The sequence below is a fragment of the Carcharodon carcharias genome, chromosome 2 (assembly GCF_017639515.1).
Source record: "Carcharodon carcharias isolate sCarCar2 chromosome 2, sCarCar2.pri, whole genome shotgun sequence".
NCBI classification, from domain to species: Eukaryota; Metazoa; Chordata; class Chondrichthyes; order Lamniformes; family Lamnidae; genus Carcharodon; species Carcharodon carcharias.
The window spans coordinates 104,114,118-105,267,550 of record NC_054468.1 but is presented as its reverse complement, the minus strand read 5'-3'; the positions used below and the strand labels follow the sequence as shown (position 1 = coordinate 105,267,550).

Genomic DNA, 1,153,433 nt, shown 5'->3' with positions numbered 1-1,153,433 from the left:
GCTGAGGGGATGCTCCTGAGGGGATGATGCTGTTGAGGTAATGATCTTGCTGAGGTTATCATCCTGCTGATGTAATGATGCTGATCAGATGATGCTGCTGATGTGCTGATGCTGCTGAGGTGATGATGCTGCTGAGGTGATGCTGCTGAGGTAATGATGCTGCGGAGCTGGTGGTGCTGCTGAGGGGATGATGCTGCTGCTGAGGTGATGATGCTGCTGAGGGGATGATGCTGCTGAGGGGATGATACTGCTGCTGAGGTGATGATGCTGCTGAATGGATGATGATGCAGAAGGGATGATTCTGCTGAGGTAATGATGCTGCTGCTGAGGTGATGATGCTGCTGAGGCGTTAATGTTGCTGATGAGATGATGATGCTTTTGAGGTAAAGATTCTGCTGAGGGGATGTTGCTGCTGAGAGGATGAGCTACTGAGGGGATGCTGCTGCTGAGGTAATGATGCTGCTGATAAGATGATGCTGCTGTGTTGATGGTGCTGAGGATATGAGGCTGCTGATTTCATGATGCTGCTGAGGTGATGATGCTCCTCAGGTAATGATGCTGCTGAGGGGATGATGCTGCTGAGTTAATGATGCTGCTGAGGTTATGCTGCTGAGGGGAATGATGCTCCTGAAGTGATGATGCTGCTGCTGAGGTGATGCTGCTGAGGGGAAGATGCTGCTGAGGGTGACGATGCTGCTGAGGGCATGATGCTGCTGAGGGGATGATGCTCCTTAGGTTATGATGCTGAGGTGGTGATGCTGCTGAGCGGATGATGCTGCTGACAGGATGATGCTGCTGAGGGGATGATACTGCTGATGTAATGAGGCTGCTGAGGTGATGATGCTGCTGAGGGGATGATACTGCTGAGGTGAAGCTGCTACTGACGGGATGATGCTGCTCAGGGGATCATACTGCTGAGGTGATGATGCTGCTGAAGTGATGCTGCTGAGGTGATGATGCTGCAGAGGGGATGATGCAGCTGAGGGGATGATGCTGCTGAGGGGATGATGCTGCTGAGGGGATGATGCTGCTGAGGGGATGATGCTGCCGCTGAAGTGATGCTTCTGCTTAGGGGATGATGATGCTGAGGGGATGATGCTGCTGCGGGGATAATGCTGCTGCTGAGCTGATGATGCTGCTGAGTGCATGATGATGCTGAGGGGATGATGCTGCTGAGGTAATGATGCTGCTGAGCTGATGCTGCTGAGCGGATGATGCTGCTGAGGAGATGATGCTGCTGCTGAGGTGATGCAGCTGAGTGGATGGTGCTAATGAGTTAATGATGCTGCTCGGGGGATGACGCTGCTAGTGTGAAGATGCTGCTGAGGTAATGATGCTGCTGAGGTGATGCTGCTGAGGGGTTGATGCTGCTCAGGTAATGATGCCGCTGAGGGGATGATGCTGCTGAGAGGATGATGCTGCTGAGGGGTGATGATGCTGCTGAGGCGATGATACTGCTGAGGTGATGATGCTGCTGAGGTAATGATGCTGCTTTGAGGATGATGCTGCTGAGGTGATGATGCTGATGTGATGAAGCTGCTGAGGGGATGATGCTGCTGAGGGGATGATGTGGCTGAGGTAATGAAGCTGCTGATAGGATGATGCTGCTGAGGAGATGATGCTGAGGTGATGAAGCTGCTGAGAGGATGATGCTGCTGAGTTGATGCTGCTGTGGGGAAAAAGCTGCTGTGCTAATAATGCTGCTGAGGGGATGCTGCTGAGGTAATGTTGCTGCTGAGACGATGATGCTGCTGAGGTGTTGATGCTGAAGATATGATGCTGCTGAGCTGATGATGCTGCTGAGGTAATGATGCTGCTGAGGGAATGATGCTGCTGAGGAATGATGCTGCTGAGGTGATGATGCTGCTGAGGTAATGATGCAATGAGTTGATGCTGCTGAGGGAATGATGCTGCTTCGAGGATGATGCTGCTGAGGGATTGCTGCTGAGGGGATAATGCCGCTGAGGTGATGCTGCTGAGAGGATGGTGCTGCTGAGGGGCTGCTGCTGAGGGGATGATGCTGCTGAGGGTGATGATGCTGCTGAGGGCATGATGCTGCTGAGGGGATGATGCTCCTGAGGTGATGATGCTGAGATGGTGATGCTGCTGAGCGGATGATGCTGCTGACAGGATGATGCTGCTGAGGGGATGATACTGCTGATGTAATGAGGCTGCTGAGGTGATGATGCTGCTGAGGGGATGATACTGCTGACGTGAAGCTGAGCTGACGGGATGATGCTGCTCAGGGGATCATACTGATGAGGTGATGATGCTGCTGAAGTGATGCTGCTGAGGTGATGATGCTGCAGAGCGGATGATGCAGCTGCTGAGATGATAATGCTGCTGAGGGGATGATGCTGCTCAGGGGATCATACTGATGAGGTGATGATGCTGCTGAAGTGATGCTGCTGAGGGGATGATGCTGCTGAGGGGATGATGCTGCTGCTGAAGTGATGCTTCTGCTTAGGGGATGATGATGCTGAGGGGATGATGCTGCTGCGGGGATAATGCTGCTGCTGAGCTGATGATGATGCTGAGTGCATGAAGATGCTGAGGGGATGATGCTGCTGAGGTAATGATGCTGCTGAGGTGATGCTGCTGAGCGGATGATGCTGCTGAGGAGATGATGCTGCTGCTGAGGTGATGCTGCTGAGGGGATGGTGCTACTGAGTTAATGATGCAGCTCGGGGGATGATGCTGCTGGTGTGAAGATGCAGCTGAGGTAATGATGCTGCTGAGGTGATGCTGCTGAGGGGATGATGCTGCTCAGGTAATGATGCTGCTGAGGGGATGATGCTGCTGAGAGGATAATGCTGCTGAGGGGTGATGATGCTGCTGACGCGATGATACTGCTGAGGTGATGATGCTGCTGAGGTAATGATGCTGCTGTGGGGATGATGCTGCTGATGTGATGATGCTGAGGTGATGAAGCTGCTGAGGTGATGAAGCTGCTGAGGGGATGATGCTGCTGTGGGGATGATGCGGCTGAGGTAATGATGCTGCTGACGGTATGATGCTGCTGAGGTGATGATGCTGAGGATATGATGCCGCTGAGCTGATGATGCTGCTGAGGTTTTGAAGCTGCTGAGGTGGTGATGCTGCTGAGCGGATGATGCTGCTGAGGGGATTATGCTGCTGACTGGATGATGCTGCTGCTGAGGTGATGCTTCTGCTGAGGGGATGATGATGCAGAGGGGATGATGCTGCTGCAGGGATAATGCTGCTACTGAGCTGAAGATGCTGCTGAGGTAATGATGCTGCTGAAGTTATGCGGCTGAGCGGATGATGCTGCTGAGACGATGATGCTGAGGGGACCGTGCTGAGGGGATGTTGTTGCTGACGTGATGCTGCTGTGGGGATGATGCGGCTGAGGTAATGATGCTGCTGACGGTATGATGCTGCTGAGGTGATGATGCTGCTGAGGTAATGATGCAATGAGTTGATGCTGCTGAGGGAATGATGCTGCTTCGAGGATGATGCTGCTGAGGGATTGCTGCTGAGGGGATAATGCCGCTGAGGTGATGCTGCTGAGAGGATGGTGCTGCTGAGGGGCTGCTGCTGAGGGGATGATGCTGTAGAGGTAATGATGCTGCTGAGGGGATGATCCTGCTGACGTGATGATGCTGAGTAGATGATGCTGCTGATGTACTGATGCTGCTGACGTGATGCTGCTGCTGAGGTGATGAAGCTGCTGAGGGGATGATGCTGCTTTGGTAATGATGCTGCTGAGCTGATGCTGCTGCGGAGGTGATGATGCTGCGGAGGTGATGATGCTGCTGCTGAGTTGATGATGCTGCTGAGGTAATGATGCTGCTGAGGTGATGCTTCTGATGGGATGATGCTGCTGAGAGGATGATGCTGCAGATGTGATGCTGCTGCTGCTGAGCTGATGATGCTGCTGAGGTTAAGATGCTGCTGAGAGGATGATGCTGCTGAGGCAATGATGCTGAGGAGATGATGCTGCTGAGGTGATGATGCTGCTGAGGTGAGGAAGCTGCTGTGGGGATGATGCAGCTGCGGGGATGATGCTGCTGAAGTAATGATGCTGCTGACGGATGATGCTGCTGTGGGGATGATGCTGCTAAGGTGATGATGCTGCTGTGGGGACGATGCTGCTGAAGGGATGATGCTGCTGAGTTGATGATGGTGCTGTGGGGACGATGCTGCTGAAGGGATGATGCTGCTGAGGTGATGATGCTGCGGAGGGAATGATGTTGCTGAGGTGATGATGCTGCTGCTGAGGTGATGCTGCTGAGGGGATGATGTTGCGGAGATTGATGATGTTGCTGAGGGGATGATGCTGCTGACAGGATGATGCAGCTGTGGTAATAATGGTGTTGAGGACTTGATGCTGCGGAGGCGATGATGCTGCTGAGGAAATGATGCTGCTGTGGTGATGCTGCTGAGGGGATAATGCTGCTGAGAGGATGATGCTGCTGAGTTGATGCTTCTGAGGCGTGTTGCTGTTGAAGTAATGCTGCTGACGGGATGGTGCCGCTGAGGGAATGATGCTGCTGAGCTTATGCTGCTGAGCGGATGATGCTGCTGAGAGGATAAAGCTGCTGAGGGGATGCTGCTTCTGAGGGGTTGTTGCTGCTGAGGGGATGATGCTGCTGAGGCGATGATGCTGCTGAGGTTATGCTGCTGAGCAGATGATGCTGCTGAGGAGATGCTGCTGAGGGGACCGTGCTGAGGGGATGTTGTTGCTGATGTGATGCTGCTGAGGGGATGGTGCTGCTGAGGGGATAATGCTGCTGAGGGGATGATGCTGGTGACACGATGATGCTGCGGAGGGAATGATGCTGCTCAGGGATTGATGCTGCTGAGGTTATGCTGTTGAGCGGATGATGCTGCTGAGGAGATGATGCTGCTGCTGAGTTGATGCTGCTGAGGGGATGGTGCTGCTGGGGTGATGCAGCTGAGGGGATAATGCAGCTGAGAGGATGATGCTGCTGAGGTGATGCTGCTGGGGGGATGATGCTGCTGAGTTAATGATGCTGCTGAGGTTATGCTGCCAAGGAGAATGATGCTCCTGAAGTGATGATGCTGCTGCTGAGGTGATGCTGCTGAGGGGATGATGCTGCTGAGGGTGATGATGCTGCTGAGGGCATGATGCTGCTGAGGGGATGATACTGCTGATGTAATGAGGCTGCTGAGGTGATGATGCTGCTGAGGGGATGATACTGCTGACGTGAAGCTGAGCTGACGGGATGATGCTGCTCAGGGGATCATACTGATGAGGTGATGATGCTGCTGAAGTGATGCTGCTGAGGTGATGATGCTGCAGAGGGGATGATGCAGCTGCTGAGATGATAATGCTGCTGAGGGGATGATGCTGCTCAGGGGATCATACTGATGAGGTGATGATGCTGCTGAAGTGATGCTGCTGAGGGGATGATGCTGCTGAGGGGATGATGTTGCTGCTGAAGTGATGCTTCTGCTTAGGGGATGATGATGCTGAGGGGATGATGCTGCTGCGGGGATAATGCTGCTGCTGAGCTGATGATGATGCTGAGTGCATGAAGATGCTGAGGGGATGATGCTGCTGAGGTAATGATGCTGCTGAGGTGATGCTGCTGAGCGGATGATGCTGCTGAGGAGATGATGCTGCTGCTGAGGTGATGCTGCTGAGGGGATGGTGCTACTGAGTTAATGATGCAGCTCGGGGGATGATGCTGCTGGTGTGAAGATGCAGCTGAGGTAATGATGCTGCTGAGGTGATGCTGCTGAGCGGATGATGCTGCTGAGGGGATTATGCTGCTGACTGGATGATGCTGCTGCTGAGGTGATGCTTCTGCTGAGGGGATGATGATGCAGAGGGGATGATGCTGCTGCAGGGATAATGCTGCTGCTGAGCTGAAGATGCTGCTGAGGTAATGATGCTGCTGAGGTTATGCGGCTGAGCGGATGATGCTGCTGAGGAGATGCTGCTGAGGGGACCGTGCTGAGGGGATGTTGTTGCTGACGTGATGCTGCTGTGGGGATGATGCGGCTGAGGTAATGATGCTGCTGACGGTATGATGCTGCTGAGGTGATGATGCTGCTGAGGTAATGATGCAATGAGTTAATGCTGCTGAGGGAATGATGCTGCTTCGAGGATGATGCTGCTGAGGGATTGCTGCTGAGGGGATAATGCCGCTGAGGTGATGCTGCTGAGAGGATGGTGCTGCTGAGGGGCTGCTGCTGAGGGGATGATGCTGCTGAGGGTGATGATGCTGCTGAGGGCATGATGCTGCTGAGGGGATGATGCTCCTGAGGTGATGATGCTGAGATGGTGATGCTGCTGAGCGGATGATGCTGCTGACAGGATGATGCTGCTGAGGGGATGATACTGCTGATGTAATGAGGCTGCTGAGGTGATGATGCTGCTGAGGGGATGATACTGCTGACGTGAAGCTGAGCTGACGGGATGATGCTGCTCAGGGGATCATACTGATGAGGTGATGATGCTGCTGAAGTGATGCTGCTGAGGTGATGATGCTGCAGAGCGGATGATGCAGCTGCTGAGATGATAATGCTGCTGAGGGGATGATGCTGCTCAGGGGATCATACTGATGAGGTGATGATGCTGCTGAAGTGATGCTGCTGAGGGGATGATGCTGCTGAGGGGATGATGCTGCTGCTGAAGTGATGCTTCTGCTTAGGGGATGATGATGCTGAGGGGATGATGCTGCTGCGGGGATAATGCTGCTGCTGAGCTGATGATGATGCTGAGTGCATGAAGATGCTGAGGGGATGATGCTGCTGAGGTAATGATGCTGCTGAGGTGATGCTGCTGAGCGGATGATGCTGCTGAGGAGATGATGCTGCTGCTGAGGTGATGCTGCTGAGGGGATGGTGCTACTGAGTTAATGATGCAGCTCGGGGGATGATGCTGCTGGTGTGAAGATGCAGCTGAGGTAATGATGCTGCTGAGGTGATGCTGCTGAGGGGATGATGCTGCTCAGGTAATGATGCTGCTGAGGGGATGATGCTGCTGAGAGGATAATGCTGCTGAGGGGTGATGATGCTGCTGACGCGATGATACTGCTGAGGTGATGATGCTGCTGAGGTAATGATGCTGCTGTGGGGATGATGCTGCTGATGTGATGATGCTGAGGTGATGAAGCTGCTGAGGTGATGAAGCTGCTGAGGGGATGATGCTGCTGTGGGGATGATGCGGCTGAGGTAATGATGCTGCTGACGGTATGATGCTGCTGAGGTGATGATGCTGAGGATATGATGCCGCTGAGCTGATGATGCTGCTGAGGTTTTGAAGCTGCTGAGGTGGTGATGCTGCTGAGCGGATGATGCTGCTGAGGGGATTATGCTGCTGACTGGATGATGCTGCTGCTGAGGTGATGCTTCTGCTGAGGGGATGATGATGCAGAGGGGATGATGCTGCTGCAGGGATAATGCTGCTACTGAGCTGAAGATGCTGCTGAGGTAATGATGCTGCTGAAGTTATGCGGCTGAGCGGACGATGCTGCTGAGACGATGATGCTGAGGGGACCGTGCTGAGGGGATGTTGTTGCTGACGTGATGCTGCTGTGGGGATGATGCGGCTGAGGTAATGATGCTGCTGACGGTATGATGCTGCTGAGGTGATGATGCTGCTGAGGTAATGATGCAATGAGCTGATGCTGCTGAGGGAATGATGCTGCTTCGAGGATGATGCTGCTGAGGGATTGCTGCTGAGGGGATAATGCCGCTGAGGTGATGCTGCTGAGAGGATGGTGCTGCTGAGGGGCTGCTGCTGAGGGGATGATGCTGTAGAGGTAATGATGCTGCTGAGGGGATGATCCTGCTGACGTGATGATGCTGAGTAGATGATGCTGCTGATGTACTGATGCTGCTGACGTGATGCTGCTGCTGAGGTGATGAAGCTGCTGAGGGGATGATGCTGCTTTGGTAATGTTGCTGCTGAGCTGATGCTGCTGCGGAGGTGATGATGCTGCGGAGGTGATGATGCTGCTGCTGAGTTGATGATGCTGCTGAGGTAATGATGCTGCTGAGGTGATGCTTCTGATGGGATGATGCTGCTGAGAGCATGATGCTGCAGATGTGATGCTGCTGCTGCTGAGCTGATGATGCTGCTGAGGTTAAGATGCTGCTGAGAGGATGATGCTGCTGAGGCAATGATGCTGAGGAGATGATGCTGCTGAGGTGATGATGCTGCTGAGGTGAGGAAGCTGCTGTGGGGATGATGCAGCTGCGGGGATGATGCTGCTGAAGTAATGATGCTGCTGACGGATGATGCTGCTGTGGGGATGATGCTGCTAAGGTGATGATGCTGCTGTGGGGACGATGCTGCTGAAGGGATGATGCTGCTGAGTTGATGATGGTGCTGTGGGGACGATGCTGCTGAAGGGATGATGCTGCTGAGGTGATGATGCTGCGGAGGGAATGATGTTGCTGAGGTGATGATGCTGCTGCTGAGGTGATGCTGCTGAGGGGATGATGTTGCGGAGATTGATGATGTTGCTGAGGGGATGATGCTGCTGACAGGATGATGCAGCTGTGGTAATAATGGTGCTGAGGACTTGATGCTGCGGAGGCGATGATGCTGCTGAGGAAATGATGCTGCTGTGGTGATGCTGCTGAGGGGATAATGCTGCTGAGAGGATGATGCTGCTGAGTTGATGCTGCTGAGGCGTGTTGCTGCTGAAGTAATGCTGCTGACGGGATGGTGCCGCTGAGGGAATGATGCTGCTGAGCTTATGCTGCTGAGCGGATGATGCTGCTGAGAGGATAAAGCTGCTGAGGGGATGCTGCTGAGGGGATGCTGCTTCTGAGGGGTTGCTGCTGCTGAGGGGATGATGCTGCTGAGGCGATGATGCTGCTGAGGTTATGCTGCTGAGCAGATGATGCTGCTGAGGAGATGCTGCTGAGGGGACCGTGCTGAGGGGATGTTGTTGCTGATGTGATGCTGCTGAGGGGATGGTGCTGCTGAGGGGATAATGCTGCTGAGGGGATGATGCTGGTGACACGATGATGCTGCGGAGGGAATGATGCTGCTCAGGGATTGATGCTGCTGAGGTTATGCTGTTGAGCGGATGATGCTGCTGAGGAGATGATGCTGCTGCTGAGTTGATGCTGCTGAGGGGATGGTGCTGCTGGGGTGATGCAGCTGAGGGGATAATGCAGCTGAGAGGATGATGCTGCTGAGGTGATGCTGCTGGGGGGATGATGCTGCTGAGTTAATGATGCTGCTGAGGTTATGCTGCCAAGGAGAATGATGCTCCTGAAGTGATGATGCTGCTGCTGAGGTGATGCTGCTGAGGGGATGATGCTGCTGAGGGTGATGATGCTGCTGAGGGCATGATGCTGCTGAGGGGATGATACTGCTGATGTAATGAGGCTGCTGAGGGGATGATGCTGCTGACGCGATGATACTGCTGAGGTGATGATGCTGCTGAGGTAATGATGCTGCTGTGGGGATGATGCTGCTGAGGTGATGATGCTGAGGTGATGAAGCTGCTGAGGTGATGAAGCTGCTGAGGGGATGATGCTGCTGTGGGGATGATGCGGCTGAGGTAATGATGCTGCTGACGGTATGATGCTGCTGAGGTGATGATGCTGAGGATATGATGCCGCTGAGCTGATGATGCTGCTGAGGTTTTGAAGCTGCTGAGGTGGTGATGCTGCTGAGCGGATGATGCTGCTGAGGGGATTATGCTGCTGACTGGATGATGCTGCTGCTGAGGTGATGCTTCTGCTGAGGGGATGATGATGCAGAGGGGATGATGCTGCTGCAGGGATAATGCTGCTACTGAGCTGAAGATGCTGCTGAGGTAATGATGCTGCTGAAGTTATGCGGCTGAGCGGATGATGCTGCTTAGACGATGATGCTGAGGGGACCGTGCTGAGGGGATGTTGTTGCTGACGTGATGCTGCTGTGGGGATGATGCGGCTGAGGTAATGATGCTGCTGACGGTATGATGCTGCTGAGGTGATGATGCTGCTGAGGTAATGATGCAATGAGTTGATGCTGCTGAGGGAATGATGCTGCTTCGAGGATGATGCTGCTGAGGGATTGCTGCTGAGGGGATAATGCCGCTGAGGTGATGCTGCTGAGAGGATGGTGCTGCTGAGGGGCTGCTGCTGAGGGGATGATGCTGTAGAGGTAATGATGCTGCTGAGGGGATGATCCTGCTGACGTGATGATGCTGAGTAGATGATGCTGCTGATGTACTGATGCTGCTGACGTGATGCTGCTGCTGAGGTGATGAAGCTGCTGAGGGGATGATGCTGCTTTGGTAATGATGCTGCTGAGCTGATGCTGCTGCGGAGGTGATGATGCTGCGGAGGTGATGATGCTGCTGCTGAGTTGATGATGCTGCTGAGGTAATGATGCTGCTGAGGTGATGCTTCTGATGGGATGATGCTGCTGAGAGGATGATGCTGCAGATGTGATGCTGCTGCTGCTGAGCTGATGATGCTGCTGAGGTTATGATGCTGCTGAGAGGATGATGCTGCTGAGGCAATGATGCTGAGGAGATGATGCTGCTGAGGTGATGATGCTGCTGAGGTGAGGAAGCTGCTGTGGGGATGATGCAGCTGCGGGGATGATGCTGCTGAAGTAATGATGCTGCTGACGGATGATGCTGCTGTGGGGATGATGCTGCTAAGGTGATGATGCTGCTGTGGGGACGATGCTGCTGAAGGGATGATGCTGCTGAGTTGATGATGGTGCTGTGGGGACGATGCTGCTGAAGGGATGATGCTGCTGAGGTGATGATGCTGCGGAGGGAATGATGTTGCTGAGGTGATGATGCTGCTGCTGAGGTGATGCTGCTGAGGGGATGATGTTGCGGAGATTGATGATGTTGCTGAGGGGATGATGCTGCTGACAGGATGATGCAGCTGTGGTAATAATGGTGTTGAGGACTTGATGCTGCGGAGGCGATGATGCTGCTGAGGAAATGATGCTGCTGTGGTGATGCTGCTGAGGGGATAATGCTGCTGAGAGGATGATGCTGCTGAGTTGATGCTGCTGAGGCGTGTTGCTGTTGAAGTAATGCTGCTGACGGGATGGTGCCGCTGAGGGAATGATGCTGCTGAGCTTATGCTGCTGAGCGGATGATGCTGCTGAGAGGATAAAGCTGCTGAGGGGATGCTGCTGAGGGGATGCTGCTTCTGAGGGGTTGCTGCTGCTGAGGGGATGATGCTGCTGAGGCGATGATGCTGCTGAGGTTATGCTGCTGAGCAGATGATGCTGCTGAGGAGATGCTGCTGAGGGGACCGTGCTGAGGGGATGTTGTTGCTGATGTGATGCTGCTGAGGGGATGGTGCTGCTGAGGGGATAATGCTGCTGAGGGGATGATGCTGGTGACACGATGATGCTGCGGAGGGAATGATGCTGCTCAGGGATTGATGCTGCTGAGGTTATGCTGTTGAGCGGATGATGCTGCTGAGGAGATGATGCTGCTGCTGAGTTGATGCTGCTGAGGGGATGGTGCTGCTGGGGTGATGCAGCTGAGGGGATAATGCAGCTGAGAGGATGATGCTGCTGAGGTGATGCTGCTGGGGGGATGATGCTGCTGAGTTAATGATGCTGCTGAGGTTATGCTGCCAAGGAGAATGATGCTCCTGAAGTGATGATGCTGCTGCTGAGGTGATGCTGCTGAGGGGATGATGCTGCTGAGGGTGATGATGCTGCTGAGGGCATGATGCTGCTGAGGGGATGATACTGCTGATGTAATGAGGCTGCTGAGGTGATGATGCTGCTGAGGGGATGATACTGCTGACGTGAAGCTGAGCTGACGGGATGATGCTGCTCAGGGGATCATACTGATGAGGTGATGATGCTGCTGAAGTGATGCTGCTGAGGTGATGATGCTGCAGAGCGGATGATGCAGCTGCTGAGATGATAATGCTGCTGAGGGGATGATGCTGCTCAGGGGATCATACTGATGTGGTGATGATGCTGCTGAAGTGATGCTGCTGAGGGGATGATGCTGCTGAGGGGATGATGCTGCTGCTGAAGTGATGCTTCTGCTTAGGGGATGATGATGCTGAGGGGATGATGCTGCTGCGGGGATAATGCTGCTGCTGAGCTGATGATGATGCTGAGTGCATGAAGATGCTGAGGGGATGATGCTGCTGAGGTAATGATGCTGCTGAGGTGATGCTGCTGAGCGGATGATGCTGCTGAGGAGATGATGCTGCTGCTGAGGTGATGCTGCTGAGGGGATGGTGCTACTGAGTTAATGATGCAGCTCGGGGGATGATGCTGCTGGTGTGAAGATGCAGCTGAGGTAATGATGCTGCTGAGGTGATGCTGCTGAGGGGATGATGCTGCTCAGGTAATGATGCTGCTGAGGGGATGATGCTGCTGAGAGGATGATGCTGCTGAGGGGTGATGATGCTGCTGACGCGATGATACTGCTGAGGTGATGATGCTGCTGAGGTAATGATGCTGCTGTGGGGATGATGCTGCTGAGGTGATGATGCTGAGGTGATGAAGCTGCTGAGGTGATGAAGCTGCTGAGGGGATGATGCTGCTGTGGGGATGATGCGGCTGAGGTAATGATGCTGCTGACGGTATGATGCTGCTGAGGTGATGATGCTGAGGATATGATGCCGCTGAGCTGATGATGCTGCTGAGGTTTTGAAGCTGCTGAGGTGGTGATGCTGCTGAGCGGATGATGCTGCTGAGGGGATTATGCTGCTGACTGGATGATGCTGCTGCTGAGGTGATGCTTCTGCTGAGGGGATGATGATGCAGAGGGGATGATGCTGCTGCAGGGATAATGCTGCTGCTGAGCTGAAGATGCTGCTGAGGTAATGATGCTGCTGAGGTTATGCGGCTGAGCGGATGATGCTGCTGAGGAGATGCTGCTGAGGGGACCGTGCTGAGGGGATGTTGTTGCTGACGTGATGCTGCTGTGGGGATGATGCGGCTGAGGTAATGATGCTGCTGACGGTATGATGCTGCTGAGGTGATGATGCTGCTGAGGTAATGATGCAATGAGTTAATGCTGCTGAGGGAATGATGCTGCTTCGAGGATGATGCTGCTGAGGGATTGCTGCTGAGGGGATAATGCCGCTGAGGTGATGCTGCTGAGAGGATGGTGCTGCTGAGGGGCTGCTGCTGAGGGGATGATGCTGCTGAGGTTGATGATGCTGCTGAGGGCATGATGCTGCTGAGGGGATGATGCTCCTGAGGTGATGATGCTGAGATGGTGATGCTGCTGAGCGGATGATGCTGCTGACAGGATGATGCTGCTGAGGGGATGATACTGCTGATGTAATGAGGCTGCTGAGGTGATGATGCTGCTGAGGGGATGATACTGCTGACGTGAAGCTGAGCTGACGGGATGATGCTGCTCAGGGGATCATACTGATGAGGTGATGATGCTGCTGAAGTGATGCTGCTGAGGTGATGCTGCTGCAGAGGGGATGATGCAGCTGCTGAGATGATAATGCTGCTGAGGGGATGATGCTGCTCAGGGGATCATACTGATGAGGTGATGATGCTGCTGAAGTGATGCTGCTGAGGGGATGATGCTGCTGAGGGGATGATGCTGCTGCTGAAGTGATGCTTCTGCTTAGGGGATGATGATGCTGAGGGGATGATGCTGCTGCGGGGATAATGCTGCTGCTGAGCTGATGATGATGCTGAGTGCATGAAGATGCTGAGGGGATGATGCTGCTGAGGTAATGATGCTGCTGAGGTGATGCTGCTGAGCGGATGATGCTGCTGAGGAGATGATGCTGCTGCTGAGGTGATGCTGCTGAGGGGATGGTGCTACTGAGTTAATGATGCAGCTCGGGGGATGATGCTGCTGGTGTGAAGATGCAGCTGAGGTAATGATGCTGCTGAGGTGATGCTGCTGAGGGGATGATGCTGTTCAGGTAATGATGCTGCTGAGGGGATTTTGCTGCTGAGAGGATAATGCTGCTGAGGGGTGATGATGCTGCTGACGCGATGATACTGCTGAGGTGATGATGCTGCTGACGGTATGATGCTGCTGAGGTGATGATGCTGAGGATATGATGCCGCTGAGCTGATGATGCTGCTGAGGTTTTGAAGCTGCTGAGGTGGTGATGCTGCTGAGCGGATGATGCTGCTGAGGGGATTATGCTGCTGACTGGATGATGCTGCTGCTGAGGTGATGCTTCTGCTGAGGTGATGATGATGCAGAGGGGATGATGCTGCTGCAGGGATAATGCTGCTGCTGAGCTGAAGATGCTGCTGAGGTAATGATGCTGCTGAAGTTATGCGGCTGAGCGGATGATGCTGCTGAGGAGATGCTGCTGAGGGGACCGTGCTGAGGGGATGTTGTTGCTGACGTGATGCTGCTGAGGGGATGCTGCTGCTGAGGGGATAATGCTGCTGAGGGGATAATGCTGGTGACACGATGATACTGCGGAGGGAATGATGCTGCTCAGGGATTGATGCTGCTGAGGTTATGCTGCTTAGCGGATGATGCTGCTGAGGAGATGATGCTGCTGCTGAGTTGATACTGCTGAGGGGATGGTGCTGCTGGGATGATGTTGCTGAGGGGATAAGGCTGCTGAGAGGATGATGCTGCAGATGTGATGCTGCTGAGGGGATGTTGTTGCTGACATGATGCTGCTGAGAGGATGGTGTTGCTGATGGGATAATGCTGCTGAGGGGATGATGCTGGTGACGCGATGATGCTGCAGAGGGAATGATGCTGCTGAGGGAATGATGCTGCTGAGGTTATGCTGCTGAGCGGATGATGCTGCTGAGGAGATGATGCTGCTGCTGAGTTGATGCTGCTGAGGGGATGGTGCTGCTGAGGTAATGACACTGCTTGGGAATGATTCTGCTGGTGTGAAGATGCGACTAAGGTAATGATGCTGCTGAGGTGATGCTGCTGACTGGTTGATGCTGCTCAGGTAATGATGCTGCACAGGGGATGATGCTGCTGAGAGGTTGATGCTGCTGAGATGATGCTGCTTAGGGGATGCTGCTGCTGAGGGGATGATGCTGTTGAGGGGATGATGCTGCTGAGGCGATGATGCTGCTGAAGGCATGATGCTGCTGAGGGGATGATGCTGCTGAGGTGATAATTCTACTGAGGGGATGATGCTGCTGAGGGATGATGATGCTGCTGAGGCGATGATACTGCCGAGGTGATGATGGTGCTGCTGATGTGATGTTGCTGAGGGGATGATCATGCTTAGAGGACGATGCTGCTGAGGAGTTGCCGTTGAGGGGATGATGCTGCTGAGGTGATGCTGCTGAGGGCAAAGTTTTGCTCAGGGGCTGACGCTGCTGAGCTGATGATGCTGCTGAGGGGATGCTGCTGAGGTGATGATGCTGTTGAGGTAATAATGCTGCTGAGGGGATGATGCTGCTGCGGGGATAATGCTGCTGGTGAGGTGATGATGCTGCTGAGTGGATGATGATGCAGAGGGGATGATTATGCTCAGTAAATGATGCCGCTGCTGAGGTGATGATGCTACTGAGGGGCTGATGGTGCTGCTGAGGTGATGATGCTGTTGAGGTGATGATGCTGCTGAGGGAATAATGCTGCTGAGATGATGATGCTGCTGCTGAGGTGATGATGATGCTGAGGGAATAATGATGCTGAGGTAATGATGCTGCTGAGGTGATGCTGCTGAGGGGATGATGCTGCTTAGAGGATGATGCTGCTGAGGGGTTGCTGCTGAGGGGATGATGCCGCTGAGGTGACGCTGCTGAGGGGATGGTGCTTCTGAGGGGCTGATGCTGCTGATCTGATGATGCTGCTGAGAGGATGATGCTGCTTAGGTGATGATGCTGAGGTGATGATGCTGCTGAGGGAATAATGATGCTGAGGTAATGATGCTGCTAAGGTGATGCTGCTGAGGGGATGATGCTGCTTAGAGGATGATGCTGCTGAGGGGTTGCTGCTGAGGGGATGATGCCGCTGAGGTGACGCTGCTGAGGGGATGGTGCTTCTGAGGGGCTGATGCTGCTGATCTGATGATGCTGCTGAGCGGATGCAGCTGGTCAATGATGCTGTTGAGGCACTGCTGCTGCTGAGGGGATGATCCTGCTACTGAGGTGATGATGCTGCTGACGGGATGATGTTGCAGAGGGGATGATGCTGCTGCGGGGATAATGCTGCTGTTGAGGTGATGATGCTGCTGAGGGAATAATGCTGCTGAGATGATGATGCTGCTGCTGAGGTGATGATGCTGCTGAGGGAATAATGATGCTGAGGTAATGATGCTGCTGAGGTGATGTTGCTGAGGTGATGATGCTGCTTAGAGGATGATGCTGCTGAGGGGTTGCTGCTGAGGGGTTGATGTCGCTGAGGTGACGCTGCTGAGGGGATGGTGCTTCTGAGGGGCTGATGCTGCTGCTGAGGTGATGCTGCTGAGGGGGATGATGGTGCTGAGGGTGATGATGCTGGTGAGGGGATGATACTACTGAGGTAATGCTGCTGAGGGGATGATGCTGCTTAGAGGATGATGCTGCTGAGGTAATGATGCTGCTGAGGTAATGATGCTGCTGAGGGGATGATGCTGACGGGCTGATGCTGCTCAGGTAATGATGCTGCACAGGGGATGATGCTGCTGAGAGGATGGTGCTGCTGAGAAGATGATGCTGCTGAGGGGATGCTGCTGAGGGGATGCTGCTGCTGAGGGGATGCTGCTGAGGGCAAGGTTTTGCTGAGCGGCTGACGCTGCTGAGCTGATGATGCTGCTGAGGGGATGCTCCTGAGGGGATGATGCTGTTGAGGTAATGATGCTGCTGAGGGGATGTAGCTGCTGCTGAGGTGATGATGCTGCTGAGGGGCTGATGTTGCTGAGCGGATGATGCTGCTGCGGGGATAATGCTGCTGGTGAGGTGATGATGCTGCTGAGTGGATGATGATGCAGAGGGGATGATTCTGCTCATTAAATGATGCTGCTCATGAGGTGATGATGTTACTGCGGGATGATGGTGCTCCTGAGGTGATGATGCTGTTGAGGTGATGATGCTGCGGAGGGAATAATGCTGCTGAGATGATGATGCTGCTGCTGAGGTGATGATGCTGCTGAGGGAATAATGATGCTGAGGTAATGATGCTGCTAAGGTGATGCTGCTGAGGGGATGATGCTGCTTAGAGGATGATGCTGCTGAGGGGTTGCTGCTGAGGGGATGATGCCGCTGAGGTGACGCAGCTGAGGGGATGGTGCTTCTGAGTGGCTGATGCTGCTGATCTGATGATGTTACTGAGCAGATGCAGCTGGGGAATGATGCTGTTGAGGTACTGATGCAGCTGAGGGGATGATCCTGCTGAGTTGATGATGCTGAGGGGATGATGCTCCTGATGTGCTGCTGCTGCTGAGGTGATGCTGCTGCCGAGGTGATGAAGCTGCTGAGGGGATGATGCTGCTGTGGGGATGATGCTGCTGAGGTAATGATGCTGCTGTGATGATGCTGCTGCTGAGCTGATGATGCTGCTGCTGAGGTGATGATGCTGCTGAGGTAATGATGCTGCTGAGGTGATGTTTCTGAGGGGATGATGCTGCTGAGGGGATGATGCTGCAGCGGTGACGATGCTGCTGCTGATTTGATGATGATGCTGAGGTAATAATGCTGCTGAGAGGATGATTCTGCTGAGGTGATGTTGCTGAGGAGATGATGCTGCTGAGATGAGGAAGCTGCTGAGCAGATGATGCTGCTGTGGGGATGAGGCAGCTGTGGGGATGATGCTGCTGAGAGGATGATGCTGCAGATTGGATGATGCTGCTGCTGAGGTGATGATGCTGCTGAGAGGATGATGCTGCTTAGGTGATGATGCTGAGGTGATGATGCTGCTGAGGGAATAATGATGCTGAGGTAATGATGCTGCTAAGGTGATGCTGCTGAGGGGATGATGCTGCTTAGAGGATGATGCTGCTGAGGGGTTGCTGCTGAGGGGATGATGCCGCTGAGGTGACGCTGCTGAGGGGATGGTGCTTCTGAGGGGCTGATGCTGCTGATCTGATGATGCTGCTGAGCGGATGCAGCTGGTCAATGATGCTGTTGAGGCACTGCTGCTGCTGAGGGGATGATCCTGCTACTGAGGTGATGATGCTGCTGACGGGATGATGTTGCAGAGGGGATGATGCTGCTGCGGGGATAATGCTGCTGGTGAGGTGATGATGCTGCTGAGTCGATGATGATGCAGAGGGGATGATTCTGCTCAGTAAATGATGCTGCTGGTGAGGTGATGATGCTACTGAGGGGATGACGGTGCTGCTGAGGTGATGATGCTGCTGAGGGAATAATGATGCTGAGGTAATGATGCTGCTAAGGTGATGCTGCTGAGGGGATGATGCTGCTTAGAGGATGATGCTGCTGAGGGGTTGCTGCTGAGGGGATGATGCCGCTGAGGTGACGCAGCTGAGGGGATGGTGCTTCTGAGTGGCTGATGCTGCTGATCTGATGATGCTACTGAGCAGATGCAGCTGGTGAATGATGCTGTTGAGGTACTGATGCTGCTGAGGGGATGATCCTGCTGGATGATGATGCTGAGGGGATGATGCTCCTGATGTGCTGCTGCTGCTGAGGTGATGCTGCTGCCGAGGTGATGAAGCTGCTGAGGGGATGATGCTGCTGTGGGGATGATGCTGCTGAGGTAATGATGCTGCTGTGATGATGCTGCTGCTGAGCTGATGATGCTGCTGCTGAGGTGATGATGCTGCTGAGGTAATGATGCTGCTGAGGTGATGTTTCTGAGGGGATGATGCTGCTGAGGGGATGATGCTGCAGCGGTGACGATGCTGCTGCTGATTTGATGATGATGCTGAGGTAATAATGCTGCTGAGAGGATGATTCTGCTGAGGTGATGTTGCTGAGGAGATGATGCTGCTGAGATGAGGAAGCTGCTGAGCGGATGATGCTGCTGTGGGGATGAGGCAGCTGTGGGGATGATGCTGCTGAGAGGATGATGCTGCAGATTGGATGATGCTGCTGCTGAGGTGATGATGCTGCTGAGAGGATGATGCTGCTTAGGTGATGATGCTGAGGTGATGATGCTGCTGAGGGAATAATGATGCTGAGGTAATGATGCTGCTAAGGTGATGCTGCTGAGGGGATGATGCTGCTTAGAGGATGATGCTGCTGAGGGGTTGCTGCTGAGGGGATGATGCCGCTGAGGTGACGCTGCTGAGGGGATGGTGCTTCTGAGGGGCTGATGCTGCTGGTCTGATGATGCTGCTGAGCGGATGCAGCTGGTCAATGATGCTGTTGAGGCACTGCTGCTGCTGAGGGGATGATCCTGCTACTGAGGTGATGATGCTGCTGACGGGATGATGTTGCAGAGGGGATGATGCTGCTGCGGGGATAATGCTGCTGGTGAGGTGATGATGCTGCTGAGTCGATGATGATGCAGAGGGGATGATTCTGCTCGGTAAATGATGCTGCTGGTGAGGTGATGATGCTACTGAGGGGATGACGGTGCTGCTGAGGTGATGATGCTGTTGAGGTGATGATGCTGCTGAGGGAATAATGCTGCTGAGATGATGATGCTGCTGCTGAGGTGATGATGCTGCTGAGGGAATAATGATGCTGAGGTAATGATGCTGCTGAGGTGATGTTGCTGAGGTGATGATGCTGCTTAGAGGATGATGCTGCTGAGGGGTTGCTGCTGAGGGGTTGATGTCGCTGAGGTGACGCTGCTGAGGGGATGGTGCTTCTGAGGGGCTGATGCTGCTGCTGAGGTGATGCTGCTGAGGGGGATGATGGTGCTGAGGGTGATGATGCTGGTGAGGGGATGATACTACTGAGGTAATGCTGCTGAGGGGATGATGCTGCTTAGAGGATGATGCTGCTGAGGTAATGATGCTGCTGAGGTAATGATGCTGCTGAGGGGATGATGCTGACGGGCTGATGCTGCTCAGGTAATGATGCTGCACAGGGGATGATGCTGCTGAGAGGATGATGCTGCTGAGAAGATGATGCTGCTGAGGGGATGCTGCTGAGGGGATGCTGCTGCTGAGGGGATGCTGCTGAGGGCAAGGTTTTGCTGAGGGGCTGACGCTGCTGAGCTGATGATGCTGCTGAGGGGATGCTCCTGAGGGGATGATGCTGTTGAGGTAATGATGCAGCTGAGGGGATGATGCTGCTGAGGGGATGTAGCTGCTGCTGAGGTGATGATGCTGCTGAGGGGCTGATGTTGCTGAGCGGATGATGCTCCTGCGGGGATAATGCTGCTGGTGAGGTGATGATGCTGCTGAGTGGATGATGATGCAGAGGGGATGATTCTGCTCATTAAATGATGCTGCTGATGAGGTGATGATGTTACTGCGGGATGATGGTGCTCCTGAGGTGATGATGCTGTTGAGGTGATGATGCTGCGGAGGGAATAATGCTGCTGAGATGATGATGCTGCTGCTGAGGTGATGATGCTGCTGAGGGAATAATGAAGCTGAGGTAATGATGCTGCAGAGGTGATGCTGCTGAGGGGATGATGCCGCTGAGGTGACGCAGCTGAGGGGATGGTGCTTCTGAGTGGCTGATGCTGCTGATCTGATGATGCTACTGAGCAGATGCAGCTGGGGAATGATGCTGTTGAGGTACTGATGCTGCTGAGGGGATGATCCTGCTGAGTTGATGATGCTGAGGGGATGATGCTCCTGATGTGCTGCTGCTGCTGAGGTGATGCTGCTGCCGAGGTGATGAAGCTGCTGAGGGGATGATGCTGCTGTGGGGATGATGCTGCTGAGGTAATGATGCTGCTGTGATGATGCTGCTGCTGAGCTGATGATGCTGCTGCTGAGGTGATGATGCTGCTGAGGTAATGATGCTGCTGAGAGGATGATTCTGCTGAGGTGATGTTGCTGAGGAGATGATGCTGCTGAGGGGATGATGCTGCAGAGGTGACGATGCTGCTGCTGATTTGATGATGATGCTGAGGTAATAATGCTGCTGAGAGGATGATTCTGCTGAGGTGATGTTGCTGAGGAGATGATGCTGCTGAGGTGAGGAAGCTGCTGAGCGGATGATGCTGCTGTGGGGATGAGGCAGCTGTGGGGATGATGCTGCTGAGAGGATGATGCTGCAGATTGGATGATGCTGCTGCTGAGGTGATGATGCTGCTGAGAGGATGATGCTGCTTAGGTGATGATGCTGAGGAGATGGAGCTGCTAAGGGGATGATGCTGCTGAGAGGATGATGTTGCTGAGGTGATGATGCTGCTGAGACGTTGATGCTGCTCAGCTAATGATGCTGAGGTGATGAAGCTGCTGAGTGGATGATGCTGCTGTGGGGATGAGGCTGCTGAGGGAATGATGCTGCTGTGGGGATGATGGCGCTGAGGGGATGATGGTGCTGAGGCAATGATGCTGCTGAGGTGATGATGCTGCTGCTGAGGTGATGCTGCTGAGGGGGATGATGGTGCTGAGGGTGATGATGCTGCTGAGGGGATGATACTGCTGAGGTAATGCTGCTCAGGGGATGATGCTGCTCAGAGGATGATGCTGCTGAGGTAATGATGCTGCTGAGGTAATGATGCTGCTGAGGGGATGATGCTGACGGGCTGATGCTGCTCAGGTAATGATGCTGCACAGGGGATGATGCTGCTGAGAGGATGATGCTGCTGAGAAGATGATGCTGCTGAGGGGATGCTGCTGAGGGGATGATGCTGGTGAGGGGATGCTGCTGCTGAGGGGATGATGCTGTTGAGGCGATGATGCTGCTGAGGCGATGATGCTGCTGAAGGCATGATGCTGCTGAGGGGATGATGCTGCTGAGGTGATGATTCTACTGAGGGGATGATGCTGATGAGGGGAGATGATGCTGCTGAGGCAATGATACTGCTGAGCTGATGATGGTGCTGCTGAGGTGATGCTGCTGAGGGGATGATGCTGCTGAGGTGATGCCGCTGAGGGCAAGGTTTTGCTGAGGGGCTGACGCTGCTGAGCTGATGATGCTGCTGAGGGGATGCTTCTCAGGGGATGATGCTGTTGAGGTAATGATGCTGCTGAGGTGATGATGCTGCTGTAGGGATGATGTTGCTGAGGGGATGATGCTGCTGCGGGGTTAATGCTGTTGGTGAGGTGATGATGCTGCTGAGTGGATGATGATGCAGAGGGGATGATTCTGCTCAGTAAATGATGCTGCTGCTGAGGTGATGTTGCTACTGCGGGATGATGGTGCTGCTGAGGTGATGATGCTGTTGAGGTGATGATGCTGCTGAGGTAATGATGCTGCTGAGATGATTATGCTGCTGCTGTGGTGATGCTGCTGAGGGTGATGATGGTGCTGAGGGTGATGATGCTGCTGAGGGGATGATACTGCTGAGGTAATGCTGCTGAGGGGATGATGCTGCTTAGATGATGATGCTGCTGAGGTAATGATGCTGCTGAGGTAATGATTCTGCTGAGTGGATGATGCTGATGAGCAGATGTTGCTGCTGAGGGGATGCTCCTGAGGGGATGATGCTGTTGAGGTATTGATGCTGCTGAGGAGATGACCCTGCTGAGGTGATGTTGCAGAGGAGATGATGCTGCTGAGGTGAGGAATCTGCTGAGGTGATGATGCTGCTGTGGGGATGAGGCTGCTGTGGGGATGATGCTGCTGAGGTAATGATGCTGCTGAGGGGCTGATCCTGCTGAGGTGATGATGCTGCTGTGGGGATGATGCTGCTGAGGGTATGATGCTGCTGAGGTGATGATGCGCCTGATGTGCTGCTGCTGCTGAGGTGATGCTGCTGCCGAGGTGATGAAGCTGCTGACGGGCTGCTGCTGCTGTGGGGATGATGCTGCTGAGTTAATGATGCTGCTGAGATGATGCTGCTGCTGAGGTGATGATGCTGCTGCTGAGGTGATGATGCTGCAGAGGTAATGATGCTGCTGAGGTGATGCGTCTGAGGGGATGATGCTGCTGAGGTGATGATGCTGCTGCTGAGGGGATGATGCTGCTGCTGAGCGGATGAAACTGCTGAGGTGATGCTGCTGAGGGGATGATGCTGCTGAGGCGATGAAGCTGCTGAGGGGATGATGCTGCTGTGGGGATGAAGCTGCTGAGGTAATGATGCTGCTGAGGTAATGCTGCTGCTGAGGTGATGATGCTGCTGAGGTAATGATGCTGCTGAGGTGATGCCGCTGAGGGGATGGTGCTGCTGAGGGGCTGATGCTGCTGAGGTGATGATGCTGCTGAGGGGATTCTGCCGCGGGGATGGTGCTGCTGAGGGGCTAATGCTGCTGAGGGGATGATGCTGCTAATATAATGATGCTGCTGAGAGGATGATCCTGCTTGAGGTGATGATGCTGCTGAGATGATGCTGCTGAGGGGATGTTTTTGCTGACGTGATGCTGCTGAGGGGATGGTGCTGCTGAGGGGATAATGCTGCGGATGGGATGATGCTGGTGACGCAATGATGCTGCGGAGGGAATGATGCTGCTGAGGGAATGATGCTGCTGCTCAGTTGATGCTGCTGAGGTGATGATGCTGCTGAGGGGATGATGCTGCTAATGTAATGATGCTGCTGAGAGGATGATCCTGCTGAGGTGATGATGCTGCTGAGATGATGCTACTGAGGGGATATTTTTGCTGACGTTATGCAGCTGAGGGGATGGTGCTGCTGAGGGGATAATGCAGCGGAGGTGATGATACTGGTGACTCGATGATGCTGCGGAGGGAATGATGCTGCTGAGGGAATGATGCTGCTGCTGAGTTGTTGCTGCTGAGGGGATGGTGCTGCTGAGGTAATGATGCTGCTCTGGGAATGATGCTGCTGAGGTGATGCTGCTGAGATAATGATGCTGCTGAGGGGATGATGCTGCTGAGGTAATGTTGCTGCTGAGGTGATGCTGCTGAGGGGATGATCATGCTTAGAGAATGATGCTGCTGAGTGGTTGCTGCTGAGGGGATGCTCCTGAGGGGATGATGCAGTTGAGCTGATGATGCTGCTGAGGGGATGATCCTGCTGACGTGATGATGCTGAGGTGATGATGCTGCTGATGTGCTGATGCTGCTGAGATGATGCTGCTGCTTAGTTTATGATGCTGCTGAGGTGATGCTGCTGAGGGGATGATGCTGTTGAGGTAATGATGCTGCTGAGGTGGTGGTGCTGCTGAGAGGATGATGCTGCTCAGGGGTTGATGCTGCTGATGGGATGATGCTACTGAGTAGATGATGCTGCTGAGGTGATGATGCTGCTGAGGGGATGATACTGCTGAGGTGATGAAGCTGCTGAGGTGATGATGCTGCTGAAGTGATGCTGCTGATGTGCTGATGCTGCTGAGGTGATGCTGCTGCTGAGGTGATGATGCTGCTGAAGTGATGCTGCTGAGGGTATGATTGTGTTGAGAGGATGATGCTGCTGAGGTGATGCTGCTGATGTAATGATGCTGCTGAGGTGATGCTGCTGATGTAATGATGCTGCTGAGGTGATGCTGCTGAGGGGATGATGCTGCTGAGGTGATGCCGCTGAGGGTAAGGTTTTGCTGAGGGGCTGACGCTGCTGAGCTGATGATGCTGCTGAGGGGATGCTTCTCAGGGGATGATGCTGTTGAGGTAATGATGCTGCTGAGGTGATGATGCTGCTGTAGGGATGATGTTGCTGAGGGGATGATGCTGCTGCGGGGTTAATGCTGTTGGTGAGGTGATGATGCTGCTGAGTGGATGATGATGCAGAGGGGATGATTCTGCTCAGTAAATGATGCTGCTGCTGAGGTGATGTTGCTACTGCGGGATGATGGTGCTGCTGAGGTGATGATGCTGTTGAGGTGATGATGCTGCTGAGGTAATGATGCTGCTGAGATGATTATGCTGCTGCTGAGGTGATGCTGCTGAGGGTGATGATGGTGCTGAGGGTGATGATGCTGCTGAGGGGATGATACTGCTGAGGTAATGCTGCTGAGGGGATGATGCTGCTTAGATGATGATGCTGCTGAGGTAATGATGCTGCTGAGGTAATGATTCTGCTGAGTGGATGATGCTGATGAGCAGATGTTGCTGCTGAGGGGATGCTCCTGAGGGGATGATGCTGTTGAGGTAATGATGCTGCTGAGGAGATGACCCTGCTGAGGTGATGTTGCAGAGGAGATGATGCTGCTGAGGTGAGGAATCTGCTGAGGTGATGATGCTGCTGTGGGGATGAGGCTGCTGTGGGGATGATGCTGCTGAGGTAATGATGCTGCTGAGGGGCTGATCCTGCTGAGGTGATGATGCTGCTGTGGGGATGATGCTGCTGAGGGTATGATGCTGCTGAGGTGATGATGCGCCTGATGTGCTGCTGCTGCTGAGGTGATGCTGCTGCCGAGGTGATGAAGCTGCTGACGGGCTGATGCTGCTGTGGGGATGATGCTGCTGAGTTAATGATGCTGCTGAGATGATGCTGCTGCTGAGGTGATGATGCTGCTGCTGAGGTGATGATGCTGCAGAGGTAATGATGCTGCTGAGGTGATGTTTCTGAGGGGATGATGCTGCTGAGGTGATGATGCTGCTGCTGAGGGGATGATGCTGCTGCTGAGCGGATGAAACTGCTGAGGTGATGCTGCTGAGGGGATGATGCTGCTGAGGCGATGAAGCTGCTGAGGGGATGATGCTGCTGTGGGGATGAAGCTGCTGAGGTAATGATGCTGCTGAGGTAATGCTGCTGCTGAGGTGATGATGCTGCTGAGGTAATGATGCTGCTGAGGTGATGCCGCTGAGGGGATGGTGCTGCTGAGGGGCTGATGCTGCTGAGGTGATGATGCTGCTGAGGGGATTCTGCCGCGGGGATGGTGCTGCTGAGGGGATGATGCTGCTAATATAATGATGCTGCTGAGAGGATGATCCTGCTTGAGGTGATGATGCTGCTGAGATGATGCTGCTGAGGGGATGTTTTTGCTGACGTGATGCTGATGAGGGGATGCTGCTGCTGAGGGGATAATGCTGCGGATGGGATGATGCTGGTGACGCAATGATGCTGCGGAGGGAATGATGCTGCTCAGGGATTGATGCTGCTGAGGTTATGCTGCTGAGTGGAAGATGCTGCTGAGGAGATGATGCTGCTGCTGAGTTGATGCTGCTGAGGGGATGGTGCTGCTGGGGTGATGCTGCTGAGGGGATAATGCTGCTGAGAGGATGATGCTGCTGAGGTGATGCTGCTGAGGGGATGTTGTTGCTGACGTGATGCTGCTGAGGGGATGGTGCTGCTGAGGGGATAATGCTGCTGAGGGGATGATGCTGGTGACGCGATGATGCTGCGGAGGGAATGATGCTGCTGAGGGAATGATGCTGCTGAGCTTATGCTTCTGAGCAGATCATGCTGCTGAGGAGATGATGCTGCTGAGTTGATGCTGCTGAGGGGATGGTGCTGCTGAGGTAATCATACTGCTTGGGGAATGATTCTGCTGGTGTGAAGATGCTGCTAAGGTAATGATGCTGCTGAGGTGATGCTGCTGACGGCTTGATGATGCTCAGGTAATGATGCTGCTGAGGGGATGATGCTGCTGAGGTGATGATTCTACTGAGGGGATGATGCTGCTGAGGGGTGATGATGCTGCTGAGGTGATGATACTGCTGAGGTGATGATGGTGCTGCTGAGGTGAGGCTGCTGAGGGGATGATGCTGCTGAGGTGATGCTGCTGAGGGGATGATGCTGCTGAGGTGATGATGCTGCTGAGGGGATGCTCCTGAGGGGATGATGCTGTTGAGGTAATGCTGCTGCTGAGGGGATGATGCTGCTGAGGGGATGTAGCTGCTGCTGTGGTGATGATGCTGCTGAGGGGATGATGTTTCTGAGGGGATGATGCTGCTGCGGGGATAATGCTGCTGGTGAGGTGATGATGCTGTTGAGGAGATGATGCTGCTGAGGGAATAATGCTGCTGAGATGATGATGCTGCTGCTGAGGTGACGATGCTGCTGAGGGAATAATGATGCTGAGGTAATGATGCTGCTGAGTGGTTGCTGCTGAGGGGATGATGCCGCTGAGGTGACGCTGCTGAGGGGATGGTGCTTCTAAGGGGCTGATGCTGCTGATCTGATGATGCTCTTGAGCGGATGCAGCTGGGGAATAATGCTATTGAGGTACTGATGCTGCTGAGGGGATGATCCTGCTGAGGTGATGATGCTGAGGAGATGATGCTCCTGATGTGCTGCTGCTGCTGAGGTAATGCTGCTGCCGAGGTGATGAAGCTGCTGAGGGGATGATGCTGCTGTGGGGATGATGCTGCTGAGGTAAAGATGCTGCTGTGATGATGCTGCTGCTGAGCTGATGATGCTGCTGCTGAGGTGATGATGCTGCTGAGGTAATGATGCTGCTGAGGTGATGCTTCTGAGGGGATGATGCTGCCGAGGGGATGATGCTGCAGAGGTGACGATGCTGCTGATGAGGTGATGATGATGCTGCGGCAATGATTCTGCTGAGAGGATGATGCTGCTGAGGAGATGTTGCTGAGGAGATGATGCTGCTGAGGTGAGGAGGCTGCTGAGCGGATGATGCTGCTGTGGGGACGAGGCAGCTGTGGGGATGATGCTGCTGAGGGGATGATGTTGCTGAGGTTATGATGCTGCTGAGGTGATGATGCTGCTCAGCTGATGATGCTGAGGTGATGAAGCTGCTGAGGGGATGATGCTGCTGCTGAGGTGATGCTGCTGAGGGGGATGATGGTGTTGAGGGTGATGATGCTGCTGAGGGGACGATGCTGCTGAGGTAATAATGCTGCTGAGAGGATGATTCTGCTGAGGAGATGATGCTGCTGGGGTGATGCAGCTGAGGCGATAATGCTGCTGAGAGGATGATGCTGCTGAGGTGATGCTGCTGAGGGGATCTTGTTGCTGACGTGATTCTGCTGAGGTGGTGATGCTACTGCTGAGGTGATGCTGCTGAGGGGGATGATGGTGCTGAGGGTGATGATGCTGCTGAGGGGATGATACTGCTGAGGTAATGCTGCTGAGGGGATGATGCTGCTTAGAGGATGATGCTGCTGAGGTAATGATGCGGCTGAGGTAATGATGCTGCTGAGGGGATGATCCTGCTGAGGTGATGTTGCTGAGGAGATGATGCTGCTGAGGTGAGGAGGCTGCTGAGCGGATGATGCTGCAGTGGGGATGGGGCTGCTGTGGGGATGATGCTGCTGAGGTGATGATGCTGCTGCCGAGGTAATGATGCTGCTGAGGTAATGATGCTGCTGAGGTGAAGCTCCTGAGGGAATGATGCTGCAGAGGTGACGATGCTGCTGCTGAGGTGATGGTGATGCTGAGGTAATGATGCTGCTGAGAGGATGATGCTGCTGAGGTGATGTTGCTGAGGGGATGATGCTGCTGAGGCGATGAAGCTTCTGAGGGGATGATGCTGCTGTGGGGATAATGCTGCTGAGGAGATGATGCTGCTGAGATGATGAAGCTGCTGAGGGGTAGAGGCTGCTGTGGGGATGATGATCCTGAGGTAATGATGCTGCTGAGGTAAAGTTGCTGCTGAGGTGATGATGCTGCTGAGGTAATAATGCTGCTGAGGTGATGCTGCTGCTGAGGGGATGATGTTTCTGAGGGGATGATGCTGCTGCGGGGATAATGCTGCTGGTGAGGTGATGATGCTGTTGAGGAGATGATGCTGCTGAGGGAATAATGCTGCTGAGCTGATGATGCTGCTGCTGAGGTGATGATGCTGCTGAGGTAATGATGCTGCTGAGGTGATGTTTCTGAGGGGATGATGCTGCTGAGGGGATGATGCTGCAGAGGTGACGATGCTGCTGCTGATTTGATGATGATGCTGAGGTAATAATGCTGCTGAGAGGATGATTCTGCTGAGGTGATGTTGCTGAGGAGATGATGCTGCTGAGGTGAGGAAGCTGCTGAGCGGATGATGCTGCTGTGGGGATGAGACAGCTGTGGGGATGATGCTGCTGAGAGGATGATGCTGCAGATTGGATGATGCTGCTGCTGAGGTGATGATGCTGCTGAGAGGATGATGCTGCTTAGGTGATGATGCTGAGGAGATGGAGCTGCTAAGGGGATGATGCTGCTGAGAGGATGATGTTGCTGAGGTGATGATGCTGCTGAGACGTTGATGCTGCTCAGCTAATGATGCTGAGGTGATGAAGCTGCTGAGTGGATGATGCTGCTGTGGGGATGAGGCTGCTGAGGGAATGATGCTGCTGTGGGGATGATGGCGCTGAGGGGATGATGGTGCTGAGGCAATGATGCTGCTGAGGTGATGATGCTGCTGCTGAGGTGATGCTGCTGAGGGGGATGATGGTGCTGAGGGTGATGATGCTGCTGAGGGGATGATACTGCTGAGGTAATGCTGCTCAGGGGATGATGCTGCTTAGAGGATGATGCTGCTGAGGTAATGATGCTGCTGAGGTAATGATGCTGCTGAGGGGATGATGCTGACGGGCTGATGCTGCTCAGGTAATGATGCTGCACAGGGGATGATGCTGCTGAGAGGATGATGCTGCTGAGAAGATGATGCTGCTGAGGGGATGCTGCTGAGGGGATGATGCTGGTGAGGGGATGCTGCTGCTGAGGGGATGATGCTGTTGAGGCGATGATGCTGCTGAGGCGATGATGCTGCTGAAGGCATGATGCTGCTGAGGGGATGATGCTGCTGAGGTGATGATTCTACTGAGGGGATGATGCTGCTGAGGGGAGATGATGCTGCTGAGGCAATGATACTGCTGAGCTGATGATGGTGCTGCTGAGGTGATGCTGCTGAGGGGATGATGCTGCTGAGGTGATGCCGCTGAGGGTAAGGTTTTGCTGAGGGGCTGACGCTGCTGAGCTGATGATGCTGCTGAGGGGATGCTTCTCAGGGGATGATGCTGTTGAGGTAATGATGCTGCTGAGGTGATGATGCTGCTGTAGGGATGATGTTGCTGAGGGGATGATGCTGCTGCGGGGTTAATGCTGTTGGTGAGGTGATGATGCTGCTGAGTGGATGATGATGCAGAGGGGATGATTCTGCTCAGTAAATGATGCTGCTGCTGAGGTGATGTTGCTACTGCGGGATGATGGTGCTGCTGAGGTGATGATGCTGTTGAGGTGATGATGCTGCTGAGGTAATGATGCTGCTGAGATGATTATGCTGCTGCTGAGGTGATGCTGCTGAGGGTGATGATGGTGCTGAGGGTGATGATGCTGCTGAGGGGATGATACTGCTGAGGTAATGCTGCTGAGGGGATGATGCTGCTTAGATGATGATGCTGCTGAGGTAATGATGCTGCTGAGGTAATGATTCTGCTGAGTGGATGATGCTGATGAGCAGATGTTGCTGCTGAGGGGATGCTCCTGAGGGGATGATGCTGTTGAGGTAATGATGCTGCTGAGGAGATGACCCTGCTGAGGTGATGTTGCAAAGGAGATGATGCTGCTGAGGTGAGGAATCTGCTGAGGTGATGATGCTGCTGTGGGGATGAGGCTGCTGTGGGGATGATGCTGCTGAGGTAATGATGCTGCTGAGGGGCTGATCCTGCTGAGGTGATGATGCTGCTGTGGGGATGATGCTGCTGAGGGTATGATGCTGCTGAGGTGATGATGCGCCTGATGTGCTGCTGCTGCTGAGGTGATGCTGCTGCCGAGGTGATGAAGCTGCTGACGGGCTGATGCTGCTGTTGGGTTGATGCTGCTGAGTTAATGATGCTGCTGAGATGATGCTGCTGCTGAGGTGATGATGCTGCTGCTGAGGTGATGATGCTGCAGAGGTAATGATGCTGCTGAGGTGATGCGTCTGAGGGGATGATGCTGCTGAGGTGATGATGCTGCTGCTGAGGGGATGATGCTGCTGCTGAGCGGATGAAACTGCTGAGGTGATGCTGCTGAGGGGATGATGCTGCTGAGGCGATGAAGCTGCTGAGGGGATGATGCTGCTGTGGGGATGAAGCGGCTGAGGTAATGATGCTGCTGAGGTAATGCTGCTGCTGAGGTGATGATGCTGCTGAGGTAATGATGCTGCTGAGGTGATGCCGCTGAGGGGATGGTGCTGCTGAGGGGCTGATGCTGCTGAGGTGATGATGCTGCTGAGGGGATTCTGCCGCGGGGATGGTGCTGCTGAGGGGCTAATGCTGCTGAGGGGATGATGCTGCTAATATAATGATGCTGCTGAGAGGATGATCCTGCTTGAGGTGTTGATGCTGCTGAGATGATGTTGCTGAGGGGATGTTTTTGCTGACGTGATGCTGCTGAGGGGATGGTGCTGCTGAGGGGATAATGCTGCGGATGGGATGATGCTGGTGACGCAATGATGCTGCGGAGGGAATGATGCTGCTGAGGGAATGATGCTGCTGCTCAGTTGATGCTGCTGAGGTGATGATGCTGCTGAGGGGATGATGCTGCTAATGTAATGATGCTGCTGAGAGGATGATCCTGCTGAGGTGATGATGCTGCTGAGATGATGCTACTGAGGGGATATTTTTGCTGACGTTATGCAGCTGAGGGGATGGTGCTGCTGAGGGGATAATGCAGCGGAGGTGATGATACTGGTGACTCGATGATGCTGCGGAGGGAATGATGCTGCTGAGGGAATGATGCTGCTGCTGAGGGGATGGTGCTGCTGAGGTAATGATGCTGCTTTGGGAATGATGCTGCTGGTGTGAAGATGCTGCTAAGGTAATGATGCTGCTGAGGTGATGCGGCTGAGATAATGATGCTGCTGAGGGGATGATGCTGCTGAGGTAATGTTGCTGCTGAGGTGATGCTGCTGAGGGGATGATCATGCTTAGAGAATGATGCTGCTGAGTGGTTGCTGCTGAGGGGATGTTCCTGAGGGGATGATGCAGTTGAGCTGATGATGCTGCTGAGGGGATGATCCTGCTGACGTGATGATGCTGAGGTGATGATGCTGCTGATGTGCTGATGCTGCTGAGATGATGCTGCTGCTTAGTTTATGATGCTGCTGAGGTGATGCTGCTGAGGGGATGATGCTGTTGAGGTAATGATGCTGCTGAGGTGGTGGTGCTGCTGAGAGGATGATGCTGCTCAGGGGTTGATGCTGCTGATGGGATGATGCTACTGAGTAGATGATGCTGCTGAGGTGATGATGCTGCTGAGGGGATGATACTGCTGAGGTGATGCTGCTGAGGGGATGATGCTGTTGAGGTAATGATGCTGCTGAGGTGGTGGTGCTGCTGAGAGGATGATGCTGCTCAGGGGTTGATGCTGCTGATGGGATGATGCTACTGAGTAGATGATGCTGCTGAGGTGATGATGCTGCTGAGGGGATGATACTGCTGAGGTGATGAAGCTGCTGAGGTGATGATGCTGCTGAAGTGATGCTGCTGATGTGCTGATGCTGCTGAGGTGATGCTGCTGCTGAGGTGATGATGCTGCTGAAGTGATGCTGCTGAGGGGATGATTGTGTTGAGAGGATGATGCTGCTGAGGTGATGCTGCTGATGTAATGATGCTGCTGAGGTGATGCTGCTGATGTAATGATGCTGCTGAGGTGATGCTGCTGAGGAGATGATGCTGCTGAGGGTTGATGCTGCTGAGGTAATGATGCTGAGAGGATGATCCTGCAGAGTTGATGATGCTGCTGAGATGATGATGCTGCTGAGGTAATGATGCTGCTGAGGTGATGCTGCCGAAGGGATGGTGCTTCTGAGGGGCTGATGCTGCTGATCTGATGATGCTGCTGAGCAGATAAAGCTGGGGAATGATGCTGTTGAGGTACTGATGCTACTGAGGCGATGATCCTGCTGAGGTGATGATGCTGAGGAGATGATGCGCCTGATGTGCTGCTGCTGCTGAGGTAATGCTGCTGCCGAGCTGATGAAGCTGCTGAGGGGATGATGCTGCTGAGGGGATGATGCTGCTGAGGTAATGATGCTGCTGAGATGATGCTGCTGCTGAGGTGATGATGCTGCTGCTGAGGTGATGATGCTGCTTAGGTAATGATGCTGCTGAGGTGATGCTTCTGAGGGGATGATGCTGCCGAGGGGATGATGCTGCAGATGTGACGATGCTGCTGCTGAGGTGATGATGATGCTGAGGTAATGATGCTGCTGAGAGGATGATGCTGCTGAGGTGCTGTTCCTGCAGAGGGGATGATGCAGCTGAGGGGATGATGCTGCTGCTGAAGTGATGCTTCTGCTTAGGGGATGATGATGCTGAGGGGATGATGCTGCTGCGGGGATAATGCTGCTGCTGAGCTGATGATGCTGCTGAGTGCATGATGATGCTGAGGGGATGATGCTGCTGAGGTAATGATGCTGCTGAGCTGATGCTGCTGAGCGGATAATGCTGCTGAGCAGATGATGGTGCTACTGAGTTAATGATGCTGCTCGGAAAATGATGCTGCTGGTGTGAAGATGCTGCTGAGGTGATGCTGCTGAGGAGATGATGCTGCTGAGGGTTGATGCTGCTGAGGTAATGATGCTGAGTGGATGATCCTGCAGAGTTGATGATGCTGCTGAGATGATGATGCTGCTGAGGTAATGATGCTGCTGAGGTGATGCTGCCGAAGGGATGGTGCTTCTGAGGGGCTGATGCTGCTGATCTGATGATGCTGCTGAGCAGATAAAGCTGGGGAATGATGCTGTTGAGGTACTGATGCTACTGAGGCGATGATCCTGCTGAGGTGATGATGCTGAGGAGATGATGCGCCTGATGTGCTGCTGCTGCTGAGGTAATGCTGCTGCCGAGGTGATGAAGCTGCTGAGGGGATGATGCTGCTGAGGGGATGATGCTGCTGAGGTAATGATGCTGCTGAGGTGATGCTGCTGCTGAGGTGATGATGCTGCTGCTGAGGTGATGATGCTGCTTAGGTAATGATGCTGCTGAGGTGATGCTTCTGAGGGGATGGTGCTGCCGAGGGGATGATGCTGCAGATGTGACGATGCTGCTGCTGAGGTGATGATGATGCTGAGGTAATGATGCTGCTGAGAGGATGATGCTGCTGAGGTGCTGTTCCTGCAGAGGGGATGATGCAGCTGAGGGGATGATGCTGCTGCTGAAGTGATGCTTCTGCTTAGGGGATGATGATGCTGAGGGGATGATGCTGCTGCGGGGATAATGCTGCTGCTGAGCTGATGATGCTGCTGAGTGCATGATGATGCTGAGGGGATGATGCTGCTGAGGTAATGATGCTGCTGAGCTGATGCTGCTGAGCGGATAATGCTGCTGAGCAGATGATGGTGCTACTGAGTTAATGATGCTGCTCGGAGGATGATGCTGCTGGTGTGAAGATGCTGCTGAGGGAATGATGCTGCTGAGGTAATGATGCTGCTTTGAGGATGATGCTGCTGAGGTGATGATGCTGAGGTGATGAAGCTGCAGAGGGGATGATGCTGCTGTGGGGATGATGCAGCTGAGGTAATGATGCTGCTGAGGGTATGATGCTGCTGAGGTGATGATGCTGAGGATATGATGCCGCTGAGCTGATGATGCTGCTGAGGTGATGAAGCTGCTGCGGTGGTGATGCTGCTGAGCGGATGATGCTGCTGAGGGGATGATGCTGCTGAGGGGATGATGCTGCTGCTGAGGTGATGCTTCTGCTGAGGGGATGATGATGCAGAGGGGATGATTCTGTTGCCGGGATAATGCTGCTGCTCAGCTGATGATGCTGCTGAGGTAATGATGCTGTTGAGGTTATGCTGCTGAGCGGATGATGCTGCTGAGGAGATGCTGCTGAGGGGACCGTGCTGAGGGGATGTTGTTGCTGATGTGATGCTGCTGAGGGGATGCTGCTGCTGAGGGGATAATGCTGCTGAGGGGATGATGCTGGTGACGCAATGATGCTGCGGAGGGAATGATGCTGCTGAGGGAATGATGCTGCTGCTGAGTTGATGCTGCTGAGGTGATGATGCTGCTGAGGGGATGATGCTGCTAATGTAATGATGCTGCTGAGAGGATGATCCTGCTGAGGTGATGATGCTGCTGAGATGATGCTACTGAGGGGATATTTTTGCTGACGTTATGCAGCTGAGGGGATGGTGCTGCTGAGGGGATAATGCAGCGGAGGTGATGATACTGGTGACTCGATGATGCTGCGGAGGGAATGATGCTGCTGAGGGAATGATGCTGCTGCTGAGTTGTTGCTGCTGAGGGGATGGTGCTGCTGAGGTAATGATACTGCTTGGGGAATGATTCTGCTGGTGTGAAGATGCTGCTAAGGTAATGATGCTGCTGAGGTGATGCTGCTGAGGTGATGATGCTGCTGAGGTGATGCGGCTGAGATAATGATGCTGCTGAGGGGATGATGCTGCTGAGGTAATGTTGCTGCTGAGGTGATGCTGCTGAGGGGATGATCATGCTTAGAGAATGATGCTGCTGAGTGGTTGCTGCTGAGGGGATGCTCCTGAGGGGATGATGCAGTTGAGCTGATGATGCTGCTGAGGGGATGATCCTGCTGACGTGATGATGCTGAGGTGATGATGCTGCTGATGTGCTGATGCTGCTGAGATGATGCTGCTGCTTAGTTTATGATGCTGCTGAGGTGATGCTGCTGAGGGGATGATGCTGTTGAGGTAATGATGCTGCTGAGGTGGTGGTGCTGCTGAGAGGATGATGCTGCTCAGGGGTTGATGCTGCTGATGGGATGATGCTACTGAGTAGATGATGCTGCTGAGGTGATGATGCTGCTGAGGGGATGATACTGCTGAGGTGATGAAGCTGCTGAGGTGATGATGCTGCTGAAGTGATGCTGCTGATGTGCTGATGCTGCTGAGGTGATGCTGCTGCTGAGATGATGATGCTGCTGAAGTGATGCTGCTGAGGGGATGATTGTGTTGAGAGGATGATGCTGCTGAGGTGATGCTGCTGATGTAATGATGCTGCTGAGGTGATGCTGCTGATGTAATGATGCTGCTGAGGTGATGCTGCTGAGGAGATGATGCTGCTGAGGGTTGATGCTGCTGAGGTAATGATGCTGAGAGGATGATCCTGCAGAGTTGATGATGCTGCTGAGATGATGATGCTGCTGAGGTAATGATGCTGCTGAGGTGATGCTGCCGAAGGGATGGTGCTTCTGAGGGGCTGATGCTGCTGATCTGATGATGCTGCTGAGCAGATAAAGCTGGGGAATGATGCTGTTGAGGTACTGATGCTACTGAGGCGATGTTCCTGCTGAGGTGATGATGCTGAGGAGATGATGCGCCTGATGTGCTGCTGCTGCTGAGGTAATGCTGCTGCCGAGGTGATGAAGCTGCTGAGGGGATGATGCTGCTGAGGGGATGATGCTGCTGAGGTAATGATGCTGCTGAGATGATGCTGCTGCTGAGGTGATGATGCTGCTGCTGAGGTGATGATGCTGCGTAGGTAATGATGCTGCTGAGGTGATGCTTCTGAGGGGATGGTGCTGCCGAGGGGATGATGCTGCTGAGGGGATGATGCTGCAGAGGTGACGATGCTGCTGCTGATTTGATGATGATGCTGAGGTAATAATGCTGCTGAGAGGATGATTCTGCTGAGGTGATGTTGCTGAGGAGATGATGCTGCTGAGGTGAGGAAGCTGCTGAGCGGATGATGCTGCTGTGGGGATGAGACAGCTGTGGGGATGATGCTGCTGAGAGGATGATGCTGCAGATTGGATGATGCTGCTGCTGAGGTGATGATGCTGCTGAGAGGATGATGCTGCTTAGGTGATGATGCTGAGGAGATGGAGCTGCTTAGGGGATGATGCTGCTGAGAGGATGATGTTGCTGAGGTGATGATGCTGCTGAGACGTTGATGCTGCTCAGCTAATGATGCTGAGGTGATGAAGCTGCTGAGTGGATGATGCTGCTGTGGGGATGAGGCTGCTGAGGGAATGATGCTGCTGTGGGGATGATGGCGCTGAGGGGATGATGGTGCTGAGGCAATGATGCTGCTGAGGTGATGATGCTGCTGCTGAGGTGATGCTGCTGAGGGGGATGATGGTGCTGAGGGTGATGATGCTGCTGAGGGGATGATACTGCTGAGGTAATGCTGCTCAGGGGATGATGCTGCTTAGAGGATGATGCTGCTGAGGTAATGATGCTGCTGAGGTAATGATGCTGCTGAGGGGATGATGCTGACGGGCTGATGCTGCTCAGGTAATGATGCTGCACAGGGGATGATGCTGCTGAGAGGATGATGCTGCTGAGAAGATGATGCTGCTGAGGGGATGCTGCTGAGGGGATGATGCTGGTGAGGGGATGCTGCTGCTGAGGGGATGATGCTGTTGAGGCGATGATGCTGCTGAGGCGATGATGCTGCTGAAGGCATGATGCTGCTGAGGGGATGATGCTGCTGAGGTGATGATTCTACTGAGGGGATGATGCTGCTGAGGGGAGATGATGCTGCTGAGGCAATGATACTGCTGAGCTGATGATGGTGCTGCTGAGGTGATGCTGCTGAGGGGATGATGCTGCTGAGGTGATGCCGCTGAGGGTAAGGTTTTGCTGAGGGGCTGACGCTGCTGAGCTGATGATGCTGCTGAGGGGATGCTTCTCAGGGGATGATGCTGTTGAGGTAATGATGCTGCTGAGGTGATGATGCTGCTGTAGGGATGATGTTGCTGAGGGGATGATGCTGCTGCGGGGTTAATGCTGTTGGTGAGGTGATGATGCTGCTGAGTGGATGATGATGCAGAGGGGATGATTCTGCTCAGTAAATGATGCTGCTGCTGAGGTGATGTTGCTACTGCGGGATGATGGTGCTGCTGAGGTGATGATGCTGTTGAGGTGATGATGCTGCTGAGGTAATGATGCTGCTGAGATGATTATGCTGCTGCTGAGGTGATGCTGCTGAGGGTGATGATGGTGCTGAGGGTGATGATGCTGCTGAGGGGATGATACTGCTGAGGTAATGCTGCTGAGGGGATGATGCTGCTTAGATGATGATGCTGCTGAGGTAATGATGCTGCTGAGGTAATGATTCTGCTGAGTGGATGATGCTGATGAGCAGATGTTGCTGCTGAGGGGATGCTCCTGAGGGGATGATGCTGTTGAGGTAATGATGCTGCTGAGGAGATGACCCTGCTGAGGTGATGTTGCAAAGGAGATGATGCTGCTGAGGTGAGGAATCTGCTGAGGTGATGATGCTGCTGTGGGGATGAGGCTGCTGTGGGGATGATGCTGCTGAGGTAATGATGCTGCTGAGGGGCTGATCCTGCTGAGGTGATGATGCTGCTGTGGGGATGATGCTGCTGAGGGTATGATGCTGCTGAGGTGATGATGCGCCTGATGTGCTGCTGCTGCTGAGGTGATGCTGCTGCCGAGGTGATGAAGCTGCTGACGGGCTGATGCTGCTGTGGGGATGATGCTGCTGAGTTAATGATGCTGCTGAGATGATGCTGCTGCTGAGGTGATGATGCTGCTGCTGAGGTGATGATGCTGCAGAGGTAATGATGCTGCTGAGGTGATGCGTCTGAGGGGATGATGCTGCTGAGGTGATGATGCTGCTGCTGAGGGGATGATGCTGCTGCTGAGCGGATGAAACTGCTGAGGTGATGCTGCTGAGGGGATGATGCTGCTGAGGCGATGAAGCTGCTGAGGGGATGATGCTGCTGTGGGGATGAAGCTGCTGAGGTAATGATGCTGCTGAGGTAATGCTGCTGCTGAGGTGATGATGCTGCTGAGGTAATGATGCTGCTGAGGTGATGCCGCTGAGGGGATGGTGCTGCTGAGGGGCTGATGCTGCTGAGGTGATGATGCTGCTGAGGGGATTCTGCCGCGGGGATGGTGCTGCTGAGGGGCTAATGCTGCTGAGGGGATGATGCTGCTAATATAATGATGCTGCTGAGAGGATGATCCTGCTTGAGGTGTTGATGCTGCTGAGATGATGCTGCTGAGGGGATGTTTTTGCTGACGTGATGCTGCTGAGGGGATGGTGCTGCTGAGGGGATAATGCTGCGGATGGGATGATGCTGGTGACGCAATGATGCTGCGGAGGGAATGATGCTGCTGAGGGAATGATGCTGCTGCTCAGTTGATGCTGCTGAGGTGATGATGCTGCTGAGGGGATGATGCTGCTAATGTAATGATGCTGCTGAGAGGATGATCCTGCTGAGGTGATGATGCTGCTGAGATGATGCTACTGAGGGGATATTTTTGCTGACGTTATGCAGCTGAGGGGATGGTGCTGCTGAGGGGATAATGCAGCGGAGGTGATGATACTGGTGACTCGATGATGCTGCGGAGGGAATGATGCTGCTGAGGGAATGATGCTGCTGCTGAGTTGTTGCTGCTGAGGGGATGGTGCTGCTGAGGTAATGATGCTGCTTTGGGAATGATGCTGCTGGTGTGAAGATGCTGCTAAGGTAATGATGCTGCTGAGGTGATGCGGCTGAGATAATGATGCTGCTGAGGGGATGATGCTGCTGAGGTAATGTTGCTGCTGAGGTGATGCTGCTGAGGGGATGATCATGCTTAGAGAATGATGCTGCTGAGTGGTTGCTGCTGAGGGGATGTTCCTGAGGGGATGATGCAGTTGAGCTGATGATGCTGCTGAGGGGATGATCCTGCTGACGTGATGATGCTGAGGTGATGATGCTGCTGATGTGCTGATGCTGCTGAGATGATGCTGCTGCTGAGTTTATGATGCTGCTGAGGTGATGCTGCTGAGGGGATGATGCTGTTGAGGTAATGATGCTGCTGAGGTGGTGGTGCTGCTGAGAGGATGATGCTGCTCAGGGGTTGATGCTGCTGATGGGATGATGCTACTGAGTAGATGATGCTGCTGAGGTGATGATGCTGCTGAGGGGATGATACTGCTGAGGTGATGAAGCTGCTGAGGTGATGATGCTGCTGAAGTGATGCTGCTGATGTGCTGATGCTGCTGAGGTGATGCTGCTGCTGAGGTGATGATGCTGCTGAAGTGATGCTGCTGAGGGGATGATTGTGTTGAGAGGATGATGCTGCTGAGGTGATGCTGCTGATGTAATGATGCTGCTGAGGTGATGCTGCTGATGTAATGATGCTGCTGAGGTGATGCTGCTGAGGAGATGATGCTGCTGAGGGTTGATGCTGCTGAGGTAATGATGCTGAGAGGATGATCCTGCAGAGTTGATGATGCTGCTGAGATGATGATGCTGCTGAGGTAATGATGCTGCTGAGGTGATGCTGCCGAAGGGATGGTGCTTCTGAGGGGCTGATGCTGCTGATCTGATGATGCTGCTGAGCAGATAAAGCTGGGGAATGATGCTGTTGAGGTACTGATGCTACTGAGGCGATGATCCTGCTGAGGTGATGATGCTGAGGAGATGATGCGCTTGATGTGCTGCTGCTGCTGAGGTAATGCTGCTGCCGAGCTGATGAAGCTGCTGAGGGGATGATGCTGCTGAGGGGATGATGCTGCTGAGGTAATGATGCTGCTGAGATGATGCTGCTGCTGAGGTGATGATGCTGCTGCTGAGGTGATGATGCTGCTTAGGTAATGATGCTGCTGAGGTGATGCTTCTGAGGGGATGATGCTGCCGAGGGGATGATGCTGCAGATGTGACGATGCTGCTGCTGAGGTGATGATGATGCTGAGGTAATGATGCTGCTGAGAGGATGATGCTGCTGAGGTGCTGTTCCTGCAGAGGGGATGATGCAGCTGAGGGGATGATGCTGCTGCTGAAGTGATGCTTCTGCTTAGGGGATGATGATGCTGAGGGGATGATGCTGCTGCGGGGATAATGCTGCTGCTGAGCTGATGATGCTGCTGAGTGCATGATGATGCTGAGGGGATGATGCTGCTGAGGTAATGATGCTGCTGAGCTGATGCTGCTGAGCGGATAATGCTGCTGAGCAGATGATGGTGCTACTGAGTTAATGATGCTGCTCGGAAAATGATGCTGCTGGTGTGAAGATGCTGCTGAGGTGATGCTGCTGAGGAGATGATGCTGCTGAGGGTTGATGCTGCTGAGGTAATGATGCTGAGTGGATGATCCTGCAGAGTTGATGATGCTGCTGAGATGATGATGCTGCTGAGGTAATGATGCTGCTGAGGTGATGCTGCCGAAGGGATGGTGCTTCTGAGGGGCTGATGCTGCTGATCTGATGATGCTGCTGAGCAGATAAAGCTGGGGAATGATGCTGTTGAGGTACTGATGCTACTGAGGCGATGATCCTGCTGAGGTGATGATGCTGAGGAGATGATGCGCCTGATGTGCTGCTGCTGCTGAGGTAATGCTGCTGCCGAGGTGATGAAGCTGCTGAGGGGATGATGCTGCTGAGGGGATGATGCTGCTGAGGTAATGATGCTGCTGAGGTGATGCTGCTGCTGAGGTGATGATGCTGCTGCTGAGGTGATGATGCTGCTTAGGTAATGATGCTGCTGAGGTGATGCTTCTGAGGGGATGGTGCTGCCGAGGGGATGATGCTGCAGATGTGACGATGCTGCTGCTGAGGTGATGATGATGCTGAGGTAATGATGCTGCTGAGAGGATGATGCTGCTGAGGTGCTGTTCCTGCAGAGGGGATGATGCAGCTGAGGGGATGATGCTGCTGCTGAAGTGATGCTTCTGCTTAGGGGATGATGATGCTGAGGGGATGATGCTGCTGCGGGGATAATGCTGCTGCTGAGCTGATGATGCTGCTGAGTGCATGATGATGCTGAGGGGATGATGCTGCTGAGGTAATGATGCTGCTGAGCTGATGCTGCTGAGCGGATAATGCTGCTGAGCAGATGATGGTGCTACTGAGTTAATGATGCTGCTCGGAGGATGATGCTGCTGGTGTGAAGATGCTGCTGAGGGAATGATGCTGCTGAGGTAATGATGCTGCTTTGAGGATGATGCTGCTGAGGTGATGATGCTGAGGTGATGAAGCTGCAGAGGGGATGATGCTGCTGTGGGGATGATGCAGCTGAGGTAATGATGCTGCTGAGGGTATGATGCTGCTGAGGTGATGATGCTGAGGATATGATGCCGCTGAGCTGATGATGCTGCTGAGGTGATGAAGCTGCTGCGGTGGTGATGCTGCTGAGCGGATGATGCTGCTGAGGGGATGATGCTGCTGAGGGGATGATGCTGCTGCTGAGGTGATGCTTCTGCTGAGGGGATGATGATGCAGAGGGGATGATTCTGTTGCCGGGATAATGCTGCTGCTCAGCTGATGATGCTGCTGAGGTAATGATGCTGTTGAGGTTATGCTGCTGAGCGGATGATGCTGCTGAGGAGATGCTGCTGAGGGGACCGTGCTGAGGGGATGTTGTTGCTGATGTGATGCTGCTGAGGGGATGCTGCTGCTGAGGGGATAATGCTGCTGAGGGGATGATGCTGGTGACGCAATGATGCTGCGGAGGGAATGATGCTGCTGAGGGAATGATGCTGCTGCTGAGTTGATGCTGCTGAGGTGATGATGCTGCTGAGGGGATGATGCTGCTAATGAAATGATGCTGCTGAGAGGATGATCCTGCTGAGGTGATGATGCTGCTGAGATGATGCTACTGAGGGGATATTTTTGCTGACGTTATGCAGCTGAGGGGATGGTGCTGCTGAGGGGATAATGCAGCGGAGGTGATGATACTGGTGACTCGATGATGCTGCGGAGGGAATGATGCTGCTGAGGGAATGATGCTGCTGCTGAGTTGTTGCTGCTGAGGGGATGGTGCTGCTGAGGTAATGATACTGCTTGGGGAATGATTCTGCTGGTGTGAAGATGCTGCTAAGGTAATGATGCTGCTGAGGTGATGCTGCTGAGGTGATGATGCTGCTGAGGTGATGCGGCTGAGATAATGATGCTGCTGAGGGGATGATGCTGCTGAGGTAATGTTGCTGCTGAGGTGATGCTGCTGAGGGGATGATCATGCTTAGAGAATAATGCTGCTGAGTGGTTGCTGCTGAGGGGATGCTCCTGAGGGGATGATGCAGTTGAGCTGATGATGCTGCTGAGGGGATGATCCTGCTGACGTGATGATGCTGAGGTGATGATGCTGCTGATGTGCTGATGCTGCTGAGATGATGCTGCTGCTTAGTTTATGATGCTGCTGAGGTGATGCTGCTGAGGGGATGATGCTGTTGAGGTAATGATGCTGCTGAGGTGGTGATGCTGCTGAGAGGATGATGCTGCTCAGGGGTTGATGCTGCTGATGGGATGATGCTACTGAGTAGATGATGCTGCTGAGGTGATGATGCTGCTGAGGGGATGATACTGCTGAGGTGATGAAGCTGCTGAGGTGATGATGCTGCTGAAGTGATGCTGCTGATGTGCTGATGCTGCTGAGGTGATGCTGCTGCTGAGGTGATGATGCTGCTGAAGTGATGCTGCTGAGGGGATGATTGTGTTGAGAGGATGATGCTGCTGAGGTGATGCTGCTGATGTAATGATGCTGCTGAGGTGATGCTGCTGATGTAATGATGCTGCTGAGGTGATGCTGCTGAGGAGATGATGCTGCTGAGGGTTGATGCTGCTGAGGTAATGATGCTGAGAGGATGATCCTGCAGAGTTGATGATGCTGCTGAGATGATGATGCTGCTGAGGTAATGATGCTGCTGAGGTGATGCTGCCGAAGGGATGGTGCTTCTGAGGGGCTGATGCTGCTGATCTGATGATGCTGCTGAGCAGATAAAGCTGGGGAATGATGCTGTTGAGGTACTGATGCTACTGAGGCGATGTTCCTGCTGAGGTGATGATGCTGAGGAGATGATGCGCCTGATGTGCTGCTGCTGCTGAGGTAATGCTGCTGCCGAGGTGATGAAGCTGCTGAGGGGATGATGCTGCTGAGGGGATGATGCTGCTGAGGTAATGATGCTGCTGAGATGATGCTGCTGCTGAGGTGATGATGCTGCTGCTGAGGTGATGATGCTGCTTAGGTAATGATGCTGCTGAGGTGATGCTTCTGAGGGGATGGTGCTGCCGAGGGGATGATGCTGCAGATGTGACGATGCTGCTGCTGAGGTGATGATGATGCTGAGGTAATGATGCTGCTGAGAGGATGATGCTGCTGAGGTGCTGTTCCTGCAGAGGGGATGATGCAGCTGAGGGGATGATGCTGCTGCTGAAGTGATGCTTCTGCTTAGGGGATGATGATGCTGAGGGGATGATGCTGCTGCGGGGATAATGCTGCTGCTGAGCTGATGATGCTGCTGAGTGCATGATGATGCTGAGGGGATGATGCTGCTGAGGTAATGATGCTGCTGAGCTGATGCTGCTGAGCGGATAATGCTGCTGAGCAGATGATGGTGCTACTGAGTTAATGATGCTGCTCGGAGGATGATGCTGCTGGTGTGAAGATGCTGCTGAGGGAATGATGCTGCTGAGGTAATGATGCTGCTTTGAGGATGATGCTGCTGAGGTGATGATGCTGAGGTGATGAAGCTGCAGAGGGGATGATGCTGCTGTGGGGATGATGCGGCTGAGGTAATGATGCTGCTGAGGGTATGATGCTGCTGAGGTGATGATGCTGAGGATATGATGCCGCTGAGCTGATGATGCTGCTGAGCTGATGAAGCTGCTGCGGTGGTGATGCTGCTGAGCGGATGATGCTGCTGAGGGGATGATGCTGCTGAGGGGATGATGCTGCTGCTGAGGTGATGCTTCTGCTGAGGGGATGATGATGCAGAGGGGATGATTCTGTTGCCGGGATAATGCTGCTGCTCAGCTGATGATGCTGCTGAGGTAATGATGCTGTTGAGGTTATGCTGCTGAGCGGATGATGCTGCTGAGGAGATGCTGCTGAGGGGACCGTGCTGAGGGGATGTTGTTGCTGATGTGATGCTGCTGAGGGGATGCTGCTGCTGAGGGGATAATGCTGCTGAGGGGATGATGCTGGTGACGCAATGATGCTGCGGAGGGAATGATGCTGCTCAGGGATTGATGCTGCTGAGGTTATGCTGCTGAGTGGAAGATGCTGCTGAGGAGATGATGCTGCTGCTCAGTTGATGCTGCTGAGGGGATGGTGCTGCTGGGGTAATGCTGCTGAGGGGATAATGCTGCTGAGAGGATGATGCTGCTGAGGTGATGCTGCTGAGGGGATGTTGTTGCTGACGTGATGCTGCTGAGGGGATGGTGCTGCTGAGGGAATAATGCTGCTGAGGGGATGATGCTGGTGACGCGATGATGCTGCGGAGGGAATGATGCTGCTGAGGGAATGATGCTGCTGAGCTTATGCTTCTGAGCAGATCATGCTGCTGAGGAGATGATGCTGCTGAGTTGATGCTGCTGAGGGGATGGTGCTGCTGAGGTAATCATACTGCTTGGGGAATGATTCTGCTGGTGTGAAGATGCTGCTAAGGTAATGATGCTGCTGAGGTGATGCTGCTGACGGCTTGATGATGCTCAGGTAATGATGCTGCTGAGGGGATGATGCTGCTGAGGTGATGATTCTACTGAGGGGATGATGCTGCTGAGGGGTGATGATGCTGCTGAGGTGATGATACTGCTGAGGTGATGATGGTGCTGCTGAGGTGAGGCTGCTGAGGGGATGATGCTGCTGAGGTGATGCTGCTGAGGGGATGATGCTGCTGAGGTGATGATGCTGCTGAGGGGATGCTCCTGAGGGGATGATGCTGTTGAGGTAATGCTGCTGCTGAGGGGATGATGCTGCTGAGGGGATGTAGCTGCTGCTGTGGTGATGATGCTGCTGAGGGGATGATGTTTCTGAGGGGATGATGCTGCTGCGGGGATAATGCTGCTGGTGAGGTGATGATGCTGTTGAGGAGATGATGCTGCTGAGGGAATAATGCTGCTGAGATGATGATGCTGCTGCTGAGGTGACGATGCTGCTGAGGGAAAAATGATGCTGAGGTAATGATGCTGCTGAGTGGTTGCTGCTGAGGGGATGATGCCGCTGAGGTGACGCTGCTGAGGGGATGGTGCTTCTAAGGGGCTGATGCTGCTGATCTGATGATGCTCTTGAGCGGATGCAGCTGGGGAATAATGCTATTGAGGTACTGATGCTGCTGAGGGGATGATCCTGCTGAGGTGATGATGCTGAGGAGATGATGCTCCTGATGTGCTGCTGCTGCTGAGGTAATGCTGCTGCCGAGGTGATGAAGCTGCTGAGGGGATGATGCTGCTGTGGGGATGATGCTGCTGAGGTAAAGATGCTGCTGTGATGATGCTGCTGCTGAGCTGATGATGCTGCTGCTGAGGTGATGATGCTGCTGAGGTAATGATGCTGCTGAGGTGATGCTTCTGAGGGGATGATGCTGCCGAGGGAATGATGCTGCAGAGGTGACGATGCTGCTGCTGAGGTGATGGTGATGCTGAGGTAATGATGCTGCTGAGAGGATGATGCTGCTGAGGTGATGTTGCTGAGGAGATGATGCTGCTGAGGTGAGGAAGCTGCTGAGGGGAAGCTGCTGCTGTGGGGATGAGGCTGCTGTCGGGATGATGCTGCTGAGGTAATGATGCTGCTGAGGGGATGATGCTGCTGAGGAGATGATGCTTCTGTGGGGATGATGCTGCTGAGGGTATGATGCTGCTGCTGAGCGGATGAAACCGCTGAGGTGATGCTGCTGAGGGGATGAAGCTGCTGAGGGGATGATGCTGCTGTGGGGATGATGCTGCTGAGGTAATAATGCTGCTGCTGAGGTGATGATGATGCTGAGGTAATGATGCTGCTGAATGAATGATGCTGCTGAGGTGATGTTGCTGAGGAGATGCTGCTGCTGAGGTGAGGAAGCTGCTCAGCGGATGATGCTGCTGTGGGGATGAAGCTGCTGAGAGGATGATGCTGCTGAGGTGATGATCCTGCTGAGGTGATGATGCTGAGGAGATGATGCTCCTGATGTGCTGCTGCTGCTGAAGTGATGCTGCTGCCGAGGTGATGAAGCTGCTGAGGGGATGATGCTGCTGTGGGGATGATGCTGCTGAGGTAATAATGCTGCTGAGGTGATGCTTCTGAGGGGATGATGCTGCTGAGGGGATGATGCTGCAGAGGTGACGATGCTGCTGCTGAGGTGATGATGATGCTGAGGTAATGATGCTGCTGAGTGGATGATGCTGCTGTGGTGATGTTGCTGTGGAGATGCTGCTGCTGAGGTGAGGAAGCTGCTCAGCGGATGATGATGCTGTGGGGATGAGGCTGCTGATGGGATGATGCTGCTGACGGGATGATGCTGCAGATGGGATGATGCTGCTGCTGAGGTAAAGATGCTGCTGAGACGATGATGCTGCTGTGTTGATGATGCTGAGGCTATGAGGCTGCTGATTTGATGATGCTGCTCAGGTAATGATGCTGCTGAGAGGATGATGCTGCTGAGTTAATGATGCTGCTGAGGTTATGCTGCTGAGGGGCTGATGCACCTGAGGTGATGATGCTGCTGCTGAGGTGATGCTGCTGAGGGGATGATGCTGCTGAGTTAATGATGCTGGTGACGCGATGATGCTGCGGAGGGAATGATGCTGCTGAGGGAATGATGCTGCTTAGGATATGCTGCTGAGCGGATCTTGCTACTGAGGGGATGATGCTGCTGCTGAGTTGATGTTGCTGAGGGGATGGTGCTGCTGAGGTAATGATGCTGCTCGGGGAATGATGCTGCTGGTGTGAAGCTGCTGCTAAGTTAATGATGCTACTGAGGTGATGCTGCTGACGGGTTGATGCTGCTCAGGTAATCATGCTGCAGAGGGGATGATGCTGCTGAGAGGATGATGCTGCTGAGAAGATGATGCTGCTGAGGGGATGCTGCTGAGGGGATGCTGCTGCTGAGGGGATGATGCTGCTGAAGGCATGATGCTGCTGAGGGGATGATGCTGCTGAGGTGATGATTCTACAGAGGGGATGATGCTGCTGAGGGGTGATGATGCTGCTGAGGCGATGATACTGCTGAGGTGATGATGGTGCTGCTGAGGTGATGCTGCTGAGGTGATGATGCTGCTGAGGTGATGATGGTGCTGCTGAGGTGATGCTGCTGAGGTGATGATGCTGCTGAGGTGATGCTGCTGAGGGCAAGGTTTTGCTGAGGGGCAGACGCTGCTGAGCTGATGATCCTGCTGAGGGGATGCTCCTGAGGGGATGATGCTGTTGAGGTAATGATGCTGCTGAGGGGATGATGCTGCTGAGGGGAGGTAGCTGCTGGTGAGGTGATGATGCTGCTGATTCGATGATGATGCAGAGGGGATGATTCTGCTCAGTAAATGATGCTGCTGTTGAGGTGATGATGCTACTGAGGGGATGATGGTGCTGCTGACGTGATGATGCTGTTGAGGTGATGATGCTGCTGAGGGAATAATGCTGCTGAGATGATGATGCTGCTGCTGAGGTGATGATGCTGCTGAGGGAATAATGATGCTGAGGTAATGATGTTGCTGAGGTGATGCTGCTGAGGAGATGATGCTGCTTAGAGGATGATGCTGCTGAGGGGTTGCTGCTGAGGGGATGATGCCGCTGAGGTGACGCTGCTGAGGGGATGGTGCATCTGAGGGGCTAATGCTGCTGATCTGATTATGCTGCTGAGCGGATGCAGCTGGGGAATGATGCTGTTGAGGTACTGATGCTGCTGAGGGGATGATGCTGCTCAGGTGATGATGCTGAGGAGATGAAGCTGCTAAGGGGATGATGCTGCCGAGGTGAATATGTTGCTGAGGTGATGATGCTGCTGAGAGCATGATGCTGCTCAGCTGATGATGCTGAGGTGATGATGCTGCTGAGGGGATGATGCCGCTGTGGGGTTGGTGCTGCTGAGGGAACGATGCTGCTCAGGGGATGAGGCTGCTGAGGTAATGATGCTGCTGTGGTGATGATGGCGCTGAGGGGATGATGGTGCTAAGGGGATGATGCTGCTGAGGTGATGATGCTGCTGCTGAGGTGATGCTGCTGAGGGGGATGATGCTGCTGAGGGTGATGATGTTGCTGAGGGGATGATACTGCTTAGGTACTGCTGCTGCTGAGGTTATGTTGCTGAGGGGATGATGCTATTGAGGGGATGCTGCTGACGGGAAGATGCTGCTGAGGTGATAATGCTGCCGAGGTGATGATGCTGCTCAGGTAATTGAGCTGCTGAGGGGTTGAGACTTTTGAGTTAATGATGCTGCTGAGGTTATGCTGCTGAGGGGATGATGCTCCTGAGGTGATGATGCTGCTGCTGAGGTGATGCTGCTGAGGGTATGTTGATGCTGAGGGTGATGATGCTGCTGAGGGGATGATGCTGCATAGGCGATGATGCTGCTAAGGTGATGATGCTGCTGAGACGATGATGCTGCTGAGCTGATGATGCTGCTGAGGGGATGCTCCTGACGGGATGATGCTGTTGAGGTAAAGATGCTGCTGAGGGGATGATGCAGCTTAGGGGATGTAGCTGCTGCTGAGGTGATTATTCTGCTGAGGGGATGATGTTGCTGAGGGGATGATGCTGCTGCGGGGATAATGCTGCTGGTGAGGTGATGATGCTACTGAGGGGATGATGGTGCTGCTGAGGTGATGATGCTGTTGAGGTGATGATGCTGCTGAGGGAATAATGCTGCTGAGATGATGATGCTGCTGCTGAGATGATGATGCTGCTGAGGGAATAATGATGCTGAGGTAATAATGCTGCTGAGATGATGATGCTGCTGCTGAGGTGAAGATGCTGCTGAGGGAATAATGATGCTGAGGTAATGATGCTGCTGAGGTGATGCTTCTGAGGTGATGATGCTGCTTAGAGGATGATGCTGCTGATTGGTTGCTGCTGAGGGGATGATGCCGCTGAGGTGACGCTGCAGAGGGGATGGTGCTTCTGAGGGGCTGATGTTGCTGATCTGATGAAGCTGCTGAGCGGATGCAGCTGGGGAATGATGCTGTTGAGGTACTGATGCTGCTGAGGGGATGATCCTGCTGAGGTGATGATGCTGAGGAGATGATGCTCCTGATGTGCTGCTGCTGCTGAGGTGATGCTGCTGCCGAGGTGATGAAGCTGCTGAGGGAATGATGCTGCTGTGGGGATGATGCTGCTGAGGTAATAATGCTGCTGAGGTGATGCTTCTGAGGGGATGACGCTGCTGAGGGGATGATGCTGCAGAGGTGAAGATGCTGCTGCTGAGGTGATGATGATGCTGAGGTAATGATGCTGCTGAATGAATGATGCTGCTGAGGTGATGTTGCTGAGGAGATGCTGCTGCTGAGGTGAGGAAGCTGCTCAGCGGATGATGCTGCTGTGGGGATGAGGCTGCTGAGAGGATGATGCTGCTGAGGTGATGATCCTGCTGAGGTGATGATGCTGAGGAGATGATGCTCCTGATGTGCTGCTGCTGCTGAGGTGATGCTGCTGCCGAGGTGATGAAGCTGCTGAGGGGATGATGCTGCTGTGGGGATGATGCTGCTGAGGTAATAATGCTGCTGAGGTGATGCTTCTGAGGGGATGATGCTGCTGAGGGGATGATGCTGCAGAGGTGACGATGCTGCTGCTGAGGTGATGATGATGCTGAGGTAATGATGCTGCTGAGTGGATGATGCTGCTGTGGTGATGTTGCTGAGGAGATGCTGCTGCTGAGGTGAGGAAGCTGCTCAGCGGATGATGATGCTGTGGGGATGAGGCTGCTGATGGGATGATGCTGCTGACGGGATGATGCTGCAGATGGGATGATGCTGCTGCTGAGGTAAAGATGCTGCTGAGACGATGATGCTGCTGTGTTGATGATGCTGAGGCTATGAGGCTGCTGATTTGATGATGCTGCTCAGGTAATGATGCTGCTGAGAGGATGATGCTGCTGAGTTAATGATGCTGCTGAGGTTATGCTGCTGAGGGGCTGATGCTCCTGAGGTGATGATGCTGCTGCTGAGGTGATGCTGCTGAGGGGATGATGCTGCTGAGTTAATGATGCTGGTGACGCGATGATGCTGCGGAGGGAATGATGCTGCTGAGGGAATGATGCTGCTTAGGATATGCTGCTGAGCGGATCTTGCTACTGAGGGGATGATGCTGCTGCTGAGTTGATGTTGCTGAGGGGATGGTGCTGCTGAGGTAATGATGCTGCTCGGGGAATGATGCTGCTGGTGTGAAGCTGCTGCTAAGTTAATGATGCTACTGAGGTGATGCTGCTGACGGGTTGATGCTGCTCAGGTAATCATGCTGCAGAGGGGATGATGCTGCTGAGAGGATGATGCTGCTGAGAAGATGATGCTGCTGAGGGGATGCTGCTGAGGGGATGCTGCTGCTGAGGGGATGATGCTGCTGAAGGCATGATGCTGCTGAGGGGATGATGCTGCTGAGTGGATGATGCTGCTGTGGTGATGTTGCTGTGGAGATGCTGCTGCTGAGGTGAGGAAGCTGCTCAGCGGATGATGATGCTGTGGGGATGAGGCTGCTGATGGGATGATGCTGCTGACGGGATGATGCTGCAGATGGGATGATGCTGCTGCTGAGGTAAAGATGCTGCTGAGACGATGATGCTGCTGTGTTGATGATGCTGAGGCTATGAGGCTGCTGATTTGATGATGCTGCTCAGGTAATGATGCTGCTGAGAGGATGATGCTGCTGAGTTAATGATGCTGCTGAGGTTATGCTGCTGAGGGGCTGATGCACCTGAGGTGATGATGCTGCTGCTGAGGTGATGCTGCTGAGGGGATGATGCTGCTGAGTTAATGATGCTGGTGACGCGATGATGCTGCGGAGGGAATGATGCTGCTGAGGGAATGATGCTGCTTAGGATATGCTGCTGAGCGGATCTTGCTACTGAGGGGATGATGCTGCTGCTGAGTTGATGTTGCTGAGGGGATGGTGCTGCTGAGGTAATGATGCTGCTCGGGGAATGATGCTGCTGGTGTGAAGCTGCTGCTAAGTTAATGATGCTACTGAGGTGATGCTGCTGACGGGTTGATGCTGCTCAGGTAATCATGCTGCAGAGGGGATGATGCTGCTGAGAGGATGATGCTGCTGAGAAGATGATGCTGCTGAGGGGATGCTGCTGAGGGGATGCTGCTGCTGAGGGGATGATGCTGCTGAAGGCATGATGCTGCTGAGGGGATGATGCTGCTGAGGTGATGATTCTACAGAGGGGATGATGCTGCTGAGGGGTGATGATGCTGCTGAGGCGATGATACTGCTGAGGTGATGATGGTGCTGCTGAGGTGATGCTGCTGAGGTGATGATGCTGCTGAGGTGATGATGGTGCTGCTGAGGTGATGCTGCTGAGGTGATGATGCTGCTGAGGTGATGCTGCTGAGGGCAAGGTTTTGCTGAGGGGCAGACGCTGCTGAGCTGATGATCCTGCTGAGGGGATGCTCCTGAGGGGATGATGCTGTTGAGGTAATGATGCTGCTGAGGGGATGATGCTGCTGAGGGGAGGTAGCTGCTGGTGAGGTGATGATGCTGCTGATTCGATGATGATGCAGAGGGGATGATTCTGCTCAGTAAATGATGCTGCTGTTGAGGTGATGATGCTACTGAGGGGATGATGGTGCTGCTGACGTGATGATGCTGTTGAGGTGATGATGCTGCTGAGGGAATAATGCTGCTGAGATGATGATGCTGCTGCTGAGGTGATGATGCTGCTGAGGGAATAATGATGCTGAGGTAATGATGTTGCTGAGGTGATGCTGCTGAGGAGATGATGCTGCTTAGAGGATGATGCTGCTGAGGGGTTGCTGCTGAGGGGATGATGCCGCTGAGGTGACGCTGCTGAGGGGATGGTGCATCTGAGGGGCTAATGCTGCTGATCTGATTATGCTGCTGAGCGGATGCAGCTGGGGAATGATGCTGTTGAGGTACTGATGCTGCTGAGGGGATGATGCTGCTCAGGTGATGATGCTGAGGAGATGAAGCTGCTAAGGGGATGATGCTGCCGAGGTGAATATGTTGCTGAGGTGATGATGCTGCTGAGAGCATGATGCTGCTCAGCTGATGATGCTGAGGTGATGATGCTGCTGAGGGGATGATGCCGCTGTGGGGTTGGTGCTGCTGAGGGAACGATGCTGCTCAGGGGATGAGGCTGCTGAGGTAATGATGCTGCTGTGGTGATGATGGCGCTGAGGGGATGATGGTGCTAAGGGGATGATGCTGCTGAGGTGATGATGCTGCTGCTGAGGTGATGCTGCTGAGGGGGATGATGCTGCTGAGGGTGATGATGTTGCTGAGGGGATGATACTGCTTAGGTACTGCTGCTGCTGAGGTTATGTTGCTGAGGGGATGATGCTATTGAGGGGATGCTGCTGACGGGAAGATGCTGCTGAGGTGATAATGCTGCCGAGGTGATGATGCTGCTCAGGTAATTGAGCTGCTGAGGGGTTGAGACTTTTGAGTTAATGATGCTGCTGAGGTTATGCTGCTGAGGGGATGATGCTCCTGAGGTGATGATGCTGCTGCTGAGGTGATGCTGCTGAGGGTATGTTGATGCTGAGGGTGATGATGCTGCTGAGGGGATGATGCTGCATAGGCGATGATGCTGCTAAGGTGATGATGCTGCTGAGACGATGATGCTGCTGAGCTGATGATGCTGCTGAGGGGATGCTCCTGACGGGATGATGCTGTTGAGGTAAAGATGCTGCTGAGGGGATGATGCAGCTTAGGGGATGTAGCTGCTGCTGAGGTGATTATTCTGCTGAGGGGATGATGTTGCTGAGGGGATGATGCTGCTGCGGGGATAATGCTGCTGGTGAGGTGATGATGCTACTGAGGGGATGATGGTGCTGCTGAGGTGATGATGCTGTTGAGGTGATGATGCTGCTGAGGGAATAATGCTGCTGAGATGATGATGCTGCTGCTGAGATGATGATGCTGCTGAGGGAATAATGATGCTGAGGTAATAATGCTGCTGAGATGATGATGCTGCTGCTGAGGTGAAGATGCTGCTGAGGGAATAATGATGCTGAGGTAATGATGCTGCTGAGGTGATGCTTCTGAGGTGATGATGCTGCTTAGAGGATGATGCTGCTGATTGGTTGCTGCTGAGGGGATGATGCCGCTGAGGTGACGCTGCAGAGGGGATGGTGCTTCTGAGGGGCTGATGTTGCTGATCTGATGAAGCTGCTGAGCGGATGCAGCTGGGGAATGATGCTGTTGAGGTACTGATGCTGCTGAGGGGATGATCCTGCTGAGGTGATGATGCTGAGGAGATGATGCTCCTGATGTGCTGCTGCTGCTGAGGTGATGCTGCTGCCGAGGTGATGAAGCTGCTGAGGGAATGATGCTGCTGTGGGGATGATGCTGCTGAGGTAATAATGCTGCTGAGGTGATGCTTCTGAGGGGATGACGCTGCTGAGGGGATGATGCTGCAGAGGTGAAGATGCTGCTGCTGAGGTGATGATGATGCTGAGGTAATGATGCTGCTGAATGAATGATGCTGCTGAGGTGATGTTGCTGAGGAGATGCTGCTGCTGAGGTGAGGAAGCTGCTCAGCGGATGATGCTGCTGTGGGGATGAGGCTGCTGAGAGGATGATGCTGCTGAGGTGATGATCCTGCTGAGGTGATGATGCTGAGGAGATGATGCTCCTGATGTGCTGCTGCTGCTGAGGTGATGCTGCTGCCGAGGTGATGAAGCTGCTGAGGGGATGATGCTGCTGTGGGGATGATGCTGCTGAGGTAATAATGCTGCTGAGGTGATGCTTCTGAGGGGATGATGCTGCTGAGGGGATGATGCTGCAGAGGTGACGATGCTGCTGCTGAGGTGATGATGATGCTGAGGTAATGATGCTGCTGAGTGGATGATGCTGCTGTGGTGATGTTGCTGAGGAGATGCTGCTGCTGAGGTGAGGAAGCTGCTCAGCGGATGATGATGCTGTGGGGATGAGGCTGCTGATGGGATGATGCTGCTGACGGGATGATGCTGCAGATGGGATGATGCTGCTGCTGAGGTAAAGATGCTGCTGAGACGATGATGCTGCTGTGTTGATGATGCTGAGGCTATGAGGCTGCTGATTTGATGATGCTGCTCAGGTAATGATGCTGCTGAGAGGATGATGCTGCTGAGTTAATGATGCTGCTGAGGTTATGCTGCTGAGGGGCTGATGCTCCTGAGGTGATGATGCTGCTGCTGAGGTGATGCTGCTGAGGGGATGATGCTGCTGAGTTAATGATGCTGGTGACGCGATGATGCTGCGGAGGGAATGATGCTGCTGAGGGAATGATGCTGCTTAGGATATGCTGCTGAGCGGATCTTGCTACTGAGGGGATGATGCTGCTGCTGAGTTGATGTTGCTGAGGGGATGGTGCTGCTGAGGTAATGATGCTGCTCGGGGAATGATGCTGCTGGTGTGAAGCTGCTGCTAAGTTAATGATGCTACTGAGGTGATGCTGCTGACGGGTTGATGCTGCTCAGGTAATCATGCTGCAGAGGGGATGATGCTGCTGAGAGGATGATGCTGCTGAGAAGATGATGCTGCTGAGGGGATGCTGCTGAGGGGATGCTGCTGCTGAGGGGATGATGCTGCTGAAGGCATGATGCTGCTGAGGGGATGATGCTGCTGAGTGGATGATGCTGCTGTGGTGATGTTGCTGTGGAGATGCTGCTGCTGAGGTGAGGAAGCTGCTCAGCGGATGATGATGCTGTGGGGATGAGGCTGCTGATGGGATGATGCTGCTGACGGGATGATGCTGCAGATGGGATGATGCTGCTGCTGAGGTAAAGATGCTGCTGAGACGATGATGCTGCTGTGTTGATGATGCTGAGGCTATGAGGCTGCTGATTTGATGATGCTGCTCAGGTAATGATGCTGCTGAGAGGATGATGCTGCTGAGTTAATGATGCTGCTGAGGTTATGCTGCTGAGGGGCTGATGCACCTGAGGTGATGATGCTGCTGCTGAGGTGATGCTGCTGAGGGGATGATGCTGCTGAGTTAATGATGCTGGTGACGCGATGATGCTGCGGAGGGAATGATGCTGCTGAGGGAATGATGCTGCTTAGGATATGCTGCTGAGCGGATCTTGCTACTGAGGGGATGATGCTGCTGCTGAGTTGATGTTGCTGAGGGGATGGTGCTGCTGAGGTAATGATGCTGCTCGGGGAATGATGCTGCTGGTGTGAAGCTGCTGCTAAGTTAATGATGCTACTGAGGTGATGCTGCTGACGGGTTGATGCTGCTCAGGTAATCATGCTGCAGAGGGGATGATGCTGCTGAGGGGATGATGCTGCAGAGGTGAAGATGCTGCTGCTGAGGTGATGATGATGCTGAGGTAATGATGCTGCTGAATGAATGATGCTGCTGAGGTGATGTTGCTGAGGAGATGCTGCTGCTGAGGTGAGGAAGCTGCTCAGCGGATGATGCTGCTGTGGGGATGAGGCTGCTGAGAGGATGATGCTGCTGAGGCGATGATCCTGCTGAGGTGATGATGCTGAGGAGATGATGCTGCTGATGTGCTGCTGCTGCTGACGTGATGCTGCTGCCGAGGTGATGAAGCTGCTGAGGGGATGATGCTGCTGTGGGAATGATGCTGCTGAGGTAATAATGCTGCTGAGGTGATGCTTCTGAGGGGATGATGCTGCTGAGGGGATGATGCTGCAGAGGTGACGATGCTGCTGCTGAGGTGATGATAATGCTGAGGTAATGATGCTGCTGAGTGGATGATGCTGCTGTGGTGATGTTGCTGTGGAGATGCTGCTGCTGAGGTGAGGAAGCTGCTCAGCGGATGATGCTGCTGTGGGGATGAGGCTGCTGAGAGGATGATGCTGCTGACGGGATGATGCTGCAGATGGGATGATGCTGCTGCTGAGGTAATGCTGCAGAGGCGATGATGCTGCTGAGGAAATGAAGCTGCTGAGTGGATGATGCTGCTGTTGTGATGATGCTGCTGAGGTAGCGATGCTGCTGAGATGATGCTGCTGAGGGGATAATGCTGCTGAGGTAAAGGTTCTGCAGAGTGGATGAAGCTTCTGAGAGGATGAGCTGCTGACGGGATGCTGCTGAGGGGATGCTGCTGCTGAGGTAAAGATGCTGCTGAGACGATGATGCTGCTGTGTTGATGATGCTGAGGATATGAGGCTGCTGATTTGATGATGCTGCTGAGGTGATGATGCTGCTCAGGTAATAATGCTGCTGATGGGATGATGCTGCTGAGTTAATGATGCTGCTGAGGTTATGCTGCTGAGGGGCTGATGCTCCTGAGGTGATGATGCTGCTGCTGAGGTGATGCTGCTGAGGGGATGATGCTGCTGAGGGTGATGATGCTGCTGAGGGGATGATGCTGCTGGGGGGCTGATGCTCCTTAGGTGATGATGCTGCTAAGGTTATGATGCTGGGGGGATGATGCTGCTGTGGGGATACTGCTGAGGTAATGAGGCTCCTGAGGTAATGCTGCTGAAGTGATGATGATGCTGAGGTGTTGCTGCTGAGAGGATGATGCTGCTGACAGGATGATGCTACTGAGGGGATGATACTGCTGATGTGATGAGGCTGCTGAGGAAATGATGCTGCTGAGGGGATCATACTGCTGAGGTGAAGCTGCTGCTGATGGGATGATGCTGCTCAGGGGATCATACTGCTGTGGTGATGATGCTGCTGAAGTGATGCTGCTGAGGTGATGTTGCTGCTCCTGAGATGATAATGCTGCTGAGGGGATGATGTTGCTGAGGGGATGATGCTGCTGAGGTTATGATGCTGCTGAGGGGATGATGCTACTGAGGTAATGATGCCGCTGAGGTGATGCAGCAGAGGGGATGGTGCTTCTGAGGGGCTGATGCTGCTGATCTGATGATGCTGCTGAGCGGATGCAGCTGGGGAATGAAGCTGTTGAGGTACTGATGCTGCTGAGGGGATGATCCTGCTGAGGTGATGATGCTGAGGAGATGATGCTCCTGATGTGCTGCTGCTGCTGAGGTGATGCTGCTGCCGAGTTGATGAAGCTGCTGAGGGGATGATGCTGCTGTGGGGATGATGCTGCTGAGGTAATAATGCTGCTGAGTTGATGCTTCTGAGGGGATGATGCTGCTGAGGGGATGATGCTGCAGAAGTGACGATGCTGCTGCTGAGGTGAGGAAGCTGCTCAGCGGATGATGCTGCTGAGGTGATGATGCTGCAGATGAGATGATGCTGCTGCTGAGGTAATGCTGCAGAGGCGATGATGCTGCTGAGGTAATGAAGCTGCTGAGTGGATGATGCTGCTGTTGTGATGATGCTGCTGAGGTAGTGATGCTGCTGAAATGATGCTGCTGAGGGGATAATGCTGCTGAGGTAAAGATTCTGCTGAGGGGATGAAGCTTCTGAGAGGATGAGCTGCTGAGGGGATGCTGCTGAGGGGATGCTGCTGCTGAGGTAAAGATGCTGCTGAGACGATGATGCTGCTGTGTTGATGATGCTGAGGATATGAGGCTGCTGATTTGATGATGCTGCTCAGGTAATGATGCTGCTGAGAGGATGATGCTGCTCAGGTAATGATGCTGCTGATGGGATGATGCTGCTGAGTTAATGATGCTGCTGAGGTTATGCTGCTGAGGGGCTGATGCTCCTGAGGTGATGATGCTGCTGCTGAGGTGATGCTGCTGAGGGGATGATGCTGCTGAGGGTGATGATGCTGCTGAGGGGAAGATGCTGCTGAGGGGCTGATGCTCCTTAGGTGATGATGCTGCTAAGGTTATGATGCTGGGGGGATGATGCTGCTGTGGGGATACTGCTGAGGTAATGATGCTCCTGAGGTAATGCTGCTGAAGTGATGATGATGCTGAGGTGGTGCTGCTGAGAGGATGATGCTGCTGACAGGATGATGCTACTGAGGGGATGATACTGCTGATGTGATGAGGCTGCTGAGGTGATGATGCTGCTCACGGGATCATACTGCTGAGGTGAAGCTGCTGCTGACGGGATGATGCTGCTCAGGGGATCATACTGCTGTGGTGATGATGCTGCTGAAGTGATGCTGCTGAGGTGATGATGCTGCTCCTGAGATGATAATGCTGCTGAGGGGATGATGTTGCTGAGGGGATGATGCTGCTGAGGTTATGATGCTGCTGAGGGGATGATGCTACTGAGGTAATGATGCTGCTGAGGTGATGCTGCTGAGGGGATGATGCTGAGGAGATGAAGCTGCTAAGGGGATGATGCTGCTGAGGTGATTCTGTTGCTGAGGTGATGATGCTGCTGAGAGGATGAAGCTGCTCAGCTGATGATGCTGAGATGATGAAGCTGCTGAGGGGATGATGCTGCTGTGGGGATGATGGCGCTGAGGGGATGATGCTGCTGAGGTGATGATGCTGCTTCTGAGGTGATGCTGCTGAGGGGGATGATGCTGCTGAGGGTGATGATGCTGCTGAGGGGAAGATACTGCTGAGGTAATGCTGCTGCTGAGTTTATGTTGCTGAGGGGATGATGCTACTGAGGGGATGCTGCTGACGGGAAGATGCTGATGAGGTGATGATGCTGCTGAAGTAATGCTGCTGAGGCGATGATGCTGCTGAGGTAATGAAGCTGCTGAGTGGATGATGCTGCTGTTGTGATGATGCTGCTGAGTTAATGATGCTGCTGAGATGATGCTGCTGAGGGGATAATGCTGCTGAGGTAAAGATTCTGCTGAGGGGATGATGCTGCTGAGAGGATGAGCTGCTGAGGGGATGCTGCTGAGGGGATGATGCTGCAGAGGTGACGATGCTGCTGCTGAGGTGATGATAATGCTGAGGTAATGATGCTGCTGAGTGGATGATGCTGCTGTGGTGATGTTGCTGAGGAGATGCTGCTGCTGAGGTGAGGAAGCTGCTCAGCGGATGATGCTGCTGTGGGGATGAGGCTGCTGAGAGGATGATGCTGCTGACGGGATGATGCTGCAGATGGGATGATGCTGCTGCTGAGGTAATGCTGCATAGGCAATGATGCTGCTGAGGTAATGAAGCTGCTGAGTGGATGATGCTGCTGTTGTGATGATGCTGCTGAGGTAGCGATGCTGCTGAGATGATGCTGCTGAGGGGATAATGCTGCTGAGGTAAAGGTTCTGCAGAGTGGATGAAGCTTCTGAGAGGATGAGCTGCTGACGGGATGCTGCTGAGGGGATGCTGCTGCTGAGGTAAAGATGCTGCTGAGACGATGATGCTGCTGTGTTGATGATGCTGAGGATATGAGGCTGCTGATTTGATGATGCTGCTGAGGTGATGATGCTGCTCAGGTAATAATGCTGCTGATGGGATGATGCTGCTGAGTTAATGATGCTGCTGAGGTTATGCTGCTGAGGGGCTGATGCTCCTGAGGTGATGATGCTGCTGCTGAGGTGATGCTGCTGAGGGGATGATGCTGCTGAGGGTGATGATGCTGCTGAGGGGATGATGCTGCTGGGGGGCTGATGCTCCTTAGGTGATGATGCTGCTAAGGTTATGATGCTGGGGGGATGATGCTGCTGTGGGGATACTGCTGAGGTAATGAGGCTCCTGAGGTAATGCTGCTGAAGTGATGATGATGCTGAGGTGGTGCTGCTGAGAGGATGATGCTGCTGACAGGATGATGCTACTGAGGGGATGATACTGCTGATGTGATGAGGCTGCTGAGGAAATGATGCTGCTGAGGGGATCATACTGCTGTGGTGATGATGCTGCTGAAGTGATGCTGCTGAGGTGATGATGCTGCTCCTGAGATGATAATGCTGCTGAGGGGATGATGTTGCTGAGGGGATGATGCTGCTGAGGTAATGATGCTGCTGAGGGGATGATGCTACTGAGGTAATGATGCCGCTGAGGTGATGCAGCAGAGGGGATGGTGCTTCTGAGGGGCTGATGCTGCTGATCTGATGATGCTGCTGAGCGGATGCAGCTGGGAAATGAAGCTGTTGAGGTACTGATGCTGCTGAGGGGATGATCCTGCTGAGGTGATGATGCTGAGAGGATGATGCTGCTGACAGGATGATGCTACTGAGGGGATGATACTGCTGATGTGATGAGGCTGCTGAGGAAATGATGCTGCTGAGGGGATCATACTGCTGTGGTGATGATGCTGCTGAAGTGATGCTGCTGAGGTGATGATGCTGCTCCTGAGATGATAATGCTGCTGAGGGGATGATGTTGCTGAGGGGATGATGCTGCTGAGGTAATGATGCTGCTGAGGGGATGATGCTACTGAGGTAATGATGCCGCTGAGGTGATGCAGCAGAGGGGATGGTGCTTCTGAGGGGCTGATGCTGCTGATCTGATGATGCTGCTGAGCGGATGCAGCTGGGGAATGAAGCTGTTGAGGTACTGATGCTGCTGAGGGGATGATCCTGCTGAGGTGATGATGCTGGGGAGATGATGCTCCTGATGTGCTGCTGCTGCTGAGGTGATGCTGCTGCCGAGTTGATGAAGCTGCTGAGGGGATGATGCTGCTGTGGGGATGATGCTGCTGAGGTAATAATGCTGCTGAGTTGATGCTTCTAAGGGGATGATGCTGCTGAGGGGATGATGCTGCAGAAGTGACGATGCTGCTGCTGAGGTGATGATGATGCTGAGGTAATGATGCTGCTGAATGAATGATGCTGCTGAGGTGATGTTGCTGAGGAGATGCTGCTGCTGAGGTGAGGAAGCTGCTCAGCGGATGATGCTGCTGTGGGGATGAGGCTGCTGAGAGGATGATGCTCCTGAGGTGATGATCCTGCTGAGGTGATGATGCTGTGGAGATGATGCTCCTGATGTGCTGCTGCTGCTGAGGTGATGCTGCTGCCGAGGTGATGAAGCTGCTGAGGGGATGATGCTGCTGTGGGGATGATGCTGCTGAGGTAATAATGCTGCTGAGGTGCTGCTTCTGAGGGGATGATGCTGCTGAGGGGATGATGCTGCAGAGGTGACGATGCTGCTGCTGATGTGATGATGATGCTGAGGTAATGATGCTGCTGAGTGGATGATGCTGCTGTGGTGATGTTGCTGTGGAGATGCTGCTGCTGAGGTGAGGAAGCTGCTCAGCGGATGATGCTGCTGAGGTGATGATGCTGCAGATGGGATGATGCTGCTGCTGAGGTAATGCTGCAGAGGCGATGATGCTGCTGAGGTAATGAAGCTGCTGTTTGGATGATGCTGCTGTTGTGATGATGCTGCTGAGGTAGTGATGCTGCTGAAATGATGCTGCTGAGGGGATAATGCTGCTGAGGTAAAGGTTCTGCTGAGGGGATGAAGCTTCTGAGAGGATGAGCTGCTGAGGGGATGCTGCTGAGGGGATGCTGCTGCTGAGGTAAAGATGCTGCTGAGACGATGATGCTGCTGTGTTGATGATGCTGAGGATATGAGGCTGCTGATTTGATGATGCTGCTCAGGTAATGATGCTGCTGAGAGGATGATGCTGCTCAGGTAATGATGCTGCTGATGGGATGATGCTGCTGAGTTAATGATGCTGCTGAGGTTATGCTGCTGAGGGGCTGATGCTCCTGAGGTGATGATGCTGCTGCTGAGGTGATGCTGCTGAGGGGATGATGCTGCTGAGGGTGATGATGCTGCTGAGGGGAAGATGCTGCTGAGGGGCTGATGCTCCTTAGGTGATGATGCTGCTAAGGTTATGATGCTGGGGGGATGATGCTGCTGTGGGGATACTGCTGAGGTAATGATGCTCCTGAGGTAATGCTGCTGAAGTGATGATGATGCTGAGGTGGTGCTGCTGAGAGGATGATGCTGCTGACAGGATGATGCTACTGAGGGGATGATACTGCTGATGTGATGAGGCTGCTGAGGTGATGATGCTGCTCACGGGATCATACTGCTGAGGTGAAGCTGCTGCTGACGGGATGATGCTGCTCAGGGGATCATACTGCTGCGGTGATGATGCTGCTGAAGTGATGCTGCTGAGGTGATGATGCTGCTCCTGAGATGATAATGCTGCTGAGGGGATGATGTTGCTGAGGGGATGATGCTGCTGAGGTTATGATGCTGCTGAGGGGATGATGCTACTGAGGTAATGATGCTGCTGAGGTGATGCTGCTGAGGGGATGATGCTGAGGAGATGAAGCTGCTAAGGGGATGATGCTGCTGAGGTGATTCTGTTGCTGAGGTGATGATGCTGCTGAGAGGATGAAGCTGCTCAGCTGATGATGCTGAGGTGATGAAGCTGCTGAGGGGATGATGCTGCTGTGGGGATGATGGCGCTGAGGGGATGATGCTGCTGAGGTGATGATGCTGCTTCTGAGGTGATGCTGCTGAGGGGGATGATGCTGCTGAGGGTGATGATGCTGCTGAGGGGATGATACTGCTGAGGTAATGCTGCTGCTGAGGTTATGTTGCTGAGGGGATGATGCTACTGAGGGGATGCTGCTGACGGGAAGATGCTGATGAGGTGATGATGCTGCTGAAGTAATGCTGCTGAGGCGATGATGCTGCTGAGGTAATGAAGCTGCTGAGTGGATGATGCTGCTGTTGTGATGATGCTGCTGAGTTAATGATGCTGCTGAGATGATGCTGCTGAGGGGATAATGCTGCTGAGGTAAAGATTCTGCTGAGGGGATGATGCTGCTGAGAGGATGAGCTGCTGAGGGGATGCTGCTGAGGGGATGCTGCTGCTGAGGTAAAGATGCTGCTGAGACGATAATGCTGCTGTGTTGATGATGCTGAGGATATGAGGCTGCTGATTTGATGATGCTGCTCAGGTAATGATGCTGCTGAGAGGATGATGCTGCTGAGTTAATGATGCTGCTAAGGTTATGCTGCTGAGGGGCTGATGCTCCTGAGGTGATGATGCTGCTGCTGAGGTGATGCTGCTGAGGGGATGATGCTGCTGAGGGGATGATGCTGGTGACGCGATGATGCTGCGGAGGGAATGATGCTGCTGAGGGAATGATGCTGCTGAGGATATGCTGCTGAGCGGATCTTGCTGCTGAGGGGATGATGCTGCTGCTGAGTTGATGCTGCTGAGGGGATGGTGCTGCTGAGGTAATGATGCTGCTCGGGGAATGATGCTGCTGGTGTGAAGCTGCTGCTAAGTTAATGTTGCTACTGAGGTGATGCTGCTGACGGGTTGATGCTGCTCAGGTAATCATGCTGCAGAGGGGATGATGCTGCTGAGAGGATGATGCTGCTGAGAAGATGATGCTGCTGAGGGGATGCTGCTGAGGGGATGCTGCTGCTGAGGGGATGATGCTGCTGAAGGCATGATGCTGCTGAGGGGATGATGCTGCTGAGGTGATGATTCTACTGAGGGGATGATGCTGCTGAGGGGTGATGATGCTGCTGAGGTGATGATACTGCTGAGGTGATGATGGTGCTGCTGAGGTGATGCTGCTGAGGTGATGATGCTGCTGAGGTGATGCCTCTGAGGGCAAGGTTTTGCTGAGGGGCAGACGCTGCTGAGCTGATGATCCTGCTGAGGGGATGCTCCTGAGGGGATGATGCTGTTGAGGTAATGCTGCTGCAGAGGGGATGATGCTGCTGAGGGGAGGTAGCTGCTGGTGAGGTGATGATGCTGCTGATTCGATGATGATGCAGAGGGGATGATTCTGCTCAGTAAATGATGCTGCTGGTGAGGTGATGATGCTACTGAAGGGATGATGGTGCTGCTGACGTGATGATGCTGTTGAGGTGATGATGCTGCTGAGGGAATAATGCTGCTGAGATGATGATGCTGCTGCTGAGGTGATGATGCTGCTGAGGGAATAATGATGCTGAGGTAATGATGTTGCTGAGGTGATGCTGCTGAGGGGATGATGCTGCTTAGAGGATGATGCTGCTGAGGTGACGCTGCTGAGTGGGTGGTGCTTCTGAGGGGCTAATGCTGCTGATCTGATGATGCTGCTGAGCGGATGTAGCTGGGGAATGATGCTGTTGAGGTACTGATGCTGCTGAGGGGATGATGCTGCTCAGGTGATGATGCTGAGGAGATGAAGCTGCTAAGGGGATGATGCTGCTGAGGGGTTGGTGCTGCTGAGGGAACGATGCTGCTCAGGGGATGAGGCTGCTGAGGGACTGATGCTGCTGTGGTGATGATGGCGCTGAGGGGATGATGGTACTAAGGGGATGATGCTGCTGAGGTGTTGATGCTGCTGCTGAGGTGATGCTGCTGAGGGGGATGATGCTGCTGAGGGTGATGATGCTGCTGAGGGGATGATACTGCTTAGGTAATGCTGCTGCTGAGGTTATGTTGCTGAGGGGATGATGCTACTGAGGGGATGCTGCTGACGGGAAGATGCTGCTGAGGTGATAATGCTGCTGAGGTGATGATGCTGCTCAGGTAATGATGCTGCTGAGGGGATGAGACTGTTGAGTTAATGATGCTGCTGAGGTTATGCTGCTGAGCAGATGATGCTCCTGAGGCGATGATGCTGCTGCTGACTTGATGCTGCTGAGGGGATGATGCTGCTGAGGGGATGATGCTGCAGAGGTGACGATGCTGCTGCTGAGGTGATGATGATGCTGAGGTAATGATGCTGCTGAATGAATGATGCTGCTGAGGTGATGTTGCTGAGGAGATGCTGCTGCTGAGGTGAGGAAGCTGCTCAGTCGATGATGCTGCTGTGGAGATGAGGATGCTGAGAGGATGATGCTGCTGAGGGGATGATCCTGCTGAGGTGATGATGCTGAGGAGATGATGCTCCTGATGTGCTGCTGCTGCTGAGCTGATGCTGCTACCGAGGTGATGAAGCTGCTGAGGGGATGATGCTGCTGTGGGGATGATGCTGCTGAGGTAATAATGCTGCTGAGGTGATGCTTCTGAGGGGATGATGCTGCTGAGGGGATGATGCTGCAGAGGTGACGATGCTGCTGCTGAGGTGATGATGATGCTGAGGTAATGATGCTGCTGAGTGGATGATGCTGCTGTGGTGATGTTGCTGAGGAGATGCTGCTGCTGAGGTGAGGAAGCTGCTCAGCGGATGATGATGCTGTGGGGATGAGGCTGCTGATGGGATGATGCTGCTGACGGGATGATGCTGCAGATGGGATGATGCTGCTGCTGAGGTAAAGATGCTGCTGAGACGATGATGCTGCTGTGTTGATGATGCTGAGGCTATGAGGCTGCTGATTTGATGATGCTGCTCAGGTAATGATGCTGCTGAGAGGATGATGCTGCTGAGTTAATGATGCTGCTGAGGTTATGCTGCTGAGGGGCTGATGCTCCTGAGGTGATGATGCTGCTGAGGAGGTGATGCTGCTGAGGGGATGATGCTGCTGAGTTAATGATGCTGGTGACGCGATGATGCTGCGGAGGGAATGATGCTGCTGAGGGAATGATGCTGCTTAGGATATGCTGCTGAGCGGATCTTGCTACTGAGGGGATGATGCTGCTGCTGAGTTGATGTTGCTGAGGGGATGGTGCTGCTGAGGTAATGATGCTGCTCGGGGAATGATGCTGCTGGTGTGAAGCTGCTGCTAAGTTAATGATGCTACTGAGGTGATGCTGCTGACGGGTTGATGCTGCTCAGGTAATCATGCTGCAGAGGGGATGATGCTGCTGAGAGGATGATGCTGCTGAGAAGATGATGCTGCTGAGGGGATGCTGCTGAGGGGATGCTGCTGCTGAGGGGATGATGCTGCTGAAGGCATGATGCTGCTGAGGGGATGATGCTGCTGAGTGGATGATGCTGCTGTGGTGATGTTGCTGTGGAGATGCTGCTGCTGAGGTGAGGAAGCTGCTCAGCGGATGATGATGCTGTGGGGATGAGGCTGCTGATGGGATGATGCTGCTGACGGGATGATGCTGCAGATGGGATGATGCTGCTGCTGAGGTAAAGATGCTGCTGAGACGATGATGCTGCTGTGTTGATGATGCTGAGGCTATGAGGCTGCTGATTTGATGATGCTGCTCAGGTAATGATGCTGCTGAGAGGATGATGCTGCTGAGTTAATGATGCTGCTGAGGTTATGCTGCTGAGGGGCTGATGCACCTGAGGTGATGATGCTGCTGCTGAGGTGATGCTGCTGAGGGGATGATGCTGCTGAGTTAATGATGCTGGTGACGCGATGATGCTGCGGAGGGAATGATGCTGCTGAGGGAATGATGCTGCTTAGGATATGCTGCTGAGCGGATCTTGCTACTGAGGGGATGATGCTGCTGCTGAGTTGATGTTGCTGAGGGGATGGTGCTGCTGAGGTAATGATGCTGCTCGGGGAATGATGCTGCTGGTGTGAAGCTGCTGCTAAGTTAATGATGCTACTGAGGTGATGCTGCTGACGGGTTGATGCTGCTCAGGTAATCATGCTGCAGAGGGGATGATGCTGCTGAGGGGATGATGCTGCAGAGGTGAAGATGCTGCTGCTGAGGTGATGATGATGCTGAGGTAATGATGCTGCTGAATGAATGATGCTGCTGAGGTGATGTTGCTGAGGAGATGCTGCTGCTGAGGTGAGGAAGCTGCTCAGCGGATGATGCTGCTGTGGGGATGAGGCTGCTGAGAGGATGATGCTGCTGAGGCGATGATCCTGCTGAGGTGATGATGCTGAGGAGATGATGCTGCTGATGTGCTGCTGCTGCTGACGTGATGCTGCTGCCGAGGTGATGAAGCTGCTGAGGGGATGATGCTGCTGTGGGAATGATGCTGCTGAGGTAATAATGCTGCTGAGGTGATGCTTCTGAGGGGATGATGCTGCTGAGGGGATGATGCTGCAGAGGTGACGATGCTGCTGCTGAGGTGATGATAATGCTGAGGTAATGATGCTGCTGAGTGGATGATGCTGCTGTGGTGATGTTGCTGTGGAGATGCTGCTGCTGAGGTGAGGAAGCTGCTCAGCGGATGATGCTGCTGTGGGGATGAGGCTGCTGAGAGGATGATGCTGCTGACGGGATGATGCTGCAGATGGGATGATGCTGCTGCTGAGGTAATGCTGCAGAGGCGATGATGCTGCTGAGGAAATGAAGCTGCTGAGTGGATGATGCTGCTGTTGTGATGATGCTGCTGAGGTAGCGATGCTGCTGAGATGATGCTGCTGAGGGGATAATGCTGCTGAGGTAAAGGTTCTGCAGAGTGGATGAAGCTTCTGAGAGGATGAGCTGCTGACGGGATGCTGCTGAGGGGATGCTGCTGCTGAGGTAAAGATGCTGCTGAGACGATGATGCTGCTGTGTTGATGATGCTGAGGATATGAGGCTGCTGATTTGATGATGCTGCTGAGGTGATGATGCTGCTCAGGTAATAATGCTGCTGATGGGATGATGCTGCTGAGTTAATGATGCTGCTGAGGTTATGCTGCTGAGGGGCTGATGCTCCTGAGGTGATGATGCTGCTGCTGAGGTGATGCTGCTGAGGGGATGATGCTGCTGAGGGTGATGATGCTGCTGAGGGGATGATGCTGCTGGGGGGCTGATGCTCCTTAGGTGATGATGCTGCTAAGGTTATGATGCTGGGGGGATGATGCTGCTGTGGGGATACTGCTGAGGTAATGAGGCTCCTGAGGTAATGCTGCTGAAGTGATGATGATGCTGAGGTGTTGCTGCTGAGAGGATGATGCTGCTGACAGGATGATGCTACTGAGGGGATGATACTGCTGATGTGATGAGGCTGCTGAGGAAATGATGCTGCTGAGGGGATCATACTGCTGAGGTGAAGCTGCTGCTGATGGGATGATGCTGCTCAGGGGATCATACTGCTGTGGTGATGATGCTGCTGAAGTGATGCTGCTGAGGTGATGTTGCTGCTCCTGAGATGATAATGCTGCTGAGGGGATGATGTTGCTGAGGGGATGATGCTGCTGAGGTTATGATGCTGCTGAGGGGATGATGCTACTGAGGTAATGATGCCGCTGAGGTGATGCAGCAGAGGGGATGGTGCTTCTGAGGGGCTGATGCTGCTGATCTGATGATGCTGCTGAGCGGATGCAGCTGGGGAATGAAGCTGTTGAGGTACTGATGCTGCTGAGGGGATGATCCTGCTGAGGTGATGATGCTGAGGAGATGATGCTCCTGATGTGCTGCTGCTGCTGAGGTGATGCTGCTGCCGAGTTGATGAAGCTGCTGAGGGGATGATGCTGCTGTGGGGATGATGCTGCTGAGGTAATAATGCTGCTGAGTTGATGCTTCTGAGGGGATGATGCTGCTGAGGGGATGATGCTGCAGAAGTGACGATGCTGCTGCTGAGGTGAGGAAGCTGCTCAGCGGATGATGCTGCTGAGGTGATGATGCTGCAGATGAGATGATGCTGCTGCTGAGGTAATGCTGCAGAGGCGATGATGCTGCTGAGGTAATGAAGCTGCTGAGTGGATGATGCTGCTGTTGTGATGATGCTGCTGAGGTAGTGATGCTGCTGAAATGATGCTGCTGAGGGGATAATGCTGCTGAGGTAAAGATTCTGCTGAGGGGATGAAGCTTCTGAGAGGATGAGCTGCTGAGGGGATGCTGCTGAGGGGATGCTGCTGCTGAGGTAAAGATGCTGCTGAGACGATGATGCTGCTGTGTTGATGATGCTGAGGATATGAGGCTGCTGATTTGATGATGCTGCTCAGGTAATGATGCTGCTGAGAGGATGATGCTGCTCAGGTAATGATGCTGCTGATGGGATGATGCTGCTGAGTTAATGATGCTGCTGAGGTTATGCTGCTGAGGGGCTGATGCTCCTGAGGTGATGATGCTGCTGCTGAGGTGATGCTGCTGAGGGGATGATGCTGCTGAGGGTGATGATGCTGCTGAGGGGAAGATGCTGCTGAGGGGCTGATGCTCCTTAGGTGATGATGCTGCTAAGGTTATGATGCTGGGGGGATGATGCTGCTGTGGGGATACTGCTGAGGTAATGATGCTCCTGAGGTAATGCTGCTGAAGTGATGATGATGCTGAGGTGGTGCTGCTGAGAGGATGATGCTGCTGACAGGATGATGCTACTGAGGGGATGATACTGCTGATGTGATGAGGCTGCTGAGGTGATGATGCTGCTCACGGGATCATACTGCTGAGGTGAAGCTGCTGCTGACGGGATGATGCTGCTCAGGGGATCATACTGCTGTGGTGATGATGCTGCTGAAGTGATGCTGCTGAGGTGATGATGCTGCTCCTGAGATGATAATGCTGCTGAGGGGATGATGTTGCTGAGGGGATGATGCTGCTGAGGTTATGATGCTGCTGAGGGGATGATGCTACTGAGGTAATGATGCTGCTGAGGTGATGCTGCTGAGGGGATGATGCTGAGGAGATGAAGCTGCTAAGGGGATGATGCTGCTGAGGTGATTCTGTTGCTGAGGTGATGATGCTGCTGAGAGGATGAAGCTGCTCAGCTGATGATGCTGAGATGATGAAGCTGCTGAGGGGATGATGCTGCTGTGGGGATGATGGCGCTGAGGGGATGATGCTGCTGAGGTGATGATGCTGCTTCTGAGGTGATGCTGCTGAGGGGGATGATGCTGCTGAGGGTGATGATGCTGCTGAGGGGAAGATACTGCTGAGGTAATGCTGCTGCTGAGTTTATGTTGCTGAGGGGATGATGCTACTGAGGGGATGCTGCTGACGGGAAGATGCTGATGAGGTGATGATGCTGCTGAAGTAATGCTGCTGAGGCGATGATGCTGCTGAGGTAATGAAGCTGCTGAGTGGATGATGCTGCTGTTGTGATGATGCTGCTGAGTTAATGATGCTGCTGAGATGATGCTGCTGAGGGGATAATGCTGCTGAGGTAAAGATTCTGCTGAGGGGATGATGCTGCTGAGAGGATGAGCTGCTGAGGGGATGCTGCTGAGGGGATGATGCTGCAGAGGTGACGATGCTGCTGCTGAGGTGATGATAATGCTGAGGTAATGATGCTGCTGAGTGGATGATGCTGCTGTGGTGATGTTGCTGAGGAGATGCTGCTGCTGAGGTGAGGAAGCTGCTCAGCGGATGATGCTGCTGTGGGGATGAGGCTGCTGAGAGGATGATGCTGCTGACGGGATGATGCTGCAGATGGGATGATGCTGCTGCTGAGGTAATGCTGCATAGGCAATGATGCTGCTGAGGTAATGAAGCTGCTGAGTGGATGATGCTGCTGTTGTGATGATGCTGCTGAGGTAGCGATGCTGCTGAGATGATGCTGCTGAGGGGATAATGCTGCTGAGGTAAAGGTTCTGCAGAGTGGATGAAGCTTCTGAGAGGATGAGCTGCTGACGGGATGCTGCTGAGGGGATGCTGCTGCTGAGGTAAAGATGCTGCTGAGACGATGATGCTGCTGTGTTGATGATGCTGAGGATATGAGGCTGCTGATTTGATGATGCTGCTGAGGTGATGATGCTGCTCAGGTAATAATGCTGCTGATGGGATGATGCTGCTGAGTTAATGATGCTGCTGAGGTTATGCTGCTGAGGGGCTGATGCTCCTGAGGTGATGATGCTGCTGCTGAGGTGATGCTGCTGAGGGGATGATGCTGCTGAGGGTGATGATGCTGCTGAGGGGATGATGCTGCTGGGGGGCTGATGCTCCTTAGGTGATGATGCTGCTAAGGTTATGATGCTGGGGGGATGATGCTGCTGTGGGGATACTGCTGAGGTAATGAGGCTCCTGAGGTAATGCTGCTGAAGTGATGATGATGCTGAGGTGGTGCTGCTGAGAGGATGATGCTGCTGACAGGATGATGCTACTGAGGGGATGATACTGCTGATGTGATGAGGCTGCTGAGGAAATGATGCTGCTGAGGGGATCATACTGCTGTGGTGATGATGCTGCTGAAGTGATGCTGCTGAGGTGATGATGCTGCTCCTGAGATGATAATGCTGCTGAGGGGATGATGTTGCTGAGGGGATGATGCTGCTGAGGTAATGATGCTGCTGAGGGGATGATGCTACTGAGGTAATGATGCCGCTGAGGTGATGCAGCAGAGGGGATGGTGCTTCTGAGGGGCTGATGCTGCTGATCTGATGATGCTGCTGAGCGGATGCAGCTGGGAAATGAAGCTGTTGAGGTACTGATGCTGCTGAGGGGATGATCCTGCTGAGGTGATGATGCTGAGAGGATGATGCTGCTGACAGGATGATGCTACTGAGGGGATGATACTGCTGATGTGATGAGGCTGCTGAGGAAATGATGCTGCTGAGGGGATCATACTGCTGTGGTGATGATGCTGCTGAAGTGATGCTGCTGAGGTGATGATGCTGCTCCTGAGATGATAATGCTGCTGAGGGGATGATGTTGCTGAGGGGATGATGCTGCTGAGGTAATGATGCTGCTGAGGGGATGATGCTACTGAGGTAATGATGCCGCTGAGGTGATGCAGCAGAGGGGATGGTGCTTCTGAGGGGCTGATGCTGCTGATCTGATGATGCTGCTGAGCGGATGCAGCTGGGGAATGAAGCTGTTGAGGTACTGATGCTGCTGAGGGGATGATCCTGCTGAGGTGATGATGCTGGGGAGATGATGCTCCTGATGTGCTGCTGCTGCTGAGGTGATGCTGCTGCCGAGTTGATGAAGCTGCTGAGGGGATGATGCTGCTGTGGGGATGATGCTGCTGAGGTAATAATGCTGCTGAGTTGATGCTTCTAAGGGGATGATGCTGCTGAGGGGATGATGCTGCAGAAGTGACGATGCTGCTGCTGAGGTGATGATGATGCTGAGGTAATGATGCTGCTGAATGAATGATGCTGCTGAGGTGATGTTGCTGAGGAGATGCTGCTGCTGAGGTGAGGAAGCTGCTCAGCGGATGATGCTGCTGTGGGGATGAGGCTGCTGAGAGGATGATGCTCCTGAGGTGATGATCCTGCTGAGGTGATGATGCTGTGGAGATGATGCTCCTGATGTGCTGCTGCTGCTGAGGTGATGCTGCTGCCGAGGTGATGAAGCTGCTGAGGGGATGATGCTGCTGTGGGGATGATGCTGCTGAGGTAATAATGCTGCTGAGGTGCTGCTTCTGAGGGGATGATGCTGCTGAGGGGATGATGCTGCAGAGGTGACGATGCTGCTGCTGATGTGATGATGATGCTGAGGTAATGATGCTGCTGAGTGGATGATGCTGCTGTGGTGATGTTGCTGTGGAGATGCTGCTGCTGAGGTGAGGAAGCTGCTCAGCGGATGATGCTGCTGAGGTGATGATGCTGCAGATGGGATGATGCTGCTGCTGAGGTAATGCTGCAGAGGCGATGATGCTGCTGAGGTAATGAAGCTGCTGTTTGGATGATGCTGCTGTTGTGATGATGCTGCTGAGGTAGTGATGCTGCTGAAATGATGCTGCTGAGGGGATAATGCTGCTGAGGTAAAGGTTCTGCTGAGGGGATGAAGCTTCTGAGAGGATGAGCTGCTGAGGGGATGCTGCTGAGGGGATGCTGCTGCTGAGGTAAAGATGCTGCTGAGACGATGATGCTGCTGTGTTGATGATGCTGAGGATATGAGGCTGCTGATTTGATGATGCTGCTCAGGTAATGATGCTGCTGAGAGGATGATGCTGCTCAGGTAATGATGCTGCTGATGGGATGATGCTGCTGAGTTAATGATGCTGCTGAGGTTATGCTGCTGAGGGGCTGATGCTCCTGAGGTGATGATGCTGCTGCTGAGGTGATGCTGCTGAGGGGATGATGCTGCTGAGGGTGATGATGCTGCTGAGGGGAAGATGCTGCTGAGGGGCTGATGCTCCTTAGGTGATGATGCTGCTAAGGTTATGATGCTGGGGGGATGATGCTGCTGTGGGGATACTGCTGAGGTAATGATGCTCCTGAGGTAATGCTGCTGAAGTGATGATGATGCTGAGGTGGTGCTGCTGAGAGGATGATGCTGCTGACAGGATGATGCTACTGAGGGGATGATACTGCTGATGTGATGAGGCTGCTGAGGTGATGATGCTGCTCACGGGATCATACTGCTGAGGTGAAGCTGCTGCTGACGGGATGATGCTGCTCAGGGGATCATACTGCTGCGGTGATGATGCTGCTGAAGTGATGCTGCTGAGGTGATGATGCTGCTCCTGAGATGATAATGCTGCTGAGGGGATGATGTTGCTGAGGGGATGATGCTGCTGAGGTTATGATGCTGCTGAGGGGATGATGCTACTGAGGTAATGATGCTGCTGAGGTGATGCTGCTGAGGGGATGATGCTGAGGAGATGAAGCTGCTAAGGGGATGATGCTGCTGAGGTGATTCTGTTGCTGAGGTGATGATGCTGCTGAGAGGATGAAGCTGCTCAGCTGATGATGCTGAGGTGATGAAGCTGCTGAGGGGATGATGCTGCTGTGGGGATGATGGCGCTGAGGGGATGATGCTGCTGAGGTGATGATGCTGCTTCTGAGGTGATGCTGCTGAGGGGGATGATGCTGCTGAGGGTGATGATGCTGCTGAGGGGATGATACTGCTGAGGTAATGCTGCTGCTGAGGTTATGTTGCTGAGGGGATGATGCTACTGAGGGGATGCTGCTGACGGGAAGATGCTGATGAGGTGATGATGCTGCTGAAGTAATGCTGCTGAGGCGATGATGCTGCTGAGGTAATGAAGCTGCTGAGTGGATGATGCTGCTGTTGTGATGATGCTGCTGAGTTAATGATGCTGCTGAGATGATGCTGCTGAGGGGATAATGCTGCTGAGGTAAAGATTCTGCTGAGGGGATGATGCTGCTGAGAGGATGAGCTGCTGAGGGGATGCTGCTGAGGGGATGCTGCTGCTGAGGTAAAGATGCTGCTGAGACGATAATGCTGCTGTGTTGATGATGCTGAGGATATGAGGCTGCTGATTTGATGATGCTGCTCAGGTAATGATGCTGCTGAGAGGATGATGCTGCTGAGTTAATGATGCTGCTAAGGTTATGCTGCTGAGGGGCTGATGCTCCTGAGGTGATGATGCTGCTGCTGAGGTGATGCTGCTGAGGGGATGATGCTGCTGAGGGGATGATGCTGGTGACGCGATGATGCTGCGGAGGGAATGATGCTGCTGAGGGAATGATGCTGCTGAGGATATGCTGCTGAGCGGATCTTGCTGCTGAGGGGATGATGCTGCTGCTGAGTTGATGCTGCTGAGGGGATGGTGCTGCTGAGGTAATGATGCTGCTCGGGGAATGATGCTGCTGGTGTGAAGCTGCTGCTAAGTTAATGATGCTACTGAGGTGATGCTGCTGACGGGTTGATGCTGCTCAGGTAATCATGCTGCAGAGGGGATGATGCTGCTGAGAGGATGATGCTGCTGAGAAGATGATGCTGCTGAGGGGATGCTGCTGAGGGGATGCTGCTGCTGAGGGGATGATGCTGCTGAAGGCATGATGCTGCTGAGGGGATGATGCTGCTGAGGTGATGATTCTACTGAGGGGATGATGCTGCTGAGGGGTGATGATGCTGCTGAGGTGATGATACTGCTGAGGTGATGATGGTGCTGCTGAGGTGATGCTGCTGAGGTGATGATGCTGCTGAGGTGATGCCTCTGAGGGCAAGGTTTTGCTGAGGGGCAGACGCTGCTGAGCTGATGATCCTGCTGAGGGGATGCTCCTGAGGGGATGATGCTGTTGAGGTAATGCTGCTGCAGAGGGGATGATGCTGCTGAGGGGAGGTAGCTGCTGGTGAGGTGATGATGCTGCTGATTCGATGATGATGCAGAGGGGATGATTCTGCTCAGTAAATGATGCTGCTGGTGAGGTGATGATGCTACTGAAGGGATGATGGTGCTGCTGACGTGATGATGCTGTTGAGGTGATGATGCTGCTGAGGGAATAATGCTGCTGAGATGATGATGCTGCTGCTGAGGTGATGATGCTGCTGAGGGAATAATGATGCTGAGGTAATGATGTTGCTGAGGTGATGCTGCTGAGGGGATGATGCTGCTTAGAGGATGATGCTGCTGAGGTGACGCTGCTGAGTGGGTGGTGCTTCTGAGGGGCTAATGCTGCTGATCTGATGATGCTGCTGAGCGGATGTAGCTGGGGAATGATGCTGTTGAGGTACTGATGCTGCTGAGGGGATGATGCTGCTCAGGTGATGATGCTGAGGAGATGAAGCTGCTAAGGGGATGATGCTGCTGAGGGGTTGGTGCTGCTGAGGGAACGATGCTGCTCAGGGGATGAGGCTGCTGAGGGACTGATGCTGCTGTGGTGATGATGGCGCTGAGGGGATGATGGTACTAAGGGGATGATGCTGCTGAGGTGTTGATGCTGCTGCTGAGGTGATGCTGCTGAGGGGGATGATGCTGCTGAGGGTGATGATGCTGCTGAGGGGATGATACTGCTTAGGTAATGCTGCTGCTGAGGTTATGTTGCTGAGGGGATGATGCTACTGAGGGGATGCTGCTGACGGGAAGATGCTGCTGAGGTGATAATGCTGCTGAGGTGATGATGCTGCTCAGGTAATGATGCTGCTGAGGGGATGAGACTGTTGAGTTAATGATGCTGCTGAGGTTATGCTGCTGAGCAGATGATGCTCCTGAGGCGATGATGCTGCTGCTGACTTGATGCTGCTGAGGGGATGATGCTGCTGAGGGTGATGATGCTGCTGAGGGGATGATGCTGCTTAGGCGATGATGCTGCTAAGGTGATGATGATGCTGAGACGATGATGCTGCTGAGCTGATGATGCTGCTGAGGGGATGCTCCTGACGGGATGATGCTGTTGAGGTAAAGATGCTGCTGAGGGGATGATGCAGCTTAGGGGATGTAGCTGCTGCTGAGGTGATGATTCTGCTGAGGGGATGATGTTGCTGAGGGGATGATGCTGCTGCGGGGATAATGCTGCTGGTGAGGTGATGATGCTACTGAGGGGATGATGGTGCTGCTGAGGTGATGAGGCTGTTGAGGTGATGATGCTGCTGAGGGAATAATGCTGCTGAGATGATGATGCTGCTGCTGTGGTGATGATGCTGCTGAGGGAATAATGATGCTGAGGTAATGAAGCTGCTGAGGGGATGATGCTACTGTGGGGTTGGTGCTGCTGAGGGAACGATGCTGCTCAGGGGATGAGGATGCTGAGGGAATGATGCTGCTGTGGTGATGATGGCGCTGAGGGGATGATGGTGCTAAGGGGATTATGCTGCTGAGGTGATGATGCTGCTGCTGAGGTAATGCTGCTGAGGGGATGACACTGCTTAGGTAATGCTGTCTGCTGAGGTTATGTTGCTGAGGGGATGATGCTACTGAGGGGATGCTGCTGACGGGAAGATGCTGCTGAGGTGATAATGCTGCTGAGGTGATGATGCTGCTCAGGTAATAATGCTGCTGAGGGGATGAGACTGTTGAGTTAATGATGCTGCTGAGGTTATGCTGCTGATCAGATGATGCTCCTGAGGTGATGATGCTGCTGCTGAGGTGATGCTGCTGAGGGGATGATGCTGCTGAGGGTGATGATGCTGCTGAGCAGATGATGCTCCTGAGGTGATGATGCTGCTGCTGAGGTGATGCTGCTGAGGGGATGATGCTGCTGAGGGTGATGATGCTGCTAAGGTGATGATGCTGCTGAGACGATGATGCTGCTGAGCTGATGATACTGCTGAGGGGATGCTCCTGACGGGATGATGCTGTTGAGGTAAAGATGCTGCTGAGGGGATGATGCAGCTTAGGGGATGTAGCTGCTGCTGAGGTGATGATTCTGCTGAGGGGATGATGTTGCTGAGGGGATGATGCTGCTGCGGGGATAATGCTGCTGGTGAGGTGATGATGCTACTGAGGGGATGATGGTGCTGCTGAGGTGATGAGGCTGTTGAGGTGATGATGCTGCTGAGGGAATAATGCTGCTGAGATGATGATGCTGCTGCTGAGGTGATGATGCTGCTGAGGGAATAATGATGCTGAGGTAATGATGCTGCTGAGATGATGATGCTGCTGCTGAGGTGAAGATGCTGCTGAGGGAATAATGATGCTGAGGTAATGATGCTGCTGAGGTGATGCTTCTGAGGGGATGATGCTGCTTAGAGGATGATGCTGCTGATTGGTTGCTGCTGAGGGGATGATGCCGCTGAGGTGACGCTGCAGAGGGGATGGTGCTTCTGAGGTGCTGATGTTGCTGATCTGTTGATGCTGCTGAGCGGATGCAGCTGGGGAATGATGCTGTTGAGGTATTGATGCTGCTGAGGGGATGATCCTGCTGAGGTGATGATGATGAGGAGATGATGCTCCTGATGTGCTGCTGCTGCTGAGGTGATGCTGCTGCCGAGGTAATGAAGCTGCTGAGGGGATGATGCTGCTGTGGGGATGATGCTGCTGAGGTAATAATGCTGCTGCTGAGGTGATGATGATGCTGAGGTAATGATGCTGCTGAATGAATGATGCTGCTGAGGTGATGTTGCTGAGGAGATGCTGCTGCTGAGGTGAGGAAGCTGCTCAGCGGATGATGCTGCTGTGGGGATGAAGCTGCTGAGAGGATGATGCTGCTGAGGTGATGATCCTGCTGAGGTGATGATGCTGAGGAGATGATGCTCCTGATGTGCTGCTGCTGCTGAGGTGATGCTGCTGCCGAGGTGATGAAGCTGCTGAGGGGATGATGCTGCTGTGGGGATGATGCTGCTGAGGTAATAATGCTGCTGAGGTGATGCTTCTGAGGGGATGATGCTGCTGAGGGGATGATGCTGCAGAGGTGAAGATGCTGCTGCTGAGGTGATGATGATGCTGAGGTAATGATGCTGCTGAGTGGATGATGCTGCTGTGGTGATGTTGCTGAGGAGATGCTGCTGCTGAGGTGAGGAAGCTGCTCAGCGGATGATGATGCTGTGGGGATGAGGTTGCTGATGGGATGATGCTGCTGACGGGATGATGCTGCAGATGGGATGATGCTGCTGCTGAGGTAAAGATGCTGCTGAGACGATGATGCTGCTGTGTTGATGATGCTGAGGATATGAGGCTGCTGATTTGATGATGCTGCTCAGGTAATGATGCTGCTGAGGGGCTGATGCTCCTGAGGTGATGATGCTGCTGCTGAGGTGATGCTGCTGAGGGGATGATGCTGCTGAGTTAATGATGCTGGTGACGCGATGATGCTGCGGAGGGAATGATGCTGCTGAGGGAATGATGCTGCTTAGGATATGCTGCTGAGCGGATCTTGCTACTGAGGGGATGATGCTGCTGCTGAGTTGATGCTGCTGAGGGGATGGTGCTGCTGAGGTAATGATGCTGCTTGGGGAATGATGCTGCTGGTGTGAAGCTGCTGCTAAGTTAATGATGCTACTGAGGTGATGCTGCTGACGGGTTGATGCTGCTCAGGTAATCATGCTACAGAGGGGATGATGCTGCTGAGTGGATGATGCTGCTGAGAAGATGATGCTGCTGAGGGGATGCTGCTGAGGGGATGCTGCTGCTGAGGGGATGATGCTGCTGAAGGCATGATGCTGCTGAGGGGATGATGCTGCTGAGGTGATGATTCTACTGAGGGGATGATGCTGCTGAGGGGTGATGATGCTGCTGAGGCGATGATACTGCTGAGGTGATGATGGTGCTGCTGAGGTGATGCTGCTGAGGTGATGATGCTGCTGAGGTGATGATGGTGCTGCTGAGGTGATGATGCTGCTGAGGTGATGCTGCTGAGGGCAAGGTTTTGCTGAGGGGCAGACGCTGCTGAGCTGATGATCCTGCTGAGGGGATGCTCCTGAGGGGATGATGCTGTTGAGGTAATGATGCTGCTGAGGTGATGCTGCTGAGGGCAAGGTTTTGCTGAGGGGCAGACGCTGCTGAGCTGATGATCCTGCTGAGGGGATGCTCCTGAGGGGATGATGCTGTTGAGGTAATGATGCTGCTGAGGGGATGATGCTGCTGAGGGGAGGTAGCTGCTGGTGAGGTGATGATGCTGCTGATTCGATGATGATGCAGAAGGGATGATTCTGCTCAGTAAATGATGCTGCTGGTGAGGTGATGATGCTACTGACGGGATGATGGTGCTGCTGACGTGATGATGCTGTTGAGGTGATGATGCTGCTGAGGGAATAATGCTGCTGAGATGATGATGCTGCTGCTGAGGTGATGATGCTGCTGAGGGAATAATGATGCTGAGGTAATGATGTTGCTGAGGTGATGCTGCTGAGGGGATGATGCTGCTTAGAGGATGATGCTGCTGAGGGGTTGCTGCTGAGGGGATGATGCCGCTGAGGTGACGCTGCTGAGGGGATGGTGCATCTGAGGGGCTAATGCTGCTGATCTGATTATGCTGCTGAGCGGATGCAGCTGGGGAATGATGCTGTTGAGGTACTGATGCTGCTGAGGGGATGATGCTGCTCAGGTGATGATGCTGAGGAGATGAAGCTGCTAAGGGGATGATGCTGCTGAGCTGAATATGTTGCTGAGGTGATGATGCTGCTGAGAGCATGATGCTGCTCAGCTGATGATGCTGAGGTGATGATGCTGCTGAGGGGATGATGCCGCTGTGGGGTTGGTGCTGCTGAGGGAACGATGCTGCTCAGGGGATGAGGCTGCTGAGGTAATGATGCTGCTGTGGTGATGATGGCGCTGAGGGGATGATGGTGCTAAGGGGATGATGCTGCTGAGGTGATGATGCTGCTGCTGAGGTGATGCTGCTGAGGGGGATGATGCTGCTGAGGGTGATGATGTTGCTGAGGGGATGATACTGCTTAGGTACTGCTGCTGCTGAGGTTATGTTGCTGAGGGGATGATGCTATTGAGGGGATGCTGCTGACGGGAAGATGCTGCTGAGGTGATAATGCTGCCGAGGTGATGATGCTGCTCAGGTAATTGAGCTGCTGAGGGGTTGAGACTTTTGAGTTAATGATGCTGCTGAGGTTATGCTGCTGAGGGGATGATGCTCCTGAGGTGATGATGCTGCTGCTGAGGTGATGCTGCTGAGGGTATGTTGCGCTGAGGGTGATGATGCTGCTGAGGGGATGATGCTGCATAGGCGATGATGCTGCTAAGGTGATGATGCTGCTGAGACGATGATGCTGCTGAGCTGATGATGCTGCTGAGGGGATGCTCCTGACGGGATGATGCTGTTGAGGTAAAGATGCTGCTGAGGGGATGATGCAGCTTAGGGGATGTAGCTGCTGCTGAGGTGATTATTCTGCTGAGGGGATGATGTTGCTGAGGGGATGATGCTGCTGCGGGGATAATGCTGCTGGTGAGGTGATGATGCTACTGAGGGGATGATGGTGCTGCTGAGGTGATGATGCTGTTGAGGTGATGATGCTGCTGAGGGAATAATGCTGCTGAGATGATGATGCTGCTGCTGAGATGATGATGCTGCTGAGGGAATAATGATGCTGAGGTAATAATGCTGCTGAGATGATGATGCTGCTGCTGAGGTGAAGATGCTGCTGAGGGAATAATGATGCTGAGGTAATGATGCTGCTGAGGTGATGCTTCTGAGGGGATGATGCTGCTTAGAGGATGATGCTGCTGATTGGTTGCTGCTGAGGGGATGATGCCGCTGAGGTGACGCTGCAGAGGGGATGGTGCTTCTGAGGTGCTGATGTTGCTGATCTGTTGATGCTGCTGAGCGGATGCAGCTGGGGAATGATGCTGTTGAGATATTGATGCTGCTGAGGGGATGATCCTGCTGAGGTGATGATGCTGAGGAGATGATGCTCCTGATGTGCTGCTGCTGCTGAGGTGATGCTGCTGCCGAGGTGATGAAGCTGCTGAGGGGATGATGCTGCTGTGGGGATGATGCTGCTGAGGTAATAATGCTGCTGCTGAGGTGATTATGATGCTGAGGTAATGATGCTGCTGAATGAATGATGCTGCTGAGGTGATGTTGCTGAGGAGATGCTGCTGCTGAGGTGAGGAAGCTGCTCAGCGGATGATGCTGCTGTGGGGATGAGGCTGCTGAGAGGATGATGCTGCTGAGGTGATGATCCTGCTGAGGTGATGATGCTGAGGAGATGATGCTCCTGATGTGCTGCTGCTGCTGAGGTGATGCTGCTGCCGAGGTGATGAAGCTGCTGAGGGGATGATGCTGCTGTGGGGATGATGCTGCTGAGGTAATAATGCTGCTGAGGTGATGCTTCTGAGGGGATGATGCTGCTGAGGGGATGATGCTGCAGAGGTGACGATGCTGCTGCTGAGGTGATGATGATGCTGAGGTAATGATGCTGCTGAGTGGATGATGCTGCTGTGGTGATGTTGCTGAGGAGATGCTGCTGCTGAGGTGAGGAAGCTGCTCAGCGGATGATGATGCTGTGGGGATGAGGCTGCTGATGGGATGATGCTGCTGACGGGATGATGCTGCAGATGGGATGATGCTGCTGCTGAGGTAAAGATGCTGCTGAGACGATGATGCTGCTGTGTTGATGATGCTGAGGCTATGAGGCTGCTGATTTGATGATGCTGCTCAGGTAATGATGCTGCTGAGAGGATGATGCTGCTGAGTTAATGATGCTGCTGAGGTTATGCTGCTGAGGGGCTGATGCTCCTGAGGTGATGATGCTGCTGCTGAGGTGATGCTGCTGAGGGGATGATGCTGCTGAGTTAATGATGCTGGTGACGCGATGATGCTGCGGAGGGAATGATGCTGCTGAGGGAATGATGCTGCTTAGGATATGCTGCTGAGCGGATCTTGCTACTGAGGGGATGATGCTGCTGCTGAGTTGATGTTGCTGAGGGGATGGTGCTGCTGAGGTAATGATGCTGCTCGGGGAATGATGCTGCTGGTGTGAAGCTGCTGCTAAGTTAATGATGCTACTGAGGTGATGCTGCTGACGGGTTGATGCTGCTCAGGTAATCATGCTGCAGAGGGGATGATGCTGCTGAGAGGATGATGCTGCTGAGAAGATGATGCTGCTGAGGGGATGCTGCTGAGGGGATGCTGCTGCTGAGGGGATGATGCTGCTGAAGGCATGATGCTGCTGAGGGGATGATGCTGCTGAGGTGATGATTCTACAGAGGGGATGATGCTGCTGAGGGGTGATGATGCTGCTGAGGCGATGATACTGCTGAGGTGATGATGGTGCTGCTGAGGTGATGCTGCTGAGGTGATGATGCTGCTGAGGTGATGATGGTGCTGCTGAGGTGATGTTGCTGGGGTGATGATGCTGCTGAGGTGATGCTGCTGAGGGCAAGGTTTTGCTGAGGGGCAGACGCTGCTGAGCTGATGATCCTGCTGAGGGGATGCTCCTGAGGGGATGATGCTGTTGAGGTAATGATGCTGCTGAGGGGATGATGCTGCTGAGGGGAGGTAGCTGCTGGTGAGGTGATGATGCTGCTGATTCGATGATGATGCAGAGGGGATGATTCTGCTCAGTAAATGATGCTGCTGGTGAGGTGATGATGCTACTGAGGGGATGATGGTGCTGCTGACGTGATGATGCTGTTGAGGTGATGATGCTGCTGAGGGAATAATGCTGCTGAGATGATGATGCTGCTGCTGAGGTGATGATGCTGCTGAGGGAATAATGATGCTGAGGTAATGATGTTGCTGAGGTGATGCTGCTGAGGGGATGATGCTGCTTAGAGGATGATGCTGCTGAGGGGTTGCTGCTGAGGGGATGATGCCGCTGAGGTGACGCTGCTGAGGGGATGGTGCATCTGAGGGGCTAATGCTGCTGATCTGATTATGCTGCTGAGCGGCTGCAGCTGGGGAATGATGCTGTTGAGGTACTGATGCTGCTGAGGGGATGATGCTGCTCAGGTGATGATGCTGAGGAGATGAAGCTGCTAAGGGGATGATGCTGCTGAGGTGAATATGTTGCTGAGGTGATGATGCTGCTGAGAGCATGATGCTGCTCAGCTGATGATGCTGAGGTGATGATGCTGCTGAGGGGATGATGCCGCTGTGGGGTTGGTGCTGCTGAGGGAACGATGCTGCTCAGTGGATGAGGCTGCTGAGGTAATGATGCTGCTGTGGTGATGATGGCGCTGAGGGGATGATGGTGCTAAGGGGATGATGCTGCTGAGGTGATGATGCTGCTGCTGAGGTGATGCTGCTGAGGGGGATGATGCTGCTGAGGGTGATGATGCTGCTGAGGGGATGATACTGCTTAGGTACTGCTGCTGCTGAGGTTATGTTGCTGAGGGGATGATGCTATTGAGGGGATGCTGCTGACGGGAAGATGCTGCTGAGGTGATAATGCTGCCGAGGTGATGATGCTGCTCAGGTAATTGAGCTGCTGAGGGGTTGAGACTTTTGAGTTAATGATGCTGCTGAGGTTATGCTGCTCAGGAGATGATGCTCCTGAGGTGATGATGCTGCTGCTGAGGTGATGCTGCTGAGGGTATGTTGCTGCTGAGGGTGATGATGCTGCTGAGGGGATGATGCTGCATAGGCGATGATGCTGCTAAGGTGATGATGCTGCTGAGACGATGATGCTGCTGAGCTGATGATGCTGCTGAGGGGATGCTCCTGACGGGATGATGCTGTTGAGGTAAAGATGCTGCTGAGGGGATGATGCAGCTTAGGGGATGTAGCTGCTGCTGAGGTGATTATTCTGCTGAGGGGATGATGTTGCTGAGGGGATGATGCTGCTGCGGGGATAATGCTGCTGGTGAGGTGATGATGCTACTGAGGGGATGATGGTGCTGCTGAGGTGATGATGCTGTTGAGGTGATGATGCTGTTGAGGGAATAATGCTGCTGAGATGATGATGCTGCTGCTGAGGTGATGATGCTGCTGAGGGAATAATGATGCTGAGGTAATAATGCTGCTGAGTTGATGATGCTGCTGCTGAGGTGAAGATGCTGCTGAGGGAATAATGATGCTGAGGAAATGATGCTGCTGAGGTGATGCTTCTGAGGGGATGATGCTGCTTAGAGGATGATGCTGCTGATTGGTTGCTGCTGAGGGGATGATGCCGCTGAGGTGACGCTGCAGAGGGGATGGTGCTTCTGAGGGGCTGATGTTGCTGATCTGATGAAGCTGCTGAGCGGATGCAGCTGGGGAATGATGCTGTTGAGGTACTGATGCTGCTGAGGGGATGATCCTGCTGAGGTGATGATGCTGAGGAGATGATGCTCCTGATGTGCTGCTGCTGCTGAGGTGATGCTGCTGCCGAGGTGATGAAGCTGCTGAGGGAATGATGCTGCTGTGGGGATGATGCTGCTGAGGTAATAATGCTGCTGAGGTGATGCTTCTGAGGGGATGACGCTGCTGAGGGGATGATGCTGCAGAGGTGAAGATGCTGCTGCTGAGGTGATGATGATGCTGAGGTAATGATGCTGCTGAATGAATGATGCTGCTGAGGTGATGTTGCTGAGGAGATGCTGCTGCTGAGGTGAGGAAGCTGCTCAGCGGATGATGCTGCTGTGGGGATGAGGCTGCTGAGAGGATGATGCTGCTGAGGTGATGATCCTGCTGAGGTGATGATGCTGAGGAGATGATGCTGCTGATGTGCTGCTGCTGCTGACGTGATGCTGCTGCCGAGGTGATGAAGCTGCTGAGGGGATGATGCTGCTGTGGGGATGATGCTGCTGAGGTAATAATGCTGCTGAGGTGATGCTTCTGAGGGGATGATGCTGCTGAGGGGATGATGCTGCAGAGGTGACGAAGCTGCTGCTGAGGTGATGATGATGCTGAGGTAATGATGCTGCTGAGTGGATGATGCTGCTGTGGTGATGTTGCTGAGGACATGCTGCTGCTGAGGTGAGGAAGCTGCTCAGTGGATGATGCTGCTGTGGGGATGAGGCTGCTGAGAGGATGATGCTGCTGAGGTGATGATGCTGCAGATGGGATGATGCTGCTGCTGAGGTAATGCTGCAGAGGCAATGATGCTGCTGAGGTAATGAAGCTGCTGAGTGGATGATGCTGCTGTTGTGATGATGCTGCTGAGGTAGTGATGCTGCTGAAATGATGCTGCTGAGGGGATAATGCTGCTGAGGTAAAGATTCTGCTTTGGGGATGAAACTTCTGAGAGGATGATCTGCTGAGGGGATGCTGCTGAGGGGATGCTGCTGCTGAGGTAAAGATGCTGCTGAGACGATGATGCTGCTGTGTTGATGATGCTGAGGATATGAGGCTGCTGATTTGATGATGCTGCTCAGGTAATGATGCTGCTGAGAGGATGATGCTGCTCAGGTAATGATGCTGCTGATGGGATGATGCTGCTGAGTTAATGATGCTGCTGAGGTTATGCTGCTGAGGGGCTGATGCTCCTGAGATGATGATGCTGCTGCTGAGGTGATGCTGCTGAGGGGGTGGTGCTGCTGAGGGTGATGATGCTGCTGAGGGGATGATGCTGCTGAGGTAATGCTGCTGAGGCGATGATGCTGCTGAGGTAATGAAGCTGCTGAGTGGATGATGCTGCTGTTGTGATGATGCTGCTGAGTTAATGATGCTGCTGAGATGATGCTGCTGAGGGGATAATGCTGCTGAGGTAAAGATTCTGCTGAGGGGATGATGCTGCTGAGAGGATGAGCTGCTGAGGGGATGCTGTTGCTGAGGTAAAGATGCTGCTGAGACGATGATGCTGCTTTGTTGATGATGCTGAGGATATGAGACTGCTGATTTGATGATGCTGCTCAGGTAATGATGCTGCTGAGAGGATGATGCTGCTGAGTTAATGATGCTGCTGAGGTTATGCTGCTGAGTTGCTGATGTTCCTGAGGTGATGATGCTGCTGCGGAGGGAATGATGCTGCTGAGGGAATGATGCTGCTGAGGATATGCTGCTGAGCGGATCTTGCTGCTGAGGAGATGATGCTGCTGCTGAGTTGATGCTGCTGAGGGGATGGTGCTGCTGAGGTAATGATGCTGCTCGGGGAATGATGCTGCTGGTGTGAAGCTGCTGCTAAGTTAATGATGCTACTGAGGTGATGCTGCTGACGGGTTGATGCTGCTCAGGTAATCATGCTGCAGAGGGGATGATGCTGCTGAGAGGATGATGCTGCTGAGAAGATGATGCTGCTGAGGGGATGCTGCTGAGGGGATGCTGCTGCTGAGGGGATGATGCTGCTGAAGGCATGATGCTGCTGAGGGGATGATGCTGCTGAGGTGATGATTCTACTGAGGGGATGATGCTGCTGAGGGGTGATGATGCTGCTGAGGCGATGATACTGCTGTGGTGATGATGGTGCTGCTGAGGTGATGCTGCTGAGGTGATGATGCTGCTGAGGTGATGCTGCTGAGGGCAACGTTTTGCTGAGGGGCAGACGCTGCTGAGCTGATGATGCTGCTGAGGGGTTGCTCCTGAGGTGATGATGCTGTTGAGGTACTGATGCTGCTGAGGGGATGATGCTGCTGAGGGGATGATGCTGCTTAGAGGATGATGCTGCTGAGGGTTTGCTGCTGAGGGGATGATGCCGCTGAGGTGACGCTGCTGAGGGGATGGTGCTTCTGAGGGGCTAATGCTGCTGATCTGATGATGCTGCTGAGCGGATGCAGCTGGAGAATGATGCTGTTGAGGTACTGATGCTGCTGAGGGGATGATGCTGCTCAGGTGATGATGCTGAGGAGATGAAGCTGCTAAGGGGATGATGCTGCTGAGGTGAATATGTTGCTGAGGTGATGATGCTGCTGAGAGCATGATGCTGCTCAGCTGATGATGCTGAGGTAATGAAGCTGCTGAGGGGATGATGCTGCTGTGGGGTTGGTGCTGCTGAGGGAACGATGCTGCTCAGGGGATGAGGCTGCTGAGGGAATGATGCTGCTGTGGTGATGATGGCGCTGAGGGGATGATGGTGCTAAGGGGATGATGCTGCTGAGGTGATGATGCTGCTGCTGAGGTGATGCTGCTGAGGGGGATGATGCTGCTGAGGGTGATGATGCTGCTGAGGGGATGATACTGCTTAGGTAATGCTGCTGCTGAGGTTATGTTGCTGAGGGGATGATGCTACTGAGGGGATGCTGCTGACGGGAAGATGCTGCTGAGGTGATAATGCTGCCGAGGTGATGATGCTGCTCAGGTAATGATGCTGCTGAGGGGATGAGACTGTTGAGTTAATGATGCTGCTGAGGTTATGCTGCTGAGGGGATGATGCAACTGAGGTGATGACGCTGCTGCTGAGGTGATGCTGCTGAGGTGATGATGCTGCTGAGGGTGATGATGCTGCTGAGGGGATGATGCTGCTTTGGCGATGATGCTGCTAAGGTGATGATGCTGCTGAGACGATGATGCTGCTGAGGTGATGATGCTGAGGATATGATGCTGCTGAGCAGATGATGCTGCTGAGGTGATGATGCTGCTGTGGTTGTGATGCTGTTGAGGGGATGATGCTGCTTAGAGGATGATGCTGCTGAGGGGTTGCTGCTGATGGGATGATGCTGCTGAGGTGATGCTGATGAGGGGATGGTTTTGCTGAGGGGCTGATGCTGCTGAGCTGATGAGGCTGCTGAGGGGATGTTCCTGAGGGGATGATGCTGTTGAGGTAATGATGCTGCTGAGGGCATGTTCCTGCTGAGGTGATGATGCTGATCAGATGATGCTGCTGATGTGCTGATGCTGCTGAGGTGATGCTGCTGCTGAGCTGATGATGATGCTGCTGAGGTGATGCTTCTGAGGTAATGATGCTGCTGAGGTGGTGGTGCTGCTGAGGGGATGATGCTGCTGAATTGATGATGCTGCTGAGATGATGATGCTGCTCTGGTAATGATGCTGCTGAGGGGATGATGCTGCTGAGTTAATGATGCTGCTGAGGGGATGATCCTGCTGAGGTGATGATGCTGCTGAGGTGATGATGCTGCTGAGGTAATGATGCTGCTGAGGGTATGATGCTGCTTAGAGGATGATGCTGCTGAGGGGTTGCTGCTGATGGGATGATGCTGCTGAGGGGATGATGCTGCTTAGAGGATGATGCTGCTGAGGGGTTGCTGCTGATGGGATGATGCTGCTGAGGTGATGCTGATGAGGGGATGGTTTTGCTGAGGGGCTGATGCTGCTCAGCTGATGAGGCTGCTGAGGGGATGCTCCTGAGGGGATGATGCTGTTGAGGTAATGATGCTGCTGAGGGCATGATCCTGCTGAGGTGATGATGCTGATCAGATGATGCTGCTGATGTGCTGATGCTGCAGAGGTGATGCTGCTGCTGAGGTGATGATGCTGCTGAGGTGATGCTTCTGAGGTAATGATGCTGCTGAGGTGGTGGTGCTGCTGAGGGGATGATCCTGCTGAGGGGATGATGCTGCTGAGGTGATGATGCTGCTGCTGAGGTGATGATGCTGCTGAGTGGATGATGATTCAGAAGGGATGATTCTGCTGAGGTAATGATGCTGCTGCTGAGGTGATGATGCTGCTGAGGCGATGTTGGTGCTGCTGAGGTGATGAAGCTTTTGAGGTAAAGATTATGCTCAGGGGATGATGCTGCTGTGAGGATGAGCTGCTGCGGAGATGCTGCTGAGGGGATGCTGCTGCTGATGTAATGATGCTGTTGATACGATGATGCTGCTGTGTTGATGATGCTGAGGATAAGAGGCTGCTAAATGGATGATGCTGCTGAGGTGATGATGCTGCTCAGGTAATGGTGCTGCTGAGGGGATGGTACTGCTGAGTTAATGATGCTGCTGAGGTTATGCTGCTGAGGGGCTGATGCTCCTGAGGTGATGATGCTGCTGCTGAGGTGATGCTGCTGAGGGGATGTCGCTTCTGGCAGGATGATGCTGCTGAGGGGATGATACTGCTGAGGGGATGATGCTCCTTAGGTGATGATGCTGAAGTGGTGATGCTGCTGAGAGAATGATGCTGCTGACAGGATGATGCTGCTGAGGGGATGATACTTCTGATGTAATGAGGCTGCTGAGGTGATGATGCTGCTGAGGGGATGATACTGCTGAAGTGAAGCTGCTGCTGATGGGATGATTCTGTTCAGGGGATCATACTGCTGAGGTGATGATGCTGCTGAAGTGATGCTGCTGAGGGGATGCTGCTGCTGAGGTAATGATGCTGCTGATACGATGATGCGGCTGTGTTGATGATACTGAGGTTATGAGGCTGCTGATTTGTTGATGCTGCTGAGGTGATGATGCTGCTCAGTTAATGATGCTGCTGAGGGGATGATGCTGCTGAGTTAATGATGCGTCTGAGGTTATGCTGCTGAGGGGCTGACGCTCCTGAGGTGATGATGCTGCTGCTGAGGTGATGCTGCTGAGGGGATGATGCTTCCGGCAGGATGATGCTGCTGAGGGGATGATACTGCTGAGGGGATGATGCTCCTTAGGTGATGATGCTGAGGTGGTGTTGCTGCTGAGGTAATGATGCTGCTGAGAGGATGATCCTGCTGAGGTGATGATGCTGCTGAGGTAATGATGCTGTTGAGGGGATGATGCTGCTTAGAGGATGATGCTGCTGAGGGGTTGCAGCTGATGGGATGATGCTGCTGAGGTAATGATGCTGCTGAGAGGATGATCCTGCTGATGTGATGATGCTGCTGAGGTGATGATGCTGCTGAGGTAATGATGCTGTTGAGGGGATGATGCTGCTTAGAGGATGATGCTGCTGAGGGGTTGCTGCTGATGGGATGATGCTGCTGAGGTGATGCTGATGAGGGGATGGTTTTGCTGAGGGGCTGATGCTGCTCAGCTGATGAGGCTGCTGAGGGGATGATCCTGCTGAGGTGCTGATGCTGATCAGATGATGCTGCTGATGTGCTGATGCTGCTGAGGTGATGCTGCTGCTGAGGTGATGATGCTGCTGAGGTGATGCTGCTGAGGTAATGATGCTGCTGAGGTGGTGGTGCTGCTGAGGGGATGATGCTGCTGAATTGATGATGCTGCTGAGGTGATGATGCTGCTCAGGTAATGATGCTGCTGAGGGGATGATGCTGCTGAGTTAATGATGCTGCTGAGGTGATGATCCTGCTGAGGTGATGATGCTGCTGAGGTGATGATGCTGCTCAGGTGATGATGATGCTGAGGTAATGATGCTGCTGAGGGGATGATGCTGCTTAGAGGATGATGCTGCTGAGGGGTTGCTGCTGAGGGGATGATGCTGCCGAGGTAATGATGCTGCTGAGAGGATGATCCTGCTGATGTGATGATGCTGCTGAGGTGATGATGCTGCTGAGGTAATGATGCTGTTGAGGGGATGATGCTGCTTAGAGGATGATGCTGCTGAGGGGTTGCTGCTGATGGGATGATGCTGCTGAGGTGATGCTGATGAGGGGATGGTTTTGCTGAGGGGCTGATGCTGCTCAGCTGATGAGGCTGCTGAGGGGATGCTCCTGAGGGGATGATGCCTTTGAGGTAATGATGCTGCTGAGGGCATGATCCTGCTGAGGTGATGATGCTGATCAGATGATGCTGCTGATGTGCTGATGCTGCTGGGGTGATGCTGCTGCTGAGGTGATGATGCTGCTGAGGTGATGCTGCTGAGGTAATGATGCTGCTGAGGTGGTGGTGCTGCTGAGGGGATGATGCTGCTGAATTGATGATGCTGCTGAGGTGATGATGCTGCTCAGGTAATGATGCTGCTGAGGGGATGATGCTGCTGAGTTAATGATCCTGCTGAGGTGATGATCCTGCTGAGGTGATGATGCTGCTGAGGTGATGATGCTGCTGAGGTAATGATGCTGCTGATGGGATGATGCTGCTGAGTTAATGATGCTGCTGCTGTGCTGATGCTGCAGAGGTGATGCTGCTGCTGAGGTGATGATGCTGCTGAGGTGATGCTTCTGAGGTAATGATGCTGCTGAGGTGGTGGTGCTGCTGAGGGGATGATCCTGCTGAGGGGATGATGCTGCTGAGGTGATGATGCTGCTGCTGAGGTGATGATGCTGCTGAGTGGATGATGATTCAGAAGGGATGATTCTGCTGAGGTAATGATGCTGCTGCTGAGGTGATGATGCTGCTGAGGCGATGTTGGTGCTGCTGAGGTGATGAAGCTTTTGAGGTAAAGATTATGCTCAGGGGATGATGCTGCTGTGAGGATGAGCTGCTGCGGAGATGCTGCTGAGGGGATGCTGCTGCTGATGTAATGATGCTGTTGATACGATGATGCTGCTGTGTTGATGATGCTGAGGATATGAGGCTGCTAAATGGATGATGCTGCTGAGGTGATGATGCTGCTCAGGTAATGATGCTGCTGAGGGGATGATGCTGCTGAGTTAATGATGCTGCTGAGGTTATGCTGCTGAGGTGCTGATGCTCCTGAGGTGATGATGCTGCTGAGGTGATGATGCTGCTGAGGTAATGATGCTGCTGATGGGATGATGCTGCTGAGTTAATGATGCTGCTGCTGTGCTGATGCTGCAGAGGTGATGCTGCTGCTGAGGTGATGATGCTGCTGAGGTGATGCTTCTGAGGTAATGATGCTGCTGAGGTGGTGGTGCTGCTGAGGGGATGATGCTGCTTAGAGGATGATGCTGCTGAGGGGTTGATGCTGCTGCTGAGGTGATGATGCTGCTGAGTGGATGATGATGCAGAAGGGATGATTCTGCTGAGGTAATGATGCTGCTGCTGAGGTGCTGATGCTGCTGAGGCGATGATGGTGCTGCTGAGGTGATGATGCTTTTGAGGTAAAGATTATGCTCAGGGGATGATGCTGCTGTGAGGATGAGCTGCTGCTGGAGATGCTGCTGAGGGGATGCTGCTGCTGATGTAATGATGCTGTTGATACGATGATGCTGCTGTGTTGATGATGCTGAGGATATGAGGCTGCTGAATTGATGATGCTGCTGAGGTGATGATGCTGCTCAGGTAATGATGCTGCTGATGCTGCTGTTAATGATGCTGCTGAGGTTATGCTGCTGAGGGGCTGATGCTCCTGAGGTGATGATGCTGCTGCTGAGGTGATGCTGCTGAGGGGATGTCTGCTTCCGGCAGGATGATGCTGCTGAGGGATGATACTGCTGAGGGGATGATGCTCCTTAGGTGATGATGCTGAAGTGGTGATGCTGCTGAGAGAATGATGCTGCTGACAGGATGATGCTGCTGAGGGGATGATACTTCTGATGTAATGAGGCTGCTGAGGGTGATGATGCTGCTGAGGGGATGATACTGCTGAAGTGAAGCTGCTGCTGATGGGATGATTCTGTTCAGGGGATCATACTGCTGAGGTGATGATGCTGCTGAAGTGATGCTGCTGAGGGGATGCTGCTGCTGAGGTAATGATGCTGCTGATACGATGATGCGGCTGTGTTGATGATACTGAGGTTATGAGGCTGCTGATTTGTTGATGCTGCTGAGGTGATGATGCTGCTCAGTTAATGATGCTGCTGAGGGGATGATGCTGCTGAGTTAATGATGCCTCTGAGGTTATGCTGCTGAGGGGCTGACGCTCCTGAGGTGCTGATGCTGCTGCTGAGGTGATGCTGCTGAGGGGATGATGCTTCCGGCAGGATGATGCTGCTGAGGGGATGATACTGCTGAGGGGATGATGCTCCTTAGGTGATGATGCTGAGGTGGTGTTGCTGCTGAGGTAATGATGCTGCTGAGAGGATGATCCTGCTGAGGTGATGATGCTGCTGAGGTGATGATGCTGCTGAGGTAATGATGCTGTTGAGGGGATGATGCTGCTTAGAGGATGATGCTGCTGAGGGGTTGCTGCTGATGGGATGATGCTGCTGAGGTAATGATGCTGCTGAGAGGATGATCCTGCTGATGTGATGATGCTGCTGAGGTGATGATGCTGCTGAGGTAATGATGCTGTTGAGGGGGATGATGCTGCTTAGAGGATGATGCTGCTGAGGGGTTGCTGCTGATGGGATGATGCTGCTGAGGTGATGCTGATGAGGGGATGGTTTTGCTGAGGGGCTGATGCTGCTCAGCTGATGAGGCTGCTGAGGGGATGCTCCTGAGGGGATGATGCCTTTGAGGTAATGATGCTGCTGAGGGCATGATCCTGCTGAGGTGATGATGCTGATCAGATGATGCTGCCTGATTGTGCTGATGCTGCTGAGGTGATGCTGCTGCTGAGGTCGATGATGCTGCTGAGGTGATGCTCTGAGGTGAACGATGCTGCTGAGGTGGTGGTGCTGCTGAGGGGATGAAGCTGCTGAATTGATGATGCTGCTGAGGTGAATGATGCTGCTCAGGTAATGATGCTGCTGAGGGGAATGATGCTGCTGAGTTAATGATGCTGCTGAGGTGATGATCCCGTGCTGAGGTGATGATGCTGCTGAGGTGATGATGCTGCTGTGGTAATGATGCTGCTGAGGGGATGATGCTGCTTAGAGGCTTGATGCTGCTGAGGGTGCTGCTGAGGAGATGATGCTGCCTGAGGTGATGATGCTGCTGTGGTATGATGCTGTTGAGGGGATGATGCTGCTTAGAGGATGATGCTGCTGAGGGTTGCTGCTGTGGGGATGATGCTGCTGAGTAATGATGCTGCTGAGAGGATGATCCTGCTGATGTGATGATGCTGCTGAGGTGATGATGCTGCTGATTCGATGATGATGCAGAAGGGATGATTCTGCTCAGTAAATGATGCTGCTGGTGAGGTGATGATGCTACTGACGGGATGATGGTGCTGCTGACGTGATGATGCTGTTGAGGTGATGATGCTGCTGAGGGAATAATGCTGCTGAGATGATGATGCTGCTGCTGAGGTGATGATGCTGCTGAGGGAATAATGATGCTGAGGTAATGATGTTGCTGAGGTGATGCTGCTGAGGGGATGATGCTGCTTAGAGGATGATGCTGCTGAGGGGTTGCTGCTGAGGGGATGATGCCGCTGAGGTGACGCTGCTGAGGGGATGGTGCATCTGAGGGGCTAATGCTGCTGATCTGATTATGCTGCTGAGCGGATGCAGCTGGGGAATGATGCTGTTGAGGTACTGATGCTGCTGAGGGGATGATGCTGCTCAGGTGATGATGCTGAGGAGATGAAGCTGCTAAGGGGATGATGCTGCTGAGCTGAATATGTTGCTGAGGTGATGATGCTGCTGAGAGCATGATGCTGCTCAGCTGATGATGCTGAGGTGATGATGCTGCTGAGGGGATGATGCCGCTGTGGGGTTGGTGCTGCTGAGGGAACGATGCTGCTCAGGGGATGAGGCTGCTGAGGTAATGATGCTGCTGTGGTGATGATGGCGCTGAGGGGATGATGGTGCTAAGGGGATGATGCTGCTGAGGTGATGATGCTGCTGCTGAGGTGATGCTGCTGAGGGGGATGATGCTGCTGAGGGTGATGATGTTGCTGAGGGGATGATACTGCTTAGGTACTGCTGCTGCTGAGGTTATGTTGCTGAGGGGATGATGCTATTGAGGGGATGCTGCTGACGGGAAGATGCTGCTGAGGTGATAATGCTGCCGAGGTGATGATGCTGCTCAGGTAATTGAGCTGCTGAGGGGTTGAGACTTTTGAGTTAATGATGCTGCTGAGGTTATGCTGCTGAGGGGATGATGCTCCTGAGGTGATGATGCTGCTGCTGAGGTGATGCTGCTGAGGGTATGTTGCGCTGAGGGTGATGATGCTGCTGAGGGGATGATGCTGCATAGGCGATGATGCTGCTAAGGTGATGATGCTGCTGAGACGATGATGCTGCTGAGCTGATGATGCTGCTGAGGGGATGCTCCTGACGGGATGATGCTGTTGAGGTAAAGATGCTGCTGAGGGGATGATGCAGCTTAGGGGATGTAGCTGCTGCTGAGGTGATTATTCTGCTGAGGGGATGATGTTGCTGAGGGGATGATGCTGCTGCGGGGATAATGCTGCTGGTGAGGTGATGATGCTACTGAGGGGATGATGGTGCTGCTGAGGTGATGATGCTGTTGAGGTGATGATGCTGCTGAGGGAATAATGCTGCTGAGATGATGATGCTGCTGCTGAGATGATGATGCTGCTGAGGGAATAATGATGCTGAGGTAATAATGCTGCTGAGATGATGATGCTGCTGCTGAGGTGAAGATGCTGCTGAGGGAATAATGATGCTGAGGTAATGATGCTGCTGAGGTGATGCTTCTGAGGGGATGATGCTGCTTAGAGGATGATGCTGCTGATTGGTTGCTGCTGAGGGGATGATGCCGCTGAGGTGACGCTGCAGAGGGGATGGTGCTTCTGAGGTGCTGATGTTGCTGATCTGTTGATGCTGCTGAGCGGATGCAGCTGGGGAATGATGCTGTTGAGATATTGATGCTGCTGAGGGGATGATCCTGCTGAGGTGATGATGCTGAGGAGATGATGCTCCTGATGTGCTGCTGCTGCTGAGGTGATGCTGCTGCCGAGGTGATGAAGCTGCTGAGGGGATGATGCTGCTGTGGGGATGATGCTGCTGAGGTAATAATGCTGCTGCTGAGGTGATTATGATGCTGAGGTAATGATGCTGCTGAATGAATGATGCTGCTGAGGTGATGTTGCTGAGGAGATGCTGCTGCTGAGGTGAGGAAGCTGCTCAGCGGATGATGCTGCTGTGGGGATGAGGCTGCTGAGAGGATGATGCTGCTGAGGTGATGATCCTGCTGAGGTGATGATGCTGAGGAGATGATGCTCCTGATGTGCTGCTGCTGCTGAGGTGATGCTGCTGCCGAGGTGATGAAGCTGCTGAGGGGATGATGCTGCTGTGGGGATGATGCTGCTGAGGTAATAATGCTGCTGAGGTGATGCTTCTGAGGGGATGATGCTGCTGAGGGGATGATGCTGCAGAGGTGACGATGCTGCTGCTGAGGTGATGATGATGCTGAGGTAATGATGCTGCTGAGTGGATGATGCTGCTGTGGTGATGTTGCTGAGGAGATGCTGCTGCTGAGGTGAGGAAGCTGCTCAGCGGATGATGATGCTGTGGGGATGAGGCTGCTGATGGGATGATGCTGCTGACGGGATGATGCTGCAGATGGGATGATGCTGCTGCTGAGGTAAAGATGCTGCTGAGACGATGATGCTGCTGTGTTGATGATGCTGAGGCTATGAGGCTGCTGATTTGATGATGCTGCTCAGGTAATGATGCTGCTGAGAGGATGATGCTGCTGAGTTAATGATGCTGCTGAGGTTATGCTGCTGAGGGGCTGATGCTCCTGAGGTGATGATGCTGCTGCTGAGGTGATGCTGCTGAGGGGATGATGCTGCTGAGTTAATGATGCTGGTGACGCGATGATGCTGCGGTGGGAATGATGCTGCTGAGGGAATGATGCTGCTTAGGATATGCTGCTGAGCGGATCTTGCTACTGAGGGGATGATGCTGCTGCTGAGTTGATGTTGCTGAGGGGATGGTGCTGCTGAGGTAATGATGCTGCTCGGGGAATGATGCTGCTGGTGTGAAGCTGCTGCTAAGTTAATGATGCTACTGAGGTGATGCTGCTGACGGGTTGATGCTGCTCAGGTAATCATGCTGCAGAGGGGATGATGCTGCTGAGAGGATGATGCTGCTGAGAAGATGATGCTGCTGAGGGGATGCTGCTGAGGGGATGCTGCTGCTGAGGGGATGATGCTGCTGAAGGCATGATGCTGCTGAGGGGATGATGCTGCTGAGGTGATGATTCTACAGAGGGGATGATGCTGCTGAGGGGTGATGATGCTGCTGAGGCGATGATACTGCTGAGGTGATGATGGTGCTGCTGAGGTGATGCTGCTGAGGTGATGATGCTGCTGAGGTGATGATGGTGCTGCTGAGGTGATGTTGCTGGGGTGATGATGCTGCTGAGGTGATGCTGCTGAGGGCAAGGTTTTGCTGAGGGGCAGACGCTGCTGAGCTGATGATCCTGCTGAGGGGATGCTCCTGAGGGGATGATGCTGTTGAGGTAATGATGCTGCTGAGGGGATGATGCTGCTGAGGGGAGGTAGCTGCTGGTGAGGTGATGATGCTGCTGATTCGATGATGATGCAGAGGGGATGATTCTGCTCAGTAAATGATGCTGCTGGTGAGGTGATGATGCTACTGAGGGGATGATGGTGCTGCTGACGTGATGATGCTGTTGAGGTGATGATGCTGCTGAGGGAATAATGCTGCTGAGATGATGATGCTGCTGCTGAGGTGATGATGCTGCTGAGGGAATAATGATGCTGAGGTAATGATGTTGCTGAGGTGATGCTGCTGAGGGGATGATGCTGCTTAGAGGATGATGCTGCTGAGGGGTTGCTGCTGAGGGGATGATGCCGCTGAGGTGACGCTGCTGAGGGGATGGTGCATCTGAGGGGCTAATGCTGCTGATCTGATTATGCTGCTGAGCGGATGCAGCTGGGGAATGATGCTGTTGAGGTACTGATGCTGCTGAGGGGATGATGCTGCTCAGGTGATGATGCTGAGGAGATGAAGCTGCTAAGGGGATGATGCTGCTGAGGTGAATATGTTGCTGAGGTGATGATGCTGCTGAGAGCATGATGCTGCTCAGCTGATGATGCTGAGGTGATGATGCTGCTGAGGGGATGATGCCGCTGTGGGGTTGGTGCTGCTGAGGGAACGATGCTGCTCAGTGGATGAGGCTGCTGAGGTAATGATGCTGCTGTGGTGATGATGGCGCTGAGGGGATGATGGTGCTAAGGGGATGATGCTGCTGAGGTGATGATGCTGCTGCTGAGGTGATGCTGCTGAGGGGGATGATGCTGCTGAGGGTGATGATGCTGCTGAGGGGATGATCCTGCTTAGGTTCTGCTGCTGCTGAGGTTATGTTGCTGAGGGGATGATGCTATTGAGGGGATGCTGCTGACGGGAAGATGCTGCTGAGGTGATAATGCTGCCGAGGTGATGATGCTGCTCAGGTAATTGAGCTGCTGAGGGGTTGAGACTTTTGAGTTAATGATGCTGCTGAGGTTATGCTGCTCAGGAGATGATGCTCCTGAGGTGATGATGCTGCTGCTGAGGTGATGCTGCTGAGGGTATGTTGCTGCTGAGGGTGATGATGCTGCTGAGGGGATGATGCTGCATAGGCGATGATGCTGCTAAGGTGATGATGCTGCTGAGACGATGATGCTGCTGAGCTGATGATGCTGCTGAGGGGATGCTCCTGACGGGATGATGCTGTTGAGGTAAAGATGCTGCTGAGGGGATGATGCAGCTTAGGGGATGTAGCTGCTGCTGAGGTGATTATTCTGCTGAGGGGATGATGTTGCTGAGGGGATGATGCTGCTGCGGGGATAATGCTGCTGGTGAGGTGATGATGCTACTGAGGGGATGATGGTGCTGCTGAGGTGATGATGCTGTTGAGGTGATGATGCTGTTGAGGGAATAATGCTGCTGAGATGATGATGCTGCTGCTGAGGTGATGATGCTGCTGAGGGAATAATGATGCTGAGGTAATAATGCTGCTGAGTTGATGATGCTGCTGCTGAGGTGAAGATGCTGCTGAGGGAATAATGATGCTGAGGAAATGATGCTGCTGAGGTGATGCTTCTGAGGGGATGATGCTGCTTAGAGGATGATGCTGCTGATTGGTTGCTGCTGAGGGGATGATGCCGCTGAGGTGACGCTGCAGAGGGGATGGTGCTTCTGAGGGGCTGATGTTGCTGATCTGATGAAGCTGCTGAGCGGATGCAGCTGGGGAATGATGCTGTTGAGGTACTGATGCTGCTGAGGGGATGATCCTGCTGAGGTGATGATGCTGAGGAGATGATGCTCCTGATGTGCTGCTGCTGCTGAGGTGATGCTGCTGCCGAGGTGATGAAGCTGCTGAGGGAATGATGCTGCTGTGGGGATGATGCTGCTGAGGTAATAATGCTGCTGAGGTGATGCTTCTGAGGGGATGACGCTGCTGAGGGGATGATGCTGCAGAGGTGAAGATGCTGCTGCTGAGGTGATGATGATGCTGAGGTAATGATGCTGCTGAATGAATGATGCTGCTGAGGTGATGTTGCTGAGGAGATGCTGCTGCTGAGGTGAGGAAGCTGCTCAGCGGATGATGCTGCTGTGGGGATGAGGCTGCTGAGAGGATGATGCTGCTGAGGTGATGATCCTGCTGAGGTGATGATGCTGAGGAGATGATGCTGCTGATGTGCTGCTGCTGCTGACGTGATGCTGCTGCCGAGGTGATGAAGCTGCTGAGGGGATGATGCTGCTGTGGGGATGATGCTGCTGAGGTAATAATGCTGCTGAGGTGATGCTTCTGAGGGGATGATGCTGCTGAGGGGATGATGCTGCAGAGGTGACGAAGCTGCTGCTGAGGTGATGATGATGCTGAGGTAATGATGCTGCTGAGTGGATGATGCTGCTGTGGTGATGTTGCTGAGGACATGCTGCTGCTGAGGTGAGGAAGCTGCTCAGCGGATGATGCTGCTGTGGGGATGAGGCTGCTGAGAGGATGATGCTGCTGAGGTGATGATGCTGCAGATGGGATGATGCTGCTGCTGAGGTAATGCTGCAGAGGCAATGATGCTGCTGAGGTAATGAAGCTGCTGAGTGGATGATGCTGCTGTTGTGATGATGCTGCTGAGGTAGTGATGCTGCTGAAATGATGCTGCTGAGGGGATAATGCTGCTGAGGTAAAGATTCTGCTTTGGGGATGAAACTTCTGAGAGGATGATCTGCTGAGGGGATGCTGCTGAGGGGATGCTGCTGCTGAGGTAAAGATGCTGCTGAGACGATGCTGCTGCTGTGTTGATGATGCTGAGGATATGAGGCTGCTGATTTGATGATGCTGCTCAGGTAATGATGCTGCTGAGAGGATGATGCTGCTCAGGTAATGATGCTGCTGATGGGATGATGCTGCTGAGTTAATGATGCTGCTGAGGTTATGCTGCTGAGGGGCTGATGCTCCTGAGATGATGATGCTGCTGCTGAGGTGATGCTGCTGAGGGGGTGGTGCTGCTGAGGGTGATGATGCTGCTGAGGGGATGATGCTGCTGAGGTAATGCTGCTGAGGCGATGATGCTGCTGAGGTAATGAAGCTGCTGAGTGGATGATGCTGCTGTTGTGATGATGCTGCTGAGTTAATGATGCTGCTGAGATGATGCTGCTGAGGGGATAATGCTGCTGAGGTAAAGATTCTGCTGAGGGGATGATGCTGCTGAGAGGATGAGCTGCTGAGGGGATGCTGTTGCTGAGGTAAAGATGCTGCTGAGACGATGATGCTGCTTTGTTGATGATGCTGAGGATATGAGACTGCTGATTTGATGATGCTGCTCAGGTAATGATGCTGCTGAGAGGATGATGCTGCTGAGTTAATGATGCTGCTGAGGTTATGCTGCTGAGGGGCTGATGTTCCTGAGGTGATGATGCTGCTGCGGAGGGAATGATGCTGCTGAGGGAATGATGCTGCTGAGGATATGCTGCTGAGCGGATCTTGCTGCTGAGGAGATGATGCTGCTGCTGAGTTGATGCTGCTGAGGGGATGGTGCTGCTGAGGTAATGATGCTGCTCGGGGAATGATGCTGCTGGTGTGAAGCTGCTGCTAAGTTAATGATGCTACTGAGGTGATGCTGCTGACAGGTTGATGCTGCTCAGGTAATCATGCTGCAGAGGGGATGATGCTGCTGAGAGGATGATGCTGCTGAGAAGATGATGCTGCTGAGGGGATGCTGCTGAGGGGATGCTGCTGCTGAGGGGATGATGCTGCTGAAGGCATGATGCTGCTGAGGGGATGATGCTGCTGAGGTGATGATTCTACTGAGGGGATGATGCTGCTGAGGGGTGATGATGCTGCTGAGGCGATGATACTGCTGTGGTGATGATGGTGCTGCTGAGGTGATGCTGCTGAGGTGATGATGCTGCTGAGGTGATGCTGCTGAGGGCAACGTTTTGCTGAGGGGCAGACGCTGCTGAGCTGATGATGCTGCTGAGGGGTTGCTCCTGAGGTGATGATGCTGTTGAGGTAATGATGCTGCTGAGGGGATGATGCTGCTGAGGGGATGATGCTGCTTAGAGGATGATGCTGCTGAGGGTTTGCTGCTGAGGGGATGATGCCGCTGAGGTGACGCTGCTGAGGGGATGGTGCTTCTGAGGGGCTAATGCTGCTGATCTGATGATGCTGCTGAGCGGATGCAGCTGGAGAATGATGCTGTTGAGGTACTGATGCTGCTGAGGGGATGATGCTGCTCAGGTGATGATGCTGAGGAGATGAAGCTGCTAAGGGGATGATGCTGCTGAGGTGAATATGTTGCTGAGGTGATGATGCTGCTGAGAGCATGATGCTGCTCAGCTGATGATGCTGAGGTAATGAAGCTGCTGAGGGGATGATGCTGCTGTGGGGTTGGTGCTGCTGAGGGAACGATGCTGCTCAGGGGATGAGGCTGCTGAGGGAATGATGCTGCTGTGGTGATGATGGCGCTGAGGGGATGATGGTGCTAAGGGGATGATGCTGCTGAGGTGATGATGCTGCTGCTGAGGTGATGCTGCTGAGGGGGATGATGCTGCTGAGGGTGATGATGCTGCTGAGGGGATGATACTGCTTAGGTAATGCTGCTGCTGAGGTTATGTTGCTGAGGGGATGATGCTACTGAGGGGATGCTGCTGACGGGAAGATGCTGCTGAGGTGATAATGCTGCCGAGGTGATGATGCTGCTCAGGTAATGATGCTGCTGAGGGGATGAGACTGTTGAGTTAATGATGCTGCTGAGGTTATGCTGCTGAGGGGATGATGCAACTGAGGTGATGACGCTGCTGCTGAGGTGATGCTGCTGAGGTGATGATGCTGCTGAGGGTGATGATGCTGCTGAGGGGATGATGCTGCTTTGGCGATGATGCTGCTAAGGTGATGATGCTGCTGAGACGATGATGCTGCTGAGGTGATGATGCTGAGGATATGATGCTGCTGAGCAGATGATGCTGCTGAGGTGATGATGCTGCTGTGGTTGTGATGCTGTTGAGGGGATGATGCTGCTTAGAGGATGATGCTGCTGAGGGGTTGCTGCTGATGGGATGATGCTGCTGAGGTGATGCTGATGAGGGGATGGTTTTGCTGAGGGGCTGATGCTGCTGAGCTGATGAGGCTGCTGAGGGGATGTTCCTGAGGGGATGATGCTGTTGAGGTAATGATGCTGCTGAGGGCATGTTCCTGCTGAGGTGATGATGCTGATCAGATGATGCTGCTGATGTGCTGATGCTGCTGAGGTGATGCTGCTGCTGAGCTGATGATGATGCTGCTGAGGTGATGCTTCTGAGGTAATGATGCTGCTGAGGTGGTGGTGCTGCTGAGGGGATGATGCTGCTGAATTGATGATGCTGCTGAGATGATGATGCTGCTCTGGTAATGATGCTGCTGAGGGGATGATGCTGCTGAGTTAATGATGCTGCTGAGGGGATGATCCTGCTGAGGTGATGATGCTGCTGAGGTGATGATGCTGCTGAGGTAATGATGCTGCTGAGGGTATGATGCTGCTTAGAGGATGATGCTGCTGAGGGGTTGCTGCTGATGGGATGATGCTGCTGAGGGGATGATGCTGCTTAGAGGATGATGCTGCTGAGGGGTTGCTGCTGATGGGATGATGCTGCTGAGGTGATGCTGATGAGGGGATGGTTTTGCTGAGGGGCTGATGCTGCTCAGCTGATGAGGCTGCTGAGGGGATGCTCCTGAGGGGATGATGCTGTTGAGGTAATGATGCTGCTGAGGGCATGATCCTGCTGAGGTGATGATGCTGATCAGATGATGCTGCTGATGTGCTGATGCTGCAGAGGTGATGCTGCTGCTGAGGTGATGATGCTGCTGAGGTGATGCTTCTGAGGTAATGATGCTGCTGAGGTGGTGGTGCTGCTGAGGGGATGATCCTGCTGAGGGGATGATGCTGCTGAGGTGATGATGCTGCTGCTGAGGTGATGATGCTGCTGAGTGGATGATGATTCAGAAGGGATGATTCTGCTGAGGTAATGATGCTGCTGCTGAGGTGATGATGCTGCTGAGGCGATGTTGGTGCTGCTGAGGTGATGAAGCTTTTGAGGTAAAGATTATGCTCAGGGGATGATGCTGCTGTGAGGATGAGCTGCTGCGGAGATGCTGCTGAGGGGATGCTGCTGCTGATGTAATGATGCTGTTGATACGATGATGCTGCTGTGTTGATGATGCTGAGGATAAGAGGCTGCTAAATGGATGATGCTGCTGAGGTGATGATGCTGCTCAGGTAATGGTGCTGCTGAGGGGATGGTACTGCTGAGTTAATGATGCTGCTGAGGTTATGCTGCTGAGGGGCTGATGCTCCTGAGGTGATGATGCTGCTGCTGAGGTGATGCTGCTGAGGGGATGTCGCTTCTGGCAGGATGATGCTGCTGAGGGGATGATACTGCTGAGGGGATGATGCTCCTTAGGTGATGATGCTGAAGTGGTGATGCTGCTGAGAGAATGATGCTGCTGACAGGATGATGCTGCTGAGGGGATGATACTTCTGATGTAATGAGGCTGCTGAGGTGATGATGCTGCTGAGGGGATGATACTGCTGAAGTGAAGCTGCTGCTGATGGGATGATTCTGTTCAGGGGATCATACTGCTGAGGTGATGATGCTGCTGAAGTGATGCTGCTGAGGGGATGCTGCTGCTGAGGTAATGATGCTGCTGATACGATGATGCGGCTGTGTTGATGATACTGAGGTTATGAGGCTGCTGATTTGTTGATGCTGCTGAGGTGATGATGCTGCTCAGTTAATGATGCTGCTGAGGGGATGATGCTGCTGAGTTAATGATGCGTCTGAGGTTATGCTGCTGAGGGGCTGACGCTCCTGAGGTGATGATGCTGCTGCTGAGGTGATGCTGCTGAGGGGATGATGCTTCCGGCAGGATGATGCTGCTGAGGGGATGATACTGCTGAGGGGATGATGCTCCTTAGGTGATGATGCTGAGGTGGTGTTGCTGCTGAGGTAATGATGCTGCTGAGAGGATGATCCTGCTGAGGTGATGATGCTGCTGAGGTAATGATGCTGTTGAGGGGATGATGCTGCTTAGAGGATGATGCTGCTGAGGGGTTGCAGCTGATGGGATGATGCTGCTGAGGTAATGATGCTGCTGAGAGGATGATCCTGCTGATGTGATGATGCTGCTGAGGTGATGATGCTGCTGAGGTAATGATGCTGTTGAGGGGATGATGCTGCTTAGAGGATGATGCTGCTGAGGGGTTGCTGCTGATGGGATGATGCTGCTGAGGTGATGCTGATGAGGGGATGGTTTTGCTGAGGGGCTGATGCTGCTCAGCTGATGAGGCTGCTGAGGGGATGATCCTGCTGAGGTGCTGATGCTGATCAGATGATGCTGCTGATGTGCTGATGCTGCTGAGGTGATGCTGCTGCTGAGGTGATGATGCTGCTGAGGTGATGCTGCTGAGGTAATGATGCTGCTGAGGTGGTGGTGCTGCTGAGGGGATGATGCTGCTGAATTGATGATGCTGCTGAGGTGATGATGCTGCTCAGGTAATGATGCTGCTGAGGGGATGATGCTGCTGAGTTAATGATGCTGCTGAGGTGATGATCCTGCTGAGGTGATGATGCTGCTGAGGTGATGATGCTGCTCAGGTGATGATGATGCTGAGGTAATGATGCTGCTGAGGGGATGATGCTGCTTAGAGGATGATGCTGCTGAGGGGTTGCTGCTGAGGGGATGATGCTGCCGAGGTAATGATGCTGCTGAGAGGATGATCCTGCTGATGTGATGATGCTGCTGAGGTGATGATGCTGCTGAGGTAATGATGCTGTTGAGGGGATGATGCTGCTTAGAGGATGATGCTGCTGAGGGGTTGCTGCTGATGGGATGATGCTGCTGAGGTGATGCTGATGAGGGGATGGTTTTGCTGAGGGGCTGATGCTGCTCAGCTGATGAGGCTGCTGAGGGGATGCTCCTGAGGGGATGATGCCTTTGAGGTAATGATGCTGCTGAGGGCATGATCCTGCTGAGGTGATGATGCTGATCAGATGATGCTGCTGATGTGCTGATGCTGCTGGGGTGATGCTGCTGCTGAGGTGATGATGCTGCTGAGGTGATGCTGCTGAGGTAATGATGCTGCTGAGGTGGTGGTGCTGCTGAGGGGATGATGCTGCTGAATTGATGATGCTGCTGAGGTGATGATGCTGCTCAGGTAATGATGCTGCTGAGGGGATGATGCTGCTGAGTTAATGATCCTGCTGAGGTGATGATCCTTCTGAGGTGATGATGCTGCTGAGGTGATGATGCTGCTGAGGTAATGATGCTGCTGATGGGATGATGCTGCTGAGTTAATGATGCTGCTGCTGTGCTGATGCTGCAGAGGTGATGCTGCTGCTGAGGTGATGATGCTGCTGAGGTGATGCTTCTGAGGTAATGATGCTGCTGAGGTGGTGGTGCTGCTGAGGGGATGATCCTGCTGAGGGGATGATGCTGCTGAGGTGATGATGCTGCTGCTGAGGTGATGATGCTGCTGAGTGGATGATGATTCAGAAGGGATGATTCTGCTGAGGTAATGATGCTGCTGCTGAGGTGATGATGCTGCTGAGGCGATGTTGGTGCTGCTGAGGTGATGAAGCTTTTGAGGTAAAGATTATGCTCAGGGGATGATGCTGCTGTGAGGATGAGCTGCTGCGGAGATGCTGCTGAGGGGATGCTGCTGCTGATGTAATGATGCTGTTGATACGATGATGCTGCTGTGTTGATGATGCTGAGGATATGAGGCTGCTAAATGGATGATGCTGCTGAGGTGATGATGCTGCTCAGGTAATGATGCTGCTGAGGGGATGATGCTGCTGAGTTAATGATGCTGCTGAGGTTATGCTGCTGAGGTGCTGATGCTCCTGAGGTGATGATGCTGCTGAGGTGATGATGCTGCTGAGGTAATGATGCTGCTGATGGGATGATGCTGCTGAGTTAATGATGCTGCTGCTGTGCTGATGCTGCAGAGGTGATGCTGCTGCTGAGGTGATGATGCTGCTGAGGTGATGCTTCTGAGGTAATGATGCTGCTGAGGTGGTGGTGCTGCTGAGGGGATGATCCTGCTGAGGGGATGATGCTGCTGAGGTGATGATGCTGCTGCTGAGGTGATGATGCTGCTGAGTGGATGATGATTCAGAAGGGATGATTCTGCTGAGGTAATGATGCTGCTGCTGAGGTGATGATGCTGCTGAGGCGATGTTGGTGCTGCTGAGGTGATGAAGCTTTTGAGGTAAAGATTATGCTCAGGGGATGATGCTGCTGTGAGGATGAGCTGCTGCGGAGATGCTGCTGAGGGGATGCTGCTGCTGATGTAATGATGCTGTTGATACGATGATGCTGCTGTGTTGATGATGCTGAGGATATGAGGCTGCTAAATGGATGATGCTGCTGAGGTGATGATGCTGCTCAGGTAATGATGCTGCTGAGGGGATGATGCTGCTGAGTTAATGATGCTGCTGAGGTTATGCTGCTGAGGGGCTGATGCTCCTGAGGTGATGATGCTGCTGCTGAGGTGATGCTGCTGAGGGGATGTCGCTTCCGGCAGGATGATGCTGCTGAGGGGATGATACTGCTGAGGGGATGATGCTCCTTAGGTGATGATGCTGAAGTGGTGATGCTGCTGAGAGAATGATGCTGCTGACAGGATGATGCTGCTGAGGGGATGATACTTCTGATGTAATGAGGCTGCTGAGGTGATGATGCTGCTGAGGGGATGATACTGCTGAAGTGAAGCTGCTGCTGATGGGATGATTCTGTTCAGGGGATCATACTGCTGAGGTGATGATGCTGCTGAAGTGATGCTGCTGAGGGGATGCTGCTGCTGAGGTAATGATGCTGCTGATACGATGATGCGGCTGTGTTGATGATACTGAGGTTATGAGGCTGCTGATTTGTTGATGCTGCTGAGGTGATGATGCTGCTCAGTTAATGATGCTGCTGAGGGGATGATGCTGCTGAGTTAATGATGCCTCTGAGGTTATGCTGCTGAGGGGCTGACGCTCCTGAGGTGATGATGCTGCTGCTGAGGTGATGCTGCTGAGGGGATGATGCTTCCGGCAGGATGATGCTGCTGAGGGGATGATACTGCTGAGGGGATGATGCTCCTTAGGTGATGATGCTGAGGTGGTGTTGCTGCTGAGGTAATGATGCTGCTGAGAGGATGATCCCGCTGAGGTGATGATGCTGCTGAGGTGATGATGCTGCTGAGGTAATGATGCTGTTGAGGGGATGATGCTGCTTAGAGGATGATGCTGCTGAGGGGTTGCTGCTGATGGGATGATGCTGCTGAGGTAATGATGCTGCTGAGAGGATGATCCTGCTGATGTGATGATGCTGCTGAGGTGATGATGCTGCTGAGGTAATGATGCTGTTGAGGGGATGATGCTGCTTAGAGGATGATGCTGCTGAGGGGTTGCTGCTGATGGGATGATGCTGCTGAGGTGATGCTGATGAGGGGATGGTTTTGCTGAGGGGCTGATGCTGCTCAGCTGATGAGGCTGCTGAGGGGATGCTCCTGAGGGGATGATGCCTTTGAGGTAATGATGCTGCTGAGGGCATGATCCTGCTGAGGTGATGATGCTGATCAGATGATGCTGCTGTTGTGCTGATGCTGCTGAGGTGATGCTGCTGCTGAGGTGATGATGCTGCTGAGGTGATGCTTCTGAGGTAACGATGCTGCTGAGGTGGTGGTGCTGCTGAGGGGATGATGCTGCTGAATTGATGATGCTGCTGAGGTGATGATGCTGCTCAGGTAATGATGCTGCTGAGGGGATGATGCTGCTGAGTTAATGATGCTGCTGAGGTGATGATCCTGCTGAGGTGATGATGCTGCTGAGGTGATGATGCTGCTGAGGTAATGATGCTGCTGAGGGGATGATGCTGCTTAGAGGATGATGCTGCTGAGGGGTTGCTGCTGAGGGGATGATGCTGCTGAGGTAATGATGCTGCTGAGAGGATGATCCTGCTGATGTGATGATGCTGCTGAGGTGATGATGCTGCTGAGGTAATGATGCTGTTGAGGGGATGATGCTGCTGAGGTAATGATGCTGCTGAGAGGATGATCCTGCTGATGTGATGATGCTGCTGAGGTGATGATGCTGCTGAGGTAATGATGCTGTTGAGGGGATGATGCTGCTTAGAGGATGATGCTGCTGAGGGGTTGCTGCTGATGGGATGATGCTGCTGAGGTGATGCTGATGAGGGGATGGTTTTGCTGAGGGGCTGATGCTGCTCAGCTGATGAGGCTGCTGAGGGGATGCTCCTGAGGGGATGATGCCTTTGAGGTAATGATGCTGCTGAGGGCATGATCCTGCTGAGGTGATGATGCTGATCAGATGATGCTGCTGTTGTGCTGATGCTGCTGAGGTGATGCTGCTGCTGAGGTGATGATGCTGCTGAGGTGATGCTTCTGAGGTAACGATGCTGCTGAGGTGGTGGTGCTGCTGAGGGGATGATGCTGCTGAATTGATGATGCTGCTGAGGTGATGATGCTGCTCAGGTAATGATGCTGCTGAGGGGATGATGCTGCTGAGTTAATGATGCTGCTGAGGTGATGATCCTGCTGAGGTGATGATGCTGCTGAGGTGATGATGCTGCTGAGGTAATGATGCTGCTGAGGGGATGATGCTGCTTAGAGGATGATGCTGCTGAGGGGTTGCTGCTGAGGGGATGATGCTGCTGAGGTAATGATGCTGCTGAGAGGATGATCCTGCTGATGTGATGATGCTGCTGAGGTGATGATGCTGCTGAGGTAATGATGCTGTTGAGGGGATGATGCTGCTGAGTTAATGATGCTGCTGAGGTGATGATCCTGCCGAGGTGATGATGCTGCTGAGGTGATGATGCTGCTGAGGTAATGATGCTGCTGAGGGGATGATGCTGCTTAGAGGATGATGCTGCTGAGGGGTTGCTGCTGATGGGATGATGCTGCTGAGGTGATGCTGATGAGGGGATGGTTTTGCTGAGGGGCTGATGCTGCTCAGCTGATGAGGCTGCTGAGGGGATGCTCCTGAGGGGATGATGCTGTTGAGGTAATGATGCTGCTGAGGGCATAATCCTGCTGAGGTGATGATGCTGATCAGATGATGCTGCTGATGTGCTGATGCTGCAGAGGTGATGCTGCTGCTGAGGTGATGATGCTGCTGAGGTGATGCTTCTGAGGTAATGATGCTGCTGAGGTGGTGGTGCTGCTGTGGGGATGATGCTGCTGAGGGGATGATGCTGCGGAGGGGATGATGCTGCTGCTGAGGTGATGATGCTGCTGAGTGGATGATGATTCAGAAGGGATGATTCTGCTGAGGTAATGATGCTGCTGCTGAGGTGATGATGCTGCTGAGGCGATGATGGTGCTGCTGAGGTGATGAAGCTTTTGAGGTAAAGATTATGCTCAGGGGATGATGCTGCTGTGAGGATGAGCTGCTGCGGAGATGCTGCTGAGGGGATGCTGCTGCTGATGTAATGATGCTGTTGATACGATGATGCTGCTGTGTTGATGATGCTGAGGATATGAGGCTGCTGAATGGATGATGCTGCTGAGGTGATGATGCTGCTCAGGTAATGGTGCTGCTGAGGGGATGATGCTGCTGAGTTAATGATGCTGCTGAGGTTATGCTGCTGAGGGGCTGATGCTACTTAGGTGATGATGCTGCTGCTGAGGTGATGCTGCTGAGGGGATGTCGCTTCCGGCAGGATGATGCTGCTGAGGGGATGATACTGCTGAGGGGATGATGCTCCTTAGGTGATGATGCTGAAGTGGTGATGCTGCTGAGAGAATGATGCTGCTGACAGGATGATGCTGCTGAGGGGATGATACTTCTGATGTAAAGAGGCTGCTGAGGTGATGATGCTGCTGAGGGGATGATACTGCTGAAGTGAAGCTGCTGCTGATGGGATGATTCTGTTCAGGGGATCATACTGCTGAGGTGATGATGCTGCTGAAGTGATACTGCTGAGGGGATGCTGCTGCTGAGGTAATGATGCTGCTGATACGATGATGCGGCTGTGTTGATGATACTGAGGATATGAGGCTGCTGATCTGATGATGCTGCTGAGGTGATGATGCTGCTCAGTTAATGATGCTGCTGAGGGGATGATGCTGCTCAGTTAATGATGCTGCTGAGGGGATGATGCTCCTTAGGTGATGATGCTGAGGTGGTGATGCTGCTGAGATGATGATGCTGCTGACAGGATGATGCTGCTGAGGGGATGGTACTGCTGATGTAATGAGTCTGCTGAGGTGATGATGCTGCTGAGTGGATGATACTGCTGAGGTGAAGCTGCTGCTGATGGGATGATGCTGCTCAGGGGATCATACTTCTGAGGTGATGATGCTGCTGAAGTGATGCTGCTGAGGTGATAATGCTTCAGAGGGGATGATGCTGCTGAGTTAATGATGCCTCTGAGGTTATGCTGCTGATTGGCTGACGCTCCTGAGGTGATGATGCTGCTGCTGAGGTGATGCTGCTGAGGGGATGATGCTTCCGGCAGGATGATGCTGCTGAGGGGATGATGCTGCTGAGGGGATGATGCTGCTGAGGGGATGATGCAGCTGCTGAAGTGATGCTTCTGCTGAGGCGATGATGATGCTGCGGGGATGATGCTGCTGCGGGGATAATGCTGGTGCTGAGCTAATGATGCTGCTCGGGGGATGATGCTGCTGTTGTGAAGATGCTGCTGAGGTAATGATGCTGCTGAGGTGATGCTGCTGAGGGGATGATGCTGCTGAGGGGATGCTGCTGTGGGGATGCTGCTGCTAAGGGAATGCTGCTGCTGAGGGGATCATGCTGCTGAGGCGATGATTCTACTAAGAGGATGATGCTGCTGAGGGGTGATAATGCTGCTGAGGCGATGATACTGCTGAGGTGATGATGGTGCTGATGTAATGATGCTGCTGTGGGGATGATGCTGCTGAGGTGATGATGCTCAGGTGATGAAGCTGCTGAAGGGATGATGCTGCTGTGGGGATGATGCGGCTGAGGTAATGATGCTGCTGAGGGTATGATGATGCTGAGGTGATGATGCTGAGGATGTGATGCTGCTGACCTGATGATGCTGCTGAGGTGATGAAACTGCTGAGGTGCTGATGCTGCTGAGCGGATGATGCTGAGGTAATGAAGCTGCTGAGGGGATGATGCTGCTGTGGGGATGCTGCGGCTGAGGTAATGATGCTGCTGAGGGGATGATGCTGCTGAGGTAATGTTGCTGCTGAGACGATGATGCTGAGGTGATGATGCTGAGGATATGATGCTGCTGACCTAATGATGCTGCTGAGGTGAAGAAGCTGCTGAGGTGGTTTGCGGCTGAGCAGATGATGCTGCTGAGGGGATGATGCTGCTGAGGTGAAGAAGCTGCTGAGGTGGTTTGCGGCTGAGCAGATGATGCTGCTGAGGGGATGATGATGCTGAGGGGATGATGCTGCTGCGGGGATAATGCTGCTGTTGAGCTGATGATGATGCTGAGTGCATGATGATGCTGAGGGGATGATGCTGCTGAGGTAATGATGCAGCTGAGGTTATTTTTCTGAGCAGATGATGCTGCTGAGGAGATGATGCTGCTGCTGAGGTGATGCTGCTGAGGGGATGGTGCTGCTGATGTAATGATGCTGTTCGGGGAATGATGCTGCTGGTGTGAAGATGCTGCTGAGGTAATGATGCTGCTGAGGTGGTGCTGCTGAGGGGATGATGCTGCTCAGGTAATGATGCTGCTGAGGGGATGATGCTGCTGAGAGGATGATGCCACTGAGGGGATGCTGCTGTGGGGATGCTGCTGCTGAGGTGATGCTGCTGCTGAGGGGATGATGCTGCTGAGGTAATGATGCTGCGGAGGGCATGATGCTGCTTAGAGGATGATGCTGCTGAGGTGATGCTGTTGAGGGGATGGTTTTGCTGAGGTGCTGATGCTGCTGAGCTGATGAGGCTGCTGAGGGGATTCTCCTGAGGGGATGATGCTGTTGAGGTAATGATGCTGCTGACGGCATGATCCTGCTGAGTTGATGATGCTGATCAGATGATCCTGCTGATGTGCTGATGCTGCTGAGGTGATGATGCTGCTGAGATGATCATGCTACTGAGGGGATGATGCTGCTGAGGGGATAATGATGCTGCTGAGGCGATGATACTGCTGAGGTGATGATGCTGCTGAGGTAATGATGCTACTGAGAGGATGATGCTGCTGAGGTGATCATGCTGAGGTAATGATGCAGCTAAGGTGATGAAATTGCTGAGGGGATGATGCTGCTGAGGTAATGATGCTGCTGAGGGGATGATGCTGCTGTGGTAATGATGCTGAGGGTATGATGCTGCTGATGTGCTGATGCTGCTGAGCTGATGAGGCTGCTGAGGGGATTCTCCTGAGGGGATGATGCTGTTGAGGTAATGATGCTGCTGACGGCATGATCCTGCTGAGTTGATGATGCTGATCAGATGATCCTGCTGATGTGCTGATGCTGCTGAGGTGATGATGCTGCTGAGATGATCATGCTACTGAGGGGATGATGCTGCTGAGGGGATAATGATGCTGCTGAGGCGATGATACTGCTGAGGTGATGATGCTGCTGAGGTAATGATGCTACTGAGAGGATGATGCTGCTGAGGTGATCATGCTGAGGTAATGATGCAGCTAAGGTGATGAAATTGCTGAGGGGATGATGCTGCTGTGGGGATGATGCTGCTGAGGTAATGATGCTGCTGAGGGGATGATGCTGCTGTGGTAATGATGCTGAGGGTATGATGCTGCTGATGTGCTGATACTGCTGAGGTGATGATGCTGCTGAGGTGGTGATGCAGCTGAGGGTATGATGCTGCTGAGGGGATGATGATGCTGCTGAGGCGATGGTACTGCTCAGGTGATGATGCTGCTGAGGTAATGATGCTGCTGAGAGGATGATGCTGCTGACATGATGCTGGGGAGATGATGCTGCTGAGGGGATGATGCTGCTGAGGTAATGATCCTGCTGAGGTGATGCTGCTGAGGGGATGATGCTGCTGAGGTGATGATCCTGCTGCTGAGTGGATGATGATGCTGAGGGGATGATGCTGCTGACGTGATAATGCTGCTGAGATGATGATGCTGCTGCTGAGGTGATGATGCTGAAGAGTTAATGATGCTGCTGAGCTGATGCTGCTGAGGGGATGATGCTGAGGAGATGTTGCTGCTGAGGCGATGAAGCTGCTGAGGAGATGATGCTGCTTAGTTGATGATGCTGCTGAGGTCATGATGCTGAGGGGATGGTGCTGCTGAGTGGATGATGCTGCTGAGGGGATGATGATGCTGCTGAGGCGATGATACTGCTCAGCTGATGATGCTGCTGAGGTAATGATGCTGCTGAGAGGATGATGCTGCTGACATGATGCTGAGGTGGTGATGCTGCTGAGGTTATGATGCTACTGAGGAGATGATGAAGCTGCTGAGGAGATGATGCTGCTTTGGGGATGTTGCTACTGAGGTAATGATGATGCTGAGGTGATGAAGCTTCTGAGATAATGATGCTTCTGAGACGATGATGCTGCTGAGGTGATGATGCTCTGGATATGATGCTGCTGATGTGATGATGCTGCTGGAGTGATGATGCTGCTGAGGTGATAATTATGCTGAGGAGGTGATGCTGCTGAGTTGATGATGCTGCTGAGGTGGTGATGCTCCTGAGTAGATGATGCTGCTGAGGTGATGCTGCTGAGGGGATGATGCTGCTGAAGTATTGATGCTGCTGAGGTGATGCTGCTGAGGGGATGATGCTGTTGAGATAATGATGCTGCTGAGAGGATGATCCTGCTGAAGTGATGATGCTGCTGAGGTGATGATGCTGCTGAAGTGATGATGCTGCTGAGTGTATGATGCTGCTGGGGTGATGATGCTGCTGAGGGGATGATACTGCTGAGGGGATGATACTGTTAAGGTTATGATGCTGCTGAGGTGATGATGCTGCTGTGGAATTGGTGCTTCTGAGGGCATGATGCTGCTGAGGGGATAATGCTCCTGAGATGATCATGCTGCTGCTGAGATGATGATGCTGCTGAGGGGATGATGCTGCTGAGGTAATGATGCTGCTCAGGTGATGATGCTGCTGCTGAGTGGATGATGATGCTGAGGGGATAATGCTGCTGAGGGGATAATGTTGCTGAGATGATGATGCTGCTGCTGAGGTGATAATGCTGCTGAGGTAATGATGCAGCAGATGTGCTGCTGCTGAGGATACGATGCTGCTGCTGAGGTGAATATGCTGCTGAGGTGATGATCCTGCTGAGAGGATGATGCTGCTGAAGTGATGATGCTGAGGAGATGATGCTGCTGAGGGGATAATGCTCCTGAGATGATCATGCTGCTGCTGAGGTGATGATGCTGCTGAGGGGATGATGCTGCTGAGTTAATGATGCTGCTGAGGTGATGCTGCTGAGGTAATGATGCTGCTGAGGTGATGATGTTGCTGAGGGGACGATACTGCTGAGGGGTGATACTGCTGAGGTGATGATGCTGCTGATGTGATGATGATGCTGAGGTGATGATGCTGCTGAGGTGACGATGATGCTGAGTTGTTGATGCTGCTGTGGGGATAATGCTGCTGAGGAGGTGATGCTGCTGAGTTAATGATGCTGCTGAGGTGGTGATGCTGCTGAGTAGGTGATGCTGTTGAGGGCATGATGCTGCTGAGGTATTGATGCTGCTGAGGTGGTGATGCTGCTGCGTAGATGATGCTGCTGAGGTGATGCTGCTGAGGGGATTGATGCTGCTGAGGTATTGATGCTGCTGAGGTGATGCTGCTGAGGGGATGATGCTGTTGAGGTAATGATGCTGCTGAGAGGATGATCCTGCTGAAGTGATAATGCTGCTGAGGTGATGATGCTGCTGAAGTGATGATGCTGCTGAGGTGATGATGCTACTGAGAGGATGATGCTGCTGAGTGTATGATGCTGCTGAGGTGATGATGCTGCTGAGGGGATGATACTGCTGAGGGGATGATACTGTTAAGGTTATGATGCTGCTGGGGTGATGATGCTGCTGTGGAATTGGTGCTTCTGAGGGCATGATGCTGCTGAGGGGATAATGCTCCTGAGATGATCATGCTGCTGCTGAGGTGATGATGCTGCTGAGGGGATGATGCTGCTGAGATTATCATGCTGCTGCTGAGGTGAAGATGCTGCTGAGAGGATGATGCTGCTGAGGTAATGATGCTGCTGAGGTGATGCTGCTGAGGGGATGATGCTGCTGAGGTGATGATCCTGCTGCTGAGTGGATGATGATGCTGAGGGGATGATGCTGCAGAGGTGATAATGCTGCTGAGATGATGATGCTGCTGCTGAGGTGTTGATGCTGCTGAGGTAATGATGCTGCTGAGCTGATGTTGCTGAGGGGATGATGCTGAGGAGATGTTGCTGCTGAGGCGATGAAGCTGCTGAGGAGATGATGCTGCTTAGTTGATGATGCTGCTGAGGTCATATTGCTGAGGGGATGATGCTGCTGAGTGGATGATGCTGCTGAGGGGATGATGATGCTGCTGAGGCGATGATACTGCTCAGGTGATGATGCTGCTGAGGTAATGATGCTGCTGAGAGGATGATGCTGCTGACATGATGCTGAGGTGGTGATGCTGCTGAGATTATGATGCTGCTGAGGAGATGATGAAGCTGCTGAGGGGATGATGCTGCTTTGGGGATGTTGCTGCGGAGGTAATGATGCGGCTGAGGTGATGATGCTTCTGAGATAATGATGCTTCTGAGACAATGATGCTGCTGAGGTGATGATGCTCTGGATACGATGCTGCTGATGTGATGATGCTGCTGAAGTGATGATGCTGTTGAGGTGATAATGCTGCTGAGGAGGTGATGCTGCTGAGAAAATGATGCTGCTGGGGTGGTGATGCTGCTGAGTAGATGATGCTGCTGAGGTGATGCTGCTGAGGGCATGATGCTGTTGAGGTAATGATGCTGCTGAGAGGATGATCCTGCTGAAGTCATAATGCTGCTGAGGTGATGATGCCGCTGATGTGATGCTGCTGCCGAGGTGATGAAGCTGCTGAGGAGATGATGCTGCTGTGGGGATGATGCTGCTGAGGTAATAATGCTGCTGAGGTGATGCTTCTGAGGGGATGATGCTGCTGAGGGGATGATGCTGCAGAGGTGACGATGCTGCTGCTGAGGTGATGATGATGCTGAGGTAATGATGCTGCTGAATGAATGATGCTGCTGAGGTGATGTTGCTGAGGAGATGCTGCTGCTGAGGTGAGGAAGCTGCTCAGTCGATGATGCTGCTGTGGAGATGAGGATGCTGAGAGGATGATGCTGCTGAGGGGATGATCCTGCTGAGGTGATGATGCTGAGGAGATGATGCTCCTGATGTGCTGCTGCTGCTGAGGTGATGCTGCTACCGAGGTGATGAAGCTGCTGAGGGGATGATGCTGCTGTGGGGATGATGCTGCTGAGGTAATAATGCTGCTGAGGTGATGCTTCTGAGGGGATGATGCTGCTGAGGGGATGATGCTGCAGAGGTGACGATGCTGCTGCTGAGGTGATGATGATGCTGAGGTAATGATGCTGCTGAGTGGATGATGCTGCTGTGGTGATGTTGCTGAGGAGATGCTGCTGCTGAGGTGAGGAAGCTGCTCAGCGGATGATGCTGCTGTGGGGATGAGGCTGCTGAGAGGATGATGCTGCTGAGGGGATGATGCTGCAGATGGGATGATGCTGCTGCTGAGGTAATGCTGCAGAGGCGATGATGCTGCTGAGGTAATGAAGCTGCTGAGTGGATGATGCTGCTGTTGTGATGATGCTGCTGAGGCAGCGATGCTTATGAAATGATGCTGCTGAGGGGATAATGCTGCTGAGGTAAAGATTCTGCTGAGGGGATGCTGCTGCTGAGGTAAAGATGCTGCTGAGAAGATGATGCTGCTGTGTTGATGATGCTGAGGATATGAGGCTGCTGATTTGATGATGCTGCTCAGGTAATGATGCTGCTGATGGGATGATGCTGCTGAGTTAATGATGCTGCTGAGGTTATGCTGCTGAGGGGCTGATGCTCCTGAGGTGATGATGCTGCTGCTGAGGTGATGCTGCTGAGGGGATGATGCTGCTGAGGGGATGATGCTACTGAGGTAATGATGCTGCTGAGGTGATGCTGCTGAGGGGATGATGCTGCTGACAGGATGATGCTACTGAGGGGATGATACTGCTGATGTGATGAGGCTGCTGAGGTGATGATGCTGCTGGGGGGATGATACTGCTAAGGTGAAGCTGCTGCTGACGGGATGATGCTGCTCAGGGGATCATACCGCTGAGGTGAAGATGCTTCTGAAGTGATGCTGCTGAGGTGATGATGCTGCTCCTGAGATGATAATGCTGCTGAGGGGATGATGTTGCTGAGGGGATGATGCTGCTGAGGTTATGATGCTGCTGAGGGGAAGATGCTACTGAGGTAATGATGCTGCTGAGGTGATGCTGCTGAGGGGATGATGCTGCTGAGGGGATGATGCTGAGGAGATGAAGCTGCTAAGGGGATGATGCTGCTGAGGTGATTCTGTTGCTGAGGTGATGATGCTGCTGAGAGGATGAAGCTGCTCAGCTGATGATGCTGGGATGATGAAGCTGCTGAGGGGATGATGCTGCTGTGGGAATGGTGCTGCTGAGGGAATGATGCTGCTGAGGGGATGAGGCTGCTGAGGGGATGATGTTGCTGTGGGGATGATGGCGCTGAGGGGATGATGCTGCTGAGGTGATGATGCTGCTTCTGAGGTGATGCTGCTGAGGGGGATGATGCTGCTGAGGGTGATGATGCTGCTGAGGGGATGATGCTGCTGAGGTAATGCTGCTGAGGCGATGATGCTGCTGAGGTAATGAAGCTGCTGAGTGGATGATGCTGCTGTTGTGATGATGCTGCTGAGTTAATGATGCTGCTGAGATGATGTGGCTGAGGGGATAATGCTGCTGAGGTAAAGATGCTGCTGAGGGGATGATACTGATGAGAGGATGAGCTGCTGAGGGGATGCTGCTGAGGGGATGCTGCTGCTGAGGTAAAGATGCTGCTGAGACGATGATGCTGCTGTGTTGATGATGCTGAGGATATGAGGCTGCTGATTTGATGATGCTGCTCAGGTAATGATGCAGCTGAGAGGATGATGCTGCTGAGTTAATGATGCTGCTAAAGTTATGCTGCTGAGGGGATGATGCTCCTGAGGTGATGATGCTGCTGCTGAGGTGATGCTGCTGAGGGGATGGTGCTGCTGAGGGGATGATGCTGCTGAGGGAATGTTGCTGCTTAGGATATGCTGCTGAGTGGATCTTGCTGCTGAGGAGATGATGCTGCTGCTGAGTTGATGCTGCTGAGGGGATGGTGCTGCTGAGGTAATGATGCTGCTCGGGGAATGATGCTGCTGGTGTGAAGCTGCTGCTAAGTTAATGATGCTACTGAGGTGATGCTGCTGACGGGTTGATGCTGCTCAGGTAATCATGCTGCAGAGGGGATGATGCTGCTGAGAGGATGATGCTGCTGAGAAGATTATGCTGCTGAGGGGATGCTGCTGCTGAGGGGATGATGCTGCTGAAGGCATGATGCTGCTGAGGGGATGATGCTGCTGCGGTGATGATTCTACTGAGGGGATGATGCTGCTGAGGTGTGATGATGCAGCTGAGGCGATGATACTGCTGAGGTGATGATGGTGCTGCTGAGGGGATGCTGCTGAGGGGATGATGCCCCTGAGGTGACGCTGCTGAGGGGATGGTGCTTCTGAGGGGCTAATGCTGCTGATCTGATGATGCTGCTGAGCGGATGCAGCTGGGGAATGATGCTGTTGAGGTACTGATGCTGCTGAGGGGATGATGCTGCTCAGGTGATGATGCTGAGGAGATGAAGCTGCTAAGGTGATGATGCTGCTGAGGTGAATATGTTGCTGAGGTGATGATGCTGCTGAGAGCATGATGCTGCTCAGCTGATGATGCTGAGGTAATGAAGCTGCTGAGGGGATGATGCTGCTGTGGGGTTGGTGCTGCTGAGGGAACGATGCTGCTCAGGGGATGAGGCTGCTGAGGGAATGATGCTGCTGTGGTGATGATGGCGCTGAGGGGATGATGGTGCTAAGCGGATGATGCTGCTGAGGTGATGATGCTGCTTCTGAGGTGATGCTGCTGAGGGGGATGCTGCTGCTGAGGGTGATGATGCTGCTGAGGGGATGATACTGCTGAGGTAATGCTGCTGCTGAGGTTATGTTGCTGAGGGGATGATGCTACTGAGGGGATGCTGCTGATGGGAAGATGCTGCTGAGGTGATAATGCTGCTGAGGTGATGATGCTGCTCAGGTAATGATGCTGCTGAGGGGATGAGACTGTTGAGTTAATGATGCTTCTGAGGTTATGCTGCTGAGGGGATGATGCTCCTGAGGTGATGATGCTGCTGCTGAGGTGATGCTGCTGAGGGGATGATGCTGCTGAGGGTGATGATGCTGCTGAGGGGATGATGCTGCTTAGGCGATGATGCTGCTAAGGTGATGATGTTGCTGAGACGATGATGCTGCTGAGGTGATGATGCTGAGGATATGATGCTGCTGAGGAGATGATCCTGCTGTAATGATGCTGTTGAGGGGATGATGCTGCTTAGAGGATGATGCTGCTGAGGGGTTGCTGCTGATGGGATGATGCTGCTGAGGTGATGCTGATGAGGGGATGGTTTTGCTGAGGGGCTGATGCTGCTCAGCTGATGAGGCTGCTGAGGGGATGCTCCTGAGGGGATGATGCCTTTGAGGTAATGATGCTGCTGAGGGCATGATCCTGCTGAGGTGATGATGCTGATCAGATGATGCTGCTGATGTGCTGATGCTGCTGAGGTGATGCTGCTGCTGAGGTGATGATGCTGCTGAGGTGATGCTTCGTAGGGAATGATGCTGCTGAGGTGGTGGTGCTGCTGAGGGGATGATGCTGCTGAGTGGATGATGCTGCTGCTGAGGTGATGATGCTGCTGAGTGGATGATGATGCAGAAGGGATGATTCTGCTGAGGTAATGATGCTGCTGCTGAGGTGATGATGCTGCTGAGGCGATGATGGTGCTGCTGAGGTGATGATGCTTTTGAGGTAAAGATTATGCTCAGGGGATGATGCTGCTGTGAAGATGAGCTGCTGCGGAGATGCTGCTGAGGGGATGCTGCTGAGGGGATGCTGCGGCTGAGGTAAAGATGCTGCTGATACGATGATGCGGCTGTGTTGATGATGCTGATGATATGAGGCTGCTGAATTGATGATGCTGCTGAGGTGATGATGCTGCTCAGGTAATGATGCTGCTGAGGGGATGATGCTGCTGAGTTAATGATGCTGCTGAGAGGACGATCCTGCTGAGGTGATGATGCTGCTGAGGTGATGATGCTGCTGAGGTAATGATGCTGCTGAGGGGATGATGCTGCTTAGAGGATGATGCTGCTGAGGGGTTGCTGCTGATGGGATGATGCTGCTGAGGTGATGCTGATGAGGGGATGGTTTTGCTGAGGGGCAGATGCTGCTCAGCTGATGAGGCTGCTGAGGGGATGCTCCTGAGGGGATGATGCTGTTGAGGTAATGATGCTGCTGAGGGCATGATCCTGCTGAGGTGCTGATGCTGATCAGATGATGCTGCTGATGTGCTGATGCTGCTGAGGTGGTGGTGCTGCTGAGGGGATGATGCTGCTGAGGGGATGATGCTGCTGAGGGGATGATGCTGCTGCTGAGGTGATGATGCTGCTGAGTGGATGATGATGCAGAAGGGATGATTCTGCTGAGGTAATGATGCTGCTGCTGCGGTGCTGATGCTGCTGAGGCGATGATGGTGCTGCTGAGGTGATGATGCTTTTGAGGTAAAGATTATGCTCAGGGGATGATGCTGCTGTGAGGAGGAGCTGCTGTGGAGATGCTGCTGAGGGGATGCTGCTGCTGATGTAATGATGCTGTTGATACGATGATGCTGCTGTGTTGATGATGCTGAGGATATGAGGCTGCTGAATTGATGATGCTGCTGAGGTGATGATGCTGCTCAGTTAATGATGCTGCTGAGTTAATGATGCTGCTGAGGTTATGCTGCTGAGGGGCTGACGCTCCTGAGGTGATGATGCTGCTGCTGAGGTGATGCTGCTGAGGGGATGTTGCTTCCGGCAGGATGATGCTGCTGAGCGGATGATACTGCTGAGGGGATGATGCTCCTTAGGTGATGATGCTGAAGTGGTGATGCTGCTGAGAGGATGATGCTGCTGACAGGATGATGCTGCTGAGGGGATGATACTGCTGATGTAATGAGGCTGCTGAGGTGATGATGCTGCTGAGGGGATGCTGCTGAGGGGATGCTGCTGCTGATGTAATGATGCTGCTGATACGATGATGCGGCTGTGTTGATGATGCTGAGGATATGAGGCTGCTGATTTGATGATGCTGCTGATTTGATGATGCTGCTCAGGTAATGATGCTGCTCAGGTAATGATGCTGCTGAGTTAATGATGCCTCTGAGGTTATGCTGCTGAGGGGCTGACGCTCCTGAGGTGATGATGCTGCTGCTGAGGTGATGCTGCTGAGGGGATGATGCTTCCAGCAGGATGATGCTGCTGAGGGGATGATACTGCTGAGGGGATGATGCTCCTTAGGTGATGATGCTGAGGTGGTGACGCTGCTGAGAGGATGATGCTGCTGACAGGATGATGCTGCTGAGGGGATGATGCTCCTTAGGTGATGATGCTGAGGCGGTGACGCTGCTGAGAGGATGATGCTGCTGACAGGATGATGCTGCTGAGGGGATGATACTGCTGATGTAATGAGGCTGCTGAGGTGATGATGCTGCTGAGGGGATGATACAGCTGAGATGAAGCTGCTGCTGATGGGATGATGCTGCTCACGGGATCATACTGCTGAGGTGATGATGCTGCTGAGGTGATGCTGCTGAGGTGATGATGCTTCAGAGGGGATGATGCAGCTGAGAGGATGATGCTACTGCTGAGATGATAATTCTGCTGAGGGGATGATGCTGCTGAGGGGATGATGCAGCTGCTGAAGTGATGCTTCTGCTGAGGCGATGATGATGCTGCGGGGATGATGCTGCTGCGGGGATAATGCTGCTGCTGAGCTAATGATGCTGCTCGGGGGATGATGCTGCTGTTGTGAAGATGCTGCTGAGGTAATGATGCTGCTGAGGTGATGCTGCTGAGGGGATGATGCTGCTCAGGTAATGATGCTGCTGAGGGGATGATGCTACCGAGAGGATGATGCTGCTGAGGGGATCATGCTGCTCAGGCGATGATTCTACTGAGAGGATGATGCTGCTGAGGGGTGATGATGCTGCTGAGGTAATGATGCTGCTGTGGGGATGATGCTGCTGAGGGGTGATGATGCTGCTGAGGTGATGATGCTGAGGTGATGAAGCTGCTGAGGTGATGATGCTGCTGTGGGGATGATGCGGCTGAGGTATTGATGCTGCTGAGGGTATGATGATGCTGAGGTGATGATGCTGAGGATGTGATGCTGCTGACCTGATGATGCTGCTGAGGTGATGAAACTGCTGAGGTGGTGATGCTGCTGAGCGGATGATGCTGCTGAGGGGATAATACTGCTTAGGTAATGATGCTGCTTTGAGGATGACGCTGCTGAGGTGATGATGCTGAGGTGATGAAGCTGCTGAGGGGATGATGCTGCTGTGGGGATGCTGCGGCTGAGGTAATGATGCTGCTGAGGGGATGATGCTGCTGAGGTAATGTTGCTGCTGAGACGATGATGCTGAGGTAATGATGCTGAGGATATGATGCTGCTGACCCGATGATGCTGCTGAGGTGAAGAAGCTGCTGAGGTGGTTTGCGGCTGAGCAGATGATGCTGCTGAGGGGATTATGCTGCTGAGGGGATGATGCTGCTGCTGAAGTGATGCTTCTGCCGAGGGGATGATGATGCTGAGGGGATGATGCTGCTGCGGGGATAATGCTGCTGTTGAGCTGATGATGATGCTGAGTGCATGATGATGCTGAGGGGATGATGCTGCTGAGGTAATGATGCTGCTGAGGTTATTTTTCTGAGCGGATGATGCTGCTGAGGAGATGATGCTGCTGCTGAGGTGATGCTGCTGAGGGGATGGTGCTGCTGATGTAATGATGCTGTTCGGGGAATGATGCTGCTGGTGTGAAGATGCTGCTGAGGTAATGATGCTGCTGAGGTGGTGCTGCTGAGGGGATGATGCTGCTCAGGTAATGATGCTGCTGAGGGGATGATGCTGCTGAGAGGATGATGCTACTGAGGGGATGCTGCTGTGGGGATGCTGCTGCTGAGGGGATGCTGCTGCTGAGGGGATGATGCTGCTGAGGCGATGATTCTACAGAGGGGATGGTGCTGCTGCTGAGCGGATGATGCTGCTGATGTGATGCTGCTGCTGAGGTGATGATGCTGCTGAGGTAATGATGCTGCGGAGGGCATGATGCTGCTTAGAGGATGATGCTGCTGAGGTGATGCTGATGAGGGGATGGTTTTGCTGAGGGGCTGATGCTGCTGAGCTGATGAGGCTGCTGAGGGGATTCTCCTGAGGGGATGATGCTGTTGAGGTAATGATGCTGCTGAGGGGATGATCCTGCTGATGTGATGATGCTGATCAGATGATCCTGCTGATGTGCTGATGCTGCTGAGGTGATGATGCTGCTGAGATGATCATGCTACTGAGGGGATGATGCTGCTGAGGGGATAATGATGCTGCTGAGGCGATGATACTGCTGAGGTGATGATGCTGCTGAGGTAATGATGCTACTGAGAGGATGATGCTGCTGAGGTGATCATGCTGAGGTAATGATGCAGCTGAGGTGATGAAATTGCTGAGGGGATGATGCTGCTGTGGGGATGATGCTGCTGAGGTAATGATGCTGCTGAGGGGATGATGCTGCTGTGGTAATGATGCCGAGGGTATGATGCTGCTGATGCGCTGATACTGCTGAGATGATGATGCTGCTGAGGTGGTGATGCTGCTGAGGGTATGATGCTGCTGAGGGATGATGATGCTGCTGAGGCGATGGTACTGCTCAGGTGATGATGCTGCTGAGGTAATGATGCTGCTGAGAGGATGATGCTGCTGACATGATGCTGGGGAGATGATGCTGCAGAAGGGATGATGCTGCTGAGGTATTGATGCTGCTGAGGGAATGATGATGTTGGGGTAATGATGCTGCTGAGAGGATTAATGCTGCTGAGGTGATGATGCTGCTGAGGTGATGATGCTGCTGAGGTGGTGATGCTGCTGAGAGGATGATGCTGCTGCGGTGATGATGCTGCTGAGGTGGTGATGCTGCTGAGAGGATGATACTGCTGAGGTGATGATGCAGCTGAGGTGATGATGATGCTGAGGTGTTGATGCTGCTGGGGGAACGGTGCTGCTGAGGGGATGTTGCTGCTGAGGGGATAATGCTGCTGAGATGATCATGCTGCTGCTGAGGTGAAGATGCTGCTGAGGGGATGATGCTGCTGAGGTAATGATGCTGCTGAGGTGATGATCCTGCTGCTGAGTGGATGATGATGCTGAGGGGATGATGCTGCTGACGTGATAATGCTGCTGAGATGATGATGCTGCTGCTGAGGTGATGATGCTGCTTAGTTAATGATGCTGCTGAGCTGATGTTGCTGAGGGGATGATGCTGAGGAGATGTTGCTGCTGAGGCGATGAAGCTGCTGAGGAGATGATGCTGCTTAGTTGATGATGCTGCTGAGGTCCTGATGCTGAGGGGATGGTGCTGCTGAGTGGATGATGCTGCTGAGGGGATGATGATGCTGCTGAGGCGATGATACTGCTCAGCTGATGATGCTGCTGAGGTAATGATGCTGCTGAGAGGATGATGCTGCTGACATGATGCTGAGGTGGTGATGCTGCTGAGGTTATGATGCTACTGAGGAGATGATGAAGTTGCTGAGGGGATGATGCTGCTTTGGGGATGTTGCTGCTGAGGTAATGATGCTGCTGAGGTGATGATGCTTCTGAGATAATGATGCTTCTGAGACGATGATGCTGCTGAGGTGATGATGCTCTGGATATGATGCTGCTGATGTGATGATGCTGCTGGAGTGATGATGCTGCTGAGGTGATAATGCTGCTGAGTAGGTGATGCTGCTGAGCTGATGATGCTGCTGAGGTGGTGATGCTGCTGAGTAGATGATGCTGCTGAGGTGATGCTGCTGAGGGGATGACGCTGCTGAGGTATTGATGCTGCTGAGGTGATGCTGCTGAGGGGATGATGCTGTTGAGATAATGATGCTGCTGAGAGGATGATACTGCTGAAGTGATAATGCTGCTGAGGTGATGATGCTGCTGAAGTGATGATGCTGCTGAGGTGATGATGCTGCTGAGAGGATGATGCTGCTGAGTGTATGATGCTGCTGGGGTGATGATGCTGCTGAGGGGATGATACTGCTGAGGGGATGATACTGTTAAGTTTATGATGCTGCTGAGGTGATGATGCTGCTGTGGAATTGGTGCTTCTGAGGGCATGATGCTGCTGAGGGGATAATGCTCCTGAGATGATCGTGCTGCTGCTGAGGTGATGATGCTGCTGAGGGGATGATGCTGCTGATGTGATGATGCTGCTGAGGTGATGCTGCTGAGTTAATGATGCTGCTGAGGTGATGATCCTGCTGCTGAGTGGATGATGATGCTGAGGGGATAATGCTGCTGAGGGGATAATGTTGCTGAGATAATGATGCTGCTGCTGAGGTGATGATGCTGCTGAGGTAATGATGCTGCTGAGGTGATGATGCTGAGGATACGATGCTGCTGCTGAGGTGATGATGCTGCTGAGGTGATGTTCCTGCTGAGAGGAAGATGATGCTGAGGTGTTGATGCTGCTGGGGGAATGATGCTGCTGAGGGGATATTGCTGTTGAGGGGATGATGCTGCTGAGATTATCATGCTGCTGCTGAGGTGAAGATGCTGCTGAGAGGATGATGCTGCTGAGGTAATGATGCTGCTGAGGTGATGCTGCTGAGGGGATGATGCTGCTGAGGTGATGATCCTGCTGCTGAGTGGATGATGATGCTGAGGGGATGATGCTGCAGAGGTGATAATGCTGCTGAGATGATGATGCTGCTGCTGAGGTGTTGATGCTGCTGAGGTAATGATGCTGCTGAGCTGATGTTGCTGAGGGGATGATGCTGAGGAGATGTTGCTGCTGAGGCGATGAAGCTGCTGAGGAGATGATGCTGCTTAGTTGATGATGCTGCTGAGGTCATATTGCTGAGGGGATGATGCTGCTGAGTGGATGATGCTGCTGAGGGGATGATGATGCTGCTGAGGCGATGATACTGCTCAGGTGATGATGCTGCTGAGGTAATGATGCTGCTGAGAGGATGATGCTGCTGACATGATGCTAAGGTGGTGATGCTGCTGAGATTATGATGCTGCTGAGGAGATGATGAAGCTGCTGAGGGGATGATGCTGCTTTGGGGATGTTGCTGCGGAGGTAATGATGCGGCTGAGGTGATAATGCTTCTGAGATAATGATGCTTCTGAGACAATGATGCTGCTGAGGTGATGATGCTCTGGATATGATGCTGCTGATGTGATGATGCTGCTGAGGTGATGATGCTGCTGAGCTGATAATGCTGCTGAGGAGGTGATGATGCTGAGTTAATGATGCTGCTGAGGTGGTGATGCTGCTGAGTAGATGATGCTGCTGAGGTGATGCTGCTGAGGTAATGATGCTGTTGAGGTAATGATGCTGCTGAGAGGATGATCCTGCTGAAGTCATAATGCTGCTGAGGTGATGATGCCGCTGAAGTGATGATGCTGCTGAGGTGATGATGCTGCTAAGAGGATGATGCTGCTGAGAGTATGATGCTGCTGAGGTGATGATGCTGCTGTGGAGATGGTGCTTCTGAGGGCATGATGCTGCTGAGGGGATAATGCTCCTGAGATGATCATGCTGCTGCTGAGGTGATGATGCTGCTGAGGGGATGATGCTGCTGATGTGATGATGCTGCTGAGGTGATGCTGCTGAGGTAATGATGCTGCTGAGGTGATGATGCTGCTGCTGAAGGGATGATGATGCTGAGGGGATGCTGCTGCTGAGGGGATAACGTTGCTGAGATGATGATGCTGCTGCTGAGGTGATGATGCTGCTGAGGTAATGATGCTGCAGATGTGCTGCTGCTGAGGATACGATGCTGCTGCTGAGGTGATGATGCTGCTGAGGTGATGATGCTGCTGAGAGGATGATGCTGCTGAGGTGATGCTGCTGAGGAGATGATGCTGCTGAGGCGATGAAGCTGCTGAGGGGATGATGCTGCTGAGGTAATGATACTGCTGAGAGGATGATGTTGCTGAGATGATGCTACTGAGGGGATGATGCTGCTGAGGGGATGATGCTGCTGAGAGGATGATTCTGCTGAGGGGATGATGCGGCTGAGGGGATGATGCTGCTGAGAGGATGATTCTGCTGAGGGGATGCTGCTGAGTGGATGCTGCTGCTGAGCGTATGATGCTGCGGAGTTGATCATGCTACTGAGGGGATGATGCTGCTCAGGGGATAATGCTGAGTTAATGATGCTGCTGAGGTGATGAAGCTGCTGAGGGGATGATGCTGCTGTGGGTATGATGCTGCTGAGGTAATGATGCTGCTAAGGGGATGATGCTGCTGTGGTAATGATGCTGCTGAGACGATGATGCTGCTGAGGTGATGATGCTGAGCATATGATGCTGCTGATGTGATGATACTGCTGAGGTGGTGATGCTGCTGAGGGGATGATGCTGCTGAGGGGATGATGCTGCTGAGGGGATGATGCTGCTCAGGTAATGATGCTGCTGAGGTGATTATGTTGCTGTGGTGATGCTGCTGAGGGGATGATGCTGCTGAGGGGATGCTGCTGAGGAGATGATGCTGCTGAGGTGATGCTGCTGCTGCTGAGGTGATGACGCTGCTCAGGTGATGATGCTGCTGAGAGGATGATGCTGCTCAGGTGATGATGCTAAGGAGATGTTGCTGCTGAGGCGATGAAGCTGCTGAGGGGATGATGCTACTTAGTTGATGATGCTGCTGAGGTGATGAAGCTGCTGATGTGATGATGCTGCTGAGGTGATTTTGCTGCTGAGGTCATGTTGCTGAGGGGATGATGCTGCCGAGTGGATGATGCTGCTGAGGGGATCATGATGCTGCTCAGGTGATGATGCTGCTGAGCTAATGATGCTGCTGAGAGGATGATGCTGCTGACGTGATGCTGGGGAGATGATGCTGCTGAGGGGATGATGCTGCTGAGATGGTGATGCTGCTGAGGGTATGATGCTGCTGAGGAAATGATGAAGCTGCTGAGGGGATGATGCTGCTTTGGGGATGTTGCTGCTGAGGTGATGATGCTTCTGAGATAATGATGCTTCTGAGACGATGATGCTGCTGAGGTGATGGTGCTCTGGATATGATGCTGCTGACGTGATGATGCTGCTGAAGTGATGATTCTGCTGAGCTGGTGATGCCGCTGAGCTGATGCTGCTGAAGGGATGATGCTTTTGAGATAATGATGCTGCTGTGTGGATGATCCTGTTGAAGTGTTGATGCTGCTGAGGTGATGATGCTGCTGAAGTGATGATGCTGCTGAGGTGATGATGCTGCTGAGAGGATGATGCTGCTGAGGTGATGATGCTGCTGAGGGGACGATACTGCTGAGGGGTGATACTGCTGAAGTGATGATGCTGCTGAGGTGATGATGATGCTGAGGTGATGATGATGCTGAGTTGTTGATGCTGCTGTGGGGATAATGCTGCTGAGGAGGTGATGCTGCTGAGTTAATGATGCTGCTGAGGTGGTGATGCTGCTGAGTAGATGATGCTGCTGAGGTGATGCTGCTGAGGGCATGATGCTGCTGAGGTATTGATGCTGCTGAGGTGATGCTGCTGAGGGGATGATGCTGTTGAGGTAATGATGCTGCTAAGAGGATGATCCTGCTGAAGTGATAATGCTGCTGAGAGTATGATGCTGCTGAGGTGATGATGCTGCTGAGGGAATGATACTGCTGAGGGGATGATACTGCTGATGTGATGATGCTGCTGAGGTGATGATGCTGCTGTGGAGATGGTGCTTCTGAGGGGATGATGCTGCTGAGGGGATAATGCTCCTGAGATGACCATGCTGCTGCTGAGGTGATGATGCTGCTGAGGGGATGATGCTGCTGAGGTAATGATGCTGCTGAGGTGATGCTGCGGAGGTAATGATGCTGCTGAGGTGATGATGCTGCTGAGGGGACGATACTGCTGAGGGGTGATACTGCTGAGGTGATGATGCTGCTGAGGTGATGATGATGCTGAAGTGATGATGCTGCTGAGGTGATGATGATGCTGAGTTGTTGATGCTGCTGTGGGGATAATGCTGCTGAGGAGGTGATGCTGCTGAGTTAATGATGCTGCTGAGGTGGTGATGCTGCTGAGTAGGTGATGCTGCTGAGGGCATGATGCTGTTGAGGTAATGATGCTGCTGAGGGGATGGTCCTGCTGAAGTGATAATGCTGCTGAGGTGATGATGCTGATGAAGTGATGATGCTGCTGAGGTGATGATGCTGCTGAGAGGATGATGTTGCTGAGGGGATGGTGCTGCTGAGGTGCTAATTTTGCTGAGGTGATGATGCTGCTGAGGGATGATGCTGCTGAGACGATGATGCTGCTGAGTTGATGATGCTGCTGAGGGTATGATGCGGCTGAGGGGATGATGATGATGCTAGGGCGGTGATACTGCTCAGGTGATGCTGCTGCTGAGGGGATGATGCTGCTGGGGTTTTGATGCTGCTGAGGTGATACTGCTGAGGGGATGATACTGCTGAGGTGATGATGCTGCTGTGGAGATGGTGCTTCTGAGGGGATGATGCTGCTGAGGGGATAATGCTCCTGAGATGATCATGCTGCTGCTGAGGTGATGATGCTGCTGAGGGGATGATGCTGCTGAGGTAATGATGCTGATGAGGTGATGCTGCTGAGGTAATGATGCTGCTGAGGTGATGATGCTGCTGCTGAGTGGATGATGCTGCTGAGGTAATGATGCTGCGGATGTGCAGCTGCTGAGGAGACGATGCTGCTGCTGAGGTGATGATGCAGCTGAGGTGATGATGCTGCTGAGGGGATGATGCTGCTCAGGTAATGATGCTGCTGAGGTGATGATGTTGCTGTGGTGATGCTGCTGAGGGGATGAAGCTGCTGAGGAGATGCTGCTGAGGAGATGATGCTGCTGAGGTGATGATGCTGCTGCTGAGGTGATGACGCTGCTCAGGTGATGATGCTGCTGAGAGGATGATGCTGCTCAGGTGATGATGCTAAGGAGATGTTGCTGCTGAGGCGATGAAGCTGCTGAGGGGATGATGCTACTTAGTTGATGATGCTGCTGAGGTGATGAAGCTGCTGATGTGATGATGCTGCTGAGGTGATTTTGCTGCTGAGGTCATGTTGCTGAGGGGATGATGCTGCCGAGTGGATGATGCTGCTGAGGGGATCATGATGCTGCTCAGGTGATGATGCTGCTGAGCTAATGATGCTGCTGAGAGGATGATGCTGCTGACGTGATGCTGGGGAGATGATGCTGCTGAGGGGATGATGCTGCTGAGATGGTGATGCTGCTGAGGGTATGATGCTGCTGAGGAAATGATGAAGCTGCTGAGGGGATGATGCTGCTTTGGGGATGTTGCTGCTGAGGTGATGATGCTTCTGAGATAATGATGCTTCTGAGACGATGATGCTGCTGAGGTGATGATGCTCTGGATATGATGCTGCTGACGTGATGATGCTGCTGAAGTGATGATTCTGCTGAGCTGGTGATGCTGCTGAGCTGATGCTGCTGAAGGGATGATGCTTTTGAGATAATGATGCTGCTGTGTGGATGATCCTGTTGAAGTGTTGATGCTGCTGAGGTGATGATGCTGCTGAAGTGATGATGCTGCTGAGGTGATGATGCTGCTGAGAGGATGATGCTGCTGAGGTGATGATGCTGCTGAGGGGACGATACTGCTGAGGGGTGATACTGCTGAGGTGATGATGCTGCTGAGGTGATGATGATGCTGAGGTGATGATGCTGCTGAGGTGATGATGATGCTGAGTTGTTGATGCTGCTGTGGGGATAATGCTGCTGAGGAGGTGATGCTGCTGAGTTAATGATGCTGTTGAGGTGGTGATGCTGCTGAGTAGATGATGCTGCTGAGGTGATGCTGCTGAGGGCATGATGCTGCTGAGGTATTGATGCTGCTGAGGTGATGCTGCTGAGGGGATGATGCTGTTGAGGTAATGATGCTGCTGAGAGGATGATCCTGCTGAAGTGATAATGCTGCTGAGGTGATGATGCTGCTGAAGTGATGATGCTGCTGAGGTGATGATGCTGCTGAGAGGATGATGCTGCTGAGAGTATGATGCTGCTGAGGTGATGATGCTGCTGTGGAGATGGTGCTTCTGAGGGGATGATGCTGCTGAGGTGATGATGCTGCTGAGGTGATGATGCTGCTGTGGAGATGGTGCTTCTGAGGGGATGATGCTGCTGAGGGGATAATGTTCCTGAGATGATCATGCTGCTGCTGAGGTGATGCTGCTGCTGAGGGGATGATGCTGCTGAGGTAATGATGCTGCTGAGGTGATGCTGCTGAGGTAATGATGCTGCTGAGGTGATGATGCTGCTGAGGGGACAATACTGCTGAGGGGTGATACTGCTGAGGTGATGATGCTGCTGAGGTGATGATGATGCTGAGGTGATGATGCTGCTGAGGTGATGATGATGCTGAGTTGTTGATGCTGCTGTGGGGATAATGCTGCTGAGGAAGTGATGCTGCTGAGTTAATGATGTTGCTGAGGTGGTGATGCTGCTGAGTAGGTGATGCTGTTGAGGGCATGTTGCTGCTGAGGTATTGATGCTGCTGAGGTGGTGATGCTGCTGAGTAGATGATGCTGCTGAGGTGATGCTGCTGAGGGGATGATGCTGCTGAGGTATTGATGCTGCTGAGGTGATGCTGCTGAGGGGATGATGCTGTTGAGGTAATGATGCTGCTGAGAGGATGGTCCTGCTGAAGTGATAATGCTGCTGAGGTGATGATGCTGCTGAAGTGATGATGCTGCTGAGGTGATGATGCTGCTGAGAGGATGATGCTGCTGAGTGTATGATGCTGCTGGGGTGATGATGCTGCTGAGGGGATGATACTGCTGAGGGGATGATACTGTTAAGGTTATGATGCTGCTGAGGTGATGATGCTGCTGTGGAATTGGTGCTTCTGAGGGCATGATGCTGCTGAGGGGATAATGCTCCTGAGATGATCATGCTGCTGCTGAGGTGATGATGCTGCTGAGGTGATGCTGCTGAGTTAATGATGCTGCTGAGGTGATGATGCTGCTGCTGAGTGGATGATGATGCTGAGGGGATAATGCTGCTGAGGGGATAATGTTGCTGAGATGATGATGTTGCTGCTGAGGTGATGATGCTGCTGAGGTCATGATGCTGCAGATGTGCTGCTGCTGAGGATACGATGCTGCTGCTGAGGTGATGATGCTGCTGAGGTGATGATCCTGCTGAGAGGATGATGCTGCTCAGGTGATGCTGCTGAGGAGATGATGCTGCTGAGGTGGTGATGCTGCTGAGAGGATGATACTGCTGAGGTGATGATCCTGCTGCTGAGTGGATGATGATGCTGAGGGGATGATGCTGCAGAGGTGATAATGCTGCTGAGGTGATTATGCTGCTGCTGAGGTGTTGATGCTGCTGAGGTAATGATGCTGCTGAGCTGATGTTGCTGAGGGGATGATGCTGAGGAGATGTTGCTGCTGAGGCGATGAAGCTGCTGAGGAGATGATGCTGCTTAGTTGATGATGCTGCTGAGGTCATGTTGCTGAGGGGATGATGCTGCTGAGTGGATGATGCTGCTGAGGGGATGATGATGCTGCTGAGGCGATGATACTGCTCAGATGATGATGCTGCTGAGGTAATGATGCTGCTGAGAGGATGATGCTGCTGACATGATGCTGAGGTGGTGATGCTGCTGAGATTATGATGCTGCTGAGGAGATGATGAAGCTGCTGAGGGGATGATGCTGCTTTGGGGATGTTGCTGCGGAGGTAATGATGCGGCTGAGGTGATGGTGCTTCTGAGATAATAATGCTTCTGAGACGATGATGCTGCTGAGGTGATGATGCACTGGATATGATGCTGCTGATGTGATGATGCTGCTGAAGTAATGATGCTGCTGAGGTGATAATGCTGCTGAGGAGGTGATGCTGCTGAGTTAATGATGCTGCTGAGGTGGTGATGCTGCTGAGTAGATGATGCTGCTGAGGTGATGCTGCTGAGGGCATGATGCTGTTGAGGTAATGATGCTGCTGAGAGGATGATCCTGCTGAAGTCATAATGCTGCTGAGGTGATGATGCCGCTGAAGTGATGATGCTGCTGAGGTGATGATGCTGCTGAGAGGATGATGCTGCTGAGGTAATGATGGTGGTGAGGTGATGATGCTGCTGCTGAGTGGATGGTGATGCTGAGGGGATGCTGCTGCTGAGGGGATAATGTTGCTGAGATGATGATGCTGCTGCTGAGGTGATGATGCTGCTGAGGTAATGATGCTGCAGATGTGCTGCTGCTGAGGATACGATGCTGCTGCTGAGGTGATGATGCTGCTGAGGTGATGATGCTGCTGAGAGGATGATGCTGCTGAGGAGATGCTGCTGAGGAGATGATGCTGCTGAGGCGATGAAGCTGAGGAGATGATGCTGCTGAGGCGATGAAGCTGCTGAGGGGATGATGCTGCTGAGGTAATGATACTGCTGAGACGATGATGTTGCTGAGATGATGCTACTGAGGGGATGATGCTGCTGAGGGGATGATGCTGCTGAGAGGATGATTCTGCTGAGGGGATGCTGCTGAGTGGATGCTGCTGCTGAGCATATGATGCTGCGGAGTTGATCATGCTACTGAGGGGATGATGATGCTGAGGTAATGATGCTGCTGAGGTGATGAAGTTGCTGAGGGGATGATGCTGCTGTGGGGATGATGCTGCTGAGGTAATGATGCTGCTGATGTGATGATACTGCTGAGGTGGTGCTGCTGCTGAGGGGATGATGCTGCTGAGGGGATGATGCTGCTCAGGTAATGATGCTGCTGAGGTGATGATGTTGCTGTGGTGATGCTGCTGAGGGGATGATGCTGCTGAGAGGATTATGCTGCTGAGGGGATGATGCTGCTGAGGTGATGATGCTGCTGCTGAGGTGATGACGCTGCTCAGGTGATGATGCTAAGGAGATGTTGCTGCTGAGGCGATGAAGCTGCTGAGGGGATGATGCTGCTTAGTTGATGATGCTGCTGAGGTGATGAAGCTGCTGAGGGGATGATGCTGCTGAGGTAATGATGCTGCTGAGCGGATGATGTTGCTGAGGTGATGTTGAGGAGATGATGCTGCTGATGTGATGATGCTGCTGAGGTGATTTTGCTGCTGAGGTCATGTTGCTGAGGGGATGATGCTGCTGATTGGATGATGCTGCTGAGGGGATCATGATGCTGCTCAGGTGATGATGCTGCTGAGCTAATGATGCTGCTGAGAGGATGATGCTGCTGACGTGATGCTGGGGAGATGATGCTGCTGAGGGGATGATGCTGTTGAGATGGTGATGCTGCTGAGTGTATGATGCTGCTGAGGAAATGATGAAGCTGCTGAGGGGTTGATGCTGCTTTGGGGATGTTGCTGCTGAGGTGATGATGCTTCTGAGATAATGATGCTTCTGAGACGATGATGCTGCTGAGGTGATGATGCTCTGGATATGATGCTGCTGACGTGATGATGCTGCTGAAGTGATGATTCTGCTGAGCTGGTGATGCTGCTGAGCTGATGCTGCTGAAGGGATGATGCTTTTGAGATAATGATGCTGCTGTGTGGATGATCCTGTTGAAGTGTTGATGCTGCTGAGGTGATGATGCTGCTGAAGTGATGATGCTGCTGAGGTGATGATGCTGCTGAGAGGATGATGCTGCTGAGGTGATGATGCTGCTGAGGGGACGATACTGCTGAGGGGTGAAATTGCTGAAGTGATGATGCTGCTGAGGTGATGATGATGCTGAGGTGATGATGATGCTGAGTTGTTGATGCTGCTGTGGGGATAATGCTGCTGAGGAGGTGATGCTGCTGAGTTAATGATGCCGCTGAGGTGGTGATGCTGCAGAGTAGATGATGCTGCTGAGGTGATGCTGCTGAGGGCATGATGCTGCTGAGGTATTGATGCTGCTGAGGTGATGCTGCTGAGGGGATGATGCTGTTGAGGTAATGATGCTGCTGAGAGGATGATCCTGCTGAAGTGATAATGCTGCTGAGAGTATGATGCTGCTGAGGTGATGATGCTGCTGAGGGGATGATACTGCTGAGGGGATGATACTGCTGAGGTGATGATGCTGCTGAGGTGATGATGCTGCTGTGGAGATGGTGCTTCTGAGGGGATGATGCTGCTGAGGGGATAATGCTCCTGAGATAAGCATGCTGCTGCTGAGGTGATGATGCTGCTGAGGGGATGATGCTGCTGAGGTAATGATGCTGCTCAGGTAATGATGCTGCTGAGGTGATGCTGCTGAGGTAATGATGCTGCTGAGGTGATGATGCTGCTGAGGGGACGATACTGCTGAGGGGTGATACTGCTGAGGTGATGATGCTGCTGAGGTGATGATGATGCTGAAGTGATGATGCTGCTGAGGTGATGATGATGCTGAGGTGATGATGCTGCTGAGGTGATGATCTTGCTGACTTGTTGATGCTGCTGTGGGGATAATGCTGCTGAGGAGGTGATGCTGCTGAGTTAATGATGCTGCTGAGGTGGTGATGCTGCTGAGAGGATGATGCTGCTCAGGTGATGCTGCTGAGGAGATGATGCTGCTGAGGTGGTGATGCTGCTGAGAGGATGATACTGCTGAGGTGATGATCCTGCTGCTGAGTGGATGATGATGCTGAGGGGATGATGCTGCAGAGGTGATAATGCTGCTGAGGTGATTATGCTGCTGCTGAGGTGTTGATGCTGCTGAGGTAATGATGCTGCTGAGCTGATGTTGCTGAGGGGATGATGCTGAGGAGATGTTGCTGCTGAGGCGATGAAGCTGCTGAGGAGATGATGCTGCTTAGTTGATGATGCTGCTGAGGTCATGTTGCTGAGGGGATGATGCTGCTGAGTGGATGATGCTGCTGAGGGGATGATGATGCTGCTGAGGCGATGATACTGCTCAGATGATGATGCTGCTGAGGTAATGATGCTGCTGAGAGGATGATGCTGCTGACATGATGCTGAGGTGGTGATGCTGCTGAGATTATGATGCTGCTGAGGAGATGATGAAGCTGCTGAGGGGATGATGCTGCTTTGGGGATGTTGCTGCGGAGGTAATGATGCGGCTGAGGTGATGGTGCTTCTGAGATAATAATGCTTCTGAGACGATGATGCTGCTGAGGTGATGATGCACTGGATATGATGCTGCTGATGTGATGATGCTGCTGAAGTAATGATGCTGCTGAGGTGATAATGCTGCTGAGGAGGTGATGCTGCTGAGTTAATGATGCTGCTGAGGTGGTGATGCTGCTGAGTAGATGATGCTGCTGAGGTGATGCTGCTGAGGGCATGATGCTGTTGAGGTAATGATGCTGCTGAGAGGATGATCCTGCTGAAGTCATAATGCTGCTGAGGTGATGATGCCGCTGAAGTGATGATGCTGCTGAGGTGATGATGCTGCTGAGAGGATGATGCTGCTGAGGTAATGATGGTGGTGAGGTGATGATGCTGCTGCTGAGTGGATGGTGATGCTGAGGGGATGCTGCTGCTGAGGGGATAATGTTGCTGAGATGATGATGCTGCTGCTGAGGTGATGATGCTGCTGAGGTAATGATGCTGCAGATGTGCTGCTGCTGAGGATACGATGCTGCTGCTGAGGTGATGATGCTGCTGAGGTGATGATGCTGCTGAGAGGATGATGCTGCTGAGGTGATGCTGCTGAGGAGATGATGCTGCTGAGGCGATGAAGCTGAGGAGATGATGCTGCTGAGGCGATGAAGCTGCTGAGGGGATGATGCTGCTGAGGTAATGATACTGCTGAGACGATGATGTTGCTGAGATGATGCTACTGAGGGGATGATGCTGCTGAGGGGATGATGCTGCTGAGAGGATGATTCTGCTGAGGGGATGCTGCTGAGTGGATGCTGCTGCTGAGCATATGATGCTGCGGAGTTGATCATGCTACTGAGGGGATGATGATGCTGAGGTAATGATGCTGCTGAGGTGATGAAGTTGCTGAGGGGATGATGCTGCTGTGGGGATGATGCTGCTGAGGTAATGATGCTGCTGATGTGATGATACTGCTGAGGTGGTGCTGCTGCTGAGGGGATGATGCTGCTGAGGGGATGATGCTGCTCAGGTAATGATGCTGCTGAGGTGATGATGTTGCTGTGGTGATGCTGCTGAGGGGATGATGCTGCTGAGAGGATTATGCTGCTGAGGGGATGATGCTGCTGAGGTGATGATGCTGCTGCTGAGGTGATGACGCTGCTCAGGTGATGATGCTAAGGAGATGTTGCTGCTGAGGCGATGAAGCTGCTGAGGGGATGATGCTGCTTAGTTGATGATGCTGCTGAGGTGATGAAGCTGCTGAGGGGATGATGCTGCTGAGGTAATGATGCTGCTGAGCGGATGATGTTGCTGAGGTGATGTTGAGGAGATGATGCTGCTGATGTGATGATGCTGCTGAGGTGATTTTGCTGCTGAGGTCATGTTGCTGAGGGGATGATGCTGCTGATTGGATGATGCTGCTGAGGGGATCAGGATGCTGCTCAGGTGATGATGCTGCTGAGCTAATGATGCTGCTGAGAGGATGATGCTGCTGACGTGATGCTGGGGAGATGATGCTGCTGAGGGGATGATGCTGTTGAGATGGTGATGCTGCTGAGTGTATGATGCTGCTGAGGAAATGATGAAGCTGCTGAGGGGTTGATGCTGCTTTGGGGATGTTGCTGCTGAGGTGATGATGCTTCTGAGATAATGATGCTTCTGAGACGATGATGCTGCTGAGGTGATGATGCTCTGGATATGATGCTGCTGACGTGATGATGCTGCTGAAGTGATGATTCTGCTGAGCTGGTGATGCTGCTGAGCTGATGCTGCTGAAGGGATGATGCTTTTGAGATAATGATGCTGCTGTGTGGATGATCCTGTTGAAGTGTTGATGCTGCTGAGGTGATGATGCTGCTGAAGTGATGATGCTGCTGAGGTGATGATGCTGCTGAGAGGATGATGCTGCTGAGGTGATGATGCTGCTGAGGGGACGATACTGCTGAGGGGTGAAATTGCTGAAGTGATGATGCTGCTGAGGTGATGATGATGCTGAGGTGATGATGATGCTGAGTTGTTGATGCTGCTGTGGGGATAATGCTGCTGAGGAGGTGATGCTGCTGAGTTAATGATGCCGCTGAGGTGGTGATGCTGCAGAGTAGATGATGCTGCTGAGGTGATGCTGCTGAGGGCATGATGCTGCTGAGGTATTGATGCTGCTGAGGTGATGCTGCTGAGGGGATGATGCTGTTGAGGTAATGATGCTGCTGAGAGGATGATCCTGCTGAAGTGATAATGCTGCTGAGAGTATGATGCTGCTGAGGTGATGATGCTGCTGAGGGGATGATACTGCTGAGGGGATGATACTGCTGAGGTGATGATGCTGCTGAGGTGATGATGCTGCTGTGGAGATGGTGCTTCTGAGGGGATGATGCTGCTGAGGGGATAATGCTCCTGAGATAAGCATGCTGCTGCTGAGGTGATGATGCTGCTGAGGGGATGATGCTGCTGAGGTAATGATGCTGCTCAGGTAATGATGCTGCTGAGGTGATGCTGCTGAGGTAATGATGCTGCTGAGGTGATGATGCTGCTGAGGGGACGATACTGCTGAGGGGTGATACTGCTGAGGTGATGATGCTGCTGAGGTGATGATGATGCTGAAGTGATGATGCTGCTGAGGTGATGATGATGCTGAGGTGATGATGCTGCTGAGGTGATGATCTTGCTGACTTGTTGATGCTGCTGTGGGGATAATGCTGCTGAGGAGGTGATGCTGCTGAGTTAATGATGCTGCTGAGGTGGTGATGCTGCTGAGAGGATGATGCTGCTCAGGTGATGCTGCTGAGGAGATGATGCTGCTGAGGTGGTGATGCTGCTGAGAGGATGATACTGCTGAGGTGATGATCCTGCTGCTGAGTGGATGATGATGCTGAGGGGATGATGCTGCAGAGGTGATAATGCTGCTGAGGTGATTATGCTGCTGCTGAGGTGTTGATGCTGCTGAGGTAATGATGCTGCTGAGCTGATGTTGCTGAGGGGATGATGCTGAGGAGATGTTGCTGCTGAGGCGATGAAGCTGCTGAGGAGATGATGCTGCTTAGTTGATGATGCTGCTGAGGTCATGTTGCTGAGGGGATGATGCTGCTGAGTGGATGATGCTGCTGAGGGGATGATGATGCTGCTGAGGCGATGATACTGCTCAGATGATGATGCTGCTGAGGTAATGATGCTGCTGAGAGGATGATGCTGCTGACATGATGCTGAGGTGGTGATGCTGCTGAGATTATGATGCTGCTGAGGAGATGATGAAGCTGCTGAGGGGATGATGCTGCTTTGGGGATGTTGCTGCGGAGGTAATGATGCGGCTGAGGTGATGGTGCTTCTGAGATAATAATGCTTCTGAGACGATGATGCTGCTGAGGTGATGATGCACTGGATATGATGCTGCTGATGTGATGATGCTGCTGAAGTAATGATGCTGCTGAGGTGATAATGCTGCTGAGGAGGTGATGCTGCTGAGTTAATGATGCTGCTGAGGTGGTGATGCTGCTGAGTAGATGATGCTGCTGAGGTGATGCTGCTGAGGGCATGATGCTGTTGAGGTAATGATGCTGCTGAGAGGATGATCCTGCTGAAGTCATAATGCTGCTGAGGTGATGATGCCGCTGAAGTGATGATGCTGCTGAGGTGATGATGCTGCTGAGAGGATGATGCTGCTGAGATAATGATGGTGGTGAGGTGATGATGCTGCTGCTGAGTGGATGGTGATGCTGAGGGGATGCTGCTGCTGAGGGGATAATGTTGCTGAGATGATGATGCTGCTGCTGAGGTGATGATGCTGCTGAGGTAATGATGCTGCAGATGTGCTGCTGCTGAGGATACGATGCTGCTGCTGAGGTGATGATGCTGCTGAGGTGATGATGCTGCTGAGAGGATGATGCTGCTGAGGTGATGCTGCTGAGGAGATGATGCTGCTGAGGCGATGAAGCTGAGGAGATGATGCTGCTGAGGCGATGAAGCTGCTGAGGGGATGATGCTGCTGAGGTAATGATACTGCTGAGACGATGATGTTGCTGAGATGATGCTACTGAGGGGATGATGCTGCGGAGGGGATGATGCTGCTGAGAGGATGATTCTGCTGAGGGGATGCTGCTGAGTGGATGCTGCTGCTGAGCATATGATGCTGCGGAGTTGATCATGCTACTGAGGGGATGATGATGCTGAGGTAATGATGCTGCTGAGGTGATGAAGTTGCTGAGGGGATGATGCTGCTGTGGGGATGATGCTGCTGAGGTAATGATGCTGCTGATGTGATGATACTGCTGAGGTGGTGCTGCTGCTGAGGGGATGATGCTGCTGAGGGGATGATGCTGCTCAGGTAATGATGCTGCTGAGGTGATGATGTTGCTGTGGTGATGCTGCTGAGGGGATGATGCTGCTGAGAGGATTATGCTGCTGAGGGGATGATGCTGCTGAGGTGATGATGCTGCTGCTGAGGTGATGACGCTGCTCAGGTGATGATGCTAAGGAGATGTTGCTGCTGAGGCGATGAAGCTGCTGAGGGGATGATGCTGCTTAGTTGATGATGCTGCTGAGGTGATGAAGCTGCTGAGGGGATGATGCTGCTGAGGTAATGATGCTGCTGAGCGGATGATGTTGCTGAGGTGATGTTGAGGAGATGATGCTGCTGATGTGATGATGCTGCTGAGGTGATTTTGCTGCTGAGGTCATGTTGCTGAGGGGATGATGCTGCTGATTGGATGATGCTGCTGAGGGGATCATGATGCTGCTCAGGTGATGATGCTGCTGAGCTAATGATGCTGCTGAGAGGATGATGCTGCTGACGTGATGCTGGGGAGATGATGCTGCTGAGGGGATGATGCTGTTGAGATGGTGATGCTGCTGAGTGTATGATGCTGCTGAGGAAATGATGAAGCTGCTGAGGGGTTGATGCTGCTTTGGGGATGTTGCTGCTGAGGTGATGATGCTTCTGAGATAATGATGCTTCTGAGACGATGATGCTGCTGAGGTGATGATGCTCTGGATATGATGCTGCTGACGTGATGATGCTGCTGAAGTGATGATTCTGCTGAGCTGGTGATGCTGCTGAGCTGATGCTGCTGAAGGGATGATGCTTTTGAGATAATGATGCTGCTGTGTGGATGATCCTGTTGAAGTGTTGATGCTGCTGAGGTGATGATGCTGCTGAAGTGATGATGCTGCTGAGGTGATGATGCTGCTGAGAGGATGATGCTGCTGAGGTGATGATGCTGCTGAGGGGACGATACTGCTGAGGGGTGAAATTGCTGAAGTGATGATGCTGCTGAGGTGATGATGATGCTGAGGTGATGATGATGCTGAGTTGTTGATGCTGCTGTGGGGATAATGCTGCTGAGGAGGTGATGCTGCTGAGTTAATGATGCCGCTGAGGTGGTGATGCTGCAGAGTAGATGATGCTGCTGAGGTGATGCTGCTGAGGGCATGATGCTGCTGAGGTATTGATGCTGCTGAGGTGATGCTGCTGAGGGGATGATGCTGTTGAGGTAATGATGCTGCTGAGAGGATGATCCTGCTGAAGTGATAATGCTGCTGAGAGTATGATGCTGCTGAGGTGATGATGCTGCTGAGGGGATGATACTGCTGAGGGGATGATACTGCTGAGGTGATGATGCTGCTGAGGTGATGATGCTGCTGTGGAGATGGTGCTTCTGAGGGGATGATGCTGCTGAGGGGATAATGCTCCTGAGATAACCATGCTGCTGCTGAGGTGATGATGCTGCTGAGGGGATGATGCTGCTGAGGTAATGATGCTGCTGAGGTAATGATGCTGCTGAGGTGATGCTGCTGAGGTAATGATGCTGCTGAGGTGATGATGCTGCTGAGGGGACGATACTGCTGAGGGGTGATACTGCTGAGGTGATGATGCTGCTGAGGTGATGATGATGCTGAAGTGATGATGCTGCTGAGGTGATGATGATACTGAGGTGATGATGCTGCTGAGGTGATGATCTTGCTGACTTGTTGATGCTGCTGTGGGGATAATGCTGCTGAGGAGGTGATGCTGCTGAGTTAATGATGCTGCTGAGGTGGTGATGCTGCTGAGTAGATGATGCTGCTGAGGTGATGCTGCTGAGGTATTGATGCTGCTGAGGTGATGCTGCTGAGGGGATGATGCTGTTGAGGTAATGATGCTGCTGAGAGGATGATCCTGCTGAAGTGATAATGCTGCTGAGAGTATGATGCTGCTGAGGTGATGATGCTGCTGAGGGGACGATACTGCTGAAGGGTGATACTGCTGAGGTGATGATGCTGCTGAGGTGATGATGATGCTGAAGTGATGATGCTGCTGTGGGGATAATGCTGCTGAGGAGGTGATGCTGCTGAGTTAATGATGCTGCTGAGGTGGTGATGCTGCTGAGTAGGTGATGCTGCTGAGGGCATGATGCTGTTGAGGTAATGATGCTGCTGAGGGGATGATCCTGCTGAAGTGATAATGCTGCTGAGGTGATGATGCTGCTGAAGTGATGATGCTGCTGAGGTGATGATGCTGCTGAGAGGATGATGTTGCTGAGGGGATGGTGCTGCTGAGGTGCTAATTTTGCTGAGGTGATGATGCTGCTGAGGGATGATGCTGCTGAGATGATGATGCTGCTGAGTTGATGATGCTGCTGAGGGTATGATGCGGCTGAGGGGATGATGATGATGCTAGGGCGGTGATACTGCTCAGGTGATGCTGCTGCTGAGGGGATGATGCTGCTGGGGTTTTGATGCTGCTGAGGTGATACTGCTGAGGGGATGATACTGCTGAGGTGATGATGCTGCTGAGGTGATGATGCTGCTGTGGAGATGGTGCTTCTGAGGGGATGATGCTGCTGAGGGGATAATGCTCCTGAGATGATCATGCTGCTGCTGAGGTGATGATGCTGCTGAGGGGATGATGCTGCTGAGGTAATGATGCTGATGAGGTGATGCTGCTGAGGTAATGATGCTGCTGAGGTGATGATGCTGCTGCTGAGTGGATGATGCTGCTGAGGTAATGATGCTGCGGATGTGCAGCTGCTGAGGAGACGATGCTGCTGCTGAGGTGATGATGCTGCTGAGGTGATGATGCTGCTGAGGGGATGATGCTGCTCAGGTAATGATGCTGCTGAGGTGATGATGTTGCTGTGGTGATGCTGCTGAGGGGATGATGCTGCTGAGGGGATGCTGCTGAGGAGATGATGCTGCTGAGGTGATGATGCTGCTGCTGAGGTGATGACGCTGCTCAGGTGATGATGCTGCTGAGAGGATGATGCTGCTCAGGTGATGATGCTAAGGAGATGTTGCTGCTGAGGCGATGAAGCTGCTGAGGGGATGATGCTGCTTAGTTGATGATGCTGCTGAGGTGATGAAGCTGCTGATGTGATGATGCTGCTGAGGTGATTTTGCTGCTGAGGTCATGTTGCTGAGGGGATGATGCTGCCGAGTGGCTGATGCTGCTGAGGGGATCATGATGCTGCTCAGGTGATGATGCTGCTGAGCTAATGATGCTGCTGAGAGGATGATGCTGCTGACGTGATGCTGGGGAGATGATGCTGCTGAGGGGATGATGCTGCTGAGATTGTGATGCTGCTGAGGGTATGATGCTGCTGAGGAAATGATGAAGCTGCTGAGGGGATGATGCTGCTTTGGGGATGTTGCTGCTGAGGTGATGATGCTTCTGAGATAATGATGCTTCTGAGACGATGATGCTGCTGAGGTGATAATGCTCTGGATATGATGCTGCTGACGTGATGATGCTGCTGAAGTGATGATTCTGCTGAGCTGGTGATGCTGCTGAGCTGATGCTGCTGAAGGGATGATGCTTTTGAGATAATGATGCTGCTGTGTGGATGATCCTGTTGAAGTGTTGATGCTGCTGAGGTGATGATGCTGCTGAAGTGATGATGCTGCTGAGGTGATGATGCTGCTGAGAGGATGATGCTGCTGAGGTGATGATGCTGCTGAGGGGACGATACTGCTGAGGGGTGATACTGCTGAAGTGATGATGCTGCTGAGGTGATGATGCTGCTGAGGGGACGATACTGCTGAGGGGTGATACTGCTGAGGTGATGATGCTGCTGAGGTGATGATGATGCTGAGGTGATGATGCTGCTGAGGTGATGATGATGCTGAGTTGTTGATGCTGCTGTGGGGATAATGCTGCTGAGGAGGTGATGCTGCTGAGTTAATGATGCTGCTGTGGTGGTGATGCTGCTGAGTAGATGATGCTGCTGAGGTGATGCTGCTGAGGGCATGATGCTGCTGAGGTATTGATGCTGCTGAGGTGATGCTGCTGAGGGGATGATGCTGTTGAGGTAATGATGCTGCTGAGAGGATGATCCTGCTGAAGTGATAATGCTGCTGAGGTGATGATGCTGCTGAAGTGATGATGCTGATGAGGTGATGATGCTGCTGAGAGGATGATGCTGCTCAGAGTATGATGCTGCTGAGGTGATGATGCTGCTGTGGAGATGGTGCTTCTGAGGGGATGATGCTGCTGAGGTGATGATGCTGCTGAGGTGATGATGCTGCTGTGGAGATGGTGCTTCTGAGGGGATGATGCTGCTGAGGGGATAATGCTCCTGAGATGATCATGCTGCTGCTGAGGTGATGCTGCTGCTGAGGGGATGATGCTGCTGAGGTAATGATGCTGCTGAGGTGATGCTGCTGAGGTAATGATGCTGCTGAGAGGATGATGTTGCTGAGGGGATGGTGCTGCTGAGGTGCTAATTTTGCTGAGGTGATGATGCTGCTGAGGGATGATGCTGCTGAGACGATGATGCTGCTGAGTTGATGATGCTGCTGAGGGTATGATGTGGCTGAGGGGATGATGATGATGCTAGGGCGGTGATACTGCTCAGGTGATGCTGCTGCTGAGGGGATGATGCTGCTGGGGTTTTGATGCTGCTGAGGTGATACTGCTGAGGGGATGATACTGCTGAGGTGATGATGCTGCTGAGGTGATGATGCTGCTGTGGAGATGGTGCTTCTGAGGGGATGATGCTGCTGAGGGGATAATGCTCCTGAGATGATCATGCTGCTGCTGAGGTGATGATGCTGCTGAGGGGATGATGCTGCTGAGGTAATGATGCTGCTGAGGTGATGCTGCTGAGGTAATGATGCTGCTGAGGTGATGATGCTGCGGATGTGCAGCTGCTGAGGAGACGATGCTGCTGCTGAGGTGATGATGCTGCTGAGGTGATGATGCTGCTGAGAGGATGATGCTGCTGAGGTGATGATGCTGAGGAGATGATGCTGCTGAGGCGATGAAGTTGCTGGGAGGATGATGCTGCTTAGTTGATGATGCTGCTGAGGTAATGAAGCTGCTGAGGGGATGATGCTGCTGAGGTAATGATACTGCTGAGAGGATGATGTTGCTGAGGTGATGCTACTGAGGGGATGATGCTGCTGAGGGGATGATGCTGCTGAGAGGATGATGCTGCTGAGAGGATGATTCTGCTGAGGGGATGCTGCTGAGGGGCTGCTGCTGCTGAGCAGATGATGCTGCGGAGGTGATCAAGCTACTGAGGGGATGATGCTGCTGAGGGGATGATGCTGAGGTAATGATGCTGCTGAGGTGATGAGGTTGCTGAGGGGATAATGCTGCTGTGGGTATGATGCTGCTGAGGTAATGATGCTGCTGAGGGGATGATGCTGCTGTGGTAATGATACTGCTGAGACAAGGATGCTGCTGAGGTGATGATGATGAGGATATGATGCTGCTGATGTGATGATACTGCTGAGGGGATGATGCTGCTGAGTTGGTGATGCTGCTGAGTTGATGATGCTGCTGAGGTGATGCAGCTGAGGGGATGATGCTGCTGAGGGGATGTTGCTGAGGGGATGGTGCTGCTGAGGTGCTAATTTTGCTGAGGTGATGATGCTGCTGAGGGATGATGCTGCTGAGACGATGATGCTGCTGAGTTGATGATGCTGCTGAGGGTATGATGCGGCTGAGGGGATGATGATGATGCTAGGGCGGTGATACTGCTCAGGTGATGCTGCTGCTGAGGGGATGATGCTGCTGGGGTTTTGATGCTGCTGAGGTGATACTGCTGAGGGAATGATGCTGTTAAGGTAACGATGCTGCTGAGAGGATGAATGCTGCTGAGATGATAATGCTGCTGAGATGATGATGCTGCTGCTGAGGTGATGATGCTGCTGAGGTAATGATGCTGTTGAGCTGATGCTGCTGAGGAGATAATGCTGCTGAGGTGATGATGCTGCTGCTGAGGTGATGATGCTGCTCAGGTGATGATGCTGCTGAGAGGATGATGCTGCTGAGGTGATGATGCTAAGGAGATGTTGCTGCTGAGGCGATGAAGCTGCTGAGGGGATGATGCTGCTTAGTTGATGATGCTGCTGAGGTGATGAAGCTGCTGAGGGGATGATGCTGCTGAGGTGATGATGCTGCTGAGAGGATGATGTTGCTGAGGTGATGCTGAGGAGATGATGCTGCTAATGTGATGATGCTGCTGAGGTGATTATGCTGCTGAGGTCATGTTGCTGAAGGGATGATGCTGCTGAGTGGATGATGCTGCTGACATGATGCTGGGGAGATGATGCTGCTGAGGGGATGATGCTGCTGAGGTGGTGATGCTGCTGAGGTCATGTTGCTGAGGGGATGATGCTGCTGAGTGGATGATGCTGCTGAGGGGATGATGATGCTGCTGAGGCGATGATACTGCTCAGGCGATGATGCTGCTGAGGTAATGATGCTGCTGAGAGGATGATGCTGCTGACATGATGCTGAGGTGGTGATGCTGCTGAGATTATGATGCTGCTGAGGAGATGATGAAGCTGCTGAGGGGACGATGCTGCTTTTGGGATGTTGCTGCTGAGGTGATGATGCTTCTGAGATAATGATGCTTCTGAGACGATGATGCTGCTGAGGTGATGATGCTCTGGATATGATGCTGCTGACGTGATGATGCTGCTGAAGTGATGATGCTGCTGAGCTGGTGATGCTGCTGAGCTGATGCTGCTGAAGTGATGATGCTGTTGAGTTAATGATGCTGCTGAGTGGATGATCCTGCTGAGGTGTTGATGCTGCTGAGGTGATGATGCTGCTGAAGTGATGATGCTGCTGAGGTGATGATGCTGCTGAGAGGATGATGCTGCTGCGGTGATGATGCTGCTGAGGGGATGATACTGCTGAGGGGATGATACTGCTGAGGTGATGATGCTGCTGAGGTGATGATGATGCTGAGGTGTTGATGCTGCTGTGGGGATGATGCTGCTGAGGGGATGATGCTGCTGAAGGGATAATGCTGCTGAGATGATCATGCTGCTGCTGAGGTGATGATGCTGCTGAGGTGATGATGCTGCTGAGGGGATGATGCTGCTTAGGTAATGATGCTGCTGAGTTGATGCTGCTGAGGTGATGATGCTGCTGCTGAGTGGATGATGACGCTGCTGAGGGGATAATGCTGCTGAGATGATGCTGCTGCTGAGGTGATGATGCTGCTGAGGGCATGATACTGCTGAGGTGATGATGCTGCTGCGGTTATGATGCTGCTGCTGAGGTGATGATGCTGCTGAGGGGATGATGCTGCTGAGGTGATGATGCTGCTGAGAGGATGATGCTGCTTTGTTGATGATGCTGCTGAGGTGATGAAGCTGCTGAGGAGATGATGCTGCTGCTGAGGTGATGATGCTGCTGAGGGCATGATGCTGCTGAGGTGATGATTCTGCTGCGGTGATGATGCTGCTGCTGAGGTGATGATGCTGCTGAGGGGATGATGCTGCTGAGGTGATGATGCTGCTGAGAGGATGATGCTGCTTTGTTGATGATGCTGCTGAGGTGATGAAGCTGCTGAGAAGATGATGCTGCTGCTGAGTTGATGATGCTGCTGAGGGGACGATGCTGCTGAGGTGATGATGCTGCTGAGGTGATGATGCTGCTGAGAGGATGATGCTGCTTTTTTGATGATGCTGCTGTGGGGATGATGCTGCTGAGGTAATGATGCTGCTGAGAGGATGATGTTGCTGAGGTGATGCTAAGGAGATGATGCTGCTGAGGAGATGATGCTGCTGATGTGATGATGCTGCCGAGGTGATTATGCTGCTGAGGTCATATTGCTGAGGGGATGATGCTGCTGAGGCGATGATGCTGCTGAGGTAATGATGCTGCTGAGGTGATGCTGCTGAGGGGATGTTGCTGCTGAGGTGATGATGCTGCTGATGAGTGGATGATGATCCTGAGGGGATGATGCTGCTGAGGGGATAATGCTGCTGAGATGATGATGCTGCTGCTGAGGTGATGATGCTGCTGAGGTGATGCTGCTGATGTGATGATGCTGCTGAGGAGATGATGCTGCTGAGGTGATGATGCTGCTGCTGAGGTGATGATGCTGCTGAGAGGATGATGATGCTGCTGAGGTGATGAGGCTGCTGAGGTAATGATGCTGCTCAGGTGATGAAAGCCATGATGGGAATCTATAAATTTAAAAGCACCTACTTCACAAGTGTCAATGACATTTCATCAAAACGAGATTAACAATCCACACTCCTCCACGTCCTTTCGCATTTGTCTTGAAGTAACCATCCTTTTTCTTGGTTACATGCCATCCCCTGGGAATTTGCATGATTGTGTGTTGGATACACAGGTCACAGATGCCTTCAACGATTTTATTAAATGAAACTGTACAACAGTCAATCTTGCTGTTGTCATCTTTCTGCTCTCTCACTGCCCATTTGGACAATCTCTGCAATAATCTAGAAAGGCCCAGTTTGTTTTCACGTGGCGAGTGGCACTACACATTCCAGTAAAGGCACTAAGCATTTTGAAAATGGCAGCCTGCTAGGAGATTTTATTTGTATGGAATTAATTCTCAGTTCTTTTTTAAAAATTATTTAAAGTAATTCATTTTATGTAATAAATACGGTGTTCCTGGCACTGTATTGGTAAATCCATGAAGCCAGTGCAAAAAGAGCGAAACAGATCTGGAAGCTCTTGAGCAGTATTCAAATCTCCTGCCTATGGTGAGCTACCTGGCCCTAGCCTCAGCTGGGGCAGCCGTAGAGCTGATGCAATTGGCCTCACTCCATGCAGGAGATTGAAAAAACAGCCAAGGGATCCCAACTCAGAAGTCTTGTGGCGCAGGAGTAGCGTCCCTGCCTCTGAGCCAGAAGTTCCAGGTTTGAGTTTCATCCAGGGCTTGATGGTCAAGGAAGGTGCATTCATAATGCAGCCAAACAGGCTGATTATCATCTTTCCAACACACATAAATGGCAGGTGGTAAGAACAGGAGAGATTCCGAAGATCCATGTGATGGAAAGAAAGTTGGAGCTTCTACCATCAATATTCTTGGCTCCAGGCTACAACATGCATATAAAAGTGCATGTTGGCACAGCAACTCAGATTCCCCAAGGGAACTGTGACACACCACCACCACCCAGTAACTCCTGCTGGAAATTGCACGTGTGGATGTGAACATGACCAGGTTCAGTTGCAACATTCTTCAGGGTTGGACAGGACAATGGTCACTGTCAACAATTGGAGCTTGGGAAAAGCATAGAAAGTAAGCGGCCACAATGGAACTGTGCCCCAGCATTAACTGCCTTAAAAGAAAAGGGGAACCATTAGGGAGGGTGAATAAAGAAACACATCAGCTGGTGAGAAAAAGAAAAGATTCCAGGTCAAGGCCAATACATGGGCTCGAATGCTGGGAATGTGGGGTAGAATTTTTACACAGCTTCTATGAACTCTCACTGTATCTTCAGTGGCAGATCCACAGAGATGGCGGGGAACCCAACGTAAATGTGACTGGCATGTGATTCTTTTTCTGTAACACAGGAGTGATGATACTTCAAAAGTAATTAATTGGTCATAAAGTGTTTTGGGACATCCTGAGGGCACCTCAGGCATCACATAATCGCAAGTTCCTTCATCGTTCTAATTTAAGACTGACCAAACTTTTGAGATTTTAGAATTTTGGGAGATTGGTATTGATGAACAAGCTTAAATGCATTTAGCATTCAGTAACTACTTATGAAAAATGTCCTCAAGATTAAACAGATTGACTTTAAACTGTGATATGGTAAAATGTGGAAGGAGTGCACTTGTTGGGTCAAATGATTTCTTGTCATCCAATAATCAAGTTGATCTCAGTTGCTATGGGGTAATCAGAGGCCTGTGACATGGTTATGCTTTCTAGCAGCGTTCAGAGTAGCCTGTGCCTTTTAGGTTCTCCCTGTGAAGAAGCTGTTTAAATAACACATCTTGAGATCAAGTCAAACCTTGTTGCTGAAGGTACTTTCTGCAGATTGGAAGCAGCTTGTAAATCCTGGGCGATCACTACTGGGAAGAAGCTAAAGTCTCTGGGTTAGAAAAACCCAATATAAAAGGCTGTCTCTCTATTTATATTATTTATATATATATAAATATATATATATATATATATATATATATATTACATATCCATCTGACATTTTAGCATCAGACTTCAGCAATGTGATGGACTCACATTGAATGCAGGACTACATATATGTCAATAAAATTAAAGGATCATCACAGCCACCACTTTGTTGGAAAATGATGCTTTAATCTGATGGTCTATACCAGTTAATTCACATTTCTAGCTGTGCTAGTTTACACATGCTGGCAGCTAATCCAACAATCGTTCACTGATTTCACAATCTTTGCTGATCATCATGGTGATTTTTAGACTGCAGTTAAACTGATACTAATAGCGATTAAAGATCTTGTTAAATAAAGATAAAAACAAAAAAACTGCGGATGCTGGAAATCCAAAACAAAAAGAGAATTACCTGGAAAAACTCAGCAGGTCTGGCAGCAGTCTGATGCTGCCAGACCTGCTGAGTTTTTCCAGGTAATCTTGTTAAATAAAGTTTTGTATGCAGCACTTCCAAATAAACCCTTACAGTAAAGTCTTAAAAGACGTGATTTGAAACACTGTTTGGTGCCAAGTGTGTGTCCCACCTTTTCCGTCAGCTGTTGAACGTTGGTCATCCCAGCCCTGTTTCAGACAGCTGGAAGTTAGTTTGCAGGTTTCTCAGCTAATTTGCTTTGCTCCAACTTCCTAAGTTTGCCTGCTTGTTAATAGGTTTCCTTATCAAAGTGGCCAATTTGAGCAGGATGTGGGCTCGGCTTCCAGCCAGGGTGCAGCGGGAGAGGAGGGGCTGGGACAAGGCAGCACAGCCAGTTCCAACTGCTTCTTTAAACCCATGTCACGCTTGTGTGACAACTGCTCCTCTGTGCCTGTTTGAACTGTCCCTCCCAATTAGTGATAATAAGCAAGTCTGTAAGGATGAGCAAACACAGTGTATTCGTCCCTCCAACCCACTACATTCCCAAGAGCACAACCCTGCTAATAGATGGAGGAAGCCAACTGCATCTTGTGCTTTGCCAACAAGTGCAAGCAAAAAGGCAAATTAATGACAAGTCATTTGAAGAGTTTGGTGGGAATTATGTTACGCTGTCTATCCACTGTAGAATTGATTAGTTTGTGTGTGATCAAAGTGGCTGAATCAATAAGCTAAAGCAAAGAGCAGCCAAAGCATGCTCCAGACCAATTTATTTGCTGCAATGGTTTTGTCTCAAAAATGGCATATAAATTACAAAGTACAAATTGCTGCTCTAGGGCAAGGCCTGCTTAGTACGACTATTAATGACAAGCTGAAGGAAACCTGTACGCTCTTCCATCTCTGTGGTGAATTCCAACCCACCACATTCGCCAATGACTATTTCAGCTGTGGCAAAGACTTCTAGGTCGCCCATAACGTGCCCAACGATTGAATGAAGTAGTCCACTTGCACATAACCGTGGCTGACAAGGATGGCAGAACAGAGTTCCAACCAGTGACACAACTTAAAATCTTTTATTCAGGTGTATGAGCTGACAAAAAAATGTATCACAAACAAGTTAAGAGTGAATGGGCGATGAATCTGCTCATTCACACAGCATTACACATAATGTCACTGCATTACAACAGTGACCACACTTCAAAAGCATTTCATTCACTGTAAGGAACTTTGGGACATCAAAGTGATGACTAACAAAAAGGCGGATCAAAATGCAACTAACACCCCCGTCTAAAATTAGGGTTAATGTTCCTCTCTGTTCCAGGAGTTCCAATCTTTCCCAAGTCCAAAATGTAAGCAATGAGCAGAATAGGGGCATGGCAGCAACTGGATTAATAGCTTGAATGATGCTTTGCTGATGGTGAACATACATGAAAAAATCCTAGGCCCCAAATTCAGTCCCTGGGCAACTTGGAGTTCACTCATTTCAGCCAGGATGCCTATTCCTAATCTGATTGAGGGAAGTACTGTATTTATGCTGCTTCCCTATACTGGAATACCCTGTCAAGTTCAACTGTCAAAGTTAATGGCTGAGATCTTCCAGTTCCACCTATGGTGGGACCCGGAAAATTTGGCAACCCTGTAAAAAGTCCAATGACTTTAACATAGAATGAAATCTTCCAACATGGATATGTATTTTCTTCCTTTTATTGACAAAGATTTAATATCCCTAATATTGTTGGATTTAACAAATCCAAATAAAAGAAGAATATGCTCATCCAATCTGTATGAGCTAATGGGAAAGAGCAAAGCAGGTAATCACCCACTTGTAACAATGCTCTTTTCACAACCCTCAAACAAACAAATTGCCATTTTATGGGTCAAGTATTAGGCCCCACACTTAATTGTGGAACGTTCAAAACTTCTCAACGTGCACAATGAACATTTAGAAAAGTCTGCCGGGATAGGCCAGGATAGGGAGAAACCATTTCATACCATATGGGTGCTGGCAGGCCCACCAAGCATACTGAAACGAGGCCTTATTTTGGAAAAGCTGATCCTGGCCTGTGTGTTTAGGGCCCAGGAGACCGCGAGCGACATCCAATTGGCACCACTGCTAGAACAGGCTCGACCAACATCAGAAGTAGCGAATCAATCCATTGCTTGAGTGTTGATGCTGTTGTTTCTCTCCTCCTCTTTTATAAGCATGGACGCTCAAGTACAGGGGCAATCATCCACAGGTCCAATATGAGGTCAACCTGGGAACCCACTTAAAGCTGGTTTTTCTCTTAGCTCCCATAGCAAGGATTTCATGCAGTCAATGGCAACACAGATGTGTGGTACTGACAGAAACCAAGAACTATGGTAAATTTTAATTAAGGAATGGGCAAACAAAAGAGAATAAAACCTTTGGGTCCCTCTGCACAGACTTTGATAAATATCTTCATGTATTAAGCACACAATGTGTAAGCTATCACCAGTGAACATAACTGCAATAAACTGCAATGGCCATCCAAGGTTCAGGCAGTATTTTAATGCACAATGCCACAGAGCTTTCAATCTCAGCTGCATTGTTTAAACATTCTTATCCTCGTTTTCAACTCCCTCCAAAGTTTTACCTCTCCTTATCTTTAGTCTCCCCCAGCCTTACTACCCTCCAAGGAAAATAGGCTCCTCTCGAGGACCCCTGATTTTAAACGCTCCGCCATTAGTGGCTGTGCTCACAGCTGTCTGGGCCCAAAGATCTGGATTTACCCTCTCTAACCCTCTCTGCTCCTATATCTCACTTTTATCCTTTAAGAATATAAGAAATAGGAGCAGCAGAAGGCTGTTCGGCCCCGCAAGCCTGCTCCACCTTTCAATAAAATCATGGCTGATCTGATGATGGTCTTAACTCCACTTTTCTGCCTGTCCCCCTCAACCCTTGACTCCTTGTCAATCAAAAATGCTTGTTCAAACCTACCTCTCTGACCAAGCTTTTGGTCATCTGCCCTAATATCGCTTTACGTGGCTCAGTGTCAAATTTATTTTGTAATGCTCCCATGAAGCACCTTAGGATGTGTTGTTATATTGAAAGTGCTATATAAATACAAGTTGTTCTTGAGAGATGCCATGAAGAGGTCATTTGCTTTGCAATGAGTGGAAGGTGAGGGCAGAGTGAGAGAAAGCGTGAAACTGAGTTTGTTGTCTCTCTTGATCCCTTAACAGCTGCTTTAGGGTTGCATTGAAAAAGGCTTGATGGCAAAATGCACAGGCAAATGCACAGGAAAGTCACCAGCGACCAAATATACATTAAAAAATTTCCTCAGAAAAAAAGCAGGGCGCACAAATGGATCTAAAAAATCCAAAAGCAACTAGGATCATAAATATGTCTGATTTATTTATATACACAGGGGAAGCGGTGGTGTTGTGGTATTATTACTGGCCTGGTAATCCAGGGACCCAGGGTAATGCTCTGGGGACCCAGGTTCGAATCCTACCACAACAGATGGTGGAATTTGAAATCAATAAATATCTAAAATTAAACAATTGTCAACTGTTGTAAAAGCCCATCTGGTTCACTAATGCCCTTTAGGGAAGGAAATCTGCCATCCTTATCTGGTCTGGCCTACATGTGACTCCAGACCCACAGCAATGTGGTTGACCCTTAAAAGGGCAATTAGGGATAGGTAACATATGCTGGCCTGGCCAGTGATGCCCACATCCCACAAACAAATAAAAAAACAGTTCAAGACCAATCTCTAGTTTTACAAGGCTGTTTAAATCACTTAAGGCATCACTTCTGATATAATCTGAAACCCACAGTTAGAATGCAGGTGGATCATAGCTCACTGCCAGGTACCCAGTCATCTCTGTATGTGCTGCGGTGAATTCAGTCACAAGAAAGCTCACAATCTTGGAGCTCAGATAATTAAATAACTCACTTATGATTCCATGGTAGAATCTCATGTGATCCCCCCCCCTAATCATAGCTCAACTCTGTCTGACTGATTGGCTTCAATATAGATGTTATTGTATCAATTTTACATTGCCTTTGCCTTTTAGGGCAAGTTGCTTAATTTGGTGCCAAGTAGTCACTCAGGTGTATGACCAGACAGGTGAATGTTTGCAGGTGGTTTGCGCAAGGTGAACGATGCATTTGAAGCTGATCCAGTCCTGACCTCACTCTCCAGTAGAGGTCACTAGACAGCATTTGGGAGTGGGACCCTTAGCTGACTTTCCCATCCCTGGGGTGTTAATGTGAAAAGTAAAGCCCCAGTGCCACCCCAGACTTGGATCAGCAAATTCAGCATAGATTCTAGATTTGACCTGGATCCTGTTTTTGTTTCCAGAGCTCGGTAGAACATTCACCCAACTGAGCAACTTGTTTTTTTTTAAAAAAGGAGAAAATGGTCATTCTACAACTTCAACTAACAAGCAGCAGCTTTGTGCACAGGGAGGAAAAAAGCATATTTTGTTGAAATGGAATAACAGTGCTCTTTATTCACAGATATAAAATGCTTTAAAACTTAAAGCTGCAGACCCAAACAAACCCATGCCTTCCAAGGAAGTTCAGCCTTATATTAAACCCGGGTCAACCACTGTGGTAACAGGTCATTTATAAAGTCACATAAATGTGCTGGATATTCAGTTCATGGACTTTTCATCATGTAAGAGTGAATGCTGCTTTCTTTGTCAAAAGCTTTCCACGCTTACCTCTATCAACCTTTCTGTGTGCTTAAAAAGCCAAACAATCATAATGGGCTGTTATTATTTTTGTCTTTGCCTGGAAACTTTGTTCCACATTTTGTTTTAAAATTTCATATACCATTAGGACATTTAAGTTGAAAATTACATTTTACATCGCTCAGGCTTTTCGCAAAGCAAAGAGCACTTTGGACAGAAGATCTTTACAATGCTTATTAAAGGCCAGGCTTTCTATGATTGTACATTGTTGAATAGAAAAGTTGACGTATTGCGGGGGTCAAAATAAAGAGGAAAACACCCAATAGAATTTAATTAGATTTTCTCATCAAATTTACAGCTGTGAGAAGCTGCCTAAATTTGCATTTTGCTTTATTGCCATCATTCTGCTACTCTTACTGAACTTTTAGTCAATGTTTAACACAGTCGAACAGCATAAATTTGTTTACTAAATGATGTTGCTCTGTTGGAGATTACTGCGCCTGTACACTGCTGGAAGGATTAAAACGGGACATGTTTTGTTCTTTAAAGGTGTTGCTTTAAGATTAGACACACAGTAAAGAAAAAAAAACTATCTAAAACATTCAGTTTATCTCCAGCCAGTTTTTCACACCCCAAGCACAACAATCACTGCCAATACCACCAACAGTCTTGCCAGTACCTCATGAGTATTCGTAGCAATGGCATTTGCCAGTCTGAGCGTTGCCTTGGTAACGCTGCCCACACAAGTGATGATAAATGGAGCTTTCAGCTTCTTATCCTTCACAAATGTTATCAAAGAGGTTAAGATTTCTTCACCAGGCTCAAACGCAGTGCATAGACTGAAAGGGAGCTTGGTCCAGCCTACAAGAGTGAAACAATTGGCGCATGAGCTTGAAGGTTTTAATACAGTTGTCACATTTTACTTTCAACAAAATACTGTAGCAGCCCACTCATTCTAACACTCTGATATGTCATGCTATCTGATATAAACACATATTTTTAATAACGCTTTCACTAATTGAAAACATGTATAAAACACCCTTTTTTCACAAACTTGTTGCTTGAACACACTTTTCTATGGCCCCCACAAGGTTCCATAGAGAGGATTATTCTAATTCAAACAGATGAAGAAAGTAGTTGTACTGCAATTACCAGTCTCATGCTAGACGCTGTGGACTGTAAAATGCAGTCGGCCGGCCAAGGTTATACAGTTAGCTGAGCTGAGCACCCTTAGCGGTTGAAGTAAAGCCATCTGCGCTTGCAAGCGCATGCGGGACCTTACCTCAGTTGGCTACCTTTTATGTTAGGAAAACCATGGCCAGAGCATGAAGTTCTCAATATTAAAAGGTTTGCATACGAAGTTTTTTAAATTGCCAGCCTGCCTAATGTAATGGCAGAGCTTAAATGTGTGTCTCAAATTCCCCAGGAATTGAGGTCCTGATTCTAGTCATGATGCAAAGAGCGTGAGCAGGGTCCAGGGTCATTCTCTTGGCATGACCCTTTTTCTTATTCAGTCAGACTGTTCTTACACACCGTGGCTAGCAGACAAATGGCAGAACCAGGCTGTGAGCTCTGGTTTGATAGCTGCAAGTTCTTCACATCGGCACAGCACTAAGTTACATTTGCTCACCTTTTTACTGAAAGAGAATGCTCTGTACATGCTTCTAACTTCAGTTACCAATTTTGGAATTTTTAATGCTAGCAAAGAGTTAGTCCCATTAGTTCTTTACTGAGATATTTTTAAGAAGATTGCAGTGTTAATGAGTTTAAAAAGGTGATCACATACAGCTGTAGTGGCAAATTCCTGTATCGTCATTGCACTCTCGCCTATTTGATGTTTAAACTGTTGCTTCATTTTAGAACATTACTGAGACATATATTTGAATGAACCAACCTGTTCCAAAAGCTTTGTAATTTCTCATTAATCTGTTTGCCTATCGTTGCCTGAAGACGTTGAGTTCTTTGTGGTCCTACAGGTGCCAATTGCCCCCTAGTAACTCATCCAAAATGATCAGCTGTAAACCTAGACCGTCAGTGTTGGCTGGTGTGGGACTGTTGGGTATATATCAACATTGAATAGATTCTATCCTCACCCATTTTCCAGTCTGTGAATGCGCAAATGGTGGTAGCCGGTGGTAGGGGTGGGGGCCAGGGGATGTTGGGGGGGTGGGGGGGGTGGGGAGCGGGTGAGGTGGAATTGCGTGAATAGCAAACAATAGGACCCCAGCTTGATTTTAATCTGTATAGCCCAGAGGAAATGGCATTCTGATCACATTTTTGCCTTGCAAGCCAGGATCTCTCAATGCAACTGTCTCCCCTAGTGTACCAACTTTTGGCTTTTCTCCATCTTGTTTTTCTTCAGCTGAACAGAATGTGTCACTTGCTGTTGTTTGGCCTCTCACTGCCAAATGCTGATCTGATTGTACATCCTATACTAACACTATCCTGGCAGGAGTTGGGAACCAGCAGCCCTGTGTTTTTCTGATTACAATATCAGAAACATCGACTTTTTAATTAAGATCAACCTTCTGCGCAAATAAGAATATAAAGCAAAACGCAAATGCTGGTAACCTGAAATAAAAATAAGAATTACAGGAGAAACATGACAAGTCTGTCTACATCTGGAGAGAGGAAGGACAGGTTGATGATACAAGTAAAGACAGGTTTTAGTGAAGACGAATTCTATGTGTGAAATGTTGTGCATTTCCAGCTTTTTCTACCTTTGTTTCAAAATGTTATGTGCACCAGTTCAAATAATTAAGGAAACAGCCCATAAGCCAGGCTCTGTTGTAATGAGTTAACCTATTGTGGAAAGTATTCAGTAGCAATAAAATGCCACACAAAACGTAACCTTTGGATTTGTGCTTACTGGATCAGTAGAAGCATTTGTTTTTTCAAAAATTCCACTCAACTTAGGTGTATGCTCTTATTCCATATATTTTTCAAAAGCCAAAATGTCCCCCTTTTATGGGAAATTATGTGTAGTTATTAGGAAGGAAGTATATTATTTTACAGTCCATAGCCCCTGTCTCATAATTGCAATGCCTAATTTGTTAATTGTTGGCCTATGAGCTGGAGTCAATGGCTACCACCAATATCATAAATTCAGCTTTTTAAGGGCTCTAAATTGGCATATAAATTTAGCATTTTTTTCTCATACTTTATTTGTGCAGCACACCATCTGACAAATTTTGCTTTTAAACACATACTTTTGCTCTGTTATACAAGAGGCAGAAATCTATTTTGTTCTCAATTTTCTCACCTTCCCTGCTCCCCACCCCCTTCAAGAGCATTGACTCCTTCCTGTCCCACTCACACAAAGCACCGCTTCGACTAAGTGCTCATTATACATATATCTGGACCTTGATGTGAGTGTTAACAGGATATTCAAGTAAAAACCCTGCCCAATTTTCCTTTCCCTAACTCAGGCAGTATGAAGCCAATTATAGCGCCCCTACCACCATCACAGTTGGCATTAGCTAATTCAATATGGATCATGACTGAACTGAAGACCCTTCTGCTTTCCATTGTTCAGCAACTCACTGGTTAAAATAATTGAGGCAATAGGGCAGGAGAAAGCAAACTGAAACACTCAATAAAGATGAACTGCCCAATGCAGAACAATAACAAAATGTGAGCAATCAATGCAATCTGGTAATTGCAGATTTAATAAGGATTTTCATCTGAAATATTTCTTGCTGAACAAACAAAACTTACTCTGAGGGGCTTTTTATAAACAGGTAATTTACTTGCCAGTGAAGGCCTGCAAGCAGCTTTTCCACTTCTGATATTTAATAACGTAACGTAAAGGAGATGTACCAACTGATAATGGCCCAGTCATTGTATCAAACAAAGTGCAGGCATTCTTAGTCCAGCTCCCCTCCAACAACTGAGGACTCCTGTACCAGTTAGGAGAGCTGTCCCATAGACAGGTCAATAACAACTTTAATAGTTGACTCACAAAATCATATCTATCAGCCTATATCTCACAGCCCTCTGTCACCATTCCCGGGTAAGTCCTATCCCAATGGCAGGACAGACCCACTTCAGACAGGGAAATAATGGTACACAGTGAGGTGGGCGTATCCCTGAAAGAGCTCATCATTAATTCTGCACACCATTAAATCTCACTGCTTCACATAAAACAAAAACAAGGAAGTCAATTGCTAATCATCTACTGCATCCATGATCCCAACACACCTTCCCAACTGGTGATTCCATGCTCCTCCGTGTTGAACATAACTTGGATGAGGCAGAAAGGGAAGCAAGGATACAGAGCACACTCTGGGTGAGATCTTCCATGTCCATCACCAACAGTGATCAGCCCTGAAGGACACTGGTGCAAATGCAGACCAGTTTGGCACCTATGAAAGGGAATCAACACAAAGAAGTAACCTACTTGACCTGCTCCTTAGCAATCTAACTGGCACAGTTACAGCTAACCATAAAGGCATTGGTAGAGGTAACCAATGCACAGCGTTGTTAAAGACAGTCTAATTTACACAAAGGGGACATCCTCCACCTTGTCATTTGACACAACTGCTCTGTTTAAATAGGTCAGATTAAGAATAGATGTAGCAGTCCAAAACCAGGCTTCCATAAGATACTGTAGTGGCAACAAAACTCTATATTATAATTGTCTTAATATTGTGTGACTAATACAAAATATTTACTGAGCCTGCAGGGGTTTGTTGCACAAGAGCTTTATTGGGACACATCTTACACAAGAATGCATGAGCAGCAACAAACCATGTGATGTTGCATCACTTCTTGTGATGATGTCCACTGTATCTGATCAACATATTACTTGTGTAATATGTAGAATTAACCCCTTATACTACATCTCCAGCCCCCTCCCCACCCCTCTGACTTCCTTTTCTATATTGTGAAGATCAAACAAACCACAACTTTAACTCTGTTGTGTTGCAGTCCTTAATCTTGTTTTCTTCTCTTAGGCCCTCGTCTTTCCTCCATTCCCTTTATAGGGACAATCACTGTGATGTTTTCACAAGTCTAGCAGAACAGCTCCTCTTCACCTTTGGAGTGGTTTGGGCATTTGAGTCCTGCAGGTGATTTCTCAGAGTCTTCTGGGCAGGAGGGGAAATGGCAGATGACTCAGGTTCACCAGTCAGGTTATCACGTGGGTTGGTGGAAGAATGCAGCATTTCTGGCTGGTTAGATGGGGTAGATCACTGCTTCCATGGGGTAGGAGGTTGGTTCTGTGTGGCAACCAATGATGTCTGTTCCATTTCACTGTACCTTGCTCTGTTTGGCGCTGTGGATGAGGTGGGACTATGGATGTGGCTTCTGTTCAACCACTTGTCCATAATGAGCTGGGTCTCGGATCCAGACTGGCTGTCCTGGTTGGAGTTTTGGCAGGTTGCATGCTTTGTGAAGTTTGTCATTGTTTTACTGGAACGATGTTTGTCCTCTTTCTCTCACTTTGTCCAAGACATCAGCTTGTACTTGTGGCATGACTGTGTGTGGGAGAGTAGAGAATTAAGTTCTTAGTCTTTTTCACATGAGGAGTTCATATGGGGCGAAACCATTTTGCAGTTGAGTTGAATGATAGCTCAGAAGTGTAAATTGTATGTCATTGTTCTTCTTCAGCAATGCTTTCTCTGTACGCACTCCACTTTCAGCTTTACTGTTGGTTTAAGGGTATCTTGATTTAAGGGTATCTTGGTGAGCTGGTAGTATGGACAAATCCATACAATGCCACAAAATAATCATTGGCAAACTGCAGTCCATTGTCTAAGATTACAAGTTCTGGGATTCATGTGTTGAAAATATCTCCTTCAGCGATCTAATCGCTACTTCAGAAGTGTGTCTCTGTCATTGCTTGACTTCTGTCCATCTGGAGTAGTAGTCTACTGTGATCAAGAACATCTTACCTCTTTGTGTGAAGATGTCCATCCCAAGACATTCCCAGGGTTGTGAGGGAAGATGACATCAATGGTTCTCCTGTCTCCTGACAATGAATAGCACAAGTAATACAGTTTGGTGTCATCTCTTCCAGCGGCTTTGAGAGACCTGCCATCATACAGAATATCTTGCCCTGGCTCGATATTTTGCGATGTCCAAATGTCCTAGGAGCAATCGTAGCATGTCCAGTCTCAGAATTCTCAGATTAACCATTCCATCATCATAGATGTGTAAATCATCAACTACACTGTGGTGTCCTCTCTGTTCATAGAATGGGATTGTGTGGCATATATGTTGGCCTTTTATGCAGTACCCCCTGCACATTCTTCATCAGAATTCTATGCATCTCTCTTTTCATTTAGTTGTTGAGTTGTTGTTGGTAGAGCTGTGGTTGTTGTCAATGCAAAGGTTTCAACATCTTCAACAAATGGCTACATCACCTTGTTCAGGTCTTTCCACTGGGATAGGGGACAAAGATCTGCTGTTTTTTCGGAACATACTCTGTCTTTGCATCAAACTTCATCTGGTTCATTGTACTCATGGAAGGATTTTTGCTAATTACTTAGAATTTAAGAGTCTCACTCTTATGGTCTGTATCCATCTTGAAGTGCAGACCAAGAACATACTCTACGAACTTCTTGCAAGCCCATGCAGCAGCTAGCCCTTTTTCCTCTATCACTGCATATCTCTGTTCAGTGTGTGTCAGTGAACGGGATGCGTAGTAAACTGGTCTATACTTTCCATCCGTCTGTATCTGTTCGCAGTCCGGTAGAAGATGCACCTGCAGCAATAATAGTGGGTAGTTCTGGGTCAAAGTGAGCCGAAATATCAGGTGATATCAGCATCTCTTCGGTTACTCAAAAGACCTCTGTTTGCTTCCTCCCAGCACCATGTTTTATCCTATCACAACAGTTGATGTAGCAACTCATTGAAGACAGCTAGGTGGGGCAAGAACTTCCCGACTTGGTTTACCATACCCATGAATCTCTGGGGCTCAGTCACGTCCACGAAGCTGGAACCCCATTGACTACTCTTCTGTAAATCAACTGTGACACCAGATTCATCTGCAATTCGCCTTAGGAACTTGACAGTTTGCTGTGAGAGTAAGTCCTGCTCCCTGGAGATGTCACAACATATCTAGCACTCTAATATCATGTTCTGACTGAATGAATCCAAGGATCAGGGCATTATCCATGTGACATATGATGCCATCCAGTCCTTCTTAGATGCTTGACATTGTTCTTCAGAAGATTTCTGGTGCAGATGTGATGCCAAAGGGCTGTATGTTGAAGCAAAACTTTCCAAATGGAGTAATGATGTGTTTGAGCAACTTAGACTCTTCAATGAGGGGTAGTCACCAAAAATCACTATTTGCATCTAGCTTTGCGACGACTGACTCTTTCCCAATTTAGCTAAGCTCTCATCCACAGAGAACATAGGACAAACTTCACATTCAACTGCTTTGTTCAGCTGGTGTAAGATCTACACAAATTCTGACAGGTTGGTTGGGTTTTGGCACTGGGACCATCCCCGAGCACCAGCTTGTTGGTTCTGGCACAGAACCTCTTGCTTCAACATAGGGTCAATTTCCTTCTTTACTTTTGGCAAGAGTGGATGAGGAACTTTTCTGGGTGGAACCAGGCACACTGGCTTCATTTCAGGATGAAGGGTGATGTGGTATGCTGCCTTCAGCTTCCCTAGTCCTGTGAACAGCTGTATGTGTTCAGCTCTGAAGTTCTTGGGTTAATCATCTTGGCTTCACAGTTCCTCTACTTTGCAAATCAGATCAGTCCTTCCTACTCAAGAGTGAGCATCTCTGAATCACATTTCTGTGATGTCCTTCTCTCGATATTGGAGGGTTCTCTTCAGTTCGCCTATAAACTTTAGCTCTATCCCTCCTGGCTCTTATAGTGTTTTCTGCACAATGGCTAAAGAGAGCTTTTCTCTAACCGTGGCTCAGCATCAGAAAGAACTGAAACTGCTGCACCTGTGCCTAACTTAAATTGTGTCTTGTTTCTCTCTGCTAGGATATCAGAACACCAAGAGTTTCCACCTGGTTCCTGGATCTCTCCAAGGAAAGGCACCTCAATATCATGAATATCATCTACTTCATGGACGTTGCCACATTTTGAAGGCTTCCCTTTGTGTATATTCTGTACAAAGTGTCACATTCATGTAGGCCAAACCAGGTAAGGATGGCCAGATGTGACTACATGGTCATCATTAGATTTTTAATTCCAAATATTTTTATTAAATTCAAATTCCACCATTTACCTTGGGTTGCATTTGAACCAGCTCTCCAAAGCTCTGGATTACAAGTCTAGTGACAATACCACTATGCCACCACCTCCCCCATCAATTCCTGTGATGATACCCACAGTATCTGATTAGCATATTGCACAGTTGGGTCAAAATCCTGGAACTCCCTTCCTAATAGCATTGTGGGTGGAACATGATTCAAGAAGGCAACTCAGCACCACCTTCACAAGAGCAATTAGGGACGGGTAATAAATGCTGGTCTAGCCAGTAATGCTCACATCCCATGAAAGAATAAAAAACTGAAACTGCTGCACCTGTGCCTAAATTAAATTGTGTCTTGTTTCTCTCTGCTAGGATATCAGAACTCCAAGAGTTTCCACCTGGTTCCTGAATCTCTCCAAGGAAAGGCACCTCAATATCATGAATATCATCTACTTCATGGATGTTGCCACATTTTGAAGGATTCCCTTTGTGTATATTCTGTACAAAGTGTCACATTCATGTAGGCCAAACCAGGCAAGGATGGCCAGATGTGACTACATGGTCATCAATAGATTTTTAATTCCAAATATTTTTACAACATATGTCACCACAATCTGTAACCCTATTGTATTCCCCAATCACTAACAAGCTGGGAAAACAATGCTGTCTCAATGAGGAGTAGAGAAGGGCATTAGGGGCCAGCAGCAACCTACACTACACCGGGGCACCCAAATGTTGATCACCAAAAGCATCAGGCTTTAGACAGAACTAAATTGTCCCACAACCAAAGGATGAGCAAAGCTCTGTAACCCTAGTACATTCAGATGAAAGTGGTGATGGATAAGAGGTAATGAAACAAGAGTAGGCTCCATTAACATTCCCAACCTCAAACATGATGGAAGCCCAGTACATGACCAAAATATGATAGGATTCTTCATCAAGATGGAGAGTGATGTAGTTGATTCTGAGACTAGGGCCCTGAATCTTAATAAAGGAAACTACAATGGCGAGTTGGCTGTGATGGATTGGGAAATGTTACTTAAAGTGATGACGGTGGATAGGCAATGACAAATATTCAAAGAGAGTATGGGTGAACTGCAACTATTGTTTATTCCTATCTGGCGCAAAAGTAAAACAGGAAAGTTGGCCAAACCATGACTTAGAAGGGAAATTAGAGATAGTATTAGATGCAAGAAAGAGGCATACAAATTGGCCAGAAAAAACAACGGACCTGAGGACTGGGAGCAGTTTAGAATTCAGCAAAGGAGGACCAAGGGATTGATTAAGAAGGGGAAAATAGAGTATGAGAGTAAGCTTGCAAGGAACAAAAAAACTGGCTGTAAAAGTTTCTACAGGTATGTGAAAAGAAAAAGATTGGTGAAGACAAATGTAGGTCCCTTACAGTCAGAAACAAGGGAATTTATAATGGGGAACAAAGAAATAGCTGACTAAATACATATTTTGGTTCTGTCTTCAAAAAGGGGACACTAATAACATACCAGAAATGTTGGGGAACACAGGGTTTAGTGAGAGGGAGGAACTGAAAAAAATCAATATTAGTAGAGAAATGGTGTTGGGGAAATTGATGGGATTGAAGGCCGATAAATCCCCAGGACCTGATAAGCTACATCTCAGAGTACTTAAGGAAATGGCCCTAGAAATAGTGGATGCACTGATGGTCATCTTCTGAGATACTTTAGACTCTGGAACAGTTCCTACAGATTGGAGGGTAGCTAATGTAACCCCACTATTTAAAAAGGGATGCAGAAAGAAAACAGGGAATTATAGACCAGTCAGCCTGACGTCAGTAGTGGGGAAAATCCTAGAGTCCATTATAAAAGATTTAATAGTTGAGCATGTGGAAAACAGTGGCAGAATCAGACAGAGTCAGCATGGATTTATGAAAGGGAAATCATGCTTGACAAATGTACTGAACTTTTTGAGGATGTAACTAGTAGAGTTGATGAGGAGGAGCCAGTGGATGTGGTTTATTTGGACTTTCAGAAGGCTTTCGACAAAGCCCCACATAAGAGATTGGCATGTAAAGTTAAAGCGCATGGGATTGGGGGTAGTGTATTGAGATGAATAGAAAAATGGTTGGCAGACAGAAAACAAAGAGTAGGAATAAACGGATCTTTTTCCAAATAGCAGGCAGTAACTAGTGGGGTACCGTAGGGATCACTGCTGGGACCTCAGTTATTCACAATATATATTAATGATTTAGATGAGGGAAATAAATGTAATATCTCCAGATTTGCAGATGACACAAAGCTGGGTGGGAGGGTGAGCTGTGAGGAGGATGCAGAGATGTTTCAGTGTGATTTGGACAAGCTGAGTGAGTGGGCAAAAGCATGGCAGATGCAATATAATGTGGATTAATGTGAGGTTATCCACTTAGGTAGCAAAAACAGGAAGGTAGATTATTATCTGAATGGCTATAAATTGAGAGAGCGGAATGTGTAATGAGACCTGGGTGTCCTTGTACACCAGTCGCTGAAGGTAAGCATGCAGGTGCAGCAGGCGGTAAAGAAGGCAAATGGTATGTTGGCCTTCATAGCAAGAGGATTCGAGTACAGGAACAGGGATGTCTTGCTGCAATTGTACAGGGCCTTGGTGAGACCACACCTGGAATATTGTGTGCAGTTTTGGTCTCCTTATCTGAGGAAGGATGTACTTGCTATAGAGGGAGTGCAGCAAACGTTTACCCAACTGATTCCTGGGTTGGCGGGACTGACATATGAGGAGAGACTGAGTTGGTTAGGATTATATTCGTTGGAGTTCAGAAGAATGAGGGGGGATCTCATAGAAATCTATAAAATTCTAACAGGACTAGACAGGGTAGATTCAGGAAGGATGTTCCTGAAGGTGGGGGAGTCCAGAACCAGTGGTCACAGTCTGAGGATACGGGGTAGGACTGAGATGAGGAGAACTTTCTTCACCCAGGGAGTGGTGAGCCGGTGGAATTCACTACCAAAGAAAGCAGTTGAGGCCAAAACATTGAATGTTTTCAAGAAGGAGTTAGATATAGCTCTTGGGGCGAAAGGAATGAAAGGGTATGGGAAGAAAGCGGGAGCAGGCTATTGAGTTGGATGATCAGCAATGATCATAATGAATGGCAGAGCAGGCTCGAAGGGCCGAATGGCCTATTCCTGCTCCTAGTTTCTATGTTTCTATGACTGCAAGAGACAGGTTGAAATGTTTACAAGCATCTTCAATTGAAAGTGCCAAGTGAACATTTTTACTTGATCTCCTTCCAATATCCACATCACCATAAATTTTAACGTTCAGTCAATCCAATTCTTCATGCAGCAGTACGAAGTGGCTGACTGCAACAGACAAAGCAAAGACTATGATCACTGACAACATCCCAGTTGTAATACTAAAGAGCTATACAACAAGACTAACCCATCAGGACCAAATCAGCCTCTTCTCAAGTCAGTACACCTCGAGATTTGCCTCAACTATTTTGATTGTTTCATCAAGAAGATTTCCTCCATAATAACAATAACCTGCATTTCTATAGTGTCTTTAACTTAGTAAAATATCCCAAGCTATTTCAATCTGACATTGAGCTACATAAGGAGATATTAGTTACGTGTGACCAAAAGTTTGACCAGAAGGCATTGGCTTTAAGGAGCAACTTAAAGGAGAAAGGTGGAGAGGTTTAAAGAGGGAATCATAAAGTCAAGAGTTTACTTAAAACTCCATAAAATCAGGGAGGAGCCCTGTGAAACACTCACACTCATCAGAGAGTCATAAGACTCTGCGGAGACAACAATCAATTTGAAACAGGTGAGCATGGTACCCATATTCAAAAAGGGTGACTAAACAGATACAAGGAACTACAAGAGCCAGTAGTCTTGCTTCCATTCAATGTAAAATAATAGAATTGATCATCAAGAGTAAACCTGAGGATTATCTGCAGAACAATGAAGTAGTTATCAGCAGTCAACATGGATTCAAGGGGGAGATAATCCTGCCTGATCAGCCTCCTTGTTTGAAGAAGTAACAACCAAAGTTGATTTTAAGGAGCATATAACATGGTGTATCTCGATGCAGGACTACGTACTGAGGGGTGCACGACGCCACAGAGATACAATGGGGAAAGGTCGCTCTTGAAGCCCTTTCAGCCATAGTACACCAAGGGGCGGTAAATTGTTTAGAACCCCTTGGACTGTATCACTCACATTGAATGTATACAGCAAGTATTATGTGTATCACAACTGTATTGAAGCACCTCAGAGAGCAACATGATCTATGTAGAAAATTTGAATATCATTGTGCTTTCTGTAATGGCCATTGTGAAATGTTTTGTAATGTTCTTTTTGATATTTTAGGCATAAAGCATATTGTTGCTAAAAAAAAAAGGTATCTTGACTTACAAAAGGCTTTACTCAAAGTGTGGGGATTCAGGGTTAACATTGGGAATGAATTTATAAAAACTCACTGAAGACTAAGAAATGAGGTGCTCTTGTTAGAGATTTTAAATCAGACTGACAGACGTACTGAGTAGCAGGCACAGCTACTGTTTCCAATTTATATAAATTACCTAGTTGCAAAAACTCAATGCAATGTGGTCAAACTTACAAAATGATACAAAACTAAGAAGGGCAGTAAAAGAGGCTGTTAAGAAATGACGAAACAAGTTGGGCAAAACACGTTAAGTGCTCGGAGCACTGACAGATGGGGCAGGATTTTTCAGTCGGCCTGCAGAACGGACTCGTCAGGTTGACAAGTAAAATGACGCGTGTGTCCCGAGGTCATCGCACTGTCTCGCGATGTTTCATTCGGAGGGTGCATGCTGGAGTTGGCTGCACGCCCGCCAATATTTAAACGGCCTATTAAGGCCATTAGGGAAGCAATTAAAGTAATTGTTAACGCTGCCAATCCAGCCTTAAGGTTGGCAGGCAAGGAAAAAGACCAAGCAGCCTTCACGTTTTTTAGGAAACCTCATCCACGAGCGGAATCATTTTTCCTAAAGTTTTTATTAACTCAATTTAAAAATTTTCCAAAATATAACAACATGTCCCATCTCATGTAACACAGTCACATGAGAGGGGACATGTTCAATTAAATTTTAAATCCATTTATTGAATAATTTCTAAAGCCCTTCAGTCTCCCTGGGGCAGCTCCGTGCCTCAGGGAGATTGAAGTGCTCTTTCACGTGCATGTGTGCGAAAGAGCGCTGGCCCTGACTCTCCCACCTCCCCAGCCCATAGAGGTAGAGCACTACAGCTCACGCCTTACGCTGGGCGGGCCCACCTGATTAAAATAGTGGCGTGGAACCAATTGTGGGCAGGAATCAGCTCGACGACCACCCCCGCCCATTCCTGCCCAGCCTGCTCACCGCCTGAAAAATTCAGGCCATGAAATTTAATGCAGACAAGTGTAAAATACTGCATGAAGAAAGGAAAAATAAATGTCACACATATTCCATGAACATTTAAGGATTATGCTGAAAGAGATGTTGTTGTCTTTGTAAACATTCCACATGCTTAACCATTGCAGGGCAACTATTAGCCGAGCTAATCAGATGTTGAACTATGTAGTCAAACAGCGTATGTCAGAGGATGTAATGATCAAACTGAATAGTATTCTAGTTAAACCATACTTTAAAAACTGTGCCCAGTTTTAGTCTCCAAGTACTGAGAAGGGCCAAAAGGCTGATGTCCAGTTTCAGGGTTTCAGTTCTGAGCAAACGCCAGAGATACTTGGGGGTGATTTTCCCCCAGATGCTTTAGGTGTTAAACAGCCTTCAAGGTGACCAAGGTGGATCTTAAGATGCCTTTCACCCAAGACACCATCATATAAAGGAGTTGAAGCTAGCACTCAGGATGGCTGACCCAAGGATTATTCGGGCTCCAAATGACAATTGAATTGCCTGCTGGAGGTCGTTGAAGAGCACACCAGTTTGCCAGCTGGTGCTTCAATTAATAACCTAGCTAACATTGACCTGCTAAACAGGAGTAGCAAGTTAAAACAGAATTACCTGGAAAAACTCAGCAGGTCTGGCAGCATTGGCGGAGAAGAAAAGAGTTGACGTTTCGAGTCCTCATGACCCTTCAGCAGAACTGGGTGAATCCAAGCAGAGAGGTGAAATATAAGCTGGTTTAAGGTGGGGGGGGGGGTGGGCGGAGAGAAGTGGAGAGGGGTGGTGTGGTTGTAGGGACAAGCAAGCAGTGATAGGAGCAGATAATCAAAAGATGTCACAGACAAAAGAACAAAAGAACACAGAGGTGTTGAAGTTGGCGATATTATCTAAACGAATGTGCTAATTAAGAATGGATGGTAGGGCACTCAAGGTATAGCTCTAGTGGGGGTGGGGGGAGCATAAAAGATATAAAAATAATGGAAATAGGTGGGAAAAGAAAAATCTATATAAATTATTGGAAAAAACAAAAGGAAGGGGAAGAAACAGAAAGAGGGTGGGGATGGAGGAGGGAGTTCACAATCTAAAGTTATTGAATTCAATATTCAGTCCGGAAGGCTGTAAAGTGCCTAGTCGGAAGATGAAGTGCTGTTCCTCCAGTTTGCGTTGGGCTTCACTGGAACAATGCAGCAAGCCAAGGACAGACATGTGGGCAAGAGAGCAGGGTGGAGTGTTAAAATGGCAAGCGACAGGGAGGTTTGGGTCATTCTTGCAGACAGACCGCAGGTGTTCTGCAAAGTGGTCGCCCAGTTTACGTTTCGTCTCTCCAATGTAGAGGAGACCACATTGGGAGCAACGAATGCAGTAGACTAAGTTGGGGGAAATGCAAGTGAAATGCTGCTTCACTTGAAAGGAGTGTTTGGGCCCTTGGATGGTGAGGAGAGAGGAAGTGAAGGGGCAGGTGTTGCATCTTTTGCGTGGGCATGGGGAGATGCCATAGGTGGGGGTTGAGGAGTAGGGGATGATGGAGGAGCGGACCAGGGTGTCCCAGAGGGAACGATCCCTACGGAATGCCGCCGGGGGGGTGAAGGGAAGATGTGTTTGGTGGTGGCATCATGCTGGAGTTGGCGGAAATGGCGGAGGATGATCCTTTGAATGCGGAGGCTGGTGGGGTGATAAGTGAGGACAAGGGGGACCCTATCATGTTTCTGGGAGGGAGGAGAAGGCCTGAGGGCGGATGCGCGGGAGATGGGCTGGACACAGTTGAGGGCCCTGTCAACAACCGTGAGTGGAAAACCTCGGTTAAGGAAGAAGGAGGACATGTCAGAGGAACTGTTTTTGAAGGTAGCATCATCAGAACAGATGCGGTGGAGGCAAAGGAACTGAGAGAATGGGGTGGAGTCCTTAGAGGAAGCGGGGTGTGAGGAGCTGTAGTTGAGATAGCTGTGGGAGTCGGTAGGCTTGTAATGGATATTGGTGGACAGTCTATCACCAGAGATTGAGACAGAGAGGTCAAGGAAGGGAAGGGAAGTGTCAGAGATGGACCATGTGAAAATGATGGAGGGGTGGAGATTGGAAGCAAAATTAATAAATTTTTCCAAGTCCCAACGAGAGCATGAAGTAATCATCGATGTACCGGAGAAAGAATTGTGGAAGGGGGCCGGAGTAGGACTGGAACAAGGAATGTTCCACATACCCCTTAAAGAGACAGGCATAGCTGGGGCCCATACAGGTACCCATAGTCACACCTTTTATTTGGAGGAAGTGAGAGGAGTTGAAGGAGAAATTGTTCAGATGGAGGAGAGTAGTGATGGATGGGGATTGTTCGGGCCTCTGTTCGAGGAAGAAGCTAAGGGCCCTCAGACCATCCTGGTGGGGGATGGAGGTGTAGAGGGATTGGACGTCCATGGTGAAGAGGAAGCGGTTGGGGCCAGGGAACTGGAAATTGTTGATGTGACGTAAGGTGTCAGAGGAATCACGGATGTAGGTGGGAAGGGACTGGACAAGGGGAGGGAGAAGGGAGTCAAGATAACGAGAAATGAGTTCCATGGGGCAGGAGCAAGCTGACACGATCGGTCTACCGGGACGGTTCTGTTTGTGGATTTTGGGTCGGAGGTAGAAGCGGGCCGTCTTAGGTTGGGCAACTATCCGGTTGGAAGCTGTGGGAGGAAGATCCCCAGAGGAGATGAGGTCAGTGACAGTCCTGGAAACAATGGCTTGATGTTCAGTGGTAGGGTCATGGTCCAGGGAGAGGTAGGAGGAAGTGTCTGCGAGTTGACGCTTAGCCTCCGTGAGGTAGAGGTCAGTGCGCCAGACAACAACAGCACCACCCTTGTCAGCGGGTTTGATGACAACGTTGGGGTTGAACCTGAGAGAACGGAGTGCAGTAAGTTCAGAGAGAGACAGATTAGAATGGGTGAGAGGAGCAGAGAAATTGAAACGACTAATGTCGCGCCGACAGTTCTCAATGAAAGGATCAAGAGAAGGTAAGAAGCCAGAGGGAGGGGTCCAGGTGGAGGGAGAATATTGGAGGTGGGTAAAAGGATCAGTTGAACTGGGAGAGGACTCCTGCCCAAAGAAGTGAGCCTGGAGATGAAGACGGCGGAAGAAGAGTTCAGCATTGTGCCGAGCCCGAAATTCATTGAGATGAGGGCGTAAGGGTATGAAACTAAGTCCTTTGCTGAACACTGAACATTCAGCATCGGACTCCATCCCATTTTCTCAGTTCCTTCGCCTCCATCGCATCTGTTCTGATGATGCTACCTTCAAAAACAGTTCCTCTGACATGTCCTCCTTCTTCCTTAACCGAGGTTTTCCACCCACGGTCGTTGACAGGGCCCTCAACCGTGTCCGGCCCATCTCCCGCGCATCCGCCCTCACGCCTTCTCCTCCCTCCCAGAAACATGATAGGGTCCCCCTTGTCCTCACTTATCACCCCACCAGCCTCCGCATTCAAAGGATCATCCTCCGCCATTTCCGCCAACTCCAGCATGATGCCACCACCAGATACACCTTCCCTTCACACCCCCTGGCGGCATTCCGTAGGGATCGTTCCCTCCGGGACACCCTGGTCCATTCCTCCATCACCCCCTACTCCTCAACCCCCACCTATGGCACCTCCCAATGCTCACGCAAAAGATGCAACACCTGCCCCTTCACTTCCTCTCTCCTCACCATCCAAGGGCCCAAACAATCCTTTCAAGTGAAGCAGCATTTCACTTGCATTTCCCCCAACTTAGTCGACTGCATTCGTTGCTCCCAATGCGGTCTCCTCTACATTGGAGAGACCAAACGTAAACTGGGCGACCGCTTTACAGAACACCTGCGGTCTGTCCGCAAGAATGACCCAAACCTCCCTGTCACTCGCCATTTTAACACTCCACCCTGCTCTCTTGCCCACATGTCTGTCCTTGGCTTGCTGCTTTGTTCCAGTGAAGCCCAACGCAAACTGGAGGAACAGCACCTCATCTTCCAACTAGGCACTTTACAGCCTTCCGGACTGAATATTGAATTCAATAACTTTAGGTCTTGAACTCTCTCCTCCCTCCCCAGCCCCTTTCTGTTTCTTCCCCCTTCCTTTTGTTTTTTCCAATAATTTATATAGTTTTTCTTTTCCCACCTATTTCCATTATTTTTAAATCTTTTATGAACCCCCACCGCCACTAGAGCTATACCTTGAGTGCCCTACCATCCATTCTTAATTAGCACATTCGTTTAGATAATATCGCCAACTTCAACACCTCTGTGTTCTTTTGTTCTTTTGTCTGTGACATCTTTTGATTATCTGCTCCTATCACTGCTTGCTTGTCCCTACAACCACGCCACCCCTCTCCACTTCTCTCCCCCCACCCAACCACCGCACCCCCCCACACCCACCTTAAACCAGCTTATATTTCACCCCTCTGCTTGGATTCACCCAGTTCTGCTGAAGGGTCATGAGGACTCGAAACGTCAACTCTTTTCTTCTCCGCCGATGCTGTCAGACCTGCTGAGTTTTTCCAGGTAATTCTGTTTTTGTTTTGGATTTCCAGCATCCGCAGTTTTTTTGTTTTTATAGGAGTAGCAAGTTGTTGCTGTGGATCTCCAACCCTTATTTATAGCCGTGCTTGTCTTTTGCTGTTCACTTGCTGCTGCCGATTGAATGACTAGATTGCATTTGGAGAGGGCTTTGAGACTCACCAGCAGACTTTCTGGGAAACTTTGTCAAGATTTCACCAACATGTCATCAATATTTTTCCCAGAAATTCTCTGAGGACCTCATCTAAAGAGAGTGCTGTGCTATTCTACCTCACAAGAGTCACCAGGAGAAAGGGAGCGCTTGGTCGTGGGCATCTTGCTAGGGGTCCTCTTGGCCCGGAGGGGAAGATGAGGAAAGACAGAGCAGCAGCACTAGCAGTTGCGGGAGAGCAGAACAAGAGGGCTAGAGGGCTCTTTCCCTCCCTACCCCCCACCGCGGGTACAGGAAATCCCTTGTCCGCTTGTCCTCCTCCACTTGCTCCTCCAGTGCCATATCAGAGAGCCTGTGCACCCATTCCTTCGGTCCTGAGCCATCTGGAAATGTCCCGTTGTGTGTCAGCCAGCTCACACCATACCTTCAGTGGCAGTGGATGTGTGTAGATTATGTATACCACCGCACAAAAATTACTCCTGGTCAGCCTGAATGCGAAACCTGCTAACTCATTTTTAATTCACCAGTTAGCTTCAAAGTTCCTGGCCAAAGCTAGATTTTAAAACAGGCGTGTTTAATCAGCACAACACCCACTTCGCCCTGTTTTCAACTTTTCCCCAAAATAATCTCCTCCAGTTTTTCAGCCTGAAGAGAGATTGAGAAGTGACCTTATCAAAAAAGTTAAGATTATTAGTGGATAAAGAAGTTAACCTGGAATATTTCTAAAGGAGTATAACTAGAATACACAAATTCAAACCAGCAAAAGGCAACTTTAAGAATGCCCTGAGCTCAGTCGTAAGTGTGAAATAAGCTTCGAGGAGAATAATGGAGGCAAAAATCCTGGAATCATTAAATATATAAATGAATGTAACATGGGTCTTTCTAGAGGATCTGAATTGAGATGGACTGAACGACCATTCTCATCTTAAGATCTTGCTCAATTTCACTTACAATTCCGCTATTAAAGATGAAACATTTGCCACCCTGCAAGAAAATTGGAGAACATCCATACTTGGGCTGATAATTGGCAGGTAACAGTCTGACATACAAGAACCAGATAATAACCAGACCAACCATCTCTCCCTAACAGTGACACCACCATCACTGAGACTCTCATCATCAGCATCTTGGGGGTCAGCAATGACCATAAGCTTAATTGCACCAGTTATTTCAACATCACAACTTCCAAAGCAGCATGGTGATTGGCTTCACCTCCTGAACCCTCCTCACCATCGACAAAACACAAATCAGGGGTCTAACTGCCTGCATGGATGTGGCCACAACAGCTCATTGCCATCCACTTGATTGACACTCTTGCCATTGGACTCAGTATTAACTTCCTTCATCAGCCAGCGTACTGTGGCTGCAGTATGCACAATCCACAGGACATCACATCAGCTCACCAATAGCATCTCATCTCCCTACCTTTGGCTTTTACCACCAGTATATGAGTAACAGTTTCAATGGAACACAATCACCTCCAAGTTCCTCTCCAAGTCACACACCATCTTTTGCCTTGGGCCTTCACTGTCATTCATTGTTGAGTCAATACACAGGAATTTGCCACCTAACACCATTGCTACAGCATCTTCCCCACAAGGACAGCAGCAGTTTGAGGAAAAGGTCTATCGCCACCTTCTCAGGGGAATTAGATATGGCGATACGTGAGGATTGCTGATGTAGCCCACATCCCATGAACAGAAGCTGGGCTCAGGGAATGCAGAGATTGGGATTAGCAGCCAACAGTAGCCCTCATAAATTGAACGTGAAATCAGGAGGAGATCTCCTGCTCCTCCCAGCTCCCCACTTAGATAAGTGTATTTTAAACATTTTCTGTATTTCTGGGTGGCTGTGGCTCCTTTAAGGACCTGCCCATCAGGCCACATGTAGAAAGTGTTTTCTGAGTGCAACATTTGAGTCACCCAATGCTGCAGAGAGTGCTAAAAACAAGCATTAGGCCCTTTATTTGAACATGCAATATTTTATATATGGATAATCAATCCCTCTGCTGCCTCTTTGCTAAGAAACTATTTCTCAGGTACCCAGTGCTCAATCACCATGGTAAACTGTGGGAAGACTAAAGTCTTCAGCATTACCATCAAGGTGTTTACAAGATACCTGAATGTGAATCCAGGAGTCTTCTACTGACCCCACATTCAATCCACAAGGGCTACTGTTGGCTGCTGCTGTCCCATCCGACCATCCCTACTGCTACGTTCCCTGATCCCAGCCTCTGTTCCCAAGTGTGGGCCACATAGCAAATCCTCACCTGTCGCAATATCTAATTGAAGGTCAAACTCCATATCCACACTCAAAACCACCTCCTTTTCCAGTTACTGTCTCAGGCTGAACTAAAGAAGAAAAAATGTGTGTCTACATAGTACCTTACACAAGCTCAGGATGTCCCAAGCCATCTCACAGCCAGCAATGTACTTTTCTTCAAGTGTTATCATTGTTGTAACATAGGAAATGCAGCAACCAATTTGCACACAGCACGTTCCTGCAAACAACAATGTGATAATGACCAGATAGCCTGCTTCAGTGATATTGGTTGAGGCATAAATATTGGCCAGGACACAGGGGATAACTCTCCTGCTTTTCTTCAAATAAGGTCATGAGATCTTTTACATCCACCATAGGAAGTAGATGGGACCTTGGTTTAATATCTTATCTAAAAGATGGCACCTTTGATAGTGCAGCAGTCCCTCAGTACAGCACAGGAGAGTTAACCTAGATTTTTGTGCTCAAGTCCCTGAAGTTGGTCTTGAATCCACAACCTTCTGACTCAGAGGTGAGAGTGCTACCAACTGAGCCCCAGCTGACACTCACTGTTCACAAACTCCATATGAAAGGTATAAGGGCAGGAGTAGGCCATTCAATCCTTCAAATCTGTTCCACCTTTCAATCCTTTCACAGCTGATTTTCTAACTCAACTCCACCTTCCTATACTATCCCCATACCCCTTAGGGCAGGATTTTCTGCTCCATGTGCAGGCGCATGCCCAACATGCCCGAGCGTAAAATAGCATGCGATGATGTCAGGCAAGTGTCCCGATGTCATCGCGCACTCGTGCGATATTTCAGTCGGCAGGCACATACGAATGTTGGTAGCGCGCCTGCCAAACAATTAAGAGGCCGATTAAGGCCATTAACGTATTAATTAAGCTGGATTTTTTGCTGCCATTCCAACATTACGGTTGACAGGTGGGCGAATCGCCCAGGCTGCCTTTGGATTTTTGGGGAAACCTCATCCAAGGGCGGGACGAGGTTTCCAAAATTAATTAAAATAAATAAAAAGGTTTGGGCAGAATTTTTATAATCTATACATTGAGGTGAATGAGTCCGATGTGTGGACACTTTTTTCTGCATTTTAAAACCTTTATTTGATGGCTTTAAATTCTTCAGCTCCCTGGGGCAGCTCTCTGCTTTCAGCGAGCTTTCATTGCGCGCTCCCCCATGCCTGCACTCTCTTCAGCACTCGCCCTCCTCCCACCCTCACCCCCATAGCACTGAGCCTATAAGCATGCGTTTCACGCTGGCCAGCCTGAAATCACAGCTGGGGCCGATTGCGGGCAGCAGGCCGTTTCCTGGCTTCTCCCAGGTCTGCCCACTATGCCCACCTGACGACCTCAAAATTCTGCCCTTAATCTCCTTGGTATCCAAAATCGATTGATCTCTGCCTTGAATATAGTCAACACCGGAGCATCCACAGCTCTCTGGGGTAGAGAATTCCAAAGATCTACAACCCTTTGAATGAAGACATTTCTTCTCTTCTCAGTCCTAAATGACTGACCCCTTATCCTGAGACTGTGACCCCTAGTTCTAGATTCTCCAGCCAGGGCAAACTTCCTCCCAGCATCTCCTCTGTCAAACCACTTGAGAATTTTATGTTTCAAACAGACCACCTTTCATTCTTCTAAACATCGGAAAATATGGGCCAAGTCTACTCAATCTCTTCTCATCAGACAACCCACTCACCCCTGGAACCAATCTAAAGAACCTTTGCTGCACTCCCTCCAAGGTAAGTGTCTTCTCTTATGCAGTCTTCTGGGATTGAGGATGATTTGCTTCTACTCCAGTTTGAAGAGTTCTGAGATGGCTGGTCAGTCCATTGTGGGTTTGGGCTGGCGGTGCCTGAAGGGTTAGTTGGAGGCTTGTGCACGCCCTCTGATGCCTTGACTTCACCTCTGCATGTTCTGCCAAAGTCTCTTGATGTGCTCAATGCCTTCTTAGATAAATCTTCTCCATTTTGGTTGGTCACAAGCCAGGTACTCTCATGAATCTGTGGGGATGCTTGACCTCTTCAGGGATGCTTTGAGGACATACCTAAAGCATTTCCGCCGTTCTCCTGGGAGTCCACTGCCACGGCCGAGTTCCAATTGGATAGTTGCTTCAGGAGTCCGATGTCAGGCATATAATTGTATGTCCCACCCAGAGGAGCTGGTTTTGAATCATGAATGCCTCGATCCTGAGCAGGTTGGCTTGGGAGAGGACATTGATGTTGGACAAGCTTTCTTTCCACCAGGTTTGGAGGATCTTGCAAAGACACTACTGCTGGTACTTCTCCCATACTTTGAGGTGCCTGCTGTAGGTTGTGCAAGTCTACAAACTATATAGGACTGCGGGGATTAGTGCTGCCTGATAAACCATGTCCTTAGTCTTGGGTTTGATATAGTTCCTTAAGTAAGGAGACCAAAACTACACAGTACTCTAGATGTGGCCTCACAAAAGCCCTATACAATTGCCTTCTTTAGTCTTATACTCTAATCCCTCTGTAATAAAGAATGAGCTATCATTTGCTTTCCCAACTACTTACTCTACCTGCACATTAATTTTCTGTGATTTATATACAATGACATCCAGTTCCCTCTGAATACCAACATTTCCCAGTCTCTCACCATTTAAAAAAGTTTTGTTTGTCTATTTTCCTTCCAAAGCATATCGCTTCACATTTCCCCACATTATATGCCATCTGCCATGTCCTTGCCCACTCACTTGACCAGTCTATATCCCTTTGCAGTCTCTTTGCGCCTTCCTCACTGCCTACTTTCTCACCTAACTTTGTATCATCAGTAAGGTTGAATACATGGCACTCATTCCCCTCATCTAAGTCATTGATATCAATTGTAAATGGCTGATCCTTGCAGTACCCTATCAGTTACAGCCTGTCAATCAGAAACTGACCCATTTACTTGTATTCTCTGTTTTTGGTCCATTAACTAATTTTCAATCCAAGCTATTCTAATTCTCCTAATCCCGTGATGTTTAATTTTGTATAAAAATCTGCTGTGGGACATCCTATCAAATGCTTTCTGAAAATCCAAATACACCACATCCACTGGTTTCCCCTAATCCAAATACACTACATCCACTGGTTTCCCCTAATCCAAATACACTACATCCACTGGTTTCCCCTAATCCAAATACACTACATCCACTGCTTTCCCCTAATCTGTCCTGCTAGTTACAACCTCAAAAAACTCAAATAGATTTGTCAACCATAATTTCCCTTTTATAAGTCCACGTTGACTGCCTAATCATATTATGTTTCTCGAAGTGCTCTGTTATTATGTCCCTAATAATAGATCCTAACATTTTCCCTACTATTGATGTCAGACTGAATTATCTAGAGTTCCCTGTTTTCTCGCTCCTTTCTTTCCTGAATAGTACAATTACATTTGCAACCTTCCAATCCATCATATTTAACTCCAAGCTGAGCTTCCAATCCCATATCCTCCCCAATAAAAAGACAGGTCATTCCCCCATCTGGTTCACTAATGCCCTTTAAGGAAGGAAATCTGCTGTCCTTACCTGGTCTGGCCTACATGTGACTCCAGACCCACAGCAATGTGGTTGACTCTGAATAAGGGCAGTTAGCAATGCGCAATAACTGCTGGCCTAGCCAGTGATGCTCACAATTCTATGAACAAATAAAAAAAACCTCCCAACATTATTGTGTCTGCCCTGACCTCAGCACATCTGTTGCTAAAACCCTAATCTTTTCTTTCAGCCTCAGATTTAATTATTCCAATGCTCCTCTGGTCAACCTTCCATCCTCCACCGTCCATATAATTCACCCTATCCAAAACTCCATATCCCTATCCTGCACAGTCTTTCTTACCCGTTGTCCCTCCCCTCACTGATGTACATTAGCTCCCAGTGCGCAATGCCTCCAGTTTAAAATTCTCACCCGCGTGTTTCATCACTGCATGGTCTCAGCCTCCCAACTGTCATTACTTCCACCAGTCCCTACAAGGCTTCAGAACTCTCCATTCCTCTAATTCTGGTATCTTGTGTATCACCACAAGCTTGCAGCTGTCTGGAATACCTAAACGTCTCCACTTCTCCACCTCCTTCCCTTCCTCTGAGACCCTCCTTTAAACCCACCTCTTTGATCAAGCATTTGGCCAACCTTCCAAAGCCCACGTTATATGGCTTGGCTTGCATCACCCTTAGTCCTCTGTGAAGCCCTCCGCAGTGTTCCCCTGCATTAACGATGATGCTCAAATTCAAACTGTTCACTTAACACGGCATGAGGTACCTTCGGGAGATGAGTTGGAAAGAAAGATAAAATAAATTAAGATAATCCCCTGTTACAGGCCATGATTAATCATATTAATCATTTATTTGCTGCATAGGATTGTGTAGCACAATGGTTGCAGCATGTTTCACCAGTAAGCTTTATTTTTAATTCCTTTTAATCAGAACTAACAGTTCAGTGCTTTTTCAAAATGCTTGTAATGCAGGTAATACAAATTAATACTGTCATTAGTTTGATGTTCCTGGGTAATTCCATACTAAGTAAATTGGCTCCAATTCAGTACAATCTGGAGTAACTGTGATGTTCTGTCAGATGCTTTATAATTTCCAGATGCCAGCTCTAGTAATGGAATAACATTTAAATTATTTCAAAACTGGATCTTCTGTACAAAATAATTATAACAAAGATAGAAATAGGCTGAAATTGTAAATAGGAAGGTTGGTAGCCTCCTTCAAAACAATAAGTATGAACTTGGCTATTTTTTTTAAAGTTACCACCTACATCCTCTATTTTGCAGACAATGCCGCTGAAAAGGCAGACAGACCCTTTGATGAAACAGATCAGTTTTAACCTGTTATTAGCGCTGTCAGTCACGGAGCATACAATTTAGTCACAGTCCAGTTCTTCGCAAACAGTGTGAAGTGATTGTCAAATAACATCAGTTTTCAGCTGGGAATCTGAAATTCAACAACAGATAAAGCCTGGATCCTGTCTCATTATAATTCTCAGTGCCTTTATTATGTGCCAACTCAAATGGGACAGGTTGTCAAGTATTAAACACAAGCAATGTAAGCCATGTAAGCACGGTAATAAGCATTCAATTCAGCAGTCATCTGTAATGAGTAAATAAATTAGAGGGGGGTCTTTAAAGTGCTCTCATCAGCTGTCATCTTCCCCACCCCTGAGGAACATACAAAGTCTCCTTAAATCAGCCCTGCACACACATAACAATAATGGTCCTTAATCACAGTGTGGATATCTCTTCCTTTAGCTGTTAGTTAAACAGAGAGGAAACTCAAAACACTGTGTGTGTTAAAACAGTTAAAGGAGATTGAATTAAAAGGTAGCCAACCATTCTAACTCCGTAACAAGAGCTTGATAATGTGATTGTATTATCACTGTTCACTGTAGGGGAAAAGTGAGTCCACAGGTGCTCAGTTGCAATCTAACCTTTCCACCCTGCTCTTTGGCACAGGGTAAATTCTCTCTGCACCCACTGCATGTTACTGTTTTCCTCCCATATAATTTATCTTCATTTTCTGTTGACCTATTTGCTTTGCCTCTCAATTCTGTACAATTAAAGACAGGGGGAAATGGTAGGCACTTGTTACAAAAATAAAACATGGCTAAACAATGTGAAGATAATCTTGTATTACTTGAATGAAGAAACGTGGTTTACTCAATTTACACAATGACAACTTTTACTATCACAAGGGCAACTCAGGCCCATAAGTACTTTCATAATCATTAATTGATGAAAAACAATCTTTAAAAACATAAAAATTAAAACCACTTCAATGAACAAAAGGTAGCTGAAGCTTTAATAACTTAAATTATTTTGTGCAACTTATCCCAGCAAGTGCAGACGAACACTCATGTGACAAACATCAAAGACAAATTAAGTTTTTTTAAGCAGCCATTAGCTCCTATACATATGTAAATGAGGGGGCTAACACCTATATTAGGGGCCCTCTGGAAAATTGAATAACTGTGGGCTGATCTGTGGAGTCTAATCCCATCAAAATTCTTCAGCAACTGCACCTTCTTAAAACAAGAGCCAAGAAAAATACCCAGATAATATTAATGAGGTCCAATTTCAGGTCTGGCTGAGGCTTCTTGGCTTGGGGCAAACATTCCATGTGACCTGGAAATAGACATAAATCCATTTCCACCCTGACCTGGCACTCTATCTTGCAGCTGATTGTGGGACATCAGTGTGCGCAAAATGGTCACCATGTCTTCTTGCAAAAGCAACACTGGCGGCTCTTCAAAGGGGTCATTCATTGGCTGTGAAATACTTTGGAACATTCTGAACACTCGCACAGAGCCAAATAAAAGCAAAACTTGCTTATAGTGCCTATACTGCCAACACAGCTGAGGTTAGCCAACTCGATACAGAAGAAAAATCAAACATGGAGCATTTGTGGGCTATATAGTTGCCTTAGCCAACTCAACCACTGGGACAACCCCATTCTGTAATCCTAACGTGCATTCATGAGCTGCTGGGATCATATAACATCGCAAGTTATTAGAAAGTCTCATTTTATGCTCTATCATTCTCTACAACAGTGGGACAAAATTGGAAGTTGCCTCAGAACACAAGTGTATCCTGACCCAATGATGACATTTTGATGACATTTTCACTTTGAAAATACTTTAATTTCCACATGGAGGACAGGTTATATCCGATAGTGGTGTCTATGATTTATTAGCCTCCATGAATAAGACGGACCAGAGAAAACAATAAAAAACCATGAGTTAAGGTGTGGCCTGGTGCACAAGCAACTTCAGATACTTTTGCCATTTTGCTGTTGCCATGGTATTTTTAATTTACACAAGAGTTAAGAGATCATTTTTAGTAATAGGAGGACTACACTTGGCCTGAAGCACATATGGCTAGAAAAGGAAACAAAAATAATTTCCATGGTTGCCACCCTTGACTGCTCCCTTGCTGGAGTGCTTAGTGTTCGGACTAGGCTGCAATGTTCTTCACTGCAGAGAGGTCTGCTTTAAGACTTGGGTGGGGCCCACATGCATCATTTGACAGCATGGCATGCATAGGATTACATAGGATAGACTGCACACAAACAGGCCATTTGGATCAACCATTCCATGTCAGTGTTTATGTTCCACTCGAGACTCCTCGCATCTAAATCTACCAGCATAACCCTCTATCCTCTTCATTCTCATATGCTTCTCTAACTTCCCCTTAAATGCATCTATGCTATTGACTTCAGCCATTCCCTGGCATAGCAATTTCCACATTCTCAACGCTCTTTGGGTGAAGAAGTTTCTCCTGAATTCCCAATTGGATTTCTTGGTGACTATTTTATATTGATGGCCTCTAGTTCTGCTCTTCCCCACATTCTCTCTGTATCCACTCGACCAAAACCTTTCAGAATTTTAAAATCCTCTATTAGTTCATCCCTCAGCTTTGTCTTTTCAAGACAAAAGAGACCCAACCTATCAATCCTTTCCTGATATGTACACCCACACGTTGCTGGTATCATCCTTGTAAACCTTCTCCTCACCCTCTTCAGTTCCTCTATATCCTTTTTTATAATATGATGATCAGAACTGCACACAGTGCTCTAAATATGATCTAACAAAGGTTAAATACAGATTTAGCATAACTTCCCTACTTTTCGATTCTGGCCTCACCAGGCGTACTGCTGTCAACCCATAAACTGAAAGGGCAGGGCCACATGAACTCCTGGCAAAGGGAGATCCAACACCCATCCTTGTTCCCTCTTATACTGCTGGCCTTGTAAAGTACGGGCAAGGACTCCGCCACATACAGAACCCCACACAAAGTCTGCAGTAAAGCTGGGGAGCGGACCTGGATATATCGACATAAGGGGGCCCTGGCCTAATTAGGAGCCTTTCTGGTAGGCTCCTGCCAGAGGTACATAGAAGTGCCGAGAAGGGGCAGGTACCTGTGGTGCCCTTAATTTGACAAAGTTCTGTCCAAAACGTTAACCCCAATCCGCTTTTCAAAAGCTGACTGACCTGCTGTGTACTTCCAGTATCTTCTGTGTTCTAATATTTTTGTTTTAACAGTGATGTTAAAATATATTCCACAATAAACAGCTTAACTCTGTATCATTGAGGCATTAGAGAATTAGCGACTGCTGTGTGAACTCATTCATCAGAATGAACATGATTTTCCTTCCCACCCGCTTGATTAGCACAGTTATATTATTAATATATTATATATAGATATATTATTAGACTTCTGTTCTTATTGTGCCTCCTCTGTGTTTCATTAACTGCAACAATAAAAATGATTATTTCCCACAGATACATTTTTGCCACTAGATTTGGTTGGCAGGTAAAATTGGACATGGTTATAAGATTTTGTGCATTGCTCTTCTGATTATATTTCAGAGATACTTATATTTCAGAGATACCTGCAAAAGCTGGTTAATTTGCAGGCACATTATTCCAGGCGCTAATACTGGAAAACATCCAGATCATTATTAAGATGCAACGCTTAAAATTCTTGTGAATTCTGAGACGAAAGTATGGAAATTGGAGTTTGTATTTCAAGGGGTTACTTGTTCTTCCTAAATGATGTGTTTCACATTTGAAGCTTATCTCTTCACTCCCACTCCCTGCCTTTCCCAACACCACCGCCCCACACCTCCCCACCCCCCAACCCCCTCCCCCCACCCCACAAACCTCCTCATTTTTTCGGCCATTTAATCTCTTCTTTTCCTCTTCTCAATGGCTTCCTCTCAGTTGTTGTGGTTGTGTAAGCACAGCCCTTTCTCTCTTCTTTTAAAGCTACCACAACATTGAAAGGCCCAACTTGATCTCGGCCACCTGGAAGCAGCAATGCAGCTTTCTCCCAGGCCTGGCTCCCTGCCAGTTGCCAGCTGTGCCATTGTATGCAACCATCTTCCTTAATCTCATACACAGTGATTGTATTAGCACTGTTTACAACAATTTCCCGCCCCTCCTGTGTCTCACTCCCAATTGTCCTCACCTCCTCTTGTTTAATTCTGTTTTGCAAGTTATTAAGCCCTGGAAGTCTATTAATCACAGTTCATGTCTTGTGTAGGCCCACACAGGGAAGAGAGGGGGGGTTGCTGGGGAAGGGAAGGCACGCTCATTTTGTTGAATAAGCTTGGATGGTGGTCCATTCAGATCCCTAACGAGATCATTACTGCTAACTAAATACAAACCTGACCCCTTGACCCACTGGGAAATTATGTTGGCCCAGTGCAAGACATTAATATGCTTCCCCACCCCCATCTCTGATAAACAGAGAACTAAATGTGTGATCAAAAGAGGCTTAATCACTGCTGTGATTGTGGTAAACCAAGCCTGACAGGCATTTCTGCAAAGCTCTCAATAGCTGCATCATTGCCACCAACCCACTACCAACACCCCCCCCACACAACCCACCACCCACCCCGCCACCGCCCCCCCCGGCCCTGCCCCCTGCCACCCAACACATCTAAGTGCTTTCTGCCAGGTTTTACCACAACCAACAAGCAAGCCCCAGTCTTTCATTGTGCCTAGTGCTGAGACCACCTGGTAGGCTGATTTCAATACAACACTGTCCGACTATTCTTACTTTGTCCCTAATACCCATCCCTCCCTCTCAGCCTTCGCTGCTAATATGAATTCCACTTAATCCACTGAACCAGCTGAACATTCCAGTTTTACACTACTCTGAAGAGGCCAGTTTTAACAAGTGATCACACACTTCTGCTCCTGCCCAACCAGACATGAAAGGACCCACTGGTATCCTTGCTGCCACTGTCCCTGTACCTTTTACCGTCATTCGCCCCAATTTGCATTGATCGACTAAACCCACACCTGGGCACTGCCCGAAGGCTTTTTCCACTGTCGAGGAAGCTGGCATGACCAATAAGGTGGCTCTCACCCACTCAAGCTGGGTAACTGGTGTCACTGGCCGCTACAGAAAACTGGCTGACACATGCATTAAGGTGCTGCCACTTTCATTCCGTTGAAGTAATTCCCTCTGTCGTAGGCCAGATCATTCATACTAGTTTGAAAACAAAGGCCACAAAGATAAAAGCATCAGAACTAACTTAGCAATAGTCCATATTTGTTTATTAGTTTTCACCTCACCGTCACCTTTTCTCTTAGGTAGCAATCTGCTAAGTGATATGATAGGACTAAAGGTCAGACTGACAGTGATTAAAATTTACCACAGCCTGCCCCAACCTGTTTTCTCCACAGGTGAGTGTATTTCGCAGCTCTCCCCCCCATTCCCAGCCCCTCCCCCATTCAGTAATTAAATGAAACAGAAATGAGAGTATTTGTTTGCCTTGACTTTCCTCAACCGCCTGTGAATGTGAAGCTGTGAATATGAAGTGTTAATTTGATGTTCCCACTGAGGATGTCATTGTCAACAAAGGCTTCAAAACATAAGGGAGGAAGAAGTTAGCTCATGCAGAAAATGACCCTTATGTGTTTGATTGTCTCTGGGCATTGGCTGGCAGTGAGCAAAAGCCAATACTGCTTAATGCATCCTCTGGCAATTAATGAAGCCTGTGTACCTCAGTGCACAGAAAGAATCACCTGAAATACTCACTTATTTACCTTTACAGCACTGCACAAACCCAGCAGAAAAGCTGCTGCGCTTTTCCAATCCAATGATTAATTTGACAAGGGCAAGAAAGTTAAACCCTTTAGTCTCCGAAACTTAAACAAAAGCCTTTTTCCTCTCAAAAGGATTAAAACACGGCATTAACAAAGGAATGAGGTGTGAAATTGCTTTCCTCATCTGGGGCTTCCTAATTCTATCCCTGTTCATGGCACCAAAATAAAACCTTATTCATCATTCACATTGCACATAAAGACATCTACACTTTTATTACGTATACGTAGGTCAACAAGGGCTCTCAAGAAATCAACAAAAACAAATCTGGATACAGATCTTTCAAATTTATTACACACACCGATATAATACACAAACTTAATTAAAGCACATTAAATTCACTGTGGCAGGTCTCACATTATTAATCATCTATTGTGAAAATCTGTAATAAAAACTAAAGTACTAAGATAGTGGCTATGTTTTTCTTGCTCAAGCATAATTCAAAACTACCGATGATTGCTCCAGATTTTAGGATGAATAGAATTTTGTAAGGAGGATGGTAGCAAAGTGGTTATAATGCTGGCTGATTAATCCAGAGGCCTGGATTAATGATCAGGAGACATGAAGTCAAATCCCTCAACAGCAACTGAGGGATTTAAATTCACTTAATTGCATCAATCTAAAATAAATAATCAGTAACAATGAAATGTAACTGCCAGATTGTCATTTAACAAAATGTATCTGGTTCTCTAATGTCCTTCAAGGAAGGAAATCTGCCAACATTACCTGGTCTGGACTACATGTGACTCCAGACCCGCGGCAATGGGGTTGACTCTTATCTGTCCTCTGCATTGGCCTAGCAAACCACTCCGTGGATCAAAGCTGCTATGACCTTCACAACACATACTGCAGTGGTTCAAGCGAGGTAGCCCACCACCACCACCTCAAGAGCAGTTGGAATGGGCAATACATGCTGATCTTCCCAGCAGCAGCCACACCCAGTGAATGAATAAAAAAAAGTTCATCTTCATTTTTGCATTAATTCCACCAGCCAGTTTCACGATTTCTCCAGTACTTTAACCGAAGTTACGCAGAAAAACCCTGTGGAAAGTCAACTCCATCATTTTTTAAATTCTTTCATGGGATGTGGGCGTCGCTGGCTAGGCCAGCATTTATTGCCCTTCCCTAATTGCCTTTGTTCAGAGGGTATTTAAGAGTCAACCACATTGCCGTGGGCCTGGAGTCGCATGTAGCCCAGACCAGGTAAGGACAGCAGATTTCCTTCCCTAAAGGACATTAGATCATAATCGTATTTAAGTCTAAATTACTTCAAATTTATTTACTTTTAAAATCTTAGCCATTGAATAAAACAACAAAATTAAAAAAAACATTTTTGAAAAAAATCAAAGAGAACGCTTCTCCACTGCATATTTCAATATTTTACAGTATCACCAGGTTACTGCCACACTTCCAAATTGCCTGATATCAAGACATGTATGAGACAAAACTTTGTCCAACTGAATGTCCTAAACTTTGTCTCTCATGAATCCTGCCAGGTTTCTGGTCTCAAAGTCCATCACCTTCCATAGCTGTAATATCAGCTTGTCCAGGGTGTGAGGAATGTTCATTATACTTGATTATATTCAGAATATATTTCGCCACATCTCTACCTCCCTTTAGATCTGAAGAAGAGTCATATGGACTCAAAATGTTATCTCTGTCTCTCTCTCTCCACAGATGCTGTCAGGTCTGCTGAGTTTTTCCAGCATTTTTTGTTTTTGTTTCCGATTTCCAGGATCTGCAGTATTTTGCCTTTATTATTACATTGATTATACTGTCTGACTCAGCTAAACTTTCTCTCCCACACACACATATTACCAAAACTGCTTTCTCAACTTCTGAAATATTACCTTTCTTCGCCCCTATCTCTCCCCTTTTTGTTGCCAACGACCTGCTTCACTACAATGTTTGGCTTCTCTAATGCTCTTTGTACAGTCTTCCCTTCTTCATTTCCCTTGACGTTCAATGGCATCACCAATGCTGAATCCTCCACTATCAACATCCTGGGGGTTACCATTGACCAGAAACTGAGCTGGACGAGCCTCATAAATACTGTGGATACAAGGGCAGGTCAGAGGCTGGGAATTCTGCAGTGAGTAACTCACTTCCTGACTCCCCAAAGCCTGTCCAACATCTACAAGCACAAGTCAGGAGTGTGAAGGAATATGCCCCACTTGCCTGGATGAGTGCAGCTCCCACAACACTCAGGAAGCTTGAGACCATCCAGGACACCATTCACCCCATCCACCACCTTAAACATTCACCCCATCCACCACCTTAAACATTCACCCCATCCACCACCTTAAACATTCATTCCCTCCACCACCTTAAACATTTACCCCATCCTCCACCTTAAACATTCACCCCTTCCACCACCTTAAACATTCACCTCATCCACCTCCTTAAACATTCATTCCCTCCACCACCTTAAACATTTACCCCATCCTCCACCTTAAACATTCACCCCTTCCACCACCTTAAACATTCACCTCATCCACCTCCTTAAACATTCATTCCCTCCACCACCGATGCACAGCATCATCTACAAGATGCACAGCAGCAACTCACCAAGGCTCCTTCGATAGCACCTTCCAAAACTGCGACATCCACCACCTAGAAGGACAAGTGCAGCAGATGCATGTGAACACCACTACCTGCAAGTTCCCCTTCAAGCCACACAACATCCTGGTTTGGAACTATATAGCCATCTTACACTGTCACTGGGTCTAAATCCTGGAACTCCCTTCCTAACAGCACATGGACTGCAGCGGTTCAAGAAGGTGGCTTACCACTACTTTGTCAAGGGCATTAGGGATGACAATAAATGCTGGCCCAGCTAGTGACACCCACATCCCATGAGCGAATAAATAAAAAAACCCTCTGCCAGTTTCAACTCATTCAGAACACCACAGTTTACTGCTCAACCACACCAAATCCCACACTCCAGTCACCTATCTAAGAACCACTGGTTCCAAGCGCCCCAACAAGTTGATTTCAAAACTCTTGTCCTGCTTATCAAATCACTCTGACTTCCGTATAAGTGGAAATCAGGAGATAGGTAGAATTAGTGGTTAATACAACATAGTTATCTTATACTGTCACCCAAAGTCAAAACTACCACCACCTTGTTGATAAGGCCTGACAGGAATATCGTGAACTATTAACTGTGGGGGAGGGGGAGGGGGAGGAGCAACAAAGATGAGTCCAATTCTACCCTCATTTAATGTCCATACACGTGTGCTTTACAACACAGGTCACCGAAAGTGCTCTGGGATGAAAACATCGGTTGAATTTTCCACCGTCTCCAGTCCAGCCACTTGAGTCCAGGGAAAGGATTTTTAGCCCCCGGTGGGGGTGAGTGCAGTGATGAGCAGGTGGCCAGTTTGCCAGCTCCGTTCTGCCCACCACATACCCACCCTACCCAGCTCACCCACAAACCACCCTACCCAGCTGCCACCCTACCCACCTACCTCACCTACCAAACCACCTCACCCACCTACCTCACCCTACCCACCTCACCCACCTACCAACTTACCCACCTACCTCACCCACCCACCTCACCTACCTCCCTACCCAGCTGCCACCCTACCTCACCTACCACCCTACCCACCTACCTCACCCTACCCAGCTACCTCACCCTACCCACCTACCTCACCCACCCACCTCACCCACCTACCACCCTACCCACCTCACCCACCTACCACCCTATCCAGTTGCCACCCTACCCACCTACCTCATCTACCACCCTACCCATCTCACTCACCTACCTCACCCTACCCACCTCACCCACCTACCACCCTACCCACCTCACCCACCTACCACCCTACCCAGTTGCCACCCTACCCACCTACCTCATCTACCACCCTACCCACCTCACCCACCTACCACCCTACCCACCTACCTCACACACCCACCTCACCCACCCACCACCCTACCCAGCTGCCACCCTACCCACCTACTTCACCCACCCATCTCACCCACCTACCACCCTACCTAGCTGCCACCTAACCCACCCACCTCACCCACCTACCCACTTACACACCTGCACACTCACTCACTCGCCCACTCACTCATTCACTAACACACTGAGAAGCTTGGGAACCTTTAAACACTTACCAGAATACTGCAGCTAGTGCCATAAAAAGGGGGTGTGGCTTCTGCACAGATCCTCTTCACTGCTCTGTGAGGAATCCTGAGCTGAAGAGCTCCTGCTGGATCCTCCTTTAGAAGCTGGAGCCTTTTCAATGTATGCAGCTAAGTAGGTAGTTTTCTGTCTGATCAGAGTTGGACACAGGGGTTCCAACTCTGATCAGAAGCTTTGGGCCTTCCCCTTGGCCTTATGCCTTCCTCTCTTTAGATACCCAAGATGGGCAGACAGTGGAGGAATAGCAAGCAGACAGTGATGATGAAGGCACGGCATCTTCTGATTGGGCAGGCAGCATCAGGAGCCCAAACACCATCCTCAATGGGACAGTGAGCCCAGAGGCAGCCAATTGGGACAATGGCTGCAGGAAAATAGCTAAGCCTGGTCCTGCTGCCAGAAAATGTGCATTAAGGACCCCCACTTGGTGCAATGTCGGGGTCCCAAAGCCTATGGTAAAATCATGCCCATTGCTCCTTGCTGGGGTGCAGCTAGAAATATTGCTCTCTGAACACCTGAGGTGGCAGAGAACTCTGCTCGCCTCCTCCTCCTCCTTCCAGCAGCTCATCCTGCTCTGCATGTCCTCTGTTCATTCTCCAAGTCATGCTGTATTGCAAGGGGAATAACTGCTAGTGTACCCATGTCTGGCAGCAAACAGTTTATACAGAAGCCTTGAAGTGAGCAGGAAGTCCATCAGTACCTGCCACACCATGTCCTATAGACTTCTGCAACTATAGAAAGCACCAAACACTTGTAGAATCAAATTGACAGTTGGAAGAAATCGATCAGCAACCACTAACCTGTAAATAGTTCATGATCCCATCCTGCTGCCAAATGGGTGTTCAGCTGTGTGCAGTTAATAAAGGGTGTTAACTGCAGCGTTAAGCTCCAATTAGCATTAGCTGGCATGAAATCAGCATTCCATGCTGAAAGATGTCAAGATCTGGCTGCTCTGCATCCTTCCATTGGCAGCATGTGCACTGATGCTATCACCTATATGGTATCTAGCATCACTCACTCCAAAACAGTGCACCTGTCATTTTGGCAACCTCAGTAATGCAACACCCAAAGCATGGGTGCAAACAATCCCAATTTCTCAACCAGCTAGTCCACTATGAAAGGACATAACTTGTGGCAGGGGAGGAGCTTTTAGCAGGAGGCAGAAGTAGTGTGACTCCTGATCTAATCTATTCCTGCATGATTTATTAGCAGTGCTCCAATCTTCCACTTGTGGTATGCTTCCTAAGCATCACATTGTTCCTCCACTGCACTCCTGGATTGCTGTCCATTTATCCCTTGGCTTCCTGGACTAAGCTGCTCCTCAACAGTTGGTTTGGATCAAGCTACAGCTCTCCTGTAGCTTCCGGCTTCAATCCCTGCTGTCTCCTCATCAGTTATTTGCTCTTTTGATGCCTGATATTCTGGCAATTCCTGAATCTACTGCCTTTGCTCTGCTCTAGTTCATGAATATCTCTGCCTCTTGGAGGAGTGGTCACTGATGTTTCAAATTGCACCAGTCCTTGTCCTCAAATTGGACTGACTTTTGTCTGCTGCCTCCTGGTCAGAGATTCCAAGGTCTCTGTGGCTGTTCCATCAAAGTTACACCAACGAGGGGGGAGATCCAACAAAAATTCATCCCCTGGTGTCAGGGGGTAAGGAAAGAAGCACAGGATATACCAATTACTCAGAAAACTCACAACTGTTAACAGAACCTCTCGACATGCTTCCATTGTAGGAACTCTTATTGTCCAAAGCCCAGCATGGTGAAATAGCCAATATTTCACAGCCAGTTTCTATTGAACAATTGAAAATTACAATTAAATGAAATAAAAGTTCACAAGTCATTTAAAGTCAATAAATTGTACAATATGTGGGGAAGAGTTTTTTTGTCATAAGATAACCATTGTATATGTTTAGTAAACAGTATGCAGTACGGTATAGTACTTATAAAGTGCAGTAGAGACAGCTTGTGGCAGAGTATCAGCAATGCACTTTGACTCCTAAAACATAACAGTAGAATTTTTGGATTTCATAGTAGCTCGGTTTCATTGCAGTTGCAAATAATTAAATTACAATTAATTCCTTAATAGCATAAAGAATCAATGGCAGGAGCTAAGCAACACCATATGATGCAATCAAGATTTTAAACCATGTGTTAAGCAATACACATCAGTGCAAACACACTTGGACCTCAACCATGCAACAATTTAAAAATATTAAGTAACAATGGCTCCGGCTTGTTAAAAACAAGCAAATACCCACATCATTTTCAAATTGTCCTTTTTTGAGATCAAATCCATTTATCTAAAAAAATATTTATTTGCAGCTTGGAAACAGAACTCCGAAAGGCGAGGAAACACAGTGGTACGTCCAAACTGAGGTACATGCTCGCTTGGATAGATTTCATCAGGACTGTTTTGTGACTGCTACGTGGTTCATTAATCCTTTTAAAGTCAACTCCTCCCTTGATGGACTTCAAACAAACTTAGATTGTGGCAATCAATAGGCTCTGCTCAAAAGAAACAATCTGATTATGTCCACTGATACCTTATACAAAACAAAACAAGTGTAGAATGATGTTAATAAAGGTGGGATCAATATGGCCAAGGGTCGAAGTTGATGGGAACCCGACTGGCCCTACGCACTACAAGGCCCTGTTGATTTTAACTCCCTCACCACCTGCCCGAATGGTGTCAGTCTGAACTACATGGCCAGAGAATGAGTGTAGTATTTTAGGTGCCTGGGACCCAATCAAAAAGTCCTCCACAAAGTTTATGATAGCATTCAGCAATTCATTGTTGGGGAGGGTGGGGATGGGGTGAGTTGCTGAGAAAGAGAGGCCAGGGACAAGAGAGGCCTAAAGTTTCCTCGTGGGGGCCAGAGCAGCACTCCTGCACATCCTGGCCCTCAAGGAAACAGACAATAATTTAAAATAACATATCTTGTTGGGCCTCTTGAGTATTTCGTTCAACTTCCCAAGAGATTTGGCTCCATTGAGAAGACACTAGCTTTTCCCCCACACAGGCTTTGGGGTTAAGATTGCAGTCACGTCCTGATGATGCAGTTGAGGCCTCATCTGCATATTTAAACAAGGACTGTTGGTTGAGGGTAGTGTCCTTATCACCTGCAATTTTAAAAATGGCCATTTGTAGGGAGGTCAGATGAGGACAGTCTAATACTCAGCTGTGATGCCCTTCATTGGAATAGACTGGGTAATACACAATCGGCTGAATAATACAGAGGCGGGAGAGGGGCAGATGAAATGCCCTTCCAGAAACCAAGTTGGTGTAGAGTTAACACAATTCACACTGACCTGCCCTTAAGCGCTGCAGGCTGATTAGCGAGGGCCAAGTGGGACTTCTGCTCATCATTGCTCTCTGAACACTTGGGGGGTGGCAGAAAACTCTGCTCCCGCTCCTCCTCCTCCTTCCAGCAGCTCATCCTGCTCTGCATGTCCTCTGTTCATTCTCCAAGTCATGCTGTATTGCAAGGGGAATAGCTGCTAGTGTACCCATGTCTGGCAGCAAACAGTTTATACAGAAGCCTTGAAGTGAGCAGGAAGTCCATCAGTACCTGCCACATCATGTCCTATAGACTTCTGCAACTATAGAAAGCACCAAACACTTGTAGAATCAAAATGACAGTTGGAAGAAATCGATCAGCAACCACTAACCTGTAAATAGTTCATGATCCCATCCTGCTGCCAAATGGGTGTTCAGCTGTGTGCAGTTAATAAAGGGTGTTAACTGCAGCGTTAAGCTCCAATTAGCATTAGCTGGCATGAAATCAGCATTCCATGCTGAAAGATGTCAAGATCTGGCTGCTCTGCATCCTTCCATTGGCAGCATGTGCACTAATGCTATCACCTATAAGGCATCTAGCATCACTCACTCCAAAAGAGTGCACCTGTCATTTTGGCAACCTCAGTAATGCAACACCCAAAGCATGGGTGCAAACAATCCCAATTTCTCAACCAGCTAGTCCACTATGAAAGGACATAACTTGTGGTGGGGGAGGAGCTTTTAGCAGGAGGCCGAAGTAGTGTGACTCCTGATCTAATCTATTCCTGCATGATTTATTAGCTGTGCTCCAATCTTCCACTTGTGGTATGCTTCCTAAGCATCACATTGTTCCTTCACTGCATTCTTGGATCACTGTCCATTTATCCCTTGGCTTCCTGGACTAAGCTGACCTCTCCCCTTCCTTCCTGCTCTTTAACAACTTAACATGAAAAACCGAGCTTCCCTCTCCCACCCTGCTGCCCATGACAATCGTTTTATGGCATGTGCAGCCTACTATCAGGATCAATTGGCTTGATAACAAGCCTAATTGAGCCTTAATTGTTCATTTAGATATGGCGGGTGGACTGCCAATTTCAGTTCCTACCCACCCCCTCAGGGGTGGGATGGAAGGTAGTGGAATGGACGCCTAAGCCATTTTAGATACCCCCCACCCCCCATGGGAAACATGCCCACTGGGGGCACATGAAATTCAGCCCATGTTTTTGTGTAGATCTCCAGAATATATGAAGGCATATGGATTTTCTTAATATTTTGACACACAAGCGATCAAAGACTAGAGTAAGGATGAGAAACAAGAGGTCTACCAGCATTCACGGGCTTGCATCTCAATGAGCTATAACGTTCAGGCGAGGAAAGAAGAGAGACTTGATTGCATTGTAACTTCACAAAGCAAAATGATTTCTTAGTGATCAATGGCTGCTTTAGTTTCCCATCATTTATCCAATTTCACTGTCTGATGCAACGTACACATGGAAATTCTTCTTGTTAATTGCAAATTTAAAATGCAAACTTCTGAAGTTGAAAACCAGTGGTTATGTTGGCTGTAAACCAGCGACTAGAAAGAAAGCAACTGTGGTCAATAAATGCACAATAGAAAACAGCTCACCAGTTGATCTGTTTTAAAACCTACCTGTCTGCATTATAGGAAAGACATTCCAGATAAAGGGAAGGAAGAGAATAAACCCCATCATTTCCTTGCATTTTCTTTTCTTCAGCTGGGTGTGGTACAATACCACCAAAGAGCAGCACACAGGTAAGAAATAGAAGGGAGCCAAGGACTGTTTTGTGGAGATTCCCGATGGTAACTGTATGAGGGTAGGAAAATAAGCCTGTTCAGAGGAATCTGTAACTATGCATAGGTAGGCAAAAGTGGAACCAGGCAAGGGCAGTGCAGCTGGACAATGGAGGAGAGGCATTGGAAGAGGGTTGCATGTCCACTGTGTCCATGACTGCAGAGCAGGATGAGGCTAGATAGTATCCCATTGCTGACCTTGATTAAGATAGTTTCAGAGTTGTGACAAGAGCCTGATTAGAATGGTGCAAAGATGAACACAGGTTTCCGAGATGGCAGCATGTTTAAGAATTCGAGAGGAAAGGGAAGTTGGAGGTGGGGTGATAATTTGCAAGGACAGTGGAGTCAAGGGTATTTTTTTTGTGGGGCAGAGGAGGCTGACTGCTGATTCATAAGAGAGGGGAACAGTACCTGAGAAGGGGGAACCAATTAAAGTATCAACTAGCATGAGGGGCCAAAAAGACAAGTTGGTTGGTCAGTAGTTCAGGGACAAGGTGGCTCACATGAACAAGATGAAAAAGTTGAAGGAATGAACTTCTCATATATGGTATTTTCGCACGTTAATAATGTTTGAACCACTTTAAATTGGGGCCACAAAAAGCTCATTTTGCAATGCTCCAGTCCCAATGGTGCCTAGTTAATGGTGAGCACAATCAGAGAATCGGGACTCCTGGGAAGCTTTTCCCATTGCTAGCAGCAGAAGATTGAGCATCCAGGGGACAAGTGCATGAGATATGAGGTTGCACCATTTCTCAATGGTGCATGTGCAGTTTCCCCATTTTTTCTGATTTGTTTGTAACACACTCACGACTAGTGGAGCCTCACACAATTACCACCTATATCAATGGTGGAAGATTTAAAGCGAGAGGTTTGGGGAATTGGCAGGAATACCTCCTTGTAGAGGATGCATAAATGAATGCATGAAACTATACTGTTTGCAAGGAAATTCATTTATTATCAAGGATGGAAATGGCTTGTGAGTGAACTGCAAGTGTGAGAATGACTTAAGAATTAGTTTCATAAAAGAATTTCTCCTTGAGAACTCCAACAAAATTGTTCCCGAAATAGAAGTTGCAGAATTACGTCAGTAGTTCATATTCTAAATCGGAAATGGCACAGCTAACTTCTGAAGGTCTTTCTCATCAGTGAAGGAAATGCACCAACAAAGTGAATGTTGGGCAATTCCCTTGGGCAAAATTATATTAAATTCTTTGCTGACATGATGACACAACAACATGTCAAAGATCTCCAAAGATTGTTGGATATACAGACTTTGCTATGTACGTTCTGCATTGGGAACATTTCAGGTAGCCACTGCTTGGATTATTGCCACACACAAAGGGAAGGGCAAAAAATGTACCAGCCATATCACAGTGTGGTACAACCCCATCGAGCCACACGTCAGGTGTACTCAGCTTTTAGAACTCAACTGACCTTAAGGAATTGCTCTATTCCTAAATAGAGATATTAACATTTAAATGGATGGAAACAGCTGAAAAGTTGCACTTAAAAGTGCAACGACAGCATCAAAGTTGTTGATCAAAAGGCTTTATTGTACATCTGTGATTTTCTCCCATCTCTGCACAGCACTGTTAAAAAATAAGCGCTGACAGTTGGCCCCTTTCCCACTGACAATGGCTGTTACTCAGCAGGAATGACTTGATTCTGAAGTAATTTATCAATTTACAATTCAATTTTGCATTTCCACATGCAGATTTTATATATCAAACAGTGAGGATAAACAGTGTTGTTAGCTGATTACCTCTTAGCTATCACAGTTATTACTGAATGTTATACCATTTTCAATGCCTGTGGCATAATAATGAAATCAAATGGCTTACTTAATAAATATTCTACATAAATTCTCCACAAAATTTTCCAGCCATCAGTAATGGCTTCTCCAAATGTATTAACACACTTAGGTGATTAAATGTGGGTGACTTAAAATGTCAAACTATTACTAGCTTGATGTTTGCTACAAGCTTTTAAGGCAAGGTCATCTTCCTCATGGGGAATAATTTGCCTAATCAGGTGCTTTGTCTCTGTACAATGTTTGATGGGTCATCTAAGAGGTGAGAACACTCTTAATCTGCTGAAAGAAAATCGTTACCTCAAATAACAAACACTCATTCATACTGTTAGGTGTGACAAACATCTTCTACAATGGAGTTCTGTCATCATCATGCTCAGTGGGGTAGTTCCAAAAATATTGAAATGTCCAGTAAGTGGATTTATCTGCTAGTTTCTATAAATTAAGGCATTGATTTCATCCCACCACCGCTGTTCCCACCCCCGCTTTCAACCTCATTCTCTCCCCACATTTGTGCTGTGTTTGGTTTTACAGGTATGCGCTATTCTTCTTAGCCGTGCACAAGTGAAAGAAGCAGCTTCTGCATCTCTGAACATAAGCAGTGAGTACTAGAAGACTATTCAATTATCTGGACAGCCAAGTATAATCCCAGTTGACACCACATAGCCAAGTAACATGTCAATCCCAGTAGGAGCAACTGGATAGAGGCCAGGAGCAAGATGGCCTCTTCTGTGCTCGCCAAGCACACTTTAAAGGCTACCCAAGTCCCGGACTGATTCTGGGATCCACTGAGATTTTTATAGGTCACTTTTAATTTTGAAAAAGGACTTGCATTTATATAGCACCTTTCACGACTGCTGAATGTCTCAAAGCACTTTGCAGCCAATTAAATACTTTTTAAGTGTAATCACTGTTGTAATGTCAGAAACACAGCAGCCAACTAGCGCACAGCAAACTCCTACAAACAGCAATGTTAAAATGACCAGATAATCTGATTTTGTGATGTTGATTGAGGGATAAATATTGGCCAGGGTGCCACGACTAACTCCCTGCTTTTATTCAAAATAATGGCAGGGGATCTTATACATCCCCCTGAGCAGGTAGTTGGGGCCCCCGTTTAACATCTCATCCGAAAGATGGCATCTGCAACTGTGGGCACTCCCTCAGTATTGCACTGGCAGGTCAGCCTTGATTTTTGCATTCAAGCCCTAGACTGAGACTTGAACCTGGAACTTTGGTAGGATTGTGACCTCGTCGGGTGGTTGGGCCCGGGATTGGTGGTGTAACTGACCGCCACCCGCAATCAGGCCCAATTAACGGACATGAATGGCGTGCTGAAATGCTCAGCGCTGCCTGGAGGGGAGTGCAGGAGGGCGAGTGCAGAAGTCAGCGCGTGTGCACGGGAGTGCACTTAGTGAAAGTTCCCTGAAGGCACGGAGCTGCTTCAGGGAGCTGAAGATTTCTAACATTAAAAATAAAGAGTTTAAAATTAAAGTAAACGTACCCCCTCACGTGACTCTGTCACATGAGCAGGGACATGTTAAAAATCAGATTTTAAAATTTTTATTTTATGTTTAATTAAAGTCGGAAACCTCAGGTTGGAGTTTCAGCTCGGTGTGTAACACTTATCTCTGTGTAACAAGTGGCTGGAGTTTCAGCTCGGTGTGTAACACTTATCTGGTGTTACACACCGAGCTGAAACTCCAGCCCCTTGTTACACTGAGATAAGTATTACACACCGAGCTGAAACTCCAGCCCCTTGTTACACAGAGATAAGTGTTACACACCGAGCTGAAACTCCAGCCCCTTGTTACACAGAGATAAGTGTTACACACCGAGCTGAAACTCCAGCCCCTTGTTACACAGAGATAAGTGTTACACACCGAGCTGAAACTCCAGCCCCTTGTTACACAGAGATAAGTGTTACACACCGAGCTGAAACTCCAGCCCCTTGTTACACAGGGATAAGTGTTACACACCAAGCTGAAACTCCAGCCCCTTGTTACACAGAGATAAGTGTTACACACCAAGCTGAAACTCCAGCCCCTTGTTACACAGAGATAGGTGTGCTACCAGCTTCACCACTGGTACTTAATAACTGAGCTATCATTGAGGAGATTCCTTGTAGAAATTATTTTTCCCACTTCCCTCCTCCTGTCCCAAAGATATCTTCCTGGGGTACAATTCCTTGGTACTAATTGTCCGCCAATCTCTGGCCCAAGTTGGCTTGATTCATGTATGAATCTTGGATGGTGATTGTGAGTTGGCTGTTTGATCTTGGACATTGCTGCAATGCATGATCCTGGGCTCAATTTGATATCTCCCAACAGATGGTCACTGGGAAATGGCCAAGAGTGGGAACTTTAGCCAACATTCTTCTCCCTAACCCATGGGCATGATGATCAGTTTTAACACCCCACCTCTACTTGGCTGAGATGATCCAACACAGCATAGACTAGGGATCGAAGCTGCAAATTTCCTCAACTAGATAAACACAGATCTATCAGGAGAGCTGCCAACGTGAGTTGCTTATTTTGATTTGCTTGGTGCACCATAAGAAGCTTTGACTGCTTCCAGCAGGCTGAAGGTTTAAATGTTGAAGAGCTGAACACTTTTGAACTGTACAAAGGCACGGTAATACATGGCACAACCATGACAACCACATCAGCCAAACAGATTGCATGACACTCGCTGACACACTTCCCTCTCTCTCTTGCAGAAGAAGGTGGTGCACAACCCCAGGCAGCACGAATTAACCGGAGGGAGACAGGGACGCCTGTGTGTCCTAACCTCCATGGAGGTGATGGTGCTAGCCACTGTTGCAGTCGTCTTTGCCAAGACCTTGGCCAGCCACAGGGCAGAAAGTGTAGAAAATGATGGTGTCCTTTGACCTCATCATCCTTCTTACATCTCACTTTCCTTCATCCAAAAAGTCTATTGACTTATAAGCTGTAGATGGTGTATGCATGCAGGTCTCACTTTCACCTCCCCACCCACCCCCACCCCAATTCCCCTGACCACAACCTTACCTGTGTGCCATTCTCCTTCCTGGCCAGGCATTGGAAGAGCGAGAAGACAATGAAGAGGAAGTAACACCACCACTCCATTTCACAATAGCAGCCACCAGCTCAGAGAGTGGCACTGCACATAGTTTAAAGGGAAGCAAAAAGGCAGGATCTGCACACGGTGAGATACTGGGCACCAGCAGGCTGCAGCCAGGGCACTGGCCAAGGACAGTGTGAGGTCACATATGCTGCACAAGGTTGTTATGGTATAATCACCTCTTCCCTTTGGGAACAGGGTGAAATAGTGGCAGAATGTGGGAGGGTTCACCGTCTGATGTGAATGTTCCTTGCATGATTACAACCATCTCTTTCCCACACCCGTTGGACATGTACCCAAAAGTCAGAGGCTGGGGTTCCGACCTTCCTTCACTAGGACTGTCAGCAGAGTGAGATATGGAGCCTACAAAATCTGACTCAGGGCTGGGGATCCTGTCACTAAGCTACAGTCACATTCCAGCATCAAGGTGATGTTGGTGATAGGACCGTTTGCTCACTAGCACACAGATTGACAGGCAAGTAAGCTGGAGGACCATCAACTTGATGAAAGCTGCTCTTTAGTCAGCCCAAAACTTGCTGCTCTTGCAGTATGAAGGGCAGTCAACGACAGAGTGTTGCAGACAAGCACTTTCCAAGGTCCACTCCGTGCTGAGGGATGCACTAAAGCTTGGAGCAGCCTTCACAAATGCACAGTGGGGAAAGGCCACTGTCAAAGGCCCTCCTGCCATAGCACACTGAGGGGTTGGAAACCATGTAAAACCCCTCGGGCTAATGCACCAGAGAATGTTTGACATGAAATGTAAACGTATAGTATAAATATAACATGTAATGGCAAGTGTGGAGAGACTCCTCATGCACTGTATTGGAAGAAACAGATCTGGATTGCACTTTATGTAATGTCAAATTTGAACTGTTATGTTCCACAAATTTCATGATTGAAGTATATGTTTGCAAAAACAGGTTGCCAGGAAAGCAAGACAGCTGTAGATTTGTGCTTATTCCTGCAATACTTCTTAGTTTAAAAGTTAATTGTAATATTTAAATTTAATAAATCCTGCCATTCTTATTAGTATTGAACTAAATCCTTAAAGGTGCAATGTCAAACAAGAAAACTACATACAAATGTATGGACATACAAATTAGTAGCAACTGTAGGCCATTCGGCCAATCGAGCCTGCTCTACCATTTGATAAGATCATGGCTGACCTGCTTATAGCCTAAACTTTACTTTCCTGTCCACTTCCGGTAACCCTTGACTCCCTTGTCAATGAAGAATCTATCTAACTCAGCTTAAAAATATTCAATGATCCCGCCTCCACTGCTCTCTGGGGGAGAAAGTTCCACAGATTAATGACTTTTTGCGAGGAAAAATTTCTCCTCATCTTTGTCTTAGAAGAGATACACCCTACATACACTCTCTCGGCAGCCACCCTGTCAAATCCCCTCAGAATCTTATGCGTTTCAATAAGATCACCTCTCATTCTTCTAAACTCCAACAGATACAGGCTCAATCTGACCAACTTTTCCTTACAGGATAACGCCTTCAGCCCAGGAATCAGTTAAGTGAACCTTCTCTGAACTGCTTCTAATGCAATTATATCCTTTCTCAGGTAAAGAGACCAAAACTGTGCACATTACTTCAGATGTGGTCTCACTAACATTTTGTACAACAAAACTTCCCTACTTTTATATTCCAATCCCCTTGCAATAAATGCCAGAGTTCCATTTGCCTTCCTGATCACTTGCTGTACCTGCACACTAACTTTTGTGATTCAGGTAATGGGATACATGTAAAAACTGTAATGTGAAATTCAACAGGATCTACATCCCTCGTTCCTGGAAGGTATAAATTACTAAAAGAGGTAATTTGCGCATTATAGTTATAGAACACATCTTGTAAGTTTGAATTTTAAACCATAAGCTTTAAAATAGGCTTGTTCAGCTATGATAGATCTAAAGTTCATGTATAAGAAGCACTTTGGGTCCAAGGTGCACTATACACTAAGGGCAGGAGTCCCCCCCCGATCGGAGGCATGCCACCATTTTACCTGGGGGGGGCCAATTAAGACCCACCCAGCGTGACGTCTGCATGGAAGCACTGAGTACTCCCTGTGCGGGGGGGTGGGGGATCCCAAAATCGAGAGTGTGCTCTTTCATGCATGCGCACCGAAGAACGCATTCATCCCCCTGAGGTTAAGTGCAGCCTCAGGGAGGTCAGCTGTTCTGTGACAAATATTAAAAATAGAAAAAAAATTCCTGACATGTCCCCTCATGTGACACTGTCAGATGAGTTGGGACACGTCCATAACTTTTACAAATACTTTAATTACATCTTTTAAAAACCTACATGAAACTTTATCCCTCCCACAGATGAGGTTTGATGTTTTTTCTAATTCCCGCCGGGGCTCCTGGCCAACCCGCCAACCTTAAGCTCCATTAATTAGCTAAATGATTCTGTCAACAGCCTCAATTGGCCATTGACAGGTCGACAGGCCCAGAGCTGATTTTGCTGCGCCCCCCTCCTTCCTGAAAATTTAAGTGGGGCGGGATGACATCAGGAGTTCCCCCTGACATCACCGTGCGTCATTTTACGTGTTGGCGAGCAGGCCCCGCCCCCACTTGGTGATGGGAAAATCCTGCCCTAAGGTCACAATAAGGTGCTGCACATACGTTCAGAAATTAACCGTATATGTTGTTAATTCCTCACATTGATGCTCATTCTCAAAGCAATTACAGCACCACAGACATTGCAATTTTTAAGTGCTCATTTCCCATCATCACTTGAAAAACGTGTATTGAAAAGTAATATAAAGAACACAACCATGCAAGTCTAATAAGGAGCAAGGCCAAAGGAGAGGCAAGGCTAATGTCTGGCATTGTTTGTACATGGTTATCCACTGAGATACTAGCTATATAGGAGAATACAACTACAGCTACTGATCCATAACTGACCAAGAATTAGTCAATAAGTTAAGGGCACTATATGAAACACAGGACAGCATGCTTTGTGTCTACTCTTGCTGCTTAATGATGAATCAAATAATAATGTCATACATAACATTGGCAAACAACTTCAAAAAGTATTAATGCCTTTATATTTAGTAAAAAGGAATGAAAAAAAAGTGGTCACCAAGACCCACATTAACTTACCCTTACAATGACAGAAATTCACATAATTATCTCACAGGTACTTTTGGAGATTTCACTGCATCTTCTGTGACAGAGTACAAGACTTTCAGAGACATTGATAGCACAGGATAAAACAAGTGTACTGAAGATGCAGTATGTTGCTGACCTATGCTGACTCTCGATCCCCACAAGACAGGCAATTTAAATTCTCATCCATATGTTTAAAACCCTTCATAGCTTTGCCCCTCCCTATTTCAATAACCTCCTCCAGACTGACAAGCAATCCAGAAAATTCCTTTCTTCCAATGCTGGCCTCTTGTGCATCTCCCCCTCCCTTCATTCCACCATTGGCGGCCATGCCTTCTGCTGTCTCAGTCCTCCATTCATACTGTTCATACTCGATGTGCACACACCCACTTCTCTGGAGCAGGTGACAGTGGACAATGCTCAGGAGTGAGAGCCCAGGCCATTTTTGATATTCAATAGTGAATCACTGTTCTCATTAAGTAGGTTGCACACCAAGAATTCGGAGGAACATAATTCAGTCTTTATAAATATCTGGAAGAGGCGCAATTTAATGTGTACAGAATATTGAATGAATCATAAACAAGCAGGAATCTCAATCTGCATGTACTTCAAGCAGCACAAGCATGTTAGCACATGGTCCAGTGTGAAAGCCCCACGAATGTCTTAGCTTCACCCTGTGCATATCACCAGCAGATTTAATACTTTGGCTAAAAACCAAAAACGTTAGAAGTATCCAGCAGGTGAGCATACTTGTGTGGAGACAGAGAAAGAGTAACAGAGTTGTCGTTCCAGGTTGATGACCTTTTGCCGGAACTGGGGGATAGTTACAAGTTTTGATGAAAGGCTGTCAACCTGAAATGTTAAAGCTGTGGCTGGAACTTTACCAGCCCCTCAGCGATGGGTTGGTGCGGAGACATTGGGCCTCTCTGGGTGAAACCTGCCAGCCTTCCAGCAGCTCCAGGTGGGGGTGGGGGGGTGGGGGGTCCTCCTTTTGGGCACCAGAGGAGGCCCCCTAATGGCAATGGCCAGTCCCCTGAGAAAATGGTGCTGCTTGTGCAGCATGAATTCCCCAACCCCACCACAATTGCCAGGGACTGCCTGCCTGCCTGGCCCCAGTGACCCCAGCCCTATTTCACCTTCTTCGAGGTGCCTTGGCAATTGAGGTGCTCTATCCTTGCAATGGCAGCCTCAGCACTGGCCACTGCCAGCCCTCCAATTGGCCCTCAGCCCATGGAGGGAGAGCTGCTGCCCTTCATTGGGATGGGGCCCCAGCAGCAGCCCCTTAACTGGCCACCGCCTGGAATATGCCTCCCTGGGTCCCACCATCGGCTGAATAGGGGTCGCCTCCTGTCTTCTGGCTCCAGCAGCCACAATTCAGCCATCATTTTGGGGGTGGGGGGGGTGGTTGGGGGCGGGGTGGGGGGGGGTTGGTGGGTGGTTGGGGGCGGGGGGTGCGATGGTGGGAGATATTAAAAGGTGCCATGAAATGGCATGTTTCACACATCTAACAGGTTGATAGAGACCAACATTGACAAGGAGCTTGAAAACAATTGGAGCCTGTGTCTTTAAACAAAGTGTGGTCCAAGTTGTGTCAGGAAGAAAATAACTGAGAATCAGAAGCACCATGAGAACAATACATCTAAAAGAATTTAGCAACTGATGCTAAGAATAAGTTTTAAAAAAACATGAAGGGCAATAATAAATTGCAACTTCTATTTTCTCACAGTAGGGACTTATGTTTTTGGTAGTTTTTAAAAGAAAACATATCACGGTAACAAACATATCAAATTATACAATACATAACAACTTGTTTATAAATCTTGATCAGGCATATCCAGCTCTGCACTTGTTTTATCACTTTGTATTAAAAATTAGATCAACCCACTTCCAGTAATCTGTAAATCTAAAAGTTAGATGCAAGTGTCCATTATCTGGCAGGAGCAAGAGATGAAGCATTATCAACGTGTGATGCCCAAATGAAATACTAGAACAGTTAATACATTTTCTATTTGAAAGAAGAGCAATTTGTCTTTCTAACTGCTCACTTCTTAGCGATAGTGAGTTCTTGTTAACTATCAAGCAGTCCCTCGGTCTCCCCTCCCAAGTCTTGTCATCCATCAACAGAAAGACACTGAACAATGGAGTAGGTAGAAGATAAGAGATAAGTGAATGCAATCAGTAGCACGCACTAAATATTCATTCAGTCATTGTCAGAACCTCAACTGATTTGAGCTCCCAAAAAGAAAAGGAACTGCAGTTATTCCTGTATCTGAAAATATTGATCTGAGATTTCAAGAAAACAGTCCACAATGCCGACTCTATCACAATGAACTCATTGAGACCTGAGATTTAGGTGGCTGATGTCTCATGTATTACAGCCCGTAATGAATGCAGGAAATCAAAGAACAAGGAAGAATTTTCAGTCAATGAAGTCATCGCTTCTACACACTGAATGGTCTGCCCATTCATGAACCCTGAGTCAATCCCATATAGTAATGAGGAAAGAAAATTCCTTTTAAACTGGAATATTGCCTGAACCATGTTAACTATACATTCTTCTGCATTTTTAAATCTTTTTGATGACAGTGATATTATCTTTGAGAGTACAATATTTTTTTCCCTCCAATTTTCTCCCCTCACCCAGCCATTCCCATGTTAACTTCCTGTTGTGCTGAGAAATTTAAGGATATTCACCCTTTCCCAGAAAGCCCAAACCACATGGGTCTTGTTATTGTGAAGAGGCACTAAGGCCAAGATTTTGCCAACAGTGTACCATTCCCGAGCTCGTAACCAGAACTATGTACCACTTCCGCTTTCTCTCTTTTTATCTTTTCCCATGCGATTATAATTAGAATTCTAAGCACCAGTGGTGAGCATGCAAGACACATTCGATTGGTGTGCGAACATATTATAAGCAAAAACCCTGCACAGGCCAGCGTAATTTTCGATATGCCGCTGACTTTATCACTACGCTCAACCCACTTTTAGGAAATCAAAATTTTGCATCCCAGCAAATCAAGGCACCCGGCACACCACATTCCCTGCTCTTGTGTGCTCCATTTAATTTCCCCTTGAGAATCTGGTTCTAGTTCAGTTAGTAGACCTTAGGGTCAAAAGATCATGGGTCCAAGCCCCTGGGTACATAATCTAAGCTGGCACTCCAGTGTATGCAGAGGGAGTGCTGTACTGGCAGAGGTGCTTCCTTTCAGAAGAGATACTGAATCAAGATCCTGCCTGCGTTTTTGGGAGGATGTAAAAGATCCAATGGTAGTACTTGAATCGCAGGGGAGTTCTCTTAGTGTATTCCCAAACATTTTCAAAATTTACCACAATACAACAGAAATTGTACTTCAAAAATACTTCACTGGCTGTGAATTGCTATGGGATATATTGAGTAAGTGAAAGAATCTAGAAGGCTGCAATTTCTGTTGTTACATGCTGCACAATGGCAGATCCGTTTGGCTCAGTCCAAAATCCCAATCCCAAACTGCAAACCTTATCCCAAAGGATCCCAGGTGCCATGCCAACAACGTCACACCGTTGACATCTTGGCAACCACCTTGAGCCTTGAGGTTTGAGACTGATCCTCAAAGATTTTCCCAGGTGAACCTAATATGTAGCATCAAACTCTATCTGACAAATGGTGAGGGGATGGGTTGGGGGGTGGGGGGGGGTGGTGTGCGATGGTGCGGTGGTGGGTTGGTGGGTGGGGCTTGAAAAATAAAATGGAGAGGAGACTGATAAATACTGGGTTAAACATGAGAAAAAAATTGGAAGAAGTGAATAAATAGAACACCTGATGGGAACTGATCGTTGTATCTTCTCCTTTAGAAAGTCCAACTAGCTATTCTTTCAGGAATAAGTCTTTTAAAATAAATGATTTGCTGTTTTCTCCTGCATCCCTTGACCCCTCAGACCATTTCCCAGGCCTTGCCACATCTGAACTGACCATTGGAAAGTGTGTGATATTAGCATGAATTGGCAGTGTTTATGATTTTATCATCTATGCTTCTAGCGGTGCCAGGGGTCGGTGCGGGAGGTCGGGGGGTGTTGTGTGGTGGTGAGGGGGCGGGGAGGATCTCCTCTCCACAGCAACTGCCCTACATGACCCTGCAGAGGTCACACACTCCAAAGGGCAAAGAAATAATGAGGCAGAATGTACACCTGCCACAGTGATTGCACCACTAGCTGTTTGCTAACTAGAGAAAAAAGCCGTAAATTATGGTTTTAAGACCAATTGATTAAATGGATTGAATCCAGAAGACAAAAAAATGGAGTTGGATTACAAATGTACCAATTCAAGATTTTAGCATTTCCCCCAGCTTTGATTTTGTAAATGGCATCAGTGATTTCAATTTATTAAATCTGAACGATAGCTATTAATGTGAGGCACTTGAAATTTAAGCAATAATATTTACAAAGTTGAAGATCTATAATGAAACTGGAAGGTGACCTTAGGCATTCAAAACTATTCATCTCCAAGAGATGAGAAAGACTTAAGCACAGGCTTTCTATTCAAACAGTTTCCATATTCTTACCCTCAATAATACCGGCAGATTATTGATTTTTGTCACCTCATTCCAAGGCCAGGAGTGAATGGTGAATACTGCAGTTTTCAAATTGAAGTTCTCTAAAGCCAATGTGCAATAATGCTCAGAAATTCAAAAGTCATCAGGCATTATTCCTCAGGGTGAAATCACATTATAAACTCAAAGCTCTTTCCCTTAAAAACTTCCTTCTCAGACATACCAGTCGACAAGAGTTCTGCAAATTGTGTACATTTAATAATAGACGTCACTCAGAATAGATTTTACTTTAATGCTCATTACATTGCACATAATGTGTATCGTTACACGAAATCTTCTCACACAGGATTCCAATGTCAAGTTAGAAACAAACCTAATAAGTACTTTATATCACAATACATTTTGAACATACATGTGTTATTATGCAAAAGGAGGCAACATAAAATATATGTTTCTAAACAAAAAAAAATTAGCTTTCTGATCAAAAGCTTTCAGACATTAAAAGAGAAATCTCAAAGCTAACACATCTAAATAACATATACTTAATACAGACTGGATGCAGGGATGATGCTTCCTCTGGCTGGGGGGTCTAGAGCAAGGAGTCACAGTCTCAGGATACGGGTAGACCCTTTAGGACTGCGTTGAGGAGAAACTTCTTCACTCAGAGGTTGGTGAACCTATGGAATTCTCTACCACAGAGGCTGTGGAGACCAAGTCACTGAATATATTTAAGAAGGAAATAGATAGGTTACTGGACTGTAAAGGTGTCAAGGGGTATGGGGAGAGAGCAGAAGCACAGCATTGAGATTAAGGATCATCCATAATCATATTGAATGGAGGAGCAGGTTCGAAGGGCCAAGTGACCTATTTCCTGCTTCTATTTTCTAGGTTTTTATGCAAAAGCAAAGCAAATTGGTCCTCAGTACATGTATTTCACAAACAGGGGGTGCAAAAAGGACAAATTTTGGTTGCGATAGTCTACACTGATCTGTGGCTGCATTGGGGCACCATCGTTTTGGTAAGGAGTCCCTGACACCTGCCTGGAACAGGTATTAGATCCCTTGCCAGTGCCTGTTCCCAGGGGAATATGTGGCACCAACAGGACTGAACTCGATTATTGAAGTGTTTCACTGTTATAAAATGGGTACTCTTGCATGTAACATTTAAACAAGCCGCAAAAAGTAGCTAGTCTGGCAGTTCAATAGCATTAGGGGCACTGTTCTGAAATTAGTTTTGCTATTGAACTTACAGGACGTGTCTGGTCCTCAGAACAAACTCTTGTTGGAGCCTGTTCTGCACTATAGTCAACAGCATTTGTCTTCTCCTCTTCGAAACAAAAATCATGTAAAACATCCATTTAATTCTAACACTTGTTACAAAAAATACATAAAAATAATGTTTGATTCATATGAATTACACAAGGTTATTCTGGCTTTTAGCCAGTATGTGCATAAGTGTCATGAAAGGACCCACAGAGGATCCCTCTTATGTGTTATGTGTTTATCCTCTGATTTTTATGACCACCTGAAATACTTTCTCCCTGTTTTTTTCCAATCCACCCCCATGTAATGCTTAATAGAAAACAGGTGCACAGGGGCAGGGTGCAGACTGAAAATACTCAGTTCATGTGGGTGCAGGAACCACCTGAAATTCATGCTGTGGCCTGCACTGCTTGCTGGCTGCACGCCTGATAACAAAAGCATAAAATCAAGTATCTCCACTGCCAGTTAAACTCTTAAAAGGAGAGTTGCACTGTGGCTGCAGACAAAAGGGATGCTTGTGAACAGTGAAATTACAGCAGCAGCTGTAGATCCAGCCTCTAGGTTTTCTCCTGCCATTTTGGAGACCTTGAGCCAGACAGTAGAAAGGAGGAAGAAGATCATGTTCTCCCCAGTTTGGATGTTAGGCCGGAATACCTTTGAGGCAACACCTCCGCTGCCAGTGGGAAGAGATTTCAGAGGAGGTCAGTGCCAGGAGTTTAGCTCTTGGGAAATGGATGCAATGCAGAAAAAAGTTCAATGATCTCAACAGAGTTGCCAAGGTAAGAATCTTACCTCTCACCTTAATTACTCTGTTCGCATCTCTACTAACTGCAGTCACAATGCTATCCCCCTTTAAATCTCCTACTCTCCTATAATCATTGAATCACACCACACTCCAATTCCCCTTCTCCTCCTCACCCCACTATTGCATCCATGAATTGCCCATACCTTGCAACTTCTACACGACATATAAATGACTCTACTATGCCAGGCATATCCTCAAAACAGCTCACAAGGCTAACACACATCCTTCTTTCCTGCTGCAAGGAGTCACACACACCATATCGTTGGGGGGGGGGGGGGGGGGGGGGGGGGGGCGGTGTCTCAAAGAAAATAAAGCAGGAGCTTTTGCTCATCATGCATCAGGAAGTAGCAACCAGAGGAGGTGAGATGACCTGTGCACCAGTTCTCCACCAGGAAGACAGTGATAGCCTCTTTGTTTAAATGAGGAGGACTCACATATTGTTCCTCAGGTGAGGCTGAGCTATTAGAAGATCAATTGTGGGCATTGCCTCCCGCACAATGCCCGCATCCTCTGTCTTCTCCTGCCTTCTTCCCCCTCACCCTCCAGCCCCAAGGGCAGACATACCAGACCACCCATGACTGCAAAGCAAAGCTGTTTTGAATGCAGACAAAGCGGGTCCAGCACCAGCTCCAAGCTGTTAGCAGCAATCAGGATTCAGTTGTTGAATGCAGAAAATAGCCAAAAATAGGCCTGAAGGCAACCTGAGGCGACAATGCAGCCACTAACCTGCACGGAGAGGGTGAGCATTTTAAATAGCTCTCCTGGGGGTGGGGTGGGGGGTCCTTCTTTTAAATGCTGTAAGTTGCTGGGAGAGTTGATTATGTGGCAAGCCATTTGCTGGGGCAGCCCAATTTCACACAAGGGTCCTAACAACTAACTTAGGACCCTTATTTAAATATTTTATCATAAGCCTTTTATCTGCTTCCAACACGTGTCCTGGTCCCCTATGGAGCAGCCCGTCCCAATATGGTGGCCAGTGTACATCTGGCACCGGATGAGTCTGCCTGCTTTGCCAGACATTTTGACCCTTAGCTGTGTGTTTCACAGCTCAGGACAATTACCTTTCTAGGCACATTAATTCAACATATGTAAACATGTGGATAAAAAGCAGCAAATACTGAGATCACTTTCCACGTGCTATCACAAGAACAGTTTTACATTGTGTCACTTCCTGCAGGTCTGCTGCTAATTCCAGGGAGAGAGAGGGCTGGTGACTCTCACACAGAGCCAGTATGGAACTGAAGGCCCTCCGAGTGTCCTGTAACCATGATATGATTCTGTTCTTCTACAGATTCAATTTCTTCTATCTCCAAGATTTACAGAGCTACTCTCTTCCCTGTTTAAATGTCAACATGTTAAACAATCAATTCATTCTCAATGCCTCACTGCAGGCAACACGTTTCACTCTGTCAGATGTGTAGAAAACAGTAGGGTGACACCTGGTGGGCACCAATCAGATTTACTGGCACTTTTATTGAGAAATTAAATGATAAACAATCTATTTAATACTTTTGTAAACTATTTATTACCAAGTATACCAGAACTCAATTCTAAAATGGATTGTGACTTTACATTGTTCTTAAATTCAAACTTCATAATAAATTTAAAGCCATGTACAGAAAGTTAAACATTTAACAAACTGGCATTAACACAGATCATTTAAACAAGTATGGGCTAACACCTTACTCCCTGCTATATTATAGTTAAATTGAAAATCAACGGCAAAGCTCACTCCCACTGAGTACGAGTGGCAGTTTTTACATTTACTCTCACACATTGTAAAGGCCTAACCGTTAGCCTGTATTGTAACAATTGAGGGGCTGCACATGTAATTCAATAAAGCAATAATTCAGAATTTCATCCCCTCATCAGTCACCAATGATTGGGAGATTTTCAGGAGACCATTGTTCTGGCCTGAACAGGAGGTCTGGGCACTCACTCACCTCTCTTACTTCCTGAGGAATGGTGATCCGGAGAAAATTCACATCTTGCTTCCTCCAGAAGTACCTTCCGGAACGCTTCACCCATTGGGACTTGGCAACTCCAAAGGCACAAGGATTGCTTTGTTTATCTTATAGATATGCTGCCAGGATGTGGATAGAATTTGTTGCAAAGCGGCAACAGGCTGAAGGGTGCAGATGGGGTTCTCGTGAAGCACCTCATGATGTTTCACTATGTTATGCATGTGATATAAGTGAAAGTTCTCTCAATCACAACCATGAAGTTTGATCTGAACCCTCGGATTTGTTACGCCCTTGAAGCACCCTCCATCCTCTGCTGTTCTGTACAGAGTAGACATTAGGAGTATATTGCTGGCTGTCAGGGTGTAAATTCACAATCTTCCATTCACTCAGGGGTTCATTTCCCTTTGTTTTCTAGGGCTGAATTTTCTGGTTGATGGGGGAGTGGGAGTGGGCGTGGACCTAATCACCACCTGCCATCGGGTCCGTGCCGCCATTTTACGCGGCTGGGCCAATGAAGGCCCGTCCAGCATAATGCGTGACTCCCGAGGACAGCAGGAGTGGGCGGGCGGCGGCAGGAATGCACTGTCCACTGAGTCCAATGGCCACCCAGCCACCTGTTTATATGAAGCACTGGCAGCCTTTGCAAGGCTGCTCACACCGGCAACTGGAAGGGCACACCAGGGGCCTGCTGGAGTGCGGGCCAGGCAGGAGGGCGAGGCAGGGGGGCAGGCCAGGCAGCAGGGTAGGGCAGGGGGAAATGTGCCCCTTATTTTTCAGATGATTGCCTTGCTGCCCTCGAGGAGGTGGCAGCATGAGGAAGGTGTTAGTTCTCCAGGATGGGAGGAGGGGACCCCCCACATGACCAAACGTGCCTGGGAGGAGGTGGTGGAGGAGGTGAGCTCCCGCGATGTGGTGCGGTGCACCTGGATCCAGTGTCACAAGCTCTTCAATGACCTGTTGCACTCAGGAAGGGTGAGGACCATGTTGGCATTGGTCACTTAACCCAGCAGGTCAGCTTCGCCCCTGCCCCCACCCCAAGTCTGAGTGTAGTGACGGGAATCATTGACGGGATGTGTCCTTCGCTGGGTGGGCCAGCAGATACTGTCCATGCCAAGGTCACTCTGAGAGGGTGGTGAAGAGATGGGTTCTGCCCCCGCAGCATGTGGTACACTGAGACCCACATGACTGTTTTGGGGGCAACCTGGAGAAGCTGCCCCTTGGCGCAGAGCTGGAACTCCAGGACATGTCAAAGTCAGGGTGATGAGATGCTGGGAGGGGAGCTTCAAGGTGGCGTTGGCACCAATCAATCTGCTGCCCTCTGCAATCCACGTGCTTGTGGCTCCTTGCTATGGAAGGTTAGACCGTGTGGTGCCTAATGTGATGTAGGCAGCATTTGGCCAAGGGGGATGTGGGGTTCGATGGGGAGCAGGCCTAGCATCTTTGTGTGAGTGTTGGGCAGCAGCGGGGTGAGGAGGCTTTGGAGTCCTGATATGTCCCAGTCTGGGTGAGGTGGGCCATCAGTGAAGAGAGTCCAGGTACAAGTTGCACCAATCAATGCTCGTCTCTCATTTCCAGGATAAGAATGCACAGAACACGGCCGAGCGGGTGAGGACTGGAGGCCAGGTGCAGATCGCCATTCTCAGCCGCTTCGAGCAGGAGGCCCTGGATCTGGAGAGGCACCATGTGCCCAGGTCCACCGGTGTCGGTGAGGCTGGGGTGCCACAGGCAGGTATGTTTGCCCAGCAGTGAGGTCAGCATTGTTCTCCCAGCAGCCATGGCAGTGCTGAATGTTCAGTGATTGAAGTTTGTAACATGGCTTGACCATTGCTTATGGAAGGATGGTAATGATCTGGGGGACAGGGATGCACATTGACATTGGATCAGTTACCGTGGAGACAATGTCCTTGTTCTTCCTTTCAGCATCAGCGGAGAAGGGCTGGGAGGAGGAGCAGCAGAGGCCCCCTCTCACACCTGAGGGCCCTGAAGTCCCACCAGTGTCACATCATCTCTGCCAGGCAGGCACCAACGCAGATACTAGCAACTTGGTGGGAATTAAAACATCGGCTAGTGTCTCGGGGCACAGCGGTGAGGTCACTTCACAGTCGCTGGAGGAGTTGGCAGAGACATAGAGTGCCCATGGTGCCAGTAGTCAGAGGACTGCAGGGGACAGGCACATGCTCAGTCAGTGCCTGATGATGTGTCTCTGGAGTCATCCGCGATGCAGCTGCTGCAGGAAATGTGGCCGGGTGTGCAGGAGCATCTGGGGGAGATACATGAGGCTATGATTGGCTTGGTCTCCGTGGTGGAGGAGTCTACATGGATGATCAGCGAAGCAATGAGTCTCACGGCCGAGCGCCATGCTTCCTCCATGGAGAGAGTGGCGACTCTCGTGCAGAGGCTCCTCCAGCAGACCCATCAGGGTTTCCTGTGGATGTGCTTGAACCAGCAAGCCCTCACATCAGCATTGACGTCAGCTGGTCAGTGCCAGTGTGGGAGATGGTCTGGGCACCAAGTCTCCCAGCTCGGTGCCCATCCACCCATGGTGAGCAGGGAAGTCCGAAGCGACCTCACGCCAGTGCAGCAGCTGCCTGTTGTCTCTGCGGGCTCCTCTCAGGGCACTCCGGATGAGGGCACCAGCTGCTCCGCCCTCTCCCAGTGACCGTTGCATCCAATGAGGCTGCGACAACAGGGGAGATGCCAGCTGTGGAACTGGCAGCTCCCTCCCAGGTGGGGCCAGCACAGGTTGCACGGGCCAGAGGACGGCCGCCAAGGTCATCGAGGCCAACAGGACAGCAGAGTCAGCAGGCTGGCTCAGATGCCAGTCCCAGCAAGGGGGCAGCGCCAAGACGTAGCACCCGGAAACGTAAACATAAGGCACCTTAGGCACAGTACGGGTTTATCACTGGTGCTTTTGTGTTGGCCCGAGATGAGGTCCTTTATGAGTTGTTTTGATTTGTAACACTATTGTCATATTTTTGGAATAAGTTTCTTTGCCTGTGATATCAAATTGAGACATGTGACCATGGCTGAGGGTGTCTCTTTTCTTCTGCATGTGGATGGTTTCCAATAATGTATGAGTACTTTGTGGGACATTCAGCTTTATTAACAAGGCCCTTAGTTACTGTTCCTAACCTGGCAGATTTTGCACTCAGGTATCGAGTATGGAGCCTACAGCCCAGGCTTGTCCTGGTGATCCATATGTGTTGTACTAGCTGAAGGTTTGTTGGATTAAAGCCTCCCGGGTGCCCCTGCCTCCCTGGAGTATGCCTGGGTCAGTATCTACCCCCTCAGCATTTCCGTGTGCGTGCTCATCCTCAGACTCACTGCTGGACTCATCGTGTGCAGCCACAGCCACTGTGTCAACATCTTCATCGTCCACTGTGTCCCCCTTTCCAGCGCAAGATTGTGGAGAGTGCAGCATGCTACCACTATCACCGAGACATGATCTGGGGGGTACTGGAGTGCGCTCCCTGAGTGGTCCAGGCATCGGAAGTGCATCTTGAGAAGACCGATGTCTCTCTCCACCACAGCCCTTGTGGAGGTGTGGCTCCTATTGTACCGCTGCTCAGCTTCTGTTCTTGGATGGTGGAGCGGCGTCATGAGCCACCTTCTGAGGGGATAGCCTTTGTCACCCAGCAGCCATCCATCCAGTCGGGCTGGAGCACTGAAGAGCATCAGCACCTGGGAGTGTCTGAGGATGTAGGCGTCGTGGGAGCTGCCTGGGTACCTTGCACAAACTTGTAGAATCTGCATCCTGTGATCACACACTATCTGCACGTTCATGGAGTGGAAGCCCTTCCTGTTGACGAAGGCACTGGGCTCACCTGCTGGCGCCTTGTTGGCCACATGTGTACAGTCTATAGCACCCTGGACACGGGGGAAGCCAGCAATGGCCGCAAAGCCTCTGGCTTACTTTGTCTGGTTGGCCTGGTCACAGCGGAAGTGGATGAAGGTCAATGCCCATCTGAACAGAGCGTCTGTAACCTGCTTGACATAAGTGTGGACAGCTGATTGGAAGGCACCACAAAGATCACCCACAGAGCCCTCTGGAAGGAGCCAGAGGCATAGAAGTTGAAGGCAGCTGTGACCTTTAGAGCCACTGGCATGGGGTGTCCGCCCACACAGTTAGGGAGATCTCAGGCCCAATGATCTGACAGATATCGTTGACTGTCTCCCTTGAGAGATGGAGCCTCCTTCAGCACTGCGCCTCAGACATAGTGAGGCAGCTGCTTCGCCGCCTGTAAAACCTGGCAGCAGGATAGTGGCATCTTCTGCAGCTCCTTCCACCTTGGACTACCTCTTGGCCCTGCATCCCTTGAGTCTGTGCCTCTCCTCCCAAAGGTGGCTCCCCTGGAGGCTGAATATGCACTCCTGGCTTCCTCCCCCTTCTAGCCCTCCCTTCCTCCTCAGAGGAGCTGCATCCAGTGGAGAGTTCAGCTCCCATTCCCGGGCTAAGGGAAGGCTTCCTGAAACCTGCAGGCCCAGGAAAGATTCCTCACTGCAGAGTGCTGACCTGAAGGGTAAAAGTCCAGAAAAAGCAGCTGGGATGTGTTTTGAAGTATTGCAGATCACACAGGCAAGTTTCAAAAACTTTCAAAAATAAATACTTGACAGAGCAGATTCACGACCCCACTGAGCCCTCTTATCCCGCCCGTGGGTGAGGTTTATACAAATCTCTCCTACCTGCCTGCCCGTTGCATCCATGTGACGACCTGAAGGATGCACGGGCCCCAAAAAAATCAGCATCAATTGGCACCTCAGGGGCCTTAAGTGGCCCATTAATAATGGTGGGTGCGTGTCGGATTTCATTGCGCGCCCACCCAGTGAAATATCGCAATGGCGCGCGGTGACATCAGGACGCTCGCCCAACATCACCACCCAGCATTTTATGTGTGGCCATGTGGGGCCCACCCCCCTGCACACCAACAGGAATATTCTAGCCCTAAAGTTAGTGAACAAACCACCATGGCCATAAAGTGTGGATTCCCAACCTTAGCTCGCTTCTGTGTTGATGTTAATGATCAAAGGCAGGTAGGCTCCTCTGTTACAGGGTATTTGTTACAGGTATTCCTCTGTTACAGGTATTCCTCTGTTACACGGTATTCGTTACAGGTATTCCTCTGTTACAGGGTATTCGTTACAGGTATTCCTCTGTTACAGGGTATTGGTTACAGGTATTCCTCTGTTACAGGGTATTCATCACAGGTATTCGTTACAGGTATTCCTCTGTTACAGGGTATTCTTTACAGGTATTCCTGTTACAGGGTATTCATTACAGATATTCCACTGTTACAGGATATTCATCACAGGTATTCGTTACAGGTATTCATTACAGGTATTCCTCTATTACAGGTATTCCTCTGTTACAGGTATTTATTGGCTATGCCTGTGCTTCCCTAACTTTATCTGGTTCAAGGGCCCATTTTGAATGTTTAATAATCACAGACACCCCCAACTCGATCAAAAGTACAATATAACACTCATAGTCTGGAAGTGCTGCATTTACACGTGTTTCTAATAATGCCTTTCAGAAAACAGGTATTTTGCTTAAAAATATCAATGAGATGAGTGGGACAGCTTCTCCCTCTGGAGATTGTCTATTCTTGGGGTGATATTTGACAATTCTCATAGGTCATTCTATATGAGTCAACATTTTTTGTTTCTTAAGGAAAAGTGGATGGAATTACAGAATCTGGTTCAGAAAACACTGATTAAAAAGCCCATTAAATTAAAGAGGGAATTTGACTTTCTCAGCCAGTTAAAGGAGTCTATCAGAGCCCTGGCAACAGGTTGAAGGATGCTCTGAGACTAGCTAGATAGCTTTGTGTGTCTCCTTGAGTGACAGTTTGTCAATGTAAGAGGTTGCAGACTCAGTTGACATTTGCTATATCACTTCGTGCAGAGCTTTTAAAGAAAAAGCTCAGAGTTTTAAGCAAAGGCAGATGGCCCCAGTGGTGTAGAGCCCTGGAGAGGTGCTCAGGCATCTTCAACCTGGGCCCGGGGAGCAGAGTGTACAGGATCAGAGGCCCAGGGCCCCTGGGAGGAGAGGCTGGCTGAGAGGCCTGGGAGTGAGATGCTGTGGAGTGGAGCCCCTGTTGGAAAGGGTTGGGGTGGGAGGAAGAGGCTGACTGTGGTCTGCTTGAGGGGCTGAGGGTGTGTGAATGAAAGAGTAAGTGTGAGAATTAGAGTTTGAATTTGTGTGGGAGTGGGAGAGAGTGAGTGAGTGAGTGTGTGTGTGTGAGTGAGTGAGTGTGTCACGCATTTGTATCCAGAAACTGGGCCCGCTCTTTCAGGAGTGAGCCAATCCTGGCAGCGGCCTCCACCCGGGGAGGTGCCACCTGGCATTGCGATGCAGTCGGCTACTGGAAGTGTTCAAGGGGCAGCCACCATTGCAGTGGAACGTGACCTACGGGAGAGCATCACCAGCTCACCAGGAGAGAGCAGCACATTCTGCAGGTAAATCCCTCACCCTAGCACTGAGGCCAGGCACAGTCAGCTCACTTCAAGCCTGCATTCCCCCAGAAGGAGTGATGTGTTCTGTTTTTCCATTAATGTCCTTTCTTCCTTTGTGTTATCGCAAGCAGGAGTGAATCAGGCAATGGTCTCAATTCTAGAATCTCAGCACCAGGGCTGCGATCCCTTTAGGCTCCCCAACCTGATCAATACTTTATAAGGATCAAGACTTGGGTCATGTAAAGCCAAATTCTCCCGGAATTTAGAGGTTTCTTTGGACCCCAGAAGTTTTGTCAATCTCTTCATTTATCCTATCTGAAGCACAACCAGAATACCTAAAACACAAATGCTATGTCAATTACAAAACAAAGATAATTGGTCGGAGATGAGGGTCTGTGACCTTAATCAATATACATGATAGCAGGGGAAGGGTAGTTGTGGATGCCAGCAAGAATTTCTTCCTGAATCAACATGTTGGGAAGGAATGGATTTAATCAGTAGCAGTACTCCTGGGATGATATCCAATTTCCATCTGGGAACTGTAGAATTTCACAGCACAGAAGGAGGCCACTCGGCCCATCATTGTAATAGCGCATCTCTCAGAAAGAACTGTCCATGTCGTCCTATTCCCCATACTCCCCTATTTTTTTATCTCAGATATGAAACGTATGATGGATTCTATTCCTGCCACTATTTCTGGTGGGAATATTGTGTCCTAACAAGCTCTCAATTCGTATCGATGGTCATCGTATCATCAGCTTCCATTTGGTTGTGAAAATTACTGCTGTGGACAACTTGGTGCCTGTATTAAGGATGGGCTCAACTTTAGGGTATAAAGAAACGTTTCAGAAATGGAGATTTGGGATGTGTAGGTTGATGGAATTAAGCAATAGGGAAAAAAATAAAGTTATTTAAATATATAGTCAGGAAATCTTGTTATGTCCTTTTCATCAATAGGAGAGTATATGCTAAGCTGAAGTCTAAATGTCCTAATGAAGGTACATAGCCTCAAAAGTAAATATTTTGCAAGGTATAAAACAATGACACGATTGCATGTATAGGTATCAGATACAGCTGAATGTAACTAAAGCCACAACTGAATGGCATCCCATGGTAAAGCTTTATAAGTTATGTCAGAGGCCAGGAAAGCCACATAGGTCCTTTGGAAGATTTAGCACTGTGGTTAGGATTGGGGAGTAGGATATGGCTGAAATGTTAAATATATATTTTGTATTCATTTTCACGATTGAAGATGATACAGTGTTGGGTACAAATGCTTTAGATATTGACTCCTTAAATGTAAGTGCATAAATGGCCTTAGCTTGGTTTGAGGCACTGAAGATTGATCCGGTTGTTGGATCTGATGACATTTAACCTCGAATGCAGTAGAAATCGGAGAGATATTATGTGAGCCATTAATTTAACTGACTAATGTTTCTTTGAGATCTGGACTAGTTCGAATTGACTGGAGGAGGAACTTGTTGCAAGAATGCTAGCACACATGTGCCAAGCTCCATTCATTGACATCTTGATAGGATCATAAGAGCAAGAGTAGGCCATTCAGCCCCTTGAGCTTGCTCTACCATTCAGTTAAATTATGGCTGATCTGTATCTTAAATCTATTGACGCAGTTTTGTTCCATATCCTGTAAGTAAAGTTTTCTGTAATTCATGTTTCAATAGGCTTGAATTAAATAATTAAACTGTTGCATGATGGAATTCTAGCTATGCTAAAGATAATAATTCATAATGCCACATGGTTTGAAGTAAAATGTCAACCGGCACTAATATTTTTCATTTAAAAAACATAGTTTTACTGATGTTTATGGACTCAAATGATTAATAGAGAGGAAAACAACGTAATAGTAGATTTAGAAATGATACAGCCAACACATTTTCTTAGAGCTCCTGCACCTCAAAATTTCCCACAAATCACAGGATGCTCCTGAGCGGTCACATGGTGAATCCACAGTCTCTGAGTCACAAAGTTCTGGGTCTACATCCCCTCCAGGACCTGAGCACAAGACTTGAGGCAGACATTCCAGTGGAGTACTGAGAGAGTGCTACACAGTCGGAGCTGCCGTTTCTCGGGAAGAGACATTAAACTGAGGCCCCCTCTGCCCCCTCAGGTGGACATAAAGATTCCATGGCACAATTTCAGACAAGAGCATGGGAGTTATCCCTGGTGTCCTGGCCAATATTTATCCCTCAATCCACATTGCAGACACAGATTTTCTGGTCATTGTTATGTTGCTATTTGTGGGAGTTTGCTGTGTGCCAATTGGCTGCCACATTTCTTACATTACAACAATTACTGCACTTCAAAAAATGCTTCATTGGCCGTAAAGCGCTGTGAGATGATTGTGAAAGGCGCTATATAAACGCAAGTCTTTCTTTTCCAAGATGAGATCGAAGTCTGACCACAGCACCCTGGATGAATGCCCACCATAAGGCCAGCCCTGCTCAAGAATTGCTTTCTTATTTTGCGGGCCCCCTGCAAAGTCTCCACTGACCACCAGGGGCCTGTGAACCCCAGCTTGGGAATCATTGGGTTAGGCAATTCCCCACTGAGAAGCAGCAGAAGCTGGATGGAGAGTGACTGTGGGTCGTTTTCCCGATCCCCTAACACTAGGGGGTGAGAGAATTTGAACCCACCTTAAGGCAGTCTTAAGAAGACTTACGGGAAGGGCGATAGTTACCCTTGTATGTCTTGTAAGTAATCAGGAAGAGAGGCACCAGCAACTTACTATCAACAAACGTCAGCGGGAGCCACAGGAGAAAGGAGCACTGTCTGACACCGTGGCTTCTCACGGAGATGTGGTGCAATATTATACTCACATCACCAATAGATGTTAAACAAAATGGGGTTTCTATTATGCTCAAAAATTGTAGTTAGTCACGCCCAAATACTGCCTATTGCACATGCCAGCAACTAGCTTCAAGGCAATGAAAAGCTTTGGCCTACCATACTCTGCCATGGTCAGTGCAGGAACAGGGAGAGCCAGCACAGAAGGGAAACTGAACCTCACACCTAAATTTCTGCTGTCAGCAGTTGGAACCCCACATGGACAAATTAGCAAAAGGCAGTTCCTCAAGATATTAGCTTTCACATGTACGCTGACGATGACCAGCCCCACCTCAGCACCCCTCTCTCGGTTCCTGCACTGTTGGTAAATTGTCGAACTACTTATCTGACATCCAGTATTGGATGAGCAGAAATTTCCTCCAGTTAAATACTGGGAAGACTGAGGCTATTGTTTTCTGTCCTGCTCCAAGCTCAGTTTCCTAACTACAACACCATCCCTCACCTTGGCACCAGTCTGAGACTAAACCAGTCTTTTTACAACCCGGTGCTATATTAGGCCACAAGATGAGCAACCAACCACTTACTCGCATCATCTCTAAGACCGCCTGTTTCCACCTCAGTAACATCGCCAGGCTTTGTCCCTGCCTCAGCTCATCTGCTGCTAAAACCCTCATTCATGCCTTTGTTACCTCTAGACTGGACCATTCCAATATGCTCCTGGCTGGTCTCCTGCACCTACCCTCCAGAAACTTGAGATCATCCAAAGCTCTGCTGACATGTCCTAACTTGCACCAAGTCTATTCATCTATCAACCCTGTGCTTGTTGTCCTACATTGGCTCCCAGTCATCAACATCTCAATCTTAAAATTTTTATCCTTTTTTCAAATCCCTCCATGGCCTTGTCCCTCTCTATCTCTGTAATTTTCTCGAACCCCACAACCCTCCGAGATATCTGCACTCATCTAATTCTGGCCTCTTGACTACCAATGGTCACTTAACCATTGGTTGCAGTGCTTTCAGTTGCCTTTGCCCTCAGCACTGGAATTCTCTCCCTAACCTGCCCTTCTCTTTCCTCCTTGAAGACACTCTGACCTCCTCATCCAAGCTTTTGGTTATCTGACCCAACATCGCTTTCTGTGGATCAGTCTCGTATTTTGTTTCATAATGACCCGTGTAGAACCTTGGGACATTTTATTACGTTAAAAGCACTAGGTACAAGTTGCTGTTGACATATATTAATGCAATCAAGAGTTTATGTTGGCAAATTACAAGAATGTCACCAGGGAGGGCTCAGGCTGACCTAACTATGCTTCTTACAATTGCAGAACACATATTCAGAAAGTTTCTCAATCACGTAGAATCCGATGCTACATACAGGACATTGACTGGCTTTTGAAAATGGTCTCAATTTTTGCACTGCAAGATAGGAAGATGGACATTTTAAATAATTTAAGAGGAAAGCTTTCATCATAGATCTCCCCTGGTTAAGCTGGTAAATGCACCAGGTAGTACGAAACTATACCACACAGGACAGGAAGGTGTGATGTGCAATCATTTGTCTGTACTGAATTAGCTAATCTTAGGACACTTTTTGTTTTATTCATACATCTGGGAAAACAGTTCTAGTTTGATGTTGTGGTTAACAATCCATTCAATGGTTAAAGGCATCGCAGTATGAACGGCTGTGATGCTACCAGGAATGGATCTCTCGGGGCAGGAGTTCAGTTTGTGGGTAATGGTCTGACTTGGATGGCCACAATCATAATTCGAGCTGTTCCTCATGTTCCACTTGTGGAGCAAGTGGCCCCATCTCCCTGGGCCCGAACTCAAGTGGGATTTTGTGTGAAACCTGGGTCTTCCCTTGGGTCAGTTTCCAGATTGCAGTCGATGGTGTTTGCAGTCAATCAGAGAGCTGTGCCATCTCAAAGTGGGGCTGTCGCCTGTTTGTAAGTGTGGAGTCTGTTCAAGTAGGGACTATTGGATTTCAGACAAGTGTGTGGGGTTTATCCCAAGGTCCTGTGTCAATGGGAATTCTTCATTAAGCTGCTCATCTCGCCCCGCTCCCGATATTACCCAACTCTCGCTCGGATCAGTCTCGAACTACATTCCATAAACTCCATGTCAAAACCACTCTGGAATCTTCGGAAGGGCATCTGGGTAAGGACACTACAAGTGATCTTAATGCACCCTGGATCAAGAGTGAGGGATACAACAATAGCCAGGGTTGAAATCTCCACCATAGTATGCTGCAGGCTCTGGTTAATGTTAAGATCAAGGTCAGTTGTGGTCCTCATTGTACTCAAATAGCTGATGAGTTCTCACTAGAAGAATACAAGAATTTGGGTTTGTTGTAATGTAAAGAAACTGGGCTGAAAATTGCACAATAGCACTACATCTCAGCATGAATTAACACCTTCATAAGCGGAAGGAAGCAACTGGTGGGTGAGGGAGAATGCTAAAAAAGGCTTTTTCTCATTGTTGGACAGGAAGGGTCTGAAATACCAGCAATTATTTTATCATGTGATATGGAATAATTAAATATCCAGTAGACGAGAGGCCATAAAGGGCTTAATTGTACCGCACTTAGAAAAAGTGAAGTATTCAGTATTGCATTCATCTGAAATTGGTGATGAATATTTCTGCCACACAAAATCACTTCACAAATTAATTGAATATGTTGACAGAAAATAGAAGGTACCTGGAAATCATTACCAGACAATAATTTCATGAACTGCCTGAGCCCCGTCAGATCTACCATCTGACCCCAAGATATGAAACGATCTTGAAATTACTCTTATATAGGAATAATGATGCTATTTGCATTTATATAGTGCGCTGTCATATTTAAATACCTAAGACTGCAGTGCAATGGCTGGTGCCATGCGGGAGTTGGATAAGGCAGGAGAGTGGTGTAGATTGGACTGTCAGTCGTATCAGGACAGCAAGGAGGATAGATGGAATTCATTTAGTCCATTCAAGGACCAAAAGAAGAAATGGAGCTTAAGGATGTGCTGTAGTTGAAGATGAAGGGCAAAAAATATAAAGAATTAATAATATATAATAAGTAATATAACCGGAGATGACATAAGGAATTTTTTTTATGCAATGAGTGGTTAGGATCTGGAATACATTGCCTGAGGGTGAACGTAAGAAATAGGAGTAAATCATATGCCCTTTCGCGCCTGCTCCGCCAGTAATACAATCATGGCTGATCCTCTGCCTCAACTCCACTTTCATGCCCACTCCCCATATCCCTTGATTCCTTGAAAGACCGGGAAACGTATCTATCTCAACCTTAAATATACTCAGCAATGAAACACCCACAATGCTCTGCGGTAGAGTGTGGTGAAGGCAGATTTAACTGTGGCTTTCAAAAGGGAATTGGATAGCTTTCAGAAGGGAGAACATGTGCAGGGTTACAGGGAAAAGCCAGGGGAGTGGGACATGCTGAGACGTTCTCCTGTGCTGTGACTATTCAATGATTCTATTCAAAGGAAGAGCCTGCAATTAAAAAAACCCCTGCACAATATACCAAAGTTTCCTTTTATAACCAATGTTGTAATGTAAAGAAATGTGTCAGCCAATTTGAGCACTTCAGACTCCCAGAAATAGCAATGAGCTAAATGACCACGTAATCCGTTTCAGTGATGTTGGTTAAGGGATAAACATTAGCCAGCAGTACTCACTTCTTATTTGAGTAGTGCCAGGGGATCCACCCGCGATGTCAGGTGGAGAGTTAGTTCGACAGCTCATCTCTGACAGTGCAGCACTCTATCAGTTAAACTACATTATAAGCTCAAATCTCTGAAGTAGGGATTGAACCCATGGCCTTCTGAAGCAAGAATGATAATATTAAGACATGTCATACTCTCAACCTATACTCTGTGTGACCAATATAAGCACATATAACGGCATAAAAAGGGTCACAAGTTAATTATGTGAGGAAAACTAATTCAGTCTCTTTCTCCTCCATGAAGTTGCTCCCTAAAACCTACCTCTCCAATCAAGCCTTTCATCCGTTCTAATATCTCTTGATGCAGCTTTGTGTCAAGTTTTGTCTAATAGCGTTCCTGTGAAGCGACCTAACACAGCTTTATGACTGCAAGTTGTTTTAATAGTTTAACTAAGAAACTGATTAAACAATGGTGACATTGTAATTACTCCAGACTAAAGTCAACTGGTTTAATTATCCAAGGGAAAGTCATAATCTTTAAATATCTTTAATCCTTCATTCAGAAACCATGTAGAAGTAACTGATTTGTTATTTGTGTTTCAGCAAATTCCCTTTTGGCGATGGAACTTCGGTAATCTCAGTCCCTGTGGTATAGATTCTTGTCTCACATGATGCTGCAACAACTATCCCAGAAACCAGCCTTGTGAAAAACAGAGCCCTCTGACCCTGCCAGCAGGCAACGGAGCCCTCTGACCCTGCCAGCGGGAAAGCCAACAATCTGCAGCTCAGAAAAATCAGCTGAGCCAAATCCGATCCAAAAACATTCAATATTTTGCAACTACATAACCCTCTTCCCATCCCTCTTCCCGATTCCAGATGGGAGCTAGAACAATGTCACTTGCAGCTTCCTGTTGAATTAATCTATTTCCTCAACTCACTCCAGGTATATCCCTTCCATGCGAGACTCCAGGGTGGGTTGTTGTGATTTGTTTCCCGTTACCAGATTTACTAGAATGATGCCTGGACTCCACAGGCTAACTCACAAGGAAAGATTACAGAAGCTAAGGCTGTATTTAGGATTGCCAACCCTCCAGGGTTGGCCTGGCGTCTTCAAGAATTGAAGATCAATCTCCAGGACTCTGCTGTCTGGAGAAAAAGTATGGGAACATTAATTTTTTTAAAATTTTCTTTGAATTTTTCTCTTTACCAAACATAAAAATATTGAAAATGGGGTAAAAGGCTGTTGGGCTGACAGTCAAGCATCATCCAATTGGGTAATGAGTCTTTTTGCTTTCCAATTGGTGTAGGGTGGCAGTGTGTCATAAGGATGGATGTGTTGGCTGACTAATGGCTGGAGTGTGGGGGCGAGTCTTTCAAAGGAATATATGTAATCACAGTTTGCAACCCTAGCTGTATTCCCTGGAATTTAGAAGGTTAAACGCTGACTTGATTGAAGCTTTCCAGATACTAAGGGGAACAGAGAGGGTGGATACATAGAAACTATTTCCACTGGTTGAACTAAGGCGCATAGCCTAAAACTTAGAAGCAGGCCTTTAAGGGATAAAAACAGGAAACACTTCAGCACACAAACATTCAAACATATGACTTAGGAACAGGAGTAAGCCATTCAGCCCCTCCAGCCTCCGCCGCACACCAGACGTTTGGAATTCTCTTCTGCAATTAATGCTAGATGAATTGTTAATTTTAAATATGAGATTGATAGATCTTTGCTAGCCAAAGCTATTAATGAATAGGGGGAAAAGGCGGTTCTATGGAGTTAGTGCCTCAGTCATGATCTCATTCAATGGCACAACACACTCAAGGGGATAAATGGCCTCCTCTGTTCCAACTTCCATCCCCAGGAGCACAATTTCAGTAACTTTTTTTAAATAAAAAGAACAGCCATTTAAAATAAATCACACTAGTCCAATTTGGGGAGTTGCACAGTATTTCATATTGCCTTTTCTGAAATGATTTTTCTTTACAAAGAGACATGTTGAAGCTTTTTGTCTTGCACTCATCAGGACACTTTGCAAGGATACCAATATAAGGGGAAAACCACAATGTATACAGTATGAGAAGAGAGTGCTGATTGGTTGGCAAGAGTCCACTCTCTTCTTATACAGTATAAATTGTTGTTTTCCCCTTATATTGGTATTCTTGCAAAGTGTCCTGATGAGTGCAAGATGAAAAGCTTCAACATGTCTCCTTTGTTCAGCAACACTCAAGTTCTGTACTGCCAAACGACGATTTCCTTTAGTAATTGTTAAATGCCAGGGAGGCAACTTATTAAAAGGTCACCAACTTTGAGGAAAAAGTTTCTGCTGGATTCTAAACATACATTCGATGCAACACATTAAACCATCTGTGGCAGAGTTACCTGTCACTGCTGTGTAACATCACAGGAATAATGCTGGAGTTTTCCTTGCCTGTCTTGAAACAAATGATACATTCGGACTTTGCTCCAAAGAAGAGTAATCCCTGAGTGAAAGAATTTAGGGGAGGTGGCTGTACAAAATTAGTTTTAATGCTGCAATACTTTGCAAAAACAAAAAACATGCATTTTATTTGGAGATGAGCAGAACAAATCATAAGTTTGCTAAGTTACTCACCATTTCCTGACGAGGTTTTTTCCTCCGTGAGAGGTCAATCACCAATTCGGAATGAAGGTCACAGAAAATCAGACTTGGAGCTTTGCTGTTTATTACAGTGGAAATAACAAGAACTTTTGGTTAGACAGAGAGAGCAAATTACAGTAAATCAACACAAATAATTTACCGATCTGTTTTTCACCTAAACAAATTCCATGAATAAAACAATAAGATTTTCCGATTTTAATCCATATTGATCAACTCTCCCTATGTTCGATGTAGCTCTTTCCTGACCGCGTTTGCTGTTCTTTAACTGGTGGTTATTTCATCCCCTCCTATCACTTTAAGGTGGTTCAGGTGATTGCATTGGAAACATGTCAGCAGTTCAGATATATCAATTAACAGACCTGTTTCCTAATGTGTGCAGATTACACTGGCTGTAAGGACTTGCAGAATGTGACAAAGTATTCAAGTCCAGTTCCTGGTAATCTAAAGAGCCTAACCTCAACAAGAACGGGTCGATCACAACAGAAGATTTTATTTAACAAATTTAGAACAGTTGGGCTTGGAAGAAATCATGGAGCAGTAGAGCCGAGACTTACGTTGGGATCTCAAGGGTTCAAATGGATTCAGTGATCCCATTTTAGTGAATGGGAGGATAGAATATCCACAAGGCGGAGAGAAATTGCGTCAACCAATGGCATAGTGAGAGATTTTGAGGTGCATGTGCTCTAATAATTTTTGTGTTCAGGTCCTGGAGGGGATGTAGACCCAGAACTTTGTGACTCAGAGACTGTGGATTCACCATGTGACCGCTCAGGACCATCCTGTGATTTGTGGGAAATTTTGAGGTGCAAGAGCTCTAAGAAAATGTGTTGGCTGTATCATTCCTAAATCTACTATTGCATTGTTTCCTGTGTATTAATCAGTTGAATCGCTAAACGTCAGTAAAACTATGTTTTTTAAATGAAAAATATTCGTGCTGGCATCTTCAAACCATGTGGTTTTTTGAATTATTATCTTTAGCATAGCTAGAATTCCATCATGCAACAGTTTAATTATTTAATTCAAGCCTATTGAAACATGAATTACAGAAAACTTTACTTACAGGATATGGAACAAAACTGCGTCAATAGAGTTAAGATACAGATCAGCCATAATTTAACTGAATGGCAGAACAAGCTCAAGAGGCTGAATGGCCTACTCTTGCTCTTATGATCCTATCAAGATGTCAATGAATGGAGCTTGGCACATGTGTGCTAGCATTCTTGCAACAAGTTCCTCTTCCAGTCAATTCGAACTAGTCCAGATCTCAAAGAAACATTAGTCAGTTAAATTAATGGCTCACATAATATCTCTCCGATTTCTACTGCATTCGAGATTAAATGTCATCAGATCCAACAACCGGATCAATCTTCAGTGCCTCAAACCAAGCTAAGGCCATTTATGCACTTACATTTAAGGAGTCAATATCTAAAGCATTTGTACCTACCACTGTATCATCTTCAATCGTGAAAATGAATACAAAATATATATTTAACATTTCAGCCATATCCTACTCCCCAATCCTAACCACAGTGCTAAATCTTCCAAAGGACCTATGTGGCTTTCCTGGCCTCTGACATAACTTATAAAGCTTTACCATGGGATGCCATTCAGTTGTGGCTTTAGTTACATTCAGCTGTATCTGATACCTATACATGCAATCGTGTCATTGTTTTATACCTTGCAAAATATTTACTTTTGAGGCTATGTACCTTCATTAGGACATTTAGACTTCAGCTTAGCATATACTCTCCTATTGATGAAAAGGACATAACAAGATTTCCTGACTATATATTTAAATAACTTTATTTTTTTCCCTATTGCTTAATTCCATCAACCTACACATCCCAAATCTCCATTTCTGAAAAGTTTCTTTATACCCTAAAGTTGAGCCCATCCTTAATACAGGCACCAAGTTGTCCACAGCAGTAATTTTCACAACCAAATGGAAGCTGATGATACGATGACCATCGATACGAATTGAGAGCTTGTTAGGACACAGAATGTTCCCACCAGAAACAGTGGCAGGAATAGAATCCAACATACGTTTCATATCTGAGATAAAAAAATAGGGGAGTATGGGGAATAGGACGACATGGACAGTTCTTTCTGAGAGATGCGCTATTACAATGATGGGCAGAGTGGCCTCCTTCTGTGCTGTGAAATTCTACAGTTCCCAGATGGAAATTGGATATCATCCCAGGAGTACTGCTACTGATTAAATCCATTCCTTCCCAACATGTTGATTCAGGAAGAAATTCTTGCTAGCATCCACAACTACCCTTCCCCTGCTATCATGTATATTGATTAAGGTCACAGACCCTCATCTCCGACCAATTATCTTTGTTTTGTAATTGACGTAGCATTTGTGTTTTAGGTATTCTGGTTGTGCTTCAGATAGGATAAATGAAGAGATTGATAAAACTTCTGGGGTCCAAAGAAATCTCTAAATTCCGGGAGAATTTGGCTTTACATGACCCAAGTCTTGATCCTTATAAAGTATTGATCAGGTTGGGGAGCCTAAAGGGATCGCAGCCCTGGTGCTGAGATTCTAGAATTGAGACCATTGCCTGATTCACTCCTGCTTGCGATAACACAAAGGAAGAAAGGACATTAATGGAAAAACAGAACACATCACTCCTTCTGGGGGAATGCAGGCTTGAAGTGAGCTGACTGTGCCTGGCCTCAGTGCTAGGGTGAGGGATTTACCTGCAGAATGTGCTGCTCTCTCCTGGTGAGCTGGTGACGCTCTCCTGTAGGTCACGTTCCACTGCAATGGTGGCTGCCCCTTGAACACTTCCAATAGCCGACTGCATCGCAATGCCAGATGGCACCTCCCCGGATGGAGGCCGCTGCCAGGATTGGCTCACTCCTGAAAGAGCGGGCCCAGTTTCTGGATACAAATATCATTGGTGCCAACTCCAACATACAGGGGATGAATGGTGCTCATTCCTGTCGGAGTCCAATTGGATAGACTTTTACTTCTTTTCTTCATTTTTTTAATGGGATGTGGGCATCACAGACAGACCAACATTTATATCGCGTGTTGGGGCGGGGGACAGTTGATTCAGCCACATTGCTGCGGGTCTGGAGTCACATGTAGACCAGACTGGGTAAGGAGAGCAGATTTCCTTCCCTAAAGGGCATTAGTGAACCAGATGAGTTTGTACGACAATCGATGATAGTTTCATGGTCACCATTATCAAGACTAGCTTTCAATTCCAGATTTATTAATTGAATTTAAAATCCACCAGCTGCCGTGGTGGGATTTGAACCTGAGTCTCGAGAGCATTAGCCTGGACCTCTGGAATTACTAGTCCAGTGGCATTACCACTACGCCACCTTCTCCCACCATCCATTTCCTGCAACCCCGCCCCCCCCATCCCCCTTTCCAGGACTTGGGAATATTGGATGGGAAAGCTATGAGACATGGAAGCCCTGGAAAGGATTGGGTGGTGGGATGTGGCTCTAGAGTCTAGGAACGAGGTGGGGAAGGATGTTACAGCAGGGTCTGGGTCAAAGGATAGGAGGATGGGGTCTGGGATCAATCAGGAGAGGATAACCAAGCAATGTGATCAATTTGGGTGGTTTTGGTCAGATTGGAAAGGAGGTTTGAGGGTCTGGCAAGATTGAAGGGAAGAAAATTGGGATCTAGGGATATTGAGGGGGTATAAAACACGGAACTAATCTCCCCTCTCGTCCTTTCCTGATGCTCTAAAGTGCTCAACTCCGGGGCCCGTTTACCCTATTTGCCTTATCAAATCTTTCATAATTCGCAACACTTCTACAAAATCATTTCTTCACATACTCTGTCCAAATAAAAAGAGTCTATCACATCATAACTAAAGCTTCTAATCCCAGGCCTCATTGTAGTGGATCTCTTCTGTACCCTCTCCACAGTCAACATATTCTCCTTAAAGACAGGCACATGAACTGGAGATGATAAATGGGAATTTCCATGTTGGAGGGTTCTGCTCTCTCCTGTAACTTTAGCAGAAGGTCAGCAGAAATCTTGGAGAAATTATCAATGAAGAAAAGCCTCAGGGGCTGCACTGAAGTTACTCTAGGAGATCACAAGTTCCTGACATCTTTTGTTTTAGTCTGATTACGCTCCCATCAAGCACCTTGCGACATCTTCCTATGCTTAAAGTGCTATATAAATGCAAATGGTTGTTATTTAATTCTAAATAATGTCAAATAAATATATAAAGCAAGAACAGAATGTATGATATTCGAGTAAAGTGAGGGGTTGGATTATGCCTTTGTGTCCCGTTCTAATTGAGGCCAACCCCTTAACTCCACTTCGCCTGAAGATTACAATTAGTGTTTACTCAACAGGAGATTGACTGGTGTCATTATAATTTAATTGAGAAGTGTCTATTTTAATAAAAATGTTGTTCTTACAAATTTAGGGTAATGTTCTTTCAATTCAGTAAAGATATAGTCATCTGCAGCCTGTCATTTGCGCTCTGACACTACACTGCTATAGGTGCCAGCTACCATCACACTGCAGCATTATCCTGCTTTCAGATTATCCATATTTGTACAAAATTCCACAATATGTAGAAACTTCATTGAGTTCCCTTTTTTTGCAACTGCCTAATTCCTTTGGTTTTATTAGAGTTAATGGAATATTTAAAATGTGTTCCCAATATAATACTTGGGTTGTCCTCAGGAAGAAACTTGTAAAAAGGAAAATACTCCGTTGATTTCCACTTGAGGACATGATTCTCACACAACGATCACATTTTAAAACCATTCTCTCTTATTTCCAACAAAATAACTTTGCATATGTAGTTTTGACAAAGGGTCGAGATCCAAAATACGCTCTCCAAAGATGCTGCCTGATCTGCTGAGTGGTTCCACCATCTTCCATCTGTTTTAGATTTCCAGCATTGGCAGTTTGTTGTCTATTGTACTTACAACAACAACAACAGCTTCTATTTCTATAGCACCTTTAACATTGTGAAAGATCCCAAGGTGCTTTACGGGAGCATTATAAAACAAAGTATAACACTGAGACACATAAGGAGATATTAGGTCAGGTGACCAAAAGCTTGGTCAAAGAGGTAGGTTTCAAGGAGTGTCTTAAAGGAGGAAAGTGAGGTGGAGGCGCGGAAAGGTGTAGGGAAGGAATTCCAGAGCTTGGAGCCCAGGGAACTGAAGGCAAGACCACCAATGGTGGAGCAATTAAAATTAAAATTGCTTCTTTGTGTTTCAGTGATGTTAGAATAATGTATGCAATCTTTACCAAAATTATAGTGTAAGTTTTGAAGTTAAGAACAAATATGTCCAATGCAAATCTAGAATATTACTATCGTGATCCTGAAACGTTGTCCCTTAGCTCTTCAGGAAGCTGAAATGAGGCTAAGAAACTAGAATCAGGGCTGTCAAATGTTAAGCTTAACCCTCATTTGCTGGTAAACACTGCCATCTGCTGGCAAAAGGGTTCTTTTAAACATAGGGTAGTAATCTGTGTGTGCTGTATACATACATCTTATGTTGTTAAAGATAACAGCAGAAAATTTTATTTAGTGTCCAAAAGGAACGCTAAAAAAATCTGTTTTGATGAAGAATTCAACTCATACTTTTATCACAACCAACACATTCTGTATGACAACCTTTTTTTAAATTCATTCACTTATTGACCAACCCTAATTGCCCCCTTGTTCAGAAGGTATTTAAGAGTCAACCACATTGTGTCTGGAGTCACATAAGGACAGCAGATTTCCTTCCTTAAAAGACATTAGTGAACCAAATGGATTTTTACAACAATGGTTTCATGGTCATCATTAGACTTTTAATATTCCAGATTTTTATAGAACTCAAATTCTATCATCTGCTGTGACAGGATTTGAACCTGAGTTCCCAGAGTATTACTCTAGGTCAGTGTCAATACCACTGCACCATCACCTCCCCAATCTGCAGATGTTTCCACCAGTAACTTATCTCTGCCTGCTCCCGCTTCATGCTGAAAGCTAACCGTCTCTTTCATTTTTGGTGCTGAAAATGTGGAGATAGCTCTGCCTCTTCTAAAAGAGGAGGTCCCGTCTTCCAGAAGGTACAACTTCATTTGGTCTCACCCTTCCAAGCACCAGTTCAGGTACTCGGGTGTGGGAACCAGGAGAGAGTATTAGAGGGGAATACCAGAGTGCACAAAATACTGGGAAAGACAGATAGCACTAGAATAGAGGACAGTAAATTAATGGGTGGGGTCGGAGTAAGGGAGAACATCATGAAGTCTAATCAGGGTTACTATGCATGGATGTGAATGCACGAAGTATAGTAAATAAGATTGGGGAGTTACATGCACTGATTGCCATGTGGAAATATAATGTGGTGATAACAGAGACCAGGCTTAAGGAAGGGCAGGACAGGGTGTTAAATATTCCTGGGTACAAGGTGTTCAGAAAAGGATAGGAAAGGAAGAAAAGGTGGAGGGGTGGCGATATTGGTTAAGGAGAGCTTTGCTGTGCTGGAGAAAGAGGATGTCCCAGAGGGTTCAAGGACAGAAACAATTTGGCTAGAGCTAAGGAACAACATTGCTGGTGTAATCTATAAACTGCCAAATAGTGAGAAGGGTGTAGAGGAACAAATCTGCAGGGAAATTACAGAGAGATGCAACATTATAGAGTAGTTATAATGGGGGACTTTAATTAACCGATGTAGACTGGGACACTGGCAGTATAAAAGGCGGAGAGGGGCAAGAGTTCCTAGATTGTGTTCAGGAGAATTTTCTACAGCAGAATGTGTCCAGTCCAACAAGAAAGGATGCTCGTTCTTGGAAACGAGGTGGGCCCAGTAGATCAAGGGTCAACGGGGGAACATTTGAGAGACAGTGATCATTGTATCATAAGGTTTAGGATGTCAGTAGAAAAGGACAATGTGCAATCCAGAATAAGAATAATTAACTGGGGGAGAGCTGACTTCAATGCGGCAAGAACGGAGCTGGGCCGGATAGACTAGAATGAAAGGTTGGCGGAAAAATCTGTAGCTGAACAATGGGCTACCTTCAAAGAAGAAATGGTTCAGGCACAGTCAAGGTATATACCCTCAAAAGGGAAAAGAAGGGCAAACAAATTCAGAGCTTCCTGGGTAAAAAAGGAGATAGAAATTAAGATAAAGAAGAGTGCTTATGATAGGTTTCAGGTAGAAAATGCAACTGAGAACCAAGAAGAATACAGGAGGTTCAGGGGGGAGGTGAAAAAGCAAATAAAAACAGCAAAGAGGGATAATGAGAAAAGACTGGCAGCCAACATAAAGGGAAATCCCAAAGTCTGCTACAGGCATATAAATAGTAAGAGGGTGTTAAAAGGAGGAGTAGGGCAATTAGGGACCAAAAAGGGGATTTACACATAGAGGCGGGGCAATGGCTGAGGTATTAAATGAATTATTTGCACCTGTCTTTACCAAGGAGGCAGAAGCTTCCCAGGCCCTGGTGACAGGTGGAAACTCTGTCAGTAGAAGGATCCAAAATTGATAAGGAGGAAGCGTTGGATAAACTGTCGGTATTCAAGGTTGACATAATTAAGGCATGAGATGCATCCACAGATATTGGAGGAAGTGAGTGTGGAATTTGCAGGGGCACTGTCCATAATCTTTCAGTCTTCTCTAGGCTCAGGGGAGTTGCCAGAGAACTGGAGAATTGCAAACAATATGCCCTTGTTCAAAAAAGTGTTGTAAGAATAAGCCCAGTAATTACAGACCAGTCAGTTTAACTTCAGTGGTGGGGAAGCTTCTGGAGAAAATTATTCAGAATAGAATTAGTAATCACATGGCAAAATGTAGGTTTATTAGGAAGAGCTAGCATGGATTTCTAAAAAGGAAATCATGTTTAACTAACTTGTTGGAGTCTTTGGAGAGGTAACAGACAGGGTTGATGAGGGTAATGCTGTTGATGTGGTGTACATGGACTTTCAAAAGGCATTCAATACAATGGCACACAACAGACTTGTGAGAAAAGTTAAAGTTATAGCTCATGTGATAAAAGGGACAGGAGCAACATGGATTCAAAATTGGCTGAGTAATAGGAAACAGAGGGTAATGGTCAATGGATATGTTTCAATCTGGACAAGTGCTTGTACTGGAGTTTCCCAGGGGTCAGTATTGGGACCCTTTTCCTGATCACAGAATCACAGAATCTCACAGTGCAGAAGAGGCCCTTCGGCCCATCGAGTCTGCACCAACATGTGAGAAACACCTGACCTACCTACCTAATCCCATTTACCAGCACTTGGCCCATAGCCTTGAATGTTATGATGTATCAAGTGCTCATCTAGGTACTTTTTAAAGGATGTGAGGCAACCCGCCTCCACCACCCTCCCAGGCAGCGCATTCCAGACTGTCACCACCCTCTGGGTAAAAAAGTTTTTCCTCACATCCCCCCTAAAACTCCTGCCGCTCACCTTGAACTTATGTCCCCTTGTGACTGACCCTTCAACTAAGGGGAACAGCTGCTCCCTATCCGCCCTGTCCATGCCCCTCATAATCTTGTACACCTCAATCAGGCCGCCCCTCAGTCTTCTCTGCTCCAATGAAAACAACACAAGTCTATCCAACCTCTCTTCATAACTTAAAAGTTTCATCCCAGGCAACATCTTGGTGAATCTCCTCTGCACCCCCTCCAGTGCAATCACATCCTTGCTATAATGTGGCCTCACCAAAGTTCTATACAACTTCAACATGACCTCCCTACTTTTGTAATCTATGCCTCGACTGATAAAGGCAAGTGTCCCAAATGCTTTTCTCACCAGCCCACTAACATGCCCCTCCCCCTTCAGAGATCTATGGACACACACACCAAGGTCCCTTTGTTCCTTAGAACTTCCTAGTGTCATGCTGTTCATTGAATACTTCCTTGTCAAATTATTCCTTCCAAAGTGTATCACCTCACACTTTTCAGAGTTAAATTCAATTTTCCCCTTATCTGCCCATTTGACCATCCCATCTATATCTTCCTGTAGCCCAAGATACTCACCCTCACTGTTAACCACCCAGCCAATCTTTGTGTCATCTGCAAACTTACTAATCCTACCCCCCACATAGCCATCTGTGTCATTTATATTAATGACAAATAATAGGGGACTGAGCACAGATCCCTGTGGTACACCACTGGACACTGGCTTCCAGTCACTAAAGCATCCTTCTGTCGTCACCCTCTGTCTCCTACAACTAAGCCAATTTTGAATCCACCTCATCAAATTATCCCATGTGCATTTGCCTTCGTTATAAGTCTCCCATGTGGGACCTTGTCAAAGGCTTTGCTGAAATCCATATAAACTACATCAACTGCTGTACCCTCATCTACACACCTGATCACCTCCTCAAAAAATTAAATCAAATTTGTTAGGCATGACCTCCCTCTGACAAAGCCATGCCGACTATCTCTGATCAAACCTTGCCTCTCCAAGTGGAGATAGATTCTCTCCTTCAGAATTTGTTTCAATAGTTTCTTTACCACTGACGTGAGACTCACTGGCCTGAAGTTCTCTGGCTTATCTCTACAACCCTTCTTCAATAACGGAACAACATTAGCTGTTCTCCAGTCCTCTGGCACCTCCCCCGTGGCCAGAGAGGAATTAAAAATTTGGGTCAGAGCCCCTGCGATCTCCTCCCTCAGTAGTCTAGGACACAAAACATCCGGACCTGGAGATTTGTCTGCTTTTAAGTCTGCCAATTTCTTGTCACTCTCTATATCAATTTGCTTAAGAACCTCGCAGTGTCTCTCCCTGAGATCGATACCTTCATCCTCATTCTCTTGGGTGAAGACGGACGTGAAGTATTCATTCAACACTCTAACAATGTCCTCTGACTCCACCCATAGATTTCCCCCTTGGTCTCTTATGGGCCTTATTCTTTCCCTGGTTATCCTCTTCCCAATGGTATACTTATAGAATATCTTAGGATTTTCCCTACTTTTACCAGCCAGAGCTTTCTCATATCCCCTCTTTGCTCTCCTAATTGCTTTCTTAAGCTCCACCCTGCACTGACTGTACTCCACTAATGCCTCCACTGATTTGCTTTCCTTGTACCTGCTAAAAGCCGTTCTTTTCCTTCTCATTGTAACCTGAATATCTCTGGTCATCCATGGTTCTCTGGGCTTGTCACTCCTTCCTATCACCCTACAGGGAACATGTTGAGCCTGTACCCTCCCCATTTCCTTTTTGAACACCCCCCACTGCTCCTCTGTAGATTTCCCCATATGTAGCTGTTCCCTTGTTGGTTGATATATATTAATGTTGATTGATATATATTAATGATCTAGATCTTGGTGTGCAGGGGACAATTTCAAAGTTTGTGGATGTTACAAAACTTGGAAGCATTTTAAACTGTGAGGAAGACAGTATAGAACTTCAATAGGACAGAGACAAGCTGGTGGAATGGGTGAATAGGTGGCAGTTGAAGTTCAATGTGGAAAAGTGTGAGGTGATTCATTTTGGTGGGAAGAACATGGAGAGAGAATATAAAATAAGGGGTACAATGTTTAAGGAGCAGAAAGACCTAGGTATATATATGCATAGAACATTAAAGGTGGCAGGACAGGTGGAGAGAGCAGTTATTAATAGAGGCATAGAATAAAAACGCAAGGAGGTTATGCTGAGCTTATATAACACACTAATTAGACCTCTGCTGGTGTATTGTGTACAGTTCTGGGTGCCACACTATAGGAAGGATGTGAACGCATTGGAGAGAGTGCAGAAGAGGTTTACAAGAACAGTTCCGGGGATGAGACACTTCAGTTATGAAGATAGATTGGAGAGATTGGGAATGTTCTCTTGGAGAAGAGAAGGCTAAGAGGAGATTTGATAGAGGTGTTCCAAATCATGAGGGGGCTGGATAGAGTGGATAGGGAGAAACTGTTCCCGCTCGTCAAGGGATCAAGAACGAGAGGGCACAGGTTTAAATTGATTTGCAAAAGAAGCAAATATGATGTGAGAAAAAACTTTTTCACACAGTGAGCGGTTTAAGTCTGGAATGCACTGCCTGGAAGTGTGGTGGAGGCAGGTTCAATCGAGGCATTCAAGAAGGCAATAGATGATTATTTGAATAGAATCAATGTACAAGGGTATGGGGAAAAAGCAGGACATTGGCATTAAGTCATAATGTTCATTAGGAGAGCCAGTGCAGACATGATGGGCCGAATGGCCTCCTTCCGCACCATAACAATTTGGTAATTATGTCGAATTTAGAGAGTAAGTTGGAGGGGGAGTTGTTACATGGTCAACCATCAGACACAAGTGTCCAGGAGAGAGGACTGGTGAATAGGCCATGCACTATAGGTGGAAATCTCTGCTATTAGCTCTAATGTATCGGATTCAAATGCCGACAATGAGAGCCCATACTACCAAAGAAAACTGACGATCATACATAGAAAATGGTAGATTCTGTGGGCGGCTACCAGTGAACATCCCAGCCCTGGTACAATGAGTCGAGCAGCCTCCTTCTCTATGATATGTGCACTTGCTCAGAGCATGGAGGAGTTCAACTCCAACTCGTGTCAAGGCTTCGTACAGAACATGGAGACCATTCATGATCGAGGTATTGGGGAGGTGGTGTTGTCACAGTGGGGTAGGCCTCTGGATCTGCAACATGACCAGCAAATGGAGCAAAAACTGCAGAGAGAGACAAGCTCTGCAAAAGGGGTGGAAGAATAGGAGGGCTTTTTATGGAAGGCTCGATGCACCATGGGCTTCTCAAGAGTACTTCTCCTAGCCACACCTGACATAATGGCAATGCCTGAGGTGTCTCAGCTTCAGCATGGAGATGGTCACCGAACTATTCCGCCTCATTCAGCCTGACCTGCAGCTTTGTAAGGATGTCTCGTAAGAACATAAGGACATAAGAGTAGGCCTTTCAGCCTGTCGAGCCTACTCCACCATTCAATACAATTATGGCCGAACTTCTACCTCAGTTCCACTTTCTTGCCTGCTCCACATATCCCTTGATTCCTGGAGAGACCAAACTTCTGTCTATCTCAGTCTTGAATATGCACAACAATGAAACATCCAGAATCTTACGGAATAGACAATTACAAAATACACAATCCTCAGAAGAAATTTCTCCTCACCTCAGTCCTAAATGATTGACCCCTTATCCCAAGACTGTGCCCGTGTTCTAGATTCCCCAGCCACGGGAAATGGCCTCCCAGTGTTTACCTTGTAAAGCCCGTTTAGAATCGTGCATATTTCAATGAGATCATCGCTCATCCTTCTGAACTCCAGAGAGTAGAGGCCCAACTTACTCAGCCTCTCATCATTGGACAACCCTCTCATCCCAGGAGCCAAGCTAATGATCCTTCACTGTACTGCCTCCAGGTCAAGTGTATGCTTCCTTAGATATGGAAACCAAAATTGTGCACAGTATTCCAGGTGTGATCTCACTAAAGCCCCATGCAATTGTAACAAGACTTCCTTATTATTGTACTCCAACCCCCTTGCAATAATGGCCAACATGTCAGTTGTGTTTCTAATTGCCTGTTGTTCTGCATGCTAACTTTCTGTCTTCTTTGTACAAGTACACCAACGTCTCTCTGAAAGTCAACATTTACAAGTTTCAGACCTTTTTAAAAAACATTCTGCTTTTCTCTTATTACCAAAGTGAATAATCTCTCACTTCTCCTTGTTATACCCCATCTGCCACTTTGTTGCCCAATCATTTAACCTGTTTATATCCTTTTACACTCTCTTTGTGTCCTTCTCACAGCTTACATTCCCACCTAACCTTGTATCGCCACCAAACTTAGACACATTACACTCAGTCTCTTTGTCTAAGTCATTGATATAGATTGTAAATGATTGAGGCCCCAATACTGTTCCTTTCAGCTCTTCACTAGTTACAGTTACAGATTGAAAATGACCCTTCCATCGCTACTCTCTGCTGCTTGCAGCTCTCTATACATAGTAATATATTGCTCCCATCTCCATGAGCTCCTTGCTTGTTTATTAACCTGTTGTGTGGCACCTAATCGACTCCCTTTTGGAAATCCAAGTATACTGTAACAACTGGTTCCTTTTTTCCTACCTTATTAGTTACATACTCAAAAAACTAATATTGCTGAAAAGAATTACATTTTTCATCTTGCACTCATCAGGACAAATGCAAGAACACCAAATTTCAAACAACCACAACAATTTGTACTACAGGAGAAAAGGGGGCTGTTGGTAGTACTCCCGCTTCTGATTAACCAAGTTCAGGGTTCCAGTCACACTCTTGGACTTGAGCACAAAAATCAAGGCTGACACTGCAGAGCAGAACTGAGGGAGTGCTGCACTGTCAGGCATGTCAGATGAGACGTTAAACAGAGGCCTGTTCTGGTGGATGTAAAAGATCCCATGGCAGTCAACACCAGAAAAACAGATTATCTGGCCATTGTCACATGGTTGTTTGTGGGAGTTTGCTGTGTGCAGCTTGGTTGCTATATTATATCAACGATTACATTTCAACAGTACTTCATTGGCTTTACAGCACTTTGAGATGTCCAGTGATCATGAAATATGTTACATAAATTTCTTTATGTTAGTCTTTCAGAAACAGCCATTCCTGTTTCCTGGTGGCCCCTGGATGGTCAGCTCCCTCAGGAATTCTACAATCCTTGGCTATCTGCTGCCATCTCTCCCTTTAATCTCTTCTCTTCCATTATTTAAGTCCTCCTGGCTCTAGTATTGGACAGATTTTATCCTTAACAACAAGTTAACTACTAGTTTAAGGCACCACTGCCCATCTCCCCACCATGTCTGCTCTTCGCTTTCCTCAGTGAGCACTGGATCTTTTCTGAAGTTTAGCTTCCAGTTTCCTAGGCTTTTCTGGATATTAATACTAAGCCTCTGTATTTGACTATGCCATAAGGTTCAGCTGCTGTGTCTCTGACCTACTGCTCTGGTGTTTAATTTGAAGGTGGTTTTGGTCATCTTCTCACTGCTGCTGTTTTCTGCTGAGCCTGTGGAGATGAGTTTGACTGGATTTTTCACCTTCAGCTACACTCTGGTTCATCAATCGAGTTTCCATCTCTGGGCTGTAGTGCGTTTCCCTGCCACATCTGGATTTTATGGTGACCTCCAACTTCACCCCTGTTTGCTTCCTGCCCCTCAAAACAGATTCTACAAACCTCCTAGATCTGCATTTCCATGGAAATATCTCCATTATTTCACCCCTTCACCCCCAGTGCTTCCAAACGCCATACCTGACTCTAAACTTGGACAACATGTTCATCAACTCTCCACACATGCCTGCTCAACCCGAACTGCAACAACTTTATCCCACCACATAATCTCTGCCTTTAACTCTGGCCTCGCTCTTAATATTTCCTCTCTATTCCCTATTTACTACAAGAATATCTGTTTCCTAATAATCACAACGGCAACAAGACAATGTAATTTCAGGTTTCCATTCGCATGTGTTTCAGTTTTCACTCCAGACCCAAACCCAGTCACTTCTGTTTGCGCTTTCAGTTCTCTGCTCCAAGATCCCTTCCTCCTATTGTCATGTCTCCTTTCATTTCCCCCTTTTAGTTACCCCGTCTATGCAAATCCCAATTCGTCAGCACAGCTCTGCCTTCCTACACTTTCCTACTGCTGTCCCAGGCTTGATTCCCTGCTAGACAAGGCTACAGCTTCCTCCTGTGCCTCTCTGGGCATCCTCCGAAGGACCTATCGAAGCTCTCATCACTGCCTCCTCATGAGCAACAACCCCAACCTCCCCATCCTACTCCGCTACTGACCTTCCCACCCTGCAAGCCCAGTGGGGGTTAATCTTGCCAATCTCCTCCCCATCTAATTCGACCCTCCCAATGCTATTCCCTGGACTCTGCCAGCGGACCAGCTCTCACTGCCCCTCGACCCATCTCCCTCCAGAACGTCTGCCTACTTTGCCACCATGAGCTCATTGTGAATGATTGCAACATCACAGCCTTGACAGAAACCTGTCTGAGGGCTGATGTCACCTTCCCCTCTAAATGAAGCCCCCCTTTCTGGGTAACCCTTCCACCATTTGCCCCGCTAAGACCACCTCAGTTGTGCTGGGGTCTTATCACTCAATCACACCTTGGCCTGTTATTCTAATCCTTTGGTACCTTGTCCTTCCCCACACTTCCCAGCCTCTCATTGAAAATCCTCATTCTCTACCACCCACCTAAGTACCACAAAAATCTCCTCATCAAGATAACATCATTGCAGAAGCTGAGAGAGGAAAGCACCAGGCAACTTCTCAAGCTTGGAGATTTCAACCTCCACTCAACTCACGGTGCGCTCTCTCTCCTCTGAGCTCATGGCCCTCCTATCCTCCTTTAATCTCTCCCTCCACACAAACTCCCCAACATTCATGGTCATCCCCTTGACCTTTTCAGCTCAACTGCACGTGCTACTCCCTTTGTGTCAATCATGGGGAAGGTCATCTCTGATCACTTCCTTGTATCATTCTGCAGCCATATTCCCCTTTCCCATCCCAAACCTACTTCATTCATGTACGTACCTGGGAAAACTCTCCCAATTCACCGATGCACTGTCCTTTGAAAATCCTAATTGTTTAGCCTTTGGTGCTCCATTGTCCACTTCTCTGCAGCTCCCAACCTGCTCAGCCCTACTCTCATGTCCACCTTAGTCCCCAATAAAACCATTACTCTCTCTCATCTGGTCACTTTCTCTGGCACGGTCCTCATCACCACTCCCTGAAACCCAAAGGACCCAGAGGGAGATTGGTTTAGCCACCTACAGCCAGATCTGGCTGGATGTAAAGCACTATCAGGTCCTGCTATTGACTGCCAAGACTGCTCACTATTCCCAGATCATCCTGAAAATCAAAGATTTTTCTAACTGCAAACCATCTTTAAATCCTTCTCCACTGGCTCCTTCACCTCCAGCAATAAGTGCAAGGAGCTCATGGACTTCTTTGTCACTAAGGGCTGAATCTTGCTGAGGCATAAGGAGCCTTGCCTGCCGGCTGGAAAGTCAACGAGAGGCCTGCACTGCCTCTCTCTGGAAGCCCTGACATAAGCCAATCAGGCAATGGCGAGGCCACCAGCAGGCTTTCCCCTGGGATCAAAGGGCAGAAGTCTTACCTACCGAGAGCTGCCAGCCAATCAGAGGTCAGCAGCTCTTGTGCTCAGCAGCGCCACAGGGGAGGCAGTGGCTGCTGCTGGAAGAACAGGCTCCAGAGTCCCAGAGTCACACACACCTTAAACCAGCTTATATTTCACCCCTTTCCTATTTCTACTTAGTTCTGTTGAAGGGTCATGAGGACTCGAAATGTCAACTCTTTTCTTCTCCGCCGATGCTGCCAGACCTGCTGAGTTTTTCCAGGTAATTCTGTTTTTGTTCCAGAGTCCCAGGGTTGCAGAGCGACCTGGGCCACAGGTAAGTACTGTGGGGGGTGGGGTGGTGCTGTTGTTTTGCAGGGTACAGGTCACAGAGAGAGAGAGAGGTGAAGGGGGGTCAGCAGCAAGGGAAGAGAGATGGCTCTCAGTGAGCACCACCACCCCACCACCACTTTCCTGATGTCGAGTCCCTTGATCAGGCACTGAATGTCTTTGATTGAGTGACTACCCCCACCCCCCACCGCAGAGGTAACAAGCTGGCCACACAGCTTTACCTGTCTTGTGTGCCACATGGCAACAGGGCCACCCACAGCTGGGTTAATACCAGTGGCAGAGGGATGAGGCCCTTAAGTGGCCATTAGTTGGCCACTTAAGGGCCTTAATTGGCAGTGGGGCAGGAAGGGTGATCATGGGTCTTCCTGCCCAGATTTTAATTCTGGCAGAGGTGGGAGGGCAGGGGTTTCTGGTAAGCTACCATCCCAGTGAGTTATGTGTTCTTCCTGCCACCCCCAAGCTTGCCACTGAGAGCAGAGGATTCTACCCTAAGGCTGAGCCCATCTGATCAGCTGTCTCTACCACTTTCCTCCCTTCCCCTAGCCCATGTGAACATACAAATTAGGAGCAGGAGTAGGCCACTCAGCCCCTCGAGGTGCTCCACCATTCACTAAGATCAAGGCTGATCTGATTTTAGCTTCAGCTCCACATTCCCAGCTATCCCCAGTAACCTTTCACCCCCTTGCTTATCAAGAATCTAATCTAGCTCTGCCTTAAAATAATTCAAAGACTCTGCTTCCACTGCCCTTTGAGGAAGAGAGTTCTAAAGACTCACAACCCTCTGAAAGAAAAAAATCCTTCTCATCCCTGTCTTAAATGAGTGACCCCTTATTTTTAAACTGTGACTTCTAGTTCTAGATTCTCTCACAAAAAGAAACATCCTCTCCACATCCACCCTGTCAAGACCCCTCAGGATGTTCAATCAAGTCATCTCAGTCTTTTAAACTCCAGTGGATATAAGCATAGCCTGTCCAACCTTTGTCATAAGCCAACCCTCCCAGTCCAGGTATTAGTCTAGTAAAGTTTCTCTGAACTGCTTCCAATGCATTTACATCCTTTCTTCCATGAAGAGACCAGTACTGTACACAATACTCCAGATGTGGTCTTACCAATGCTCTGTACAACTAAAACATAACCTCCCCACTTTTGTATTCCATTCCCCTTGCAATAAGCAATAACATTCTATTAGCTTTCCTAATTACTTGGTGTACCTGCATACTAACCTTTTGCAATTCATGCACTAGGATACCCAGATCCCTCTGCTTCTCAGAGCTCTGGAATCTCCCACCATTTAGATAATATGCTTCCTTTTTATTCTTCCTCCCAAAATTCGCAATTTCACATTTTCCCACATTATACTCCATTTGCCAGATCTTTGTCCACGCACTTAACCCATCTACATCCCTTTGTAGTTTCATTATGTCCTCTTCACAACTTACTTTCCAACTTATGTTGGTATCATTCACAAATTTATCAGTCATATCTTTGGTCACTTCACTGAAGTCATTTATATAAATTGTAAAGAGTTGAGGCCCCAGCACTAATCCCTGTGGCACACCACTCGTTACATCCTGCTAAACAGAAAAAGACCGATTTGGCCTACTCTCTGTTTCTTGTTAGCCAGCCAATCTTCTATCCATGCCAATATGTAACCTCCTATACCATGAGCTTTTATTTTCCACAATAACCTTTGATGTAACGTTTTATTAAATGCCCCTTGGAAATCTAAGTACATCACATCCACCAGTTCCCCTTTAGCCACAGCTCATGTTACTTCTTAAAAGAACTCCAATAAATTGGTTAAACATGATTTCCCTCTCACAAAACCATGATGACTCTGCCTGATTACCCTGAATTTATCTAAGTGCCCTGCTATAATATCTTTGATAATAGCTGCTAACATTTTCCCTAGGACTGATGTTAAATTGTCTGGCCTGTAGTTTCCTGCTTTTTGTCTCCCTCCTTTTTGAATAAAGGAGTTACATTCACTATTTTCCAATCTAATGGAACCTTCCCCGAATATAGGGAATTTTGGAAAATTCACATCAACATATCAACTATCTCACTAACCACTTCTTTTAAGACTCTAGGGTGAAGTCCATCAGGACCCAGGGACTTGTCAGCCCGCAGATCCAACAATTTGCTCACTACCATTTCTCTGCTGATTGTCATTTTCTTGAGTTCCTCCCTTCTTTCCTATTCCTGATTTACAGCTATTTCTGGGATGTTACTTGTATCCTGTATAGTGAAGCTTACCCCTGCTACTGTAGCCCTGAATTTGCATCTTTCTTGAGTTTTTCTCCTATCTCCCCTCATTCCCCCTCTGAGCTCACCTTGGTCATAAACTCCCCCTCTTGCTTCCTCGACCTTATTGCCACTAAAGTGCTGACCAGCCAAATTCTTTTCCCTTCTCCCATCTTAGCTAAGATGTTAATAGTTTTCTCTCCAAAGTATCGTCTCCATCCCTTTCAAATCTGTCATCATCACCCTCTCCTCAAATGCCAATTCTTGGCCCCTCCATCCTTTTCAATTACCACCACATCTCCAACCTCCCTTTCCCCTCCAAAGTTCTTGAACATATTGTCACTGGGAAGTCTGTGCCCATCTTTCCCAGTCTCTGTGTGTGAAAGAGACCCTCCAATCCAATTTCTGCCTCTGCCACAGTATTGAAAGGGCCCTTATCAAAGTCACAAGTGATATCCTATGTGACTATGCCAAAGGTAGACTACCCCGCCATGCCCTTCTTGACCTGTTTGCAACCTTTGACATGGTTGACCACATCATTCTCCTCCATCATCATCCAACTGGGTAGGGCTGCATTCACCTGTCTCTGTTCTTATCTAAAACAAAAACAGAATTACCTGGAAAAACTCAGCAGGTCTGGCAGCATCGGCAGAGAAGAAAAGAGTTGACGTTTCGAGTCCTCATGACCCTTCGACAGAACTTGAGTTCGAGTCCAAGAAAGAGTTGAAATATAAGCTGGTTTAAGGTGTGTGGGGGGGGCAGAGAGAGAAAGAGAGAGAAGTGGAGAGGGGGGTGGTGTGGTTGTAGGGACAAACAAGCAGTGATAGAAGCAGATCATCAAAAGATGTCAACAACAATAGAACAAAAGAACACATAGGTGTTAAAGTTGGTGATATTATCTAAACGAATGTGCTAATTAAGAATGGATGTTAGGGCACTCAAGGTATAGCTCTAGTGGGGGTGGGGAGAGCATAAGAGATTTTAAGATATTTAAAAATAATGGAAATAGGTGGGAAAAGAAAAATCTATATAATTTATTGGAAAAAAAAGGGAAGGGGGAAACAGAAAGGGGGTGGGGATGGGGGAGGGAGCTCACGACCTAAAGTTGTTGAATTCAATATTCAGTCCGGAGGGCTGTAAAGTGCCTAGTCGGAAGATGAGGTGTTGTTCCTCCAGTTTGCGTTGGGCTTCACTGGAACAATGCAGCAAGCCAAGGACAGACATGTGGGCAAGAGAGCAGGGTGGAGTGTTAAAATGGCAAGCGACAGGGAGGTTTGGGTCATTCTTGCGGACAGACCGCAGGTGTTCTGCAAAGCGGTCGTCCAGTTTACGTTTGGTCTCTCCAATGTAGAGGAGACCACATTGGGAGCAACGAATGCAGTAGACTAAGTTGAGGGAAATGCAAGTGAAATGCTGCTTCACTTGAAAGGAGTGTTTGGGCCCTTGGACGGTGAGGAGAGAGGAAGTGAAGGGGCAGGTGTTGCATCTTTTGCGTGGGCATGGGGTGGTGCCATAGGAGGGGGTTGAGGAGTAGGGGGTGATGGAGGAGTGGACCAGGGTGTCCCGGAGGGAGCGATCCCTACGGAATGCCGATGGGGGGGTGAAGGGAAGATGTGTTTGGTGGTGGCATCATGCTGGAGTTGGCGGAAATGGCGGAGGATGATCCTTTGAATGCGGAGGCTGGTGGGGTGATAGGTGAGGACAAGGGGGACCCTAACATGTTTCTGGGAGGGAGGAGAAGGCATGAGGGCGGATGCGCGGGAGATGGGCCGCCACAGTTGAGGGCCCTGTCAACGACCGTGGGTGGAAAACCTCGGTTAAGGAAGAAGGAGGACATGTCAGAGGAACTGTTTTTGAAGGTAGCATCATCGGAACAGATGCGACGGAGGCGAAGGAACTGAGAGAATGGGATGGAGTCCTTACAGGAAGCGGGGTGTGAGGAGCTGTAGTCAAGGTAGCGGTGGGAGTCGGTGGGTTTGTAATGGATATTGGTGGACAGTCTATCACCAGAGATTGAGACAGAGAGGTCAAGGAAGGGAATGGAAGTGTCAGGGAAGTATCTCTGTTCTTATCTATCCATTTGTAACCAGAGAATCACTATCAATGGCTTCTCTTCCTACTCCCGCACCCCTGGAGTTTCCCAAGAACCTATCCTTGGTCCCCTCCTCTTTCTCACCGACATGTTTCCCTTGGTGACATCATCCAAAGATACAATGCCAGTTTCCATATGTATGCTGACAACACCCAGCTCTACTGCACCACCTCTCTCAGCCCCTCTACTGTAGCTAAATTATCAGACTGCTGACCGACATCCAGTACTGGATGTGCAGAAATTTCCTCCCTCTAAATATTGGGAAGACTGAAGACATTGTCTTTAGTCCCTGCCACAAATTCCACTCCTTAGCCACTGACTCCATCCCTCTCCCTGGCAACTGTCTGACACTAAACTACACTGCTTACAAACTTGGTGACATATTTGACCCTGAGATGGGCCTCCAACCACGTCTATTGCATTGTCATGATCGTCGCCTATTTCCACCTTCGTAACATCATCTAGTTCCTCCCTGTCTCAACTCATCTGTTGCTGAAGCCCTCATTTATGCCTTTGTTACTGCTAAACTTGACTGTTCTGATATACACCTGACTGACCTCCCATGTTCTACCCTCCATAAAGTTAAGGTCATCTAAAATTCTGCTGCCCATGTCCTAAGAGGCACCAAGTCTCATTCACCCCTCACCCTTTTGTTCAATGACCTATATTTGCTCCCTGTCAAGCAACCCCTCGATTTTAAAATACTCATCCTTGGTTTCAAATCCCAGCATGGCCTCACCCCTTCCCTATATCTATAATCTCCTCCACCCCTACAACCCTCTGAGATTTTAATCATTTCACCATTGGTGACCATGCTTTTAGCTGTCAAGGCCTGAAACTCCCTCCCTAAGCCACTCTCTTTCTCCACTGCCTTAAAACGTATCCTTATGTGACTCATTGTCAATTTTTGCTTGATGTGGTTGCTTTGAAGTGCCCTGGGAACTTAACTATGTTCAAGATGCTATATAAATGCAAGTTGTTGTTGTTCCTGCAATCCTCTTTCAACGAAAAATCCAAGCAAGGGAAGCAACTTGCCTTTAAGAGGTGCATCCTTGTTTTAAATAGACCCCGGACATGGTGCCGGAAATTGGGTAAGGCAGGTGACAGAATCCCAATGCAATCCGGAGTCAAATGGAAATGGAGCCGGGGAAATGAATTAACTTCATCCTCCTGCCAAAGATATCATTAGATTTCATGCCTGCCCTGCTGCAGTGTTTTATGTCTGGGGGGTATGCAGAGATGACACACAGCTTCTAAGTGTGCAAGAATTTTATTTTACTGCTTTAAAAAGTGTGCTCTCATGCTTACAGCTAATGGCCTCAGTTTCATTTCTTTCTCAATCACCACACCCAGGCTTAACTAATCACAAATATTGCAGAGAAAAGTCAACAGACAGACATAATCAAATATCAAACCATTGGACACGACACTGCCCACCTGATCTGAGTGAAAATCACAGTGCAACTAATATAATAATACTCTATTTAATGCAAAGGATATGGCCAGGAATTTCTTGGCCTGTATTATAACTAGTAGTGTCTCACTCTAGATTGACTGCCATGGCTATTATTTCATAACGCCGCTTTAAACAAACAAGACTACATAAATATAGCAGATACTGTAAAAAGAATAACATTACATCAAGCAACCCAACACCACTGGTCATTCAGCTCATTGCTGTTATATGATCGACTGGGTCAAGCCACTTTAAATGTGCTTGAACCAGGGAGGTATGATAAGGTATTGCTTAAATACATGTCTTTCTGAATGAAAGCAATAAAGCAAAAATATTGAAATTCCTGTTTACCAACCCTTCTCGCCTTAAATAGTTTATATACTAAGGCCAGGATTTTACAGCCCCGCTGCAGCATGTCTCCCCCCTGTGGATGCAGTGAGCCATATAAATCTCCATTCAGCTCAGTGGGACTGTAATATCCTGGCTGAAGATACTCTTCTCTCTTATCACTGTTTATTTTTATATAATTAGTCTGCTCCCTAAGCCCATAATTTATACTCCCCATGCGTGACTATCAGAACAATCCAACAGACTTTTGAAATAGGTCAGAGATATTTTAGACCTAAATTGTAGGTGTGTCTTGGGTGTTACAGTGATATTTACAGCATTACAATAGCAACATTTCTGTGGTCTCAGTGGGACAAAGTGTAACTACTCAGGCATGAAGCTAAGTGGAATTTTAACTGAAGCAATCCCATTTGAGCTCTGTGGCTATTGGGCTGAGCTCTCCCGACTAAACATAGCCAGACATAAATAAATTAACAGTGAGCTGAAGTTATCAATATTAAATTATACATGCAGTGCTATTTCCACCTCCAGAAGCAAACATGTTCCGGATTTCATTGTTGGGGCAGTGTATTCTATCAAGTATTACGTCCTCAAATCTATGAACACTTTTACATTAGGCAGTTGTCTCTTCAGATAGATACTTTTCTGAGTTTTTTGCTGTTAACCGTGTTAACACTCAACTTCACACGGCTAGGAATTTTTCATTTCTGTCCAGTGAATGAAAGAGAGTTGATACAGTCTGAGCAATAGAAGAAGAGAGAACTCAATAAGGGGAAAGAGGAAAATTTAACAGGGAAGGGTCTGCTGTGTCTGCAGTAATGTCAGTGTAACCTGTTAATTAAAAACCTGGCGCCATCTACATTTTCCCCAATGTATTGTCTGTATGGCCTGGAGTTCAGGATGCTCCTCCCACGGCTTTATGCTTTAGTTGTGACTTGGCCCCTTTGACACCACAGGAATGTTGCTATTGTTGTGTTGTAATGATCCCAAGACACACCTACAAGCTATGGCCAAAAGAGCTCTGAGCCATTTTCAGATGTCTGCCAGGTTGTTCTTACATGGGAAGTACAAATTATAGGTTTAGGGAGCAGACTAATTATATAAAAATAAACAATGATAAGAGAGAAGAGTATCTTAGCCTATAAAATAATTATCGGGAGAAGGGCTGATAAACTAGAATTTCAACATTTCTGTCTTATTACATTGCTTTCATTTAAAAAGCCGCGTATTTAAATCGTGCCTATTCACATCTCCCAAACTGGTTCAAGTACAGGTTAAAGAGGCCTGTCTGTTATTTTACAGGCAACTGCAGCCACTAGGTCAGACTAACAACAATGAACTGGATGACCAGTGATGTTGGTTAGCCAGATGTGATCGAATTATTATCCAGAGGATGTTTTATTGATATAACTTAGCCTGGTTTGCGGAAAGCTGCCCCACCCACCCCACCCCCGCCCACTCCCCCTACCACCATCTGCCCCACGCTAGAATCATAACCCACCCCCCACGCTGGAATCATCCCCCAAGCCCCCCCACACTGGAATCATAAACCCCCCCCCCAACGCTGGAATCATAACCCCCCCCCAACACTGGAATCATAACCCCCCCCCAACGCTGGAATCATAACTGCACCCCCCAAATGCTGGAATCATCCCCCAAGCCCCCCAACACTGGAATCATAAACCCCCACGCTGGAATCATTCCCCAAGCCCCCCCACGCTGGAATCATAAACCCCCCCATGCTGGAATCATCCTCCCCCCCACGCTGGAATCATCATCCTACCCCCACCCACCCCACCCCACCCTGGAAACATTCCCACCCCCCTCGCTGGAATCATCCCCCCTCCACGCTGGAAACATTTCCCCCGCCCCATGCTGAATCATTCCCCCCCCACTCCATGCTAGAATCATCCCTCCCCCACCACCCACCCCCCCATGCCACCACCACCACCACGCTCGATCATTTACATCTTTCTTTAACTAAGGAGACCAGTACTGTACACAGTACTCCAGATGTGGTCAGATCATTGCCCTCTACAACTGCAGCATAATCTCCCTACCTTTGTATTCAATTCCCCTCACAATAAACAATAACATTCCATTCGCTTTCCTAATTACCTGCTGAACCTGCAAACTAACCTTTTATGATTCATGCACGAGGACACCCAGATCCCTCTGAATCTCAGAGCTCTGCAATCTCTCACCATTTACATAATAAGCTTCCTTTTTATTCTATCTGCCAAAATGAACAATTACACATTTTCCCACATTATACTCCATTTGCTAGATCTTTGTCCACTCACTTAACCCATCTATGTTACTCTGTAGCCTCCTCACATCCTCTTCACAATTTACTTTCCTTACCTATCTTTGTATCATCAACAAATTTAGCCACCATTCCTTCAGTTCCTTCATCCAAATCATATGTGTAAATTGTAACAAGTTGAGGCCCCAGCATTGATCCCTGTGGCACACCACTCGTTTCATCTTGCCAACCAGAAAAATACCCATTTATGCCTACTCTCTGTTTCTGTTAGCCAGCCAATCTTCTATCTATGACAATATGGCACCCGCTATACCATGAGCTTTTACCCATTCACCCATACTGGTGAAGAAACAGGCCCAAAGCTTTGCTACTGAAGCAGGTAGCTCGAGCCAGAAAAGGGGGAATGGGCATGGAGATTGTATGGGGGGGCCATGGAGGGAGCTTGGAGGCCATGGCGGGGGGGGGGGGGGGTGGGGTGACAATGGAGGGAGCGTGGAGGCCATGGGGTAGAGGGGGTCATGGAGGCCATGGAGGGAGCGTGGAGGCCATGGGGGGGGTCATGGAGGGAGCGTGGAGGCTATGGGGGGGGTGGGGGGGTCATGGAGGCCATTGAGTGGGCTTGGAGAGAATGGAAGGGGCAAGGGGAATGGATGGAAAATGACAGTCTGTGACAGGTGAGGGCCAGAGGGCCTAACTGCTCTTAGTACACCTGGGATGAGGTCCCAGGGAACTGAGGTGGGCTTTTAAACCAGCCCACCTTGGCAATCACCCACTCCAGTGGCTGCCTGTGACCTATCTCTGGGGTCAGAAGGCCTGACTGTCTCCTCCCTAGCCTCCCCAGAATGAAGATTTTGCATAACCAGGACCTTTAAACCAAGGTCGGTCTGCCTAGTCCAGAAATTGCCTGGCTCAAGCTACCTGGTAGCAAAACTTTGGGCCTGTTTCTTCATCTCATTCAAAGCGAGAAAGTGGCACAGCAAAAATACAGGAGGCATTGACACAAAGGAAGAGTACTACAGAACACACCAATGTTACTGTCACTACCTGGATGCAGCCCAGATCCATCCAAAACCCACTCACTATCATAATATACCAAGTTTAATATACCATTGATCTTGTATACTATGAACTTAGACATGGCAGCTTGTTATAAATCAAAGAGTAAAAATTGTAAAAGAAAAACAGTAATAATAACCTCCACTTAACATAGTAAAACATCCAAAAGCACACCACAGGAGTGATTATCAAAGAAAGTTTGACAACAAGCCACATAAGGAAAAGAGCTCAGCTTTAAGGAGCTTCTTAAGGGAGGAAAAAGCTGGAGAGGCCAGTAGGTTTTGGAAGGGAATTCCAGAGTTTAGGGTCTTGACAGCTGAAGGGCCAATCCCAGTGGTGAAATGGGCTCGTGCAAGTGGCCAGAATTGGAGGAGCACAGAGACCTCAGAGGGTTTTTAGTGCTAATTTCAGCAAGGATCTTCATGGAAGGGGCATTACAGACCAAAAACAGCTGGTTAATGCTTTTAAGTTGTTCATTCAGCTGGGGTTCCATTCTCACTTCTGAAGCCATGCCTACAAGCCCCACTTGAAAGACTTCAGCCCACAGTCCAGTGCAGTACTGAGAGAGTGCTGCATAGCTGCAGGTGCTGCCTCTCAGAGGAGATGTTAAACCGAGGCCCCATCTGCCCTCTCAGGTGCCTGGGAAAGATTCCATGGCACCTTTCAAAGAGGAGCAGACGAGTAACCTTGCCAACATTTACACAGCAAACAATATCCTTAAAATAGATAATTGAATAAATTATCTCATTACTGTTTGCAAACTTTGCTCTGCACGAACTCTGTGCCCTACGTTGCAGCAGTGCCTGTACTTCAAAAGTACTTACTTGCCTGTAAAACACCTTGGGATGTCCTAAGGTCAAGGAAGTCACTATAAAAATGTTTGCTATTTTTCTGTACAACAGGTTAGAAACAATAGAAAAGAATATGAATTTTTTTAAATGCTGAAGTAGATGGAGTGACAGTTATTTTTCCCATCAGTATTCGAAATACAAAAATATGTGCCACACTTCCCTCAGTATGAATCCCTTCGGCACAATTCTCTCATATTCAAGAAAGTGCTAAAATATCAGAATGTATATTCAGTAGATTTATTAAAGCTACCATTCGGATTTTATTAAGCGAATTTAGTCTGCAGAATCTAAGCATTGTTTTCTCTCCCACAACTGGAAGTTAACAGTACAACTAAAGATGTTGTTTTGTCTAACAAAGCTGATGCTTAATACCTGGTTTTGTATTTGTTTTTTGTGCGTTCTGTTTTACTTTTTTTGTTATTCTCACTCTCCTTTGCCTTCGCTCCCAGGATACAGTCTCAAAAATTTATGCCCACTTCATGAATTGGCATTTTTTTTTGTTGTTTGTTCATGAGATGTGAGCTTCACTGGCAAGACCAAAATGTATTACCCGTCACTGAATGCCCTTGAGAAGGTGGTCGTGAGGCACTGCAGTCTATGTGGTGCAGGTAAACCCACAGTCAGGGTGATACTGTTCCAAGCCAGGAAGGTGCGTAGCTTGGAGGGGAACTTGCAGCTGGTGGTGTTCCCAAGCACCTGCTACCCTTTTAAATTTTAAATGTTTTCATTTGATAAGTTCTTAGTACTTAATTATTTTGGGGACCAATTAGAGATCAGTTTGCAGTCATTGTGCAAATTATTAGTCACACAGTGAAGTAATAACAAAATTGGTACGCTAAATAATGTTGCATTTTTAACATACTGTATAGAAAAATTACCAAAGATTTAGCTGATAAATCAACAAATGTATCAAAATAAGCTTAACTTATTGGATAGTTTTAAAAATTTACTTTCAGGAGTAAAATATCTGACAGTACTTTAATTCAAACTGTCATAATCTGACACAAGTTGCATTTAAAAAACACCTTCAACATAGTAAAATGTCCCAAGTTGCTTGTGTAGAAGAATTGTCAGTAAGAATAATCTTCAAGCCGTGTTTCTACATAGGTCAAAGGCCCAGCTAATGAACTATGGTCCAATGCTCTTGTTCTTATGATGCAATACGTACTCAGTGTCCTCGGCCCAAATAACTTCCGCTGCTTTGTTAATGACCATCCTTCCAGTATAAGGTCAGAAATGGGCAAGTTCATTGATGATTGTGTGTGTTCAGTACCATTCACACTCCTCATAACGCAGCAGTTCATCCCTGCATGCAGAAAGACTTGGACAACATTCAGGCTTGCACTAATAAGTGGCACGTAACATTCATACAACACAAGTGCCAGGTAATGACTATCTCCAACAAGAGAGAATCTAAACACTTCCTGTTGACTTTCAATGGGATCACCATCACTGAATCCTTCTGCCTGTCACCAGGGACCAGAAACTGAACTGGAGCAGCCACATATATGCTGTGGGTATGAGAGCAGATCAGGGGCTAGATATTTGGCAATGTGCATCTCATCTCCTGACTCCCCAAAGCCTTTGCACCATCTCCAAGGCCCCCAAGTCAGGATAGAATACTCCCCACTTGCAGCTCCAACAACATTAAAGAAGTTTGACATCATCCAGGACCAAGCAGCCTGCTTGACTTGCACCACATTCACCACCTCAAAGATTAACTCCCTCCAGCACTGGTGCACAGTGGCAGCTGTGTGTATCAATAAGGTGCAGTGTAGCAACTCACCAAGGCTCCTTTGATAGCATCTCCCAAAGCCATGACCTCAACCACCTAGAAGGACAAGAGCAGAAGAAGCAAGGGAACACCACCACCTGCAAGTTCCCCTCCAAGCCATGCACCATCCTGACTTGGAACTATATCACCGTCCATTCACTATCACTGGGTCAAATCCTGGGACTTCCTTCTTAATAATACTGTGGGAGTGGTTACACCATTAGGACTGCAGCGGTTCAAGAAAGCTACTCACCACCGCCCTCACAAGAACAATTAATGATGGCCAATAAATGCTGGTGTTTCCAGTGAAGCCCATGTCCCATGAAGAAATTAACAAAAGTACTGAGTGTATCAGATTGTTTTCATTTTTGCAGTTTTAAAAGTTGAGAATGTATTTCAATAAAAATCGCCCAAAATGTAAAGAAAACATTGTTATTATTGGGCTGTCTGGTGCATTTTTACACATTTTCAATCCAACATTTGAGAATGGAAAATACACCAGATGGCGACAAAGAGCAGTTTACCTATGGGAGGAGTTAGTCGTTTTCCTGAAAAGGAATTTGGAAAATTCCTTTTTTTGTCAATTGGGGGCTTATGCAGAAGAATGTCATTTTGAAAATAATAAGTAAATCACAAGTTTGGGGAATGTAACTTAAGAAACAAAGAACAAGAGGAAGGAGAGAAGCAAACAGAATGAAGTACAAAAAAGAACTCTCAGGATATCCCAAAGCGCTTTACCAGCCAATGAAGTACTTGGAAATGTCATCACTGTCGTAATGCAGGAAACAGGGTGAACCACAACCTCCCACAAATAGCAATTTGCTATTGACCAGTTAATCTGTTTTAGGGATATTGGTTGAGGGATAAATATTGGCGTGGACACCAGGGAAAAGTCCCCTGCTCTTCTTCAAGATAGTGCCATTGGATCTTTTGCATCTATCCAAGAAGGCAGAAGAGGTTTGGTTTGACATCTTACCTAAAATATGACACCTCCAATATTGATGTTTTCCCTCAGTACTGCACTCGTGTGCCAGCCTAGACATTTGTGTCCAAGTCTCTAGAGTGGGACTTGAACCCACAATTTTCTGACTCACAAAGGGAAGAATCCTCCCCATTGGCCCACAGCTGATGCTGAATGCAGTATAACTGAGTGAACAGTGAATATCCTTACATCAGATACATAAACAAATCATTTTGTCTGACCTTACATGGTGCTGCATATTTATATATCTGATATATTAGATATATTTATATATCAAATATATTTTATATATATTTCAAATATATTTACATATCTAATACGCATATTTGTAAATAGAAAACTTTTATTTAAATAAGCTCTCAAAAAGCAGTGCTATTTTAAATGCTACATTGCTATTGTAGTAAAACACAAGATTTTGCTTTACTATTTTGTCTTCATATACCATCCAAGATACTTATGTCAGAGGATCATTTCTCAGGCATTAAGGCACATCTCTCCAGATTTATGCCCAGGCAGAATCGAATTATTCAAACCTGCTTATGTTGATTAACTCTGATGGCAGCAGTCACATTTGCAATACAGCACACGAGGCTTCAGGTTGCGATTATCAACTAAATGAAATGCCCTCGTGCTTGTAACATTGAGCAGCATACAAAGGTTGAAGAAATAAGACTACAGTGTACTCTTTCTATCTCTAATCCAACCTCCCTACATATATACACCTGAACATACGAATTAGGAATAGGAGTCAGCCATTCGGCCCCTCGAGCCCGCTCTGTCATTTGTTAAGATCCGTGACTGATCTGATTGTGGCCTCAACTCTACTTTCTTGTCTTGAGAATCAAGAATCTATCTAACTCAGCCTTAAAAATATTCAATGACCCTGCCTCCACTGCTCTCTTGGGAACAGAATTCCACATACCATCAATCCTATGAGAGAAATTAATTCTCCTCATCTCCATCTTAAATGGAAGACACCTTATTTTTAAACTGTGACCCTCGTTCTCGTATCCCCTATAAGGGGAAACATTCTCTCAGCACCCACCCTGTCAAGTCCCCTCAGGACCTTAAATGTTTTAATAAGATCACCTCTCACTCTTCTAAACTCCAATGGATACAGACCCACCCTTTCCAACCTTTTCTCATTAGATGAGCCCTTCGTCCCAGGAATCAGTCAACCTTACCTTCTCTGAACTGCTTCTAATGCAATTATATCCTTTCTTAAATAATGAGACCAAAACTCTACAAAGTACTCCAGATGTCTTCTCACCAACACCCTGTACAACTGGAGCAAAACTTTGCTACTTTTACACTCGACTCCCCTTACAATAAACACCAATATTCCATTTGCCTTCCTAATCATTTACTTTACCTGCATACTAACTTTTTGTGATTCATGTATTAGGTCATCCAGATCCCTCTGTACTGCAGAGTTCTTCAATCTCTATCCACTTAAATAATATATTGCTTTCCTACTTTTCTTGCCAAAATGGATAAGTTCACATTTTCCCACATTATACTGCAGCTGCCAATTTTTTGCCCACTCACTTAACCTGTCTATATTCCTTTTCAGACTCCTTATGTCCCTTTCACAACTTACTCCCCTTCCTATCTTGGTGTCATCAACAAATTTAGCAACCAGACATTCAGTCCTTTCATCCAAGTTATCGATATAGGTTGTAAATAGTTGAGAACTCAGAACTGATCCCTGTGGCACTCCACTAGTTGCAGCTTGCCAACCCAGAAATGATCCATTTATCACTACTCTCTGCTTCCTGTTAGCTAACTAATCTTCTAACCATGCTAATATGCTATGAGCTCTTATTTTGTGTTGTTACCTTTGATGTGGCACCTTATCAAATGCCTTTCAGAAATCCAAGTCCATCACATCTATAGGTTCCCCTTTATCCATGTTGCTTGTTGCTTCCTCAAAGAACTCTAACAAATTAGTCAAACAAGATTTCCCTTTCACAAAACCATGTTGACTCTGCCTGATTGTATTATGATATTCCAATATCCAATATAACCTCCTTAATAATAGATTCTAGCATTTTCCCTATGACAGATGTTAGGCTAACTGGCCTATAGTTTCCTGCTTTCTGTCTCACTCCTTTCTTGTATAGAAGAGCTACATTCACTATTTTCCAATCTGACCTTTCCAGAATCTAGGGAATTTTGGAAAATTACAACCAATGCATCTACTATGTCCACAGCCACTTCTTTTAAGACCCTTGGATGAAGTCTATTAGGTTCTAGGGACTTGTCAGTGTTTAGTTCTAATAGTTTTCTCAGTATCCATTCGCTGATGATTGTTTTAAGTTCCTCTCTCCCTTTCACCTCTTGATTTACATGTATTTTTGGGATGTTATTTATATCTTCCACAGTGAAGACAGACACAAACTATCTGTTCAACAATTCTGCCATTTCCTTATTTCCCATTATTAATTCCCCATTCTCAGCCTCTAAAGGACCAATGCTTCCTTTAATTACTCTTTTCCCTTTTAAATACCAGTAGAAATTCTTACCATCTGATTTTATATTTCTAGCTAGCTTTCTCTCATAATTTCCTCCCTCGTTATTATTTTCTTTATTCATTCTTTGCCCATGGTTTTTGGGTCCAGTGACCACAATGTCATTAGTTTTAAGTTAATTATGGATAAGAATAGGTCTGGTCCTTGAGCTGAGATTCTAAATTGGAGAAAGGCCAATTTTGTGGAAATTAGAAAGGATCTAGGAAGAATGGATTGGGATAAGTTGTTTTCTGGCAAGGATGTGTTCAGTAAGTGGAAGGCATTCAAAGGCGAAATTTTGAGAGTGCAGAGTTACTGAACACATCCTTGCCAGAAAACAACTTATCCCAATCCATTCTTCCTAGATCCTTTCTCGTTTCCACAAAATTGGCCTTTCTCCAATTTAGAATCTCAACTCAAGGACCAGACCTATCCTTGCATGTTCCTGTCAGGATTAAAGGCGAAGTTAACAGGCATAGAGAACCTTGGTTTTCAAGGGATATTAGCGATCTGGTTAAGAAGAGGAGAGAGGTGTATAGCAGGTATAGGCAACAAGGAGCAAATGAGGTACATGTAGAGTATAGAAAATGTAAGAAAATACTAAAGAAGGAAATCAGGAAGGCAAAAAGAAGACATGAGGTTGCTTTGGCAGATAATGTGAAGGTAAACCCAAAGGGTTTCTACAAATATATTAAGAGTAAAAGGATAGTAAGGGACACAATTGGTCCCCTTGAAGATCAGAGTGGTCGTCTATGTGTACAGCCTCACGAGATGGGGGAGATCTTAAACAGTTTTTTTGTATCAGTATTTACTCAGGAAACTGGCATAGTGCATAAGGAAGGAAGGGAAACAAGCAATAGTGTCATGGAACATATAAAGATTAAAGAGGAGGAGGTGCTTGCTGCCTTACAGCAAATAAAGGTAGATAAATCCCCTGGGCCCGACATGATATTCCCTCGAACCTTGAGGGAGACTAGTGTAGAGATTACAGGGGCCCTGGCAGAAATATTTAAAATGTCCTTAGCCACGGGTGAGGTGCCGGAGGATTGGAGGGTAGCTCATGTTGTTCCGTTGTTTAAAAAAGGCTCCAAAAGTAAACCAGGTAATTACAGGCCAGTGAGCCTGATGTCAGTAGTAGGTAAATTATTGGAAGGTGTTCTGAGAGATCAGTTATATAATTATTTGGACAGCCAAGAGCTGATTAAGGATAGTCAGCATGGCTTTGTGCATGGTAGGTAGTGTTTAACGAACCTTGTAGAGTTTTTCGAGGAGGTTACCGAGAAAGTAGATGAAGGAAAGGCTGTGGATGTTGTCTACATGGACTTTAGTAAGGCCTTTGACAGGGTCCCACATGGGAGGTTAGTTCAGAAGGTTCAGACACTTGGTATCCATGGAGAGGTTGTAAACTGGATTCGAAATTGGCTGTGTGGGAGAAGACAGAGTGGTAGTGGATGATTGCTTCTCAGATTGGAGGACTAGTGATGTGCCTCAGGGATCTGTGCTGGGACCATTGTTGTTTGTTGTCTATATCAATGACTTGGATGATAATGTGGTGAATTGGATCAGCAAGTTTGCTGATGACACTAAGATTGGAGGCGTTGTGGACAGCGAAGAAGGCTTTCAAAGCTTGTAGAGAGATCTGGACCAATTGGAAAAATGGACCAGAAAATGGCAGATGGAATTTAATGCGGAAAAGTGTGAGGTGTTACATTTTGGAAGGTCAAACCAAGGTAGGACATACACAGTAAATGGTAGGGCACTGAGGAGTGCGGAGGAACAAAGGGATCTGGGAGTTCAGATACATAACTCCCTGAAAGTGGCGTCACAGGTAGACAAGGTTGTAAAGAAAGCTTTTGGCATACTGGCCTTCATAAATCAAAGTATTGAGTATAGGAGTTGGGATGTTATGGTGAATTTGTATAAGACATTGGTGAGGCCAACTTTGGAGTATTGTGTGCAGTTCTGGTCGCCTAACTACCGGAAGGATATCAGTAAGATTGAGAGAGTGCAGAGAAGATTTACTAGGATGTTGCCAGGTCTTAAGGAGTTGAGTTAAAGGGAAAGATTAAACAGGTTAGGACTTTATTCCTTGGCGTGTAGAAGAATGAGGGGAGATCTGATAGAAGTTTACAAAATTATGAGGGGTATAGACAGAGTAAATGCTAGTAGGCTCTTTCCACTTAGATTAGGAGAGATAAACATGAGAGGACATGGCTTTAGGGTGAAAGGGGAAAGGTTTAGGGGGAACTTCTTCACTCAGAGAGTGGTGAGAATGCGGGCTCACTCTTAAGTTTTAAGAATAAATTGGATAGATACATGGATGGGAGAGGTCTGGAGCATTATGGACTAGGTGCAGGTCAATGGGACTAGCGGAATAATATGTCAGCACAGACTAGAAGGGCCGAATGGCCTGTTTTCTGTGCTGTAGTGTTCTATGGTTCTATGTTTTTTAAATTTTGTTCAACTTTCTCACCAACCACTAGTTTTCACAGAATTTTACACTTCTTCTCTCAGATCTTCAGCCGTGGCAGGCAGAACACTACTGCTCCAAAGGGGTACCTTTGCCCCAGAAGCCCAGAGCACAGAGTCATGAACCTTTGGCTGCCTTCTCAGATCTTCAGGGCTCTTCTTGTGCCCACCTTGCTCAAATTCTGATCCCTACAGCTCTTGAATTCGGAGTATAGTACTCTCCTTTTTTTAAATTCACTTAAGGCATCTATTTCTGATCCTTGGCTTTTACCCTTTGCCTGGGACTGCCTTTGCAATCTTTCCCTGTTCTTCCTTCCTGGTTTGGGGCATTCTCCCTGGGACACATGCACTATCATGGTGTTCTATATCTGACCTGCCTTTTTGCAACATTTCTCTCTCTGTTCTCTGCACAGGCGCACAGGGCTGGTCCTCGGCCAAAAGAATGTAAAACCATCAAACTGTGCATGTGCAGCCACTTCCCAGCCAGCACATGCACAAGAGGCCCGAGGTTCTTTGGGAATCAGAGTTCCCAACCTCCAAATTTCAAACTAAGGTAAGTATTGAAATTCATCACAATTAATCCTGTCTCATTGCACATTACCAGGTATGGAATAGCCTGCTCTGTGGTTGGCTCTAGAACATGCTGCCCGAATAAATTGTCCCAAAAGTATTCTATGAACTCATCATCCAGGCTACCTTTGCAATCTGATTCATCCAATCTACATGTAGATTAAAATCACACCTGTTTATTGCAGAGCCTTTCTTACAAGCCCCCATTATCCTTTCCCGTATACTCCATCCTACATTGTAGTACTGTTAGGGGACCTATATTACTCCCACATGTGCCTTCTTACCTTTTATATTTCTTATCTCTACCCAAACTGATTCTACATCTTGATCTTTAGAACTACAGTCATCTCCAACTATTGTACTAATGTCTTCCTTAACAGTTACCCCAGCACCTTTTACTTGCTTCCTGTCCTTCCAAAATGTCAAGCACCCTTGAATATTCAGGCCCCAGCATTGGTCACCATGCAGCCATATCCACATAATGGCTATCAGTTCATAAACATTTGTACTGTCAAGTCTTCCATTTTTTTTTACGAATGCCACGCACATTCAGATACAGAGCCTTTAATTTTGTCTTTTTACTATTTTTGCAAACTCTGGCCTTATCTGCTGAAGCACTGTTAAGTTTGCACGCTCTGCCCCCTCCTGCCTTGCTCTGATAGTCATTATACTTATTGTTACCTTGCTCTATTACCTTGGACTTTCCCTTTAACCTTCCTGCATGTGATCCTTCAACCCCACTATTTAGTTAGATCCCTCTCTACCACCCTAGTTGTAGGGGTCTCCAGAACACTGGTCCCAGCATGGTTCAGACGAAGACTGTCCCAATGGTACAGCTTCCACTTTCCTCAGTGCTGGTGCCAGTGCCCCTCAAATCAAAAGCTATTCATCAAACACCAATCTTTGAATCACATATTCAACTCCTTAATTTTTGAAAACATTTATGGGATGTGGGTGTCGCTGGCTAGGCCAGCATTTATTGCCCATCCCTAATTGCCCTTGAGAATGAGCTGCCTTCTTGAACTGCTGCAGTCTCTGTGGTGTAGGTACACCTACAGTGCTGTTAGGAAGGGAGTTCCAGGATTTTGACCCAATGACAATGAAGGAACGGCGATATATTTCCAAGTCAGGATGGTGAGTGGCTCAGAGGGGATCTTCCAGGTGGTGCTGTTCCCATGTATCTCCTACCTTTGTCCTTCTAGATAGTAGTGGTTGTGGATTTGGTAGGTGCTGCCTCAGGAGCCTTGGTGAGTTTTTGCAGTGTAGATGGTACACACTGCTGCCACTGTTGGTCAGTGATGGAGGGAGTGAATGTTTGTGGATGTGGTGCCAATCAAGCAGGCTGCTTTGTGCCAATTTACTCGTGACTCAGGTAATAATCCAGAGATTATTACCTTTGAGGTTCTATTTTTTAATTTAGCCCCTATCTGCTCATAGTCCCTAAGCAGAACCCCTTTCCTAGTCCTATCTGTGTTGTTGGTACCAAGGTGGACCACAACAATTGGATCCTCCCCATCCCACTCCAAGTTCCTCTCCAGCCCTGCGCAGATGTTCCAAATCTTTGCACTGGGCAGACAACGCAAGTTTCTATATTCTTGCTCTTGGCTGCAAAGAACCTTGTCTATCCCCCTGACTGTACTGTCCTTTGCTGCCACTACATTCCTACTTACCCCCCACCCTGCTTGAGTGGCTTCCTGTACCACATGATCAGTTTCCTTATCCAACTTGGAGCCCCTGTTCTCATCCATACAAGAACTTCAAATCAGTTGGATTGCAAGGGCAATCCGCTTAACTGCCTCAATTGCAATCGTGCATTCCTGTCCCTGGCCACTGACCAAATCAGAAGATGAAGGGGTTTGTTATAATATTGCTTTAAGAATGATGTCCCTTTAAGAAGCTCAGCATGCAGATGAGCCATCATGAACAGCCAAGGGCGAAACCTACATCTCCAGAAAGTTACACTGTAACAAGATCTGGAGAAGTTGTTAAACCACCAAAACGATATTTAGACTCCTAGCCTTCCAAACTCACAATTTTTACAATCATTATTTCAATACTTGTAAAGCTTACAATCTCTATCTCTGTATAATTAAGTTTGTTATTATTCAGTGTCTATATGTCTCACTTGTAATGTACAAGATTTATCTTTGGAAAAAGAAGGGAATGTTGTAATATCGCTTTAAGAGTGATGTCCCTTTAAGAAGCTCAACAGGCAGATGAGCCAGGTAGGTGGATGTCATCATGTGACAAGGAACCATGATCTCTCTCTGTACAGTATTACTTTAAACAACAGGATGTGCCTAGAGATTACTCTACTGCTTGTACTGAATGAGCTGTAAATAAACCCCACCAGAGATCCTCAAGCAAATGGAATCCACATACCTCATTTGTACTACATTTGGATAGCGTGAGGATATCATTGCAGGGTGTGGCTGCCTTCTGGAACAAAGTGCCCAGGTAACTTTCCCCCTCCCTGATGCATTGCAGTGTCTGTAGCTCGTCTGTCAACACATTGACTCTGACCTGATGCTTCTCAAGCCATAAATACTTACTGCAGGCATGGACACACTGGCGTCCAGGAGATCCCACATACCACAGCTGCAACATACCGCCTGCCCTGTCACCCTTATTGCATTTTAATTAACTAATTAATTAATTATTTCCCTAATTTAAAAAAAAAATTTATGCCTCTCCTCAACACCCCTTACTGTACTAATTTAAACCTTAGCAATACAATAAACCGCTACCACTTAAAATGAAACAGTAGGCTCGCCAGCTTCTTACTTCGCGTCTGCTTAGTGTCTATTAATTAATTATAAGCAACTACTTAAGGGTTTTTAAAAAAAATATACGTTTTTCTAATTTCCAGCTCCTTATACACACACCATAATAGCAGTTCCACATCAACCCATCAACTTACAGCTCTCCTGTGATGTCACTATTCAATTTTTTTAAACTCAGAGTGCCCCTTCCCTTGGTCTGTGTTCCTCCTGCAGGTCCCCTATTCCCCGCATCTCTCCCTGGAGACAAGTCATCTCTCACCATTGTACTAATGTCATCCCTAATTAACAGAGCCATGTCTTTTTCTAGCTTCCCATCCTTCCAAAATGTCAAGTACCCTTGAGGATTCTTTTTTAATTCATTCACGGGATGTGGGCTTCGCTGGCTGAGCCAGCATTTATTGCCCATCCTTGGTTGCCCCTTGAGAAGGTGGTGGTGAGCTGCCTTCTTGAACTGCTGCAGTCCATGTGGTGTCGGTACACCCACAGTGCTGTTAGGGAGGGAGTTCCAGGATTTTGACCCAGTGACAGTGAAGGAACAGCCGATATATTTCCAAGTCAGGATGGTGAGTCATTTGGAGGGAAACTTCCAGGTGGTGGTGTTCCCATCTATCTGCTGCCCTTGTCCTTCTAGATCCGTGAAAGCTGGGACTGAGGAATTACTTATTTTACACTCATGGTACTGCAGTGATTTTTGTTAGATAGATTCCATTGCACTAGTCTGTAAGGGTGGGCCAGACTTGGTCAAGAACATGCCAAGGTTTCATGGATAGAAGGAAGGCAATAGCACAAATTAAGACAGGTGCGCAAAAGGAACTTGATGCTCACAATACCAGCTAACTGAAACTAAAAGACTGATTGGAACTGAATATGTATAAGAATTATAAATAGGGAATTATTCTGATTAATTCTGTGGCTTTGTCCACATTGACAGCCTGGAGTTGACCACTGTGCCTTATCTGAGAAAGGTGCTTCCTAAGGTGTCAGCCATATGTAGTGTGGAGGTGAGCAGGACCTCAGCGTCCTGACTTCTGACTTCAGTGCAGGGCCGGCTGCCGGGCCCCACCCACTATGTGGCAGTCTCTGTGGGGCACTGGGTCCCTGCTGGCACAGGTCATCGACCCAGGAGGATGCTGGGCCAGGGAATCAGTCAGCCCAGTGGGCCCCCACCCCTTGGGGTAAGAGGTAAAGTCCTTGACGGGCTGGGGGGGAAGGGGTAGAACCTGAGCCCAGAATGTCAGATGAAAAGGGGCGGGGCCTGAAGTCTCATGGAGGGAAAGAGAGAGAGAAGGGAAGCGGCAAGGAGCAGCAGCAGGAGTACAGGACTGGTGAGTCACAGTGTCAAAGAGCCAAGACCAGGAATGGGGCAGGTTGAAGCCCCCCGTGATGGTGGCTAGAGAACTGGGAAGTGGCAGTGCAGTGGAAAACCGGCTGCTGGAGTCCTAGACGGACTGCCTGAACTGCACCCCTGAGTTTGAGGGCGACAAGGAGAGGAAGGTTCCCTTTGTGTCTGGGAGACAAGGTAATGTGGGTCACATGATCACAGGGAGTTAACAACAGGAGCTGCACCAACTGAGCATTGCTACACAGCTGGTTAGAGATCAGGAGTTAAGATCCTGACCATATCCTGGTGGATTTGAAGCATTGGCAGTGAATGTCGATTGTAAATAGTTTGTTTCTCTGATTTAAGTTTTTCCATTAATGTTTATAAAGATTTGATGCTAGTGGAATAAAGATCTCTGTTTTATAACCTTTGTGCCGTCTGTGCGCTTGAATCTTACATAACACATAGTTCAGCAGCAGCCTCTGAGTCAGAGGGCAGACCCGAGAGAGGGAGTGGGAGGCAGTGGTGGCAGTGCTGGATTAGAAGTTGGGCCCACCACCATGAAACTAGTGCGGAGGTTGCCAGGTGCAGTGGCAGGCAGAGTGGAAAGCCTGCCTCTGTGCTCGAGCACTGTGTTGAATTAAATTTTTAAAAATTTTAAAACAAAAAACAGCCCTCCGGCTCTCACCCCTCAACCCCTGCATACTTTTGCCTTGCCCCATCCATGCCAACCTGTGCCATCTCATGCACCCCACCCACTTCCCCATGATCTGTAATATCCCCATATCCCCACACATCCCCATGGCCTTTTATAGTCCCTATGCCAAATTAGTGCCATCTCATGCCAATCCATACCTTCCACTCACCACCTTTTGCCCTTACCCCCTCCATGTCAACTCACCTAGTGTCAGTTCTTTGATAGCTTGACAGTTCCAATGACTTTATGCACTTTTTACGCACAATCAAGTTTACCTTTAACAATCACAAATGGTGCCTTATCTCTCCCAAAGGAGGCCCTTCTTCTCCCAAAGGTGTCCCAGGACCATATCCAAAGGGGTACCTTACCTCTCGAAAGGGGTACCTTTGCTATCCAAATGAATCCACCAAGTCATATCTTACCTGTTCTAATCTGCACAATTCAGGTTTCACACTCCTGGCATACCAAAATCCCACTTCAGAGGAGAATGTTCCATCACGTTCCTGACTTGTGCCTTGTAGAGGCTCTGGTGAGTCAGGAGGTGAGTCACACGCTGCAGAATTCTCAGCCTCCGACCTGCTTTAGTAGCCACAGTATTTATATGGCTGTTTCAGTTCAGTTTCTGGTCAACAGTAAGCCCCCAGGATGTTGATGGTGAGAGATTCAGTGATGGTAATGCTGTTGAACATCATGGGGAGATGTTTAAATTCTTTCTTGTTGGAGATGGTCATTGCCTGGCACTTGTGTGGTGCGAATGTTACTTGCGACTTATCAGCCCAAGCCTGACAGTTGTCTGGCCTACATGCGACTCCAGGCCCACAGCTTTGTGGTTGACTCCTAACTGCCCTCTAAAATGGCCTAGAAAGCCTCTCAGTTGAATCAAAGCACTACAGAAAAAAGAAGTGAACGATAAAAGTACCCTTGATCCCTGAGTGCAATTTTCTGCCTTGTGTTAATTGGGCAGCCTGACAGTCTGAATCCTGACCACTTTGTTTTTGTTAATTAGTTACATGGTTAGTAACCATACACAATTTTACATGGCTTGACAAGCGCTCGGATTTTCAGCAAGTGTGATTTTCCTTGTCACACTCATTACACGAGGTTGAGAGGTTAGTTTCAGCTCTGAAATCATTGTGGGAGTAAGCCAAGTGGAAAATTATTCCCGAAGGGATATTAAAAGGGGGCAATATATCCCCAAAGGTATAATGTGATGACCTGTAATTTCAGAAATAATTTCACCATTCAAAGCTGTCTGTCTCCTGAGAGTTCCTCCAGCATGAATTCAGTTGGCTTTCAATGTCAGGAGATAACGCCAGTAAAATTGTTTTTCCTGCAGGCTAACGGTGTTAGGAAATTAATTTGATTTGATTATCACAGTTGTACTGGAGCTTCTCACTTTCTAATTATGCAGGTTCTGTCAGCTTGTAATTTCTTTAGGGGTGGGGGAATTTAAAAATTCCTCGAATAATATTTCTTCTTTGCAAAGCTAGGTTCACAAATATACAAAATATTCATTCATGGCAAAACAGAACTTGTTCTGTGTACAGTAGAATATTACTAAAATATAGTTACTGCTGTTTACTTGATTTTCTTAATTTTCCATGTACTAGCTTGAGATTTTTGGTGTATTTTGACTTGATAAATCGCCTCCATATCTTAACAAAAGAAAATGAACCCTTAAGTTAAATCAGCGCAAACAACTCCGGTTCACATTGTGGTTTATAACTCCTCAAAATCATTTACTGTCTCTTGTTTAGTTGTAATGATCCTTACCGCTTTTCAAGTCATTATTCATTTCTAGTTCACTTCCTTATTCCAATACTCCTCCTTCCAGACTACCTGCCAGGGCGTCAACAACAGCACCAATAACTTGCATCACATAGAGCCTTCAACATAGGGAAATGTCATAGGAACGTAGGACTTAGAAACAGCAGTAGGCCATTTGGCCCTTCGAGCCTGCCCTGCCGTTCTATAATTTTATAATCAGCCATTTATGGCTGATCTGACTCTGGCTTCAACTCCACTTTCCTGTCTGCCTCCCATAAAAGTCACAGGAATTGTTCACAGGAGCTTAATCATACAAAATTTGACACCAAGCCAAAGGCTCTCGAAAGGGAATGCAAAGGACTGGAGTGATTTGAACATCAGGATAAGAATTTTAAAAAGAGGCCTTAGTATTGGAGCCAATATAGGTCAATGAGCACAGGGATTTTGGCTGAATGGGACACTACAATTGAGGATAGGCTGCAGAGTTTTGGATGACCTCGAGTTAATGAAGGGTGGAAGTGGGTGGCCAGCCGGGAGGACATAGAAATAATTGAATTTGCAGGTAACTGAAATTTGTTTCCTTGTTAGCAAAATTTAACCCCATGAGTTAAAAAGGGCAGTGGCAGTGCAGATACAAAACTGGCTAACAGACAGAAAGCAAAGAGTAAAGGGGAGCGATTGTATATTAGACCGAGGGGAAGTAGACAGAGTCAATGCTCAGTGTTGGGACCACAACACTCTATGCTACATATTAGTGACCATATTCATGCTGGAGAAACATATTAATGACCAGAAGGCAGGATTTCAAAGTTTGGAGGTGACATAAAATTTGGAAATGTAGTAAATAGCGTGAAGGATAGTAGCAGACTTTATAAGCAGACTAGTAAAATGGGCAGACATAGAGCAGGTGAAATTTAATGTGAAGACATGACAAATGATCCATTTTGGAATGAAACGCATGAAAAGGCAACATAAACTAAATAGTATCGTTTAAAATTGGGAGGTCCTGTGGATGGGGTCCCTGGCACTGAGCCAGAAGCTCTGGGCTCAAATTCCACCCCAAAACTTGATGGCCAAGCAAGGTGCATTCATAACACAGCCAAACAGGTTGATTATCAACCTACTAATCCTTCCAACACACACCAATGGCAGGCGTTAAGAGCGGGAGATTCCCAGTCAGTCATGTGATAGAAAGAAAGTTGGAACCTCGACCATCACCATCCAAAGCTCCAGACCACAACATGCATGTAAAAGTGCATGTTGCCACAGCAACTTGGGCTCTCCAAATGAACTGTAACACACCACCACACCCCAGTTTTAAGGGTGGTGCAGGAACCGAGAAGTTGCAAGAGAAAGGATGTCAAGGTCTTGGAGAGGGCGCAGAAATTTCCTAGAATGATATCAGGAATGAGGGGCTTCCATTTAGTAGAGAGACCAGAGAAGTTGGAATTGTTGTCCTTAGAGCACAGAAGGTTAAGGGGGGAGATTTAACAGAGATGTTCAAAATCATGAAAGATTTTAATAGAATTGATAACAATCAGGGGTTTTGTGGCACAGTGGTAGTGTCCTATCTCTGGGCCAGAAGCTCTAGGTCTTGATGACCATGGAAAGTGTGTTAATAACATGGCCAAACAGGTTGACCAGCAGCCTGTAAATCCTTCCAACACACCTGATGGCAGGCATAAGAGCGGGAGAATTTCTTGGTCAGCTGTACTGCTTAAGGCATTGGCAAACCACTGCAGTACTTTATCAAGCATAATCATGGGCCAATCCAATGGAAGGCCACGGTCACCAATGCCCTCTTAATGCATGGTACCTGAAGGAGGAGGAGATAACGAACAACTTTCACTGACAGTAGGGTTCGTAGCAATATGATACAACAGTAACAAAAACTTGCATCTATGTAGCACCTCTAATGCAATAAATGCCTGAGTTTTCAGGATCGGAGGGGTGCCACAGACATCCTTGCAGATTCCAGCAGACCCAATGCCATATTACGCTCTAATGACCGTCGATTGGCATAAGGTGGGACTTCAACCCCTCACCCGAGAAGAAGTCAGATTGGCCAGCAGCTCTCCAGTCCTTCCAGGCACAACGCTGCAGTGGCCGGAAGAGGCACTGCAGGGAGGTGCCTGGCACTAAGTCCCGAGAACCGGAGGACAGGCAGGGGTCCCAGGGCGGCAAGGGTAGGGAAGGCCCTGGGGGATCACAAGGGGATCGATCGGGCCTTCAGGGGTCAGGCCAGTGGGAGGAAAGTCCAGAGGATACTGGGCCCTGAGGGGAAATGCCCCCATTCAGAAGGGGGCTTCTGAGGGAGTCCATCCCCCCTCTTCGCTGCCTTCCCACCCGAGATCTAACTTACTATACTTTGCATTTCCCCCCAAGCTGCCATCCGCCCACCAGCCTAGGAATTGAGGCTGGGCAGGAAAAGGCCCTAAAGTGGCCATTAAGTAACCATTTAAGGGCCTTGAGACAAGGCCGGGCTTCCTGTCTGAGGCCCTGCCCTTCCCTCCATAAAATCTCTACCAGGTTGGGGCAGGCAGGAGTCCAGAGGGAATCCCGTCCATGAAATTTCACATTCCCACCACCTCCTCTGAACCCTCCAGGGGCAGGGGGGTTGGGGTCGTGTCAGGGAGCTTCAAATTCTGGCCCAAATGTCACAAGGTGCTTCACATAAGTGTTATCAAACTAAATTTGACTCTGAGCTGTTTAAGGAGAGAATAGGCAGATGACCAAAACCTTGGTCCGAGAGGTAGGTTTTAAAGAAGGAAAGAGAGGTAGGGGGCGCAAAAAGAGGGAATTCCAGAGCTTAGAGTCCTGCAGCAAAAGGCCCGACCACCAATAGTGAAACTACTAAAATTGGAGATGTTTAAGAGATCAGACTGAAGAGCTGCAGATATCTTGGAGGTTTGTAGGGCTGGAGGAGATCAGAAAGATAAGGAATGGCCAAGGCCATGGAGGAGTTTGTAAACAAGGGTGAGAATTTTAAAATCAAGCAGTCACTTAACCAGGGGCCAATGTAAGTTGGTGAGCATAGGGGTGCTAGGTGAACAAGAATTAGTGCGAGTTAAAATACTAGCAGCAATTTTGGATGACCTTAAGTTTATGGAGGGTAGAAGATGGGAGGTCAACAAAGAGTGCACTGGATTAGTCAAGTCTAGGGATAACAAAGGCATGAATGAGGGTTTCAGTAGCAGATGAGCTGAAATGGGGAAGGTAATGTTATGGAAGTGGAAATAGGTGGTCTTGATTGTTGTAACTGAAGGTATAGCCTCTCCCACTGTCGATCAGGGGTCACATGATATTCTCCAACCAATGAGCCCTAAGTACAGGCAATTGGGTTGGGAGGGGGGTTTTCCTGGTGAGAGTCCTGATCGAGCATGTAGCATCTGAAAAGCTCTCTGTAATAAAGTTTATCTGTTTCTTGTTGAAACCTGTCCACTCCATCAAGACGAGGGTAAAATCGCTCCAACGCTGCACCTCATCAAATCTCAAGAAGAAGCAAAGACTAAAAGAAAATGACTCTTCAGCAGACTCGATCCTTACGATGAGACTATGGAAGACTGGAACCAATTTGTAGAGCACCTCAGATTTTATTTCGTAGCAAACAAAATTACTGCAGAGTAAAAGCAGAAGGCCATCCTTTTGAGCGTATGTGGCAGTAAGACATACAATCTCATTCACTCAGTCGTCTCCCGTTACCAGATAACATTGTACAGTTTATCAGAAGATGCTCTAGAATCTCGACTTCCCCACTTTCTTCTCAGTTGTTGTACATCACCACATTCAACTGTAGTTTCAACACCGTCTGAATTATTGTTGAAACGCCATCTACTTACACGGTTAAGCCTGATGTTTCTATATTTAGAGGGGAAGGTATAGCGGAATCAGAGTAATCAAAATTTGAACCGTGACATACACGGCAAGACCCGTACATTCAGAGTAGGTGACATGGTACTCATGCAAAATTTTAGAAGTGGACCTTACTGGTTTCCTGGAACCATTGCCTCAGAGGCTGGTCCATTATCTTTCCAAGTACAAGAGGAAGATAGAATCATTTGTAAGCACATAGGTCATAGTCATGCTAGAGAGACATTCCAACAATCAACTATTCCACCTGGGATTAATGTTGAACCGTCGATTCTTGAGGTGACAGGTAGACCTGGAATAGACATGCCCGGTGTCTCTGTAGAGTTGCCAAACCCAGAACTGCCATTTTCTAATGATGTGTCTCATGCTGCAGTTCCAGATCCTGTTCATCCTGTTGAGGAAACTCAAGTAGTAGAGTTACGTTCCTCCAGCTGTAAAGCACCTCAGAGACTTGATCCTTAATCACCTGAAGTTGTATACATGTGTATGTTAAAAGCAAATGACTGCAGATGCTGGAAATTTGAACCATAAAACTTCTTCAGAGACATACGGACGCGAAATGTTAACTCTGTCTTTCTCTCCACAGATGCTGTTAGACCTGCTGAGTTTTTCCAGCATTTTCTGTTTTTGTGTCTTTTCTGTATATGTTGTTGGATATTCAAATGTTTCCCTGTAAATGGAAATTGTAAAAAACTAAAGAGGGAGGAAATGTTGTAACTGAAGGTGTAGCCTCTCCTGCTCTCTATCAGGGGTCAAGTGATGTTTTGGGAGGCTCCAACCAATGAGCCCTAAGCACGGCCAATTCGGGGGTGGGGGTGAAATTTTCCTGACGAGAGTCCTGATCGAGCATGTAGCACCTGAAAAGCTCTCTGTAATAAATTTTATACGTTTCTTTTGAAACCTGTCCACTCTGTCAAGTCATTACATTGATAATGCCATGAATATGTTGTTGAAAGCTCTCAAATATGACACCACAGTTATGAACAGTCTGCTTCTGCCTCAGACTGTTACTGGAAAGAGATGGTGTTGGTAGCTAGGTCATGGAGTTCGTGGTGGGAACCAGGACACAGATTTAACATAAGTGGCAAAAGAACCAAGGAGAGGATGAGCTGGGTTGTTATGATCTGGAAGGCATCGTCTGTGAAGGTGGTGGGAAGAGCTTCAATTATAGCTTTCAAAAGAGAATTGTATATATAATTGAAATGGAAAAAATTGAAGGGTTATGGGGGAAGAGTAGGGGAGTGGGACTAGCTGCATAGCTCTTTCAAATAGCAGGCACAGACACAATGTCCCAACTGACCTCTTTCTGTGCTGGATGATTCTGATTCTAAAGTCAAGGATGAAGGTTTCAGCGCAGATGAACTGAGGCAGGCTGGAGTCAGGCAATAGAAACTCTGTGGCTTGTGACAGAGATGATATGTGGTCAAAAGTTCAGCTTAGAATCATCTAGGGTGCCGAGGTTCCAAACAGCGAGACAGTGGCTAGGGACAAGATGGCATAGAGTTTGTGGCAGAGCCAAAGACAATGACTTCAGTCTTCCCAACATTGGGACCAATGCCAGAGGAGATTTCTACTCATCCAGGACTGGCTGTCAGACAGGCAATCTGCAGCACAGAGGCAGCGTTGGAGGGGCTCGAGAAAAATGGTAGTGAAATAGAGCTGGGGTCATCAGTGTATATGTGGTGCATGACATGTCTTCGATTTATTTTGCCAAGGGGCAGCTTATAGATTAAAAAAAAGAGCCGGGCAAGAATAGATCCTTGGGGAATTTCAGAGATGATAATCTTTTAAATGAAACCAATTAAACTAAATCAACAAAATTGGAATTTCAGAGATGATGGTGCAGGGATGGGAAGAGAAGCCATTAACAGGGTTTCCAGCTGCAACTACTTTGGTAAGAATGGAACCAGGTGAAGGCAGTTGCACTCAAGTGGGCAAACGAGGAGTGATGGTGGAGGAGGGTGGTGTGACCAAGCTTGCCAAAGACAGAATGAAAAGGGTGAGGAGGGATATTACGCCACAGTTACAGTGAGAGAGAATGTCACCTGTGACTTTGATAAGTGTAGATACAGAGATGTGCCAGAAACCTGATTGCAGAGAAGATGGGCACAGACTTAGGAGGAAACAATATGTTTAAGAACTTTGGAGAGGAAAAGGAAGTTAGACATGAACAGAAGTTTGCAAAGACAAAGGAATCAAAGGTGGGCTTTCAGGGATAATTTAATAGTGCAAGTAGGGCAGTTGGAGGGGAAAAGTCCTTCTGTGAACTGGGTTAGAGACTTGTTAAACATTTAAGGATATGGAAGAAGTAAAGACTGGTTTTATAAAAGGGAAAGGGAACCTAATGAGACACCTTTGTGGAAATGATGGTCTGGTTGTTTTGCTGAAGTTAGTTAAACTCAAGTGGCATTTATATTCCCTTTTTTAGATTAAAAATCTATTAGACGTGAAATTTAATGAAATATTTGATAGAATGGGCAATTTTCAATGCAGAAAGAAATCAGCATATCCTGGTGGAGGATGCCTTCAGACCAAACCTAAAAATCAATCACCAAGACTTGTGTCTTTGGAAGAAGGGTATAATATTCCACATTTTAATGTCTACAACCCTGTTTGTAAGCCACTTCTCTTGTCAATATAGAAATTATGTTAAATCATCTGTGATGGATGATTGGAAAATGAGTGTGGGTAGGGGGACTGTTCAGATCATGCTAAAAAAATTCAAACCTGCAATACTACCAAATGTTTTCTGGGGCTTCATGTTAAGAAGGAAAATAAATGACTGCTGGTTGCTCTGACACAGCAATTTTGCCAAACAATTGGGAAAATGGAATCCTTTGCATTTCAAACACCTTTCATTCAGTCACTGTTAAACACAAGGATAAAGAAAGTTTACTGACTTAGTTCATAGTTCAAGTAACTTGCATGAACATCCATTCTGTTTAATCTTTTCCACATAGTAGCACTGGTCTGGTCTACATGCTATTCAGTGCTGTATCAAAATTACATGTTATTCCCAACATTTTAAGAATAGAAACCTTAGGCTGTATGCCTATCAGCACATTCGTTTTTTTTTCCAGCAGGTTTATCCAGCAGGTGTCTTTTCAATACAAACACGCCTGATCTGCGGTTAAAATGTTTCAGATGTTTGGATGCAATGCAATTGGAAGAAATATAGAAAGGTGGGACAACAGAGGTTCATTATCCTTAAAAATGGCTGTGCCCAAACCATACTGACTGACAGGGCAGACAAGCTTGGGAAAACTGAGGCAAATGAAGAAAAACTGGACAAAAATGAACAAGCAATAAGATATGAAACCACACAATAGATGTTAGTGTCCCAATGAGAGCAGTACTTTGGAAGATGAAAGATGACATACAATAGAATCTGAAGCTGAGAGAGTAACAGACTGGTTGCCTGTATTTGGAAAACATTTTTTTTTATTACTGATAAGAATCACAGAATCATGGAATCTTTACAGTGCAGAATGAGGCCATTCAGCCCGTTGAGTCTGCACTGGCTCTCTGAAAGAGCATTCTACCAAGTCCCACTCCCCTGCCTTATGCCCATAATATAGTGTCATAGAGTCAACCTTGCATATTCTTTCTTTTCAGATAGCAATCCAATTTCCTTTTGAATACCTTGATTGAACCTACCTCCACCACCCTCTCAGGAAGTTCGTCCCAGACTCTAACAATCCTTTGGGTGAAAAAAATCTTTCCTCACATCACTATTACTCCTTTTGCCAATTATTTTGAATCTGTGTCCTTTAGTTCTTGATGCTCTCTTAAGTGGGAATAATTTCTCACTATTTACCCTGTCCATACCCCTCAGGATCTTGAATCTCTTTCAGGTCTCCTTTCAGCCTTTTTTTCTCCAAGGAAAACAGTCCCAATCTCTCCAATCTATCCTCATAGCTACAGTTCTTTATCTCTGGACTCATTCTTGTGAATCTCCTCTGTACTCTCTCCAATGCCTTCACATTCTTCCTCAAGTATGATGCCTAGAACTGGATGCAGTACCCCAAATGAGACTTGACCAGTGCCTTATGCAAATTCAACATGACCTCCTTACTCTTGCACTCAATGCCCCTATTAATAAAGCCTAAGATACTATATGCTTTATTAATGGCTCTCTCAACATGCCCTGCCATCTTCAATGATTTATGTACCTATTCACCGAGGTCCCTCTGTTCCTGGACCTCCTTTAGAGTTTCTCCCTATATTTTACGCTGTCTCTCCACATTATTCCTGCCAAAATGAATCAGCTCACACTTGTCCGCATTGAACTTCATCTGCCCACTCCACCAACATGTCTGTGTCCTTTTGAAGTTCACAACCATCCTCATCACAGTTGACAATGTTTCCAATCTTTGTATCATCTGCAAATTTTGGAATCAAGCCTCGAACACCACAGTCTAGGTCATTAATATGTATCAAGAAGAACAAGGCTCGCAAAATTGACCGCTGGGGAACTCCACTACAAACATTACTCCAAAATGAAAGACAACCATTCATCACTACTCTGTTTCCTGTCACTCGGCCGATTTCTTATCCAAATGCCTACTTTCCCTTTTATTCCATGAGCTAGAATTTTGCTCACAAGTCTGTTGTGTGGCACTGTATCAAATGCATTTTGAAAATCCATATACACATCAACAGCATTGCCCTTATCAACCTTCTTTGTTACATCCTCAAAAAACTCCAGCAAGTTAGTTAAACATGATTTTTCCCTCAATGAATCCATTATCCTGCACTTGTCTAAGTGACTATTGATTTTGACCCGAACTATAGTTTCCAGAAGTTTCCCTAATACTGAAGTCAGACTGACTGGTCTATAGTTGCTGGCTTTATCATTGCACTCCTTTTTGAATAAGGGGGTAACATTCATAATTCTCCAGTCCTCTGGCACCTTCCCTGTGTCTAAGGAAGACTGGAAGATTATGATCTGTTGAAGGGTCAAGAGGACTCAAAATGTCAACTGTGCTCTTCTCCAGATGCTGCCAGACCTGCTGAGTTTTTCCTGGTATTTCTGTTTTTGTTTTTGTTTTGGAAGATTATCACTAGTGCCTCTGCAATTTCCGCTTTCACTTCCCGCAGTACAATACAATCTCATCCGGTCCTGGTATCTTATTTATTTTAAGTAAAGGTAGCCTTTCTAACACCTCTTCCTTCCCAATTATAAATTCTTCTAGCGTATCAGTTACCTCGTCTCTCACCTCAGTCTGGGTAGCACCTTTTTCCTTTGTAAAGACAGATGTAGAGCACTCATTTAATACCTCCGCTACTTCTCCTGGCTCCATGTTCAAGTCCCCTTTTTTAAATCTCTAATCGACCCTACTGTTTTTTTTTAACCACCCTTTTATTATTTAATGCTTATAGAAGACCTTGGGTTTCCCTTCTATGCTCGCTGCCAGTCTCTTTTCATGCTCTCTCTTTGCTTTTCTTAATAGTTTTTTCACCTCCCATCTAGTCCTTCTGCACTCAGCCTGATGCTCCATAGTATTTTCTACATGACATCTGTCGTAGGCATACTTCTTCCTTTCCAGCTTCACTTCTATCTCTTTTGTCATTCAGGGTTCTCTGGATTTATTTTTCCTACCTTTCCCCTTCAAGGGAATATAGCTTGACATTGCCTGCAATACTGGCAAGTACCCCAGCCAGAAGTCCATTGACTTGCGATGGGACCGGAAGATCCCAGTGGCGAGTGGATGCAGAAAATTCCACCAACTGTTTCTTTGAACATGGCCCATTGTTCAGCCACTGTCCTTTCTGCCAAGGTTTGATTCCAACTCACTCAACTCAGGTGCATTCTCATCCCATCAAAGTTGGTTTTCCCCCAATTAGTCATTCCTGTTCTGGATTGTTCTTTGTCCTTTTCCATGGCCAACCTAAACCTTATGATGCAATGGTCATTTTCCCCAAATGCTCTCCCACATTTATTTGATCCGCTTGGGCCAGCTCATTCCCCAGAACGAGGTCCAACAGCCCCTGCCCACTTGTTGGACTGGAAACATACGGCTGCAGAAACTTATCTTGAACACATCCCAGGAACTCATGCCCCTCTTGTCCCTCTGCATTATTCCTATCCCAGTCTATATTTGGATAATTGAAGTCCCCCCATTATAATTCTTGCACCTCTCTGTAATTTCTTTACAAATTTGTTTTTCAACATCCCTTGCACTAGTTGGTAGTCTATTTACTAAACTGACAATGAAATTGCACCTTTTTCATTCCTTACCTCACAGAATCACAGAATTACTATGGTGTAGAAGGAGGCCATTTGGCCAATCATGTCTGCACCAGCCCACCGATCAGAGAGATTCCATCCTTTACCCTTCTGGAACATCCTCTCTCTCCAGTACTGTAATGCCATCTTTAATCAGTATTGCCACTCTCTTTAATGCCCAGTCCTGCCCTCCTTTGAGCCAGGTTTCTGTTATAAAAATAATATCATTGTTCCATTTGTCAACCTGTGCCTGTAGTTCACCAATCTTATTAACCACACTCTGTACATTCACACACAGCACAATAACACAGATTCAGGCTTTTTTACTTTCCCTCTTACTCTGACCCCATCTAATGACTTACTATTGCCTACTCTAATTCTACCAAACTCTCCAAGTATTCCATTTACCTTGATACTACTCTCTGATATATCATCCTTATCAGTTAATAAGCCATTAACAGCAAATTCTCTACATATCAAGAGCTTCCAGGACAGAATGTAGAAGTATATGCTCTGAAATAAAACCCAACAGCAACAATGAAATGAAAAGATTTTACCAAGATCAAATATTACCCATACTGGTCTACAGAAGAGCTATTACAGACCTTGATATTCCAAGATACTGTGTTAGTTGACTTAGTAGTGCAGTGCTTCCTGCACTTTGCAAGGAATTCTGAAAAGGCCTCACCTGCCATTCATTGTGCAGTGAATAAAAACATGTCACATTACAGGCACAACAATAAGCTGGACAACCCCTGGGTTAGAAAGGGGGAAAATCACCAGGCTGCCTATTCCTAACACTATCCAGTGTAAGCACTGTTGGAAACATGTGTGTGGATGCCAGTTGAGGACAGGCATCAAATTTGACTCTGATGGCAATCCCCAACCCCATTTGAGAATCACTGCTCAGGCTTCCACATCCCTGGTCAATCTTATTTGCCTGATTTATTTAAATAGACAAGAAGACTGATTTTGTAAGACTGTGGTGAGTGCGAGCGGGCCGAGTGCGAATTTCCTGCATGTGCACAAGTGACTCCTGCATAATCTCCCTGAGGCATGGAGCCGCTTCAGGGAGATGAAGAGATATAAAAAAAACAAAGAAAGTAAAAATGTAATAAAACATATCCCCTCATGTGACTCTGTTACATGAGCAGAGATATGTTATTAATGAAAAGTTTATATTTTATTCTTTGCTTTTGGAAACCTCATCCCGCCTGTGGATGAGGTTTCCAAAAAAATGCAGAGGCCACTTGGCCTTTTCACCTGCCTGCCAATTTAAGTTAATTGATTACTTAATGGCCTTAACAGGCCTTTTAATTGTCAGCAGACGACTGCCAGCTCCGGTGCGCGCCCACCAACCGAACTATCACTTGACTGCATGTTGACGTCAGCGTGCTCAGCCCACATCAATGCACGTCATTTCTCCCTCGAGCGGTTTGGGTGCATGCCCACCTGCCAAGGGAAAATTTCTGCCCTATGGGCTGTTTAAAATATAAACGTCATTGTAACATTGCATTCTGTATAGGCTTGCAATTCAGGGTTCATTAAGAGCCAGGTCCATGCTATGGTTATGTAAAAGGATAGACTGTGACAGGCTGCACAAAAGGGCTGTTGTATATTGGTTGTGACTGGCTAAGGAACAGTTGCAGAGACATAGTTATGTCTAAACAATAATCGGTTTATTGTATGAACGTAACTATTTACAGATATACAAGTCTATAGGTATTACTCAGTCTGAGCCATGAACTTTCTCCTTCCACTCTTAGTCATGGGACTCCTCTTACATCATCATGTGGGTGGTACTGTTCCTCCAATCTGACACATTAACCCTTTCAGCCCTGAACACTCTAATACTCCATCTCCCCTCAAGTCTTTGTCCAAATATATTTTACATTTATATTTACATACTAACCCTTCTCCCCAAAGTCTGATGTTATAGGTTTAATCAGTCTGCAGGTTTCATGACTCTCCCTGATCATGTCTTTATGAGTCTTGGACGATCAGTGGTCTCCCTTTGGACTTCTTTGGCTTGACTTAGTTGCTTTTTGGTAAGTGTTGCAGTCATGCATTGTCAGTTTGGCTCTCAACATCTAGTTCTCCCAAATGTATAATGGAAGTTTCTCTTATCTGGGTCTAGACTTGACCCTCTTTTTCTTCTCCTTGCTATTGTATCTCTCTCTCAATCCATTGTTTCTCTGTCATGGTTGGACTTTGTAGGTCTATCCCTTTCTTTATTTTTGGTACGTTCCCTATCCTTGTCTGTTGACCCTGGTTCCTTCTGATGGTTTTGTCTGCCTATCCTTAATTCTGGAACAATGAGTCCTTGTAGCCTCTAGTTCATGAAGTCACAGGGAATCCTGGACTGCTGCCTCGGAACTAATTGTTTAGACAGGACAGAAAACTGTGAGGAAGGCACTTGGTCAATGTCTTGCTTTCCCTCTAACTTCCATAACCCTGGTGGAACAGTAAGTTCCATGTCCTCCAACTTGTAAGAGGTGGACATTGCCTAGTTTGGTTCTGTCTCTGGTGCTGGACTTGTTGACTGCTTGGGCTATCACTTTTGATGGATGAATAGATGTGGATGTGGGGTCACCACTGTCAGATGTATGTGGCAGTGTAACAGTGTGTTCTATTGCCTGAATTTCATCTTCCATCTTCTCAGCCGACACACAGAATGACGAAAGATCATGGTTGCACTCAGGTATTCGTTGGTCCAGTTGGTTCATTACCACTTTGGTAAGAACAAGTTTGCTCTCTGTCCCCTGGACATCTTCTTGGGAAAAGGGTGATTATTGGCCTCAGTGAAGAGTCTGAAGAAGTCAGCACTCTGGTCCCAATTGAGGCCATCAGAGCATTTGGACAGCTAGAGAGGCTCAGATTTGGTATCATCGATGATTGTCCATTCAATGACATCTTCCACTGTCCTGATGAGGTTGTGGTCAGCACAGGCATTTTGGCTCAGAAGAGAAAATTCCTGATTGTGAATAACATATACTGTTTCCAGCATCTGTTTGTTCCTATATTGGAATGTTGCTTGCAACGTACCTTTGACCTGCAGCCAAATGACTGGGTTGTTGGTGGCTTCAGGAATGGCTTTCCTAGACCCAGTTCTTTATTGGACAAGACTGTTACACTTGCTCCTGTATCCGATTTGAAATTAGTGATGTGTCCATTGGCACAAATGTCCAGATTCCAGAAAGCGTATCTTGGATTTTTGATCTCCCCTAGGAAACATTGCTTTTCCTCTTTTTGATGAGACTCCTCTATTTCATTAATGGCCCTTGTGTGTGAAGATTCTCTCATGATCCTCTGTGTATCTAGAGGCTTTAGTTCTGCACATTTTTCCAAAGTGTCCAAACCTTTTACAATGAAAGCATTCTGCAGTTCTCGCAGGATACTGTTGTGCGTGTGGGGCTTTTGGTGCTATGGCACTGGTATAGTTTAATGGTATCTTGAACTTTTGTTCCATAGGGTGTCTTTTTCCTTAGAGTGTCTTTGACATTCTTATGTTTAATAACCTGTACCATCATTGAGGGTTTTCTGAACCATGGTTTGACTTCCCTCTTAGTATGGCTCTATTTTCTTGACATACTTCTGATTGTCTGAGTAACAATATCGCCTTCTCCAAAGTTAATTCGTCTTTGGATTGCAGTAGGCCAAGTAGCTGATTATCGGTTACCCTGAGCAGTCTCATATCAGCTCAAATTTAAGATCACCATATTTGCCACATTCAGCCAGCCATTGATAAAGGTTCACCAGGTTTCTGGACCTTTTTGTTAAACTTGGCTCATGTTAATATCTTGCTCCTCCATAGGTTAAAGTAATTATCAAAGACTTTTAAGACCTCTTCGAATTTGTCTGATGTTTCAATAATGCCTTGTCTTGCTATCACATCATCAGTATTTTCTCCAATAAAGTACAATAATGTGTACATTTATTCAGCCTCTGATTTATTACTCAATCCAGATGCAATTCTGAATCTTAAAAATCTCTTCCTCCATAGTTCCCAATTCTATGTTTGCTCTGGTCCTTCCTTATGCCCAAATTGTTCTGGCAAGGTAAATTTGGGATCCATAGCTGTTTTAAACTCCTCAAAGGTTTGCCTGGATTTTTTTAAACTTCTGTTGCAGTAATGGAATCTTCCTACATTGATTAGCCTTTTACTGATACCTGCTGCAGTCAGTCACCCTTTTTGGTAACCATTCTTAACTTTGCAGAGTTTAAACAAATGGCTGGAAATTATTATTAAGCTTCTGTTCGCTGCTTTCCTCCCACTGGGGAGTTGTGTTTGAGCAGCTGATTTTTTTTTCCAATTGCTGCCCCATGTGTAATGGCATCAACATTGGACCTGGGCTGTGGGGCATATTGAAACACACACTCACTAAAAATGGAATTTGCTTAGCGCTGCCTGCTTCCTGCACCATTAATGTGAAGTTTTTGAGCCCTTTTAAGGTTTGCTCACCTTTCCTCGATCATTGTCAGGTTCTTTCACCCTGCAGCTAGATCGATTTTTTTTTACGGGCTGCCACGTGCTATTGTGTAACCCTTAGTAAGCTGAACCGTTGATTCTTTCTCTGCCTCTCAGTCTCCACATCTTCTATGGAACTCATTTGGAGATTCTCAGCTGTCTTACTGAAGTCTTCAGCTTTGGCGCTTATTCTCAGGTCAGAGGTTTAAGGGTCTTTCACTGCTGCCACCATGTTTTAGATTGGTTGTGACTGGCTAAGGAACAGTTTCAGAAATATAGATATATCTAAACAATAACTTTTTTTATACGGACATAGCTGTTTAGAAATATACAAGACTACAGGTGTTACTTAGTCTAAGCCATGAGCTTTCTCCTTCTGGAATCCTAGCCATGTGACTCCATCTTACATCATCATGTGGACAGTACCACATATTAACCCTTTCAGCCCTGAACACCCTAATACTACAAGGGTAACAATAGCATGGTGAATTCCGTAGACAATATCCCGCCCATCAATTTTGTCTTCGTCAATCACATTTAACCATGAAATTCATATCAATCCACCTATTATACATTGATGATACACAAGTATACACAAACAATAGACTCGATTGAAAATATCAGTTGTTAGCTTTGTATCAATTCCTCTTTCCAATTCCCATATTATGAGCGAATGATCCCTTCACTTAAACAAGTTCAATGAATTGAGCAAATGTGTAAAGTAGAGAACACAATCAGAAGTTTAGATGTGTCCCCACTCTGCGTTTTTGGATGCTATATCCCTTATACTTCTCACTAGGTCTTTGCATATTTCTTATTACAGGTCAAGTACCCTTTATTTGGAACCCTTGGCGCTGATGCATTTCAGATTTCAGATACTTCTGGTTTTTAGATACTGCAGATAGGCCTAGGCCTACTTACATTACAATGGCTGAAGCTGAGGCTAGCTATAGTCTAAAGTGAATAAAATGCCTGGAAAAGTAAGATGTCCCTCTGAATAATAAATACAGGATACCTGTAATAAGTTTCCACCTGTGATGCCATCTGCGATTCTGCTTGTAGGAGAGTGCTCACAAGGTAAACAGTGCAGACAAACAACTAGCCTTTCTGCACTAAAGGTTGGGTGTGGTTGGCAAGGTTCGTGTTGGCTCAGGCCACAGACTTCCCCCAATAAAGGTCAATAAGCTTCATAAAAAGCGCAGTTGTTGGATGTGTTTGGTTTTCAGATTTATGGATAAAGGATACTCGATCTGTATAACTTCCTGATTTTGTCATCATTCCAGTGCCACTGGAGAAAGGAGTCACATCCAAATTGGGCTGTGAAGTTTGGGCATTTGGAAAGATGAGCCTATCAGTGTATCAGTGCATCAGATCAAAGGAGTCCTTGAATGAACTTTAGGGCTGGGATTTCCTGGCCCCGTTGTAGTGAGACCCACTGCGGGAGATTCAGCGGCCTGGCCAAAAGGCCATTGAGTTTCGGCAGGACCGGACAATCCCAGTGGCAGGTGGGGCTGGAAAATCCCGCCCTAGGTTTGCAAAGATATGTCACCTCTACAATGAGATTGTGTTGTAGTCTAAGTGATGTGTTGTAATCTAAGTGGCACAAGTTAAATAGCTTTGCTTTGAATTGTTGGACTTCCTATAGTATCTTAATAATCCTTCCTGAATAACAGATGAATCGTCTCACTTCGGAGCATTTTAACTTGCTTGTAATTGTAGAAGTTTTGTCCTATATCAGGTCAGTGGAGGAATTTTTCAGCATTTTTAAGAAGTGCATCTGTTCTCAGTGTGCAGTGGAAGAATACTTTGAATAAAAAATATTCCCTCAGAATTTCCTTGATCTTTAAGCTCATTCAGAGCATTTCTTTTAATCAAAGTGGATGAGACTTAAGTTTGGTCGGAGAAAAATCTCATAGAAACAAAGCTAAAATGTTAAAATTATTGGTACAGAGCTCTTTATCTGTTGTCACTTCACTGATCTCAGCTACTTCTGGATTTCAAAGTTGGCAGCAGCACTGAAGCAATGTCAAGTGTCACGTTTTCCATTACAGTCACCACAGCAATACTTGTTTCGCCGCATCTTGGTGGCACCTAGCATTTCTAAGGGCCTTTAAAAGTTTCCATTGAAGTCAATGGGAAAATCATTATTGGACAGGATGTATAACAGGCAGCAAATTCAATACTTCCTGTTTTGCATCCCTTAGAACAGAAGCAAACCAAGTTATGATACTCCCTTTGGACAGATATCCTGCCAACGTTAATGTCTGGAATTTCCGTCGGCGTTCTCCCAAGCTCCCACTGCACATTTAGCGGAAACCCTGGAGAGATAACATATCTGACCACCTGCAAATTTCTGCAGAGTTTCTGCTGATCTCCCACTGAGTGCTCAGGTCCAGGAAAACCCTGGTGAAAAATCCACCCTTAATTATCTACGTTCTCCTGTGAATAATAGCCAAATGGGTGAACTATTGGAGATTATCTGGTAATCATGGAACTGTAACCCAGCAAGAGTCATTGCTGTCAGCATGGAAAGAAAGAAGAAAATCTACCCTACAGTGGCTTCTTGTCAACAACACCTTATCAACTTCCTCATCTTCACCAGTCCTTAGTACCACAATCTGTGCTCCTTTGGTGAAATTGTTATCAATCCCTCCTCTCGTGGTGTGCTGGTGGCTGCAGAAAGTGAGGATAACAATGATTGATGTTATGTCTGATGATTCACTGGGATCTCATTGCTCTGCAAAAAGCAGATGATTTATTGCAATTCTACAAGCATACTTTGGATGGCTGTTTGGATAGGGTATTGTTGTTATCCATCCTATATGTACTATGCACAACCTGGGAATATTTACATTCAAGATTAGATTAGGTGAGTAGGTGAAGGAAAAATGTTGGACCTAATGGTCTATTCCCATGTTGTAATTTCATATATTTGTATTTCTATGAAGCATATGTGCAAATTATAGAATATTTGATTAATAGCATACTTACCACTCGTCCAATTTCTGCAATCTCAAAGCCTTTAAATCTCTCCCTCACTAATACATAGCATCCTGATATGGTGGGGTTAAAGACTGATTTGAAAACAACAGTAAGAATTTTAAAATAGAGGTGTTGCTTGACCTGATCCATGTAAATCAGTGGGCATAGGAGTGATAGGCAAACAGGACTTGGTGCAAGCTAGGACAAGGGCAGCAGAGTTTTGAATGAAGTTTGTGGAGAGCACAACATAGGAGATTGACTAGGAGTGCATTGGAATAATCAAGTCTAGAGGTAAGAAGGCATGGATGAGGGTTTCAGCAGCAGATAAGCTGAGACAAAGTCAAAGTTGGGCAATGTTGAGCAATGAGATAGAAATAGACAGTTTTAGAGATGGGGCAGATGTGTGTTAGGAAGCTTGTCTTGAGAACAAATATACCAACAAATGGTAGGATTTTCCTGCATGGTTCTGAACACCAGTTAGGCTCAATGGGTGGTCAGAATCTTGCACTATATGGGGAACAGTCATTCACCTGTGATTTTCCCTGAACTGACCAATTAATCACCAGAGGCCAGGTTCAGAGTCCAGTTAAGGAAAGCGGGCAGTCTTTCGAAGCTGAAGGGCCAATAAGAGGCGCCCCAGCTTGAAAGCAGTGGCAGGATGCAAGGGAAGGTAAATGAGAGAGAGAGGGCACCCTAAAATGGAGATGCCACACCCAGCCTGCACCAATTTTTACCAATTTAAAGCAAAGTTTAAAAAAAGACCTTTTCAGCTGGACCATCACTTACAGCTGAACCCAGGCAGGCAGACTGGGCCTCTAATCCTGCCTGGAGTTCGAGCCCATCAGTCAGCTGCCAGGAGACCACCTCCAGGCAGTGGAGCTGACTCCTTCTGCTGCCTCTGTCGACTGGTAAATCCCGACAACGTCCAGTAATAGGCCTTATTTACCCTTTCAATAGCTTAATAGGCTACCCACCATTTGCACGCACATAGCAGGGCTGCCCCCCCCCACCCCCCCCCAATCAACTGCCAACCTCCAAAAATGTGGATCAGGCATGGGATGGAGCCAGAGACTGGCACATCGGCTGGCTGCACAGCATCCCATGCTCACCCGCCTCTGTTCCCAAAAATCCAGCCCAGATTGCGAACAATCTCAGCCCCAAGTAGTTGTCAGAGAAAGGGATGGAGTCAGCGGCGAGGGAACAGAGTTTGCGAAGGGCTTAGAAGACATTGGCTTCAGTTTTCCCAATAATTAATTGCAGTAAATTTCTGCTCATCCAAAACTGGATGCCGGCTAAGCAGTTAGACAATCTAGAGATGTGAAGGGGTCATGGAGAGGTGGAAAAGATTTAGATTTGGGTATCATCAGCATATATATATGCAAAGTGATGCCATGATTCCAAATGATGTCTCCAAGGCACAGCATACAGATTCAAGAAAGGAAGGGCCAGGGTTAGATCCTTGGAGGACACCGGAGGTAACAACACTAAGATAAGAAGACTTTGCAGATGATTTTCTGGCTTTGACAGGATAGATCTGAAGAAAACCAAACATGTGCAGTCTCATACAGCCAGCTGGAATGGAATTTCATGGTGGATTGTGTCAAAGCTGCAGACAGGTTAAGGAGGATGAGGAGAGATAGTTTACCTTTGTCATAGACAACTAGCATATCATTGTGATTATTCAGTGTAACATTTCTCCTCTGTCAACAATACTGCAATTCTATTTATCAAGGAAAACTGAAATGTGGGAGGTTTTTCAACTGTAAGAAGTACAACAGATGCAAGAAATTATCTCTACATTATTTAATTTTCTACCAGAAATAACATAAGCAATCATACCCAGTGCTTTAACTTGGTCCAGTTTAATTTTTAGGAAGCTCATGAATTAGTCGTGGTAACAAAGTCAGAGTCATGGAAACGACAGTGAAAATCTTGAATTACTGCATTCCAGCTAATGCTTAAAGCCCAAGCAGCTTAGGTCACGAGGAAAGCCTCAATCAATTCAGTTCAGACCAAGCATCCAATCTGGGATCTTGCAAACAATAGCTGATACCTTAAGGTTATTTGAAATCATTTTGTCTGAAGTGACTTTAGTTATCCCTATGGAATAAGTTCAAGATAATGGCTGACTTCATTCTTGCCGTCTGTCTTTTATTTGGTGACTTTGAACATTTTTGGATTTACGGGTTCGGAATTGGACTGAAATAACAATATTCGAGCTGCTATGCGTAGTTTTAAGATGTTCTTTGTACATTATAATTTGTACGATAGGTAGCTGAGGTTTTTAACCACCATTCTCACTGATGATATGGCCAGTATGATTCAGTAACACGCCAGGTGATGGGCCAGGTTTGAAATTTGCCACCCAGGTATGAAACCTGTGTTACAAAACGGTCATCTCTTATAGAAAGGGCACAATTTTTTATTTCCATTGTCTTCAATACAGATGAAAATTGTGTGGTTTTTATAAAAGGTGGCCCATCCACAACACCAGCTTATACCCAGGCAGAACCTCGCTAAGTTCACTCAGTAAGCTGCAAGGGCAAACTAAGAAATCAACTTTTAAAAGGTATGCAGAAAGGATCTCTAATAAACAGAATCACTGTATGAATAATATAGATTTAAAAATTCTGACTTTCTCTGGTAATTTTCTAAGTAGGCCCTAATCTTGCCACTAGTGAGTTATGCAGGTGCGCTAGGGTGGGGGCAGGGTTTTAGTCAGGATACACCGAAGTTTCGATTTACTCACATGCTGACTCCACAACAAGCTTCATTTCCGTGTGCCAGGATCCCATCCTAGAGGTCAGTCTGCTTGTCAGGTTTGACTTTCAGTCGGTCAGGGAGACACACCAAGCTGACCACCGTCCCAGGTAGGGAGCTTTCAGCTGTACTGGGAGCATGAGGGGCGGGTTCAAAACCCAACCCTGAGGAGGGGTTGAATCCCTGATATTGGAAAGTGAGTCCTATCCCTCATTGACCTTGGGGAGTCTTTGAATGGAGGTGTCCGATCTAGGACAAGATGTTAAACTTGGAGGACTGGCGGGGGCTCTCCTGCTCCACAAGAAGTGCTGCGAAGGTACTTAGCTTTTCACTGAAGCTGTATTTACCTCCTTTCAGATTCCAGGTTTTCTGAGGCCTGAGAAACCCAGCCAGCCAATGTCATATGAGGCTACCAGTTTCACTAAATTGCAGTCCTGGTCCACCTTCTCACTGAAACTGTCTTCGCTTCCTGCATGAGCCTATCCATAGCCACACAATTCTCTGAGTAACACCAGTCATCAAGTATTTCAGATTTATTGAAACAGTTACAATATATTCCAGCAGCCTTGTTTGTGGTATAACAAAATATGTATTCATTAGCTAGCTGTACCATAAAGGGGAGCACAGAAATAGTTTGTTTTGCTTTTAGTATAATGTCTTTCAGAATAGGATAAAAGCTGGCAGTGAATTTTTAAATTTATAGTAGCCAAGATGTAAGGGCTTTCCTTGATGTTGAGAATTGGTAACAGCAGCTTCAAAAGTTTCCAGGATTTTTTAAAGGGCATTCATTCTTCCCTAATATTCCTTGTGGAGCGGTATGGAAATATCCAGCTCTTTTTCCTAGATGTCATGGTTACAACAAACAATAACGACTTCAAAGCATTTGGAGTCCATTGAAGACATGCAGACCATTATTTACATTCCTATTGCAATCTCTTGCAAGCAATCAAGCTGGGGGTCAGCAGATAGACAGAGCCCTTTCTATCCATGTAGGCAGCATTGACTCAGTGAGGAGGGAGTTGTTAGGTGTCAGGGAGGTGTTATGCAGAAACAAGTATCTTTGTGGATCAAATATGACAAGCAGTCAGCATTCGTAAGATAAAATTTCCCAGTCGCTTCCACAATAGGAATCAAAAAGCTATTGTTGGTACATATTCCTTAAAACTACAAGACAATACTGAATTGGTGCCTATATCCGATTCATTTAATTCATTCAGTCCTCCAAAGGCACAGCGCTTGTAATCCCTGTCTTCATTAATCTTTGTGAAAAAATAGACAAAAGGAATTGAGTTGGAGGCTGCATCAAGTGATAATTTGTCTGCATTTTATTTTTACTCAAAGCATTCATACAACCCAAAAGAAGAACAAATTTCACCAGCCGGAAGGAAGAAAATGACCAGTTTAAATTGTTAAAAGTTCATTAATGATGAACTTCTGCAGCTTTCTATAGTTGCAATCATTTTGAAAGGTGGTGTTTCATTCATTCAATTCTTGGGCTAGAGGGGGCTAATTAGGGTAGACCCCGAAACCAGGCATGGGATTGACAATGCATGATTAATTGCAATGCAGGCAGCATGCCAACATCGTGCTGCTTGCTCATTTGAATGATCTCTACATCCAGCAAGTACTATCCATGCCATTTACCATATAATTCCTGCCTGTATTAGACCTTCCAAAATGCATTACCTCACATTTGTCTGGATTAAACTCCATCTGCCATTTCTCTGCCCAATTTTCCAACCGGTCTATATCCCGTTGTATCCTTTGACACTCCTCTTCACTATCTGCAACTCCTCCAACCTTAGTGTCGTCTGCAAACTTACTAATTAGCCCAGTTACATTTTCCTCCAAATCATTTATGTATACTACAAACAACAAAGGTCCCAGCACTGATCCCTGCGGAACTCCACTAGTCACAGCTCTGCATTCAGAAAAGCATCAGAAAGTCCGCTGAACAGTCTCAGAACAGAACTAAAAACAGATATCTTCATGATCGTGATGGTTGCCAATAAAATTGAGAATGAACCCACAAGAGGGACAAAACAAAAGGTGTTAGATAGATAGAGAATTTGAAGTTCCTTTTAAGGTACCAGTTAAGGGTCAACCAACTTTGTCATATAGGTGGATTTGTACTGAAAGAGACCTTTCACGATAAGCCTAAAGCAAGATTATTTGTTTGGGGTTTTGAAGAGCAGCTGGACTCACAGTTGGAAAATTAATCATAAAAGTCTTTTTAATTCTTTTGCCCATGGTGCAGACAAATTGACATAAAAGCCACATTTCTGCAGGGTGATATTTTTCAGAGAGAAGTGTTTCTAAACTCACCTAAAAAGGCAGTAGAGGCAGAACAAAAACAATGGAAACTAAATAAATGCTACTGTAGAATTTGAGAACTGTGTTATTAATAAGATTACAGTGGAATTTGAAATTGGGAGTCAAGCTTTTGGAGATTTTAAAAATACAGCATTGGTTTAGGTATTAAGCAAAGTAGGACTGGAATAACTTTAAATCAGCAATCCTATTTTGAGAGTGTTACTCCCATCCCAGTTAATTGTATTAGCTCATCACAGAAAGATGATGTTATATCTAAAGAAGGGACAGAGCAATTGCAAAGCTTGATCAGTCAGTTGAACTGTTTTTGCATGCAGTCTAGACCAGATGGTAGTTTTCATATGTTAAGAGTTAAGAATGATGATGAAATACCTTAACTGCCCACCAGAGAGATGATGGTGCAGTGGTACTGGCATGGGGCTAATAATCCAGAACTAATACTCTGGGGACATGGGTTCAAATCCCATCAGGACAGCTGGTGGAATTTAAATTCAATTAATAAATGTAGATAAATATAGAGCTAGCCTCTGTAATGCTGACCATAAGGACTATTATCAATTGTTGTAAAAGTCTGTCTCATTCGCTAATTCCCTTTAGGGAAAGAAATCTGTCATCCTTACCTACATGTAACTCCAGACTGACAGTAACATGATTGATTCTCAATTGTCTTCTGAAATACAATGGGGAACAAATACTGGCCCTGCCAGTGATGCCCACGTTCTCTGAAATAAAGAAAAAATACCCTAAAGTTGAGAATGTTTCCCCTTTAAGGGTTATCCACCATTATTAGTTTGTTTGATCTTTTGTTAATTTGTCCCCCTCTTAACTTTGGTTTATTTTAAAAGAATATAAATAGGAACAGCAACAAAAACAAAAAATGCTGGAAAAATTCAGCAGGTCTGGCAACACCTGTGGAGAGAAAGACAGAGTTAACGTTTCAAGCCCGTATGAATCTTCTGCAGAGCTAAAGGGAAGTAGAAGTGTGGTGAAATATATTCTGTTTAAAGGGGTGGGGGGGGGGGGGGGGGGGGGGGGGGGGGGGGAAACAGGTGAGGCTGAATAGAGGGCCAGCGATAGGTGGAAGCAAAGGAGAGATTGCAAAAGATGTCATAAACAAAAGGTCAAAGAGTTGTTAATAGTGTGGTACTGACTAATGGAGGTGCTAATGGTGACATTAAGAGTGGAAAGCAGAATGTGGTAATGGCCAGACCAAGGTAAGCACTTTGGGAAATTACAAATGGCCCTAGTAGGGGTGGGGTGGGGTGGGGTGGGGTGGGGAGGGGACGGTGGTGGGGAAAAAAGATCGAATATAGGCTAAAAGCTGGGCATAAAATGATGAATAAAAATGGAAATAAATTTTTAAAATAATAATAATGAAAATAAGTGGAAAAAATAGATCAAAATTAAAAAATAAAAATGAATATAGAAAAAAGGGGGGGTCAAAAAGGTGTGGGATTGGAGGAGAGAGTTCATGGTCTGAAGTTGTTGAACTCAATGTTAAGTCTGGAAGGCTGTAAAGTGCCTAGTCGGAAGATGAGGTGCTGTTCCTGCAGTTTGCGTTGAGCTTCACTGGAACAATGCAGCAGGCCAAGGATTGACATGTGGGCATGAGAGCAGAGTGGTGTGTTGAAATGGCAAGTGACAGGGAAGTCTAGGTAATGCTTGCGGACAGACCGAAGGTGTTCTGCGAAGCGGTCACCCAGTCTGCGTTTGGTCTCTCCAATATAGAGGAAATCGCATTGGGAGCAGCGAATGCAGTAGACTAAATTGAGGGAAGTGCAAGTGAAGTGCTGCTTCACTTAAAAGGAGTGTTTGGGCCATTGGATGGTGAGGAGGGGGAAGCAAAGGGGCAGGTGTTGCACCTTCTGCGAATACATGGGAAGGTGCCGTGGGAGGGGGTTGAGGTGTTGGGGGACCCCCAACTCTGAAGAAGAGTCATACAGACTCAAAATGTTAACTCTGTCTTTCTCTCCACAGATGCTGTCAGACCTGTTGAGTTTTTCCAGCATTTTTTGTTTTTGTTTCAGATTTCCAGCATCCGCAGTATTTTGCCTTAAATAGGAACAAGGCCTGGGTGTGCCTGGAGAGGGTGAATGTGGTGTCCACTGGTACACTTGAGGACTTCAATGGCCAGTGGGCACTGCAGGGGCTGGAATGCATCATCATCCCCCAAAAATAACATTTTCATTTAATTAGATAAGTTTCCTTTAAAGTTTTGTCTTTTGTTACAGTGCCTCTTTAAGGGAGAAAAAGGGTAAATTAGATAATTAATCTATTTATTTTAATGTTCTTTTCAAAAGAGTATAAAAAGGAACAACAGACCTAAACAGTGGCAGTTGGGCTCAGAGGTATATGTTTTTTGTATGGCTCTATAAATAAAAGCTTATAAAAAGTGTGTAAAGATTGGCTCCAGTTCCATCCTTCACCACCAAGCTTTCTGGAATATAACACTAACATCCCTTATGCATTGCTTAGTTATAGTTGTTTCACCATCTATTTTGTAAGGTCAAATTTACTTTTACTGCCAGGGATCTTGAAATATCTGCTTTGCTAATCAGAGCCTCAACACTGTGAAAAATGAAAATAAACATGTCTGTGCAGGAACAATCAGTAACCAACCACAATCCTAAATACTGCAAAATGTATGAGGCATGTACCTGTTCTATGTGGATTTTACTGAAGTTTATTCATGTAAGTTTCAAACGTATATTGTTTCTATTGTAAAAAGCATATTTTACAAATGTCTCAAGTGAAGAAAATAATTCAAGCTCCAATAGAGCTTCGTTTGGCATTAAAACTTACTAACTTATCACAATATACCTGTAGTAAATATGAATGAAGTCACACCTAGTACATTTCCTCTGCATGTATTATAAACATTATTTGGTTTCCATTAGTTCAGTCATTTCATCCAGTGAGTGGCTGAACCATTTAAGCCAGAAGGACTCAGGTTTGATTTTCCATCTTGGTGAGTTAGTTGATCTCACCAGAGTGGAAGCAAAGCTACTAAAAATGGCTCAATGCCCTTAAGAGGAGGAGGAAAAAATCAACCAGAGTTTTTTTTCTCTAATTCTCCTCAGTGATCCCCTCCTAGGAGTGTGTGCACATGTTCATGAAAATTGGGTGAATGCAGGATTGAAATTGGCTGTGATTCCTCCCTCCCATATTAGCAACCTGTAAACATGCAGGTAGTCAGTTTTCAGTTTTGCTGTCTGTTTGGTAACCTGATGAAGCAGATTGCCAGAGCATTTTCTGTAGAACACACCCAAATTTTGCTCCATTGATTTCAATGGAATGAAAATCAGGTGGTTTAACCAAAGCCTCTAACCTCTATCAGGTTCACATCCAGGTAGTCAAAAATAATCTACTAACTGTCGAGCCTCATTAAGATCATTATTGCGTGGAAAGAGGTCATTTGGCCCATTGAGTCCATGCCATCTCTCTGTAGACCAATCCAATGTGCGTGAATAATGACAAGGCGTTGGAAGATGAATGGCTCCCATGAAATTGTGCCCACGTCAAAGAGTCAACACCATTAGGAAAGGACAGAAGAAGTGAGATGAAGCCAGGGGAACAAATAATCCTTGAAAACAAACTTGACTTTATCCTCAATGTTTTAATAGCATGTTTGAAATAAAACATTGTTACCTCTATGTGACAGAAAAGGCAATAAATATGTAATGCTTTATGAGAATACATTAACTTTGTAACATATATTGTGGAAACCTTTTCATTTAACAAGTTGCTTGTGCTTTTCTTCCCTTATCTCATTTTGTTCCAATACTTTGAAATTTTAAACACAAACAGGCTATTAAAATGGCCACTGCAAATCATGTGACCTTTGGCTCTTTAAGCTGCAGACAGTCCTGAGTCTCTAGAAAATACTAATTAAATATGGCTACTCACAGCCATCCAGGGAATTCACGCATCCCTTTGTTTAAGGATAGACCATCAACAAAAGAACTATAGCTCATCGACTTATTGACTCATAGACTCTATATTACTCCAACTGGCCAACTTTCTGTTTAACAATGGAGAACAGATCAAAACTCAGTGTGTGTTAGACAAATGTGAATGGATCCCATCTACCTTCCCTTGATGGTTCCTCATCCAAACTAGACTGGATGAATTTCAAGGTGTCAAACAACAACGGAGGATGTGCAAACAACATACCACCCCTTTTTGGAAAAAGGACTTTGAACTAAGATGATTCCACAAGGGATTGTAACACAGGTTCATGGTCTGATTGAATTCTTTGTGAGAAAAACAAAAAGGGATATTATCAAGACAGAAATTTAAAACAGGTTCTTCAAAGTGGTGAGGATTTTTTTTATTCATTCATCGGATGTGGGCATTGCTGGCTAGGCCTGTGTTTATTGCCTGTCCCTAGTTGCCCTTGAGAAGGTGGCAGTGAGCTGCCTTCTTGAACTGCTGCAGTCCATGTGGTATAGATACATCCACAGTACTGTTAGGGATGGAGTTAGGGATTTTGACCTAGCGACAGTGAAGAAACAGTGATATATTTCCAAATTAGGATGGTATGTTGCTCGGAGGTGAACTTCCAGTTGGTGGTTTCCCATGTATCTGCTGCCCTTGTCCTTCTAGGTGGTAGGGATTATGAATTTGGAAGGTGCTATCTAAGTAGTCTTGGTGAGTTCTTGCAGTGCATCTTGTAGATGGTACATGCTGCTACCACTGTGCCTTGGGGTGGAGGGAGTGAATGTTAGTGGATGGGGTGCCAATCAAGTGGGCTGCTTTGTCCTGGATGGCGATGAGCTACTTGAGTGTTGTTGGAGGTGCACTCATCCAGGCAAGTGAAGAGTATTCTATCACACTCCTAACTTGTGCCTTGTAGATGGTGGACAGACTTTGGGGAGTCAGGAGGTGAGTTGCTCGCTGCAGGATTCCTAGCCTCTGATCTGCTCTTGTAGCCACTGTATTTATATGGCTAGTCCAGTTCAGTTTCTGGTCCATGGTAACCCCCAAGTTGTTGATAGAGGGGGATTCAGTGATGGTAATGCCATTGAATGTCAAGGGGTCATGGAGACATTCTGTCTTGCTGGAGATGGTCATTGCCTGGCACTTGTGTGGCGTGAATGTTACTTGCCACTTGTCAACCCAAGCCTGTTTATTATCCAGGTCTTGCTGCATTTGGATATGGGCTGCTTCAGTACCTGAGGAGTCATGAATGGTGCTGAACATTGTGCAATCATCAGCGAACATCCCCACTTCTGACCTTATGATGGAAGGAAGATTATTGATGAAGCAGCTGAAGATGGTTGGGCCTAGGACACCGTCCTGAGGAACTCCTGTAGTGATGTCTTGGAACTGAGATGGTTGACATGAAACAACCACAATCATCTTCCTTTGTGCTAGGTATGAATCCAACCAGTGGAGAGTTTTCCCCCCGATTCCCATTGGCTCCAGTTTTGCTAGGGCTCCTTGATAATCTTTTAAATGAAAACCAAATCAACAAAATTGGGAAATTGCTAGGGCTCCTTGATGTTGCACTCGATCAAATGCTGCCTTGATGTGAAAGGAATCACTCTCACCTCAGCTTTTTTGTCCATGTTTGGCTATAATGAGGTCAGGAGCTGGGTGACCCTGGACAAAACCAAACTGAGCATCAGTGAGCAGGTTATTGCTAAGCAAGTGCCGCTTGATAGCACTGTTGGTGACCCCTTCCATCACTTTACTGATGATTGAGAGTAGACTAATAGGTAGCAATTGGCTGGATTGGATTTGTCCTGCTTTTTGTGTACAGGATAGACCTATGCAATTTTCCACTTTGCCGAGTGGATGCCAATGTTGTAGCTATACCGGAAGAGCTTGGTTAGGGGCGCGGCACGTGGAGCACAAGTCTTTGGAGAAGTCACTACACTAAGATGATTAAGATTTCCTTTAAGCAGGAGTCCTCTTTTACTCAGTTTGAAATTTTGCTTTGAATTGCTTGTTTCATTACAATGATTCTCATTTGAGTTATAGAATGAATTCATAAACTGATTATTCCCCAATACCTTGATGTTGAATTCCCTTCATCACATAAAAAAAAAACATGTTAATCAGGGAAACCATATAGCTTTGGGTAGTGACGAAGTATTTTATAATTATTTTTACAATTGTAACTTCTGAAAAGAGAGACTCCTGGTTACATATTCCATCTCTCAGAAACATTTCAAATGCTTTACATACCTGCACTTAATTTCAGGACCATGTGATATGAAGGTATTGTTGCCCCAGGCTAGATGGTACAGTTAATTTCAATGAAAAGTTAAATATTATAATTATTTTCTTTTTTTAAATGTGTAATGTTTGATTTAGGAATAAGATAATTTTACTGTCTTATGCACTAATTGGTGCCGATATTAATCTGTTCTTAGCTGTTCAATGAATCCACTTCTCCAAATTAAAGATATTGCAAAGCACATTGCAAATTGCAACATTCCTTTGTTGCGTATTTTGCAAACACCCTTCTGTTATCTTTGTAAATAGTGACACTGAAGATTTTGAGGTTTGGCCCGATTTCACGTTAGTAAATCCTGCTCCACATCTGCTGTCAATTTCTCAAAAGCATTTAGTGAACCACTTTTTATTGGAAAAAAAATCCAAACTGACACACCAATGAGGAAATACATCACAAGAGACAAAGTATGATGTTACTGAACATATTAATGAAGCTGAGACAAGGAATGCTTTGTGTGGATCTGTCCCACAACATTAACATGTTTAAATAATAATGCTACTATTCAGTGCTCAATGGAAGTCTAGTAAACAACTGCTATGAAGAGAAAAAGAACAGCAAATGAATTATTTAGGAAATGTGTGACCATTGAAAACAAATGTTCTGTGACCAGATGTGAAAAATAAATTTAAATTCTACCTGTGATAACACTTCTAGGTCTTGGGAATGGGCAGGAAATGCTATGCAGACAGTTCACCATATTGTCAATTAATGTTAAAAATGTGCTTTATCCTTAGTATCTTTATTAAACTGTTCCTATGTTAAGAGATGTGTTTGGTAATATATATCATGTATGAGAATACAGGATTGGAGCTGTTGGAGGAAAGAATTGGTTTTGGCCCGTTTTCATTTGCAGAGGTCATGATGTGTGATTACCTCACATTTAGTCCCATTGAAGCAAAAAGCACAGAAACTTGGCATTGCCTCCTCGTTTCAGTGATCGCAGTGTGCATTCCAGTATGTAACACACTGCTGACTGGCATCAATCATGCTTAAAAGGAGGCCCAGCAGCATGTGTGGCTTGTTGATGTTCCAACTAGCCTGCACACCTTAAAGGTACCCTGCATTTAATTGATGTGACAATCACACTCATGCAGAAGCTGCTGCTAACTGCCTGTGGAGGAATTGGCTACAAGGAGAAGCACATCAAATGAAGCAGTAGGCAAGACAGAGGTGTCCCATGTTTTCCGATGCAGCTCTTGGCATTTGTATAGGAGGTGGAAAGGAGGAGAAGCTATGTTTCTACAGGTGCTAGGAAGCTCTTGAGGCAAAAAACTGAGCAGGTAATGTGAGCAGGTGACCAGGGAGATCAATTCCCGAAGCCTGGTCCCATTGACATGGCAGCAGTGTCAGAAGAAGTTCAATGAAGTCACAAGAGTGATGAAGGTCAGTGAAATGCATCTTCAAAGGACATCTCCCCAGTCACTGCACCATCAACCTCTGCCCACAGTACTCAATGCACCACAGCTCCATTACTCACTTATCAACAATCAGGACTCATGCTAAACATTAGAAGAGTTCACCTCACCCTCACATACTTACCAATGCTGTCAGCTACACATTCACCTCTTGCTGCTTCCACATACTCCCAGTCATGGCAGATTCATTACCCAAACACATTTCAGTATTCATCGCTCTCTCTTGCAGGCCTAGGTGGCCCTGAATAGGAGGGAGCAGAGTAGAACCAGAGAAGGACAGGCATGCCTGCATCACCTCAGCCCCCTGGAGGAGACAGTGATCCGCATCATGGGGATGGCTGTGCCAGAGCCCATTGCATCTGGAATCACAGTAAACGTTCAGGGTGATGATAAGTTATTGCCTTATGCCCCTTCTCAAATCTCACCTTCCCCTCATCCACCTATCTGGCATGAATTGCAAGTTGCAGATGGTATGACCATGGATCTCTAGCATTCCACCCAAGTCCACTTCCCACACACTAACTCTTCCCTTCTGCATTCCTGCTTTCGGATACCCGAGAACTGCTGCATCATCAGCCATTGCAGCCTTGTGTAGAAGGATGAGATGTGCACCTGACCTCTGATGAAGAAGCACTGTCAATTGATCTGACACTTGCAGACGTCAGCTCAGATACTGGCACTGCACATGCTTTAGAGGGTAGTTTAGAGTCAGCAGGTGGTTAGTCATGGGACATGAGAAATCTCCAGGACCTAACTGTTTGCAGCAAAGGGCATTAAGGAACTAGGTGCATAAATAGTTGATGCTCTTAGTCATGATTGTCTAAAACTGTCCTGATTCAGGAACTATTCCCTTAAATTGGAACCTTGTCATGCAATTATTTAATAAGTTCAGGAGAGACAAACTAGGAAATCTTAGGCCTATTAGTTTAACGTCTGCTCAGGGCAAGATAATAGAATCTATTATTAGGTACAGAGCACTTGGGTAAATATGAACCGATGAGAAAGAGCTAGCATGAATTTGCTAACAAACCTTCTTGAATTTTTTTGGAAGTGTCACCTAACCTGTTTGATAAGGGAATGTAAAAAAGAGTTATTTGTATGGGGTGGAATCTTGTGGAGGCGACATGGGTCTCAGTTGCTGGCTGCAGAGCTACCAAGACCCGCTTCAAGAAGGCCCACTGCATCCTGGGCCACTCAGGCACTTAACAGGCCAGTGGCAGAACGTCCCCTGGAATCAAGGACCCTGAAAAAGAAGTCCCACCCATTGAGAGCTGCCAGCTAATTGGAGGCCAGCAGGTGTTTTGGGCTGAGCAGTGTCACTGAGAGGCGGTGGCTGCTGCTGCTACCAGACCCGCACAAGGCCTCAGATTGAGGAGGGACCCAGACACAGATGAGCAATGGCTGGCAGGGGTTGGGGTTGTGGGAGGGTTGACAGCAAGGGTAGGGGTGGATCTTAATGGGCTCCCCTTTCCCAATGCTAGGTCCCTTGATCAGGCACTGAGTGACCCTGTCACACCACGTCAACACTTGCTTGTCGTGTTCCCCGCATGGTGATACTCACTTGCCCACTGCTGAGTTAACATCAGTGATGCCTGATGAGGCCCTTAAGTGGGAATTACCCAGTCAGTTGCCCACTCACCGGCCTCAATTGGCAGCGTGGTGGGAAGGCCATCCATGGGCCTTCCCACCTCGAACTTAACCAGGGAGGAGGTGGGAAGGTGGCAGGTCCTCACCCATCACCCGATTACATGCCATCTCCATCACCAAACAGCGGAGGACACAAGATTCCATCCATGGTCTCTAGAGTGCATTTGAAAAAGTTCCACAGAAAAGACTGTTAACATTAATGAAAGTGCATGAAATTGGAGGCCAATATGGGGCAGGTATCAGCACTAATGGTCTTGCGGTTGCTGTTTTTGGAGCACAGTCAGAAAGATCTACAGCCTCCAAGCTGCCATTACCACTGCTGCAGCAGGAGCTGGGTCTTCCACTGGTGCTTCAGGAATTCATGATGCTCGCTGGTTACTTTGGACTCACGGCCTTCCAGCTATTGCTTTTCAAGAACTTTGAGAGGGGACCCACTGCTCCTTGAATGTATTTCCCTTCCTTTCCATCCTTGCCAGCAGTATTTCCCATTTCCACCCATCAGCTGGATGCCAATCCATGGGAAAATACCTTCCCTCCTTCTAGTCTTAAGCTCTGGAATACACCCCCCCACCTTTTCCTCCTTTAAGAATCTCCTTAAAACCTCTACCTTTTTGACCAAACTTTTACTTAACCTAATATCTGTTTAAGTAGTTCGGTGTCATATTTTGTTTTATAATGCTCCTGTGAAGCATCTTGGGAGAGTTTCATTACATTAAAGGTATTAAATAAATCTTTGTTGTTGTTGTTATTCTCTCCCTTTTTAAAGATGGCGATGAGGAGAATTATTTTCCCTCCGAGGGTCACTAGTCTGTGGAATTCTCTTCCCCAGGAAGCAGTGGAGACTGGGTCACTGCGTTTCTTCAAGGCCGAGTTAGATAGAGTTGTAAGAAACAAAAAACTGTGGATGCTGGAAATCCAAAACAAAAACAGAATTACCTGGAAAAACTCAGCAGGTCTGGCAGCATCGCCGGAGAAGAAAAGAGTTGACGTTTTGAGTCCTCATGACCCTTCGACAGAACTAAGTAGAAATAGGAAAGGGGTGAAATATAAGCTGGTTTAAGGTGTGTGTGTGTGTGTGTGTGTGTGTGTGGTTGAGGGGTGGGGGGGGGGTTGGGTTGGGTGGGGGCAGAGAAGTGGAGGGGGGGTGTGGTTGTAGGGACAAGCAAGCAGTGATAGAAGCAGATCATCAAAAGATGTCACAGACAACGGAACAAAAGAACACATAGGTGTTGAAGTTGGTGATATATATCTAAACGAATGTGCTAATTAAGAATGGATGGTAGGGCACTCAAGGTATAGCTCTAGTGGGGGTGGGGGGAGCATAAAAGATTTAAAAATGTTTAAAAATAATGGAAATAGGTGGAAAAAAGAAAAATCTATATAATTTATTCGAAAAAACAAAAGGAAGGGGGAAGAAACAGAAAGGGGGTGGGGATGGAGGAGGGAGTTGTTGGGAGGAACAACACCTCATCTTCCGACTAGGCACTTTACAGCCTTCCGGACTGAATATTGAATTCAACAACTTTAAGTCCTGAACTCCCTCCTCCATCTCCACCCCCTTTCTGTTTCCTCCCCCTTCCTTTTGTTTTCTTCGAATAAATTATATAGATTTTTCTTTTTCCTACCTATTTCCATTATTTTTAAATATTTTTAAATCTTTCATGCTCCCCCCACCCCCACTAGAGCTATACCTTGAGTGCCCTACCATCCATTCTTAATTAGCACATTCGTTTAGATATATATCACCAACTTCAACACCTATGTGTTTTTTTGTTCTGTTGTCTGTGACACCTTTTGATGATCTGCTTCTATCACTGCTTGCTTGTCCCTACAACCACACCCCCCTCCACTTCTCTCCACCCACCCAACCCAACCCAACACCCCCCCCCACACACACTCACACCTTAAACCAGCTTATATTTCACCCCTTTCCTATTTCTACTTAGTTCTGTCGAAGGGTCATGAGGACTCGAAACATCAACTCTTCTTTTCTCTGCCGATGCTGCCAGACCTGCTGAGTTTTTTTAGATAGAGTTGTGTTGGACAAGGGAGTCAAGGGCTATGTGGGGACAGACAGGGAAGTAGAACTGAGACCTCAACTAGATAAGCCATGCTCTGATCAAATAGGTCAGGCTCCAAAAGCTTCTAAATGCTATAATTTACTCACATTTCTGGGGTGCGAATTGAACCCACAACCTTGTGAATCAAACCATTCAGCTTCCAGTTGCAAAGAGCTAGGTTATGCCAGGAAGCCACTCTCCATTGGGTAGGACTAGCTGTATCCCAAACCACGTGCTCACTAGGCGCGGAATTGGAGGGAGAAGAGGCGGGATTCTTGGCCCCGCCTCCACACAGGGCGCCTGACGTCAGCGCAGCGGCGCGAGCTCTTTTGGCATGGAGCGATACGGGAGGGGGAGGGGTGGAGGAGCTGGGGTTTCTTGGCCTCTCCTTCACGCAGGGGCCGCTGACATCAGGGCGGGAAACACTGGGAAGGGGGGAGGAGCCGACGGATTCTTGGCCCTGCCTGCGGCGGCGCGAGCTCCCTGTGCGGGAGTGAAACAGCGAGTGGTTGGCCAAGAGGATTCTTGGCCCCGCCTTCACGCAGGGCGTCTGACGTCATGGCGGCCGCTGCGCGTGCTGGCTGAGCGGGGAGTGAAACACAGGGAGGGGAAGGGGCAGGGGGCGTGGCCGGCGGTGTGGTGGGGGTGGTTACGAGCCGGGGGTGGGGCCGAGCCGGGGGGTGGGGCAGGGGATTCCTGGCCCCGCCTCCACGCAGGACGGCTGACGTCAGCGCAGCGGCGCGTTGGGGGGGGGTGGGGAAGAGGAGGAGGAGGCGGGGTGTTAACTGTGATCGATGACGGTGGCGTATGGCGGCCAGTTCCGTGTTTACTCCCGTTGGACGGGGTCGGAGCGGGAGCTGTGCGCGGTGTCAGTGAAGTAAGAGGCCGGAGGACAACAACAGGAGGAAGAGAAGAGGATAAGCGGAGATGTATCCGGTAGCTTGAGGGCGACTTTGGGCAGGGGGGGAGCGCTGGGCAGAGTGTAAACAAGACGGAGGTTTCAGGACGCTCAGGAACGGCATGTTTTCCAGAAAGGCTCATGGAGACGTCAAGAAATCTACACAGAAAGTTCTGGACCCAAAGAAGGATGTGCTGACCCGCTTCAAGCACCTGAGGGCTCTGCTGGGTGAGTAAATGCGGGAGGGAGGGGCGACGGGCCGTGCAGCAGCCGCGCTTTGTGGCCTCGGTGTTTTGAGGTGGTCTTCTCCGCCCCCCCCCACCCCCCCGAGCCGCCAAAGGACATCCCAGTGACTGGCCCAGGGATCGCGAGGCGCGCACGCGCCCTCGGACACGGCTCGCGCATTTCCTGCCAAACGCATCAGAGAAATGTGGCGGTGAATGGATGGATGGATGCAATTCCATGAAACCCTCCATCCCCAGCCCCATTCCCAATAAAAAACACAACGTGGTCTGAATTAATGAAAACATCTTTTTCTCCAGTCTGGCAGATTTAGCCCAGGGCATCTTGTGGGAAGCATGCACTGATCATACAGTCACACAATTATCTGGAGCTGTCACGTTTTTAGCTGGTCAGGATAAGCTCTGAATTTCCTATGGTACTTGATCAGGGTGTTTCGCTGCAGCCAGGCTTTTTTTTTGGCATCTTGGCACTGGTTGAACTGTCGCTTGCAGAACAATTCGTATATTATGCATTTAATTATCATGAAACAAAGGCTTGCCTTCTTTTGTAACTTGGAAGAAGGTTTTAGAGTTTTCAGTCTGAAGTATCTAGTTAAGCAAGGTCCTGCATCCATGTATATCTGCTGTTGGTTTGAATTTTAAAGTCAAAGTGCTGCATGTACACTTTTTTCTCACCTAAAGCACTAAAGTTCAAACTAAGTTCTGGAAGATGATTTGATTTCTGGCTGTGCTACGAGAATAGTTGAAACTAAGTATTTTTAAAAAATATTTTTGACTTCCTAGCATAGTATATCTGCTGGAAACTAATTCAATGATTTATAGTCATAGAGGTCTACAGCACAGGAAAAGGCCCTTCAGTCCATCGAGTCTGCGCTGGTCAAACAAGTACCTAACTATTCTAATCCAATTTTCCAGCACTAGGCCCATAGCCTTGTATGCCATGGCATTGCAAATGCGCATCCAAATACTCCGTAAATGTTATGAGGGTTTCTGCCTCCTCCACCCTTTCAGGCAGAGAGTTCCAGATTCCCACCACCTTCTGGGTAAAAAAATTCTTCCTCACATCCCCTCTAAACATCCTGCCCCTTACCTTAAATCTATGCCCCCTGGTTATTGATCTCTCCACCAAGGGGAAAAGTTCCTTCCTGTCTACCCTATCTATGTCCCTCATAATTTTATACACCTCAATCATGTTCCCCCTCGATCTTCTCTGCTCCAGGGAAAATAACCCCAGGCTATCCAATCTCTCCTCATATCTAAAACTCTCCAGCCCAGGCAACATCCTGGTAAACCTCCTCTGCACTCTCTCTAGTGCAATCACATCTTTCGTATAATGTGGATTCCAGAACTGCGCGCAATACTCTAGCTGTGGCTTTACCAGCATTTTATACAGTTCCAGCATAACCTCTCTGCTCTTATATTCTATGCCTCGGCTAATAAAGGCAAGTATCCCATATGTTGCCTTAACCACCTTATCTACCTGTCCTGCTACCTTAAGGGACCGGTAGCCATGCACACCAAGATTCCACGGTACTTCCCAGGGTCCTACCATTCATTGTGTATTCCCGTATTTTCTTTGTGCATCACCTCACACTTATCCGGATTAAATTCTATTTCCACTGATCAGCCCATCTGACCAGCCCGTCTATATCCTCCTGTAATCTAAGGCTATCCCCCTCATTATTTACCACCCCAGCAATTCTCATGTCATCTGCGAACTGATCGACCCTCCTACATTCAAGTCTAAATCATTTTAAATCTAGCCACAGCTAGAGTATTGCGTGCAGTTCTGGAATCTGCATTATAGGAGGGATGTGATTGCACTAGAGAGAATGTAGAGGAGCTTTACCAGGATGTTGCATAAATGTCCCCATTTTCCACGGGGTAGTTGACATTATCTTGGAAGGTAGGACTGGGTCCCTGGGAATGTGTCAATACTTACGATGTGTTAAAGCAAAGTTTGAAAACAATTGAAAATAAATAATGTGAACCAAGTTATATTGTGCATTAATTGTAATGTGTACAGACTCTTGGATGGTCTGTATTTTTATGTGTATTGAATTGTTAAAATATTGTTTGGAATAGTAAATGTGAAATATAATGGTGTGGTGGATTTGCAGTCGGTGACATTGGATTTTGTAAGTTTTAGACAGCTTTCTCTCTCTGGTAATGAAGAGATCAAAATGCTTTTTAATGAATATTTGGATTTATTTGCAGCTTGCTTCTACAAAGTTTCTCTACACCTGTTGCACAACTGAAGTTGAAGTAATATAAACACATGAGTTAAGAGCAGGAATAGGCCACTTGGTCCTTCAAGCCTACTCTGCCATACAATCTGATCAGCCATGATCTTATTGAACTTTCAACTTCACATTCCCACCTACTCCCGGTAACCTTTCACCACCCCCGATAATCTTTCACCTCCTTGCTTATCAAGAATCTATCTACCTCTGCCTTAAAAATATTCAAAGACTCTGCTTCCACCACCTTTTGAGGAAGCGCGTTCCAAAAGCACTTGACCCTGAGAAAAAAAATTCTCCTTACCTCTGCCCTCAATGGGTTACCCATAATTTTTAAAGAGTGTTAAATAAGGCAGGTTCTATGTAAGTACACTGTACCGAGCTGAGACCTTGATAGAAGTACTTGTGGTAGTATGTTATTTAATTTGAATTGATTGAAAATCGATATGAATTGCTTTGCCTTCTGCTCTGTGGTGAAGAGCCTAAACCTCTGCAACTGTGTTGTTTGTAGAATGATAGGTCCGGAATTCCCAGATGAGTTTGTAAACTATAAAATGTTTTGCAAATAGTTCTCCTGCTTGAGTGATATTTTGTTTGAGTTAACCATCTGCCTATATTCTAATGCTGTATGCCATCTGTTTATTCTACTCTACTTACTAAATAAAACTTAGCTAGTTGTATATTTTTTGGGTAAATTTTATGCTTATTAAAGTAAAGCTGATGTGGGGAATGGAACAATTCATTTTCTGCAACTACTGTCAGAAATGAGCACTCCTGGGTCAGGTTGTCAAGGTTAGATGCAAAGTAGAATTCTCTGTACTCTAACCAAACAATGTGAGTCAGTTCCAACCTCAAGAGCACCCAAGTTTGCAGCATTGTGAATTTTATTTCCAATGTCCTATAGTCTTTGAGTGAGATTGCTATTGTTTGGTTAATTGGGAGCAATTTAATACTGGATGCCAAACTCATTGGCAACTGGTAGATAAAAACAAAAAAACTGCGGATGCTGGAAATCCAAAACAAAAACAGAATTACCTGGAAAAACTCAGCAGGTCTGGCAGCATCGGCGGAGAAGAAAAGAGTTGACGTTTCAAGTCCTCATGACCCTTCGACAGAACTTGAGTTCGAGTCCAGGAAAGAGCTGAAATATAAGCTGGTTTAAGGTGTGTGTGTGGGGGGCGGAGAGATAGAGAGACAGAGAGGTGGAGGGGGTTGGTGTGGTTGTAGGGACAAACAAGCAGTGATAGAAGCAGATCATCAAAAGATGTCAACGACAATAGTACAATAGAACACATAGGTGTTAAAGTTGGTGATATTATCTAAACGAATGTGCTAATTAAGAATGGATGGTAGGGCACTCAAGGTATAGCTCTAGTGGGTTTTTTTTTAATAATGGAAATAGGTGGGAAAAGGAAAATCTTTATAATTTATTGGAAAAAAAAAGAAGGGGGAAACAGAAAGGGGGTGGGGATGGGGGAGGGAGCTCACGACCTAAAGTTGTTGAATTCAATATTCAGTCCGGAAGGCTGTAAAGTCCCTAGTCGGAAGATGAGATGTTGTTCCTCCAGTTTGCGTTGGGCTTCACTGGAACAATGCAGCAAGCCAAGGACAGACATGTGGGCAAGAGAGCAGGGTAGAGTGTTAAAATGGCAAGCGACAGGGAGGTTTGGGTCATTCTTGCGGACAGACCACAGGTGTTCTGCAAAGCGGTCGCCCAGCTTACGTTTGGTCTCTCCAATGTAGAGGAGACCACATTGGGAGCAACGAATGCAGTAGACTAAGTTGGGGGAAATGCAAGTGAAATGCTGCTTCACTTGAAAGGAGTGTTTGGGTCCTTGGACGGTGAGGAGGGAGGAAGTGAAGGGGCAGGTGTTGCATCTTTTGCGTGGGCATGGGGTTGTGCCATAGGAGGGGGTTGAGGAGTAGGGGGTGATGGAGGAGTGGACCAGGGTGTCCCGGAGGGAGCGATCCCTACGGAATGCCGATAAGGGGGGTGAAGGGAAGATGTGTTTGGTGGTGGCATCGTGCTGGAGTTGGCGGAAATGGCGGAGGATGATCCTTTGAATGCGGAGGCTGGTGGGGTGATAAGTGAGGACAAGGGGGACCCTATCATGTTTCTGGGAGGGAGGAGAAGGAGTGAGGGCGGATGCGCGGGAGATGGGCCGGACACGGTTGAGGGCCCTGTCAACGACCGTGGGTGGAAAACCTCGGTTAAGGAAGAAGGAGGACATGTCAGAGGAACTGTTTTTGAATGTAGCATCATCGGAACAGATGCGACGGAGGCGAAGGAACTGAGAGAATGGGATGGAGTCCTTACAGGAAGTGGGGTGTGAGGAGCTGTAATCGAGATAGCTGTGGGAGTCGGTGGGTTTGTTATGGATATTGGTGGACAGTCTATCACCAGAGATTGAGACAGAGAGGTCAAGGAAGGGAAGGGAAGTGTCAGAGATGGACCACGTGAAAATGATGGAGGGGTGGAGATTGGAAGCAAAATTAATAAATTTTTCCAAGTCCTGACGAGAGCATGAAGCGGCACCGAAATAATCATCGATGTACCGGAGAAAGAGTTGTGGAAGGGGGCTGGAGTAGGACTGCAACAAGGAATGTTCCACATACCCCATAAAGAGACAGGCATAACTGGGGCCCATGCGGGTACCCATAGCCACACCTTTTATTTGGAGGAAGTGAGAGGAGTTGAAGGAGAAATTGTTCAGCGTGAGAACAAGTTCAGCCAGACGGAGGAGAGTAGTGGTGGATGGGGATCGTTCGGGCCTCTGTTCGAGGAAGAAGCTAAGGGCCCTCAGACCATCCTGGTGGGGGATGGAGGTGTAGAGGGATTGGACGTCCATGGTGAAGAGGAAGCGGTAGGGGCCAGGGAACTGGAAATTGTTGATGTGACGTAAGGTGTCAGAGGAATCACGGATGTAGGTGGGAAGGGACTGGACAAGGGGAGAGAGAAGGGAGTCAAGATAACGAGAAATGAGTTCTGTGGGGCAGGAGCAAGCTGAGACGATCGGTCTACCGGGGCAGTTCTGTTTGTGGATTTTGGGTAGGAGATAGAAGCTGGCCGTCCGAGGTTGGGCGACTATCAGGTTGGAAGCTGTGGGAGGGAGATCCCCAGAGGAGATGAGGTCAGTGACAGTCCTGGAAACAGTGGCTTGATGTTCAGTGGTGGGGTCATGGTCCAGGGAGAGGTAGGAGGAAGTGTCTGCGAGTTGACGCTCAGCCTCTGCGAGGTAGAGGTCAGTGCGCCAGACAACAACAGCACCACCACGCAAAAGATGCAACACCTGCCTGTTCACTTCCTCTCTCCTCACCGTCCAAGGACCCAAACACTCCTTTCAAGTGAAGCAGCATTTCACTTGCATTTCCCCCAACTTAGTCTACTGCATTCGTTGCTCCCAATGTGGTCTCCTCTACATTGGAGAGACCAAACGTAAGCTGGGCGACCGCTTTGCAGAACACCTGCGGTCTGTCCGCAAGAATGACCCAAACCTCCCTGTCGCTTGCCATTTTAACACTCCACCCTGCTCTCTTGCCCACATGTCTGTCCTTGGCTTGCTGCATTGTTCCAGTGAAGCCCAACGCAAACTGGAGGAACAACACCTCATCTTCCGACTAGGGACTTTACAGCCTTCCGGACTGAATACTGAATTCAACAACTTTAGGTCGTGAGCTCCCTCCCCCATCCCCACCCCCTTTCTGTTTCCCCCTTCTTTTTTTTTCCAATAAATTATAAAGATTTTCCTTTTCCCACCTATTTCCATTATTAAAAAAAAAACCCACTAGAGCTATACCTTGAGTGCCCTACCATCCATTCTTAATTAGCACATTCGTTTAGATAATATCACCAACTTTAACTTTAACACCTATGTGTTCTATTGTACTATTGTCGTTGACATCTTTTGATGATCTGCTTCTATCACTGCTTGTTTGTCCCTACAAGCATACCAACCCCCTCCACCTCTCTGTCTCTCTATCTCTCCGCCCCCCAGACACACACCTTAAACCAGCTTATATTTCAGCTCTTTCCTGGACTCGAATTCAAGTTCTGTCGAAGGGTCATGAGGACTCGAAACGTCAACTCTATTCTTCTCCGCCGATGCTGCCAGACCTGCTGAGTTTTTCCAGGTAATTCTGTTTTTGTATTGGCAACTGGATTGAGATTTGGCAAAAGTATTTTTGCGTGGGATCTGTACAGCCAACTGGGGGAGCTTTTCATTGCATCAGATAGGATTATATTTGAACTTGGGTCCTAAACATGAAAGTCTAGTATCATAACTTACTAATTCAGCTAATTTCATCTCCCCCCGCTGACATCACCACCCCCCCCAACCATCAATCAAAAAATATGTAGATTTGATATGAAAGCATGATATGTTTAACTTCAGATCTGTTGGAAGCTTTTTTGCTTGCAGTTATTTGCAGATCAAAAATAAAAGTGTGCTCTGATTTTTTTAATTGAATTCAACCTATTTATAGTGTAAGTGGATCACCCATGGCATTGTCCACGGAAAATCAGAATAAAATTAATTTGAGTGCATGAGTGGTACTGTGGGTATACTTATGGGGATCTACAGCTTTTTCAATCTGAGGTCCTGTTGATGAGTAGAAGAGCTTAGCTACAGGTGTGTGTTTATGACAAAGGCATTATAATGAGGAAAATCTTACTGAAAGGCCACCTGGATTCATTTCAGAATCATCACCACCATCATCATTGTTGAGCCCCTGTAACTGTGTTCCACTTTTCTTGCTGATGTTTTGCTTTGGACTGTGTGTGACTTTGTCATTGACTTTTATCCACTACAGCTGTGTTACTGCTTCCAGGTTGTAACTGTCATTTGCTAATTCAAGGACAGCCCATCCGCATTTTAGCTGCACTTCCTCCATCACTACTTATTTGTGTGTGGGCATCCAGGTTAATTTGTTTGTGTACCTCCTTACAAAATTGTACTGTTTGGTTTATACTGCCTCTCCTTCCTTTTCATGATCATACACATCACTTCAGTGTGAGGTAATCCAGTTTCGATCAGAATTTGTCCCCCAGATGCTCAAACATCTGAGGCTGTTGGCACTTTGAGGAATTGACCAGGTTACTTGACTGTCAACTGGGTATATGCAGGTGGTCTTGGGTAATACCATCTATTGGCATTACGGTCCCTGACCTGACAGATATACAGGATAATGATGCCCAAATAAGGAGTATACCACATACATGAAAAATTGAGTACACGATAACTTCACTGTATCTACTCCATTGAATCCTTTTAACATTTTAAACATCTCGGATCAGTCTTCCAAACTCAAGGGACTACGACCCAAATTTATGCTATATGTCCTCATACCAAGGTTTAAAGGATTAAATTATAATTTTGGTGTACCAGTCCAGTGTCTCCTCAAAGATAAATATATTCCTTGAGATGAGGTGCCCAAAACTGAACACAGTACTCAGATGGGGCCCCATCAAGGCTCTGTACAACCCTTTTTAGGTAAAAGCTAACATCCCAGTAGCTTTTTTCTTTCTTTTTGCACTTGTCCACTAGCTTTTACCGATTTGTGTATCTGGACATCCAAATCCCATTGCTGCACAGTTTGTTGTGTCTCACTATTAATGAAAAATCCTGAGCAATAAATGCTGACCTTGTCAGCGACACCCACATGCCATGTGTAATAAAGTTAATTAAATTGTTAAAAAAGCCTATAGGATCCTTGGCTTTATAAAGAAAAGAGAGCACAAGGCTAAGGAAGTAAACTTCACTAAATTCCTGGTTCAATTTTAGCTGTATTATGTCCAGTTTTAGGCACCACACAAATACAAGCCACCCTTTGAATTGTCTGTTTATCAGCCTCCCAAACTAGGTGCTTCCATTATCTTACATTTAAAAATGTCAATTCCAGCTAAATGTTATACTGCTAAACCATATGGATCATGAAATTTAGACATTTTTGCAACAGTATATTGGTATATATATTTAATATATATAAAATATGGTAAAAATGTCTTATATAAAGAGCTGCTACTTCCGAACTCCGGGGTAGTGTAACTGGGTGGTGGGGGGGCACCCCAGAGATGTGCTGGGGTTTGCCCCCCGCCCACCCTGGGAAGTTGCCAGGTAAGGTTTGCATGGTAATTGCCCTGTATTGAAAGCTATCCGAAAATGCAATATAAATCGCAAACTTCAGATGGTTCTGACTGTGTTATATCAACAGTTATCCATTAAAAATAAGAAAAATTAAAACCACTTCTAAATTCTGGGTAATGACTATACAGACCTACACCAACCGCACCCCCAGCCCCGCCCCACAGGACTCCCCCAACACCTCTGAACCCTAAGGGACTCTCCCCACCTTCTGACTACCCTTCTACAGGGACACCCCACCCCAATCCCATGAGGACCTGACCCGAAACCCAATTGCTCCAAAATCATACCCACTTGCCTTGTATACTTACCTTCTCCCTGGCTTGTCAAAGACCTTTAAACCTGGATGGACCTTCAAACTTACCTGTTTTATGGTAGCTAATGCCATAAAAAAGGGAGCGTGGCCTCCTTCCCTCCGATTCAGCAGTGATCGACTGAAGGCCTCAGGAGTGCACTGCCCTGCGCGGTTCTTGCCCAGCTCGAGCCAGAAGGTTGGGTGAAACAGGATCAAAAATTTTAAAGGTAAGAAAGTGGAGTGGAGTGGCATTCTGACTCTGAGTCCCACTCTGCGAAAGCTGAGGCCCAAAGTCTTTCAGGAACCACATGCCCGACAACAAAGGTTAGGGCACATGGAGTCAGGGTCAAATAGTTGAATGGATAGTAAGTTGAATAAAAAGTAGAAAGCAAATGAAGGGGGTAAAAGATAGTTAAGATTAGAGGAAGGTAGAAAGCTGTAATTCACAAGGATCATTGCTGGGACCACTGTTATTTGTAATTTACATTAATGATTTGAACTTGGGGACAGGTAACTATTAACATTTACAGATGATGCCAGGCTGGGGATTATAACGAACACTGAAGAAAAATGCAGCCTTATTCAAGATAACATTACATAACTTGCAGACTGGGCAGCTAAGTAACAAAGGATCTTCAACAGAGTTAAATGGGAGATGGTGCTTAAATTTGTAGGTGATGTTTCTGAATTTCCTACCAATGTCGGAAATAAGAAAAGGAAAAAAAAGCTGCAGGGCTATGGAGAAAGTTCAACATCCCTGCCCTAACTGGATAACTCTTTCAAAGAGTTGGCACTGGCACAATGGGTCAAATGGTCTCCTTTTGTGCTTGATCCTTCTAACTTAATTATCAGCTACAAACTATGATATATTCTCTAAATATCAATGACTTGGATCAACAAATGTGAAAAGCTGAGATCCCCAAGATGATTCCTGGTGGACATCACTAATCACATTCACCATTACAAGTGCATTGCAAGGTAGGAGATAGAATAGAGATGAAGCAATGTTACGGAGATAGAATAGAGATGAAGCAATGTTACTGTATAGCTGTTTACTTTTCATAAAATCATGATAATCCACTACAATCAACATAGTTATTGTCCTGTCTATTATTGAATTAATGCCCTGCATAATATTATTAGTTCAGTGGCTGCAAGGGAACGAAAGATTGGGGATTTGAAGATTTTGAACAGTGACAGGAAAAGTTAATTAATGGGTATGGTGTAGAGGGGTGGGTGCAGGGAATGGGGTGAGCGAAGTTGAGCTTCTCAAATGCTTAAAGTTCTTCGGATCAAAATCCAGTTAGCCCTGGGATCACATTGAGAACTTAAATTGATAGGAAGAAATTAGGTATTTAAACTTTATATGTAGTGTAGAAAGTTGTTCTGATCTACCAGAAGCTAATTTGCATTTCTTTTCTGTTTGGAAGGTATTGTTGTTTACAGTTTGCCATAAAGAACATGTTAAGCTGTAGAATGGTGGAGGCTTTAAACACGTTGGCAGCTAAAAAGGAAATGTGGTAATATGATTGTCAAAGCATATAATGACTTGATTTAATGATGTATATGCATTTAGCGAATGATTGTCGCTGCTTTTCCATGTGTTTGTTTTGAGTGTGACTTGTGAAGTGATTTCATTAAGGGTTACAGTCATGTAATTTAAGGCTTAACAAAACATTTTTAAAAAAAATGCATGTAATGCAGCTTTGGCCTTGAGGCAGGAAAACTAGTGATTGTGCCACATACATTAATACGTTAGATCACCATACACAAAAAAAGACAGTATAATTATAAGTCTGCCAAGCTCCTTTTCTACCATCTTTACTCTCTTTTTCTCACTCATCCTCTTGAAATCAGCTTCTTTTACTCTGTTCTCAGTCTGTGTTCTCACCTTTTACCATCTGTCCCTCTTTGAGCCTTGGGAGAGAGAGAGACCAATGACCCTATACTTTGCTGTAGCATTTTCCAATGTTCCAAACCCAGTAAATATTAAGCAGCTGAAGTTGGCTTTGCAACAACAAAAAAAGGCTGACAGCTTCAATGGATATAGATCTGCAAAGTTTGTGGGCAATGTTGAGCCATTGGCCACACCTTGGACATTGTAGTCTTGAGGTGTTTACCAATATATTATTCTTTATCAGTTAAACAATGGGAAACACCGAGTAATAACATTTTTTGCAATCATTTTATAAAGCAAGAACCAAAGTATCTATAGAATTAAACTATTGAAGCAAATCTAGCACTCATGGTTGCAAACTACCACTTGTGTATTTGTCCAGTAGGAGACAGAAATGGTAAGATTTCTGACACCCCTAATCTTTTATCTGCCTTTCCATTTAACCTTCGTATTCTCCCTTGGGCCATCTCAGAGTCAGTTTCTATTCCACTTGTCATTGTGCTGGCTGAATAATGTGCTAAATCATTATTTAAAACTAGAAAATGTTACACTGTTTAAAAAAGATATATTTTCATTAATTGTAAGTATTAGTTTGTGATTTTATTTTTAGTAAGGCTATGAATAGTCTCTGGTGAGGGGGACAAAGGTATAATTTTGGCTTTGGTATGTACTAAGTATTTTGTTTTTGAGATAAATGGCTAATTCTTTCCTCCCCTTCCTAGAATCAAGTAATGTATTATGGAGCTATGTGTTTTCCGGCGCTTGGATGTTATTATGACTTGATCAGTGTTAAAATGGGCATTCGTTATCAAGGACTCCATGCTGATCAAGTTCTAGATTAGGCTGCAGTTTGTTAGGAGCAGGGGGAAGTGGGGTGGTGGTTTGCATCTGTTTAGGTGAAGTCTTGTAAACTGTTTTTACCAAAATTGATAAATAATATTGCTCCATTCTTTGATGAATTCCAGTATAAGGTATTTAATTCCATTTATTATGTAATTTGCTTCATCTCAACTGTTTTGGGAACGTAGAAATGGGAGTAGTTCCACTATTCAGTTAAATAATGCCTGATTTGTACCTTAACTTGATTCGGCTTTGCTCTCTAATCTTTCGATGCCTTACTTAACAAAAATATATCTTAAGAGGATTGGAGAATTTTATGTAGCCATTCACCATTTCATCTAAAAATTTACCAGTTGTGGTGTATGTCCATGGGGGCATGGGAAGGAACGAATACAGAAATTCAAATTTAGAAACACGCAGATTGGGTGACTGCTTTGCAGAACACCTCCACCTAGTCCGCAAGTGTGATTCTGTGCTTTTATTTTAATTCTCCACTTTGCTCTCATGTGGATGTTTCGGCCCTTGGCCTGCTGCACTGTTCCAGTGAAGCTGAACGTAGGCTCACTGATTAGCACCTGATCTTTCGACTCTGCACTAAAAAGTCTTCTGGACCCAACAATGAATTCAACAATTTCAGACCATAATCTCTGGCCCCCATTTTGTTTCACCTTTTTTTGCTTTTGGACACAGTTCATTATTCTGCCATTTGCACCCACTCTGGACAGATCTTTTGTTTCTTTCCTACATCTGTTGCCACTCCTTTTGCCATTTATATCATGAAATCTTTTGTCAGTTAATCTCTCCCACGTTTTATCCTATCACAGACCTTCCCTTTTGTCCTTCTTTGACCCTTCCCCCTTGCACTTGATTAAAATTTATTACATTTCTATTTTCCAGCAGTCCTGAAGAGAGACTAAAACACTTTTTCTCTTTCCATAGATGCTGCCAGATCTCCTGAGTATTTCCAGCATTTTTAATTTAAATTCCTTGAATGGTTCAGCTGATTTTATATAACATGCACATTTCCCTCCTCATCCCAGTAGTGGTGGTTGTAAGACATGTCATGTGAGATGACAATGTGGGTTTGAAGACAACACAAGTTTTTATTGAAGGATACTTCAAGCACCAGGAAAGAGAAATTGCCTGTACTTTAGCTGTTGTGCCTTTATTTTAAATTGACTAGAAAGCATGCTATCACAGCTCCCATTTATACAAAATTATTAATTTCTTTTCATATCGTCTCTAACTTTATAGTAAAAATATGTACTCTTCCAAATTTTAGGTTCAGGATTCTTTTTGATTTATAGTTTCTAGATATTTTAATAAGGAGGGATGCAACAGTTTAGTTAATTGAAGAAGAATGCCAACTCAATAGCCAGCTTAGTGTGGTGTCCCAAAATGAAATGTGACTTCTGAAAACTTTGTTTTGAATGCTAGCATGTTTCTAAGATGGAGATGAGGAAGAATTTCTTCTGAGGGTCATTAGTCTTTGGAATTCTCTTCCACAGAAAACAGCGGCGGCTTGGTCATTCAATGTATTCAAGGCAGTTGGACAGATTTTTGATTTACAAAGGAGTCAATGGTTATGTGGGGGCAGAGAGGAAAGTGGAGTTAAGGCTACAATCAGATCAGCCATGATCTATTGAATGCAGAGCAGGCTTGATGGGCCGAAAAGCCTACTCCTCTTTCTTATGATCTTAAAAATGAAAAAATCTGGGTAACTTTTTTTGTCCCCTCGCTCTACCCCTGGTATATAGGTAGATGGGTAATAAAGTTTGTGTTAGTGCTTATCTTAAACAGAGTTGAGGTAAAGAGTAAGAGAGAACTAAAACATCAGAATACTGTATGTTTCCATTGAATTTAACTGATTTTGTATGCAAGGACATTTTTTTCCTTATGTGCTTTTTGTTTTTTTACCCAGATGTGAATGGAACACCGAGTAGTTGTTGTCTTTGTCCAATTCCAGCCTTTGCCAAATTACCGCAGTGAAATAATTTGATAATTGTTTGGAATTCTTGAATTTTGGCAAACCATCCAAGATCACCCTTTTAAAAAATTTTGGGTCAGTCAACCTTAGACCGATCGTCTCAGCTTGCTCCTGCCCCACAGAACTCATTTCTCGTTATCTTGACTCCCTTCTCTCTCCCCTTGTCCAGTCCCTTCCCACCTACATCCGTGATTCCTCTGACACCTTACGTCACATCAACAATTTCCAGTTCCCTGGCCCCAACCGCTTCCTCTTCACCATGGACGTCCAATCCCTCTACACCTCCATCCCCCACCAGGATGGTCTGAGGGCCCTTAGCTTTTTCCTCGAACAGAGGCCCGAACAATCCCCATCCACCACTACTCTCCTCCGTCTGGCTGAACTTGTTCTCACGCTGAACAATTTCTCCTTCAACTCCTCTCACTTCCTCCAAATAAAAGGTGTGGCTATGGGTACCCGCATGGGCCCCAGCTATGCCTGTCTCTTTATGGGGTATGTGGAACATTCCTTGTTGCAGTCCTACTCCGGCCCCCTTCCACAACTCTTTCTCCGGTACATCGATGATTACTTCGGTGCCGCTTCATGCTCTCGTCAGGACTTGGAAAAATTTATTAATTTTGCTTCCAATCTCCACCCCTCCATCATTTTCACTTAGTCCATCTCTGACACTTCCCTTCCCTTCCTTGACCTCTCTGTCTCAATCTCTGGTGATAGACTGTCCACCAATATCCATTACAAACCCACCGACTCCCACAGCTATCTCGACTACAGCTCCTCACACCCCACTTCCTGTAAGGACTCCATCCCATTCTCTCAGTTCCTTCGCCTCCGTCGCATCTGTTCCGATGATGCTACATTCAAAAACAGTTCCTCTGACATGTCCTCCTTCTTCCTTAACCGAGGTTTTCCACCCACGGTCGTTGACAGGGCCCTCAACCGTGTCCGGCCCATCTCCCGCGCATCCGCCCTCACGCCTTCTCCTCCCTCCCAGAAACATGATAGGGTCCCCCTTGTCCTCACTTATCACCCCACCAGCCTCCGCATTCAAAGGATCATCCTCCGCCATTTCCGCCAACTCCAGCACGATGCCACCACCAAACACATCTTCCCTTCACCCCCCTTATCGGCATTCCATAGGGATCGCTCCCTCCGGGACACCCTGGTCCACTCCTCCATCACCCCCTACTCCTCAACCCCCTCCTATGGCACCACCCCATGCCCACGCAAAAGATGCAACACCTGCCCCTTCACTTCCTCTCTCCTCACCGTCCAAGGACCCAAACACTCCTTTCAAGTGAAGCAACATTTCACTTGCATTTCCCCCAACTTAGTCTACTGCATTCGTTGCTCCCAATGTGGTCTCCTCTACATTGGAGAGACCAAACGTAAACTGGGCGACCGCTTTGCAGAACACCTGCGGTCTGTCCGCAAGAATGACCCAAACCTCCCTGTCGCTTGCCATTTTAACACTCCACCCTGCTCTCTTGCCCACATGTCTGTCCTTGGCTTGCTGCATTGTTCCAGTGAAGCCCAACGCAAACTGGAGGAACAACACCTCATCTTCCGACTAGGCACTTCACAGCCCTCCGGACTGAATATTGAATTCAACAACTTTAGGTCGTGAGCTCCCTCCCCCATCCCCACCCCCTTTCTGTTTCCCCCTTCCCTTTTTTTTCCAATAAATTATAAAGATTTTCCTTTTCCCACCTATTTCCATTATAAAAAAAAACCCCACTAGAGCTATACCTTGAGTGCCCTACCATCCATTCTTAATTAGCACATTCGTTTAGATAATATCACCAACTTTAACTTTAACACCTATGTGTTCTATTGTACTATTGTCATTGACATCTTTTGATGATCTGCTTCTATCACTGCTTGTTTGTCCCTACAACCACATCCCCCCCTCTCCACCTCTCTGTGTCTCTATCTCTCCGCCCCCCACACACACACCTTAAACCAGCTTATATTTCAACTCTTTCTTGGACTCGAACTCAAGTTCTGTCGAAGGGTCATGAGGACTCGAAACGTCAACTCTTTTCTTCTCCGCCGATGCTGCCAGACCTGCTGAGTTTTTCCAGGTAATTCTGTTTTTGTTCTTTTCAATATTGTAGCCACCTTATTCAAAGTTGCAGTTTCTCACTTTTTTCCCAAGACTTAAAATTGGGGAAAAATAACTCCACCGTAAACTTTATGTGAAACCTGCTGCTTAGATGGCTTAGCATTACAGTTTGATCTATTCCAGTGAATGCCCTAGTGGACCTCTCAATTTAATGACAAAAAGGAAAGGTTAGGTTGCAAATGCATCACAACCAATGAAGTACCATAAATTGCAGCATATAAGGCAATCCCATTTTTGTAGGCCCAAAAATCATACTTTTGTGTATACTCTGTGTAAGTCGATCCCCCTTATCACCACAGCAGTCAGCCTCAATTTTTCACTCCACAAATGCATGTTTTACTTATCTTATAACTGGGTGTAAGGGACCAAGCAGGCTACACAGGCTGTGTTGCGAAAATGTGTGGGAGTTGAAGACATGCTCATTCTTTGCATCGGATGCTGATAACATTTCAAAATGGTGACCACCCACTCCCACTCTGGTGGTTTACTTTTACCCTCAGGATATAAGTCAACGCCTGTTTTGGAGGGATTTTTGAGGCTTCAAATGTGAACTTATATGCCAGCATCTTTGCTACTTTTGAATTATGGTCACTGTTGTGATGTGGGAAAAGGCTTGCACACAACGAGGTTTGAGGGGCCTAGTTAGAATGTATAGGAAGGACTTAGTTCCCTTAGCAGAGGCCACTGACCAGAGGGCACATATTTAAAGTAATTGGTAGAAGGCTTAAGAGGCAAGAACTTTTTTCACCCAGGATGGTGGGAGTCTGGGCCTCACTCTCTTAAAGGATTATGGAGTCAGTAATCTTCATCCCATTTAAAACAAAACCCTTGGATATGTACTTGAAGTCCCATTATCTACAAGGCCACAGTCCAAAAGCTGTAAAACGGGGCTAGGCTAAATAACTGTCTTTCAGCTGACACAGACACAATGGGTCAAATGGTCGCCGCCTTTGCCATAATTTTCTGTAAGTGTAAGATACCAAAAAGAGTAGTGGGATATTGACCAGAGAATCTATTTTCGTGATGTTGGTTGAGGAATAAATATTGGACAGGACTCCAGGGAAATCGCCACTGCTCTTCTTTAACAGAGCCATGTGATCTTTTACACCCATGTGAGGGGAACAGCCAGGGCCTCTAGAGCCTTCTCCAACAGTGATCTCGGTACTACACTGAAGTGTCAGTCTAGGTTATGAGGTCATGCTGTGGAGTGGAGCTTGAACCATAACTTTCTGACTTGGACAAGTGTGTTCCATTGTAATAAAAGCATTATTTCCAAAAGAAGTGGACCAATAATGGATGCATTAAGGAGGAAACATCTCTCTTGTGTAAGTTTGGATAAACAATCTGTTTGGAAAACATTAGAAGATACAAGGTGCAGGCCTCTATAATGGCTGCTGGAACAATACTGTGGCTGAATTAATCTGTTTCCAACAGTTTAAACTTATTTTTTTGTTGAATGCTTTAAACTGCTACTTTTCTAGTGCTTGTGCATTATGCTCTTTTTTAGTGAAGAAGTGACTTGCTTAGCATTTTAGTTGCTTTAGGATGCTTTTTGCCCAAATGATTCAGAAAACACTTTACTGCCTATTAATTCTAATGTATTAAGTTATATTACAGAAGCACAGATACTCTGGTTTATTGGGAGGTTGAGCTTGTTTGGATAACTAATTAGCTTGGATGATTATTCGGATAAATTACTTGTCAATATATCCTTACAAGGTAGAATGTTTCCCATTTTATGCTTTATTTAAGTAAAATGAAAGGGATCTACAAAAGTCTGCATGAATTTTTTTAATAAGTTACAAAAATGAACAGTACATATCAGTTATTTTGTATTCTTTCAGAACATTTCACTAAATTTGGTTTTGCTTGCTTAGGTTTGTATCCATCATTGGATGGTACATTCTTATCTGGACTAGACTGGTGCCAACAAGGCATGTGAACATTTCAGATTAAAGCAGATATCAGTAAAGAGCATTCGCAGTACCTTGTGTTCACTAAAAAAATGGCATAGCAATTTATACCCATAAAGACCTTGATTTGACAAAAAATAAAAACAAAAAAACTGCAGATGCTGGAAATCCAAAACAAAAACAGAATTACCTGGAAAAACTCAGCAGGTCTGGCAGCATCAGCGGAGAAGAAAAGAGTTGACGTTTCGAGTCCTCATGACCCTTCGACAGAACTTGAGTTCAAGTCCAAGAAAGAGTTGAAATATAAGCTGGTTTAAGGTGTGTGTGGGGGGGGCGGAGAGATAGAGACACAGAGAGGTGGAGGGGGGGGGTGGTTGTGGTTGTAGGGACAAACAAGCAGTGATAGAAGCAGATCATCAAAAGATGTCAACGACAATAGTACAATAGAACACATAGGTGTTCCATTATATAATAAAAAAAACCCCACTAGAGCTATACCTTGAGTGCCCCACCATCCAGTCTTAATTAGCACATTCGTTTAGATAATATCACCAACTTTAACTCTAACACCTATGTGTTCTATTGTACTATTGTCGTTGACATCTTTTGATGATCTGCTTCTATCACTGCTTGTTTGTCCTTACAACCACAACGCCACCCCCCCCCCCCCCACTCACCTCTCTGTCTCTCTATCTCTCCGCCCCCCACACACACACCTTAAACCAGCTTATATTTCAACTCTTTCTTGGACTCGAACTCAAGTTCTGTCGAAGGGTCATGAGGACTCGAAACGTCAACTCTTTTCTTCTCCGCCGATGCTGCCAGACCTGCTGAGTTTTTCCTGGTAATTCTGTTTGAGTATGATGTTGTGGCAAGTAACCATTCTTGGATGCATGAAATAATGTTATTTTGAAGACAATGAACTTATAAAATCACACATTTCTTATACTAGATTGGAAATGCAAAGGAGTAGGTAGCTGGAACTTGCTCTTAGTCAACTTTGGTCCTAAGCAGTAAATGATGAATAAATCATTATAGTTTTAAACACCTATGAGAGCAAAAAGGCCCAAGAAAATGCTTAAAAACAAAAAACTGCGGATGCTGGAAATCCAAAACAAAAACAGAATTACCTGGGAAAACTCTGCAGGTCTGGCAACATCGGCGGAGAAAAAAAGAGTTGACGTTTTGAGTCCTCATGACCCTTCAACAGAACTAGGTGAATCCAAGGAAGGGGTGAAATATAAGCTGGTTTAAGGTGTGTGTGTGTAGGGGGGAGAGAAGTGGAGGGGGGTGGTGTGGTTGTAGGGACAAGCAAGCAGTGATAGAAGCAGATCATCAAAAGATGTCACAGACAAAAGAACAAAAAAACACATAGGTGTTGAAGTTGGTGATATTATCTAAACAAATGTGCTAATTAAGAATGGATGGTAGGGCACTCAAGGTATGGCTCTAGTGGGGGTGGGGGGATCATAAAAGATTTAAAAGTAATGGAAATAGGTGGACTAGGCACTTTACAGCCTTCCAGACTGAATATTGAATTCAACAACTTTAGGTCTTGAACTCCCTCCTCCATCCCCACCCCCTTTCTGTTTCTTCCCCCTTCCTTTTGTTTTTTCCAATAATTTATACAGATTTTTCTTTTCCCACCTATTTCCATTATTTTTAAATATTTTTAAATCTTTTATGCTCCCCCGACCCCCACTAGAGCTATACCTTGAGTGCCGTACCATCCATTCTTAATTAGCACATTTGTTTAGATAATATCACCAACTTCAACACCTATGTGTTCTTTTGTCTGTGACATCTTTTGATGATCTGCTATCACTGCTTGCTTGTCCCTACAACCACACCACCCCCCTCCACTTCTCTCCCCCTACCCAACCCCCCCCCCCCCACCCCCCTCTCACACACACACACACACACACACACACACACACACACACACACACACACCTTAAACCAGCTTATTTTTCACCCCTTCCTTGGATTCACCTAGTTCTGTTGAAGGGTCATGAGGACTCGAAACGTCAACTCTTTTCTTCTCCACCGATGCTGCCAGACCTGCTGAGTTTTTCCAGGTAATTCTATTTTTGCCAAGAAAATGCTTTACGGAGTTGTAATTTTAATTGTGGCACACTAACCTTCGCCTTCCTCTGCGGCTCTTTAATATGCTCAATGTGTCACGTGTGCTGTTGGTACAATAGATTTCTTTCTGTATGATACTTGACAACAAGTAACACTTGGTCTGCTGAGGTTGCATTGCCAGTGCATTGAGCTGTCATTTGATTTGTGGAGGTGGCAGGAGAAAGGTTGTCAGATTATTTTAACAATATGGAGACTTTGTGTTCTATAAAATGTTTTCACTCACAGGTTGGTGCAATTAGTGGGTTGTTAAACATCCTGAGGAAAGTTTGGTCAGACCAAGAGCTGGAAATGGGATTAGGCTGAACAGCTGTTTTTTTGGCCGGCATAGGCACAATGGGTCAAATGGACCGCCGCCTTTGCTATGATTCTGAGGTCCCACAGACAGCAATGGAATAATGACCAGATATTCAATTTGAGTGATGTTGATTGAGGAATAAATATTTGACAGGATCCTGGTTGTTTACATTTTTTAATATAAATAAAATGCAGTGCTAATCTTTTGCTTAGATCCGACTCAAGAACCATGTGAGGCACCCATAGAAGAATTACATTAGTGCTGAGATCATTGTTTATTTTGATACCTTAAATGACCTGTGGATTAAATACATAATTTTCAAACTTTAATAGTGAATTCATTTTGCTAATTTTATGTTAATTGTATTGTTATGGATAAATAGGTGGAGGGTTTTGATTCGCTGAGTATCTTTAGCACGTATAAAAGGAAACTGCCTTGACTGATGGGTACTGCAGGGGCTGGAGTGCATCATCCGCCCCCAAAATGACATTCTAATTTAATTATATAAGTTTCCTTTAAAGTTTTGTCTTTTATTACAGTGCGGCTTTAAGGGGCCGTCACTTTGTTAATTTGCCCATTTGTTTAATTGTTGTACTCAAAGTATAAAAGGCAACGGCTAGAACACTGGGGTGGTTAGTCTATAGGAGACAGACTTGTAGTGCTGCATTCTGTAACTAAATGAACTATCAAGAAAAGACTTTGCACCTAGTTTCATACTTCACCATCTGGCTTGGGATCCATTTGTCACAGTTACCTCTGAAATGAGGTTGAAGGATGTTCGTTCCTTTGTGCCTGGAGGGATAATAGTTCACCAGCATGAAAACTGAAACCCTTTTTTTAAATACATTTTGAATAAAGTGGAATGTATTGTGGGAGCTAATTATAGCTTGAGAGTGAGATACTGAAACAGTGAAGTTTTTTTTTAATTGATATCTATAAATAAAGTTTCTCTTGCCAAATGCAGGTAAATGAATACGGAATTAATTTGCTCCTCTTGCATACCAGTCATTATAGTGTGTAAATAAACCACCCTTTGAATAGTTATATTTTTCACTATTGGTGGTATCATATACAATTATATTCTCAATTTTTACTTTCTCTCCCAGCCTATAAATGCCTTTCTTGGGCATTTTTCCTAGCTGCTTGAAAGAATGGACAGGGCTTACAAACAGTAAGACTTGGCATGCTTTATAAATGGCCAGTTTTCTTAATTTAAAAAAAAGTCCTGGTGTTTTATGCCTCTTCCCCTGCTCCAATATGTTGCTGTCATTCTTCGAAGGAAGATAGTCTTAAAGTTAAATGTGGGAGTTGTAAACACAGATTGTTTGCAAAGAGTACTGCTGGTAGATCCTTGGAATTGTATTCTGCTGCTTGATTGAGCATCTTATCTTCAGTTCACAGTGATAGGAAGCCCCATGTGCACACATTTCCTGTGTATGAGAACAACATTGTTAAAGGTAGTTCAAACACACACAAATTAATCTACAGCTAAGTTTAAGAAAAAAATTCTTACGAATTTTATAATAACGTCTGTTAGGTAAGAAATCTTAGTTTAAAACCTTCAGCTCAGTGGGAAAACATAATAGTGGCATAAAGGATTTTGAAAACAACTTCATTGGACCTCTTTGCTGTGGGAAACTCGTTAACCTTTTTGACCTTCCCTACTTGTTCAGAGGTGATCTGTTTTTTAGGTATGTATACAGGGAAGCTGGCTGGGATGTTCCTGTATTCGCAGCTATTTTCTGCTTTCCCAAAACACTTCCTCAGTACTCTTAACCCCAGCATGCTGAGGTTTTGCTTAAAGAAATTGCATAGCTACCTATGTTGCCATTGCATTGCAGCATGATTCCAGTGAGAAAATCTGACCTGTGTTGGAACTGCTTCTATCTTCTCGCTGAATTAGTGCTTCCTGTACCAAGTTCTAACCTTCCACCAGATACACCTGCAATCCACTATCATTGATACTGTCCTATTTAAACATACTCCATTGTTGCATAGTTAGTATTTTGTTGCTACCTCAGTTATCGCAGCTGTTCATGTTGGTGTGGTTCTGTGCAATTCCCCTTGCTCTGGCTTCTCTGCATTATCAGCGTGGTTTTCTGAAGGATAGGTCATATCAGGCCAGGGAGAGAAATCATTGACCCTGGTTCTCCTCCTGTTTCAGGGCCCCTTATCTTCATTCCCACCACTATCCAGCACCCCCGAACCCCCAATCTCACTTTAACCCTTCCCCTCAATAATGCATGTTGAACATGTGCGAGGTTGAGAGAGGATGCAGGTTAAAATCTCCTTCTCAAAAATGGCAGCTTCAGATCAGTGTTACTCACTGCTTGATCTACCTACTCTGCATATTCTAGGAAATGTTAGGTGTGTGCCACAAACTTTATCAATATGGCATCTAGCTGGCGGCTGGCACACTTTGCATCAGAAGCATGTGCATGTGCCGCAGTTTCCATTTTGAAACTTTAAGGTGCTGCGTAGCATCCAATAATCAAATTTTGCCCCTCCAGGTCCTTTCTGTTTGTGAATCTTGCTAAGTGCAAATTGAGTATCAGAATTCCTTTCTGTTTGTGAATCTTGCTAAGTGCAAATTGAGTATCAGAATTCCCAACATAGCATTTACTACAAAAGTACTTCACAGTAGCTGACACTCCTGAGAGAAGCACATTTGTGAGGTTGTGAAAGGCACTGTAAGCTAGTTGCAAAGTGGAACCAGGGCCACACCATCAAGGGAGCAGGTTGGGTGGGAAGCCAGGGAATGGGCTACGCCACACCATTGAGAGGGAGGAGGTCAGGCAGGAAGCATGGGAAGGAGCCACACCGAGGAGGAGGTTGAGCTGGAAGCCAGGGAGGAACCATGCCACGCAATCGACAGGGGAGGTCAGGCAGGAAGCCAGGGATGGGGCAACAGACCATCGAGAGGGAGGCCATCGGGTGAGAAGCATGGGAAGGGCCACACACCATGAAAAGGGAGGAGGTCGGGTTGGGAAGGGCCCAGCCCAGCACCCTAAAAACTTGACAGGTAGAGATTGTTCAATCGAGTCCTGGGACTGAGATGATTGTCTTCCAACAACTGCCTAACCCTCAGTGACCTTGCCTATTAAGCATCTATCTATCCCAGTCTTGAAAATTTAAATTGACCGAGCAGCCACAGCCTCCACTGGAAGAAATGGTTTTGCTTTATCTACCATAATATTTGGGCGAACTTGTATTTTGGTGCCCTTTCTTTGAGTCTCAACAAGGTTGAACACACCTGGCACACAACATTAGCCTTGGCAATTGTGGATTTACCTGGTGATCTGCTGCTGCTGCTCAACACTTCTCCATGTACGCTTCCCTTTGGGAGACAGCCAGCCCATTTTATGCTGTGTATGTGAGCTGCACTCTTGCTTCTACCTCCTGGTGCACCAAGCCCACCTCTGGCCTCTGCTTATTTGCGTACGGTTCAACTATTTTGCAAAGTTCCCTAGAACCGTCTCTCCTGACCTAATTGAGTGGTTTAAATTTATAATATTATTCAATATGGTAGATTTCTTCTGGTTGTGGAATCTGGGGCATAATTTTTAAATTAGTACTAGGTCATTTTGTAGTTTTTTTCATTCGTTCACAAGATGTGGGCATGCTGGCTAGGCCAGCATTTATTGCCCATCCCTAATTGCCCTTGTTCAGAGGGCATTTAAGAATCAACTACCTTATTGTGGATCTGGAGTCACATGTAGGCCAGACCAGGTAAGGACAGCAGATTTCCATCCCTAAGGAAATTAGTGAGCCAGATAGGTTTTTATGACAATCGACAATGGTTTCATGGTCATTATTAGACTTTTAATTCCGGACTTTTTATTGAATTCAAAGTCCACCATCTGCCGTTGTGGGGTTCGAACCCGGATCCTCAGAGCATTACCCTGGGTCTCTGGATTATCAGTCCAGTGACAATACCACTGCGCCACCACCTCCAACCAAGAAGTACTTTTTCTTGCACAGAGCAGTGGAAACCTGGAACTTGTTCCCCCAAATGGTTGTGGATGCTGGGTCAATCTAAATTTATAGATTGGGATAGATAGATTGGCAAGGTCACTGAGGAGTAGGCGGATAAACAGTTGAGGTACAGAAGCCAGGATTTAGGAATAGCAGAAGAGACCCACGGGGTCTGAATGACCTACTCCTTTTCCTGTGTTTGTGCATTTGTCTTCTGGCTTTCCACAGTTCCTCTTCTCCAGTTCACTGCTCTTTTTGCTGCACAGTAGTTTGTTTCATTCTCTGCTGTGCCAACTTTCCATGCTGATTCTGGAGCTTCCTTTACAGCTCTCCATCAGCCTTCATAGCTCTGAAATTGTTTGACCTTACTCACTGATCCTGGCTTGAATGCAAACTTGCCTTTGTTCCTGATATTCATATTCCAAGAACTACTTTGCTTTTGCCTGGCCATATAATTTGAGGTTTTCTCCAACATGCACTCATGCATGTTGGACTTGAACCCTTCTCCTCTTCAAGTTGGGCCACTCCTGGCCTTGCTCCATTTCTAGTTCTAGTTCTTCTTTCTCCTCTAGCCTTAGGTTTCCCACTTCTCATTTCACTTCCAGGCTCTTTCTCATATTCTGTCAACATCCAAGTCTCAAAAGTGCCAGGAGCCTCCTTCGACTTAAACCTCCAAATATGCCACAGTTGTACCTGTTGATGGCTATCCAATAGTAGCAAACTCAATTAGTTCATATGCTGCTCCTGGGAACTGTCCCATCCAGATAATTTCCCAGGAGATAGTCTCTCTAACCTCTTCCCTTTCATCTTGCACATGCTTCGCTCTCCAGTCCCATCAGCAGATCATTAATGACTCTCCTATTTACCATCTCCACCCCTGGCATCTCCTTCCAGAAGGCTTGCTTCATTGTGAGCAGTGCCTTTCGCATCCGCCTTAATATGAATTACTCTGTTGACATCCTGACGTTGACAGAAACCGGCTACTAGTAGTGATTCTGCCACTTCCCCATTCCTCTTTGCTACTTTCAGAATTTCTTGCAACCCTTGACAGTATAAAATGTAGGAGAGGGGGTGTTATTTTACCTGAATAGGCAGCCAGGACTGACAAAGTATGTGCAAGTGGGTAGGTCAGTTGATGATAACGTTTAATGTAGAGCAATGAAGTGCACATAATAAGGCCAGTAAAAAACTCAGGAGAATCATCTTTATGAGGAGAGTGGTGCAAATGTCGAACTCGCTCCCATGTCGATGGGTTGAAGCTAATAGCATAGATCCATTTATGAGAGAACTAGATAAGCACATGAGGAATAAAGGAATGGAAGGATATACTTACTGATAGGGTGGATGAAGTAAGACCCATGTGGTGCATAAACAACTAGAATAGACCAATTGGACCAAAAGGCCTGTTTCTATGCAGAAAGATAATATGTCTAGCCTTAACACTGTTGAAGAACTCCATGACTCACACAATAATCATTAATTGAGGGATTTTTCAGACCATCACCTGACATTTAACCTTGCCTGAATGATCAGCATTTATGCTGACTGGTATTTGTACATTACAGGTAGTACTATTACCCAATCTTATTAAATATCGTGTGGACTTTGCAGGGATTTGAGATTTGTGTTTTGATTCAATGACCAACTCATCTGTATTAAAATGCGCTGAAAGAAAAAATATTAGTGGCTGGATTAAGCCACAATGAAGATAATATTAGCATATGAATATATTTTGTGGAATGAAGGCCTGTTTCCATTTCATTACACATTCATGAATGGTTTCACGTTGTATCCTGTGACGCAGCCAGGCACTATTCTTCACATTGTAAATTACACCGTTTCAGTAACATATTATAATTTATTATTGAACTGATAGAAATTTCACACAGTGAAGAGCATATATTCAGGTTAACATGTAAAAGTTTGGTCTCTGCTTAAAGGTTACTTATTTATGATCTGGAAGTTGATTTCTAAGTAATAAAATAATTGTTTAGTTGATTATTATGAAGAGATTAATGCCCATAATTTAGTTGGAAATTATTTTTAAATAGCTATTGTAACTCTTTCGAGTACAAACCCGTTTCCATCTGTTTCAGATGAAGTTATATTGTTTCATAGTTTTGCCATTGTGAGATTTGAACTCTTGATTTTGGGGTTACAAACCCAGTATAAATAGGTATTGTAACTCTTTCGAGTACAAACCCGTTTCCATCTGTTTCAGATGAAGTTACATTGTTTCATAGTTTGCCATTGTGAGATTTGAACTCTTGATCTTGGGGTTACAAACCCAGTACCATAAACACTTGGCTATTTAGGCCAAGCGTAAAAGCAGCAGATTTCCTTCCTGAAAGGGCATTGTTTTTCATAGTTTTGCCATTGTGAGATTTGAACTCTTGATACTCTTTTGAGTAAACCTGTTTCCATCTGTTTCAGATGAAGTTACATTGTTTCATAGTTTGCCATTGTGAGATTTGAACTCTTGATCTTGGGGTTACAAACCCAGTACCATAACCACTTGGCTATTTAGGCCAAGCCATAAATAGGTATTGTAGTCGGGTCTGTGTTAATCTTTAATTGAATTAAAGTCAGCTGGTCTAGGTGCTTCGATGTTTGGTAGTTTGAGATGTTAATTGATAAATGTCAGGATAGAAGGTACATTTGCACTTGTTGAATAAACCATTCAAAAAAGAATGGGTAAAATGTTGCACCTAGCTGGGAGACACCAAGCAGTGTGTTTATATTACTAATAAAATTGGTGGAAGGAAAGGATTATTGTTAGGAGAGGTAAAATTTTTTAAAAACTAGCAATACAATGGAAAATTTGCATTCAAAGGGAAATCTAGGTATAAATCGAGAAGAATTTGTGTGTGAGAGGCAGAGGCATCTATGATCTAACCAGCCTGTAAGCCAATAATTGTCTGCAAAGGAACCTCATTTTGCATTCGTAAGGTCAAATGTGCATTGCCTGGTGTCTGTTTAAAGTCTATGGGTTATTGTTGCCTTGGTGAAGAATTATCTGGGAGTGATTAATTTGGGGATTTGGTTAAAAGTTATTATGGTAGTAATTTGTAGACATGTATATGTTTAATTAATTGTTAAATTGATAAATGTTTAGTTTTATATTAAAAAAAATCTCTTGAGGCTTGGTGGTTTTACTGCATCTCAAACCTACCAGATGAAAATATAGGTTATGACAGTTGTTCAAGTTTTCCTCTGGGATTTAAACAACTCAGTCTTTACCGACTGCTGTGTCATAACAATTAAAAATTATTTGCATTTGACTTGATGTTTCTACCACTTCCTGCCTCCCAAGTTTTTATGGAGGCTGGGGCATATTTTCTTGGTGCTTAGCTTAATGTTTGATATGGCCTGGTCCATCACTTGCATAAGGGAAAAAATATATAGCAATAGATTTTGTAATCTGTCAGATGATCATTTCTAGTTTGTAATCATCTTTAAGCCTTGTAATTTTTTCCTGAATTGTAATTATTACTGTCTCAGCTTAACCAATTGATCTCTGATTGCTGAACATATCTAACAACTTTAAACATAATTATATGATAAATGTGCATGACATTCAGTTTCATCCTTGGCTGGGGAAAAGAAAACAAGTATTAAGATGTATACTTATGCTTTTTGGAAAATACCTTTCCTGTATTGTTGTTACAGATTTTTACATACATTTTTACACAGATACATAGCTTGAATTTAATTGAGTCATTTTAAAATATTGCTGTAAGTAGGTCAGTAGTGTGCAGATGCTGTACATAGTATGGGAGTCGCGTGCTTGGAGGATTACAATAGAGAGGTTTTCCCCTGACATGAAGTGACATAAATCTGTTGATGCATATGAGGATTTTAAGCTGCATTTGTATTAGAAATCCCATTTGAAAGCGCTAACCAATTTTAGAACATCGAGATGACTGCTAAATTATACAGCTGGCTCCCTATAAAATCCAGGTAAAATAGAGGTGTCTTGCAGCAGACACCTACTTGTTTCCTGATACAAAATTATAAATGTGATTGTGACTGGGGACACCTTATAGTATTAAAGTTTGCTTTGGATTGATTGTCATTATTCTGGTATGAAGCCAAAGTGCTAGGAGTCACTCCAAGCGGTTGTAATCATACAACTGAAACTTCAATTTGTGCAAGTTCAGCTGCAGCTATTATATTGTACACTTTACATTCCTGCAAAGCCAAGCTAATTTGTGGAGATGCAGAATGCACCATACATCTGCCCTATGATTTGTACCACAGGGGATTAGTACCAAATTAGCACAAAATAGTTACAATGCAGGACAACGAGAAACAAAACTAGGAAGAAGTTGTTATCTATGACATCTTAGTTATTGCATGAAGTTCCTGTATATTCAGCAAGATAAGGGTGAGGTTGACAGGGGAGTTCCCTTCAAATATATGCTCTTGTTTAAAACCCAAACACAAGAATTTTACTGAGGTGGCCTATTGTGCTTTTAAGTAGAGGAAATGCTCGAATAGTTCCCATTAGATTAATGATGGTTGAAACACAGCTAATAGACTTGCAGAAAATTACCACTGACTGACTTTTTTTTAAACTGCTGTGAAACAGGAAAATGTGAAATGATAAGATAAGAACTGTTTTCCAGATATTACTAAAATGGCAGATTTTCCAGACAGCAGTCATCAATAAATGGATTTTGTCTTTTTTAAAATGTTCACTACATAATCTCCTTCCATTGTGAAGAAATCATCTGTATGACAATTTGTGTACTGTTCACTTTGTGGTCATGTGATGTCTAAAGTGGGTGAGTTGACATGCTTTCCGCTTTTATGTGCTGGTTTACCCCTCATTTTCAGCCGACAGTGCTGGTTAACAGCAATGTGAAAAACAGCCAAATGTGCAAGCCTCCCTGTTAGAACACAGTCTCTCCTTTGGCAAGTCCTCAGCTGTGCTTCCTCATGGCAACACATGGAAACTTAAAGCTTCAGAGGATCTCTGAGGAGTTTTGGCACCCAGACATATAGTGCAGGCCCACCAGGATGTGTCCTGGCACTCGTGAACCAAAATCCCAGCTATGGATGAATAGCTCCATTGCGTTGTGGATACCTCAGGAGAGTTGAAGGCTAAGGAAGTAAATCCTGAAAAAAAATCTGGAGTCGAGTCCAGAGGCTGACTGGTTAAAAGTGTAATTTTTCTGGCGATTCCTACAACCAAGCTGGTGCCAAATGTAGCACTTTGAACTCAACCGGGGAGGCTGAGAAGCGGATCCTGATGCTTTGGCAACTCAGGGACTCCATAAGTTTTGCCTAGACTTGGTCCTGGAGAGGCCACACCAGTTTTCTGCAGAGCGTTAGCACAACACTGAAGTTACAAGTGATAAGCCCAACTTGATTGGAGTAGGGAAAGGGTGCTCCTGGCTGCCTCCTGTGGGAGGGACCGTCATGTTCCACTGGTCAGCCACCACCCACCTCAAGTTGGGCAGCCCCTGATGAGTAAGATGCTGACTGTCGTGTCATTATAATGATATAATACCCTGAGCTTATTTACTGTATAAGATGCAAGTAAGGCACCGATTGTTCATAAGGGATTTGGTAAATACGTTGTGGGTTCATGAGACATGGGTATAAAGCTTGAAGGCATCAGAGCTTTGTGTGCTCTGCTTAAAGCAAAAGTGAAACTAAGACTCAATCACGTGTTATGGCTCCATTCTAGTGCTATCATGCTGATATCTCTTAAAGGCATATTACATATTTCAAAGATACTCCCCAACTTCCAAAGAAGTATAACTACTTGCATGTTCATGTTTAGTTACCATTACATTAGTGCACAGAACTGATGAATCTGAGAGCCTGTAAAGCATAAAGGTAATCTGCTGGTGCACCCAATCTTGTGATGGTAACTTTGTCTGGATATTCATTTAATTGCTCACAGTGACCGGCGGGATGGTCATTTTTGGATGTTGTTCCTGGTTACATTTGCAATCTCGTCCTAGATGCAATAAGACTCTACAGTGATTGAGGAATTGGAATGGATCTGGTTTGTCCTTTGTTACGCCTCGCCTTTGTGTGTAGTGACTGCATGGGACCTTGATTCTGAACTAATCCTTGCCACCGCAGCTGGCTGTCATGTAACTTCTGTGGATCCCCAAAGGCAAACTTGTTGTCCCAACTTTAAACTTGGCAATTTTGTACAGTGCATGCATTTTTATCATGAACATTCGTCATCTTCTCTTGTAGTTTTAAAAGTTGCTCTCTAGTTTCTGAAAGAGTAGAATGGATAAGTGTAGGTAAATTGGCATGCACCGATCTGCCAAAATGAGTCTGCCAGTGATGGAATGGTTGCACTTAAAGGTGTCGCTTGGAGATGTAACCCTGCAATGTGTAGATCTTGCTTGGTCTGTTTAAATTTGAGAAATAGGGATTTCACTATGCAAATTATTCCTTCAGCTAGGCTATTAGATCTAGGGTAATGAGAAGTAGCGTGATCGATATTCCACTTCTCTCACATCCTGAAATGGATTGCCAGTAGATTGCAGACTGTTATCAATAATCTCTCTAGACACACCAAATAAATTGAAAATGGCATTCACAGTGTGCACGACAGTTGTTCCTGACGTATTGTGCAATTATCGAAGAATGGGGTACTTGGTAAAATAGTCGACGATGACAATGAAGTCAGTGCCATGAACCTGAAAGAGGTCTGTGATTCTGGACTATGGATGGGTCAGAACTTCATGTGGATCAATGGTGCTTTGTGCTGATTTGACATATTCTCTTGACATGCCTCACACTTTTTGATGACGATTTCAATGTTATTGTTCATACCCGGCCAATAGACTTTCTCCCTTCTGAGCCTTGTCTGATCTATGCCCATGTGTAAATTATGAAGTTGTTGAAGAAAATCAGGTTGCAATGACTCTGGTATGGTGATCTGTTTGTCTTTAAAAATGACTCCCTGGGAGATGCCTAGCTTGCTTCGATAAGGCCAAAATAGTCTTGTGTGTTCGTGGACATGCTGAATCGAATCAGGCCATCCTTCAGTGGTGGTTTTCCACAGTTTCTGTAGCGTAGACTCTTTCGCCATTTCTCCCAGCTGCTGGAATCTGCATTGTGCAAAATGTACCAAATCAATCTGGAGAATATCTTCAAGTTCGATGTCAATTAAGTCAACATGTAGATCTAGGGATATATCTGGTTTAGGCAACCTGCTAAGTGTATCTGATGTGACCACCAAGTTACCTGTCTTGCACCTAATCTCACAGTCAAAACCTTGAATCTTTATTAAGAGATGCTGCAATTTTGGTGGTGCACTGATCATTGGTTTTTGCCACATCATCTCCAGTGGCTTGTGGTTGGTCTCTACCACAAATCTTTTGCCAAATAGGCTTGAAAACACATTCCAAACACTAAAGCTAATGTTTCCTGCTCAATGTTGGAGTAATTAGCTTGTGTTACTTCAGAGATTTTAAAGTGAATGTAATTGGTTTGCCTTTTTGCTATATGTATGCTTCCAGACCTCTGAGGCATCTATTCCCAGGATAATTGTCTCCCTTGGATCGTAAAATTGCAATGTTGATGCTTCTGATAATGACTGTTTCAGTGTTTTGAAGAGGTATTGGTGGCCTTTGGACTACAGGGAAGGCATATCCTTTCTCAGCAATTCCTTTAGCAATGAAGATTTCTAAGCAAAATTGGGAAGATATGGAGGCAAGAAGTTAGCGACCTGGACATAAGATCATCCTTATCTTGAGGAATTGGCATGGCCTTAATATTCGCTACTTTACTTGGACTGGGACATATGCCAGCACTGGAATAAATAGAACGAAATTAATTGATCTGCTGCATGTTGATGTCACATTTCAGAGTGTTGAACACCTATCCTTCATTACATGCCGCTTGCATCAATAAGTACAGATTATGGTAATGTTCATGCTTTGTTCTGCCCACAACAGCTATAGCATCTACAATACGGATACGTCCTGGCAGAGTGCATGTAATGCAGTCCATGCGAGCTTTACAGAGATCCTGGCTAACAGCCCAAAAGGAAGCTGTTGAAAACAGTATCGTCTGAAAGGGGTACAAAATATAGTAAGCTTTTGGGACTTCTCCATAAGATATACTGGCCAGCAGCCATGCTTGGCATCAAATTTTGAGAAGAATTTTGCACATGCAAATCTCTGATTTAGTTCTTCTAATGTGGACAATAAGGACAACGTTTCAAAGCTGCCTTTAAGTGCCAAGGAGCGAGGCATAATCTCAATGATCTCTCCGTCCTTTATGACATATGCGATTGAGCTGTACCAATCTATATGCTCTTGTATTCTTGGAATGATTCTGTCTTTCTCCATTTTGTCTAGCTCGGCCCTCAACTTGCCTTGTATGTGGATGCTGCACTTAGTGGTGGATCAGTCGACAGATTTGCATCCTTCGATAACTGCAATGTTGCAGCTCACTTGAAATTGCCAATCTTGTCGAAACATTCTGGATATTTTGATATTAGGTCATGAACTGAGGTGAAAGGAGTAGTTTGAGGTTGATCTGCCGTATCATACCTGACTGATTCCATGGATTGTTACTAGTGTAGGGTCACAATGTGCTGGTAGACCTGCAGTTGCTGGACTTTTAGTTTCCACAATGTAGAGCATCCGTAACACCCAGGAGGAGTGATTGTACTTGCACTCCAGGATTCTGGATCCGGCATTCCAGGATTCTGGATCCGGCACTCCAGGATTCTGGATCCGGCACTCCAGGATTCTGGATCCGGCACTCCAGGATTCTGGATCCGGCACTCCAGGATTCTGGATCCGGCACTCCAGGATTCTGGATCCGGCACATGGAATTAGTAAACCACTGTATGATGAAAGTTTCACAGTAGATTTCGCCATGATCTTCCACGTCTGTGGATGCATGTCTTTTAGAACTCGCAGAGGCATTATGTTGGCACTTTTCCCTGTGTCAATCTTGGCCAAAAATGAATAGTTACTAACTTTCTTAGGGCAAATAATTTTAATCTTGCTAAACATTTCAGATGATGTGATGGTATCCGTGTGTTCCACAAGATTGATGGTGTGAAACATGTGCTCACCGCTCATCGTCTTGTTGTGCACATCGTCGTCATATTTTGGTTTGTCAGTCACCTCATGTATATGTTTCTGATGGGAAACTGGGTGGTCATTCTTGTTGCTTGAAGGTACATGTTGTGCATGGTCTGTTTGGATCAGTGCACAGCCCTTTGTAGCTGCATCAGCCTTTGCTCTAGTGCACTGTTGTTGCCAATGGCCTCCCTGCCACATGTCTTGCAGAACTGATGCAAAGCTGGGCATTTCCTTTGTGCATGCAGTAGTGCACACCTTCCCTACATGCCTTGCGAGGTTAGGGTGTTCTAGTGAATGTGTCAACAATAGGGGTTGTAATTGGGACCTGTAAGCTTTGTCGATCTGCGAGGATTGCTTCCATTCTTGAGTAGCTTTTCATTGCTATACATTTTGGATTTGTCTGGCAGATCTTTCTGAAATGCTTCCATGGGAGTGGATGTGATCACCAGCTCAACTGTTCTGTCTCCTGGGTGTGCATTTGAAAAATCATATTGCGCACTCTTTTCTCTGCATCTACTGATGCAGTGGTCTATGGCTGTTGTCGAAATGATATGAAATCTAGTCAATGAATACGGAAGTTTCACCTGATTCTGAACTGGTCTTCCAATGTAGTCTGTATCTTTTGGGTATCCTTTAGCTCTTCTGTTAATCCTGATGTATTCAGCCTGTGGTGACCTTCATTCCCAATTGCTGAGTGAATTTTTAATGGCTTTCCCCTCTGGTTCAGCCACACCTGAATGAAGAAACCATAGCTTTGTACATTGTTTAAACATTTTGAATTCAGATAGTGGGTTAGCTGCATCCCAACTCAAACTGGGGAAGTTTGTGGACATTCTGACAGTATCCCTTTGACCTTCCTTCTGTAGTACCTGGGATGAGTGCTGTAGCCACTTTTGTACACTTTTCCAAAGCTCTACCAACAAAGACAAGTTGTGGTGGGAATGCACCACGAAGTAATGGCATTTTTGCTTTTTATTCAATTTATTGTTCAGCAACTCCCGAAGCCACCCATTATAATTGCAGCCTCCTCTGGCCTGATTTTTTTATGACGGCTTTTTCGTGTTTTTTTTTGACTCTTCATTGCTTGCTAATGATTTCAACCCACACCCCAGTCACTCTCCTTTCCTGATTGAGCTAACCTGGTGCTGGCCCTCTTGGTGCGCTGTTCCACTCATGGAACTGATAGACTACACACTGCAACCTTGCCATGAGGGATCCATAGAACCATATCTGTCTGCTTACCAGCTCTTGAACACTAGCTCAGTACTATCTTCAAAGCTTTTTTTTTTTGCAGTCATGACGCTGCATTTTCAACACACCCTGACACTACAACTTCGTTGCAGTCTGACCAAAACGTCGAGGGTCATCTCATGCCATGTAGCATGATCAAAGGCTGTTCACCATGTTGTGCCTGTACTTAATCTTGCTGCTGATCAATGTGTTATTATAATGATACAATACCTTGGGCTTATTTTCTGTACAAGATACGAGGCACCAATTATTCATAAGGGGTTTGGTAAACATGTTGTGGATTCTTTTATTAAAACTAGGCACATGAGAGCAGTTATACATAGGTATAAAGTTTGATGGCATCAGAGCTGTGAGCGCGCTCTGCTCAAAGCAAATATGAACTTAAGACTACATCACATGACCTGTATTCCATCTAATGATGTCACACTGATATCCGTTAAAGGCAGGTTGCAACACTGACCTGCCACGGTCCAACTGCTTCAGTGGGTGATTTGAGCTTGGAGTGTTTGCACGAGTGGACAGAATCCATTGCACCAGGCAAACAAATGAAACAAGCAAAAAGAAAGAAGGTACCAATTTTTCTGGCTAGCTAGAATGTTGGGGTCATGTGCATGGGATTGGCAGACGACTTGCAGCTGGTCGTGTGCAATACAGCTATTGTCGACAAGGAACTTGATAGGCTGAGTATTGACATAGCTTCCCTACAAGAGAGCAGGCTCGTTGAGTGTGGATCGCTGAAACAAAAACATTACCCTTTCATCTGGCAGAGAAAGAGTTCAGAGGAAACGGGTGAGCAAGGTGTAGGCTTCGCTGCAAGGAACTTGCTACTCTTGATGATAGAAACCTCTACAAATGGGAGAGACAGCATAATATCCAATCCACAATGGAGGAGCTGGCAAAGCTATTGACTTGCTTGCCACGGGCAAAGTTCCAGGTGCTAATGCTATACTACCTGAACTCATCAAGCATGGGAAACTGGCACCCCTGCAGCATTTTCATGAACTTTTCTGTCTGTCTTTGGTGGAGGGAGGGGGCAGTGCCTCAGGATATGCATGATGCCAAGATTGTGACCCTGTCTAAGAAGAAGGGCGACTGCAGAGATTGCAACAACTATCGAGGCATCACCCCTGCTGAGCATCGTGGGGAAGGTATTTGCCCGTGTTTCCCTTGTCAGGCTGCAGATCCTGGCCTGAATCCCAGTGGAAGATTTACAATTGACAAGATTATCTCAGACCAGCAGCTGCAAGTGAAATGCTGTGAACAAAGGAGATCACTATATCTTGCCTTTGTCAGTCTCACCAAGGCATTTGACTGTGTGAACGGAGGCTATTTAAGTTGCTGGAGAAAGTTGGTTGCCTGTCGTAGGTGCTCAGTGTGACCTCAGCTATCATGTTGCCAGGGAAAGAGATGATCAGCTATGATGGGACAACTTTGGAACACATGGAGATCTGCATTGGGTTGTGTTCTGGCATCTACATTCTTTGGCATATTTTTCTCTTTGCTGCTGTCATGTGCCTTCAGGTCACCTACAGAGGGTGTCTACTTACATACTAGGGCTGACTGAAAGCTATTCAGCCTTGCTTACATGAAATCCTAGACAAAGGTGCGCAAGTCCCCATCAGAGTTGCTCTACACTGATGCTGCATTAGCATTTCATATCTTCAGCGGCAAATGGACAGACGCTCGTGCCTGTAAAGAGTTTAGTTTCATCACCAGCATCAAGAAGACAAATATCATGGTCTAGATTATTGCCATACTGCCATCTGTCAACATTAATAATGTGATGCTGGAGATTTGTTGGTAGCTTAATATGTCTAGGCTCCATAATCACCAGCAATCTATCACTTGATGCTGAAATCAAAACACAAGCTGCACCTGCTTTATCCAAGCTGGGTAAGAGTGTGTGCAACAACAGCAACCTGACTGAGAACACCAAACTACAAATCTAGCAAACCTGCATACTCTGCACACTCCTCTACAGTGGTGGGACCTGCACAACATAAGCTAGGTGGGAGAAAAGGCTGAACAATTTCCACCTTCGCTGTCTCAGATGTATAGCCTCAGCATTTCTTGGCAGGGCAAGGTCACCAACTCAAAGGTTCTGGAGCGTGCCAATTCTATCAGTGTACACTCTGTGCTAAGCCAACAATGTCTGCATTGGCTCCGCCATGTTGATCGAATGAATGATGACCGTATACTCAAAGACTTCCTGTGCAGTGAACTTGATACTGGGTCACAACCTCCGTGCCCATATGCCTGTAAGCGAGATATGAGCACGGTGGACACTGTCACTGACAACTGGGAGACGATCACTGAGCTGTGACCTCTGGAGGCTGACTGGAAGGGCATTGGAAGAAGTGAGCATAAGTGCAAGCTCAACTGCCTGAGAAGAGAGCCCAGAGAAATCATAGGTCAGTGAATCCTGCTTTCTCAGCCCACTGTTTTCCTCTGCAGCACATGCATTGCAGGAGTGGGGCTCCTGAGCCGCACGAGTCGATTATTAACATAGATGACCCACCATGGCATCAACCATTGTTTTATGAGATGGAAGGCTGCGTGCAACTATGGTTTTAAGAACCGTTTTGAGTACACGATTCTTTCAGAGTTTAAAAGTAATTAATGAAAACCAGACTGCTGTAATGTGTTTATATAAGCACAAATCATTCTGGCCTTGGAGTTCTGTGTTGGTTGGGCAACAACCGTAGGTTGATTCTAGTTATTATGTTGAAGACATGGCATGGGTTTGGTGCAAGGGAGGGGCTGTCTCATTTCCAGTAAACCACAAGACTACTGAACAAACTAAAACAAGAAATTAAGCAACTCTGTTTACTTGTTATCTCGACCTTGTCATCTCATGGCCTCTTGACTGCCATGGCCTATCTCAGACAAAACGATCTCTGACTGTTCTGAATATTCCTTATCACCCACATCCCCATTCCTTCTGCACAAACAAAGGAAACAGCCTTTCCCTCAAGTAATTTATAACTGCACTTTTGAACTCCCAATCATCTCACCTTTGATTCTCCACTTGTCATATCATTTGTGCAGTTGATATATTTATGTTGATGACTCCTAGCTTGAAATTCTCCACGATTTACTTAAACCCCTCCATTACCTCTGCTTTCATACTGACATATGTTCTTGGATGAGGCGTAATATATTCAAGGCCGAGTTAGATTTTTGATTGCCAGTCAAGAGCTATGAGGGGCAGACAGGAAAGTAAAGTTGAGGTTACAATCAGATCAGCTGTGATCTAATCAAATGGTGGAGCAGGCTCGAGCGGCCAAATGGCCTACTCCTTCTAATTCTTATTCGTGTGTGTAACTTCAATCGGTGAGACATTGGGAAGAAAAAAACAGTCATCTCTGACCTCAAACAGTAACTTCATACCCTTGTTACTAATTCTAAACTTTTTCTCCAGCCACCATATTCTTTATAATTTAATTTTCCTGTTTGACCCTCTGAGCTGCTTATTGGCTCTGACATAGACTGCATGTTTAACTCCATAGAGTCACTTGACTCCACATCTGTCTCTGCCTTTCTGCTATTGAAATTCTGAACTTTGCCATCATCTCTTCCAGATTCAACCATTCTAATGCCCTCCCAGCTGGCCTCCCATTTTTCATCTCTTGGCAAGTTCAGCTCATCTAAAATTCTACTGTTCGTATCTTCCCCCCAGCTCGTCACAAACCACCCCCCCCCCCCCCCCCCCCCCACCACTCCACACCAAACCTTGCTTAACCATCATCCAGTTCTTATACATTGCCTCCAGTCCCTCAAAGATGTCAGTTTAAAATTCTCATCATCTTATTTAAATATCGCATGGTCTTGCCACTCCTAGCTTTGTAACCTCTGCCAACCCTCCAAGAGTTCTGCATTCATTGAATTCTGGCCTCGTGCATTCCCATTTCCTCGCCATTGGTGGCCATGCCTTCTGCCCTATGTTGTGGAACTCTCCCGTAAAACCTTCCACCTGCTTCTTGTCCTTGAAGAACCTGCTTAAAATCCAGGCCTCACTCAAATAAATATCTGTGGCATGGTGTATTTTTTTTTGTTTGATTGGGATGCTTTTCTTTGTTAAAGGCATAATATAAACAAAAATTGTAATTGAAAAATTTGGCATTGAGAATTGAACATTCTGGTTTAATTTGCTTTGCTTCCATGAGCCATATTTTTCAAGTAACTGTAAGGTGAGCACAGAAGAACATGCCTAGTCAGTGTTTTATATTCAACTGTAAATATATTGTTTACATTTTCCTTTTCTAATTTGTGTTTTTTCTCTCTCTTAACTCCCACCTGTACAACAAACATTGAAAGGCAGGCATGGAACCTGTTCTTTGTTCATTATAGTGCTGCTCTTGGTTGACTTCTGAACCTTTTTAAATGATAGCTGACATCAGTGGCAATGCTGTAATGTTAAGGAGTTGGTGGAACTGCATCTGGAAGAGCCGAGTGCTACTCGAAGTGATGATTTTCCTGGGCTTCTTGGGAAACGACTGTACCAGTAATGGAATATATCATGGTGCTGGTGCTGCTAGACACTTTTTAAAAGCTACAGCGGTGTGGTTTTGCGCATTACTGCCATGTGCATTTTTCCCAACCATTAGATATAGTTGATGGGCGGAAATTAAAGCTTTGATTTGACACTTTCAAACAACTGTGTGTGTGCAGGTTTATGTAGCTTCAGTTGTTTCTTTGGTGCCATTGCAGATCCACTTTGCTATGTAAGTGAGTTCTGTTGTTCTACCAGCTCCAGCATATTTAGATTCTCTTATCAAGGGCAACAGGCCATAAGATGTTATTTTGATCCTATAATGTATCTCTGCTGCTGACTTAATGATCCCAGTGCAATAGGCCTCCTTAAACTGGCCACAGTGTAGGACAGGTGATGGTTTGCTGCAGTCGCTATGTGCTTTTATAGTTATTTATTTTCTGCGCAACTTGCACTATTTTTTGCCTTTGCAGTGAGACACTTCAGCTCACTGGAAGTAGATTTTTTATATAAAGTGCATATGGTCTACCAGTGAGACAAAAAGTCTATCTGTCATTTTTGAGAAAGTATAATTGTGAAGATGTGAACCCGTTGGAATTGATTTTAACCTCCGGATTGGAGTGAAGAGGAATGTCCGATGGGGGAGGGAAGCTTGGGGCAGGGGTCATAAAGCTTAAAAAAAAATCCAGCTCAGGCTGCTGTTCCTGTCAGGGAATTCATCAGTGCACCCTCACACAGGCCTTGGGTTAAACTTATATACCTAATGTCTTACATCATCAGAGCCTGATGTACATATTTAAGAAGGACCCTGTCAGCTCGATTACCTAAAATACTTGCTGCTTGCGATTTAAAATTGGAGGTGGAGGGAGTGTAAGGAGTGAGTGAGCTCAAGTTCCATTTTAACTGCCCCCCCACACAATCCAATTGGTTCCTGAATGTGTAGAGGGAGCTGCAGCCAAAGCCATTGTGTGGGAAATTTAAAGTGTAAACCTGATTTCAAGTTTTGTGCCAGTCACCTGTTCTGAATTAATATTTCCCCATTCCACAGCAAATTTACTTCCAAGATCTTCATATATTTGACGTTTGTTAAAACTTCCTCAAAGGGTAATTTTACTAATGAAGGTAAACAGAATAACAGTAGTTAAGAGAGTTACCATAGTGTAATTAAAGATAGTTGTTACATTACATGATTGCCACTTATTCACTCCTTTAAAATACCTTTTTTAGGGAAACCCTTTCTTCTGTCTTTGAGTTTTTATTTAAATCATCAAAAGATGAGGACTATGTTCTTTGTATGTTGTTTTCATACAAGGGCATCAGTACCATGGGATATTGACAAAGGAAGTGTTATTTGGAGAAAATCTGTTGTTGATTAACCTAGCTTAAACTAAAGATACAATGGTGTACATGCTATATTTATTTTTAATACTAAAACCTGATTTATGGTGTGCTAAACGGCAATCAGAACTTTGTTCGATGCGTTGGAAGTAACTATTAGTTCTGAATGTGAACTGTGTCCCACCATTACTTTAGATCCAGAAACCAGGAATTTCACTTAAAGGTTAAAAAGAAACCTGAACGTTTAAAGTAGATAATGCTGGAAATATGTAGCCTGTCTTTTAGCATTTGAAAAGGAAAAAATTCACATTGCACAGAGAAGGGTATTTATGCCAATGTCTACTTACCTCTTGCTATGGAATGTTGATGTATATTTATAGCAATTGATTTTTATTTCATGTCTCTTGCTTTTCATTCTTCAATAATATTTCTGAAAAACTCAGCTATTTAAAATTTGCCCTCGTCTTTCTCTTCCTTCAGTTTTGTAGTTTATTCTTCCTTCCCTCTTGAGATCTTTGTGAGCTTGAACTGTTTTCCAATTGAGATTGCCTTCCACATCAATTGTTTTTTTTTCCCTCCATTGCCAACTCCCTAGGTTCCCCCTAGCTAATAGGGAAGCACTGATTTTGACTGATAACTTGTGCTTCAGTCAGCATTATGGAATTGACCAGCTTAGTTGGAATTAACAGAAGTTGATCAAAGCTCATGTCACAGGTTCTGCATTATTGCACAATTTTGCAGAACTGAGCTGAGGAGCTAAACCTCCAGGGACCCAATACTAATTGAGCTAAAATACTGTTCATATATGTTACAGTTGTCACAATTTAATGCACTTAGTTGAAGATGTAAATCTGGAATTCTACTCTTAATATCCATAAATGGAAAAAACACCCATTTTAAACTAAATTAATTAGCAATGAATGTCATGAAAGTGATCTATTAATCTTAGGCTGATCTACACATTTCCTACTGTAATCTGACCATTAAAGACATACTCTACTACTGGTATTAAACTAATTTGAAAAAAGCACTTTTTCTTTGAAAGCTGAAACTTAATTTGTAGAAGTGTTGTAATGCCAAAATAATTTCAAGTATTTTGTTTAATTCAAAAAGTGCTTAAATAAGTATCTAATATTATGAGATGTAATTTTTAAATGAATTGAACTACATCTTAAAATTACAAGGTTAACATAACATTGTCTTCTTTTGACTAAAGTGGGATAATAGGGAAATCCTAGTATGACACTAAATGGATGTTTTAACATTTTGATTAATTTGCATGTACTACTCATGTTCATTTCATCATTAACTTCAGGAAATTCTTATTGAAACAAGGTGCTCGGTAAGTGGTTGTCTTCATGTCTTTGAAGAATATTATTTTACCATATAATATTTTATGCCTTTTTTAACTGACATTAATCTCAAATGATTTGTCCTAAACAAGATTGTCCAGAGAGTCAGTTAATTTTTATTTGGGACCCAAGTATTTTCTCCTACTGGTTCACCTTATACCAGAAATGTACTGCAGGTCATGGATGATTGTGATAGTAATTGACTGTGGTTTCATGCCCCAAGTTAGGTTGAAAATCTATAATAATAAAATGCAACGTTTGTATATTTGCAGCTGGGTTGATCAGTGAGTTGATGTGGTGGGCAAAGACTGGCACATGCAGATGCAAGTGGGGTGTGCAGCGGACTGGTGCATGTGGGGCACATGTGGCTGCAAACAGTTCATGGTGGTGGTGGTGGGCTAGATATTGGTGTTGGTGGAGAGAAGGAACAGCAGAAGATACAGGGAACCAATGAGCAAAGTTACCCTGGCTGGAGGGATTGGTTGGGGGTGGGCAGGTGGGTGTGACATGGGATGGACAGTAGGAGGCAACGGTGGGGGTGGTGGGGGTATTGTTGGAGAAAAAGAACAGCAGAATGGGGAGTCCAACAACAGATTCCCTGGCTGGAGGGGTGACGTCGGTGGTGGGTTGCGGCATGGGAGATGGGGTGGTTTGGGGAGAATGCATGTAAGTTATGGAATGGGAGATGAGGATGGCAAAAGAAGAGGTGTGGCGGGGATGATATGGGAGGGATGAAAGGAATGGAATGAGTGTGAGGTGGGAAGAATGGAATGACATGGGGTGGGGATTTAAAGAAGTTCTGTTTACGGCAAATGTATTGCAGGTCTCAGTCTTCTGGTGTTGCTATGCTGTATTATATTTCCCCTAAACAAAATGGCACCATTCTAGTACATCAAATCCTCCTTTAACTATAATGGTAACTTGAATCCTTGTCCTGTGCCACTCTTGTTTCTAATTGTTCATTTTGGGTCAGTTTTTCTACTATTGTTCTTCTCTTGGATATAGCACAAAATGAAATCATTTATGGTGGCAATCTGAAATGTAACGAGTCCTATTAACATAGATGGAAATAAAGATATTGAAGGGGCAGTATTTGTATCTTGTTGCTCTTTGGTCTGTTTGGTTGCAGCTTACCTTTATTCAAGTCTACAGGCAAATGAGTTAATGACTGGTACTCAGCTTCTGGCTGCTTCCCATCTGCTTGCCATGAAACCACATTGATTACCCTTTTCAGTTTTCCCTGCATCTCCCACATCTCCCCTTTCAGTCCTTGTATAATCTTGTTAATGAAGCCCATTATCTGCTCTGTCGATCACCTTTTATTACAGCTTGTGACCACTCAACTTCACTTTATCACATGGTTGTTAACACCCACTTCTTGACTGGTATTGACTCTCTCTTCCTCTTGTTGCCTCTAAACTGTTTTACTACTCATCTCAAGAAACCCACCCTTAAACCCCACTGCTACCTATAGTTATTGTTCTGTCTCAAGCCCTTCCTCCCCCTCCCAACTCTTGGAATGCCTCATTCTATGCAGCTATGCTCTATGTTATCTCTATTATCACTCGTTATCTAAGCCTCTCCAGTTTGTTGAAACCATGCTAATCAAAGTCACAAACAACATTCTCTGACACTGACCATAGCTCCCTGTCATCTCGTTATCCTTGATCTTGCTGCTGCTTTTAGTACAGATGATCTCATCACCCTCTTCTAAAATCCACCTTCAGGACATGGTTCTCTTCCGGTTTTGGTCTTAATGTACTCAAATCAGCACAGAAAGGTACTTCTGGTGTGCATCAGGTGGCCTCTCCTTTTAATTACAACCTTGTTCCTCTTTGACAACATTGTTAAAATTATACCGGGGGAATAGACTATAATTATGAGGAATGATCCGAGGATACAAAGCGAGCTATCAAAACTCTTCATAATTCTGAAGACCACCTATCAGGTCATCTCTCAGCTTTCTCTGTTTCATAGAAAAGAGCCACAGCCTGTTCAGCCTTTCCTGATACTTATAATCTTAATTCTGGTGGCAATCTTGTAAATCGTTTTTGCATCTTCTCCAGTATGTCCGTATCCTTTTTTGTAACATGGAGGGAAACTGAACCATTTACATTATTCTAAGTGTGGTCTAATCAAGGCTCTATAATATATGAATAAGCCAACATTTCCTCCAGGTTGATGTTTTTCAGAACTGACTGTTTTTGTTTCCTTGTCAGTATCTCATCACCCTCTTCACAAGCCATCTTAAAGTCAGGAAGTGTGAAACCTTGGTGTCCTGCTTCCCACATTTCCTTTGTTAGGAAATAGAGATAGTTTAAGTAAGTTACATTTGTATTTATTGCATGTTAGGAATGAGTTTTTAACTTTAATGTTAAAGTTTGATTTGTATTTCTGTACCTGTGTGTTAAGAAGAGGTCAAATTGAGTTTTAGTTTCATTTTAAAAGGTGCTTGCATTTCTAATGAAGTTTTACGACTGTTGCAGCTAAGGTAAACAAATGAAACAAATGTAATTAAAAGGAGAGGCCACCTGATGCACACCAGAAGTACCTTTCTGTGCTGATTTGAGTACATTAAGACCAAAACCGGAAGAGAACCATGTCCTGAAGGTGGATTTTAGAAGAGGGTGATGAGATCATCTGTACTAAAAGCAGCAGCAAGATCAAGGATAACGAGATGACAGGGAGCTATGGTCAGTGTCAGAGAATGTTGTTTGTGACTTTGATTAGCATGGTTTCAGCAAACTGGAGAGGCTCAGATAACGAGTGATAATAGAGAAAAAAGTGCTGTTGCCCAGCAACAGGGGTCCAGAGAGGCAGGTCCCTTCCACAGATACACACACACACACACACACACATACAACTAGAAAAAGAGTTTTGAGTTCAGTTGGAAGACTGCTGCCAAACAGAAGCCACCTAGAAGGGACAGATAGCCAGTCCCAAGCTAAAGGAAAGACCCCAAAATCCAGGGAGTGGAATAGGAGAAAGTTTCAAACAAACCTTCTAGTCAAAGGAAGGACAGGGACCTGGAAAAGATCCCAATGAAGTTCAGAATGAAGGCAGAGCGGCTCCAAGCTTCAGATTTAAAGAGACAAAAGCTGCAGAAAGCAGATTTAAAGTGATAACAGCTTGCAAGAGGCAAGAAGGACTAAAGAGACAACTGAAGGTCTGTAACTCTTTGCTATGGGCATGTGAAGCAGTGGTGTACAGTTGATGGCTGAGTCGGTGAGAGTGTGTTGAAGAAAGCTTGAATGCATGTGGTTTCCCAGGGGAAAGGAACATCAGAAGGAGAGTTCGAAACCCTAGAAATGGACCCTTGCAGAAAGCGTCGATTTGGGAGAAGATTCCAAAGTGAGTTCTTGGAGATTGGAAACTCTCGTGTGAAAAACTGAGTTCAGTGAGACTGGTTGGCTTACGGCGTCAAGAGTCTGAGGGGAGTTGAGCAAAGATCCATAGTATCTGGTTGAGGTGGCATCTGTCACTTGGTTTCAGAATGTGGTGTGTCTGACCACAGGTCACTGTTGGTTTACATGGACTGTGTACTTACTGTGGACATTAGAGTATAAGATAGCTTTTGTAACTTGTGTTACAAACCTGTATATATCTGTAAAGGTATAGTCGTGGGCGAAGGAGTATTGTAATATAGTTCATCTTGTTTAATAAGTGTTTTACACTTTTGTTAAAAGTTCATTAGCTGACTGGTGACTCTGTCTCCACGTATCTAAACAAACAGAAGAAAAAATGTTAGGATCTATCAGGCTGGGTTCCACCCTGAGATCTGGCTTGTCCAGTGGTAATCTCAGCTGGGGATCCTAACACCATATTCACTCCTTTTCACTTCTGTAGCATTATCTATCTCTGCCCATGTTTCCTCCCCTTTGCTGCAAAAAAAACTGCAGTCCACCTTTATAATTATCTCAACTTTTTGATTTCTAATAGCACTTTTCTTTCAACTTTCTGCAAGCTTTGACCTACCAAAAGTGCCATAGGGCAAGTCCTTATCCACACTAAATCCTACACTCCTGTCGTTCCTGTTCTTTCCACTTGCACTTCCACTAACTCTTGCCCAAATCTCCCTGTGGCTTTGCCTCAAACTACTATAATAGCAGCAGCAACTTTATATTTAACTTAATAAAATTTTCCAAGGCACTTCACAGGAATGCTAATAGGTTAAAGTTGATACTGAGCCACGAGGGAAGTAGTGTTAACAATGATTTATACTGGGACCACTGTTGGTCACCATTTACTTAAACTCTTTGGACTTGGGAATCAGATAAATCAATTTCAAAATTTGCAAATGACACCAAATTGGAGGGTACAGTTAATACAAAAGAGCATTGTGACAAAGTCCAGGGAGCCATTAATAAACTTGCAATATGTTTGTGCAATTGGAAAATAAATTTCAAGGTAGGCAAGTGTGAGGTGGTTCATTTTGGTGGAAAGAATAAGGAGACCACATATTCCTTTGAAAATAAGTATCAAAATGGGGAAGCAGAGCAGAGGGATTTGGGTTTACAGATACACAAATCACAAGTAGCAATGCAGGTTAATAGGTTATTTGGGAGGAAAAAAGCAAAGGGAATTTCATTTCTGGAGGGATAGATTTGCAATTTGGAAGTAATGTTAGACTTTGTATCAAACCTTGGTTAGACTACACTTGGACAGAGAACAGTTCTGGTCTTTTATATTATAAAAAGGATATAGAGGCACTGATGAAGATGCAGAAAAGATTTACAAGGATGATAACAGAACTGAGAAATTATACCTAATCAGGAAAGATTAAAAAGGCTGGTACTCTAGAGAAACAAAGACTAAGGAGTGATCTCATAGATTATGAAAGGATTTGATAGCGTAGACTTAGAGAATTTTTGTTTTGCTGGGGAGTTAAAACTAGTGGCTATAAATATAAGATAGTCTTGAGTAAATCCAATAAGGAATTTAGAAGAAACTTCTTTATCCAGAGAGCGGTTAGAATGTGCAGTTTACTATCACAAGCAATAGTTGAGATGACATAGTATTAGTAATGTATTTGAGAGAGCTAGTTAAGTAGATGAGGGTGAAAGGAATAGAAGGATATGCTGATGGGAATAAATGGAGAAGGGTGGGGAGTAGCCCGTGTAGGCTGGAATGGCCTGATTCTGTGCTGTAAATACAATGTAGATTAGTATCTCTTAGTAAAATTAATTCCTACTATTAATTTCTTGAACAAACTTGATTCATTAATTGTAGCCATATACTTGTGGTCTGCAGAATTACTTTATTAACGGAAGGCTAGGAAAAGGCATTTGTTATTTTCAATTAGAAAGTTACAATTACAGGGTGTATACGCTGTCCATATATGGACTGCATAAGATCACATTTCTCTTGGTGCCTAAGTGTGAGAAAAATACCTGCTGCAAGCTTGAAAATTATAGCCAAAGAATTCATTGCAGGAAGTTTGTAATGGCATGTAACCCTGCTTTTGAAATGTGTCCCAAAACATTGATCACAAGCTGGCACCAGGCCCCTGCCCACGGGACATGTGGAGCATTCCAATCATTAGGCAGGCCTAATTTTCTGACCCCAAGTCGGACCCTGACCTCTATTAGCACAGCCAGACTTCTTGCTATTTGGAAGATAGACCTTGGAGTCTGGCCACTATTTTCAAGCTGTTACTTAAAGACATTCCATTAGCCATATATATCTTTCCCCATAGTTTTGTCTGTATATGCAATGCAAGGCCAAGTTCGCCTATTTTCACCCATAAAATAACGCTCATTCCTCCCTGTCTGAAACTCTTATTATTTATACTGTCACATAAAGGCTTTTCATCTGCTGTTCCTTGCTGGCCACCTAAGTGTAAACTCCAAGTTTCAGGCCAGGTCGCCTGAAACAATGCTACCCCCACCTATTCCCTGGTAAAACTATATGTCACCCCTGTTGTCATCAAAGCCACTAGCTCCCAGTGTAGAGTTCAGAATTGTTCTTGTTTGCAAATCCCACCATTGCCCACCTTATTCTCAAACTGTTCTAGCTGTATGTTGATAATCTGCTGAGCTTAATCAGGGTTTCCTCCAATGTTTATATCACCATTGGTTGTAGAATATTCACAAAAATGCTTCTGCATTCTGGAATTCTCTTTCTAAACTCCTTTCACCTTCTGTCACTACCAACTCCTGCTTGTTCTGTTGAAGGGTCATGAGGACTCGAAACGTCAACTCTTTTCTTCTCCGCCGATGCTGCCAGACCTGCTGAGTTTTTCCAGGTAATTCTGTTTTTGTTTTGGATTTCCAGCATCCGCAGTTTTTTGTTTTTAACTCCTGCTTGTTTATTTTCCTCCTTTTGTGAAACTCTGTGGAATATTTTAGCATTTTCAGGTTGTTGTATAAGCAAAGGTTACTGCTGCTTGCTGGGTACCTTGAATCACTTCCTAGCCAAAGGGCATGTGATGAATAGGACATGTATCCAGTATTTGTCCAAAAGCTGCGAATTCCCTTTTTTCCTATTGCCTGAGAGATCTAATGCCAGTTTGTGATCTGCAATTGAAGATTTAAAATAAGTGACTGCAAGCTAGGCATGCTATTTGAACCCCAGTTGGACCTCTGACCCCATATTATTTCCATCAAAAAGACTATTTCTATCACTTTTGTTCTCCTTCCTCAGCCCATCTTTGTATTGAAATCCTCATCCATCCCATTGTCACCTCCAGAATCAACTGTTCCAAGATTCTTCTGGCTGGTGTCTCATTCTCCACCTCCTGTTAACTTCAGCTTACTAAAACCCTGCTGTATGTATGTTTTCCCCACACCAGGTCCTGCTGCTCTATTACTCCTGACCTTGCTGACATTTGTGCCTGGGTACTCAATACCTCCATCTTAAAATTCTGATCCTCACATTTAAATCCCTTCATGACCATGTCCCCTTCTGTCTCTATAAACCTCTAAGCCCTTTAGACGTTTGTTCATCTGACTTTGGTTTTTCTTGTGTAAACCCGACTCCCTTCGTCCTATTAGATCCCATCCCTCCCTAACCCTTCTGTTCACCTTGCTTCCCTTTAAAACTCTTTGATCCAGTTTTAGGTCTCCTAATAGCCTCTTTGGTGTGATTTTTCCCTTTTGTCTGGTTATATTTCTCTGTGAATCTTGCAATGCTTTTAAAGGTACTCTATAAGTGCAAATTGTCATGAACAATATTCAAAATCACGGCAAGCTTTTTGTATTCTGCATCGGTTTGTGTGTTTGTCAGTTGTTTCCAGGTAAAATATATGTTGATTTGTGTACATCACTCAAAGTAGTGCACTACAGGATTTCTGTTCACTTTATATAGATGTATATGTTCATTTTTAATGAGTTCTGTAAACAACCATAGATGCTTTTGAATTTTAGAATGTCTTCAATAATCCCCACCTCTCCTGAAGTTGATACATGTTAGTGCACTATCACAGTTGCTGACAGCTTTCTGTAACCTTACTGAGGAAAAAAACAAGTGGGATGGTCTCCTGGAGTGTGTTTCACACTGCATGGCTTTCATCTGGTTGAGAGTTGAAGCGGAACCTGCCTCCCTCATTATATGGTGTGATGAATATCTGGTTCATAGTTCATGTTAATATTTTAGAATTGAAGTGGCTCTGAATCTGTATCATTGTATCCCATTCTTCTTGAAGTTTGCTACCTTGCAAGATAAGAACATAGAAATATAATGTGTAGACCATTTGGCACATTAAGCCTGCTGCACCATTCAGTATCCTCATGGCTATTTCCTCTTATTCTGTTTTCTCCCATTTTATCAATTTTTTGGTCGCCCTTTGCTGATTCCTCAAAAGCACCCAATCCTGAAGCTTACTACTTAATACGCTTCGCAACTTTAAGTCTCTTTTAATGTAATATTGTTATTAACCTCCCTTGTAAGTCAAAGAAAGATGAAAACATTTGGTCAGCATGTCCAGCAGCATTTCAATATATAGCACCTTAAAATATAGTAATGCTACACAATTAACTGTCCTTTTTTAAAAATTGTATTTGGTTGTTGATCCAATGTTGTTCCATCTGTGGAAGACCGATCTTTTGCTCTAAACTCCTTCATTATCAAAGTGCTGTGTTGAAAAAAGTCATAGACATTTTTAGTATACAGCAGTTTGAGGCATGTCATCTTTCTTTTTACAATCTTTCCACTTGGTGTTCTTCCTCCTGTCAGAATTAGTTGGGTGGAAAGTGATCAGAAAAGCAAATGCAAGTGCCTTTCTTGTTCTAAAGCTATTTTACTAATGGCATGAGTTGACAATATAGTGTTCCCAAATTTAAAATATTGAATATGCCTAAAATACACATGAACAATGGAATTAGAGGAAGTAGAGGCCAAGGTGCAATAGTGGACTCTCTCATTGTGTGTTAAGGTTTTGCATACTCTGAGATGGAGTAGATATGTGGTCAAAAGTTGGTCATCGAGACTGTCTATTTCCTCCTGGTAACATACTCAGCTCATCTGTTGTTGAAACCCAGATCAATGCCTTTGTTATCTGTAGACCTGACTATTCCAATACTTTCCTGGCCAGCCTCCTACCTTTCCATCCTCCATAAACTTGAGCTGATTGAAAACTCTGCTGTCTGCATCCAAATTTGCACCAAATCCCATTCACCTGTTACCTTGTGCTTGCTGACTTATGTTGAGTCTCCTGGTCTGCAAAAGTCTTAGTTTTGGAGCACTCATCCTTGTTTTCAAACCCGTCCATGCCCTTGTCCTTTTCATCGGTGTAACCTCCACTAGCCCCACAAACCTGAGATTTCTCTCTTCCTCCAATTTTGGCTTTCTGCACAATTTTAATTGTTTCACCATTGGGGCTGGGGAGGGTGGGGGTGTGCATGTTTTCAGCCATCTTGTGCAAAACTCTAGAATTCCATACCTGAAGATATCTGCCTCTTAAACTCTCTCACCTTCTTTAAGCCATTCTTTCAAACCTATCTCTTTGACCAGGATTTTGGTCATTTGGCCTAATAAATCTGAATGTGGCATGGTGTCAAGTTTTGTGACCCCAAAGAAAACACTTCAAAAACTCTCTGAAGCTCTGCTCAAAGCATAGTGGCATTGACCTTAATGATGGGGCAGAGCTTGCTACCAATTATTTTGAATGGTGACAGGCTTGTTTATCGAGCTGTATCACGCGTTGAGTCCCAACATCTTGATGATGAGGCAGAGCAGCGACAGAGAAGGAAAGGAAACAAGTCCTGTACTGCGGATCCCACTGCCTTGTGGGGGCAGCCTGCCCTGGTACCCAAAGATATGTGGGTTCAGTCATATGAAAACCCATGGCAAAAACTGGTGACCCTGAATAGGCATTACCCTCGAATTGAGGGACAGTTGACGACAATGGTGACCCCAAAGATGTCTATTGTGGGGAACCTGACAAAATTAATGCTATTGAATATCAAGGGGAACTGTTTAGGATCTGTATTGGTTGGAAATGGCTATAACCTGACATCTTCATGGTGAAAATGTTACTTGCTACTTATCAGCCCAAACCTGGATGCTACCCATATCTTGATGGATGCATGCATCCACCTTTGTACATATGACAGGTTTTGGAATTTTTCACTTGTAGACGAAGTTTGCTTTACAAGTGACCTATTTCACCTGCTTAGATTAGCTGAAATTAGCATAATTTATTAGCATGCTATCTATCATAAAAAGAGCTTATTTCATTCAGTTTCATAAGTTGAGGACTTTGCTTCTATGCCTGTGATTACATATTTGTCAAAATTGTCTTCAGCGAATAATCATAACTTCTTTACGCTGTACTTGAGTTCCCTGTTTAAAAACTAAAATGCCTTTTGCTCTTTTGTGTCTTTATCTATCTACACTCACAATCGTCAAAAAACTATGTATTTGTGGGCCAAGTTCTCTTTGTTCCTCTGCATTTTTCAGCCTCTTTTCATTGAAAAAGATAACAATCTCTGAATTACTCTCAGTACCACGTTCTAGTGAGAGTCGAAATAGAAATGTGTGGCTAGGAACATAGTGCAGGAGGGAAGGCAGCAAATTTTTGGAACATTGCTATGGCAGGAAGGATATTTTCAAGATGGGTAAGTTACACTGTAACAGAAATGGGGCCAATATCCTTACAGGCAGATGAACTATTGCTGTGGGGGAAGGTTCAAAATAATTCGGCAGGGGTTTGGATGCACCCTCCTATCATTTGTGATCAACCTCACTGCTTGCCAAGCCCCTAATTTTGCGCTGTCAGAAAGTTTTCATAGTGTGCTTCCTGTGCCCAAATGTGTGTGTGTCTTGTGTGTGTCTCAAATCCAAGAGGGAGGTACATAAAAGTAGACTCAGGACTGACATCTTGGAAACATCATTTCTAAGCCTAACCCTGTTTGTTTCCTGCCTGTCAACCAGCTTTCTATCCACGATGCTACATTCCCTCTTATCCCATACGCCTTCATTTTAGTAACAAAATTGCATTGAGACATCCTATTTGAGCATCTTCTGTCACGCCACAGTCATTATGGCACAGAAGGAGACTATTTGACCCATCGAGTTCATGCGCCTCTCTGTTAGTCTCATTTCCCTGCTCTGTCATTAATCCTGTAAATTTATTTTCCTCAAGTTCCCATTAATTTCCTTTTGAAGTCATTCACGGTCCCTGCTTCCATCACCCTTCCATTACCACTTGCCCTGTAACAAAAAAAATTCTTCCTTGTGTCATCTTACTTAAAACCCTAAATCTGTGCCCACTGTTACTTTCCTTATCTGTGCAATCAGTCATTTCTTTAAATGGACTAATGGGACAGCTCAGAAAGGTTGCATACCTGCAAAAGACCTATTAACTTCCTTCTGTTTTGTAAAATTGGTATGATGGAGAATTTGTCAAGCATGGCAGCCTTTAAGAAATCCATGTTAGCCTGTTCTTAGCTATCCCACAAATATTTAAATACTCTCTTTTGATTTTGTGTTGAACTTTCTAAGCGTTTCCCTGTTAGTGACGTGAGACCAACCTGCTTTTTGTTTCTTGGTTTATCTTCCTCTCTCTTCTTGAATGGAGATGTCACATTGTTTGCAATTCATTTTCCTGATGTAATTAATATCTAGGGAGGATAACTTTTGCTATCTCTTCAACAGCCTATCAGGGTCTTGTGACTGATTTGGAAAGCTACCATTCCCTTTCTCTGACTATTTCTAACAACTGTGCCACATTCTTTTTTGGTATAAACTGATGCACAATATTTATTACCCCTGCCATTGTTTTCACCTGTTAGTCTGTTTGTCTTTAAAAAAAATATCTCAAAAACTAACGGACAGAATTCAGCAAAACCTGGTGCACAGGGTGTGGCCCAAGAAAGAACTGATTAGTTTTTGGGTGAAGGGTTTGGACCTGGATCCTTGGAAGCTTTTCAAAGGAGCCGTTAACAATGGGAGAATTTGTTTTAGGATGTTGTGGGTTGTTTTATTTAGAATATTGCGATTGCCTCAGCTGCTGTGGTGGAATTGGTTGCAGAACTCAAAATGTGAACATAGTTTTCAGAGCAGTTTGTTGGATGTGGATTGGCCTAAAGCCTCCTCAGTAAGATGGAAGCTCTTAATAAAAAAAAAATCAGTTTTGTAATTACAGGACATTAACCAGGTAGGCGAATGCCTCAAGCAAGAGCTGTAGAATTGTAATACCTTTGAGTTAACAGTGTGATGGAGGTATATGCTCTAATGAGTGTTGTCTTGTTTAATATTTGTGATACTTTCAGTATTAGTAACGAGATTTCCTCCTTCCTCTCTGGTCAGCCCCATCTTTAATTTTTCCTTGTACTCTGAATATGCTTACCAAAGCAATTACTATTTTATTATTTAATAACCTTTTTATACTGATTTTTAATCATGTCAGATGTCATATTCCACTTTGGCACTTCTAAAATTAATTTTCATCTTTTCACTACAATTCATGTATTTTTGCTTTTGCTTAGTATTTTCAGCTTTAGTTTTATTATATATGTTTATAAGACCAGAATATAAAATAAGTTACTGCTTTTCTAATGAAGCTACTGTTATTATTGCAAAGCTTTTTGGAAATGATTGGTATTTTGAAATAAAAATATGGTTAATACTTTGTGTGGAATTAACTTTTTGATTTTTTTTTGGTATTCATTCATGGGATGTGGGTGTTGCTGGCTAGGCCAGCATTTATTGCCATTTCTAATTGCTGTCAAGAAGGTGATGGTGAGCTGCCTTCTTGAACTGCTGCAGCCCATGTGGTGTAGGTACTTCCACATGCTGTTAGGGAGGGTGTTCTAGGATTTTGACCTAGTGACAGTGAAGGAATTGCAATATATTGGAATGGTGAGTGGCTTGGATAGGAAGTAGTAGGTGATGGTGTTCCCATGTGTCTGCTGCGCTTGTCCTTCTAGATGATAGTGGTCATGGGTTTAGGAGATGCTGTCTAAGAAGGAGGCTTGGTGAGTTCCTGCAGTGCATTTTGTAGATGATGCACACTGCTGCCACTGTGTGTGGGTGTTGGAGGGAGTGAATGTTTGTGGATGGGGTGCCAATGAATTGGACTGCTTTGTCCTGGATAGTGCTGAGCTTCTTGAGTGTCGTTGGAGCTGCACTCACCCTGGCAAGTGGAGAGTATTCCATCACACACCTGACTTGTGCCTTGTAGATGGTGGCCAGGCTTTGGGGGATCAGGAGGTGAGTTACCCACTGCAGATTCCTAGTCTCTGACCTGCTCTTTTGGCGTAGTATTTATATGGCTGGTCCAGTTCAGTTTCTGGTCAATGGTAGCCCCCAGAATGTTGTTAATGGGGGATTCAGCAATTGTAATGCCATTGAATGTCATGGTGCAATGGTTAGATTGTCTCATATTGAAGATGATCATTGCCAGGCACTTGTGTGGCACAAATGTTACTTGCCACTTGTCAGCCAAAGCCTGGATATTGTCCCGGTCTTGCTGCATTTGGACATGACTGCTTCAGTATCTGAGGAATAATGAATGGTGCTGAATATTGTGCAATCATCAGCGAACATCCCCTCTTCAGACCTTCTGATAATAGTTATATATGCTTGTATCTGTAATTTTATGTTGCCTGCACTCGATTGTTGTCCACAAAACCTTACTTCCTGTTGTCGTGTTTGTCAAACTTTTACATATTTTTCTATTCTAAATTCCACTTAGAATGGAAACTGGCTGTGCAATCTTGTCACATTGTAATTGCACTCTTCTGTGAGTGGTGACCCCGTAGAACCTCAGTTTTTATCTCCAGTTGTTCAAACCTTAGTGCAAAGAAATGTCTTTGCTGCATCCAGCTCCACTTCCCAAATTGCTACTTAATTGTAAATAAATCAAATTATGTTAGAAATTCAGCATATGCAGATGTGAAATGGCTGTAGAAATTTGTCTGCACTGATCCAATTATCACTCACCACCTACCATAGTTCATCTGAAGGCTACACTTGCTCTTCATTCCCTGTGTGCAACATCAAAGTAGATACCTCCCAATTTGTGTGTTCTTCAAGGAGTCAATATTAATCATTTCAAGAAATGCAGAGTCATTAATTGGTTCAGATTAATCAAGAATATTATATACTAGTCTCTTTAATTTATGATTCATCAATGTAGCTTGGTCCAATTTATTTTTCTTTTATTGGCACTTAGCACAGTTAGTGGATTTTCTAGGCACAAAATTTGTGTCTAGTTTTTGTATGGGAAGATCAGACAAATTATAACTCTGATATGACAGTGTGGTTCTGATGCATGTTTTAGAACACTTCTATTTTGGAAAATTATTTTTGTCCATTGTTTTCTCATTTAATGCATAATGTGACAGTTGCACAAAGCAATGTATTGTAAAAAAACAAATGGACTTCAAAATAGTACTTTAAATCGTTAATTACAAAAGCAAATGTCTTATACGTTAAGATTCAAAAATGATGGTAAAATGTGTTTAGGATTACAGACTTTTGTAATAGAAAATGAGAGATTATCCTCTAAATATTAGATTTAATGCACTATGTAATCATATAAATGCTCTCTTTGCTTTTGTGTTAACCTATCAAAATGTTGAGTTCTATCTCATTGTGTACAGGTTCATTTTTAAAACGCCATCTTTTCTATATAAAGAGATTACAGTTCATTTGTGCTTCAGGTTCACTAGATGATGGCTATAGAAACATCACAAACATCTTTTCAAAATATTCTAGAGGAACAGTAAAATTTTGATAGGGAAAAATTAGGAACCCTTCACAGGGAAGGTTTGAGGAAAATACTTTGATGGCATTGCCACCTTAAACTCTGCAGCATACTGGATAGATAGGTCAGGAGTGTCTGTGTTTTTGTTTTCATGGACTGTTTGGGTGTAAAGTTTAAATCCATGTTTCCATTAGTTTGCATACAGCTCAAGCTGCAAATACCAATAGATGTTATGATTCAAGAAACAGCATTATTAAGAGTGTTTTCTCAACTGCCAGTTGTACAAAATCCAAATGGTGGAAGCCAGTAAGTAAGAAAAGTAAGAAATAGAACTAAGTTACTTGATTTTTATTGGCTAAATAACCTATTGGGTTACCCTTGGGTAAACTATTGTTTTGGTCGGGATAAGGAAAAATGTGACGGGCACTGAAGGTAGTTTTGTATTTAGCTGTTGTCTTAGTGAGGACAACGAAAAGTGTGAAGTGTGCTGTAAGTCCAGTTTAGAATTCAACCATCGTCTTGATATGGACAAGGAAATGTATGAGGCATGCTGGAAGCCCAGTTTTATATTTAACTGTCTTGGAAAGGACAAGGATATGTGTGAAATGTGCTGAAGATAGAAATTAATTTTTATGCAATTGTAAAGTTTACTTTAATATTGCTTTGGCTAAAAATAAACCTCACTGAATATGTTGGATCAATTTTTTGGCTATGTGTATAGCCACTAATGATATGCCATCTGCTACAATGTAGAATTTTAAGAAAAAAGTAGCTTTGTGAATATTGATTAAGCAGTGAAGTACACTGCTTTTAAATGCAGAGCACAGGATGTAAAATATGAAAGTGAATTTTTTAAAATAGTGACATCTTGCATAAAAGTTGGCATGAAGAAATTGTGATGTTGCTTTCTGTGATGTGAAATTGTAATCTCAATTTTTGGACGACTTTTTAAAAAAAAACAAAGTCAGTGCAACTTGGTGGTTGATGAGGTGAAGGGTGTGTGAGGTTTTGCATGAAAGCTTACTCTGCTCCCAGAGTTCTGGATTAGTGCAAAGTTAGGGTGTGATGGGTGTGCAGGAGAGCATTGGAGAAATGAATTCTGAGCTGTTTCAGCAGTGATTAAGAGGTCAATTTAAATAAATGCCCTCCTTCCAAAAGGAAATGGTGAGGGTACAGGCTTAACATGTTCCCTCTAAGGTGATAGGAAGGAGTGACAAGCCCAGAGAACCATGGATGACCAGAGAGATTCAGGATACGATGAGAAGGAAAAGAACGGCTTTTAACAAGTACAAGGGAAGTAAATCAGCAGAGACATTAGTGGTGTACAGAAAGTGCAGAGTAGAGCTTAAGAAAGCAATTAGGAGAGCAAAGAGGGAATATGAGAAAGCTCTGGCTGGTAAAATCCCAAGATATTCTATAAGTATATCAGTGGGAAGAGGATAACCAGGGAAAGAGTAGGGCCCATAAGGGACCAAGGGGGCAATCTATAGGTGGAGTCAGAGGACATCGGTAGAGCGTTGAATGAATGCTTCACATCCGTCTTCACCTAAGAGAATGAGGATGAAGGTATGGAACTTGGGAAGAGAGACTGTGAGGTTCTTGAGCAAATTGATATAGAGAGTGACAAGGTATTGGAGGTGTTGGCAGACTTAAAAGCGGACACATCTCCAGGTCCAGATGCTGAGGGAGGCTAGGGAGGAGATCGCAGGGGCTCTGACCCAAATTTTTAATTCCTCTCTGGCCACGAGGGAGGTGCCAGAGGACTGGAGAACAGCTAATGTGGTTCCGCTATTTAAGAAGGGCTGTAGAGATAAGCCAGGGAACTACAGGCCAGTGAGTCTCATGTCACTGGTAGGGAAACTATTGGAGAAAATTCTGAAGGAGAGAATGTCTCCATATGGAGAGGCCAGGTTTGATCAGGGATAGTCAGCATGGCTTTGTCAGAGGGAGGTCATGCCTAACAAATTTGGTTTAATTTTTTGAGGAGGTGACCAGGTGTGTAGATGAGGGTAGTGCATTTGATGTAGTTTATATGGATTTCAACAAAGCCTTTGACAAGGTCCCACATGGGAGACTTACAAAGAAGGCAAATGCTCATGGGAGACAGGGTAATTTGATAAGGTGGATTCAAAATTGACTTAGTTGTAGGGGACAGAGGGTGATGACAGAAGGGTGCTTTAGTGACTGGAAGTCAGTGTCCAGTGGTGTACCACAAGGATCTGTGCTGGGCCCCTTACTATTCGTCATTTATATAAACAACATAGATGATTATTTGGGGGCTAGGATTAGTACGTTTTGGCCGGGTGGTTAACAGTGAGGGTGAGTGTCTTGGGCTACAGGAAGATACAGACGGGATGGTCAAAGGGGCAAATAAATAGCAAATGGAATTTAACCCTGAAAAGTGTGAGGTGATACACTTTGGAAAGAGTAATCTGACAAGGAAGTATTCAATGAAGGCATGATGCTAGGAAGTTCCGAGGAATAAAGGGACCTTGGTGTGTGTGTCCATAGATCTCTGAAGGCGGAGGGGCATATTAGTGGGGTGGTGAGAAAAGCATTTGGGACACTTGCCTTTATCAATCGAGGCATAGATTACAAAAGTAGGGAGGTCATGTTGGAGTTGTATAGACCCTTGGTGAGGCCACAGCTGGAGTACTATGCGCGCCACATTATAGGAAGGATGTGATTGCACTGGAGGGGTGCAGAGGAGATTCACCAGGTTGTTGCCTGGGATGAAACATTTTAGTTATGAAGAGAGGTTGGATAGACTGGGGTTGTTTTTGTTGGAACAGAGAAGACTGAGTGGTGACCTGATCGAGGTGTACAAGATTGAGGGGCATGGACAGGGTGGATAGGGAGCAACTGTTCCCCTTAGTTGAACGGTCAGTCACGAGGGGACACAAGTTCAAGGTGAGGGGCAGGAGGTTTAGGGGGGATGTGAGGAAAAACTTTCTTACCTAGAGGGTGGTGACGGTCTGGAATGCACTGTCTGGGAGGGTGGTGGAGGCGGGTTGCCTCACATCCTTTAAAAAGTACCTGGATGAGCACTTGGCACGTCATAACATTCAAGGCTATGGGCCAAGTGCTGGGAAATGGGATTAGGTAGGTAGGTCAGGTGTTTCTCACGTGTCAGTGCAGACTCGATGGGCTGAAGAGCCTCTTCTGCACTGTGTGATTCTGATCAATTTCTTTACAAAAAGGGTAAGAGAAGTTACTTGTTCTCTTGATTATTTTATTATCATTTCTCGCAGCATAATGTCTTACATGTGGCTATATGACGGGGAATAAGTTAAATTGCCTGGCTGAGTACCTACAGCAATAACTTGTATTTATACAGTGTCTTTAACATAGTGAAACATCCCAAGGCATTTCACAGGAGTATTACCAAGCAGAATTTGACATTGAATTACAAGGAAAAAAAGTAAGGCAGATAACCAAAAGCTTTGTTAAAGAGATTTTAAGGACTGTCATAAAATAGGGAGGTTGAGGCAGCCAAAGGCTCAACTACCAACAGTAGAGGAGTTAAAATTGGGGATGCTCACGAGACCAAAAATGGAGGAGCACGGAGATCTCAGAGCGTTGTAAGGCTGAAGAAGACTACAGAGATAGCGACCGGCAAGACCATGGAACATTTTGAAAACATGAATGAGAAACTTAACTAGGAGCCAGTGTTTGTCAGCGAACACAGTGTGATGGGTAAACAGGGTTTGGTGTGGCTTACGAAATGAGCAGTAGACTTTTGGATGCCCTCAAGTTAATGGAAGATAGAACATTGGAGGCTGGTCAGGATTGTGTTGGATTAGGTCAAATTTACTGATAACATTGGTATGGCTGAGGGTTTCAGCAGCAAATGAGCTGAGACAGGGGAGCCATTGGGTGTTGTTGTAGAGGTGGAAATAAGCTGTCTTTAGTGATGTAGCGGATATGTGGGAAGAAGCTCATCTCAAGGTCAAATATGACACTTGGATTGTATGAGGTCTGTTTCAGCCTCAGTTGTCGGGGAGAGAGATGGAGTCAGAATGTTGTGATAGGCACTGAAGTCATTGGTCTTTCCAATATTTAGTTGAAGAAAATTTCTGTTCATCCAGTACTGGATATCCGGCAACCAGTCTCACAATTTAGACAGTATTCGAGAGCGGTGGTGGTGAGATAGGAGTCAACAATGACCTGAAGCTCAGTTTCTGCGTGAATGTGCCTGCAGGTGTCATCTGCATACTGGAGCTTAATGATTGAAGCTGGAGTGGTTTTGGGCTGGACAGTTGGTAGTTTGAGGTTGGTAGGTTAAACAGTTTCCCATCTGTTCTATAGATTATCTCCATGCCTGTGGGTAATTTGCTGGAGGTGAGGCACAGTACTAGAACAAGGAAGATGGAGAAGAAGGTTGGTGTGATGACATACCCTTGTTTGACCCCAGTCTTCACCGATGGTTCCATTCGTGAGGACCAATCTCTTTCAATTGATGTTACGGTCTCTGTGTGAATAATTTTGATAAAGATTTTGCACACTGTAATCCTCACTAAGTAAACATTTCCTGTAACTGTCCCTTCATTCTTATATTGATTATTTTGAGTCTGTCCACTTGTTACAGATTCAGGAACTCATGGAAATGATCTTCCATGACTTGATCTCTTAAAACATTTCAGAATTTTGAAAGCCACAATTTTTCTCCTTTTAACCTGTCTATTGTAATGATTCCTTTCAACCTTACTTCTAATGTATTTTTGCAAATTTTAATTTCTACTCTATGGTCCAAAATCCTTCCAGTAACAGAACTGCACACAGTATTCCAAGTGTGGCTTAACCGATGTTCTGTATGCACTCAGTGCCCCATATAAAACCCAGAATGCCATTTGCCTTTTTTATGGTCTTTACTACCTTAATTTTCAATTTAAAGATCTATGTATTTGTACCACAAAAATAACCCTCTTTCTCTAATCTAAGCATCTTATTGCTTGGGTAACCTCCTTTTCACTGTTCTATTTCCTGAATTTGTACAACTTTACATTTCATCCCATCTGCTACTGATAAGTGTGCTGGCTAACCTGTCTTACACCCATTCCGCTTCTATATGTAGTTATCTTGGCAACATTCAGGAACTCATCCACCTTTCTTTTGGATGTTTATATCAAACTGGCAACTTGTTCCATTGATCCATTTCTCTTCAGCTCTGAAGGGTCGTACGGACTTGAAGCGTTAACTCTATTTCCCTCTCCACAGATGCTGAGTTTTACCAGCAATTTCTGCTTTTGTTTCAGAATTCCAGCATCCGTGGTATTTTGCTTTATCTTTGTTCCATTGATCAATGGCTCTCTGTGAAAAGAAGCATTTCCTGAAATCTAGCTCTGCTTATATCAATTATACTTCTGTTCCTGGCCCTTTCAAACTCTAGTAGTCTAACCAGATGGGTTTTGTGTAGCCCTTACAATTTTTTAAAGACCTCAATCAAATCTCCTTAAAATTTATATTTTTAGGTTTATAGAGTCTATTGCGATAAAGAGGCATTGATCCAGTGGTCCATCCTTAAACCTCTGGACCAAGACAACACCGTATTCTAAATGAGTCCTAACAGAGTCCATATTATTTATTTATATTTTCTGTTTTGTATTCATTTGCCCTGGCAACACATCCCAACCCTCTAATAACCTTTGTGGAACTGGTTATAAATGTTCAGACTTTTGTGTGCTATAAAACTCAGATTTCTTTTACTCAAGTCTTAAGCATGTAGCCCTTCATTATGTACACGTGTTTGGCGTTGTCTCTATTTACATGCATAATACTATATTATCTATATTAAATTACATCTGCCATATGTAGGCCCATTACCCTAATCTTGATTAGCCTGTAATCTGTTTTTCTCATTTAAGCTCCTGAAACTAATGTCTTTTATTTCTACATGACAGTATGTATTTTGTTAATATTACAGATATTTTGGAAAGAAGTGAACTGAAGCAATTCTTTGAAACGAACTACTCTCAGATTTATTTTATATTCTTCGAAAATTTATTCACACTGGAAAGTAGTTTAAAACAAAAAGGTAAGCATGTTTGCTGTTAATTGTCACCTGTTATATATTTGCATAGAAATACTTAACTGCTCAGTTATGCACCTTTCCCATAAATGATGAATCATCTAAAGTTAATCTATTAACAATGTACAGTACATTAACTGAACTTTGTATTTATGCACTAGTGCCTTTCAGTGATCTGAATACTTCTGCCTTTTGCTTTGGCAGTCTTGCCATGTCTCTGCAATGCTGTTTGCACTCTAAAGCCACATATGGCCTGAGGAAAAATACTAAGTTGGAACTTACTGGAAAAGAACGGAATGTTAATGATGCATTCTGTTATTATTGTGCCAATTGCCAGCAAGTTTAGAATATTGAGATATGCTATAGATTGCGAATCTCCGGAACTTGCTGCTTGATTTACAGTACTCCACTAGTTGCTTCTCACAGATGGCATCTTGCCCTTTGCCTCCCCATTAATTTTAAGAATTTATTGGAGTTGTACATTTATTATCCATTAAACTCATCTCAGAATGTTGTATTTGGAACTAAGTGTGTAATTAGCTCTTTAATGATGTGATAATTGTTGAAGTGTGAATCAACCTCTTGACGCGAAATGGAACAATATAAATTGGTCACTCTCATTTTCTGCATGTAGTAAATTCTTCTTCCAGAGTTGGAAAAAAGTTCAGATTTTGAACGTTTAAATTTTCTTTTCTATTTCCTTTCTTGATCCAATTGCTCCTTGCCTGCCAGTCTTCACTCAAAGTTCTCTGTTTCTTTTTGTACCCGATTTGACTCTAATTCACTCATTTCCATCTGTTATTCCTATTTCTTTTCCTCAGCTTTTAAATCTCATTAGTTAAGGAGGCAGACAGTTGGCCCCATTGTTCACTAAGGTGCCAGATATTATATTACCCTCATCACACTGTTATTGGCTTGCACTTTCAGCAACTTACAGGCTAAAATTTTCTAAGGGTGCAGGAAAAATCTAACTAATGATAACTGCTTTGTGATGCTCCACTCCAAGAAAATCTGAGCCAATATTTCATTACTAAACTTCTGATCCTTTTACTACCATTTCGCCATTAAAAGCAATAAGCAGTGATGTACAGATAAGTACCATACTACCTAGAATTGGAGACCTTGGGTATGGCAGCATCAATGAGGGGCTGATGCTATTCTTCCTTAATAGGTACATTTTTTCCAGAGAAATAATCAAAGGATAAAAATGTGATATCATAGGATCTATCAAGAGGACTGTGGAACCACAAAAAATCCCTCCCTGGCTAGTTGCTAGTGGGTTCTATTGAGGAGAGAAGAGAGAAATCTGAAAATCTGTTGCAGTATGCCTTGAAGACACAATTTTACCTTGCTGCCTACATGACAAAGTTTTAGGAGTGTTCCTGACCATTCTTTTGAGGAATTTAGCTTTCCTGGAAACTTATGATAGTGAACTTTTAAAGGACACTCGGGGATAAATCCCTACCATTGCAACAATAGGATGTTGATTTCCGGAGCAAGAAAGGAATTCCCATATTGTTAGTGACCTGTTATCAACATGGGTAATTAAGTTTATGGATCAAAGCTCTTCTGTCGAGCCACACCCAGTCATGAATGCTGGTAGATAACCAAACAACAATATAAGGAAATTTTGAGTGTACTGGGTACAGTATAGACTATTGGCCCTGGTAATATCCCAGGTATAGCCCCACCAATGTAATTGCAGCCATCAACAAAGTAATAGAAGGTGTAGCTAGTGGCACTTACTCACCAATGACCTGCAACTGATGGCCAGTTTGGATTCCACCCGGGCTATTCAGCTGCAGACCTCACTGTCCAAACATGGATGGAAGAACTGAATTCCAGAGGTGAGGAGAGTGTGATGGCCCTTGGCATCAAGGCATCATTTGACTGAGTGTGGAATCTGGCGCTCCTGCAAAACTGGAATTGGGGGTGAAGGAAGCTCTCCACTGAATGGAATTATACAAAGCATAAAGGAAGATGATTGAAGGCCAATCATTTCAAGCCTGGGACATCACTGCAGGAGTTCTTCATGGTAGGGTCCTAGGTCTAGCCACCTTCAGCTGCTTCATCATTAACCTTGCCTCTATCATAAGGTCAGAAGTGAGGATGTTCGTTGATGATTGCACAGTGTTCAGTACTATTTGCTACTTCGCAGATAGTGAAGCTGTGTGGTCTCTCTAATTGAGATTGTTAGTTTAATGTAATTGATGCAAAACAGCATAAGTTTGGTGTTGAGAGTTCATGCTTACAATAAACTAGTTTTAACTCATTGGACTGTGGCAGCCAGTAGGTGGAAGAGATTTCATCTATAGTCCTGCAAGAAAAGAAAAATGGGTGACATTTTATAATTGATGCTACACTGTTTTTCTCTGAAAGTGAAGTATAAAGGTACAGTGGCTATTTTATTTGAAAGTTAAACCATAGGACTTTGAAGCACTGGAAGAAACCATTCAACCCTTTGTTAAAGTAATTAAAAACTAATTTGCAATTCCTGGTATCCACCTGATGAATCTGCAGTATCCATGCTTGATAGGGTTGATGAATTTTCTGTAAACTTATGCCCAAGACTGCATGCAGTATACTAGTTATAGTCTAACCATTGGCTGTTTATGATCTTTTTGCTCAAGTCTTGTGTTCCTAGCTATATATAACCCAATTGCTGTTAGTCTTTTTTATGTCTTCATATACTTGCACTTGTAAGAAATTACATTTTTTATTGAACTCCCCAAGTCCCTCTCATTACCTTCACCCTTTAACACCTTTCCATTGAGTGCATACTCCCCTTCCTTGTTTTACATTCTAATATTTCTCACTACCTGCCATTTGTCTAGAATGCAGGAACAAAACTGTACCTTGCAGCTCCTTGAGTGAATTCATGACTGACTCGGTACCTCAACTGCGTTTTACTCACCTTCCTCCATAATTCCGTGATATCCTAACATAACAAAAGTCTACAATCTCAGTTTTAAACATTTCAGTTGACCAAGAATCCACTGCTTTTTTGGGGCAGGGAATTCCAGATTTCCATTACACCTTTGTGTGGACAAAGTGCTTTCTCAGTACACTCCATGTTACCTAGCTCTAATGTTTAGGTATATCCCTTCTGGTTTCTCCAATCAAAGGAAATAATTTGTCTATGTACCATTTTGTATCTTTTATCACTTTAAACATCTCGATTAGATCATCCCTCAACCTTCTAAACTCAAGGAAAACAAGCTACAATTATGCAATATATTGTCATAATTTAACTCTCTTAGCTCTGGCATTCTGCTGAATCTCTGTTGTATCCCCTTCAATGCCCGTATATCATTGCTAGGTGCAGTGCCTAAAGCTGAATGCAATGTGCCCGATAAGGTCTGACCAAAGTGCACTATATGACTAAAACTTGACTTCCTCACTTTATCTCGAAGGCCAACGTTCCATTAGCCTATTCAATTTGTTTTTGTACAAAGGTATTAGCTTTTTGTGATTTGTGTAGCTGAGCACAATTTCTTTGTTCCTCCTCAGCTCCTAGAATATTTCCATTAAGAAAATATTCCAGTTTGTTTTTCACAGACCCAAAGTGGAAAGCCTCATGTTTCAGAAATTAAACTCCATATGCCACAGGTTTGCGCAGACAAATTTAGAAGACAGATAAATGGACCATTCTCTAACTGATGGGATATGACAAGCCATGTTCTCCAAGGATCTGTACTGGGCCTTCAGCTTTTCACTAATTTCCAAATTATTAAGTAGGAGAGATGGTATATCCAAGGTTGCAGATGATGCTAAATTAAGCAGTTTGGAGCAGAAAATTACAAAGAAATATAGACTCAGTCACTCAGCCCTGATAATAAATTCCAATAATTTCCCCATACTCGATCTTAAACTGATGTGTATGTTGTTACCAGCTTTATCTCTCTCTCTCTCTCTCTCTCTCTTCATTCTTAAATAAAAGTACTATATTTGCAATCCTAAAGCACAATTTCAAATGTAGAGAACATTGGAAAATTATGACTAAAACATTTTTCAGTTTCTTCATCTTTCTTTTAATACCCAAGGGTAAAAACCATGAAACTGCTAGGTCCTTGATATCTGCCTGTAAAGTCCAAAGCTTCTCCATCATTTTTTTTTATTTTTAATAAATCCAATAAGTTGCTACCTTATTTTTAAGTCTCTCTGTATCAGTAGTAATCTGTCCCCTTCCTCTACAGTGAAAATGGGTATAAACTATTAATTTAATAAGTCTGCCATTTCCTTGTTATGCATTATAACCTTCACCTGATGGACCTACATTTCCCTTTACCACACTTTTTCTTAATATGTTTATAAATACTTTTGTTAATTTTGATATCCCTAGTAGGTTTTTTTGACAATCCATTTCTTTATTGTTTACTCTCATCTATTTGGCGCTTTTCATAGTTCTTCCAGTTGCTGGGTTTTTATTTTTAAATTCATGCATTTATGTAAGCTTTTCCTTTTAGCTTAACATTCTTACCTTTGTTCACCAGGCTTATTTAACCACACAAGTGGAACTTTTGCCTCTTATTTGTATGGGCTGGTTTTTTATTGAACCAATACCTCTTTGAACACTTTTTCATTTTTTGTATATTTGCACATTGGCAGTTCATCCCAGTTCACTGTGGTGAACTCATTTCTCATCCCATCAAGGTTTGTATCATACAACTTTCAAATCTAATACCAACTACATTAATATCAACTAAAGCACTAAATAGTATTATGTTGACTAATTGAGACATACAAAATTTAGGGACAAAGTGTGTGACTTACTTTATAAATAGAAGAACCCACTATATAGGGTTCATTTATATGCTGTAAAAACAATAGGTTTCAACTTATTAGGTATTGCACTTTTTTTAAACAATGAAATTTAACACTCAGTTTGTGTTTGATATTGGACTTCATAACGTTCACTCCTGGATAATGACCTTATTTTACGCTAATTTAAATTTGAATGATGCTCAAAACATTTTAGTATTGTGTCCCTTGTCTATCAGGCTGTTGGAAAAGCAGACTTAATATCTGTTTCCAAGGGGTTTCCAAGCTAGCTGTGAATTGTAGCACAGTGCTAAGTGTTGTATGTAATGTGTAAGTTATTTCCAAGTTGCAAACAGCTAAATAAAAATTTATACTACTTGGTACTCAGCTCTATTCCTTGGTGAGCTTATCATTCACCTCCATTATGTTTATTGTTATGAATCTCTTCATCTGGTAAGTGTTTTTACTATTTTGAATATATAATGAAAAATTATTAATACCTGTTACAAAGCAAATATGAATCTTAATGTTTGTGATGTAGATATTTGGTTTTTATTTTCAGAATCGTCTGAACTCTTCAATGCTTTCTAGTTACGTGTATGATATGTTGTTTCACCACAATTCAAGTAACTTGTGCATATTGTGCTTGAAAATGCAGAAATAGCTAATTTTTCTTTCTTTTGGGATGGGTTTAGGGAATAAGTCGCAGAGGGAGGAGCTGGACTCCATTCTCTTTTTATTTGAGGTAAGTTATATTTTGCAATAAACTACGCATACAAGCATGTTCCTTGAAAAATCTGTTGTAGTTGTTGAACTATTTGTGCCCCTAATTGACCATTAATGTTCCCCTTCCTGTTGTTTAAGGATTTAACTAACAAGTATATTTGTAAGATCAGTTGAATGTTGTGTACAGTTCTAGGAGCTCCATTGTAGGAAGGATATAGAATCAATAGAAAAAGCACAGAATGGATACACTGGGATGTTATCAGGGTGAGTGTTATGAATAGAGGTTAGGGCTAATTTCACTGGAGGGGAGATTAAAGCATGAGCTTCAAAATTACAGTAAAATGGAGTTCAATTGTCTCCACTGTTAGGTGAAATTATATGAGACTGCACAAGCTTTAAGTTAATCACAAAATGAATTAACTGTTAGAAAACATTTACACAGAGGGTGATTAGGGTATCAGCACTTTTGCCAAAAAAGATTGAAGTCCCATCTGCAAATTATTTTAAAAGGGTATAAATTGTTTGAAAAGCAGAATATTACTGTGTGAAGAATATTAGTGTACAAAAGAGTGCAATTAGATAAAGTATCTTATGAAGAAAAAGACCAGGGTAGGCTTGAAGTGCTGAATGGCTTGCTTCTGTGCTGTAACACAGTTTGATTTCTTAAAAGGCTCACTTTCATGATCTCTTTATAACAATATTGATTTAAAAAAATCATGCCACTTATTTGAGTCGCAAAACATACTTAGAGCTTTATTCCTTTGAGAACTTATCATTAGCGTCCATCATGTTTATCGTTATGAGTCTCTTCATCTGGCAGATGTTTTTATTATTTTGAATATATAATGAAAAATTAATACCTGTTATTTACAAAGCACATGTGAATTGTAACGTAATGTGATGTAGATATTTGATTTTGAGTCATATGAGCTACTGTGTGATTCTTTCTAGTCATATATATGTTTTACCACAATTCAAATAACTTGTACATATTGTGTTTTGAAAATGCTGAAATTGCTAATTTTGTAGTTGTCAACACTTAATATCGCCATCCTATTTTGTGTCTTTGATAAATATCATTCCAACCAAGTTTTTACTCAGATGTGCACTTTTTAAACTGTTGCACAACTTAATGTGACCTTGTGTTATTTTAGTAGAAAAACATTTCAGTCATGCAAGAAATAACCCACATAATTGATCCAACTTTCTGATTGTATGATTTGGGTTACGAAAAATAAAAAATAAAGTTTTAGGAATCTGACAAGTTTAACTACACAATGTAAAGAATGGAATTTAGAGGCTTAACCCATATCCCCACTTTGAAGTGGTTTTGGAGGAGGAGTCACTGAGTGCATCAAGAAACTGCTTCATAAATGTTTTCACATTAGCCTTTGAGTTAAGAAAAACATGTAAATCATTAAATTCTGCAAGAAACAAATGAAACTTCATCTATAGCTTCTATTAGTCTGGAAATTTTGAAGTCTGGTAAATTTATAATTGTAAAATATATTCCTGGACACTGCATTTATGCACCAACTTGAATATTATAGCATTTGATGCTAGTGATCTCAAGAGTGTGTTGTGCTGGAATTGACATCCCAAACTGCAGTGCCAAGCAATTTTCTACAGTTCAGATTCAAAGGCATACCATGGTACAAGGCCAAGCTGAAACTTTTCCCCCTTGGGGAAAGTTTGAGTGTCTTGTCCAAAGATGGTGAATAAAATAATTTGCACTGCTGATAAATTTTAAAGTGTTGACAAGTGCCTGAACTCCGAACATAGATTTACAGTAAGGAGCAGGAGGTTTAGAGGGGATTTGAGGAAAAAATTTTTCACCCAGAGGGTGGGGGTATCTGGAACTCAATGCCTGAAAGGGTGGTAGAGGTGGAAATCCTCACAACATTTAACAAGTATTTAGATGAACACTTGAAATGCCATAGCATGCAAGGCTATGGGCCAAGTGCTGGAAAATGGGGTCAGAGAAGATCGGGGCTTGATGACCATCATGGACACGATGGGCCAAAGGGCCTCTTTCCGTGCTTTAAACTCTATGACACTATGAACCTCTGGATGGTGTCATGCATACCTATGGTGCAGTGACATAACAGACCTCAAGAGTGACTTGAAAACCAGGAAACTTTGAGTCAGATTGGTGGCATGTATTAATGGACAATGAAGCTCAATGATTTGATTTTTATTTCTTGCTCAAGGCACTTTTTTAGTGCTAGTGATGCTTTTATTGGTGAATTAATGAACTGACTGGAGCCTATAGATTTCCACTGAAAGGAAGGAAATTGTTTGAAAGCCGAATAAACCTGCGTGGGTCTTGTGTGTGTCTCCTTTGGGGACCAATGTTGTCGGAGGAGTGACTACTGATTGATGTACTGTCTTCTCAACCAGAAATCATTTGAATTGAAGGAATTTGGTTCAAAAAGTAAATTATCTCAAAGAATTTTCCTGATGGTTTGTCAAACTCCAAAAATGTTATTGGTGGAAAGCCTTCAACATTTCAATGTTATTTTTGAAATCTAAGGTAGTCTGATTTTTCACCACTGCATAAAATGTTGTGGGCTTCATAGCTTATGCTCTTCATTTAGCCCTTCAATCAGGCAAACCCTATTTCCTTCACCTTCTTATGGACAGTGTGAGAGAGAACTGCCATAATCCCTGTCCCCTTCCCAGCAGTCGATAATCAGTAAGCCGTTGAGAGGAAGCTGTGTGTGTTTTTTAACCCCCTGAATGTGTGGACAATTTGAATAACCAGCAGCAAACTTTTTGTGGGTTTAAATATTGAGTATGGGGCTTTTTCATGTTCAGCCTGAAATCTAATGCTATGGCACTCAATCGCACAGCACACATACAAACACACTCAAAGAAAGTACAATTGAAGAGAATATAGCACTTTTACAAGTTCTAAACAAAAATAATTGTTCATAATTCATGTGATTGCGTGGTTCTGGGAAACGTGCATTTTAAGCTGTATGAAGAAGCCTTCTTCACTCCTGAAGGATAGTTTAGATGAATTCAACAGTCAAAGCCAAAGCTGTTTCAGGCTTCTTTCAAAGGGATGGACTTTCTGCAGGTCACAAGTTTAGTTGCTTGTAGTCTTGTTGCCGGGATATAGCTTGCTATATTGGGGGCCTGTAAAGGAACAAGCTTGGAGACCTTAGTGTTACAGCCTCTGGTTCTTAAAGCATAGATGTTATTGCCCTTTTCGATTTCAGTCCCTTTTCCAATATGGCAGTGGTCTTGGGTTGATTAGCCACATCCTGGTTTACTGTTTGAAGACACTGATGCTGAGAGGGTTAAGGCAATCACCTTTGTTTTAGAACAAGTCTGTTTAATTCAGGAATGTCTTCTGATGAACTCAGGATGAGGTATAGGTGACACCAATTAGTCTGGAATGTATCCTATTGTCCTTCTCCACTTCTACAACCAAATTAGGCAGTTTTTGAATACACAAACCAGGTCATTTTACCTTCGGTGGGCATCATTGCAGTACATTGGCCGTTTTAAAAAAAAGTCAATTTAAGAGCCCACATTGAATAAAGTTCATATCTTGAAAATTAGGAATATGATGTGTCTTTACTGGGCATGACAATGCATTGCAACCAAAAGCATTGTAAAAAGTTATTAATGGGGAAACCCTGCCATGACAGTGGATCTGTGCCACAGAAACTATTCCATAAAACAAATTTATGGGTACCAAGGACTGTATTATGCTAACAGAAATAACTATAGTGGTCAGGAGTACCCCCCCCCCCCCAGGTCCTGCCCAAAAAATGAAATAGTTAATTAAGTGGCTTAATAGATTTTGGGAAATTTGGGTATAAATGATTAACTTCATAACTACAGTACACTCAGGAATCTGTAATCTTTTACACACGTCAGTTGACTCTCGTGTCCAAACAAACTCCCGCCCACAATACTGGCCATGTTCAGAACCGAAACAAGAGTTTCCTTCAATTTCATTTGTTTGATGGGCGGTTGGGAGGCGGCAGCGGGGTTTGTTACATTATGCCAGGCAGCCTTGAGCACATGAATCCAGCACAAATCCACTGACCACAATGAATTGAAAAGACCTGAAGGATGGCTCATTCTTTTTTGGCTGTACCACTGTTCTTCCTACTGCTAGGGACAGGAGTAGGAAGGAGAAGCAAAGGAGTTCTAGATACTTAAGACCCAAAGAGTTAATTGCCACAGGAAAAGTTTGCACTTCAACCATAGGTATGCTACCCACAAGTGTGCAGGCCACACATTAGTTATGAGATGCCTGAGGGTTGGGCTGTGCATTGCTTACAAATCATTAAGGGTGCTATCAGCTGAATGTGTGAATTGTTACAAGATGGTCTTCAGGCACCGTCTGCAAGCAGCGGACCCATTACAGCGAAGATGATGATCACAATGGTGCTAAATCTCTATGGATGTAGATCATTCCAGCCAGTAAAAGGTTAGGGGCAGTGTGGGTGCCTTGGACAGTGTCAATTTTGAGATGCGACCTAGGAAGCAAAATCCAAAGTATGGATCTTTTGTCAGATTCCTGTCTTCCCAACTCATGCTTGAAGCAATTGACAGGACATGCTTCCTTTGGAAACGTACAGTGAGACATGAAAGGACGGGATTCTACTCCCCTAATGTGAAGCTCGTCTCTGACATCTGACTGCACATCCTGCAAATTGACACGCAGCTCCTTGGATGTTATCATTCATTCATAATTATGATTTCATTGTGTGAAATTACTCAATACCCTGCATCTTTGGGAACCTACTGACAGATAACTTATTGACGACAAGTTGTACTTTCTGCTGGTGTGTGGCTCATGACATTGATCTGTGTGGCACAGATGAAGGTGGAGGAGAAGTACAAGGAGGCACATGTGTCCAGCAGGGAGGTCATTGCGGGAGCAATTTGGCTGCTGAGGAGCCATTTTAGGGGCCAGAACAGGCTCATATTTTCCTGAAGAGAGTGGCTGGGATTGTGGTGGCGTGCAGTGTTTTGCACTACCATACATTTGCAGTAACTCTGGATCTCAGCATCCCAGGAGAAGAGTCCAGTGCTGCGGGGCCAGAGAAACGTGTCAATTACGCAGGAGGTAAGTGTACAATAGGGCAGAACTGTCAGGGCATGGCTTGTGGCACAGGCTTTCACACAATGAGCCCTCCACTCGTTTCCCATGCCACCCTGCTGCACACCTTCCCACCCAATGAAACTGCAAAACAAAAACAATAATCTCTTAAAATGCAAAACAAATTTGTTAGATCCTCAACAGTCAACAATATATAGAAAATTAAAAAAATTAACTTCTTTTGCAGTTCTTATTACTGTACGAATGCATACATTTTTAAGATTTTAATTTTAAGATCAAGCAATAGAATATTTTTCAAAATTTACCAAAAACTGTATTAAATGTTCACATTCATGTTCAAGTGTTAGGACCGGGATGGGAGGAGTGCGCAAGTTATCAAGCCCCACTAGTCTGCAAGCTGTACCATTAATTCAAACATTTAATTTTCTCACCAAAATGGCCAATTCTGTGCCTATACCTCTAGGACCCAAAAGAAAAGAGACTCTAACCAAACTTCTTTCAAAAACTTAATGGTTAATTTATTTTAAAACAAAAACTTCTTTTAACAAGTTGCAATTACTGGTTAACACACATTTGTAAACGGGAAGTAACAACTATTTATCTCTTCCTTAAGAATTTCCTCAGCACACGCACAGATATACAAACAAAGGACAAATAGAGTCTCTCTGCAGAGATGTGCTTTGGAGGATGTGTGTTACAAAATAAAGGATAAAGTACACAGGGCCTTGATGTTGTCAACCTAGAGTGTTCTCATGTGAAGGTGGGCCGCTGGTCCCAGTGGATGCCTCGAAGCTCTCACCAACTCTCCACTTTTAAAGTCCAAATGCAGACTAGTTGTACTCAGATGAGTATTCTCTGGCTAAATCATGATAGCCACACACAATTTTAGCAAGGTAGAGAGGGAGTCAGTCAAGGTAGCCTTCTTTCCTTAGCTTGCTCTCCAACAAGACTGCCTTCCAAACAGGTTCACACGTTTCTCTCCCCCCCCCACCCCCCCGCGATGTGACAGCCTTTTTTGTCTCCCAGCTTTTCATTAAATGAAGTGCTTTGCAGTCCAAACAAATAAACCACTCCTTCTCAAATATCACATAGGTCAAGTGATTTCTTGGAAGAGGCCTGCTTGTTTACAGTGTTATGATGTGGCAGGTGTTATGTGCAAGGCAGATCAAATCGACATGGGAAACTTGGCCATGCTATCACAACTGATTTGCAATTTGTATTTATTTTGAGAAGATTTATGCACTGAATTCAGAAATAATGTGTCCACTAACACCTTTAGAGATTTTAAAAATTAAATTAAAATGTTTATTAACAGAGAATTTAAGCACATACATAAGATTACAGTTACTTGGTATAACAAGTCCCAAAATTCCTAAGTAACCTGGCTCCCAACTACACACCCCCTTTAAGGCAACAGTCCAAAAATAGATTTTAAATTTAAATAAGCAATCCAGCATGGTTACCACAGCACCCACTTGACAGTGGATTTCCAAAGGCTTTTAACACAATTTTAGTTACTGGAGCAGCACTTCAGAGTGGCTAGAGGCTTTTCCCAAGTCTGGTTCACACAGTATACCTTTCCAGATTTTCCACGGCTACCCCCACATAGCCTTCCATCCTTCTTTATGTATGTTTCCCTCTTTAATGTATAAAATTCTATTGTTCTACATGTCTTTGAAAATTTACTTTTCCCGTAATATAAAAGTCTTTCATGTTGTCAATATGGCCTTTTCATTTTGGGGAAAAATAAACATATTGCTTTGCCTCACTTAACTTGTTAGTTGTAAACATTACACCATCCCTTTGAAAATCAAACAATCCTTTCACTTATCTAAAAATGCAGATTTAATTCGCACCCTATCTGGAACCCTCATCTTTTCCATCTCCATTTCAAAAGTCTGTTTTACACCTACTCCTTTGATAATTCCAAACTTGTAGTCTAAGCATCTCTGGCCTCATTAAATCAGTCACATATCTACACTCACACCCATAAGTCTACAATAATATGAAAAATATGATCGTTTCGTGACAACAGTTCCAAGGTGAATTTATGACCTTTATATAAAAAAAACAATTCCAGGCTAACAACCAGATCATGCCGTGTCCTTCCATTTTGTAAAAGAAAACTTCAGTCTTGAGAAATATGATTCTAACTGGAGTGTAGCCATTTTGCAGGACCCATTGGCCCTGTTCTAGTTAGATTTCGATTACATAGCTGATTGCGCTGATTCATGAATAATCTTACATTGAGGCTTCTGTTCTGCAGTTTGCATAGAAACTTATTTGGCTGAGGTAAAATTGTAACAGAGTGCTTCTTCAAAGGTAGATTCTGGGCTTAACTCAAGTCCCCAGTTGTACCCAAAGAGAACTCCATGCTTACATGTGTATATAACGTTTTCTTATGTCCTTTAATTTCCACCTGACCCCCCCCCAAAAAAAAACATTTAATTCAACAAAACACTATGAGAAGAAAACAAAAAACTGCGGATACTGGGAATCCAAAACAAAAACAAAAGTACCTGGCAAAACTCAGCAGTTTGGACCTGCTGCGTTTTTCCAGGTATTTTTGTTTTTGTTGTGTACAATGAGAGGAAAGATCATTTATTGTGGTATTTTCCATCCAACTGAGTAAACATTAATTTGCCATCTCAATTTTTCAACCTACTTGATCACTGCTAGCATTACTCATGCAGAATAAATTAGTTTTTTTCTGTAACTTCTCACCTTGCCGTTTTAAAAAAATGTTTTGTCTCCCTCGTAGCTTGCTATTTCTTTCTATCTCCAAGTGCTCTCTCTCTCTTGATGTTGGCCTTTTGCATATGTTTACCTGTGACCTTCCCTATCTGGTCTGCCTGTATGCATCTCACAGGTGAACCTTTATTAATTTTCTGACTTGGTGGCTTTTTGAAGGGCTAAGTATGCTATGAGATGAAAGACTAAAGAAAACAATGCCTTAGGTACTTAGAACACACAACAGGCCAGATCTTGCCGTTCTTTTGACTTGCCCTTGGACTTCCTATGGATTTTGTGCAGCAGTTTGCATCTAGGACCTCTGAACTGGGTAAGCAACTATATTTCCTTAATCGGTCAGATTTGGGAATTGTTAATGACCAGTGCAAGGTTTAACCCAGGAAGTGTAAGTTAGAATAGTATATGCAAATTCAAATCAGGTGTAAAAGTGAAATAGAAATGAAAAGAAAGATTGGATTAAGAGAGAAAAGTGACAGCATAATAAGCATTTAACTTTTTAAATCGCCAATGATAATTAAAATTTAACTTCACACTTGTACAAGTTAATTATCAATGACCAAAAGGTTATTTGGCAGTAATTAAGACTTATCACGTTTTTGAAAGGTTACTAAGGCTTAGTCTACATCTACAATGTCAGTACAGGAACTTCACGTCATTAAACCATTTGAATGGAGAGTCAGATGACAAGATGCCTCCTTTGCTTAGTTTCTGAGAGATCCATCTCTGAGAGCAACTTTGGGATTTTCACATTTAATTTTTTTTAATTTGTTCATGGGATGTGGGCTTCGCTGGCCAGACCAGCATTTATTGCCCACCCCAATTGCCCTTGAGAAGGTGGCGGTGAGCTGCTTTCTTGAACCACTGCAGTCCATGTGGTGTAGGTATACCCACAGAGCTGTTAGGAAGGGAGTTCCAGGATTTTGACCCAGCGACAGCGAAGGAACAGCGATACATTTCCAAGTCAGGATGCTGAGTGACTTGGAGGGGAACTTCCAACTTCCAGGTGGTGGTGTTCCCAACTATCTGCTGCCGTTGTCCTTCTAGATGGTAGCGGTCGTGGGTTTGGAAGGTGCTGTCTAAGGAGCCTAGATGAATTCCAGCAGTGCACCTTGTTGATGGTACACGCTGCTGCTACTGTGCGTCGGTGGTGGAGGGAGTGAATGTTTGTGGATGTGGTGCCAATCAAGCAGACTGCTTTGTCCTGGACGATGTCCAGCTTCTTCAGTGTTATAGGAGCTGCACTCATCCAGGTAAGTGGGTAGTATTCCATCACGTTCCTGACTTGTGCCTCGTAGATGGTGGACAGGCTTTGGGGAGTCAGGAGGTGAGTTACTCGTCGCAGGATTCCTAGCCTCTGACCTGCTCTTGTAGCTGCAGTATTTATATGGCTGGTCCAGTTCAGTTTCTAGTCAATGGTAACCCCCAAGGATGTTGATCATGGGGAGATTCAGTGATGGTAATGCCATTGAACGTCAAGGGGAGATGGTTGGATTCTCTCTTGTTGGAGATGGTCATTGTCTGACACTTGTATGGTGCGAATGTCACTTGCCACTTGTCAGCCCAAGCCTGGATATTGTCCAGGTCTTGCTGCATTTGGACATGGACTACTTCAGTATCTGAGGAGTCGCGAATGATGCTGAACATTGTGCAATCATCCGTGAACATCCCTACTTCTGACCTTATGATGGAAGGAAGTTCATTGATAAAGCTGCTGAAGATGGTTGGGCCTAGGACACCACCCTGAGGAACTCCTGTAGTGATGTCTTGGAACTGAGTTGATTGACATGAAACAACCACAACCATCTTCCTTTGTGCTAGGTATGACTCCAACCAGTGGAGAGTTTTCCCCCCGATTCTCATTGACTCCAGTTTTGCTAGGGCTCCTTTATACTTTCAAATGGTCAAATGTGGTCTTTTGGTCAAGGGCAGTCACTCTCACTTCACCTCTGGAGTTCAGCACTTTTGTCCATGTTTGAACCACTGCTGTAATGAGGTCAGGAGCTGAGTGGCCCTGGCGGAACCTAAACTGGGCATCAGTGAGCAGGTTATTGCTAAGCAAGTGCTGCTTGATAGCACTGTTGATGACCCCTTTTACTGATGATCAACAGCAGACTGATATGGCGCTAATAGGCCAGGTTTGATTTGTCCTGCTTTTTGTGTACAGCACATACCTGGGCAATTTTCCACATAGCCGTGTAGATGCCAGTGTTGTAGCTGTACTGGAACAGCTTGGCTAGGGGCAGAGCAAGTTCTGGAGCACAAATCTTCAGTACTATTGCCGGAATAGTGTCAGGGCCCATAGCCTTTGCAGTATCCAGTGACTTCAGCTGTTTCTTGATATCATGTGGAGTGAATCAAATTGACTGAAGACTGGCATCTGTGATGCTGGGGACCTCCGGAGGAGGCCGAGATGGATCATCCACTCGTCATTTCTGGCTGAAGATTGTTGTGAATGCTTCAGTCTTGTCTTTTGCACTGCTGTGCTGGGCTCCTCCATCATTGAGGATGGGGATATTTGTGGAGCCACCTCCTCCGGTGAGTTGTTTAATTGTCCACCACCATTCACGACTTGTTGTAGCAGAACTGCAGAACTTAGATCTGATCCGTTGGTTGTGGGATGGTTTAGCTCTGTCTATCACTTGCTGCTTATGTTGTTTGGCACGCAAATGGTTCTGTTTTATAGCTTCAACAGGTTGACACCTCACTTTTAGGCATGCCTGTTGCTGCTCCTGGCATGCACTCCTGCACTCTTTATTGAACCAGGGTTGATCCCCTGGCTTGATGGTAATGGTAGAGTGGGGGATATGTCGGGCCATGAAGTTACAGATTGTGTTAGAGTACAATTCTGCTGCTGCTGATGGCCCACAGCACCTCATGGATGCCCAGCCTGGTGTTGTTAGATCTGTTCGAAATCTATCCCATTTAGCATCGTGGTAGTGCCACACAATACGATGGAGGGTATCCTCAATGTGAAGGCTGCACTTCGTCTCCACAATGACTGTGTGGTGGTCACTCCTACCGATACTTTCATGGACAGATGCATCTGCAGCAGGCAGGTTGGTGAGGATGGGGTCAAATATGTTTTTCCCTCATGCTGGCTCCCTCACTGCCTGCTGCAGAACCAATCTAGCAGCTGTGTCATTTAGGACTCGGCCAGCTTGGTCAGTAGTGGTGTTACCGAGCTACACTTGGTGATGAACATTGAAGCCCCCCACCCAGAGTACATTCTGCGCCCTTGCCACCCTCAGTGCTTCCTCCAAGTGATGTTCAACATGAAGGAGCACTAATTCATCAGCTGAGGGAGGGTGGTACGTGGTAATCAGCAGGAGGCTTCCTTGCCCATGATTGATCTGATGCCATGAGACTTCATGGGTTCTGGAATCGATGTTGAGGACTCCCAGGGCAACTCCTTCCCTACTGTATACCACTGTGCTGCCACCTCTGCTGGGTCTGTCCTTCCGGTGGGACAGGACATACCCAGGGATGGTGCTTGTGGAGTCTGGGACATTATCTCTAAGCTACGATTCCGTGGGGATGATTATATGTCAGGCTGTTGCTTGACGAGTCTGTGAGACAGCTCTCCCAATTTTGGCACTAGCCCCCAGGAGGACTTTGCAGGGTTGGCAGGGCTGTGATTGCCGTTGTTGTTTCCGGTGCCTAGGTCGATGCCTGGTGATCCGTCCGGTTTTATTCCTTTTTTGTGTCTTTGTAACGGTTTGTTACAACTGAATGGCTTGCTAGGCCATTTCAGAGGGCATTTAAGAGTCAACATTGCTGTGGGTCTGGAGTCACATGTAGGCCAGACCAGGTGAGGACAATAGATTGCCATCCATAAAGGGCATTAGTGAACCAGATGGGTTTTTACAACAATCGACAGTGGTATTGTGTGCACAATTGCGCACATCTCCACTTGCCAGAAATTGTTGTTTGCTGTACAAAGTTATTTTCACAGCAAAATCTAGGCCATTAAATATTACAGTGTCATGATATTCATTTTACAAAATTCTATGAGCTTACCTGGACCCAGTGTCTTTTGATGGCCTCTGTCAGGCTAACATATAGCACTTAGAGTCCTAATTGGTTGAGAAACCAGCTTTTAGAACTGGTCAGTTATCAGACTTGGGTCCTAGATTGATGATGAATGGAAAAATTATAGCAATATGGAACAAGCATTTATAATTCTAGTTTCTACTTTAATTTTAATTGTAGAATAAATATGGGAGTAGGTTAATTATTTAAAGTGTTATTGCTACATCTTCTGAGTGGGAGGTTTGGGTCTGAATATTGATTGTACTGAAAGAATCCAGACAATGTGAAACTATTACTAACACTGCTGAGCAAGTACAGTCTCAAGGGTGCAATATTATAAATTGAAACACATTTGTTATTAACAAACAGGAAGAACTAGAAATATGCAACAGGTCAGTTAGTACCTGCGAAAAGAACAGTCAATGTTTTGAGTTGGGATTGCAGAAGTAGAAAGTAATAAGGTGCCTAATTGTATTAATAGAATTAGAAAGGGAGAGAAAAATAGACAAATAAACATGGACTGCATACCAGTAGAATGATTGGGTAATGAAACAGATTACTCAATTGTGCAATGGAAATTTGCATTAAAGAAATTCTCTGACATTAGAAGAGACATGCTTGAAGAAAATGCGAGAGGTAGAAAACACTGATCCTGAAGGATAGGAACAGAAAATTCTGATAACACTGAATGATCCTGACTGCTGGAAAGACAAATTAATGCTTCTGATGGTGAAGCTTTATAAGACCATGCATCAGAAATTGTAATCTGAAATGTTGCTTGTCTGTTTTCTGAACAGCTGCTGTCAGGCCTGCTGAGTGACTCCTACTCTATTTGTTCATGTTTGATTTCCAGCAACTTTAGTTTTTCTGTTTTCTGTTTGCACAAAGCCCCTGGTTTGAGATTAAATCAGAAAATGATGTTCTCCAGAGCTGGCTGTACCAAGAACAGGTCAATGTTGATGGCAGAGAATGTCTTAATACGTGCTTCCCCTCTTCTATTGAGGCTTCTTATAATTGCATATATCTTGATTAAATTCCCACCCCACACCTCTTGGCCTCCTCTTCCAGGAAGGATGTGATTGCACATCCACTAGAGATGGTACAGAGGACATTTATGGGGATTTTGTCAGGAGTGGAGAATTTTAGCTATGAGGAAAGATTGAATTGGTTGGGGTTGTTCCCTCTGGAACAGAGGAGGTTGAAGGAAAATATTAAGAGGTATAAAATTGAGTGGCCTAGATAATGTGAATAGGAAACACCCATGTTTCCCATGCAGAGATATCAATACCCATGGGGCGTAGATTTAAATAATTTGCAGAGGATTAGAAGAGAGTTGATGAGAAATGTTTTCGCTGAGTGGATGGTAGGCTCTGGAAGGCATTGCCTGAAAGGGTGATACTTGGATGTGCACTTGAAGTGCCATAACCTATGGACCAAGAACTGCAAAGTGATATTAGACTGAGTAGCTCTTTTTCAGCTGGTAGAGTTGATTTGCTGAATAGTCTCCTTCTGTGGCTTAAAATTTTCTATTTCTATGTTTAACTCTGTAGAACTTTGTGGTCAGATTTAATAGGGGTGTTCAAAATCATTTAGGGTTTTGGTAGGGTAGATTTGGAGAAACTCTTCCAATCCCAGATGGGTCAGTAACCAGAAGACACAGATTTACGATAATTAACAAAAGAACCAAAGGAGAAGTGAGAATTTTTTTTTCATGCAACAAGCTATTGGGAGCTGAAACACATTGCTTGAAAGATTTGTGGAACCATATCCAAAAAGGAATTGGATAACCACTTGAAGAGAAAACATTTGTAGTGCTTGGGGAAGAGCAGGGAAGCTAGTAGCTCTTTGAATGAGCTAGCACAGGCAAGATGAGCTGAATGGCCTCCTTTCGTGCTGCATCATTCTGTGGTTCTTAGACTGCATTTAGAATATTGATTATAAAAAGGGAAGGCTGGAAGTCTGAAATAAAGCTGCAAGTACAGAACAAGAAAGTTAGCACTTATAAGAAAAGACAAGTTATGACCTTTAAGGCAATGACCTGAGGTGACATAACCTATAATTTCTCCAAATAGATGCTGACAGGCCTGTTGTGTATTGCAGCATGTGCTGTTTTTGAATATGATGTACAATCTTGGGTATTCTGCTTCAAAAAGATAATTTTGTGCTATATTGAAGAAACCATAGGCAACAAGCATGTATATGGGGCAAAGGCTATAAGATATGAAGTGTCTTTTCAAGTTTATCTTGTTTCAACTTAACAGAAGAAAATTGAAATGGGATGTAAACCATTTGTTTAAAATTTTGAAAGTGTGGATAATGTAGGTAGAAACAAGCAACATAACTGAGAAGGAAAGTTCAGGTGGAGAATATTTTGTATGAAGAAATCCCTCAATGTGTATTGAAAAAGTACATTACTTGGACCATTGTTTGATGTCATGTGTGCTATTTTGCCTCAACAGAGATCCACTATATTTGGTATCCATACCTGTACCTGAAGTTAGTGTCAGGATGGAGCATTGTGTGTCTCTGAGGAGCTTCCTTCACTGATGAGGGGCTGTTGTTTTGAATCAACTCATGAGCCACCTAACCCTGAGAATTTACATTACTTGCATAGCTTGACTAAACTTTCTATCCCGCCAACTTCAGTGAAAGGAAAAGCAAGTGATTCCAAATCTGCAATGAGCAAAAATATGGAAAACCAGACTTTAGAAGACATTTAGCTGCACAAATTAGTGGCTGTGTAGAAAATATTTCAACCAAAAAGTAGATGATGCTACACCAAGAGACTTATTGGCTGGATTTTGAGCCCCTTCTGATGCACAAATGTAGGCAGTGGGAGCTAACTGGTGTGCTGGTTTCCTGGTTCCAATCAATCTCTAGGCTATTTTTGCACAAGCAGGATTGGGGAGGTGACAGGGCCACCCGCCTGACACAGCTCATTAAAAGCCTATTAAGGCCAATTAAAGGAAGCGATTTTCCAATTGACGTACAGGTTACCATGGCTTGGCCTAAATAGCCAAGTGGTTATGGTACTGGGTTTGTAAGCCCAAGATCAAGAGTTCAAAGCTTGGCCTAAATAGCCAAGTGGTTATGGTACTGGGTTTGTAACCCCAAGATCAAGAGTTCAAATCTCACAATGGCAAACTATGAAACAATGTAACTTCATCTGAAACAGATGGAAACAGGTTTACTCAAAAGAGTATCAAGAGTTCAAATTTAAAAGATTTAAAAGATTATCAAGAGTTCAAATTTCACAATGCAAAGTATGAAACAATGTAACTTCATCTGAATAGGAACAGATGGAAATGTGTTTGTACTCAAAAGAGTTACTCTTGGTTATTTTGGCTTGGCCTAAATAGCCAAGTGGTTATGGTACTTGGTTTGTAACCCCAAGATCAAGAGTTCAAATCTCACAATACAAACTATGAAACAATGTAACTTCATCTGAATAGGAACAGATGGAAATGTGTTTGTACTCAAAAGAGTTACTCTTGGTTATTTTGGCTTGGCCTAAATAGCCAAGTGGTTATGGTACTGGGCTTGTAACCCCAAGATCAAGAGTTCAAATCTCACAATGGCAAACTATGAAACAATGTAACTTCATCTGAAACAGATGGAAATGGGTTTGTACTCGAAAGAGTTACAGGTTACCATGGCTTGGCCTAAATAGCCAAGTGGTTATGGTACTGGGTTTGTAACCCCAAGATCAAGAGTTCAAATCTCACAATGGCAAACTATGAAACAATGTAACTTCATCTGAAAAACAGATGGAAACGTGTTTGTACTCAAAAGAGTTACAGGTTACCATGGCTTGGCCTAAATAGCCAAGTGGTTATGGTACTGGGTTTGTATCCCCAAGATCAAGAGTTCAAATCTCACAATGGCAAACTATATAACTCCATCTGAAACAGATGGAAATGGGTTTGTACTCGAAAGAGTTACAGGTTACCATGGCTTGGCCTAAGTAGCCAAGTGGTTATGGTACTGGGTTTGTAACCCCAAGAATAAGAGTTCAAATCTCACAATGCAAACTATGTAACAATGTAACTTCATCTGAATAGGAACAGATGGAAATGTGTTTGTACTCAAAAGAGTTACTCTTGGTTATTTTGGCTTGGCCTAAATAGCCAAGTGGTTATGGTACTGGGTTTGTAACCCCAAGATCAAGAGTTCAAATCTCACAATGCAAACTATGAAACAATGTAACTTCATCTGAATAGGAACAGATGGAAATGTGTTTGTACTCGAAAGAGTTACGGGTTACCATGGCTTGGCCTAAATAGCTAAGTGGTTATGGTACTGGGTTTGTAACCCCAAGATCCAGAGTTCAAATCTCACAATGGCAAGCTATGAAGCAATGTAACTTCATCTGAAACAGATGGAAACGGGTTTGTATTCGAAAGAGTTACAGGTTACCATGGCTTGGCCTAAATAGCCAAGTGGTTATGGTACTGGGTTTGTAATCCCAAGATCAAGAGTTCAAATCTCACAATCGCAAACTATGAAACAATGTAACTTCACCTGAATAGGAACAGATGGAAACGTGTTTCTACGCGAAAGAGTTACATACGTTCACAGGATTAGAATTTGATTTAGGTTCTTCCTAAATTGCCAAGTGGTTATGGTAATGGGTTTGTAACCCCAAGATCAAGAGTTCAAACCTCACAATGGCAAACTATGAAACAATGTAACTTCATCTGAAACAGATGGAAATGGGTTTGTACTCGAAAGAGTTACAGGTTACCATGGCTTGGCCTAAATAGCCAAGTGGTATGGTACTGGGTTTGTAACCCCAAGATCGAGAGTTCAAATCTCACAATGGCAAAACTAGGCTTGGCATAAATAGCCAAGTGGTTATGGTACTGGGTTTGTAACCCCAAGATCAAGAGTTCAAATCTCACAATGGCAAACTATGAAACAATGTAACTTCATCTGAAAAACAGATGGAAGAGTGTTTGTACTCGAAAGAGTTACATGCTTGGCCTAAATAGCCAAGTGGTTATGGTACTGGGTTTGTAACCCCAAGATCAAGAGCTCAAATCTCACAATGGCAAACTATGAAACGATGTAACTTCATCTGAAACAGATGGAAACGGGTTTATGGGCTTGGCCTAAATGGCCAAGTGTTTATGGTACTGGGTTTGTAACCCCAAGATTAAGAGTTCAAATCTCACACTGGCAAACTATGAAACAACATCAAGAGTTCAAATCTCACAATGGCAAACTATGAAACAATGTAACTTCATCTGAAACAGATGGAAACGTGTTTGTACTCAAAAGAGTTACAGGTTACCATGGCTTGGCCTAAATAGCCAAGTGGTTATGGTACTGGGTTGTAACCCCAAGATCAAGAGTTCAAATCTCACAATGGCAAACTATGAAACAATGTAACTTCATCTGAATAGGAACAGATGGAAATGTGTTTGTACTCGAAAGAGTTACAGGTTACCATGGCTTGGCCTAAATAGCCAAGTGGTTATGGTACTGGGTTTGTATCCCCAAGATCAAGAGTTCAAATCTCACAATGGCAAACTATATAACTCCATCTGAAACAGATGGAAATGGGTTTGTACTCGAAAGAGTTACAGGTTACCATGGCTTGGCCTAAGTAGCCAAGTGGTTATGGTACTGGGTTTGTAACCCCAAGATCAAGAGTTCAAATCTCACAATGCAAACTATGAAACAATGTAACTTCATCTGAATAGGAACAGATGGAAATGTGTTTGTACTCAAAAAAGTTACTCTTGGTTATTTTGGCTTGGCCTAAGTAGCCAAGTGGTTATGGTACTGGGCTTGTAACCCCAAGATCCAGAGTTCAAATCTCACAATGGCAAACTATGAAACAATGTCACTTCATCTGAATAGGAACAGATGGAAACGTGTTTGTACTCGAAAGAGTTACAGGTTACCATGGTTTGGCCTAAATAGCCAAGTGGTTATGGTACTGGGTTTGTAACCCCAAGATCAAGAGTTCAAATCTCACAATGGCAAAACTATGAAAAACAATGCCCTTTCAGGAAGGAAATCTGCTGCTTTTACGCTTGGCCTAAATAGCCAAGTGTTTATGGTACTGGGTTTGTAACCCCAAGATCAAGAGTTCAAATCTCACAGTGGCAAACTATGAAACAATGTAACTTCATCTGAAACAGATGGAAACGGGTTTGTACTCGAAAGAGTTACAGGTTCCCATGGCATGGCCTAAATAGCCAAGTGGTTATGGTACTGGGTTTGTAACCCCAAGATCAAGAGTTCAAATCTCACAATGGCAAAACTATAAAACAATGTAACTTCATCTGAAACAGATGGAAACGGGTTTGTACTCGAAAGAGTTACAGGTTACCATGGCTTGGCCTAAGTAGCCAAGTGGTTATGATACTGGGTTTGTAACCCCAAGATCAAGAGTTCAAATCTCACAATCGCAAACTATGAAACAATGTAACTTCATCTGAAACAGATGGAAACATGTTTGTACTCGAAAGTTGGCTTGGCCTGAATAGCCAAGTGGTTATGGTACTGAGTTTGTAACCCCCAAGATCAAGAGTTCAAATCTCACAATGGCAAATGATGAAACAATGTAACTTCATCTGAAACAGATAGAAACAGTTTTGTACTCAAAAGAGTTACAGGTTACCATGGCTTGGCCTAAATAGCCAAGTGGTTATGGTACTGGGTTTGTAACCCCAAGATCAAGAGTTCAAATCTCACAATGGCAAACTATGAAACAATGTAACTTCATCTGAATAGGAACAGATGGAAACGTATTTGTACTCGAAAGAATTACTGGTTACCATAGGTGGCAGGGCATGTTTATGTGACAAGTGGCAGGTTGGGGGGACTAGCACTCCAGGCTGGCCTGGAGGCCCTCTCTGCCTGCTGGGTGCAGGAGCAGCCACAGGACACCCTGTAAAAGGGCTCGCTCCCCACAACAGTGGTGGCCTGGTTGCATGGTACATTTTGTAATTTAAGATCAAAAAAAAGTTGGAGAGAGGGTGCCTCCAAGTGCCCTTTTCATTCCATTCCAATCCATGAATGCACTATCTGAAGACCAGTCCTTAGCTCGTTGTCTGCTGATACTTCATCCTGAACTGTTTTCCTTGATCATTTCTTTTGATCAGTGGTGGTTGACCATTGTCTTCCTCTCTAAGGCAGGGCGAGGAGACTACTCCCAAGTCTACCTCGGCCAGAACAGAATTAAACCCTCGCTGTTGGCGTACTTCTGAACCGCATGCTAGCCAGGCCTTCCAGTGTGAAAGGAGCCTGCTGCTGCTTTCACACTGGAAGGCCTTTATCCATCCAATTTTAAGAACCCAAGGACACCGAGCCCGTCTCCAGGCCGATTAAAGGGGTGCTTGCATGAAAATCACAATGAGTGGCTGTTAGCCCCAGGCCTGATTTGAGACCTGGAACCTGACCCCGTTTTCCACTCCTGGAGGGAAAATCCTGCCTGCTAAGTTGATATCCTGTAGTTTTATTCCAAAACTTTTAAGAACCTGGGGAGAAATTTCAGATAGCATTTCCTGGTTTGTGTCTTTTTCCCCAAGGGTTTAAAAAAACTTGCCAAAATGTGGACAGTTTTTGAAATCTGTGTGCTTCAGAATTTTTTGAATTAACTTGTTAGGTGCCCTTTTTAAAAGAAAAACCTTTTTAGGCTCTCAAATCAGGAAGGAAATTTATGAAATGTGTGTATCTGTGGCAACATCTTCCTGTTAAAATTTCACGTAGAATTTTAAGTTAGGAGCTGTTTATAATAATGTGTCATGTCAAACCAGACACAAACTGTAACTTAAGTTTCTGGTTTTAAAAACAGTTACATCTCAAACATCTGTATTCATAATTAAGTTCACAATGAAGATACTAAATGCTGTTGCACCAACTGCAAGGTGCAGTTTTGAATTAGTACAAATCCGTGAGGATTTGCTCATGATGAAATTTATGAATAAGCCTTTCAGGTGATGTGAATTTTTTTTTTTCCCAGTCATTCTGTCATAATTTAGTGATGAGAGGCAACATTGCTTTAGGTATATTTTGACTACTTGGATTAGCACAGCCACACATTCATTGTAATTGGGTAGAATAAAGGCATATATCACAGTTTTAATGGTATATTTTGATCTGCATATAAAAAATTAATTAGTCTAGGTGTTAAAACAGTTGAGCATTTAATGCACTATTTCCCATTCTGTCATGTGAATGAGATCATTCTGTGAAGACAAATAATCAAACGTCCTTCTGCTGAGTAGCTTTGAATGTAGTGTTGCAAGCTGTACATTGCTTCAATTTGTCTTTTGCTCAGATGTAAACATGCTACACTTGTTTGTATTGTTGCCAAAGTGAGCCAATTCTTTATTGTGCCTAGATTTATATCCAAACCTTGCTTCATTCTTCATCTAAGGCAGGGCTTCCCAAATTGTTGGTCAAGTGCTCCAGTGGGGCCCCAAGTTGAGATTCTGGGATCGTCAGCTCCAGGGCAGCAATGGCTGTTGTGGAGCTTGGACTGAATTCTAACAACTGTGTGGTCCCTTTAAATCCTTGTGTATATTCCATGGGCTTGGCCTAACAGACAGACCTTTTGAGGCCTGATTTACTGCTGTAAAACGAGCCTTGAAAAAGGTAAATGCCTGTGCTTTTTTTTTAAACCCTGTAGTTTAAACAATATTCACCATGATGAACTTCTTCCCTCTCCCCCTCAACTCTCCCGCCCCACCCAGGTGTTAAGCTGACCTGCACCCACCTTGCTTAGCAACTATAGCTCCTCCTCACTCCTGCCCATCCTGGGGTCTCAGAGTCTGAGGCACTAAAGTGGGGTCACACCAGGAAAAGGTTTGCACTGATCTAAGACTTTAACTTTCACGTGTCCTTTTGCCCTCTGCAATCTTGTACATCATTCCCACAATTTTTTCATCCAGATTTTTCAAAAAGATGAAGACAAGCAACAGTTGTGGCTCTGATCACCTTGGGCCCTCGCTTGTGATTAACTATCATGCAGATTTCCTACCTTTTAATTACTACATCCAGGGCAAGTAATCCAATTTACTTTAAGAACCCTCAGTTTAACAAGGCCTGTTTTTGGCAAAAAAAAAGCCACAGTGACATGAGGAAAAAATTCTTCATGCAGTGAGGATAGGGTTAGGATCTGGAATGTAATACCCAAGAGTGTGATGGAAGCAGATTCAATTGAGACCTTCAAATGAGAGTTGGATAATTATCTGGAGAAAAATTTGCAGGGCTGCAGGGTAAAGGCTGTGGAGTGGGACTAGGTGCAAAAGCAAACATGGATGCAATGGCCAAATGGCCTCCTGTGCTGTAACCATTCTCTGATTCTATGCTTAAATTTAGCATCAATTGTTTGCTGGAGCAATGGTAACTCTTTGCCATCAATTGTAGTGAAGATGGGCAGCGTTATGATTTTGGTAGAAACCAATAACATTGTTTTAAAAGGAAGAAATCTGAAATTCCAGTTACTTGCTAAAAGAATGAAGCCACAGGATCCCGTGGTTTAAAACTAAAGAATTTTTTGCTATACAAGAGCCAAACAAAGCAAACAATAAATACCATCTTAGACAACTTCTTGCACACTAACATCCAGAATCAGCATAAGTTAAACATGAATTAATAGGCAAATTTCTGCAATTACAAACTAAAGTACACATTAAATGGCAAATACAACTAAGTATCTTAGGAATTGGCTCAGCAGTCCACACAGCATATAAGTCATCAAACTCAGTCACACAGCCCTTCAAAACACAGCATTGGAGGCAGTTCAGAGGAGATTTACTAAATTGATACCTGGAATGAGCGGGTTGTCTTATGAGATAAGGTTAGACAGACTGGGCTTAGAAGTTTAGAAGAGTGAGGGGTGACTTGATTGAAATATACAAGACCCTGAACAGTATTGACAAGGTGGACATGGTAAAACCGTGTGAGTTTGGGAGGTAAAACCGTGTGAGTTTGGGAGGTAAAACCGTGTGAGTTTGGGAGGTAAAACCGTGTGAGTTTGGGGGGTAAAACCGTGTGAGTTTGGGAGGTAAAACCGTGTGAGTTTGGGAGGTAAAACGGTGTGAGTTTGGGAGGAAAAACCGGAACCCTGCCAGAATTCGAAAAGGCTGATTAAAATGGTGTCAGCGCAAAGATTGGTAGGTAGTGCGTATGTTGTTTTTCTCCACTTTAAAGCTACATGCAGCAAAGGTAAGAGTTCTAGCTTTTTTTTAAAAAAAGAAACTTACCCTAAATTTAAGCCAAGAAAAAAATTATTTAAGAGTATTTTAACTAAAAGTATGGCCATGTGTTGCACGGCCTGCAGAATGTGAGAAGTTTCAGATGCTCCTGGCAGTTTGGATGACCACATCTGCAGGAAGTGCCACCGGTTTGACCAGCTTGTGTGCCGGGTTTCGGCTGGAGGCACAGCAGTGCATCTGCGAGGGTCAGAGTTACGTGGATAGCACGTTTTTAGATGTGGTCACCCCACAGCTTAAGTGCAGCCAGAGAAGGAATGGGTGACCGCCAGTTAGAAGAAGGGAGGCAGGCAATTGTCAGGAAAGCCTCAGAGTGCTTCTTACTCAAACTTTTTTTCTATGTTGGTAAATGCTGAGAGTGATTGTGCCTCTGGGGAATGCAGCCAGAACCCAGCTGCACAAGGAGGGAGGAGAAAGAGAAGAAGAACAATAATGGTAGGAGACTCAATAGTGAGGGGTACAGATGGGTGTTTCTGCAGCTGCAGATGTGACTCCAGGATGGTATGTTGCCTCCCTGGGTCCGGGTCCAGGATGTCACTGAACAGTTGCGGGGCATTCTGAAGGGGCAGGGTGAACAGTCAGAGATCGTGGTTCACATTGTAGCAACGAATTAAGTAGAAAGAGGGATGAGGCCCTACAACAAAAATTTAGGGAGCTAGGTAGCAGATTGAAAATCAGGACCTCAAAGGTTGTACTTTCTGGATTACTCCCAGTGCCACGCGCTAGTGAGTATATGAATCGGCGGATAGCGCAGTTGAATGCATGGCTGAAGAGTTGGTGCAAGAGGGAGGGCTTTAGATTCCTAGATCACTGGTTCTGTTTCTGGGGAAGGTGGGACCTGTAGAAGTCCAACGGGTTGCACCTGAACTGGAATGGGACCAACATTCTTGCAGGGAGGTTTGCTAGGGCTGTTGGCCGGACTTTAAACTAATTTGGTAGGAGGATGGAATATGGAATTGAGGTTTAGTAGGAGGTTGTGTACAGACAACTATTGAAGAGAAACAAAGTCATTCAGGAAGCACATATAGTCAAGGCACAAGCATGCAAGGCTGGATGGTATTAATTTTAATGCAAGGAGTTTTGCGAATAAGACAGATGAGTTGAGGGTGTTGATTAACACTCGGGGATATGATATCATTGCAATCATGGAGAAAAGGTTGAGGGAGGGGCAGGACTGGCAGCTCAATATTCTGGGGTATAGAATCTTCAGGCGACACGCGGGGGTTGTGTGTCGCAGTATTGATCAAAGAGTCAATTACTGCAATAAGGCAGAATGATATCTTAGTTCCACATTTGAGGAGCCTTCTATGATAGAAATTAAAAACAAAAAGGGGGCAATCACATTGCTGGGACCCCATATAGACCCCCAAACAGTTGGAGAGATAAAAAGGCAGATGTGTAGGCAAATATCAGAGAAGAATAAAAATAATAAGGGGATTTCAACTTCCCCAATATTAACTGGGATAGACAAAGTTTGAAAGTCTTAGAGGGTGCGGAATTCTTAAAATATTTCCAGGAGTGCTTTTTAAGCCAGCAAGTAGAAAGCCCTACAAGAGAGGGGGTGGTGTTGGACCTGGTTTTAGAGAATGAAGCCAGACAAGTGGTAGAAGTGTCAGTGGGGGAGCATTTCAGTGATAGTGACCATATGTCAGTAAGGTTTAAGGTAGTTATGGAAGAGGACAAAGATGGACCAGAAATAAAGGTCCTTAACTGGGGGAGGACCGATTTTAATGTGATAATACAGGGTCTGGCCAAGGTGGACTGGGAGCAACAGCTTGTAGGTAAATCTACTTCAGAGCAGTGGGAGTCATTCAAAAAGGAAATAGAGTGCAGAGCCCATAAAGGTGAAGGGTGGGACCAGTAAGTCCAGAGAACCCTGTATGTTAAGAAATGTACAGGATTGGATGAGGCAAAAAAGGGACGCTTATGGTAGATACTGAGGGCTTAAAACAGCAGAAGCCCTAGAGGAGTATAGAAAGTGCAGGGGGTTACTTAAAAAAAAGAAATTAGGAGTACGAAGAGGGGGATGAAAAAGCACTGGTGGGTAAAATAAAGGAAAATCCAAAGGTGTTTTATAAATATATTAGGGGCAAGAGTAGGGCCCCTTAGGGACCAAAGTGGCAATCTGTGTGAGTAGCCAGAAGATGTGGGTGAGGTTTTAACTGAGTACTTTGCATCTGTATTCACTATAGAGAAGGATGATGTAGGTATAGAAATCAGGGAGGGGGACTGTGATATACTTGAACAAATTAGCATGGAGAGGGAGGAAGCTTTAGTGAGCTTAAAAGTGAATAAATCCCCAGGCCCAGATGAGATGTATCCCAGGCTGCTGAGGGAGGCAAGAAAGGAGATTGCAGGGGCCCTGACATTAATTCTCAAATCCTCTCTGGCCGCAGGAGAGGCGCCAGAATACTGGAGGACAGCTAATGTGTTATCATTATGCAAGAAGGGTGGTAGGGATAAACCAGGGAACTATAAGCCAGCAAGTCTAATATCAGTGGTAGGGAAACTTTTGGAAAGAAAATTCTGCAGCACAGAATTAAAAAGAGGCCAGGGTTAATCAAGGATAGTCAGCATGGCTATGTTGGGGGGAGGGGGGGGGGTAAGATCATGTATAACAAATTTGATTGAATTTTTCAAGGAGGTGATTAGTGTGTAGATGAGGGTAGTGCAGTTGATATGGTCTACATGGACTCCAGTAAAGCTTTTGACAAGGCCTTTCATGGGAGAATGGTCAAGAAGGTAAGAACCCATGGGATCCAGAGGAATTTGGCAAATCGGATCCAAAATTGGCTTGGTGGCAGGAGGCAGAGGGTGATGTCGAAAGTTGTTTTTGTGACTGGAAGCCTGTGTCCAGTGGCGTTCTGCAGGGTTCGGTGCTGGGTTCCTTGCTGTTTGTAGTGTATATTAATGATCTAGACATAAATGTAGGAGGTATGGTCAATAAGATTGCAGATGACACAAAAATTGGTGATATGGTGAATAGTGAGGAGGAAAGCTTTAGACTACAGGACGATAGAGATGGGCTGAGCAGAACAGTGGCAAAAGGAATTTAATCCTGAAAAGTCTGAAGTGACCATAAGACATAGGAGCAGAAATTAGGCTATTCAGCCCATCGAGTCTGCTCTGCCATTCAATCATGGCTGATAAGTTTCTCAACCCCATTCTCCCGCATTCTCCCCGTAACCTTTGATCCCCTTATCAATCAAGAACCTATCTATCTTAGTCTTAAATACACTCAATGCCCTGGCTTTCACAGCCTTCTGTGGCAATGAATTCCATAGGTTCACCACTCTCTGGCTAAAGAAGTTTTTCCTCATCTCTGTTCTAAAAGGTCTTCCCTTTACTCTGAGGCTGTGCCCTCGGGTCCTCGTTTCTCCTACTAATGGAAACATCTTCCCCACGTCCATTCTATCCAGGCCTTTCAGTATTCTGTAAGTTTCAATCAGATCCCCCCTCGTCCTTCTAAACTCCATCGAGTATAGACCCAGAGTCCTCAAACGTTCCTCATATGTTAAGCCTTTCGTTCCTGGGATCGTTTTCGTAAACCTCCTCTGGACCCTCTCCAGGGCCAGAACATCCTTCCTGAAGTACGGGGTCCAGAATTGCTCACAATATTCTAAATATGGTCTGACCAGAGCCTTATAAAGCCTCAGCAGCACATCCCTGCTTTTATATTCTAGTCCTCTCGAAATAAATGCCAACATTGCATTTGCCTTCCTAACTACCGACTCAACCTGCAAGTTAACCTTGAGAGTCCTAGTCCAGGATTCTCTTAAGTCCCTTTGCACTCCAGATTTCTGAATTCTCTCCCCATTTAGAAAATAGTCTATGCCTCTATTCTTCCTACCAAAGTGCATGACCTCACACTTCCCCATGTTGTATTCCACCTGCCACTTCTTTGATCATTCTCCTAATCTGTCCAAATCCTTCTGCATCCTCTCCGCCTCCTCAATACTACCTGTCCCTCCACCTATCTTTGTATCATCTGCAGACTTAGCCAGGATGCCCTCAGTTCCTTCATCTAGATCTTTAATGTATAAAGTGAAAAGTTGTCCCAACACTGACCCCTGCGGAACTCCACTAGTGACCGACCGCCATCCTGAGAAGGACCCCCTTACCCCCACTCTCTGCCTCCTGCCAGACAGCCAATCTTCTATCCATGCTAGTAACTTGCCTCTAACACCATGGGCTCTTATCTTACTGAGCAGCCTCCTGTGCGGCACCTTGTCAAAGGCCTTCTGGAAGTCCAAGTAGATAACATCCATTGGCTCTCCTTTGTCTAACCTACTCATTACCTCCTCAAAGAATTCTAACAGATTTGTCAGGCATGACCTCCCCTTGATGAAACCGTGCTGACTTTGCCCTATTTTCTCATGCACTTCCAAGTATTCTGAAATCTCATCCTTAATAATGGACTCTAAAATCTTACCAACAACTGATGTCAGGCTAATCGGCCTGTAATTTCCTGTCTTTTGCCTCACTCCCTTCTTAAACAGGGGGGTTACATTAGCGATTTTCCAGTCCTCTGGGACCCTCCCTGACACCAGTGATTCCTGAAAGATCACCACTAATGCCTCCACTATCTCTGCGGCTATCTCCTTCAGAACTCGGGGGTGTAATCCATCTGGCCCAGGTGATTTATCCACCTTCAGACCTTTCAGTTTTCTTAGCACCTTCTCCTTGGTAATGGCCACGATACTCACCTCTGCCCCCCTTTTGAACTTTGGGGATGTTACTCGAGTCTTCCACTGTGAAGACTGACGCAAAGTACCTATTCAGTTCCTTCGTCATTTCTTTGTTCCCCACTACTACCTCTCCAGCGTCATTTTCCAGCAGCCCAATGTCCTCTTTTGCCTCTCTCTTATCCTTTATATAGCTAAAAAAACCTCTTGCAATCTTCTTTTATATTACTGGCTAGTTTAACCTCATATTTAATCTTTTCCCTCCTTATTTCTTTTTTAGTTGTCCTCTGTTGGTTTTTGTAGGCTTCCCAATCCCCTGGTTTCCCACTGCTCTTCGCTGCATGGTATGTTTTCTCTTTAGCTTTTATGTTGTCCCTGACTTCCCTTGTCAGCCATGGTTGCCTCGTCCTCCCTTTAGTATGCTTCTTCTTCCTAGGGATGAATTTTTGCTGTGTCTCCCAAATTACTCCCAGAAACTCCTGCCATTGCTGTTCTACTATTTTTCCTGCTAGGTTTATCTCCCAATCAATTCTGGCCAGCTCCTCCCTCGTGCCTCTGCAGTTGCCTTTATTCAACTGTAATACAGTTACATCTGATTCCAGCTTTTTCCTCTCAAATTGCAGGGTGAATTCTATCATATTATGGTCACTTCCTCCTAAGGGTTCCTTCACCTTAAGCTCCCTTATCAAATCTGCCTCATTATACATCACTAAATCTAGAATTGCCTGTTCCCTAGTAGGCTCCACCACAAGCTGCTCCAAAAAGCTATTTTGTAGATATTCTACAATTTTCTTTTCTTGGGTTCCACTACCAACCTGATTTTCCCAGTCGACCTGCATATTGAAATCCCCCATGATCACTGTAACCTTGCCTTCCATACACGCCTTTTCTATCTCTTGGTGTATCTTGTGCCCCACACCCTGACTACTGTTTGGAGGCCTGTACATAACTCCCATTATGGTTTTTTTATTTTTGCGGTTCCTCAATTCTACCCACACAGATTCTACATCACCTGACCCTACGTCATTTCTTGCTAGCGATTTAATTTCACTTCTTACTAACAAAGCAAACCCCCCCCCGCCAACCTGCCTATCTTTTCGATAGGACGTATATCCTTGGATGTTTAGCTCCCAGGCCTGATCCCCTTGCAGCCATGTCTCCGTGATGCCCACCACATCATACCTGTCAATTTCAATCTGCACCACAAGCTCATTTACCTTATTTCGTATACTGCGTGCATTCAGATACAACACCTTCAGTCCTGGATTTCCTGTCCCCTTTTTCATTGTCGCCCCTTTATCTGATGTGCTTGAAGTTAGATTCCTAGCTCTTTCCAAACACACTGTCCTATTTTGTGTTCTGGAGACTTTAATAGTCTCTCCTGGGCTCTCCTTTCTTTTCAGTTTTTTCATAATTCCATGAAGTTGAATCCACCCCCCCATATGCTTAACCTGCTGCTTTGTTTCCCATTAGTCATACTTCTTGGAGTTTTACTCTTCCCTCCCCCCCACTTTCTAGTTTAAAGTCCTGTTGACCACCCTATTTACCCTTTTTGCTAGAACATTGGTCCCAGATCGGTTCAGGTAGAGACCATCCCAACGGTACAGATCCCTCCTGTTCCAATACTGATGCCAGTGCCCCATGAAATGGAACCCCTCTTTCGTGCACCACTCCTTTAGCCACCTGTTTACTTCCTTTATTCTTGCGCCCCTATGCCAATTTGCACGTGGCTCGGGTAGTAATCTGGAGATTATAACCTGCGAGGACCTGTTTTTTTAATTTAGTTCCTAGTTCCTGATAATCCCCAAACAGGTCCTCTTTCCTAGTCTTACCTATGTTATTTGTCCTGACATGGACAACAACAACTGATCCTCCCCCTCCCTCTCCAATATCCTTTCAAGCCGGTCAGAGATGTCCCTTACCCTGGCACCGGACAGGCAATAAGTGATACATTTTAGGAGGGCTAACAAGGCAAGGGTATACACAATGAATGGTAGGAACCGAGGAAGTACAGAGGTGTGCATGTCCATCGATACTTGAAGGCAGCAGGACAGGTGGATGAGGTGGTTAAGAAGGCATATGGGATACTAGCCTTTATTAGTTGAGGGATTGAATACAAGAGCAGGGAGGTTATAATGGAGCTGTATAAAGTGTTAGTTAGGCCACATCTGGAGTAGTGTGTAGTTTTGGTTGCCACTCTATAGGAAGGATGTGATTGCACTGAAGAGGGTGCAGAGGAGGTTCACCAAGATGTTACCTGGACTGGAGCGTTTCAGCTATGAAGAGAGACTAGATAGGCTGTGGTTATTTTTCTTAGAGCAGAGAAGGCTGAGAGGGGGACCAGATTGAGGTGTGCAAAATTATGAAGGGTGTAGTTAGGAAGAAACTTTTCCCCTTAGTGGAGGGGTCAATAACCAAGTGCATAGATTTAAGGTAAGGGGCAGTTGGTTTAGAGGGGATTTGAGGAAAATTTTTTTCGCCCAGAGGGTGGGGTGTATCTGGAACTTACTGCCTGAAAGGGTGGTAGAGGCAGGAATCCTCAACATTTAAGAAGCATTTAGATGAACACTTGAAACACCATGGCATACAAGGCTATGGATCAAGTGCTGAAAAATGGGATTAGAGTGGCTAGGGGCTTGAGGACCAGTGCAGACATGATGGCCTCTTTCCGTGCTGTAAAACTCTTATGACTCTATGAGGATGTTTCTGTTGTGGGTAAGTCCAGAACTAAGGGGCACTGTTTTAAATTAGGGGTTGCCCTTTTAGGACAGGTGAGGGGAATATTTTTTTCTTTCAGAGGGTTGTGTGACTTTGGAACACTCTGCCTTAGAAGACACAGTAGAGGTAGGGTCATTAAAGATTTTTAAGGCAGAGGTAGATTCTTGTTAGGCAAGGGAATCAAAGGGTATCGGGGGTAGATGGGAATGTGGAATTCGAAACACAAATTAGCTGTGATTAGATTAGACAAATCAGATTAGCTGTGATGTTATGGAATGGCGGAGCAGGCTCAAGGGGCCGAATGGCTTACTTCTACTCCTATTTTGTATATTCGTATGTCTTCCTTATGAAGAATTTCAGTTTCTCTCCTAGCTAACCTGATCCCTAGCCACTAGCAATGCACAACCAGACAGAGTTCTGTGAGCATGATCTTCACCAAAATTGGCAAACGCCTGCAGAACTTCCTCAACTCTGCTGATGACAGTCTGGATGGCACAGACCCACCAGTGTTATCTTAAAGCAACTGTTTATTTGCTTATGCTCAGCTTCTGAATCTGGCCTCTGCCATCTTTAGGTCATCTATACTGCCCCACTGGACTCATCAACTTCTGAGGATTGATGGCAGTATCTCTTTACATAGCACCAACCAGTTTGTCTTCTGAGAAATTTTGATTTCCAATCTTGGTTTCACTTCTTGTTTCCTTAGAAACTCGGAGGGTCGGCTTCCGTTTTTGGTTGGGGTCTGCCTCAAAAAATACAAACTTTGAAAGCACAGATTCCATCACGGCCATTTGAAATTTCAGCCGTATCTTTGGATTCTGTCCAAATCTGATCCACAGAAACACTTTGGCCCGTTACAGTCCAGAGTGGGCTCCTGATTCCAAACATAATTGAAAAAGACCTTGTCACCCTCATCACACCACCTAGTTGCCTCATCTCATTTGGCATTTTAGTCAATTAGATGACAGATGTTATGCCCTCAACTGAGTCGGATACTTGTACCTATTTTGAGAATTACTCATGGTATACCTGTTAACATGTGTCTTTGAACATGACCAGTTAGCTATTTTGATTCAACTTGTGCCCTTTAATTGACCCTAGGGACACATATGGCTTCATTTTGCAAAAGAATTGTTTCAGAAGATATGCTTTATTCATCTGTACAGCAATTATCCCCACTTTGTAAAATTCCTCAGCCATTTAACCAATCACTCATGTTATCTATTAACTTTAGAAATTTAGCCCATTTTTATAATCTGACACAAGCATTAATTACTGTCAACTTGGCTGATCAAGTTGAATCAAGTAAAATTATAGTTCTATTGCTCCAGTGTTCCTCCACATTGAAGTCTGCTATCACAACAGGATTACTGTTTAAAAGCTAGGTTTAGTACAAGATTTCCCATAATATTTTATTCAATATGCTGTGTAAGTAAGCAATCATTTATGACATTTACAGATATTTCAGCTCTTCCCCCTACCCCCTGCCCCCACAGTAGCTAGTGTGTACTATTGACAAGATGCATCGCAGCAGCTCGCCGAGGTTCCTTCAACAGCATCTACCATCTAGTCAACCAAGGACAGCAGACACATGGAAACACCATTACCTGCAGGTTCCCCTCCAAGTTGCATGCCATCATGTCTTGGAAATATATTGCTGTTTGTTAACTGTCACTGGTCCAAGATCACTAACAAAATTGTGTGTGTCTATACCACATGGACTCTAGTGTTTCAAAGAGGGTGACTCATTACCATCTTAAGAGCAATTAGGGATAATCAATAAATGTTTGCCTTTGCCAATGTTAACTATATCCAATGGCTGAATAATAAAAAAAATCCCTTCTGGACTACCAGATGCCTGGGAAATGGATTCTGTTGTGGCCAGATTGTTGCATCTGCAGGGTCTCTTGCCTTGGAGATCTGTAATCAGTATCCTGATCAATTTTGTATGAATAATTTGGTCGGCCTGAGCTCAAATTGTTTCAGCTGTTAATATTATCTCTCTCTATTAAACCTGGCCAGTCTAGTGCGTTTATTTGAACTTTCCTTCTCAGAATAATTCATAATGGTATAAAGTGTAAACACAAAATACTGGAAATATGCAGCAGGTCCGTAAACATTTGTTAAAGGGGCTGAATGGGGGGTTGTGTGTGGAGAACAGGATATGCTCTTACAGGAATGTATCCTGTACCAGAACTGATATATATTCCAGCATTTCATAATTTTAGTTTCGATTTCCAGTTTCTCCTTTTTGTTTTACCCTGATGTTAAGAGCCAAAAATTTGAATTTGATTGATGAAAGCAAAATACTGCCGAAGAGTCACACAGACTCGAAACGTTAACCCTGTTTCTCTCTCCAAAGATGCTGCCAGACCTGCTGAGTTTTTCCAGCATTTCCAGCATTTTAACTTGAATTTGATCCCCTTCCAAATAGAACTAACATGCTTAACTTTGCGGTTTTATACCTTGCTGTCATTGTATTGTTTCCAAGCCTAGATGGTGGACAAGCAGCTGCTTTCTAAGCTTTCTGATTACTTTATGTAACTGAACTTCAGGGAAGTGCCTGATCAGGAACCTGGTTTACTTGCTCTCTATTCCCCAGCCTCTTTTCCAGTAAGCCTGCCAAGATTTTGGATGATTAAAAATCTGAAGGACTTGATGAGAAAACAATTTTGTAAAATCAGTATGTACACTCTAATTCTGCACATTCTTACACACTGTAACAGTGTAATTGAGTTTCGGAGATTTGGCAGAAGCAGGTTGCAAGGCACATCATGAGTATTTTGCCCTGACTTTGCAGCTGGACACTGCTAGGCCCTATGATGCTCCAGAACCTGTACCACTGTGCCAGTCCATTTCCCTTCTGTTAATGTTTCTTTGCTACATGTGTTGGACGAAGTTTGCAACAAATTCTTCATTACAAGAGCAGGCTAGATTTGACAGATGAACATAGGAACAGGAGTAGGCCATTCAGCCTGTTGAGCCTGCTCTGCCATTCAGTTAGATCATGGCTGATCATCTCCCTCAGCATCCCTTTTCCATGCTATTTCCATACCCCTTGATGTCATTAGTCTCTAGAAATCTATTGATTCCTGTTTTGAACATGCTCAATGATTGAGCTTCCACAGCTCTCTGGGGTAGAGAATTCCAATGGTTCACCACTGAGTGAAGAAATTCCTCCTCATCTAAGTCTCAAATGGTCTACACCATATCCTGAGATTCTGTCTTCTGGTTTTAGACTCAACAACCAGGGGAAACATCTTGTCCAAATCCATTCCGTCACGCCCTGTAAGAATTCTGTAAGTTTCAATGAGATCACCCCTCATTCTTCAAAACTCTAGGGAATGCAGACCCAGTCTCCCCAATCTCTCTGCATAAGCCAATCCTGCCACCCCAGGAATTAATCTGGTGGACCTCCATTCTATTCCCTCCATGGCAAGTATATCCCTGCTTCAATAAGGGAACCAAAACTACATAATACTCCAGGTGAGGTCTCCCCAAGGCTCTATACAACTGCAGCAAGACATCTTTACTTGTGTACACCAGTCCCCTTGTGGTGAAGGCCAACATACCATATGCTGCCTTAATTGCTTGTCTGCACCTACATTCTAGCTTTTAGTGACTCATGAACAAAGACACCTAGGTCCCTTTGAACACCCGCACTTCCCAACCTCTCACCATTTAAGAAATATTCTGCCTTTGTTTTTTTCTGCCAAATTGAATAACTTCATACTTACTCACATTATATTCATTCTGCCATTTTCTAGCCCATTCACTTAGCCCATCCAAGTCCTCTTGAAGCCTCCTTGCACCCTCCTCACAACTTATGTTCCCAAACAGTTTGGTGTCATCAAATTTTGAAGTATTGCAATTGGTCCCCACATCCAAATCATTTATATAGATTTGTAGGTCTGGCACTGATCCTTGCGGTATCCCATTAGTAACAGCCTGCCATCCTGAGAATTATCTGTTTATTCTTACTCTCAGCTTCCTATCTGTTAACCAATCCTACTACATTTTCTCCAACCCTATGCGCTTGAATTTTATTTACTAACCTCCTGTGTGGGACCTTATCGAAAGCCTTCTAAAAATCCAAATACACTACACCCACTGGTTCTCCTTTATCAATGCTAAAAGTAATATCCTCAAAATTCCAAGTTTCTCCAACATCATTTCCCTTTCATAAATGCATGTTGACTCTACCCAATTTTACCATTCTTTTCTAAATGTCCAGTTATCAGATTCTTTATAATAGATTCTAACACTTTCCTGCTACTCACGTTCGGGGGAGGTGGTGGCATTGTGGTATTACTACTGAACTAATATCCTAGAGACTCAGGCTAAGCTCTGGGGACCTGGGTTCAAATCCCATCATGGCAGATGGTGAAACCTGAATTCAAAGATGAAATCTGGAATTAAAAATCTGATGATGACCATGAAACCATTGCCAATTGTCATTAAAAACACATCTGGTTCACTAATGTCCTTTAGGGAAGGAAATCTGCTGTCCTTACCTGGTCTGGCCTACATGTGACTCCAGACTCACAACAATGTTGTTGGCTTAAATGCCCTCTGAACAAGGGCAATTAGGAACGGGTAATAAATGCTGGCCTAGCCAGTGACGCCCATATCCCATGAACAAATAAAAAAAAAACAGGCCTGTAGATCTCCATTCTTCCTCTTCCTTCCTTCTTAAATGGTGGGGTTACATTTGCTACACTCCAGACTGCAGGAACCTTTCCAGAATCCATTGAATTTTGAAAGATAACCACCAATGAATCTATTATCTTTCTAGCCACCTCTGTTAACACTCTGGGATGAAGCTCATCTGATCCAGGGGGTTTATCAACCTTCAATCCAGTTAACTTTTCAAGTACTACCTCTTTACTAATACTAATTTATTTTGGTTCCTCAGTTTCACAAGACCCTTGGTCACCTAGTATTGCTGGGAGATTTTCTGTATCATCTTCCGTGAAGACAGACACAAAGTAACTGTTTAGTTTCCCCGCCATTTCCCTGTTCTCCACTATAAATTCTCCTGCCCCCATCTGTAATGGGCCCCCATTTGTCCTAGCTAATCTTCTCCTTTTCACATACCTAAAGCTTTCTTTTTCGATAGTTTGCATTCATATCCTCTTTTCCCCTTCTTAATTCTTTTATTAGTCCTCCTTTGCTGGGTTTTAAATTGCTCCCAATCCTTGGGTTTACCACATTTTCTGCTATCCTTATAAGACACTTCCTTTGATCTAAAGCAATCTAATTTTTTTTATTAACCATGGTAATAAGAGTGGTACTACCAAATCAAGACCTCCTTGGTTGTCTAGAGGAATACAGGGGAAGATCAAACAGAAAAAGAAAGCCTACGATAGGCACAAAGAACTAAGCACTGCAGATAGCCTAGACAAATATAGGAAGTGCAGGAACGAATTAAAAAAGGAAATAAGGAAATCAAAGAGAGGGCATGAAAAAAGATTAGCAAGTAAAGTTAAAAACCCAAAGATGTTTTACCAATACATTGATGCTAAAAGGTTAGTTAAGGAAAAAGTGGGAACTATCAGAGATGAAGATGGAAACTTGTGTGTAGATGCAGAGGCCGTGGGAAGGGTTTTGAATGAATATTTTGTCTCCGTGTTTACAAAGGAAAGGGAGGATGTAAATATAGTAGTCCAGGAGGAACACTGTGAGATATTGGACGGGATAGTCTGGAAGAGAGAGGAAGTACTCGAAGGGTTGAAATCCTTGAAAGTTGATAAGTCGCCAGGGCCAGATGGATTGTTTCCGAGGCTGCTGAGGGAAGTCAGGGAGGAGATAGCAGATGCTCTGAGGATGATTTTCCAATCTTCACTAGATACAGGGGATGTACCGGAGGACTGGAGAAATGCAAACGTAGTTCCATTGTTTAAAAAGGGACCAAAGGAAATGCCAAACAGTTATAGGCCAGTTAGTCTTACGTCGGTGGTGAGCAAATTAGTAGAATCATTCCTGAGAGATAGGATTAACTGTCATGTGGAAAGGCATGGACTAGTCAGGGATGGTCAGCATGGATTTGTTAAAGGAAGATCTTGCCTCACAAATTTGATTGAATTCTTTGAGGAAGTGACAAGAAGGGTTGATGAAGATAGTGCAGTGGATGTTGTGTACATGGATTTTAGCAAAGCATTTGACAAGGTCCCACATGGCAGATTGGTCAGGAAAGTAAAAGCCCATGGGATTCAGGGTAATGTGGCAAACTGGATAAAATGTTGGCTTTGTAACAGGAAACAAAGGGTAATGGTCGATGGATGCCCTTGCAAATGGAAAGTTGTCTCAAGTGGTGTTCCACAGGGCTCGGTGTTGGGACCCTTGCTGTTTGTGTTATATATTAACGATTTGGACGTGAACGTGGGGGGCACGATTGGGAAATTTGCAGATGACACAAAGATTGGCCGAGTAGTGGATAGTGTAGAGGATAGTCATAATCTCCAAAACGATATAGATGGGTTGGTGGAGTGGGCGGTAAAGTGGCAGATGGATTTTAACATAGAGAAGTGTGAGGTCATACATTTAGGGAGGTCAAACAGTTACAAGAATTACAAAATAAATGGGAATATACTAAGAGGGGTAGATGAAGTGAGAGATCTTGGCGTACAAGTACATAAGTCCCTGAAGGCAGCAGTTCAAGTAGACAAAGTTGTAAAGAAGGCAAATGGAATGCTGTCCTTCATTGGCAGAGGTATAGAATATAAAAGTAAGGATATAATGTTGGAATTGTATAAAACACTGGTGAGGCCACAACTGGAGTTTTGTTTGCAGTTCTGGTCACCACATTACAGGAAGGATGTAATAACTCTGGAGAGCGTGCAGAGGAGGTTTACAAGAATGTTGCCAGGATTAGAAAAGTGTAGCTATGAGGAGAGATTGGAAACGTTGGGGTTATTTTCCTTAGCACAAAGAAGGCTGAGAGGTGACTTGATTGAGGTGTACAAATTATGAGGGGAATAGATAGAATGGACAGGATAAAATTGTTTCCCTTAATGGAGAATTCTAGATTTGGGGACATAGATTCAAGATAAGTGGCAGAAGGTGTAAGGGGGACATGAGGAAGAACTTTTTTACGCAGAGGGTAGTGGGTGTCTGGAATTCGTTGTCCAAGTTGGTGGTAGAGGCAGAAACTCTAAACTCTTTTAAAAAGTACCTGGATCTGCACGTTAAGTGCTGTAAAATGCAGGGTATGGGCTGGGTGCAGGAAGGTGGGATTAGAAAGGGCACCTGGGTGTCCTCGGGCTGGCATGGACAAGATGAGCTGAATGGCCTCCTCCTGTGCTGTAACTTTTCAATGGTTGATTTACCTTTCCCTTTGGGTGTTTGTGCCTTAGAGGACTGTGTACCTGTTGTAGACTGCGTAGTATTTCTTCACTTACTAGCCATTGCCTGTCTACAGTCAAATCTTTGTGTACTTTCCCAATCCACCATAGTCAGCCTGCCCCTCATACCTTCATAATTTCCTTTCTTCAGATTTAAGACCCTATTTTCAGAATGAACACTAACGCATTCAAATTTAATGTAAAATTCTATAATATTATGGTCACTATTTCCCATAGGCTCCTTTGCAGCGAGGCTATTAAGTAGCCCTTTCTCATTATACAACACTATATCCAAAATAGCCCGGTCCCAAGTTGGCTCCTGAATGTACTGCTCCAGATGTGAAGTATTGTTTCTGCTATTATCAAAAAATTGTTGTATCAGGGTCTTTATGCTCGTTATTTAACAGGTTTTGTTACTGTTAGCACTAGGTGTCAAATGTCCAGAAAACATCTCACTGAACTGTCCTACTCATCACTAGTATATAAAAAAGTTTTTTTTGTGTATTTTATTGATCTAATTAAGATGTACAAAATGATTAAAGCAATTAATAGGGTAGATGGAGAGAAACAATTTTCTCTGGCGGGTTCAGAACAGTTGGAAATCACTTTAAAATTAGAGTTCAGCCACTCAAGGGTGATGTCAGAAGTTCTTCACACAGGAAATAGTGTAAATCTAGAACTCTTGCCTCAAAAACATTTTGAAGCTAGGTCAATTGAAAAATTCAAAATTCAGATTCAATTGATGGTTTTTTGTTAGGGAAAGAATAATGAGGGATGCGGAACTAAGGCATGTTGGTGGATTTAAGATAATGATTAGCCATCATCTAATTGAATAATGGAATAGGCTTTAAGGGGTGAATGGCCTACACCTGTTCCTATGTAACACCAGTGATTGATTCTGTACTCAGCAGAAGATCATACTTAGGGAAAGTAAATAGGCAAAAGTAAAGAAAGATGATTTTGGAAATTGGAATTTTACGCTTAGAACAATGTTTGCCCTGTGCTGGGCTGCAACAGTCTGGTGTGTCCTTTGGCACGTGCCTGCATGAAAACCCAAATTCCATCACACCCAGGGCAGAATGTCTCCATCTGTGAATGGCTTTAAATACTTTGCAAAATGGAATTGTACATTCATGATCACCGATGATCATTGCGTAAAATGCTTGTTACCCAAACTTGCAAAGTCATGTTTGTTTGGTATTGTATCTTCACACACGTGCACTTTTTCTCCCTTTGGGAAATACTGGGTAAGTGTTGGAAGAATTAGTGGGTGATTATCTGCCTGTTGAACTGCGTGATGAAGGCTCCTTCCATGGCCAAAAGTCCTAGAGAGGGACTTGAACCCACACCCTCTAAATTAGAGGCAGAGGAGCTATGGGCCACAAGACCTTGTTCCAAAGCCTTAGGTTCATGAAACACAATTGAAGCAACTGTGTTTCTACACTGTTCAGAACAAGAGATGATCATGGTAAGCCTGCCAAGTCCAATAATGATCATCTTGGCATCACTGAACCAACTTGTGTGGAAAAATTGACAGCTATTGACACTAGCAGTGAGAAAACATTGGCATTAAAAGAATGTTTGCATTGACTGGAAAAGTTGACACATACATCTGTTGGGTTCTATGTAAATTAAGGGAAAATTACGTCAAGTCCCTCTAAAGAATTACTAGACAATTAAGACAGCTATGAATGCCAGTAACTGTGGACTTTCTACAGACAGATACTCCTCAGTTCAGTGGCCCAATAGAAGTTTTGCCAAAGCACTGTTTGTACTATAAAAGCAAAATACTGTGTTGGAAATCTGAAATGAGAAAAGCAGAAAATGATGGATATACTCAGCAGGTCAGGTAGCATCTGTGGAGAGAGGAATAGGGTTAATGTTTCAGGTTGATGAGCTTCTGATGAAAGGCCCCTCGAACTGAAATGTGAATGCTGGCACTCACGTGCCCCAACTCTCACGCGTCCCCTGCACAGATGTTGTCTGCCCTACTGAGTATTTCCAGCATTTTCTGTTTCTATTTTTGTTTTGTACCTGGTCGTCCATTGTGAAGGGTAGAGGTGGTGTTGTTAACCCACCACTATCTTCACCTATATGCCCGGATCAAAACAATTTTCACAGTTGGGAAGTCTCTCCAGCATGAGAAATTTGCAACAGGAATTGTTCATTGTGCAGCCTGGAAATCCAAGTGAACAGATGATCTCACTGATGGATTTTATCAACCAGGGACAGCAAGTTCACTAACTGTTCCACTGAGTCCTTGGATAGTTTCATCTTACTGACTTCTCTTGCCCAATTTCATTCCCATGTTCACTGCCTATTTTTTTACTTAGCATCCTTCTTTATTTTGTTAAAATTAATTATCCCTAAAGCCAGCTAAGCACTTAGTGTTATTACTGTTTCTTTGAATAGTATATGTTCCCAGATTGGAAATAGAAAACACTAGTGCCCATTGTGCAATCAAGTTTAAAATTGACCCCAAATCTATTAAATATCATAATTTTATATTATCTATTTTGAAATTTTAATAGTAAATATATTTTCTGGTTAGGATTTTAGTTTCCCTTGTTATGAACATTAAGTTTTCATTTTGTGTGGGCATACGAGTTAAAAACGCAGGTGAAAGTATTACAAGTTATCTGTTTCAGCTTTTGATTGCTTTGAAGTTTGTGCAACATATAATGCTGATCAAACAATAACTCTTAAACAAAAGCAATTACTGAATCTATGTTCCATAATACTATGGCCCAGAGCATAAATTTTGAAAGCCTTTTAAACATTTGATCCAGGTAGAAAATAATTTGTAAGAGAATTAGGGACGGGTCAGAGGCAAGTTCAGTAATAATAAAATAATGTCAGTGAAGAATGACAAATTCCAAGGACCAGATGGTTATCATCACTGGGTTTTTAAAGGAAGTAGGTGACAACATTGCAGGTTCCGTATGATTTACCAAAATTCTCTTGATTCAGGCACCGTTCTGTCATTCAGTTATTTAAGAAATGTCAGTGTGTGAAATCGGAGAATTATAGATAGACAATTAGCCTAACATCTGTTGCTGAGGAATTGTTGCATTCTATAATTAAGGGTAGAGTGACTGAACAACTTGAAAAATTGCAACTGATCAGAGAGAGTCAGCGTGGATTTATAAAGGGTGCATCATGTCTGATGACCTGATTGAGTTCACTGAGGAGCTGCTAAAGCAGTGGACAGAGGAATGTCTATGCATGTTGTTTATATGAACTTCCAAAAGGCATTAGATGAAGTCCCTCATAAAGCACTGTTAGCTAAACTTTAAACTGATATAGTTGAGGGCAAATTATCTATCCAGTTAGTAGATGGGCTGAGTGGCAAGCAATGGAAAATAGAGGTAATGAGCTGGCACTGTAATTGGCAGTATGTGACTCATGGCGCCCCACAGGGCTCTGTGTTGGGGCCTCAACTGTTCACTATTGATCAACAATTTATATGATGGTGTAGAGAGCCACATATTTCAATTTTGCTTTGTTGTCCATATGGAAATTCATTTAGGGTACAATTGCTCATTCAGTAAAAAATTACATATGAATGAATAATGCCAAGGGAAAGAGAAAAAATTACTGTATCTGAGGTTTAATTTCAATGCACTGGAATAGTTGTTAATACATTTTAATTAATCAGCCAGTGAGTGGATGTCCTCATCCAGTCATAAAACTGCTTTTAGAAGTCCTTATAGAGAAAGGCACAAATGAGTTCAACAACTGATTTGCCCTGCATCTGAGGGACTGTAGCCTTTTCCCCGAACACATCCAGCAGTCATACTGAGACAAGGGATGATTCTCATTGTTCATGATACTGTTTACTTTTGTCAAAACTCTGACAAGATTTTGTCCATGGCTACCAATCTGTACACTGTTCCCTCCAATTCAACTTATCTACTTTAATAACTAGATATCTGTAGTTAGTAACTATTTCAATATCCAGATCATGAATCTTCACAGAAACCATATCACTAATTAGCTTTTCCCTAAAGTCTGTTACTGGTTCTTTTGTCTTGTTTTTGTTCAGTTTAAGAGAATTGTTATCTCACCATTTTATGAACTTGATAACGCCCAAGTATGTTGACGAGTCAAAAATCTATGACGTTAGCTGTGTAGTTGAAAGCATAAACAATGCGAAGAGATATAGATTAAGTGAATGGGCAATACTGTGGCAAATGGATTTTAATACAGGCAAGTGTGAGGTCATCCACTTGGACTGAAAAAGGATAGACCAGAGCACTTTATAAACAGTGAAAAACTAGAAGCAATGGTGGCCTTAAGAGACTTAAGGGCCTGTGCATTGATGTTTGTACTTTTGCAAGAGACTTTAATAAATAATCAAGAAGGTGAAAAGAATTCTGGCCTTTATACCTAGAGGACTAGAATGCAAGAGGTTTGAAGTCCAGCAACTGTTAAGAAACTCAAATGCTTACCTTTCTGATGAACCTTGGCATGTGCCGGTCGGGAAATGGCCACACATACATAGTTCCCGGTTTTTACATTCTTCAGATTGGGGACTACGCAAAAGAAAAGAAACAGAACGGCGTAAAAATGCAAGTCAGATGACCTGAGATGGAGCACTCATCTTGCAGGTGTCCCAGGGAACAGGACACGGGAGGGGAACAGTGAGAGGTCCCAAAAGGTAGTCCCAGGTATGGGGTAGGGGACAGAAATAGGTCCCTTAAGTGAAATTGAAGAAAGGAGTAGAGTAATAGCCTCCGAATTCAAGAAAGAGCTGCAGGGAGCAGACGTTGAGCAAAGTGGGCTCGAGAGGAGCCCTGAAGATCCAAGAAGGCAGCTGAAGGTTGATCACTCCGTGCTGTGGGCCATTGAGGCATTGGTGCCCTTTTGGAGCAATGGTATTCTGTTTGGCATGGCTGAAGATCTAAGATTGTGCATGAAATGTGAAACTTGTGTGTACTCGGATATTCAGGGAAAGGAATCTCGGAAGGCAAGATTGAAACCCTGTGAGGTGGTCACTGTTGAAGACATCTGCGAAGGAACAACGTTTGAAGAGAATTACAAGGCCAGGCCTTCAAATGTGGCGATTGGAAACTCTCTTGTGTGAGAGACAAAGTTTCAGAGGCTGGTTGGCTCATAATGTGGCAAATATCTGAGTAGGTTGTTAAGAAATCCATGGAATCTGTTTTAGTTGCATCTGTCATCTATTGTGCAGTGTAGTTTCTCTAACTGCGGTTCGCCTGTTAATTCACATATACCTCATACTTAGCCTGAATGTTAAGAGTGTAGGATAGATATTGTACAGGATAGGTATAGCGCAGTACTGGACACCACACCTCGTTATATATTGGCCTTGGAGAAAGTACAATACAAATTTATTGGAATGTACCAGGACTTCAAGAGTTAAATTGAGGAGAGATTACATAAACTAGAGTTGTATTCCCTAGAATTTAGAAAATTAAGCACTGACTTGATCAAAATGTTCAGGACATTAAAGGGAACAGATTGGTTTGCTAGAGAGAAAAAATATTTCTGCTGCTTGGGGAATCTAGGACTAGGGGACACAGCCTGAAAAATATAGCCAGGCCTTTCAGGAATGAAGTTTGGAAGCACTTCTACGTACAATGGGACTTTCTTCCTCAAATGAATGTTAATCTTTAGCCAGTTGTAAATCTTAAACCTGAAGTTAATAGATTCCTGTTGACCTAAGCTATTAACAGATATGGGACAAAGGCAGGTATTTGGAGTTAGGTCATTAATCAGTCAAGACCCCTCACTGAATGGCAGAACAGGCTCAAGGGACTAAATGACTTACTTCTGTTTCTCTGTTCCTTCCAATTTGTGTATTTTAGCTTTTTAAAAATAATTTGCATTGGGGCTCCTTTTGTCACCCCCTCGCCCCTCCCCTTTCAAGCATCTGCACCCTCATCCCATCTTCACACTAAATAATGTAACTTTAGTAAATAAGAAAGTTAGTCAATCTCCCTTGGGGCAGTAGTCAGATCCAAAAACTGGCATCAGCAAAATTTAAGAAGGGCAAAATCTGCCGGGTTTATCACTGCTAATCTACCAGAAGCGTGGCACATGGATGTCAGCTGAGGACAGGTTTTGATTAGGCTGCAGTGATGCCCATGTTTACATAACCTTTTGAGACTGCTGCCTTGGCTTATACATGAAGAATGTCTAGTGTTAAATTGTTGCCAGTGCCTACCTCAGGAACTATACATTAACAAGGCATAGCGTCTCCAAAAACAGAGGGATGAGGTGGGAGAAATTACAGTTAGACTGACCTCCAGTGGTGAATGTAAAATTCTGAAACCTAATTATAGATTTGGAAGAAAGTACTGTAACTTCTTTTCAACATGCCTGACATCGTGAGCTGTCAACCTTCTACCCAGCAAGGCATTCTTTTAGAATTAAAAACAAAAACAAAAAAACTGTGGATGCTGGAAATCCAAAACAAAAACAAAAACAGAATTACCTGGAAAAACTCAGCAGGTCTGGCAGCATCGGCGGAGAAGAAAAGAGTTGACGCTTCGAGTCCTCATGACCCTTCGGCAGAACTTGAGTTCGAGTCCAAGAAAGAGTTGAAATATAAGCTGGTTTAAGGTGTGTGTGTGGGGGGCGGAGAGAGAGACAGAGGTGGAGTTATTATTCTTTTAGAATAATGCCTTTGGCAGTTCCACTTGTTTCAAGGCCCTCAGCCCATTGAGTAAATTCACAGTAACACCACATTTCTGACAACCTTATCCGAACGAGCAAGGCAGTCTTAAAACTAGATTTAACGAAAATCTGATTTGGCTTTTAGAATGTAAAGAGCTCTGTGAATTGCCCCTTATTCTTGTTATCAAAAGAAGAAATAAATTTGCTGCTATGATATCATATAGCTGGCCTGCAAATGTACCAAATTCTTTGTATTGCATCGCAAGGTGATGAGATTTAAGTATTTGCTCTTTTTATGAAAAACTCTTGTTTAAGGATCATCTGTACTGCTGGTTTCAAATGTGTAGAGCATGCCTCCATTTACAATTACAAGCACATACTGTGAAAATGAAAAATTGTAAATGGAATATTAACTCCTTGCATGTCCCATTACTGCAGAGTACATTAATTACTCTTATGGAAGAGATCATTTTGGATGAAACCTGAAAGGAATGTAAAGAGAGATCATTTTGATTGAAACCTTAAGGGAGTGTAAAGTAAGAAAACAAATTGAGAATGCATTGAGAAGGGTATTAGTGCCTTGTTTGAATTTGGAATTGTGTTCTTCTTTTGAAGTCTATTCAAGGCTTTACAAGGCTTCTTTTGAAGACAGTGGGCATTTAAAAACTTTCTAAAGCATCCATCAGTATAACTTAATGTATTTGTTCCAAATCTTTAACTAAACAAAATTGAAGAATCTCTTGAACAGATTTGATGTGTGATAATTTAAGTGTGACAAGACCAGGATATTTGGAAAGTCATCACATTTAACTGGTAATTTATGTTATGAATATTTAAGATTCACAAATGGAAATAAAAAATGAAAGCATGTTTATTTGTTTTTGATAGACTATTGCTGACCTTTTTCAACAATGTGACTTTGAAAATTTTGTTTAGTATTACTTGCCCTGTAATGTGATTTTGCTACGCTAAGATTTCACTGGTATTGGAGCATAGCTTTTTCTGTTGTCCACTTTTCCCACCACAGGGTAATGTGCATTTGTCTCCTTATTTTTCCCTCACTAACAATGTCAACTTTCTCCCATCAGTGGATTCTCTACACCATGAAGCACAGAGCATTTTATGTTTTTTCTTACCTACTTTCAGACTTATGCCCCCTTAATAGGTTCTCTTTTACCATTTACTCTTTTTCTTCTTACCTCATTTTCCTTACCTAGCTCAGTTTTGTGTTTGTGCCCCTCATTCATGCTCTCTCTCTGTCTCTTTTACCCTCCTTTAAGCAGTTTCTCTGTCTCCTTTCACACCACTCCACCCATTTTCTAGCTTGCAGTATTACTGAAATCAATTTAAATGAGTTCAAGTTCTGACTCTTATGTATGCACAAGTCAGGGCTGCTTTTAGATGTATTCTTACTTCCCTGTTGTCTGATCCTTACCTCACCCCCAAACACCTTTTCAAGCCTTTGTGGCTGGATCAAACAAAAGATTCTAGTGCCCCATTAACTAAAGACATTGGTACAAATAAGTCTGCAATGAATAAAAATTGTTGCTTTCTCTCTTTCTTTCTCCACTTCTAAATATCTCCACATTCTCATTTGCTTTTCTTTGGTATTCTGTTTTACCTCACTTAGTGTTGTTGCTGCAACATTTTATGGCTCCTATTTCCTACTTTGCTCACACTACCATGGTCGAACACTGCTGAGGGTTCGGAGCTAGAGAGGAAGGAAAGGCTTTTATATTCTTGCGTGGGATATGAGCATCTCTGGCAAAGCCAGCATTTGTTAGCCATCATTAAATGCCCTTAAAGGTGGTGGCAAGCCACCTTCTTGAACTGCAGTCCATGTGGTGTAGGTACACCCACAGTGCTGTTCGGAAGGTAGTTTAGGATTTTGATTCAGAGACAGTGAAGGACCGGCAATATAGTTCCCAGTGGGGTTGGTTACTGGCCAGTGACAGTGAAGGAACAGCGATATTATGCCACGTTAGGATGGTGAATGGCTTGGAAGGAAACTTGCTGTTGATGGTGTTCCCATGCGCCTATTGTCCTTTTCCATCTAGGCAGTAGAAGCTGTGGATTTGGAAGGTGATGTCAGAGGTGTATTGGTGAGTTGCTGCAGTGCATCCTGGTATATAGTACACACTGCTGCCATTATGTCGGTGGTGGGAGTGAATGTTTAAGTTGGCGGATGGGGCGGCAATCAAATGGGCTGCTTTGTCCTGGATGGTGTGGAGCTTTTTGAGTGTTGTTGGAGCTACACTCATTTAGGCAAGTGGAAATTATTCTCTCTCACTCTTGCACCTTGTAGATGGTGGAGAGGCTTTGAGGAGTCAGGAAGTGAGCTACTTGCTTTAGAATTCCCAGCCTCTGATCTGTTCTTGTACCCTCAGTATTTATATGGCTGGTCCATTTTAATTTCTGGTCACTGGTACCCCCCAGGATGTTGATGGGGGGGTGGTTTCAGCAATTGAAAGTCAACAGGAGATTATTGGGCTCTTGTTGGAGATGATCATTACCTGGCACTCATGGCACCAAGTCCCTTGCCACTCATCAGCCCAAGCCTGAATGTTGGCCAGGTTTTGCTGCATATGGACATGGACCGCTTCAGCATCAGGAGTGTTGCGAATGGTACTGAACATTGCAAACATCAATGACCATCCCCACTTCTGGCCTTATGATGAAGGGAAGGTCATTGAAGCACCTGAAGATGGTTGGCACTACCCTGAGGAGCCCTTGCAGTGATTTCCTAGGAGCGAGATGATTGGCCAACAACCACAACCATCATTCTTTGTACAAGGCATGACTCCAACCAGTGGAGTTTCCCCCTGATTCCTATTGACTTCAATTTTACCAGAGTTCCTTGATGCAATACTTGATGCCAAGGGCACTCATTCTAACCACACCTCTAGAATTCAGCTCTTTTGTCCATGTTTGGACTAAGGCTGTAATGAGGTCAGAAGATGTGTGGCCCTGGTGGCTTGGTTGGTATAAGCTGCTGACAAAACACTTGAGTGTTGAGGGGGCTATTGTAATAATTAGAAAGATTGGGTGGGTAATGGGAAAAATGTAACTGAACATCCCACAAGAAACATATGCAGGCTTGAAATACGGAAAATGATTCTTTGGTCATAAAGTTGTTGAAGAGCAGAGAAGGCGGCCAGTCATAAAGGCATAGGTTCCTGGATTTTGTAGTCTGTGGCTATATTTATAAAGTCCAAGATTCCATATGCTTCAGTAATAGCTGTGTCCACCACTGACATTTTCAAAGATTTGTGCACAAGCAGCACCTGGAGTCTCCTCTTCTCTCACTCCCACCCCTTTAAAGATGTACGATTTAGCATGTATTGACTCTTCTGATTCTTCCTATCAAAATGTATCACCTCATACATTTCTGCAATATGTCCACCTATTCCACCAGGCTGCCTATGTCCCCTTGAAATCCATTGTGATGAAGTATTATTTAAAAGTTAGTGTGCAGGTACAGCAAGTGATTAGGAAGGCAGATGGAATGTTGGTGTTTATTGCAAGGCAATTGAATATAAATATAGGGAAGTTTGGCTACAGCTCTGCAGGGCCTTAGTAAGGCCACATCTGGAGCAGTATACAGCTTTGGTCTTCTTACTTCTGAAAGGATATGATGCATGAGAAGCTGTTCAGAGAAGATTCACTCAACTGATGCCTGGGATGAAATGGTTATCATATGGGAAAACGTTGACCAGATTGGGCTACACCTATTGGAGTTTAGATGAACGAGAGGTGATCTTATTGAACTATAAAGGATCCTGAGGATACTTGACATGCAGAGAAGATCTTCCCCCTTGTCGGTGAGTCTAGAACTAGGGGACACAGTTTAAAAATTAGGGGCCTTGCATTTAAAACTGAGATGAAGTTCATTTTTTTCTGCATTGTAGTTTGTGGATTTCTCTTACCAGAGAGCAGTGAAGCTTGAACATATCATTGAACATATTCAAGGCTGAGTTAGATTTTTGATCAACAAGGGAGTTGAGGGTTATGGTGACAGGCAGGAAAGTGCAGTTGAGGCCACAGTCAGATCAGCCATGATTTTAGCGAATAGCGGAGCAGGCTCAAGGGGTTGAACCGTCTACTGTTGCTAATTCTTGTGTTCTTGGGGTGCTCTTGTGTACTATCTTCTTCAGTTTTTAACTACACTTCCAAACTTTGTGCCAGCTGTAAATTTCAAAACTGTGCCCTGTGCCCCAAGTCATTAATGCATATCAAAAACTGTAGTGGTCCTAGTACTGTACCTTGGGGAATTCCACTGTGTAGCCTTCTCCAGTAATTCATTTGCAGTAACCCATTTGTTATATTTGATGTACAAGCCCACTTTGTTTTCCTATTGAACTCAGTAGTTAAGGATTGTCTATTACAAGCCTTGCGAGTGAATGCAAATTCTAGTAATTCAATTATTAAAGAATTAGCATGCCTTATATTGCACACAGGAACCACAAATAAATACAGAAGAAAAAACAGAAGCATACAGCAGGTCTGTCTGCATCTGAAAGGAGGAGAGTTTTTAATTTAGATGCAGACCTTTTGTCAGAACTGATTAATGATTTTGAATAAGTACAAAAGACTGTTACTGTTGAAACACCAAGGTTCTGAGGGAATTGATGAAAGGATTCCTACTTATGAGCAAGTCATGGAATGAACAGTCAAAGACAAAAGGTCAAAAACATAGTGATTGACGGTTGGTTTTAGGGAGGGCTCAGTGATAATTCCACATTCTCATTCTCAGTGTTATTTTCTGGATCACAGTCACCTCCATGAAACAGCTGCTTAAAGCCTCAGTAATCCAGTTATTTCAATTTCTCCACTCAATATTTCCTATGAGTAAATGACTTTAAGCTTTATTAAATTGATTACTGTATGTAAGCTAAAAGGGATTTTTTTTCCCACCAAGATTTGGTTTAGGGAGTTAAGACAGGTATAAATCTCACTGCACTGCCAGATGTTACAAGCCCGACGAGATAACAATTCTGAATGTGTAGTATCAGCCATGTAAAATACACTTTACCAATTGTAAAATCAGCCATGTAAAATACACTTTACCAATTGTTTCCCAATTGCTCACTTTCGATGTGAACATTTAAATATGAATTAAATACTCATCACTCTAGTTTCACCATAGCATAGTTTATACTGCAGTGGTCTTCATTTCAGCATATAGAGTAACAAATTCCTACAAAAATTAGGAGGATTTTATGTCATACAACATTTCTGGTGTTGAGGCATTATTATATGGTGATACTGTACTTTGCAATATTAAAACAATTCATTTTTCACCATAATAAAATTACATCAGATTCTTGTGTATTGATTTATATCCAGGGTCTCTGTTTCATGAATGCAATCTCCCACTTATTTCCTTTGGTGGCTGCTCGTTCAGCTACTGCCCACTCTCTGCTTAATCTGTCTTGCCACCTACATTCCTGTTTGCAGTGATCTATTCCACAGGTTTTTGACCATGCCTTCTGCTTTCTGCTCTATCCAATGTGTTCTTTTTTCAGTCCTGCTTGAGATCTTCTCGAAGTAAAGTATTTTGACATATCTTCCTTCATGTGAGGAGTGCGACAAATGCCTATTGTTGCTCGTAATTGGATAGTGATACAGGACTATTTGAGATATGCATTGGAAGAGTTTTCGCAACAATGCATACATCTTGCATTCCACTTAAAATGTACGCACCCTTTTGTGTCTTTTTAAAAAGCCACCATTATAGCAACATGTTATTTTAACCACATATTCAGAAGTTTCACCTGTGCAGTTTATGGTTCCTTCTGTACCATAAATTTAAATAGATTAGCAATTTCAAAATGCGAGAATTTGATAATGTGTGAATTTCCATGTAGACAAGTTTGACCTTTTATAGGTCAAGAAAAATCAGGATTTTCATTCCAGTGCTCTTTCTTTTAAATTCATTTCAAATCTTGGGTATGAAATAGATGTCAGTGGTACAACTCTGCATCTGGCAGCACTCTATCTGAGACATTTCCAGCTGGTGCCTGTAAACTTTACCATCTCTGTAGTTCCGATGATTTAGAGAAAAGGCATTATTGTTTTTGAGCTATTCTGGATTTTTATTTCCAGTGTAGATTGTATTTGCCGCATACAGTTTCCCCCTTTTCCTTGTTTAAAAGTCCTTGCTGGGCTATAAATGTCTAGTGTCTTTAGGCAAGAGAAAGAAAAACAAGAATGGACACAATTTCCAAATGCTTCTCTAGCCTTCATACAGTTCATGTAACATTTCTGCAACATATATTTTAATATGAACTAGCATTGCCTACAGGTATTTAGTTGAGGTGGGTGTATAAAATTTGCATTCTATGGCCATTTGAGTTGTGGCATACAGATGCATGCAAATTAGGAGCAGTAGACCATTCAGCCCCTCGAATCTGCTGTGCCATTCAATAAGATCATGGCTGATATGATTGTGACCTCAACTCCACTTTCCTTCCTACTCACTATATCCTTTGATTCCTCTGTCAATCACAAATCTATCTAATTCGGCCTGAAACATATTTATTGACCCTGCCTCCGCTGCTCTCTGGGGGAAAGAGTTCCACACGCTCATGACCCTTACAAAAATTTCCCCTCATCTCCGACTTAAATGGGTGACCGCTTATTTTTAAAGTCTGTCCCCTTGTTCTTGTTTCTCCCACAAGAGTAAGTCTGGGCTCCATGCTGCTCGTCTTCAGGGCCTGCCTGCAATCCCAGCAGTGGCCACTGCTAAGACAAGAAACCTGCTGACCATTTGATTGGCTTGCAGCTCTGAGTGGGACCTCCTCTCTGATGGGGGCAGAAGGACCACCTCAAGCTAGTTAAATGCCTGACATGCATTAAGTGGCTGCTAGCGAGCTGGCCCAGCGTAGCCGGGCTCGCCATCGACTTTTATGCCAAGGGTTTGGGGCCCTGCCCCCCTGCCTGGAGTTAGGTTTGAGCTGATGAGCAACTGACTTAGAGGCAGGAATGTTACCACTGAACCAAGATTCACTTTCCTTGAACACATACTGCTCTTTAACTGAAGTAATAAGAAAAAACTTTCTACCTCCTCTAAGGCACTGTGATTTCTACAATTTGCCAGAACCACCTATCAACAGTGTTGAGATATTTCTTAAATAAGCACAGCAAGTAATGTTCAAGCTAGGGGTCAAAATCTCCAGGAATATTGAAGTTGAGTTTATACAGTTCACCTTTAAAAGTGCATTTAATGTCACTTTAAAGAATGGAATTTAAAATTCAAAATATGACACTTGAAGAATGATAAACTAAAAATGGTTGGGTCAGTTAAAAGTTTGAATGTGTTTGGGATCTGGCTGTGCTTTTATCAAATATAAACCAGTCAGAATGGTACTTCCTAAGGCATCAGAGTCTTTCAAGCCTTCAAACTTGCAATGTCTTGAGTTTAATTAACCTTGTTTTTGCCATTTCATGGAAAAGTTAAATCTTAATCCAAAGGCAATATTTGATAATGGGCACGAGATGCACGGGGAGTGTGAGGAAGAATGTTTTACACCGGCTGGAATTTGCTGCTTGTAGAAGCAAGCAGAAACAATCAATTTTTCAAGAGGAAATTGGATGGGCCCTTGAAGGAAATAAACCTGCAGCTTTTGGAGATAGTGCAGAGGAATGAGTGTGACTGGATGCTCCACAGAGAGATGGCATTGACTCAATGGGCTGAATGGCCTCCCCATGTCATAAATGACTCTGTCAAAAGCTTGGGATTTAGTGGTGCTATACTGAATCATGTATCTCAATTTGTACTCTTAATTTACCTTGAACAGAAAATACTTCAACTGCTTCCTGAGAAAATCAACAACAGATGGCAGTTTCACAGCATAGGTAAGAAAAATGGGGTATATTTGTGGGATATTTCCAAATCATGGAGCAAGTTGAAAACTCTGCTTGATTATGCTAAAGTGTGATCTTTACTCAATATTGTTTTTTCTTTCTGTAATCTATACCATTTTAATTTTTAAGGGAGTAAATCAAATATTTCTCAAATTAAGGCTTCATAGTATCTTTATGTATGAAACTTAAATGTCCTTGAATATTTGTTCATATTGTTTTATCCTCAAATTATCCATTCCTAATCATAAACTAGGGGTTTATGTTTTTAAGGCCCTCCTATTTATAATGCTAAACTTCATTTGTAAAATTTGTGTAAAAGCTTGGTACACTCGATTTATTTTAGTGCCTCGATATGGATACCAATTTCCAGCTTTTCATGACCCTGTTCTCTTTGGTTTCCTTCTCAGTAACATCCTTCCTTAAATTTCATAGCCACAATAATGCATGCCAAACTATTTTTTTTCTTTTTTGTTTCTTTTTTGTAGATCATTTTAGTATAACATGTCTTTGTGGCATCAACTTACAATCTTTTGCTTCAAGCTATTTTAGGGCCTTGAAAAGGAATTTTAAATATTTAGTTTTACATTTGTATTAGTTTTCATGTGGTGTACATGTAGTGTGACCTCCTTAAGACTTATTTTCACTTGCTGTTGACATGGTCTTTATTGGCTTTAAGGGAGTCTTTTTCCTGTTGTTTTTTTCAACTTTTTTGTTAATTGCCAAGTTGCTCAGATGAATGGTGGCTTAACAATAGATGTGACAAAATGAATAATACTTGGAAGTAAGGGGTTAGGGCAAGAGGCCAGAGGTTGTGCTTTATTTCAGGAAAACATGTAAACTGAGACCTTCATTCAGCTTTGCAGAGGAGTTAGTAGAAATTTGAAAAATATTTTGTGGATGTGGCAACAACTTGCATTAATATAGTGTGTGTAAGGTAGGAGAATGCCCCAAGGTGCTTCACAGAAGCTTATTTGGACAAAATTTGGCCCCCTCCTATGCGCCACATGCTGTACCCCCTCCCCAGAGCTCTTGCTCACGGTGTGTGTTTGGGAGAGGGAAGCATCGAGTAGGGGATAAGTTATTAAGAGTAAGCAAGAGGATTTTTGGGATAGTTAGGTTCAGGGTAGCGCCATTGAATTTTAAAGCAAAAATTACAGGTCAGGGATGTAACCCACCCTTATTAGATGGTTTGTTATGGAAAAGAGAGTTTTGTTTAGCACATTTTCATTTAGCATGCAATTTTTTTGGAACACCAGAGTGCTAGATGGGGATAGCTGTAAAGTCATTAATTAAAAGAGAGAGAATATAACCAATTAACATAAATATTATAAAGATTATCACTTGTTGCCAAAAATTATAAAATGAACTGTCACAACCAGAATGACTTAGAAGGCAAGGGTGTAGTGTATGAGGAAAAGTAGAGAAGTTATGCTCAATATCCTGTATGCTAAACTTTGGTTAGAACACTAAAAGCAAAATATTGCAGATGTTGGAAATCTGAAATAAAAACCAAGTCTTGGGATGATGCAGATGATGCAGATCTGGCATCATCTGTGGTGAGAGAAACGATTACCATTTCAATTCTGATGTGATTCTTCTTCAGAACTTGGTTAGACCATACTTGGCATACTGTGCACAGTTAATGTGTTTATCCTTTACAAACTTTTTTGTGTTTTACATACCAAAACATGTTTTTGAAGAAGTAAGTTGCAATGAAACCATAAGTAGTTTTTGAATTCTATTTTAAATTGCATCCTGATTAAAAAATTTTCCAATATCCCCATTGGCCCTCACTATATTTCTAGTGGCTACCACTGGACCAAAAGATTGGTCAAGGGGCTGGGTATTTATGAGGATCGTAAAAAGACGATAGAGAGTCAAGGGAGTTTAGGAAAGGAATTTCGGCGCTTTGGGCAGAGACAGCTAAAGATACGGTCGCCAATAGCGGGATGGGGGTAGTGGGGATGCACAAGAGGCCAGAATTGCAAGAACAGACTACTTGAGTGTTTTTTAAAATTACATTTTGATAATTGAAGTGACTCCATATCTATTCTTGGCATCACAAAAGGATAAATTAAGTACTTTAGATATAAATTTGCAGTGTGGGATTAGCTTGAGATATGAAAGCTTTGGGGCAGCAATATTGGAATCCTCCTTCAAATAACTACTACATTGCATGATATCTTGGGGCTATCTAAGGACAAACCACATTTGAAACCTAGGGTAGGATTTTCGGGTCAGCATGCGGCTACAATCGGCAGGCCTGGGAGTGGCTGGGGAACAGATTGCTGCCCGCGACTGCGATTTCACGCTGGCTGGCCAGCCAATTAATGGTCAGCCAGCATGAAAGGCGTGCTGAAAAGCTCAGCACTGCTGGCGTGGAGGCGGGAGGAGGGTGTGCGCTGAAGTTGGCGTAGGAGAGGCGGAATGAAAGCTCCCTGAAGGCAGAGAGCTGCCTCAGGCAGCTGTAGAGTTGAAATTCAATAAAAAAGATATAAAAATCTGGAACAAATGCCCACACATCAGAATGAGTCACCTTAACGTTTGGGTGCTGAAATTTGTGTCCAAACATTTTTATCTTTTTTAAAATTAATCTCGGAAACCTCATCCCGCCCTTGGATGAGGTCTCCTGAAAAATGCAAGGCCGCCTGGCCGATTTGCCTGCCTGCCAGCCATAACATTGGATGGGCAGTGAAAAATCCCAGTTAATTGCGCTGTCAGTAGGCTTGATAGCCCTCTAATTGTAGGTGGATGTGCTGCCAACTTGCGCGCGTGCCCACTGACTGAAATATTATGCAAATGTGCGATGACGTCAGGACACTCACCTGATGTTATCACGTGCTACTTTACGCTTGAGCATGTCAGGCGCACACTCGCGCGCCAAGTGCAAAATTCTGCCCTTAGTTTCTAAATTATTTTTGCAACTCTGCAAACATGAGAAGATATTTCCTTTTGATTTTTTTGTGGTTGAGCTCAAGTTCCATGTGGGCACAAGTGCACAATTTAGGCTGACTTTTCTGTGTAGGCTTGAACAAGTGTTATTGCTGGAGGTGCTGTCTTGGATGAGACATTAAACTGTTCACTTGGGCATGAAGATCTTGTGGCCCTATTTGGAGAAGAATGGAGAGCTCTGGGCAACATTTCTCCTTCAAGCAAAATCACTAAAGACAGATTAACTTTTCATTCCTTGTAAGGCTTTGCAGTATGCAAATACAGCACATGGACTGCAGCAATTCAGGTCAATGGCTCACCACCACATCCTCAAGGGCAACTAGGGATGGGCAATAAATTCTGGCCTAGCAACGCCCACAACCCGTGAATGAAAAAAAGTTGGCTGCCATGTTCATTTAATTAACAATGGTGATTGCATTTCAGAAGGTTTTACACTGCTCATGGCCAAGGCAGTTGGAGCCAGAGACTACATAACAGCCTATTGAAAGATGAATACAAGACAGAAAGTTGAGTAGGCAGTGAGAGAATTTTCTCAGACTGACAGAAAATGGGAAATGTTGCGCTCCAGAGACTTTTTTGAGTTTGCTTTTGTTCATTAATGATTTGGACTTGGAAATTGGGGATATGGTGAAATAAATTGTGCATGATAGTAAATCGGAGTGTATATTTAACAATGTGGAGTGTTGCGATCCCAGCTGATGTTAATATTGGTTAAGTCAGGTCAGAGTGAAACCTGGCTTGATTGATTCTAACATTTGTTTTTTTTAGAAACCGCGGAGGAAAGTTACTAAACAAATTCACAGGAGTCTATTGATGAGCTTTTAACATAAAGAATAAAATATTTATTAAACAAGAAAAAATGTATTACGCCAGACAAAAGGTTTGGAAAGATCTTAATACAAACACAAGAAGGTGCTTCAAATTTACATTTTTACCATTATTTTACCCCAGTAATATATTTACAGATACAAACCAGTGAAGAGTTACCACTAGCTTGACACAAAGGCTTCTCGCTTGGGACTGGCACTGTTGCAAACTGTTTTCTTCCAGTGAATTCCTGAGCATTCACTCAATGCTTTTCACTCAATTGTATCTCTTCCTCAAGACACCCTAAAACCATACTCCAGACTCAGTCTTCCAATAGTATCTCTGCTAAACTGTTCACTTTACTGAGTTCTATAACTGACTATTCAGCCAACTACTGTCCCCAAAAGCCTTGTAGTCTTTCTTATCCAAGAGTGTAGAGTTCCTGTCCTCTCACTTTGATATACAGTGAGCTCTTCTGTCTTTTTCTTTGCCTAACCCTGGACGGTTGTTGCTAGACAAAAGTAAAGATTTTTTTTTCTCCAGAATCACTAAAATTTTATCCCATCACTTTATCTTCAGGGATTGTAAAACCTCATTAAAGATGTGTATATATACAAACAAACCCATCTGTGCAGACTACCAGGCACCAAGACACTCATTCAACCTAAATTTTACCTTTCTTTACATGCAAACATATATGTATATATCATTTATATCTATCTATATAATATATTAAACTTAAAGATTAAACATTGTTCATAACCCCCTCTCTGCAGAAAAAAGACATCCTTGAGGTGTTTTCTTTTTCTATTAAACAATTCCTGTTATCGTTATCTCTATCTTATACAGACACTCTAGCAGCACCAAAGCATTTACATCAAATATAAAAGGAAAAATGACTTGTCAATAAAAATGATATTTTGCAAAAGTCCATTCTGATCACGACATCCATGATCCTCCACATTTAAACTCTTGATAAAGCATCCTCTATGATATTGTCTCTTCCTGCTACGTGAATAATCTTTAAATTATATGGTAGTACCGTTAAATTCCAATGACATTGTCTCAGATTCTTGATATGAAATTTTGCTTAAAAGGTTAGAGGATTATGGTTGGCATAAACAATAATCTCTGCAGAGTTGTTAGATATGTAGATTTCAAATGTTGTAGAGCCAACACCAAACTCAAAGTCTCATTTTTTCACAGTTGAATACTTACGTTGGCAAGAATTCAACTTCAGAGAAAAGTAACCAACTGGCTGTTTCATTCCCATCTCATCCTCCTGTAATAAAACTGCACGAACGCCTATGTTGTTGGTGTCAACCACCAGTTTAAACACTTACATAATTTAGCACCGCTAAAACTGGTGTGGTAGTCAGTACAGCTTTCAAACTGTGAAAAGGCACTTCGACACTCCTTTGTCCACTCAAATTTCTTGCCTTTTCCACAAGTTTGTCAGGGGAGCCGCCGCACTGCTGAAATTCAGAACAAACTTCCGATAGAATCCACCCATGCCTGTATACCATTATCTCTTGTTTTGCCATAGGCAATGAAAATCCAAAATAGCTCTTATTTTGCTTTTCTAGGCACTACTTGGCCTTGTCCCACGGTGTGGCCCAAATAAGTTACCTTCGCTTTGGCAAATTCACTCTTTGCCAAACTTATGACCAAATTGGCTCTTTGTAACCAATCAAACAATTTGTTCAAATGTTGAGAATGTTCCTCAGATTTAACTGAACACAACAAAATCATCACTATATACAACACAGTTACCTAATCCTTCAGTGACCTTGTTGGTTAATCTCTGATAAGTTGCTGATGCACTTTTTATTCCGAAAGGCATGACTTTGCATTGAAGAAGTTCATCTGGGGTTATTTCTTTGGCTGTATCAGTTATTGGAACTTGCCAATATCCCTTCAATAAATCAACTTTCGTAACGAACATTGCCTGTCCATTCTTCTCAATACAACTTTCTAACCGTGGAATTGGACATGATTCTGCCTTTGTAATCACATTAACTTTGCGATAACTTGTACATAATTACTATGATCAATCCATTTTTGGCACCATTACAATAGGTGAGCTCCAGCTACTGTGACCCGTTTCAATAATATTTTCCATCATGAACTTGATTTCTTTCCTCACTTGGGCTAACTTCTCTGGAATAAGTCTGTAAGGGTGTTGTTTTATGGGTAACACATCCCCTACATTAATTAACATCATGTATGGCCAAAGATGTTTTCCCTGGCCTATTCACACAAATTGATTCATGAGTTGTAATAGCTTTTGCAACTCACCTGAACAGTTTTCTGGAAAATAGCTTAATATTATATCTAAATTTTTAAGCATCTCTGTATTATCCAGTCTGATTGCAAGAGGGTCGACTTTAGAATTTTCGACCTCTGATTCATTCTGAAAGTTCCAATATTTTCATTTCACTCCCTACTTCTTTTACTACTGTAAATACATTCCTATCCTGACTATCTTGCACGTCGTAGTATTGCTTTACCATATTAACGTGACACATTCGCTGACTCTTCCTCTTGTCTGGAGTACTCACTATATAATTTACATCATTGAGTTTATTTTTGATTTGATGGGGTCCAGTGGACCTTGCTTTTAATGGTTCACCAGAGACAGGTAACAACACTAAAACCTAGTCCCCAGCAACAAAATTTCCAGCTTTGGCATTTTTACCTGCTCTAATTTTCATTGTTTGTTGAGTGACTTTCAAATGCTCTTTGGCCACCTCACGCTCTGGTGAATCTATCCTGGAAATTTGATAGGTCAAAAGTGTAGTCTCTGAGCTTTGTTTATCAATTTTTTCTTAATTGATTTAAGGGGTCCTCTCACCTTATGCCCTTTTATCAAGTTCAAAAGGACTGATTCCTGTTGATTCATTAGGGGCATCCCAATAGCAAACAATAAAAATGAAATTCCTTTATCTCCATCATTAGGACGTTCCTGATGATAGGTTTTAATCGTGGTCTTTAAAGTTTGATGCCATCTTTCTGATGCACTTTGTGACTGCGGGTGATAAGCTGAAGAGTTAAATTGTATTGTTCCCAAACTACTCCTTATTTATTTGAATACTTGTGACATAAAATTTGAGCCTTGATCTGATTATATTTTCTTAGGTTATCCATCTCTTGTTAAAAAAAAAAATTGAACTAACCTTTCCACTATCACTTGCTGAGACATCCATAATTTTTGAAAAATATTGATTCCCACTTTGAGCTTTAGGTATAGGTACTACATAATCTATTAATATCCTGTTAAATGCTCCTTCAAAAGCTGATATCTGAATTAAAAGTGCAAGTTTAATTGCCAATTGGGCTTTCCCTATCATATGACATGTATGATATTTCTGGCAGAATTTAGCTATGTCTTTATGCAGTCCTGGCCAATAAAAATGTTTCATTGTTAGCTTGCGTTCTCCTTACACCTAAATGACCTGCCATTGGAATTTTATGCGCCACTTATAAAATTTCAATATGATACTCAGATGGAATTCCTTTAATCAGATCATCCTTATAGCATCCTGCGTTTATTTCTACCTTCAATATATCATCTAACTCTCTTAGTGTAACCGTAGTCAAGAATTTAAAATAATCCACTGTTACATTTTTTACTCCCAGAAAAGTCTTAGCAATAGGAAAAGCCATGTTGAGTCCCTACAAGTGTAATATACTTCACAGCAAATCCTGTTCCTGTGCCAATCACCTCCATGTATTCATTTCTTTAAGGATTCACAGATTCCATTTCAATTTAAGAATTTTTGATCCTGACGAGCCCCCACTGTATGATCCCAGCTGATGTTAATAGTGGATAAGTCAGATCCCAGAGTGAAACCTGGTTTGATAGATCCTAACTTTCTTTTTAGAAACTGTGGAGGAAAGTTACTGCACAAATTCCCAAGAGCCTGCTGATAAACTTTTAATACAAAATAAAATATTTATTAAACAAGAAAAAATGAACTTCCTTACACCAGACAAAAAAGTTGGAAAGATCTTGATACAAATACAAGAAGATGCTTCAAATTCACGCTATTCCTTTACCTAGTAATATATTACAGACACATAAACCAGTAAAGAGTTACCATTAGCTTGATACAAAAGCTTCTCATTTAGGACTGGCACAGTTGCAAACAATTTTCTTCCCGTGAAATCTTGAGCATTCACATGATGCCTTTCACCCAACTTGTATCTCTCCCGAGACACCAAAAGCTGCACTCTAAACTCAGTTTTCCAGGAGCACTTCTGCTAAACAGATCACTTTACTGAGTTCTGTAACTGATTATTCAGTGAACTAATGTCTCCAATAGCCTTGTAGTCTGTCTTATCAGAGAGCTTGGAATTCCTGTCTCCCCCTCTGACACACGCTGAACTGTCTTTTCTGTCTTTTCCTGTGTCTGCCCCTGGACCATTGCTGCTAGGCGACAGTGAAGTTTTTTTTCTCCAGAATCACTTAACTTTTATCCTATCCCTTTACCTTCAAGGGTTGTAAAACCTGACTTTAAAGAAGTGTATATATACATACAAACCCAAAAGACCTGACCTTTCAGTCAGGAGTCTATCCAGACTCCCAGGCACCAAGACTCAGGAGGACTTATCAAAATACAAGAAGACAAAAACAGGCTTACAAAGTTGGTGGATAAATGGCAAATTAAATTCAGTATAGTGAAGTGAGAGATGCTCCATTTTGATAGGAAATATAAGGAGGCCATTTATACCTTAAATCAGTAGAGGAACAAAGAGGTTTGGGAGCACAGGTGTGTGAATCGCTAAAAGTAGCACACCTTATAAGGCCATAAAGAGTACCGAGGCTCATCTGTAGAGGAATAAAATAGAAAAGTAGACAAGTAAAGTTTAATTTAAATGGAACTTTGGTTGTACCACACTTGGAAAACCATGTGCAGCTTGGTATTCATACTACAAAAAAAGATATTTAAGACTGCAGAAAGTGCAGAGATGATTTATAAGGACGCTACCAGAATTTACAGGACCCATTTGTCAGGAAAGATTGAGCAGGCTGGGGCTTTCTCTGGAAAAGAGAAATGTTTTAAAAAATGCATTCTTTAAGACTATTAAGGGGTTTGATAGGTTGGTTGTGGAGCAACTTCCCTTGTGAGAAAAAGAGTGCATAAATATGATAGCCACTGACAGATTAAATAAAGAATTTGGGAGGAATTTCTGTACACATGTGAAAACATGCCACATGGAGGGATTGAAATGGACAGCTGTGGTGTATTTAGAGAAAGCTGGATGCAGACAAGGAAGAGGGGTATATAACAATACATGATCAGGGTGCTCAGAGGTAATGAGTGTGAGGAAGCTTATGTGGAGTCTAAACATGAGCATATGCCAACTGAGTGACCTGTTTTGTGCTTTCGATTCTACATAACTTTAGAACATCCTAAAGCACATGATCAGGTGGTTTTAAATACAAAACATTTCATTCTTATAGTAGGTGAATGAACTAAAGATAATGTTTTTCAGTACCTTTTATTTGTTTCACACTTCAGGAGAGTTCAGCCAGACTTGGCACTGGACCACTTACATTCTTCAAGCTTGTTGGCTCTGTAGCTAGTTAATGCACAAGGGTTGACCTTTTGTTTACTGGCCAATATTTGTACATTGATTGTACTAAACGTTTTTTGTCAAAATGCCATACATTTTTTTATATAAAGAAGAGTTATGAACCATTCAGAAGATTAAGTTGCTGATAGTTATATACGTAGTTTAAGTGGCGTAGAGCTTGTGTGCTAGGTTCAGTTGAACATTAGTCAGCAGTTACGCAGTCAGAACTATGCCTGATTCAGCCTGAAGCATCATATGTCACCTCTAAACACATCTGTCAGGCAGGGCTGCAACTAGTAATAATGCAAACAGGAGTGAAATGGGCTGATGGGTAGGCTTCTACTTGGTTCTAGTGTGCTCAGTCATCAGATTGGCTTTGGATACCTGATTACACAAACAGTTAATGAAATAAATGACTGGTTTATGTGTTTTGGTGATGCTGTTAAATTAACAATGCCTGGGACTGACAGACCTGCCTGCTAGTCTTTGAAGGTGCCATGTCCACCTGATTAGACAGACAAGGTTTCAGTTTAATGCCTCATCCAAACGATGGCCTCCTAAAATGCAACACTGCATTAAGTGCCAGCCTACATTATATCCTCAGGTTCTGGAGTAGGGTGTTGAATTTACAATCTTCTGACTCTGGCAGAAATATTTCCAGTCGTTTCTTAAACAGTTACCTTTTTTCTTCCTGGCTCCTCTACTTACTAATTATTTTGGCATCAATTTTGATAAGTTAATAACAGAATCTTTCTTTTGCATATTGCTATTCTGTTAAAGAAATTTGGAAGATAATTATCTCTGGGGCGCATTTTTCCCTCAACAGTTTTCTGTTCCTCCTTCCTGTAGGCATTGCTTCCTACTGCTGAGCAGGCCCATGAGTTGCAGTTTACCTTCTAACTTGCCATAATTGCCATTATCATTTTGTGAACTTTGAGTTTTGGTAAGCTTTCTAAATATGGATGCCATCACAGTGGAGCTCAACCTGACACTTGTCCAGAGATTCTGAATAGTGATCTGGCATGGGTACTCTGATGTATGCTCCCCTCCCTAACTTGCGGATGCTTTGGCAAACTGTATTGAACAGAAGTTGAAGTGAGGCCATCAAATTCGGCTTTGGATCCAAGATTGAACCTGCAACCCTCCTATCCCATATGGGTCCTTTATTTGGGTAAACTTGGTCCATTGTGCTGAATGGAAGGGTTGGAAGAAAGAGAGTTTGTTTGATTCATTTCAATTAAACTGATTTTACTAGCATAGCTAAATTAACTTTTCTGATGAATCTTCTTATAGTTTCAGTAAGTTGTACATGTGCAATTAAAAGACACCCTCCAGCCCTTTCAAATTGTTGTGTGAAAGAGTTTTTTGCGTTTTGCTACCTTAGCAGTATCTGACACTGCTTATCTTATTTACATGTTTATAATCTGCAATCTTTAATTTGCAACCAAATTAATACTTCAGGCTCAATTTTGAAGAAACTTCTGCACACTGGAAACTCTGTTAAGGTAAGAACTTTAATCTATTTTGTTTGGTGAGGCTATATACCCTTCTTTCAGCTTATCTCCCCCATTTTTTCTGGTTCTCTAGGTTCTAATTCAGAGGAATGAGGTAGGGGAGGTTAAGCATCCAATTCCCTTGGGTCTGTTTCACATCTAATATCTAGGAGGTGTGTGAGAGTGACCTCTTAATGACCCTTCTCATAATTTGCAGCTCCACTTGTGAAGTTGCACTGGGAGTTTGCTGGATGCCTTCCAATGTTGTAGTAAACTGAAATATTTGTCCCTGTGACAAAATACAGACATTGTTAGAAACAAGTGCACAACAGATGGCTTAATTTGTTGTAGGTTGTGCCAAGCCTCTTGAGTGACATTGCTTCTTTGCAAACATGTGCATAAGCAATGTGTTATATGTCATCTGTTTATGTAATTGGCCTTTGGGCAAGACTTTGCGAAATGTTTATGAATGGCGCTTAAGTTAACCCATCATTAAATGTAATAAAAGCGAAAGATTATTGTAGCCTAAATTTGAATGTTGATCTTTCAAGTGACTTTGCATGCTTAGTAGATGGTATTGTTCATCTCAGTCTCTAAGTCTTTGGATTAATAACACATTGTAGTTTCTCCTGTTTGAATTAGGATCTTTTGTAACTCTCAAATTTTATGAAAAGCAAAAGCTAAACTGAGCCACATAATGACAGTCAATTTGATTCTTGCTAATGTTGAAGTGGTCACATTTTAATAGTTGGAATGCTTAGAAGTAACCTTACACAGTTGGGTTGCATATTAAATTATCCTAATGTGGAATGCACAAAGTATTGTAAAATTTGATTCAAATTGTTTGGGGAGTATCAAAATTACACTTGAACAAAACTGCCCAGTGAAGGGAAGGCTGAAAGGTGACCTGATAGAGGCTTTTAATGTAATATATATATATGTTGAGACAAATAGGGTCATTGCATTTAAGACGTAGCTAAGCAAGTAAATAGAGTAAGGAAGAGAAGGATATATTGGTAGAGTTAAATGAAGTAGGGTGAGGGGAGGGTCATGTGGAACATTTACACCAATTGGCCTGTGTGTATGCTGTAAATTGCACTTATAAGTAACAAACACATGCAATTTCATTAATTTATTATATGTTGTTATTGTCCTGTAATCTTGGAAGTTTTGTTCCCTAAAGATTTTGTTGACCATAGAATTATTTCAGTTGGTTTTTGGTATTGCTTTGTGTCCTGTGCTGTGATATTCAAGGGGCTACTTGCCTCCCTAATTTCAATCTGAACTCCTTCTGCTAATTTAAAATCTGCGATAGCATAATAGGCTAGATACAGAAAGGAGAAACTTAAAGTCAACAGTGGAAGCCTGGATTGAAGTTTGGGGAACAGGGTCAATGTTTAAATACCCCAACATAAAGGTGCAGAACAACTGGTAGAAAGTGCTGGTTGAAATATGCAAAATGGTGAGTTATGTATTTGAAGATGCAAGTTCCTATGAAGGTAAGAATATTAGTTGTCAGAACTTTTTATAATGTTGGCCCTCATCTTGTGCAAGGGTTGTGGCCTTTTGGGGATCATCCTAAAGGTAGGTCTCCCTATGCACAAGATTTCCTTAATTCTCTGGATGTGATGAAAGCTGCAATTATTGTACATTTGAAATTGCTCTGCAAAGATAATGATGGGCCCTTCTTGAAAAGAGTACTATGGTTCCAAAGAGTACTTGCCTCCTTCCAAAACCCAGGCAAATACTTTGGCACCAGTGTCATTGAGAGCCTGACAATTATTTTCTCCACTGACTATTTGGTCTAATCGGTCAAGGTACTTGCTCAACAAAAAAAAAAACACGTTTTCCAGGCAACACTGAAATAATGTTTAATTGCACCAAATATTGGTTGGGCTAATGTTTTCTATTTTCCATTCTGCTCGATACGAGACATTTGTGAACTTGAATTGGGAGCTCGTTTTTAGTTACAGTACAGATTGCAAAATGTTACAATGATTCAGTGGAACCACTTTAAGTAGTAAAAATGAAACTGCCTTGCCCTGGTCAATTTCAAAGTTCTTGAGTCGCTACTGCTGCATTTGTTAATGTCCTTCACAGCAGGCATAGTCAATTTCAAGGTTCGTGAACTGTTCAAAATAGCAGGCCCACTTAATACGGGTTAACTGCCTTTGTATTTGACACCTGTGGTACTGGCAAATGGTTAGTGCCATTTTCTCAAGACAGAAGGCTGCCTGGAATAAAGGCAGATAGTGTGAGTGTGGGAATTGCACTCGTTAAGAGTAATTGGCACCTCAGAGCAATTGGTCAGTGCACTGCAGAAAAAAAAGACTTTTTTTAATTGGCTGCTCCACATAATCTTAATTAAAAAAGCTGGTCTGGGTAGATTTGACTGGACATTGATGGATGCAAAACTAATAGCATGGATGAAATTCTTTTGACTGTTAGTATACACCATGATACGACTTGTACATCGTTGCAACCATGCAAACCTTGATGAGATTTGACTAGCATTGTATAAATTTTCTCCTCAGATAAGATGTGAAGGAATTCGACTCTACCTGCTTTGGCTTCAAGCATTGCAAGAGAATTCTTCAGATGAGCAGCTCACCTTATTTGCTTGTCTAGTCCCTGGCTTTCCAGCTGTTTCATCTCGAATTGGACCATGTACTTTAGATACACTCATAAACCCCTCCTATAATCTATATGATGGTTAGTAATCCAGCCTAATAAAAGTGGGACAACAGCAATGTCATTAGCATTTTTATATATTTATATTAGCATCACCTTTGTACCATTGCATGAAGGTAACGGGCACCTCCAAAATTAACCTTTCCCTCAGTACTTTTCGCTACCCAGTGCTGACAAAGTTGCATAAAGATGTTTGAGACTATGGTCTGGAATTTCCACTTATTTGCACTGGCGCAATTGGCTTGAAATCTGCATAACCTGTGCAAAAGATCATGGAATGCTAAGTGCAAATTATGTTCAGTATGAAGAGAGGTTTCTTGAGTTTTGTGCTTGTTTTTTAAAAAAAATTGTGTTGGAAGCTGGCTCACCCATGACGAATCAGCCAAAGTGAATTAATTCACCATTGGGACTTGCTAATTGCATTCTTTTGCAGGCCTTTGTAAAGAGCCTGAAAATTAAGCTGGTTCTTTTGGGGGGGCAAGCCTGCTAATAGAAACATTTTAAAAGCTTTTGAATAAGTCTTTTTTATTTACTAAGGAACTAATTACTGTACCCCATTATAACTATAAATGGTTCTGTGTATTTTCTAAAATACATTCTTAATTATTTATTAAACTTGTTACTGACTAAAATGCTTATTTTTTGTCTAACCTATTTCGAGCTGTGTTAGTCAAACAGCACTGAGTTATTACTCCTAAATACGACATGGAATATTTTTTGAAACAAAATTGCATTGATTCATGGCAGGCTTTGTGTTTTGCAATATTCAGAAGCCATGTCACCAAAAGCAGTGATGCAGGTAAAAAGCAAACAAGAAGTAGGATTTATTTCTAGAGGGTTACAATTGAAAAGTAGGGAAGTTTTGATAAACCTGTATGGATTGATTAGACTGCTCTTGGATTACTGTGCACAGTTCTAATTGCTGTATTATACAAAGAGCATAGATGCATTGGGGAGAATGCAAAAAAAATACGAAGGTGATACCAGAAATGCCAGGTTATGCTTATCGGGAAAGGATGAACAGCTTTGGGCCTCCTTTTCATTGGGTTTCCAATTCATGAAGGTTATATAAAAAAAACTGGGGAAAGATTTTTTATCAATTGAATCAGCACAAAATCAGAGAGTGATAATGTTTTACTTATTTTTTGCTTAGTAAAAATTGCTGCAGAAGACATTACTCCTCTGTTACCATCGGTGTTGGGGGAAAAGATATCAGATGACCAGACTTTGTATTTCCTTCAAGTTCTTCTGAAGTACATGGTAATCCAGGTAAATCAAGCATCTTTATAATAATGCTGAAATGGTCTAGTTGAGTGTGGATCAGTGCGTGTTTTACCATGCGGGCAAGAAATGAATTTATAGCCAATGAGTAGTTGAATGCAAATGGAATAAATATAATTTATAATCAAGCTATTATTGGATTTATAGTTATGACTCAGTTGGTAGTATTCTCACCTGAATCAGAAGATTGTGGGTTCACATCCTACGAGAGCTAAATGCAAAAATCCAGGTTTATGCTCGAGGAATATTGAGGTAGTGGTGTACTGTTAGAGGTGTCATTTTTCAGATGAAACGTTATAAGGGGTGTTCATCACCTCAGGTGGACCTAAAAGATCCCATTATACTATTTCAGAAGAGCACGGGAGTTAGCCCAGTGTTACGGCCAATATTTATCTCTGAATCAACATCACTAAAACAGATTATCTGGTTGTTATCATATTGCTATTTGTGAGAGCTTGCTGTGTGTAAATTGCCTACCATGTTTCCTGCATTGTAACAGAAACAATGAGCTGGATTATAAGCTGAGGGCCCAGCGTAAATGTTAAGAGTGGCTCGCTCCGCTCTAATTTTCAGATGATGGCATATTAGTTAGTCTGAGGCAGGTCTTCCACCACACACCACCTCACAGAGCTGCTGGCCAAACTGTTACGATCATAGCCAGTGTTATTTGCTGTGCAAGCCAAATCCCAGCGGGAAACTTGTCTTACTGATCATAACCTTTTTTTTGTATTTTGAAAACAAGGGAAAGAACTACAGATCCCAGAAGCATAGAATCCCAGTAATACCTCTAGGATTTTAACATTAGAAGATTCATTAACAAGAAGAAAAAAAATTGAGCACACAAGATTAAAATTACGCAACTAAAACAGTTTTACAAAACATCCCCCCAAAAAAACACACTTGGCCAGAACACACAAGTAAACTACTTGGCAACACCTTACTTATAGATTTGAACTATAAAAATTGACTAATATTACCCAAGACAAAAACTGCTATCACTTTAGTGAAAGGTATAACACACGACTTCTCACTCTCTTTCACTGTGCTGTGGAGATCCAAAACAAAGGTTCAGAAAGAGACTGCTTTCTCAAAACAAAGTCTTCTCTGGCTTGAAAACTTGCTGGCTGCTTCAAATTCACAACTTTCACACCTTCTCCCAGCACAGATCTGATCTCAGATCATCTCCCCCATACAGCCCCACAGCTTAGCTCAACATCTTTCCTTAAATATCCTTTTCCTATTTCATCTTAGATACCAGTGTCCTAAGCACCTCTTTGAACTCAGCATTTCCAAAATACAAATCTTTCTTTTTTCCTACTGCCTCCACTTTCAGGTCAAATAAAATTTAAGAAAAAAGTTCATTCCAGTCCATTCTCAATTTCCTAACATCCTAGTGTTATTGAATTTAAGCCCTTGACAACACATCTGCAATTAAATTCTCTCATCCAGACACGTATATAATTTTTAAATTGAATGGTTGCAATAACAAACTCCACCGGTTCAGTCTGGAGTTTTTATCTCAAAACTTTTCAAAAACGTTAAAGGATTGTGGTCGGTATATACAACTGTCTCTGATGAGTTGTTTGCAACATACGCTTCCAAATGCTTCAAAGCTAAGACCAAGCTTAGTCTATCTTCCTATAGTTGAATGTTTCTTTGGATGCACATTTAGCTTCCATGAGAAACCCCACTGGTTTCTCAGGATCCAGTTCATCTTCCTGTAGCAACACATCAACACCCACATCACTGGCGTCAACAGCTATTAAACTGCTTTGTGTAATCAGGTGCTGCTAGAACAGGTGTAGTGGCTAGTACAGCTTTCAAGCTATCAAATACAATCTGACACTCCTGCGTCCATTGGAATCTCCTGTTCTTTTCAATAATCTAGTCAGTGGAGCAACTACACTGCTGTAATTTGGCACAAATTTCAGATAAAATCCACTCATGCCCAGAAATCTCAAAACTTCCCATTTTGCTGTAGGCATTGGGAACTCTACAATAGCTCTTACTTTCGCATCTCGTGGGGCCATTTGACCATGTCCAACAGTGTTGTCTAAATATGTAACTTCTACTTTCACAAATTCACTTTCAGCCAAATTTATAACCAAATTGGCTTCCTGTAGTTGGTCAGACAGTATGTTTAAATGTCATAGGTGTTCCTCCCAAGTTAGCCATCAATATAAACAGCACAATTGCCCAGTCCTTCAATCACTTTGTTAGTCGCTATGTTGCTGGTGCATTTTTCATACCAGAAGGCATTACTTTGCAAGTCAATTTTTGTGATAAATGCTGACTGTCCCACTTTTTCAATACATAGAATCATAGAAAAGTTATAGACAGGAGGTGGTCATCTTGTCCATGCCAGCCCTAGGACACCCAGATGCCCTTTCTAATCCCACCTTCCTGCACCCAGCCCATAGCCCTGCAGCTTACAGCACTTAAGGTGCAGATCCAGGTACTTTTTAAAAGAGTTTAGAGTTTCTGCCTCTACCACCAACAAGGGCAGCGAATTCCAGACACCCACTACCCTCTGCGTATACAATCCTCCAATCGTGGAATAGGATATGAATCTGCCTTTGTTATTGTGTTTACTTTGCGGTAACCAATACATAGTCTTGATGCTAAAACCAGATGGATCACAATTACAATAGGTGAACTCCAGTTACTGAGACTGGGCTCTATAATGTCATTTTGAAGCAAAATTCAATTTCTTTCCACACTTGAGTCAATTTTACTGGATTTAATCTATATGGGTGTTGCCTTATTGAAACTGAATTCCCCCACATCAACATCATGCAAAGCCAAATTTGTCTTCCTGGTCTATTTCCACAAATTGTTTTGTGGACTGCAACTGCTTTTGTAAATCACTGACAGTTTTCTGGGAGGTAACTTAATATCACATTTAGATTCTTAAGTACTTCCTCATTGTCCAATTTAATCAGAGGAAAGTCAATTTCAGAACCCTTAATTTCTGTGTTGTTTCCCCCACCACCGCACCCCCCCCCCCCCCCGCCTTTACCACTACCAGTATCACCTTCTGTTTAACCTCCCTGTCAAGCTATAACTGTTTTAAGTCTAGATCCTGCTGGTGTAACTCCACTAACTTCAATGAACTAAACACCTCAGCCTCGTTCTTTCTAATCTCCTCTTCCTGAGTAATCTTTTCAAAGATTGATCCAGCCAACTACGGTTCAACATCCTCCCCCTGTATTTTAGATTCTTCCTTGTCCTGTTTAAACTTGTGTGCCTGTGACCTTGTCACCACACAATCTGGAAACAGCCCATGATGCCCTTTCTGTAAAACCTCTTGATTGCATCTCACCAGAGTTCTCTACTGTAGTAGGCATAGTCGATATTTGCAATCCAGCTATATCATTCCCTGGAACAAATTGAAACCCTGTAACGGGCAATTTCTCCACCACTCCCAACAATCACCTCTCCTGTTTTCAAATCATTTTTAAAGTTTAGTTTATATAATGAAATAGTCTTGAACCCTCCATGAATTCCACTAACTAACACTTTCTCCTGCAATAACCTTTCTGGACAGCAGCTGGCACTATCCCATAACATTAATGACTGGTTAGCCCCTGTATCTCTTAACAGTTTTTCCTGCAGTTCCTGGAACACGGATATACTTTCCCTTCGCATATCAAGTCTTTAAACATCTCTATAAATTGCCCTTCAGAACTTCCTTGGGTAAGTTGTGAACATGTTCCCAACTCTCTGTTCAATACTGGCTCTTCCTTTTTCACCTCTAAAAAGGCCATTGGTCCGTCTTGCACTTGGTCTCAGAGCCGTTCTGAGTTCCTATCATTGCAATCGCTCTCCTGTTTAACTTCCAGCAATTTGATCTTGTATGTCCAGCTTTGTTACAGTGGTAACATACTACTTTTCTACCTTCACCTCTGCCTTTTACCTTTCCATTTTTAATAGACTGGCGTCCTTCAATTTGCCCCTTGTTACTAACACTTTTACCATCACTAGGTTTTCTGTACCTTCAATTCCCTTGCTGAGCTCTATATGATCCCTATTCTATACTCTGTAAAATAACATAAGAATTGGCTGAAATGGCAGCTTCCCTGAACTTTTTACTTTGCCTTTCATCAAAAATATTTTGAAAGTTACTGGAATACTACTTCTAAATTCTTCAACAATCATAATTTATCTTACATTTTCAAAAGCCTTGTCTAACTTCAATGCCCTAAACCATTGATTCCAGAGAGTTTCTTTTTCTCTTGCAAACTCTACAAATGTCTGATTAGGTCACTTTTTACAGTCCTAAACTTCAAATGATAAGCTTTTCAGGGGCAAGCTCATAAGCATGTAGTATTGCTCTTTTAACTACCTCGTAATCTGCAGATTGCTCCTCTGATAAGCTAGTATACAGATTCATTGCTGTACCTGACAAAACACTGTAATATTATAGTCTAAGTATCTCTTGGCCAATTCAATTTTAAAGCAATCTTTTCAAATGAGGTGAAAGATCTTTTGACTCCATCCTCTGTAAATTTAGGCATTAACCAAAGAATTTTAGTTAAATCAAAATCCTCAAAGGAATTAAAGCCATCATTTGAATCACTGTCTCTCTCTTCCTCCTTTATTCTAAGTTTCACTTCAGACAATTCATTCTTTCTGGCTTCTTTCTCTCTCTGAAGTTCTCTGTTTCTTTTCTTCTCTCTTTCCTCAATTGCTAACTTCTCTGTCTGCAGTTGAAGTTCAAGCTTTTGCATTTCTATTTCTTGCAATGTTTTCTTTTTCTTTTCTTGCTCCTCTTTCCCATTGAAGCTTTTTTATTTCTATTTATTTTAATCTGTCCTTTTCCTCCTCTTTCTAATTCAAGTTTTCTCTTTTTCTGCCAATTCAAGCCTTTTTGGTTACATTTCTTTATCAAGTTCAAACTCCTGCCTTTCTCTGTTTCTTTCCATATCAAGCTGCTTCATTTGCAACTGAAGTCTTACTACCTCTAGCTGTGACACACACAAAGATGTCTTCTCCTCTAACTTTAAATGCTGAGTCAGCACATTAGCTATATCAGCCATTTGAAATTCCGCTTTTATTTCAACCTGCAATTCATCACTCAGCTGAGTTTTAATCAGAGATTTCAAATGCTCCGCAGTCACATCTTCCACTCCCAGAAAAGTCTTAGCAATTGCCAAAGCTCTTTTGCAGTCCAACCGCTTTAAAACCCCTCAATACAAAACTCCTGAGTTAAGTACTCTCCTTCTTGTATCCTTTAGATTCACAAATCCCAATTCAATCCAGGAATTTGAAACCCTGCAAGAGCCCCCAAAGTTGTTAAGATCACAGCCGATGTTATTTGCCTGGCAAGCCAAATCCCAGAGGGAAACGTCTTACTGACGATATCCTTTTGTGTTTGGAAAGCCAGGGAAAGAACTACTAGTCCCAGAAGCATAGAATCCCAGTAGCATTTTTAGGATTTTAACATTAAAAGATTTATTAACAAGAAAAAAAAATGAAGAGCACAAGATTAAAGTTACACAATTAGAACAGTTTTGCAAAACATTCCCAAAAACCCCACTTGGTCAGAACACAAGTAAACAACTTGGCAATACCTTTATAGATTTGAGCTAAAAAACCCAGTAATATTACCCAAGACAAAAACTGCTATCACTTCAGTAAAAGGCATACCACACGACATCTCATTCTCTTTCACTCTGCTGTGGAATTCCAAAACAAAGGTTCAGAAAGAGACTGCTTTCTCAAAACAAAAACTTCTCTGGCTTGAAAACTTGATGGCTGCTTCAAATTCACAACTTTCACTCCTTCTCCCAGCACAGATCTGGACTCGGAATATCTCCCTTATACAGCCACACATCAACATCTTTCCTTAAATATCCTTTTCCCCCATCTATCTTGTAATGCAAATTTCTAAACCTAACCAATTTACTTGTAATTCCAACTTCACCATGGCCTCTCATTACAAATGTGTGCATCTAGCACCTTTACCTTTCATCTCCCAGTTCCCACAGACAAGCTGCCTTCACTAACCTTCCCCCCAGCTTAATTAAATCATTTACTTACACACACACACACACACACACACACACACACACACACACACACACACACACACACACACACAAACAGCCTTCTTTACAGAATATCGCCATATTCCCAAAAATATTTAAAAGAAAAATATCCATCTTCACAAATCAGAGACAGCAGTTCTGCACCACACCAGGATTGGTGGCTGCTGCCGGTAGTTCAGGAAGCCCAGGAGGAAAAGGAACCATGGATGCCCCAATACCCAGCTAAGACTAGGATCTTGCTGGGCTGGGTTGGCAGGCCTCTGTGAGGGGAGGGAGGCATGTTGGAGAGGTGATGGGGGAATAGATGCAGGTGGCAAAACTCTGAGGGTTGGGGGGTGGGGTGACCAATCTCTGATTGGTGCAAGGGACTGAGATGGAGGCACAACATTTCCCCTCCCCTCACTCGGCAATATATTGGGTGCAGGCCTCTCTTGCCTCTATTAAAATGGAGTGGCGGTGGAACAAGGCTCTTAATTTGGCATTAATTGTCCACTTAAGCGCCTCAACTGGGCCACGGCTGGGCAGCCCACCCAATGCCTCCCCTGCTGCTTGTAAAAACTTGGTGGGGCAGGTGGGCCGGTGGCAGATAATTTACCAGCCTGTCTGCCTAATTTCCTGCCCATCGGGTGGCCCGTAAAATTCAGCCCTACACTAAAGGTTGACTGTAAAGTGCTTTGGGCATCTTGAGGTTGGGGAATTGCTCTATAAATGCAAGACTTTTTCTTTTTAAATGTACTTTGAAATATGTAGAAAGTACATTTAGTACGTCTGTTGCTTCTGCAAATGGATGCCCGAGAGAATTTTTAAAATTGTTATCCCGGTGTTCTCTTTTCCACTCTTCAAGGTGCTGACCCTTGGCGGGAAACAGTTCCAAAGGCACTGACAGCGCTCCTTTATCTCACTCTCATAAAATTTATGTGAGCAAATGTTGATAGAATATATGACTATTGAAGTTATCACAGCCGTGGCCTTTATCATTGTCCACATATAAACACTTGCCAGCAAAAGATACTGAATGGCGATCAGAAGCTGTAACTTTTTTATTTAGTATTTTTTATTTTTGCTTTCCTGCCCTGAGGTTGTCACACACTTTTATAAAGTGACTTTTAGGTCCTCTGTTATTCCAAAGCACTTCGCAACCAATTTTTTTTTAATGTATAGTCACTGTCGTTATTTTGACAGGCATAGCACCACTTTGCAAATAGCAAGGTCCTACAACAGTAAATGAGTCAAATGACTGGTTAACCTGTGTTTTTTGTGGTGAATGCAGAGCAAAGTATTGCTCAACACATGAAGAGAGCTCCCGGTCTTGCTATGAATAGCCCCATGAGATCGTTCGCCTCCACCTAACCTTGAATAACGTCACAAAATGCAAAACATCACCTCTCACAGCTGCTATATATAGGTTCAAAGGGAACAGTCATAACATCCATTTAGAGGAAAATACAGACAATTTACTAGAAAACCCTTTTAACAACATGGTTGTAATGTTATATAATATTGGAGTAATATGCCTTTAATTCACATTCAAAGAGCAATGTTTTGTATCAGTCTTGTAAATGTATATGTCATTTTTTTGATTCCTTCCCACCTTTCTTGTCCTTCATAAAATTTGTCCTGTGCGTAAATCAGTTCCATTGAAAATACATTGATAATGTATCAATCTCTTGGCAATATAATATGCTTTTGTTCTTCACTGCATGATACAAACCAGGAAGCTTCCCCCTTAATACTGGAAAGTAGGAATTCCTAACCTGCTTAATGACAGAGAATAAATTTTGAATGGTACTTCTGGACGTTAAGTATCCTAAAGGAAATGATTCTTATGGAATCATCACTCCCTTCCAATCCTAGCAGCTGATAATTACGGATCATTTCCCCTTGATTAAAGAACTGCTGTAATTTACAATCAAGAGTGAGGCATTTGTTGTATGGTATAAATTGAAAAACCAGAGTGGCATGTTGGATGAAAAATGGTACATTTGGAAAAATATCAAGGACATTATATGATTCATGCGAAAGCAAATGAGCCCCAAAAAATCCAAGACTGATATGGCGTACTTTTGCACGAATTGGAACTGGGGAAAATCAGAATGGCTAGAAACTAAGCTGGAACTTGAATATTCTGTGCCCTGACCATGCAACAGACATCTTGGGAAGGACTTGTAGGGTAGAGTCTCTTCTAACTCTTGACAGGGCAGTAATTTAGTGAGCGGCAGGGCTGGGGAGTTCTCATGTCACAGCATCTCAGACGAGTCTGGTGTATCGCCAGTGGAGGTATGGCTGTTTAGACTGATCAGGTGGACATAGGGACTCCAAGAAGCTTGATGGCAGATTTTTGTTTAAATTTTTAAAATGGCCCTCCCTTGTAAGGGAGGCTACAGTTCCTTCCGAGGTGAGAGAGAACATTAATAGCAGTGATGAACTTTTCAGAGTTCGTTTATATGACAGATTCCCTAGATGATGACGATCCAGTAGCTTGGGTATATGTTATTTGGGGACAAATGAGGGAATTTTGCCCCATGTCACTGGGGTGAGTGATGGTGATTCCTGGCAAGCACACTCCCACCATAAATGCTGAATCACTCACCTGTTGATTTTCAAAGCTAGTATCTGCACAGAGTTTTAAATTTTTAATGAATGTTCATTTTAGATTGTGGAATATAATACTGCTGAGTGTAATGAAAATTGTAAATGAAGGAAAAGAGTTACAGAGATGCCAATATGTTTTATTTTATTTTAATATGTCCCATGCATAGTTGGGTTGTTGCAAAGCCTAATGAACTATTGAAGTGAAAGTGAAAGCAGCTGTAGTCCTGGAGGACCATGGCCACTCTCTCATCAGAGAGACAACTGGTGGTGAGTTTAACCTGAGGGTCCCCACACCTCAGACAAGGGGCAAGGTTGAGAATGGATGACCTCAGCCGGTATGGGAACTGCTCTGCGTTTTTGGTGTCACCCTGCATCACAAACCAGCTGCCCAGCCAACTGAACCTTAATGGAGATTCAAGAATCACCACATTCACATTAACAATCTTAATCTGAGAATCACGGATGGAAGCTAAGTTTCTTTTCACAAGAAGAATATAAGGGGATTTGGTAGTCTTGGCTATTCTCACATATTGACTTCTTAACTGGATCTAGAAAGGGAGAAGAGACTAGCTGGAAGAATGAAATATGTTTTGTGTTTGAATATGCATTTCACACATTATTTTGAATACTCACAATTTTTTGAATTGTCTAGTGTCATTCCTTAACTAATGTTCTGCTTCTAATTTGAAGGCTGCAAGCTTAGAGTGGAAGAATAAAGAGAAACAAGAAAGTGGCTTTAAGTTTCTTTTTGCCTTGTTTAAGAAGTTCTACCTTTCGCATTTATTTCCATCCTTTACAAAATTTACCAACCTTTACAATCCTGTACTTGGTGAGTAAAGCAATGCATTAGAAACTGGTATTAAGTACTGGAGCTGATCATGTTTTAAATTGTTTGATGGCTTATTCCTGTACATCTAGTCAAACTTAGACAGATTATGCACAAAGAAGTGCAGGATTTAAATCCAAAACTAACCATGCAAAGCAGTAAATATCACTAGCTTTTATTGCCGAATTGTTGGCCAAATATTACTCCTGGACTTCGTCCCCATCTCCTTATTGAGTCTATTTATGTCATGCATGCCTTTTGGGGCTGAATCTTGTGTTTAGTATTGAAAATGCCATGTTTATTTCTGTTGGTTATGACCAGGTGAGAAGGGGTGAACTGGCTCCCCTGTATTCAACCTCCTCAGTTGGTCACAACAAAGGTTTAAGTTTCATTTTTATGAGGATATGTCTTTTCCGAATCCAAATGCATTTCACTATTTACGCTGTGAGCAATAAGGAACCAATAAACAAGGTTTTCTTGAGTCAAAGAGCAAATTTATTAACTCCTAATCCTGAGGAAAAATAATAAAAACGCGACGCCAAGCATTTGGCCCTCATACAATCATGAGGGCATGCGCACTTGGGAGGTATCAGAATTAAGGGGCTTTAGAGTCCAGTAAAAAAAATGGTAAAAGAGTATACAGTTAAGTGTCCTTTGATTATCCTTGAAGCGTAGGTGTTAAACACTGCGGCCGATTTAGGCTGGCTGGTTTCTTGGATGCAGTCAGATGTAAAAGCTGTTGCAATTATTACGCGATCTTGGTTCGCTGGTAGTATTCTGGTAGAGTTGGCTTCTTGAACTGGGTGACACGTTTACTCCAAAAGAGAGAGAGGGAGAGAGTGGGCAGCCCTCAGCTTGTTTCCTCTGCTGAAGGCTTTCTGGGCATCACCTGTATCACTTACAATCTCTATCCAGTGGCTGGCAGTCTTGAATTGAAACACTTCACCCACAGTGGTTTTGGGTGGGTCTGTCTGTGGCAGCCATTGTTTTAATATCCAGTATTTTGCATTTTTAATGTCTGTTCCTGAGACAGTTGGTAGTTTTGATTGGTGTCTGGGTTATAGGAAATGTCTCTCTTCATACTCCCCTGTGGGTGAGTTGTTGGTTTCTTCTCTCCACCTTGAGATGTGGCCTTGCATTTTTTTAAGCAGTTTGCTCTGTCTCAGTTCAAATTGCAAAAGTTCCAGTCAGTTTAAAGTTGAAAATCATATTTTCAAAAATGGAGGGGCATCACGTTTTAACAGATTGTTTTCTACCACTAACTCCATCCCTCCCACAAGCAACAGCCTGAGGCTGAAACAGATTGTTAGCAAACTTGGTGGCATATTTGAACCAGAGATAAGCTTCAGATCACATATCCACACTTGTCAGTAAGACATCTTTAGTTACACCACCTAACCTCGCTTGACCCCCTCCTTGCCTCTGCTCATTCCCTGCCCGGCTTCCCATGTTCTATCCTCCATAGGTCTTAGAGTCATCTAAAACACTGCAGCAGCTGTCCTGTTCTCCCATCACCATTGTGCTTGCTGACCTACATTGACTCATGGTTAAGCAACAGGTTGGTTTTAAAAGTCTCTTCCTCATTTTCAAATCTCTTCATGGCCTTGTCCACCTTATCACTGTAATCTCCATTCCTTCAACTCTGAGGTATCAGCACTCCTCCAATTCTGCCCTCTTGCGCATCCTGAATTTTAATTGCTGTACCATTGGTGGATGTGCCTTCACTGCTAATGCCAGGCCTGTGAAATTTTCTCATTGCATCCCTCTTCCTCTTTTTCCTTTTGCTAAAATCCATCTCTCTCTGACCAAGCTTTTGATATCTGCCCTACCTAATATCTCCTTTTTTCCCCTCAAAGTCAAATTTTGTTTGATAGCGCTCCTTTGGAGTGCCTTGAGAAGTTTTACTATGTTAGAGATGCAACATAAATATAAGGCGTTGTTGGAGCAAAATTTAAAATTATTATGAATACTAAACATGAGAGGATTGATTTTGGAAGAACAAAGTAATTTTTAAAAATCAAGTCAGACGAAAGAAAACTTGTAAGCTCCAAAGTTGTAACAAATCTTGAAATAAAATTGTCCAGAAAACTGATTCCATGTTTTATGTAAGTAAAATATGTACAGTATTGTGAGATGGCAGAATTATCATAAAAATATTTAAGTGACATTCAGAAACTGAAATTTCTGCTGTCATTGATGCCATTTCGATCTTTTTTAAATTAACTTCAAACAGTGCCTAGAAAGCTGAGAGATGTTTCTGATCTCCGCTGTGGCTGTCTAGAAAGTTAGGGATTGGAGGTGAACTGCTTTCCTCCAGAGAGATGGAAAGTAGTGGAGAATTGGAGAATGATGAATTTTGACTGTAGAATGACATTGAGAGTTTGAAAAGAACATGTCACTGTGTTCTGTATTTCTTGGAGGTCATATATAACATAGGGTGGCATGCATAAGAAGCAAAAATAAAATGAAATGTTTTTTTTAAACGTAAGCCTTTCATCCATGTTATTTTAGGAAAATTTGAGCTCCCAGCGTTCCATAAAGACCCCTTTACTGTCTCAATAATCTAGAAAGAGGTTTCATTGTTGTTTAAAAAAAAAAAAACTTGCATAGCTGGGTTAATACATGAAAATATAACTTGAGAAAGGAGGGTTTATGACAAGTGAGCATGCATACTTCATTTTTTTTCCTTAATAGTTAAGTAGTAGTTTCTGGTTTCAGATATGCATGGAGCTTACTCCACTCCCATGCCATCAAGGATATCACGTAAATTAAATAAAACAAACTCCCATCAGGATCTATTTCAGTAAATAGATGTACTAATGGTGTACTTATACTGATATAATTTGAAATTTTTTTAAATATTTTTTATTATTCGCAACACAGTTAATTCAATTTTCAAGATTTATGTGGTGGCTGATTTGATTGTTGAAGTTCAACATAGGTTAAACTTTTGTTACAAGTAGAGTCAAACTAATTCACTTTTTAGAAAACTGATTTTTGAAACAAATATTGTATGGTTCAGGTAGTGAATTGTCTCAACAGCTAGAGGACAAGATGTGTTATTGAAACTAAGAAAAAATGCTTTGTTTTATTTTTATCAGTTAAAACTTGATAAAGGTGGAAGGTTCAGAAATATGATACTTTTTATTTATTCTTAACAGAAATTCCTCAGATGAGACCAAAGCCACTATATGTTAATATAACACGAAACAATGAAAGCATGTACAGTACAAGGGACCAGTACTTGGCAGCTCGGGTGGCATTTATTAACTGGCTTGTGACCTTCTTTCTGGAAAAGAAATGCACTGCCACAAGCCAAAACACTAAGAATGGTGGAGAAATGCTACCTAAAATTATCCAGGTATGTTTAAATATTTTGATAACTTAGGTCTTACAGATTACTATATTTCTAACACCCAATTCATCAGTTTTATACTTCCACTACTTGATTGCCCATAGCAATGTATGTGGTGAGTGAAGACCAAAGGTGTGATGTTGTTTCTGACGACAACCAGGTTGACGGGCAGTTAAAATTGCCTGGGGACTTACCCTGCCTACGTTCTGATCCATTCCTACTGTCAAGTATTTTAATCTGATTTTCTGATAAAGTGGCATGGATGCCTGCCTGACGTTGACAGAGGCCTTTAAATATGAGCATTTTTAGCTGACGGCCTGAGCCACCAATCAAAGAGGAATTGGAGATGAATAAAGCCAAACAGGTAAGTTTACTTTTACTTGTGTGACCAGAAGGAGCAGAATTGCTTCTCCAAGTTCCATAAGGAAAGGTTGGGCTTTCCCTGACTCGGGCCTTCCTCCTTCCAAAATGTGAGACTTTCCCAAATATGAGACCTATTCCAACTAATTGAAATGAACAACAAAGCAAATAAAAGTTTTGGCATTTGAATTTTGTTACATAATTTGAGCGCTTGATGGGGCTGTTACTTTGATGCAAATGTAATGTTTTCTTTTTCTTAAATCTATTTTTCAATGTAATTTTTAAAATGGCTTATTTTTGTACTATAAATTATTTGGGAATTAATTCCATAATTCAGCCAGATCTGGTAGAATGTATGACTTGTTGGTAAGCATTTTACAAACATTTTATCATCTGCTTAGGAAATAGTCAGTGCCAAACCTTTAAGTTGGCAGAAGTTCACTAATATCATTATGACATCAGCTAAGTAAAGAAGTGCATTTTATTTATTAGGAGCACTCATGTTTGCAAAATTAGATTTGCTCCTGAACTTAAGGGCTACCCACTACCAAGTATCTCTGGCAGTAAATGGCTTCAGAGCGGGGTGAGAATTTTAGTTATATCAGTACTTTAAGTTGAGAATTATACAAATTAGTTGAATCCTAAAATTCACAGTTGGTTGTTGTTGGATTCTTAGCAAATGATTAAAATGTATTTCTGATTGTTAAACTTGCAAGCAGGAGAATCAAGTTCACAGTCCAATCTGAAATTGCATTCATGTTTGATCCTTCCTTTGAGAATGAGTTTCATTAGTTTTCTTCTGTCTGAAGGAGCGAAAATATACTGTAATGTGACCTTTCTGTTCCATTTGAGAATACTTCATATGAATTTGCTACACTGACATTGTGTGGGGCAATATCAATTGATAGAAAGTTCTGACTTCCCATTTGAGGAGAATAGGGGAAAAAATGTACTTCTTACATTAAACTTTTTTTTGATTTTCTTGTTGGTTAAGCACTCAGCAACTGCAAACCCATCAGCTCAGGAGAAAGCCATTGAATTGGAAACAAATGGGTCCTCAGAACAGGATCGATCTCACTCCAACAGCAGTACTTTATCTGAAAGAAGACTCAGTACCTCCAGCCTCTGCAGCATTGAAGAAGAGCATCAGCCAGTCTATGAGATGGTTCAGAGAGTGCTACTTTCCTCTCAAGCGAATGTGAATTTTATCAATGAAGTGTTTCACCAGGTTAGTGCGAGTGTTTGATAATTACTGAAAAAAAAAATCAGATTTGCTGTATTTTATGCCTACCTCTTTTGCACGATACAGGCTACTGTTTCTGTTTTCAAAGCATTAAATATAATAAAGGATGATGTAGTCATAGACAATTAGGCTGCCAAACCTTTTCTGTCATTGTGTTTTTGATGTGTTTCAATAGCACATCAGCCAGACAGGCATTAACTTGAAAACTCTCCTGTAAGTGTTTAAATAAAGGCCACTGTTCAAATAGATTGTGACAAACTGATTGCACTTACTTCTAACTGAGATTAGAATTTTTGATGTATTGATTGTGTGGAAAAATGCTTTTCCACTAATACAATACTGCAATGCAGCTTTAGTTATTTTTCTTCAGCTATTAAATACTCACTTTACAAGGTAAAAAGCGGTTACAAGTTTTGGAAGTAAACTGTTTTATCCAACCATGAAATCTAACAAATCCTGTTAGGCACTGATAACTCATTTTGCCATATCCTTTACTTATTATGTCACAGTGAGAGATCTAGCATCAGGACATTGATCATTTAACTCCATAAAGTGAATTAACCACCTTCACTTAAAAGTTGTTCAATACAAAAAAAACTGATTAAGTTTCAATTTAATGAGGTCTCAACTATGAATAAAGAAGACTTCCATTTATATCGCACCTTTTGCAACCTGAGGGCAGGGCAACCAGCAGCGGATTTTTTGAAGTGTAATCACTTTCTAGTGCAAGAAACACAGCACTCAACATACAGAGTGAAGTCCCACACCTTTTATATAGCGTCTTGAAAATAATGAAACATCATAAGGCACTTCACAGGAGCATTATAAAACAAAGTATGACTCAAATCCACATCAGGAGAATTAGGTCAGCTGACCAAAAGCTTGGACAAAGATGTAGTGTCTTAAAGGGGGAAAGCAAAATGAGAGGTGGAGAGATGTAGGGAAGGCATTCCAGAGCTGGGCTTATGCAACTGAAGGCACAGCCACCAATAGTGGAGCAATTAAAATTCGGCATGCACAGGAGACCAGGATTGAAGCAGTGCAGGTATCTCGGAAGGTTGAGAGGCTGGTGGAGGCTACAGAAATAGAGCAGAGTGAGGCCATGGAGGGACTTGAAAATGGATGTGAATTTTAAAATCAAGTTGCTTGCTCGGGAGCCAATGTAGGTCAGCGAATACAGCAATGACAGAGGAATTGGACTTGCTCCAAGATACAAGCAGCAGAGGTTTGGATGACCTCAAGTTTATGGAGAGTGGAATATGGTGCACCAGCCAGGAGTGCATTGGAAGAGTCGAGTCTAAAGGTAATTAGGCATGAATGAGGGTTTCAGCAGCAGATGAGCTGACTTGGGGGTAAAGTCAGATGATACGGAGGTGAAAATAGGTAGTCTTAGTAATGACACGCAAATGAGGTTGGAAGCTCATCATGGGATCAAATGTGGTGTCAAGGTTGTGAACAGACTAGTTTAATTTCGGACTGTTGCTAGAGAAAGGGATCGAGTCAGTAGCTAAGTAACAGAGTTTGGAGTGGGGACTGAAAACAATAGCTTCAGTTTTCCAAATGTTTAAACATCAACATAACATTTCCAGACTATCCTTTATAAATAACTTGTACCAGTAAAATAATTGTTTGTAACACACCTAAAAATTTATATACTGAGCTGCATTGCTATAGCCAGGCAATTTGCAAAAACAAGTTGAATGAACGAGCAATAAGGTTGTCCTCATCAGGAATTCACGAAGATGTGCGTTGGAATTGGGGTAGGGAAAGGAGAGTAGGAATTAGGATTTAAGTTGTAAGGGAAAGCACTAAGTAGGATAGTAACAATTATCGATTTATTCAAATTTAACCAAAATACAACACTGGACCACTTGCGTGCCAAGCAGCATAAGCAGCATGCAAAAAATAGAGTGATGCAATCCCACAACCAACAGATCAGACCCAAGCTCTGCAATCCCGCCAAACCCATTCATGAATGGAGGTGGACAATTAACAACTCACTGGAGGAGGAGGCTCCACAAATATCCCCATCCTCAATGACGGGGGAGCCCAGCACATTAGTGCAAAAGACAACGCTGAAGTATTTGCAACAATTTTTAGCCAGAAGTGCTTAGTGGATGATACACCTCGGCCTCCTCTGGAGGTCCCCAGCATCACAGATGCCAATCTTCAGCCAATTTGATTCACTCCACGTGATATCAAGAAATGGCTGAAGGCAGTAGATACTGCAAAAGCTATGGACCCTGACAAGATTCTGCAATAGTATGAAAGACTTGTGCTCTAAAGCTTGCTGTGCCCCCTAGCCAAGCTGTTCCAGTACAGTTACAACACTGGCAACTACCCGACAATGTGGAAAATTGCCCAGATATGTCCTGTCCACAAAAAAGCAGGACAAATCCAACCCGGCTAGTTACCACCCCATCAGCCTATCTCAGTTATTGGTAAAATTATAGAAGGGGCCATCAACAGTGCTATCAAGTGGCACTTGCTTAGCAATAACCTGCTCACTGATGATCAGTTTGGGTTCCGCCAGGATCACTCAGCCCCGACCTCATTACAGCCTTGGTTCAAACATGGACGAAAGAGCTGAACTCCAGAGCTGAAGTGAGAGTGCCTGCCCTTGACATCAAGGCAGCATTTGACTGAGTGTGGCATCAAGGAGCCCTAGCAAAACTGGAGTCAATGGGAATCAGGGAGAAAATTCTCTGCTGGTTGGAGTCATTCTTGGCACAAAGCAAGATGGTTGTGCTTGGTGGAGGTCAGTCATCTCAGCTCCAGGACATCACTGCAAGAGTTCCTCAGGGTAGTGTCCTAGGCCCAACCATCTTCAGCTGCTTCATCAATGACCTTCCTTCTAACGTAAGGTCAGAATTGGGGATGTTCAGTGATGATTGCACATTGTTCAGCACCATTAGTGACTCCTCAGATACTGAAGCAGTCCATGTCCAAATGCAGCAAGACCTGGACAATGTCCAGGCTTCAGCTGACAACTGGCAAGTAACATTTGCGCCACACAAGTGCCAGGCAATGACTGTCTCCAACAGAGAGAATCTAACCATCGGCCCATGACATTCAGTGGCATTACTATCACTGAGTCCCCCCACGATCAACATCCTGGGGGGTTACCATTGACCAGAAACTGAACTGGACTAGCCATATAAATACTGTGGCTACAAGAGCAAGTCAGAAACTAGGAGTCCTTCAGTGAGTAACTCACCTCCTGATTTCCCAAAGCCTGTCCACCATCTACAAGGCACAAGTCAGGAATGTGTTGGAATACTCTCCACCTGCCTGGATGAGTGCGGCTCCCACAACACTCAAGAAGCTTGACGCCATCCATAAGACATAGGGGCAGAAATTAGGCCATTCGGCCCATCGAGTCTGCTCCGCCATTCAATCATGGCTGATAAGTTTCTCAACCCCATTCTCTCGCCTTCTCCCCGTAACCTTTGATCCCCTTACCAATCGAGAACCTATCTATCTCCGTCTTAAATACACTCAATGACCAGGCCTCCACAGCCCTCTGTGGCAATGAATTCCATAGATTCACTACTTTCTGGCTCAAGAAGTTTCTCCTCATGTCTGTTCTAAAAGGTCTCCCCTTCACTCTGAGGCTGTGCCCTCGGGTCCTAATTTCTCCTACTAATGGAAACATCTTCCCCACGTCCACTCTGTCCGGGCCTTTCAGTATTCTGTAAGTTTCAATCAGATCCCCCCTCATCCTTCTAAACTCCATCAAGTATTGACCCAGAGTCCTCAAACATTCCTTATATGTTAAGCCTTTCATTCCTGGGATTGTTCTCGTGAACCTCCTCTGGACCGTCTCCAGGGCCAGCACATCCTTCCTGAGGTATGGGGCCCAAAATTGCGCACAATCTTCTAAATGTGGTCTGACCAGAGCCTTATAAAGCCTCAGCAGCACATCCCTGCTTTTATATTCTAGTCCTCTCAAAATAAATGGCAACATTGCATTTGCCTTCCTAACTACCGACTCAACCTGCAAGTTAACCTTAAGAGAATCCTGGACTAGGACTCCCAAGTCCCTTTGTACTCCAGATTTCTGAATTCTCTTCCCATTTAGAAAATAGTCTATGCCTCTATTCTTCCTACCAAAGTGCATGACCTCACACTTCCCTACGTTGTATTCCATCTGCCACTTCTTTGCCCATTCTCCTAACCTGTCTAAATCCTTCTGCAGCCTCCCCGCCTCCTCAATACTACCTGTCCCTCCACCTATTTTTGTATCATCTGCAAACTTAGCCAGAGTGCCTTCAGTTCCTTCATCTAGATCATTAATGTATAAAGTGAAAAGTTGTGGTCCCAACACTGACCCCTGCGGAACTCCACTAGTCACCAGCCGCCATCCTGAGAAGGATCCCCTTATCCCCACTCTCTGTCTCCTGCCAGACAGCCAATCTTCTATCCATGCTGGTATCTTGCCTCTAACACCGTGGGATCTTATCTTACTGAGCAGCCTCCTGTGTGTCACCTTGTTAAAGGCCTTCTGGAAGTTCAAGTAGATAACATCCATTGGCTCTCCTTTGTCTAACCTACTGGTTACTTCCTGAAAGAATTCTAACAGATTTGTAAGGCATGACCTCCCCTTGATGAAACAATGCTGACTTTGCCCGATTTTATCATGCACTTCCAAGTATTCTGAAATATCATCTTTAATAATGGACTCTAAAATCTTACCAACAACTGATGTCAGGCTAATCGGCCTGTAATTTCCCATCTTTTGCCTCACTCCCTTCTTAAACAGGGGAGTTACATTAGCGATTTTCCAGTTCTCTGGGACCCTCCCCGACTCCAGTGATTCCTGAAAGATCACCACTAACACCTCCACTATCTCTTCAGCTATCTCCTTCAGAACTCGGGGGTGTAATCCATCTGGCCCAGGTGATTTATCCACCTTCAGACCTTTCAGTTTTCCTAGCACCTTCTCCTTGGTAATGGCCATGATACTCAGCTCTGTCCCCCGACTCTCTTGAACTTTGGGGATTTTACTCGTATCTTCCACCGTGAAGACTGATGCAAAGTACCTATTCAGTTCCTCCGCCATTTCTTTGTTCCCCACTACTCCTTCTCCAGCGGCCCAATGTCTACTTTTGCCTCTCTCTTACCCTTTATATATCTAAAAAACCTCTTGCAATCTTTTTTTTCTGGCTAGTTTACCCTGATATTTAATCTTTTCCCTCCTTATTTCTTTTTTAGTTGTCCTCTGTTGGTCTTTGTAGGCTTCCCAATCCCCTGGTGTCCTACTGCTCTTCGCTGCATTGTATGCTTTCTCTTTAGCTTTTATGCTATCCCTGACATCCCTTGTCAGCCTTGGTTGCCTCGTCCTCCCTTTAGTATGCTTCTTCTTCCTAGGGATGAATTTTTGCTGTGTCTCCCAAATTACTCCCAGAAACTCCTGCCATTGCTGTTCCACTGTCTTTCCTGCTAGGACAAAGTCTGCTTGATTGACACCTCATCCACAAACATTCACTGCCTCCACCAATGATGTGCGGTGGCATCAGTGTGTACCATTTACAAGATGCACTGCAGGAGCTCACCAAGTTTACTTTGACAGCACCTTCCAAACACACAACCCCTGCCACCTAGAAGGACAAGGGCATTAGACAGATGGGAACACCACCACCTAAAAGTTTCCCTCTAAGCCACTCACTATCCTGACTTGGAAATATATCGCCGTTCCTTCACTGTCACTGGGTCAAAATCCTGGAGCTCCGTTCCTTACAGCACCATGGTTGCACGTACACCACAGGGACTGCAGCAGTTCAAGAAGGTGGCTCATCACCTTCTCAAGGGAAATTAGGGATGGGCAATAAATGCTGGTCTCGCCAGCGACGCTCACATCCCATGAATGAATAAAAAGTACTGTTAACCTGACATTAAGTGAACATCTGTCAATAACGAGTGCTTAGTGAGGGAAGATGGTGTTTATATGGAAGCTTAGTTGCTTGGGAGAAAAAGCCTTTGTTTGTAATTTGTGTTCATGAGAGTGAGATTTAAGTACTGTGGAATAGAACTTGCTGTTTCCTCTATCAGTGTCTATGAAAAGCAAACCTGGGCCATACGTAGATTGAAATAAAAGCCAATAAAGCTCCATTTAAGCTTCTCAATCATAGAAAACAACGCTTTTCAAAAGTCTAACTTCTCCATTTCTGACCGTTTTTGTGGTGCAGGGCAACCTTTATTGCTTATCCAAGATTGCTCAGTTGGCATTAAGAGTCAAGCATCATGTTTGGGATGAGAGTCAAATGTAGACCAGACTTTGTGTGGGTGGCATGTTCCCATCCCTGAGCGGCATTAATGAACCAGGTGATTTTTACAACAATTATGCATCTTCCATGGTCATTTTTCTTTCTGCTGGTGCTCGTCCACAAATTGCTAGATTTATTGCTTTCAATACATATTGGGTTTTGAACCCATGACCTCACTAGTCCAGCATATTGAGTACATAATTTGGAAATATAATGGTATGGTATCCTTGTCTTGCTCAAATTGTGTTGTAAATAAAATATTCATTACATTTTGAAGTCTCAGTTCCGAATACTGATTGAATTAAATCAGCATAATAAGTTATGCAGACTTCGACATAAATGTGATAAATAATGAAAGAGTTTCTTCATGTGTCTTTAGCTCATCGCAGCTGGAGCCTAAATGATTTCAATTATTTATTTCTGTTATTTTCATCAATATGTTTTTTTGACTTTAGTCTGTGGGTGCCGAATGTTAACTTTCATTACCACAGAACTGCTACTTTACAATTATGAAAACCCAGGTCTGTTTTGCCATTTAAAAAACAAGTACTTGTGGGCCAGAATTTTGCAATGCATAAAACTATTCACGATTCAGTAGGTTTGGCATGCAGGATGTTTATTGGATTTATTTCATCTTGACAACTATTTTTTAAAAATTGTAACTTGGTTACAGGGCAGATGTTGTATTTCTTAATAAATTAATAAGGTGAAAGTAACATTTGGGGAAACTTCTGAAATAACAATACTTAACAATAACTACTCTGTTTAAATGGCTCAATGTGCATGATGGCTATCAGTAACTGCTTCCCAGAAGTTGAAGCAGCCTACAAGAAATGAAAATACTTGTAACTTAAGTTGCAGGGCTGCCTTACACTTCAACTTACTGGTCCTTGGTTCAGTTATTTTTATCGGTTTCCAACCCATTAGATGGACCCTCTTGAGTTGAGTGGTTTGATAACTGACACAATCCCATTTGTCTCCACCATCTTCTGTAGTGCAAATATAAATTGTGTGCCAATACAGGATTATAGAAAGGTCAAAAGAATTGCTCAGTGATATATTGGACATCTCAGATTCCCCATACCCTCATATTTATCGAAGGAGCACTGTTGGGTGATATGATAACACTTGGACTGCAGTGGTTCAGGAAGGCAGCTCACCACCCACCTCGAGGGCAATTCGGGATGGGTAATAAATGTTGGCCTAGCCAGTGGCGCCCACATCCCATAAATGAATTTTAAAAAGTGTGTATGAAAAGCAAACCTGGGCCATACATAGATTGAAATAAAAGCCAATAAAGCTCCATTTAAGCGCCTCAATCATAGAAAGCAACACTTTTCAAAAGTCTAACTTCTCCATTTCTGACCGTTTTTGTGGTGCAGGGCAACCTTTATTGCTCATCCAAGGTTGCTCAGTTGGCATTAAGAGTCAAGCATCATGTTTGGGATGAGAGTCAAATGTAGACCAGACTTTGTGTGGGTGGCATGTTCCCATCCCTGAGCGGCATTAATGAACCAGGTGATTTTTACAACAGTTATGCATCTTCCATGGTCATTTATCTTTCTGCTGGTGCTCATCCACAAATTGCTAGATTTATTGTCTTCTCTGGGAGCAAACCCTACAAGTAACTGCAATGTTTTGGCACCTACTATGTTGACTTTCCTGGAATGGTGTAGACAGTCCTCAAGGACTCACTATTCAGCATGGATCACACTGAGTGCAGGAGCAAGGATTGGATTTTTTCAGCAACCCAATGAACAAGATTAAAATATTAAGATGGAGCTTTCATGGGAATTTCCAATGTTTCATCAACTTTTCAAGCAACCTTTTGCTGCTTGTTCATCCTACCACAGATCAGATGTGATTAAAAAGCTGAAGATCTGCAATATTAGTTATTCAGAAGAGTTTGCAAACCTTGTAAAAGTAAATAAGTAATGTTTTGGTCAATCCTTATAATCATTGAACTGGAACATTTTAGGACTGAACGTGCTATGTTGACCTACTCAGTTCTGTCTGGATATCCTCATTATGGAGTTGTTATTCAGACAAGCAAAGTCACTGCCTGTTGAGGGTGGTTTCTTCAAAAAAGATAATGTCACTTTTGATAGTATTTATTAGGATCAGTGATGGAGGGGAGAAATTTAATTTGGCTGAGCTTGCTTTCATTAACATAATGTTTATTGCATTGTGATGATATGCACCTATTTATCATGACTTGCTGATGTGTTTCAGAGGGAGTCATGCATACAGTGCTACTTACTAGATTTGGTCCGGGGGTTTGGAAATATTAAGAACTATTGCTGAAACTTTGCGCTGAATATAACGTTTTTCCATCTCGGAACAAGATTGAGATATTTAGCGAATTAGATAAATTCTTGCAAACCCAACTTTACTGTTCAATTAGTTAGTAGACTATTGTGATTGAGATATTATAACACTATCCCTCCCAGTATGGCTTTCCTGAGATGTGAAATGATTGACCAGAGATACATACTTGTAGTCAGATTTGGCGTTGATCTTTTGTTGTGGGTAGGCACATTTAGTTTTCCATTCAGCTAGAACATGTTTTGGCAGAATGATTGAAATAGATGAAAGCAAAAAACTGCGGATGCTGAAATCCAAAACAAAAATACCTGGAAAAACTCAGCAGGTCTGACAGCATCTGTGGAGAGGAGCACAGTTAACGTTTCGAGTCTGTATGACTCTTCAACAGAACCCATAAAGACTCGAAACGTTAACTGTGTTCCTCTCCACAGATGCTGTCAGACTTGCTGATTGAAATAGATGACCTGTGACGAACCAGTTTTACCAGGATGAAACTTTGAAACATATCAAATTGTTTTGCATTGTTACCTCTGTTTGTTGATCATGGGCCAACAAAAAAACGTCTTCATTCATAGTTACTAAACGCACAATATTTTTCAGATAATATTTGGACATGGCACACTTAGTGAAGCACAGGTCTATATTTTAATAATCTAGTCAAAATATGAGAGTTTAACCAATTACACAATAATATTGTACCACATTAAATGGTTTGTTCTTCATTTAATACGTAAAAAACCTGAAGCTTTGCAGGGCGCCAATCTTTTCTGATCATGCTCTTAGAGATGTTTTATCCAAGTGAGTATGAAATGTGGAAGCAAAATACTGCGGATGCTGGAAATTTGAAATAAAAACAGAAAATGTTGGAAATACTGGGGTCTGGCAGCATCTATGGAGAGAGAAACAGAGTCAATGTTTCGACGTAAATATTGCTGTTCTTCAGAACTGAAAGAAGGTGGAAATGTGATGTATTCTATGTTGTTATAAGTGGGAAGGGTGAGGAAGAACAGAAGGGAGGAAGGTCTGGGATAGCGTTCAGGGTAGGAGAGATGAAAAATGTCATGGAACAAAAGGCAAAGGGGGTGGTAATGATTATAATAAAGAAGCAGAGCATTTGTCCAGAGTGAGTGTGAATGGTAGAAGAATGAACATCTCTATCCAAAAGTAAAAACATGAAAAACAAGATTAAGACCGGCACATGCCAAAAAAAGGACTCAAAACGTGGGACAGAGTTCATGGTCTGAAATTGTTGAATTCAATGTTGAGTTGCGAAGGCTGTAATGTGCCTAATCTGAAGATGAGGTGCTGTTCCTTGAGTTTGCATTGAGCTGCATTGGAACACTGCAGCAGGCCGAAGACAGAAATGTGATTGTGAGAGCAAGGTGGTTAATTAAAATGGCAATTGACCAGAAGCATGGGATCATTCTTGCGAAGTGAGTGTAGGTGTTCCGCAAAGCAGAACTCTAATCTGCATTTGGCCTCCCTAATGTGGAGGGGTTCACATTGTGAACAGCGAATTGAAAGAAGAACAAGTAAATGGCTGCTTCAACTGGAAGGAGTGTTTCGGGGCTTGGAAGGTGAGGAGGTAAAAGGAGAGGTGTTACATCTGCAATTGCATAGGTAGGTGCTGTGGGAAGTGGATGTGGGGGGAGATTTAGCAGTGGACCAGCATCTTAGAGAGGAAACGGTCCCTTCAGAATGGTGTCAGGTGGGGGTGGGATGATGTGTTTGGCGGTGACATTGTGCTGGAGGGCAGAAATGGCAGAGAATGATCCTTTGAGCATGGAGGCTGGTGAGATGGAAAATGAAGACGAGGGGAACCCTATTGCCATTCTGTTCTCACTCCTTTCGTTTCTCCCCAGAAGTGCAAGAAATGGGTCAGACACAGTTGAGGGTCCTGTTGCTCACAGTGTCGAGGCAGTGGGGAGGTGGAATCTCCATTAAGGAAAAAGGAAAACATATCAGTAGTGGTGTTGAGGAAGGTTGCATCATCAGAACATGTACCGGAGACTGAGAAACTGGGAGAATGGAATGGAGTCCTTAATAGACAGCGTGAGAAAGTGTAGTCAATGTAACTGTGGGAGTCAATGGGCTTATAATGGATATTAGTAAACAGCCTATTCCAAGAAATGGTGGCACAGAAGTTGAGGAAGCAAAGGGAAGTGTCAGAGATGTGGACCTTGTGAAGGCGAGAGAAGGGTGGAAATTGGAAACAAAGTTGATGAAGTTTTCCAGTTTTGGGCGAAAGCAGGAAATGGAACTGATAAGTCATCAGTGCACTGGAAAAAGAGTTGAAGGGGCCTGGAATGCATATGAACTGTATGTTTATCGAGAGCCTGGTCTGAATCAAATATGTAAGCATGCAGGATACTCCTAAAAATTTGCAATGTTCATTAATATTCAGGAATAAAAAAACTTCAAGGTTTCCAAGATTCAGTACCAAGAGTGTGAATCTTATCGGATTATGAAGGGCTTCTTTTAAATGGAGTTGCAGCACCCTCTAGTGGAGGAATCACAGTACAACTATTTGCTTGGCTTTTCAGAACATGCTTAAAGTTCCCATGCGCAAATAATTTTGAAGGTGCCAAATTAAATATTTTGTAATGTAACAAAACCTATATTTTGAAAAACCACAAAGTGTAATTTAAAATTGATGAGCTAAAGTTGCCATTATTGATGTGAAAGGGTAGAATACAGTTTTATTAAGGCTGAACTTGCCAAGGCTGTATATTCTCTTCCTATTCCTATCAATACCTTAAACCTCTTTCATTTTTTTTTGCAAGTGTCTAGTTTTCCGTGGCGACTTCTGTATCAAGCCCCATGCTTGATCCACCTCCATTCTGCATACAAATGCAGAATGGTCCTGAGTTTGGTTTTAATCCTAACTCCAGTCATAACTTCCCTTCCAAGCTTTCCTGGTCTTTGGCTCAATTGTGAATTCTCTCCTACTTCAAAGCACTATTGTTTCACTGTGTTTTCCAGGAAGTGCTGTCTGTTTTTTTAAAACTAAATCCTAGACAATAAGTCACCAGATAATTAAAATAAATGACAAGGGTGGATTAACCAGGAATTTTCATGAGCTTTGAAAGCTTACAGTTTAACCTGTCAAAATTTATAGCATTTAAAATATAATAAAGTTATTTTTCTATTATTTTGGTATATGAAGCTTAAGTAGTTAGACAAAATTCCAGTTTTATTCAAGGGTTGAAGTTTTTCATATATATAAAGTATATGTAGGTTTTATCTAAAGCACAAGTTTTTTTAAAAATTTGGAATGTCTAGAGAAGTTGAGTAAAACTTGTTGGGGAAGGAAGAGAGAGGAAAAAGTCCCAGTCTGAGTTTTCATTTGGTCCAATTTAACCAATGTATCCAAAACAGCCCCACAGTTCCTTATCATCCAATTGCCTGAAAAACCCATTCCTTTTATTGATCAGTCTGTGTGAAGAGCTGCTTGACATTAGCCCTAAATTTGGCTATCATTAGTTTTAATTTGTAATCCTTGACCTATTGTAATAATTTGGTTTGAAGCACTGTTTCAATATTGCCTTCTCTGAATAGTTTATTATCTGATGTATAGATTTCCAAACAGTATAAGTAATATTCTAATCAGTGTAAGTAACATTTATTATGACCCCTGTAGAGAGCGATAATTTTTAAAAAGAGGTGAACTTCCTTACTGTCGCTAGGTTAAAATCCTGGAACTCCCTTCCTAGCAGCATTGTAGGTGAACCATCACCACCTTCTCAAGGACAATTAGGATGGGCAATAAATGCTGACCAGCCAGCAACACCTAAATCCCATGGAAGAATACATTTTTAAAAAATCTTTATTTCCCTAAGGGCCAACAGAAATAGCCAGAGGACAAGGTTTTACGTTTTAAGACTTTGACTGTAGCAAACCAAGTAAAATCAACAGAAATCAAACATTACTGAACAGCTAACTGAGACACCAAACTAAAAAAAAAGTACTTTCACATTAATTAACTAACACAATAAAAATGTTTTACAACTCCTTTAACTGTATACAGCACTTATGGCACATATATAAAATTACAAGCAATGAGTCTCAAGTATTCCTAGCTTCCCAGTAGGCTCACTTTTCCTGCTGTGCCAGGTTGCAACTTCCAGTGTCCTTTGAAAGTCAGTCCACTCAGCCTGAGTCCCTCAGATCTGACTTCCACCAATAAGGCCCACCTCAGTGCTTATCCCTTAAATCTCCAAAAGCTTTTTTTTTGAAGAGAGAACCAGCTCTCGCTGACTACGTATTTGTGTTAGCAACCAAGCAGTCTTTTCCTGCTATTCACAGCTGTGGTTGCATTTTCTCTCTTTTTTTTTCTCTTTCTATGTGTGTATCTGTCTTAAAAAAGCACCTGTATCTTTTCTGTCTCAAGGTGCGAAAACTGTCACTTGACTTTCAAAAGATTTCAGTTTGGGTTTCTTTCTCCATGACAACCAGATCACATGGGCCTTTCTCCAGGCAGAGGTTTAGTATGACCACCATACCCCTATCGAGGACATTCTATTTCACCTTGACTCAAAGGAGATATTTTACAACATAACCATCTTGTAAAGTCCTGCATTTGTAACATATTCCATCTTGAACCTCTCTAATCTCCTAGATGTCTGACATGTGGAGCTGCTCCAGCACCACCTTTCCTGTCCATTTTTCCTGACTTGCTAGATTTTTGTAATTATATTGAATTCATTATCATCCGTCCTGCCACCTGTATGGTTGAAGTACGTGTTTTTATTTAGCTAAGAAGCAGCATTTATTGATGCTTTCAATTTCTGGGAGAGAAGGGATAAAAACAATTTGAAGAACAGAGTGTGGACTCCATTCATTTGTGGGAGTGTACAACAGTCAGTGTATCTTTTCCATTTTTCTACATCAGGACTGGTTGATTGAAGAATGATCCAGTAATATCTTTCAGTAGTGCATTTTGGTTGTAATGATTGCTTTGAGTACACTGCCATATGATTGTTCCTTTTTTTTACAGAGCAAGTGGGAATGCTCTGGAACTTGTTGCCTATAAGGGTGGTAGAAGAGATGATTATTGATGATTTCAAAAGGAAATTGGTTGGGAACGTGAGGGAAATAAACCGACAGGGCAACTGAGATAGAGCAGGGGAATGGGACTGACTGGATTGCTCCATGGAGTACCAGCTTGGACTTGATGAGCTGAATGACTGCCTTCTGTGCCATAATGACTTCAAGACTATGGCTGTATAGCATGAGAATTTCTGCCCAGCTATACCATGGACTGCAATTTTAATTAGATAGTGGAGCTGAACTGATGCTTTGAGTTTTATTTGCAGATAAATTAACATTGTGCTAAATGCTGATGATAGCATAAAATATATATTTAAAAATGCCAAAGCATTAGCAGTGCAGAAAAAATATGGAATAAAATCGAAAAATGCTATAAGTACGTAGGCGATAAGTTAACGTTTATAAAACTAATAAACAGGTTCCAACATTAAAACTGTAACCCTCATTCAGAAAAAATGCAACTTCCTTATAGGGTGTCGGGTATACAACGTTTTCATACGAACAAGGAACAGGAGTAGGCCATTCAGTCCCTTGAGCCAGCTCCACCATTTAATAGATCATGGCTGACCAGATAGTAACCTGAAATCTGCATCCCACCTATCACCCTCTTGCTTACCAAGAATCTATCCCCCTCTGCCTTAAAGATGTTCAAAGACTCTGCTTCCACCACCTTTTCAGGAAGAGAGTTCCAAAGACTCAAGACCCTCTGAGTGAAAACATTATACCTCATCTGTGTTTTAAATGGGCGATGACCCCTGGTTCTAGATTCTTCCACGAGAGGAAACATCCTCTTCACATCCACCCTGTCAAGACCCTTCGGGACCTTATATGTTTTACTCAAGTCACCTCTTAATCTTCTTAACTCCAGCAGATACAAGCCTAGTCTCTCCAACCTTTCCTCATAAGACAACCTGCCCATTCCAGGTATTAGTCTGGTAAACCTTCTCTGAACTGCTTCCAACACATTTAAATCCTTCCTTAAATAAGGTGACCAATACTGTACACAGCATTCCAAATGTGGTCTCTCTAGTCCCCTGTACAACTGAAGCATAACCTCCCTACTTTTGTATTTAATTCCCCTTCTAATAAATGATAACATTCTATTAGCTTTCCTAATTATTTGCTCTACTTGCATACTAGCCTTTTGTGATTCATGCACTAGGACACCCAGATCCCTCTGCATCTCGGAGCTTTGCAATCCCTCACCATTTAGATAAATGCTTCTCTTTTATTCTTCCTGCCAGAATGGACAGTTACACATTTTCCCACATTATACTCCAGTTGCCAGCACTTTGTCCACTCACTTAACCTATATATATCTTTTGGTAGCCTCCATATGCCCTCTTCACAACTTACTTCCCCACCTGTCTTTGTGTCATCAGCAAATTTGGCAACCAGCCCTTCAATCCCCTCATCCAATTCATTTATCTAAATTGTAAACAGTTGGGGTCCCAGCACTGATCTCTGTGGCACATCACTTGTTACATCTTGCTAACCTGAAAAAGATCACTGCTTCCTGTTAGCCAGCCAATCTTCTATCCATGCTAATATCTTACCCCCTATACCATGAGCTTTTATTTTCCGCAATAACCTTTGATGTGGCACTTTATCAAATGCCTTCTGGAAATCTAAGTACAGCACATCCACCCGTTCCCCTTTATCCACAGCTCATGTTACTTCCTCAAAGAACTCCAAAAAGTTGGTTAAACACGATTACCCTTTCACAAAACCATGTTGACTCTGCCTGATGACCTTGAGCTTATCCAAGTGCCCTGCTATAACTTCTTTACTAATAGCTTCTAACATTTTCCTTATGACAGATGTTAAGCTAACTGGCTTGTAGTTTCCTGCTTTCTGTCTGTCTCCTTTTTTAAATAAAGGAGTTACATTTGTTATTTTCCATTCTCATGGAACCTTCCCTGAATCTAGGGAATTTTGGAAAATTAAAACCAATGCATCAACTATTTCACTTAGACACTTCTTTTAAGACCCGAGGATGAAGTCCATCAGGACCCAGGGACTTTTCAGCCCACAGCTCCAACAATGTACTCAGTACCACTTCTCTGTAATTTTCCTGATTTCCTTCCCCACTTCCATGTCCTGGTTTATGACTGCTTCTGGGATGTTACTTGTATCCTCTATCGTGAAAACTGATGCAAAATACCTGTTCAATTCATCTACCATCTCCTTATTTTCCATTATCAATCCTCCAGAGTCACTTTCTATAGGACCAACGCTCACTTTGTTAATTCTTTTTTTTAATTATTCATAAAAACTCTTACTATAGGTTTTTATATTTCTGGCTAGCTTTCTCTCATACTCTAATTTTTGCCCCTCATTAATCTTTCAGTCATTCTTTGATGTCCCTTATATTTTTTCAATCTTCTGACCTGCCACCTGTCTTTGCCCAATTATATGCTTTTCCCTTAAGTTTGAAACTATCTTTAACCTTTCTAGTTAACCATGGATGGCGTTTCTGTCCATTGGACTTTTCCTTACTCATTGGAATGTATCTATTCTGTGCATTGTGAAATATCCCCTTAAATATTAGCCACTGCCTCTCTATTGACCTGCCCCTTAACCTAATTTGCCAATTCACTTTAGCCAGTTTGGCTTTCATTTCCTCAAAATTGCCCTCATTTAAGTTAAAAAACTTAGTCTCAGACCCACTCCTCTCCCTCATTTGAATGTAAAATTCAATCATATTATGGTTGCTGCTATCTAGGGGCACCTTCACTATGAGATCATTAATTACTGCCATCTGATTGCACAATACCAGGTCTAGTACAGCCTGCTCCCTGGTTGGCTCCAGAACATGCTGTTCTAAGAAACTATCACAAAAACATTCAATGTACTCCTCATCTAGGCTATCTTTTGACCACCTGACTTTTCCAGCCTACATGTAAATTAAAATCTCATGATTATCACCATGCCTTTCTAACAAGCTCCCTTTATTTTTTCCTTTCAGCTACATTCTACTGTGGTTACTTTTAGGGGGCCTGTATACAACTCCCACAAGTGACTTCTTGCCTTTACCATTTCTAATCTCTACCCAAACCGTTTCCACATCCTGGTTTCCTGAATTTGGGTCATCCCTCTCTATTGTGCTAATACCATCATTAACTAACAGATCCACCTCTCCCTTTTCCTCACTTCCTGTCCTTCCTAAATATCCTGTACCCTTCAGGTCCTAATCCATGTCCTCCTGCAGCCATGTCTCCATAATGGCTATCAAATTGTAATTATTTATTTCTATGTGCACTCTCAGTTCATCTGTTTTGTTTCGAACACTGCAAATTTCATTTGTTGATTCACTGTTAGATTTGTACTCTCTATCCCTTCCTGTCACAGCCTGTTTCTCATTTCCTGCAATACTACCTTTTTCTTTTGTCTTTTCTCTGCTCTTTGATTTACCACATCTTCCCAAATTTGACCCCTTGCCTCCACAGCTTAGTTTAAAACCCTCTCTTCTTCCCTAGCTATACGGCTCACAAGTACACTGGTCCCATCCGTAGACCGTTCCAACTGCACAGATCCCACTTTCCCCAGCATTGTTGCCAGTGCACCATGAACTGGAACCCACTTCTCCCACATCAGTCTGTGAGCCACACATTCAACTCCCTAATCTGATTTTCCCTGTACCAATTTGCACATGGCTCAGGTAATAATCCAGAGATTAAGACCATAAAACGTAGGAGCAGAAGTAAGCCATTTGGCCCATCGAGTCTGCTCCGCCATTCAATGAGATCATGGCTGATCTGATAATCCTCAACTCCGCTTTCCTGCCTTTTCCCCATAACCCTTGATTCCCTTACTGATTAAAAATATGTCTATCTCAGACTTGAATATACTTAACAACCCAGCCTCTTCAGCCCTCTGCAGTAAAGAATTCCACAGATTCACTATCCTTTGAGAGAAGAAATCCCTCCTCATCTGTCTTAATTGGGTGACTCCTTACCTTGAGATTATGCCCTCTGGTCCTAGACTATCCCCCAAGGGGAAACGACCTCCCAGCATCCCAAGCCCCCTAAGAATCTTATGTTTCATTAAGGTCACCTCTCGTTCTTCTAAACTCCAATGAGTACAGGCCCAACCTGATCAACCTCTCCTCATAAAATCCTTCCATACCTGGGATCAACATAGTGAACATTTTCTGGACTGCCTCCAATGCCAGTATATCTTTCCTTAGATAGGGACCAAAACTGTTCACAATATTCTAGGTATGGTCTAACTGGTGCCTTGTATAGTTTTAGCAAGACTTTCCTATTTTTATACTCTGTTCCCTTTGATATAAAGGCCAACGTTCCATTTTCCTTCACTATTATCTGCTGAACTTGTATATTAGCTTTCTGGGATTCTTGCATGAGGATGCCCAAATCCCTCTGTGCTGCAGCTTTCTGCAGTCTTTGTCCATTTAAGTAATATTCAGCTCCTCTATTCTTCCTTCCAACTTCAGATTTTCCCACATTGTATTCCATCTGCTAAGTTTTTCCCACTCCCTTAACCTGTCTATATCTCTCTGTAGACTCCTTGCGTCATCCTCACCACTTGCCTTCCCACCTATCTTTGTGTCATCCACAAACTTGGCAATAGTGCATTCACTTCCCTCATCTAAGTCATTAATATATATTGTAAATAATTGTGGCCCCAGCACTGATCCCTGTGACACTCCACTAGTTACATGTTGCCATCCTGAAGATGTCCCCCTTATCCCAACACTTTATCTTCTATTAGTTAGCCAGTCTTCTATCTATGCTATTGTACTAACTCAATACCATGGGCTCTTATCTTATTAAGTAGCCTTATGTGCAGTACCTTATCGAACACCTTTTGGAAATCCAAATATATTACATCTACTGGTTCCCCTTTATTTATCCTGTTTGTTACTTCCTCAAAGAATACTAATAAATTTGTCAGACATGATTTCCCCTTCATGAAGCTATACTGACTCTGCTTGATTATATAATGCATTTATAAATACTCTGCTATTATGTACTTTATAATGGACTCTAACGTTTTCTCAGTGACGGATGTTAAGCTAACTGGCCTAGAGTTACCTGTTTTTTGTCTTCCTCCCTTTTTGAATAAGGGTGTTACATTGGCAGTTTTCCAATCTTTAGGGACTTTTCCAGAATCTAAGAATTCTTGGAAGAATATACCAGTGCATCCACTATCTGTGTAGCAGCTACTTTAATATCCTAGGATGCAACCTAGTAGACTTACAAACCTTTAGCGCATTTGTTTCCCTAATACTTTTTCTTTAGTGATAATTATCATATTTATTTCCTCCCCCTGCTTTTGCCCTTTGATTATTTAGTATTTTTAGAATGCTATTAGTGTCTTTTACCATGAAGACTGATGCAAAGTATTCATTCAACTCCCCTGCCATTTCCTGGCTCCCCAATATTATTTCGTCAGCCTCGTTCTCTAAGCGGCCTATGTTCACTTTGGCCCCTCTCTTCCTTTTTATATATTTAAAGAAGCTCTTACTGTCGGTTTTTATATTACTTGCTAGTTTACCCTCAAAGTATATTTGCCCCCCCCCTCTTTTTTTTTTTGGTCATCTTTTGCTGGTTTTTAAAACTTTCCCAATCATCTGGCTTACCACTAATCTTTGCCACATTGTATGCTTTTTCTTTCAGTTTGATACTGCCCTTAACTTCCTTGGTTAACCATGGTTGGTTTATTCCCTTCCTAGAATCCTTCTTCCCCACTGAGATATATCTTTATTGTGAGTCATGAACTATTTACTTAAACGTGTGCCATTGTTCATCAACCATCTTTTCTACTAAACTCCTTTCCCAATCCGCTCCAGCCAACTCTCCCTCATTCCATTATAATTACACTTATTTAAGTTCAGCATAGCTGTTTCTGACCCAAGTTTCTCAAACTGATTGCTAAATTCAACCCTGTTATGATCACTGTTTCCTAGGAGAGCTTTTGCTCTGAGGTAATTTATTAAACCTACCTCATGACACATTACCAGATCCAAAATAGTCTGATCCCTGGTTGGATCCACAACATATTGTTCTAAGAAACTATCCCGAATATACTCTCTTAATTCTTGCTCGTGGCTACCTCTGCCAATTTGATTTTCCCAACCTACATGAAGATTAAAGTCACCTATGATTAATGTACTGTCTTTTTTACATGCCATCATTACTTCCTGATTTATTCTCTGTCCTACAGTATAGCTACTGTTAGGGGCCTAAAGACTATTCCCACCAGTGCTTCCTTCCCCTTATCATTTCTTACCTCCACTCATATGGATTCTACATCTTCCAATCCAAGGTCATTTCTTACTGTTGTACTTATTCCATCTCATACTAACAAAGCTACCCCACCACCCTTTCCTTCCTGCCTGGCTTTTCAAAAAGTCACATGCCCCTAAAAATTTAGTTCCCAGATCTCCTTGTAATCGTGTCTCTGTAGTGGCTATATGATCATACCCATTAACCCCTATATGTGCGGTTAATTCATTTATTTTGTTCTGAATACTATGTGCATTTAAGTAAAGAGCTGTTAATTTTGCCTTTTTACTATTTTTTCCCCCTTTGACCCTATTTGCTGCTTTTTTTAATATTTGTACACTCTGCCCCTTCCTGTCACACTCTGGATATCATTACCTAAATAGCTGTCCTGCAATGTCCCATATCCTTTTGCTTTGTAAGCTTATGTATTTCCCCCTCTATTTAGTTTAAAACCCTCTCTACAGCCCTAATTATTTGCTTCACCAGGACACTGGTCCCAGCATGGTTTAAGTGAAGCCCATCCCACCGGAACAGATCCCTTCTATCCCAGGACTGGCGCCAGTGTCCCATGAATTGAAATCCATTCCTCCCACTCCAATCTTTGAGCCACGCATTTAACTCCTTGACTTTATTTACCCTATGCCAATTTGCCCGGTAGTAATCTCGAAATTATTACCTTGGAGGTTCTGTTTTTTAATTTAGCTCCGAACTGTTCAAATTCTTTCAGCAGAACCTCCTTTCTAGTTCTATTAATGTCGTTAGTACCAATGTGGGTGACGACAACTGGATCCCTCCCCTCCCTCTCCAAGTTCCTCTCCAGCCCTGAGGAGATGTTCTTAACCCTGGCTCCAGGTAGGCAGTACAACCTTCAGGACTCACGCTCACGGCTGCTGAGAACAGTATCTGTCCCCCTAATTACACTGTCCCCTACCACTACTACGCTCCTATTTCCTCACCCCACATGAATGGCTCCCTGTACCACAATGCTGTGGTCAGTTAGCTCATCCTCCCTGCAGCCCCATTCTCGTCCCTGCAGCTTGCAAGAACCATGTAACTGTCAGACAGTTGTGGGGCCAGGCTCCTCAAACGCTACCCCCTGGGTCCCCATACCTGCTTCACCTGCAGTCTCACACTCCTGCCCCTGATCTCACACCAAATTCGAATGACCTAATCTGAGGGGTGTGACTGCCTCCTGGAGCAGAGTGTCCAGGTAACTTTCCCCTTCCCTGATGTGGCGCAATGTCTGCAGCTCGGACTCCAGCTCCTCAACTCGGATCCGAAGTTCCTCGAGCTTCAAATACTTACTATAGATGTGTTTGCTCTGGATCACCTTGGTGTCCAGCAGGTCCCACATGCTGCAGCAGCAACACATCACCTGACCTGCCATCACTATGGGTAGTTAATTAAATTAATTAATTACTCTAGTATCCCTGCTCTTTACACTTCATGAATCCCCTGGTCTTTACACTTTATTGTAATTTTTTTTAACACCAGTATTGATCCTATACTTAACTGGCTATTTTTAAGAAAAAGAGAAAAGAAGATTGGTGCCTGAACACAAACTAAAGACCTTATTTTTACCTTAAAGCCTAGAAATGCTCATCAATCCTACTCACCAATCAGCTGCTCTTCGTGTGCTTTTCCCCTTCATGCTCTTTAATGGCCTCGTGCCTCTCTCTCCGTACTCTTTAATGGCCTCTCGCCTCTCCGTACTCTTTAATGGCCTCTCGCCTCTTTCTCCGTACTCTTTAATGCCTCTCGCCTCTCTTTCCGTACTCTTTAGTGGCCTCTCGCCTCGCTCTCCGTATTCTTTAATGGCCTCTCGCCTCTCTTTCCGTACTCTTTCGTAGCCTCTCGCCTCTCTCTCCGTACTCTTTAGTGGCCTCTCGCCTCTCTCTCCGTACTCTTTAATGGCCTCTCGCCTCTCTTTCCGTACTCTTTAATGGCCTCTCGCCTCTCTCTCCGTACTCTTTAATGGCCTTTCGCCTCTCCCTCCGTACTCTTTAATAGCCTCTCCCTCCGTACTCTTTAATAGCCTCTCTCTCCGTACTCTTTAATGGCCTCTCTCTCCGTACTCTTTAATGGCCTCTCTCTCCGTACTCTTTAATGGCCTCTCGCCACTCTTTCCGTACTCTTTAGTAGCCTCTCGCCTCTCTCTCCGTACTCTTTAGTGGCCTCTCGCCTCTCTTTCCGTACTCTTTAGCGGCCTCTTGCCTCTCTCTCCGTACTCTTTAATGGCCTCTCGTCTCTCTCTTCGTACTCTTTAATGGTCTCTCGCCTCTCTCTTCGTACTCTTTAATGGCCTCTCGCCTCTCTTTCCGTACTCTTTAGTGGCCTCTCGCCTCTCTCTCCGTACTCTTTAATGGCCTCCCGCCTCTCTCTCCGTACTCTTTAATGGCCTCTCGCCTCTCTCTCCGTACTCTTTAATGGCCATTTTATTATGATGTTTGCAGTTCTGCATCTTAATTTGGTCCTCATATTGACTATGCAGAATCTCCTTCCTTGCTCTGCCTCTGTCGTTAGTACCTACATGGACCATGACGACTGTGTCCTCCCTCCCACTGCAAGCTCCTCTCCAGCCCCAAGCAGATGCCCCACAACCTGGCACCAGGCAGGCTCCAAAGATGTTTGGACTCATGCTCTTTGCTGCAGAGAATGGTGTCAATCCCTCTGACTATACTATCCCCTACTGCCACTCTATTCCTTTTTGTTCCCCTCACTTGAGTGGCTTCCTGTACCACAGTGTCATGGCCAGTTAGCTCATCACACTTTGAGCCAGATTCCCAAATATACTCACTTGGTCTCCGTCTCACACAGGCTGAAGTCTCCCCTCTGATCTGTGCGCCCCTCAGAGGTATGTGTTCTCACATTCGGGTCGGGACTCCAATTTTCAAGATTTCGCTCTTGTTTATTTCAGTGTGGGCTACAACATTTTTAAGTGTTTCACCAGAATTTTTGGCTAGTTTGGTGCATTGTTTCAAATCTCCATTTTATATCACAAGTTGGAATAGACCTTGGTCCCCCAGGCATTTCAAGGTTCGAATGAGCACAGTTTATATATCTTTTATTACCAGTTACAACTTAATGGTATTAGTTAGACAAAGGCCATAGCACAATGCCCCCCCCCCCCCCTCCCCCCCACCGGTGGGCTGATAATCGTGTTCTTGTACGGTAATTGCAATGCAGAGACTGGGCATTGTCTTTTTTGAAGATGGCTATCAGATGGTGCGAAATGGCCTTCCCCATTTCTCCATTTAATTGAGTTATCCCGTGTCCCCGCCCGTGTCTCCCATTTCCTAATTGCAAATTTACAGCTGAGCCCCTTGTACAAGTTTTTAGCTTTCATGCAAGGCTGTGATTGCCTGTGTATGCTTTGGTGCTTTAGTTGCAGGTCCTGGCTAGCACTTTAAAATAAATCCAAATTTTCTGCATCTTCAGAAAATAAAACTGAGGCTGCATTTATAACTCTTTCGAGTACAAACACATTTCCATCTTTTCCTATTCACATGAAGTTACATTGTTTCATAGTTTGCCATTGTGAGATTTGAACTCTTGATGTAACGCTTTCGAGTGCAAACCCGTTTCCATCTGTTTCAGATGAAGTTACATTGTTTCATAGTTTGCCATTGTGAGATTTGAACTCTTGATACTCTTTTGAGTAAACCTGTTTCCATCTGTTTCAGATGAAGTTACATTGTTTCATAGTTTGCCATTGTGAGATTTGAACTCTTGATACTCTTTTTGAGTAAACCTGTTTCCATTTGTTTCAGATGAAGTTACATTGTTTCATAGTTTGCCATTGTGAGATTTGAACTCTTGATCTTAGGGTTACAAACCCAGTACCATAACCACTTGGCTATTTAGGCCAAGCCAGCCTACTGCACCTGGTATTCCCAGGCAGTCTCCCATCCAAGTACTAACCAGGCCTGAGTCTGCTTAGCTTCCGAGATCAGACGAGATCGGGCAAATTATGTACTTACATTGTTTCATAGTTTGCCATTGTGAGATTTGAACTCTTGATACTCTTTTGAGTAAACCTGTTTCCATCTGTTTCAGATGAAGTTACATTGTTTCATAGTTTGCCATTGTGAGATTTGAACTCTTGATCTTGGGGTTACAAACCCAGTACCATAACCACTTGGCTATTTAGGCCAAGCTGGTTGCATTTATATCCATGGCAGGTCAATTCAGTCTAATTGCCTTTAACAGGTGTTACTACTTGCTGTGAAATTCCTTTAGTACAGTGAAGTATCAAAGAAAACTGCTTCAGAATTGAACCTCACAACAAAGTGCCTGTTAATTATTATAGCAAACTTACTTGAATAAATGGGAAATGGTTTAGGAAACCAGGTTTTGATCTATAAACTGACTAGTCACTATAACCTGCCATCATTTAAAAACACATTCAGCCATATGTGCAATATTTCCCCCCAAATTCCAGTTTCACCCCTTACATAGTTACGTAATGCATGTTCTGATTTGGTGTTTCTTCATTTCTTGATCCTTCTAATGATTAAAAGACAAACCTGATGAATTGTTGAAAATAAAGGGTATTCGAGCAAAATGCTTCTAAATCGCCATGACTGCTCACATGGGTGATCCCCTACCATCCTATGTCACCCAACATAAATTAATCTTCATATTTCTTCCTGTAGTTCAGATTAGTTTAAAGAAATTCCTGTTGTTACAGCCTATTCTTTTGAAAACAAATTTTTTGAATTTGTCAATTCATAAATTATTGGATAAGTTTCAGCCAGCCGATCAATCAGAGGTGTTTCTTGTATGTTTGGTTTCACATATCATTAAATAAATGTTTGCTTCCTCGCAGCTGCCTTTCTAACCAACAGTGAAAATTAGTAGAACTCATGTATCTAATTGGTCTCTTTCTTCCAGGGTTTTCTACTGCCATCATGTGAAGCATCAGCAATAAAAAAAGTTGTAAAGGTTTATCGAAAATGGATCTTACAAGAAAACAAACCTCCATTTATGGCAGAGCCAGAAAAGATGGAAATGGATGATGATGTAATTGACCATCCAGAGAATCTTTCTGTAACACTAACTGCTAACAATGAGGTAAGCACATAAGAATTTTCAAATGTGTTTTGTAGCACTTAACCATTTTTTAATTTTTCATGTCATTTATGTTTTCTTGGCTAATATAGTACTTGAGTATTCGAAACTGATAGTGTTGATTTCCTGGCCTGCCTATATTCTTCAAATCTCTTGTCTCTTTTAGGGTTTGCATTTAACCCAAGTCATAAGTGTTGGAATGAAAGTCTTTCTGAGGCAGCCATGAGGGTTTACGGTTGAGTGAAAATGATCCATTCAATAGCTGCAGCAGTGGATTGAGTCTCTGCGCATGGGTTTAAGGCGTTTTTGTGCCAGGAGCATACTGTGCAGTTTGTCATGTTATACTTAGCCACTTCAGCGTCAAACACTGATCAGTAGTGGAAAAGTGTAACATCTCTTGCAAGCATTCAGACTCCCTACTCCCCTCAAAACCCTGTGAGAAGTCAACCTCTACACCAAGTATTCAGTTTGGAATTGTAATTTCTATAATTGTCAGATGGAACAACACTTTGTGAAGAGCCTGTTCTATTTGTGGGAAGTCCATGCATGCATTACTGAGGGAATGCTGCATTGTTAGAAGCACTGTCTTTTGATTGAGACTTTAACTTGAGGCCCCCTCTAACCTTTCAGGTAGATGTAAAAGATTCCATGTTGCTATTTTGAAGAAGAGCAGGGGAGTTATTCCTGATGTTATGGATAATATTTATCCCTCAATCAACATCACAAAAACAGATTATTTTGGTCATTTATACATTACTGTTTGTGGGAACTTGCTGTGTGCAAATTGGCCGCTGCATTTCCAACATTAAAACAGTGACGACACTTCAAAAGTAATTAATTGACTAAAGTGCTTTGGGTTGTTATGCAGTCGTGAAAATCACTATATAAATGCAAGTCGGCCGTTCCCCTTGGCCCAACGTTGTTTACTTATATTTCTAAGAACTTTAATGAGTTGTGCATTCAGATTTGTCGTCTTTTAAGAGGGCTGCATGGTAATTAGAAACTTATAGAATATTTTTCCTGGAAACTAAATACATGGATATAGATTCCTTGGTAGGGTAGATTAGATATTGTTTGTGGAAGATCAAATGGCCATTTCTTTTTCCATGCATAATATTCTAAGTAAGTAATTGAACGCTAAATGGTTTGGAATGTTAGAGAGATGTACTAAACAACGACATAAATGTAGTTTCTTTTCTCTTGTTAATGTTCATGTTCAATTATCTTACACACACGTCATTCATGTGTGTGTGTGTGAATGTCTTTAGTTTGTTTAGTTTGTGTGTTGCCCTCATTATATCTTTGACAATAACGCATATATGTGTGTATGTTATAAGAAATAAAAAGAAAGTAGATACTTAAAAAAAGGAAGGAAAATAGTATTTATAGAAGAATGGCTTACTACTATCTTACTATACAATGCTGAAATCTGGCTTATAAATGTTTTTCTAAGCAAATTTCCAGATTTGGCATTATAGGGATTAAATTTATTCATACATAATCCATCTACACAAATTTGCAGTTTATTGTATGGTACAGTGATAGCTGATGGCTTCTGGAATGATGGACACCTTGGCTATTTGTCAGTGCAGGTAGATCGTTTGAAAATTGGAGAAGAGGTTTGTTCTACTTTGAGGATTGCACATCTCAACATTAGTGTTACATAAAATCATTTTTTGTTTTTGCTTTTAAAGAGCATTCAGCAGCCAAGGCACCGGCGCACATCTAGCTGGGGAAGAACATACTCTTTTACAAATGCTATCAATCGGGGCTGTGTTTTTGAAGAGGAAAATGTAAATGTTCAGGCTGGCACTCAATCAACATTGCAGGTAAGTGTTTGACTGAGTTCTTTTGTGAGCTGATCTAATTTTTTTGATAAGGATGACACTTTTTAGCTTCTTCCCCCTTTCCATATAGGCGGTCTGCTTCTGGGCCTCTGATAATGTTTTATTTTTGAAACTGGCTGCTGGAAAGTGTTATCGGGAAATGATTCTATCTCAAATATTCCCTCCCCACAGTGAAATGTATGGTCTCTGTTAATTCTCAACTGATGACACATCTTTGATTGTAATGTTGCTGTGGAGTGTTTCAGAATGCCTAACTCCATCGTGTAGCATTACAGTGCCCAGTGAGTTGCTTTCACATATCATGCAATGTGCTTTGGTCTCGCTGGGTGCAGCTAGTTGGGTGACCCTTGATTTCTACAGGAAATACGCTTGCTCTCCCAGTCTATACTTAAAAGCTGTCCATCACTTGCATCTTCCAGTTCTGATGAAAGATTATCGACATGAAGCATTAACTCTGTAGCCCTCTGGAACATATGTTGTCTGACCTGACTGTTTCTAGCATTTTCTGTTTTTATTTCACATTTGTGGCATCTGCAGTATTTTGTTTTGGTGTTATGATCCTGTTTGTTAAAACTGCTATAGAGGCCAGTAATTTTTAGGCTGTTTGTTTCCAATTGTTTAAACTATTCAGGGAACAGGGTGTGTGGAGGTTATATAAAATGGCTCCGAAAGTAAAAGATTTTGGGAGAGAGTGCAATTGATATTTTGCTTTAACAAAACAATATCATGCATTACTAACTTTTAGTAACAAGTGTTGATAGGAGTTGGTTGTTCCTATGGAGCTCAATGATACTCTTGACAAATTTTGACAGTAATATTTACATATATTTTTAAAAGGTATTTTTGACAAATTCTGCAAATGTGTTTCTGTTGGAACCCTGCACTGACATCTCAAAGATCCTAGAAGAGCAGATTGATGTGTGCAAGGCAGTCTTGAGTATCTATCGGCACATGATCATGGAATTAACCATGAGCAAGAAGACATGGTGAGTTTAGCCATCAGGCTGTACTATTTCTATATTTTCCTTATTTGTACCTTTATAGTTTTGAATGAGTAAACTTGTGCAAGGTTGCCTCAGATATGTGACAGCACACTTTTAATGTAGATTTTAATTGACTGATGTTGATTTCTGTTATGTATTTAAGGCCAAAATAAATTCTTAAGCTGATTCTGACTAACTTGAACTTTGCAGATTTTCTTTATTTAAAAAACAGATATTTTTCCACTTTCTTATGACTCCTTGCGGCCAACGTTAATTTGGTGGTGTCCTCCTGACAATATTTAAAAATACGATTCCCCTGCCACATTTAAGATGCAGTGAAACATCCTTCTAATGCAAATTGCTTGCCTTAACTTGCTCATTGCTGTGTTGAAATGTCAGCAGATGTTCGGAGTCAGGATGAGTTCCTTAGAACATAAACGCAAGGTTCTACTGCCAGGGTTATGGAACCATTTTGCATTTTTCCCTGAAATTTATTGCTGCTCTAGCAGTTGATTTTGGAAAATGATTACCTTGTACAGTACTATAATAGAGACCAATTTTTGACTACCACCACCTGATGGAAAATCTCGCGCACTGGTGCATATTGGAAATTCATTTTGCCACGGCACACCCTCTTACCCTTAAAATTAATTGTTCAGAAAATTATGCATCCCCCAATTAGACATCATGCTCCCAGCAGGGGCCAGAAATTGGGAAAAAATATCTTCTATTGTTAATTTGGATGTGCTCTTAGTATATTTTTGAATGACTGGATATTAATCTTTTTATAGGGAGCAACTTTTGCAAGTGTTGCTCAGGATCACAGAAACAATTATGCAAAAGCAACAGGATTTGCACAAATGTGATATTTTTGCAGAACAAATGGCTGGACTACTTTTCCGGGTAAAATGTATAAATATGGAGATAACCTATCATACACCAACATTTTGTGCATTGTTTATGTGTAGATATTGTATATCCGTAGAAGTTATCAATTTGTATTTAAAAAGTGCAAACTAATGTCATTGGAATATCCAGTTTCACGTTATTCATGAGTGCAGGAGAGGAAACTGACAGATCGGATGTTGAGCAACAGAGTTTCTGTTGCTGATTGTACCATGCCAGTTTAATATGAGTAGTGTTGATAGATATCCAACTGGTTCTTGTAGATTCTCTCTGGCCCTTCTGGTTGAAAATATGTAGCTTGTGTTATCTGTGGTGTTTAGTGAAGGTCAATATTTTGGGTTATATCCTGTCTTGTATTAGTGCCTTAAAATGATATTACAGGATTGGAATTGAATCAAGAGATTTCCAACAGTGTGTGTCGGGTACCCACTTAAGAGTAGCTCTTTCCTGATCAGTCAGGAGACTCTCTTTTTAAATTGTCTGAGGTTTTTCCTAGTTTGGCACGAGCATATATTGCGTTTTAAAAGATAATAATTCTTGCTTCCAAATCAGTTGTTCTCACATCCCCTGACAGCAGAAATAGATGGTTGATTATATCTGTACATTTATTTTGCAACCCGATCCTTTTTAAAATAATATTTTAACACTCATTCAAATGAAAAATTTCCTAAATTTATTTGAAATTTAGGTTTTCTTAATTTCCAAAATATTTCATCTTGAGCTTTATCTTTGCAATTTTTGTAAAAATTTGTTAAGTTCTGAGCTAGATTGATTGCAGCCTGCCGCAGCTAGAAACATAGTGGCAAAGCCCACTTAATCACAAGAGAGGCTCCGCATAGTCTCCCAGCAGCTGTAAAACCTCCCCCCGATTAAATCGGAAGGCAGAAGGGGGTGACACAGACTTCTCGACTGTCGCCGGTAGTTTGTCGATTAAACTCATTGGTAAACTAATTGACACTCATTAACCCTGACCCCACCGTAATTTAATGGTGGCTCAAGGATTAAATCAGAGTCGCATGGTTTTCCCGTGCTTCCCGAAGGCCACCCAGCAAACCCTGTTGGATTTGCCAGTGGCTTCCCGGAAAGTGGGGTGGGCTCCCTCGTTGTCAGATACTCTGTGCATGATCAAGGGACGCGGCATCAGGAAAGGTAGGGAGGAGGGGGCTGGGTAGCTGAAAGCCACCCCTCCTGCCCTTGCCTCCAACTTCCCCCGTCCAGTGACCTCCCACCCCATGATCCCCATCCTGCCTTCACTCACCATTGGCCAGGTGTCCCACAATGATCACGGACCTTTGGTGTGTGCATTGCTGTCAGCAACCACTATTCCCTTTGGTGCTGAGGACACGAGGAGCTGCTGGCCTCTGATTGGACAGCAGTTCTCGGCGGGCAGGACTTCTGTCGCTGGGGACCTTAATCGTGGGGAAGCCCGTCAGTGGCAGTTTAAGTGCCTGAAGAGCACTTGATTCCATTGGGCTTCCCCCATGGAACTGATGGGGTTTCCCTGCCAGTTCTCCAACCAGTGGCTGAGAACCTCATTGGCTTGACAGAATTCTGGCCTTTAGAGCTGGTTCCATGGAGAATGTACTAGAGGATGGTGACTGACAGTTAACTGCGAAGCATTATTTAAAATTTAAACCAGGCAGCTTGACTCTGGTCAAAACATTGCCCTGAGGAATGAACCAGCGAATGGCTGTTACTTATTTTGTTTAACTGAAACAGACCCAATGTGTGTACACACATTACATCTGTTTCAGTTAAACAAAATGACAACCATTCATTGTGCTTGTTTCAGCTAAACAGCTGCCTCTACCAATCAGAGTCCACTTGCCAACCAATCAGCACACACTTCTCATACAGTATAAATACGTTGTTTCCCTTGACATTGGTATTTTCTTGCAAATTGTCCTAATGAGAGCAAGACCAAAAGCTTCAACCAAAAAATGTAATTTTTCAGTGATAGCCATGACTTTTCTGTTCATTCAAAGCGGTTTCTGCTTAATTTTAACACAAATGAACTATTGAATCAAAAGTGTGAATATTCCTTCCAGTACATCCTTTCTGCTGTGCCCAAACTGTGTAATACAACTGCAATCTGTCTGAATTTGAGTCTAGAGCAGCACACATCAAAGAACATGGGGAAAAATGCCCAGGGCATAAGAATTTCTCTGAAGAATTCAGAGAATATTAATTCAGAAGAATATTAATTTTTAGCAGTCCACCAATCTTGTTAAGCTTATTTGCTTTTTGTGATATTGTGATTTTTTTACATTGGTGAATCCTTTTTCAACAGTAGAATGCTTGTAAGTTTCTCGATCTCAACAATGATCATGCATGCATAAATTTATTGTAAATTCCCTTGAATCTCTGCATATGCATCATGTTTGCACTATATTCCACATTTATATTACAATTCTTTCAAAATCTTTGCACTTTTTAAAATTGCCTTTTATCTCCTGTCTTTGTTAACCTTCATGCAACTCTTTAACCTTTATTCAAAGGCAAATGATGCCTTTACAAAGTCTAGGAAATGTCAGCAATAATGAGACTACTGGCTATGAAGCAAGAACATTATTCAGCTTGTATTTTCTGGACATAATAGGCACAATCATTTTATGTTGTGGTCTCTGGAAGATTTGAAGAGCAACATCATACAGGAGTAATGCGGCTATCCTCCATTTGTGATGGATTATTTACAAGGAATTTTATGCTGTGTTGAGACCACCACATGAAAATGTTAAAGATGCAAAGGGTTGTGAATATCAAAGAAGTAGATGCAATGCATCTAGGACTTGTGCTCCAGAACTAGCCAAGCTGTTCCAGTTCACGCACAATGCTGGCATCTACCCAGCAATGTGGAAAATTGCCCAGCTTCATCCACAAAAAACAGGACAAATCCAACCCGACCTATTACAGCCCCATCAGTCTATTCTTGTTCATTGGCAAAGTGATGGAAAGAGTTGCCGACAATTATTGAGCATCACTTGCTCTGCTCACTGACTCTCAGTTTGGGTTCTGCTAGGGTCACTCAGTTCCAGAGCTCATTACAGCCTTGGCCCAAACATGGACAAAAGAGCTAAACTCCCGAGGTGAGCTGAGAGTAACTAGCCTTGACATCAAGGCAGCATTTGACCGAGTGTGGCATCAAGGAGCCCTAGCAAAACTGGAGTCAATGAGAATCAGGGGGGAAACACTCTGCTGGTTGGAGTCATACCTAGCACAAAGAAAGACGGTTGTGGTCTTTGGAGGTCAACCATCTCAGTCCTGGGACATTACTGCTGGAGCTACTCAGAGCAGTGTTCTAGGCCCAACCATCTTCAACTGCTTCATCAATGACCTTCCCTCCAACAAAACGTCAGAAGTGGGGATGTTCGCTGATGAAGCACAATGTTCAGCACTATTTGCAACTCTTCAGATACTGAAGCAGTCTGTGTCAATCTGCACTAAGACCTGGACAGCATTCAGGCTTGGGCTGATAAGTGGGGAATAACATTCGTGCTACACAGTGCCAGGCAATGACTATCTCCAGCAAGAGAAATCTAACTATCTCCTCTTGACATTCAATGGCATTATCATAGCTGAATCCCCATTGTCAACGCCCTGGGGCTGCCATTGACCAGAAACTGAACTGGACCAGGCATATAAGTACTGTGGCTACAAAGCAGGCCAGAGGCTGGGGATTCTGCAGCGAGTAACTAATCTCCTGACCCTCCAAAGCCTGTCCACCATCCACAAGGCACAAGTCAGGAGTGTGATGGAATGCCCTCCATTTGCCTGGATGAGTGCAGCTTCAACAACACTCAAGGAGCTTGACACCATCCAGGACAAAATAGCCCCCTTGATTGGCATCCCTCCCTCCACCTTTTAATATTCAGCCCCTCCAACACCATCGTACAGTGGCAACAGTGTGTACCAAATGTAAGAAGCATTGCAGTAACTTACTAAGACTCACTCAACAGCACCTTCCAAACCCACAACCTCAATCACCTAGATGGACAAGGGCAGCAGATGCATGGAATGACGATCACCTGCAAGTTTCCTCTCCAAGTCACACACTATCCTAACTTGGACCAAATTGCCGTTCCTTCACTGCTACTGGGTCAAAATCCTGGAACTCCCTTCCTAACAGTACTATGGGTGTATCTACACATTGTGGACTGCAGCCATTCAAGAAGGCAGCTCACCATCACCTTCTCGAGGGCAATTAGGGATGGGCAATAAATGCTGGCCTAGCCGGTGATACCCACATCCTGTGAACAAATTAAAAAATAATTACTGGCATCCCTACGTTGTGTTCTACAATGCCAGCAGGAGGGTAATTTGGATAACTAGTTTATCCAACTAACATAAGCACGTTCAAATACCTCAGACAAGTACATATAGAATGACGGCACCATGAAAGTGTTGACCCAACTTGAACACATGAAAAGACTGAATTTTTTTGTTTTGCTTTGATATGGGAAGGAGGGCAGTCAATTTAGTACCCAATTAAAGTGAAATTTAGATAATTACTGTATAAGTATCTGTAATAAAATTAAGTAACAGGTATCACACTACAAAACACTACATAAAGTAGTAAATGAGTAGTGGATTCTTATAGCTCCCGATTTGCTGTTTCTTGCACCTTACGAAGATGTTCCATGTTAATTGCTATTTGTGGTGAAGTGACCTATCGTGATTGGGTTACTATGCTGTATTTTACCTGGGTGCAATTATGGTTAAAGTAAAGCCTTTTCGTATTGTTCACTATAATCTTTTAGCCTTATGTTGTCCCTGTACTACTTACCTTCCATTGTAGTCAATCTTTAAAAGAATTAATTATAACATCATAACTCTTCTATTTTCTGTTTCTATAGACTCTCATTGTCGCCTGGATCCGGGCTAATTTAAGTGTGTATATCTCACGAGAACTTTGGGATGAGCTGCTATCTGTACTGTCTTCTCTCACTGCCTGGAGTGAACTGATTACTGAATGGGCAAAAATTATGGAATCTCTTACTGTGGTGTTGGCAAGATGTGTGTACGGTCTGGATATGAATAATTTACCACTGGACAAGCTAAGTGAGCAAAAGGAAAAGAAGCAAAGAGGGAGAGGTAATCAAACTTATTTATGTACGCTATTTGGGGAGGTTGTGGTATTGGTACTATTGGCCAATACCACTATTGACGTAGTGGTATTGTCACTGGACCGGCAATCCCGAGACCCAGGGTAATGCCCTGGAGATCCGGGTTCAAATCCCACCATGGCAGATGGTGGAATTTGAATTCAATAAAAAATCTGGAATTATGAATTTTTGGGGGGGAATTATAGATTTATCATCAACTCTAATTCTGGATTTGAAAATTCTTGGCTTTGTTTTCAATCATGAAACCACTGTTGATTATTGTAAAAACCCTTCTGATATCTGCCATCCTTACCTGGTCTGGCCTACATGTGACTCCAAAATGCCCTCTGAACAAGAGTAATTAGGGATGGGCAATAAATGCTGGCCTAGCCAGTGATGCCCACATCCCATGAATGAATTATTTTTATAATTGGAAGGCTGTGCTTTTGGGAGATGGAGGAAATGCTAGATGTTGCCATCAGTATGCTTGATGGAAAGTACTCCTGTTATCAAACATCCTCTCCGCCCCCCACACACACACCTTAAACCAGCTTATATTTCAACTCTTTCTTGGACTCGAACTCAAGTTCTGTCGAAGGGTCATGAGGACTCGAAACGTCAACTCTTTTCTTCTCCGCTGATGCTGCCAGACCTGCTGAGTTTTTCCAGGTAATTCTGTTTTTGTTTTGGATTTCCAGCATCCGCAGTTTTTTTGTTTTTATTTTTGTTTTTATCAAATATCCCATTGTGTTGTCACAATGAAAGTGTTCTTGAATTGTGATGGAGGTGACAAAGTGCCTGACAGCAGATTGTACAAGATTGAGGGTTGCTGCTCTTGCTTCCCTGTCAGTCCAAAATGTGGTAAAAATTGAAGTTAAAAAGTGTAATTTTATAATGACAATTAGACCTAAATTTTATTACGAATATCCAACATTCACAGTTCAGTGCATTATAAACCATTTGTGGAATTCATATGTTAGATTGTTGTGCAGGAATGCCATATTTATACCTAATTCATTTAACCAATTGTTCATAATATGTACGACTAAACCTAATATATTTTATGCATCCTTAACTTTTAAGGTGTACATCAAGATCTCAGCAAGGTAACTGGAGTAGGTAGGTCCTTTTCTCTGAGTTGGAGAAGTCAAGCTGATGGCACACAAGAGCATATGCGATTTAGAAGTGCAACTACCTCTGGTGCCCCAGGAGTTGAAAAGGCCAGAAATATTGTTCGTCAGAAAGCAACAGGTAAGCTTGCTGAAGGGCTAAATTATTCATAAACTCCAAAGCATTTTTGTGGTATGATGGAATGTTTTGCCTGCTTTTATGGGTTTATCAAAATTTTTGGGGGAATTATAGACTTATCATCAACTCTAATTCTGGATTTGAGAATTCTTGGCTTTGTTTTCAAATCAAAACCCATACACTGGCCTTTTCTTTAATCACTTCCTGCCCTCTACTCAATCTCCTCTACTCCTTGTTAACCTAGTACAACCTGCAGTACTTTTGCTCTCTTCGCTGAAGTTCTTATTGGACTTGCTCCCTCCATAAAGCTACCACTTCCTCCCTTGATTGTCTTCCAACCTCTTCCTCATTTCTGAACTCTCCATACTGACTCAGATTGTCAACCTCTCTTTATCATGCTTTGCTTCCAGTCCTTTCAAAACTATGTCATCACCCCTTTCCTTCAAGAGCTCCTACTCAACTCTTCTGACTTTGTAAATTTCCCCTACATCTCCTGCCTTCCCTCTTGCTGCAAGGTCCTTTTATTGCATTGTTATCACGCAGCTACATAGTATTGTTTCCCACTGCTCTTATTTCTTGACCAGCTCACAGCACTAAGGCAACAACTTGTTGAAAGTCACATGACTTCTTTTGCAATTGATCTTGTCCTCAATATTTTCATTATCCTGCCACTTCATTCGCATCTAGTATCTCTCTTCTTTAGTCCACATCCATATGATGGCACTTTTTTTAGCTTCATGGCTTCATTTCCTCTTAACCAAAGCTATTGAATCTCCTTGTACAATTCTGTCAGGGAATTCCAGGATTTTGACCCATTGGCGGTGAAGGAACGGTGATTTGGCTCCAAGTCAGGATGCTGTGTGGCTTGGAGGGGAACTTGCAAGTTCCCATGCATCTGCTGTCCTTGTCCTCCTTGGTGGTAGTGGTCATGGGTTCAGAAGGTGCTGTCACAGGAGACTTTGTGAATAGCACAAATTTGATGAGCCATTGGTCTCCTTCTGTTCTGTATGATTCTGTGTAGCATTTGTGTTAATCTGCAGGCTTCATCACTGTTTTGGTCAACAGTGAGGGACAGGAGGATGTGACTGTGAATAAGGCAGGTAAAGGAACAGAGCAGACAGTCGTAGCAGAGCCTCAGACTTTGTAGTTGTCCAACAGATTTGAAGTGCTTGCAACCTGTGTGGATGAAAGTGAGATCTGCAGGGTGGATGAGCAGACTGGCCAAGGCACCATGGTTCAGGAAGCTGTTCAAGCAGGGGGGTGGGGGAGCAAGAACGAATGTAGTGGTAGCAGGAAACAGTATAATGAAGGAGATTGGCACTGTTCTTTGCAGCAAAGAGAGAGAGAGTCCAGAAGGCTGTGTTTTCTGCCTGGTGCCAGAGTTCGGAATATCTGCTCAGGGCTGGAGGGGAACTTGCAGTGGGTTGTGGGGGGGGGATCCAGGACAGAGGTTCTGCATAGTCAGTATGAGGAGCTAGGCACCAAATAAAGAAGCAGAACCTCAAAGGTAATAATCTCTGGATTATTACTTGAGCTACGTGCAAATGGGCATGGGGTAAATAAGATGAGAGAGGTGAATGTGTGGCTCAAAGACTGGTGTGTGAGAAGTGGGTACCAGTTCACAGGGCACTGGCACCAGTACTAGGGAAAGTGGGGGCTGTACTGTTGGGAGAGTCTACAGCTGAATTCTGTTGAGACCAGTGTTCCAGCGAGCCACATAACTAGGGAAGTAGAGTGTTTTAAAATAAACAAGGGATCAAATTTGGGAAGATGTGGTATATCAAAGAGGAGACACAAGGTAAGAGAGCAAGGTATTAACACAGGAGACGATAAACATACCGTGACAGGAAGGGACAGATGGTACAAATCTAAGAGTAAATCAGATAAGGCTAGGGATTACGAAAATAATAAAAGGACAAAACTTAAGGCTCTGTATCTGAATGCATGTAGCATTCAAAATAAAACAGGAATTGATATCGCAAATAGAGATAAATAAGCATGATCTGATAGCCATTGCAGAGACGTGGCTGCAATATGACATAGATTGGGACCTGAATATTAAAGGGCACCTGACATTTAGGAAAGACAGGAAGCTAGGAAAAGGCGGGGGGAATTGGCTCTGTTAATTAAAGATGATATTAGCACAATGGAGAGGGATGATCTTAGTTCAGGAAACCAGGATATAGAAGCAGTTTGAGTAGAGATTATAGGAATGATGCACAGGGCCCCTAACAGTAATTGCATGGTCAGACAGGGTGAAAGCTTGTTTGAAAGGTACAGTGGTTATTATGAGGAATTTTAATCTATATGTAGACTGGTAAAATCAGATGGTCAAAGATTGCCTAAATGAGGAATTCACAGCATGTTTTCAGCATAATTTCTTATAATAGCACATTCCGGAGCCAACCAGGGAGCAGGCTATACTAGACCTAGTATTGTGCAATGAGATAGGATTAATTAATGACCTCATAGTGAAGGCACCCCTAGGTAACAGTGATCATAATATGATTGAATTTTACATTCTGCTTGAGGGGGAGAAGAGTGGGTCCAAGACTAGTTTATTTAAGCATAAAAAGAACAATTATGAGGGCATGTAAGCAGAGCTAGCTGAAGTGGACTAGCAAATTAGATTAAGGGATAGGTCAATAGAGATACGGTGGCAGACATTTAAGGAGATGTTCCAGAATGCACAGAATAGATATATTCCATCAAGAAAGAAAAATTCCAAGGGGAAGACCCACCATACATAGTTAATGAAAAAAGTCAAAGATAGTATCAAATTTAAAGAAAAAGTATATAATTGTGTAAACATGGTTGGCAGGTCAGAAGATTGGACAGAATATAAAAAAGAGCAAAGAAAGACTAAAAGATTAATGAGGGAAAAATTAGAGCACAAGAGAAAGCTAACTTGAAATATAAAGACATTAAGAGCTTCTATAGATGTCTTAAAAAGAAAGGAGTTTACAAAGTGAGCGTTCTATAGGAAGTGAGTCTGGGGAATTAATAATGGAAAATGAAATGGCAGATGAACTGAAACAGTATTTTGCATCGGTCTTCACTATAGAGGATACAAGTAACATCCTAGAAATAGCTGTAAATCGGGAATTGGAATGGAGGGAGGAACTCAAAAGAAATTACAATTACCAGCGAAGTGATACTTAGCAAAGGAACTGTGGGTTGACAAGTTCCTGGGTCCTGATGTATTTCATCCGAGAGTCTTAAAAGTGGTAACTGTTGAGATAGTTGATGCCTTGGTTTTAATTTTTCAAAAATCCCTAGATTTGGGCAAGGCTCCATTAGATTGGAAAATAGCTAATATAACACCTTTATTCAAAAAGGAAGGAAAACAGAAAGCAGGAAACTATAGGCCAGTTAGCTTAACATCTTTCACAGAAAATGGTGGAAGCTATTATTAAAGACATTATAGCAGGGCATTTAGATCAATTCAGAGTAATCAGGCAGAGTCAACATGGCTTTGTGAAAGGGAAATCACGTTTAACCAATTTATTGAAGTTCTTTGGAGAAGTAACGTGTGCTGTAGATGAGATGGATGAAGTGTACTTAGATTTCCAGAAGGCATTTGATAAGGTACCACATCTAAGGTTATTGCAGAAAATAAAAGCTCATGGTATAGGGGATAAAGTTTGCATTGGTAGAAGATTGGCTAGCAAACAGGAAACTGTAGGTATAAATGAGTCACTTTCTGGTTGGCAGGATGTGATGAGTGGGCAAGGATCTGGCAAATGGAGTATAATGTTGGAAAATGCGAGGTTGTCCATTTTGGCAAGACAGATAAAAAAGAAGCATATTATCTAAATGGTGAGAGATTGCACAGCTCAGATGCAGAGGGAGCTGAGTATTCTAGTGCATGGATTGCAAAAATTTAGTATGCAGGTGCAGCAATAATTAACGAAGCTCATAGAGTGTTATTGTTTATTGCAAGGGGAATTGAATACAAGAATAGGGAGGTTATGCTTCAGTTATACAGGGCATTTGAGGCCACATCTGGAGTACTGTGTACAGTGTTGGTCTCCTTATTAAGAAAAGATGTAAATGCGGTGGAAGCATTTCAGAGAAGGTTTACGAGATTGCTACGTGGAATGGGATGGTTGCCTTCTGAGAAAAGGCTGGACAGGTTAGGCTTATATCTACTGGAGTTAGAAGATTAAGGTGAGTTGATTGAAGCATATAAGATCCTGAATGGATTTGACAGGGTGGATGTGGAAAGGATGTTTCCTCTTGTGGGAGAATCTAGAACTAGGGGATCACTGTTTAAAAATAAGGGGTCGCTCATTTAAGACAGAGGTGAGGAAAAAGAATTTCTGAGGGTTGTGAGACTTTGGAATTCTCTTCCTCAAAAGGTGGTTGAGGCAGAGTCTTTGAATATCTTTAAGGCAGAACTAGATAGATTCTTGATAAGCAAGGGAGAATGAAAGGTTATCTGCGGTATGCAGGAACATGGAATTGAGGTCAAAATTAGATCAGCCATGATCTTACTGAATGGCGGAGCAGGCTCGAGGGGCCTAGTGGCCTACTCCTGCTCCTAATTTGTAAGTTTGAACGTTCATCAACTGCCTTGACTGGTTGTTTGGACTGAATCTGTTGGTGTACAGCTTCAGCATTCTGTTCAATTCTCTACAACTGCATTCTCTCTCTCCTATGGTCCATCATGAAGACCCCAATCTTCCATTTTCTAAATATACTCACTTATGCTCCTATTTCATGTTCTTGCTGATGGGGCCTTCAACATGGTTTCATTATTATGGGGCTGCACTTCTTGTTTCCTTCATGTTTCCACCCTACAACCTGCAGCTCAGTCAAAATATTGTGGTCCATGTTCTCTACCAGAAAACATCCTGCATATCTATCATCCCATCTTCATCCCCTTCCTGTGGCTCAGCAGTCCTTACCATTAATTTAGTTTCCTCCCAGACTTCACCCCATCCTATTTCTGTAATTTTCTCCAGCCATGTGTTCACTCTGCAGCCTTAATTTCTTTGACTCTAGATTATTGTTTATTCTGTACCCTATCTAACTCACCATTAAAAGCTGCTTTTTTGGTCATTACTGCCTATCTTCTAAGACAACCTTCAAGGAAACATTTTACCTTTCTCCTTCCTCCTTTTATCTTTATAACCTCCTAACAAGTTAGATCTTCAGTTATCCATGTTTTTTCTTTCTCTTACACCCTCCCCCATCACCCATGTTCCCATACTTTTCTGTAAATTGCTTTCAGATCTTTAACGCTTCATTGTACAAATGTAAATGTTAATATTAAATGGTAATACCTTTTAATTATGTACATTGTGTGTAACCGCGTAATTCATTTTCTTGTCATTGGTGGCCCACTTCACAAATTTTGATCAGAAATTTGTAACAATAAATTCTCAACTTAGTTTCAATTTAATATCATTTGAAAAACTGTTAACTTGCAGAACAGTATACAGTAAGCCCATATACTTCAAGAAGTGAAGTTAGTATAATGTGTAAATGATTCTTGCTTTTTGTATGTTTATAGCTTATTGTTGAAAGCGTTAAAAAGGGTTATAATTTGAGTTCCATTTTGAATTAAATTTAATGGGAATTCACTTAAGAGAATCAAATTTCCAGTGTTAATAATATGCTTTTAATACTTCCAAACTATCAGTAAAGACAAGTGTTTACTATTCTTTTCAGTATGTGTGTGTAAAGATTTTTTAAATATGAGAGTTTTTAATTGACCTGTTTTTTGAATTAAGCATTTGTGTTTTGTGTAAACTTGATTTTGCAACGTTTACTTATGGTATGAAGAACGCAAGAACATAGGAACTAGGAGCAGTCGTAGGCTTTTAGCATTTAAAAGAAAATTATAATCACAATTATATAGTTCAGTAAATAAATCTGAACTGTACAAATCATAAATTACATGGCATATTTAAAATATAGTAAATCAAATAAAATAAATGCATATGTACATATATAGGAAAAGGTTGAAGTTTAATGTCTACTTATTAAACTTCTGCGACATTCACTCAGTTGCCATAATATAATGACATTGAAAATTTTGTGCCACTACGCATGTTTAAGTGCCACTTGACCTATTCTCTATTTTTTTTCTGTTAAGAAGCCTGGCTCTTGGTGTCCACTAGGATGTTGTTACTAAATCTCAGACCTGAAAGGAACCTGAGTGAAAGGGCTAGTGTGGAAGCACACGCTGTACAGAGGCTTGGATAGCATGTGTTTTGTGGGTTTTGAAATGATGTCAATTGCAGGAGAGTGGACCGACCACAAGGTTCCTTTCATTCTGCTGTGGTGTGCCATTATTCCTTTTCCGAGGATTTATCCATAGGAGTCCTCCTTTGTGTGCTGTACAGACGTACAGAGAAATGTGAATCCTGCTGGCCATAAATAGAGATCTTTTTATTATTAACTGTAGGACTTGAAACAGTGGATTTCTTTTCTTTTGGTTTCCTTTTAGAGTGGCGTCTAAAGATAAAAGGCAAGCAGATGGTACATATTTGCCTTCTCAGGTGCCATTGCTGGCTGACACAGGGCTACAAAGATATTGGCAAACAAAGATCCCCATTGATGGTTAACAAATTGGTGTGATTAGCATGTTTGTTTTTCATAACCCCTTCAGCTTTCACACTCGATCATTTTTGCATTTCTTAAGCTTTTTCTTCAATTAAGACCAAATTTGTAAATCAGAATGGGTTCCCGTTAATAAATAATGACCAACTACAAACATCTTTCTAACGAGGCCCTTTATGTTTAATATCTTTATTACTGTTATTTAACGTAATTAGTTGTTAAATGGCAGATATATATTTGCCAGGTGGACAAGTCCTTAATAAGGAGTGACGTTTTAAAAATGCTGCATCTGTGTCGAAGTCAGATAAAATGAACATTTGCTGCCTCTGCTTTCCTTTATGATGAATAGCTTACCTAATTTGATTTTCCATGCATTGAACATCAGAGTAATGTTTTGCTGTATATGCGTTCAGGCACAGTTCGAATGCTAATTTTAACTTTTATTTGTCTATACAAGTGAAAACATGGTGAAAGAAAGTATAAAAGTGTAATTACAGGCTAAAATATCTGATGCTTCATTGTCAAAGTTTTATGCAGTGTAATCCAGAACTGTCGCATACCTCTGACTTCAGTTAATTATCCATAAACTGACTAAAAATGCTTCGTCCAAGTGTTGAGACATTTTTATCCTTACACGTCTTTAGTGCACCTTTTTTTTAAGAAGTGCAGCTGCCTTTTATTGTTTTACCAAAGTATTGTTGCAATGTCTTGTAAAATGTGAGTAACCACTCACAGTGAATAACTGGTTGTTAACCAAATATTTTGAGGTGTAGTCAGTGTATGAGTTTTAAGTTATTGTGGCCATCAGATACAAACAGTTTATTTGCACACATGCTGCCACATATTATACACCATGTTGCAGTGCTCAGGGTTTTTCCTTGCCTATGTATAAGAAATTTAGGCTTTTTTTGCACCTGCGAATTATTGTAACAGCTTCCAATATCACTTGTTTACAGTGTCCCAGGATTATTTACTCTTGCGCCACAGTTGGCACAGTCAAAGCTAATATTTCACTCTGCATGGTGCTTGAACTGTTGTCCTATTGTTTGATTACACATGCAGAACTTGAGATTTATAATTTTAAAGTAATATAGTTATATTGGTGACAAATAGCACAAAGCAAACACGACCGAAGATTAAAATGGAAAAAATGAAGAATAAATATTGGATGTGTAATGTTGAGCTGTGACCCTCAGTTTCAAATTTATGGTTGTTTTTCAAATTCAGGGTTAGTGTGTCTTTGAACAGCTAACATTAAATTTGAGCCTTATGGCTAATCAGTTTGCTAACACAATGTCTCATACAGTCAACCTTAGTGTTTTATTTGACCTTGACATGAATTTCCTATAACGTAATGCCACAACTTAGACCGCCTATTTCCACTGCCATTACATCACTTGTCTCTGCCCTTGCCTCAGCTTATGTGCTGTTGAAAATCTTATCCATATCTTTGTTACCTCTAGACTTGGCTACTCCTCTACATTCCTGGCTTCCTGATTTTACCTTCTGCAAACTTGAAATCATTAAAAGCTCTACTGCTTATGTCGTAAAGTGCACTAAGTTCTGCTCACTTGTATCCCCCCCTTCAGCTCCCAATTAAGCACAATTCTATTTTAAAATTCTAATCTTCATTTTCAAATCCCTCCATCGTCTTGCCCTCCCACTACCTCTGATCTCTTGCAAATCCTCAAGATCTCCAAACTCCACCAATTCTGGCCTCTTTAGCATTCTTGATTTTAATTTCTCCACCATTGGCAGCTGTGCCTTCAGCTGCTAGGGTCATAGGCTCTTGGATTTCCCCCCATTAAATCTCTGCCTGTTCACCTCTCCCCTTAAGACGCTCCTTAAAATCTACCTTTTGACCAAGCCTTTGGTCATCTGCTCTAATTTCTCCCCATGTGATTGTCGAATTTTTTTGTTTGATAATATTTGTAAAACTCCTTGGGATGTTTTATGTTAATTGCACTATATAAATACAAGTTGTATTGGATCCTTCCCACTTGCATGCTTCAATATCTGTTAAAATTGTAGAAACCTACAAATGCACCCTTTCGGGTATATCTTCCTGGGACTAAACCAGAAGAGAAAAATTCCTGAACTTGCCTGTGAGAGATATTGAATGTGATCCTGTGGTGCCACCTGAATGTGCTATATACTTCAGATTTACCTGCATCTTTTTTTAGAAATAATATGTAAGCAATAGGGCAATTAAAACATAACATGAAAGGATCACAAAGTAATGACATCTATAATATTTGTAATTTTGTGTAAATAAATATATATATATTATATATATATAGTGTTCTCAAATATGCATATTTTTATCTATTGTAATTATCTTTGCCTGCTTTATTTCTTTGGAAGCTAAGCGAAGCCAATCTATCAGCAACTGTGTACATCTTTATGAGGCTTTGCCAAGCACTAAAAGTGTGCCTCTGCTGCTTCACACTGTGAGCTCTCTCTTACCTGGTATCACTCATGCCTCCTCTTCTCAGAAACTGTCAGGTACTGTACTCAAAGCTGTTTTTCTACATACTATCCTTTAATTTCTCCACTCTGCTCTTAGTTTCTTTCCACCTTGCATTTATGACATTGTTTATTGATGAGTTGAATAGTCACTGAAATAATCGCTTTGTGGTGTGGAGCTTGAGTATTGCTGAAAAAAGAGACGTGTTGTCAAAGCTTTTCATTTTGCACTCATCAGGACAGATGCAAGAATGCCAAATCTCAAAGGTAACAACAATTTATATTGCATGCAAAGAGGGTGCTGATTGGTTGGCAAGTAGACTCTGATTGGGAAAGGCATTACCTTGGTGAATGCACCAAGGAACAGTTAATTGCTAAGCTTTTGTTTAAATTCAAATTAGGCCATTCGACTCTGGTCAAAGCAATGCCATGGGTAATGATGTCTCTCAAGCTTTTGTTTAGTTGAAAAAGACGCAATGCATCAACATGTTCTTTCGGTTTGCAAAGGACAAGGCCATGTGTGAGAATATATGTAGCCCCTAGCACGTTTCAGTGAGTCACACTGCGAACCTGACTAATAGTTTTAAATTGATTGTTGGTGTAATTCTTAGCACAGTTGGGATTGTTTAGTAGGTGTTGTCTAATCACAGAATCACATCTAATATTTGTCCCAATATTTTGAGTTTTGCAAGCACAGGCTGGTTGAGTATAGTCAGTACTTTGCTTATTGCAAACAGCTGAAGGGTGTGCTGTTCCATATGATTCACCAGTCATTGTGACATATGGTCTATGTACCTCACTTCACACCGGCACTGAAATTCATATACCACGTTACTCATTTATGTGGTAGGCAGAATGCCTTTTTTGGCTTGATGGCAGCATCCCGTTGGTGGAGAATACCACTCGTGTCGCTACTGCATAGTAGCATGAAATGGCTAGCTTCACCTGTTGCTCAAATTTTGAGAAACCTGAACCTCCTGGGATAATCTGAAGTAGACAGGGCATTTTTCAGGACAAATGTGGCAGCCTTGGGTCCATTCATAAATTTGCACCATATACAGTGATCTGATCGGGGTAGCCAATATCCTGCAGGATAGCTTTGATGCACCCTATTTTCGGCATCCAGCTTGTACAGTGAGCAAATGGTTCTGACCCTAATTACAAAGTTACCGATACAACCAATCCCAATGCCTATATTGATCGGTGAAGGTGGTACACAGTAGCAGAGAACCCATTGGCAGATTTCTCAACAAGCGCATATAGGAAAGGACTCTCATTTGACTGCTCCATTTCAGAGGTGAATTTTGAGCACAAAATGGAACCCATTAAGGTGTGCAAGGAAATTCTTGCAGCTGCAGATTCAAATATAGCAAATATATCATCTACGTATTGGAAATATACAAGGAGTAGAAGGTTAGGGAGGGGTCATTCCAACAAAGACTTGTTTCTTGCGGAAACCAACAATGATGTTAGCGAGAACCGGGCCGAGAGGGCATCCCATGGCAACACCATCCATTAGGACATGCATGGTGTTGTTAAAATTGAGCTCAACTGCACAAATTGCTGAGTTCATAAGCTCAATGAACGCTGATTCACGCAATGGTGGCAGATCTAAATCACCATGATAGGTGGAACATTGGCGAATAGGCTAGCAATGTCAAATGAGCACATGGACACAGCATTGCTATTGATATGCAAGTCCCGTATGGCGTTTACAAATGTGAAGGAATCTTTCACTGTATATGTGTAAATCTTGCTCAGAAGTGGTTGTAGCAACTTGCTCAACCATTTGGCCAATTCATGTTGTGCAGAACCGATCATTGATGAGACAGGATGTAAAGGGGCATCACTTTTGTGCCTAGGGCAGCACATACATATGTGGGTGCAGTGAGCCATGAGGACACATTCTATCATATTCACCACTGGGCAGGTTGTTACCCTTACAAAGGCGCTTGTTGAACTTGTGTAACTTGCTTTTGAGCAAGCTGGGTGGTCATGCCTAGCAGCAGGTCCAATGGATAGAAATTTGGACCTATGTTTAAGAATGGCCTGTATTTTGTTAGTATAGTTAGGCTTGTTAAGGATGACTATTCCAGTCCCTTTGTAGGGCTTGCAGATATGTATGTCTGGGTTCGTGTTGAGGCTTTGCAACACTACCAGAGCCCACTTGCCAACCAATCAGCACCCTCTTCTCATGCAGTATAAATTGTTGTTCCCTTTGAGATTTGGTATTCTTGCATCTTTCCTTTTGAGTGCAAGATGAAAGCATGTCTCTTTAGCAATAGTCACTGAAATGTGTATAATGCACAATTGGTCCATAACCTATGTGTAATATTTTTGCTCTCATTAAACTGCTCTTGGATCAAATTTAATGATTAATACCATCAGTGACATTTTGATAGTTTATGATAGGGACTAAAGAAAGGAGAATGGGATGCAAATGCGCACGGTTTATCCACCGATGCATATTGCTAATAAATTGGTGTCAGCTCCCAGAGGGAAGAGCAACTAGTAATAAATTGTAGGTTTATCTTAATGTAGTCGAGGTTAAAATTTACTCTTCCACTACTTTTGATAAGTTGTCCATTTTAGCTCTACACTTCTTCATAAACTTAAAAACACAGTTTAACAGGAGAGGTAAATTCTAACATACTTTAATTGCTGCTGCAATGGAAGTGCTTACTACTTGATCCTTAAAGTGTTGTATTAATTGAGGCCAAAGCACCATCTACAGATAAAAGATAATTTAGTTTTAAGAGCATTTTTGTCCTGTAAGGAATCCTACATCAAGGCAAATTGACTTTCTGTCTGTGGATTGTTGTTGCATATCAGCACCAGCTTGTGGCTCATTGTTTTTCTGTTGTACAGCGATTGGAGATCCTTTGCTGTGGAGTGATTTTTCAGCTATTCAGTTTAAATCCACAATAATATTTCTGGTGTAAATTTATTCAGTCCTAAATAAATAATGCTCAATTTTTATTAAAGGAAAATCTGCATTCTTTTAATCAGGTCCTGTTGCATTTGACATCCATCCATAGAGACTAAGCGTAGTTGATCCGAGTTAGAAAAACTGTTGACATAAATACCTGGTGGTTCATAAAATGCTCAGTCCACAAATCTCTATTTGGTGCTACAAAAACATCTTTAAAATGAACGAAATGTTTGTGCATAAAATGCACCATTTTAAAAGAAATATGGGCTGTAATCCAGGAATATGTTATATGCAATAACCTTTGCAATAAATGGTTGTGGTTTTTATATAATATGCGTTGAATTGGGAAATGGGCTGAATACCCTGGTGTGCATTATATGTAAAAATAATTTTGAAAAAGACTGTTTCTTGCAGAGCGGTGTGAATTTTTTTTGTCAAAGGAATAATGATGAGATGATATAGTTGTGCTTATTTCATAAAGATACCCACTAATACTAAATGCAGCAGAGAGATTTATTTTGTAATATAGATGCTGTTTGTAAGTCCATTCTTTTCTGAATTTTCCTTGTTAAGTTTTATATTTCCTGGTAAGACACATTGCACTGCATGAATTTTTTGAACGCCATTCACCTCAAACAGCTCCTACCGTATTAAAAAGTATTATCATGGTGGTTGAGCATGTTTACAGTGAGGGGAGCAGCTGTGCATGGTGCTTAATTTTTCATACCATGTAAGTTTGGTTGGAATTTTTGGTTTGGATTAAAAATAGAAAGGGAAAGAAAATTATATCAAGATTGATGTCCACTTCACAAGTTCTGTGAGCACAATATGCAATGTAACATTTTTATTAGATTACAAATTCCTTGTAATATAAGGAATTGTGACACTACCTGAACAGCATTTTGATCCATTGATTCAAGTTGATTGGGTTTTGACCAGGATAATCACTGAATCTGAGTAGACCTGGCTTTAAGAGTGTCCATGGTTTTAAAAGAGGGGAAGAAGTTGCCTTGTCTTGAGGGCAACTAAGGTTTTTTGTCAATTTCAATTTTTTTGTGAAGTGCATCTTTAAGGGAAAGATACAGACTAGTTTTCACTCACTCCCAATTTTACCATGTGCATGTAGAAGATGAAGAGTTCCAACAGTCTGAAAGTACACCAGATGCAGAAGAATTGATGTGTGGTTCAATATTGGATCAAGAACAAAAACTTACCCATAGCATCAGCACTTCTGACATTGCTGAACAACTTCATTCTGACTTGATGCAAGGTACTACGAATAATTAATACAATAACATTCTGGCACCAGGATTTAAGATTTCTTGCGGGATGGTGGGGAGGGTTGAAAGTAACATTTTTTCATTGAAGGAAGTTTAGGGTCACTTGAAATTAATAATGATGGTAAAAATAATAAGGGTGTAATGGGATGGAGGAATGACAGCAAGGTGATGCATCAACAGTAAATGCATCAGAAGAATATGGTCCCTAGCTAAAGACTGAAGAAAACATTCTGACTCCTAGCTTGGAGTTATCTAAGGTCTGGTTGGTGTGCTGTACAAAGGAGTTAAAATTCACATCAGTTTCCTGGCATCATGGCTTTATAAACTCAGGATTAGTTGTGGAAATACAGGGGATTGGGTGCCCTTTGCAAGAGATGAAAATATAGATCTCCAGTACAAACTCCTTGAACTCCTTAATTTCATTTTTCCTCAGAGCCTATTTGAGATACCTACAAAGGTGCCAATTGTTTCTAATCATTCCTGAAAAGGGACACATCTTTTTAATGTACTTTTTGACGTACATGCGTAGGATTTTGAGGAATTGAAGATGGTCTAATAAAGTGTACATTGTTTCAAAAACAAATGTAGTTCACTACATAGATTGCTTTCTGTCCAGATTTTTATAAATTTAAAAATATTTGACTATTTTGAATATTTGTATATGTTAATGTTACATACTTTTAAATGTGAGATGATGGCATTCTGCCCAAGGTTTTTTAAAATCTGGCATGGTATGCTGAATTGAAGTATTAAGCCAGTAAACTTAAAGACTCCTTTATCAACAAGACACATTTTAAGCTTAGAAAGCAATGAATAAAAATTTGCTTAAACATCACAGTATAAACCTCTTTCTTGTGTGTTTGTTACAGGCCAAAAGACGGAACACTCAGCTAGTTTCAATAATTCTGATTCAAAGACTACGGTTGTTGAAAACAGAAAATGTGGAGGGAAAGACAATGAAACTCCAGTTGTAAGACGATACACAAACAAAATTACCTTCTTAAATACTTGTGAAAATACAGTTAAGGGAGGATCAATCTTAAATATTGCTGAAAAGAGAGACATGTTGCCAAAGCTTTTCACCGTGCAATCATCAGAATAAACACACAATGCTAAATTTCACAACAGTTTATACTACTGGAGATAAAAGTTCTGGCTGGTTGGTAAGTCAACTCTTGCTGAAGCTTTGCCATGGAGAAAGCAGCAAGGAACGATGAGTCCTGCCTATTACAAACAATCGAACGAACCTGCTGTTTGATTTGGTCAGCCTTCTTTAGGATGTATAGCTTAAATACCTGGGGCAGAATTTTGCCCCCGTTGGGGGGGATGTTGATGGACAGGCGCGTGCAGGCACGCTTCCAATCAGTGCCCCCGATCAGAGGCGCGGCGCCATTTTATGTGGGCAGGCCAATTGAGGCCCGCCAGCGTGATGTCCGCAGTGAAGCGCTATGCGCTTCCTGTGCAGTCGGGGGGGTGGGGGGGTGCAAGAAATGCCTAAATTCGAGAGTGCGCTCTTTAACGCATGCACACGAAAGAGCGCACTCATCTCCCTGAGGCTAAGTGCTGCCTCAGGGAGATCGCCTCTACTTTCAAAATTATTAAAAATAGAAAAAAAATTCCCGTACATAGGATATGTTCATAATTTCCAAAACAACTTCATTAAAATTTTTAAAACCCTACATGAAACCTCATCCTGCCAGTGGATGAGGTTTCATGTTTTTTCTAGTTGCCGCCGGGGCTCATGGACTGTCCGCCAACCTTAAGGTTGGGCGGGCAGGTCCACTAATTACTTTAATTGATCTGTTAATGGCCTTAATTGGCCATTGACAGGTCGGTGGGCATGCAGCTGATTTTGCTGCAACCCCGCCTTCCTGAAAACTTAAATGGGACACGGTGATGTTGGGAGTTCTGTCCAATGTCACCACGCGTCATTTTAATTGTCGGTGAGCGGGCCCCGCCCCCAGTCGTTGACAGTAAAATCCTGCCCCTGGAATTACTTGCAAAATTCAGAACAAAATATTTACTGTTAGATGTGATTCTGTGATTGGGCAGCACTTGCTGAACAATCCTGAATGAACAAAAAGCCACACAAACAGCCAATTTGAAAACTCAGTTGAGTTCATTATATGGCTCATTTATGCTTGCTATAAGCGACATACATCCATACGCAGGGACCTGTTCTCTGCAAATCAAAAGGAACATGTTCAAGCCTTGTGCCTTTTTTGAATTACCCGGAGGCTTGGGGAACCCATAGTTTACCCCCCATCCAATGTGAGACAACTTGCCAACCAATCAGCACCCATTTTTCCTGTGGTATAAATTGTTGTCATTTGGAACTTGGCATCCTTGCGTTTGTCCTTAGGAGTGCAAGACAAAACTTTCAGCAACATGTCTCTTTCCACAACATTCAAGTTCTGTACTACCAAGCGACTGATCAGTCTTAAGCAGTTCCTGTCAAATGATTAGAAATCATAAAAAAAATTGCTTTTAGTTGATTTTGATTCTGGTTAACAAAAACAGAAATACCTGGAAAAACTCAGCAGGTCTGGCAGCATCGGTGGAGAAGTGCACAGTTGATGTTTCGAGTCCTTATGACCTTTCAACAGAACTAAGTAAAAATAGGAAAGGGGTGAAATATAAGCTGGTATAGGGAGGGGGTGGGGGGTGTTGGGACAAGAAGAGCTAGGTAAAGGGCCAGTGATAGGTAGTGATAACCAAAAGATGTCACAGACAAAAGGACAAAGAAGTGTTGAAGTGGTGATATTATCTAAAGGAATGTGCTAATTAAGGGTAGAAAGCAGGACAAATAAGGTACAGATAGCTCTAGTGGGGGTGGGGTGGCCCTTTACCTAGCTCTTCTTGTCCCAACACCACCCCCTCCCCCCCTTAAACCAGCTTATATTTCACCCCTTTCCTATTTTTACTTAGTTCTGTTGAAGGGTCATTCTGACTCGAAACGTCAACTGTGCTCTTCTCCACCGATGCTGCCAGACCTGCTGAGTTTTTCCAGGTATTTCTGTTTTTGTTTTTGTTTTGGATTTCCAGCATCTGCAGTTCTTTGCTTTTGATTCTGGTTAAGGCTCACTTACAATAATTTTTTTGTTTCACGAGTGCTCATTAAAGTGAGTTTCTGAAAAATACAGTTTTGCTTGAAGTTCAAAATGATGTAGTCACTTGAATATTTGAAGATTTTTAAAAATTGTATTTTGCAACTTCTATTTTTATCATAAAGAAATTTTAAGCAAGAGAAAAAAGTCTCTTGTAGCGAGGCAAATGAGAAGAAAAAGTTTTGAAATCACAATGCTAATTGATGAAGGAAAGGTTGGTTAGATTCAGACCTTAATGTCGCTGAGTTCTTTGACTTTTTCCAAAATGTTGCTCCATGTCCAGAATTTTGAGGAGTATTCTGTAGCAGAGCTAAAGAACACACAGTTAGTAATGATAGTACCTCGTCGAGAGTGCAATGTAAACAGATGCTTTTCGATTAGATGTTACAATATTGTATGCTAGGTTTCTCTGCACTAAATATATTGCTTATGATAATTAGGGGGGGTTGAATTTTGTGAACAAACAGTTGGAATTTACTGAATTGTGAGGAACTATGGGACATGTCATTTAAAAAAAAACACACTTCTGCAAGCCAGAGCATAGAAACTAGTTGACTGGTAATTTTTTTTTTTACACATTCGCCTTTTCTCAGGATACAATTTCCCAGATCTCTGAACTTGTCTACCACTCCTCCTTATCAATAGAATAAAAACAAAATACTGTGGATGCTGGAAATCTGAAATAAAAAAAAACAAAATACTGTGGATGCTGGAAATCTGAAATAAAAAAAGCAAAATACTGTGGATGCTGGAAATCTGAAACAAAGTGCTGGAAAAACTCAGCAGGTCTGGCAGAATCAATGGAGAGAGAAACAGAGTTAACATTTCAAGCCCAATCTCACTTGTTTGGTACTTCGTTTGGTTCCGAAGAAGAGCCATTTGGACTCAAAACATTAATTCTGTTTCTCTCTCCACAGATGCTGCCTGACCTGCTGAGTTTTTCCAGCACTTTGTTTTCCCCACCGTCAATGTTCATTTTGTTCAATACTCCTTTATTCCTCTGTGCTCATATAGACAAATGGTGGGCCAAAGGCTAAGCAGTTGAGGTTTTGAAAATGCAGTAATAAGTAACTCCTGTTTTTTTTTCCGGAGCAGATACTGACACAGATAGGGCTGGGACATAGAGGGATGTGGGTGGAGAGTGATACAAGGAAGTGTTTAGCGATGGTTCAGTTGGGGTTGCTGTTCGTTATGAGACACGCCTTGATGAGCCCTTCTGAGGATGCTAGTAAAGACAAAAAGGGAAGCTGTAGGTTTATCTGAGAAGGAGTCAAGCTTGGGACAGTGACAAGGGAGCAGGACCATCAAGGAATACTGGAGGATTGAACTGGGGAATCGGGAGGGCAGAGAACTTTCAGGAAGGCATGATGATAAAAGCGAGGGATCCAAGAAGGACAAAGAGAAGAAAAGTTTAAAAAAGTATAATACAGTGAAGGGGCTTAAACCTGGAGCAACAGCAAAAATGCACAACTTTGTAACTTAAGCTTTCCCTGAGCCGATTGCATTGAGTCAGCTCAGAGCAAGCTCAAGCTACGAAGGTGGGCTTACAACAGTATTAAGTTACATAAAAAGCTGATAGTAAACAGGAAATGAATAGTAGATTGAATCCAGATTTAAAGTTGGAAGACCCACGATCCGTAGCATTGAAATTTGGCATTCTTTTGTTTGGCCTGATGAGTGCAAGATGAAAAGCTTCGTGAACAAGACATTTGTAGGGTGAAGTCAGCATGGTGTATCAACAAACTGTTGTCTGAATTTGGAAACAAGTATAGCAAGTGCCATGCAGAAGCATTTTGAGGGTAGAAAACAGAAGGTTGCACTGCTGGAGATATTTCCATGGGAAGTGATTTTCTGGCTGGGAACGAATTGAAGGTGAAACATCAGTATAGTCAGTACCCGGTCACAGGCTCAGGAGGAGATTGAAACCTCTCAGTCACAGCAGTGGTGAGACATTAGCAGTAAACTGATCAGTTTCTTTAAATATCGGAAAAGAGTGGCATGGCAGATCAGAGGCACAGGGTGAGCCTTAGTGTAGAGCCAGTGTAGCCCAGAGGGGAAGTATCTTCTTTTGTTAATAGAGGTTTGTGAATTGGAAACTAAGCCTGAGAGAAGATCTGGATCCAGGTTTTTTCAGAATTTTTCCACAGAGCAAAGAATTGCACTGTTAATTAATGATGGTATTAGACATTAGAGAGGGATAACCTAAGTTCAGGCAGGATGTAGAAACAGTTTGGATTGAGATGAGAAATGATAAAGGCAAGAAGTCACTTGTGGGACAAGTTCCCTAATTATAACTACACGGTAAAAGAAGAGTTAATGGGAGGGTGTCAGACAGGTCAGTGATAATCATGGGGATTTTAATATTCTTATAGACTAGAAAAATCAGATGGGCAAAGCTAATGTAGATGAGTTCATAGAATGTTTTCAGGATAATTTTTTTTCTAGAACCAACCAGAGAGCAGGCTATACTAGACCTAGCATTGAGCAACAAGATAGGATTAATTGATAACCTCATAGTGAAAGCACCTTTCGGTAGCAGCGATCATAATATGATTGAATTTTACATTCATTTTGAGGGACAAATGAATGCGTCCAAGACTAATATTTTAAACTGAAATAAGGGCAATTATAACGGCATGAAAGCAGAGCTAGCTAGCTGGCCAGTGAAGTTATGGGGTAGGTCGATAGAGGTTCAATGGCAGACATTTAAAGGGATATTTCAGAATACACAGAATATGTACATTCCAATGAGAGAGAAAAATTCCAAAGGGAGGGCCCACCATCCATGGTTGACTAAAAAAGTTAAAGACAGTATCAATTTTAAAGAAAAAGCATATAATTACGCAAAGGCAGCTGGCAGATCAGAAGTTTGGAAAGAATATAAAGAAAAGAATAACAAAAAGATTAATGAGGGAAAAATTAGAGTATAAGAGAAAGCTAGCTAATAATATAAAGACATAACTTTATATTATTTTTTGAGATGTAAACAGAAGTAGAGATGCATTTGCATCTAACTCCTGAATTCAAAGTGCTTCACATACTCATAGCCTTAAGATTCACCAATTCCAAACCAATCAAGGAATTAGAAATATTTTTATCCTGGCAACAGCCCCCAGTTGTTATGATGCAGCAGTTGGTAAAGCTGAGTTATTTAAAAACCCCAGAGGGAACCTTTAAACAACTGTCATAACCTATATTTTTTAAGTGGTATGTTTGAGATGCAACTCTAAATTCAGGAATCAGTCCACCAGTTCTCGAGGGTTTTTATATTAAACTAAATGAAACATTTGTTTAATTTACACAAGTTAAGTATATACACATGGCTACAAATTACTATTATCATAACTTTTAACAATTCCCAAACTAATCTCCATTAAGTTAACAGCAATCATAGACTTAACCAGACACCAGGCAAAGCATTTTCACCTTACGAATTTAAAGTTAGGTTCCTCTCACTTTGGTTCCTGTGGAGACAGTTGTAGGCTTACAGCTACTTTGATCTTACATTGCTATGCGCACACGAAAACTGTTATCAGTATTAGCCAGCACATCTCATTGAATGTAAATTCTCATTGTATCACTAGCCTCTTTGAGCTCCACCTCTTCTAACAATAAAACTCCTTTCATAGTACCAATTTTATAAGTAATATAAACATATTGCTTGGTCTCTGCTGGCTAGGGTGCCAGATTTCACCCTACTTCTTGAATGCTTGATTCAAAAATGCAAATGCACCTCCACTTCTCTGTTTACATCTCAAAGCTAGTATACATCAAAGCACCCAGCCTAGCTGGCTTTAATCCAACTGAGACACACCCACAGACTAAACCTCTATTTTAAAAGAAAAATATTTCCCAATAATATTGTATACAATAACAGCTTCATGACAGATAGTAAGAATTTCTATAGATATTTAAATAAGAAAAGAGTTAAACAGTGAGCATTGGTCCTATAGAAAGTGTGTCTGGGAAATTCAAAATGGAAAATCGGGAGATAAAGAATGAATTAAACAAGGTATTTTGCTTCGGTCTTCACTATAGAGGACACAAGTAACATCCCGGAATTAGTTGCAAATCAGGAAATGGAAGGGAGGGAAGAACTCGAGGGAAATTACAATCACCAGGGAAGTGATATTGAGCAAACTGTTGACGCTGCGGACTGACAAATCCCCTGGTCCAGTTGAACTTCACCCTAAGGTCTTGAAAGAATTGGATAGTGAGATAGTTGATGCATTGGTTTTAATTTTCCAAAATTCCCTAGATTTGGGGGAGGTTCCATTAAATTAGAAAATAGATAATGTAACTCCTTCATTCAAAAAGGGAGGGAGCCAGAAAGCAGGAAACTACAGGCTAGTTAGCCTAACATCTGTCGTAGGGAAAATGTTAGAAGTTATTACTAAAGATGTTATAGCAGGGCACTTATTCAATCAGTCAGGCAGAGTCAACATGTTTTTGTGAAAGGGAAATCATGTTTAACCAATTTAGTGTGGAGTCCTTTGAAGGAGCCACATGTGCTGTGGATAAAGAGGAACCGGTGGATATGTTCTACTTAGGTTTCCAGAAGGCATTTGATGAAGTGCCACAACAAAGGTTATTGTGGAAAACAAAAGCTCATGGTGTTGAGGTAACATATTGGCATGGATAGAAGATTGGCTGGCTAACAGGAAGCAGAGAGTTGCATAAATAAGTCTTTCCGTGGTTGGCAAGATGTGATGAGTGGTGTGTCACAGAGATCAGTGATGGGGCTTTAACGTTTTACAGTTTATATAAATGACATGGATGAAGGGGACTGAAGGAATGGTTGCTAAATTTGCTGACGACACAAAGATAGGTAGGAAAGTAAATTGTGAAGAGAACATAAGGAGGCTACAGGATAGACAGGTAAGTTCATGGGCACAGATCTGGCAAATGGAGTATAATGTGGACAAATGAGAAATTGTTCATTTGGCAAGAAGAATAAAAAAGAAGCTTATCTAAATGGCGAGAGATTCAGAGGAATTGGGGTGTCCTAGTGCATGAATCACAAAAGGGTAGTATGCCGGTACAGCAAGTAATTATGAAATCTAATAATTCATTTATTGTGAGGGGAATTGATTACAAAAGTAGGAAAGTTATGCTTCAGTTTTACAGGGCACTGGTGAGACCACATCTGGAGTACTGTGTACAGTACTGGTCTCCTTATTTAAGGAAAGATGTTAACACATTAGAACAGTTCACAGAAGCTTTACTAGACTAATACCAGGAATGGGCAGGTTGTCTTATGAGGAAAGGTTGGATAGATTAGACTTGTATCCACTGGAATTCAGAAGAGTAAGTACCGACTTGATGGAAATCATTAAGATCCTGAAGGGTCTTGATGGTGGATGTGGAAAGGACATTTCCTCTTGTGGGAGAATCTAGAACTAGGGGTCACTGTTTGAAAATGAGTCTCTAATTTAAGACAGAGATGAGGAGAAATGTTTTCTGAGGCTAATGAATCTTTGGACCTCTCTTCCTCAAAAGGTGTTGGAAGCAAGAGTCTTTGAATATTTTTAAGGCAGAGCTAGCTAGATTCTTGATTAACAAGGGGGTGAAAGTTTATCGGGGGTAGGCAGGCATGTGGGGTTGAGGCTACAATCAGATCATCCATGATTTTATTGAATGGCAGAGCAGGCTCGAGGAGCCAAGTGGCCTACTCTTGCTCCCAATTTGTATGCTCGTAAGAGCAGAAGATTATAGATGGAAACAGTGTCTTAAGGTTTATTCCATTGTAGTCCAATGCAGAGACATGGGGCAGAATTTTCGGCCTGCCTGGTGGGCGGGCCCAACCCAATCTCTGGTGGGCGGGGAGCCAATTAAGGCCCGCCCAGTGTGACGTCCGGCGGGAAGCGCTATGCGCTCCCTGTGCAGGCAGTGGGGATTCCCCAAAAGTGAGAGTGCGCTCTCTCACGCTTGCGCACGAAACAGCGCACATCTCCCTGAGGCTAGGTGCTGCCTCAGGGGGATCGCTGACACTTTTAAAAAGATTAAAAATAGAAATTTTTAAAAATCCTTAACATGTCACATGAGATGGGACATGTTCATAAATTACACAAAAGCTTTTTAAAACTGTTTAAAACCCTGCATGAAACCTCACCCCACCGGTGGATGAGGTTTCATGTGTTTTCAGAAGCCCGCCGGGGCTCCTGGCCTGCCTGCCAACCTTAAGGTTGGACGGGCAGGTCCTTTAGTTATTTAAATTATCCTGTCAATGCCCTCAATTGGCCATTGACAGGTTGGCGGGTGCACAGCTGATTTTGCTGTGCCCCAACCTTCCTGAAAATTTAAATGGGGCAGGATGACGTCGGGGGTTCTCCATCAGATCTTTATCAGAGCACACAAGGTAAGGATAGGAGATGCGGTTCGAACTAACAGTTAACTTGAAATTTAGGTTAAAATGCACACACTGTTAGAATCTGGAGGACTTAAATAGTCAGAAGAGGGGATTTAGGGTAATAAGGAGCAATGGATAAAATCAGATGCCCCCAGATAGATGTACACTTTGAGGAGCTCCATGGGGAGCTGACTATCTTTATCTATGTCTCTGCTCTTTAACTTTCCTCTTTTTTTCTAGCTATACTTTTCTCTTACCATTTCTTGCTATTCCACTTCTGCCTCTGAAACTGTAGGCAGGAAGAGGCATTATGACTCAGGCAAACAGATGAGTTGTAGTATTTTGGGTGATTCGGCAGCTTAGAGCAGTTGGCATGACACTTTGTGCACAATAGAAAAGGAGGCTGGTAATATACCTGTTTCCTTCAATGTTGGTGCAGTATGAGGGTCTTGAATACTGGCCATCTTGTGGTTTGCTTTTGAGCCTGAGATTGTCAGTTACACCTGAATTTGCAGGCCAAGAACCTCCTTAACTCCCAACCTTTTCCCTCCCTATCCCATCACAGATCCAGAGATTGATTAGGTTAGTGATATATTTGAGTACCATGCATCTTTGGAAAAACTCATAGGCCAGGATTTTACAACCCCTCCCGCCCAGCGGGACATTACAGTTCCGCCGAACTGAATAGAGATTTAAATGGCTCGCTGCATCCACTGCGGGGGGAAGACACGCTGCAGCGAGGCAGTAAAACCCTGGCCCTAAGAGAAATTATTGATCTGTTTGCGAGGTTGTGGTGCAGGGAGGGGGTTGCTGATCAGGAAATTGCACAGTGTCACTATTTCGGCTGGCATGTTTTTCAGAGAGGGTTCGAGTTAAGAGCAGGTATTCTACAGAAAGGATAAAATTGGAGAGTAGACCAGAAGGTGGATACCCCTCCCGTATCTGTTGCTCATATCCTAGCTCTATGCTCAGTATGTTTGTCCCTTTCTCTTTGCTGAATGTTTTGTATTTATTCCTTTTGTTTTTACCTTCCACTGAAATGTAGAAGTAGACTCGGAACCTTCAAACCTCTAGCCACAGAAATGATAAATTTCTCTCTTGAGGCAGATGCATGCCCCATGTCTCAATTATGTAAGGGGATTGGAGCTTGGATTGAGATGGGGTGGGACCATGGGGCCTGAGCTTTGCAAATGGAGGGGCTAGTAGTCTGCTATAGTCTGTGTTTTTATTTGTGGTATTGATCAATATTTATCATGTTATTGAATAGAAATTTTAGCTGTATTATATTTTATAGCTTTGGAAAGTATTCTGTACTTGGTTGCGTTTGTGGTAATTATTGATTAGTAGCTATCCTTACATTTGTAATAACTGTTGTTTGCATTTAGTCAACCAGTGTGATTAAGGATCATTGAAATTGGTTTGGTTTCCAATTTAATGGTCTTTTTTTCAGCTTTTATTTCAATGCTAGAAGTGGGCTTTTACATGTTGCCAAACTCAAGAAAATATACAAGAATTCTCTTTGAAAAATGAAACCAAGTTAAACTGTAGCCCATAATTCTTTGCTGTCTATTCATGGGCACCACTTTATGTAATTTGCCATCAGGCTTTCATTTAATCCCTAGCTTGTTTTTCTTTAGTTGAATGAAAAATTGAAAAATTCATATTTATTGTGGCTTCAGACGCCTGCCGTTATGATGATAAGATTATAAAAGTTGTTGGAGTTATGCTCAAGTGAACAGCTATGACCTTGATTTTGGTAAACACTGCTGTAGTCTGTGACCCGAGTCCACCTTTGTTCCCGAACACAGATCAATATGACGCCTGTCAATGTGCTTCTGTCCTCACTCCATACTCAACAAGTAATTTAACTGGTGTCTATAATATTCTTCCCACAGCAGGTTATTGAGGTTCCCCCTGAAAAAAAATCGCCAAATTGTGCATCCATGATTTCTTGCTAAAAATCAGGTCTAAAGTGCACATACATTACCCCCATGATCCCAGCACATCATATAGCACTGACTGCATACCTGTATGCATCTTTGGAGCATCCTTTAAGAATCTTTGTTTTAGATTGAAGTTGATTTTTATTGATTTACTACCCAAAGAAAAGTAGTAGCTTTGTGGTGAAAATTGGTAAAAACTGATTTTAATGATCTTTAACGATTACTGGGCGATGGTAATGTGAGTTCATCGTGAACTCTTTTTCCAGCCTTCTGGATGCTAAAAGCTTTGACAGGTGTGACTATGAACTTTTAATTGGAAGTTTTAAATTGCTACGACATGGGAGTTGACATTGTGTCAAATTCAATTTTCCTTTGCTTCCTGCCCCCACAGTTGAAAAAAAAACACAGGGTAGTATTTGAAATTACCGAATTAACCTCAGCATGTACATACTTAGGGAAGTTCTCAACAGGTGAGCTGAGCTCATTAAAAAATCAGATCATTGTTCAATTTGTAGTCATAAATGGAAGGTCATGTCAAGCAAAGCCTCAGTTTAGCAGCAGACATCTTTCCTCAAAGCAATCTGTTTACTTCTATTTGGAAATAATTATTGGTGTAAAAGCTCCATTGGTTATATTAATTATATAATAAATTGTGCATTATATGGTATAACACTCATTTTTCAAAGTGTGTCCTTCAATTTCAATATCAACAACTAGTGTTAAACATAGGAAGTGTTCCAAGGCACTTGTATGGGCAAATATGCCAGCATGTTTTATTTTTAATTGGCACATTCAATGATTGTATTCATTTAAGAATGCCTCCACTTCAAAAAAGTAGAATTCCTAAAAAAAATAAGTTAGTCATGTGATTGCTTTTTCTTGGCAAAAGCACTTTTGTCCTTTTCTTATTTAAACACTGATCCAAGTTTTGAAGATTCATGTATATTATTCCAATAATTAATTTATTCACTTGTCTAATTTGTTGCTCCCTCCTCCTTCTTTCAAGAAAACAGATGAAAAGCTTTATTATATTAAGCTGTTGTAGCCTTTCTACTTTCTCCACATTTTTCTTAACCTTCACCCACTCGCTAACAGTGTCCCATAAGTGCATCAAAGGATTTGGCCTGTTTATTAAGTGGAAATCTAAAGTCCAGCAAAAATTGGTTACATTAGCGAGATGCTTAGAAATTTTGGAGATTTCAGGTTTTTAATGGCCTTTTGGCCACTAGAATATCAAAATGCCATCCTCACTGTTCCAGTCTGATGTAGTTCAATTAGCAATTCCAGTATGCACAGATACTAGTACATGCTAACTGGGCTATGTTTCATAGTATATGGCTTCACGGACCTCGGGATGCCATGTTACTACATCATGGGGTTATTCCACTGCATGTCAAATTGCAGGATGTTTTCAGGTTGCGGTATTTTTTCGACTCAGCAAAAGTCATACCGTTGCTCTCAATGCAAGTGTCATGAAAGGACAAGACAATTTACTTTTCCTGAAGCATTTGTGTAAAAGTATTGCAACCTTTGAGTTGCTGTCTGCTCAACAAAAATATCATTAATTTTTTAAACTTAAATACTCCTGTATGGATATTTAAATATATATTATGCAGAAAATTACTTTTGTACATTTTGTTAGTTATTCACTATTTGTTAGTTATTCGCTATTTGTAAGCTTTGCAAAGCAAAATTAGTGGGAAAGCCATATTCATCGTATTCTAGAACAACATTAGTACTTCACTTGCACTTTTGTTGCAGATCATGATACGTAGGAGCAGTAGCCCTGGTGACCTAGAAAGTAATGCAGATAATCTTCAATCATCTCAAGGAAGATACAGATTGAGAAATAAAAGTGAGTCCTGAACACTTAATATTTTGGCCTATCAGACTGACACTTTCATTTTGAATCATTTTATTTGGTAGGATTGAGGCAGTTTTCAACTGCAATCCTTGCTTCCTCCCAAGAGGAGAGAATCAATTCCATTAAAATACTTTGCATCAACTATGTTATTTCCATGTTCCATGTGTAGACCTATCCAATGACTTAAATTCCCATTGTTCTGCTTTATCTGGGGCGATGGCACCCGTGGATCAACTGAAGTTTGACTGACATTACATCTATTGGACACTTTGCTCTTTCGTCATGTGGCTTTTCAGTTTTAAATTGAGAAATTCCTACTCTATTATCCCATGTGAAGAAATTTGTTTGGTCTTCAAATTTGCATTGGGCTTTCCATCTTTTGGTGACTTCTTGTTTTAAAGAAAAAAACAGCATTGTTCTTAAGTTATACTGGTGGACTGATGGCACAATCTCCAGTTTAGCATAATCATGCCACCAGGATTGGAATATTTGTTGCCCATCTTGGAAAGGCAGACAAATTGACTATGATTCCAAGTTGTTTTGATATGGCTATTTTTGCTTGTTTAGACAATCCTCAGTTTGACCCATCTCCTGGACTTTCAGATCTGCATTTTGTTAATATATGTGGAGCTTCAGCTTGTCTTGTGGCCTTCTTTGCCTTTGTGGCTTTGACATTTATTGTGCCTGAGTTTTTCACATTGCTGAATTATATATTCAGCTCCCTTCTCAACCTTTGTAGATTTCCATATTTATTGCTCCTTTCTTCCTGCTCTTTCAGCAAGAGTTATGGATCACTCTGGGATTCAGTACCATCTTATATTTCCCTACAGTGCAACATAAAAATCTTTTCATCATGTGGGAGGATAGAGTAGCTCTGTCAACCAGTGGTGTTCCCAAAGTTGTTATAAAGATAAGAATAGCAATATTTAACAGTGACACAAATAGCTAGACACTTAGGAAGGGGAATTTAGAAGTGCATCGTGGGTGGGTACATAAATTAGATACTAGGGACAACTTGATTACTGGTCAACATTTCAAATACTGAGGTGTTTGAGCATTAATATAGCCATTGGATGCCAAGCTATATATTTTTTTTCAAACTGCTTTTTTGTTCCATTGCAGTTGTGTACAGAATAATCCAATTATCTTCTGAATTTTTCTACTTTGTGAATTAATGCATTAACTGTGTGATAGAGAACAGTATGAACATTTCTAGAGATTAACTTTTCATAAAACCTTTTTCAGTTTGAAATGCTTTGCTAAGCAAAAGATTTCAAGCAAAAAATTTTCAAATATGAAGCATCAAAAATGATTTATTTAAAAATGATTTGTATGTTAAAACATGTAGATTTTATCTGACTTTAGATATGACTTCAACATTCAACATATTTCAAAAAAAATTATCCTTTTCTTCTAACAACTAGGTGAGAGCATCAGTAGTGAAACATCCAATGATTTTAATAGTTTCAATGAAACGGAGCTACCCTTAACTCAGTGGAAGACATTTGATGAAGAATCAAAAGCTGGTGCAGTACTTGATGATGCGGATGATGCAGATACAGCACACAACTGGCAGAGACGATGTTCTTCCAATGCTACCACTCTTACAGGTAGGGGATATAGCAGATCAGAATTAATGCTTTAACCTGGATTTGTTTATATATTATTTAATGTGGCCTTGTTTGTGCATTAGAAGCTTACCATTTCTGCAGCCTGTGGAAAGTTTGGGCTATTCGTTTCATATTTAAACAAGATGTTTTGTTTGTTACGGCAAAAACCACAAACATAGACATTGAATACAAAAGTAAAGAGGAAATGATGAAACTATAAGATGTTGTCTAGGTTACTGTTGGAGAACAGTTTACAGTTTTGGAAGTTCCATTAGTGAAAGGAATAAAATACAGAATAGGTGTATTGTAGATTCCCTGGGCTGATAACAGGGATAGGAGGAAATAGTTTCGATGATGGAATTGAAAATTAAAGTTGGCAGAGAAGATTAAAGGGGAATTAATAGAATTGTTCAAAAATGTTAAAGGGCTTGAGAAAGTGAATATGGAAAGGATATTGCGACCAACAAACCAAGAACATTAATTTAGGGTTAGGGCAAGTAGCAGGAAGGGAATTGTTAGAATATTTTTCCCATCAAGTGTCATTAGGGCATGGAATACACTAAAGACTATGGCAACATTGAAGCAATAATTAACCACTTGAAGTGAAATATCAAAGGCAATTCAATCAATTAAACAGCTTTGAAGTAGAATGGCATTTTTCTGCTGAAATTTCTACGTACCAATGACTTTCTCCAACATTGGATTCCTTTACCTGAAAGAAGGATGGTCTGAGCTGTCAGGCAGTCTCTGTTTTGTCAGATGTAAGACCTGGTGATTGTACTTGAAATTAAGAGATATAAATAGATTAAAGAGCGATTGTTAAAAGTGAAGAAAATAAACATGCCAATTAGGATAGCTCATTTTCTGTTAAACTAGCCATGGTATATTTTGTTTTGAGTTCAACATTATATTCAATTATTGTACAACAACTTAATTTATATAGCACCTTTTAATGTTGAATAATATTCCAAAGTTCTTCAAAGATAATGGGCACTGAGCCAAAGGGGAAGAGGTTTGGAGGGGTGACCAAGAGTTTGGTTAAAGAGGTGTGTTTTATAGAGGGTCTTAAATGAGGTGTAGTAAGGGTTTGGGAAGGGAATTCCAGACAGTTGGACCATGACAACTGAAGACTCTGTTACAATGATGGGGCAAAAGAAAGGCTAAAGGACGGTACAGAGCTAACAACTTAAACAACAACAACAGCTTGCATTTATATCATGCACATCGAGTAGTAGAATGTCTCCAGCCAAGAAAAATCAGGAATAATGACCAAATGCTTGATTAATAAAGGATGTTTTTAGGAGCATCTTAAAAGAGGAGAGAGATGATCAATGATAGTAATGCCATTGAATGTCATGGGGAGATGGTTAGATTGTGTGGCTGAATGTTAGCTGTCACTTAACAGCCCAAGCTCAAAGGCCATCCAGACCTTGCCTCATGTGGGCATGGACTGCTTCAGTATCTTAGATGTTGCGAATTGTACTGAATATTTTGCAGTCATCAGCGAACATCCCCACTTCTGACCTGAAAATGAAAGCAAGATCATCGCTGAAGCGGCTGAAAATGAGTCTAAGACACTACCCTGATAAATTCCTGCAGCCTTAGAGCTGAGATATTCACCCCCAACAACTGCAACCATCTTCCTTTTTGCTAGGTATGAGTCTATCTAGTGAAGAGTTTTCTTCCTAATTCCCATTGACTTCAATTTTGTTAGGGTTCCTTGATGCCACACTGTCAAATGCTGTCTTGATGTCAAAGGCAGTCACTGTCACCTCAAGTTCAGTTCTTTGTCCATGTTTGGATCAAAGTTGTATTTAGGTCTGGAGCAAAGTGATCCGGGGGAACAAGAACTAAGCAAGGATGAGCAGGTTATTATTATGAGTAAGTGGCACTTCATTGCACTGTCAACAACACTTTGCATTACTCTTCTGATTGAGAGTGGACTAATAGGCCAGTAATTGGCCAGATTAGATTTGTCCTGCTATTTGTGGACAGGGCATACCTGGGAAACTTTCAACATTGTTGGTTAGATGCCAATATTGTAACTGTACTGAAACAGCTTGGGTAGGGGCGTGGCTAGTGCTGGAGCACAAGTCTTCAGTACCACAGCCGGGATGCTGTCAGGGCCCATAACCTTTGTTGTATCCACTATGTACAGTCATTTCTTGATATCACTTGGGATGTGAATTGAATTGGCTGAAGACTGCCACCTCTGTTGCTGGGAACCTTAGGAGGAGCCTGAGATGCATTATCCACCTGGCACATTGAGCTGAAAATGGTTAAAAAACATCAGCCTGCTGCTGCTACTGCATAATTTCTAATATCCCTCAATGAACCAGGGTTGATACTCTTGCATAATGCTAATATAGAGTGAGGAATATGCCAGACCATGAGGTTACAGATTGTGGTTGAGTACAATTCTTCTGCTGCTGATGTCCCACAGTGTCTCATGGATGGCAGCTTTGAACTGCTAGACCTGTTCTCAATCTACCCCATTTAGCACATTGGTAGTGCCACACAATATGATGGTGGGTATCCTCAGTGTGAAGATGAAACTTAACCCCCGCAAGGACTGTGTGATGGTCACTCTTTCCAATACTGCCATGGATGGGTGCGTCTCTGACAGGTAGATTGGTGAAGATGAGGTCAGGTGCATTTTTCCTTCTTATCCTTTATCTCATCACCTGCTGCAGGCCCAGTCTGGCAGATATGCCCTTTAGGACTCAGTCAGCCCACCCAGGGTGCATCTGTACCTGAACAATCTGTAGTGCTTCTTCCAAGTGGTGTTTAACATGGAGGAGTACTGATTCATCTGCTGAGGGAAGGTGGTATGTGGTAATCAGCAGGAGATTCCCTTGCCCATGTTTGACCTGATGCCATGAGACTACATGGGTGTCAATATTGAAGACTCCCCTGGCTGCTGCTACTCATAACTGTAAAGCATTGTGTCACTGCCATTTTTGGTGGGTCTGAACTGGTGGGCCAGAACATCCCAGGGATGTTGATGGAGGAGTCTGAGACATTAGTTGAAAGGAATAATTCTGAAATTATAGATTACAGGCTGTTGTTTACTAGTCTGTGGGACAGCTCTCAATTTTGGGCCAGCTGTTACCGAGGAAGACTTTGCAGCCTCAACAGGGCAGCATATATCTATTCCTCTTCGACTTTTCTGCAGTTGTTTAATACAACTGATTGGCTTGCTAGGCCATTCAGAGGGCAGTTAAGAGTCAGTTACATTGCTGTGGGTCTGGAGTCGCATGTAGGCCAGACCAGATAAAGACGGTGGTTTTCCTTCCCTGAATCTGAAAGCCTGATGGGTTTTTGTGAGAGTAGTTTTTTGATTATCATTACTGATTGTAGCGTTTTATTCTAGTTTAATTAATTAATTGAATTTAAATTTCTCCAGCTGCCATGGTGGAATTTGAATTATGATTCTGAAACATTAGTCCAGGCCTCTAGATTACTAGTCCTGTAGCATGACCATTACACTGCTGTTCCCAACGTTACATGCACCAATATTGATGCACCTCCCGATTTCATTACTGCAATTAGCGTTAAGACGAAATGGTTCAGGGATGCTACTATTTTCTATGATTTCTGTGTGAATTTCAACATTAGTTGAGGCATAGAGGGACAGCCTTAGCTTTGATATCAGGGCTCAGCTAAGTTTGCTAATTTCACTTGGAACAGTGAAAAAGGTGATACAGTTGGCTTCAGTGCTCCTGGGTTAGCGAGGAGAAGTCTAGTGGGATTTTTTTTTTGTTCCTTAATCGCTGTCTGGCACTTCCAGGCACACGTGTGTACGCACGTTCATGTGTGCGTATGTGTTTAAGTATGTTTGTGCACATGTATGTATGTGGATCCACCATAACCATTCTCTTATCTATCTTTGTGTTACAGAGACCAGGCTAGATCTGTGTGTGGGCCCCCTCCTTCCTGTGACTTTACCTTAAGTTTCTTTTCCCTTTTTACATTTCTTGTCTTTGTGCTGTTAGATTTCTCTCAGTTTTTCATGTTTGAATCTTTCCCCTTCTACTGTCAGCCGGTGCCCTTTTTTTTTCTTTCTCTTCTGCTTTTCCTCTCTATTTGTTTCCCTACTCCTCTGCTTATTTCATACTTTTCTGCTTGTGTGCCAGCCAACTCATGATTTTCTGTCCGAGGTGGGGATGGGGATGCGTGGGATGATAATTGCAAGTGGATGAGCTCAAAAGTGCAAAACTCAGTGAATGGTGAACATTTTGGAAATTTAAGCTCGAGAAATATTTGGATAATTTTAGTTCACAGTTACTTAAAATCAAATTACTTGTCAATTTTCCACAGTAGAAGAAAACAAATTCATTTGGGATCAACTCTGAGCTTAAAATTCCAAGTCCTTTGCAAATTCTAATTATGCTTTTGGAAGACATGAAGACATTTTGAAAATATCTGTTGTGTTTATATAAACATGCTGTCACCAAATGCCTTTGATCTTTGTTATACAAAATCTTCTATTACTGTCAAAAAATACTTTTTACTTTTTTCTGTGTGAAATGAGCATTGTTCTTAAAAGACTTCATGGCAAAAAAACTACACACAGACTTCAAAATGAAATTTTGAATGGAAAGACATCTTGTGAATACTCTAGGGAAAGTTTTTTTTAAAGAAAAAGTTTTCATAAAAATAGAACATAAAATCCACAGACCAGTCTTTCTTTCATGCCCTCAAATAGCTGTTCTGTAATATGGGGATTATTGTCACTAGCCTATACCTGCTCTTGTTTTGGACTGCTGCAATGCATGGATGACGTGGGATGCTTTGAGAGCTTTGGATACCATTGAGCAGTCCCAGACTGCAGCATATGATGCAAAGTGAAATTTTCTTGGTTTTTTTTTAGAGCTGAGTTTTTATTAGCTACTTTATAATATACAAAGACTTGCCAACAGCTTTCATACATGTCCTGTAAATGTAATTTTACTTGCTGTCATTTTTTTGGATGAACTTTCAGTAACTCATCAACCTTAATTATACTCTGATTTATTATAATGAACCCAAATTTATATTGACCGAGATGTACCTAACTCTGTCATTCTTCCCATTTGACTGACTGCTAACTTTCACCTGCTAACAATCCTGCATAAAAGCACAGAGAGTTAAAGTGAAGAAAAATAATAATCAAGTGAGCTGCAAATTTAGTATTCCAATTTTACACAATCATTCTAATAATTTAATGTGATGCTTTTGTCTTTAATAATCATCATCCTCTGGAGTAACTATTGAGGATACCCTCCATCGTGTTGTGTGATACAACCACCGTGCTAAATTGGATAGACTTTGAACAGATATAGCAACACAAGACTAGGCAGACATGAGGCGCTGTGGGGCAGCAGCAGCAGAATTGCACTCATCCACAATTTATAACCTCACAGCCCTGCTTACCCCCCACTCTATCATTACCATCAAGCTAGGGCATCAACACTAGTTCAATGAAGAGTGCAGGAGGGCATGCCAGGAGCAGCACCAGGCATAACTAAAAATGAGGTGTCAACCTGGTGAAGCTACAACTTAGGACAACTTGCATGCCAAACAGCGTAAGCAGCAAGTGATAGACAGGGCTAAGCGATCCTACAACCAACGGATCAGACCTAAGCTCTACAGTCCTGCCACACCCAGTCGTGAATGGTAGTGGACAATTAACAACTAATTGGAGGAGAAGACTCCACAAATATCCCCATCCTCAATGATGGAGGAGCCCAGCACATCAGTGCAAAAGATAAGGCTGAAGCATTTGCAACAATCTTCAGCCAGAAGTGCTGAGTGGATGATTCATCACGGTCTCCTCCGGAGGTTCCCAGCATCACAGATGTCAGTCCTTATCCAATTCAATTCACTCCATGTGATATCAAGAAGCTGCTGAAGGCACTTTGATACTGCAAAGGCTCTGGGCCCTGACAACCTTGTGGCATGGTACTGAAGACTTTGCTCCAGAACTTGTCATGTCCCTAGTCAAGCTGTTCCAATACAGCTACAACACTGGCATCTACCCAACTATGTGGAAAATTGCCCAGGTATGTCCAGTACACAAAAAGCAGGACAAATCCAACCCGGCCAATTACTGACCCATCAGCCTGCTCTCCAGAGACCCAGGGTAATGCTCTGGGGAGATGGTGAATGGTGCAATTTGAATTCAGTAAAAATCTGGAATTAAAATCTGATGATGACCATGAAACTATTGCTGATTGTTCTAAACACCCATCTGTTTCACTCTGTCTTTCACCTGATCTGGCCTACATGTGACTTCAATGCTTGACTCTTAAAATGCCCCCTGAGCAAGGACCATTGGGGATAGGCAATAAATGCTGGCCTAGCCAGCGACACCCACATCCCATGAACAATTTTTTTTTTTAAAAGTGCCAGGCAATGACCATCTCCAACAAGAGAGAATCTAACCATTGCCCCTTAATATTCAATGGCATTACCATCACTGAATCTTCCACTATCAACATCCTGGGAGTTACCATTGACCAGAACCTGAACTGGACTTGCTATATAAATACTGTGACTACAAGATCAAGTCAGAGGCTAGGAATCGTGGGACGAGTAACTCACCACTGACTCCCCAAAGCCTGTCCGCAGTATACAAGGCACAAGTCAGGAATGTGATAGAATACTCTCCACTTGTCTGGATCAGTGCAGCCCTAACAACACTCAAGAAGCTTGACACCATCCAGAACAAAGCAGCCCGCTTGATTGGCACTCCCTCCACCGCGCCCAGTGGCAGCAGTGTGTACCATCTATAAGAAGCACTGCAGGAGCTCACCAAGGCTCCTTAGACAGCACTTTCCAAACCCATCTAGAAGGAGAAGGGCAGCCAATGCATGGGAACACCATCACTTGGAAGTTGCCCTCCAAGCCACACACCATCCTGACTTGGAAAAATATCACCGTTTCTTCACTGTCACTGGGTCAAAATCCTGGAACTCTGTCTCTAACGGCACTGTGGGTGTACCTACACCACATGGACTGCAGTGTTCAGGAAGGCTGGTCGCTACCACCTTATCAAGGGAAATTAGGGGTGGGCAATAAATTCTAGCCTAGCCAGGGACGCCCACATCCCATGGATGAACTAAAAAAAAATTGTGAAGTGTTTGATCAGGTGAATAATGATACAAAACTGGAACCCTTTAAAACTAGTGTAAAGTAAATGGCAAAAACTTTCGAAATAATAAAATTTAGCACACTGCACTCAGCACTCAGCAATCGTAATATTATTTTCTATTCTTAATTTTCATTCAGATTTGAGGTTTTTTTTCCTTTTTTAAAAAAAGAACAAAATGGATGTAAAGGGGTAGTGAAGAGCAGTAAGAAATTGAGCGTGGGACAGGCTTGGCTGAAAAGAGGCTGATAGGAGGGCTTGAGTTCGGGCAACAGTGAATATGTGCATGCAAGTGAAGGCTCAGGAAAATTACATGCTTCATGTAATTGGCAGCAGAGATGGAGGAACCTGGGGAGCCTAGCGTATTTTTTCTGTCCCATTTGCTGCCACTGGCAGAGGTCACCAGCGGAAGGTGACGGTGGTTCCTGGGAAGTGAAGGTGAAGACCCAAATTTCCTTCATTGAAGACAAGTGACTCTGTAGGGGCCTTCTGTCAGCTCTAAAGATATACCTCCTAAATCTTTCAGCTAAGGTTTCCAGTTGATTCGGCTGCTTTAAACTTCCTTGCCACCTCTTGTGCCGTAGCAGTGTTCCTCCTGCTGGATTCTTCAACCTTGCATTGACGTGCTCTCTTGTGATCTTGTGACTTTGTAAGAAATATCAGATCAAATGCAACTCTGTCACCACTCATCTTGAAGTTGTTGCTGTGAAAAAAATATAAGCGATATGAAATAAAATGTCAACTGTATGCCATTTGGGACTGTGACTAATTTTTCAGACTTGAATGATGATCAAAAAATGTTAGTTATTCAAAAAGTACTACATTGGCCACTCCCCAGTCCTCTAGCACACATCCTAACTTAATGGAGCCTTGAAATATAATTTCCCAGGCCTCAATTATATTCTCTTTCATCTTCCTCAGGATGCTAGGATATAGCCTGTTGGGCCATAGTGCTTTATCTCTCATTTAGATGGAGTACACACCTTAATCCAATTATCTACTAGTTAATTAGCTTAATATCTGTAGAAAGGAACATTTTAAAATCTTTAAGGAAGAAATTGTCACACATCTACATAAAAAGAAAAGTTAGAAACAGTTGGAATGCATTTTGTAAAAAAAAAAATGATCGCAATTGAAAAATCTTAATGAAGTTCTCTGAGCTAGTGATGGATATGGTAGACAGGGAAAATACAGTATTTGCGAGCACCCTGACCTTCAGAAAGCTTTTTTTTAAGGTAAAGTACCACACAGGAGACTGTTGGAGAAAATTGAAGGATATAGAATTAGGGACCAAATAATGCTCATTAATGAGATTGAATTCACTGATCTATAGATGTCAGTTTATGATTTGAGTCTTTTATAAGATAATGGCATGCAACCATTTCCTTCGGCACTCTAGAAAATATTAAATTTGGTTTTGCTGCTTTACCCACCTTGACCACCTCAGTTTTGCTGGTACTATTTTCATTGAGATATGTAAGCAACTTATTTGAGTCTTTGTTTATCTACCATAAATCAGTCTTCACAGTGGAGAATAATACACCTGACATTTTCAGGAAACTAATAATGGATCAATAACTGGAACTCACTTTAATATAAGCAAAGTAGTATTAGAAAAAGTAAAAATCCTGGAAAATCTCAAATGTATGTAATAATTGAGTTTGACTATTCAGGATCATAAAGCAGAGGCACTAATTAGAAATTTGTCTCAAAAAATACAGACCTCATGCAGTAAAGACAATATTTGATGTTCAGTCATTGGAAGCTAATAGCCCTGATGAGGATAAGCCTACTCATGTCCATCACAGCAGCCAACTGTTTCTTACACTATTCAAACTCCTTTCTCTACTACCCTACTGAGAAAATCATTTGATGTGTTGATCCCATTGTGTGAAGAGGACTTCTTGACATCAGCCCTAAATTTATTTTACAATAGTATGACTTTTTGCCCTTTGTTATAGTTTAATTTGAAGTAGTGTTTTGGGTTTGTCTTTTTTCTAAACTTTCATTACCTTGTATATTTCCACAAGGTCACCTCCCATTTGCCTCCTTTCAAATTCAGCACTAAAAAATGTAAAATCCCCAAAACCTGATGGTTTCCGTGCTAGAATTTTAAATGAATTAGATGAGGAAATTACTTTAGCCATTATCTTTCAAAGCTCCCTATTCAAAGATTGTTACTTTAGATTGGAAAATTACAAATAGAGTTCCATTGTTTAAGAAAATAACATCTGTCAGAGGAAGACATACTGAATCACATGTAGCTGTTAATCAGTTATTTATAGAATCATTTTCATGATGAGTGCAAAATGTTTAGTGTAATTAAATTTCAAGTAGTTGACACCCTTATTTGCACCAACAGTGTTCATAATGTCCTTTTCCTGTTAATGACTCATTAAGAAATTAACTACGAGAGTGTAAAAGCGATGGAACATGAGTAACATCTGTTGTTGTTCTGTTTGTTCTACAAAAAGTGAATTCAGAAATAGAATTCAGTATCATTTGTGGTATGCATTGGTGACTGATATTTAGAAAATCTGTACTAAAAGTGGATAGACCATGAATGATTCTTCTGCAGTAGTTCAATTTATTGTAACTGTTGTGATCAATTTCATGAATTTCACAAACAGCTGGAGAATTTGAGTGGTTATTTCCTCATTGTTTTCTAAATGGTGGAATGATTTGTCATCCAGGAAGGATATCCAAGGCGTTATAAGAGAATAATGGATATGAAATCGAATACGCCTTGCGTCGCTGAATAAATCAATATGGAGACAGTTGATTTCAAATGATGCCTGGTTAAATGTTAAAGCTTATTCATTTTATCATATTGAACACTGACATATTGTACATTACAATTTACCTGAGGTTTTTACAATAATTATGGAGCAAATTGAATGTTGAAAGAATGCTTTTCTGGACAAGTTAACAGGTGTATTAGAAATTTATAAGTCATTTAACTTAAGTGTGTAAAATTAACACTTATTTGTATGATGAACCACAAAAAATCTTTTCCAAAAATATACTTCAGAAAATTTGTAAAATTACACTCCGTAACCTCCCTGAGGGTAATTAGGGATGGGCAATAAACGCTGGCCTAATCAGTGACGCCCGCATGCTATGCCCAAATAAATTTTTTAAAAATATACAAAGTGCAGTACAGTTCAAATTCTTTCCATACAGCATGTTGCATCCTGAAGTGTCTCAATGCAATTGCAATTACATGTCATATTTAAAATATACATTTCATGACAAAGATGCTATCTGAGGGGGTTTAACACAGTTTCTAGCCCACAATATACCATGGCAGGTAGACTTTTGACAGTGACTGCTCCCCATTGAGCATTTATGGCTGCTGCCTCAAGCTTTAGTGACTCCCACAGCATGTAATCCTACAGCTTGGAATGTGAATATCTGCATCACTCAGTCATGGAAAACTCTTTGAACTGGGACACCAACAAATTTCAGACAAACTAAAGAGCCTCTTTCACTGAGTTGATGGTCCTGTAGCAGCAGTTGGTATTTGTCTCGGAGTGTAGTCCCTGGGAAGAGCCCATTGGTCACGGAGTCCTGTGTCTCAGATATATATGGATAAGGAAGACTTTCAACTCACCTTGGCCCATCCACGCAGAAGGAGCCTACAGTTTCCCTCTAACCCCACTCCTGCCCATCACAGTTTCTTAAATTATTCGAGTTCTTTCCTCTACTACCCTACTGAGAAAATAATTTGATGTGTTGATCTCTTTGTGTGAAGAGAACTTCCTGACATCAGTTCTAAATTTATTTTACAATAGTATGACTTTTTGCCCACTTGCTATAGTTTAATTTGAAGTAGTGTTTTGGGTTTGTCTTTTTTCTAAACTTTCATTACCTTGTATATTTCCACAAGGTCACCTCCCATTTGCCTCCTTTCAAGGCTGAAAGACTGAAATTTCTTCAGTTCTTTTACCCTTGTCAGGCCTATTAGCTTCCAGTGACTGAACGTCAAATATTGTCTTTATTGCATGTGGTCTGTATTTTTTGAAACAAATTTCTAATTAGTGCTGCTGCTATATGATCCTGAATAGTCGAATTCAATTACTACATTGGTTTCTGAGATTTTCCAGGACTGTAAAATGTTTTGTGGATAGCTTTTCATAATCCTTTTCAGTTGTTTGTGAAAGTTAGATATCTATGATCTTGCTCTTAATATGTGTCTCTGAAGCTGGGGGTCACTCTCATTCACTGTTCTTTCTTTGTGGGTTTGAAAGTTATCCTTGTGTCTTGATGGCTGGAATTAGACTCATTGCTACACCTGTGATATGATCAGTGATAGTTTTAAGCGTAATTTCCCTCTATTCAGTGCACAACGCATTTTAAAACTATCTTTATCACCAAATGCTTAAATTTATAATGCTTGTAATTTGAGAACTCCACAATTGTGAAACATCTTGCTATTTACTACAGATACAACTTAAAGGATTTTAGGCTCTTTGTGTTAATTACACTCTTGTGCCCTGGGTGAGGCCAAGGACATTGAGTCCAAATGGACCATGTTCAAGACCTCAATTGTGAAAAGCTATGGCTTGAAGGCAGTCGGTGCCTGTCGTGGTGCCAACCCTAGGACCCACTGGTGGACATCAGTGGTGAGGGAGGCTGTCAAATCGAAGAAGGAGGCCATCCAGGCAATGCTTGTGGATGGGTCTCCTGATTTGGTTGAGAGGTACAGACAGGTCAGGAGGGCTATGCAGCTGTGGTCGCTGAAGCGAAAGCTCGGGCTTGGGTGGAGTTTGGAGAGACCATGGAGACTATTGGATGGCATCAAGGTTGTTCTGGTAAGCTATTTGGAGCCTTAGGAGGGGTCGGCGGGATATCACCCAAGCTCTTCTTAGCAAGGGTAAGGAAATGCTGACCACAGCTGGGGAGATCGCCAAGAGGTGGAGCACTTTGAGGAACTCCTCAACCTGGTGGACATGCTGTCCTTACAGGAGGCAGCGCCAGAACCCTCTGGTGAGATCGGATCTGTTGCTATTGCTGAGGTCGCTGCAGTGGTCAAGGGCACCTGTAGCAGTAAGACAGCAGGGGTGGATGAGATTTGCCTGGAAATGTTGAAGGCGTTGGACAATGTCAGAGTGTCGTGGTTAATGCACCTCACCAATGTTGTGTGGAAGGTGAAGACAGAAGCATTGGATTGGGGTGGTGATCCCCATCTTTAAGAATGTTCGTGCTTTCCAAGGACAGGATATCAAGATGCAGCCGAGGTACAAAGAGTATCCAGTTTGGGGGCTTGAGGGTGGCCTCTCTACTGTTTGCAGATGGTGGTGTGCTCCTTGCCTAATCCGACTGTGATCTCCAGTGGGCACTTGAACGTTTCACTGCTGAGTATGACACAGCTGGGATGTGGATCAGCACCTCCAAATCTAAGGTCATGGTTCTCTCCCGGAAAAGAATGGGTTGCTCTCTCCAGATGTGGGGGGAACAGTTTCCCATAGTGGAGGAATTCAAGTATCTTGAGATCTTATTCATGAGTGATGGTGGGGGGGAGCGTGAGATTGACTAGTAGATCAGTATGGCAGCTGCAGTTCTATGGGTGCTGTACCGGTCCATGGTGGTGAAGCAGAAACTGAGTTTTAGGACGAAGCTCTCGCTTTACTGGCTGAGCTACATCCCCATCCTCACCTATGGTCATGAACTGTGGGTAATGACCGAAAGGATAAGATTGCGGGTACAAGTGGCGGAATTGAGGTTTCTCCCCATGGTTGCTGGGCCTACTCTCTGGGAGAGCCTTGGAGTAGAGTCGCTGCTCTTCTGGATCAAGAGGGGCAGTTAAGGTGGTTCGGGCATCTGATGCCCTCTGGTAGGCTCCCGATGGAGCTGTACCTGGCACGGCCCACTGGGCAGAGACCTCGAGGCTGACCCAGGACACGCTGGAGGGATTACATCTCTTGGCTGGCCTGGGAATGCTTGGGAACCCCCAGGAGGAGCTGGAATCTGTGGCTGAGGAAAGGGAAGTCTAGCCTGCCCTGCTCATCACTGCCACTGCAGCCCTCAGCAGGAGAAGCAGTGTGAAAATGGATGGAAAGATGGATGTTAATAACACATTTCAAAAGGAGCCAATAAGTGACTTCAGTATTTAATTCTTTTTACTGTTAGTGTATCTATTCAGAAGTGTTCAGTGCAACTTTGAAGTATGACTATTGTTGAATTGTCTTCTGATTTTAAATTTAATTAATTTGTTTTACTGAAATTTTATGTGAATTGCAACAAATAGAATGATCATTTTTTTTTTAGAAAAGGCCAAAGAGCTTTGAAAGTTTTTGTGACCTAAAGGGGAAAGTACAAGCTTGGTTCTGAATTGAGAATTTTTTTTTTTTTGAGGGCCCAAAAATTGTGTATATCCTGAAGAAAAAGCTGTAGATCAATCTAAGGCTGAATATAATAGAGTTTTCATCCCTACTAAGGGCAGATACTTGCCTTGAACTTGCAAAGCATTCTGATGATATGTTAATTTGGTGCATTAATTTAAATAAACCCATCGTGTATATTTTTCTGTTCCCTCTTAGGTTTTGGTACTGCCCTTCCTACCCTCTCAGCAATTTGTGCACAACCCACTCTTTCATCAGCTTTCCCCATGCAACCTGAATCCAAGGACTCCACTCCACTCCTGGATGAAAAACTACATCAGTCTGTCTTGCAAATTCCTGAGGATCTGGGTATTTTTTTTTTGGTTGATTATATATTATTTTCATCTGGGGGTAATTTATTTGGCTCACTGAGTTTCTGCTTTCTGAAAAGAAATGGTGCAAATAGCCTCATTATTCTCCTTTTTTAACATTGTCTTAGTGATTTACATTTGAAAATCCTAAATCAGGTATGAATAATCTTAATATTGTAATATGAACATAACTGCAAGTAAACGAAAAAACTATTGAACATTGAGGTTATCCTTTGAACATTGATCCTTTGTTTGTATCAGATACATCTTAATGTAAGTTTCAGCATGTCCACAGGTTTAGGGAACAAAATATCAGCAACATGTATGGAACAGTGCTCGTGATGAGCATGTTAAAGTCACAGTAAATAGGATTAAAATTATTTGATCTGAAATAGTGGCCAGCAGCTCATCACTGAAAAGTTGAATTTGCAACTGTTCTGTATTTATTGCAGCAAACTCTAATCAAGTTTCCAGGAAAAAAATTTTAGTGATTCAGCGTGTTTTGCTGTTATAATGAATTTTGAGTAATTGGAAAGCAACACTGGTTTCACAATCAAAATGAACATAGCTACTTCCAGCCCAATTGCCTATCTTAATTCCAGCTGTCCTTCTGGTAACTTTAATAGAACTTGCTGCATAGGCAAATTGACATTTCAGGTTGATGCAAAGTCATTGACCTGAAACACGAATTCTGTTTCGTTCTTCACAGATGCTGCAAGCCCTGCTGAGACATTGTCAGCATTTCCAGAATCCATGTACTTTGCTTTTGCTTCAGCTGTGTTCCTTTTTGCATAGTTCAAAAAATACAAACGAGAGACATGACTTCATGTTTATCAGCATGTACTTTCAGTATGTTGATCTCTGTGTGGTTTTTAAAAAAAAACTCCTCCACTTTTTTTGTTAATGTATGATGCCTCTTTCAAGATGAAGCCAGCTCTTGGGAGCCATGTTTCCATATTGTGTTCCCTGTTGGTGAAATTGTCCAACAATCTTAAGCAGGACACATTTTCCAATGGGAGTTAATGGATAAATTTTCCTGTTCATGCATCTGGGCACTTAAGATTGTGTATGATACAGAGAGAGAATTCAGGCAGAGTGGATCACATGGCTCATGTTTCAGTAATTGACTGATGCCCAATTTCCCATCAATTGTATGGGCTTACTTTTGGGCATGTAATTCTTCTCGCCTGATGTTCCTCCTTCCTCTACCGTGGGCCATCCTATATGCCCAGGAAAAGGACGACCTAAATGTTCAGTTAGCTTTGAAATGCAGTTCTGGGCAAAACTCTCTTTGAAAGACCTGACATTCAGTCACCATTCTCAGTAACCTTTCCCTGATCATAAATGATCATCATTCTATTTTCGAGACAAAATTGTTTTTTGACTCGATGGGCAAGGGACCCACCAAACTTCTGTTTTATTAGAGATGCTAAATAGGTGCTTAACTGGCTCAGTAGATCCCTGACTCCCTTGCAGAGTGCCCCACCTGAAAATAGTCACAGGCTTTCATGCCACTAATTGCAGTCAGTGCAAGTGACAGTTTCTTGTTTTACTTCCACAGGGTTGATCAGGAGTGCAGAGGAACTGTCTGTTAGTTGAACTGACGTCTTTTTGGAGGAGAAGGGGTGGTTAAAAGCATAGTTGAAATACATATGATCGGGTGTAATTGGCCAGTGTTCTATCGAAGCTAGTTTTTTTTAACAATGAAACAGGGCATATAATAAAATATAAGTACATTAATAAATATATTTAAAAGGTTTAAATTAAGACTGCTTTATATTTTAGTTTGAAACACACCTGAAAATATGTACAACTGAAACAGTAATCCTGATGCAGCAGGAAATATCCAGTAGGGGATGCTAGATTCAAATCCACATATTTAAAACTATAACATTTTCTGAAGCTGCTAATGTCTGGTATCTTCAAAATTAATTTAAGTTTTCTTAAAATTTGTAGTTCCATGAAAATGTTGATCAGAATTTCTGTTGGGTAGACCTTTACAAAGACATTTGACAAGAGCACCCCTCAATTTTTCTAAGCTATGGGGTTGATTTTAATTTTCAGCAGGGAGGTGCTCTAACAGACAGGATTACTTGTCCTTTATAGAATCTGACCAAATTTTATTCTGTTGAAATCAGTGGAGTAAAAATTGAGTGGGTTTCATAAATTGCAGGTGAGCTGCTTCACCAAATTACTATCCAGCAGCCTCATATAATTTTTATATTTTCATCCTCTCACAGTGCACCCTGTCGGTGAAAATGAAAAGTTGCCACTCTATGTTGTCACCATGTCATCATTTTGTTAATTTAATGTGAAGTTGTTGATGTCAGTGCTCTTTGTAAATCTGGTTTTAAAATCTTGTGTTGCATAGGTTTCACCCAAAATGTAATTTGGCCTCTTAAAAAAATAGCATTTTTTTAGTATTTTAGATTTCAAATGTTAACTCACGCTTTAAAATTCAGCATTTTTGTACAATGTTTAATTTTGGAAATTAGTAAGCTAATTTGGTTATTGAAACATTATCCCTTTTATTGAGATGAATGTTCACGATGTATTGTTCATGTGTGTATGTGGGAACATTGCTTACATATATTTGGTCTAGCCAAGAATGTATCTCAGCTTTGACTTTGTCCCTATTGGAATAAACACTAATGGCCCTGCTTAGTGTAGGGCAGGGATTGTAATGTATAGTCAGTTATCTCTGAAACTTTTTTGGAATTCATGAATTAATTGATAGCTACAGTGCACATGGGATGTACTCAGGCTCGCGACAAAAACGAAAATTGAGAAAAATTAAAAGAGGAAAAGCCATTATCACACTACAAATGTACATCTTTTTTAGTGTTAAAACAATTGAATCAAGGCTAAATTAATCCACACCAAAATGTAAAGTGCATATAGACAAAGGTTATTCTACAGAGATCTTCAACCAGGACTAAGCACTAAAAAACCTGTGGAGGCCATTCAGGCCAGTAATTGGCATCAAAATAGCAAATTATAGAATTTATATTAGATAATGCCTCGGTGTTGATTATTAGAACTCCAAGCAATCAGCAAAATAGGAAGGAATGGGTTTTGGGGGCAGACAAATGCACTGAGAGGATGAAAATTTGAAAATTACATGGCGCTGCTGGGTATAAAGACATTGGAGGGTAAGTATAGAGGGTTACAGAACTTTCCAGTCCTAGTATATCTAATAAAAGCACCATGAGCATTATGACCTGATTCGATCTCATTCATAGAATTGCAAAAAGGAAGACCTACACAAATAATTCTGGCCTGAGAAGAAATGCAGCTCAAACATTTTGAATAACTGCTTAAATCTCTTTCACTGAATCACATTGCATAATTGCTGCTTCCATAGGAAACAAGATGACATTGTTACCTATGTACAAAGAACTGGAAGTCTAATGTGTTCACAAACGCCACAAGGTGAAATGAATTATCTGTTAATGCATGTAACAATTTGTGCTTATCCAGCACATGCCAGAAAGATTAGAAAGGGAGGTAGCATGAGTGGAAGTTAGAGTTGGTGAGGGGACTGAAGTGATGTTTGAAGGGATAGGATTTGAGGAGAGTTCAAATGTAAAGATGTGGAAAAATGGTGAGTTTTGGAAGAGAATGTCACCAGTGGTGAAGCAGAGGGAGAGAAACCAGAGTTCAAACAGTGAGGCTATAAAGAGATTTATAAAGGAAGGTCAGAATTTTGAAAAGGATGAGTGAGGCAGGAAGTTGTGTAGGTAGAAGAGGATGGGATACAAATTAGGAGCAGGAGTAGGCCACTCAGCCCTTGAGCCTGCTCTGCCATTCAATAAGATCGTAGCTTGATTTGTTTGTAACTTCAACTCCACAGCCCCACCCATGCCTGATAACCTTTCACCCTCTTACTTATCAAGAACCTGTCCAGTTCTTCCTTAAAAATATTCTAAGACCGCTTCCACTGCATTTTGAGGAAGAGAGTTCTAAAGACTTACGATCCTCAGAAAAAATTTCTCATCATCTCTGTCTTAAATGGGTGACTCCTTATTTTTAAACAGTGACCCCTAGTTCCAGATTCATTCTCTCACAAGAGAAAATGTCCTTTCAACATTCACCCTGTCTTGATCCCTCAGGATCTTAAGTTGTATCCAAGTTGCCTCTTACTCTTCTAAACTCCAGCAGATACAAGCCTAGTCTGTCCAACCTTTCCTCATAAGACAACCCTCATATTCCAGGTATTGGTCTAGTAAACCTCTAAACTGCTTCCAATGCATTTACATCCTTCCTTAAATATGGAGACCAGTACAGTATACAGATGTGGCCCCACCAATGCCCTGTATGACTGAAGCATAACGTCTACTTTTGTTTTTAATTCCCCTCACAATAAACGATAACATTCTGTTAGCTTCCCTAATTACTTGCTGCATCTGCATACTAACCTTTTGCGATTCATGCGCTAGGACACCCAGATCCCTCTGCATCTCAGAGCTCCTCAACCTCTCGCCATTTAGATAATATGCATCCTTTTTATTCTTACTGACAAAATGGGCAATTTCACATTTTCCCATGTTAAACTCCATTTGCCAGAACATTGGCCCCTCACTTGACCTATTTATATCCCTTTGTATCTTCCTTGTGTCCTCCTCACAACGTAGTTTCCTACCTGTCCTATTGTAATCAGCAAATTTAGCAACCATACCATCCAAGTCCTTTATATGAATTGTAAAAAGTTGAGGCTCCATTACTAATCCCCGTAGCACACCACTTGTTACATCCTGCCAGCCAGAAAATGACCCATTTATGCCCACCCTCTGCTTCCTGCTAGCCAGCCAGTCCTTATCCACGCCAATATTGTTAACCTCTGCACCATGAGATTTTATTTTCTGCAATAACCTTTGATGTGGCACCTTATCAAATGCCTTCTGGAAATCTAAGTACAGCACATCCACCGATAGTACTAGTCAGTGTAGATGGCAAAACCTAGTATGGGATAAGCTGACAACAGTAGTCGTGGATGAGTTGGAACCTTTAGTAGGTTATATTTTGATGGTATTGGTCAAATGTACAGGTGCTAAAGGCATGGATGATTTTTTTAATGTAAAGAGGTGATAGGGCTGAGAAATGAATGCAGTGCAACAGGATCATCATTATATATCAATTAATTTTGATTTTAATATTCCATGAAAACCAACATTGAAACGAAAATCCAATTTCTGGTGCAATATGACGACTAAGGGATGAGTCAACTAGTTATACAAGTGTTAGGTAACTCCTTAGCACACTCTCCACACTGCTGTATACAATATAAGGCCAGCAACAGTGTAACAACACTGGCATGTGACAGCTGTAGTGGAGAATGTTTGCTTGTCCCTCCTGAGGATTTGTGCTTAGAGCTAGTTTAACATTGCATATTCAAAGCCTTACAATTAAAATTGGATACCCATGTCTCTCATAAAAGAGAAGAAGTCACCAGGCTTACAGAAATCAATATAGGCAGAGCTTTGAAATTGATTTTAAATCAATTAGAGAGGATTCCAGCTTGAATTTTTTTTTCCACTGAGAATTCAAGCTTGAGTCAAGACTCTCAGTGCAGGATGACACCAAAGTTGGAAAGATTAGAAGACAGCGCTTGTGTTTTTGAAGAGATGCTGGTTAAAATAGATTTTCAGAAGATATCTCAGGAGATCTTTACACAAATGTAGGTATAGGATGCAGCATCCCAATTTTTTGATATATATCAGTAATGCTTCAACTTATCTAAGAAACAAGTCTTAATGAATAGATATATGTAGGCTTGCTTGGTCCAAAGATAATGCCCGATGTTATCACAGATACGTAAATTCTAGTCTTATATATTTTAATCTGTCATATCTTTGAACCAAACATCAGAATGTGATGTTTCATTACATTTCATTATTTTTGGCTAAGAGGGGAGAAATCAAAGTTGTGAACAAAATGTAACACATTTGTTCCCATGCCAATGTCTCTTAAGTATACCCTTTTCTCTGCATTATATTTTTGGACGTTTGGACTGAGAACATATCAGAATGGATTGGGTATTTGACTATTGTGACCCAGTGTTTAACAGCATATTGGCACAGAACAAATAGATTGCCTTTGCTTGTTGTACAATAATTCCTCTGAATTATATTAGCATAGAAAAAATTTGCTTTCATCTTCTTAATATATTAATGATGAATGTAGTCACTGGGGGCTTGCATGGTTGTTGTGCAAGAACTAGAATACATCATGGCCAAACATTTTAAATGGCATAAAATATGTTTTGACATATCATTATTTTGATCTACAGACAGTAGTGAATGCCTTGCAGATGAGTGCAGTATCATTGCTGGAGGAAACCTCACTGGTTGGCATGCTGATGCAGCGGCTGTGCTATGGAGAAGGATTTTGGGCATTTTGGGAGATGTCAACTGCATACGCTGCCCTAAAATCCATGCCCTGGTTTTTGAGCATCTGTATGAACTCTGGCACAAACTAGCCAAGGTATGTTGGTAATAATTTTCCTAAGTTTCTCTGATACAAAATACACAGATTGTCTGTTCTCTCATGTGTATTTATATGTATCTCACGTCCATAATTAGTAAACAGGGAGCTAGTTCACAGGGCATAATAATAATTATCTCCTTAACATATAACCAAACACAAGCTCAAAGTTTCACAAAACTGTCTCCATCAAGTGTTTTAATATAGTTTTTGATCAGTCACTTACCCCCTTAAGTATGTTTAAACAAAATGAAATGTTTATACGCATTCATTGTTGTTTGGAGTTTGAAGATACTTTGGGCCAAATGTTGCTGCCATAGAGCATCTAACAGCATCTCTGTTAGACATCCCTTGCACATTGAAGTTTTTAAATTTTTTACACTGAATGCATGAGTTTATAACGTTATAATGAGGAAAATGGGATCCGGAACTTGAGTGAATAGGGAATGCAACTGTGTGTCTCCTGAACCAATCAGATTGAAGGATTGAGAAATAAAGAGGAAGAGGACTGAGAATGAGTGTAAATTGGAGCAGGTAAATTCAATGTTGAATCAAATACAGAAAGAGAAATAAGTTAAGACTGAATTACAAGAGAGAATAAAAAGACAAAGGAAAAATTTAAGAAAAATAAAATGTTACTTTTGAAAAAATCTCCACAATTAAAATCTAAAGGAATGAGACTCCATGGGCATAATATTTTATTTTCAGTATCAGAGCGGCTGGTTGGCAATAATTAATACTTAAAAGTGTTAACTGTATATTAATTGAGTGTTTAATTGTATTCAGGTGGTGGACGTTAGCTATACATAGGAGCAGACTGAAACGTGGTTGAAGGGTTTGATGGTGCATGTTTGTAATGTGTGTCTCTAAATAAAAGCCTAGTGTATAAAGATTAAGTTTCAGGTCTAACCTTCACTGCCTGGCTATTTGCAAGAGTACAGAAAGGGTATTTAGGCTTGAACCCCTAATCCCCCTCCCCAAGCTACTGATTGCTTTCTGTTTATGTCCACTTCTGCATGGTCTCTACCCAAAACACCATTTTTAGGTGAATAGAAATCAGAGATGCATATCATCTGACTCTACCATTCAAAAATGGATACTCCTGAATTTCTAGGCTATAATCTTTTGCAAATTGAATTAGAAACTTAGAAGGTCCTGTTAGGATCATAATTGGTTGAAGGCTAGTTTTAGAATTTACAGCAGCTAAAATGCATATTAGAATTCCCTTCAATTGACTATTGTGTAATGTCAATATAGGAAGATCCTTTTGAAAGCCTTTTTTTTCTAGGCAAAATCTAAAATTAGTTTTGTTGCTGAAATTGCTGTGAAGTCAGACTATTTTAAATTCGTTTGAAAAACACTGTCGTTCTAGATAATTTAATGTCTATATAATGTAAAATAAACATGAAGCATTATGATAATTCAGATTGTGATGGTATGATACTGGGTCAAAAAAAAGCAGAGTTTGTTAGCATAGTGAAAGTGTGTGTTGGTATTTTGATATTTTTTCTTAGATTCTATCATTCCAAAAGGGAGGTGGAGGAGTATAACCTTGTATTGTTAAACAAAAATATGTAAAGAAGTAGCTGGGTTCAAATAAGATAAAAACTTTGTCACACATCTGACATAAGTCTCCTGAGAGGACTTTTTGTCAATAATGTAGTTAAGTGCATTTGCTTGTAATGGTTTGCTTTGATCAAAGGGGCCATTGGGGATTTGAAGATAGGCGTTGCTTAAGTCATTGGACATCTTAAGCCTTCTACTGAATGTATCTTGGAGGTTACAGTCAGGTTGTTTGTGCATTTGTTTTCTTTCTTTTGCTTTTGTGAATTTATGTAACTTAAAGAGGCATTTGAAAAACAATTAAAAGGCAGGGATGAACTTAAAATATTCTCTCACTAGAATCCAGGAAATCTTACATTTAAGAAATTGGAGTTCTCTGTAATGAAATATTTCTAAATATGTAAAAGTTAACAATACAGAAGTAGGTCATTTAACCCAGCCAGTCCATGTTGGTGTTTACCCTTCAAACAAGCAAATAGCTCCAATCATACTTACCCGCCTTGCTTCCATATGCCTTCAAGCCCTTTTCTTACCTTTGTCTATCCAATCAAATCTTGAATGTTGACATTAATTCTGCCTTAACCACTAATTCTGCGTTCTGCATCTCTCTCTAAGGAGGTTTCTCTTGCTCACTGGCCTAAATTGCTTATGTTTAATTTTGAATATATGGCTCTTGTTTTAGACTTCCCAATTCATAGAAATGCCCTGCTTCCAACCATTCTAATCTCCTCTTAATTTTAACAGATCTCTCCTATCGTCTTGTAACGTGTTGCTCTATTGAAAAAATATCTAGTGCTTCAAAATTTTTTCTTGTGTTTGTGGTTTTGTTTGGTTTTCTAGCTTAAGTTTTGCGTTTTAGATAATAGCAATTGTAAGGGCCTTTATTTATTACTGTGACCTATTTCTAGCTTTACGATCAGTTTATTCCAGCTCACACTCCCACCCCCCAAAAGAAAATCCCTGTGGCGATATGTTATTAAAGTCACATGGCTGTATTAGTTGCACTGCCAGTAGTAGAGTACCGAACTAATATAAAACGTTCTCAATCAAGTGTTCTAATTACAAACATGCAGAAATCTTTTGAAAATCTCAGCTGATGAATGTAAAAATTATACTACACTTCTGTACAACAGTTTTTTAGTGTGGTGCATCAACTGTGAAATATTCCAACTAAAGAACCAGTGCTGTGAATTTCACCTTAATTTACTATTTTGAAGTCAAAGCTCAAAAATTAAGTAGGCCACAAAGCAATAGCACTTAAATTATTAGCTTTTTCTAGGAATTTTCACAGGACCCAGAATTGAAGATTATTTAATATCAGCTCATATATCATGGTTTCAATAAATAGAAATGGCTAATTTAACAGTTGGACTATATTTTATTGCTTCTTGTGCTGATTGCTCTTTTTTATAAGCCTAAGAAGATTGATATTTGTGTTTTTTTTTCCCATTTTAGATTAGAGACAACCTGGGTATCAGTCTAGATAATCAGATTTCACCACAATCGCCAATTCTGATTCCACCTCTTCGTATGTTTGTGTCCTGGCTGTTTAAGGTAAACAAGCATACTCCTTATCATTTATTTTAAAGATTGCAAATATTGCAAACCTGAAACAAAATGAATTGCTACAAGTATGTTTAGCCCTCACTTCTAAAGAGTGAAATCATGTCAAAGTTTCTGGCATAATCTTTCATCAGAACTTTGAACTAAAAGCTGAGTGGGCATTTTAGTTGGGCTGTGGTTGGAAGAGAGAAGTTGGGGAAAGGAAGGACACATACGTTATTCACAGAAGATATTATCTTTATTTACAGAAGAAGGGCCAGTAGTTTCAGGACAATGACAATAGAATTTCATATTTTGACGTATTCAGATACATGGTGAATGACTCCAGACCCACAGCAGTGTGGTTGACTCTTAAATGCCCTCTGAACAGGGCAATTAGGGATGGGCAATAAATGCTGGTCTAGCCAGTGACACCCACATCCCATGAACAAATTTAAAAAAGTATAGAAACGTGAAGTAATTATGGGAGGCGGTGGCAATGAGGTATTGTTGCTGGACTGTTATTTCAGAGACCCAGGGTAATGCCCTGGGGACCTGGGTTCGAATCCCACCATGTCAGAATAAAAATCTGGAATTAAAGTCTAATGATGACCATGAAAACCATTGTCGATTGTTGTAATAAATCCATCTGGTTCACTAATGCCCTTAAGGGAAGGAAATCTGCTGTCCTTACCTGGTCTGGCCTACATGTGACTCCAGACCCACAACAGTCTGGCTGACTCTTAAAATGCTCTCTGAACAGGGCAATTAGGGATGGGCAATAAATGCTGGCCTAGCCAGCAATGCCCACATCTCATGAATTATTTTGCATTATTTTCTAATTCTACTAAGTTATAAAAAATGCTTTTTCAGGCAGATACCTATGATTTCATATCAAATTGAAAATTCCCTTAAATATACTTTTGGTTTCTCCTTGTTCCATTTAGTTTAGGTGCTAACTGATGCTATCATAATAGAGAAGTGAATAAATTCCAAGAGTTCATATATACAAAAGCAAAAAATGGCAGATGCTGGAAACGTGAAATTTGGAGGAAAAAAAAGCAAAATGCTGCAAATACTGTGCAGGCCAGGCAGCATCTGTGGAGAGAGAAACAGGTCGATGACCTTTCATTAATTTTGATGCAGTTTGCAGAAATGTAAAACAAAATGGGCTTAAATTTCAATCAAGTAGATTTAGCAATTTAGACAAGTTGAGTGAATGGCCAAATACATGGCAGATGCAGAATAAGTGTGAAGTTATCCACTTTGGTAGGAAAAACAGAATGGCAGACTATTATTTAAATGGTGATAGATTGGGAAATGTTGATATACAAAGGGACTCAGTTGTCCTTGTACACCTATCACTTAAAGCAGGTATGCAGGTGCAGCAAGCAGTTAAGAAGGCAAATGGTACGTTGGCCTTCATTGCGAGAGGACTTGAGTACAGGAGCAAGAATGTCTTATTGCAGCTGTACTGGGCCTTGATGAAACCACACCTGGAGTATTGTGTACAGTTTTGGTCTCCTTACCTAAGAAAGGATATACTTGCCATAGAGGGAATGCAGTGAAGGTTCAGGACTGATTCCTGGGATGACAGGATCGTTGTATGAGGAGAGATTGGGCTGACTATTATGATAGCATCAGTTAGCACCTAAACCAAATGGAACACTGAGAAACCAAAAGTAAAATTAAGGGAATTTTCAATTTGATATGAAATCACAGGTATCTGCCTGAAAAAGCATTTTTTATAACTTAATAGAATTAGAAAATAATGCAAAATAATTCATGAGATGTGGGCATTGCTGGCTTGGCCAGCATTTATTGCCCATCCCTAATTGGACTGAAATTTAGAAGAATGAGAGGGGATCTCATTGAAATGTATAAAATTCTGACAGGGCTGGACAGACTGGATGCAGGGCTGATGTTTGCTCTGGTGGGGGGTAGTTCTCAAACAAAGGGCCATAATCTCAGGATACAGGCCATTTAGGACTGAGATGTGGAGAAAGTTTTTCGCTGAGGGTGGTGAACCTGCGGAATTCTGTGCCAGAGGGCTGTGGAGGCCAAGCCACTGAATATATTTAGGAAGGAAATAGATTTGTAGACTCTAAAGACTTCCAGGGTATGGGGAGAGTGCTGGAGTATGGTGTTGAGATAGAGGATCAGCCATGATCATATTGAATGGCGGAGCAGGCTTGAAGGACCAAATGACCACTGCCTGCTTCTATTTTTTTATGTTTAGATCAAAGCGTATTTGTGTCTGTTTTTTTAAATTTAAATTAAAAATTGAGTCTAAGCTTATCAATAACTCATGCAGTCTAATAGTATTGCTGTAACTTTTTTAGGCAACAACTCTGCCCAATGAATATAAGGAGGGAAAACTGCAAGCCTACAAACTAATCTGTGACATTATGACTAAGCGTCAAGATGTCTTGCCAAATTCTGATTTCTTAGTACACTTTTATCATGTGATACACCGAGGCATTGTGTGTGAGGATCAGGTAATACAACTATTTTCTTCTTCAAGTTTTAATTTAAAAATCAAAATGAAGTGTCATGTTCTAAACTAAAGCAAGGTTGTTCTAAAGTAAGTGTAAAAAAAATTTGGGGGAAAATAGTGACTTAGTACAAACAAACTACTAAATGACAAATGGACCGAGTTCTGTCCTATGCGTTGTGTGCCAAATATATGATTGCAGTAATGTACCCATTTCAGTTGACAATCTCCTCCATTTCTGTTCCATTTAAGTTTTTTTAAAGACTTGACCCCTATGATCCTCTCTGTATTGATGTGAGACCGTAGTTTGAAATTTTATTTCCACACTTACAAAGTTCAGAATACCAAACCATAAATACTAAATATAAAGAGGATTGGCGCAAAGCTTGAAGGCAGAAAGAAAATACAAAGTGTTGCTTTATGACATACTTCCAGCATTTGAGGAAACAGAGGAGGTCACCAAAAGAACTGAGGAAATGGGAGACATCTTGACCCGGTGTTCATTAATGACCCAGAAAATGTCATTGTAGGTTCTCTGTGGGTAGATGGAAGAAGGTAGGCTGCATTGTTGTCCTTTTTCATAATTACCTTGTGAATTCCAGCAAAGTCTCCATGATGATTGATAAACAGGACAAAATTAGAAAAACCCGTTTGTAGGTATCACAACATGGCAAATGTTGGCATGGTAGTCTTATTGGCACCTGCCAGTACATTGATACAGGTACTCACCAAAGTTTTTCCTCAATGTCAAATATTCAGGATGCAAGAGCAGTCTGAATTCATATGCATCTGCCAATAGTGAATTCCTGATTAACCAACAGAAATTGATCATCTGAACCATTTATTGGGAGGAGCTGTATAAACTGTTCTGAGAGAGCTTGGCAGTCCAGATAAGGACCTCAACCACAGCACTTTAGTGACCTAAATGATAATAAAAGTTTTGTCCTTGTCTCAGAACATAGATGATTTGAATCAAACTGCAAATATCAGCTGGTCTTAGCATTGGAACTCAAGCTATGAAGCCTCCTTTGAATACCTGTAAAGCAATGTTTTTGAATCTGACATCTTCTCAATGGAGAAGAAAATAGCCTTGAATACCTTATCTTTGACTGGAAAAGGTTAGAGGTAATGAGCCTTTTTCTAGTGACTGGAACATCAAAGTTTACCTCTTTGTGGGTTAGCCCTTCACATTTTCTTTGTTTCTTTCTGTCTTTTAGTAAAAGCAATAAAGGCCGTTTGCAGAGTATTAATAAAAACAAATCTCATTTTAATACCTATCTTTTAACAACAGCCACCTATTCAATATTACAAATGTCCTGTTAAAATGTTTCGTAAGTATGTCTTTCACAGTATGCATTTGTAGTTTATCCTTGGGTTTAGCTCTCAAGTAAACAATAATACTACATAGTTAATTCTGTGGACTGAGATTTGCCGTGTGTCAGATCACCTCTGAGATCCTTTTACTTCTGAGGTCTAGACTTGAATCCTGCCCAGGTCTGTTTTCTGTATCGATTAAGAATTCTTTTATTTGTAGAGACATCTAGAATGACTCAGGTTGGGCTTGGGCTAGGGTTAGGGTTAGGGCTCCTTCCCAGAAACATGATAGGGTCCCCCTTGTCGTCACTTATCACCCCACCAGCTTCCACATTCAAAGGATCATCCTCCGCCATTTCTGCCAACTCCAGCATGATGCCACCACCAAACATATCTTCCCTTCACCGCTGCCGCCCCCCCCCCCCCCCCCCGCGGCATTCCGTAGGGATCGTGGATCGTTCCCTCCGTGACACCCTGCACCCTGGTCCACTCCTCCATCACCCCCTACTCCTCAACCCCCTCCCACGGCACCTCCCCATGCAAATGCAGAAGACGCAACACCTGCCCCTTCACTTCCTCTCTCCTCATCGTCCAAGGGCCCAAACACTCCTTTCAAGTGAAGCAGTATTTCACTTGCACTTCCCCCAACTTAGTCTACTGCATTTGTTGCTCCCAATACAGTTTCCTCTACAAAGGCAGACTGGGTGACCACTTTGCAGAACACCTGCGGTCTGTCCACAAGCATGACCCAGACCTCCCTGTCGCTTGCCATTTCAACACTCCACCCTGCTCTCATGCCCACATGTCTGTCCTTGGCTTGCTGCATTGTTCCAGTGAAGCTCAACACAAACTGGAGGAACAGCACCTCATCTTCCGACTAGGCACTTTACAGCCTTCCGGACTGAATATTGAGTTCAACAATTTTAGATCTTGAACTCCCTCCTCCATCCCCACCCCCTTTCCGTTTCTTCCCCATCCTTTTTGTTTTTTCCAATAAGTTATATAGATTTTTTAATTTATATAGATTTTCCTTTTCCCACCTATTTCCATTATTTTTAAATATATTTCCACCCATCGTTTATCTATACCTTTTATGCTCTTTTAGTCTTATTTCACCTCACCCCCACTAGAGCTATCTGTACCTTGCTTGTCCTGCTCTCCACTCTTAATTAGCACATTCCTTTAGATAATATCACCTTCAACACCTCTTTGTTCTTTTGTCTGTGACATCTTTTGGTTATCTCCTCCTATCACTGGCTGCTTGTCCCAACAACCCCCCCCCCCCCCCCCCCAAAATCAGCTGAAACTTCACCCCTTTCCTATTTTTACTTAGTTCTGTTGAAGGGTCATGAGGACTCGAAACGTCAACTGTACTCTTCTCTGCCGATGCTGCCAGACCTGCTGAGTTTTTCCAGGTATTTCTGTTTCTGTTTTTGTTTTGGATTTCCAGCATCCACAGTTTTTTGTTTTTATCAGGTTGGGTCATTTTGCTTACCAGCCCAAAGACACTTGTTACAGCAACAAATTGCTAGTATTTAGCACCTTGTATCCTAAGCTGCTCGACAGGAAAGTTATCAAAAAACATTTGTCTCCGAGCTACCTAAGGAGATATTAGAACAGGTCACCAAATTCTTGGTCAAAGAGATAAATTTTAAGGAGTGTCTTAAAGGAGAAGAGAGAGGTAGAGAGGAGAGGACATTTAGGATGGAATTTCAGAGCCTGGGGCCCAGACAGCTGAAGGCATTGTCTCCAGCAGCGAATGATGAAAATCAGGTATGTGCAAAAGGCCAGAATTAGAGGAGTGCAGAGATCTTGGAGGGCTGGAGGAGCTTACAGCGATAAGGAGGGGTGAGGTCATGGAGGGATTTGAAAACAGGGGTGAGCATTTTAAAATTTTAGGCTTTGCGAGACAAGGAGATAATGTGGGCCAGCAAGCACAGGGGTGATGGGTGAATGGGACCTAGTGCAAATTAGGATATGGGCAATAGAGTTTTGGATGAATCAAGTTTACTGAGGGTGCAAAGTGGGGGGCTGCTAGGAGAGCTTTGGGAATAGTTTAGTATCGATCATATTACTGCTTCTCTTGGCCATAGAAAAGTTACGGCACAGAAAGAGGCCATTATTTCTGCGCCGGCCAAAAAATAAAAAAGCTAGCTGCCCATTCTAATCCCACCTTCCAGCACCTGGTCCATAGCCTTGCAGGTTACAACACTTTAGGTACAGAACCAGGTAACTTTTAAATGAGTTGAGCGTTTTTGCCTCCACCACAAAACCAGGCAGCAAATCCCGAACACCCACCACCCCCTGAGTGAAGAAGTTTTTCCTCATGTCCCCTCTAATCCTTCTACCAATCACCTTAAATCTGTGCCCCCTGGTAGTTGATCTCTCCACTAGGGGATACGGGGTACCCCTGTCTACTCTTATCTATGCCCTTCATAATCTTGTACACCTCAATTAGGTCACCCCTTCACCTTCTCAGTTCTAAGGAAAACAAACGCAGCCTATCCAACCTTTGCTCACAGCTGCAATTTTCAAGTCTTGGCAACATTCTTGTAAATCTCCTCTGTGCTCTCTCCTGAGTAATTATGTCCAACCTGTAATGTGGCGACCAGAACTGTACACAAAATTCCAGCTGTGGCTTAACCAGCATTTTAAACAGTTCCCTCATTACATCTCTGCTTTTGTACCCTGTACCTCGTCCAATAAAGCAAAGTGTTCAATATGATTTCTTTACCACGTTATCCACAAGGTCTCTCATTTCCTCTACTACTCCCTATATCCTCCATTTATTGTGCATCCCTAGCTTTGTTTGCTCTCCCCAAATGCATTACCTCACACTTCTCTGAACCCCTCCACTGTCTTCAAGTTGGCATGTTTCTTGTCAGGTATCTAATGTTGGATGAGCGGGAAGTTCCTCCATTTCAATTTTGAGAAGACCAAAGCCATTGTCTTCAGTCCTTGCCACAAACTACATTCGCTAGCCAGTGGTTTCATCTGTCTCCCGCTGTGTAAATCTGGACCAGACTGTTTACAATCTAGTATCCTAATTAACCTTGATCTGAACTTCCAACTTCATACCCTCTCCATTACCAAAACCATCTACTTGCATCTCTGTAACATTGCCCACCTCTGCCCCTCCTTCAGCTCGTCTGCTGATCATCCATGCCTTTGTTACCTAGAGCTGGGTGTCAGCATCATAGCGCTTTTCTGTTATGTTATGTGATGTGCATATGTTTCTGTCATTAAGATTAAGGAACTTAATTTACCAGTGTAAATGTGGGTACCACTCTCCCACAATGAGAGCTAACAACCTCCAATATAAATGTGCCTTTGAACCAGGCCACCTCAGAGACTTAGGTGATGTTAAGCCACCGTTACTGGAGATGAATGAATGGATTTATAGATATGATTGGATTGGGGAATCTAGACTTGCCAGGTGTTGTTGATACTGGGCTCAATTTGAGCAGTGTGTGGCTGGAGGTTTGAATTGTAATACTATTGTGGGATGTTGATAGCACATGTTTCCCTTCACAATAAATTCATGATGAAATATACTTTGATTCGTAGGGTTGGCAAATTCACCATTTTATTTGGTATCCAGCTGGCAAAAAGTTCCAGCTTTAGATAACATATCACTCATTATGAGCCATACCTGACTCGACTGTGCTTGTTCCACATTTTTACGCATGGAGGTTGAAGTTGGGGGCTTCTATTTCTGTGCAATTATGCAGCTCACTGACACAAGTGTCCAGCCCCAGCTTCAAACTGTTGATGTTGAGAATGAAAATCTAGGGAAGGAGCATTGTAATATTTCCACTGAAAAAAGATCATATGTAGCATATTAACATTTTAATTTGTGTATGGGGAGAAGGTTCTAGGCAGGGGTCTCCAGGTTCATCTGGTACCAGTCACGTATCAGCTTGAACAAAAACAAAAATACCTGGAAAAACTCAGCAGGTCTGGCAGCATCTGCGGAGAGGAACACAGTTAACGTTTCGAGTCCGTATGACCCTTCAACAGAACTAAGTAAAAATAGAAAAGAGGTGAAATATAAGCTGGTTTAAGGGGGGTGGGGGGGACAGGTAGAGCTGGATAGAGGGCCAGTGATAGGTGGAGATAACCAAAACATGTCATAGACAAAAGGACAAAGAGGTGTTGAAGGTGGTGATATTATCTAGGGAATGTGCTAATTAAGGGTAGAAAGCAGGGCAAACAGGGTACAGATAGCCCTAGTGGGGGTGGGGTGAAGGAATCAAAATAGGCTAAAAGGTAGAGATAAAACAATGCATGGAAATACATTTAAAAATAATGGAAATAGGTGGGAAAAGAAAAATCTATATAAATTATTGGAAAAAAAAGAAAGAAAAGGGGGATTGGAAAGGGGGTGGGGATGGAGGAGCGAGTTCATGATCTAAAATTGTTGAACTCAATATTCAGTCCGGAAGGCTGTAAAGTGCCTAGTCAGAAGATGAGGTACTGTTCCTCCAGTTTGCGTTGAGCTTCACTGGAACAATGCAGCACGCCAAGGACAGACATGTGGGCATGAGAGCAGGGTGGAGTGTTGAAATGGCAAGCAACAGGGAGGTCTGGGTCATGCTTGTGGACATACCAAAGGTATTCTGCAAAGCGGTCACTCAGTCTGCGTTTGGTCTCTCCAATGTAGAGGAAACCGCATTGGGAGCAGCGAATGCAGTAGACTAAATTGAGGGAGGTGCAAGTGAAATGCTGCTTCACTTGAAAGGAGTGCTTGGGCCCTTGGACGGTGAGGAGAGGGGAAGTAAAGGCACAGGTGTTGCCCACTAGGGCTAGGGCTATCTGTACCTTGCCCTGCTTTCTACCCTTAATTAGCACATTCCTTAGATAATATCACCACCTTCAACACCTCTTTGTCCTTTTGTTTATGACATCTTTTGGCTATCTTCACCTATCACTGGCCCTTTATCCAGCTCTACCTGTCCCACCCCCACCTTAAACCCACTTATATTTCAACTCTTTTCTCTTTTTACTTAGTTCTGTTGAAGAGTCATATGGACTCGAAACGTTAACTGTGCTCCTCTCTGCAGATGCTGCAAGACCTGAGTTTTTCCAGATATTTTTATTTTTGTTTTGGATTTCCAGCATCCGCAGTTTTTTGCACTTATCAGCTTGACATGGATTTAGCTTCCAGTTTGACATTTATTGAGTGACTGAATTGTCCAGGTTACTAACTTGTCTTGATTTTATTGCTGCAGCAGCTAAGAGTATTTATCACTGTCTCAAATAGGCCAAGTACTTGCTTTGGCTACAGAAACAGCACTAATCCATGTCTTATCCTAAGCAAGGGAGACTTCATGTTTCTTATCATGTAACTCTAGGTACGTAATTTGCCAGTGACAAACTCTTCTGTCTCTGAGAAGGAGGTGGAGATGGGTGACAAACTCTTATTTTGTCTTTATAAACTCCATGGTGTTCTATAAACTGTCATGTTCCAAGTCCCACGTGTCAGATTTTTAAGGAGAAAGCAGAATCAATTGGGAAAGGAGCTTTATTCCCTGGGAGTGTTACAAATTCATCTGGCCTGCCACCAGATATCCTGGGTAATTCATACACAAACATACCACCAAGGCTGACTTGGCTAGTTCTCAGATAGGAATTGGATGCTGGCTAATTCTGACAGCTGAGGACTGACTGTAGGTTAAACTGCTGATGCTGGAAGAAGTAAACCTTGAATGTTGTAGATGCAGGAGCCTATATGGCTATCCAGGATGCTGTCTCAAGTTTCCAGACTGGTAGAAGAAGCTGATGGAATAGCCTGTTTCAGATAATAGCTTATTTGAAGATCGGGTATTTTAAAAAGCATTAAATTCATGAGCCATTCCAAACATGGCCTGAAGAGGGCAGTTTTGGAAAGCTCTGAGATCAGTGAAGTTCGCATCAGCCAAGCAGCAGTCGTTTTTTTTAAATTATGGGATGTTCACCCCAGCTGTCCAGAATGACCACTATAATTTCATTTTTTTGAAAAGAGCTTGTCACATCCACCTCTCCTTCCACCATTCACTGTATTGCACTGGACTGCTAATAGCTGCTTTTTTGAGAATTTTATTTAATGACTACATCCTGTGAAGTCATTAAATATCAGATACTGTTTGATATAGTAGTCGATTTTTCCCATGCCTCTATCCTTCAAAATAAATTTGGGGTAATCATTTTCCTGAAGCAGTCAAGATGCAAAAATGAAGTTTTGAAGTTGTTGCTTGCTAGATGCGGGAAACATTGCCCTGGGTAAGAAAGCTCAGTATTTCACTCACAGTCATGTGAGTGACCCAAGGAAAAACAATTTCTGACTGACCTGAACTCTTGCAACCTGACAAAGTCCAAAGTAGTCACATAAGCACAGATCATACAGGCAGTTGATACAGATGTTCTCCAAAGAGGAAAAATCTAGGAATTCCTACCATGTGGCATTTGTGATCAATGGAGAAACCCCATTTGTGCCCAGTGCAGGCTTATTTGAAAGACCCTCATTATAGGGAGAAAAATGTATGCAGATTCATCACCAAATGAAATATAATACAGACTCCTATTATCTCGTTGTGTTACTCATTTTCACAGTACTATCTGAGAAGGAGTTGCACCAAAGAACACTTGTGGCCCTTCAGTAGTGGGTATAAAGTGTTCCACAGGCTCTGGATTAAGTGAGTTCTGCAAGCATATGGCCAGTAAACACCAAATCAAAATCATCCGTACGAGATGTTCCAAGTGTGGGAAAACTGGCGAGTACCACTCCATCGCATGTCACTACAGCAAGTGTAAAGGGGTGAGGCCCCCCCTTACAGGTACGATCTTCAAATGTGAACATTGCGAAATGGAATTCACATCACAGAGTGGACTCAGCCAGCACGAACGCCAGCGACACGCGGAAGTACGGAATGAAAAAAGAATTGCAGCTCACTCACGACAGGGTAAACCTGGCCGGAGAGACTACAAATGGACGCAAGAGGAAACAGAACTCCTCATAAATTTGGAGAAGCAGTACAAAGGCTGCGCAGATATAAACAAAAAGATTGCGGTCCATCTAACATCCAAAACAAATAAACAGATTGGCTCGAAGAGACGATGTCTCCTGAAAGCAGGGCAGAAGTCAACAGAGATACCAGCGACGCAAAGCAGCCAGGCCGAAGGTGCTTTGGACGTGGAAAATCCACCTCAAGGGGAGGACGCAGAGACGGTGCCAGGGAGCGATCCCAAAGTGGCAAAGAAAGGGCGTCACCCAGCCAGTATCCCGAAATACAGGGATCTGGATGACCAGCTGAAATCAGCTGAAGAATTGATGACAGTTACCGGCGATCCCGAAACGAGAGCCCTGGCCATCGGCCTCGTAGAGAGCATAACGGACACCATGCTTCACGAAGGAAAGACTGATCAAACGCGTAAGCGGTCCAGGAACCCAGTAGCTCACCCAAAAGATGGTAGCAAGAACACGAAAGCCATGAAAAAATGGGCACCACCAGTTTTAGTGGTCGTTGCCTTTACTGAATGGACAAGTCATCTGGACGGAGTCTCTGGTAGGAATTCTTAGGAAGCACTTGGCATTTAATCAGATGCCACTTGTGTGACTAGCTATAAACTGCTTTAAAAGGTTGAGCTATTTGTTTGACCTCCCAGACAGGAGAAAAAACTGTGAATTAACACTTTGTGGAATAGATCAAACTAAACCTTTAATATGATAATTTGTTCCACGTCAGTTATATCCAGCTGATTGTGGATGACAGCTTGAGCTTCAATTCTTCACTCTTTGATATTTAATATTTACCACTGTGCACAATAAGACTGTGCAGCTAATTTCCTCACATAATCACTGAAGGGATGAGTAATGCTGTACAGATTACAGGATATTGTTGTAATATAAGCTCCTGTTATTAGTCGAACTATGGAACATGGGGTCAAAATGTTTTGTGATTAAAGGTATATTAGTTATGAGGTATTGAAATAATACTTCAATTGTCCAGTCCATGGTAATACCCCTGTAGTTTTTTTTAAAAAGTATACATTCATAAAAATGACATGGCAAATTGTTAGCTGGTGTCTAATAAAAGGCAGATGTTTATGTTTTGATTCCTTGCATATGAACTTGTTTCTTTGTTTGAAAAGAAGTCAATAATAAAAGTATATGAACAGCTTTGCAAGAGATTGTGTTGCTGTTTTAGTGATTTATTTTGCTTGATTGCATTTGCTCATGGTATATAAAAAGCAAATAGAGAAATGAAAAGACAGTATATCAGATGAAAATAAGCTCTTATGTAAATGTGGGGTTTGGTTTAGCTCGAAGTTAGCAGGACAGTGCAGTTGATTGAACAGTCAGAGGACAGAATGGAACTGGTGCTGAAGTGCAGAGATTCTGGAAGAAACTAAGCAAACTAGCTTTGCTCTTCCTGATGTTTATTTTGAAGTTGTGATTCATCTGCAGCTTGATGTTTGCCTGTTTGGCAAATGTTGTGGGGTTGAGCGGTGACAGCTAAGGTTTTTATTGATGTGCATACAGAAACAGAGCCCATATTTGTGGATGATGTCGCCAAGAGAAAGCATGTATTTCTGAAATAGTAAAGTGCGTTGGATGAGTCATGCTGGAGTTGACTGTGCAACCATGGAAAGTGCACACATTATATTTGGATTTGTACCTGTTGTCTTCTTCCTGAAATATTTCTGTTGCGTTAACAGCACAGAGGTGGCTGGTTAGCTCAGTTGGCTAGATGGCTAGCATATAGTTCTGAATAATGCCAACAGTGTGGGTTCAATTCCCATTCTGGCTGAGGTAGCCTTGGGACCTGCCTCCTCACCCTGCCTGAGAGTGAGCTTCTGAAAAATGACTTAGGATGAAGCATCACCGGATAATGAGCCAAGGATCTACCTTTGGGAAGAGCATCATGGAACGGAACAGTACAAAAACTTTGTGTTATGTATATCATACCAGCCTGTCCTTTTCCTGGAACCTTCAATAGCATTCTTATATAAATGTTTTCAAATGAGTTAATCAACAAATGCTCTAAATGTTTACTGTAGAGAGTGGGACCTTTAGCGTTACTTGAGACTTCTAAGTGTGCTTTGTGGCGCTTCAGTTCTGTGCTTATTGTGTTATGTGGTATCTTAGATTATGCCTTTAATATGTAGCTCACTTATCTACTTTTAGATACGTATTTGTGGTTATTAACATATAGCGCCTTTCGTGGCTCAATGGTAGCGCACTCGTCTTTGAGTGAAAAGTTTGTGGTTTCATGTCCCACTCCGGAGACTGGAGCAGGCTGTCATGCCAGTACAGTAGAGAGGGAATGCTGCCAAGTCAGAAGGGATGTTAAACAGTGTACCTGTCTGCCCTCTCAAATGGATGTAAAGATTCCATGGCAATATATGAAGAAGACCTGGAGAATCCCTCCCGGTTGCCTGGCCAATATTTACCCTTCCAGCAACACTTAAAAAAACAGATTATTTGGTTATTATTGCATTGATGTTTGTGGGATCTTGCTGTATGCAATTTGGCTGCCGCATTGCATACATTACAACTTCTGAGGTTGTAAAAGGTGCTATATAAATAAAAATTATTTTGAAAACTGCAAAGGAAAATTCGGTTTGGAAGTCTCATATACTGCTCTGTTCCTGGAGAGGAACAAGGTGAGTTAAGTTATTGAGTGTTTGATTTCAATTTCTACCTATTATAAATTAATAAATCTGATGGATTAGCTGCAGTCAATGTTTTTTCAAAACAGGGCATGTGAAGTGAAATAATGCATATTTGTACCACAACTAACTGCACATACATCCCCTCACTGATGTTTTGCTAATTTCTACCCCCAGATGGCGCACATAACCACAACCTTTTATTTCTAGTATACAATATTATTTTTAATTTTTTGAGAATATATGACATTTTGTTAAAGGTTTTACTAGAATAGCTTGTGTTTTGGCTAATGCATATTATAAAACAATCATAGGAAACGTGTTCTAATAATGGCAAGGATGCTGAATTTTGTACCTTATACATTGTAGCATTTAACTTGAAAATCTCTAAACTATGTGCATATAGAAGTGTATTCACAGTTGAGGGTATTTAACGAAATCTTGAAGTAAGGTCTCAGTAAACTGATAAAAACAGAAATGCTGGAAATACCTAGCATGTCTGGCAGCATCTGTGGAGATATAAACAGTTAACATTTCAAGTCTGACCCTTCGTTTTTGCTTTAGGTGTAGTCAGCAAGCCTGTCTAATAATTAAGAGCATAGGAAATGTTATGGATGAGAAAAGGGCATTCAGACCATCGGAACACCATCTCTAGTACCCTAACTCTTTAATAATAGCAGTCTCTTTTGAAGAGTGTTGATATTTTTGCCTCTTCATATGCTGCCTGTTACATTGCTCCAAACATTTATCACTCTTTGAGTAAAGAAGTATTTCGTAGTATCTGTTTTAAATTAATGTCCTCTGATCCTCTTTTTCCTGGATTAATTTGAAGCAATATTCACAATGCTATTCATCATACTTGCTGTAAATTCCCATATGTTGTAGAGAAGTCTTAAAGCTTAGTTTAAGCACTGTAGCGATTGTTAGATAGTAATACCATTTCAGAGGGTGCCAGATGGCTGAGGTATCAACAGCCAGTAATTAATTGTAAATGAGTAACTGCCAATAATAAACTTAGGGGTGTGAATTAAAACAGCAGTGCTCTATAAGCATTGCTGGATCTCTCAAATTGCACAGCAGCCATTAAACAAGTCAGATTGATTATGGTTTTAACGGCACTAGTTTTTCAAGTGGAGTTCAGTTCCATTCATGCTACAAAGATAATTTAACATCCTAATTCTCATGTTCTTCAATGTAGTAATAAGTAAATAATACATTTTTTCATTATGAATGGATAAAAATTGGATAAAATTAAAATGATTACTACAATTACAAGTCAAGCCCCCCTTTTCCCATCTGTCATGTGGTCAGTAGATTTCCAAAGTGAATAATGCAAATATTACTCGAAAGAATAACTTATTGGAATTTTATTGTTTTGAAAAAGAATAATGAAATAATTGCCAGATATTTTTGGTCAATTTGTTGATGTATATTTTTGTTCACTGTTAATCGAAGTATGTAGTTATAACAGTCATTATTTTAAAAAATAATCCAAAACACAAATTGGATTTTGAATAAGGATATCAAAGTTTTGCATAGTCTCACACATGAGCAGAATTTTGGATATTTAGTATGTGTTGCCGTCAGTAATTTAACTGGGAATATGCTAGAGCCATATGCAATATTCTCAGGTTGCGTTGCTGCTGTATACAGTACCAGGAGTTATTGCGTCTTCAGGCAGCTAAATTGTACTACCCATCCGAGCAAATGTAGTATGACTTGAAAGGGTATAACCATTCTTTTGTATAATCTTTGGTGTAATACATAGTTTACCTTCCAGGTTTCATTTTGTTGCAGCTGAAATTCCTGTAACAAAATGAATCCTAGTGAGGATAGTTTTTTTTGCCCTGAACGTCATGACCTAATGAAACTGAAAGTTTTAATATTTTTGATAATTTTTAATATATAGTTATTAACTAACAAATTGCAAGATTTTCAAAAGAACCTTAAATATATTTTAGAAAAGAAAAAAACTATATTAAGTGCAAATGGAATAGAGTCCTTTCTTTGGAGTAGTGGGAGGAGGAAAGCAGGAAGTGGTTCTCTTGGCTAACTACCCTCTTTCCTCTTAAGACAACAATTCATAGTTGGGAACAGATTCTTGAGCAGTAACATCCCTCTTGTACCTCAGGCAAGTAGTCATTCTAGACGTGTAAACCTGTGCAGTAATTAAGTGCAATAATGGATGGGATGCTTTTACAATTCTGTCTGTTAAGTCCCACAGAATGTGGTGTCATCTCTTTGCTTTTTAAAAACTAGGCAAGCTGTCTTACTATTTAAAGCAGCTGCTGGTTTGTATGCTGCAAAGCAAATTCAGTTTTGTACTGTTGACCTCCTTCTTAGCCTGAGGCAGCAGAGATAGCATCATAGTGATTCAGTCCTGTGACACATGAAGTTTTGCAATCCATCTGTTTGTATGGATATGACCCTTTAGTTGAGTGTGGATATTATCCACTGCCATTCAAATCCAAGCGGTTGAAAGTGAGTTTTTTAAAAAAAGGTATTTTTTCAGCTGCAGGAAAATCATGGAGGGAGTGCTGATTGCAGCTGGCTGCAGCCCTCAGCATTGGTGTGGAACTGGAAAGAATAAGACTGCTGTTCAGACTTCATATGAAAATTCAAGAAATATTTTTACATGCCCTTTTGGTAAACTGTTTGCGCGTCCACATTCACAGTGGCGAAACCTGAATGGAGCAAGTCCGGTCCCTGCTTCATTTAGGGAGGTTCAATTTTCAAAAGGTTTCCTATAACAGGTGTAAAGTCCCTCATTAACATATAAAAGGAGCCTAACGCCTGTTTAAGGCAGCTGCCCTGAATGCCTGAAAAACAGGCTAGCCCAATATTTGGATCTCTTTCAGATACCCACGGGGCATAGATGTTGGTCCTTGAAATTAGTCTTTGTTATGCCCGTTTTACACCAAAGACAGAATGAAACTAAGTCCAATTTCTAGATCTATGCTTTTAAAGACTAAAAAGGTACTGAGAATATTAACTGACTTGGTGCAGATGATGCTACTGAAGCTTAGAACTTTCCATGGTTGAGCAAAAAGGAATAATGCTCAATGTAGTCTGGAGGAGATTACTGAAATTACCAGACCAAGGCCATGAATGGATTTAAAGACAAGGATGAGACTTATAAATTCAAGGCAGGAAGAGACAGAAAACCATTGAAGTAGAGGGACAACAACAACTGTTAGTTATATGGTGTCGTAAACAGAGTTTTACACCTGAACCTTTTAGAGGATAGGAGGCTGACCGTTGGAATAATTGAGTCTGGAGGTGACAAAGACATGGATGAAATTGTCAGCAGCAAATGGGTTGGGGGGGCAGGGGGGTGGTGTGGGGGGAAGCACGGTAGTTGATATTATGGATTTGGAAATATGCTGTTTATGATGGAGAGGATATAGAGTTGGAAATTCAGCTCAAGATTTAACAGGACACTGAGATTGCACAGTATCTGATTCAGCCTGAGATGTTGGACAAGGAGGGTTGGAGTTGGTGGTGGGATCTGAAGATATTAGCTCCCATCTTACAAATATGTAACTGGTAAAACATTACTGCTCATTCAAGACTGGATGTCAGACAGCGTCTGGAAGCCCAGAGGTAGCGGAGGAGGTTAAGAAACATGATGGTGAGGCATCTGTGGATAATGTCACTGACAGGCAGCACGCAGTTAAGAAAGAAGGAAGGGCTAAGGATAGATTTTTGGGAGGCCTCCTAAGGTGACACTGCATGAGTGGGAGAAGAAGCCATTGCTAGAATTGCTGTGGCTATTAACTGATGTGCAAGAGTGGAACTAAGTGAGGGCAGATCCACCAAGCTGGATAAAAGAGAAGAAATATAGGCAGAAGATAATGCGATTGGCTGTATCAAGATTTGCGAGAATGAGGAGGACTATGCCTAATGGCCACTGTACGTTTCATTTGTAATGTTAGGGCTGTTTCCGTGCTGTTGGTGTACCAAAACTCATTAGAGGGAATCAAATCTGGAATTTCAAATGATTAGGAGGTTGGGGTTGAGCTAAGGTTTTGAGGATGGGTTTTTCGATGAAGATGTAAGGATTTCAAAAGGGTACATGACCATGCCTGAACAGAAAGGAATGTTTGCTGCTGTGGGGGCTAGGAGAAGGGGTTAGGTGGTTAAGAGTGTCGTGAGAATGGGATCAAGGAAGCAAGAGGGTAGGCCTCAAGGATAAGAAGAGTATGCCAACAAATTTAGTTTGCTTGTTTCTATATTTTGATCATACAGTATATATAAAATGCTACATTTAATGGACAATGGTAGTATATGAGCAGCAAAATGACCAATTAATTAATTTTTTTTTTTATTTGTTCTCGGGATGTGAGCTTCGCTGGCTGGCCCAGCATTTATTGCCCATCTCTAGTTGCCCTTGAGAAGGTGGTGGTGAGCTGCCTTTTTGAAATTGAGATATTAAGCTTATTCTGCCTTGATGCTGAAATAAATATAGATATATATTTTTGACTTTGCTTTTTTATTGGAAATTTAAGTAATAATTGCTTGAATTAAAGTATGTTTTGCTAGTTTTAGCATTGGTGTTGCCTATTTCATCAACCGATTTTTTTATTTGCTAAATCCAAGGTTATGGCAGATATCTTATGTTGGTAGGATGAAGCACAATTCGAACAGTGTTCTGTACAGAATAGCACTGCTCCTAAGTGCCTTGTATTTAAAAAGAAACTTGTTTTTTTATAAGTAAGACGATTTACTGCAAAATGGTTCATCATTTTGTTACAAGCAGAACTAAAGAGTTCAGACGTTGTGTGTATTTTTGTCAGTACTATTATGAAAACCCACAGACAACTCTAGATGAAGAACTTATCAACTTCTATAGAAACTACAGGCGCAACTGTACATGAAACTGTGTGTTTAATAATAAATTGGTGATGAGTCAGAACACAACAGAACTTTGCCCCTTACTTTCCCTAGAACCTTCCAGACTTTGCCTTAATTACTTGTCCCTCTTGTTTCGCACTTCTCTTTCCCCCTGGTGAGGAACAGCCTCAACTCCCATCTACCCACTCACTGTTATTCCCCTCAAGTTCTAACACCATTTAATAACTTTGAGCAGGCCTATTTTTTCCAGAAATACATATACATGTTTTCATGGTTGTTAATTACACAAACAGCTGTGCTTTTTTTCTACTTCATTGACTCTTTTCACCTAAATGAAATAAACGGCGCACTAATAAAATACTTGAAATTAACAGTGTGAACAAAATCATTTTGCAGATTTTGTTCATCAACAGTCAGTCATCCAGCAATGAAGGGATTGTCGCAGTAACAAAGTGCACTCACCAACTGCTTTTTGCTACCACCATATGTTTTCACTACTGCTTGCATTTCTGCAAGCACTGTGTACAAAGCATTCAATTAAAGTGATTCATTTACCAGGTAGCAAGCAGCCTGCTGCAGTTCATATTTACTGAACTGTGCTTTAAAAGGGAAGAAAAACATGCCTGTATTTGAATTAGATGATTTTTATGATCCTGCTGATAAAGGGCAGATGTTCTCATCTTGCAGTTTTCCCATACAGATTGTGGCTTTCAGATGAGTTTGAAGTTTAACAGGTTAGACTACCCAGAGTAATTGTGGAATATCTGTTTGCTAAGGCTACAATATATATCCCTTTTTTGAATGCTCTTCCTGCCTTGATATTTTTAGCATATTAAGTATTAGTTACACTTTCTTCTTAAAAAAAGAACATCAATAAGCTGAAAAAGGAGCAACACTGGTACTGAAAAAGTAACAACACAAGATTTTTGCTCTTTTTTTTCTGACTGATCTTTGGTAACTACTTTCTGTAATTTGTTGGTAGAATTTTACATTAATTCATAGGAAATTCATAGGAAACTTTTGGAATTTGACAATTAGGTTACCAACAACTGGGTATGCTTTGCTATCCTGTGTTAAAATTTCTAATTGTTTTGTATGTGTTTATGGAAAGAGTGTGCCGCTGGCAAGGTCGGCATTTACCCTAATTGCCCTTGAGGAGGTGGTGGCGAGCTGCCCTCTTGAACCGCTGCAGTTCATGTGGTGTACATACACCCACAGTGCTAGGGAGGAAGTGCCAGGTTTCTGCCCAGTGACAATGAAGGAACGGCGATATATTTCCAAGAGTGGCTCGCAGGGGAACTTCCAGCTGTTGGTGTTCCCATATGTCTGTTGCCCTTGTCCTTCTAGATTGTGGTAATTGTGGGTTTGGAAGGTGCTGTCTAAGCAGTCTTAAGTTCCGGCAGTGCATCTCGTGGATGTTACACACTGCTGCCAGTGTGCATCAAAAGTGAATGTTTGTGGATGTGGTGCCAATTAAGTGGGCTGCTTTGTCCTGGATGGTGTCGAGCTTCTTGAGTGTTGCTGGAGCTGCACGCATTCAGGCAAGTGGAGAGCATTCCATCCCACTCCTGCCTTGTGTCTTGTAGATGGTGGACAGGCTTTGGGGAGTCAGGAGGTGAGTTACTCGCCACAGGATTCCTAGCCCCTGACTTGCTCTTGTAGCCACAGTATTTATATGGCTATCAAGTTCAGTTTTTGGCCAGTGGTAATCCCCAGGATATTAGTGGGGGATTCGACAATGGTAACACCATTAAGTGGCAAGGGACGATGGTTATATTCTCTCTTGTTGGCGATAGTCTTTGCCTGGCACTTGTGTGGCATGAATGTTACCTGCCACTTGTCAGCCCAAGCCTGGATGTTGCCCAGGTTTTGCTGCATTTGGATATGGACTGCTTCAGTATGAGTGGTGAACATTGTGCAGTCATCAACAAACATCCTCACTTCTGACCTTTATGATAGAAGGAAGGTCATTGGTGAAGCAATTGAAGATGGTTGGGCTTAGGACACTACCCTGAGGAACTCCTGCAATGATGTCCTGGAACTGAGATGATTGACCTCCAACAACCACAACCATCTTTCTTTGTGCAAAATATATGAAGGGAGTAAAAGCTATGTTCATTTGAAACTGATAAACATCTGGAAGTATTTATACCATTTTGTCCTGTTACAAAACAATGTCTGTATAAGTTGATGTCTCAGATCATTATTTATAATTGATTAATTATTTTTAAAATGCACTACTTTGTGAAAATTTGGTTAAAATTAATTGTGCACAATTGTTTTTTTAAAGTTCCTTTTAATTTCCTTGGTCACCCACACATTTAAATCATACTAATCAAGGTCCAAGCTTTGAAGTCTGTCAGTGTTGTCAGACGCAACCGTGTCAGGGAGACTTTCTGTCCAGAAGCAAATTCTGTATTTTGGAGACCTTTAACTTGTGGAGGTAATCAGTGCTATCCTGACAAATGTCTGCAGTTTGTTCGACAACAACTTCGTTCTAGCATCTTTAACATAATAAAATGACATACGACACTTCATAGGAGTGTAATTGGACAAAAGTTGACAATGAGCTAAAGGAGGAGACATTAGCTTGGCCAAAGAGATGTTTTAAATAGCCTCATAAAAGAGGAGAGAGGCAAAGAGGTTTGAGGAAGAAATGACAACTTAGGGCCTAGATAGCAGAGCATTTGGTTGCCAGTGGTGAGGCAAAGAAATTGGGGAATTGACGAGTTGGAGGAGCACACAGATCTTGGTGGGTAGTAAATCTGGTGGAGCTTAGACAGATGGAGAGGGGCAAGGCCGTCAGGAGATTTGAACACAGTTAAAAATTTTAAGATTGAGCCTTGGTGTACTGGAAACCAGTAGGTTGTAGGCTGGTGAGCATTGCGGATGAATAAACGAGATTTTGTGTGAGTTTGGATACAGGCAGCAGAGTTTTGAATAATCTCATGTTTATGGAGGGTGGAAGATGGGTGTTGACTCAGAGCATTGGAATAGTTGAGCCTGGGGGTGGTAACAACATGGATGAAGTTTTCATCAGCAGATGGGCTGAGGCAGAGAAATGGATGAGCGACATTGTGGAGATGAAAGTAGGTGGTCTTTGCGATGGAGAGGAGATGGGGTTCAAAGCCCGGGCACAAGGTTGTAAAAATTCTTATTTAGTGTAAAATAGGAAATTGTCTTTTGAGGATTTCAACCAACAGTTTGCAACAGCTGGGATCCCTTCCATTCACAGCAGATCTTTAATTAGTATGGTACTGAGGGGAAAGAGGCCTAGACAGTACTGCTGTTTTGTCAGCAAGCACTGACCGAGTCCATCACATAGATGATTGACATTATGCATCAGGAAAGCTCATTTTGAATAACAGAAGCAGAAGACGTTTGGGAGATTAAACCAAACCTAACTAAATACTATGTTCACTAGCTCACAATAAACAGATGGTTCGACTTCACAGAAGACTATCTCTTAAGACTTTTTTTAACAACTGAATGGAGCTTATACACAGGAATCTGTTTGACTTTCTAAATTTATGTGGTGGAGAACTTTTCTCATCTTGTTATATAATGATCACCAACTATATATCTAAAGAAAGCATTTTATATATTTTATAAGATAGGCTTGCAATCCAAGCTATTGTACATAGTTCGTAGCAATACATCAGCTGTACTTCATGAATCACTTCATGCTAGTTTCTTTTTGGTGGAAAAATGGAGTGAGTGATGATTATTGATTTTATTGTTTCCTTGCATGACTATTAAATAGGAGAAGGCAGTGAACCATGCATAGGTTCTCATACATGTCCACTGAGTATTTGTTGGTCTTAAACTGGCACTGATGGAAAAGGCAGCTCTTTTCAAAAAATTAAAATTTGAATCCATTACAGTACTGCAGAAATACACTTGTTTAAACAAAATCATATGGTAAATTGCTGTTGTCATAGTGTAGTGGAACACGAACAGTGCAAATCCACAGTTTTCAAATTGTTTCATGTTTCATACCAAGCTCCTAGTACTGTGGAATTAACAATTTACTATAGGACATTCCTGTTTATCTTTATTTTTGTATATTAGGCATATTACAAAAATCTTAGCTTTAAAACCAGTAGTTTGTATATTATGTTGTGTCTAGTCTCATTGGTGATGTTGATCTTTGTGTGTGTGTGCAATAGACTTACATAAGAGAGAAGCGAATTAATTTAGAAATAAAGGATTTTTCTTAAACTAACCTGTTTATAATCTACATTGGGAAATTGACTTATTGTCACCTTTATAGAACTTGGGTTTCTGATATCCATTTTTAAAAAGCAGCATATGTCAACAGAAGTGGATTCCCACCTGTTCCTATGTTGCTTAATGCCAGAAATCCAACAACAATGGTTCAGGTCAATACATAGCTGTGTTTGTAATTACAGGTGTGATGTAAAAATGACAAATTAATCAGCCTCTTTATCATACAGGTAGATCTTTTGTTCTTCCCTACAGTCAGCATTTGTTTTGCACTTGTTTTATTAGTAGAATCCATCTGCTGTCTGAGAATGTTTAGTTTTGAAATCTATAATTCAACCTGGTTTAAATATTAACTGTCAAAAGGTATTCAAATGCCAACTGTCAAAAGGAATGCAAAGAAACTAATTATCTTTGTGAGTCTTAACTGAAATCAAGAATAGAGGCATTTGAAATTAATTTTAAGTGTTGCATTTTTGGATGTAGTTTTACTGAATTTATACAAATTTGCCAAACTAAGCCTCAATGTTTTCTGTTAATGTGAGAGATCTAAGTCAAAATCTTTCTTGTGTAATTGCAAATACTTATTAACTGTTGAAGAGAAGAATATTTGTTCCTAGTATTTAGTTATTATTTTTGATTCAGCTAATTAATGATACTTTAACATATTGCTGTGCTTCAGGATGCATTTTCAATATTAGCTCCTTAGATTTTTTTTAAAAAAAATACATGTGACATAATTGTTCATCACTCTATTTTTCTAATAATCCTATTTTCTTCTTTGACTAAACTAGGATGTGCTGAACATGCTTACTAAGCATTGTTCACCTCGCTTCTTCTTACTTGGTTTACCTGGTTTCACCATGATGGTGGGTGATTTCATCACAGTTGCAACTCAAGTCCTCAATTCAGACATGGTGGATGTGAGTATGACCATGCTGCCTACTGGAACTGAATAACAGTTAATAAGGTTTGGATTTCTCCATTCTAACAGGTGTTTGCTCATTAGTGCAATGTGAGACAGATTGCTCAGGGCAGATACCATGGCAGCAAATGTGTGAATTGGAGGGTGACAGTGCACAAGCGTAAAGGTGTTTCATCAAAAGGCTAGAATAAGACTATATATATTCAGTAATACTGCTACACTTACAGAAAAAGCAAGTGATTTATAAATCTTAGCAACTGTAGATTTCTAAATATAATTATGTTGAAGCCCAAATATTTAGAATTTGTAGAATCCTAGAATAGTTACAGCACTGATTGAGGCCATTCAACCTGTTATGTCCATGCTGGCTGTCTGCAAGAATGCCTCTGCTGGTCATACTTACCCACCTTTTCCCCATAGCCCTGCAAATTTTTTCTCAGCTAATTATCCAATATCCATTTGAAAGCCGTGATTGAATCTTCCTCCAAATTCTCAGGCAGAATATTCCAGATCCTAACAGTTCCTTGTGTCGCATTTGGCTCTTCTGACATTCACCTTTAATTGGTGTCCTCTGGTTGTTGATCTTTCTACCGATGAGAATAGTTGCTCCCTATCTACTCTGTCCAGGTCCCTCATGAGTTTGAATGTCTCTATCAAATTTCATCTCAACCTTCTCTTCTGGGAGAACAGCCCCAACTTCTCCAATATATCTGAGTAACCGAAGCCCCTCATCCCTTGAACCATTCTTGTAAATCTTTTCTGAATCTTCTCTCTCATGCTTTCACGTGCTTCTAATGTATTGTTTTTGTACTCTATGCTTCCACTTATAAAGCCAAGCATCCCATATACCTTATTAATCACGTTCACAACCTGCACCATCACGACCTTCAGCAGTGTGTACATATACCCCAGGCTCATATACCTCAGCTCCTGCACCCACTTCAGAATTGTATCCTTTATTTTGTATTGCCGCCTCTTACTCTTCCTACCAAAATGTATCACTTCACGTTTTTCAGCATTAAATTTCATCTGCCACATGTCTGCCCATTCCAGGGATGAGGAAATTCAGTGACTTAGATTGGAGAAGTTGGGACTGTTTTCCTTGGGGAAAAGAACGTTCAAAGAAAATTTGATGAAGATATTCAAAATCATGAGGGGCCTGGACAGAGTAAATAGGGAGAAATAGTTTCCACTGGTGGCAGAATCTCGAACCAGAGGGCACAGAATTAAGGTATTTGGCAAAAGAAGCAACGACAACATGAGGAAAAACTTTTTTCACACAGCGAGTGGTTAGGATCTGGGATGCACTGCTTGAGATTGTGGTGGAGGCAGGTTTAACAGAGGCATTCAAGATAATAATCCAGTTATCTGATTATCACCTGTAAGGGAAGAATATGTAGGGCTATGGGGAGGAAGATGGGTGAGGGGCTGCAGGTGAATTGCTCTTTCAGAGAGCCAACACAGACATGGCAGACCAAATGTACAGTAACCGTTCTACGATTCTATGTAGCACTTTATCAGATGCCTTTTGGAAATCCATGTACACCACATCAGCTGCATAAGCCTCATCAACTGTCTCTGTTGCCTCAACAAAAAACTCAATCAAGTTAGTCAAACACAATTTGCTCTAAACAAATTCATGCTGGTTTTCCTTAATTAATTCACATTTGTCCAAGTGTCTGCTTTGGGTTATTGTTTCTAAAAGCTTTCTCACCACAGAGGTTAAACTGGTTGGCCGACAGTTGCTGGACTTATCCTTGCACCATTTTTTAAACAAGGGAATAACACTTGCAGTTCTCCACTCCTCTGGTACCATCCCTGCAACTGAGGAGGATTAGAATATAATAGTTTCTCTGTAATCTCCACTCTTACTTTTTAATACCTCCTCTTTATCAATTTTTAGTCAATACAGTGTCTAAACAGCCTACTCTTTCACTATGACTTCGGTAGCATCATCATCTTTGTCAAAAACTGGTGCAAAATATTCATTTTGTACCTCAGCCACGCTTCCTGCTTCCATATACAAATCTCCTTTTGGTCTGTAATCGGCTCCTCTCCTCCTTTTATCACCCTTTTACTAGTTATATGTCTGTAAAAGACTTTTGGACTCCCTTTTATATTAGGTACCAGTCTCTTCTCATACTCTGCCTTTGCTTCTCTTATTTGCTTTTGCAGTTCCCCTTTGAACCTTCTATATTCAGCCCAGTATTTGTTTTATCAACCTGACTTCTGTTACATGTGCCATTTTTCTGCTTCATCTTGCGTTTAATCCCTTTCATCATCCAGGGGACTCTGGCTTTGTTTGTCCTACCTTTCTTCCTCGTTCAAATGCATCTCGACTGTACCCGAACCATCTCTTCTTTAAAGGCAGTCATTGTTCCATTACAGTTTTGCCTGCCAGCCTTTGTTCCAATTTACCTGGACCAGATCTGTTCTCACCCCATTGAAAATGACGACCCTCCAATTAATTCTTTTTATGTTATGATGTGGCATATGATATGTGCCAGGTGGACCAAATCCACAAGGGAAATTTGGCCATGCCATCACAAAGGTTTTGCAATTTTTTTATTTCAAGAAGATTTGTGCACTGAATTCAGAAGTAATGAGTCCACCATCACCTTTAGTGATTTAAAAAATTAAATTAAAATATTTATTAACAAAAGAAAAGAATTCAAACACACAAGATTATAGTTACTTCATACTGTAACAAATCCTAAAATTCCTAATTAACGTGACTCCCAACTACGCACCCACTTTAAAGCAACAGTCCAAAATAGATTTTAAATTTAAATAATCCAGCAAGGTTACCACAGCACCCACACAACAGTGGAATTCCAAAGGCTTTTAATACAACTTTAGTTACTAGACACAGCAGACCTGCAAAAGTGGCTGGTGCCTGTTCCCCAAGGCTGCTTTACACGGTGTACCTTTCAAGATGTTATACGGCCACATCCCCACATAACCTTCCATCCTTCTTTATACATGTTTCTTTCTCTTCAATATGTAAAACCCCATTGTTCTATATGCCTTTGGAAATTTACTTTTCCCATAAAAGAAAAATCTTTCATGTTGCCAATATGGTCAGTACCTTTGGGGAAAAATAAACACACTGCTTGGCCTTGCTTACCTTGTTAGTTTTAAACATCCTACCATCCCTTTGAAGCCCAACCATCTTTACACTTATCTTAAAATGCAACTTTCCTTCACACCTAATCTACTGACTCAGGCTCTAGCTCACTCATTACCATTTCTTTTAACACCTGACTTTTCTGATAGTTTCAACTTGCAGTCTGTCTGACTCTAAATCAATTAAATCAGTTACACAGGCAGAACCATCCACACACTCAACCATAAACCTACCTTATAATATCCCACAATACTATTATGAAAAATATGATAGTTTTGTAGCATTTACTCTTGGCTGCTCCTTGTCCTTTTCCATGTAACTTAAAACGTTATGGTACTATGATCACCATCTCCTAAATGTATCCTGACTGACGCTTGATCCATTTGACCCACTTTATTTCCTAGAACCAGATCCAACAATGCCTCTTTCCCCATTGCACCGGAAACATACTGATCTAGAAGATTCTCCTGAACACACTGCTGAAACGCCTCTTCCTCCCTGCCCTTTACACTATAACTACCCCAGTCTATATAGGATAATTAAAGTCACCCACCCATTATAAATATGATATGTTTTTTGCACCTCTTCGTAATTTCCTTGCGAATTTATATCTTAATATCTTTCCCACAAATTAGTGGCCTATAGAATCCACCCAGTAGTGTAATGGCACCCCTATTTTTCCTTAGCTCTAACCAAATATATTCTGCCTTTGATCCCTCTAGAACATTCTCTCTCTTTCTGTCTCCAGCATTGTAATATTCTCCTTTATCAATACCATCACCCCTCCTTTCTTTTCTCCGCCTTCTTTCCTGAATATCTTGTATCCAGCAAGATTTAGTACCCAGTCCTCTGCTTTTTTTGAGCCAGGTCTCTGTTAGAGCACAACATCATATTCCCACTTCACTATATGTGTGCGCGTGCAGTTTACTCTGTGCATTCACATGCTGCACAGTGAACCTAATTTAGACCTAATTGTGTTTCCTCTTGCTCTGACCCTACTTAATGCTTGCTATCTCACTCTTTGCTATAAGTTACTATAAGTCTTTTGCAATTATTTGTGCACCTTTTTTTTCCTTTCTAATGTTATCTCTTGATTCCCATCCCCTGCCAAGTTAATTTAAACCCTTCCCAACAACAGTAACAAACCTGCAAGGGTATTGAACCTGCTCCCGTTCAGGTGCAATCCCTCCAGCCTGTGGGGGTCCTATCTCCTGCAGAACCTGCCCCAATGTCATAAGAATCTGAAGCCCTTTCTCCTGCACCATCTGTCCAGCCACACATTCGCCTGCTGTTTCTTCCCATTTGTATGCTTGCTGACCTGTGGCACCAGGCATAATCTGGAGATTACTACCTTTTGAGATCTTGCTTGTTCGCTTCTTTCCTAGCTCCCAAAACTCTGCCGACAGGACGTCATCCCTCTTTCTACCTATATTGTTGGCACCAGCATGAGTCCTGCACAGCCACTCTGACATCCTTGACCCTGGCAACAGGAAGACAACATACCATCTTGAATTCCCCTCTGTGGCTGTAGAAATGCCAATTTGCTCCCCTAATTATACATTCCCTATCACTATTGCTTTTCCAATCTTCCTCTTCCCCCTCTCCCAATCCTCCCCCCCACCCCGCCCCTTGTACAGCTAAGTCAGCCACCATGATGTGGACTTGCTCTGGCTGCACTCCTCAGTGGAACCATCTTTGTCACCAGTATTCAGAATGAAATACTGATTGGGGAACGAGATGTGCACAGGGGATCTATGTTCTGTTCCACCAAAGTATTCTGCTGTTTGTTTTAAAAATGTCTTCTTGTACATTGTATAGGCGCCACGTTATGAAGCACAAATTCTCCTTGGATCTCTGGTCTGTTTTCCTAATCTGTACCAACAGATGTCACTGCTACAGCCTGTAACTGGTGCTACTGACATCATAACAGGGAATGAAGATATCAAGGTAATGCAGGTTAACTGACTGGAACAGAGAGAAAATTGCTGAGCCAAAAATTTTGACTACAATCTTAATTAGTGTTACAGACAAATTAATTTATGTTACTGTGACTAAATAGGCTACAAGCTGAAGAGTACATGCCTATCTCGCATGATCCTTGAAATTTTTAGAATTCGATTTTATTAACTTTCTTTGCAATATTAGAAATAATTTACTTCGATAGAGGAACAGCCTCCCCATTTTAGTTGACAAACTTCAAAATATTTATACGTCAAATATTTCATTGGTATATCTGCAGCATTTGATAAGGCTGACCACACAATCCTCCTCCAATGCCTCTCCTCTATTGGTTGTAGCCAGAGAATCTTATGTAATGGCTCTGGATCTGCTCTTGTTCTGTTATCTCCGGAATCCCCCAAGAACCTATTTTTGGTACCCTCCTGTTTCTTTTCTATGTGCTGCCCTCCAGAAACACTCAGATCCAACATATTGCTGACGACACCTAGTCTACCACACCACATCCACTGACTTTGATTTGTCTCATTGCTTGTCCAACATTCAGTAGATGAGCAGAAATTTCTGCTAGTTAAATATTGGGAAGACATTCTTTGGTCACAAACTCCATTCTTAGGCACTGATTCCTGGTACTGATTCCGTCCTCCACCTCAGTCCCAGACTGAACCAGGCTGTTTGCAATCTCACTGTCTGATTGGAGCCTGAGCTGAGCTTTTTGCCCCATCCTCTCCGTTATTAGTATTAGCTTCTGTTTCTTGCCCATATCTGTCCCTGCCTAAGCTCATATGCTGCTGAAACCCTCATTCATGTTACCTCCAGACTTGAATATTCTATTGTTCTCCTGTCTGGCCTCCCACCTTTCACCCTCCGTATGATTGAGCTGACCCAAGTTCACCTATTTGTATCTTAACTTGCACTAAGCACTGTTCACCCACCACCCACTCTGTTCACTGACCCACACTGGCTCTTAGTCCAGCAGTGCTCCAATTTAAATTCTCATCCAGTGATTGAATCTTTCAATGGTTTTTACTCTAACCTCATCTGAGCTCTAAAACCTTCTTCCAGTTCTGGCTTCTTGCACAACCTCAGTTTTCGTCACTGCTCCTTTAGCAACTGTACATTTAGCTGCCAAGCCTCTAAGCTCTAAATTCCCTTTTGGAGTTGCTTAAAACCTATCTCTTTGACCAAACTTTTGCCCACCTGTCCAAAGATTTCCTTATGTGGCTTGGTGCCAAATTTTGTTTGTTGATGCCCCTGTGAAGCATCTTGTGATGCTTTACTACTTTAAAGGTGCTATATAAATGTATATGTTGAAGTAGGAATTGTGTTGTAACTAGGGGACAAATAATAGAGCAGGAGATCAGCAGATTGGTGTTAGAAGTTGAAGGGCTACCACTGTATGGATGTTGGGACAGGCTTGAAAAAGACAGATAAGTAAGAATAAGAGACCAGAAGAGCAGGACTGTGCAAGGAACAAAATCTCCACATATAGAAATATCAAAGTTTTGCTGGACCCTGTGGGAGTTCCATAATATCGAAACTCCACTTTAGATTTAACATCAAGATTTGTAAAATTCAGCGACCCTCTTCCAATGTTCCCTCGAATGCCCTTGCGCTGTGCATGGCCTGTTTGCTGCACTGCGCTGTCCCTTTTAAGATCGCTGCGCAATCACGCGTGGATGTATATTAAAGGGACTGCTGCTTGTTTGTCCTCTGCACAGCACATTTCCAATTGTGCAGCGCAGCTTAGAGGGAATGATGCCCCCTTGCTCTTCCCTCTGTTGAAACAATATTACTCAGTAACTGGGTAGCAGGATTGAACTCCTTTGCACAAACGGGATGTTAGAAGTTTAGGATTTGCATTGAGCTTTCCCTCTGGTATATTCAGTCTTACAATGCATTTTGTGCTCATTGGTGTGCCTGTACTTCCAAGTATCAATCTATACAGTAACAAATCTTCAGCATAATGGTAGGACTGCCCTCTGACCGGAACTGGATATTGGTGTGCCTCAAGTACAATCGCACTTCTCCAATATTTTTGCAAGAGGGCTTTGAAACACTTGATAAGGTATCAATTGTTAAACTGGTTTATTACGTAGTAGCAAGTGAATATACGGAGTAACACTAAAAGCAATTCCACTTCCTCAGCTTTAGCTCATTTCTCTCTTTGAAGACTAGGTAAAATTAGTAAGCCACATGCTGTGTTCATTTTGTGGGCTGACTTCCTTTGGCATTTCCTTTCTTTCAAACTAACAATTTGAAAAGTTACATTGCTGGGCTGGTTCATATTTTCATTAACCCTTTTTGGCTCTCTTGTCAGCGGGAAGCCTGAGTTTCTGATTTACTGTCTCTAGTGTTTTGCTGTAGGATTATAAGTAAAATGCTGCCCCCTTTCCTCCTCCTTTGATACATGAGTTTAAAGAGGACATCTGATTGGGGATGGGGGTGACCACTGATACAAAAGGGTGTCAGGGAAGATCACAGTTGGGGCGATCTGGGAGTGGCTGGAGATCCGATGGAATAGAGATGGGGGCTTTGTTGGAGAGTTCAAAATCCTGGGCAGGATGGGTTTGGGGGGTAGTGTGGAAGTAGAGTGGGTTGAAATGATCATAGGGGAGTTTACAGGTAAGCCAGGGCCTGGAGGAACACTGAAACGAAAGCAAAATATTGTGGATGCTGGAGATCTAAAATAAAAACAAAGTGCTGGAAAAACTCAGCAGGTCCAGCAGCATCTGTAGGGAGAGAAGCAGAGTTAACGTTTCAAGTTGAGTTCTGAAGAAGAGTCATGTTGGACTCGAAATGTTAACTCTGTTCTCTCTCCACAGATGCTGCCAGGCTTGCTATGTTCTTCGAACACTTTGTTTTTATTCCTGCAGGAACACACTTACTCCTGGCCCATAAGCAATGCTGTAAAGCCACTTACCTCATGGATCCAGCTCTTTCTGCTTTTTAGTTGCCATGTTTCCTGAGGCTTGGGAAACCTGACACTTGACCCACAATGCTTAAAAATTAAACCTTGTTCAAGTTAAGGTTTGTTGCTTCTTTTAAAGGTCTCGATATCTGACCTGCCTCCTGAGAGCAGATTGGTCATCTGCCCTTCATCCTCCTTCCATTAAAAGTAGAAGTGGGTGGGTTCAAAGCTGATTTGGTTCCTGTTTCACACTTAGCATTCTAATCTCCCATCTGAACTGAACCACAAATGGATCCACCTGACTAGTAACTTTGAAAACATACAACCCTGAAAATGAACAGTTTGAGGACTGAAATACAACAGAGACCTACGAGAGAAGAGAAAGAGTAACAAGCAGAGAGATATAGAGAGAGAAGTGAATACAGGCCAAAGAAAAGAAAAAGAGAAAAGCACTGACAAAAATAAAAGGTAAAAAAAAATGTTTGCATGGACTCACCCTGCCATATGGCAATGGGAAATTCACTCATGCGTTCATTAAAGTTATTGACCTGAGTTTTGCAGTCAGTGACAAAGGAATGGGACTCATTGCTCACTACACTGACAACTGACCACAGAGTTTTCACAGGCTTTTGAGCGGAGACTTGATGTCATTGGTCGTATTGTTTGGGTGTGGGGGTGAGTGGGCCTTCTATGGGAGATCTGTGATATGAGTAAACAGGACAAAAAAATGACGAGGCTTTCAACTAATATGATTGAATAGTCTTCACACACAGCAGAACTTTAACTAAGGGGGCCTAGTTGCTAACACAGTGCTGTGGTGGGGAGGGTGTTAAAGCTCCAAAACGTGGCATCCCACTTTTGGTGATCCACCCACTTTTGAGTTTAATTTACATGGGTTTGCAGGTGAGCTGGAAACCCCCGCGGAGCTGGCGGTTAAGTAAGTAAAAAGCCCTAATTAACTCAGTACTTAACCCAAATATCTGCCTTTAACAGCCAGTGCACTAGTTTCCCAAGCTATGTGGGTCACCGGGACCAACCAGACAAGAGCACAGCAGGAGAATGCTTGTTCAATAAAAGTGACAGGCTAGAAGTTCTTCAAACAGTGAACTGAGCCGCTGCAGACTTGCCTCGGTGTGAGGCTTGTGCTCGCAGCAGTTTGACTGAGTGTGCTCTCCTCTGCTTGATGGCTGATTTCAGTCAGTTCTCCTGTCTTAGACTTCAGTCACCTCGACCTGCACTTCCCTGCTGTCAGCCTTCACTGTTTCATGGAAGTAGCCTATGCAGCTTTACCTTGAATCTTTGACGAGGGACAAGAAGAGCAATGTCAGCAACAGCACCAGCTGCCTTTTCCTCAGCCCCAAGCCTCTCAAAAAAGGGGGATTGTATACTGTTACAATGATGAGGTTTATAAGATTAATATGTTTTGGTATTTGCCTTTAATTTGGGGTAAAATGAAGGGGGTCATATGACTTGTTATTGGAGTCTGTCTGACAGCAAGCCTGGGTGGTTTGATTGTTAGAGATTAAATGGAGCCCAGATTGTTTTACTGGGAAGAAGGTGCAAGGTGTTTACACTTGGATAAATGGCAGCAGCTTGTGCACTAATGGTGGATAGACTGAGAGTCTTCAAAATCCCAGAAAAGTGTTGAGAATGTTGGATTGTAAACAGTTGTGCTTTAAACTGTCCATTTACTTCCAAAATAAAAGTTATCAGCATCTCTACCCGGATGCAAGGCCCATGTGATTCACATTGCAATGGTGACGGGCTTCGAGATGGGCAGGGTACAGAAGAAGCCATTGTGATATCGGGCTACAGGCTTTCCTAAAATATTACTGAATATCACAAAGAAGTTAGTCTTCCAGGGTCTAGGGGAGAGAGAGAGCAGGTAGAGGTTGAAAGTTTCTGTAGTCCACTGCTCCAGAATGCAATTAGAAGCTAGCGCTTGGATTGAAAAGAGAAAAATCATGAGGAGTTAAAACAAAGCTGGAAGATTTATCGAATTAGTGCTAGGAGGATTTCCAGTAATACACTCACTGTGAAGGAGTTGGAGGTTACCAGATTAAGAAAGGAAAAGAAGTAAATCCTTGGGAGCTAAGAATCCTTTTGGATTGATTCTTGGAGAATTATATGTCCACTTAAAGGACAGTGTAATGTATACTTGTGATACATGTTTTTCGATTGGACTAAAGTTAAGGTTGGGGGGTGGTATTCCTTTCTGTGGTTTAAATTATGAGTTGCCCTACAGAGATAGTGCTTTTAGTCTTTTGTTCCAATAAGCATCTTAAAATGTGAAATCTTGTTGATTCATTCCTTCAGCTGTTATGTGCAAGTTTAGCTTTCTTGTTTTAAAAGTTATCAGCCTCTATGGAGATCATAACATTACAAAGATCCAGCTCAAAGGAGGTGAGCCCCCCCCCCCCCCCCCCCCCCCCCCCCCCCCCCCCACCCCCCCCCCCCCCCCCCACCCCACCAGTAAAAGGTTTTCAGGCAGAGGATCTGTTCTATTAAAATGTGAGCTCCAGTGCCTCAAGAGACTTGGGCTTTTACAGCAAGTTGTGTCTGATATTTGCAACCTCCTGGAACAGTAAGATCTTCCCCATCGACCAGCCCAGTGGCTGTCAATGTGCTTAGCACTGGAGGCCTCTCCCAGCCTGATCCTTAGTCTCTCCGCAGAGTCCTGTGTTGTCCCCTCCTGTAAGGAGGGAAAACAGAGTTTTGAATGTGACAAATGCTTTACATGGACAGGAGAGAAGAACAACCTGTGTGGAGGGTGACAGCAAGGTATAGGTGTGAAATGACTCAAAGATGAGTTATGTGTTGAGTGTTGGCTGTTCAGTTGGGGATGTGAGGCGGTTTCTGGAGAGAGGGATATGAATGAAGTTAGAAGTATGTTGGTCTGACTGTTGCGCAGGAAAATACTAGAAAATCAGATTGTAGTATGGCATCTCAAGTTGTTATGCCAGTGACTTTGGCTGCTAACTTTCTTGGCCACTTCCATCCACCCCTGTTGTGTTTGAGAGGCTTGTCTCTCCCTGCTGTCCATTCCCTCAGATCCAACAACAGAACATCCAGGTAAGAGTCAGAGCTGTGGGGTGCACCCTTTCCAGGCCTCTTTTTTTATCCTTGTGGTTGCTGAAACCTCAAATCATTGTACAATTCAGCCACCCTGACCCATACTGAGGCCCCTTTAACTAGAAATCCTTCCTGAAAGATTATGTACACCATTCTGCCCGACTTCTTTGACCTGGAAATTCAGAAGCGGGATACTAAAGCCAAGGAAAGTCTTCTCTTTTTGACTGAGCCATGGCAAAGCCTGCTACAAACTGATTCCTGACTCCTACTGACCTCCCTATTATGTGCAGGTCTGTTTAGAGAAAATTCTATCCATAGAGTTTAAACCAAGAAGCATCAACCAGGAGTTATAAATTAGATTCAAATCATGTACAGAAAGCAAATTAAAGATTGGAAAAGATAGGTGTGATTCAGAAAGAGAGAGATAGAAAATGTGAAAAAAAATTTAAAAATCTCCAATGTTAGTTAAATTCTGAGACTCCACACTTATAAAATTAAATTTTCTGGGCCAGAGAGCTTGTTTGGCAGTTATTATAACTAATCATGCTGCTATAAAATCACATGTGCCTGAATACACAAGTCCAATGTTTTTCTGCCATGTTTCGTGGGTAACTGTTGATTACTGTTAGCCTTGCCATCATTGTCAATCTAAAATCTGGCCCTTTGAGTTTATAAGCCCTGAAATAGTTTTGTTTTAATTTTTAAATATTACCTTTGCCATTTTGGTTTCCAGTTTCACTTTGTGAATCTTAAAATCTGTCTTTTTATACCTTATTTGTTTCAATTCTTAATTTCCCTAATGCACTTAGAAAATTATAGATATGGTTTAGTACTTTCAGATTGAGAATATTTGCTATTCTCAGAATAAATTAAATGTTTGTGTGTTATCTGTGACTTAGGTTCGATGAATGTTACAGCAAAGAAGGAAGCGTAGTGTGCCTGGGCTGACTCTTTCATAAAGCTTTCCACTTCACCCATATTCCCCTGCTATTTCCCCATATCCTTTGAAATGTATGTTTTCAGAGATCTACTTCCCTTTGAAAGATATCATGGATTCTAACACACTCCTCCTGGGGAGTCACCACCTAAAATGTGTGTCCCAGGAACTCAGTATGCAAGTTATGTCTCAAGCTTAAAAGCATTGAGTTTGAAATAAAATGGCTGGAGATGTTTCACATATATATGATCATCCCACACAAATGGCATTCCCCAGGAATCCCCTTCATTATAAAAATACCATACATCCTGCTGGCCCTCCCCCATACCAAATAAAGCTATCTTCCCTTGAAGAAAAATGAAATAATTTTAGGTCATCTGCACCTTGAGGCTGAACTTCCACTAAAACTAAACTTTATGCCTTATTTGCCTTTATCACTCCTCAAGACTCCTTTCTTAGCATAGCTAACTTTGGAAGTAAAATACCCTCAAGTCTGTGTCAGATACTGGATGAAATGGCATTATGTGGAAAGTTAATTTGACCCAACCCTCCAAGTCTTTCACTAGCCTTGGTCCCTGTCTCAGACTAACTGCCCCTGTTAGATACCTCCTACCTCCACTTCCTCCCAGCCAAGGTCCTTCCATCTCACTGCCACCTTCCTCTCTTCAACATGTGATCTCGCCTAGGACTGCTTCTCCTTCCGATTGTTTGTTTTTAGCTTGGATATATCTAGTGCTTTGCTTGCATGCTTTAGGCTGGTTTGTGAGGAAAGTTGACCCAATTTGGCAATCAGTACAAATTGAAGAAGGATTAGTTGTGAGTAAGGACCGCTTCAATTATCTCTCTGCAGCGATGAACTTTTTTTCCACTGTCATCTATGATTGCCTATAATAACATTTTCCATTTACCCATTGGTAGAGATGGAGTGAGATCGTATTAAGATTTTTCCATTACAATGTGTTGATTTTATCACATTTGTTAGAAATTTATTTTCTATTCCAAAAATAAATGATCTTGTCTTTTGTGTTTTAGAAGTGAATTGCATACTGTATTAAGTTTGTAAACAGTAATTTAGTTTGATTCAATAATCTCAACTTTGCAGGGAAAAAATAAAGACAAACACATGAATGGACAATACTTGGTAACTATTAGAAGTGAATATTTGCTCATTTCTGCCTTTTAAAAAAATAGTTTGCATAAGCTAGATGGCTTAGCATTGTTTGTTCATTTATGGGATGTGGCAGGGCCAGCATCTATTGCCTTTGAGAAAGTGGTGATGCGGCACTTTCTTGAACTGCTGCAATTCATGTGGTGAAGGTGCCTCCACAGTGTTATTGGAGTTCCAGGACTTTGCCTCTGTGACGATGAAGAAATGGCAATACAGTTTTAGGCCAGGGTGGTGTGTGACTTGGAAAGGGAGGTGATGGTACTTCGAAACTCTGGGGCCCTTGCCCTCCTAGGTGGTAGAGGTCACAGGTGTGGGAGGTGCCTTAGAAGAAGTCTTGGCAAGCTGCTTTGGTGCACCTTGTCAACGTCACATTCATCAACAACTTTTATTTATATAGCTCCTTTAATGGACTAAAATGTTCCATGGTCTTTCACAGGAGAGTTATCAAACAATATTTGACATTGATTTATTTTATTAGAAACATTTCTATCTAGTTGTGACAGCTTTAATGCCTGGAACCTAAAAGTGACAAATGAAGCACAGTTTTTTTAGCACTGTCACTAGCTAGAGCCTGCTTTTGTGAATAGGCTAACCATCTCAAGATGAGGTAGACCTGGCAGGAGGCAAATGACACAGATTATTTGACCCAGGATTAGGATTTAGACCCATTCCAGATGTGAGAAATGCAGCTCTTCAAAAAGAAGAAATTGAATATATCTTAATAGTGTGCATTCAGGATGCCCAAAAATTTGGCTAGCTTCATAGGTATAAAGCTGATTTCAACACAACTATTAAAGGGACAAGAATGTCACCAAGGAGTAGCATATTGGTGATAAAGCTGAGTGGGTTAAGGAGAGATCCTTAGGCGATTTTGAGGTGAAGGTTTCGGGGTGGGAAAGACGCTGCTAGAGATGCTCTTGATTATAGTCAGACAGGTAAGAGAGGTAACAATAGATAAGTCCTAATAAATGTGACAGTGGAGGAGAGATGTTGGAAGAGAATTTAGTCAACTATGTCAAAGATTTCCAGAAAGGGGGAAAGTTTTTGGCTTTTACCTTGACTGGAGTTGACATTCTGGTTAATGAAAGAGCGAATCTTAAATGCAAAGATTATCAACGAAGCTTAAATAAGAGCTGTTCTACGAATGTTGAATGTTTACAACTGGAAGGAGATTTTTCATGTTAAGCTTAGGTGAAATCCTATTGATCAAAGCTATTTTTCAGGCTGCTCTCCTACCTCCAGTATATTTCAAAAATGTATTAAAGCATTTATATGCACAGGCTCCAACTTTGCTTTACCAGACTGGATATTATTGCAAGGGAGCGATATAGCTACGTGTTATTGATTGGTATTGCTTAAGGTAGATTCTGGATTGAACTGCCACTTGCAGTAACTCGTAAGTACATAATTCTGAATTGTACATCTTGGGATACTGTCGAACCTTGAACATAGGAAAGCAGATCGAACTCTCATTTGTATACTATGGTTCTAGTCTGCTGAAGCTATTATGTGTTTATTTTGTGTAATGTTTTTATGAGCATTCTATATCTATGTGCTCAGGTGGTAAGGCTGTAGAAAGTATTTAAATACTGACATTTTAATTTGAAAAACTATTTAACCATCAATGTTCATCTGTCCTGGACATTACGTAGAAGAGGAAAACTGCCATGGTTTCATAATTTTCTGAATTCTCTCAATGTTTTTATTTTGGTTTAAAATGTTACATTGATCCTCAGAGTATTCCTATTAACTTCACGCTACAAAGGTTTATGAGAAAATGAGGGAAATAACTGTTGGAAATGGAATTTATAATGTAGAAATATGATTTTCATCATAGGATTTTAATCAAGTTAGTGGTCATTAATGCACTTTACAGTTTTAAGTGATTTGATCTGTCAAATAATTGCCTCCAGTCGTGTGCTTTCAGGAAGGCATCTGTTCTTGTGGACATTTGGCTGCTTAATGTCAATTGCTTCCTTCAAAGCACTTTTCCTTAAATTGACATTTTTGAGTCTTATGTATCTACCTTTTGGCAGGAATACCAACTGCCAATATCTACAAAAGGATAAGATCTTCAATATGCTAAATTTCTGTATCTGAAACATTTGTTTCTAATTTTAAAGTTTTTTTACTTTATTCCCCATTTTTGGCTTTTGTAAATTTTTACAAAGAGGCTTTATGTGTTCTTTGATATTGTCAAAATGTACTGACTTACCTTCAAATTGAGTTTTAAATACGATATTGTAGTACCTATATATCATTATACTGAAAATAAGCTGAATGTTAAACTAAGATATTGCCATCTTCTGAACTATTTTAGGATTATTTGATAAACATTCTGATGAAAAATGCAAGGAATGAGACCTGTGAGACTGCACGGCAAGTACAATTATTTATTTTAATTTAGAATTTTTAAAAATATATTATTTTGAAGTAAAAAGTATCATGGAGTATTTGTTTCACCGAGGCCTCAGGTGAGCTCTTGTTGAAGTGTATTACCTTACAGACTTATCATGACTCATCTAGATCAGAAATCTACAAGACTTATTGTAAAAATATCTTTATTGCTCTCAGAATTTGCAAAATAACACTGACTGGTTGTTCCAATTGCAGTCTTTTGTATTGGCAAATTAAGATGTGTATTAGCATGGTTTATCTAATAGGAAGTATTGTGAAGTCACAGAGTTGGTTATTATGATATTGCTTTAACTACATGTACAAATTTTCATAGATAACACCTTAATACATTCACATAATGCAGAATCACAGAATGGTTACAGCACAGAAGGGAGGCCATTTGGCTCATTGTGTTTGTGCTGGCTCTCTGAAGGAGCAATTCACCTAGAGCCACTCTCATGTCTTCTCCCCGTAGCCTGCACACTCTTCCTTTTCAGATAATCCAATTCCCTCTTCAATGCCTTGATTGAACATGCATCCACCACAGTCTCAGGTAGTGCATTCCAGATCATAATCACTCGAGGGGAAAAGGTTTTCCATCATGTCGCCATTGTTTCTTTTGCCAGTTACCTTAAACCTGCATCCTCTGGCTCTCAAACCTTCCACAATGGAAACAGCTTCTCCCTTTCCACTCTGTCCAGTCTCCTCATAATTTAGAAAACCTCTATCACATCTCCTCTCAACCTTCTTTTTTCCAAGGAAAACAGTCCTAACTTCTCCAATCTGTTTGTATAACTTAAGTTCTTCATCCCTGGAATCATTCTTGTGAATCTTTTCTGCACCCTTTCTAATGCGTTTACATTCTTCTCAAAGTGTAGTGCCTAGAACTAGATGCAATGCTCAAATTGAGGCAAAAACAGGTTAATGCACTTATCTTGTATGTTGCTTAACAAAAACTTACCACTATTTAAGAATGAAGGAAGTAAAACGCTCACAATGATAAAAGAATGCTCACATTCTGCTTGTTGTCTCACTATTTCACCAACAAACTCACAATAAGATTAAATGCACATATTTACACTATGCAGATATGAAAATTGAGATCACATGTCCAATAACAACCTATTGTATTTCTTATCAATAAATAAAAAAGTAAAATGAACCACACTTGTAATCTCAGTTAGCCACATGGGACTTGTGCCTAACATATTGAACAGCATTGGGTTAGCATTGCTTTCATTTGGAACAGTGTCGAAGCATTCATTAGGATCACATTGGTGGGGGGGGTAGGCTCGGTTGCCTCATTCCATTGAATTGCTAATTTTAGTAGTGATGGTATGGAGAAGGCTCTGATTAAAGGTCCAGAACTTCACCATGCAAGAGGAAAAATTGTCACAAGATGTCTTACCTAGCTGCTGAGTCTGCCCGGTCATGGTTTTGGCTGCATGAGGTGAGTGGCCTAGGAAGACCAGAAGTAGAGGGGGAAAAGTCAATATACCTCAAAAGAAAACATTCACTCTATAATCTGATCAAAACTTTATCACTTTTTATTTAGATGTATAGCGATGTGTAGCCTTGGAATCTGGATTAGTGAAGAGCTGGTGCAGAGTACAAACCATGTACAGGTCCAGGACGCACTGAATGTGTTAGGTGTGACACTTAAGGTAATTACAAATTCTGGCTGGTGTGACTTACCTATTTAAAAGTTTGTTTACAGGAACCAAATCAAACTAAATTTCTCTTTTCTGTTGCCAATGTATGATGTTTTGTAAACTAGATTAAAATACGATTTTACCATAGAAAAACAAGTCAACGCGGGGGAAAATAATGTTATTTTTTATTAATATTATAAATCAATATCTGTGATAGCTATTCCCTGCTATTTTTCTGTTCCTGTGAAACAAATGTCATTGTATTTTATAGCAGTGTAAGCATATTTGATCATTTTTTTGATACATTAGGAAATTGTTTTAAAAATAAAAAGAAATAAATACTTTAGGTACCCAACTGAACCTATCTCTGATGGAATTCAGGTAAAAGGGATCAGAAATTTGGGCAACTAGCCCTGATTCTTGCTGCAAAACACTGTGCTTATTTTTTATTCTCACTTATTTTGAGCAAAAGTCTAATTAAGCAAATAGAAAACTAAGGATGTTCCTTTTTCCGTTGTTCAGCAGCCAACAGAAGGATAACATTCAGGCTTGGGCTGATAAGTGTCAAGTGACATTTGTGATCAAGAAGGTGGCTCACCAGCCCCTTAAGGGCAATTAGGGATGGGAAATAAATGCTGGCGACACCCACATCCCATTAAAGAATAAAAAAAAACAAATACAAAATAAGATGAGCAATCAAAAACCAAACACTGAAGAACAGTTGAATAAACCTAAAGGATGGTGTTATGATCCCCAGCTAAGATTACCCCTGAACAAGTCTGATCCCAGGGTGGAACCCAGCCTGATGGATCCTAACTCTTATTTGTTTGTTTAAGCACGAGGAGAATAGCTACTGAACAGTCACAGGAGTTAGCTGGTGAACTTTTTACGAAAGAATAAAGCATTTATTTAACAAAAATAGATGAACTATATTACAATACACCTTCACCCACAACTATACCTTTACGGATGTATAGAGATTTGTATAGATAACACAAGTCACAAAAGCTATCTTACACTTTAATGTACACAGTAAGTACCCAGTCCGTGTAAACCTAAGGCACCCTGTGGTCAGACAACATCACACTCTGACCTCAAATGACAGATGCTACCTCAACCAAATTCTATGGATCTCTCCTCAATTCCCCCCAGGCACTTGTCGCACCATGAGCTAATCAGTCTCTCTGAATTCCGTCCTTCACATGAGGGTTTACAATCTCCACTTTCCAAGACCTCACCTTGGAATTTTCTCCCAAACTGATACGTTCTCTCAGACACCTTCCACAAGGGTTTACCTCCAGGGTTTCGAAATCTCCCTCTGATGTTCTTCTTCCCAGAGTAACCGCAAGCATTCAAACTGTCTTCCGTGTACACGCTCTCACCACCTTGGCCTTGACACTATGCCGCTGCTTCACATGCCCATGGCAAAGAATTATAGAACTTCAGTTGCCTCTTTGAACCTCTTGCCTCTTGCAAGCTGTTCTCACTTTAAAGTTGAAGCTTGGAGCCTTTCTCTCTGTCTCTCACTCTTAACTTCACTTAACAGGACCTTTTCCCAGGTTGTGTCCTTCATTTGACTATAAGGTCTCCTTTGGACTTTCCCCTCTTCCATTGTCCTGGATTTTTGGGGTTTTTCTTTGCTTGAGACCTTTTTCTCATTTGGGAAATCTGCAGTTCCTTCTCCCAGTGTTCCCTCTCTCGGGCCCTGGCTTCAGCTGAACTTAAAACTGCTATTTCTTTAGTTCTGTGTGTATGTCTGTGGGAGAAACTAGCTTATCTGGCCCCCAGTTGCTCGGCAATAGCACTGTTTTTCTACTCGTGTGTTTACCTTTACCTTATAGCAGTTGTAAACTCCTCATTAGAAATGCAAGCAGCCTTTTAAAGTGAAACTAAAACTCCATTTGACCTGTCTTAACACAGATACAAAAATGCAAACCAAACTTAAACTTTAAAGCTAAAACTCATTCCTAACACCTGTGAATACAAATACAAGTACTTAAACTATATTTATTTCCTAACAATGGAAATAACAGCAATATAACATGGAGACACCGACACCGGGATATGATAATCTATGTGAGACAGGATACACCAACCCGTCTCACTCAGGATTGTTGACCAATTCTGACCTACAAGGTACGAATCCAAGTTCTTCAATCAAGTCTGAGAGTTTATTAAGTATCACAAAGAAATAAAAAGTTAATATTTAACAGCGACAATAGATTTACAGCAAGACTTTGCTCCAACGGTCCCCGCTTCCAAGCTCTCTGGGGCACAGTCGTCTTTTCTTCCTGTGTTCTGCTGACAGTAGCATGCCTTCTTTCTCTACCATGTGCCAACAATGCCTTGTACCTCCTTTCTTTTATCTGCATCAAAGGACCCTTACCATATCATATTGGGCCATAGTTTGTCCTGGCCAATATGATTGGATCAAATTGATGTTCCACAGGCCCACTATGCCCTAACACATGTACACTTGCAGGTGCTTCCCATTTTTCCAAAAGCTTGGAGATTCATATTTCTGTTAATAGCTCAATTTTTGCAATTCTGCAGTTTCACATTCATTTTATCCCTCCTTTCTGCAAACAAGTCACAAATTTTATGTCTCTTAGTGTGCTTCTAAGTCTTGTCTCTCCCATTGTTCTTACACACAGGTTTTAACACAGTATAATTTTGAAAAACCATTTCATAATGAAGCAAGCATTAACTCAGTTCAAAATATTGGTGCACATAATGTATGATTAGTTCTGTTCTTTTTAAATTTATTTGTTTATGGGATGCGGACATCACTTGCTAGACCAGTATTTGTTGCCCATCCCTAATTGCCCTTGAGAAGGTGGTGCTGTGCTGCCATGTTGAACTGCAGTCCATATGGTGTAGGTTCACTCACAATGCTGTTGGAAAGAGTGTTCCGGGATTTTGATCCAGTGACAGTGAAGGAACAGTGATATAGTTCCAAGTCAGGATGGTGTGTGACTTGGAGAGGAATTTGCAGGTGATGGTGTTCCCATGCACTTGCTGCACTTGTCCTTTTAGGTGATAGAAGGTGCTGTTAAAGGAAGATTGTCGAGTTGCTGGAGTGCATCTTGTATATTCTACGTACTGTTGCCACTGTGCGTTGATGGTGGAGGGGGGTGAATGTTGAAGGTGGTGGCTGGTGTCTCAGTCAAGTGACTGCTTTGCCCTGGATGGCGTTGAGCTTCTTGACTGTTTTTGGATCTGCACTCATTCAGGCAGTTGGGGAGTATTTCAAGATGCTTCTGACTTGAACCTCGTAGATGGTCAGCCTACTTTGGGGAGTCAGGAGGTGAGTTGCTTGCTGCAGAATTCCTAGTTTTTGACCTGCTCTTGTGGCCACATTATTTATATGGTTGATCAGTTTCTGGTCAATGGTAACCCCCGGGATGTTGATAATGGGTGTTCATCTCTGGAGTTTGGCTCTTTTGTCCATGATTGGACCAAGGGTGTAATGAGGTTCAGTGTAGGCTGGCCCTGGTGGAACCTAAACTGAGCTTCAGTGAACAGGTTATTACTGAGCAAGTGCTACTTGATAGCACTTACTAGAATTTATTAGAATTCTTTGAGGAGGTAACAAGCAGGATAGATAAAGGAGAACCAGTAGAAGTAATATATTTGGATTTCCAAAAGGCATTCAGTAAGGTACTGCACATAAGGCTACTTAGTAAAATAAGAGCCCATGGTGTTGGGCGTAGTATATTAGCATGGATAGAGAATTGGCTAACTAATAGAAGACAGAGTTGTGATAAGGGAGGTATTTTCAGGATGGCAACCTGTAACTAGTGGAGTGCCACAGGAATCAGTGCTGGGGCCACAATTATTTACAATATATGTTAATGACTTGGATGAGGGAAGTGAATGTACTATTGCCAAGTTTAACAGATGACATAAAAATAAGTGAGAGGGCAAGTGATGAGGATGACACACAGAGTCTAGAGAGGGATATAGACAGGTTAAGTGAGTAGTCAAAAACTTGGCAGATGGAATATAATGTGACAAAATGTGAGATTACGCACTTTGGTAGGAAGCATAGTGGAGCACAAGCCCCCAAATGTTAATAAGGAGAACTTTGCAGGGTCAGCAGGGCTGGGTTTGTCCTTGTCATTTCTGGTGCCTTGGTCGATGCCAGGTAGTCCACCTGGTTTCATTCCTTTTTGTAGACTTTGTGGCAGTTTGGTACAACTGAGTGGCTTACTAGGCCATTTCAGAGGGCAACCACATTGTTGTGGGTCTGAAACCGCATAGGCCAGATCAGGTAAGGATGGCAGATTTTCTTCCCTAAAAGATATTTGTGAACCAAATGGGTTTTTACGACAATCAACGATGGCTTCATGCTCACCATTAGACTAGCTTTTAATTGCAGATTTATTAATTGAATTTAAATTCCAACAGCTGATGTGGGATTTGTACCCAGAGCATTAGCTTGGGCCTCCAGAATACTACTCCATTGACATTACATCCTAGCAGTACTATCTTTTACAAGCATGCAATATGTTATAGTCTGTAGCCCTTGCAATGAACTGTATCGAGTTGATGTGTGTGGGTCCACTTCCATTTGCATAACTTTCCCTCTCCAGTGTAGGCTGTGTGCGTTTTCTGTCACTCGCTCTCACTCTCCCACACATAAGCGCGCGCGTGCGCGTGCACACACACACACACACACACACACCACACTTCAACATTGACAAATTAATAGTTTTGTGTGAAACTAACCATCATGCTTTGCAGTCCAATCTTGACGTTGAGGTTTCTTCAGAAGAATGTTACAGAATGATTAATATAGCCAACCCATAAAAATCTACTAAACATTACATAAGTTAATGCTTGCCCTCTCATATCAAGCTACTGCCTGATCTCCAATCTCCCTTTCCTTTCTAGTTCTGGAACATTTTGAAGCCTCTTAAATTTGTACCTGTCTTTTCTGCAACTCTATGCTGTTTCTGGAGTTGAGCATGCATGTCCTGTGTTGTGCCTTCACCAGATACGCCTGGTGTTAATCCTGACATGCTTTTCTGCAGTCTTCGTTCCATCAGCAATTGCCAAATGTGGGCCAAAGAGCTGGATTCCAGAAGTGAAGCAAGAGTGACTGTGCTTGACATCAAAGCAGCATTCAGGTGGTACCAAGGAGCTGAACTAAATGGGAATTGGTGGAAATCTCTCCACTGGCTGGAGTTATATCTTGCATATAGGAACATAGTTGTGGCTGTTTGAGGCCAATTGTCTCAGCACCTGGGATTTCTCAGGGGTCCTAGATCTTCAGCTGCTTCGTCAGTGACCTTCCCTCTGTTGGAATGTCCAACTGCTGCTGTTTGCTGATGATTAATGTTCAGTTCCATTTGCAATTCCTCAGATAATAAAGCAATCCATGACCACATGAAGCAGGACCTGGACTGCACCCAGGTTTAGGCTGATGAATTGGAAGTTACATTTATGTCTCTCAATTGCTAGGCAATGACCACTTACACAAGTAATGGTCTAATCATCTCCTATGATATTCTCTGGTATAACGTTAATAAATTCTCCACCATCAATATCCTTGGGGTTATTATTGACCAGAAACTCAACTAGATCAGCCCATGCAAATATTGTGGTTCCTAGTTCAGGTCAGAGACTGGGTATTCTGTGGTGAATGGCTTATTTCCTGATTCCCCAAAGTGTTTCCATCATCTGTGAAGCACAAGTCAGGAGTACGAAGGAATACTCTCAATTTTCCTGGATGTTGCAGCAACAACGCTACTCAAATGCACAACACCATCCAGGACATGGCTTTCAGTCAGGATTGGCACCCATCTACCACCTAAAACATCCATTCCTTTCACACACCCCCCCCCCCCCCCCCCCCCAAGCATACTGTAGCTAAGGAATGTCCTTCATACAAGATGCACTGCAGTAACTCGGCAAGACTTCTCATACAGCACCTCCTAGACCTACACCACCTACTAACTTGAAGGACAAGGAATGTAGGTGTCTTTCTCTCCACAGATGCTGTCAGACCTGCTGAGTGTTTCCAGCAATTTTTGTTTTTGTTTCAGATTTCCAGCATCCGCAGTATTTTGCTTTTATATAAGGATAGTAGGTGCATGGGAATGCCATCAGCCCCAAGTTCCTCTCCAAGTCATACACCATCCCGACCTGAACATATATTGCCAATTCTTCACTGGATAACTTCCTTATCACTGGGTTCAAATCCTGGGTCTCCCTACCTAACAGCACTGTAAAAGTATCTTCACCACATGATTGCAGTGATTCAAGAAATGGCTCACCTTGAGAATATTTAGAGATGGGTGCCCCTACATTCCAAGAATGAGATTAAAACATTCTTATTATCTCTGAATCAGGTTTCTGGATCTGCTACGTCATTCAGATAGCTTTAATCAATGTCACAAGTGCCTATTCTGTGACTGAGACCTTCTCAGTATCTCTTCAGCTTTGGCACAGTCACTAGCGCTGTGCTGTTCCAGTATCTATCCTCTTTGGCTCAGTGTAACCACCTTTTGTTTGGCTCCTGTCCTAACCGTCAAGTAGTAACCAGAATTTCCAATAATGGCTTCTCTTCCCATCCCTGCACGATTACCTCTGGAATTCCCAGCAACTATCCTTGGTAGCCCCCTCCTTGTCCTCATTTACATCCTGTTCCTTGGCAACATCACCTGAATAGATAGGCATAAACTTCCAAATCTATGTTGTTGACATCCATCTCTATCTCGCCACTAATTACCCTGAGCATTTACTGCCTCTGTGCTGTTGGACTGCTGGTCAGAATGAGAAATTTCCTCCACTCAAACATTGAAATACTAAAGTTATAGCCTTCTGCACCTGTCACAAACTCTGTACTCTGGCCACTGGTTCCATCCCCCTTCTATGCCACTGTCTTACATTCGACAGAACTGTATGCAACCTTGTTATCCTCTTCAACCCAATGCTTCCACCCCCATATCCGCCTCTTAACAAAGTCTGCCTACATCCATCTTCGTAACATAGCCCATGTCTACCCTTAACATAACTACTTCAGATGTGCATATTGATAAATGTTGACACTCATGAAAGATCGCTTGATTTCTATAAACTGTAGGCATTTTTTCTAATTAGCTGGGACAACTCTTTAAGCTTAAAGCTGAATCTGCATTTCTACAATACAATTCGAACTTTCGTATCATTACAAATGTGAATCATTTTCATACACATAAAGTTTTACGTTCTTTTTGAGTAAAGAAAACCTGTTAACGAGCCAAATTTGGTTTCAGATGATTAAGAAATAGAAAGGTAAAGAGTTTATTTTAATATATTTTTGGTTTATATGTGTTTGTGTGCTTGAATATGGTAAATGCAATTGGAAACAGTTCTGGGTTCTCATGTCACAATGTGTACCTTGTAACATTTTAGCAACAGTGACGTATCAAAAATAGAAACAAAAACAAAAATAACTGGAAAAACTCAGCAGGTCTGGCAGCATCTGCAGAGAGAAGCACAGTTAATGTTTCGAGTCCGAATGACACTTCAACAGAACTAAGTAAAAATAGAAAAGAGGTGAAGTATAAGCTGGTTTAAGAGAGTGGGGGGGGGTGTGGAAACAAGAAGAGGAATTGGATAGAGGGCCAGTGATAGGTGGAGATAACCAAAAGATGTCACAGACAAAAGGACAAAGTGGTGTTGAAGGTGGTGATATTATCTAAAGGAATGTGCTAATTAAGGGTAGAAAGCAGGCCAAGCAACGTACAGATAGCCCGAGTGGGGTGGGGGGAAGGGATCAAAATAGGCTAAAAGGTAGAGATAAAACAATGGATGGAAATACACTTAAAAATAATGGAAGTAGGTGGGAAAAGAAAAATCTATATAAATTATTGGAAATAACAAAAAGGACGCGGAAAATTGGAAAGGGGGTGGGGATGGAGGAGAGAGTTCATGATCTAAGATTGTTGAACTCAATATTCTGTCCGGAAGGCTGTAAAGTGCCTAGTCGGAAGATAAGGTGCTGATCCTCCAGTTTACATTGAGATTAATCTCCACCTATCACTGGCCCTCTATCCAGCTCTTCTTGTCCCCCCCCCACCACCCCCCCCTTAAACCAGTTTATATTTCACTTCTTCTATTTTTCCTTAGTTCTGTTGAAGGGTCATTCGGACTTGAAACGTTAACTGTGCTCCTCTCCGCAGATGCTGCCAGACCTGCTGAGTTTTTCCAGGTATTTTTGTTTTTGTTTTGGATTTCCAGCATCTGCAGTTTTTTGCTTTTATCAAAAATAGAAGTGTTTTTTAGCTTGTAATAAAATGTAATGAACATTTAAAAAAAAAATGCTGTAAGAATGTAAGAAATTGGAGCAGGTGTGGAGCATGCGATCCCTTGAGCCTGCTCAACCATTCATTAGGATCAGGCTGATAATCTACCTCGAGCCCAATCTCCTGTTCAGCCCATATATCCATAACTAAGATCAATTAGTAGTTATTCCTTGAGGCTCCTGAAATGTTATACAAGATTAACATTCTTAGTCTTTATGTTCTTCAACCCTTCTAGAGTGTGGTACATCAAGAAATGAAGTAACTGATTTTATAACTTTTTATGCACTTGAAAAATATGAAAGCTGAATTTATTAAACAAAATTTGCTTTTATGTGTTTTTAATTCCTTGTGTTGCCTTTCAGAAAGAGAACGTCGGCTTTATAACCATTAAGCTTCACTATGTTTGTTATCATTATATAATGGCAATGCTGAATTTCATTGTTATGAAGGTGCAACTTCTAATTAGCCTCCTTGAGCTAGTGGCTGTTTAGACAGAAAACAGCCATTTGCAAGTCAGCAGATCTCAAATTATTACAGCTGAAAATTGGATCCTCTTCATAGATGGGGTCATAACTTAACCTAAAGACGTGCAGAGGAAGATTTCTTTCATTGTGAAGTGTGCACTCTTTGCTTTCCACTCGGATGTTCTGAGAAGCTGACAGTATGTAGGAATCAATACTTGAAGACAGGCACAGAAGCATACCAGCCCTTGATGCTTGAGTATTACCTACATATAATAGCCATGTCTGATGACTTGAGCATCAGTAATGACAAATGTTAAATAAGGATTATTTGTAAAGCCATTTAATTTCTGAGATTATTCATCTGGTTGATTTGTAAAACCATTAACTTTCTAAGATTATTCATCTCATTGATGTATGTTTGCTCTTTCTTGAGCAAGGTTATATGAAGTTACAGATCTGATAAGTTTTCCAATGCGCTTCGAGTTAGCCTGCATATAAAGTGTTCTCTTAATATGCTTTTATTATTTTACTGTGCAATTAGCCTTATATTTTAGTGTTCTTTAATTACTGATGAACTTCTCAAGCAAACTCAACCTTATTTAACTCTAAACTTTTTTTTTTCCCAGTGGACATCTCAAGGTTAGATTGTGGTGATCATAGACTATTTGTATAAAAGATAGTTCTGATATATATTTTCACTTGCTTGTGGTTTGTCTCCAGTTTTCAAACAAAGTGGTTGCTGAAGTGGCTTGTGACATGCTAAAGCTGTTGGTTACTCATATGGAAAGGCTTAAGAAGTATGAATCCCAGCTCCCAAAGAAAATAGCTGAGGTAAATCACTTCCTTTCATGGTTGAGGGTTTAGAAAGCATGACATCTTTCTGTGTCAAATAAACTGATGGAAATATGAATTAAACATGTATATATTGTGTGTGCTTTAATAAAGCTAAACATTACTTTTTAAATTCAGATCCTTGTTGCCACTATTGCATTTCTCCTCCCAAGTGCAGAACATTCATCTGTGGATGCAGATAAACGGGTGAGCGTGAGATTGTGCATTTCTACTTCTCAGTTGCATGGCAATGCTTTAGAGTGAAACTAATGCATAACACCGCATTATATTTTCTTCCTTTTTAGTTAATAGTATCTCTATTGCTCTGCCTTTTGGATTGGTGCATGGCAATGTCTGTGGAAGCCCTATTGGAACCTATTAGTGCAACTTTGATGGAAGACCAAATGGCACGCAAAGCACCTTTACTAGACTATGTCTACAGGGTATGTATATCTTTATTGCCTAATTGAAATAACTAGCAAAAATTAAAGATTATTGAACAATGACAAAATCGCTTTATATATGTTGCTAATGAAATCGTGAAATAATAAATCACCCCAACAAATTACATTCATGACTTGATCACATGCACCTTCTTTATTTAAGGTATAATATTGATGCTTTGCAAAATGGAAAAAAGTGAAAATGTAATTAAAGCTGATCTGTCTGAATAGGAGCAATTTTGGATCTTCTTACAGAACTTGTCTTAAATCTACTGGATTTGATAATATCTACCGTGCCCAGCCAGATGTTAAAAATTCTCAAGTTGTTCATTGGATCGCTTTGACATTTCATAAACTTAAGCATGGCCCTTTTTTAGCATGTTGAAATAGTGATGTACCATACATTGAAGATTTATTGTTGGGTTACAGAGCTCAGCACATGCAATTGAGCATTTCCGGTGAGGTGAAAAATTTGCATGTTGCCAGTTGCAACATTATTCTGTATTTATTAATTGCAAACCAACAGCAGAGCCCCCTCCTCCAAGTCATGAATATGGATAGTACATAATTCAGGCCCTAGGAATGAGCCTTGTGGCACTCCGCTAGTTACATCCTTCCAACCTGAAAAAGACCCATTAATCCTGTCATTCTTCTGTGCGTTAACCAATCTTCAATCTATGCTAACACGTTACTCCCAGTACTGTGAGCTCTTTGCTGTGCAATAACCTTTATGTGGCACCTTATCGAATGCCTTCTGGAAATCCAACTACATTACATCCTCTGGTTCCCCTTGATCAACTCTGCTTCTTATAGCCTCAAAGAACTCTAGCAAATTTGTCAAACATGATTTCCCTTTCACAAAACCATATTGACTCTGTTTGATTGTGTTCATCTTTTCTGAATGTCCTACTTTTTGTTCCCTAACAATGGACTCTAGCATTTTCCCAACGACAGATGTTAGACTAACTGGCCTATAGTTTCTTGTGTTTTGTCTCCCTCCCTTCTTGAACAAGGGCCTCATATTAGTGGTTTTCCAATCCGCTGGGACCCTCCCGGAATCCCATGAGTTCTGGAATATTTCAACCAATGCCTCCACTGTCTCTGCAGCCACTTCCTTTAAAACCCTTGGATGCAGGCCATTAGGTCCTGGTGACTTGTCTGCCTTTAGTCCCATTAGTTTGTCAAATACTTTGTCCCTCATGATAGAGACTGTTAGAAGATCTTTCCTCCCATTAGCTCCTTGCTTATCTGATATCTTTAGGATGTTTAAAGTGCCTTCAGCCGTGAAGACCAATGCAAAATATTGGTTTAACTTATCTGCCGTTTCCCTGTTCCCCGTTATCAATTCTTCAGTCGCATCCTCCAAGGGCCCCACACTCACTTTAGCCACTCTTTTTATATACCCGTAGAAGCTCTTGTTGTTTATTTTTATATTTCTTGCCAATTTACTTTCATAATCAATTTTCTCCGTCTTTATTAGCTTATTAGCCATCTGCTGCTGGTTCCTAAAAAAAAAGTTCCTAATCCTCTGGCCTACCAGTAGTTTTTGCTGCTTTGTATGCCTTAGTTTGTGATTGGATACTCTCCTTGACCGCCTTTGTTAACCACGGGTGGTTCACCCCACTCATAGAGTCCTTCTTTTTGACCAGGATAAATTTTTGCTGAACGTTATGAAATATCTGCTTAAATGTTTGCCACTGCTCATCCACTGACCTTCCCCTTAGTCTATTTTCCCAGCTCGCTTTAGACAACTCTTTCTTCATACCTCTGTAATTGCCCTTATTTTAGTTGAGGACAATGGTTTGAGACCCAAGATCCTCGCCCTCAAACTAAATTTGAAATTCTACCATGTTGTGATCACTACCTCCTAGAGGATCCTTAACTATGATATGTCTTATTAATCCCACCTCATTACACATTACTAGATGTAAAATAGCCTGTTCTCAGGTAGGTTCTGCAACGTCTTGCTCAAAGAAACAATCCCTGATGCGCTCTACAAATTTGTCTTCCGTGTCACCCCTGCCAACTTGATTTTTCCAGTCAATGTGCAGATTAAAATCACCCATGACAATTATAGCAACCTTCTTACACTCCTCCATTATTTCCCAATTTATACTTTGTTCTACAGTGAGGCAACTCTTTAAGGGCCTATAGACGACTCCCACCTGTGACTTCCTCCCCTTGCCATTCCTTATTTCCACCCAAATTGGTTCCACATCTCGGATCTGTTGCACCTATAACATATTCACCACCGCACTGATATCTCCCTTTTTTAATATAGCTACCCCGCCTTCTTTTCCTTTTTGCCTCATGTTCCAGAACATTGAATACCCTTGGATACCAAGTTTCATAAAAGTTGCAATCATCCCTATTTAAGAGTTAGTCTAATGACCGTTAAAGTAGCTGTGTAACAAAACTATTTTTAAAATTTACCATGTTCAAGAACTTAATGCCAATTAACATTTTTCTGCCTATTAGATTTAAGGTTAGAATGCAAACCAGCCAGGGAAGATTAGCCTTGAAACTGAAGTGAGCATAGACAACGTTGTTAGCAATGGAGGGGTACAGAGAAACTCCCCTTGACTTGGAACTTCACATAATTAATAATGCTACTCAGAGTGCACAGAGATAAGAAATGTAGCAAGTAGAAGTTTTGCACAACATTAGGATGATTGCATTTAACATGCAGCATTTGTGCTGCTTTGGATGCCTCGCAGAGGGTGTGTGACATTTTCAGTGTAAGCAATATTTGCATCTTTCTGTTTTCAAAACTGCTTAATTGTGCTCCTTTTACTACCATTTTCATTTCTAACATGAAATGTGCACAGATAACCATACACAATGTAAACAAATTGGATACTTTAAACCCTTGTGTGTGACTTTTTTGTAAGCAAGAAAATAGCCTTGGTAAAAGGTTGCTATTTGATTTGTTGAAAGTTGGCTTCGCCTTGTGAACCCATATGTGTTCAATCATGTAACATAGTGAATTAATGCACAAAACTCCTGCTTTCAAATAGGGCCTGTTTTTAAACATTTGTAGGTTTCAAAAGTGCATATATTAACAAGATGAGAATGTTGGCCTGTGGAACAGCATATTAAAAGGATATCTCAATATTAGTACATTATTATTGGTGGAAGCTCAAAAATTGCTTGCTGTCATGCAAATTAAGACTGCTACCATTATGGCTGCAGACTAATGAAAAAAGGGGTTACAGGGTGTCACATCAGTACAGCAATCTTTTCCAACAAATTGGAATTGCTAATATTGCTGAGGCATGCTAGGATGAGTTCTTCATGGATAGCCTGGGCAGAAAGGGACTATATAGGTTGCCATCACCTTCCTTCACCCCTCCTCTCCCTGTTACCCCTGCTCTTCATGGTCCTGCTCCTCAGCTATTCATTGTATAACTAGTGACCAGGGCTGTCGTCTCATGATGGTGCAGTTGTACAGCATGCAGTAGATCACCATGAATCATGGTACCCACCCTGCTGAGTGCTGCAGGGCTCCTCCAGAGCTGTCCAGGCAATGGAACCAATGTTTCAGCTCGCCAATGATATACTCTATCACTTTTCATATGGGAACATGATTTCCATTGGATGAGTGCTGCGCATGTGTGCAGATATTTTGCACTGGAGTCAACAGCCATGTTGTCAGCATATAGTCATTGTCGCTCAGTAGCTGTCTTTCAGTTTGCCATGATGGCTCAAAGGCAGCTTGCACAGAAAACTTTTGAATGCAGGTGTCATGAATGCAGGACATTGATCTGCATAGCACACTGCCCATGGTCGCACATCAGCTGGATAGTGAGGGAGTCGAATCCCTTTCAGTCCTGGTATACGGCAGAGTTAGCACACGACACTTGCAAAGTGACTTGTGTGTGGTCATTGCACTCTGCACCATGGTAGAGCCTGCAATTCTGGCTAAGCCATGAGCTTGCTTTGCTTGCTTGTATCTGGCAAGAGAAGTTAACACTCTGTCCCTTATGCAACAAAGTGCAAATACCTCCAGCTCAAGCCTGGATGGAGCCACATGCATATAAGTTCATGGCCATGGTCACCTTCAAAGCACTGGTAATGTGGTCCTTGCCATGTTGTGAGGTTGCATATAGTTCCTCACTGGGGTTGAAGAAGAATTGCTCCCCAAATACCCTGAATGGATATGGCCTCCTCCAGCCCCACCTCCCCCTCCCCCTCCCCACCCCTTGCCTTTCAGCAGCTTGTTGTGCTCTGCATGTCCTCTGTTCATTCTTCAAGTTATGCCGCAGTACAACGTTAGTTCCTACTAGTGCACCCATTTCTGGGCATAGCTGATTTGTGCGAAAGCTTTGAATTCAGCATAAACTTCTTCAGCATCTGCCAAGTCACTCGTACATTTTTGCAACTTGAAACAACAATAGAAAGCACCAAACGCTTGTAGGCTTGAAGCAACTGCCGAATTAAGCAACTAGCAATTGACCTAAAGCAGCTGTTGAACATGTGTTCAGTCATTCGACAGTGAGAAGGCAGTAGCTGTAGTGTTGAGCTCAAAAATGGTACAGCTGGTGTCAAATTAGAGCTCCACAGTGCTATCATGACCTGCCTACTCTGCTAACTTCAGTGGACGTTCACTGTGTGCACACTGTTGCCAATATGTCATCTGGTGCAATTTGCCTCTCACCCACAAAACTCTTCTGTGCCTCTGTATTAGGTTTTGATTCACTTGTTTTTAGTTTGCCGCTTCTTTCTTCCAATCCAGTATTGGAAAAATATTTAAACACTAACCTGAACTTTTCAAATCAAGAACTTTTGCCCCTTGATGTGAGCACTTACTATTGAGATTGTTCCAACAGTTCATTAAAGGCCAGAGTATGCAGTGAGCATCATCAGTTTATTTAAATTCTTGGAATTTCGAGTCTTGAATGAGATCAGCTCACCAACTTAGTGTATGAAATACATACATTGCAGTCCCATTAGCACCACAGGACTGTATAACCAGCTCTGTAACACACGTTTTCACCATTTGGTGTGGAAACGTCCTTATGCGCAAACAGTGATCAATTTAAATAAAGCACAAACAACATGGAAAAGCATAATAAATATGTGGCGGCATTGAACAAGCATCCTTCAAAAGTACTAAAAAAAAATGGTACTTAAAGGAACATTTTTAATTCCGGTCAGTTGTGATAGAATCACAAGCATGGAAATGTCACCACCAAAACTCAAGACAGTTAAAATACCTCTTAGTTTAAAAAAAATGAAGCAGATTAATATGCTCCTGCTGGCAACACTATTTTTAATATGTCGGGCTGCAACTATTCATTGCCACTTAGCTTCTCATAACTCACTAGTTGATTTGGAGAGAGATATGTTAAACGTCTTCTGTATTTTCTTCAAATTTATCTTTAAGTACCCTTTCAAGGGATAAGGTTCTGTTCACACTTGAAGTAATGCAGAATTTACAGTTCTATTTATAAAGATTAAAAAATGATGATCTACTGGTGCATGCTTCTCCCTGGGAGAGCCCAGAACCCATAGTTGGTGGTGATATTTGATATGAACCTACAAGATGACACAGTCACAAAAAGCACTTTAATGGTGTAAGCAAGTTACACCATTAGATGATAAAAGCAAAAAGCTGCGGATGCTGGAAATCCAAAACAAAAATAAAAATACCTGGAAAAATTCAGTAGGTCTGGCAGCATCTGCGGAGAGGAACACAGTTAACGTTTCGAGTCCGTATGACTCTTCATTCTGTTGAAGAGTTATGTGGACTTGAAAGGTTAACTGTGTTCCTCTCCACAGATGCTGCCAGATCTACTGAGTTTTTCCAGGTATTTTTATTTTTGTTTTACACCATTAGGTGTATAGCTCAACTAATTAATCACCAGTTTCAGTTGTTTTGACCCTTAGTAAGCAAGTCTCACGTGTATTAGCATATTTAGAGAAACAGGGCAATTTTTGTTAAAGCATTGCTCCCTACTGTGAAAACATTAAATAAAATCACAAAAATAAACCCAAGTTGTTAAGATTTGTAATGCACTGCCCAAAAGGGTGGTGGAAGCAAATTCATTAGCTCCTTTTAAAAGTAAATAGGATAAATACCTGAAAAGGAAAATTTGCTGTGCTATGGGGGAAAAGTAAGTGAGTGGAACTAATTGATAGTTCTTTCAAAGCTCTTTCATGGGTACGATGGGCCTTATGCTGGTAACATTCTATAATTCCAATGACATTGAAGGCTACATCAGATGCACTCTTCAGTTATCAAAGTGAACTTGTATGTTCGCTTTTTGAGTTTCATTATTTACGCTAATATGCTTTACATGTATATATATTTAAGCTTGCATGTTATTTGCTGTTAACTTGTATTTGCTGACATTCTATTTTTTTTAAATGGCTTTTGAGCCAGCGTGTTCCTTTTTTTTTGCTGGGAAAAATTATTTTTTGTTATACAAGCAAAAGTTTTAATTAGACTGAAGTGTGATAAATTGGCAGGTGGTGTCATTTTATCTCCAAATTGATCTCATTTTTTAAACATAATTTCTGTCAGTGAGTAAAAGCTAACTTTACTGCTGGTTAGCAACATTTAGAACATAGTACAGCTACTTTTTTATTTAGTGCAAAAAAACTGTCAGCAATCACCATTGTTAACCCCTCTGAAACTTTGACAGCAACTTCTGGAATCCGCACATTCATAGCTAAACATGGAAATCCAGAAGTTACAGTCAGTGTTTCTTTGCTTCTCCACAGTCCTTGCAGACTGCAATCAATTAGAAATCACTCAGCTGACAAGAATTTGCCATTTCACGTTGTTAGTGTCAATGTAAAACCACTTGAAAAAGTTACACGTTGAATGAGATGTAAGTGGGGTTTTAACAGCACACTTAGTTCCGAAGAACTTTTCTCATTGGTCCTGAAAAACTAATTTTACATTTGTGGAATGTCAAATTTCTTCATTATAATTAAATTTCACAATGTTATAACTTTTTTCATGAAGTTTGTTTGATATTTCAGCTCCTACCTTAATCTAATGTATATGTCCCAATCTCTATTTCACTCTGTAAAATGATATTAAATTGGGGAAGGATAATTAATGCTTTTAACATCCTAGTTTGCTATCTGTGAGAATACTTCAGTTTGATTGACTACTTACTCTGGATATCTGAAGATCTCCTGGAACTGGTACCATATTCAAGCTAATACCAAGCAACAGGAAGCCACAGAGATCGCCAGATCTTTGAGGTCAGCAGCTCGTGCTGAATGTGAAATCAAGGCAATTGTCTATTTGAGAACTAGTTCCTAATGGAATTCCTTGTTCTCTAAATTGAGCTTTTAAAGGTTACTTTACAAGCATTTCATAAGAAAGCTGAAATGTCTGCCATGTGTTATGGCCTGTAAAGCATGTCATATTCATAACTTTAAATATGAACTCTCTGTTCGTATAGAAGTCTCTGGAAATGCCATTTATTTAAAATGGACACTGATGAATTGTTAAGATGGTTGCCAAGGGTCAGTTGACCATTGCAACTTTACAGACCATCTCAAGCTCCCAGAAAGTTCCTAATTAAATCATTGTGAGTGGGGGCCTCCACCCTTCACCGGACATGCCCAGACACACCTCTGTGAAAATCTCACTTTCTCAGAAAGACAGTGGGGCCCATTTCAGACTGAGAAGTTTCAATATCCATATCCAGAAACCATCTAGAACTCCATTCCTGGCTTGAATGGGTTTTCTCAGAAACAAGTACAGTAATGGTCTCAAGCCCCCCGGGGAGATGGCTGGAAGCAATGTAATCAAAGGAAGGCCAACACCATATTTGGAAGGCAGTTGTAGGCAGCCTCATAGTGAGTCAGCTATGTGTTTTGGACTGCCCCTTTTCATTCAGACTGCCAGTCTGCAGAAATTGCCGAAAGCGACAGTAACTGCATCAAAAGGCTGTGTCATCTTTGCCTTTAAGGACCTGGAGGCCATATATCTTAAAACAGCCTCCCAATCTGATTCCAAAACTTCAAGTTTACCTCCGATACGACAAATACCTAGCTTTGTGACCTGCTCAACACTCATCTCTTTGAGGCAATCCTGTAACGATCCGGATATCTGACTCCAGGTATTTGAGCCCATTTGAATTATACAAATCCAGAGTGGAAAAAGAATCCTTTCTTTTTTGGGCTCATAGCGACTGTTCTTCTATGAACCCAACATGCGAACTATGACCTATTCTTTTGGTTTACAATTTGTAAAAGCATCCTACTTTTCTTTAACTGTACCTTTCTTGTATGTGGGGGGGTGGGAGGAGCATACTCTGTATGTTGTCATGTCATAATTAACGGTGCTTGATGCTGCAATTGGCTGTCAGTATGGTAACATCTCTAGCTAGCATTCCAACTCCCTATTCACCTCAAAAAAAAATCCTGTGAGGAAAGCAATCCCTACACCAAATATTCAGTTTGAAATTGTGTTCTTCATAAGTGTGAGATGGAATAATATGTGCGAAGAGCCTGTTCTGTTTCTGGAAAGTCCAAGCGTGCATTACTGAGGGAGTGCTGCACTGTTGGAAGTGCTGCCTTATGATTGAGACTTTAAATTAAGGCCTCATCTTGTATAGAATTTGTTTTCTGCGAACTTTTGTGGCACCTCATGATTGTGGCAGTATATCTCTCTCTTGCTGGTTACATCAAAATGAGCATCTGAAACTTCTAGATCAAACAGAAAACCGATTGCTTTAGCAATATTCTTATAAAATTATCTCCTATGATATTTTGTGTGTGTTGTGCATTATTGCTTTTATTTATGCCCAGCAATCCTCTTCACTGAAGGGGACGAGCAACATTTCATGTTTGAATGTGAACCTCAATTGTGTAATTACTGAGAACTAGCAGCTGCACTTCGATGGAAATTAATTTTGAAGATTTACTTACTGGAAAGATTTAGTTATAGCATTTCATTTTATTAAGAAAAGGAAGGAAGCAAAAGTGATGTTTGACAAAAAAACAGTTCCTAAGTAAAATCATGTGTTGCTTATTACAGTCTTTTTAAATTCTCATTCCTGTAACAGACTGCTTTTTCATGCACATTAATTATTTGTCTCCATCTGTTTTCCTTCTTAACTTTGGCTACTTTGCATGCGTTTTACATATTTTCATTGGTTTATTTATTTCTCTGATTCTCCTTTTCACTCTTCTTCACTGCCTCTTTCTACAAGTTTGTTCTCACTGTGTAGGTAATTTTATTAGCCCACGTTGTAGCAGGGAGCCTCACCTAATGGCAGTGCAAATTGGAAATTCAGGCATGCAGTGTCTGTGATTTCCTGAGTATTTTGATTGGAAAGTGATATGTAATCCACAGCTGAATTTTTGATTTGCAATGTGAGGTGAGCAAGGCTCCCTGCTGGTAGCATAGACTTGTACAATAATCCCATGTCATCTTATTTGTGCCTTCCAAGATCGATCAAACAATATTTTGCTTATAAATGCATGTCTTTTCTGTATGTTTCCTACTTTATTCTCACAGAGACTTAGAACTAGAATTTTAGTGTATTTAAATTGAATTAGCAGCAGTTTTGTATCCTCTTGGCATTTTGTATTCTACAACTAAGAGAGAGGACTTTTGTTCCATTAGCTTGGTTAGACCTGAATCCCAGTGATTAAAGGACAGCATCACTAGGGTCCCAATGAGTACAGATGTTTATGTTTTTAAACAAACTGGTTGCTGGGATGTAACTTTTAGTAACAACTCACTCATGACCCAAGCGTTTTAAATTTTTATTTTATTTAGAAATGTTTCATATTTTTCTATTTTCTAACTTAGTTGAGATGTTCTAATATTTAAATTCCAATGGAAAATCCAGTATAATGTTAAAATGTATGTTTTGAATTTAACTTAATCCACAATTCTGAAACACTAGCATGACCTGCCTTTTCCTAGTAATGAGTAGTAAATTAGCCCTCCCTGTGAAGGCAAAATGGCAGCATGTACATTTTATATAGTATTCCACCAACTATCACATTAAGAACCCTTCTCATTTTTTTATTAATTAAGGATGAACTTTAAATTATTCAAATGCTTGTAAAAAAAAAACAATGGCAGAGCCTCATAATTACTAGATGCAGTCTTAACTATGATTAATCACTATACTTGAGCTTTGGTTTTAATTAGCTCCTGAAGGAGCAGAATAACATGAGATTGACAGAAAAGAGAAATTGTGCTGTTTTTTCATTGTGCTGTTTGCTAAACAAATTAATAGTGAACAGCAGTGTCATGGAGCTCATAAAGTTTCCTCGATGAATCAAGTCATACGGTAACTGAGATTTGTTGTACTTATCTGTTGTCTTATGTTTTACAGGTATTGCATTCCTGTGTTTATGGCTCTCACCTCTTCACCCAGCAAAGTCAATACCTGCTGACTCTTGCTGATGTCTCCTCTACAGAATATGATCCATTTTTGACATTGGGAAATGTCAAGAATTCTGAACCTGCTCATTCATATGTCCCTAAGGATTTTGGCAGCCTTCTTACTGTCACTGAAAGTAAGTCTTTCACATTTAAAACATTTTCTCCTGAACTGCACTTGTTAGTACAGCTTCTTACTAGCAGCTCTTGAGGATTAGAAGAGCCCTTTTATTCAAATTCACACAAACACTCTCTCCGTAGGTGTTAATACATTACTGCACTAACAATGGCTTGGCACCAACATAGCCTCAGAACCTGTTTTTTTTTAACTCAAGTGATCATGACTGGCCTAGATTTTCCATTCAGCATCATTTTAATGCCAGCATTAACCTAGTTAAAATAAGTGGGTTAATACTGGTAATGTAACACTGATCAGAAAATTTAGGCTTGAGTGTCTTTTTTATGTTTACCAGGGCCTCGAAATTATGTTTAAATACTGCTACATTGTATAGCCAACCATGACAATTAACTGCTTATTGATATATTGAATACATTTACAAATGTATGAACTTAAACTCTTATTTCTTTTAAATCAACTGAACTTTTGAATTGTATGTGGAATCTGACATTGACTTTTTACAGTTCAGTGTAAATATATAAATTCACTTTGCAGCATGTTAATATTGTTAAAATAGGTATTTTATTGTTACCTCATGTTTTGGTGATAAAGCAGCAGAGAAGGACACTGAATATTAAAACTGCTACTGGACATATTTTGATTTGATCTTGGACAGTATAAGTTTATGACAAAAATCATAGATCCCAGCTAATGATTTGTGATCTTTCTGGACAGATTAAATATTGCAATTGTTACCCATATATTTGTTCAGTGATGCGACCATGTAATATTACATAGCTAAGTTCATTTGTTTAAGCATACTTTTGGTTGCTAGCAGCTACAAGAGCAGCTGTTTAGCACAGGATTATTATTTACAGCTAAGAATGAGGAGAGGAAATAGGTTGTGTAAATCATAACTGCTAAACTTAAAAAAATGCAGCATACTAGGTCTTACCTAACTGCAAAATGTCTAACTCAATTCCTGCTCCCAGATCGCAGTCTGAGGATCATATTTTTTGTGCATTCCCCTGTTGGCTTTTGCTTATTCAACTCCTGTATGTCTATTGTCTGTGAAAATGTACCATGAAAATAGAAAATGATGAAATTAAAGTATTTTGCTAAATGGGGAGGAAATAGTTATTATTCTCACTACAACATCATACAACTGCCACTTCTGTAGTGGGCTACTTCTACTGAAGGGGCATTCCCAGCAACAAGCTTCACAGTTGCGTGTAGGTGAATAAAGTTTACGTTGTGCTTTTCTGCCTGGACCTCTCTAGGATCAGAACATTGGCTTTGGGATCAGGGAAATGGTGAGACACACAGCAAGGTAAAGGAGGCCTGCAAATGTAAGCACTACCTTTCTCCTTCAGAATCCCCTTGAATCTTTTGAGCCTGGATCCCTTCTGGTTGCTACAGTGTGGCAGCAGCCAGATGAACCTGAGGCTGGCGGTCTGACTCGCACCCTGCTGGTTCTTGAGATTTGGAGCTACGTCTGCATTCTTGTCCAGGAGCCAGATATCCACACTATGGATATACCGAAACCATTCAGGGTGACCTGATCAACCAAATGCAGGTGTAGTCAGGACAGGATAAAGGCAATGCATTTCAGGTGTGCTGTACCTGTCCAATATCCAGGGAAAAGAGTGGGGGAGAATTTCAGGGCAAATGACTTTTCAAATGGCATTGAATAGTACACGTAGTTTACATATATTCTCTATGAACATTTGTTACAGGTAAGAAGAAAAGAAATTTGGATTGGATCCCTCTTACAGCACGCATGGTAATGACACACCTAATTAATCATTTAGGACATTATCCGCTCAATGGAGGGCCTGCTATACTTCAAAGCCTTGTCAGTGAGAACCATGACAATCCCTATGTTGAATCATCAGACCTGTCTGCAGAGGTCTTCAAAAGCCCAAATTTGCAACTTTTTGTGCTTAACGACAGCACCCTAATTTCTTACCTTCAGATTCCGACAGAAGCAGTTGTCCGAGAAAGGACTTCCAGCAATGAGCCAAACGTTCCTGCCTCAGATATGAGGGTAATTGTGCGCGATATATCTGGGAAGTATTCTTGGGATGGTCGGATTCTATATGGCCCACCCAGCAATCAGATGACCTCGTCTAAAAACTGTAAAGCACCTTCATTTTCAAATGTTGGTTTAATCGTTGATGGTCAATCTAACATACAGAATCCAGACTGCAGTTCTCTTCAAAAGGAACGCGATGATCTTGATCAATTGCTTGAAGATTTAAGTAATAGCAGTCCAGAATGCCTACTACACCCGCAGCTGGGACTCAGTGAGCCAGCACCACTACCAGTTGGAATGAATCATGATCAGGAACAAAATATCATAGATGCTATAATCAGACAAAACAATCAAGAGGAGGAATACATTCGTAGGTGGAGCAGAGATCACTGTATGAGTGTGGCCAGTCAAAAAGAATCTATTCATCATGAACCTCAAGCACAATTTTACTATTGCAGACTATTTCTTAATGACATGGGAATGAATTCTTGGGAACGAAGGTAAGCAATAAATCCATCCAAAAGTCAGCAAATTTAGCATGTTATCATGGGCAATGAAAATCTTTGGAGGTATTCAATGAAATGTACTGGACAATTATCCCACAACTGAGTCTATTTCAGCATACTGTGAAAATTGATCAAACTATGTCAGTTGACAAGCTAAAGGAAACAGTAAGATGAAAAGAAAGACAATTAAAACAAGTGTCAGCCATGAATATATACTTCTATTAGTTCAGTGTAAATTTATATAGCTTGGAAACGGGTATTTTATTCTTCCTGAGGCAGGCTTGAAACAGCTCTATGGATTTTGTTTCATCATTGAAAATGCTTTGAGTCATCAGTTTGTCAATTGCAAATTGATGATGTTGGATGAGTGATTTAGCTGAAATTTTTAAAAATATTCTTTCATGGAATATGGTTGTCACTGGCAAGGCTAACAAATGCTGTCCATTCCTAATGCTCTTGAACTGTGTGGTTTGCTAGGCCATTTCAGAAGGCAGTTGAGAGTCAACCACATTGCTGTAGGTCTGGAGTCACATATAGACTAGACCAGGTAAGAAAAGCAGATTTCCTATCCTAAAGGACATTAGTGAACCAAATGGGTTTTTATGACAATCAGTATAGTTTCTTGGTTGCCATTGCTGAGACTGAATTTAAATTCTACCAGCTGCCGTGGTGGGATTTGAATCATGTTCTCCATTATCCAGGACCTCTGGATTATGAGTCCAGTGACATTACTACCACACCACTTTCTTCCACTGAATGTGTTATGTTATTAGATAATACCTTTTAATTTTTTTACTCCCATTTAATTGTGAGAGCTGAATCATTAATTGGGGAGCATGGCTCAAAATATTTTGAAGAGGCAAAATAAAGTTATAAGGGGAGCAACAAAGTTTAAAGGGGCCTACTTGAGAGAAAATTAGAGCGCGGAAGCAATTACCAACTTGGGCAAATGAGAGCGTTCTGTAAAATGCTAGTGAGATAATAGTTTGAAGCTCAAATTCTAAGTTTCTCTCTTTGTAAGGGGGTTTTATTTTCTGCTTTGAAAGCAGGAACAACTTTCTAAATTTTTTAAATAAATTATATAATGAGGTTTATGCACTTCTAGTTCTTTTATCCACACTGTTGACATCTGTCCGTTCGCTTTTGAGATATATTGTTTACAGACAAACAGATAAAACGTCATCTTCTCCTACCTTCGGTGGCAGAGGTAACAAAACAATAGAATGGACTTAGGCACTGCTGTTTCTTGATTCTAATTAAGAGGTTCTTCATTGAGGTTTTTCCCTATTTGGCTCATGCTCTGTAATTACAAAGCTAAAAAAATATCTTTTATTAAGAGCTTCCATCTTGTTGAGAAGGCTTCAGGCCAATACACATCCAACTACCTGCTCTGAAAACTGTGCTTACATTTTGACAGCTGTGCCAAATTTCACCACAGCAGCTGAAACAATCCATAACATTCTAAAACAATCAAGAGCATTCTAAATAAAACAACCCACAGCATTCTTAAAAAAAAAATAATTCGCACCATCTCCCTGTTAACAGGTCATTTAAAAAAAATTCCAGGAATCTGCATCTTTGCCAAAAACTAATCAGTTCTTTCTTTGACCATACTCTTTCTACGTACCAAGTTTCAGTGCAAATCATCCACTAGTTTTTGAGATATATTATTTACTGACAACAACAAATGGGGGTGAAAAGATTACCTCAGCCCACCTTCACTGGCGGAGGTAATTAGAGCTAGACCATTCGGGTGAAATCAGGAAACACATTTTCACAGGTTTGTGAAAATCTGGAATTCTCTCCTGCAAAGTACTGTAGATGCCTTGTGGATGCTGGGGCAATTGGAATTTTCAAGATTGAGATTGATGGATTTTTAGTAGGTAATGGTGTTGAGGTGTATGGATCAAAGGCCTGTAAATGGAATTAAGGTACAGATCAGCCCGGATTTGATTGAATAATGCAAGGGGCTGAATAGCCTACTCCCGTTCCTATGTTCCTATACTTAGGTAGGAAATTTGCGTTATAAATGTGAATATAGGAATTTATAATGGAAAAAGTTGTGAGGAAGTATATATAGATGAATGATTTTTAATACATTGCTAGTTAGTTTCCTGTAACACTGCACATAGTAATTCTGAAATTGTCACTCTGTTACCAATTTCCACATGTAGCTTTTTCTCTGCCTTCCTACTTACATTTTTGTTGGTCTATCTCTCCTGTTTGCCCCTTAATTCTCACCATTGTTGTCCTGATTCCATTATTTCCTTTTGTTTGGTTGGTAGTTTGGCATGGTGTGATAGAGAAAAGTGCCACCAGTGGCAACAGGTTGCATTTATGGTGGGTTTTTGGGAATTATGTGCCCTCCATGGCTCCCTGTTCCAACCACTTCTGCCTCTTCAACTTCCATTGTGTCTCCTACCCCATCATTTTCCAGGTAACCTTTCCTCCTCGTTCTTATCTCTATGAGCAGTTCTCTTTGGACTTTCTGCTCAATACCTGTATTATCTTTTCCCCCTTACTTTTATTGAATCCTGTAGCTACTGTCTCATTCACCATGTCATGGTGGCGCCTCATCCTCGATCGGTTTTCCTCCTCTCTCCCTGTACTCTATTCCTATCTGTTTCCCTCAGGGAGGCTTTGTTTGCTTTGAGAGTTAAACTTCTGAAATCAAATGACAGTGAGGAAAGAAATGAACACTATGTCATAGAATCTTTGTCTCATATGTAAGCAATTAGCAACTCCCACAGGAGTTTTATCTGTTAATATTTTTCCAGTTTATTGTGGTCAATTTCTGCCTCTCCCCTACAAAGTCTGTGTTACCTAATTCTAAAACCTTAGTTCCCCCGAACCAACCTAATATTGAATTCAGCCATGCTATGGTTACTGTTCACTTAGCATTAGATTGTTAGCTAATTCAGTCTCATTACTCACAATTAAATCTATTATGCCTGTTCTGTTGTTGGTTCACAAACATCGACTACAAAAAGAACAAAAGTTCTAGAACACCACATCCAACAACCTGTTGTGAAAGCTTACATTTTGATAGCTGTGACAAATTCCACCATAACAGCTGAGAAAATCTGCAGCATACTCAAATATACTCAAGAAATTTGTTGACTTTGAGCTGTTTTGTACCTTCTAATCTGTGTGAAAGTTCAAATTTCCCATTTTAACCACTCAGTTGTTGAGATAAGTTGTGATTTCTGTGTTTGTGCCTCATACTACTTTATCACCATCAGAATATCTGCAGACATCACTACTACCAAGTGGCACATAGACCTTTCAAACCTAAACTTCAAATCTTTCCCTAAAGAACTATTGCTACTTTCAGTTTGCCATGAGCAATGCCCTGGTAGTCTTGTTGATATGTAAATTAATTTTAACATCTCTACATCTTTTTTCATACTGTATTAAACATTAGAGAAGCTGTGCATTTAACAAATCAGGAAATTTATTTTGTTTAGTCGCAGTGAGCACCATTGTGGTTTTGCAAAAGTCATGCCGGGAAGAAGTATTAGTGCTTGAATGCACTGTAATTTGAAGATGACACCAAGCAAAAGGAAGAACATTTGTTACAGGTTTCTGTAATGCAGCCCATGCAAAAAAAAAAGCACAGGCCAGCAATAACCAGAATGAATTTTGGAAATTCATCAGTTTATTAAAAAAAAATCAAGGCTGTTTTCTAAAACTCTTTTTCAAGTTATTACTCAACTTTTGATGACCAAAAAAGCAGTAAGGCAAGCAATTAGGGCCCCTGTTGAGATAGACATCACAGCTTGTTATGCTTTGAAGACATGGAACAGTAGCAAATGCCTTTCGTTCTTACACCTGTAACTCTTCTCATCTTCTCTGCCACTTTGATCATTTCAGGCTGAGCTTATTCTCACCTTGAATCATAGAATTTTGCAACACAGAAGGAAGTCATCCGGCTCATCGTGCCTGTGATGATTCTCTGGATGAGCTCACCACTTCATCCCATTCCCCTACTTTGGCCCATATCCTTTTACATTTTACTTTTTCAAATGTTCATCCAGACACCATAATCTAAGTGCAACCAAACCAATGATTAGTATACAGTTAGTATGGCATCTTTGCGTTTGCATTCTATATACCCCTGTTTGTAAAAAAAAAAACTGGAGTCTCCTTTTTTTTTTGCAGCATTTCCTTTCATTTGCAAAAATGCGTGCGCCTGAACTCCCCAAGTCACTCTGCTGCTCTACTCCTTTTCAAGTTTGATCATTTCAAATGTATATGTCGTCTTCATCCCCTCACATTTCTCTTGAATTTCATTTGCTATTAATTCCCCAGTGCTGTTAGTTTCCCTTTTCAGTTTCCCTTTTCAATTAGGATCTGTCTCAAAAATTTTTCTACATATTCCATTGGTCCAAAAATCTATGTTAGCTATTCTTTGTTTTCTTTTCACTAACTAATTTTTTGTCCATGCTGCCATGTTCTCTTTTATACCACATGCCTTCATTTTATCAACAAGCCTGCTTTGCACTGTGCAGTAATAGGACATAAACCATTCTCTGTAACCCATGTGATACCCTCAGCTTGCCACTTTTGACCATGTTATTAGTGTGAAGCCTCCAAAATGCTGCTGACTTGCAACTGAAACTCTTACACCTAATATTTGCCCAATGATGGACTGTTTCAGCTTCTCCCGAGCATTTAGTGTAGTTCACTCTTCCTAAGGGTCCATGAGAGTGACCTTTGATCGGGCATTACTGAGTTACTACTGTTGTACTGTTACAATTTGAGCCTTTTACCAACTCGTCTCTGTGTTATTGCTAATTAATTTCTTTAAGTAACCCTTATGACCTGAATTTCTTTTTATATTCACCTCCATGTTTAGCATAGCATGTATATTTTTAATTATTAAACCCTTATTGTAATATATTGATCACTGGAGAATATGTGGGATCATGCTGTCGAGGGCGATGCATACAGGTTAATCTTATTAGAGGTTCGATGATATAGAGACACAAAGGATACAGAAGGACACCAGACATTACAAAGTTATGCTTTAGGCATACTCCAGTTAATGATGGCAATTTTTTATTCAAAATGAATAGAAAAATAGATAAATTTAGTGCTTTTCCATAGAATTTGTTTCAAAAATGTACCAGGATTTATATTGTTCCTGTGATTCTGTATCAGGGGAAGAAGGTATTGAGACAAGAGCAATTTTGTTCTAATTGCATCAGTTACAAACAATAGGAATCAAACTGCTTGACTGACATAATGGAAGATTTTTGTGAAGACAATAGGATATACAATAAGTACATTCCTTAATTCTTGTTCCTGGAGCAGATCTATAATCCTGATGTGCATTTTAGCTTCTCATGTAAAGAAAAGAGCTAGAACAAAGTCCAAATGTCTAAAATTAGGGTTACCCACATAATTTTTCAAGTTCTGTGTGTGAAGATTATGATAATACCCCAGCAACATCCTTGTACCTATTGTCTGACTTTGATCCACAGGGACCATTACAGCATATCTGTTGACTGACAGCTTATTACCTGGAGCAGTTGCTAAGCTGAAGTACGCAGCACTTTTCTCGTCATTATCGTTGTGTTGTATAAGAGTTTCAGTAGATTTCATGCAAATGTTGCAGACGTTCCTTGGTAGTGACAATTCTAACAAATATTGTCTTCAAATTGTTCATGCTGAAGGAACTGCTATGTAATCGTTAAACTCTTGATGTAAAATCAAAGCCATTTCTGTCAGTGGGAGGTGGGTTATGTAACAACCATGGCTATATCTTTTAAATGGCTGCTTTAGCAGTGTATGTAACAAACAAAATCTTTGTGTGTGTTACGTCATTAAGAGTCTAGTCTAAATAGTATCTGTTGTTCTTAGTTTTCAGCATATTGCCAATTCATTTATGTCACATATCTGCCATAATTCCCTCTTGACTAACCCTACTACAAATTACGTTCCTTCTCGTTCTGTCCCTGTTACACTACCCATTTCCAGTGAGGCTTCTCACTGCGGTAAACAAATTACACATTTAAGCATATGTGCAGTGCATTCCTTAGCTCTGTCCATAAACTTGTTCTGATTCTTGTGCATGTTTTGATTGTATATGCGGGTCTCCCATGCAATTGCAGATTAGGCACAGTTTTTGAAGGTAATATTTTAAACCATATGTAGGTAATCATTGGAAATGAGTTGCATTGTGTCAAATGTTAACTTCTCACCTTGCTGATACATGATAGCACTGTTATTTGAAAATTGGCATGCAGTTCCACAAACCGGTGAGAAACGCTTTAGATCTTAAGCTAGGGGGAGCTGGGAAATTAGATTGGGAAATACTATTCTGCACCTGCTTGAAGTGATCCAAAAGGAGAAAATGGGAATGTGGGGAGAATAAGAATTAATTTTCAAATTATTGAAATTTCAGCCAAATTTATTTAAAGATTCCAATTTTGTACGCAGCCCTAACTGAGAATGACTTAAAAAAACTTGAAGTAAATTAAAATTTCAATGAACATACTTCCAAAATGTTTTTCGCCAACATTCTTTTAATTGTTTACAATAACCCAGTATAACATGCAATTTGTACAGTAATGTATTTGTACAGAAATTGTGTACCTTTTCTGTTTATTCTCTCTTCCTAAAAAAGACAATTTTTCAAACACTTCTCTCTGTTTTTCTTTCAAATTTCACATAACGCATAAAAAGTCCTGTCCAGGGTGAATTGTGGATAAATATCTGGCCCCGTGTCTAAGGGTTAGTAAATGTAATAATGGCACAGCTACAAGGGTAAATACAAGCTAAAATCCTTTTAGGGACTCTGTACGCACCTGTAATCCAATACCTGACCATCTGCTGTTTTGTGTACAATATGTTCAGGTTCCTTTTTTCACTTGCTTCTGTTAGTTGATGAAAAGTAGCCAGCACTACTCAGAGTAAGGTGGCTACACAAGAGAGAGTGTGATTGATAATGAATAGCAATGGCCTACTTGCCAAATTTTTCTCCAAGCAATACCACGACACTTGAAGGATGGATCCTCTTTTGTAGACTGCAGTAATTTACTCGACTTACTCAAACCAAAATCCTACTAAGTGTCTGTATTTGTGCTTTTATTTTTTTCTTTTCAAATTATTAGTTTAGTTTCCAGTATTACTGAACATTCTCCTTGATCTTTGTTAGCAATATGCAAATACCAGTCTCCATCTTTGCCCAGATGTTGTAAATGCGAGTATTGGAATTGATCATTTTTTTTCTAAATATTTGGTTTTGTTTCTTGGACTGCAACAAATATGACCATGCTGCCTGAATTGGTCAGTGGACTCGCATGTTAATTGCATATTAATTGTATTCAGATGATGGGAAATAAGGGGTTTCATTTATGCCTCTATAAATGGACACAGGTTGAAACTGTGGTTGTTGGATTAGGAGGTACCTATGTGTAACTCTAAATAAATGTTTATAAAAGTCTGTAAAGATTGATACAAAAGTGAAATACTGCAGATTCTGGAAATTTGAAATATAAACAGAAAATGCTCGAAATACTCAGCAGATCAGACAGCATCTGCAGAGAGAGAAACAATCTGTTCAGGTCAATCACCTTTCAAGGTTATCAACCTGAAATGTTAACTCTGTTTCTCTCCACAGATGTTGCCTGACCTCCTGAGTATTTCCAAAGTTTTCTGTTCTTATTTCTGTAAAGATTTGCTCCCAATCCTACCCTTCACCAACTGGTTTTCTGACATCAGTTGCACTCCAGACTGAATTGGAATGACAAGTCAGTTAGCACCTTTAAAACTGAAAAAATAATAATCTATTCCATTAATTTAAGCCACTTAATTTAGGAAGAGATAACAGAGGAAAGGGGTAGCTTTATAATACAATTCATTAATATGTTATTTTCAGCTAAATTACATCAACATGCAAATAGTGTAAAATAGATGGATTGTTGTAAACTATTCCAGATATTTTTACAATGGGTATAAATCTCTCTTGCACGAGAAATGTTTGCAAATTCTATAATGGTTCATTTGGTTAAACTGAATGGGTAATTGACACAGCCCAAGGTAAAAGTGTATCAATTGACTCCTGTGGCCTTAGCTCAGGGAGGAACATCAGCCAGGGTTCCTGCTCCTGACTGCTGTCCAGTGACGTGGTAGACGTGCGTGGACATGAAGTGTTAACAGTTTGAACTTGGTTGTGATGCCCGCCTGCCGTCATTCATTATCTTAATAATAGCAGTGGTTGGCAAAAGCTGAACAATAACAAGGGAAATTTGTAATTTTCCCAAATACATTTTTAAAACCACGTTAATGTGCAATAAACTCCTGTATACTGTGTTAGCCTCATGGAGTATCTCCAATTATGAATATCTTCATAACTCTTAAATTTATTATTGCTCTCAAAGATAAGTTGCATCAACAGAATCAATTGTGACACAAATGCAATCTTTACAGGTATGACTATTAGTATTACTTCTCACTTGTGGAATAAGTGTAGTGTCTCACTGTTATATAAATTATTCCAAAGACACAGTAAGTGTTTCATTAATTTTGACTTGCAATCTTTCCCTTTGGGGAAAACCACTAGCATTTGTAGACCAGTGAGTGTTTGATGTGCTTGACTGAAACTTCACCTGCAATAAACTACATCATTACTATTGTATTCAAATTTCGCAATATGCATAATGTTTGCATAGGACATGTGGCAGATGAATAAACCCAAGTATGATTACAGAAATGTATGTTGTATGCCATAATATTCAGAGCAAGCTTATACTGTACATAAAAAAAATGCAGCATTAATTTTATTTTGAATACATTTTAGGCACAAAAGTTTTCTTTTGCCTGTCTGATGGAAATTTTACAACAATTTTACAAAACATGTTGGAAAGGTTAAAGATCTATCCTCTTCGTGAATCTTTGATATCATGTGGATTATTTTTAAAGCAGATTCTAGATTAGTTTGGCAATATTATCAACAAACTTGAATCATATTGGTGTAAAGCCTTTAGTTAAGATTTTGTGATTTAATTGACATCAATGTTAGAAGTTTTATGTTCCTGTGATCATTAGTCCATGTGGTCCATTTCTACCTATTAAAGGGAACAGGTGGAAAATTGCAGACATAGAAGCAAAAAACTCTGGCCTAAAATTTTTACTACAGGTCGAGTATCCTTTATCCGTAAATCTGAAAACCGAACACATCCATAACCAGCACCTTTTTTTAACTTCATCGACCTTTAGCGCGGGAAGTCTGGTTGTTAATCTGCACTGTTTACCTTGTGATTTTTGTGGTGAACATGTCAAAAAGAAACGTATTCCAGTTATCCTGTATTTATTATTCAGTGCTGCATCTTACATTTCTAGTCATTTTATTTACTTTAGACTATAGCTAGCCTAGACTTGGCCGATTGTAATGTGAGTTTATGTGCAGTATCGAAAACTGAAATTATCTGAAATCCAAAATGCAATCGGCCATGAGAGTTTCTGAATAAAGATACTTGATCTGTACCAGTAAACCTTTCCGAAACTAAATAAGCATAGATAAGAAAAGCAAAATATTACCATCCATTTTCCCTTCATCTATTGATTTTGTGAACATTTTTATGTAAATATCCAATGCTAATGGATTTGTGGGAAAACTGACTGTGTTATTACCAGAGATAAAACAATGCAATTATGTAACATTTCATCTGAAGCCTCAGACAGAATAGAATCATAGAATGGTTACAGCACAGAGAGATGCCATTCAGCCCAACGTGTATGTGCTGACTCTCTGAAGGAGCAAATCACCTAGTGCCACACCTCTACTTTCTCCCCGAAGCCCTACAGATTCTTCCACTTCAGATAAGAATCTAAATCTCTTTTGAATGCTTCCATTCAACCTGCCTCCACCACATTCTCAGTCAGTGCGTTCCATATCCAAACAACTCGCTGCATGAAAAAGTTTATCCTCATGTCTCCATTGCTTGTTTTGCCAAATATCTTAAATCTCTGCCCTCTGGTTGTCGATCCTCCCAGGAACCATAACCTTGCTTACAAAAATGTTGTGAGACACTTTATCAAATGCCTTTTGGAAGTCCCTGTACATCACATCAACAGCATTACATTCATCAGTCTTCTCTGTTACCTGATCAAAAAACTGAAGCAAGTTAGTTCAATAGTATTTATCCTTAACGATTCCCAGCTAACTTTCCTCAATTAACTTGCATTCGTCCATGTGACTATTAATTTTTTTTAAAAAAGGGTGTAACACTCTTAATTCTCCAGTTCTCTGGCATCACCTCTGATCCTGAGGAAGCTTGGAAAATTATGGCCAGTGCCTCCCCATTTCCACTCACACTTCCCTCCATATCCTTGGATACATCTCACCTCATCCTAATCCCTTAATGACTTTAAGTACAGACAGCCTGTTCAATACCCACTCCTAATCAATCTAAACCCTTAAAATATCTGAACTACCTCCTTTTTCCCCTTGACTGTTCAGTATCATCTTCCTTGGTAAAGACAGAGGCAAAGTATTCATTTAATACTTCAGCCATGCCCCCTGCCCCATGTGTAAATCCCCTTTTTAGTCCCTAATCAGTCCCATTCCTCTATATCACCTTTTTACTATTTATCTGACAATAGAAGACTTTTGGATTCCCTCTTATGTTAGCTCCTAGTCTCTGCTTATACTCTCTTTTTACTTCCCTGATTTGCTTTTTCAATTCCCCTTTGAACTTTTTATATCCAGCCTGATTCTCATTTGTATTACCCACCTGACATCTGTCATATGTACATTTTTTCTTAATCTTAATCTGCATCTTTTTTGTTATCCAGGGAGTTCTAGATTTGTTTGCCCTATGTTTCTCCTTCGTGGGAATATACTTTGACTGTGCTTGAATTATTTCTTCTTTAAATGCAGCCCATTGTTTAGTTATAGTTTTGCCTACTCACCTTTGATTCCAATTTAACTGGGCCAGATCCATTCTTATGCCATTGAAGTTGGCTTTCTCCCAGTGAATTATTCTTACTCTGGATTGATCCTTGCACTTTTCCATAGCCATCCTAAACCTTATGATACATTAATCACTGTTCCTTAAATGTTTCCCTACTGACACTTAATCCACTTGACCCACCTCATTCCCAAGGATCTAGTCTTGCAATACCTCATTTCCCATTGGTCTCAAAACATACTGCTGTGGAAAATACTCCGGAGCGCACCTAGGAACTCTTGCCGCCTCCCATTCCCCTCCCGCCCTTCATACTGGTACTATCCCAGTCTATATTCAGATAATTGAAGTCTCCATTATAACTCTTCTACAATTCTTGCACTTCTTTGTGATCCCCTTGCAAATTTGTTTCTCTGCATCTTTCCCATTAGTTGGTGGTCTGTAGACTACACTGAGCAATGTAATTGCAACATTTTGTTCCTTAGCTCTAGCCCAGATAGATTATGTCTTTGACCCCGCTGGTGCATTCTCTCTGTCTCTCTCTCTTTCTCTGAGAATGGATGATCTCACTTGTAAATTATTTCATTAGGTAATGGGAATCTATGTCATTTATTGGCTTTCATAGGAATTCAGCATCCAATGAATAGTATTAATAATTACATATACACTTGAGGTCTCATTTAACCATTTGAGACAGTGAATTTAGTGTGTTGCAGATATCAGGCTGGAAGGCTTATTGGCAGGCCAAGCTATGTTGAATTCTGAAATATCTACTCTGTTTTTATACATTTCTTCCTGATGAGCTAATTGAGAATCTCATGTTCCAAAATATGACCTCGTCCAATTAGCTGGACTCAGTTTGAGTAGGAATAACTCCCCAAACCTTCACGTTGACTACACTCTCAGTCAAGTCAGTCACTGGAAACAGTTACCTGTAACTGATGAGTTAGATAATTACCTATGAGTTATCACTTGCTCTGTTCAGAGGTCTTCTTGGAAGAGTTAATCCATAGAAGGACAGCTGAGATGTCTATAAAACTCTGATAAGCATTCAGCTACAAGCTTTCTTTATCAGCTGCAAGTTTGTGCCTGCAACCATATAGTAAAACGGTTCATGATAATTTTAGATTTTAAGTGAGTTTCTGTTAAAAATTGGAAAATGTTCATTAACATTTCTTCACTAACGTTTCCTTGCACCCTCAGCCAACTTTTAAGCATTCACTGAGGATCAGGGCTCAAAGTAATCAGCCTGTTCCCGTTGGAAAATTAAGGAAAGTTCAAAAAGTATTATTGCAAAGCATTTAGACATATCCTAATTTTTTAAAATCAAAAGTCGGTGAAAATCCTGTCCTTAAAAACTTGAGGTTGGACCTGCATTTGTGCAGATGGTTTGAAATCAAATAATTACTGTAAGAAAATAAATCAGATGTGTTGAGTTAATTAATTTGTTTCATTTTCAACATTAGAGGAGCTCTTGAACTTTAGTGTTTCCAAAGAGCACCTTTTTTGCAAGGCATTAATTAAACCTTTGATATTTTTAATGGTTCCTTCTCCATGGATGCTATTCCATTCCGCTTCAAACCTGCTGTCATAACCCTTGTGCTAAAAAACCCCATCCCAGTCTCCTCTGTCCTTGTAAGCTACCAGCCCATCTCCAAAATCCCTTTCCTCTCAAATCTTAAAACATGTCATCACCTACTAACTCCATGTCCATTTTTACTGCGACTCCATGTTTGAATCTCTCCAAACCGATTTCTGCCCATGCTACAGTACTGAAATGTCCTAATCAAAGTCACAGGTGACATCCTGTGTATTACCATGATAAGCTGTCCCTCCTTATCCTTCTCGATTTAACTGCAGCCTTTGGCATGGTTGACTACACCATCCCCCTCTTCTTTGTCATCCAGCTGGGTAGGCCGCCCCTCACCTGATTACGTTCTTATCTATCCAATCATAGCCAGAGAATCACTCATGATGGCTTTTCTCCTGCTTCTGAACTATTACCTCTGGAGTCTCCCAAGGCTTGATCCTTAGCCCCTCCTATATCCTACCCCTTGATGACATCATTCGAAAACCCAGATTTGACATGTATGCTGATGACATCCAGAATTGGCTCTAAATCAGAAAATGGAAGGAAGGGAGGAATTAAAAAAAAATGCAATTACTAAGGAAATGGTAAGAGCAAATTGTTGGAGCTGTGGGCCGACAGGTCCCGGGGCCCCTGATGGACTTCATCCTAGGGTCTTAAAACAAGTGGCTAGTGAGATAGTTGATGCCTTGGTTTTAATTTTCCAAAATTCCGTAGATTTGGGGGAGGTTCCATTAGATTAGAAAATAGTGAAGGTAACTCCTTTTGTCAGAAAGGGAGGGAGATAGAATGCAAGAAACTGTGGCCAGTTAGCTTAACATCTGTCATAGAAATGTTAGAAGCTATTATTAAAGACGTTATAGCAGGGCACTTCGAAAATTTCAAGGTAATCAGGCAGAGTCAACATGGCTTTGTGGAAGGGAATTTACGTTTAACCAAATTATTGACATTCTTTGAAGGAATAACATTTGCCGTGGATAAAAGGGAACCGGTGGATGTACTGTACTTAGATTTCCAGAAGGCATTTGATAAGGTGCCAAATCAAAGGTTATTGCAAAAAATAAAATATCATGGTGTAGGGGGTAACATATTGGCAGAGACAGAGGATTGGTTAGCCAACGGGAAACAGAGCGTAGGGATAAATGGATCTTTTTCTGGTCGGCAAGATGTAACAAGTGGTATGCCACAAGGATCAGTGCTGGGGCCTCAACTTTTTACAGTTTACATAAATGACTCGAATGAAGGGACCAAAGATATGGTTGTTAAATTTGCTGTTGACAAAGATAGGAAAGTAAGATGTGAAGATGTAAATGGGTCACCCCTTACTTTTAAATAGTGACCCCCTAGTTCTAGATTCTCTCACAGGAAAAAATATCCTTTTCACATTTACCTTGTCAAGACCTCTCACGATCTTATGTTTCAATCAAGTCACCTCTTACTCTTCTAAACTCCAGCAGATACAAACCTAACCTATACAACCTTTCCTCATAAGATAACCTGCCCATTCCAGGTATCAGTCTAGTAAGCCTTCTCTGAACTGCATTTAAGGCAGAGATGAGAATTTTTTTCTGAGGGTTGAGTGTCTTTAGAACTTTATTCCTCAACAGGTAATGGAAGCAGAACCTTTAAATGTTTTTAAGGTAGAGGTAGTTAGCTCCTTGATAAACAAGGGAGTGAAATGTTATCGGGGCTAGGTGGGAATGTGGAGTTGAGGTTACAGTCAGATCAGCCATGATTTTATTGAATGTTGGAGCAGGTTCGAAGGACTGAGCGGCCTACTCCTCATATTTTGTATGCCACCCAGCTCACATTTGCCATCACCTCTCTGAAATATCACCCCTACCCCTCCACTGTCACTGATTTGTCACGCTGCTTGTCCAAAATTCAATCCTGGATGAGTAGATGTTTCCCCTGACTAAATATTAGGGCGATCAAAGCCATTGTCTTTGGTCCCCCTTACAAACTCCGTTCCCTGGCCACTGGCTCTATCCCTTTTCCTGGCCATTGCCTGAATCTGAATCATGTTATTCATAACCTTGGTGTCATATGTGACCTGAGGTGTGTTTCCGACGCATTCACTCCATCACCACTTTCACCTCCATAATGTTGTTCAACTCCATCAGTCTCTCAGCTTGTCTGTTGCTGAAACACTCATCTATGTCTCCATCCATTGGACTTGACTATTCCAATGCTTTCTTGGCCATCCTCCCATCTTCCACCCTACATGAACTTGAACTTATCCAAACTCTGCTGTGCCCTAACACATTCAGCCCTGTTCACCCATCACCTTGTACTTGCTGATCTGCGTTGGCTCCACGTCCAGCAGCACCACAGTTTTTAAAATTCTCATCCTCGTTTTCAAATTCTTTAGGACCTTGCTCCTCCCTCTCTCTTTAACTGCCTCCAGCCCTACAAGCCTTCAAGATCTCTGTGCTCCTTCATTCTGGCTCATGCGCATCCCTAATTTTAATCACTGTAGAATTGACAGCCATGCCTTCAGCTACCTGGGCCCTAAGCTCTGGGGTTCTGTCTCAAAATATTGGTTGACATTCTTGGTGTCGTATTCAACCTGGGGCAAAAGTTCTGATCCCATATCTTCTTCGTCATTAAGAGCATTTATTTCCAACTCCATAACATCAACCACCACACCCTCCCCCATACCTCAATTTCAGCCCATTTTCTGCTGGAGCTCAAATTCTCATTCATGTCTATGTCACCTCCAGACTTAGTCATTCCAGGAGAGCTTCAAATCCTCAGAAGTTCAGGTGCAGAACTGTGCTAAAGGTGCTGCATGATTACAAGTTCTTGATGTTGTCACCCATATCCTATTCTGCGCCCAAGTCCCGCTTGACAATTAGTCCTCCCTGTGTCTTTAATTCAAAATTTTCATCTTTCTTTTCAAATTTCTCCATGGCCTTGCCCCTCCCTTTCTCTCCAGCCTCCTCCAGCCCTACAAGTCTTCAAATTCTCTGTGCCCCTCCAATTCTAGCCTTTTTTGCATCCCTGATTTTAATCACTCCCGTATTGGCAGCCTTCACTGGCCTGGGCTCTAAGCTCTGAAATCTTGTCACAAACATCTCCTCCTTCCCACCTCTCTCTTCTTGAAGATGCATCTTAAAACCTACTGCTTTGACCAAGCTTTTGGCCAGCTGTCCTAACACTTTTTTACATGGCTTGTGTCAAATTTTCTTTGATAAAGTGCCTTGAGGCATTTCACTGCATCAAAGGCACTATAGAAGTGCAAATTATTATTGGGTTGTGAATGTTGTTTTCCCAAGCTTCACCATCCTGGAAAACTTCTGTTAAAACAGCATTTCCCTATATGTGTTAAGTTTGTCTGTTGTGGATTTATGATAAAGCTTAAATGCCATGAACATTAGCTTTTACCTAAAGTTTAAGGACAGGTTTTGCTGCCCAGCTCTTCTGAACTGTTGGAGTGTTACATAGGTTTCAAATCCAAATGTTTTACTTATGCTGAAGCATTCTTTTAAAAATGTATAAGTTACTCTTGAATGTAAATTCCTAAATGATGTATTAGTGCTTGTTAGAAAAAAGCTGGTACTTATTATATTTTTCTCTTGGTTCTAAGATATTTCTACCTTTTGTCTTAAGGAATAGTTTCCATCTTCTGAAGAAAAACTCAAAGCTGTTAAGGGAGCTAAAAAATTTGGATTCAAGACAGTGGTGAGTACTTTGTATAACATATGCATATGAAGCAGTAAATGGTAACAGTAAGGCAGCTTTCAGTGGATTGTGATATTAAACCACATTGATCAACAGTTGTTTCTATAATAAATGGATAATGCTGCCTACTAATTCGGAAACCTTGGAACTTTCTGTAGTTTGGTTAGCTACGCATGCCACCATTAATATCCATTCAGAAAGTAGACAGCTGAAGGAATGGTTGTCAAATAGAACACTTTCAGTAGTTCTTTAAAGTTATTTGTACACAACATAAACTAATCTAATGCACTCCTGTGCAAACTCTGATTATAAAACAGACAGGTTGTTTCAACTTGGGTTTAAACTGAATTTGCTCTTTATATATTGCTAGCAACTTTCCTGTCATAATTATGTTCAATCAGTGACATATTTCAAAATTATTATTTGGGCCTCTTTTATGCTGAATATTATACAGCTAACTAAGTATATTGAATCTTGGAATGTTTGATTTGAAGTATTCTGAAGTATTGTAATGTTTTTGTTAGTGTAGATATGTCGCAAGAGGTCTTCATGCTCATGATTGAATCTATTCGTATAACTGTCACACAATTCTGCAAATAACAATTGATTGCTTCCAGTAATAATCCTGCGCCATTATATGTTATCGCCCTCTTGTAGTTGGAAGCCCGTTCTCATGAGGGCATGGCCATTTTGTATTGCTTATTGTAGAGTTCGATTTTGTGGTTGCATTTAAGCTCGATGTTCCCACCTTAAACGCTGTTGGTATTGTGATCCACTTTATGTGCTAACCTGACGGTAAAACACAGCCTTCTAATATGGTGCCAGTATCGGAATGTTTTTATGCCTGTCACCGAAGGGAATTGGTGAGTTTGTGGCACAATGTATGCGTATACACAGATATTGACCTCTACTTAGTCTACAGTAGTACAGTGTAGTAACAGCAGAAACTATGGTAGTCATGCATCAGGCACTGAAGCAGTGATGCTGAGGGAAGATTGAGACAGTTAGTTCATTTGACCATTGGTGTCAGAACCTAATCTACGCTTTGACACGTAATGCTAACATTGCCCCCTTCCTCGTTGACTGTTTCACCTGGGAGAAGAGAACCAGGACTAACTATCATTGTGAATTCAGCGATACAGAAAGTGATGGAATGCCTCCTGTACTTGCTGCTCAACCAAAGATGAATTTATTGCACATGATGCTGGGGAAGGAAGTGAATTACTGTCCAGTTTTCTCTCAGCTCTATACTTAAGGCATCAATGTCACTTGCTTCACACCATATGCTTGTGTTATGGTCTCCACCTTTTAGACTTGGCTGATATCAGAATGCAATCAGATGAAAGGCATGAGCATCTGTATCAATGTTTGATGGCCTTCTTTGAGGATAGCCTGTTGCTAAAATATGGGTTCAGTCATCATGGTCTGCCTCTTAACAAAGATGAACCAATGTCATCCTCACTGGAGAACATAGTGGTTCTACATTGGCTACAACTCATTCATCCTAGCTTACCATGTCTAGTGAAGCAGAGATACAGAACCAAGCTCCAGTCACATGCCCTGGAAGTCAGAAATTTCCCAAGCCTTGGTTTTGCTGTTGGATGAGATTTGTGCATCTGCTGAAGTCAAGGCTCTCTGTGCTGCTGCTTCCTCCTTCCAGAAAGGCCAGATGGTTTGGCCCTCGCTTAACAAGACCAGACCCCGTAACTCTCTTCACACATATGACAGGTGTCATGCCCATTATGTAAGCAATTAGGTTGACCAGATAAACATTTTGTCAATGAATGTAATTTTCTGCCTGATGAAGACAGCCAGTATTTGGCTAAAGCTTATAAGATAGCTGCTATGCTGTGTGATGATGCCATTGCAGATGCTTGTTTAGACAAAGGAGATGAGGAACCTGCTGATATTTTGTTGGGATCAGATTCATCAGTCACCCTCTTCAAGCACCATGCTATTTGTGTGACCATTGATAGTGGAGCCACTGGCAACATGATCCATGCTTGCATAGCTTTGAGACTTGGTGTCCCAATCAAGAGTTCATCCCAATCTGCTCAACAGGCTGATGGTTCATTGCCCTTACATGTCGTTGGTGAAGCACACATCTCTCTGCTCAATAACCATCTCAACATTACCTTCAAAGGCCTGGTCATGGAAAAACTTTGATGTTGAGGTGCTTGCAGGCACTCGTTCATGGAAATCAATGATGTAGTCAATTTGACCAGCCAGACACCCCAGGCTAGTTTGTGACTCACCAAATATGTTTAAGGATCTCAACCCCATGCAGCCTCCAGCCCATGCACTGTGAGACCAGAGAGGAATCCCTCAAGGTCAATGACAATCTGGCCAGGGGATTTCATCAAGATGACCTTCCCGGATGATCTGGCAGACCTCGTGACTTTTGCAGTTGAGTCAATCTCTCTGCCTTCTGGACCAAAGTGTACCAAGCCACCCAACACATGGCCTCCATCATATATTTTGACTAGAGCTGCTGACCAGATTCGCATTGCTAATCTCTCCTTTGAATCACAGGACCTGTCTTACAATAAGCATTTTGTTTAGATATGATCTATCTTCATTTCACTCCCAGCAACCAAGATTCTGAGCCTTCTAAGGATGACATGACACAGCTGCTTACCAAGTAATGCAATCGTTTATCATATTTGTTCTGTGAGCTCTAGCCCATTAAGAAAGGACTGATATTCCCTAAACTCCTCATGTAGAATCTTTACAGTGTACAGAGAATGAGATATTCAATTTATCAGTGTATGTTGAATTTAGATAATGAATAGAAATCAGAATACTATAGTACAGTAGTGGTCATTTAGCTGATCAAGCCTTTGCAACTAAAATAAAAATAGCTGGAAAAACTCAGCAGGTCTGACAGCATCCGTTTCAAGTCCATTTGACTGTTCTGATGAAGAGTCATATGGACTCAACGTTAACTGTATTCCTCTCCGCAGATGCTGTCAGACCTGCTGAGTATTTTCAGCTATTTTTATTTTTGTTTCAGATTTCAGTATCCGCAGTATTTTGCTTTTATCCAAGCCTTTGCAACTGTAGTTTTCCAGATGAGATGCATAGTCTGGCTCTACTTTTCTGCTTGTTTCTTGTGTCCATTAATATTTTTAAAGCTGAGATGTAACTCGTCTTTAAAAGAATATATGTGAACAATGACAGACAGGCAACGACTCTGGTTCATCTAGTTTGTCCCATATATATATTCCACCCCACCCAAAACCATGTGGTCTCCTGAGAGAAACACAAAACCAGATTGAAAACCTGGGCCATTTGGCAGGGGAATGTTCCTCTCCGACCCACCTGGGCAATTAAAATTAGTCCAGGAGATTAGCCTGTCCCTGAACTCCCTAAAGTATCTACCTTGCGTAAGGTATGCTATCTGCCCCAACCAGAAACAAGTCCAGCTCTTGCTTGAAGAAATTCAGTGAATCAGTGTCCACTGCGCAAGGTGGCAGCCTGTTCCAGAGGTCCACTGTTCTCTGGGGGAAAAATCCACCTTCTGACATCTAACCTGGATCTGACCATCCACTGTTTAAAATTGAGATTCCAGTCCTCCCTAGCCTATTTCATTGAAATAACTGTCAACCCAAACATGATCCATTCCCTTCATCACCTTAAAACGTCAATCAGATAACTTCTATGTCTATGCTTCTCTGAAGTGTGGAGGCCTAACTCTTTTAGCCTAACTTGATAACTAAGTTGCTTTAGACTGGGAATTAGTAGCCCTCTTATGCATTCTGTCCAAAATCTCAGTATCACCTTCTCAGTGAGGAGAGCAAAACTGAGCACAGTATTCCAAGTGAGACCTGACCAAGGACACAATGGTATGTTTTTTCTTATAATCAAATGTCTTATGAATGCACCCCAACACCCTCTTTGCTCCAGCTATTACTTCACAACATTTTTCATAAACCTTTAGAGATCGATCCCCTGGAATGCCCAGTCCTTGCACTTTCTCAACTTTCTTTAATGCTTTTCCCTGAAAGGTGCATTCATCCTGCCCACATGTATGACAGTGCACATATCCAAATTCAGCATCATTTGTTAGTTCTGAGCCCAATTTTGCAACGTAGTAAGATCCACTTGCACAAGATCTTTGTATCATTTGTAAATTTGCAGATTCTGCCTCCATCATCCAGAATCAGATCATTAGTCCAAAATAGTAAAGAACAGTCCCAATACTGATCACTGCTGGTGACGAGTCTCCAAACAAGTCCACATCCATCTCACTTTTTCCTACATCTTGCAAGCCATTTCTCAATCCACCTCAGTACAGTATCACTATTACCCAGAGGCTTTGGTCTTGCAGAACAACCCCTTGTGTGATACCTTATCAAAGATATTTGGAAGACTAAGTAGAAAGCAGTATTCCCCAGTGATGTTCTACAGCTCTTTTTGCCAACTTTTCCTTCCATTCAATTTGGGAAAGATTCCTTCTTGGCTTGTTTTTATGTGCTGTTTTCCATCCTTGTGCTCAACTCTTGTTCTATTCTTAACACTTGATCTAACCACATTATGGCTACAATTTGTGCAGAACCAGGTCAAGCAATGCTTCATTCCTTACTGGCGAAGCCACATGTTAACTATGCAAATACACCTGAATCCACTTCAAGAAAAGCATGCTTTTCTCACCACACGTTTTCTCTACCCGTCTGCATTTAGATTATTAAAATTGCTTGCAATTATACCTTTATTGTTAAAACGTTAATCTGTAATTGCCCACAAATTTCATCCTGCATTCAGATTTCAGGGGTGAAAAAGAAACCTTATAACCCAGTACATCAAATGTACAAGATAGAATACATTTCCTGTTCTCTTGTTTGTCTCGTGTTAAACAAACAATGGCATCTGCCGTAAGCTTGACTCTTTCAGGCTACTGTTCACATTGACATAGTAGTTGCATAGCAAGTGTAATATGACAGCAGTTGGCTGATAGTAGAACTACAACATCTCAGAAAACTGTGCACGCTGCGATGTTCATGTATACAGTTGATGGTCGTGATCTTTTTGGAAAATACTATATGATAAAATTAAAACATTTTAAAGCAATGAAACAAAAAACTCTTAGCCTAACAAGTTGCTTATTTGCCAAGCATTAACAATCTATAAGTTTGTGTTCAACAAATTGCCATTGTTGCATTTTAGACATTAACAGACTATTCAAATATGTAAGTATTTATTACTGATGATATTTGGAAGATTATGACACTGCTTCTTCCACTCCAGGTTTTAATCATTATAATCAGCCGCAACATTCTTGCTCTGCAGAAGAGTCATATGAACTCGAAATGTTAACAGTTTCCCTCTCCATAGATGCTGCCAGACCTGCTGAGTGTTTCCAGTATTTTATGTTTTTATTTCAACGCTCCTCCATTGGGGAGTGGGGAATAGATTGAACGTGCTTCTTGCTCCTGATCGTTATCCAGCAACTACTCCTATAAGAATCTTGATTAGAAATCAGTGGAGGTTAGGATTGGGCTTCATTGTAATGATCCCTTTGTTTTTGAAAGACTGGCTGCCATTCAGTGGAGTCTCCTAAGAAAAATAAAAGCCACTTTAGTGAGGGGATAAGGTGACTAGCACCCATACTCAGGAGGAAGGAGAAACTGGAGAAGAGAACAAATAAAATGCACTATTTTGAAATTGGAGGCATGAAGGCCCCAAGCACTGAAATATATCCATTATTTGGAACTTGGAAGCTCCAAGGAGGCCTAGTTATGTTTAATGGATTTTGTTGGGGTGGTGGGTGGTGAGTTGTGGGGGAGTTGACAATGAACTGTAGGTGTTTACCATCATTTTACCCCTGAGAAATTGAGCACAATTTCAACATGTCAGGCACGTGCAGATTATTGCAAAGTCCTGAAGTTGAGGTCTGTCACTTAGTGCTCAGACACAGACTCCACTTATGTGGCCCGCATAGAGCCAGCAACCATTGAAATCAACGAGAATGTCAACTTTCCCACCCCACATTGCCAATTGAAATCCCTTAAAAAGTTGCACCTTGTTCACTCGGATAACATTGTAATTGTGGAGTGCTGCTGATAAACTAGTTTCCTTTAGGTAAATTTTTTTCTAATTTTTCCAGAATATTTTACCTTCTTTCTTCACCCTACTTGTATGTTCCAATCTTCGATTTTCTCTGTTTTAAAAAAAAAGTGATTTTATTTTGGTGCTTTTCATTCGTTTGGCGATCTGTGATTGGTGCTTGGTGTCAGTCACTCCAGCTTCAAGCTGTGCCCAGTGAAGAAAGCTGCAATCAGCTGCAGTACCACTGTATGGCGCTAAGCGGTGAAATTCTCTCAGCTTAGTGGTGAGCAGCAAGCACTCTCTCGCGTCACCACTGACCATAAAATCCAGCCTATTATTTCCAGCCTATGATTGATTTTATTTTGTCATTTTGAATTTTTCAATTGGGTTGCCTTTGGCCAATGAAATATTTCAACAAGTCAAATACCAGTTCAATTCACTAAACAGGTAGGCTACCAATTAATCAAAAGTAGCCACCAGAAACTCAGCCAATCAAATCATGAATATTTTTCAAAGAAATATTCATAAATTTGTACCTACCACAAAGCCAGTAATTTTCAAATTATCTCATCAGTTACTGAGTTATTAATGTGTTTGGATTAAAGTACATTTTTTCTGGATCATATGTAAAAAGAGCATTTTAGTTAAATGTGCAAATACTAAAAATTATTCTAACTACTCTGGGACAGTAGAAAAACGCTAAATAGTACCAATAAACTTAGAAAGCTGCTATAAACATTTTTTATTTTCAGTTCAATGATTGTTTTGCTATCCAATTTAGAAAATATAACAAACTCATCAAACCTCTCTTTCTGCTCTTAGCTTCAATATTCATTCTATTACAGTTATGCAGAAATTTTGTAGAATGATATAGTCAATTAAGTCAGCTGAATGCTATGCAGAGCTGTCAGATTTATGCTGTACAAACAGAATATTTGACCACCAACTGTAATTTGTTTTGTTTCTAATCAGATGTAAAAATTATAACAATGTGTTGTCAATGATTTTTTGTTTCCTCACTTCTGTAATATTTAGAACCATAATACTGATATATGAATTTATGTTTCTTATTTTCAAGTCGGGAAACTCATAAAATTGCAGTATTTTATATTATGGAAGGACAGGAAGACAAATATTCAATTCTCTCAAACACTGGAGGAAGCCAAGCATATGAAAACTTTGTCTCTGGACTTGGCTGGGAGGTATAGAATGTTTCTTCCCTCTACATACATTTTCTGAAGATTATTTAAGAAATTCTATTATTTTATATCAGCTCCTCTTACTTTAAAAATAATTTGAAACATGTGAATTTTGTGAAGAAACTGCATTGGTAATGCAATGGTTTTGGCTTATGAAGTAGGTTCATACTCAAAATGACTTTTAACAATATGTTTTCAGCAATTTTTTTGTTTGATTCATTGAAACCTATTAAAATAGATGGTTTAGATTGTATAGTAATGACTTCATTTTCCTAAAACGTGTTTCATAGTTGCATCAGAATAGTTTTAACACTGAAAAGAAGTTGTAGCTGACTCATAATCTTAAATGTTGTAAGAATGATACATGTACACTGTGCTTCAATCCTCTCTTGTACTTTAGAACTGCAGGCTAAATGCCATCTGAATGCATTGCAAAAGTTGTGATGAATATATATAATGGTCCTGATTGTGAAATGGAAATTTAGTAGCAGGGTCAACCTATACAAAATCCAAATGGAAGGGTCGGTAACAGTGCTATCAAATGGCATTTACTCACCATAAACTTGTACACCAATGCTCATTTTGGATTCTGCCAGGATCTCTTACGTTTAGGCCTCATTACAATCCTTTTCTAAGCATGAACCAAAGAGCTGAATTCCAGAGGTGGGGTGAAAGTGACTGCCCATGACATCAAGGCAAAGATTAGCTGGGTGTGACACCAAGGAGCCCTAGTAAAATTGAAGTCAGTTGGAAGTGGGCAGAAAGCTCTCCAATTATTTTAATTATACCTAGCACAAAGGAAGATGGTTGTGGCTATTGGAGGCCAATCATCTCAGCCCCAGGACATCACTGCAGGAGCCCCTCAGAGCAGTGTCCTAAGATCAACCATCTTCAGCTGTTTTATCTATGGTCTTCCCTTCAGCATAAGATTGAAAATGGCAGGCAGAATCTTATGGAGGTATGGCCTTCGGCCGCCGACTGGAGCCCTGCTTTGACTCTTTTCTAGAAAGTCTGTTGCACCTTGTGCCAATCAGGCACCTGACGGGCCAGAGGTGGGCCTCCCCCAGGACCAAGGACCCTGGAGGAGGAAGTCCCATCTGCTGAGAGCTGCCTGCTGATCAGAAGTCGACAGCTGTTCTATACTCCGAGCCACCGGGAGGTGGTGGCTGCTGCTAGGGTGACAGCCACCTGAAGCCTCTGATTGAGGAGGGAGCCAGGCATTGGTGAATGATGCAGGACAGGGGTCGCATTGCGGCAGGGGGTAGTTGGGGGGGGGGTGTTCGGCAGCAAGGCAGGATTGTGGTTCTCAGTAGGCCCCCTTTTTCATGAGGCCAGGTCCCTTAATCATGCACAGATAATTGAGCAGTGTTGAGTATCATTCACAATTCCTCAGTAATGAAACATGCATCAAGACCTGGACAACATGCAAGTTTGATTTGTTGGGTGGCAAGGAATGTTTTCCCCACACAAGTGCTAGGCAAAGGCCATTTCCAACAAAACAGAACCTAACCACCTTCCCTTGAAATTCCCCCAATCATGTTAATGTCATTGAATCCCTCACCACCCTGGGCAAATAAATACCGTGACTACCAGAACAGGTCAGAGACTGGGTATTCTGAGACTCATGTCTTGCCTCTTAACTTTCCAAAGCCTTTCCAATTCTACAAGGCATAAGTCAGGATTGTGATGTAATACTTGCCACTTGCCTGATGAGTGCAGCTCCAACAACACTCAAGAAGATTGACAGTATCCAGGGTAAAGCAGTCCATTTATTGTAATCCATCCACCAGCTTACACATTCACTCTTTCCACCACCTGCACATGGTGTCTGCATTGCTGCAACTTGCCAAAGCTTCTTTGCCAGCCCCTTTCAAACCTACACCCTCTACCATCTAGAAGATCAAGGATAGCAGGTGCATGGGAACACCACCACCTCCAAATTCCCTTCCAAGTCAAATACCATCTTAACTTTGGAAATATATCACTATTCCTTCATTATCGCTGGGTCAAACTCCTGGAACTCACTCCCTAACAATGCAACACATGGTGAAAGAAGGCAGCTCACATGGTCTTCTCAAGGACAATTAGAGGCAAATAATAAATGCTGACAACAACATGTCCTGTGAATGAATGTCATGTTTTGCACTAATTGGGCTTTGAACTGGTTAAGTGGGTAGCAAGAAGTGACTGAGACCCACTTATATAGATATCTGTCTTCACAGCATTTGGCATTACAGTGCAATTCATTAGCATTATTTCATTAAGGTATTTTGGAACTGAAGGACTTTCACTGAAAAAATCTGTTAGACTGTTTGAAAAATGGTAATGTAGACACAATGAAGTTGAAATTGGAGCTTAAAATGGCAAAACGATAACCAATTTAGCACTGCAGTAGTTCGCGACCAATTTTTACAAGCATTCGGCCAACTGCCAAATGCGTCAGGTCTTTTTTTCAGATGGCTCCCAAGTACTGAAACGAGACTCCTGCCTCCAAATCAGACTAGACTCATAAATTAGTTAAGACTAGTCTGATTTTATTTTCAAGTTTTTATCTGCCTAACCAGGAGTCCTTGACGAAACCACTGTAGGCCAGCTCAAAAAAAAGGCCCCAAGCTGAAATTTTGTGTTTGTTCCTCGTGCCATCACAAAGCCAGTGCAGGCCACTGCCAGAGCGTTCATGACCCTCTATTTGCCTTCAAACCCCTCCCAGTCTCCAGATGAAATTAGATAGGTCCAGACAGTTCTGCTACATCAGAATGCCTGATCAGTGCCCAAGGGTCACCTAAATTATGATGATGAGACGCAAGCAAGAGTTTAGCTCAGCCCTGAGATCTATTTTCTCTGGCGTGCTTTTGCTACATGCTGCTGGAATCTCATCTAACAAATGTAGGACCCAATGTGTGGTTACCTGTTTTGGAAAACTGAAAAACAGGCATCCTGTTTTTTTTAAATTAAGGAATGGTCTAAAAGTTTACCATGTTCTGGAATTTTTATGGATCTTCTGCAACATCTGGGCATCTATAATAATTGCATATAGTATATTTGTTATATTCACATGCTTAGGTGGAGGCCTCTGCTAATTTAGTTTTCTCAAAGCTCTTTGTGAGTTAGTTGGCTGCACAAATCGAAACTAAAAAAATAACAGTCAAATTGGAAATAGAATTAGAGTTGAACACATTAATTTCACTTCTATAAAACGAAAATGTAGTTTTCTCATTTGTGGTGGGAAATCTCTTAATAGGCTGAATGTAATGCCTTTCCTTTGGTATTTAGAAAGGAAACCTCCCTTGAAACTGTTAAACACACTGAATAGGAACACTGTGAGGAAACATCTGGAATGAAAATAGTGTGAAATCGAGGAAATGTTTTTTTCAAATCTTCTCCATTTTATGAATAAAATGTGAAAGAGAATTTTGTTTTTATTCATCATTCTCCAGATTGGCCTGTCTACACATTGTGGTTTTATGGGTGGCCTGCAACGTAATGGCAGTACAGGGCAAACTGCACCTTACTATGCTACCTCTACTGTGGAAGTCATTTTCCATGTTTCCTCAAGAATGCCATCGGACTCTGATGATTCATTAACTAAAAAGGTAAAGGTAAATAGCTGAAACCAGATTAAGCTGTTCTTCACTGCTACAATTTTCCTTCTTAAGAATGAGGAGCTCTTAATACTCTTGATATTTGAATGTATTTATTTTTGAATGAATTATTGTGAATGTATAGCGATTCAAAAGTAAGGGAAGGGGTGCTAGAGAAAGTCAGTTCTGTTCTACTTCTTCCTGAAAGTATTGAATCTCTACAGTTCAGACAAGCCACAGATGTCAGCTGGTCAGATTCCACTGAATAGTTCTGACAACATTCCTCCTTTAGCTCCTACCATGATGTGATTCAGGAGAATCTAGAAAATAACTTTCAATGTGTCATCAAAAAGGACAGCAACAAACTTGATCTTTAGCTTTTCTCTCAAGTAATTCTGGATATCTTCTCAATATTAGTATTTATATCAACTATCCCATCCTTTGAGATGCACATCATGAAACCTTGTGGGCCTCAGCTCATAATGGATGTCTTATTAAATGTTTCATAATGAAAAAAATTGTAACCATTCTTTTAATGTGCTGCCAGCCAGGCTAAGCATAAATGGTGGTGCGGAATGTTATTCCACCCAGACTGTCTTTGACTTAAAATTAGTCAACTTTGATGCAAGAGGAATGCCTCCTCCCTTAGAAGTTTAGAGAAGTTTTTAAAATTGTGCTTCCATTTACTTTCACAAATTTTTGGCGTTCATTAACTATTTTTCCACCTGGCTGAGTGACTCACTAAGTGATTAAGTGACATGTGCTCTTTCTACTTCTACCTGTCCAACCCTAGTATGTGGGGAACTTGGTTTCTGATTTTTGCAGCACTACATCATCAACTAAAAATGCTTCACGAATTTTCATAAAACCCTTTGTTAAACCATTGATTTCTTTGGAATATAAATACCATAATCTATTGCATAAATCAATATATTCAAAAGAACATTATTTTCAGAAAATGAAAAATTTGACAAAAGGCTTGATTTTTCAGATATTTTCAAAAATTAGCTTGCTATGATCAAACTAGCATTTTATTGATTCTTGAAGAAATAGGCATCACCGGCAAGGCCAATATTATTGTTCGTCTATGTTGTCCTTGAGAAAGTAGTTGTGCGCTACCTTCTTGAGCTGCTGCAGTCCATGTGATGAAGTTACCCTCACAATGCTGTTAGTTGGGGCATTCCAAGATTTTGATCCAGTGATTCATGTCTAAGTTCAGGTGATGGCTTGGAGGGAAACTTGATGATAGTGCATCTTGTGATTCTTGCCCTTATTACCCTAGGTGGTAGAGGTCACTAGTTTGTGTTTCAAACTTTTATCAGTGAGCATACTGTGCAGTGCTTCATTTTCATTAAACTTGCTAATTTGTAATGGGAATTGATTTTTTTGAACAGCAAAGAACGAGTCAGCCATTTTATTCTACAATTTTTTTAAAATGTATTTGTTCATGGGATGTGGGTGTTGCTGGCTAGGCTCATCCCTTACTGCTCATCCCTTATTACCCTGGAGGAAGTGATGGTGAGCTCCTTCTTGAACTACTGCTGTCCATGAATGTAAATGTGCGTGAATGGAAGCAAGACTTTCAAACATTTAAGAAGGCAAATGATATGTTGGCCTTCATTACAAGAGGATTTGAGCATAGGAGTAAAGATATCTTTCTGCAATTATATAGAGCCTTGATGAGACTATACCTGGAGCAGTGTGTGCAGTTTTGATCTCCTTACCTAAGGAAAGATATACTTGCTTAGAGGTAGTGCAACAAAGGTTCATTAATTAATTCTTGGGATGGAGGAATTGTCCCATGAGGAAAGATGAAATAGGCTGAGCCTATATTCTCTGGAGCTTAGAAGAATGAGAGGTGATCTCCTTCAAACATACAAAATTCTTACAGGGCTTAACAGGGTAGTTGCAGGAAGGATGTCTCCCTTGGCTGGAGGTTCTAGAACCAGACGACACAGTCTCAGAATAAGAGGCAGGCCATTTAGGATTGAGATGAGGAGGAATTTCATCACTGAGGACGGTGAATCTTTGGATATTTGCCCCAGAGGGTTGTGGAGGCTCAGTCGTTGAATATATTCAAGACTGAGCTCATTAGATTTCTCCATATTAAAGACATCGAGGGATGCAGAGAGAATGCAGGAAAACGGTGTTCAAGTAGAAGATCAGTTGTGGTCTCATTGGCAGAGTGGGCTCAAAGGGCTGAATGGCCAACTACTCTTTATGTTCTTTCATTTAATGTGGTCATTCCTCAGTTGCAGTGAAATCACATATTGTTAGAACAATGTACACTACACAGAATCAAAAAATTGTTACGGTGCAGGAGGAGACCACTTGGCCCATCGTGTCTGCATCAGCTCTCCTAGTACCATTCCCAGCCTTCCCCCTGTAACCCTGTGCATTCTTCCTTTTAAGATAAGTCTAATTCCCTTTTGAATGCTTCAATTGAACCTGCTTCCACCACGTTGTCAGGCAGTGCATTCTAAACCCTAACTGTTTGCTGCATGAAAAGATTTCTCCTCATCACTTTTTTGCTTCTTTTGGTAATTACTTTCTCGATCCATTCAATAGTGGGAACAGTTTCTCCTTCTATTCAGTCCAGACCCCTCATAATCTTGAATTCCTCTATTCAATCTCCTCTCAGCCTCCTTTTCTCCAAGGACAATATTCCTAACTTCTCCAGTGTTTCTTCATAACGGAAGTTCCTCATCCCTGGAATCATTCTCATGAACCTCTTCTGCAACCTCTCTAATGCCTTCGCATCCTTCCTAAAGTGATGCGCCCAGAACTAGACACAATACTTCAGGTGAGGCCGGACTAGTGATTTATACAAATTCAACATAACTTCTCTGCTCTTGTACTCTTTGCCCCTGTTAATAAAGTGCAGGATACTGTATGCTTTCGTAACTATTCTCGCAATCTGTCCTGACACCTTCAATGAGTTATGTGCATATGCATCCAGGGCCCTCTGCTCCTCCAATCCCTTTAGAGTTGTACCCTTTATTTTAAATGTTCTCTCCATGTTCTTCCTATGAAAATGAATCACCTCACACTTCTCTACACTGAACTTCATCTGCCACCTGCCTGCCCATTCCATCAACTTGTCCATGTCCCTTTGCAGTTCTATGTTTTCCTCCTCACAGTTCACAGGTCTTGCAAGTTTTGTATCATCCACAAACTTTGATATTTTGCCTTGTACACCAAGGGTCCCAACACTGACCTCTGGGGAAACTCCACTACAAACCTTCCTCCAGCCCAAAAAACATGCATTAACCATTACCCTCTCCTGCCCTTCAGCCAATTTTGTATGCATGTTCCCACTGTCCTATACTGTGGAATGAAACAAGTCACCTCTAATGGTTATGTGTGAGATGGTGGAGGTGAGTTTTGTGAGCCTGTTTTCCTAATTTAGAAGAAAAACCCGCATAGTACTTTTAACAGTCCCAAGGTGCTTCTAGTGTGGAAAACAAATGCTTGATCAAGAATGAAGAGAATAGGAAGGATGAATGAAATCATATGGCAGATGGGAGTTTCAAAAGATGATTAAAGGATTGAAGGAGCTAAAGGAATTCCAGAGCATAGGACACAGGTGACTGATGATCCTGTTGCCAGAGGTGGGACAAAGAGATGCACAAAATGCCAGAGTCATGGAAACAAAGGATTCAACAATGCTGGAGGGCGTTGCAGAGATACGGTGGAGTGAGGCTATTGGGGATTAAAAGGTAAGGTCAAGGGTTTGTAATTTAATAAGCTGGAGGGCATGATCAGTGGAGATCAGCAAAGAATGAGGTAATAGGTGAGAAAATAATTTCTTTGAAATGTTTATGCAATCTAATTGTTTTTATGAATGTTTGAAAAGGACTTTTGAGTTTACATCAATTTTAAAGGGACCAATGTAATTTTTTTGGATAAGAAATACTGGTCCATGTGACCTGACGACCCTTGACCTGAAATCAGTACCAACAGAAAAGAAGCTAAGACAGAAACCACATGGCCAGATGCAAAGGAGAGCTGGAGGGTGAAGGCAATCTGCACACAGATGCAGGCACGAAGAGAAAGCAGGCAGAGACAGAAAGAGAAACACAGGATTTGTGTGAGGAGAAGCCAGAAAAGCTCAACAAAAAGGCTCTTTTCTGTTTGGCAGTAAGAAGAAATATAGAATTCCAGAAGCTCTTAGAGAAGTGATGTATGAACAAGCTAAAAGGAACTGAATTCTAAAAAGTGGTGTGAATAGCTCAGGCATGCAAAAGAGCTGAAAGCTAGTATTGGAGGACTGGATCATTTAAAGGGTATTGTTGGCTGATCAGTTGCAAAGGAACTCTAGAATGTTACACCATCAAAACTGATGTGAGCCGGGTGAGATAAGGTTGGTAAAAGTGCGCCATGTTGGTGCTAACTGTATCCGGGAATCTCGCATGGAACATGCCTGCCAGTGATTGCAACTCAAGGATCAAATCTATTGACTTGGAAAGACTGAGACTGCAAGTGGTGCCACATTTGTGTGGAGAGTGATGCAGGTGCTTGTGGTTGCCGATCACAATAAAATTGACCTTTTTTATTTCAAGTATCTTTTGCGTGTTAACTCATGTTTAATTTGCGTTGGAGGTTGGAATCAGTGGCAAGAGAGCTGTGCTTGTGGTAGAGGACAAAGGCAAATGCTCTTGTCTTCCCACTGTTCAACTGTATGCTGATGGCTGATCAATCTGACAGCAGAGAAGAATTCGATAAGGCCGTGGGGGTACGTTTGGTTTCAGCAGTATATTTATAGAAGCTAACCTGGTTATTGGGAGCCAATATGTAGTTTGGGGTGATGAGCAAGGGTACATCTTTGGGGTTTCCAGAGGTTGACAATGTGCAGGAGGGAAGAGAAACTTTGCTGGAGATATTTAGATAGATAGCAATGGAACCATTGGTTTTGGTCTTCTCTACAGACTCTCTTCCCAACCTACCAACTCTATCCCTTTTATTGGCAACTGTCTGAGGCTGGACCAGATGTTTGCAACCTTGGTGTCATATCTGACACCTAGATGAGCATCAACCACGCACACCAACACCAATTTCCACTGTGTAACATCACCCAGCTTCACCTCACCTTACATAAGAACATAAGAAAAAGGAGCAGGAGTAGCCATTCAGCCCCTCAGGCCTGCCCTGCCGTTCATTAAGGTCATGGCTGATCTGCCCCAGGCCTCAACTCCTCTTTCATGCCAGCCCCTCATTGCCCTCAACTCCCTGATATTTCAAAAATCTACCTACCTCCTCTTTAAATACTTTCAGTGATCTAGCCTCCACAACTCTCTGGGGTAGAGAATTCCAGACATTCACTATACTCAGAGAAGAAATTCCTTCGCATCCTAGTTTTAAATGTGTGTCCTCTTATTCTGTAACTATGTTCCCTAGTTCAAGAGTCCCCCACTAGTGGAAACGTTTATCCTGTCAAGCCCCCTCAGAATCTTTTACATTTCAATAAGATCACCCCTCATTCTTCTAAACTCTAATGAATAAAGGCCTAACCTGTTTAGCCGTTCTTGATAAGTCAACCCCTTCATCCCAGGAATCAGCCTATTGAATCTCTTTTAAATTGCCTCCAATGCCAGTATATCCTTTCTTAAATAAGGGGACCAAAACTGTATACAGTACTCCAGGTACAGCCTCACCAACACCCTGACTTCCCTATTTTTAAACTCCAACCCCTGAGCAATACAGGCCAAAATTCCATTTGCCTTCCTAATTACTTGCTGCACCTGCATGCTAACTTCGTGTTTCATGCACGAGAACACCCAGACCCCTCTGTGCTGCACTTTTTTGGAGTCTCTCTCCATTTAAATAATAGTCTGCCTTTTGATTCTTCCGACCTCTGACATTCCTACATTAAACTCCATCTGCCAAGTTTTTGTCCACTCACTCAATCTATCTGTATCCCTTTGCAGATTCCTTATGTCCTCATCACAACATGCCCTCCTGCCTATTTTTGTATTGTCAGCAAATTTGGATACATTACACTCTGCCTCCTCCAAGTCATTAATATGGATAGTAAATAATTGAGGCACTAGGACTGGTCTTTCCAATCTGAAAAAGACCCATTAATCTTGACTTTGTCTTCTGTGCGTTAACCAATCCTCAATCCATGCTAATACATTACCTCCAACACTGTGAGCTCCTATCTTGTGCAATAACTTTTTATGTGGCACCTTATCGAATGCCTTTTGGAAATCCAATTACACTACATCTATTGGTTCCCCTTTATCAACACTGCTTGTTATATCCTCAAAGAACTCTAGCAAACTTGTCAAACATGATTTCCCTTTCACAAAACCATGCTGACTCTGTTTGATTGCATTAATCTTTTCTAAATGTCCTGCTATTTCTTCCTCAATAATGGACTCTAGCATTTTCCCAATGACAGATGTTAGGCTGACTGGCCTATAGTTTCCTGCTTTTTGTCTCCATCCCTTCATGAACAGGGGCGTCACATTAATGGTTTTCTAATCCCCTGGGACCCTCCCGGAATTCAGTGAGTTCTGGAATATTTCAACCAATGCCTCCACTATCTCTGCAGCTACTCCCTTTAAAACCCTTGGATGCAGGCCATCAGATCCTGGTGACTTGTCTGCCTTTAGTCCCATTAGTTTGTCAAATACTTTGTCCCTCATGATAGAGACTGTTAGAAGATCTTTCCTCCCATTAGCTCCTTGCTTATCTGATATCTTTAGGATGTTTATAGTGCCTTCAGCCGTGAAGAACGATGCAAAATATTGGTTTAACTTATCTGCCGTTTCCCTGTCATCAATTCTCCAGCCACACCCTCCAAGGGTCCCATGCTCGCTTTAACCACTCTTTTTATATACCTTGCTGTTTGTTTTTATATTTCTTGCTAATTTACTTTCATAATCAATTTTCTCCCTCTTTATTAGCTTTTTAGCCATCTGCTGCTGGTTCCTAATATAAAAAAAAATCCCAATCCTCTGGCCTACCACTAGTTTTTGCTGCTTTGTATGCCTTAGTTTTTGATTGGAAACTCTCCTTGACCGCCTTTGTTAACCACGGGTGGTTCATCCTCCTCATCGAGTCCTTCTTTTTGACCAGGATAAACTTTTTCTGAGCTTTATGAAATATCTGCTTAAGTGTCTACCACTGCTCATCCACTGACCTTCCCCTTAGTCTATTTTCCCAGCCTGCTTTAGACAACGCTTTCTTCATATCTCTGTAGTTGCCCTTAAGTTAAGGACGCTGGTGTGAGACCCGAGTTGCTTGCCCTCAAACTGAATTTGAAATTCTACCATGTTGTGATTTCAACCCGCCACCTCCCCCCCACGCCCCCCCCCCCCCACCATGTGATCTCTTATTAATCCTACCTCATTACACATTACTAGATGTAAAATAGCCTGTTCCCAGGTAGGTTCTGCAACGTATTGCTCTAAGAAACAATCCCTGATGCACTCTACAAATTTGTCTTCTATGTTACCCCTGCCAACTTGATTTTTCCAGTCAACACGCAGATTAAAATCACCCATGACAATTGTCGTGCCCTTTTTACACTTCCATAATCTCCTGATTTATACTTTGTCCTAGTGAGGCAACTCTTTGGGAGCCTGTAGATGACTGCCACCCATGACTTCTTTCCCTTGCTATTCCTTATTTCCACCCAAACTGATTCCACATCTTGATCTATTACGCCTATATCACTACTCACCACCGCGCTGATACCTTCCTTTATTAACAAAGCTACCCCACCTCGTCCTTTTTCTCTATTTTTCTGGAACATCAAATACCCTTGAATATTGAGTCACCCTGCAACGTTGTCTCTGTAATAGCTATCAAGTCGTACTCATTTATTCATTTATTTCTACTTGTGCCATCAACTTATCCATCTTGTTATAAATGCTGCGCGCATTCAGATAAAGAGCCATAAGCTTTGTCTTTTTACCATTATTATTCAGTCTGGTTCTCATTTCTGCTGCATTCTTCTGCTTATATTTTCTGCACCTCCCTGTCACACTTTGATTATCACTCACCTCTTCACAATGCTGCACCTCTGCTCTGTTGTTTCTTTTTGATTTATTTTAAACTTCCCTTCAATTGACCCTCTCCCCCCATTAATTAGTTTAAAGTCCTATCTACAGACCTAGTTATACGATTCCAGCATGGTTCAAATGAAGTCTGTCGCAACGGAACAGCTCTCCTTCCCCCGTGCTGGTGCCAGAGCCCCACGAATCAACCCATTTCTTCCTCACCACTCTTTGAGCCACGCATTTACCTCTCTAATCTTATTTACCCTATGCCAATTTGCATGTGACTCAGGTAGTAATCCAGAGATTATTACCTTTGAGGTCTGCTTTTTAATTTAGCTGTGAGCTGCTCGTAGTCCCTCAGCAGAAGCTCTTTCCTAGTCCTCCCTATGTTGTTGGACCTACGTGGGCCACAACAACTAGATGATCCTCCTACTCCAAATTCTTCTCCAGTCCAGAAGAGATGTCCTTAACCTTGGCACCAAGTAGGCAACACAGCCTTTGGGACTCTGTCTTTGTTGCAGAGAACAGTATCTATTCCCCTAACTATGCTATCCCCTATTACTACTACATTTCTCTTTTCTTCCCCCACTTGATTGGCACTCTACCACGATGCTGTGGTCAGTTCGCACATCCTCCCTGCAGTCTGTGCCCATGTCCACACCGGGAGCAAGAACTTCGTAACTGTTGGGCAAGGGCACTGACTGAGGCTCCTCCAAAGCTAAGTTCTGGATCCCCATACCTGCCTCACTCACAGTCACACCCTCCTGTCCCTGACCACAGTCTATATTTGATGTAATTAATCTAAGGGGTGTGACTATCTCCTGAAGCAGTGTCCAGGTAACTCTCCCCCTCCCTGATGCGTCGCAGTGTCCGCAGCTCGGATTCCAGCTCGTCAACTCTGAGCCAAAGTTCCTCGAGCAGCCAACATTTGCTGCAGATGAGGTCACCGATCGTACCAGTGTCCACCAGCTCCCATATACTACAGCTGCAACACATCGCCTGCCCAGTCATCTCTCTTCTATTTGATTAATTTAATTCAGTTGTTAAATATTTTCAGCATGAATTTCTTAACTGTACTTCTCAGCTGTAATAATGTCTCCTGATTTAAACCACTTGGCCAATCAAAAGAGACACAGAAGAGATACCCACCAATCAGCTACCAGTTTTCCTGCGACACCACACTTTCTCTCTGACAGGTAGAAAGAGGTTGAAGGAGCTCTCTGCCGCCAGTTTTTATCTCCCCTCCTGCTGCCCTGCTCACGCAGGTCTGCTCTCCTCATGGTCTTTTATTCTGTGTCTCCACCCCTCTCTCCTCGTGGTCTTTTATCCTGTTTCTCTGCTCTCCTCACACTCTTTTATCCTGTGTCACTGCCGCTCTCCTCGTGCTCTTTTATCCTGTTCTGAACCCCTCATCCTTGCTTTTGTCGCATCTCGATTTGACCAGTCCAATGCATTCATAGCTGGCATCTTACGTTTTACCCGTCGTAAACTTGAAGTCATCCAAAACTCTCTTGCCTGTATCCTTACTCGCCAACTCCTGTTTATCTGTCACCTGTGGGCTCATGGACTGACATTGGGTCCTAAATAAGCAATGCCTCAAATTTTAAATTCTCATCCTCCTTTAAAATTCTCTCTGCAGTCTAGCCCTCCATTTTAAGTTCAGGCATATTCAAATAAGATCTGGAAGATAATTGGGACTAATTTAATGTTGTGTCCGTTTTTTTGATATTTTGTGCATTTTGGGACTAATTTTGGTGTTGCTTAAGGAAGGAGCTCCAGGCCACAATTTTAATGAATCTTGTTTTGAAGACTTTTATTAGATGGTGTATTTTTCATTTTTCAAGCTTCTATGGAAAAAACCCATCATTGGGTTCAGCTTCCCTTTTTTTTAAAGTGTTGTAAATATAAAGCTCCGTGTTAAATTCCATTATCATTTCTTTCAGCAATTCATTTTAATCAATGATTTGCGATCTAAGGGTAATCACTGCAGTATTCTGCCAGCCATTTTGTGCCCATGCATTAAAATGGTAATTTAAGGCAGATACAGTATAATATTGCAGCATATAATTAGTGTTACTATTTTTGCATCACATGGTCTCATTTAGGTGATTCAGTATTTATTAACGCATCATTCAAATTAATTTGCTATAGTTTGAGGCTTATAATATAGCAGTGGACAATGTACACGGACCCTAAGGTGGAATAAAGCTCATATTGTAAACGAAATTTGCCAAAATTATTGCAAAGTTTAATCTTCCTGTTGAGTCTACAATTACTGCTTTATCACATATGAGAGCAGAATATGTTTATTGCATGCCCACTATGAGATCTATCAACAGGTTGCGTACTCCTTTCAGCAGACAGGTTTAATATTTTAATGCATTTAATGTCCAAGAACTTGTAAAATGTAGAAATTCTAATACACGTGCACAATTTAAACAATACTTGAATATTAATATTTGCCATGAATATGATATGGGAAGGTGTTTGTTCAAGCATAGACACATACTGTTCGAGTTACTCAGTAAGTTGCTGAATAAATAGGATGCTGAAGCATAAAAGCAATTTTTTTGTGCACTCACATTTGGGCCAACAATGCTTCTGTTAACCCTCTGCATCTGTCTCCTATGTAATTTCTTTCGGCCACAGTTTTGTCAAATTGTTGCCAATGGCCTGACGTTGGGAATACACTCCCATCACTTCCACTGTCTGCTATCACTATATGCATGATGTCAAAGGTGAAAGTGGCGGCAATAAACTTCACTCCCGTAGAATCAAAGAATCTTACCGACAAAAGTGCATTTATGTAGCACTTTTCATGACCACCGGATGTCTCAAAGCGCTTTACAGCCAGTGAAGTACAGCAGCACATAAGGAGGCCATACCCACATGCAGGTCATTTATATATAACAAGAAGAGCTATTATCCCAATACCTAACCCCTGGGGGACACCCATGACATCCTTCTCCTTGCTAGTCACTCACTCAAACTGGAACAAACTCTGTGAAACCTTGGTATTTTATTTGATAGTGAACTGAATTTTAAACCCTGTATCCTAACCATCACCAACACCACCTGTTTCCACCTGTACAAAATTTTAGTGTATCATTATGTTCAGCTTCCCATTTTTAAGTGTTGTGATTATAAAGCTCTATGTTAAATTCTGCTACTGAAATATTTATACAATCTTTGTCACTGCTAGACTTATTTACTCCAATGCTCTCCCATCCCCCACAAACCCCTACTTGTACAAAACACTGCAACAACTATCCCATTCACCCATCAGTGACCTGCACTAGCCTTTATCCCGGAGCATATTAAATTTGAACTACTCATTCTTATCAAGTTCCTTTGTGATCTTGCTACACTTAAGCTGTACAAAATCCTCCAAATCTTAGAGACATTACAGCACAGAAGGAGGCCTTTTGGCCAATCAAATCCATGTTGGCTCTCTACAGAGAAATCTGGTCAGTCCCATTCCTCTTTGCTATTATTTTCCATCGCACCCTTTAGTTCTCTGAATCTTTTTTTATTATGCAACTTCCTTCCCTTACTCACCAGTGGTAGATCCTTAGTGGCATTGGCTACCTTTAACCAATACTGCGTTTCCACCAATCCTGCTCCTTTGAGAATGGTTTTTGGTTATTTTTTTGTAACCACTCCTACATGGCTCACACCATTTTCTCTGCCAACTTCCATTTAAAGCTCCTTGGAACATTTATCGTTACACTAAAAGCGTTATATATGAATACAAGCTTTCATTTGAATTTGGTGCTCAGGTTATTTTGTTGCATCTGTTCACAGGTCAACTGAACTGTTTTTCATTGTACTCCTCTAAATGTTGGTGCCATGGTGCACACATTTAGGTAAAATATAAATCATATATTTTGTTCATGGTGTATTAAATGTTGTGTTGATTTTCCAATTCTGGGAATTAGAATTTTTTAAAGAAATATGAGAACTCTGAACTCCTTACATAAGCAATTAAGTTTTCAGCTGAGTCTCCCACCCTGTTCCATATGATATTGGGAACCGTCCAACATCGCTGGCTCTGCCTAGCTCCTTTGCACTAATCAGAAGTGGCAGGATACTGAAGAAACCAGGCTCCTCTTGGTGTGAGAGGTTCTCTGCAGGGACAATTGAAGTATTCCTCCTTTCCCGGAAGAGCTAGCCCAGAGACACACAAATCCCCTGGAGCTCATGATCGATGGTTGAGGGCAGTGGTCTGGAGCAGTTGACCGTCCCAGCTCCTCCAGACCCTGTAAGTTCTCCTTCAGCTAGGAGTCCAACGCTCTCAGGAAACAGCGGTTGGTAAGTGTGGGTGAGCATCTTTTTGTCTAGGCCAGTACATTACTTCAGATGACCATGTTGAGTCCAAGTAGTATGCAAGAGACTAAATCCTCTGTGAAGACCTCCACGTGTGCTTGGAAGCTCAAAGGGTGGGCTGAGGGTTGGCTGGCAGCCAAATGACACAGAGCCCAATCTGAACGCAAATGTTCATATAACATTCACCTAATCTGCCTTCATCCTCCCCAGTGTAGAGAGTACACTGAACAGCGCAATATACTAAGCTGGTTAAATTGTGATTAATTAGTGGTTACTGTTTTGATGATTACTTTTGCTATGCACAAATGTATTTGGAAATAAACTGAAATGCTGTAATCTCTGTAGGGTTAACAATATAATGCGAGACATTTCCCTTCTATCCCTTTCCCCATAATCTCAATGAAAATGAGCATCTTACCATAGATGGACCAGGCTATGTTACTTATTGAGTGGAAACTTAGTGTTGCATTTACTTTAATTCAGTCCAATGTATACCATGACTCTGCTAAAATGTTTAAACAAACATGTTTTCCAATTTCATGTACCATTTTTTTTCAATCCTTTCTTTATTGTACCAAAAATCTGGATCAAATTTTGTTTAAAAGAAAATTGACCAACAGGAAATGCAGCGCAATATTACACAGGATAAGGGTATTGGAGTTGAGAGAGTAATATAGTAACAGGGATAGATGATTAGTTAATGCACAGAAAGCAGAGAGCAGGAGTAAATGGGGAATTTTCAAGTAGACAGGCTGTAACTATTGGGGTCCAATAAGAAGCAGTGCTAGAGCCTCAACTATTTACATATAATACCTATAATATTGACTTAGATGAACAGGCCAGGAGTACTATATCCCAAGTTTGCTGTTGATTCTAAGCTAGGTGGGACAGTAAATTGTGGAAAGGACCCGACCCCAATTGTATGTGAACAGATTAAGCAAGTGGACAATAAGGTGATAAATGGAGTATATATGTGGGGAAACGTGAGGTTATACATTTTAGTAGGAAAATGAGAATATGTTTTTAAATGGAGTGAAACTTTTAAATGGTGTTTGGGGATTTGGGTGTCCTCAAAGAAGAAACACAAAGTTAGCATGCAGATACAGCAAGCAATTAAGAAGACAAATGGATTGTTGGCCTTTAATGCAAAGAGTAACAAAGTCTTGCTAAACTTTCTTGGTATTTGGTGACCCTGTATCACCTTGAATACTGTGTGCAGTTTTGGTCTTACTATGTAAGAAAGGATATACTTGCCTTGGAGGTGTTGCAGCAAAATGACACTAGGTTGGCTTCTTGACGTGAGCATTGTTCTATGAGGAGAGATTGAGAAGAATGGGCTGATATTCTCTGGAGTTTAGAAGAATGAGAGGTGATCTCATTGAAACATACAAGAATCTTCAAAGGCTTGCCTAGGTAAATACTCCCCTGGCTGGAGAGACGGAACGAGAGAAGAGTCATTTGAAATTGAGATGAGAATTTGCATCACTGTGAAGTTGCAATTCATTGCAGTTCTCTATTCCAGAGAGTTGTGGATGCTCAGTCATTGAGTATATTCAAAGCTGAGGTGGTTAGATTTTTGGACTCTAGGAGTATGGAGAGATATGAGGATCAGATCACAAATGGAATTGAAGTCCGGGATTAGCCATGATATTGAATGGCGGAGCAGGCTTGAGACTGGTCTAGTTCTGCTTTTATTTCTTATGTTCCCATGCCTTTAGCAACTATAAAGTTTTTAAAGAACAGTAATCTTTTTCTTATAGGAGATAGTTGACTTTCAGTTGGTGTCCTGCTGCATCATGCACCTTTACATTACAGAGAGATTCAGCTCATTTCTCTTATGATTGAGTTATTGAGTGGCTCCACAAAGAAAGTAACTAATTGCGAGGCTCCAGAAAGAGGAAAAATCGGAATTGTTTGAATACATAGTAGGCATTTTATACAGCTATTTTAGGTTCCATTCAATGTCATCTTTTGGTTTTTCCCATTTTTCTTGGGGTTGCCACAATGCTAGTTGATCACCCTTCTCCACCTTCCTCTGTCAGTCACCCATTCCTTATCCAGTCCCATTGGGTTTAAGCTCTCTCCACTGCACCTTTCTATCTGGTTTTAGGCCTTCCTCTTCTGCTTGCTTCTCATTAATTTCTTCAATGCTCCCACAATCTTCTCTGACTGCCTGATGTATTGGTTTCTGTTTTTGTCCTTTTTCGTTACTCCACACATCCATCTCAGCATTCACATCACATTGGTATCCAGTCGTTGCTCCTCTTTTCTTAATTTTAGGCTCCTGTATGCAACATTTATTTTGCATATATCTATTAATTCTCAAGCTGTTCCTGTATTATTTAATAGCATTGCGCATTGAACAAAATTCAATAATTTCTGTTAAATAATAAAAACAGCAGTGTTACAAGCCAGTGATAATCCTTGTAACAACAAAAATCAACTTGTTCTGTACAAAATGCAATCAGTCACTTGAATCAATAAGACTTCACATGCTTTGTTTCTCACTAGTTTCTTGAAACCTGATAAGTATTTAGTTGTGAATGAAACTATCGATTCTTAAACGTGAGCTTAAGTCAGAGCAGATCTGTACTTCGATTTTGTGTTGAAGAGTAGAACAAAGGAGATTATCTGAACATAGGAGTCAGACAAAGTGGAGCAATCTTGTCTGAATATTTCTCACATAACCCAACTCTCAAATTCAGGTATTTCCTCTTTTAGAATTAGTTTCAATCTGTCATCTTCAATTGTTTCCATTAAGAAGTTGCCTTATCTCATCAATGGGGGTGTCAAGCAATCTGCCTTAGCAATTTAATGGGTGAACTAGAAATCTAACCTGAGGCTTTCTCAAACTTAGACCTTTAAATTGTTGAACAAACTACCTTGAAGACTCAAAAGAAGAGTCATATAAAGCTTGCAGCTCTGCATCTACTGCCACATTGCCACTTACATTAAACTTAATAGTGAATGGGAAGTGTATCGATTCATCTCCGTGTCAGAAGCACATAAATTTGTTGACAAATAAAACACACTTTTCATAAGTTCTGGCAATAACTTCACCTTTCCTTACAATTCCAGGTTTAATTTGGCTGGATGCAGCAACATGTCTGCTGGACAGTCCAAATCTAAAACCCACTATAGGCAGGCTTACGCTTGGCCTATTTTTTTCTCCAATCAGTGCTTTAAAAAGATTTGGCAATTCAGGTTTACATCGTTTCCACCATAAAATTACCTTGCTGTGGAAAATCTGAAGGAAGAGTTCAGCCATTGAGTTCTTCAACCGCTTATTTGATTGACCTGCGACTCACTGCATAGGTTTCAACACATTTCACAATTTCTAAAAACTAGCTTCATAATGTGCTTCAGCCTCAGTTGCATTAATAGCAATTCAGTATAATGCCCAGAACGCTACATGTGTCATGAGCTTTACAAAGTCCCACTAATCCTCTTAATGATAATATTTATTTTACTCCATTCATAACAATTATAGTAAGAGAAGTGAGTAGCTGGTGAGTACTTTCTTTAAATAGTAAGTTTTATGAACTAATAAATAGATGGATAGCAGAGCAACTCTGACCTTTAGAGTGTACATCCTGTTTCATGTGGTAACTGCAGGACGTTTCCTGTGTCCTGGATAACCATATGTACAGGAGCTGTTGTCAGCTGCAGCAGTTCAAATTCCGGTTTACGGAGCTTGAGCAGCAGCTGACGTCACTGCAGCGCATCCAAGAGGTTGAGAGCTTTGTGGATAGCACATTGATAGATGTGGCCACCCCACAACTTAAGAGTATGAAGGAGGAAAGTGAATGGATCACAACCAGGCAGTTAAGAAGAAATAGGCACGTCGTGTAGGCACCCCCTTACTGAAAGTCACTCTTCAATCAGTATTCAGTTCTGATGAAAGTTATGCTTCATCTGGACTGCAGCCCAAGCCATGTCCATGAACCATTGTTGACTCAGCTGTATGGGGGAGGATGGCAAGAAGAAGACTTGAAGAGCAATGGTGATTAGATATTCAATAGTTAGAGGTACAGACAGGCATTACTGCAGCCGCAGATATGAATCCAAAATGGTACGTTGTCTCCCTAGTGCTCGGGTTAAGGTAATTGAACAACTGCAAAAACACCCTGAAGGGGTTGGGGGTGCGGGGTGGTTGGAGGGTGAACAGCCAGTGGTGTGAACCACATTAGCACCAACGAAATAGAAAGGGGAATGTGGTCCTGCAGTCAAAATTTAGGGAGCTAGATAGGAAATAAGTAAGCAAGACCTTAAAAGTAGTGACCTCCGGAGTACTCCCGGTGCCACACGCGTGAGTTTAGAAATGGGAGGATCGAGCAAGTCACAGAATTGTTACAAACAGAAGGATTCAGCCAGTTGCATCTGCGCTGGCACCCTGGAGGAGGAATTTACCCTGTGCCACTCCCCCTGCTTTTTTCCCTTAGCCCTGCACATTCGTCCTTTTCAGATATAAGCCCAGATGAATGTGTGGCTGGAGAGATGGTGCAGGAGGGGATGGCTTTAAATTCTTGAGGAATCAAGATCAATTCTGGGGGAGATGAGACTTGTATAAGTCAGATGGGTTTCTTTGTGGGTGATTTCCTAGTACTATTGTGGACTAATTTGGCAGGTGTGTGGGAACCAGGAGTTAATACTAGAAAAGGATACCAAGGTACAAAGAATATTGAGAGACACGGTACTAGAATAGAAAATAGTAAAGTATCAGGTAGGTTCAGCTGAAGGGGACAGTAATAAAGTCTAAATTAGGGTTACAGCGTATGTATGGGAATGCTCAGAATGTGGTAAATAAGATTGGTGAGTTATTGACACACATCTGGGGGAAATACAATATTGTGACAATAATAGAAACCTGGTTCAAGGAAGAGGAGGTCTGGGTACTAAATATTCCTGAATGCAAGGTGTTCAGGAAAGATGGGGCGAGGAGGAGAGGCAGTATTGATTAAAGAGAACATTGTAGTGCTGGAGAGAGAGAATGTCTAAGAGTGATCAAGGACATAATCTATTTGGCTAGAGTTAAGGAACAACAAAAGGTGCAATTATATTGCTTGGTGTAGCCTACCAACTAGTGGGAAAGGTGTAGAGGAACAAATTTGCAAGAAAGTCACAAAGAAGTGCAAGAATTATAGAGTAATTATAATGGGACTTCAATTATCTGAATATAGACTGAGGTAGTAGTAATTTAAAGGGCAGAGAGGGGCACGAATTCCCAGCGTGTGTTTAGGAGAATTTTCCACAGCAGCATGTTTCAAGTCCAGCGAGAAAGGTGACATTGCTGGACTTGGTTCTTGGGAATGAGGTGGGCCAAGTGGATCAAGTGTCAGTAGAGGAACATTTAGGGGACAGCGATCATTGTATCATAAGGTTTCGGTTGGCTATTGAAAAGGATAAGGAGCAATCAAGAGTAAGAATCAGTAACTGAAGGAAAGCCACCTTCAATGGATTAAGAATGGATCTGGTCCAGTTCAATTTGAATCAAAGGTGAGCAGGCAAAACTGTAATTGAATAATGGGCTACCTTTAAAGAAGAGAGAATTCAGGTACAAACAAGGTATATTCACATGAAGGGAAAAGGTAGAGCAAACAAATCCAGAGTTCCCTGGATGATGCAAAAAATTAAGGTAAAACAAAAAGTGTGCTTATGACAGATGTCAGGTGGATAATATAGTTGAGATCTAGACTGAATATAGAAGGTTCAGAGGGGAATTGAAAAAGCAAATAAGAGAAGTAAAGAGACAGTATCAGAAGAAAGGTGCAGCTAACATAAAAGGGAATCCAAAAGTCTTGTATAGACATATAAATAGTAGAAGAGTGGTAAGGGGAGGAGTGACGCTGCTTGGGGACCAAAAAAGGGAATATGTGCATGAAAGCAGGGGGCATGGTTGAGGTACTAAATTAATACTTTGCATCTGTCTTTACCATGTCCAGATCATGGTGTAAGAGGAGGCAGTTCAGACATGTAAAGGGTTTAAAATTGATAAGGTGGTGGTATTGGATTAAGAGTTGGTCAGGCACCAGGACTGGATGAAATGTTTCCAAGGATATTGAGGGAAGTGATAGTGGAAATTGCAGAGACACTGGTCATAATTTCCCAATCTTCCTTAGACTCAGGTGGTTCTAGAGGACTGGAGAATTGTAAATGTTACACCTTTGTTCAAAAATGGGTGTAAAGATAAGCCCAGCAACTAAAGGCCAGTCAGTTTAAACTTGGTGCTGGGGAAGTTTTTAGAAATGATTACTCAGAACCAAATTAATAGCTCTGAAAAAGGATTATATGGACTTGAAACGTTAACTCTGTTTCTCTCTCCACAGAGCTGCTGGACATGCTGAATTTTTCCAGCATTTTCTGTTTTTTTTTTCTTATTTCCAGCATTTGCAGTATTTTGCTTTTATATTAAAATTAATAGTCACTTGGGCGAATGTGGGTTAAGGAAAGCCAGCTTGGATTTTTTTAAGGGCAAATCATGTTTAACTAACTTGCTTGAGTTTTTTGATGAGGTAAGAGAGGATTGATAAGGGTAATGCTGTTCGTGTGGTATACATGGTATGGTGTAGTATATGTGCTGTGGCTGAAAACAGGTAGTTGGCTCATTGTCTATTGATGTTTCATCCTGAGCTGTCATCTTGGCAGTTTTTGTTAGTGGCAGTTTGTCATTGCCTTCCACTCGGGGCAGGGTGAGGAGGTAAGTCCCAAGTCTACCTCCATCAGGATGGGAATCGAATCTGTGCTTTTGGTGTTATTCTGTAGCACATTCTAGTCATCTAGCCAACTGAGCTGACCAGCCCCTCTGGTGTACATGGACTTGCAAAAGGTATTTGATAAAGTGAGCAAAGGTATAGCTCATGAAATACAAGGGACAGTAGCAACATGGATACAAAATTGGCTGAGTGACAGCGGTTGTTTTATGGGCAGGAGGAAGGTTTCCCAAAGGATTGGTGTTAGGGCCCCTGCTCTTGCTGATATATATGAATGACCTAGATCTTGATGTATAGGGCACAATTTCATCATTTGCAGATGATGTGAAACTTTGAAGTATTATGAACCTTGAGGATAGTGTAGAACTTCAAGAGAACATGTTCATGTTGGTAGACAGACAAATGGCAGATGATATTCAATGACAATAAGTGTGAAGTGATTCATTTTGGTAGGAAGAACGCAGAGAGACAATATAAAATAAAGTGTACAATTCTGAAGTGGATGCCGGAGCAGAGGGACCTGGATGCACATGTGCACAAATCATTGAAGGTGGCAGGATAGGTTGAGCGAGCAGTGAATCAAGTAAAAGGCATCCTGGTTTTATCAATAGGGGCATAGAGTACAAAAGCAAGAAAGCTATGTTAAACTTGTTTCAAACACTGCTTCGGCCTCAACTGGAGCATTGCTTCCAGTTCTGGGCACCACACTTTCGGATGGATGTGATGGTGTTCGAGGGGGTGCAGAAAAGATTCATGAAAATGGTTCCAGGGATGAGGTACTTCAGTTATGCAGAAAGATTGGAGAAGTTGAGACTGTTCTCCTTGGGCAAGAGATGGTTGAATGGAGATTTGATAGAGGTATTCAAAATCATGAGGCGTATTTACATAATAGATTGGGAGAAACCCTTTCCATTGGCGAAAGGATCAAGAACCAGAAGGTACTTGGCAAAAGAAGTAATGATGACATGAGGAAAAACTTTTTCATGCAGCCTGAAAGTGTGATGGAGCCAGGGTAAATTGAGTCCTCCAAAAGGGAATTGGATTATTATCTGGAAAAGAAAATTTTGCTGTGCTGCAGGGAAGAGCTGGGAGAGTGGACTTCATCTATTGTACCTATGGAAATATAGAATTTACAGCACAAAAACAGTTCCTTTGGCACAACTGGTCTATGTCGGTGTTTCTGCTTCACATGTTTGCAGATGATATCACCAAGGGGCAACATACAAATGAGAAAGAGGAGGGGACAAGGTGTAGGAAAAGGAGCCATTACTAGAGATACTCTGGCAACAATTTGATTGGTAAGAGTTGGAACTAAGCCAAAGCAGGCCTATTCTGCCACCTTCAATGATTTGTGCACATATGCATTCAGGTCCCTTTGCTCCGGCATCCACTTCAGAATTGTACACTTTATTTTATTTGTGTCTCTGCATTCTTCCTACCAAAATGAATCACTTCACACTTCTTGTCATTGAATATCATCTGCCTTTTGTCTGTCTACCAACATGAACGTGTCCTTTTGAAGTTCTACACTATCCTTCTCAAGGTTCATAATACTTCAAAGTTGCGCTTTATGATGAAGGAGAGAAGTAACTTTTGGTTAGGGCCATTTTGGTCTGTGACAGGCAGAAACTAAATTGGAGAGATTCAAACAGGAAGTTGCAGGAAAGATGGACGCAACTGTGGGAGGCAACAATACTTTCAAGGATTTCAGAGAGGAAAGGGAGTTTAGAGATGAGAGTGGGTTTGCAAGAACTGAAGATTTGTAATGAGAACTCTGACAGCAGATTTGAAAGGGAGATGTGCAGTACAAAATAAGTATTTATGTAGCATATGCCATTTGTTTTCTTAGTTCTGTTCCAAGTATTCTTTTAGAGTGTGGCAGTATATTTGAAAATATATTTTGTAAGAAAATATTACCGTACAGGATTTGCTTCACTTCCTCACTCCTCATACAGCATCTAGTCAAAAAGCAAAAATTTCAATATTTAGAATTATATCTGAAGCCCCATAATTACTATGAGCAACAAGCTGGTGCTTTTGAAGAAAAACTGACCTTTGACACATGCTGGCTGCGTGCCCTACTTAGAAAATGACAGTTCCTATCTCAATCTAACCTTTCCTGCCACACTCTCAAAATGGTGCTTCCTAGTTCCTAGCCTGTGTCTCCTAGCCCAGAGAGCCACACCTATTGAAATCCTACCTGAAGATAACCAATCTGCTTCTGAAGTGTGAAAGGTGCACGTGATTGGCCACTGTGTTGGCATTGTATCTCATTGAAGTTGTGATAGAATAATTTTTTGTAATTGCTCATTTTAGGGGGTCATTTTATTCCTATTACCATTGCATCATTTTGTAATTTCTCTTGTAAAGGTGAATTATAAAGACACACTTCTTTCTCAATAGCATAATTCAAAAGAAAAACATTTTTCAAAATTCTATTATGATTATGTTTTTTGAAGAAAAAGACAGAAGTAACTTGGGAGTTTAGCTTGCCGGAATTGAATTTAAAAAGTGTTGCCATGTGTTTGGGAAGGATCTCAGACATATATGAATGGTGACCACATTGCTGAATTTTAACCCAGAAATGCTGACTTTAGCGATGAATCGTATTTTTAGGTGGTAGTGTTTGAATAGGTTTTCAAAGGGCCAGTAAATAATAAAGTACAAGTGTTTTTATACAGCGACGTTCAGTAGAAATTCATTTCTGTAAATTGTCTGAATAAATGTAATTGAATCCAAAGCTTCAAATGAGTAGTCAGTCACAAAGGCTTTACTAAATTGCCTTAAGAAAGATGTGGGTCTTACCATCCCGCGGTACTGTAACATCTGGCATCATTATCGTAAACTTTTGATCAGAGCATATACTAAAATGAAAATCAATTTGTGCATCAGCATGCTACAGTCCTCTGACTCGGTATCTCATCAAATCACAGTAAATGGTTTAAAAAAATGAGCTGCAAAAACTGCTGAGACAATTTAACTGATCAAAAAATGTTTAGTCGTAGTAAGCTCTCATTTTTCTTGTGTGCCTCCAACCCCATGCTGAACCCTGTGCTCTTATAGTGGAAATTTGTTAGCTTTGTTAGATTGGATTTTTAGCAGCAACAGGGGTTGCAAGCTGTGACAGAGCTGTGGTATTGGATTTGTACAATTCATTTGGCTCCACGAACTGTAATTGCACTTATGTCTTACAAGCCTGTTTTAGCCTGAGGCAGGACTGGAGCAGGAAAACAAATTGGCAGGGTTACAGTAAGAGTGGAGTGGAATGAAAGGCACACATTATCAGTCTACAGGCAGTGCTATTCTTCAAGGAAGTTTCTTGGTTAATTTACAAATAAAACTCCGTTTTTGAGGAAGAGCACACTGTAGCACAAACAAAGGGGGTGGTCAGGCTTCAGAGTCACTGAGTAACAGGGCCACCATGCCTACTTGACAGCAGGAATTTTTCAATCAAATTGATGACTCCATTCTTAAGCCAGCTGGCTTTATAATGCAATTAGCATGAGGGAGGTCAGGCTGTTGGGCGCAGTGCCTTGACCAGTGTCATCAGTGGTGTGCTCGCTGCCCGACTCTCAGCCTGCAAAATAACTACAGCCACAATTCATATGAGTAAATGGGTTGTGTGGCACACGTCTAATTAACCAAGGACTCTGTTGTTTTCTTAGGACAACAGAATCAAGTGTTTCTTGGTGTTGACTGTTAGTGTCATAGATTATTATTCACAAAGGAGAATCAGGATTTTTTTAAGTAAGGTCAGCATAAGGGTAATGATGCAAAATTAAAACATAGCTAAAAGCCCCACATCAAGTTTCTTTATTGAGAGTAAGAAATTAAGACTGAATAACTGATCTCAGTGAAGCAGTGGTTTGGACGCTGTTATTTTGAGCTTCCCTAGACTAGGAGGAAAAAATATTTTGCAAAGTTCTTGTGCTCAATAATCGTCCAATACTTATTTGCTGGAAGTACATAAGTGTGGTCTGGATAATAAAGTGGTACGGTGGCTATAGTCACTCTGTCGTTGAATAACACATGGATACTCAAGCATTATGAAAAGCCACTAGATGCCAGAAGGCTACTGCTCGTGGATCTATACCTAAACATGTATCGCCTTATTCAGTAATGGAACTATTAAATAATGGAAGGGAAAGAAACAAAATGGTTGAATGATGTGTTGAGTATCATGATTAAATCAGCATCCACACACTTGTGCAATATAGTCATCATACTGCCAATGTTATTCTGTTGCTGTTGCTACTGGAAATAAGCTTGCTGCCAGCACCAGATTTTGCATGTTTCTAGAAGGGCTGGAGGTCAGTGCAGGTTTTTTGAGGATTTGTATAATAAAGTACGATTTCACGTCAGACGAAAATAAAATCCAGGCACCACTGGGTTGCTATGTTAAATTGTTAATTAGGTGCAGTCCAAATATTTTTGACCTTATGCGCAAAGTAATCTGGGATTGTGGACCACAGAGTTCTTGTCATTTGCACTAATTCTCCCCGGCTGACAGCCAAATAACACTTTCAGGCTACAATTACAAACCGGGTTTATTGAGAAATTAAATTAGCAGAAGCGAAGGCAAATGACAGCAAATGAATAAATCACATTGTTACTCTTCTTAACTTACAGAACCTGTTATAAAGGAGTAAAGAAAATTTCTGGCACAGGTCCCCAATTATGCTTTTACTCTGGACTTGAGTGTGATGCAAATTTTCTTCATAAGAACAAATTCTGAGTTCTCCGTTAATCTCCACCTGTGCAGCAAAAAAAATAACTGCTGAACTGTGAAAAGGCTCCAGTATATATTTCTTTTATCAAGTGGGCTCTAACCATTGGAAAATCGGTCAATACCAACATCAGATACGTTGGCTGAAATCATTGTTGCCGCCTGTAGATTCAGCAGTCCTAGCCAATTAGCTCTGTCTCCTCACAGTCCAGTAATCAAGTTTTCAAACAAATCGGTTTTTCTGGACAGAAAACGCATGAATAGCTACCTGCTCATCTACCATCCCTTAACTGATTAATTGCCAGATGAAACAGCTTGGTTTTTTTGTTGCAGGCCATCTTGTGTCTGGCATTCTTAAAGTGTAAGAGCTTTCATTTTCAATGCCTTATCTATAACCATGCATGTTCTCCATGTATACTAAGACATAAATGAAGAATAATAACTCCATATCATGCTATATATTTTGAACTACAGACCTGATCCAGATAATATGTGTATTCCATCTTGTCTGGGTGCTCCTAGCCATACAGTAATCAAGTTAAAGCAATCACAAGTGAGACCAGACATTGTCTCCTAAAAAGGAATATTAAAAACATTAATTTTTTGATTCAAAGTGAGATTGATTTCTAAACAAAGCAAGTATGAAATAGTGCATTAAAGCTGAATTTAACTTGTTTTCATTTCTAATATACAAACTACTGTAGTTGTCCAGGAATATCATAATTCTGTTCTGTGTCCTATAATCATAATATTTTGTTTTCACATTTCATGTCAGGTGAATACTATCAAAGTACAATTTGCACCATTGAATGCTCTGAGTATAACCATCTCAAATTTAATTACAATGTATAGTAATTAAGAATATAAAATGCATTCCATCCACGTAAATTAATCTGTAAACATTCTTATAAATAATGTAGAATTTGTCATTCTTTAAAACACATCAAGCTAAAAATTTCAAACTAATTGGAAGAGGTTTTCACCTTTTAATATATGAAAATTATAACCTTTGAGGCAAATTAATTAAATTTATGGATGTTGACCTCGTAATAAAGCACTGATCACTGCACTACAATTAATCAAGAACCAATTTACCATTACAGCTCCGTCACCTGGGAAATGACGAAGTTCACATCATCTGGTCTGAGCACACAAGGGACTACCGCAGGGGCATCATTCCTACGGATTTCGGCGATGTCTTAATCATCATCTATCCAATGAAAAATTGCATGTTCTACATTCAAATTTTAAAGAAGCCAGAAGTAAGTATAAATTCACTGATTTATTGAAAGCTGCAGTATATTGTACAATGTGGTTCTTTTAGTCCCTCTTAAATCACCAGGCAGTGCTGTTCTGGCAGGAAGTTTCCTGATTAATTTGTAAGTAAAAGTAAAGTTTGATGGGGTGCACTGCTGCATAAAATAAGAGCTGGCAAGGAATCAAAAGCTACTGTTCTTGGAGGAATATAATCTTTTACCATAGAAAGAGGCCTTTCGGCCCATTGCACCTGTACCAGCTCTCTGACAGAGCTTTCCACATAGTCCCATTCTCCTCCTTTTTCCTCAAACTGCATTTCTTGTCCATGTATTTGTCTAATTAGCTTTCAAGACTGTTATGAGTGCTGCTTTCACCATAGTTTCTGCTAGGATACTTGATGTCCCATGTTTTTAAAAAAAATCTTAACCTTCCCTTTATTCTCTGAATGATAAACTTGGATTCTTGCCTTCCATTTACTGACTGTAAAACCAATCAAAATACTTAGATAAGTTGAGAAAAAGCTTTAAACCCCTTTATCAGACCTACTTTCTAATTTTTGTTGGAACTAAAATAGGCTTGATTTCTTCCAACTCTGCTCATAACTATAGCCTCTATTTTCTAAGATTATCTTAGCATTCCATTCAGAAGCGATTCGCCACCATCAATAGTTGTGTTATAATTTCAGAACTTTATATATCCATTTCTCTTTTGAAAACTTCATAACACTTCATAGAAGTGCACTGTGCCCTCTTTGATTTGGAAGCTGTGACTCTTCAGTAATCTTTCCAATAACTTTGCATGCATCCAAAACATCAAAATTATCCTATTTTCAGTGTTTACCTCACATTTATCATAGATCAGAAATAGCAAACTTACATTCAGACAGAGTAATAATTAATGTTTATATACAAATTAAATTGAACTAGGAGTACAGAATATTCACTGCAATGCTAGAGTGTACAAGTATAAAATGTAAAGACAAGCAAAGCCTGTTATGGATTACTTTCTTAATTCCCCTTCATAAGTGTTGACATAAACAGCAAGATGAAGAGTGAATCTTGTGGAGGTGATGGGTCTCGCCTGCTGGCTGTATAGCCAGTGAGACCCTGAGGCTTCAAGAAGGCCTGCTGGCATCTTGTGCCAATCAGGCACTTAACAGGCCAGTGACAGGCCTTCTCTCAGGATTGAGGGCCATTGGGTGCCCCAACAAGAGCTGCTGGCCAACCAGAGGCTGGCAGCTTGGGTATGCAGAAGTGTCACCAGGGAATTGGGGCAGCTGTTGGCACTACATCAAGCCAAGGCCCAGCATCAAGGAAAGACCGAGGCATGTGTGAGTGATGGCATGAAGGCGGTTTCAGGGGTTGAGGGGGCCATCAGCATGGGCAAGGGATGGCTTTCAGCCAGACGTGTCCCCCCCCCACCCCCACCAACTCCCAATGCCTTTGGTATCCCTCATTCAATGATTCACCTCCCCATCATTGGGTTAATACTGGCAGCACTGGGGGATGAAGCCCTTAAGAGGGGCATTAATTGACCACTTAAGGGCCTCAATTGGTACCAGGGCCTGCAGGCCTAACACTTGTTGTTCCACCATGGACTTAATCGGGCTAGAGGTGGGAAGGTGGTTCCATTCCACTGCTCTTCTGCCCAGTTAAATGCCCCATCTGCCATGGGGGAGGTCACAAGATTCTGTATAAATTTCTTGATTGATTAAATGGGAGTAAAAGCTTTTGCATTTTTAAGCACATTGAAATATACTTGATGTGCTCTATCTTCAATAGCTGGAGGTTTACTAATGAGAGAGCACAGATTTAAGATGATTGGCAAAAGAGGCAACATGAGGAAAATTTTAATTATGCAACACTGTTAGGATCTGAAATGCATTAACATTATGGATACAGATTCAATAGTAGCCTTCAACGGGGAATTGGATATGTCCCATCCAGAAGACGGGAAGGAAAATATATATCTACATTAACCTAGCCACTTTATAAAATTATTATTTTATTTTAAAAATGGACAAAGACTCTGTCATGCCTGACTAGCCATGACTGGTACTAGAGGAATTTCTAGCCTTCAGAAACCAGCAGGGACCTCTATCTTTAAAGAGGCAATAATGCTCCCTATGACTGCAGAAAATCCAATTCCTAAGAAATGTACCTACACCCTTTACATTTCTAAGGCAGGGCGCTGGCCAGTGAAGACAGTATGTTTGCAAGGACAAAAGGGACCCTGACTCCTTTATTAACACTCAAAATTCCAGACCTGGAAAAATAAATCCTTTATTCAAAACTCAGGAGAAGTGGTGGGAGGCATGTCACATGACATCCCCCAAGCTGCTGGAACCTGTAATATTGCTATGTGGAACTGAACCCAGGCAGTCTGCCATTTTACCATCAAACAGGTAGCAGCAGAAAGAGCTCTGACCAGGTAAATTGCCTAGCCTTAATCTATACTCTGAGCTACTGGAACATCAGAACTCTTCTATCTGGGCCTATAAGACCAATTCATCTCTACGTGTCTTCTTCCACCGGGGAAGTCCTTGCTTCTGGAAAGATGGATTTCCCTGCAACAGTTCCAACCTGCTAACCTCCGAAGGAATACGCCATTGGACTTTTGATTCTGGACTCTGGACTCACGTGAAACCGTAACTCTTATTTTTATTGTAGTCGTGCCCTGTACCTCTTTCTTTCCCTTATCCCTCTTCTATTGTATGAATATAAAAAGAGGCGGATATTGCGAAACCCCTTCCCACGTTTTGTGTGTGTAAAATAAACCAGCTCTCTTATTTTACCTTACCTTGTGTTTGCTGTAGGGTTATTAATAGAAAATTGGATAACTCTAAACTGAAGGGCTGGGGAAACTACACCATCACTTGTAAAGGGGGAAATTGGAAATCAAAAACACATTTCTGTTTATGAACAGGGAGTGAGGAGAAATCAAGGCTGTTTAAATTAATGCCCCTTCTGTCCATAACATAAGTACTTGAAAGAAAAAAAATGGCAGGGATTTGGAGAAAGTGCATGGGATTGGGATTAACTGCTTTGGTTTTGTAAAAGGCCAGCGCAAGCTCTAAACTGAATGGCCTCCATCTGTACTGTACTATTACATGATTCTGTACTTGCAGGAACCCAGAACAAAGTACCTGCACAATGATGCACTATTATTTAAGTATGTCTACAACAATTATAATTATTCTACTTTGGCAAGTGCAGCTGAGGAATTCACAACTACTGGAACAGCAGAGACAGCTGGAATCAGAATGTTCAAACCTCATAAAAGAAAGAATGGCTCTGAAAGGGCAGACAGCTCATTAGGAACTGGGAGAACAGAGGGTGAGGTCATACTTTTGGGCTGTGCAAGTTGATTTGCCATCATACTGGAAAGACAGCAGTGCACAAATTCTTTCCTTTTCAACAAACTCCAGTGCTTATTTGGAATAACTTGCAGATAGCTTTAATATTGAGACCATTTATGCAACCCCCTCAGCTACAGCTTCCTACTTCTCCATACAAGCTCCTGACCACTCTCTGGCCCTAGCTCCCAAAGGCCCCTAGCTGTGCAGCATCTTCTCACTCTGTTCTTTCTCTTCAACAACAACTATTTGCATTCATGTTGAATGTAGTAATACATAACCCAAGGCACTTCACAGGAGCCTTATCAAACAAAATTTGGCACTGAACCCCTTAAGGAGATGACTAAAAGCTTGGTCAAAGAGATGGGTTTTAAGAAATGTCTTAAGGGTGAGAATTTTAAAATTCATCACTTCCCTATTCTCTGAAGTTTGATGACCACCTGCTTTTTCAATACCCTCCTGATCACTCAAATACCTTTTCTAGCTCTTAGGCTTTCTGGCATGGTTACTTGCTCTCTTTGCTTAGGCATTGTCTTCCTCCTTCCTTTCTTAACTGGCACCATTAAGCCCTTCACAAAAAGCTCATCCTTGAGCTGACTTTCTCTCCAACTACCGGCCCATCTTTAATTTCTTGTTCCTCTCTAAAGTCCTTGAATCATTGGCTTGCAGCTTCATGCTCATGTCTCCCACCATTCCCCATCTGAAACCATCAGCCTGCTTTCTGCCCTGTTCACAACACCAAGTCAAAGCCAAGTTTGGGAATGTGCATTTTGTAATATTATAGATAAATGTTGCATTCCTGTGCTACATGCCAAGAATGAGTTCAACTTGCAGTCAAACACCTGAAGGTTTTACTGATGCTTGAATGAACCAATGTATTCAACATATTCATGCCTGCTTTTGGGATTACATAAAATGCAGTCCAGAAAATACACAGCCATTTGAGCTCAATCCTTTAGATGCCCCACTTTTATATCTGCCAACCACTCTTCCAGTGGAATTGCTTTTAAGATTTAAGACTGTCCAAGGCTATTTTATATAAAGGTTATAGATTTTTTTTAACTTGATGATTATAGCTACACAGCTAAATGTGAAAACAATATAAGGTACAATTTTGCATAAATTAGATTTCTAAACTATTTCTCAATCTGTGTGGCTCCAATTGTTGTCCATTGTTCATCCTTAATTTCCTTAAATTTTCTGGCCACTCTAAGCACTGTCACTGCCTTTTGTCCATGGCTGAGTTCAATGACACTGCCTTTTTGTGGTTCTATTTCTACCTTTCCCAATTCTGCAGACAGTGCAGCTCCAACTGTTTCTTCAGTCGTGCATAGTTCCTCAAGGATATACGCTTGGTCTTATGCTGTTGGCAATTTTTCATGTGCCGACACTTGCTGATCACACCTTTTGGCATAGGGTCACCCTTGATATGTGTGCTGAAGGTGCACAGCTCTGCCTCTCCACCACTTCACTCAACACCTTTTATAATGTCAAACTGCTTATCTTGACATTCAGTTATGGATGAGCCAGAATTTGGCTCCACTGCATTCCAAGAAACTGAAGCCATCAGTTTTGGCCCCTGCCAAAATTTCTAATATCTTTTCAGTTGCTCACCCAGGCTGAAGTAAACTGAATACAATCTTAGCATCCTATTTGAGCAGGAACTGATCTTCAAATTTCACTTTTGATCCATCACCAAGACCGCAACATTGCTCACCTCTATCCCAATATCACCTTCACCACCCTTAACAATGTCTTGTCACCTCTAGACCTATTTTTTACCATTGTTTGTTTGTTTTCTTCCTGACGTTCATCTTCTGTAATTCCAACTCACTTAAAATTCAGCTGCCCACACCCTGCCTGCCCATCACTTCTGTCCTCACTATTTGGCACTTGCTCACCATTCCCCAATGCACTGAATTTAAAATATGTTTACTCATCTACAATTGCCTCCATTGCTTCACCCACCTAACCTGTACAATCAAGTCTTTTGACCACAGCCTTTTGCTCCTGCACTTCAAAGTTGATGGCAGACCCTTTAGTGTCTTGGCCCTATCCCTGCTCTCTTAAGCTACTTTCCTAAATCCAGCCAGCTCTCTTTCTCTCTCTGCCTTTAAAAGTCTTCTTAAAATCCATTCCTTCAACTAAGATTTCAGTTATTTCTCCTAATTCTGTATATGGGACATTGAGACTGGTTCTGGGGAAGGTGGGGCCAGTACAAACAGGACAGGTTGCTCTGGGCAGGACCAAGATCAATGTCCCTCGGGTGGGGGGATGTTTGCTAATGCGGTTGGAGAGAGTTTAAACTAGAATGGCAGAGGAATAGGAACCTCAGCAGGGAGACAGAAGGGGGAAACAAGGATAGAAATGAAAGACAGAAAAGTAACAAGCAAAAGTGGAAGGCATAAAAAACAAGGGCAAGAAACAAATGGGGTCATAGTGCAAAATAAAGCTAAGATGACTAACAAGGTTAAAAAGACAAGTGTTAAGGCATTGTATCTTAATGCGCGGAGTATTTGCAATATGGTAGATGAATTAACAGTGCAAATAGATATAAACGGTTATCATATAGTCGCAATTATGGAGGCATGGCTGCAGGGTGATCAAGGATGGGAACTGAACATCCAGGGGTATTCAATATTTCGGAAGGACAGACAAATAGGGAAATGAGGTGGGGTATTGTTAGTAAAGGAGGAAATCAATGCAAGAGTGAGGAAGGATATTGGCTTGGAAAATCATGATTTAGAATCTGTTTGGGTGGAGATAAGAAAACCAAGGGGCAGAAAACGTTGGCGGGGGTTGTCTATAGGCCCCCAAACAGTAACAGAGATGTAAGGGAAGGTATTAAGCAGGAAATTAGAGATTCATGCAATATGGGTACAACTGTAATCATGGGTGACTTTAATCTACATATAGATTGGACAAACTAAACTAGCAATAATACTGTGGAGGAGAATTTCCTGGAGTGTGTACGTGATGGTTTTTTAAACCAATACATTGAGGAACCAACTAGAAAGCAGGCTATCCTAGATTGGGTATTGTGCAATGAGAAAGGATTAATTAACAATCTTGTTCCCTTGGGGAACAGCGACCATAAAATGATGGAATTGTCCATTAATATGGAGTGTGATGAAATTGAATCTGAAACTAGGGTCCTGAACCTAAATAAAGGGAACTATAAGGGTATGAGGCGCGAGTTGGCAGTGATGGATTTGGGAACCTTACTAAAAGGGTTGACGGTGGATAGGTAATGGCTAATATTTAAGGAATGTATGCATGAATTACAAAAATTATTCATTCCTGTCATGAAAGGTGGCTCAACCAGGAATTAAAAAAGAAATTAGGGATAGTATTAGACCTAAAAGAAGAGACATATAAAAATGCCAGAAAAAGCAGCAAGCCTGAGGATTGGGAGCAGTTTAGAATTCGGCAGAAGTGGACAAAAAGATTGACCAAGAAGGGGAAAATGGAGTATGAGAGTAAATGTGCAGGGAACATAAAAATTGACTGCAAAAGCTTCTATAAATATGTGAAGAGAAAACGATTAGTACAGACAAATGTAGGACCCTTACAGTCAGAAACGAGAAATTATAATGGGGAACAAAGAAATGGCAGAAGAATTGAACACATATTTTGGTTCTGTCTACACAAAAAAGGACACAAATAATTTCCCAGAAATGTTAGGGAACCAAGGGTCTAGTAAGAGGGAGGAATTGAAGAAAATCAGTATTAGTAAAAAAAAATGGTGCTAGAGAAATTAAGGGGGTTAAAGGCTGAAAAATCCCCCGGGCCTGATAATCTACATCCCAGAGTACTAATGGAAGTGGCCCTGGAAATATTGGATGCATTGGTGGTCATCTTCCAAAATTCTATAGACTCTGGAGCAGTTCCTACGGATTGGAGGGTGGCAAACGTAACTCCACTATTTAAAAAAAGGAGGGAGAGGAAAAAGAGAATTATCAACCAATTAGCCTAACATCAGTAGTGGGGAAAATGCCAAAATCTATTATAAAAGACGTGGAAACAGAACACTTGGAAAACATTAACGGGATTAGACAAAGTCAGCATTAGGTTTATGAAAAGGAAATCATGCTTCAATAATGTACTGGAGTTTTTTGAGGATGTAACTAGTAGAATGGATAAGGGACAACCAATAAATATGGTGTATTTGGATTTCAAGAAGGCTTTTGATAAGGTTCCATATAAGAGGCTAGTGGGCAAAATTAAAGCATATAGGATCGGGGGTAATGTGGCATGGATCCAGAATTGGTTGACAGACCAGAAACAGAGAGTGGGAATAAATGGGTCTTTTTCTAGATGGCAGGCGGTGACTAGTGGTGCATCGCAAGGATCAGCTATTCCCGATATAGATAAATGACTTGGATGAGGAAACCAAATGCAATATTTCCAAGTTTGTTGATGACACAAAACTGGGCGGGGCTGTGAGGAGGATGCAAGGAGACTTCAGGGTGATTTAGACAAGTTTTGTATGTGAGCAAACACATAGCAGATGCAGTATAACATGGATAAATATGAAATTATATGTTTCGGTGTGAAAAACAGAAAGGCATAGCATCATTTAAATGGTGATATATTGGGAAATGTGGATGTACAAAGGGATCTGGGTAAGCTTGTACACCAGTCAATGTAAGTAAACAGGCAGGTGCAGCAAAAAATTAGGAAGGCAAATGGTATGTTGGCCTTTATTGCAAGAGGATTTGAGTCCAGAAGTAGGGATTTCTTACTGCGGATGCTGGAAATCCAAAACAAAAACAGAATTACCTGGAAAATCTCAGCAGGTCTGGCAGTATCGGCGGAGAAGAAAAGAGTTGACGTTTTAAGTCCTCATGACCTTCAACAGAACTGGGTGAATACAAGGAGACAGGTGAAATATAAGCTGGTTTAAGGTGGGTTTTTATCTCTTTGTTTAATTGACTGCCACTTTTCTTGAAGGAATGCCTACCTTGAAGAAGTTTTGTTCCTCTCTGCGACAAGATTGCCATATCTCTCTTTTGCCTTGTTCACCTTCATGGCTTTCCATTTCTCTCCTGGTGTTTGACAAGGTGTTTACTAAAACCTGCCCGCTTTATCTGCTCCTATCACTGCTTGCTTGTCCCTACAACCACACCACCACCACCACTTCTCTCCCCCCACCCAACTGCACCCCGCCCCCACCTTAAACTAACTTATATTTCACCCCTCTCTTTATATTCACTCAGTTCTGTTGAAGGGTCATGAGGACTCGAAACGTCAACTCTTTTCTTCTGCCTTGGATGCTGCCAGACCTGCTGAGTTTTTCCAGGTAATTCTGTTTTTGTTATGTCTTACTGCAGTTGTACAAGGCCTTGGTGAGACCACACCTGGGGTATTGTGTGCAGTTTTGGTCTCCCTACCTAAGAAGGGATATACTTGCCATGGAGGGAGTGCCGCGAAGGTTCACTAGGCTGATACCGGGGATGGCAGGACTGTCCTATGAGGAAGGATTGGTTTGACTAGGCCTGTAATCACTAGAGTTTAGAAGAATGAGAGGGAATCTGATTGAAATGTGTAAAATTTTTACAGGCATAGACAGATTAGATGTGGGGAGGATGTTTCCCCTGGTTGGGGAGTCTAGAACCAGGGGCGACAGCCTCAGGATACGGGGCAGGCCATTTAGGATTGAGATGAAGAAAATTTTCATCACTGAGGGTGATCATCCTATGGAATTCTCTACCACAGAAGGCTGTGGGTCACTGAGTGTATTCAAGAAAGAAATGGATCATTTTTTGGATATTAGGGACATCAATTGGTATGGAGAGAAAGCGGGAATATGGTGTTGAGATAGAGGATCAGCCATGATCATATTGAATGGTGGAGCAGGATTGAAGGGCCGAATGGCCTACTCATGCCCCTAGCTCCAATGTTTCTTCCTCTCTGAGTACTTAGGGCATTTTTCTATATTAATCAAGAATCATTTGGCACTTCACAAAAGTTCACGCGATCCTATAAAATGATCCATTTATTTTATAAGGTTCACTCAAATCATAAGTTCTACAAGCACTTGTGAACAACCAATTAACTTTTACACTTAAAACTTCCTGCAGTTATAACTAGGATAAAAGCAAAATACTGCGGATGCTGGAAATCTAGAACAAAAACAAAAATACCTGGAAAAACTCAGCAAGTCTGACAGCACCTGTGGCGAGGGATACAGTTGACATTTCGAGTCCATTAACTGTGTTCCTCTCCGCAGATGCTGTCAGACCTGCTGAGATTTTCCAGGTATTTTTGTTTTTGTTGCAGTTATAACTTGATGGCCATTAGCAATTAAATGCAGCTATCCAGTGATATCAGAATTTTTATTTTCAACTGGCATGAGCAAACGACACGTGGCCTTTCCATATAGTGCCATTTCTCTTCCATAACTGAAGAGTCATTGCTATAGATTCTGTCTATATCAATGGTGCTAAAATGCACCTCTGGAAAAATTGGTACAATCTAACCTTTTTGATAATGTTGGAACAATGACAATAACACAGTAATGCTGAATCTTCAATTTACAAACGTTTCCTCCTTTACTTTATGCATTCAGTTATTCACTAACTGTGTTGACATCATGTCGTCTTGTTGGTGCTTTTCAATGCAATGCCTTCAATTCAATGCCTTCATTGCAAGAGGATTTGAGTCCAGAAGTAGGGATGTCTTACTGCAGTTGTACAAGGCCTTGGTGAGACCACACCTGGAGTATTGCGTGCAGTTTTGGTCTCCCTACCTAAGAAGGGATATACTTGCCATAAAGGGAGTGCAGCGAAGGTTCACTAGGCTGATACCGGGGATGGCAGGACTTTCCTACGAGGAGGGATTGGTTCAACTAGGCCTGTAATCACTAGAGTTTAGAAGAATAAGAGGGGATCTTAAGATGCTTCTGAAACCTCAGAGGAAAGCAAAATAATTTTATTTTACTTCATTTAACCTCTTCACAACAAGAGGTATTACCGCTCCAATGCAGAAAGCAAAATGAAACTCCCAATACCGTATTTCCACACTAAAACAAACAATTTACCATCTGCTAACCTTCTGAAGCACAATCTACTACTATGTCTGGTCTTTTTTATTGAAGGCTGAGTTACGGTACAAGTGGCAGGTACCCTCAGTGCTTGTTCAAGGCACAGTTGTTCATCTGTGACCCAAGACACCAAAAGCAAACAATCGATTCAGCCATGGGAACGTCGCAGCTGAATACAGTCTTGTATCCATTTGATGTCCACATTTGCACTTCCAGCAGAAGTAATACCAATCAGAGCAGGAACTTTGGATTATTTTGCTCACCTTGGCAATAAGGATAGCTGTGACTTCCTTGCACTTTCTCCAACCGAGTTCAGCTAACTCAATACACAACAGTAAGCAAAACCGGGGCCCTCCTTGGTTGTATTGTTCAGCTACTTACTGCCATCACTACCTCGGTCTTTGGCAGAGGTGTATAGAATAATCAGATGATAGATTTGATCCATTGGCCACTTTTGCTTTGCCACTATGCTTTATTAATTCCATATAACTTAGCTGCTTTGTTTCATTGCTAAAATAATCTGCTTAGCTGGACAAACAAGATTCAGCAAGATGTGCCAGTGCACAGTACGTTGCTTTAAAAAAAAATCTCTCAACTATCTACCAGTGTCATAGCAGGAACGTCCATTTCTTGTACCATTGTTTATACCCTTAAGCTAGCTGGTAATGCGCAACACTAAAATAAAAGCTCTAAAGAAGAGTCATAAGGACTTGAAAGGTTAACTCTGTTTCTCTTTTCACAGATGCTGCCAGACCTGCTGAGTTTTTCCAGCATTTTCTGTTTTTATTTTCTATTGTGTATGGTAATGTGCAGTATTGTATGGTATGAAGAAATAAGATTAAGAAATTCCTGGATGCTCTTACATTTTGTTCTGAGAGGACATATATCCTTCTCAATATGCAAAGCCCTATTTTCATAAATGTAATATTGGTGTCACACGGGATATTGAGAGCAGTTACTGAGATGCTGGGATGGAGTCGATGATGTTATCAAGTCATACCCAATAGATATCACCGCGTCTGCTTGAATGTTGTTGAAATAAGCAGACAGTAGACATTCAATAATATTTGGATATTAGATTCAAAGTTTAATAAATCATTGAAAAAGAGATTAAAGACTTTTCTTGAAAATATTTAAGACTGAATGCAGACACAGTAACGTTGGAGGAATTGAAGATGATTAAAAATTGGGTGACTTAGAGTACTAGGTTTGATTATTTTGAAATGGAAATCGTGATAAATATTGTATTTGAATATAGACATAAATATTTAGATTTTGAAAAGGAAATCATGATAAATATTCTTGCACGATTATAGGCATAAATATTTAGATATGGAACAACCTTGGGATTAGACAAAAATGATATTAGTTTGGTGACTTAGCATGTAGAACAACTTGCATTTATGTAGCAGCTCTGATGAGGTAAAACATCCCAAGATGCTCCACACGAGAATAATCAGACAAAAATTGACACTAAGCCAAAGAAGGAAACGTTAAAAGAAGTTTGGTCAAAGAGAGAGGTTTTAGGAGTGTTAAAGGAAGTGAGACAAGCATTTAGAGATGGCATTGCAGTGCTTAGGGCAGGGGCAGATGAAGACACAGTTACTGTAGCGCCAAATAAACTTCACTCTAATTCTGTTCAATTGTGGAGCCACATTAGAGCTTTTTAAAATTCTTTCGTGGGATGTGGGTGTCGCAGGCAAGGCCAGCATTTGTTGCCCATCCTTAATTGCCCTTGAACTGAGTGGCTGGCTGGGCCATTTCAGAGGGCAGGTAAGAGTCAACCACATTGCTGTGGATCTGGAGTCTTATATGTAGGCCAGTCCGGTAGATTTCCTTCCCTGAGGAACATTAGTGAACCAGATGGGTTTTTACAGCAGTCAATGATTTCATTACTGAGACTGGTTTTCAATTCTCAATTTTATTAATTGAATTTATATTCCATGGATTTGAACCTGAGCATTAGCTTGGGCGTCTGGATTACTAGTCTAGTGACATTACCACTATGCCACTGCCTCCCGCCTATGGAGGCACTATAAATCCAGGGACCAACACAGGCCATTGAAATAGTGGATAGTAGATTAACAGATGCAGAATTATTTAACTGAATAGAATCCTCTCACTACATCATTTCATCTTGAGAATAATGGAGACCCATAACTCTTAATCTATACACTTTACATTATTTGTTCTGTATTGGATCAAACATTATAACAAGAGGCATTTGACCAGTTTTTGGGAATGGGTCTGCAGGCATAATATGGATTCCAATTAAAAAAAAGATGGTGAGAATTTTTGCTTCCAGATATTGAAGCTCTTTATTTCATTGTAAGCTTTGTGGAAAGTGTTTTTTTTTATAAATAAGTTGCATTCATTAAATGATTAGAAATATCTTTGCCTTGAATAGATTTTCATCCAACATCATTTGTTTTTATTTCTTTCAATTAAATATTTCCATTCAGTGCATCTTCATCATTTTCTCCTTCCAGTCATCTACATTGGATTTTATTCCACCCAAAAGTGGGAGATGCCATTTCTCTAGCAATACCATCATAAAGATTGTTGGGGCTCGAGAATTATTTTCTATGTTGTATTCATAATTATAAATCATATTTTCTATGCTTTCCCAATGTATACCAATTTCTGGCTTCAAAATCTGCATCAAGCCATGTGACAGATGGCCACAACTAAGCCTCTGCTGCATTTTAGTGCATTTTACATCATGCAAGTCCTGCCAAATTCTTTTGGAGATCCAAAAAATTGATGTTCCAGCAGCTTGAGCAATCCAGAAAGCCTGAAGCAACAATAAATTGTGTGGTCAAGGCCAGATAGCGTGCAGAGTAGGCTTTAAACTATTGCTGTCCCCACACCCACTGTAGAAAACTGATGAAGACATCAGGAAATATGAGGGTTACCCAAGATCTGTTCCTCTGGAATCAAGTTGATAATGGCATAGCCATTTCTTTTTGCCCTCAAAAACTGTAGAACTGTCATGCAGACATCCAAGCACTGAAAAATTGATCAATTCTTAACCTCAGTCAAGTTCTCTGCACAAAGCACATAATAATAGAACTGCAGCTGGGTCAGGACACTGCATAATTAACCCAAGTTTGCATAATTAGCCCGTTGCTCCAGGCATCAAAAGTGGAGACTTTTGCATGCCAATGCCCATTTCACACTATTGAGTCTCCTGATGTATGAACCACAAGAATAAAATTCTCTCTTTGGTAAGAATTGGAGTTGAATAACTCAAGACAGTTATAATATATAATTTTACCTTGATATCTGGTAGCAAACGGCATGCAATTTCTAGTTTAAAGTTTTCCTCTCCTTTCAGTTGGTGCTGAGCAAAATTACCCCTTTAAGGCAGATCTTACTATTAGAAATGCATGCATATTTATCTAAATAGAGACTGAAAATTATTTAGAGAAGTTTATGATCACCAACAGACCTGATAATGATGTACTGGTAAGGTAGAACACGAAGAGTAACGTTTGCGAGATTGTAGGTCTCTATTCCAGTGCCACAATACCTGAATCTTTTGAATCAGTCCAACATACTTTCCAAGGGACAGTATGGCAGAATAATCACTTACAGGAAGTGAATCTAGATTTGAATTCTATACGAAGAATGAGAGCTCATTTCCAAAGCAGGCAATAGCATTCTGTCCTCAACAATGTCCCTTTAAATTAGCTTAACTAAATAAACAGGATTTCAATAATCTAATATGACCAATTTGAAAACCTTGTCACGCTTTGCTTTTGAGAGAGAGATATTCTCTTTCTTCAGTGGGTTACTCAAAGTAAGACCTGAACACTGGTATAGAGGACATCATAAGATGAGCAGACTGGAGTCCAAATGTGTCTTTGTACTCCCCAAAAAAGACAAAAAACTTTACCCTGTAGTAACTTTTCACAAGCATTTTTACAGCCTAAGTGCTGAGATTTATCCCAGGTCGACACCAAGCTGAAAGGAAGAGACTGGTTAGGAATGATGCATATTGTGCTTCTTATGGACTCTGCCATTTAAATTGCATTTCTTAATCAAATGATTTCCTTTATCAGGTTACAGAATCCATGGAAACAGACATAGTTGTGGACAAGCTTTCAAGCATGCTCCTTATTTGTATAACTGATGTTTGTTGATACATGAGGCACAATGCGTGGACAAATGTTAAACTGAAATGTCTTTTTAAAATTGAGCATGTTAACATCATAGAAGAATTTTCTGATCAAATAGCTTTCACTTTTGTTACAAATGTCTGCCTTTTTTTTGTCCTCTTTCGGTGCTTGGCAACCGTGCACTGATTTGCACATTTTTTTTTGTCTTCATTAATTAAGTGATGCAATTATCATGAACTGCAACACGATCCTGCCTCAAATAAGGCCTTACTCAAGAAGAATAGAAAGTCTGTCAATACAAATAGTTTCCACGCGTCACAGATGTATGGAGGATGCTAAAAACAATGACAGCAAAAGCTGCCTGTAGAATAGGACCAAGAATGTTTTACAGGCTCAGTGCACTAAAAATATCACTAGGGACATACCATGGGTTCCCCGAGACACAGTTCCATTTAGCTTTCAGTTAGTCAAGTGAAATTAATTCTCACCCATTTGGTAACCAGTTTAATGCTTCCACAGTCCTATTTGGCCAATATTGCCAGATTTGTAGAGCAAATGCTGATATCAAATTTGTGTGTCTAAACCTGCAAATGAGTTATCACTATTACATATGCCCCTTTCAGTTCTTCATACAAAAATAGGACCACAAGTGAGCAACTGCAAGTTGTTGCTGCTCAGATAGCAATCTCTTAGGGAAAAAAATTTGTATTTCTGAGAATAAAGTTACGATATTCAGTACTTAAGATAGTTTCTATTTTGGTCACATACCTTACAAAGTATCATTTGTTAAAATAATCAGTTGTATTAGCGTGATTTTCATAGTTGATTCAAAATTTGACTTTTGAAATGTTTTATGATCATTTTCTACATTTATAGCTCATATACATTATTAACATGATGAGACGTATCACAAAATAACCGTTGACCAGGAGCAATATTGTTGTCTACAATTGGCAGGGAGGATTACCATTGTGTGACACACAAGATCTGGGTTCAAATCTATTCTCAACAAAAACAGGATGCAATTTCTTGTACAAGAGAAGGGAATAGGTGTGTGTATGGAGTTGGTTTTGTTCCATTCTGTAATATCAAATGGAGGGAGTTGTCCCTCTATTCTCTTTTGCTATAATTCTGTTGATGCCACATAGTAATGTATTCGTAAGGAAGTCTGAGAATAAGCTGTAACCTCAGAGACTACCTTATAATTTATGAATTAAATATTTATGAATCAAAAGATGCCTGTGAAACTGCTTGGTAGAAAATGCAGAATAGAAATTTGCAAGCTGCAATTGTTTTATTTTAGACACGTGTTCATTTGATCAAAATTTACTTGTTTCAGTCAGGATATTCTGGTCACAACCTGCCAGAATTATATTGACAAGAGCTGCTTGGAAAGACAGCTGTCAGATGCAGATGTTGAACAAAACTGAATTCCTGTTGAAATTTGCTCCCAACTCTAATTAGAGGAATTCCCTGGGTGCAAGAGTTTTTTATTCCTTTTTGTCTGCTTATTCAATGACTGTCGCAGTCATCCGGTAGTAATTGCACAACAGAAGAATAATAGGCGGCATTTATTTGTTCAGTAAGTCCAGGCCCAGATGGAAAAATTTGTGGTTTGAAATGCCGATAATAGTTAGTGGCCTCTCTGCATCATATAAATTTTTCCGCTAGAGTTTTATATTAGTTAAGTCAAACAAAACAACTGTTGCAGCAGTTGCTACTTTTTGGAAAATACTGTATTCCTCTCTCACTTTGTTTCCTCTCTTAGTCCTAAGTTGATTTTAAAGTCAGTGATGCATGTGGGAAAATCTGCACTCTTCTTTGTGTAGTAAAAAATGTATCTAACAGATTTTTCCAAAGGCATAGGTACTCATCACTTTATCTGCTATTTTTCTTTTTCTTTATGTCAGCTGTGACTGTGCATCTGCTACATTGTTGCTTGTATGCCAGGAAATTTCAGTTAAGATAGCATAGTGTTCTCATGTTGGAATATAGCAGGGATTGAAGAAAATAAAGGAAAACAATGCAAAATTATGACATGAACACAAAACCATTTGTTTCAAAACCAGTGAGACTAAGGATGCATTTATACTGCAGCTACCATTCTGAAATCAGTCGCTCCAGTATCAGACAATATCTCATTTGTATTGCCCAGATCAGATTGGAATTCTTCCACCCAGGAGAGAGTTTACAGACTTGCAGAGTCCCCTTCCCAACTTTTTTACACATTGAGAGCACAGACAGGAGCATTTGGACTTTCAAAGCAACTCTGTTTGAAAAGTTAAAAACAAAAAAACTGCGGATGCTGGAAATCCAAAACAAAAACAGAATTACCTGGAAAAACTCAGCAGGTCTGGCAGCATTGGCGGAGAAGAAAAGAGTTGACGTTTCAAGTCCTCATGACCCTTCGACGGAACTTGAGTTCGAGTCCAAGAAAGAGTTGAAGTATAAGCTGGTTTAAGGTGTGTGCGTGGGGGGTGGAGAGAGAGAGAGAGAGAGAGAGAGAGAAGTGGAGTGGGGGTGTGGTTGTAGGGACAAACAAGCAGTGATAGAAGCAGATCATCAAAAGATGTCAACAACAATAGTACAAAAGAACACATAGGTGTAAAGTTAAAGTTGGTGATATTATCTAAACCAATGTGCTAATTAAGAATGGATGGTAGGGCACTCAAGGTATAGCTCTAGTGGGGGTGGGGAGAGCATAAAAGATTTTTTTAAAAATTTTTTTTAAATAATGGAAATAGGTGGGAAAAGGAAAATCTTTATAATTTATTGGAAAAAAAAAGGAAGGGGGAAACAGAAAGGGGATGGGGGAGGGAGCTCACGACCTAAAGTTGTTGAATTCAATATTCAGTCCGGAAGGCTGTAAAGCGCCTAGTCGGAAGATGAGGTGTTGTTCCTCCAGTTTGCGTTGGGCTTCACTGGAACAATGCAGCAAGCCAAGGACAGACATGTGGGCAAGAGAGCAGGGTGGAGTGTTAAAATGGCAAGCGACAGGGAGGTTTGGGTCATTCTTGCGGACAGACCGCAGGTGTTCTGCAAAGTGGTCACCCAGTTTACGTTTGGTCTCTCCAATGTAAAGGAGACCACATTGGGAGCAATGAATGCAGTAAACAAAGTTGGGGGAAATGCAAGTGAAATGCCGCTTCACTTGAAAGGAGTGTTTGGGTCCTTGGACGGTGAGGAGAGAGGAAGTGAAGGGGCAGGTGTTGCATCTTTTGCGTGGGCATGGGGTGGTGCCATAGGAGGGGGTTGAGGAGTAGGGGGTGATGGAGGAGCGGACCAGGGTGTCCCGGAGGGAGCGATCCCTACGGAATGCCGATAAGGGGGGTGAAGGGAAGATGTGTTTGGTGGTGGCATCATGCTGGAGTTGGCGGAAATGGCGGAGGATGATCCTTTGAATGCGGAGACTGGTGGGGTGATAAGTGAGGACAAGGGGGACCCTATCATGTTTCTGGGAGGGAGGAGAAGGCGTGAGGGTGGATGCGCGGGAGATGGGCCGGACACGGTTGAGGGCCCTGTCAACGACCGTGGGTGGAAAACCTCGGTTAAGGAAGGAGGAGGACATGTCAGAGGAACTGTTTTTGAAGGTAGCATCATCGGAACAGATGCGACGGAGGCGAAGGAACTGAGAGAATGGGATGGAGTCCTTACAGGAAGCGGGGTGTGAGGAGCTGTAGTCGAGATAGCTGTGGGAGTCGGTGGGTTTGTAATGGATATTGGTGGACAGTCTATCATCAGAGATTGAGACAGAAAGCTCAAGGAAGGGAAGGGAAGTGTCAGAGATGGACCACGTGAAAATGATGGAGGGGTGGAGATTGGAAGCAAAATTAATAGCTTCTTCCTCGAACAGAGGCCCGAACAATCCCCATCCACCACTACTCTCCTCCGTCTGGCTGAACTTGTTCTCACGCTGAACAATTTCTCCTTCAACTCCTCTCACTTCCTCCAAATAAAAGGTGTGGCTATGGGTACCCGCATGGGCCCCAGCTATGCTTGTCTCTTTATGGGGTATGTGGAACATTCCTTGTTCCAGTCCTACTCTGGCCCCCTTCCACAACTCTTTCTCCGGTACATCGATGATTACTTCAGTGCCGCTTCATGCTCTCGTCGGGACTTGGAAAAATTTATTAATTTTGCTTCCAATCTCCACCCCTCCATCATTTTCATGTGGTCCATCTCTGACACTTCCCTTCCTTGACCTCTCTGTCTCAATCTCTGGTGATAGACTGTCCACCAATATCCATTACAAACCCACCGACTCCCACAGCTATCTCGACTACAGCTCCTCACACCCCGCGTCCTGTAAGGACTCCATCCCATTCTCTCAGTTCCTTCGCCTCCGTTGCATCTGTTCCGATGATGCAACCTTCAAAAACAGTTCCTCTGACATGTCCTCCTTCTTCCTTAACCGAGGTTTTCCACCCACAGTCGTTGACAGGGCCCTCAACCGTGTCCGGCCCATCCCCCGCGCATCCGCCCTCACGCCTTCTCCTCCCTCCCAGAAACATGATAGGGTCCCCCTTGTCCTCACTTATCACCCCACCAGTCTCCGCATTCAAAGGATCATCCTCCGCCATTTCCGCCAACTCCAGCATGATGCCACCACCAAACACATCTTCCCTTCACCCCCCCCATTGGCATTCTGTAGGGATCGCTCCCTCCGGGACACCCTGGTCCGCTCCTCCATCACCCCCTACTCCTCAACCCCCTCCTATGGCACCACCCCATGCCCACGCAAAAGATGCAACACCTGCCCCTTCACTTCTTCTCTCCTCACCGTCCAAGGACCCAAACACTCCTTTCAAGTGAAGCAGCATTTCACTTGCATTTCCCCCAACTTAGTCTACTGCATTCGTTGCTCCCAATGTGGTCTCCTTTACATTGGAGAGACCAAACGTAAACTGGGCGACCGCTTTGCAGAACACCTGCGGTCTGTCCGCAAGAATGACCCAAACCTCCCTGTCGCTTGCCATTTTAACACTCCACCCTGCTCTCTTGCCCACATGTCTGTCCTTGGCTTGCTGCATTGTTCCAGTGAAGCCCAACGCAAACTGGAGGAACAACACCTCATCTTCCGACTAGGCGCTTTACAGCCTTCCGGACTGAATATTGAATTCAACAACTTTAGGTCGTGAGCTCCCTCCCCCATCCCCACCCCCTTTCTGTTTCCCCCTTCCTTTTTTTTTCCAATAAATTATAAAGATTTTCCTTTTCCCACCTATTTCCATTATTTTTTAAAAAAAAATTTTTTTTTTTTAAATTTTTTAAAAATCTTTTATGCTCTCCCCACCCCCACTAGAGCTGTACCTTGAGTGCCCTACCATCCATTCTTAATTAGCAAATAGGCGTTAAAGTTAAAGATATTATCTAAACCAATGTGTTCTTTTGTACTACTGTTGTTGACATCTTTTGATGATCTGCTTCTATCACTGCTTGTTTGTCCCTACAACCACACCCCCACTCCACTTCTCTCCCTCTCTCTCTCTCTCTCTCTCTGCCCCCCACACACACACCTTAAACCAGCTTATATCTCAACTCTTTCTTGGACTCGAACTCAAGTTCTTTCGAAGGGTCATGAGGACTCGAAACGTCAACTCTTTTCTTCTCCGCCGATGCTGCCAGACCTGCTGAGTTTTTCCAGGTAATTCTGTTTTTGTTTCTGTTTGAAAAGTGCTTAACAGACCCGACCGAGCACTTTGTAAAACTGGTTTGATATTACAGTGAAGTTCAGCTCCTTGCAAGGTCAAGCCCAGGCGAAATGACTCGACCAGTATGCCCTTCAAGTTCTGACCAGGTAATCAAGCCCTTAGGCTTTCCTTTCACTCCAGAGAGGAGACTTGTACTTCAATCCAGCTGACAAAGATGGAATATTTTCAACAACCAGCAAGCAATATTATAAAATTAAAAGACAAAACTTTTTCAGTTACAAAGAACAGTAAGATGAAACAAAGATATAATATGAAATGGAAAAGGAAATATGAGAAATTGTGAAGGATATAATGGACAATAATGAAGGTTTTTTTACAAGTGTATTCAGAGGAAGAGTGTGGCTAAGGGTCAAATGAGGTCCTTAAAAACAAAAGCAAGTGATATTGCAATTGAAAATCAGGAAATAGACTTGCTAAATACTTATTTTGTACTGGCCTTCATTGTAAATTAGGAGGATAAAGTGGCTGAGGAGGAACTTAAACTTAAGAAAAGGTGTTGAAGAAAAAATGAGACTAAAGAATAACACTTTTATCATATATAAAAAAAAGTCCCAAGGCGTTTCACAAGAGCCTTATAAAACAAAATATGACGCCAGGCCATGTATGGGAATATTAGGTCAGATGACGAAAAGCTGGGTCAAAGAGCTAGATTTTAAAAAGTGTCTTGAAGGAAGAAAGCAAGGTAGGGAGGTGAAGAAATGTAGAGTTGGAGTTCTAGAGTGTAATATCTCGGCAGCTGACGGCATGGCTGCCATTGGTGGAGGAGTTAAAATTGGGAATGCTGTACAGGCCAGAATTTGATGGGCTCAGGTATCTGAGGGTTGTGGGGCTGGAGGAGATCAGAGAGATAGGGAGGGATGAGGCTATGGAGGGATTTGAAAACCAGGATGAGAATTTTAAAACCATGGCTTGCTTGACCAGGAGCCAGTGTAGGTCAATGATCACAGGGGTAATAAGTGAATGGGACTTGATGCAAGTTAGGACACAGGCAACAGCATTTTAGATTCACTCAAGTTTACAGAGGGTAAAATATGGGAGACCAGCTAAGAATGCATTGGAATAGTCAAGCCTAAAGGTAACAAAGGAAATAAAGCTAGACAAATCTCCATGTTCTAATGGGTACCATCCCAGGTTATTAAAAGAAGTAGGCAAGGAAATTCTAATACTCTAGTCATACCTTTCAAAGCTCGCCTATTTCAAGAATTGCTTGGATTGAAAATTGCAGTCACTACACTATAAGAAAGATAAAAGGGACAAACTGAGAAATGATAAAGACTAGTATCTGTTGTGGACGAATTATGATACTCTTAGGGGCAGAGTGGCTGAACGCTTAGGCAAATTTGAACTGAGCACAAAGAGCCAACATTGATTTGTAATGGGTAAGTCATGTCTAACAAGCCTAGTTGAATTTTTTGAGGAGGTAACTAATGTAGTAAATAAGGAACTGTCTATGGGTGTTATTTATATGGACTTCTGGAAGACATTCAAAAAGGATTCACATAAGAGACTTAACAAAATTGAGACCAGGAACGGGTAGGGAATAAGTTGAGAGGTTTGAGACAGGGTAGAGATAATGGGTCTGCTCTCCCAACTCGCAGGGTGTACCTATTGGTGTTCCTCAGGCACCTGTACGGGGGGGCTCAGTTTTTCACTCTACTTATAAATGAATGAAGGAACAGGGAACCCGTATATCCAAGTTTGCTAATGACACCAATTTAGGTGGCACAGTAGAGAGTGGAGATGGGAATAAAAAGTTGCGAAAGGACATCGTAGATAAGTAAGTAGGGAAAACAATGGCAGATGGCATTCAAAATAAAGTGAGGTCTTCTACTTTGTACTGAAGAAAGGTAGATCAGAGTATTTTCTAAATGACAAGAAGTTAGGAAAATGATTTAGGGGTTCAGTACAGAAATCATTAAAAGACTAATGGAATGTTGCCCTTTATCTTGAAGGAACTGAAAGCAAAAGGGTAGAAATTATCTTGTTAGAGTTCTTGTTAGACCCCATTTAAGAGTACTGCATTCAGTTGTGGGCATCGCACATCAGCAAGGATATATTGGCCTTGGTTGTAGCATTGATTGACCAGAATGACAGTTGGGTGCAAAGGGTTAAATAATGAGAGCTATTTGCATAGACTAGACTTGTGTTCACTTAAGCACTGTCATTAAGTGGTTATCTAACTAAGGTGATAAAAGAAATTGAGAGGGTAGATGAAATTATTTTTTCTGGTGGAGGAATCCAGAACAAGGGGGCATAAAATTAGAGCCAGACCATTCAGGTATTATATCACACAAGAACACATGAGATAGGAGCAGTAGTAGACCACATGGCCTGTTGAGCCTGCTCCACTATTGAGTAGAATCATGGCTAATCTTAGGCTTCAACTCCACTTTCCTGCCCACTGCTCATATTCCTTCATTCCCTGAAAGACTAAAAATTGTATCTATCCCAATCTTAAATATAATCAATAATGGAGTATCATTCATTCCCACCTTTTGTTTATGTACAACATGTCAAAGTATTTCTTCGCACAAAAGGTAGTGGAAATTGTTGAAAAAAGGAACAAGGAACCATACATGCAAGCTGCCTGGTTTGAATTTCAAACAATGCTTGGAAGTGAACTGTCAGTCACTATCAACTGGTGCATTCTCCATGAAAACACCTATACCAATCAGAGTCAACTTGCCAACCACTGAGTATCCTCTTCTCATACAGTATAAATTGTCGTTCCCTTTACATTTGGTGTTCTTGGCAAATTATCCTGATGAGTGCAAAACGAAAGCTTGAACAAAAATGTCTCTTTTCTCCAGGAGTACTCAAGTTCTGTACTACCAAACAACTATTGGTAGTGGAAATCTGAATTTCCTCCCCCACAAAAAAAACTGTTGAGGCTAGGTCAGTGAAATGAAAATTTCCAAACTGTGATTTTTGTTTGACAAGGAGGTTAAGGATTATGGAACCAAGGCAGGCAGATGGAGTTAAGATGCAGATCCATCAATGAATTAGATCATGGCTGAACAGGCTTTGAGAGGTTGAATGACCTACTCCTGATCATGTGTTCCTGTAACCAGTAAATTATCACTAAATTTTTTTTATTAATTATAATAATATGAGCCTGCTGGTCTCTTCCCCCAAGTAAACATCCACTATTTTGATGGGATCATGGGGACCTATCAAGGTTTTTGGGGACATGGTGAAGATTTTGGCAGAAACTGGAGTACTGTAGGCCAAATAAGAATGATTCTATTTGGAGCTCTAGGATCAACATCCAGAATGGAATGGATCCCAGTCATCACTTCCTAAATGAAAACTGCTCAATGACCTGTTCTAAGTACTGGTGAGTACATGTAGAGCCAAGTCCATGGCACCAGGGTGGCTCAGCTGTAAGGGTGGGGGAGGAAGAAGGGTGGGAGAGCAATAGTGGTCGGGGATTCAATAGTGAAGGGAACAGACAGGCGCTTCTGCAGCTGTAGACTTGACTCTAGGATAGTATGTTGCCTTTCTGGTCAAGGGTGTCACTGAGCAGCTCCAGGACATTCTGACGGGAGACGGTGAACAATCAGAGGTCGTGGTCCATATCAGCACCAATGACATTGGCAGAAAAAGGGATGAGGTCCTGAAGGCTGAGTTTCAGGAACTAAGAGTGAGATTGAAACCTCCTTTAAAAAAAATCCTACCTCTTTGAACTGTTGGTCACCTGTCTTAATGCTTCTTTATCTGACTTGGTGTCAACCTTTGGTAATGTTCCTGTGAAATGCCTGGGAATGCTTTACCACATTAACTGTGCTGTTGAAACGCAAGTTGCTAAATACTGGGGTCATCAACCTCGGCCATATTTCGCGTTTGATTTTCCATATTATTCTTATATCCAACTAAATTTGTGAGCATAATGTTTTCAAAAAGTTATAATGCCATGATTATAACTGAGTTCATGTACATTATAGACTTACGCTGTATCATATCCTGTTTCAAGAATTACGGGGTTCACTTACGTTTTTGGCTGCAGGTGAACTTATACATGGAGTTGGAGGTCCACAACCCTGGTGGCTGTCCTGCAGCAATTTAACACTGGGAGCAGCATTAATTGCTTTAAGATGAGACTTCCGCCCCTTTCTCAGGAGAAATGCCAGTTTAGAAAGTTGCTGGCCAATCAGATGACTGGCAGCTTTGCAGTCCCAGCAGTGCCTGCTGGTGTGGTGGCCACTGCTGGGACTTAGGCAATCACACCATGCCATGGAGCCCAGTTAATTTTGGGGGTAGGAGGATGGGGAGCTGGGTTCAAGAAGCCAGGGGGAGGGGTTAAAGAGAGAATGACTTTGGGTGGAGGAGAAGGTACCGCCAATAGGCCCACGGGGCGCCAGGAGGAGGTTACCCCACAACCACCCGATACCAACTAAAACTGCCAGGCTTCTTACATGGTGTGGGACTACCCCCGCTGCAAGTAAAATACCAGTGGTGGCAGGATGAGGCCCTTAAATGGCCAATAGGCTGGCGCGCCATCTGATGTCTCCCCCACCCTATGTAAAATTTCAGACCGGTTGGGTGTGGACAGTTAGGCAGCAGGAAGGCCCCCTGCTGGATTTTACGAGCCCCTCCCCTGCCTTCAAACCTATTGGCACGGAAACATAAAATCCAACCTTTAGTGCCTGGAGTTTCAACCAGTACTCGATCTTTTCTAAACTCCTTTCTTGAGGGTGGCAATGGGGAGGGAGTTGCTGGTCAGACATTGAGACAGTAGGGGAAGTTTGGGCACCACAATGGTGGGTTGGGGGCATTGCTGAATTTGGACATAGCGATAGGATTGGGGAAGGGATGACATCTGAGGTGATGGTGGGGGGTTGTATATAGAGAGAGAGAGAGGCGCCATGATTGGCAGAGGGGATGCTAAAGACATCAGTGGCTGGGAGAATGCTCCTGACTCAAAGAATACTGGAGAAGGGTACATAACAGGGAGCTGCCAACTCTTGCCACCTTTTCCCTGCTCAAAGCCCTATTTAAATATGTTAACTACACCACAAAACTAATCTTCCTAAAAACAGCAACAGGCGTTTGAACTGCAGGTTAAGTCTCTTACATTTAATGGTCTAAATCTCTGCTGTTATACATATTATAGATTCTTATTTTAAATATTATCAATGTTCTAGCATGACTTATAGGTAACATACATAGAATGAATTGGCTTGATGAGGCAATTTGTCCTTTCCTGATTTGTGCTTGCTTTTGTGTACTCTTGCAGAATACAAGTCTGATGAATGTTAGAAATTGTGTGTTGCAGTCAGTAATGAACTTAAATTTCTTGATGTAAGAATGAGCATTTAACTGTGTACAGCGTTTTAACTGTTAAGGTGTTCAATATGTTTCAGGTCCCATTTTTTGGTCCTCTCTTTGACGGAGCCATTGTGAATGAAAAACTTCTGCCAAGTCTCGTCCGTGCCACAGGCATCAATGCCAGTCGAGCTGTGAAGTCGCTCATTCCCCTCTACCAGAGCTTGTATCCTTTTCCTTCTGATACAGTATGCTCTTCATGAAAGCTTTGTTTATTTCCACAAATCTTATTTAGTTCACTTTGCTGGTCAAATAATGACATTCCTGTTGGAATGATGGCCACTGACATGTGGCTACTTATTCATTCTTCATTCTATGTCAACCAATCAAAGTAGACTTAAATCATTCAGTAATTTGAACATCACATTTCTTACACTGATTCTGGCATCATCCTATGACTATTCAAATCTTAGATATTAAGATCTCATTGTTTTAATTTATTCGATTGTGTGCCCCTTTGCTGATCGTTTATGTTTTGGTTATGATAAAGCCAATTATAAAATTGTTGTTTATGTTATAAAATTGACTAATGGAAAAGGTTTTCTATATCCTGTTTGAAGGTGGCACCAGCTCTGTATCAATCACATATCACAGAGTTCAGCAACAGTATCATACACTTATGAATGTTCTGAAAATGAAAACAAATCTATAATGATACCCAGTTTTTGTCCAAAAGTAAAATACTTCTGAAAATCTGAAACAAAAAGAAAAAATGCTGGAAAAACTCAGCTAATCTGACAGTATCTGTGTAGAGAAAGACAGAATTAAGTCCGTATGACTCGCCTCTGAAGAAGACTCATACAGACTTGAAATGTTAACTCTTGTCTTTCTCTCCACAGATGCCGTTTGGCCTGCTGGGTTTTTCCAGCATTTTCTGTTTTTGTCCCAGTTTTTGTCTGTCGAGACTGTTTTGATTGGTCAACTTAAGCATTGTGTTTGATGGTGCATTTATTTGGTGGGCAGTGCCTGGGTACATTCAGTATCCAAATGTCACAGTAAAGTTTTAAAATACATTGAAACATCTCCAGTCCAGAAACCTATTGATCGCAAACATCACTTGTCCAGGAATTGTTTGAACAGACCCTCGATGTCATCGGCATTATTTTAATACGGTACTTTGGGAGCAGAAACATGGAATATACAGTCTTTGGATAAGTAAAACAATTTTTATTACTGCTTTATAATGTTTTATCACTATCCTATGTATCAAGTAAATGTTTATATCTACAGCGCTTTCTGGTTTACACATTTGTGGTTAGATATTCTAATGTTATTCTATAATCCAGAAGATTCCAAAATCCAGAAATGACTTGGTCCTAAGAATTTTGGACTGGAGAGGGTATAGTGTATCTAATTAACACATCTCACAGGTGCAGAACAAGATCACCAAACATAAAGCACTCTACAAGAGTGGGGAGGGGTTTGGGACAGCTTGGGAGAGAGGGAGGATAACGTGGGGTGGTGTAAGGAAGGTATATAATAGGGGATCAGGATAGAATGGGAAGAAGGGATGGGATGATATGAGGGGATGTAAGAAATGGGATGGGTGTGGCATGGGAAGGCCGGAATGACGTGGGGTGGGAATTTAAAGAAATACTGTTACAATAAAGGTACTAATTTCAACGCAAATGTTTTGTGGGTTGGAAGGTAACCCAACAATGAAGTTACCCTGACTAGAGGGATTAAGTGGTGAGGGATTGGGAGGGATGGGAATGGCATGATGGGGAGGATGGGGTCAGTTTCGGGGTGGGGGAGAATGGTGAGACTGCAAATAGCATGGAGTGGGGAATGGCCTGGTGTGGGAGGTATGCAGTGAAGATGGGACGGATGGATAGAGGATGGCTTAGGAAGAAGTTGTGGGATGGGGAATGGAATGGGAGTGATCTGAGAGGGATGAAAGAATGGGATGGTTATGGTATGGGAAGAATGGAATGACATGGGATAGGGTCTTTAAAAAAAAAACAGTTGCAATAAAGATACTAATTGCACCACAAATGTTTTACGGATCTCTGCTAATATTTTAAAAACTACTTGTTGATGCTCTAAGGACTTGCATTTGATAATTTGCATTGTCTCCTGAGTTGATCAGAAAATGACCCTGTAAACATGTTCATGGGGGTGGGGGGTGTGGGTAATGACTGAAAGTGAAAAGAAATACATGGTTGAAGCTAATATATTTACTGAGGGCAACATGTACGTTCCTGGGCTTGACTGAAACTCAGTTCCCAATAATAATTTATTGAACTGAAATAATTAATGGAAAGAATAATGGGCCATTTTGATACTGTCTTAGTAGTGGAACTCTTAAGAATCATTTCATTACACCAGAGATACTCTTGAACATCTACTGACTACTTTATTTACTGTGTAATGCAACACACTGTATGAAGGACTGTGTTACACATAGTCTGCCTATCAAAAAATCCAAAGGAAGAATTTAAGCACAGAAAATTAAATAACCCCTGTACAGTACACACATAGGGCAGTTTTTGACATCTACTTGTAGATTAGTCGAGTTCAGTAAACAAATTCTGTACGGTATACCTTGCCCTTTTCATAATCCGTCTGTGAATAAAACACTCCCTCATTCTGACAGCTTTTATTGCTAGAACTGTAAACTCCGATTACATCTGCACTTGACAGTCAGATTAAGGAGAATTTAATCAGCAGAGGAGATTAATTTGCATCTCAATTGGAGAGAGGTGGGAGGAAAAAGATTGCACTGTGCAACCAGCAGGTTGCAGAAGAAATCTGATAAGGCACAATGCCTACTAGCAGTGAATACTCCAGCTGAGTGGAGGACAATATCAGAGGATGTGTTACCACAGCAACCTAAAGGTTCGTTGCTCTTTGTTTAGCCTAGGGTGTGCTTTGCAGTCATTTGGTCAAAAAGACAGTGTCGACCATTGTTAAAATTATGGGGATATAGATCTGTTTTTGTTTTTAATCAAGCATAACACCAGAAGGTTGCATTTGTAAAGTATATTAAGTGGACAATGCAGATCTAAGTTTGCAATAGCCAAATCAATTTTGCAAATCTATAGTAAATATAATTTTCTTGTAAAAGAAATTCCGCTATGGTAGCTATTTAGTAGTTCTCAAATATACAATGTAAATAAGTTACTTCCTTTATGCTGAATCTTCATTGTTTTAGCTTCTTGTAATCATAATGAAGGTAACACGAAATTGATGCTTTGGAAAAGATTTTGTTTGTTCAGATACAATGAGTCTTTAGGAAACAAGTCCCAACTAATCAGTGTAATAATTAGCACCACAATGCTTTTGAGTCAAATAGAAGAAGAAACTTGTTGCAGTGAAGCTTAAATACTTTTTTTTATATCGCATCAAGCAGAAGATATAGCTTCACATTATGCATACACGTGTTTTTATTCCAGTGAAATTTCATTTCAATGAATTGTGAAGAGCAGACCTGGTTTTCTGCTTTTCTTTTCCCAATTGTTTAAATTTGATTGAAACAGGCCTACTAAGCTATGTGTGTGGGTGTGTGCCTTTCAAATATGAACATTTTTAATTGGCTATTCACTGGCATTTATACTGTAGCTGAATCATATAGCTACTTATGCAAGATTGTGTCTTTCAGTGCAAACTACAGGTACATTGCAAACCTCACTGATGTATGGTCAAGCATTTTATACTAAACCTTTTGCATTTTGTGGTCACCTAGAAGTACACAAAGCTTTAAAAACCTCTTCTGCCAAGTTTATAATAGCAGTGTAAGAGTGCAAGCACTATTGTACCCATTCTACCACTGATCAGTTGCATTTATGACAATAGTTAAAACCAGTTATTTATCTGAGGACAACAGTTATAAAGTTTGTAATTTTAAAATGGTAATAATCCCTTGTATCTTGGGTTGGAGAGAAATATTTTAATCAATTTGTAACCCTTAAAGCACTAGTCCTAGTATTGATTTTGCTCCTGTTCAGCATTAAGTTCTGTTTAATTCAGCACTTTATGAACTAAAACAACTGGAATGTGTCTACTTAGAACAGAAGGTTGTTTTGAAAAAAAAAGATGCTGCATACATTTGACATAAGTATTGAAAGTGGCAAAATAGTTCAAAACATCAGTGAAGGCTCCTGCAAAAAAATCTATTCTAGCCAACCTTTAAGTGAAGGCATAATGTTGTTCTTTACTGTTAGGGGATATCTGGAATTGTTTTTTCACTTGTTTGATTTTGTTGTACAACATGGTTTAGTAATTAACACAGGCTGTATAAAAAAGGATTTACAAGTGGCATGTCATTTGAATTATTAGCAGTGAGATTGTTACTCTTAAGTTCTTTTTAAATTGTCAGTCTGTTCAGCTGCTTTACTATGGCATGTCTTACATATAAATTATTAAAACTGAAACATCTGTTATCATTCTATATTTATATGATCTAATTAGATTTCTCTTGAATTTTATGTTGGTGGTTCCTTCTAAGCACAATATAAAGATATAAATTAGAATGAAGCTGCTGTGGAGACGATAGCATTTGGAAATTCCCGCTACAGGTCCCACATCAGACACAAGTGCAACCACATGCTGTCACAGTCTGCTGAGCGGCATTTATTGTGCACTGCCATCCAAGAGCAAGGTCCATCAGGGAATGCGCCTGCTTTTGTTCCTGAACCAAAGGCTTGAGGTTGGATCCCCAGTGGCAGAACTCAAGCATCTGAACTATTATCATAGGAAAGCAGGTGCAACATTTGGCACTGGCCATCAGAAAGCACTGAATTCTGCAGCCAGTTCTACAGAAGAACCAGAACACAAATACTGTTTCCATATGAATAATCATTTCCTATTAACTGAATAATCTACTTGTCATAAATTTGCACGTTCTTATCTGCTGTGTACTTTTAATGTTGAAGTTCCTGCACAACAAACATGTATTTACTACCATCAACTTGCAGTAGAGGATTACACTAGAAAAGAAAAAGTTGTACAGCACATACATGAACTGGCTGCAAACATACTTATCTATACAAACTTTGAAGGGGGAAAATAAGAGAGGAAGGGACTCAGTAAATTCTGTTGTGTGTTCATGCTGAGAGTACTGAATGTGATAGTACAGTGCTTTGATGGGCCAAATGTCGAGGAATGGAAAGAAACAGATTTGATTCACACATTTTAGTGAGGTAAACTGCTGGGTTAAATGTGGGGAGCCTGTCCACATATAGGTTGAGGACAGAAGAAATCACGTGAATCATTATTAATTGGTTGCTGTTCAGCTGCAAGTCGGTCAGCAGAAACCAAGTATTGGTGAAGGTTGGACAGTAGATTATCTGTCCCCTCAGCTACAGGAAGCATATAAAAGAATAATAGCATTTCACATTCTTGAACATATTTTTACAAAGTGTGGCTAATGTGAGCTTAGGAAAAAGTTAATTTGGGATCATATTTTCATCTGAATTTTAGTGAAAATGTCTCCTGTTTTAGTAATCACGCCAACATTTTTCTAACATTGGCTTTTTAAAATGCTAATCTGTTCACTTAAGTTGAGTTGATGGTATTTTCCTAATGTCATGAAATTTGAATTAATACACAAACTAATAATCATTTAACAAAGCCTTCTCCAAATATTTTGGCCTGCCAGTGAAAAATGACCTTGTAAAAATTTCTCAAAAAAAAATATACATAACTTACAATGCTCCACATCCCAGTGAATAATAATCCAAGTCATCCCAGCTTTTGGAGGTCAGAAAAAAATGAGAGTTTTAAAATGTTTTGATGCTGACGCACATGATGTGTGATCCTCCACATATAGGAATACGTATAAAACATACGTTAGTTCTTTTATGTTCATTCCTAGGAATTAGAAATGTCTTGTGAAGAGAAATTGTAATCTCTGAGTAATCATTAGCCTTTATTAAGTCTTTTGAATTTTTTTAGACATGTTCATGAAATTGCATGAAATGATTTTTGTTATCTAGCAATTTCAAGAGTTCCTGAACTCGTAAGAAGCAATGCAGAACCTTAGACATCTCTTAGATGGGTTTGAAGGGGCCCTTCTCGTAAGCTTCATTTTTTCCCTGTCCTCTCCTTCCTACCCATAATAAAAACCAAACAGAAGTCAAGTTCCCTCCAAGCCACACACCATCCTAACTTGGAATTATATCACCATTCCTTCACTCTCACTGGGTCAAAATCCTGGAGGTCCCTAACAACACTGGGTGTCCCTACACCAAATGAACTGGAGCTGTTCAAGAAGGCAACACCCCACCATCTTCTCAAGGACAATTAGGACTTGACAACAAATGCTGACCTAGCCAGCGACAACCACATCCCATGAAAACATTTTTTTAAAATTACTTTATTTACTCATGTAAAAGTTGAATTTTTGAGACCAATCTTTTAGGCAATAAAATTTTAATGGGTCAGCTTTTACACGGGTAATGTTTTTGAGGGGCTTAGTTTCAACTAAAACACACCAGCCTGGTAGACCTAACATGGCTCGCCGGAGAATCCACAAGATAATGGGGGAAGCAGCATCCACACCAGCTGTTTAACTCTCTGTTCTGTGTCTCTGTCCCACACCCCAGCCCCAGGCAGGAGCAGGCTCTGTCAAGAGTCTGTGGTAGTGGGATTGGGTGTAGGATCCACCCATGGAAGGACAACTCTTCCCCTCGTGCATGAGGAGTGGCACCTTTTCCTCAAGGAATTTGGAGGGAAGGAGACTTCTATGTCAGATGAGGTGTCCGGCCCTGAGCCTGGCCTTAGGATTTACAAGTACCACAAAGTGGGCACGACCCCAGACTCAGGTGTACTTGGGAGAATCGCAACCTAAGCTACTCGCAGGCACAGGGACATGTGGGTTTGCTCAAGGGCACTGGAACGCATACTGGTCTGCTTGCAGGTCAGTTTGCATTGTCTAGGGGGCTCGCTTCGATGTTCTTGGCTTTTTGCCATGTAGACTCCACACCCATGCTCGATGCTGACTACATGCCCAAGGGTTCAGATGGTGAAGTGGGGGGTGGTGTTGCAGTGCCATCCTCAGCTGCCAGGGTGGTTTGTGCTGCCAAGGAGGCAGGACAGTCCTTTCAAACATGCCCCACCTCCCTACGTGACCCACCTAGAGGGCTTGGTGTACCGCCCAATTGGTCTTCAGTAAGAACACAGCCTTCCCATACATTTTTGAGGCGATGACAATGGCTGAGAGGCCAACAAACCCAGCCCCGGCCTCTCATGCCTCGATCGTCATGTTAGAATTAATATAGCTCTTCACCCCATGCTTTTTGGTGGTTAGCATTAATGGTGATGGGGCTATAGGAGCAGGGGGAGTAGGAGAGGCAGCTACTCCCACATACGTCCTAGCAGACCCTGCCATTGGCAAAGATGGAGTTGCCATTGGAGTTTAGCAAGGCACACCCACCCCAAGTCCCCAGTTTGATGACATGCTTGGGCCGCACAGACATGCACCAAGGGAAAATGAAAACACGCCCATCCCTAGAATCAGATGGAAAAGTGGGCTCCTCCCTTGGATAACAATAGCAATTGCTGAGGAGACTGCAGGTCAAAATGATCTCCTCAAAGATAGAGAGACGGAAAGAGGATGGTTAAAGGGTGGTTGATGCAGGAGTGCACTTTGCAGATTGTCAAAGTCTCTGGTGGCTTTCCTGATAGGGGGAGGAGATGTCTGTAGGACAGCCAGAACTATCCAAGCACAGTCCTCCACCAGGTTTTAACAATGAGATTAAAGAAAATCTTCACCCTGGCAGCTCCAGTTGCCCTGAGCTAGGCAAGGAGGGAGGGTGGGGTTTATTAACATGCACAGCTTAGGCAATTTGCAGCAGCGCACACACAACCCACCTCACAATCTCCCAGTCTGTCTCCATTGTTCCCCACATCCTGCAGCAACAGTCCTTAGCAAAAGTACCGCAAGCACTCACCTCTTGATTTAAGTTTTATTGTTATTTCTCTCTCTCCTCAGAGCAGATGTTATTTCTACTGGTTGTTGCTTCCTCCGCCTTCTCCTCCTCTCCCCCTCCCAATACGGGGAGTCAGCAACACACCAGTCCTCCCTTGCAGGCAGACTTTCTCTTTCCTCTCCTTTGGGCCCTGGGCCCCTGGTTCCAGGCTGCAGCAGCAATGCCTAGCCCCTCTTTCCAACAATTTACAATCAGCTGTGCTACAGCCCAGAAAGCCTGTTGGTATAAAAAAAATGACCGTGGAACCCAAAATCTTCTTTCCACTCTTAGTTTTATTTAATCAGCATTCACTTTTCACTTGGTGCAGAGATGCACATCACATGTACGTACTTAAGCACACAAATGAATTCCCAGTTAATGCCCAGCACTTGTAAAGAATTAAACACAATTAATATACAATCAACAGTCTTGTTCCAGCAACCTTCAAATGTCTGCCACTACCTGACGCAAGGCCATGAGTCTTCTGAGATAGTTGTTCCGCCCTGGCAAGGAAGCTTATCCTTGTTATGTTCTTGTGTTTGATGTCAACCTACCAATCATACACAAGGATTTGCGAAAGAATAATGTGGGTTCTCTATTTGAAGATAAGATTATATACAGATTTACTAGGAAGCTATGTACAGTAGAGAGTTGAAAAATTGTATTTTCAAAAATAAAGAGGCATAGCCTCATGACACTCCCTATCACAAAAAATGAAATGAGATTCATTCTCATTTCATTATAAGGTAAAAAAACACAAAACAACAAAAAAAAACACATTCACCCCTATTCACTCTCTTAGCCCTGGTCTGGATTACCCCATTCATTCTAACTGGGTCTAAGTTCCGGACAGGGCGTCCACAATCACATTCGATCTCCCTGTAATATGGGTGATTTTTAAGTGACATGTTTGGCAAAACAAACTCCCACAGAATCGCATTACATTCTGAGTTTTGAATTTCTCTATGAAGGTCAAAATGTTGTGGTTGGTTTAGACTGTGACCTCTCTTTATCCATTTATGGCAAGTGTTTGAGAGGCAGTAATAAACCTGGGGTTTCTTTATCTACAGTGGAATACAGTTTCTGATGTTTGTTCAGTTTTTTTTTGGAGAAATATCCAATTGGTCTATCTATTCTTGATTCACCCTCCTGAAGGAGGACAGCCCCTACACCGAGGTCACTAGCATCAATGGCTACTTTAAATGTTTGGCTAAAGTCTGGATCTGCCAGCATTGGGTCATTTATTAAAATGGCTTTCAGCTTCTCGAAAGCTGCCTGGCATTTATTGGTCCGTACTACTTTTGCTTTTTTCTGGAGTAGGTCTGTCAGTGGGGCAGCTACAGTGTGGAAGTTTGGGATGAACTTGGAGTAGAGCCATCACCTCCCTAAAAACCGCATGGTTACATGGTTAAGTGTCCTTTGATTGTTCTTGAAGCATAGATTTTAAACACTACAGCTGATTTAGGTTAGCCGCGTTCTTGGATGTGATCAAATGTAGATGTTGCAATTATTATGAGATCTCGGTTCGTTGGTAGGCTTGTGGTAGAGTTGGTTTCTCGAACTGGGTGACATGCTTGTTTCAAAAGAAAGAGAGGACAGCTCGCAGCCTGAGTCACTTGCAATCTCTCTCTAGTGGCTGAGCATCCTTGCGTTGAAATACTTCACCCGTCATGTATTCCAAGAGGTTTTGGGTGTGCCTGTCTGTGGCAGCCATTGTTTCAATATCCAGTGCGTTACATTTTTACTGTTCATTCCTTAGATAGTTATGCGTTTCGATGGGTGTCTGGGTTGGGTTATAGGAAATGTCTCTCTTGTCTCATACCCCCCACCCCACCCCACCGAGGGTGATTTTGTTTCTCACCTTCACCTTGGAATGTGGCCTGCATTTTAAGCAGTTTGCTGTGACTTGGCTCAAGTTGCAAAAGTTCCTGTCAATTGGAAGTTGAAAATTCATCTTTTCAAAAATAAAGCGGCATAGCTTCATGACAAGTGTTAAAACTTGCTCGACAAATATTGATATTCACCCAACGACTGGGAATTTCCTGGAAAGTTTCAGAGCAACTATGACAAAAGAGTGAATTTACGCCTTGTTTATTATTAAGGTTTTACTCTAAAACATGACTCGCTCTCTCAAATTCTGGCCATGGTGGTACACAAATATCTGCAATCATTTGCACAGTTCCAGAGCAACATCTACTTAAGTTCCACTTAACTTATTAACATAGGCCCAACTCTATACAATGGACAAGAGAGTGAAATTTTCCCACATTGACAGCAATTCCAAACAGATATAAATACGCACTTAATAACCCAAAGTCACTATTTTTGTTTGTATCAAGCCTTTTTTATTTCAGCTTATTTTGTATATCTTTGAATGTTTTATATGACATCAGAATGTGTTAATAACGAACAGAAATGCTTTTGCAATTTCACTTTCTTAAAAAATGCTCAGCTTAACCCACATAAATTATAATTTGATAATTTCAAAATTTAATTTTCAAAACATAAATGATATAAGGGTATATGTTCTTATTTTTCTCAAGCTCCAAAAGTTTACACTGATGTGCTGGTTACACTTGCATGCTTATTACATTCGGCTGTATGCTGACCAGTTTGTAAAGAAATTTTGCCATAAATAGCTGATGGCAAGATCGGCATAGAATACAGGCTAAATTTCACAAAGTTGGATTGAGGAAATTTCATCCCATGAGGCATCCTAATTCTGGTAAGGGGGATCTTTTCCTGCAAATTTCAAATTTGCAAGTAGGAAGGAGAGTTTTAAAAGTCCTGTACAAAAACAGAATTACCTGGAAAAACTCAGCAGGTCTGGCAGCATCGGCGGAGAAGAAGAGAGTTGACGTTTCGAGTCCTCATGACCCTTCAACAGAACTAGGTGAATACAAGGAGAGGGGTGAAATATAAGCTGGTTTAAGGTGTGTGGGGGCTGGGGGGGTGGTGTGGATGTAGGGACAAGCAAGCAGTGATAGGAGCAGATCATCAAAAGATGTCACAGACAAAAGAACAAAAGAACACAGGTGTTGAAGTTGGTGATATTATCTAAACGAATGTGCTAATTAAGAATGGATGGTAGGACACTCAAGGTACAGCTCTAGTGGGGGTGGGGGGAGCATAAAAGATTTAAAAATATTTAAAAATAATGGAAATAGGTGGGAAAAGAAAAATCTATATAAATTATTGGAAAAAACAAAAGGAAGGGGGAAGAAACAGAACGGGGGTGGGGATGGAAAAGGGAGCTCAAGACCTAAAGTTGTTGAATTCAATATTCAGTCTGGAAGGCTGTAAAGTGCCTAGTCGGAAGATGAGGTGCTGTTCCTCCAGTTTGCGTTGGGCATCACTGGAACAATGCAGCAAACCAAGGACAGACATGTGGGCAAGAGAGCAGGGTGGAGTGTTAAAATGGCAAGCGACAGGGAGATTTGGGTCATTCTTGCGGACAGACCACAGGTGTTCTGCAAGAGCGTAACACTCCACCCTGCTCTCTTGCCCACATGTCTGTCCTTGGCTTGCTGCATTGTTCCAGTGAAGCCCAACCAAGCTGGAGGAACAGCACCTCATCTTCCGACTAGGCACTTTACAGCCTTCCGGACTGAATATTGAATTCAACAACTTTAGGTCTTGAACTCTCTTCTTCATCCCCATTCCCTTTCTGTTTCTTCCCCCTTCCTTTTGTTTTTTCCAATAATTTATATAGATTTTTCTTTTCCCACCTATTTCCATTATTTTTAAATATTTTTAAATCTTTTATGCTCCCCCCATCCCCACTAGAGCTAAACCTTGAGTGCCCTACCATCCATTCTTAATTAGCACATTCGTTTAGATAATATCACCAACTTCAACACCTCTGTGTTCTTTTGTCTGTGACATCTTTTGATGATCTGCTCCTATCACTGCTTGCTTGTCCCTACAACCACACCACCCCCCTCCACTTCTTCCCCACACACCCCCCCCCCCCCCCCCCCCCCCCCCCCCGCCACCTTAAACCACTCTTATATTTCACCCCTCTCCTTGGATTCACCTAGTTCTGTTGAAGGGTCATGAGGACTCGAAACGTCAACTCTTCTTCTCCGCCGATGCTGCCAGACCTGCTGAGTTATTCCAGGTAATTCTGTTTTTGTTTTGGATTTCCAGCATCCGCAGTTTTTTGTTTTTATTTAAAAGTCCTGTGTTCTGTACAAATCATCAGAATGCTATTTTACTAGTGTGAAAAATGATGTTGACTGAAACAATTACACTACAAACGCCTTTGCACAAAAAAGTATGAAACTGATAAAATATAAACATTATACCTCATACAGTTTCTGTGACATTGCAGCTCATTGCTGAAAGCAGAATAATCAGTTTTGACTAATAGTGCCATCTCTGGTCACCACCTGTTACTTGCCCAGTGAGAGGTTAAAGATTTAAGTTGCCATACACACGTACAATGTCAAGCATTGTCAAGCAATAATTACATGATGGCTTGTAGATTTTTAGACTGGAGTTGGGGCAAGTCACACTTATCAGAGTACACCCCAGCGAGCACTCCAGAAGCCAGTATTACTTTTATAAAAATGTGCTGACCTTCATTTTTGTAGTACTGGTTTGCTGTCAAGGAGGATCAATAGTTTAGCAAGCTGCTTGTGCTGCTTACCCCTGTCCTCCTACCGAGTCCTATCTCCAGGCAGGAATCAATATCTTTAATCTGTTCTTCACTGTAATAAGTCACGCAAGGCAGAGCTTTTAGGTGGTCTTATATGGGTTTATGAAGACAGTTATTTCCGCTTTTGTGGATTTTGATCCTATATCGTATTTTTAGCCCAGGAATGAATCATGATGCAAATAGATCATCTGGCCATGTTTGCATTTACAATGTGTGCATTTGCTAGTTATCACTGATGTACCTTGTATTTCGTTCCTTTTTAAACATTATGTGCCTCTTTTTGAAGCCCTTTGATAAATGAGAACAAGAAGCAGAACTGCTGTTTCTGTCACAGCTTCAATATTAATGCTGCTCTATGATGATGGTAGAAAGTGCCATATAGGCTCTTGTAGCAAAGTGAGAACTGGAATCCATTGAACTGCACAGTACGTTAGTGTGCTGCTAATCAAAAGAATTCATATTTACTTTTATCTTTGTGAAGAATGCTTCTACTTGAATTGAATACATTCAGGCTACTTCACAAAAATGTTTGAAATTGACAAAATAGATCACTTTGCCTCATGAGTTTGTTTATGTGAAGTTACAACACAGAGAGTTGAAATCTGGGCTTGAGCTCCTTATCCCCAGCTTCAACTTCTGTCGTTTTTTTCTCATCTGACAAAACTTGCCTTGCCTCTATCACGTGCCACTTTGATTCTTCAGCCCATTTGACACCAATTCGTTTGCAGTTTTCTGTGCTTAAGTTCCTCCTGGGCATAGCCGCAGACCTTAGGTATCCTCCAAGCCAGCCACTACACCAGACGTTGTCTTACCAAAGCAGCAATCTGAACAGCTTCACCCTTCTTTCATAGTGATCACTTCTATCTTGTTCACCAGGAGCTAATTTCTGCAACCTACCTCTGACTTTCTCCCTCAGAACATGTTTACCTTCACGGGCAGCCTGGATGAGTCTGAGATTGTGGACCTGACAGAAATTTGGCTTATGCGTTGCTACTGTACATTGGCCTTCAGTTTGAAGGGTGTTACAGAATAGTCCTAGGCCCAGCCCTCATCAGCTGCATCATCAATGACCTTCTTTCAATCATAAGGTCAGAAGTGGAGATGTTCGCTGATGAATACGCAATGATCAGTATCATTCACAACTCAGATACAGATAAATGTAAAATACTGCAGATGCTGGAAATCAAATAAAAGCAGAAAATGCTGGAAAAACTCAGGTCTGACAGCATCTGAGAATAGAGAAACAGTTAATGTTTCAAGTCCATATTACTACTTCAGAGCTGATAGAACTCAGCTCTGAAGAAGACTCATATGGACTTAAAACGTTAACTCTGTTTCCCTACCCTCAGATACAAAAGTAGTTTGTGCCAATATGCAACAAGACCTGAACAACATTCACGATTGCAATCATAAGTGCAAATAACATTCGTGCCACCGAGTGCCGGGCAATGACTGTCTCTCACAAGTGAGAATCTAACCACTTCCCTTTGGCATCAAATTGGACATTACCATCACCGAATTCTCCACTGTCAACATCCTGGGGGTTACCATTGACCAGAAACAACTGGACTAGCCATATAAATACTGTGGCTACAAGAGCAGGCCAGAGATTGGGAATTCTGAGGCAAGCAACTCACCTCCTGACTCCCAAAGCCTGTCCACCATCTACAAGGCACAAGTCAGAAGCATAATGGAATATTCTCCACCTGCCTAGATAAGTGCAATTCCAACAACACTCAAGAAGCTCGACACCATTCAGGACAAAGTAGCCCACTTAAACAGCATCCCATCTACCAATTTAAACATTCACTCCCTCCACCATTGACGCACAGAGTAGCAATGTGTACTTATATACAAGATGCACTGCAGAAACTCACCAAGACCCCTTGGACAGCACTTTCCAAACCCACTACTCTACCACCAAGGACAAGGACAGCAGACGCATGAGAACACCACCACCTGCAAGTTCCCCTTCAATACACAAACCACCCTGACTTGGAACTATATTGCCCTTCCTTCACTGTCACGAGATCAAAGTCCTGAATCCCCCTTCCCAATAACATTATAGGTGTACCAGCACCATATGGACTGCAGCGGCTCACCACCACCTTCTCGAGCGCAATTAGGGATGGGCAACAAATGTTGCCCTTGCCAATAATGCCTAAATTCCATGAAAATAATTTTTAAAATTGCAATTATGAGAAAACTTTGCTCATTTTCCTCACCTCCCTTTGTTTGGGAATACTGAATCTAAACATTGGCAAAACAGGCCATCCTGTTTGCTTCTGGCCTTGACTTTATCAACCTGCCTAGCTGCCACTGAGGTGGAAAAAAATCGGAGTGTGGAACAGGAGGAACACAAGATGAAACACACAAGGCATCATTGACAAAGACAATGTTGAGATTTTGAGAGGTGGAAGAATATAAAAAGATGACCAGGTGGAGGGATGTAGGAATCAAGTTCCAAAGGGTAGGATCGTAATGTCTTATGGTGAATGAGAATGAGCATTGAACAAGGAGTCCAGTATCGGAATGGAAAGCAAATGATGTACAGTTATGTAAGGTAAATTGTGGTGGGGCCAAGGAGAATTTTGATAATAAGGAGAAGGATATTGAAAGAAATTCAGTAGGACATGGGGAGCCAGCAAAGTTTGAAAGTGATAGTAAAGTACTGTAACCCTGGTTCCATTCTTATCTATTTAATCAAAATCAGAGTATCGCTTGTAATGGCTTCTCTTCCCACTGCTGCACAGTTGTCTCTGGTGCCCCCCGCCCCAGGGAAATATCTTCGATCCCCTCCTCTCCTTATCTCCATGCTACCTTATCTGAAAGCACAGCGTTAGCTTTCATATGTATGCTGATGACACCAAGCTCCACCTCACCACAAAACGTTGGGAACACTGAAGCCAGTGGGCCGGATTTTCAGGATTTGGAAGACGCCACTGACCTCTACAAATGGTGGGCAGGACCTGGATGCGGACGTTCTGCCCCTATTTCCAACAGATCCAATTTTGCCGGTAGGGAAAGGGAGGTGAGGTGTGATTAATGAAGGAAGGAAACTCAGTGCTGAGCTCAAACAGACCTCTTTTGGCTGGTCCAAGTACATTAACCTGCAGAGTGGGAGTCACGAATTGATGGAGCAGATGTAAAAGGTGGATAAAGTCTGTATAAATGTTCTAATCTGACGTTTATTTTTAATTCTCCTGCTCTTTAAACTTAAAAAAACTGCCCAAAGCTGTCACTCAGAGTTTTTAAAAAAAAACCTCTGCTGGATAGCTTTGATTAAAAAACCATCATCGGGTTCGGGGAAAAAACCTTTTGGCTTTCAATAGTTATTTGATGCCATTTTTCCCAAAGGCTGTCATGTTGTTTGAATGCTTGGCTGAGTTTCAAAATCTACAATTATCTCGGTGTTCTGAGTTCACGGTTTGACAGTTTAAAGAGACTATTAAAGGATTAGCTTTTTGTTATGGGGTCTGACTAGAAGTTTTGTTATTTTTATGAAAGATTAACCGATTGAGGAGATTTAAGAGCTTTGAATAGATTTCTGGAATGTGAGATTTTTCACTATGTAGTGTGTAGGAGTGAAAGCTGTATTAGATTATTAGAAGTTTTTTTTTCATCTCCATATGGCTCCTGGGGGTCTGACCATACTGGATACTATTGAATAGCTACATAGGTGCTATGGGCAGTATGAAGGGCCATGGAGGGGTGGATGGGGGGCATGAGTTGGCATGGAGGGCCTATGGTGCATAATTAGGGGTGTGGGGATGTGAGGGCTAAAGGGCCCGAGCAGCTTCTGAAACAACTGGGACAAAATCCCAGAGAACCAAGACAGACCTAACCAGCCCTTGGCACTCGCCCACCCCTGTGACCCCCTATGGTCTGCGGCCAGGTTCAATGGGCCCAACTCCATCTGCATCCACAACCCCCCTCCGAGGAGCAAAAATTGTGCAAATTGGGTGCATTTTTAACAGAAGAGCTAACCTGTCTCAGTAGCAAAAACCCAGCCGAATGTCTTTCTTCAAACTCAATTCCCTAACTACCAACTCCATCCCCCTTCCTGGAAACTATCTAGGCGAAACCAGACTGTTTGCCAGATGTGATGCCTTGATGAGCTGCCTGTCTCATATCCCATGTCATCACCTGGACTGTCTGTTTCCACCTCTAATGTTGCCTGACTTCACCCCTACCTCAGCTTATCTGCGGTGAAACCCTCTTTACACCTTTTTTGTACCTTCTAGACTTGACTATTCCAATGTACTGCTAGTTGGCCTCCTCCATTCTACCCTCTATAAACTTTAGGTCATCCAAAGCTCTGCTGCCTGTGTCCTTACTCACACTAAATCCTGTTGACCTCAAGTTACTGAAAGCATGGAGTAGGATTTTGATAGTAGTGAGGGAAAAGTAATGGCAGAGCCAGGCATGTGGTCTTGGTGATGAAATGGACATAAAGGAGGAAGTTCAGTTTCAGTCAAGAGCATGCTGAAGTTTCACACCTACAAGTCTAATCTGAAGTGGCAGCCAGGTAGGTCAATAGAGTCGAAGCTAGTGGCACAAGCTTGAAGAGCGTGGCTTTCGTATTGCTGGCATTAAAACATGCAGGGAGTTTTGGTTCCTGCAGAATAATGTTGTATATGTTGTTGAAGAGGTTTTTTCATTGCTTTTGATTGATACAATACATTGCAAAAATTACCTTTCTTTCTATAATATTCTTGGCCTTCCTTTCAATTTCCACTCAGCTACCTCAAATGCTGAGAATTTGAAGCAATTTACAAATAGAAAACGGAATACTGCTTTATATAGCCAAATAACTAGTAGTCAAAAAAGCAAACATTTTACATACCACCTTTTAATAAAAACAGAGGGTGGGGGCAGTAAACAATCTGAAGAATAAAACTTTTTAAAAATTTGATTAAGTTGAACAGATTAGTGAAAAGGTTGTATAATGAGAGTAGTTGTAGGAATTCCAGAAAACCAAAGAAAGCAAGTGTTGAAAACTCTTTAAGGGATGAAGTAGAAAAACAAAGTTAACTAGCTCTGAAAATAGAAGCTGAAAGTTATCTATAAAGAATTTAAACCACTTGACACCTGGAGCAATGAAATAATTTGCAGGAGAAATTGATGCAAAGATATAAGAATAAATGTAAAGATACAAATGATCATTTTTGTTTCTAATCACCAAAATGTCCATGTTTTTGGGGATTTAAGATTAATGAAATTCCAAAGTAAGATAATTGCCATTTTTTAAAAAAAAGTGAAGATTAAAGCAACTCATGCTAACATTTTACTTTCAAAATTCTGGGAATTTCTTAGTTTTTACATTTTAATTCCTGTATTCTTGACTTTCCCCCTTAGCTGCTAGTGAACCTCAGCCTGCTTTCTAAGCATCATGCCTGGCTGTTAAAGCTGTTTGTACATCTTTTCATCTGTCACTTTGTATTGTTGCCTGAAAGCAGACTTTTTCTGTATATTCTGCCTGTTTTGTTAAGCATCTCCTTTCAGGTCATGCTCAGCTAATTTATAGACTCTGCAGGATGCATCTTCTGAGTGACATCAGGTAACTTTCTTTGACTCACTCTTCAATGCTTGGGATTCTCTCGAACATCTGAGTTTTTATGGTGAGACGCAACTACTGTCCAATTTGGGTGGCTTGAGCTTTTTATTTATTCAAATTGCCATGATGCAGTTCCACAGATCCTTCTATTCCTTGAATGGAGCATAACATTTTGACTTGAGTAATATGTTATTTCATAATTATACTGCCTATTTTCCCCCACACACTGGACCATCTGAAGCAGAACCAAAATTCAAATCAGTATCAATTATTAGTGGTCCATAACACATGCATAAACAATGAACCTACAATAGGATTTTTTTTCAATATTTTGAGCAACATTTAAATGACCCTGAATTATTGCATGCTCTTGATCCTTTTAAAAAAGACCTTATGTACTACATTTGTGTATTTATGTATGTATCTTGAAATTTTCTAACTCCATTTAATGTAATTCAAGTGTGCTTGTGTTTTAAAAGCCTTGCATAGTATTATTTATTTCTCATGTCCATTTTAAAAAAGTTGTTTAGTTTATTCTTGTTATGTGGTTTATATTCCCAATAATAAAATAAATGATTAGAATATTCAGTTATATTAAATTAAATGTTATGATAATTTGAATCCTATATGAGAGCTTTAATATGAAAGCATCATCCTGTGTTGGACTTTTGCATTTCTTACACTGACAAAGACGTTGAAAGTGATACATCATAAAGATAATCAAAACCTGTAAATGTGCCTGTTTTGTATGAGTGCATTCCTAATATATTAGCAGGCTTCATTCTTCCAAATGATACCATCATGTACACAACTTTGTGTTGGCTGTGATGTTGGTACTTAACGTGGTTTGTTGTAACTCCCTAATGATAACTAGCATTGAATATTTGGTTCTCCTAATTTATATAGTATTTAAACTGCCCTTAGAATAGTAATATGGAAATGCAAGTGGCAGCACCATGTCTGCCTTCAATGATGCACAATCAATGTAAATCATCTTACTACCTCTAGAAAATTTTATCCTGTGAATTTTGTACTCATGATTTAAATTAGTTCATTTATTCCTTCATTTGCTTCTCTTTATGATTTCTGTTTTATGTAGAACAAAGTAATAGCTGTGCTTCAAGGCCCTGTAGTAGTTTTGTTAAATGCATTCTCAGGATATGGACTTCACTGGCAATGCCAGCATTTATTGTCCAACACTAGTTTCCCTTGAGAAGGTGCTGTTGGGCCTTTTTCAACCGTTGGAGTTCAAGTAGTGAAGGTACTCCTGCAATGCTGTCAGTTAGAGAGTTCCAAGGTTTTGACCAAGCAACGGTAAAGAAATTATGGTGTATCTCTGTGATGGGATGGGATGGTATGCATCTTGGAGGGGAACTTAAAGGTGATAGTGCTTCCATGCACCTGCTGCCTCCTAGATGGTGGAAGCAACAGGTCTGGGAAGTACAGCTGAAGAAGCCTTAGCGAGTTGTTGCAGTGCTTCCTTTAGATAGGACATAATGCAATCATACTGGTGGTGGAGGACCTGCATGTTTAAGGTGTTGGGTGGGATTCCAATCAAGTGGATTGTTTTGTCATGGGTGATGTTGAGCTTCTTGAGTGTTGTTACGGTTGCACACATCCAGGCAAGTATTTTCTCATCTGGTAGGTGATGGAGAGGCTTTGGGGAGCCAGGTAGTGAGCCATTTACCACAGAATACCTGCCGTGGTATTAATGTTGTTGGTAAGTTAAATCTCTCGTCAATGGTGATATCAAATATGTTAATGATGGGAGATGCAATAATAGTACTACCATTGAATGCCAGCAGGGGTTGCCTAGACTTTTTTTTGTTGGAGATGGTCATTGGCTGGCACTTGTATAGTGCAAATGTTAATAGCCACTTATCAACCCAAAGTGAATGTTATCGAAGTCTCGTTGCACATAGGCATGATCTGCTGCGTCATCTGAGGCATTGAGGATGAAATTGAACCCTGCAATCATCGACAGAGAGCATAACCTTTTACCTTATGATGGAGGGAAGATCAGTGAAACAGCTGAAAATTGTTGGATCCAGGATGTTGCCCTAAGGAGCTCCTATAATGATGTCCTGGGCTGATGATCAGCTTCTAATAATCTCAGCCATCTTCCTTTCTACTGGGTATGACTCCATCAGCTGGAAAGTTTTCCCTTTGGCCCCCATTGACTTCATCCTTTCTCGAACTACTTAGGTGCATTGGTCCTTAGTTTTACTGGGTGCCACACTTAGCTGTATGCTGCCTTGATGTCAAGGACAGTCAGCCTCGCCTCACTTCTGGAATTCTGGACATATATCCATGACTGGACTAAGGATGTAATGAATAGCCCTGGCAAAACCCCAATTCAGCATGGGTGAGCAGCTTAATAGTGAGCAAGTGCTACTTGATAGCACTTTTCATGATTCCTTCCATCATTTTTCTCACCAGCAGAGTAGGCTGATGGCTGATATCCTAGTTTTATGGATAGAACTTATCTAGACAATTTTCCACACTGCCAGTGTCGTAACTGCAGTGGAACAACTTAACTAAATGTGTTGGAGCACATCTTCAGCCCTGCAGTTAGGATGTTGACAGGGCCTTTCCTGTGATAGTACGCTCAGCTGTTTCTTCTTGTAATGTGGAATGAGTCGAATTGACTGATGACTGCCATTAAGAGGAAGTCAAAAAAGACACCACACTTGGCTGAAGGTGGTTGCAAAGGCCTCAGCTGGGGCTTTTACACTTAGATGCTGATATCTGCCATCATATTCATGGAGACTGCTTTTCCTATTAGTTAACACCACCATTCACGATTATATGTGACAGAGCTGCAGAGTTTTCACATGGTTGTGGGATTGCTTAGTTCTGTCCTTAGCTTGCTGCTCCTGCTGTTGAGCATGCATGTGGTCCTGCTATAACTTCACTAGGTTTGCACCTTACTTTTAGTAAACCAAGATTGGTAATCTGATTTTAGCGGAGTGAGGAATGAGGTTACATATTGTAGTAGAATACAATTATACTGCAGCTAATGGCCCAGTTGGCCTCATGAATCCCTGTTTTGAGCTGCTGGATCTGTTCTTAAACTATCCCACTAAACACAGTAGTGGTGCCAAAACAAAAACAGAATTACCTGGAAAAACTCAGCAGGTCTGGCAGCATCGGCGGAGAAGAAAAGAGTTGACGTTTCCAGTCCTTATGACCCTTCGACAGAACCACCTGACAGGATGGAGGGTGTTCTCTGTGTGAGGACTAGACTTGGGTCTCAACAAGGACTGAGAGATGGTCAGACCTACCAATACTGGCACAGAGAGATGCCTCTGTGACTTTGAAATAATATAAATTTTCAATATATAAAATGAAAATGTTTGAGATGTTAATGTTGAATTTAAATATAACTTTTCAGTATGAAAAACACTGAAATTTGTTAGGTAGTAAAAAGGACAGTTGGAAGTACTGAATTTGCTGAAATAAAATGATTGTTTATGTGTAGTGGAAGTGAATGAACATGCTGACTTGAGATTAAGTATCCAATGAGGCTGCATTGCGCACAATAAATCCTTTTTTAGTTTATTTTTAATAAATGCATATCAGGAAATATAAATCGAATTTTGAAAATTAGTGTAAAATTAATTAGATTATTGATTTTATGTCTGTTTTAAGAAAAAAGTCATAATTATATTTGCATTGAATCCTTTTTGATGGTTTTTAAACAGCCATAACTTTATATGCCTGATGTATTTTTGGCCTTTCTAATAAGTATATCGTAAAGCCAAAAGAAAGTGATGTCTGGATTGGATTGAAGATCATTTGCCTAAATTAAAATGTAAATGTCTTATACCATTATGCTATATGTTCTTACAATTAATTTTTAAAAACAAATTAAACGAGTCCAAGACTAAGAAGGCCATTCTATCCACCAAAACTCTACTGTCCTATCTTACCTCAGCACTGCTTAACATATGTGCTACTTGGAGAAATGCAGAACTGTCAGTGCTTGGACCATTGTTATATTTATTGTACATAAATGATTTGTAATCGGCAATAAAAGTGAAGCTGCATAAAACTGGAGGAGCAACTAACGGGAACAAGTGGACCAAACATAGAAATTTGGATAGATTCAGGCTGGAACTGTACACGTATATGTGTACACAAATACAAAGTAGCAGATGTCTTACGTGAGAGCTCAGGGGTGTTGAGTTAGTGTAGTCTTTTTTTCATTCATGGGATGTGGGTGTCGCTGGCTGGGCCAGCATTCATTACCTATCCTTAATTGCCCTTGAGAAGGTGGTAATGAGCTGCCTTCTTGAACTGTTGCAATCCATGTGGTGTAGGTATACTCAGTGCTGTTAGGGAGGGAGTTCCAGGATTTTGACCCAGTGACAATGCAGGAACAGTGACACATTTCCAAGTCAGGATGGTGACTGGCTTGGAGAGTAACTTGCAAGTGGTGGTGTTCCCATCTGTCTGCTGCCCTTGTCCTTCCAGATGTTAACAGTCATGGATTTGGAAGGTGCTGTCTAAGGAGTCTTGGTGAGCCCCTGCAGTGCGTCTTGTAGATGGTGCACACTGCTGCTACTGTGCATCGGTGGTGGAGGGAGTGAATGGCACCCCTTCCAGAAACAATCAAGCAGCCTGCTTTGTCCTGGATGGTGTCAAGCCTCTTGAATACTGTTGCAGCTGGGTTTTTCCAGCATTTTCTGTTTTTGTTTCATCTTCCTTTGTGCTATGCATTACTTCAACCAATGCAGTTTTCCCCCTATTTCCCATTGACTCCAATTTTGCTAGGGCGTCTTGATGCCACACTCTGTCAATGCTGCCTAATGTCAAGGGCAGTCAATTGCACCTCATGTATGGAGTGAGTGTGTTTTCTGGCAGTAAAGAAGCCAAGCAAGCTTTTAAAGTATAATGGCATAGGGAGAGTTATCAGTTTTTACCAATTTAGCTAATAATTTCCCAGGGTTTTTTTGTGGCCGTTTAGGCAGACTGCTTAATTGGCGCACAGTGGCAGTGTCTACCATCTACAAGATGCACTGCAGGAACTCAACAAGCCTTCTTCGATAGCACCTTCCAAACCCATGACCACTACCATCTAGAAGGACAAAGGCATCTGACACATGGCAACACCACCATCTGGAAGTTCCCCTCCAAGCCAATAGCACTGTGGGTGCACTTACACCACATGGACTGTAGCGGTTCGAGAAGGGACTGCAGCGGTTCAAGAAGGCAGCTCACCACCACCTTCTCAAGGGCAGTTGGGGCTGGGCAATAAATGCTGGCCTAGCCAGTGACACCCACATCCTATGAACAAATATAAAATCAGAATAAACTGCCTTCTGAATTTCAAGAGGGGAAAAATAAAATGACCAATTATTTTCTTCTCAAAATTTAGCAGGAGATGTGCACACATCGTCATTCTGCCTTACATGGCATCCTGATGTCACAATTGCAAGGCTTACATAACCCTGAACCTGATTATTAGTTTTGCAATTTGGATTATTTTAGGAGAATCGGGATTGTCATTTAGTACTACTTTGAAGACTAAATTTACTGCAGCAAAGACAGCAGTGTGCTGATACAAGTACCACACTGATATTTCCTTTAAGGCAGATCATTAATCAAAGACTGGCTGAGGTCACACAACAAAACATTATTGCTAAAATAAGTATCACAATAATCATCCTGTGTAATTTCCATTTTTTTTTTACTATCCTACCATCTCTTAGTTGTAGGTAAGTGGCTGAAGCCACAACAAAAAGATTTGATGCTACAAATTTGTACAAGCTACATTCTCAGAACTGACCATATTGAATTATGTTGGGTTAAGAGGAGGGTACTAGTTTCACTGAGTCAGCAGATGTTTGTACTACAAGAGGAATTTCCAGTGTGAGTATCCTGGTCCAAGGGGTCTTAGTTGTTCCACGCCACAGCCCCCTGAAAAATCTGCATGGAGAGCCCAATTTAAAAATCTGTTCAGGACTCTTCATTATCCTGGTCTGGACCCCTCTTGATGGGTGACTTACACCCTTCAGGAGACACCTTTTTTTAACTAGGCATACCAGCCTTCAGTTTATACAAGGCCTTGTGAGGCTGAGGAAATGGGAACTTTGGTACAGAGAATATCCATCCTCAGCTCCACCCAATTTAATGGCATTATTGGCCCTGTCCTGTGCCTTAATGCCATTGTCCTTACTTTCAGCATAAGACTAACATGTCTAATTGTAGGTCTTAATTGCTAAACAAAAATATTGAAACAATAGATAAGCTTTACTTATTTATATACTGTATGTGACATGTTTTTTGTACGGAAGTAAATGTGTAAAATTATAGCAGTTTTAAATAAATTATAAATAATTATAAAATAAAAAAAATATAAAATTACAACACTGATGTTGGCAGGCCAAATTAATTAAGACCTCCCCAAAAGTTGCTAGAATTTCTTGGATTTGAATAACAAGTCAGCTACAATGAAAAGGAGATGGCAACCATGCAAAAAGCTGAACAAATCGCCGTTATTCATGTTTGAATTGTATGACTTGGGTCCTCACTTAATGTACCTTCTCAGAGACCTAACTAATTAGTAGACCTTGCAACATTGTATTGCATTGCGGCTTAATTGCAGGAACCCCAAACCAAAACCAGACCAAGATGCTTAATTTCTCTCCTACCTTGTTCACTATGACTTTGAGCACCTCTGCCAAGGAATCAGTAATTTTGTAGTTAGATTGCCTTAACTTGGACTCCACTTCATCTTGAGCTCCACCCTTGATCCATCTGATTTCTGTGGGAGGGCTCCCACAGGCCTGTAGCCTACTAGAGGGTGAAAACATCTAACATTTAAGTTGTTAATGGACTGTATTTGAGGCATACCCATGTTTCATAAGAACATAAATAGGACCAGGAGTAGACCATATGGCCTCTCGAGCCTCCTTTGCCATTCAATAAATCATGGCTGATCTACCTCAACACCGCTTTCCCTTTCATCAAAAGGACTTTCAAATTCAGAGTTTTGTGTGCTCCATTGAGTTGAATTGATAGCATGAGAGCCATGTTGTTGCATGCAGCCTGCTTCAGATTTCAGGTGCAAGGTTTTTTGGTAAACCTGAATCCAAGCTGCATTCTGTGATACCTGATATTTCTTAGCAAGAAGTTCCTAATGACTCTGGGACACTGTCCTTACCAAAACATGCTTTTACACTCTGCAAAGACTGGGATTGTATTCTCTCATATTATGTTGGGAGAGCAACTAAAGAACAAGTTCTAAGCCTTCTGGCTGTGGCTAAAGTGGCTATTCATCCTGGAAGACTCAATTGATATAATACATATATAAATGTGAATGAACGCAGGTCATTTTCACTTTTGAAATGTCAGCCCCTTTCACTTACCACTCACAGACACCTTATTGTCTCTTTTGTTGGAAGTTGCATATTAATACTAGTGTTATTGAAAAATGCTTTCAACTTAGTGGTTAGCTCACTTCTGTTAGGACAGAATGACTGCATGAATGGTGTGCTTTTTGTTCAACATGACCAATGATCAAATGGATGCCATTCTAATTCTCAAAACATGTTAAAGGGGTCTTCATTGTGCATTAGTTGCTGTTAGTAACTTTGTTTTAATTCTTATGGCAGGAGAGTCCTTCCATTCAAAGATTGAAGACTACCCTACCTGATAGATAATATATTTTTATTCTGTTGGAATCTCATTGCATTTGCAACTGGTTTTGTATTTCTCCGTATTAACCAAAGGACCGTTTCACATGTTCAGCATTGTAGCACTATCTCTGCTTTCCTGTAACACCTTGTTCTTACCGTGTATTTTTGGACATTACGGAGTTAATGCCCAACTTGTTTATTACATAACACTGGAATTTATTCTTGATATTTTAAAAATTACTCATGCAGAAATGTAAATAGTTTGTAATCTTTTATATTTAGAAGGTGAGAGAATAAAAATGCTCATGTAGCTCTTGTTGCTCTTTCAGCTGACCATTGTGAGTTAAGCATCATCAAGGAAGTTTAATTAAAGCTTGTGGTATTTTCATTTTAATACCGCTAATGTTGAGGTGTACACCATTAAGCAGATTTCTGTTAGTCTGTTATTCACTAATATCTAATTTACATAATTTATTCATTTGTGCATGCTAGGTCTGTTAAACACCAAAGTATCCTCCAACCAAGCATTACGTGAATTCTGTTAATGTAATGTTCTGTTTTTATTGGCACTGTATGTTCAAGTTTGTTTTAAAATTGGTACATCAGGAGGAAACTGAAGGGATATGCTGATAGAATTAGATACAGTAGGCTAGAGGAGGCTTGTGTAGAGCATAGACCATTTGGAACAAATAGCTTGTTCTGCAAATTCTAAAGCCTGGAATTAGCAGTCACCCGCAAAGTGAAGACATTGGCCGCTGTCCTTAAAGCGGCCCACAAAGATCTAGCGATCTCTGTGGTGTGAATTTCACCTTTCCCTATTGTTTGATTCTGGCACGAAATGCGAAGAATGTCATCAAGCAAACTGGGCAGTGAAGCAATTTGAAGAATTTCATGGACAGCAAGCAGCAAGTCGGGATATAAAATGTATTGCTTATTCATCACTTTTTAATCATTTTACAGAAACCAAAATGAAAATTGGGATGTTCACATGGGAATAAGGTAGAAGCTGAACTATCATAATTTTTTTCAAAAAGATATTAAGAACCTATGGAATTTTTATCATCATGGAGAAATTTTACATGCTACAATTGCAAAATTAGTTTTGCAGGGCTGGAGAGGATGTTCAGTAGTAATTATGAAGTTAATATGTCATTTGAAAAACCAATTACTTCTCATTCAACAAAGCGTATCTTTTCAAAGGTTTTTAGAGTGAGACTAATAACATAAAAGTGAATTTAACTCACATTGAATTCTAAAGATTTTAATCTGCAGGAAGTTCAACAAAATGTGTCCTGTGGAAGGAATCACTGACAGATGGCAACTTCTGGAATTTCACGTTTAACCTGCACTTGTGCAGATTGCCAGAAGTCGCTGTAGTTTTACAGTTGTAATGACAGCAAACACTGACAGTTTTGCCCTCTTTACAATTGAAAAATTCGGCCAGTATTCCATATAATTCTATGAAAATGCCAGCGTCTCCATAGCTAAAGGTTAGTAAGCTGTTTTTGACATTGGTAAGATTATATTTTTGCTGGAGTGAAAAAGTTCAGAGCTATAAATATTAAGTAACTTTAACAAATCATTAAATGTATGACTGACCAGCCTGAATTTTTAACTTTAATATATTTCAGTTAATAGATACGATCTGCCTTGGAGATATGAAAGCTGCTGCAAATAAACTGAGAAGATATTAAAGATCCCTCTGTGCTTGTGGCTAAAACAAACTTGTACAATTGACAAAGTAACAACTAAATGTTATTTTTTTAACCACACTTTGGGCCTCAATGGAATATTGAATACAGAAATTATTGCCCTTATGTGATACAATGCAGATCACTTTTAATAGTATTCTTCAGTTTTGCTGATTCTTGTAAGATAGCATCCATATTCAGTGGACCAACCTCAAATTATTTCCATTGCACATTTGCTAACATTTATTGTAAGTTCTGTAACATTTTTTGTGGCATTTCAACAGTACAGATGCTTTCACAAGCCAAAAATAACTTTGACCCAGAAATTGCAGGTTTTGCTAATGCATTTGCACCTGAGAATTGGAAAACAATAAGAACATAAATAGGAGCAGGAGTAGGCCAATCGCCCCCCTCAAGGCTGCTCTGCCATTCAGTAAGATCATGGATGATCTGATTGTGGCCTTAACTCCATTTTCCTGCCTGCTCACCATAAACTCTTGACTCCCTTGTTAATCAGAAATTTGTCTAACGCAGCCTTGAATATATTCAATGAACTGTCCTCCACTGCTCTTAAATGGGAGACCTCTTATTTTTTAAACTATGCCTCCTAGTTCTAGATTACCCACTAGGGGAAATATCCTCTCAGCATCTACCCTATCAAGACACCTCAGAATCTTATATGGTTCAATAAGATCACATTTTTCTAAACTCCAATGAGTATTGACCCAACCTGCTCAACCTTTCCTCACAAGACAACGGGCAGAATATTATTTGGTGGCGGGAGGCTGAAGGATCACACTTCACGAGTTAGTTTGCCAAGTTTAAAGTGACTCTTTTATCCCTAGTCTGGTTCCACATCAAAGGGCACTGCACAAAATAAGAGCTCATGGTGTAGTGGGCAACATATTAGCATGGAAAGACGATTGGTTAGCTAACAGAAAACGGAGAGTAGGGGTAAATGGGTCATTTTCGGGTTGGCAAGATCTAACGAGTGGAATGCCACAGGGATCTGTGCTGGGGCCTCAACTGTTTACAATTTATATCGAATACTTGGATGAAGGGACCAAATGTATGGTTGCTAAATTTGCTGATGACACAAAGATAGGTAGGAACTTAAGTTGACGAGGACATGGTCTACAAAGGGAACTAGATAGGTTAAGTGAGTGGAATAAAATTTGGTAGATGGAGTATAATATGGGAAAATGTGAACTTGCCCACCTTGACATGAAGAATAGAAAAGCGGTCTATTTAAATGGAGTGATATTGCAGAACTCTGAGGTGTAGAATGAGCTTGGTGTCCTGGTACATGAATCACAAGAAGTTACTATGTTGGAACAGCAAGTGATTAGGAAGGCAAAATGGAATGTTGTCAGTTATTGCAAGGGGAATGGAATATATAACTACAGATATTTTGCAACAGTTGTATAGGGAATTGGTGAGACCATATCTAGACTACTGTATACAGTTTTAGTCTCTTTATTTAAGAAAGGATAGAAATGCTTTAGAAACAATTCAGAGAAGGTTCAAGGGGTTAGACAGGTTGGGCCTATATCCATTGGAGTTAAGAAGAATGAGAGGTGATCTTATTGAAATGCATAAGATCCCAAGGGGGCTTGACAGGGTGGATCTGAAAGGGTGTTTCCCCTTGTGGGAGATATTAGAACTCGGGGACATCCCCTAATATGGATAATAAGGGATCTCCTGTTTAAGATGGCGATGAGGGGGGTATTTGTTTCTCTTTTGAGGGTATGAGCCTGTGGAATTCTTTTCCTCAGAGAGCACTAGAAGCAGGATCATTGAATATTTTTAAGGCAGAGTTAGATTCTTGACTAACAAGGGAGTCAAAGGGTATAGGGGGTAGGTAGGAAAGTGGAGTTGAGGCCACCATCAGATCAGCCATGACCTTATCAAATGGCGGAGCAGGCTTGAGGGGCTGAATGGCCTATTTCCTGCTCCAGTGTTTGTATGTGTTCTCTCTTTCCTGTTAGTTAACCAACCCTTAATCAAGGTTAATATGTTACCCTGACACCATGAGTTCTTGTTTAATAACTTTTTATGTGGCACATTATTGAATGCCATTTAGAAATCAAATACACTACATCTACTTGTCCCCCTTTATCCAGCCTGTTGGTTGCATCCTCAAGGACTGTAGTAAATGTAAGCACGGTTTCCGTTTCGCAAAACCATGTAGACTCTGCCTGGTTGTATTATGATTTTTCTAAATATCCTACCTTCTGTCTCCCTCCTTCCTTGAATAGAGGTGTTACATTTGCAGTTTTCCAATCCACTGGACCTTTCCAGAATGTAGGGAATTTCGGAAAAAGATCACCAACACATCCACCATCTCTGCTGTCAATTCATTTGAGACCCTAGGATATGGACCATGGGGTCCAGGGGACTTGTCAGCCTTTAGTCCAATTAGTTTTTCCAGCACTTTTTCTCCAGTTATCATGATTATTTTAAGTTCATCCTCCTGCTTTGCTTGTTGATTTTCTAAAATTCTTGGGATACTTTGTGTCATTTACTGTGAAGACAGATACAAAATACTTGTTTAAAATCTGCCATTTCCTTGTTTCCCATTATTAATTCCACAGTCTTATCCTTTAACGAGCCAATGTTCACTTTAGTTACTCTATTACTTTTTATAAACTTGTAGATTCATTTACTGTCTGTTTTTATATTTCCTGCTAGCTTTCTCTCCAATCTAATTTTCACTATTATTTTTTGGTGTAGCTTCTCAGTCATGGTGACCATGACAGCTATCATCAATTGTTGGAAAAACCCATCTGGTTCACTAATGCCCTTTAGAGAAGGAAATCCGCTATTCTTACCCAATATTCTTATCCAGTCTGACCTACATGTGACTCCAGACAAACAGCAATGTGGTTGACTCTTAACTGCCCTCTGAAATGGCCTAGCAAGCCACTCAGTTCAAGGGCAACAAATGCTGGCCTTACCAGCAGTGCACTTCCCATGAAAGAATAAAGAAAAATATATATGTAACCTGCTCCCTGATTGGTTCCAGAGCATATTGTTCTAAGAAACTGACCCAAATACACTGTTATAAACTCATCCTCCAGGCTACCTTTCCCAGTTTGGTTCATCTATCGATATAAAGAGTAAAATTGCCCACGATTCTTGCAGCACCCTTCATACAATCCCCCATAATTTTTTGATTTATACTCACTCCTACAGTGTAGCTAATGTTAGGGGGCCCATAAACTATCCTCACCAGTGACTTCCTTCCTTTTACTATTTCTTATCTCCACCCAAACTGATTCTACATCTTGATTTTCAAACCAAGATAATTTCTCATTACTGTACTAATCTCATCCTTTATTAGCAGAACTACGCCGCCTCTTTTTCCTTTCCTCCTCTCCTTCCAAAGTATCAAATGCCCTTGAATATTTAGGTCCCAGCCTTGGTACCTTCTAACCATGGTTCTGTAATGGCTATTATATCATACTCATTTATTTCTATTTGTGCTGTGAATTCATCCATCTTGTTATGAATGCTGTGAACATTCAGATATAAAGCTTTTAATTTTGTCTTCTGGCCATTTTTTCCTACTTGACCCTATTTGCTGGTGCATTCTTACTTTTGCACACTGTGTCTTCCTGTCACACCCTGGTTATCATTACCTATATTGCTATCTACCCTGCATTATTGCCTTGTCCTTTCTCTTTAACTTTCCAAATCTCCCCTCACCTGAACCCTCCCCCTTTTCCCCCTCACCACTATTTGGCTTAAAGCCCTCTGTACAGCTCAAGTTATATGATTCACCAGGGCACTGGTCCCAGCATGATTCAGACTGTCCCTATGGTACAACCCTCTTCTTTCCCCATTGCTGGTACCAGTCCCCAGAAATTGAAACCCACTTCACCCACACCAGTCATTTAATCACTCATTGAACCCTCTGATCTCATTTACTCCATGCCAATTTTCTCATGGCTCAGCTGCTAATTTAGAGATTATTACCTTTGTGGTTCTGCCTTTTTTATTTAGCACCCAGCTGCTCAAACTCCCTTAGTAGAGCTTTTTTCCTAGCCCTACCACGTCACATGGACCACGACAACTGTATCATAGAGTTATACAGCACAAAAACAGGCCCATAGTACCCACGCTGGCCAGCAAGCACTCACCCATTCTAATCCCATTTTCCAGCATTTGACCCATACCCCTTTATGCTATGGCGTTTCAAGTGCTCATCTAAATACTACTTAAATGTTGTGAGGTTTCCTGGCTCTACCACCCCCTCAGGCAATGTGTTCCAGATTCCAACCACCCTCTGGATGAAAAGATTTTTCCTCAAATCCCCTCTAAACCTCCTGCCCCTTAACTTAAATCTGTGCCCCCTGGTTATTGACACCTCCACTAAGGGGAAAAGTTTCTTCCTATCTACCCTACCAATGCCCTTCATAATTTTGTATACCCCATATCAGGTCATCCCTCAGCCTCCTCTGTTCTAAGGAAAACAGCCCTAGCCTATCCAGCCTCTCTTCATAGCTGAAATGCTCCAGCCCAGGTAACAGCCTGGTGAATCTCCTCTGCATCCTCTCACATCCTTCCTATAGTGTGGCGACCAGAACTGCACACAGTTCTCCAGATGTGGCTTAACTAGTGTTTTATACAGCTCCAACATAACCTCCCTGCTCTTATATTGTATGCCTCGGCCAATAAACGCAAGTATCCCATATGTGTTCTTAACCACCTTATCTATTTGTGCTGCTGCCTTCAGGGACCTATGGACATGTACTCCAAGGTCTCTCTGAAAATCTGTACTTCCTAGGGTCCTACCATTCCTTGTGTATTCCCTTGCTGTGTTAGTCCTCCCAAACTGCATCACCACATTTCTCGGAATTAAATACCATTTTTTCCACTGTTCTACCCATCTTACCAGCCGATCTATATCGTCCTGTATCCTTCCCCTCCCATTTTTAGTTCCTCTCCAGTCATTCCCAGTGCCATGGCTCCTTAACCCTGGCACTGGGCAGGAAACACTGCCTTTGGGACTCATGCTCTTGGCTGTAGAGAACAGTATCTATCCACCCTAACTAGACTGTCCCATACTACTTCATACCTTTTAATTCTCCTAACTTAAATGCCCACCCCCATCCCCCCACCCGGGCTGTGGTCAGTTTGTTCATCCTCCCTGCAGTCCTCTTGTCCACACAAGCTGCAAGAACATTGAACCTGCTGGACGAGTGCAAGGGCTGAGGCTCCTTCATTGCTACCTTTTGGATCCCCATATCTACCTTACTTGCAGTGACATCCCCTGTCCCTGATCACAGACCAAATCTGAAGTACCTAACTTAAAGTGCATGACTACCTCCTAGAACAAAGTGTCCAGGTAACTTTCCCTCTCCCTGATGCATCAGTGTCCAAAGCTTGGTCTCCAGCTCTTCAACTTCGAGCTGAATTTCCTCGAACTGCAGACACTTGCTGCAGATGTGGTAGCCGTGGATCACACAAATGTCCACAAGCTATAGCTGCAACATATCAACTGTCCTGTACCTTTATTGTGTTTTATTTAACTAATTAGGTTTCAAGTTTAGACATAGCACTCAATAATTATTTGTTGTTATATTAAGAAGTTTAATGTTAAACTATAAATTTAGTACGATATTTATCTCTCCCTGTACTAGGTAAACCTTCTGCCCCAGTAAATTAATGCCTCTAGTCCTGCTCTGTTCTTATACTTTTATTAATATACTGTTATAGTCACCCAATTAAAATTTTTAAATTTCCCAATTTGGAGAAAGAAGAAAAAAAATAGTCACCATCCAATCATTTACCTACTTCTCTCTGGCATCGTACTGAGATTTTTATCGAACCCATACCTGGTTGCTCTTTTATGCTCCCCGCTGGTATCACTATGTTCTGCCTCTCGCTGCAATAGCCACTCTTTTATGCTCCTGCTAGTCTCTCTCACGCATGTTATTTGCACATATGTATGCAACATGTAACATGCTCTCATAAAGATGGATTTTTTTTAAATGCCGTAGATATTCTCCATTAAGAGCCAGCAACATTCAAGGTGCAGCTCCAGACAACTTGTACAAGTGATTTTTGTACTTGGTTATATGACAAACTTGTACTCCATATAAGCATGTATTACATTCGAATTAGATTTTGTTTTCCTGACAAAATACAGGCACTATTGACTGTTTAGTTTTACTAGAAATTCTTCTTAGTTTAGATAGGCACCAAATTTCAATTTGAATTTAAGTAAGTAAATTTTGATTGAATCCAGTTTCACCTGAAGGAGACTCTGTAGATCACTAGCAATCACAGGTCTGTCACAACCTCAACAATGATGGTGCCATTTGGAATACATATTACATTAGTTTGCATATAACAGTCTATTTAAATACTTGACCTGATCTTGAAAGCATGGAAACTTTTGCCCGAAGTAGTGTTAAAATGCATTTTACCCCCTTAGATATGTGTCACTTTGCACATTTTGCTTCATTTGGGTCTAGTATGGCTTTGAAGTTTAGAAAGTTAATATTGTTTAGGGTTTTCACATTCTATGTTCATACTGGTCCAAGCAGTCAATTTATCATTTTAACCCATTTCTGTGATGCTCCCTACTAGCTGACCAGCTGTTCCTGCAGATTGTTACAATATCTAATGTACGCAGATCCCCAAGATCTTGCTCTTCACCTCCGAGAGGAGACAGTGTTTCCATTGGGATTACCAATATGTCTGGCTCGTAGTGATAGCACAGAATAAAGTAATAGAGTCTCCGCATGGCATATGGTGTCTAGCTTCATACAAAATGCAAAAGTATTCTTCAATCACTGACATGAAATTTGACTCATTTGATTACTAATAAGAACTGCTTGCAGCCCTTTAAGTTTGTGTCCTCTTTAGGCAGTATGGCAAATATAATGTCCCAGTGGACTGCAGCTGACTAGAATGTGCAGTTTTTTTTCAATAGACTGGACGAAGGCCCCTAACCATTTCGAAGCAGAGGTTCTTGCTGTATTATTTTTTTTCCTGAATTGATAATCACTTTCTGGCAACCTAATAAAAATAATCCTTTTAACTGGAATACTTCTGCAAGCCTCACAAGTTCTCATTTATTTAAACAATGTTTATAACTTATAGAATGGAACATTTAACTTTGTTTTTAGTATGAAGCCTCCTGTTTTGTAACCTTTGCAAGTGATTAGAGTCATTGCTTTGCTTTCTGCTGTTGAATGTTGAATGCATTTTTTGTTAGATTCTGATTGCTTGAGCTCAAATTAATATTTCTGTGAATGCTGTCATGGTTTCAGCACTTCAGCAATCCTTTCTGATAGAAAAGCATTAATTCAATAAGAATTGAAAGCAGTGATATTTTACTAATATATTGCAAATTTAATTACTTAGATTTATTTTACAGTATAGATTTCCGTGCATAAGCATCTTTATTATGCTTTGCTATGCCTGTTGGTCTCTTATCAGATTTCCTGACCTGTTGCAGGATGACTCAACTCGTCTTGCAGGGTTCTTTTAATTGTGATTGATGTGCAATTAGCTGTTTTATTGAACTCATTAAGAACTGCAAGCCTCTGCTCCTGCTACGAGTAATTAGAGTCCAGCTAGCCAGTTCCATCTGTTTCAGAAGAGCAGTTTAATTAATGAACTTTTACACATCTATCGCACTGCCTCTAGCAGTCTGTTTTCAGAGTACGACATAGATTTTGCACGCCGGCTTTTCTCTACATAACGATTTGTGCTTTTTTGGGTAGTCATGCATCTGTGTTAATTACCAAAATCCCACGTTCTCTCAGTTCCTAGATTTTTTAATGTGGAGCCTACTCAAAAAAATGTGTCTGAAACTATTGTGTGCTGAGATACAGCAGCAGTTAATTATTTATCATTTTCACTTTGATACAATTTTAAACAGTTCAAAGGCCACAATAATGTGTTTGGTCTATATCACATTCCCTGCCTGCTGCAATAGAAAGGCTCTCCTCTTAAAAAGTATTAGCATTCATGTGAAAAATGCGTTTCGGCTCAATCTGTGCATAGATTTTCAAAAAGATTAAAGTGGGCATCATGCATTTTTTTATCCTTAGAGGAAGGCGGGCTTTGATGTGCTAATGCTTTCTTTCCTTTCTCATTTTTTCATTCACAAACGCAGCCTATTGTTTTGTGTTGTAGAAGAATACTAGCTGCATATGGGTATATTTTCATCGGACTTTGAGTCACATCTTGTAGTAGGTGTGATAAAAAGACATTTTGCTTAACCTCATTTTGAAAAATGAATGGGGGAGGGCAGAGTAAAAAGAGAAATTATTTATAATCATAGTAAAAAGAACAAATGTCTGCAGCAGCGTTGTGCACTCTTTGTGTATAGAAACTAAAGAATAATAGAAATTAGAATTTCGTAACTTGAGATAACAGTGTCATGATATGTTTTGAAAAAACAAGTGAAATATCTTGGCATAAACAGCCAAGTTACATTATCGCTGACTTTTTAACCTGATGATCCAAAGCAGTTGTAGAGTTGTAGTTTGTGACTGTACTTTTTCATCAAGGTTGAAAATGGACCTTCAACAATATAATCTAATATTTTATGAATTGTAACAATTCCTTTAATTTCATTTTATAACATTCAGATGTAGATAAAATTATAATTTTAAAAAAAGTTTGTTCCAAAGATGCTGAAGGACATTTGGTATTCAGTTAATTAAAAAGACTTGAACCCACGATTTTGAGTGCAATTGCATGGATACATTGGATTTTTAAATTTTGAGATGAGCAAAAAAAAAGGATTTTGTTTAATTATAAAAGATGAATGGCTTTCAAAGTAGCAGCGCTAGGGGAAAAATGGTCTTATATACCCTAGACTGGCAAGCAAGTGTTGAGAGGCACAACCACTTGCAGGGAGTTGTTCGCAGTCAGCTGCCACAGAAGGCTCAGGATTGTGAGTACCAGGTGTTCTGCTCAGGCCGCCTAATTGTTGCCTTGTAATAGACAGGCTGACTGCACAGTATGGCTTGGGGCAAGGATTAGAAGGCTGTTGCAAATGTGCAAGTTGCCTTTCTTTCATTGAGTCATTCTTATTTTGATTGTGTGCCACTGTGCTCAGTTCAGGTGAATCTTGAGTTACTTGTACATTTTCCATATACTATAGGTGTTTCTGGTTTCAGCATGAGGCAACGGTGTCCTGGTGTTTTACCCAAAATATCCCTGATTGAGCAATTTATGTGAAATTGATTGTAGATCCCATCTGCTAATTATTGCAACCCTCTGACACTCATCACTGCTACTTGTGTACAATAAAGGAAGCAGGCCTCTTTACTGAATAATCTGAAAACTCTGGATGATTGTGCATAAAGATGCTTTATGGCTGATAGCTTTTGCTTGTTTCCTTGTTTGTGTTGAACACAATATCCAAATATCTTAATTTATGAGCCAAACTTCTGATTGTGAAAGGATTCCTCTTAATTTTAAAATTTAAAAATGAACAAACATGATTTCATGAAAATTAAAGTGTTGAGTAACTTTGCAACCTCTTAATTTTGATTAGCATTCTCTCTGTGAAGTTTAATTAGGCTCCTGTGATATGGAACCATAAGGTAAAGTCAATGTTTTCATGTGCACATAGCTTAGTTTTGCACTGTAATTTTAAAAAAATGCTAACTGACTTTTTACCTCTAAATTTTGATATCAAACTTTTATCTATACCATGCTCAGGGTTAAAAAATGTTACACACTTACTTTTTTCCCTTGTCCAGCTGTGTGATTGCAATGATCTTTCACCAAAGTTTAAAGAATAAGTACAGGTTTTGTTTTTCCCGACAGAATATGGTCAATATTTTACGATGAGTAAATCCCCTTTAAATTTACACTGTAGTGTCCAGAGTTAGATAGCTATCCTGCATTTAGAGGGAAAAAAATCTATTAACGTAGCTGCTTTTTGGAATTTATTAAAGATACAGTTATCAGCATCTCCCCTTCAAGTTTCGCATATTAATATGATCTTGTTATTTCATGGAAGAAATCATGAAGGACACTGATAATTCAAGTAAAGTGTGGCTTGAACAGTGATTTTCTGCCATTTAACTTCATGAAAAGTTTTGTCTATTTTCAATATACAGTAGGCCTCAATTGTCTTTCACAGAAAATGTTAATGGGTATTTATCTTTTTGAAAAATTGCTCAAATCCTCTCCTAAATTTTAGATTTATACAGCCAAAGTTATTTTGAAGTTTTGAGCTTTTCCAAATTTATTTACTAGTTTTAGCATGCCAACCATTTGTTCCAAATTGGACAGTCGGACTGTAACCTATGCCAATCAGACCAGTGACTACATGAATCTTCCAAGTGTCAGCCTTGCCCTAGACTAACTGCATGTACTGGATACCACCACCAACTAGAAAAAAGCCATTACTGTAAAAATTGATGGAAATTGAAGCACTGGAGAAAGTACAGAAAAGATTTACAAGGATGCTACCAGGATTAAGAGAATGCCACTACCCCAGAAGATTGAGCGGACTGGGATTTATTTCTGGCAAACAGAAGGCGAAATGGAGACTTGATAGAAGTCTTCAAAATTATGGAATGATTTGCTGGAATGGACATGGGGAAGCTGTTCCCACTTGTGGATGAATCCAGAATGAGGGGGCATAAATATAAGATAGCTATAGATCAAAAAAGCTTGGGAGATGTTCCTTTACAGAGTGGTGAGAATGTGAAACTCACTGCCTGCTGGAGTGGTAGAAACAAGCAGCATTGACATATTTAAGGGGGGGTTTGATGTATACTTGAAGGAGAAAGCAGTAGTGCAAAGAGGCCATATGGAATGAGGCTTATTTGAAGTATAAACATTGGCATGGACCATTTGGTGCAAATACGCTTATACATTGCTGTGCATTATATGTACTGCAGTCCTTTCTCTTTAACTGAAAGACTATCCTAGCTGCAAGAATATTAAGAATGAGTGAAAATATATGCTTAAGACCTGTGATCAAGCCTCACTTTTCTACATCATTTGCACCCAGAAAACAAATATCTAAAGGAACCAAGACCCTACACAACCTTTACTTCTCACTGATTTCCTCCCTTCATCAATGCTCATTGCTAGATTACTGTTCCACAAATGTTTTACAGGATGTGCTAAGTAACTATTATGGATTTGTATGCCCTGACAATAGTGGGAAACTGTTCCACAATGGGATACATTGCAGCCCAACTTGATCCAAGGCTCGTTCATCTTGTGTAGGTGAAATATGGCAAATATTTAATTCAGAACAAGACTCTTAATCTTCCAGTGAAGGCTGAAGCTGTTGGAGACATTGAACTACATAATGGCTGCTTACCAAGAACTTGATGGTTTCCTTTACTTTGGACTTCTGAAATACTAAGGGGAAGCATTTTGTCTGGTTGCTCCTACATTCATCACTTTAACCCACCATAGTGCAATCTACCTTCAATTTCAACTTATCTTAAAGCATTCCTGGATTGGGTACTATCCCTAGTGAGATATCAGTAAAGGAGCACCTCACAATACCAGGTTTAAGGAAAATAATTTGAAAATGTGACCTTTCATTCTTGAGAAATTTCTGATGTGTGACTTGAATCAAATTCTGAAAAAACGCGTGTCAGAATGTTCTGAATTTGTATATTTTATTCTACCTTATTAGCTTTTCTTTATAACAAAAAATGATTAGTGAACCACTCTTCACTGAATACAGTAGGTTACCTGGAGGGAGAAACAGAGCTAAGGTTTCAAGTTGATGATCTTTTCATCATAACAGTTCAGAAATGCTAACACTCTTTTTCTCTCACAGGTGCTGCCAGTCCTGCTGAGTATTTCCAGCATCTATTTTTATTTCAGATTTCCAGCATCCTCAGTATTTTGCTTTTGTTTTACACCAGCTTATGTTGTTTGGCCTGCAAAATAAGTCAACCTTGTACTCCACTATTCTGTTCAAGATTTTTTGTGTTTCAATTATCTCAAGAAGCATCACCTAGCATATATCTTCCCTCCATCATAAGGTCAGAAGAGGGGATGTTCACTGATGACCGCACATTGTTCAGTTCCTCCTCACAACTCCTCAGATGCTGAAGCAGTCCTTGGCCACATGCAGCAAGGGCTGGACGGCATCCAGGTTTGGTGTGCCACACCATTGCCAGGCAATGAGACAGGAGAGAATCAAACCACCTTCCCTTGATATTCAATGGCATTACCGTCGCTAAATCCCCCACAATCATCATCCTGAGGGGGTTACCAATGACCAGGACACTAATATTTATATAGATAAATCACATGATTTTCATCTTTTTAAAAATATTAATTCATAGAAATTGAGAATTGCTGGCAAGGCCAGTATTTATTGCCAATCCCTAATTGTCCTTGAGAAAGTGATGGTGAGCTGCCACCTTGATTCACTGCAGTTTGTGGTGTATAGATACTCTCATGGTGCTGTTAGGGAGGGAGTTCCATGATTTTGACCCAGCAACAGTGAAGGAACAGCGATGTAGTTCCGGATGGTGCATGAGTTGGAAAGGGAGCTGGCTGGTGGTGATGTTCCCATGCATCTATTGCCTTACTCTTCTCAGTGGTAGACGTCGAGGGTTTGGATGTTGCTGTCAAAGGAGTCTCAACGGACTTCTGCAGTGCATCTTGTAGATGGTACACATTGCTGCGTCTGTGCACTGGTGGTGGAGGGAGTAAATATTTAAGGTGCTGGGTTTTGGTGCTGATCAAGTGGACTGTTTTATTCTGGATGGTGTCAAGCTTCTTGAGTTTTGCTGCAGCTGCACCACCCTGGCAAATGTATACCCTCGCACTCCTGATTTATGCTTTGTAGGTGGTGGACAGCATTGGTAAGTCAGGAGGTGAATTACTCTCCACAGAATTCTCGGCCTCTGACTTGCTCTTGTATTTCTATGACTAGCCGGGTTAAGTTTCTGGTCATTGGCAAAGCTCCCCAGATGATGTCTGTGGGGGATTTAGTGATGCTAATGCCATTGAATATCATGAGGAGGTGGTTAGATTCTCTCCTATCTCATTGCCTGGCAATGGTGTGGCGCAAATAGTACTTGCCACTCAACATGTCAAACCTGGATGTCATCCAACTCTTGCTGCACATTGGGAAGGACTGCTTCAGCACCTGAGGAGTTGTGAGGAGGAACTGAACAACGTGTGGGTTCAGTGAACATCCCCTCTTCTGACCTTATGATGGAGGAAAGGTATTGATGAAGCAGTGGACGATGCTTGGGCTTAGGATACAACTCTGAGCAACTCCAGCAGTGATGTCCTGGGGCTGAGATGATTGGCCGCCAACAAACAAAACCATCATCTTTTGTGTGATATATGACTCAAACCAATGGAGAGTTTTCCTCCTGATTCCCATTTACTTAAATTTGCTGGGGCTCCTTGATGCCACATTTGGTCAAGTGCTGCCTCACCTCTTCAGTTGAGCTCCTTTGCCCATGTTTGGACCAAGGCAGAAATGAGGTCTGGAGTCAAGTGGTTGTAGTCAAACCCAAACTGAACAACGGTGAGCAGGTTATACCAAAAAAGTGCAGCTTGATAGCAATGTTGACGACACCTTCCATTACATTGCTATTGATTGAGAGTAGACTGATGGCTGGGATTGGATTTGTCCTGCTTTTTGTGGACCGGCCATACCTGGTCAATTTTCCACATTATCAGATAGGTGCCAGTCTTGTAACTGTACTGGAACAGCTTGGCTAGGGGCACGACTAATTCTGGAGCACAAGTCTTCACAACTGGGACAGTTTCAGGGCCCGTAGATGTTGCTGTGCCCGCTGCATTTAGCTGCTTCCTGATATCACGTGGAGTGAAAGAACCTGACTGAAAACCAGCATCTGAAATGTTGGGACCGTGAGAGGAGGCCGAGATATGTAATCCATTTGGCACTTCTGGCTGAAGATAGTTGCCTTGTCTTTTGCACTAATATGCACGGCCCTCCATAGATGAGGATGAGAATGTTTGTGGAACCACCTCCTCCAGTTAATTGTGCACCACTATTCATAACTGGATGTGGGAACACTGCAGAGCTTTGATCTGATTTGTTAGTTGGGGGATTGCTTTGTAGTAGCATGCTATTTCCACTGCCTAGCATGCATATAGTCCTTTGTAGCTTCATCACATTGGCATCCCATTTTTAGGTGTGCATGGTGCTGCTGCTAGCATGCTCTCCTATGGTTCTCATTGAACCACAGGTGGCCCCTGGTTTAATAGTAATGGTAGAGTGAGAAATATGGTGGCCCATGAGCTGACAGCTTCTGGTTGAATACAATTCTTCTGCTGATAATGTACAATACCTCATGGGTGCCCAGTTTAGCCTCATGGGTGCCCAGTTTAGAGCTGCTATATCTGTTCTGAATCTATCCCATTTAGCACAGTGGCAGTGCCAAACAACATAATGAAGGATATCCTCAGTATGAACATGGGACTTTGACCATGACACAGAACCTGTAAACACAATATAGCCATGGACGCACGCACCTGTGACAGGTAAATTGGTGTGGATGAGGTCAAGTCAGTTTTTCCCACATGTTTATTCTCTCACTGCAGGGTCAGTCTGGTGGATACGCCCCACCATTGTTTGTAAATCTCTACATAGCCGTGCCTCTCCTTACCTTTGTAACCTCCATCAGCTCTGCAACTTTCTGAGATCTCTGTGTTCCTCCAATTCTGACCTCTTCTACATCCCTGATTTTCTTCACTTGATGATCATGCCTTCAGCTGCTTAGAGCCCAAGTTTTGGAATTCCCTCCTGTAACCTCTGCATCTTTCTTTTAAGACACTTTATAAAACTTATCTTTGATATGTTTTTGCCCTAGAATCTCCTTATGTGACTTGGTCTCAAATTTTATTTGATAGTGCTCCCAATAAATTTATCATTTAGTATGGTGTGGCTTGAAAATGGCTTTGTTTCATTTTGTGTTTTGAAACTTGAGTTTAATTGTCGATATGAATTTACTTTACCATGTGAGCTGTTATGACAAAGTCTGAAGTTTCATTTCCCAGCCAGAGCTATTGCTCCAGTTAAATTGCAGGAGACGTTCCCACAGCTTAATTTTTCTTTGGAAGGGAGTCTGCTTAAGTGAAAAAAAATTGCTTTCCTGACTGGTAATGCCCAGTAACAATGTTATCAATTAACTACAATTGTAGTTGGAGCTATTCCTTTGTACGAGGAAAACATCCCTTGAGTTTTGGAGCTTGGGTTTGGCACTTTGACATTTAGATCTTAGTACCATCCAAATCTGAAACAAGTAGACTATGACTGTTGAAATGCAGTGCACCAATGAATAAGTTTCATTTTCTGGATAACTAAATGTTTTTACTTTGAGGTGGGGAAAATATTTTTAATGTTCCTTATTTTTAAAATAACTTTGTTAATTATAATGCTAAATATTGCAAAACACAGCTGTAATTTGAAGAAACTGTCAGAATTTGCCTCATTTAATAGTACACTGAACAAGATCAGCAGTTTCCATTATGTTTAGATGTAGTGTACATATACTAATGTTCTCAAAAGACCATTGAACAGAAAAATCTCAAAATTATACATTGTTTAATGGAAAATTTCATTTATAGGTTATTCAAAAAATAAACTTGTTTAATGTTTAAAATACTTTTCTTCAGATTTCAGTAATCTAGAATGAATCTGTGTCTTTGTTTCACTCTTCTTACATTTCCCTTATGGCAGCTTTTGCATTGTTAGCAGTCCCAAGTTCCTCGTCTCCACAGCAACAACTACCTCCAGCTGCTGTTACCTAAGTTGAATTCTAGCAGCAGAGGTCTGTTGTGAGGCATTTATCAAAGGAGCTGCTGTTCATGGTGCTGATTTTAGATCTGTGTTATCAGCTCTTTCCAGGTGCTACATAATTGCGATGCTGATTACAAAACAAACTTTATTATGTTCTTTTCTACTACTCCTTAACTGATGATTCATAGTACTGAAATTTATTGAAAGATCTCTATTTCAGGTGCAGCTTTGTGCACTTTATCATTGAGATTTTAGTTTGATAATGCTTCTTACAAAATCTTCAAAATCCATTAGAGCTAATTGCCCTACTGTATCACAACACACAACCTAGTTTTGCAATGTAGAAGAATAATATAAAATCTGGCAGACTGCTCAATGATCCTGAGACTGGAAAAGGATGACTTTTATTTTAAATGAACACTACTCAACTTTCACAAATTTCTTGTTTAGGCATTGAAATTCAATTACAGCTTCCTTAAAACAGCATCAAATAGGATTAGTCCTCTGCACTGGAATGTTGCATACAATAGCAGAGCTACTCGTTTATAATATAACTGGAGCTTTTTTTTAAATTAATAACTTAGAACAGATGGCTGCCAGTAATTCAGTTGAGCAGTTCTGGTGACATCATTAAGCAGAAGAGCAAAGCTCAACCAAGTTGTGAACATCAGCATAAGTGTTGCCTTTTAATCTTTTAGCCTCCATAGTTTTCTATTAGATGCATATCATTTATTTGCTTATTTTCACTACTACATGACTGAGGGGGTCTGATATGGACTGGAAGGTAATAAAGGGAATGCACAAGCTAATAATGATATCCTCACTCTTCCTACATCATAAAATGTGAACTTTTTTTCTTTATATCTTACAAACCTTTTACAGAAACGATATGCCGTTATCAGTTTATGTTTAATCGTTAGTCTGTTTTTGCATGTATCTCCTTTTGTATGCATTTTAATGGATTGAGTTTATACAACCTCTTCATGTATGTTTTATAAGAGAGACAAAGGAATGCTATGAATTTCACAATGGCTAAAAGATTTTTGTCTTGTATTTGAAGACAAAAGTAAGTGGATTTGGGAGGTACAATTTTATCAGAGAGTTTGTGGTACCCATGAAGTTGAGATTTTTTTAAATCCTTTTAGAACCCAGTTAATACTGTATATATGGATTTCAGGGTCTTTGCAGTAGGTTAGGCTTTTATCACGGAGGAGGAACAGAGGCTTCTGACATTTATAAACACATGTGAAACACATGAGTAACCTCAGGCAGAAAAAGCGGGCTCCCAAATTGTTTTGTTCAATTTGGAGGGAGCTGATAAGAGAGAGAAGAAAACTCAAGAATATACTCAACAGTTTAAATATATTTTGAAGGAATCACTTGTATAATATTAAGTCTTTGAGTATTTGAATAATGTGACCATGACATCAGTGCAGATTAATGTGTTTGTGAGATAGCAAAATATTGCTGACAAAATCCTTTCCCTAAATTTTAAAGTAATACATAGTAATTTGTGAGTAATATTTGGTAGTAATATTCCCATGAATCTTGAACTTCAGTAATGTCTATTTTACTGCCACTTATACTTGTGTAGAACATTCTACATTAATGCTAATGAAGTGGTCTTTATGTCAAGTGATGGATATTGCAGATGTTTGCATGTCATGACTGCAGCAGCTTTGAGTTTAGAAGATGTTATCAAACAGTAATGCGTACATGGCACAGATGTTGGTCAATCTGTTTGCAAATTTAGCTGAATAACAGTAGTTACATAGAAAGCAACAACAGATTGTGTAGAAACATGTTTAATCATGAGTAAGACAAATTTCATTTTTTTCAAGATGCTAGTCTCACGTTTTGAGCCACCAGTAAAAATATTTTAGCGAAGGGCATTATTAAAGTATTGAGTAGTATTAGAAACCACCATGGACACCTTTTGAAACTGGAAAACCTAGAGGGTTTGGCAGTTTCTGAAACTGCAGTAACTTTGAATTAACACATGCCTTGTGAATAAACCTGCCTGTAGGAACGTTACAGGCAGATGCTAAGATGAACTAGACACATTTTTCTGGATTTGTGGTTGCATCAGGTAATAGAGAGGGATTGGATCCATTAGCGCTTAACTGCAGGCATTGTAGTGCCACTGATTGATAATGTTAGGATGTGGTTATAAGTAAGGACAAATGCTCTGTCTAAAAAAAATTGAATTAGCCTTCCTATGTTTAGAGCATACATGGTTTATTTTGTTGTTTTACTGAACTAATTTGATGTCTTTGATTTTGTATTTGTAATATTACCATGGCATTGATTGCATTTGACACAGGTGGGCGCTCATCAATTTCTGCCATGGTAGTGTAAAGAAACCGTTTACTCTGATTAGGTACATTTCCTCACTATGGTACATGAACAAGGTAATGAATGATTGAACATCTTGGCACGAAAAAACAGAAGAATCCTTTTTCAAATCAGTTAATAGAAGACGTTAAAAGTATATACAGGAGCATCTTTACAATCTGATATCTGCTTCAGTACAAATTAATTACATTAGGTCTATTTTCAAAGAAAACAAAACATTAAATTTATGTACTGATTATCAAACACTTGGTTGTGCTATCTGAGGGACTCTGAACTGGCTTATATGACAAAAAAAGTCCCAGAGGTTCAATTAAACTACAGTCACCCTGTTGCCAAAGGCTTGGGAGAGAAAGCTCATTAAATATTGGGACTAGGTATATCTCATCAGCAATTTAACTAAGATTAAAAACTGTAATAATGCGTGTGGGGAGTTGCGTTGCATGGTTCCATGTGGCCTTTTTCCTAGTTTGTTTCCCCTGATGCATGCCTTGTTCACAGAACATGCCAGATAATTAGACAAATGACCATCGGCACCTCTACGTACACTGATAAAATGGGACAGTTACATTGTTACACTGATCTCAGCGGAAAGCCAACCTAGGGATTTGTTTCTTGTAATAGCTGGAAAGAAGCAAGTGCTTTCAACCCTGATCTTTCCAGTGGAATGAGCTTTACATGAAGGCTATGCGTGACAACAAGTCCTTTTTGCACATGCTTGACAATTGCCAATCAGCACCTGCTCTCCTTGTGAAGATAGCTTGCAGGTACCTGAGCTCCACTGACAGTATATGCTTTACCAATTGCGGAGTGAAACAACTGTTTTTTATAAAAAAAAAGTGAACTGGATTTGAAACAGTTGTTGAGGACAACTTTTGAATTCAGTGGAAGCATGGAAAACTTTGATCTCTAGTCGTTTCTCAAATTCTGAAAATTGGCTTATTTGTAAACAAGAATGACGTACGTATTCTAAATTCTTATTATGTTACACGGTATCAACTTTGTTACGTTAACAAATCTTTAAAATATTGTAAGTAAGGTATACAAATTTAATATTAGCCCATTTGGTAAATTGAAAAGTCTCACTCAAGTCTCAAGCTGCTGCTATACATTATTTCTCATTTATTGAAGATAGTCATACAAATTAATAGGCCATCACTCAACTGCTGGGGGGAGGAAGGGGAACCCACTGGGAAACTTTTTTATTCATTTACGGGATGTGGGTGTCACTGGCTAGTCCAGCATTTATTGCCCATCCTTAATTGCCCTTGAGGAGGTGGTGATGAGCTACCTCCTCGAATTGCTGCAGTCTCTGTGCTGTAGGTACAGTGCTGTTAGAGAGGCAGTTCCAGGATTTTGACCCAGCAACAGTAAAGGGGCGGTGATACATTTCCAAGTCAGGATGATGAGTGGCTTTGGCCAGGAACTTCCAGGTGGTGGTGTTCCCATGTATCTGCTGCCCTTGCCTGTCTAGATGGCATTGGTCGTAAGTTTGGAAGATGCTGCCTTAGGAGCCCTAGTGAGTTTGTGCAGTGCATCTTGTACACACTGCTGCCACTGTTCGTCGGTGGTGGAGGGAGTGAATGTTTGTGGAAGGGGTGCCAATCAAGTGCTTTGTCCTGAATGGTATCAAGCTCCTTAAGTGTTGTTGGAGCTACACTGCTCCAGGCATGTGGAGAGTATTCCGTCACACTCCTAACTTGTGCATTGTAGATGGTGGACAGGCTTTGCGGAGTCAGCAGATGAGTTACTCGTCACAGAATGCATAACCTCTGACCTCTAGTGGGCACAGTATTTATATGGCTAGCCCAGTTCAGTTTCTAGTCAATGGTAGCCCCCAGGATGTTGATAGTGGGGGATTCAGTGATGGTAATGCTATTGAATGTTAAGGTTAGATTCTCTCTTTTTGGAGTCTTGTTGCATTTGGACATGGACTGCTTCAGTGTCTGAGGAGTCATGAATGGTGCTGAACATTGTGCAATCATCAATGAACATCCCCACTTCAGACCTTCTGATGGAAGGAAGTTCATTGATGAAGCAGCTGAAGATGGTTGGGCCTAGGACATCACCCTGAGGAACTCCTGCAGTGATGTCTTGGAACTGGGATGATTGACCTCCAGCAACCACAACCATCTTCCTTTGTGCTAGATATGACTCCAACCAGTGGAGAGTTTTCCCTGGATTCGCATCAACTCCAGCTTTGCTAGGGCTCTTTGATGCCACACTAAGTCAAATGTGGCCTTGATGTCAAGGGCAGTCGCTCTTGCCTCACCTCTGGAGTTCAACTCTTTTGTCCACTTTTGAACCAAGGATGTAATGAGGTCAGAAGCTGAGTGACCCTGACAGAACCTAAATTGAGCGTCATGAGCAGGCTATTGCTAAACAAGTGATGCACTGTTGATCACCCCTTCCATCACTGTATTGATCGAGGGTAGATAGGGCAGTACTTGGCTGGTTTGGATTTGTTCTTTTCTTAGCTGGGCAATTTTCCACTTTGTTGGGTAGATGTTAGTGCTGTCGCTGAATTGAAACAGAATGGCAAACTCTGGAGCACCAGCCTTCAGTGCTATTGCCGAATTATTGTCAGGGCCCATAGCCTTTGCAGTATCCAGTATCATTAACAGTCTGTTACCACATGGGTTGTTTTGATCATGAGAATCCCCGACTTCTGTGTATAGCATGTCCTGGAAGCTTATTTCCTTTTGTCTTTTCCATCCTATCATATGCAACAGTTGCATGTATTACCACCAACTCAGAAAAAGTTTCCACTCTCCTGTGATTTTTTAAATCTTAAATGTGGTGTTACTTTTTTCAAATCTTTTCTTATAATTGTTTTGTCAAGTATTTGACTTTATAAACTTAACGCTGTCAACTTCAGACATCTTGAGACATGCACCTTGAGACATAAAATACAGAACTATGAGTTTCCTGATAAGTTCTTTCTCCCCCCCCCACAAAGAACTACAGCACTGGTATAGTGATGTATTTAAAGTATTGTAAATTAGCTCATTCCTATTCCTTTTTCCCAGCACTACATAGATGTGGCATTAGATGTCAGCCATGGCTCAGTGGTAGCACTCTCGCCCCTGAATCAGAACATCATGTGTTCAAATCCCATTCTAGAGACTTGAGTACATAACCTAGCCTGAAGCTTTGGTGCAGTACTGAAAGAGTGCTGCACTGTGAGAGGTGCCACCTTTCATATGGGCTATTAAACCAAGGTGCCGTCTGCACTCTCAGATGCATAGAAAAGATCTCGTGATCATATTCAAAGAAGAGCAGGTGGTTCTTCTGAAATCTTAACAAGAACTCATCCCCCAACCAAGACCTTTTCCTTGCCCTAGAGAAGGAAACCTTCTGTCCTCTCACCTGGTCTGGTCTACATGTGACTCCAGACCCACAGCAATGTGGTTGACTCTTAAATGCCCTTTGAAATGGCCTAGCAAAACACAGTTGTATCAAACCGCTATAAAGTCTCAAAAAAGGAATGAAACTGGATGGACCACCCAGTATTGGAAATGACAACAGCAAGCTGAGCCCTATCGACCCTGCAAAGTCCTCCTTACTAACATCTGGGGCCTAGTGCCAAAATTGGGAGAGCTGTGTGAGAGCTTACTGTACAGAAAGTAGTTGAGGCCAAAACATTGTATGTTTTCAAGAAGGAGTTAGATATAGCTCTTGGGGCGAAAGGGATCAAAGGGTATGGGGAGAAAGCGGGAGCAGGCTATTGAGTTGGATGATCAGCCATGAATGAATGATGGAGTAGGCTCGAAGGGCCGAATGGCTTACTCCTGCTCCTATTTTATATGTATGTTTCACAGACTAGTCAAGCAACAGTCTGACATTGTCATTCTCACGGAATCATACCTTATAGATAATGTCCCAGACACCACCATCACTATTCCTGGGTATGTTCTGTCCACCTGGCAGGACAGATCCAGCAGAGGTGGCGGCACAGTGGTTTACAGTCAGGAGGGAGTTGCCCTGGGAGTCCTCAACATCGACTCCGGACCCCATGGAGTCTCATGGCATCAGGTCAAACATGGGCAAGGAAACCTCCTGCTGATTACCACGTACCGTCCTTCTTCAGCTGATGAATCGGTGCTCCTCCATGTTGGACACCACTTGAAGGAAGCACTGAAGGTGGCAAGAGCGCAGAATGTACCCTGGGTGGGGGAGTTCAATGTCCATCACCAAGATTGGTTTAGTAACACCACTACTGACCGAGCTGGTTGAGTCCTAAGCAACATAGCTGCTAGACTGGGTCTGCGGCAGGCAGTGAGGGAACCAACAAGAAGGAAAATCATACTTGACCTTATCCTCACCAACCTGCTTGCTGCAGATGTATCTGTCCATGACAATATCGGTAGGAGTGACCACCACACAGTCGATGTGAAGACGAAGTCCCGCCTTCACATTGACGATACTCTCCATTGTGTTGTGTGGCACTACCACTGTGCTAAATGGAATAGGTTTCGAACTGATCTGGCAATCCAAGACTGGGCATCCATGAGGCGTTGGGGGCCATCAACAGCAGCAAAAACGTACCTGGTCACAATCTGTAACCTCATGGCCCGGGATATCCCCCACGATACCGTTACCATCAAACCAGTGGATCAACCCTGGTTCAAAGAACAGTGCAGGAGGGCATCAGGAGCAGCACCAGGCGTACCTAAAAATGAGGTTTCAACCGGGTGAATCTATAACACAGGACTACTTGTGTGCTAAACAGCATAAGCAGCAAATGGTAAACAGAGCTAAGCAATCCCATTACTAACGAATCAGTTCTAAACTCTGCAGTTCTGCCACATCCAATTGTGAATGGTGGTGGACAATTAAACAACCCACTGGAGGAGGTGGCTCCACAAATTCTCCCATCCTCAATTTTGGGGGAGCCCAGCAAATCAGTGCAAAAGATAAGGCTGAAGAATTTTCTATAGCCTTCAGCCAGAAGTGCTGATTGGATGAACCATCTTGGCCTCTTCCAGACGTCCCCAGCATCACAGATGCCAGTCTTCAGCCGATCCAATTCACTTCACGTGATATCTAGAAGCAGCTGAAGGCACTGGATACTGCAAAGGCTATGGGCCCTGACAATATTCTGGCAATAATACTGAAGACTTATGCTTCAGAACTTGCCGCGCCCCCAGCCAAGCTGTTCCAGTACAGCTACAACACTGGCATCTACTCGTCTATGTGGAAAATTGCCCAGGTATGTCCTGTACACAAAAACCAGAGCAATTCCAACCCAGCCAATTACTGCCACATCAGTCTACTCTCGATCATCAGTAAAGTAATGGAAGGGGTCATCAACAATGCTATCAAGCAGCACTTGCTTAGCAATAACCTGCTCACTGACGCCCATGTTGAGTTCTGCCAGGGCCACTCTGCTCCTGACCTCATTACAGCCTTGGTTCAAACATGGACAAAAGAGCTGAACTCCCAAGGTGAGGTGAGTGTGACTGCCCTTGGCATCAAGGCCACATTCGACCAAGTGTGGTATCGAGCCCGAGAAAAACTGGAGTCAATGGAATCGGTGGAATACTCTCCACAGGCTGGAGTCATACCTAGCACAAAGGGAGATGGTTGTGGTTGTTGGAAGTCAGTCATCTCAGCTCCAGGATATCACTGCAGGAATTCCTCAGGGTAGTGTCCTAGGCCCAACTATCTTCAGCTGCTTCATCAATGACCTTCCTTCCATCATAAGGTCAGAAGTGGGGATGTTCGCTGATGATTACACAATGTTCAGCACCATTCGCGACTCAGATACTGAAGCAGTCTATGTCCAAATGCAGCACAACCTGTACAATATCCTGGGCTGACAAGTGGCAAGTAACATTCGCACCACACAAGTGCCAGGCAATGACCATCTCCAACAAAAGGGAATCTGACAATCGCCCCTTGACGTTCAATGGCATTAGCATCGCTGAATCCCCCACGATCAACATCCTGGGGGTTACCATTGACCAGAAACTGAACTGAACTAGCCATATAAATACTGTAGCTACAAGAGCAGGTCAGAGGCTAGGAATCCTGCGGTGAGTAATTCATTTCCTGACTCCCCAAAGCCTGTCCACCATGTACAAGGCACAAGTCAGGAATGTTATGGAATACTCCCCACTTGCCTGGATGAGTGCAGCTCCCACAACACTTAAGCTTGACACCATCCAGGACAGAGCAGCCCACTTGATTGGCACCCCATCCACAGACATTCACTCCCTCCACGACCGATGCACAATATCAGCAGTGTGTACCATCTACTAGATGCATTGCTGGAATTCACCGAGGCTACTTAGACAGCACCTTCCAAACCCACAACTACTACCTTCTAGAAGGACAAGGACAGCAGATAGATGGGAACACCACCACCTGGAAGTTCCCCTCAAAGTCACTCACCATCCTGACTTGGAAATATATTGCTGTTAAGACCATAAGACATAGGAGCAGAAATTAGGCCATTCAGCCCATCGAGTCTGCTCTGCCATTCAATCATGGCTGCTAAGTTTCTCAACCCCATTCTCCCGCCTTCTCCCCATAACCTTTGATCCCCTTACCAATCAAGAACCTATTTTTCTCGGTCTTAAATACACTCGATGACCTGGCCTCCACAGCCTTCTGTGGCAATAAATTCCATAGATTCACCACTCTCTGGCTAAAGAAGTTTCTCCTCATCCCTGTTCTAAAAAGGTCTTCCCTTCACTCTGAGGCTGCGCCCTCAGGTCCTAGTCTCACCTACTAATGGAAACATCTTCCCCATGTCCACTCTATCCAGGCCTTTCAATATTCTGTAAGTTTCAATTAGATCCCCCCTCATCCTTCTAAACTCCATCGAGTATAGACCCAGAGTCCTCAAACGTTCCTTATATGTTAAGCCCTTCATTCCTGGGATCATTCTCAAGCACCTCCTCTGGACCCTCCTTCCTGAGATATGGGGCCCAAAATTGCTCACAATATTCTAAATGTGGTCTGACCAGAGCCTTATAAAGCCTCAGCAGCACATCTCTGCTTTTCTAGTCTAGTCCTCTCCAAATAAATGCCAACATTGCATCTGCCTTCCTAACTATTGACTCAACCTGCAAGTTAACCTTAAGAGAATCCTGAACTAGGACTCCCAAGTCCCTTTGCACTCCAGATTTCTGAATTCTCTCCCCATTTAGAAAATAGTCTATGCCTCTATTCTTCCTACCAAAGTGCATGACCTCACACTTCCCCACATTGTATTCCATCTGCCACTTCTTTGCCCATTCTCCTAACCTGTCCAAATCCTTCTGCAGCCTCCCCGCCTCCTCAATACTATCTGCCCCTCCATCTATCTTTGTATCATCTGCAAACTTAGCCAGGATGCCCTCAGTTCCTTCATCTAGATCATTAATGTATAAAGTGAAAAGTTGTGGTCCCAACACTGACCCCTGCGGAACTCCACTAGTCACCGGCCGCCATCCTGAGAAGGACCCCCTTATCCCCACTCTCTGCCTCCTGCCAGACAGCCAATCTTCTATCCATTCTAGTACCTTGCCTCTAACACCATGGACTCTTATCTTTCTGAGCAGCCTCTTGTGCGGCACCTTGTCAAAGGCCTTCTGGAAGTCCAAGTAGATAACATCTATTGGCTCTCCTTTGTCTAACCTACTCTGTTCCTTCACTGTCGCTGGGTCAAAATTCTGGAACTGCCCCCCCCCCACCCCCGCCAACCCAAACAGCACTGTGGGTGTACCTATACCACATGGACTGCAACAGTTCAAGAAGGCAGCTCACCATCACCTTATCAAGGGCAATTGGGAAGGACAATAAATACTGACCCAGTCAGTGAAGCCCACATCTCCTGAATTAATAAAAAATAAAAATATCATCTGGTTGTTTAGCTGACTGTCATTTGTGGAACTGTGCTGAGTGCAATTTGGCTACTGCATTTCCTACATTGAAGCAGCTCACTTCACCAGTTCTTAATTGGCTGTAAAGTACTTTGGGACATTCTGAGATTGTGAAAGGTGCTGTGTAAGTGTGAGCCCTCTTCTTTTTGAGAGGAGAAGCCATTGCAAGGGACGTACTAGCCAAATTGGGAAAGGCAGAACTTATACCATCAATGTGCGTGGTGCATTCTGATGGATGTTGAAAGAGAAACAGTAGAGTAGATGGACTGGTCAAGTGTGTCAGAGATAAAAAAAAATAGACCTTGGAGATTGCAGATGGCACAAGTGGAGAGGCAGTCAGGAGTGTGAAAACAGTGTGAGCCCTAAAACACATATCTGTGTAATTAAGAAACGGCTAACTTTTAGTTGTATTTGTGGGTGGTGCTAGCATTTAATAAGCACAATAAATTGAAGTATACAACTGAATTATTCTAAATTAAAACATTTCAAATAAATTAGTAAATAAATATTGTAGTAAAAGCTTTATATAAAGTTTAAGATATGTTGGTGCAGCTCGGCCATGTGGATTGTGCATCTTGTGGGATGTTGTGCAGGCATAATGCCCTTGATGACTACATCTACAGGAAGTATCACCAGCTGCAGAAACTTGAGCTCTGAGTTGCAGAGCTCGAGCGATGGCCGGAGTCACTGTGGTGCATCCACAAGGCTGAAAATTACGTGGATAGCACATTTAGAGAGGTGGTCATACCGCAGCTAAGAAGTTCACAGACAAAGAGAGAATGGGTGACTGCCAGAGCATCTAAGAGAAACAGGCAAGTAGTGCAGGAATCCCTTGAGGCTATTTTGCCCTCTAATCGCTTTTCCATTTTGGGTGCTGGTGAGTGAGATGGTTCTTCAGAGGTCTGTAGCAAGAGCCAAGTTTGTGGCCCCACAGGTGGCTCAGCTGCACAGGAGGGGGGAGGAAGATTGGAAGTGCTTTGGCACTAGGGGATTCCATAGGTAGGGGAGCAGATAGGTGTTTCTGTGGCCGTAGATGTGACTCCAGGTACGTATGTTGCCTCCCTGGTGCCAGGATCAAGAACGTCACAGGGCGGCTGCAGGACATTCTTTCTGGGGGAGGGCGAGTAGCCAGAGGTCGTAGTCCACATTAGGACCAATGACATAGGTAGGAAAAGGGGTGAGGTCCTGAAAGCAAATTTTGGGGAGTTAGGAAGGGAATTAGAAAGTAGGACCTCAGAGCAGTAATCTCAGGATTACTCCCAGTGTCATGTGCTAGTGAGCATAAGAATAGGATGACTGAACAGATTAACATGTAGCTGGAGAAATGGAGTAGGAGGGAGGGCTTTATATTTCTGAGGCATTGGGACTGATTCTGGGGCAGGTGGGACCTGTACAAGAAGGTTGGGTTACACCTCAATGGGGCTGGGACTAATGTCCTCGCGGGGAGTTTTGCTAGTGCTGTTGAGGAGGATTTAACTAAATTGGCAGGGGGATGGGAGCCTGAGGGGAAACCCAGAATGGAGAGGAGAAAAACTGACAGTGGGACATAGAGAATAATCAACTGAGAGGGAGGGTATACCAGAGAGTAGTGTCAAGGTAGGTAAAATACTTGGAAAGTTTGATAGAATTGGAGTAGGCAGTAGTGTGTCATTAGATGGGGTCAGAATAAGGGGGAAGTAAAAAAGCCTAAATCAGAACTAATATGCATTTATGTGAATGCACGGAGTGTAGTTACTAAGTTTGGCAAATTACAGGCACAGGTTGAAAAATGGAATTATGATATTGCTTTAACAGAGACCTGGCTCAAAGATGGGCAGGACTGGGCATTAAATATTCCTGGGTACAAGATGTTTAGGAGAGACAGGAAAGGAAGAAAGGGTTAGTGGGGGGACTGGCTGTGGAATGGCAATATTGATTAAAGATGGTGGCATTACTGGACAGAGAGAATGCTCCATGAGGGGTCAAGGACAGAATCTCTCTGGCTAGAGGTAAGGAATGAAAAAGGTGCAATAACATTTATTGGTGTAGTATATGGACCACCAACTAGTGGTAGGGATGTGGAGAAACAAATTTGCAAAGAAATCACAGAGAAGTGCAAGAATTGTAGAGTAATCATATTGGGAGACATGAATTATCCAAATATAGACTGGGATAGGAATGGTACAAAGGGACAAGAGGGGCGAGAGTTCTTGAAATGTGTTCAAGATCATTTTCTGCAGCAGTATGTTTCTGGTCCAACAAGAGGACATGTACTTTTGGAGAAGAAAAAGTTGACGTTTCGAGTCCTCATGACCCTTCAGCGGAACTGAATGAATCCAAGGAGAGGGGTGAAATATAAGCTGGTTTAAGGTCGAGGGGGTGGGGGTCTGTGGGGGTGGGGGGTTTGGTGTTTGGGTGGGGGGAGAGAAGTGGAGGGGGGTGGTGTGGTTGCAGGGACAAGCAAGCAGTAATAGGAGCAGATAATCAAAAGATGTCACAGATAAAAGAACAGACGAATACAGAGGTGTTGAAGTTGGTGATATTATCTAAACGAATGTGCTAATTAAGAATGCATGGTAGGGCAATCAAGGTATAGCTCTAGTGGGGGTGGGGGGCATAAAAGATTTAAAAATAATGGAAATAGGTGGGATTTTTTAAATCTTTTATGCTCCCCCCACCCCCACTAGAGCTATACCTTGAGTGCCCTACCATCCATTCTTAATTAGCATATTTGTTTAGATAATATCACCAACTTCAACACCTCTGTGTTCTTTTGTCTGTGACATCTTTTGATGATCTGCTCCTATCACTGCTTGCTTGTCCCTACAACCACACCACCCCCCCCTACACTTCGCTTCCCCCCCCCCACCACCCACCCCCCCCCCCCACCCCCAACCTTAAACCAGCTTATATTTCACCCCTCTCCTTGGATTCATCCAGTTCTGCTGAAGGGTCATGAGGACTCGAAACGTCAACTCTTTTCTTCTCCGCCGATGCTGCCAGACCTGCTGAGTTTTTCCAGGTAATTCTGTTTTTGTTTTGGATTTCCAGCATCCGCAGTTTTTTGTTTTTATATTTTTATGTACTTTTGGACCTGGTTCTGGGGAATGAGTTGGCCCAAGTGGATCAAATATTAGTGGGAGAGCCTCTGGGGACAGTGATCATTGTATCATAAGGTTTAGGTTGGTAATGAAAAAGGACAGGGCACAATCCAGAGCAGGGATAATTAATTGGGGGAAAGCCAAACTCACTGCGATGAGCTGCATCCAAGGGTACTGAGGAAGTGAGTGGAAATTGCAAACGCACTAATGATAATCTTCCAATCTGTCTTAGATACAGGGGAGGTTACACCCTTGTTCAAAAAGGGGTGCAAAGATAAAGCTGGCAACAACAGACCAGTCAGTTTGACCTCTGGCAGAGAAACCTCTGGAAACTGTAGTTCAGGATAAAATCAATAGTCCTTAGACAAGTGCAGGATAATTAAGGAAAACCAGCTTGGATTCATTAAGGGAAAATCATGTTTAACTTGCTGGAATTTTTTGAAGAGGTAACAGAGTTGTTTGATGAGGGAAACACTATTGATATGGTCTATATGGATTTTCAAAAGGCATTTGATACAATGCCACACAACAGACTTGTGAGCAAAATTCTAGCTCATGAAATAAAAGGGAGAGTCGGCACTTGGATAAGAAATTGGCTGAGTGACAGGAAACAGAGAGCAGTGCTAAATGGTTGTTTTTCACTTTGGAGGAAGGTTTGTAGTGGAGTTCCCCAGGGGTCAGCATTGTGACCCTTGCTCTTCCTGATACATATTAACGAGCTAGGTTGTGGCGTACAGGGCATGATTTCAAAATTTGCAAATGATACGAAGATTGGAAATATTGTCAACCGTATTTAGTACAAGAGTGAGGAGATCATGTTGAACTTGTATAAGTCACTACTTAGGCCTCATCTGGAATACTGAGTCCAGTTCTGGGCACCATACTTGAGGAAGGATGTGAAGGCATTGGAGAGGTTACAGAGAAGATTCACGAGAATGATTTCAGGGATAAAGAACTGTAGCTATGAGAATAGTTTGGAGAGGTTGGGGTCCTTTACTTTGGAGAAAAGGAGACTCAGAGGGGACTTGATAGAGGTATTCAAGATCCTGAAGGGTATGAACAGGGTAAATAGTGAGAAACTGTTCCCACTCAAGAGAGCATCAAGAATTAGAAGGCACAGATTCAAAATAACTGGCAAAAGGAGTAAATGTGATGTCAGGGAAATTTTTCACCCAGAGTTGGTTGGAGTCTGGAAGAACCTCCTGAAAGGGTGATGGAGGCAGGTTCGATCGAGGTATTCAAAACATAATTGGATTGTTACCTGAGAAGAAATAATGTACAAGATTACAGGGATAAGGCAGGGGAGTGGGACTAGGTGGAATGCTTTTTCAGAGAGCCAGTGCAAACTCGATGGGCCAAATGGGCTGCTGCTGCACTGTAAAGATTCTGGATTCCTCCTCTGCAGAGATAGGGCCAGAGATTGGACACAAGTGCATTGGAAAATGGTGTAATCAAATGTTTTCTCATGTAATTGTAGAATGATACAGCACAGATGGAGGCCTTTGGCAGTGCATTCAAAATCCTAATCGCTCGTTGCTTATATAAAAAAAAATTCTCACCTCCCCTCTGATTCTTTGCCATCACCTAGAATCTATACCCTCTGATTCTTGATTCTTCCACCATTGGAACCGTTGTTCTTTATTTATTATATCAAAATGCCTCATGATTTTAAACGCCTCTATCAAATCTCCCCATAGCCTTCTCTGTTCTTAGGTGAACTATTCATTTAAACCAGTACCTTGAAAATATCTTTGACAATCACAAACAAAAAAGAATACTCACTAAAATCTGGAAAAAAGCTAAATGATATTAACATTTCCATTGATGATTTCTTTTATCTGATTACAAAAAAAATGGCATTCATGGTAATACTGTAATCACACTTTAAGAGTCAAAGTGTTGGGCACCCCTGCTAGGGGAGCTGTTTGTCTATCCAGACTAGAAGCGGCTGTGCAACCTGGAAGATCATTTCCAGATTCACACACAAGAGCATATTTCAAAGTCGGACATTTTGACCAGAAAACATAACCATTATGTAAGTAAAGGAGTCTTGAGTGACACAGGGTACTCTGGTAATCATATCCCCACAAAGGTCCAATTCTTTAATGAGCACAATGCAGAAGATATTTGCTGAGTACCTGACTTGAATTTTTTTACCTGAGGTCCCTCAAAGAATGTGAACTTTTCCCCCATTCCTTACTCCTCATAAGAGGAGTTTCAACTAAAGTGCTAATTCTGTATTTTCTGCTTTCAGATGTTCACGGCCCTACTTTACATTTCCAGCATTTTCTGTATTTATTTAAGGTGTGAAAGTTGGCTTGAGCTGACCAGTCAATAAACAAATGACCCTGCACATCAGGTAAAATCTCTGTAGACTCTATTGGTATTGAATTTGGTGTCAGAGAAACGGTGCCATAGTTACAATGGGGAACAAACAGCTAACTATAGATGGAAACAAATTTTCAATGGCTAAGCACAGTTCACTAAATAATCTTTTAGGAAACCATCAGAAGTGGCCCCTCACCCAATTTTGGAGATGTGTACCGATATCAGGAGATGGACTCGTGCTAAATGTTTGTATGTTAAAGTCAGTTTACATTGATGACTGAATCAAACCTGGCATGATTAGTTCAAGCAGCAAAGACCTCTGCAGGAGGCAATAGAATTACTTGGGTACTTCTGAGGGCTTTAGGCACTCTGATCAGGCAGCCTAAACCAGTGTCACTGGTGCTGTTCTTGGGTTGACACACCAAGAAGCCGAATGGACATGATGAGCCCTGCGGATGGTTTTATGAACCCTGGAGGCCCAGATTGCCTTGGCCTGCCTTTGTGTTGATTTGTGACATTATTCAACAAGCAAGTTCTCTTCAGACTATCCTGAAATATTGCCTGCTAATGCTCAGTTACCTATTTTCCTAGAGCAAAGTAACTCTGGTAGGCATTGGTTCATTTATCCAAAAAAATATCAGTTAGTCTAAGATAGTATTGGTGAAGTAGCATGAAAAAACATCAGATCACCTTTACAAAAAGTAATAAAACTGGGCAATGTTCGCTGTAGAACTGAAGTGGAATAAACATTTTGAATGTTAAATTGCTAAAAGGAGCTAGTGAATGGTTATTTAAACTTTTTCTGACATGTGCAACAATAAAGGGATAAAAGAATTAGGTGCGTGTATAGCAGGGTGGGAGCAGCTCACCAGATCCATAAGTGATGAGAAGTCGTGAAAGGATCATTTCTGATGATGATCTTCTCCATAGGATGACAGAAATTGTTGTGTGAGGATAATATAACTAAGAATTGTCTTCAAAATTCAGACCAAGGCTGATAAATTAAATCTCAAGATTATTCTGCACGGAGTAAAATTTTAAACCAAATTTCTCCACTGGTTTTACAAAAAGCTCAAGTATAAACACAAGTGTAAAGGAGGCAGTTTGAGTACTTCATTACTCTGCCCCACACCACAAGATCAGCTGAGGTAGTTTTCACCTATCTATATTGCCACGTATTTATATGATACAATTTAAGTTATTGGTGTCAAAAATGTCAAATTTATATTTTATCGCTTCAGCTTCAAGTCCTTGGTGCTTCATGATTCAAGCCAATTTAAAGAGTTTAAGATGTTGATTTCTCTGTTTGACTCTGACATGCAGATCTTGTACTTTGCAAGTTTTTTTTAAACACAACCATTTCCAAAACACGCATTCCAAGGAACAAGTCAGAGTTCCCTTTCAATTAATATTTGCACTTTTTTGATTATCTTTTAAGGCATGGAGCTAAAGCACAAAACTGAGATCTGGACATTAGGAACATCAGTAGCTCATCGCTAAGACACACTTGGGCATTATTTGAATCATGTTAAATTTTTGTGGTCCGTTATTCCCACTAAACTGCTGACCCTATTCCCACTAAAGTGCTGGACACGCAAATTCCCTTCTTGGCCCCCATGTTAGTTGATATTGTTAATAATTCCCGCTGTACTGCTACTGCCCTGTCCACTTAAAATCTGCTATCACCTCCTTCCTCAAAAAGCCACCCTTGCCCCTCTATTCTTGCAAACCCTTGCCACATCTCCTACCTCATGTTCTTATCTAGCCATTGAACGTGTTATTACCTCCCAAATCCCCACCCATCTCTCGTGCGACCCCGGTATTTGAAACTCCCTAACTGCCACAGCACCAAAACGGCTCTCATTGAAGTCACAGATGACAACCTATGTGATGGTTTTGTTTTGTGTACTGTCCCTTCTCATTCTTGCAGCTTCTTTACAGTCTTTGACACAATTTCCCACTTCAATCTCCACCAGTAGCTCTCCTTGGCTGTTCAGCTGAGTGGGGCTGCCTTCACCTAATTCCATTCATATTTGTCTCTTCCTGCTTCTTCGCCATTACTTCTGGGGTTCACCCAAGGCTCACTCCCATTTCTCATCTACTCCACATGTACCCCGACAATACCCAGTGGACCCCTCCATTGTCTCTAAATTGTCACCCTTCTTGTCTAACATCCAATGATGGATGAACTGAAATTTCTTCCAGTTAAATATCAGCACCAGAGCCACTCTGGCTGAATCAGACTGTTCAGAACCTCAGCATTTTATTTGACCCTGGGCTGAGTTTCCAATTCCATGTCATCTCCGGTACCAATGCCATCTACCTTCACCTCCATAATAATACGCATCCCCGCCGTGCCTCTACCAATCTGCTACTGAAACACTCATCCAAATTTTTGTAACCTCCAGACTCAACTATTCCAGTGCTCTCCTGGCCAGCCTCCAACTTTCCGCACTCCATAAGCTTTAGCTAATTGGTGGCTCTGCTGCAACTGATTCACACCAAGTTCTCATTTAGCCATCAGCCCTTGCTCACTGACCTACATTGGCTCCCAGTTCAGCAAAGCCTCCAATTTAAATTTCTCGTCTTGTATTCTAAACCTTGCATGGCCTTCTCCCTCCCTATTTCTGTTACCTCCTCCAGCCCTACAAACCTCCAAGATCTGTGCTTTCCTCAGTTCTGGCCTCTTTCTGTCCCTGATTTTCTTCATCCCTCCATTGTCGGTCATGCCTTCTGCTGTCTGGACCCTAAGCGTTGGAATTCCCTCCTTAAACATTTTTGCTTCATTAAGATGCTGTTAAAACCTACCAATTTGACACAACTTTTGGTCCCTGTTCTAATATGTTCCCCAGTCAACGTTCCCTGCAAATTGAGCAGTTTCACATCAAATCAAAAGACCCACGTAAGTTGTCTTCTTTAACTTACCACACATTTGTAACATGGTTTGCCTACCACTTTACAAAGCTTGCTTAGCATGCAAGTAACATTGGCTGGAATTTTCTAGCCCCTTCCACTGATGGGATCTTCCAGTCCCACCAAGGTCAAAAGAGTTTTGAACAGCTCACTGCATCCACCACAGCAGGAGCTGCTGCGCCGGGACTGGAAAATCTCGACCATCATTTATCCTTATCTACACGAAACCTCCTGTTCTCAGGTATTTACATTGAAAAAAATTGCTCCATCTTCCATCATAGATTTCAAGAACTTTAAGAGGCAAATACTTTCTTGTTTACTTTCTTTGTTTATTGCCCTCCTTCAAAATTTTCCTCATTTTTCGAGTTATTTAGACAATTGTAAAAGTTTAAATTTTTCTGCCTTACTTTCAACCATGGATTTGTAGTTCTTGCTGAAGCTATCATTGAAATAGCATTGTCCAAAGAATTTTTCCCCATCAAGTCTCCAGCTACCAGTGTTGCAATATTCAGTGTTGCTGCAGCCTGGCTGATTGACTAAGGTTCCAATGGCTGAGGCAAGTGTTAAAATGCGTTGTAGATACCTGCCACTGATCCAGAGAAAACACCTTATAATTTCTTCTTCATGACTCAAAATGCTTCCCCCATCCCAAATGACATGACTGACCATGAATTTTAATTTTAAGATTAAATTCTATGAACTACTGAAAACATCAGATGTGCAGATATACACAAAGCTTGCAACATTAATTTAAATGGATTTGGGTAAATCTAATGATTTTGAATATATTTGTTAAAAATGATACTTTCAACTAGCTACATAAACCTTACTGAAAATGGATTTTGACAGCAAAAATGTGTTCGGAAACAAGCAATGTGAATAAGCAGCTTTGTATTGCTGGTTTGTATGTAGCAGCTTTGAGAAAAACAATTTAATTGCTTGATTTTCTGCAGGCTACCCATTCCTCATTAATACTTTTTCATTAGCCCATTAGATCTTTGCTAGCAACAGATAGACGATGTTTGAACAAACTTTGATTTTTCGCTTGACTGGCTTGACATGTGACATTTGAGTTCTCATTTTCAGGTGTAATGTCTGTCAAAATGGTTACATATTTTGCAATAAAAAACAAGTGATTGCTTTAAAATGTGCAAGTTTAAGCTGTAGGATGCAAGTCCTGAGAAATGTAATGGTTTTCTTTTTTGGTACTTGATATCCACTGTCAAGCACCCCTTGGTAAGGAAAAGTACAGTGGGATATTGTATAAGAGTTCCAATGTTCTATGTCAATTTCATACAAGTGTCCATTGCTGCATCAAGATCACATGTCCTATTTACAACACCAGCTGTCCACTGAGCTCTGAGTAAGATGGTGGTTTGTAGCATGGGCTCAATTCCATGACAAACTAGATTGTTACTGTTCATATGATTTCTTGGAGTATAATTTAATACCAGTAGACCAAAAAATAAGTTTTATCTCATCAATCTGCCTGGATTTAAACCCAGGACCTATAAATGAAAGGGCAGTGCAGTCCACTATACCATTGGGCAGGTAATGTATAAAATTGCTTTCACTTTGCTGAAGGTATATGCACGTCTTGCACTAAAACTGGTACACATTGGGTGTGAGAAAAGCTGTATGATTCTTTATTTAAATATTTCTGAATTTTGAATTAATTGTCATCAAAGAATGGAATCTGTATTACAATTTAGTTGTACCAAGGGTAAATTTCAAATGCTTGTTGAAACCTGAATCTCTCAACTTTAAATATGCAGTATATTTTCATTTCTTTTATGTCTTAGATTAAATGATCACTATATTTCTTCAAAGAGATCATAATACGTCTTCAACCATTTGCTTATGCCTCATTTACAAACAGAACAACAGCTTTTTTCTTTGTGAATAATTTTCCTAACTACCACGCCTTTTTGTAATCCGATTTAATTAGTCTAGCTGTTACATGAATCATATACCTCAATATCCATATCAAGCTTGTGAAGGATGGCATAAAGAACCAGTAAATATTTTGCATATCAAAAGATCATGAGTTCAGTGTGTGCACAGTAAATCAGTACTACATTATGCATGTACTTTTTGGAGGGTTTTGTGAAGGAATTGAATGTTCATAAGTACCCTTATTTTTAGCAGAACTCTTACTTAGTCCCTTTGTTTCTTTAGACCTTTTTTAAATTAATACGGTGACATTTTTCATCTTAACTTAGCCGCCAAACCCACCAGGTCACATTGAATATTTTCCCTCAAAGTATCCTAGCTTCCAAAAGCCTGTTGATCTCCTTTAAAAGTGCTCGTGAACTTGTCCTTTAAACTGGTGTACATTTCTATGTAATTTTGCCTCAGTTTATCCTCCATCTCTAAACCTGAGTCTCTTTCCGTCTAGCTTGTCTTCCAAATGTTCACTCACTCTCTGTTTCACTAACTTTCTTCTGCCCCCACCCCTGGCTCTCAAAGTCTCATTTCATTTTACTTTATCTCCTATTCTTTGTCTCTGATTTCTAATGTCATAATCTTTCCTTTTCTGTAACTCATTCTTTGTCTTAGAGCATGGGGAGGCCACAAGTGGCAGAGTGCACCGGACTTTGATGGTTTTTGCCTGGGACAATGCTGAGCAGTAAAGTTCAGGGCAAACCTAAGAGGCTGACTGCAGAGTAAGCATTGCCACAAGTATATGTCCTTCGCAACCAGAAGAGTGATAATGGCTCAGATTTTGGGGTTGTAATGACAGCAAAACCACTGGCTTTTGTCACCATTTACTCTGTGAAAATGACAGCAATTTCCAGTGTTTGCATGTGTGCAGTAAAATGCAGAAATGTAGAAGTTGCTGTCACTGATTCTCCTCCAAAGGGTGCACTGTTGAAATCTTTGCAAATGGAAATCATCCAGAAATCACTGTTTTGGGGGAATTGCTACTCATTCTTACTGTGAAAACTCTTGAAAAAATACACACTGTTTAGTGAAGTATAACTAGGTTCTTACCAACATACTAATTCATAATGACTTTTCAACAACCTTTCTGGCCCTAAAAAAACACTAATTTTATATTTGTGAAATGTCAAGCTTCTCCATTCCTTGATAAAAATTTCAGAAAATTGAATTTGTTTTAGTACTTCAGCCATTTATAATCCCATGAGTATGTCCCAATCTTTATTTTCACATCTATAAATGTATAAGAAATGAATGATAAGCCCACATGCTGTTTCCTGGTTTGCTGTCTGTGAGAATTCTTCAATGTTTGATGGCATCATTGTTGGTGGACACCACAGTTCCTGCTAGCCGACACCAGAATGAAATGTTCTTTGGGCAAGTTGAAATCCACACCACAGAGCTTGCTAGATTGTTGCAGGCAGTTTTCTTCGAGGTCAGAGGTGAGTGCTGTCACTTTACTTGCTGACTGCAAAATCCAGGCCAATACATTAACAATTACGATTGTCATGAGCCAATAGTTTGTGAGATTTCCAGCTCATTTTATTCCAATATGTAAATTGGATGACTAAAAATGGAAAGGTACAATTTTAAAAATATATATGGGTATTACTTGTTAAAGATCACATTCTTTAACCATATCCCAGTCCACTTGTGATGATGAATGAGGAGCATGCGCATGTACCCCATACTGACTGCACAAAATGCATTGTGGGCCAACATTTGCGTACCCAGCTTATGTGGATTCTTGGGGCCAGGTGACTTAGCATTGACTTTAGACTGACTAAATGTTGCAATGCCCTGTTGCTTTAAAATAGAGCTCATCCAGGTCACCATGCCATTATCTGATAACAAGAAGATCCTCTTCCAATAAAAACATGGCTTAAAATTGTCACAGAAACTTATTATTTATGTGGAGATAAATTTGAGGTGGGGAAAGTCAAATTGATCAGGGAAAAGACATTATTTGCTGGGGGTTAGGAGCTGGCCACTGCAGAGACGCCAGGTGGATTAGGACAGAAATTTTGTTGGGTAGGGAAGTGGGGAAGGTCAGGTTGGTCGGTTAGAGAGACCAAGAAAAGACATAAGAGCTCGACCTTTGGAATGGGGTTGTACTGTAAGATTCAAGTCAGGCAGACAGAGAGTCTAAAAAACTGAGAAAAGGAACTTAGGATAGGAAAATTAAAAATAATTGATATACAAAGGAAATAAGGAAATCAAAGAGAGGGCATCAAAAAAGATTAGCAAGTAAAGTTAAAGATAGCCCAAAGATGTTTTACCAATACATTAATGCTGAAAGGTTAGTTAAGGAAAAAGTGGGACTATCAGAGATGAAGATGGAAACTTGTGTGTAGATGCAGAGGCTGTGGGAAGGGTTTTGAATGAATATTTTGCCTCCGTGTTTACAAAGGAAAGGGAGGATATAAATACAGTAGTCCAGGAGGAACACTGTGAGCTATTGGACGGGATACTCATGAAGAGAGAGGAAGTACTCGAAGGGCTGAAATCTTTGAAAGTGGATAAGTCACCAGGACCAGATAGATTGTTTCTGAGGCTGCTGAAGGAAGTCAGGGAGGAGATAGCAGATGCTCTGAGGATGATTTTCCAATCTTCACTAGATACAGGGGACGTACTGGAGGACTGGAGAAATGCAAACGTAGTTCCATTGTTTAAAAGGGACCAAAAGAAATGCCAAACAATTATAGGCCAGTTAGTCTTACATCGGTGGTGAGCAAATTAGTAGAATCAATCCTGAGAGATAGGCTTAACTGTCATGTGGAAAGGCATGGACTAGTCAGGGATGGTCAGCATGGATTTGTTAAAGGAATGTCTTGCCTCATAAATTTGATTGAATTCTTTGAGGAAGTGACAAAAAGGGTTGATGAAGATAGTGCAGTGGATGTTGTGTACATGGATTTTAGCAAGGCATTTGACAAGGTCCCACATGGCAGATTGGACAGGAAAGTAAAAGCCCATGGGATTCAGGATAATGTGGCAAACTGGATAAAATGTTGGCTTTGTAACAGGAAACAAAGGGTAATGGTCGATGGATGCCCTTGCGATTGGAAAGTTGTCTCAAATGGTGTTCCACAGGGCTCAGTGTTGGGACCCTTGCTGTTTGTGTTATATATTAATGATTTGGACGTGAACATGGGGGGCACGATTGGGCAATTTGCAGATGACACAAAGATTGGCCGAGTAGTGGATAGTTTAGAGGATAGTCATAATCTCCAAAATGATATAGATGGGTTGGTGGAGTGAGCGGTAAAGTGGCAGATGGATTTTAACATAGAGAAGTGTGAGGTCACACATTTAGGGAGGTTAAACAGTTACAGGGATTACACAATAAATGGGAATATACTAAGAGGGGCAGATGAAATGAGAGATCTTAGCGTACAAGTACACAAGTCCCTGAAGGCAGCAGTTCAAGTAGACAAGGTTGTAAAGAAGGCATATGGAATGCTGTCCTTCATTGGCAGAGGTATAGAATATAAAAGTAAGGATATAATGTTAGAATTGTATAAAACACTGGTGAGGCCACAACTGGAGTATTGTGTGCAGTTCTGGTCACCACATTACAGGAAGGACATAATAGCTCTGGAGAGAGTGCAGAGGAGGTTTACAAGAATGTTGCCAGGGTTAGAAAAGTGTAGCTACTGTTTGCTCAGCTAACCTCTTGTTTAAAAAAAAAACTAGAAGTACTACCTGCTCGTAAAGTAGTATTTCTGTAATAAATTTTACAAAGTGAACTGAAAATGTAAGTTGTGAGCAAGGTGCAAAGAGGCAATAAAGGGGAAAAGACCAGTTAAGTAATTGGGCGAAAAGGTAGCAGATGGAGTATGATGTGGGGAAGTGTGAAATCACCCAATTCAATCGGAAAAATGGAAAAACAGACTTTTTGTTAAAAGGCAAGAGATCGTAAAAGTTGGTATTCAGAGGAATTTGGAGGCCTTTGAACTTAAAACACAAAAAGTGAATATGCTAGTGCAGCAAACAATTAGGCAAATGATATGTCAGCCTTTATTGTAAGGAAGTTGCTATATGTCTACGGAAGTCTTGCTGCAATTATATAGGGGCTTTGGGAAGATCAAAGTGATGTGAAATAAAACCTGGATTACTGTGTATGGTTTTGGTCTCATCACCTAAGGAAGGCTATACTAGGCCTTAAAAGGGGTGCAGCAAAGGTTCACTAGATTGATTCCTGGGATGAGAGGGCTGTCCTAAGAGGAGATATTGAATAGAATAAGCTTATATTCTATGGAGTATAGAAGAATGAGAGGTCATCTCATTGAAACATACAAAATTGTTCAGGGCTTGACTGAGTAGATGCTGAGAAGCTGTTTCCCTGGCTGGAGAGTATAGAATTAGAGCTCATCTTGGGAATAAGGAGTTGACTATTTAGGACTGAGATAGGAAAAGTTTTCTTTATTCAAAGAATTGTGAATCTTTGGAATTGGGCTGTGTGTTATCGGGGCGGGGGGGGGAGTCGGGCAAGGTGGGGGAGTGGGTGGGGTGGGGTGGGGGGGAAGTGGGTGGGGCGGGGTGGGGGGGAGTGGGGCGGGGTGGGGGGTGGCAGGGGGAGGCGGGCAGTTGCTGGGGTGGGGTCAGGTAGCCCTGCGTTTCTCAGATGAGTTGCTTCGCTGTCCTCCTGGAGGAGGTGGCAGTGAGGAGAGAAACACTTGTCCCCAGGGACGGGAGGATAGGCCTCGCTCCCACCTCACCTAAATGGCCTGGGAGGAAGTGGCATCCAGGGTCAGCAGCCATGATGTTGGGAGGTGCACATGGGTACAGTGCCGGAAGTGCTTCAACAATCTGCTGCGATCAGAAAGGAAGTACCATGTTGGCATGCAGAACAGCTAAGAGCCATCCAAGTATCCGTGGACCTCAGAGGGGTTAGAGTGCGAGTGGCAAATGTCGATGAGGCAGAAGCCGGCCAAGGGGGTGAGCCCTGGCTGCCCGGACTGAGTGCTTTGTGGCTCCAGGGTCACGAATCGGCTGAGCCCTGCGAGGTGTCCCTCAGGTGGGATTGGCCAGGCTGCAATGGCGCTGGAGCTAGAGGGCAGACTAATCAATGCTCCTCTGTTCTTTCAGGGGAAAACATCCCATAACAATGCTGAGAGGTTGTGGACTGGTGGGGGACCCCCACACCACTTAATCCTCTCGCGATACGAGCAGGAGGCCCTGGAGCTGGAGAGGCACCAAGCAACCGCAGTGAGGTTGGGGTGCCAGAGGGAGGTAAGAGTGCAGCGTGCTGAGGTGGGGATGTGGGTTTTTGCAACCATTCCAGGGCAGTCGCTGTATTGATGTGAACTTTGAACCTGGAATCCCCATTGATAATGGAAAGACGAGGGCACCATGATGCAGATCTTTTTCATCAGGGTGCCAGGCATGCACAGTGACAGTCTAATGAGTTAAACTAATGACATGTCCTTCTTCTCCCTTTTAGGCTCACCAACAGCTCTTCATTCTGAGGAGCCTGAGGCCCACCCCTGACCCCTGCGGACCACCATGCTGAACACACACCAGTGTCATACCCTCTCTGTCAAGCAGGCACCAGTGCAGATACCAGCACCTCGGGCATAAGATCGCAATGTAATCTATCAGTGCATATTGGTGAGGGCTCTTCACACTCACTAGAGGTGCAGGCGGAGGCAGGGGAGTGCCCAGGGCACCAGCAGTCAGAGGACTGCTGGAAACCAGGACGATGCTCAGTCGATGGCTGATGATGTACCTCTGGAGTCATCCAAGAGGAAGCAGGTGCTGGATGCCCAGCGGGGTGTGTGGGAGGATCTGGTGCAGGTGGATGAGGGAATGCGTGCCATGGTGTCCGTTGCCAAGCTGCCCCCGGGAAGCATAAGCACTGCACTGACCCTCATGGCCGAGCTCAATCAGAAGTCCCTGGGGATGAGCTCGGACCTGCAAGCCCTCACACCGGCAATGACCTCAGCTGGTCACTCAGTGTGGGAGATGGATTGGGCACTGTTCATCAATGATGAGCAGGGAGGTCCAAAATGACCTCACGTTGGCGCAAGAAGCTGCCTGTCGTCTCTGCAGGCTCCTTTCAGGGCGCTCCAGATGACGGCAGCTCCTCCGCCTCTCTGCCAGTGACCATGGCATCTGATGAGGCTGCAGCAACTGGGGAGATGCCAGTAATGGAACTGGCCGCTCCCCCCAGGTGAGAGCAGCACTGGTTCCATGGGCAAGAGGACACCTGCCAAGGTCATCAAGGTCAACAAGACAACGGAGTGAGCAGGCTGTCTCCAATGCCGGTGCCAGTGAGAGGGGAGCACCTAGACAGAGCACCCGCAAATGAAAACTTAAAACACCTTAAACACAGCACTGCCTGATCATGGGTGATATTTGTTCCCCCCGTTTTTCAGTTTCTTTAATGGTGTGACATAAAACACCAATCAATGTTAATTTCTGCAATGTTTGTCAGTCAGCAGCAAATGAGATTTTTTTTGCAGCTGGCCTTTGGATGCTTCATTTTTTCTGTAGGTGCAGGGCAAGCTTTGATGTTATGATGGACATGTGACTGCTTACACTATGTGCCATTGCAATAAAGTTTATGTTGTTGACCAAGGAACTGGTCCTGTCAGGGATCGAGTATGGAGCCTGCAGCCCTGGCATGTGGTGGTGGTTCTTATTTGATAGGCTAGCTGAAGGAGCGTTGGATCAAAGCATCCTAGGTGTCCCTGCCTCCCTGGAGGTTGCCTGGGTCAGCGTCTATGCCCTCAGCGTTCTCCTGACCATGCTCGTCCTTGGACTCACTACTGGACTCATCATCTGTTGCCTGTGCAGCTGCGTCAAGATCATCATCTCCCACTGCATCTCCCCTTTCCAGTGCCAGATTGTGGAGAGTGCAGCATGCAACCATTATCAGTGACACACAATCTGGGGGGTATTGAAGTGCGCACCCTGAAGAGCCCAGGCATTGGAAGCGCATCTTGAGAAGACCAATGGTGTCCTCTACCACTGCTTTGTGGTGCCGTGGCTCCTGTTGTACCGCTGCTCGGCCTCTGTTCTTGGATGGCAGAGAGGCATCATGAGCCACTTTTTGAGCGGATAGCCCTTGTCACCCAGCAACCATCCATCCAGCTGGGCTGGAGCACTGAAGAGCCCCGGCACCTGGGGGTGCCTTCCACACATTTGCAGAATCTGCATCCTGTGGTCACACGCTATCTCCATGTTCATGGAGCGGATGCCCTTCCTGTTGACGAAGACTCCCAACTCACCCACTGGCGCCATGATGGCCACAAGTGCAGTCAATTGCACCCTGGATGCAGGGGAATGCAGCAATCACTGCAAAGCCTCTGGCTCGCTCTGCCTGGCTGGCTGGCCTCGTCCGTACGGTGATGAATGAAAGCCAATGCACGCCTAAGCAGAGCTGGAGGCATAGAAGTTGAGGGCCACTATGACCTTCAGCGCCACTAGCATGGGATGTCCACCCACACAGTCAGAGCTGATCTCAGGGCCAATCCTCTGACAGATGACGGGTCACTGTCTCCCTTGAGAGATGGACCCTCCTTTAGCATTGCACCTAAGACATATTAAGGTAGCTGCATCGCAGCCTGTAAACCCTGGCAGCAAGATATTGGCATCTTCTGCAGCTCCTTCTTCCTTGATCTTCCTGCTGGCCCTGCCCCCCTTCCTGCTGCCTCTCCTCCCATAGGTCCCTCCCCTAGAAGCTGCATAAGGACACCTGGCCTCCTGCCCCTTCTGGCCCTCTCTTCCTCCTCAGCGGAGGTGCCTCCAGCAGAGGCCACAATCTCCATTATCAGGGTAAGGGAAGGCTGTCTGATACCTGGATGGCCCCACATTGTGAATCCTCTGGAGGCCAGGGAGACAGCACTGAGTCCTGAACTTGAAACCTCTAAGTTCTCTGAACGCAGCTCTGAAGCAAAATGAAGCTGCACTGTTCACAGAATGAAGCATCAGCAATATATCCAAATGATATCCATATGATACATGATATCCAAACTTCCTCACTAATCGCTTTGTCAAGGCCACTGACCCCTCTTATCCTGCCCACAGATGAGGTTTTGCAAATTGTGGCCTGCCCATTTTGCCCGTGCGACAGCCTGAAAATAGCATGGGCTATGTAAAGTCAGAGACAATTAGTCTCTCAAGGGCCTTAACTGGCAACCTAATTAATAGTGGGCACGCTTCCATCTTCATCGTGTGCCCACCTAGCAAAATATCACGAGAGTGCGCGTTGACATCGCACGCTCAGCCGACATCAACGTGCTTTATTTAATGATCGGGTGTGTTGGGTGCACGCCCTCACGCCAAGGGTAAAATTCTGCCCATAGTGAGTACGTTTAAGATTGAGACTGATGGATTTTTGGACACTTAGGGAATGGAATGAAATGTGAAAACCAGGGGATGGAATGTGTGTGGCCGTCGGAATGCAGAAAAAATAAGTCTCCTAAGAAATAAATCTCGTTCTGCAACGTAATGCTTTTTAGTTCATAAGAGAAAACCTTCTAATTTATAAGCCTTTGCTAGAGTGTCTTTTTAACCATTGGTCTTGATTTTGCAGGGGTTTTTTAACAACATGATGTCAGTGTTTCACTGCACTAAAGACACTCGCCCAGAGCCAGCAATCATTGAAATCAGTTGCTGTGGTGAGAATTTTCCTTTTCTGCTCCCACATTGCTGTTGAAAACTCCATAAAAAGTTACACCTTGTTCAGTCGGGTGTAACTGGGTTTTAACAAGTGACTTGAGTAATAACTCTTGCTGAATATAAGATCTGACCCTGAAAAAATAATTTTCTATTTAAGTGTTGTTAAACATCACTATTAAGATTAATTATTTGATTTTTTTAAACTATGTGTTTAAAAGTTTTTTCATGATATTTCAGCTTGACCTCCATGCCTTGTTTATATCCCAATTTTTACTTCGCTCTTTGTAAAACCTTTAAGAAGTAATTTGATTTTAGTGCTTTTTATTTCCTGCTTGAGTGTGAAAATTCTTTAATGTGTGTGATTGGCTGCTTGGACATTTGGTGCCATCACTGCAGCTTCACATTGAGAATTCCGTTTAAAGAACATTGCAATTCAGCACGTGGCAAGTGGAGTTTAAGTTCTCACCAGAGGGATCACTAGATCTCTCAGCAAAACTTTCTTCAAGGTCAGTGGTAAGCATCCTTGCTTCACCTCTGACTGTGAAGTTCAGGCCACTTGCCTTTTTCATGGTTTATAAGCTGAACACTATTTGCCATAATATTATTTGCTATAATACTATCAGTCTTCTATTCAAAGTTTTTTTAAAGCCATGCTCAGTTACTTCAGCACAATACACCATAGTGATCCACCAGTGCAAGTTGCACTGTAACAGATACTGCATTATAAAACCTTTTGTGCGTGTGTGCAGCCTAAATCAGTTTTTCTCAAGATCTCAAAGCGATGGGACTGCTCATCCTCTGCCTTTCTTTCTATATTCGTTCAGGCTTTTAAAATGCAAGTTTAACATCTCCTCGTCATTATTTCCTGAACTACCTAATCTTTTCTCCTGCTATTTGCAACCTTGGTTGTCTAGTATTTTTAAAAAGCCAAACTTTTGGAATTATAGAAATTTAAATGCGCTTTCTCACATGTGATTCCCTATGAAAAGCGAGGGTAATAGGTTAGTAATTGAAGAGCATCCTAATTGCTGATGTGGTTACGTCTGTAAATAAATGTACCTTATCATCCCCATGCAGCTTATCACCCCCATAATCAGTGAATTTAAAAATGGGGAAAAACATACAAATTGTGAACCAACATTTTTTTAATGGCATGAATCAGCTTAATTTCATAATTTCAGAATTCGAGGAATATTCCTGGATGATTTTCAGACTCTTGTGCTGGGAATCTGAGGTGGGAGTTAAATGAAAAGAGGATAATACATCCATATGGATAGACAGGCCTCTATTATTGAATACCTGTTGGGCAAAGATTTAGAAAGGAAATTGGATTATTTTACTATACATGAACACAGCGCCATATGCCTCTTGAACATACTCTCCCATTGCAATGGCTGTTAACACTTCATTAGGGCTTGTGAGCTGATGAAATTAATTAGATGTTTACAACATTCTAATGACTTCGAGGGACACATTCCATGCAGGATATGGGCATCTGTGGTATGCCTATTAATGCTTTCACACTGGCATGGTTTATTCTGCATGTTAACCCTTTGGTTTTGGTTAGCAGTTACCTTGTTGAGGGCAGAAGATACCTGGTTGCAGGAAAAATGCCATGAAATGTAAAAATTAAGCAGGTGTAAAAAAAAATTGGCAGTTACTCTTTGGGAATTGATGTAGTTTAGGATTAGATGAATGTGTGCTAGTGATAGCTCCTCACTCATGAGTTATACATCTTCCATGCAAGTGACGTTTCACATCTCGGTAATTACAATAATGAATGTTTAATTTGAGCAAAAGGTAGATTTTCATTGTGAAACACTGATTGCTTCTTAGCCATTTGAACAGAGGAGCATTGTGACATGGCTGATGCCCCATGTACCAAATGTGTGCAGTGTATAAAATGATGCAACATAGAATAAATTAATTGTGTCTCACACATGGTTAACAAATGTCTCTCATTAGCATTAGAAGTAAATCTGCAGTGTAATTTTCCAAATGTGTGCGAAAATGTGTAGTTCTACCCCACTACCCTTTGACAGCAGCTTGTTGGTCAGCTCCACTTTACAAAGAAGAACTTCTATAAGAAGTAGTATTACACTATCTGCTAACATTTTACAGATACATAGAGACAACTGAAGTCAATACAGTTCAAGACATTGAGTCCTTCACCCTTTGTGCTGAAGGATCATTGAAGCATTGCAATCAGTCCCTTCCATATGTTTAATTTGTTTGACACAACATTGTTAAAGTTTTTTGATAAGAATTTTTTTTATTAGCTTGCTTATGTTTTTAATAATCTTCATAAATTTTAACCAAATCATTCCTTTAGCTGCTTGTACTTTGTAGATGATAGAGGAAATAAGAGTTGTAAAGCATGTCGTTCAGAAAGCGCTCAAGTTTAAGTTTCAGCTTTAATTATAATCCAGGCAAAAATGAGTTGGTCACCAGATTTGTACCAACCATTTAGCAGAAATGAACATCATGGCCATGTATGGATAATGACTTAGGATTTTAATTCATGTTCACAAAACAAATGATTGATATATGAATGAACAATTAATATCCAAATATACATTTAAATATATTGGTATGCTTGTTTTGACATTTGTAGTATTACAAACTTAAAAAGCCATGGAGCGTGTGTCTTTGTATGTTAGTTTCATTTTTCAATTTTGCATAACCTGGTTGAAATCTGCAGCCAAGGCAGCAGTTAACTAACATTATGCACCTCATGCATTAAAAATAAGCTAAAACCCTGTACAAAGCACATTCTGATAGCTAGTTTATAAGAGTTACTCCCGAGCACTATCTGAAAAATATGGATGGTTGCAATAGTGTATTGTATCCAGTATTCAGAAATGTATTATATTACACTAGGTGAGAAATGAATTTTTTGCACATTTTCATCCTCATAAAGCTGCAATTCACAGACCTGCCTTAATGGAATTTCTTTAAACATTATTAAGAGAGGCAGGAGGAAAGAAATCATACTTTGTAGAGAAATTTGTTCCAATGTCAAAGTAGCTGTGAATAAATTCACTGCTCATCATTATAAACCAACAGAAGTAATATAGTCACCTCAGTATAAGCTGCTTTTCATGCCAATAATGTGTATTTTAAAGCACTCTTTTTCTAAACCATGTTTAATTAAAGAAATTTATGTGAAAGAAGTCCAGCTCCGTTCTATTATTGCAGATAAGGTCATTTAATTGAGTATATCTAGGATTAATGTTAATGTTCATAAAGAAGTAGTTGCTGTGTTATTTCCTGAGGTATTAGTATTATAAAATAGCTATGAACGCATTGTTAAATCCACTGACAGCACAAAAGGTATAAGGAAAGTTGCATCCTGCATGTGTGTGTTTTTACTGTCCTCTACATCAAGTTGATTTTGTACGAGTCCAATTAAAATCTGAGACATTTTTAGTAATTCCCATAATGATTTCCTTGGACAACACTTAGCAGTTGAAGAGGTGCAGCTCTTGACATCTGCAAAGGAAACACCACATAGCATGGTAGTGTATACAGATATATACCATTTATGTATCTTATGCCACAACTAGAGTACACTGGAGTTGCTAACATATTAACGGTGCTCCTGGTCAAAACAGAGCACACACATTTGTTGATATTTCAGATTCCTGGAGGAATAATGTTTCACCCAGATCTTTAGATTTCTAGTCATAAGAGTCATAGAGTGATAAGGTTACAGCACAGAATTTAAAAAAAAATTTTCATTACAAAAATCCATTTTGGTTGATGAATTAACTTTAATTCATGTTGGATGTTCCATAAGGTTAACAAATTACCCACAGATTCATGGCTTTATGTCTTGTGTTTTTGTGAAAAATAACTGGTTGAGAGGTGAGGACACCAGCCAATGAGATACATAGTAATCAGGGTTTACTGGTGCAAGATCTACTGGCTACCCTTAAAAATAGGGGCACTTGTACTGATTTCAATGAAACGAGGAGAAAAGCAGTTAACAGGAGTTTCCTCATCATTCAGACGACTATGTCTGTCTTATTGTAAAAACAGAAAATGCTGGAAAAACTCAACAGGTCTGGCAGCATCTGTGGAGAGAGACACAGACGCTGCCAGACCTGCTGAGTTTTTCCAGCATTTTCTGTTTTTATTTCAGATTTCCAGCATCCACAGTATTTTGCTTTAATGTCTGCCTTGTGTTGTTCTACCACAGAAATTAATTGACCTTCGTAAACAGTCGACTTGCTCACTGTGGCTGTGGAACAAAATTACTTTGAGTGTGCTGCATTTTGACAGGTGCTAGTATTGCTACTACTCTGGGATTATGAGCTTCTGTTTGCTTTGTTTATAGTTTGATCAGTTTTCATAATTATTTTTAAAGCCCTTTGTATCTTTTTTCTCATTCCTGTGACAGTAAATACGGCTAGATTAAAATACTTTTGCTGTACAAAAGAAGTGATTAAGAATGATGGGAACCATATAAAAAAAATTGGATCTGGTTGAGGAAAATAGAAAACTGAGTAATTAAGAGCTATAGTTTCAGACTGGGAGGAGGTGGCTGGGCAGAGATAGAGAGGTTCTGCTTAAATGCCTGCTGTTCCTAATCTTCCTAAATGACCTGAGTATCAAAGCTAATTGTAAAATTGTCAGATTTGCTGAAGACAGACAAAAAGGAAGAACTGTAAAGACAAATGGTGCAGCTAAAGATTTTCAAATCGATTTAGATGATTTATGCAATAGGGTGAACAAATTAAATTTAACACCAATAAGCATGAGGTTTGCACATACGTCCAAAAATGTGGGCTATAAGAACATGACAAAAGAAATTAAATTATCATAAAGAGTAAACACCTGGAATTTGTCACTGTGTGAATATTGAAATCAACATGTCAATGCCAGAATTTGTCAGACTGACAGGAGTTGCACCCGCTGGTTAGAGAATTGGCACCTCCGTCAGTTTCATGGGGAAGGCCCAGCAGAATAAAGTGACTGGTCGCCATTGGATTTTCCCCGTGATTGAGGTCTTTTGCGATGCAAGTCCTGCCTGCTGAGAACTGCTGGCCAATCAGGGGCCGGCAACTTGTCCTTGCTGCCAGCGGGGGTAATGGCTGCTGGGAACACTGCACCCACCTCAGGCCCAGGATAATGGAGTGACCCAGGGCCACAGATGAGTGAAGGCAGGTGGGGTTCGCGGGAGACTGAGGGGAGGAGGAGTCGGTTTCAAGGGCAGGGGCGTGATTTTCAGAAGCCACCCCACTTCCTGGTGCTGGGTCCCTCGATAAGGTACAGAGTACCTGGCAGCGAGAGACCTCCCAACCCTGGGAAACTACTGACAAACCTGACAGCCTTCTGAGGGCATTGGAGACTCGTGCAGCCTCTATTTAATCCCTGAGTCACCACTAAATTGCAGCAGACTCCGGGATAATGGAGCACCTTGGCTTATTAGTGACCCTAATTAACATGCCACTGCCACTGGCCGGGAATCCCACTTCAATCCCTTCCACCCCCTGACTTAACCGCAGAAGGTTTTGTCGCTACTGGGAGACTAATGCAAGGCCTCTACCACAATTAATTGGGCACGGCCGCACTGTTTCATGTTGCAACAGGCTGCATAAAATCCAGCCCAATATAACCAAGCAATTTTAAAAATGTTAGTAGAACCACACTCTAGAATACAAATCTACAGCCGGTAATGAGGTGTTACAGTGTACTGGTTTGACCATGCTTTAAGAACTAGCTCAGCCTTTGTCAGAAAACAAAAATTTTGGGAAGATACAGAGAAGAGTAGCTAGTGACAAAGTTAACCTTGATATAAATGTGTTAAAATTCCTAGACAATCTAACAGAAACAATATGCCCAGAGATAGATAGCTTTATGTTGGAGTGCTATTGAGAAATTTTTTCTCTCACAGTGAGCAAAGAATGAACATATTGAATGGACTCCTCGATATAGTGGAGGAACAGAAATGATGGGATGATGCAGTTGAATGGAAACTTTAGGGTTATTATAAATGGATTTGGGTATAATGGATTTGTTCCTTGCACAGTACAAGAAACACACAGTTCATATGCAGGTACAGCAAGCAGTTAGGAAGGCAGATAGCATGTTAACCCTTATTGCAAGGGGGTTGGAGTCCAAAAACAGGGAAGTCTTGATGCAGCTGCACAGGGCTTTGATGAGACCAGATCTGGAGTACTGCATTCAGTCTTGGTCTCCGAACCTAAGGAAGGATAATCTTGCCTTGGAGGGTCTACAGCAAAGGTTCACTAGATTGATTCCTGGGATGAGAGGGCTGTCCAAGAAAGATTGAATAGAATGACTTGCACTCACCAGATATAAAAACACAAAACTGCGGATGCTGGAAATCCAAAACAAAAACAGAATTACCTGCAAAAACTCAGTAGGTCTGGCAGCATCGGCTAAAGGATATTAGTGAACCAGATGGGTTTTTATTGACAATCATTCCACCATAAATGAGACTAGCTTTCAATTCCAGATTTTATTAATTGAATTTAAATTCCACCAGCTGTCATGGTTCTGTTGAAGGGTCATGAGGACTCGAAACGTCAACTCTTTTCTTCTCCACCGATGCTGCCAGACCTGCTGAGTTTTTCCAGGTAATTCTGTTTTTGTTTTGCACTTACCAGAGTTTCGTACAATAAGAGGTGATTTCATTGAAACATAAGATTCTCAAGGAGCTTGATGATGTAGACGCTGAGAGATTATTTCCCCTGGCTGGGGAATCTGGAATTTAGTGGGCACAGCATCAGGATAAGGAGTCAATCATTTAGGACTGAGGTGAGGAGTAATTTCTTCACTCATAATGTTGTAAGCCTTTGGAATCCTCTACTGCAAAGGACTGGGAATGCTTTGTTATTGAGTGTATTCAAAAGTGAAATCGATACACTTTTGAACTGTAAGGAAATTGAGGAATATGGGGATCAGCAGAAAAGTAGCGTTGATGTTGAGGATCAACCGTGATCATCTTGATTGGCAGAGCAGGCTTTTTTTGTTTATTCTTTCAAGGGATGTGGGTGTAACTAGCAAAGCATTTGTTGTCCATCCCTAATTGCCCTTGAACTGAGTGGCTTGCTAAGCCATTTCAGAGGGCAGTTAAGAGTCAGCCACATTACTGTGCATTTGGAGTAGGCAAGATCAGGTAAGGATGGAAGATTTCTTCTCTAAAGGATATTAGTGAACCAGATGGGTTTTTATTGACAATCATTCCACCATAAATGAGACTAGCTTTCAATTCCAGATTTTATTAATTGAATTTAAATTCCACCAGCTGTCGTGGTGGGATTTAAACCCATGTCCCCAGAGCGTTTAGCCTGGGCTGTTGGATGACTAGTCCGGTGACATTACCACTACGCCACCATTTCCCCCTCAGAGGCTACACCTGCTTCTATTTCTTATGTTCTTACCAACCAAAAGGGCCAAATATCCATCTTCCTCCTATATGTAAAAGGAAAGGATTTGCATTTCTAAAGCACTTTTCACAATCCCGGATGTTTGAAAGTGTTTTAACCAATTAAATACATGACTTTATAAATATCTTATGATCGAACACAAGTGTAATGGAGATGAGCTATGAAAAGACTAGAGAAGCTGAACTTTACAATGTGAAAAGACTATTAAATGGAGATTTCATCAAATTCCATTAAATGATGCACATTACCCAGATTGTTACTTTAAAGAAAGGATGCCTTAACATGGTGCCATGCTGTTATAAAAGGCTTAAATTGTTGACAGATTTTATGCACCTAATGTACAGTTCTGTTTTAATTATCAATGTAAAAATAACTGAATATAGTTAAACTTTGTCCATTTAGACTCAGTTTGCATTAATGTGCATTTTTACTGGTGTTTTCCCACGGTACATAGTTCACCCCTATCTTCAAGATACGAAGCCTCAGCCATTTAATACATCAGAGCAGTGGAAAAGACTGCTACTGAAATCCAGGCTGGTAAAGGATTGATACCAAAATATCTAACCAACAACTGAGACTTCCCAATGTTGTTACATTTATATAAAAGCAAAATACTGTGGATGCGGGAAATCTGAAACAAAAACAAAAATAGCTGGAAAAACTCAGCAGGTCTGACAGCATCTGCGGAGAGGAACACTGTTAACGTTTCGGGTCCGAATGACTCTTCATCAGAACTCTTCATCTGATGAAGAGACATTCGGACCCGAAACGTTAACAGTGTTCCTCTCCACAGATGCTGTCAGACTTGCTGAGTTTTTCTAGCTATTTTTGTTTTTGTTATATTTATACCTTGTTATGGTTAATGCAAAAATCCTTCTACTGGAAAATCCCCTCAAAAAAATTAACGTTTTATTCAATTTTTAAAAGGTACTTTCTATTTTATTTATTTCTAAGTAATCAAATGCAACTATATTCATGCTTTGGGTGATGTTGGAAATGTTGACCTGTCCCCTCACCCAAAACATTCTACCTTATTTCTTATTGAGTATAAAATCACTAAGGAACAGGAAAAAAAACAAAAGAGAAAATGAGGGGCATTCTTACCAAATGCATAAAACAATGCTTGCTTCTGCATTTTCAAGTGTTCTGTTTATTGCCATTAGGCTGGTTAGAAACCCCCTAGAATTCCAGGTTTAAAAATGAAATACTCAATTATGTCAACTACAGATAATTGATGACAATGGAATAGCTAATTCCTTAGACAAAAATAGAGACTTCCTGAGACGATGATGTAGATGCTTTAACAACATATTTTAGCCAATGAGAAAATAAACATTTTTAGAGCTTAATCATGAAATATACATTTTTTGAGTTCTTTAATAAGTTGGTTAACTAAAAAAAAATGATTTTGGCACCAAGACCAATTGTAGTGCCCCTTTTGCCAATCTGGCTGAGATGAGCTAATTCAGCGCAGAGTAGAGATCAAAGCTCAAGAGCCCTGGCCTCCATGGCTCAGTATGAAACTAGTCAGTGTATAACATGGAAGCCTTGTTGAGTCCCAAATAAAATGTAGATCCGTATTATCACTAATTTGCATACATCGCAAGCAGCAGGTGGTAACAGATTTGAGTTTTTTAAATTTAAGATTTATCCACCTGTAAGGCAACAATACTAAGAATAAATCTTCCACAGAAGGTCTGCACACTTCAATCAGGCACATTAGTGAATAAGAAACATAAAATCAGAAAGGACTGAATTGCTCTAGCTTGTTGGGCTAGAATGGCCACATGTTGCCCACGGACCGTTTACACCCCTATGCTAAGCCATCAGGAGTACTGCACAAGAGTGTTTTAACTATTTTTGACGGCTTTGCTATAATTCATGTTATAGCTAATGCATATGCCCACCAGGAGAGCACATTTTCAGCTGACACTTGTGGCCAGTTTGGATCCAATTAATGAATAGTTGCAGGGCAAGCAAAGCCAATTTACAGTGGTGAATTAGCATAAAGGTGGAATTATAAACTACTTTTTTCATCCAGCTGAACAAGTAATATTATGATGCTGTAGCAATAAGCCTTTATTATGTCCATGATAATCATGCATTCATTGTAGGACTCTACCTAGCACTACAGTCAATCATGCAATGATCCAGGATCCTAGTGGAATGTTTTTGAAGCCATCTTCAGAGACTTAGATATTTAAGTGATCTCTTCTAAAATGTAAGTCCCAGTCTTCCTTATTAACTATTCTTTTGTTGACCTGATTCACTTCTGTTTAGCCCTTATTTATATGGTTTTGGACTCTATTGTTCTATTTTATTATACACTCTGAATTAAATAGGGAATGTAGACACATCCTAAGAAGATTATATTATAATAAATTATATAATGTATCCTGTTACATTGGTGAAAGATTGGAAATTAAATTATCCTCAATGTTTGGCCTGATGCATCTTCAAGTGATAAGAATGTTTGTGCATTCGCAACACAAAGACCTCACAACAGTTTCAAATTCATTTCATATTAAATTACTAAATTATAGGAGCTGATATAGTGTAAGCAAACAAAAAAAGTGAAATTCTCTCTACCATAAATCTCCTCTTCCATCCCCCACTGTGAGGAAATAGGCCATGCCCTTTACGTTATAATATAAAAGCAAAAAACTGTGGATGCTGGAAATCCAAAACAAAAACAAAAATACCTGGAAAAACTCAGCGGGTCTGACAGCATCTGTGGAGAGGAGCCCGTTTCGAGTCCGTATGACTCATCAACAGAACTAAGGAAAAATAGAAAAGGGATGAAATATAAGCTGGTTTGGGGAGGGGTGGTGGGACAGGTAGAGCTGGATAGAGGACCAGTGATAGGTGGAGATAACCAAAAGATGTCAAAGACAAAAGGACAAAGAGGTGTTGAAGGTGGTGATATTATCTAAAGGAATGTGCTAATTAAGGGTAGAAAGCAGGACAAGCAAGGTACAGATAGTAATAAAAACAAAAACAGAATTACCTGGAAAAACTCAGCAGGTCTGGCAGCATCAGCGGAGAAGAGAAGAGTTGACGTTTCGAGTCCTCATGACCCTTCGAAAGAACTAGGTGAATCCCAGGAAGGGTTGAAATATAAGCTGGTTTAAGGTGGTGATGGGATGGGTGGGGGGAGAGGGAGAGAAGTGGAAGGGGGTGGTGTGGTTGTAGGCAAAAGCAGTGATAGAAGCAGATCATCAAAAGATGTCACAGACGGCAGAACAAAAGAACACATAGGTGTCGGAGTTGGTGATATTATCTAAACGAATGTGCTAATTAAGAATGGATGGTAGGACACTCAAGGTATAGCTCTAGTGGGGGTGGGGGGAGCATAAAAGATTTAAAAATATTTAAAAATAATGGAAATAGGAGGGAAAAAGAAAAATCTATATAATTTATTGGAAAAAAAGCAAAAGGAAGGGGGAAGAAACAGAAGGGGGGTGGGGATGGAGGAGGGAGGTCAAGACCTAAAGTTGTTGAATTCAATATTCAGTCCGGAAGGCTGTAAAGTGCCTAGTCGGAAGATGAGGTGTTGTTCCTCCAGTTTGCGTTGGGCTTCACTGGAACAATGCAGCAAGCCAAGGACAGACATGTGGGCAAGAGAGCAGGGTGGAGTGTTGAAATGGCAAGCGACAGGGAGGTTTGGGTCATTCTTGCGGACAGACCGCAGGTGTTCTGCAAAGCGGTCACCCAGTTTACGTTTGGTCTCTCCAATGTTGAGGAGACCGCATTGGGAGCAACGAATGCAGTAGACTAAGTTGGGGGAAATGCAAGTGAAATGTTGCTTCACTTGAAAGGAGTGTATGGGCCCTTGGATGGTGAGGAGAGAGGAAGTGAAGGGGCAGGTGTTACATCTTTTGCGTGGTGCCATAGGTGGGGGTTGGGGAGTAGGGGGTGATGGAGGAGTGGACCAGGGTGTCCCGGAGGGAACGATCCCTACGGAATGCCGATAGTGGGGGTGAAGGGAAGATGTGTTTGGTAGTGGCATCATGCTGGACTTGACGGAAATGGCGGAGGATGATCCTTTGAATGCAGAGGCTGGTGGGGTGATCAGTGAGGACAAGGGGGACCCTATCATGTTCTGGGAGGGAGGAGAAGGCATGAGGGCGGATGCGCGGGAGATGGGCCGGACACAGTTAAGGGCCCTGTCAACGACCGTGGGTGGAAAACCTCGGTTAAGGAAGAAGGAGGACATGTCAGATGAACTGTTTTTGAAGGTAGCATCATCGGAACAGATGCGACAGAGGCGAAGGAACTGAGAGAATGATAGCCCTAGTTGGGGTGAGGTGGGGTGAAGGAATCGAAAAAGGCTAAAAGGTAGAGATAAAACAATGGATGGAAATACATTTAAAAATAATGGAAATAGGTGGGAAATTACATTGTCCTGTGTTGCCTGCTCCACATACTCCTTCCTGATTCAATCTCTCTCTGCTTCCCACTATTCTTTCTCTCCCCCTCATCAAGGTCTGGTTATCTCAGCTGCCAGTCTATTTGACTTAAATGTTTTGACTGCCCTTGTGAAACACCATGGTAGATCGACTAGTAAATTAAAAATGGTGTATGGTTACAACATTCTAATGGTATTGTACCTGTAGATTAAGTTATTAAAGTAACGTTCTGCGATTAAAGTGGCATCCCACCTTATGTGACCATGAGTCAACTAATCTGTGAAACCTTAAAAACGATTCCTAATTCGGTTCACTGGCTGGCTCTGCAGCAAGCCTCGCCTTGGAAAACATTGAGCATCTTGGTTTCAATGACTAAAAGTAACTTCATTTAGTCCCCATGAGAAAAGAACAAAAGCTTCAGAGAGGGGAGAAAAAACAGGTACCAGATTCTTACAAGATGCAAAGAAAAGATAATCCTCACTTGGGTATAATAAATAATGAAATTCGAAACGTTGATCACCCATACAGCCAGAATAAAAAGCACAAAAGGAAATGAAAGCACCAAAAAACAGTTGTAAGCTTTCAGAGTTTTTTTTTAAAAGATGCATTTCAGTAACACCTTTCATGTCCTCGGAATACCCCAAAATTCAAAGTGTACTCACTGTTGTAGAAAATGCAGCAGTCAATATACGCACCGCACGGTCCCTCAAACAGCAATGTGGTAATGAGAAAATCAAAACTCACACCGCCACTCCAAGTGAGTTGGGGTACTGAGATTGGAGTGAAACAGCACCCCTGCTTTCCCCCCCCCCCCCCCCCCCCCGCCTCCCTCCCCTCAACTTCCATCAAGCAGAAATTCAGGTGAATCCACACCTTTGAGCAGGAAATCTGGGATTCGACTACAAACTCATTAAGCATTAATATCAAGGTCAGATACCTACTCCCATTGCATTCTTCTTTCATTGAGCAGTGTGTGTGTGAGATCCTTGAGAACAAGCACTGACCACTTGAAGCAAAAACAACCCACACTGGATATGTCGTCATTGAATCAAATTAGGATGATTATCATCATTCCACCTGGCCTCCCTCTCCTCCTGATATGTGAAAGGAGCCTCCAATCTACCAGCACCACTGCCCCACCCCCATCCCCCCACAAATGCTGGACAGAAATACAGTAATCCTTCCCACACTACATTGAGTAATATCTTGATGTTTGTAACCAGCCCCCCCAACACCCCCCCCTGCCCCACCATCCCACCTGCACTTGATGGTATCCATCAAGTGAAGGTGCAGAGTAATGTTTCTGAGATTGTTTTTATGAAGCTCCATAGCCCATGCATTCAGTTGCATTGTGATCAGTTCCAGTCTTTCTGTACCTTTGAAATAAAGCAATGTTGAAGGTCAAAGGTGACTAGATGTTCTTGCCACCCAGTACTACATTGCGCAAGTACTGTAAAATGCATTGAATGATGCATTTTGTCATTTGCACACTATTACGATGCACCTATATAGGCAAATATATTTTGTCACAATTGTGTTCCATTGGGAAATCCCAACAGTGGCAGGAAGACCAGAGAGCTGTTTTGCGGCTCTCAAAGAACTTCCTACCTAAGTTAACATTACTCAAGCAGAATTCTAACCCAAGGTTTTCAACTGTATTAGCAAGTTGCCATTTTTCCAAAGAGGTCTGTACCTCTTTTAGGCATCGAGTCCAGAGGCTGTGTCAAAGCTTTAACTAATAGCTATAGAGACTCCATAAGCTAACAAGCTACAGTTTCTAGTATGTACCCTGTGCCAGACGCTGTCAGATTTCTTTTATATTTTTGACAGCAAGGCTTCACAGAATTTGTCAGAACTTCCTGTTTGTTAGCTTGCCTCGTCCATTCCTGTATAATAATAGAATTACAGCTGCTTTAAAAGCCAAGACAAAAACTTTGTTAGGGCAGTGAGAGTTATTGTCAAATTTTGTTGTATAAAACAAACCAGGTAAAGCATGTGATGTAACTTTTTCTGAAGGAGCTTTCCAAGATGAAAACAACTCTTATTCTAATTTCTTATGACCTTTAATTCCAGTTACTAAATGCAGATGCCTGTTTATTTAGCAAATATAGCAGGTTACTTGTGTGCAAGTAAATTTCCCACTTTAATTATGATCTTGTTTAATCTTTACTTTTTAAAATGTATCCTAAGTTACGTAATTTGAAATAAAATAAAAGCACTTTTCTTTTATTAGTTATTTTAGCACTCCTAAATATGCAGCAAAAATATTGAGAAAGTGAAAATTATGCAAGAACTGCATTTTCAAACTTGGGGACTGTTTCTGAATAAAAGTTCCAATTGAAATATGCATTTGAGCTTTTTGATAATTGTAGAGTTATTGTGTATTAAAAAATTTGTATCATTAATTACATTTTATACATTCCTTGGTGCTTAATAAACAAGTGTAAAGTTAAAAAGCTTCTTCCTTCCTTCACCCTCTGTGATGTATAGAAATTTGTGCAACTGTGGTACATGAGGGAACAAATATATTTTCATAATATACCTACAGTAAGGAAAACACTTCATTTTCCAAAAATAAGCAAAAGAAATTGGTAGCACTTTCTATGAGGACATCTACAAATTTCTTTCTAAATGGTTTTAGTAAAGATAAGTGCCCTGCCCCACTTCCTCATCAAAGCTCCTGTCCTCCCTACCATGGTATACTGCTTGATTACCTTTGAGGATTATGATGATGTTTCAGTATCTTAAAATTTACTTCATAGGCCGCTAAAAACTTTGCATAGGGATTATTACTTAATGGGTTCAATTCAACAGATCTGAAAGTGAAAGGGCGAATTAGGCTTTTTTCGTAAATTCAATGGCGGTTCATTCCAGTGATCACAGGACGAGAATCTATCCTTGCCTGATATAGTCTACACTGTCAATTGTAGATCAAAGCATGTTGAACAATTCTGTTTTGTAGAATAAATGAGGCATCAGTGGATATTTTAAAGTTAGTTGGAAAATTCAGTGTTCAAAGATTATGCTGACCTGCATGTTGATTTATCTATGGAAGTCTGGTAAAAGCAGCTAGTGCACAAATTGAGAGTTGCCTTTTAGGAGTTTCTGTTCTACCTTTTCATTCTCCATTTGGAATTCCCTGATCCAGGAAACTGGCCTTTGTCCTGACTATGTGACCATCTATTCAAAAGATGCACGCTGGCAGCACAGATGAACATATTCCCAATAGAAGGCCATCTCTGCAAAATATATGCTATTCATTAATTAGAAACCAGGGCATAACTGCTCATACAGGACCTCTTTAAACTTCAGAACTAATCACACGCATAAATTCTACTATTCTATGGTTCTTCCCAATTAAATCTTTTGAATATAAAATACATATAAATGTTTTCAATCACATCAAATTTGTCTGAATTACATTCTGCAACTCTGATGCTTAATAGCAAAATGAAACATTGAAGAAATGTGCCAATGAACAACACATTACAATTGGATTTCTTTATTATTTTTATCTCCAGATTCCTGATCTATCATTATAGGTTAAAATCTCTTGGTGAATTTAAAAATGCTGATGTTTTTTGAGCACTCCATATTGTTGTCTTTCAGAATGCCACAATTATTTGATGCTTTGGAAAGGATTATGTCCTTTGTCTTAATTAGGCATTTGCAGATTTATTTTTACTGTTAGTTTCCCCTTTTCCCCTAATTCTCTTCTTTTGAAAGCGTCAGTCTCTTTTAAGAGGTAGCTTCGTAGATGCTAGGTGCCATCATTTTGAGTCCCCATCCATAATAAAGTTTCGAATTAGTTTTGTAGAACTATTTTCTCTTTTGATCGTTTAACCGTGGGTCCTACAAGCAGATTTTTTTCCGTTTATGATCCAGAATGTATATTTTACTGAAGCAAAGGCTCAGTCCCCAAGGATCAACAGTTAACTTGCAGTAATTGGTTGCCAGATTGAATGGAGGCTTGCACTATATTGCCAAACATATTTTGAATTGACACACATTAAACACAGATTTCAGTTTTTACAGAGTAAATAAACTATTGCATTTACTTTTGTGTGATAGGAAATACAACTAATATGAAACATAAAATTCAGCTGAGCATTCAGGAAATGAAAAAGGTCCATAATAGGTCAAAATCTTTTATATGGATGGCTCCTATAGAAATAGGATAGTTTCTATTTATTCACAAAATAAAGCCTTGGTTTTTGACCAAGGAAACTTGACATATTCTGGCCTTTGCCATTTTCGGTATTGTTGTATGCTAATGCATTGCAACATAACATCTCGAAAAGAGCAAGATGCAGATGCCCTTTGTTGAGTAATAGCAATCATGAGTCCTGAATATTTTCCTAGCCCAATTATAGCAGCCCTACTGCCACTTCAGCTGTGACAATTTAGTACAGACCAAGAATTGAACCTGGGACCTTCAGGTCTGTATGAAAGACAATATTTTGTTAGCCATTTGAAATGCATAATTCAGAGTTATTGGAAGTAGAATAAGTAATAATGCTACTGTGTTAGATTTTCAATTCGTTATTTGCCTGAATAATTTCTTTTGGAGAGACAAGTATCAAAACTTTGATAACATTACATAGGTTTAGCTCAATGTGTGTGGCACATAACTAAGCAAAACCATAACTTTAAAAGACCACATTTCAGGATGCATTATTTTGCTGTTTTATTCTAGTTAATTACTTTGCAAGCAATTTTGCTATGTAGGTGTATCCTATCCACGGAAATCATGCCTGTTTTTACGTCGTCAGTATTTAGTCAAATAATCTCAAAAGCAGCCACATAGAAATTATCTGCATTTATGATAATGGAGGACCATATGGCTTTATTTGCCTTTTGTGCTTTCCTGATTTGTTTTATTGTGTTGCATCAATTTTGAGAGCTCAATTTTTAATGAGACTGGAGAGAAACTGTTCCTAGTGCCTTCCTCAGTTTTACTGTTTTTTTTTCTTTGCTGAGGTAATGTTTATGATGCATTTCTCATTAAGTGGCCTCTTTTTGCATGGCTGTGTGTTTATGGTCTTTGCTAACGCACTTACCTTCAAAGTGACTCATTCTTAGTGACATCAGTTGCTGTGGCAATGAAGATTTGATGTGTCTTTTCCTTTCTGTGTTGGCATATGAGCTGCAACATAGGGAATTATTTGAATTGTAAAGGAATTTTTCATCTAATATTTGATGTGTTGTTTCTGTGTAATTCAATTAGGTATAAAGAGATAGTTAACTCATACCCAATCTTTAACATTCTTCACATTTAGAATCTAATGTTTTACAACATCTTGAATTATGGTCATTGATTGCAGACGTTAACTAGTTGTAAATAACCTGTCTCCTCTTTTAAAAAGGATAATTGTATTTAAAACAAAAACAAAAACAGAATTACCTGGAAAAACTCAGCAGGTCTGGCAGCATCGGCGGAGAAGAAAAGAGTTGACGTTTCGAGTCCTCATGACCCTTCGAAGGGTCATGAGGACTCGAAACGTCAACTCTTTTCTTCTCCGCCGATGCTGCCAGACCTGCTGAGTTTTTCCAGGTAATTCTGTTTTTGTTTTTGTTTTGGATTTCCAGCATCCGCAGTTTTTTTGTTTTTATAATTGTATTTAATGCTGATAATCAATACTGGAGCATGAATAAACTGAACCACAGAACTCTTCTGTTACAAGTTTCTACAGAACTTAAAAAAGACTGATAAATATCTAGCCCATTTGTTTGTAGTTTTATATAAAATTCAAAGAAGTTATAACACCTAATATTAACAAATGAAAACAACAAAATCTCAATGCTGAACCACCAATTATTTAGATACAATTCATTTATTTTTCTTAATTTGCATCTGAATGGTTTGAACCTATTTTATCAGCTTCACAGATAAACATAAGATCTGTTGCAAATCTGAATGTTGAACTTAGCTAGTATTTTGCCATTGTTGTGAACTAAACTGTTAATGCTAGTAAATAAATAGAAACTCAAGTTCATACATAACAAATAGTGTACTGAGCACTTTAAGGGTTAATGTAAACATAGCGTAAAATCCTAATACATGCAGTGAGCTATCATTATTCCTGCTGCTTCCTTCCAAACTTGATGCATGTTGTCACGGTCCGCATTACTGACTGCCTGCTTGCCTTCATAAGTGAACTGGCTATTGTACTGGATCATTTGGGTCTACGTTAATTTGGAGGCCCTAGTCTTACTGTCTTTGCATACATTATTTAGTGAATGTCTGTGTTTTGTTAGCAGTTGTGTGCTGCATTGTATGCTTTTGTGTTAGTTATGCAGGACCTTTCATTAAACAGCAGGGTGTTATTAGCCATCGCCTGAAAGGGCTTTATATTGTTTTTGCCTTGTTTAAACTGAGCCCAGAAGCTGACTACAGACTATTGGCCAAGCAATGAATTGGCAACTGATGACAGGCCCATAGAGGGCCTGAGGCTCAGGTGGCTCCCGGCCTCAACTTTAGCTCAGCTCTTTCAACAATTTGTCACGCCCAGGCCTGCTCCTGCTGCGCCAGCACGTGCCAGCTTAGTGTCAAAGCGCCTGTTCGCCAGACGGACACACCAGCCCAACAGCCTGCTGTTGACTAGGCCAGTGGCTTGCTGTGGCAATATGGAGCAGAGAGGCCTAGCAACAGCCTGTATGTATTTCAGAAAAAAACGACATCTAATGACTTGTGAATGGCATCAGTTGGTCCCTAAAGAATTGACAGAGAATGTGTGCCTCTGCTCTTACCAAATTAAGTGGGCTATTCATTAACTAGGGTCATCAGAATTTGAGTCTGCATAGAGAAAGGCTAGCAATAAATAAACTCGGGTCCATATTTCAATTCTGGCATTAAATAGTGAGCACTTAAAATAATTTAAAATTTAAAGAATGCTATAAACTGCGCTATATGCTGATCAACCTTGCACAACTATTTAAATAATTTGAGATGAATTTCTTTTTTTGTTCATTCATTTTAAAATGTTTTTCATAAACTTCCATTGCATAGCTGTAATGTTTTAAAAAACACATATCCTAAATGTTCTAAGCACCCTCCCCACCACCCACCCCACCCATGCAAAAAAAAATTCCATTTACAGAGAAATTGATCTTGTATTTTACTTTACAGAAAAGCTGCAATAAGTCAAATAAAAGTAATGGTTGAGCTTAATTACCCCATTTTTCGGGGGTGGGTGGTTTATGGTTTATGCTGCACCTTTATGTATTACTATTTTGGTTTGAGTACTTCCAATTGGTATATCAGTTTGACTTTGTGGGGGAATTGAAGATGACATCGAGCTTTACAAGGGGCCAGGGTTTTGTTTGTGATTTATAACTGTATTTTCCACTGCTTCTGTAGAGGGGGAAACTTTACACAAAGAAGAAAATAAAAGCTCTCCACAGTGTATCATGAAAAGCAGCTACAAGCAGGGGTCCTATTAGGGCAGCTGGCAGGTTGTTGAACCCTGTCACACTTTTAAGTTATTGGTGACTGGTTTTTGATTACTGTGCCAGTTCCAAGTTTTACTCTGGTCATAGGAAAGCAATTTAGTGGCGTTTTATGGCAGATAATGTAATCAGATTTTTGACAGAGTGTATTTCTTGTATGGCATTTTATTTTGCTGCTGTAGCTCCTGGTCTTAAATAATATTTTGTGGCAGGCCTGATTATTAACTGTGACCCAGCTGAAATTGAATATTGTGTAGCAGTGCAGTGACGTCCTCCAATGTGTTTATGTTGAAATATTCTTAAATGGTTTTGATTGATCCAAAGTTTTACAACACATTGCAGGGAAAGCTCTGTTCAAAATGTATATATGAATGACTGGGGCATACAGAAGGTTTCTGCACCAGGGACTGCACTGCTTACACAATGACCACATAAAATAGAACAATAACAATAATAAAGCTTTGAGTTTTGACTTAACTTGGGTGTTCCACTTCCATGTTCACTTTGGTAAATTTTTTAAACATTAAATTCCATGTAAGTGTGCAATGGCAAGTAGATTGCAATCTAAAAGTTTTGAATTTTATTCGGCCATCTGTCATGTTATTATGGAATTTGCTCCTTCAACAGAAATGAATTATTAATTTCTGTTTAAGTATATGAAAACATTTTCTTGGAGAAACTACCAATAGCTATAAAAGCTAATAACTGTGCATGTTATTTGCAGAGTTCACTGGCAAAAATTTTTAGCGTGCAAGTTATTAGAATTATTTATCTCATACGACACCTGGAATTTAAGGAAAATTATAAAACATCAGCGACTTCAAAATAATCTGCAACAGAAAACTACCAAATTTTGTGTAATAAACATAAGCCACTTTTTGACAGTTAAAAAGTGTTAAATAGGCATTTTTAAGTTTGCAGAGGACTTTTGCTATGTTTACCTATCTATGTCTATGGTGATTTCTTTAACTAGTCATACAGTTATGAAGAAAGAGCTCAGTATGTCGAAGCAATAGTTCAGCAACACAAAGAGATCATGACGTTTGAAGGTTTTGCAGCTCAAGTCTTCTCTCCCTCCCCAAGCTACTCGCTCAGTAACATGGGTAAGTTGACATTATTCTTTTATTTTATAGACCACTTCAGTGACAGATGTATACCCATTTTCTGCAGATAAATGCTTACAAATTCAAGACCATCGTTCTTCCTTATAATAAACTAATGAATATCAAAAGGAATAAAGGTGCTCATTTAAATTTTTTGTATCAAAGCTGTTCCTTTATCCAGTTTCAAGCCTTTTCTCTCAGTTAGCTGGTTAACCTTACAATCCAGCTAGGTTAATGAACTTGCTCAGAATAATGTCTTCACACTGAGTGAAGGATGCAGATTACTTGCTATGAATTGAATGTGCTATGCAGGATCTTACCAGAATTAGTGTTCAATTGAGGGAAAAGGATCCTGCAACACAGAAGTTGCTGATGCTCCATGTTGATGCTGCAGCTGTTTGTAAAGGTTGAGTACTAATACTCCAGAATCCAAATAAATTACATAAACTGGTTCTAAAGAGGTAAGATCAACTGAAAGTAGTCATGAATGGCTATTAGGCTGCATTAATCTTCTGTTTTATTTGCTTCAAACTTCATGCAAAAATGTAAATACATCCTCAGAGAAACTTCAGCCTTTTCTGGAATCTATGTCTTCAAATTAAATTTTGTACAGATTATGGCATCTTGCAAACAACCAAATTCTTTTCACAAAACATCATAACCAAACCCTAAATGGATGTGGTAAGAGGTTTGTCAGTTAAGTAAAATAACATAACACGAGTTTTTATGAGTGGTATTCAGTTTTGTTCATATTGAAGTTTTGAGGCAGGCAGGTCAGTGGAAATATCTGCCCATTGATTTATATGTTGACCTTGTTTGATATGGTTTATAAAGGTTACTATCCATGTTACAAAATGGATTCTTAAGTCATCTATGTTATTGTATACCAGCAGAGAAAAGTCTCCTTCATTATGAATTAGCTTGTTGACTTCATTGCATTCTTATTTTTGTTAGGAATAGAGACATTCGAAGAACAGAAAAGGGCAAGTTGACCCAACAAGTTTGACGATTTTGGCTGATTTCACTAATTTCCCATCATGTCCCTCAATCCCCTGTTTGTCCAGAAAGAGAAACCTAGAATGAAAGGTTACAGCGTAGAAGGAGGCCGTTTGCCTATCATGTCTGTGCCTGCTCTCTACAAGAGCAATTAAGTCCCCTTTCTGTTTTTTTCCTGCAGTCCTGCAAATATATTCTCTTCAAATGATTATCCAATTTCCTTTAGTAAAGCGCAATTGTGTTCCCTCCCACCAGTTTCTCCCTATCTGCATTGTCTAGGCCCCTCATGACTTTGAACACCTCTAGCAAATCTTTTAATGTTCCCTTCTCAAAGGAGGACAGTCCCAGCTTTTCTAATCTGTCCACACAACTAAAGTGTACCATCCCTGGAACCATTTTCACAAATCTTTTCTGCACCTTCTCCAATGCTTTCTTATCCTTCCTAAAGTATGGTATCCAGAATTGGGCACATTGCTCCAATTGAGGCCGAACCAGTGTCTTATAAACGTTCACCATAACTTCCTTGCTTTTGTACTCTGCTTCTATTTATAAAGCTAAGATTCCCATATGCTTCATTGACTGTTTTCTTAAACCTGCCCTGCCACCTTCAGCAATTTGTGCACTTATACCCCCAGATCCCAATACTGCTTCATTCCCTTCATCATACTTCCTACCAAAATCTATCACTACACATTTCTCTGCCTTAAATTTAATCTGCTATGTCCGCACAAACCACCAGCCTGTCTGTGTCCTCTTAATTTATTCTTTCATGCGATGTGAGCATCCCTGGCAAAGCCAGCATTTGTTGCCCATCCCTAACTGCCCTTGAACTGAGTGGCTTGCTAGGCCATTTCAGAAGGCAGTTAAGAGTCAAACATATTGTTGTCAGCCTAGAGTCACGTGTAGGCCAGACCAGGTAAGGATGGCAGATTTCCTTCTCGAAAGGCCATTAGTGAACCAGATGGGATTTTACAGCATTGATGATAATTTCATGGTCCCCATTACTGAGACTAGCTTTCTATTCCAGATCTATTAATTGAATTTAAGTTCCACCAGCTGCTGTGGTGGGATTTGAGCCTGTATCCCCAGAGCGATAACCTTGGCCTCTGGATTACAAGCCCAGTAACATTATCACTACTCTGCCTCCCCTTGAAGTCTATCACTATCGTCCTCAAATTTCACATTTCATTTTTTGGGTCATCTGTAAATTTTGAAATTATGCCAGCACATCTAAGTCTCCATTATTATAAAGGTCAAGAAAAATAGTGGTCCTAATACCAGCCCATGAGGAACCCCATTATACACCTCCCTTGAATCCAAGAAAAAAACATTCACCACCACTCTGCTTCCTGTCATATGGCTAATTTAGTATCCATGGCTACTTTCCCTTTTATTCCACAAGCTTTAAATTTGCTGAAAAACCTGTTATGTTACACTTCATCAAATGCATTTTGCAAGTCGATGTACACCACATCAACTGCATGACCCTCATCAACTCTCTGTTACCTCATTAAAAAGCACATGTTAGTTAAAAAGGGCATGTTAGTTAAACCCAATTCATCCTTAGTAAGTCCATGCTGGCTTTCCTTACTTAATCCACCTTTCACCAAGTAACTGTTAATTTTGTCCTGAATTATCATTTTGAAAAGCTTTCTCACCACAAAGGTTAAACTGACTGGTCTATAGTTGATGGATGTATTCTTATGTCCTTTTTTGATCATAGGTGTAACATTTGCCATTCTCCAGTCCTCTGACTGCATCCCTGTGTATAAAGGGCTTTGGAAGACTATGGTCAGTGTCTCCTCAATTCCCTCTGTATCCTTGGATGCATCTGACCTGGTCCTGGTGACTTGTCAACTTGAAGTCCAGCCAGCCTTTCTAATACCTTCTCTTTATCAATCTTTAGCTCATCCAACACCTCAATTACCTCCTCTGTCACTGTGACTTTGACAGCATTTTCTTCCTTAGCAAAGACAGATGAAAAGCACTCATTTAGTATCTCAGCCATGCCCTCTGCATCCGTGCATAACACTCCTTTTTGGGCCCCACTCCTCCTTTTATCACTCTTTTACTATCTATGTGCCTATAGAAGACCTTTGGATGCCCTTTCATGTTAGCTGCCGGTCTCTTCCCATACTCTTTGCCGCTTTTATTTGTTTTCACTTGCCCTCTGAACTTCCTATATTCAGACTGGTACTCACTAGCATTATCCACCTGACATATGTCATACACCCTCTTTTCTGTTTCATCATACTCTCTTTTTTGTCATCCAGTCAGCTCTGGCTTTGTTTTTCCGATCTTTTCCCCTCATGAGAATGAACCTAACGCACCTGGGACTTTACCTGAATTATCTCCTCTTTAAAGGCATATCATTATTCCATTACAGTTTAGCCTCTAAATCTTTGGTTCTAATTTACTTGGACCCAATCCTCTCTCTCACCCCATTGAAATTGGCCCTCAGTCAGTTATTTTTACACCGAAATGCTCATCCTTTTCCATAGCTAATCTAAACCTATGATACTATGATCTCTATTCGTCAAATGTTTCCTTACCTGCTTTACCCACCTCACTCCCTAGAACCAGATCCATTAATGTCTCCTTCCTCATTGGACCAGAAATATACTGATCAAAAGATTTCTCCTCAACACACTTCAGTAACTCATCTCTCTCCCTGTCCTTTACACCATTATTATCCCAGTCTACATTAGGATATTTAAAATCCATCATTATAACTGCTCAAGAGTTTTTTCACCTTTCTATAAATTTCTTTTCCATTCGCATGTGACCTGCAGAATGCATCTAATAATACAATGGTACCTCTATTGTTTCTTACTGCTAACCAATTAGATTCTGTCCTTGACCCCCTCGAGGCCATCCTCTCTCTCTAGCACTGTAACACTCACCTTTATCAATACCACCACCCATCCTCGTTTCTTTTGCTATCTTTCCTGAACGCCTTGTATATAAGAATATTCAGTACCTAGTCCTTCCTTTTCTGGAGCCAGATCTCCATTATCTCCCACCTCTCTATCTGCGCCTGCCGCTCACCAACCTTACTGCACACTATACATGCACATACGGGCACTATAAACCTTATTTACACACCCTTTTTTTCTGACCCTACCTAATACTTTACTATTTCTTAATCTAGTGCTATCTGTCGCTCCCAATTCTTTGTACACCTTGTTTTTCCTCTCTAATGTTACCCCCTGGATCCCATCACCCTGCCAATTTAGTTTAAACCCTTCTCAATAGCATGAGCAAGCTACCCCATGAGGACAATTTTTTATTCATTTATGGGATGTGGGCATTGCTGACTAAGCCAGTATTCATTGCCCATCCCTAATTGCCCTTGTCAGAGGGCATTTAAGAGTCAACCACATTGCTGTTGGTCTGAAGTCACATGTAGGCCAGAGCAGGTAAGGATGGCAGACTTTAGTGAACCAGATGGATTTCTGCAACAATGGACAAATCATTAGACTTATAATTACAGAAATTTTAAATTGAATTCAGATCCCACCATCTGCCATGATGAGATTCGATCCCATTGGTCCCAGCTTTGTTGAGATGCAACTCATCGACCTGTACAGGTTCATCTTCCCCCAGAACCCAGGAATCTAAAGCTCCCCCTCCTGCACTATCACTCCAGCCATGATTTCATTTGCTCTATTGTAATTCTATACCCACTAACATGTGGCACCAAGAATAACCCAGAGATTGCTACCTCTGAGGTCCTGCTGGCTAATTTCTTTCCTAGCTCCCTAAAATCTTTTATTTTTGGCATTGGTATGAGTGTAGACCATGACTGCTGGCTCTTCACCTGCCTCCCTTCCCCTGGCGCCTCCAACACCCACCCCACCCCATCCCACTCCAGAGAGCTCTCCAGCAGCTCAGTAATCCTGGCACCAGGATGACAATGGAATATTCGCCTCTGCAGTCGCAGAAATGCCTATCTGTTCCCCTAACCATCGAATCGCCGATCGTTATTGCTTCCTCAATCTTCATCCTGCCCCTCTGTACAGCTAAGCAAGCATGATGCTGTGGTCTTGGCTTGGACTGCAAACCCCAGAGAAACCATCACCCTCACCAATATTTGTACTCCTGTGCTAACTGCCTGGTCTTCCTTGACTTCTTCCTTGGCCACCCATTTTCTCTCTACCTTAAACTGTGGAGTGACCACAAGACATATGTCTTGTTTCTTGGAATGATTAGGAGTGCTTTGGAGGTGGTTCAGAGGCGGTTTACTAGACTGATACCAGGAATGGGTGAACTGTCTTATGAGGAAAGGTTGAACAGGCTGGGCTTGTTTCCACTGGAGTTCAGAAGAGCGAGGGGTAACTTGATTGAAGTATATAAGATCCTGAACGGCCTTGAAGGTGGACGTGGAAAGGATGTTTCCTCTTGTGGGTGAGTCCAGAACTAGGGGGCACTATTTTAAAATTAAGGGTCACCCTTTTACGACAGAGATGAGGAGAAATTTTTTCTCTGAGGGCTGTGCGACTTTGGAACTCTCTGCTTCAGATGGCGGTGGAAGCAGGGTCACTGAGTATTATTAAGGCAGAGGTAGATATATTCTTGTTAGGCAGGGGAATCAAAGGTTATCGGGGGTAGATGGTAATATGGAATTCGAAACACAAGCAGATCAACCATGATTTTATTGAATGGCAGAACAGGCTCGAGAGGCTGAATGGTCTACTCCTGTTCTTATTTCTTATGTTCTTATGATTTATGTGATTACTTATATGTTATTTCCTTGTAATTTTTGTTTACTGTTTACATTATATTGCATTACATTACATTACATTGTAACGTCCTTTAGGGAAGGAAATTTGCCCTCATCTAGTCTAACCACCTTCTGACTCTGGACCCACACAATGTGGTTGATTCTTAACTGTCCCCTGACAGTCACTTGGTCAAACTGCTACAGAAAGTCAAAAAGTAATTAAACCACCTGGCATCGACCTAGGCACCATTAATGACACTGGCACACCCAGCCCAGTCAACCCTGCAAAGTGCTCCTCACTAACATTGGGGAACTTCTGCCAAAATTGGGAGAGATTAGTCAAGCAACAGCCTGACATGGTTATACTCAAGGAATTATACCTTACAGCCAATGTCCCAGACACCTCCATCACCATCTCTGCATATGTCCCATCCCACCAGCAGGACAAATCTAACAGAGTTGGTGGCAAAGTGGTATTGAGTCAGGAGGAAGTTGCCCTAGGAATCCTCAGCATTGACTGCAAACCCCATGATGTCTCATGGTATCAGGTCAAACAGTCGGGCAAGGAAATCTCCTGATTATCACCTACCACCCTCCCTCAGCTGATGAATCATACTTTTCCATATTGAACAGCACATGGAAGTCCTGAATGACACATCCACCAGACTGGGCCTGCAGCTGGTGGTGAGAGAACCAACAAGAGGGAAAAATCTATCTGACCTGGTCTTCGCCAGTCTACCTGTTGCAGATGCATCTGCCCATGACAGTATTGATAGGAGTGATCACTTCCATCATGATGTCTGACACTACCACTATGCAAAATGGGATAGATTAAGAACAGATCCAACAGCTCAAAACTGGACATCCATGAGGCATTATGGACCATTAGCAGCAGCAGAACTATACTCAATCACAATGTGTAACCCCATGGCCTGGCATATATATCTCACTCTATCATTACCATCAAACCAGTGAATCAGCCCTGATTCAATGAGGAGTACAGGATAGCAAGGCAGAAGCATCAGCAGGAATACCTAAAAATGAGGTACCAACCTGATGAAGCTGCAACAGCAGAAGCAGCATGCCACAGTCAGAGCTAAGCAATCCCACTACCAATGTATCAGATCAAAGCTCTGCAGTCCTGCCACATCCAGTCATGAATGATGGTGGTCAATTAAACCACTAACCTGAGGAGAAAGTTCCACAAATATCCCCCTTCTCAATGATGGGAAAGCCCAGGACATCAGTGCAAAAGACAAGGCTGAAGCATTTGCAACCACTTTCAACCAGAAGTGTCGAGTGGATTATCCATCTCGGCCTTCTCAGGAAGTCCCCACCATCACAGATGCCAGCCTTCAACCAGTTTGATTCATTCTACATAATATCAAGAAATAGCTGAAGGCATTAGATACGACCTAGGTAATGAGCCCTGATAACATTCTGGTAGTAGTACCAAAGACATGTTCCAGAACTAGCTGTGCCCCAGTCCACAGGTATCCTCCATATCCCCCACAGGTACAACAATGGCATCTACCTGATAGTGTGGAAAATTGTCCAGGTATATCCTGTCTACAAAAAGCAGGACCAATCCAATCGTGCCAATTACCACCCGATCGGTGCTATCAAGTGGCACTTAGCAATAAACAGCTTGCCAATCATCATTTTTTGTTCTACCAGGACCATTCAGCTCTTGACCTCATTACAGCCTTGGTTCAAATGTAGACAAAAGAGCTGCATTCGAGGTGAAGTGAGAATGATCGCCCTTAACATCAAGACAGCATTTGACCAAGTGTGGCATCAAGGAGACCTTGCAAAATTGATGTCAATGAGAATCAGAGAAAAAACTCTCCACGGGTAGGAGTCATACCCAGCACAAAGAAAGATGGCTGTGATTATTGGGGGCCAGTCATCTCAGCCCCAAGACATTTCTGCAGGAGTTCCACAGGGTTATTTCAAAGATGCAACCACCTTCAGCTGCTTCATCAATGACTTTCCCTCAATCATAAGGTCAGAAGTGGGGATGTTCACTGTGTTCCATACCTTTCGCGACTCCTCAGATACTGAAGTGGTCCGTGTCCATATGCAGCAAGAAATTGACAACATTCGAGCTTGAGCCAATAAGTGACAAGTAGCATTCATGCCAGGCAATGTCCACACCCAACAAAAGAGAATCTAACCATCTCAGTGGCACTACTGTCACTGAATCCCCCACATTCAATATCCTGGGGTTTGCCATTGACCAGAAACTTAATGGGACTAGCCATATGAGTACTTTGGCTACAAGAGAAGGTCAGGCTGGGAATACTGCAGTGAGTAACTCACCATCTGAGTCCCCAAAGCCTATCCACCAAGGCACAAGTCATGAGTGTGAGGGAACACTCTGCACTTGCTTGGATGAGCAACTCCCAACAACACTCAAGAACCTCAACACAATACAGGTCAATACAGCTTGCTCGATTGGCATCCCACCCAGCACCTTAAACATTTGCTCTCTGTACCATCAACACATAGTGGCAGCAGTGTGTACCATCTACAAGATGCACTACAGCAACTCACCAAGGCTCCTTCAACAGCACCTTCCAAACCCGCGACCTCTACCGCTTAGAGGGACAAAGACAGCAGATGCATGAGAACTCCACTACCTGCAAGTTTCTGTTCAAGCCCCACACCATCCTGACTTGGAACTATATTGCTGTTCCTTCATTGTCACTTGGTCAAAATCCTGGAACGCCCTTCCTAACAGCACTGTAGGTGTAACTACACCAGATGAACCGCAGCAGTTTAAGAACGCAGATCACCACCACCTTCTCGATGGAGACTAGGGATGAGCAACAAATGCTGGCCTTGGCAGCGATGCTTACATCCCCAAGAACAAATTTTTTAAAATTCCACTTTAATCCACTGTTTGCCGCCTTTAAATTATTTCCTTTAGCTTTTGAAAGCTTTATTACTGTAAACAATTTGCCTGAATCAACTTCATCCTTGAAATCTGTTTTATAGGAAGACAGATCTTTCCCCATAATTTCCTGACTTCTGCCATCATCCTTTTGTTGCTTTTTGCTGCATCCTCTCAAAGGCAATAAAATCCATCATTGTGGTTATCATGACTGTGCGCCACTACTAAAAGGGTCCAACTGCCCTCTCATGCAGTACTTCTCTGACTTGTATTTTATTCTGTTGATGCAGTCCCAATATTTTTTCAGTGCAGCAAAACCTGTTTCAACAGTTTCTGTATGGTATCCACCAAATTCAGGCATAACTATTTACATTTTTCTATATTAATATATTTGCCCTCTATTGACCCAGTTCCTTAAAAAAAATCATTATCTTTCAGAGCATCTTGTTCACTGTTTGCATTGCATCCAATTTTAGTTCACAGGGTATCATTGTATATAGACCGAAGTTTATTTAAACAATAACTCAAACCTTATTTGAGTAATGGAAACTGCTTATACCTTAACTTCTCATAAACCCAACTCAAAAAGTTGATCTAATTGTGTGCATTTAAAAATAGGTGTTCACTGTTTTCTCCATGTGGACCTGCTTTTTTATTGCTTTTCTCATTCATATGTGTAAGAAGCAGTGTTTCCACATCATCAAAAGGATTTTTTATATTGATGACGCCCAAGTGCAATGTGTCTGGGCTGAGTTAAAGAGTAATAAGGAGTCTGGTACTTCATTGGGAGTACTGTATATATAAGCAAATAATGTAAAAGAAGTCAAACATGACACTTGTAGACAATTTAGGAGCATTTGCCATAGTAAAGGACTTGTAACAAAGTTAGTCTTGGTCTTATCCTAGTCTATCTTGGATTGTTAGATAGCTTTTGGTCAAATAAGGATGAGATTTCTAGAATGCATTCAGGACAGTTTCCTCATGTTGCATGTCACCAACAACAATTCTTATTTATATAGTGCCATTAACATATGAAACATCTTAAGGCACTTCATAGGGGCATTGTAAACCGAAATATGACATTGAGCCATATAAGGAGATATTAGGGTAAGCTTGGTCAAAGGTAGGTTTTTGAGGAGGGAAACAAGATAGTGAGGAGTAGAGGTTTAGGGAGGGAATTCCAGAGATTAGGGCCAACGCAACTGAAGATACGCTACCATTGTTAGATCGATTAAAATGGGGTATTCTCAAGTAGTCAGAATTAGAGGAGTGCAGCAATCTTGGAGGGTTGTGGGGCTAGAGAAAATTGCAAATAAAGATGGGCGAGGCCATGGATGGATTTAATTACAAGGAAGTAATTTTTAAACTAGAGGCAACACTGAATCAGGACTTAGTATGGCTCAGTGAGTACAGGGGGAATAGGTGCAATTTGATGCAAGTTAGGACATGGGCAGCAGAATTTTGGATGACTCAAGTTTATGGAAGGTACAATGTGGGAGGCCAACCAAGAATGCATTGGAATCCAGTTTAGATGTAACAAAGGCATGGATAAGGGTTCCATCAGCAGATAGGCAGAGGTAGGTGACATTACAGAGGTGGAATTAAAGCAGCCATAATAGTGACATGGTCATGTGGTTGCAAGCCATTTCTGGGTAAAATATGATGCCAAGCTTGCTAACTGACTCTGACATTTGCTAGGGAGAGGATGGAATTGGTAGTTAGGGAGTGGAGTTTGTCATCCAGACTAAAGACGATGGCTTTTCCCAATGTTTAATTGGAGGAAATTTCTGCTCATCCAATACTGGGTGTCAGACAAGCAGTCTAAGATAGAGTGAGTGGAGAGATCGTGAGGGGTGGAATTGGGTGTCGTCAGCCTATATGTTGAAACTAATGTGTTTTTGGATGATGTCACTGAAGGGCAGTGTGTAGATGAGGAATATTGGGCGGCCAAGGATAGATCCATGGGGGACACCAGAGATAACAATGTGGGAGTTGGAAGAGAAACCATTTTTGGTGATTCTGTGGCTTCGATTATATAGCTAATAATCGAATCAGTCGAGTGCAGTTTCACCCAGCTGGATGACCATGGAAAAGTGTCGGAGGAGAATAGTTTGATCAACATGTCAAAGGCTGCAGACAGGTTGAGAAGGACAAGGAAGGATAGCTTACCTTTGTTACAGCCACAAAGGATTTATAACTTTGCTAAGAGCCATTTTGGAACTCTGGCCAGGGTGAAACTTGAATGGAAGGATTCAAACATGGAGTTCTGGGAGAGATGGGTACAAACTTTGGAGACATCAACACATTCAAGGACTTCAGAGATGTGCAACAGGAAAGTATGCAATGCAAGATGTAGCTCTGTGAAAAGAAGCAGGACAAACCGGGGAACTTTTGGGAAATGCTGGCCATAACATAATTTGATGCAAATTGAAAATAGAGAAAAGAAAGTCAAAGAAAAAGATGTTGCACTGGAAATGAGCTAATTTCAGTTCACTGAAAGAGGGATTTAGCTAGATTAATTAGTTCAAGAAAACAGCCAATCAAACAGCAGAACGACTATGAAAGATATTCAGAAGCAGGATGGATTATGATGCCTGCTAAATACATATTTGCTAAGGTGCCATTTTAGAGACTTGTTTCAGAAATTAAGGCAACTCATATTAAACAGCATATAACAACATGGATGAAGATGACCAAGGGACAGAAAGCTATACATGTTCCTTGTAGTTGTAAGGTGCCCAAGGGTCTTTTAATAAATGATTAGGACATAGGTACAAGGGAAGTTTATTGATAACAAGTTAAGGTGCATGGCTTGTTGTGATGGAAAATCTGAAAGGGCACAGACAGGTTGGAACAGAAGGCAGACACAGTTCAATGCAGAGAAGTGTGAAGTAGTACATTTTGGAGGAAAAAGAACAGCAAAAGGATGCATACACCTAATGGTAAGAGAAGCAGGGAGTTGTAATGGTGCAGGTACATAGAACTTTTATATAGGAAAATCCATAATAAAAGCAAATAAAATTCAGGGACATGGAGAAAACAAGAAAGTGATGTTGAATTGTACAAGACAGTGGTTAGATCACAGATGGAGTATTAAATGCAGTTCAAAACGCCAGAATGCCTGTAAAGGAACAATATCAGAGACAAGAAATCAATATTGGCAAGCTTCACTAGACTGGTACAAGGAATAGGGGTCATAGTTAGAAAGGTCTTAAAATGGGATTTTTTTATACCTGAATAGAGGAGGTTCAGTTATGAAAGATTTTGGTGAGATAAAATATTGCAAGATTGCTTCGAATCATAACCAAGGGGACGTAGAGTCATGATCATCAATGAAAGAGCAACAAGAAAGTTAAAACAATTCTCACAGGGCAATCAGGATATTCAATACCACAGATGGCTACTCCGACATGAGGCTGAATTTTCCCGGCTCAGTTATGACAGGCTCGGAGGCAGAGGGCCAAGAAAATAGGAAGCCACATCGGGATGATGCCCCAGTGCATTCCCACTACCAGTGAACATTCCCAGGCGCAGGCTGGAAACGGACTCGGCACCTGCTGCACAGAGGCGAGCAGTCAATTCAAATTTTTAGGGGCAATTTTACAAGCATGCCAGTGTTTTGCTGTGCATGGAGGGTGTCAACTCATTGGAGGCAGGCCTCCCTGCAGCAGGTCAGGGTAGGGATCCAGAGGCTCTGTTATGACCAATGCAGTTGGTAAAGCGAAATTATTTAAAAACCCCACAGGGAAACTTTAAACAACTATAATTTTAAGGGTTATGTTTGAGATGCTACTCGGGAATCAGACCACCAGTTCTTGAGGTCTTACATTAAACTAAATGAAACATATTATTAATTTACACAGGTTTATATATATATATATATATATATATATATATATACATACATGGCTACAAATTGCTACTATCATAACATTTAACAAATTCCCAAACTAATCTCCATTAAGGCAACAGCAACCCATAGACTTAACTGAACACCAGGCAAAGCATTTTCACCTTACAAATTCAAAATGAGGTTCTTTTCACTTTGGTTCCTGTGGAGACAGTTGGAGGCTTACAGCTGCCTTTTAATCTCTCATTGCCTCTGCCCTGCACACCAGAAAACTGCTAAAGCCCGTTGAATGTTAATTCTCATTGTATCAACAACCTCTGAACTAAACCTCTCTAACAATAAAACCCCTTTCTAATACCAATATTATTAGTCATATAAACACATTGCTTGGTATCTGCTAGATAGGCACCATTTTTCACCCCACTTCTTGAATACTCTATTCAAAAAAATGCAAATGCGCACTATCTCTGTTATATATTAAAACTATTACACATCAAAGCACCAATTAAGAAACACCCACAGACTAAACCTCTATTTTAAAAGAAAAATATTTTCCAAAATATTATATACCTTAATAGCTTCATGACAGGCTCCATGCCCCAAAAAGTGCCCACTCGAAGGAAAGGCTGTACCCCTGGCCCAAACAGTTCACCCACAGTGGTGTTCCTTCTTCTCCGAGGGGCCTGACGGCTTCACTGTCATAATTTTTAATTTAGTCCTATGCCTCTGTGGACGCCTCCATACTGAAGCGCCTTCGTGGCCCCTGACTTGTCTCAGCAGCACTTGCCTCTCCCAGTGTAATGTCAAGGCTTCAGAGCTGCTGACTGTGCAATCGGGCTGGCAAGTTAAGGACCCTGTCCACTATCCTTTATAAGACTGCAAACTTGGAGGCGGCCAGTGTAGAGGCTGCCCGTGGTAGATTGTTTTTTTTTTAATTCATTTGTGGGATGTGGACATCGCTGGCTGGGTCAGCATTTAATGCCCATCTCTAATTGCCCTTGAGAGGGTGGTGGTGAGCTGCCCTCTTGAATAGCTGCAGTCCATGTGGTGTAGATACACCCACAGTGTTGTTCGGGAGTGAGTTCCAGGATTTTGACCCAGTGACAGTGAAGGAAAGGTGATATATTTCCAAGTCAGGATGGTGTGTGGCTTCCCGGGGATGGTGTTCCCATACACCCTTGTCCTTCTAGTTGGTAGTGGTCATAGGTTTGGAAGGTGCTGTCTAAGGGGCCCTGGAGAATTCCTGCAGTGCATCTTGTAGATGGTACACACTGCTGCCACTGAGCATCAGTGGTGGAAGGGATGAGTTTTTGTGGATGCGGTGCCAATCAAGCAGGCTGCTTAGTGCTGGATGATGTTGAGCTTCTTGGAGCTGCACTCATCCAGGCAAGTGGAAAGTATCCAGTCAAACTCCTGGCTTGTGCCTTGTAGATTTTGGACAGACTTTGGGGTATCAGGAGGCGAGTTACTCGTCACAGGATTCTTAGCCTCTGACTTGCTCTTGTAGCCGCAGTATTTATAAGGCTAGTCCGGTTCAGTTTCAGGTCAGTGGTAACCCCCAGGATGTTGATCTCTTTGCCCACAATTGAGGGCACAGGACCCCATTTGGTTCCGGTCCTGAAGCCCGCAGTAAATTTCAGCCCTAAAATAAGTCTATTGATAAAGATCACTGGATACATATCTGAAAAGAAAGAATCTAAAATAATAGGGAAATGGATTAAAGTGGAGAACTCCTGTTAGAGAGAGCTGCCAATGAGCCTCTTCTGTTCTGTATTTCCATATCGCCTATTTCAGTCCCTGAAGTTTTACAAATATGCATCTGAAATTTTGCATATTTAACGTTACAACTTTGCGTGGCATTAGGATTTCCCACTTCATCCAATGGTGAGATATCTCCAGTTTCTCTGTATGATCCCTGAAATTATTGATACGTTTTGGAGCCTTTTCAGCTCTTTAGATATTTTTGCTGATGCACTTTGGACTGTGGTCAGACATAGTTTACTGTATTCTGATATGTAAGCAAGTTTCAGTAGCATACCCAGGATAATCACAGAAAACATTTGTTAAATTTCTTCACCTAATGAACCCTCTGCACCAACAGGATGCTCCTTGCATCTTCCAAGAACCAGCAGAATGTAACAGCACCAGATCATATTTTAGGCTTTAACTGAAAAATTAACAATGAGCAATAGATGAACAAACAAATAAATAAAGCTGTAATATAATGTATATTTTTACAATAGATTTTAGGCAAAGTTAGATCATCAAAAGAAGGAATATAATAAGTGGCTTGCAATCTCCAATGTTAGGATATGTATTCTATAATTAACTCTAACAATTATATTTGTTCTTTTATATATTCTTACTAAACGGCCTGACCAACTTTTGCTATTTGAACAGCTCACTAATTACCCCAAAATAATTGACAGGTCTTTAAGGATTTGAATAACTGGCAGCTAAATTCAAGAAGAGCTGGCAGTCATACACACAACTGAATAAATTGCACAGTCATTTGGTTTGATTCCTTCCCTCAATATTTCTGCATTCAACCTGATTGTAAGGCTCAGTGACAAGATCTGGTTACATAACTTTTCATGTTACTTTACTGTTTCTTTATGGGATGTTTACTTCACTCACTTCATCATAATTCTCAAAGTACATGGTTTGCAGGGCTATCTTACAACAAAGGTGGAGTATATTTATTAGTAAAGTGAAGCTTAAAGCAGCACTGTGGATGCTAATGCCATAACAATAACAAGAAAATGATAGGGGCATCATGTTTTCATCTTCCACTTGTCAAGCAAAGAACGTACATACTCTGGCCCTTTTTCTGTGACATTTAATGTTTCAGCCTTGAGGTCTAAATTAAGTCCAGTGTATTATGTAATTATCTGCACTTGTTCAGCTTTACATATTTATTAATAAATGCCCTACATTAAAGCCATGAAATCAAGAAAATAAATTAAATTCAGTGCATCCCATTTAGAAATTCATTTTGAAGTGAAATGTTGACTAATAAGATCAGCCATGCGTCATTGTACTCCACTGTTCTCTAATGTCAGTGTGCATTTGTAGCTTTGTGAGCAGATAAGAGTTGCATGCTTGTATTGGTCGTCAATAGCAGCAGGCTTTTGCAGATAAGCTTCCTGACACTGGCAGAAGCAAAGGGAGCCAACATTATTGCACATAATCATTTCCTTATTGCCTGGAGAGGTAAAGAGAAACAACTGGCCAGTATCCATGCAACCTTCATAAACTAAAATAAATCACACTGTAATAGATTCAGAAAAACCCAAGAACTATGCTATTTCACTATTTGTGACACAATAATTAAATGACTTTATTGATACCAGCATTTCTATACAAAACAAAAAGTGATAGAGGTTAAATCTGGTAACGCTGGTTGGAACAGTGTTGCACCCCTAACCTCGGCCAAGTTTGGCCAGTTTTTGTCTAAGCCACCAAATAATGCAACTTCCAACAGTGAGCAGTTCATCTGTTGTGGTGGGGGAGGGGGAATTAGTGCAGCCCATTTATTTCTGACATATTCATCCTTAGCTTTAAAACATTGGACATCTCTGTTTGAAAGAGTTTTAAGAAGGCAACTTTCACTTTGAAAACAAACAATTCAAAAACTCTTCTGAAGTAATTTCTTGTCAAGCAAATTTTTACCAGAAAACAGCCTAACAAGACATGAATTTCGACTGAGATTTTTAAGTTGCTGAGCCGATGCTGTTACTATGGTAGCATCTTAGGCTGTTGTGAATGGTTACCAATATCACACTTGATCCTCGCAACCGGATGACATAATGCCTTTAATTCCAGGACTGAACTATTGATGCACAGTAAAATGTGTTGATAATCTGTTGCTGGTATGCTTTCAATCTGCTGTAGCAGAAGGGTGATTTGGTTTATGAATCATTGTCAAGCTTATTCACACAGTTGGCAGAGTGACATGTTGCTCTGGTTTCAGGAAGCTTTGGCAGTTATTAGAAAATGGAAGGCCTGATGTCTTTGAGAACGTTAAAGAGTGAGTCCTGCCATAACGTTTTTTGAAAAAGTCAATAGAAAAAAATTTAGGAATAACACTCGGAGCTTTGGTTTTGTTTCTATTTCTTTCTATATGTGTATTTTCTCATTTAACTTGTGAGTGCGATGACATTTCTGGTAATTAACTTTAAGGAGTCATCTGATCTAATATCTCCTTATATGGCTCAGTGTCATATTTTGTTTTATAATGCTCCTGTGAAGGACCTTGGGATGTTTAATAATGTTAAAAATGCTATCTAAGTTGTTGCTTAGGGAAGGGAACCTGCTGTCATTACCCAATTAGGTTTGTGTGACTCCAGTCCCATACCTTTTGTGCTTGACCCTTAACTGCCCTCTAAAGCTGCTAAGCAAGCCGCTCAGCTTTATCAAACTGTTACAAAGTGCAGTTCAAGAAGGTGCCCACCACTAACTTTCCAGGGCAACTAGCAATGGGCAAAAAATCCTGGCTTTGCCAGTGACAGCCATATCCTGAGAATGAATGGAAAAACATATGCACAGTCCTGAATCTAAAACTGATTCAATATCAATTCCGTTATTCACTCATTTCCCTGGCACTGTCATTAGTCTTACTTCTGAACCAAAATATTGTTAAAAACCTTTGTGTAACAAACTCATGAATATTTTTCCAAGTTGGAGAAGTGTTGCGATCCCTGTAAAGACTGAAAACCTTTTAAAAGAGATGAATTTCCCAGTGACCGATGGAAATGACCGATAGACAAGATTTCAGATTTTAAGAGTTTTAGGGCCATAACTTCCAAGCTTCCTGGCATCGTATTGGGGATGTACCCCAAAGATGCAGTAGTCCTCTTCGGAAGTTCCCAAGTAAGGTTTGCACAGCAATTGCCCAGAAGTAAGAACTTCCCCTGGGCTATCGCCTTGCACTGGGAGCTATCCGGTGTTTGCAATTTAAATCGCAAACTTCAGATGGTTCTGACTGGGTTACACCAATAGTTACCAGAAAAAGCCTAGAAAGATTCAAACCACTTCTAACTTTTGGGTAACTATTGCACAGACCCAGACTGACGCCCCCCACAGCACTCCCCCCACACCCAAACCCCCCTTTGTTGGTGAGATGTACTCAGATTTTGTTAAAACAGTATCAAAATTTTGATCACTCAAAAAATTAAATGATGCAATCATTACATTTGTAATATAGTGAAACAGTGGCTTTAATTTTAACTTCTTCTGCCTGGCAGGTTTGGACAAGTGGTTAAAATCCTATGGTAGAAACGTAGGCCCCGGTCAAGGCATACTTAAAACTGCAGCATGTTAATATTATCAGTACTACAATATAATTCAGTGTTCATGTCGTGGGGGAATCCTGTGCTGCTTGTTGCTTTTCATGGCAGGAGGATCTGACTGGCCACAATAGGCTCACATCATTTTGAAAACTTTATTTGTTTTTGAACTGTTTGCAGGCCAGGGGTTCTCACCCTATGAGTCCTTGGGCCTCCCCAGCCCCAAAATCCCAACAATGTTCTGGGAATCCCCAGTCTCTGCATTCCCCCCACAATTTTCGTTGAACAAAAACCCTGCAATGTGAGGGAATCCCCTCCAAATACTGAATGCCATATACCATTAGCATGGGTTGCCGCACTATGGCTTCCCACCATCGGATTCCCACACTCACTCGCTGGCCAGGTAGCCAAGCTGCCTGGGTGTTGGGCACAATCATGGAAATATTTATTGAAATGAAGCCCTGCCATTAATATCAGTGTAGCCTTCATGTCCTTGAACTTACTGGTTTCAATGCCCAGTACCCAAGCTCCCTCAGACCCTTCCCACATCACCACACCCCCACCCCCCAAAAATAAAAATCGAGGCAATGTGTCACTACATGCAGACTTCATACTGGAGGCTTCGTACTTTGTTGCAAATGCAAAGCAAACTTAAAAAGAGGCACAACTGAATGCTGCTGACATGACACCAAAATCCATCCGCACAATCGGCAAAGTTCTGTCATCATCCAGCAGTCGAGCTTTAATTGACATGATCTCTGTTTACTTAATAACCATTTGGCTCTGTGGCCTTCAAACTTCATTTCAGCAAATAAAACATTGTACTCACATGGTATGACACTTTTGTCCTTACTTAGAAAAAAAACGGACCATCCAATTTAACAAAAACATGATCAAGATATGATCAGTGGCATTCCATTAAATCTTCATTGCTTGAGTCACAAATTCTGAATACACCTTCATGAATTAAAACCAGATTGTATGTTTCCCTGATGTCTCATTGCTCCTGATCATTTTCTATTGATACTTTGTATATTTTGGGCTGTCAGAGGGAGAGAACAGGATCAGATTAAGCTGTGATAATTCTTCATCCTGAAACATTCAAGGCTCAGTATAAAGTTTGGTTGTGGCCAGGTCCTTAATGACAATAAGCACCTATAAAATTGTACTCCAGCAAGAATTAGTGTCTGCAGAGCAGATGAGGAAAGAAAATCAGAAGCAAGAATTATCCAACTGGTTCTGTTTTAACTGACAGATTCTCGATAGGCAATAACAACATATGGCAATTCTTAAAGCAGACTATTAAAAGAAAACTTCTCAATGACAGCCAATCTAAAAGCAGTGGATAGAAATTAGATCTCATTCCATCCATTTTACACTTGAAGTCGGGCCATTTATCAAGCATCTCTAGGAGTTGCCAAAAGCAAGTGTAAGGTTCCTTACATCTGTATTCTTCAGTGACTGCCAGCAAAAGGTATACTACTTTGAGCCAGAGGGAGTATGAGTGAGCCCCCCACGACTCCACAGCATTCAGATTGCCCCACCCCTTTTTCCACCCTCCCACTCCCTTCACAATTCTTAAATCCATGCTGCACGTTATTATTTTTCTTCAAATGGGAAGGTTGCCTGTGAAGAGATGACACGTGCTGGCAGTTGCCAAATTATCCAAAACCCTGCGCCGACAAATTTTGTATTTTTTAAAATTACTTTGAATAGAGGTAAAGACATAAAAGCTGTCCTGTTTCTGCTTTATTTTTCCAAACTTGTTGGCCTCGGTTTCATTTCAAATGGTCTGCCTAATTTCATATGTAACTGCACGGCAATGTAACAAATAGAGCGTACTTGAGTAACGCTGGTGAAATTGCTGAACATTTTTATCAATTACGATTGATTTTTTTTTCTTTAAGCTGCAATTATTTCTTCCTCACCCCAGCACTCCATATTTCCACTGTGTTAGTCTGTGAACTGGACAGCATGAAACTTAACAAATTTGGATTAAGAGGGGGCGGGACTGTGTGTTCTCCTTTCATGGACAAGATACCAAGGAACTGGGCTGCAAAATGAGAATCTGAAAGGCATGAAGCTAGTGCTCACGTACTACATCACAAAACAGCACATCTGGGGCCTCCTTGTAATTTTCCTTTTATCATTGAGATTAAAGTTCACACACGTTTCAAATACCGCAACCACCTCACAACACCGACTTCAACAGCAATGCTGCAGGGTGAATAAAATTGCACTGACACTAGGGCAGAACTAAGGAGGAGATTTTCACTGGCGTCTTCTGAGGTACTTAATCATGAAATTTCTGGGAGTAAGTCAGTTGCCTAGTTACCCTTCTCACCAAAAGTGCGACTTTCTGATCACCAGATCATTCCCAGCCAGAAAATAAAGTTTCGAATTGTGACATTTTAGCTTACATTCGTGCAATTGTTGGTTGCTGTCAGTGCTATGTTATCTACCTTGTATATACACAGCCATAGCATTTGTTCTGCACCAGCACCATTCCAGAATCATCAGTGAGGTGAGAGGCTATTAAATTTTAAGCAGTAACAATTTATACAGTGCCCCAGAACAATGGAATGCTAATGGCTACTGCAGCCTGGCAAATGGTGAGTTGCTTGCCTCAGTCAGACTTGAAATGCAGGGAGGGAGGGACAATCCTTAAGAGAGTTACCTCAAGTCAGTTTCTTTGACTTCTAGCAATTGATGCAAGATTGGGATAGGCAGAGGCCTTTGGAGAGATCCCTCATCCAGCTTCTGGGTTGAGAATGGTTCATGATGTGAAAACATGGAAAATCAGAGGAGGGGTATAAAAACAGTGGAAATAATATGTTAGGGAAGTTAGAGTCATAGAATGATTACAGCACAGATGGAGGCCATTCAGGTCATGAAGATCATGCTGGTTCTCTGTAAGAGCAATTTACCCAGTTCCACTCCTCTGCCCTTTCACCTGTACCTCTACAATGTTTTTCCCTTTCAAGTAATTATCTAATTCCCTTTGAAAAAACAGAATTGAACCTACCTCCACCAAACTTTCAACAACAGCTTATATAGCACTTTCATCATAATGAAAATGCATTCCAGATCACGGCCATTTGCGGTGTACAGGTATTTTTTCCTCGTGTTGTCTTTGTTTCTTTTGCCAGTCATCTTAAATCGATTTCTTCTGGCTTTAGACCTTTCTGCCAATGGTAAAAATTTCTCTCTACCTATTCTGTCTAAACCCCTCATGATTTTGAACACCTCTTTCAAATCTCCTCCCAACCTTCCCTACTGTAAGTAGAACAACCCCAGCTTCTCCAATCTATCCATGTAACCCAAGTCTCTCTTCCCTAGAACCATTCTAGAAATGTTTTTCTGAACTCTTTCTAAGGCCTTCATGATCTTCCTAAAGTGCAGTACCCAGAATTGGACGTACCAGTCCATCTGTGGCCAAACAAGTGTTTTATAAGGTTTCATTATAACTTCCTTTATTTGAAAAGCCCAGGATTCCAGCTGCTTTTTTAACCTTTTAGTCAACCTGCCCTGCTACCTTCCATCAATTTGTGCACATATAACCCCAGGTCTCTCTATTCCTGCACCCCTTTTAGAATTGTATCCTTTAGCTTCTCTTGCCTTTCCTTACTCTTCCTACCAAAATGTATCACTTTGTACTTTTCTTTGGTAAACTTCATCTGCCATCAGTTCACTGTGTCTGTGTCCTCTTTAAGTCTATTTCCATGCTCCTCACTGTTCACCACACTTCCAAGTTTTGTGTCATCTGCAAATTTTGAAGTTATACCCTACACCCTCAAGTCCAAGTCGTTTATACGTGACGAAAAGCAGTGGTCCTCGTACTGATCCCTCATGAACCCCAATATATATTTTCCCCTAATCGGAAAAAGAACCATTCTCCACTACTCTCTTTTTCCTGTCCTTTAGCCAATTTTGTATCCATGCTGCCACTGCCCTTTATATTTCATGGGCTTCAACTTTGCTGTCAAGCCTATTATGTGGCACTTTATCAAATGCGTTTTGGAAGTCCATATACACCATATCAATCACATTACTCTAATCAACCCCCTCTGTTACATAATCAAAAAAACTCAATCAAATTAGTTAAACAGAATTTGCCTTCAGTAAATCTCTGCCAGATTTCCTTATTTAATTCGCCCTTGTCCAAGTGACTGTAGATTTTGTCCCGTATTACAGGTACGGGGAAAAAAGCAGAAGAATGGCACTGAGTCATGATGCTCATTTGGAGATCCAGTGTAGACCCAATGGGCTTCTGTGCCGTAACAATTCTGTGATTATCATTTCTAAAGGTTTCCCCTCCAGAGAGCTTAAACTAACTGACCTGTAATTTCTGGGTTTATCCAAGCATGTGACATTTGTAATTCTCCAGTCTGCACCATTCCCGTATCTAAGGAGGACTGGAAAATTATGGCTGGTGCATCCATAATTTCCTCCCTTATTTCCCTCAGGTAAATTCAGATGCGTGCATCTGAGCCTGGTGATGTCTCCACTTTTTAAGTGCAGCCAGACTTTCCTATACTTCCTCTTGACCAATGTTAGCCCATCCAGTATACCAACAACCTCCTCTTTCACTATGACTTGGGCCAGTGTCGTCTTCCTTGATAAAGACAGATGCAAGTTATTCATTTAGTATCTCAGCCATGCCCTTGACACCACATGTAGGTATTCCTATTGGTCTCTAATTGGTTCCACCCTTCTTCTAATTACTCTTCTACTATTTATATGTCTATAGAAGACTTTTGCATTTCCTTTTATGTTCATTGCCCTGGTTATTTTACTTTCCACTTCCTAACTGAACTTTCTTTATTCAGCCTGGATATCACTCCTGGAGGATGTCTTGTGGCGCAGTGGTAGTGTCCCTACCTCTAGGCCAGAAGCTCTGGGTTCTAGTCCCACTTCAAGATTTGATAGTCATGGAAGGTATGTTCATAATGTAACCAGATAAGTTGATTATCAGTCTGTATGTAATTTTTTCACCTGATTACAGGCAGTAAAAGCGGGAGAATTTCCTGGTTACTCATGCTGCAGAAGGCAATGGAAAACCACTGCAGCACTTAGCCAAGCATAATTATGGAGCAACCCAATGGAAATCCATGGTCGCCGATGCCCTCTTCGGGCCTGGTACCTGAAGGAGGAGGAGGAGGATCACTCGTGGGGAGGTGGTAGTGTACTGTTAATCTCACGGGACTAGTAATCCAGAGACCCAGGCAATGCTCTAGGGGAATGTAGGAACATAGGACTTAGGCACATAAGTAGGCCATTTGGCTCATCAAGCCTGTTCTGCCATGCAATATGATCATGGCTGATCTGGTTGTGGTCTCAGCTCCACCTTCCTGTCTGCCCCCCATAAACCTTGACTGCCTTGTTTATCAAAAGTCTACCTAACTCAGTCTTGAATAAATTTAAAGACCCAGCCTCCACTATTTTTTGGAGAAGAGATTGATGTGGGTTCAAATCCCACCATTGCTGCTGGTAGAAATTAAATTCAATTAATTAAATCTGGAATTGAAAAACTAGTCTCAGTGATGGTGACCATGAAATTGTTATAGAAACCTACCTGGTTCACTAATCTCCTCTAGGGAAGGAAACCTGCCATCCTTACCTGGTCTGACCCGCATGTGACTTCAGACCCACAGCAGTGGTCGACTCTTAACTACCCCCTCATATGTCCCAGTAAGCCACTCTGTTCAAAGACAATTAGGGCTGGGCAATAAATGCTGACCTTGCCAGCAATGCCCACATCCCATCAAAGAATTAGGAAAAAACTTGTCTTATCACCTGAGATCTGTCATTTACTGGCTTTTTCTGCTCCATCTTGCACGCTATCTCCTTCGTCATCCAGGGAGTTTTGATTTTGGTTGCCCCACCTTTTCTCCTCATGGGCATGCATCTTGCCTCTACCCAAACCATCTCCTCTTTAAAATCCCATTGTTCTATTATAGTTCCTGTAAGTGGTGCGATCGACTTATGTTTAAGAGTATGCCTGTACTGCCCAGCATCTAATTATACCATTGCAAAGCCCAGGGTGTAACAATCAGATTCTCCTAGTGATCTGTATTGGATGCCACATCCGTTGTATGTGCCCCAACATGCAGCTTGCCAAAATGATTTGAAAACATTAGTGAAATAAGGCAAATTATGAATCATTTAGCTGCTTTATTTACAGACAGCAAATGAACATACAAAATAACAAAGCAAATTCCACTTACTTCACTCTATCACAACTCCTTTCCTCAAAAGTCATAAATTATGTGTCCTCCCATTTCCATGTACGAAATTACTTCTCTTTGTCACCACCTTTCTTTCCAGACAACTTCTAACTGGAAAAGTGGACCTCCTGAATTTGTTTTCAGCTGTTCCTCACAGTCCTTTGTTCAAACCTGATGACTTCCACGTCTCTATTTCTTTGTTAATGCTGATCCCAAGAAGCAGAGAGGTAATGTCTTTAACACCTTCCCAATGAGGCCTTGCCAACAACCCTGTCAATGTAGCCAACTACGTCCCTCTCCCAAGAGCATATTCTCAACAGACTCCTCATGCTGTGCCCACCTGAACAGATTCATCCTCACCACAGCCGGTTTTAACATTTCTTGACCATCTAACATGAAATGGAATAGCTTAATGTTCCTGGTCATTGTGGATGCCACTTCAATGAATGGCTCACTAACCATTCAAGCTCCTTGAATCCAGTGCTGCAATCTGTCGCTTTATAAACCTGTGAAAATTAACTTTTTTTAAAGAATGAAACATAAATAAAACTTGATTCAAAATCCTGCCTGTGAACAAATGGTCAAAAATTCTGAAACAGGATCGTATTAAAGTTTGATTTGATGCAGCAGATGAAAGAAGTCCAGAAACTCTTCATCCCTGGAAGATTAAGTTTCAATATTGTCTTTCCTGTCCCTCCAAGCACCTCCTCTCATTGCCATATTTTTTGGCTGAATCAGTGTTATGGTAAAGACTGGCATAACTGTAAACCCCTTACTGACTGAGGGCAACTTGGCTCTGTGACCTTTTTCTCAGAATTGGGAGATTTCTAAATCCCATACAGATATACACTCAGTTAATCACATATCACACAATGGTGCAGAGATCTTAGCTGACAGTGCGACTCTTGAGGGGGCTGCCTTTGTAAAGGCTTTTGAGGGATAGATTTAGATGAGAACAAATAGGAGAATGCCCATGTGGAGCATAAACACTGGCATGGAGTGGTGGGCTGAGTGGCCTGTTTCTGTGCTGTATACCCTATGTAGTCCTGACATCTAGAAAGCCCTATGGAAATAATAACAAAAAGTCAACTCTGAGGTCTTTGTTCTTTATTCCCACCTGAAATCTGAATCTTACTGCAATTAAACTTCAGTCAAAACTACTTGAACCTAAGGATTTGTTCAAAGCCTTCAGTTTTCTTGACTTTATTTTGATATGAAATATTATTTTGGTGTGAACTGCATACTTTGAGAGAACAGCCATATCTTGCCTGCAATTAGTTAGACTTTAAGACACTCTTTCCCATTTTTGCCAAAAGTTGCAACCTGCGGAATGAACATGCTGACATTTTATCTACTACAATATTTTTTTTCTCCACTATTGAAAGGAAATATTGTGTGGTTCATGTGTACCTTACCTTGGAAGAGAGGACCAAAATATTAATCATTGTGAAAAACAAATTCATCACAAAAGAAAAGAGTGGTAAAATGCATTTCTTTATGTTACACTCTAATGCGGAGGATTCACATGGGAAGATCTTATCTTTATTCTTGTCCTCTGACCACCTCTTGGACCTATATTTAAGGGGAGGCTACATATATATATATATATATGACATTTGCTGAGAATTTGCATGTTGGTATCAAAAATCACTTCTCTTGTTGTGACAGCTTGGGTCAATATTTCAGCACTGAGGTACTCCTATTTTATTCACAAAAATATTCTTTATTCATAAAATTTGTAGAAGCACATTCCATAAAAGTTCAAATTGGACATTACAGAAAGTGCGGTTACAGTTCAAGTTCTTTCCACAACACGAGACATTCTGAGGTGCCTCACTACAATGGCAATTACAAGTGATTTTTACAATATGCATTTTCTGTCAAATAGATAGCCTAAGGGGTTCTACACAGGTTCCAACCCCTCACTATACTATGGCAGGCAGGCATTAGACTGTGGCTTTTCCCCATTGATCTTCTGTGGCAGCTGCCCCAAGCTTTAGTGTACCTCTCAGCACGTAGTTCTAGGGTGATCAGACGTCCTGGTTTTGATGAGACAGTCCCAGTTTTTCACTAAACATCCTGGTGTCCCAATAGTTTTCTCCAGGTTGCTCCCCTGAGTCACCTCCCCTTTAACCTGCCCCTCACGTTCCGCTTACTATCAGCAAACCCAAAAGAAAACCTCCTCACGCTGCACCCTGGGAATCGGAATGCCATGTACTTGGCAACAGTTAAGCTGATGTCCTGGGACGCTCCCACATGAGCAGAAAAATACATTTTCCTCAGCATTGGACTGTATTTCACTGCCGTGGTTGGTTTGCCTAGCAGTGCCATGATGAGCCATTCAATCAAAACGTGCCAATTGGGGTTCCATGGAGGAGGCCAGCAGGGGAGGTACTGATTTATAGGAGTTACTGGCATGGCTTATAGGAGGTAATTAAATTTACAAATTACCCCCATGACCACCTGGAAGCTAGGAGGGAATCAGCCTCTCAGTGATGACAGAAGATGGACAGCGGTGTTCGCCAACCACAAGTCGCACTTGATGAGGTAGTTGGACTGCACCCATCGGTAAACTACCAATCAGCACTGAGAAAGGTGGCAGGCAAGTTCAGTTGATCTGGCACATTCAACATACTTCTCATTGAAAGATCAAGTACTTCTTGCTTGCAACTCTGGGTGCAAACAAATTCTCCCACGTGTGAGGTACGTTTGCTAGTTTAAAATCCAGTCTTTAGCTAAAAATGTCTATTGTTAAAACCCAGTGTGCAAATAAAAATAAACAAAACTTTTAAATGGAGATTGGTCTTACCATTGTGCATTTCACAGTAAAGTTAGATTGGAATAGAGGTTTCTGGCTGGGATCTTATGACAAATGAAACAAGCAAAGCCTTTGACAAGGTCCCACATGGGAGACTTATAAAGAAGGCAAATGCACATGGGATACAGGGTAATTTGATAAGGTGGATTCAAAATTGGCTTAGTTGTAGGAGGCAGAGAGTGATGACAGAAGGATGCTTTAGTGACTGGAAGCCAGTGTCCAGTGGGGTACCACAGGGACCTGTGCTCAGTCCCCTATTGTTTGTCATTTGTATAAACAACATAGATGACTGTGTGGCGGGTAGGATTAGTAAGTTTGCGGATGACACAAAGATTGGCCGGGTGGTTAACAGTGAGGTTGAGTGTCTTGGGCTACAGGAGGATATAGATCGGATGGTTAAATGGGCTGTTAAGTGACAGATGGAATTTAACCCTGAAAAGTGTGAGGTGATACACTTTGGAAGGAGTAATTTGATAAGGAATATTCAATGAACAGCATAGCACTAGGAATTTCTGAGGAACAAAGAGACCTTGGCATGTGTCCATAGATCTCTGAAGGCGGAGGGGCATGTTAGTGGGGTGGTAAAAAAAGGCATATGAGACACTTGCGTTTATCAATTGAGGCATAGATTACAAAAGTAGGGAGGTCACGTTGGAGTTGTATAGAGCCTTGGTGAGGCCACAGCTGGAATTCTGTGTACAGTTCTGGTCACCACATTATAGGAAGGATGTGATTGCACTGAAGGAGATGCAGAGGAGATTCACCAAGATGTTGCCTGGGATGAAACATTTAAGTTATGAAGAGAGGTTGGATAGATTTGGGTTGTTTTCGTTGGAGCAGAGAAGACTGAGGGGTGACCTGATCAAGCTGTACAAGATTATGAGGGGTATGGACAGGGTAGGGAGCAGCTGTTCCACTTAGTTGAAGGGTCAGTGACAAGGGAGCATAAGTTCAAGGTGAGGGGCAGAAGGTTTAGGGGGGATGTGAGGAAAACCTTTTTTATACCCAGAGCGTGGTGACGGTCTGGAATGTGCTGCCTGGGAGGGTGATGGAGGCGAGTTGCCTCACATCCTTTAAAAAGTACCTGGATGAGCACCTGGCACATCATAACATTCAAGGCTATGGGCCAAGTGCTGGTAAATGGGATTAGGTAGGTAGGTCAGGTGTTTCTCATGTATTGGTGCAGACTCGATGGGCCGAATGGCCTCTTCTGCACTGTGATTCTGTGAAATCTTGGGTTCAATTTTTTAAGAAAATTAGGTAGAAATGACATTGAAACAGAAACCTGTGGTTCGTAACTTTTGACTTCAATAATTGGGTGCCTTAATAGGGTTGCCAACTCTGGGGGCTGGACATATTCTGAGATGTCATCACATGACCACCTACCTTCAACTGCCCCTCCCTCTGACCCTTGCCATTGGTCACCCAAGATGTCAATCATCACAGAGCCCACCTTCCCAAGACTTTTAAATGTATCCCGGTTTTGACTTTTGAAAACCTGGTCACCCTACATGACTCTGGATCTTGGAATTTGTCAGTCTGCAGCACTTGGTCCTGGACAACCCTTTGCCTTGGAAGAACAATCCTATACTACATTGGTCTACTTCTATTTGTAGTTGGAATGAACAAGGAAGGATATTCGATTACCACCTTAGGTATGGACTCCTTCATTATCAATGCAGAGCCAAGTTATTCCCCTCTTCCAATTCTCCGGTTAGATTTCACCAGGATCCGTATCCTGCTGCAGTCCAATATATAATTCATTTGGAGAAAGTCTTTATTTTGAAAGTACTGAATTCATCTTTTTTATTGTTTGGAGCAAGAGCTGAGTTACCCAACCTATTTTTTCCTAATCAGGTTTTGGATTAACTAATTTTGACAGTGTAGCTGCTTCTTGAGGTGAGAATGGAACAAAGATTAATAGTGGCACATGGCTCTAACTAGTTGGTTGATCTATTTGCAGTTCTTGGTACAAGGAATTAGTCACAGTAGATTTCAATTTATTTCAAATTGTCTGAGTTGATAATTGTGCCTCAGTGAATGGTGGCAAGGGACTGAGAACAGGACTGAATATGAGTGAATACAAAAGAAGTGACAATATTTTTGTTTGATCAGATGTCTTATTTTCCATCAAAACATTTTGCTGTACTTTAGATTACTATAAATTAATATAGACTGCTCAAAATAAGGACTTAATAGTATTTAATATTGACAATCTGGCATCATTTACCATTGATTACAAAATACCATATAACTCTAAATCCATTGCCCTCACTTTATGAAATCTGCAGGGCATATCCATGGCTTTGTTGAGGATAATGTGGTAAATTCTACAAATTAGTCCAAATCCACCAGTAATTTGATTAGAAAATATCAACAGGTGTCTGGTGCATTTTAGATTTCCTGTGCAGTCATAGTAATAATGAACACACATAACAATATTATAATACAGAATCAGTAGTAGCAAGAGTTGCACTTTTACACAAATGTAAAATAAAATGTACAGACCATCTAATAGTGGAAGGGAGAAGGAGGAAGAAATATGCAGTCAAAGTTAGGGAATTGAATATATGAGTTTAGTGCATTTAAAATAAATCAAAATGTGTATTGAAGAAAACTAAACAGACTCACAAAGGATAAAAACCCTGGTCCAGATGGATTGTAGAGGCATTACTACACGTATTTAATCATTCACTGGTGTAGTGTTAGAGGACTGGTGGATACCTGATGTAATTTCTATATGTAAGAAGGGAATGTAACATTTCCAAGGAGTTATAGACCAATCAGCTTAGCATCAGTGGTAGGAAAAATAATGAATCCCCACTAGAGAGAAAAGAAGAACATCTAGAAACAAAAATATAATAATGAATTGTCAGCATGGATTTTAAAGAGAAAATCTTGCTTGACCAGCTTTATTGAAGATTTTGAGGAGGTAACAAAGAGACAATGGTAATGGAATAGATGTAATTTATCTGGGTTTTCAAAAGGCCTTCGATAAAGTGCTACATAATAGGCTAATGAATAAGGCTAGAGAATGTGGAGTCAGGGAACAAGTGACAGAATGGATTGCTAGCTGGCTTCAAGCCAAAAAGCAGAGTTGGAGTAAAGTTGAAGTAGTTATTCAGAGCGGGAAGTGATGTTGCTGGGATCCCTTCTGTTCATTAGTTACTTTCAGAACTTGGACTTTGGAATCAAAACATAATTTCTAAATTTGCGGATGACACCAAATTGGAGGAGATAGTCGGTATTCTCAGGAGGACATTAATAAACTTGCAGAATAAGAAAATAATTGGCAAATGAAGTTCAGCACAAGTGTGAAGTAGTACATTTTGGTACAAAGAATGGGGAGGTCATTTATTACTTAGAAGGTACAAGTCTAGTTGGGGTAGAGGAATAAAGGGATCTCTGAGTACAAATACACCAACTACTAAAAGTTGCACCCCTGGTTCACAAGGTAATTTAGAAAAAGCAAACCTCAGGCTTTATTTCTAGAGGGACAGATTTGAAAAGCAGGGAAGTTATGCTAAACCTCTATCGAACCTTGATTAGATCACAGTTGAGAGTACTATATGCAGTTCTGGTTGGCATATTATGGAAGAATATAGAGACATTGGAGAGGGTGCAGAGAAGATTTACAAGGAAAATACCAGGAATACATGGGTATCCATTATCACAGAATGACTGACAGGTTGGATCTCTTTCCTCTTTAAAAAAAAAGGTGGAGGAGTGACCTAATAGAAGTATTTAAAATTATAAAATTGAGTGGGTACAGAGAGAATGTTTCCTTCTATGGGCAGGAATAAAAACAAAAGCCATCAATACAAGATAGTTACCAAGAAATCCAATAAGAAGTTCAGAAGAAGCTTCTTCACCGAAAGAATGGCGAGAATGTGGAAATCGCTACCACAGGGAATGGTTGAAGCGAATAGTATTGATACATTTATAAGGAGAAGTTAGACAAGCACAAGAGGAAGCTAGAAATATAGGGTTACAATGATAGATTTAGGTGAGGAAAGATAGAAGGAGGCTGAAATGGAGCATAAGCACTGGCACGGACTGGTTGAACCAAATGGCTTGTTTCTGTGCCATTTTTCGTATGTAATCCCATGTAATAAATGTATGTGTATACATGAACATGTATATACATGTATATTAGTGACATGCAGGATAAGATACTGCAGATGAGGATTCAGGGTAAAAAGCTAGAATGGATGTAATTTGGCTGAAGGGTATGAAATAAGTGGGTATGTTTTAAAGGAGTTACATCAGGGTGGTAATCCTAAACTGGATGCCCCAAGTATTGATGTTAAAACCACTGCTATGGGCAATATTTTCCAGCCCCGCCAGGGGCAGGAATGTCACGGGCAGGATGGGAAAATTTGGAGAGAGGTCAAAAGTTAACCGCTCTCCAAATTTTCCTGTCTCCACCCCCCCCACCGCCACGGTGATGCCCGCCACTGGCAGGGCTGGAAAATCCAGGCCTATTTCAAATTCCTGGCAATAATTAGAATTGAATATCTGTGTTGATACTAAACTAAGAGGCACAGTTGATTGTGAGAATGATGTTCATGAAACATAAAGTAGGTTGGACAGAACAGTGTCAGGAAAAACCATGAAGGACAATTTCAAAGAGCTTCACATCAGAAGACAAAATGGATGTACTCCATGAATGGTATTGAAAAGGCTAAGGATGCAGCTCAAAGGAGCTACTAGCCAAAGTTATCTTGAGACTCAAGATGTTCAACCAATGCAGAGCAACAGTCAACAAAGCAAGTAGAATGTTGAACTATATAGTGAAAGCAGAACAGTGCAAGTGGAGGAAATCAAACACACACACACTCTGTAGTGTGCTGTGGTCAGACCACACCTTACCTCAGTCACTGATATTTGAGCACTGCGGCAGGTTTAAGAAAAGAACCACAAAGCCAATCACATGGAAAAGACTATAGGGTAGAGTTTTAAAAAATGCTGAAAACACTGGAATTACTTAAGGAACAACCAGGTGTGCTGCTTTGGAGGTTATAGCTAGAATCTTTTGAGTGATGAACTGACAATCTGGTAATTACATGATCACAATTGCTATACTACCTTTTAATTCCAGATTTGGTCATTAACTCGATTTAAATTCTCCAGCAGCGTGATGGAATTTGAATAGAAGTCATCTAGTCATTAGTCCAGGCATCTGGACTACTAGTCCAGGAACATAACCACTATTTTATGGAACTAATTTATACAGGTTTAATACCCTGACTGATGTAATGCTTAGTCACACAGAGCAAGACAGTGTTCACAGAATGGTTCTGATGAAAAGTGATCAACCTGAAACATTAACTCTCGTTCTCTCTCCACAGATGATGCCTGACCTGCTGAGTAGTTCCAGCATTGTTTTTATTTCAGATTTCCAGCATCTGCATTACTTAGCATTTGTTTGGAGAAGGAAAATCATACAGGTTTTCTGCTCCTGATTGTTATCCTTAACTGGAGAATGGGTGAGAGGTTATAATAACCTCACATAATGTGAGGGAAGGATCCAGCTTACATATGATCATTTGAGTCAGTTACCAAAAGGTTGTGTCAGTAAAGTAAGCTCAGCAATAGTCAGAAACTTCAGAAGAGGAGTTAGTAAAATTGGGAGGAGATTATCCTGACCTGATCATCTATGAATTCTGGGGGTTATTGTCTGATTACAAGCCTAAATTTATTGTCATACTGGTACAAAGTTATAAACTATTTGCAGCACAGAAACAAAGCATTCAGCCCATGCTGGCGTTTATGCTCGAAGCGCGTCTGACGCTTAAAATACAGAGTAAGGCTTTTGCCCACATTTTAAAAATGAAGTAAGAAAATATATTTTCATGTTAACAGCTGCTCAGTAACTGCAGAACTCGGTCACATAGACCTTTGGGTAAAAATACCTGTTTGGAGCTTAATTACTATGCGAGACTATTCAGCACTAAGCTGCAGGTATTTTTAAGAACCATTAGAGTATATTATTAGTAATCCTCCATAATAACTCTCATACTTTTTATAAAGTAACATATAATTACATCTAATTACATAATGAAATATTCACTCTAATTTGTATAATTCACTATTTTATCCCCATAGCATTGTGGATGTACACTCCAAATTTCATTAAGGGAAGCTATTTGATTTGTTCCAAAAAATACGTTTTCATTGATGTGATTTGTATATGCAAAGCCTGTCTACAAATCACTAGTGAATAATGATATTCCTAGGAATGTGATTTCTAAAGACAACATTGGTGGGGTAAATATGTAATGAAATATCTTTTAAATTTAATTTGTGAATGACTAAGAATTCAATCAATTTGCATAGATCATAATGTACATTTGTTGACTAGATGGGCACTGGTGTCTCTGACTTATCAGATTGTCCCTTTACCTGTGATTTTGGTTCAAATCCAAGGCAAACTGAGGTGCTAAAAGCCTCTCTAGTTTAATTAAATTTGGTGCCTTCAACTTAATTAATGGTGGATATCATAAATGGTATTAAACTAACAATGGCAGTCAAGTAGAAATTAAGAAGTTCACAAGAGTGAACATGGGCCTATCCTTCTGAGGTTGGAGTGAGCTTAGTGCATTTGGCAGTTCTGATCTTCACAGTACCCAAAATGGAAATAGTGTTCCATTCCTCAACATTCATTTCCTTCATTTTGATAAGCAAATAAATAAATTGCTGTGAAGCACAATGGAGGAAAGAAACATTCAAGGAAAAGTTAACATAATTTGAATATGTAAATTAAGTATGATGAGTATGAAGGCATTTTATTCAGTGGGGTGACAAATGCAAGTTTTGTAAAGAAAGGAACCCTTGCTTATTTAGTACAGTTGTTAGTGAATTTTGAATGTTGTATATGAATATTCCTTCCTATACAAGTTGCACAACTCCTGCAGACAGCCAGGCAGTTTGTTTCCAAACTTCCAGTGTCACTATTCAGTTGGCCAGTGGGAAGTGTGTGCCAGTCTAGATATGATGCCTGTGTCTCCTGTTGTGTCTCCTGTGTCAAGCTGTTGTCTGCAGGCAAATGTGGAAGTTAATTTAAATACAGAAAACACCTAAAACCTCACGTAAATGATCAAATAATCTGGTTAGTTTTGGTTGTTAATAATCTTCAAGTTGTTAGCTGGGAGCTGAAAATATTTGCTCACTTTACTTAAAATTAATTGCAGAATGCAGCCCACATTGATTCAAATAAAATCTTTTGCCCCTTTAGTAGTTGATGTGATTATGAAAACTGCAATTTTATAAGAAATCTGGCGGCTTACAGGAAAAAGTGGCTCAAAAGGAACTGATTTCAAAATGGGTTTGGTTTACTTCATCACTGTGTTGTTCATCCTTAAATCTGGTACAGTAGAGAAAATTAACAGTCTCAGGTGTTAAATTCCTATTCAAGAGATCATGCAGAACACACTGTAGATTTTCAAATGAAAGCAAATTAAGTTAAGTGAGACAAATAAATGTCAATTTGCAGTAGCGTTTCTTTATAGAAAGCAACTGGCCTCCAGAGTGCAATATGTTGAGAGAGGCTTGTTTTTTTTGGTCCTGTAATCTGAATACCTTTTATTTATGTCTGATGTTGCTAAGGCAATGAAAGAAAACTGAAGCTTTGTTTTTGTACAGCATGTTCTGTCTTTGACATTGCAATATAAAGTTTGAAGTATGCAAAAGACCCAGCATCTTAAGTAGAGGACCTGAAAAGTCTCAGATCTCAAAATTGCCATTTTATGCACAACCTGTGCTGTTACTTGTCTTGTGGCGAAGCTGATTTAATCTCTGTCATATTGATGTGCATCTGTTCCATGTAAGGTGACTCTGCTGCTCAAAGGGAGATCGGCATGCCCTGACCCATTTAACTGTTGTCGTCAATTTAAGACTATTCATCCTAGGATCACATTGTGTTGCTATCTATTATTAAACGAACAGTCATGTTTTGAGTTACCTTTAGAGTCCTTGTCCGCAATTACAAGTCATATTGCAACATAAAAAAAAACTGTGGCCCAAATCTTCCGATCAACATCAGAGCCACTAAGTCCGATGCTGACCAGACAGAAAATTGCGCACTTACCTGCACATGTTTAAAAGGTTCCGACTTCCAATGCAACTTCCAGAAAAACACACTCTGCAAAGGACTTCGTGCAGAGAACAGCAAAGAGGATCATTGTAGAAGGCACTAGCTGATGTAAGTTTAAATGTCCAGTGTGTATATTAGTGAATGACTAATGGATGAATGTTAGTGAATGGATAGGTGGATGAATGAGTGAATGGAGAGGGTAGGCGAGGTAAGTGGGTACCTGGGTAGAGTGGTAGGTGGTAGTGTTGGGTGGATAACATGGTAGGTTGACAGGTGGGTGAGGCAGCATGTGGGTGGGATGGGTAAGTGGGTAGATGGGTCGGGGGTAGTCGGGTCGGGAGGGATTATCAGGTTGGGGGCTGGTCAAGTTGGGAGTGTAGTTGGGTGGTGGAGGCTACTCGTGTAGTGGGGGTTAGTCAGATCATTGGGGGGGTCGAGGTGGGGCTAGTGGGATGGTCAGTGCATGTGATTGGGGATTCGATTCTATAGTTACCCAGGAGCTAGACTAAGGTTTTTCTGTCTCACATTTCCTGGGTAACTATCCAGATGAGTTGGAACTATCTGAAGTCTCTGACTGAGTTTTTCAGGGGTTCCTGGGAAGCAGGGGAATTGCCCATTGGAAGTTCAATCTACCTGGGCAATTTTACTGGATCCTGACATGCATCTTGGATCATACGTCTGGTCTCTGACGACCCAGAGACTGCAAGATCCGGGCCTATGTTTCTTCATCATCCACTAGCCCTCTACAAACAATGTGACAAGCTAGTGATACAATTTGGGAGAATCAAAGAGACTTTTTTTTACTCTCTGTTCTCATGACCACCGAAAGTTCCCACCCTTTACCTGCCCCACTTATGTGCAGATTCCCATAAAGTATAAAAGAACACATTTGCATAGATATAGTACCTATCATTCCCTATGAACATCCCAAAACACTTCATAGACAATGCATTACATATTTAAAGTATAGCCACTGTCATTACATAGGCAAATGTGGTAATATGGTAACCAATTGCACATACCAAGAGACAAAAACAATGAATTAAAGGCAAATTAATCTGTTTTAATGGTATTGGTGGAGGAGAATTGTTGTTCAGGAAAACCTCCATGCCATGGGATTATTTGTCAATAGATGCTGCCCTTTTAGCAGCTCATCTGAAAGAAGGCATCTCCAACAATGCAGCACTCCCTCCTTCCTGCACTGTTCTGAATTATTTTTCTCCCATTATCACCTGCAGTCTACTACTGCAGTGCAACTGTGATGGATGGACTGTGGAATGTATAGTGACCTCCAATCAACTGGATGAGCTTTTTCTGAACAGTTAAGTCAAACCAAACAACATCATCATCTTTGGTTTGTCAGGACAAATGTCTTATACTTGTTAAGGATTCATGTTTTCATATTGACTTGTTCTTTTCAGCTTCAGGTCTCAATGCTTAGAAAAACATTACTGGGTACATCAGAAACTGCTACTTCCAGCAACTTGACAAAGTACTTAAGCTTTTAATAATTTAGTTTTACTGGTTTCTATAGTTAAAAGTAACACCCTTGATTTGGCTGGGGAAAATACATTTAAAAATATCCTTCTCTGTTTGCCATTACCAGGTTGTCTCTCAGGTCTTATCACTGTGCAGTAATGCAATTGGAAAAACAGCTGTTTGGTCATTTTAATCTAATCCAGCCAGTGGGAATTTGATGGGATGGAATTGGCCACCCATTTTAGACCCTGTTTGAGTCTGTTCCCATTGATTTAAGTTTCCAGCCAGGCAGGTTGGGTTAAAATGACCCCCATTGGAGTAGATCCTTGTCCACCCGACAATAAAAAAATCTTAAAGATAAAAACACTCATTGCTTCTGTTTAGAGTTTTACAACACTTGCTTTATTAACATCTCAGCCATCTACCATCAAAATATAACTTATTGTTCTACAAAACTGAACATGTCTGTTCAACCATCATTTATTTTGCATTACTATGTGTGTGGGTGGAGGGACAAACTAGCAGCAGATATTGTTTTCTGTTTGTAAACTCTCTGTTTACAAACACTCTGAAGTGACACAGTAATTACATAGAACTTGCCTTAAAACATTCCGCATTCTGAATCATTTCACTTCGTTTTGTTAAAATGACTGTCCACAGTGGGTTTTAAGCATTCTTCCTCTTGGGCACGAGAGCGCTAGTTTCCTCCAGCTCACACAGGTAGAATCTTGGCTCCTGTTAGCTCTTCATGGAATAGCTCTGAACTAGTCATGGAAAAGTCTATAGACCAGACTGTAGCTGGAGAATAATGATGCAATGCCTCCCTGGTGAATACCAAAGGACAGATATTTTCTAAAATTCTTCCATCCTCCAGCGCAGTCATTTCCAATTGTATTTTGGTAACTGCTGTAGAAATCTTCCACAAATAATTATGGTTGCTTAATTTTCTCTGTAACGTTTAGGTTGAAACTGCAGGGATTTGTTTAACTTAGTGAAATTAAGTTTTACGTTGTTCAGGTTTAAAGTATTCTTAAATAATTTTTCATTTGTAACCTTATCAGGTAGAGAAAGCTATTATTCATTCAGTCCAAACCTATAGTGCCAGGCAGTAGCATATCTAAAAAAAACAGAAACAGAAATACCTGGAAAAACTCAGTAGGTCTGGCAGCGTCAGCAGAGAAGAGTACAGTTGACATTTCGAGTCCTCATGACCCTTCAACACAACACTCTCCGCCGATGCTGCCAGACCTGAGTTTTTCCAGGTATTTCTGTTTCTGTTTTGTTTTGGATTTCTAGCATCCGCAGTTTTTTGTTTTTATCAGTAGCATATCTAATTTTGATTCCTGGCCAGCACATTAGGGCATATTAGGGTTGCATTCATTGATTGTGGTCTCCCATTGACATCACCTTCACACAAGAAAATCCTACTTACTATGAAAATGCTGAATTTCCTCCGATATAACCAGTGCATTTTTCCCACATCTCTTTCCAGAAACTGATGAGAATGTAATGATTTTCTGTCTTCTGTTTTTGATATTTAGTATAGATATAAAATGATATTTCTTGTATTCAGTCTTTTATCTTTTCCTTTTCTGGAAATGGTGACTCATGTTCATCCACGTAGTCTTTCATCAAATAAAAATCTGGACATTGTTTATCGGTAGGTTGGTGAACCATAAAGAGGCATCACAGCTGAGCCCAAATGTGCCCTCACCTGGCATCCACATGAGCCCTTCCAGCAGAGTTGCTGGTTGGTGATCAGGAGTAGCTTAGCATGCTCAGTATTAGAGATTGAAAAGGCCACTTAGCACAGCCCACTTTCAAACCAGAAACCTGCATGTCCTGTGTGGCTCAATATCACACCAACTGGTGCATTTATGCACTACACTACTAGAAAAGCTACAACTCATTTTATGATAAGTCATCTTTGTATTTACATTTTTCAGTTGACTTAAAAGTGAATTTTAACCTAATTTTGAATTTACTTACAGATAATGCAATTAGCCAAACATTCTTGAACATGGTGTTCTGAGGAAATCCAGTTTTGTAATGCAAGTTTGACAATCACAAGGGCACTATAATCAAGTCAATCTTGTTGAATGTATTGCACAAAAGTGGGATTGTGGCATCTCGCTGCTGGCCAAAATCTGTTGCTAGGAGTAACACAAGAATATAACATGATTTAGACCATTAGCACATGGATTATAGTATGTTTTGTATTGTCATTTGTAAACAAGGTTGCTGCAATTTATATGGAACAGTTCAAACTGCTTTGTAGATTCTCCCTGACCTACAGTTAATGGTGGTCTGAAGAATCTACTTTAGTCCGACCCAATATCCACCTTGGGAAACCAGTATAATAGGGCATTAGTGTGCAAGTGTATTACCCTGTATTGAAATTTCCGGTATACTAAACAATTGTTGGGTTCCACTTTGATTAATGGTAGTGGAATTGGCTGTAATGGCTCATATGGTTGTTATTCCATCAATTGAGTCTGGACAAGCTGCACAGAATAGCAATGCACATTGCATTCACCTACAGCCCAATTCCCAGGCACCACATGGTATAGTGATATTGTGGGCTCACTAATGCATTAATCACATCAGTAATCTAGAGAGATACTATCACTAGGCTAGGATGTATCGAGAAGAGAACTTGTATTTATGCATAGCGCCTATCACAACTTCAGAACATCCCAAAGCGTTTTAGCCAGATTGGAGTAGTTTGTCATTGTTGTAATGTGTAGAAACATGCCAATCAATATTTTCTCAAGCAAGTCTCTCAAGCAAACAAAATAAATAGCTGGTTCATCTGTTTTTAATGATAGTTGAAGAATAGGTTTTGGCCATGACATGTGAGAACACCCCTGCATTTTTTCAAATAGTTACTGAGGAAGTAAACAGGGTCTCAGTTTAGCATGTCACCTGAAACATCAATGCTGCTCATTCCACATCCAGCATTATTTTAATTATTTAATCAACATTTTAGTCTTTAAGCAAGGGACTGAAAAAGAATTAAACTTTTTTTTTAATAATCTCAGATTAGGTTTTGTTTAAAATGGGTCTGGTATTTAGCTAGAACTAGTTTTAATTTGTGGCTTTCTTTAAACAATGCCTTATGAAAGTTTGAGGATTCATTATGCTCATCATAAAGAAACAAATCTACATCTAAGTAAATATTGTAATGATTTTATCGTAAAATAAGTCGATTTGAGTTGCCGACAAGAAACTTGGCCATTGTGAGTGGCCAGCAAATGGTATACGTTGCTGATGGGTTAATTCTAAACCACTGAGCGCCATGGTTCGTTATTTTTCATTACATCTTAACCAAGATAGCAGCTTGTTCAGATTTTGTTTTTACAATTATTTGTGGTTCATCCATAATGCATGAAAGCTGTAGCTAGGATAAAACAAAGCCAATCCCATTTCAAATGTCCTGGTGTTACTGATGTGTTCTACCTAAAACAAATGATTCAAAATTATATTTTATGTAGCATAGAGCAGAAACAGCAAAGAAAAACAGCCCTCTGTTGTTGATTAAAATGCCTAATTACTGTTGTTGTTATGAAGTTTTAACAGTACACAGTAGAAATCATTATACTCTGGCATTACAAAAGCCCTCTTCACAATTGCTCAGATTGGAGTGTGCTGAAATTACACAGCAGTGCTCCACTGCTATTCCCAAGAGGGAAGATGGCTTACAACTGACAAGTATTATTAATTATCACTTTCTTTTCATAACACAGTACCCTGTTTAATTGTTTACCTGGAAGTCGCATGTGTTATTTTCATATGTTTTCAAGTGACATTTTTTTTTTAAAACCAGTATCGGAAATATCTTTCTGCAACAAGATGGAAATGTGGCCTGGCCTCAAAATTTTAGGGCAGTTTTCATTTTGAAAGTTCCGACAATGTTTTTAGATATGTAGTTATACATAACTTGACCTGTGTTGCCCAAGTTTGGAGCAGCTGCAAAGTATATACAGCTGTTTATATCCTTTTATAAGCTGTGGTTCATTACTGCAATATTTTTAAGTGCCTTATTTAGATTTTTAATCATCTTTTTCAGAAAATATCTAATAGAACCTAATGTTACCCAGACAATGAGCAAAGCTGACCCTCTGTATGTCATCTAGAGTTGATCCTACCAGTTTATGTGACTCGTACAATAAATAATTTTACATTGATGTGCTTTGTTCTGAGTTAATCCACTGTAAAAAGAGTAGCACCTCTCATGATTGAGAGTATCTGGTAGGAATTTTAAAATCCAAATTATTTTGCTACATCCAATTAAAACTCTTTCCTATAATGTCTTTCAGCTTTGCGAAGTTATACATTAGTGATTTAATTACTGGTGGAAATTATTGGCAGTCATTAATAAAGCTCTTCAGTTTTACACAGCAACATTTAAATCAAGTGAATGTTGTTTGCCCCTAATCCAAGTCTAATAACCCCAAAATTATTCATAGTGTTTTTGATCAGAATTGGTATGCTTGTATTCACTTCATTTTGTATTTTGTCTCTTTTTCTTTCTTCAGATTTAAATATTTAAAGGTCTGATTACAGTTATTGTTAAAGGTAAGGCTGTCACTACATTGCTCACAATGACTACGTCTCACCACTTTGTTCACTGCATTTTACTAATAAGCTTGTCCTTTATGCTGCTAGCAAAAGTAGCTTTGCTATTCCTTATCACAGCTCCTAATTAGAAATGATGCACTTTGAAACAAGTGGTGCTGGGAATTAACACCTGACCAGGTAGCTGCACTAACAATACTGATGTACGAATGGTACTTCCCTGTTTCTGCATGTCTGAGCTTTAACTGAAAGCTAATACTTTTGCCTGTGTGCCTGAGGCTGAATCTGACACTAACACCTGCCATATTGGAGAATGTCTTTGTCACTCATGCTTTTGTTTGAATTGCTTCAGGGGAGCCAATGAGAGTTAAGTCCATTTATGTTTTGTTTTTTAAGCACCACGCAATTGGATTTTGAAACTGGATAGATAAGAAGTGGCACGTGCTGAGCCGGTCTTTTGAGCCAGCTTGGCTTAATAAGTAGTTTCAGGAGGGCAGATTGCTGAGCCTGGCTTTCTGAATGGAACAGCTGGGGGAGGAAGGAAACACAAAAGACAAGTAGACAGAGTGGCATAAACCTGGAGAATTGTGGGTGGGGCTTTGGACACAGGGAGCAGGCTGACCACACGCCAGGTGTGACCTTTTCTAGCTCGTTGGTTCTGCTTGTTTGTCTGGGCAATTTAAAACTCACTGATAGAAATGAGGAATGTGACAGTCTGCTTGCTGCAGCCAGAAGGAGGAGGAGCCTGGCTGAAGCTGATGGACTACTTTGATTAACCCTCTAAGGACTGCATTAGCATATTAGCACCTTATCTAAGAGCATGACAGGTGTAGGAGTTTTCAAAGAGGGTAAATGTGTTTCATGCTACATTGACATTTTTTTGTAATATTCATCATCATGCTTAATTTAGTAGCTGAAACCATATAGCAGATGTCGACGGGTGAGGAAGAAAGACTCCAAACAACAAAGGCAATGAGTAGACAGTTTGTAGGAAATCTAAAGCATTATTTGGAATAAGAATTGATAACAACCGTGTTCATGTCATTATAGAGCTTGGGTGGTTCAGTGATCAGTGCAGTAAAATCCACTTAATCAGACTGGGCAAGAAGAGAGCTGCAGCTGTTAAATCCTGTTTGGCGCCAGCAGCACTTCTTTGACTCTATTCACACAAGGATCTTGTTATAAATGTTAAGTTTTATCAAATATATCTTTTGGTAGTGTGCCATTTCGTACCTATTGATATTGAGCATTCATATTCACTGTTACAATTGTTCTTGTGAAAACCATTTTGAATTACAGAGGTCCTAATTGGTTTGCAAAGATAATGGAACAGATTATACTTTGCCAGTGCCAGGCCCTTTCACCTGAACAGGAGCAGTAGAATAAATTTTTCAAACAGCAGTTCCTTAGCTGATATTTTGTAAGACAGATATGACAAAAGGAGATACTTGACAAGGCCTCATTGCGTTTCAAGCTGTAAGTTAATTTAAAAAGTCTAACAAGTCATCGATGTACTGTGTCATATAACCACAGCTCATAGGCCTAATCTATACAAAGCTGAATTTCCAATGGCTCTGAGGAGAAAGCTAGCAGAGATCCTACTGAGGGAAGAGAAGGGCTGATTTTTGTCTGATTACGCTCCTGTGAAGCACCTTGGGATGCTTTGCCACGTTAAAGGTGCTATATACTTACACAGCTTTGGTGTTGATTTTGACACCGGGCAGTATTCTTGCCTTGGGGTTTGTTTCAGAGACACAGCAGACTCTCTCTGCCGGGCCTCAGCTAAGTGCTGCAGGTCAGTTGCTCACCGATGTGGACGGAAAGGGACGGTTCCCCAACCAGTAAATGACCAAGAGGCCACCCGTTAACATCCTGGGAAGGCTGCCTTCCAGCAAGGTAAATAACCAAAGGGCAGTGTTCCAAGGGGTTTGCATCTGGAGGGGGCGGGGGTTCCCAGAACAGCGAAGAACCAGTCTCTTGTGTTCTTCCTGGTCCCACAAAGGGAAGTTTTCTTCACTTATTTTGTGGCCTTAATGGCTTTGCAGCAGCCTTGTCTAAAAGGTAGCCACTTAAGCCCTTCACTAAGGATTTGATGAAAATGATGTCAGGGCCCCATGTATATCATTGGGACCCTGAGTTGCACTTATTAATGAGGCACCCACAGTGAGTTTCAACCACAGCCAAAACCATGTCGTTAAAATGGAGAATCGGCAGAAACAGAACAGGAAGTGGAGTTGCTTCATTTTCACTGCTGCCCTACTTCTTTTCCACTAAACGGAGTGTTAAAATTCTCCTTCAAAGCTACATGTTGGTGGACTTGCCACATCCTTAGTAACCAACTTAAAGACAGTATTAGATATAATTGCAAGCTCAACCTTTCACCTGCAATAGGTGCGTTCACCAGGAAGGAACCAAAATAATGGGGGAAAAATTATGTCTGAGTGGGAAAATTATTCCATATTAAACATATCCAGGAAAATGAGTGAATAAATAAATAAAATGAGCAAGAAGCATTAACATATAAAGCAATTTCTATTAACTATTTATTGGCAAAGTATTTCATTCCTTTAAAAATGGTCAAAATAATTAACACAAGCTTAACTTTTAACAATACTTCTAATTTGTTCAGAGTGTGGTAAAGAGCAGTATTCTTTGGTACCAGGTGACATTGGTGGTAAATATGCTGATATTATCATATGCCACCAACAGCCTGCTATATTAATTTACATCCTCTCCAAACTCAGTAGTGCTGTAGTTACCTCTGCCAAGGCCACTAGTTAGCAACTGAGTGAGCTGCAGCTTTTCTTGGCATTTTATTGCCTGACCTTGTACAGTACCTACTCAGTCCATGGGGCATTGATGAATAAGATAGGGCCAGTGTCATTACTGTTACTCCAATTGACCCAAGAAGGGTGTAGAATGAAGGGATGAGACCCCAACTGTATCAAACTATTATACTCTACTTATTTAAAAATCAGCAATATTGTAATGAGATTTTTTTGTGCAGTAAATTATAGTTGCTACAAAGAAGAATTTTAACAACTCAACTTCTCTTAATACTATGATCCTGGAATGTAATTTTGGTATTAAACTAAAATAATTTAAACTACTCATCTATGGTAAAGGCTGGTGAACTATTAAGTGCATTCTGAGTTCTGCAACTAATTTACTTTATTTAATTTTTTGTTTCTTACCAATGCTTCCAACATAATGAGATCCCAATATCAACTGTGGTATCAGAGCAACAGCTGAATGGGTACCAAACACTTTCCCAAACAAAGATAAAATGGAAGAATAAGATAAAGACAACATTCCTACATCTTCTAGTGGTTAGTAAGAGAACAACCCTGAAAGCCCAAGAAAATAACAATGAACCTAACTAATGGGATGGAGGAAAAAGAAGTTAATAATTTTCAGACTTGTACCATGTAATAATCTTTAATATTGCCATTTGGTTGTGATGAATATGTACACGCAATCATTTTAGGGGCTTTGGATGGAGTAGGCAGCAGCAGTGCCTAAAATGGTAAGTGGTGTTACTTCCATCTTTGTATAAATTAATGTTTTGAGTGGGAGAATATTTAGCTATTTACAGGACTCCTGTTCTGATGCGCTCGAAAGATTCCTTGGCTCCCATCAGGGCTGGAAACAGGCACGCAGGCACCAAAAATAGCACCGCCAGCCAATGTGCCTGTTCCCTGGCTCTATCCCACCCATGAGCTGTTTTCCCATAGGCAGGGTGGAGGCTGCATGCAGCAGGTAGTCACCTTAACCAATTGAAGACATGTTAATAGGGGCAGGCTGGGATTTTCCGGTTGGCCTCCAGGTTCCCAGAGGTGGTGGGGAAGCCAGATTAACCACCTGAAGGCAGGAGTTCAGGGAGCTTAGTACTCCAGGCAGGCTTGGAGATCTTCCCTGCCTTTGCAGCAGCATCCGTGGGCCATCCTGTGGAGGGCTGACTCCACTGGTGGCCTGGCTGAAAAAGCCAATTTTTATTTTGACTCTGAAGTTGGAAAGTGGAAGCCTCTGTTTGAAGCGCCCTCTCTCCCATTTGCCTTCCATTGCAGCCTACTGCTACTTTCAAGCTGGGAGGCCTCTGATTCACCCTCCTGCTTTGAGACCCCACCTGCCATCCTTAATTGAACAGCAAACCCACCCTTTGGCCACTCTTGGGAAAATCTCAGTGAATGACTCTTTCCTACACAGTGCGGGCTTCTGACCCTGATTTGAGCTTGACAGCAGGGTTCAGGAACCTGCAGGGAAAATTATACCCCTTGCCTCCCCCATTTGTTTTATTTTACCTTTGTACAAGATGTACAATTTGTATCGATCAAGCATCACACCTTTACGGTATTACTGTTTTACAAAGCAAGAAATAGTGATTTGCTGAAATGAAGCATGATCTGTTAAATTCCCAAATACCTGAATGACTTATGGTGGACAAATGAGCAGTTTCATTCCCTTAGTTAATGGAATGGAAAGCAAAGAGCAGAAATCGAAACAATCAGATTCCTCTTTTATTATCAAAGTTACAGATCCCAAACAGGAAAGTAACAAGGAATGCTCTATCAAATTCTGAAAATAATTTTGTGAAGTTGGTTTGAATTGCCATCTTGCATTTTAAGTTAAGTGAAAATATATCAGTAAAAGCAACATTTATGACATAACCCATAAATAAATGAATACAGTTCATAATAAAATGCAGATGTATACTCACAGTTGCTTGTTGGAAAAGCCTGGCAATTGTTTTCTGAAAAAGTTCAATTGGCGGGTCAGGAGCCTGAGGCTAATTTGAAGTGCTTGGCTGGAGACTCAAGTATTAACTTATACCTTGCTGCCATCAGAAGAGTTCCTCACCAAATTTTCCAGTGGGACGTTTATGTATTTGCGTGCACCATTTTAAATTATGCAGTCAATTTCTGATTCTGTGACATCACTGCAGCCATTTTCTGAGCATACCTTGATGCTCCCAGTCCTTCAGCTGTGCCACTCACCTGAACTACTCCCTTCTGAGTGCTACCCTGCCCCAGTATGCTCCACTTGCTTCTGTCAAACTGCAAAAACCCCTCCCTCTCCAATGTTGCTGCACCCCAAGGTGCCCTCCTCCCAGTCTGTGCTACTAAACCCTTCGCCTCTCCAGTGCTGCCAAATTCCAGACTCTGTACTTCATGCTAGAAAATGCTGGTATCCCACACAATGCTTCCAGACTTGAGGATGCCTCTCAGGTGGCACTGAAGCATATCAACTGGCAGGAGGAGAGGAGATTGTAGTTACAGAATGACAAGTTTATATAGTATCATAAATTATTTACATCACAGAAGCAGGCTTTTCAGCCCAAATGATCTATGACATTGTTTATGCTCCATATAAGCCAGCTCTCGGCCTCTTTTTCCTAACACAATCAACAAGTCCTTCTATTCCTTTCTTGTCTCATGTTCTTATCTAGTTTCCCCTTAACTCCATCTAAGTCACCTCAATTACTTCTAACAAGTTCACATTCTAACTATTTTCTCAGGGTAAAGCAGCAGCTTCTGAATTTTCTCTATTGGATTTCTTAGCAGCTATCCCATATTTATGTCCCCTAGGCCTGGACTCACAAGCAAGTAGAAACATCTTCCTTATTTCTACCCTGTCAAACTCTTTCATAATCTCAAAAACAGCTTTCAGTCACCCCTCAGACTTGTCTTATCTAGACAAATGAACCCCAGTCTATTCATTCTTTCCTCTCAGTTGATCCTAATACATTATTCTGCACCTTCCCCAGTGCCTGTATGTCCTTTTAGTAATTTGGAGACCAGAACCCTACAGACTAGTCCCAAGTGTGGGCTAATCAAGGCTCTGTGCAAGTTTAGCATAATTTCCAACTTTCAATTCTAACACCCTAGGAATCAACCATAGTGCTTTGTTTTTTTATATAGTCTTATTAATTTGCAATGTTACTTTTGGTGACTTCGGAATCTAGGGGTACAGATACATATGTATATACTCTACCATTTAGACAATTAGTTACCAAAGAATATGTCACCTCCCTACTCTTCTAAACAAAATGTTCTATCTATTATTCTATTATACTTATAAAGATCATTTGTTGATTACATGACCATTCTGTAAGTTTCCATTATAAATATGAACGTAGGAATTTTTGATGGAATAAGTTGTCAAGAAGTACATGCTAATGTAAATGAAATGTTAAATCTATTTATAGTCAATTAAATATAAACCACTATATTACTAATAACCTTGATCATCCTCTAATTTCTGCCAACATTGTGAATAGATTGTATGCTAGATTAACTGCGTATTAATTCGCCAGTCACTTGTAGAGAAAATAATGCATTATATGATAGTGTATGTTTAATACTGAGACGTATTAAAACACTTTCTTAGGCAGCATTTATTAAACTGAAGTTGTTGTATCTGAATGCACGCAGTATACAAAATAAGGTAAATGAGCTTGTGGCGCAGATTGAAACTGGCAGGTATAATGTGGTGGGCATCATGGAGACATGGCTGCAAGGGGATCAGGACTGGGAGCTAAATATCCAAGGATATACACCCTATCGAAAAGATAGGCGGGTTGGCAGAGGGGGTGGGGTTGCTTTGTTAGTAAGAAATGAAATTAAATCGATAGCAAAAAATGACGTAGGGTCAGGTGATGTAGAATCTGTGTGGGTAGAGTTGAGGAACTGCAAAGGTAAAAAAACTATAATGGGAGTTATGTACAGGCCTCCGAACAGTAGTCAGGATGTGGGGCACATGATACACCAGGAAATGGAAAAGGCGTGTAAGAAAGGCAAGGTTACAGTGATCATGGGGGATTTCAATATGCAGGTAGACTGGGAAAATCAGGTTGGTAGTGGGTCCCAAGAAAAGGAATTTGTGGAATGTCTACGAGATGGCTTTTTGGAGCAGCTTGTGTTGGAGCCCACTAGGGAACAGGCAAATCTCGATTTAGTGATATGTAATGAGGCAGATTTGATAAGAGAGCTTAAAGTGAAGGAACCCTTAGGAGGAAGTGACCATAATATGATAGAATTCACCCTGCAATTTGAGAGGAAAAAGCTGGAATCAGATGTAACGGTATTACAGTTGAATAAAGGCAATTACAGAGGCATGAGGGAGGAACTGGCCAGAATTGACTGGGAGATGAGCCTAGCAGGAAAGACAGTGGAACAGCAATGGCAGGAGTTTCTGGGAGTAATTTGGGAGAGACAGCAAAAGTTTATCCCTAGGAAGAAGAAGCATACTAAAGGGAAGATAAGGCAACCATGGCTGACAAGGGAAGTCAGGGACAGCATAAAAGCTAAAGTGAAAGCATACAATGCGGCGAAGAGCAGTGGGAAACCAGGGGATTGGGAAGCCTACAAAGACCAACAGAGGACAACTAAAAAAGAAATAAGGAGGGAGAAAATTAAATATGAGGGTAAACTAGCCAGTAATATAAAAGAAGATTGCAAGAGTTTTTTTTTAGATATTTAAAGGGTAAGAGAGAGGCAAAAGTGGACATTGGGCCGCTGGAAAATGACGCTGGAGAAGTAGTAGTGGGGACCAAAGAAATGGCAGAGGAACTGAATAGGTACTTTGCGTCAGTCTTCACAATGGAAGACACGAGTAACATTCCCAAAGTTCAAGAGAGTCGGGGGGCAGAGGTGAGTATGGTGGTCATTACCAAGGAGAAGGTGCTAGGAAAACTGAAAGGTCTGAAGGTGGATAAATCACCTGGGCCAGATGGATTACACCCCAGAGTTCTGAAGGAGATAGCTGAAGAGATAGTGGAGGCGTTAGTGGTGATCTTTCAGGAATCACTCGAGTCAGGGAGGGTCCCAGAGGACTGGAAAATCGCTAATGTAACCCCCCTATCTAAGAAGGGGGTGAGGCAAAAGACGGGAAATTACAGGCCGATTAGCCTGACCTCGTTGGTAAGATTTTAGAGTCCATTATTTAGGATGAGATTTCAGAATACTTGGAAGTGCATGGTAAAATTGGGCAAAGTCAGCATGGTTTCATCAAGGGGAGGTCATACCAGACAAATCTGTTAGAATTCTTTTAGGAGGTAACGAGTTGGTTAGACAAAGGAGAGTCAATGGATGTTATCTACTTGGACTTCCAGAAGGCCTTTGACAAGGTGCCACACAGGAGGCTGCTCAGTAAGATAAGAGCCCATGGTGTTAAAGGCAAGGTACTGGCATGGATAGAAGATTGGCTGTCTGGCAGGAGGCAGAGAGTGGAGATGAGGGGGTCCTTCTCAGGATGGCGGCCGATGACTGGTGGAGATCCGCAGGGGTCAGTGTTGGGACCACAACTTTTCACTTTATACATTAATGATCTAGATGAAGGAACTGAGGGCATTCTGGCTAAGTTTGCAGATAATAAAAAGATAGGTGGAGGGACAGGTAGTATTGAGGAGGCGGAGAGGCTGCAGAAGGATTTGGACAGGTTAGGAGAATGGGCAAAGAAGTGGCATGGCAGATGGAATACACCGTGGGGAAGTGTAAGGTCATGCACTTTGGTAGGAAGAATAGAGGCATAGACTATTTTCTAAATGGGGAGAGAATTCAGAAATCTGGAGTGCAAAGGGACTTGGGAGTCCTAGTCCAGGATTCTCTTAAGGTTAACTTGCAGGTTGAGTCAGTAGTTAGGAAGGCAAATGCAATGTTGCCATTTATTTTGAGAGGACTAGAATATAAAAGCAGGGATGTGCTGCTGCGGCTTTATAAGGCTCTGATCAGACCATGTTTAGAATATTTTGAGCAATTTTGGGCCCCGTATCTCAGGAAGGATGTGCTGGCCCTGAAGAGGGTCCAGAGGAGGTTCACGAGAACGATCCCAGGAATGAAAGGCTTAACATATGAGGAACATTTGAGGACTCTGGGTCTATACTCGATGGAGTTTAGAAGGATGAGGGGGTATTTGATTGAAACTTAACGAATACTGAAAGGCCTGGATAGAGTGGACGTGGGGAAGATGTTTCCATTAGTAGGAGAGACTAGGACCCGAGGGCACAGCCTCAGATTAAACGGGAGACCTTTTAGAACAGAGATGAAGATAATCTTCTTTAGCCAGAGTGGTGAATCTATGGAATTCATTGCCACAGAAGGCTGTGAAGGCTGGTCATTGCGTGTAATTAAGACCGAGATAGATAGGTTCTTGATTGGTAAGGGGATCAAAGGCTACAGGGCGAAGGCGGGAGAATGGGGTTGAGAAACTTATTAGCCATGATTGAATGGCGGAGCAGACTCGATTGGCCGAATGGCCTAATTTCTGCTCCTATGTCTTATGGTCTAAACATTGACAGAAGTATCGTAACAATGAACAATAATGACCTAAATTTTGTGACAATAAGTACATCATGGCTGTGAAAGCCAACAAACTCATCCAAACCTCAAGTGCTGCCTCCTGAAATGTTAAACATTGGTTCACATTCAAAGCTACTTAATCAGGTGCTTGTCATCTTCGCGCATGGTTCAGAAGCTGGTCCTTCTGTTCCTGTGGAAACCTCTATTGCATAGCATCCTTGGGTAAAATGCCCTGCTTCAGTGGCCTTGATACAGTGTGAACCTCATTTCAATGCTATTGATTTAGCGTGGACACAACACTTGTTAGCAAAAGTTACATTTTTGTGGCCATTACTACCCATCTTTTTTTCTAGCCCATTATTCTGAACTGCAGTGCCTCATGCTGGAATGCAGGTCCATTCTGTTTGAGTCCAGTGTGCCCAGGCTTTTGGACCAACGGGACATAACATCCAATCTTGATCCTGACCCAACTCGTTATCAAAGCTTACAGAAAAATTTAGCACTTTAAGGATAGGTAATAAAATTGGAAACCAGGGCAAATATAAAGAATATATGGGAAAGCTGCAAAAAGGAAGAAGGAAGTCGATGAAATTTAGTGCAAAGATGTCTGAAGTGATGCATTTTGGTAGGAAAAATAAGGGGAGGCAATATAAGCTAAAGGATGCAATTTTATCTCAGCCCAATCTCTGGCTCTCCCAACACTTCAGCTCCCCGCCCCCTCCAACACTTCAATGTCCTGCTTAACCTTCCACCTGCTCCTTGGCTGCTTTCATGCCGATAGGAAAATCTTCCCACCCCCACTCCTCTCTACATTTCCTAAGAAAATGTTGGGGCTTATCTGACACAAGAGAAAATTAATGAAGAATGTAAAGGACAATAAACAAGTCTATTAGCAGTAATAAGATGGTTAACATCATGGTAGATCACAAAGAAGGCAAACTTGTAACAGATAGCAAATAATTTACTTCAGAATAGGATTTTGGAATTGTAAAATTACCAAAAGTAGCTATGGAACAATTATCGAAAGCCATATGGAAAAATGTAGATTTCAAAATAGCAAGTCCTGTTTCACCAAAGCAATATCAGTATTTGAAGAAATAACCTATGATAAATCAACGAAATGCAGTAGTCAATGAGGCACCACACATAAAATACTTCAGACACAGGCTTTGGCAAATGGAAATGAGGAAATGTGACCACATGGATTGAGAGATGTTCAGTGGCCAAATATCAAAGGCAAGGAGTTAAAGGAAGTTTCTCAGACTGGAAAGATGCTTTTAGTGTTACACGAAGGTCTGTGCTTGAATTGCGTTTATTTACCACACATATAGATAATCTAGAGCCAGGAATTGAGAGAACTATAACTTTGTTTCAGCACCAAGAATATATGAAGTAGGAGCTGAAGTAGACTATTTTGCCCTTTGAGCCTGCTGTGCCATTCAACAAGATCATGGCTGATCTACCTCAACCCCAACTTTCTACACTATCCCCATACCCCTTACTTTCCTTAAAGCCCAAAAATCTCTGTTTTGAATGTACTCAACACCTGAGTATCCACAGCTCATAGAGAATTCCAAAGATTCAAGTGAAGAAATTTCACTTCATCTCAGTCCTTGACCTACTCCTTATTTTGAGACTGTAACCCTATGAGCTGAATTTTGCCATCGGCAAGCAGGGGGCAGGGCCCACTTGCCAATGCGTAAAATGACGCGGGATGATGTCAGGCGGAACCCCCGATGTCACCCCGCCCCATTTAAATTTTCAGGAAGGCAGGGGCACAGCAAAATCAGCTGTGCACCTGCTGACCTGTCAATGGCCAATATAATTTTCCAAAATTTCTTGGATTCTGGAAGGGCCCCAGCAGATTGGAAAATAGCAAATGTACCAACTTTATTTCAGGAGGGTGACAGAAGGCAGCAAATGACTAACATCTGTCACAGGGAAATGACTAGAATTCATTATTAAGGAGGTTATAACAGGATACTTAGAAAATCATAACGAGGACAGGCAGCGTCAACATGGTTTTGTGAAAGGGAAATTGTATTTGACTAATTTAGAGTTCTTGAAAAAGTAACAAGCAACATGGATAAAGGGAAAGCTGTAGATGTGATGTACTTGGATTTCCAAAAGGCATTTGATAAGGTGCCACATCAAAGGCTTCTACACTAATAAGAGCTCATGGTGTAGGGAGTAATATATTAGCATGGATAAAGGATTGGTTAGCTAACAGGAAGGGAGAGAGTAGGAATAAATCGGTCTTTTTTGGGCTAGCAAGCTGTAACTAGTGAAGTGCCACAGGGATCAGTGCTGGGGCTTCAACTACTTACAATCTATATCAATGACTTGGATGAAGGGACCAAAAGCATAGTAGCTAAATTTGCTGAGGACCCCAAGATAGGTAGGAAAGTAAGTTGTCAAAAGGAGGAAATGAGTCTGCAAAGGGAAAAAGATTTGTTAAATGAGGGGGCAGAATTTTGGCAGATGGCGTAAAATCTGGGAAAAGTGGATTTGCCCACTTTGGCAGGAAGGATAGAAAAGCAGTATACTGTTTAAATGGTGAGAGATTACAGAACTCAGTGGTACAAAGGGCTCGGGGTGTCCTGGTGCATGAATCATAAAAAGTTATTATGCAGGTACAGCAAGTGATTAGGAAGGCAAATGGAATGTTGGTGTTTATTGCAAGGGGAATGGAATATAAAAGTAGAGAAGTTTTACTGCAACTATATAGGGCCTTGGTGAGACCACATCTGGAGTACTGTGTACAGTATTGGTCTCCTTATTTGAAAAAGGATGTAACTGTGTTACAGTTCAGATATGGTTCACTGGACTGATTCCTCCGACAAGCGGGGTTATCTTATGAGGAAAGGTTGAGCCTGCATCCATTGGGGTTTAGGAGAATGAGAGATGTCTTTATTGAAACACGTACAATCCTGAGGGGACTTAATAGGGTGAATACTGGGAGGATGTTTCTTCTTGTGGGGAAGACTAGAACTAAGGGACACAGTTTAAAAATAAGAGGTTTCCCTTTTAAGACTGAGATGAGGAGAATATTTTTCTGAGGAGTGTTAGTCTGTGGAATTCTCTTCCCCAAAAAGCAGTGTAGGCTGGGTCATTGAATTTATTCAAGGCTAAGTTCGATAGATTTTTGATAGACAAGGGAGTCAACGGTTATAGGGGCAGACAGGAAAGTGGAGTTGAAACCACAATCAAATCAGACACAACCTTATTGAATGGCAGAGCAGGCTTGAAGGGCCGAAAGTCTACTCCTCCTAAGCTCTATGTCAGCAAGCACAGGGGTGATGAGTGAACCGGACCTGGTGAAAGTTAGGATCTGGGCAGCAGAATTTTGGATGAGCTTAAGTTTACGAAGAATGAGAGATGGGAGTCAACCAGATGTACCTTGTGTTGGAATAGCCAAGTGTAGAGGTAACAAAGATACGGATGAGGGTTTCAGCAACTAATGAGCTGAAGCGAGGTTAGAGCCAAGCGCTGTAATGGAGGTGGTCATAGTGATACTACAGATATGTAGTCAGGAGCTCATCTTTGTGTCAAATACAACACCAAGGTTATGAACAGTCTGGTTCAACCTCAGTCACCAGGGAGAGAGAGAGAGTCAGTCGGTAGTTAAATTCTGGTTTTTAATGTGCAGTATTTTTAACATGCTTTGAGCTCACATTCTGCAATCTGTCTGTACTTGCTAATGTTGATTGAATAAATCAAATTTTGTTTTTACTATTTAAGATAATTGAGTATTCTGAGATTTCTTTTGATGTTTTGTGGATCATTTTTACTGTGCACCCATCCATTTTTCCATGCAGACCACAATGCTGTTTTTAATATGCTAAATTTAGAAGGTAGCACAGTACTCAACAGACTTAACTTGGCCATAGTTTGACCTTTGCACCAGTTGAGATGATGCAAATGTCCTTGTAAGTGCACTTTTTTATTGCTGATTCCAGACTTAATCAGAAAAAGCCTGTGATTGCATCAAGTAATGAAACTAAAACGTATTTTCAGCTGGCACATGCTGAAAATATATTCTCTGTTGAGATCTTCTGAAACATTACCCTACCTGTATAGAAAAAAATATGTAGAGGTTAAAAAAAAGGAAAACAAATAATCTAGCAATCTCAGGTAAAAAAGCAGAAAATGGTGGAAATACACAGTAAGTTAGTTGGCACCCTTTTGATGGGGATTCTCACACGTAATAGTGATCTTTTTCTTTCATTGATCAACTTGCTGTGCATTTGCAGCATTTTCTGTATGAAGAAACTAAAATGCCAAGATTCTGGAGCTTATTGCTATTTCGTGCTGCTTTAATTTCTGGCCAATTTGCTGATCACAAGTAGACAGTTCTTGCCTTTTAACCAACTTTTCAGTAGTCTGCTTTCGAAATAATAGTGCGGATGCTTGGTTTAAATATATACCCAGGTTCCATGCAGCTTAAGCTAAGGGAAATAAACAATGTTTATCTAACCCCTACCACCTAATGTAGTGTAACAAAGGGGCTGAGTAATTAGAGTTTGTACAAGGCAGATTGCAGGTGGAATTATGATATTTTATGAAAGGAAGCATTTATCAGTTTGTGGTTATCATTCGTCTATTCTGCAGCTGTTGCCCTAACAGTCACTCATTTTTTGGATCACAGAGTGTTTCAAGGTTGATTGCATGGCATGAGTAGCCAGGAGGGAAGTTTGACTGATGGAATGTGCAAGTATAAAAGGCTAATGGAATGTTGTGGGCGTTTAAAACTAACTAGGTGTGGCTGCACCACATATGCTTGCGTGTATGTGCCACATTGCTTCTTAGTGCAATCAGACTCTTTGCTGTGAAGGATCTTGCATGGAAGTTGCTCATGCTTGCCTGGTGGGGGTGAATGTGTGTTCTTCAGACCATCTGCCATCCCATTAACTGCAGGACCTAACAGGCCAAAAACAGCAGAATGAGGCCAGTCCGTGCTTTTGCACTTAAAGTAACAAGTAGATGCTCAGCATAACGGATCAAAAGAGAGCTTTGAATCTTAAAAGCCTAATGATTAGGCTATGGATGAGTGCAGTCAAAGGCTTTCAGTCTGTACTGTGCCTTGTACTTCTGCTGGAAAGCATGCACCACAAATAGCAAATCAGCATCAATAAAATTTTGTTCTCTTGACTCCTTTGGAATGGTTGAGGTGTACCGCATCGCAGCTGTTTTTTAATTTTTTTATGAATTAAATTGCTGTGTGTGCGACAGTTATTATTCATTGATTGAACCCCTGATTTGAGAAACACTTTTTGAACAAAGTGAACAAATTTATACAGTAGGACACAAACTTGATGAACAAGCACCCACGGTTTCCAATTAAGATGTTTTCTACTGGATGGCACAAATAGCAAGATTATAAAGGCATTTATGTGTCACTGCAGCACCTGCTAATCATCTAGCTTACAGCTTGTGTGCAACAATAGATGAGAGCGTTGCATGTTCTGTGCTCTCATGTCTGCAGATAGTATTCAAAACCACCATTTTCCATAAAATTGTACTAATTACTAGATATATTTGCATGAAAATGTAAATGCATATATTTTGTACTGTATGCTACAACAGATGTTTACAGCAATTTAACGATTATATAACACTTATAGCACCATAAAGCATTCCAAGGCTTTTCACAGAAGTGAATAAGCCAAAAATCCAAAAATCAGATCAAAGAGGTAGGTTTTGACGAGGCTTATGAAGGAAAAGAGAGAGAGAAATAATAGGGAGGCTGAGGAAGAGTTTTCTGGACAAAGCAGGCTGAAGGCACTGCAGCCAAAACAGGAATGAAGAGGAAGAGGTTATGCAGGCAGGAGCATGGGGCTGAACAATGTTTCAGAGTTACAGAGATGTGAGGTGAAAAGACAAGAATTTTGAACCAGATGCATGGTAGATATAAAGTCAATGATGGTTGGTGAACAAGCTATAGATTAATATAGGGTTAGGACAAATGTATGAGGGAAGTACAAGATTTAGGGGGCGGAAGCAGCTGAGCAGTTGGTGTCGATCTTTGAGACAGAGAAGTTTGTGAGCACTTCAAATTTGGTGTTTGAGGTGCAAATGATTAGTGCAGAGGGAAGAGTACAGGAAGGAGTGTTTATTGTTAGGAATAGAAACCTGGGATGGGGTGGGTCTTCACAAAGCCCTCAAAGGGCTTGTGCCAAGGAGCTCAAAGAACTGAGAGGGGAGGACAACCCTTGATGGGCCTGCCCTTATTGGCAACATGGTTGGCAAAAGGTGGACATGCCAATTTGACAACAACAATGTTCAAGCAGTTGGGTTTTTATATAAATATATAGCACACATTGTGCTTACAGATGTTGCATGTGCTGTGGAAAATTTGGTATGTTAGTTTGGAAGGGATTCATTTTCCATTAATTGGTGCCTTAAGTGTTTTCCTGGCCATCACAGGGATCTGCCATGGAGCCATAGAGGCCATATTAAAATAAAAGTTTAAATACAAATTCCATTTGATTGCATCAATTTCAAGATGTTGACACCATCTAAGGATTCTGATTTAGGATTTATCCGTCGGAGAGGCTACAGTGCTGTCAAAAACTCTTTATATTGTTTCTGCCTCTCAAAATTCAAAGAGGACCAACAAGCAATGCAACAGAGTTCCAGGGCTTAGGGCATTAGTTTGGCCACCTATTCTACTAGCCTCAGGTGCCATACCACATTTCAGCATTCCTGCAACATTAGATCAGGATTGCCAAAATTGGGAGCAAACTTCTGGCAGGTGAGAGTTAATGAGGCGTATCTCTGTCATTTAATGAACTCCGTCTGAAGGTTGCTGTAAACTTTACTGGAGATACCCTCAGACCCTATCACACTATATTATTACCATATGTCTCAATCTGTTCAATCCAAAAAATTCAGCCTCCAGTGTCTTCTCAAAAGTTAAAATTCATCCATAGAAATTGGCGTAAAATTATTGTACCTAAGGGGGCAAAATAAGCAGTACTTAACAGATTTGTATGTTACCCAGTTACAACTACAGTGAAGGGAGATGTTAGTGGTATGGTAGCATAGGGGTTATGTGACTGAACTTGTAATTCAGAGGCCTTGATTAATAATGTAGTGAAGGGAAGTTCAATTCAAACTGCGGATTTAGAATTTGAATTTAGTTTTCTTAAAAATCTAGAAATAAAAAGCTGGCATCAATAACAGTGAAGATGTTATAAAAGCCCAACTGGTGCCATTAATGTCCTTCAGGGAAGGAACCCTCCTGGTCTGGTCTAAATGTGACTCCAATCCCACATCAGCATGGTTGACTTTTAACTCTAAGGTGATCTAGGAAGTCACTCAGTTGTATCAAATTGCTTCAAGAAGGCAATTCACTACCACCCTTTCTGGTTATGGGGAAAAGGCAGGAAAGTGTATTGAGGGTTATCAGATCAGCCATGATCTCATTGAATGGCGGAGCAGACGCGATGGGCTGAATGGCCTACTTCTGGTCCTATGTCTTATGGTTACAAGGGATGAACATTGATGCCTATATCTGAAAAATGAAAATGTACCAAAAGTTGGGTTGCAATTGTCTCAGCATTGTTCCATTTAGAAATGCCACAACTGTTAAGAGTGACCTAAGATTACCTGCAATTCCAGCAATGGTTGAACAGGTCCATGCACTGTTTCCCAGTTAGATACTTGGCGTGTGATTTCAGTTTGACAGCAATCTGAGTCCACACTTGATAGGTGATATTTGGATCGAGCTGAATTGTCAACAGCTGGGATCAATTTAGATTTTGGATATCCTTATAAGGAACATAGGTAGGAACCATGGGAAATGGAATGGGTGTTGGGGATGATGATAAAGTTGGTCAGGCTATCGTAGAGGGAGTGGTCCCCTCGTAACACTGAAAAGGGATGGGGAGATGCACTTGGTGGTAGCATTGCACTGACAGAAATGCTGGAGGATATGTTAAATGTGGAGAGCAGTAGCTTGGAAAGGGAAGATAGGGAGAACCCCGTCATAATTCTGGGAGGAGAAGGGGTGAGGGACAGAAATGGGATGGATAAGGTGGAGGGCCTTGTAAATCCTAGTGGGAAATCCTCAATTGAGGAAAAAGGAAGACATATCAGTACCACTGGTGTGAGAGGTAACATGGAGAAACTGGGAGAATGAGATGTTGGAGAAGTCATGAATCTAGGTCAGAAAAGACAGGACAAGGGGAAAAAAGTCAAGATAGAAAGTAATGATGAACTCAGTGATGATCTGAGAAATGATGGCTTGATGCCTAATGGCAGGGTCATAATTTGGGGTGACGGAGAAGGAGGTGGTGACCGACAGTTGGCTTTTTCATCTCTGAAAGAGTAGAAGCTTGCTTGGGAAACAACAATAGTGCTGCCCTTGTCAGTGAGTTTTAGTGATGGTGAGGGTTGATCATGAGGGGATGGAGTTCACAGAGAGTCTTTTCAGTAGTCTGATAATTCAGAAACTGTGGTGGGGTCAGGAGAAGTGTGACCATTATTACTGCTTTTGGGTGATGTCATTGAATCACAAAAAGTCAGCATGCAGATACAGCAAATAATTGAGAAGACAAATGGAATGTTGGCCCTTATTACAAGGGAGATGGTGTATAAAAATAGGGAAGTCTTGTTACAGCTGCACAGGGCATTGGTGAAAGCACACCTGGAGTACTGTGTACAGTTTTGGTCATCTTACTTAAGGAGGGACATACTTGCTCTGGAAGTAGTTCAGAAAAGGTTTACTAAGCTGATCGCTGGGATGAAGAGTTTGTCTTTTGAGGAAAGACTGGGCATGTACTCATTGGAGTTTAGAAGAATAAGAGGTCATCTTATTGAAACATATAAGATTCTGAGGGGGTTTGACAGGGTAGATGTTGAGGGGATGTTTCCTGTCATGAGGGAATTAGAACTAGGTATCCCATTTAAATCGGAGATGAGGAGGAGTTTCTTCTTCCAGAGAGTCATTAGTGTTTGGAATTCTGTTCCTCAGCAAAGAATGGAGGCTGCATCATTGAATATATTCAAGGCTGAGTTAGACAGATTTTTGAACTGTAGGGGTAGCCTAGGGTTATGAGGGCAAGCAGGAAAGTGGAGTGAAGGCAACAATCAGATCAGCCACAATCTTACTGAATGATAGGGCAGGCTTGAGGGACTGAATGGCCTACTCCTGCTCCTATTAATTATATCATTTTCTTAGGGCTGCATGTAGATGAGAAGTTATAGTGGGCCAAAGGTAGATTGTTGGGGTGCAACAGAGGTTACCATCCGGGAGTAGGAAGAGAAGCCATTGTGAGTGATACTCTGGCTGCATTTTGATAGAGAAGAATGGATACCGTTGAGTGCAGCCCTGCCCAGCCAAACGAGAACTTGGGTTAGGAAGAGATTAAGGGAACATAAGAGGGCAGTGAAAGCAGAGGAGGGGAAGCATGATGATTTGAGATGGAAGTTGAAATCACTGTAGATGAGAAGTTGTTCGGCACAGAGGCTGAGGGAGAAAAGTGGTGAAGATACATTGGTGACAAAAAGCATGCAAGGCCTTAATCTTCAGCCCAGTGCCCCTTGATGGGTGTGAGAGAGTGGGGTTAGAAACGAGGCACCCACATAACACACCCCATACTCTATTCCAGCACAACATAACCCAGAGAGTGGAATGGATTGCAATGATGCTGCACACCATGGGAGAAAAGTAGGTTTGGTTAGCAGAACTGCCAAAACACAATTGAGTATCAAAATTATTTTACTGTCTTTCATGATACAGCTGGATTCCAATAACAACAAAGCAGCTTGAAATTACATAGCGCCTTTATGCAATGAAATGTCCCAAGGTGCTTAACTGGATGGTCAGAAGGCAAATTTCACACCGTGTCACAAAAGGTAACGGTATGGCATATAATGCCCAGCTTAGTCAGAGAGGCAGGCTTGCAAAACATCTTAAAGGAGGGAAGAGACATAGAGAGGTGGGCTGAGAGAAATACTGTTCATCATGGCACAATCATGACATTGACTAGATGCATAACATTCACACTGGAATGTTTGGATGTTCCTGCCAGAAGAGAAGGAGTAAAGGTGGAACCAGTAAGAGATTCACACTCACACTCCACTCAAGAAATGATGGGTTCTGTGCTCCGATGGTTGGATAACTCACTGTCTTTTCTGTCTTTTTCTCTCCTTTTCGAGCATTGCTTTTTCATACTGAATTTTCCCCAAACGTTTGATTCCTTCATCTGTCCTTGCCGTTTGACAGACACCAGCTGACAACCACAGAGCTCAGGAGGTTCTATGTTTTGGGGGTGGGATTCCACGAGAAAGCAGGTGTTTGTGTGCAAGCATCATTGTTTTCTTTCATTGTTGTGGCCCGTGAGGTGTCTGGCTCTCCCAGTGTGACAGGGCACTGAGAAGAGTCTTCAGGTAAAAGAAGTGGGGCAGTGTTATGGCAGGTGTAATTATGGTCCATTTGCTTATTAGACCTGTTAGTCAGGTTGATGATGTGAAACTGATGTCCTCTTGCTCTGCAAAACATGAAATTGGCCAGAGGCACTGCAACAGCTGTGAGATGCTTCTTAAAGGCCTCTCCAGGGTGTCTTTGTTCAAAATTGTCATCTCCAACTGGTTTATGCAGCATCCCATCATCCACACCCACATCTACCCAGCATCCCAACATCCACACCCACAATCTACCCAGCATCCCATCATCCACACCCACAATCTATCCAGCATCCCATCATCCACACCCACTATCTACCCAGCATCCCATCATCCACGCCCACAATCTACCCAGCATCCCAGCATCCACACCCACAATCTACCCAGCGTCCCATCATCCACACCCAAAATCTACCCAGCATCCCATCATCCACACCCACAATCTACCCAGCGTCCCATGATCCACACCCACAATCTACCCAGCGTCCCATGATCCACACCCACAATCTACCCAGCGTCCCATGATCCACACCCACAATCTACCCAGCGTCCCATGATCCACACCCACAATCTACCCAGCGTCCCATGATCCACACCCACAATCTACCCAGCGTCCCATGATCCACACCCACAATCTACCCAGCGTCTCATGATCCACACCCACAATCTACCCAGCGTCCCATGATCCACACCCACAATCTACCCAGCATCCCATGATCCACACCCACAATCTACCCAACGTCCCATGATCCACACCCACAATCTACCCAGCATCCCATCATCCACACCCACAATCTACCCAGCATCCCATTATCCACACCCACTACCTACCCAGCATCCCATTATCCACACCCACTACCTACCCAGCATCCCATTATCCACACCCACTATCTACTCAGCATCTTGCTCATCTCATTCCTTACCATGACATACAACCCAGCCCTGCCCCTGTTGAGGTTGGTCCTAAACTACCAACTGATACAGAGGATAGCCGTATTTGTTGATTTTGTACATCCCATCCATGAGCAACAATTCAGGAAAGGTCTCTGAATGGAACTTAGTTGTCAGTGCTATGAATGTAACAAACTGGATGTTGCTTGTGGGCCTGTATGCAACATCGCCCTGTTCTCTTTGATCTCTTCCAGAGTATCACAGAATCACAGTGCAGAAGAGGCCCTTTGGCCCATCGAGTCTGCAGCAGCACGTGAAAAACACCTGACCTACCTACCTAATCCCATTTACCAGCACTTGGCCCATAGCCTTGAATGTTATGATGTGCCAAGTGCTCATCCAGGTACTTTTTAAAGGATGTGAGGCAACCCGCCTCCACCACCCTCTCAAGCAGTGCATTCCAGACCATCACCATCCTCTGAGTAAAAAAGTTTTTCCTCACATCCCCCCTAAACCTCCTGCCCCTCACCTTGAACATATGCCCCCTTGTGACTGACCCTTCAACTAAGGGGAACAGCTGCTCCCTATCCACCCTGACAATGCCCCTCATAATCTTGTACACCTCGATCAGGTCGCCCCTCAGTCTTCTCTGCTCCAACGAAAACAACCCAAGTCTATCCAAGCTCTCTTCATAACTTAAATGTTTCATCCCAGGCAACATCCTGGTGAATCTCCTCTGCACCCCCTCCAGTGCGATCACATCCTTCCTATAATGTGGCGACCAGAACTGCACACAGTACTCCAGCTGTGGCCTCACCAAGGTTCGAGACAACTCCAACATGACCTCCCTACTTTTGTAATCTATGCCTCAATTGATAAAGGCAAGTGTCCCAAATGCCTTTTTCACCAACCCCACTAACATGCCCCTCCGCCTTCAGAGATCTATGGACACACACGCTAACGTCCCTTTGTTCCTCAGAACTTCCTAGTGCCATGCCGTTCATTGAATACTTCCTTGTCAAATTACTCCTTCCAAAGTGTATCACCTCACACTTTTCAGAGTTAAATTCCATCTGCCACTTATCTGCCCATTTGACCATCCCGTCTATATCCTCCTGTAGCCCAAGATACTCAACCTCACTGTTAACCACCCGGCCAATCTTACTAACCCGCAAACTTACTAATCCTACCCCCCCATATAGTCATCTATGTCATTTATATAAATGACAAATAATAGGGGACTGAGCACAGATCCCTGTGGTACACCACTGGACATTGGCTTCCAGTCACTAAAGCATCCTTCTGTCATCACCCTCTGCCTCCTACAACTAAGCCAATTTTGAATCCACCTTATCAAATTACCCCTTTATCCCATGTGCATTTGCCTTCTTTATAAGTCTCCCATGTGGGACCTTGTCAAAGGCTTTGCTGATATTTCTGATATTACTCAGGCTTACAGCCTTTTTGAATGTCTACTGAATATATTCCTTCAGCTGTTTGTTCCTGACCTGCATCTTAACCAATTCTTCTACCATATGCATTTCATCCCGGTTGAGTTTCCGTCTCCTGCCCTAGAAGCAGACCAGCATGTACAAACTGTTGTGAAGTGACACACGGCCTGTTCTTGATCACAGTGAATTTCAACGTCATGATGGCCTTGCAGCTTATGACAATGTACCTGGCAAATAAAGTGGGAAGTTCGTGAACAATCTAGAGATTAAAATCTCAGAGGCTCTGCATTCAAGTTTAGACCCAGGCTCCTCAGACCCTCTGAAGAGCCTCATTTCTAGTCGTGCGTTTGTCAATCCTAGACATCAGCAAATAGTTCACAAGGGAAGCACCAAATGAATCAAAATGGTGCAGAATCTGGTGGTCAGTATAAGCTCCACAAATTTAAGAGAAATGGACTATAGTGCAGGAAAATTTGTTCCTGACCATGATGCACACTGTAAGAAGGTAAAGCTCGTAAGCCAGCAGCATTTGGGCAGGAGATGGGGGAAGCAGTAGAGCCTCATTTAGACATGGTGGAAGTAACATTAAAATACTAAATACATGCATAATTAGAGTCAAAGAAACTTAGATAGTGGCAGTGAGGCGATTAGAGATGGAAGAGATGAAGCAGAGTGATGAATGGACATGGATTCAGATCCACAGCACAGGAGCATACTAAGCATCTAGAGCAATTGAACCTCTCTCAGATAGAAAATTCTGATTTTTAATTTAGCTCAATAAACAGATTAATAAATGTGGGTGATGTATGCTCAAATACTCACATCTGAAACAATTTCCCCTTTTAAAGATGAATTTAAAACCTTCAATGACTTTCTGGTTTAACTTCCAGCTTGAAAGTTTCAAAAATCCCACTGCTGAGTATCCAGTGACATCACCATGCAGTTGCCACTGTCTGCTGACAACACCACATCGGCCTGGCTGCCGATTTGCACATGTTCGCAGCATTACTGGCATCGGTACTTGATAGAAGGGCACTTTCTGATAATGTAATGGATCAGAAAAGCTGCACATGTGTGGGCAGATGCAATGTGGGACATTTGCTCGCATGTGCAGGAGACACTTCTGATTGACTTCCAGAATTAAAGTGTTTTCACATTGCTGTTTGTGGGAGTTTGCTGTGTGCAAATCGGCAGCTGTGTTTCCTACACTGCAACAGTGACTACACTTCTAAAACATTTCATTGACCATAAAGTGTTTTGAGAGGTGCAGTGGTCATGAAAAATACTATATAAATGCAACTTTTTAAAAATGGATTTCATGGTAGGTGGAGCAGAGGTCTGGATCTGAACCAGGTAAATTTGAGATTGTAGCTAGCAGTGGTCTGAGCCTAGGGATGCCTGTCTGAAAGCCAGGGCCTCACTGGCTGGAGGTCGAACTACAGTGCCAGGTTGGACCAGTGGAGAGCTGGCACAGGGTTTGATCCAAGGCCTAGTGAGGGCCTGGGGCCTGAATAGTTTGGGATTGGTCCAGGTGAATCTTCAATTCTCCTTCACCAAGTTATTCATTAATTTATAGGAGTATTTGTTGGAATGCAAGAATTACTCTGTAATCTTCACAACAGATGCAATAGAACTTTTCTGACTGAAGCACCCTTAGACAGTTAGATGCCAGGAGTCAATGTGCTTCCTTCACCAAGGCTGCTGTCCATGAACTGCTTGCCACTGAGAGCCTGATGCTGCTCATTCTATTGACCTGAATCTTAGATTTAAGAAACAGTCTCCATTGCCAGTGAGAAGAGTTTTTGTAGCAGTAGCTGCAAGATTGTCTGTTATGTTTGTTATATGTTTTGTATCCTGTAGTTATGCAGATATGACACCAATTTCTATTTATGTAACAGGTTTTTTCACAGTGCTTTAAAATGTCAGCTCCGTGCTCCAGCAACTTTTACAGTTTGTTTACTTTTCTCTGAGTCCACACCCAACTTAACTAATCGTGCATAGTGAGCATCAATAGTAAACAGACTCACATAATCAAACACAGAACAGTTGAAAACTACAAGATTCCTTCAAAACAAACACTATTCAGCAGAATGCTGAATTTGAAAGATATTCTCCTATTTGGAGGTAGATAGTAATGGGTCATACCTCAGATCATCAGAAATATACTATGTTATAGCAGGTTCATGAAGTACAGCAACCACTTTTACTTTATTGCAAGCTGCAATTGTTAATTATAGATTTATTATTTTTAGTCCACGTTAAATGAGGGGAAGGCAGATGCTGCCTTTCATGTCAGACCTATTACCCGGAAATCGGATGGGTTAAATAGGAGTGTCTTGTCGGACAACAGGCAAACGATTTACACAAATATATAGTTTTATAAAGGAGTTGAGTCATTAATCTGACTGATGAATGATCTTTCAGCTGTATTTTTCCGGTAGTATTTTTCCATGATAAGTATCACCTGGTACATTATTTCTGCACTGTGTATTTTCTGGTAGTTATCACTGACTGCAGGGTGCAGTAATGTATTGTGTTGAAGCAAAATTTTAGTTTTGTTGTTAATGCATGTTTGCAGGTTTATGGATCAAATTAAAAGCGACTTGATTTCATTATGAAGATTATCTATTTTTATGTTTTTAATAACTATCCAGATGCATCATGTGATTCAAATTTGATTTGAATGGGGTTATCTTGTAGACACCGTCCAAAACATGCTTGCCTTGGCACCCTTGGTTGAAAGGTTGGAAAGAGGTGAAATGTGACCCGTGATCCACAGGATTTTGCAGGATACTTGTTCGTCCTTTACCACTCTCCTGTTCCATCTTTTTCAAGGAGAAACATTGATTTTCTATGGACGGATAAGCTATGGCTGATGATGAAAGGTGATATTTTAATTTTCTTTTTTGTTTTCAAAATTTGAAGATTGACAGAATCAACAAACAGACCAGCTAGTGATATCCCCTTAGTTCTATAGCTCTGTCATTATATTAAGAAATGATTACTTTTGGGTATATATGTGAACAACCCACAAAATAGTTATTTGGGCACAAAAAATGGATAAGAATTAATGATAGGCAACCTCTGTAGTGTTCAGGAAATGGAGATTAATCTGGAAGTCTCAGATTTCTAACTACTTGCTATCAGGACCAGGGAGAGAGAGAGATATCAAGGGCAGTGGCACTTCTGATTCCAGGCCCCTGATCTTCCCCTCAATCATGTTATTCTTTTTCCCCCATTTCAAGATTCACCAATAAATTCACCTTGTAAAATGATTTCGCCCATTGTTGGCATCTGGTTACAAGTCTCATCCAATACATGTGTAGCATAGGTCATTAATATTAAAAGCAGTAATTATATAATGCAATGTTAGATTGTGCGCACCCTATATGTGTCCCACCAGTTTATACGTTCAATATAAACATACAGCACCTGAACTGAAACGCTGTAACACATGACGATGTGATGGTGTCCCTAAATATCGTTTCTTCCCATCTATAGTTTCTCATGACCTTCAGATGAAACAAATAATCACAATTCCACCATCTTCTCAAGGGCAACTAGGGATGGGTAATAAATGCTGGCCCAGCCAGCGAAGCCCACATCCCGTGAATGAATTTTCAAAAATTAATCACAGTAGATGTAGTTTTTCAACAACTTATCTATTTGCCCGTTTAGTTTTGTAATTGCAATGTTTCACAGCATCGTCCTTTACTAAGAGGTGGTCTGTAGTGTAGGGACTACTCTTGGGATGAAAGGTGTGAGAAGAGTTGGTGAAGTTTGGAGAGTAGGGTGTCAATGGTCCCTCACTGTAGTCGGCGTAGTTCACTGAAGTGAGCACAATGAATAACCTACTGTCAAATAAATTCATTTCACATTACTTTTATTCCCCCCACCCTCCCACTTAACTTTGTCCTCTTAAGTAATTCAGCTAGCTTGGAGATCAATGTATTATTTGCAAAGAACAGTAAATTATTTTAAAATATTTGAACACTTTCTGTCCCGAGCCCATCATAAACAAAATGACAACCTCTAAAGGGTCCATGAGCGGCATGAGGTTTCCTAAAGCAATTAAACGTTAAACAAAAACTTTATTTTTGAATTAAAACCATGTCCCAGCTCATGTGACAGAGTCACATGAGGGGACATGTTTTATTAAATTTGTTTTGTATTCTCTTCATTTTTTAAAAACAGTGCTTCAATCTCCCTGAGGCAGTTATGTGCCTCAGGGAGACTGAAACACCCCTTCTCACACATGCTGCTAGGCCTGCCTCTCCCTCCTCCACCCACCTGCAAAGGCAGGGTTCACCACTGCCACTCTTGATCCACGCAGGGTGGGCCTTAATTGGCCGCCCGAGTGAAATCGCAGTGCGGAGCCAATCATGGGTGGCGGGCAACTTCCCGACTGCCCCTGCCCTCCCCAGCCAAGGCCAAAACCCTACCTATAGAATTTTTTATAAAGCATCAAACATTTAGTTCATATAACAATTTTTTGCACTTGTATAGTGCATTTAACATAATAAAACATCCCAAGATCTTTCACAGGCGCATTATCAAACTAAGTTTGACACCATGCCATGGAAGGAGATATTAGTAGAGCTTGGTCAAAGAGGATGGTTTAAAGTAACGTCATGAAGGAGAAGAGAAAGGCAGACAAGTTGAGGAAGCGAATTCAAGAGATTTGGGCCTTTATAACTGAATGCAAGATGACCAGTAGTGGAGCAATTAAAATTGGGATGCACAAGAAGCCAGAAATGGATCAGCACAGGCATTGGTTGTAGGGTTAATGGAGTTAATTATGAAATAAATGAATAATTTTTTGCTAATTGGGTTTCTTTATTCCAAATACTTTAAATGGAAAGTTACAAAAATTATAAATTCTGGAATACTTTATAGTCCAATTTTCAGCAGCAACAGGACTAAGTGCTGTTCCTTAACACGTACCAAATTAACATGTAAACAATTTTCACTGAACTTCCAAGGAACTGACTCAGAATCTTTATGTAATCCTTGTGAAACAGAGTTCAAAAAGGGTATGCTTTATTTTCAGTTGCAGATATGCCAGGGTCCTGCTGAGTTGCTTCACACATTTTCACTCCAGCTGCCAAACCTAACCTGTAAACCCAACCTGTAATGTTAGCAAGGTAGCTTCACCAGCAGGCTGTGATACCTCTTAAGTTTTCAGAGTCGAATTTCAGCTGCTAGTCTGAACATAAATAAGGTGCAAAATCAATGCCCAGTTAGCATGTAACTCTGATACCTGAAAGCAGCTTGTGTTACCTTTACATATAACTTTCCCTTTGATTATTCTGTTTAGACTTTTGAGTGCCAAGAAGAATTACATTTTTAAGCATGGTACTAAAAATTCCATTGGTATGTTGTTATCATTTAAAGAATAACCAAAATTGGAGAACATGACGCAGAAGTTCACCTAAGCTGCTGTTTTGTAGTTTAGCATTGGAAGTAGCTTGATTGTTGAAAGCTACTGATACTGTTTGGTACCACCTACTTTCCAAAGTGCATATTCCCTGTAACATGTGTTAGCAGTGGCTTGCTGAAATCAATATTCTCAGTGTTTGAGCAGGTCGCTGTCAGGTAGTAGCAGAACATTTTATAAATATTAGTACCTCCCCAATTTGGTACATTATTCCCCCTCTCCACCCCTGTCTTTCAGAACACTCCGTGGCATGTACCATTTCCCAACCCAAAGGATGGCAAGGCATCCTTTTACCCCACAAAGGAACATATTAATAGAACTAAACAAACTAGATTATCCAGTTAAAAATAATTGTAACTGGACAGTGAATGGGAAAACTCAGAACAGTTTTATTTTGCATACTGTCTCCAAAAACATCAATGTTAGCTTGTGCTGTGAAACTGCAATCAAACCACACCAGAATGGAATGTGATATCAGCAAGAAATTGCAAGTGCAATCATACTATAAATAGCTGAATGAAGAAAAATATTTCCTTATCATTTGTGTAAGTGCTTGATATTTTTCCTTCTCCATTTCTGTAGATGACATGTAACTGATAAACACTTCAGGTTTCCTAGCTTTTTGCATTTTCTAGAGACTGATCATAACTCCATAAACATTAGCTAATACATTCAGGAAGCAATGATGTCTAAAACAGGTCTTTTCTCTGCTCATTGCTTCCCTATGGATTTTATTTTCTCTTCCACATCCCTACCCAACACATCCATTTCTGAAATTAATCACCACTCCATTGAGCTATTAAGAATCCAGTTCATATGCTGCATAACACAATGGATTTTATAAAACATATATATTATTGTGATAATCGCTTGGTAGTACAGAACTTGAGTATTGCTGAACAAAGAGACATACTGTCAAAGTTTTTCATCTTGCATTCATCAAGATAGACATGGGAATACCAAATTTCAAAGGGACTAACAATTTATATTGCATGAGAAAAGGGTAATGATTGATTGGTAAGCGGACTCTGGTCAAGGTATTGCCATGGATAATGCACCAGGGAACAGTTATACCCAAGCTTCTGTTTACATCCAAAAAGGGCAAGATGACTCTAGTTGAGGCATTACCATTGGGGAATGCACCAGGGAACAGTTGTCTCCCATGCTTTTATTTAATTGAAAAAGACACAATGCAGGGACATGTTCTTTCTGTTTGCAGAGGACAGAGCACTGTGTATGAATATATGTAGCTGCTAGCAAATGTAAGTGAGCCACCTTGCAACCCCAACTATTAATCTTAAATTGGTTGTGAGTGTAATTCTTAGCACACTTGGTTCAGTAAGTGCTGTCCAATCATGGAATCAAATCTGACAGACAGTATGTTTTGGGTTTTACAAGCACAGGCTGGTTGAGTATGTTCAGCACTCTGCCTGTTGTGAACAGCTGAGGGGATGTGCTGTTTGGTAAGATCCACCAGTAGTTGGAATGTTCATCCTACAAACCTGACATCACACCAGCATTGAAATTCAGATTACTCATTTGTGTGGCAGGCAGAACGTCTTTTTGACTTAATGGCAGCATCCTGTTAGTGGCGAATGTTACCCATGCCACTCCTGCATAGTAGTAGCGTAAACTGGCTAGATTTCACCTATTGCTCAAGTTTTTGCAATGCCTTACTCTTCCAGGGCAATTTGAGGTAGACTGGGCACTTTTCAGGCTGGAAATTAGCTGCCTTAGGCCCACTTAAGTACGATATACAGTGACCAATGATCGGATCCGGGTAGTCTGCAGGATAATTGCTACCCTGGTCAGATCGTTGCTCGCTCTATAGCGCAGACTCACGTATGGGCCTAAGGCTGCCATTTTCAGTCCTGAAAAGTGCCCAGTCTATCTCAATGGAGGCATCTGTGAAATGAGGTAGAGCTTTACCATGTGGGAATCAATTGCTGTGGCTTCTCTCTTTGTTCAAACATCTGGGCAATCCTTCAATTGTCATCTTTGCAGTATCCCTTTAAATATTTCAACTGAAATAAGCTTCAGGTCATTGTTACGCCTGCTCACTGACAGACATGTGCTGAAACTTGGGGCAGAATTTTACAGTCTCCTACCAGCAGGTTCGCAAGTCGCATGGGTGCCTTTCTTGCCGCCTACCTGTCGAGCCCTGGCCTGCCTGTGATTTAATGGGCAGTGGAAAAAAGTCAGCGACAGGTGGGAAAGGAGGGATTGCCCCCACATGACCTCCAATTGGAAAAGGAGGCCCTAATCAGGATGTCTCCTCCCCCCCCTCTGGCCTATGCATCCTGGTTCCCTTCCTCCGGAGCTTCCAATCCTGACCCTGCCAAGAACCTCCAACCTTAGTGTCATCTTGTTCCTGGCTCCTCTTCGGAAATTGACAACAGTTTCAGCAGTGCATTCCGGTCCCAATGGCACTACATGGACCAAAGAGTTACCAGCCAGTCTCAGAGGTGGGACTTCCTGCCCTGCCCAGATAGGGGCAGGAGCCCATCTCAAGCCAATTAACACTCCTCAGAGTGATATGGCTGCAGGGCAGCCCACTAGGATAGGGGCAATTTTTACAACAACTTTTCTGACGACGGGACAGTCACTGCCACCTGTAAAATCCTGCCTTAAGGTTTCTCGTATGAGACCAGACTCCCCCACTGACAAGAATTCAAAAGGTTAAGATTTTCGCCAATGATTTAGAAACCCTTCAACTGTTTATTTAGAAACTGGTAAAATGTTAGCACTAAAGTTTCCTCTGTTGCCTTTTGAAATCTTTTCCTCATCAAAGGAAGCCAGTGTCCAGTGGCATACCACAGGGATCTCACTTATTCGGATATAACTTGTATTATGGTGCCGACAGGCAAGACAAGCCGAGCCTTGCCGATACGTAATGCATGCTTCAACAACCCAGGTCTGGCAACTGTTTGCTACATGTGCTTTTGAATTTCTCAATGTGAGGGCAAGCACCCCGGAGATAACATTGTCTGGGAGAGCGAAGCTTTGTTATTGGTATACAGGGCAGCCTTTTTGAAATGATTGGAGATGCTCAGTCATGACATAGATGACTATGTGGGGGGTAGGATTAGTAAGTTTGCGGATGACACAAAGATTGGCTGGGTGGTTAACAGTGAGGTTGAGTATCTTGGGCTACAGGAAGATATCGACGGGATGGTCAAATGGGCAGATAAGTGGCAGATGGAATTTAACCCTGAAAAGTGTGAGGTGATACACTTTGGAAGGAGTACTTTGACAGAGAAGTATTCAATGAATGGCATGGTACTAGGAAGTTCTGAGGAACAAAGGAACCTTGGCATGTGTGTCCATAGATCTCTGAAGGCGGAGGGGCATGTTAGTGGGGTGGTGAAAAAGGCATTTGGGACACTTGCCTTTATCAATTGAGGCATAGATTATAAAAGTAGGGATGTCATGTTGGAATTGTATTGAACCTTGGTGAGGCCACAGCTGGAGTACTGTGTGCAGTTCTGGTCGCCATATTATAGGAAGGATGTGATTGCACTGGTGGGGGTGCAGAGGAGATTCACCAGGATGTTGCCTGGCTGGGATGAAACATTCAAGTTATGAAGAGAGGTTGGATAGACTTGGGTTGTTTTCGTTGGAACAGAGAAGACTGAGGGGCGACCTGATCGAGGTGTACAAGATTATGAGGGGCATGGACAGGGCGGATAGGGAACAGCTGTTCCCCTTAGTTGAAGGGTCAGTCACAAGGGGGCATAAGTTCAAGGTGAGGGGCAGGAGGTTTAGGGGGGATGTGAGGAAAATCATTTTTATCCAGAGCGTGATGACGGTCTAGAATGCACGGCCTGAGAGGGTGGTGGAGGCATGTTGCCTCACATCCTTTATAAAGTACCTGGATGAGCACTTGGCACGTCATAACATTCACGGCTATGGGCCAAGTGCTGGTAAATGGGATTAGGTAGGTAGGTCAGCTGTTTTTCATGTGTCGGTGCAGATTCAATGGGCCGAAGGGCCTCTTCTGCACTGTGATTCTGTGAAATATTCAAGCTTGTTTAGTACCACTATCTGTAAAGTAAATGACTGCCTTTCGATCCTTAATGAACAGAGGACACTTGTAAGACAAGGGGGAAGTAATTAAGTAGATTTGGAAAGGTGAACAACAGTAAATCTATGACATCCAAAAGGTATAAAAGCAACATCAAAGGAATCCTCAGGGTTAAAGGCAATATAGACAACCTAAAGTTAACTGAATTATGAAAATAGTATTTAGGGTTTTCTCATATACAGTGAAAGCTGAAGTGTGAACAACAGACAAATATTTGGGACTGAGCAGAGAGGATGGATCCTGAGGGTAGGAAGATGCTGAAGAATATGCACAAGCTTGTGAATTTGGTTTGAACAAATACTGCTTTCCTAAAAAATGAATAAATGCCCATCTCCTGCTAACATACACAAAGCAGCACCGATATTCATATAACTGCTCTCAGCATCTCACTTATTCGGATTTAACTTGTGTTATGGTGCCAACAGGCAAGACAAGCTGAGCCTTGCCCATACGTAATGCATGCTTCAACAACCCGGGTCTGGAAACTGTTTGCTACATGTGCTTTTGAATTTCTCAATGTGAGGGCAAGCTCCCAGGAGATAACATTGTCTGGGAGAGCGAAGCTTTGTTATTGGTATACAGGGCAGCCTTTTTGAAATGATTGGAGATGCAGCTGAGACATGAGTTGGTCTCGCATATATAGTGTTCCTTAATCATCAGCAGCAAATTTTGGACTATTCCAGCTGCCATCTTGTGTGGAGCACAACATTCTGAAGTCCGTGATCAAATTGAGAAACAATGTACATGTTTAGTACCACTATCTGTAAAGTAAATGACTGCCTTTCGATCCTTAATGAACAGAGGACACTTGTAAGACAAGGGGGAAGTAATTAAGTAGATTTGGAAAGGTGAACAACAGTAAATCTATGACATCCAAAAGGTATAAAAGCAACATCAAAGGAATCCTCAGGGTTAAAGGCAGTATAGACAACCTAAATAGTTGCCAACCTTGTAGAAAACTGAAGTTTCTAATTGTGACAAGTAAAGATAAGCTTTTAAAACAATTCACACTCTTCAACAACTTTCCTATCTATTTTTCTTCTTTATGGCTCAGTATAATTTGGTATTGACAGCCAAAGTATTTTATCATGCATACTAAGTTCAGCTGAAGGGCTACTGAAAAATCCTCATGAAAATCAACTTAAAAGCAATCCAGAGCGGAAACACAGCTGTTTTTAGATTAGAAAGTTCCTGCTAGAACAAATATTCATCCTTAATATGGACTATGGAGGTCTCTATTGAATACAGGCCACAATTTTACTGTTTTATAACATGTCAGGTTGCATTTCTCTCAGACAGCCAAGGAAAAGGGTATATGATTGAAAAGCTGTGAATGAATACACCACATTGGACAATTCTTTGTCTGTGTTCAGTTCGATGTTCTGATCTAGGGTAGTGCTGACACAATACAATTCCATCCTGGTTAGGAAGTGGCATGGAGGGATGGGGTTGGAATCCACCAGCATTTTCTCTCCGGATCACTGTCCAGTGACATCCTTTGAAGCTGTGCATATGTCGATGCTGAGTGAAAACAAAGACACTGAGTGAAAGCAATTGGTAAAATTGTTGCCTTGCTCATTTGCCCAGACTCTCTTGCATAGTTTGGCTTCTTGTTAAATCAAACTGACTATTGGTATGTAACTTATAACTATAGGATAAAGCATAAATATTTTCACCAACAAAGGTAACATCTTCACTAAGTGTGAGCAGTTAAGTAGAGATGGAGGTGAAATATGGTGACTCTTGATATCAACTTGTTTTATTAAAAAATCATTTTTACAGGTTAAGTATTTTGAATTGCTGGGTGTGCATTGGCTAACCCTATCAATTGTTTAATTTAATGAGCCACCCATTTGAACTCAGAACGTGAAGAGCCCCTGACAGATAATTAACAGTCCCAATTTTAATATTTAAAACTATCTTAGCCTATTTTCTTGATGCCTCTGAGCTTATAGCGCAAAGCTAACTGAGTTTCACACTGAAGTCTTTGCTCTCAGCGCCTCTGAGTTCCAGCTGATTATGGGAAATAGCAGTGGAAAGAGATTTAGTTGATAAATGCAACAGTCTGAAAGAGTTGATCAAAAAGGAGCCAGTTGAAAGAACTGTGAGGTCAAACAGTTACGGGAATTACACAATAAATGGGACTATACTAAGAGAGGTAGATAAAGTGAGAGATCTTGGCAACAAGTACACAGGTCCCTGAGGGCAGCAGTTCAAGTGGACAAGGTTGTAAGGAAGGCATATGGAATGCTGTCCTTCATTGGCGTAGAATATAAAAGTAAGGATATAATGTTGGAATTATATAAAACACTGGTGAGGCCACAACTGGAGTATTGTGTGCAGTTCTGGCCACCACATTACAGGAAGGACATTAATAGCTCTGGAGAGAGTGCAGAGGAGGTTTACAAGAATGTTGCCAGGGTTAGAAAAGTGTAGCTACGAGGAGAGATTGGATAGGTTGGGGTTGTTTCCCTTAGAACAAAGAAGGCTGAGAGTTAACTTGATTGAGGTGTACAAAATTATAAGGGGAGTAGATAGAGTGGACTGTCACAGTGAAGGCTGTCAGCTGTTCTTTAGAGCATGCACACTGACCTGCCCTCCTGCTTGCTGAGTCCATCAGTCATCCCTGATTGGACAGCAATCCCTTGGTGGAGAATTCTAGAATTGGGCACATCGATTCAAGGTAAGTGGCAGAAGGTGTAGGGGGGACATGAGGAAGAACTTTTTTACGCAGAGGGTAGTGGATGTCTGGAATTCGCTGCCCTTGGTGGTAGAGGCAGAAACTCTAAACTCTTTTAAAAAGTACCTGGATCTGCACCTTAAGTGCTGTAAGCTGCAGGGCTATGGGCCGGGTGCAGGAAGGTGGGATTAGAAAGGGCACTTGGGTGTCCTCGGGCTGGCATGGACAAGATGGGCCAAATGGCCTCCTCCTGTGCTGTAACTTCTCTATGGTTCTAAAACTGTATATAAAGAAGATCCGCTGCAAAAGAATGTTATGAGAAGGGAAACAAAGAAAGCAAACAATGTTTGAGTCTTAACTATTAGCAGTATGCTGGTTCATTTAAATTCACTGCTGTTTCTCTTGGGGCTACCAGTGATTCTCCATCCTGTTATACATTCTGAGAAGATCATCATTATTGCCAGCTTGTGCTCTCTAACATTTTCTCAAGAGTTTTGATTCATTAGGAGATCAGTTTAATTTATAAGCCTTTTTGTTTTTTTTCTTCTGTTTGAGACTTCTGCTCCTTAATATCAACTATTTATTCCTCCTCTAGGTACTTTCAGCTGTAAAGTTACTGAATTCAAAAACGGCAGGGAATCTCTAGATTCCAGCTAGGTAGTAAAGTTACAATTATAGTTCATTGCCTGTCTGGAATTCCCCTCTTTTTATGGAAACTATGCACAATTGACAATTGTTTCATATAGATAACCTCAAAGCATTTGGAATTTCTCCAAAATATTACGTTTCATTCTGCAACTCATTGCAAGTGCATTTTTGTAGAATATCCCACTAAATGAATTGGATATAATTTACCTTCAAATAGTGTGTGAAATCCGAGGACTTGAGTTTTTCCACCTTTTTTTTTCATGGACATCAGGACTATTCTTGGCAAAAACAGAATTACCTGGAAAAACTCAGCAGGTCTGGCAGCATCGGCGGAGAAGAACAAAGTTGACGTTTCGAGTCCTCATGACCCTTCAACAGAACTAAGTAAAAATAGGAGAGGGGTGAAATATAACAATATTGTTTTTTGTTTTTTATTTTTAGGACTATTCTTGAGTTGTAAACCTGATCACTATAGCAGCGAGACTGCCAGTCCAATCCAAACCTGAGACTGCCAATCCAAACCTGATCACTATAGCAGCGAGACTGCCAATCCAATCCAAACCTGATCACTATAGCAGCGAGACTGCCAATCCAATCTTCTGAGAGGCATCCAATTAAGAACCTGCCTCCGGGATTTCCGTCCAATCAGGGATGACCGATGGACTCAGCAGGCAGGAGGGCAGGTCAGTGTGCATGATCTAAAGAACAGCTGGCAGCCTTCACTGTGACAGCATTGAGAGTGCTGCTGAAGTGAATGGCGCAAAAGGGGCTGAGCTCAATGGACATGAGAGAAGGCTGAGGAGCCAGCAGCTGTTTTGCGCCCAAGCACTGTCTATGAGCGCAGCCCCTAGGACCTACTCTTTCACTGGTGAGCCTATGACCTCATGCTACTTTCATGCCACCCCAGCCTCCCACTGTTCCCTCACCTCCTATGAGTTGATGAGCTGGAGACACTATGGCAGGCCGGGATTCACCACCGGAAAAATACCATTTTTCTGGCAAATGGCTACCAGTTGATTCAATTCCTGCTGGGTGCTGGCCACACCAAATATATGCATTCATGGGGAGTGATAGCGTAGCGTTAATGTTACTGGACCGGTAATCCAGAGACAAAAACAGAATTACCTGGAAAAACTCAGCAGGTCTGGAGACCCAGGCTAATGCTATGGGGGAGATGGGTTCAAATCCCACCATAGCAGCTGGTGGAATTTAAATTCTGAAATTAAAAGCCTAGATAGTGACACCTATACCCCCATGAATGAATAAATTAAAAAAACACACAAGCTGTCTCCAGGAAAGGCAGGAGGAGACTGGAACACATTGGCATTCCAGTCCAACGTTTTTTTCTCATTTTCCTGGCCCTCCACCACCTCCAACAGCCTGAGAAACTTTCCCTCTCAATTCTATTTAACATGTATAACTTCAATGGTCCAAAGATTGAGTTAATTCAGAGTATTGCAAATTAATATTATTTCTCTCAGAAGGTTGACTAAAATTTCATACTACCCTTACACAAAGAGCATATGTTGAAAATAGACAAACAATCTGGAGGATTTGCTTTTTTTTTAAGCTGTTTACTATTTTAGAGGAAATCTTTATATACATTTTTCAACCACTGATGCAAGTAAGTTGAGAAAACTCGAGGTGTAACTTATGTTTGTTGCAAACGATATATTTTCGTGGATTCCTCCATGCCTAATAGGCTTAATGATAAATATCAAAAACAGAATTACCTGGAAAAACTCAGCAGGTCTGGCAGCAACGGCGGAGAAGAAAAGAGTTGACGTTTCGAGTCCTCATGACCCTTCGACAGAACTTGAGTTCGAGTCCAAGAAAGAGTTGAAATATAAGCTGGTGTAAGGTGTGTGGGGGAGGCGGAGAGAGAGAGAGAAGTGAAGGGAGTTGGTGTGGTTGTAGGGACAAACAAGCAGTGATAGAAGCAGATCATCAAAAGATGTCACCAACAATAGAACAAAAGAACACATAGGTGTTAAAGTTGGTGATATTATCTAAACGAATGTGCTAATTAAGAATGGATGGTAGGGTACTCAAGGTATAGCTCTAGTGGGGATGGGGAGAGCATAAAAGATTTAAAAATATTTAAAAATAATGGAAATAGGTGGGAAAAGAAAAATCTATATAATTTATTGGAAAAAAAACAAAAGGAAGGGGGAAACAGAAAGGGGGTGGGGATGGGGGAGGGAGGTCAAGACCTAAAGTTGTTGAATTCAATATTCAGTCCGGAAGGCTGTAAAGTGCCTAGTCGGAAGATGAGGTGTTGTTCCTCCAGTTTGCGTTGGGCTTCACTGGAACAATGCAGCAAGCCAAGGACAGACATGTGGGCAAGAGAGCAGGGTGGAGTGTTAAAATGGCAAGCGACAGGGAGGTTTGGGTCATTCTTGCGGACAGACCGCAGGTGTTCTGCAAAGCGGTCGCCCAGTTTACGTTTGGTCTCTCCAATGTAGAGGAGACCACATTGGGAGCAACGAATGCAGTAGACTAAGTTGGGGGAAATGCAAGTGAAATGCTGCTTCACTTGAAAGGAGTGTTTGGGCCCTTGGACGGTGAGGAAGTGAAGGGGCAGGTGTTGCATCTTTTGCGTGGGCATGGGGTGGTGCCATAGGAGGGGGTTGAGGAGTAGGGGGTGATGGAGGAGCGGACCAGGGTGTCCCGGAGGGAGCGATCCCTACGGAATGTCGATAGGGGGGGGTGAAGGGAAGATGTGTTTGGTGGTGGCATCATGCTGGAGTTGACGGAAATGGCGGAGGATGATCCTTTGAATGCGGAGGCTGGTGGGGTGATAAGTGAGGACAAGGGGACCCTATCATGTTTCTGGGAGGGAGGAGAAGGTGTGAGGGCGGATTTAATGATAAATATGCTTGTTCTGATAGTATTGCTCATGTACTTAGTTTTTCAATAACCCAGGGTCAAGTTTCTGCTGTTAACATCAATAGAATCCGGACAGAATCAGCTGAACCGGCACAAAAGGTCTGGGAATTTTAAACGTAGAAATTAGTTATTTTCAAAACTGCTTATGTTCATGTTTTCCACCATCTTTTCTGCATGGTCAAGATTCAGTTCACCCACATCAAACCCAACCACTAAACTGGCCTCACTCCCAAATGAAGATCACACTGCTGTGCTGATCACATTGGTTCATGAAGGCTCTTCAAATTGTGCTAATTTCCTCAGGCACACAAACACTACTAGGCATGTTTTCAAAGTCTCATATCAAAGAATATTTGATTCACAGAGAATTGGCTACTACACTCTAATGAAACTATCAGCTGGCTTTGAAAGTCATTTTTGATGATTTTAAATGAGATTACTCACGTGGAGGACTGGATGCTGTTATTAAAGGTGCTTATATTTGGTCATAAGCCCATTTTCAGATGTATTAATAAAAACTACACCAGGTTACTCCTCTTAAGTACATCAAGGAATACTTTATAATGGAAAGAAAAAAAGTAACAATTACGTTCTATTAACACTGTCCAGTTGTGCTAGTATGTGAAAGATTTTGCATTTGCAATTCAATTTCATATGAAACTTTGAGCTGAACATAACTGAATGTGATTTCAGGTGCATTTTGGTAATTTATTGTGCCAAAGCAGAAACTATAGCCCTCAGTGTTTTTTAAAATTAATTTGCTGCTTCAAATCTACATTAATTCACCAATTTTGTGCAATTTTTCAGGTTCTCTTAACGGAAGTCAAAGCACTGAAATGCCCATAGCTGTGGGAATGGACCCTGCAGATAGGCTTCCCCACCACTGCCACGTGCCACAAAAAACCAAGTCTCTGGGAAACGTCGCCACTCTGCCAGTTCACTAAGCAAATCTTCAAACTGAAAAACTTTATGTAGACTGAGGCTTGCTTTCCAGCCTCTTCATTTTTCTACTGATATTCTGTCCATAAAATTCACTTCAGATGGGATTTGAACACTCCTTCTTTCTTTGATATATAGTTAAGTTTCAGAAGCAAGGTACAGAGAAGGAATGGTGTAAACCTGATTGGCATTAGAAGGTTCCCACACTTGGCTAACCTATTTAAAGTGTAGATGTCAGCATTGTGGAGCAGGTAAGAGAAGTTGTTATGGTGTAAGAACAACATAACAATACCTCCAGCCGTCTTGGAATAGGTGCATGATGTCACGTCCATGCCATAATAACAGTAACTATGGCATGTAATATCACTTACAGTATGAAGTCATTGCTGGCTGTGTAGAGAGACCACACAATAATGACCACACTCAGAGACCGTTGCACACTGGTATTATGTTTAGTGCAATTCTGAGACACTGAAAATGGACTCGGTGTACACCTCTGTGATTGTTGGATCGAGTTATCATGATATATCAGGCACTCTAAATCTTGAGGTAAAACCACTGCCTTTCAATGCTTTCAATTGATATTATGCCATGTAGGGGAAGGGAGGCCCATTCTTCATTAGCTGAAATGTACATGAGCACTATCCAAGAGTCTTAACGAGGATTTTTAAAAACCATAAGTGAAATGATCATATAAACGTTCAGCTGTCATTCCTGTTATGAAAATTGTGTCTGTGTATAAGGATGTTTTTGGTGGCCTCTATTTTGGCTTATCCAATTTTCCTGCCTTCCAGCCACCAACTGGCTCCTTTCTCATACTCCTGCTCCTTAATTGACTAAAATATGACTCTTGTAATGCTCAAGTGTTGGATGGTTAAAGTTTAGTAACTTAATTAGAATAGAATTTAGTAAAAACTCTGATGCTGTTGCAGATTTGTGGGTTAAGTAAAGCTCCAGAACGAGTGGAGCAACCACTGGGGCCATTCACCCACACATCACATTGTCTCTCTGCATTTGAATATTTGCATCATGTTTGAGTGACTACGTACAGGGTAAGCAAAGAGAAAAAGCTTTTTAAATTATCTTTTTATCCTGTTCCTTGTAAGACAGGCTCATGATTAAAATCAAAGAAATAACGTTCAGATTTCCACGTAAGGCAAGCTTTGCCCTTTTAATATTTACGTTGATCTTAAATTGTTTTGCTCTTACAAATTATAAGCACAAGAATGCCAGGGGGATGATACAAAACAAGAATCTGAGCTAAGTTGGAGATGAAACCATATCATGCTTAACTTATTTAATATACTTATATGGTGTATTACTGTACAGAGATGGTTTATCTGCAGTTCTGACCAGTTTCAATCTGGAACTGTAATTGGGTGTCTCGTGCACAAGCCATATCTAATTATAAACCATATACATTATTAAACAGTGAAACATGAGAGTTAAAATTCTAGCTGTTCCAATCTTTCACCACAGTGTTTTTGCCTTGTTTGAATTGTAAACACCCCCAGATATTTAGTTGTCGCTGCAGAAAGGAATATGGCCACTGACAGTATAATACTTCTAAAGGTGCTGCATTATGGAATCCATCATTCAGTCATGGCCTGTTCTGAAAATTTTAAATAGGCAGCCGTCAGGTTATTTCGTACTTCCACCGCCCAACTGCACCTTTAGCCACAGTTCCAAAGCACTGAATTGTAGGACCAGTTTCCTACAGGTTTTCATCATTTCAAAGCATGAAGCCACAAAAGAACCTAGAGGCAAAACCACTGCACATGTAGATACTTAATTTAGAACTTTTCTACTGAAGAGTATTTGTCACTAATTGTGACTTGAAGATTGTGACAAATAGAACAGTAACTCCATTAACGTTTTGTATGTGTGTGCTCTTGCAGCTCATTTCATTTTATATCATACTCCTGAAAACCTTTCAGTCTTCCTGTATGCTTCAGTCAACAATTGACATATGGGTTATCTGGACTATTTATTGCTGAAATTATGTCTTGTTGAGTACCCTAAGCAGAAGAAATGTAAGAATTTGATCTTCCAAGTTCTGTTGATGCCTGCTAATGGGATTTTTTTTTACAGTGAGAACTTTATGAATTAATGTTACTTATGTGTTCATCTTTGAATTATATGACAGTACTGTTTCTGTTGCACTTGTTCTTCATGTACCAGTCAAGTGAATGTGCTCTTTGGTTGTCAGATGTATAATGCTTTATTTTTTATTATATATGTAAATATGGAGTAATATTTGATAAGCAAAATATAAAAAAGAGCCTTTGTAAGTTATGGTTCAACTCTTCCATCTTGCTGTTGGCTTTAGTCAATGATTGTGCTTATTTAAAAATACAGTCAGAGCCTCAGGTGATCTGCACTGAGTGTATGGAGCATAAAATTTGAGATGCAGTCTTGTAGTGATACAGTAATTTTTGTTTGACGTGACATCCTTGCTTACCATGTTACAGCTAAAAATTGTACCTTTCTATAAAGCATCATTTCTAAATAATTAATTAGTTGTCAGCTAACTTTTGTTTTATCTGTTTTAAAAAAAATCTTTCAATAAGAACGTTCTTTGCAGCTTTCTAAGAATGTTTTCTTTAGAAATGTGTAGCTTTCTAATGAATATTGTAAAACAGAATTAAAACGCACTCACAGCCTTTAGACATTTCCTAATACACAGTGTTCAGCTTGAACTTGAAAAATACCACGTGCTTCCTGCTTATTTTGATGACTGAAATCCTCAGTAACTAAAGGGTTTAAAAGTTGTAGTTAAAGACCAACTATATTTGAATGTGTGTGTTCTGATTTGAATTATTCCTCAAATGCTTAATTTATGCCCAAATATGTTGATCTGTTTTTGTATATATTATTAGCCTCATAAGTGGCTCAGAATCAATGGAATTATGGGAATTCTAGTCTAGATATGTTAATTCATTAGGAAAAATAAGATTTCACAAAAATTCTAGCTTTCTGCTTTTTAGTTCACTTTGGATCAGAAGTTCTAATAGAATTTATTCCACTGCTGATGATGTCTTCCATTCAGTGAGCAAACCTGCCCTTTTCTGAATTTTCTTGCATGTGTCGATCACTATAAACTGTATATAAACATTAATCCCTTGGTTAAAATTACGGTTTTAACTGAGTGCAATATGATACAGCATTATATAAATTCTAACTAGTTTAATGTGGTGACATACAAAAGCAATAGAAAGTAGAAGACTGTTGTGCCTTTGTTGTTATGCTTAAATAACTTCAAAGTACTTAAGTGTTCAACAGATACTTTCTAACTCTTATTAATGTATAGGTAAATATTGCCTAAAGTTTTCTTATCACACTGGGCTTTTTTTAAAATACGTCAGTTGCCAAAGAGCTCTTAAATTGCTGAAAAATGCACCTAGTCGCTCCTATAAACCCACAACACAGTAATTTTGCAGTGATGTGTGATGCTGGTAACTAACTCTATAGCCATTTACATTTGTTGCTTTATACCAAAGGAAACATATCCCAGGAAAGGTTGTCAAGTAATGCCATTTTAGAATTTAACTTAACACACTTTCTGAATAAATTTAAAACAATACTCAATTTGTAGAACTGGATTAAATATCTTAGAGTTCTTGTGAAGCAGAAGTGGCACTGTTTTTGTAGAGACACTGGTCTTTTGACATTTCATTTTTGAGTTTCTACCAAATAAGCTTGCAGTTTTATTTTTTGGGCATGGGGAGGGTCAATCGAGCAATTAATCACAAACAACCCCGATGCTGGTCTAACTCTAAAGCAGCACCTACAGCAATGGATTACTCGACTAAAAGTGGATGTTGGCTGGCATTGCTTTATGTCATAAGCTATAATCAGGGCAACAACTTTATACCAGAGAAACATACCCCAGGAAAGGTTTCAAATAATACCATTTTAGTGTTTAATTTAAAATATGTTCCTAGTAAATTTAAAACAATGCTAAAATTGTGTAGGTTTAATCTTCAAATGTCCCTGAACTTTGTCAAATGTTTATGTTCAAACTGAAAAACAATTAGTAGTTTTGAATATTTTTTCATGACTTGTTGGCTAAAGGTAAGTAGTGCTGTTTTTTGTAATGCACCTTTGTGTTTTCTAAATATTATGCAGAAGAGCTGGAAAATTAGACATGCAGTTTGTATTTCAGTATCTACGTATTTAGATTCTCCAGGTTAACCCAGTTTGTAGACATCACACATTGTGGCTTGTGGGAATATTAGAGTACATTTGAAAAGCTTTCTTTCGTTTTCAACACATTTCTGGCACAAATCTAAATCATTTATGAACAAAATTTTGTTTATTTATCTTGTATTCCTATTTGTCTTTTCTCATTGCTCCCTCTCCTCAATTCCTCCTTAATCCCGTTTCCCTGTTGCTCATGCTACCAAATTTGGAGAAAGTAATGTTCTTGCAAAATTCTGGTTACCAGTCTTCAACCACCAGTGAAATGTCTAAAAGTAATAAAAAACTGGTTTTAAAATTTAGGCTCCTGTAATTGGTCCCACAATCAATTATTGACTATATGTCTGAAGCATCTTAGCCAAGGCTTTAGAAAAGCCCAACACAAGTATTGTAATCACTTTTGCTTCTTCAGACACCTCCTTGCCATATATTATTTGGCCAGCCTCTAATGAAGGACCCTATACACCTGATATAATTATTTTTGATGCATCATTTTGCTGAGTTCCATCCTCATTATTGCACCATTCTTATGACAAGTCATACTAATTTAATTGTTCTTCAAGTGATTGTGTTTTCTTAAAGAAGAAAAAAATGTAATAAAATGCAGTCCTATCAACATGAACCACCTCTTCCAGGTGTGACCATGCTCGAGGATGTCAAACACCATCAGAAATGGTACATGGCACATCTAGCATTAGTATAGTGCAGAATAACTAAAGCATCAGATCTCACTCAAAATGGTGGGTAGGCAGTCTACTGGGTCAATGCTTTTGCATAGTCACCTGTCAAAAGCTTGCTGGGGATGACAGCACCACCTCTCTGGAATCACCTGACCCACCATCATTCCAGGAGCAGCTATTAATCCATCAGCATCATAAGCTACCAGCTAGCTCTGAACAGAAAACTTCTTTTAACATGTGCATTGTTCCTTGCACTGGTTTCACACACAAAGATTGTCACATTTCTTACACTGTGTTTTTGCAGAATGAACCTTCTGCTATTATTAACTGGCATGTTGTAAAGAGAAAGCAATACTATCTTTTTTCTCCCTTCACTCAAAGAAGCCTACTTGTGTATATAATATACAGTATCTTAAATGCTGTTTAATTCATTTAAGGATACAAAAATCTCTATATTTGTCTGAAATTTAGAGGTTGTACATGATTTTTTTTCATTAAATATATCCTGTGTAAAGATCACTAGATAATTGTAAATATATTCAAACTAATAAAAGTTGTGCAAATAACGATTATTGGTTCAAAGTATAGAAATACTGCTGTGCATCCAACCACAAAGCAAATTTAAATTAATTGTGTGTCTCATGAAGTTACCCTGCTGAACTTATCTTAAAGACCGTTTGAAGGAAACTAGTGCAGCGCTGAGGTATAATGATTACATTTTCAGAATTTTAGGAAGTTCCTTTTGAATTGCAACCAATGAAGAAAAACAAGCTGTATGTCTCTTGATATTCAAAATATAAATTGTGTCTATAAAAGGTGGTGTAGAAAATATTAGTTTAAAATCCAGCCACTTAATGTGCTACTACCTGCTGCCTCGGTGCAATAATTGGAAAGTGCGAATGGCAACTGAGCGAGGCCTTTCCGTCTGTGTTGTATTCAGCAGCAGCACCTCTTGTCTTGTTCTGTCTTGCTAAATCAGCACAAAGTGAATTAAGAGAAACAGCTGAATAACTGGAAAGAGAAATTATTTGGACACTAGCACACAAACACTTCGATGTTTGTTCAGAGTATCTTGAAAAGTTTACAAAAATTTTATCTTTCAAGTCTTTGTCATCAAATATGAATAAAATCAGCTAGTGTTGGTCTTTGATATTACATGAATAATTTATTTTAGAGGCTCTCTTTCTGTTGCTTAATCTGTAAAATATGGTTTATAAAAGGAGACGGCTTGAGAATGCTTATCTGTATTAATATGTCAAAAATATTTTAAGATGGAAGTTCAGGATGCCTGTGTTATGTGAATTGTTATGAAGAGAGATTTCATTAAAAATTATGATTTCAAACTAACTGCTTTTTGTTTGAATGTTATTTTTATTATCGCTGATGCAATGGTGCTAAAGTCCCACTACATTTAAAGAAGAAAATTTAAATCAAAATATTGAATGAATTATTAAAAGCTGTTTAGTGGGAGTAATGAACTGCTGAAAGTGAGTTTTAGTGGTGCTTTTTATCATGTGATGCCCACTTTCAAGCTATGATTGGTTAACTTTTTAAACAGTGGGAATTCATGAAACTGAGCCGGTTTTTTGTATTTTGTTACACATTTGACTGCAGGATGATATTCATTGATATTAAAAGTATATATTAGAATATAACCAAGGTCATGGGAGAGAAAAGGTCCATTTATGTCCTGCAGTGCTACTTGTTTGCTTTATTTGAAATTACATTCTGAGCTTTTATTTTCAATGCCATTTAATATTTTATGTACTTAGATGAAGTTACCCTGCCTCAATATCGCTGATATCTTCTTTCAGCATCATGCAGCAAACTGAATTATACTTTTTATGCTGGTTACATGTCTATATCTTCTATTGAAGTTTAAGACCCACAAGTTGAAGAGGCATAAACTTGAACAGATATGGCAAAAAAACAATTTAGCCATTCACTGCTAGATCTGGCTGGACCACATAAAGCACTATCGGGTTCTGCTTCCATCTGCTCACTCATCCAACATCATGATGGATTGCAAAGGTAACAGCTATCTTTTTTTTCTATACTGCAAGCCATCACCTTAAACTCCTCACCCCTGTCTCCTCCACTCTCACCTGCAATAAGTGAAAGGAGCTCATGTGCTTCTTTGTCACTAAGATTGAGACCATCTGATCAGCTGCCTCTGCTACATTCCTCCCTTCCCCTAGTCCACTTGGCCAAAATTCCTCAAGTTACACCCAGCCCTAGCCCTGAACCCACACTGTTCTCTGGTATCCCCAAGGATCTATCCTTGGCCCCTCCTATTTCTTTACATGTATGCTGACCCTAACCCTAACTCACTATCACTTTTCTCAACTCCTCCACCATCACTACATTACAAGACTACTTATCCATCATGCAGGAATTTCCTCCAATTAAATATTGGCATATTCAAAGGCATTGTCTTCGGTCCCCACTGCAAACTCCTGGAGACAGGTCTACATACAGGGAACTTGAGAGTAATTTACCATTTCAGTAAACAGTAAATAATTGTCTTGGGAATATTAAGGAAAAGAATATTCATATTCTAACTTTACTTTTAAAAAGCGCACTCTAAAATTCACACCTTGGTAGAAACTATTTTTATTTGTTCGTGGGATGTGGTGTTGCTGGAAAGATGAGCATTTATTGCCCATCCCTAATTGGCCCTGAGAAGGTGGTGGTGAACAATGTTCCCACTCATGTTCCTTCGCCATAAACAGTCCATTTGTTGCACCGTGTGGCCTCTTTAAGATTGCTGCATGGTCGCATATGCAGGTATCATAAAGGAATGACTGCTTGTGCAAGGCATGCTGGTCCAAAATGCAGCACACACCCAATTGCTAAACGGTCACACAGCTTAAAGGGAACGTTGGTGGTGAGCTCCCTCTTGAACCACTGATGTCCATGTTATGTAAAGACACCCATGGTGCTGTTAGGTGGGAACTCTGGAATTTTGACCCAGGAATGATTAAGGAACAATGATGTATTTCCAAGTCAGAATGATGTGTGACTTGGAATTATTCACATTTGAATTACTCATATTTTAACCAGAGGAAATTCAATTTTACCTTTTGGTCAGTGAAGGGATTGACTAGTAGTGTTTAGAAGAGTGGAAATTGGCTCCAAGTGACCAGAGAACATATTAATGTGTTGAAAGGATGTAAATTCTAATGGGGTAAGCTATGCTATCTGGTCACAATTTGGGGAGTTATTCAAATATAGCCAGGAAATGAGTGGACTTTATCGGCCCTGAGAGAAGGTAGCAATTAATCATTTGATGATGTTTATTTTCTATAATTGAGTTATGACCAGCTTGCAAAAAGATATAGGAATAATATTTTCATTACTTTGTTTAGCACGACACTAAATGTAATTTATTTTTGTATTTAATTTAAAATTTAACAGGGGCTACCTGACCTGCCCCCTGTGACTTTTCTCTGATGGTGTGGCTAAAATGAAGGACTTCACTGTATGAGAACCCTGTGCATACCAAGCCATTCTGTGGCCCTTCAATGTGGAGCATCAGCAGAGTCCTGTGTCTTTTTTAAATAATGAAGAAATCTAAGCACTAGCAGGCGCACCCTTAGTGTTAATAGGTTCAGTTCTGCATTCAGTGAACATTGAGCTCTCTGAAGCAAGTCAAAATCTGGCTTATCTGCATTATAAGAAACTTGTGAATCTAGCATTCCCATTTGGGTAATGCTAGAGCAATCGGAAAGCAATCAACAGAAAGCAGCCAATTACTCCTTTTGAGGCAGTCTCTCAAACTTGGACAGTCATATCAAATGTGTATCCTAACCAGATCCTGGACCAGGTTGACACTGGCAGTGTGTCGTACCTACCAACCTCCAATAACATCATGAAAATATGAGAAACAATTATTTTCATTTTAAGTGCTGCTGTGAAGGTATCCTGCTGTGATTGAGCCCAAAAGGAACTGATCAGCATTCACACCACAGCCCCAGGGTACCCATAAGTAATGCCACAGGGGGATCTATTACACATCAAGAATTTTGACGGTGTTTCCAAATCTCAATTAGATTTTTCCTGTTGACATCAAAGTTTATTCTGTTTTTAGTGTTTTTCTTATGTATTTCCCTATATAAACACAGAAGTGAGAATTTCATAAGAAAAGGGATAATTAAGGTTAAACTCTTATGACACCGCACATACTTAAATATTTAAACCATTACAAAGGAAATAGGTTGGCTATAAATAATATTCTACCTCTTTTGTCTTTGTTTTTTCTCTTGTTTTATACTTTTTATTTGTTCATGGGATGTGGGTGTCGCTGGCAAGGCCAGCATTTGTTACCCATCCCTAATTGCCCTTGAGAGCAGTTAAGAGTCAACCACATTGTGATGGGTCTGAAGTCACATGTAGGCCAGGCCAGGTAAGGATAACAGATTTCCTTCCCTAAAGGGCATTAGTGAACCTGATGGGTTTTTACGTCAATCGATGATAGTTTCATGGTTACTGTTATTTGCTTTCAATTCTATTTATTAATTGAATTTAAATTCCACTAGCTGCCATGGTGAGATTTGAACCTTTGTCCCCAGAGTTTTAGCACAGGCTTCTGGATTACTAGTCCAGTGGGATTACCACAAGGCCATCATTTCCCCTCCTCCCCATCTATTATGTTGTATTTTATTTTCTATTTTTGACTCTTGTGTTTTCAGCTTTTTAGGCTACAATTTTATTTCCTATGAAATGTAAACTGTTATTTGTTCCCTCACTCCACCCCACCCGACCCCAACACTAACTCTGTCTCTCTTGTTTTGCTGTCCACTTACAATTGAGACCATACTGACATTTCTGGCTGATTGCTAAGCCAAGGCCCACTGTAGTATCATGTTGACAAAGAACAAAAGACTTGATGACTGAAATTCTCTGATGGTCCTTGTCAGGCATTTTCAAAGTTGCAATTTGAAATAGCATTACAAAATCCCTGAGCAGAGCGATGAGTGGGCAGAGTGAATTTGTCCCCTTGCCCATATCTGTGTTTGCAACAGTCTTCCATCTATGTATGCAGAAATGCAAGTTAAATTGGGAATGTTTCTGGAAAAATAACACAAGATAAATATAGATGAGGGAGGCCTTTTGGCTAACTTCTCTCACATTCATCATTTCACTGGGTCTCGAACGGACCTAAGAATACTTATACTGCAGCTCCTGCTTTGAAATAGGTAGCCATGGTTCGAGGTTTGAGTCAGCTCTGTTTACATTGCCTGCTTCCCCTCTGCTTTTTAACCGTGCATGAGCTCCCAAGATTTGGAAATTTAAAAATACAATGTGGGAACTGGAGAATATCTACTCTCTCTCTGCAATTACATTAAGGTAAGGTAGGTTTACAAATTGCCCAGAGAGACCAAAGGAGTGTCAACCCAGTGTGGTGTAAAGCAGTTTTGACAGCACATTGCTTCAACTTGACAAAGCATGACGTGCAAGTCCAATGTGAGACTAACCCCTCCAGGGAGTCTCACTTTGCTTCACATGCTGTCACATTGGGCCCTGAGTGCAGGTCTACACTGCTATTTTAGTTTTGGTTTGAGGCTGAAATTGATTTGTACAGATTGCAAGTGTATCCTCAGTTTGCCACTGCCTGACCTGTTCTAATTGTTGACCACTTTGTAAATGAACAAGTTCTGACTGACTTTTTAATTTGCTGGTTTTAACCTATTCCCCATTTTCTCTTGATTTACTGTGAAAGAGTGCCCAGATTTATTCTTGCTATACTTTTTAAGATTTTGTGTGTCACTATCCCGTGTCCCAGTTGCCTCATTTCAAGCATGATGAGCTGTAATTCTTTCAATGCTGCTCATGACCAAGGCAGTTTTCATTAAGAAATTGGATTTTTTTTTTCTGACCACCCAACAGTGGTAAAAATCAAGGAACATCTAATAAAAGTCGAATTTAGTTTATTTGGTCACTTTATATCTATGGTTCTGCTCATAAATCAGGATTAATGTGCATGTATGTGAATGCACAGGGTGTGGTTAATAAGATTGGTAAACTGCAGGCACAGATTGACAAATAGACTTATGGTATTATTGCTACAACAGAGACCTGGCTCAAAGAAAGGCAGGACTGGGCGTTAAATATTCCTGGATATAAGATATTTAGGAGAGACAGGAAAGGAAGAAAAGGGGGCTGGGAGGGTGTGTGTGTGTGGGGTGGGGGGGGGGGGGGGGAAGGAAGGTGGCGGGGGGGCTGTGTCAGTAGTGGCAGTATTGATTAAAGATGGCATTACAGTACTGGAGTGAGAGGATGTTCCAGAGGGATCAAGGACAGATTCTCTCTGGCTAGAGGTAAGGAATGAAAAAGGTGCAATAACATTGATTGGTGTAGTATGTGGGCCACCAACTAGCAGAAGGGATGTAGAGAAACAAATTTGCAAAGAAGTTACAGAGAGGTGCAAGAATTATAGAACAATTATAATGGGGGATCTTCAATTATCCAAGTATGGACTGGGATAAGAGTGCAACAGGACAAGAGGGGTGCGAGTTTCTGGAACGTGTTCAAGATCATTTTCTGCAGCCGTATGTTTCCAGCCCAACGAGAGGGCAGAGGCTGTTGGAGCTGGTTCTGGGAAATGAGTTGACCCAAGTGGATCAAATAACAGTGGGGAGAGCATTTGGGGGACAGTAACCATTGTATCATAAGGTTTAGGTTGGCCATGGAGAAGGACAGGAGCAATCTAGAGCAGGGATAATTAATTGGGGCAAAGCCAACTTTGATTGAATGAGAACACATTTCAGTCATGTGAGTTGGAATCAAATGTTGGTGGAAAAGATGGTGACTGAACAATGGGCCATCTTCAAAGATAGTATTTCTAGGCAATGTCCAGGTATATTCCCTTGAAGGGAAAAGGTCGGACAAATAAACTAGGAACACCCTGGATGACAAGAGAAAGAGAGATGAAGAAGTACACATAAGGCAGGTAAAGAGTCGAAAATCCAATGGAGAATCAGGTTGAATATAGAAGGACCAGAGGGGAGGTGAAAAAACTAATCAGAAAAGCAAGGAGAGAGAGCATGAAGAGGTTGGCAGCTAACATAAAAGGGAATCCCAAGGTCTTCTATAAGCATATAAGTAATGACAGGGCATTAAAAGAAAGGGTAGGGCCAATTAGGGATAAAAGAGGAGACTTGCATGTGGAGGCAGGAGAAGTAGCAGAGGTATTAAATGAACACTTTGCATCTGTCTTTATAAAGGAAGAGGATGCTACCCAGGCTGAGGTGAGAGGTGTAACTGGTACACTCGAGGAATTTACAGTTGAGAAGGAGGTGGTATTAGGCTATCTTTCCTTAAAATTGATAAGGTACCAGAACCGGATGAGATGCATCTGAGGATATTGAGGAAGGTGAGAGTGGAAATTTCAGAGGCACTGGTGATAGTCTTCCAGGGGAAAAATCCGCAACAAAGGATGAAGTTATCACAGCATCACAGTATCTTTACAGTGAAGAAGGAGGCCATTTGGCTCATCGAGTCTGCACTGGCTCTCTGAAAGAGCAATCTACCTAATCCCACTCCTCTGCCTTCTCCCCATAACCTTACACATTCTCTCTTTTCAGATAGCGATCCAATTCCCTTTTGAATACCTCAGTCGAACCTGCCTCCACCACCCTTTCAGGAGGTTCGTTCCAGACTCCAACCACCCCTCTGGGTGAAAAAAATTCCCTGACATCACATTTATTCCTTTTACCAGTTATTTTGAATCTTTGCCCTCTAGTTCTTGATGTTCTCTTGAGTGGGAACAGTTGCTCATTATTTACCCTGTCCATACCCCTCAGGATTTTGAACACCCCTATCAAGTCTCCTCTCAGCCTTCTTTTCTCCAAGGAAAACAATCCCAACCTCTCCAATCTATCCTCATAGCTACAGATCTTTATCCCAGGAATCATTCTTGTGAATCTCCTTTGTACTCTCTCCAATACCTTCACATCCTTCCTCAAGCATAGCACCCAGAACTGGACACAGTACTCCAGATGAGGCCTAACTAGTGTCTTATACAAGTTCAACATGACTTCCTTACTCTTGCACTAAATGCCCCTATTAATAAAGCCTAGGATACCATGCTTTATTAACTTTATTAAGATTCACAACATGCCTTGCCATCTTCAATGACTTAAGTACATTTACACCAAGGTCCCTTTGTTCCTGCACCTCCTTAGAGCTCCTCCCTTTATTTTATGCTCTGTCTCCACATTCTTCCTGCCAAAATGAATCACCTCACATTTCTCTGCATTGAGCTTCATCTGCCATTTGTCTGCTCAATCCTTTCGAAGTTTAAGACTATCCTCATCACAGTTGACAATGTTTCCAGTTGTTGTATCATCTATAAATTTTGAAATCATGCTCTGTACGCCACAGTCTGGGTCATTAATATGTATCAGGAAGAGCAAGGGCCCCAACACTGACCCCTGGGGAACTCCAATACAAACCTTCCTCCAATCTGAAAAACAACCATTTATCACTACTCTCTGTTTCCTGTCACTCAGCCGATTTCTTATCCAAGTGCTGACTTTTCCTTTTATTCCATGAGCTAGAATTTTGCTCACAAGTCTGTTGTGTGGCACTGTATCAAATGCCTTTTGAAAATGCATATAGACCATATCAACAGCATTGCCCTTATCAAACTTCTCTGTTACCTCAAATGAAACATGATTTTCCGTTAATGAACCCATGCTGTCTTTCTTTCATTATCCCGCACCTGTCTAAGTGACTATTGATTTTGTCCCGAACTATAATTTCTAGAAGTTTCCCTAAGGCTGAAGTCAGACTGACTGGTCTGTAGTTGCCGGCTTTATCCTTGTACCCTTTTTGAACAAGGGTGTAACATTCGCAATTCTCCAGCCCTCCAGCACCACCTGTGTCTAAATGTGAATATATTTCTTGTTGTCTAGGTGATGAAAACTGAATGTAATACTCAAGGTGCCAGCTAGCCCAGCGAAGAACGCTTATCTGTATAATTTAACACGCTGACTAATATTCCTAGCTGCGGAAATCTACCATGGTCGGCGCTGGAACCAAACAAAACTTACTTCATTATGTGAACCAGGTTGGAAACCGCCCTGAGATGTTTAAGATCACACTAAACATATTGGCTCTCCAGCTCCTAGTCAACCAATCTGCCATTTCAACTGGAAGAAGGGAAAGTTCGGCTGATTCTGAATGCAGAATATTTGGGGATGGGAACCAATTTATTGCATTACGTTGCCAGCCCTTTCTCTCCCACCCACCTTTAAAAAATATACATTATCAATGCACCGTGTGTTGGAAAGTATTGTTCGGATGTGATATTATGGATTTTGTAATCCCGCCTGGCTGGAGACTTTAGTCTCGCCCGCTCAACAGCAATGCAATTCTGTGACCCTGCTTCATAACATGGAACTACCCCCATCTCATTCCAAAAAAAGAATATTTGGTATAAGGAGAGAGAAAGCGGTCCCATTGAGACAGAATGCGAAATCTGTAGATGAAGTGAAAATCGTAAGCAGAATTTTTTGACACATCAAAATCGAGATCAAGTGCCTTCCCCAACCTATTGAATACCATGTTCAGAATAATGACAAAATATACTAAGGGTATCGTTAAATGTGTGACAAAGGAAGTGAATGCAACAGATGTGGATATAATTAAATTTTACCGCCGCTCGCATCTCTTTTACTCATTATTTTCCGACCGCCGCTTATTTTTAAAGCGTGTTTGACTGATCATTGGGAAAGAGGCACTTATTCCCCAAGAGTAAAACTTCCAAACCAGCAAGTGATCGATTTAAAAATGAATAGATCTTTGGTGATTTCAATCTTGTGATTGAAACTGAGTTTAACTTGATTTCCGTTAATAAAACGTCAAGAAAAAAGGATTGTCTGGGGATAGTCACAGTGGACTTGGTTGCCATGAATATGTTAATATCGTATTTTTTTGTAAAATAAACTTAAAAATGATGAGCTGATTAAATCAAATCGGGGAGGTTAATAGCTAACCACCTAAATTAGCCTCATAAGTAGCGAAATGAGGGGCAATTGACCAGGCAAACGAGGAGACTCGAGAGAGGCTGTGTGAATCAGTATTTCCACCTGATTTTTCCCCTTGGGTCAATGTTATTTATTGAAAGGCTCAAATCCGTCTCATTCGTTGCTGCAGCTGTCTGCTTCTCGCTCCTGGTTCATCGAACACTGGGAGATGTTCCACTTTTACACAGTGTTCTGACTCGAGTCTAAGATACTCCGGCTACACACGGAGTTATGTTCTGTAATTTCCAATCTCTTTCCGGAACCCTTAAATGCAGGATAGTGGGAGATGGTTAAAACTCGAGTATTACACCACACACTGGAAGCGCCCACCTGTTGAACGGAAATAATACTTGCAGCAGAACCTGTGGAGTCAGATTTTATGAGCTCTGCAGCATCCATGAGTTGTTTTCAATGAGGATGCAGCTTCTCCCGAGCTAGGGTCGTAGGGAAAGAACCCAGGACGTAAATCAGAGGGAAATGGTTCAAAGTCCTAAATTATGACAATTACGAAAATTAATCTTGGGGGTGGTGGAGAACGATATGAAAGGGAAAATATTTTAACTATTTTCTTTAGCTTCCGCCTACATTTAATGGAGAACGCTGCCTTAGTATTGCTTTAAATTCACAATTTGTTAAACACTATCCCCAGTGAAGACGAGTGGGAATCTTTCTTCGTGCACTGAGCAGCGGCCAGGTGCAGTGACAGGCTCTGTGCTATCTTAACATCAGGGGGATCTGACCTCGTCACTAGGACTCTGGTGAACATAGTGGGGTAATATTCTCGGATTGCAGTTTCAAACCAACAGACCACCTCCTTCCTTTAGAGCGTGTTCACTATTTAACTGGAAAAAATGTGCATTTTGTTTTTAAAAAGGGTTTTCCTTATCATAGCACCAGCACAGAGGAAACCTTCCTCCAATATTCCTTAACCTTACCCTCAGAAAAACCGATTTGTTGCACCCTATTCTCCCCATTGCAGTATGTTTACGGTCTGCAATATTTAAATGATCGTTCGTGAAACTGAGTTAAACTAACTGTTTAACTCTGGTGAGGTTGTTAGATCCGAAGCCAAACAACCACTTAGTTGACTCAAATCATGATCATTAAATATGAGTGAATTACTGACACTACTTTCCGATCTTGTAATAACCCGCCGGAGCAGTGACCATCATTGATGTGCCCCTTCGCAAAACAACTTGCTGACTCGGTTCAAAAAAAAACAAATTGCATTTTAATTCTGCTTTGTTCCCATGTGTTAAAGTTTTCTTTACACGTGGCCTCGGACCGCTTGACCGTCGGCAGATGTATAAACATCTGGAAAGAAGTCCACAAGTCTTCAAAATTTTCCACATCAAGGTTACTAAAACCTTTTGAAAGGTTATCAAACCTAGAAGTACCTGGAACCCAGGGTCAGAAATGCGCGGTTTGAGCTCGCTCCGAATGACCTCCCCTCCCCTCCCCCCAGTAGAAATGGACCATCAGCAGATGGGAGGAATGGCCCAGACTGAGGTTATGGAAATCATCCCTTTAAGGGACATAAGCCAAAACAATTGGATTATGAATCCAGTAAGGTCAGTGCAAGGCTGGCATATGCTCATGCGCCAGACCTGTGAAGCATTAGAGTAAATAGATTGGGCACTGGTGATGTCGTCATGGGGACATCAGTTCAGAGGAATTGTTCAGCCTGATCGAGCAGATGCAAAGTGCTCATGGACCATGTGAAACATCCCTAAATACCCTTAATGATGGAGTCACAGCTTTCAGTAAAGACCGAAAGATGTTAAAATTCTTCATCACCTTTTGGCTTTTACTGGTCATCATAGCTTTCGTGATAAATTTTGAAATCAAATTTAAGAAACTCTTAAGAAGTTAAATTTCATACAAAATGTTTTTTTTTAAGTAAATAAGCTGACTTGTTCAGTAAAAACCTCTCGGGGTTGGCAGGTGTTAGAAGCATGTCTACCCTGTTATTTCCAGGTGCCAGGGAGAAAATACTTTTAGTCATCGACACTCTCAGGAGACGCTGTGAACACCGGCCTAGTCTTTTTTCACATATTATACAAATCACTGAAATCTAAAGGCAACTGAAATCACAGGTGGATAGCTGGACTATTCATAAATCAACAATTGCCTCGGTTCTGGGGCTGTTTAAAAATCAGCTATTTTTAAACTACTTGTTTTGCTCTTTTATAAAGACAAGATTATAAACAAGTGTTTAGAGTGAGTCCTGCGAACGTGGGGACAAATTTCTATTTGATTTGAATCGATACTTTTAAGGAAGTCTCACTTCTACTTTATAAAGGGGGGTGTTCTCAAAAATGAAAGCACCGAATTTCTAATGTTCTCTGGGAAGCCACAAAACCGATTCTTCCTCTCGCCTTCCCTCCTTTAGACTCTGAGGTAATCATTTCTAAACTAAAGACAACCTCTTTTCTCTTTTGATAAAAGCAAAAAACTGCGGATGCTGGAAATCCAAAAACAAAAATACCTGGAAAAACTCAGTAGGTCTGGCAGCATCAGGAACTCCTCTCCGCAGATGCTGCCAGACCTGCTGAGTTTTTCCAGGTATTTTTGGGTTTTTTTCTCTTTCCTCTTTTCACTGTTCAGGCCGATACCACTCCATCGATCTAGAACCTTAAATAGACCAGTTGTCTCAATTAACCAAATATGAATATTAAACAGACTTGTTCTCTGTGGACAGTAGGATATGATGCTTATCCCTTGAGCCCCCAAAACGTTCAATCGAAATATTACTTTGTTGCAATCGGAAATAATCCGAATGAAAATGCGCATTAATATTGGTGAATGTGCCACGTGGCGATAGCAGTCGGCCCCCCAAATGAATCTCTATCCAGCTGGGCGGTTTCGATCGCTCCTCTGCCGAGCAACTTTTGTAACTGCGGATGTTGGAAATCTGAAATAAGTACCAGAAAGTGCTTGGGGGGTGGTGGGGGAGAAAAACCTCAGCAGGTCTGGCAGCATTTGTGGAGAGAGAAGCAGAGTTAACATTTCGGGGTCGAATGTGACTCCTCTCCAGAGGATACCCTGTGTGTCTCTCTCCACAGATGTTGCCAGGTCTTTTTGAACCTTGGCTGAGGTGTGATAGTGAAAGTCCGCGACCTAAACAGCCGCTGGCATCTTAGGGAAACCCCTTTCGATTGTGACTTCTTGAGATGAAATGATTTCCACAAAGAGTAACCGTGCCCATTCCCTTCTGTCTGACGTGTTCCCTCAGTGGGTCAAACGATATTCACGCCCCTGCTCTGCTCACAGTAATCAAGCAGTATTGATTCCTGATCTGTTGTAGCATGTCTGCGTTCAAGCTCACTCTAATGTGCATCACTATATACACATAATCTCAAAAGAATGCGTACTTCTGTGGAAAGAAATTAAGACCAATGAGTGGATAGGAACCAAACACATTTCCGGTCAGGAATATGCCGGCACTAGCGGCCTGGGAACACCTGGAATGCAGAACCCGTTTGTAAACTAGAATAACGATGGACACCAGGCCACGGATAATTATACGTATTTTAATATATTTAAATATTCAGTAACAAACACAATTGGGAACATACATTTGGAGCCACTATATAAAAGCTAACAGTTAAGAAAATAAGTTGTGTAGAAAAAGAGATTGCATTTAATTTAAGAGCCAGTCGGTCAGCTTCACACGAGTCGGTGTAAGGGGAGCGGAAACAATTAAATAAACTTAATCTCCACTCAAGGATTGTGTTAAAATGAACAAAAAAAATCTACATTTATGTTTACAAAATGAGGATCGGTTTGGAATATACAAAAACTGAACATTATAACTCACTGAACCAAACAGACGTTAACAGCAAAATAGGTGACCAAAGAAGACAATATTATCACAATAACTTTTCTTATAAATAAATAAAACGAATAAATTATAAAATGTATTCATTTAGCAATCAGTACATATATTCAAACAGTAAAATTATATGCAACAAACCCATTCAAGGAAAAACGTGGAAAGCTTCGAAAAATTAAGGCATTTACATCATCGTACTGAAGGATCCGTATCAGCAAAATCCAAGGCAATTGTGGCTAATCTAAAGGAATGTTCTAATTTTGCTTTGTACAGGCAATTGGAAACCTCGTGTCCAGCGTAACACAAAAGCTACATTAAATCTGTTATTGTTTTGACTGAAGTCAGTCTGTGAGATGAAGGGTCTGCAGGAAGGCGGTTAGTAGCATAAAAAGCAACAAAGTTGGTTTATTTTTTGTATGTGGCTATGTAGCAACGGTCTGCAAAGAAAGGCACAGTTTGTCACCCCCTCTCTCTCTCTGTCCCTTCCCCTAACAGGCAGGACGCACTGGCATTTGGAGAAGAATCACTTGCCTGTTTTCTGATGGGTGGCATTTGTTGATGTGTCTGGTGAGTCCGGGGGAGCTGTAGAAAGTGGCCGGACAATATTTGCAAGGGAACACCTCGGAGGCGTGCAGGCGGAGGTGGCGCTCCTGGCTGGCTTTGCTGGAGAAGTTTTCCCCGCAGAGTTGGCAGGGGTGGTACTCGGAGCCGGGCTTGGGGCTCTGGCTGGGCGGCGGCGGCTGCTGCTTCTCGGCCGCTTCTCCGCCGGGGAAGACTTGGGGCTCGGCGGGGGCCGCTTTGCGCTCCTCCCTCGGGCTGACCTGGTGGCTCACCAGGTGCTTCCGCAGGTAAGCCTGGCGTTTGAACTTCTTGGCGCACTGGTAACACTCGTAGAGACCGTCTTCCGAGCCCGACTCGGAGGGGACCGAGCCGGGGCTGGGGGTGTCCCTCTCGGCGCCTTGTATCTCCTTCGGCTCCCCGGGCATGTGCTTGCTGGCGTCGCCCTTGTTGCTGCTGTGGAGCCCGGAGGCGGTGCCCAGGCTCTGACCCCGGGGCTTGTGCCAGCGCCGGTGAGAGGCCAGGTTAGCCGGGCAGCTGAAGACCTTGTCACACTCCGGGCAGCGATACTCCACCCGCACGATCCGGGAGCACTTGTGCTGGGCCAGGGAGAAGGGGTCGATGTATTCCTCCTTACACAACTGGCAGATAAACTCCCCCAGGGGCTTCCCCCCGCCTCCTGAGGCTGATCTGGGCTTGGGCTCCACCGGTCCCTCTTTAATCTTCAAGCCCAGCACCGGGGAGGTGGTCACTTCATCCTCGAAGTTGAGTTTCCTGATGGCTTTGGTTTTCTTGGCCGCGGGCGCTTTGTGGTTGTTGTGGTTGTTGTTGTTGTGGTGGTGATGGTGGTGGTGGTGGTGGTGATGGTGGTGGTGGTTATTATTATTATTATTCCTGCGCTCGCTCTGACTCTCGGAGCCGCCTTGTTTGCTGCTGCTGCCTCCTCCCGGCCGCCCCGAGGACACATAAACCGAGGGCAGCTGGACCTCGGCCGGGGCGAACAGGATGTGGTCCAGGCCGGTGAAGGCGGCCGGGTTGGGGAAGGACTCGGCGGTGACCGGCGAGCCCAGGTTCAAACTCCTCTGGTGGAACTTGTGGCTGTGCTCCCGGCTGACCGGCCTCGCCGGGCTGTAGACAGGCTGCTCCGGGTACACCAAGTCCGCCCTCCCGAGCTGCTGACCGCCCCCCGGGCTCGGGGCAGGGAAACTCTCAGCTCCCGGCTGCGGCTCCGCAGCATCTTCACAGCGGATGCGGTAGGAAACTGGGGTAGATTTCCTGCTTCTCTTCACCAGGAATCCTCTCGGCATCTTTGGGAGCAGGAGATGGACGGGGTTAAAATGATAAATAATAACAGGAATCCTACAATAAAAAGGCACTTTTTTTTTGGATCCAAGAAATAAATAAAGTAAAAAGGAGATACCAATGGAGACTAAATAAACAACCACCCGGGTAGGCTGCAGCTCCCGGTTTCTCTTTTATGTGTGAGGTGATGCTCGGTGAATGAGTGGCATCTCCCCAGCCTCCTCCCTCCCTCCCCTGCCGCTCTCGGCCTCTGTCTCTCCCCTGCCCCCGCTCCCCGCTCCCTTTAAAGCCCCGGGCCGCTCCCATTCTCCTCGCCTCGCTGGCCGAGCGGACCCCCAGCCAACCACAAGCGCGGATGACTGGAGCTCAGCCAATTGGGAAGCCGAGTCTTTCTCTCCCTCCCTCCCCTACCTCTCCTCCACCGCCAGCCAACTCAGGAGGGGCTGAATCACAGAGACACAGAGACAGACACAGAGACAGGGACAAAGAGACAGAGACGTAGAAAGAGAGACACAGAGACAGACACAGAAACACATAGAGAGAGACAGGCGCAAGCACACACACACACACAGACACAGAGACAGGCACACACACCAGAGACAGACACAGGGACACGGAGTGACAGACGCGGACACAGACACTCACAAAGACAGACTGAGACAGACACATCCACACACACAGAGACAGAGAGACACACAGAGACAGTTAGAGATACGCACACACAGACCGACACAGCCACACACACACACACAGTGAGAGAGAGACACACACACAGACAGTGACAGACACAGTGACATAGAGAGCGACAGACACACAAAGACAGAGACACCACAGATACTGTGAGTGAATGGAAATTACTTCGTTCCCCTCCGTTTTCCCACAGATAAAACACCGAAGGGCTGAAGCGGCTCATCTCACATCTGCTGGGAGTCATTCATAGTAACATTCAACCCAATGTATTTACCCCCCTCAGATAATCGTTGAACAAGGTCCACAATGAATCCAATAATCCGCCTGCAACACATGTCCCCCTCCCCTGTTTAAACTGTTAAGAGGGGTGCTGTCGCGAACCTTTTTTAGCACCGTCCCACTCTGCATGTGTGTTTTTTATTCTCAAAGCCACCTCAGTCCTGTCAGGCGAGTTCTTTCTAAACCCTCACCTCTGCCCGCAGCTTCCCTGTTGACACATTTGTTTTCAAGCAATGAAGCTGGGACTCGGGCAATCCTCCTGATTCGCAGATTAGGGGAGAATCTGAAGCGCACAGTGTGTGTGGGGTGGGGTGGGGTAGGAGACCCGATCGCTGGAAAGGCAATTGAAGAGTCCTACAACTTTAAACATGCATCGAAGATCCCAACCTTCTATCTGCCGTGTCCTTGTTGAAAACATTTCAACTTGAATCAAGAACCTGGGTTAAATTTCGGTCATCATTCCGAATGATTGTTTTTTTCAGTATAATTATTGCTTTGAGAGTGTATGCCCCCCCCCCCCCACTCAGATTTAAATAATCAGGTAAATATTATTTCTGTGCTGCCGGGGGAGGGTAGAGGCCGAGTAGATGTGGCTTGTCTTTGGGTATGGGTTGGTCGGTTTGTACGTGTGTGTTCGCCCCTTGGAAGCTGCCACACGCCCGGCCCCTCCTCTCTCGGCCTCGACACGCGTCGGCTCTTTGTAAGGCTCCAGTGGGGGCCGGAGCTCTGCCGACTGGACCCGTCCATCACCATCAGCAACCCCGGGCAACGGCACACACTTCGGCAGACAGAAAGAACTAGGTTGTCTGCGAAGCAACACATACACAAATACACACACACAAATACACACACAAACACAAATACAAATACACACACACAAATACACAGACACACAAAAACACACACAAATACACAGACACACAAAAACACACACAAACACAAATACACACACAAATACACAAACACACAAAACACATACACAAATACACACACACAAATACACAGACACCCACAAAAACACACACAAACACAAATACACAGACACACAAATACACAAACACACACACAAATACACAAACACACAAATACAAAGACAAAAACACACAAACACAAATACACACACAAATACACAAACACACAGAAAATACACACACACAAAAACACACAAATACACAAACAAATACACACACATAAACACACACAAATACACAAACACACACACACAAACACAAATACACACACACAAATACACAAACACACACAAATACACAAACACACAAATACACAGACACACACAAAAACACACACACAAACACAAATACACACACACAAATACACACACACAAAATACACACAAATACACGCACAGAAAATACACACACAAAAAACACACAAATACAAAAACAAATACACACATAAACACACACACAAATACACAAACACACACAAATATACAAACACATGCAAACACACACACAAATACACAAACACACACAAACACAAATACACACACACAAACACAAACACACACAAACACAAATACACACACACACACAAACACAAACAAATACACACACAAACACAAATACACACACACAGACACATACACACATAAACACACAAACGCAGACTCTCACACAGACACACAAACAGCTTCTTTCCACAGCCGTGCCCCGGGCTTTGTGAATGAAATTAACCCCGGCCCATTTCAGCACGAGTCCCAGTAATGAAGACAGGGACCTCGCTTTGCGTCGGAAAAGGAAGTCACCTTCAAATCCATCAGCTGTTTAAGGGCCAAACTCACCCCTGTATCAGTAATAGCATGGAGAAAATGGCCAGCTTTCCGGGTGTTGTGCATCTCTCTCAGAAGGTGAATGTTTAACTCTGCTGAGTGCAGTTGGGGATGGGGGACCGCCACATATTAAGGCTTCATGAGATTTTATTTCCCATTATTTGTCTCAAAACACTCATTACGGACGCGGGATGAACCCATTCTCATTTAACCGCGGGATGAACCACCTAACCCTGCCCAAGGGCGGGCGAGGGTGGTGGAAATTGGCGCCTCTTTCGATTCCCTGAGAAAAGGAGACAAGTTTCGCGATCTGTTCGCCTCAACCTCGTTCTCTCAGTTGTCCGGCCCCGGGTTCGCACCAGTGATTGTACTTTAAATCTGAGAGCATTTCATTTCTATCAGCATCCTGAACCGGCGTCCTGTACACTTCAGAGAGAGAGAGAGAAATCAATATAAAATCGTTAACCTCTGCTTACAATGGCGCTTATTTTGTTTAGCAAATAAAACACATTTAATAACCCTCCACTCAGCGAGCGATCATGCCAGAGAAAGAGAATAGAGGTTGGGGCGGGGGGTGGGATGGAACGATACATAAAATATGTGGAGATGTGTCGCTTTTGTTGTGCTAAATAATTGAGTGAGTGAGTGTGTGTGTGTGTGTGTGTCTCCGGGTTGTTTTGGCTGGCCCGACTCTGTTTACACGAATTGCTTTTATCTTCCCTTTTGACCAGGAGATTGAAGAGCACGCGATAGGCACGCGAAGGACTGGCCTATTGTGCAAGATATTAGCATAAAGCTGCTGGGCAAATTAAGATAATTACGCAGCAAATCCGAATCTTGCAGGGATTTATACTGGGTGGCTGGGTGGGTGGGGGGTGGAAGAGAGACATTAGTTTGCAGGGACCGTAAGGCACATTGCCCACTCCATGCCCACTCTGAACAGGGAGCCGCTCAGTGATACGGACTCGGAACCTTAACTGTTCTCCACAGAGGCTGTTAGACCTGCTGAGTTTTTTTTTCTTCCAGCATTTTCTGTTTTTGTTAGGGAACCGCTTACATTGTTTTTGAAAGTGAATCAGGGTTCCCGCCCTCCCCGTAAGTTTAACAAAGATGAGATGGATGTAGCTGTGGATGAAATATCACTCCTGTCGTTCAATTTCAGATGTTGACACTTCAAAACCTCAATGCTGAATTTCATTTGATTGGGGAGTGGGGTTGTTGTGGGGGTTAGGGGGTGATACAGTATTTTTTAAGTATTTCTGTTTTAAAAGTAGTGCTGAGTAAAGCAAGCCTCTTTTTGTTGACTCTTATTCCAGTTTCTCCGCGGTTTCAATGTCCTTTGGGATTTGACACTTCGAATGGCATTTTATAAACGTTAAGGACAATTTCACTGGAACTTCGCTCCCGTGTGAGGTGGAAACACGGGGAAACGCCAAGATTGCGTTTTTATATTTTTTTTAAAAGCTGACTTTAAAATTCGAACTCATTACATCTTCTCAGTTATAATGTAGCAATGTTTGGTCCAGAAAACCACCTCTCCTGTTTTACCTTGTGACAAGGTACAAAATGTTCCCTTCTGAGAGTTCAGGGATAGTTGATTAAAATATTAAATTAAATATTAAATTCTCTGGATCTGGTGTGGGCCCCTTGCAATTTCAAACTTGGTTTTGAATTATCTCCCCCTTGCACATTACAAAATGCTGTCTTCTGTGTGGGCCGATGTTCATATCAGGTACAAAAGGTTGGGAACCAGTTAAAATCCTGTCAGTTCTAAGATGGTAGATTTTTGAAATTTAAATCATATGAGATACCCTGGTCTGGCGGTTATAATTATACCTTTCTATGCAACTTATACTTTTAAATTCCCACTCCCGTTTTCAAATAAAGCTTCGAATTAGAGTTCATTTCCATTCTCGATATCCAGGATTATGATTTGAATACTTGTTGATCTGCTTCACTCCGTGAATTTGAACAACACCGAACCCAAACTGTACAACCCTCCACTAAACTGTATCTCTCCAAAATATACCCGCGTTCTCTCGACTGGAAGAGGATTCCTCCCCCCTCCCCCCAATGATGGGGATTGCGATCTTCTGCAGGGGTATTATTGGCCAGAGTCTTGTGCTAAATGTCCTGCTTGGTGTGTGAGGCGGCTCCATTGCACACACACGGGCTCATTAACATACAGCTGCAGGTTGCTATGTGGCTTAAGGCTCCTTGCTAAAGTACACACCCGGACTTGCCTTATCAGAACAAGCCGTGTGCACACAGCCCAACGACAGGGCCACACACCGATTCGAGCAGGAAGGTTTACATCTGCCGGAGACCTTTTCACATTCATCACCTGAACAATTGCCTTCACTCGTGTCATGTGTCATTGCCGGTGTGTTTATAATATATATATAAATATAAAGTAACGGTATTGGTTTAATACACGTACAAATATACCTCACGCTGCTCATACTTGAAAAGAGAAACTTTATTTTGTTGGGAATATTTTATTTATTTGGCCTGAATAATATCCGGACATTATGTCAGAGTTGAACCCAAGGGCGTCCGGAGTCCTGTCCGTGGGGTCAGGCGACAGGAATGAGCACCAAACTGTTATATTATGGGAGGTAATGGCATGGACCCACCGAAAGGGCAGCGGCACCACCCCCCTCCCCCCGGTGTAAAAGTAACTGAAAAGGCAGAGAATTTGGAAACTAAACGGTCATACTGGGGATTTGAAATGTTCCGGATACCTCCCCCCCCACCCGACCTCTTAATAAACTACCACTTGTTCTCCATCTCCGTTTCAGCTTAAAGAAATAAATCTGATTCAGACCTGGGGGTCGATTCATTTTCTGTGCAGCATTATTGTTCGAACCCTCTTTTGGTGAAACTGTGATCCGACCAGTCACTCGACATTGCAAAGATGGGAAACATGTCAGACTCATTATCTTTCACCCACTGGCGTTGCAGTCAACGGTCAGTGGGAAATGAAGGCACGGATTCGTAAATAATAACTGCCCCCGGGTATTTATTTTTCACATAGCATTTATATATGTACTAGTTTTTTAATCAAAGGTAATCGGCTGTTAAACCGGTGCTTAACGTGAGAAAGATGACATTGCAAAACGGATCAGGTTCAGAATGAACTGTGGAAATTGTTCAGTGACTTTTATGCACTTTATTCCTTGTAATAGCTTCACTCACCAGCAGTAATCTAATCTCTTCTGAAGTAGACTTTACAGGATTAACTTTCCAAATGGCCCATACCCTCTCGTTCAATTTTAGGGGTAAATTTCTGCTTGGCTGGGGTGAGGTCTAATTTCGCCAAAGAGCAGGGTCCTAATTTCCTGTTAGCTCAGAAGAAGTCATACGAACTCGAAACGTTAACTCAGTCTCTCTCTCTCTCGCTCTCCACAGATGCTGTCAGACCTGCTAAGTTTTTCCAGCATTTTCTGTTTTTATTCCTAATTTCCCGGGTTTATTTTGGGCTCGTTTTCATTTTGGAATGTTGCAACCTTCCGACCGGAATGACACTGAATACTGATGCTTGGGGCAAACGCTACACAATGACAAAAGCTTTGGCATTTGGGAGAGAAAAAAAAAGCATTATTTTCTTTATTGCATACGTTTTAGAAAAAGCTCCACTAAAAATATTTTAAAGGAAACAGAGAGGAAACTTGACTTCCCCATCAGCCTATGAGAGTGCGCCACCTACTGGACAACTGCAGCAACGGCAAGTCTACATGGATTGGACATCATTAGTAATCAGCTAAATAAATGTTCTGGCTTAGCAGATATTAAAACAAATGAATGTGAGTGCAAAAGTACATCGTCTTCCACTTGTTGACAGCTAAACAATACCGGGCCATGAAAACATAGGGAGGTGGTAACGGTTGTAACTCAGGTAGTTCAGCAGGCTTCTTTCTATCAACTTCTGGTAACCGTCCTTCCCAAATTGCTGTTCCAAAGATGTCTTTGTATTTTCCGGCATCAGCAACTCTCCATCTGCTATCTGACGAATCAGCTCTTCGATGGGCTCATCGACATTTGCCTTTGGGGTGAAGAAAATAAATAATTGACATCGTGCTCAGAGACAGGTGGTGAGTCCAACATACGAATTGGGAGCCATTCGGCCCCTCAAACCTGTTCCGCCATTCAATAAGATCATGGCTGATCTGATTTGTTAAAAACGTCCAACATCACTACTGTGCTTATTCAAAGAAAACAATATAATGAATCTTACAAACATTCAAAAGGCCTCATTTCAGATTTAATTGGAAGAAAATTCCTACCTTCCTCAAATAATTCCAAAATTCAAGTTAAACCCTGGAGGGAACTGACTTACATTCATATAAAGCCTCATTGACCAATTAGCCATATGCACACAAATAGATGCACAGATAGCAAATGAGAGTGCCCAGTTTTGATGTTGATTGAGGAATACATATTGGCCAGGACACACTCTCTGCCCTTTGAATGGTGCCTGGACAGCATTTCCAGCCACTAAACAGACAATGAGTCTCAGCATCAAAAGAAAGAAAACATGCATTTACATTGTACCTTTAATGCCCTTGGAATGTTCCGAAGCATTTCACATGCTATCAATTATTTTGATCACTGTTTTGTAGGGGAATATGGAGTGGATGTGCAGACAGGAGGGTGAGATCAATTTAATCTGTTTTTGGTGTTCATTGATTGATAAATGTTGACCAAAACTCCCTCATGCTTCTTCAAACAGTGCCCTGGATCTTTTCATTCAACCCGAGCAAGCAGATGGTGCTTTTATTATCTCATCTGCAAGATGGCAACTCCAACATTACCACACTCCCTCAGTATTACATCAAATTGTTAGCTTAGATTGTGTGCTCATGGTCTTTGCACTCACTTCTGAATCAGAAAGCTGTGAGTTTAATCATTTTTTGATAATGCTCCTGTGAGGTGCTGTGGGAAGTTTTATTGTTTTAAAGGTGCTGTATAATGCAAGTTGTTGTGGTTGATCAACTGAGACAAACTGATATGTCCCATCAATCCCAAAACACAATCACCTTCAAAACAAATCAAATGATAACATGAAAGCTTAATTATCTATCACCATAAACATAGGAAATGCCCTTTATCTTTGGACTAAACAGCTTCCCATTCATTTATTTCAGGGAAGGATCAATCGTTTTGGCTGCCACATCTAGCAACATCATAACAAAAATAACTTGTATTTGTAAATTGTCTTTAATATCCCAAGGCACTTCATGTGAACATTATCGGGCAAAATTTGACAAGTTACATAAAGAGATATTTGGACAGGTGACCAAAAGCTTGGTCAAAGAGGTAGGTTTTACTGAGTATTTTAAAGGAAGAGAAAGGTACAGAGTGGATAGGTTTAGGAAGGGAATTCCAAAGATTAGGGCCCGGTCAACCAAAGACACTGCTTCCAATAGTGGAACAATGGAAATGCAGGATGTGCAAGAGGCCAGTACTGGAGGAACACAGATATCTCAGAGGGCTGTAGGGCTGGAGGAGGTTACAGAGATAGGGAGGGGAAAGAACATTGAGGGAATTTGAAGACAAGGGTGCAAATTTTAAAATTGACTCATTGCCATGCTGGTAGCCAATGTAGGTTCGTGAACACTGGGGTGATCAGTGAATAAGACAGGGAACAGCAATAAGTACTGGAAATTCTTTGGCTATGACTGGAACAGGAAGGAATGGAACCAGGTGAGGGCTGTCACATACAGCTAGACAACAGAGAAGGATTGTGTGGCCAATTGTGTCAAAAGGCTGTAGACAAGTTGAGAAGGATGAGGAGGAATAGTTCACCATGCTTATAGTCATATACGATCCTATTTGTGACTGAGAAGGGCTGTTTTTGTGCTTTGGCAGGGGCAGAAACCTGATTAGGAATGGAGGGTTGAGGTTACAATCAGATCAGCCATGATCTATTGAATGAAGGAGCAGGCTCATGGGGCCGAGTGGCCTACTCCTGCTCCTAACTCGTATGTTCGATTAGAGGGATTTAAACACAGCAGTGTGGGAGGTGACTTGGAGAAGAAAGGGAGGTTGGGGTTTGGGCAGTAGTTTTCAAGGGCAGAGGGGTCAAGGGTGGTTTTTTCAACATTCTTTTAAAATGTGTTTCAATGTTGCCACACATAGTGACCTAAAGTTGAATTGAATGAGGGCTCAATGCTTTATTTTAAAGTTTGTGCCAATGGGCTGGGCAATTCATGTACATTAAGGCTAAAACTTATAGGAAAAATACACTAATCTATCCTTTTATCATCTGCTATTCACTTTGAAATGAACACAATGGTTTCTTATGAATTTTAACAAAGATTGTCTTCTTCCTTTACAAAATGGCTAGCAGCACAACAGCATGCAATAACTACACCGGTGAACAGGTGGTTTATAATTGCAGCAACATTTAGCATAGGATATTAAAAGGTGCAAAAATATCATGACATCAAAAACAAGTAGAATTCAAGATTTCTTTTCACTCAGAGAATACCTACAGGGCTGAGTACTTTTCTAATTCATTTTAATATACTGATGAAGTCCCACAGCAAATGTACAGCCCTGTAAGAAGTCAGACAATCAATAGGTAGGTATTCTGTAACAACTATTTGTACTTGGCCTATCTTTGCTAATTGAGAGAATAACATTTGATGATAATTGTTTGTCATATTGTATTTGAATATATTTTGGGATAATGTGGCACTCCATCATCTGTTCAGTTACAACTCTGAAGTGAATCCATTATCTATGTAGGTCAGAGGAGAGACAGAAAAACCTCCTACACTAGTCATTATGGATACAAATTTATCCTCTGTTTACACTTTTAATATTTTTTGTATGTGAAACTATATTGAGGCAACATACTTTCTTAACAGTTCTAATTACACACATTACGTAAGATTAGGAACTTCATTACTGTGTGCCAAACCTCCATGAAAATATAATGTACAAAACAGAGAATGCTGGAAGTACTCAGTAGGCCAGGCAGAAACTGTGGAGAGTGACCTGAAACTTCAACAATGGCTCAGATTTTGTGGTAAGTGGTGAAGCAATGGATTTGCCACTTGACCTTGAAGGAAGCTGCCCCTGATGACCTAACAATCTCTGTGGCATAGATTTCACCTTTCTTGATGCTAATTTGAATCTAGCACCATTGAAGGGATCTCCAGGAGGCCAGCAATAGTGATGTTGGAGCAGTATAAGCAGCCAATCACGTCAAAGTATCCTCACAGACAGCAAACCAGGCAGTAAAATGCACTGATGGTTCTTCAATTTTTAATATATTTTGCAAAGAGTGAAATAAACAATTGGGGCTTATACATTAGAAGCTGAAATATCATAAACAAAATTTGAAGACATTAACATTGTTTCCCTCTCCACAGATGCTGTCGGACCTGCTGAGCATTTCTAGCAATTTCTGTTTTTATTTCAGATTTCTAGCATCCATGGTATTTTTCTTTCGTATTGTGAAAATTTATGATTACTGTTTTGAAAGTAAAGATATAGGAGAATTCAATACCTTGTTGGATTCCACTATCTGTCGTACTTCTTGCTTGAAGTCCATGAAACGATCATGATATATGCACAGGCACCAAGGCTCCTTCAGATAGCTGAAAAGAGAAAATATATAATTACTGACAGAAATACTTTCCAGATACTAATGCATTTTATTTTCAATCATTGATAACTCTGACTCTGTCACCATAATTTCTTCTTCAAAAATCTCCTAGAATAATCTTATCAAACAATTGTTGGAAGGCATGTTCCACTAGGATCAGTAATTACTTTTAAAGAAGATTTATTCAGAGCAAAGATTTTAAATAATAACAAGAAAAATTGGAAATCTCTGATCAGTTTGAAGACTCAGGGGTATACACCCTATAAAAGCCTTGAACATATTCAATACATAGAAATACGTGCAATCAATTAGCATGTCAGTCATTTGAAAAGGTATTAATCTCACTATGTGATCATTGTATAATGTTGACATTGATAGTTATTGTTTAGGTTAAAATATTCACAATAATCTTTTAGGTTTATTGGATTTAGACATTAGAGTCACAATTAATCAAATGTTATAGTTACATTTGACAAGCTGAAAGGTACAATGCTTTTTATTTCATTTAAGAGTAGTCAGAACTTTAAGCCAGAAAACTACTTGAAGTTAAGCGACAAGGAAGATGAAATATCAGTATAGCCTTCTGGAAATCATTTTGATCATTTTTGGAAGTTGGAGACAAATTTCCCCAAATTCCTTCTTTCCCTGAATTAGACTAGGTTTTTTTTTCAAATCTATTTCTTTAACCTCTTTCAAGAGAGGACCTGACTACTAATTGAATAGGAGCACTTGTGGTCACGATGCTTAGTTGCACCATGTGTGTATGAGACAGGCTTGATGGAGCAGCTGGTCTTTTTCCTTTATGTCATTTTTGCAAGCATAACAATAAGATAAAGTAGCAGCAGGTAACCATGTTTTTATGCGAAAGATATATTTTAAAATAGGGGGAATATACTTAACTTACTAAAGTCAAATAATCAATTATTAGAATTGTGGGAACGATGTGGAAATTAATTAATAAAAACATTTTATAATCTTAAAACTTTTACTTTTTAATATTTCCTCATAGTTTTAACAGAGTAACTCATGATGCTGGTTTGGTAAGCTACCTCTGTGCATATGCAAGATGTACAGTATGACCCAGGAACTAACTCTTCTATACAGTGCAGTGTATCTAAGGGATTCTGTTACAGTGACACAAGGCTAAAGAAACAGCTGGAAGAGATATTTCCATCTCCTCATCCGGTGGCTCAGCTTCAATGAAAAGGTCATGAAATGGCTGGAGTCTGGTGACTGCAACCTTCGTCCTGACCTTTAAAACACATCCTCCTCCACCAAGGCTGCTGCCATTGTCAACTTTCACCCCTCAGCAGGGCGTGTCCACTTATTACCCATCACAATGCTAACGAGATTGTGCTCTTTAAGATAAAAGCAAAATACTGCAGATGCTGGAAATCTGAAATAAAAACAGAAAATGCTGGAAAAACTCAGCAGGTCTGACAGCATCTGTGGAGAGATAAAAACAAAATTAATGTTTTGAGTCCGTAAGACCCTTCTCTTCAGCTCTGAAGAAGGGTCATACGGACTTGAAACGTTAACTTTGTTTATCTCTCTCCACAGATGCTGTCAAACTTGCTGAGTTTTTCCAGCATTTTCTGTTTTTGTGATCATAAAGTCTTCTGAGCTCTTTTGCGCTGGCCTGGGAGGATTCTGCAAAGATATGTATTATCTTTAATTTAGGCAGTTGCCTAGGATGTCTCTGGCCTCAATGCCACAGGCACTGCAATTGTGCGTGGGCTGGAAGTTCACCCCCTGCAGTTGTGAAGTCAACAACTGCATTTGTACATTCAAATATTGGTGAAATAGAACTGTTTGAAGATTCATTTTCTCTTCTAATACATCATAATATAATAGTTGCAAAATATTTTCCTACAATAAGAATACACATCAAAATATTTCAAGTTATTTGTTCCAATATGAGACAAAATTAGTTTGACTATCTTTTTAATTTTCAACAAAGGAAGTAATATTCAATTGTTCTCATTTGTTGAATCCAAGAATAAAATTAGGTAGAATGCCTGAAGAAAGGACTAACTTTCTCAATAATATTTCGATAAAGTGAATCTTGTATAAAACGTGATCGTTCTTATTCTTTGATAGTAAGCCAGGGGAGAACTTTCTGCATGTCGGGCAGGCTGGTTGGGAGTAGGCGGGCGCGGAGCTGCTCACTGCCAGTGATTGACTGCGCATTGCCATTTAATGTGGGCGGACCAATTAAGGCTCATCCAGCGTGATACACTGCCGGTAGCGCTCAGCGCAACCTTTGCAGGCAGGGGGAAGAGAGAAAGTGGAGGCCTGCACTCTTTTACGCATGTGTGAAAGAGTGAAGGAATCTCCCTGAGGCACAGAGCTGCCTCAGTAGATTAAGTACATAATAAAAGTTTTTATACAATAAAGTTAAATATTATATAAACATGTCCCCTCATGTGACAGTGTCACATGAGCAGGGACATATTTGTGAATTGTGTAAAAATTAATTAATACTTTTATGAAACTTTCAGGAAACCTCGTCCCGCCGGTGGATGAGATTTCCTGAAAAACGTGAAGGCCGCTTGGGCTCTTCACCTGCCGCCAACCTTAAGGTTGGACAGGCAGTGTTGATAATTACTTTAATTGGTTTTTTAATGACCTTAACAGGCTGTTGACAGTTCGGGGGGTGCGCAATGATGCATGATGATGACGGGATGTACGCCTGACATCACCTCTCGTCGGCGTATCGGACCCACCTCTGCACACTGACGTCAAAATTCTGCCCCTAGTTATAGAAAGGCTAGTTTGCAGGTACAGAAAGGAATTAGGAAAGCTAATAGAATGTTATCATTTATTGTGAGGAGAACTGAATACAGAAGTAGGGTGGTTATGCTTCAGTTGCACAGGGCACTGGTGAGACCACATCTAGAGTACTGTGTACAGTATTGGTCACCTTATTTAAGGAGAAATGTAAATGCGTTAGCAGTTCAGAGAAGGTTCACTAGACTAATACCAGGAATGGGTGGGTTGCCTTATGAGGAAAGGTTGGACAGGTTAGGCTTGTATCTGCTGGAGTTTAGAAGAGTAAGAGGAGACTTGATTGAAACCTTTAAGATCTTGAGGGGTCTTGACAGGATGGATGTGGAGAGGATGTTTCCTCTTGTGGGAGAGTCTAGAACTAGAGGTCACTGTTTAAAAATAAGGGGTTACTCATTTAAGACAGAGATGAGGACTTCATTTTCTCTCTAGAGGGTGGTGAGGCTTTGAAACTCTTCATTAAAAGGCGGTGGAAGCAGAGTCTTTGAATAGTTTTAAGGCAGAGCTAGATAGATTCTTGATTAACAAGCACGTGACAGGTTATTGGGGGTAGGCAGGAATGTGGGGTTGGGGTTATAATCAGATCAGTCATGATCTTATTGAATGGTGGAGCAGGCTTGAGGGGCTGAATGGCCTACTCCTGCTCCTAATTCATATGTCCGTATGTTGATCATAGTTGCATCACATGATAGAAATCAGTAGGAGTAATTCCTATCTGAAACATTAATCAACCTGTTAGTCTTTATTTGATTATAAACCAATATAAGTACCTCCAGTACGAGCGCATGCATTTATTGTACAGTTTATTCAATATTAAGCATTAGTCACTCATAAATTAGATTACTACCTTGTGGAAGTAAACTTTTTCAGTGGTTGCCAATCAAGACAAGTAGCACTGACATGAAAACAAAAACATTCACTTCTAAAATCCAAAGTTTAAGTTACAAATGGTAAAGTTGACCTGGAAACAGAGCATTGTTCTCCCAGGTTAAAATTTCAGTTCCACTTATGGCTTTTTAAATGTATTTACCTCTTCATTTTACTCTCCTCCTTTAAGGCACTCCTTAAAATCTATATTTTTTAATCAAGCTTTGGGTCACCAAACACCATGGGCTGAACTTCCATTGGGCTGAGGAGCTGGGACCGGAGGTGGGCAGGCTGGCAATTTCGCATCTCTGTGCAGCCACAGGGATACAGCAGCAGGAACAGCCACAGGAAATCCCGCTACAGCAGGAACAGCCACACGGATACAGCAGCAGGAACAGCCACAGGAAATCCCGCTACAGCAGGAACAGCCACACGGATACAGCAGCAGGAACAGTCACAGGAAATCCACTACAGCAGGAGCAGCCACAGGAAATCCCGCTGCAGCAGGAACAGCCAAAGGAAATCGCACTGCAGCAGGAAATCCTGTGCAGCATGCTGGATTCCTGCATGGTCCTACTTCCCAGCGCTTCTGGTGGAGACGTCAGGTACAGTGTTGTGGCAAATCTCCCAAAAGTAGTGGGTCATCAATTGAGCATGGAAACAAGCCACTTGAGAGACTGTTGAATGGCAGAAAATGATTTTGGAGGGGAGGCATGGGAAACACGCCTGGTTGCAACTGCATTTCTGAAGAGGCGGCAGCATTGCAGCAGGCAGCCAGTTATGGAGGCGGATGAATTTAATAGTGGTGTATAAAAGGGGGAAGGATGAGATAGCTCTTCATGCAGTGGCACACAGTGACAGTATGTGCAGAGTTTGCAGAGAATTTGATCTGTAGGCACTTGTCCAATTTTGAGAAGTGAACCTCCAGGGGTGAATGAGGCATAACTAGGTGTCCAGGCAGTTGTTAAAGTGCATCTGGTAGCAAAGAAGGACATTCTTGGACATTGGGCTGAGTTACTCTGAGTTGGAGGCAAGCAATGATGAGCAGCAGGCACTGCAATAGCAAATTGAGCCATTTGTCCTAAGGCACACAGAGGTACAGGGAGGGCATGATGCCGCACCTCACCATAGAGTTTACCAAGAAAGAATGAGCTTCCTGGACATGACAGTATCAGTGCCACTGGAGAATGTGCCTGTCTATCAAGGCAAATGGTAGCAGAATTATGTGCCCTCATAGAGGAGAACCTCATTCTTCACTGTTCGCATGGACACGCCCTGCCAGTAGCCAAAGTGTCAGTGGCACTGAGCATCTTTGCCTCTGGGTCCTTTCAATTGGCAGCAGTGGACCTGATAGCATCGTGCAAACAGCTGCCCATCACAACATAAGGAGAGACTCGATTGAGAGGTCATTGGATTGTGTGGAGTTCACCACTGATTGGGCCACACAAGCACAGAGGTCTGCAGGATTTGCCACTATCTCTGGACTTCCTCAGGTACAAGAGGTTTTGCACTAAACCCATGTGGCTATTGAGGCACTGACTGAGCATCCAGGGCATTCATACACAGGAAGGAATTCCACTCCTTCAACATTCAGCTGGTGTATGAATACAACAAACATTACCTGCAGGTGTGAGCATGGCACCACACCTTCATTTTTAGGCCAACGCAAGTGCCGCAGCTGTTTATGGCTGCTTGGGGGCAAGGGCTATCGACTGAAGAAATGGCTGCTGACACCTATACTTCACCCTTTGATGGAGTTAAAGAGGTACTACAACCACTACCATCTCAACCCAGGGACCACCACAGAGCAGACGATTGGACTCCTGCAGATGTGGTTCTGGGCCTTGACCAGTCAGGATGCATTCAGTACACTTCCACAAGGATCTGTTGGATTGCAGTTGTTTGCTGCACTCTTCATAACATGGCCCTCGATAGGTGTGGACCTGAAAGGGGAGATGTGGAGGAGTGGTATACTTCCTCGGAGGAGGAGCAACACAGCAGTGACTCTGTTGACTACCAGCCTTGCAAGTCCTTCCAAAACTTCAGTCGAGGCCTCAAGGATGGAAGGAAGGCATGGGCTGCACTCATTCTGGCATGTTTCCCCTGAAGGCGTTTCATTCTGGAAAGCGCTCAGCTCAGAAACTCATCTTTCCCAGAGGGAGCGAATGCACCGTAGATCCACATGATGCATGGATTTCCATTGTTCACCACACTGCCTGAAACACAAGTCTCCACCTGCCACACTATTTCCACAAACACACTCATCTGCATCCCTCCCCCACGTCATCATTAATGTCATCAAATATTGGAATCAACAAATCTGGGTCCAATCATCAAACTTTTCATTACACTGAGTCCTTTTAACTGACAAAAAAGTCAAGCAAATCAGCCGCAAAGTGATACCACTGACGTGACTCCTTTCCTTGTGTCCACTCCTACAGGGTGCTCTCCATGTGGTTGAGGATGAGGTGGAGGTAGGCTTCTCACATGTGCATGCATGCAGCTGAGAGGCTTATGGCAGTCGTCCTTATCATCACGGTGCCAATGAAGGCTCTGTCACAGTTTGCCTCACTTGCATCAATGCAGGGACAGTCTTGGTCACAGGACCTTCCTGTATAACTGGTGCCTCAGGCAGAGGGGCCAAGTGGGTGGCTAATGCTAAAGCTGTCCCCTGAGGCTCAGATCCCTGAATATCATTGCTGACTGCCTCAGCCCTTGCATGATGTGCATGAACATGAGGGATCTACCAGCTGGGGCGCACCTCTCCATACATCTTTGCATCAGCAGTGCCACTGACTGGTCAATGCTACAGAATGTGGCACAGATTCTGTGTATGTTAGTTGTGCTGTTCCTACATCCACTTAGCACAGTGCTGAATATGACTCTACACGAGGCTGGCCACTCTCTCAATGGATGAGCTCGTGTGCTCATATGCCTGAGACTTTGTGGAGCACAGTCATGGATGCACTCCTCCATTCTCTGCTCCTGTGACTCTCGAGACTCTGAATCTCTGGCCAGCTGAGCTGAGCATGGCTGTGTCTGTCCTCCATCCACTGAGGGGATTGTCTACAGCTGCCTCTGTCTCTCTCACCTCCTCAGTTTTAGTCACACTGTTCTAAACCTTGGGCAGAATCATCCCAGATTTGCACTAAGTGCAGTTTTGGGCTTGAAAAAAGATGTTTTACCCGCTGGCCACAATGGTGGATTTTCACACCATATCATCCCCTTCCCACCCCATAAATGATGCAGTCATGGGAAACATGCTAGGAGGCTGGTGGCCAGCCTCTGATTTGCCCACCACGCTGTTACCTTGCCGTTTCCTCGCTCCGATTGCCATATTTAAACCATCACCTTGTGCACAGTTCTCAATGCTTGCGGTCCAGGATTGCTCCAGTGAAGACAAAAGCCAGGAAGAGTGCAGCCCCTCCAATTTAGTGAAGCATCCCTGGAATGCCTTTTGGACACCAAGGAGGCCTGCCAAGATGTTCTACACTCCCACTGTGGCCACAAGAGGCCCATCAGTCTCCGGCTTGAGAGGCGATGGCAGAGGTGGTCAGTGCCAACACTGCACACAAGATGTCAGCCAACTAGTGCAGAAAAAGGATGAATGATCTCATCCGTGCTGCCAGGGTAAGTCAACCATCTCATCACTCTCAACTCACACACTCACAAACCCATCGTACATTCACTGGCATCTCACTCACTGCCAGTTCAACAGATATCACCACTCACTCTCTCATACATACCCTCACATCTCCATCTGGCCTCATCTTCCACTCAGCACACTTGCATGCCTGGCATCCACCTTGCTCATACTCTCTCCATCTTGTCCTTTATGCAGGACAAGATCTCACACAACTAATGGGAGAGGTCCCAAGCTGGGGGTGGAGAGTTGTGAGTTGGAGCCAGAGAGGGCGTGGACCATTCCTGAGATGACAGTGAGGTCAGCAGCAGGCATCCATGTAAGGATCCTACACCACATCATCCCTCTGTCAACGCCACTCTGAGTCCACTGTTCTGTGTGTAACGCGGATGCCAAGCACTAATAGTCTCTGCTTGTCTCCTAAGCACATCTGCCACATAGCCCTCAGGCAAACTTGACCCCAACCCCAGTGCTGAGAGCACCTCAGATGAGGGCCCTGAGGGCAGCACCATTGAAGGCCCATCATGGCGCTCACTTACACCCTCCACCAACGCAGTGACACACAGCTCAGTCAAACCAAGATGTACAGCTGCCTTGAGATCACATTCTGGTGAGCATAGCACACAATCTGTTCCACAGCAGGCGGAGGTAAAGACATCTGAGGTCACCAGCACTTGGAGGACTGCTGGAGGAAGGAATTTGCTGAATATGTGTCAGATGATGAACCTCTGGACTTGGTCCTCAATCAGTTGCCGGAGCTGCAAAGACAATCACGGGAACATCAGGGAGGGATATCTGGTGCACTCCTCAGATTGCAAAGGATGATGGAGGAGTCCCCCAGCCTTTAGTCTGAGGTGATAGCGCTGGCATGCTGCTGCACCGGGGTCAACACTGGCAGGATGGCGGCCGCCATGGAGACCTTGGTCCAGGACATCGGTCCTGAATTGCTCCGCAAGCTAAACTCCATCAAAAAGTTTTTGCGAAGTTGGCATCCATGCCCTCCTGGATGCACTTGTGGGTGGAGGCTTGTGAGATTGTGCACAGGTCACCTGTGGAGTTCTGGAAGGGGCCACTGCCGTAAAAATTGAGCCCACAGTCACTTTCACAACCACTAGCTGTTCCTCCATGTACCCATGGCACCAAATCCAGCAGCAGGTGGCATATGTGACCAACCAGTTCCCTAGACGTGTGCAGTCTTCGGTGCTCTTGGTCCTCAGTCATCTACAGGAATGACAGGCGCTGTATATAGACCCTGGGTCTAGCGAGGTGCCTACGAACAATGGCTCAATGTGGATCTTCAGCTACGTGCTTGAAGGTGGTGCTCCTCCCATTGGTGAGCCAGGTGCCTCTGTCACACTCTTGTCCTTCTTCTCTGCTCCCTATAAGCTATGAGGTATACCACTAGATCACCAAGCTCCATGAACCTGATGTTTTCGTCCTGCAAGATCAAAGAGAGAAATGCATGGGTTAGCATATGTGTCCTAAGGATCTCTCTTGGTTAAGTCTCAAGGACCCTTCATGCATGCTGGGGAGCGCTGGCCACCACTTGGATGGCCAGTGTGTTGTGCGCTTCATGGCTGTCCGAAACCGCACCCACCTCTGCCTCACTCCACTTGACCTATTGGCAGCAGCTTCGATCACTGGACTGTATACTGTGCTCTCAGCTCAGGCACAGGCATTCTCCCAATCCGCACTGCAAGGCTGCACTGTTAGCTTGAACCATTGGGATACTGGTCCAAACCTGAATAACGACATTGCAAGATTGGTGCCTCCACCAGTGACTGCTCCTTGGCCATCTTTCGCAAGGGGATTCTACAACTTGCCCAGTCAGCCAATTGTTCTACTGCCCCCTAAAATGCACATTAATATGCAGTCTGAACCCGAGGGGTGAAAAATTCTGGAGAATTTGGTGGCACTTCCACGCCTTTCCATTGGTTGAGTGGGCAGAAAATCTTCAGAGGCCTGACCCCAAGCAGGTCAATGAAACTGCAGCTGAACGGTCTCAGGTGTGGAAGAATGCTCACTTTTGACAACTGCGTGGCCGCTTCCCTCACCCTCCCCCTGTCCCACTGCCCAGCATGTGCTTGTGTACTTCCTTCAGTTTGTGCTGCCTTGTTCCCACCTGCCCCTGCACTGGAGCCCTTGTCCTAGCATCACACTGACAGTCAGCTGGGAAAAAGTGACTTGCCCCTTGCCTCTTCCTTGATATCCTGTGAGTGCTGCACAAGGCTGTGTGCACTCAGCTCTCGAAGTTCAGCTCGCCAGGTGCACGCCTTTGAAAGGAAGTGGTAAGTCACGCCGTTCTGAAGTCACATCGACATGGGAGGTAAATTTGATGTGTGGGGACGATTTCAGCATGTAGCCACAATGGTGAGATGCAAATGCATTATAATTAAGTTCCCAGCATTGACAGTGGGAAATGCGGCCTGCCATTGACCGGTGGAGGGGACGATCGCAAATTGGTTTCCAATGATGTAAAATCAGTTTTTGACCTACTCGTCATATTGTCTGCTCACGCCTACCGACAATGGGAGCAGGCGATTCCGGCCCTTGTTTGATGCCCACCAAGGTGAGTGTATCTGTGCTGGTGGATGGTCCGCTTGACAGGTGTTGATTCAATTGCTTCTACCTTTGCTGAAGAAGACGAAACAGGCCAAACAGGCCAATAGGTTATGGATTGGCATGGAAGAAACTGGGGAAGTGGGAACTCCTTCTCCATCATCTGGACATGGTACTGTCACTTCACCCTGTCTTGGATAGATTCGCATCTCACCATCGCCGAATTTATGATGCACTTGCACCTTGGCAACGTCATGACTTCTTTTCCATGGGCATTAGAATAGCTAGATAGGACACTCCACCACCTGAATGAGTCTTTTCTCTGGAGCTGTGAGCTCATTTCTCCTGCAAGAAGACTGCAAGAGAGTTAAGGTCATGGAGCCTTTCTCCACAAGTGATTGTGGTGTATGCTTTGCCAACAACTCAGTAGTGCTCCATGTACACATATTTTCCGTGTTCTGGGGCACTATGTGCCCTCAGGCTGCTCAGCCTCTGGATATGGTGATCATGACAGAACTGGATACCTTTCATTTGTGTGTTGCGCTGCACTCACCTTGCTGCCCTCAGAAGGTCATTGAAGCACTTGTAGCACTGAATCCAGGTCCTGCTGACAATGTTGCAGTTGCTCACTTTGTGAGCTACCTCCAGCTATGCCTGCTTCATCTGGCTAGCTGGTCTTTTCTTGCTGCTGTCTGGAAATAGAATGCTCTGCTGTGTAGCCATCACCTCTAAAAATACTGCTGGGCTGCTCTTGCTCGGGAGCCTGATCTGCTGCTGGCTCATGGCTTTCTCTCTCTTCCATTCCAAGGTAAATCACCAACCACAATAATAGCTGCCATTTGCCCTTTAAATCGGGCCTGCCACACCCAAGTCTTGCCTACTCACCACATCCACTGCCCCAAATAGGATGGCAAATGTGCCATTGGTCTTCTAATTGGACATCTCTTTGAAATTGGCGTCAGTCATCAGGAACTGACGTGGAGTGTGGTGTGGACCAGGAAATTGCCCCATGTCGAGATCCCGACCTGAATATGAAAATTCAGCCAATTTTCTCATTGCTTGACTCAACACCAATTTTTTGTTTGATTTCGCTCCTTTGATGTATCTTGGTACATTTTTCTACATCAATGGTGCTATATATACGCAAGCTTTTGTTGTTGTTATTATAGCTTTTGCCATCATTTTAAACTGCCAATAACCTTCAGAATGTGAGGAAATCCAGAAAGGATTAACACCATTATCAATACCAGGAGCATGGCAGGGATGTCATTCAGAAATGAATCTAGCACAGCTGAGAGAAAAGAAGCAACATAATCTATCCCTGAGGAACAAAGCCCCAGGACTTGAATGTGGCTCTGACCTTACCAAAATTTGACATTTAATTAAAGGTTAGTTGTTCTGTGTATCCTCAGGGCTGTGCTAATATCATTGCAGCAAAGCAGCACATTGCTCTGTTAAGATCGCTACAATTAAACAGAAAAGGACTGTGCTTGGTACAATAGCAGTTACTCTAATACTAAAATGGAGCAGTACAAATTAGTAGTGGCAGGGGCTGAAAATCTGTGTCCATTTTGGCACACACCCTCCCCTAACTTTGGCAGGGGTTGGAAATTAGGCTGGGATCTGGTGCATCCATGTCTCTGGCTTACAGGAGTACAGCCTGCGAGGACATCCAAACATTTGCATTTTGAGCAGGGGTCAATGAATACCAGCCAAAAGTGAGAACCCTAGATAATCCTCTCCCTAACACAAGGGTATCAAACCAATAGCTGTATTCTATCACCCCAGCTCAATTCAGCTATTTCAGCAGTCACAGCTGACTGAATCAAACTGAACCTCACTACTTTAATCAACTAAGATCTCCATAATATTAGCTCCCAACTGGGATTGAATCTTACTGAGTGAAGATTAAACTGTTCTTAAAATGATGAGATAGCACGGACCATGAAATTCCAATTGTCTTTTTTCTTTGCTTTAATTCAACTAAAATGTTAAGCCTCAGCAAATGAAATTTGCTGAGAAATATATTTTCTTCATAATAATCATCCTCATCAATTAGTAATCAATACAACTGGCACATAGCAATAAAGTTCTTTAAACCCACGGTAATGCAGGCAGTTCCTTTAAAAACAAACTGTATTTTTCTGAAAGTTACAGATGATCCCCGCTTCCCTGTTATCCATATTTGAGCATTATAACTGTAGAGGGAAACTAGCTTAGAAGCGAAAGTTTGCATTAATCAGGGATTCTGTTCTATTGAACTGGAGGAGGAATTTCCAGGGTTACAGAGTCAAATTGCTTTTAGGTATCACAGTCTGTATATAAAATAAAGAAAATGCTTTGTACAATGATGATTCTCAAACATTTCAGTGTTTTTCCTTTCCCATATACTAAGAAGTTCATTTATTTAAGGATACTTCAATTATGTTAGAGTACAACTGCAGCAAAATTCCAAATATATTATTCTTTAGGCACTTTTTATTTATTTTTTATTCTTTCACTGGATATGGGTGGTGCTGGCAAGACCAGCATTTATTGCCCATCCCTAATTTTCCTTGAGGCAGTCAAGCATTTTCTAGAACTGCTGCAGTCTATATGGTGTAGGTACAACCACAGTGCCGTTAGGAAGGGAGTTCACAGTGACAGTGAAGGAACAGTGATATAGTTCCAAGTCAGGATGGTGTGTGGCTTGGAGGGGAACTTGCAAGTGGTGGTGTTCCCATCTATCTGCTGCCCTTGTTCTTCTAGGTGGTAGAGGTCATGGGTTTGGAAGGAACTGTCGAAGGAGCCTTGGTCAGTTGATGCAGTGCCTCTTGTAGATTGTACACACTGCTGTCACTGTGCATCGATGCTGGAGGGAGTGAATGTTTAAAGTGGCAGATAGGGTGTCAATCAAGCGGACTGCTTTGTCCTGGATGGTGTCAAGCTTCCTGAGTGTTGTTGGAGCTACACTCATCCAGGCAAGTGGAGAGTATTCCATCACACTCCTGACTTGTGTCTTATATATAGTGAACAGGTTTTGGATAGTCAGGAGTGAGTTACTTGCTGCAGAATTCCCAGCTTCTGGCCTGGTCTTGTAGCTACAGTATTTATATAGCTTGTCCAGTTCAGTTTCTGTCAATAGTAACCCCCAGGATGTTGATAGTGGGGGGATTCAGCAATGGTAATGCCATTGAAAGTCAAGGGGAGATGATTAGATTTTCTTTCATTGGAGATAGTTATTGCCTGGCAGTTGTGTGGCATGAATATTACTTGTGTTAAGAAATCAATTCATTCTGTGTCCCTGGGTGCTAAATTAGCAGTCTGTGGCTGATAGGCCACAGCAAGGGCATTGATGGAGTAATGGGTGAGAGGACAAATATTGTCTTCCTGAGAGTATACTGCAGGTTCATGCACCATGGATGCAATTCCATTCCCCTGGGGAGGCACCTTACCAATCTTGGGAATCTGTTAGAGGACAGGTTGCTGGACCGCTGTGACACCCTGCAAGCCCCTTTGCATGTTGTAATTCACTGCCTAAATGGCAGCTATCAGGTTGCATAGCTGCAAGATGACCTTGCATGACATTGTTCTGAGCTTCCTCTGCAGCACTCAGATATTGGGTGGCTGCTGTTTGTACAGCAAAGGAAACTGTGACATTGACCATCCAACGTGCTTAATGCTTGGGTCCACAAGTGTGCAGAGTTCAACACCATTGCCATGCGGGAAAGGACGGGCTCCAAGGTTTGCACAAAGTCCTCTGTCAAGTTGGTGCTGGGCTCCTTCATGCTGCTTGATATTGACCATAGGCTTTCTGGCAGACTTCCCAATTTACCAAGCATTTTATTGTGCATACCCATCATCAGGTTTCTCCATCGAAGTCGTCATCCAAGTCCTATATGCTGGAGCCTGTGTGCAACCTCGCCCTCCAGTGAGCTGGCACCTGCACTATTCTTGTCCCTGTACTGGGAAGCATGAGGTCCATGGTCACACCATCAGCAGCTTGCTCACCATGCCAGATAGCATGATAAGGATATGCTGGGAGTGGAGAAGGGGCATAAGACAGGAGGATGCTGTCATCCCTAGTGTTCTATGCAGTTGGATGCAATGGACTCCGTCACAGCTGGAAACTGCAGAGAATCAATTCCTGTGTAGGATTCAGGAGATGCGGGTATGGTCATTACACATCTTATGGCACTGCTGCCAGGTCCTTGAGAGTTGACCTTCTTGGCCACTAGCTCCCATTACCTTCTGAGGATGATCTTTAAGACTTACCTTTCCTCCCCTCTCCACCATGGGATCATGGCATTTGTCTTCATGTCCACCTACACTATTAATGCCTCCAGCACCATATTTATCGCTAAGGATCCATTTGTCTGCCCTAGTGTTCCATTTCCAAGAATTTCCATTGCAACAATCTTTTTGCCCAGCTTCCCTTTCAGAGATAGCATGCCTTTAAGAAAGAGCAAGCTGCCTGAACCATGTTGTCAGCAAAAACACTGCTGGGGCCTCCTGCTGAGTGCAGAGCTTGCCAATGGACAGGCAGGGATCAGCATTGGAGATGCATCAACTCACAGCACAATCATTCAGATGAGGTGTGAACACAGATTTTGCATGTTTTCCGTCTTGATCTGAACGGGCACAGGCATGTTACAAGTGTTGTGCCCAAAAATTGGGGCAAAGGTATTTCTAGCCTATGGGCAGCATTTTCCCATGGGGCCCGTTCACCGATGCGTAAAATGACGTGCGGTGACATCGGGGGTGCGTCCCAACGTCACCATGCGTCATTTAGATTGTCAGTTCGGCAGGTGCACAGCCAAGTCAGCTGAGCGCCCGCCGAACTTACAAAGGCTTATTAAGGACTGTTAAAAACTAATTAACTCAATTTAATAAGCTGCCCATCCAACCTTAAGGTCAGCAGGCAGGCGAAGAGCCCAGGCGGCCTTCGCATTTTTCATGAAACCTCATCCACGGGTGGCATGAGGTTTCATGAACTGTTTTAAAATCTAATAAAAATTTATACATTTATTCTTTGACATGTCCCAGCTCATGTGATAGTGTCACATGAGTGGGCATGTTTTAAAAGTTTAAAAATCCTTTATTTTAGAAACCTTAATTGGCCCGCCCATGTAAAATGGTGGCACACCGATTGGGTTCGCGCCCGCCCCTGCACAATGCCCCCCCAACGGGGGGAAATTTCTGGCCTATGATTTTTCTCCATTTGCCAGAATAGCTCGAATGTATGTTGCACCAAATCCTTGAAAAGTAAAAGCTTTGATTAGTAAACAACACAGTATATAGGCCTTGGACCTCAACTAAATGGTCCATTTGCATTGGCATAATCTTTGTAAATGGCAGGAAATGGCTAAGCAATACATTTTATTACAATTCAATAGACAATGCTGGTAGAGATTTAATTAACATTAATAACCATAATGTTAAAGAAATCTTTATTTAATCAGCTTCTAATCCCTAAAATTATATATATTTTTAAACTGTTCAGATTTGAAATGCAGAAACTGTACAACATTAACATTTAGATCAATGAGGAAAATGCAAAAGTAACAATTAGGGCATTAGCACTTGTGAAATCAGAGTTTATATGAGTTTGTAAATAAGAGAGAAAAGATTAAAAAAAAACAAAATTCCAATCTGAGGGAGCTACAAGACAATTGGATAAAAGCAAAAAACTGCGGATGCTGGAAATCCAAAACAAAAACAAAAATACCTGGAAAAACTCAGCAGGTCTGGCAGCATCTGCGGAGAGGGACACAGTTTACGTTTTGAGTCCGAATGACCCTTCAACAGAACTAAGTAAAAATAGAGACAATTGGCCTCTGTTGGACCAAAGTCCCATCAGTACATTGGGGTCTTCAGCAAGGATTCAGCCATTAAGGCACGCAAAAGCAAACACTTGGATTAAGTGAGAGGCCAAGAGGGGCATCTATTAATCAATGAGAAAAGAGAAAAGAATACCGGCTAGGTTAGCAGCATAAAGAAAATAGCTTGCTTTCGAAAAACAGCTTGCGAAGAGCAAGATTACATGTAAGGCACAAGATGTGTAGGGAAAAAGGGAAGGGCAGGAAAAGGGGTCATAATAAACTGTGAATGCCAGAACAAGTCTTTGGTTTTACCCCATGTGATAGGAATACTCTGAAGCACCAGTACCTAAATTACCCCTTCATAGATCTAGGGATTCAAAGATCTCCAACAAAAGTCTCACAAAAATAGGAAGGCATGTATACATCAATTTCAAGCGAGATAAGAAAACTTATTATCATCCTTGACTGCTAATTTTAAGGTGACAGAATTGAGGTTTTCAAAATAATGAAGAGGCAGAGAAAATTGATCTATATAAATTATTCACTATGGCAAAAGTTTCAAATACTAGGGTAAGAAGTAATAAATTAGGATGCATAGGGTAATTAGGATAAACTTTTGTTCTTGTCGGCTAAATTACTAAAGAAGGTCACTAAAGTTCAAATAAGTTGAATAGACAACTAGATGTGTTTTTGAAGAGAAATATTCTTGGTTTTGGTGAGATACTAGGTAGGTGATAAATCAAAAAGAGACCAGCCTGTCGGGTTGCACCAGTTCTTAAAAATTCTTGTTTTCTCCATAGCAGATAAAGGAGGGAACAGTGTTCGCTGTGATAAAACATAGCAACCTTTGTGGAAGTCCAAAGGTAGTCACAACACACAATGAAGAACCAATTGTAATATTTGTAACAGCCTTTAACTGTTCTAGTACCATATCTCAAGGTCATCAAATTAAGAAAAAGTCTCTTGAAACGCATGAGTGTGTGCCAAGTTAACAACATCCTCTCCTAAATTCATCAAGTATTTCAGGTTATTAGGGATGTAAGTGAACTGGTATATGGTGAGCTTGTAGAACAATCTTCAACTGCCTTTTTCAAAGAGGTTGCTAGGAGAAATCTTTGCAACAATTTGGCAAACAACCTCTATCTATCAACCAATAAACAATATTTCAATTAACAAGCAAAAATATTCTACTGCTTTGTTGCAGTGCAGTCTAAAAGTCCTCATAACTTAGTCAGCATTTATAGATTTTCTGGAAAATTGCATCCCTCAATACGAATTGCAGTCCTGGTGCTGTATGATACAGGGCAGTAAAATGGTATAGATGTAAACTAGAGATCAGGAAGTTAAAAAAAAATCTTCTTTCCCTCTCACAGTTTACCAGAACAGCATTTTACTGGATTGTACTGTACAGTAAAAATAAAAAAGGGTTTGGGTCTGCATATCGTCATACTTCAAGTTGAGTTGGCTTTCAGAAGAAATGAACTGATGATGTATGCTGATTCGATCCTGCCACATTAATTTGATGACATAGCAGAAAATAAATTACCTCCTGTATTTGAGACATCAGAAGTAGTAAAATACAGTATAAACACTGTGTAAAGCAATTAGATGAGACTCACAATAAGAAAGATTGGAGTAAACAGTAATGTGACAAAACAGTCACAATTGTGGGTCAATAAATTACATCCATCTATATACAATTGTATCCTCTGCCAATATGTGTGTAGTTATATAGACACTCAGATTTTATATGTCATATACCAATATAACTATCTACTTATCTGTAATGTTAAAAAAACTTACATATAGTATACATTTCCTGCAAGTATTACAGCACTTTCCTGGAATCCATTCTCAGTCACATTTTGTTGACAGTACCTTAATTGTCTATAAAACTGCATAACCTCCAAATCACAGTAAATGCCAGAGAAGATGTGTTAGTGTACAATAATACAGCAATAACAGTTTTTATGATGGAAATTGGGAATCATTTTTGAAATGGGATTAAAACAAAAATACAATTTTGGAGGTCAATAGATTCAATGTATTATTGAATGATTGTTTTCTATGATCTTGGTGCTTTTTAATAAAAATATATTGTTAAACTGAAAATATAACCATTCTAACAATATTCAGGTATTTCAAGCATTACATAACAAAAATAAGATAAAATTGGAGCTCATAAGGTTATCAAAACATAATAAACCTAATTACAGCTTATCTAATTCAAGATGGTGCCCAACATCAACCATTTCTGGACTCATACGTGATTCATGTATGTCAGTATGAGAAAAAGGTAAAGAAAAAGAGAGCTATTAAAACAGTGGCACAGTTATTAAAAAAATACAGAATATGAATGATTTGCTCAATCTTAAATATTTGAAAAAATAACTTAATATTAATAATATTGAATGTAAATTTGGTATGAATTCAAAAATAGATGTGTTGTGATCCATAGAAAAATGCAAAATACAAATTTACTGCTCACAAAATAAATCAAACAGCTGGGCACTCTTATCATCAGCAAATGCTACCTGTAACCATAGCAACATCCTTGCAACGACTGCTTTCAAGCATTCCAGCACTCAACAGTTCAAGAGAAAAAATACATTTCTTTGGCTCCTCAGCTGACCTACAAAAAAGTACATACAAAGCAAATCCAAGTTCTTCCTCACCAATTTCTCTCCATTTCATTTGAAGACAGCCTTGTACCATTGGCACAAATTGCTCTCAGATACATTGCCCAAGTGGGAATTATAGATGACTTGAGTCCAACAGTATTAGCAAACTGTTCACCCAAGGAGGCTTCAAAACCAAGCATGGCCGTATCCTTATCCAACACATACACACAGGCACCTAGGAGGGTTTGATGGCTGGTGTTTAAGCATGAGGATCTTGGTCAAATTTCCCCAACCCAAACTGAAGGGTGCTGGGCAAATTATAACAACCTTTCTGCCATCCCAATTAAGATCATCTAACAGTTCAGATTAAGGTTTGAACTGTGATTTTCTTTATTCCCATGGCTCAAATGATTAGTGGAGCACCTGCTGACTCTTTTGGGGAGCTTTACACAACAAAGTTACAAAATTCCAACTAAATTAAGCACTGCCAAACAAACCTACCAGCAAAGTCAATCCTTAATGGCAAACAACCAGAAGCCTCCATTATGCCTTGCTCTTTAAAGGCCAAACAATGAAAACATTATGAACATTGTGATGACAACTAGCCTATCCATTTATTAGGGTAATTACATATTACTTCACACACAGTACAAAATAAAAACATTCCTATCTTAGACCAAACCTCTACTTAGTCTACACCGTATTGGTGTGGAAATGGGCCATTACCCTACCTTCCCCCCAAAATAGGGTGCCCAACTCAGGGGTAACAATTAATATTCTAGCACAAAATCTTAAATTAACAGGCTTAAAATTACTAGTAACTTTAATTGCAATAACATTAGGAATGATACAATGAAAAGTGTGTTCCATCGTGAATGTCAGATAAATTAAAAATGTAGTACATCTGGATAATGTCTCACCCTAAAACAAATTTCAAATAAGTATCTGTCACTTTTCTTTAACTAACATATAATGAACATTATGGTTTATGAGAACCATCAACAATTAATAGTATATCAGTATTTCTGCCCTTTCTTTTGCAAATTATGAATAAAAATACTGTGATGTTTTCTTGCCAGGAAAGTAAACATTACACTTCTGGCCCAATTTATCAACAGAGCTTGATTTTGAATTATCTGGTAGTTCACTTTTATCACTAAACAAACAATCTTCGTTGTCATTAAGTTTGTTGCAGATGCAGTGAATCCTTGAATAATTTGAGTCAGTTTGGACCTGCTGCCACATGTCTAGGACACTGCAGCATCCAACACTGTCCAGGTTTCACCAGATGTCCTATTGGTGTCAGTTTATCATTGCTCTTGGCGTCCGTTTTGCAAAGAATCCTCGAATGGTTTGTTTCCAATCATATCCATGATGTACCCTGGCTAACATCCTCCTGAATCAATGCCCATCTGAGCCACAAGTTCCAACTGAACCAATATCACCAAAGATTAACTGGGTGGTCTTCTTATTTCTAGTTGATGGGTCCTTGGTGTATGCAAATTAACTGCTATGTTTGCTTACGCACCTCTTGAATTGTAATTTATTGGGTATGATGTTCTTTGGACTATATAAATGCATATTCTTTCTCTCTTACAGCTATCTGATCATTCCTTCTGGTGATATAGCCAAATCAATATTGCATTGGCAAATAAATTCCCAAGCAATTAACACTGATCCAAGAAAGCAACCAGAATTAACAGACCACATTTACATAGCAAGGCATCTGGTCTTCAATGTTCTTAAGTTTGGTCAGACATGTATGTTAGGTGGAATTTCATTTTTGGGTAGTGTCTTTTGTTTCAACATCACAAAACCCAGTAGGTTTCCTGCCATCTGCCATGTCAACCGTCAATACAAAGCTAAACCTGTTTTTCACTGTGTTTTCCTAATGAAAGTAGTAGAGGCTCCCTTTTCATTGTCTGTAGTGTTAGCAGGGATATCATATCTCAGAGGAGTTTTGTCTGCATTGCTCATTTGGCATAACAATGTGGATTGCACAGTATAATGATATAAAGTTGGTACAGTACCAGTGGCATTTTGTAGTCATCTGGCAAGGGCTGCCTGATTGGTTACGCTTTACAACACTGTACAAAGGTGTGCCTCATAAAACAGCGCACTGATCCTTGCCATGAACTGATCACCAGGGATAGTCTTGTCCAATGCACTTTGATATGCTTTTGTCTAATTGTCACTGCACAGCTATGTTTTGCACTTCTGGCAAACCATGCTCAATTTCTGAATAGATCCCACAGGGTAGATACACATCTGGTATGCAAAGGTCTGCACTGGGAGTGCACATTTGCAAAGCGCAGTCTCATGTTCTCACCTGTGAAATGCATTATATTCCTACCTTCTCCTATAATACGTGTTTCTTCATGCAAGTCAAATTAATAGGCATTGCTACTGTAACTGATGTCGGGTATGTCCTGTACACAAAAAGCAGGACAAATCCAACCCGGCTAATTACCGCCCTATTAGTCTACTCGCAATCATCAGTAAAGTAATGGAAGGGGTCATCGATAGTGCTATCAAGCGGCACTTGCTTAGCAATAACCTGCTCACGGACACCAAATTTGGGTTCCGCCAGGACCACTCAGCTCCTGACCTCATTACAGCCTTGGTTCAAACACAGGCAAAAGAGCTGAACTCTAGAGGTGAGATGAGAGTGACTGCCCTTGGCATCAAGGGAGCATTTGACAGAATGTGGCATCAAGGAGCACTAGCAAAACTGGAGTCAATGGGAATCAGGGGGAAATCTCTCCACTGTTTGGAGTCATACCTAGCACAAAGGAAGATGGTTGTGGTTGTTGGAGGACAGTCATCTCAGCTCCAGGACATCACTGCAGGAGTTCCTCAGGGTAATGTCCTCGGTCCAACCATCTTCAATTGCTTCATCAATGACCTTCCTTCCATCATAAGGTCAGAAGTGGGGATGTTCCCTGATGATTGCACAATATTCAGCACCATTTGAGACTCCTCAGGTATTGAAGCAGTCTATGTTCAAATGCAGCAAGACCTGGACAATATCCAGGCCTGGGCTGACAAGTGGCAAGTAATATTTGCACCATGCAAGTGTCAGGCAATGACCATCTCCAACAATAGTCAATGGGGGTTACCATTGACCAGAAACTGAACTGGAATAGCCATATGAATACTGTGGCTACAAGAGCAGGTCAGAGGCTAGGAATAGTGCAATGAGTAACCCACCTCCTGACTCCCCAAAGCCTGTCCACCATCTACAACACACGAGTCAGGAGTGTCATGGAATACTTCCCACTTGCCTGGATGAGTGCAGCTCCCACAGCACTCAAGAAGCTTGACACCATCCAGGACAAAGCAGCCTGCTTGATTGGCACCACATCCACAAACATTCACTCCCTCCACCGCCGATGAACAGTAGCAGCAGTGTGTACCATCTACAAGATGCACTGCAGGAATTCACCAAGGCTCCTTCAACAGCCCCTTCCAAACCCATGATCATTACCATCTAGATGGAAAAGGGCAGCAGATAGATGGGAACACCATCACTTAGAAGTTCCCCTCCAAGTCACTCACCATCCTGACTTGGAAATATATCACCATTCCTTCACTGTCGCTGGGTCAAAATCCTGGAACTCCCTTCCTAACAGCACTGTGGGTGTACCCACACCACTGGACTGCAGCTCACCACCACCTTCTCAAGGGCAACTAGGGATGGGCAATAAATGCTGGCCCAGCCAGCGAAGCCCACAACCCATGAATGAATTAAAAAAAACTTCTCCATTCTTCTCATAACAATACTACTGGTGTCATTAAAAGTTTCCTGAAATATATTTTTAAATGTTTACCAGTCATCTCCGTAGCTATCTTATTGCTTCATCACCTAAGCCTTTAGTCATGTTGATTATGCAATCAGATGGCTGTATTCCAGAACAGTAAATCAAAGAGACCTCTAAAGCTATAGAAGTAGAATTCCCATATACAGGCCACACTCAGAGCTTAAATCAATTTAGTTCAAAAAGTGCACAGCCCATGAGTATCAATACACCACAAACACATTTTTGATACTATATATGCAGATGCACAACTTATCAAAAATATTAGTCCTCCTTATTTTTTGAATGGTGTTCGTTCTCCATATAACAAGGAGCATATATATTTTTCAAAACAGATCAGTGATATTTCTGCAGGTCTCAACAGACTGCCAGTCCATTACGTTTATAACTGACCTCAATATTTTCCAGTGTGTTTTCTTTTGCTATTTATAGGTCATTTTCTAAACAAAGTCAAACAATCATGGTATACATGTTTCCAAAATGAGAAGTATCTTGAACAGGCCACATGATCTGTCTGGACCCTGGGTCTGCAGCAATAAAACCTGACATCATAATAGTGCACTACATTTGATCTTAACCTGAAGGCCAAGAAATAATGATACTGATAATATATCCACGTCTGTAGGCATGAATAGGAAAATATCTTTTGTGTAATTTTCTAAATCTATGTTTAATTTTAACATGTTTTCAAAACATTCTCATTGTGTTGATGTTGAATATTCATTGAAAATTGGTATAGGAAACTGCGGCATAGTTGAGGATACCCTGCTCAATGGCTTTGTTAGGACTAGTAAAAACTTGATAAAAACATGGAAATTGCACAATGAATTAGAAGAAGAAAATATAAACTTTCTCTCTTTGTACACACGTGTATTCAGCTTTCTTTTCCACACTGAAATTCTTAGAACAATGCAAATCTTTCATGCAACCCTTAATCTCAGTTTTCTTCAGATAGTCCTCTTATTTTAAAAAACAGCTTCCAATAGATGTCCATTAACTCAGGAGAAAACATGAAGCATATATATGCTAAATGACATTCCACTCAGCTCAGTGCATAAACACCATTACAGTCTACTAAGACGATAAATATGCTGAACTCTGAACCAAAATCCATCATAGGAACAGGAAATGCTTGAAATACAAAGCAAGCCCCATAGCATTTGAACTGAGAGAACACAAATTAATGTTTCAGATACAGACCCTTCATCATGGAGGTCAGTACCTAAAACATTAATCTGTATTTCCTCTTCAGGTACCAACTGAGCTGTTGGGTATTTCCAGCATTTTTAGCCTTTATTTTGAGGTATTTTCTAGCATCTCTAGGTTTTTTCTTTCATTGCTACGAGAAAACAATAAGACACCAATACTATCAGCATCTTCTCACTAAAAAGGTATTGTCAAATACTAATAATGGGCTGTCGGTACTGAGGGAAAATGTACTGGCAGGCTATTCAGCATACTCAAATTGTGTCTTATCTTTCAATCATCTTATTTACCTTCAACTTCTCAGTACAGTACTTAAATAGTAACTGGTTTATTTTATAAACAAATACTTTTCTTATAAACATATCCTAGAATTAACATATTCTATAACTACTCAGTCTCATTAAAATACTGATATGTATCTTAGATCTGCACAAACAGACTATTTGGCAAAAATAAATACAACCAGTACACAAATATTTTATGATATGTCCATTCTTGTATGTGTTCTATTTGAAATAGCAATGAAATTCCCATTTGAACTAATGCTTTTAATGGTTCAAATACTTTTTCAAGCACACATTGTGCATTGGTAAAGTGCAGAGGCATGTGGATAGAGCTGCATTTAATGTGAAGTTAAGTGGATCTAAGTAAGGGTTGCAGCTGTGCTGTAATCTATTTATATATTTGTTGTTTCTGAGGTAAAAGCAATATAGTAATGAATCACACAAGTCTTTTCAGAAAACTCAGCCATAAAAACTAAATAATAGTGCATTTTTTGAATGAGAAGCCTTCAAAATATGCAAAAAAATTAAGAGGCAAGTTGATAAAATCTAACCTGATTTACATCTGGATAAAGGGAAATTATGGAGTTCTATAAAACACTAACAAGTGTTTCACACCACATTTGTGTTTAGAACTGTACAAATGTAATGTGAAATTTCTAGTATAGGCCCAGTCAATCTAAAGAGTATCTAGATGTCCCCTAATAATTATAGTGTCACAACTCACCAGGGTTAGTGCGATACAATATCAAGCCCCACTGCCCCCCAAGCTGCGACAAATGTGAAAAAGTTTGATCAACCCACCCAATTGTTTCATTTAGGTTAACAGAATCCGAGCACCAGGTTTGTAAACTTAATAAGTAAATAACTCTTTATTGAACAAATTGCCTTTAACTAGTGGCAAAAGAAAGAAATATGAACTGCTAATTTCTTACTCAATAACCTCAACTCTATCCCTTCTCAAATCCCTATACACACACACATGCAAGACACATAAGACACACAAAAACATGGATTTTAAGGGGTGAGATAAAACAGTTCAATAGCACCAATTCCGGAGCGCAGAGTTCGATAGGTTGATTTTGATCGATGTCTTCCAAATTCCTTTCAATTCTTTGTTGATGACACGAGGTGGCCTTCCAGTACTTTTAGTCTTTAGTTCACTGATTGAGCACTTGCCTTTCAATGTCTCTAACAGTGATGTCCCCTTTTCCTCTTGACAGGGGTTTTCAGAGAGAGAGCAGGTTATAGAGATATGAGGAGAAAAAGCCAGCTAGCTATTATTGTAGAATTACTGGAATCTTACACAAACACAGGAGATAGAGGTTTTAGGTCTTTTTCCTTTCAGACTAGAAGCTATTCTCTGCTGCACTTCTCTCACACAAACCCTGGTCACCTGGTCAGGAGCCAATTAAAGCATTGTTGCCAGGTAGTTCCCCATTAGAACAGACTCTCCTTGGCACCATCCTGTCTTTCATGGCACACTCTGTTCCAGGACAGCAACATTGTATATATCCCCACACTGTTCCAGTACACTTGTCCTTCAAAATGCAGCCATTGTAATTTTAATCCACAGTTCAATAGAAATAAAAAGATATGTTCTTTACATGTCTCTGCCCTTAAAAGTGATGAAACACCATTTCAAAATGCATTTCATCAAAAAGTGTGTGACACATGGACAACAAAACACAAGACTTACTTCCATTCATCCTTCCTCCCCCTTATACAATCTTATATAATCTTTAGCATTGCTTACCCCTTTAACTTATTTCAGTATTTTATACCTGGGACAATGCATCTGCTCTCACATTATCTTTGCCGGCAATGTGAACAATCTTTACATTGAATGGCTGAAACAATAGACTCCATCTAAACAGTCTCACATTTCAAGTTTTAAACTTGTCAATGAACACCAGCAGATATGGTCAATGTAGATTAGTGTTTCTTCGTTGTTGTGTTGGACATAACTTCGAAGTATTGAAGAGACAACAACAATGCTAGAGTTTATTTTTCTACTGTAGATTACTTCCTCTTAAATTGATATAGTTTCTTGGAAAAGTACCCCACTGGCTTCTCTATCCCTAATTTATCATCTGGTAATAGGACTGCACCTATCCCCAAGTTACGAGCATCAATTGCCATTTTAAAAGGCTTGGTAAAGTCAGGGGTGGCCAACACTAATTCATTTATTAAGATTGTCTTCAACTTTTCAAAGGCTGCTTGGCATTCTGCTGACCAAACCACTTTTGCCTGTTTTCTTAACAAATTGGTGAGATGTCCAGCTATTGTGCTGAAGTTAGGCACAAACTTCCTATAAAACCCACACATTCCCAAAATCTTCATGATTTCTCGTTTAGTTTTAAGAATGGGGAATTCTATTAGAACATTCACTTTTGCAATTCTTGGCAACACTTGCCCTTGTCCTGCAATGTGACCCAGGTAAGTTACTCTTGCTTTTACAAATTAGCTTTTGGCCAGATTTATGACTAAGCCATCCAATTGCATTTGCTTAAACAGGTCCTCTAATTGCTTTCCATGTTCTTCTCATGTGTTACTATATATTACGAAATAGTTTAAATAAACCACACAGCTATATACTTTAGCTACAACTTGATGCATAAGTTTCTAGAATGTAGGTGGGGCATTTTAAACCCAAATAGCATGACTAGACATTGATACAATCCACTTGGTGTAACAAAGGTGGATATTTCTTTAGCCCTTGATGTTAATGGCACTTGCCAATATCCCTTCAGTAGATCAATTTTAGAAAGAAATGAGGCACTGCCAACTCTATTGATGCAATCTTCTAACCAATGAATTGGGTACAAGTCAGTCCTTATTGCTGCATTCACTTTCCGGTAGTCTATACAAAATCTAGTTGATTCATCCGGCTTAGGAACCAACGCTACTGGTGAACTCCAGCTGCTTTGGCTAGGCTCAGTCAATTGATTTTACAGCAAATATTGGATCTCTGTTTCTACCTGAGCTTGTTTCTCTGGGCTCAGCTGGTAAGGATGTTGTTTTATTGGCACTAAGTCTCCTATGTTCACATCATGTCTAGCTAACATAGTACATCCGGGTGTATCCCTACAAGTTCCCTTATACTTCCTAAGTAACCTTATTAGATCTTCTTGTGGTCCTTCCTCTAAATATGAGAACACAGTGTCTAATTATCCCTGTATTTTTGTATTGGCTAATCGAACTGTAGGATCCAGGACATTTTCCAGGACATAATCATCAGTTTGGGTATCAAATAAATAAAGTCTATTGCCTATCATCCACAGCCACAGGAGGCTTTAGAAAGATACCATCAGACTCTAAAAACCATGATTAAGACCTATTCTCATGGATACCCAAAGGATTGGGACAAAGGATTAGATTTCTCACTATTTGTTACCAAAAATTCTCAAAATGAACCTACTGGATTTAGTCTATTCAAATTGATCTATGGTCATGAAATAAGAGGCCCATTAAAAGCGATTAAGGAAAAGTTCCTAAAGCAGGAAAAAGTTATTATTGTAGGAGGTTCGCTTTGTGCACTGTCTACTTCTCCCTCTACCTTACTCTTACTGTCTCTGTCATCCTCTATTACTCCTACCACCTGGCATACTTGCTCTTTCCCATCATCTTCCCTGCAATGACATTGCTTCAACACATTTATGAGACATAACCGTTTCTTCTTCCTATGCTCAGGAGTATCTTTCAGGTGGTCACTTTACTAACTCTCCTAACTACCTTGTAGGGGCCAACAAATTCTTTCAGGGGTTCACCCTGTAAAGGCAATAATACCAAGAAAGGTTCTGCCTCAGCTTCAGGGTGAGCTCACTGTGCTAACTTGTTTAACTCTGGATCTGCTTTCTGAGCCTCAATTAATGAAGACCTGCCAAAGACTTCCTTTGAATTATCCTCATGCTTAAATAAAGTTTCAGTTACTCTAACATCTGCTCGTGGTATTACTTTGACTTCTAGTGATGGACTTTGTTTTGCCATTGCTCTGGTCATCACACATGATGGATAAATACCAAGAACTTGTTCTTGTAACTGCTCCGTCTCTTTAGCCTCTCTTGGATTTTCCATAATTATGGGTGAAGCTATAGCTTTCACTCCTGCCAAATCATTCCCCAGGAGTAAATCAACTCCATCCATGGGTAATTCCTTAACCACTCCTAACCACCGATCCAGACAACAAATCACACTCCAATTGTACTTTGTACAATGGAACCGGGATATACTCTCCACTTATCCCATTTACCAATACTTTAGCTTTCACTGAACTCTCTGGAGGGAAAACTAGGTCCTTCTCCAGCAAAAGAGTTTGAGTAGCTCCTGTGTCCCTTAATTTAGTTATGTGTTTAGCTGTATCATTTGATGAAAAAGGGGTTGTCATTCCTTTAGACGAAAAACCTTTATATCTCTCAAATACCTTATTCATTTCACCTGCATTCACAGCAGTGTTTATCTCTGGACCCTTATTTGTAGTTAAAGCTACAATTTGATCCGTGCCATTTTCTTTTTGAGTTCCCTATTCGGACTTACTCTTACGGACTTTAATAAGTCCCATGGGTTTCCCTCACAACTTCCAGCATTCTGAACAAATGTGTCCCACTTTATTACAAGAGAAACACTTAGGCCTTCGAGTTTCACCTCCACCCTCAGTACCTCTCTTCCTGATCTGGGAAGGAGATTCCCAGCTATCCTGGCTACTTGCCTTCCTTTCACTCTCCCACTTGCTATCTGTTTCAACTTTATGGGGGTGATGAAAGAAGGGTTTAGTTTTATGGATCATCTCATAATTGTCAGCCATTACTGCTGCCAGTCTAGCAGTTGCAACTCTTCGATCTTTAACATTATTACAGAAGGTAGGGAGTTTTTAAATTCTTCCAAGAGAATGGTCTCTCTGAGAACTTCATAGGTAGTTTCAACTCCCAACGCTCATATCCACCTGTCAAAACTACTTTGCTTAACACTTTTGAGTTCAATGTAAGTTTGCCCAGGCTGTTTCCTTAAATTTCAAAACTTTTGTCTGTATGCTTCAGGGACCAACTCATATGCACTCAAAGTGGCCTTTTTCACCACATCATAATCCCTAGAAGCCTCTGATAGTGAAGCATAAATTTCCTGTGTTCTACCTGTCAATTTACTCAGCATGGGCAATGTCCGGTTTTCCTTTGGCCAATTCACCTGTTTCACTATCTTCTTAAATAAAATACAGAATGCTTCAATATCCCTCTCCTCAAACCTTGGAAAAGCTTGTACAAATTTAAACATCTCCCCACTAGGTTCTGATCTGGAAACAAGTCCTGCCTCACCTCCTGGTGTCTCTTTTTTAATTGCCAGCATTCTAAGCCGGCATTCTCTCTCTCTCTTTTTGTCTTTCCTGCCTGTCTAATCTCACCATTTCTACCTCCCTTTGAGATTCTCTCTTTCTTTCCTTTTCTTTTTCTTTCTTTGCCCTTTCTTTTTCTGCTGCCTCCAGTTCCAATTTTTTTATTTGCAACTGAATTTGAGCCCATTCTAATGAACCACTCCTTGTAGAACTCGGTCTCTCAGGTATTCCTTCCAGTTTTAAATGCTGTATCTTCAATATATCTTCGATTACCTCTGCCTTCCTAGCTTTGGCAGACAATCCTACTCTTAATTTCCTGGAAAAACTCAGCAGGTCTGGCAGCATCGGCGGAGAAGAAAAGAGTTGACGTTTCGAGTCCTCATGACCCTTCGACAGTTCTGTCGAAGGGTCATGAGGACTCGAAACGTCAACTCTTTTCTTCTCCGCCGATGCTGCCAGACCTGCTGAGTTTTTCCAGGTAATTCTGTTTTTGTTTTGGATTTCCAGCATCCGCAGTTTTTTTGTTTTTATCCTACTCTTAATTTACTTGCCAATTCAATTAACCTGGCTTTTGGGATCCCTTGTAAAATCATCAGGGACATATCTTCCAGTTGCAGGAAAGTTTTAGCACTTTCCAGTGCCGTCTTACTTTTGATAGTACAAACCTGGTGTTTCCTTTTAACTTTAATTACTTACTAAATCTACACCCAAATTGTTGTTGTCTTTTGTTCCAAAATATCCTGGACCTGAGCCCCCAAACTTTATCAGGGCATACTGGGGATAGTGTGCTGCAATATCAAGCCCCACTGCTTCCTGAGCCGCGACAAATGCGAAAAAGTTTGATCAACCCACCTAATTATTTAATTTTGGTTAACAGAATCCGAGCACCAGGTTTTTAAACTTAATAAGTAAATAATTCTTTATTGAACAAATTGTCATTAACTAGTGGCAAAAGAAAAAATATGAACTGCTAATTTCTAACACTATAACCTCAATTCTACCCCTTCTTAAATCCCTATATACACACACGTGCAAGACACATAAGACACACAAAAACATGGATTTTAAGGGTGGGATAAAATAGTTCAATAGCACCGATTCCGGAGTGCAGAGTTCGATGGGTTGATTTTGATTGACCTCTTCCAAATTCCTTTCAATTCTTTGTTGATGACATGAGGTGGTCTTCCAGCAGTTTTTTCAGTCTTTTGTTCACTGGTTGAGCAATTGCCTTTCAATGTCTTTGACAGTGATTTTTCCCTTTGCTGACATGGTTTTCAGAGAGATTCAGAGCAGGTCACAGAAATATGAGGAGAAAAATCCAGCTAGCTATTATTGTAGAATTACTGGAAACTTACACACACAGGAGAGAGAGGTTTTAGGTCTTTTTCCTTTCAGACTAGGAGCTATTCTCTGCTGCACTGCTCTCACACAAACCCTGGTCGCCTGGTCAGGAGCCAATTAAAACGTTGTTGCCAGGCAGTTCCCCATTAGACCAGTCTTTCATGGCACACTCTGTTCCAGGACAGCAACATTGTATATTTCCCTCATACTGTTCCAGTAGATATGTCCTTCAAACTGCAGCCATTGGAATTTCAATCCTCAGTCCAACAGAAATAAAAAGATATGCTCTTTACAATAGCCTCTGTAGTTCACGATATCAGGTTATATCTTTCTGCCCACTTCCTGCATTTACATTGCTGAAAATGACTCCTTTAGCTGAATGGTAGAAATCATAGACCAACATTTTCATCGGTCAACAATGCCATATAGATAAAGGAGACAGGCTTGTTTATGCTATGGAATGCAGCTGATGGAGTGAAATAAGGTAATAATTCTACCAATGATATCCCAAGGTCTTGCAATAACAATCAGGCCCAGTATACCATTAGAAGCTGACTTAGGATCACATGATTCAGCATTCATAATTACATATCACATGTAATGATATGCAGTGGAACTGTTATTTATGCCTACCATGTGGCATGGACATGGTTTTAGGTTAGTAGTTGATAGCTCAGTATGTGTATTCAACCAGATTATTTCCAAAGAGGCATTGATTACACAGATCTGAACTTCCAAGGAAGATAGAGCACACAACAGAGCAATCTAGCGGGGATGACTTTTGCGACATTTTTCAATAAGCCTTACTCATTTTGGCTGGTTTGATATAACAGGAGTATAAGGAAGTATCTCAGAATATTATCCAACAAAAGCTTCTCAAAAAATTGGTTCTATACTCTCATGCCATTACTGATATTTCTCAAATGGTTACATCATCTGGGCAATATCATTTTAGCTAGGATGAAAATGCTAATGAAACACACATCTCCATATTTCCTGCAATTGTCAGTGATGTGCTATAACCAACTGACAGGAAACAATGTAAGAATTCCTTGCCATCAAAAACAGAGCCTTTCACCATTTGGCTGTATGTGCTTTTTTGTTGAAGCTTTGAATTATGCTATATTCTCTTCAGTCTCTGGTTCAACTCTATTGACATAAAACATTTACTTCTGTATCAAGTATCCAAAAAGATAGAATCATTCAGTACCCAATGTCACCTTCTGAATGGCATATGATTTGGGTAAAAACAAATCTAACTTTTGCTGCATTTTTCAAAGGGGCTGATGTCTAATGTAGTCAAATCTACTACTTTCACAAAGACACATCCAATGGGTTGAATAGTTCATTCATAGATTGCAGAACATGGCATACAGGTGTAAAATGCTGAGTCGTATCAATTGGTGGCTGAGTAATCAACAGCCAGGCTAAGATCAAATTGGTTCCAAAAGGTAGGTATAAATAGCAACTCTGTTGTAACTGTGATGTTGTTATGGACATCGGATTACGTGACCTCAAGAAGGTGCTTTATGCAAATAGCTACATGATAAAGGAGTATGGATGGCTCCGATATATCTGAATTGTGTGCAAGCAGCCCCTGAAGTTTTACTCCACTTTAGAGAAGGATGTTAAGGCAGAGAGAAAAAAAAACATTTTTAAGGTGTGAATTTGATTGGGCGTCTTATAAAATAGCCCACATCCTCTGACTTTTGATGACAGGATACAACCTATTTTTATTATTCATGTTCCTGGACAACAGCTATCACAATTACATAACATTCAATGCATATAATCAGACTTTCATGCCATAAGAAAGAATATGCACTATACAGCCACACAATACCTATCTCTACCTTACCTGTACAAGTCTGAGATCAGGCCCTCATCAAAGCGAGAACACAAATTATTAAGGAGGCGCTCATGCTGTCCATATAAGCATATATAGTTGGATACTGGTAAAGGTGTCAGTGATAGACAAATGATGGATTCTACCATGCTGTATTGATTCAAATGAATTTCAAAGTAGTTCCCAGTATTAACACTTCCTGTGATTATATCACGCCCCTAGAAAAATGAAAGAAAATAATCAATGCAATCCAGCCTTGTTAACTGAATTATATGACAGAAATTAATTTTCTGGAAGGCAGGAATGATTTTGTGGCGTTAATCATTTTCTTGCCCAGTGGACCAATGCTTGTCTGATCTGAAATGCATCAATGTATGGGGGAACATTTGACATGATAACGGAATGTGATCAACCTCCCAAAGTAAAGGGCAGTAAAAAAAGATGGCTCCTATATTTGAACTAACACATATGAATGCACGCGTGTCTAAATTTCTCTTAACTGATCATGTCCCATTTTTTGTTCCATGAGGGTGGATGTAAGTTAAGCCATCAAATTAATGGAGGCCAGTAATACTCACCTTTAAGAAGCAGAATAAGCTCGAAATTAAGCCCTTAATAATTAAAAATGGCTACTTGGTGATATTTCCAGAGCTGAATGGAAAACAGTGCTGATTCCTAAAAAAGAACCCAAGAATGTCCTGTTTTAATGAATTTTCTGCTCCCGTTGGTGGCAGGTGTCATGGCAAGCTTGGTGGGGGGGAGGGTGAAGAATTCGGCAGGAGGGGCAGAAATTGGTTTCACGCCAGCGTGAAATCACAGCGGGATAATCGATGGTGTCTGCCATGGTGGATTGTGAATCCCACTGGAGGTTGGCGTGTACACAATTTGCATCCCACTAATGGATGCAAAGTAAAATCCAACCAGAATTGTCCCCCCAAGCCCAATATGAAGCTGCGCCAGCAGCTGGCCCAGAACACATCTGGACAAGCATGACGTGTAGAAGTCGGGACTTACCGTTAAGTCTTGGCTCAGATCATGGACATCTGAAGAAGATGCCAGAGCCCTATAGCTACTGGACCCTGGAGGAACATGTGCATCACATGCTGAGTAGATCCTCATGCACATGGCACTGCTACGAAGCAGCTCTCTGAAGGTGAGAGGGCTCTACGCAATAACTTCAAGCCTCTTTGCTTCACCATGGCTCACACCATCTTCCATGATCTCCATTGTGCTTCGGGCCTGCTTCAGAACTTCATGGACTTTGCCATGAGATGGTACAAATGATCGGTGAAGTGGTGGTAGTCGTGGCGGGGGGGGGTGGAAGAACTATGCATGAGTGGGAGAGGAAGGTGTACCGAGGGTTGTGAGTTTATAAGGGTGTTCAAGGTGATGGGGAAGGTGGTGGTGAGGTTGGGGGGTGGGGGGGCGGTGAAGGTGTTGGGGGGGATGAGGTTGGGAGGGGGAAGGAGGGTGTCCACAGGGAGAAGGGAGTACCGGGGAGGGGGGGGAGGGTAGGGTGTAACAGGGGTGAATGGTGTAAGAGGGGAGGTGAAGGGGGGGAATTTGGACGGGGAAAGGTGTCCGGGAAGGAGGGGGCAAGGTGCAAGGGAGGGAGTTTGGACGGGGAAAGGTGTCCGGGAAGGAGGGGGGAGTTTGGAGGAGGGGGGAAGTGCCCGGGGTGGAAGACGGAGTTCGGAGGGGGGAAGGTGTCCGGGGGGAGGAGGAGGGAGTTCATTGATGGGAGGAAGTACAGTTGGGAAGAGGGAGTAAGGGTGGAGGAAGTAGTAAGGGGCAGTTGGAATGTCCAGGTGAATATGCAAGAGAGGAGTCTGTGGAGTCAATGACTGCCTCCTGGGCAGTGAACGCAAGGTGGGTGTGGTAAGATGGAAATATGAAAGGGGGCAGCGGGAGCTGGTAGGGTGGGAGGTTGAAGGTACATTGGTACCGGTAGAAGAAGTGGTGAGGGTGGTTGGTGGGGACACAGAGGCAAAAACCGACCTGGGGGTGGGAAGGAGGTGGTCAGGGAGGTCAGTGTGGATGGGGGTGAGGATTTTCAGGAATGTAGGGAATGTGCATGTTCACCTGGACATCCTGGGATGACAAGGGTTCGGCTGTAGGTTAACAGTGGGGAGGTGGAAAGTGATGCCAGGGATTTGGACTGTGATGGGACAAAGGACCTGGGTGACTGGGGGAGGACAAAGGGGTAGCTATTCAAAAACTTGACTACCATGTTGTGCAAATGGAAATGAGTGGAGCCTCATTTTGGTTGGGCTCAGGTGCTGCATGGGAGTGTGATCAGTGAATGGGTGGAGATGCAGCTCAGCTCAGATGGACAACTGAAAGAGAACCCCAGCCGGCAGCATTGAAAATACTCGGGGCATTGAGATGAGTGTGATTGAGAGGATCCACATGCATGGGAGAGCACTTGCACTAGACTCCAAAAGGCTGTGCCACACACACTTTTCCCTCCAGAATCACTCATGCGCTGACTGTGTGTAGCTGAACTGCTAGTGGCAGGGGATGCAGGGGAAGGACTTGGGGAGCCTGTCAATGTGGCTGAAAGACAGTATTACACATTATTCAGTGAAAGTGAATATATTTTTAGATTATAAAGTGACAAAATGTGTTCACCCGTGCATCCACTTGTGATCAGAATAACTTAACTTTTCTGGGCCCAATGCTTCTTCTAGGTGCTGGCCTGACATCCGCAGCAAGGGTGGAGACAGCCTGTGCAATGGTTGGCCCTGTTGCCTCTGATGACTGTGGCATACATCCTGTGGACAGCCAAGATGTTGAGGACTCCAGTTTGCCTTGGCTGTCCTCCTGTGGGCCAGCTGCTCCCTCTGAAGTTGAGGGGGTCACAGGCAAAGGGGACTCGGAGATTCCCGAGTGACAATCCCACCTGGATTGTGCTGATATTATTAGCAAAAACTCGCATAAATTACCCCATCCCTTCACGTTATCTTGCACTATCTGTAGTCACAGCATGCATGACACACCAAATGAACAAAGGAAGAGCATCACTTTAGCAAAAACCTGCACAGAAATTTGGGTACCTGTAACTACGACGTGTGATTATATCACCATCCCATCAGCAATTAACTGATTGAGGATGCTACACAACCTGTGACTGGAAGACTGAATTTAGGTTGCAGGTGCTTTAGACTTCAGTTGTATGTGGTGGAGCAGGTAACAGAAAATCCTAAAGACGTGTGTCTGGAGCAGCAAGATATAAACACGACGAAGTGCTGTTTCACTACGTATGCGGTTACAGATTGAATACTTTAATAGCCAATTTAAATGTTATGGTAAGAAACAGGATGGCTGCATGAAAGATCGCTGTGCAGGGATTGACAGGAAATATGCTGGCTACAGTAGAATCCTCAGTAATGTGTGAGTTTAGCAACAAGAGGTTGATATTCACCCTGCTTTAATTGTAGCTATACTGGATAGTGGTTAAAAGTAGCTCTGAGGAGTAGGCAGGAAAATGGAAACTCTGGAAAAGAATTGTGGTCAAAACTACTAAAAAACTTAGTACAAATGAAGAACATCAGTTGGTCTGGTCTCATCCAGATAAATGATATCTATCAATATCTGTCAAACGCTGGGCGGAATCGTCCCAGATTTGCACTAAGTGTGGTAAAGGGCAGGTAAAATAATGTTTTACCCGCTGGCCGCAATGGTGGGCTTTTACGCCGTATCATTCCAAACCGTTACACTATTTATGCACTCCCGGGAAACACATCGTTTCGATGGCGGGCGGGCTCTTGTTCACCCACCCACCATCACCCTGCTGCTGCGTCACGCCGGGCGCCATATTTAAAGTCCAGCTGCGTGTACACATCTCAGTGCTCCCAGACCACCACTGCTGCATGGAAGACATGGCTCTGAATCTGAAGAAAACTGCAGCCCCCAGGTTCAGCGACGTGCCCCTTGAGTACATTTCGGATGCCGTGGAGGCCCACTAGATGTCCTCTAAACCCACTCTGGCTGCAAGATGGCCAGCAACAGCACTAAAACGGCTTGGGAGACAGTGGCAGTGGTGGTCAGCACCAACGTCCTTCAAAAGGGGACAGCCACCCAGTACCGTAAGAGGATGAATGATCTCCGTTCTGCCAGGGTAAGTCATTCTCAACTCACACAATCACCAACCCATCACACATCCATATCACTATTCACCCCCTCACATTCACTGTCATTGTCCTCATTGTCCCCATGGGACCACTCACCACCTACACACGCCTGGCATACTTATCATCTGGCCTGGTAGGCATCCTGCTTACACTTTCTCCATCTCTATTTATGCAGGACAAGCTGGCACACAACAAGAGGGAGAGGTGACAGATCAGTGGCAGAATGCCTGAAATCAAGGTCCTCACAGGCTTTGAAAACAGAGCCAAGCAGCTGGCTGGTGAGGACCTGGACTGGTCCTGCGCAGACGGTGAGGTCGGTGGTGCTTGACCAAGTGAGGGTCCAGTAGTGCAACATCCATCAGACAACCATACTGTGAATGATGTGTCCTGTTTCATAGGCCACCACCATGCACTAATTATCTCCCCTTGCTTTCGCAGGCACATCTGCCAAACAGCCGATGGAGTCCATGACCCAGGGCCTCCAATCAAGCCCTGAAGAAACCTCTGAAGAGGAACCTGCAGGCACCCTCCCTGAAGTCCCATCACAGTGCTTGCCCACGGCCTCCACCAGCGCAGAGACACACACCTCAGAGGGACCTAGCTTTAGAATAGCCCCGGATCATAATCTGGTGAGCATATTATGCTGTCCAATCCACAGCAGGTGGAGGCAAGGGCTTCCAGGTTTCTGGCACTCGGAGAACTGCTGGAGGCCAGAACTTTGCTGAGTCCGAATCAGAAGACGAACCTCTGGACTCGGTCATGTCATAGCTGCTGGAGCTGCAGAGGCAGGCTTGTGAACATCAGGAAGGGATGTTAGTTGCACTCCCCAGATTGCAAGGCACGATGGAGGAGTCCGTCCGCCTTCAGGCTGAAGTGATAGCCGGCATGCCAACACACCAAGGTCAACACTGGTAGGATGGCAGCTGCCATAGAGATCTTGATCCAGGACTTCACTCCTGCACTGCTGCGTGGGCTCAACTCCATCACTGGTGCCTTTGTTGGCCTCCAACAGCATGTACACGTAAGGGGTGCCCGACAGCTCGATATCACTCCAGCTACCCCTGCTCCTCAAGAAGTCAGCCTGGGGTCCCTGGACACCCATAGAGAGGGAGATCAGCAGGTGCACGCTCCAGGCACATCCATCCAGATGACTCTGAGAGTGTCCAGCCCATCTGACTCCCCTCTTCCTGTGACCTCAGCAGCTCCAGCTCCACAGGCCAAGGAGGATGCCACTGCCACACTGCAGGACCCCGAAAGCAGGCCAAGATCCTCCAAGTTTCAGCGCTACAGAGGATGTCTGCCAAGGTCATCTTGTATAGGGTCTCACAGTCAGCAGGCTGTCTCCACCTCCGCTGTGGATGTCTGGGGAGCACCAAGATGTATCGGCAGGGTTAGGAAAGTTATGGAGAGTTAATTGCACAGCCTGGGCATGGGTGTTAATCACTTGTACACACTGTTCACTATTATCAATAAACTCCCAAGAATGTCTCCCTGCCTATGGCTCCTTGTTCTGATGAGCAGTGTTCATGTCACTCAGATTTGAAACATTTCTGAACAAGATAAAGGCAGGTGTCTCAGTCCAGGGCCTCTTCCCTGTGCTCTGTGCAGCCTTCAGACCAAAGTGATGGTCCGGTCTCATACTCCCTGGAACCATTACTGATGCCTGCACCTCGGCAGTGCTTGTCATTGCTGCCAGAATGTCGTGGGCAGGCTCCACAGAGTTATCTCATTCTCTCTGTGTGCTCACAGCACCTTTAAGGGGGATGGCCACCTATCTTTTCAGCATCTGTTACCAGTGATGCTGTGCCCCAGCTCCCGAAGGGTTCAGGTGCTGAACGCGGACAAAGGATCAGATGCTTCTAAAGTTCCATGGCTACATCTCTATGATACGACTCTGATCACAGAGTGCAAGTGAGCTGCCCTTGACCAGGCAGGAGTCAGAAATTCTTAGAGGCTATGTGAAGATTTATGGAACGTCCTCACTGCATGTCGTTGTCATCATCCTCCTGCAATCGAGCGACTATTAGGGCCTCCACTGCGTCTCCATGACAGGAGCATTATCACAGAGGGTATGTGTGCTGCCATAAGCCAGACTGGAGTCAAACGTTCACAGATGCAATGTGAGGATCTATGGGGTCACCTCACTGCATGTCATCATCATCCTCCAAAAATCTAGCAGCTACGAGGGCCTCCCAAGCATGCCTGCCTCGTCTAGCCAGTGTGAGGGCATCATCCCTGTCATCGTCGCCTCTGAGGACCTCCTCACCCTCATCCCCATCAGCGTCCTCCTCATCAGACGAAACCTTCAGCTCCTCCATCTCTTCCTCATCCAGCTCCTCTCCCTGTTGGAGTGCCAGGTTGTAAAGGGCGCAGCAGGTGATGACGGTGTGTGACACCCTCTGCAGGGCTCCACTAGGCTGGTCCAGGCAGCGGAACCTCATCTTCAGCATCCCAAGTTGTGGGCTGCAGCATGAGCCTTATTATACTGTCGCTCTGCTGCAGTCTGAGGCTGCCACACAGTGTCATCAGCCACGGCCTCTGCGGGTAACCCTTGTCCCTGAGGAGCCAACCCTGCAGCTTCTGTGGACCCTGGAAGACTTCAGAGACCGACTGAGGATGTAGGAGTCATGCACACTCCCTGGAAACTGTGCGCACACCTGCAGCGCTGCATTCATTGCTGCCTGAACAAAACACTCTTTCCCATTCCTGCTGCCTTGAGTTGTCCTGCTACTGCTGCCTTCAATCATCCTGCTTATACAGCTTCTCCCCTCACTCAAAGCAACCATGGAGCTTGCTGGAAGGCACCACCACCAATGGCAGGAGGAAGGCCTTGGTTGGCCCCACACTTCAACAATGCCTCCCGACAGGTTCTCCTCCAGGCTGCAAGGGTAAGGTCCAAGGGATGGGAGGAGAATTTAAAGGACAAATGATCAAATGTTCAGGGTCTCACTTGCGGCATAAACAGAAGGGTTCAGCAAAGCGATTGCCGATCTCAGCATTTTGCTTCCCAAGTGCTGGTAGGGACTCAGCGGCCCATGATGGGACACACGAATGCCACCTATATACAGCAACACCCGAGGGACCTTGTGGGTTCAGCAAAGACAGATGTTTTCAAGATGAAAACATGCCTCTGGCCGTATTTGCTGCTGCCTGAGCCCCTTGCCACTAGCTTGGTGGTCACTCCCTTGACACTAAGCTCACCCCCTTGTGTTACCACATAGAAGTACTAAGGAGAAAAGAAGTATGGAGTAGTCATTTTGGTGGGCTGAATCAGTCATTGACGTGTTTTCAACACTGGATCTAGGTTTTGGGGGTGACCCCATGGCTGCTGACCTCCTCTGCAATCTTTCTCCAGGCTTCCTAGGTTCTGCCTGGAGCACAGAGTTGGGACAATTCCCAGCTCCACAAACTTGACCTCGGAGAAAGCGCCCTGAAAGTTTGGATTCTCAGTCTGGGGCTGTGGGGTGAAACTAGGGTCGTGGGGGCCCCCGGAAGCAGTGCGGAGGCAGTACAGTGGCTGCCAGGGGTGGAGGCAGGCTAAACAGAAAGGCCTGTCTTGGTGCTGTCACAGCTTTGAGGAAAAAAACAAAAAACAGCCCTCCGCTCCTCACCTCATACTCCCTCACCCCCATACAGTGCCCATGTCCCAGCCATGCCAAACAATGCTACCTCAGGCCCCACCTACCCTCCATGACCCCTCATACCATCCATGCCAACATTTGCCTCTCCACCCACCCACAGATCCCTTTATAACTCCATGACAACTTAGGGTCAACTCATGCCAACCCATGCCCTCCCCACCCACCACCCTTTCCCCTTACACCCTCCATGCCATCTCACCCAGTATCTACCATGGGCAGACCTCAGGACCCATGCAGAGATTAAATAAAGTTCTTAAGCATCCAATGATGAATTCACTATTTCAAAAAAACACTGTCATCAATAAAAACCTATTCATTACATTTAATTTCCTTAAATCCTCTATAAAAGCAAGCATTTGTATTCAAAGTCCCACTGCAAAGATTTTATAAGCTTTTGAAGTAGTCAGTCAAACTTTGCCAGGCACCACACTGTGATAATGATAGGTTGTGAAATCAGTCATGTATCACTAATCCCACAATGCTAACCTTCAGAGTTATGTCACCAGAGTGTGTAAAATAGCAAGCATTGTTTTTTTTAAACACTGCAGAGATTTTTTTCAAATATTTAAAGGGCAGGAGATATAAATCCCTTGACAGCTTGACAGTTCCATTTGACAGTTCCCTTTGGCAGTTCTATTTGACAGTTTGCTTTGACAGTTCCAATGAGTTTATTCACTTTTACGTACATTCATGCCTCCTTTAATAATCCCAAAGGGTGGCTTACCTCTACCAAAGGGCATATTACCTGTCCCAAAGGTTCCCCAGGACCATATTCAAAAGGGTATCCTACCTCTCCAAAAGGTTATCCTGCCTCTCCAAATAACTACGCTAACTTTAGACTTTTTCCTACCAGGCTATTGGCATCCCAATAGCCAAAATCTGATCAGCTCGAAGGCACCTGCACTTTACTGTAGTTGCCTCCATGAACCTCAGATGTGTAAAGTGGGACCCACCTCCATTCCCCCACCCCGCTGCGTGAAAATGGTGGGGGCTGGGTTCAGGGGCTTAATTTCCAGATTTGGGCCTCCACAACCATTTTTGCAAAGATGGAGTGTTTCTCTGCATGAAAATTTAGGGCAAAGTGTGCATTCTCCATTTTGTTTTAATAGTGTCCATTTTCCATAAATCCATATCGCGTGAGTGTGACATCTGCCATTATGTGCAAGCTCTTCTGTGCATCCTCTATTGGCCCTATCCTTAATCTTTTTGTTTTTATGTGTCCATAGAATATTTTACTGTTTTTATATTCCTTGGTAATTAAACTTTGTACTTACTTTTTGACTTCTTTCCTAACCTCTTTGTATTTCTTTTGTCACTCCTAAGTTGTCTATGTTCTTGGTGTATGCTTTTTTCTTTGTTTTCAAGTTTGCTTTTAAATCTTTACTCATCATGGTGTCCGATTACTAGCTGGTTTGTTCATTTAATGCAGAGTTAAAATTATATCAGAAAATATAACAAGGTTAATAATGGAAAAACAGACATTGGCACTAGGTTAGTATTGTAATTATAGAAGCATGAAATATAGCTTCCTAACTTACAAAAAAACCCATTAATTTTGATTAATTTTAGGGACTGTGATTCCTTAGTATTACTGTATTGTATATTTGAATGTGCATTCCTATAATGTTTTGTTAAAATATACATTCTTAATTAATAGGCTCTTCTATAGCAGGGAAGAGTATTTTGGATGGAAGTGCAGTAGATATACAGCATTTTGCTACAAAATGTAAGCTGCAAAAGAAAAACAAATTAATTGTACATTGCATTATTTTTGCAGTGTACTAGACATTGTGTTAATACAACAGATTATTTATACAATAATTTCATTAAATATATGTGTCACAAAAAGATTTATCTTACAGTAAAAGTACAGAGAAACATAATTGGAACCATAGGAATCAATGCAATTAGCACTTTCATAAAGAAGATGCATTTGTACATCCAAATTCTTGTTATGCAGTTATTCATTTATCAAACATATACAAAAGTAGAACTGGCTATTACAAAATGGCAGATGCTCATCTTTATGGGAATGGAAATACAATGTGAACAGTATCTCAGAGTGCTAAAGGTGAAAAAGCTTATGGCTGTTAGGGATCACTTTCACATGATCAAGTCAATTAACATCATTAAAAAATGTTACATCCCTCTGCAGCAGCAAACAATGCTTGCTGTAAAATGGTGTTAGGAATTACTTGATTCTGCATCATAGGCTGTCTTCTTAATAAACCTCCCAATATAATGGCAATCCATCATTAGATTCAACAAAATACGATTAGAATTTCTGGATGACATTTCATGCTGTTTTTGGCTAAGCTGACTTCCTTACTGGATAATTTTAACCACCAATGTGCCACAAAATATGTTGGTTAGTTAGTGCCAAAAACAGAAGATGTGACCTTAGTAGGATTTCTGTAACCTACAGAGGATTATGACAATGGAAATTCAAAGTAATTCAATGTAATTCAAAGCATGTGAAATAAATGTGAGGTTTACTTTTTCTCCATTTATAAAATGATACTAGCAGGTCTCCCATAGCCCTGCTTAACCTCCAAGGCAGAGGTTATGCTATTGTTATAAATCTTGCTTGCACAAACTCACAAAAATAGACATTGGAGTCACCCGGTGTGATTATAGCTACTTATATTCCATCACAGTGGTGGTTTCATGGCATTATTTTTAATTACCTCTCAGAAACAAATAAAAGAAATGTAGCTTTCTGACCATTTAAAATACATTTAAAAAATATAAAAATGAAACAATGCCAAAATTTCGTTCATACTTTTTAATCTATCAATACATATTTTGTTGGATCTCCTGTAGCATTGTTCAGGATGAGTCAGAAGATGTTTCTTTTTGTTGATAGCACAATATTATCTGAGACATTGTGAAAGGAAATTTTGTGCGGATAATGGACAAAACTGTGGCAGATGGATTTCAAAGCAGGTAAGTGTGAGGTCGGTGGTCAGTTAGCTATTTTGGCTGGAGCATGGTGTAGGTTCAGACCTTGTACCAACTGAGATAGTTCTCCCCACGCCCCATTGTGATATTATGACATAGAGATATGTGGAGAACAATGATTAGCAACCCGTGGACAATAAGGAAGCTACATGAAGAGAGAGCGAGGTGTGTGAGGTAATCCATTTTTGATCAAAAAGGATAGATCCGAGTATTATTTAAATGGAAAAAAGTTACAAACAACTAAAGAGAATTGGGGGTCCATGTACACAGGTCACCATGCAGAGGTTAGGTAGAAAAAAATAATCAAAAAGGTTAGCCCTCATAAGTAGAGCTATAATATAGAAAGCTGTACAAAGCCCTGGTTGGACGAAATCTTGAGTATTGTGTACAGTTTTGTGCATTGCACCTTTGAAAGGATATATGGCCTTGGAAGGAATGCAGTACAGATGCAACTGAATGTCACCATGGCTCCAGGGGTTAGATTATGAGGAGAAATTATATAAACTAGTCTTATATTTTCTGGAATATGAAAGGCCAGAGGATGATTTGATTTGGAATTTTACAATTTTGCTGGTGGGGAAACCTAGGACAAAGGGACATAACCTTAAAATCAGAACTAGGTCATTCAGGAGGTAAGTTAGGAAAGACCTCTTCATGCAAAGGATGGCAGAAGTGTGGAACCCTCATAAAAAGAACCAAATGCTAGTTCAATTAATACTTTTAAATCCAAGATCAATAGATTGTTGCAAGCCAAGGATATAAAGATAAATGGAATCAAGACAAGTGAATGGAATTAGAATACAGATCAGCCATGATCTCATTGAATGGTGGAACAGGGTGGAAAGGCTGAATGGCCTACTCCTATTCTCTCCATTTGATATGGAAAAAGGGAGAGGTAGTGGAGCTAAGTGTGTAGCTCTTTCAGAGAGCTGGATACAAGTGCAATGTGTTGAATGGCTTTTGTGTTGCAAATCGATAATTTTATGAACATTCTGTGTGTAGCTATGTATTCAATTGGATCAGAAATAAAACTATCAGGTTGAAACACTTTGAACAGAAATTAAATAATTCTTATATAATTTCATATAATATTTCTGCATGCTTAAATGTTGGCTGGATAGCTGCTATATAGTCAACAGATTATACAAATTGATGCCCCATTGTGATAGTTAATACTTACATATTCAGGTCGTGACTTCTGCACGTGCAGACAGGACACGGTCCCTGGCTTAGCAATATGTAGGTAATGGTATCCTCCAGGTAGGACGCATCCTGTATTAAAATAAGGACCAGCAAAAGACACTAATTTTCATATTTTAGGCAATAAGAAAATTAAAATAGAAGACTAAATATTTCAATCACGATGACTATCATTTGTTAGTAAATAAGTATCATCAGTAATTCAAACAAATGCACAATGGTAATGATTGGATGTGGTTTTGAGTTCCTGCTCTCAATAATATCAATGTGGCAGCCCAGGCATGAGGCCGGGTAGGGGGCATATATTAGCTGAACAGATCCAGGCAATTCCCCAAAGAGTGAGGAAAAATTGGAGAGAAACTTGTCCCAAGATAACATTCAGGCACTTCCCAGCTGCTGTCTCAGCCCAAAACTGCAGAGGCCTGGAGCAAGTCATCCACCTGTCCTCTTGGCTGCAGTTGGCATCTGACCCACAGTGACTAGAAAATAAAGGGAGAAACTCACCTTTGAATAATAAAACAGTCAAAGGGCAAATGTTACAGAAAAAGTGTGATTTAAAAAAAAAACAGGTTCATGTAGCTGAAAATCGGGACTCATTTTTAGAGAGAATTATTTTTACAATTCTGTTGCTTCTTCCCTGCTGGGTGCTACCAGCACAATCACAGCTGTCATGGTGCTTCTGGGAATATGCTCCATACTGGAACTGGAGGTAGTCACAGTGCTTGAAAAAAATGCACTTTTGTTTAAATTGCATAGAAGATATATTTGGAATTTGTTACTGAATTATAAAAAATACATAATAAAAAAATACAATTTCAAGTGCTGCGTTCAAAGCAAGAACTGCACATTGCATTTATCTAATTAATGTACACTTCAGTAGAGAGGTTACATTCTATGTGAAGCAGGTTCTTTTGGAGAAGTGGATTATCTGCAGAATATAAGATGTGCCGGAGGGAGTGAAAAGCCAACAGAAGAACAGGCTTCAAATGCTACCATAAACTAAAGGTTGATCTTTGAGTGGTTTATACATAAATTATATGAACCTTCAGAAAGATGCCCTTAGAAGTAATCAATTATTGTTTCTATAATTAATTGAAATCTTGGTAGTGAAACTCCATCATTTCTAGTACCACTTGGTTCCAATTTTATTGTGCAATGTTAACCATGTAATATTATAAGGGAGTTGAGTTAGTAAGTTACTGATCACCTTGTACCATGCTAGATATTTTATGCAAACCTCTAAAGTTTACAAATTGAAATACATGGGTACAGTTTGCCGAAGCAAATAGCTTGGAATTTGTGTCAAATGAGATGAGTTTAAAATACATATTTTATGAACCTGCATAATAGAGCTATTCTATGAAAATTATGTTTTAAAAACTGATCTATTGAGATCCTGCAGTAATGACTAATTGTGATATGGCCCTAATAAATATTTAGTTCATAGTACAAGAACAAAAATCTCAAATAAATCTTTCTTGAACTGGTTCCCACCAAAATTAATTAAGACTATTAAGCAGGGTACAGTTTAATATTTATAATAACTTTGAAGATTTTTTTCCACTCAGTGATGAAAGCGGTAATTGTGCTTCAAATATTGTGAATGAATAGATGTTACTCGTTGCAGGTGATTACTAAGCAAGTTAAGGGTTTGTTATGCCACAGGTACTAGTCTCAGAGTCTTCTATGGAAATAAATGGAGTGAATTGGCCCAAGTTACACTGCTAGGGCTGCATCTTACCTATGTCGGGCGGGTTGGGCGGGAGCAGGTGGGGGTGGGCGCAGAGCTGATCGCCATCTGCAATTGGCTGTGCACCACCATTTTATGTGGGCGGGCCAATTAAGGCCCGCCCAGCATGATGCACGGCTGGTAGCGCTCAGTGCTACCTATGCTGGCGTGGGGAGGAGGGAGAGTCGGGGGTCTACACTCTTTCATGCATGTGTGCAAAAGAGCGCAGCAATTTCCCTGAGGCTTGGAGCTGCCTCAGGGAGATTAAGTTGATAGTAAAACTTTTTAATAAAGGAGGAAAAAAATTATTTAAAAATGTCACATGAGCTGGGACATGTTTGTGAATTGTGTAAATTTAATTAATTATTTTATGAAACCTTCAGGAAACCTCATCCCGCCCATGGATGAGGGTTCCTGAAAAACGCAAAGGCCACTTGGGCTCTTAGCCTGCCGACAACCTTAAGGTTGGACAGGCAGCATTGCTAACAAGTTTAATTGTTTTTTTTAATGGCCTTAATAGGCCGTTGACATTTTGGCAGGTGCCAAATGAAATATCTAAATGAGGCCCGATGTCATCCCGTGTCATGTGCCCCCACATGCCAATGACAATATTCTGGCCCTAGTTTATGCTTTGCTCTCTACGCAGCACAACAGAGGTCTTGTGAATTTCACATTTTAACTGACTGGTCTATGAAAGCTAGATACATTTTTAATGTTAAGAGTGCTGACAGAAAAAATTATCTAAGGCAGAAAAATATTTCTTAAAGTAGCTCTGTGGTCAATTCAGCATAACCATTTCTGCTGCTGTAATCTGGGCCGGGATTTGCCTCTCCAGATTTTCCATCCTGCCTGTGATGTTTCCTGCCATGGGCAGGACAGGAAAATCCCTGCCCTGATCTCTGAGGGCTCTGTATTTTCCTTTTGGTTTCATCCAGCTTCCATTTGCTTAGCAACCTGAAGTCACAGTCTGATTTCTCAGATATCTAATGTCACAGGCAGGAATCTAAGGTCACAGCCCCCTTTCCCAGAAACTTTGAAGTTTTAGTTTTCTTTCAGTTAGGGAATGTCTCAAAAAAAAAATACAGGTTTTGAAACCAAAGTCAGTGCATCCACCAGAACATTCGACAAGCCATCTGTGCAGGCAATAGCTCACACACACTTCCCCACTGGTCCTGCAAATCATGGGTTTCCTCACAATACCACATAGTTTTTAAGAGATCTGCAAATTTGCTAACAAGAGAATACAGCTTAAATGATAAGATTTTTTGCTGACATGGTAGTTTCCTTATTGCTCAAAATGGGAAGAATTGGAGCTGATTTTTATGCTTTGAATGTTAAATGTATTTTTCCCTTCTGTTATGTCCTCTGCTCCAAGGTTTATTCCTTGAAGAAAAGATGGGTGGCCAGGTCATTAGAGCTTCCATTAGAGCTTTTGTGCTACTTTCTAGGAGTATTGAAGGTATGACCTGAGATAAAAAAATCTGCCTATGATATCCTCTATCTCAGTGGAGTAGAACGCAGCCTCCACTTTGCACCTGGCACAATGCTAAGTTTGTGACACTTAAGTTGGATGCAAATCCTTTTCTGTACACCATGCTTCTAAATGACATTTTCTTTTTGGTAAGTGGGTGATAGAATTGTGAAACAGATTAATAACAGAGGTGGTGGAACAGAAAGCTATGACAAGCTTTAAACAAAGCTAGATGAATTTCAATTAGAGCAATTAGTTCTAGAATCACAGTAAGGATATTGCTGGATGTTTTGGGAGGCTCGGTTCCATGGTTCCTGCCTGAAACATTGTTACAAATGACATACAATAGTGCAGAAGTCAAGGACAGGACAAAGTTCATATGTATTTCAGCCACATACCTTTGACTTTACTTCCAGTATAAGTAGGAAGAAGTTTATCTAGCTCTGCTGGTGGCTTAGTCACTTGTTCCAGAGTTGGATCAAACAGATGTAGCATGAGTGCAGCCAGTTGAAACCCAACTTCTTTCGAATTAAAATTTGCATGAGACCACTGGTCAGCATGGTAACGACGGGAATATTTAGTTAACGATCCTGCAGCTCTGATTGTTATATCATTGGTATGGAAGGTGGAATCAATTACTAATTTTCCATCAAAGACAAGGCATGCCTTATTGATGGCTTTGAATGCATCAAGATCCACTTTTTTCTTGTCAAAGTTAAAGAAAGCCTGGAAAAGTGAAAAAAAGCATTAGAGTAAATACACTTCCCCTTACTTTTAGTAATCCAGAGCCCCAATTTTAAACTAATGTATTATGTGAGAATAGGATGCATTCAGGTTGGATGCCCCATTTCCATTCTGCTCCAAATTTGGCTCTATTGAAAATCATGCTGGGTTGAAAAATCAGCATCCCATCAGCAGATTAGTCATGCCACTAGGGATTGTGTGTGTATTTGTATGTACAAATATCAACACAACTAGCAGACAGATCAATTAAAAACAATAATTCATTTTATAAAATACCAAAAATGCAATGCACTCGTTAGATGGCCACAAATTCAATATCACACCCGCTGGACTACTACTTGTTTTCAACGGCTTGTGCTATGGAATACTTTTGCATGGTTTTCATCTGCAATTTCCACAAATTCTAAACTTTCTGTTCTTAACTGTGCCACCATAGAGAGGCCCATGTATCGGCATATAAGAATAGGAGAAGACCATTCAGCCCCTGATCAAGGCTGATCTGTATTTCAACTATATTTACCCTCCTTTGCTCCATATTCCTTGATAGCCTTACCTAATAAAAATCTATTGGATCTTAAGTCTTGAAAATATCAACTGATCCAATACCCACGGTCTTTTCTGAGATAGAATTCCAGATTTCCACCAGCCTTTGTGAGAAAAATTGCTCCGAGTTCACTGCTAAATTGCCCAGCTCTAATTGTAAAATTGTTCTGTATTTCCTCACAAAAAGAATTAGTTTCCTGAATCTACCTTATCAAATTTCTTTAATTTTAATTTTCCGTGTCAGTGTGGCTCATTTGAAAGCACTCTCGCTTATGAATCACTCAGTTCAGGATTCACTGAACCCACTCCAGGGCCCCACTGCAGGGCTGGAGCACAAAAATCATGGCTGACATTTAGGAGCACTATTGAGAGAATGCTGCACTGGTCAGAGGTGCTGCCTTTTGGATTTAATGTTAAACCAAGGCACCATTTGCTTGCTCGGGTTGATGTAAAAGATTCCGTGGCACTATTTCAATGAAGATCAGGAGAGTTATCCCTGCTGTCCTGGCTAATATTTATCCCTCTAACAACAACACAAAAACAGATTATCTGGTCATTAACACACTGCTGTTTATAGGAGTTTGCTATGTGCAAATGCTGCTACGTTTCCTACATTACAACAGTGACTGCACTTCACAAGTACTTCATTGGCTGTAAGGCACTTTGAGAAGTCCTGTGGTCACTATATTAATACAAATCAATCTTTCTTTTTTAAATATCTTGATTAGATCATGCCTTAACCTCTAACTGAGAGGAATACAAACCAAGTTCATGCAACCTGCCCTCATAATTTAACCCTAAAAGCACTGGTATCATACCTTTCCTGACTCTCAGTACTCAAAACTGAATGCAGCACTTCAGATCTGTACAACTGCAACATCACTTTCCATTGCATTCTCCTGCACAGCACTCCTCTGACCTACACACCTTGGGGTTCCACACAGTTCCTTTCTCTCTAGGCACCTCCTCAAATCTCTATCTGAATAGCCAACATTCACACTCACCCTCTTCCTGTTGTGCTCTTGCATCTATCCCTCCTAGTCACCCTCCTCAAATGTTCTCATTCCATTCTCAGCACACACATCTTCATCTTCTCACATTCATAACATGCTGCATTCTGTCATTGCAGGAGAGAACCCACAACTACAAGGAGAGGCAGAGAACCTGGGGGAGGGCGGAATCTGCAGCATGACCACATTGAAGGAGAATGTCCTGGATGCATGCTGTCAGAAACAATACATCCACATTGCAGAGATGGGAGTAGCCCAGAGGCCTGGTGACAGCATTAGATAATATACTAGTATTTGATGATTGACAGTCAATCATGAATTGCTGGCAGGCCAACCTCTGATTCGCCCGCCCCACCATCACCTCAGGCCTTCAATAATTTGGGCACCATATTTAAGGGCACCCCTGCACAGAGCTAGCACTCTCTAAGGGATCAAAAGCTGCTGAAAAGTCATAGCTGCCGAAGGGAGGAAACATGCTGCCCCCAAATTTAGTGACGCCTCCGTTGGGCATCTATGGGATGCAGTGGAGTCCCACCATTGAAGTCCTCTACCCTGACTCTGGGCGAAGACCAGCAGGCAAGGTCATGAAACCAGTGTGGGAGGTGGTGGCAGTGGTGGTCAGAGCCAACATCCTGCAAAAGAGGACAGCTACCTAGTGCCGAAAGAGGATGAATGATCTCCGTTTCGCCAGGGTAAGTCACTCTTCTCATCAATCTCAACTCACACTCACAAACCCATCACATATCCACAGGGATCTCACTCACTGCCAGTTCAAGGGACATCACCATTTGCTCTCTCACACACACTTTCATCTGCCCTGAGAATCATGTCCTCATCCCATCCATGGCACCACTCCGCCACCCACACCTGACAGACATCTTTCTCATCTGAACTGGCAGGCAATCTGCTTACACTCTCTCTATATGTATTCAAGCAGACAACTGGCACACAGCAAAATGGAGGTTGCAGACTGGTGGGGGAATGCCTGACATCAAGGTTCTCACAGACTTTGAAAATAGAGCCATCCAGTTGGCTGGCAATGATCTGGACCGTTCATGTGCTGACAGTGAGGTTAGCGGTGCTCAACCATGAGGATCCAACAGAACAACATCCATCAGATGACCATGCGGTGAGACAGTTCCCCGTTCCGCAGTCACCTACCATGCACTAATTATCCCCCTTGGTCTTGCAGGCACATCTGGGAAGCAGCCAAGGGGGTCCATGACAAAGGTCCTCGACTCATGCCCCAAAGATACCTCTGAAGAATCATCTGATGACATCGTAATTGAATACCCATCACCAGCACAGAGACACACACCTTGGTGAGACCTAGTTCTAGAATTGCCGCAGGATCAAAATCTGGTGAGCACATTGCACTGTCTGAACCACAGCAGGTGGAGGCATGGACTTCTCAGGTTTCCAGCACTCGAAGGACTGTTGTTGGCCAGAAATCTGCTGAGTCTGAGTCAGATGCCAAGCTTCTGGACTCGGTCATACCTCAGTTGCTGGAGCCACAAAGGAAAGCTCAGGAACATCAAGAAGGGATGTCTGCTGTACTCCTCAGATTGCAAGGCACAAAGGAGGGGTCCATCCACCTTCAGGCTGAGGTGATAGCGCCGGCAGGCCAACACACCGAGGTCAGCACTGGTACAATGGCGGTTGCCATGGAGACCTTTGTCCAGGACATTGCTCCTGCACTGCTGCATGGGCTGAAGTACATCACTGATGCCATAGACGGCTCCAACAGTGTCAACGTGGGAGGGGTATAGGGCAGCTCAAACTCACTCCAGCTTCCTCTTCTCAAGGAGTCAGCCAAAGAGCCCTTGGGTACCCAAAGGGAGGAGGACCAGCAGGTGAACAGCTGGGCCATCCACTCAAGTGAATCCGGGAGTGTCTGGACTACCCGAAACCCCTTTTCCCATGAACCCGGCTCCACAGACCGAGGGTTGCCACACAGCAGGACCCAGAAAGCAGGCCGGAGCCCTTCAGGTCTCGGCCCTCCAGAGCATGCCTGCCAACATCATCGCAGACAGGGCAGGCTGCCTCCACCTCCATTGTGGATGTCGGGGGTGCACCAAGGTGTAGCGGCAGGGTTAGGAAGGTAAGAAGATGTAACTGTTTCGAGTATAAACCCATTTCCATCTGTTTCAGATGAAGTTACATTGTTTCATAGTTTGCCATTGTGAGATTTGAACTAGGTAAGAAGATGTAACTCTTTCGAGTACAAACACGTTTCCACCTGTTTCAGATGAAGTTACATTGTTTCATAGTTTGCCATTGTGAGATTTGAACTAGGTAAGAAGTTGTAACTCTTTCGAGTACAAACCCATTTCCATCTGTTTCAGATGAAGTTACATTGTTTCATAGTTTGCCATTATGAGATTTTAACTCTTGATCTTGGGGTTACAAGCCCAGTACCATAACCACTTGGCTATTTAGGCCAAGCCTAGATAAGAAGATGTAACTGTTTCGAGTACAAACCCGTTTCCATCTGTTTCAGATGAAGTTACATAGTTTGCCATTGTGAGATTTGAACTCTTGATCTTGGAGTTACAAACCCAGTACCATAACCGCTTGGCTATTTAGGCCAAGCCTAGGTAAGAAGATGTAACTCTTTCCAGTACAAACACATTTCCATCTGTTTCAGATGAAGTTACATTGTTTCATAGTTTGTCATTGTGAGATTTGAACTCTTGATCTTGGAGTTACAAACCCAGTACCATAACCGCTTGGCTATTTAGGCCAAGCCTAGGTAAGAATATGTAACTCTTTCGAGTACAAACACGTTTCCATCTGTTTCAGATGAAGTTACATTGTTTCATAGTTTGCCATTGTGAGATTTGAACTCTTGATCTTGGGGTTACAAACCCAGTACCATAACCACTTGGCTATTTAGGCTAAGCCTAGGTAAGAAGATGTAACTCTTTCCAGTACAAACACGTTTCCATCTGTTTTTCAGATGAAGTTACATTGTTTCATAGTTTGTCATTGTGAGATTTGAACTCTTGATCTTGGGGTTACAAGCCCAGTACCATAACCACTTGGCTATTTAGGTCAAGCCTAGGTAAGAAGATGTAGTAACTCTTTCGAGTACAAACCCATTTCCATCTGTTTCAGATGAAGTTACATTGTTTCATAGTTTTGCCATCATGAGATTTGAACTCTTGATCTTGGGGTTACAAACCCAGTACCATAACCACTTGGCTATTTAGGCTAAGCCTAGGTAAGAAGATGTAACTCTTTCCAGTACAAACACGTTTCCATCTGTTTTTCAGATGAAGTTACATTGTTTCATAGATTGTCATTGTGAGATTTGAACTCTTGATCTTGGGGTTACAAGCCCAGTACCATAACCACTTGGCTATTTAGGTCAAGCCTAGGTAAGAAGATGTAACTCTTTCGAGTACAAACCTGTTCCCATCTGTTTCAGATGAAGTTACATTGTTTCCCATTGTGAGATTTGAACTCTTGATCTTGGGGTTACAAACTCAGTACCATAACCACTTGGCTATTTAGGCCAAGTCAAAGGATGTAACTCTTTCGAGTACAAACCCGTTTCCATCTGTTTCAGATGAAGTTACATTGTTTCATAGTTTGCCATTGTGAGATTTGAACTCTTGATCTCGGGGTTACAAACCCAGTACCATAACCACTTGGCTATTTAGGCCAAGCCGTTAAGAAGATGTAACTCTTTTGAGTACAAACACGTTTCCATCTGTTTCAAGATGAAGTTATGTTGTTTCATAGCTTGCCATTGTGAGATTTGAACTCTTGATCTTGGGGTTACAAACCCAGTACCATAACCACTTGGCTATTTAGGCCAAGCCCTAATATGTAACTCTTTCGAGTACAAACCCGTTTCCATCTGTTTCAGATGAAGTTACATTGTTTCATAGTTTGCCATTGTGAGATTTTAACTCTTGATCTTGGGATTACAAGCCCAGTACCATAACCACTTGGCTATTTAGGCCAAGCCTAGGTAAGAAGATGTAGTTGCACAGCTTGGGCATGGGTGCTAATCGCTAGCACCAAATGTTCACCATTGTAAATATACTCCCAAGAATGTCTCCTTGCCTGTGGCTCCTTGTTATGATGAGCAGTGTTCGTGTCACTCAGATGTGAAACCTTGGTTCCTGCACAAGATAAAGGCAGGGCTTCCTTGTGCAGTGTGTAACCTTCAGACCAAAGTGATTGTCTGGCCTCACACTCCCTGGACACATTGGTGATGCCTACACCTCGATGGTGCTGGTCATTGCTGCCAGAATGTCGTGGGCAGGCATCACAGAGTTCTCTCATTCTCCCTGTGTGCTCTCAGCACCTTTGAGCTGGAGCTGGCCCCCCCATCTCTTCAGCATCAATGACTGGTGACTCTGTGCTCCTGAAGGGGACAGGTGCTGAAGACTGACAAAGGTGCATTTAAAGTTTCATGGCTGCGTCTCCATGATATGACCCTGAGCTGGCCTCAGCCAGACAGGAGTCAGACATGGCTATGTGAAGATCTATGGAGTATCCTCACTGCATCTCATCATCATCCTCCTGGAATCTAGCTACTATTAAGGCCTGTGCTGCTTCTCCATGACATGACCCTGAGGACTGAGGGTATGTGCACTGCCATCAGCCACAGAGGAGTCAAATGTTCACAGGTGCAAGTTGAGGATGTTAGGACTATCCTCACTGCATCTCGACATCATCTTCCATGAATTTTGTGGCAATGAAAGCCTCCTGAGCGTGCCTGCCTCGTCTGGCCACTGTGATGGCCTCATCCCCAGCATCCTCACCTTCGAGGACCACATCACTGTCATCCTTTGACGTCCTCCTCATTGGAGGAGACATGCAGCTCTTCAATCTCCTCCTCAGCCAGGTACTCCCACCGTTGCAACACCAGGTTGTGAAACGTGAAGCAAATGGTGATGAGGCGAGACACCCTTGGTGGACTGTCTTGCAATGCTCCACCAAACCTGTTTAGGCACCGGAACCACATTTTCAAAACGCCTATTGCTTGCTCCAAAGTCCAGGTTGCAGCATGAGACTCGTTATACCGTCGCTCTGCTGCAGTCTGAGACTGCCATATGAGCGTCATCAGCCACGTCCTCTTTGGGTAATCTTTGTCCCTGAGGAGCCAACCCTCAGCCTCTCTGGACCCTGGAAGATGTCAGGGATCTGAGATCTGCTACCTGCTAAGGATGTAGGAGACATGATCGTTCGCTGGGAATCGTGCGCAGACCTGTGGTTGTCGTGATCGCACATCAGCTGAACATTCACTCCTTGTAATTGACTCCTTGTTGCCACGGAGATCTAAGCGCCACATGAGTGCAGTCGATGGCACCCCGCACCTGTGGAAAACCTGAGATCTGTGCATATCCCTGTGCTCTTGCTTCCTGGCTTTTCTGAGCCCAGGTGAATTGTACAAAGTTCTGTGCCTTTGTGAAGATGGCGTCTATGATCTCCTGAATACACATGCATGGAGGCTTGCGAGGTCCTGCACAGGTCACCTAGGAGCCCTGGAAGGAGCCACTGGCATAAAAATTGAGCACTGCGGTCACTTTCACAGCCACTGGCAGTGGATGCCCTCTATGTCCCTGTGGCACCAAATCCTGCAGCACATGGCATATGTGACTGACCAGTTCCTTAGATATGCACAGTCTTCGGTGACATTGGTTTCAGTCAGCTGCAGGGATGGCAAGCGTTGTCTATAGACCCTGGGTCTATCGAAGCGCCTACGTGCGACGGCTCTTTGTGGATCTTTAGCTGTGTGCGCAGCAGGCCCTACCGACCCTTCATCTTGAGGGAGGTGCTCTCCCGTTTGCTTGGCCAGGTAGCTCTGGACATTTTTCTTCTTCTCTGCTCCCTGTAAAACATGAGGTATACTGCTAAATCACCAGGCTTCATGATCCTGATGTCCTCCTGCAGGATCAAAGAGAGAGAAGCGTGGGTTAGCATATGTGTCGTAAGAACTTCTCTTGGTTAAGTCTGAAGGCCCCTTCGCGCAGGCAGGAGAGCGCCAGACACCACTTGGATGGCCAGTATGCAGCGCGCTCATTGGCTGTCTGAAACCCCACCCACCTCCGCCTCACTCCAGTTGACCGATTGGCGGCAGCTTTGCCCATTGGACTGCATACTGTGCTCTCAGCTCAGGCACAGGCATTCTCCTAACCCACATTGCAAGGCTGGTCTGTTAGCTTGAACCATGATGGATACTGGTCCAAACCTGAATAAAGACATTACAAGGAGGTGTGACAAGCGCCTCCACCAGTAACTGCACCATGGCCGCCTATCGCAAGGGGATTCTATAACTTGCCCAGTTGGCCAATTGTTCTGCTGCCCCCTAAAATGCACATTCATTCGCAGCCTGTGCCCGAGGGGTGAAAAGTTTTGGAGCATTTGGTGGCAGTTTCATGTATTTGTATTGCTTCAGTGGACAGAAAAGCTTCAGAGGTCCCACTCCAAGCAGGTCAATGGAGCTGCAGCTGAACAATCTCAGCTGCAGAAGAATATGGAAGATGACAAGCTTTTCCATGCGTGGGGCTGCTCCCATCATCACCCCCCAACACCATCCCCCCCCACCCCCCACACCGCCCCCACCCCCCCACCAACACCAACCCCTGCGGCACGTGCTCATGTACTTCCTTCAGTCTGTGCTGCCCTGCCCTGCCCTCCCACCCACCCAGGCCTGACATACACTGAAAGCCAGCCAGGAAAAAGTGACTTGCCTGTGCAGCTCCGAATGCACGGCATCTCTTCCTTGATGTCCTGCAGGCAATGCTCGTGAGTGCTGCGTATGGTTTTGTCTGAGTTCCTCTCGAAGTTCAGCTCACTAGGTGCAGGTCGCTTCTGTACAGCTGGGAATCGCACGCTGACGTGCCTGGATGATTCCGGCAGGCAAGGCTTATAATGAGATGCTGAAATATGGAAATTAGGTTCCGACATGCAGCAGTGGGAAATACGCATCACCATTGACGGGTGGAGCGGATGATTGCAAACTGGTTTCACCACGGCGTGAAACTGTTTTCTGCCCTCACACCAAATTGACCCCCCCCTACCCGCCCACCAGGAAGCCTGGTGCCAATGAGACCGGACAAATCTGCCCTTAGCAGTTACTTGAATGTGTACAGCAATGTCAATGGTCTATGCTTTAGTGAAACACTTGATACATTTATTCTCCTGGCCTCTACTTTGTTGCATGCCCCAGTCATCCTGGAGAATAGCCTGCAGGTGAATGGTATGATCAGCTTTTATGAGGAGGTAAGGGCGTGATTGTAATGGTTGGCTGGTTGACTATTGGATCAAACAGTGCTGTGAGGAGGGGCATAGATATTACCAATGACACTTTCAGATGGGCTCACACACAATGAAGTAAAACATGCCTGGATGAGTCTGTCATGGGCTTCTCTAGCAGCCAGATGTGCAGTTACAGGCACCATGACCATACCTGACTCCTCCTTCTCCTCTCCCCTCAGTGGAGGATGCTGGACATTCTACACCTTCCTTTTCACTCCTCTCTTCAGCAATGTTGTGTAGGGAAAACCATGCCACAACTGTTCTGGAGACCCTTGATGGGACATATTGAAGGGTGCCTGAAATGTATCTTAAGCAAATTGAAAACTTGTTCCATTATTGCCCTTGAAGTGATGTGGATGCTGTTGTATCTCTCCTAAGATTTAATGGTAAGGTTCCTTACTGGAGGTATCAGCTAGATGTTCAGATGGTATTCAGATGAAGGTGTATGCTGGAGTGGAGACCCACATGATTTGTGACTGTCGCAGAATGAATCATGCCATATCTAGTGTAAGATCACAAACTAATTGGACATTGAGGGAGTTAAATCCTTGCAATTGATGAAGACTCCTGGCTGTTCGGAGAGCACCTTGATTGCCACAAGCATGCAACCAATGACTCCCTGCACCTATGGAAACTAGCCACTGCAGCAAAGTTGACAGACCTCTGTATTTGGCTAGCCTCATCCATGGCAAAGTTCACATAAGTGGTGGCCTCGGGAAAACTAGTCATCGCTGACTTGTGACGCACTTATGGGCAGCAGATTGAGAGATCCTTCAGATGTCACCAGCAGATCCCTGGAAAGAGGCCAGAGTTAAAGAAACTCAGGGCTGTAGTGATCTTGACAGCCATTGGCAATGTGTGCCCACCTGGTCCTCTTGGAAGGAGGTCTTGAAAGATGTAAGCACTGACTGGCTGTGAAAGCCTGAGCCTCTGTTGCTCTGTCACACTGAGGAGGATCACCCTCTGTCTGTAGATTCTGTGCTGGGGGCCTCGTCTCCTTTGAGCTGCAGCTCTCTGTCCATCCTCTCTGTCATGCGAAGTGGCATGTAGTTGTGAAGAACATAGGTGCTATTGGTATTGTTGTTGCTTCTGGTGCTGCTGCTGCTCATGTGGCTGTTCCTGCTGCTCCAGGCCACTGGTCCAAAAGTTGCTCCCATGCTGCAGTGAAGGTTAACAGCAATAGCATTCAGAAAAAGTGAGTATATTCCAAGGCAGTGGAAAGTAATGAATTCAGTTTCTCAGAACTAATCTTGCAGGCACAAGCCTTTCACTGGCTGACTAGAAACTTTGCAATTTTACTCTTTAAAGGCTTCCCAGCATGGCAATGTAATTGAGCAATTACTCCCTGCTGTGCTCTCATCACGTTGACCCTGGGAAGTTGCAGACAGCTCGTGAAACCTATGATAAAAGCAAAAAACTGCGGAAGCAGGAAATCTAAAACAAAAACAAAAATAAAAACACCTGGAAAAACTCAACAGGTCTGACAGCATCTGTGGAGAGGAACACAGTTAACGTTTTGAATCCGTATGACTCTTCATATAGACTCGAAACGTTAACTGTGTTCCTCTCCGCAGATGCTGTCAGACCTGCTCAGTTTTTCCAGGTATTTTTATTTTTGTTTTTGTCATGAAACCTATGCACTGGCTGTTAAATGCAGAATGCTGGGTTAAATTCAAATTTAATTCCTGTATACATATTATAATGACCTATCCGACAGTTGTATGGGAGATCCCCGCTGGCCTGCAAACACACCCAAGTAACACCAAACAGTAGGGCAAGGTCACGTCAGGTTCCTGCTCCAATGCCACTTTTCAGGAATTTAATATCCCATCCAAACCTGACCTTGCCTCCCCTTGGCAGGTAAAATTCTAAACCTGGTTTCTCTCTACCTGTACTCCCCTTATTAAAAAATGGAGTGACATTTGCAATTTTCCAATTCACTGGCACCATTCCTAAATCTAGAGGAGCTTTGGAAAATTATGACAAACATGGCTGCAATTTCTTCACCTATTTCTTTTAATACTTTGGGTATATTTACTCCAATAAGTTCCTCCCCTTGAGCTTTTTTAGGTTCCCAAGTACCATTGGTACTTTGTCCCATTCTTTCTCTGTGAAAACGGATACAAAGTACTAATTTAATAAGTTTGCTACTTCCTTATTATCCTTTATTGTTCTTTCTTTAAATGAGCCCAAGTTCCCCTTGATCATTCTCTTTCAATTTAATATATTTATAAAACCTCTGCTGATGTTTTTGATACCCATATCAAGTTTTAATTCAATATTCTCTTCTAGTACCTCTTTTTATCACTTTGTTGCTTTTTACAGTGACCCCATCTGCAGGAATTTCACTTTTCCAAGCCTTTATACAAAGCTTTTCTTTCAGCTTGATGCTTAACTACAAGTGGAGCCTTTATATTATGGGGATATGCATTGGTTTTGTATTGTAACAAATACTGCTTTGAATATTTCCCACTCAATAATAGATCATTCCAATTTATTGTAGTCAACTCATTTCTCCTCCCTTCAAATTTTGCCTTCCTTGCATTGCCAACTGTGGTTGTGACTCTCCCTTCTCCTTCTCAAATCTAAGATCAAATTCCATCATATTATGAACGCTATTTGCAAGTTGTTCTATTATGGTCAGATCGTTAACTAATTCTGGTTCATTACTATCACTAAACCAAATCTTGTTGATTCTAAAACATATTGTTGTAAGAATCAGTCACAAATACATAATATATAAAATAAAAACAGAAAATGCTGGAAAAACTCAACAGGTCTGACAGCATCTGTGGAGAGAGAAACAGAGTTAATGCTTCTTCCTCGCTGAAGAAGAGTCAGACGGGCTCGAAATGTTAACTCTGTTTCTCTCTCCACAGATGCTATCAGACCTGCTGAGTTTTTCCAGAATTTTCTGTTTTTATTTCATAATTCCAGCATCCACAGTATTTTGCTTTTATTTTATTCACAAATACATTCTGAAAACTCATTGCCATTGCTAACTGACCAGTTCTGCTTCTCCCGGTTTGAGTGAAAATTAAACTCTCCCATTATTAATCACATTTTTGCAGTACATTTCCCTGATCTCCATATTTATATATCCCCCTACTATGTCACTAGTATCAAGAGGTATGTAGACTACACCTACTAGAACCTTACACCCATTGTTATTCCTTAAATCTGCCCATTGTATGTCCACTGCCTGATCACTCTTACTGAAATTCTTTGTAATGCTGTATTTTATGAATATTGCTACTTCCTCTCTTTTCCCAACATCCCTGTCCATTCTAAAGGTCCTACAATTTAGAAGATTTGGCTTGCAATCATGCCCAGCTTGTACCTGGATCTGTAAAAAATATTACATCTAGCTCTTTAAATTTGTACAATACTTCTAACTCACTTGTATTATAATCTCACTTGTATGATTCTGAAGTGGCTTGACATGGTAGGCATTGTGAGGTTGTTTCCCCTAGCTGGGGATTCAAGAATATGAGGGCACAGTCTCAGGATAAGGGGTCAATCATTGCAGACTGAGATAAGGATACATTTCTTCATTCAGAGGGCTGTGAGTCTTTGGAATTGCTTACTTCTAAAGTTTTTAACTTACTGAGCATTTTAGACTCAATGGTTGAGAATCAGTGGTGAAAGTTGAATGGATTATACGATTATGGAGATTCCCATCATTCCACTGAGCAAGCAGACAGTTAGAATACACAGAAACTTTAGCATTCCTGAGTGCTTCCTCTACTGCAGTTTCTATCGCGGAATTGTTAAAACAACTGATGTTCGAATTCAAAGGTGGTTTCACCAGATGTACGAAAGAGCCATCAATTCCAAAAGACACAATGGTATTCACTGTGATGTAAGCGTCAATTGTGTTCCCATATACAATGATATTTCCTGGAAAAAGATCAATAATTATAATGTATTAAAATTTTCTCGGAATACAAAACTGACTAAGAAAATTACCTTCTTATGTTGAGATGATGAAATACACACAATAGCACCCAGCAACAGTTAGATATTGTACCGAGAAAAACATAGGCAGTGGTGCATGGTGTTGTGTGCCCTGAATGCAAGCAATAAACAAAAACTAGAAATAAAGCAGGGAAAGGAAGAAAGAAGTGAAGGAGGAGAAACTGAGAGAGATGGAATAGAAAAAAGGTAGCTAGGGAGACAGAAATAGAGATCAAAAAATGGAGGAAGACTGGCAGATCTGGAAAGATGGGGAAAGAGACAAAGGAGGAAGGGAATAAAGAGACAAACTGGAAGAGGAGATGACTAAAGACAGAATTGAACGTTTTTATTTTATCTTCTCTCACCTGGAGGGAAATAGCAATGGCAGTGTTAAAATGAAGCAGTGACCTGCCCCATTGCATCCCATTGTTTTCCCATTTTAACTTGTCATTTCAGCAGGACACCCACTGCGAGGCAGTAGGGTCCTATTTTATTTAAGCAAATCACATCCCGATGATGCCTTTGGGACACCCCTGTAATTTTAGTCCGGGGCTTAGTTGGAAAGAATTGATGCTTCACCGAAGGCCCCATGAGGCAAGATCTTATAGCTTTTTTTTTTAGGTTTCCTTGTGGGTTAGGAGGAACAGTAGTGTGTTTTAGGGCCCAATAAGAAAACCTTGACCTTTGCCATGCCAGGCTTTCCTTACTTGCTCCAACTTCCTCTCAACCGATCTCCGTCATAGTATATTCAAAATATCTTATCTTAGTACCAGAAACAGTTCCCTCAGGGCTCCCAGTGATATCCTTCAGTTGCCAGATATCCTGCTGCTGCTCCTGGCCAGGTTATGATCTGGCCAGGTTTGAATAGGAGTCTGGCAGTCTCCATTTAAACGAGGACCAACACCCCACACCCCCTATCCCATCCCACCCCACAAAGGCATTAAGTTCACCACAAGTTAACATCAAGGTTGACATGTGAGAAACAAAAGTGGAGAAGACAAAACAGAGGAGCAGCAAGAGAGAATGAGTGTTTGTGCAAGGGCAAGGACGAGGAAAGTGATACAAACAAGAGATCGAGAAGGGAGACATAAAGAAAATTGAAGCAATTAAGAGATTTTTGGCAGACCAGCAGTACTATATTTAGAGGCAAAGGATGATTGCATGTGAGTGAGAAACAGGCACTGGCCAGTCAGGAAGCAGTGGCCATATAGAGGAGTTGTTGGAGAACCAATATGATTTTTTTTGCAGTTGACCCTCATAACTCACTGATTGGAAGTTAGTAAATTTGGTGGGACAGCTACTTCTTAAAGGCCTACTCAATAGCTTGAAAGGTGGTGTATTTTTTCACAAAGAATAAAGAGAAGCAACACTGTGCAGCTGTAAACAAAATTGTGTTCCAGCAGTGCCCTGAGGCTTTCCAGTACAGGGCATATATGTTGGTGGACCTAGTTAAATCAGGATGGAGATTTTCATGAATGGTTGATGGAAAACTTGGTTGACAGGACTTGGCTGCAGTGCCATAAGAGATTCAATGATGTCACCTGCAGTACCAAGTTAAGATTCCCCTTGACATCTCACAGCTCATCAATGACCCCACTTATGTCTCAGCATTATCATTTTTTCCCTTCATCGCTTCTCATGCTCCTACATAAGTCACCAGAGATGGCATTATTGCATTATATTCTAACTTGCACTCACTCTCCAAAACTGTTCCTGCCTTGCTACTATATCTTCCTCATTTATTTTTGTTATCATGAACACTATGGTAAACTGACTTGTAAATGTTGAAAATCCTTGCCCATCAAACACTTTGACCTACTTTAATTTTCCCTGCCAGAGAAGCTGGCACTAAATAGCAGAGAAACAATCAGCACAGGAGGAGGTTGTGCCACTCTTCGCATACTGACAACGATGGGAAAAAGCTGCCATCAACATCATTGGTAAAGACAGCATTGGAGATGTCAAGGCTGGAGGCCACACACAGCAGGGTGTATATGGGCATCTTTCCTTCCTTTTCCCTTTCTAATTAACTCTCCCAATTACACACACACAGGCACATGCTAAGCATGACACCTGATGGTGCACTGTTTCTGCCATTGATCTTAGTGCTTACCCTTGTAACCACACCTAAACTCTTGTCCCTCTCTACTTTTTCTAGGTCAATCAGTTGACCTAGTTACTTAACCCTCCAGAAGATGCATCATCAATTTCTTTTATTCTGCCAAGCGCCAGCTTGGAAATCGGCACCTCATCTGACTTGGATAATGAACTGTGTTCTGAGGAATGTATTTAGCTCAAATGAACAAGGAGCAGGTGAAGGTAGGAAGGGTGAATCAGGAGGACTGGAGTCACTTTTTTTATTCTTCCAAGAGATGTGGGCTCCGCTGGCTAGGCCAACATTTATTGCCCATCCCTAATTGCCCTTGAGAGGGTGGTGGTGAGCCACCTTCTTGAACAGCTGCAGTCCATGTGGTGTAGGTACACCCACAGTGCTGTTGGGGAGGGGGTTCCAGGATTTTGACCTAGCGACAATGATGGAACGTCAATATAGTTCGAAGTTTTGATGGTGTGTGGTTTGGAGGGGAATTTGCAGGTTCCTATGCATCTGCTGCCCATGTCCTTCTTGGTGGTAGAGGTTACAGGTTTGGAAGGTGCTGTCGGAGGAGACTTGGTGAGTTGCTGCAATGCATCTTGTAGAATACACACTATTATCACTTTACATTGGTGGTGGAAAGAGCAAATGCTTGTGGATGGGGTGCCAGTTGAGTGGGCTGCTTTGTTCTGGATGGTGTCAAGCTTCTTGAATGTTGTTGGAGCTGCACTCATCCAGGCCAGTGTAGGGTATTCCATCACATTCCTGATTTGTGCCTTGTAGCTTGTGGGCAGGCTTTGGGGAGTGAAGAGGTGATTTCTTTGCTGCAGAATTCCCAGCCCTTGACCTGCTCTTGTGGCCACAGTATTTATATGATTGGTTTAGTTCAGTTTCTGGTCAATGGTAACTCCCAGGATGTTGATAGTGGGGGATTCAGCAATAGTAATGTTATTGAATTTCATGGGGAGATGGTTAGATTCTCTCTTCTTGGAGATGGTCATTGCCTGGCACTTGTGTGGTATGAATGTTACTTGCTGCTTGTCAGCCCAAGCCTGGATGTTGTCCAGGTCTTGCTGCATTTGGACATGGGCTGCTTCAGCATATGAGGAGTCGCGAATGGTGCTGAGCATTGTGCAATCATCATTGAACATCCCCACTTCTGACATTTTGATGGAAGGAAGGTCATTGATGAAGCAGGTGAAGATGGTTGGGCCTAGGACACTGCCTTTAGGAACTCTTGCAGTGATGTCCTGGAGCTGAGATGACTGACCTCCAATAATCACAATCATCTTCCTTTGTGCTAGGTATGACGCCAACCTGTGGAGAGTTTTCCCCCTGATTCCCATTGACTCCAGTTTTGCTAGGGCATCTTGATGCCACATTCAGTCAAATGCAGCCTTGATGTCAAGGGCAGTCACTCTCACCTTAACTCTTGAGTTCAGCTCTTTTGTCCATGTTTAAACCAAGGCTGTAATGAAGTCAGGAGATGAGTGGCCTTGGTGGAAATCAAACTGAGCGTCAGTGAGCAGGTTATTGCTAAGCAGGAATGCTGGAGTTCTAGCTCACATCCCAGCTATACTGAAGGTGGCACAGATGCAGACTTTAGAGGCATGGCTTTTAAAAACTGATTACTGTGCACCAGCATTTGCTGACTGCCATACAAAATCCAGAACATGGTGCATAGTATGGAAAAATCCACTACCAACCTGTGCGGGGTTTTTGTGCACACTATTGACACTCTCGACACTCAGCAGTCAACCATGTAGGCTATGAAAGCTGCAGCTATGTCCACCCTTAGCTGCAGCTATGTGCTTAACTATATTTTCTAACCATAAGACTTCTTACAAGTTGTGTGTGTAGAGAGTTCCTGTGGTAGCTGGTGATCTTGCAATGTTAGCTGGCCTAAATATCACTATTATTTTTTGCTATTTATTTGACATTAGAATGATTAGGAGATAGTTTCCTCATTGTTCTGTGCTTCTTCAGTGTCCTCTCCATCACCTTGCTGAAGGAACTCCTTCAATGGTAGCCCCGTGACTCGTCCCATTACAAAACAAAGCTATACAGCATACATCACAAGCCTCCGAGAATTTGTGTTCCTCCAATTACGGCCAATCCCAATGTCCTTCTCCCAACCATTGTCAACCATGTCATCAGCTGTTTTGGCCCTCAGATCAGGAACTCCCTTCCTAAATCTCTCTGCCTTTCTGCCTTTGCTTCTTTTTGATGCTCCCTAAAACCTTCCTTTTTAATCAAGTATTTGGTCACCTGCCCTAATATCTCCTCCCCTGGGTTGGTGTCAATTGTTTTTTGTATAATTATACTCCTGTGAAATGCCTTGGAACATTTAACTACTTTCAAGGTGCTATGTGAATGTAAGTTGCCGTTCATGCAACCACAATAATATGGGATACTCTTTATGGTATTGTAGCAGAGCTCTACAAATGTGTCTGAGTTTCTAAAATGAGTTATGAGCCAAGTGTGCAGAGCAAAGTCTTCGTCTCCAAGCTGCCAGCCTCACTTGCTGCGCAGAGCAAACAGTGGGGGTTGGATAATTGCTGTATTATAAAAGCATTGTGACAGTTGCCAGAAAAGCAGGCACAGACTTGCATGATGCATTGCTGGTCATCATATACCAGTTGCCTATGAATAAACCAGAAGCCTTTGTGATTCATGAAGGCAGTGGTATTATTTTAAGGAGCCCATAGGACAATTTTTGTGCAGTCACTGATGTCCTGAACTTGGAAGAATCCTTCAGTCTCTATAAGCCACTGAATTCTAGCCTTCTGCTTCTGAATGTCCACAGGGAAAGTTATGAATGTATTTGCTCTAGCAAAAAAGGAATCAACCAACTGATTAATGCAAGCGCAGGCTGCAGACTGACTGACGTTGCTCTTGTTCTTGTTCTCTGTGGCAGCCTGGAAGGAGCCAGAGACAAAAGTGTTAAGGACTGCAGCAACCGCACTGTATCAGGCTCTGCTAGTTCTGGCAGTTGGCTGCAGACCTTTTGACATAATCTGAACAACTCTGTAACAATTCCTCAAGAGAATCAAAGCCTCTTCTGAGAGCTGCAGGAATGTTGTCCTAGATTTATAAACTCTGTATGAGAACACCTCTTCCTATTAGTGATATCTCTATTTGTACCATACTCGGCCTCTGGCAACTCCTCTTCCCAGAGTGCAATCTTAGAAAGATTTCCATGATGAAAGAAGTATAATGCCAAAGTTCCTTGACAGGTTGTAATGAAAATAAGCAACTACAAGCACTTTCAAATCACTAAAGAAAAAAAATGGAATTATATAACACTTTTCATGACCACTGGATGGCAGGTGAATAAAACCCACAAGCTACTGCAGGAAATGTCTCTAAGAGCAGCTGATGATTGCTTCAAATCCATCACTGGAACTGGCCTTCTCTTGATTTGTAGCACCGACAGTTGGTGGGCAGGAGCAAAAAATTATAGCTGTCAGACTAATGGAGATTAAACTAGCATCAGAGTCTTTATATCATTTGACTCCTTTTTCCATGTATTCAAGAGCCTTTCACCTGTTTCAAACTGAAGCTCTGATTACCAGGATTCAAACTGTCCTGAAAATCGTTCCGGGTGCCAAAGCAAAGGTATATTGGTGGGACCAACAGCCGCATGAGTCACGCTACTACGTAGTGTCAATGAAGTGATAGCTAAACGTAAGTCTCTCCCCTCCGCAACATCACCGCAGCCCCCCCCCCACCACTGTCTCCACCACTCCAACAGTAGTTCTTTTTTATGAGACTCAGTGCCCAAAAAACTGAGAAAGGCTGAATTCAATTTTGGTGATACTAAGGACTAGATTTTCAAATACTGATGAGAATGGGAACAGCACAATTTGAAAATCGCTGGAGGGTGGTACTGGATCCTGCTGCTCCTGGGATACAACATGATTTTCAAAGGGGGGACAAGATGCAGTTTCTGAAACCCATATGACTCCAATTAACTCACTGATCAGTTCATTAACAGGTCTTAAGGAGCAGTTTTGCCTTTTCAATTATCAGGTATGGGGAGAACGCAGGGTGTAGCTAACGTGCATACAGCAGGGGGCCATAAGGGATGATGGATACACTGGTCACTTCATTTAAAAGAGGCAGAATAAAGCTTGTCTGGTCAAACAATGGCAAAAAGCTGCCTTCGCTAGGGCTGAGAGGTTTGCATTTTTCAGCAGTGAGAGGTTGGAGTCCTGAGAGGAATGTCAGGCTGCTGGCATTACCAGAGCAGCAGAGGCTGACAGAGGAAGCCCTGCTGAAAAATGAGGGCTAGTTGAGGGAATGGAGATAGGCTACTCTGACATTGGAGTAGCAAGGGGGAACTTCAGCAGATACATCCTCCTGCTCAGGAGGACGACAGAGGAACACACTGAGGGTCTGCAAGGATAGGACACTACACAAGACAATGGATGTACCATCCATAAGTCAGATACCTGCAAAAGACAGAGCCCAGTGCCGTAGGAGGTTGCGCCTATCCAGGCAGTTGGTCTCAGACACTTGTGCTCTGGCCTACAATAACCTCCGTCAATGCCTCAGGAGAGGCACTGGAAACCTTAGCACTGCCCCTGGATGCGTGTGCCAGTGCTGGTCTGATCAGCATCCTCCTGCAACATATCCTCAGCAAATGGCAAACTCATTCATTGCTGCTGTCGCCATTTCAAAGGGTCCTCGGTTTCTATGTACTGCCTGGCACTGCTGATTGAGCGCCAAGCTCACTCATGGGCCAATTATGTGTTTCACATTTGAAAATAGCATTGTGACACTGACATGGGTCAGTGTCGGGACCCGGAAATTATCCGGGCATCAGGCTCCCAACCTCAGATTGAAAATTCATACTTAATAACAATTATATGTACCTTGCTTGAGTGGGGAGTGGTAAACAAGGGCATGCTTGAAAACATAAGAATTAAATATTTTGCCCTGAGCTTCCTTAGATGTTGCTCCCATGAAATTTTGGAAACCTGCCTCTGGCCATTCCCAAAAGATGTGGTGACCACACTTAAATTGTGTTCCCGGTTTCTATCTAAAAATATCTTCACACCCTCTTGTGGTGAGTATTCTGTGCATCCTCTTACACCCTTGCACAATACATCGAACTCTCAACATTGTTGTTGTTGTCTGGTATGACCTCTCTTTTGTATTCTCTGGCAACGTCCGTGCTCCATTTGCAGGTTGTACCCTGCCCTACCTGTTCTAAATCTGTAATTGGAAAAAGGAAAAAATACGCAGGATATATACTGGGTTGCTTTCTTTGCCTCCACATATAGTGTCGAAGTCCACTCTGGCACCCTGCTCCCTTGTTAGTATTTCCTCAGACAAGGTCCTTTTGCATGCCCTTACCCTAGTGATTCCATATTCCTGTTCACTTGACTCTATGTTCCAGCTTCAGAATCCAATTTCTCAGTCAATCTAACTCTGTTCCAGCTGGTCTCACAGTCCTGTCATAGTTCCCAACCTGACTGCCCATGGGGCAGAATGTCCCTCTAGCTTTCCGGAAGATCTGACCTGAGTCCTTCCAATGCTCAGACTATCAATTGAGTGCTCACTTTTCATCCAGGCACCAGTTTCCTTTATCTCAGTCTTCCCAAGTTTCATTACATGACTATTCCCCAAAAGCCTCTGCAGCCCACACACATGGGTAATGTTAGGGTCCAGCCACTCTCAAATTACTGCCAGGTGAAGATTGCAATTCCAAGTACTCCCATAATCCAATCCTGCATCTTACGGTATCTTCTGCTCTCTCTGGTGGTGAGCTTGGGGGCGGGAGGGCATTTAATTAGGCAGGATTAAGTTCTGGGTGGGAAGGCCCATGGTTGACCTTCCTATCCCACCTCCTCATTACAGCCTTGGTCTAAACATGGACAAAAGAGCTGAACTCAAGAGGTGAGATGAGAGTGACTGCCCTTGACATCAAGCCTGCATTTGACAGAGTGTGGCATCAAGACGTCCTAGCAAAACCAGAGTCAATGGGAATCGGGGAAAACTCTCCATGCGTTGGCGTCATACCTAGCACAAAGGAAGATGGTTGTGATTGTTGGAGGTCAGTCATCTCAGCTCCAGGGCATCACCGCAGGAGTTCCTGAGGGTAGTGTCCTAAGCCCAACCATCTTCAGCTGCTTCATCAATGACCTTCCTTCCATTCTAAGGTCAGAAGTGGGGATATTTGTGGATGGTTGCACAATGTTCAGCACTATTCGTGACTCCTCAGATGCTGAAGCAGTCTATGTCCAAATGCAGCAAGACCTGGACAACATCCAGGCTTGGGCTGTCAAGTGGCATGTAACATTCCCACCACAAGTGCCAGGCAATGGCCATCTCCAAGAAGAGAGAATCTAACTATCTCCCCATGAAATTCAATAGCATTAACATTGCTGAATCCCCTACTATCAACATCCTGGGGGCTATCATTGACCAGAAACTGAACTGGACCAATCATATAAATACTGTGGCCACAAGACTGGGTCAGAGGTTGGGAATTCTGCAGCGAGTAACTCACTTCCTGACTCCCCAAAGCATGTCCATCATTGACAAGGCACAAATCAGGAGTGTGATGGAATACTCTCCACTTGCTTGGATGAGTGCAGCTCCAACAACACTCAAGAAGCTCGACACCATTCAGGACAAATTAGCCTGCTTGATTGGCGCCCAGTCCACCACCTTCAAAATTTACTCCCTCCTCCACCAATGCACAGTGGCAGCAGTGTGTACTCCACAAGATGCATTGCAGCAACTCACCAAGTCTCCCCTGACAGCATCTTCCAAACCTGTGACCTCTACCACCAAAAGGGCAAGGGCAGCAGATGCATGGGAACACCACCACCTAAAAATTCCCCTCCAAGCCACACACCACCCAGACTTGGGACTAAATTGCCGTTTCATCACGGTCACTAGATCAAAATCCTGGAACTCCCTTCCTAACAGTACTATGGATGTACCTACAACACATGGGCTTCAGCAGTTCAAGAAGGTGGCTCATCAAAACCTTCTCAAGGGGAATTAGGAATAGGCAATAAATGTTGCCCCAGCCAGTGACACATCCCCGTAAAAGAATTTAAAAAAGGCCCTTAAGTGACCAATTAATGGCCACAAAAGGGCCTCATCTTTCCGCTGCTGGTATTAACTCAGCTGCAGGTGGGTGTGTTGCCATGCGGCATGCACAGCAGCTAAGACCGTGCAACCAGCTTGTCACCACCTGGGGGGGGGGTTGCTCCTTGGATCAAAGGCACAGTGCCTGATCAAGCGACTGATCAAGGGGATGCCTGCTGACAGCTACCTCCCCCCCTACACTCCTCTCTCCAAAATCCCCATCCTGCAAAACCCCAACATTGCTTACATGTGGCCTGGGTTGCTCTGTGATCCTGGGGCTCTGGTGCCTGTCCTTCTGGCAGCAGTGGCCTCCCCTGTGATGCTGCTGAGCACAAGAGCTGCCAGCCATTCAGAGGCTTCCACCCCCAGGGTTTTGATTCCTGGGGAAGGCTTGCTGCTGGCCTCACCATTGTCTGATTGGCTGGTGGTTTGGTGGGCCTTCCTGAAAAGAGGCAGTGCGCATCTCTCGTCAGCTCTCCAGCCAGCAGGTGAGACCTCTGAAGTCTCGACAAGATTTCATCTTGCATTCCTTGAGAAGGCGGTTGCTTAGAGGTATTGTCACTAACTAGTATTTCAGAAACCCTGGGTAATGCTCTGGGGACCCGGGTTCAAATCCCACCGTGAAATGTGAATTCAATAAAAATCTTGAATTAAAAATCAGGTGATGACCATGAAACCATTGCTGCAAAAACCCACCTGGTTCACTAATACCTTTTAAGGAAGGAAATCTGAGCAGGATGCCAAAATTGGAAGAGCATGTGACTCCAGGTCCACAGCAATGTGGTTGACTCTTAAATGCCAAAGGCAATTTGGGATGGGCAAGAAATGCTGGCCTAGCCAGTGACGTCCACACTCCATAAATAAAAAACACTCACCAACACCAGATTCAGCTCTCCCCCAATCCATTCCTCTTATGCTGGGACACAACCATGAAAAACACATGAGAGAGCTGGTGAGAGCTCATAAAGAGACCAAGAGAAAAGTACAGTTAGAAAGTTAGCAAAAAGAATTAGAGAGTGGGAAAACAGTTGCAGGAAGAGAAATCATTACTTTTGTCTGCAAGGAAATCTTTAGTATATCAACCATCTTATAATATATAAGTTATTATATAGTGCGTTATATGCTAAAATATTCCTGCCATTATAAAATAATTCACTCAGAGCAGTGCAAAATGAGTTCCAGATTGCTCATATTTGTAATACTCAACATGGCTAATAAGACAGGACAAGGATCAGGAAATCAAATGCTTGATTTCTTTTCAATAATTCAGTTGATTAACAATGGCAATGTAGCAACAAATAGATATTCGTCAGCAATTGCTTAATTTTAGTTGACAGCCCATGTACTATAAATGCTAAATGCTTTAATTTGATGTATCAACATCCTAAAATAAAAGATCCTGCAAACATTAACAGGATTGTTGAAAAAGCATTCCTGACTAAGACTGCAAGCACATCACAATAATCCTAAATGAACCTGGTAGGCTGTATTTAAGTTATTCATATGTGGATAATATGAAGACCAATTAGAAGAATTAAATTACATTCATTACCAGACTTGGTTAGCACTGAAAATGTTTCGACCTTCTTCGTCTCCTAATCAAGCAGGATCATTTGAATTTTTCAAATGAATATAAGCTAATTATCCTTGATAAATAAATTAACAGTTAATTACATAATTAAATGGGTTTACATGTGTGTTCTTCAACATAGCCACTCTAAATAACACTGCAAGTTACAGTTAATTAAAATATATGATGCATGTGAAAAACATGGTACTGTGTCTAAAATTCCAAATAAATTCAGCAGTTGGGAAACAAAGCTAGTTGAGATAAAATTGTCACTAAACATAATTATAAATCATTACATCATACTGGCTGCATGATAATAGAGCATATCTTAAAATTTCTTGCATCTATTATGTACATAGAGTCTATTGTATATTGAATACGTACGTTGAACCAACGGTTAATTTTCTTATACAGGCAATTGCTATTTTCTACTTTTGTTTTACTTTGATTATTTTCCAATTACATTACACATCTCCCTAATTACAATTTTTTTCAATCGCATTCGACCATAACATTTTTAAGATAAGGTGGATTTAGAGAAGATGCTTTCACTTTGAAGCATCTAAAACTAGGAGCCATAAATATAAGAGAGTCACTAATATAGAAAATAAGAAATTCAGAAGAGACCCCTTTACCCCAGAGGGTGGTTAGAATGTGGAAATGAGTAATCAAGGATAATACCATTGATATATTTAAGGGGAAGCTAGATAAATATGAGGGAGAAAGGAATAGAAGGTTACATTGAGAGGGTGTGTTGAAATAGGGTGGGTGTTTATACTCGTGTGGAACATAGTGCAAAAGAAATACAGAGGAAGGGAAAGATATAGAATTGAGAAAAAATTTCTCAAAAAGATAAAGGGAAGGGAAAATATTATTTGAAACACACAAATAGCCAAAGAAAGAGAGAGGAAATATTCCAGAACTAAGGAAATGCAGAGGGAGAGAAAATAGAACATAGAAAAATGGGAAGAAAATATTACAAAAACCGGAGAAAAAAAAAATGGGGAAATATTGAATCCAGAGAACAAAAATACTGAAATAATTTGTTATTTAACTACAGCAATATTAGAAAAATGTCCTGCCATACAAAGTGGCGTAATTTATGCCATATGTTCCTCCTTAATTAATAAAAGTGATTTTTGGAGTTGGTTTATGAGAGAAATATTGGGCTCCAATCTGGCTGCTTTTAGTTATCACTGAGATGCAAACATCCTAAAAATCTGCCAATACTGATTTCAGCAATGCTGTGGCCTGAGGAATGAGGAGAGAAAAGAGACAGAGGATCTGTGCTGTTATAGAGGAAAGGGAGACGGAGAAAGAAAGACAAAGAGGGAAAGTCTTTTGGACCAGATGAGATACACAGTTGAGTGGATGATGAGAAAAGAGAAGGAAAGATACCAGACATGTTCAGTGGGATTTTCTGGTCCTACCAGTGGTGGGCATCATCATGGGTGGGATGGGAAGGCATTCTCCAAATTTTCATGTCCCGCCCATGACAATGCCTGCTGCTGGTGAGACCGGAAAAGCCTGGCCATTGACTTAGTCTGCTCAGTGTGAACAAAAGGGATGAGAATTGCAGAAAACAAAAAGGTTTGAAAATCTTTTGTGACAAGGAATCATGTAATTATAGCACTTTTTATGATCTATAGTTAATGCAAATGCTTCTAGGCCACTTCAAATAGGTGAAATGGTTAGACTTCAAGTATCTTGCTCGATTATGTACATGCAAAGCAAAGCACAGGACTACAGCTGTGCTTCGCAAACTATCTTCCAATGTAACCCCATTTTAATTCAATACCACTTTCTCAAGGGCAGTTAGGGATGGGCAACAAGTGCTGGCCTTGGCAACAATGCCCACATCTCATGAACAAATATCTAAACTCTTGAAAATTAACATGACCCCAGAAAGAAAAGAAAAACAACAATAAAGCAGCAATAAAGTAATATTGAAGTTTGTACATTATAGATAAATATATAATAAACATATCACATAAATATGAAAATGTGTTATTAAAGTACTTTGTAAAAATGTTATTATTTACTCATCAGGTTTCAGTCAAGATCTCCATATTCACTAGTGACAGAAGACTCAGTGAAGCCCTTCTCCTGGCACAACCACAACCATAAGACCATTAGACATAGGAGCAGAAATTAGGCCATTCGGCCCATCGAGCCTGCTCCGCCATTCAATCATGGCTGATAAATTTCTCAACCCCATTCTCCCCGTAATCTTTGATCCCCTTACCAATCAAGAACCTATCTATCTTGGTCTTAAATACACTCAATGACCTGGCCTCCACAGCCTTCTGTGGCAATGAATTCCATAGATTCACCACTCTCTGGCTAAAGAAGTTTTTCCTCATCTCTGTTCTAAAATCTCTTCCCTTTACTCTGAGGCTGTGCCCTCGGGTCCTAGTCTCTCCTACTAATGGAAACATCTTCCCCACATCCACGCTATCCAGGCCTTTCAGTATTCTGTAAGTTTCAATCAGATCCCCCCTCGTCCTTCTAAACTCCATCGCGTATGGACCCAGAGTCCTCAAACGTTCCTCATATGGTAAGCCTTTCATTCCTGGGATCATTCTTGTGAACCTCCTCTGGAACCTCTCTAGGGCCAGTACATCCTTCCTGAGAAACGGGGCCCAAAATTGCTCACAATCTTCTAAATGTGGTCTGACCAGAGCCTTATAAAGCCTCAGCAGCACATCCCTGCTTTTATATTCTAGTCCTCTCGAAATAAATGGCAACATTGCATTTGCCTTCCTACTACCGACTCAACCTGCAAGTTAACCTTAAGAGAATCCTGGACTAGGACTCCCAAGTCCCTTTGCACTCCAGATTTCTGAATTCTCTCCTCATTTAGTAAATAGCCTATGCCTCTATTCTTCCTACCAAAGTGCATGACCTCACACTTCCCCACGTTCTATTCCATCTGCCACTTCTTTGCCCATTCTCCTAACCTGTGCAAATCCTTCTGCAGCCTCCCCACCTCCTCAATGCTACCTGTCCCTCCACCTATCTTTGGTATCATCTGCAAACTTAGCCAGAATGCCCTCAGTTCCTTCATCTAGATCATTAATGTATAAAGTGAAAAGTTGTGGTCCCAACACTGACCTTTGCGGAACTCCACTAGTCACCAGCCGCCAACCTAAGAAGGACCCCCTTATCCCCACTCTCTGCCTCCTGCCAGACAGCCAATCTTCTATCTATGCTAGTACCTTGCTTCTAACACCATGGGCTCTTATCTTACAGAGCAGCCTCCTGTGCAGCACCTTGTCAAAGGCCTTCTGGAAGCCCAGTAGATAACATCCATTGGCTCTCCTTTGTCTAACCTGCTCGTTATCTCCTAAAAGAATTCTAACAGATTTTTCAGGCATGACCTCCCCTTGATGAAACCATGCTGACTTTGCCCTATTTTACCATGCACTTCCAAGTATTCTGAAATCTCATCCTTACTAGTGGACTCTAAAATCTTACCAACGACTGAGGTCAGGCTAATTGGCCTGTAATTTCCTGTCTTTTGCCTCATTCCCTTCTTAAACGAGGGGGGTTACATTAGCGATTTTCCAGTCCTCTGGGACCCTCCCTGACTCGAGTGATTCCTGAAAGATCACCACTAACGCCTCCACTATCTCTTCAGCTATCTCCTTCAGAACTCTGGGGTGTAATCCATCTGGTCCAGGTGATTTATCCACCTTCAGACCTTTCAATTTTCCTAGCACCTTCTCATTGGTAATGGCCACCATACTCACCTCTGCCCCCCGACTCCCTTGAATTTTGGGGATGTTACTCGTGTTTTCCTCCGTGAAGACTGACGCAAAGTATCTATTCAGTTCCTCTGCCATTTCTTTGTTTCCCATTATTACTTCTCCAGCGTCATTTTCCAGCAGCCCAATGTCCACTTTTGCCTCTCTCTTACCTTTTATGTATCTAAAAAATCTCTTGCAATCTTCTTTTATATTACTGGCTAGTTTACCCTCATATTTAATCTTCTCCCTCCTTATTTCTTTTTTAGTTGTCCTCTGTTGGTCTTTGTAGGCTTCCCAATCCCCTGGCTTCCCATTGCTCTTCGCCAAATTATATGCTTTCTCTTTAGCTTTTATGTTGTCCCTGACTTCCCTTGTCAGCCATGGTTGCCTTGTCCTCCCTTTAGTATGTTTCTTCTTCCTAGGGATGAATTTTTGCCGTGTCTCCCAAATTACTCCCAGAAGCTCCTGCCATTGCTCTTCCACTGTCTTTCCTGCTAGGCTCATCTCCCAGTCAATTCTGGCCAGCTCCTCCCTCATGCCTCTGTAGTTGCCTTTATTCAACTGTAATACCGTTACATCTGATTCCAGCTTTTTCCTCTCAAATTGCAGGGTAAATTCTATCATATTATGGTCACTTCCTCCTAAGGGGTCCTTCACCTTAAGCTCCCTTATCAAATCTGCCTCATTACACATCACTAAATCTTCCTTTGTGCTAGGTATGACGCCAACCAGTGGAGATTCCCATTGGCTCCAGTTTTGACCTGCCTCTTAACACTAAATTTATGCCAGTGACCGTTAACTTGGATCTGCGATGGCATCCAGTTCCTGCCTAATTTCCATCGCCTGGAACATTCTGGGTGCAGCCCAATTTCCTGCTCCCTAGTGCTGCTCTGACGTAATTCTCACCGGCTTTAGGTGGTAAATAGTGTAAATGCAAGCTCATTTACTATTCACTATTAGTAATGCCACAGAAAATAGCATTCATGACACTTCTAGTAATATTAAAACTCTACCTTTAGCACGTGTCTTATACTTTCTGAGCCAACGCAGTGCATTTTCACAATCATCATAACTGTTCAGGATGAAAAGGTTGGAGGGCACATTTCCCATAAATTGCTGGTCAGGGTTAACTGTCACATTCTCATTAGTCAGCATTTCTCTTATATCTACTCCTGTGGGACAAGGAACCTGTACAATGGAAAATCTAATTTTAATCAACCTTAATAATATTATATATGATTCAACCATTACTTCTTATTTTTTAAAAGCCCTGGAAGAATGAAAATTCCAGTAGGGCGATCACCACAATTTGAAAAAGTTGTGCTGGTGCCTCTAGCTGTATGAAGATATTTTCTCCCTGCAATACTCTTGGCACTGACCACAAAAGGACCTGAACATGAGGATGGAAATTTTAAATTGGAGGTGTTGATAGATTTTGAGCCAATTTTGGTCAGCAAACATAGAGGCAAGAGGTGAGCAATAACTTGCATTTATATAGTACCCTTAGTGTTGTTTGGGCTGGAAAGTAACCACAAGAAATAACAGGATATAGATAACCTCCAAGAGTGGCATCAAGTGTCTACCAAGACCAAAGCACATCGCTGCTCAAGTCTAAACGTCAGCCATATACATGTAACAACTTGCTCTTACATCACGATAGAGAAATACTGGATCATATTATACTGAATATCTTGGGGGAATTTTAACTCCCAAAAATGGGCAGGTTTGGATTGGGTGGGAAGATAAAAGTCCAAATTCCAACATGAATACTCATCCAACCTGACCACTTCTGATTTTAATGATGGTGAGACGGGGATAGGCAACCAACACACTCCTGGGAGGAGATAGAAAATGCCAATTAGGCCCTGCGTTAAGTTCAGAATGGCTGAGGTAAGCTCTGTATTCAACCATCAGCACACACTGTTAGCCTTACATGCAAAAAGTGGTCAAATTCCATTAAGGAGTCAATGCCTTTGAGAAAGGATCAGAGGACAGAAATTTAGCAAAAATAGGAATTAAATGATCATAAACACTACACAATTTGCTTAAGTGAGTATTTACACTTACCTGATACTGTTGTCCAGTGCAAAGGATTAGATGCTCATATGGCACCTTTGTGTCTCCTGTCACTAGTACATATTTTGCGGCTCTGTTTATACCAATCATCTTGCCAGTCACCACATTAACCCAAGTCTGCAATGACATTTGTGCATAATCATCATGGCTGTAGCAGTAACTGCAGAGGGAAAAGGACAGTTTTAAGTGACAATTCTATTTTTTCTAAAATTAATTAAGTATATAGTGGACATGTAATATCACTGTTTATACTCTGGGCTAAGTGAAGCTCGCATTGAGATCATGCATATGAAATTTTGAAGGCTGTAGGGAAAAAAAAAATATTCTCCTGCCTCAATGACAACTTCTGTGGATAACTCAGAGCAATCTGAAATGAAAACTGAACAAGTAACTGATTAAGCCAAAGCATTTTTCATTTTTCAATAAAACAAATTGCATTGCTCAGTCAGATTGTATGTGTTGCATAAGTTGAATGTGAGTTCATATCATTGGGCTGACTTTTGCCGTTAGCGAGCAAGGGACGGGGCCGGCTCACTGACGCGTAACATGGCGCAGGATGATGTCAGGGGGAACCCCCAATGTCATCCCAGTACATTTACATTTTCAGGAAGGCGGGGGCACAGCAAAATCAGCTGCGGGCCCACAGGATCATTGAAACAACTAAAGGACCTGCCTGTCCTTAAGGTTGGCGGACAGGCCAGGAGCCCCGGCGGGAAATAGGAAAAACATGAAACCTCATCCACCGGCGGGATGAGGTTTCATGTAGGGATTTAAAAGTTTAATAAAGTTTTAGTGTAAATTATGAACATGTCCCATCTCATTATTTTTTTTTTTCTATTTTTAATCTTTTTAAAAGTGTCAGCGTTCTCCCTGAGGCAGCACCTAGCCTCAGGGAGATGTGCGCTCTTTCGTGCGCATGTGCGAGAGAGCACACTCTCGCTTTGGGGAATCCGCACCGCCTGCACAGGGAGCACGTAGCACTTCCCACTGGACATCACGCTGGGTGGGCCTTAATTGGCCGGCCAATGAAAAACGGCGGCGGGGCCCGCTTCTCCGGCGGGGATCGACTCCCCGCCCACTGGAGATTGGGTCGGGTCCGCCCACCCAGCAGGCAGAAAATTCTGCCCATTATCTGTCATGCTCGTCTAATTTCTGCTTATTGGCAAAGAAAGAAAAGCTTGCACATGTATAGTGCCTCTCATGTCCAAAGGATGTCTCAAAGTGCTTCACAGTCGGTATCATGCTCTTGGAGTGTAGCTTATTTCGTTGGTAAAAGTGACAGTCAATTTACACACAATGATTTGCCCCAAACAGCAGCAAAATGTTGTTTGAGAAATAAATGTTGCGCAAAACTCCAGCACAACATTCCTGTTCTAGTTTGAATAGTGCCATGGATCTTTTAAATCCACCTGAGCAGGCAGACAGGGTCTCAGTTTAATATCTCATCTAAAAGTCCGCACCTCTGACGATACAACATGTCCTCAGGACTGCACTGAAGTGTCAGCCCAGATTGTCTACTCCAGTCTGGCTCATGATCTTCTGACTCAGAGATGGCAGTGCTACTACCAAGTCAAGGGTGCCACTTATGATCATCAAAATTATACTGTTTAGGGAGATAATGGGACGGCGGGGGGTGGTGGTAGGGTTCAAAATACCTTCTCAAATATGGATATGAAAGACTTTGTTTTATAAATACATTTGTTATACTCATTTAAAGATGTTCCTCCCCTAATAATTATCGTTTGAAATATCTGTAATAACCAACATTGAAAAACATTTTATCAAATTACAACAATCTGGCTGTTCTCGACTGTTTGACCTGTTACCTGATGGAATGGTCTGAATTTTACCAGTCGGGCGAATGGCCTGCGGGCGTATGGAAATGCATTCCCCTGACACACACGGGCATCCGGTGGGTTTTCCATCTGAATTTACAGGAGGAAGCTAATTAATAGACTGCCGCCGGGGTTTCCGTCCTACTCAGAATGGCAGCACATCACTAATAGCTGCCAGCACAATCAGAGGGCTGGTGGCTCAGCAGTGCCATCACCAGTGGTGGCAACTGCTGCAGCAGGCAAGGGCCCTGAAGCCTACAGAAAGTAGGCTAAAAAAAATTAAAAATTGAGTGACCAAAAACTAGAGGGGAAACCCCTTCAGGGACATCCTTGGAGCCACGGGAGTGTTGTGCTGGAGTCTTGCTCAACATTCATCTCTCAAACCGCACCTTGCTACAATTTGTGTTAAATCATTGTGTGTAAATTGGCTACCACCCTTGCCAACAAAACAACAGTAACTACACTGGCCAGCCGGTGACTGATATAAAAATCTGGGCTGCCACTGGAAGGTTGCTTCCATTTAGATCGCAGCCTCCCACACAGCAGGGAATTGATCGGCAAAACGCTGGCAGCCTGGTGAAATTACTCTTAATAGGGCCTTTACATATTGAAATTAGCAGCCCACCTCCTTGTGGCAGGCAGCCTGCCCAATTCCGGTCCCACCGTCAGTAAAATTCCCTGGCAGCAGGACACAGTCAGGGAGCTGATTTACCACAGCTGCCTGCAACTTAACCACTCCCCCACCAGTTCCATCCCCATCTATTGGGGACTGCTAAAATTCTGCTGAACTTCTCCAATTTAGCCCTACCTAATAGTACCTTTGACATTCTTTCAATCACAACATTGCCTGAATATTACCAAGGTAACCAACAAGGTGTATGGCAAAATCTCACCAGATGCCTTCAAAATGTTTTCTTTCCCTGAGATGACAACGATATGTTGTTGCTCCTCCAAACGGTGCTGCTGCTTGTGTAGGTGCATGCAATGTGGAGGATTCTGTCAAGCAAATGTACCCAATCTAACTTGCCCCTTTACTGCTGTATCCTTTACTTATGACCAGGTTTCTAACTTTCTATGTCTTCACCTAGAGAGTGGTGAAAATGTGGAATTCACAACTGTTGTTCAGACAGGAGGTCACTGACCTGAAACATTGGGTGGAATTTAATCCCCTCCCCCAAGTGAGTTTGGAGGTGGGGGTCATTTAATTGGGCAGGAGGATGCTGGGTGGGAATGTGGTCGCCTCCCTTGCATCTGCCCCGATTAAATCTGGAGCAGGAAAGCTTGTGCATGGTATTTCTGCCACGCTGCCAACTGAGGCAATTAATAAGTGCCTCACCCTGCCTCCACTGGTATTCAACCAAAGGCGGGCAAGACAGTCGGCATGTGAAGAGCCCGAAAAGCAAACCATATCATGTTTGCTTGCTGGCTCCCGGGTGGGGTGGGGCAGGGTCCCTAATTGTCAGGCACTCAGGGATCAAGTGATCTGGCATCAGGGAGGAGGGACCCACTGATAACCAACCCCTTGTCATGAAGATATTAATGTATATAATGTTATTGGAAATTATTTTAAATTGGACATGTAGTAGGCTCTGTGTCTGTGTGTATGAGTGTGTGTGTCTTAAAGCCAGCTAGTTATATTTTTATATGTAGTAGTTTTGAGATGTTAGACAGTAAGGTAAAGGGTACATTTGCATCTTGTTGAATAAACCATTCAAACACTGAAATCTTGCACCTAGCTAGGAGACACCAAGCAATATGTTTATATTACTAATAAAATTGGTACTATGAAAGGGATTTTATTGTTAGAAGTGGCAGAGTTCAAAGGGCCTGGTGATATAATGAGAATTTGCATTCAAAGGGAAGGTTAGGTATAAACAGAAATGAGTTTTGTGTATGGGTCAGAGGCATGTAATATCTAAGCAGCCTGTGTGCCCTACCACTGTGTCTGTGAAGGAACAAATTGAAAGGGACCTCATTTTGAATTTGTAAGATAAAATGTGCTTTTCCTGGTGTCTGTTTAAGATTATGGGCTATTGTTGCCTTGGGGAAGATTACCTGGGAGTGATTAATTTGAGGATTTGTTTAAAAGTTATTATAGTAGTAATTTGTAGACGTGTATGTGTTGAAATTTGTTCTTAAATTAATAAATGTTTAATTTAATTTATATAAAAAACTTCTTGAGGCTTGGTGGTTTCATTTCTGAATTCAGAGCTGCATCTCAAACATACCAATTGAAAATATAGGTTATGACAGTTTTTTATAGTTTCCCTCTGGGATTTGAAATAACTCAGTCTTTACCAGCTGCTGTGTCATAACACCCCTGCCCTTTCTTCCAACCACTCTGGCCCCCACCATCCCAGCTAGTGACCCCCTCCCTGTGACTCCCATCCCTCATTCACTGAGCCTGGGTCTCTTGTTAATCCTGGGCCTCTAGTGGGTGCATTTCTGGCAGCTGCCACCTCCACTGGTGGCACTGACAGCAGTGAGCAGCTGCCAGCCTCTGATTGGCCAGCAGCTCTTGGCAGTGAGATTTCTGCTGCCAGGGTCCTTGAAGGCCTGATACTGACCACTCACGTGGCACTAAAGGAGGCAGGGCTCTCGCTGACTCTGCTGGAAGGCAAGAGCCTTAATGCCTGGATTAAACTCTGTTCCTTTCTCCACAAATGCTGTCTGGCATGCTGAATATTTCCAGTGTTTTCTGCTTTAATTGTGGATTTCCAGCGTTAACAGTATTTTGCTTTTGCTACCATATGGAGTAGTTGAAACAGGTGGCAAAGGTGCATTTGAGGGGAATCGATGGGTACATGAAGGAGAAAGGGATAAAGTGAAATGCAGATAGCATTAGATGAAGTAGAGAGGGAGGAGATTCATGTGAAGACTGAATAGCCTGTAAATATTCATGGGACTGAATAGTGCTGTAATAATTCTTGGTACTTTCAGAGTAAAAACATGAAACCTCTCTTTGACAAAAGTCACTCCAGGCTCTCTCTCTATTGTTCGGGTGCGACTCCACATTTAAGCAACTTGTCCTTTTTCTTTTTGTGTTAGTAATAACTTATGAACAAAACATGTCTCGTAATTTTCAACAGTTGGTGCACACCTTGAGGCTTTGAATTTTCTACGTATGGAGCTTGATTGATGTCCACGAAGTCCAGACGTTGAAATCAAAGTAATGTTATTAAACCGCAGGTGTGGGCTGCAAAAAATACATCAGATAAGTGAATTTACACGTTAATTAAATAATAAGTCAGTAATAAACTTGTATTCAAATAGGGACAGAGGTTGATGGGGGGAGGTTGGGGGTGACGGTGGAAGAGCCTGCATTTTCTATACATCGGTGTTAGCATTAAATCAATTTCATAAAACATGACAGGGACAATAATCCTGCCCTCATGCAATGTCACCATTGCCAGACTGCTTTGAATTTTTGCAAGCCTCTGCAGAAGTGCTCTGACCTTGCCTAATAATGTGAGAGATGTTCATTTGAATATTTTTCTGATGTTCTTAGGGATGTTGCTAATAATATATTGGGAACACTGGAGGTGGGATGATGTGATTGGGTGTGTGGGGAGGGACCCAGAATTTCAAGCATCAACAGTTGGTCAAAAGCTGTTGGCTGCCCATTGACTGCCAGCATGATTAATTGATACGGTGTGGAGTTGCATAAGATGGAGAAGCAAGGATGGCATAGGGCAAGGGTAGCAAGGGTAGCAGAAATAGCACTGGATACAACATTTAAAATAATTATTTAATTGAGGTATTCCATTCAATACTTGTTATAAATGGGTCTTATGTAGCTAAAACCCAACTCAAGTCCTCCAGTTGCACGATAGGGATGTCCTCTAATTAATCAAAGTTTCAGCGCATTAATAAGTCCTGTGCGCAGACTCTCAGTGACCTTTCAACTAGCTGGCTTCTTCATGGTGAAAGTCCTGGCAAGGCAGCAATTAATAATGGCCTTCTTGGTTTAAAATCATTTACTTAACTCATGGAATATAATGTGGACAAATGTGAAATTGTTCATTTTGGCAGGTAGAATAAAAAAGAAGCTTATTATCTAAATGGTGAGAGATTGCAGAGCTCTGAGATTCAGAGGGATCTGGGTGTCCTAGTCCATGAATCACAAAAGGTTGGTATGCAAGTACAGCAGGTAATTAGGAAAGCTAATAGAATGTTATCATTTATTATGAGGGGACTTGATTACAAAAGTAGGGAGGTTATGCTTCAGTTGTACAGGGCACTGGTGAAACCATGGGGAGAATTTTCTCCCTGTCGGGCAGGCTGGCGGGAGAGGGTGCAGGCGGGCACGCAGCTGATCACCGCCCGGGATTGGCTATGTGCTGCTATTTTAAGCGGGTGGGCCAATTAAGGCCCGCCCAGCATGATTTAGCGCTACCTGTGCAGGCAGGGGGGAGGAAGGAGAGACGGGGACTGCACTCTTTCCCACATGCGCGTGAAAGAGCGCAGAAATCTCCCTGAGGCACGGAGCTGCCTCAGGGAGATTACTTTGATTATGAAAATTTGAAAAAAAGAATTAAAAAAATTATTCAGACATGTCCCCTCATGTGACAGTGTCACATGAGTTGGGACATGTCAATGAATTTTAATAAAAATTTTTATTAAACTTATAAGCCCTTCATGAAACCTCATCCCGACCATGGATGAGGTTCCGTGAAAAATGTGAAGTCTGCCTGGGTTCTTCGCCTGCCCTCCAACCTGAAGGTTGACAATGACTTTAATGAGGTGATTACTGGCCTTAACAGGCCTTTGACAGTTCAACGGGCGTGCAGCCGACTCTGGTGTGCGCCCGCTGAACCGAAGATCGGAGCGTAACGTCACTGCGCGTCATTTTATGTGTCGGTGAGCAGGGCCCACCCCTGCATGCCAATCAGAAGATTCAAGCCCATATCTCGACAGTACTGGTCTCCTTATTTAAAGAAAGATGTAAATGTGTTGGAAGTAGTTAAGAGAAGGTTTACTAGACTAATACCAGGGATGGGTGGGTTGTCTTAAGAGGAAAGGTTGGACAGATTAGGCTTGTATCCATTGGAATTTAGAAGAGTAAGAGGCGACTTAATTGAAATCTTTAAGATCCTGAGGGGTCTTGACAGGGTGAGCGTGGAGAGAATGTTTCCTCTTGTAGGAGAATCTAGAACCAGGGGTCACTGTTTAAAAATAAGGGGTCACTCATTTAAGACAAAGATGAGGAGAAATTTTTTCTCTCAGAGGGTTGAGAGTCTTTGGAGCTCTTTTCCTCAAAAGGCGGTGGAAGCAGAGCTTTGAATATTTTTAAGGCAGAGCTAGATAGATTCTTGATTAATAAAGGGGGCAGGTTATTAGAGGTAGGCAGGAATTTGTGGTTAAGGTTACATTCAGATCAGTCATAATCTTATTGAATGGCGGAGCAGGCTGAAGGGGCCGAGTGGCCTACTCTTGCTCCTAATTCATATGTTCGTATATACAAATAATTTATACATAATTAGCAGAAACATTTTGTATATTAATAATTGGTACAAATACAAGATGCACACAGATAAAAGTAGTGTCTAAAAAAAATGCTTTCACCTCTCCCAGTAATGACAGAAGTTCATCTGAATATTTTCCTGATCCCCTTAGGCACGTTGCTAATAATATAATAGCTGGGGATTGAGAGGGGAACCCAGGATTTCGGTATATGCCTCACAAATACAAGCTTGTATTAGCTCATAAGCATATCTGTTGAGTATTACTGTTGCCTGAGATTTCTGGGAATATTCATGGAAAATGGCTAAAGAAGGTTCATTTATCTGAAATGGTTTCTGGAGACCTTTAACTATTTTCTCTGAATGCCCAGCAATTTGAAGTGCCCTTTATATTTTAGCCCTATTATCTAGGGAAATGCAGTAACTTGCAATGGTTTGGGTGCTGTAAACCAGCTTGGAACCAGAGTCCACTATATTTCAGCTGGACTTACTGGGTGGAACTTTTCCAGGCAAGGTATGGCAGGTTTTGGTGGAGTTTTGGGGAGTTAAATCTTCAAATAGCGATGTCAGATCAGGATCCTGACGTCATCCTGCACTCATAGGCTTTACCAGGACGGGTATCTAGGTGAGGTTGGAACCCCTTTGGACCTGTCAAGCAATTAAGTTGCTTGAAAAGTCAAGTAAGTCCTTCTTTAACTCTAACTTTCCCTGCCAGTGCACAAGTTCTGTGTTGTTTCAACATCGTGCCAGGTTGGAGGGGGTGAGTACGCAGCTGGAAGTCATTGTTGACTGAATCAACGTGTTAGCAACAGTGTAAAGGCCAAAATTGTGGTTAGTCATATTGAAAGGCTACTGCTGAAGGAATAGTTCTTTCATCCCCACTATTTTCTTTGGGAATGCAACTTTGTCCAGTAACCTTCAAGTGCCTTGGAGTACACTGCACTGAATCTCAATGTCTTGCCTCTGAGACTCTGCCTCAACATGGGCGCTACCAATGCTGCAGTAGCACAGACATCTGGGGAGCAGGATTTTAACTCGGTACAGCAACTGTAGGAGCAACAACACCAGAAGCAGTAGCCACATGCAACTCCATAGGACAGAAAGGATGGACAGGGTTGCAACTCGAAGGAGGCAATACTCCCAGCTCATATAGGTCAGGACAAAATGAAAATACTGCAGATGCTGGAAATCTGAAATAAGAACAAAGATGCTGGAAATTATCAGCAAGACTGGCAGAATCAGAACTATGTAAAGGTCATTGACCTGAAGCATTAATGACTTGGAGCATTAACTCTGTTTCCCTGTCCACAGGTGTTGCTTGATCTGCTGGATACTTCCAGCATTTTCAGTTTTCATTTCTAGAGACTAAGGGGCAGCTGCCTTGACATTTCTGACCAACAGTGCATCAGAATGCTCAGGCCTTTGAAACAGATAGGGCAGCATTATCCCCCCCATCAAGGGGGAAGTGTGGCAGCAGGCGTGGGCGGGCGGGTGGGCTTCCAAACAGCACTCCCTGTCGGAGGCGGGTCGCCATTTTACGTGGGTGGGCCAATTAAGGAGCACTATGTGCTCCCTGTGCAGGCGGGGGGGATTCCCTCAGCCGGGAGTGCGGTCTTTCGTGTACACATGTGAAAGGGCATGCAGATAACCCTGAGGCAAAGGTCATAAAAAAAAAATTCCCTGCCATGTCCCCATCACATGAGTTGGGACATGTCCATAACTTTTATTTAAACATTTGATAAAAATTTAAAAACACTCATGAAACCTCGTCCCGCCCATGGATGAGGTTTGATGCTTTTTCCGAGGCCCGCCCGCCTGGGCTTTCGGCCCACCAGCCTGGGCTCCCGGCCCACCCGTCTGGGGCTCCTGGCCCACCCGTCTGGGGCTCCTGGCCTGCCCACCAGCCTTAAGGTTGAACGGGCAGGTCCATCACTCAGGTTAATTAGTTTTTTAATGGCCTTAGTATGCCGTTGACAGATCGGCAGGGGTGCAGCCGATTCGGCTGCGCATCCGCCGAACTGAAAATCTAAATGATGCGGGGTGACGTCGGGACGCACACCCGATGTATCCCCGTGTCATTTTACTCTTCGGCAAGCAGGCCCTGTCCCCGCTCGCCAACCAGGAAAATCTGCCCATAGTCACAGACACCTGCAGCCATTAAGAAGCAAATCTCTATCCAGAAGAAGCAGATGGGCCACACATTGCCTGTGGCTGTCAAGGTGACCACAGCTCTCAGTTTCTTCGAGTCTAGCTCCTTCCAAGCATCTAATGGTGACATCTACAGAATTTCACAATCTGCAGCCAACAAGTACATCACCCAGGACACTGTCAAGCCCTCCAAAATCAAATGCAAGAGGGCTGTTTGCAGGCTTTCTACAGGTCCAGCGGGTGATGCAGTATAAACTTAGCTGCGTTTTCAAAATAATGTAAAAGGCAGCCAGGTTTCCATTACCTGGTCACATTGTTGGAAAGTTGGATAAACACAGGCTCACTGTCCCCTTTTCCCAACCACTCATCTGACTTTGATTATATAAAATTACTCACACGTCTCTGCAATCATTCAAATGCAGATGATATTACTGCGGGTTAATAAAACTTGCTTTAACTTTTACGGCATGGCTCTGCATCAGTTGTTTCTATAATCCTTTCCGTAGGACTACTCCTTCCAGGTGATTTAGTTAGCAATAATCTGAAACTAGTTTTCTCTGCAGTCAATAAATGAGATTCCTTTGCTCTGATAACTAAGAAGCATCAGTGACTTGGAAATGCCACATCAGTGGTAATAGGAGAGTCAGCTTGGATTAAAGTATGCTCAGGCAGAAACCCACATGATTGAATCAGTCAGCTGCTGTTAACCATATTTATGTCTTTACAGCAAACTAATATCTCAGTTGACTTGCGATTGAAAATCTCACAGCTACCACTTGCCAAAATCTCTCAGTACATTCATTTTTTTAACAGTTAATATTTATGAACGAAATCCCTGATCTCCCCATAGATCAGTCCTGTCAACGTTCTCACTATTAACTAAGTATTTTGTAGGAGTCTTGTAGTATCCTTACAATCTACCACCATACTCCAAGATTAGCAATCTCCAAAATGTAAAAACTATTGTTCCATCCAGGAGACAGGAAGAAAAAATATATATATATATACCTGTGTCAGCCTGGCTACTTTATAAAATTATTCTTTCTGCTTTTCAGAATGGGCAATTGCTGGGCTGATACAAAGGCTGCAGCTGATCACAAGCTGTTTTCTGGAAGTTTCTGAGCAGTTTGAAAGCAAACAAAGGCTAACACATCAAATCTCCAGGAATGTAACAAGCCTTGCATCGTATAAACATTCCAGCCAAGCCAACACAAAGGATAGTAAACAAAGGATAGCAGACAATAAGTCGGCACCAGCTAGTTATGGGCAAAGGTAGAGCCATTTGTGACTCCTAATCTTCAATGTTGGGCTAATGGCCCTACCAGTTACCTGCTCCAAAACACATTGGGTTTCAACCAGGAGCCTCATTGACTGAATAGCTCAACCTGAAACCACCCTGTCACATGACTGAGGTTTGAGCTGTCTGAATTCCCTTAATTACACAGCTTCTGAATTTTATCTTCAGTTCTGGTCTAACCTCCAAAGGGAACTGGACTTCACATTAGCCTTTGATCACCATCTCTCTCCAAGTCTGGTTTCCGGAATGAACACTGTATCCGCCTACAGAGTGAACTAATACCCAGGATACAAGATACCTGGCTGCATCTTCAATGGTCTCAACCTGCAACCGAGTTCCTAGGACCAAGAGCAGGAATTCTTTCAGACAAAGCCACCTGAAAGAAAGTTCATTGGACATTGATTCTGGACTCACATCAAACCATAATTCTTATTTTTATCGTGGTCTTTGCCGTGAACCCCTTTCTTCCCTCATTCCTCTTTTAGTGTATGAATGTAAAAAGAGGTGGACGTTGCAAAACTCCTTCATGTGTGTGTGTGCGTGTGCGTAATAAACTACCTCTCTTATCTCAAGTTTGCTGAGGGGTCACCTAGAAGATTGGACAACTACCAAACTGAATGGTTGGGGAAAATACCCCACCACTTATAAAGGGAGAAATCAAAAATCAAAAACATTTTTCTGTTTATGGATGGGTATTGAGTGGAGAAATTAGGTTTGTTTAAACTAATCCCCCTCCTGTCCATAACACTATCGTTTGAAACTTGTGGCGTTTACTCATATTTCCTTGGCTGGAGTGTGAGACAAAGCAGAGATGAGCCTTTCCCAGTCTTCTATTGAAACTAGAAACCTGCAGTTTTAATAAAACTTTTCACTGCTTCTAGGAATGCTAGGATAGTCATAACTCCATAACAGCCTTGGCTTTCTCTCAGTATCCAACCAGAGAAAGCTGAAGAAAATACTTGAATAACCAACCAGGAGATGGATTGTAAAAAGAGAAAAAGAAAAAAAGAAAAATAAAGACTAAAGAGGATTAGGAATAGGAATGAAGAGGAGTTCATTAATTCCAACTTTGCATTCCTTGCAGCTTGCTGCTTCAAGCCACATTTAAATTTGTGTCATGAGTTGACATCTCAAAACTGAAATGTTCACACATAGGAGTCATCCAATGTATATTGCTCTGGGCACTAAGTCATTGGCCAGGGTTTTTAGGATGGCAGGGCTTCCCATCCTGCCATCCGAAGAGTGGGCGGGGAACACATTTCAAGGAGTGCGTATTGGCTGCAGCAGGACTTCTGCCCCTCACTCAGGAGGAAGTCCTGGGAGAGCTGCGGCCAAGTCGCTGCAGCGCCAGAAGCTTTAGTGGATAGGACTGGGACTGCACGCAGTCACTGAAGGCTAAGTCCTGAGATTCCGGGAAAAGGTAAGTTCTGAATGTCTCAGGGCAGGGAGGGTAGGGGAGGCCAACGGGGTGGACAGTGGAAGATTGGGGTGTCGGGGGAGAGGCTGGGTGGGTGGGGTGGGGTGGGGTGGGGACAGGGAGGTCCAGTGGTTACCGAACCTTATGGGGGGGAGGGGGGGTGGTGCCTGAAATTAAAAGGGGGCTTCTGGTGGAGGTGTCCACCCCTTCCCACCTGAGGCCTAAACTCAAGTATTTCTGGTCTTCGCCCATATATGGGAACTCCTCCAGCCAGTCTAAAAATTGAGGCTGAGGGGAAAACGGCCCTTAAGTGATCAATGATTGGCCACTTAAGGGAATCAACTGGGCCAAGGGCGGGTGGCCTGTCTGAAGCCAATCCAAGGAATTTTACGCTCATGCCCCATCTACAAACCCAACGGTGGGGGAGGGAGCTTTAAATTCTTATTATTGTTATGACAATTTGAAGTTTCACAGATATGCACTAGATAGAAAACAAAATTTCTGCGGTCCATTCTTTAAACCAAAATCATAAATTCATCCATAGGTACAGATAAATGAGCATTAAATTCAGGCCATAAAGGCCACTGGACTGTGGTTCAGGTGTGCTCTGAGGTGGCTTATCTCATTGGGGTAGCAGTTGGAGGTGCACAAATGTTTCAGCCGGCCTGGGTAGAGGTGGAGGAAAATATGTTTGGCAACATTTTTATTACTGATCGCTATCCAGAGACTGCTGCTGGAAAATGCAGGTGTACAAACAGGATCAGACAGCATGGCCAGAATTTTTACATCGTTGGGTAGGTGTGCGCCTGAACCGAAAGAGAGTAAAATGACGCACAAGGACATCAGGCAAGTGTCCCGACGTCATCGTGCACTCACATGATATTTCAGTTGGAGTCAGCAGCGCGCCCGCTGACAATTAACAGGTCTATTAAGGCAATTAAATGTAATTTTTCGCTGCCCGTCCAACCTTACGGTTAGCGGGCAAGCGAAAAGGCCAAATGGCCTTTGCATTTTTTAGGAAACCTCATCCAAGGGCTGGATGAGGTTTCCAACAGCAATTAAAAATAAAATAAAAATTTTAACTTCTCATTAATAACATGTCCCTGCTCATGTGAGAGAGTAACATGAGGGTACATGTTTTGTAACATTTTTAAAATCTTTATTTTTATTTCTTAAAATCTTCATCTCCCTGAGGCAGCTCTGTGCTGCGCGAAGTTCCCCGCTTGCCCTCCTCCCCGGCACCCCCCACATGGGCAGCACTGAGCACTGCAGCACATGTTTCATGCTGGTGGGCCTTAATTGGCTAGCCAGTATGAAATTGCAATTGGGCCCCGATTGCGGGCGGCAGTTGGCTTCCTGACCGCTCCTACCAAGCCTGCCTGACAAGGGCAAAATCCTGACCCATGTTGCAGCCCAAAGTCAACAAGCATGACAACATTTACTATCTGAGGCTAAAGATGAAGAATGGTCACTTGACTGTGCTAGTTGAGGGCTGACACCATCCCTGGAACCAACCCAGCAGAAGTCAGTGTGTTCAAGAAAAGAGGAAAGAAAAGGCAGAAAAAATTAAAATAAATTACTTAAATGCCTATAAGTGAGAATAAGGGAATTTAATGAAAAGATTCTGCTAATGTCTAATAATCCTTTAAGATTTAATCTTGAATCTGAGGGCATTATTACAGTAACATATTTTTACCACTGTTATTCTATGCACAATTATCACAAAAGCAGAATTATATTACCAGAAGACCAATGTTTCTAGGAAGGAGATCCCAGCGTCTGAAGCACCAACCACCACAATTCTTGCATTGATGGCCACCTTTGGCTCCAGGGTCAACTTCCGATTTATGTGGTTTAAAGCATACTTTGGCTGAAAAGAAATGCACATTAATGCACATTAATCGTGCACAATTTTAACTGTATTCCATCTTCTCTTCAAACTGCTGTTTCTTTATGGGATAAAGTTCAATAGGATACCTGGTCCAATTGGTTATTTAAAATGCATGAGTTTATATCGTCAGGCTTCTTGAGCATTGACAGTACCTAGGCCTAGAACAATCATGTCCTTGTTTGATCTTACACACATACACACACACTTTCCAGTAGACACCACAGCTACCTGAAGCACTGAGGCATCAAGGTAAACTTCTGCTCTTAATGACATCAGATAACTCAGCAGAGATTAGAGACAAGTCTGGAAGCTTCTGAACTGTATACCTTGGTACCATCCATCCAGTGAAGTACAACAAAACTTTATTATCTTAAATAAAGTAATTAAAGTAATAAAGTATTAAATAAAGTAATGGGCCTCTGTGCCTTTCTGAGATCAAGCCTAATTATATTCTGCTTGATAACGGCAGGACCATTACAACACGTAATGAACAATCTATTATTCTGCTCTTTTACATTGAACTGAGATGAACTAACCTTTCTACTTTAAAGCTACTAAATCTAATTATGAAACAATCTGAGATCAATTAGGAGTTATTTGTCACAGGTGAGGAAATTTGGAAGTGCTTGCAGCTTTGTAGATTGGGAGGTGTTTCTGAATTTCCAGGTCTAAGCAAGCAAATATGACTGCCTTACTTCCTTTGCTTATTATAGTTATGACAATTTGAAGTTTCACAGATGTGCACTAGATAGAAAACAAAATTTCTGCTGTTCATTCTTTAAACCAAAATCATAAATTCATCCATAGGTATAGATTATAATGTTGCTATAAATAGCAAATCATGGCAGCTCAAGAGATATATAAAAGACTGAGTTTCATGCAACTTGTACTTTTTTCATGGTGTAAATCAGTGAATAACTGCCTGTTGTCCAACAGAATGCACGCAGTGTTCCAGATAATCGTATATCACCAATAATAACAATCAACTTAGCAATTTGAAATATTGATTGCAAAGGAGAAGGCAAAAGGGAAAAAACAAACAACATTTTGCCTGTCAATTTAAAATCCATTTCATTTTGATTAAATGGAACAGTGATCATCAGCAATTTACCAATAAATTGAAAACTAAATTGGGAACAGAACTGCAATTTCTGAAAGCACCATCTGAAAATTTAGTTTTGGGTTATCCACCAATTTTCTGTTGCACAGTTTATGATTTAGCTGAATAACACCTCAAATAGTCGTGCTCAGTCGTGCTGGACTAACTTCTCTAAATGGTGCAAATGCAGAATACAGATTCTATGTGATTCTGGGAGCAGCTGAATTGATTTGGCTACAATATTTCCATATTTTATGGTGTATATATATATATATAAAATCTATAATTCATCGCACAATAAAGCTATGATGTCATGAGTAATATGCAATTATCTGGATTGCATCTATGCAGCAGTCAGTTGAGACACAAACTGGGTTAACTTGCTTCAATCTTGACAAGTTTGGAAACAAACAATTAAGATATGTTGCATTTTAGAAATGAGAATTTGACCAGTTTTGAAACTGGGTATCTATAATCACCTAAAAGTGCTGCCACCATCATCTAACAGCCAAACTAATTTGGCGTAAGCACATTTGGAAACACTTAAAAACTTTAATTTGGATTCAGAACCTTTAGAAAGGCTCACCCCTTACACAATTTGAAATTTGTCACTGTAAATGTCGACCATACAAACATGTTCACATCTTGGGTTGACAGTGGTAAGGAATGAAACATTTCATGGAATAGAATCATAAAATGTTTACAGCACAGAAAGAGGCCATTCTGCCCATTGTGTTTGTTGGCTCTCTCCCCTCGCCTTTTCCCAGTAGCCTGCAAATTTTTCTCCTCAGATAATTCCTCAGTTCTCTTTTTAAAGCCTCAATTGAATCTGCCTCCACCACACTCTCAGGCAGTGCATTCCAGATACTCGCTGTGCACAAGGTTTTGCTCATATCACCATGGCTTCTTTTGCCAATCACTTTAAATCAGTGTCCTCTGGTTCTCAACCCTTCCACCAATGAGAACGGTTCCTTCCTATCTACTCTGCGCCGCCCCCTCATGATGTTGAACACCTCTTTCAAATCTCTTCTCAACTTTCTTTTCTCTAAAGACAGCAGCCCCAGCTTTGTCAATCTATCTTCGTAAATCTCTCATCCCCAGAACCATTTTCGCAAATCTTTTCCGCACCCCCTCCTTTGTTTTCACATCCTTTTTAAAGTACGCTGTCCAGAATTTGACACAATGCTTCAGCTGAGGTCGAACCAGTGTTTTATAATGGTTCATCATAACTTTCTTACTTCTGTACTTATAAAGTCCAGGGTGCCATCAGCCTTATGAATCACTTTCTCAACCTGCCCTGCCACCTTCAACAATTTGTGCACATATACCTCCAGGTCCCTCTGCTCCTGCATCTCTTTTAGATTTGAACCCTTTATTTTATATTGTCTTTTCTTGTTCTTCCTACCAAAACATATCGAACCATGGTCAGAGTACTGCATACAATTCTGATCGCCATATTATAAAAAAGACATAGAGGGACTGGAGAGGATGCAAAAAGGTTTACAAAAGAGAGAACAGAAATACAGCATATACCCATCAGTAGAGGATGAACAGGCATGAGCTCTTTTCTCTTGAATAAGGGTTTGATGGAGTAATGTCAGAGTGACTGTTTACACTTGTGAGGAAAAGCAAAACTAGGGGCCATCAATACAAGACAATCACCAAGAAATCAAATAAGGAATTCAGAAGCAACTTCTTTACTAGAGAATGGTGAAAATGTGGAACTGACTGCCACAGGGAGCGGTTGAAGTGAGTAGCATTTACGGGGAGACTGGATAGGCACATGAAGAAGAAGTAAATAAAGGGTTAGATGAATTGCATTATATAAGGAAAGATGGGAGGAGGCTGGGTAGAGGATAAACACCGACATGGTATGGTTTTGGCCAAATGGCCTATTTCAGTGCTGTATATCCTATTTTAATTTTAAGAGCCATCAGATCGAGGAGACAGTAATTACCTCAAGATAATTGTATCCAGATCTTGAAACCCGTACCTTCCAGTCTTCTCACTTAGATTCTCAGGACATTCTTATGACATAAGAATATGGGGAGGCAGTGGCGTAATGGTATTGTCACTGGACTGGTAATCCAGAGTCCCACAGCAATGCTCTGGGAACCTGGGTTTGAATCCCACCACAGCTGATGGTGGAATTTGAATTTAATGAATATCTGGAATTAAAAGTCTAATGATGACCATGAAACCATTGTAAAAACCCATCTGGTTCACTAGTGTCCTTTAGGGAAGGAATTCTGCTGTCCTCACTTGGTCTGGCCTACATGAAATTCCAGACCTACCTTATGTCTGACTCTTAAAAATGCAGGGGCAATTACAGATGGGCAATAAATGCTGGCCTAGCCAGCGATGCCCACATCCCATGAAGGAATAAAAAAAAATCTTAACAGAGCACAAAATTCAAATCATTTGCCTTCGTAATTTGCGTAAGTGTGTATCATTGGGCCTCAGGAACTACATATAAAATCAATGTTCTTATTTTTTGCACACGAACACCAAAAACAATACTACCCAAACCACAAAGTTAACTAAGTGCAAACCAGTAAGTAAGAAATATAACTAAGATCAAGTTACCTTGGCTTGGCATATAATGTTGGCTGACATTTGGTGCAGTACTGAGGAAGTGCTGCTTTGACAAAAGTGCCATCTTTCAGATCAGATGTTAAATCAAGGCCCTGTATCCCATCTCACAGGGACTTAAAATATTATATGGTATTTTCAAAAAAAAGCAAGGGAGTTAGCTGCCAGTGTCCTTGCCAATACCTTATCCTTCAGCTAACATAGCAAAAGCAGAACAAAAACAGAATTACCTGGAAAAACTCAGCAGATCTGGCAGCATCGGCGGAGAAGAACAAAGTTGACGTTTCGAGTCCTCATGACCCTTCAACAGAATAAGTAAAAATAGGAGAGGGGTGAAATATAAGCTGGTTTAAGGTGGGGGGTGGGGGGGGAAGAAGTTGGGGGGGGTGTGGTTGTAGGGACAAGCAAGCAGTGATAGGAGCAGATAATCAAAAGATGTCACAGACAAAAGAACAGAGAGGTGTTTAAGGTGGTGATATTATCTAAAAGAATGTGCTAATTAAGAATGGATGGCAGGACACACAAGGTACAGCTCTAGTGGGGGTGGGGTAACATAAGACTAAAAGGGCATAAAAGGTATAAATTTAAAAATAATGGAAATAGGTGGGAAAAGAAAAATCTATATAAATTATTGGAAAAAACAAAAGGGAGGGGGAAGAAACAGAAAGGGGGTGGGGATGGAGGAGGGAGTTCAAGATCTAAAGTTGTTGAATTCAATGTTCAGTCCGGAAGGCTGTAAAGTGTCTAGTCGGAAGATGAGGTGCTGTTCCTCCAGTTTGCGTTGAGCTTCACTGGAACAATGCAGCAAGCCAAGGACAGACATGTGGGCAAGAGTGCAGGGTGGAGTGTTAAAATGGCAAGCGACAGGGAGGTCTGGGTCATTCTTGAGGACAGACCGAAGGTGTTCTGCAAAGCGGTCGCTCAGTCTGCATTTGGTCTCTCCAATGTAGAGGAGACCACATTGGGAGCAACGAATGAAGTAGACTAAGCTGGGGGAAATGCAAGTGAAATACTGCTTCACTTGAAAGGAGTGTTTGGGCCCTTGGACGGTGAGGAGAGAGGAAGTGAAGGGGCAGGTGTTACATCTTTTGCGTATGCATGGGGAGGTGCCGTAGGTGGCGGTTGAGGAGTAGGGGGTGATGGAGGAGTGGACCAGGGTGTCCCGGAGGGAACGATCCCTATGGAATGCTGCCAGGGGGGGTGAAGGGAAGATGTGTTTGGTAGTGGCATCATGCTGGAGTTGGCGGAAATGCCGGAGGATGATCCTTTGAATGCGGCGGCTGGTGGGGTGATAAGTGAGGACAGGGGGTACCCTAACATGTTTCTGGGAGGGAGGAGAAGGCATGAGGATGGATGCGTGGGAGATGGGCCGGACACGGTTGAGGGCCCTGTCAACCACCATGGGTGGAAAACCTCGGTTAAGGAAGAAGGAGGACATGTCAGATGAACTGTTTTTGAAGGTAGCATCATCAGAACAGATGCAACGGAGGCAAAGGGTGTTTTTGAAGGTAGCATCATCAGAACAGATGCGACGGAGACGAAGGAACTGTTTCTGAAGGTAGCATCATCAGAACAGATGCGACGGAGGCGAAGGAACCGTTTTTGAAGGTAGCATCATCAGAACAGATGCGAGCACCTGCCCCTTCACTTCCTCTCTCCTCACCGTCCAAGGGCCCAAACACTCCTTTCAAGTGAAGCAGTACTTCACTTGCATTTCCCCCAACTTAGTCTACTGCATTTGTCGCTCCCAATGCGGTCTCCTCTACAATGGAGAGACCAAATGCAGACTGGGCGACCGCTTTGCAGAACACCTTCGGTCTGTCCACAAGAATGACCCAGACCTCCCTGTTGCTTGCCATTTTAACACTCCATCCTGCTCTCTTGCCCACATGTCTGTCCTTGGCCTGCTGCATTGCTCCAGTGAAGCTCAACGCAAACTGGAGGAACAATACCTCATCTTCCGACTAGGCACTTTAGCTTTCCAGACTGAATATTGAATTCAACAACTTTAGGTCTTGAACTCCCTCCTCCATCCCCACCCCCTTTCCATTTCTTCCCCCTCCCTTTTGTTTTTTTCCAATAATTTATATAGATTTTTCTTCTCCCACCTATTTCCATTATTTTTAAATCTATACCTTTTATGCCCTTTTAGTCTTATGTCACCCCACCCCAACTAGAGCTGTACCTTGTGTGTCCTGCCATCCATTCTTAACCAGCACATTCTTTTAGATAATATCACCACCTTCAACACCTCTGTTCTTTTGTCTGTGACATCTTTTGATTATCTGCTCCTATCACTGCTTGCTTGTCCCTACAACACACCACCCCCCCTACCACTTCTCCTCCCCCCCCACCCCCCCACCTTAAACCAGTTTATATTTCACCCATCTCCTACTTTTACTTAGTTCTGTTGAAGGGTCATGAGGACTCAAAACATCAACTTTGTTCTTCTCCGCCGATGCTGCCAGACCTGCTGAGTTTTTCCAGGTAATTCTGTTTTTGTTTTGTATTTCCAGCATCCGCAGTTTTTTGTTTTTATTTTTCTTTTTATAGCAAAAGCAGATTTTTTTTCTCATTACTGTTTGTGGAACCTTGCTGTATGTAAGTTGTTTGTAGTATTTCCCTATATTATACTCTATTATGCTGTTATAAAAGACACCCTGGCATTATTTTAAAGAGAACATAGAGTTCTCCCATTGTCCTGGCCAGTATTTATCATCCTCAATCAACACCCCCAAACTGCTAATTTATCCCAGTGCTGTTTTTGGAATCTAGCTGCACACATATTGGCTGCACAAGATCATGAAAGGCACTGTATAAATGCAAGTTAATTCTTTCTATATGTATTTATTAAAATATTTATAAAGGGCTTAACATATTGGTAGCTCCAAACAAATAGTTTATTATTAAACAGCCTACACCTTATTCAACGAACATAATCAACCCTTAGAAGTGAAGAATCAAGTCATTAATAACTAAAGTATTTAGAAAGGTAATTTACAAGCTGGGTCCAGAAAATAACTGCATGAAAGTAATTTAGTCATCCTCAAAAAATAACTGAGGAAGTAAAGAAGTCACTGGTTGATATTTTTCAGAGTTCCACTTTTCTGAGAAACTCTGCATTAAGATCCTTAAACAGGTGGCATATTTTATCCTTTTGTATCTAACAATGTACAGGTATAAATTGATGGATATATCAGCATTATCCTATGCTGAGTTGTGCATAATGTTTTACACAAAGAATGGATACTAAAATTCATTTAGTGTTCAATTTGAACACTACAAAAAAGTGACAGAATTCCAATAGTTTCATTTGATAGCTGATGTTGCGAATATGTATTAGTAATGTTTGATGATATGTAGTAATGCACCAGTAATGTTGAAGCATATATTGTACAATGGGAATTCTATGATATGACAGAACCAGTACATGCAAGGTCTAAGTGTCACCTAGCTCATGCGTGGGTTAAACTCTTACTAATTGGAACATGACAAACTCATTCAAGTTAGCTGAATCCACCCACTGATATTGAGCTAAGGCCACATCAGAAAGTGTGACTTGAGACAAACACTTCTATGTGAATATTAATGCCAAAGCAGCTTTTTTCTACTTGAGGCTATTTCAATATACAAGATTATCAATAATCATGTGGAGTAAACAGTTAACTCTAAAAATAGCCACTGAGCATGTGCATAAGGAGTTATTTCTGAGCTATCACTGAGTAGCAAGTCAGAGAGTAGCCCTAGCTATGTCTTGGTCTTATTTAATCTTTGTAAATGGGTTAGCATGTAAATAAATTTTTAACAAAAGACCATTGTCTCCAGCAAGGTCTCTTCTAGCCTAAGAAGCTATCGAATCCCAAGATAAAACCACGATAACAGATGGTGGCAGCAGTGGCTACACCCATAGAGGGACAGTCGAAGATGATGGGAAAAGCCTCAAGTGAAGCCTAGCAACAGTGCAGCTAAGTGGGTGAAGGACTTCAAGGCCAACACAGCATCCACACTGGAGAAGACAAAATAACAAGGGAAACCCAGTGACTGGCAAGACAGGCATCATGAGAAAAGACAACCTTGAATCAGGGTGAGAAATGGCTACTATTTTGTACCAACCAAAATCATTTCAAAATATTGAGGGCCCCAAACAGGCTGAGCAATGGCAAAATTGGCAAAGATGGTTTACTGGAACGCCTCAGGTCTTGTGAGCAAAGAGAACAAAGAGCAATTAACAAAAACGAGCAAGTTTGTTTTACACTGTTGGAGCATAGCAGACAATGTGCTGGCCAGGTGGGAGTGAATGAAGAGACAACCTCCTATGAGGATACTCATACTTCAGTCTCCGTAAAAATATCGTCATTGAGAGGGTGAAACTTAATTGGCACAGTCAAAAACAGGGTGAAGGGATTGACTCATTCGTCAATGAATTGTACCGCCTAGCTGAAAATTGAGAGTATGGGACATTAAAAGATGACCTGATCAGAGATAGAATAGCCATTGGTGTTTCAGATGAGAATCTCTCCAACTTCCTGAAATCTCGGGAAAATTTAAATTTAAGCAAAGCTGTACAACTGACCAGACAGCCTGAAGAGTGGAGGCAGAATAAGGCTTTTGTCAGAGGTGCGAGGGAAATTCCCAAGAACAGACCGATGAAGTCATTCAATTTGTGGGTTGTGAAATCGGAAGTATAGCAAGGCAGCAAGGTGCCAACCACCATTTGTCAATATCCCCATTGTGGTGGGAAGAAGGTCCACAGGCAGGGAGAATGCCCACAATCAGGAAGAATGTCTTGCCTGAATTGTGCAATGCCATGGCTGTAGCAAGCTAGGCCATTTGAAGGTGGTCTGCCGTTCCAGGAAATAGGTAATCTTCACTTCTCCTTGGGGACAGGCTAGAGCAGGATGCACCAAGAGTGATGGTGACCACCTGCAAAATGATATTCTAGACTTTAGTTTGCTCTTTCAGGAAAGAGTGCAAGAGAATGAAGCTGCTGCAGAGGCAGATGATCTGTTGAGAGAAGAGGTCCTGGACCTTACTACACTCTTTGACTCCACTGCCATTGATCATGAAATCTTTGTTGTCTCTTCTGAGAAGAATTATCCTTTTGTTGAAGAAGGTAATAAAGAGGTGAATTTTTCTGCTTATTCCACTGAGCCCACCAATGACATGCTACAACAATTGCAAGCAGTCAGAAAAAAGCTATCCAGGGAGAATGAGACGGTTAACTCCAAATTGGATCAAACCAATAGTGAAAGTTCAGAGGTTATTAATCTGTACAAATATAAGCTGTAGCTCCCACATGGATCTCATCAGCAAGCCATGGAAGCACTCGAGCTTTCTTTCAACAAAGACACAGAGGCCCAAACTACACAGTTTCTACATTAGAAAAATGTAAAGTCGAGCATCAAATGGAGTTTGAAAATATAAAATTAGACATCAGTTGGAGAAGTGACACTACCTAAAAGAGAAGGCTGACTTACAAGCCTAGCTATTAGCAGTCACACAGCAGTACCAAGCCACAGAGAGGGATTTAAACATTCGAAATGCTGCAACACAAGAAAGTAAACATATTGCAGTAGAGGAACATATAAATGATAGGTGAAACATTCTCAGGGGTAGGTGGGAATGTGGAGTTGAGGTTACAATCAGATCAGCCATGATCTTATTGAATAGCAGAGCAGGCTCAAGCAGCCGAGTGGCCTACTCCTGCTCCTCATTCATATGTTCGTCAATGCTGTACCCCCATCTAAGGAAATTGTCACAGCATCAGATGGGAAGATTTGACTATGGAGAAACTATCTAAATAAGTATTGACACTAGCTGTTTTTCCAATACTACTGAGACTTTTGTAGTAAAATCACCCAATGCTGTTGTTGAACAAGCAAGTCTGCAGACCAGAGTACTATGCAGGAACTTCCTTTAGATCCTTGTCCTGAAGTTTATTCTGAAAGGTGCAATCATACTTTCTGCAGCAGACCCCGAGATCTCATTGTCTGCAGTGGAACAGCCTCACACTAAAGCAAGTGTAGTGATACCCTGACCTATATAAAGAGAAATTCCTACCGTAGAAGTAGTTGGGAAGTCCTTCTTTCCTAGTCTCCAGCCGTTCTTTGTTCTTCTTTTTGTTTACCAGGTTCATTTCTGGCACAGGTATTGAATGCTTCTCTTGTTGTTACAGCAGTGGAGAATGATACAGCTTCAAATTCTTCATAACAGCCGAAAATGCTTCATTTTGCTAAGCCAGCGCTTTCACCTTTCCCTAGTGTGCAATGCCGAAACCGATGAGAAGGAGAATTTCAGTTCATTGCCTTCTATTTTGAGGTTGTGATCGTTCAAGTTGTGGAGGGTCCTCTCTTGAATCAGTTTTCCTTGATTTGTCATCCCTACCTTTACATTCATGTCATTGTAAGTGTCACAGCTCAGGAGCCAGCTGTTGTGAGAAGCTGCTATCCCACTCCACCAATGTGTTTGCTTTTCAAGGACTCAAAAGGGTGCACATACATCCTGCATGTCCTCCAAGTGAGCCGAGAACAGTGTTGGAGACGTACATCTTTGGCAAAGGTAACTTGGGGGGGGGGGTGTGGGTGTGGGAGGTGTGGGCGAAGTAGGGGTTAGATGGAAACCGTAACCAGCACATGAGGTTAACAATTTGTGGGAAGAGTGAACTGGGGAGGAGACGTAGAGTAAAGTAACCCTAACTCTAATAATAGCTACTGATCATGTGCATAAAGAGCTATGTCACAGTGATGTCACTCACTGGAAGGTGACTGAGTAGCGTCTTAGAGAGTAGATCTAGCTGGCCTTCGTCTTATTTAACCTTTGTAAATAGTTGGCGTGTAAATAAATGTGTTTTGAACAAAGGCCCATTGTCTCCAACAAGATCTCTTTTAGAACAAGAAGCCAACAAATCCCGAGATAAAACCACGATAAAAGAAATCAGAAAATAGTACCAAATCACAACACAGAAAATGCTGGAAAAACTCAGCAGGTCCAACAGCATCTGGGGAGAGAAAGACAGAGTTAATGTTTTGAGTCCCTATGACTTTTGAGAAAGACAGAGATAACATTTTGAGGCTGACGGACTCGAAAGGTTAACTCTGTCTTTCTCTCCCCAGATGCTGTTAGACCTGCTGAGTTTTTCCAGCATTTTGTTTTTGTTTCAGATTTCCAGCATCTGCAGCATTTTGCTTTTATCATAGTACCAAATCACACTCCGCTACACTAATACAATTGTAGCTTTATGCTTTTTTTTACAGTCTTGGTTCCATTTTGGCGCTCTCAATTATTTCCAGGAAAATCCATTTTGTTGATATGTAATAATGTTTACATAGGGATATCAGCAACTGAAATTATCGCATTAAATTTATTGAAATAAATCTTATGTCCACCATATAAAATCTCTTTGCACTTGAAATGTTGAAGTGCTGCAGGAATTTGCACTGCAATTTTGAGTTTATATTATTTTTACAGGTATCATAATTTGTAATTTTAATGTGTTGTTGCTTCTGAATAAAAATAGAAAATGGCACTTCAGCATTTCTTCCCCCATGGATGACTTAAACACAACATAATAGATTGAGGAACAGAACATGGTGATTTCAAGCACATTACACAACTCCCTGAAGATTACAGCTGTCATGCTTCAGTAATCACTGCTCCTTGCATTTCAGCAAGGCGTACACTAATTGGCCTCAGAGAGTTTAGGATTAGGTGGATTGGTCCCAGAACACACCTTATTTCAAATGCCCATTAGCACAATATACTGAACATGGCACTCAAAGGAGTGATCAAACCTGAATGCTGACAAATCAGAGTGATGTTCCCTTTCTTTGGTTTTACAAGATTCTGTTTCCCTTTATCCCCCTTTATGTGTACCATTCGATTTACAGAATTCACAGAATCGTTACAGCACAGGAGGCCATTCTGCTCATCATGTCTGCGTCAGCTCTTTGAATGAGCAACTCCCAGTGCCATTCTCCCACCTTCTTCCTTTTCCGATAACAGTCTAATTCCCTGTGAATGCTACAACTGAACCTGCCTCCATCATACTCCCAGGCAGTGCATTCCAGACCTTAACCACTTGCTGCATTAAAAAGCTTTTTCTCATATCGCTTTTGTTTCTTTTGCCAATTACTTTAAATATGTGACCTCTTGTTCTTGATCCTCTCAAAAGTAGGAGCAGTTTCTCCCTATCTACTCTGTCTAGGCTCCTCAGGATTTTGAATACCTCTATCAAGTCTCCTTTCAGCCTTCTTTTCTTCAAGGAAAACAGTCCTAACTTCTCCAATCTATCTTCATATCGTCATCTCTGGAATCATTCTCATGAATCTTTTCTGCGCTCTCTCCAATGCCTTCGCATTTTTCCTGAAGTGCAGCACTTAGAACTGGACGCAATATTCCAGCTGAGGCTGAACTAATGCCGTATACAAGTTCAACGTCGCTCCTTGCTTTTGTACTCTATGCTCCTATTAACAAAGCCGGGGATACTGTATGCTTTATTAATTGCTCTTTCTACCTGTCCTGCCACCTTCAATGTCTTATGCACATATGTTTTTAAACACCTTTTCATTTCATTCTCATTCTTTCCTTTCACTATTTCCATCTGAGATAATTATATGTTCTTTTTAAACTGTATTTAAATACAATTATAAGCTCCTCATAAAACTGATTTTTAAAAGTCCAAAATATTTGAAATATTTAAGATGTATTATTATTTAAGAGATTATATTCCATTAAAAGTATGTAATAAGACACCACAATGTGTTACAGGCCTTGAGCTGTGCAGCCCATACTACACAGCCGCCTAATGGCCCCAAATGGCTGCCAAGCCACTGGATCTGTGCAACCCACCATATTGGATAAGGACAAACAAGAGGTGTCCTTTACCGGTTATTAAGCAGTCATCAAATAGGGTTGAGGGACAGAGGTGAGATTCATGATGAGCAGTGGGGAGAGCGAGACCATAATCAGAAAGGCAGGGTGGGGGGGGGGAGGGGGGGATAGAGAAGCCACCATCAGTGGGGAGAGGAAGACAGAGGCCAAGATCAACAGGGGTAAGAAAAGAGGTTGCATTTGGCAGAGAGGGGGGAGGGTAAGAAAGAGAGATTGGTGAGGTGGTGGAGAGAGAAGTGGAGATTGTGGGGGGTGGGGGAGAGAGGCCAGCATGGGGGTGAGGTTGGAAAAGAGGCTGGGATCGGCAGGGGAGTGAGGGAGAGACCAGACCTGCAGCAGGGGTGGGGAGAGGCCTTGATCAGTCGTGAGGGGTCCAAAGACTCCAGGAGGAATGGGAGGTGTACTCCCACAAGGAGAAAGGCAGTTAACTTTTGGAGCCAGCAGCTCCCTCTTCTTACGGTTGGGTTCCAACTACAGATAAGCCCATGCAGAAGCAGCGAATTTTACATCCGGCTCCCAATTGCACTGTGGAAGCCAGATTTAAATATGTTAATTAAGTGTCCTGACATGCCATGATGAGGCATTTGGATGCCCCAATATTGTTGCCATGAAAAAGGCAGCAGGCACATGCATGACATGTTGGGGACTCATTCCCCATATTTAAAACTTGGACCTCCCCTTTTCCTTACTCTTCTCCCACCCTCCATGGGGTATTAATATTGAATTAGTAATGACTAACATTCAATGACATATTTTCCTATACGACTCTAACCTCAATGAATAACATTGGTGCGCATTCTATTTTAAAATAACAAAATGCTTAGTGAAAATAGGCCAACCTAGTCTTTCCTGAAATTGCTTCTCTTGCATGCAAAAACATACCTGTTTTGTCCTTATGCTTTTCCTAGGGACAATCTGAGGGCCGGTATCATGAGAGATTCTTGGCCGCTCATATTCTACAAAAGGGTAATATGACTGAGATAGCTTTCCTCTGATGGAGGATCTTGCTCCTGTGAAGGAACCATTGTTGGATGAATCTATAGAACATGTTCCTGAGCAACCTACTGTTCCAACTTATGTGCCACAAGAATGAAATTCTTAAGGGAAAGACTGAAAAGATGGCAGCCTCAAACAGGTAAAATCGCGCTTTTGCCATTCCACTGGATACTGGATCTACATTTCCACTGATTAAGAGTGGCTGGTCTAACAGCAGCTATCGGATCCAGAGGGACAGTAGCCTCCGCCCTAGCTACCATGTCTGGAAGCTGGAATGCAAGGTTCTACCTTCTCCATCCTCAAATGTCACCAAGTTAGTAGTCTGCACTTCCATGTAGAGGCACCCACTGGTCTAAGGCACCTTTTAGGTGGAGAGTTAGCTGCGGATTCCAGTGAAGCTGCCACACATTTCACTGAGGTCTAAAGCAAAGGAAAAGCTTCCTTGATGTTGCACAATTAAGGGTTGTAAGCTGTAGGTCACATCTACTACATCTGTGATACACCTTTATTGACTGGCTTCAGAGCCAGCACCCTTCTTTTTAGGCAACACAAAAATTCTATGCCCATTGACTCAGAACCCAGGGGCATTTTTCCATTATGGGAATGTGGCAGATTCTCATCTCATCCTCCAGCTCTCTCATGTTCTGTGGGGTTGGTTAGCTAGTTGGCTAGATGGTTTGAATGTGGCGCAAAATGATGCCAATAGTTCAATCCCTGTGGTAGTTCTTGGAAGGCTACCTCCCTGCCTTGCCCCATGCTTGATGCAGAGTGATGACCACTTGTCTCTCTCTTTAACAGACAGTGATGCCTATGGTCCCTTGTGGACTATGGCTAATTACTTCATCTTACTTCACCTCATGCTTTCTGGACCATGCAGTTCACATCCTCACTAACATCATCTAATTCTGAGCTGGTAAACTGGAATGAAAAATAGTGTCTTCTCCATCAGTTCCATGGCTTGTACCATGCAGGGGATGACTTCTTCAAACTCTGGATCCACTATGATGTTCTGGCGCTCATACACAATATGTGTAAGTTTTTCCGGCAACAACTATCAGTGAATTAGATGAAGGCTAAAAACTCAGGACTGCCTGACAAGTGAAACAGAGGAAGTTGAAATAAGAGTTGTGATGATGTTAAAGGGGAGGAAGAGGTTTTCATGTTATGATAATGACACAATACTGTCAAGTCACAAGTTAAGTGCTTTCCTTAACAGGTATAAAGGATTATTTGCACAATGTAATTTTTGGAGGGTAAGATTGTATGCTGTTATATATTAGATAGTTAAACCATGTAGCAGAAGTAGAAAGGAAAATTACATTATAACTAATTGCTTCAGTTAGTTGCATGAAGCACACAATCCTGATGATGTATTTTTCAAGCACAATGGCTTTAATGAATCACTGCATAATTACAGGATTCATTAATTCATGTGTGCTCTGCCTAAAGGCAAGTCCTTGGCTTATTATCTGCTGATGCTTTGTCCTCAGCTGTTTTCTTAGCAGTTTTTTTTTATAGTGGTGGCTTGCCATTGCATTCCACTCTCAGAGGCAGAGTGAGAAGCAGGTCCCAAGTCTACTTCAGCCAGAATGGAAGTGCAGTCAACTTTGGGTTCTTGGTAGTTTGGAGATAGGGCACTTTCTTTCAGTATTTTTGCATGTGTTTCATATACAATTTGTCAGATCATGTACACAAGTTCAGGTTTGTGTCTCACGTGTACCAAAACTGAACTCATGTGGCTTGCTGAATTCAATAATCACCACCAATGCCCTTTGCCACCCCACCCCACTTATTTAAACTTCCAACATGGACCATCTACAACTCTTCATTTTTAAGGAGAGAAAAATAAAATTGTCCATGTAATTTTTGTTCTCTGCCTGCTGGGGTATTGATTGGTACCATGCTTCGAGACAGACTATTCCCTTCCTGGAAAATTAACTGGTTAAGGTGATATGATTTGAACTTTCTTTTCGAATATTTATCTGAGTGATATAGTACAATTGTGAGACTTCAAAAGGTTGAAAATGGCTGAATCTTTGTAGTTTTGATGTTTCAGATAGGATCTCCAGTTAAACTGGTTGTTTTTTTTTGGACTGGTCCCTTTCTGTCAAACTATAACGTATGTTAAAAATATTATAGAAAATTAAACTACATGGTGCAGTGGGTAACATATTAGCATGGATAGAAGATTGGCTGGCTAGCTGAAATCAGAGAGTAAGTATAAATAGGTCTTTTTCTGATTGGCAGGATGTGACAAGTGGCATCCCACAGGGGTCTGTTCTGGGGCCTCAATTTTTTACGATTTACAATAATGACTTGGATGAGGGGAGTGAAGACATGGTAGCTAAATTTGCAGATGACACAAAAATAGGTAGTAAAGTATGTCGTGAAGAGGACACGAGGAGGTTGCAGACGGATATAGATAGGTTCAGTGAGTGAGCAAAGATCTGGCAAATGGAGTTTAAAGTGGGAAAATGTGAAGTTGTTCACCATGGAAGGAAGAACAAAAAAGCAGAGTACCACTTAAATGGAGGATGGCTGCATAATTCGGAGGTGCAGCAGGATCTAGGTGTTCTGGTACATGACTCAGAAAAAGTAAGTATGCAGGTACAGCAAGTAATTAAGAAGGTTAATGGAATGCTATCCTTTACTGTGAGAGGGATTGAACATAAGAGTAAGGATGTTATGCTTCAGTTATACAGGGCACTGGTGAGACCGCACCGCGAATACTGTGTGCAGTTTTGGTCTCCTTATTTAAGGAAGGATGTAAATGCATTGGAGGCGGTTCAAAGGAGGTTTACTAGATTGATACCTGGAATGAGTGGGTTGTCTTATGAGGGAAGGTTGGACAGACTGGGCTTGTTTCCACTGGAGTTTAGAAGAGTGAGGGGTGATTTTATTGAAGTGTATAAGATCCTGAACAACCTTAACAAGGTTGGGCATTTCCTTTTGTGGGTGAGACCAGAACTAGGGGGCACTGTTTTAAAATTAGGGGTCTCCCTTTTAGGACAGTGATGAGGAGAAATTTTTTCTCTGAGGGTTGTGCAACTTTGGAATTCTCTGCCTCAAAAGGTGCTGGAGGTGGGGTCATTGAATATTTTTAATGCAGAGGTAGATAGATTCTTGTTAGGCATTGAAATCAAAGGTTATTGGGGTTAGATGGGAATGTGGAAATCGAAACACAAGCAGATCAGCCATGATCTTATTGAATGGCGGAACAGGCTCAAGGGGCCGAATGGTCCACTCTTGTTCCTATTTCTTATGTTCTTATGTTATGATTAAGCGCCTTGTTCTGTTTTACGAAAGATCTATTCCTTAAAAAAAAAGTAATCATTTGGACAGTAAGTCAATAAAGCAACCCAATTTATTGACCAAGTTAATTATAAAGGTCTTTCTAATGAATGGAATGTACTGCCTCAGAATATGAGTAATCTGACAAGCCAGGCAACAGTATGTATTTTAACAACCTGTTGACTGAAAAATGAGGGAGAATGAAACAATTGGCATTGAAATGCAAAAAGAATGCAGTACAGTTAAAATAACACCGCTGCACCTTTTTCTTGGGCTAGGAACTTATTCTGAAAGATGATTAAGAATGCCAAATTGCACTGAATTTTCCATGACAAGGATTTTACGTTTAGCATGTGTGGGCGGGCCAGAAATGCCGGAACGTAAAATGATCGCACCATCGTGCAATCTCGTGATGTTTCGTTCAACGGGCGCGCACCGGAGTCAGCTGTGCGCCCGCCAATAATTAAACTGCCTAGTAAGGCTATTATCAACCTCATTAACTTGAAATTTACGCTGCCTGTCGAACCTAACGGTTGGCGGGCAGGTGAAAAGGCCAGGGGGCCTTTACATTTTTTAGGAAACTTCATCCACGAGGTTTCCTAAAGCTTTTACAATTGAATAAAAACTTTTTTTGAAAAATAAAAACATGTCCCATCTCATGTGACACAGTCACATGAGGGGACATGTTTCATTAAATTTTTAATGTTTTTAATAATTTTGTTAAAAAGTGCTTCAGTCTCCGTGCCTCAGGGAGGGTGAGGCGCTCTTCCACACGCATGCGCAAAAGAATGCTGGACCTGACTCTGCCTCCTCCCTCTGGCCGCACAGCTAGCGCTCAGTGCTACCGCTCGCCATCCACGCTGGGCAGGCCTTCATTGGCCGGCCCATGTGAAATCGCGGTGCGGAGCTGATCACGGCTGGTGGGCGGCTCCATGGCTGCACCTCCCCCCTCCCACCAAGCCCACCCCACACAAGAAAAATTCAGGCCCATGAAAAATGATTTGTAAAAGGACAGAAATGTTAACAGTATAATAGGTAGTGGTGGAAAAAAAAGAGACATGCTATCAAAATACAATGGCTGTAACTTCTGAGCTCCTGGGCAGTGTAACTGGGGGGAGGCACCACAAAGATTTACTGGGGAACCACCCTCCTCCGCCACCCCGCAAGTTCCCAGGTACAGTTTGCATGGCAATTGCCTGAGAAGTGCAAACTTTCCTTGGGCAATTGCCCTGCATTGGGAACCATCTGAAAATGCAATTTAACTCGCAAACTTCGGATTGTTCCGACAGTCCTACATCAAAAGTTACCCAGAAAAAGTTAGAAGTGTTAAAACCACTTCTAACTTCTGAGTAACTATTGTACAGGCCCTCACCTACCTCGCCAAAGGACTCCCCTACACCTCTGAAGCCCCACGGGACTCCCGCAACCCCACCTAACCACCACCCCTCACCCCCCCGCCACCCAACCCCCACCCACCACCACAGGGTCCTGCCATCAGCCCAAAGACTTCCCACCCTCACGGGATTGTCCACCACAGAACCTACCACATATGAATCAACCCCTCCCCTCCCTGGGACTCTTCCCATCCACACTGGGACTCCCCTACAAGGCCTAACTCCCGACTTTCACTGCCCCCCCCGCAACCCTGAGGCTCGACCTGACCCGACCACCCCCCTCCCCGAGGCTTGACCCAAGCTGACCCTCCAGCCCCTGAGGGCTAATGCAATCCCGCTCAAGGCTCACCTGAAGGCTCGAACCCCACCCCCAACCGAGGCGAATCCCTTCCCCCCCCCACCTCGAAAAATCCAACCCGCCAAATCCAACACACTTACCTTATATACTTACCTTCTTCCTGGCCTGTCAAGGATCTTTAAACTTGACTGGGCCTTTAACTTACCTGATTAATGTCATATAGGGTCATAAAAAAGGGGGCGTGGTGCCTCCTTCCATCTGACTGAGCTCCCCTTAAAGCTAGGCCCTTGGGATCCACTGCACTACCCGGATCTCACCTGGCCTGAGTTGGAAGGTCGGGCAAGATAGGATTGAAAAAAATTTCAGGTAAAAAAGTAGGAGCAGAGTGGCAATCTGACTACATACCACTCTGTGGAAGTTCAAGACAAATATTTTATATTGTAAAATATATAGAAAGAAGACCCTTTTTAAAGACCCCTTCTTTTGAATATTATGTTCACGCATTGCACCTTTTCCAGTCATTCCCCAGGGCAATGCCTTGACCAATCAGAGTCGACCTGCCCGGTTTGAATTTTGAACAAAGCTGGGCAGTTCCATGCTGCATTGTCCATGGCAACACCTCCAACAGTCAGAGTCCACTTGCCAACCAATTAGCACTCTCTTCTCATGCTGTATAAATTACTGTTCCCCCATTATTGTTGGAAAATTCTTGCGAACTATCCTGATGAGTACAAGATGAGAAGATTTGATAACATGCCTCTTTTTTTCAGCAATACTCAAGTTCTGTACTACTAAATGACTATTGGTATAATAGGTTTTACTGATAACACTAGACATTAGTGGCAGTGCACTTTTAGCTCCTCAACACTGGTACACATATAATTATTCACAAATTGAAACTGATCTTATCATAATCTTGTTGTATTTAAAATTCACATTTAGATTGCCCACTTAACAACTTTCCGATCATGGCTATATTGTCAAGAGGTAAACTAGGAACAAAGGCTAAGCAGCAGGAAGAGACAAAAGATTGCAAGCAATTCATTCATTACTATCTGAAGCCATGAAATTACACATAATGGAATCAAGCAATATAATGGTCCACCTATTCTTATAATAAATGTATTGTGTCAGCCGTGGCTCAGTTTGTAGCACTCTCCCCTCTGGGTCACAAGGTTCTGGGTTCAAGTTCCACTCCAGGGCTTGAGCACAAAAGAATCAAGGCTGATACTCGAGTTCAGTAATGAGGGAATGCTATACTTTTGGAGGTGCTGTCTTTCAGATAAGACATTAAACCAAGGCGCTGTCTGCCTGCTCAGGTGGATGTAAAGGATGCCATGGCACTATTTCGAAGAAGAATAGGGGAGTTATCCCGGGTATGTTGACCAATATTTATCCCTTAATCAATACCACAAAAACAGATTATCTGGTCATTATCTCACTGCTGTTTGTAGGGCTTTACTTTGCACAAATTGGCTGCCACATTTCCTACATTTACAATAGTGACTACACTTAAAGTATGTAATTGGCCATAGAGCACTTTGAGACATCCAGTGGTCATGAAAAGCACTATATAAATATAAAAGCAAAATACTGCAGATGCTGGAAATCCAGAACAAAAACAAAAATACCTGGAAAAACTCAGGTCTGACAGCTTCTGCAGAGAGGGATACAGTTGATGTTTCGAGTCCGTATGATCTTCGTCAGAACTAAGACAATAGAAATGAGATGAAATATAAGCTGGTAGAGGCGGGTGGGTGGGACAGGTAGAGCTCGATAGGGGGCGATAGGTGGAGGCCAATAAGAGACTGCCAAAGATGTCAAAGACAAAAGGACAAAGGGGTGTTGACTATAGGATGTGCTAATGGGGACATTAAGGGTAGAAAGCAGGACGAGCAAGTGGCAGATGGCCCTAGTGGGGGTACGGGGAAGGGATCAAAATGGGCTAAAAGGTGGAGATGAAACAATAGATCGAAATAAATTTAAAAATAGGAGGGAAGAGTAAAATATATTTGTAAAAAAATTATAAATTATTGGAAAAGGGGGTGAGAGAGAGTTCATGATCTGAAATTGTTGAACTCAATATTAAGTCCGGAAGGCTGTAAAGTGCCTAGTCGGAAGATGAGGTGCTGTTCCTCCAGTTTGCATTGAGCTTCATTGGAACAATGCAGCAGGCCAAGGACAGACATGTGGGCATGAGAGCAGGGTGGTGTGTTGAAATGGCAAGCGACAGGGAGGTTTGGGTCATTCTTGCGGACAGACCGAAGGTGTTCTGCAAATTGGTCACCCAGTCTGCGTTTGGTCTCTCCATTGTAGAGGAGACTGCATTGGGAGCAGCAAATGCAGTAGACTAAATTGAGGGAAGTGCAAGTGAAGCGCTGCTTCACTTGAAAGGAGTGTTTGGGCCCTTGGACAGTGAGGAGGGGGAAAGTAAAGGGACAGGTGTTGCACCTTCTGTGGTTGCATGGGAAGGTGCCGTGGGAGGGGGTTGAGGTGTAGGGGGTGATGGAGGAGTGGACCAGGGTGTCCCGGAGGGAACGATCCCTGCGGAAAGCCGCCGGGGGGGGTGAAGGAAAGATGTTTGGTGGTGGCATCATGCTGGAGTTGGTGGAAATGGTGCAGGATGATCCTTTTAACACGGAGGCTGGTGGGGTGATAAGTGAGGACAAGGGGGACCCTATCATGGTTCTGGGAGGGAGAGGAAGGTGTGAGGGCGGATGCGCGGGAGATGGGCTGGACACGGTTGAGGGCCCTGTCAACCACCGTGGGTGGAAAACCTCGGTTAAGGAAGAAGGAAGACATGTCAGAGAAACTGTTTTGGAAAGTGGCATCATCAGAACAGATGTGATGGAGGCAAAGGAACTGAGAGAATGGGATGGAGTCCTTACAGGAAGCAGGGTGTGAGGAGCTGTAGTCAAGGTAGGTGTGGGAGTTGGTAGGCTTGTAATGAATATTGGTGGACAGTCTATCACCAGAACTATATAAAGATAACTGTTTTTTAATGTTACTTGTCACACTGGTCACTAATGCAACATTAGATGTTAAACATAAAAATGTTTTTAGATGATTAAAGGATGAACAGAGAAACCGTTTGCCATTTGTTTTTACTATTGACTCCATCAATATATAGGTTCCTCAGGTTGTGGGGGAATGATGACTAGAATCCCTAGTTCTTTTTGCTAAACAGTAATTAAAAACCACATTCTCATGAGTATACAAAGTCCTAAAACAGGTTGGCATAGTGCCATCTTCCTGCTACAACTCTTATCACCCACCTTTTCCTGGGTGACTCGCTTTGATGGAGCATTAATGCCAAGTTGTTCCAATGGATAGATAATCTGTCGTCTCCGATGCACAGGAACTAGGTAATTAAAGGCAGATGTCAGGGAATGAGCATGTGGATTGCTCCTCTGAAATAAAAGGTTTACAGTTACTTCTAGGATGTAATGCAAAGATAATTAATCATCTTCTCAGTAGATCTGAATTAAATTGTGCAAAACTCAAGAAAGTTTAAGCCAAAACAACTATCACATGAAGCTTAGGAATGAATTTCCCATTATAGTTGGCACTTTAAGCCTAAATATGAAGCATGAGTAACGATATTATAATCTCTATGGAAATTGCAGAAAAACAAATGGTAAACTTTACAGCACTAGCAATGCATGACAGTTTTCAAATGGGGAAAAAAAGTCTAGCTAATTACAAATCAGCCATATTAGGTCTAAAGAAAAATCAGAAGCCTCTTTTTTTAAAATTCATTTATGGGATGTGGGCATTACTGGCTAGACCAGTGTTTATTGCCCACTCCTAATTGTCTTCGAGAAGATGGTGGTGAGTTGCCTTCTTGAACCGCTGCAGTCTGCAGTGCTGTGAAGGAGGGAGTTCCAGAATTTTGATCCAGCGACAGTGAAGGAATGGCAATATATTTCCAAGTCAGGATGTTTAGTTGGGTAAATTTAATTTTGTACCAAGACAATGTCTAAGGCTATAATCAACTGCCTATATCCAGGTTCAAAGTTGTGCATAATAAACCAACCAATTCACAAATGAGCATTCTTCACCCTTTTTAGATAACAACTTCAGCACATATAGATGGAAAATAAAGTACATCTTTTTAAAAATAAGATATATAGATAATATATGTAGAGCTACTATACCGAAATATCTGTTAAATGCTATAACAGTTTTTTTGTTTTACCTTATTATCTACTAAATTTGGGTAAACAGGGTAATACAGGCATGACTTAAAAGTAATCCGGAGTATTTCTTTGAGAAAATGTCTGGTATGTTGATGGAAAATTGGGTTTAAAACAAAGTGATAGAGGTGCCCATGTTCTTCACGTTGGTGCTGGTTGAAGTAGATAAAGTTTTCAATGTCATAATGCGAACGGATATATTCAATGTTCTGGAAGGAGAAAAACAAACCACATTGAACAAGGAAAATAATACCTAAGTTAGTGCAGACAAAAACAGGAACATCTTTATATTGAATCCTCACAATTTAATATGTGAGGGAAAGGCTGAAATTTACCTACTATGAGATTTGTTGCAGTCAGGGCACTACATATGTTGTAGAATTTTGCTACCAGCACTGAGTGTCACTCTAGACCAGGATCGGAGAAAAAGCCAAGAGTGAAGCTTCATAAAATTAACCTTATGATGCACTCTCCTTCTCTGTAATGGTTAATTCTTACATCTAAACACATATTGTCATCAAATATGTACCTGGATTTCCCAATACCAAATGGTACACAATTGGGTTACACAGAAGTATAACTAAGAAGAATTTACAACACAGACCAGACCATTCAGCCCAATTGGTCAATTCAGGCATCTATGCTTCACATGAGCCACTTTTCACCTCTCGTCATCCAACCCTATCAGCTTATCCTTCCATTCCCTTCTCCCTCATGTGCTTAACCTTAAATGCATCTATGCTGTTTGCCTCAACTACTCCATTTGGTAGCAAGTTCCACATTCATACCCCTCTCTAGGTAAAGAAGTTTCTCCTGAATTCCTCTTTGGATTTACTGGTGACTATCTTACATTTATGCTTCCTAGTTTCAGTCTCCCCAACAAGTGCATATACTCCATGTAGACCTTATTAAAGCCTTTATTGATTTAAAAGACCACTATTTGGTCATCCCTCAGCCTTCACTTTTCTAGAAAAAAGAGCCCAAGCCTGTTAAGGGAATCTTAATAATTATAAACTCTCAAGTTCTGGTACTATCCTTTTAAACCTTTCTTTCATCTTCTATAGAGTCGCTCAGCTGAAGTCAATGGGCATTTGGCTGGCTTGGTGTATTTAAATTCCATCTCCATATACTTTTGACAATATGGAGAGCAGATCTGTATAGAACTCCAAGTGCAGTCTAACCAAGCTTCCATACAAGTTTAGTTACTCAGATTTTCAATTCTACCCCTGTAGAAATGAAACCCCACATTTTGTTTGATGTTTTTTAATGGCTTCTGCTTTGGTTGTGTAGGCATCACTGACTAACATCTGTATTCCACCAACTTTTATTATATGATTGTGGACAACAGTGTGATAATGACCAGATAATCTGTTTTTTGTGATGTTGATTGAGGGATAGATATTGCCCAGGACACTGGGGATAACTCCCCTACACTTCTTCAAAATAGTGCCATGTGATCTTTTACATTCACCTGATGGGACCTTGGTTTGACATCTCATCCAAAAGACAGTGCAGCACTCCCTCATTGCTACACTGGAACGTCAGCCTTGAATTTATGTGCTCAAGCCCTGGGGCTGAATTTTCTGTTTGTTGGGCGGGCGCGGAGCCGATTGCCGCCAGTGAAACAGGCTGCGCCACCATTTTGCGCGAGCAGGCCAACTAAGGCCCGCCTAGCACATTTCAGACTCCCGTGTTCAGTGGGAAATTCAAATCTGCGGCGGGCGTGTTCAGACCGCCGGTTCCAATGGGGAACCGGCAGTCTGTATAAAGAAAGGCCAGGCAACCTCCTTTAGGCTGTTCACCATGGCCAGTGACCAGACTCCAGAGGAGGTGAAGACAGAGGAGGAGGAGGGGGGCAGGCTGCAGGGTAGGCCAGCGGGGGGGCCAATGTGCCTCTTGGTTCCCCGATGCCTGCCTTGCTGCCCTCCTGGAAGAGGTGTCAAATCATCAGGAGGTGTTGTTTCCGGACGATGGGAGGAGGAGGGTCCCCAAGTGACCAGGCAGGTGTGGCAGGAGGTGGCAGAGGCAGCAAGCTCTCATGATGTTGTGAGGTGCACAGGAACCCAGTGCCGCAAGCGCTTCAGTGATTTGCTGTGCTCTGGAAGGGTGAGGACCATGTTGGTCTTGGCCATTTTACCCAGCAGGTAGCCTTAGCCTTTGAGGCCACCCCCCTCCCCCATGTCTTAGTGTCGTTACTGCATTCGGCATTTGGCACATGCTGGGTGGGCAAACAGATGATGATCATGCTTACATCAGCCTTAATGGTTGAGGAGAAAATGGGTTCTCCCCGCAGCATATGTCGGTGTTTGTCGCATTTGAGTAGTCTGGGGGCAACCTGCAGGGGAGGCAGCTAGACACATACTCAGAACTCCAACACATGTCTTATTGATGGTGATGAGATGGTGGAAGGGGAGCCTCAAGGTGTCGTGGCCAAGAGCCATCAGCTGACTTTGGCGCCGCACCTAGTTGCGCCTCCTTGCCATGGGCACTAAGACCCATGTGTTATTCAAAGTGATGGGTGCTGAATGTGTCCAAGGTGGCCGTTGGGGGAGGGGATTGGGAGCAGCCGTACTATCTTCTGGTGACTGATCACCAGTAGTGTGGACAGGAGCCACTGGAGGCCTCAGATGGGCCACTGTGGTTGGGGTACAGCGTGCGCGTGCAGAGTACATGAGCGATCAGCCCCAATAAACGCTCTTCTCTGTTCTGCAGGCAAAAACTGAGAGCAATAGCCGGGAGCGTCTGCAGACTGGTGGTGGGCACACTGTGCTGCAGCACCTCACCATGTATGAGGAGCAGGCCATGGAGGTGGGGAGGAGGCAGGTGGCCAGGTTGGCGGGTGTCTGTGAGGTTGGGGTCCAGCGGGCAGGTATTTGAGGGCCACAGTCCCATCCACTCTGTCTCCCCACCATCCAAAGCACTGATGGCTGCTACAATCATTAATGTAACAACATTGCTCATTCACAGACTGATACAGTCAGACATTTGGGTCACACACAAAGATCCCTCGGCCCCTTGAGGATGCGTGTCTCTAGCACCTTCCAAAGTTGTCTTATCCCATTTGTGACCACATGCCATGGCATCGCTGCTGCACGTCCAAAGACTTACTGCATCTTAGGAGGGTTTATACCTCCACCACCCTTTCAGCCAGTGCATCCCACATTATTCTGTCCAAAAGGTCCTCAGCACCTCACCTGTCAACCTTATGGCACAACTTAAATAAATGCCACCACGTTAGTCATCCTTGCGCCAAGGGGAAATGTTGCCTTCTGTCCACCCATTCCATGCCCCTCATAACGGCACGAAGCTCAATAATGTGACCTGTCAATCTCCTGTGCTCCATGGCAAATGTCGCAAGTGTTTGCAATGTTTCCTCATCACTCCAACTCTCCAGGCCAGCATGCATCCAGGTCAGGAACCTCTGCACTCTCCCCACTCCAATGCCATCCCTCCCATGAAGCGCAGGTCACAACTGAATGCAGAAGTACAGATGTGGCCTCGACAGTGATTTCTGCACTTGTAACATGACCTCCCTGTTCCTACGTTCTACTCCTCGGCTAATAAAGGCAAGTCTGGCTTCGACCTTGTTAAACACCTTATGTTCCTGTTCTACCTTAACGGGTCTGCCCAGCAAGGTCCCTGTAATTGTCGTGACTTCCCACGGTCTTACCATTACTTAGGTATTCCCGTACCTTGCTTGTCTTGCCCAAGTACTTAACCGCACACTTATCCACATAACATTCCATGTGGCATTCCTTAGGCCATCTAACCAGCCTGTCTGTATGCGCGTGTAATGTTTGGGCCTCCTCTTGACTATTTATCACCCCACCAATGTTCATCTCCTTAGGTTCTTGAAGGTTGAGCGCATTATGAGCCTGGGGGGAAAGGGATGAATGGTGTTACTGACTGAACACTAACTGATCCACTGTCCCTGTTGTTAATTTCAGCAACACCACCGTTTGGCTGCCAGGAACAAGTCCAGAGCCCACCCTCCACACCTGAGGGGCATCACATGCAACTTGTATCACATCATTTCAGTGAGCCAGGCACCAGCGCAGCGACTACCACATCGGTGGGGATTATGATGTCGGCTAGTGTCCTGGGGCACAGTGGAGAGGGCACTTCGCAATCGCTGGAGGAGGTGGCATGGACAGAGAGTGCCAATGGTGCCAGCAGCCAGAGGACTGCAGGAGACCAGGCACATGCTGAGTCGGGCAGTGATGATGTACCTTTGGAGATGTCCGCCATGCAGCAGCTGCAGGACAAGCGGCCGGGTGCGTGGGAGCATCTGGCAGGGTTGCATGAGGGTGTGCTTCAGTTGGTCTCTGTGGTGGAGGAATCCAGGCAGAGTGTCAGTGATGGCATGAACCTCAGGACAAAGCTTCAGGTTTCCTCCATTGAGAGATTGGCGACTCTCATGGAGAGGGGCTTCCAGCAGATTGAGAATCTTCTGATTGGGTTACGCTCTGACCTGCAAGCCCTCACAGTGTTAATGGCCACAGGTGGTCATTCCCAATGTGGGAGATGTTCATAGCACCATGCATCTGCGATGAGCAGGGAGGTCTCATGTGACCTCATGTCGGTGCAGCAGCTGTCTGTCGTCACTGCGGGTTCCTCTCAGGGCGCTCTGGATGAGGGCAGCAGCTCCTCCGCCCTTCTGCCAGTCACCGTTGCATCCGTTGAGGCTGTGACAACTGGGGAGGTGCCAGTTCTGGGACTGGCCACTCCCTCCCAGGCTGGGCCAGCACAGGCTCCACAGGCCAGAGGACGGCCGGCAAGGCCAACAGGACAGCAGAGTCAGCCGGCTGTCTCACCAGCCACTCTGAGCAATGGGACGGCACCTCGATGTAGCACCTGCAAACATAAGCATAAGGCACGTTAGGCATTCCACGGGTATGTCACTGGTGATTTTGTGTTGGCCCTTGATTAGGGAATGTTTCATTATCTGCGTCAAAGCAATGTTTGTTGTTTATTTTGGTAGCAATAAAGTCCACTTTTCTGACCATGGCTGAGGGTGTTTCCTTTGAGCTGCATTTGTATGTTTCACAGACATATCATGAGTGTTTGAGTGGACATTGATGTTTCTGTACTAAGCCCTTAGTTGCAGCTGATGAGTTGGAAGATGTAGTACCTAAGTGTCATGTGTGGAAGCACCAGGCAATGCTGGTTCTGCAGATCCATGTGTGTGGAGCTAGCTGAAGGTTCGTTGGATTAAATTGTCCCAGGTGTCCCTGCCTCCTTGGTGTAGTAACGAGTCGGTGTGCTGCCCCTCATCATTGCCCTGTGCTTCCTCATCCTCTGAGGCACAGCTGGATTCATCATGTGTAGCCGCATCCACTGCCTCAAGGTCTTCATTGTTAACGGCATCCCCCCTTTCCAGTGCAAGATTGTGCAGAGCGCAGCATACTACCACTATCACCGAGACGCGATCTTGGGGGGGTACTGGAATGCGTCCCCTGAGCGGTCCAGGCATCAGAAGCACATCTTGAGAAGACCGATGGCTCTCTCCACCACAGCCCTTGTGGTGCCGTGGCTCCTATTATACCGCTCCTCAGCTTCTGTTCTTGGATGGCAGAGAGGCATCATGACCACCTTCTGAGGGGATAGCCCTTGTCACCCAGCAGCCAACCATCCAGCCGAGCTGGAGCACTGAAGAGCCCCGGCACCTGGGAGTGTCTGAGGATGTAGGCATCGTGGGAGCTGCCTGGGTACCTTGCACAGACTTGTAGAATCAGCATCCTGTGGTCACACTCTATCTGCATGTTCATGGAGTGGAAGCCCTTCCTGTTGACGAAGGCACCGGGCTCACCTGCTGGCGCCTTGATGGCCACATGTGTACAGTCTATAGCACCCTGGACACGGGGGAAGCCAGCAATGGCCACGAAACCTCTGGCTCGCTGTGTCTGACTTGCCTGGTCACAGCGGAAGCGGATGAAGGTCAATGCCCGTCTGAACAGAGCGTCTATAACCTGCTTGACATAAGTGTGGACAGCTGATTGGGAGACACCATAAAGATCACCCACCAACCCCTGGAAGGAGCCAGATGCATAGAAGTGGAGGGCAACTGTGACCTTCAGAGCCTCTGGCAAGGGGTGTCCACCCACACAGTTAGGGGAGATCTCAGGGCTAATCATCCGACGGATGTAGTTCACTGTCCCCCTTGACAGTCGGAGCCTCCTTCGGCACTGCCCCTCAGTCATATTGAGTTAGCTGCTTCGCTGCCAGTAAACTCTGGCAGCAGGATAGTGACGTCTTCTGCAGCCCCTTCCACCTTGGACTACCTCTTGGCCCAGCACCCCTTGTGCCTGCGCCTGGCCTCCCAAAGATGGCTCCCCTGGAGGCTGATTGTCCACTCCTGGCCTCCTCCTTATTCTATCCATCCCTTCCTCCTCAGAGGAGCTGCCTCCAGTGGAGATGTCAGAACCCATACCTAAATGGAGGCCTCTGGAAAGCTGCAGGCCCAATAAAGATTACTGTTTGCAGAGTGCTGAGCTGAAGCTTCAAAGTACAGAGAAAGCTGTTGGAAATCAATCTGAACTGCCAACAATCACACAGGCAAGTTTAAAGAACTTTCTGCAATAAATACTTCACATAAAACATTAACAACCCCTCTGAGCCCACATATCTCGCCCGCGGATGAGGTTTGTTAAAAAATCAGTTACCCGCCTGCCCATTGGGCCTGTGCGCCGAGGCGAAGATCGCACGTGCCCCTCAAAATTGGCGTCGATTGCCGAGTTAAGGACCTTAACAAGGCCTTTAATTAATGGCGGGCCTGTGTTGTACTTCATAGCGCCCGCCCACCTAAATATCACGATGCCACGTGCTGACTTCAGGGTGCTCGCCCGATGTCAGCGTGCGACATTTTAAACGCTGACATGCGGGTTCCGCCACCCGCACGTCAACCATAAAATTCTGCTCCCGGAGTGGGACTTGAACCTGGAACTGTGTGATTCAGAGGCGAGAGTATTGCCAACTGAGTCACAACTGACAGCCTGCCTTTCTACATTTAGTGATTTGTGCATCTGTAACCCTGGATCTCTTTGCTCCTCTACTCCATTTTGGCTCTTATTTTCTAAACAGTATGTGGCTCCATAATCCTCCTAACAAACAGTAACACCTCACACTTATCTCTATTGAAATTCATCTGACCATTACATGCCCATTCTATAAACACTATGGATGAAAATTAATGAGATACACTTTGTGAAAATTTTAATCATGCTCACACATAAAGCAGTGATTTTAACTTTCAGCGGTGGTGGAAATTTAGCAGTAGCAGACTGACCACAGTTATACACCCCACCCAATTTTCCTTTCCACTAAAGTCAATGGAAAGGAAACAGGGTGGGGGGTATAATCAATCATCTATCAGCAGTTTGCAGCCACCAATGAATGTTAAAATCAGCTTCATAATGTGTACTTGGGCTTTCAACATGAGGGCCAATGTAAAATATTGCAATTTGTACAAGCAATAAGTGTGCTGCAGCAGTTTAAACATTGGCTTTTCACCTCTGTGACACAAGGTCAATTCACTGAGTAAGTATTACTGAAAAAAAGAGATATGTCAAGACTTCATCTTGTATTCATCAGGACATTTCACAAGAATACCAATATAAGGGTAAAACAACAATTTATACTGTATGTGAAGAGAATGCTGATTGGTTGGCAAGTGGACACTGATTGGTAGAGGTTTGCCAATCAATCAGCACTCTCTTCTCATATAGTATAAATTGTTGGTATTATATTGGTATTCTTGCGAAGTGTCCTGATGAGTGCAAGGCAAAAAACTTCAACATGTCTCTTTTTTCAGCAATACTCAAGTTCCGTACTACCAAATGATCATTAAAATAAATTTGGAAAATCTCAATTTATTGACCTCCTGTTGCTAGTAATATTTCAACAACTGGGTTAGTTACCATTAATATGAATGCTGCATTATGCAGCAGTGCTTGCTTTCCATAAATATTATGACGCCCATTTAATTTTGATGCTTATGCCAGTTCAATTTCTGAGAGTATAATAGGAAAGAGAGATAAGGAAGAAAATACTTCAAACTAGACCAATTAGGAATGGCAGTGGTGCTGAAATTACACATTAGATAGTTTAATAATATTCTTTAACAAGTTACAACAGCAAACATTTTTCAATTGATCACATATATCAGATCTAGTGGGTGCTTGTTACCACGTTTAACGTATAACCTTCAGCGTATTTACTGACACCTCAGTGACAACTCAAACAGGCAGGCAGAGAGAATGCAGACCACTGAGCATCTTGTCTATTACCAGAAACTCCATAGGAATAAATTACAAGTTTTATATTTACAACGGCCAAACACTGACAGTGGAGAGGTTGTGACAGTGATTACTCTAAAAGACTAAGCCCTCCACATTTCTAACCTTATTCTTCAACTGCAAACTTTTCAAACTTGCACACACATACACAAATGTGCTTTAATAATAAAAGAACTTTGGAGATCCTAAATACTGGTTTACTTGTTTCTCCAGTGAACAGATAGTTAGTGTGTCTCTACTAACATTTCTAAAGTATAAATTAATCAATACCTCTTCATTCCTGATGATGGCAATTCCCACAATTTCCTGCAGAACTTCTGCAACAATTGCCTGAATTGGAGTTCCATCCTGGCAAAAATAAGGAGCAGAATGATAATGTGCCCATTGCTAGTTAAACTCAGAAATCACTTGATAAGTAAACAGAAAGCACTGTAGATTTGTGTATCATAAAGTCAAAAATTTGAGGGCAACAAAATTCTCTGTGACAGATTGGAAGGCACCTAAAACTAATTGATAAATCAGACTTGGTGTTAAGCTAATTAAAAGCAATGAAAGGTCCTCATGCTCCATGTCACTTCTTCATTAATACTTCATTATATCACATTTAAATCTCTGATGAACAGTATGGAATTGTTTTTGGGGAAACACAAGTTGTATAACCAATTCAGAAGTTCTCTGGTATAGCTGAAGGGATTGTCCTTTTAATTTTTAATTAATTTCCAGAAATGTTGGTACTGTTATTGGAAAACCAGTCATGTGCTTACCAATATTCAATTTCAGCAGTTCAAAATACATGAGCTAAAGTAAATATTAGGTCAAAGAACTGTGAGACATAGTGTGATATCAAGTGGCAGCAAGTATGGACCTTATTTTAGGCTATCTCACTCCCCAATCTTGAGAATATTGAGAAAAAGAGTGTTTCGAACCTTTAATTATAAGGGAGCCACGAACAAAGCATGATTGTGGTTTATCAAATTATATTATGAGATGTGGGGAGAGTGACTTATCTGTTGTGTTCTAAAGATATAAGTACTTGAGCTTATTTTCTGTATAAGATATAAGGTATCAATCATTCATAAGGGATTGGGTTAACTGACAAATTGTAGGTTCATTTATTAAGACTAGGCATTTTTAACAAAAATTCATCCATGGGATGTGGGCTTCACTGGCTGGGCCAGCATTTATTGCCCATCCCTAGTTGCCTTGAGAAGGTGGTGGTGAGTTGCCTTCTTGTGCCGCTGCAGTCCATGTGGTGTAGGTACACCCACAGTGCTGTTAGGAAGGGAGTTCCAGGATTTTGACCCAGCGACAATGAAGGAACAACGATATATTTCCAAGTCAGGATGGGAAGTCAGCAGATGAGCAGTCTGTCATTGTTGTAAAGCTTGGAGCACTAGAAGCTATTGTTTGCTTTGCTGCTTAAAGCAAAAGTGAAACTAAAACTGGAACAGACAATACACACGTCATTTCCCTTATAGTGATGTATATAGACATACTCATCTTTAAAGCTATACTAAAACAACACTTACTGTGTTTCAAGAAATTATTTTGCCTCACAGTAAACTATTTTCTGTTATTCTACTTAAGAAATGAATTAGCTTAAAATGTCAATATTTTGAGGCACAGTCCATGGAAGGCTAATAAATGTTGTATTTGAGATCTTCAATTTACAAGTGAATGAACACTTCAATTTTCATCTAATAACGTTAGAGTGGAATTTTAACATGACAATGCAGTGGAAGCAGGAGGAGCCTGGTAGTACACAGAAACTCCAGGAGTAAGAGCAGCGCATCTGTCAGTAGTTTTATAACTCAACACTCCCTTTGCACCTCACTTTCGAGTCTTTCCCACCAATTAGCATGAGCAGGTGTGATGCCAACCAAAGTGCTTTCTCATTTTTTTTGGAGCACATGGACAATTTGCTTAAGTGTGTGGCCTCTTCAAATATTTTTATATGGCTACTCAGGCATGGTAATTTAAAGGGGCCAACTTGCGCACATTTTGCGTGGGGACTTTCAGGTTGCTGTGTGCCCAGTTTACAGGGTCCATTGATGCTGATCTATATCAGTCAATTTGAACTCCACTATTTAAAGTAACAGTACAAGGATGACAGTTGGTGGATTCTGGAGGTGGTGCAACAAAAGATGTAATTGTCCTAATGGGGTTCCAATTTGATTACCTTCCTGGATCTGATGCTGCAGGTTGTAAGAGCCCAGGTACCTTTCTCTACCAATGGGAGGAATAAGTCTGCTGCTGTAAGCAGGACGGCTTGGTTGGGAATTTCTCAAGAGGTGAGCAGCAGGAGTGTGCTACCATGCTTTTGGACTCAAAGCTGAAAGCGCTTTAGTTTTTCAGTTAGGGCATGGCAGCTGAGTATGGTGACACATTCAACTACATCTTGATGTGTGTATCACATCAACTCTCATTCTACCTGCTCAAGTTTACTCCAGCATGCTCTCTCTCACCAAATTACTTTGCAGGTACATCCATACTTCTCTGTCTGTGGACTTCCTTGTATCCCTATTTGTCCATCCTCCACAGGCAGTAACCCTCATCATAATGTAATGTCACACCTCTACCTCATAGCCACTAACTATTCATCTGTTCAAAACATTCCATTATTCTCACTCATAAGGTGAAACTTTACAGCAGTGGGGTTTTACCTTCCTGCTGAAGCCAATGGGGTTTAGAATGTCTCGCCGCATTTTACAGCTCCATCCCCACTGAAAAGGGGCTGTAAAATTCTGCCCATAGATTTCTTCTTTTCAGCTCTTCTTTAAGAAGAGGCAGAGAACCTGAGGTGGTCCTCCAGCAAACTTGATTCTAACATTCTTAGGGAGGAGACATTAGACACCAGTGGATCCTTGGCATGCCTGCCCATCCTAGTTGGTGAGATGGGAGCCTCCCATCTACTTTGTGACAGAATTAAATATCACACAGCTATATAGTATACAACAGTCACTCATGCTGGCGGATTGTATCCATAATGATCCTTCATAAATTGACAGTTCCAATTCATGTACTTAATCTTCCACAGCACATTCAAATGTCCCACAGGAGGTGGTCCAGTAGGATGACGATGATTCCTCAGAGGAAGTCACACACTCTCACAAGATTCACAGTACACCATCATTGGGTTCATGCAGATCATGCACCAACTCAGATCAAGAATCACAGTGCACAGTCTGCACCGACACATGAGAAACACCTGACCTACCTACCTAATCCCATTTACCAGCACTTGGCCCATAGTCTTGCATGTTATGATGTGCCAAGTGCTCATCCAGGTACTTTTTAAAGGATGTGAGGCAACCTGCCTCCACCACCCTCCCAGGCAGTGCATTCCAGACCGTCACCACCCTTTGGGTAAAAAAGTTTTTCCTCACATCCCCCCTAAACCTCCTGCCCCTCACCTTGAACTTGTGACTGACCCTTCAACTAAGGGGCCTGTCTATGCCCCTCATAATCTTGTACACTTCAATCAGGTCGCCCCTCAGTGTTCTCTGCTCCAACAAAAACATCCCAAGTCTAACCAACCTCTCTTCATAACTTTCATCCCAGGCAACATCCTGGTGAATCTCCTCTGCACCCCCTCCAGTGCAATCACATCCTTCCTATAATGTGGCGATCGGAACTGCACGCAGTACTCCAGCTGTATAGAACCAAGGTTCTATACAACTCCAACATGACCTCCCTACTTTTGTAATCAATGCCTCAATTGATAAAGGCAAGTGTCCCATTTGCCTTTTTCACCACCCCACTAACGTGCCCCTCCACGTTCAGAGATCTATAGACACACATGCCAAGGTCCCTTTGTTCCTCAGAACTTCCTAGTGCCATGCCGTTCATTGAATACTTCCTTGTCAAATTACTTCTTCCAAGGTGTATCACCTCACACTTTTCAGGGTTAAATTTCATCTGCCACTTATCTGCCCATTTGACCATCCCGTCTATATCTTCCTGTAGCCCAAGACACTCAACCTCACTGTTAACCACCCGGCCAATCTTTGTGTCATCTGCAAACTTACTAATCCAACCCCCCACTATGTCGTTTATATAAATGACAAATAATAGGGGACCGAGCATAGATCCCTGGAGATTGGCTTCCAGTCACTAACGCATCCTTCTGTCATCACCCTCTGCCTCCTACAACTAAGCCAATTTTGAATCCACCTTATCAAAATACCCTGTATCCCATGTGCATTTGCCTTCTTTATAAGTCTCCCATGAAGGACCTTGACCAAGGCTTTGCTGAAATCCATATAAACTACATCAACTGCACTACCCTCATCTACACACCTGGTCATCTCCTCAAAAAATTCAATCAAATTTGTTAGGCATGACCTCCCTCTGACAAAGCCATGCTGACTATCCCTGATCAAACCTTGCCTCTCCAAGTGGAGATAGATACTCTCCTTCAGAAATTTCTCCAATAGTTTCCCTACCACTGATGTGAGACTCACTGGCCTGTCGTTCCCTGGCTTATCTCTACAACCCTTCTTAAATAGCGGAACTACATTAGCTGTTCTCCAGTCCTCTGGCATCTCCCCCGTGGCCAGAGACGAATTAAAAATTCGGGTCGGAGCCCCTGCGATCTCCTCCCTTGCCTCCCTCAGCAATTTGGGAACCAAATCATCCGGACGTGGAGATTTCTCTGCTTTTAAGCCTGCCAACACCTGCAATACCTTATCACTCTCTATACCAATTTGTTTAAGAACCTCGCAGTCTCCCTCCCCGAGGTTGATACCTTCATCCTCATTCTCTTGGGTTAAGATGGCTGTGAAGTATTCATTCAACACTCTAACGATGTCCTCTGGCTCCACCCATAGATTGCCCCCTTGGTCTCTTATAGGCCCTACTCTTTCCCTGGCTATCCTCCTCCCTTTGGTATACTTATAGAATATCTTGGGATTTTCCCTACTTTTACCAGCCAGAGTTTTCTCATATCCCCTCTTTGCTCTCCTAATTGCTTTCTTAAGCTCCACCCTGCACTGTCTGTACACCACTAATGCCTCTGCTGATTTGCTTCCCTTGTACTTGCTAAAAGCCTCTCTTTTCCTTCTTTTCATAACCTGAATATCTCTGGTCATCCATGGTTCTCTAGGCTTGTTACTCCTTCCTATCAAATTGGAGGGAATATGTTGAGCCTGTACCCTCCCCATTTCCTTTTTGAATACCCCTCACTGTTCCTCTGTAGATTTCCCCACAAGTGACTGTTCCCAGTCTACCTTGGCCAGATCCTGTCTTATTTTACTAAAATCCACTCTCCCCCAATCCAAAACATTTTTTTGCAACTTGTCCATAACAAACTTAAACTGTACCATGTTGTGGTCGCTATCACTAAAATGCTCCCCCACCACGACCTCAGCCATCTGTCCGGCTTCATTCCTCTGAATTAGGTCCAGCAATGCACCGTCCCATGTTGGACCCTCTACATATTGACCTAAAAAGTTCTCCTGTACACATTTCAAGAAATCCACTCCATCCAAGCCCTTAACACTATGTCTATCCCAATTAACGTTGGGAAAGTTGAAATCACCTAATATAATTACCCTATTGTTATTATTTTTACACATCTCTGCAAATTGTGCACATATTTGTTCCTCAACTTCCCACTGACTATCTGGGGGTCTAAAGTAAACACCTAATAATGTGGTTGCCCCTTTTTTATTCCTAAGTGTCACACACAAAGACTCATTTGATGCCCCCTCCAAGATATCATCTCTCCTTACTGCAGTAACTGACTCCTTAACTAATAATGCAACACCTCCTCCTCTTTTACCCCCTTCCCTGTCTTGCCTGAAGATTCTATATCCCGGAATATTGAGCTGGCAATCCTGCCCTTCCCTCAACCACGACTCAGTGGTGGCTACTATATCACAATTCCACATGTCAATCCACACCCTCAACTCATCTGTTTTACCTGTAATACTCCTGGCATTAAAGTTGAGGCCATCCAGCCTTGCCTTACTCCGTGGAAGCTTATTGCAGCTGTACTCCCTCTGACTTGATTGTTTTACTGTATTATGATGCGTCCCTATTCCGCTAACATTCTGTGTCCCGTCCCCCTGCCGAATTAGTTTAATTCCTCCTAACAGCACTAGCAAACCCGCCTGCAAGGACATGAGTCCCGCTCTGGTTCAGTGATATTAATTGCATATAATTGGGTTTTAATTATATTCAGGTGGTGACTCTTACTTGGGGACTCAACTGTGCTCACTTATACGTATAGGAGCAGGACAAAAGAGGAGTTATTGGTTGGAGGTGCAAGATAAGCAGAGTGTTACTATGTAAATATGAAGCTTATGATTGTATAAAAACTCGGCTCCAGTGTGCTATCCTTCACCGTGGCTACCTGAATTCTAACATGAGAACAGGGGATGGTTGCCTAAAAGCAAAGGTTGACATTTTTTGCTTTTGGACTCAAAACTAAAATCTTAGCAGTCATTATGGAAAATGGCAGATAGCAAGTTCAAATTGTTGAGTTACAACTGTTGGACTGTGAACCATATGACCAGTGGAGGAATGAGGTTGATATATGAACCAAAAAAGAAACAAGACATGACCTTGGCACTGTTGCTTACTAAGTGAAGTAAAATGAGAAGTAAAGTATTTTCTGAGGTGAATACCACTAAATTAGATAGTGGTGAATGCTTGGACTCTATAACAGAATTCCTGGATGAAACCTACAAGAAAAATTACTTGTTAAATGTCATGAACATTGGTCAGAATTTAATAATTTTTTGGAAAACGGGCAGTGATTCCACATACTCAGATTCTGAGGAGGTCTTGTGATATCCCTGCCTCTGAGCCAGAAGCTCTGTGTTCAAGTCCCACTACAGGACTTGATGGCCACAGAAGGTACATTCATAATGTGGCCAAACAGGTTGATCATCAACCTGTAAATCTTTCCAATGCACTTATGGCAGGCAGTAAAAGCGGGAGAGTCTCCTGATTAGCCATGTTTGATGGAAAGTGGCGTCCCTCAAGCTATAGCTCTGGCGACAAGCAAGTGGTCTGTGCCAGGAAAAACCAGCTATGGAAACAGACGTAACCACATGCTTTGTCTGCCTTAATGCCAGTATGTGCGTAAAGAAAAAAGAGGAAGGACAACAATAACGAATTGTGCAAAATATTGCCAAGGTTCAACCTGGGAATCACTAGATTGGTGCCAACATTTAAAATTGCCAGATTGTGCCAGAGTTTCTCAATTGGTCCTAACTGGCATTCAGTTTTCAGAGAAAGAGGCTGTTGGTCAGATGACTGATGCCTTAAAAAGATCCCTGGAACAACAGTCAGTCTTTTTAGCCTTCATGGAACAAATGAGGCATTCTGCAATGACACAAAGAATAGAGAACTCAATAATTATCATTTTCAAAATATTCTAGATACCGGATGCAGGCATCAATTTAACAGAAGGTTTAAAGGAAAGCAGGGTGGTGATGGGACCACATACAGCAAGTCCAGTTATAACAGCAGAAAACATAATCAGAACAATAATAATGGGAAAATGAATTCCAGAAATGCCAAAGGAAAATAGGTGCTTACGATATGTGGCTAATTGCCCAAAGGCTGAGCCTTTGAAATGACGTATCAGGAAAATAGTTTGGAGAAAGAGGATAAAGATAATGATCAATTTGGCAGATTATACTGTTCACAAGGAGTTTTAAACTTGTGATGTATTCATTGTGGATTCCTTAAATTGTGTGATATTAGATAGTGCATATACTTCAACAATATATGGAATAAATTTGCTAAAATGTTATTCTGATTCACGAATGATTGACACAAGGTTAAAGGATACAAAAGTACTACTTGCTTTAGGTTTAGTCATAACAACACCTTGTGGTCACGCAAGAGACTGATATTTCAAGTAAAATACATGATGAAAGCCTTCAATACAGCACAATCCTGATGCCAATGGTGGAAGAGGCGCTGCAGCTGGAAAGGCTGGAAGCAGGCCAGTTCATAACTGATGGTGAGATGGGAATGAAGTAATGGATGGGCACAAGAACCCCTCTGACAAGCACAAAGCACAGTGCTCATGTGTGCACCATTGGTCACATGAAGCTCCAACTAGGACTAGTCTGAAGGACATTATGGAGTGTGCATTACTCTCTAATCAATCTTTTCTCTAGCACAGGTCAATGATAAGGGCAGCCATTCACCCCTATTGAGGAGGATGGGATCAAAGAGGGTCCACTGTCACAGGATTCCCCCACACCCTTCACCTGTGCAGATAACCTTTGAAAAGAGGATTGTTGTATGAGGTTAGTTATGGAGTCATAACCTGGTATGCAAACCATTGACGTGCCTGAGCAGCTGACAGAGCTGTGACAACTGAATCCACTCACTCAGAGGACTATGGGAGGGCCCAGTGATGCTGTGCTTCAGGCTGATGACATGCCTCTGGAGTCATCAACAAGGTGGCTAATGTTAGACCTGCAGTATGAGGCACATGAACATCCAGTGCTGCTTCCAGAGGCTATCCGTTCCCATGAGCGAAAGATGGAGGATACCATCCAGGCCATGAGTCCAGCCATATCTTTGTCAAGTACATGCATGGCATCCTCCCTTGAAGACTACATCCACCATACCACTCAGTGGATGCTGAAGATGTGCATGAACCTACATGCCATCACCATCTCCATGAGCTGTGTGGCACAATGGCTGGGCGAGAGGGGTAGCAAGGAATCTGTCATTGCCAGGTCCTCAAACTTCTCAAGTGAGCAGGGAACGACAAGTGTTCCCTGAAAAGTTAGAGGACCGGCTGCCTGCAGCATCTGGAGACTCCTCTCAGGTCACGCCTAACATGGAAGACAGGTCCTTGTCCCTCTGTTGGTGACACCAGTGCCTTATGAAGTGGCGATGAATGCAGCGGCCCTTGCAGGGAGCTCTCAGTATGCTGGGGCCCTCCACACCTCGGGAAACAAGAGGACGACTGCCAAGGTCATTGAAAGCTACAGATCAAAAGGGTAGCCTACACCTCAGCTGACAGCATAGAGGGAGCACAACATAAGAACATCTATGAGCAGTTTAAAAAGACCGCCTAACTACACTTGCAGTTTACAGGGGTTATTTTCTGTCAATGCATGTGACCTTGTCATGTTTGTGTTTGAAATTAAATCTGGAATGATTCAGAACAAGAGGAATCCACTAATTTTGTACAGGCTGTTGGGCTTTTAAGATTGCTCTGGCTTTTCCAAATGGTCTGATAGGAAGGGGTTGGACGAGTGAGGTCAATGCATCCCCCATTCCATTGTCTACTGTACTTACAGGTTTATATAAATGGTAAGGGCAATCAAGAAACTGGAACAGGGCTGTAGCTTTATCGGATTGAATAAATCTGTTTGTAAGAATCAATTGAAATGTGTCTGCATTAGCGTGTTGCAAGCCTCCCTTGCACATATCTCATGGCACTTTGCCTGCAGTTCCTCAGATTCTTCAGCATGCTGCATCTAGTCTACATCCTTCTCCATATCCTCATCTTTGGAGGAGGCATCACCTCCAGGAAACCCTCATTGTTCAAAGTTTCTCCCCTCTGTAGTACATGTTTGTGCAGAGCATAGTGCACTCCTGCCACGATATGCGAGACTCTTGCTGTGGCATACAGAAGGGTTCCACCAGATCCATTCAAGCATCTGAACTGCTTATTCAGAAGCCCTCTGGTCTGTTCATTGGTTGCTTGAATTGTCCCTTGGCAGCTGTTCTACCTCACCTCTGAATCTGTGCTTGCATTCCATGCAGAAATCAGTAGCCATGTCTTCAATGGATAGCCCTTGTCAGCTAGTATCCATCCTTAGGGGGACTATAAAGGGCATGTACCTGGGACTGTGTTACTATGAAGGCATTGTGGCAGCTTCCCGGGAATCTTAGACAAATCTGAAAGATCAATTTTCGCTGGTTGCAGACCAGTGGCACACTGAGGAAGTGGAAGCCCTTTCTGTTGATGAAGGCTTATGCCTGGTCTGTGGGAGCCCTAATGGCCACATGTGTGCTGTTGATGACACCCTGCATCTGGGGGAATCCAGCAGTGACCTCAAACCCTATAGCCTTCTCAGCCTGACTGTCCACGTTGGTGCAAGAGTGCACATATTGACTGGCTCTCTTGAGCATGACACTGGTGACAATCTTGATGCAGCAAAGAGCTCCAAACTGGGAGGTCCCACATTGAGGCATTGAAATTAAGCACCATGGCGACCTTCAGAAATACAGGCATTGGGTAACCAGCACTCCCCACAGGATTCAGCTCATCTTCCAACATGGTGCACAGCTCAGTGACAACCCCTGGAAAGATACAGCCTTTGGCAACACTGCTGCACCAAGATTTTCAGGAAGCTGAGCCTCTGATGGTAGACCCTCTATAGTAAGTAACCTCTTTTGCAAACAAGTGGCTGGTTGAGTGCCGCTCTGTGTGCTTCTCATCCATGACCCCTCTGAGACTCATGCTCCTGGTGCCCCTCTGGCTGTTGCTGCTTTTTTAAATTCATTGACTGCATGTGGGTGTCGCTGGCGAGGCCAGCATTTATTGCCCATCCCTAATTGCCCTTGAGCAGGTGGTGGTGAGCTGCCTTCTTGAACCTCTGCAGTCCCTCTGGTGTAGGTACATCTGCAGTGCTGTTAGGGAGGGAGTTTCAGGATTTTGACCCAGTGACAATGAAGGAACGGTGATATATTTCCAAGTCAGGATGGTGAATAGCTTGGAGGGGAACTTCCAGGTGGTTTTGAACCCATGTGTTTGCTGCCCTTGTCCTTTTAGATGGTAGTGGTCATGGGTTTGGAAGGTGCTGCCTAAGGAGCCTTGGTGAGTTTCTGCAGTGCATCATGTAGATGGTACACACTGCTGCCACTGTTTGTCGGTGGTGGAGGGAGTGAATGTTTGTGGATGTGGTGCTAATCAAGCGGGCTGCTTTGTCCTGGATGGTGTCAAGCTTCTTGAGTGTTGTTGGAGCTGCTCTCATCCAGGCAAGTGAAGAGTATTCCATCACAATCCTGACTTGTGCTGTTCTGCTACCTGTAGTTGTAGCTCTCTCCTTGCAGCTCTCTCCGTCTCTGATGCTGATCCTCATTGGAGGTCTTGACACCCGAGTGAATGAGATCCATAGCAAATAGCTGCACTCAGATCTCAGGGCCTCCCATATCCTGGTTCTGCACATAGAAGTGCTAAGCAGGCACTCAAGGCACTCAAGCTGTATGTCCCTGCTCATGCTTACTACTTCTGCTGCCCACTCAGTTCCACCCTCCCTGCCAAGCGACATTATTCTTCACAATGGCTGCCAATTGCAGCCAACATGGGCATCCTGCTAAACCATTGCCTAATTTTAGCTGACGAGACTCTGAAGCCCCGTTGTTGTGGGCAACTGTCGTAAAATGAGAAAATCCTGGTAAAATAGCAGTTAATTGGCTGCTTAGCAGGCTTAATTACTTTATTGTCGCGTTCCAGCATGTTCTCCTCCCACCAGCCTGGATATCTTTGACCATATCCGGCACTGACGCAAAGATGGTGGGTTCCCCCTTCTAATGACTTTCATCGCAATATTACCATTCCTTCTGCCTCCCAGCCTGTCTCCAATGGGCTAGTAGAATCCAGCCCTATGACCTGGCCATTCATTGCCCATTGAGTTGTAGCAATGTGTACTCCACTTCATTGCTAGCCTGGAAAGGCAAGTGGACCATGAGAGGGATGATGATGAAAGGGAACATGCAACTGGAACTCGATTCAAAGCACTTCCACTTCTCACCTGTTGCTACCCCTCAGTCAGTACCTGATGTGCTTCTTGTGTCCTGATGGTCAAGGCTGCCCCTGCACCTGTACAGGTGGAGCTGTCATTGCTGCCTTCATGGGCTCTAAAATCTAGACGATATTGGCTAAGAGCATCGTAGCAATCAGAACAGGGAGCTGAATAACTTACTTTCACCTCTGCAGAAGCCATTGGGGTTATACAAAGTAGAAGTGCCGTGAAAAGGAAAACTTGCACAAGCTTTTAGATTGGTAAAATTGAGTTTCATTTTTGAGCCCTATAACTTATATCTGTTTGCACAACTTTCTGTCTTGTTCATTTTTGGTTGCTGGTTGGCAAGCCACCTTATCACATGAGAGGAATGGTAGCACATGTAAAGGGACACCTGATTGTTTGCAGGGCTGCTTTCTGTTGGGCAATGGGGGCAGGGACAGATGAGGGGGAACTGACTTTTGGATTTGGGGGCAGGAGGGAAGTGGCTTTTGGATGTGGCTACCAGAGGGGCGAACTGGTGGAATCTAAGTGAACCTTGCAATAATTTGGGCATTCTGGGCAGCGAAGTGTGCCATGGCTTATGCATTGGTTGCATCATATCTGCCTCCTCCTTGGAATCGTCTGAAATGGTTCTGTGTCTGTGCCCTGTTCCTCCCACAGGTCAAAACCTCAGAGTGGAAAGGGCTTACAATCTTCACCATCCCTCAACATGGTTACACTCAACTGTATAAATACAAGTCTTTCCTTCCTTTGCATATCAGATAAACGTACTAAAATGTTCATAATTAACAGATTAAACAATCAACACATTAGGCTTTCAACAACATACCTCAAATTGATAGAATACTCACTGAATCTCTACGGGACTGATTGTAAATATTTAAGGTGCTTAAAATACTGAGCTGCAGATTAAGGGTTTTGACAAGTCTTTTAATTCCTGGAGTGTCACTGTTTGTTGCAAGTCGTACCACAAAGGATCTGTGGAGGAAACAGTTTAAAGTCTATAAGGGTTTATTGATTAAGAAGTAAAAACTGATGCAAGGAAAGATAAACATCCTCCACCTTGTACTTATGAATTGGAGCAATGTAAATATATACATTATCAATATAATATTGCTTTTCTGGTAGATCAATGAAATGTTTGAGTCCTGGTACAGCTGCCTCCTCTTCCACTTATGTCTATGGTGTTTTACTTTTCTCCTGCACAAGCCTGAGAACCCATTTGAGATGTGACATATATAACAAAGAATGGTCAACATATATTGCAAAAGGGAAGATCACACTGGACCAACCTTAATGAATTCTTCAAAGTAATAGATGGAATAGATATTGATAATATAGTTGAATTTTCAGAAGTCCTTCAATAAGATACCACATGGTAGATGCATGACTACAGTCAGAGCATTGAGAGTCAGATGACAGGTAGCAGAGAGGATAGCAAACAGATTCAACAGGGAGTTAAGATTTACTCAGGCTAGTGGAAGGTGGGAAGTGTGGGCCATAGGGATCAGTGCTGGGAATACTGTGGTTAATCATTTACATGAATGACTGCAAGTCAGGTATCAAAAGTGCAATTTCAAAATTTGTGAATTACACCAAATTGAGAAGTACTGTTAATACTGTAGAAGATTGTGACAAAGTGCAAGAAGACATTAATAAACTTGCAGAATGTGTGTGTGTAAATGGTAAATAAACTGCCATATAGATAAGTGTGAGGTGACACATTAAAGTAGAAAGAAAATAAGGCCATATTCTCCTTGGAAAATGAGTCTAAATGTGGTAGAGATGCAAATGGATTTGGAGATTCAGGGTCCAATATTTACAAGGAGGCCGGGAGAGTATGGGGGACATGGATGTCCTGCTTAAGTTAATGGCAGAACCTTAATAAGTTTTTCTAGCTGGCAGCCACCCTAAATTGACAACTTGACTGGCACCCTGGAAGGAGGGAAAACCAGTGGAAGGAGGCTGCCGCCTGGGACCCTTGGGAGTGAAGAAGATCAACGATCATGGCAAGGGAGAGAGAGACACTAACAAGTCTGGGAGACAAATGCTGCCTTCCTGAGAGGACAACAGGTTTGTGCTCCATTGAGATACTTCCACTCCCCCAGGGCAAAGCCTCAGCAAATGTGGTAATCTGTTGGAGGAAAGATTGCTGGGCTGCTGCACCTTGTAAGACCTTTTCCAAAGTTATCCACAGTCACATTGGAAACAATTCAGGCTTACATGGCAGCAAGCTGATATTGCATGACAGCAGGATGAGCTTCCACTGCTGCACTCAGACTTCTGGCGGAAGCTTCTTCCGCTATCAGATGCTGAATTATTTTTTGCTCTACAAATGTGGTGATGGAGTTGGCTACCACTTCCACACTGGAAAGGGTGGCCCCTTGTGCCAAGTTGGTGCTAGTTTACTCCATGCTCCTTGATATTGACCACAGGCAATCTTCTCAAAGCACCAATAATTTTGTTGTGCATACCCATCAGGGGTCTTCTACAGCAGGCTTTTCCAACCTTTTCGCGTGGGGAGCCACATTTCAATTTTTTTCTCAGTCAAGGAGCCGATGAGGAAATTTCGAAAGGATAAGATTTGGTGCAACATGAAATGCTGAATTTCAATAAAATGTTGAGGTATGAGGAAAAGAAACAGCTTGCTGAGCAAAAATAAAGCAATGTCAGAGCAATAAATTGATAATTTTTAAAAAAATGAGCAATTAATTTGTGAGAAGGTCAAATTGTATTTGTCCGGCTCACTCCCAGTCTCAGGACTTACTCACCCCCTCACCCACACCCACAGTATGAGTTGGTACAAATATGTTGGTGTGTGGGGATGAGGGTGAAAGTGAACCCTGAGACTGGGAGTGAGATAGGCACTCTCACTGCCTCACACGCACACACACACACACATACACACTCACACACGCACACGTACGCTCTCTCTCACACACGCAGTGAGAAATGGATGATTTTTACAATATATTTTGGGGAATATTGTGTTATTCTGCGTAAAAGTGTGTGTGTGTGTGTGATTTAATTAAGCTGGGAAGAGATTAATAGGAGACAAGTTGTCTGGGCGGGGATTAAAACATGAAAAGGATCCAGCTCCACCTGTTCCACCCCCTCTTAAACAGCATATATTTCACCTCATTTCTATTTATCTTCAGTTCTGATGAAGAGTCATACGGACTTGAAATGTTAACTCTGTCTTCCCCTCCACAGATGCTGTCAGACCTGCTGAGTTTTTCCAGCTATTTTTGTTTTTGTAAAAGGATAGAGGTGTTAGGTTGAGGTACAAGTAAATGGGTTAGATCTAATATTTGCATTTTCAGATAAGTTGAGAATTTGTTTAAATATCAAGGTATCAAGGAACATGTTTGCATCTTGCAGGAGTTCCATAGGCAAATAGAAGGGGGATATTATATTTTAATGGCCCAAAAGCAAAGACAAGATAGAGACATGAAAGATTTCATGTTTGGAAGGATTAGAGGCGTGAGAACAATGGAACCTGAGATGAAAGGGGAAAAAGGTATTTTAGAGTTAATGTGGAGATGTGAGATATAGCTGGGAACAGCTGTTGAGCTGGAGCTGTTGGGATAGCAACTGGAGCTGTTACCTCTGGGCTGGGAGGAGATGCCATTTGAATCAGTCATCCAGTCAAGCTAGAAAAGTCTTGAGCTACAACAAGCAATTTTATTCTGAAGTTTGGATTCCACAGCAGAGTAGAAGAGAATTTCAGGTCATGTGGTATGCCTCTATTATAGCTGCAATAGTTTGCCTTGGGTAATATTACTGGATTTTGTATAGTTAAATACCTATAAGGAAGCATTGCCTAGAAGGTGTTTACTTGTGGGTCGACCAAGTGGAGAGTCTTTTTGGGGGAAATGTTTTGGAAGGCTAACCTTAATTGTGTAACTGTAATCTTGTGTGCTTAAGGTTTCTTTTATTCTTGTTAATAAAACTTTTACTTTTAATTTTTAAAATCCCAAAAGTGTTACTGGACTTCTTACTGCTGTATGTCATCTTCTCGTTTTCAGAATACAAAAAAAAGAGTGTGGCCAAGTTTCCCTCTGGGACTTGGTTTGTATAACAATTAACACCGGTTATAACCATAACAGCACTCACTCTCTCAGACACACGCACTCGCACTCTCGCACACACATGCACTCTCACTGCAGCCACCCTCTCCCCCCTCACCTGCAGCTACTCTCTACCCACCATCAGCAGTCACCCTCTCCCCCACTAGCAGCCACTCACTCCCCCCCCAATAGCACCTATTCTCTCTCCCCTACCAGCAGCCACTCTCTTCCCCCATCACCTGCAGTCAGTCTTACCCCCACCAGCAGCCACTTACCTCCCACCAGCAGCCACTTCCTCCCACCTCACCAGCAGCTACTCTCTATCCCCCACCAGTCACCAATCTCTTCCCATGCCCAATTTTCCCCCCACCTCACCAGCAGCCACTCTTTCCCCCACCATCAGCAGCCACACCCGGTCCCCCACCAGCTGTCACCCTCTCCCACCCTACCAGCAATTACTCTCTCTCCGCCACCGGCAGCCACACTCTCCCCGCCACCAGCAGCCACTCTCCCCTCTATCAGCCACTCTTCCCCCTCACATCACCAGCAGTCCCTCTTTCTCCCCGCACAATAGTCACTCTCTCTCCCACATGGTAGTCACCCTCTCTCTCTGCTCAGTAGTCACTCCTTCTCTCTCTTCGCTCGGTAGTTGCTCTCTCTCTCTCCCCGCTGGGCAGCAACTCTGACTCTTCCCACTCCCTAAAAATCTTCCTCGTTCCCCAACAGGCTCATTGCCGCCGTTGCCCCATTTTTTCAGGCCTCAGACTGAAGGGAGCTACTCCTCCAATCAGAGACCGATTCTCTCCCACTATAGTGAGCCTATCAACAGTAAATGCTGCAGAGAAACAGCCTGTGATTGGAGGAGCAGAAACTCGCAGAATCTTTGTATTTGCTTACCGTATTTTAAACATGGGGTCTGCTGGCTGGATAGGAAGGCCTGTTCTATAGATTGCCCCATTGAAGTACTCTTCTGAGTCCTCTGCAGTAGAATGTGAATGCAACCTCATCCTTCAGTGAGCTAGTACCTGCGCTAGCCTTACCTCCATTAGTGGTTACGCCATTCATGCCTGGTGTCTCATCATGTGTAGATCCCCCTTCTTTGCTGTCCTCTAAATTATCCACAGTGTCAGTATCTGATCATACATAATATGTATATGGGTACACCACCTCCAGCTTCAAATCATAATTGAATGTGGAATGAGAGGGAAGTGAGATGTGAGGAGGACAAGGCATGAAGGTACTGTCAACTTTGATGGTTTTAGCCCCACCATTGGTCACATTCTCAGCAATCACCATCCCATTGAAGGCCAGCACAATCTTCTCCATGGGGGTGGGGTTAGGACATGCAGAAGCTCCTATCCTTCTCCAGTTAGCTCCTGCTGTGTATGATTGTGTGCTGTATTTTCCTGCAAGAGAGAGAGAAGTGTGTCAGTGTCATGCAGTTGGTTTGGTGATGTGGCTGTCATAGTTGGATAGCTGGCAGTGTGTGCAAGCTGTGAGATGTGGGTATGACGCTTGCAGCCATGTGGTGGTGCAGTGGAGTATATGAATCCCAGATATGAGTCCTTTTTAATGTAGATTGTTAGTAAGTAACGGAGGTGTGGTTAATAGAGCAACGTCTGAGAGTAGTAATGCAGTTGGTAGGATATGGCATTTGAAGATGCATTTACTGACCTTGACTGCTTGTGTGAGGTCATTGAACGAAGTTTACAACTAACAAGTAAATAGGGCAAGGTTATTATATGTGTGTTTTTCCCAAAAGGAAAGAAGCCATATTAACGCATGACATATTTTTATATTATGAGGAAAGTGAATTTCTGAAGATACGGAGAACAACGGGATTTTACACATTAAAAAGAGAGAAACATATATAAAGAAGGACGGAAGGTTATGTGGGGGTGGCCGTGTAACCTCTTGAAAGGTACGCCATGTAAAGCAGCCTTGGGGACGAGCCTCTAGCCACTTTTGCAGAAATCTGCTGTGTCCAGTAATGAAAGTTGTGTTAAAAAACCCTTGGAAATCCACTGTCAAGTTGGTGCATGTGGTAACCTTGCCAGATTGCCTATTTAAATTTAAAATCTACTTTGGGCTGTTGTCTTAAAGGGGGTGTGTTCTTGGGTTAATTAGGAATTTTGGGATTTGTTATAATAACAAATAACTGTAATCTTATGTCTGTGTTTGAATTATTTTCCTTTGTTAATAAATGTTTTAACTTAATCTTTAAAATCTCTAAGGTTTTTAGGGGACTCACTACTTCCGAGTTCAGTGCACAGTTCTTCTCATCGTAAATACAAATTGCAAAACTGTGACAATAGAGTGGCCAAGTATCCCTTGTGGATCTGGTCCGCCTGGCACATATCAGCTGCTGCATTGTAACACATGGGCTGCTACAGAGGATCAGAGAAGGTGGGGGAGAGGGGCCGGTGGTGTGAGAGGAATGTCTAGGTGTGAGCGGGAGAGGAAGGTGTACCAAGGTTTAAGTTTGGGGTGGGGGGGTGGTGGGCAGGGAAATGAAGGTGTTGGGGGGATGAGGTTCAGAGGCAGGAACAAAGATGTCGCGGGGGTGAGGTTGGGAGGGGGTCGAATGTATTGGGGGAGGAGGGAATGGGGGGGAGGGGGTGTAATGAGTGAGAATGCTGCAAGTGGGGCTGTAGGTGTAAGAGGGGAGGGTGTAAGGGAGGAGTTTGGAGGGGGGAAAGTGTCCAGAGGGGGATGGAGTTCAGAGACGGGAAGGTATCTGGAGGGGGGAGGCGGGTGCTCGGAGAGGGGAAGGTGTCGGGGGGAGGAGGGAGTAAAGGTGGAGGAGGAAGTAAGGGGGATGTCCAGGTGAGTGTGCAAGTGAGGGGTCCTTGGAGTCAACAAATGCCTCCTGTGGAGCGAACTGAGGGTGGGCATAGTATGAGGGAATAGTGAGTGTGAGAAGGGGCAGAGGGAGCCAGTAGGGTGTGGGGGTGAGGGTGAATTGGTAATAGTAGAAGGGGCATTGAGGGTGGTTGGGGGAACTCGGAGGCAGTCATGGATCCTGGGGGTGGGAAGGAGGAGATTGGAGAGCCCAATGTGGATGGGGGTGGGATTCTCCAGGTGGTAGGGAATGTGCATGTTCCCCTGGACATACTGGAATGACATAGAACATAGGAACATAAGAACTAGGAGCAGGGTAGGCAATTCAGCCCCTCGAGCCTGCCCAGCCATTCAATACGATCATGACTGATGGCATTTCAGCCTCAACTCCAACTTCCCGCCCCCTCCCCATAACATTTCAACCCATTACTAATTAAAAATCTGTCTATCTCCTCCTTAAATTTATTCAGTGTCCTGGCATCAACTGCACTCTGAGGTAGTGAATTCCACAGATTCACGACCCTTTGAGAAAAGTAATTCCTCCTTATCGCTGATTTAAATCCACCGCCCCTTAGCCTAAAACTATGGCCTCTCGTTCTAGAGTGCCCCACAAGAGGAAACATCCACTCCATGTCTACTTTGTCTATCCCGTTTAGCATCTTATATACCTCAATTAGATCTCCTCTCATCCTTCTAAACTCTAGCGAGTATAGGCCAAAATTGCTCAATCTCTCCTCATAAGACAAGCTCCGCAACTCTGGAATCAATCTAGTGAACCTCCTCTGAACCGCCTCCAATGCAACTACATCCTTCCTCAAGTAAGGGGACCAAAACTGTGCACAGTACTCCAGGTGGGGTCTCACCAATGCCTTGTACAGTTGCAACAACGCTTCCCTATTTTTATACTCTATTCCTTTAGCAATAAGTGCCAAAATTTCATTTGCCTTCCTTATTAAGCGTCTCTGCCATTTCTGCGTTCCCCACTATTAACTCCCCAGTTTCATCCTCCAAGGGACCAACATTCACTTTAGCTACTCTCTTTCCTTTTATATACTTGTAGAAGCTTTTGCTATCAGTTTTTACATTTTGCGTTAGTTTTCTTTCATAATTTACCTTTGCCCTTTTTATTATTTTTTTTAGTAACCCTTTGTTGATCTTTAAAAGTTTCCCAATCTTCCAGCTTGTAATTTGGTATGCCTTAGTTTTTGCCTTTTTGTTATCTTTAACTTCCTTGCTTAGCCATGACAAGGGTTTGGGTTGGTAGCTGACGGTGGGGATGTGAAAGGTGATGCCAGGGAGGTCGAAAATGATGGGGTAAAGGACATGGGTGACTGGGGGAGGGAAAAGGATTGGGGAGTTAATCAAGAACTTTACCATGGCCATGTTTGTCAAAAAGAAAGTGAGCAGAGCTTTGTGTTGGATGGGAACAGGTTCTGCAGAGGAGTGCAGTCAGTGGGTGGGCAGAGACACAGGTCAGCTCAGATGGACAACTGAAAGATAACCCCAGCAGACAGCACTGAAAATGCTTGGGACATTGAAAAAGGTGTGATGGTTGAAGACTATGCATGTGTGAGAAAGTGCTTGCACAAGCCTCTGAAAGGCCCTGCACTCCACCGTCTCTCTCTCTTTTTCTCTCTCACACACACACCTCCCTCCAAAATTACTTGTGGGCTGCGTGCAACTGAACTGCTAGTGGGGGTGGGGGATGCAGGGGGAGGACTTGTGAAGCCTGTCAATGAAGCTGAAAGACATTACACATTATTCAGTGAAAGTGAAAATATTTTCAGATTATAAAGTGACAAAATATGTTCACTTGTGCACTCACTTGTGATCAGAATTTCTTAACTTTTCCAGGCCTACCACCTCTTCTAGGTGCTACTCTGACATCTGCAGCAGGGTGGAGGCAGCCTGTAAAATGGTTGTAAAAACAAAAAAACTGCGGATGCTGGAAATCCAAAACAAAAACAGAATTACCTGGAAAAACTCAGCAGGTCTGGCAGCATTCTTGGACTCGAATTCAAGTTCTGTCGAAGGGTCATGAGGACTCGAAACGTCAACTCTTTTCTTCTCCGCCGATGCTGCCAGACCTGCTGAGTTTTTCCAGGTAATTCTGTTTTTGTTTTGTACAATGGTTGGTCCTGTTGCCTCTGATGACTCTGGCATGTGTCTTCTGGAGAAGGCCCCGGCTTGCTTGAGCTGTCCTTATGTGGGTCAGCTGCTCCCTCTGCTGTGACAGAGGATAGGATTGAGGAGGTCACAGGAGAAGGGGACTCAAAGGGAGCAGACAGCCTCTGAGATTCCTGAGTGGGTGACCCAGGGGTGTCTACTCCAACTCTTCCTCCCTTCGGGTGCCCAAGGGCCCCGGACTGACTCCGCGAGGGGAACGAGCACCTGGAGAGACATTGAGGTGCCCCATTTCCCCTCTGCATTGCCACTGCAGGAACTCACCCATGGCCAACGTGATAGAGTGCAGGTCTGTGCGCATCTCTGTGTTCTGATGGACCAGTGTCTACAAGGCATCTGCCATCCTTCCCACAGAGTCCTCCATATGTGCATACGTGGGCGCTGCTTCATCAGAGAGCAGGCAGATGCACTCCTCTGACTCGCGTGCCACTCTGTTGAGGGCTTCCAACAGCTCTGCATGATGTTCCCCACCTTCTACTGATTCTCCACAATGAGTTGTAAGGCTGAATTCAGAGGCTTGTCATCTGACTTGGACCTTACAGAGGCCTCTTCCCCAGCAGTCGGAGGACTGCTGGGGAGTTCGGTTGAACCTGCCTCCTCCTGCTGTGGACTCGTGTCCGTGCGGTGACCACCAGAATGTGAACCCAGGCCTGATCTGGGTGTAGGTCCCACCAAGGTGTGTGACTCAGCGCTGGTGGAGGGTGTGGGTAGGCGCTGTGACAGGTCTTCCAGGCTGCTTATTTCCAGCTCTTCAATGGAGGAGGAGTCCCCTTGACTGGAGGTGAGGATGGGGATGGAGCTGAGGGACTGACTGGCTGAGGGTGTTGGTCGCTTGGCAGAGCTCCCTGTGAACCAAAATAGAGATAATTAGTGCACAGCAGCAGAGTCAAAAGCAGGAGTGAGAGCTCTCACAACTGCATTGAGAGAGGAATAATCTGGTGCAGGATCCTCATGTGGGTGCTCGATGTCGACCTCACCGTCACCACAGACACAGTCCACGTCCTCACCAGTCAGTGCGATGGCACACTCCTCAAAGTGAGTGAGGGGCCTCCACCCCCAGTCTGGGATCTCTCCCTGCTGATGTGAGCCAGCTTCTCCTGCATGGAAACAGATGCAGAGCGTGAGAGCAAGACACATGGCACTGTGTGGAATGTTTGTGTGGTGAGCTGAGCCATGGATGGGATGAGGATTGAGCTCCAGAGGATATGAGCCTGATGGAGATGTGAGGGTGTGTGTGAGAGTTAGTGGTGTTGTCCCTTGAGGTGCGAGATCACTGTGGATGGGTTTGTGAGTGTGTGAGTTGAGAGTGATGAGGTGGGTGACTTACCCTGGCTGAATGGATAAGAGCATTCATCCTCTTCCTGCACTGGGCAGCTGAGCTCCTCTGTGCTCAAGTGGTGCTGACCTCTGCTGCCACCGGCTCCCAGGTCGGATTGGTGACTCTGGTGGAATTTCTGTGGCCAGAACGGGGGTAGAGGACATCGCGGCGGCCTTCCACTGCATCCAGCAGATGCCTCAGAGAGGCATCACTAAATTTGGGGGCTGCCATTTTCCTAGCTTTCAGTGCCATCTGTTGCCTGGAGCAGTCTTGGTCTGTAGACATGAAGTAGGCTGCCTTCTCATGCCTGGAGTGAGGAAGCGCTGAGGTCACGACTTGGCAGGCAAACCCAAGCCCGCTCACCAACGATCCGGCATGTTTCCCATGAATGCATTATTAATGAGGAAGCACACATTGGGAAGGGGACGATATGATGTGAAAACCCGCCATTGCAGCAAGTGGGTAAAACATCTTCCTTCATGCCCGCTACCACACTTCATGTGGCCAAAGTTGGGCCATGGTAAATAGCCCTACCTGTTCTGGTGCTGATTACAGGAGATTCAACAGTGGGAAAGGACTGATCTGAAGTATATGTTCGCCAACCCAATGTGTTTGGACATAGCTTCAACAGAAATTGTGGAAGCTGAACAGATGCATAACACAAATCACTTGCATTTAACAATGCTGCAGTTGGAAGGGACAGAAAGAATTGATGAAAAACATATTTATTCCATAGTGCTAAAGATATAATTTTCTTTGAGACAACAGTAATCAATACCTTTTCCGTAACAGTATTAACTTATTGCAATATATATAGTCTAATTTGTGTAAAATAGTGTCAACTTTCCATACAATACACCATTTTAATGCCATTCCGTATACAGTTTTCAGATTTAGAGGTGGGGCAAGGGGCAACAGACTGTCAGAATACTACATAATCCACCTTGAATGTGCTATTAGAAGACATCTGAATTGCAGGGGTCTCTTTCCACTGGTCCCCTTAATGACTCGACAGACACCATAAGATCAACAGGTAAAAATATGAAATGCAAATTGCCTTCCACCATTCCTTGACAACATTTGTCTACTGGTCAAGCTATTAATTTTCAAACCAAAATTCCATTATTCTTAAAATGATATTTTCTCATTTTCTCCCCACTCATCTTGAAAGCACTGACCTCTAGTTGAGCATCGGAGGATGGCTGGTACCCCAGTCAAAGCGGTAATCCTTCATTCATGTGCCTAGATGGTGAGTATTGGCAAGCTTTTTAACTGCAGAGGACATTGTTTTTTAACTCCCTAATTCCAAAATCTGGAGACCAGTTCTAATGCTTGAATTGCTGACTGCTGGCCTGATTGAGTTCAGCACACACTAAGGATCGCATATAAAACAGCCTCTGGTCTATATGAGTTAATATTATACCAAGTAGAACATTTTCCCACTCATTCAAAAGTTAGTAAGTATAGTAAATTGGTTTTGAAGAATCCTTACTTTAGCAAGCCTTTGCGATGAGTGACATATAGCTCATGAGATATTGTCGTCTTGCAGTAGGGCACGGCACGGGTAAAATCCTTCAGCAAAGGGAACTCTGGGATCAGATGAGGTACTGTAATAACACAGAAGTCTTTGTCCTGTAGTGATTTGAAATAAAAAAGAACTAAAATAAAAACTAATAGTTTTTTAAAAATTCACTTGAATCTTTTCACTGATGATTCAAAGGGGGAGTAATACTAAGCAGTTTAAGCACCCTACGTGTGTAACATGTTACATACAATTAAAGTATTCTTAAAATAATTATTTTTGCAGAACGTATAGCAGTGGTAATTTAACTAATATGTTTAATGATGCTGGGAAAATGGGTGGAGAACCAAAACAAGAGGCAGGCTGGATGACTGAGAGCAGATGGACTGTCGCTGTATTGTTTATCCTCATGAAACTAATGTCATATGTCATTCTATTGGTCTAAATATTTAGTTCACATTTAATGTTGAATAATTGTGCGCCTTGCATTTGTTGTTTTTAAGTTATTCAATAACAAATTTGAAAGAGAGTTAGGAACTGGAGTAGGACATTCAGCCTGTCGAGCCTGCTCCGCCTTCAACTGGATCATGGCTGATCATCTACCTCAATGCCACTTCTCCATGCTATCCCCATATCCCTTGATATTATTAGTTTCCAGAAATCTATGGATATCTATCTCGAACATTCTCAAGGATTGAGCTTCTACAGGGCTCTGGAGAATTCCAATGATTCACCACCCTCTGAATGAAGAACTTCCTCCTCATCTCAGTCTTAAATGGTCTGCCCCTTATTCTGAGACTGTGTCCTCTGGTTCTAGACTCACCAGTCAGGGGAAACATCCTACCTACATCCACCCTGCCATGTCCTGTAAGAAATTTGTAAGTTTCAATGAGACCACCTCATTCTTTGAAACTCTAGAGAGTATAGGCCCAGTTTCTCAATCTCTCCTCATAAGACTACCCTGACATCCCAGGGATTAGTCTGGTGAACCTCTGTTGCACACCCTCTGTGGCAAATGTATCCTTGTATATCCAAGTATATCAAGTTCACTGGGACACACCACTATATAGCCATATTAAACCAAACATGATCATTTGCAAATCTTGGAATTTACTATGTACCACCCTTTACTGTGGTTAGAATATTGCAATCCAGGGACAACCATTGTGCTTTCCTGCTCAGCATGTCACTAAGTCTCATTTCCTTCAAACAGTTTCCAGGCGGGACATGAAATCATTCATTAAAATGTTATAATTTGAAAATTGGAGACAGTCATCTCCAAAACCATGCTATCAACCAGGGCAGCATTGGCAGTTTCCAGTAGACCTTCTTGGCTGCATTGATGCTTAAAACAGAATTAGTCATTATGTGTCCAGCTACCTACCACCTCGCCATCTTTATGAGTAACCAATTGAGGGCAGAGAGGGCATAAGAAATTGATCTAAAGTTTACATTGCAGTTAAATCCATTTCAATTTCATGAAGCCCACTTTATAAAATAGTGGTTGCCATTGTGTGATTGTTGGCAGTTATTCAATTTTGACACTCTCAGGACTACCTCAGCTTTATTCTTGTGGTCTTATAAATAATCAGGACCTTTGCTCTGCAACATGTTGAACTAAATGATTTTCTGAATAATATAAAATACTGGTTCTGAAGATTATTTAAGATTCACTTACTGGATAAAGATTAAAAATATAGGGCAAAAAGTCCTGAGACCTGTGAACAAAAAAAAAACCAGACATGAATGCTTAAAGTTTTGTTGTCAAAGTTGGTAACAAAAATGCAACTTTATCCATTTGATCAGAATATTTAAGAAGTCTGAGTTTTTACCTGCATATTTACATGTAAATAACTACAGTTCGCTTTTCTCATGGCAGCTCTATTACTTCCTTTAAAGTATAACAACATTATAAAAATAGGATTTTTCTGGAAAAAATTAATCTAATTTTGCAATAATTCTGAATGTGGCATACCTTGCACTATTTGATTTTAAAGTGCTGAACAGCTTACCAAGGTATGAATTCCTTACACTTCATTCTGGTGTGTAAATCTACAATGCAATATATAAATCCCAGCAATTGGGAGCCCTAATTATGAGTTTTTTATTTGTTCATGGGATGCAGACATCGCTGGCAAGACCAGCGATTTATTGTTCATCCCTAATTACCCCTGAGAAGATAGTGCTGGGCTGCCTTCTTGAACCGTTGCAGTCTGTGTGGTAAAGGCACTCATTAAGTAGAGAGTTCCAAGATTTTGACCCAGCAACAATGAAAGAGCAGTGATATATTTCTAAGGGTGGAATTTTACATCAGCTGGATTTAACATTCCCACCGAAGTCAGTGGAGTTTAGAATGGCTTGCTGCATTTTACGGCCCTGACCCGCCACGGTGGGACCACAAAACTCTGGCCTAAGTCAGGGTGTCTGTGATTTAGAGGAGAACCTGCAGGTGGCAGTGTTTCCATGTGTCTGTTGCACTTGTCTTTTGAGGTTGTGGGTATGGAAGTTGCCATCAAAGAAGCCTTGACAAGTTGATACAGTGCATCTTGTAGATGGTATAAACTGCAGATACAGTGCACTGGTAGTGGAGGGATTGAATGTTTAAGGTGATGGGTGGGGTGTCAATCAAACAGGCTACTTTGCTCTAGATGGTATTGAGTTTCTTGAGTGTTGTTGGAACTGCACCACCACAAGGTAGCAATTCAAGCAAGATCTTGAGATGATGTCAAACCTTGCACTTTTTTTTGATGTCTGAACCTGAATATAACTCTACATACATCAAGTTACATCAAGTGCACAGCAGAGAAGTGGGCCACTAGGTCCAACTGATCTATGCCACTATTTATGCTCCACATGAGTCTCCTCCTACCCTACTTCATTTTAATCCATTAGTGTATCCTTCTCCCTCATGTGCTTGAGCATCGTCGGCAAGGCCAGCAATTTTTGCATATCCCTAATTGCGCTTGAGAAGGTGGTGGTGAGCTGCCTTTTTGAATTGCTGCAGTCCATCTGGTATAAATAAATCCACAGTGATGTTAGGGAAGGAGGTTCAAGATCTTGACTCAGTGACACTGCAATATAGTTCCAAGTCAGGATGGTGTTTGGCTTGGAGGGGAACTCACAGGTAGTGGTGTTCTTATGCATCTGTTGCCCTTGTCTTTCTAAGTGGCAGAGGTCGCAAGTTTGGAAGGTCCTGTTGAAGGAGTCTTCACGAGTTGCTGTAGTGAATCTTGTAGCTGGCACACACTGCTGCCACTTATTGTTGTTGGTGGAGGGAGTGAATGTTTAAGTTGATGGATGGGGTGCCGATCAAGCCGACTGCTCTGTCCTGGATGGTTTCAAGCTTCGAGTGTTGTTGGAGCCTCACTCATCCAGGCAATTGGAAAGCATTCCATCGCACTTCTGACCTGTGCCTTGTAGATGGTGGACAGGCTTTGTTTGGGAGTCAAGAGATAAGTTACTCCTTGCAGAATGCCCAGCCGCTAATCTGCTCTTGTAGCCACAGTATATTTATGGCTGGTCTAGTTAAGTTTCTGGTCAATAGTAGCTGCTAGGATGTTGATGAGAGGGGAGGGGGGATTCAGCAATAGTAATGACGTTGAATATCAAGGCAAGGTGATTAGATTCTAGACATCTTATTGGAGATGTTCATTGCCTCGCATTTTTGCGGCGCAAATGTTTCTTGCCACTTATCAGGCCAAGCCTGAATGTTATCTAGGCCTTGCTGCAAATGGACATGGACTGCTTTACTTCAGCTGCTGTTTATAGCAGCATGTTCCATATTCTTACCACACTAAATTCACTGTTGGATTTATCAGTAATTATCTTATATTTATGATCTTTAGTTCTGGACCCTACACAGATGGAAATATTTTCTCTATGTATTCTATAAGCCCTTTCATTATCTTCCACAACCTCTCTTTTCTAGAGAAAAGACCCTCAGACTGTTCAGCTTTTCCTGATAAGTATATCCTCTCAGTGATTCATTTTGCATCTTCATATTTTTATAATATGGAGACCTGAACTGTGCACATTACTTCAAGTGTTGTTTAGCCAAGATATAATTCAACTTTAACATAATGCCTCTGCTTTCTAATTGTATCCCTCTAGAAATAAACCCTAATACTTAAGTTTGTTTTATGGCCTTAATCTGAGTAACTATTTTTAGGCCAGAATTTTACGGCCCCATCATAAACAAAAGTATGAACAAAAGAAAGGAAAATTTAAACACTTTTGAGAAAAATAAACTTAAGAACTTTGCCTTATCTATTTTGCTAGTTATAAAACATCTAATCATGTCCCTTTGAAATTCAAACAACCTCTCAAATTATCTACAAATGCAAATGTTAGCTCTACCCTATTTACCGATCTTACTTAGCTCATCCATTTCCGCTTCCAAATGCCTGTTTTTACACTTAACCCCTTTGATGACTCAAACCTTGCAGTTTAATTAAATTACACCCATACACACACCTGCTTCAGTATCCCACAGTAATATCAGGGGAAAAAAGATATTTTCTTTACAAAAGGCACTTTTGAACTAGCTTTGACTGTACATTACTCTTCTGAAATTGAAGCTTTCAGAGCAGAAAATGCTTAAACACAGGTAGTTGGTATTAAATTCATGACTGAATTCTACTTAACCTGAAAGTCATTATAGGTTTCTGCTGTACTTGGGACTCATAACCCTTATGAGAAATTACATCAGATCTGCTTCGGTAAACTCATGGGAAAAGAGTGAATAAGACTGAACCATGCTTTAAATGCTGCATTGGCTTGCTTCGAGTCCATTATGACCTCTGCAGCATTCATAAACTCCCTCATGATGACAATCAGCACTTCACAAATCTGGTCATCTACTTCTCTTAGTAACCTGAGGTAAACACCATTCATCCTGGCAGATTTGTTTTGAGCCTGTACAGAACCTGTACTCACTGATGTCGTCATTAAGTTTGCATGGATTGTCTTTGAAAATGAAGGGCATGCAACTAGCATTTTCTCTTATAAATACATCAAGGAAGTAATCATTAAGTATATTAAATTTATCTTCGGTTTCAGCCCCATAAGTATATTTTAAAGTTTTCATGTACCTCATTGATCATTGCAACAAGGGAATCATTTGTTGCCATTATGCTTAACCTCCACAGCAACGATCTTTAGCACATATCACTATGCCTTCCGACCACTCTTTTAACAAATTTGTGAAGATTCCTATATTCATCGCATTGGTCCCCCTCACTTTTCTACCTGCAAGCTTGGTAAAATTTGTTTCTTATTCATTTTACATTGTCACGATTCATTTCAAGTCACGTTTTTTTAGTTCTTCCTAATCTAGTACAAGGCCTTGATTAGGCCTCCGTTACAGAACACTTCTACAGAACACTGTGTCCAGTTTTGGTCTCTGCACATGGTGTGTGATATTGAAGCTGTGAAAAGGGTGTAAAGGAAGGCTGCAAGTTTAGTTCCCAGTTTAAAACATCTTCAACTCAAAAAGCTACTCCTCTATACTTTAGAGAAACATAGAGTTAGGGGTGATTAGGTTAAGGTTTTTAAGAGGATAAAGAGACCAGGTTGTGTTTTGTTGACAGTTGGTCTTAACTAAGTAGATCCGAGAAGGCTAGGAGTCACAAGCTCAAGTTATGCAAGGGCAGATCGAAGTCTTCTTCTTCTTATTGTGTCCACGGACAGTCTATACGTGGCCCAGCCAGAACTGGACACATTTTTGCGCCTTGTTGTTGAATTCGGCAAGATCTGCAACAGTGCAGTGTTCCTCTAGCGATAGACATTGCAGGGGATGTTGCATAGTCTGTGGCTCAGTTCCATATTGACAAGTTGTCGGGCTGGTTGTATATCCCCATTTGCTTAGTGACACCTTTGAACAACCTACACCAGTCCTAAGATCTAAGCTAGCTGTCAGGAGGTGGTTCTTTTCCATGAGAGCAGTAGACCTGTGGAACAGGCTGTGGGTCTGTGGTAAATAATGATTTGCTGAATTCCTTCAAATGAGAGCGGACCTGTTTCTGGCTAGGATGCAGACTCCTCATACAAGTGTGTAATATTAATCAGGGACAGTGTTGTCTCCTGGACTAGTTTCAATTGCTCAAGGTGATCAGAAAGGAATTTTTCAGATTTTTTTCTAATTGTCCTTTTTTTAAAAAAATGTTTTTCCTCCTCTCCCAGGTTACATGACAGTTGTCTGAGAGTGCCCATAGTGTGATACACAAGACATCACATTTGTGTAGAGCAGGTTGGGTGGACTTTGTCCGGTTCATTTTTTTGTATGTTTCATATGTTCAACAACCCAGATTTTGCAGGCAGCAGTGAAGCGAAGGTGCTCACCACTAATCTCAAAAAAAGTGGCCCACAAAGATCTAGCTATCTCTGTGGCATGGTTTTCCTCTTTCCTGGCAGCAGGTTAAATCTGTTGCCAGGTGAAGGGGATGTTTTCACGTGCAGCAGCACTGAAGCAGGTAAGTAGCCAAGTACATTGAAATATTCACACACAGTAAACCAAGAAGTTAAAAGCAATTAATAGCCTTCATTTTTAATTTAAATTCTCAGATGGTGAAATAAATGATTATGATTAGATTAAGATAGAAACTAAGAAAAGATAAAAAGAACTTTAAAAAAAGATATTTTTACAAATAAGTGGAAATTTGTTATTATCGAGAAATTTGACATTCTAAAAAATATAAAACCAGCTTTTCAGGGCCAGTGAGGAGATTTGGCAGTAAATATGAAGTTAAAAACCTAATTATACCTTATTTAACAAGGTTTAACTTTTTCAAGGATTTTTATAGTGAGATTGATAGAGTACGAGTGGAAGTTCTTTTCGATGCAATTGATTTCCATTGATCGCCGTCTGGGTGTGCTGAGAAGTGTAGAATCAGTGACAGCAACTTCTAGATTTCTGCTTTATCTGCACACGTACATTCCAAAAGTCCAGCAGTAGGTGACGTGCGACCACATGTTGGTGTTCCCTGAGGCACTGTGGGATCATGGGCAGAGAATGGGGGAGTCCATCCAGCTCATGTGTGCCACAACAGCTCATGGTTTTGAGCACATGAGCTCCTCCATTGAGAGTGGTCAAGCAAATGGAGAGCCATTTGCGACTGCACACAGAATGCATGCCAAAACTGTGCACTGACATCCACAGGATGCATGGCACACTACCTAGCCTGGACCAGTATCTTCAGTGACTCAAAGATGTTTGAAGGGGATCCAATTGCGCCCCAGCTGTGCTACCTCTCGCCATCCAAAGTGCCCATCAAGGCCTGAGGATGTCACCAAGGAGGAAAAGGATGCCACTCCTCACAGGGCACCATCAACACCCTTGGACTCCTTGGCTCTTCTGATGATAGGAGTAACTGTGCAGCAGAGCCAAACACTCAGTGGGTCACCGGGGTCTCTTCTTATTGTATCTGTGCACATTTCCCTTTATGAGCACTATGCTAACAATTATACCTTATGGCAAATATCTGACACTCCTTTTGTTGGCTGTAGGTTGAGAAAAGAGGTATGAGGTGGTGAAGGAGATAAAGGGTACCTCAACGGTGATGGAAAAGCCTCTGGGCAGAGGTGCTTCCTTCATTGGTGGTAGGAGATTATATGTTCCAGGCTGAGTCTTCAATAGATTTGTTAGCACAGGTAGTTCTGTGTAACTTGTAAACTTTTCCCTTCATTCTGAGTCAGAGGGGCTCAGCTTAAACATTCCTGAACCAGATGATCCCTGACATTCATGGCATCCTGACGAAACCTTCACACCTGTACAGTGCATGGCCACCTCCTTGTACAGCTGGAGCACCTCGGTGTTCTGCATTCTCCCCTTCCACTTCCTTTTCCTCCTCCTCCTCTTCCCCCAATGACCTACATTCCAGAGCCTCACCATCCTCAAGATCCATACCTCTCACGAGAACCCTGTTATGGAGAAAGCAGCAGACCATCACAATGATGAAGAAAGTTGCAGGAGTGTACTGCAGAGCACCAGTTGCCCAGTCCAGACACCAGAATTACATCTTCAGAAGCCAAATGGTTGTCCAGATTAGCAGGTGGCTTCACTATATCACCTCTGTGCCTCTGTCTGGAGCTCCCGTGGAGAGGTGAGTAGCCTTCTCTTCAAGGAATATCCATTGTCCTCATGGATGCATCCACAGACTTTGTGGTGGTTGGAGTGAAGAGTTTCAGCACCCTGGACTACCAGTAGATTAAAGAGCCATGGCAGTTGCCAGGACAGCCAGTACAGGAGGAACAAGTGTCTTAAGAAGAGTCATATTCAACTCAAAACATTAACTCTGTTTCTCTCTCACAGATACTAGCAGATCTGCTGAATATTTCCAGCACTTTCTGTTTTTATTTCAGATTTCCAGCATCTGCGGTATTTTATTTTTATTACATTGGAAGAAGCGCTTGTTGTGGTAGCAGATTATCTGAACTTTGAGGAATTGGAAGCCCTTCATGAGTCAGCCTGGCTGGTCTTAAGGATATTGATGGCCATTTGGATGAAATCGATGATGCCCTGCACCTGTGGGAATCCAGCGATGTCGGCAAAGCCCAATGTCCTCTGTGCCTCATCTGTTGTGAACTGAATTTATTGTCCAGCCTTGGCAAGTAGAGCATCAGTGACCTATGAGATACAATGGTATCCAGTCATTTATGTAATGACACCAAGGTCCTCAGCGGATAGAAATTCAAGGCCACCATGACTGGCAGGGCATGAGGTCCAGTGCTGTGAGGAACAAGGTTTTCAGCAAGGAGGATGCAGATGCCTGTGACCATCTGTCTAGAAAGTTGCAGTCTCTTGTGGCACTGGATCTCAGTCATGTCAAGGTAGGCCCATCTTCTTTGGTAGATCCTATGCTCAGGTTATGGTTTCCATGTCCTTCCTGCATCTTGTTCTACTCTCTTGCCCTCTGATGCCCAGGGCTCTGTCCTTTCTGTGGAGGGTTTTGCTCCTCATCGTCACTGAGAGTTGTGCAGCCAACCTTGCTGGTCATCCAATTGTTCTTGGCAGCCTTGCCCCTGCCTTTCTGGCCCCATGATGCCAGTAAAGTTACAAGCCCATGCTCTTCCTGCCACTCTCCTCGCAACCTGTAATGCATCCAGGGCCAATGGCCAAGTCCACTGTCAAGGCCAAGTCCCCTCTGTGCCTTTCACTCTTTTATGGGGCCAAAGTGATTCTTTGGAGCAGTCATGACTATCTCCCCACTGTGTAGCCACCTCCCTTCATCTGGTCTGTCCCAGACATATGTACAAAGCTCAACACTCCACGTTAACAAGCTCTTAATGAGTTCTTTGACCACCTTAATTGACCTTGATCAGGGATCAGGTGGGATCATGAACCATGCCTGGTGGACGTGGCTGGCGCCAGAAACTGTTTTAGGAAACTGGCCCTAGCCCAGGAAGGATCTGAAAATTCAGCTCACTAAGTGAACCAGAGCGGTTCTGTTTGTGGGTCTTGGGAAGGAGGTAGTAGCAGGTTTTAGGGGGTTGGGGATGTTGAGGGAAGGCCACCATCCTGGGTCATCTTTCAGGTGAAACTGATTTACTTGCATTTTTTTCTATTTAGGATAGTGTATTCAATGTTCACTGTACATTCTCCTCTATACTATTTGACTAATGCAGATTTAATGATCACTTTGCGGAATGTCTCTGTTTGGTCCGCAAACAAAAACTTGAGCCTCCATTTGCCTGTCACCTTAATTGTATGGCCCACTCCCATTCTGACCTCAGCCTCTGAGGCAATGGTGATCTTCCTGGCCTTATGATTGCAGCCCCACACCCCTTCGCTGGGGCCTGCTTGAATCTGGTCTCCATGCTGTTCCTTCTACCACAGTCCCAGCATTGACCACTGTTCCCAGTGGCACTGATGGGACTGGAGAACTACCAGCTATTTGATTGGCCACCAGCTCTCGGAGGTGAAACTTCCTTACAGAGGGTGATGGGAGAGGTGGCCTGATGGCCATTAAATCAGGTCGTGGATTCCCAGCCCTGAGGAGCTGAACTTGTTCCACTAACATTTCAGCATTTGGGCAGGGCCACCACCTCTGCGAAATGTTCTGGCCAGAGCCAGTGAAAATGTTGTATCTGCTTGGCTCTTCACTTCCCAAAGAAGCAGGCAACCACTGCAGCATTGTGCAGGTATCACCATTCCCACCTCATCTGCACCCCCATCACTGAGCAGAGATTGTCCTCTCCACCATCTAAGCACACACTCCGACAGGAAGCCAGGTAGCATAGGTCAACCCCACCAAAAAAGAAAGATCACTCCCCCTTGCAGCCTCACCAAGCACAAATTACACCCCCCCCCCATAATGTGTAAATCCCAGTTCAGCCATGCCAATACTAAGCAGAATATTCTGCATAACCGTGTTCTGCTCACACACTCCTCAGTGACCCACTAATCAGGGAACTAATCCCATTCCACTGAGCAGAAATCAAAAGACACCATGCATGAGCAGAAATGAGCCCCTGCCACTCACCTCTAAGCAAAATACAGTTATTACAACCTCAACTGGACAGGAATGTAGCAATTAACCTCTACCCATTGAGCAGAAAAGTTCAAACCAATTACCTCTCCAACTCACCAACAAGTAGGCCACTGTCAATTCCATCTACCAGTGACCCCTTTTCTATACCCATGTTGTTCTCCTCCTTCTCCCTCTCTACCTCCCTACATTCCTACTTTTATCCCTTTCCCATCTTTCCCTCCTTAATACTGAAAAGAATTGCATCCTGGACCAGTGCCATGAAAACTTTTGTTCTCTGTTGCTCCCTCTCCAAACCTTTCTGCTGCCTTATCCCCCACCGCATACTTGCCCCTTTCTTTCTCTCTTTCCACACCACCCACCCCCATCACATCTGCCTCTTCCCATCATCTCTATCTGGGTCCAGTTATCCCATTACTTTGTAATTAAATTAAATTTTAGACTTTGTCTTTACTCCTATGTGCAAAGCCACAGGAAATCAACTAATTTCATATTAATCATTTTAAACTATCTAATCTCACTTTCACCGCAGATTTAAAATAAATTAAAGTGATTTCCATGAGGCAACAGATATATGATTGGGAGTTGACAATGAGCATGATAACGAAACCCCATAAGCACAAAAAGCACTCTCCCAAATAATATTTTATGAATACAAAGAGCAGAAGTACTACTCAGATTCAAATTCGATTTGGAAAGAGAGTATGGAACTCAGATTGGCAGACAGAGAGGGAGGAGAAAACTACAAAGCCAGCAGAGAAATTTTAAAAGATCTTATTTTCTACTACAGTGTCTTTCATATTATATCAACAGCTTAGCTGCAACTCAAAAACTATAATATAACAGCAACTTACAGTACTTCAATCCACTTGAACAGGACAGGCAGAGACGGACCTAGTGGAACTATGCTAAGAACTGCAATGCAGACATGAGCACGAGCAAGTATTGGTGGATAAACTGGAATAGATCCCTGTTGCAAAATTGCACATTCCACATGATTAATGAACTTGCCATTTATACTGAGTCAATACTTCTGGCTCTTTGAGGTGCGATAAAAGATCCACATTACAGATATATACATTAATTGCTGCTAGCTCTTCATTACAACAAATAAAACTTCATTCTCACGGATTCAACATCTCAAAGATGTATGTTCCCGAGATATTGTTAGAGCTCTGTAAATTACAATAAAAATAGGTATTTGGCTCACTTATCAGTAAAACAGGAAACTTCAGCCTTCAGTGATTTTCTTTACCTCTAACTCCCACTGTTTCTTATTTCTATTATATGGTGATTGACTGTAGAGGTTTTGTTTGAAGAAACCTTATTCTATTGTGACATTCATCACAAGTGACTGCTGCATCTACCAACTTTACCTCACCAACATCTCTCTCCACCCCTCCACCGCATCTGATTTGTCACATTACTTAATGAATATCCAGTTTTAGATGAGCAGAAATTTCTTCTGATTAAATATTAAAGACAGATGATCACATGACAACTCATCAGATCATTGAACGTCTTTCTGCATAGCATCTAAATACAAGAAGTTATGCTCCTGGAGTCCACCTTATTTATGTCCCCCTGCTTTGCTACTGTCTCCTTATCAGGTGCCTAGGAAGTCTTCACGTACCCCTTGCCTCCCCCACTCACACATAGAGTACGTCTCTCAACATTTCCATCTCCTGCATTAAGGCCTCCAGTGCAGCTTTGGAGAATGCTGTGGTTCATGTACTTTATTACCTTTTGCTTTTCTTCAATTTGTAACATTACCAGATCCACTTATAGCCATAATGCGCTGCCGCTTTAAGAGATGCTGGCTTTCTTTAAATATGATTGTACACTCCTCGTAACTGGTCCCCTCCTGATACATGCAGCCAATAAACTGTAGTGCATAGCATTGGCTGAACACAGTGATCACTAAAATCAGTGGAAAACATTGAGATAAATAACCAGTTTCGTGTGTGGGTCAGTGGCCAAAATCTTTATCCACATTATCATTATTTCTAGATAATTTCTTCTATACTTTCTTTGTCCCTGTCCTCTAAAAGGTAAAATTTAAAATCCTCATTCTCACTGAAAAACCCCGTAATGGCTTCACACCACCATACTTTTGGCACCTTCTCCAGCTTTACATCTCCTCCCACATCCTATGGCCCAGATTCTGGTCACCTGGCTCGCTGTCCTCTGTACCACCTCTTGTAGCAGTCTTCAACCACTTAACTTCACTTTTTGGAACTCCTTTTTCATGTTTTTCTATGCTAAAGCCACAAGCAACTGGTAGCATTTTCAACTACAATCTTCATTGCCTACCATTTACAAACAATTAGCATTGTCTGGAACTTGCCTTGTTTCATATTTCTCATCGATACAGAACAACTGTATGCAAAAAGCATTTGAGGGTTTGCCTCCCTGTGAACTGGAAGTGATCGCTTTGTTGCTCTCTGCTTCTTCAGTTGTTTGGTCTTCAACATTACCAGCTGATAATTCAGCATTTTCAACGTTGTCTGACACTTCTTTCTGCAGCAAGAAGAGGCAAGGGATGACAAATTACATTTAGCTATATTTGAACTCAGTCACATATTACATTGTTATTCACAACCATCATTCTCAGTGGGTATTTCTCAATCCTATAAGGCACCTACACCTAATGAAAATGTGGAGATATGTTGAGATTACAGGAATCTTAGCTTTTTAAAAATTCATTGTTTCATAGGATGTGGACGTTGTTGGCTAGACCAACATTTATTGTCCATCCCTAATTGCCCTTGAGAAGGTGCTGGTGAGCCACCTTCTTGAACCACTGCAGGCCATGTGGTGTAGGTACATCCACAGTGCTGATAGTAAGGGAGTTCCAGGAGTTTGACTCAGTGACAGTGGACCAACAGTGATATGGTTCCATGTCAGGATGATGTGAAACTTGCGGATGATGCTGTCCTCATGCATCTGCATGTCCTTCTAGGTGGTAGAGGTCACAGGTTTGGAAGATGCACTTGAAGGAGCCTTGGTGAGTTGCTGCAGTGAATCTTGTAGATGATATACATTGCTGCCGCTGTCCGTCAGTGCGGGAGGGAGTGAATACTTAAGATGGTGGATAGGGTGCCAATCAAGCGGGCTGCCTTATCCTCAATGGTGTCAAGCTTCTTGAGTGCTGTTGGAGCTGCAATTATCCAGGCAAATTAAGTATTCCATCACACTCCTGACTAGTGCCTTGCAGATGGTAGATAAGCTTTGGGAAGGCAGAAAGTGAGTTACTCTCTGCCAAATTCCCAGCTTCTGACCTGCTCTTGCAGCCATGGTATTTATTATGGCTCAATGCTGGTCCAGTTCAGTTTCCAGTCAATGCTATTCCGCAGGATGTTGATCGTGTTGATGTTCTAGTAAAATCGATGCACACAGAAGGTATGTTCATGCTGAATGAGATATTTATAAGAGTCCAGCTGAACTGATTGGGACAGCATAGCTGTATTACAAAATTGCAAAAGTTCTACAAAATTGGCAACAGCTATTTTTCATTTCAGAAATATTTTTTGATTGCACATTTCATGATTCTTGAGTCAGTCATAAACTGAGGCAATTGACAAATGTTTAAAATAAAGATCTCTAAATGTCTGGTTTCCTACCCAAATCTAATGAGATGAGTTTTAGGTCAAGCTATTACTAACTCACGTGAATTAATTTGCTATTTTTATTGGTGATTACTGTATACACAAAAATGAGATACAAACCTTAGGGGAAATACTGACATTGTCTGATTTGATTGTTGAGTATACATTTCAATAATATGATACATGGAAAATAAATAAGACTAAAAAGTTTTTAAAATAGTGGAAATGGTGTTAATATTTGAACTTCTCATGGCTTAGTACTTACAAGTATTGAAGGTCTCATTATGTGAGCTCCAATGAGATATTTGATGAGCAGTTCAGACAGAATAAGACAGATTGAAAGTCTGTCACGCTTTTTAACTTATTATTATATCCTATATTTCAGTCTTCTTGTACCTACTGAACAAATTTCCAGATGCTAAAGCATCTTGCAATTGAAATTTTCAGAGAACTTCCCTAGATCTTCATTAATAACATCAACAGAGGGTTCGTGAAAACTCCAGAGAGATACCATAAATATTTCTGCAGAGTTTCTGTCAATTCTTGGCTAACATTACAGCCAATGACTGGGAATCTCTAAGGAAATTCTACCTCCCTAGTCTTTTATTTCTACTGGCAAAGACCGTGACTGAAAAACTTTATCCTGGCACTGTGAAAAAGGTGTAGAAGCTTTTCATTAGAGCTCAGAAGCTGTTGCCGAACGTTCCAGCTGATGTACACCTCACATAAAAACCTTATGCAAAAGTTGAGGTGTTGTTACAGAATTCAAAGGTAATGCATGACACAGTGAAGAAGTCCAAAATGTTGGCTCACCTGAGGAGAAAGAATTGCAGTGTGAAGTTCACAGAAAAGACACATGGAGAAAGCGTGCAAGCTCTTTAAAGAATAGATGGGAAAGATAATTGCAGCCAGAATAGTTTTAAGAAACTAGGAATTTAACTTAACTTTAACAAAAAACCAGCAGTAGCAGTTGAGCTGCCTCACCCAATTTTCCCTTTCCAAGACTCTATTCAAATTAATTTGAAGGATTTTTTTGATTGTAGTTCTCTTGGCTATCCAAAGTGACATACCTTTCTGTGTGCATTGTCTTTAGAGTCTGAAGATGAAGTAGTTTTCTCTTCTGTCCATAGGAAAACAAAAATTTCTCAATTAATTCTACTCAGTCAGAACAGTGTAATATTTTTGGTTTGATTACAACTAAACACCCCAGTTTTAAATCAAATTTTAAATCTGATTTTCAATCTTAGCTTTTCAGTTTCCACTCTATTTTGGCCTCAACTCCATGTGTACTGCAGATGTGGACGGTAAGTGAAACTGCCAGCAAGTAAAGTTTCTCTCAGTTCTCTGCTATATTGGCTATCAGGGGCTGACTGACCTTCAGGCATTTCTGCTCTCCTTTAAAACGCTTGTTAAAACCTACCTTTTTGACCAAGCTTTTGGTCATTTTTTTCTAGTTGCATTAATTTGATCGCTGTCAATTTTTGTTTGGTTACACACCTATGAAACATCTTGGGACATTATACTACATTATTCTGCATTATGGGTGCTGTATAAATGCAATGTGTTTTGGTACACAGCAAGACAGATTCAAATCTTCCATGTGTTAACTCACAAGTGTTAATACAGTTTCTTGTTTGAAGTTACAAGTGTTACCACTATGTCTTGTCTGAACTTAGCAGGGTAACATTGTTCCTCTCTATGATCTGAAGTGGTTTAGAGCTCAATACAATGCAAAACCCTTCTCCTGTCACCTTCGCCTTTGTGATGATTTCTTTGTCCAAGCATCTTCCCCAGAATTCTTTTTCCACCTGGGCCCCTCCCTTGGCCTCGTACCCTGTTTTGATCTTTTCATTGGGCACTGCCAATTTGACATCAGCCGTCTCAACTTCTCTACATCCCTTACTCACACTAATCTACCTACCACTGAACTTTCCGCCGTCCATTTCCTCAGGTCCAACCGTGACAATAGCATTAAACCTGCTGACAAGGGCAGCACTGTTATTGTTTATCAAACAGACCTCCACTTTGGAGAGTCTGATGTGCGTTAACCGATACCTCTTCTTAAGAAACCACACCATGATTCCACCACTGACGATCAGGCCATCATTTCCAGATTGGCCTCATCACCAATGCAGATCTTACTTCATGGCTTTCTAAGCCTGCACAGCCCACTTCTAACTCCTTCTCAAGATGCACGAACAAGACAGCCCAGATAGACCCATTATGTCAGTCTACTATTGCCCAAAGAGCTTGCTTCTTCCTACATTGACTCTGTTTTTTCTCACCGTGTCCAGTTCCTCCTCCCCTAGATCTGCAATCCTTCTGATGTGCTCTGCTACTTCCAGTTCCTAGGCCCTAAACATTTCTTTTTCACCATAGTCACCTAATCTCTCTACATCTCTATCCTCCACCAGTGCGGTCTGAGGACATTTCTGTTCCTCGAACAGAGGCCCAACCTAAACCCATCCACAACAACCCTCCTCTGCCTGGATGAACAAATTTGTTCTCAAGTTCTCAAATTTTGAACAACTTCACCTTTAAATGCATTCACTTCCTCCAAATAGAAGGTGTTATAACGGAAACCTAGCTATGCCTGCCTTTTTATGGAATATGTGGGGCATTCTTTATTCTAGTCCTACTTAGATCTCCTCCCTCACATATTTGTGAGGTACATTGATAACTGTATCGCTGCTATTTCCTGCTGTTGTCCTGAACTAGAAAATTTCATCAACTTTGTTTCCAATTACCACCCTTCCTTCACCTTCACATGGTACATCTCCAACTTTTCCCTTCCAGTTCTTGATTTGTCTGTCTCTGTTTCTGGGGATAAGGCTATCAACAAATATTCATTATAAGCCACTGACTCTTGCTCCTAATGACTACACTTCCTTACACCCCAATTCTTGTAAGGACTCTATTTCATTTCCCAAGTTTATCTGTCTCTATCATATCTATTCTGACCATGCAATCTTCCATACCAGTGCTTCCGATATGTCTTCCTTTATCCTCAACCAAAGATTCCTGCAACCGCATGCCCCCACCCACCAGCTGTGATTGACAGCCCCCTCAGCCATGTCTATTTCATACACCCCAGAGTTCTGTTCTCCCCCTCCCCCAAGAACACCAATAGATTTCCCCCTAGTATTCAACTTCCAACCACCAGCTTCCACATTCAACATATCAACCTCCATCATTTCCATTACCTCCACCAAACACATCTTCCCCTCTTCTTTCAGCCTTCTGAAGGGACTGGTCCCATTGCAACACCTTGGTCCACTCCTCAATCATTACCAACACTGCCTCCCGTTCCAATGCAAATGCAGAAGATGCATGACCTGCCCTTTCACCTCCTCCCTTCTTACTCACCAAGGCCAAACAGAGATTTACTTGTTCTTTCAATTTCATATAGTGTATTCGCTTCTCACAATACAGTCTGCACTACACTGGGGAGACCAAACACAGATTGGGTTACCGTTTTGAGGAATGCATCTGTTCAGTCTGCAAGTGGGATCCTGAGCTTCTGATCGCCTGTCATTTTAATTCTCCGCTTCACTCCCACTCTGACTTTTCTGTTCTCAGCCTCCTACACTGTTCCAATGAAGCTCAATCTAGCCTCGAAGAAAAGTATCTCACCTTTCAACTAAGCACTTTACAGCCCTCCAGACGCAAGACTGAGTTCAATAATTTCAGATCATAATCTCTGCCCCCATTTTTATTTTTTGCTTTTGGTGCTTTTTTGTTTTGGATGGCAGCTATTGATGATTCTGCTTTTCACATATACATCTAGACACATCTTCTACTTCTCACACAGTTATCATTTTTTTATGCATTACACTATCATTTTTTTGTTAATCTCTCTCTTTTTTCCACCTTATCACAGACTTTTCCTTTTGTTCTTTCCCCCCTCTCCCAGCCTTGCTTAAACCTGTTACATATTGAAGTACTTCAAGTCCTGACAAAGGGCTGTTGAACTGAAAAGTTAACTCTTTTCTCTCTCCACAGATGCTGCCGGATCTGCTGAATATTCTCTGCATTTCCAGTCCTTATATTAATATAGTTATTGGTTTATGCTTTTGCTCAGAGACAAGAACAAAACTTGTACCTGGCTGCTGTGCTGCTGGAGATGGCTGGTCATCAGGAGCCTTACGAAGACCATGAAATGGACGCAAATCAAAGCACTCATTCAATAGGTCGACATTCACTTCACTGCACACACTTATGAACCCCACTGCAGCCTTGTTTACCTGCATGACACATGAAAGTAACACGGTATCATCACTGCTTCTTTTGCAGTTCTGAACAAAGAAACTTTGGGCAGAAATTTCCCATGGGCTTTGGAATGTCAATATCAGGGCCAAATGGGGGTCCGGAGCACACATTTTCTGGCCGCAAAGCCAATGCCACAATGTTTCAGGAGTCAGCCTCCTAATTGGCTCCAATCAGAGGGTCGTCAACTCTGGAGCCTTGGCAGGCCATTGGTAGAGGCAAGCGCTGATGACCATGAGAGCACCTCAGCATGGGGGCCTGCACATAATTAATAGCCAGGATCTAGACAGATAGGTGAATTGGGGTGGATTCCTAAGCTGGGTCAGTCTTGGCCTCGACTTTGTTGCCTTTCATGAATTCAGACATCTCTTTGAGGCATGGAGCCTCTGGCTCTGATGTCCCCCAGCCTGCCCACAGTGAAACCATCTCAAGTGAGCTGGCAGGCTTTGCACATGAGGGTGGGGGTGGGGAGGGCACTCTGACACAAGCAAATGGCGAAGAGGCCACAAAATTGCCCTAATTGGGGTCTTAATGCAAATTGGCTGCCTGCCACCATGCAGCCACCACAAATTCAGCCCTTTATTGTTGCTATTTACTGATTTATTTATCATTGAAAAGATTATTGAGATAGAATTTCAATAATATTCCACTAATTTTACAGGTATAAAACAAGTGCAACCATCACAAGTTTAGCAATGGGAAGAACCAAGCTCCATTTTCACATACCACTGCTAAATTTATTTGAGCCTTTTATTAGGCAGTCATGAATGCAGTCCTTATTTCAATATGTGTATGTCTGCCAGTGAAAATTCAGCACATTATACAGAGTAAACATTTTGTTTTCTGACTCAGTGTACATTTCCCCAACATAAAGAGCCACCTATAATTGCATGAAATATGTATAAAATGTGTTGGTCTAGCATGGGCCAAAATTTGCTTTTCAACTCAATGAAAAGCAGTTGCAGAATATCCGACAGTAACAATGGTAGTGGACTTGAGAGGACAAGGAGAGGAAAAGACCATTGTAATGACACAGAACTTAAGTTTCAAATATGTCACATTTCTGTGGTGGATCTGATCCAAGTAATTGAATTACAGTTACCCAGGTTCATGCAGTGTTCTTGTATATTGCCATCCCTCATGAGCCAGTCTAAATTGTGAATTCTGCCAGGCTATCAGATAGTGGAATGAATCATGGCCAAGCCTGAACTGGTTCTCACTTAACATCCATGGACTCAGACTTTCAAACAGGGGAAATGGGATGGCAAACAAGAGATGGAAGTGTGACTGATTTTTCACATTTCACAGAGGAACTCTAATGTCAACTTAGCACACACTGGGGCATTCTGGTTTGTTTGGCTCAATATTACACCTCATGAAGCACTTAGCATAAGGCATGTTTAGAAAGACACACTTATTGTAAAACCTCAAAGAAATACATATTATTTAATGCTCTTTATATGTTAGTATATTTCAAGCCATAAATTTGTGAGGTTATTGCATCTTTGGAAATCATAACTAATTTACATTTGGCCAGTTTCAACTGATTTCCCACTTAAGTTAAGGTATAGGTGTCATTATGTTCTTCATTTATTTTTGTACAGGACACTTTTTGAACAGGATATTTGTTACTATCTCTTACTAACATGACTTGCTTTAAAATTCTTAATTTTATCCCTCTGAACTATTTGGCATTTTTTTCTACATCTCCTATCAGTATTTGCATCAGTTGTAAAATGCAAGCCTGTTGCCATGCAACACATCCACAACACTCTTTAAATAAATTTGAAAATGTGTTTGTTCGCATGATAAAAAAGTAAAGCTAAACACTGACCTCACAGACAGCAGCATGGGTCGTTTCATCTTGAGCTTCTATTAGTTCTGCCAGGAAGTATTCACCATAAACGTACCTCAGTGTGTCAGTCTGCTCATTGAAGATAGGAGTGACGTCATCATGATCCTCTATCCTGGTGAGTCAAGGATTTAGATTCAGGAGTGACTCAACCAACATTATAAATGTTTTCCTTGAGTTTGCATTATAATGTTTAAATGCTACAGTATTGTTACAACATAAACCATAAATAGTACACACATTGTGATTTTTTTACAGAGTACAAAGTGCCAATTTTCTGATATTATATTGCTCCAAATTGGACAGGATAACAGGAGATCAAGAGGGAGAATGGAGCAGTGGGACCTATTAACCATCACCACGCCAACCTACATGTTCCTCCCCAGCTCATGCTAAGACAGTCATTGGCTGCCACTATCCTCCCTGCCAGTTGCAAATTACAATGCAGATGGTATTTTCCTATCATTCTTTGCAGATTCCATCACCCTGAGAGGCTGACAGAGAAGGGTGGCAATAATCCGTGGGGTTCTGGTGACAAGGGCAAGAGGACCATTAGGAGGAATTTTTACCTCCTATTAGGTTGTATGCCCATACCATTTTAGGGTGTGGCCTCTAGGAACTGCAGGTCTCAGTCATTTCTGGGCTTTTCCTTTTGGATGCAACACTGCCAGAATTTTTTTCGGGCCTTTGGTGGGGTCCCCTTTACTGGCATGGTTCCCAAAATGAATACATAATGGTCCCTGACCCAACAAATGCAAATGAAGTCATGACAGGTAGAAGTCCTACTCCAACTCCCTGGGGCAGATTAAGGAAATTTCAGGCCTAAAAGTTAGCATTGAAAGTAGGAAATACAGATTATTGAATATTAAAAAAGCTGTAATTATACTTCAGTGACTTTTAATTATGTGATTTCCTTTATAAATGTATTGCATAACAGGGCGGTTGGACATTGGTTTATACCTACGGTTTCCTCATACAAAAAGTTGCAAATCTCAGAACCTAAAAGACAGCAAGTCATTTAGTTAAAAGTTACATAATTCACACATCTGTTATTAACAGTTGCCAAACAGCACTTGAACAGGTCATCTGTTTGCCTTGATAGATAGGACAAAGGTGCGTGTTATAGGATATTTACAAAGAAAAACTAAAAAATGGCTGATAATACTTAATTGTATTTCATGCTGCCACTACAATGGGCTGGAATTGAAGGCCCTGATGGGGTTGAGCACAGAGATACGTGGACTTGGAATTTTGTGCAGCTGGCCAATGTGCCAGTATACTAGCACCATCCCTCTTCCAGGCCATTTTCTTGGAGGAGGGATGGAGGCAGCAGCCAAGGCTATCCTCCTGCAAGTAATCAATGTAGACAATCAAGGCTCTTTAACGGCCTATTAAGGCCTATTATCAGAGGCTGATTGGAAATTTTTCAGTTGGCCTCTGGGCCCTTGGAGGTGTTTTCTTTAAAGCTTTTGTAGTTTTTTTATTCAATACAATCTGAACAACAGTTAGAGATTTTAGCTCCTTACTTCAGCTCTTTTACAGCCAGACCTAGAGGCAGTGACTGTTTGAGTTTCTCAACCTTTTCTTTGTCCATGATGACTAGCATATGAACGCATATATAGGTAACTGCCGCATGGTACTTTGAATTTTACATTGTCTTTGTTCTTCTTAATTTTCATAGATTTTGCATCCTTTCTTATTGCTGTTAACAAAAAGTCTTTGATTTTTCCTGTCATCCAAGGCACAGCCCACCTGCCTGGCTTCAGCTGCAGCCACAGACTTTTCTTTGGAGGCGCTGCCGCTCCATAATGGTGGCCTAGCTGCAAAGGGTATTTTTTATTTTAAAATTAAAAAAGTTGGAGACCTTCCACCCTTTAGGTGCTTTCTTCCTCGCTTCCATGAAAAAGCAGCCTGCTGCTTCTTCAGTGCTGCAGGGCCTCACATTGACAATCCAACTTCAAGCCTGCCCATCAGCGTTAATTGGATGGCAAGCCTACCCTCTGGTCACTAACTGGTCAATTTGGAGAAAATCACAGACTGCTCCCACACAGTACAGACTTCTGACCCTGATTTGACCCTGACGTTGGGCTCCTGAAGCCTGCAGGGAAAATCCTGTTCGATATCTTTAAATATCCAGGAGGAATATAATAATATTTGGTTTTTAACACAGTGTACAATCAGGAATGACCATCCTCTCATAAATTCACTTTCTTATTTGCAAATCTATAGTGAGAAAAGTAAGAGTTCCTTAAAAGTCTTTATTTGGCAAGGACCAAAGCAACTAAGTCTGTTTCCAATTCTATTCTGGCTCTATTAGTTTATCCTGTTTGAATTTTGGAGCCAAGAGCTCTAGAAAGTTGAATGGTTTGGTGGATAAGACTCAACATTTCAAGCTCAAGAGGGAAAATCAAACAGAGCCACAAATAGAGCAGCGAGCATTGCAGGGGAGAGTGGCAGTCTTGGAACATTAAGCCAACTTCACGGAGCAGCCCTGGAGAACTTTGTGTTTCATTGCTATAGATGTACATCTGTATTTTCTAACCTCAAAATCTGTCACAATTCTTCAATAATTCAGTGTCCTCTCCCCTCCTAATTTGTCTCTGTACAGTATAATGTTAATGAATTCCCTGGCAGTTACCCTTGGGTGGCAATTGATATATAAGTCACAACCAAGTTGCATGATAGAACTGTAGCTCAGTGGTCTCACATGAGTTTTATGAAACACCACTTGTAATTAATCCATCAGTTATCCTTTCCTGTTTCATTAACATATTCACTGAATTATGAAACATGATGCAGATAGTAGTTTAACCCTTACTTTGGCTACCAAGATCAGAAAACAGCTGTTAACAGTTTATTTTCATTTAGTTTGGGATTTGGTGATACTGGCAATGTCACATTTATTGCCTATCTCTAGTTGTCCCAAGAGGATGGTCACCTTCTTAAATCACTGCAGTTCTTCTTGTGATGGTGTTCCCACAATGTATCAGGTTGGGAATTCTAGAATTTTGACTGGTCAACGCTGAAGGAACAGAAATATATATGTTCCCCAGCATGGTGTGCAACTTGGAGAGGATGGTCTTTCCAGGACATTGTTGCTCTTGTCCTTATTATTAGTCGAAATCATAGGAGTGAGGTACTGTCAAAGTAATCTCGATGAGTTGCTCAGTGCATCGTATAATTTGTACAATCTGCAGAGCACAATGCTAGTAGAGGAGGGGCTGGATTTTGAGTCCAGTGTCAGCAACACCAGTTAAGCAAATTGCCCAATCCTAGGTGGTGACACGAAATGTTAACTGTGTTCCTCTCCGCAGATGCTGTCAGACCTGCTGAGTTTTTCCAGCTATTTTTATTTTTGTTGCAGATTTCCAGCTTCCGCAGTATTTTGCTTTTATCTAGGTGGTGACATGTCTTGGAGCTGCACCCACTCAGAGCACTGGTAAGTATTCACAATCTTGAATTAGGTTTTGTAAATGGCATCTTTGAGGAGTTGGGAGGTGAGGCACCTGTCATTGAGTATCCAGTCTTTAACCTGATCTTACACCACAGTGCAGATATGATTAGTCTAACTGAGCTTCCAGTCTGATGGTGGTTCCTTTGAAGGTCAAAGGGGATAGATAGACTTTCTCTTATTTGAAACAAAAACAGAATTACCTGGAAAAACTCAGCAGGTCTGGCAGCATCGGCGGAGAAGAAAAGAGTTGACGTTTCGAGTCCTTATGACCCTTCGACAGAACTGTTTTGTATTTCCAGCATCCGCAGTTTTTTGTTTTTTGTTTTTATCTCTTATTTAAGATGGTTATCACCTGGCACTTATTTAGCACATATATTACCTGCCACTTGCCAGCCTAAGCTTAACTATTATCCAGATCCTACTGTAGACTGGCACGTGCTGCTTCATTAGTGAAAGTCTTATGAATGGAACTGAACACTCAAGAATTTCCAGTGAATAACCTCGCTCCTGACTTTATGATGAAGGGACGATCACTGAAAAAACAGCTGAAGATGGTTGGTTTGGGGACACTTCCCATTAAAAGCTACTGCAGTGATGTCTTTGGGTACGATAACTGCCTTGCCACAACCACAAACTCTGTAAACTAGTTATTATTTTATGATACAAAGATGGTTAGATACCACAGTAATGAGGCAATTTTACAATAAAGATGCACAATGATATTAAATAAGTTCATAGGATCAAATTAGCCAAGATGTCCAAGATGAACCATACAGGCTTAATCTAACCTGGAAGGTCGTCTTACCCAACCTGTGGTTTCTTTCTTCTTTGCACACTTGTTTGCAATGCTTATTTTTGTTTCACCTAGCATCATTGGGAGCTGACTAAGGATAGCCCATTGTATATTCCTTTATCACATTTCGATATTCTGTAATTTGTGACAATCAATACTGACAGGTGTTTGGATTTTAGTGGCATTCAGTTGACCCCTATGCCATAGTCCACTTAGTGTTTGAATATTATCTAGGTTTGCCATCTACTGTGGGCCCTTAGTGTTGCAAATGTACCAGCATGAGTTCTATCCTTCGTCCTGTCAATAGTGACAACGATGATTAGTTCTTTTTGTACAGGTACCTCTGCAGGTGTTGCAGAAGCTTTCTATAGTTGTTAGAAATCCACAGATGTTGTCCAGATAAATCATGGGAAATGAAATGCTGCCTTTATGCAATTCTGGGTTGTTTGTAGGTTAAGGAACATGTGAGAATAAACCCCAAAACTGGATGGCTTTTCAATCTGAGGTTGACTCATTGTGTATCCAGCTGCAGTATTCCAGGACTGGGCACATGCAACTGGTGACAGTTCGTGGCTGACCTTCTCTGTGCTTTCTTCACAAATGACACCATCAGCCCAGCCTGTCAATAATATGCTATTTCAGAGCCACATCCCTCTGCAAAGTTATGCCCAGGAGTTCCATGCATTTTATTAGACATGACAGAAATCCAATCATCACAACATGTTCCCTATGCTTCCTTCTTTTGGAGAATACATAATACATTGTCTGGAGTTCATCAGAATTAATCATTCCAGTGTCCATTTGTCCAAATCACCTAAGCAACCTTAGAGTTTTTCTACTGCTATTGTGAACTCATGGAGGATACCCAAACTGTGGGCAAGGCCCAGTCCATTGTTTGGGTGTTGTCATAAAATAAAAAGCACAAGTGGACTTAAAACTGATGCCTGGGGAACTCCTATCATTGACAAATCCTCTTGGAAATGTCTATATCCCCATTACAACACTAATTTGCACTCTGCCAGGAAATTTGATATCCATCAAATTGGTTCACTAGGGATGTTGAGCTATTGCGGCCCATTAAACCAAACCTTGTGGAAAATCTTTTTCACTTCCAAGCACACTCCCAATGTCAATACTTTCTTGCTAAAGACTTGGAGAATATGGTCTGCCAGTTCTAGCAACTGGTGTTTCGTCCTCCACTGAATCCCATTTGGTTTCAGCTGAAGTCAATGCCTCGAGATGATACTGGAGGGGATATATGATTACTCTTTCCAGTGGTTTTCCCAGGTAGTTCAACAGCCTGATCAGTTGTTCATTTCTGGGGTCACTGGACTCTTTGCCTGGCCAGGAAATTTCAAGCATCTTGGGAAGTAGCCAGTGTGACGGAACAGACCCTCACAGCATATATTTTTATAAAAATACATCCTCATTCATATTTCTTAATTTAAAACTGGACCTTGGCTGAAGAAAGACTATTAAGATGGCTGACCCTCTGTGAGTTTTTGACTTTGACCCGAGAACAAAAGAAGCCACTTTGCAGTTTCTGAAATCTCACACCTCATTATCTCTGAGGAGCTACCAACTTTGAAGTTGGGATGGCCACTGCACATCCTAACTTCAAAGAGAGCTACGTCAAAGACTTTTTGTATTTGATGACCCAGGTTTGCCAGCAGAGGCAGAAAATTTACTAAGACAAATATCTTTCAAACATTCCTTTTAACCCAACCCGGAGACCAGCGTGTTCCCATTGTAATATAGCAGTCCACTGAATGCTGGAGGTTGCGAGAAAAGCCTGTGGGTCTAATAAGACTCCACAGGAGTGGTCCCCGGAAGGTTGCTCCAATGGATAGGGCAGCAAAGACCCTCGCTGCAGGAACTAGCCCTCGAGGGCATGGCATAATGCGTGTCCAAGCCAGACAAACTCTCAGAGAGCTTTTGGAGTTGTGTCCTTTCAGGAACCATGTCCCTATATCCGTCCCAAGATGTGAGCAAGGCTGTTGTACTGCTCCAGGACACTGTAGCCAAGCAGTTTTTAATGCTGGAGAGAAACATAAACCGCACCACCCCACCACCCCTCCCCACCCACTGCGCCCTCCCCTCTCCAAGTCCTCCCTGAGGGCCAAAGCACTAAACTGTGGAATGAGAGGAGGAACTGTGTTTGCACATCTCCATAGGGTCCACCTAGAGTGCGACCTTGAATCACAGTAGGAATCGTCCCTGAACTACCAGTAGCAGCAATCAATTTCCTTCTCAGAAATGATTTGGCTGGCAGCAAAGTGTTAGCTAGCAAAAGAGAAGAGGCCAGCATCAGCAAGCAGAAATCTAGAGGAGTACAGAAGGCTGGGGAATGTTCTGAGGCCCAAAAGGATGAAATAGAACCCATAATCATTGAGCGAGAGCCGCTTGAATTTAACTAGGCCAAAGCCAGGCCAGTAAAATTAAAAGGGTCAATAGAATTTAAAATAGACTCTCAGGGTATTCCGGAATTAAACAGGAGCCAGAGAAGTCCCAGAGCAGGAAAATACATAGTGAGGGAGATGCCCCACATAGCCAAAGAGCCTGAAGGAAGACAAATTATTAAAACTGGAAAGAAAACAGTTAAGGAATTGTCTGAAGTTTGGCTGGCAGAAACCTTCTTTCCAAATTTAAATAGGGACAAAGGGAATCCCCAAATAGATAAGCTGATAGAGATTGAGATGCCTCACCCAGTTGAAAAGCCACAACGGAGTATAGCTGGAGCTGCCCTTCCACGTGATGGTAGAAGCATTCAAGCGGACATGGAACAAGTTAGGAGAGCATCCACTCCCGAGCCAAAGGCACAGGCTAATAAGTCATTGATTGGTTTGGCTAACAGCCTTATGGCAAATTTAAATGGAGACCAGGAAAGTTCCCAAATCAAAAACAGAATTACCTGGAAAAACTCAGCAGGTCTGGCAGCATCGGCGGAGAAGAAAAGAGTTGACGTTTCGAGTCCTCATGACCCATCAATATGAGTATTCGAAACGTCAACTCTTTTCTTCTCCGCCGATGCTGCCAGACCTGCTGAGTTTTTCCAGGTAATTCTGTTTTTGTTTTGGATTTCCAGCGTCTGCAGTTTTTTGTTTTTAGTTCCCAAATCAACCTGGAAAGACTGAGGGTAATGTCTCACCTAGTTGAAAAGCCACAGGGCGGTGCAGCGAAAGCTGACCATCCACCAGAGAAAAATGGTGTTCCAAAAGATATGGAACAGCCTAGAGGAAACTCATTCCCAAAGCAAAAGATAAAACACGCAACAGTAACAATGGATTGTAGGGAGACACAGGTGAAGCCCACTTTGAAACCCCTTCTATCCAACTGACCAGCAGAGAGATTCCAGCAAGATTGGACCCCATGCTCACCCACCTTAATGCAGGATTGTGAGACAACCTGACAGAGCTGCCCACTGCATTTAAAATGCCCTGTAGCAATCAGGCTACATCACTGTAGCCCTAACTAATATGGATGTGGAAGAGCTCCCTTCCAGAAGGCAGTTTTCCTATCATCCGGGCCCAGAAAAGCTGACCCAGGTTTGGAAGAAGATTAACTGCCTGTTGCAGTGTCAACCCATAGTGCTTAGCAAAAGTATCTGGAACACCCCAACTGCGCTTGCATCTGAACTGGACACTGAACAGGAAATCCTGAAAAAAGCCAAAAACCCTTTAAAAACCCCCAACTACCTGACATTCAGCTTGACCACAGTGCCTGGGTATGAACAATTGAACCGACAAGTTACCAAGGTGAACAGGAAAGGGCTAAGCATAACAAGTACAGGTCAGCCCTGTGATCAACAGACTTTGTACTTACTGAGTGAGGCACCCAGCATTTCCCTACAGATAGCCCAGAACAGTTTGACCATTATTAACCTCCTGGATGCTAACCATCCTGTAAAACCCCCAGACCCTTTAGAAGTTACATAATCAGGAACTGGGCAGGCACTGAGTTCTGAAAACATAAGCTTTGCTTATGCCTGATCCCCAACAGTGAAGAATTCAGAACTCTACCCCCCGAATAGACTCCCCAAAAAAGATAGATTTTGAATCTTCCCAGGTTACCTAAACATTCCACAATGTCCTTTCTGATGCCCCATCCCACGATTAAACTTCAAAAATGCAGCAAGAAACTGCCATTGCCCCTGCTAGCTGTGTGTTTGACTTTCCAGATTGAATGAGAGAATGAATTCATGCTTCTTTACTTCTTGTTTTTCTTTCACAATACCACATAGAAACAATGAAATCGAATTCGGTTTTTTTCTTCGAGGTCGGGAGGACTGGCAGAACAGACCCTCACACAGTGTATTTTTATAAAAATATATCCTCATGTCTATTTCTTAATTTAATACTGGATCTTGGCTGAACAAAGATCATTACAATGCCTGACCCTCCATCTGTGAGTTTTTGTTGTGACCCCAGAAAAAAAGAAGCCACTTTGCAGTTTCGGAAATCTCAAACCTCGCTTTCTCTGAGGAGCTACTAACAATCACATGGGGATTGCACAGCCCAACTTTAAAGGGAGCTACATCAAAAGGCTTTTGTATTTCATAACTCAGGCTTGCCAGCAAAGACAGAAAGTCTACTAAAACAAAGACTTCTCAAACGTTCCTTTTAACCCATGATGGCAGGGACGTTTAGCTGTCCTGGAGACCCAGCCAAATTCCAGACAATGGAAAAACATCCTTGTTGAAGATCTTGTGGAAAGGTAAGGTCATGTGACCCAAGTCTCTGGCTTGTTGAACAAGTTAATAATTCCTTGCTGAGCTGCATAGCCTAGTCCCCTGTTTTAACATTTGGCTAGCAAGCTGTACCAATGGAGCTCTGGTCCAGGTTGTACACTTGGTCCCATCTACCTTGCCTTTTCTGGTATTATTACCTACCAAACTGATTCATCTCTGCTTGCCTATCTCATGTTGTGAAGTCAACACCACCAGAAAAGTGAATTTTACAACATTGGTTTTCAGCCTGCCGACCTCCATGAAGGAATACCTCAATGGACTTTGATTCTGGGCTCTGGAACTCACGTGAACCAATATTTATTTTTCTCTGTGATTTCTGTACAGCAAGACCTTCTTTTCTCTATCCCTCTTTACTTTATGAGTGCTGAGGGGAAGTTGCAAACTCTCCTTTTCACATTTTGAATGTGTGCAATAAACTAACCCTTTGAGTTCATCCTACCTCAAGTTTGCTGTGGGGTTATTCATAGAAACTGGATCACACAAAAAACTGAGGGGCTGGGCAATATTAAGAAGAAACAATTCAAAACATTTTTCTGTTTACGGACAGGTGGTGAAAGGTAAAGGTCCCACACCTATTTGTAAAATGGGAGTGAGATTGAGATGATGCTTCAACAAGTGGTTATTTCACCAGTCACTAAACCAACCAGGTGGTGCTCTGGTATGGCACCAGTTCCAAAACTAAATGGTTCCATCTGAAATGGCATTGACCTGATGCAACTGATCAAGGCTGGTGAACAAGAAATACATCTGATGGCGCCGGTAGATGAGAACCTAGCCAAACTCGCGAAGAGTACAATCTCTATTAAGCTTGACGTAACAGTGGATTCTGACAGTTACTGCTGGATCAGGAGTCAAAACTTCTAACCACCCACTGGATGTTACTGTTTCAAGCATCTGCCTTTTGGCATCATGTCCATGCTGGAAATTTTCCAAAGGACGATGTCCAACACACTAGAAGGTATGAAAGCTGTCATATGCCACATAAATGACATTTAAGGAAGAACATGACCAAAGTATAAGAGGACCATTAAGAACACTGCGAGATGCTGGCTTAACACTCAACAAGAAGTGAGAGTTTTCCAAAATCACAATAAAATTCCTAGGCCATAGAATACAGGCAACAGGAATCACTGCAGCCTTGTAGAAGACAAAAGCCACAAGAGAATTCCTGCCTCACAGGAATAGCACCGAACTACAAAGGTTTATGGCTATGGTTAACCAACTGGGAAAATTTCTACCTCACCTAGCACAAGTAAATGAAGCTCTAAGGCAGCTTTTGTGACAAGATCATGCATGGTACTGGACTTAGCAATCATTTGAAATAATCAAAACATTATTGATATCTTTGGAGATCCTAGCTCACTATGGTCCTGAACTTCTAACTATTGTAATGGCGGATGTAAGGGCAAAATGACTGGGAGTGGTGTTATTCCAGATCCAGAGTAATGGAATAAGAAAACCTGTCTATTATGCATCAAGGTCCTTAACTGAGACTGAACAATGTTATGCTGTCAGAGAAAGAAGCCTTTGCAGTGACTTGAGCATGTGAAAAATTTTCTGATTATGTCTCGGGCTTACAATTCAAGATCAAAACTGATGACAAACCACTGGTAACCTTGTTGAACACCAAGGAAATTGGAAAAACGCCAAGGATTCAGATTGAGGCTCATGCGATATGACGCTACTATGGAGTATGTGCAGGGTAAATACCAAACTGTGACACTCTGTCACGGATACCCACCAATTACCCAGAACAAGAAGATAACATTTTTATTAAGGAACTCAAGCCCTTCACAACATTAACCACTTGATATCTGACAGCAACAGAGCAAAAGTTGCAAGAATTTCGAGAGGCTTAAAGGTGAGAAGAAGAATGTATGCAGATTCACACATACTGCCTTGATGGATGGCCACAGCATATTGCTTGGAACTCTGTACTGAGGCACTACTTTGAACAACGTTGCCACATTAGCAGCATAGATGACCTCTTGGTCTAAAATGAACAATTGGTGGCACCATTCGCTCTCTGCCTGGGAGTCCTCCAGAAGATTCAACAAGCACATCTTAGTAATTCCAAGTGTCGCGCCAGAGCACAACAGTCCACATGGTGGCCAGGTATGTCACATTCTATCGAAGACATGGGTCTAAATAATACACGCAAGCCCAGTGTGTGGGCCGCGTACCTGAAAGCGGCTGGCATTCAGACTACTGACCCTGCCACCCAAAGATGTCGAATAAAGCATTAGTTGGGCCAATTAAGGGTGCTGGGTGGGTTCCAGGCTGCAGACTGAGAGTATCCCGCTCAATCATAGTAGGGCGCTATATCCGGCATTGGAGCTCGCCGGAGCGTAATTTAAAGGATCACTCTGGCCTCCTCAGCAGCACAATGCAGAAATGTACCTCTTTGTATGAGGTCTCAGGTTCTTAAATCATGAATTTAAGTCAGTGTACATCTACTTCTTCCAAAAGGCACATCCAGCGGCCAAAGAACACTGAACAGCTAAGATTTCACTCTGCCCTCAGATTAGACAACCCACCATTACAGCCCACCTGATGAACAAACGGGAAATATGGCTGGCGTAAATCCCACTCCGAAAGTGTTTTATTCCATTCTGCACGTATTATGGCAGTCGGTTGCCCTTTTAATGAGAACTACTAGCATATTACCTTCAATTTGCAAAGTGTGGGTTGGCTCCTGATTTCCAGACCTGTCCTCTAACTGTATGATCCCAGACTGGCATGATGATGCCAAGAAAGCGACCTGATGTCTTCACACCCTACAATGCGTTGGCGCATGCACGTTTTGCTCCCGTTTTTGGAGCATAGAATTCAGGCCATGGTCTCCAGCTGTGTCACCTGTACCATTCACAGCCAGGAGCAAAGAATCACTTCTGCCCTCATTTTTCCCATTCAAGTCATGGTATGGACCTATTTGAATTCAAAGGAAAAGTATTTCTCATGATTGTGGATTATTATTTCTGCGGTACAGAGGTGCAAAAGCTACATGGCCTACCTCTGAAGCTGTTATAACCTCTCTGAAGAGGATGTCTTCCACACATGGCATTCCAGACATTGTCATCTATGGCAATGGGCCACAAGTTGCCAATGAGTGTTTCCAATCCTTTGCAGCATCATATGGATTTGGCCATGTCACAAGCTCACTGAAATACTTTCAGGCCAACCAAGGCTGAAAGAGGCGTCTGTACCATTAAAGATCCACTTAGAAAAAATCAACACTTTGAGCTAGCCCTGCTGTGTCATCGTTTTACACCGTTGCAGAACAATTTCTCCTCATGCAAGCTTTTGACGGGCCACAAGCTAAGAACACAATTTCCTTTCCTCCCCACACATTGAAACCAAATGTCACAGTAGAAGACCATAGTCGTGTCAGACAAAGGGAAGAAAATTACAGAGCAGGCCAAGCCCACAATTTCAACCAACCACACAGGGTTCACGACCTTCCCACTCCTGAAAAGGGAGAGATGGTGTGGGTTAGAGACCAGCAGCAAGAAGGTACCATAATGGAGAAATTACAACAACCAAGATCGTATCTATTCCAGACTGAAACATGTGTCATCCGAAGATGCAGGAGTGCCTTGATTTCAATAAGCAGGAAACCATTAGCAGGATGGGCTGCATACCCTGATCCTCAGGAGGACGCTTTGCCTGCAGAACCACTAATAAGGGAAACAAGGAGTAAAAACTCTCAGGAAATGAGTTGGAGTGAACAGATCCGCAACAACCTCAAAAAGAACTCTGCACACATTCAGGGAGATCGGTGAAACCACCAAAGAGACAGTGCCTTTAAAAATAGAGGCTTTGGAGGGATGTGTAGCAGGATATGTATATAATAATGTAGGGATAAAGACTTGGTGGGGGGGAGACGAAGAGTGAAGGGTTAACTCTAACATGAATCTAATAACAGCTACTGAGCATGTGCATAAGGAGCTATGTCATAATGAGATCATTCAGGTTCTTTTCACTCATCTTTCTCTAAGAGAGGAGCAGTAGCTCTGACCTGACGTCTTGTAATCTTGTATATAGTTAGTTACATAAATAAAAGTACTTTTAAGGAAAGACCTTTGCCTTACCCTGAACTCTTACTAGACACCCAAGGTCTTCCGAGACAAATCAACAATAACACTTCTAAAGTACTTCACTGGCCATAAAGCACTTTGGAATGTCCTGAGATCACCATATAAATGCAAGATTTCTTTCAGTAGCTTTTTGACTGCAGCATTGAGGAGCACCCAACATTGGGTGTTTTGAATTGATGTCCCCCAAGATTAGCATATTGTTCCCAAATAGGAGATTTATTTTGAATAAGTTCTGTGGTGGAAAAGTCCCTGTTGGATATAGACAGACACAATCTTTAGTGGCATTTCTCATTCTAGGTAAGCATTGGAAACGCACACTCTAGTCCATTGGCAGCACCAGATGCATTACTAGGTGCAATGTATTGGAAAACTGCTTCTTTCTTCTCCAATCTAATAATTCTGTTGCTCAGTAGGCTAAATTGGTCTATCAGTAATTGAGACCGATATCGTCAACAGTAAGAACAATATTTTTCTTGATAACTCTCCCTTTTATTCCATATGCTTATAATGTTCAAATGGCTCGGAGTTTCTGCTAGTTTCCATTGGCCGGGATTTTCTGTGCCCGCCAGCGTTGAGCGTGTTCGGTGGCGTGAGTGGACAATATGACGAGGAGGCCAAAAATCGGTTTTACGGTGTTGTGAAATCAGTTTGCGATGTCCGCTCCGCCCGCCAATCACATTGCTTGATGAATCACATCACATTGTTTGATGAATACCAGCAAACATTTGTGTTGTCATCATATTATTTGATAGCTAATCCAAACAAAGTGAGCAGGCCATAGTCTGGATTGATAACAGGTTTTGAGGATTCCAGTTTGTTTCCTGCCCCTTTATCACAATAATTGCTACTAGTATTGCTGATCTCTGTACATTCACAAGATGTTACAGTCAGAGTCTTTGCTGCAGTCATCTTTGCATATGTTTAATATTCAGCCTTCTTTCTCTTGTCATCTGCCTTCTGGGTATTTGTACTACCTTCTATGATGACAGTTTTGTGCACATGCTGGGCAGAATTGGCACAGGTGGCAATATAGCTTCATATTTTGGCAAAGAATGCTAGAAGTTATGTGACCCTGCCACACTAGACACAGCTAGTGCCGCTCTTGGACTCTGCAATGCCATAGCCAAATCAATGACTCTTGAGCAATTGAGCAGCCAAGGCTGGAATATTTCCCCCCTCACCCTTGTAAAGGAGAGAGTAAAAGCTTAAGCTACTTTAGCTACCTAAAAGGGTATTGTCAGGTTTCTAGTGGGTCAGTGTGAAGAGTTTTATGAGGAAGCTTCTTTTGTAATTCACTATTCCAGGAAATTCTTCACTTCCTCCAATGCTGATGGCTTTACTTTTTTTAAATTCATTCATGGGATGTGGGCATCGCTGGCTAGGCCATCATTTATTGCCAATCCCTAATTGCCCCTGAGAAGGTGTTAGTGAGCTGCCTTCTTGAACCGTTGGAGTCCATGTGATGTGGTGTCCATCCGCTGTGCTGTTAGGGAGAGTGTGCCAGGATTTTGACCCAGCGACCGTGAAAGAACGACGATATATTTCTAAGTCAGGATGGTGAGTGGCTTGGAGTGAAACTTCCAGGTGGTGGTGTTCCCATATGTCTGCTGCCTTTGTCCTTCAAGATGGTAGCGGTTGTGGGTTTGGAAAGTACTGTCTAAAGAGAGTTGATGAGTTCATACAGTGCATCTTGTAGATGGTACACACTGCTGCCACTGTGCATTGGTGGTAGAGGGAGTGAATGTGGATGGGTGACAATCAAGCGGGCTTTGTCTTGGATGGTGTCAAGCTTCTTGAGTGTTGTTGGAGCTGCACAATCAAGCAAATGGACAGTATTCCATCACACACTTGACTTGTGCCTTGTAGATGATGGACAGACTTTGGGGAGTCAGGCCGTGAGTTATTTGCCGCAGGATTTCTAGCCTTTGCCCTGTTCTTTTTGCCACAGTATTTATATGGCTAGTCCAGATCAATTTCTAACCAATGGTAACCCCTAGGATGTTGATAGTGGAGATTCAGCGAAGGTAATGTCATTGAATGTCAAGGGGCGAGGGCTAGATTCTCTCTTGTTGAAGATGGTCATTACCTGGCACTTGTGTGGTGCAAATGTTACTTGCCACTTGTCAGTCCAAGCCTCAATATTGTCCATGTCTTGCTGCATTTGAACATGGTTTGCTTGTTGCCCTAGCTTCGACTGTTCACCCAGCTTCTGCTAGTTCTTTGGCAGGCCAGTTATTACTTTTGTTTTTACTTAGCTTCAGCAGCCCTTTTACACTGTCCAGTTCTGAAGGATAAGAAAAAAATTGCACCTCAGTTAGTGGAGTTAGATTAATTTCAAGACTGTGAAATCTGCTTCAGGACAGAGGTCACAGGAATTGCAACAGCAGCTGCCTGCCACCTAGATGTGCATAACTCCATTAGATTTCTGTAGATATTCTGATTCCAGAATTTCAGGGCTCCAAGCCCACCAATTGTACTGGAATCACACCCGCCAGTGCCCTGTATTAATGATTCCCATTGGAGTTTCTGCAGTCGTTTCCTGTGCTTCATTTGCATGAGGCTACTGGGCTCAAGTGGCACTTTTCATGCTTCCTTGGTGTTCACTTGTCTTATGTATCTTTCCATGTCTCTCCCAACCCCAACTCCCCAAACTCACCTGCAGAATCAACACTATTTCTACTGGTCCCTAGCAATGCAAGGGAATTGTCCAGGACTTTGGGATCCAGGATGCTAACTAGGTCTGGTCCCACCTGTAGGGCCCATGTGCATTCTTATGGAGATTGGTTTAACTAATTTCTCAAACTACTGTCTGCCACGTATAGCCCAACTCCCTACCCAAGGCAAGGACTAGGAATTCCAAACTTAGATAGTCCCACCCTAAGCCCTGCCCTAAGCCAGCATTTGCTTTGTAAGGGCTGTGACTTCTACAGAATGTCTGTATACAGAAATATTTTATACACTGAAGGCTACAGTGCATGTTTGATTAAAAAAAATAGATGCACAATAGGTAGGAAGATAAATACGAATATACACAGTGGGATAGCTTGTGAATTTGATACTGTATTGCCAAAGATGGACTTGGCACATGCAAAGGCGGGCTTGCAAAATACAAAAATAAAATGATTTGTCTCCAGCAAATTTTCCGTCAACCCATGTTCAATATCATGATTTGGACTTTAATTGAACTATGTGGTTAACATGAATTCAAATCCTGCAGTAAAGTATTCTCCAGGATGGTGTTCAGTGCCCTCTACAGTTCAGTGTTGGAATAATCACAATAAAAACCCAAACTGAAGAGCATACTGCCCAAAAATTTTACATACAAATATAAAACAATACTCTGCCTACAAAACTACCTTTATAAAAGTCTGATTTCTGTTCTTGGAAATCCACCCCATGGCTCCTCCACCAATCCTCCTCCCTCCCCTCCATCCACACAATGAGCCCCTGCCCCCACCCCAGAACAGCAACACAAAACAAAGAGGAAGGGTAAAAATTATTTTCATTCTCCCTCAATTGTTGCAGGCTAACTAATAACCTGAAAATCTGGAGCAAAAAAACTCTATCGAACCTACCTCCCAACCTACATTGTCCCAGCACAATCTTACTAAGAAAGCTGGATACATCAAAACATCTATTCCTGAAGCACCATGCAATCAAATTGTACAATGGATTCATAAAATATATATGTAGATCCTGACTTTTATAGAATGATGGTAGTGTACACTTTCACAAAATATACCTGAAAGTAAGTTGGAATGTATGCTTTTGAAAACTGAATAAAATTATTTTTGAAAACATCTCCAGAGTGTATGTGACAGAAGCTTTACAATGTGGATTTGCTGTATCAAAAAACCCATTCACAGGGTAAAGTAGCAAATGGAAGCAGAGCTCAGAGACTAACCATAGAGTTCAGCATTTGCAAGTACCAGGCAAACAAATACTCATTGTCAGAAATAAAATGAAATGGCCATCAACTACTGAGATGGAACAATATTCAAGGTGGAATATTCCATCACTGTGGTCAAACACTAAAAGGTTCTGACATGAGTGAGATTTTGAATTTGTGCTGTTAAGAAAGGATGGAAGAGAAGAAGAAAGATGACAGACAATAAGAACAAAATAACAAATAATAGCAAGCAGAATGCTATTGGACATCCAAATGATTTACCAGAAAAAGCACTGAAGGGAAAGATAATGGAAAGGTGATACTTTATCTGCCAAACAAGGACCTCAAGAAGCACCGTAATGCTTTGAGTAAAACAGACTGAAGGCCTAAAACTAGAAAAAGATCTTCTTCAAAAATCCTATAAATCTTCAAGCACGCTAAAGAAGGTAATCTGCTCAATTTAAGAAGAACAACATTTTGTGGACAAATTATTCACGTTACCCCACAAATAAAGTTATTAGGGGGCTGTCTGTTTGAATCAAACCCACAAAGCCAGGAATATGGGCTTGATATTAACACAATCCAGCTCAGTAATATCTGATAGTAGTGAAGGAGGTAAGATGTCCCTCAACACCTTAACAGGTTGTAATACAAAAAGCTAGAAGAGGGGTTTTCTTTCTTCAATAGAATCAGAAGACCCAATTTTAACTCACTCAAAACACATTCACTTACAAAGTTAAAATCAGGCCCAAGGTGATAGGGGATAATATAGTTTTCCACGTCACAATTTCTTAGAAGCATAGAGTATACGGGAGGGCAAAAAAGAATTGTGATTTGACAGTATCACAGACTGCAGGCAGATGAGGCTGGATGGAATTAATGGGAGGCATCGAGATCTTTCTGCTGATAATAAACCTTCTAAGAGGGTTAGTAATTTTAGTGATGAATGATGCCTATCTGATAGACCTACTTGTTGTCATGATTAATGCTCCAAGTTGTAAGAACTTCAACTTGGATTTATATTGCACCTTCAACAGAATTAAAGGTTCAAAGGCGCTTCACAGGAACAGTATAAAAAACAAAATTTGACACTGAGCTGAATAAAGAGATATGAAGCAGACAACTAAAAGGGTATATTGTAAGGAGTGTCAGAAAGGAAGAATGAGAGGTGGACAGGCAGAAAGGGTTAGGGATCAAATTCCAAAGCTGAGAGCCTTGGCAGACAAAAGCATGACTGCCAATTGGCGGAGCAATTAAAATTGGAGATGCTTAGAGGCTAGAATCAAGTATGTCTGATGGTTGTAGGGCTGGAGGAGATTACAGCTATCCATCATTTAGCGCTTCTATTGTGTTCCTAAAGAAAGCATGCTAAGCCAAAATATGCTAAATGAAAATCACTTTCACATAAGAAAACAAGTAATAAGGGTGAGTTATGTTCCTGACTTGTTAATTTTGTAAGTATGTTGGCTGTAGTGAACTTAACTGGCCCAAAGATCCTCTTACGATCTCTTAATAACTTACTTTCTACTTAGCTCCAGTTCGCCACTTCACGCCTCCAACTCACTGCACTCCAGCTTCAGCTTGCCCCTTTTTGCTCACCACTTCCCTCCCTGACCCTACCATTCACCGCTTTTCCTGATCTTCCCGCTCGCCATTTCCCTTTCCCAACCCTCCTACTCACCGTTTCCCTGACCCTTCCGCACACCACTTTCCACCCTATCTTCCCACTGGCAGCCCCCCTTGCTCCCTCTCAGCCCCCTTGCTCCCTCTCAACCTCTTTCAGCCCCTCTCCCGAGCCCGTGCTCACAGTGAGGGCTCGGGAGGAGGGTAGCACGTGAGGTGGCATGTGGGTAGCAACGAGAGTTTGGGACAGGGATATAGCAAGCCGGAGGCAAAAACAGAAAATGCTGGAAAAACTCAGCAGGTCTAACAGCATCTGTGGAGAGAAAAAAAAAACAGAGTTAACATTTTGACTCTTATGACTCTTCTTCAGAGCTAAAGAGAACGAAAAACGTAATGAAATTTATATTGTTTAAGGGGAGTGGAGCAGGTGAACCTGGATAGAAGGCCAGTGATAGGTGGAGGCAAAGAGAGATTGCCGGAGATGTCATGGACAAAAGGAAAAAGGGGTGTTAATGATAGTGATTCTGGTTAAAGGAGGTACTGATGGTGGCATTAAGGTCAGAAAGTAGAATGTGATAATAGCAGAACAAGGGTAAGCACTCTGGAAAGAACAACATGAACAAGTGACAGATGGCCCGTGTGGGGGTGGGGTGGGGGGAGGGGATGATGATGGGAAAAAAGATTGAAAATAGGATAAAGGGTGGGGATAAAACAATGAATAAAAAGGAAAATAAATAAAAATAAAGTGGATGAAAAATAAAAATTAAAAAGTGAAAAATAAAAATTGAAAAATGAATATTGAAAAAAGGGGATAAAAAGGGGATGGAAATGGAGGAGACAGTTCATGATCAAAAGTTGTTGAATTCAATATTCAGTCCAGAAGGCTGTAAAGTGCCTAGTCGGAAGATGAGGTGCTGTTCCTCCAGTAAACGTTGAGCTTCACTGGAACAATGCAGCAGACCAAGGACAGACATGTGGGCATGAGCGCAGGGTGGAGTGTTGAAATGGCAAGCGACAGGGAGGTCTGGGTCATGCTTGCGGACAAACCGAAGGTGTTCTGCAAAGCGGTCACCCAGTCTGCATTTGGTCTCTCCAATGTAGAGGAAACCGCATTGGGAGCAACGAATGCAGTAGACTAAATTGAGGGAAGTGCAAGTGAAATGCTGCTTCACCTGAAAGGAGTGTTTGGGCCCTTGGACGGTGAGGAGGAGGGAGGTAAAGGGACAGGTGTTGCACCTTCTGCGATTGCATGGGAAGATGCCATGGGAGGAAGATGATGTGTTGGGGTGATGGAGGAGTGGACCAGGGTGTCCCGGAGGGAACAATCCCTACTGAGTGCTGGCTGGGGGGGTGGTAGGGTGGGGGGGGGGGTGGTGGGGGGTGGAGGAAGGTGAAGTGAAGATGTGTTTGGTGATGGCATCATGCTGCAGTTGGCGGAGGATGATCCTTTGAATGCGTAGACTGGTGGAGTGAAAAGTGAGGACAATAGGGACCCTATCATGGCTCTGGGAGGGAGAGGAAGGTGTGAGTACAGAGGCACAGGAGATGGGTCAAACACGGTTGAGGCCCTGTCAACCACAGTGGGTGGGCAACCTCGGTTAAGGAAGAAGGAAGATATGTCAGAAGCGCCACTTTAGAAAGTGGCATCATCAGAACAGATGTGACGAAGGCAAAGGAACTGAAAGAATGGGATGGAGTCCTTTCAGGAAGCAGGGTGTGAGGAGCTGTAGTCGACGTAGCTGTGGGAATTGGTGGGCTTGTAGTGAATATTGGTGGACAGTCTATCACCAGAAATTGGGACAGAGACAAGGAAGGGAAGGGAAGTGGCAGAGATGGGCCATGTGAAGGTAACGGAGGGGTGGCAATCAGAAGCAAAACTGATAAATTGGACATCCATGGTGAAGAGGACCTAACCACCTCCTCTTTGCCATGGATGTCCAATCTCTCTATGCCTCCATCCCCCATCAGGATTGTACGAGGGCTCTCCGCTTCTTCCTTGAACAGAGATCCGAACAATCCCCATCCACCACCACTCTCCTCCCTCTAGCTGAACTTGTTCTCTCACTGAACAATTTCTCCTTTAACTTGTCTCACTTCCTCCAAATAAAAGGTGTAGCTATGGGTACCCACATGGCCCCAGTTATGCCTGTCTCTTTATGGGGTATGTGGAACATTCCTTGTTCCATTCCTACTCAGGCCCCCTCCCACAACTCTTTTTGCAGCACATCGATGATTGTTTCGGTGCCGCTTCATGCTCTCGTCTGGACCTGGAAAATATTTTGTCAATTTTGCTTCCAATTTCCACATCTCCACTTTCCAAAGCGGAGCTTCTGACATGTGTTCCTTCTTCCTTAACCGAGGTTTCCCACCCACTGTGATTGACAGGGCCCTCAACCGTGTCCGGCCCATCTCCTGCGCATCTGCCCACACACCTTCCTCTCCCTCCCAGAACCATGATGGGGTCCCCCTTGTCCTCATTTTTCACCCCACCCAGCCTCCACATTCGAAGGATCATCCTCTGCCATTTCCGCCAACTCCAGCATGATGCCACCACCATCTTCCTTTCACCTCCCCCCCCCCACCCCCCCACCCGACAACTCTCACCCTGTCGGCATTCTGTAGGGACCTTTCCCTCCAGGACACCTTGGTCCACTCCTCCATCACCCCCAACAACTCATCTCCCCCCCATGGGACCTTCCCATGCAATCGCTGAAGGTGCAACACCTGTCCCTTTACCTCCTCCCTCCTCACCGTCCAAGGGCCCAAACACTCCTTTCAAGTGAAGCAGCATTTCACTTGCACTTCTCTCAATTTAGTCTTCTGCATTCGTTGCTCCCAATGCGGTTTCCTCTACATTGGAGAGACCAAATTCAGACTGGGTGACCGCTTTGCGGAACTCCTTCGGTCTGTCCACAAGCATGACCCGGACCTCCTTGTTGGTTGCCATTTCAACACCCCATGTTACTCTCATGCCCACGTCTGTCCTTGGCCTGCTGCAATGTTCCAGTGAAGCTCAACCCAAACTGGAGGAACAGCACCTCATCTTCTGACTAGGCACTTTACAGCCTTGCGGACTGAATATTGAGTTCAACAATTTCAGACCATGAACTCTCTCCTCCATCCCCACCCCCTTTTATCCCCCTTTTCAATACTCATTTATCAATTTTTATTTTTTCATTTTTATTTTTTATCTACTTTCTAAAATTTATTTTCATTTTTATTCATTGTTTTATCCCCACCTTTTATCCTATTTTCAATCTTTTTTCCCATCATCGTTCCCTCCCCCCACCCCACCCCCACACGGGCCATCTGTCACTTGTTCATGTTGTTCTTTCCAGAGTGCTTACCCTTGTCCAGCTATTATCACATTTTACTTTCTGACCTTAATGTCACCATCAGCACCTCCTTTAGCTAGAACCACTATCATTCACATCCCTTCGACCTTTTGTTTATGACATCTTTGGCAATCTCTCCCTTGCCTCCACCTATCACTGGCCCTCTATCCAGCTTCACCTGTCCAACACCCCCTTAAATAGTATAAATTTCATTACATTTTTCGTTTCTTTTTAGCTCTGTGGAAGAAACATAAGGACTCAAAACGTTAACTTTGTTTTTTCTCTCTCCACAAATGCTGTTAGACCTGCAGAGTTTTTCCAGCATTTTCTGTTATTGATTCAGATTTCCAGCATCTGCAGTATTTTGCTTTTATCTTAGTGAGCTGGAGGGTCAGGATAGTGGTGGCGAGCAGGATGGTCGGGAGAAGGAATCAGTGAGCGGGGGAGTGAAGCAGTGAGCAGGAGGGTTAGGGGAGGTGAGTGACGAGCGGAGGGATCGGCGATGGAAGAAACAAAGTAGTAGCCTGTTTTAAAAAAACTGAGCATGCATAGGAACGACACCAAAATGAAAATAGAGGTAACGCTATTCGTGGAATATCCTAATTTACAAACCGCGCTGAAGCAAAAACGTGCAATAAGAACTTGTTTTGAATGGTGGATACCTGTACAGAGATGAAGAGGAGCGAGGCCATGCAGAGATTTGTAAAATAAATTTCACTTGAATTCGTTGTGGCAACATTATCATTCTCCCATCAGTAGTTAATACACAGAAATTAATTTCAACAAATTACCTGAATGTTCCTTATATTCAACAACTTCTGATTGCCATGAATCTTTTCAGCATTATAGTTAGCCATCTGTTCCTTTACATCTACTGCACTACCTCGATCAACCTCCTTTTTTACCTCTTCAAATAATTCAATCAAGCTGGTCTGACACAAACTTACCTGAAACAAATCCATGTTGGCTCTCCTTGATTAATCCATGCCTTTCCCAATGAATGTGTATTTTGTCCCTGGTAATAGTTGTATTCAATTTTACTCAATAATCATCTTGAAATTCCATAAGACCATAAGACATTGGAGCAGAAGTAGGCCATCGGCCCATCAAGTCTGTTCTGCCATCTAATGAGATCATGGCTGATCTAATAATCCTCAACTCTACTTTCCTGCTGCCTTTTCCCCATAACCCTTGATTCCCTTACTGATTAAAAATCTGCCTATCTCAGCCTTGAATATACTTAACAACCCAGCCTCTACAGCCCTCTGCGGTAAAGAATTCCACAGATTGATTAGCCTTTGAGGGAAGAAATTCCTCCTCATTTCTGTTTTAAGTGGGCACCCCCTTACATGAGATTGTGCTGTCCGGTCCCAGACTCTCCCACAAGGGGAAACAACCTCTCAGTATCTACCCTGTCAAGCCCCCTAAGAATCTCATATGTTTCAATAAGGTCGCCTCTCATTCTTCTAAATTCGAATGAGTACAGGCCCAACCGACTCAACTTCTCCTCATAAGAAAAGCCCTCCATCCCCGGAATCAACCCAGTGAACCTTCTCTGGACTACCTCCAATGCCAGTATATCTTTCCTTAGATAAGGCGACCAAAGTTGTTCACAGTATTCTAGGTGTGGTCTAACTAGTGCCTTGTATAGTTTTAGCAAGACTTCCCTATTTTTATACTCCATTCCCTTTGAAATAAAGGCAAACATTCCATTTGCCTTTCCTATTACCTGCTGAACTTGTATGCTAGCTTTTTGGGATTCATGCACGAGGACCCCCAAATCCCTTTGTGCTACAGCTCTCTGCAGTCTTTCTCCATTCTTCCTGCCAAAGTGCTTAACCTCACACTTTCCCACATTATATTCCATCTGCCACGTTTTTACCCACTCACTTAACCTGTCTATATCTCTCTGTAGACTCTTTGCGTCATCCTCACCACTTGCCTTCCCAACTATTTTTGTGTCATCCTCAAACTTGGCGATAGTACATTCATTTCTCTCATCCAAGTCATTAATATATATTGTAAATAATAATGATTGCAAATAATAGGCTCCAGCACTGATGCCTGTCGCACTCCACTCGTTACAGGTTGCCATCCTGAAAATGCCTCCTGTATCCTAACTTATTAGTTAGCCAGTCCTTTATCCATGCTAATATACTGCCCCCAATATCATGGGCTCTTAAGTAGCCTTATGTGTGATACCTTATCGAACACCTTTTGGAAATCCAAATGTATTACATCTACTGGTTCCCCTTTATCTATCCTGCTAATTACCGCCTCAAAGAATTCTAATTCATTTGTCAGGCATGATTTCCCCTTCATGAAGCCATGCTGACTCTGATTAATTAGATTATGCATTTCTAAATGTTCTGCTATTACATCCTTTATAATAGACTCTAACATTTTCCCAATGACAGATGTTAAGCTGACTGGCCTATAATTACCTGTTTTTTTTATCTCCCTACCTTTTTGAATAAGGGTGTTATATGGCAGTTTTCAATCCTCTGGGACTTTTCCAGAATCTAAGGACTCTTGGAAGATTACTACCAGTGCATCCACTATCTCAGTAGCTATTTCCTTTAATATCAGTTTAAGATATCCTAGATTCAAGTAAATTATTTGCTATGTCAAATAAAATTATAACAAAGTTTTGCCTTGAGAATGCCAAATATAAAAGCTGAGAAACAAATACTGAAGACCAGGAAGTTTTTATAGTTCACTGGTTTGGGATGGCTGGAGGTTTATGAACTTTCAAATTCAGAATTTGTTTTAGTTTGCTTCTCATTTAATAGTAAAAAAAGTTATTTTCCTTTACCATTATCACAATGTTATACAATACGATATAGACTGATGCCTATTCTCTTCCAATGAAACTCAAGCCAGTGGAACATGAAGTATCTAACTTTCCCATCAAAACTTTCTGATTCCTTGGCAGGAAATAATTGAGTTTCTTCTCCACTTTTCCCTTCTTATTGGCCCAGCTCAGATCAAATTCTTCGTTTTGAAAATTAATAGAAAAGTGATGTCCTACCACTTTACAAATGGAATTCCAGAGACCTTCTAACCCAGCGTACATACATAAATACTTTAAATGATTGTTTTAAATCCAAATATTTACCAATATTCACCAAGATGTGAAAGCTAATCATTAATTTTGTTTGTTATAGCTGGCTCAGTGATTGCACTTTCACCTTCGAATGTGATGGATTCAAGCTCCACTCCAAGACTTGAGCACAGAGGGTGGAATTTAATGGACACCCCTCCCAACGTGAGATTGGAGGCAGGGGGGCATTTAACCAAGCAAGAGCGTGCAAGGTGGGAACCCCGCTGCCTCCCCACCTCCACCCAATTAAGTCCAGGGTGGGAGGTTTTATGGAGGCCTTCCCTCCAGGATGCTAATCGAGGCCCTTTAGTAGGCAATTAATGCCCATTACTTGCCATATGGGGAAACCAACAAGGAAACCATATAGGGGTTGCTTGCAGCCTCCCGTGGAGAGCCCCTAATTTAAAGGCCTTCAGTGCCTGATCGAGGGAGCCAGCATCGGGAAGGGGGGACTAGCTGAGAGCCACCCTCCTTGCTGCTGATTCTCTGCCACACCTCCAGCTGGTGTCTGCTCCCCATAAACCCCATCCCACTCTCAATTACCTGTGGTTTGGGCCCCTCGTTGTTTCGAGACCTCTACCTGGGTGCACTACATGGATGCAGCCGTCACTGCTCCTGATGAGGCTGCTTGTAATGGAGAGCGGCCGGCCTCTGATTGGCCAGCGGCTCTCTTAGGGAGAACAGGATTTCCGCCCTGGTGTTCCTAAATCCTGGAGAAGCCCAACACTGGACACTTAAATGCCCGACAGACACTTGATTCCATCAGGCCTTCCCCAGTTGAGGTGATGTGGGGCTCTCGTCATTCCCCAACCAAATAGTGAGACCCCCTTCACCAAGATTAAATTCCACCATAATCTAGGCTAACATTTCAGTACAAATAATGAGTGTGTGCTGCATTGTTGGATGAGTTGTCTTTTTTGGAACAGAAATTAAACTGAAGGGCGCAGTTTTCTTGCTCAGGTGGACATCAAAGATCCCATAGCATTATTTGAAAAGTACTGGTGTTCTCCAAGGTCCAGCCAACATTTATTGATCTATCAACTCTAGTACAACAGAATGACTGGTTACTTATTTCAGTTCTTTTCTTTTGATTTTGCTGTGCATAAATTAACTGCTATGTTTGCCTACATAATGGTGGCCACACATCAAAAGAGATTGATGTGTTGATATCTTGTGAGAGGCATCCTAAACTGCAAGCTCACTCTTTCCTCAGACTCTCTGTTCATTCAAAATGTAACTAAATTCAAATTTTAATATCTTTCAGCAAGTCATATGGAAAAAGCAATCCCTACAAGGAATTAGTAGCTCCATTACCTGGCCTTTCGAATATGTAGCACTGGAACATAATCCTTTCTATAACAGATGAAGGCCGAATAGTGCACACCGTCCACCCTCCTATACTGCGGCATGGGTGCAAACAGGACAGATACAGCAGGATCTGATGTGGAAGTAAGACAAATCATTACTAGATTTACGTGATTGAATAAATTTTTAAAAATAGGAAATATCCAAAAATGAAGAACGAGATCTCTAACAACTCAAAATAATCTCTTACCTAGGGCAACTTTCTTTCGAACAGCAAGGATTATAAAGTGCAGTTCTCGGATGGCACCAAAGACGGTCCTATACCAGTATTGGAAAAAAATAATCTTTTTCATAAATTTTGGTTACATTGGTTAATGAAGCTCAAGAACAAGAATCAATGAATATCATTTACATATTACAATATTGTACATAATTGTTATTATTTCTGTAGGGGCTATCAAGCATAACCTCAGTGCAATATCTGAAGAAATGACGAGCAATCAAATAATTACACTGGGACATTTATCTAAATGTGAAGAAGTCGTCATGAAACTAAAATTTATAAATCATGCAAACATTAAAACTAACATAGTACATAAGACCCTAATCAGTTTATATGGCAAAAAATGCTACTCAGTGGGCAGAATTTTATAGGGAGGCGGATGGTGCATGCATATTGCTAGGCAGCAATACATGCCAGGGTCGGTCTATACAGCTTAGGGGGAAGACAGTGGTGTAATGTCACTGGACTAGTAATCCAGAGGCTCAGACTAATCCTCTGGGGGCACAGGTTCAAATCCCACCATGGCAGTTAGTGGAATTTAAATTCAATTAATAAAATTTGGAATCGAAAGCTAGTCTCAATAACGGTGACCACGAAATTCATTGATTGTCGTAAAAACCCATCTGGTTCACTAATGTCCTTAGGGAAAGAAATCTGCCATCCTTACCTGGTCTGACCTACCTGTGGTTGACTCGTAACTACCCTCAGAAATGGCCCAGCCAGCCACTCAGTTCAAAGACAATTCGGGATGGGCAACAAATGCTGGCCTTACCACAACGCCCAAATCCCATGAAAGAATTTGAAAAAAATGAACAGAGAGTGGGAATTTTGGCTGGCAACTCTAGCAGTAGCCAACAGCACCAGAACTCAGCAGTGGGTACTGCTGGGACTGTAAGGAGGCCCACAGAGGTTGAAAATGGAGGCCAGACCCAGGGCCAGAATTTTTCCCTCGTTGGGCGCGCGTGATTGCCAGCCCGGCAGTGGTTGGGAAACGGGCCCTGACCGCGATTTCACGCGCACTGGAAAGCTCAGCACTGCTGGGGTGGGGGCAGGAAGAGGGCTGGCGATGACATCACCGCGGGTGCTGGTGAGTGCTTTGGGAGAGCACCCTTAAGGCAGACAGCTCCCTCAGGGAGCTGCAAATCTGCAAATAATAAACTAAAGCACAAAAAAGCTACAAAAAATGTCCATGCAGCATAGTCAAGCACCTGAAAGTACACCTCATAAAAATGCTGTCTCCAGAGATTTCTTTTTATTTTATTTCCTAATGGAGGTTTCATCCCGCACTTGGATAAGGTTTCATCAAAAAAGTAAAGACCACTTGGCTGATTGGCTCATCCCCCAACCATAAGGTTGGACAGGCCACAAAAAATCACATTCAATTGTGCCATTAATGGGCTTAATTGCCCACCCAATTGTCTGCAGGTGCGCTGCCGACTGCCGTGTGTGCCTGCCGAGTGAACTATCAGATGAGTGTGCGATGACGTTGGGCGCTTGCACGATTTTATGCCCGATCATGTCGGGCAAGTGCCCGGCCGTGGAATGTAAAATTCTGCCCCAGTGAAGTTCTGGGCTTTTAGGGTGGAAAGGAATCTGGGAGCCTAGGGGGTGGAGGGGTGTGGGGGGGATGGGTTTTGAAGGCCATGAGGAGGAACAAAGAGGGTTTGGGGGGGTGCCTCCATTGTGCACAGGGCACTCCCTCGAATGATGTTCCCCCCTGCTTTCCCACCTTTTCAATAAAATTATTTTTTTACAAACGGCCTTCTGACTCTCGCCTGCCTGCCCATGCCAACTGTGTTGTGGCACGGCAGCATATTATTCAGGTCAACTGGCTTGTTAACAAACTCAATTGTCCATTAATGAGAATTTAAAAAAAACGGCAGGCAGACTGCTGTTCGGCACCCAACCACCCACCACTATTACGGGGTTGGGCAGCAAGCTGATGGGTTAGCCGTCCATCATATTTTACATGCCCCCCTGAAAACATGTCAAGCATGGGGGTGGGGTCATAAACTACAGCCCAGTTCTTCTTTCTCTCACCTCCAACTTACACATTTAGACCTAAATTTTCCAGTCCCGCCCACTGCGGGAATCATCATGGGTGGGACGGACAATTTGACAGACTAGCAAAGGCCCATTGACTTTGGGTGGGAATTTCTGGTCCTGCCTGCCGAAAATCCTGCCCTTACTTACACACACATAAACACACTGTAAAAGGACAACAGTAGTCCAATAATGAACAAATAGAGAAATCAGAAGTGAAGTATTATTTTGCTGAAAGTCTGTCTATCAGGGATCCATATTTCAGGTCTCTTACCCTCCAGCCCATTTCTGGAGACTCACAGGAGTCACCTACATCTTAGAGCAGTTCCATTCATTTCAAGCCGACTGCAGCTTCAGACTAGATGGGAGCTGAACCTAAGGCACCTAAGTGCAAACTTTTGTGATAGTCTGTTTTCTTCAGCTTGGATAAGTCCAGAGCAGTTCTCAGGCTGGCCAAATTTTGCCAACACAATTAAACAGGAGCCACTTGGGTTGCAATTGGCATTTCCACATTACCTTTGTCATCAAAAGGGGAAAAAGACCAAAAATGGCAGGTCTCCATGGGGTTAAGAATTCAAAGTATTATTGAATATTCTGATTTTCACGTAAGTATTGAGAGGATAGTTTCAAACAATAAATATTCCTCTAGGTGGACTTTCCTCTTTTAAGTGATCTGTGCAATGTCACTTTATTCTTTCTAAGATAATATTGAGCAGAATTGTTAAGGATCATAGGTTACAGCTAAATAGTAAGTGGCATCTTTTGTTAGAATTTTGAAACTAATGTAGTTTTGAATAGACAGGTCATTTCTCCACTTGCCCTTCACCTCTCAAAGTCTGAGATATTCCTCCCACCTTTCATCTTTGGTGTGACCCCATATGTCTTCACCTCAAACCTGCTTCCATTCTGCTCCAAACCATCCAAGGTACATCTAATCAACAACTCTTAAAGTGGCTTTGCAAAGATTTTTTTCGCACAGTATCTAAGCGTATTCATGTGGTGGAATGCATACATTATCTATAATTAAGAAATATTGTCTAATACACAACCTACCTGACTATTTCTTTAGCACAACCAACTGCAACCTCTGGTTTTGCCACAAGCAAATGCATAAAAAGGGTGTTCAAAGGCTGCCAAAATTTTAAAAAATGTTGTATGTAAACATGAATCAGCTATAGAAAAATCTGAAACACTTAAATAAAACCATTTAGAGTCACATTTAGCCAGTGCCCAAAATGTAGCCTATAATACTTGCATACCAGAAACCAGAGAACAGATAAATGTAATTGGAAAAACTCAGCAGGTCTGGCAGCATCGGCGGAGAAGAAAAGATTTGACGTTTCGAGTCCTCATGACCCTTCGACAGAACTTGAGTTCGAGTCCAAGAAAGAGTTGAAATATAAGCTGGTTTAAGGTGTGTGTGTGGGGGGCGGAGAGATAGAGAAAGAGAGAGGTGGGGGGGGGGGGGGGGGGGCGGTGTGGTTGTAGGGACAAACAAGCAGTGATAGAAGCAGATCATCAAAAGATGTCAACGATGATCTGCTTCTATCACTGCTTGTTTGTCCCTACAACCACACCACCCCCCCCACCTCTCTCTTTCTCTATCTCTCCGCCCCCCACACACACACCTTAAACCAGCTTATATTTCAACTCTTTCTTGGACTCGAACTCAAGTTCTGTCGAAGGGTCATGAGGACTCGAAACGTCAACTCTTTTCTTCTCCGCCGATGCTGCCAGACCTGCTGAGTTTTTCCAGGTAATTCTGTTTTTGTTTTGGATTTCCAGCATCCGCAGTATTTTTGTTTTTATCTTAGATAAATGTAATTGTTTTCTGCAAAAAACAACTTTCAGCACAATATAGGGTTCAACAATCTACAAGAAACATATGAAAGGTAACATTCCTCTACTCATGCATGACTACATAATTCGCAATTCACAATGGTCAGCCATAAACTGAAGTGAAATCACAGCTTTCCCACTACAAAGTGTTTGTTATATTATAATTATGGAGTAGAAGGGGTTGGGGGAGTAGAAAGGATGGATGAAGATGATGGAGGGAAAAGATGAACAGAAAGGAGGGCCAGAAAAATGAGGGATGGGGGAAAGGAGTGAAAGGGAAAGGAGAGACAAAATGGCAAAACTGTGAGGGACAGGAGCACAGAATGATTGGAGGAGGAAACAGGAGTTAAGCAGGTTATTTCGAGTAAAAGACAAGAAAGGAAGGGAAGAGGTCGAAGGAGAGAGAAAGAAGGAGTAAGGACAGAAAAGAAGGAAGAAAGTGATATGGGGTAAGGGGAGAATCCAGGTTGGGGAGACAGGGGGAAGGGAGTCTTCAATAACACAATAAAACGGAAATAAAGAAATTGCTGTCATTGATTTTCCAGAGGGTGCACTGTGAGGATCCAAAGCTTGCAATCAATGGAAATCAATGAGAACTTTGATTCTTATGCTTAAGTTCACTGTAAAAATCTTTGAAAAAGTTATACATTGTTGAACAAGGAGTAACTGGGTTTTGTAATAACATACTAATGTCATAATTACTGTTAAACATTCTCACTGGCCCTGAAAAGATAATGTGAATTTGTAGAATGTCCAATTTCTCCATAACGATAAAAAAAATTTCAAATTTTTTTTGAAGTGCTATTGTTATTTTTTAAGTTGGTTTATCTTTACTTTAGCTTCTATTTTAATACAATCATAATTTATTTCACCATCTGAAAACTTAAAATGGAAGCACTTAATATCCTTCTCTTTCATCTGCTTAGTTTGCTATGTCAATACTTCAGTGCAATTGGTTGCTCACTGGCTTGGGGACAACACTGCTGCTGCTGCCAAGACATCTCCTTGACTTGATGCCAGATTTAAACTACTGTGAGGAAAGAGGAAAATCACTCCTGAGTAATTGCTAGATCTTTGTGGGCAGCTTTCGTTGAGGTCAGTGGCAAGCACTTTTGCTTCACTGCTCACTACAAAATCCATGCCAATGACAACATTAGCAGGAAACATATTTATTGTAATGATGAAAACATTTTGTTAATCAGGTATGCATAATATTTAACATTCAAAAATATTGAATAATTTCTGGTTTCAACTCACTGTGCATTTTGAACTCGGACCATACGTATGTAACCAGGGTTCCCAGTTGTTTTGTTCAACAGCTTCAATATTTGGATAATCTAAGAAAGCGGCATGAGCTATAACTTCATTCTTCTCATTTTCTACAGTCACAGATAGATTTGCCCTTTCGCTAAAAGTGCAAGGAAAAAGACAGAAGTGTTAAAGAAAGAATGAGCGCCTTTCATGTCCTCAGAACATTCCAAAGCACTTTATAGCAAATGAAACACTTTTGAAGTGGAGTCATTGTTGTAATATAGGAAATGCAGCCAGTTTGCACGGAGCAGGGTCCCACACACAGTAATGAGATAATGCCCAGATAATCTATTTTGCTGTTGTTAGTTGAGGGTAAATATTGGCCAGGACACCTGCTCTTTTTCAAATATTGCCATAGGGTCTTTTATGTCCACCACAAAGACGCCTAAAATATATCGGACCACATGTTGCATTCCTAGCACCTGCCTAAAACAGGCAGTAAACTCCATACATATGTTAATGAAGGCCCAAATGCCATTTTTTTTGAATTCTTACTGAAAGTGGGCTCATCTGTTTCGAATGTTGGGTTTGTTGCATTTAGGTTGTCTTGCTGTCGCTATGACCTATGTGCGGCCACCGATAAGTATATGTATTCTCAAAAACTTTCACGTGTAGCCAGAAGAAGCAAAAGTGCTCCTGGCTCCACAGTACTACTGAGGGCTGCTGCTGGCTGTTTTTTTAAAAATTATCCATTGAATATGAAGAGGATGGAACTTAAATACAAAGGCATTATAATTTAATAAATGTATACATACGTAAATGTTACATATATAATGGTACAAACTTGTAGGGAGATCTAGGGTCTCAGCAGGTTCATAATCTCAAAATGGCCATGAAGGCATTAAGAGAGGTAAAAAGCCTTCCTATGGGGAAGCAGAAGAAAAGTGCAAATATAATCAAGTTGAGCTGCTGTCTTGCACTTTTAATGGCTTTGGAGCACCACTGAAAGACATCTAGTAATAGATCTCACCAATCTCTAGTGACTTTACACTTCTATCCCCCCACCAGGAAAGCCTCACCTTTTCTTCTGGTACCACTTCCTGCTCTTGCCCCAAACTAATTCACATCAACTTTACTTCCAATTTCCACCCCTTCCCACCTTCACATGGTCTGTCATTAATTCTTCCCTTTCCTTCCTCAATTTCTCCATCGCAATATTTTTGGATAAGCTGTCCACCATTATCACCATAACACCTGCCCCTTTACTTCCACTCTCCTCACCGTCCAAGCGCCCAAGCACTCCTTTCAAGTGAAGCAACATTTCACTTGCACCTCCCTCAATTTAGTCTACTGCATTCGCTGCTCCCAATGCGGTTTCCTCTACATTGGAGAGACCAAACGCAGACTGGGTGACCACTTTGCGGAACACTTTCGGTTTGTCCACAAGCATGACCCAGCCCTCCCTGTCGCTTGCCATTTCAACACTCCACCCTGCTCTCATGCCCACATGTCTATCCTTGGCCTGCGGCATTGCTCCAGTGAAGCTCAACGCAAACTGGAGGAACAGCACCTCATCTTCCAACTAGGTACTTTACAGCCTTCCGGACTGAATATTGAGTTCAACAATTTTAGATCATGAACTCTCTCCTCCATCCCCACCCCCTTTCCGATCCCCCTTTTTTCCAATAATTTATACAGATTTTTCTTTTCCCACCTATTTCCATTATTTTTAAATGTATTTCTATCCATTGTTTTATCTCTACCTTTTAGCCTATTTTGATCCCTTCCCCCCACCCCACCCCCACTAGGGCTATCTGTACCTTGCTCATCCTGCTTTCTATCCTTAATTAGCACATTCCTTAGATAATATCACCACCTTCAACACCTCTTTGTCCTTTTGTCTATGACATCTTTTGGCAATCTCCACCTATCACTGGCCTTCTATCCAGCTCTACTTGTCCCACTCCCCTTTAAACCACTTATATTTCACCTCTCTTCTATTTTTCCTTAGTTCTGTTGAAGAGTCATATGGACTCGAAACATTAACTGTGTTCTTCTCCGCAGATGCTGTCAGACCTGCTGAGTTTTTCCAGGTATTTTTATTTTTGTTTTGGATTTCCAGCATCCGCAGTTTTTTGCTTCTGTCACCGTAACCCCATGACTTTCACAGCTACCTTGATTACACTTTGTCCCATTCGCGTCCTGCAATTTCATTCTCCCAGTTTCTCAATCCTGACTGCACTTCTGACATTGCAAATTTCCACACCAGATCTTCTGATATATCTTCTTGTTACCTCAACTGAAGATAAACTCCACTGTGGCTGATAAAGCCCTCAACTGTGTCCATCCCAATTCCTGCACTTCTGCTCTCACCCTTTAGCCTCCCTCTCAAAACCACAGTAGGGTCCCCCTTTCTTCACCTTTTGCTTCACAATCAACAGATCATTCTCTGCCATCCTGCAGCATGATGCCACTACCAAACACATCTCCCCTCCCTGCTTCTTTCTGCATTTCTTGCATTTCCTCCACAACACCCTTGTCCATTCCACAATCACCTCCAACAATCACTCACCTTCCCCGGCACCTTCTCACCCAAACACAGCAGACATAACACCAGCCCTTTTACCTTCCCTCTTCTCACCATCAAGGGTCACAAAGAGTCCTTCCAAGTGAAATAGTGATTTACTTGTATGTTTTTCAATACAATATAGTGTATTCACTGCTCACAGATTCCAAATGTAGATTGGGTAATTGGTTTGCTGAACACTTCACTTAGTCCACAAGCATGTCTCTGAAGTTCTGGTCACTTGCCATTTTAATTCTCCATTCCACTCCCAATCTGTCCTCGGCCTTCAAAAAGGCTTCAACGAAACAAAATGCAAGCTGGAGGAACAGCATTTCATCTTTCAATGAGGCACTTTACAACCTTCCTGTCTAACCATTGAGTTCAACAACTTCCCCCAATTTGCGAGATGGCAAGATGGTTCTGTTGCCATTTACACCTCCCCAGGCCCATCTTTTGTTTTTAATTGTCCCATTACCACTAGCCTATTCACGATCATCTTTTTCCTTTAATCACTCCATCCCTCCAACGTAGATCTTCTTTTTTGCCTTTCCCTCTACCCATCCCACTTTTTCCCTGGCACTTATAAATTATTACAGCTCTTTCTGGCTCTGATTTAAGGTGACCAACCTGAAATATTGGGCGGGACTTTCCCCTCATTGCACTTAGTATGGCAGCGGGTGTGAAAAACGGCATTCTACTTGCTGGCCTTAGTGACGGGTTTTCATGTCATATCATCTGTCTCCTGCCGCATTAATTATGCACGCACGGGAAACATGTCACATTGTGGGCTGGTGTCCTTTGATTTGCCTGCCCTGCCAAGAGCTCACCACATACTTATTCTGAGCACCATATTTAAATGGCACAGCTTTGTCAATGTCTGCAGCCCAGGACTGCTCCATGGAAGACATGGTTCCCAAAGGGAAGAAGCTTGCTGCTCTGAAATTCAGTGGTGCCTCACTGGAAACCCTGTTCGACACAGTCGAGTCCCGCCACAATGTCCTCTATCCCCATGATGGCTGGAGGAGGTCCACCAACCTCACCTTTCCAGCCTGGCAGGCAGTGGCAGTGTTGGTCAGTGAAAACACAGTACAGAAGAGGTCAGCTACCCAGTGCAGAAAAAGGATGAATGATCTCATCCGTGCTGCCAGGGTAAATCAACCATCTTATCACTCTCAACTCTCACATTCACCAGCCCATCATACATTCACTGGCATCTCGCATGCTGCCAGCTCGAGGGATATCACTACTCACTCTCGCATATTCCCTCATACCTACATTTGGGCCCATAGCCTCTGGAGATCATATCCTCATCCTGTCAATGGCTGCACTCACCACCCACACATGGCAGGCAACCTTATCATCTGCCCTGACATGCGTCCTGCTCACACTCTATCTGTCTTTATGCAGGACAAGCTCGCACACAATCGAAGGGAGAGGTCTCAGATTGGGGGTGGAGAGGCCAAAATCAAGGTCCTCACTCTCTATGAGAATTGAGCCATTGAGCTGGACAGAGAGGACGTGGACCAAGCCTGTGCCAAGGGTGAGGTGGACAATGCTCACACAAATGAGGATCCTGCACCATCTCATCCCTCAGACAATCATACTGTGCATGCATTGTCCTGTATTAGCATCGCCTGCCATGCCCTAATTATCCCTCCTTTCTTTCCTAGGCACCTCTGAAATGCGCCCAAGAGCATTCACAAGCCAGGCCCTCAGCTCCAGACCTGACAACACCTTGGATGACAAACCAGAGGACAGCATCATGGAAGACCCATCACAGCGCTCACCCACATCCTCCAGCATTTCAGAGACACACACACCTCGGTGAGACCTAGTTATAGAGCAGCCTCGGAGTCACAATCTGGCGAGCACAGCACACAACCTTATCCGCAGCAGACGGTAGCAGGGACATCTGAGGTCACTGGCACTTGGAGAACTGCTGGAGGCCAGGATCCTGCTAAGTCCAAGTCAGATGACGAGCTTCTGGACTCGGTCCTAAATGAGTTGGTGGAGCTGCGGCGACAATCACAGGAACATCAGGAAGGGATGTCAGCTGTATTCTTCAGATTGCAACAGACGATGGAAGAGTTAATCCGTGTTCAGTCTGAGGTGATAGCGCCAGCATGCCAATACACCAAGGCCAATACTGGTAGGATGGCACCACCATGGAGACCTTGGTCCAGGACATTGGTCCTGCACTGCTGCAGGAGCAGCGCCCCATCGCTGTAGCCATTTGTGGCAACCATCAGTGGCTTTGTGAGAAGTGGGTGGGGCACCTAGCTCTCACTCCAGCGGTCCCTTCTCCTCAATGAGTCAGCCAGGGGCCCTCAGAGCCCATAGGAAGGAGGACCAGCCTCTGGATACCCAAGTGACTCCGGAATGTCTGGCCCATCCCAATCCCCTCTTCCTGTGATCCCATCACTTCCAGCTCCACAGGTCGAGGTGGGTGCACCTGCCCACAGCAGGACATCCAAAGCAGGCCGGGACCATCCAATCACAGCCCTCCAGTGGATGCCCACCAAAGTCATCAAAGACAACAGAGTGTAGCAGTCAGCAACTGCCTCCACCTCTGCTGTGGATGTCAGGGAAGCACCAAGACATGGCAGTAGGGTTAGGAAAGTTAAAACGATTTAGGAGCACAATGATGACATGGTTGTTTACAATATGTATATAACGTTCACAAATGTAAATAGAATCACACCCATTTCATATCTCCACTTTTGTATGTCTCTTTACTATGATAAGCTGTGATGCTGTCAATCAGGTGTCAATCAGAGATGTCACTATCATGGGCCTCTCATCTATGTAGTGTGCTTCCATATCACCACAATATGTGGTCCTTTTTCAGATCATTCTCAACTTCTGTGATGCCTTGACCTTAATGTTAAGTGTGCTTGTGAAAGGAACCTTGTTCACATGCTTTGCAGGGCCATGTCATGTTTATTCTTGGCTGTGTAAGATTGAGGCAGGGGTGTTCTCCTATTTCATCTGCATTCTTGAAAGCTGAAGGGTAGTGTACAAGGATTGATGTGTTAACACATGGAAAAGGGTCATATATTGTGCAACTCCATGTGCTATCTGTCTTCCAACAGGGTTTTCATGCTATGAGCCCATACTCAGAGCTCGTGTGAGCTGCTGTCTGCCAACTGTCTTTCTGACTTTCCGGGTGTCCATATGCTAAGCTGACTAATAAGTGGGAGGACCTTGCCACCTCAAGGTGACAAAGCTCTGCCCCTCTCAGCCACATTATTGCCCTGGCGCTTGAACCTACAACCTGGAGCATTTCTCAACCTGTAACTGTTTGGATTGCGGTCACAAGGTTCTCATCACCATGTTGGGATGTGGCGCTGTGCATCCCATCACTAAACATTCACCGAGATGAGTGATATTAATTTCGATGTTGGGATGTGGCGCTGTACGTCCCATCACCTAAACATTCACCGAGACGAGTGATACTAATTTCAATGTTGGGATGTGGCGCTGTGCGTCCCATCACCTAAACATGCACCGAGATGAGTGATACTAATTTCAACTGGTGATATTTGATGGTCAATAGAGCCTTTGAGCTTAGGTGCACATCGTAGCTTCAGACAACATTGAGGGAACCAATGGGATAGGAGCAAGGAAGTGCTGAAGCTGAAGTCTGCTCTTTATTAGCAATGACTCATGACCTTGAGGGCTTCATGGTGCTTGAAAATTTTGGGGTTTACAGGGGCTAGGGCTGGCCATGAGGGCACAATGTGCATCTTAAAGGGGAGGCATTTTAATGCCTGGCATGCAAGTGGTTGAACGTCAACACCATCAGGTGGTCCATATGCATAGTAAGGTGAGGATAAAAGCAGGCCTGTATCCTTAACTGAGAGTGCCAGATGTTAACGTGAAAGAGAGGAAGGTGACACAGAGGATTGAGTCATCTCAGAATAGATGCACACCTACAGAACATCCTTGGCTGCCTTGGCCCAAGTGTTAACTATCAGTTTCACCATTGAGGCTACACAGAATGCGTTGTCCAGTTGCTGGAGATGGATCTCCTTGAGGTGCTTTGTCAGATTGTAGGCATACAGCTATAAGCCCACTGAGGATAGTGGAACAGCTCCTGCCTCTTATAGGCTGCCCCTGTGTCTGGGGTGCTGGAGATACACTTGAATAGGCAGCACCTTCTGACATCTGATGCTAGGACTCCCTCCTCCAATTCATACCTCATCTCAGCAAGGACACATGCTCCCAAGACTTCATCATCCTTCAAAGGATCAGGACAATGTGAGGTTCATGTGTAACTATTCACTTTTGTATTGAAGTGCATGGTTGAAATGAGAGGAATAGCAATGATGGTGTTCATATTGGCCCATGATGGAGGGGACTTGTCCAAGAGAGTACTCACTGCAACTTGTCATCCTCCTCATGGAATCTGGTGACAGTGAGGGCTTCATGTGTATGCCTGCCTTGTCTGGCCTGTGCTAAGGCCTGCAGCCTCAGCTTCCTCCAACTCAACGCCCTCACCCCTTTGATGTCCTCATCTGGGGAGATGTTCAGCTCCTCCATATTGGCATCTGGCAAGTCCTCCCCACATTGCAGCGCATGGTTGGGCAGTCCACAGCAAGCCACGATGATCTGCAAGACCCTCTGGAGAGTGTACTTGAGTGCACCGCCAGATCGATTCAGGCATTGGAATCACATCTTTAAGGACCCTCTGGTGTGCTCTACCAATGTTTGGCTAGCGGCATGAGCCCCGTTGCACCATCTCTCTGCAGGAGTCTGAGGCTGCCACACAGGCATCAACAGCCACCTCCTTTGCGGTTAACTCTCGTCACCAAAGAGCCAGCCCTGGATCCTGTGTGGTCCTTTGAAGATGTTGGGGATCTACAATCTACTCAAGATGTATGAGTCAAGGACGCTTCCTGGGTATCTGGCGCAAAACTGCATGATAAGTTTCTTATAGTCGCAGACCAACTGTACATTGAGTGAGTGGTAGCCTTTTCTATTTATGTATTGGAGAGTCTGTTGTCAGGGAGCTTTTACAGCCATGTGAGTGTAGCCAATGGCACCCTGCACCTGGGGGAATCTGGAAATCTTAGCAAAACCCAGTGCTCTGGTGTCCTGGCTTGCTTGATCTCTGTCGAACTTGGTGGCCCTTGCCAAAAAAGATGTCTGTGACCTCATAATTGCATTTGTGCATGGGTGCTTGACAGATTCCATAGAGGTCCCCAGTGGACCACTGGAAGGAGCCACTGGCAGGGAAATTGAGTGCAGCTGTTACTTTCAGAGCCACTGGCAATGGATGCCCTCCCAATCCCTGTGGTGCCAATTCCTGGAAAATGGGGCAAATGTGAATCACCAGATCCCTGGTTATGTGGAGGCATCGGTGATACTGGTTCTCGTTCATCTACAGATAAAACATGTGAGTTCTAAACATCCTCGGTCTTGCGAGCCACCTACACCCAATGTTTCAGTGAGCCTCATCCTCTGCGTCCGGAGGAGGCCCTTCATTTTGAGGGTTTTGCTCCTCCCTTTGGTGAGCCAGGCACCTCTGTCACAATCTTCTTCTTCTCTCCTGCCTGTATGAAATTGTGCAGGCAGCAATAAATCCAGCCTCCATCTTCCTAATGGTCTCCTCTCTGCAGTATCGATGAGGAACAGACAAGAATCAGCATTAGTCTCCAAAGTTCCTCTTTCTGTCAATGACTCGTCAGTGAACATTGGTTCAAGGGCTTTGTTCCCGTGTTGGCAACTGTTCACCCCTGAAATGATGGCCAGTGCAGGGTGCATTTCTGGATCTCTCTCACACCCCTCCTACTGCCTTTACATGACCAACTGCTATGATATTGCTTTGGTCAGGCACTTGGATATGCTACTTTCAGCCCAGGCGCTGGGGTTCTCATTCATTGCACTCTAACACTGCACTCTTTGGAATCAACTTGAGGGGAAATGTTTAGTCAGGAAATGAGATTATTTGAAGGGGCCCTGGGGCTTCTCTTCTGTGAACTGTCCAGCACCATGATTCTAACACACTTTTGAAGATCGTCCAATCACACAATTGCTCTGGAGTTTGTTCTCGCCCTGGGCAATTCCCATCTACGAACAAGGAGCTAAAACAAGGGGATCGATTAGTGCCACTTTGTGGGATTAGTCTCACATGAATGTGCATCACTACTTCACTTTCTTGATTCTCTGCATTGTCATCGAAAGACTCCTAACATGTCTCAGCTGTGCCTCTCTCCTCATTTGGGAACTCACAGTTCAGTTGAGCACCCTTTAACCAGCCCCTGCAGTGCATGCATCTGCCCTCCAATCGGCCCTCAGAGCCCTCACCAGCAGAATTTCTCCTAATTTTAATTTTGTATTGCTCCATTGCTGCAGGTTGGAAGATGGTGGTGCTGAGGTCTCACTACTAGACCAGCTTGGACCCTCCTTGCATGAATGTGGATGTCATGAAGAGATATTAATGTGTATAATGTTATTGGAAATTATTTTTAAATTGGACTTCTAGTAGGGTCTGTGTGTGGCTTAATTGGATTAAAGCCAGCTAGTCTAGGTGCTTTGATGTATAGTAGTTTGAGATGTTAATTAGATAAAACGTAAGGATAGAAGGTGAAGAGTACATTTGCATTTGTTGACTATACCATTCAAAAGAATGGGTAAAATCTTGCACCTAGCTGGGAGTCACCAAGCAATGTATTTATATTACTAATAAAATTGGTGGAATGAAAGGATTATTGTTAGGAGAGGTAAAATTAAAAAAACCTAATAATACAATGGAAAATTTACATTCAAAGGGAAAGCTAGGTATGAACCGAGAGGAGTTTGCATGTGTGAGTCAGAAGCATGTAATATCTAACCAGCCGGTAAGCCTACAACTGTCTGCAAAGGAACCAAATTGAAAGGAATCTCATTTTGAATTTGTATGGTCAAATGTTTTTTGTTTGGTGTCTGTTTAAAATCTATGGGTTATTGTTGCCTTGGTGAAGATTTACCTGGGAGTGATTAATTTGGGGATTTGTTTAAAAGTTATTATGGTAGTAATTTGTAGACATGTTTAATTAGTTGTTAAATTAATAAATGTTTAATTTAGTTTTATATCAGAAACCTATTCAGGCTTGGTGGTCTTATTACTGAATTCAGAGCTGCATGTCAAATATACCAATTGAAAATATAGGTAATGACAGTTGTTCAAGTTTCCCTCTGGGATTTAAACAACTCAGTCTTTACCATAGCTAGGTCATAACAGTGAAAATCCCTCCCATTATCCTAGAAGAGCTTAATTTTCAGGTTTCCCTCCCTCCAAGAACCTCTCAATCCTTCCCCTGTATTCCTCGATCCCATTGTGATTGTGGTGGATATCCCTTTGTTATCCCCAGAACATGGTGAGGTAGATGTACCTATGCCCTGTGTGGACATCAGCCCTCCCCACCTTGAGACCATTGAGGTACACATATACCCCCCACACACACCCTTGGATACCCCCACAATATCTTTTCCCCATCTAATGGTTGCAGATGCCTTCCCTGACTAAGTGTGCCATCTGCGAACCAGTATGATGCCAGAAACCTCATGGACCGAGGCGCATGATGTTACGACAACGCCCTGCACATAACATACAGGGCACGACTGAGACTGGACAGACATGCCCTCCATCTTCCTGGACTGGGCCAACGACAGTCTTTGCAAGCTCAACACTGTAACCTGATGCGCTTCTTCACTCAATGCTCCTCCCATTTTGGCCCCAAGTGGGTTATGTCATTCTGTAACATACTCTCTCCCCATCCTGGCACTGAGGGTTTAACCACCCTAAACCCTCCCCCCAGTCACGTGTCTGACTGCAACCTTACCCACTCATATCCCTCAATACAGCCCTAGCCCGGCAGTCCCTTCCCATGCCTGAGGTCAGTTTCCCCGCTTCCCCAGCATGTCCCCAGCCTTGCAGCCCCTTTCCATGCCTGAGGCCAGTTCTCCTCCTTCCCCAGTACAGCCTAGCCCTGCAGCCTCTTTCCATGCCACAGTTCAGTTTCCCCCACTTCTCCAGTAGAGCCCTAACCCTGCAGCCCCCTCCCCTGTACAACCCTAGCCCTGCAGCCCTTTCCCATGCCTGAGGCCATTTCTCCTCCTTCCCCAGTACAGGCCTAGCCCTGCTGCCCCTTTCCATGCCTCAGGCCTGTTTTCCCCACTTCTCCAGTAGAGCCCAGACCTTGCAGCCCATAAAAAGCCACCCCTACCTGACAGCTGCTCTGGTAGGTACAGACTTGCCTCCGACACCCCCCATGAAAGCAACGTGGTGCTACCTGCGAAGCCTGGAGCTGATGATCCCGACCACTGTGCAATGCAAGGTAGGTGAACGAACCTCAAAGCCAGGTGAACTTCACTTATATACTATTGTGAAACATGTCATTCTAATTGCCCGCCAATGTGCCCTGGTGATCTTGCGTGGGGGGGTTGATTCTGGCGAGGGGCCCTTATAATGAGATGCAAATATATTGAAGTGACGTTCCCAATGTGCCATGGCGGGAAGTGTGGTCTGCTATTGAAGGCTGCAGCACACAATCACGGACCGTTTTTACAACACCGTAAAACCAATTTTTGGCCTTCTGGCAATATTTACCAGTTCCACTTGCCGTGACGTCGGCCGCGAATGGGAAATTCCGGCCATGAATTCTGTTTATATCTCTGCAGATACTACTTGACCTGCTGGGTTTTTTCAGCAATTTCAGCTTATATTTTAAAATAAATTGCCAGGCCGTCCTTCAAGGCAGAGGATGGTATAGAAAATAGCACTGTGACAGGGTAAAGTGAGCTCCAAAATTGGTGCATGCCGGTTAATTTTCATGACATTGGTTTGCAATCCTTCTTGTGTAGCCCTGGAACATTAGCATGAGGGTTAAAAGAAATTCAGATCAGTCATTTTGAGCTGTAATTATTTCCAACAGGTAGCCTTTTTGTCCTCATAGTTGTAATTAAATTACTAAGAAACACATATTAGCCCTGCATACTTCCCTGGAAACTGCTTAACTAAGGCCTTATTAATGGATATTCTTTACATATACATACAGCAGATAGATGACATTAATTCTTCCAAACATGGCTGTTGTACTTGGGGTCAATAGTTTCATTATCTGAGGAGCATCTCGAGATTCTGATCGTCTAACATTTATTACTGGATTTCCTCCACCTGCAGCATATATAGTTGTCATTGTTGTTCTGTAAAAGAAGAGTGCACAGAAAAGGAACTGAAAGTTACAGAATTTCATGAGGATATTTGCTTAAGGTTGTAACAGTTACAATTAGGCAGAAAAATATTTCCTGTCACATGTATTCAATCACATAAATTGAAGGAATATGATACTTGTATACAAAAGCCTTTAAGCTACAATAACCACTATTTTTCCAATGAGGCAAATAAATACAAGTTTCACTTAAAATTCAATGCTACTGAGACATTATTATATTTTAGATGGTTATTAGAGGAGACAACAACAGATAAGGTGATCAAAACAGCTGCCACACTTTCTCTCCAATCCAACACAGATTAGTAGGATGGGTTTGAGGCCCTGTGAACTAAGTTTGGGCAGTTCAACATAGTTCCTGATAAAATGAAGTAAAAACTGCCCATAATCAAAAAAAATTGTCAATGTCACTTCAGTATTTTTTATTTATTCTCAGAATGTGGTTGCCACCAGCAATTATTGCTCATTTCTAGTTATCTTGAGATGATGATGGTGGGCCTTCTCTATGAACCACATCAGTCATTGTAATGATGGTGCTCCAAAATAGTTTTAGGTACTTTCTAGGATGCTCCCCTGCCAATGAGGAAGCAACACAGGTCTTCTTCATAACATAACTTCTTCAGAGCTCTGAAGAAGAGTATGATTCGACTCGAAACCTTAACTCTGTTTCTCTCTCCACAAATGCTGCCAGACCTGTTGAGTATTTCCAGAACTTTCTATTTTTATTTCAGATTTTCTGCATCTGCAGTATTTTCCTCTTGTATCACATTCATCAATCCTCTGGCATCTGCCCTTGCGTATCCACGCCAGGTTCATGGCTGTGATGCAGTCTGGAGATGAGCGGTTCTGGCAGAATCCAAACTGAACACCGGTGATCAGGTGAATGGGTGTTGCTCAATGATACTATCGATGACACCTTCCTTCACTTCACTGATGATGGGCAGGAGGTTGATAAGATAGCAATTGGTCAGGCTAGACATATCCTGTTTATTTGCTGCTGAGCCATACCTGGCAATCGTGTTTATTGCCAGGTAGATCCCAATGTCATAGCTGTACTGTAACAGCTTGTCTAGAAGAGTGGTTAGTTCTAGCATATATGCCTTCAGCACAACAGCCAATATATTTGTAAGATCCATAGCCTTTCCTGTGTTTAGTACACCTAACCATATTCTGATGTTGAGTGGAGAAAACTGAATTGGCTGGACACTGGTATCTATGATAGCGAGAACCTTGGGAGGAGACAGAGTAGAATCATCCACTTGACACTTTTCGCCAAACACACTTGAAAACACTTCAGCCTTGTCTTTTGCACTGAGGAAGGAGGTGGTTATTGATTCACCACTTCCTATTAGTTGCCTGGCTGTTTGCCACGATTCTCAACTGGTTTGGTAAGACTTGAGAGTTTTCTGTAAACTGTTGGCTGCATATTTATGTCTATAGTCTGCTGCTTTTGGTATTTAGCATTTAGGGAGCCCCATGCAACAGCTTTGCAAGTCATATCTGATCCTCAAATATGCTTTGAGCTATTCTTGGAATACTTTTTTATAACACACGGCACCAGGGTTGGTCTCCTGATTTCATGATATTCAAGGATTCAACCAAAAGATTACAGGTTGTAGTGATCTAGATTTCTGCTGATAATTCAGAAGGATGCCCAGTTTTGAGCTGTTAGATTTTCTTAGACTGTACCTCTTATTACACTGGCAATATCACATTACATGATATAAAAAATCCAAGCCATAAACTCCATTTCATAGCCATAAACTCCATCCCTTGCCCTGGCCACTTTCTGAGGTTGAACCAGATTGATTGCAACCTTGGTGTTCTACTTGATGCTGAAATGAGCTTCTAAATCCTCTCCATTACCAATACTACCTACTTCCACCTCTGTCACATCGTCCTTCCTGTAACCTCTTTATCTCATCTTCTGCTGAAACCCTCATCCATGCCTTTGTAACTTCTAGGCACACACACCAATGCTCTCCTGGCTGGCCTCCTGAAATTTATGCTGATCCAAAAATATGTATCCATATTCTAACATACTCCTGTTCATCCCTCACCGTTATGCTCACTGAAGTACATTGGCTCCCAGTCTCATCCTTGTTTTTAAATCCCTCCATGGCCACACCCATCCCTACCTCTTTAGTCTCCTTCAGCCCCACAACTCTCTGAGATCTCTGCACTCCTCAAATTCTGACCTCTTGCATATCCTCAAATTTTATCGCTCTACCACTGGCAGGAATACCTGAGAACAAGGAGGCTAAGATAGCTGAAAAAAAAATCCTTGAAAACTTACACCGTGGGAAGGAGGGGGGCATTAAAAGCAGTTTGCTATTAAGCAGAGAAATTTGAAATTGCCCTAGATATGACTGGATTACCTTAGCGATGTACTTGTATCTATCTTTCTCTCAGCCAAAAGTAACTACCAAGCCAGGATAAATAATATAAAGGTAGTAAGAGTACTTGGCATAGAGAGGTGGATACTCTAAATTCTTAGGGTGGTCAAGGCAGATTTCACAGTGGATAACCAGTGTAGCAGTTCACCCTGTATTTTCAGCTTTCTGAATTGGAAGAGCAGAAGTGGGAGTAAGAAACCATGCAAATCTTTGTAAGGTCATGGTCATTGAAAGTAAAAGGAAGTATTATGTAGGTCAACAGTGGTCATAATGTTGTGGCAGGCCAGAGGAGTGAAAATCTGGAGTTAGAGTTTGCTGTTGAAGGAACAACTAGAATGTTTTTTCTATGGGTAGAGGATTATCAGGTACAGGAGAAAATATATTGTAACAGCACTGTGATTGACTCAGTAAGGATTTTTTGCATAGGCTTAATTCCAGAACAAATACAGTCTGAAAACTATCCAAATAAAAACTTCTTAAGGATGGTAAACAACAGTAAATATTAAAACCAAGTCCTTCCTCTTTGGCATAACCTGGAGTTACACCCAATATCAAGTTACGCCCAAGCAACCTCCTAATCTATAATAATAATAAGAGTTTTTGTCTGTCTGGACTATTTTGATTGGTCAGTTTAAAATTTGTTGGTGGGTTTATTTGGTAGGCACATGGAAGACTGAAGTCGGTGTTGCATGTGCAGCTGCCAATGGTCGATGCCGGCAGTGGCGGGGGGGTGGGGGTGGGGGGGGGGGTGTGTGGCGGGGCTGTTGGTAGAGAACAAAAACAGCAGAAGGTAAGGGAAGCTCAACAACAAAGTTACCGTAACCGGAGAGATTGTTTCTATGAGGGATGGGGTGGTGTTTATAGGAGGGATGGTAATAGCATGGGAGGGGTGGAAGGAATGGAATGGGGGTGGCATAGGAAAGAGGGGATTACGTTAGTGGGAGGGGATAGCATGGGAGGAGTGAATGAGATGATGGCCAAACATGAACACTGAAATTAAAGACCATAAAGACCAGTGCAGTGCTTGTAATGAGTACCAAGCTAAACAAGCTAGACAGACGTTGATGACGCATGACATCCCAGACAGACCATAGATGAAGCTGGAAGTAGACCTCTTCACTATAGCAGGAACTGACTATCTTGTCATTGTAGACTACTATTTTGATACTGGGAGTTAGACCAGCTGACTTCAACGACGACAGGAGAGATAGTAGAATGCCTGAAAACACACTTCAGTTGTCATGGCATTCCAGACATTGTGATGAGTGACAATGGCCCTCAATTCACAAGTGAAGAATTTAACCAATTCACAAAGGATATAGAAATTCAACATTATACATCATCTCCACACTATCCCCAGTCGAATGGAAAAGCTGAGATGGCAATGAAAATCATCAAAGGAATCATAAAAAAATTGAGTAAATCTAGTCCAGTTCAAAGACCAATGTCACATCGCAACCTAGCTACTCTTCCAATACCAAAAAAGCTGCTGAAATCAGAAGTAGTCACAGGTGTGAAGAAAAAAATCCAGCAGAAAGCCAAATTTCATGTTGACAGGACTGCACAATTTAAAGGCTACATATGCTATGCAGGTACAGAGACTGACTAGTAGAGCAAACAGTTGTTAATGCATGAGAGCAGTAGGTGTATAGTGGATAACCTGGGTTACACATGATCTTATAGGCAAATGTGTCTTCTATTGGTTAAGAAGGCAATCTCTCTGTTGGCTGCCATTTTACATCAATTCAATTAAGACTTACAATGAGGAAGCAGCGCTGTCTTGGAACAAGAAACCATATTTATACCATAAAAATTCATTCAAAAAAATCAAGTTTCAGTGAAGATATTCTTTTTCAAATCCTCCAAAAAATTGTTTAATTTTAAACACCCGAAAAAAAACTTTTCTTCCTGCTGCACCTGAAAATCTAGTCGCTACGTGAGGCATCCTCTGTACAAGCACAGAGAATGCTCGTATTTGAGAGTTGGCATAGTTAACTTTATGCGCGGAGTTTCATTGGGAAGGGTTTGACGGATGGACATCAAAACTGAGAAAACTTGGACGTATCATAGTTACACGCATATCTTCCTTATGTTCTAAGTTCTGTGATATTTTAAGCCACAGAACTTGCTTATACCCAGCTAGGTCATAGTCTCTCTCTCTGACTTTGCAAATACAGACAACACACCTGGCCTGAACCTTTCTCTATATTCATAGACAGCAACTGACGGACCGTGGATGTTACGCCTTCAGCTAATTCTGAAAACTGCATAAGTCATTTAGGCCACCACGTCTCAAAGCTGAACTATATCCCAGCGCAAAGAATGAAACAAAATTGGAGGTGGAGGAGGAACAGGATTAATGCATGGAATAAGCTGCACATAATAGTCAATACATACTATAGTTCTTCGACAACAAAAACAGAATTACCTGGAAAATCTCAGCAGGTCTGGCAGCATCGGCGAAGAGTTGACGTTTCGAGTCCTCATGACCCTACCACAGAACTCTTCTTCTCCGCCGATGCTGCCAGACGTGCTGAGTTTTTCCAGGTAATTCTGTTTTTGTTTTGGATTTCCAGCATCCGCAGTTTTTTGTTTTTATCTCTATAGTTCTTCGAATTTGGTGCAAAAAACCCCGTGGAATATATTTAATATAAAATAAAAATGGAAAATGCTGGAAATACTTAGGTCAGTTAGCACGTATGGAAAGAGAAACAGGATATATTCATCGGAATATATTTCACTGGGCTGTGACATATCTGATAAGCTGCAGGTTCATAATTGTCCTATATTCAGCTTATGTATGTACAGGAATAAAGAGACACATTTGACCGCGCCTGGGTTCACTTCTCTCCACAAAGAACAATAAAAAGTTACCCTCTCCCGGAGAGAAAAAGCCTGAGCAAACCAACTCTTTAAAGAAAACAAACCTGTGCCTTCAGCCTTCGTGCCCGAAAAGCCATAAGATGCCCTAGCAACGCGGCGCTCCGGTGCCATGGCAACCACCGTCGCTACCACGTGGTGCGCCGCCGGGTCAGAGGTCACGCCGTGAGGCCCGGATGTTTGCTGGGGGTGGCGGGGATCTGATTATATTTGATTGTTCGTGTATATATTTTAAATAATTGAAGGGTAGAGGGGCGATATCACGGCAAGAACATGGCGTCGACCGCGGCTGGAAAACAGCGAATCCCTAAAGTGGCGAAGGTAACCGGCGCCTTATTGATAAACTGTGTCGGGCCCACTTAGGCCCTGTGGAAGTTGACAAATACAAACATCTGTCGTCGGGCGAGAGCAGCAGATTGATGGCCCTGGAGTTAAAATCAGGGTGCTCAAAGATTCCTCTCCTCTCCCGGGTACTATGCCCTAAGAGGGCATTGGAGACCATGGAGTTCCACTGCAACAAAAACACAAATCGCTGGAAAAACTCAGCAGGTCTGACAGCATCTGTGGAGAGAAAGACAGAGTTAATGTTTCGCGACCGTATGAGTCTTCATCAGAACTAAAGAGAAATAGAAATGTGGTGAAATATATACTGTTATAAGGGGGGGGGGGGGGTGTCGGGGTGGGGAGAGGACAGATGAAGCTGGATAGAGGGCCAGTGATAGGTGGAGGCAAAGGAGAGATTGCAAAAGATGTCATAAACAAAAGGTCTAAGGGGTGTTGATGGTGGTGATACTTTATATTTATTGTTTAATTTTTATATGTACATTTCCCCCACCTATTATTATTTTTAAAATTTATTTCCATTCATTGTTTTGCCCCCACCTTTTAGCCTATTTTGAACTTTTCTCCCACACCATCCTCCCACCCCCACTAGGGCCATCTGTCACTTGCTCATCCTGCTTTCAAATCTTAATGTCACCATTAACACCTCCTTTAGCCAGTATCACCACCATCAACACCTCTTTTGCAATCTCTCCTTTGCCTCCATCTATCACTGACCTTCTATCCAACTTCATTTGTGTCCCCCCCCTCCCTTATACAGTATATATTTCACCAAATTTCTACTTTTCTTTAGTTCTGAAGAAGTCATCTGCATTTGAAATGTTAACTCTGTCTTTCCACAGATTCTGTCAGACTTGTTGAGTTTTTCCAGCAATTTTTGTTTTTGTTTCAGATTTCCAGCATCCGCAGTACTTTGCTTTTATGGGCTTCCATTGGATTGGTCCATGATTAAGTTTGCAAGGTATTGTAGTGGTTTGCCGTTGCTTTCTGTACTATGGCTGACTAGGAAATTCTCCCAATCCTACCCCCTTGCCATTAGACATGTCGGAAGGATTTACAGGCTGATTATCAACCTGTTTGACCATGTCATGAATGCACCTTCTGTGGGCCCTCAAGTTCTGGGAGTGTTGAACCCAGAGCTTCTGGCACGGGTAGGGACGCTACCCACTGCGCCAAAGGCCTCTCTTGCTCAAAGCTTAGACAGGTTAATGCAATGACTGAGAGGATTCTGCAGCCCCCTCCCGCCAAACACACACTTACTGTAAATTAAACATCTCCCCTCATTTGTTTCTTTCAAAGGAAAGTTTCATATTTCTATAAACACCTTTTGCGGACATCAAGGTGTAACTGTGAAGAATAGTAAGTGAGGTCACTCTGAGTAAACCCTTGTTACAACTAGAACCTTGAGGTGACCAAAACATAATGCAAGTTGTCTTACAAAGGTCCCCCCATCACACTGAGAACAGATGTCTGTCATTTAGCTGTTAGGGAAATTCAGAGAATAGCTTTCAGAAGATTTAATGTAAGAATCAATGTAAAAAATGTGTTAGATGCCTGTGTGACAGGGTTTTGGAGAGGTTAATAGTTGCTGAAGCTCCATACTATTCTTCTTCAGGTAACTTAAGTCAGGGCCCAAATGGTGGGGTCCTAGCTGGACTAGCAGTGGGAAGTTTACCAATGTGTTGCACAAATTGGTTTAACTCCACGTCGGTTTATACCTATGCTTAAATTTTCTGGATTTAGCTCGGTGGGCTGCAAGCATGCACTCTTTATCAGTTAAACAGATCCTTCTCTCTGGAGGTTTGCTTTGGAGATTACTATGCACCATGAAGGGTTTCCATTGCATGTCACACACGCATCTGACCAAAAAGAAAGTGCCACTGAAAAGTAAACACAATACCATGTGTTAAATTGGTTTGTAATATGTTTTTTTTTCCATTTCCCTGACATTGATAGGACTACAAAAACTGTCACCATTCTCTGTTATTACTCCATTGAAGCGGACAGCAATTTTGGCAGGTCCGCCAAAATAATGCAGAAATCCAGAAGTTGCTGTCATTGAGTCTGTGCTGTTCTATGCGGTATGGTGGAGAGGTTCCCACGGACTGCAGACTCCATTGCCATCATTTCTTTTGAAATTTATTCTTTCATAGGGTGTGGGCATCCCTGGCTAGGCCAGCATGTATTGCCCATCCCTATTTGCCCTTGAGACAACGGTGGTGAGCTGCCTTCTTGAACTGCTGCAGGCCATGTGGTGTAGGTACATCCACAGTGCTGTTGGGAAGGGAGTTCCAGGATTTTGATCCAGTGATGGTGAAGGAACAGTGATACAGTTCCAAGTCAGGATGGTGTGTGCCTTGGAGGGGAGCTTGCAGGTGGTGGTGTTCTCCTGTGTCTACTGCCCTTGTCCTTCTAGGTGGTAAAGATTGTGGATTTGGAAGGTGCTGTCGAAGGAGCCTTGGTGAGTTGCTGCAGTGCATCCTGTGGATGGTCCACACTGCTGCTACTGTGCATCGCTGGTAGAGGGAGTGAATGTTTATTGTGGTGGACAGGGTTCCAATCAAGCGGGCTGCTTTGTCCTGGGCGGTGCTAAGTTTCTTGAGTGTTGTTGGAGCTGCACTCATCCAGGCAAGTGGAGAGCATTCCATCACACTCCTGACTTGTGCCTTGTAGATGGTGGACAGACTTTGGGGAGTCAGGAGGTGAGTTACCCACTGCAGGATTCCCAGCCTCTGACTTGCTGTGACCTAGCCACAGTATTTATATGGCTGGTCTAGTTCAGTTCTTAGTCAATGGTAACCCCCAGGATGTGATATTGGGGGATTCAGTGATAGTAATACCATTGAGTATCAAGTGAAGATGGTTAGATTTTCTATTATTGGAGATGGTCATTGCCTGGCACTTGTGTGGCACGAATGTTACTTGCCACTAATCAGCCCAAGATTGATTTGTCCAGGTCTTGCTGCATATGGACATGGACTGCTTCTGTATCTGAGGAGTCGTGAACAGTGCTGAATATTGTGCAATCATCAATGAACATCCCAATTCTGACCTTATGGCGGAGGGATGGTCATTGAAGCAATTGAAGATGGTTGGGCCTAGGACACTACCCTCAGGAACTCCTGCAGCGATGTCCCTGGAATGAGATGATTGACCTCCAACAACCACAACCATCTTCCTTTGTGCTAGGTATGACTCCCAAACCAGTGGAATGTTTTACCCATAGAACACTACAGCACAGAAAACAGGCCATTCGGCCCTTCTAGTCTGTGCCGAAATATTATTCCGCTAATCCCATTGACCTGCATCCAGTCCATAACCCTCCAGACCTCTCCCATCCATGTATTTATCCAATTTATTCTTAAAACTTAAGAGTGAGCCCGCATTTACCATGTCAGATGGCAGCTCAGTCCACACTCTCACCACTCTCTGAGTGAAGAAGTTCCCCCTAAACCTTTCCCCTTTCACCTTAAAGCCATGTCCTCCCGTGTTTATCTCTCCTAGTCTAAGTGGAAACAGCCTACTCGCATTTACTCTGTCTTTTCCCCCTCATAATTTTTTAAACTTCTATCAGATCTCCCCTCATCCTTCTACGTTCCAAGGAATAAAGTCCTAACCTGTTTAATCTTTCCCTGTAACTCAACTCCTTAAGACCCGGCAACATTCTAGTACCCGATTCCCATTGATGTCAGTTTTGCTAGCTCTCCTTGATGCCACGTTTGGTCAAATGTTGCCTTGATGTCAAGGGCAGTCACTCTCACCTCGCCTGGAATTCAGCTCTTTTCTCCATGTTTGGACCAAGGCTGTATTGAAGTCAAAAGCTGAGTGGCGCAGGCAGAACCCAAACTGAGTAAGTGCAGCTTGTTAACACTATTGCCAACACCTTCCATCACTTTGCTGATGTTCAAGAGGAGACTAACGGGACGGTAATTGGTCGAGCTGGATTTGTCCTGCATCATGACTTTGTTGCAAGCTCCCCTCTTACATTGTTATTCTCACTGTAAAAACCCTTGAAAAGTTACACCATGTTGAAAGAGATATAACTGGGTTTTTAATAGTGCACTAACTTCATTATTTCTTCTACACACCCTTACTGACCCTGAAAAATTACTCTGTACTTTTAGGAATATCAAATTTCCCCATAATAAATTCCACGTTTAAAAAAAAAAATTAAGTTTGTTTATCTTTATTTTAGCGTCTATCAGAATCCAATCATCATTTATTTCACTACCTGAACATTTAAAAGTGAAGAGTATTAAGCGTGTTTGACTTCCTGGTTTTCAGCGAGTGAATACTTCATTGTGACTGGCTGCTTACATGCTTGCTGGCCACACTGCTGCAGCACAACACAACATTCCCTTAACTTGGCACCACATTTAAATTGCTTTCAAGAGAAGGAAAATTCCATTATAAAGATTGCTAAACCTTTGTGGACAACTTTCATCGAGATCAGCTCCTGATAACAAAATCAGGCATTGCGCTTTGAGTTGAGATCCTTTAGCCTGTTGGAACTATTCTTTCCAAGATGCTAACCTTCTGTCTTCCCACTACTGCAAGTATCTGTTTTTTAAATGATTCAATATCCTGATCTTTACAACGCTCTTAGAAACCAATTCCAACTCTTGATATCAGAGTCATATTTGACCCCAAGCTGAGCCTCCAACTTTATATCCGCACCATCACTAAGGCAACCCATTTTCAACTCCAGCTCAATTCAGTTCCGCCACTGCCCATCCACTGCTGAAACCCTCATCCATGCCTTTGTTTCTTCTGGACTATTCCAACGCTTCTGGCAGCCCTCCCATATTCTGCCCTCCATAAAGTTGAGATCAAGCAAGACTCTGCTACCCATGTACATACTTGCACCAAGTCCTGTTTACCCATCACCCCTGTGCTTGTTGATGTAAATTGGCTCCTGGTTAAGCAACGCTTGATTTTTAAAAAATTTTCACCCTTGTTTTCAAATCCTTCCAAGGCCTCACTCCTGATCTGTGCAATCTCCTCCAACCCCAGAACCCTCCAAGATCTGTTGTGCTCCTCTAATTTTCACCTCTTGAGTATTCCTAATGTTATACGCTTCACCATCGGTGGCTGTGCCTTCAGCTGCCAAAGCACTAAGCTCTGGAATTTCCTCCATAAATCTCTTCACCTCTCCCCTTTAAGATGCTCCTCGAAACTCTTTGGCCAAATTTTTTGGTCATCTGTCCTAACATCATTTTGTGTGGTTCAATGTCACACTTTGCTTTGTAATGTTCCTGTGAAGCACCTTGTGATGTTTTATTATGTAAAGGTGCTATACAAGTACAAGTTGTTCACCATATGTGTTAAGGGATCTGTTCTGAACCTTTCATTCACAACTATCAATCTATTTTCTGCTGCAGTGTGTACTTAGAAGAATTGTTTGTTTACTCTCCCTCTGTTAAGTATCAAGTTTAACTATGTTAGTTCTCTGTTAAGGAGACAATGTTTCCCTTAAACCACAGATTAGCCTTATTAGCCTTCTGCTACTAAAACCTGTCATAATGATCTGAACTGCACGCAGTATTCAAGGTGCCGCCTTACTGTTAAGCTTCAGCATAACCTTTTGATAATTTGAACTTGGTTGATTTAGCATTGTAACCCAAGGTTCTGATTGCTTTGTTTATTTATACCCTACATTAATCCCTTACATTTTATATAGTTCCTTTAACGTGGTTGACTGTCCCGTGGCGCTTCATGGTAGCATTATCAAACAAAGTTTGATACTAAGCCATGTGAAATATTAGGACAGGTGACTAGAAGCTTGGTCAAAGGTAGGTTTTAAGAGTGTCTTTATAGGAAGAGACAAAAAGCAGTGAGGTTTAAGGGGGGAATTCCTCCAAAAGGACATCAATCTGTTCCCTTCTGTGATAGAGCACTAGTTTTAGTATACAGGGAAGAGATTGATATTAACGACCAGCATAACCTGATTCTCATTGCAAGAGCAGGGAGGCAGTAAAAATGAAGAGTACTACACAGATTGCATGCAAAGAACACAAGGGGCATTGGACATCAGAGGCATGTGCTGACAGAAAATCAGAAAAAGTGGTCTTGGAGAATAGAATAAATAATATGTCGGTTCATGTAGGCATAATGTTAAATTTTATTTTAATCTTGTGTATACAGAAAGAAGTATTTAATTGTTCCTACTTTCTTCCCTCCTCAATAACTTTACACTCATGAACACGAGGGAAAAAATTTTCCTTTTCCTCTGAATTTTCCTCTGAAAAGTAGAATGTAAATGCAGAATCTACTGAAAAAATCTGCTCAGCATATGAGAGCAGTGCTTTTGTATCTTTTGTTTATCCTTTCACTGTCAGACTATTCTATGATATGTTGCTCAATGGACTGTTCTATTTTATTATATTTTTCTAGTTATAATTATATTTAGTTTCCATTGTATAGTTTGCTTGACATATACGCTCAGTTTTCAAATGTGGCCAGTAGTATGACAATTTCGGTACACACTCAAAAATATGGGTTGTATTTGAGAAAATGGTAGCAGCTAAATAAAGTCCCACCCTGGATTCAACATAAAGTTTTTTAAACTAAGCTATTGTAACAAGATTTTATTTCATTTTTGCATAAACCAACAGGTTTATCAGTAAAAGAACCATCATTGACTTGGTTTGTTTTTATACATAGGTGAAAAATAAAGCACCTGCTGAATTGCAAATCACAGCTGAACAGCTCCTGAGAGAAGCAAAAGAGAGGGAACTTGAACTTCTTCCACCACCTCCTACACAAAAGATCACTGATGAGGAGGAATTGAATGACTACAAGCTAAGAAAAAGAAAAGTAAGTCCTTTGTAACAGTTACATTTTCTATTCCTTTATCAAATTAGTGCATCAAATCAGGATTGTTGTCCTGGAATCTTAAGTTGTATACAGTTTTTTAATTGGTACCATTTTGCAATAGACATTTGAAGATAATATACGGAAAAATCGAACTGTTATTAGCAACTGGATCAAATATGCACAATGGGAGGAGAGTCTAAAAGAAATACAGCGGTAATTATTTTAAGGAAACTTAATATGATTGATACAGCAGTGTTTTTTTTTAAAGACTTCAATTTGTTTCTTTCATCCTCATCCATCTGCTTATATCTCTGAAGAGCACGTTCCATTTACGAGAGAGCATTAGATGTCGATCACAGAAATGTTACCTTATGGTTGAAGTATGCAGAAATGGAGATGAAGAATCGGCAGATTAACCATGCCCGCAATATCTGGGATCGAGCAATTACCATCCTGCCCAGGGTCAACCAGTTTTGGTAAGGTGATTACTGGTTGGCAATTTTTATTTGTCCAGTTTTGCATTTCAATTTGAAACCTACTGTATACTGTTGAGCTTTGTGTGGAATTATCAACAATCCAGATCTTCTGTTGCCTTAAATGTTTTGTTGATTAAACCCTATGTAAAATAAATATTATGATCAAAACACTTTTTAAACATAAGGTCCTCCAAAACAGCTCTGGCTTTGAATCAGTGTTTTATTTTTCTTTTGATCAATTCCTTGGTAATTATTTTTAATATATCCTCAAAAGTTGGAACTTGAATGAATGTCGATGATAGCACATAGAATAATTACTTGTTCTATTGGTTAATTGCTTTCTATTTCATTTCTTTGAAATGCACTTTTAATATTTGTATTTGAATACAAATTATATTTCAAATATAGATTTAAGATCCATGTTGTATTGGTCCTGATAATTTTATTCACTGTATAAGAGAAGTAAATGTTTCTGGTTATACTTCTAAGTCCGTTCTCGTATTTGGACTTAATGAATTCCAATCTGTTCCTGCCACATAGAACCTTTTTTTGGGGGGAAAAGTCTAAAAACACCAGTTCATTTCAGCCATCAATTATTCAATCAGAATGAGATTGCACTCTCTAACGTTTTGAAGGGTTAGAATCCCTTTCTTCCCTTTCTTTCATTTTCCCACCTACATCAGCTACAACCAAGAAGTTTGATACTAGTCTGAACCCACGCCTGAGACTGGATTGATAATGAGACTCCTTCAAGGCAGAAAAGAACCAGATCCGCACAGTGATATGGCTGAGTTTGGAACTGTGAGTTGCATACTCGGCACTTGGGGACAGGCAATAAAGCGGTTTGCTAATTGCACTTGAGCTGAGTGATTTGCTAGGCCATTTCAGAGGGCAGTTAGGAGTCAGCCACGTTGCTGTGGGTCTGGAGTCATATAGAGGCCAGACCAAGTATGGATGACCAATTTCCCTTCCTAAAAGACGTTAGTGAACCAGATGATAGTTTCATGGTCACCATTCCTGAAACTAGCTCCATATTCCAGATTTATTAACAGAATTCAAATTCCACCAGCTGCCATGGTGAGATTTGAACCTGGACCCCAGAACATCAACCAGGGCCTCTGGATGACTAGTTCAGCAACATTACCACTACACCACTGTCTTCCCCCTATTGCTGTGTGTACTTAATGTTCCCAGAAAGGATCTAATGGTATGCTTATGTTCATATGCATATACTGTAATGTATTGATTTTATTTTTGCAAGGTATAAATACACCTACATGGAGGAGATGCTGGGGAATGTTGCAGGAGGACGACAGGTGTTTGAGCGCTGGATGGAATGGCAACCTGATGAACAAGCTTGGCACTCCTATATCAACTTCGAACTCCGATACAAGGAAATTGAAAGAGCCAGGCTGGTTTATGAGAAGTATATCCTTGTAGAAAGAATTAGGAAAGCTAATAGAATATTGTTATTTATTGTGCGGGCATTTGAGTACCAAAGCAGAGAGGTTATGCTTCAGTTGTACAGGGCACATGTGAAGTACTGTGTACAGTCTTGGTTTCCTTATTTAAGGAAAGATTTAAATGCCTTAGAAGCAGTTCAGAGAAGGTTTACTGGGCTCATACCAGGAATGGTCTTATGAGGAAAGTTTGGACAGGTTAGGCTTCAATCCACTGGAGTTTAGAAGAGTAAGAGGTGACTTGACCAACACCTTTAAGATCCTGTGGGGTCTTGACAGCGTGGGTGTGGAGAGGATGTTTCCTCTTGTGGGAGAATCTAGTACTAGGGGTTAAGGTTCAAAAATAAGGGGTCATTTATTTAAGACAGAGATGAGGAGAAATGTTTTCCCTGAGGGTCATGAGTCTTTGGAACTCTCTTCCTCAAAAGGTTCTTGTAATGATTGGGTTGCTGCTAAAGATCTACACCTCCAGCTAATAGAACCACTATTTGAAAGGATATGATCCACGTGCATGCTGTGGTTAGAAGGATTCATATCCCCTTTGGCGAGTTCTGTTTCTCCCTTTTGTATTTGAGCAGTTATTAATTACTTTCTGTCTGGTTAATAAAGGCTAAAACTCACCAACTAATGACTACCTTTTTGGTATGGTGCAGGGGAGGAGAGTGAGATAATGAGAACAAAGCCAACTTCATAGATTCAGTGATCTAATGAGGTGGAGATGTCTGCAGAATTTCAGGGCTGAGCTGGAGTTAACCTCTGGTTAAGTTTGGCAAATGGTGTATGCAACTATAGTGATGGGATGTGCACTCCACTTCAGTCAATTAGGAATTTTGCTTGCGTGGACATCACTTGATGGTGAGGGAAATTTACTAAAAGACTTATTCACAACATCATTGATACCGCTCTGTCTCTGAACCACTATAGTTCAATTTGAAAAAAATCTAACAATATCTAAACAAAGTGTGTCACAACCAAAATTATTTCAGTTTCTTCGTAGCATTCTCCTAAGGAAAAAGAAATGGACTAAATAAATAGCAAGCGACAAAAACAGTGAATAAACATGGTGAAACAAACAAAATGCTATATGTGGTGAACTCAAAGGCCCTGAATTTTCTGGATTACATTTCTGCAGAAAGTGCATCAAAAGTAATGCCTGATCTTTATAAAAGGAGCATGCACTAAAACTTATTGTACAGCATATTGGGCTAAGCTGGAACATTTTAAAACTGGCTTAAAACAAGCTCAAAGCAGCACTATTTGTTGTTGCCCATTTATGTTACAATGTGCGTGCAATTTTTAAAACAGTGTTATCTCTTCAATTATTTTCAAAAAACTTACTGCATTTGTCTCTTACTGTTTCATTAAATTCTGGAAATTTCACGTGTGGCAAATGAAATTGAAGACACTGATGATTCACTGCAGAAGTACTGTTTCATTTAGTGTTCTGGCTAGTGCCACCACAAGTGAGGGAAAGGAAATGTGAAGTGCAGTTAAGTCTGGGTTTAAAAACTCAATTGCCTAGAGATCCCTGATGTTTTACCACCAGCTGTACTTTTTTCTGGTTTAATTTTTCATTTATAAATACAGCTGAAAATGCAGCAGCTACATTGTTCTGTAACAAAAACTAATTTCCAGAAATTCAGCATGGTGTCAATCTGGGAAGCCTCCCAACACTACTGTCAAAAGGCTATTGATAACATGTTAAAGTCTGAATTGTTCAGAATTACACTCTAAAGTTAATATTTTCAACCAATATACTTTCACTTTTGAATGATATTGGCTGGAAATTCTGTGGAGCTGCTCCCCTTCCTCTGGCAACACTGCCCCATTAATGCTTCAGGAATCTCATATGGGTCTAAATGGGATTTTCACATCATTTTTGGCAGCATAACATCAGCAGATTGGCTGAGTAATTCCTCAGAATTGTTCCCATTGTGTTGCTGTGGAAGTGATTTCAGTCTGTTGGTACTTTCTGACATGGTGTTTCACTCTCAGTACTTCTTGTATCTCGTTCCTCTACTATTATACAGAATCATAGTATGCCTTTTGGAAAGGCCAGTGCAGCTGCTTAGTCCTTCTGAATGTGTGGGAAGGTGGGGTTCTAAAATGTTTTGGGCAAGTTGAGACTAATGGCACTTTGGTTAAGTATAGTGTGGAACACATTAAAAATTGGGAAAATTGCTAAGGAAATTGATGTCAAACTCTAGAAGTCCATTGCAGCAATATTGTATGACTTTGGACTGTGCTGCACCTAAATTTTTGGACATAAATCTGCACCATAATTCATATAAATCCAGGAAGCCTGTGTAACCTGGTCTTTGCAGTGGTGTTGGTGGTGGTTGTGGTGGTGGTGGTGGTGGTTGTGTGTGTGTGTGTGTGTGTGTGTGTGTGTGTGTGTGTGTGTGTGTGTGTGTGTGTGTGTGTGTGTGTGTGTGTGTGTTGGGTGGGGGGGGGTTGGCGGCGGGGGTGGGGGGGGGGGCGGGGGTTCAGGGTGGTGTTTCAGCATAAATTGGGTGTAAATTAGTAACATGTAACTTTCCCTGTGGAAAACAAGCAGCACCTTTATCCACCAGTTTGCAAGCAGCTAAAGATCACCATGGCTGAAGGTGTAGGAGCAGATTTCTTTTTCGACCAGGGACAATAATAAAAAAACGATTGCTTTATAGCCACATGTGGGCAGGATTCCTTTTAAGTAGTTTTGTTCTCCTTAATTCCGTTGCACTTGTTTTTATCCATCCTGAAGCAAAGAACTGGATTAAATATGCCCGGTTTGAAGAAAAGCATGGTTACATTGGACACGCACGGAAAGTGTATGAAAGAGGTGTGGAGTTTTATGGAGAAGACCACATGGATGAACAGCTCTTTGTGGCATTTGCAAAATTTGAAGAAAAGCAGAAAGAAGTAAGAAAATCACAGAATTTAATTTTATTTGTTTGTTTTCAATACTGATCCAAAAAACCTAACCATATTTATTCTCGCATTCAAAAGGTAAGTGAAAAGAATCCAAGCGTCTCAATTCTGTTTAATCTGGATACTAATCTATAGTTAATTTCCCATGGAATTACTCATGGACTTTTTAAAAGATGTGCAGCTCCTCTATTCCCCCATAACTCTTTCTGTATCTCTGTTTATCTGTAGTCAATTTTCTTTCTCTCTATCTCCCTCTCAGTTTCTCTTTGTCTCTGAATCTTGTTTCCCTTTCTTTAAGTCTCCTGGTTTATGTATTTGCCCTCCTCTGCTTTGTCATCTCCTGTCTGAATTCCTCTCCTGTAGTTTCTATTTTCTGGGCCTTTCACTCCCTCATTTTCTCTCCTCCTCTCTGTGTATGTTTGCAACACTTATAACTTATACAATTCCTTTCTCTTGGTCAGTGTCTGCATATAGTGTCATCAAACTTGGGTAAGCTTCTGATAGCCCCAAAATTATATTGTCTTTCTGTGGCAGTTGGAGAAAAGGAATCATGGGGTATGTGTCACCCTCTGTTACATTTATCCAATGGGGAAGGGGCCAGTGCTTGTGTTGGGAGGGAGTAGTGGCCAAATACCAGATTGTGAGGGTTTGGGATAGGCACTCACTCACTTGCAATGGAGCTTGACCAGCCTGAAAAGTTTTGTGTTCTTTTGAAATTATTGTAGTAAAAGGGAATGCATTTGTCAAATGGTGATATTAAAAGTTTGCAGGCCAACAATTGTTTTAAAGGGTTCTCTCTGAAGCTTGAATAGTGTGATTTAAAAAAAAAATCAGGAGAATGCTAGAGTTTGATAGTTGCATGGAAAATAAAAATAATCGATTAAAAATTGGAATAAATTCTTATTTTGGTACATGATGCTGAAAGGTTTAATTGCTTTTAATTTCATTCAGTAACTGAAGTTATGTGAACATAATTTTCTTCAACAAATTAGTAATTAATGTTTGCTGAAACTCTTCTTTCAGGAGAACATCACACTCCCTTATTTACCACAGCACATGCCATGCTTCAAAATTTTAAGCTGAGTTCAGAATAGCTTTATTTATTAACATGGCATTTACTCTTGTTTCAGACGGGGACTGCTAAACTGATTACAATGTATCAGCAGCAGCAATTTTTTTTGGTTATTTAAATGCATACTATTTCTTATGTACCTTGTTCCAAAAATATATAATCTGCTAATTATCTTTTAGGGAAGAGATTCAGCCACTAAATGACTCAGTCAAGAACTTGAGATTGTAAGCAGTGTGATAAATAGTGAAGGGATTCTATACTAAACTTATAGATGAAAGACGTGCACATATAACAACATGGTCCAATATAACGGGTAATTTGCTACATGCAAGAAATGGCTGGTTCACGTGAAGTGCTGTTATATTCCGTTACACAAGTATTTCTGGCATTCTGTGGAAATTTTAAATATATTTGATTTCTGCAGTAAGATTCCCCAGGTGATGGGAGTGTGAACCACCAAATTTTGTATCATTTGCTTAAACAATTCCTTCGTTATAACAATATCGTGAAAACTGCCAACTTCAAACAGTTGCATTCAGTTGCCATGCAAGAGAAATGTGCACGTGGCTGCTTTTTAGCTGAGTGCTGAAAGCTGCAGTCAGATAAATGTTGGAGCAGGAAAGACAATTGCACAACAGCTGGCTTAATGGATAACTGTATTGCCTAGTTCAGGACTGAGTTAAACCATCCAGGAAAGTTCAAACCTTGGTCCGTGCCGAGTTAGATGATACAGTCAGGATGGTGGTAGGGCAGAGGAGTGAAATCAGCCAGCATTCCAGTCTTGATAGTCAGTGATAACTTCTGAAATGAGCATGTGTTGGCATAAAGCAAAACAGGATAAAGCTTAGCTCTAATGCCTTTTACAATGAAATTTGTTAATCCCTTCAGTAGAGAAGTAGAGAAAACTGTGATGGAAAATTGAAATAGTACATTGTATTGTGAACGGTGCAAATATTTTATCCTTTTGTGGTGTCAATTTTCATTAAACTTTATTGTTTTCAAGCAACTTTTACATAAATAATTGTTATGTGAATTTACCCATGCAACCTAATTGTTAGAAATCATGTTATAGTAATCAAATCCTGAAAGATCTGTGTGGCCACTGCTGAACAATGTTATTCCTTACTCTGCTGCTTTTGAATCAAATGCTTTAGTGGCATTTCCACTTTATATGAGTGTACTTTTTTTTTCAAGTTTGATCGAGTGAGGGTGATCTACAAATATGCACTTGACAGAATTGCCAAACAGAAAGCTCAAGAGCTCTTCAAAAACTACACAGTATTTGAGAAAAAGTTTGGGGACAGACGAGGCATCGAAGATGTTATTGTCAGCAAAAGGCGCTTCCAGTATGAAGAGGAAGTCAAGGTATGATTCATTTTATCTTTCTAGATCCGTTTTGCAAAAATAATACATATACCTTTCCAAAATTGACAGCAGAAAATGCTGGAAACCTAACTGGTCATGCAGCATCTAAGCAGGGACCAGACAAGTTGATCGCTGGCCATCTCTCCTTTGCCTCCACCTATTGCTGGCCTTCTATCCAGCCCCACCTGTTCCACCCCCCCTTAAACAGTATATATTTCATCACATTTCTACTTCCTTTTAGCTCTGAAGAAGAGTCATATGGACCCGAAACGTTAACACTGTCTTTCTCTCCGCCATGCTGTCAGACCTGCTGAGTTTTTCCAGCATTTTTTGTTTTTGTTTCAGATTTCCAGCATGCGTAGTATTTTGCCTTTACCAGACAAGTTAATTTTTGGGTATGGACTAAGCCTCTGAACCATCTTGAGAAACAGTCTGCACTTTGAACATTTGTCCTGTATACAGATACTGCCTTTATTTCAAGACTTACAGCATCAGCATTTTTTCTTTTCATTGCCTTTTGTACAAATTAAATTATTGTTAGAGTTGTTGAAGTATATCCAGAGTGTTAGTTTTCTCAGCATTCATCATGTCTAGTCACTGCGGAACAACAAATCTAATTTTATATTTGGGGAGTGTCAAATTTCTCCAAGATTAAAAATTCCATAGATTTAAAAAAAAAATTTTTTAAGAAGTTATGACATCTCCACTTCCACCAAATTCCCATGTTTATGACCTAATCTTTATTTTGCTTTCCACAAAACTATAAAAAGTGAATGATTAAAAACCTGCATATAACTTCCTGTTTTGCTGTCTGTGAGAATTCTTTACTGTGATTGGCTGCTGAACATGCTTTATTGTATCACTGCTGCTAGACACCAGATATCCCCTATTGATGGTGCCAGACTGAAATTAACTTTGGGAAAGGTGAAATCCATGCTTCAGGGTGAGGGGCTTTCTTCAAGCTCAGCAGTGAGCACTATCACTTTGTTGATGATCGCAAAATCTGGGCCAATAAGTCTTCATTGCTCTGTATCACTGCAATGTATCAGAAATAATCTGATCATGCAAAGTATTTGGTAGCGAGACAGATTTTCTCCTAAAAATGAAGAGCAAAATTAAAGTTCTGACGTAGTTGTGTTTTTGGAATATGTAAATGTGACAGTGTTGACTAAAATATTTGGGCAGCTTAAAATGACCTCCAATAATATTAGTTAACAATTCAAGTATAATTAATAAATTGATATAATTGTGAGGCATTCTAGAATGCCTGACACGTAACATATCTATTGAAGAGCCAATCCAATCAATCCTGCTTCACTGTGAAGTTGAAGAAAATTCATTGCATGTAAGCATTTGCTCCAGCTCAGTCAACGATTGTCTGTGTTAACTGTTCTCCAGGAGGTGTCTTCTGTAAATTATAGTTCCAGCAGCGGGAGAAACAGGGTGCCAGTCAAAGCTCAGTAAAGCTTCTGTGATGACATATGGACTGATGCATTGTATGGACAAGAAGCTAAACAGTTGTAAGGAATATGACATATGTGCTTTGGCAGAATAAGACTGACTGACAAGTGTGTGGGTGCATGCATGCATGCAGGTGCGTGTGTGGTTAGGTAGCTTAGAGGGACCTGTATCTCAATGCCAGAAATCATGTATGTGATGGTGTCCCAGATTTTGCACTAGTGTATTTTAAAATATAAGTATTTTCTTAAGGTTTCTTCCATTTATGTGTATAGTTTTTACTTTTGCAGTACAGCACTATTGATTGTCAAGCTGTTCTGGAGAAGCCAATGTTCTAATACAACAATCTTTCTGTAATGATAGGCAGTTCCTCGATTTTCTATGCATGTTATGATATGGAGCTGACATAGTGGGTTCCCTTTCCACAAGACTCTTGTCACATTTTGAGGTCTGATGTTTCTCCTTGCCCACAACCATGAGGAGACTTGTTATGCTCAATGGCTCACCACACCATGGTAACTTAGGTCAAGAGGTCATATTGTAGAAAGGGCTCAGAAGCTGTCAGTGTTCCAGCTCGTGAAGATTTGTCCTGTTTAATACGGTGAGGAAACAGAAAAAACTTCCAGCTTATATCCAAAGGATAGGAATGATGCAGGTTAATGCAACAGCTAATCACTTTTGTGCGACAGTTAACTGTCAGTCACCTGAAGCCTGATTAGGACCTGATTGGGGTTAATTGCTAATTGAAGCTTAACTAGTGGTGAGTCAAGTCAGCTCTATATAAGAAAGGGACTATCTGGAAGCACGCTACAGTGTGCTTGTACAGGAACAGGAGAGTGAGCACATCCTGAGTGGGGCACAGCCAGAGTGGGTATTTGGAATTCGGTGCAAAGCGGGAATTCGTTACATAGGGGACGAGGTGCTCTTTGCATTTTTTTCTTGCTATCCAACTTCTTAAACCTTCAGAGCGTGCTGCAGCAGTAGAGACTACAAGAGAAAGGAATCACTGGTAAGTAGTGGGTAAGGAATTTACTACTTTAATTGCTTATAGTTTAAGATCTTTTTGTGGTTTGTATACTCTGCAGTAATGAGGAACAGGAAAGAAGGGCCCTAGAGTAATTGACTTAAAAGGTTTAATTTAAAGGGATAAGTCATGGCAGGAGTGCTCAAAGTCATGGTGTGCTCCTCATGCTCCATGTGGGAAGCCGGGGACATTTCCAGTGCTCGGGACCAGCATGTGTGCAGGAAGCGTGTCCAGCTGCAGCTCCTGGAAGCTCAGGTTTCAGAGCTGGAACGGCGGCTGGTGACACTGTGTAGCATCTGCGAGTCTGAGAGCATCGTGGATAGCACGTTTAGAGAGGTGGTCACACCGCAGATAAAGGGACTAGAGGAAGGAAGGGAATGGGTGACCACCAGGCAGTCCAAGAGAAACAGGCAGGTAGTTCAGGAGTCCCCTGGGGTCCAGCTTGCAAATCAGTATTCCGTTTTGGAGGCTGATGAGGGCGCTGGTTCCTCCAGGGAGTGCGGACAGAACCAAGCTTCCGGCACCATAAGCAGCCTGTCTGTACAGGAGGGGAGGAAGGGGGGAGGAAGAGCAATTGTAATAGGGGATTCTATAGTCAGGGGAACAGATAAGTGCTACTGTGGCTGTCAATGTGACTCCAGGATGGTATGTTGCCTTCCTGGAGCCAGGGTCTGGGATGTAACTGAACGGCTGCAGGGCATCCTCAAGGGACAGGGTGATAAGGCAGAGGCCATGGTACATGTTGGTACCAATGACATACGTAGAAAGAGGGATGAGGTCTTGCATCAAGAATTCAGGGAGTTCGGCAGTAGACTAAAAAGCAAGACCTCTCGGATTGTAATCTCTGGATTACTCCTAGTGCCCACGTGCTAGTGAGCTCAGAAATAGGAGAATAGCGCAGATGAATATGTGTCTTAAGAGTTGGTGTAGGAAGGAGGATTTTAGATTCCTGGATCATTGGGACCATTTCTGGGGAAGGTGGGACCTGTACAAGCGGGATGGTCTACATCTGAACCAGAGCAGGACTAACGTCCTTGTGGGCGGGTTTGCTAGTGCTGCTGAGAGAAGTTTAAACTAATTCGGCAGGGTGAGGGGGCACAGAATGTTAGCGGAATAGGGACACATCATAATACAGTAAAAAAATCAAGTCAGAGGGAGTACAGCTGCATTAAGTTTCAAGGGACTAAGGCAAGGCTGGATGGCCTCAACTTTAATGCCAGGAGCATTACAGGTAAAACAGATGAGTTAAGGGTGAGGATTGACATGTGGAATTGTGATATAGTAGCCATCACTGAGACGTGGTTGAGGGAAGGGCAGGATTGGCAGCTCAACATTCCGGGATAAAGTCTTCAGGTGGGACAGGGGAGGGGGTAAAAGTGGAGGAGGCATTGCATTATTAGTTACTGAGTCAGTTACTGCAGTAAGGAGAGATGATATCTTGTAGGGGGTATCGAATGATACTTTGTGGGTAACGCTTAGGAATAAAAAAGGGGCAACCACATTATTTAGGTGTTTATTATAGACCCCCAGATAGTCAGTGGGAAATTGAGGAGCAAATATGTGCACAATTTGTGGAGATGTGTAAAAACAATAACAATAAGGTAATTATATTAGGTGATTTCAACTTTCTCAACATTAATTGGGATATACATAGCATTAAGGGCTTGGAGGGAGTGGATTTCTTGAAATGTGTACAGGAGAACTTTTTAGGTCAATGTGTAGAGGGTCCAACAAGGGACGGTGCAGTGCTGGACCTAATTCTGGGGAATGAAGCCGGAAAGGTGGCTGAGGTGGTGGTGAGTGAGCATTTTAGTGATAGCGACCACAACATGGTACAGTTTAAGTTTGTTATGGACAAAGAAATCGATAAGTTGCAAAAAAATGTTTTGGATTGGGGGAGAGTGGATTTTAGTAAAATAAGGCAGGATCTGGCCAAGGTAGACTGGGAACAGTCACTTGTGGGGAAATCTACAGAGGAACAGTGAGGGGTGTTCAAAAAGGAAATGGGGAGGGTACAGGCTCAACATATTCCCTCTAGGGTGATAGGAAGGAGTAACAAGCCCGGAGAACCATGGATGACCAGAGATATTCAGGTTATGATGAGAAGGAAAAGAGAGGCTTTTAGCAAGTACAAGGGAAGCAAATCAGCAGAGGCATTAGTGGTGTATAGACAGTGCAGGGTGGAGCTTAAGAAAGCAATTAGGAGAGCAAAGAGGGGATATGAGAAAGCTCTGGCTGGTAAAAGTAGGGAAAATCCCAAGATATTCTATAAGTATACCAATGGGAAGAGGATAACCAGGGAAAGAGTAGGGCCCATAAGGGACCAAGGGGGCAATCTTTGGGTGGAGCCAGAGGACATCGGTAAAATATTGAATGAATACTTGATGTCCGTCTTCACCCAAGAGAATGAGGATGAAGGTATCGAACTCGGGGAAAGAGACTGCAAGGTTCTTAAGCAAATTGATATAGGGAGTGACAAGGTATTGGAGGTGTTGGCAGACTTAAAAGTGGACAGAACGCATCTCCACGTCCGGATGATTTGTGTCCCAGACTGCTGAGGGAGGCAAGGGAGGAGATCGCAGGGGCTCTGACCTGAATTTTTAATTCCTTTCTGGCCACGGGGGAGGTGCCAGAGGACTGGAGAACAGCTAACGTGGTTCCGCTATTTAAGAAGGGTTGTAGAGATAAGCCAGGGAGCTACAGGCCAGTGAGTCTCACGTCAGTGGTTGGGAAACTATTGGAGAAATTTCTGAAGGAGAGTATCTATCTCCACTTGGAGAGGCAAGGTTTGATCAGGGATAGTCAGCATGGCTTTGTCAGAGGGAGGTCATGCCTAACAAATTTGATTTAATTTTTTGAGGAGGTGACTGCTGTGTAGGTGAGGGTAGTGTAGTTGATGTAGTTTATATGGATTTCAGCAAAGCCTTTGACAAGGTCCCACATGGGAGACTTATAAAGAAGGCAAATGCACATGGGATACAGGGTAATTTGATGAGGTGGATTCAAGTTGTAGGAGGCAGAGGGTGATGACAGAAGGATGCTTTAGTGACTGGAAGCCAGTGTCCAACCACAGGGATCTGTTCTCAGTCCCCTATTATTCGTCATTTATATAAACAACATAGATGACTATGTGGGGGGTAGGATTAGTAAGTTTGTGGATGACACAAAGATTGGCCGGGTGGTTAACAGTGAGGTTGAGTGTCTTGGGCTACAGGAAGATATAGACGGGATAGTCAAATGGGCAGATAAGTGGCAGATGGAATTTAACTCTGAAAAGTGTGAGGTGATACACTTCGGAAGGAGTAATTCGACAAGGAAGTATTCAATGAACAGCATGGCACCAGGAAGTTCTGAGGAACAGAGGGACCTTGGCGTGTGTCCATAGATCTCTGCAGGCGAAGGGGCATGTTAGTGGGGTGGTGAAAAAGGCATATGGGACACTTGCCTTTATCAATTGAGGCATAGATTACAAAAGTAGGGAAGTCATGTTGGAGTTGTATAGAACCTTGGTGAGGCCACAGCTGGAGGACTGTGTGCAGTTCTGGTCGCCACATTCTAGGAAGGATGCGATTGCACTGGAGGGGATGCAGAAGAGATTCACCAGGATGTTGCCTGGGATGAAACATTTAAGTTATGAAGAGAGGTTGCATAGACTTGGGTTGTTTTCGTTGGAGCAGAGAAGACTGATGGGTGACTTGATCAAGGTGTACAAGATTATGAGGGGTATGGACAGGGTGGATAGGGAGCAACTGTTCCCCTTAGTTGAATGGTCAGTCACAAGTTCAAGGTGAGGGGCAGGAGGTTTAGGGGGTATGTGAGGGAAAACCTTTGTACCCAGAGGGTGGTGATGGTCTGGAATGCACTGCCTGGGAGGGTGGTGGAGGCGGGTTGCCTAACATCCTTTAAAAAGTGCCTGGATGAGCACTTGGCACATCATAACATTCAAGGCTATGGGCCAAGTGCTGGTAAATGAAATTAGGTAGGTAGGTAGGTCAGATGTTTTTCACATATTGGTGCAGATTCGATGGGCCGAAGGGCCTCTTCTGCACTGTGATTCTGTGATTTTGTGGATAGTGTGTGAGAAAAAAGTGCTCTTCAGAATGAAAATAAAAGTTAGTACCATAATGAGTTTATAAAGAATCTCTCCATATCAAAATATTTTGAATAATTTAAGATCCTATATATTTCCGAAAGGCTAATCCACATAACTATGATGCCTGGTTCGACTACCTCCGACTAGTTGAAAGTGATGGTGATCCTGATTCTGTACATGAAGTGTATGAGCGCGCAATAGCCAACGTACCACCCATTCAGGAAAAGCGGCACTGGAGGAGATACATTTACTTGTGGATCAACTATGCTTTGTTTGAAGAACTGGAGGCAAAGGTACAGATAAGACTGTTGAATACGGGGGCAAATCATTTTATGTGAGGATACAATACAGCTACGTTTTTTCCCCTCGTTTTCCTATGTTCTGGTCACCAGAGGCTCCTCAGGCTTCTGTAGATGTGAATGGATGGGTGATTATCTGCTCCTACACTAATCCATTCTGAGAAGATTTGTTTCTTGATATTATTGAAATTCTTATTTTTTTTGATTTGCCGTTTTTCAGCTTTTTTTCTCAAAAAAGAGACCTGATTTGATGAGCTGCAGTAGTGAAATTTATAATACTGTTGGGTGCATAGGTATATTGTGCCGCTTTCTATACTGTGATGACTGAAGGACCAATTTAGAGCAAAGTCCTAAATGCTATATAATTTCTGTGTTTTAAAAAAAAAGTCTAGGAAGGTGAAATTGGTCTACTCCAGCAGCACGAAACAGGCTCATGATGAATCAGTTGCCAATTTTTCACCACGAAGTTCAGAGAATGATAGTTCACCCTCCTTTGAGAGGCAACCTATTGCTTCCACTTGATTTGAAATATAAAATCTTGGCAATATTTACCAAGTCAGTCGAAATTAAAAATTGGCCCACTGTATAACAGGCTGCCAGTCTCCTGCAAGCTCATTTCATAGTGCTGGCCCAGACCAATTTCATACCCCTTATACCTAAGCAGTTAGCTTGGAGAGATTTTGAGGGAAAATTAAATCCTAATTTTTCAGTTATCACAGAATTGTTACATCACAGAAGGAGGCCGTTCAGCCCATCATGTCTGCATCAGCTCTCCGAAAGAGCAGTTCACCTAGTGCCATTCCCCTGCCTTCTCCCCCCTAAAGCTCCCCTTTTCAGATAACTGTCTAATTTCCTTTTAAATGCTCTGATTGAACCTGCCTCTACCACACTCTCAGGCATTGCATTTCTGAACTTAATAGACTATGTATAGGAACAGGAGTAGATCATTTAAACCCTCGAGCCTATTCTGTCATTGAGTGAAATTCTGAATGATCTCCGACTTTGACCATATCCCTTAATGCCTTTGCTAATAAAAATACATCAATCTCAGTTTTCAAATTCACAATTCATCTGGACTCAGTTGCCATTTGTGGAAGAAGTTTTTTTTGTATTTTTGGCATTTATGAAAATATTTTCTGTAACTTCAGTATTCCTTCCTGAACAGGATCCAGAGAAGACTAGGCAAGTTTATCAAGCATGCTTGGAACTCATCCCTCACAAGAAGGTATGTATAGCTGTGTAGCCCTGAACTAATGATAGTAATTCCATGTCCTTGCCTAAATTGGCCATAAATGAGTTTTGACAAAAGTATGATGTCCATACAGCTGATTTTCTCCATAGACTCAGAAGACATTGCAGACTTAAGGTAATCCTTTGCATTGCCTTGCCACTGGAACCATACGGGCCTGGAGAATCCTACATTGATTTTTCTCCAGAAAATATTTGGTGTTGGCTGGTTCTGTGTATCATTCTTGTCTGAGTCAGTAGGTTAGCCTCTAGGATGTCAACGCACAGTCCGGGCTGAGACTTCTGTGCTGCTTGTAGAGGGTACCATCTTTTGAATCAGAGGTTAAACCAAAGTTATGAAGTCCTCCCGCTTCCCCCCCCCCACCCAAATATACACACAACTACCCCCACTGGATGGACAACATAAAAAGATCCATTGTACTATTCAAAGAAGAATAGGGGAGTTCATCCGATGTCCTGGCTATTCTTTAGCCTACTAAAGGAAAAAATTATCTTTGTTTATGGGACCCTTCTTTGTACAAATTGATTGCGACATTTCCCTACAACAGTGATTACATTTCGAAAATACTTCAATAGTTGTAAAGTGCACACCGAGGTCCTGAAAGGCACTACATAAATGTGAGTTTGTTCTTTCTTTGCTCTCTACCAGAGTTTACCGCAAGTAATCTGTCAGATTTACTCTGAAATAAAGTATTTAAGATTGTATTTAGGCCTGAGGTTTAAAAAAAGTTGTGTGTGTCTTCCTAATTTGCAACTGGCAAAACACTCCTTTGGAAACTCCACAAATATTTGGTATCTCTGATCTTTCTATTCCTATGGATCTCCCTTTTGAGGGAACTGACAAAATAAAAGTTGCTCTGTTTTACATGAAGGTTCTTCAATATTAATCTCAAATAATTTAGTGAAGCAAAAATAATGGGAAGATTACTTATTTTAGAAATAATTACAACTAGAACTATTCTGTTAAATTTTGCTCAGTACAGATTAGTCATTATGAAGGCTGTGAATGTCATTACACAATAGGCCCTACAACCAAAATGATAGTCTCTCACTCCAGTACAATTTAGAGTAACTTAAAATACTGTTTTATTAATTCATCTTGCACCTTCTGATCTTAATCCTAAAATCCTATGATTTTAGTTCACATTTGCTAAATTGTGGCTGCTGTATGCACAGTTTGAAGTTCGACAGAAGAACCTGTCTCTGGCCAGGAGGGCTTTGGTAAGTGACACACACCTTTATTCATTTTTACTGAATGAAATATATTTTTATTAGCTTATGGATACAATAGTTAGCTTAGAATTTTCATGTTTGTTTTTGATGTTGCGTTATGCTCTTCTTATGAAACAGTGTTTATCACAGTACAAGTCTTAGTTGATGTGTGACAGCTAACAGCAGAAACCAGATGCCAAGGCAATTGATTGACTTTCTTTGCAAAAATATTATTTGGTTTCACCAACTTTGCCCCTTGCTGTCCCGCAGGCATGAATTCCTTTGAGGTCCCCAATGCCCTCTAATACGATAGGAGTATCAATAGGCTGTTCACCAGAGAGGGTGTCAAACTTGCATCCGATTCTGTCCTCACCTAATATCCACACATGCACGCACATTTACAACAGGTGTTACTGGATGGCAGATAGAGGAAGGAACACTGATTAATTTTCCTGTTCTTGATGTGGGGACGGTGAAGCTAACTCCAGCAGCATCACTACCGCCATGACTGAGAAGCTTAATCCAGCACAGACGGAAGTTGAACCTGTGAGACTACTGTCCTGCGGGGCTCTACCACTTAATAGACTAAGCTGCTGAGTTATTGGGGAAGCAAAGTACAAAATTATATCATTATTAAACATCACATTTTTTTCCTCTATCGGAATGTAGAAATGAAAAAGAAGAGGTTACTAAAATAGGAAAGAGTGCATTTAACTAAAAGTACTTCACACCTCCCACTTTCTTCTGGGTATAAAAAGAAAATTATTTTAATTCCAAAATTTTTAGCAATTCATTTAGGGATGTGGGCATCGCTGGCTTAGGCCAGCATTTATTACCCATCCCTAATTGCCCTTGAGAAGGTGATGGTGAGTTGCCTTCTTGAACCACTGCAGTCCCTGTGGTGTAGGTAGGGAGTGCTGTTAGGGAGGAAGTTCCAGGATTTTGACCCAGTGACAGTGAAGGAACAGCAATATAGTTCCAAGTCAGGATGTTGAGTAGCTTGGAGGGGAACCTTCAGGTGGTGGTGTTCCTATGCATCTGCTGCCCTTGTCCTTCTAGATGGTTGCGGTCTTGGGATTGGAAGGTGCTGCCTAAGAAGCTTTGATGAGTTTCTACAGTGTATCTTGTGGATGGTACACACTGCTGCTACTGTTCGATGGTGGAGGGATCGAATGTTTGTGGAAGGGGTGCAATCAAGCAGGCTGCTTTGTCCTGGATGGTGTCGAGCTTATTCAATGTTGTTAGAGCTGCACTCATCCAGGGAAGTGGAGAGTATTCCATCACACGCCTGACTTGTGCCTTGTAGATAGTGGTCAGGCTTTGGGGAGTCAAGAGGTGAGTTACTTGCCGCATGAACAGTGTTTATATGTCTAGCCCAGTTCAGTTGCTGGTCAATGGTAACCCCCAGGATGTTGATAGTGGAGAATTCAGTGATTGTAATGCCATTCAGTGTCAAGGGGCGATGGTTAGCTTCTCTCCAGTTGGAGATGGTCATTGCCTGGCACTTGTGTGGCGCGAATGTTACTTGCCAGTTGTCAGCTCAAGCCTCGATATTGTCCAGGTCTTGCTGCATTTGGACATGGACTGCTTCAGTATTTGAGGAGTCGTGAATGGTGGTGAATATTATGCAATCGTCAGCGAACATCCCCACTTCTGACCTTATGATGGAAAGAAGGTCATTAATGAAGCAGCTGAAGATGGTTGGGCAAGGACACTACCCCGAGGAACTCCTGCAATAATGTTTAGGAACTGAGATGATTGACCTCCAACAACTACAACCACCTTCCTTTGTGCTAGGTATGACTCTGACCTGCGGATAGTTTTCCCCCTGATTCCCATTGACTTCAGGTTTGCTAGGGCTCCTTGATGCCAAACTCAGTGAAATGCTGTCTTGATGTCAAGGGCAGTCACTCTCACCTCATCTCTTTTGTCCATGCTTGAACCAATGCTGTAATGTGGTCAGAAGCTGAGTGACCTTGGCAGAACCCAAACTGTGTCAGAAGGCAGGTTATTGCTAAGCAAGTGTCATTTGATAACATTGCTGATGACCCCTTTCATTACTTATGATTAAGAGTAGGTTGATGGGATGGTAATTGGCTAGGTTGGATTTGTCCTGCTTTTTGTGTACAGGACATACCTGGGCAATTTTCCACATAGCCAGGTAGAGCCAGTGTTGTAGCTGTACTGGAATGGCTTGGCTAGGGGCGCAGCAAGTTCTGGAGCACAAGTCTTCAGTACTATTACTGGAATATTGTCAGGGGCCCATAGTCCTTGTGGTATCCAATGCCTCATCCATTTTTTGATAACACATGGAATGAATCAAGTTGACTGAAGACTGGCATCTGTGATGCTGGGGAATTCTGGAACATGCTGAGATGGATCATCCACTCGACATTTCTGGCTGAGGATTGTTGCAAATGCTTCAGCCTTATCTTTCACATTGCTGTGCTGGGCTCCTGCATCATTGAGGATGGGGATATTTGTGGAGCCTCCTCCTCCACTGAGTTGTTTAATCGTCCACCACCATTCACAACTGGGATGTGGCAGAACTACAGAGCTTAGATATGATCCGTTGGTTATGGAATCGCTTAGCTCTGTCTATCACTTGCTGCTTGTGTTGTTTGGCACGCTAGTGGTCAGTCCTGTGTTATAGCTTCACCAGGTTGACACTTCATTTTTAGGTATGCCTGGTGCTGCTCCTGGCATGCTGTCCTGCATTCTTCAGTGAACCAGGATTGATCCCCTGGCTTGGTGGTAATGGTAGAGTGGGGAACATGAGGCTACAGATTGTGTTTGAGTATAGTTCTGCTGCTGCTGATGGCCCACAGTGCCTCAGAGATGCCCAGTCTTGAGTTCTAGATTTGTTTGAAATCTATCCCATTTAGCATGGTGGTAATAGCACGTAACATGATGGAGGGTATCCTCAATGTGAAGATAGGACTTTATCTCCAAAAGGACTGGTTGGTGGTCACTCTTACTGATACTGTCAGGGAAAGATGCATCTGTGGCAGGCAGATTGGTGAGGATGAGGTCAAGTATGTTTTTCCCTCTTGTTTGTTCCCTCACCACCTGCCGCAGACTTAGACTAGCAGCTATATCTTTTAGTAATGGACCAGCTTGATCTGTGGTGGCGCTATCGAGTCACTCTTAGTGATGGACGTTGAGGTCCCTACCCAGTGTACATTCTGTGCCCTTGCCACCCTCAGTGCTTCCTCCAAGTGGTGTTCAATGCGGAGGAGCACTGATTCATCAGCTGAGGGGGAGGCGGGGCTGGTACGTGGTAATCAGGAGGAGGCTTCTTTGCCCGTGTTTGACCTGATGCCATGAGACTTCATGGGGCCCGGAGTCGATGTTGAGGACTCCCAGGGCAACTCCCTCCTGACTGTATACACATTGTGCCGCCACCTCTGCTGGTTCTGTCTGCCGGTGGGTTAGGACATACTCAGGGATGGTGATGGTGGTGTCTGGGACATGATCTGTAAGGTATGATTCCGTTAGTGTGACTATGTCAGGCTGTTACTTGTGAGACAGCCTTCCCAATTTTGGCACAAGTCCCCAGATGTTAATATGGAGGACTTTGCAGGGTCAATAGGGCTGGGTTTGCCGTTATTGTTTCCAATGCCTAGGCCAATGCTGGGTGGTCCATCCGGTTTCATTCTTTTTATTGACTTTTTAGTGGTCTGATACAACTGAGTGACTTGCTGGGCTATTTCAGAGGGCACCTAAGAGTCAGCCACATTACTGCAGCTCTGGAGTCACATGTAGGCCAGATCAGGTGAGGATGGCAGATTTCCTAAAGGATGTTGGTGAACCAGATGGGTTTTTACTACAATCGACAATGGTTTCATCGTTATCATTAGACTCTTAATTATAGATTTTTATTGAATTCAAAACCCACTGTTGTGGTGATCCAGAACGTTATCCTATGTCTCTAGATTACCAGTGCAGTGACAAAACCACTATGCCATTGGTTGGATAAATGCTGACATCAGAATTCTCTTGGGTCAAACATTAGTTCAGTTGGACGACATCCATGCTCAAACAAGAACAAAATGGTGGAAATGCACAGCAAACCAGTTAGCATCTGAAAAGAAAACAGACAGGGATCATTTTATGCACAATCCTTCGCCAGAAACCTGGTTATTTTCTCTCTCTGGACGTTAATTGACCTGTCTATTTACAGCTTTTGTTTAGATTTCCGAAGCTTTTAGAATTACTTCTTTTCCAGTCAAATGAAGATGTATATTCTTCTCATTTCTGGAAGGCCATTATAAAATTGTCTATCTTCCCACATCATGTCATATTATGCTGGACTGTGAGAGGCCTGCTTCTATTTTACTGTTGCAAATATCTGGTCAAATAAAGCAGATGTCTTATTCTGGATCAGGAAAAGCTGTATATTAATGTATAATAATTTGTTAGAGTTTTTCTTTTGTGCTCTTTCAGGGTACTGGCATAGGAAAATGTCCAAAGAACAAGCTGTTCAAAGGGTACATTGAGCTGGAGCTCCAGCTTCGTGAGTTTGACCGGTGTAGGAAACTCTATGAGAAATACCTGGAGTTTTCTCCAGAGAACTGCACTACTTGGATTAAGTTTGCTGAGTTGGAGACCATCCTTGGTGATGTTGAACGTGCTCGTGCCATCTACGAGCTGGCAATTGGCCAACCTAGACTAGATATGCCAGAGGTAAGAAACCTAGTCAGTTCTCCAATGTTATTAGTAGGTTTCACAAACATGATCACATGCATTGTGCAACACATTTAGTAATAAGTGTATTATTTGCAACATCGAACAGTCAATTTTAAGCGATTAACGATATCATGAATTTAGGAATCAGATGGTTGCTCAACTCTTGCAGTAAACAGTGATTAGCTTTAAGATGCATGGTTATAACTACATTATTCTAACTAATTCTTGCATCGCTTTATTGAAGTGTAGAGGGAGAATTTACATTATGTACCTTTATGCCTGTATATAACCATTTTGTTACCTTGGTAATGTAAAAAAAAAACTTTCAATCAGACTCATCCCAATGATTAGAAATTGTGTTACTTTTAAATCTGGATATACTTGAAAGCTTCATTCTATTCTGGGAAGTGATGTCTCAATAAGATTAAGAAAAGAAAATCATGTTCAAACTTAAATGAAACTTGAACAATCCACTAAGATAAAGGCAAAATACTGCAGATGCTGGAAATCTGAAACAAAATCAAAAAATGCTGGAGAAACTCAGCAGGTCTGACAGCATCTGTGGCGAGAAAGACTGAGTTAACGTTTCGAGTCCTTATGACTCTTCTTCAGAGCTCTTTCAAGTCATACGGACTCGAAACGTTAACTTGGTCTTTCTCTCCACAGATGCTGTCAAACCTGCTGAGTTTATCCAGCATTTTTTGTTTTTGTTTTGAACAATCCACTGATGGATTAGGAAGTTAAAGTCTCTTGAATCATGTGTCTGTAAGCATTCTGTATTTGAAAATTAGCTAGTCACCTCATGCTTTTAAATGCTTTATTGGATTTTCATTAATATTATAGAATTTCTGTTGAGCAATCTGAAAACAGTATGATCTACAGTATGATTAAACACCCATTGTGACAAGGTAACCATTTTAGATTTTAAACAAAATATATACTGAAGATTCCCACCTCAGCTAACTCCAAGTATGTTGATTATATCTCATTTCATGATTTTTAAAATCATAGCAATTATGGCATAATAGGAGAACATTCAGCCCATTGTGCTGGTGCTAGCTCTTGAACTGGAGTTATCTACAACAACAACTTTCATTTGTATAGTGTAGTTAACTTAAAACATCCTAAGGTACTTTACAGGAGTGTTATGGAAAAATGTTTAACAGTAAGCCACATATTAGGCCAGATGACCAAAAGCTTTGTCAACCAAGTAGATTTTAAGGAGCCTCTTGAGGAGGAAAAAGAGGCAGAGAAATATAGGGAAGAAATTTCAAGTATTGGAGCTTAGGCAGCTGAGGGCCCGGCTGTCAATGGTGGAGTGATTAAAATCCCAAATGTTCTCAAGAGGCCAGAATTGGTGGAGCACAGAGATCTGACGGGGTGGAGAGGGTGGTTGTTGGGCTGAAGGTGATTGTAGAGATAGGGAGGGACGAAGGTTATGCAATAATTTGTAAACAAGGATGAGAATTTTAAAATTGAGGCTTTGTTTGACTGGAAGCCATTGTAAATCGGCAAGCATAGTGTTACAGTATCTTTACAGTGCAAGAGACCATTCGGCCCATCGAGTCTACACTGGCTCTCTGAAAGGGCATTCCACTTAATCCTTAATCATCACGCGGGTGATGATTAAGCGGGACTTTGTGCAAATTAGGACATGGACAGCAAATTTTGAATGCCCTCATGTTTACAGGGGTTAGAATGTGGGAGACAGACCAAGAATGCATTGGAATAATCGAGTGTAGAGTTAACAAAGGCATGGATGAGGGTTTCTGCAGCAGATAAGCGACGGCAAGGTCAAAGTTTGACGAGGCTAGTTACGGAGGTGAAAATAGGCAGTCTTGATTATGAAGATGATGTCTGGTAGGAATCTCATTTCAGAATCAAATATAAAGCCAAGTTGTGAAGTTTAATTCAGCCTCATAGACACTTAGGACAGGGAGAGGGATGGAGGGACTGGAGCTTGCGACGACAACCAAAGGCAGTGGCTTCAGTCTTCCCAATATTTAATCTGAGGAGATTTCTGCTCATCCAATACTCGATGTTGTAACAAGTAGCCTAGTTTCATTTTCCTCTTTTTGTTATATATATTTCTTTTTGAGATCCAAAAGCATTTTAAAGATCCCTCAATGTCAATAACACTTATGGTAAAGATTGCATGTCCTAATTAACCTCCCCCTTTGGGAGAGGGGTGGATGTCTTCAAATTCCTCTTCATTTTTCTAACATTAATCTTTTGCTTCCTTATTTTCAATTCTCCAAAGGGAAACCAGCTTTCTCTATTTACTCTCCCTTGCACAATCTTGAAAAGCTTTGTTAATCTCCCATTTATACTTTGTTCCATGGGGGAAACACACCAATTTTTAATCCTGTCTTTGTCACAAGGATCTTTCATTCATGGTGTTATTTTGGTGATTTTTTGCTGTACTCTTCCCATGGCTCTATAAAATTCATCCAATAATAGCATATTCAGATCTGTGCACAATATTTCAACTATGAATAGTACAAATTTGATGTCCTCCTTGTGATTTTATATTCATTTCCCAGAGAGTCCCATTTACCTTTCTTTATCTGTGCCACCAAATCTTTGTTGTTTGGGTAATACTTCATTTCACTCTAATTCCCAAAATATAGTACTTTTAGATCTTTCTGTATTGAACAATCAAGCAGCAACCCACTCCGGTAATGCAGCTGTCTCTCTGGAATCACCTGTTCGCTCTGACTTTGTTTAGCCCTCATGATAACCCTAAAGCCCAAGAAAAATATAGCCAGCTGTTGTCCTTTCCACTAAAGGCAAATGTATACTTGAACTTCTGTTCTCTATCACTTGGTCCTTTCCAAGTTCCATCTCATTTTTGTTCCTTCAGCCACCCATCTGTAAGACCCAATGACATTAGGAGGAATGTCAAGCACTTCAGTAAAGCTTCCATTTTGATATATCATTGGTCTTGTATGATCCTGCCATAAAATTAATAGAAAATAGAATTAAAATGATATTCTTGTGTTGTTATTGTTAACTTAGCCCTTTAAATAGTGCATTTAATTTGTGGCATAAAAACTGCTCAAAAACCTAACACTAATCCAAAAACAAGTGTTTCAAAAATAATAAATTATTTATTAGTATTAATTATTGCAGAGTACTTTTTTTTTTATGTTGTTTTTAAAAAGTAACATACTATTTCTGCAGGATGGTGAGCAGTTTGTTTTGGGTTTTGTATTTTGTTACCAAAAACCTAATAACTTTGTATAGCAGCAGCCAAGAGGGCAAGCTTTTATTTTTATAAAATGTTTTTTTAAAAGCTTTGTGATGAGTTACTGGAGGCAGTCCTTCCATTCTAAAAGTCATGATTGTGATATTTAAGGATTTTTATAAAAGTTAATGAATGAAGGGGAAAAAATAATAGTTGTTAGAGAGTGATTTGGAGTTATGCAAAACCTTGAGAATCTTTATATAATCCCCCGTTCTGTTCCCTCAAATTTTACTTCAGATTATTACTTCTAAAGGGGTTAGACATTTCATTGATCTTGAGGTGCATGACCTGCTTTCATTTTTGGAAGCAGGGAGATGGGACATGGAGAGATGTGTCTATACTTGACAAAATGGTGCAAAATACAGAAATAAACTCTAATATACTGTATCAAATTACTGCTTGAGTATTGTTTTAGGTGTCACTAACAGCCTTCAGAAACCAAACTCAAGTACAACTCGGGGTATGGTATTGAGAAGATCTGTAGATTTTTGTCCCAGGACTAGACAGTTTAATAGGCTGGTCTTGGACTAGTTCATCCCCTGTTTTGTTTTAGGCTGTAACAGTACCTGATGTATTAACAGCCCATCATTTTGAAGGTTCAACAATCTTTAATGTTATCAACTTCTAAAGTTTTATATTTAAAAAAAGTTTTGTTAGGTCATTTTATTAACTGCATTACTTTTCAGGTTCTGTGGAAGTCCTACATAGACTTTGAAATTGAACAGGAAGAATTTGAAAGAACAAGAAACTTATACAGACGCCTACTTCAACGTACTCAACATGTTAAGGTGTGCTACTTATACATAGGACCTTTATACGTATCTGGAATTGTAACAAATTTTATAAGAACATAGGGAATAGGAGAAGGAATAGGCCATACAACTCCTAGACCTGACTCAGTAACGTTAAATAAGGTCTTGGCTGATTTTAGACTTCAACTCCACTTTTCCATCCAATCCCCTTTTCCCTTGATTAGATTCCAAGAATTTGTTGATCTTGGTCTTGAATATGTCCAACAACTGAGCATCCATGGCCCTCTTGGTAGAGAGTCATCCTCTGAATGAAGAAATTTCTGCTCATCTCAGTCCAGAAAGGCCACCCATTATCCTGAGACTAGTTCTAGACTCATTAGTCGGGGAAAATAGCTTCCCAGACCGTTCTGATGAGATCAGCTTTCATTCTTAACTCCATGGAGTATAGGCCCTTTCTGCTCAATCTCTTCTGATTGGACAATCCCCTAATCCCAGGAATCAAACTGGCGAACCTTTGTTGCACCACCTCCAATGTAATTATGGTAACGTGCTTTATAAATGAGAATTATATGAATATTTTGTACAAAGTAGTTCATATGTGTCAACTTCAGGTAATTTCCTGAAAAATATCTCATTGGATGTTTAAAAAAATTAGTCACAGCAATAGTTGGAGCTGTCATCAGTGTCAGATTAAAGCCACAAAATATCAGTTCCTGACAGAAGTGAACGATTCAGAGTCTAATTTTGCTATTTAAACAATTAGTAAACACTTCCATGAATTTGACTCTACCTGATCCCAATTATTGGGTTACTCCTTTATAATGTTCTGCTGTTAGTCTCTACGTTCACATTCATATTTTCACATTCACACTTCAGGTATATGTCAGTTTGGGACTGGAGGAAATGGAAGTAAAGTTTTCTGTTCTCTTGCATTTTTGTCCTTTCAAACCTTTGAATGATAATGCATGTTTTTCATTTCTATAGGTATGGATCAGTTATGTTCAATTTGAGCTATCCGTGGATGTGCCAGAACGCATATCCAGATGCCGACAAATCTACGAGGATGCAAACAGGTCTTTACGGAACTGTGAGGAAAAGGAAGAGCGACTCATATTCTTGGAGTCCTGGAGAGACTTTGAGACAGAATTTGGCACAGAGTCTTCACAAGATAGGGTTCGAAAACTCATGCCAGAACGTGTCAAGAAGAGAAGGAAGCTTCATGCAGAAGATGGGGTAAGGACCCTTTCCAAAGCGTCCATAAAGTTGCTTCTATTAGAGTGATAAAGGAGGATCTTTGAAATGTATCCTTATAGCTGTTAAACTAATAGCCAACTATATCATTGACTAGATCTATTGAAGTATTGTAGAGGGCTACAAGACTGATGAAAAATTAACATTAGAGATTTAATTTCTTCAAATAAAAATAAATGCCCCATAAATCTTAAGCCATTTGCCCACTTTATTTTGCAACTGAAATTAACCCAATTCAGGACATAGGGAAGGTTAGTGCTTGGAAAATTTACCTCTCTCCAAAAAAAATGTATAAATTGGTTCATTATTTTGGACTCCTGATAGCACGGTTAGAATAGTAAGTTTGATGAGATTAGGATAGTAGATTTGATTTTCTCCGAGTAATATTTTCCTATAATTTTCTCAACTTGCAGACGGATGCTGGTTGGGAAGAGTATTATGATTACATCTTCCCAGAAGATGCTGCCAATCAGCCAAACCTCAAACTGCTTGCTATGGCCAAGCTCTGGAAGAAACAACTGCATGATGAGAAAGAACCAGAAGATCAAGAACCAGAAGATAATCCAGACAAAGAGACAGATAAGAATGAAAATGAACCCCGATGACTGGAAAATCTTTGCTGACACCTTCCCCACTGTTTTGCTGTTATGTTTCATTTTCCCACTTATTCCAAAATGTTTTCTAATTTTTTGTACAATATTTGAACAGCCAGAACTGTCTACAAATTGTTTATTAAATAAGTTTCTGTACCCAAGGTTTATTTTTCTGCATTTCTTGTGCTATTGTTAAGATCTCTTGCTATACTATCCTCAGTTGAGATCAGAGTAATTTATCAAGCTAAATACTTTGCAAAAGTTCATTACTAAAGCATTCTTGGTCAGCCAGCTGGTGACAGTGATCTCTCAAAATGATTTCCCAATTGTTAAATAATGTTTAAAAATATGTTGTTTTGCTCATAAATTGTATTCTATATTGGGCCATAAAGATCATGGTAAGCTAATTGTGCTGGCGCCTCAGCACCTCTGGCTATGGACAGGATAAAACTGGCCAGTATTTATAATAATCACTATTGCAGGGACCCTTGCTGGGTGATGCCTCTCAAACAGCTATGGTTCATTTGCTGACACAACTATCCCAAACCTAACCATAGATTCATCTGTACTTCAATCTTGACCAATCACCATGGTAGGATTTGAACTCCTTTTTCAAGGACATCATATCTAGATTACCAGTCCAGTCGCATAACCACTATGCTGCCATTCCCATTTGGAATGGAAATGTTCTCTTCTGTTTCTTATCAAAGCAGTAGGAAAAGTTAACTAAAACTGAGAGTCCCTTATCCCATACTCTCATTGTTGCTGAATGGATACTCGTTTCCAGAATGTGCAGTAAGGTCAGAGCAGGGGCACCTCTACCTTCTCCGACACTGTCAATGGCCATGTCAGCATGTTTCAAGGTTCAGGAAGCTTTGGATAGTCCTTACAATTCAGAAAAATTCTGTTATTCCAGCTTTCAGTTTCTTGATTCCAAGGTACACTAAGGAACAGTAAACTGTTGTGAAGGTGTTAGTATATTGTGATCACACCTCCAGTAGATAGGATCAGAAAACATCAATCGGTAGAGTCACCATCATCCATTTTAGCAATGTTTCAGTCTCCTTATATCGTTATTTGTAACCATGTCCATTGTTATGTTGCAGCACACACCTCTTTCATGGTTTTTCTCAGTGGGGAGAGTACACTTTTAGATGATAAATTCCACCCTTCTTGCCTCTCTCCAGCTCCAAGTAATTGACTGGCATGGTGTACGTTACCTGGGCAAATATTCCTTTCCCACAGTGTTACTCTCAGATAAAAATAGGTAGTTGTACCCTAGTCAAAATTGATTTTTCTGACTTTCCATGTTTGAAGGAACTGTATCATTAAGGCATTTCACCATGGCCAGTTTTCCAAGTTGAACTTGGTCACTGTCAATTGCCGCTTGCATCTGAAGGAAGTCTAGTATCTGGCCTACGAAGGTCGAAGTCAGAATTCTAAAGCAGCAAAGGATTTCATTTAGCTGCGTCTCAGTACTTGGTGTACTCAGTCTATCACAATACAGATCTGTTTATGTAAACTGATCAGCAGACTCTGCAGTTTTGTCACTAGTACTTCACTGTCAACTCTCTGGCAGTGTGCTGTACACACCATTAGTGACACACAAGGATCGGGACAGGTTTCCTGGTACGTGGAGAGAATTTTTGGAATTAAGTTAGGGAGCTCCTTCTTTAGTTTGTCTAAGGGCAGTTTGTAGATTCAGGCCTACTGTTTCTATGCTCAGTTTGGAGTCCTTCATGGGCAGCCAAAAATTGAAAACTGCATCACATCAAAATCTAAGTCTAGATTTGTGCTTGCTTTTTTTGATTATTCTAGAATGTTCCCACTAAAAAGATCCAAAGTCCACTTAATTTCCCCATGTTATATGTAGCCTGGAGTGCATGGTTTTCAAGACAAGCTTTAAAGAGGAACATGAAATGCTGGCGAGGGGCAGATCCGAGTGCAGTGACACAGACACACCGACAGATGGAGATTGATAAAGGCATGTTTGGAATAGACACAGAATGGGAGCAGTTTAAATACAAGTTTTACAGGTCTGTGTCCCTACTGAAATTTTGTGCAACCAGTTAAAAGGGTTTTAAATATCTCTCTTTAATGTCAAAATGCACAAAAGGAAAAGCATGAGCGAAAGAAACAGCAGGTTAATTCCAAGCACAGTAGGAGGAGAGCTAACTGAACTCTGGGCAGAGTGAGGTAAAGGGAGCTGCAAGAGGGTGGGTTGAGCTGTTGACTGGGATGAGTGGGTGGGGTGGGGGCACAGGGTAGACAGAGCCAGTGCTCCCTCTTTGTGGGATGTGTTGATAAGTGTCTCTAAGTCTTTACTTCTGTATCAGGTAATGAAGGTGAATCTTAGGATGCCTGTGTGTGCATGAGAGAGAGACAGACAGATGCCATATATGTATGTATTTTTTAAAAAGTGGATCCTCCCTGAATCTCTCCTCCTCAGTTCCAGCACTGATTCCTTCCCCAGAAATTCACTGTCTCCCACACTCCCTGTATACTTCAACCATGAGCTGCCCTTGTATAGTTCCCTCCCCTGTGAACAGCCCCCCCCCCATATATAGGTTATGAGTTGAGGAGAAACTAACCTTTATCAATTCCAGTACATATAACAACAATGAATGGGCTGTCTCTCAAGGCATTCCCTGACTGTATACATGATTTAATTTTATTTATACGAAATGGGCATGGGACTATGCAAGGTGACTATTACAAGAAGCACAAGTGAAAATTATAGTGAAAGACTACAGCTACTACCTCAATAGTTCCATACTGATATCCAGATGAGTGTGAAAAAGTACAATGAGTCCGTGTAGACATTTTTCCACTGAAAACGTTCAAATCTTATCCAGACTGGTAACAACAAATTGTATTTATATTGCACTTTTAAGGTAATAAAATGTCCCAAGCCTCTTCACAGAGGCAGTTTAAAAAAATGACACCAAGCCACGTATGGAGATATTAGGGCACATGCCAAAAGCTTGATCAAAGAGCTAAGTTTTAAGGAGTGTTTACAGGAGGAAAGCAAGGTAGAGATGCAGAGGCAATTTCAGAGTTTACAGCCTAGGCACCAAATGCTGGAGCCAGAATCAGAAAACATAGATACTCTGGAAGATTGTAGGGCTGGAGATTACAGAGATGCGGTGGGGGCGGTGGGTGATTTAAAAACAAGGATAAAATCGAGGGAGTTGTTTAACTGAGAGCCAATGTAGTTCAGCAAGCACAGGTGTGGAGGGTGAAAGGGATTTGTACAAGTTAGGACACTGGGGTGACCTCAAGTTGATGGAAGGTAGATTATGCATGTCCAGCCAGGAGTGCATTGGGATAATCCAGTCTGGAGGTAGCAAAGACATAACAGATAAAAATGCTTCTTTGCCATTTAAGGTTCCAGGCAGCCTTGATCAAACTTTGACTGGAGCAAACTATTCATAATTTTTTCCCAGTTTGCATATGTACAAAAAATAAAATTTAAACATTGGCCCATAACTATTTCCTCCTGCCTGTTTCGCAACTGAGAACCTTGTGCGACACAGTAATTCAGGATTCTTTCATCCTAAGACTGGAATTCTCCCAAGACAAATTACAAGACCTCAATATTGAATCAGTGCAGATTTTGTACACTTATACCAATAGGATCATTTGAAACTTGACAGTTTATTGCAGCAACTTGGTAATATAATAAAACTGAGCAAAAATGAAACTTTTAAAGAAGCCCTGATTTATATCAATACATGAGATTCTCTGCCCCCTCCCAACCCCATCCCCACTTTGACCCATCAAAAGGTTGGACTGCTAAGACTATAGAATTTCCTCATCTTCCCTTTTCACTCTCCCTTCAAACCCCCAGGTGAATTGGCTGATAGCTGGACTAACACAGCAAATGAAAAAATTGCTGCTTTTTGTTATACAGATTTCTGCTGTATCTAGTTAATGGCAGAAAAAAACTCCATAAAGGTACTAGAGGCCTTAAGAGTTTAAAGTGTCAACATTATCAGTATAAATTCGTTAGATAGTTCTTTTCCCAGTGAAAAACATACACTGTAATGAAGTTATTCACAGCACTTGCGTGCAACACCAGTGTTACAAATTAAACTCTCTCAGCTGCTGCAAAACATTGTTCTCTGCAACAGGCAGCCTAGACATTTCTGCCTACAACTGTTCAACCAAACACTGAGCCTCAAAGAGGAGCTGCCAACATTCAAACATATCATAAATATCACAAAAGTGACAAATTAAATGTTACACAAACATTTATGAAGTAAATACAAGATCTCTTTGCATATACATACATAATGTATTTCAAGGGCTATTATTATCCGCTAGGGAAGAAAATTGCTAAATGCAAACATTTCATGATAAAGCTGTGGCTCTTAGGACTATAAACTGAATGTGGGAAATTGGGCCTCAAACTTCTCTTTAAAAATAATTAATAATTTATCCGCAGTACTGAAACACTGAGGAATACTCTGTCCTTTAATAAAATATTCAGACTTACTTGCAACTCTTAGCATTCTCATATTAAAACAGTAAAATTATAGTTTTTTTTTAAGTTTATAAATTGCCCAAGAGCCACAGCTTAAAGTTATTCAATATCTTCAGGCCTAACTGGGTGAGGAAGGGGTATTATTGATTTCTTCTCTGTATCTCTTGATAAGGCTTTTCTCATATCTGTTATAGAAGACAAAAACAATTAGAAGGGAGAGAGTTTACAAAAAAAAACAACTTTATGGAAGTTGCTTAACACAATTCATTAAAAATATAATTCATAAAGATATTTTCTCAATTGCAAATCACAGTAAAAGCTCTACCAGTGGCTGTCAGTTGCGAAAGAGACATCATCTTTGGTAACTCCCAACACTCGTGCTCTTCACACTCGTAACTCAGTCAGTGAGATAAGTACCCACAGTTAAAAAGGAACTTCACGAAAATGAAAAGCTTCACAAATGAACTCTCTGATAAATCCAGATTTTTTCATATCCCATTTTAAACTAATACAGAAAGCAATCAGTGCAAGGCCCACATGTTAATCTGTACCACAGTTATCGCTGAGTTACCAGTGTTTTATTTTAAATATATTCCCCAGAAATTCACAATCATACCATAAGCGTCTTCATCAGGTTCTCCATTGCTAGCTGAGTAGTATTCTATCACAGTTCGGTAGACACTGTAGCCAAGCTGTTTGTACATGTTCACTGCTACTTGATTGGATACTCGTACAAATAGATCCACAAAGAATCCACCCTTTCTATCGTGAAAGACAAAGTATTCATCAATTCCTGATAATTTTAATAAGTATATTTTATATCTCATATATATTAATTGGTAAAATAAATACACAAACCTTTCAGATATTTCCTCCAGTAGTTCCATTAGTTTAGCTGCTAGTCCCAAGCGTCTAAATTCTGGAGCTACAGATAAAGCCGTCACATGTCCATGCCATTCCTCTCTTGCCACGGATCCTTCAGCTTTCCCCATAACTTAAAAAGAAGAATCAATCATTAAGATCCTTCTATTCATTAAACATTATCACTGAAATTCACAGAAGTTTCAGGTCCAACCAATACTCTCACTGCATTTTACAAACAGCTTTCAACCTCTGATCATACTTACTGATTTTTATTTATCCAATTTCTCTATTTTGCAAACCCAACTAAAGTTGCCTAGCACACCCAGTGGCTGTTTGTAGGATCTTGGTGTGTGCAAAACAGCTGCCTGCACATGGCTCTAATCATCTGCCTCTCACTGCCAGAAAAACTTTTAGTATTAAAAATAAATTTCTAAAAACATTTAAACACCGTACCAGTTAGCAGCCCCAAAATCTTTTAAAACTTTAGGTTTCATGTTTAAAAAGTTGAATCAATGCTGCCAATATGTACCACTTTAGGTGCTCGATGGATTCCCTGGCGACAAACTGCTAATTTTGTAGGAGATAAACATGTTGAGGGGTGGCAGAATGCAAATCTCGTTGCACCAATATCTTACGTGGCGCAACTAAATAATACCATAATTTGTTCAAGGTTTTCGGCTTTCGTGCTCCACACTATGTGGATTTATTTAGGTCAGTTTCCAATTCTTTTTTGGAAATATTAATACATTTCAAATATTTTACCAACAGTTTTGGGACTTGTGATCCATAGTGAAAACTGTCCAACAATCAAAGGTCAGCGCAGATGAACGTGAATTATAAGTAGAAGAAACAATATTTTTAAAGAGAAACATTGGGCTCCAGACAACAATACAGTGGACACAATGGAAACACCTCCCTGCCACTTCACTTCAAATCAATTTATTAATTAAAATAGTAAGACATCTATAGATGAAGTTATCTGCCTTTTGAGCCCAGACTGTGATACTACATTACTTTATGATGTCTAAAATTTATGTGGAAATTTTCACTGTATCCTCCTTTGATCCACTTATACACTGAGAAATGCTTCAATTCAACCATCGGTTAAAAGATATTTTATGAATGCAACCCAAAATTCTTCCGCCACCAGAATGAAAAGTAACATGGAAGTCATCTGGGAACCAAGGCTGGTCAAGTGGCATGTATCCATTTTAAAACAGCATTTCCAGTACAGGTTAAGTGGTGAAAAGTATGTATTTTTATGAACTTAGGTAGTTGAGGAATGCTTTGCCATCAAATAGGAGTTGATCAGATCAAGGCACAACACACGGAGGTATGACAGGAAAATTTGCCATGCTAAATTCAAAGCTCTTTTAAATACATTCAAGCGTATGCTTGCAACTAAATCAGACAATGTGCTATTTCATAAGGTTATGGGGATTACACCATACAACACAGACTTCATTATTTGGTTTTTAAGATTAAGATGTGTGCCTTTAAGGCCTAGAGTCTAATGATTCTTAAGTAATCACAGTGAAGTCAAGTGCTTAATTGCTGTTCAGAATGCAGGTCATGATGTGTTTGTCTTTTGAGATGTAGACAGCTATAATCAATTTAAAAGTTCTAGATATTCCCACTCTTGTAGTACTGTTGTGCTTTTCAGACATTGCAAATTACTATCTTTTTGTTTTTTCCTTTCTCTGGAATATAAGTTTTAATGGGCAGCATTTCCCCCCCCATTGGTTGGGAGGTTTAAGAGCGGGCACACAGAGGTACGCCTCCGATCAGGGGCGCGCCGCCATTTTACATGGGTGGGCCAATTAAGGCCTGTCCAGCATGATGTCCGCACGGAAGCGCTATGCGCTCCCTGTGCGGGATGGGTTGGGGGGGGGGGGAGAGAATCCCTGAGCTGAGAGTGCACTCTTTCATGCATGTGCACGGAAGAGTGCACTCATCTCCCTGAGGCTAAGTGCTGCCTCAGGGAGATCGGCTCTACAGTAAAAAATCTGAAAAATAGAAAAAACATTTCGCTGACATGTCCCCTCATGTGACACTGTCACATGAGTTGGGACATAGCTTTCACTTTTAAATACACTTTGATTACATTTTTAAACACCTATATGAAACCTTCCCCCGTCCTTGGTTGAGGTTTCATGCTTTTTATAATGCCCGCCGGGGCTCCTGTCCTGCCTGCCAACCTTAAGGTTGGACAGGCAGGTCCATTAATTACTTTAATGACTCTGTCAATGGCCTCAATTGGCCCTGTCTCCTGCCCCCTGCTCGCCGACCGGGAAATTCTGGCTAATGTGTGCTGGAAAGGGGCAATGAAGAGATAATGTACACTTTTATATAAGTAGCAAATTTCTGCTGACACCATTCATGGCAATTTCAGAGGATTTTACAAAGTAAAGAACTTTATCCCACGTAAAGTGTAGGTATCTGTCCAGCTAAGGATACAAAGACTGCTGTTAAGTAAGCACAGGATGAATTCACACTGATATCAGTCAAGAAACAACAGACATTCTCACTCCAGTATTTTGTGTTCTAGGAGAACTTCTCATTGCTTTGCACCTTTTTGAAGAAATGTAATGGGGTCAAAATGAGTGCTCAATGTATTATTTTTTAATAAACCAGATTTGGCATTTCTAAAAAAAATACAAATAAGTCAACTGTGGAGAACAAAACGTGGAAACTTGATATGCTAACATAAAATTTTATTACAACAATAATTGCATTTAAATAGCACCTTTAAGATAGTAAAATGTCCCAAGGTGCTTCACGGGAGTGTTATCAAACAAAGTCTGACATCAAACCATAAAGGAGATATTAGAACACATGACCAAAAGCTTGGTCATAGTGGAAGGTTTTAAGGAGTGTCTTAAAAGAGAGAGAGGTGGAGGAAATTCTAGAGCATAGGGCCTCAGCAACTGAAGGTACAGCCAGCAATGGTACAGCAATTAAAAATCAGGAATGCGCAAGAGTCCAGAATTGGAGGAACACAGGTATCTCCTAGGTTTGTTGGGCTGGAGGAGGTTACACAAATAGGGAAGGCTGTGGAGGGATCTGAAACCAAGGATGAGAATTTTACAACTGAGCCATTTCTTAACTGAAAGCCAATGTCGATCAGCAAGCACAGAGTGATGTGTGAACTGGACCGGGCACGAATGAGAAGTTATAAGCAGGAGAGTTCTGGATGACCTTATGTTTATGAAAGGTAGAAGATAGGAAGCCACCCAGGAGTGCATTGGAATAGTCAAATTTAGAGGTAATAAAAGTACAGGTGAGGACTTCAGCAGCAGATGAGCTGAGTTGGAGTCAGGCGAATTTACGGAGATGGAAATAGATGGTCTTAGTGATGACATAGAAGTGTGGTCAGAAACTCATCTCAGGGTCAAATACGACACCAAAGTTGCGAGTAGCCTCAAATAAAAACAGAAAATGCTGCAAGTGCTTAGCAGGTCAGTAAACATAAAATATAACCAGTTAAACTACCAAAATGTACATCTGACAATCATAGAAATATGTTATTTTGTCTGACATTTGTAGAACACATTAATGATCATGACACTGGATCCTTACTGTATCCCATTAACTCTCCTCCTGGGGCCTCTGCAACAATGAAGTACTCCGGCCAATGAGCTAGATATTGCAGGTAGAAGGGGATCCCATACTATTTATTACTTAAGGAAAAAAAAAAGAAAAGCCTAATAAAAGGTCAGGTTATAGTAGTCTATACAGTTTACAATAAATCAACCAATCTAAAACAGACATTCCATAAACTTAACTTCTATTCGCTTACAGTTCCTGACATTTGATAGGGAGGCTGGCCAAAAGCAATCTTTCTGTCCGAACTATTCTCTTTCATTTCTGATTTCTAACATAAATCCTATTTTCTCCTGCCTTCGTTCAACACATTTCCCAGCTCTACAGCTGTCTTTCAACCTGCCTCTGGATTTACAGCTTCTAAAAAGATTACTAACAGCAATGCCGACTGGCGTTTGGCGTTCAAGGGTTTGCAACCTAAACTAGTACCCACCACTTCAAAATGACCTGCTGATAATAATCAATGCTGAGTTTAATGTAATGTCAGTGCTAACCTAGAACGCCTGACCTCAAGAAATCTGCCAGTCCCTGTCTCCAAATGACTGGATTACACGGAACAAACCTTGCAGTAAGTAAAGAATTGCAATTCCATACAAGTAATATAACCAGAGAGCTCAGGTGTCGCTGAAGTACTTTTGTAAACTATGGCTGTTCTAGTGATCACGTGAATGCACAAGGTCAAATGAATTAAGACTATTGAAGCTCAATCTGAAAGGGGCAATAGCAGCTAAAATGAGAAGGTGGCTTCTCAGGATGCTCCAAGGTAAATCCAATAGTGAGAGCACTACCTGGTAGAATAGCTGAATGTTATTGAATAACGCTACTTGTGAAGATTCTAAACATGTAAGACATCAACTGAAGGTCAGTTAACAACTAGAATTAGTCACAAGGACTAAACTATACCAAGTCCATCAGTAAGGTTTTATTAACCAAACATGTTTATGCCAAAAGCCAGGCATAAACCAAATATGAATTTAAAGCATCATTTTGTTCCTACATATCCCCAATCTGAATCATGATTTCCAAAATAAAGGGCCAGAGTATTCTGTTGAATGTCACTGAATATTATATTAAATCAAGGTTCCCCACAGGAAGCCAATGTGATAATGAATGATTACAAGGATACAGTTTCTGTAAGCGGATCCAGGTTTCTGCAAACAAAAGAGTAACAAATTAGAAGAGGTTCAGTCTCCTGTTTAAAATATTAACTGACATTAGCTTCACAACCAGGGGTTTTGTTGGAAAAACTCCAAGAAAAGCCTTGCAACACTTTCACCACACTGACATTAGGGCCAAGTAATACATCCTGAAGTCATATATATCACTGTGGCACAAACTTTGCCAAACCTTTTTACCAAGCTATTTAAGGCAATTCACCTTAATAAGGTAAACTTTGCAAATGTCATACAATAGTGGAAGATGTGTAGTAATAATACTGAGTCACATCTAGGGTCAGGCATTGGACAAAGTTTACAAGTGGCTTTCGGCTAGGATTTACAATAACAAGTTGAAACGTTTTAGTTTCCTTCAATCAGCAACAGGAGAAGTCAGCACTACCAACTGTGTGCATGTGAACACTATCATCAGTGCCTAATTTCACACATTAAGCAAAACATGTACTTGACAGTACATTCTGCACACATTCATCTCCCCGAGAAATGAGTAAAGTTTAAGGTTACAAGCAAACTCATATCTCTTGCTGGTCCCTTCCATGGATACCTCTGCGTGGCTTTGGTGGTTTCACCTTCCGAGAAAGCCAAATGCTAAAGTCTGAAACAGAGTTCAATTGTATGTTGCAACATGATTCTTGAATAGTGGCACACAGAGTACATTTGTGGATAGAATGGGAAGCTACGTTAGCAGTTTGCAACTAATTCAAATGCCTGGCTGCTCTGCACAGACACATTCTAGAAGTCAGCAACCATCACAATGAAAGAATTCTGTGCTTATGCCTGGCTATCACATATTCAGGGAAAAGTGCTCATGCAAATGAACTGGTTAAACATGTAATTTTTGCATCTCATGTGCAGATTCATTTTACTGAGAAGGAATAGTTCCCAACATAAGGCATCCAATCTCTGAAATGCCAAACCGAGGCAGAATCCCTCATTTTGGTTTATAAATATGGTTATGTTTCTGTACATTACTTAGTTATAAACACACTTGTTGCTGAATCTCTTAATTAGTCCTGTCATGTTGTATATTACTGTATGTTCTATATAGATTTCTACAGAAACTCCTTGCTTGCATCCCTCCACTTTAGCTACGACTGAGACTACATTAGCCAAAGCTGTGAATAACATCCTCTGTGATTAGTATATTATGCCCTCTGTCTTATTTTCTTTTTCCACAGCTTTTAACGCAGTGTATCATATTGTTCTGCTCCATTGCCTCTCCTCTGTTGTCCAGCTCTGTGGGACTAGCCTTGTGTGGTCCATTTCCTACCCTTCTGGAAGCAACCAGTATATCTCCAGCAAAAGCTTCTCACACCCTGCCAACTAGTCAGCCCAGAGTCAACCAACAATCAATCCTTGCCCCATTATTTTCCTCATGTTGTCCCCTGGTGACATTGTCCACATGCATGGTGCCAGTTTCCATATATAAGCTGATCAATCGCATCTTCCACTGGTGGGGGAATCTCAAACTAGGGGACAAAGTTATAGGATAAGGGGGCACTCATTTGAAACTAAGATGCGAAGGAATTTGCTACCCCAGAGAGTTGTGAAGGCTAGATCACTGAAAGTATTTAAAGAGGAGGTAGATAGATTTTTGAAATGACTTGAGGGTTATAAGGAGTTGGCACGAAAGAGGAATTGAGGCCTGGGACAGATCAGCCATGATCTTATTAAATGGTGGAGCAGGCTTGAGGGGCCAAATGGCCTACTCCTATTTCTTATGTTCTACCACAACTTCTCTCAGTCTTATCATTAGCCCCATGCATTAGACTGCCTCTGTGACATGAAGTCATGGATGACCCACAAATTCCTTCAACCAAACATTAAGATCATCAAAGTTATTGGTCTCAGTGCAGTGCTTTCCACAAACTCTGCCCTGTTGTCACTGATTCCACTCTCCTCCCTGGACTCTCGCTCAGGGGGAACAATATTATGTGCAACCTTGATGTTCAGTTCAATCCTGAGCTAAATTTCAGCCTTCATATTTACTCAGTCATCAAGACTGTCTATTTACATCTCTGCAATGTTGCCAGCCTTCATTCCTACCTCACCAGCCTCTGTTGTCAAGCTATGCTTTTCTCACATCAATTTTTCCAATTCACTTTGTTGACCTTTCTTCATCTACTGTTACTCTGCATGCCATTGCATCCCATGTTATTATGCCATGGATTGATGCTCAGAAGAATACAATCTTGTGATATTAGGGGTAACCAGGGGACAGAAAGTTAAGATGATTCGCAAAAGCACCCAAGGCAACATGAAGAAAAGAATCTCATGCCGAGTTGTTGTGATCTGGAACGCGCTGCTTGAAAGGCTGGTGGAAACATAGTCGACAGTAACTCTCAACAGGGAATTGGATGAACACTCGAAGGTTAAAATATTTACAGGGCTATGGGGACAGGGCAGGAGACGATTGGAACAAATTGGAAAGATCTAACAGAATCCAGTACAAACACAATGGGCCGAGTGTCCTCCTGCTGCGTTGTATCCTCAAAAATGTGATTCGACTGCAGCCGCTCTGTACATCACTGTTACTCGGTAGATTTCACTCTGTGTAATCCTATCACGCTGCAGTTTACTCACATGTTGTTGAAGCGAAAAAGATCATCACAACAGAACGCTCGTAACGTTGTCATTGCGGCAACCAACTTTTCACCGGAAATGAACCTTTCACCTTTCCACCGGACCTGATGTCAGGGAACGGCGCAAGCTGAATGCCAGTGACGCACACAGCATACGCGCGCTTCCTCCAGTCAGGCGGCTGGCAGCCTGGTCCCGCCCAATGCATGGCCCCGCCCCCGTCCGCAGCCACGCCCTGACCGTGGGCTCGCTCCGTCCCTCAGCCTGGATCTTCTTCACAGCCCCGATCTTTTTCACGACTCCGCCCCGTCCATAGACCCGTTCCCCCACTCACCCCCACCCCAGTCACCACCCCTCAGCCCGAGACCAAGCCCTTCCATGGCCCCGCAGCCGGCTCAGAACCGAGCCCCAGCCCTCGCCACGCCCTCACACTCGCTCCGCAACTGGCCTCCGCCCCTCAGCTCCGAGCCCCTCCCAAGGCCCGCACTCCATCCTTGTCTCAGATGCGAGCCCCCCCGGTCCCACCATGCCCACGGACTCGCTCCGCCCTGGTCTCAGTCGCGCGCCCCGCCTGGTCCCGCCCCGTGCATGGCCCGGCCCCTGGTCCCAGCCCCGCCCTCTCTCCTGGCCCCAAGTGCAACTTTGATCAGAGAACTTTCTGATGCAGGGAATGATGGAGTTGCCAACAGTTTGACATTTTTGTTTGCGCATTTGTGTCTAATTTTTAGCACATGTAGTAATCAACCGAGATAATTAGAGGCTGTTGCTTAAAGAATATCTTCTCAGAGAACCAAGTATTTTGAAAATTGAACTCATTACCAGGACAATTCTGAGTGTGATGCAATTTCTGAGGGCAACAATGAGTTAAAAGTACAAAAGCAAATGGTTCTGATGCAATATCACACATGCCTGAGACATGAGCTCTTGCTTTTCTTTCCATAGATGTTGAATGACCTGCTGACTATTTGACCAGACCTGCGCTGCACCCGGCTGGAAGTCTCTGACAGCCTCGTGCTACTCAGGGATACAATTGCCTATGTACCGGACAGGGGTGTGGACACCTGCCTCATCAGCCTGGATCAGGAGAAGGCCTTTGACAGAGTACCGCACACCTACATGGTGCATGTGCTCTCCAAAATGGGGTTTGGGGAGGGAATCAGCAACTGGATCTGACTGCTCTTCACAAACACCTGTGGCACGGTTTCAATCAATGGGTGGGAATCAGAAAGCTTTCCAATTAAATCTGGAGTCAGGCCTCTCTCCCCTGTCCTGTTTGTGTGTTGTATGCAATTCAACAATCGGCAAGATATTATAAAATTAATCATTTTAAATTGACTCATACTTTTTAAAAAATGGAATTGCAGTTTCTTATCTAACTAAAATAAGTTAGCATTTCTTACTGACTAATAATGAAATTTCTCTTTGGAAAAGGTAAGACTTCAAGTTTTCAAGCTTAGAGAGAGAATGGACAAAGTGACCCTTCTGCCAAATTGTTCACTAGCAAAGAGGTCAAAAAGCAAATGCTACAAATTAAAGCTTAAGAAATTTGGAGTACATCACGAGGCAGGGAGATGATTCACCCCAAAGATAACAGAGTTGAGGAATAAATTAACAGGAAAGACAATAAAAGAGATACTGTAAGCGAGTTCAATGATTAACTGCCTAGATTTCTGTGGGGAGGTATTGAGAAACATGGGAAGTTGGGGGAGCTGGAGTTGAGATCTATCAAAAAAGTCTTTAATGAAGGCACTAAAATGACATGAGAAAATTAAAATCATAAATTTAATCATGCTAAACATGTTTAACTTCTCATTTTGGATACGAGAAATTTCAATTACTGGGAAAAAAATGGTACATAAAAAGTTTTTCAAAAAACCTTTGTGAGAACCCAATTGGAGCAACCACAACATTATACACTCTATAAAATAGCAATTATTGTGTACTTCCAAAGATATAGAGAAGCATGATGTGTTTAACATTTAAATTATGATCACAGTGCTGCATAACAGGGGTAACAGGTACTGCTCATGCTTACAATGAGTTTTCAGTGTTGGTATGGATTTGTAATTGGGTTTTGCTCATTATTGGCTCCACCAGAGCACCTTGAATATTGCTGAAAAAAGAGACATGTCTAAGCTTTTCGTCTTACGCTCATCAGGACACTCGCAAGAACACCAATATAAGGGGAAAACAACAATTTATACTGTACATGAAGAGAGTGCTGATTAGTTGGCAAGTGGTGTTGCCATGGAGACTACACCACTGATGGTGACTGACAAGTTATTTGTGTAATTCTAGCTTGATTTCTTTTCTCAAAAAAATCAATATTCATGGTATTGCTCAGGTGGTAAAATTGTACCTCCAGTTCATGGGTTTGGCTTTCATTTGGTTTGGCTTTCATTGCTCTCAATCCTTTTGTAGAAGCATCTACTTTGTAGAGTGGCAGGCTTCTTCCTGCTGTTGCCTGACAGACTTGTCTCCTTGCATACTACTTCTTTGAGTTTGCTGAAACTCCTCTCATGTGACTATGACCACTGTTGTCATCAGAGAAGATTCCTCATCAAGCTTCATGTTCCAGTAGCTATCATGATATCAAGTTTGCTGAAAACCTTTGCCCCCTGCCAGTGCTGAAGTGATCTCTTCTTGTGTTGGAATATGGTTGTGATTCCTCTTTATTGCTTGATTAAGATTTTTGCAATCCAGCTAAATTCTTAGCCATCCATTTGGCTTCTCTCTCACAACAATGGATTTTATTCAATCTGTAGGCCCTGTGACACTGGTGCTCACTTTCTTCCCTCGTTTTGGAGCTCTCTTTCAAGCTTCCCTTTTAGTTCTATTGGTACTTTACCTTGGGGATGAATCATTGGTTTCACCGCTGAGTCAATTGTGATGTGATACTCAAAATCTTCAAAGCATCCAACCATCCGATCAAAACACTCCAAATAGATTAGGATCAGATGTTCTTGCTTCTGATTGGAAGGCAACCTTCAACTTTTAGTGATGCCTCTTTCATCTCATGGTTTACTGAGAAAAGCTACAGCTCTTCGCGACTGTGGTAGAACATACAAGTAACATCTTTTCCTTTGCGTGTCCTCCTGATTTGGATTGCTCCTGGCCGCAAATCTCAGTTCCACCCATCAGGATGACATTGTTTGGTTTCAGAACACCTTTCCTTGGGTACCCATTTTCTTTCAAATTTTCAGGAAAGATCTTCTGGTATAGTCTGAGCAAGATGATGTTACTCTGTTCTCCAATAGCAAGCTTCTTCTTCAGTTTTATGAGTGTGATCTAATTTCTCACCTGCGTCCTGATCTGAATGGTTGTGTGAATTCCTTTTCCCTGGGAACAGTCATACTCTTTATTATAGGTTCTCTCTTCTCTTTTAGGCCATCTCTCAGGGCCAATGATGACTTGCTTCCATGCTAAGAATGAATTCTCAGGTGACTCAGAAGTCCAATGCATGACCTACAACCTCTGTCACAGGTGGGGCAGATGGTGTTTGGGGCAAACGGGTGGGTGGGGTGCCTAGGTTGCCACCTGCTCCTTTCACTGTAGACGCTTGATTTCAGCCAGCCCTTGGCGATGAGGCTCGAGGTGTTCAGCTCCTTCCTGGATGTTTTCCCTCCACTTCGGACAGCCTTGGGCTAGGGATTCCCAGATGTCAGTGGGGATGTTGCACTTTGTCAAGGAGCCTTTGAGGGTGTCCTTGAAGCATTTCCGCTGCCTTCTTGGGGCTTGCTTGCCATGTTGAAGCTCCGAGTAGAGTGCTTGTTTTGGGAGTCTCGTGTCAGGCATACGGGTAATGTGGCCCACCCAGTGGAGCTGATGGAGTGTGGTCAATGCTTTCATGCTGGGGATGTTGGCCTGTAAGAGAACATTGACGGTACGCCTATCCCTGCAAGTAGATTTGCAGGATCTTGCAGAGGCAGCACAGTTGGCACTTCTCCAGGGTTTTGAGGTACCATGGTGTCACTGAGCCATATAGGAAGGCGGGTATCGTTACTGCTCTGTAGACCATGAGCTTGGTGCTGGGTTTGAGGTCCTGGTCTCCAAACACTTTCATCCTCAGGAGGCCGAAGGCTGTGCTGGCACACGGAAAGTAGTATTAGACCTCACCACCAATGCCAATGTAGACAGTAGCTCCCAAGGCATGGAAAGTGGTGGACTCTGTCCAAAGCCTCATCCTGGATATTGATAACCGGGGTGGGGGGCAGTGCAGTGTGGGGGCCCAGGTTGGTAGAGGACTTTTGTCTTATGGATGTTTAGTGTAAGGCTTATGCTCTCATATGCCTCGGTGAAGGTGTTGATGATGGCTTGGAGCTCAGCCTCCAAGTGTGCTCTGTTTGGCTCTGTTTGACTCTGCCAAGCTCAGATTGACTATGTTTGGCTCTGTTTGGCTCTTTTTAGCTCTGCCAGGCTCTGTTTTGATCTGTTTGGCACTGTTTGGCTCTGTCGTGATCTGTTTGGCTCTGCAGGCTCTGTTTGGCTCCGTTTTGGTCCCTTTGGCTCTGTTTGGCTGTGTTTGGCTCTGTTTGACTCTGTTTGGCTCTCTTTGGCTTTGCTTGGTGCTGCCAGGGTCTGTTTGGCTCTGTATGGCTCTGTCAGCCTCTGTTTGGCTTTGTCAGGTGCTATTTGGCTCTGTTTGGCTATGTTTGGCTCTGTTTGACTCTGCTTGTTTGTCTTTGGGTCTGTTTGGTGCTGCTAGGGTCTGTTTGGCTCTGTTTGGCACTGGTTGGCAATGTTTGGCTCTGTGAGGCTCTGTTTGACTCTGTTTGACTCTCTTTTGCTCTGTTTGGTGCTGCCAGGGTCTGTTTGGCTCTGTATGGCCCTGCCAGGTTTTGTTGGATCAGCCAGATGCTATTTGGCTCTGTTTGGCTATGTTTGGCTCTGTTTGACTCTGCTTGGTTCTCTTTGGGTCTGTTTGGCACTGTTTGGCTCTGTGTGGCTCTGCCAGGCACTGTTTGGCTCTGGCTCTTTTTTGCTTGGCTTTGCTCTGTCTGGCACTGATTGGCTCTGTATGGCTCTGGGATGCTCTGTTTGGCTCTGTTTTTCTCTGCTTCGCTTTCTTTGGCTCTTTCAGGCCCTGTGCAGTTCTGTTGGGCCCTGTGTGGCTCTATTTGGCTCTGCCAGAGTCCATCTGGTTCTGTATAGCTCTTTGAGCACTGTTTGGCTCTGCCAGGCGCTATTTGGCTCTGTTTGACTCTGATTGGCTCTGTTTGGACCTTGTGTGCTCTGTTTGGCTTTTCCAGGCTCTGTTTGGCTCCATTTGGCTCTGCCAGGCTATTTTTGGCTCTGTTTGGATCTGCTTGGTTCTTCCAGACTCTGGTTGGCCCTGTTTGGCTTTTTTTGGCTCTGCCAGGCTCTCTTTGTCTCTGTTGGTCTCTGTTTGGCTCTGGGAGGCGCTATCTGGCTCTGTTTTGCTCTGTTTGGCTTTGCCAGGCTGTGTTTGGCTCTGCGTAGCTTTGCCAGGCTCTGTTTGGATCTGCTAGGCTCTGTTTGGGTTTGTTTGGCTATGTTTTGCTCTGTTGTGTCCTGTTTGGCTCTGGTTGGATTTTCTTGGCACAGTCTGGCTCTGCCAGGTGCTATTTGGCTCTCTTTGGCTCTGTTTGGCTCTTTCTGGCTCTGTTTGGTTCTGCTCGGCTCTGTCTGGCTCTGTTTTGCTCTGTATGACTCTGCCAGGCTCTGTTTGGCTCTGCCAGACTCTGTTTGGCCCCCTTTGGCTCTGTTGCCTCTGTTTGGCTCCGCTTGCCAAACAGAGCCAAACATAGGCAATCTGAGCCTCGCAGAGCCAAATACAGTCTGGCAGCGCCAGAGGGAGCCAGACAGATCCAACCAGAGGCTGGCAGAGCCATATAGAGCCAAACAGAGCCAACGGGAGACAAACAGAGCCAAACAAGGCCTGGCAGAGCCAAACAGACCCTGGCAGTGCCAAACAGATGCAAACAGCGCCACATAGAGCCCTGCATAGCCAAACAGAGCCAAATGTAGCCAAACAGAGCCTAGCATATCCAAACAGAGCTCAGCAAAGCCAAACAGAGCCTGGCAGCGCTAAAGGGAGCCAAACAGAGGCTCGCAGAGCCAACCAGAGCCACATACTGCTAGATAGAACCTGGCAGAGCCATATAGAGCCAAACAGAGCCAACAGGAGACAAACAGAGCCAAACAGAGGCTGGCAGAGCCAGACAGAGCCTGGCAGCACCAAAAGGAGCCAAACAGAGGCAGGCAGAGCCAAAGAGATCCAGGCAGAACCTGGTAGAGCCAAACAGCGTGAAACAGAGCCAAAAGGAGCCAAACAAAGTCACACAGAGCCAACCAGGGCCAAAGCAGAGCCTGGCAGATTTAAACAGAGCCTGGCAGAGGTAAAAGAAGCCAAACAGAGCCAGGCATATCCAAACAGAGCCTGGCAGAGCCAAACAGAGCCAAGTGAAGCCAAACAGTGTCCAACAGAGCCAAACGGAGCGTGGCAGAGGCAAACAGAGCTAAACAGAGCCAAACGAAGCTAAACAGTGTCAAACAGCGCCAAACAGAACTAATCGGATCCAAGGAGAGCCAAACAGAGCCAAAAAGAGCCTGGCAGAGCAAAACAAAGCTGCAGAGAGCCAAACAGATCCAAACGAAGCCAAACAGAGAGTGGCAGAGCCAAATAGAGACTAGCAGAGCCAAACAGAGCCAAATAGAGCCAAACAGACCAAACCAGAGCCACAAAGAGCGAGGCACAGCCACACAGAGCCAAACAGGGCCTAACAGTGCCAAACAGATCCTAACGGAGCCAAACAGTGCAAAACAGAGCCTGGTAGATCTCGACAGAGACCAACAGATCCAAACAGAGCCTGGCAAAGCCAAACAGATCCTGGCAGAGACAAACATAGTCAAAGAGCCAAACAGAGACTCACAGAGCCTGGCAGAGACAAACAGAACCCAAAAGAGTGAAACAGAGCCAAGCAGAGCCACACAGAGACAAACAGATCCAGGCAGAGCTTGGAAGAGACAAACAGAGCCAACCAGTGTGAAAAAGAGCCAAACAGAGCCAAACAAAGCCACACAGAGCCAAACAGAGTGAAGCAAAGACTGGAAGAGCCAAACAGATCCAGGCAGAAACTGGTAGAACCAAACAGAGTGAAGCAGAGCCAAAAAGAGCCAAAGAAAACTACACAGAGCCAAACAGAGCCTGGCAGATTCAAACAGAAGTTGGCAGAGCCAAAAGGAGCTACACAGAGCCAAACAGAGCCTGCCAGAGCATGGCAGAGCTAAACGGATTCAAACAGATCCAAATTGAGCCTGGCAGAGCAAAACTGATCCTGGCAGAGGCAAACAGAGCAAAAAAGAGTCAAACAGAGCCAAATAGCGCCTGGCAGAGCCAAATGGTGCCAAACATAGCCTAACCGAGCCAAAGATAGCCTGGCAGAGCCAAACAGAGCCAAACAGACACTGCCAGAGCCAAACAGAGGGAAACAGATGCTGGCAGAGCCAAACAGAGTGCAACAGAGCCAAACAGTGCCTGGCATAGCCAAATAGAGCCAACAGAGTGAACCATAGCCTGGAAGAGCCAAACAGTGCCCAAATGGGACTGGCAGAGCCAAACAGAGCCTGGAAAAGCCAAACAGAGCCTGAAAAAGCCAAATATAGCCATAAATAGCAAACTAGTGCCAGTCAGAGCCAAGCATAGCCAAACAGAGCCTGGCAGAGCCATACAGAATCAAACAGAGACTGGCAGAGCCAATCAGCACCAAAGAGAGCCATACAGAGCCAGACAGAATGTTCCAATGCCATGCAGAGC

The 1,153,433-nt window shown here is 43.0% G+C and overlaps 5 protein-coding genes across 13 annotated transcripts; 2 read left to right on the top strand and 3 right to left on the bottom strand.

Annotated features, from left to right (window-relative positions):
- Nucleotides 1–304,256: 304,256 nt before the first annotated feature.
- Nucleotides 304,257–858,728, top strand: ralgapa2 (Ral GTPase activating protein catalytic subunit alpha 2). 8 transcript variants are annotated; one of them, XR_005942421.1, is made up of 43 exons: nt 304,257–304,587; nt 366,033–366,143; nt 371,594–371,643; nt 422,910–422,967; nt 433,777–433,820; nt 436,343–436,520; nt 437,653–437,768; nt 447,113–447,251; nt 450,410–450,609; nt 451,958–452,191; nt 476,991–477,170; nt 478,862–478,996; nt 479,852–480,000; nt 480,789–480,900; nt 485,757–485,994; nt 487,089–487,256; nt 500,348–500,491; nt 501,371–501,471; nt 513,662–513,755; nt 515,189–515,374; nt 529,049–529,198; nt 535,490–535,683; nt 538,702–538,800; nt 541,131–541,286; nt 562,120–562,248; nt 567,196–567,324; nt 577,742–577,800; nt 579,374–579,482; nt 588,949–589,059; nt 589,198–589,266; nt 589,365–589,502; nt 599,822–600,005; nt 601,723–602,521; nt 618,644–618,715; nt 625,842–625,965; nt 629,400–629,555; nt 654,418–654,576; nt 680,167–680,294; nt 772,705–772,826; nt 813,737–813,776; nt 838,525–838,709; nt 849,115–849,356; nt 852,370–858,728. XR_005942421.1 is itself a non-coding variant. In XM_041183014.1 (41 exons), the coding sequence occupies exons 1-40, from the start codon at nt 304,482–304,484 to the stop codon at nt 813,748–813,750; spliced, it is 5,844 nt and encodes a 1,947-aa protein (XP_041038948.1). In that variant the 5' UTR covers nt 304,257–304,481; the 3' UTR covers nt 813,751–813,776; nt 852,370–858,728. The 8 variants fall into 8 exon arrangements, 5 of the variants coding, with proteins under 5 accessions (XP_041038948.1, XP_041038950.1, XP_041038949.1 ...); XR_005942422.1 differs by lacking the exon at nt 838,525–838,709; XR_005942420.1 differs by lacking the exon at nt 849,115–849,356.
- A 12,944-nt stretch (nt 858,729–871,672) lies between these two features.
- LOC121274931 (insulinoma-associated protein 1a-like) lies at nt 871,673–873,112 on the bottom strand. Its single transcript, XM_041182307.1, has 2 exons — nt 872,694–873,112; nt 871,673–872,609 (listed from the first exon to the last, which is right to left on the bottom strand). Exons 1-2 carry the CDS (start codon nt 873,110–873,112, stop codon nt 871,736–871,738), a joined length of 1,293 nt encoding a protein of 430 aa, XP_041038241.1. The 3' UTR covers nt 871,673–871,735.
- Nucleotides 873,113–879,712: 6,600 nt separating this feature from the next.
- cfap61 (cilia and flagella associated protein 61) lies at nt 879,713–1,098,708 on the bottom strand. The gene is made up of 26 exons (XM_041206097.1): nt 1,098,689–1,098,708; nt 1,093,190–1,093,339; nt 1,081,591–1,081,741; nt 1,079,548–1,079,624; nt 1,076,419–1,076,486; nt 1,076,178–1,076,301; nt 1,049,805–1,049,937; nt 1,047,807–1,047,948; nt 1,044,775–1,044,824; nt 1,042,444–1,042,616; nt 1,031,291–1,031,330; nt 1,029,583–1,029,722; nt 1,018,529–1,018,655; nt 1,006,213–1,006,290; nt 997,651–997,857; nt 996,728–996,862; nt 974,745–974,872; nt 965,779–965,874; nt 960,835–961,003; nt 959,781–959,955; nt 943,900–944,192; nt 931,116–931,443; nt 927,498–927,589; nt 915,595–915,800; nt 883,388–883,478; nt 879,713–879,913 (listed from the first exon to the last, which is right to left on the bottom strand). Exons 2-26 carry the CDS (start codon nt 1,093,330–1,093,332, stop codon nt 879,713–879,715), a joined length of 3,567 nt encoding a protein of 1,188 aa, XP_041062031.1. The 5' UTR covers nt 1,093,333–1,093,339; nt 1,098,689–1,098,708.
- An 89-nt stretch (nt 1,098,709–1,098,797) lies between these two features.
- On the top strand, nt 1,098,798–1,133,109 carry crnkl1 (crooked neck pre-mRNA splicing factor 1). The gene is made up of 14 exons (XM_041182995.1): nt 1,098,798–1,098,962; nt 1,105,647–1,105,799; nt 1,105,921–1,106,012; nt 1,106,117–1,106,275; nt 1,107,537–1,107,703; nt 1,110,458–1,110,636; nt 1,112,912–1,113,082; nt 1,119,759–1,119,950; nt 1,121,122–1,121,181; nt 1,122,345–1,122,425; nt 1,126,863–1,127,102; nt 1,131,039–1,131,140; nt 1,132,089–1,132,337; nt 1,132,769–1,133,109. The coding sequence occupies exons 1-14, from the start codon at nt 1,098,915–1,098,917 to the stop codon at nt 1,132,958–1,132,960; spliced, it is 2,085 nt and encodes a 694-aa protein (XP_041038929.1). The 5' UTR covers nt 1,098,798–1,098,914; the 3' UTR covers nt 1,132,961–1,133,109.
- naa20 (N-alpha-acetyltransferase 20, NatB catalytic subunit) lies at nt 1,126,285–1,145,868 on the bottom strand. Of its 2 annotated transcripts, none has more exons than XM_041182997.1 (6): nt 1,145,660–1,145,868; nt 1,143,028–1,143,052; nt 1,141,878–1,141,968; nt 1,138,293–1,138,428; nt 1,138,051–1,138,196; nt 1,126,285–1,126,500 (listed from the first exon to the last, which is right to left on the bottom strand). In XM_041182997.1, exons 1-6 carry the CDS (start codon nt 1,145,710–1,145,712, stop codon nt 1,126,454–1,126,456), a joined length of 498 nt encoding a protein of 165 aa, XP_041038931.1. In that variant the 5' UTR covers nt 1,145,713–1,145,868; the 3' UTR covers nt 1,126,285–1,126,453. The 2 variants fall into 2 exon arrangements, with proteins under 2 accessions (XP_041038931.1, XP_041038930.1); XM_041182996.1 differs by lacking the exon at nt 1,126,285–1,126,500 and adding an exon at nt 1,136,587–1,137,619 and having other exon boundaries at nt 1,145,660–1,145,863.
- Between the last annotated feature and the right edge of the window lie 7,565 nt (nt 1,145,869–1,153,433).

Bases quoted from the DNA above. Each gene is read 5' to 3' on its own strand.
- ralgapa2 (XM_041183014.1), top strand. From the start codon at position 304,482: ATGTTTTCCAGAAAGGCTCATGGAGACGTCAAGAAATCTACACAGAAA. The intron at 304,588-366,032 runs GTGAGTAAATGC...TTAATATTACAG, and splicing joins GCACCTGAGGGCTCTGCTGG to ATATTTTGGAAAGAAGTGAA. The intron at 433,821-436,342 runs GTAAGAACTTTA...TTTTCTCCTCAG, and splicing joins ACACTGGAAACTCTGTTAAG to ATAAGATGTGAAGGAATTCG.
- LOC121274931 (XM_041182307.1), bottom strand. From the start codon at position 873,112: ATGCCGAGAGGATTCCTGGTGAAGAGAAGCAGGAAATCTACCCCAGTT. The intron at 872,610-872,693 runs TAATAATAATAA...CAACCACAAAGC, and splicing joins CAGAGCGAGCGCAGGAATAA to GCCCGCGGCCAAGAAAACCA.
- cfap61 (XM_041206097.1), bottom strand. From the start codon at position 1,093,332: ATGACAACTATATATGCTGCAGGTGGAGGAAATCCAGTAATAAATGTT. The intron at 1,042,617-1,044,774 runs GTATGTCACTTT...TTCTTGCTGCAG, and splicing joins AAGACAATGCACACAGAAAG to AAAGAAGTGTCAGACAACGT. The intron at 965,875-974,744 runs GTAATATAATTC...TATTTTTTGCAG, and splicing joins CTAGAAACATTGGTCTTCTG to CCCACACCTGCGGTTTAATA.
- crnkl1 (XM_041182995.1), top strand. From the start codon at position 1,098,915: ATGGCGTCGACCGCGGCTGGAAAACAGCGAATCCCTAAAGTGGCGAAG. The intron at 1,105,800-1,105,920 runs GTAAGTCCTTTG...ATTTTGCAATAG, and splicing joins ACAAGCTAAGAAAAAGAAAA to ACATTTGAAGATAATATACG. The intron at 1,121,182-1,122,344 runs GTATGTATAGCT...CTATGATTTTAG, and splicing joins AACTCATCCCTCACAAGAAG to TTCACATTTGCTAAATTGTG.
- naa20 (XM_041182996.1), bottom strand. From the start codon at position 1,145,712: ATGACAACGTTACGAGCGTTCTGTTGTGATGATCTTTTTCGCTTCAAC. The intron at 1,141,969-1,143,027 runs GTATCCTTGTAA...AGTAATAAATAG, and splicing joins TGGATCCGCTTACAGAAACT to TATGGGATCCCCTTCTACCT. The intron at 1,138,197-1,138,292 runs GTTTGTGTATTT...CTTTCACGATAG, and splicing joins CTGGAGGAAATATCTGAAAG to AAAGGGTGGATTCTTTGTGG.